Source organism: Hyla sarda, chromosome 10 (genome assembly GCF_029499605.1).
Source record: "Hyla sarda isolate aHylSar1 chromosome 10, aHylSar1.hap1, whole genome shotgun sequence".
NCBI classification, from domain to species: Eukaryota; Metazoa; Chordata; class Amphibia; order Anura; family Hylidae; genus Hyla; species Hyla sarda.
The window spans coordinates 44,819,814-45,973,246 of record NC_079198.1 but is presented as its reverse complement, the minus strand read 5'-3'; the positions used below and the strand labels follow the sequence as shown (position 1 = coordinate 45,973,246).

The 1,153,433-nt window shown below is 44.7% G+C and overlaps 2 protein-coding genes across 9 annotated transcripts in view; one reads left to right on the top strand and one right to left on the bottom strand.

Annotated features, from left to right (window-relative positions):
- Nucleotides 1-290,370: 290,370 nt before the first annotated feature.
- Nucleotides 290,371-814,538, top strand: LOC130294586 (coiled-coil domain-containing protein 153-like). Of its 5 annotated transcripts, none has more exons than XM_056544645.1 (8): nucleotides 290,375-290,815; nucleotides 456,402-456,470; nucleotides 546,268-546,330; nucleotides 649,566-649,685; nucleotides 786,923-787,015; nucleotides 797,609-797,739; nucleotides 799,888-802,131; nucleotides 802,241-814,538. In XM_056544645.1, the coding sequence occupies exons 1-7, from the start codon at nucleotides 290,794-290,796 to the stop codon at nucleotides 800,014-800,016; spliced, it is 627 nt and encodes a 208-aa protein (XP_056400620.1). In that variant the 5' UTR covers nucleotides 290,375-290,793; the 3' UTR covers nucleotides 800,017-802,131; nucleotides 802,241-814,538. The 5 variants fall into 5 exon arrangements, with proteins under 5 accessions (XP_056400622.1, XP_056400623.1, XP_056400620.1 ...); XM_056544646.1 differs by having other exon boundaries at nucleotides 290,377-290,759; XM_056544647.1 differs by lacking the exon at nucleotides 546,268-546,330 and having other exon boundaries at nucleotides 290,371-290,815.
- Nucleotides 814,539-909,393: 94,855 nt separating this feature from the next.
- The window catches only part of NHERF4 (NHERF family PDZ scaffold protein 4), an 818,185-nt gene continuing 574,145 nt past the window's right edge, over nucleotides 909,394-1,153,433 (bottom strand). For 3 of the 4 annotated variants that reach the window (XM_056543464.1, XM_056543465.1, XM_056543467.1), the window contains 4 exons: nucleotides 1,101,229-1,101,430; nucleotides 995,944-996,140; nucleotides 977,683-977,787; nucleotides 909,394-909,814 (listed from right to left, as the gene is read on the bottom strand). In XM_056543464.1, coding sequence (XP_056399439.1) covers nucleotides 977,722-977,787; nucleotides 995,944-996,140; nucleotides 1,101,229-1,101,430 — 465 coding nt within the window. In that variant the 3' untranslated portion in view covers nucleotides 909,394-909,814; nucleotides 977,683-977,721. The remainder of the gene's footprint in view (nucleotides 909,815-977,682; nucleotides 977,788-995,943; nucleotides 996,141-1,101,228; nucleotides 1,101,431-1,153,433) is intronic. The other variant, XM_056543466.1, reaches the window with a different exon arrangement.

The following is a 1,153,433-nucleotide window of genomic DNA, read 5'->3' as shown; positions in this document are numbered from 1 at the left end:
GCGATTCGCATAGCGGGACGCGCCCGCGAATCGCACCCCAGGTCACTTACCTGTCCCGGTCCCCGGCTGTCATGCTCTGGCGCGCACGCCAGCACTCTGAGATTTAAAGGGCCAGTGCACCAATGATGGTGCCTGGCCCAATCACCCTAATTAGTTTCCACCTGCTCCCTGGCTATATGACCTCACTTCCCCTGCACTTCCTTGCCGGATCTTGTTGCCTTGTGTCTTGAGAAAGCTTTACTGTGTTACCCATACTGTGTTCCATACCTCCTGCTATTCCACCATTGACTACGAACCTTGCCGCCTGTCCCGACCTTCTGCTACGTCTGACCTTGCTCTTGTCTACTCCCTTGTACCGCGCTTATCTCAGCAGTCAGAGAGGTTGAGCCGTTGCCAGTGGATACGACCTGGTTGCTACCGCCGCTGCAAAACCATCCCGCTTTGCGGCGGGCTCTGGTGAATACCAGTAGCAACTTAGAACCGGTCCACTGACACGGTCCACGCCAATCCCTCTCTGGCACAGAGGATCCACCTCCAGCCTGCCGAATTGTGACACTCTGGGGGCATGCCGCATTTAGGAAGCCCCTATGGTGCCAGAACAGCAAAAAAAAACTCCACATGGCATACCATTTTGGAAACTAGACCCCTCGGGGAACGTAACAAGGGGTAATGTGAACCTTAATACCCCACAGGTGTTTCACGACTTTTGCATATGTAAAAAAAAAAAAAAAAAATTTTACCTAAAATGTTTGGTTTCCCAAAAATTTTACATTTTTAAAAAGGGTAATTGCAAAAAATACCCATCAAAATTTGAAGCCCAATTACTCCTGATTCAGAAAACACCCCATATGGGGGTGAAAAGTGCTCTGCTGGCGCACTACAGGTCTCAGAAGAGGAGTCACATTTGGCTTTTTGAAAGCAAATTTTGCTCTGGGGGCATGCCGCATTTAGGAAGCCCCTATGGTGCCAGAACAGCAAAAAAAAAAACACATAGCATACCATTTTGGAAACTAGACCCCTCGGAGAATGTAACAAGGGGTAATGTGAACCTTAATACCCCACAGGTGTTTCACGACTTTTGCATATGTAAAAAAAAGAAAAAAAAATTACCTAAAATGCTTGCTTTCCCAAAAATTTTACATTTTTGAAAAGGGAAGCAGAAAATAAAGCATAAAATACCCTGTTAGGGTCAACCCCAATGGTTGAGTCGTCTTCTGCCGGTGGATACCCAATTAGTGCTTCGCAATTAAGACACAACACAGAGGTTGTAACTGAACTGAAAGCAGAAGCTGGACTGGCCTCTCTCAGTGTATTGTTTATATACATGATATTCAATTGGACTTGCGTAGTAGGTTTTAACAATGAAAGGAAGAAGGAAGCAATAAATCTTTACATAATTAGCAGACTTATTAAAAACAAAAATAAGTTTGTCAGTTGAAGGTTCCCCTAAATTGTCTTCTGCTACAGATGTTAAGGAAAAGATAAGAAGTCTCTTGTTCAGCATCCTCTCCAGGATCTTGAATATATAAATCACTAAGTGTCTCTTTAGTCAAAGTTCAAAAGAAGGACACAAGTCAAAATGAATGTCTTATATAAAATGAAGATGAAGTCTATAAAGATCAAAATGGATTCTCCCGTGGCTCGAACCTATGATTTTCCCCCCTTTGACATCATATCAGAAAGAAACGAGTCCTCCAGGTTAGGTATGGTAGCAGGTCTTTCCTCAGGTGCTATCCCAGACCGCGAGTTGTCTGAGGGAACCAAGTCTTCTTAAATTGGCTCCGTCCCCTGAGTAATGGACCGGCATCCTCACCAGGAAGAGTGTTTCAGGTGTGATGTCAATCTAGAAACAAAGGACAAAAAAAGAGGAGACATAAGCACCTAGAAACAAATGCTGAACACTATTTCTTCTACATCCTGGGAAAACAGCATAAAATTTTGATATTAACCCATTCATTTGAAGTAAACAATACTCAGTATTTACCGATTCTATATTTGCAGTGACTCATGCATACCATCAAAAGTTTAATAACCAAATAAGATAAAAGAATAACTACTGCGACTTGTAATATAAAGTGTAAGGGACCTCCTACCCATCCTTCAATACCTTTCAACCAGGTGGCTGGGTTCATTATGGAGAAAGTGTCTCCCCACCATTTATCTTTATTTTTGTCATTGTCTTTAGCGTACTGTTCCCTTAGTTTTAGTACGTTCTCAGGTTGGTGGTGCATCTGGATGGTACCTGAAGTGTCTATGTAGTGACAGCAAGTGGGACCTATGATCTGGCACATTCCCCCTTGAGCAGCTGTGAGGTAATCAAGAACTATTGTGTGCTGGTTAGTCACTATCATCAGCTGATTTTGTACAGACACAGAGTTGTTAGTGATTTCCAGAATGTCATATATTTGGTCGTCAAGGTAGTCAGTGGCCTCAACTAATTTGTCAAATATTTGCAGCATCATGGGGTATACAAAGATAGTGCTGAAGAGTTTATATGCCGTTCCCATTTGAACTACATGTGGTCTTCCGTTTTCTCATTCCTTGTTGTCAGCTGCTCTCTGGTATAGCATGTGTTTTGGGACTGCTCTCATGTCAACATCTTTGTTAGGTATCACAAAAGTCGAGGGAGTCTTGCTAGGGTACATGTGCCATTTCTCCCTACTGGTAACCACTTGTAGGCCCCCATTCCGCATACCCAATATGAGGAATGTTGATTTATCAGTTTGTTAACTATGTCAACCAGTCTTGAGGCATTAGTCATGTAGCACCATCCAGGTTTCTGTCCCAATGTACCAAAGTAACCTATATCTGGGTTATTACATGTCGGGTCATAGGGCTGGTAATATGAGGACATCTTTGATGTCCTGTCATGTTCTGACACTCTTCTCCGGTACCTTGAGGAAAAAGTGTATTATTCAGCCAGTTTTTATCATGTAAGTACCTCTCTATTTGGCTAGGCTTAAATGTATCGGTACTTACAGATGTTCTGCTAAAACTGACCTTTATCCCCTGTGTGGGTATTCGTCCTAGGTCTAGTATTTGTGTGACTTCACGTGCTACCCAGGAGCCCCCCTTAAAGGTCAGTATCTGCTGTGGTCCTTGTCCAAAACTGCTCAGGTTTCCCTGCCACCAGAGTTGCCCAATCCATCCCACTATTGGAATCCCCACTGAAGTGTTCCAATTTTTTGTGTACTGTGGCTTGTTGCTTGCTAATGTGTCGAAGCAATCTCCCTGGAACATCTCATGTGGTGGTACAGGGATAGCAAAATAAGGCATACTCTGGGCAGATGTAGGAGCATGTGTGCATATCCAGCAATCTTTCACTGTGAGATTTTGTGCCAACATTAAGTGGTGTTTCAAGAATTTGTTATCTGGATGCTTTTCTAGCTCATCATGTAAGGTTGTGATGTAACATATTAGACAGTTAAACAGAAACCAAAGTATTGTCATGGTCAGATACCGCCCTCTTGCAGTGTGATGCATGAATCCAGCTGGCTTTTCCTTGCAGCTTGACTGATGTTGCTGTAGTCAAAATAACTTGATATGGTCCTTCAAATCGGGGCTCAAATGACTTCCTGGTATGTTTCTTTACAAACACGTAGTCTCCAGGCTGTAGTGTGTGAGTTCCTTCAACGCTGTCTGAATCTGGGAAGGAAAGACAACACTTGCCCACATGTTAGTTTCAGATATTTTCATAAGAACTGCACATATGAGGACAAATTCTCATACTAATGTTTTAACTGTAATACATCCTCCCCATGGGGTAGGCCTCAGGTCAGCCTAAAGAGATCAACACACACCAAGACAAACACATAGCCTGAACAAGGGGTCAAGCTTATGTAATCTACCTGGACTCTCTAGAGCAGACAGAGTGGCTTTGGGTATACTTTCAGGGGGCTGGTATAGTCCTCCCTGGATTGTATAAAACACAGGTCATACAGGCTTGAAGAAAATCTACTACGGTGGTGGAGATACCAGGGGCTATCCAGGATTTGTCTATGACTTGCAGCATGGCCCCTTTGGACAAATGTTTTTTTCCATGTATTACTTGGACTATCATTGGGAAACAGAGTTCTAGGCAGGCAGACCTTTGCAGAAGTCCCCCATATGCCGTCTTTTATCCTCTGTCCCTTAACATCCTCCAAGATTCTTTTTACCACAACATCTGTGTTAGGATTCGGCAGACTGGAGGTGGATCCTCTGTGTCAGAGAGGGATTGGCATGGACCGTTCCGGTGGACCGGTTCTAAGTTGCTACTGGTATTCACCAGAGCCCGCCGCAAAGCGGGATGGTCTTGCAGCGGCGGTAGCAACCAGGTCGTATCCACCGGTAGCGGCTCAACTTTCCTGACTGCTGAGACAGGAGCGCTACAGAAGGACAAGGCAAGAGCAAGGTCGGACGTAGCAGAAGGTCAGGGCAGGATGCAAGGGTCGTAGTCAGGGGCAACAGCAGAAGGTCTAGAACACAATCTTGGGACATACACAAAACGCTTTCTCTGGCACAAGGCAACAAGATCCGGCAATACTGGGAAGGGGAAGTGAGGTTATATAGACGTGGAGCAGGTGGAAGCTAATTAGACTAATTGGGCCAGGCACCAATCATTGGTGCACTGGCCTTTAAATGTTAGAGAGCTGGCGCGCGCGCGCCCTAGAGAGTGGAGCCGCGCACGCCAGAACGTGACAGCCAGGGACCGGGACAGGCAAGTAGCTTGGGATGCGAATCGCATCCCCGTCGGCAGTGTCAGTGCAGCGCTCCCGGTCAGCGGGTCTGACCGGGGCGCTGCAGAGAGGAGAACGCCGTGAGCGCTCCGGGGAGGAGCAGGGACCCGGAGCGCTTGGCGTAACAATCTGCCTGTTATGAAGGGTTTTCTTTCCACACTTACCTCCATGTCTCTGACAGATATTACTGGCAGTGCGGCGACTGCCTCTGTAGTGGTGTCAGCCAACTCATTATTTTAGGCTTCTAAAGTACCAGTCTTCATATGGGCCCTAATTCTGACAATTCCCACCTCTTCTGACATTAGCAGACCCTTCCATGAATGCTCCAACTCTCTGCATCTTTGATTGGTTTGCCTGAAGAGGTGAGAAAAATCTTCCAGATTTTACCCCAGCCAAGTCATTACCTTTCTGCCCTGGGCAACAAGGTAGAGTTCAGTTAATTTTGACTACTTGGTGTCATGCAGAATGCATACCCCATCATGTGAGAACCCTGCTGTCTCCTGTAACATTAACTCTATACAGGCATTCATCATCATCATACACAGAGTTTGGTATTCAATTATGCCCCTCTCCCATCATCTCTTCCCCCCTCTGAATCCAGTCATTCTCCACCAGAGAGCAATGAAGCTGGATTCAAGGGCACAGTTATGGAATCAACAGGTTGACTCCCTCTCACAAACCAAAATGTTATTCTGAAATGATCTCAATCTTTCACAGGAACAGAATTTTAACCCAATAAGACAACTAGGTTTCAGCACTATGGCAAAATTACCCATGATAAAAAAGGTGACTTAATATTTTTATCATAAGAGATAAACTACATTTAAATAATCACAAGAAAAACAAAGGGAAACAAACTAGGAATGCTGCTCTCACATAGAACTTCAGAGATAAAACAGGAAGGGGGCTGCCCCCCCCCCCCCCCCCCCCCCTGCAGCGTCGAGCTGTTCACACACAGGTTAGAATGCTGTGTCAGCTTTTACATGGACAGACCGTTAAGACTCAAGAAATACAAACATACATAGCAATAAATCACAGATTGCATGACAACTAGTCATCAGGCTATGTCTTGTAAAATACAAGGGTGTCAAAACAGAACAGCATAAGCAAGAAGAGGCAATGGTTAAATGACTAATCCAAGAATGATCAGTGACATACAATTAAATACAGATAGGGAACACTAAAATATTAAACAGATATCGTGACACAGGATCAGGATTAGTAAACACAAACATTGAATTTATCTTTGGAGATCAGAAATCACAACCAAACATAACTAATAGTGACACAAGTATATATATATATATATATATATATATATATATATATATATATATACCCGGACGCAAAGGCTTATCAGTAGCCTTCTAAAACAGCCTCACTGAGAGATTATATTCTGTTCATTCAACTAAAATATTGCATACTCCAGAATTTCCACTAATCCGGCAACTTTCACATTTACTAAAAAGTATTCACAAACTATCCCATTAGGTAAACACTTATTTATTTGTCTACAGTATGTGACGTACAAGCCCCACCTCTTGGAATTTTGGGCGCTGGCTAGTCCCTGAAGGTCATTTTTACCCATAAGGTATCATACCTCACATAAGAGAAAAAAAGAGTTTCATTTCATGTTCTCTACCATCACAAGACTCACTTAAAAATGTAGCATGTCAGACACACCATGTCCTGCATACACAGTGGACAACACAACTTCAAAAAACAAACAATTTGTATGGAAATAACAAACATACACATAGATTTCACAGAAAGCTTCTATTTCCTTCACTTAGCTTTAGTCAACTCAACTTGTCAACATTCCCATAACCTGCTATCTTTCCAAACGCTGATTACTCAGTATTCCATCACTGTCACATTCTGATTTCATTCTTAACTCCGTACATACCTGTATTCCTGCTATAGCATTACTTTCCATCTCTTTCTTTCTGCAATGCTTTCCCACAACTCTGGATTCAATTGGTCATTTTTTGGAACATGGAATTCCTGCAGTATTCTCCCTAGCTGGATTACTGCATCCTTGCCGTGTAATTCTTCAAGGATTGTTTTAAGAGTGTGTATCTGGGGTTCTCCATCTGCCTTCTTTTTGGACATTAGCTGACCCATCCTTAGCCGTCCGGTCCTAAGTAGCTTGTTGGGGAATCCCTCGTAAGGTGTCTATTCCCTCGTTGCCGTCGTCTTAGGCGACTAATAGGTTAAAAAGGCTCTCCTGGCCTTTACCTGATTAAAAGGCTCTCCTGGCCTTTACCTGTGATGCATGACAATTCTGTATTAGACATTAGCTAACTCATACTAACCGTCTGGTCCTAGGTAGCTTATTGGGGAAACACTCGTAAGGTGTCTTTCCCTCATTGCCTTCCTCCTAGGCGAATAATATGCTAAAAGGCTCACCTGGCCTTTTCACCGTCATCCACATCACTCTTATAGGGTCAGTGTCCGTCTAGATGTGTTTTTTTCCACACCTTATTCCCCCCAGACTACACGGGCTTATCACACGAATCCTGTCCTGGACTTTATTCCAGGCTCATGCTAGCAACCAGATAATAGTTAATGTGATAATACGGGATTTAAGCATAATCTGTGACCCCGTTAGGCGCTTTCACAGATCAGTTCGGCAATACCCTCATAAAATCACATACCATCCTCTCTTGGCTCATACATTCATTCCATGTCTCCTTGCGGAGTAACAGTGTACTTATCCAACCGACAGAAGGTATATGGGTTATTCAAAATAGACCCACTATCACAGGCATTTAGCTATACTAAAACCTAGTCTAAGTGCAGGAACCACAGCCACAGATCTCAGGAGGGCACAGATATAAGAAAATAAAGCTTTTCTTACCTGGCCAGGTTTTGTGTAGTCTGTGGTCTCCAGAGGCCCGAGCTGTAGTGGTCCCGCACTATAATTTAGATACTCCTTGTGATTTCGGCAGCAGGTCCCTGTGAGTCGAGCGCCAAATAATGTTAGGGTCCACCCCAATGGTTCAGTCGTCTTCTGCCGGTGGATACCCAATTAGTGCTTCCCAATAAAGACACAACACAGAGGTTGTAACTGAACTGAAAGCAGAAGCTGGACTGGCCTCTCTTTCACAGTGTATTGTTTAAATACATGATATACAATTGGACTTGCGTAGTAGGTTTTAACAATGAAAGGAAGAAGGAAGCCATAAATCTTTACATAATCAGCAGACTTAGTAAAAACAAAAATAAGTTTGTCAGTTGAAGGTTCCCCTAAATTGTCTTCTGCTACAGATGTTAAGGAAAAGATAGGAAGTCTCTTGTTCAGCATCCTCTCCAGGATCTTGAATATATAAATCACTAAGGGTCTCTTTAGTCAAAGTTCAAAAGAAGGACACAAGTCAAAATGAATGTCTTATATAGAATGAAGATAAAGTCTATAAAGATCAAAATGGATTCTCCTCTCGCTCGAACCTATCATACCCCCCAAAATTTGTAACAATTTCTCCCCAGTACGGCGACACCCCATATGTGACCCTAAACTATTGCCTTGAAATACGACAGAGCTCCAAAGCAAAAGAGCGCCATGCACATTTGAGGCCTAAATTAGGGATATGCATAGGGGTGGACATAGGGGTATTCTACGCCAGTGATTCCCAAACAGGGTGCCTTCAGCTGTTGTAAAACTCCCAGCATGCCTGGATAGTCAGTGGCTATCTGGCAATACTGGGAGTAGTTTTTTTGCAACAGCTGGAGGCTCCATTTTGGAAACACTGGCGTACCAGGCGTTTTTCATTTTTATTGGGGAGGGGAGCTGTGTAGGGGTATGTGCATATGTAGTGTTTTTGACTTTCTATTTCATTTTGTGTTAGTGTAGTGTAGTGTAGTGTTTTTAGGGTACAGTCACACGGGCGGGGGTTCACAGTAGTGTCTCGCTGGCAGTTTGAGCTACGGCAGAAAATTTGCCGCAGCTCAAACTTGCAGCCGGATACTTACTGTAAACCTCCGCCCATGTGAGTGTATCCTGTACATTAACATTGGGGGGGGGGAAACATCCAGCTGTTGCAAAACTACAACTCCCAGCATGTACGGTCTATCAGTGCATGCTGGGAGTTGTAGTTTTGCAACAGCTGGAGGCACACTGGTTGTGAAACACCGAGTTTGATAACAAACTCAGTGTTTTGCAACCAGTGTGCCTTCAGCTGTTGCAAAAGCTACAACCCCCAGCATGTACGGACAGCGGCAGGGCATGCTGGGACTTGTAGTTATGCAACAGCTGGAGGCATACTACTTTGGCTGGGGATTGTAGTTATGCAACAGCTGGAGACACACTGGTTTGCTACTTAACTCAGTGTTTCACAATCTGTGTGCCTCCAGCTGTTGCAAAACTACAACTCCCAGCATGTACGGTGCTTGCTGGGAGTTGTATTTTGCAACAGCTGGAGGCCCACCAGTCGTGAAGCACTTAGTTAAGTAAAAAAAAACTCTGTGTTTCACAACCAGTGTGCCTTCAGCTGTTGCAAAACTACAACTCTCAGCAGTCACCGACAGCCAACGGGCATGCTGGGAGTTGTAGTTATGCAACCAGCAGATGCACCACTACAACTCCCAGCATGCACTTTAGCTGGATGTGCAAGCTGGGAGTTGTAGTTATAGTTTTCCATATAAAAAATGTGCCTTCAGCTGTTGCAAAACTATAAGTCCCAGCATGCCAATAAGGGAATGCTGGGAGTTGTCATGGTCTGCCTCATGCTGTTGCATAAATACAACTCCCAGCATGCCCTTTTTGCATGCTGGGAGCTGTTGCTAAGCAACAGCAGGAGGCTGTCACTCACCTCTAACTGATGATCCACGCCACCGCTGCAGGTCAGTCCCTCGCCGCCGCCGCTCCTGGGGCCCCGATCCAACAGGGACGCTGGGGATCGGGGTCCCCAGCTCCCTCGGTCCACTTCCCGCACCCGCTCACGTCCTCCGGAAGAGGGGCGGAGCGAGTTGCGGGAGTGACACCCGCTGCAGGTGACCTGATTGGTCGGCCGATGAATCAGGGTGATCGTGAGTTGGCACCAGTGCCACCTCACCCCTGCTGGCTATGGCTGTTCGGGGCCGTCGATCAGCCAGTAATTCCGGAGACCCGATTGACCCGAATCCGCCGCAGATCGCTGGGCTGAATTGTTCAGCGATCTGCGGCCATCACCAACATGGGGTGTTATCATGATCCCCCTGGGCTATATGCCGCGATGCCTGCTGGTATATCAGCAGGTATCGGGCACGGCTCACCTCCGGCTAGCGGCAGGGGGCCGGGAATGGACAGGACATACTCATACGTCCTCAGTTCTTAAGGACTCGGAAACGGGGGCGTATGAGTACGTCCATTGTCCTTAAGGGGTTAATTATAGGCATCACCATCACTATGCGGGCCTGCATCTGGGCCACATGTTCAATAACACTTTTATATGTGGTAGCCTCGGTCTCCCAGGTTTCTTTGGCTGTGGATATAGTGTTTCTGGATTTTGCTAAAGCATTTGATACTGTCCCTCATAGACGTCTGACAGGTAAGTTAAGGTCTTTGGGTTTGGAAATTTTAGTTTGTAACTGGATTGAACACAGGCTCATGGATCGTACCCAGAGAGTGGTGGTCAATGATTCGTACTCTAATTGGTCCCCGGTAATTAGTGGTGTACCCCAAGGTTCTGTACTGGGACCGCTGTTGTTTAATTTATTTATCAATGATATAGAGAATGGCATTAACGGCTCTGTTTCTATCTTTGCAGATGACACCAAGCTTTGTAGCACAGTACAGTCTATAGAGGATGTGCATAAGTTACAAGATGACTTGGATAGACTAAGTGTCTGGGCATCCACTTGGCAAATGAGGTTCAATGTGGATAAATGTAAAGTTATGCATCTGGGTACTAATAACCTGCATGCGTCGTATGTCTTAGGGGGGATTAAACTGGCAGAGTCACTGGTAGAGAAGGATCTGGGTGTACTTGTGGATCACAGACTACAGAATAGCATGCAATGTCAGGCTGCTGCTTCCAAAGCCAGCAGGATATTGTCATGTATCAAAAGAGGCATGGACTCAAGGGACAGGGACATAATACTCCCCCTTTATAAAGCATTGGTACGGCCTCACCTGGAATATGCTGTTCAGTTTTGGTCGTCTGTACATAAAAGGGACACTGTGGAGCTGGAAAGGGTGCAGAGACGCGCGACTAAACTAATATGGGGCATGGAACATCTTAGCTATGAGGAGCGATTAAAGGAGTTGCAATTGTTTAGTCTTGAGAAGAGACGTTTAAGGGGGGATATGATAAACGTATATAAGTATATTAATGGCCCATACAAAAAATATGGAGAAAAACTGTTCCAGGTTAAACCCCCCCAAAGGACGAGGGGGCACTCCCTCCGTCTGGAGAAGAAAAAGTTTAGTCTCAAGGGGCGACACGCCTTCTTTACCATGAGAACTGTGAACTTATCGAACAGTCTACCTCAGGAACTGGTCACAGCAGGAAAAATTAACAGCTTTAAAACAGGATTAGATACATTCCTGGAACAAAATAACATTAATGCTTATGAAGAAATATAAAATCCAATCCCTTTCCCAATATCGTGCCACACCCCTACCCCTTAATTCCCTGATTGAACTTGATGGACATATGTCTTTTTTCGACCGTACTAACTATGTAATAAACCCCTTGGATGTCTGCCATAAACTAACTCAAAGGGTGAAAACCCTGTAGACGCCTGAGGCACTTCCCTAATAGAGAACATGAGGTAGGGTAATAGACAGTCCCAGTCATCTCTTTCTACTACCTTTTTCAGCATATACATTTTAGGGTTTTGTTAAACCTCTCTACTAACCTGTCCGTTTGAGGGTGGTACACTGAGGTACGGATGTGAGTGATTTTAAACAACTAGCATAGTTCTTTCATGACCTTTGACATAAAGGGTGTACCCTGGTCAGTAAGGTTTTCTTTAGGGATCCCTGTGCGAGAGAATATGTAAAACAATTCCCTAGGGATACTTTTGGAGGCAATATTTCTTAACCCCTTGGGGAACAAGCCCATTTTGACCCTAAGGACCAGAACATTTTTTGCAATTCTTACCACTGTCACTTTAAGCATTAATAACTCTGGGATGCTTGTACTTTGATGCCGAGATTGTTTTTTCGTGACATAGCCTACTTTATGTTAGTGGTAAATTTTCGTCGATACTTAGTAACATAGTAACATAGTTCGTAAGGTTGAAAAAAGACCAGAGTCCATCTAGTTCAACCTATATCCCTAATGAGTCCCTACTGAGTTGATTCAGGGGAAGGCAAAAAACCCTCATACTAGAGGTAAAAAATTCCTCCCCGACTCCGATTATGGCAGTCAGAATAAATCTCTGGATCAAAATGCTGTCCCTAAATATATAGTATACATAACCATCAATGTTATTATTCTCCAAAAAAGCATCCAGACCCCTTTTGAACTCTTTTACAGTTCACCATGACCACCTCCTCCGGGAGAGAATTCCACAGTCTCACTGCTCTTACAGTAAAGAACCCCCGTCTGTGGTGGTGTAGAAATCTTCTTTCCTCTAAACGTAGAGGATGCCCCCTTGTTATAGATTTGCCCCCAAAATTTCATGAAAAATCAGAAAATTTAGCATTTTAGAACTTTGAAGCTCTCTGCTAGTAAGGAAAATAGACATGCAAAATACATTTTATATTGATTCACATATACAATATGTCTACTTTATGTTTGCATCATAAAGTTGACATGTTTTACTTCAGAGGGCTTGAAAGTATAGCAGCAATTTTCAGATTTTTCAAGTAAATTTTAAAATCTGAATTTTTCAGGGACCAGTTCAGTTTTGAAGTGAATTTGAGGATCTTTATTAGAGATGAGCGAATCGAACTTGATGAACCCGAATTCGTTACGAATTTCATGAAAAATTTGTTTCGCAACGAATACGAATATCGCCGCGATTCTATCGCACGAATCGCTTCATTAAACTCAATTTTACAGTGTTCCAGGCTTTGTAGAGCTAAGATGGCGGATCCACATGTGAGTACATGGGGCAGGGGATTATGGGAGGGCGGGAAACAGCGGCGGGAAAGAAGATAGGCGGGCTGACCCTGAACCACATGGGAGAGTCAGCCTATCAGTGTTCACTGACCCCTGTGATGTCACAGCCCCTAGATAATCGGCGGCCATCTTGCCTCACTTCATTTCATCTATGCACTCAGATGGAGAGGACGGGACTGTGTGTGTGTGAATAGCTCATACCACAGCGTTACACTGCAACTGCTAGTCACATCAGCATTAGGGAAAGGCAGGAGTGTAGAGTGCTGTACTGTTACACTGAGAAGGATCATTGATTGCTAAAACTCCTATTCACGTTATTGAGCATTGCAACAGAGAGGGGCAGATAGCTGTCAGCTGACTCATACAGATCTCCAAGCTGCCTGAACTTTCTGAAGCATCTCCTCATTTTTCAGCCCAATTGAGTTTTTTTTGCTCCACAAATCTTCTGCTGCTCAGAATTGTGTGACAGAGTGCAATTTAGGGTTTAATCTCTGGATTTTTTTTGCGTGGTGCTGCACTGTTGGGTCCTGCTGCTCTTCAGAAATAAGTCATATTAGTGCGGACTTTAGTGCCTTTTTACCACTTTTCACCTGTTACTCTGTCTATGTGCTAAATTCAGTGTTATACCACGTTATATACCTGACGGTGTATTAAAGATTTTTTTTTTTTCCTGAGTACAAATACACTTTTTCAGTGGCCTTGTCATTGCAAAGGGCCTAAATACAAGCAAATAGCTTACCATATACCACCTTTTTTTCTGTCTCTGTGCTAAATTAAGTGTTATACCACACGTTATACACCTGCCGGTTTATTAAAGAAAAAAAAGGTTTTCCTGCGTACAAATACGCTTTTTCATTGGCCTTATCATTGCAAAGGGCCTACATACAAGCCAATAGCATACCATATACTACCTTTTTTTCTGTCTCTGTGCTAAATTCAGTGTTATACCACACGTTATACACCTGCCGGTGTATTAAAGAAAAGAAAACGTTTTTCCTGAGTACAAATACGCTTAACAGTGCACTCATCATTGCAAAGGGCATACATACAACCAAGTAGTGTACTATTTAGTACCTGTATTTCTGTCTCAGTGCTAAATTCAGTGCTATTCCACACATAAGTATACACTGGCTGGTGTACACAACAAAAAATTGTTTTTTTCTGCATATAAATACGCTTAACAGTGTGCTCATCATTGCAAAGGGCATACATACAACAAAGGATTGTACTATTTAGTAACTGTTATACTGTCTAGGGCCTATATACTTTGAAAGGACAGCCTGCTGCTCCATACCCTCATAAATGCACTAAGTATTTCAGGCAGGGAAGTGCCAGGAAGTGCACAGAGAAGGGGCAGAGGCCTACATACGTCAGGCAGAGTTGGCAGCAGACTTGGGGCGAGTGACAGCAGGAGTCGCAGCAATAGGCCTGAGCTCCCGTTAACACCCAGCGGTCGTGTCGTCGACCCATCTCTCCTCGTCAATTGGTTTGCACACTCATTCCCATCATCACAAGCGACATCTGACAACCCCAGTCAAGAGTCGGTGGGTTCCTCAGACACAACCCTCAGTTGGCATGGCCCGGGAGCAGTCCCCGTAATCCCATTGCCTTTGTCCTATGCTGTTCCCTCTCCCAAAAAAGTATCTCATGCTTTGGGTTCAGTTCCACCATTTAGCGAGGACGATGTAATAGAGGACAGTCAGCATCTAATGGGCAGCCAAGAATGTGAGGAGATATGCGTCCCTTGCTCCGCAAGGCGGGAAAGTAGTGATGCGGAGAGTGACGTGGGAGGCAGTGTTTCAATTGTTCAGGGTCCTGAGGCAGACACTGTTGTGGAAAACGAGGAGGATATCAGTGACGTGTACACATCTTTTGATGATGATGAAGCCGATCGCAATTGGGATCCGGGTGCAGAAGTCGGGGCTTCATCATCATCGGAGAAGAGATTTGCTCTTTGTCTATGAGGCAGCAAGGCGGTAGCACGGTTGGCAATCAGCGTGGTGGTGGCAGTAGTGGAAATTCAGGAGCCAAACGTGCCAGGAGGAGACCACCTGCTTCGCGGCAAGCTACCATTCTGGAAGGTAGTGGAACAGGGGTTCCTTGATACGGCGCCAATAGCAGTGAAATAGTGCGAACTGCTGGTGGGAAAATCAGCTACTCTGCGGTGTGGTTGTTCTTCATAAAGAATCCGGAGGACCTTAGCGTAGTCACATGCAAAATCTGTGGGCAGAAAGTGGAGCGTGGCCAGGGTTCCAATCTCGGCACCACGGCCCTGCGTCAACACATGATTCGCCACCATAAAGCGGCCTGGGATAACCGTGGCTCCGAGGTAGTGGTCCAGCCTGCCGCATCACCCAGTGGCCATCCGCTCCCTCCGTCATCCAGCCAAGGCTCCACCACCTGGGCCGAACCCTCCTTCTTGCGCTCCTGCTTCCTCCGCTCGTAGTCAGCCATTCCGCCAACAATCGATCGGTGAAGCCATGTTCAAGAGACAACAGTATGCGCCCACTCATCCCACGGCGCAGAAGTTGAATGTGCTCCTGTCCAAGTTGCTGGTGTTGCAGTCCCTCCCTTTCCAACTGGTGGACTCTGCAGCTTTCAGGGAATTGATGGCTTGTGCCGAGCAGAGGTGGAGAGTCCCAATTCGTCATTTCTTTGTGAAGAAGGCAGTACCAGCCCTGCATAAGTTTGTACAAGAGAAGGTGGGCCAGTCCTTGAGCCTGTCGGTGTGTTCAAAAGTGCACGGCAGTGCCGACGTGTGGAGCTGTAACTACGGGCAGGGACAATACATGTCTTTTACGGCCCACTGGGTAAATGTTGTTCCTGCACAGCCACAACAGCAACTTGGACAGGTCACACCGCTTCCTCCTCCACGCTCTCGCTCCCAGGCAGTTGGTCCTTTTACAATGTGCGCCTCCTTCTCCTCCCCCGTGTTCTCGGCCTTCACTGCACATCCGAATCTCGGTGGCCCTTCATCGTACCACGTGTGTAAGGCACAGCGGTGTCAAGCCGTCCTTCACATGGTTTACCTTGGCGAACGGAGTCACACAGGGGAGGAACTGCTGAAGTTCATTAGGGAAGAAATCCGAGTATGGCTTACTCCACGAAATCTGGAAATGGGAACCATGGTGACCGACAATGGGAAGAACATTGTGGCCGCGCTGCGACAAGGAAGTGTGAAACATTCACCCTGCATGGCACACGTGTTGAATCTGGTTGTCAAGAAGTTCATCAAGTCTTCACCCCATTTGCAAGACATCCTGACAATGGCAAGGAATCTGTGCATTCACTTCAGCCACTCGTACACCGCCAAGCACACTTTGCTTGAGCTGCAGCGTCAGAACTGTATCCCACAACATAGTCTCATTAGTGACGTTGCCACATGTTGGAATTCCACCCTCCATATGTTGGACAGACTATACGAACAAAGAAAAGCCATCACAGATTTTTTGATGATACAAGCAGATAGGAGTACTCCCTTGTGTAACTTCAATGTGAACGAGTGGCAGCTCATACGTGACACCTGCCGTTTGCGGAGGCCCTTTGAGGAAGCCACAGTTTTTGTTAGCCGCTCGAATTACGCCATGAACGACGTAATTCCACTCCTACATTTACTCCAAAAAATTATTGAAAACATGGCTGGTCACGGCAATGGAGATGCTGCATGAGTCCTGTGGGGGATGGCTACATGAGTCCTGTTGGGGATGAACTGGAGGAGGATTATGAAGGGCAGGGCTGAGCACAGTTTACGGTGGATGAGATGGCCGGTGTTTCTGGTCATTGGACAGGAGAGAAGGAGCAGGAGCAGCCAGAGGAGCTGGAGGGTTATTACGAGGGAGGCGAGACAGAGGACCCAGACACACCGTGGCAGTATGCAGTGGAGATGGAGGCAGGTAGTTCCAGCGAGTCACTGTCACAAATGGCATGATGCATGCTGAGTTGCTTGCGTAGTGACCCCCGAATTGTCAAAATTCGTCAGCAACATGACTTCTGGATCTCCACCTTTTTAGACCCCAGCTTCCGGGCCAGAATGGGGGCCTTTTTTACACCCACTGAGAGGGAGGACAAACTGACCTACTTCAGGGAGCTTCTACGTAGTCGGTTGGCCGATGCCTATCGGCCACATGGTCCATCCACTCGCAGGTCTGACTCGGGGGGCCCTCTGCGCTCACCTTCCACTGCCACGGCTGCTGGGGAGGGGAGGGGTGACAGGAGCAGTACCGGCTCAATCAGCAGCAGCGTGAGTCTACAGTCGCTGATGAGTAGCTTCCTTCAGCCGCATAGTGAAGCTACTCATCAGCAGCATGTGGACATGGAGCAGGACCTGAACCAGCAGGTGGTGGCTTACCTCGGCCTGACCCTGCCAACAACCGTTGAAGATATGCTGGACTTCTGGTCAGCCAAACTCGATTTATGGCCGCAACTAGCGGAGTTTGCCCTTGAAAAGCTGTCCTGCCCGGCCAGTAGTGTGCCATCAGAGCGGGTGTTTAGTGCGGCCGGGGCCATAGTCACCCCAAGGCGAACTCGTCTGTCCACTAAAAATGTGGAGAGACTGACGTTTGTCAAGATGAATCAGGGATGGATCAGCCAGGATTTCCAGCCACCAATGACAGATGGGTCTGAGTAGATTGACCATGCTCCTACAACAACATTTTCTCTATTGTGGTTGGATATGAAACCCTCTGGGGCAGACCTGGGCATTGTACGGCCCGCTTGCCACATACGGCCCTTTGATTGGCTCTGACCGGCCCGCGCTGATTGGGGGACAACAATGCTGCCTAATCTGGGGGACTAGTATGCTCCTAATCTGGGGGACATCTATGCTGCCTAATCTGGGTGACAGCTATGCTGCCTAATCTGGGGGACAACTATGCTCCTAATCTGGGGGACATCTATGCTGCCTACTCTGGGGGACAAGTATTCTCCTAATCTGGGTGACATCTATGCTGCCTAATCTGGGTGACATCTATGCTGCCTAATCTGGGGGACAACTATGCTACTAATCTGGGGGACATCTATGCTGCCTAATCTTTAGTGTTGAGCGGCATAGGCCATATTCGAATTCGCGAATATTCGCGAATATATGGACGAATATTCGTCATATATTCGCGAATATTCGCATATTCGTTATATTCATGTTTTATTTTCGCATATGCGAATATTCGCGTATGCGAAAATTAACATATGTGAATATTAGCATATACAAAATTAGCATACGCGAAAATACGCATATGCGAAAATTTGCATATGCGAGTTTTCGCATATGCGAATTTTCGCACTCCAGTCTCACACAGTAGTATTACAGCCTTCTTTACACCACACAAGCTGGAAGCAGAGAGGGATGATCACTGTGATGTGTACTGTGAAAAAAAATAAAAATAAAAAAAATAAAAAAAATGAATATTCGTAATTACGAATATATAGCACTATATTCGCGAAATTCGCGAATTCGCGAATATGCGATATTCGCGAATAATATTCGAATTGCGAATATTCGTGAGCAACACTACTAATCTTGGGGCATCTATGCTGCCTAATCTGGGGGACATCTATGCTGGCTAATCTGGGGGTCATCTATGCTGCCTAATCTGGGTGACATCTATGCTGCCTACTCTGGGGGACATCTATGCTGCCTAATCTGGGGGACAACTATGCTACTAATATGGGGAAAACTGATGCTTCTGGCCTTGGGCCTATAATTTTTTGAAGTTTAGCAGTAGCTAAATACATGCTTAATGCAAATGTCAACATTGATCTTTAAATGTAAGGGGTTATGAAACCCTCTTGGGTACTGTGAATGACTTCTCCAGACTCATTCTGTGTCTTTCACAAACCACTTGCCTCCCTGGTGCCTCAGGCCTTGGGCCTGTAATTTTTTGAAGTTTAGCAGTAGCTAAATACATGCTTAATGCAAATGTAAACATTGATCTTTAAATGTAAGGGGTTATGAAAACCTCTTGGGTACTACAAATGCATGCTCCAGACTCATTCTGTGTCTTTCAGGAACTACTTGCCTCCCTGGTGCCTCTGGCCTTGGGCCTTAAATTTTTCGGATGTTTAGCAGTAGCTAAATACATGCTTAATGCAAATTTCAACAATGATCGTTAAATTCTCGGCGCTCTGCCAGGGCCTTCTCCTACCCCGCCTGGGCCGATCCGGATACCTCACTAACTAATCCAATCGCTTATAGCGACGGGCGTTGTGTAGAAAGGGCAGGGACTTAATAAACACCAGCTCATGAGCCTCACTTACTGGTAATTCCTCATTTTAAGATTAAATAATTGCAATCACAGATCCCTATCACGAACTGGTTTCATCGTGCAACACGCACCTGTCCTTGAAAGATAGAGACACGCTAATCCGTTCAGTGGAGCGCTAGTGCGGCCCAGGACATTTGAGGCCATAACACACCTGTTATTGCTCGATCTCGCAATTGATCAGGCAAGGTAAGGGGTTATTAAAGCCTCTTGGGTACTGCTGAGGCCTACTCCTGACTGCTCCTGGTGCAATGTATGGCGTAATTAAACACTCTTGGGTAGTGTTATTGTTAAATTTACTGGTAATTTTATCAGTAATAAAATTGAATTTTGCAGAATGCTAACCGTTACACAACGGAACGCTTGTTGCGTGTGATTTTTTAATGAAAAAAATATATAAATAGATGGAGAGGGATTAACTCTGCTTAATCATTTTTGGTGATTAGAATCCTTTTGCCATCTGATTTTTTGGAGACAGATGCACTTACACACATGTAATAATTTTTTTAACCAAATTTGAAACATTGTATGGTTTATTATTTTTGAGAAGAATGTCTTTGGGTGGTCCACCGTCCTGCATTATAGAGTCTTCTGAGCTGCTGTATATGCGCTTGTTTTAACAAAAAGGTATTTTGTCAGACAATTTCGAAAACATTTTGCGTTTTTTTTGGGGTGGATTGTGAAGCCCGGGTGATGGGTGTGTAGTGTGTACTCGTGCATCAGTCAACTCCAGTCTGTGTCTGTTAGGCAATATATGGGTTACTGATGTAGCAGAGGTGGGGCCTTGGTCTTGGAATTTCAATTATTTAAAAAAATGTAACATATTGTGTGGTTTATTATATTATAGAAGAATGTCTTTGGGTGGTCCACCGTCCTGCATTATAGAGTCTTCTGAACTGCTTTATATGCGCTTGTTTTAACAAAAAGGTATTTTGTTAGACAATTTCAAAAAAAATTGTGTTTTCTTGGGGTGGATTGTGAAGCCCGGGTGTGTACTCGTGCATCAGCCAACTCCAGGCTGTGTCTTGCAGGCAATCTATGGGTTACTGATGCAGCTGAGGTGGGGCCTGGGTCTAGGAATTTCAATTTAAAAAAAAAAAAAACAACAATTGTGTGGTTCATTATTTTTGAGAAGAAAGTCTTTGGGTGGTCCACCGTCCTGCCTTAGAGTCTTCTGAAATGTTGGATATGTGCTTGTGCTTACTCAAAGTTGTAAATAAAAATAAAAAATGTATACAATTTTGTTGATTTTGGAGCAGATTGTGAAGCTCTGTGTGTACTGGTGCATCAGCCAACTCCAGGCTGTGTCCTTCAGGCAATAAATGGGTTCCTGATGCCGCAGAGGTGGGGCCTGGGTCTGGGAATTTAAATTTTTTGGATTTCGGGTGCTACAAAAAAAGATGGACACACCCTAATCCGTTCAGTGGAGCGTGCCTGCGGCCCCGGACATCTGAGGGCATATCACACCTGTTATTGCTCGAACTCAGGAGAAGGGGGGTTCATCATCGGGAGAAGAGAGTTGCAGGTTGCCCTTGAGTCAGCAAGGCGGTAGCACGGTTGGCAGTCAGCGTGGTGTGGCAGTAGTGGAAATTCTGGAGCCAAACGTGCCCAGGGGAGACCACCTGCTTCGCGGCAGCTTACCTTTCCGGGAGATAGCGGGTTATCAGCATCGGTCGATGAAAGATAGAGACACGCTAATCCGTTCAGTGGAGCGCGCCTGCAGCCCCGGAAATCAGAGGGCATAACACACCTGTTATTGCTCGATCTAGCAATTCATCGTGCAAAGTTAGGGGGTTATTAAAGCCTCTTGGGTACTGCTGAGGCCTACTCTTGACTGCTCCTGGTGCAATGTATGGGGTAATTAAACACTCTTGGGTAGTGTTTTTTTATTTTATTTTATTATAATTCTATCAGTAATAAAATAGAATTTTCCAGAATGCTAATCGTTACACAACGGAACGCTTGTTGCGTGTGATTTTTTAATAAAAATAAATAAATACGGACAGGGATTAACTCTGCTTCATCATTTTGGGCGAAAAAAGTCCTTTGGTGATCTGATCTTTTGGAGACAGATGCGCTTACACACATATTGAATTAGTTTTTGTAAAAAAAAATTCAAACATTGTGTGGTTTATTATTTTTGAGAAGAATGTCTTCCGGTGGTCCACCGTCCTGCATTATAGAGTCTTGTGAACTGTTGGATATGCACTTGTTCTTACACAAACGTATTTCTTAAAAAAAATTCTAAAATGTTGTTGTTTTTTTGAGGGGATTGTGAAGCCCGGGTGTGTACTGGTGCATCAGCCAACTCCAGGCTGTGTCCTTCAGGCAATATATGGGTTCCTTATGCCGCAGAGGTGGGGCCTGGGTCTGGAAATGTCTAATTTTTGGATAGCGGGTGCTACCTATGAGAAATCTTTGTCAAAAATGTCATATATTGTGTTGTTTTTTGGGGGGGGATTGTGAAGCTCTGGTGTGTACTCTTGCATCAGCCAACTCCAGGCTGTGCATGCAGGCAATATATTGGTTACTGATGCCGCAGGGGTGGGGTCTGGTTCTGGAAAATTCACATTTTTGGATAGCGGGTGCTACCAATGAGAAATCTTTGACAAAAATGTCATATATTGTGTTGATTTTTGGGGGAGGGATTGTGAAGCCCTGGTGTGTACTCTTGCATCAGCCAACTCCACGCTGTGTCATGCAGGCAATATATGGGTTACTGATGCCACAGGGGTGGAGCCTGGTTCTGGAAATTTCAAATTTTTGGATAGCGGGTGCTACCAATGAGAAATCTTTGACAAAAAATTCTCATTATGTTGATTTTGGAGGGGGGATTGTGAAGCCCTGGTGTGTACTGGTGCATCAGCCAACTCCAGGCTGTGTCCTTCAGGCAATATATGGGTTCCTGATGCCGCAGAGGTGGGGCCTGGGTCTGGAAACTTCTAATTTTAGGATAGCGGGTGCTACCTATGAGAAATCTTTGTCAAAAATGTCATATATAGTGTTGTTTTTTTGGTTGGGATTGTTAAGCTCTGGTGTGTACTCTTGCATAAAAACTAAATCCTACATGGCTGACAAATTATGTTAAAAGAGCAATAAACAACAAAAAAATACCCTTCAAAAAAATTTTTATCTGATGGGTCAGCTATAAAATTTAAACAGTACAAAGAGCTTAATAAAATCTGTAAAAATGTAATAAAAACAGCAAAAATTCAAAACGAGAGACAGGTGGCCAAAGAAAGCAAAACTAATCCTAAATATTTTTTTAGATATATAAATGCAAAAAAACCAAGGACAGAGCATGTAGGACGCCTTAATAATGATAATTGGGAGGTTGTCACAGGCGATAAAGAGAAAGCAGAGCTACTAAATCGGTTCTTTAGTTCTGTATATACTATGGAAGAAGGAGGAGCTGACATTGGACAGGTCAGTGCTGGTAACACATCATGTAATGTACTGAACTGGCATAATGTAGAGATGGTACAAGGTAATTTAAGTAATATAAATGTAAGCAAATCTCCAGGGCCAGATGGATTGCAAGGCGAATGTGGTGAAAATCTTCAAAAAGGGCTCTAGGTCTTCCCCAGGAAACTATAGACCGGTAAGTCTAACGTGCATTGTGGGTAAATTGTTTGGAGGACTTATAAGGGATTACATACAGGAATACATAGAGGATAATTGTATTATAAGTGATAACCAGCATGGGTTTACTAAGGATAGAAGTTGTCAAACCAATCTAATTTGCTTTTCTGAAGAGGTGAGTAGAAGCCTCGACAGAGGAATGGCTGTGGATATAGTGTTTCTGGATTTTGCTAAAGCATTTGATACTGTCCCTCATAGACGTCTGACAAGTAAATTAAGGTCTTTGGGTTTGGAAATTTTAGTTTGTAACTGGATTGAACACTGGCTCACGGATCGTATCCAGAGAGTGGTGGTCAATGATTCGTACTCTGATTGGTCCCCGGTAATTAGTGGTGTACCCCAAGGTTCTGTACTGGGACCGCTGTTGTTTAATTTATTTATCAATGATATAGAGGATGGCATTAACAGCTTTGTTTCTATCTTTGCAGATGACACCAAGCTTTGTAGCACGGTACAGTCTATAGAGGATGTGTATAGGTTTCAAGATGACTTGGATAGACTAAGTGTCTAGGCATCCACTTGGCAAATGAGGTTCAATGGGGATAAATGTAAAGTTATGCATCTGGGTACTAATAGCCTGCATGCGTCGTATGTCTTAGGGGGGATTCAACTGGCAGAGTCACTGGTAGAGATGGATCTGGGTGTACTTGTAGATCACAGACTACAAAATAGCATGCAATGTCAGGCTGCTGCTTCCAAAGCCAGCAGGATATTGTCATGTATCAAAAGAGGCATGGACTCAAGGGACAGGGACATAATACTCCCCCTTTATAAAGCATTGGTATGGCCTCACCTGGAATATGCTGTTCGATTTTGGTCGCCTGTACATAAATGGGACACTGTGGAGCTGGAAAGGGTGCAGAGACGCGCAACTAAACTAATATGGGGCATGGAACATCTTAGCTATGAGGAGCGATTAAAGGAGTTACAATTGTTTTGTCTTGAGAAGAGACGTTTAAGGGGGGATATGATAAACGTATATAAGTATATTAATGGCCCATACAAAAAATATGGAGAAAAATTGTTCCAGGTTAACCCCCCCCCCCCCCCCCCAAAGGACGAGGGGGCACTCCCTCCATCTGGAGAAGAAAAAGTTTAGTCTCAAGGGGCGACACGCCTTCTTTACCATGAGAACTGTGAACTTATGGAACAGCCTACCTCAGGAACTGGTCACAGCAGGAAAAATTAACAGCTTTAAAACAGGATTAGATACATTCCTGGAACAAAATAACATTAATGATTATGAAGAAATATAAAATCCCATCCCTTCCCCAATATCGCACCACACCCCTACCCTTCAATTCCCTGGTTGAACTTGATGGACATATGTCTTTTTTCGACCGTACTATGTAACTATGTAACTCCAGGCTGTGTCATGCAGGCAATATATGGGTTACTAATGCCGCAGAGGTGGGGCCTGGTTCTGGAAATTTCAAATTTTTGGATAGCGGGTGCTACCAATGAGAAATCTTTGTCAAAAATGTCATATATTGTGTTGTTTTTTTGGGGGGTTTGTGAAGCCCTGGTGTGTAGTGTACTAGTGCATCAGCCAACTCCACGCTGTGCCATTCAGCCACTAAATGGTCTCCTCTTGCTGCCAACATGTCCACGCTATGTCATTCAGTCACTATATGGTCTCCTGACATTGATGCTACCACCAGGCTCTGTCATTGTGCTGCTGTGCGGCGCAAATAAATTTGGATCGAAACAAACTTTTCGGGAAAATTCAGCAAATCGGCCGAATCGAATTTTTGAAAAGTTCGCTCATCTCTAGTCTTTATGTTAGAAATACCCCATAATGGACCCCATTCTGAAAACTGCACCCCTCAACATATTCAAAATGACATTAAGAACGTTTGTCAACCATTTAGGTGTTTCACAGGAATAGCAGCAAAGTGGAGGCAAAAATTCTAAATCCTCATTTTTTACACTAACATATTCTTGAAGAACCATATTTTTAATTTTTACAATGGGTAAAAGGAGAAAAAGCCCCCCAAAATATGTAACCCAATTTCTCTCAATTAAGGAAATACCTCATGTGGATGTAAAGTGCTTTGTGGGCGCACTAGAGGGCTCAGAAGAGAAGAAGCGACAATGGAATTTTGGAGTGCGAATTTAGCTGAAATGGTTTTTGGGGGGCATGTCGGATTTAGGAAGCCCCCATGGTGCCAGAACAGTTAAAAACATCCCTTATGGTATACTATTTGGGAAACTATACCCCTCAAGGAACGTAACAAGTGGTACAGTGAGCCTTAACACCCCACAGGTGTTTGACGACATTGAAGTTGGATGTGAACATTTTTTTTTTTTTTTACTAAAATGCTGATGTTACTCCAAATTGTGCGGGAAAACCTTGGTAATAGCGACCACAATATAGTTACTTTTGACTTAAAATGTAGAAAACAAAGACAGACGGGGAAGGCAAAAACATATAACTTTAAAAAGGCAAATTTCCCTGGGCTGAGAGCTGCACTACAGGACATAGACTGGGGGAGGTGTTCTCAAATACTGATACAGAAGGTAAATGGGACATCTTTAAATCAACTCTAAATAACTATACAGCTAAATATATACCAAAGGGGAACAAATATAAACGATTAAAACTAAATCCTACATGGCTGACAAATTATGTTAAAAGAGCAATAAACAACAAAAAAATAGCCTTCAAAAAATTCAAATCTGATGGGTCAGCTATAACATTTACAGGACAAAGAGCTTAATAAAATCTGTAAAAATGTAATAAAAACAGCAAAAATTCAAAATGAGAGACAGGTGGCCAAAGAAAGCAAAACTAATCCTAAATATTTTTTTAGATATATAAATACAAAAAAAAAAAACAAGGACAGAGCATGTAGGACCCCTTAACCCCTTAAGGACCCGGGCTTTTTCCGTTTTTTCATTTTCAATTTTTCCTCCTTAACTTTAAAAAATCATAACTCTTAAAAATTTTCACCTAAAATTATATATAATGGCTTAATTTTTGCGTCACTAATTCTACTTTGTAATGACATTAGTCATTTTACCCAAAAATCTACGGTGAAACGGGAAAAAAAATCAATGTGCGACAAAATTGATGAAAAAACACTATTTTGTAAGTTTTGGGGGCTTCTATTTTTACGCTGTACATTTTTTGTCAAAAATGATACCTTATCTTTATTCTGTAGGTCCATACGGTTAAAATGATACCCTACTTGTATAGGTTTGAATTTGTATCACTTCCGAAAAAAATCATGAATACATGCAGGAAAATTTATACGTTTAAAATGGTCATCTTTTGACCCCTATAACTTTTTTATTTTTCTGTGTTTAGGGCGCTTTGAGGACTCATTTTTTGCGCCGTCATCTGAAGTTTTTAGCGGTACCATTTTTGTTCTGATCAGACTTTTTGATCACTTTTTATTCACTTTTTTGTGGTATAAAAAGTGATCAAAAATGCGCTATTTTGGACTTTGGAATTTTTTTGCGCGTACGCCATTGAACGAGCGGTTTAAAAAGCAGTATATTTTTATAAATCGGACATTTCCGCACGCGACGATACCACATATGTTTATTTTTATTATTATTTACATAATGTTTTTTTTATTTTTGGAAATGCCGGGTGATTTAAACTTTTATTAGGGGAAGGGATAATTGAAAGGGTTAATGATTTTTTTACACTTTTCTTATGCAACATTATAGCTCCTATAGGGGGCTATAACATTGCATGTACTGATCTTTTACACTGATTGATCCATCTCCATAGGAATGGATCAATCAGTGTTTTAGGCGATTGAATGCTCAAGCCTGGATCTCAGGCTTGAAGCATTCATTCGGCGATCGGACTGCAGGAAGGAAGGTAAGAGACCTTCCTCCTGTGCTACAGCTGTTCGGGATGCCGCGATTATACCGCGGCGATCCCGAACAGCTCCCTGAGCTAGCCGGGCACTTTTACTTTCGTTTTTAGCCGCGCGGCTCAGCTTTGAGCGCGCGGCTAAAGGGTTAATAGCGCGCGGCACAGCGATCAGTGCCGCGCGCTATTAGAGGCGGGTCCCGGCTTCACTATGACGCCGGGCCCGCCGCGATATGATGCGGGGTCACCGTGTGACCCCGCGTTATATCGCAGGACCGGGACCCATGACGTATGCATACGTCATGGGTCCTTAAGAGGTTAATAATCATAATGGGGAGGTTGTCACGGGCGATCAAGAGAAGGTGGAGCTACTGAATGGGTTCTTTAGTTCTGTATACACTATGGAAAAAGGAGCTGACATTGGCCAGGTCAGTGCTGGTAACACATCATGTAATGTATTGAACTGGCTTAATGCAGAGATGGTACAAGGTAAGTGAAGTAAAGTAAATGTAAGCAAATCTCCAGGGCCGGATGGACTACACCCAAGAGTTCTTAGAGAGGTAAGTTCAGTAATATCTGTACCCTTGTTCATGATATTTAGAGATTCTCTGGCGTCTGGTATTGTGCCAAGGGACTGGCGCAAGGCTAATGTGGTACCAATCTTCAAGAAGGGCTCTAGGTCTTTGCCAGGCAATTATAGACCGGTAAGTCTAACGTGCATTGTGGGTAAATTGCTTGAAGGACTTATAAGGGATTACATACAGGAATACATAGGGGATAATAGTATTATAAGTGATAGCCAGCATGGGTTTACTAAGGATAGAAGTTGTCAAACCAATCTAATTTGCTTTTATGAAGAGGTGAGTAGAAGCCTTGACAGAGGAATGGCTGTGGATATAGTGTTTCTGGATTTTGCCAAAGCGTTTGATACTGTCCCTCATAGACGTCTGACAGGTAAGTTAAGGTCCTTGGGCTTGGAAACTTTAGTTTGTAACTGGATTGAACACTGGCTCATGGATCGTACCCAGAGAGTGGTGGTCAATGATTCGTACTCTGATTGGTCCCCGGTAATTAGTGGTGTACCCCAAGGTTCGGTACTGGGCCCGCTGCTGTTTAATTTATTTATCAATGATATAGAGGATGGTATTAACAGCTCTGTTTCTATCTTTGCAGATGACACCAAGCTTTGTAGCATGGTACAGTCTATAGAGGATGTGCCTAAGTTACAAGATGACTTGGATAGACTAAGTGCCTGGGCATCCACTTGGCAAATAAGGTTCAATGTGGATAAATGTAAAGTTATGCATCTGGGTACTAATAACCTGCATGCATCGTATGTCTTAGGGGGGATTAAACTGGCAGAGTTACTGGTAGAGAAGGATCTGGGTGTACTTGTAGATCACAGACTACAGAATAGCATGCAATGTCAGGCTGCTGCTTCCAAAGCCGGCAGGATATTGTCATGTATAAAAAGAGGCATGGACTCAAGGGACAGGGACATAATACTCCCCCTTTATAAAGCATTGGTATGGCCTCACCTGGAATATGCTGTTCAGTTTTGGTCGCCTGTTCATAAAAGGGACACTACGGAGTTGGAAAGGGTGCAGAGACGCGCGACTAAACTAATATGGGGCATGGAACATCTTAGCTATGAGGAGCGATTAAAGGAGTTACAATTGTTTAGTCCTGAGAAGAGACGTTTAAGGGGGGATATGATAAACATATATAAGTATATAAATGGCCCATACAAAAAATATGGAGAAAAACTGTTCCAGGTTAAACCCCCCCAAAGGACAAGGGGGCATTCCCTCCGTCTGGAGAAGAAAAGGTTTAGTCTAAAGGGGCGACACGCCTTCTTTACCGTGAGGACTGTGAATTTATGGAACGGTCTACCTCAGGAACTGGTCACAGCAGGAACAATTAACAGCTTTAAAACAGGGTTAGATACATTCCTGGAACAAAATAACATTAATGCTTATGCAGAATTATAAAACTACATCCCTTTCCCTTATCCCCTTACACCCTTCACTTCAATTCCCTGGTTGGACTTGATGGACGTATGTCTTTTTTTCAACCATACTAACTATGTGACATGTCACATTTAGGAAGCCCTCATGGTGCCAGAACATCGAAAATCACCCCACATGGCACACTATTTGGGAAACTACACCCCTCAAGAAACGTTACAAGTGGTGCAGTGAGCATTTACTCCCCACTGGCGTTTGACAGATCTTTGTAACAGCTGGCTGTTACATGTGGGTATTTATTTTTTTGCGATTATGTCAGAACCGCTGTAACCAGCAGCCACCCCTATGCAAATCACCAGCTTAGGCCTCAAATGTACATAGTGCCCTCTCACTCCGGAGCCTTGTTGTGCATCCACAGTGCATTTTACGCCCACATATGGGGTATTTCCGTAGTTGGGAGAAAATTGTGTTACAAATTTTGGGGGTCTTTTTTTCCTTTTAACTCTTATGAAAATGAAAAGTATGGGGCAACACCAGCATGTTACACTAACAGGCTGCTGTAGACCCCATCTTTACCTTTTCATAAGGTGTAAAAGGAGAAAAATCCCTCCAAAATTTGTAGCACAATTTTTCCCGAGTATGTAAATGCCCCATATGTGGCCCTAAACTGTTGCCTTGAAATTCAACAGGGCTCTGAAGTGAGAGAGCGCCATGCGCATTTGAGGCCTAAATTAAGGATTTTCATAGGGTGTACCCGGATGCAAGCGTTACACTTGCCTCCTCCACCAAAAATACTGTCCGTCAGTTTTCCCCAAACAGGGTGTCTCCAGCTGTTGCAAAACTCCCAACATTAATCACACCAAAACAAAGGAGGGAATGTGCACCCAAGGTACACACAAAAAATGTAAAGTCCTGTGGCAATAAACACAAAGCAATAAAACCAATAAAAGGAAAAACCACCAAACGGACTATGTAAGATTAAATATCATACTTTATTAGTTTATAAGTTAAACAACATTTAAATCTGCAACAAGACATGGACAAAAATGGTGGTGGGGACCAGGGAGGAAGGGAGGACAAAAGGAAAAAGTAAGTTGATAATTCAAGACTGTGATAAAAGATTTTTTACACCCAGAAACATATGTCACAAGTAAGACAAACTGCATCAAGTTGTCATAAAAGTCATGACAATAGTAAAGCAGAAAACCGGTACAAGTGTCAGAAATAATAATAGACACACCAGGTGGTTGTAGTACAGAGGGAGCCGGAAAACAGTGCCGACTGTCCAGGACAAAGCCCCGCTGGGCGAAACGCGTCGGAGGTTTGGTGGGTTACCGGGGAGTGCGGGGGGGACTCTTGTATTCTGTCTTTCACCCTGCGGATGTCTTTTTGTATGAGGTAGTCGGCACTGTTTTCCGGCTCCCTCTGTACTACAACCACCTGGTGTGTCTATTATTATTTCTGACACTTTTACCGGTTTTCTGCTTTAGTATTGTCATGACTTTTATGACAGCTTGATGCAGTTTGTCTTACTTGTGACATATGTTTCTTGGTGTAAAAAATCTTTTATCACAGTCTTGGATTATCAACTTACTTTTTTCTTTTGTCCTCCCTACCTCCCTGGTCCCCACCACCATTTTTGTCCATGTCTCGTTGCAGATTTAAATGTTGTTTAACTTATAAACTAATAAAGTATGATATTTAATCTTACATAGTCCGTTTGGTGGTTTTTCCTTTTATTGATTTTAAAACTCCCAACATGCCTAGACAGTCAATGGCTGTCCAGCAATACTGGGAGTTATTTTACAACAGCTGGAGGCTCCGTTGTTTTTAGGCTACATTCACATGGGCGGGGGTTTACAATGAGTTTCCCACTGGAGCGGAAAATTTGCCGCATCTCAAACTTGAAGCGGGAAACTTGCTGTAAACCACCGCCCATGTGAATATACCCTGTACATTCACGTGAAGGGGAGAGGGGGGGGGTCAAAATTACAACTCTCAACATGCACTGACAGACCGTGCATGCTGGGAGTTGTAGTTATATAGACAAAAACAAAGAGACCCACAATACTAATATTATTTCAAAAAGTATGACAATCTTTCTTAGACAATATAAAACAAACAATTAAAAATAATTAAAAGGCAGAGGATAACCTTAGGCAGGAGACAACAAGTGCCAGTGAATCTGGTATGGGTAATGTAGGTGTTCAGTCGAGAGCATATGCAATATAAAACTGACACGGCTGCAAACTCATAATATAGTACAATATAGATATAACATCTAACATACATCAGTATAACATAGGGAGCAGCAATGCAGTATAACATACAGAAATAGGGACCCAAAATTAGTAATACCTAAAGAGACTACCTGTCATATATCCACAAGCCAGGAAAACCAAGCACCAACACCCCAACGCACGATTCGCGTATGGGCTTCGTCAGGGGGTGTGTTGGTGCTTGGTGTTCCTGGCTTGTGGGTATATGACAGGTAGTCTCTTTAGGTATTACTAATTTTGGGTCCCTATTTCTGTATGTTATACTGCATTGCTGCTCCCTATGTTATACTGATGTATGTTAGATGTTATATCTATATTGTACTATATTATGAGTTTGTTTATATTGTATATGCTCTTGATTGAACACCTACATTACCCATACCAGATTCACTGGCACTTGTTGTCTCCTGCCTAAGGTTATCCTCTGCCTTTTAATTATTTTTAATTGTTTGTTTTATATTGTCTAATAAAGATTGTCATACTTTTTGAAATAATATTAGTATTGTGGGTCTCTTTGTTTTTGGCTATATATTGGAACCCCGGGGACCTACATACGGCGCTTAATGTTTGCCGTGTTGTTGTTTGGCTGAGTTGTAGTTATGCAACAGCTAGAGGCACACTGGCTGAGATTGGGAAACACTGAGTTAGGTAACACATTACATCAATGTTTCCGCACCACTGTCTGTTTCCTAACTCAGTGTTTCCTAACCCATGTGCCTCCAGATGTTGCAAAACTACAACTCCCAGCATGCATGGTCTGTCAGTGCATGCTGGGAGTTATAGTTTTGCAACAGCAGGAGACACACGGGTTGGGAAAAACTGAGTTAGGAAACAGACAATGTTTCCCAACCAGTGTGCCTCCAGTTGTTGCACTACAACTCCAAGCATGCCCAGAGAGCCGAAGGGCATGTTGGGAGTTGTAGTTATGCAACAACTGGAGGAGAACAGTTTGGAGATCACTGTGTAGTGGTCTCCAAACTGTAGCCCTCCAGATGTTGCAAGACTTCAACTCCAAGCATGAAGGGCCAGATGTTGCCGAACTACAACTCCCAGTATGCCTGGACAGTCTCGGCATGCTTTGAATTGACATCTGGAGCACTACAGTTTGGACACCACTGTATAGTGGTCTCCAAACAGTGCCCTTCCAAATGTTGCAAAACTACAACTCCCAGCATGCCTGGACAGTCTGGGCATGCTGAGAGTTGTAGTTTTGCAACATTTGGAAGGACAGTGGTCTCCAAACTGTGGCCCTCCAGATGTTGCAAAACTACAACCCCCAGCATGCCCAGACAGCCAAAGGCTGGGCAGTCCTGACCAGCCAATCACAGGGAATAGGAGGAGGTTTGCACCCTGCCACCTCGCTCCTATCCTTCAGGATGATATGGGCTGTCTATGACAGCTCCGATCATCCCTATTTTCGGGGTTATGGGGTCATCAGAGACCCGATCAGCATGGAATCACGGTGAATCGACGATCTGAATTGGGGGGTCTCTGGACCGCCCACAGGCATTTGCATGGGATGCCTGCTGAATAATTTCAGCAGGCATCCCGTTCTGATCCCCGTCCGGCTAGAGATGAGGGAATCGAAATTCCCACGGGTGTACAGGTACGCTCTTGGTCCTTGAGTACCCATACGCCCGTGGTCCCCAAAAGGTTAAGGGTACTGCCTCTGGGTACCGGGTAGCATAATCCAATACCACCAATATATATTGGTGTCCCCTAACAGATTTGACAATGGGCCCCACCAGATCCATGGCAATTCTTTCAAAGGGCACTTGAATTATGGGAAGTGGCACCAAGGGGCTATGGAAGTGTGGTGTGAGATTGGCATGTGGGGCATGACTGACTGTAACTTTTCCCCTCTTCATACACCCCAGGCCAAAGAAAAAATCTTTGGAGGACCCTCTCGTGTTTTATTAGTCTCCAAATGCCCCCCAAACATATGATTATGAGCTATGTCCAGCACCAATGCGGCGGTATGCTTTAGGCACCAGAAGCTGTTCCACAGTTTCATTGTTAACTTTGGTGATCCAATACACGAGATCCCCATTCATGGCAAAATGTGGAAATTTCTGGTCATCTTCTGGTTCCTGTGATACACCATTTATTACCGTGACATTTGCCCGTGCAGTTCCCAGAGTGGGGTCGCTCAACTGCTCGGTACCAAAGTTACCCCAAGTTATTTCTATATCTAAGACCTGTTGGCAAGGTAGGGAAGTTTCTTCTTCCCAGCTAACACCTGCAAAGGAAAAAGGTCATCACTAGACATTTCAGGTGGACACACATTTCCATTTTGCCCCTCATTGTTACTATTGTTTTCAATGGTTGTCTCACATGACCCATAATTAACAGGGAGCGGTATAGATTCTGCCGGAGTTTTTTCCCCGGCTGTAGAAGTACCATCCCTTTTCCACAACCCCCAGAACAATGGGAAATCACGACCTAATATAACTGCATACATAAGTTGTTTTATGACCCCGACTTCGTAAGGGACAGTTCCAGATGGAGTCACCAACCTAACAGGGTCCACAGGGTAGGCTACAATATGTCTGTGGATGCATAGCACTCTTATGTGTTTGTTCGGGACATAGTCCCTAGCCACAAGGCTGGCCCGAACCAAAGTTACCAGCCTACCCGAGTCCAAAAGGGCCTTCACGGAGCAGTCATTTATCTTTACCATACATACATGTGGCTCAATCTCTGACCCTGTAACGGCTGCACACGCAAGTTCTGCAAATAGCGACTGTCACCGGCTAGCATCACACTCCATGGGATCTGAGGCAAGAGGGCAACAATAGGCGGCTATGTGTCCCCTCTCATGAAACCTCCAGCACGGGGGGGCCCTGGTCTCTTTAGCATGGAGACCTTTCTAGGACAGGGAAACTGGGGTTCATGATCAGTCTTTTGCCCTCCCCCAAACTCTAGAGCCCTGCTCATTTTCACACCCTTCCACACACCTCCAGCTGGAACTCTCTTACCCACAGATGTCACAGGCTTGACGGTTCTGGAAGCTGTTGTTGCAGTAGGGACATCACGGAGGTAGTCCTCAGTCGCTATGGACCACCATGTTGACAAGCTGCTCAGCAGTCTGGGGGGCTCCTTGAGCAACCCATCATTGTAGATTCAGGAGGGATCCACTACGATCTTTTCCACAATCTGGGCGAGTGTAGAAAATTCTGGTTCCAACCACTTTTGTACCAGATGAATAAGATCATACATCTGTGACCGGGCGGGTTTGTCCTTGGCGTAGCTCCAAATGTGGACTCTCCTGGTACGAACAGCTTGTGTAACACCAAGGTGAGAAAGGATCTCCACTTATAGATTAGCATAGTCCCGGACATCCTGCTCCCTGAGATCATAGTAGGCCTTTTGTGGTTCACCTGTGAGAAAGGGCGCAATCACTCCTGCCCACTCTGCAACTGGCAGTCTCTCTCTCTCTCTCCGCCACTCTCTCAAATACGGTGAGGTAGGCCTCAACTTCATCAACAGGTGTCATGACCCTGTGTCATGACCCGTTTCAGCTGCAGATCTGGCTGTGGCTGATTCACCTCTGTCTCTCCAGCAATCAGCAGGCACCCAACCTCACCTGAGGACACCTTGAAATAGGGAAACCCATAGTGGACTAGAGGTGTGGACTGGAGCACTTCCACATCCAACCTGTCCTCCAGTCCAGGAAATCCAGTCCATGAAATTTGAACCAAAAAGCCGTAGCAGACAATGCTCTGCTAAAGCAGCATATATCCTTCTGAATTTCCTTTATTGTACCTGGCTGAGAAAACCAGGCAAAAAATACACTCCATCCACCATTTTCATGTACACTTTACCACAACAGGTTTTGATAAATCTCCCCCATAGTGTACTAACAAACAGTTCAAAACACGGAATCCAGATAAACGTCAGATATGAATAAATGAACTAGAAAAGGTATGGAATAAGCACACAGGAGAACCAGGAATGCAGAGGATTAACAGAAGAGCTGAGTGCTAAACACAAAACTAATCAGGAACAAAGTATACTGTTAAAGCTGAATTAGATAACTAACAAACTGGACACCCCACTCCAAAAAAGGAGTAGACTGGCCTAGAAGGAAACAGAAATATAATACACGGTGGTGAGTGTGGATATACACTTTTTTCTTTGTACCCTATTGATATTACTAGCCTATCTTTGTTTATATCCTAGCACCACCACCCTACTTATATGAAGATATTTAGCCTCATTGTGCTTGCTAGTCGGTTCGACATTTAACCCCAGTGTTTCCATATGCAGGTTGTGCCGTCTTATATTCCCTCTGCATACGTATGTATCATTTTCTATTTCTTTAAGGATTTGAACACACCTGTATTACCGGACAGGTTATTAGCACTGCTTGTCTGATAATGGATGTCACTATTAGCAACAGTGAGTCTAATTTAGACCTGAACAGACAGAATTCAGACAGACAGAACACACAGAACTTTGTATCTTGTAATATGCAAGATAAGATTAATTTATTGAGCACTAAATCACTTGAGCACAAAGTACACATTTTAGCAAACAAAGAAACACGTATGTTTTGAACAATTAATTCATTGCAAGCTTACCATGATAGTGTGGTGTCACGGTATCGTATTGCATACCATACTTTGGTTAGGGGTCCCCAAAGTCAGAGTTAATAGTAACTGTGGGGATCCGTTTCTTTAGTCATCCCCTAGTCATGCCTCAAATAGTTAATATATTACTAAAATAAATGTGAATACTGTATAGAAAGTGTATACTTACCTTGCATAGCGTCGCAGGGCCTGCGGGTCATGTGACTGTGGTTTAGTCTCTATGGTAGGTAAAAGGACCATTGAAGGTTCTGGGTCGTGTGATACCCACAATGCCTTTCAAAGCTGATTGACAGATGGTGTGGACCAATCCTAAAACGGCCAGCCCCTGCCCATATAAGGGAACTGCAGCCAATAGACTCGGTCTTCTCTTGTTCCTGCGCTGCCAAGCAAGTAGCATCTCTTTGCTCTTGGGTTGCTGTCACTTCATGAGGAAAGACCTCCGCAACTTACAACGACAAATACTGGGACAAAGCCTGCCGGCCTTGACCTGAAACGAAACCGTGAGTTCTTACAACTTCCCCGCTTATGCTAGCGAGACCTCTGGACCTAAACATAACCCTAAATCCAGCGGATCTGAGCATACTAAATCCAACTAATCTAAAGAACTTACAAAAGTCCCAACCATACGTCAATCTCAGCTAAGCTGTATATAGACTCTGTTATAAAGACTGTTCCTGTATTTGCATGATACAGAAAATCTTCAGTAAAGTTTACGCAAGTTTTCAGCTCTGGTTGTGGACAATACTTTATTCTGCATCTACCTATCGCTCTTGGGAAGGGTGGCAATAGGCCAAGCCATACAGCATTTAACCCTCATCCTGGCGTCACGACTGACAAGAGTTAACCTGTTGGGGACAAAGGGCGTATGCAGACGCCCTTGCGTCCTGGTACTTAAGGACGAAGGGCGTATCAATACGCCTGTGGGAATTTCGGTACCCACTGCGCGCTGGGCGGGGAACGGACCGGGGTGACTGCTGATATCGATCAACGGGCAACCCCTGCAAATACCCAGGGGGGTCATTAGACCCCCCATGTCGGCGATCGGCGCAAATGAATTCACACTTACGATTTGTGCCGATTCTGGGTCGTACGGGTCTTTGGTGACCCTGTGACCCGGATTATAAGGGGGATTGCGGTTGTCTAAGACACCTACGATCCCCCTGAAGGGATAGGAGTGAGGTGGCAGGGGTGCCAACCCTCCTATCCCTGCTATTGGTCTTCAGAAGCGACAACCAATAGCAGATCGGGGGTGGGGGGGTTAACTTTCGTTTTCCCCGTCTTGCCCACCCACAATAGGCGGGGCAGGATGGGGAAACGACAGAGGACCGACGCAGAAGATCCACTTGCCCATCCGGAGGATGTGGGACGAGATCGTCTGCAGTGATCGGCACGGGCGGCATGTCATGCGGCAAAGAGGACGGCTCCCTGGATCCTACGGAAGCCGGTAATTTGCCTAGCAACATCTGGAGGGCTACAGTCTGAGACTGTAGCCCTCCAGATGTTGCAAAACTACAAGTCCCAGTATGCCCAGACAGCTGTTTGTGCATGCTGGAATATGTAGTTTTGCAACAGCTGGAGGGCTGCAGTTTGAGACCACTATACAGTGTCCGCAGTGCCAGCTGCTTGTTAAAGATAAGCAACCCGGCCGCAGCCACTTTAAAACGGCAGGTTTGTGGGCTGTGTGAATAATATGACGAGTGACGTGTCCTGCCGGGTCCTCTATGCGGCATCAGGGACGTCACTAATCATTTCCTGCAGTGCCGGTGTAGTGAAAAAAAACTGTGTTGTGAAGCATTCTGTGTCCGGCTGCAGGAAATGAGGAGTGACGTCCCTGAAGCAGCATAGAGGACCCGGCAGGAAACGTCACTCGTCATATTATCCCCACAGCCCACAAGACCCGCCACATTACCTGAGCCTGCGGAGCGCGGCCAGGTAAGGAATTGTGAAAAATAGAAAAAGTAGGGGAGGGGGGGGGGGGAGAGGGGAACTATACTGCCAACCTAATGTGGGGGAACATACTGCCAACCTAATGGGGAGGGGGGACTGCAACCTAAGGAGGGGGAACATACTGCCAACCTAATGGGGGGGGACTGCAACCTAATGTGGGGGAACATACTGCCAACCTAATTGGGGGGGGGGGCTGCAACCTAATGTGGGGGAACATACTGCCTACCTAATGGAGGGGACTGAAACCTAATGTGGGGGAACTATACTGCCAGCCTAATGTGGGGGAACATACTGCACCTAATGTGGGGAAACTATACTGCCTACCTAATGGGGGGAACATACTGCCAACCTAATGGGGGAGAACTGCAACCTAATGTGGGGGAACATACTGCTTACCTAATGTGGGGGAACACATTGCCAACCTAATGTGGGGGAACATACTGCCAATCTAATGTGGGGGATCTATACTGCACCTAATTTGGGGGAACATACTGCCAACTTAATGTGGGGGAACTACAACCTAATGTGGGGGAACTATACTGCCAACTTAATGTGTGGGAACTATACTGCCAACCTAATTTGGGGGAACTATACTGCCAACCTAATATGGGGGAACTATACTGTCTACCTAATGTGGGGGAACTACAACCTAATGTGGGGGAACTATACTGCCAAGCTAATGTGGGGGAACTACAACCTAATGTGGGGGGGGGGGGAGGGAACTATACTGCCAACCTAATGTGGGGGGAACTATACTGCCAACCTAATGTGGGGGGAACTATACTGCAAACCTAATATGGGGGAACATACTGCCAACCTAATTAGGGGGAACTGCAACCTAATGTGGGGGAACTATACTGCCAACCTAATGTGGGGGATATATACTGCCAACCTAATGTGGGGGAACTATACTGTCTACCTAATGTGGGGGAACTATACTGCCAGCCTAATGTGGGGGGAACTATACTGTCTACCTAATTTGGGGGAACTACAACCTAATGTGGGGGAACTATACTGCCAACCTAATATGGGGGAACTACAACCTAATGTGGGGGGAACTATACTGCCAACCTAATGTGGGGGAACTATACTGCCAACCTAATGTGGGGGAACTATACTGCACCTAATGTGGGGGAACTATACTGCACCTAATGTGGGGGGAACTATACAAAAATATAAAATTGTACTATTCTGATCCCCATAACTCTTTTTCTGTATATGGGGATGTATGAGGGTCATTTTTTCCGCTGTGATTTGTAGTTTTTATCGGTACAATTTTTGTTTTGATGGGACTTTTCAATAGCTTTTTTAGATATTTTGTATGGTATTTAAAGTGACCAAAAATGTGCAAATCTGGTAAGTGCACTGTTACGTCTTTTGGGGCCCCTCTTTTTATTTTGCCTAGGGCCACGCTAAGCCTAAAACCGGCCCTGGCCCCAGCGCAAACTCCTAGCGGGAAACTCACCATAACACGCCAGTGCGAATGTACCCTAAAAACACTACACTACACTAACACAAAATAAAGGGTAAAACACTACACATACACCCCCTTACACTGTCCCCCCAATAAAAATGAAAAACGTATTGTTTCCAAAATGGAGCCTCCAGCTGTTGCAAAACAACAACTCCCAGCATTTCTGGACAGCCACTGACTGTCCAGGCATGCTGGGAGTTTAGCAACAGCTGGAGGCACCCTGTTTGGGAATAACTGGCATAGAATACCCCTATGTCCACCCCTAAGCAATCCCTAATTTAGTCCTCAAATGTGCATGGCGCTCTCTCATTTCAGAGCCCTGTCGTATTTCAAGGAAACAGTTTAGTACCACATATGGGGTATTTCCGTAATCGGGAGAAATTGAACTACAAATTTTGAGGGGGCTTTTTCTCCTTTTACCCCTTATGAGAAGGAAAACATGGGAGCTACATCAGCCTGTTAGTGAAAAAAAAAGAAAAGTTTACACTAACATGCTGGTGTTGCCCCATACTTTTTATTTTCACAAGCAGAGTGAGTACGGAAATACCCCATATGTGGGCGTAAAATCCTCTGCGGGCACACAACAAGGCTCAGGAGTGAGAGCGCACCATGTACATTTGAGGCCTAAATTGGTCATTTGCACAGGGGTGGCTGATTTTGCAGCGGTTCTGACATAAAGGCAAAAACATAAATACCCACATTTTGGAAACTACACCCCCCATGGAACGTAACAAGGGGTATAGTGAGCCTTAACACCCCACAGGTGTTTGACGGATTTTCATAAAATTTGGATGGGAAAATGAAAAAAAAATGTTTTCACGAAAATGCTGGTGTTAGCCTAAATTTTTCATTTTCACAAGGGAAAATAGGAAAAAAGCCCCCCAAAAATTGTAACCCCATTTCTTCTGAGTAAGAACATACCCCATATGTGGATGTAAAGTGCTCTGCTGGCGCACTACAATGCTCGGAAGAGAAAAAGCGCCATTGGGATTTTGAAGAGAAAATTTGTCCGGAATTGAAGGCCATGTGTGTTTACAAAGCCCCCATAGTGCGAGAACAATGGACCCCCCCACATGTGACCCCATTTTGGAAACTACACCCCTCATGTAATGTATTAAGGGGTGCATTGAGCATTTACGCCTCACAGGTGTCTGACAGATTTTTGGAAAAGTGGTCCGTGAAAATGAAAAATTTCATTTTTCATTTGCACAGTCCACTGTTCCAAAGATCTGTCAAACGCCAGTGGGGTGTAAATACTCACTGCACCCCTTATTACATTCTGCGAGGGGTGTAGTTTCCAAAATGGGGTCACATGTAGGGGGTCCACTGTTCTGGCACCACGGGGGGCTTTGTAAACGCACATGGCCCCTGACTACCATTCCAAACGAATTCTCTTTCCAAAAGCTCAATGGTGCTCCTTCTCTTTTGAGCATTGTAGTTTGCCCGCAGAGCATTTTACATCCTAATATGGGGTATTTCCATACTCAGAAGAGATGGGGTTACACATTTTGGGGGGCATTTTCTCCCCTTACCCTTTGTAAAAATGGTAAATTTGGGGAAAAATCTGCACTTTTGGGAAAACATTTTTTTTTCATTTACACATCCGATTTTAATGAAAAGTCGTCAAAAACCTTTGGGGTGTTAAGGCTCACTGGACCCCTTGTGCCTTGAGGGGGTGTAGTTTCCAAAATAGTATGCCATGTGGGGTTTTCTGCTGTTCTGGCACCATATGGGCTTTCTAAATGTGACATGCCCCCCAAAAATCATTTCAGCAAGATTCCCTCTCCAAAATCCCATTGTTGCTCCTTCCCTTCTGAGCCCTCTACTGCGCCCGCCGAACACTTGACATACACATATGAGGTATTTCCTTACTTTAGAGATATTGGGTTATAAATTTTGGAGGGCTTTTTCTCCTATTGCCACTTGTAAAAATTCAAAAACTGGGTCTACAAGAACATGCGAGTGTAAAAAAAATGAAGATTTTGAATTTTCTCCTTCACTTTGCTGCTATTCCTGGGAAACACCTAAAGGGTTAACAGACTTACTGAATGTCATTTTGGATACTTTGAGGGGTGCAGTTTTTATAATGGGGTCATTTTTGGGGGGGTTCTAATATGAAGACCCCTCAAATCCACTTAAAACTGAACTGGTCCCTGAAAAATTCTGATTTTGAAATTTTGGGGGAAAATTGCTGCTGAACTTTGAAGCCCTCTGATGTCTTCCTAAAGTAAAAACATGTCAACTTTATGTTGCAAATATAAAGTAGACATATTGTATATGTGAAGCAATAATATAATTATAATATAATATAATTTATTTGGAATGTCTATTTTCCTTACAAGTAGAGAGCTTCAAAGTTAGAAAAATGCTAAATTTTCAAATTTTTCATCAAATTTTTGAATTTTGCAAATGATGCAAGTATAGACGAAAATTTACCACTAACATAAAGTAGAATCTGTCACGAAAAAACTATCTTGGAATCAAATTTATAAGAAAAAGCATCCCAGAGTTATTAATGCTTAAAGTGACAGTGGTCACAAAAAATGCTCCCATCCTTAGGGTCATAATGGGCTCCGTCCCCAAGGGGTTGATTAAAACCGTGATATACCTCACAGCAACACCCCAACTGCCATACACCCCCCCCCCCCCCCCAAGGCACCACAAAGCCTTTTTGGCATCTCACGAGCAGGATACGGGTGTGTGCCCGCTGCTGTTGCCACCAGTGAAAGTGTACTCCCCCCTATATAAGAGACTGTGTTCATGTGCTGTAAACCACATTTTCATGTACAAGAGCGGTGGTGTACAATACAAGGGGGCCACACAAAAAGTATAAAAGAAAATGTGTAAAGAGAGAAGCAAATTTATGCTCTGATCCTCCAGTCTGGGCAGCATGCCAAGAGTTAACTTGCTGCCAGAGAAGCGTGCAAAAAAGTCCCGCGCTGCGCCACGGCCCACCCCTTGGCGTGGTTGCCAAGTTACTGTATCACAGCCGAAAGGGAACTTAAATGCAAAGACGTTGTTCCAGGGAGGACAGTCAGTCGGGGCTGCACCGATGATGTTCTTCCTGCCGGCAGCTATTTTGGGGAAGCCCAGTACAAAAGAAACCCTTCAAAGCAACCTCTTCAGTCTGCACAGAGAGCCGGAGAGTACAGATATGGAGCAGAGCAGCGTTCCTTAGGGCGAAAGCATCAAGATGGCACCGGAACAGTGGAAAGTTGTGGCGGTCACAGCCCAACTGTTCCAGAACCTCGCAGCGTCTGCAGCAGTTGTCGTTGGATGAAAAGGGGGCCTGCAATCTTCCCTGACGACGATGATGACTGGCCAGACACACCTCCAGGAAAAGGCGTTGGAACACCTGGAGGTGCATCCCCGGTGAGATTGTCCCCTCACCATAGGACCTGGGGCTCATGGGCCGAGATCCTGTCGGAGGAGTCAGTGAGTACCCCGCCAGAGGCGGCCTTCTCTTCCTCCTCCAGCCCTGAACCTGAGGTACCTCTATCCAGCTTGCAGAGTGCACGACTGCTCTCAACGAAATTACCAAAGTGGGTTTTTGGAGATGAGCCGGAGTTAATCGAGTACATGCATGCTGTACTCCAACCTACACCTGGGAAGCCACTCCCTCCGGTTCCCACTGCTCAAAGAGAAAGGGCCCATCAGGAGGCTGAAATAGCTGAGTTGATTGCACAATTAAAGGCCCGACACAGGGAACTGTATGCACCTAAACATGTTCATCTGCCATATGAAGAGCAAGTATCAACAAAATACAAAAGAAATGGAAGCGCATTATATCAGAATGTGGGAAGGGGAGAAACCTTTGGAAAGACGCAGAGCCACTGTAACAAAGTTTGACAAGGTCAGAGGGTACGGGACATTTATGGATTGCCACACAGGGCAAACCCTCCTCGTAAACCGGCAAGCTGTACAGAGGCCATACATTGAAAAGAGGTTTCACTCACTGGCGGTGGGTGTGATTGTGGAATATACCCCTGTCCGGGGTCTTTGTGGAGAATGGGCTGCGGCAGTAACCAGACCAGCAGCTCCTACTCAAGTACCCTTCAAATACTTTCCTTCAACTGATTGGGAGTCCGATCCCTTCAAGCTAAGATCAAAGTGGCCTGCTCCTCCTGCCTATGCTGAAGAGTCCGCAGAGAGAGATCTACGACAGAAGCAGCCACTTCATTCTGAATACAGCGAAGTGCCCAGCCCGTCTAACGACAAGGAGATGAAGCCTAAACTTCGTGCACCAACGACAGTACCTAGGCCTTCTCCTGGCGAGGAGATTTAGCGTTCTTCTCAGGTACCAACTAAAGTGCTGCGGCCCGCTCCTGACATGGATAAGGGGCTGAACCAACCGGTACAACCATGATACCAGCTACCACAGTGGCCAGTAGTCCCCTGGTCACTTTGAATCCCTCAGTGTCTCATTCTACTCTCACCAATGTGGTTTGGGAGAGTTATATCAACTCTCTGCCAACTCCAGATGTTGGAAGAGCTAGGGGGTCAAGAAGAGGAGTAGGAAGAATTTGGAGGAATGTCTTCTAAGGGACTGATATTTGCTAACCCTTGTTTTTCCCTTGCTAACTTCTTTGTTTTTTCAGCAACTACAAAGTTCAAGAAAATGTGCCTAGCAGAACTGGGTTAAGACTGTTCCAAGTTTTGTAACGTAACCATCAAGCTTTGTGCCTGACCCTTAGGTCAAGAGACTCCTAGCCTACAGGAGATTCGTAAGTTTTGTGCCAGGCTGATTGTGGTAAGGCCGTGTTAAACAGACTCCTAGTGTAGGTGGATTGCTGATCCTTACACGCCAGTTTTGTGTATATACCTCAAAAAGACTCCTAGTGTAGGTGGACTGCTGATCCTTACACACCAGTTTCGTGTATATACCTTATACCTCCATAGTAACGTAAGGACTTCTTGCTAAAAGTTGCACTTGTCAGGTGTATGCGCCTGAACCCTGTTGGAGTGTCTTAATAAATATTTCTGCTGGTATAAGAAAATGTAGGTGGTTATTGTACACAGAAAAGTAGCCTTGTGTCTGTGTATATAAAAATGTAAATGAGTGTTGTACACAGAAAAATGTCTGCTTAAATGCACGTGTACACAAAAGGTAAAATGTAAATAATTCTTGTACACATGTACATACACTAGGAACATTTAAAAGGTGTTTTAGTAGTTACTAAAAGGTGACTGTCTCAGCTCCTCTGAGAGAAGCATTGCCGTCACCAATCGCTAGCGCCTGTCACAGAAAAAAACTGCCCTTAAGATACCAAGACTGATCTTCCAAATAGTATCTGTACACATCACATATCACATAAATCACTTAGAATTTACTTATCTCATTCTAACTTAGTATACCAAAATAAAATTGTAATGCCGAGCGCTCCGGGCCCTGTTCCTCCCTGGAGCACTCGCGGCGTTCTTCTGTGTGCTGCGCCCCAGTAAGACCCGCTGTCCGGGAGCGCTGCTCTTGTGTCCCCGGCGGGGATGCGATCCGCGTGGCAGGACGTGCCCACCCGCAGGTTGCATCCCGATCCTCTCACCTGCCCCGTCCTCCTTCAATTCCGTCCCAGCGCGTGAGGCCCCGCTCTCTAGGGCGCGCTCGCCGGCTCTCTGACATTTAGAGGGCCAGTGCACCACTAATTGGTGCCTGGCCCAATCAGTATTACCACTCCCATTTTGTATAAAAACCCTCTTCCCCTTCCTGTCCTTGCCGGATCTTGTTGCCCTTGTGCCAGTGAAAGAGTTTTTGTGAGCCATTCCTGTGTATCCAGACCCTTGCTGTTGCCCCTGACTACGAACCGTTGCCACCTGCCCTGACCTTCTGCTACGTCTGACCGTGCCTTTGCCTTGTCCTTGTGTCCCACGCCAGTCGCAGCCGCCAGAGGGGTTGAGTCGCTACCGGGTGGAACGACCTGGGGGTTACCTGCCGCAGCAAGTCCATCCCGCTTTGCGGCGGGCTCTGGTGAAAACCAGTAACCTCTTAGATTTCGTTCCCCTGGTACGGCCCACGCCATCGCCTCTCTGGCACAGAGGATCCACTACCAGTGTCCTCCCCGCATACCAGTCCGGATCCTGACAGTAGATCCGGCCATGGATCCCGCTGAGGTGCCGCTGCCAAGTCTCGCTGACCTCACCACCGTGGTCTCCCAACAATCCCACCAGATCGCCCAACAAGGACAACAGATGTCTCAGTTGACTGCCATGCTTCAGCAGCTTCTGCCTCCACAGCAGCAACCATCTCCTCTGCCAGCTCCAGCATCTCCTCCACAGCGAGCTGCCGCTTCCACGTCTAGAGTCCGCCTGTCTCTACCTGACAAGTTTGATGGGGATTCTAAACTGTGCCCTGGGTTCCTGACCCAGTGTTCCCTGCACCTGGAGATGATGTCGGACCAGTTTCCCACAGAACGGTCTAAGGTGGCATTCGTGGTCAGTCTGCTATCTGGAAAGGCCTTGTCCTGGGCCACAGCGCTTTGGGACCGCAACAATCCTGCCACTTCTACTATTCAGTCCTTCTTCTCCGAAGTACGCAGTGTCTTTGAGGAACCTGCCCGTGCATCATCCGCTGAAACAGCCTTGCTAAACCTCGTCCAAGGAGACTCTACAGTGGGCAAATATGCCATACAGTTCCGCACACTGGCCTCTGAGTTGACCTAGAATAATGAGGCTCTCTGTGCGACCTTCAAGAAAGGTTTATCCAGCCACATCAAGGATTGTCTGGCTGCACGAGAGATACCCTCCTCCCTGACTGAACTCATCCACTTGGCTACCCGCATTGATTTGCGCTACATTGAAAGATGCCAGGAGCTTCGTGAGGAAAAGGATCTTGTTCGCACCAGGCGTAATCTGCGCCTGGCTCCTCTCTTTCAGTATCCATTGCAATCTGTTTCTGTGCCTTCCGCCGAGAAGGCCATGCAAGTGGACTGGTCTCACCTGACCCAACAAGAGAGGACACGCCGTAGGAACGAGAACTTGTGCCTGTACTGTGCGAGCTCCGAACATTTCTTAAAGGACTGTCCTCTTCGTCCTCCACGTCAGGGAAACGCACGCACCTAGTGAACGTGGGAGAGGCATTACTAGGTGTGAATTCTTCCTCTCCCCGCCTGACTATACCAGTACAGATTTCCTTGCCCACTAAGTCTTCCTTCTCTGCTGAGGCCTTTCTAGACTCTGGTTCAACAGGAAATTTCATTGAAGCTTCATTGAGCAATAAATTCAACATCCCTGTGACCCGTCTCCTCAAACCATTCTACATTTCCTCCATGAACGGTCAAAATCTAGACTTTACCGTGCACTATCGCACTCAACCCTTGCGCATGGGTGTTTATCCCCTCCATCACGAGGACATAGAATTTTTTGTACTTCCCAACTGCACCTCGGAAGTCTTACTTGGCCGGCCGTGGCTGCAGCGCCATACACCTATCCTAGATTGGTCCTCTGGGGACATTAAAAGTTGTGTTTTAAGCGATGCCTGAAGTCTCTACCCATCTGTCAAGTTTCCATCACTACACCTCTGCCAGGCTTACCTAAGGCCTACCAGGACTTCTCTGATATGTTCTGTAAAAAGCAAGCAGAGGTCTTACCGCCACACAGACCCTTTGACTATCCTATTGACTTGCTTCCTGGCACTACTCCACCCCGTGGCAGGATTTTCCCTCTATCCGCTCCAGAAACGCAGGCCATGTCTGAATATATACAAGAAAACCTTAAAAAGGGTTTTATCAGAAAATCTTGTTACGCCTAGCGCTCCGATTCCCTGCTCCTCCCCGGAGCGCTCACGGCGTCTCTCTCCCCGCAGCGCCCCGGTCAGTCCCGCTGACCGGGAGCGCTGCACTGTCATGGCAGTCGGGGATGCGATTCGCACAGCGGGACGCGCCCGCTCGGGAATCGCATCCCAGGTCACTTACCCGTCCCGGTCCCCTGCTGTCATGTGCTGGCGCGCGCGGCTCCGCTCTCTAGGGCGCGCGCGCGCCAGCTCTCTGAGACTTAAAGGGCCAGTGCACCAATGATTGGTGCCTGGCCCAATTAGCTTAATTGGCTCCCACCTGCTCCCAGACTATATCTACTCACTGCCCCTGCACTCCCTTGCCGGATCTTGTTGCCTTGTGCCAGTGAAAGCGTTTAGTGTGTCCAAAGCCTGTGTTACCTGAACTTCTGCTATCCATCTTGACTATGAACCTTGCCGCCTGCCCCGACCTTCTGCTACGTCTGACCTTGCCTCTGCCTAGTCCTTCTGTCCCACGCCTTCTCAGCAGTCAGCGAGGTTGAGCCGTTGCTAGTGGATACGACCTGGTTGCTACTGCCGCAGCAAGACCATCCCGCTTTGCGGCGGGCTCTGGTGAACACCAGTAGCCTCTTGGAACCGGTCCACTAGCACGGTCCACGCCATTCCCTCGCTGACACAGAGGATCCACTACCTGGAAGCCGAATCGTGACACATCTACTGCAGGAGCAGGCTTCTTTTTCGTTGCAAAAAAAGATGGATCCTTACGGCCTTGCATTGATTACCGCAGTCTTAACAAAATTACTGTTAACAAAAGAACCGTTATCCTCTGCCTCTCATCTCAGAACTATTTGATCGACTGCGGGGAGCAAACATTTTTCCCAAACTCGATCTTAGGGGTGCCTATAATCTCATCCGTGTTCGAGAAGGTGACGAATGGAAAACCGCGTTCAATACTAGAGATGGACACTTTGAGTATCTTGTCATGCCCTTTGGGCTTTGCAACACCCCTGCAGTCTTTCAGGACTTTGTCAATGAGATTTTTCGGGATATGTTGTATTCCTGTGTGGTAGTCTATCTTGATGACATCCTCATTTTTTCCTCCAACCTAGAGAAACACCGTCTCCATGTCCGTCAAGCGCTTCAGCGCCTACACAAAAATCATCTTTATGCCAGAATAAAAAAATGTCTCTTTGAACGCAGCAGTCTACCCTTCCTGGGGTACATAGTGTCCGGTCAAGGCCTTCAAATGGCACCTGACAAGCTATCAGCGGTGTTAGATTGGCCTCGCCCCACTGGTCTGCAAGCTATCCAAAGTTTTCTCAGATTTGCAAATTATTACCATCAATTCATTCCCCACTTCTCCACCATCGTTGCTCCTGTTGTAGCATTGACGAAGAAAAATGCTAATCCGAAATCCTGGCCACCGTAGGCGGAGGAAGCCTTTAACCACCTCAAAATTGCCTTTGCCTCTGGTCCTAACTAACACACCAGCGAGACCAGTGTGTGGAGGGTTAATTTAATTCCTTATTAACTCATAGACCAACTGACAAGGTGGTCCAAAAACACCCTTTTGAATTCCCACACCATTAAAATACTATACTTTATTAATAACTCACACACCAAGTGACTTAAAACCACAGGATTGGCCCTACATTATCATAAATGTATGTCATATTGTATTGTACAAGCCCCCAATTTGTGCGGTTATAATTCTGTCTTAAATGTACTGTCCCAGCGTTTGCAGTACGCTGGGATCTGTCTGGCTATCCTGCTGTTAAAACTTGAATAAGCTCAAGTCCCCCTCGACAGTTTCGCCACTACGTGGCTTTATCAAGAGGTCCGGGACTGAACGCTAAAATCGTGAGCAGGGGTTCTTAAAACCTCGCCTGGTGACGTCACTGTAGGGATTGCTGGTTTAAACAACCAATCAAATCACAATATTCCTGGGTCGGCTAAGTATACAAGGCATAAGATCAAATGATCCTTTTCTTTATTCTTATATGCAGTTCTCCCACCATGAATATGTATCATATGTCATATCTTTTCATTGTGACCTATACATAAACCCATCTAACACTATCTAAACCTACACTTGGGACATACTTACTATATATTATTAATTAATAACAGTGGACTATTATCAGATCATTTTATTATATAAGATGTGTGCTCATTATTTTATTATATTTTATTTGATATTTGTTTATTTTATTATATTAATATCATATCATTTTTGTATATACAAGAATTGACCAGTCAATATGTTTATATTATCTACTAATGGATTTTTCCTTACCGATCTAGGGGTCCAATACTCCCTCATTTCCACTTAGGTAAGTATCATTACTTGTAATATTAGTTGGTCATAATTATCCTTTAAGGGTTTGCAACCAGTACATCCCTCTTCCTTTTGCACTCTTTTACCAGTCGATATATCCATACTGTATAACAGCACTATTTTTGCTTTACAGATCTTAAATTCCAGTGGTCTTTCGTCTCCAGTTGGGTAAGTATCAATATTACCAGTTTACCATAATTACTTACTTTATGGGTTGCCCCTCTTAACCCACATTTGTCTAAACCATGTGATACCATATGTCAATAAATTATTTTTGGTCTGGGAGTGAATATTACTACACTTTGTTGGAGGCAAGTGTCACTACTTATATTGTTATTGCTCATCGTATTATACCCTGTATTCCTTAGTTGAGTATGGGGGGGGGAGTTAATATTTTACCTCCAAAATTTCCCTTGTCTAGAGAATTAGCCTCTCTTCTTACATAAATCACTATCCCTTATGTCCGTCTATGTCCCCTTATCTAAACTTCGCGATTGTGTGAGTTCCTTAATGGGTAGCTCCCACCATCCTATTTTTTTTTTTTGCTAGCCCGTTCCCCCTCCCCTCCCGCTACGGCACTAGCCCGTTCCCTCCTCCGCCCCACATACCCCGTTCCCTCATTACACTTGCAGTTACTGCAGAGTCTGACAGCCGGTGTGCAGGGACAGCGGCGGCAACAAAGCAGCGGCGGCAATGTGCGGGAGGAGTGGCCTCCCAGCCAGTGGCCGGGGAGCCAATGCTCTTGCTCCCGCCTGTCTGATTGACAGGCAGGGAGCGAGTGCAGCCTAACTGAAAAAGGACTGATTGCCACTCCAAAATCAGTCCTTTTTCAGTAGCCGGTTTTTAAATGTAAATTAAACCTTTTTAATGAAAAAAAAATAATATAAAAGCATATTAGAGATATGTTGTAGTACATAAGTACTACAACATATCAAAAAATAAAGTTGGTGACAGTGCCCATTTAATTTGATTCATATTATACCTCTGTCCGTTTAGATAAAAGCCAGAAAACTGAATCCTTCATTGAGTCCTTTCGGACTTAGACTTTGCAGTCTGTGAATCCACTTGGATTCTTCACACAGCAGTTTTCTATCCAAATTACCGCCTCTTGGTCCTAATCTGGGCCTTGCAAGACCTGAGAACCTGGGGCATGAGGCATCCCCTCCATGACGATCAAGAATATGTCTCGCCAATGGGGTGTCGCCCCCTGTGTTTATCACACTAATATGCTTTGAGACCCTTCTCCTTAATTGTTGTATAGTTTTGTCCACATAGATTTTGGGGCAACTACATTGGGCGATTACTCCAGTAGTTTGACAATTTATAAATTCCCTAATCTCATACTTTCTACCATCTACAGGATTGTGGAATCTTTCCTTTTGGGTATGATTTTACAAGACTTAAGCCAGGAGGTAGTTTGATCCTCTACATAAAGACTCCTAACTAGATGTTCTTTAATAATCTTCCCTCTTCTGTATGTTATTGAGGGGTAAGGGGTAAGTACTTCCTTAAGATCTTCATCTGTTAGCAATAGGGACCAATATTTCTGTAGAATGTTCATTACCTCATGATTACTCTGGTCAAAAGTACCAATACATCGCACTAGTTTTTTAGCTTCTGAACTTGCTTTTTCATTAAGTAAGATCTCTCTCGAGGTATCCCGAGCCCTCGCAAAGGCTCTGTGTAACACCTTTTTGGGATAACCTCGTGCTCTGATTCTATGATATAGTAATCTGCTCTCTCTCAGGAATGATTCCTCATTGGAGCAATTCCGTTTTGCACGGAGGTATTGCCCCACCGGTATACCTCTCTTCAAAGGGCATGGATGATAGCTCCTCCATTCTAGAAAGCTATTAGTGGAAGTAGGCTTTCTATATATCTCAGTATTAAAGCTACCACAAGTTCCAAGGAAATCTTCAGATCCAAAAAATTGATTGATTGTTCATGTATTTCACATGTGAAGTGCATTCCTATATTATTAGTATTAAGTGCTTTTACAAAATCATGAAATAAGGTGATAGTGCCGTCCCAAAATAATAGCACATCGTCTATAAACCTACCCCAAAATAAAATGTGCTCGGTGTACAAAGTATAAGTGTCGGTAAAAACAAGAGTATCTTCCCACCACCCAAGAAAAAGGTTTGCAAAATTTGGCGCACAGGCCGTGCCCATAGCTGTGCCTTTCTTCTGTAAATAAAAGTGCAGATCAAATAAAAAGTAATTGTGTGTTAAAAGAAATTTCAATAGTGATAGTACAAAGTGATTGCGTTTAGTGAATTGTGTGCCCCTTGTGTTTAAAAAGTGAGCTACCGCCTCTAAACCTAAATCGTGTCTAATGTTTGTGTACAACGCCTCTACATCCAGGCTTGCAATCAGTACATGAGGCAGGAAAAGAGATTTCCTGTAGCCTAGTGACCACTAGTGTTGAGCGGCATAGGCCATATTCGAATTCGCGAATATTCGCGAATATATGGACGAATATTCGTCATATATTCGCGGATATTCGCATATTCGTAATAATCTTGTTTTATTTTCGCATATGCGAACTTTGGCGTATGCGAAAATTAACATATACAAAAATTAGCATATTCAAAATTAGCATACGTGAAAATTCGCATATGCGAAAATTAGCGTATGCTACTTTTCGCATATGCGAATTTTCGTCCGGCAGTCTCACACAGTAGTATTAGAGCCTTCTTTACACCACACAAGCTGGAAGCAGAGAGGGATGATCACTGTGATGTGTGCTGTGAAGAAAAAAAATTAAAATAAACGAATATTCGTAATTACGAATATATAGCGCTATATTCGCGAAATTCGCGAATTCGCGAATATGCGATATTCGCGAATAATATTCGAATTGTGAATATTCGCGAGCAACACTAGTGACCACGTCTTTCGTGTCTTTCAGGAAAGATGGAAGAGTTGAGACAAAGGGAGATAAGATGCGATCCACGTAATTACTAATCCCTTGTGTGAGGTTATCATTTCCTGAGATGATCGGTCTTCCTGGTATTGGGTCTTTCATTTTGTGTTTCTTAGGCAAAGCATACATGGTTGCTAGGGTGGGTTTCATATTAAGAATGTATTTGAATTCGTCCTCTGAAATCAAATTATCTTTTTTAGTCTCAGTCAACAATATTTTCAATTCCTCGAGGAATCTATTTGTGGGGTTGGTATGAAGTTCCTCATATGTATCTCGATCCCTCAGTAACCGCATCACCATATCTTTGTAGTCTTTTCTATCCAATATAACGATATTGCCCCCCTTATCGGAGGGCTTTATTACAATGGACTCATTCTGCTCTAGTTGTTTTAGAGCATGGGCCTCACCTGCTGTTAAATTGAATTTCCTTCTCCTAGGTTTTAATTCGTTTAGTTCTTTGCTCACTATTTTGACAAACATGTCTGTTTTTATACTGATCAAAGGGTGGAGTCAACTTAGATTTGGGTTTCAGGGTGGTAAATGGAGGAGTAACCTCCCTTGACCCAGTTTCATTTTCCATAAATAAATCATAAAGTTCAGTAATCACTTGTTCGTCTCTCTGAGCCATTCCACTTGTACTCCTTGATAAGTTTTTATGCATCTTGTGAAGTGCTAACTTGCGAGCAAAGAGGTTTATATCTTTAGTCCATGTGAATACATCATACATGGGTGCAGGTGTAAAGGAAAGGCCTCTTTTCAAGACAGTTTGTTGATCTATAGTTAGTTCTACTGAGGAGAGATTACTAATTTTCATTTCTGCTTGGGTCCCTTCATCCAATCCTCCCATTGCTACTTCTGTTGTCCTGGGTATGCCCATTTGTCTCTGTCCCTTAGCTGGACACCTCCTCCTAAAAAAGGTATTTGCGCATTTCCAGTCAAGGGAGGGGCGGGGGTACCCATTCTTGGGTTCTGTATTAGTGGGCCCGGTAAGGGAGGTATAGGTGCATTGCCTGCATTGATATTGCCCGATGTCTGGGGCATTGGTGTTCCCGTTATTAAGGGTTGCATACCAGTAGCCGAATGTCCAGCAGATAAGGTAGAGGATACCGCCATAGGTGTTTTTACAGGTCTGCTTCCTTCCATTCTCTCGGGTCCTGCCTGCGAATTTCCCCATGTTGTCTGAGTTGGGACTTGTTGGAATTGACCGTAGTTGGAACTGGCGGTATTTTGTGTGGAATTATAAGGCCTCCTCTGGTTATATCTTTTTTTGGGCTTATATTTGGGTTTTTCAAAGTTGTTTTTATATCTTGGATTATTTAGGGTGCTCGGATCGTCAGATTCAGAGACTTCAGACTCAGAGATGTCAGTATATTGATTATATGGTTTGTTACCACCTTTCTTAGTATATATCTGACCTGATTCAAAATCCCTCTTATTTCTGATATATTTCTTGTGTTTTTTCTCCTAAATTACAGATTGAAAACTCTCTGTATGTTTCTGAAGTCTTTGTTCTAGATTCTGGAATTCGGGGTGATTTTTGAATTCCTGTATCTGTTCTAGCTGGCCTTCTAATTGTGTATTAATACGTCCGAAAGCCTGTTTTTCATAAGCCAATAGATAATCCAACATACGTAATGAGTTGGCTGTAAGCAATTTATGCCACCCTTGTATAAACTCAGGGTCGTCCTGATGGGAATTTGGGAAAATATTAATCCTCAGGCCTCTATATACTATCTGCTGCTGGGAGTAAGTCTCTAAGCTCGCTATTTCCCACCACGAGCGGAGATATTGTTTATAAGTTTTTTGTAAACCTTTAAATGTTGAGGTAATGTCCACCTGATTCAGAGGTAATTCATTGGATGAGAAGACATGCTGTGCCTGAGAGCATAATGATTCTGGATTCAATTTAGTGGACAAAAAAACTGCCATCTCTGCATTAACAAGCGCTGTATGTTTGGCGCAGTCTCTATCTTGGGGTAGTTGACCCCATTCGCAATTAATACACCAGCGAGACCAGTGTGTGTAAAGGGTTAATTTAATTCCGTATTAACTCATAGACCAACTGACAAGGTTGTCCAAAAACACCCTTTTAAATTCCCACACCACTTAAAATACTATACTTTATTAATAACTCACACACCAAGTGACTTAAAACCACAGGATTGGCCCTACATTATCATAAATGTATATCATATTGTATTGTAAAAGCCGCCACTTTGTGTGGTTATAATTCTGTCTTAAATTTACTGTCCCAGCATCTGCAGTACGCTTGGATCTGTCTGGCTATCCTGCTGTTAAAACTAGAATAAGCTCAAGTCCCCCTCGATAGATTCGCCACTACATGGCTTTATCAAGAGGTCCGTGACTGAACGCTAAAATCGCGAGCAGGGGTTCTTAAAACCTCGCCTGGTGATGTCACTGTAGGGATTGCTGGTTTAAACAACCAATCAAATCGGAATATTCCCGGGTCAGCCAATACGCATGTCTCCCTGTATGATGGGCACATTTTTCTGCCCATCCTCTATCAGGGTTATTCGCCAATCAGGATATGCTAGTAGGAGGGCTCTATCTCTATTGGTTAGTTTGCCATCAAGCAGATTGCACATCTAATCGTGCACTTAGTTTATTTACTGACGTGCCAACATTACTGCGCATGTCTGCGCGTGTTGAGTGAGGTGCGCGAAGACTTAGTTCCTAGTGCCGCTATCCACTGCACATAACTCCCGCACTTATATTAACATATCGTGCTACCAAGACTATGCATACCTGCGCACGTCAAGGTGCGCAAGGACTTAGTGCATAGTATCCTTGGGATTTGGCTCAACTATATGTACACAGGTACAAGGTGAGTTAAGCTGCGCACACTAAGGTGCGTGAAAACTTTAATCACTCACAGCCTAGAGGCCTATATAGGCTAAGTATACAAGGCATAAGATCAAATAATCCTTTTCTTTATTCTTATATGCACCTCTCCCACCATGAATATGTATCATATGTCATATCTTTTCATTGTAACCTATACATAAACCCATCTAACACTATCTAAACCTACACTTGGGACATACTTAGTATATATTATTAATTAATAATAATAATTAATAACAGTGGACTATTATCAGATCATTTTATTGTGTAAGATTTGTGCTCATTATGTTATTATATTTTATTTGATCTTTGTTTATTTTATTATATTAATATCATATAATTTTGTATATACAAGAATTGACCAGTCAATATGTTTATATTATTTACTAATGGATTTTTCCTTACAGATCTAGGGGTCCAATACTCCCTCATTTCCACTTAGGTAAGTATCATTACTTGTAATATTAGTTGGTCATAATTATCCTTTAACCCCTTGGGGACGGAGCCCATTATGACCCTAAGGACGGGAGCATTTTTTGCAAATCTGTCCACTGTCAATTTAAGCATTAATAACTCTGGGATGCTTTTACTTATAAATTTGATTCCGAGATAGTTTTTTCGTGACATATTCTACTTTATGGTAGTGGTAAATTTTCGTCGATATTTGCATCATTTCTTGGTGAAAAATTCAAACATTTGATGAAAAATTTGAAAATGTTGGATTTTTCTAACTTTGAAGCTCTCTGCTTGTAAGGAAAATAGACATTCCAAATAAATTATATATTGATTCACAAATACAATATGTCTACTTTATGTTTCCATCATAAAGTTGACATGTTTTTACTTTTGGAAAACATCAGAGGGCTTCAAAGTTCAGCAGCAATTTTCCAATTTTTCGCAACATTTTCTAAATCGGAATTTTTCAGGGACCAGTTCAGGTTTGAAGTGGATTTGAAGGATCTTCTGGTAAGAAATACCTCATTAATGACCCAATTATAAACACTGCACCCCTCAAAGTATTCAAAATGACATTCAGTAAGTGTGTTAACCCTTTAGGTGTTTCACAGGAATAGCAGCAAAGTGAAGGAGAAAATTCAAAATCTTCCTTTTTTACACTCGCATGTTCTTGTAGACCCAGTTTTTTAATTTTTACAAGGGGTAAAAGGAAAAAAATCCTCTCAAAATTTGTAACTAATTTCTCTCGAGTAAGGAAATACCTCATATGTGTATGTCAAGTGTTCAGCGGGCGCAGTAGAAGGCTCCGAAGGGAAGGAGCAACAATGTGATTTTGGCGAGTGAGTTTTTCTGAAATGGTTTTTGGGGGGCATGTCCCATTTAGGAAGCCCCTATGGTGCCAGGACAGCAAACCCCCTTCCCCCACATTGCACACTATTATGGAAACTACACCCCTCAAGGAACGTAACAAGGGGTACAATGAACCTTAACACCCCACAGGTGTTTGACAACTTTTTGTTAAAGTCGGATGTGTAATTGAAAAAAAAAAATTTCACTAAAATGCTGTTTTTTCCCCAAATTTTACTTTTTTTTACAAGGGGTAATATGAGAAAATGCCCCCCAAAATTTGTAACCCCATTTCTTCTGAGTATGGAAATACCCCATGTTTGGACGTCAAGTGCACTGCAAGCGAACTACAATGCTAAGTAGAGAAGGAGCGCCATTGAGCTTTTAGAGAGATAATTTGTTTGGAATGAAAGTCGGGGACCATGTGCATTTACAAAGCCCCCCGTGGTGCCAGAACAGTGGACCCCCCCACATGTTACCCCATTTTGGAAACTACACCTCTCACGGAATGTAATAAGGGGTATAGTGAGCATTTACACCCTACTGGCGTTTGACAGATCTTTGGAACAGTGGGCTGTGCAAACAAAAAAATTACATTTTTCATTTTCACTGACCACTGTTCCAAAAATCTGTCAGACACCTGTGGGGCGTAAATGCTCACTGTACCCTTTATTACATTTCGTAAGGGGTATAGTTTCCAAAATGGGATCACATGTGGGTATTTAATTTTTTTGGGTTTATGTCAGAACCGCTGTAAAATCGGCCACCCCTGTGCAAATCACCAATTTAGGCCTCAAATGTACATAGCGCACTCTCACTCCTGAGCCTTGTTGTGCGCCTGCAGAGCATTTTACGCCCACATATGGGGTATTTCCGTACTCAGGAGAAATTGCGTTACAAATTTTGGGGGTCTTTTTTCCCTTTTACCTCTTGTGAAAATAAAAAGTAAAGGGCAACACCAGCATGCTAGTGTAAATTTTTTTTTTTACACTAACAGGTTGGTGTAGACCCTAACTTTTCCTTTTCATAAGGGGTAAAAGAAGAAAAAGCCCCCCAAAATTTGTAGTGCAATTTCTCCCAAGTACAGAAATACCCCATATGTGGCCCTAAACTGTTTCCTTGAAATACGACAGGGCTCCGAAGTAAGAGAGCACCATGCGCATTTGAGGACTAAATTAGGGACTGCATAGGGGTGGACATAGGGCATTCTACGCCAGTGATTCCCAAACAGGGTGCCTCCAGCTGTTGCTAAACTCCCAGCATGCCTGGACAGTCAGTGGCTGAGTTGTTGTTTTGCAACAGCTGGAGGCTCCGTTTTGGAAACACTGTCGTAAATAAGTTTTTCATTTTTATTGGGGGGGACAGTGTAAGGGGGTGTTTATGTAGTGTTTTACTCTTTATTAGGTGTTAGTGTAGTGTTTTTAGGGTACATTCACACTGGCGGGTTACGGTGAGTTTCCCGCTAGGAATTTGCGCTGCGGCTAAAAATTTGCCCCAACTCATATTTGAAGCAGGAAACTTACTGTAAACCCGCCTATGTGAATGTACCCTGTACGTTCACATGGGGGGCAAACCTCCAACTGTTTCAAAACTACAACTCCCGGCATGTACTGACAGACAGTGCATGCTGGGAGTTGTAGTTTTGCAACAGCTGGAGGCACACTGGTTGGAAAACCTTCAGTTAAGTTCTGTTACCTGACTCAGTATTTTCCAATTAGTGTGCCTCCAGCTGTTGCAAAACTACAACTCCCAGCCTGCACGATCTGTCAGTACATGCTGAGAGTTGTAGTTTTGCAACAGCTGGAGGCACACTGGTTGGAAAACCTTCAATTAGGTTCTGTTACCTAACTCTGTATTTTCCAAACCAGTGCGCCTCCAGCTGTTGCAAAACTACAACTTCCAGCATGTACTGACAGACCGTGCATGCTGGAAGTTGTAGTTTTGCAACAGTTGGAGGCACACTGGTTGGAAAACCTTCAGTTAGGTATTGTTACCTAACTCAATATTTTCCAACCAGTGTGCCTACAGCTGTTGCAAAACTACAATTCCCAGCATGTACTGATCACAGAAGGGCATGCTGGGAGATGTAGTTATGCAACAGCTGGAGGTACGCAACTACAACTCCCAGCATGCAAAGACAGCTGTTTGCTGTTTGGGTATGCTGCAATTTGCAGTTTTGCAACATCTAAAGTGCTACAATTTAGAGACCACTGAACAGTGATCTCCAAACTGTGGACCTCCAGATGTTGCAAAACTACAACTCCCAACAAGCCCAGACAGCAAACAGCTGTGTGGGCATGCTAGGAGCTGTACTTTTGCAAGATCTAGAGGGCAGTATAGAGATCACTGTGCAGTGGTCTCTAAACTGTAGACCTCCAGCTGTTGCAAAACTACAAATCCCAGCATGCCCACACAGCAAACAGCTGTCTGGGCATGCTGGGAGTTGTAGTTTTGCAACATCTGGAGAGCTACAGTATAGAGACCACTATAGTGGTCTCAGACTGTAGCCCTCTAGATGTTACTAAACAACTCACCGACTTCCGTCACATCCAGGGAGCCATCCTCTTCTGCCGCCCGCCGCCCGCAGATCTCCGTCGCCGCTCGCCGATCACCGTGGCTCCGCTGCCTCCAGACGGGTAAGTGATCTTCGTTGCCACTCCTCTTCGTTTTCCCCGTTCTGGCCCGCCTATTGTGGGTGGGCTGGACGGGGAAAACGAAAGTAAAGCCCCCCCGCCCCCGATCAGCTATTGGTGGTCGCGTCTAGACCACCAATAGCAGGGATATAAGGGGTGGCACCCCTGCCACCTCATTCCTATCGCTTCAGGGGGATCGTGGATGTCTTAGACAACTGCGATCCCCGTTATATTCGGGTCACAATAGACCCGTAATGACCCGGAATCGGCGCAAATCGCAAGTGTTAATTCACTTGCGATTTGCGCTGATCACCAACATGGGGGGGTCTAAGGACCCCCCTGGACATTTGCACGGGGTGCCTGCTGATAGATATCAGCAGTCACCCCGGTCCGGTCCCCGCCCGGTGCATGGCGGGGACCGAAATTCCCACGGGCGTGTGGATACGCCCTTAGTCCTTAAGTAACAGGACACAAGGGTGTATGCATACGCCCTTCGTCCCCAACAGGTTAAGGGTTTGCAACCAGTACATACCTCTTCCTTTTGTACTCTTTTACCAGTCGATATATCCATACTGTATAATAGCACTATTCTTGCTTTACAAATCTTAAATTCCAGTGGTCTTTGGTCTCCAGTTGGGTAAGTATCATTATCAATATTACCAGTTTACCATAATAACTTACTTTATGGGTTGCACCTCTTAACCCACATTTGGCTAAACCATGTGATACCATATATCAATAAATTATTTTTGATCTGGGAGGGAATATTACTACACCTTGTTGGAGGCAGGTGTCACTACTTATATTGTTATTGATCATCGTATTATACCTTGTATTCCTTAGTTGAGTATGGGGGGAAGTTATTATTTTACCTCCAAAATGTCCCTTGTCTAGAGAATTAGCCTCTCTTCTTACATAAATCACTATCCCTTATGTCCGTCCTATGTCCCCTTATCTAAACTTCGCGATTGTGTGAGTTCCTTAATTGGATTCATATTATACCTCTGTCCGTTTAGATAAAAGCCACAAAACTGAATCCTTCATTGAGTCCTTTCGGTCTTAGACTTTGTAGTCTGTGAATCCACTTGGATTCTTCACACAGCAGTTTTCTATCCAAATTACCGCCTCTTGGTTCTAATCTGGGCCTTGCAAGACCACAGAACCTAAGAAATGAGGCGTCCCCTCCATGACGATCAAGAATATGTCTCGCCAATGGGGTGTCACCTCCTGTGTTTATCACACTAATATGCTTTGAGACCCTTCTCCGTAATAGTTGTATAGTTTTGCCCACATATATTTTGGGGCAACTACATTGGGCGATATAAATTACCCCAGTAGTTTGACAATTTATAAATTCCTTAATCTCATACTTTCTACCATCTACAGGATGGTTAAAATCTTTGCTTTTGGGCATGATTTTACAAAATGTAAAATATGTGTAGCTCACTTAGGATAAAAGAAATAATGTGCTTGAGGTTAAATGTGTTGCCTTCACCCAAAAGACCTAATGTAATATGTAGAAATTATAAATATAAAAATAGTTATGTGAACCAGTCTTCAAAAGCACAGGGGAGAGAAAAAGGAAAAGACTAGTGGAGATGGGATCCAAGAAATGGTCTTTATTATATAAAAAGGATATATATGACCAATCGCCTAGCAGGGCCCTTGCTAAAGGGCGAATGGCATATACTGGGTAAAAAATAGATATAATAAAAAATACAGAATATAGTAGGATTAAAATGAAATTAATATGATGGGTAAGTAGCACCAAAGAAAATTCATTAATTAAATATCTGCTGCATATATCAGGAGAAAACGTTCTCAGTCCATATAATTCATAGGGATATTTCAATGAAAAATCCACAAGAAATGTCCAGAATGAAAAGTCACAATTAGTTTGGGTGTATCCGGAGTAACGGTATATGGTAGTGAATGTAGCCACAATAGCTACAATAGGAAATTCATGGACAGGTAATGCAGACAATGTAGCAAACACTGTCAGCGATGAAGATGTCAAGTCTCGGTGCACAGCACCACTCACCCTCCTTTGGAGTCCTCAGGTCCGGGCTGGCACGGCTGAGTCCGGCACTCTGGATATCAATGCCCGCCTGGGTGGTATGCTGGGTGAGTGGCTGAATCTCCGGGGGTCCGAGTGTCCTGGGCTGGCACGGGAGGCATCCGGCCTTGGGGAGGATGATGTCCAGGAGTAACTCTGCCGACCGGGGCTGTGAGTGGATGCAGGTAACAGGTGGTGCGGATTGCACGTATGAATAAGGTGCTAACAGCGCGCGTGCAGCAGTGGTCCCGGAATCGCGGGCATCCAGCTGTTGCAATTGGAATATGGCAGATACAGTCTATTTGAAGTGATATACACTTATGGATAAGGTGCAGATAATGGGATTTTACAAAAGCTACAATTCCCACACAGGAAAAAGCCTGTAGTGGTAGACTTAAGCCAGGAGGTAGTTTGATCCTCTACATAAAGGCTCCTATCTAGATGTTCTTTAATATTCTTCCCTTTTCTGTATGTTATTGACGGGTAAGGGGTAAGTACTTTCTTAAGATCTTCATCTGTTAGCAATAGGGACCAATATTTCTGTAGAATGTTCATTACCTCATGATTACTCTGGTCAAAAGTACCAATACATCGCACTAGTTTTTTAGCTTCTGAACTTGTTTTTTCATTAAGTAAGATCTCTCTCGGGGTATCCCGAGCCCTCGCAAAGGCTCTGTGTAACACCTTTTTGGGATAACCTCGTGCTCTGAATCTATGATATAGTAATCTGCTCTCTCTCAGGAATGATTCCTCATTGGAGCAATTCCATTTTGCACGGAGGTATTGCCCCACCGGTATACCTCTCTTCAAAGGGCATGGATGATAGCTTCTCCATTCTAGAAAGCTATTAGTGGAAGTAGGCTTTCTAGATATCTCAGTATTAAGGCTACCATCAAGTTCCAAGGAAATCTTCAGATCCAAAAAATTGATTGAGTGTTCGTGTATTTCACATGTGAAGTGCATTCCTATATTATTAGTATTAAGTGCTTTTACAAAATCGTGAAATGAGGTGATAGTGCCGTCCCAAAATAATAGCACATCGTCTATAAACCTAAAATGTGCTCGGTGTACAAAGTATAAGTGTCGGAAAAAACAAGACTATCTTCCCACCACCCAAGCAAGATACCCAGGCCGTGTCCATAGCTGTGCCTTTCTTCTGTAAATAAAAGTGCAGATCAAATAAAAAGTAATTATATGTTAAAAGAAATTTCAATAGTGATAGTACAAAGTGATTGTGTTTAGTGAATTGTGTGCCTCTTGTGTTTAACCCCTTAAGGACACAGGGCGTATCCATACGCCCCCGTTTCCAAGTCCTTAAGGACACAGGGCGTATGGATACGCCCTGCGCATTTCCAGCCCCCGCCGCTAGCCGGATGGGGAGCCGGTGCCGGATGCCTGCTGAAATCGTTCAGCAGGCATCCCGGCATATCGCGGCGGCGAGGGACTGACCTGCAGGCGGCGTGGAGCAGCAGTTGGAGGTGAGTGATAGCCTCCTGCTGTTGCTTAGCAACAGCTCCCAGCATGCAAAAAGGGCATGCTGGGAGCTGTAGTTATGCAACAGCAGGAGGCAGACCACCACAACTACCAGCATTCCCTTATGGGCATGCTGGGACTTATAATTTTGCAACAGCTGGAGGCACATTTTTTCTATGGAAAAGTGTACCTTCAGCTGTTGTATAACTACAACTCCCAGCTTGCTCAATTAGCTATAGTGCATGCTGGGAGTTGTAGTGGTGCATCTGCTGGTTGCATAACTACAACTCCCAGCATGCCCGTTGGCTGTCGGTGACTGCTGAGAGTTGTAGTTTTGCAACAGCTGGAGGCACACTGGTTGTGAAACACTGAGTTAAGTAGCAAACCAGTGTGTCTCCAGCTGTTGCATAAATACAATCCCCAGCCAAAGTAGTATGTCTCCAGCTGTTGCATAACTACATGTCCCAGCATGCCCTTCCGCTGTCCGTACATGCTGGGGGTTGTAGCTTTTGCAACAGCTGAAGGCACACTGGTTGCAAAACACTGAATTTGTTACCAAACTCTGTGTTTCACAACCAGTGTGCCTCCAGCTGTTGCAAAACTACAACTCCCAGCATGCACTGATAGACCGTACATGCTGGGAGTTGTAGTTTTGCAACAGCTGGAGGTATTCCCCCCCAATGTGAACGTACAGGGTAAACTGGGCGGAGGCTTACAGTAAGTATCCGGCGGCAAGTTTGAGCTGCGGCAAATTTTCTGCCGCAGCTCAAACTGCCAGCGAGAAACTACTGCGAACCCCCGTCCGTGCGACTGTACCCTAAAAACACTACACTAACACAAAATAAAATAAAAAGTAAAAAACACTACATATCCACATACCCCCAGCCCCCCTCCCCTCCCCAATAAAAATGAAAAACGTCTGGTACGCCGCTGTTTCCAAAACGGAGCCTCCAGCTGTGGCAAAACAACTACTCCCAGTATTGCCAGATAGCCACTGACTGTCCAGGCATGCTGGGAGTTATACAACAGCTGGAGGCCCCCTGTTTGGGAATCACTGGCGTAGAATCCCTAATTTAGGCCTCAAATACGTATGGCGCTCTCACTTTGGAGCCCTGTCGTATTTCAAGGAAACAGTTTAGGGTCACATATGGGGTATCGCTGTACTCGGGAGAAATTGTGTTACAAATTTTTGGGGGTATTTTCTGCTATTACATTTAAAAATGTAAAATTAATTTTTTTTTTACATATGCAAAAGTCGTGAATCACTTGTGGGGTATAAAGGTTCACTTAACCCCTTATTACGTTCCCCGAGGGGTCTAGTTTCCAAAGTGGTATGCCATGTGGGTTTTTTTTTTTGCTGTTCTGGCACCATAGGGGCTTCCTAAATGCGGCATGCCCTCAGAGCAAAATTTGCTTTCAAAAAGCCAAATGTGACTCCTTCTCTTCTGAGACCTGTAGTGCGCCAGCAGAGTACTTTTCACCCCCATATGGGGTGTTTTCTGAATCGGGATAAATTGGGCTTCAAATTTTGCGGGGTATTTTCTGCTATTACCCTTTTTAAAAATGTAAAATTTTTGGGAAACCAAGCATTTTAGGTAAATTTTTTTTTTTTTTACATATACAAAAGTCGTGAATCACCTGTGGGGTATTAAGGTTCCCTTTACCCCTTCTTATGTTCCCCAAGGGGTCTAGTTTCCAAAATGGTATGCCATGTGGGTATTTTCTTGCTGTTCTGGCACCATAGGAGCTTCCTAAAGGTGACATGCCCCCCAAAAACCATTTGTCGCTCCTTCCCTTCTGAGCCCTCTACTGCGCCCGCCGAACAATTAACATAGACATATGAGGTATGTCCTTACTCGAGAGAAATTGGTTTTCAAATACAAGTAAAAATTTTCTCCTTTTTACCCCTTGCAAAAATTCAAAAATTGGGTCTACAAGAACATGCGAGTGTAAAAAATGAAGTTTTGAATCTTCTCCTTCACTTTGCTGCTATTCCTAAAGGGTTAAAACACTTAATGAATGTCATTTTGAATACTTTGGGGGATGCAGTTTTTATAATTGGGTCTTTTGTGGGGTATTTCTAATATGAAGACCCTTCAAATCCACTTCAAAACTTAACTGGTCACTGAAAAATAGTGAGTTTGAAAATCTTGTAAAAAATGTCAAAATTGCTGCTGAACTTTGAAACCCTCTGGTGTCTTCCAAAAGCAAAAACTCATAAATTTTATTATGCCAACATAAAGTAGACATATTGTATATATCAACCAAAATTTTTTCCAATATCCAGTTTCCTTACAAGCAGAGAGCTTCAAAGTCAGAGAAATGCAAAATTTTCATTTTTTTGATAAAATTTGGGGATTTTTCACCAAGAAAGGATGCAAGTTACCACAAAATTTTACCACTATGTTAAAGTAGAATATGTCACAAAATAATAATCTCGGAATCAGAATGATAAGTAAAAGCATTCCAGAGTTATTAATGTTTAAATTGACAGTGGTCAGATGTTCAAAAAATGCTCTGGTCCTTAAGGTGAAAAAGGGCTCAGTCCTTAAGGGGTTAAAAAGTGAGCTACCGCCTCTAAACCTATATCGTGTCTAATGTTTGTGTACAATGCCTCTACATCCAGGCTTGCAGTCAGTACATGAGGCGGAAAAGAGATTTCCTGTAGCCTAGTGACCACGTCTTTCGTGTCTTTCAGGAAAGACGGAAGAGTTGAGACAAAGGGAGATAAGATGCGATCCACATAACTACTGATCCCTTGTGTGAGGTTATCATTTCCTGATATGATCGGTCTTCCTGGTATTGGGTCTTTCATTGTGTGTATCTTAGGTAAAGCATACATGGTTGCTAGGGTGGGGTTCATATTAAGAAGGTATTTGAATTCGTCCTCTGAAATCAAATGATCTTTTTTAGCCTATGTCAACAATATTTTCAATTCTTCGAGGAATCTATTTGTGGGGTTGGTATGAAGTTCCTCATACGTATCTCGATCACTCAGTAACCGCATTACCATATCTTTGTAGTCTTTTCTTTCCATTATAACGATATTGCCCCCTTTATCGGAGGGCTTTATTACAATGGACTCATTCTGCTCTAGTTGTTTTAGAGCATGGGCCTCACCTGCTGTTAAATTGAATTTCCCTCTCCTAGGTTTTAATTCGTTTAGTTCTTTGCTCACTATTTCGACGAACATGTCTATGTGTCTATGTCCTTCCTGTCCTTGCCGGATCTTGTTGCCCTTGTGCCAGTGAAAGCATTTTTGTGAGCCATTCCTGTGTATCCAGACCCTTGCTGTTGCCCCTGACTACGAACCGTTGCCACCTGCCCTGACCCTCTGCTACGTCTGACCTTGCCTTTGCCTTGTCCTTGTGTCCTGCGCCAGTCGCAGCCGCCAGAGGGGCTGAGTCGCTACCGGGTGGAACGACCTGGAGGTTACCTGCCGCAGCAAGTCCATCCCGCTTTGCGGCGGGCTCTGGTGAAAACCAGTAAAATCTTAGATTCCGTTCCCCTTGTACGGCCCACACCATCGCCTCTCTGGCACACAGCAGCAACCATCTCCTCCGCCAGCTCCAGCATCTCCTCCAAAGCCACTTCCACGTCTAGAGTCCGCCTGTCTCTACCTGACAAGTTTGATGGGGATTCTAAACTGTGCCGTGGGTTCCCGACCCAGTGTTCCCTGCACCTGGAGATGATGTCGGACCAGTTTCCCACAGAACGGTCTACGGTGGTATTTGTGGTCAGTCTTCTATCTGGAAAGGCCTTGTCCTGGGCCACACCGCTTTGGGACCGCACCGATCCTGCCACTGCTACTATTCAGTCCTTCTTCTCCGAAGTACGCAGTGTCTTTGAGGAACCTGCCCGTGCATCATCCGCTGAAACAGCCTTGCTAAACCTCATCCAAGGAGACTCTACAGTGGGCGAATATGCCATACAGTTCCGCACACTGGCCTCTGAGTTGGCCTGGAATAATGAGGCTCTCTGCGCGACCTTCAAGAAAGGTTTATCCAGCCAGATCAAGGATTGTCTGGCCGCACGAGAGATACCCTCCTCCCTGACTGAACTCATCCACTTGGCTACCCGCATCGATATGCGCTACATTGAAATATGTTCGCACCAGGCGTAATCTGCTCCTGGCTCCTCTCTTTCAACAACCATTGCAATCTGTTTCTGTGCCTTCCGCCGAGGAGGCCATGCAAGTGGACCGGTCTCCCCTGACCCAACAAGAGAGGACTCGCCGTAGGAACGAGAACTTGTGCCTGTACTGTGCGAGCTCCGAACATTTCTTAAAAGACTGCCCTCTTCGTCCTCCGCGTCAGGGAAATGCACGCACCTAGTGAATGTGGGAGAGGCGTTACTAGGTGTGAATTCTTCCTCTCCACGCCTGACTATACCAGTACGGATTTCCTTGCCCACTAAGTCTTCCTTCTCTGCTGAGGCCTTTCTGGACTCTGGTTCAACGGGAAATTTCATTGAAGCTTCATTGATCAATAAATTCAACATCCCTGTGACCGGTCTCCTCAAACCATTCTACATTTCCTCCATGAACGGTCAAAATCTGGACTGTACCGTGCGCTATCGCACTCAACCCTTGCGCATGGGTGTTTGTCCCCCCCATTACGAGGACATAGAATTTTTTTTACTTCCCAACTGCACCTCGGAAGTCTTACTTGGCCTGCCGTGGCTGCAGCGCCATACACCTATCCTAGATTGGTCCTCTGGGGACATTAAAAGTTGGGGTCCTTCCTGTCACAAGCAATGCCTGAAGTCTCTACCCATCTGTCATATTTCCATCACTACACCTCTGCCAGGCTTACGTAAGACCTACCAGGACTTCTCTGATGTGTTCTGTAAAAAGCAAGCAGAGGTCTTACCGCCACACAGACCCTTTGACTGTCCTATTGACTTGCTTCCTGGCACTACTCCACCCCATGGCAGGATTTTCCCTCTATCCACTCCAGAAACGCAGTCCATGTCTGAATATATACAAGAAAACCTTAAAAAGGGTTTTATCAGAAAATCTTCATCTCCTTCAGGAGCAGGCTTCTTTTTCATTGCCAAAAAAGATGGATCCCTACGGCCTTGCATTGATTACCGTGGTCTTAACAAAATTACTGTAAAGAACCGTTATCCTCTGCCTCTCATCTCAGAACTATTTGATTACCTGCGGGGAGCAAACATTTTTTACCAAACTCGATCTTAGGGGTGCCTATAATCTCATCCGTATTCGAGAAGGTGAGAAGGTGCCCTTTGTCATGCCCTGCAGTCTTTCAGGACTTTGTCAATGAGATTTTTCGGGATATGTTGTATTCCTGTGTGGTAGTCTATCTTGATGACATCCTCATTTTTTCCTCCAACCTAGAGGAACACCGCCTCCATGTCCATCAAGTGCTTCAGCGCCTACACAAAAATCATCTTTATGCCAAAATTGAAAAATGTCTCTTTGAACGCAGCAGTCTATCCTTCCTGGGGTACATAGTGTCCGGTCAAGGCCTTCAAATGGACCCTGACAAGCTATCAGCGGTGTTAGATTGGCCTTGCCCCACTGGTCTGCGAGCTATCCAACGTTTTCTCGGATTGGCAAATTATTACCGTCAATTTATTCCCCACTTCTCCACCATCGTTGCTCTTTTTGTAGCATTGACCAAGAAAAATGCTAATCCGAAATCCTGGCCACCGCAGATGGAGGAAACCTTTAACCCCTTAAGGACCAAGGACGTACTGGTACGTCCTTGGTCCTGCTCCCCTGATATAACGCGGGGTTACACGGTAACCCCACATCATATCACGGCAGGCCCGGCGTCATAGCTCAGAGCTGAGCCGCGTGGCTAAAACCGAAAGTGAAAGCTGCCGGTTAACTCAGTGGGCTGTTCGGGATAGCCGCGGCGAAATCGCGGCATCCCGAACAGCTTACAGGACAGCGGGAGGGCCCTTACCTGCCTCCTCGCTGTCCGATCGCCGAATGACTGCTCAGTGCCTGAGATCCAGGCATGAGCAGTCATGCGGCAGAATCGTCGATCACTGGTTTCCTATGATGTTAAAAGAGCAATAAACAACCAAAAAATAGCCTTCAAAAAATACAAATCTGATGGGTCAGCTATAACATTTAAACAGTACAAGGAGCTTAATAAAATCTGTAAAAATGTAATAAAAACAGCAAAAATTCAAAATGAGAGACAGGTGGCCAAAGAAAGCAAAACTAATCCTAAATATTTTTTTAGATATATAAATGCAAAAAAACCAAGGACAGAGCATGTAGGACCCCTTAATAATGATAATGGGGAGGTTGTCACAGGCGATCAAGAGAAGGCGGAGCTACTGAATGGGTTCTTTAGTTCTGTATACACTATGGAAAAAGGAGCTGACATTGGCCAGGTCAGTGCTGGTAACACATCATGTAATGTACTGAACTGGCTTAATGTAGAGATGGTACAAGGTAAGTTAAGTGATATAAATGTAAGCAAATCCCCAGGACCGGATGGACTACACCCAATAGTTCTTAGAGAGGTAAGTTCAGTAATATCTGTACCCCTGTTCATGATATTTAGAGATTCTCTGGTGTCTGGTATTGTGCCAAGGGACTGGCGCAAGGCGAATGTGGTGCCAATCTTCAAAAAGGGCTCTAGGTCTTCCCCAGGAAACTATAGACCGGTAAGTTTAACGTGCATTGTGGGTAAATTGTTTGAAGGACTTATAAGGGATTACATACAGGAATACATAGGGGATAATTGTATTATAAGTGATAGCCAGCATGGGTTTACTAAGGATAGAAGTTGTCAAACCAATCTAATTTGCTTTTATGAAGAGGTGAGTAGAAGCCTTGACAGAGGAATGGCTGTGGATATAGTGTTTCTGGATTTTGCTAAAGCATTTGATACTGTCCCTCATAGACGTCTGACAGGTAAGTTAAGGTCTTTGGGTTTGGAAATTTTAGTTTGTAACTGGATTGAACACTGGCTCATGGATCGTACCCAGAGAGTGGTGGTCAATGATTCGTACTCTGATTGGTCCCCGGTTATTAGTGGTGTACCCCAAGGTTCAGTACTGGGACCGCTGTTGTTTAATTTATTTATCAATGATATAGAGGATGGTATTAACAGCTCTGTTTCTATCTTTGCAGATGACACCAAGCTTTGTAGCACAGTACAGTCTATAGAGGATGTGCATAAGTTACAAGATGACTTGGATAGACTAAGTGTCTGGGCATCCACTTGGCAAATGAGGTTCAATGTGGATAAATGTAAAGTTATGCATCTGGGTACTAATAACCTGCATGCATCGTATGTCTTAGGGGGGATTAAACTGGCAGAGTCATTGGTAGAGAAGGATCTGGGTGTACTTGTAGATCACAGACTACAGAATAGCATGCAATGTCAGGCTGCTGCTTCCAAAGCCGGCAGGATATTGTCATGTATCAAAAGAGGCATGGACTCAAGGGACAGGGACATAATACTCCCCCTTTATAAAGCATTGATACGGCCTCACCTGGAATATGCTGTTCAGTTTTGGTCACCTGTCCATAAAAGGGACACTGCGGAGTTGGAAAGGGTGCAGAGACACGCGACTAAACTAATATGGGGCATGGAACATCTTAGCTATGAGGAGCGATTAAAGGAGTTACAATTGTTTAGTCTTGAGAAGAGACGTTTAAGGGGGGATATGATAAACGTATATAAGTATATAAATGGCCCATACAAAAAATATGGAGAAAAACTGTTCCAGGTTAAACCCCCCCAAAGGACGAGGGGGCACTCCCTCCGTCTGGAGAAGAAAAAGTTTAGTCTCAAGGGGCGACACGCCTTCTTTACCATGAGGACTGTGAATTTATGGAACGGTCTACCTCAGGAACTGGTCACAGCAGGAACAATTAACAGCTTTAAAACAGGATTAGATACATTCCTGGAACAAAATAAGATTAATGCTTATGAAGAAATATAAAATCTCATCCCTTCCCCAATATCGCGCCACACCCCTACCCCTTATTTCCCTGGTTGAACTTGATGGACATATGTCTTTTTTCGACCGTACTAACTATGATGAAGATCAGTGTGTGCAGTGTTATAGGTCATTATGGGACCTATAACACTGCAAAAAAAAAAAAGGGGGAAAAAAAAGTGAATGAATATCATTTAACCCCTCCCCTATTAAAAGTTTGAATCACCCTCCTTTTCCCATAAAAAAAAACACAGTGTAAATAAAAATAAAAATAAACATATGTGGTATCACCGCGTGCGGAAATGTCCGAATTATAAAAATATATCATTAATTAAACCGCTCGGTCAATGGTGTGCGAGCAAAAAAATTCCAAAGTCCAAAATAGTGTATTTTTGGTCACTTTTTATATCATTTAAAAATGAATAAAAAGCGATCAATAGGTCCTATCAATGCAAAAATCATACCGTTGAAAACTTCAGATCACGGCGCAAAAAATGAGCCCTCATATCACCCCATACACGGAACAATAAAAAAGTTATAGGGGTCAGAATATGACAATTTTAAACGTATTAATTTTCCTGCATGTAGTTATGATTTTTTCCAGAAGTACCACAACATCAAACCTATATAAGTAGGGTATCATTTTAATCATATGGACCTACAGAATAAAGATAAGGTGTCATTTTTACCGAAAAATGTACTACGTAGAAACGGAAGCCCCCAAAATTTACAAAATGGCGTGTTTTTTTTTCAATTTTGTCGCACAATTATTATTTTTTTCGTTTCTCCGTAGATTTTTGGGAAACATGACTGACGTCATCACAAATAAGATTTGGTGGCGCAAAAAATAAGCCATCATATGGATTTTTAGGTGCAAAATTGAAAGAGTTATGATTTTTTAAAGGCAAGGAGCAAAAAACGAAAATGCAAAAACGGAAAACCCCCCGGTCCTTAAGGGGTTAACCACCTCAAAACTGCCTTTGCCTCTGCTCCTGTACTGTCCATTCCTGATCCATTGAAGCCCTTTATCCTCGAAGTTGATGCCTCATCTGTCGGACCTGGTGCAATTTTAATTAAAAAAAATATTTTTTTCTCCAAAACCTTTTCTCCTGCAGAGAAAAATTACTCGATTGGCGACCGTGAACTCTTGGCCATCAAGTTGACACTTGAAGAGTGGAGACATCTCTTGGAAGGATCCGTTCACCCCATCATCATCTATACTGACCATAAAAACTTGTATCTTCAATCTGCACAGCGATTAAATCAACGCCAAGCTAGATGGTCGTTGTTTTTTGCCCGCTTCAATTTTGAAATACATTTTCGTCCTGCCGACAAAAATGTCAGGGCTGATGCTCTATCACGTTCCACCGATGTCTCCGAATCTGAAGCTTTTCCTCAGCAAATTATTCCTCCTGAGTGCCTTATCTCCTCTGCTCCTACCACCCTTGTGCAAATTCCTCCAGGAAAGACTTTCGTACCTCCACGCCTTCGGCACAAAATCCTTAAATGTGGTCACTCCTCTCATTTGGCTGGACATGCTGGTGTCAAGAAGTCTGGGCAGTTAAAGGGGTTATCCAGCATAAGGTTATTTTAGTACGTACCTGGCAGACAGTAATAGACATGCTTAGGAAGGATCCGCGCTTGTCTTGGGGATAAATGGCTATGCTGTGAGATTACCAGAACACTGTGGCTAGCTTTCTCTGAACTTGTATTTCTTGGTTTCAGTTTTCTTGTTAGCCTACAAATCCCATGATACCATTTTCCTCCTTCCCACACATCAGCTACCCCACCCATTGAAACTAAAAGAGCTGGAGAGCTGTGGTTTTCAATCAGAGTGCCTCCAGTTGTTGCATTACTTGCAGATTGCTCTCTCTACCCATTGAAGCAGACAGGCTCCCTGTCATCAGCTGACTAGTGAGTCAGGTCTCGACCGCATTGCAAGCTGGGAAAATTCTGAGACAGCAGTCATTTTGTTTGCTGTTAAAAATAAATATTGGGATGAAAATCACATAAAAATTGTGAGAACACCGTCACACACAGGTAAAGACACTATATTACGAACTACACTAACTTTACAGCCCCTGTAGCATAGTGAAATAAAAAAAAATCCCGGAATACCCCTTTATTTTCCAGACACTATTGGTGGTCTTCCCTGGAGAAGGATGTGACTGATTTAGTTCGGGCTTGTACTGTTTGTGCCCGTGACAAAACCCCACGTCAGAAACCTGCAAGCCTTCTTCTTCCTCTGCCTGTGCCTGAACAGCCATGGTCCCATATGGACTTCATTACTGACCTTCCATCGTCTCACGGCAATACAGTCATTTGGGTGGTCGTTGATCGTTTTTCTAAAATGGCTCATTTTGTTCCTCTGCCTGGTCTGCCTACTGCGCCTCAATTGGCAAAACAATTTTTTCTTCATATTTTTCGCCTCCAAGGGCTTCCCACGCACATCGTCTCAATTTGTTTCCAAATTTTGGAGAGAGCTATGTAGTCAATTAAAAATCAAATAAAAAATTTCTTCTGCTTACCACCCTCAATCCAACAGTCAAGTGGAAAGAGTAAATCAAATACTCGGTGACTACTTGCGTCATTTTGTCTCCTCCCGTCAAGATGACTGGGTGGATCTTTTGCCCTGGGCCGAATTTTCATACAATTTTAAAGATTCTGAGTCTTCTTCCAAGTTGTATTTCCAACTCTTTCCATGTTTCTCTTCTTAAATCTCTCATACTTAACCGTTATTCTCCCAAGGTCACTGTTTCTGCTCCTGTCTCTGGCTCCTCTGATGTCTTCTCTGTCAAGGAGATCCTCGCCTCCAAGGTTGTCCGAGGTAAAAGATTTTTTTTAATTGATTGGGAGAATTGTGGTCCAGAAGAGAGGTCCGGGGAACTTGAGGCCAACATTCTTGACAAAGTGCTCATCTGCAGATTCCTGGGCTCCAAAAGGAGGGGGAGACCAAAGGGGGGGGGGTACTGTGACGCCGAGCGCTCCGGATCCCTATCCCTCCCCGGAGCGCTCGCGGCGTTCTTCTGTGTGCAGCACCCCGGTCAGACCCGCTGTCTGGGAGCACTGCTCTAGTGTCCCCGGCGGGGATGCGATCCGCGTGGCGGGATGTGCCCGCCCGCGGGTTGCATCCCGATCCTCTCACCTGCCCCGTCCTCTTTCAGTTCCGCCCCGATGCGCGCGGCACGCTCTCTAGGGCGCAAAGGGCCAGTGCACCACTAATTGGTGCCTGGCCTAATCAGTATTACCACTCCCATTTTGTATAAAAACCCTCTACCCCTTCCTGTCCTTGCCGGATCTTGTTGCCCTTGTGCCAGTAAAAGCGTTTTTGTGAGCCATTCCTGTGTATCCAGACCCTTGCTGTTGCCCCTGACTACGAACCGTCGCCACCTGCCCTGACCTTCTGCTTCGTCTGACCTTGCCTTTGCCTTGTCCTTGTGTCCCGCGCCAGTCTCAGCCGCCAGAGGGGTTGAGTCGCTACCGGGTGGAACGACCTGGGGGTTACCTGCCGCAGCAAGTCCATCCCGCTTTGCGGCGGGCTCTGGTGAAAACCAGTAACCTCTTAGATTCCGTTCCCCTGGTGCGGCCCACGCCATCACCTCTCTGGCACCGAGGATCCACTACCAGTGTCCTCCATGCATACCAGTCCGGATCCTGACAAAAATATATCTCACATTGAGAAAAAAACACTTTAAGAATTGTAGCCTAATTCATTATCCAATTCCTGCCACTGTTATGTACACTAATTTCTCTTTTCTCTCTACGTGTGTGAGATGCCCTGCTAAGCCAGCAGGTGCTCTTGCGAGCTAAAAATTGATGCACGTATTTACTAAAGGTAACCTAGGTAAGGTTATACTGTTGCGTTCTAGGGGTAAGAGCGTGTAGCCAATAGACCCTAGTAGCTAGCTTATTGGTAGAAAGCCTCAGGCAAGCCAATATAACTTTCTGTGTACAAGCAGGTGACTTAAATGGCAAATATAAAAATGTCTAGTGAGATATAAAATGTCTAGAAAGTTTGATAAATGTTTTCAAGAGCTTCATAAACGTTTAGTGAGATATAAAAATGTCTAGGAAGCTTGAGAAATATTTTAAGAGAACTTTAGATATGTCTAGGGAACTTTAAAAATGTATAGAAAGTTCTAAATGTTTAATGTGACGAGCATTATCTCCAGTAAAAGGAATTATCTCTAGTCATAGAATATAACATTTTGTCAGGATGTTTATAATGTATGATAATTTCAACCTTCGTCCTAGTTCCTCTTTCTTAGGGGACAGGCGTCGGGGTCCACTTGTTTTAAGTGAGGGGGCTTGTGGTGTCCCGATACATTGCATATTATTGCATACCGTACCTTGGTTAGGGGTCCCCAAAGTCAGAGTTAATAGTAACTGTGGGGTTCCGCTTCTTTAGTCATCCCCTAGTCACCCCTCAAATAGCTAACATGTTACTAAAATAAATGTAAATACTGTATAGAAAGTGTATACTTACCTTGCATAGCGTCGCAGGGCCTGCGGGTCATGTGACTGTGGTTTAGTTTCTATGGTAGGTAAAAGGACCTTTGGAGGTTCTGGGTCGTGTGACACCCACAATGCCTTGTAAAGCTGATTGACAGATGATGTGGACCAATCCTAAAACGGCCAGCCCCTGCCCCTATAAGGGAGCTGCAGCCAATAGTCTCGGTCTTCTCTTGTTCCTGCGCTGCCAAGCAAGCAGCATCTCTTCGCTCTTGGGTTGCTGTCACTTCATGAGGAAAGACCTCCGCAACTTACAACGACAAATACTGGGACAAAGCCTGCCGGCCTTGACCTGAAACGAAACCGTGAGTTCTTACAACTTCCCCGCTTATGCTAGCGAAACCTCTGGACCTAAACATAAACCTAAATCCAGCAGATTTGCGCATACTAAATCCTACTAATCTAAAGAACTTACAAAAGTCCCAACGATACGTCAATCTCAGATAAGCTGTATATAGACTCTGTTATATTATAAAGACTGTTCCTGTATTCGCATGTTACAGAAAATCTTCAGTAAAGTTTACGCAAGTTTTCAGCAAAGCTCTAGTTGTGGACAATACTTTATTCTGCATCTACCTATCGCTCTTGGGAAGGGTGGCGATAGGTCAAGCCATACAGCATTTAACCCTCACCCTGGTGTCACGACTGACAAGAGTTCATTATAACCGTGATATACCTCACAGCAACACTCCAACTGCCATACACCCCCCCCCCCAAGGCACCACAATAGCAACAGAGCACTGAGAGTTTTCAAAGTACCCTTTCAATTTCTTGATAATACGTATTTTGCGCAACAATGGTCTGAAGCACACAAAATGCATGCTATGGTTTTGGTCAATTTAGTTATACATCAGAATAAGTTTGAATATATTAAAATCACTGAGGAGTTATATCGTGCCAAAACTGAATTACGTACTAAATTGTCAGAAGCTCAACACAGCTTATACAATAAGAACCTAAAAAAAAAGATGGCTATACTACAGGCAGAAATAAAAGAGCTTAAAAGAGACAAATTCCTACGTGATAAACGTGATTATGGTGGTGACAATATATTCTCATATTTGCCTCTGATGAGGCCCCTCGAGAAGTAACTAACAAACCTAATACATCAGAACAACTACCCACTTTGGGAGGCGCATCAGGCGCAGAGGGAGGAAGAGAAATAATAAGAGGAAGATTTGTACAGAAACGCAAAGGGGTCTCATGGAGAGACTAGAGGAAGACCATATTGTAGTGAATGTCACAGATTCCATCAGATCTGATAATGTTACACGTTTACTGTCTAAAGGATTGAACTTTGAATTTAAAGGGCCAGTGTGCCCGTAATTTGTGTTCGTACCTGTACCTTTGTTATAAGTTTTTGCTCCTCCCTAGTACCCCTGCCGGATCTTTGTTTGCCTTGTGCCTTAGAGAAAGCAGTCCTTGTAATTCCTTGCCATGAACCAGACCTTTGTATTCCGTGACCCAACCATGTTTCTAGCCGCCAGCCTATTGACCTTCTGCTACCCTACTGACTACGCTCCTGTGCCGCATGTCCTGACTTCTAGCCTGCCTGACTACGTCCTGCCTATTCCTTTGGTACCATGCTTCTCCTCAGCCGCCTCTGTGGTCGAGTCGTACCAGGGGTAGCGACCTTGGTGTCGCCTGCCGCAGCAAGTCCTACCCGCCAGAGGCGGGCTCTGGTGAAAACTAGCGGCACCTTAGACTCCGCGCCCTGGCACGGCCGTGTCATCTGCCAAACAGTTCCAGTGGATCCACTACATCATCTGTTCTAAACTACCGTGGTATTATGGATCTACTACTCCCTGGGTACCTGCCATCTGCGGTAAGTCTTACAATTAGAAAGATCAATTAAAAAATACATTTTTGCACTCACCCCCAAATTATTCCTGTCACACATGAGAGTAGCACCTCTTGTTCTATTGGCCCACTTTGATTCTATCCCATGAAAGATGCCACTCCTGAGGAAACACAATTTATTATGGATATTCCCACATTAGCACTGCAGAGGCATCTCATGAATCTCAAACGGAACATCCATGCATTGTTGATCCTCCCTCCTTTCGGGCTGGAAAACCATCCACATTTAACCCTCCTATAGTGGCTGCCTATTGATATTTTTCAGTAATCCGTGATGAGATATATGAAAGCTCTAAGTTACTCACAAAGTGACACTAATCTTACCATGAGGGAACAACAAGCCATTCAATGACTAAGTGCTCGTCCCAACCTTAAAATCTCAAGGCCTGATAAAGGAGGAGGTGTTGTGGTTTGGTCCACACAACAGTATTCTAATGAAGCTCATCGCCAATTGGATGACATTAAGGTCTATACTAAACTGAAGAGTGATCCGACCAGCAAAATTCTGGATCAACTGAGATCTTTTTTGAGGAGTAAAGTTAGTTTAGGAGTTCTTGATGCAAGAACGGCAGAATGCCTCTTGCCCTTCCATCCAAGCCCAAGTGGTATCTACTCCCTAAGATTCATAAGAATGTCACCCCCCAGTCGCCCCATTGTAGCCGGGAGGGGGTCAGAGGCAGAATTGTATATGTGGTGTGACGGATTCTAGAGTCACCCTACCTACTTGGATGGACTTTAGGACATCACTATTTGTACCCCTCAGTTTATGTTGTCCAGTGACATAAAGCTCAGAGTTCAAATACTTTTATTTACTGTTTTCATACACTTTCTGTGCACAATACACCTTTGGCACTCAAGGCACTGTATAGGGAGAGCTTATTACCTTTGTTGGATTATCTCCCAGACTATCTGTCACCTGGATTACCTTTATTGGATTATCTCACAGACTACCTGTCACCTGGATTACCTTTGCTGGATTATCTCACAGACTACCTGTCACCTGGATGACCTTTATTGGATTATCTCACAGACTATCAGTCACCTCTATTGTCTTTACTGACTCTTCCCCCTGTGATGTCCTTCCTATAAAAGAAGACACTAGTTCCACAATAAACAGTTCTTCTTGACCCTTCAAATGTAGCCTCGTCTCGTTCTTGAAAGGGGATTATTTGGGAACATTATGCTGCCCTTTTTACAGCTAAACCTCACTCTCCCTCTGGATATCGTGAATAGGATTATACCAGCTTTACTTTGACACAGCAGCTTGCAGGGAAAAGGACGTCATCAGCGGCTGATACCCTCTCTCTACCTGGGTAGCCGTTACATTGGTGGCAAGGGTGGGATAGTCCTTTTATCCAAAGAGCAAGTGCTGAATGGAGTCTAGGTATGCCAGGCTGAAAAGACCCACACTAAAAGATTTATTGGAGAGTCGTGGTAGGAGTGCCAGTAACAGACCACGGAGAGAGCTGATAGCTGACATGCTGGAGCTGGACAAAAGGGATAGGTCCATGGAGGTAACTGAACCTATTGCACCTATCAGCGAGGACAATGTACTTACTGCTATTGTAAAGCGGAGATTAGCCTTGTATCCAGCAACGTCCACGGAACTAATAAACCAGCTGTTCCGGGATGCAAAGGAGGAGATCGAAACTATGAGTAGACAAGAAGTGGAGCTGGTAAGAGCTAGGCAGCCCATTACACATGCAGTTCCTGCCCCTCCACCCACTGCTGCGGTAACGAAAATTCCATTTACTTCTTTTAAAACCTTTGTGGAAAATGAGGAGAAATCGATGGGTATTTGGCTGACTTTGAGAGGTAGTGCTCACTACACCAAGTACCACCAGAGCAATGGGTCACTATCCTGGCTGGGAAACTATCAGGGAAAGCAAATGAGGCTTTCCGAGCACTTACTGCAGAAGAGATATCGCAGTATCTCTAGCAGGGTGAAAGAGGCACTGCTCACCACTGAGACCAGCCCAGCTGGGGGAGATACAGCCGCTGGCTTGACCTCGGTCTCCGCAACTTACCCTGGCGAGGAAGAGCCTGTAAGGATGGAGGATTTCCGAAGAGAGGTGCAATGGTTCCTGGGTCTCTTCAAACATCCTCCACGAGAGAGTGTGAACAGGGTCCTTACACAGCTGACACAACTCAGTATAGCCAAGCTGCAGTATGCCATGGAGGAGATGTCCATGCAAGAGAGAGCCTTAATTCGCTTGCAGATTTGGGAAGTTGTTCTTGAGGAGTCGGTGAGAAGCCGCGCACAAGTCCTGCCCACCCCAGAACAGGTCCACTTGCGGCTTCGCTACCTCAGAGAGCAACCCACGGGCAGCGAAATGGTTGAGTTGCACAGATTGGTGCCGAAAGAAATGGAGCTCGAGGCTCATTACCGTGCCCTGCACTGGTTGGCAAGCTGCAGGCAGTCGTAGCCAAACACAACCTGTTCTCCGGAAGGGACAGACTTCGGCTTGCCTGGTCTATTCGAGGAGCGGTACAACTTTGGCCGTATCGAGGCATACAGACTCTGGGACATCCAGGACAGGTGGAGAGAGATGCTGCCACAGTCAGAGGTGCCAGACCTGGAACCGGATCTATCTTGGCTGACGTATCAGGAATGGTACCTCGAGGAAGACTACCTGTCCTTGTTTGAGGGGGATTTCTACGGTCACAAGCCATGTACAGCAGAGGAAACCAGCACAGATGAGACGGCTGGTCTCTGTCTTCCCCTTCCCCTGGATTGCACACCGGACCGCGACGCTTCAGCAGTATCCGGTCAGGACACCAGGGTGGAAGCGCCGGCATTAGGGCTGAGTTCTGCTACACTCTGTCCAGCATCAGACACCAGTGCCAGCTCTACAGCTACAGAGGGGTCAGTGACCCCTGTACCAGTCCACCCTGGATTGCAGGCAGTTGGCATGGATCCACAGAGACTGTTTAACAGCACAGGAGCAAGCACAGACGGTGCGGCTCCCCAGATGGAGAATTTTACGCCGGGAGATGGAGTGGTCGGCTCATCTCCCCAGCGCAAGAGGTTGCAACCAGATGAGGAGGCAGTTGACCTCCCTCTCCACCTACTGAGCACAGCCCCAGCTGAAGCGCCGGCTTCAGGGCAGAGTCCTACTATACTCTGCTCAACAACGAATACTGCAGCTACAGAGGGAACCGTGATCCCTACACTGGTACAGCCGGGATCGCAGGCAGTCGGCCTGGATCACCAGTGGCTGTTTAACGGTACTTGTGAAAGCACAGTTGGTGCAGCTCCCCCGCTGCAGAATTCCATATTGGGAGATGGAGTGGTCGGTTTACCTCACCAGCGCCAAATTGCAAACAGGTGAGAAGTATCAAAGAAAATGGACCTCATGTCCAGGATGGGCAAGAAAGAAAGATGTATATATTAAAACGTAGCGTTTAATTCTATCTAATAAAATAATCAACATATCAATTCATATGGTCAATAGAAAACAAACTAGGCAGCTCTGGGTTCTGCAGGGCCCAGCCAGCCCAGGGCTGCCACCCACTTGGGGTTATGTATAATAGAAACCACAACAAGTAGGACTATCATGCAATGCCAACGCGTTTCTGCCAGTTTGTGTTCACTGGCGTCCTCAGGGCATCAAATAAATATCCAACACAATTGACCAGTAGTTAAAACTGTACAATATTCACTATGATTCAAAACGTCAACATTTCTGCCAACAGTTGAAGCTTAGTCATGTATACTGTGACATTCAATTCAATTAAACCAGAGACTCTGCAAGAAAAAATGCTCTCCATAGTTTACTCATGCAAAGGGAGAAAGCATGCCAAGTTCCTGCAAAGGAAAGGGGGGGGGGGGGTCTATCCCTATTAATGGTCTCTGTTCCGGTCTTCTCCCTGTAAGAAAGATAGTCCATATTTACTAATTGATCCTGTGAAAAAACTAGAGCTGTACAAAGACAGGTCCAGTCCTATCGGTATCTCTCACCTAGTGCGGTGAGTTGGCGTCTGACGTCACGTCCGCCCGCTCTGCCTTTATACAGCGCGAGGCGCCGCGCCTCCCGTGACGGAATCTTGGAGGCGCAGCCCGGTTCTGCCTCTCCGCTCTGTGACAACAAACAGCATGCGGGCGGGGTAACAAGTGTCAATAAACTATCGCGGTCATCTGGCAGACAAGCTCCGACAAAATACTAACGCTGGCCAATAATTAAGAAGTATTAAGCAAGTATGATATAATAGACATCGGTCATATGTAAAAGAGAAAAAGAACACCAAAGGATAGTAAATCCCATTGGTGAACTTTTTCATGTCCTCTAGAGGGATGTATTAGATTAACATATAGTGATCAATACTGAGGATATATGTTGGTAATACCTCAGACGCACCTAATGATATACCACAGGACACGCGGCACATATAGAGATTATATAAATAGGGAACAGGACTCCAAGGGCTAGTGTGGAATATTATAATCACATTAATAACAAACAGTAGGTTTCTATGAGGTGGTAATTGGTAGCGGGGGGGGGGCCTATAGGGATTCGGGAGGGACAATAGCAGGGCCCTAAGGAGCCTATCATAGCCCTGGTTGGCCCTACACTAACAACCCTATACCTAGGCGGGGTGGCCACCCTAAAAAGGGCGGTCCCGCACGGAAACCTCCTATTAAATTCTAAGTAGCCCTAGCTAGGGGAGTGGATAACTCCTCTTCATCCCATCTACGGCTGTCCCTGGCTACCTATCCACACTCTCCAGGTCATTGCCACCTCAAAGAAAGCTAGCAAAATGTAATTGCTCATTTAACCCATGTGGGGATGTGGAGTTTAACCTATAGATCCAACGACATTCCTTTTGTTGGAGCAATCTGTCCAGATTGCCCCCCCCCCCCCTCTCTGACGGGATAATCTTCTCAATTCCCATAAAATGTATAGCCTTCGGGTCACCACTATGTGCCATGTTCATATGGAGAGCTACCGGGGTCTCTCTTTGGTTCCTTATGTCCCCCATATGCTCTAGAACTCTTTTCTTCAATGGGCGAATAGTCTTGCCCACATATAATAGTGGGCAGGTACATGTGGCAACATACACTACTCCAGGGGTCGAGCAATTTATGAACTGATTATTATTATTTGTCCCTCCCGAATCCCTATAGTGCCCCCCCCCCCCGCTACCAATTGCCACCTCATAGAAACCTCCTGTTTGTTGTTAATATGATTGCAATATTCCACACTAGCCCTTGGAGTCCTGTTCCCTATTTATATAATCTCTATATGTGCTGCGTGTCCTGTGGTATATCATTAGGTGCTTCTGAGGTATTACCAACATATATCCTCAGTATTGATCACTATATGTTAATCTAATATATCCCTCTAGAGGACATGAAAAAGTTCACCAATGGGATTTACTATCCATTGGTGTTCTTTTTCTCTCATACATATGACCGATGTCTATTATATCATACTTGCTTAATACTTCTTAATTATTGGCCAGCGTTAGTATTTTGTCGGAGCTTGTCTGCCAGATGACCGCGATAGTTTATTGACACTCGTTACCCCGCCCGCATGCTGTTTGTTGTCACAGCGCGGAGAGGCAGAGCAGGCCGCGCCTCCCAGATCGCGTCACGGGAGGCGCGGCGCCTCGCGCTGTATAAAGGCAGAGCGGGCGGACTTGACGTCAGACGCCAACTCACCGCACTAGGTGAGAGATGCCGATACAGGCGTCCTGCTGACTAGCAGGACAGCGTCGTATGCTGCTGTGACACTTCAAAACCGTGAGTAGGACTGGACCTGTCTTTGTACAGCTCTAGTTTTTTCACAGGATCAATTAGTAAATATGGACTATATTTCTTACTGGGAAAAGACCGGAACAGAGACCATTAATAGGGATAGGCTTTCCCCTCCCTTTTCCTTTTCCTTTGCAGGAACTTGGCATGCTAGGGAGAGCATTTTTTCTTGCAGAGTCTCTGGTTTAATTAAATTGAATATCACAGTATACATGACTAAGCCACAACTGTTGGCATAAATGTTGACGTTTTGAATCATAGTGAATATTGTACAGTTTTAACTACTGGTCAATTGTGTTGGATATTTATTTGATGCCCTGAGGACGCCAGTGAACACAAACTGGCAGAAACGCGTTGGCATTGCATGATAGTCCTACTTGTTGTGGTTTCTATTATACATAACCCCAAGTAGGTGGCAGCCCTGGGCTGGCTGGGCCCTGCAGAACCCAGAGCTGCCTAGTTTGTTTTCTATTGACCATATGAATTGATATGTTGATTATTTTATTAGATAGAATTAAACGCTACGATTTAATATATACATCTTTCTTTCTTGCCCATCATGGACATGAGGTCCATTTTCTTTGATATAATTTAGAGGCTGCATGATAAATGCATCGGAATCTGTGTGAGCCCCTCTTAAAAAAAAAAAATTTCACGTCTTGATTTTTAAACAGGTGAGAAGGTAGTCGACCTCCCTCTCCACCTAGTGATCACCTATCCGGTTGAAGGGCCGGCATCAGGGCAGAGTTTTGCTACAATCTGCCTAGCACTGAAGACTGCCGGCAGGTCTGCAGTTACAGATGGGACTGTGGTCCCTGCATCAGTCCAGTCAGCATCCCAGACGGTTGACCCGGATCCCCAGCAGCTGTGGAACAGTACAGGGGTTGGCACAGTCGGTGCGGCTCCTCAGTGGCAGATATTGCAACCGAGTGAGGAAGAAGTCGGCCCCCTGCCCCTTCAACTGGTGACAGATGGAGTTTTCCTTTGGGAAATTTTGCTTGGGAGGGGCTCGGAAGCTAGCCCCCTCCCCTGGCCAGGGAGGGAGGGGAAAAGCAGAAACATTTTCTGAGGGGAGCCCCAGTAAGCTTCATACAGGGTTTGCTGGTGTTGGATTACATTGTTGCCGCACACCCCAACCAAGAGGAGGACCAGGACAACTGCGTCTGGTGGTTGAAGCCCGGACAGCCCCAAGTGGATCCGTTGGGATCGCACCGGGTCTGCCGTTTTAGAAGGGGGAGCACTGTGACGGATCCTAGAGTCACCCTACCTACTTGGATTGACTTTAGGACATCACTGTTTGTACCCCTCAGTTTATTTTGTCCAGTGACATAAAGCTCAGAGTTAAAATACTTTTATTTACTGTTTTCATACACTTTCTGTGCACAATACACCTTTGGCACTCAAGGCACTGTATAGGGAGAGCTAATTACCTTTATTGGATTATCTCACAGACTACCTGTCACCTGGATTACCTTTATTGGATTATCTCACAGACTATCTGTCACCTCTATTGTCTTTACTGACCCTTCCCCCTGTGATGTCCTTCCTATAAAAGAAGACACTTGTTCCATAATAAACAGTTCTTCTTGACCCTTCAAACGTAGCCTCGTCTCGTTCTTGAAAGGGGATTATTTGGGAATATTACGCCGCTCTTTTTACAGCTAAACCTGACTCTTCCTCTGGGTATGGTGAATAGGATTATGCCAGCTTTACTTTGACACAGCAGCTTACAGGGAAAAGGACGTCATCAACTGTTGATACACTCTCTCTACCTGGGTAGCCATTACATGTGGATTAGGCATTACGACCAATATTAGCCTATATGCCTTCATATGTGAAAGATACACATGACATTATTCACTTTACAGAGACCTTTCAGTGGCAAAACACCTACACATTAGTTACTGTGGATGTTGAGAGCCTGTACACCCGCATCTCTCATGATGCAGGTGTGCAGGCTGTCAGGTCCATATTTCAAAATACCGACGGCACAATGACAGAGCCTGGAGGTGGCATAAGTATAAGGAGACCATATAGTGGCTGAATGACACAGCGTGGAGGTGTTGGCAGCATGAGGAGACCATATAGTGGCTGAATGAAACAGTGTGGAGGTGCTGGCAGCATGCGCAGAACATATAGTTGCTGAATGACACATCGTGTTGTTGGTGGCCGCATGAGGAGATCATATAGTGGCTGAATGACACAGCGTGGAGGTGAGGGGCCGCATGAGGAGACCATATAGTGGCGGAATGACACAGCTTGGATGTGGCTGAAGCATGAAGACACCATATAGTGGCTGAATGACACATCGTGGAGGTGTTTGCAGCATGAGGAGACCATATAGTGGCTGAATGACACAGCGTGGAGGTGTTGGCAGCATGAGGAGACCATATAGTGGCTGAATGACACAGCGTGGAGGTGTTGGCAGCATGAGGAGACCATATAGTGGCTGAATAACACAGCGTGGAGGTGTTGGCAGCATGAGGAGACCATATAGTGGCTGAATGACACAGCGTGGAGGTGTTGGCAGCATGAGGAGACCATATAGTGGCTGAATTACACAGCGTGGAGGTGTTGGCAGCATGAAAAGACCATATAGTGGCTGAATGACACAGTGTGGAGGGGGTAGCAGCATGAGGAGACAATATAGTGGCTGAATAACAAAGCGTGGAGGTGGTGGTAGCATGAGGAGACAATATAGTGGCTGAATAACAAAGCGTGGAGGTGGTGGTAGCATGAGGAGACCATATAGTGGCTGAATGACACAGCTTGGATGAGGCTGAAGCATGAGGACACCACATAGTGGCTGAATGACACAGCGTGGAGGTGTTTGGCAGCATGAGGAGACCATGTAGTGGCTGAATGACACAGCTTGGATGAGGCTGAAGAATGAGGAGACCATATAGTGGCTGAATGACACAGTGTGGAGGTGTTGGCAGCAGCATGAGTAAACACTAGGCCTTCACAATGCCTAAGATTAAAAGATGAATTCAGAAATTTAAAATGAAGATTTTGGATAGCTGGTGCTACCTACAATAACAACATTTTTATTCCCAGACCCAGGCCCAGCAGCAGCATCAGTAAACCATATATTGCCTGAATGACACAGCCTGGAGTTGGCTGAAGCACGAGTACACACCAGGGCTTCACAATCCCCAAGAAAAAAAACACAAGAATTTTTGAAATTTTAAATGAAGATTTTGGATAGCTGGTGCTACCTAACATAACAAAAGTTTCATTCCCAGACCCAGGCCCACCAGCAGTATCAGTAAACCATATATTGCCTGAATGACACAGCCTGGAGTTGGCTGAAGCATGAGGAGACAATTGAAATGTTTGACTTTTCTTATTGAAAATTCAGATTTTGAAATTTAAATCAATGATTTTGAAATTTAACTTTTAACTCCCAAGTTTTAGTGTCCCGTACCCCGGTGTGTGGGTATAAAGGGCCAAATTCAACATGAGATGTAGGCGCAAAGTCTCCATTGCCCTGACCAGCCATTGTTTCTAATACTTTTCAGCAAGGCAAACCATGGGAAGAACAGAGTGACACAGCCGTTCCCTGCACACATGGTATGATGAGGACACAATGGAGGATGAGGAGGCGGAGTCGCACACTGTCACAGGACCAACGGGCTGACAGAGTGGAGCAGGAAGCAGCATGAGTACACAAGAGGGGTTCACAACAAATTAAAATGTGAATGTTTAAATCTCTATTGAAGATGCATGTTAGGTAGTGCTACCATCCAAAAATGTAAGGCCCAAGCCCAGAAGCATCAGCAAGCCAAGTAGTTCCTGAAAGACACAGTCAGGAAAAGGCATCAGCAGTCCACAAGAGGATTTCATAACCCCTAAGATTGAAAGATCAATGTTTAAATCTCAATTAAGCATGTATGTAAGCTAGTGCAAAACATCCAAACATTTAAGGCCCAGCATGTATGTAAGCTAGTGCAAAACATCCAAACATTTAAGGCCCAGCCCAATAAGCCAAGTAGTTCCTGAAACACACAGTCAGGAGCAGGCATCAGCAGTTCACCCGAGGGTTTCATAACCCCTTACATTGAAAGATCAATGTTGAAATTTCTATTAAGCATGTATTTAGCTCATGCCAAACATCAAAAAATGTAAGGCCCAAGCCCAGAAGCATCAATAAGCCAAGTAATTATTGACACAGGAGCAGTCAGGAGCAGGCATCAGCAGTACACCAGAGGGTTTCATAACCCCTTACATTGAAAGATCAATCTTGAAATCTCAATTAAGCATTTATGTTAGCTAGTGCTACCAGAACATATTTGGAGTTAATATCCCAGTCTCAGTAGCATCAGAAAATGATATATTGGCTGAATTACACAGCCTGGAGGTGGGGAAAGCATAAGGAGACCATGTTGTGTCTGAATGGTACAGCCTGAAGGTGGCTGAAGCATGAGAAGACCATTGAAATACAAGGATTTTAAAATAATGATTTTGAAATTGAGGATTTTGAAATGGAACTTTTAACTCCCAAGTTTTAGTGGCCCGGGCCCCGGCATGTTGGTACAAAGGACCTAATCTAACAAGGAGTCCCATCTCCCATGTCAGCACAATGACAGAGCCTGGAGGTGGCATCAGTAGGAGGAGACCATATAATGTCTGAATTGCACAGCCTAGAGTTGACTGAAGCATGAGGAGACCCCAGTGCTTCACAAAAATTGTCAGAATACCACTTGACATTCAAAATAATAAAATGATAGATACGTTCTCTGAAGAAAAGGATCCTTCATTAGATCACAATATGAGTATTGTGTGTTCCAGTGACATTAGCTCATCGGAGGAACAGGAAAACATGATACAACTTAATTCTGCAACTGAAGAACCACAACAAAGAATGGACGACTTAAAGCGTACTGGAACTGAGGAACTTCAAAATGGTAAATCTACCCCCTGGGATAGTCAGTCAATTCCAACAGCCGGTGGTCAGTATCCACAGTTCCCTGTTTCTGCTAGTCCTTGGAAATATTCCTTTTATTACTGGTCTCGTATCAACATGGCAATAATGCTGGGAGAGTAACTCAAGGATAGCCACATGTTTCCTACAATACACAGTCAAGATATGGAGACCATATAGTGTCTAAATGGCACAGCCTGGAGGTGGCTGAAGCATGAGGATACCATATAGTGGCTGAATGGCACAGCCTGGAGGTGGCATCAGGAGTCCTGAAAGTGACCCTAATGCAAGGAATTTCTGAAACTGGGGACCAGCACCTTAATTATGTTTTGCAGTATCTATGGCAGCACAATCAGAGAGTCTAGAGGTGGTAGCATCAGCATGAGGAGACCATAGAGCAGCACAATTATAGAGCCTGGAGGTGGCAGCATCAGCATGAGGAGACCATAGAGCAGCACAATTAGAGAGCCTGGAGGTGGCAGCATCAGCATGAGGAGACAACATGGCGACACAAAGACAGAGTTTGGAGGTGGTAGCCTCAGCGTGAGGAGACCATATGGTGGCACAATGACAGAGCCTTCAGGTGGTAGCATTAGCATGAGGAGACCATGGAGCAGCACAATGGCATAGCCTGGAGGTGGTAGAAATAGCATGAGGAGACCATAGAGCAGCACAATGGCAGAGCCTGGAGGTGGCAGCAGCAGCATGAGGGTGGGTTGCTGGTCGTGACACGACTGCTAGCTGACACCGGGAACTCAGACCTCTCGCTGCGACTCCGGCTGGCAAACCTCAGACCTCTAGCTGGCAAGCTCAGACCTCTAGCTGCGCCTGATGAATTTAGGCCTCTGCCACTCCTCTGTGCACATCCTGGCAATACTCTTCCTGACATACTTATTGCGTATATGAGGGGAGTACAATACGATTCACTACACTTAAAACAGTATTTGTCTAGAACAGAAGCTGGTGTGTACTATTGGCTGTCCTTTCACAGTATCTAAACCCTTGACAGATTAACAAGTACAAAATAGTACACTACTTAGATGTAGGTATGCAGTATTCAATGATGAGGGCAGAAAAAAATGCACTACAATGTGCATTAAAAACTCTGTATTTTTTAAAACACAAGCTGGCTGTTCTTTCACAGTATCTAAGCCCTTGACAGATTAACAAGTACAAAATAGTACACTACTTAAATGTAAGTATGCAGTATTCACTGATGAGGGCAGAAAAATTTGCCACAATACGCATTAAAAACTCTTTATTTTTTTAAAACACCAGCCGGTGAGTACTATTACTTGGACTTTCACAGTATGAAGGCCCTTGACAGATTAACAGGTACAAAATGGTACACTACTTAGTTGTACCTATGCGGTATGCACTTAGGAGAGCAGAAAAATGCGCTACATTTAGCCTAAAAACTCTGTAAGTTTTGTAAAACACCAGCCGGTGAGTACTATTGCTTGGACTTTCACAGTATGTAGGCCCTTGACAAATTAACATGTACAAAATGGTACACTACTTAGATGTACATATGCGGTATGCACTGATGAGGGCAGAACAATGAGCATTTAAAAACTCTGTATTTTTGTAAAACACCAGCCGAAGAATACTAGTGCTTGGACTTTCACAGTTTGTAGGTCCTTAACAGATTAACAGGTACAATATGGTAGACTATTTAGTTGTAGGTATGTGGTATGCATGTATGAGGGGAAAAATGCACTACAGTACACTTGGAAAGAGTAATTTGATGAAACAACAGCCAGTGATTAGTTTTCCCTGGCCTTTCACTGTATGTAGGCTTGTTACAGATTAGCAGGTACAAAGAAGTGCACTACTTAGATGTAGGTATGTGGTTTGCACATATGAGGGCAGAAAAATGCGTTACATTACACTTGGAAAACTTAAAACACAGGCCGGTGATTACTTTTGCCTGGACTTTCCCAGTATCTAGACTTGTTACAGATTTACAGATACAAAATAGTAGACTGCTTTGATGTCGGTATGTGGTATGCACGTATGAGAACAGACAAATGCACTAGAGTCCACTGAAAAAACTTATTTTTGCACAGCAGCAGGACACAACAGTGCAGCACCACAAAAAAAGGGGGGGGGGAAGGATTAAACCCTTAATTTCACTCTGTCACAGAGTTTTAAGAATGGTGTGATCTGGTTTTTATACTATCTACAGACTAGTATACGCAGCAGATGATTTCTTGTGGAAAAAATACACAGTATTGCTCTGAAAAATCATTCCTGCCTCCTGTGATAAGGTTCATAAAGTTCAGGAAGCTTCTTGATATATATGAGGCAACAAAAAGCTATCTGCCCCTCTGCGTCAAAATCCTTCTCATTGACAACAAGCACTGAACTGCTCTCCACAACGCTGATGTAACTAGCAGTTGGCAGTGGAACTCTGCGGTATAATCAATTCAGTGTGTCTGTGTAACACACAGAGACACGCAGTCCATCCTATCTCTGCAGTGTATATGGCATGAAATGAGCAGCTGCAAGATGTCTGCCGATTATATAGGGCTGTGACATCACAGAGGTCAATGAATGCTGATAGGCTGCATCCTGCATGTGATTCAGGGTCATCACACCTACCTCGCTTCCTGCCTTGCATTTCCGCCTTCCCAGCATCCCCTTCCCCATGTAATGACATGTGGATCTGCCATTTTAGGTGTCCTGGAGCCTTGAGCGCTGTAAAATGGAGTTTACTGAAGCGATTTGGACTATAGAATCGCGGCGATATTCGCATTCATTGCAAAACGATTAAATCCTGAAATTCGTAACTAATTCGGGTTCGTCTGCTTCGATTCGCTCATCTCTATCTCAATAATGTCAACTCCATGAACATGTACTTCACCAGTACATATGGTAGTAGAGTTCCTTGATCTTGTTGTGTATGCAGAAGGAGACCAGTTATTGACTAAAGGCTTTAGAAAGCCATTTGCAAAAAATACAATTCTCCATTATAGAAGCTCCCATCCCTTACTGACAAGGGATTCTATCCCTTATAGTCAGTTTATAAGATTAAAAAGAAATAATAGAGATTCAACTTTTTTTATGCAGCAAGCACAGGAACTATCCTTTCGCCTATTGAAAAGAGGGTATCCAGAAGATGTCATAAACACTGCCTTTGACAGAACAACACGAGTGTTGAGAGAAACCTTGATCCACACCGATGGAATGAAAACCAGAGACAAATCCAGTGAATGCTTCATTATTTCTTTTAAAAATAATGCCATAATTGCAACTATTAAAGCCATTATTTATAAGAACTTGCATATTCTAGAAAATCATAGCAACTTATCTGCGGTAGCCATGAGGAAGCCAAAATCAAATAAATAAATCACTTGGTGAAGTGCTGAACAATAATAAAACTAAAGCATTAGTAAAGAATAAAAGCAACTGGTTAACTGACTCCTTCCCAAAAGGGAATAGAAAATGTGTCAGTTGTCCCCAATGTACCGTATTTTTCGCCGTATAAGAAGCACTTTTTCTTCCCCAAAACTGGGGGGGAAAAGTTGGTGCGTCTTATACGGCGAATACACACCTATCGCGGCGGTCCCTGTGGCCATCAACGGCCAGGACCCACGGCTAATACAGGACATCACCGCGGTGATGCCCTGTATTAACCCTTCAGATGTGACGATCAAAGCTGACCGCCGCGTCTGAAGCGAAAGTGACACTAACCCGGCTGCACCGGGAGGGACCTTACCTGCCTCCTCGGTGTCTGCTCCGAGTCGGGATCCCCTGCATGGCCGATGCTCTCCTTCGTCGTCGTCACATCGTCGCGCACGCCGCCCCATCATCCAATAGGGCGAGGATACGGAGAGCGAGGATACTGGGCAGCAGAGACATTCCGGAGTGACGGGGACACCCTGGGGACGCGGCGACAGCGATGGAGGGCGACATCCAGGGCAGCGGTGACGAGCGGTGACGGGTCCGGAGCGGCGGGGACACGTGAGTATTATCTCCTATACCAGTGGTCTTCAACCTGCGGACCTCCTTGCAAAACTACAACTCCTGGCATGCCCGGACAGCCAACAGCTGTCTGGGCATGCTGGGAGTTGTAGTTTTGCAACATCTGGAGGTCTGCTGGTTGAAGATCACTGTGACCTATACTTTACATTGTATTCTAGATTTTTCTCATTTAAAATTGGGTGCGTCTTATCTGCTGGAGCGTCCTATAGGGCGAAAAATACGGTAAGCACAATTGTAATGCTGATTCTGTTAGACTAGGAGATACAGTTATTGCCATTTATGACCTTATGATGTGCCAAAAAACCCATGTTGTATATTTTCTCATGTGTAGCTGTACACGCTATTATATAGGCAAAACTATCAGGCATCTTAGAATTAGGGTACGTGAACACATCCACTCCATCAAGACTGAAATTGGTGCTCCCCGTTTCATACAACACATGCAAGAGAGTCACAACCATGCTATTGAGGGGTTAAAATTTGGAGGCCTTGAGATTGTGAAACATACAAATTCCTCACTGGATCGCAACACCAGGCCCATGAGAGCTGAAGCTATGTGGATAATGCGCCTGGATGCACAAGGTCCGCTTGGACTTAACCCCTTAAGGACCTGGGGTTTTTCCGTTTTCGTTTTTTCCTCCTTAGCTTTAAAAAATCATAACTCTTTAAATTTTGCACCTAAAAATCCATATGATGGCTTATTTTTTGTGCCACCAATTCTACTTTGTAATGATGTCAGTCATTTTACCCAAAAATCTATGGCAAAATGGGGAAAAAAATCATTGTGAGACAAAATTAAAAAAAAAAAAAACATTTTGTAATTTTGGGGGCTTCCGTTTCTACACAGTACATTTTTCGGTAAAAAAGACACCTTCTCTTTATTCTGTAGGTCCATACGATTAAAATTATACCCTATTTATGTAGGTTTGATTTTGTCATACTTCTGTAAAAAATCATAACTACATGCAGCAGGGGCGGACACAGACAACAGAGGGCCCCTGTGCAAAGAATGTGCCTGGGCCCCCCCCCCAAAAAAAAGTAATATGCCATAAAATTGCACTGCAACTCACATTAATCTGCATTAGATAGGCAGCAGTTCCCCCACATTAGGTAGCATAGATTCCCCACATTAGGTAGCATAGTTTCCCCACATTATGTAGCATATATTCCCCACATTAGGTAGCATTGCATAGTTTCCCCACATTAGGTAATGTAGCATAATTTCCCCACATTAGGTAGCGTAGCATATATTCCCCACATTAGGTAGCGCAGCATATATTCCCCACATTAGGTAGCGTAGCATAGATTCCCTACATTAGGTAGCGTAGCCCCACATTAGGTAGCGTAGCATAGCATATATTCCCCACATTAGGTAGCATGGCATAGATTCCCCACATTAGGTAGCGTAGCATATATTCCCCACATTAGGTAGTGTAGCAAAGATTCCCCACATTAGGTAGCATAGCATATATTCCCCACATTAGGTAGCATAGATTCCCCACATTAGGTAGCATAGCATATATTCCCCACATTAGGTAGCATAGATTCCCCACATTAGGTAGCATAGCATATATTCCCCACATTAGGTAGCATAGATTCCCCACATAAGGTAGCGTAGCATAACCCCAACAAACAAACACACACACACCCTCACTCACCCACACACTCTTACCTGGCCTGCACTACTTACATTTGCCCATGGGGACTTCCTGGCAGAGGTGCGCGCTATAAGTGACATCATCGCACGCTCTGCGCTGGACGTCAGCGTCCAGGTGCTTGCGATGGCGTCACTCACTGCACGCACCTCAGCCAGGAAGTCCCCATGGGCAGATGTAAGTAGCAGTTTAGTGACTGGGCAAGACTGGTTTCCCTGTCATATGTGCACTGGCAGGGCTGCCATCAGAAATTTTGGGGCCCCTTACACAACTCAAGGCCTGAGACGCCCACCGATCACCTCGGTTGAAGTGGTTCTCCAGCTGTTGGAAAGCTAAAACTCCCATCATGTCTGGAGAGCCTCAGGCAATGGGAGTTGTAGTTTTGTAACAGCTGAAGAGACACAGATTGGACACAGTTTTACCCATCATCACTGCAGAACTTACAAGTGACTACAGCTCTGATGGGACAGTCATAAGAACACACAATGATGTCAGTGACCTGAGTGACGTCTTCTTTTCTTCTTCATCTCGTCCAGAGATCAGGTCTTCCCCCAGCTCCATCTTCTCTGCAGAGTCTGACATGCAGACATCATTGGTTCCTCACTGTCAGCAAATTCTCATCCTCTGCATGAAGACAGTAATCATTATAACCTTGCCAGAAAGTGTAACCTAAATAAAATACTGCCCCACACTGTACCCTGAATATAATACTGCTATACACTGTACCCACTAAATATAATCCTGCCACACACTGTACCCTGAATATAATCCTGCCACACACTGTACCCTGAATATAATACTGCCACACACTGTACCATGAATAGCATACTGCCATACACTTTACCCATTAAATATAATACTGCTATTCACTGTACCCACTAAATATAATACTGCCCCACACAGTACCCTAAATAAAATACTGTCACACACTGTACCCTAAATAAAATACTGCCCCACACTGTACCCTAAATATAATATTGCCAGACACTGTAACCTGAATACAATACTGCTGTACACTGTACCCACTAAATATAATACTGCTATACACTGTATCCACTAAATATAATCCTGCTACACACTGTAACCTGAATATAATACTGCCACACACTGTACTCCGAATATAATACTGCCACACATTGTACCCACTAAATATAATACTGCCACACACTGTACCCTGAATATAATACTGCTATACACTGTACCCTGAATATAATAATACTATACACTGTACCCTGAATATAATACTGCTACACACTGTGCCCACTAAATATAATCCTGCCACACACCGTACCCTGAATATAATAATGCTATATACTGTAACCTGAGTATAATACTGCTATACACTGTACCCACTAAATATAATCCTGCCACACACTGTACCCTGAATATAATACTGCTATACACTGTACCCACTAAATATAATCCTGCCACACACTATACCCACTAAATATAATACCTCTTATCCTCTGTGTCCTCATCATTCCTCATCACCCCCATAACCCCTGCCAAACCTCTCCTCAACACTACTATAACCACCCCCGCACCTCTCCTCATCATTACTATAACCCCCCCACACCTCTCCTCATCACTACTATAACCCCTGCACCTCTCCTCATCACTGCTATAACCCCCCCGCACCTCTCCTCATCACTACTATAACCCCCCCAGGCACCTCTCATCACTACTATAACCCCCCCACACCTCTCCTCATCACTACTATAACCCCCGCACCTCTCCTCATCACTACTATAACCCCCCCACACACCTCTCCTCATCACTACTATAACCCCCCCCCACACACCTCTCCTCATCACTACTATAACCCCCGCACCTCTCCTCATCACTACTATAACCCCCGCACCTCTCCTCATCACTACTATAACCCCCGCACCTCTCCTCATCACTATTATAATGCCCCCTGCATATCTCACCACCCCCATAACACCCCCCTGCACCTCTCTTCACCCCCATAACACCCTCCTGCACCTCTTATCACCCCCATAACCCCCCTGCACCTCTCATCACCCCATAACACCCCCCCCTCATCACCCCCATAACACCCCCTGCATCTCTCATCACTCCCATAACCCCCCCTGCATCTCTCATCACCCCCATAACCCCCCCTGCATCTCTCATCACCCCCATAACCCCCCTGCACCTCTCATCACCCCCATAACCTCCCCATGCACCTTTCATCCCCCCATAACACCCCCTGCACCTCTCATCCCCCCATAACACCCCCCTGCACCTCTCATTACCCCCATAACACCCCCTGCACCTCTCATTACCCCCATAACCCCCTGCACCTCTCATCACCCCCATAACACCCCCTGCACCTCTCATTACCCCCATAACACCCTCCTGCACCTCTCATCCCCCCATAACACCCCCTGCACCTCTCATTACCCCCATAACCCCCCCCCCTCTCATCACCCCTATAACACCCCAAGCACCAGTTCCCCTGCACCTCTCATCACCATTGTAGTCTGCAAACAACATAGCCCCCATACAACCCCCCCCCCCACACACACACACACACACACCCGTTCACTCACCCTGCCGGGGTTCGGTGCAGCTGCTGCTCCTGTCAGAGTGTCACTGCACGGGGAGGATCCGTCGGGAGGCTGCTGGACTGGAGATCGCGCCGGGACAGGTCAGGTGACTGGAGTAGACGTGCGTGCCTGCGCGGGGCACGTCGACTCCCATCAGCCCCTGGCCTGTCCGGCCCTGCCGTACTTCTTAAGGGGCCCGCGCCCTAGAAAGAGCGGGCCTCATAGTCCTGCGGGCCCCCCGGACTATGAGGCCCGGTCATAGTTCTGACGGGTACCCAGCCAGGAGTCAGTGAGTGACAGTCGCAGTCACTCACTGACTAGCCGGAAAAAAAAAGTACAGGGACGTCCGGGCCTCCCTGAAGCTCCGGGCCCCATACAAGTGTATGGGTTTACCCCCTGATGGCGGCCCTGTGCACTTGGTCCGATGGTAGGACCGGCCCAGCGTGTGAGGGCGGGCCGGGCCCCCTTCCACGCTGGGCCCCTGTGCAGCTGAACCGGCTGCACAGGCGATATGTCCGCCCCTGACATGCAGGAAAATTTAGACATTTAAAATTGTCATATTCTGACCCCTATAACTTTTTTATTTTTCCGCGTATGGGGCGGTATGAGGGCTAATTTTTTGCACTGTGATCTGAAGTTTTTAGCGGTACCATTTTTGCATTGATAGGACTTATTGAAAAATGCACTATTTTGGACTGTTTTTTTAATGGGAAAAGAGGGTGATTCAAACTTTTATTAGGAGAGGTGTTAAATGATCTTTATTCACTTTTATTCTTTATTCACTGAGCAGTCATTCAGCGATTGGACAGCATGGAGGCAGGTAGGGATCCTCTGTCTGTCATGTAAGCTGTTCGGGATGCCGCGATTTCGCCGCGGCAATCCCGAACAGCTCCCTGAGTTAACCGGCATAGTTTTACTTCAACTTTGAACACCGCGTCTAAAGGGTTAATAGCACGCGGCACCGCGATCAATGCCGCGCGCTATTAGCCATGGGTCCCGGCCGTTGTTAGAGGCCGGGCCCGACCCGCTATGACGCGGGGCCACGCCGCGGCCGTGCGTTATAGATCGGGAGCAGACTCATGACGTACGCGTACGTCATTGGGTCCTTAAGAGGTTAAAGGGGTACTCCACTGGAAAAAAAAAATTCTGAACTTGTTAGGGACGGAGGGCATATGGATACGCCCTCGTGTATTATCACTTAAGGACGGAGGGCATACATGTACGCCCTCCACATTTCCGATCACAGCAGCTCGTCGGGCAGTGATTGGAACGAGATGCCTGCTGAAATCATTCAGCAGGCATCCTGTGACATCGCCCAGGGGGGTCATGAGCCGCAAATCGCCGATCAATTCAGATTGGTGACTTGCGCCTTTTCTGGGCTGATCGGGTCTCTGATGTCCTGATAGCCTGGAAAATAGAGATGATCGGAGCCACCTCCTCCTATCCCCTGCAATTGCCGGATTAGGATTGATTGGTGAATCGCAGGGAAGGGGTAAAAGTTCATTTCCCCCCCGCTCTGCCCGTCCCTGGATGTCAGGGCACAGCGAGGGAAGATGGCGGCAATGTGGGGGGGCCAGCGTGGCGGGGACCGGCTGCAGTTACCTGGGGACCGGAGGCAGTCATGCGGGGACCAGGACCAGCAGCAGGCAAGTGGTGCGGCGGAGGTCAGATGCTGCAGTGAAGATCGCCATAAAGTGATCTTCAGTGCTGCTTCTAGGAGTTTCAAAACTGCAACTCCCAGCATGCCCAGACAGCCTTTGGCGGTCTGGACATGCTGAGAGTTGTAGTTTTGCAACATCTGGAGGGCCACAGTTTGGAGACCACTGTGCAGTGGTCTCCAAACTGTGTCCTTCCAGATGTTGCAAAACTACAACTTTTAGCATGTCCAGACAGTCCAGGCATGCTGGGAGTTGTAGTTCTGTAACCTCTGGCCCTTCAGATGTTGCAGAACTACAACTCCCAGCATGCTTGGACAGTCTCAGCATGCTGGAAGTTGTAGTTTTGCAACATTTGGAAGGGCACTGTTTGGAGACCACTACACAGTGGTGTCCAAGCTGTAGCGCTCCAGATGTCAATTCAAAGCATGCCGAGACTACCCAGGCATGCTTGGAGTTGTAGTTCGGCAACATCTGGCTCTTCAGATGTTGTCGAACTACAACTCCCAGCATGCCTGGGCAGTCTGGGAGGGCTACATCTGGAGGGCTACAGTTTGGGTCTGTTCTCTGTTCTCCTCCAGTTGTTGCATAACTACAACTCCCAACATGTCTTTCGGCTGTCTCGGCATGCTGGGAGTTGTAGTTTTGCACCAACTGGAGGCACACTGGTTGGGAAACATTGTCTGTTTCCTAACTCAGTGTTTCACAACTCATGTGTCTCCTGCTGTTGCAAAACTATAACTCCCAGCATGCATGCTGGAAGTTGTAGTTTTGCAACAGCTGGAGGCACACAGGTTGGGAAACACTGAGTTAGGAAACAGACAGTGGTGCGGAAACACTGCGGTTGTCTGTTACCTAACTCACTGTTTCCCAATCCCAACAAGTGTGCCTCCAGCTGTTGCATAACTGCAACTCCCAGCATGCACGGCCTGTCAGTGCATGATGGGAGTTGTAGTTTTGCTGGGGGTTTGCCGCAAGTTTCCCGCTTCAAGTTTGAGATGCGGAAAATTTTCCGCTGCAGCGGGAAACACACTGTAAACCCCCACTTGTGTGAATGTACCCTAAAAACACTACACTAACCCTAAATAAAGAGTAAAACACTACATATACACTAGCTCCTTACACGGTCGTGCACCCCCCCCCCCCTGCCAATAAAGAAAAAAACTTCTTGTACATCAGTTTTTCCAAAATGGAGCCTCCAGCTGTTGCAAAATAACAACTCCCAGTATTACCGGACAGCCATTGACTGTTCAGGCATGTTGGGAGTTTTGTAACAGCTGGAAGCACCCTGTTTGGGCAGAACTGAGGTACAGTATTTTTGGTGAAGGAGGCAAGTGTAACACTTGCATCGGGGTACACCCTTATAAAAATCCCAAATTTAAGCCTCAAATGCGGATGGTGCTCTTTCACTTGGAGCCCTGTCGTATTTCAAGGCAACAGTTTAGGGCCACATATCGGGTATGTCTGTACTCGGGAGAAATTGCGCTACAAATTTTGGGGGGCTTTTTCTCCTTTTACCTCTTATGAAAAGGTAAAGTTGGGGTCTACACCAGCATGTTAGTGTAAATATTTTTTATTTTTTACACTAACATGCTGGTGTTTCCCCATACTTTTCATTTTCATAAGAGGTAAAAGGAAATAAAGACCCACAAAATTTGTAACACAATTTCTCCCAATACCCCATATGTGAAAGTAAAATGCTCTGCGGGTGCACAAAAAGGCTCAGGAGTGAGAGCGCACTATGTACATTTGAGGCCTAAACTGGTGATTCGCAAAGGGGTGGCTGCTGGTTACAGCGGTTCTGACATAAACGCAAAAAAATAAATACCCACATGTGACCCCATTTCGGAAACTACAATCCTCACGGAACGTAACAAGGGGTATAGTGAGCCTTAACACCCCACATGTGTCTGACAGATTTTTGGAACAGTGGTCTGCGAAAATGAAAAATGTAATTTTTAATTTGGACAACCCACTGTTGCAAAGATCTGTCAAACGCCAGTGGGGTGTAAATGCTCACTGTACCCCTTGTTACGTTCCTTGAGGGGTGTAGTTCCCCAAATAGTATGCCATGTGTTTTTTTTTTTAAACTATTCTGGCACCATGGGGGCTTCCTAAATGAGACATGCCCCCAAAAACCATTTCAGCAAAATTCGCTTTCCAAAAGCCCATTGTTGCTACTTCCCTTTTGAGCCCTCTAGTGCACCTTCAGATCACTTTACATCCACATGTGTTATATTTGCTTACTCGAGAGAAATGGTGTTTCAAATTTTCGGGGACATTCTCACCTATTACCCCTTGTAAAAATGAAATACAGCATTTTAGTGAAAAAAATAAAAATTTCATTTTCACATCCAACTTTATTGAAAATTTGTCAAACACCTGTGGGGTGTTAAGGGGCTTCCTAAATGTGATATGCCCCCCAAAAACCATTTCAGCAAAATTTTCTCTTTAAATGTTGTCACTCCTTCCCTTCTGAGCCCTCTAGTGCACCCACAAAGCACTTTGCATCCACATATGCGGTATTTCCTTTTGCTCCTTTTACCCCTTGTAAAAATAAAAAATGTGGTTCTACAAGAGCATGTTAGTGTAAAAAATGAAGATTTAGAATTTTCGCCTCCACTTTGCTGCTATTCCGGTGAAACACCTAAATGGTTAACAAACTGAATGTCGTTTTGAATACTTTGAGGGGTGCAGTTTTCATAATGGGGTAATTTATGGGGTATTTCTAACATAAAGACCCTGAAATTCACTTCAAAACTGAACTGGTCCCTGAAAAATTCAGATTTTGAAATTTATTTGAAAAATTGGAAAATTGCTGCTAAACTTTGAAGCCCTCTGATGTCTTAAAAAAGTTAAAACATGTCAACTTTATAATGTCAACATAAAGAAGACATATTGTATATGTGAATCAATATATAATTTATTTGGTATGTCTATTTTCCTTACAAGCAGAGAGCTTCAAAGTTATAAAAATGCTGAATTTTCAAATTTTTCATGACATTTTGGAATTTTTCACCAAGAAAGGATGCAAGTATCGACGAAAATTTTAAGCCAACATAAAGTAGAATATCTCATAAAAACACAATCTCAGAATCAAATTTATAAGTAAAAGCATCCCAAAGTTATTAAGGCATAAAGTGATAGAGGTCAGATGTGAAAAAATGCTCCCGTACTTAGGGTCATAGTGGGCTCCGTCCCCAAGGGGTTAAATCAACTGGTGCCAGAAAGTTAAACAGATTTTTAAATGACTTCTATTAAATAATCTTAATTCTTCCAGTACTTATCAGCTGCTATATGCTCCACATGAAGTTCTTTTCTTTTCAAATTTCCTTTCTGTCTGACCACAGTGCTCCCTGCTGACACTTCTGTCCATTTTAGGAATTGTCCAGAGCAGGGTAGGTTTGCTATGGGGATTTTATCCTACTCTGGACAGTTCCTAAAATGGACAGAGGTGTCAGCAGAGAGCATTGTGGTCAGACAGAAAGGAAATGCAAAAAGAAATGAGCTTCCTGTGGAGCAAATAGCAGCTAATAAGTACTGGAAGGATTAAGATTTTTTAAGAGAAGTAATTTACAAATATGTTTAACTTTCTGGCAGCAGCTGATTTAATTTATTTATTTTTTCCAGTGGAGTACCCCTTGAATCATTTTAATCGTATGGACCTACAGAATAAACCTAAGGTGTCATTTTTACTGAAAAATGCACTATGTAGAAACTGTACATGGCTGTATTTTTATAGCGATACCTCGTCCTCTGATTTTATAATATATTTACTCTGGAGAAGTTATACTAATCCTTTTTATTTTTGTTTTTCCTTTTCTGCACTATTTCCGTTGTTGCGCAACTGTGTGGTCACATGATCACTCGCCCCTGCTCACCCGCAAGTACAAAAAGCCTTGCGCATTGATGTTAAGTGAGGCCGGATGAAGCACGTATGCGCAAAATGACCGGTTATAGCCTCTGAGCGCACAAGCCTCTTTGAAGTCGCGGTCCCACAGCTGCGTCAATGTAGGAGCTTCGAGTTTCTTTCCCGGTGGTGAGGGCAGATATACACTTTTTTCTTCATACACTGTTGATATTACTGGCCTATCTTACTGGCCTATGTTTATATCCCAGCACCGCCACCCTACTTTATATGAAGATATTTAGCCTCATTGTGCTTGCTAGTCCGTTCGACATATAACCCCAGTGTTGCCAAATGCAGGTTGTGCCGTCCTATATTCTCCCCATGCATGTATATAGTACACGGAACACTAACATAAAAGGATACTAGTTCGGAGGACAGAGATCAGTAAGCAAGCACAGAGGACACTATAGACCAGTGTTTCCCAACCAGGGTGCCTCCAGATGTTGCAAAACTACAACTCCCAACATGCCTGGACAGCCTTTGGCAGCCTTTGGCTGTACAGGCATGCTTGGAGTTGTAGTTTTGCAACACCTGGAGGCACCCTGGTGGGGAAACACTGCTATAGACCAATGGTAAAGCACAGAAGAAACACTAGATCAGTGATCATGTACTCTTTGATCAGTGCATGTACAATAAACTTTAAAGATCATAGTCATGAACTCTATAAAAACAGATACAAGTGTCAAGGAGTGGCTCTGCTTAGGCCTCAAATGTGAGTGACTGCCGCTGTCCAATTTGTATGCTTAGTGTCGACATAAGAAAAGAATACCAGACAATAGAGTTTGGTACAATCTCCTTTCTCAGCCAAGGCAGGAGAAAAAGAAGAAGTGCCTTTATTAAGCAAGTACATTGTTATATAGGATTATCAAAAGGGGAGGTTGTCAATCACATAAAATCATCCTGTCATGTGTTGATTGGTTAATTAACCCCTTAAGGACCGAGGGTTTTTCCGTTTTTGCATGTTCGTTTTTTTCCTCCTTGCCTTTAAAAAAATCATAACTCTTTCAATTTTGCACCTAAAAATCCATATGATGGCTTATTTTTTGCGCCACCAATTCTACTTTGTAATGACATCAGTCATTTTGCCCAAAAATCTACAGCGAAACGGAAAAAAAATCATTGTGAGACAAAATTGAAAAAAAAAATGCCATATTGTAATGTTTGGGGGCTTCCGTTTCTACGTAGTGCATTTTTCAGTAAAAATGACACCTTAGGTTTATTCTGTAGGTCCATACGATTAAAGGGTACCTCTCATCAAAAAAAACTTTTGATATATCATAGATTAATGTATGCAGAATAACTTCACAATTGCATGTTATTAAAAAATATGCTTCTTTCTATTTAACCCCTTAAGGACCGGAGGTTTTTCCGTTTTTGCATTTTAGTTTTTTGCTCCTTGCCTTTAAAAAATCATAACTCTTTCAAATTTACACCTAAAAATCCATATGATGGCTTATTTTTTGCGCCACCAATTCTACTTTGTAATGACGTCAGTCATTTTGCCCAAAAATCTATGGTGAAGCGGGAAAAAAAATCATTGTGCGACAAAATTGAAGAAAAAACGCTGTTTTGTAACTTTTGGGGGCTTCCGTTTCTACGTAGTACATTTTTCGGTAAAAATGACACCTGATATGTATTCTGTAGGTCCATACGATTAAAATGAAACTCTGCTTATATAGGTTTGATTTTGTCGGACTTCTGGAAAAAATCATAACTACATGCAGGAAAATTAATACGTTTAAAATTGTCATCTTCTGACCCCTATAACTTTTTCATTTTTCCGTGTATGGGGAGGTATGAGGGCTCATTTTTTGCGCTGTGATCTGAAGTTTTTAACGGTACCATTTTTGCATTGATAGGACTTATTGATCACTTTTTATTCATTTTTAAATGATATAAAAAGTGACCAAAAATGCACTATTTTGGACTTTGGAATTTTTTTGCGCGCACGCCATTGACCGAGCGGTTTAATTAATGATATATTTTTATAATTCGGACATTTCCGCACGCGGTGATACCACATATGTTTATTTTTATTTTTATTTACACTGTGTTTTTTTTTTATTGGAAAAGGGGGGTGATTCAAACTTTTAATAGGGGAGGAGTTAAATGATCTTTATTCACTTTTTTTTTTCACTTTTTTTTTGCAGTGTTATAGGTCCCATAGGGACCTATAACACTGCACACACTGATCTTCTATGTTGATCACTGGTTTCTCATAAGAAACCAGTGATCAACGATTCTGCCGGATGACTGCTCATGCCTGGATCTCAGGCACTGAGCAGTCATTCGGCGATCGGACAGCGAGGAGGCAGGAAGGGGCCCTTCCGCTGTCCTGTCAGCTGTTCGGGATGCCGCGATTAGCCGCGGCTATCCCGAACAGCCCGACTGAGCTAGCCGGGAACTTTCACTTTCACTTTTAGCCGCGCGGCTCAGCTTTGAGCGCGCGGCTAAAGGGTTAATAGCGTGCGGCGCCGCGATCGCCGCTGCGCGCTATTAGAGGCGGGTCCCGGCTTCACTATGACGCCGGGCCCGCCATGATATGACGCGGGGTTACTGTGTAACCCCGCGTTATATCAGAAGAGCAGGACCAAGGACGTACCGGTACGTCCTTGGTCCTTAAGGGGTTAATTTTCCACTTTGAAGAAATGACCACTAGGGGTCTCCCTACCAGTCCTGGCAGCAAGCATTTCAGACTCATGCTGGAGTCCTAAACACTACGAGCTGCCCATCTGCTTTGTTCACAAAGGAGAACACTCAGAGCTGCCAGCCTGCTTTGTTCACAGCCTGTTTGGCTGTGAACAAAACAGGCCGGCAGCTCTGAGTGTTTAGGACTCCAGCATGAGTCAGAAATGCTGGCTGACAGGACTGATCGGGAAAAATACAATAGAAAGAAGCATATTTTTCATTAACATGCTATTGGAAAGTTATTCAACATTTATTAATCTAAAATATATCAAAAGTTTATTTGATGAGAGGTACCCTTTAAAATGATACCCTACTTATATAGGTTTGATTTTGCCGTACTTCTGGAAAAAATCATAACTACATGCAGGAAAATTAATACGTTTAAAATTGTCATCTTCTGACCCCTATAACTTTTTTTATTTTTACGCGTATGGGGCGGTATGAGGGCTCATCTCTTGCGCCGTGATCTGAAGTTTTCAGCGGTACCATTTGCATTGATAGGACTTATTGATCGCTTTTTATTCATTTTTTCATGATATAAAAAGTGACCAAAAATGCACTATTTTGGACTTTTGAATTTTTTTGCGTGTACGCCATTGACCATGCGGTTTAATTAATGATATATTTTTATATTTCGGACATTTCTGCACGCGGCGATACCATATATGTTTATTTTTATTTACACTGTGTTTTTTTTATGGGAAAAAATTTATGATTCAAACTTATAATAGGATAGGGGTTAAATGATCTTTATTCACTTTTTTTGCACTTTTTTATGCAGTGTTATAGCTCCCATAGGGACCTATAACACTGCACACACTGATCTTTTACATTGATCACTGGTTTCTCATAGGAAACCAGTGATCGATGATTCTGCCGCTTGACTGCTCATGCCTGGATCTCAGGCACTGAGCAGTCATTCGGCAATCGGACAGCGAGAAGGAAGGTAGGGATCCTCCAGCTGTCCTGTAAGCTGTCCGGGATGCCGCGATTTCACCGCGGCTATCCCGAACAGCTCCCTGAGCTAACCGGCATGCTTTCACTTTCACTTTAGACGCGGCGTTCAACTTTGAACGCCGCTTCTAAAGGGTTAATACCGCGTGGCACCACGATCAATGCCGCGCTATTAGCCAGGGGTCCTGGCCGTTGTTAGAGGCCGGACCCGACCCGCTATGATGTGGGGCAACGCCGTGGCCCCGTGTTATAGATGGGGAGCGGACTCATGACGTACCGGTACATCATGGGTCCTTAAGGGGTTAAGTGTATATGCTTATACAGGTGTAAGCATTTATTATGAGCATTTACACAATCATAGTCACATATGATTATGAGACAGATTTCGTGTTTTATTTAGAAGATTACAGATGTATCCGCTATTTTGCACCGATTGAATTTTCCTCAGAATGATTTCATTCGGCTTCTTACTCGTTCTTTTGTTACTTCTTCCTTTTTGGAACACCATAAATCTTCTTTCTTGCTTCTCAAGTGTCATCCCAGAGAGCAGGTTCAATTCTTGGTTACAAGCAAATAGCTAAGCGGATATATCTGATAAGAATAATAATGTTTTTCTGCAGCATTTGATTAGCATTAATATATATATATATATATATATATATATATATATATATATATGTATATATATATATATATATATATATATATATATATATATATATACATTGATCCGCAATCATCATGATCATCCCCATGTTGTGCTAATTTTATGCCCCAAAAATGAATCACTATGTTTAATATGTTTAGTAGCATGATGTCGGCCATTTTGTGTATAATCTAAGTAGGCCACAATTCTAAAATTCTCCTCTAAAAGTGCCAGTCTGAGAGAAAAATATTTGTTGTCTCCTTAGATATTTATGGCTGTTTAGATAAGGGGACTAGTTACACTCTCTAGACAACACTACTACAATTCACTCAAGATAAAAGGGGTTGAACGGAGAGAAAACGGGTTGAGATAAAAATAACTGTGAAATAATTATGCCTCATCCGAATAAACATTAGTTCTATATATATATATATATATATATATATATATATATATATATATACACACATATAAGGTAATTAGTAGGACATATGATATTGCCATATACTGTTAGTATTGTAAAGGACATCAGTATATATATATATATATATATATATATATATATATATATCGGGACATCAGTATAATATATATATTATCTTATATATGATTCTCATAGGGAGCATTGCTCAGTGATGCATTCCTGAGACCTGGTGGAAAGGTCTCAAGTATAGACTTTGATAATGAGTCTTTGAACAGAGCAGTGCTAGCCTTGTGTCTTTGTTATTGTAACCAACAATTAATTATCCATTTCACTATAGAGAGATTTACACGTCTGTGTGAAAGAGACCTCCATGGTACTCTTACCCTTCCCATAAATTTGGATGTCTAGGTAGGCCCCAAGATGTCTATGAGAATCCAAGTTTTAATTACTTATATGTGTCACACCTATTAAATTATGGCTCCATGTCAAGTGTGGAATGTCGGTTTAAGACCAGTTATTGACAGTTAAGACTTAATGGTAATGATTAGAGATGAGCGAATTGAAGTTGACGAACCCGAATTCGATACGTATTTCATGAAAAATTTGATTTGCAACGAATGCGAATATCGCCTCGATTCGATTGCACGAATCGCTTCATTAAACTTCATTTTACAGCGTTCCAGGCTATTGGAGACCTAAAATGGCAGATCCACGTGTGAGTACATGGGGCAGGGGATTATGGGAGGGCAGGAAACAGCGGCGGGAATGAAGGTAGGCGGGATGACCCTAATCACATGTGAGATGCAGCCTATCAGCATCCATTGACCCCTGTGATGTCAAAGCCCTATATAATCGGCAGCCATCTTTCCTCTCTTCCTTTCGTCTATGCACTCAGAGATAGAGAGAACGGGACTGCGTGTGCCTGACTAGCTTATACTACAGCGTTACGTTACACTGCAACTGCTAGTCACATCAGCATTGGGGAAAGACAGGAGTTCAGAGTGCTTTGCTGTTCACACTTAGAAGGATCATTGATAGCTAAACCTCCTATTCACGTTATTGAGCATTGCAGCAGAGAGGGGCAGATAGCTGTTAGCTGCCTCATACAGATCTCCAAGCTGCCTGAACTTTATCAACCATCTTACCACCTCATTTTTCAGCACAATTTAGTATTTTTTTTGCTCCACAAATCATCTGCTGCTCAGAATTGTGTGACAGAGTGCAATTTAGGGTTTAATCCCTCTATTTTTTTATTGTGGTGCTACACTGTTGGGTCCTGCTGTGTTCACAAATATGTTCTTTTTCAGCGGACTGTAGTGCGTTTGTCTGCCCTCATACGTGCATAACACATGCCTACATCAAAGCAGTCTACTCTTCTGTATCTGTAACAAGTCTAGAAACAGGGAAAGTCCTGACTCCTGGCAAAAGTAATCACCTGCTGATGTTTTAAAAAAATACTTATTTTTTTCTGCATATAGTTGTGCATATTACTGCCCTCATCAGTGCATACCGCATAGGTACATCCAAGTATTGTACCATTTAGTATCTGCTAATCTGACAAGGTGCTCCATACCGTCAAAGTCCAAACAATAGCATTCACCGGCTGGTGTTTTTTAAAAATACAGAGTTTTTCTGCCTATAGTTGCGCATCTTACTGCCCTCATCAGTGCATACCGTATAGGTACATCCAAGTATTGAACCATTTAGTACCTGTTAATCTGTCAAGGTGCTCCATACCGTCAAAGTCCAAACAATAGTATTCACCGGCTGGTGTTTTTAAAAAATACAGATTTTTTTCTGCCTATAGATGCGCATATTACTGCCCTCATCCGTGCATACTGCATAGGTACATCGAAGTATTGTACCATTTGGTAAACAATAGTATTCACAGGCTGGTGTTTTTAAAAAATACAGAGTTTTTTCTGCCTATAGTTGCGCATCTTACTGCCGTTATCAGTGCATTTCACATAGGTGAAACCAAGTATTGTACCATTTATTACAAGTTAATCTGTCAAGGTGCTCCATACCGTCAAAGTTCAAACAATAGTATTCACCGGCTGGTGTTTTTAAAAATACAGAGTTTTTTCTGCCTATAGTTACTCATCTTACTGCCCTCATCAGTGCATACCCCATAGGTGCATCCAAGTATTGTACCATTTAGTACCTGTTAACCCCTTCCCGCTATTGGACGTATGCATACTTCCAGGCGAATTACACATTCGCGCAAATGGACGTATGCATACGTCCAAGCGATCTCCTGCTCTGCCGCGGGCAGCGCAGGAGATCGCGGGTGGAACTCAGCTGTCAATCACAGCCGGAGTCCCACTGCAGCTGCCGGGGCCATGATCGCGCCGGTCCCGGCAGCATTAACCCCATAGATGCCGTGATCAGTTCTGATCACGGCATCTATGGTGTTTGCAGGGGGAGCGCTCTCCCCCTGCCCATCAACGGCGGCTCCGCAATAAAATAAGGGGGATCGAGGGTGTCCAAGACACCCTCGATCCCCCTTGAAGAGATAGGAGTGAGGTGGCAGGGTTGCCACCCCTCCTATCCCTGATATTGATCGGTCGAGCGACCGACCAATAGCAGACTGGGGGCGGGGGGTTAAAGTTTGATTCCCCTCCGCTATGCCCACCCATCGGTGTCCGGGCACAGCGGGGGGGAACCGTGTAGTAGCGGCGGCGGCAGCGGCGGTCACTTACCCGGCGGCGGCTGTGATCACAGCGGCGGTGGAGGTGAGTATGACGCCGCGTGTCCGGGAGTCTGTTGCCTAGCAACATCTGCAGGGCGACAGTTTAGAGAGTGGTCTCTAAACTGTCGCCCTCCAGATGCTGCAAAACTACAACTCCCACCATGCCTTGACAGCTGTTTGCTGTGTTGGCATGCTGGGAGTTGTAGTTTTGCAAGATTTAGAGGGGTTCAGGCTGGAGATCACTGACAGTGGTCTCTAAACTGTAGCCCTCCAGATATTACAAAACTACAACTCCCAGCATGCTGAGATTTGTAGTTTTGCAACATCTGGAGGGCCACAGTTTAGAGACCACTGTCAGTGATCTCCAGCCTGAACCCCTCTAAATCTTGCAAAACTACAACTCCCAGCATTCAGGAACAGCAAATGGCTGTCTCGGCATGCTGGGAGTTGTACTTGTGTGCCTCCAGCTGTTGCATAACTACATCTCCCAGCATTCCCTTTGGCAATCAGTACATGCTGAGAGTTGTAGTTCTGCAACAGCTGGAGGCACACTGGTTGGTAAATACAGAGTTAGGTAATAGGTTCTATTACCTAACTCAGTATTTTCCAACCAGTGTGCCTCCAGCTGTTGCAAAACTACAACTCCCAGCATGCACGTTCTGTCAGTGCATGCTAGGAGTTGTAGTTTTGCCCCCCCCCCTCCCATGTGAATGTACAGGTTACATTCACACTGGCGGCGGATTACAGTGAGTTCCCTGCTTCAAGTTTGAGCTGCAGCAGCCGCAGCTCAAACTCCTAGCGGGAGACTCAGTGTAATCCGCCGTCAGTGTGAATGTAACCTAAAAACACTACACTAACATAAAATAAAGAGTAAAACACTACATATACACACGTACACTGCCCCCCCCCACCACCCCTTCCCCCCCAATAAAAATGAAAAACGTATCCTACAGCAGTGTTTCCAAAACGGAGCCTCCAGCTGTTGCAAAACAAAAACTCCCAGCATTTCCGGACAGCCATTGACTGTCCAAGCATGCTGGGAGTTTAGCAACAGCTGGAGGCACCCTGTTTGAGAATCACTGGTGTAGAATACCCCTATGTCCACCCCTATGAAAATCCCTAATTTAGGCCTCAAATGCGCATGGCGCTCTCACTTTGGAGCCCTGTCGTATTTCAAGGCAACAGTTTAGGGCCACATGTGGGGTATCGCCGTACTCGGGAGAAATTGCCTAACAAATTTTGGGGGGCTTTTTCTCCTTTTACCCCTTATGAAAAGGTAAAGTTGGGGTCTTCACCAGCATGTTAGTGTAAAAAAAAAACATTTTTGTACAAGAACATACTGGTGTTGCCCCATACTTTCACAAATTTCACAAGCGGTAAAAGAAAAAAAGCCTCCAAAATTTGTATACCCCATATGTGGGCGCAAAGTGTTCTGGGGACGCACAACAAGGCTTAGAAGGGAGAGTGCACCATGTAAATTTGAGATCTAAATTGGTGATTTGCACAGGGGTGGCTGATTTTACAGCGGTTCTGACATAAGTGCAAAACAATAAATACCCACATGTGACCCCATTTAGGAAACTACACCCCTCACGGAATGTAACAAGGGGTACAGTGAGCATTTACACCCCACAGGTGTCTGACAGATCTTTGAAACAGGGGTCTGTGAAAATGAAAAATAAAATTTTTAATTTGCACAGCCCACTGTTCCAAAGATCCGTCAAATGCCAGTGGGGTGTAAATTCTCCCTGCACCCCTTATTACCTTCCGTGAGGGGTGTAGTTTTAAAAATGGGGTCACATGTGGGGGGGTCCACTGTTCTGGCACCACAGGGGGGCTTTGGAAATGCACATGGCCAAATTCTCTCTCCAAAAGCTCAACGATGCTCCTTCTCTTCTGAGCATTGTAGTTCACCCCCAGTGCACTTCACGTCCACTTATTGGGTATTTCCATACTCAGAAGAGATGGGGTTACAAATTTTGGGGGGTATTTTCTGCTATTATCCCTTGTAAAAATGTAAAATTTGGGGGAAAACAAGCATTTTAGTGTAAAAAAAATATATATTTTTTTACATATGCAAAAGTTGTGAAACACCTGTGGGGTATTAAGGTTCACTTTACCCCTTGTTACGTTCCCCAAGGGGTCTAGTTTCCAAAATGGTATGCCATGTGGTTTTTTTTTCTGTCCTGGCACCATAGGTGCTTCCTAAATGCGGCATGCCCCCAGAGCAAAATTTGCTTCCAAAAAGCCAAATGTGACTCCTTCTCTTCTGAGACCTGTAGTGCGCCAGCAGAGCACTTTTCATCCCCATATTGGGTGTTTTCTGAATTGGGAGAAATTGGGCTTCAAATTTTGGGGGGTATTTTCTGCTATTACCTTTTTTAAAAAAGTAAAAATTTTGCTAAACCAAGCATTTTTGGTAAAAAAAAAAAAAAATTTTCACATATGCAAAAGTCGTGAAACACCTGTGGGGTATTAAGGTTCACTTTATCCCTTGTTACGTTCTTCAAGGAGTCTAGTTTCCAAAATGGTATGCCATGTCATTTTTTTTTTGCTGTCCTGGCACCATAGGGGCTTCCTAAATGCGACATGCCCCCCGAGCAAAATTTGCTCTCAAAAAGCCAAATATGACTCCTTCTCTTCTGAGCATTGTAGTTCGCCCGTAATGCACTTCAGGTCAACTTATGGGGTACCTCCATACTCAGAAGAGATGGGGTTACAAATTTTGGGGGGTATTTTCTGCTATTAACCCTTGCAAAAATGTGAAATTTGGGGGGAAACACACATTTTAGTGAACATTTTTTTTTTTTTTTACATATGCAAAAGTCATGAAACACCTGTGGGGTATTAAGGCTCACTTAATTCCTTGTTACGTTCCTCAAGGGGTCTAGTTTCCAAAATGGTATGCCATGTTTTTTTTTTGCAGTTTTGGCACCATAGGGGCTTCCTAAATGCAACATGCCCCCAAAAAACCATTTCAGAAAAACGTACTCTCCAAAATCCCCTTGTCGCTCCTTCGCTTCTGAGCCCTCTACTGCGCCCGCTGAACAATTTACATAGACATATGAGGTATGTGCTTACTCGAGAGAAATTGGGCTACAAATTCAAGTATAAATTTTATCCTTTTACCCCTTGTAATAATTCAAAAATTGGGTCTACAAGAACATGCAAGTGTAAAAAATGAAGATTTTGAATTTTCTCCTTCACTTTGCTGCTTTTCCTGTGAAACACCTAAAGGGTTAAAACACTTACTGAATGTCATTTTGAATACTTTGGGGGGTGCAGTTTTTGTAATGGGGTCATTTATGGGGTATTTCTAATATGAAGACCCTTCAAATCCACTTCAAACCTGAACTGGTCCATGAAAAATAGCGAGTTTGAAAATTTTGTGAAAAATTGTAAAATTGCTGCTGAACTTTGAAGCCCTCTGGTGTCTTCCAAAAGTAAACACTTGTCAATTTTATGATGAAAATATAAAGTAGACATATTGTATATGTGAATCCCAAAAAAAATATATATTTGGAATATCCATTTTCCTTACAAACAGAGAGCTTCAAAGTTAGAAAAATGCAAAATTTTCATTTTTTTCATCAAATTTGGGGATTCTTCACCAAGAAAGGATGCAAGTTACCACAAAAATTTACCACTATGTTAAAGTAGAATATGTCACGAAAAAACAATCTCGGAATCAGATTGATAAGAAAAAGCATTCCAAAGTTATTAATGTTTAAAGTGACAGTGGTCAGATGTGCAAAAAAGGGCTGCGTCCTAGAGGTGAAAATGGGCTGTGTCCTTAAGGGGTTAATCTGTCAAGGTGCTTCATACCGTCAAAGTCCAAACAATAGTATTCACCAGCTGGTGTTTTTAAAAAATACAGAGTTTTTTTCTCCCTATAGTTGCGCAGATTACTGCCCTCATCGGTGCATACCGCATAGGTACATCCAAGTATTGTACTATTTAGTACCTGTTAATCTGTCAAGGTGCTCCATACCGCCAAAGTCCAAACAATAGTATTCACCGGATGGTGTTTTGAAAAAATACAGAGCTTTTTCTGCCTATAGTTGCGCATATTACTGCCCTCATCAGTGCATACCACATAGGTACATCCAAGTATTGTACCATTTAGTACCTTTTAATCTGCCAAGGTGCTCCATACCGTCAAAGTCCAAACAATAGTATTCACCGGCTGGTGTTTTTAAAAAATACAGAGTTTTTTCTTTGTATAGTTACGCATATTACTGCCATCATCATTGCATACCGCATAGGTACAACCAAGTATTGTACCATTTAGTACCTGTTAAGCTGTCAAGGTGCTCCATACTGTCAAAGTCCAAACAATATCATTCACCGGCTGGTGTTTTATAAAAAACACAGAATTTTTTCTGTGTATAGTTACGCATATTACTGCCATCATCATTGCATACCGCATAGGTACAACCAAGTATTGTACCATTTTTTACAAGTTAATCTGTCAAGGTGCTCCATACCGTCAAAGTCCAAACAATAGTATTCACCGGCTGGTGTTTTTAAAAATACAGAGTTTTTTCTGCCTATAGTTGCGCATCTTACTGCCCTCCTCAGTGTATACCCCATAGGTGCATCCAAGTATTGTACCATTTAGTACCTGTTAATCTGTCAAGGTTCTCCATACCGTCAAAGTCCAAACAATAGTATTCACCGGCTGGTGTTTTTAAAAATACAGAGTTTTTTCTGCCTATAGTTGCGCATCTTACTGCCCTCCTCAGTGTATACCCCATAGGTGCATCCAAGTATTGTACCATTTAGTACCTGTTAATCTGTCAAGGTGCTCCATACCGTCAAAGTCCAAACAATAGTATTCACCGGCTGGTGTTTTTAAAAATACAGAGTTTTTTCTGCCTATAGTTGCGCATCTTACTGCCCTCCTCAGTGTATACCCCATAGGTGCATCCAAGTATTGTACCATTTAGTACCTGTTAATCTGTCAAGGTGCTCCATACCGTCAAAGTCCAAACAATAGTATTCACCGGCTGGTGTTTTTAAAAAATACAGAGTTTTTTCTGCCTATAGTTGCGCAGATTACTGCCCTCATCGTTGCATACCGCATAGGTACATCCAAGTATTGTACCATTTAGTACCTGTTAATTTGTAAATGTGCTCCATACCGCCAAAGTCCAAACAATAGTATTCACCGGATGGTGTTTTTAAAAAATACAGAGCTTTTTCTGCCTAAAGTTGCGCATCAAACTGCCCTCATCAGTAAATACCACATAGGTACATCAAAGTATTGTACCATTTAGTACCTGTTAATCTGTCAAGGTGCTCCATACCGTCAAAGTCCAAACAATAGTATTCACCCGCTGGTGTTTTTAAAAAATACAGAGTTTTTTCTGCCTATAGTGGCGCGTATTACTGCCCTCATCAGTACATACCGCATAGGTACATCCAAGTATTGTGCCATTTAGTACCTGTTAAGCTGTCAAGGTGCTCCATACTGTCAAAGTCCAAACAATATCATTCACCGGCTGGTGTTTTATAAAAAACACAGAGTTTTTTCTGTGTCTAGTTACGCATATTACTGCCCTCATCAGTGCATACCGCATAGGTACATCCAAGTATTGTACCATTTAGTACCTGTTAATCTGTCAAGGTGCTCCATACTGTCAAAGTCCAAACAATAGTATTCACTGGCTGGTGTTTTAAAAAAATACAGAGTTTTTTTCTGCCTATAGTTGCGCATATTACTGCCCTCATCAGTGCATACCGCATATGTACATCCAAGTAGTGTACCATTTTGTACCTGTTAATCTGTAAAGGGCCTACATACTGTGAAAGGACAGCCATAAGTAATCACCTGCTGCTGTTCTAGACAAATACTGTTTAAAGAGTAGTGTAGCGTATTGTAATACCCTCAGAAATGCACTAAGTTTGTCAGGCAGAGAAGTGCTAGGACATGCACAGAGGAGAGGCAGAGGCCTAAATACTTCAGGCAGAGTTGGCAGCAGACTTGGGGGGAGTGGCAGCAGGAGTCGCAGCGAGAGGCCTGAGCTCCCGTTAACAGCCAGCGGTCGTGTCTTGACGAGCAACCCATCTGCCGTCGTCGATTGGTTAACACGCTCATCCACATCATCACAAGTGACATCTGACACCCCCAGTCAACAGTCAGTGTGTTCCTCAGACACAACCCTCATTTGGCATGGCCCTGGAGCAGTCCCTTTCCTCCCATTGCCTTTGTCCTATGCTGTTCCCTCTCCTAAAGAAGTATCTTATGCTGTGGATTCAGCTCCACTATTTACTGTTTTGCTGAGGACGATCTAATAGAGGACAGTCAGCAGCTACTGGACAGCCAAGAAGGGAAGGAGATATGCGCCGCTTGCTCCGCTAGGTGGCCAAGTAGTGATGCGGAGAGTGACATGGGAGGTGGTGTTGCAAGGGTTCAGGGTCCTAAAGCAGACACTGTTGGGGAACCTGAGGAGGACATTAGTAACGTGCACACAGCTGTGGATGATGATGAAGCCGATCGCAATTGGGAGCCGGGTGCAGAAGGGGCTTCATCATCTTCAGGAGAAGAGAGTTGCAGGTTGCCCTTGAGGCAGCAAGTCGGTAGCACGGTTGGCAGTCAGCATGGTGGCAGGAGTGGAAATTCCGGAGCCAAACGTGCCCGGGGGAGACCACCTGCTTCACGGCAGCCTACCTTTCCGGGAGGTAGTGGAACAGGGGTTCCTGGAGACGGCGCCAGTAGCAGTCAATTAGTGCGGACTGCGGGTGGGAAAATCAGCTACTCAGCGGTGTGGAAGTTTTTCATAAGGCATCCGGAGGAGGTTCACGTAGCCACATGCAAGATCTGTCGGCAGAGGGTGAAGCGTGGCCAGGGTCCCAATATCGACACCACGGCCCTGCCTAAACACATGCTTTGCCACCATAAAGCGGCCTGGGAGAACCGTGGCTCCGATGTAGTGGTCCAGCCTGCTGCATCACTCAGTGGCCATCCGCTCCCTCCTTCATCCAGCCAAGGCTCCACCACCTCAGCCGAAGGGAGCTGTGTGTCAAACCCTCCTTCTGTCACTCCTGCTTCTCCCGCTTTTAGTCATTAGCCATTCTGCCAACAATTCATCGGTGAAGCCATGTCCAAGAGACAACAGTATGCGCCCACTTATCCAACGGTGCAGAAGTTGAATGTGCTCCTGTCCAAGTTGCTGGTGTTGCAGTCCCTCCCTTTTCAAGTGGTGGACTCTGCACCTTTCAGAGAATTGATGGCTTGTGCCGAGCCGAGGTGTAGAGTCCCAAGCCATCACTTCTTTGCGAAGAAGCAGTATTAGCCTGCATGAGTTTGTACAAGAGAAGGTGGGCCAGAACTTGAGCCTGTCGGTGTGTTAAAAAGTGCACGGCAGCGCCGACGTGAGGAGCTGTAACTACGGGCAGGGACAATACTTGTCTTTTACGGCCCACTGGGTAAATGTGGTTCCTGCACAGCCACAACAGGAACTTGGACAGGTCACACCGCTTCCTCCTCCACGCTCTTGCTCTCAGGCAGTTGGTCCTGTTACAGTGTGCGCCGCTGCCTCCTCATCCTCCACCGTGTCCTCGGCCTCCAGTGCACGTCCAAATCTCGGTGGCCCTTCATCGTACCATGTGTGTAGGGCACGGCGGTGTCAAGTAGTTCTTCACATGTGTCAGGACCCGGACTGGTATGCGGAGAGGACACTGGTGGTGGATCTTCTGTGTCAGTGAGGTGATGGCGTGGGCCGTACCAGGGGAACGGAATCTAAGGGGTTACTGGTTTTCACCAGAGCCTGCCGCATAGCGGGATGGACTTGCAGCAGGTAAACCCCAGGTCGTTCCACCCAATAGCGACTCAACCTCACCGACAGCTGAGACAGGCGTGGTACACAGGGACAAGGCAAGAGCAAGGTCGGACATAGCAGAAGGTCAGGGCAGGCAGCAATGGATCGTAGTCAGGGGCAACAGCAAGGGTCTGGATACACAGGCTTGGGATACACAAAACGCTTTCTCAGGGCACTAGGGCAACAAGATCCGGCGAGGACAGGAAGGGGAAGAGGGTTTATATACATTTAAACTTGATTGGACCAGGCACCAATTAGTGGTGCACTGGCCCTTTAAATTTTAATGAGCCGGCGCGCGCGTGTGACCTAGGGAGCGGGGCCGCGCGCGCCGGGAGGAAGACACAGCCAGTGGCGTCTCCAGCATTCATATTTAGGGGGGGCACATGGGGGGCCAGTGACAAAAGTGGGGGGGCAATTTTAAAACGTGTGTGCGTGTATATATATATATATATATATATATATATATATATATATGTATACACACACACACACACACACATATATATATATATATATATATATATATACACACAATGATTTTTTTTCCATTTTTGCCATAGATTTTTGGTAAATGACTGATGTCATTATAAAGTAGAATTGGTGATGCAAAAAATAAGCCATCATATGGACTTTTAGGTGCAAAATTGAAATGGTTATGATTTTTAAAAGGTGAGGAGGAAAAAATAAAATTGCAAAAACGGAAAAACGCTCGGTCCTTAAGGCGTTAAAACATTTGGACACTACCATCAACTTTGATAACGGCATCTAAGGTGTTAATGTCAGACATCAGCCTGATTGGTGATGTCTGGCATTAGCCGAGGGTTGTAGCTAATGATTTATACAACACAGTGGGAGCAGGCACTGTGCGTACACATACGCCTTGTGTCTCATTTACACAGACGGATCCTCAGCATATTTTACGCTGCAAATCCCCCGACAATGGTCCCTACAGTGCTGCCTCCATCTGTGCCTGCTCATAACGGCAATCCGCCACTACGAGCAGAAACGCTTTGATGTGTATACACGCACACATCGCGGCTGCTCTCGGCCTAGATCAGAGAGCAGGAGCGGCCATGATGTGCGCGAGTATACACATCAAAGCGTGTCTGCTCGTAGCGGAAGATTGCTGTTATGAGCAGCACAGATTGAGGCAGCACTGTAGGGTCCATTTTAGGGGGATCCGCAGCGTAAAATACATTGTGTATCCACCCCGAATGAGCCCTTAGGGCAGGGGCGGATCCAGAGTTGAGTCTAGGAAAGGGGCACTATTAGAGTATTTTGTGTTGGCGGACAGAAAATAAGATTACAGAACTTACAATATTATTTAATGTATCATACAGTCCTAACCTTGTTTAAGACTCTTAGGCCGTGCTCATATGTCAGAATAATAATCAAATATACCAATTGCTGCAGAATGGGAAAGTGCTAAAGAAATTTTTACCATTTAAAACTACAGCTCCCAGTATGACCTAAGCAGTGGTAAGGGGATGCTGGGAGTTGTTGTTTCACCCATCATAACTGCAGAACTTACAAGTAACTCCAGCTCTGAAGGGACATAGTGAGGAGAATACAGAATGATATCAGTGATTACAGATGACCTCTTCTCTATAGTGAGGAGAATACACAATGATATCAGTGACTACAGGTGACGTCTTCTCTATAGTGAGGAGAATACACAATGATATCAGTGACTACAGGTGACGTCTTATCATTGTGTATTCTCCTCACTATAGAGAAGACGTCACCTGTAATCACTGATATCATTCTGTATTCTCCTCACTATAGAGAAGACGTCACCTGTTCTCACTGATATCATTGTGTATTCTCCTCACTATAGAGATCAGTGATTACAGGTAACATCTTCTCTATAGTGAGGAGAATACACAATGATATCAGTGATTACAGGTGACGTCTCCTCTATAGTGAGGAGAATACACAGTGATATCAGTGATTACAGATGACGTCTTATCATTGTGTATTCTCCTCACTATAGAGAAGACGTCACCTGTAATCACTGATATCATTCTGTATTCTCCTCACTATAGAGAAGACGTCACCTGTTCTCACTGATATCATTGTGTATTCTCCTCACTATAGAGATCAGTGATTACAGGTGACGTCTTCTTTATAGTGAGGAGAATACACAATGATATCAGTGACTATGAGTGACGTCTTCTCTATAGTGAGGAGAATACACAATGATATCAGTGACTACAGGTGACGTCTTCTCTATAGTCTTCCCTTGTCCAATTCAGCTGGTACATACCACCAGGATTTGTTCCAGCTAAATCTTCTCTCTGCAGAACTTGATGCCCAGACGTCTCCTCACTATGTCAGCGCATTCTGATCCTCTATATGAAAACAATAATTATTAAAATACTGCCAAACACAGTATTCTTTGAATATAATACTGGCACACACCCTCTGAATATAATTCTGACACACTGTACCCCCTGAATAGACAACACACTGTACCCTCTGAATATAATACCGCCATACACTGTACCCTCTGAATATAATACTATCACACACTGCACTCTCTGAATATAATACTACCACACACTGCACCCTCTGAATATAATACTACCAAACACTGCACTCTCTGAATATAATACTATCACACACTGCACCCTCTAAATATAATATTACCACACACTGCACCCTCTGAATATAATACTATCACACACTGTGCCCTCTAAATTTAATACTACCAAACACTGCACCCTCTGAATATAATACTATCACACACTGCACCCTCTAAATATAATACTATCACACACTGTACCCACTGAATATAATACTACCACACACTGTGCCCTCTAAATCTAATACTACCACACAGTGCATTCTCTGAATATAACTTGCTGTGCAGTGCACCCTCTGAGTAAAATACCGTAATGTATTGTGGCACCTAAAAAACGTACCACCCCAGATATTCCTCATAATATACACTATACTTCTGAAAGGCAAAACACTCTGTGCCTTCACATATAGTAATAATGCCCCATCTTGTGCCCCTACATATAATAATTATGACCCATCCTGTTCCCCCCACATAATAATGCCCTCTGTGCTGTGCCCTCACATATAATGCTCCTGTCATGTGCCCCACACATTTAATGCCCCCTGTGCTGTGCCCTTCACATATAATGCCCCCATTCTTTGCCCCTCACATATAATGCCTCCATCATGCGCCCCTCACATATAATGCCCCCATCATGCGCCCCTCACATATAATGCCCCCTGTGCTGTGCCCTTCACATAGGGGGGCATTATATGTGAGGGGCACAGCACAGGGGGCATTATATGTTTGGAGCACATGACAAGAACATTATATGTGAGGGGCACAGCACAGGGGGCATTATATGTGAGGGGCGCATGATGGGGGCATTATATGAGAGGGGCACAGCACAGGGGGCATTATATGTGAGGGGCGCATGATGGGGGCATTATATGTGAAGGGCACAGCACAGGGGAATTATATATGAGGGGCGCATGACGGGGGCATTGAATGTGAGGAGCAAAGAATGGGGGGATTATATGTGAGGGGCACATGACAGGAGCATTATATGTGAGGGGCACAGCACAGAGGGCATTATATGTGAGGGGCGCATGATGGGGGCATTATATATGAGGGGCGCATGATGGGGCATTATATGTGAGGGGCACAGCACGGGGGGCATTATATGTGTGGGACACAGCACAGGGGGCAATATATGGGAGGGGCACAGCACAGGGGGCATTATAAGTGTGGGGCACAGAACAGGGGGCATTATATCATATAATGCCCCCCTGTCCTGTGCCCCTCACATATAATGCCCCTGTGCTGTGTCCCACACATATAATGCCCCCCGTGCTGTGCCCCACACATATAATGCCCCCTGTGATGTGCCCCACACATATAATTTATATGTGTGGCACAGCACAGGGGGCATTATATGTGAGGAGCACAGCACAGGGGGCATTATATGTGAGGGGAACAGCACAGGGGGCATTATATGTGAGGGGCACAGGACAGGGGGGCATTATATGATATAATGCCCCCTGTTCTGTGCCCCACACATATAATGCCCCCTGTGCTGTGCCCCACACATATAATTTATATGTGTGGCACAGCACAGTGGGCATTATGTGAGGGGCACAGCACAGGGGACATTATATGTGAAGGGCACAGGACAGGGAGCCCCCCTGTCATGTGCTCTTCACATATAATGCCCCCTGTGCTTTGCCCTGCAGACCCTCATTAAATATTCCCTTTTCTCTGACCCCCCTCCTCCTAACAGTGGCGCATATCCTGTTTCCCTAATCCCCGGACCCTGAGCATACCCTTACTTACAGTATGCAGGCCGCGGGGACGGGTCCTCCAGGCGTGACGTCATCGCGCCGGCCTTTAGTGGATCTCATCCCTGCAGCTCACACGCTGTGTACTCACAGCGTGTGTGTAAGGTTAGTGAATGGTGGAGCCGGAGCTTACAGCTTCGGCTCCACCATGCTAGGGAGCAGGGGGGGGGGCAGCAATCTCGGGTGGGCAATTGCCCCGTTGCCCCCCCCCCCCCACCTGGATCCGCCACTGCCTTAGGGTACATTCACACGTACAGGATCTGCTGTATATTTTCTGCAGCTGATTTTGCTACCTATTGAAGCTAATGGATTGCAAAATCAGCTGCACAAAATATGCAGCAAAAAATATGCAGCAGATTCTGTACATGTGAATGTACCCTTGAGGGGTTAATGATAAACTAGCAGTGTGTTCACATGTTGTCCTTCCAGAGGGGTCACTTTCCCTCCTCCAGTGTCCACAGGTCTCCAACAGGTCACATTACCAGAACATTTATGGAACAATCGCAGCAAAAAATGCGCTGTTTTACCGCGATTTACGAAAAATCACGGTAAAAGCGCGCAATTTTTGCCGCGATTTTTCCCAAAAATTGTTGTGATAATGTGGCCTGTTGGTGACCTGTGGACACTAGAGGAGGGAAAGTGACCCCTCTGGACTGCTACTATACACATTACTCAGCCCCGGGTTATACTGCTGATCAGGGGGGAGATAGGGAGGACACGGGACATCACTCACCTCACATGAAGCGGCCGCTCTGCTGTGTGACCTGTCAGCTCCCGGCCTGTCCTCTCCTGTGCTGGGGGCGGAGCCATCAATGTATCAGGACATCCCTATTAATTTTAAATTGGGGGGGGGGGGCCCAAGGGGGGGCACGGCCTGATCTAGGGGGGGCCATGGCCCCCTCTGGCCCCCCCCTAGCGACGCCACTGGACACAGCAGGACTCGACTGGTAAGTGACTTGAGATGCGACCCGCGGGCGGGGTCGTCCCGCCACGCGGATCGCATCCCTGCCGCAGGCAGGGGGACAGTGCTCCCGGTCAGGGACAGTGACCGGAGCGCTGCTACAGGCCAAACGCTGCGAGCGCTCCAGAGGAGGAGGGGGACCCGGTGGCTCGGCGTAACAACATGGTTTGCCTTGGCGAACGGAGTCACACAGGGGAGGAACTGCTAAAGTTCATTCATAAAGAAATCCGAGTATGGCTTACTCCAGGAAATCTGGAAATGGGAACAATGGTGACTGACAACGTGAAACATGCGCCCTGCATGGCACACGTGTTGAATCTGGTTGTCAAGCACTTCCTCAAGTCTTCACCCCATTTGCAAAACATCCTGAAAATGGCAAGGAAACTGTGCATGCACTTCAACCACTTGTACACCCCCAAGCATACCTTCCTTGAGCTGCAGGGTCAGAACAGTATTCCACAACATAGTCTTATTTGTGACGTTGCAACACGTTGGAATTCCCCCTGTTGGACAGACTATACGAACAAAGAAAAGCCATCACCGATTTCTTGATGATCCAAGCAGATAGGAGTACTCCCCTGTTTAACTTCAATGTGAACCAGTGGCAGCTCATACGTGACACCTGCCGTTTGCTGAGGCCCTTTGAGGAAGCCACATTATTTGTAAGTCGCTTGGATTACGCCATGAACTACATAATTCCACTCCTACATTTCCTACAACAAATGATTGAAACCATGGCTAGTCACGGCAATGGAGACGTTGCACCTACATCTCAAGGCTACATGAGCCCTGTGGGGGCTGAACTGGAGGAGGAGGATAATGAGGGGCAGAGCGGAGCACAGTTTAGGTTGGATGAGATGGCCGGTGTTTCTAATCATCGGACAGGAGAGGAGGAGCAGGAGAAGCCAGAGGAGCTGGAGGGTTATGAGGAAGGCGAGACAGAGGACCCAGACACACCGTGGCAGTATGCAGTGGAGATGGAGGCAGGTAGTTCCTTTGAGTCACTGGCACAAATGGCACAATGCATGCTCAGTTGCTTGGGTAGTGACCCCCGAATTGTCAAAATTTGTCAGCGGGATGACTTCTGGATCTCCACCTTATTAGACCCTCGCTACCGTCCCAGAATGGGGGCCTTTTTTACACCCACTGAGAGGGAGGACAAACTGACCTACTACAGAGACATTCTACATAGTCAGTTGGCCGATGCCTATCGGCCACATGGTCCATCCACTCGCAGGTCTGACTCGGGGGGCCCTCTGCGCTCTCCTTCCACTGCCATGGCTGCTGGGGAGGGGAGGGGTGGCAAGAGCAGTACCAGCTCAATCAGCAGCAGCCTGAGTCTACAGTCGCTGATGAGTAGCTTTCTTCACCCGCATAGTAAAGCAACTCATCAGCAGAAGGTAGACATGGAGCAGGACCTGAACCAGCAGGTGATGGCATACCTTGACATGACCATGCCATCAACCATTGAAGATCCGCTGGACTTCTGGGCAGCCAAACTTGATTTATGGCCGCAACTAGCAGAGTTTGCCCTGGAAAAGGTGTCCTACCCAGCTAGTAGTGTGCCATCAGAGCGGGTGTTTAATGCGGCTGGGGCCATAGTCACCCCAGGGCGAACTCGTCTGTCCACTAAAAATGTTTAGAGACTGAAGTTTGTCAAGATGAATCAGGGATGGATCAGCCAGGATTTCAAGCCACCAATGCCAGATGCCTCAGAGTAGATTGACATGCTGCTACACCAACATTTCCCAATTATGGTTGGTTATGAAACCCTCTTGGGTTATCAATTAGGGTTATGAAAACCTCTTTGGTACTGCCATTGCCTACTCCTGGCTCATCCTGTGTCTTTCAGGAACTACTTGCCTCACTGATGCTTCTGGCCTTGGGCCTTTAATTTTTTGAAGTTTAGCAGTAGCTAAATACATGCTTAAGGCAAATGTCAACATTGATCTTTAAATGTAAGGGGTTATGAAACCCTCTTGTGTACTGTGAATGCCTGCTCCTGACTCATCCTGTGTCTTTCAGGAACTACTTGCCTCACTGACGCTTCTGACCTTGGGCCTTTAATTTTTGGATGTTTAGCAGTAGCTAAATACATGCTTAATGCTAATTTCCAAATTGATCTTTAAATGTAAGGGGTTATGAAACCCTCTTGGGTACTGCAAATGATTGCTCCTGACTCATTCTGTGTCTTTCAGGAACTACTTACCTCCCTGATGCCTCAGGCCTTGGGCCTTTAATTTTTGGATGTTTAGCAGTAGCTAAATCCATGCTTAATGCAAATGTCAACACTGATCTTTAAATGTAAGGCGTTGTGAAACCCTCTTGGGTACTGCGAATCACTTCTCCTGACTCATTCTGTGTATTTCAGGAACTACTTGCCTCCCTGATGCCTCAGGCCTTGGGCCTTTAATTTTTGGGTGTATAGCAGTAGCTAAATACATGCTTAATGCAAATTTCAATATTGATCTTTAAATGCAAGGAGTTATGAAATTCTCTTGGGTACTGCGAGTGCCTGCTCCTGACTCATCCTGTGTTTTTCAGGAACTACTTGCCTCACTGACACTTCTGGCCTTGGGCCTTTAATTTTTGGAAGTTTAGCAGTGCTTAATGCAAATACATGCTTAATGCAAATTTCAACAAACAATGATCTTTAAATTCTCTGCGCTCTGCCAGGGCCTTCTCCTACACCGCCGGGGCCGATCCGAGGACCTCACTAAACCATTCAATTGGTAGTAGAGACATGAGGTGTGTACAAAGGGCAGGGACCTAATGAACCTGAGCTTATGACCCGCACTTAGTTGGGATTCTTCTTTCCCGGCAAACAATTGAAATCCCTGATGCCTATCGCGAACGGGGTTCAGCAGGTAATCCGCACCTGTCGGTGAAAGAAAGACACACGCTGGTCCGTTCAGTGTAGCGCGTGCAGCTCCCGACATCTGAGGGCATAACACACCTGTTATTGCTCGATTTTGCGATTGAAAGTGCAATGTAAGGGGTTATTAACCCCTTAACAACAAAGGGCGTATATGTACGTCCTCGCGGCATATCGGGTCGTTCCCGGCAGCTATCAACGGCTGGGAGCCGTGGCTAATACAGGACATCACCGATCGCGATGATGCCCTGTATTATCCCTTCAGATGCGATGATCAAAGCTGACCGCCGCGTCTGAAGTGAAAGTGATCCGGCTGCTCAGTCGGGCTGTTCGGGACCGCCGCGGTGAAATCACGGCGTCCTGAACAGTTTACCGGACACGGGAGGGCCCTTACCTGCCTCCTCGGTGTCCGATCGACGAATGACTGTTCCGTGCCTGAGATCCAGGCAGGAGCAGTCAAGCGCCGATAACACTGATCACAGGCATTTTAATACACGCCAGTGATCAGCCTGAGAGATCAGTGTATGCAGTTTTATAGGTCCTTATGAGACCTATAACACTGCAAAAAAAAAGTAAAAAAAAAGTGGTAATAAAGGTCATTTAACCCCTTCCCTAATAAAAGTTTGAATCACCCCCCTTTTCCCATAAAAAATAAAACTGTAAGTAAAAATAAAAATAAACATATGTGGTATCACCGCGTGCGTAAATATCCAAACTATAAAAATATATGGTTAATTAAACCGCACGGTCAATGGCGTACACGTAAAAAAAAGTCCAAAAAAGCGTATTGTTGGTCACTTTTTATACCATTAAAAAATTTATAAAAAGTGATTAAAAAGTCCGATCAAAACAAAAATGGTACCGATAAAAACTTCAGATCACGGCTCAAAAAATTAGTCCTGATACTGCCCTGTATGTCGAAAAATAAAAAAGTTTTGGGGTCAGAAGAGGACTTTTATAAACCTATAAATTTTCCTGCATGTAGTTATGATTTTTTCCAGAAGTACGACAAAATCAAACCTATATAAGTAGGGTATCATTTTAACTGTATGGATCTACAGAATAATGATAAGGTGTCATTTTTTACCAAAATATGCACTGCGTAGAAATGGAAGCTCTCAAAACTTACAAAATGGCGTTTTTTCTTCTATTTTGTCGCACAATGATTTTTTTCCCCCTTTCGCTGTGAATTCTTGGGTACAATGACTAATGTCTCTGCAAAGTAGAATTGGTGACGCAAAAAATAAGCCATAATATGGATTTTTAGGTGGAAAATTTAAAGGGTTATGATTTTTAAAAAGTGAAGGAGGAAGAAACGAAAGTGCAAAAACTGAAAAACCCTGCGTCCTTAAGGGGTTAAATCCTCTTGGTTACTTCTGATGCCTACTCCTGACTGCTCCTGTGTTTTGCAGGAACTACTTGACTTCATGATGCTTCTGGGCTTGGGCTTTTAATTTTAGGATTTTTGAAATACATACATACTGTCACGATGCCGGCTGGCAGGTAGTGGATCCTCTGTGCCAGAGAGGGATTGGCGTGGACCGTGCTAGTGGATCGGTTCTAAGTCACTACTGGTTTTCACCAGAGCCCGCCGCAAAGCGGGATGGTCTTGCTGCGGCGGTAGTGACCAGGTCGTATCCACTAGCAACGGCTCAACCTCTCTGGCTGCTGAAGATAGGCGCGGTACAAGGGAGTAGACAGAAGCAAGGTCGGACGTAGCAGAAGGTCGGGGCAGGCAGCAAGGATCGTAGTCAGGGGCAACGGCAGGAGGTCTGGAACACAGGCTAGGAACACACAAGGAAACGCTTTCACTGGCACGATGGCAACAAGATCCGGCAAGGAAGTGCAGGGGAAGTGAGGTGATATAGGGAAGTGCACAGGTGATCAGACTAATTGGAACCACTGTGCCAATCAGCAGCGCAGTGGCCCTTTAAATCGCAAAGACCCGGCGCGTGCGCGCCCTAGGGAGCGGGGCCGCGCGCGCCGGGACAGGACCGACGGAGAGCGAGTCAGGTACGGGAGCCGGGGTGCGCATCGCGAGCGGGCGCTACCCGCATCGCGAATCGCATCCCGGCTGGAGGCGGTATCGCAGCGCCCCGGGTCAGTGGATCTGCCCGGAGCGCTGCAGTGAGGAGAGTGTAGCGAGCGCTCCGGGGAGGAGCGGGGACCCGGAGCGCTCGGCGTAACAGTACCCCCCCCCTTGGGTCTCCCCCTCTTCTTAGAGCCTGAGAACCTGAGGAGCAGACTTTTGTCTAGGATATTGTCCTCAGGTTCCCAGGATCTCTCTTCTGGACCACAACCCTCCCAATCCACTAAAAAAAAGGTTTTCCCTCTGACCTTTTTGGAAGCCAGAATCTCTTTGACGGAGAAGATGTCCGAGGAGCCGGAAACAGGAGTGGGAGGAACAGATTTGGGAGAGAAACGGTTGATGATAAGTGGTTTAAGAAGAGAAACGTGAAAGGCATTAGGAATACGAAGAGAAGGAGGAAGAAGAAGTTTGTAAGAGACAGGATTAATCTGGCACAAAATTTTGAAAGGACCAAGATAGCGTGGTCCCAACTTGTAGCTAGGGACACGGAAGCGGACATATTTAGCGGAGAGCCATACCTTGTCTCCAGGGGAAAAAATGGGAGGAGCTCTTCTTTTCTTATCCGCGAACTTCTTCATGCGTGATGAAGCCTGTAAGAGAGAATTTTGGGTCTCTCTCCATATGATGGAAAGGTCACGAGAAATTTCATCCACAGCGGGCAGACCAGAGGGCAAGGGGGTAGGGAGGGGGGGAAGAGGGTGACGGCCGTACACCACGAAAAATGGGGATTTGGAGGAAGATTCAGAGACTCTGAAGTTATACGAGAATTCGGCCCATGGTAGAAGATCTGCCCAGTCATCCTGGCGGGAGGAAACAAAATGTCGTAAATAATCACCCAAGACCTGGTTAATTCTCTCTACTTGTCCATTGGATTGAGGATGATATGCAGAAGAAAAATTTAATTTAATCTTGAGTTGTTTACAGAGAGCCCTCCAGAATTTAGACACGAATTGGACGCCTCTATCCGAGACGATCTGCGTAGGCAACCCGTGAAGACGAAAAATGTGTACAAAAAATTGTTTAGCCAACTGAGGCGCTGAAGGAAGACCAGGAAGAGGGATGAAATGTGCCATTTTGGAGAATCGATCAACGACCACCCAAACAACAGTGTTGCCACGGGAAGGGGGTAAGTCAGTAATAAAATCCATACCAATCAGAGACCAAGGCTGTTCGGGAACAGGCAGAGGATGAAGAAAACCAGCGGGCTTCTGGCGAGGAGTCTTATCCCGGGCACAGATAGTGCAGGCTCGCACAAAGTCCACAACATCCGTCTCCAGAGTCGGCCACCAATAGAAGCGAGAGATGAGTTGCACAGATTTCTTGATGCCCGCATGACCTGCGAGATGGGAGGAATGACCCCATTTGAGGATTCCGAGGCGTTGGCGTGGAGAAACAAAGGTCTTTCCTGGAGGAGTTTGCCTGATGGAGGCTGGAGAAGTGGAAATCAGGCAGTCAGGAGGAATGATGTGTTGCGGAGAGAGTTCAACTTCAGAAGCATCCGAGGAACGAGAGAGAGCATCGGCCCTAATGTTCTTATCGGCAGGCCGAAAGTGAATTTCAAAATTAAATCGGGCAAAGAACAGAGACCACCTGGCCTGGCGAGGATTCAGCCGTTGGGCAGACTGGAGGTAGGAGAGGTTCTTGTGATCGGTGTAAATAATAACTGGAAATCTTGATCCCTCCAGCAGATGCCTCCATTCCTCAAGTGCTAATTTAATGGCTAGAAGCTCTCGATCCCCGATGGAGTAGTTCCTCTCCGCCGGAGAGAAGGTCCTAGAAAAAAAACCACAAGTAACAGCATGCCCGGAAGAATTTTTTTGTAGAAGGACAGCTCCAGCTCCCACTGAGGAGGCATCAACCTCCAATAGGAAGGGTTTGGATGGGTCAGGTCTGGAGAGCACGGGAGCCGAAGAAAAGGCAGACTTGAGCCGTTTAAAGGCGTCTTCCGCTTGAGGAGGCCAAGACTTGGGATCGGCATTTTTTTTGGTTAAAGCCACGATAGGAGCCACAACGGTAGAAAAATGTGGAATAAATTGCCTGTAATAATTGGCGAACCCCAAAAAACGTTGGATAGCACGGAGTCCGGAGGGGCGTGGCCAATCTAAGACGGCAGAGAGTTTGTCTGGATCCATTTGTAGTCCCTGGCCAGAGACCAAGTATCCTAGGAAAGGAAGAGATTGGCATTCAAACAGACATTTCTCTATTTTGGCATAGAGTTGATTGTCACGAAGTCTCTGAAGAACCATACGGACATGCTGGCGGTGTTCTTCTAGATTGGCAGAAAAAATCAGGATATCGTCCAGATATACAACAACACAGGAGTATAAGAGATCACGAAAAATTTCATTAACAAAGTCTTGGAAGACGGCAGGGGCGTTGCACAGGCCAAAGGGCATGACCAGATACTCAAAGTGTCCATCTCTGGTGTTAAATGCCGTTTTCCATTCATCCCCCTCTCTGATGCGGATGAGATTATAAGCACCTCTTAAGTCCAGTTTGGTAAAGATGTGGGCACCTTGGAGGCGATCAAAGAGTTCAGAGATGAGGGGTAGGGGGTAGCGGTTCTTAACCGTGATTTTATTAAGACCGCGGTAGTCAATGCAAGGACGTAGGGAGCCATCTTTTTTGGACACAAAGAAAAATCCGGCTCCGGCAGGAGAGGAGGATTTACGGATAAAGCCCTTTTTTAAATTTTCCTGGACGTATTCAGACATGGCAAGAGTCTCTGGGGCGGACAGAGGATAAATTCTGCCCCGGGGTGGAGTAGTGCCCGGGAGGAGGTCGATAGGACAATCATAAGGCCTGTGAGGAGGTAGAGTCTCAGCTTGTTTTTTGCAAAAAACATCCGCAAAGTCCATATAGGCCTTAGGGAGACCGGTTACAGGAGGAACCACAGAGTCACGGCAAGGGTTACTGGGAACCGGTTTTAGGCAGTCCTTGGAACAAGAGGGCCCCCAACTCTTGATCTCCCCAGTGGACCAATCCAGGGTTGGGGAATGAAGTTGAAGCCAGGGAAGTCCAAGGAGAATTTCAGAAGTGCAATTGGGGAGGACCAAAAGTTCAATCCTCTCGTGATGAGATCCGATGCACATTAGAAGGGGCTCCGTGCGGAAACGTATGGTACAGTCCAATCTTTCATTGTTTACACAATTGATGTAGAGGGGTCTGGCGAGACTGGTCACTGGGATGTTGAACCTGTTGACGAGAGAGGCCAAAATAAAATTTCCTGCAGATCCGGAGTCCAAGAAGGCCATAGTAGAGAAGGAGAAGGCAGAGGCAGATATCCGCACAGGCACAGTAAGACGTGGAGAAGCAGAGTAGACATCAAGGACTGTCTCACCTTTGTGCGGAGTCAGCGTACGTCTTTCCAGGCGGGGAGGACGGATAGGACAATCCTTCAGGAAGTGTTCGGTACTAGCACAGTACAGGCAGAGATTCTCCATGCGGCGTCGTGTCCTCTCTTGAGGTGTCAGGCGAGACCGGTCGACCTGCATAGCCTCCACGGCGGGAGGCACAAGAACAGATTGCAGGGGACCAGAGGAGAGAGGAGCCGGGGAGAAGAAACGCCTCGTGCGAACAGAGTCCATATCCTGGCGGAGCTCCTGACGCCTTTCGGAAAAACGCATGTCAATGCGAGTGGCTAGGTGAATGAGTTCATGTAGATTAGCAGGGATTTCTCGTGCGGCCAGAACATCTTTAATGTTGCTGGATAGGCCTTTTTTAAAGGTCGCGCAGAGGGCCTCATTATTCCAGGATAATTCTGAAGCAAGAGTACGGAATTGTACGGCATACTCGCCAACGGAAGAATTACCCTGGACCAGGTTCAATAGGGCAGTCTCAGCAGAAGAGGCTCGGGCAGGTTCCTCAAAGACACTTCGGATTTCCGAGAAGAAGGAGTGTACAGAGGCAGTGACGGGGTCATTGCGGTCCCAGAGCGGTGTGGCCCAAGACAGGGCTTTTCCAGACAGAAGGCTGACTACGAAAGCCACCTTAGACCTTTCAGTGGGAAACTGGTCCGACATCATCTCCAAGTGCAGGGAACATTGGGAAAGAAAGCCACGGCAAAACTTAGAGTCCCCATCAAATTTATCCGGCAAGGATAGGCGTAGACCAGAAGCGGCCACTCGCTGCGGAGGAGGTGCAGGAGCTGGCGGAGGAGATGATTGCTGAAGCTGTGGTAGTAACTGCTGTAGCATAACGGTCAGTTGAGACAGCTGTTGGCCTTGTTGCGCTATCTGTTGTGACTGCTGGGCGACCACCGTGGTGAGGTCAGCGACAACTGGCAGAGGAACTTCAGCGGGATCCATGGCCGGATCTACTGTCACGATGCCGGCTGGCAGGTAGTGGATCCTCTGTGCCAGAGAGGGATTGGCGTGGACCGTGCTAGTGGATCGGTTCTAAGTCACTACTGGTTTTCACCAGAGCCCGCCGCAAAGCGGGATGGTCTTGCTGCGGCGGTAGTGACCAGGTCGTATCCACTAGCAACGACTCAACCTCTCTGGCTGCTGAAGATAGGCGCGGTACAAGGGAGTAGACAGAAGCAAGGTCGGACGTAGCAGAAGGTCGGGGCAGGCAGCAAGGATCGTAGTCAGGGGCAACGGCAGGAGGTCTGGAACACAGGCTAGGAACACACAAGGAAACGCTTTCACTGGCACGATGGCAACAAGATCCGGCAAGGAAGTGCAGGGGAAGTGAGGTGATATAGGGAAGTGCACAGGTGATCAGACTAATTGGAACCACTGCGCCAATCAGCGGCGCAGTGGCCCTTTAAATCGCAAAGACCCGGCGCGCGCGCGCCCTAGGGAGCGGGGCCGCGCGCGCCGGGACAGGACCGACGGAGAGCGAGTCAGGTACGGGAGCCGGGGTGCGCATCGCGAGCGGGCGCTACCCGCATCGCGAATCGCATCCCGGCTGGAGGCGGTATCGCAGCGCCCCGGGTCAGTGGATCTGCCCGGAGCGCTGCAGTGAGGAGAGTGTAGCGAGCGCTCCGGGGAGGAGCGGGGACCCGGAGCGCTCGGCGTAACACATACATGCTTAATTTAAATGTCAACATTTATGGTGCAATGTTTGGGGTTATTAAACACTCTTGGGTAGTGTTTTTTTCAAATTTTCTGATAATTATCACAGTAATAAACTTTTTTCAGAATAATAACCATTACACCATTGAACGCTTATTGTGTGTGATTTTTTTTAAGTAAAATTTTCAAAAAAATACGGAGAGGGATGAACTCTGCTTCTTTATTCCATAAAAAATTATTTTAGAGAAGAATGTCTTTTGGTGGTCCACCGTCCTGCATTATTGAGTCTATTGGACTCTTGGATATGTGCTTGTTCTTAAACAAAGGTACAAAAACCAAAAATGTCCGGTCAGGGCTATGGAGATATTGCGCCTACATCTAACGGCCACATGAGCCCTGTGGGTGCTTGTCCTTTGTACCCACATGGCGGGGTCCGGGACACAAATTTTGATTTAAATTTCAAATAAAAAAAATCACACATTGCAATGGTCTCCTCATTCTGCAGCCAACTCCAGGCTGCGTCATTCTGGTAATATATAGAGAGCACCCGCTGTCCTAAATTTTCGTTAAAATTATAATTTTTTTTTTATTAGTGATTGTGAAGCTTTGGGGCGTACTCATGCATCAGCCAACTCCTGCCTGTGTCATTCAGGCAATATATGGTTTACTGATGGCGCTGCTGGGCCTGGGTCTGGGAATTTCAAATTTTCTCATAGGTAGCACCCGCTATCCAAAAGTCTTCTTCATAAATTTCTACAATTGTTGTGTTTTTTGGGAGTTGGATTGTGAAGCCCTGGTGTGTACTCATGCATCAGCCAACTCCAGGCTGTGTCATTCAGGCAATATATGGTTTACTGATGCCGCTGTGGGGCCTGGGTCTGGGAATTTTAAATTTTTTCATAGGTAACACCCACTATAAAAAATCTTTGGTTTAAATTTCTTAATTAATCTTTTAATCTTAGGGATTGTGAAGGCCTAGTGCCTACTCATGCTGCTGGCAATTCCGGGCTGTGCCATTCATCCACTATATGGTCTCCTCATGCTGCCAACATGTCAAAACTGTGTCATTCAGCCACTATATGGTGTCCTCATGCTGCCAACACCTCCACGCTGTGCCATTCAGCCACTATATGGTCTCCTCATGCTTAGGGTTGCCACCTTTCCCTCAGAAAAATACCGGTCGTGGGTGTGGCTATGTGGGGCTAAAAAAGGGGAGGGGCCCGATTGCACAGAGGACAAGGGATCAGGGGTTTAAGAAATGGCATGGGGGATGGGGGGGTAAAGAAATGGCATGGGGGATGGGGGGGGTAAAGAAATGGCACAGGGGATGGGATGGATACAATATATATGCGGAGGGAACTTTCCTATATCGCACAAAAAAATTACACTTAGAGAATAAAACTTACAATTGTAAATAACATTTATTTAACAACTGGCAATAAATTTAAGGGGATACCCAGCAAATATAAATATAATATAAATACATTTGACAACCTCACCAAATAGTGCACATGCAAACATTTTAACAGCTCCTCTGTATACACACTACCAACAACAAAAAAAAGGATGAAAAAATCATCAAAACCAAATTGATATCAATAAAGCCCTCAAATAGCTCTGTAGGTGGAAAAATGAAAATGTTGTACTGAATAAAACCACTATACACAGACCAGTATACTATAAAGGATCTGTACACAATATAAGTGATTATATACAGGACCATATGGCAGTAGATATCAGCTGTACACAGGATCTGTATACCATATAAGTGATTACAGTTACATTTTGGGACTCACAATTACATCTTTTCTGATCAGCGGCGTCCTCTTTCCTTTTCTTCTCCGTCCGGATAAGACCGCCATGTGGATCTCTTAACATCTGCAGGAAAAACATGTGAGACTCTGCATATATTCAGTGCCCTCCCCTCCTCCACACAATCTTCCCATCTATAGGCCCACAAACTGTAATAAAGCCCTCCTTGGTGTCCTGCACAGTAAAAGGGCAGGTAGGTAGGTAGCCAGGTAAATAGGTAACTATGTAGGTAGATCAGGAAGCCAGATATGTAGGTAGGTGACAAGCCAGGTAGGTAGGGGGCTAGCTAGGTAGTTAGGCAGCCGTGTATGAAGGCCAGGTACATAGTTAGATAGCCTGGTATGTAGGAAAGTAGTTAGGCATCCAGGTATAAAGTTAGGTAGCCCCCCAATAAGTATAGGCAGTTACACCCCCCCCCATTCCCTATAGGCAGAGTCACCCCCTATCTTCCCCATAGGTATAGGCAGTTACCCCCCTCCCTCTCTTCCCCATAGGTATAGGCAGCTACCCCCGCTCTCTTCCCCATAGGTATAGGTAGTTACCCCCCACCCTCTTCCCCATAGGTACAGGCAGTTACCCCCCCTCTCTCTTCCCTATAGGTATAGGCAGTTACCTCCCCCCCTCTCTCTTCCCTATAGGTATAGGCAGTTACCCCCTCCCCTCTTCCCCATAGGTATAGGCAGTTAACCCCCCACTTCTTCCCCATAGGTATAGGCAGTTACCCCCTCTCTTCCCCATAGGTATAGGCAGTAACCCCCCCCCCCTCCCTCTCTCTTACCTATTATGGGAAAAGTAGAAGAAATATGCATAGAGAACAGTACTTACTATAAACATATAAAATTTTACAAAAGATATATAGACGATTTGATTTTAATTTGGGAAGGGAGTAAAAATAGTTTCTATGAGTTTTTTAATGAATTAAATAATAATCAATTTAAATTTACTGAACATATAGATAAAGAAAATATTACTTTTTTGGATTTAGAAATATATATAAAAGAAAATAAAATTAATACTCGCACGCACTTTAAATCTATTGACTCGAATGGCTATCTGCACTTTAAAAGCTGTCATCAAAAAAATTGGAAGGCGAATATTCCATTCGGACAACTGAACAGAATAAAAAGAAACTGTTCTGAAAATAAATGTTATGAAAATCAAGCTAAATTAATAGAGAATAGATTTCTAGAAAAGGGTTATCCCTTATCAATTGTTGAAGGCGCTAGAAAAAAAGCAGATCTTATCGTAAGAACAGATCAAATAAAAAAACAAAGTCTAAACTATAAGAAAAAAGATAAAAATGAGAAAAAAATAAATTATTGTACAGCATTTGTATCTCGTTATTCTAGAGATGCCAAAAAAATAGAAATTATTTTTTTTTTAAATTGGGAAATATTACAACAAGACCCTTTTTTAAAAGAAGCTCTAGGAACTAATGAATTCAGGCCAAAGTTCATTTATAGGCGAGCAAAAACAGTTGCACAAGAAATTGCACCTTCATACCCTAGATTAAATACATATATAATGAATAAAAAAACAAAAAAAGAACAAGAAACATTGAAAGGATCGTTTAGATGTAACAAAAAGAGGTACCTGTTCACATATAGAAAACGGGAAACAGAAAATAAAAAGTGCGTCCACCGGTGAGGAAATCCCTATAAAATCAAGATTAAATTGTGCTAGCAATTTTGTCATTTATGTGCTCGAATGTCCGTGTGGGACCCAATATGTGGGCCGCACATCTCAAACACTTCGAAAAAGAATAAATTCGCATAGATTTAATATCAATCATAAATATTTAAAGCATAGTGTTTCCCGTCATTTTTTAACACATCATAATGCAGACCCAGGGTTGCTACGGGTGATTCCCGTGGAGCAGATAGCGGAAAGTTTACGTAGATTCTCCACTTTATGTAGGAGAGAAAGTTTTTATATTTTTAAACTAAATACATTGATTCCGAATGGTTTTAATGAATGTATTGAGCGAGTATAAAGAAAATAGAAATTTTTGGTATTTTAATGTTTCGTCCAATGAACAATTGTTTCTGGGTGAATATGGGGTCATAGATCCATGTAAAAGTAGTAATTGTGTTAGGAATAGGTATCCCTGAGGAAGGGGAATTTTCTCCCCGCAACGCGTCGGATTGTATGGATTATGAAATAAATTATTATTTTGAATGAAGTTAAGTGCATTGCAGTGATTTTAAAGAAAAATTTCGGTTGGATCCGAAAAAGAAGTGATCGATTGACGGTGTGCCATTTATCTGGACGGTGGGGTGGAAACAAACTTGTTCGAAGGCTAGCCGGATTGAGGGGGTTCTTCCCCATAGGTATAGGCAGTTACCCCCCTCCCTCTCTCTTCCTTATAGGTATAGGCAGTTACCCCCCCTTTTCTCTATAGGTATAGGCAGTTACCCCCCCACTTCTTCCCCATAGGTATAGGCAATTACCCCCCCCCACTTCTTCCCCATAGGTATAGGCAGTTACCCCCCCCTCTCTTCCCCATAGGTATAGGCAGTTACCACCCCCCCTCTCTCTTCCCTATAGATATAGGCAGTTACCCCCCTCTCTTCCCCATAGGTATAGGCAGTTACCCCCCTCTTCACTATAGGTATAGGCAGTTAGCCCCCCCCTCTTCCCCATAGGTATAGTTAGTTACCCCCCCCCCTCTTCCCTATAGGTATAGGCAGTTACCCCCCCTCTTCCCTATAGGTGTAGGCACTTACCCCCCCCCCTCTCTCTTCCCCATAGGTATAGTAAGTTCCCCCTCCCTCTTCCCCATGGAATTGGGGTGGGTGGGGGGGGGGGGGGGAGAATTGCCACAGGGGAATTGGGGTGGGTGGGGTTGAATTCAGAGACACACGCACACTGTCCGACAGAAACACAAACACTGACTGAAAGACACACAAACACTGACACACATAGTAACAGACACACACAGACACACTTACCTACTACCGCAGCACCACTCCAGTCTCCTCTCAGTCTCGGCGAGTGACGTGACGTCCTGCGCGGGTCTGTGGAGTGACGTCACTTCCGCAACGTCCCTCGGCAGATCCAGCCGCCCGGCCGCACAGCATTGCACAGTGCCAGGTAAAGTTTTAGACTGGGACTGGGAGACAGGGACAGCCTAAGAGTCAGACAGGGCGTCGGCCCGCACCCCCGCTCAGCAGCGCCGGCGCCGAACAGAACAGGAGTTTTTTTTTTTTAGGTTAGTGTGATGACAGTGAATGAAAAATACCGGCCATTGCATGGCCGGTATTTTTCATCCAAACTTACCGGCGCAGCCTGGAATCTGAATGAAAATACTGGCTGTGCCGGTAAAATACCGGCAGGGTGGCAACCCTACTCATGCTGCCAGCACCTCCACGCTGTATCATTCAGCCACTATATGGTCTCCTCATGCTGCCAACATGTCCACACTGTGTCATTCAGCCCCTATATGGTGTCCTCATGCTGCCAACACCTCCACGCTGTGCCATTCAGCCACTATATGGTCTCCTTATGCTGCCAACACCTCCACGCTGTGTCATTCAGCCACTATATGGTCTCCTCATGCTGCCAACATGTCCACACTGTGTCATTCAGCCAATATATGGTGTCCTCATGCTGCCAACACCTCCACGCTGTGCCATTCATCCACTATATAGTTACATAGTTACATAGTTAGTAAGGTTGAAAAAAGACATACGTCCATCAAGTTCAACAAGGGAATTGAAGGGTAGGGGTGTGGTGCGATATTGGGGAAGGGATGGGATTTTTTATTTCTTCATAGGCATTAAAGGGGTACTCCGGTGAAAACCTTTTTTCTTTTAAATCAAGTGGTGCCAGAAAGTTAAACATATTTGTAAATTACTTCTATTAAAAAATCTTAATCCTTCCAGTACTTATTAGCTGCTGAATGCTACAGAGGAAATTCCTTTCTTTTTGGAACACTGATGGCATCACGACCACAGCGCTCTCTGCTGACATGTCTGTCCATTTTAGCAACTGTGCAAAGCAAATTTATGCTAAGGGCAGCATGGTGGCTTAGTGGTTAGCACTGCTGCCTTAAATAAAGACTTATTATTATAATAACGTCAGCACAGAGCACTGTGTTCTTGATTTCATCAGACAGCATTCCAAAAAGAAAATAATTTCCTCTGTAGTTTTCAGCAGCTAATAAGTACAGGAAGGATTAAGATTTTCTTATTGAAGCAATGTAAAAATCTGTTTAACTTTCCGGAACCAGTTGATTTAAAAGAAAAAAGGTTTTCACCGGAGTACCCCTTTAATGTTATTTTGGTCCACGAATGTATCTAACCCTGTTTTAAAGCTGTTAAATTTTCCTGCTGTGACCAGTATATGGTGTCCTCATGCTGCCAACACCTCCACGCTTTGTCATTCAGCCACTATATGGTCTCCTCATGCTGCCAACATGTCCACTGTGTCATTCAGCCACTATATGGTGTCCTCATGCTGCCAACACCTCCACGCTTTGTCATTCAGCCACTATATGGTCTCCTCATGCTGCCAACATGGCCACTGTGTCATTCAGCCACTATATGGTCTCCTCATGCTGCCAACACCTCCATGCTGTGTCATTCAGCCACTATATGGTCTCCTCATGCTGCCAACATGTCCACACTGTGTCATTCAGACACTATATGATGTCCTCATGCTGCCAACACCTCCACGCTGTGCAATTCAGCCACTATATGGTCTCCTCATGCTGCCAACACCTCCACGCTGTGTCATTCAGCCACTATATGGTCTCCTCATGCTGCCAACACCTCCATGCTGTGTCATTCAGCCACTATATGGTCTCCTCATGCTGCCAACATGTCCACACTGTGTCATTCAGACACTATATGATGTCCTCATGCTGCCAACACCTCCACGCTGTGCAATTCAGCCACTATATGGTCTCCTCATGCTGCCAACACCTCCGTGCTGTGTCATTCATCCACTATATGGTGTCCTCATGCTTCAGCCTCATCCAAGCTGTGTCATTCAGCCACTATATGGTGTCCTCATGCTGCCAACACCTCCATGCTGTGTCATTCAGCCACTAAATGATTTCCTCAAGCTGCCAACACCTCCACGCTATGTCATTCAGTTACTATATGGTCTCCTGACACTGATGCCACCACCAGGCTCTGTCATTGTGCTGCTGTGCGGCAGTGATTCTAAAAGCGATGCCGGTAATCTGCATGTTATTCTGAATAATAGTATTATTTCACTACCCCAGCACACTCCTTATGCGTTTTAGAACACAGCAAAGTGTTCTATACTCCTATAGAGGCTGTATGTAGGCTAGAAATAGCCTTTTTTTAATATAGATTTGCCACGAAAAAATTTGTATCGAAACAAACTTTTTCAAAAAATTGGGCAAATCGGCCGAATCAAATTTTTGAAAAGTTCGCTCATCTCTACGCGGCATCGCACGGGTTAACTGGCAGAAGTCTCACTGTTTCCAGCAGGGGACAACTTCTGCAACACCCCCCAGGACCATCTCTCGATGGTCCTGGTCAGCAATCACTGTGATTGGTCCCTGTGGACCAATCACAGTGAATTAGCTGACTGGTGGGTAAAGTTAATTTTCCCTGCTCTTCCCGCCCATAGAAGTCCGGGAAGAGCAGGGGAAGATGACACCGACAGCTGCGGCAGGGACTGCGGCACTTATCGGCATTTTTCAAGAAATGACGCGGCAGTGGGGGCAGGCGGCAGGCTCTCAACAGCTGGAGGCACACGGTGGCAGGTAAGTGGAGGAAGCGGCGCTGCGTCAGCATCTGCATCAGAGGCAGCAGTGAAGCTCTTCACTGCTGCTTCTGGTAGTTTCAAAACTAAAACTCCCAGCATGCCCAGACAGACTTTGGCTGTCTGGGCATGCTGGTAGTTGTAGTTTTAAAACATCTGGAGGGCTGCAGTTTGGAGACCACTGTGCAGTGGTCGCCAATCTGTGCTCTTCCAGATGTTGCAAGACTACAACTCCCAACATGCACAGACAGTCCAGGCATGCTGGGAGTTGTAGTTCTGTAACATCTGGCCCTTCAGATGATGCCGAACTACAACTGCCATCATGCCTGGGCAGTCTGTGCATGCTGAGAGATGTAGTTTTGCAACATCTGGAGGACTACAGTTTGAACACCACTACACAGTGGTCTCCAAACTCTTCTCCTCCAGTTGTTGCAAAACTACAACTCTCAGCATGCCCTTCGGCTGCCTGGGCATGCTGGGAGTTGTAGTTTTGCAACAACTGGAGGCACACTGGTTGGGAAACATTGTCTGTTTCCTAACTCAGTGTTTCCCAACCTGTGTGCCTCCAGCTGTTGCAAAACTATATCTCCCAGCATGCACTGAAAAACCGTACCTGCTGGGAGTTGTAATTTTGCAACAGCTGGAGGCCCACCGGTTTGGAAACACTGAGTTAAGCAACAAACTTTCAGTGTTTTGCAAACAGTGTGCCTCCAGCTGTTGCATAACTACAACCCGCAGCATCCACGGACAGCCAAAGGGCATGCTGAGAGTTGTAGTTTTGCCCCCCTCTCAAATGTGAATGTACAGAGTACATTCACATAGGCGGATTTACAGTAAGTTTCTCGCTGCAAGTTTGAAATGCAGCAAATTTTCCGCTGAATGTACCCTAAAAACACTACACTACACTAACACATAATAAAGGGTAAAACACTACATATACACCCCCTTACACTGTCCCCCCAATAAAAATGAAAAACATATTGTACGGAAGTGTTTCCAAAATGGAGCCTCCAGCTGTTGCAAAACAACAACTCCACGCATTTCTGGACAGCCACTGACTGTCCAGGCATGCTGGGAGTTTAGCAACAGCTGGAGGCACCCTGTTTGGGAATCACTGGCGTAGAATACCCTATGTCCACCCCTATGCAATCCCTAACTTACTCCTCAAATGCGCATGGCGCTCTCTTACTTCAGAGCCCTGTCGTATTTCAAGGAAACAGTTTAGGGCCACATATGGGGAATTTCCATACTCGAGAGAAATTGCACTACAAATTTTGGGGGGCTTTTTCTTCTTTTACCCCTTGTGAAAAGGAAAAGTTGGGGTCTACACCAGCCTGTTAGTGTAAAAACATTTTTACACTAACATGGTGGTGTTGCCCCATACTTTTTATTTTCATAAGCGGTAAAAGCAGAAAAAGACCCCAAAATTTGTAACGCAATTTCTCCTGAGTACGGAAATACCCCATATGTGGGCGTAAAATGCTCTGCGGCCGCACAACAAGGCTCAGGAGTAAGAGCGCACTATGTGCATTTGAGGCCTAAATTGGTGATTTGCACAGGTGTGGCTGATTTTACAGCGGTTCTGACATAAATGCAAAAAAATAAATACCCACATGTGACGCCATTTTGGAAACTACACCCCTCACGAAAGATAACAAGGGGTATAGTGAGCCTGAACACCCTACAGGTGTTTGAAGAATTTTCATTAAAGTTGGATGGGAAAATGAAAAAAAAAATTTTGTTCACTAAAATGCTGGTGTTGCCCTAAATTTTTCATGTTCACAAGGGAAAATTGGAAAAAAGCCCCCCATAATTTGTAACCCCATTTCATCTGAGTAATAAAATACCCCATATGTGGATGTAAAGTGCTCTGCGGGTGCACTACAATACTCAGAAGAGAGTGAGCGCCATGGGGATTTTGGAGAGAGAATGTGTCCGAAATTGAAGGCCATGTGTGTTTACAAAGCCCCCATAGTGCCAGAATAATGGACCCCCCACATGTGACCCCATTTTGGAAACTACACCCATCACAGAATTTAATACGGGGTGCAGTGAGCATTTACACCCCACAGGTGTAACAGTGGTCCGTGAAAATGGAAAATTAAATTTTTCATTTGCACAGCCCACTATTCCAAAGATCTGTCAAACGCCAGTGGGGTGTAAATACTCACTGCACCCCTTATTAAATTCTGTGAGGGGTGTAGTTTCCAAAATGGGGTCACATATGGGGGGGTCCACTGTTCTGGCACCACAGGGGGCTTTGTAAACGCACGTGGCCCCTGACTTTTGAGTTTCAAAAACGTATTTATGCACAGCATACAGGCACCGCTATGGGGTCGTGAATAGCACCTAGCTTTGCTAATTTAATTGTGGGCCTATTTGAGGAAACCTTCATTTATTCTAATAATTTATTCAAACATTGTGTTTATTTTAAGCATTTTATTGATGATATATTTTTATCTGGAACGGTCCCACTATTTTACTTGATGAGTTTTTATCCTATCTTAACAACACCTGGGGTCTTCATTTTACGCACAGTGTTTTTAATGACAATGCAGAATTTTTAGATGTTGTTGTTTTCCACAATGACCAAGGATCCCTTAATACCAAAACCTTTTTTTTTAAGTAGACAGTAATAGCTACCTTGATTTTACCAGCTGACACTACAAAAAATGGCTTTTAAATGTCCCCTATGGGCAATTTAAACGTATTAGGCGTAATTGTTCTAATACTAGTGATTTTATTGAACAAAGTAACATTTTAAAAAGGAGGTTTCATGCAAAAAAATATCCCAAGGCCATTGTGGACTCCTCTTTTAAAAGGGTAAATAATTTATCACAACATGAGAGTCTGACCAAAGTACAAGTGCTTGCTGTAAATGTTGCGCTAATCTTAAACACCGGGCCAGAACATTCACATCCAAAACGACGGGAGAAACTTTCTCCATTAAGTGCCTACGAGAAGGATCACAAAACATAGAAACAACACTACCAATGGTTTCCTCCTACATAGCGTTTCCAGACACACAACCGAACTCCATAACAGAAACTTTAATGTCATTTCACTCCTATAGAACAAATATCCAAAGACAATCCACACAGGTTCGACACCCTCTGAAGGAGAGAAAATTATTGGATATGGAAACTACAAAACCTGGTCCCTTCTGACCTCAACGAAATGATCAAATGTTCCCTCTAACCATTTCACTGGCCCACATATTTCTCCTTTGGTAACTCAACAAATTATTTATTAATTATTAATTTATTATTATAATTTTTTTGCAACCATTTTATCGTATTAATTATGTGCATATATTATTTATATACTTTACACATAATTTTACTCCTATGCATTTTATATGTCCCCATCTATGCCCTTTTATGATCGATATATTATAAGTGTCTACCCTCGACCCTGGGTTCCCCTATTAGACGGCTCTTCATTTTTTTAACAGTCTTGGTCTTTTCCCCTGTGTAGGTCTAAGCTTTGCCCTAAGAATATTAATTTTAATTCTTATTACTATTTATTATTCTTTATTATTATTGACTATGATCATTTTGTACCCATTGGTTGATATTATACACATAGCAGTACGGGAGCTGCCATCCATGCTCCCTTCCAAGACTGTAGCCCTTACATTCCCGACAGGTTTCACACAGTGGACTACACATATTTTTTGCTATAATTTTTACTTTGCGTACACACTCAGCATCACTATAATTGCGCTACATATAGCCACCTACTGTTGTGCGGCACTCTGTGGGCTCCCTATACTGTCACCCACATTGCCATATCACATGAAATGTGTCATATGTCTTACAGCTCATACCAAATATATCATATGGCTGATACCCTCACCCACTATGCCATGTGCCTTGTCATGTATATCTTATGCCATCATACACCATGTGCCTGGTTATATATACCTCATGCCATCATAGGCCATTTGTGTATCTTATGCCATGTGCCTTGTTATATATACCTCATGCCAATTATATACCATTTATATGTCTTATGCCATCATATGCCATGTGCCTTGCTATGTATAACTCATGCCAGCATATACCATTTACCTTGTTGTGTATATCCTATGCCTTCATATGCATATGTGCCTTGTCATGTATACAGTATACCATATGTTAAGTGTCCAGTCTGGGACCTTACATATTGCCCCCATGTTACCTAGAGCCGGTTCTATACACATCCATCCCCCTGAGACTCCCCCCGGCCATAAAATTCATGCCCTTTTAGTATCACATACACTCACTCATTGTGCACCCACTGAGCCCTATTTCCACTGCGCTCAAGTTTCGCTAACAGCGCGAACTGTGAGCTGTCACGGCTATGTCCGCTCATATCCCCCTTCTCAATGCGCCCCAGTTTCGCAAACAGCATGATCTGTGAGCTGTCACAGCAGCTCACACTGACATATGAGCGCTGCACTCTACACACGGAGCTGCCATTTACATGAGTTCACACACCGCGGTGGGTCACTTCAAGCTCACTGCGGTTCTCCAGCAGATGCTAACCACACCAGCCTATGAACCCTGCACCATGTATATATCAAATCCCAATAAAAATGTATTTTATATATGCTTACTATATGTATGATGTCATATTACTGTTTTGTACATTGTACCATGTTTTTACCTGTTTACTGTATACTCCTCCCCTTTGTTTTTGGCACCCATTTTGGGGCCATATAAACTTGTTTATACTGTTACCACCTCACCCTGATCTGAGGAAGGGAGGGATCCTCCCGAAATGCGTAATCCTATCCGTTTTTTTTTCTTTCAATAAATTGTTCTGCTGAGAACTTCTCCATTACCTCTGGCTTTGCCTTATCCTTCCTACAAGAGTCAGCAGCGCCGACTTCAAGGGTATTTTCCTGCCTTGCTTCTACTAAGTTGTAGTTCCCACCATTAATGCATCGGGAACTAAAACAAACTAATTAAATGAGTAACCAAATTTTACACAAAACAAAATGTAATAAATTAAATGTTAAAAAAAAAAGTAACTGAGTAGAGGAGGCGCTGTTAGGCTGGGTTCACATAAGTCTGTTATCCTGCATAAGTGTACTAACCCTAAATCTCGACACAACTGATTCAATAAATGATGAAAACTTGTCATAAGATTTATGGCATCTGGTGTGCATTGATTCTGGCCAACGGACAGGGGAAAGCAGCAAGTTGCTTTCCCCTTTCCGAAGCCCTCCAGCATGTCCAGACATCTTGGCATCAAATTTTGAATCTTGATGAATGTAAACTGTCCCAAACAAAAGATTTGGATCAGTTGTTGCATCACTTTACCTGCGATGCACGCCTGAGGTATACTTTGCATGACATCAATTTTGACACAGGATGGTTGGACTCATGAGAGGGCACCTGACAGGGTACCACAACTTTATGCATTGCCCTGTCCACTGTCCTGAAACAATGGACGCCACATTCCATACAACTGATGATAAGTTGGCATCTGTTGTGGCTTCAATTGTGTCAATATTTATGCTGATTTATGGTGTCTATGTATTAAATTTTAAACAAGTTGTGCTACATAGATCGAAAACAATTAATAAAATGATGTATTGGTCTGTATGTCAATGTGACATTATCCTTTTCATTTTTCGGAATACTCATCTACAGCTATTTTCTTTTGGTTTATTGTCGACTACTCAACAGAGCAGCTATACAGGTTGGCATAAACTAATACATAAAATTATGTAATATGTAATACATTTATGTAATATAGAATAAATGTACATAAAAATATATAATAAAAATATTGGTCAGCATGTGTGTTAATTCCCCTGTGGGTAAATATGTTGGGACACGGAGTATTACAGTCTGAGCCGCAGCTGGCACGGTGTGCTGGTAGGTAACATGCAAATAGCTTCCCCGCAGTGAATAACAGGGCTGTTGTATGAGTGGTTTTCAGTGGCATGGGGGTGAGGACTGAGTGTCATTCAGGTGCGCACTGCGGCACTGGAGTCCTCCGCTTTGGTACCCTCTTTTACCTTTGCGGCGCAGGGACAATATTACATAAGTTCCATGCGGAAAGAAGGTTGCCAGTATGTGCCTCTTACCGGAAATACCGATGGTGAGGTTGCTGGACTATGCTTGCTTCAGGAACCAATGCCCCAATTTGGCTGGCCAGCGGTGCTGTCATGCTCAGTGGAGCATGCTCTCGGCTCTCAAGTGAGACGCCAATGGCTCTGGAATTGCGGGTACTACAATGTGTACAATATTTGGGTATTGGTGTGTGCAGTCCTAGGCTACACACATTTCAGTAAGCCACATCCCCTTTTTCAATAGCGATGAGAATGGTTGACTTATGATAAATTGGCATCTGTTGTGTCATCAATTGTGTCAAATTGTGCAATGCATGTACACAGATGATTGAAGGTTCAGGGATCAGTCCTATCACCTATGTAATACATAGTCACCTATCGTGTCTATGTATTACATTTTGAACAAACTGGGCAACATAGATCAAAAACATCAGTAATAAAATGATGTATTGTTCTGTATGTCAATGTGACATTATCCTTTTTCATTTTTCAGAAGACTCATTGACAGCTATTTTCCTTAGGTTTATTGTCGACTACTCAACAGAGCCGCTATTCAGGTTGGCATAAAGTTATACATATAGTTAGGTAATACAAAAATACATAGTGGTATATTTATAAAAACCTGTCCAGAGGAAAAGTTGATGAGTGTCCAATAGCAACCGTTCAGATCGCTTCTTTCATTTTTCGCAGGCCCCTTAAAAAAATGAAAGAAGCAATATGATTGGTTGCTATGGGCAACCCAACAACTTTAATACATGAATTTATTTCCCCTTTATGCCACACAGAGGTAATAAAGGGGCAATGAAATGAATAGGTGGGATCAAGGTGAAATAATATGGCACAGGGTTTAAAGGGGGATAAAATCATATGGGGTGGGGGTGTTAGTTGATTACTAAAAGGCACGCAGATATTCTACTGTATTTTTGGTTTTTATCATGTTTTAGAGGTAATAACAATCTTGATTTTTTACATGACACTATTCTATAATTTTGAAAGATTTTTAGCCTCTATTCCCAATAGGGAACATCTTTCACTAATGGACACTATTTTATTCCACATGATTGTGCATCATTGTGAAATTATAGTGGATACTATCTTATGCCTTAGTCCAATAATGTAAGGCTCAAAATCAACACAAGTGATGCTGCAACTGATGAAAATGATAACCATTTGCCAACATTTGTGTTCTATCATACATCTAAAAAGATTAGAGTTAAAACATGAGACAAGGGATGAATAAAAACTGTCACACACTAAAGCAGTGTTTCACAATGAGTGTGCCACAACCTGTTGCAAAAGTAAAACTCCCAGCATGCTTAGACATACAGAGGGTATACATGTGTGACGGCCAATGAATTTTTTCAACAACCGGAATCACTCTAGTTAGGAAACACAGTTATAAGTACAGGGCAAGTAAACAAAAAAAATAATTATTTTAAAAGCATTGCTAAATTTTTGAGTAAGGAATTACAAGTGACATATCATATTAAGCTGATATTTATTATTTTAATGAGTGGTGCTTTTCCCCAAAATATTTTTTTTATAATTTTCTCAATGAAAAGAGAAACATAATGACATTTTTTTTTATATAAACATATTTTGTATCTGTTTAAAATCTGTTAGACTTTTTTCTTTATTAGAAAATGCCAGGTTTTATTGTCAATGGTTGCATGTCAAGGAGCATGAAGGGGACCCTAATATCATCATCCCAAGAGAGAGATCAGATAATTGGCTCAAGAAATTAAAAAAAAATAGAGGAATTTGTTGACAAAATTCATCTTTCAAAAACTAACAATTATCGGCTCTGCTCAGCCCATTTTACAGCTACTGATTATAGCTATAATCCAAATACAGGAAAACAGAGGCTCATCCCCTTTGCTGTTCATAGTATTTTCCCTACACAGGGTCTACAAGCTCAAGCTGCAGAGGCAGGTAACGTGGAAATCCTTAATCTTCCGTAGATGAAAAGATTGGATGAAAATGGAGCTTCAACCAGCGGTTTAAATCCAGGGGAAATATGCCCTACCTGCAGAAATATTGTACCGAATGTTAAACTGACTGAAATAGAGCCAAAAGTTTCTGGGATAAGGAAAAATGAAGCTGCCACTACATTTGCCCACCTTGTAATTGGGGAACCAAAAGTCAGTGTATATACGTAAGACCAACAACATTCTCCATAAAAATTCATTGCAGAAGACTTGTTGAAAGAAAAAAAATCTTGAAAAAAAAACTTAAGTCAAGACAAAGTTTGGTATTTGGAAAATTGCCTTCAGAGCCATTACAAGGTTCCAATGTAATCTTTTCAACTCTTATAACAAATATCGGAACATCTGGATCAGCAACTGTTCACAGTGTAACTGAGTTTCCGGAAAGTAGTAGAGCTACACACAAACTTCTACCTGTCACCCTTTTATCGGACTTGACAATTTCACCAATTCAACCAATAGAAGACACTGAAGTCATAGTTATTGGGGAAGAATCTACTTTGCATGCAGCAAAATCGGTTTTAGAAGTGGATAGAAGTTTATCAATGATAACAACTCCAGAAGGACCTCATGATTCTACTTTTACAGTATCAACAAATGAAAGTAGTTCCAGTGATGATGAAAGAGACTCATTTCATTCTGATGATGAGGATGAGGAAGAAGAGGACAGTGAGCATCTGCTGAGTGAAAAAGATGTAAATATACCACATCATGAAGAAAGAAAATTCATAGTGTATGAAAGCTGTTTGGATGATGCCCTGTACCTTTAATCTACCGTGCCAAAAAAAAAAAAATTAAAAGAGTTTATTAAAAAAATAAGGGATCATATATTTCAGTCTTTGTTGATTGTGAGGCCAAACATTTAAAAAGAATATGGCAGAGCCAGCCCAGATTGGGTAAGAAACCACTTGGAAATCTTCAATTAGCTACTGCTATTATTGCTAGTGGAAACACATCAAAATACAACAGTTCCTAAAAATATTGAATATTTTGGGAATTGGGCAGGCTACTTACTATCGTCTCCAAAAAAAATATATTTTTCCTGCAATCAAAAATTCTTTGAGAATGAATCAAAATTTTGAAATGGAAAAAATTTCACAACAAGCAGTATGTGTTGCTAGAGATGGACACCTGGTCACAGTGCAAAATATTGCATATACACATTAATGGACATTGCAGGCAACAAAATTCTGAATTTCAACATTCAACAAATAGGGACTGGATTATCGTCTGTTGTACTGGAAAAAATTGCGTGCAAGAATGCCATGCATTTTCTACTGCAAAAGAAGGTGGACATACACATAATTTGCACTGACCGGCACGTATCTATAAGAAAAATGCTGCAAGAGGAATATAGAATTGAAAAGAAACAAAAATGGAGGACAACGCCTTGTGTAATTCCGACAGGTCACGTTGCAATTAAAGCCGTAGGTATTATGCTCACCTTACGTGAACCTTGGGTTCATGCATGTAACCCCTCCGTGTTGGGTTACTGGTCGGTGATCCGGAGCTGCAGCCTGCGGGTAATGGCCGGCATCCTCTCAGGGGTCGGCAAATTCATGGAACATGAAACGGGAAGAAAAACGAAGACCCTTTGTGCCAGCGCTGCTCGGATGGTCAGAGATCAATGAAGATGCCAAATGTATGATCCAACGATATTTTATTGAGACACATACATATGGGGGTGATACAAGGACAAGACGTGTTTCGGGAGTGAGCCCTCCCTTTCTTAATTGTGGACGTATGCAGTCTACTGTACCAACGGCAGGGAAGTGCTTATATACATTTATAAAATGGCGCCAAAGACAATTAGCATAGGTCAAGGGTCATGCAAAAACGCAACATTACAAGGTGATATTTTCCTGGCATAAACAAACAGAAAAACAAAATAATCATGTTGTCTTGAGATAATAAATTCATATCAAAACTAAGTTGTTTCATTCTTAATGTATTTTGATGGAGGGAACATATAATAAATGTAATGCAAACAGAGGTTACTTTTTGATAAAAGTGGCCACAGTCTCATACCGAGGCTAGGGCTAGCTAATGTTGAAAGTGAGGCTTGGATGAGTTTGCCGTGGTTTGTAATTTGCGCTGAATACTGTGTGTAACAGGCGACCAATCAGAGTGTAGAGACGCGATGATGTACTACACTCGTGGCGTGGATAAGTGAAACAGAGTCCAAAGAACCGTTGTTACGTATGAGTGTTAGATTAAATCTTTTTTAAGAAAACCCCTCGACCAGAATGGATTCATTTTACCTTGAGTCTCCTCAAGCCCTGTCTATGTAAAGTAGGCATTTATCACATTGGCTGATAATTCCATGTACCAGAAACAGCCATCAAGTTCTTTCCACCCTCTTTGTACATTGCCGAGCAGGCTTGAATCCGATTGGCCGCTTCTTAGGTGACGTCACAGAGCAAGCCCCGGATTGGCCAAGAGCGCATCACCATTCATTTCTGAATATTTCCTCCTACCGCCACACCGCCGTCCTCGCAGCCCGCTGATTGGCTAAATGTTTTGGATTCCATTGACCTGTTCTGCACACCACGTGACTATATAAACACAAGCCTTTAGCCCAAACACCGGCTGATCACGTGATCTCCTATCCAGAATCCGTTTGGTCGCTGTCCTTTTGACTCTACAATCTGATTGGTCGCCTAACACTCATACGTAACAGCGGTTCATTGGACTCTGTTTCACTTACCCACGCCAGGAGTGTAGTACATTATCGCGTATCTACACTCTGATTGGTCGTCTGTTACACACAGTATTCAGCGCGAATTACAAACCACGGCAAACTCATCCAAGCCTCACTTTCAACATTAGCTAGCCCTAGCCTCGGTATGAGACTGTGGTCACTAGACATGTGCAATTCGGTTCGGCACGAATGTCTAAATTAACGAATTTTACCGTTTTCGTGCATTCGGACAGATCCGAATGCACAAAAAAATATTTTGAACATTCCCGAATAGCCACGATAATACGAATAGCAAAGTAACGAATACATTCGTTATTTCCCGACCATAATGCTGTAAATAACGAATGCATTCATTATCTGTAAACGAACGTGAAGAATTCATTCTGATAACAAATATAATAAAAAAGGATATAGATAGTTTGATTTTTCGGATACATTCGGTATTCGGGTACATTCGGTAAATCTTTTTATTCTTTTTTTGGACTTTAGCGATCCTAAAAAATTATGGAGATACCTTTTTTATAAAAATTTCGTAGGGTATCATAAAAAAATCATAATAAAAAAGATACAGTGGTGATGGAAAAAATTGTATCTAATTAAATGTATCATTTTTATTATGAAATGTTTATTAATTTTTAAACAGGGATCAATTTATGTGAGCGGGTAAAGCACTAAAAATGTAGCCGACAATAGTAAAAATGTAGTGTGTGCGTGTTTTTCACTTTTTTTAAAAACATTTTTTAGGTAGTACTACTACTCCCAGCATGGAACACACTCTTCCATGATGGGAGTAGTAGTTACCTGTACTAATTGACAGATCGCAGGGGTCCCTTGCGATCCTCTTGTATAATGTATAGATGCGGCGGCTGCTCTTCTATGGTCCTCTGCACTCACGTATATATACACATATTCATATTTCCCGCAGAGCTGTGATTGGCCAGATGGTTCCAGCCAATCACAGCTCTCTGTGAGAAATAGGAATATGTGTATATATACGGCCGTGCAGGGGACCATAGAAGAGCGGCCGCCGCTTTCATACATTATACTGGAGGATCGCAGCGGGTGTCAGGAGTGATACCCGCAGTGATCTTTCCTTTACTACAAGTACTACCACTCCCAACATGGAGTACACTCTGCTCCATGCTGGAAACTGTAGTACCTGTATTAATAGACAGATCGCAGCGGTTACACTCGCTGCCATATGTCTATTAATGCAGGTACTACAGCTCCCAGCATGGAGCAGAGTGTGCTCCATGTTGGGAGTATTAGTACCTGCAGTAAGGGACAGATCCCAGCGGATGTCACTCCTCCTGACACCCGCTGCGATCGTCCTGATGTGAATGTCGGGATCAGCTGTTCTCAGGGCTACAGAGCCGGGAGAACAGCTGACGCTGAGCCCTAGGTATACATCGTATATCTACTGCCCAGCAAGAACTTACAGTGAGCCTGCAATGTGTATACAGTATACACATTGCTGGCTCACTTAACCCCTTGCTGAGCTGTGCGCTATGCGCAAGCCCAGCAAGGGAAGAGTTAACTTACACTGCTGGACAGTGTAGGTTAACCCTTTGGGCGGTACACACTATATACAGCTATCTATAGATAGCTGTATACAGTGTATACAGAAGACGAAGTCCAGCTTACTTCCCTCGAGTCCCGGGCGGGGTTCGTGTAGCTCCGCCCCCTAGTGGTGACGTCATTAGGGGGCGGAGCTACAGAAGGGAACAAGGCTAATTAATCTGAAGCTCTGTTCACATTGTACGTTTTGTATAATGTGAACAGACCCTTCTGGCAGTGTCTACCCAGACAGGGAGACTCCAGCTGTTGCTAAACTACAACTCCCAGCATGCCCAGACAGCCAAAGGCTGTCTGGGCATGCTGGGAGTTATAGTTTTGCACCAATTGGTGGCTCCCTGTTCGGGTAGACATTGCATCATGGGTGCTCTCCCCAGCGGACAGCGCCAAAAATGTCATAACCAATTTTTTGTGTTTTTTTCTTCTCGTTTCAGATCCGTGTATGCAGAGGATTACTGCGGATTCGATGGATTACGGCGGATTATTTATTTTTCCTTTAATAAAATGGTTAACGAGGGCTGTGGGGGAGTGTTTTTTTAAATAAAATAATTTTTCCAATGTGTTGTGTTTTTTTTTTTTAATTGAATTTTCAAGGTTAGTAGTGGACGCTGTCTTATTGACGGAATCCATTACTAGGCCAGGGCTTAGTGCTAGCCCCAAAAACAGCTAGCGCTAACCCCCAATTATTACCCCGGTACCAACCGCCACAGGGGTGCCGGGAAGAGCCGGTACCAACAGGCCCGGAGCGTCAAAATGGCGCTCCTGGGCCTAGGCGGTAACAGGCTGGCGTTATTTAGGCTGGGGAGGGCCAGTAACAATGGTCCTCGCCCACCCTGGTAACGTCAGGCTGTTGCTGTTTGGTTGGTATCTGGCTGAGAATGAAAATACGGGGAACCCTATGCGTTTTTTTTTAAAATTTTTTATTTAAATTTAAAAAAAAAACGCATAGGGTTCCCCGTATTTTCATTCTCAGCACAATACCAACCAAACAGCAACAGCCTGACGTTACCAGGGTGGGCGAGGACCATTGTTACTGGCCCTCCCCAGCCTAAATAACGCCAGCCTGTTACCGCCTAGGTCCAGGAGCGCCATTTTTGACGCTCCGGGCCTGTTGGTACCGACTCTTCCCGGCACCCCTGTGGCGGTGGGTACCGGGGTAATAATTGGGGGTTAGCGCTAGCTGTTTTTGGGGCTAGCACTAAGCCCTGGCCTAGTAATGGATTCCGTCAATAAGACAGCTTCCGCTACTAACCCTGAAAATTCAATAAAAATAAAAAAAAAACACAACACATTGGAAAAATTATTTTATTTAAAAAAACACTCCCCCACAGCCCTCGTTAACCATTTTATTAAAGGGAAAAAAATAATCCGCCGTAATCCATTGAATCCGCAGTAATCCTCTGCATACACGGATCTGAAACGAGAAGAAAAAAAAACACAAAAAATTGGTTATGACATTTTTGGCGCAGTCCGCTGGGGAGAGCACCCATGATGCAATGTCTACCCAAACAGGGAGCAACCAATTGGTGCAAAACTACAACTCCCAGCATGCCCAGACAGCCTTTGGCTGTCTGGGCATGCTGGGAGTTGTAGTTTAGCAACAGCTGGAGTCTCCCTGTCTGGGTAGACACTGCCAGAAGGGTCTGTTCACATTATACAAAACGTACAATGTGAACAGAGCTTCAGATAAACTAGCCTTGTTCCCTTCTGTAGCTCCGCCCCCTAATGACGTCACCACTAGGGGGCGGAGCTACACGAACCCCGCCCGGGACTCGAGGGAAGTAAGCTGGACTTCGTCTTCTGTATACACTGTATACAGCTATCTATAGATAGCTGTATAAAGTGTATACCGCACAAAGGGTTAACCTACACTGTCCAGCAGTGTAAGTTAACTCTTCCCTTGCTGGGCTTGCGCATAGCGCACAGCTCAGCAAGGGGTTAAGTGAGCCAGCAATGTGTATACTGTATACACATTGCAAGCTCACTGTAAGTTCTTGCTGGGCAGTAGATATACAATGTATACCTACGGCTCAGAGTCAGCTGTTCTCCCGGCTCTGTAGCCCTGAGAACAGCTGATCCCGACATTCACATAAGGACGATCGCAGCGGGTGTCAGGAGGAGTGACATCCCTGGGATCTGTCCCTTACTGCAGGTACTAATACTCCCAACATGGAGCACACTCTGCTCCATGCTGGGAGCTGTAGTACCTGCATTAATAGACATATCGCAGCGAGTGTAACCGCTGCGATCTGTCTATTAATACAGGTACTACAGTTCCCAGCATGGAGCAGAGTGTGCTCCATGTTGGGAGTATTAGTACTTGTAGTAAAGGAAAGATCACTGCGGGTATCACTCCTGACAGCCGCTGCGATCCTCCAGTATAATGTATGAATGCGGCGGCCGCTCTTCTATGGACCCCTGCACGGCCGTATATATACACATATTCCTATTTCTCAAAGAGAGCTGTGATTGGCTGGAACCATCTGGCCAATCACAGCTCTGCGGGAAATATGAATATGTGTACATATACGTGAGTGCAGGGGACCATAGAAGAGCAGCCGGCGCATCTATACATTATACAAGATGATCGCAAGGGACCCCTGCGATCTGTCAATTAGTACAGGTAACTACTACTCCCATCATGGAAGATTGTGTTCCATGCTGGGAGTAGTAGTACTACCTAAAAAATGTTTTTAAAAAAAGTGAAAAACACGCACACACTACATTTTTATTATTGTCGGCTACATTTTTAGTGCTTTACCCGCTCACATAAATTGATCCCTGTTTAAAAATGAATAAACATTTCATAATAAAAAAGATACATTTCGTTAGATACAATTTTTTTCATCACCACTGTATCTTTTTTATTATGATTTTTTTTATGATACCCTGCGAAATTTTAATAAAAAAGGTATCTCCATTATTTATTAGGATCGCTAAAGTCCAAAAAAAAGACTAAAAAGATTTACCGAATGTACCCGAATACCGAATGTATCCGAAAAAAAACAACACGAATACCCGAATACCGAATGTATCCGAAAAATCTAAACCGAATATATTGCCGAACCGAAATTTTTTTCCAAAACGAAAAAACGAAACGAAATTAAACGAAAATTTTTCTAGTGCACAAGTCTAGTGGTCACTTTTATCAAAAAGTAACCTCCTCTTGCATTACATTTATTATATGTTCCCTCCATCAAAATACATTAAGAATGAAACTACTTAGTTTTGATATGAATTTATTATCTCAAGACAACATGATTATTTAATTTTTCTGTATGTTTATGCCAGGAAAATATCACCTTGTAATGTTACGTTGTTGCATGACCCTTGACCTATGCTAATTTTCTTTGGCACCATTTTATAAATGTATATATGCACTTCCCTGCCGTTGGTACAGTAGACTGCATACGTCCACAATTGAGAAAGGGAGGGCTCACTCCCGAAACGCGTCTTGTCCTTGTATCACCCCCATATGTATGTGTCTCAATAAAATATTGTTGGATCACACCCCTACCCCTTAATTCCCTGGTTGAACTTGATGGACATATGTCTTTTTTCGACCGTACTAACTATGTAACTATTTGGCATCTTCATTGACCTCTGACCATCCGAGCAGCGCTGGCACAAAGCATGAGGAATATGAAACAATTGGCCACCAGTTTGATGTGTGGCACTTAGCTAAATCAATCGGGAAAAAAAACGACTTGCCGTCAGTAAAAAAAAAAAAATTGCCAAGATTTAGCTGAGTGGATTTGACCATTAAAAAATCAGATATGGTGGAGTTCTAATACATGGGAATGCAATCCTTAGGAACTCGGTCTTGTACCATGTCACTAATGTTCATTCATGGAAGGATGATAATGGTCAGGAATCATGTTGTCACCCTGAGGACAGTCAGTCAGGACAGACAGTCTTCTAATATCACACCAATTGAAAAAACAGACAATCAAGTATATAATATATACCAAAGCAATAAACAACTAAAACATTTAAAATCTTGTGTGGTGTTTTTCAATAATGGTTGAAAAACACCACACAAGATTTTCAATGTTTTTTTAGTTGTTTATTGCTTTGGTATATATTATATACTTGATCTTGTAAAGAAAAAATAGGTTTGTGAGATGAACTCTATCTGTTTGTGGTGACCGAGAACTTCAGTCAAGGTATAATCTCCTATATACCCAAATGGCAATTAGTATGAGAAAGGAAAAAAGGTGACTTGTTCTCTAGGTCTATGGGGATTACTATAGTGATGTTCTGGTGAGATTGGGTGGTGGAGTGGTAGGGTGTTGACAGTGTGCCTGTATATATGGGATGATGGTTATGGTAGAGTGTTATATATTGTGAATGTGATATGTATGGTAATGAATGTACTAGAGTGTATGGCGGTGTATGAGATGCGTTGAAAATGTATGACAGTGTGTGTGAGTGTGTGTGTATGATGTGTGTATGGCTGAGGCGTGTATGTTAGTGTTGCTGTGATAGAGGTTAGGTGTGATGGGTGAATGTGAAGAGGACAAAGAAAAAAGGAGAGAGAAAGAAGGAAAAGTGGAATGGTTTGTACTTGGATGCTTAAACAATTTATTTGTTATAAAATGACATACAATATATGGAAAAAAGTGTTGGGCCCTAGCACTTATGTTTTCCAATACACAATAAAAAATAATAATATTCAATAAAAACAAATTAATATATATAGTACTATACTGATAATACCAAGTCAATTAATTATACCATAGAGTCAGTATTCTAAAGTCCATAGTTGAAAGCACTGGACAGAAGCTCTGCTTCTCAAGTAACTGATGTTAATATTCACGTATATTGTCCAGTATGTCCCACTGGACCATGTACCCAATTGGCCAATGCACAGTATCGGTGCTGCGACCGAAAAGAAGTTAGTAAGTTATCCACGTTACTGCGACCGTACTTATGCTGTGTCTCCAATGCAAAGGTGAAAGAAACAATCAATTGTAAAGTGAAACAAAGTTATGGATATAGCGGTACTGCGACTGTGGGGACAATCTCGTCCCGTAGAAACAATGTATCCGATATAGCAATATTGCGGCTGTGATATGAGAAGGATACAAGCCTGTAGTAGTATAGCTGTTGGTGGTGCTGCGACCGCGCTGGATACAGCAGAGCGGGAAAGCCACAGGATGTACTGCGGCCCCGTGGTGGGACAGACAGAGGAGGCTCCAGCAGTTGCAAATATAGGTAAGCAGATTAGGGGGAGAAGAAGTCAGGTACTATGTACCGCTCACCCGGTGCTTCCTGTAGCTTCTGCGGTGTCCGTCCTCTCTACAGGTGAAGAAATGATGGGGGCGTGTGTGGTCCCGGGCGCGCTAGGATGATTTCCTTGGTCTGTGCTTAGCCTCAAGGTTAGATTAGTTGTTGCAGTGCTTGAGAGTAGTAGTGCTTGACTTGGTATGCTAGGACTAGAGGCATTCGATCCTCAGTAGTCTAATGATCTGCTGCCATGATGGGCCTTAAATACAGTCCAAGTACAATTTTGGAGGGAAACAGAAAAAACAGGGAGGCGGATCCAATTTTTGAAAAACCGGCATGGATCCAGGCTCAGGATAGAGAAATGGTGGGAATAGTAAGCAAAGAGAATAGGAAGTAAAGATACACACACACACAAAAAAAAAAAGTGAGATAAGAATAATGTATGTTACATGAGGAGGTATAGTAAAAGTGTATATGTGGATGTTCTGTTGGTTTTTGGGAATATTGATAATATATAATGAATTGTATTCAATCGTGTATTATGATCTGAGCAGAAATAATCAAAATAAATATAAAAAATGTAATAAATTTAGAAGCCTAAATAAATATGTAGATGGGAATTTTTGATAGTCTTGTGTGGGTGTAACTTTTGTTTGATAATTCCAGTATAGTAGGATATTGTTTTCTCTGCGGGGGATGTGTAGATGATAAGTATGAAAATAGATAAGTTATGTGTGTGTGTGTGTGTGGGGGGGGGGGGGGGGTATAGCTGTAGTATAGAGAAGATATATAGAGTAAAAATGGATATATATATATATATATATATATATACACATATATGCATATACATATATACATGTATATTCACATATGTGCATGGAAACATGAATATAAAAAATATATAGAATATAAAAAATATAAATATAAAATAAATAAAAGTAAGTATATAAACATATTTATGATGTAATATATGTACAAGAGAATATAAAAATAATAATATTGATTTAAAATATGTTAAAAATGTGTAATAATAAACATTCTTGGTGAATTGGTGTGGAACACATGGATATTGCAATCCAAAAATTTCTAGGTCTGCATTTAGACCAAAAGGATCATAAATCAGTTTACTTTCTTGTCTGGACATTTTTTTGATGTGGTCACCTCCTCTCCAATCATGTTTCACTTTTTTTATGGCCGCGAAGGTGAGTCCTGACGGATTCCTATTGTGTTTGTCTCGAAAGTGTGCTGATAATGAATGTTTGTCGAAGCCTATTTTAATATTGTGGACATGTTCTTGTATTCTCTTCTTGAGGCTTCTTTTTGTGCGTCCCACGTATTATAATTCACATGGGCATGTAATTGTGTAAATTACAGACATACTGTCACAGGTAAGGAACTCGGTTATTCTGTGTTCTGAACCATTTGATTTGGACACTATTTTCTCTGTTTTTTGGGAAGATCAGTGAGCCTACAATTTGTAAATTTTCCACAGCGGAAAAAACCTTTGAGTTTCAGCCATGTTTCTTTAGTTTTTTGGGTTTCATCCACCTCTGGTTGTTTTGTGGTTGGAGCTATTTGTAATCCCAAGTTTGGTGCTTTTGTGTAGATAATTTTAGGTTTGTCTGTTAAAAATGGATTTAAGGCTTTGTCTTGTTGTAGCAATTCCCAATGTCTTTTTATAATTGTTTCAATCTCTTTATGCTGGTTGTTGAAAGGTAGGATAACTTTTAGGTTCTGTTCCATAGTTGTAGACTTGTTTTTTTGTGTAAAATAGTCCTTTCTTTCTTGTTTCCTGATTTTGTCTAATGCATCCGTCAATAGTTTTTTTGGGTATTCTTTTTTCATAAATTCTTCTGTTAATAATTTTGCTTCCTTTTCAAAGTCTTCTTCTTTGGTGCAGAAGACTTTGTCCCTGAGGTACACCCTGGAGCCATCTAGGTAGGTGACAGCTGTTGAAGAGGATGTATGAATTTCTGGCGGTCGGTTTTGTGTATGTTTGACATTTTAAATGACCATTGTTAATAGTGATAAAAAGATCTAAAAATTCAACCTGTTCTGTACTGATTTGTGGGGTAAAAAGAAGATTAAAATTGTTGAGAGAATCTAAAAATTCGTCCAGCTGGGGTCTTGAGATTAGTAAAATGTCGTCTATATAGCGGCGCCATAGGACCAGATCTGCGCCAAGCTTCAGACTAATGGCATGATGTTCCCAAAAACCCATGAAGAGGTTTGCATAACTTGGTGCAAATCTGGTCCCCATGGCCGTGCCAACTTTTTGACGATAAAATTGTTTATTAAAAAAAGAAATGGATGTGTGTTAAAATATACTTAATACTCTCTGTTAAAAAAAAAACCTATTTGGGTGGGAAACAGTTCTTCAGCCTGGGTTAAAAAATAGTGTGAGGCTTCTATTCCTAGCTCATGATTTATGCAAGTGTAAAGTGAGCAGACATCTAACGTTCCAATAATCCAATGTTCTTGCCATTCCAGTTCTTCCAAAATTTTAATGGTGTCTGTGGTATCCCGTAGGTATGATGGTATTCTTTTTACGTATGGCTGTAAAAAATGGTCCACATATTTTGATAGGTTGGACGTGATGGATTGTATGCCTGAGACAATTGGACTTCCGGGAGGGTCTGTTAGATGCTTATGGACTTTGGGGAGGCAATAAAAAACCGGAGTCCTTTTCTCTGTCCCTAGTATAAAATCAAATTCGGTCTTGTTTAAAAAAATTTCTTGTAGCGCTGCTTCACATAAGGATTGTAATTCTTTCATGAATTGTGTGGTGGGATCTTCCGATACAGGTTCGTATGTGTCTGAATCTTTCAATTGTCTATTGCATTCTTCTACGTACTTTTCCGTGTCTAAAATGACAACGGCCCCTCCCTTGTCCGCTGGTCTGATGGTGATGTTATTGCACTCTTGCAATTCTTTTATTGCCAGAATCTCCTTTTTTGTTAGGTTGTTGTTTCTTTGCTTCAAAGGTTTTAGGTGGCGTATCTCCTTCTCCACACAATGTCTGAAGGCGTTGATCTCACCTCCAACCTCTTGTGTTGGGTAAAATGTTGATCTTTTCCTTAAATTCGTGTGCACATAATGCTCTGCTGGGGGGTCTCTCCTTTCCAATGGTTTTTTCAGGAAGTATTTTTTGAGGCTCCGATTTCTGATGAATTTTTCAATGCCTACATATATGTCGAATTTGCTCATTTCCTTGGTTGGGGCATATTTTAAACATTTTTCTAATAATTTTTGTTGGTTGAATGTCAATGTGATTTTACTTAGGTTGATGATTGCTGAATCCAGTTTGGTTTACCCATCTTCTTCTTTTGGTTCGGGGTTTCTTCTTGTTCCCAAGTTTCTGTTTCTATGTCTAACTCTCTTTTTCTGCTGTTTTTTCAAAATGTTGGTTGAGTTTCTCTTGTATTTTCTTTGGTTGCATGCATGCTATTATGCTTGTTGTTTTTACTGGATGATGGTGTACTTGTGCTACCGTGATTGTTTCCTTCTTTTTTGTGATGTTGTCTGCTTGTTGTTTTGGTTCCTGTATTAATAAGGTTATCTCTTCTTGTATTTCCTGATTTCTGTGTCTCTGGTCCTTTAGTTGTTGTTCCTGTGGGTGGTTGTAAGGTTTCTGGATGAAATGTTTGTTTTCTGTGATTCTTGGTAAGATTTCTGAGGATAGTTCCGATACTGTGGTCTGTAGCCTAAAAAAATCATTTTGAAGGTGATGATCTCTTCTAATTGGTCGATAGTTTGGTGAGAGTTGGTTCTGTATAGGGTAGGTAGGATAGTGTTTTTTATGGTGGTTGTATCCTGTGTACTGTTTCGAGCTGTCATAATGGTCAGGGTGGCCTCCATGGTGTTTGTCATATTGGTTATGATGGCCTCTTTCTATATACTCAGACGGATCCCTCCAAGGAACAGCCCAGGATAAAGGCAGCGCACAAGACTTCAAAGGTAAAATGGTTTATTTACCCGGCATGCAACGCGTTTCGCTGGATAACCAGCTTCATCAGGCATCCAGCGTTGCATGCCGGGTAAATAAACCATTTTACCTTTGAAGTCTTTTGCGCTGCTTTTCTCCTGGGCTGTTCCTTGGAGGGATCCATCTGAGTGCTTCACCTGTGTCACCAGGAGCGGCTGCCGTTCTTCGCCCGTCGAAGGGTTATCCCACGCTTTTACCATAGTTGTACTTGGTCGTAGTACAACTATACTTGGTGAGCAATTTTATTTGTTAGTTCATCTCCTCTTCACATTACGTTATCACACTAGGAGCGCTCTCCTTGTTTGTATATTGATCTTTCTATATACGTATCTTTGGTATGTACTCCTCTGTTCGCTGGGTTGTATCTATAGGTTTTCTGTCTTCCTTGTTCATATGTCCGTAGGTTTCCTTGTTCATGTATCCGTTGGTTTCTCTGGTCTTTCTCCCAGTTTCCTCTTAGTTTCCCAGATTTTTTCTTAATAATCTCCTGTTCCAATATGTTCAGTGATTTTATTATTGCAGTTTGATAACGGTGATATTCTTTGTTTTTTTCGAATGTTTCCATCTTTTTCTTTAGTGCAGTCAGGTTTTCTTCCATTTTTTTGGTAAGGATTTTTCTTCTTTCTATAATCATTTTCACAAGTTCCATTGATTTTTCATTGAAAAAAATATCCCATGTGTCCATAAATGATTCATCTTCTAAGTCTCTAGATATTGTTTTATATAGTGTGAGACCTTCGGTGTCATATTTTGTTGCACATAGAATGTCAGGGATTTAATTTCCCATTGGTGTATTAGTGTTTTCTTCAGTAGATTTTCCAGTTGTCTAAATGTTGTTGATATGTCATAGTTAATTATGGGGGTTTGTTCTGATGTTTTAGGTGGGTCATTTTCTATTTCTTCCCTAAACTGGAATTGATTGATTGATTGATTGTGTTCTTTTTCTGTTCTAAACAGTCCCACAGATTCATGATGTAGAAATGTGTGTTCACAGAGAGTACTATCACTGGAGATTTATAAGATAGGTAAAGAAAAAATAGGTTTGTGAGATGTACTCTGTTTGTGATGACCGAGAACTTCAGTCAAGGTATAATCTCTTATATACCCAAATGGCAATTAGTACGAGAAAGGAAAATTTTTTACTGGTTCTCTAGGTCTATGGGGATTACTATAGTGATGTTCTGGTGAGATTGGGTGGTGGAGTGGTAGGGTGTTGTCAGTGTGTCTGTACATATGAGATGATGGTTATGGTAGAGTGTTATATATTGTGAATGTGATATGTATGGTAATGAATGTACTAGAGTGTATGGCGGTGTATGAGATGCGTTGAAAATGTATGACAGTGTGTGTGAGTGTGTGTGTATGATGTGTGTATGGCTGAGGCGTGTATGTTAGTGTAGCTGTGATAGCGGTTATGTGTGATGGGTGAATGTGAAGAGGACAAAGAAAAAAAAGGAGAGAGAAAGAAAGAAAAGTGGAATGGTTTGTACTTGGATGCTTAAACAATTTATCTATATATATAAAACTCAACGTGTGTGTGTGTGTGTGTGTGTGTGTGTGTATGTATGTGTGTATGTTCCACAAAAACTTTCAAACGGCTAAAGATGGTTAACATGAAACTTGGCACACATGTTACTTATATGTCAACAACAAACATAGGATAGGAAATTTTACCCTTACTCACACCCATTTGCCAGGGGCGGTGCTTATGTTTAAAGTCCCATGCAAGTCAATGGGAAATATATATTACTGCATAACTTCCAAATGGCTGGAGATATTTCGATAATACTTGGTCACATGTTACTTATATGTCCACTTAAAATATAGGATAGTTAATTTAACCCTTAACTACCCCCATTTGTGAGGGTCGGGGTTTTTGTTTAAAGTCCCATGCAAATCAATGGGAAATGTATGTTCCCATATAATTTCTGTACGACTGGAGCTATTTCAATACCTGGTACACATATTACGGGTCGGGATATGGAGGTCGGGATAGGAGGTCGGGTAGGAGGTTGGGATAGGAGGACGGGATAGGAGGTCGATATAGGAGGTCGGGATAGGAGGTCAAGATAGGAGGACGGGATAAGAGGTCAAGATAGGAGTACGGGATAGGAGGTCAAGATAGGAGGTCGGGATATGAGGTCGGGAAAGGAGGTCGAGATAGGAGGATGGGATAGGAGGTCGAGATATGAGGACGGGAAAGGAGGACGGGATAGGAGGACGGGATAGGAGGACGGGATAGGAGGACGGGATAGGAGGACGGGATAGGAGGACGGGATAGGAGGACGGGATAGGAGGTTGAGATAGGAGGTCGAGATAGGAGGCCGGGATAGGTCAGGATAGAAGGTCGTGATAGGAGCTCGAGATAGGAGGACTGGATAGGAGGACGGGATAGGAGGTTGGGACAGGAGGTCGAGATAGGAGGTTGTTATATGGGGTTGGGATATGACAACAATATATGAGGACTGCATATGAAGTCAAAAGCTTCATCCTTTGTTTATTTTCCTCCCCAACAAGGATTAGGAAGGAAAAACCGGGCAACGCCGGATACTCAGCTAGTGTGTTATAAAATGACATACAATATATGGAAAAAAGTGCTGGGCCCTAGCACTTATGTTTTCCAATAAACAATAAAAAATAATAATAATCAATAAAAAACAAATTAATATATATAGTACTACACTTATATACTTGATCTTGCGACAAATTGTTCAACATGCATATTCATGTATGTTTTCCTTGAAAAATTTTATTTTGTTAGTAATGTTCTCTTGTTAATAAATATGTGTTTTTGTTTAATAAAAACTATTATTATTTGTAATACTACTTGTTCTTGTAAAATCTTTTCATTACAGAAAATAGATTAGGTGTTAATCATAGATTAGAACAAAAAACGTAAATCAAAACTATTCACTTTATGAGCACCTACGTTATTTTCTGGCGTATAAGACGACTTTAAAACACAGTAAAATGTTCTCAAAAGCCGGGAGTCATCTTATACGCCGGGTGCTGCAGATGGCCGAGGCACAAGGGGTATGGATTATCTATACCCCGGGTGTCCCGGACGAGATCAATTTCCCCCCTTCACATTTGGGACATTCTGTGTTCCGAAAGATCTTTTAGGTATTCAAGAAAGTCCCGCTTACCTTTCTTACCTTTCCCCTTACCTTTCTAAGTAAAAAACACAGGGGCCGCCGGGAGGTAGCGCCAGGATGCGCCAATAGAAAATGCAGAGCAGAGGGGAGCAGCGAGGATGCATGCGCATGTTAATTTACCAGCGGAACATCATCTTCTGTGATCCGACCAGCGCTCCTTTGGTCCTGGGACCTACTGCTATAGGCCATAGCAGTAGATTGTGACCCCGGAACTGAGGAGCGGTGGTCGGAGCACTAAGGTGAGGCTGTGTATGGCTGAAGGATGTATGTCTGTTTGGGGGCCACTGCCCACCTAATGTGGGTGAACTATATTGTCAACCTTATGTGGGGGAACTATACTGAAAACCTAATGTCAGAGAACTATACTGACAACCTAATGTACTGCCAGCCTAATTTTACCATTACATGTCATATTAAGAGCTTACCAGGTGATTGTTGCTGAAGCACCTCTGGCGGAAAGCCGTATAATAACTAACGATATAAATGAGGCTTGTTGTAACATTAGTGTAGGCAAATAAAATTAGACAAAAAAAAACCATAACCAGCACAACAATTTAAATAACATTTATTTAAAAATAAATAACCAAACATTATTAATAGAATATAAATAACATAAATAAAAATCAAACAATTGTATACCATAAAAGTGCAATGTAAAACTTTAGTAACAACAAAAGTGCAAAACGGAAGTTTAATGGTGAATATCCACTGCTAATCAAACATGAGCAGCCATGTCACTTGCTGGGTATTCATCAGGCCAGTGGAATCCAACATATTGCCCATCAGGATCTGGAAATTCTGACCTAATGAAATTCACAACACACAAGGGTATAGGCTTTCGACTTTAGGCCCCAAGGATTCTGTGAGCAAAACACGAGTAGGATCCGTAGGCTGACTTGCGAATAAAATAACCCTAAAAATAAAATAAGATTATAATATTATCAATAATATAAATATATTAGGGATATGTGGATTGGCATTCTAATTTCACAGACATGGGGGAACATTTATAAAGACCTGTGTAGAAGAAGAGTGGTTCAATGGCCTTTAGTAAATAATGAGGGTGGGTTCACACCACGTTTTTACACTTACGGAAGTGCATACGGCTGAGGGGAGCTATAACCGGGTGATCCCGTATCACTGCTGTATGCGCCCGTATGGTAATTCATTTCAATGAGCCGACCGGAGTGAAACGCTGACTCCGGTCGGCTAATTTTTGCCTCGCATGCGCTTTTCCAACCGGAACTAAAACCGTGGTCGACCACAGTTTTAGGTCCGGGGAAAAAGCGCATACAGGGCAAAAATTAGCACAACTGAGTCTGCATTTCACTCCGGTCGGCTCATTGAAATGAATTACCATACGGGGGCATACAGAAGTGATACGGAAGCGCCCGGTTTTAGCTCCCCCCTAGCCGTATGCACTCCCGTATGTGTAAAAACGTGGTGTGAATCCACAGATTGGTACATTCTTTGCACGCAAATCTAATAAATAATCGAGTTGCAATAGGCAACTGCAATAATCTTCCTGTAAACACTAATAAATGCAGATAAGCAGATTTTACTGATTACAAGATTTATGAAAAGGTCAAATGAGAAACAGAGTACCGTAATAAAATTTAAAATCTGAAAGAAAAGAAAAAATAATTAAAAAAAATGAATATTAAGATATTATTACCTATTGTGATTTTTTTAAAATTCTTTGGCACTTATTCGCCAACTGAATTCTGCCATTATTTCCAGAATTTTCTCTTTGAACCTCAAATTAACTAATTCCTCGTGTTGAAGAATACAGGTTAGTCCTTTGTCAAAGTGCTGATTAAGAACATCCTCCTCTTGGCCGCAGATGCTCTCATGTCGTGTGGGCATAAGTTTGCAGTTATGACACCTGCACCAATGGGTATTTCCAATTCTTGGATGATTGTAGTTGCTGTCAGTTGGGATAGCATTGATGCTTGGCCACTCTGGAAAGATTGCTCATGTAGCTCCCCATGTAGTTCTGCCTTTTTATCTAATCTCTCTATAAGAGCTTTTTGTTTCTAAATATGTAAACAAAAAGTTACATAATTGTATAAAATAATGTTGAATGCTCTTGAACAATATATTAAATGGACATAGGGGTGTCATGAAATATTTTTGGGACCACTTACAGTAGCCCTGTTTGTTTGTCCAATTCATCATGCTCCAGACAAAATAGAAATGTACAGAAACTAGGGTGCAGATACACACCATGGCTCTCATTTACTAACATGATTCGACTCTTTTTGTAGGGTATTGCGCATAAATTCTGTCGCAAACCCAACAGAATCTGAATCCCTCTGGCCCTCATTTACTCTCGCAAACCCGACATGTTTTGTTGGGTTGTGTGCCAGAAATTCTGTCTGCGCCAGAGTTTGCGCCAGAATTTGCGAAAGAATTGAAAAAAACACGACTAACTCTCCATTTTGCTAAGAAAACCCGAAAAAGGGACGTGGTCACCGGTAAAAGGGGGCATGGTCTCCGAAAAGGGGCTTGTTCCCGACATTTTCACAAAAACCCAACATATTTACTAAGGTTTCCACATAAAATGTGGTGGATTTTAGCTGAGGAAAACCAGACAGATCAGAGCATGTGTAAAAAAAAGTAAAGTGTAGGGAAAGTGGAAAATGTAGGGAAGCCTTAGTGAATACCGTGGAAAATAAATTGTAGGGAATTAAAACCCACAAAGAAACCTACACTCCACTCTTAGTAAATAATGGCCTCTGAGTGAAAAAAAAAAAAACATACAAAATGGATGTTTTTGTCAGGAAAAGGGGCATGTTCCCTACAATTCATCCAAAATCACTCCTTTTTTCTGAAAATAACTCATGTGAATTTTCTGGAAAGAAAACCCTACACTTTAAAGCATGTATAAAGTATCAGAAAGCTAAGTAAATTCTCTGACTGTTAGCTCCTTTGCCTGCCTCGTTCCTTTCAAGCAATTCTTCAATTCTTACTTGTAATTTTTTATTTTCTTTGCACATTAAAATTTTTAACCAACTTTTTAGCTTTATTGACAATTTTTATTTTTTTCTGCGATTTTTCTAACATATTTTTCATATCGTTACAGTAATAATGGTGATAAAAAATAAATTAAAAATAAATATGAGAGAGAGAGAGAGAGAGAGAGAGAGAGAGAGAGAGAGAGAGAGAGAGAGAGAGAGAGAGAGAGAGAGAGAGAGAGAGAGAGAGAGAGAGAGAGATTTATGCGAAGGATTTATGGATGCATTAGGAATACATTATCCCATTAACCCCTTAACGACCAAGGATGTATATTTACGTCCTTGGCTGGCTCCCGCGATATAACGTGGGGTCATGCGGTGACCCGCGTCATATCGGGTCGGTCCCGGCATGTATCTGAAGCCGGGACCCGGGGCTAATAGTGCGCGGCAGCGATCGCGGTGCTGTGCGCTATTAACCCTTTAGACGCGACGTTCAAAGTTGAACGCCACGTCTAAAACGAAAGTGAAAGCTGCCCGGCTGCTCAGTGGGGCTGAAAATCCAGCGTGTCCCTTCGGTGATTGATTGCTCCAAGCCTGAGATGCAGGCTATGGCTTTGCAGTGAACAGTGCTGGCAATCAGTGTATGCAATGTTATAGCCCCCTATGGGAGCTATAACACTGCAAAAAAAAAGTGTAAAAAAAAAGTTAATAAATGTGATTTAACCTTTTCCTAAATAAAAGTTCAAATCACCCTCCTTTTCCCATAAAAAAAAAACACCATGTAAATAAAAATAAATATAAACATATGTGGTATCGCCGCGTGCGTAAATGTCCGAACAATAAAAATATATCATTAATAAAACTGCACGGTCAATAGCGTATGCGCAAAAAAATTCCAAATTCAAAAATAACGTCTTTTGGTCGCGTTTTATATGATGAAAAAATGACTAAAAAGCGATCAAAAAATCTGATCAATACAAAAATGGTACTGCTAAAAACGTCAGATCACAGTGCGAAAAATGAGCCCTCATACTGCCCCATAAGCAGAAAAATTAAAAAAGTTATAGGGGTCAGAAGATGACAATTTTAAACGTATGTATGCATGTAGTTATGATTTTTTTCCAGAAGTATGACAAAATCAAACCGATATAAGTAGGGTAGCATTTTAATCGTAGAATTGCAAAGTAGAATTGGTGGGGCAAAAAATAAGCCATAATATGGATTTTTAGGTGCAAAATTGAAAGGGTTATGATTTTTGAAATGTGAGGAGGAAAAAACAAAAGTGCAAAAACCAAAAAACCCTGCATCCTTAAGGGGTTAAACATTTGAAGTTTGGCATGTCTGATTGCCATTGGAGGCTGAGTATGATGTCAGCCTCCAGGGTCTATTGGTGGTGTATAGGAATGAATGGGCCAATTGTTGTCTATGGAGATCTTGTGTCAAACGTTGTAGGAAGCTATATAGCAGGGTCCTGGTAGTAATGTGTATGGGAGACACGATTTTTCATGCTTAAACCACCCCCCTCGGCTTATACTCGAGTGAACTCTCCGCCCTCAGTGGTCTTCAACCTGCGGACCGCCAGTTGTTTCAAAACTACAACTCCCAGCAACCCTGGACAGCCATTGGCTGTCCGGGCATGCTGGGAGTTGTAGTTTTGAAACATCTGGAGGTCTGCAGGTTGAAGACCACTGCGGCCTTCGTCATCATCCAGACCCCCACACCCCCCCTTTAGTTTTGTACTCACCTCTGCTCGGCAGGACCTTAGGGTGAGCTGGTCCGGGCCATCTGTGCTGCAGGGACCGTCCGGTGGGGAGGGATAGTCGTTCCGGGCTGTCCATCTTCACCGGGGGGGCCTCTTCTCCGCGCTTCGGGCCCGGCCCCGGAATAGTGACATTGCCTTGACGACGACACACAGGGACGTTCATGAGCAACGTCTCTGTGCGTCGTCGTCAAGGCAACGTCACTATTCCGGGCCCGAAGCATGGAGAAGAGGCCCCCCTGGTGAAGGTGGACAGCCCGGAACAACTTTCCCTCCCCACCGGACGGTCCCTGCAGCACAAATGGCCCGGATCAGCTCACCCTAACATCCAGCCGAGCGGAGGTGAGTACAAAACTAAAGGAGGTGTGGGGGGGGGGGGTCTGGATGATGACGAAGGCCGCAGTGGTCTTCAACCTGTGGACCTCCAGGTGTTTCAAAACTACATCTCAAAGCATTGCCGGACAGTCGATGGCTGTCCGGGCATGCTGGGAGTCGTAGTTTTGGAATATCTGGAGGTCCGCAGGTTGAAGACCACTGTAATCAGACATTGGCAAGCGGAGATGATGAAGGGGGGGTGGGATGATGACAGGTGGTGATGATGAAGGGGGTGTGGGATGATGACAGGGGGATGATGACAGGTGGTGATGATGAAGGGGGTGTGGGATGATGACAGTCGGTGATGATGAAGGGGGGATGATGACAGGGGGGATGATGACAGGGGGATGATTAAAGCGGTGATGATGAAGGGGGGTGTGTGGGATGATGACAGGGGGATGATGACAGGCGGTGATGATGAAGGGGGGGTGTGGGATGATGACAGGTGGTGATGATGAAGGGGGGTGTGTGGGATGATGACAGGGTAATGATGACAGGCGGTGATGATGAAGGGGGTGTGGGATGATGACAGGGGAATGATGAAAGGTAGTGATGATGAAGGGGGGATGATGAAGGGGGGATGATGACAGGGTAATGATGAAGGGGGGGATGATGACAGGCGGTGATGATGAAGGGGGGATGATGACAGGGTGATGATGATGAGGGTGTTAATGACAGGGGTCTGGATGATGTATTTCCCACCCTAGGCTTATAGTCACGTCAATAACTTTTCCTGGGTTTTTAGTGTGAAATTAGGGGCCTCGGCTTATATTCGGGTCGGCTTATACTCGAGTATATAAGGTAGGTCAATTGGATACCATAAGGCTAGGATTCCACTGAGATTTTTGCCCTGCGATTTTTTCGCCTTAAAAACGCCAGAAAAAAACGCCTGAAAAACTGTCACAGTTTTTCCCTGCGTTTTGGCGTTTTTTCTGGCATTTTTTCTTGCATTTTTACCTTTGTGTGGAATTAGCCTTTTTTTGGCCCCTTTGGCGTTTTTTTTTTACAAAATTGTTGGGTACCAAAAAAAAAAAGGATGCAGTAGGGATGTAAAAATGTATTTAACTAAATGTTTATTCTTTATAACAAAATAAAAAATTTTATTAAAAGTGTGTGTGTGTGTTTTTTTCTCTTTTTTTTCCACATTTTTTATGTAGTACCACTACTCCCAGCATGGAACACACTGTTCCATGATGGGAGTAGTAGTACCTGTACTATAGACATATCGCCCCGGGTGTCAGTCTGACACCCGATGCAATCATCCATAATATAGCAGAGATGCGGCTGTATACAGCGCTCACACCTCTGCTCTGTACTCTGAGTAAATGCAACAGTGAAGTTTTAAAGTATACCTGTTTGTCTTTTATTTGAAATAACAATGTTTGTTATACATTTTTCTACTGAATATGTGCTCCTCCCTCCTGAATCAGGTATTTAGGAGGTAGGGCGCACACAGGTGTTATGGTGATCAAGAACGCGCATGCGTTCGAAACACGTCCATGTGAGTTGCCTGCCGGCATGGTGATGGTGTTTGGAGTGTGCTCTTCGTTTTAAAGGAAAGAATAAAATTCAACATTTTAAGGTACTGCTGGACTACTTCTTTCTTCAATTGCTGATACGTAGGAAGCCAGGCCTGGCTTGAAGTCCGCGAAGACCGTGGAGGAGGTGAGCTGAAAGAAAAATATTTTCTGTTTTCATACTCTGAGTGATGTTCTATTCACATCACTGGCCGTTCATATTTTCCGCCCAGAGCTGTGATTGGCCGGATGGTTGCAGCCAATCACAGCTCTGAGGAAAATATGAATGAATGAGTGGCCAGAGTATAGTACAGAGCAGGGATACGAATGCTGTATAGAGCCGCTCTGCATCTTCGCCATAGACAGGACGATCGCAGCGGGTGTCAGTAGTGATACCTGCTGTGATCTGTTCTTAACTGCACACTCTGCTCCATGCTGGGAGCTGTAGTACCTGCATTAATAGACAGATTGCAGCAAGTGTAATTTCTGACACATGATGCGATCTGTCTATTAATGCAGGTACTACAGCTCCCAGCATGGAGCAGAGTGTGCTCCATGTTGGGAGTAGTAGTACCTGCAGTTAAGGAAACATCAGAGCGGGTATCACTACTGACACCCACTGTGATCCTCATTTATAATGTATGGATGCGGCTGGCGCTCTTCTATATATGTGTATTTGTGATCGGGGCTCCATACGTGTACTAGTGACAGGAAAGATTGCCTACATACCTATACAAGATCTTACCCTAGCATAGCGGTCTGAGCTGTGCCATAACCGCGCAATGAGGGCACGCCTATAGAGGGCATGCACTATAGTGAAGGAATAAGATAAGGGAGGGTTGGGAGGGTTCCACAAACGACACGTGCTCCGCCCCTGTAGGAGAGGGGGAAGTTATATACACACGCCCCCACCTGTTCCCAATGAGCCCCACCTGGAAGTGCAGGGAGCGATAATTACTTCCGCCCCTCGCACAAACACAGCCCATCAGGCTTTATACTTGTGATTGGGGCTCCATACGTGTACTAGTGACAGGAAAGATTGCCTACATACCTATACAAGATCTTACCCTAGCATAGCGGTCTGAGTTGTGCCATAACCGCGCAATGAGGGCACGCCTATAGAGGGCAAAAAGCAACCATGCTAGGATGAATACAATTCCTGAAATAAAACATCCTACATCCAGCATCAATCTTCACATACCCGAAGTAGACTATACCTAATGTGCTGAAAGAGTAGCCCTGACCAACTAGTGACTACTAGAGGTGGTAACCATACCTTTGAAACCGTGGTAGTAACGTCCATCTGTAAAGAATCAACCTGAGAATAACCTTCCCTGCCAAATACTAACTGAACTATACCTATCACCATCCCTACTTGTGACATTACTTCAAATGGACACGGAAAGGCTAACTTCATGGCAGGTCTGACAAGCACCAATCCCCTGCTATTTAAGAGGCAAAAACTAAACTGACAGGTAAATGACAAGAAATACCTATCTACCTGATAGATCGTGTGGGTCATGTCGCATGACAAGTAGTGTTGAGCGGCATAGGCCATATTCGAATTCGCGAATATTCGCGAATGTATGGACGAATATTCGTCATATATTCGCGAATATTCGCATATTCGTTATATTCTCGCTTTATTTTCGCATATGCGACAATTCGCATATGCGAAAATTAACATATGTGAAAATTAGCATATACAAAATCAGCATACGCGAAAATTCGCATATGCGAAAACTAGCATATGCTTAATTTTCGCATATGCGAATTTTCGCACGCCAGTCTCACACAGTAGTATTACAGCCTTCTTTACACCACACAAGCTGGAAGCAGAGAGGGATGATCACTGTGATGTGTACTGTGAAGAAAAAAGAAAAAAAAAAACGAATATTCGTAATTACGAATATATAGCGCTATATTCGCGAAATTCGCGAATTCGCGAATATGCGATATTCGCGAATAATATTCGAATTGCGAATATTCGCGAGCAACACTAATGACAAGGTTCACGAAGGCACCTTACCTGATTGAGACTGTAACAGACATACCTAACTAGCCACTGTACTGACCCAACTGGACTTAGAAGTGATGACCCATTGCAGATGACAGCTCCCTGCGAGAGCAACGTATCTGTAGACGTGACCAGTGTTTAGATGAACCATCATGTCTGTAGACCTGACAGGTCTTTGTGACACCGTCGTGCCTGAACCCGTCACAGGTCCCCGCGGAACCATCGAGCCTGTAGACATGACAGGTCTTTTTTTTTCTCAAATACGTAAGTGTGAAATGCCATATTGAGGTTGTATACTATCTGAAACGTGTCAGATTACCTACATAACCATGTCAAATCAATTGCTCTGAAATGAGACAGCAGCAACCATGATTCAATCCCCGATCCTAAAGAAATGAGTCATGAAACTGTATTAAATGCAGAATATATCTGCAACTAAATGCTGGCCCTCCTTAAAAGAGAACGTGCAATTATGCCAGATAGTTGAATCTGTGTACTATAACGAAATTATAACGTCATCGAGAAATACAACAGACGAGGTTGTATCTGACCTGAAAACGTGTCAGGTCATAACAAATATAACACACGACAAAATTGCTCTGAAAACGAGTCAGTAGCAACTGGCATTACCCCTTTTAACCTGAAGAGCAGTCAGGCAACAGGGTAACATCATGAGTATTCATGACAAGATACCTGTATGAAGCTGGCGTGTTGTTCTGAAGGCGTGACAGTAACAAAAAATGACCAATTGTGTCCAATACCCTAAGCAAAGGATCTACCTCCCCTGTGTGCACCACATGAAACATGTTAACCGTATGTGCGGCATAACCTGCTAACAGTATACCCAACTACAAGTCGCTACTCAATATGTTATTGCTCTGAGACATGTCTAACAATAACCTATGTGGTGCATCCCCCCCTGCAGACGTAGGAGGTTTAAGAATATGTGCTCGATATATCTGCAATGAATGTAAGCCCCATATGAATACTGTAATCGTGTCTTGTAAATATATGTACAGCCAGAGGTGCAACTGCTATTCAACACTAGGAACGAATGCACATAACCTACCCGCATACAACTATGGTAGTATGCAACAAATGCTGTGTACTGGTGCATGTATCATACACAAGCTGGGAGCGTAAGTACCGTGAAAACGTAAGGAACGTTATGAATTTATACTCTAACATCATTATGAGTACCTCATACATGCCTAGAAAATAAAGTGTAAACATATATCTAAAAAGATAGACAACGTGCAACTATGCCGGATAGTTGAATATGTCTACTATAAGTAACTGATAACGTGGTCATGAAATACCACGGAGGAGGCTGTATCTGTCCTGAGAACGTCTCAGGTCGTGACAATGAACCACAGTGTAATTGCTCTGAAAATTTGTCGGTAGCAACCGACATTAACTCCTTAAGCTGAAGGAGTCAGGCAAATAGGGCAACATCCTAACAAAGCTGTATAACCTTTCCGTATAAACATTATGCACGAATATGCAGTATGAAAGCTATGAGCATGAGTACAGTAAAGCTACGGGAGCATATGTGTAGTGTAGACTCTAAGGATGGAAATGCAGATAAACTATTACCCATGTGCAGTACAACAAAATAAAGCTATGAACGTAACCAGACTATGAGCGTAACGTGCAACTATGCCAGAGAGTTGAATCTGTGTACTATAACGAAATAACATAATCGAGAAATACAACAGACGAGGTTGTATCTGACCTGAAAACGTGTCAGGTCATAACAAATACACCAACGACAAAATTGCTCTGAATACGAGTCAGTAGCAACCGACATTACCCCTTAACCTGAAGAGGAGTCAGGCAACAGGTTAACATTGTGACTATTCCTGAAATTGGTTGCTCTGAATGTGAGTCAGTAACAACCGCGATTCAACCCCTGAAGGAACGAGTCAGGTGACCGGGTATTGAACAGCCGATTAGTGCCACTAAAATGATGACCACCCTTGAACGAGTACCTGTGCCGGATAGTTGAATATGTGTTCTATAACTAACTGATAACTTATTCGTGAAATACAACAGAGGAGGTTGTATCTGACCTGAGAACTTGCAGGACATGACAATAAACAACAATGCGATTGCTCTGAACAAGTCAGTAGCAACCGACATTGACCCCTTAACCTGAAGAGGAGTCAGGCAATAGGGCTACATCCTGACAAACCTGAGTGAACTTTCCGTATAAAAGACTATGCACGAATACACAGAATGAATGCTATAAACATACGTACAGTAAAAGCTACGGGAGCATGTGTGTAGTGTAGACGCTATGGATGAACATGCAGAATAAATACCATTACCCATGTACAGTAAACGCTATGGATGTTAGTGCAGATAACATAACAGAATGAATGCTACATGTACGCAGAATAAGTACTACAACGTGTCAGCATAATAATTACTACCTTCGTATGTACAGAATGAATGCTACGAATGTCCGTGTAGTGTATTGCTACAATTCTATGTGCAATATACATGACGTGAACATGTCTGTGGTATGAATACAACGAGCGTGTATGTGGTATAAATGCTATGAGCGTATAGTGATATGATACTATGAGCAGTATAATGCTATGAGTATACTTGCGATATCAATGCTAAGAGCGTATGTGCCTGATGTAGGCCATGTGTATGTGCAGTATAAACGCTACAAGTACATGTGCAGTATAAGCGTCGAGCATATGTGCTACGAATTAATATGTGGTATGACGCTATGAGGTATGAGTACTATGAGCAGTATAATGCTGTGAACATGCTATGAGCGCGTGGCCACAACTGCACGAAACAGCATGTCACTATGTGTGAGAACCATAGGAAACCTGCGTGTATGAATGCGGTGAACATGTGAACAACAAAACCATGACCGTGTAACCAATATAACTGCCATGTGTGTATGAACCCTGCATGTATGAATGCGGTGAACGTGTGAACAACAAAACAATGACCGTGTAACCAATATAGCTGCCATGAGCGTATGAACTAGGCATGTATGAATGCGATGAACGTGTGAACAACTAAACAATGACCGTGTAACCAATATAACTGCCATGAGCGTATGAACCCTGCGTGTATGAATGCGGTGAACGCGTGAACAACAAAACCATGACCGTGTAACCCATATAACTGCCATGAGGGTATGAACCCTGCATGTATGAATGCGATGAACGTGTGAACAACAAAACCATAACTCATGGAGTTATCAAACCGTGAAGATGCTCTACTCGTGTGCACCTTGTACCAGTAACGCGTGTATGCCCATAATAAACCAAGCGTATGAACCGTATGGATACCATGATCGTGCAAATAACACTGTGTATACTATGATTTATTTGGATGTAGCCTATGTTATATCTCTACAGAGCATTGCACCCTACTATATACTATATTGAAACAAGACAGTCTACAGAGCACTGTATCACCACACACAGCATATGCTACCCTGCAACGTGATCCTCTGCAGAGTATTGCACCACACCAAACAGTAAATGCCACCCTGTGTTGCAACGAGACCCTTTGCAGAGCACTGCACCACACTGGACATGCTAACTGTAACGACCCTCTGCAGAGCATTGCACTATGCCCTATATAATATGTTGTATTGAAACCATCCCATCTGCAGAGCATTGCACTAACTGTATAAAGTTTGTTTATAATGAGACCATCTGCAGAGTATAGCACTATACTGTATATAGTATATATTATATTGTAACAAGACCATCTGCAGAGCATAGCACCATAGCTGTATATCATGAATACTATATTGTAATGAGACCATCTGCAGAGCATTGCACCTTAACTATATATCATGTATACTATATTGTAATGAGACCATCTGCAGAGCATTGCACCTTAACTGTATATCATGTATACTATATTGTAACGAGACCATCTGCAGATTGCACCATAACTGTATATCATGTATACTATATTGTAACAAGACCATCTGCAGAGCACTGCACTATACCGTTATACAGTACATGTTATATTGTAACGAGACCCTTTGCAGAGCATTACACTGTACCGTATACTGCAAGGGCACCGTATACCCCGCAGAGCACCGCACCACACAGCAAAAGTTATATTGAAACGACTCTTTGCAGAGCATTGCACCACACTGTATACAGCAAACTTTATATTGAAACAACCCTCCACAGAGCATTACACTATACTTTAGATTAACGATAGCAGACCAGCTGACAGGACCGCCTAACGAGGACTGGGCAGCTGCCGCAACCTGTCCCAAGGGCATAGACAATTGTAGTTGTGTGGGTGGCGGGCGGTCTACATGTCGCCATGAGGCAGCTAGCGGGCTGCGCGAAATGCTGAGGCCGCAGCACCCCCAGCACCGATTTAACTCACCTGCTTGCCGCTCCTGGCCCCCACTACCGCTGTGGGCAGAGCCAGCCAGAACCATACCTGCCCAATATTACCTTATAATCATAATGAGACAGCATCCCCAGATAAGACAGCCAGCGGAGCTGCCAGGATGCCGCGCCTGCACCACCCCAGACCCATGATCAGCGAGGCCTCCACACCGTGAGCAGCAGCTCTGAAGATTTTTGTGGGAGATTCAAACACCAGCCTGCCACAGGAAGCAGAGATTCCACAAACGACACGTGCTCCGCCCCTGTAGGAGAGGGGGAAGTTATATACACACGCCCCCACCTGTTCCCAATGAGCCCCACCTGGAAGTGCAGGGAGCGATAATTACTTCCGCCCCTCGCACAAACACAGCCCATCAGGCTTTATACATATACAGCAGTGCAGGGGAACATAGAAGAGCAGCCAGCCGCATCTATAAATTATACAGGAGGATCGCAATGGGCGATCTGTCAATTAGTACAGGTACTACTACTCCCATCATGGAACAGTGTGTTCCATGCTGGGAGTAGTAGTACTACCTAAAAAATGTTTAAAAAAAAGTGAAAAACACACACACACACACACACTACATTTTTATTACTGTCGGATACATTTTTAGTGCTTTACCCGTCCACATAAATTGATCCCTGTTTAAAAATTAATAAGCATTTCATGATAAAAAAAGATACATTTCGTTAGATACAATTTTTTCCATCACTACTGTATCTTTTTTTATAATTTTTTTTATGGTAGCCTACTAAATTTTAATAAAAAAGGTATCTCCATCACTTTTTGGTCCGCTAAAGTCCAAAAAAGAATAAAAACCGCCTGCAAAAATGCAAATTTTAAAACCAACATGGCCTTTTTCTTGGCGTTTTTGCTCTCCCATAGACTTCTATGGGAGGAAAACGCCACGATTTCAAGGCAAAAAACGCCAAACTAGGTTTTGTCGGGCATTTTGAAAATTCAGCCTCTGAGCCCGAAATTGCTGAAAAGCGCCAAAAGGATTTAAAAAAAACGCCAAACTGAAAAACGCCAAGTCAATCTGGCATTTTGCAGTTTACTATTGACTTACAGCTACGCTGCGTGTTGTCACTGAAAAAACGCAGTGTGGGAAAATTGGCGTTTTTACTGCATTTTTGGAAGAAAATGGGCCCATTGTGGTCTATGGAGATCTTGTAGCAAACTGGGTAGAAAGCTTAACTAGTAAGTTCCTGGAAGTAATGTCCAGGGGTTCAATTCCTGGATTGATATACGTGTTATGATACTTTAATTAGTTTTCACCGTGGAAACTAGGTCAATTGGATACCACACATTACCTCCAGTTTCAATTAACCTAGTTGCCCATTTATGGTATCCAATTGACCTAGTCCCCACGGTTCAAAGTATCAATTGAACCATATCTGTCTATCCTAATTAAAGAATATTCACAACACTGTATATCAACCTGCGAATTGAACGCACAACAGGGTCTACCATACACACTACTAGAGATGAGCGAACTTACAGTAAATTCGATTCGTCACGAACTTCTCGACTCGGCAGTTGATGACTTTTCCTGCATAAATTAGTTCAGCTTTCAGGTGCTCCCGTGGGCTGGAAAAGGTGGATACAGTCCTAGGAGACTCTTTCCTAGGAATGTATCCACCTTTTCTAGCCCGCTGGAGCACCTGAAGGCTGAACTAATTTACGTAGGATAAGTCATCAACTGCCGAGCCGAGAAGTTCGTGACGAATCGAATTTACTGTAAGTTCGCTCATCTCTAATTACTACCAGGACCCTGCAGTTTAGCTTCCTACACGGTTTGCCACAAGATCTCCTTAGACCACAATGGGCAAACAATCACAATGTTATAGATCTAGCCCATTCATTCCTATACACCACCAAAAGACCCTGGAGGCTGACATCATCCTCAGCCTCCAATGGCAATGAGACACGCCAAACTTCAAATGTTTAATGGGCTAATGTATTCATGGTCATAGGTATATATAAAGTACTGTATCCACACACTGTAACTCAGAACTGGGGAAGGAGGGAGACACATATAGATAGATGTATGAATGAGTATGTATATATATATATATATATATATATATATATATATATATATATATATATATACATATGCAAATCCAAAAATGTTGCAGTATCTTGTAATACCTTTTTATTGGACTAACAGAATTTTGTAGAGACAAGCTTTTGGGATTCCTCCCCTTATCAAGTCCAAAGCAAATCTAAGCTCACAAGCAGAAGACACAGGTTACATCTAACAAATATGAAGGGGTTAAGACAATAGATATGTAGAATTCACACTAAGATGGGCCATAAATTGTATTGCTAAATTGTACAGCTGTCTGCAGATGGGTCCTCTTTCCTTCTGGAGAGAGTTCTGGCTTGGCATAAATCCCAATCAGTTCTGAGACTTCTTAACTGGAGCCTGAGCTGTTTTGCAGGACACACTACCTGTGAAGGTGGTGTGGTGAGCTAATTTAAATATTGCTATAGGAACATAGACGAAATAGATAAGGATGAGAAAAAGGGGGAGGGAGGGGGAGCAGGGGAGAGACTGGTATTTAAGCAGGACATAGTGAGATGCAAAAGAGAATATAGTACAGGTTATAAGAAATTTTGATAATGAGATAAAAAGCTCAAATCCACATTGAGTCCCCTGTTTTTAGAGTCAAAAAACAGTATCATTTTGGCTTCAAATGTTTTTCACTCTTGTGTGTTTTTGAAGTTCCCTCTCTGTATCTTGATTGTAAGGTCATGTATGGAGTGGCCTGTTTAAGTAAAATGACGTCTAGAGGAAAGAAGGTTTCTACACCAGCACAGACGGGGGTTCTTTACTGTAAGAGCAGTGAAATTGTGGAATTCTCTCCCGGAGGAGGTGGTCATGATGAACTCTGTAATAGAGTTCAAAAAGGGTCTGGATGCATTTTTGGAGAGTAATAACATTGCTGGTTATATATACTAGAATTATAGGGAACGGAAGGTTGATCCAAGGATTTATTATGACTGCCATATTTGGAGTCAGGAAGGAATTTTTACCTCTAGTATGAGGGTTTTTTGCCTTCCTCTGAATCAACCAAACTCAATAGGGACTTATTAGGGTTATAGGTGGAACTTGATGGACTCTGGTCTTTTTTCAACCTTATGAACTATGTTATGAACTATGATGTCCAACTGGGGTGTGGTAGTCCTTTTCTTTATGGAAGTTGATGGAATGTCTGTGTAGATTCATCCTTTCGTTGAGTTTCCAGCTGGTTTCACCAATGTAGCATGCCATGTCACACTCCTGCACATCCCCAAATGTGGTCTACAAGATACAATGCACCAAGTGTGACATGGGATGCTACATTGGTATCAAGTGGACTGACAGCTTTCATAGGCGGATTAAAAACAGAAGGTTTTCCAGCACTGAAAGGAGTGACAATATTAACATCAGAAACCAATTCAGTGACATCTGCAATTAGCATAACAAGGTCTCTGTAGCAAAATAGAAAAGAGAGCCGGCACTGTAGTGTATTCAAGCGGTCCCGTGGATGCTGGAGCTGAGCTGATGTGGATGGACGGGTGGTGCGGCAATGATGTCAGGGGTGCTCTTATATGGAACAAACAGAGGTACTATGTGCAAAGAGAGAAAAGTACATATTACGCACTCACCCGGTTTCATGCCAAAGAATAGGTATCTTTTTTCCAGGATTACATAGAATACAGGAAACAAGTTGGGAGAAGGAAGTAGATGGAGCTCAGCCGAGCTCGTGGAATGACGGTCCCGTTTCACGGGTTCTCCGCTTGGTCACGCCATCTTGGTGATGCTCACAGTGCTGGTTAAATAACCTGCTACCATGGCCAGAGATCAGCTGACGCATCGTTGCCAAGCAACATGACGTTGCTGTCAGGCGGCTGCTGTTCGGGGTACTCCAGCGCTGCCAGTGCAGGTACTTACATCCTGCAACTTTGCCCGGTGGCCATCACACAACGAAAGGTGAGTAAAATACAGGGGTGTAGGAAAAAGAGGGAGGGTAATTGGGAACAGACAAGTAAAGGCAGCAGGGAGAGAGATATGGGGTGAGCAGGTACAGGGAAAATAGACAATAGTTACAAGAAGGCACTGAATTCATTGCGCTGGTTGAAGCCCAGGGGTCAGGTAGCCCCCAGCCGCAAAATCCACAGCGCTTCTCTTTGGTGCAGGAAGGTCTGTTTAGAAAGACCCCTTGGAGTGCTTGTGACGGTTTCTAAACCGCAAAAAAGACAGTACTGTGGGGTTGCCCCCGTGTGCGATTTTGAGGTGCTCCGCTAATCTTGGTACGCCTTCTTCTCTTCTGGAGAGTCTGACATGTTCCCTAAAGCATACAAACATGGGGCGGATAGTGCATCCGACGTAGAAATGTCCACAGGGGCACTGTATACTACGAATGTCGTCCTACATGTGACCAGACACAGGACATACACACTGTCCCCTCCTAGTTGGTAATTACACCCTTGTTTAAGTTGATCACAGAAGGAGCAACTACCACACCTGGGGTTGCCTTTTGGACGCAGGTCACTAAGCCAAGTAGATGATGTTGTCTGTCCTGATGAAAATGAGCTGCGTACTAGTTCATTTTTAAGCGTTTTTCTTACGCTTATGTGCAATCAAGGGCTTTTCTTTAGCAACATCTCTGAGGAGGGGATCACCTTCAATGATGTGCCAATGTTTGAAGATAGCCTTGCGTATTTCATTGGACATTTCACTGTGCGTGAAGGCAAAATTGAATCTTCTTGGAGGAGGGGGGTAAGAGGACTTAGCTTTATTGAGAATCTCTTCTCTGGATCGTTCGTTTACCTTGTCAAGGGCTGAATTGATGCATGAGGCTGGATAGCCTCTCTTCTTGAGGTGAGACTTCAATTGACCTGCTTGTGTAATGAAGGATGTTTGGTCACTATTTATTTTCTTCAGTTTCAGGAACTGGCTGTAGGGGAGTGCTCATTTAGTGTGCAGGGGATGGTAGGAATCATAATGTAAGTACAGGAGCGGGGCTGAAGGCTTCCTATATCCTGTTGTGTGTAGTTGGCTATCCTTAATTGAGACCACCACGTCCAAAAATGCGAGCTATTGCTCGATTTATACTGAGGTGAATGCAATGTTCATTGTGTTTTCCGTATTCAAGTAAGTAACGAATTGCTGAAACTTCTCTCTACCTCCTGCCCAAACCAAGAAAATATCGTCCACAAACCGCTTATATATTTTTATATATTTGAGAAAAGGGTTAGTGCTGGAATAGATCATTTTTGCTTCGAGCACAGCAAGGAAGATATTGGAGAAGGTACAAGAGACCGGCGTGTCCATAGCTGTGCCAGTTTCCTGTTTGTACCATGTCCCATCAAATTGGCAAAAATTATTTGTCAGCACAAGTTGGAGGCCCTCCGTGATGAACTTCGTATATGCCTCTGATTTGTCGGCTGCGTTACAGAATTCGACAATGGGTTGAATACCGGCCACGAGCTGGATCCTTGTGTACAATGACTCTACGTCAATCGATCCTAATGCATCCCCTTCTTCAACGTGAATTTCTCTCACGCAAGCTAGGAAATCATTCTTGTCCCTTAGGTACGACGGAATGTCCGGGAGTGTCGAACGCAACAACCAATCGATTTACTGGGACAGGTATTCCGTCACCCAGCCGATGCCTGAGATTATAGGCCTGCCCTGTGGTCTCTCGAGGGTCTTGTGCACCTTCGGAAGAAAGTACCACTGTGGCCTCGAGGGATTGTCCGGGAGCAGTTTTTCGGCAGTTTTTTGGGATAACAGATGTAATTCCACTTTTTGCCTGAGAAAGGTTTGTAGTTGGGAGAGCACTTTTACTGTGGGGTCTGAGGATATTTTCCGGTATGTGGCCGAATCTGAGAGTTGATGGAGGGCTTCATCTTGGTACTGGGTAGCTGACATGATTACTGTGCTGTTGCCCTTGTTGGCTTTTTGATGCCCAAATCTTTTCCTGGTTTTTTTTTTCTGCCAGTCTAACGCTCTTTTTTCTTCTTTTGATAGATTTGCCTTGGGGTTTGGGTAGATGAGGGCCTTTACATCATTAAGTACCTCAGTGGAAAAGAGATCGATGCTACTCCCACTCTGTATCAGGGGGCAGAACTTAGATTTCTTACCCCCCCTTGAATTCTGGGATTTCAATTGTGGTGGCCTCCAAAGGGGTCTCTGGCTCCTGTAAGCTCAGTAGGAGCTCTAGATCCCTGGTCTCTGTGGGATCCGAAGCAAAGTGTGCACTGAAGCTGAGGGTCCCGAGCACAGCCGGAATCTCCCCTGCTTTTCTTTCCATATTGCATGTCTTCTGGTGGAAGAACTTATGCAGTGCAATCTTACTTACTCCCTTGTGCAGGTCAATCTCAAAATCTGTCCAATCAAATTATTTCGTGATGCAATAGTTCAGTCCTTTTTCCAAGAGAGAGGTGAAATCTTAGTCCAATGGCACCCCTGACAAATTTATGATTGTATTAGTGTGGTCTATTATGTCCTCTTCCAGGTCACCTTCTTCCTTTTCTTTCCCGACCTTGTTCTTGTTCCTGCGCTTTCCTCTGCCCCTTCTGGTTTTGCGTCTAAAGGGGATGGACCGCATTCGGGGTCCACTTGTGTTTCCTCTGGGGGGGGGGGGGAGATGTTTCTGGCTTCTTCTTTTACTGTTGGCCAGAGTAAGGTTTACTGGGACCCGCTTTTTCCTCTGATGAGCTGGAGTCCGAGTCGGTTGTCCAGTAATCCTTACTTTTTGTGGTTGTACGCCAGTGGAACACATGGTTATTCTCAAAGTCCAATCTGTCCCTGACGAATTTGTTTTTTTTTCTTTCTTTAGTTTCTATCTGCTCCTGCACCAGTCTTTTTTCCAGTTTTCCGAAGAAACCATCCGCTGCTGCAGAGGATAATCGGCTTCTTAGCTTGATCTTGGTTTTGCTAGAGTACATCCGTCCAAAGTGTGGGTGATGTCAGCAATATCTTCAGCCTGATCCATAAGTGGAATGGAGCCCTAACTGCGTGCTCAGGCTGCAAATAGGCAATGTGTAGCAACATAGAAAAGAGAGCCGGCACTGTAGTGTATTCAAGCGGTCCCATGGACGCTGGAGCTGAGCTGATGTGGATGGACAGGTGGTGTGGCAATGATGTCAGGGGTGCGCTTATATGGAACAAACAGAGGTACTATGTGCAAAGAGAGAAAAGTACATATTACGCACTCACCGGGTTTCATGTCAAAGAATAGGTATCTTTATTCCAGGATTTCATGGAATACAGGAAACAGGTCGGGAAGAGGAAGGAGATGGAGCTCGGCCGAGCTCGTGGAACGACAGTCCCGTTCTCCGCTTGGTCACGCCCACTTGGTAATGCTCATGGTGCTGGTTAAATAACCTGCTACCATGGCCGGGGATCAGCTGACGCGTCGTTGCCAAGCAACATGACGCTGCTGTCAGGCGGCGGCTGTTCAGGGTACTCCAGCGCTGCCAGTGCAGGTACTTACATCCTGCAACCTTGCCCGGTGGCCATCACACAATGAAAGGTGAGTAAAATACAGGGGTGCAGGAAAAAGAGGGAGAGTAATTGGGAACAGACAAGGAAAGGCAGCAGGGAGAGAGATGTGGGGTGAGCAGGTACAGGGAAAATAGACAATAGTTTTGCCTTCACGCACAGTGAAATGTCCAATGAAATATGCAAGGCTATCTTCAAACATTGGCACATCATTGAAGGTGATCCCCTCCTCAGAGATGTTGCTAATGAAAAGCCCTTGATTGCACATAAGCATACAAGAACGCTTAAAAATGAACTAGTACGCAGCTCATTTTCATCAGGACAGCAGGGGGCTTTAGGGAACATGTCAGACTCTCCAGGAGAGAAGAAGACGTACCAAGATTAGCGGAGCACCTCAAAACCGCACACGGGGGGGCAACCTCGCAGTACTGTCTTTCTTCGGTTTAGAAACCGTCACCAGCACTCCAAGGGGTCTCTCTAAACAGACCTACCTTCACCAAAGAGAAGCGCGGTGGATTTCGCGGCTGGGGGCTACCGGACCCCTGGGCTTCAACGAGTGCAATGAATTCAGTGCCTTCATTTAATTATTGTCTATTTTCCCTGTACCTGCTCACTCCATATCTCTCTCCCTGCTGCCTTTCCTTGTCTGTTACCAATTACCCTCCCTCTTTTTCCCGCACCCTGTATTTTACTCACCTTTCGTTGTGTGATGGCCACCGGGCAAAGTTGAAGGATATAAGTACCTGCACTGGCAGCGCTGGAGTACCCCGAACGGCAGCCGCCTGACAGCAGCGTCATGTTGCTTGGCAAAGACGCGCCAGCGGATCCCCGGCCACGGTAGCAGGTTATTTAACCAGCACCATGAGCATCACCAAGTGGGCGTGACCAAGCGGAGAACCCGCGAAACAGGACCTTCGTTCCACGAGCTCTGCCGAGCTCCATCTCCTTCCTCTTCCCGACCTGTTTCCTGTATTCCATGTAATCCTGGAATAAAGATACCTATTCTTTGGCATGAAACCGGGTGAGTGCATAATATGTACTTTTCTTTCTTTGCACTTAGCCAGGTCTCTGATAGTTCCTTCTTTGATAGTGGACAGCCCCTTGACAGGACAAAATACTAAGGGACCTATGGTAAGGGAGATGAACTCTCGTGTCTGGGTTCCTGGTTAGCAGGGTGACTAGAAAAAAACTTTTTTAAACTCATCTTTTTTATGCCTTTAACCCCTTGGGGACGGAGCCCATTAGGAACCTAAGGACGGGAGCATTTTTTGCAAATCTGACCACTGTCACTTTAAGCATTAATAACTCGGGAATGCTTTTACTTATAAATTTGATTCCGAGATTGTTTTTTCGTGACATATTCTACTTTATGTTAGTTGTAAATTTTCGTCGATACTTGCATCATTTCTTGGTGAAAAATTCTAAAATTTTATGAAAAATGTGAAAATTTAGCATTTTTCTAACTTTGAAGCTCTCTGCTTGTAAGGAAAATAGACATACCAAATAAATGATATATTGATTCACATGTACAATATGTCTACTTTATGTATGCATCATAAAGTTAACATGTTTTTACTTTTGGAAAGACATCAGAGGGCTTCAAAGTTCAGCAGATTTTCCAATTTTTCGCAACATTTACAAAATTGGTATTTTCAGGGACCAGTTCAGGTTTGAAGTGGATTTGAAACCTGAAAATTCATTTAAAATTCATATTAGAATTACCCCATAAATGACTGCATTATAAAAACTTCACCCCTCAAAGTATTCAAAATGACATTCAGAAAGTGTGTTAACCCTTTAGGTGTTTCACAGGAATAGCAGAAAAGTGAAGGAGAAAATTTAATATCTTCATTTTTTACACTCGCAGGTTCTTGTAGACTCAGTTTTTGAATTTTTACAAGGGGTAAAAGGAGAAAAATCTCCTCAAAATTTGTAACCCAATTTCTCTCGAGTAAGAAAATACCTCATATGTGTATGTAAAGTGTTCGGCGGGCGCAGTAAAGGGCTCAGAAGGGAAGGAGCAAGAATGGGATTTTGGAGAGTGAATTTTTCTGAAATGGTTTTTGGGGGGCATGTCACATTTAGGAAGCCCCTATGGTGCCAGGACAGCAACCCCCCCCCAAATGGCACACTATTATGGAAACTACATCCCTCAAGGAACGTAACAAGGGGTACGGTGAGCCTTAACACCCCACAGGTGTTTGACAACTTTTTGTTAAAGTTGGATGTGTAAATGAAAAAAAAAATGTTTTCACTAAAATGCTGTTTTTTCCCCAAATTTTACTTTTTTTAACAAGGGGTAATAGGAGAAAATGCCCACCAAAATTTGTAACCCCATTTCTTCTGATAATGGAAATACCCCATGTGTGGACGTCAAGTGCACTGCGAGCACACTACAATGCTCAGAAGAGAAATAATTTGATAATTTGTTTGGCATGGAAGTCGGGGGTCATATGCATTTACAAAGCCCCCCGTGGTGCCAGAACAGTGGACCCCCCACATGTGACCCCATTTTGGAAACTACACACCTCACGGAATGTAATCTGTAAAACAGATCTTTGGAACAGTGGGATGTGCAAACAAAAAAATTTAATTTTTCATTTTCACTGACCACTGTTCCAAAAATCTGTCAGTCACCTGTGGGGCATAAATGCTCACTGTACCCCTTGTTACATTCCGTGAGGGGTGTAGTTTCCAAAATGGGGTCAAATGTGGGTATTTATTTTTTTGCGTTTATGTCAGAACCGCTGTAAAATCAGCCACCCCTGTGCAAATCACCAATTTAGGCCTCAACTGTACATAGTGCGCTCTCACTCCTCAACCTTGTTGTGTGCTCGCAGAGCATTTTACTCCCACATATGGGGTATTTCCATACTCAGAAGAAATTGCCTTACAAATTCTTGGGGTCTTTTTTTCCTTTTACCTCTTGTGAAAATAAAAAGTAAAGGGCAACACCAGCATGTTAGTTAATTTGTAGTGCAATTTCTCCCGAGTACGGAAATATCCCATATGTGGCACTAAACTGTTTCCTTGAAACAGTGAGAGAGCGCCATGCGCATTTTAGGACTGCATGTGGATTGCATAGGGGTGGACATAGGGGTATTCTATGTGATTCCCAAACAGGGTGCCTCCAGCTGTTGCTAAACTCACAGCATGCCTGGACAGTCAGTGGCTGTCCAGAAATGCGTGGAGTTGTTGTTTTGCAACAGCTGGAGGCTCCGTTTTGGAAACACTGCTGTACAATACGTTTTTCATTTTTTATCGGGGGGGGGGGGGCAGTGTAAGAGGGTGTATATGTAGTGTTTTATTCTTTATTAGGTGTTATTGTAGTGTAGTGTAGTGTAGTGTTTTTAGGGTACATTCGCACTGGCGGGTTACGGTGAGTTTCCCGCTAGGAATTTGCGCTGCGGTGAAAAATTTGCCGCAGCTCATACTTAAAGCAGGAAACTTACTGTAAACCTGCCTGTGGGTATGGACCCTGTACGTTCACAAGGGGGGCAAACCTCCAGCTGTTTCAAAACTACAACTCCCAGCATGTACTGACAGACTTTGCATGCTGGGAATTGTAGTTTTGCAACAGCTGGAGGCAAACTGGATGGAAAACCTTCAGTTAGGTTCTGTTATCTAACTCAGTATTTTCCAACCAGTGTGCCTCCAGCTCTTTCAAAACTACAACTCCCAGCATGTACTGACAGACCGTGCATGCTGGGAGTTGTAGCTTTGCAACAGCTGGAGGCACAATGGTTGGAAAACCTTCAGTTAGGTTCTGTAACCTAACTCAGTATTTTCCAACCAGTGTGCCTCCAGCTGTTGCAAAACTACAGCTCCCAGCATGCACGGTCTGTCAGTACATGCTGGGAGTTGTAGTTTTGCAACAGCTGGAGGCACACTGGTAGGAAAACCTTCAGTTAGGTTCTGTTACCTAACTCAGTATTTTCCAACCAGTGTGCCTCCAGCTGTTGCAAAACTACAGCTCCCAGCATGCACGGTCTGTCAGTACATGCTGAGAGTTGTAGTTTTGAAACAGCTGGAGGCACACTGGTTGGAAAACCTTCAGTTAGGTTCTGTTACCTAACTCAGTATTTTCCAACCAGTGTGCCTCCAGATGTTGCAAAACTACAATTCCCAGCATGTACTGATCACAAAAGGGCATGCTGGGAGATGTAGTTATGCAACAGCTGGAGGTACGCAACTACAACTCCCAGCATGCCGAGACAGCTGTTTGGGCATGCTGGGTTTTGAAGTTTTGCAACATCTGGAGTGCTACAATTTAGAGACCGTTAAATAGTGATCTCCAAACTGTGGACCTCCAGATGTTGCAAAACTACAAATCCCAGCATGCCCAAACAGCTGTCTGGGCATGCTGGGAGTTGTAGTTTTGCAACATCTGGAAGGCTACAGTCTAGAGACCACTATAATGGTCCCAGACTGTAGCCCTCTAGGTTGCTAGGCAACTTACCGGCTTCCGTCGGATCCAGGGAGCCGTCCTCTTTTGCCGCACGCCGCTCGCCGATCACCGTCGCTCCGCTGCCTCCGGACGGGTATGTGATCTTCGGCGTTCAGTCCACTTCGTTTTCCCCATTCTGGCCCGCCAATTGTGGGTGGGCTGGACGGGGAGAACGAAAGTAAAGTCCCTCGCCCCTGATCTGCTATTGGTGGTCGCGTCTAGACCACCAATAGCAGGGATAGGAGGGGTGGTACCCCTGCCACCTCACTCCTATCACTTCAGGGGGATCGTGGGTGTATGGATACGCCCTTCGTCCTTAACCCCTCAAGGACACGTGACGTACTAGAACGTCATGTGTCCACTCCCGATCTATAACTGGGGGCCACGGCGTCATAGTGGGTCGGGCCCGGCCTCTAACAATGGCCGGGACCCGAGGCTAATAGCGCGCGGCATTGATCGCTGTGCCGCGCGATATTAACCCTTTAGACGCGGCGTTCAAAGTTGAACGCCGCGTCTAAAGTGAAACTGAAACATGCCGGTTAGCTCAGTGGGCTGTTCGGGATAGCCGCGGCGAAATCGCGGCATCCCGAACAGCTTACAGGACAGCGGGAGGGCCCCTACCTGTCTCCTCACTGTCCGATCACCGAATGACTGCTCAGTGCCTGAGATCCAGGCATGAGCAGTCAAGCGGCAGAATCATCGATCATTGGTTTCTTATGAGAAACCAGTGATTAATGTGAAAGATCAGTGTGTGCAGTGTTATAGGTCCCTATGGGAGCTATAACACTGCAAAAAAAAAAGTGAATAAATATCATTTAACCCTTTCCCTATTAAAAGTTTGAATCACCCCCCTTTTCCCATAAAAAAAAAGCTAGGGATGCACCGATATATCCGCGGCCAATACATATCGGCCGAAAATAGCTATTTCGGCAAAATGCCGAAACAACAAAAAATGTGCCGATAATGACCCACCTCCCCTGCCCGCCCACAGCACAAGTTACAAACACTGCCAGTGGCAGAGGCACTCGTGGGGGGTGCACGGGGGGCCGGCCGCACCGGGCGCAACATCGTAAACTAATACTGTATGCTAAAAACCAGGGGGCCTCCAGCTGTTGTGAAACTACAACTCCCAGCATGCCCGGACCGGCAAAGTCTGTCCGGGCATGCTGGGAGTTGTAGTTTCACAACAGCTGGAGGCCCCCTGGTTTTTAGTATACAGTATTAGGTTTTATATGCGCTGGCCGGCCCCCGCCTGCAGCCACACACGGGAGCCGGCCCGGGCACATAAAAAGAAGTATTCCTATCCCGGACATCCCTGTGTCCCGAAAAATCTTTTCGGGACATAAGGATATCCGCCGGTCACTCACCATTCCCCGGCGTCCTCCTGCGATCCTCCTTCGGTCCCTCGCTTCTCCGCCTCTATGGTCGTACGCACGGGACATCACTGACGTCCCGTGCGTACAACCGTAGAGACGCAGGAGGACCGCAGGATCGTCGCAGGAGAATGCGCGCTGGCCGGGGCCTGGTAAGTGATTGCGTCATCTTCTTGAGTGTTCCGGTCACCGCTCCTCCGGTCCCGGCACCTACTGCTCTGGTCCATAGGCCATAGCAGTAGATGTGACCCCGGGCCGGAGGAGCGGTGACCGGATCACTGTGGGGGCAGCAGTACAGACATACAGCCTCCAGCCATACACTGTATATGGCTGGAAGCTGTATGTCTGTGGAGTGGGGGGAAGCTGCCTACTATTGTGGGGGAACTGCTGACCTAATGTGGGGGGAGCTGCCTACAAATGTGGGGGGAGCTGCCTAATATTGTTGGGGTGGAGCTGCCTAATATTGTTGGGGGGAGCTGCCTGATATTGTGGGGGGGAGCTGCCTAATATTGTGGGGGGGGGGAGCTGCCTAATATTGTTGGGGGGAGCTGCCCAATATTGTTGGGGGGGAGCTGCCTAATATTGTTGGGGGAGCTGCCTAATATTGTTGGGGGGAGCTGCCTAATATTGTTGGGGGGAGCTGCCTGATATTGTGGGGGGGGGGGAGCTGCCTAATATTGTGGGGGGGGAGCTGCCTACAAATGTGGGAGGAGCTGCCTAATATTGTGGGGGAACTGCCTACTATTGTGGGGAACCTGCCTACTATTGTGGGGGAACTGCTGACCTAATGTGGGGGGAGCTGCCTACAAATGTGGGGGGAGCTGCCTAATATTGTTGGGGGGAGCTGCCTAATATTGTGTGGGAACTGCCTACTATTGTGGGGAACCTGCCTACTATTGTGGGGGAAATGCTGACCTAATGTGGGGGAGCTGCCTACTATTGCGGGGGAGCTGCCTACTATTGTGGGGGAGCTGCCTACTATTGTGGGGGAGCTGCCTACTAATGTGGGGGAACTCCCGACCTAATGTGGGGGAGCTGGCAATCTAATGTGGGGGAACTCCCGACCTAATGTGGGGGAGCTGGCAATCTAATGTGGGGGAATCTAATCTAATGAGCGGAGCGCTGCATTTTACCAGAAGACGGGGAGAAGTCATTTTCGGTTTCGGTTTCGGCCGGACATTTTTTTTTATTTCGGTTTCGTTTCAGTTCTGAAATTTCCATTTCGGTGCACCTCTAAAAAAAAAACACAGTGTAAATAAAAATAAAAATAAACGTGCATAAATGTCCGAATTATAAAAATATATCGTTAATTAAGCCGCACGGTCAATGGCGTGCGCGCAAAAAAATTCAAAAGTCCAAAATAGTGCATTTTTGGTCACTTTTTATATCATGACAAAATGAATAAAAAGCGATCAATAAGTCCTATCAATGCAAAAATGGTACCGTTAAAAACTTCAAATCACAGCGCAATAAATTAGCCCTCATACCGCCCCATACACGGAAAAATAAAAAAGTTATAGGGGTCAGAAATTACAATTTATGATTTTTTCCAGAAGTAAGACAAAATTAAACCTATATAAGTAGGGTATCATTTTAACAGTATGGACCTACAGAATAAATATCAGGTGTCATTTTTACCGAAAAATGTACTACGTAGAAACGGAAGCCCCCAAAAGTTACAAAACAGCGTTTTTTTTTTTCAATTTTGTCTCACAATGATTTTTTTTCCATTCCACCGTAGATTTTTGGGCACAATGACTGATGTCATTACAAAGTAGAATTGGTGGCGCAAAAAATAAGCCATAATATGGATTTTTAGGTGCAAATTTGAAAGAGTTATGATTTTTTAAAGGCAAGGAGCAAAAAACGAAAATGCAAAAACGCCCTTTTTCCCCAACAGGTTTAGCAAATTAATTTCAATAGAGGGATAATCAAATTGTTCCACAAGCCCAAAATTAAGCCCCTTAGAGAGAAGCTGGATGACCTCATGTGGGAGGGAGACATCAGTGACATTGTAGACTAGCTCGTCTTCGCAATCTAGTCTCTCCACGAGACTCCCTTATGTTTCACCATATACTTGTTTCTTGCAGCGTCTTTTCCTACCTAAGCGCCTGGTGCGCTTCCTAAAGGGGGTAACTGCTCATTCGGATTAGATCGACTAGGTACGGCTTCATCCGAAGAAGCACTAGTGTCGGTCTCCGTGGTCCACTAGTCTTGGCTCCTACGTTTTCTATAAGATCGTCCAAATGTCTGTGATACTACATCGGAAAGACCATTAGACCTTTAAGGATTAGGATTCGAGAGCATTTCCACTCAATAAAAACTGGACTGGGAGCTCCCCGCTTCATACAGCATATGCGGGAAGTCCACAAGAATAGTATTGAAGGGGTTAAGTTTGGAGTCTTAGAATTAATCAAGCACCTACCTTCTACTGTGGACCGCGAGAAGTGGTTTCTTCGTGCTGAAGCTATGTGGATCCTGCACCTGGAGGCGCAGGGTCCACTGGGATTTAATGATAGAATCAATATGGCCCCCTTTCTTTAAATTTTTCAGCTTTCTTATACATGCAAACTTCTTTTTTGGGTACCTATGTTTGCAGTTTTTAATTCATTTATGTTATTTTGTTCATTTATGATCATTTTCACAAGTCACATGACTTTGCACCTGTGCACCAGCATTTAAAATACCTAGTGTGATGACGTAAAAGGAGGCCGGATGAAACGCTAAGTGCGCGAAATTACCGGTGATAGCCTTCTGAACGCTATGCAGCAGTGACCTCCCGGACTGAACGGCATCTCCATGTAGGAGCTCTTGGGTGCGATCTTTGCGGTGAGTGCGGATATTGTTTTTCCTTGCTGATTACTCTAAATATTGATGCTATCAATCTTTATTTATTCTTGCACCTTCACAGCACCAGCTATATTTCATTGGTTTCCTGCTGAGCTACTCCAATAGCTAATAGTCCTCATACAAGTGCACCTGTTTAATAGTAGCCACCTCTGTACCTCTGTTCACACTTAATTTTTGTTGTTCTCTATCTTTAGAGGTTGAGCACATTAGGGTGTGTGCTATATATACTTGCAACGACTGTTGTTGCTATATATTTTTTGGACCTTATATATTAATCTTTGTAATGGATTCTAATAGTAGCAATATGGAAACTAATATGGATCTAATGTGTTTTTTACTTCATGTAATACTCAAGATGAGTTGCACCTGTTAAGCACTTCAAGAAGAAGTATCATGGACCAAGTCACAATTTTTTTTATATCATGTGAAAGTGCATCAGCTCACCATTCCGAAAATCTGCTCCTCATGTATCTCACCCTCTCCATTCTCCTGCAATCCCCTCTGAAAGATCGGTACTTCCTTGTCCATGGAGGTCCCTGACTTCCTGTCTCCCATAATCAGGGCCGGACAGGGTGTGAAAACCAGCCCTGGAAAAAATTACATACCAGCCCCATAGTGTTTCGTCATTATACCAGCACGTCGTCATTTTCTTGTTCATAAAAGGTAAAATCATGCATTTTAAAGCATATCAGTTTCCCACACATTAGGTGCAGTATAGTTCCCCCCACATTAGGTGCAGTATAGTTCCCCCCACATTAGGTGCAGTATAGTTCCCCCACATTAGGTGCAGTATAGTTCCCCCACATTAGGTGCAGTATAGTTCACCCCCACATTAGGTGCAGGATAGTTCCCCCACATTAGGTGCAGTATAGTTCCCCCACATTAGGTGCAGTACAGTTCCCCCCACATTAGGTGCAGTGTACAGGCTCTGTACACTGAGGACAAGCAGGGCTCTGTATACTGAGGACAAGCAGGGCTCTGTACACTGAGGACAAGCGGGGCTCTGTACACTGAGGACAAGCAGGGCTCTGTACCTGAGGATAAGCGGGGCTCTGTACCTGAGGACAAGCAGGACTCTGTACACTGAAGACAAGCAGGGATCTGTACACTGAGGACAAGCAGGGCTCTGTACACTGAGGACAAGCAGGGCCCTGTACACTGAGGACAAGCAGGGCTCTGTACACTGAGGACAAGCAGGGCTCTGTACACTGAGGACAAGCAGGGCTCTGTACACTGAGGACAAGCAGGGCTCTGTACACTGAGGACAAGCAGGGCTCTGTACACTGAGGACAAGCAGGGCTCTGTACACTGAGGACAAGCAGGGCTCTGTACGCTGAGGACAAGCAGGGCTCTTTAAACTGAGATAAAGCAGTGCTCTGTACACTGAGGACAAGAAGGGCTCTGTACACTGAGGACAAGCAGGGCCCTGTACACTGAGGACAAGCAGGGCTCTGTACACTGCGGACAGCCCCCCCCCAATCCTCAAGTAGAAAAACAAAGCCACCCCCCCCCCCCCCGCATCTCCCACCTGCCAGCTAGATGTTGGAAGACTAAACTACCAGCATGCTCTTACAGTGGGGACATGCTAAGAGTTGTAGTTCTACCAGCTAGCCAGTAGGAGGTAGATGCGGGCAGATGGCCGGGGAGCAGAGCTTGACAAAATGTGGTACAAAAAGTAGCAGTTTGCGACTTTTTGTACACCTTTTTTTTAAATGCTACAGCACGTCTTGTAAGCCAGGTCTGACTGAAGGCCACAGATTGGAGTACAGTGTCCCCATCATCACTGCAGAACTTACAAATTACAGCAGTGGTGGGACAGTCAGGAGAATACACAATGATATCACTGACCTGAGTGATGTCTTCTCTGTTGTCGTTCCTTTTCCTCTGGTCCAGACGCCAGGTTTTCTTCCAGCTCCATCTTCTCTGCAGAGTCTGAGGCCCAAACTTCATTGTCTCCTCACTATGTCAGCAGATCCTCATCCTCTGTATGACGACAATAATCATTATAATACTGCCAGATACTGTGCCCTAAATAAAATACTGCCACACATTGCACTCATTGAATGTAATACTGCCATACACTGCACCCACTGAATGTAATACAGCCATACACTGAGCCCTGAATATAATACAGCCATACACTGAGCCCTGAATATAATACTGCCATACACTGAGCCCTGAATATAATACAGCCATACACTGAGCCCTGAATATAATACAGCCATACACTGAGCCCTGAATATAATACTGCCATACACTGCGCCCTGAATATAATACTGCCATACACTGTGCCCTGAATATAATACTGCCATACACTGCGCCCTGAATATAATACTGCCATACACTGCGCCCTGAATATAATACTGCCATACACTGCGCCCTGAATATAATACTGCCATACACTGTGTCCTGAATTTACTAATGTCATGCACTGTGCCCTGAATATAATAATGCCATGCACTGTGCCCTGAATATAATACTGCCATACACTGAGCCCTGAATATAATACTGCCATACACTGCACCCTGAATATAATTCTGCCATACACTGAGCCCTGAATATAATACTGACATACACTGCGCCCTGAATATAATTCTGCCATACACTGAGCCCTGAATATAATACTGACATACACTGCGCCCTGAATATAATACTGCCATACACTGCACCCTGAATATAATACTGCCATACACTGCGCCCTGATTATAATACTGCCATACACTGCGCCCTGAATATAATACTACCATGCACTGTGCCCTAAACATAATACTGCCATTAGTCTTTGGATTAGCCTTTGGATAGGAGATAAGTTATAGATTGAGGGGGGTCCAAGCATTGAGACCCCCCACGATCTTCTGTACCGAGGCCCAGTCATTATGCCAGAAGCCGACGTTTGACCCCACAGGAAGCCGTGGTTGACACGCTCCTTCCATGTATCTCTATGGAGTATACGGAGGGGTATGTCGGCCGGCACTTGCGGGGTGGGGGGTCGGCATACCTCTTTTCCAGCTGACTACCAAGGCCCGTACTGGAGATCGCGGGGGTCCCAGCGCTTGGACCCCCCCACAATCTATAACTTATCCCATATTCTTTGGACCCTGCATCTATCAATCATGTATATACACCTCCCCCTTATCCTTGGTTTCCTCAGCCTCACACCTCCCCAAACCCCCCCCCCATCCTTGTTATCCTGACCAACACCCCCCAGCCTCCGGCCTTCAATCATAAATATACACCCCCCCCCTCATCCTTGGTCCTAACCCCCCAGCCTCCCATCAATCATAAATATACACCCTCCCCTCATCCTTGGTCCTAACCCACCAGCCTCCCCCCCATTAATCCTAAATATACACCCCCCCATCCTTGGTCCTAACCCCCCAGCCTCCCCCCATCAATCATAATTATACACCCCTTCCTCCTTGTTCATCACCCCCAGTCTCCCCCCCCCCCCCCATCCGGGCCTGCCGATAAGGCCTTTCAGTTCATCACAGAAGTAGCCCAGCCTAGACCAGTGCTTCCTAACCAGGGTGCCTCCATCTGTTGTGAAACTACAACTCCCAGCATGCCTGGGAGTTTTAGTTTTGCAACAGCTGAAGGCACCCTGGTTGGGATACACTGACCTAGACACTGATCACTTTCCTAACAGCAGGCTCAGTGTTTCCCCTCCCCCTGCTTCTATTCTCAGGACATCGTTCTTTCAGACTGACCTGCTGTCAGATTGTGATCAGTGCAGGGGAAAGCAGGGATCTCCCCCTCCCCCTCTGCTTCTTCTCGGGACATCGTGCTTGCTCTTATAAACACTGAGCTGGCTGTCAGATCGTGCTTCCCTGCCGAGGAGATGAAGACGCTTGCTCAGCTCACTGGGGCGACTATGATTGGCTGAAGCTGCACATGGGAGGTGCTCTGGCCATGCACAGAGCTGGCTAAGCTGCAGGCAGCACACAGAACTATGGGAAATTGTGACATCACGGTCCCCCAGCATAATGCAGCTCCATGGGGGGGGTCGCAAGTCATCAGAACAGGGAGCTGCTGAACTTCATCTCTGAACAAAGAAGCTAGAAAAACAGGTTTTACATACAAGATGGGTAAAGTAAGTGATTTACAAAGTGATATAACTTTTGCTTCTGCATTTAAAACACAATACTTTGTCTACATGAGACATCTCCTTTAAGGACTTGAACATAAAGTTTTTACATTAGCTGAAAAAGAAGCTTGGTGTCACGATTCGGCTTACAGGTTGTGGATCCACTGTGTCAGCGAGGGATTGGTGTGGACCGTGCTGGTGGACCGGTTCTAAGTGGCTACTGGTGTTCACCAGAGCCCGCCGCAAAGCGGGATGGTCTTGCTGCGGCGGTAGCAACCAGGTCGTATCCACTAGCAACGGCTCAACCTCGCTGACTGCTGAGAAGGTGTGGGACAGAAGGACTAGGCAGAGGCAAGGTCAGACGTAGCAGAAGGTCGGGGCAGGCGGCAAGGTTCGTAGTCAATATGGATAGCAAGAGATCAGGTAACACAGGCTTGGACAACACTAAACGCTTTCACTGGCACAAGGCAACAAGATCCGGCAAGGGAGTGCAGGGGAAGTGAGGTGATATAGCCAGGGAGCAGGTGGAAGCTAATCAGGCTAATTGGGCCAGGCACCAATCATTGGTGCACTGGCCCTTTAAGTCTCAGAGAGCTGGCGCGCGCACGCCCTAGAGAGCGGAACCGCGCGCGCCAGCACATGACAGCCGGGGACCGGGACGGGAAGTGACTTGGGATGCGATTCGCGAGCGGGCGCGTCCCGCTATGCGAATCGCATCCCCACCGGCAATGTCAGTGCAGCGCTCCCGGTCAGCGGGTCTGACCGGGGCGCTGCAGGGAGAGAGACGCCGTGAGCGCTCCGGGGAGGAGCAGGGACCCGGAGCGCTCGGCGTAACAGTACCCCCCCCCCTTAGGTCTCCCCCTTTTTTGTCCGGCAATTGCTTTACCTGGGACGAGGACACCGGGAGTGAATGTAGGGTTTCCTCAAAGGCAGGCAGTACGGCAGGAGTGGGAATGGGGAGGGAGGGCAGAGGGTGAAGCTTGGCACGGGGCAGGGTGTCACCAGGACGGGGGCCATGAGGAGGCAAGGCACAGTCCTGATAAGCCTTGGGGTGACCAGGTGTAGGAGGAGGCACTGAAGCTTGCCTGACGGGACTGGGAGGGGGGAAGAGGCATTTCTTGTGGCAAGCAGAGTCCCAGTTCTTGATCTCCCCGGTGGTCCAGTCAAGGGTGGGAGAATGAAGCTGGAGCCATGGCAGACCGAGGAGGACCTCAGAGGTGCAGTTGGGAAGGATGAAAAATTCAATCATTTCGTGATGGCGTCCAATGCACATTAAGAGGGGTTTTGTGCGGTAACGCACGGTGCAATCCAATTTAACTCCGTTGACCGCGGAAATGTAGAGCGGCTTGACGAAACGGGTCACCGGGATGCAGAATTTATTCACCAAAGAATCCAGAATAAAATTCCCAGAGGCACCAGAGTCCAAGCAGGCCATGGCTGAGAGGGAGGAGTTGGCAGAAGGAGAAATCCGCACGGGCACCGTGAGACGTGGAGAAGCAGACTTCGAACCAAGAGACGCCACACCCACATGAGCTGGGTGCGTGCGTTTCCTAGACGTGGAGGACGAATAGGGCAATCCACCAAGAAATGTTCGGTACTGGCACAGTACAGACAAAGATTTTCTTCCCTACGGCGATTCCTCTCTTCCTGGGTCAGGCGAGACCGATCCACTTGCATGGCCTCCTCGGCGGGAGGCCCAGGCGTAGATTGCAAAGGATACTGTGGGAGAGGTGCCCAGAGATCTAAGTCTTTTTCCTGGCGGAGCTCCTGGTGTCTCTCAGAAAAACGCATGTCAATGCGGGTGGCCAAATGGATAAGTTCTTGCAGGTTGGCAGGAATCTCTCATGCGGCCAGCACATCCTTGATGTTACTGGATAGGCCTTTTTTAAAGGTCGCGCAGAGAGCCTCGTTATTCCAAGATAATTCGGAAGCGAGAGTACGAAATTGGATGGCGTACTCGCCTACTGAAGAATTACCCTGGACCAGGTTCAGCAGAGCAGTCTCGGCAGAAGAAGCTCGGGCTGGTTCCTCGAAGACACTACGGACTTCAGCGAAGAAGGACTGGACTGTGGCTGTGGCAGGATCATTGCGGTCCCAGAGCGGTGTGGCCTAAGACAAGGCCTTTCCTGAAAGAAGGCTCACTACGGACGCCACCTTAGACCGTTCTGTAGGAAACAAGTCCGACAACTTCTCCATATGCAGGGAACATTGAGACAAAAATCCACGGCAGAGTCTAGAGTCCCCATCAAATTTGTCCGGGAGGGACAAGCGGAGGTTAGGAGCGGCCACTCGCTGCGGAGGAGGTGCAGGAGCTGGCGGAGGAGATGGTTGCTGCTGTAGCAGAGGCAGAAGTTGCTGTAACGTGGCGGTCAACTGCGACAGCTGCTGTCCTTGTTGGGCAATTTGCTGCGATTGCTGAGCGACCACCGTGGTAAGGTCAGCGAGACTTGGCAGCGGCACCTCAGCGGGATTCATGGCCGGATCTACTGTCACGATTCGGCTTACAGGTTGTGGATCCACTGTGTCAGCGAGGGATTGGCGTGGACCGTGCTAGTGGACCGGTTCTAAGAGGCTACTGGTTTTCACCAGAGCCCGCCGCAAAGCGGGATGGTCTTGCTGCGGCAGTAGCAACCAGGTCGTATCCACTAGCAACGGCTCAACCTCGCTGACTGCTGAGAAGGCGTGGGACAGAAGGACTAGGCAGAGGCAAGGTCAGACGTAGCAGAAGGTCGGGGCAGGCGGCAAGGTTCGTAGTCAATATGAATAGCAGGAGATCAGGTAACACAGGCTTGGACAACACTAAACGCTTTCACTGGCACAAGGCAACAAGATCCGGCAAGGGAGTGCAGGGGAAGTGAGGTGATATAGCCAGGGAGCAGGTGGAAGCTAATCAGGCTAATTGGGCCAGGCACCAATCATTGGTGCACTGGCCCTTTAAGTCTCAGAGAGCTGGCACGCGCGCGCGCCCTAGAGAGCGGAGCCGCGCGCGCCAGCACATGACAGCCGGGGACCGGGACGGGTAAGTGACTTGGGATGCGATTCGCGAGCGGGCACGTCCCGCTATGCGAATCGCATTACCGCCAGCAATGTCAGTGCAGCGCTCCCGGTCAGCGGGTCTGACTGGGGCGCTGCAGGGAGAGAGACGCCGTGAGCGCTCCGGGGAGGAGCAGGGACCCGGAGCGCTCGGCGTAACACTTGGTTATTTTGGACCAATTATTCTTTTCAAGCCTATTCAGATAGTGGAAGAGCACCAAGAGGGTTGTGGATTTTTAAAACACCAAATTTCTCTAGTCAGGATGGATGTTGAAAGCCTGTACACCCGCATCCCGCATGATGCGGGTGTGCAGGCTGTTCGTTCTATTCTATCCAACACCGATAAAAGCTCTGAGTATATCAATTTTTTTGTGTGACGCCATGAGTTTTATACTGAATCACAACACTTTTACCTATGACTCAAAATGGTATAAGCAACTCTCTGGCTGTGCCATGGGAAGTCCCATGTCATGTTCCTATGCTAACTTATTTCTGTCCCATTTCGAGAGGGAATATATTTACATCCCTTCTAATCCCCATATTCACTGTATTAGGGCCTTTTTGAGATATGTGGATGATGTTCTTATCGTGTGGGAGGGGGATAAGGAGACTTTCCATCAATTTATTAATCATCTTAATACTGTCAATCAGATGAATATGCTATTCACCTATACTTATGGAGGACTTGAGATCGAGTTCTTCGACTTAGTAGTCTATGCAGAAGATGACCACCTCTGTACTAAAGGATTTTATAAAAATATTGCTAAGGACAGCATAATGCACTATGATAGTTCACATCCTACTCAGGTCAAGAACTCTATTCCTTATAGTCAATATCTTAGGTTAAAAAGGAACAATTCTGATCCTGTGACATTCCACGAACAAGCAAAAGACTTATCTTCCCATCTTGTGAAAAGAGGATACCCTAACTCTATAGTGCAAAAAGCTTATAATAAAGTTTGCAAAATTCCGCGTCAAGATTTACTGAACAGTAACAAGAACCATAAAATGAAGAATGAAGAGCAGCGTTGTGTGGTAGTATTTAACCCCTTAAGGACTCAGCGTTTTTCCATTTTTGCATCTTCGTTTTTTCCTCCTTACCTTTAAAAAATCATAACTCTTTCAATTTTCAACCTAAAAATCCATATGATGGCTTATTTTTTTTTGCCACCAATTCTACTTTGTAATTAAATCAGTCATTTTACCCAAAAATCTATGGTGAAACGGAAAAAAAAATCATTGTGAGACAAAATTGAAAAAAAAAAACGCCATTTTGTAAATTTTGGGGGCTTCCGTTTCTACACAGTACATTTTTCGGTAAAAATGACACCTTATCTTTATTCTTTAGGTCCATACAGTTAACCCCTTAAGGACCAGGCCATTTTACACCTTAGGACCGGAGCGTTTTTTGAACATCTGACCACTGTCACTTTAAACATTAATAACTCTGGAATGCTTTTACCTATCATTCTGATTCCGAGATTGTTTTTTCATGACATATTTTACTTTATGTTATTGGTAAAATTTTGTCGATACTTGCATCGTTTCATAGTGAAAAATTTCAAAATTTGCTGAAAAAATTGAAAATTTAGCATTTTTCGAACTTTGAAGCTCTCTGCTTGTAAGGAAAATGGATATTCCAAATAAAAAAAATTTTTATTCACAAATACAATATGTCTACTTTATGTTTGCATCATAAAATTAATGAGTTTTTACTTTTGGAAGACACCAGAGGGCTTCAAAGTTCAGCAGCAATTTTCCAATTTTTCACAAAATTTTCAAACTCACTATTTTTCAGGGACCAGTTCAGGTTTGAAGTGGATTTGAAGGGTCTTCATATTAGAAATACCCCACAAATGACCCCATTATAAAAACTGTACCCCCCAAAGTATTCAAAATGACATTCAGACAGCATTTTAACCCTTTAGGTGTTTCACAGGAATAGCAGCAAAGTGAAGGAGAAAATTCACCATCTTAATTTTTTACACTCGCATGTTCTTGTAGACCCAATTTTTTAATTTTTACAAGGGGTAAAAAGAGAAAATTTATACTTATATTTGTAGCCCAATTTCTCTCGAGTAAGCACATACCTCATATGTCTATGTAAAGTGTTCGGCGGGCGCAGTAGAGGGCTCAGAAGCGAAGGAGCGACAAGGGAATTTTGGAGAGTACGTTTTTCTGAAATGGTTTTTGGGGGGCATGTTGCATTTAGGAAGCCCCTATGGTACCAGAACAGCAAAAAATCCCCACATGGCATACCATTTTGGAAACTAGACCCCTTGGGAAACGTAACAAGGGGTAAAGTGAACATTAATACCGCACAGGTGTTTCACGACTTTTGCATATGTAAAAAAAAATAAAAAAATTTTCACTAATATGTGTGTTTCCCCCCCAAATTTCACATTTTTGCAAGGGTTAATAGCAGAAAATACCCCCCAAAATTTGTAACCCCATCTCTTCTGAGTATGGAGGTACCCCATAAGTGGACCTGAAGTGCACTACGGGCGAACTACAATGCTCAGAAGAGAAGGAGTCATATTTGGCTTTTGGAGAGCAAATTTTGGTCGGGGGGCATGTCGCATTTAGGAAGCCCCTATGGTGCCACAACAGCAAAAAACCCTCATGTGGCATACCATTTTGGAAACTAGACCCCTTGAGGAACGTAACAAGGAATAAAGTGAGCCTTAATACCCCACAGGGGTTTCACGACTTTTGCATATGTAAAAAAATATATATATATTTTCACTAAAATGTGTGTTTCCCCCCAAATTTCACATTTTTGCAAGGGTTAATAGCAGAAAATACCCCCCAAAATTTGTAACCCCATCTCTTCTGAGTATGAAGGTACCCCATAAGTGGACCTGAAGTGCACTACGGGCGAACTACAATGCTCAGAAGAGAAGGAGTGATATTTGGCTTTTGGAGAGCAAATTTTGCTCGGGGGGCATGTCGCATTTAGGAAGCCCCTATGGTGCCAGGACAGCAAAATAACCCCCACATGGCATACCATTTTGGAAACTAGACCCCTTGAGGATTGTAACAAGGTGTAAAGTGAGCATTTACCTCCCCACTGGTGTCTGTCAGAACTTTGGAACAGTGGGCTGTACAAAATGTTTAATTTGCACAGCCCACTCTTCCAAAGATCTGTCAGACACATGTGGGGTGTAAATTCGCACTTCACCCCTCATTATATTCCGTGAGGGGTGTAGTTTCCGAAATGGGGTCACATGTGGGGTTTTTTTTTTTTTGCGTTTGTCAAAACCGCTGTAACAATCAGCCACCCCTGTGCAAATCACCTCAAATGTACATGGTGCACTCTCCCTTCTGGGCCTTGTTGTGCACCTCCAGAGAAGTTTGCGCTCACTTATGGTTTATCTCCGTACTCGGGAGAAATTGCATTACAAATTTTGGGGGGCGTTTTTCCCTTTTACCTCTTGTCAAAATGAAAAGTAAAGGGCAACACCAGCGTGTTAGTGTAAAAAAATAATTTTTTTACAATAACACGCTGTTGTAGACCCCAACTTCACCTTTTCATAAGGGGTTAAAGGAGAAAAATCCCCCCAAAATTTGTTAGGCAATTTCTCCCGAGTACGGCGATACCCCATATGTGACCCTAAACTGTTGCCTTGAAATACGACAGGGCTCCAAAGTGAGAGCGCCATTCGCATTTGAGGCCTGAATTAGGGACTTGCATAGGGGTGGACATAGGGGTATTCTACGCCAGTGTTTCCCAAACAGGGTGCCTCCAGCTGTTGCAAAACTCCCAGCATGCTTGGACAGTCAACGGCTGTCCAGCAATACTGGGAGTTGTTGTTTTGCAACAGCTGGAGGCTCCATTTTGGAAACAGTGGCGTACCGGACGTTTTTCATTTTTATTGGGAGGGGAGGGGGGCTGTGTAGGGGTATGTGTATATGTAGTGTTTTTTACTTTTTATTTTGTGGTAGTGTAGTGTAGTGTTTTTAGGGTACAGTCACACGGGCGGGGGGATTACAGCGAGTTCCCGCTGCGAGTTTGAGCTGCCGCGCAAAATTAGCTGCATCGCAAACTTGCAGCCTGATACTCACTGTAAGCCCCCTGCCCATGTGAATGTACCCTGTACATTCACAGGGGGGGGGGACCTCCAGCTGTTACAAAACTACAACTCCCAGCATGCAGTTTATCAGTGCATGCTGGTAGTTATAGTTTTGCAACAGCTGGAGGCACACGGTTGGGAAACACTGAGTTAGGAAACAGACAATGTTTCCCAACCAGTGTGCCTCCAGTTGTTGCAAAACCACAACTCCCAAACATTCTCAGGAATGCTGGGAGTAGTAGTTCGGCAACATCTTTAGAGCCAGATGTTGCCGAACTACAACTCCCAGCATGCTTGGAGTTGTAGTTTTGCAACATCTGGAGGACTACAGTTTGCAGACCACTAATACAGTGGTTCCCAATCTGTGCCCTTCCAGATGTTGCAAAACTACAACTCCCAGTATGCCAAAACTGTCCAGGCATGCTGGGAGTTGTAGTTCTGCAACATCTGAAGGGCCAGATGTTACAGAACTACAACTCCCAGCATGCCTGGACAGTAAGGGCATGCTGAGGATGTGTAGTTTTGCAACATCTGGAAGGGCACAGTGGTCTCCAAACTGTGGACCTCCAGATGTTGCAAAACTGCAACTCCCAGCATGCCCAGACGCCAAGGGCTGTCTGGGCATGCTGGGAGTTGTAGTATACACGGTCCCATTACAGCAATGCATGTCACTTTACGGCGACGTGCATTGCTGTAAAGGGCCCGACCGCGGCTGAAGATCTACTCACCTGTCGCCGCCGCTGCCATCTTCCTCGCCGGGATCCGGGTCTTCAGGGACGAGGTAAGTACCGGGGCCGGTCCCCAGCACTCCCCTGTCCCCCGCCGCGTCCTCCGGTCTTCCTCCCGTCCTCTCCAGACTTCAAGGGGCCGGGCAGGACGGGAGGAAGTAACCGCCCCCCCTCCTGCGATTGGTCGGTTAACTAACCGACGGATCGCAGGGGATCGGAGGAGGTGGCAGGTTTGCCACCTCGCTCCGATACTTCAGCATGGTCCTGGCTGTCTGTGACAGCCGGGATCATGCGAAATTACCGGGTGGTCGGGTCCAAGAGACCCGATCAGCCCGGTATCGCCGCAGATCGCAAGGGCGATTTCCCTTGCGATTTGCGGCGATCGCCGACATGGGGGGCCTACATGGCCCCCCTCGGCGTTTGCCCTGGATGCCTGCTGAAGGATTTCAGCAGGCATCCAGTTCCGATCTCTGCCCGGCGAGCGGCAGAGACCGGAAATACAACAGGACGTTCTCTAACGTCCTTGGGCATTAAAGCCCAGGTAGTGGGGACGTTAGAGAACGTCCTATGTCCTTAAGAGGTTAAAATGATACCCTACTTATATAGGTTTGATTTTGTCGTACTTCTGGAAAAAATCATAACTACATGCAGGAAAATTTATACGTTTAAAATTGCCCTCTTCTGACCCCTATAACTTTTTTATTTTTCTGCATATGGGGCGGTAATGGGGCTGATTTTTTGCACTGTGATCTGAAGTTTTAATCGGTATGATTTTTGTATTGATTGGACTTTTTGATCGCTTTTATTCATTTTTTCTTGATATAAAAAGTGACCAAAAATGCACTATTTTGGAACTTTTTTTGCGCGCACGCCATTGACCGTGCGGTTTAATTAACAATATATTTTTATAATTCTGACATTTCCGCACGCGGCGATACCACATATGTTTATTTTTATTTACACAGTTTTTTTTTTATGGGAAAAGGGGGGTGATTCATACTTTTAATAGGGAAGGGGTTAAATGATCTTTATTCACTTTTTTTTCCACTTTTTTTTTGCAGTATTATAGCTCCCATAGGGACCTATAACACTGCACACACTGATCTTTCACATTGATCACTGGTTTCTCATAGGAAACGAGTGATCGATGATTCTGCTGCTTGACTGCTCATGCCTGGATCTCAGGCACTGAGCAGTCATTCTGCGATCGGACAGCGAGGAAGCAGGTAGGGACCCTCCTGCTGTCCTGTAAGCTGTCCGGGATGCCGCGATTTCACCACGGCTATCCCGAACAGCTCCCTGAGCTATCCGGCATGCTTTCACTTTAGACGTGGTGTTCAACTTTGAACGCCGCGTCTAAAGGGTTATTAGCGCTCGTCAGCACGATCAATGCCGCGCGCTATTAGCCACAGGTCCCGGTCCCGACCCGCTATGACGCGGGGCCACCAGTGATCGATGATTCTGCCGCTTGACTGCTCATGCCTGGATCTCAGGCACTGAGTAGTCATTCTGCGATCGGACAGCGAGGAGGCAGGTAGGGACCCTCCTGCTGTCCTGTAAGCTGTTTGGGTTGCTGCGATTTCACCGCGGCTATCCCGAACAGCTCCCTGAGCTATCCGGCATGCTTTCACTTTCACTTTAGACACGGCGTTCAACTTTGATCAATGCCGCGCGCTATTAGCCATGGGTCCGGACGCGCCGTGGCCCTGCGTTATAGATCGGGAGCGGACTCATGATGTAGCAGTACCTCATGAGTCCTTAAGGGGTTAAAAACAGTGCAATGAATTCAATGCTAAGATCTGCTATTACAAGAAATTGGCACATACTCGAAGCTGATAACAACTTGGCTGAATTGGTGACTCAAAAACCCATCATCACGTTCCGTAGAAATAAAACCTTAGGTCAAACTATAGAGCAGGATTCTAGGAAAATAAAAGCCCCCAAAGAGAATTGGTTGACTAAATGTAGTCCCAAGGGAAGTTTAAGGTGTGCAAGTTGTCCACAGCGTAAATATAACATCAATTCCGATAGGATCAAGATAGGTCCAGAATTCTGCTCGATCCACGATCTTATTACATGTAGAACTACGCACGTAGTATATTTTCTTGTGTGCAAATGTCTGTGATACTACATCGGAAAGACCATTAGACCTTTAAGGATTAGAGAGCATCTCCACTCAATAAAAACTGGACTGGGAGCTCCCGCTTCATACAGCATATGCGGGAAGTCCACAAGAATAGTATTGAAGGGGTTTAGTTTGGAGGCTTAGAATTAATCAAGCACCTACCTTCTACTGTGGACCGCGAGAAGCGGTTGCTTCATGCTGAAGCTATGTGGATCCTGCGCCTGGAGGCGCAGGGTCCACTGGGATTTAATGATAGAATCGATATGGCCCCCTTTCTTTAAATCTTTTTTCAGCTTTCTTATAAATGCAAACTTCTTTTTTGGGGACCTATGTTTGCAGTTTTTAATTAATTTGTTATTTTTTTCATTTTTGTTGCATGATCATTTTCACAAGTCACATGACTTTGCACCTGTGCACCAGCATTTAAAATACCTAGCGTGATGATGGACTTCAATTCCCTGGTTGGACTTGATGGACGTATGTCTTTTTTCAACCATACTAACTATGTAACTATGTAATAGGAGGCCGGATGAACCGCTAAGTGCGCGAAATTACCGGTGATCGCCTTCTGAACGCTATGCAGCAGTGACCTCCCGGACTGAACGGCATCTCCATGTAGGAGCTCTTGGGTGCGATCTTTGCGGTGAGTGCGGATATTGTTTTTCCTTGCTGATTACCCTAAATATTGATGCCATCATTCTTTATTTATCCTAGCACCTCCGCTGCACCAGCTATATTTCATTGGTTTCCTGCTGAGCTACTCCAATAGCTAATAGTCCTCATACAAGTGCACCTGTCTAATAGTAGCCACCTCTGTACCTCTGTTCACACTTAATATATATATGTATGTATGTGCATATATATATATATATATATATATATATATATATATAGACTGACGAACAGGGAACCTTTTGAAATTGCTTTATTATTAAAATTATGAACACTTGTCGGGTATATATATTTAGTAGATCGCACCTTAGCTGCCTACTTCTAGCCTTAAGCGTAATTACCATAAAGAGACATGTATCTTGCTTCTGTCTTCTTGTTGTGTAATATCAGGCAGTGTTCAGACTGTGCATATATCATGCGTTATGTTGCTGTGCACAATTAATTGCAAAAGTGGACAGTGCAATAATATTTCATTGCTATGAGTAAATGAGGGCTATATATGCAATGTACTCACAAGAACAAGCACTACACTAATGGATATACTAATTGCGAAAGTTAAGAAGAATTTTGCACATAGCCACTTTTGCAATTAACTGTGCACAGCAACACAACGTATGATATATGCACAGTCTGAACACTGCCTGATATACTAATTGCGAAAGTTAAGAAGAATTTTGCACATAGCCACTTTTGCAATTAATTGTGCACAGCAACATAACGCATGATATATGCACAGTCTGAACACTGCCTGATATTACACAACAAGAAGACAGAAGCAAGATACATGTCTCTTTATGGTAATTACGCTTAAGGCTAGAAGTAGGCAGCTAAGGTGCGATCTACTAAATATATATACCCGACAAGTGTTCATAATTTTAATAATAAAGCAATTTCAAAAGGTTCCCTGTTCGTCAGTCTATATTAAAACTTGGGAGACCTCCAAAACTTAAAATAACGGGTAAACCGATCAGTGATATTATATATATATATATATATATATATATATACACACACACACACACATATATATATATATATTTTTTTCTTATTATTATATTAATTAATTAATTTATTTTGGAATAGGAAGAGTATATTATTGAACAGGAGATGGAAAGTGACAGTGATAAGGAAACACATGCAACAATATCTGAATTAACACTGGTAAGCAATTTATTTTAAAATCAATAATTTAAAAATATATATATAATAATTTAGTTGAACGCGTGCTCTTGAAGATCATCTGATCCCCCTCGTAGATGATCCTGAAGACAATCTATCATCATCGTACGCCAGGCCCGGTAGACACATAAGTTAAAAAAACAAAAAACAAAATGGGCATCGTTTTCGGTTAAAGAGGCGCGTCCCCTACATTTCATACAAAATCGCTCATATATATATATAGATAGATAGATGTATAGTAAATTTGAGCAGCTGTATTAGTCCAGTGATGGTTATGCAAATCAAAAAATGTTGCAGTACCTTGTAATACTTTTTTTTATTGGACTAACAGAATTTTGTAGAGACAAGCTTTCGGGGTTCCTCCCTTTATCAAGTCCAAAGCAAATCTAGTACAAACAGGAGGGGGACCTATGAGTGGAGGGTTAATTCAATATATGCTGTATATGAGAAAGTGCGTGCGGCACTGCCGTAATGATGGATGAGTGAAACAGGATTTTGCTGGAATTAGCTGTGGCGAAGTGTAGGTGGTGCTCAGTAATCAGAGTGTTTCCAGGTATAAAAGCACTCACCGGTACTTCGAATCTTCTTGGTTTATTGCATGCTTAATACTCACATATATGGGAAGGGAGACAAACAGTGTGTGGGGGGGGGGGGGGAATCAGGGCGACAACGCTCCGTTTCGTACAAAAAATGTACTTCCTCTGGCCATCATACCCTAGTGCTAACTGCTTCTTTTCTACAGGTGAGTCTACCTATCCGCCTACCCCTATTGTGCACACCCACATAGTGACATGTAACTGTTAAAACAGAGGGAGGAGGAGTGTTGATGAAAGCTGGAGGCAGGCTGACAGTTCTATCCTGTCATTTAGCCCTAGTACAACTTTTGCGTTTGTTCGTACAATCCATTGCGTTTCTCTGTTCAGCATTTTTTTATCGAGACATTCTTGGGGTTACTACTTCTAGTCCTGTGAACTTCAATATATTGGGATTATTATCATGTTTTTCTTTTATGTCAGACATTAGCCTAGCAGAACCTTGCTTACAGTTGAGAATGGAATAAAAATGTTTGCGTATTCGCACCCGTAGCTGTCTGCTGGTTTGGCCCACATAATAATATATGCAGGGAAAGAAGAGAGCATAAACTACTCTCTCTGTTCTGCAGGTAATAAGATCTTGTACAGTTTGTGTAATGGCTCCTAGTCTCAGGGTTTTTGCCTCCATGTTAAATTCACAAAGATTGCAGTGTCTGCATTTCATATTACCCTTTGGCATAAGATCACCTAGCCACGTCTTTTTGTTTTTTTCTTCCTGATCATTTTTCATTTTTCATATCTGGCCGATTGTTCTTGTTCTTTTGTATGTTATTCTTGGTTTCCTCAAAGCTATTTATTTTATGTCGTCATCGGACTCTAATATGTACCAATTGAGGCGTATCACTCTCTCTATTATCTGATTCATAGGTGTGTTATCTAATACAAAATTAAATCTTTTTTCATTTTTCTGTTATCTTATTTGTTAGTAGATCTACTGTATATACTCGAGTATAAGCTGACCCGAATATAAGCCGAGGCCCCTAATTTCACCCCAAAATCCCAGGAAAAGTTATTGACTCGAGTATAAGCCTAGGGTGGGAAATACATCATCCCCCCTGTCATCATCCAGACTCCCGTCATTAACACCCTCATCATCATCACCCTGTCATCATCCCCCCTTCATCATCACCGCCTGTCATCATCCCCCTTCATCATCACCGCCTGTCATCATCCCCTTGTGATCATCCCCCACCCCCCCTTCATCATCCCCTTGTCATCATCGCACCCCCCCTTCATCATCCTCTTGTCATCATCTCACAACCCCCCTTCATCATCCCCTTGTCATCATCCCACACCCCCCTTCATCATCCCCTTGTCATCATCCCACACCCCCCTTCATCATCCCCTAGTCATTATCCCACACACCCCCTTCATCATCTCCTTGTCATCATCACCACATGTCATCAGCCCCCCCCCCCTTCATCATCACCGCTTGTCAATGTCTGATACAGTGGTCTTCAACCTGCGGACCTCCAGATGTTTCAAAACTATAACTCCCAGCAAGCCCGGGCAGCCATCGGCCACCACTGCGGCCTTCGACATCATCCAGCCCCCCCCCCCTCTCACCCTCTTTAGTTCTGTACTCACCTCCGCTCGGTGGGATGTTAGGGTGCGCTGGTCCGGTGCTGCAGGACTGTCCGGTGGGGAGGTCGTCCGGTGGGATAGTGGTTCCGGGCTGTCCATCTTCACCGGGGGGCCTCTTCTCCGTGCTTTGGGCCCGGAATAGAGGCGTTGCCTTGACGATGACGCAGAGGGACGTTGCTAAAGAACGTCCCTGTGCGTCGTCGTCAAGGCAACGTGACTTTTCCGGGGCCGGGCCTGAAGCACGGAGAAGAGGCCCCCCGGGGAAGATGGACAGCCCGGAACTACTATCCCACCGGACGACCTCCACACCGGACAGTCCTGCAGCACCGGACCAGCGCACCCTAACGTCCCGCCGAGTGGAGGTGAGTACAAAACTAAAGGGGGTGGGGGGTCTGGAGGATGTCGAAGGCCGATGGCTGCCCGGGCTTACTGGGAGTTGTAGTTTTGAAACATCTGGAGGTCCGCAGGTTGAAGACCACTGAGGGCGGAGAGTTCACTCAAGTATAAGCCGAGGGGGGTGTTTTCAGCACGAAAAACCGTGCTGAAAAACTTGGCTTATACTCGAGTATATACGGTATTCTCATTTTGCTATCTGCTTTATTTCTTGCTTGTTTGATAATGTTGTCTGGATATGATCTTTCTTTTAACTGTGTTTCTAGTTCGTCTGCCTGTTTTTGATAACTTTCTGTTGTTGTGTTGTTACGTTTGAGTCTAATAAACTGTCCATAAGGTATTGCGTTTTTTACTGATTTTTGGTGTGAACTGTGGTAATGGAGTAAGGTATTTTTAGCTACTGGTTTTCTGTATCCTTCTGATATGATGTGGTTTTGCTCTATTTTTAATGAGACTAGGAGCCATTACACACACTGTACAAGATCTGATTATCTGCAGAACAGAGAGAGTAGTGTTGCTCTCTTGTGTCCCTGGGAATATTATTATGTGGGCCAAACCAGCAGACAACTACGGGTGCGAATACGCGAACATTTTTATTCCATTCGCAATGTTAAGCAAGGTTTTGCTAAGCTAATGTCTCACATAAAAGAAAAACATGATAATAATCCCTATATATTGAAGTTCGCAGGACTAGAAGTAGAAACTCCAAAAAGAGGAGAATGTCTCGATAAAAAAATGATGAACAGAGAAACGCAATGGATTTTACGAACAAACCCAACAGGTGTACTAGGGCTAAATGACAGGATAGAACTGTCAGCCTGCCTCTAGCTTTCATCGACACTCCTCCTCCCTCTGTTTTAACAGTTACACGTCACTATGTGGGTGTGCACAATAGGGGTAGGCGGATAGGTAGACTCACCTGTATAAAAGAAGCAGTTAGCACTAGGGTATGATGGCCGGAGGATGTACATTTTTTTGTACGAAACGGAGCTTTGTCGCCCTGATTCCCCCCACTGTTTGTCTCCCTTGCCATATATGTGAGTATTACGCATGCAATAAAGCAAGAAGATTTCGAAGTACTGGTGAGCGCCGTTTTTCCTTTGCCTTCTATCAACTGTTAATTCAATATATATTTACAATTGATCGCTAAGCGATCACTAGGACCCTATATTTCCCACCCAATATAAAACTTAACGTTTATTGAGCCAAGATTAAAATAACCTCACACATAGAATCCATATTCCATTATTGCCATGCCTCTGCATGCTATCTGATAACAGTAATTCGATTGTGGCTGCAGTCCACAATATGTAGGTGTGAGAAAAATGTAAATCTAACACATTGCCCGCCCGACGTTTCGCCACAGGCTGTGGCTTTATCAAGGGCTTAGAGGCAAGTAACGTGCAAACAAGCCTTGCTGGGGTTTATATAACCTCCTATCTCTGACATCACCAACACATGTCACTTCCTGTATAAACATAGAATCTGATTGGTCACGATCCTATACAGGTTCTTTTTCAACCAATAGTTATCAACCCACTGGCCAATCAACATTTCCCAAGATGCTTCATGTTGTAGCTACTTGATTGACAGCAACATCAGCCTGTCAGATCACCCCATACATACCTCTATCTTCCCTATTGGTGCCAAAGCTGTCTACGTATATGTACCGCTTCTTCTGCACTAACAGATAGATTCCCGAGAGTCCGAATTGGGCGCATGCGCGGTCAGGATGCGCAGAAGAACGTGCGCGGATACTAAATTATTGTAACAGCGGGACTGAACCAAGCTGCGCGAGAAACATATGCGCCGGCACTTAGCCGATTTGCTCTTCTTGTTACATTATTGCAATCCTCGTTGTCTGCATCTGACTGAACTTGCAGGAACTTGGTTACAGCCCGGCTAGATACTATATGTTACTGTGTAGAGCTCATAAACATAGTGAGAGCACCACTATCTCACTATCTAAATTACTAGATTAATGAAAATGACAGATCGGCAGCATTAGGGGGATGGATTGTCTATCATGATTATATATATATTATATATTTATAAATAAAATGCAAAATCATCGGTAGTTGCTGTATCTTGTAATACCTTTTTTATTGGACTAACAAGATTTTGTGGAGACAAGCTTTCGGGATTCCTCCCTTTATCAAGTCATAAGCATTTCTGAGCTCACAAGGAGAAAACACACGTTCTATCTCACAAAATATGCAGGGGTTAAAACAACATAAGTGGAGAATGGACATTAAGTTGGGCCATAAATTGTATAGCTATAGGACGACAGATACAGATAAGGATGAGGGGGGTGGAGAGCAGAGGTGAGAATGGTGGTTACGCTGGACAGAGGAGAAATTTTACTACAGAACCATAGACTGAAGATAAGACTTAGACAGGGGAGGGGGAGCAGGGGTGTAATGGTGTTAGAGCAGGGAGAGGGAAGACAGTTTAGCAAAGGTTATAGGAAATTTTGATAATGGGATAAGAAGCTTAAATTCACTTAAGTCCTCTGTTCTTGGAGTCATAAAAAAACTATCATTTTGGCTTCAAATGTCTTTCTTTCCTGGGTGTTCTTGAAGTTTCCTTTCAGGATATTGATTTTGAGGTCCTGTAGGGAGTGACCTTTTTGGGTGAAATGGTGTTCAACTGGGGTGCAATAGTCCTTTTCTCTATGGTTGTTGATGAACGATCTGTGGAGGTTCATCCTTTTATTGAGTGGCTGACTGGTCTCACCAATGTAACATCCCAGGTCACACTTGGTGCATTGTATCATGTAGACTACATTCTCTGTGGTGCAGAAGTATTGTCCCTTGATGTTGTATGTTTTGTTGTTGTGGGAGGCCTCAGAATTGGAATTATAAACATTTCAGTTTATGAACTTTCCAAGCATGAGAGATCTGTTCTCTCTAAAGGACTCTCATTCTGTCCAAGCACCAAACTAGATGACATTAAACTATACTCAGACATGGAAGAATTCTTTAGAAGACTACGACTTAAAGAATTCTTTCATGACAAAGGGGACACAACCACTCCCACCTTGGATTACAACGTCAAGAAAAAGAATTCCCACTTCACCCCAGCACCAGGACGTAACAGCAAACTGGACAGCTACATTACAAGCTTCAGACTAAGAACAGCATCCTTAGTCACTATACACCACCATGAAACCTACTACAACCTCTCAAAATTGGAAAGAGAGGCCATCAAAAACTTAAGAAATAATCAAGCCATCACAATCAAACCAGCAGACAAGGGAGGAGCAGTAGTGATCATGAACACCCAGGACTACAATCAAAGAGGGAAACCGACAATTGTCAGACACTACATACTACAGGAAACTGACAGAAGACCCCACTAAAGAATACACCATGGAACTAAGAAAATTGATTCAATCCTTCCCAAATGACTCACAAAAATGATTAGAGACACTTATACCCACCGATCTAAAAACAGGGACATTCTACATGCTCCCAAAAATCCACAAATCTGGAAACTCTGGCAGACTAATAATAACAGGTATGGACACACTAACTGAACAGATATCTGGTTTGGTAGAAAACACACTAAAACCCTTTGTTAAACGCACCAGCAGCTTCATAGAGGACACCACTGACTTTCTTAACAAACTGAGTCAGATTACGAACTTGCCTGCCAACTCCATATTGGTAACAATGGATGTAGAATCTCTGTATAGTAACATCCCACACGGAGATGGAATTGAGGCGTGCTCACTGTTCCTCTCCTCCCAGACCCACAACCAGAAATACAGCCCTCAGATCATCACCAAACTTATAGAATTCATCCTAACACACAACTACTTCAGCTTCAACAGTGAAATATACCTACAGATGATGGGAACTGCTATGGGGACCAGGATGGCTCCACAATATGCCAATCTGTTCATGGCTGACCTTGAAGAGCAATTCCTGAATACCCAAATTCACAAACCCTACACATACTACAGATACATTGATGATATTTTCATTGTTTGGACTGAAGGAGAGGATAAACTCAAACAATTTCATGATGCCTTCAACACATGTAATCCATCCATCAAACTCAAAATGGACTTCTCTACAGAAAGTGTAAACTTTCTGGACACCACTGTAACTATAAACAAGGACACAATACAGACATCTGTATACAGAAAGCCCACAGACCGATCCAGCTATCTACACAATTCATGTTCCCATCTGTCTCACACAAGAAAGGCATCATATACAGCCAAGCCATCAGGTACCACCGCATCTGCTCCAACCCTGATGACAGAGACACACATCTACAAACACTAGCTAAGAAATTTAAACAAAAAGGTTACAAACCAAGGACCATCCATAAGAAAATCCACTCTGCTCTTCAAACACCACGTGAACACCTGCTGCAATACAGAGAAAAACAAACCTCATCACGCATACCACTGGTAACAACATACAATCCCACCCTTGAGGAAATACGTAAAATCATGAAGGACCTGCAGCCAATACTAGCAGAAGATGAGGTGTTAAAGCAGATCTTTCCTGAACCACCCATCTTGGCCATCAGACAACCACCCAACTCAAAACAAAAGCTGGTCAATAGGAAACTACCCACAGAAACATCAGATACAGACAATGGGACCAAACCCTGCACCAAACCGCACTGTAAACTCTGTCAACACATCTGCACAAATTCTGAAGCCTCCTACAACAACAAAACATACAACATCAAGGGACAATACTCCTGCACCACAGAGAATGTAGTCTACATGATACAATGCACCAAGTTTGACCTGGGATGTTACATTGGTGAGACCAGTCAGCCACTCAATAAAAGGATGAACCTCCACAGATCGTCCATCAACAAACATAGAGAAAAGGACTATTGCACCCCAGTTGGACACCATTTCACCCAAACAGGTCACTCCCTACAGGACCTCCAAATCAATATCCTGAAAGGAAACTTCAAGAACACCCAGGAAAGAAAGACATTTGAAGCCAAAATGATATTTTTTTATGACTAAAAGAACAGAGGACTTAATGTGGATTTAAGCTTCTTATCCCATTACCAAAATTTCCTATAACCTTTGCTAAACTGTCTTCCCTCTTCCTGCTCTAACACCATTACACCCCTGCTCCCCCTCCCCTGTCTAAGTCTTATCTTCAGTCTATGGTTCTGTAGTAGAATTGTCCTTTCTCCTCTGTCCAGCGTAACCACCATTCTCACCTCTGCTCTCCACCCCCCTCATCCTTATCTGTATCTATCGTCCTATAGCTATACAATTTATGGCCCAACTTAATGTCCATTCTCCACATATGTTGTTTTAACCCCTGCATATTTTGTGAGATAGAACGTGTGTTTTCTCCTTGTGAGCTCAGAAATGCTTATGACTTGATAAAGGGAGGAATCCCGAAAGCTTGTCTCCACAAAATCTTGTTAGTCCAATAAAAAAGGTATTACAAGATACTGCAACTACCGATGATTTTGCTTTTTGCATCACTGGACTAATACGGCTACTCTTAACTACTCTCTCTCTCTATATATTTATATATTTAGATTAATTATATTATAAAAATTATTATGTTATGGCTATTAATTATATCTTATCATGTACCTAATTAATAGACTGAATCTTCTATATTGCAAGAAAATTATGTACATTATTATATAATATATCATTGGAATTAAATAATTCCTATGAGCCATAACAGTTATTATTAGAGGAATGAGGGGGATCATATTGTGCTGTTTATAATAAATTTGTATATAGTAGTAGGTCAACATCTCATATCATCTTGGGAAGTTATGAATTCTATAGATGTAGTGCAATAAATAATAATCACAATCATGTTCTACTTGAGATTTATTGCTAATAAATTTATTATTGCCTATCATTGGCTAGGGTGGTTGTAATTCATTCTACAATTCTACTATTCATTCACAAGGAGGTGACATTAGGTTGGAGATTTATATTAAAATTGCTAGTGAAGGCTTGTGGCTCTTCTGTATATAGTATGGTATGTTATTGGCGATTCCTATCTCGTATAAGAAGGCTGCATAGGTGAAACCTTCATTAAACCCATTTGGACTTTGGGACTTCAGTCTCCAAATCCATCGGGCTTCTTCTTGAAGCAGTCTGGGGTTGAGATTGCCACGTCTCGGACCCAGTTTGCATTGGGTAATCCCACAAAAGCGTAATTCCAAAGGGCATCACTGTGCACTGTCCTCATGTGCCTAGCAATGGGCGTGTCCTGATTAGTATTTTTTAGTACTTATATGTTTGGATATGCGCCTACGCCATTGCTGAACCGTTTTCCCAACGTAAATTTTTGGACAATTACATGAGGCTAGGTGCACTTCTCCCATCGTCTGGCAGGTAATGAATTCTCTAATTTGATCTATACAGGAGATCACATTCTTCTTGGAATTTGAGAGGATCAGAGCAATTCCTTTTAGCTCGTAAATATTGACTAATTGGGATGCCTCTCTTCAATCGTACAGGGTGACAGCTGCTCCAATTGAGAAAACTATTTGTTGATGTAGGTTTGTGAAATATGGAGGTGTGAATATGGCCGAGTGAATCAATGGTGATAGTGAGATCCAAAAAGTGAAGAAAATTATCATGAATTTCAGAAGTAAAGTTCATATTAATGTGATTCGTGTTGAGTGCTTGAACAAAAGATTGAAATAATTGTGCAGTGCTGTCCCAAAAAATCAATATATCATCTATATAACGACCCCAAAATAAAATGTGAGAATTAAATTCTTGAAAAGTGTCAGAGAAAACGTGAGTGTCTTCCCACCACCCTAAGAATAGATTAGAATAATTTGGTGAACAAGAAGTGCCCATTGCAGTGCCCTTCAACTGAAAATAAAAGTGCCTATCAAATAAAAAGAAATTGTGAGTGAGTAAATAACGTAAAAGTGTCAAAACAAATTGATTGTGTGCTGTAAATTGTTTAGTGATTAGAAAATATTGTACTGCAGTAATTCCCTGTTCATGTTGGATGTTGGTATAGAGAGATTCAACATCTAAACTAGCTATGAGAGTATCCAGAGGGAATGTGATCTCCTGTAATTTCCTCACAGCATCCTTCGTATCCTTGATAAAGGACGGAAGGGTAGAAACGAAAGGGGCCAAAAACTGGTCTACGTAATGACTAATGTTTTGCATAATATTGTCACATCCTGACACAATTGTTCTGCTAGGGATAGGGGAACTCCGTTTATTCACTTTTTGCAAAGCATAAAAAGTAGCTATTGTTGGAGATGGGTTGTAAAGATATTTGAACTTTTCCTCTGTGATTAACTGATTTTTTTTTTGCCTCTTGTAAAATCGTACGTAATTCCTGATTAAATTCCTGAAGCAGATTATGATCAAGTTTCTGGTAAGTATCTTTATCATTCAACAACCTCCTCACCATAGCTTTATAATAGCTACGGTCCATCAACACAATATTGCCCCCTTTATCAGGTTTACAAACGATCTCATCGTTATGCTGTATTTTCTCTAGTGCCTGAATTTCCTCTCTAGATAAATTAGATGGTAAGTGGGGAGTTTGTGGCCTAAGAGAGCTGATCTCATGTATGACCATCTTGACAAAAGTGTCAATATTCGAATATTGCGACAAAGAAGGTGTGAAGATTGACTTCGGTCTCAAGTTGGAAAAGGGAGCTTCGAATGATATAATTATTGTATCGCTTTCTTCTGCAAACTGTTCTAACATGGTTACGGGCCGCTGATCCTGTTCTCTAGTCACAACCAAATTATTAGCGATGTTTTTGTGAAATTTATGTAGGGAAAGCTTCTGGCCAAACAGGTTTATATCTTTGGTCCAGGTGAAAATATTATAGGGTGGCGTAGGAGTAAGGCTGGGTTCACACTGCAGAATTTCTGGGCAGAATTTCTGCCGGAGATCGAGCCAGCGGCGCTAGGACCGAGCAGACTGCATTGCTGCCTCCATAGACTGCAATGCATTTCTGGGTGAATATTTTGGGATGTCTGCTCAGAAATGCATTGACATCTATGGGGACTGCAATGTAGTCCGTGCGGTCCTAGTGCCGCCCGCTTGATCTCCAGCAGAAATTCTGCCCAGAAATTCCACAGTGTGAACCTAGCCTAAAGGATAGTCCTTTTTGTAATACAAACAAATGGTGTTCATTCAACACCAGAGATGAGATGACAAATTACAAATTTGCAATTGATCAATGCTTTGATCAATTATTGTCTGGGAGGTGGGTTGTATCCCCATTTGTCGCGTTCCCTCAGTTGGACCCCTGGTTCTAAAAAAAGAGGGGGAGGGGGATTTTGTAGTAATCCTCCCATATTGGTTATTGTTGGTATGCCAGGCATCCGTGGTGCAGCTGTTATTGCTGTAGGGCAAGGCATCATTGGAGTCATTTGTACTTATGTAGAGATTGATGTAGCAGAAGATAATGGTCCATGTGAGGACATAAGGGAATGACCACCCCCCTGAGAGGCATAGGATGGACATGGTTGTGAATGCCCTTGAGATCTAGGATTATTATCAGAATTGGAGCTGCCTGTATTTTTCTTATAAGGTTGTGGTCTCTTATATCTAGATCTAGGGTAAAATCTTTTTGAACCACTCTGTGCGTTGGTACTATCCTCAGTACCTGAATATTCAGAATCAGAAATATCAGTATATCTGTTTGCCTGAAAGTCTGGTTGTTTTGGTTTTAAGTAAATTTGTCCTGTTTTGAAATCCCTTTTATCTCGTACGTACTTCCTATGTTTTCTTTCTTTAATATCACTTTGAAAGCTGTCAAGATGTTTCTTAAGTTTTTGTTCTAATAAAGAATATTCAGGTTGTGTTCAGAATATTTGAATTTCGTTAATTTGAGTTTATAGCTGTGTGCCAATTTTAGTGAAAGCAACCTTCTCATAATCAAGTAAGTATTGTAACATACGTAGAGAGTTTTCAGTTAGGAGTTGTTGCCAGCCTTGTATGAATTCAGTTTAGTTTTGATGTGAATTGGGAGCAATATTAATTCTTAACCCACGGTAAACATTTTTTTGTTGAAGGTATGTCTCGAGACTTGCAATCTCCCACCAAGACCGATAATATTGTTTATAGGTTTTCTGTGAATCCCTAAAAGCTGAATTAATATCAACTTGATTGAGTGGGAGACTCTGAAGTGAGAAAACTTGAGTAGCATCAGGTCTAGAATGCTCCAAATTAGGTTTGTTAGATAGGAATCCGGCCATTAGTACATAGTAAGCTTAACGGTCCACAAAAGGAGTGATTAACTCCAACTAATTTAGCACAAACAGGAGGGGGACCTATGAGTGGATGGTTAATTCAATATATATTTACAATTGATCGCTAACCGATCACTAGGACCCTATATTTCCCACCCAATATAAAATTAATGTTTATTGAGCCAAGATTAAAATAACCTCACACATAGAATCTGTATTCCATTATTGGCATGTCACTGCATGCTATCTGATAACAGTAATTTGATTGTGGCTGCAGTCCACAATCTTTAGGTGTGATAAAAATTAAAATCTAACACATTGCCCGCCCGACGTTTCGCTACAGGCTGTGGCTTTATCAAGGGCTAAGAGGCAAGTGGCGTGCAAACAAGCCTTGCTGGGGTTTATTTAATCTCCTATCACTGACATCACCAACACATGTCACTTCCTGTATAAACATAGAATCTGATTGTTCACGATCCTATACAGGTTCTTTTTCAACCAATAGTTATCAACCCACTGGCCAATCAACATGTCCCAAGATGCATCGTGTTGTAGCTACTTGATTGACAGCAAAATCAGCCTGTCAGATCACTTTTTGAAGCAGTCTGGTGTTGAGATTGCCACATCTCGGACCCAGTTTGCATTGGGTAATCCCACAAAAGCGTAATTCCAAGGGGGCATCACTGTGCACTGTCCTCATGTGCCTAGCAAAGGGCGTGTCCTGATTAGTATTTATAGTACTTATATGTTTGGATATGCACCTATACAATTGCTGAACCTTTTTTCCAACGTAAATTTTTGGACAATTACATGAGGCTAGGTACACTACTCCCATCGTCTGGCAGGTAATGAATCGGATTAGAGAATTCTTTCATAAGTGGAATGTACTTACAAAAATTGCAACGTCCATATGGGTGTGATCCTAGAATTGATGATTTTAACCAGCTGGACGAAGACTCCTCTGTATAAAAACTCCTAACAATTTGATTTTGGATATTAGGTCCTCTACGGTAAGTCACGGAAGGGTGAGTGGAGATCACCTCTCTTAGGTCACTGTCTACTTGAAGTAAAGGCCAATACTTAGAATGTTCATGATCTTATGATTGTGTTGATCAAATGTTCCGATGCATCTAATGATTTTTTTATCAATAATTGTTTTGTACCAGACTTTTTTCACGTAGTAATTCAGTAATTCAGAGTTGCCCTAGCCTTTAATCTTGGCTCAATAAACATTAAGATTTATATTGGGTGGGAAATATAGGGTCCTAGTGATCGTTTAGCGATCAATTGTAAATATATATTGATTTAACCCTCCACTCATAGGTCCCCCTCCTGTTTGTGCTAAATTAGTTGGAGTTAATCACTCCTTTTGTGGACCGTTAAGCTTACTATGTACTCATGGCCGGGTTCCTATCTAACAAACCTAATTTGGAGCATTCTAGAGCTGATGCTGCTCAAGTTTTCTCACTTCAGAATCTCCCACTCAATCAAGTTGATATTAATTCAGCTTTTAGGGATTTACAGAAAACCTATAAACAATATTATCGGTCTTGGTGGGAGATTGCAAGTCTCGAGACGTACTTTCAACAAAAAAATGTTTACAGTGGGTTAAGAATTAATATTACTCCCAATTCACATCAAAACGAAACTGAATTCATACAAGGCTGGCAGCAACTCCTAACTGAAAACTCTCTACGTATGTTACAATACTTACTTGATTATGAGAAGGTTGCTTTCACTAAAATTGGAACACAGCTAGAAACTCAAATTAACGAAATTCAAATATTCCAAACACAACCTGAATATTCTTTATTAGAACAAAAACTTAAGAAACATCTTGACAGCTTTCAAAGTCATATTAAAGAAAGAAAACATAGGAAGTACTTACGAGATAAAAGAGATTTTGAAATGGGACAAATTTACTTAAAACCAAAACAACCAGACTTTCAGGCAAACAGATATACGGATATTTCTGATTCTGAATATTAAGGTACTGAGGATAGTACCAATGCACAGAGTGGTTCAAAAAGATTTTACCCTAGATCTAGGAGCAATAAGAGACAGCAACCTTATAAGAAAAATACAGGCAGCTCCAATTCTGATAATAATCCTAGATCTCAAGGGCATTCACAACCATGTCCATCCTATGCCTCTCAGGGGGGTGGTCATTCCCTTATGTCCTCACATGGACCATTATCTTCTGCTACATCAATCTCTACATAAGTACAAATGACTCCAATGATGCCTGGCCCTATAGCAATAACAGCTGCCCCACAGATGCCTGGCATATCAACAGTAATCAATATGGGAGGATTACTACAAAATCCCCCTACCCCTCTTTTTTTAGAACCAGGCGTCCAACTGAGGGACCGCAACAAATGGTGATACAACCCACCTCCCAGACAATAATTGATCAAAGCATTGATCAATTGCAAATTTGTAATTTGTCATCTCTGGTGTTGAATGAACACCATTTGTCTGTATTACAAATAGGACTATCCTTTACTCCTACGCCACCCTGTAATATTTTCACCTGGACCAAAGATATAAACCTGTTTGGCAGGAAGCTTGCCCTACATAAATTTCACAAAAACCTCGCTAATAATTTGGTTGTGACAAGAGAACAGGATCAGCGGGTCGTAACCATGTTAGAACAGTTAGCAAAAGAAAGCGATACAGGAATTATATCAGTTGAAGCTCCCTTTTCCAACTTGAGACCGAAGTCAATCTTCACACTTCACACTTCACTTCAAATCTTCACACTTTGTCGCAATATTCGAATATTGACACTTTTGTCAAGATGGTCACACATGAGATCAGCTCTCTTATGCCACAAACTCCCCACTTACCATCTAATTTATCTAGAGAGGAAATTCAGGCACTAGAGGAAATACAGCATATTGAGATCGTTTGTAAACCTTCTGATAAAGGAGGCAATATTGTGTTGATGGACCGTAGCTATTATAAAGCTATGGTGATGAGGTTGTTGAATGATAAAGATACTTACTAGAAACTTGATCATAATCTGCTTCAGGAATTTAATCAGGAATTACGTACAATTTTACAAGAGGCAAAAATAAATCAGTTAATCACAGAGGAAGAGTTCAAATATCTTTACAACCCATCTCCAACAATAACTACCTTTTATACTTTGCCGAAAGTGCATAAACGGAGTTCCCCTATCACTGGCAGACCAGTTGTGTCAGGATGTGACAATATTACGCAAAACATTAGTCATTACGTAGACCAGTTTTTGTCCCCTTTCGTTTCTACCCTTGCGTCTTTTTTCAAGGATACGAAGGATGCTATGAGGAAATTACAGGAGATCACATTCCCTCCGGGTACTCTCATAGGTAGTTTAGATGTTGAATCTCTCTATACCAACATCCAACATGAACAGGGAATTACTGCAGTACAATATTTTCTAATCACTAAGGGTACTCAATTTACAGCACACAATCAATTTGTTTTGACACTTTTACGTTATTTACTCACTCACAATTTCTTTTTATTTGATAGGCACTTTTATTTTCAGTTGAAGGGCACTGCAATGGGCACTACTTGTGCACCAAATTATTCTAATCTATTCTTAGGGTGGTGGGAAGACACTCACGTTTTCTCTGACACTTTTCAAGAATTTAATTCTCACATTTTATTTTGGGGTCGTTATATAGATGATATATTGATTTTTTGGGACAGCACTGCACAATTATTTCAATCTTTTGTTCAAGCATTCAACACAAATCACATTAATATGCACTTTACTTCTGAAATTCATGATAATTTTCTTCACTTTTTGGATCTCACTATCACCATTGATTCACTCGGCCATATTCACACCTCCATATTTCGCAAACCTACATCAACAAATAGTTTTCTCAATTGGAGCAGCTATCACCATGTACGATTGAAGAGAGGCATCCCAATTAGTCAATATTTATGAGCTAAAAGGAATTGCTCTGATCCTCTCAAATTCCAAGAAGAATGTGATTTCCTGTATAGACGCTTCACAGCTAGAGGATACCCTAAGAAAATCCTCCACAAAGCATATGCCAGGGCTAGGGCAACTCCGAGATCTGAATTACTACGTGAAAAAAGTCCGGTAGAAAACAATAGTGATAAAAAAAAATCATTAGATGCATCGGAACATTTGATCAACACAATTATAAGATCATGAACATTCTAAGGAAGTATTGGCCTTTACTTCAAGTAGACAGTGACCTAAGAGAGGTGATCTCCACTCACTCTTCCGTAACTTACCGTAAAGGACCTAATATCCAAAATCAAATAGTTGTTTTTATACAGAGGAGTCTTCGTCCAGCTGGTTAAAATCGTCAATTCTAGGATCACACCCATGTGGACGGTGCAATTTTTGTAAGTACATGCCACGTATGAAAGAATTCCCTAATCCGATTGATAATCGGAAATATCAAATTAGAGAATTCATTACCCGCCAGACGATGGGAGTAGTGTACCTAGCCTCATGTAATTGTCCAAAAATTTACGTTGGGAAAACGGTTCAGCAATTGCGTAGGCGCATATCCAAACATATAAGTACTATAAATACTAATCAGGACACGCCCATTGCTAGGCACATGAGGACAGTGCACAGTGATGCCCCCTTTGGAATTACGCTTTTTTGGGGATTACCCAATGCAAACTGGGTCCGAGACGTGGCAATCTCAACACCAGACTGCTTCAAGAAGAAGCCCGATGGATTTGGAGACTGAAGTCCCAAAGTCCAAATGGGCTTAATGAAGGTTTCACCTATGCAGCCTTCTTATAAGAGATAGGAATCGCCAATAACATACCATACTATTTACAAAAGAGCCACAAGCATTAACTAGCAATTTTAATCCCTTTCCGCAGAATGGCATATATAAACGCCGGGTTGTGCAGTGCGTTCGCGCATCCCAACGTGTATAAATGACATTCAGTTAACCCGGCGATGCGCAGCATCGCACGGGTTAACCAGCAGAAGTCCCGCTGTTTCCAGCAGGAGACAACTTCTGCTTCACCCCCCAGGACCATCCATTGATGGTCCTGGTCAGCTATCACTGTGATTGGTCCCTGTGGACCAATCACAGTGACCTGGGGTGAAAGTTCAGATCCCCCGCACTGCCCGCCCCTGGAAGTTGGGCAGAACCGGGGAAGATGGCTGCGGGGGCTCGCGGGGACCTGCGGCATAGGGGGGAACACGCGGGGACCGGTGGCCTTACCTGGAGCAGCGGCGGGACCGAGGAGCAGTGGTGGGACCGGCCACGTGGACGAGCAGCGGCAGGACCGGCAGGTAAGTACATGGTCCTCAGAGGCAGCAGTGAAGATCTTCACTGCTGCTTCTAGGAGTCTGAAAACTACAACTCCCAGCATGCCCAGACAGCCCTTGGCTGTCTGAGCATGCTGGGAGTTGTAGTTTTGCAACTTCTGGAGGGCCCCAGTTTGGAGACCATTGTATAATGGTCTCCAATCTGTGCTCTTCCAGCTGTTGCAAAACTACAACTCCCAGCATGCACTGACTGTCCAGGCATGCTGGGAGTTTTAGTTCAGCAACATCTGGCCCTTCAGATGTTGCCGAACTACAACTCTCAGCATGCCTGGACAGCCAGTGCATGTTGAGAGTTGTAGTTTTGTAACAACTGGAGACACACTGGTTGGGAAACATTGTCTGTTTCTAACTCAGTGTTTACTAACCTGTGTGCCTCCAGCTGTTGCAAAACTATAACTCCCAGCATGCACTAACAGACCATTCATGCTGGGAGTTGTGGTTTTGCAACAGCTGGTGCACCCCCCCTGTGAATGTACAGGGTACATTCACATGGGCGAGGGTCTTACAGTGGGTTTCTCACTGCAAGTTTGAGATGCAGCAAATTTTGCGCTGGGAAACTCGCTGTAATCCCCCGCCCGTGTGACTATACCCTAAAAACACTACACACTACACTACCACAAAATAAAATAAAAAGTTAAAAACACTACATATAAACATACCCCTGCACAGTAACCCCCCCCCCCCAAAAAAAAAAAGAACGTCCGGTACGCCACTGTTTCCAAAGCAGAGCCTCCAGCTGTTGCAAAACAGCAACTCCCAGTATTGCCGGACAGCCATTGACTGTCCAAGCATTCTGGGAGTTTTGCAACAGCTGGAGGCACCCTGTTTGGGAATCACTGGCGTAGAATACCCCTATGTCCACCCCTATGCAATCCCTAAATTAGGCCTCAAGTGCACATGGTGCACATGGCACACTATATACCCTATGTCCACCCCTATGCAATCCCTAATTTAGGCCTCAAGTGCACATGGCGCTCTCTCACTTTGGAGCCCTGTCGTATTTCAAGGAAACAGTTTAGGGACACATATGGGGTATCACCGTACTTGGGAGAAATTGCGTTACAAGGTTTGGGGGGCTATTTCTCCTTTAACCCTTCATGAAAAGGAAATGTTGGGGTCTACACCAGAATGTTAGTATAAAATTTTTTTTATTTTTTACACTAACATGCTGGTGTTGCCCCATACTTTACATTTTCACAAGAGGTAAAAGGGAAAAATGCCCCCCAAAATTTGTAACGCAATTTCTCCTGAGTACGGAGATACCCCATATGTGGGCACAAAGTGCTCTGGGGGCGCACAACAAAGCCCAGAAGGGAGAGTGCACCATGTACATTTGAGGTGATTTGCACAGGGGTGGCTGATTGTTACAGCGGTTTTGACAAACGCAAAAAAAAAAAAAAAACCCTACATGTGACCCCATTTCGGAAACTACACCCCTCATGGAATGTAATGAGGGGTGCAGTGAGAATTTACCCCCCATAGGTGTCTGACAGATCTTTGGAACAGTGGTCCGTGAAAATGAAAACTTTTGTACAGCCCACTGTTCCAAAGATCTGTCAGACACCAGTGGGGGGGGGGGGGAGGGGTAAATGCTCACTGTACCCCTTGTTATGTTCCTCAAGGTATCTAGTTTCCAAATGGTATGCCATGTGGGTTTTTTTTTTTTTAGCTGTCCTGGCACCATAGGGGCTTCCTAAATGCGACATGCCCCCCGAGCAACATTTGCTCTCAAAAAGCCAAATATGACTCCTTCTCTTCTGAGCATTGTAGTTTGCCCATAGTGCACTTCAGGTAAACTTATGGGGTACCGCCATACTCAGAAGAGATGGGGTTACAAATTTTGGGGGGTATTTTCTGCTATTAACCCTTGCAAACATGTGACATTTTTGGGGGAAACACACATTTTAGTGAAAATTATTTTTTTTTTACATATGGAAAAGTCGTGAAACACCTGTGGGATATTAAGGCTCACTTAATTCCTTGTTACGTTCCTCAAGGGGTCTAGTTTCCAAAATGGTATGCCATGTGTTTTTTTTTTGCTGTCCTGGCACCATAGGGGCTTCCCAAATGCGACATGCCCCCCGAGCAAAATTTGCTCTCAAAAAGCCAAACATGACTCCTTCTCTTCTGAGCATTTTAGTTCGCCCGTAGTGCACTTCAGGTCAACTTATGGGGTACCGCCATATTCAGAAGAGATGGAGTTACAAATTTTGGGGGGTATTTTCTGCTATTAACCCTTGCAAACATGTGACATTTTTGGGGGAAACACACATTTTAGTGAAAAAAATTTTTTTTTACATATGGAAAAGTCGTGAAACACCTGTGGGGTATTAAGGCTCACTTAATTCCTTGTTACGTTCCTCAAGGGGTCTAGTTTCCAAAATGGTATGCCATGTGTTTTTTTTTTTGCTGTCCTGGCACCATAGGGGCTTCCCAAATGCGACATGTCCCCCGAGCAAAATTTGCTCTCAAAAAGCCAAACATGACTCCTTCTCTTCTGAGCATTTTAGTTCGCCCGTAGTGCACTTCAGGTAAACTTATGGGGTACCTCCATATTCAGAAGAGATGGGGTTACAAATTTTGGGGGGTATTTTCTGCTATTAACCCTTGCAAACATGTGAAATTTTTTGGGGAAACACACATTTTAGTGAAATTTTTTTTTTTTACATATGCAAAAGACGTGAAACACCTGTGGGGTATTAAGGCTCACTTTATTCCTTGTTATGTTCCTCAAGGGGTCCAGTTTCCAAAATGGTATGCAATGTGTTTTTTTTTTTTGCTGTTCTGGCACCATAGGGGCTTCCTAAATGCAACATGCCCCCCAAAAACCATTTCAGAAAAACGTACTCTCCAAAATCCCCTTGTCGCTCCTTCGCTTCTGTGCCCTCTACTGCGCCCGCCGAACACTTTACATAGACATATGAGGTATGTGCTTACTCGAGAGAAATTGGGCTACAAAAATAAGTATACATTTTTTCCTTTTACCCCTTGTAAAAATTCAAAAATTGGGTCTACAAGAACATGCGAGTGTAAAAAATGAAGATTGTGAATTTTCTCCTTCACTTTGCTGCTATTCCTGTGAAACACCTAAAGGGTTAAAACGCTGACTGAATGTCAGTTTGAATACTTTGGCAGGTGCAGTTTTCATAATGGGGTCATTTGTGGGGTATTTCTAATATGAAGACCCTTCAAATCCACTTCAAACCTGATCTGGTCCCTGAAAAATAGTGAGTTTGAAAATTTCGTGAACAAATTGGAAAATTGCTGCTGAAATTTGAAGCCCTCTGATGTCTTCCAAAAGTAAAAACTCATCAATTTTATGATGCAAACATAAAGTAGACATATTGTATATGTGAATAAATAAAAAAAATATTTGTAATATACATTTTCCTTACAAGCAGAAAGCTTCAAAGTTAGAAAAATGCTAAATTTTCAAATTTTTCATCAAATTTTGGGATTTTTCACCAAGAAAGGATGCAAGTTACCAAAAAATGTTACCACTATGTTAAAGTAGAATATGTCACGAAAAAACAATCTCGGAATCAGAATGATAACTAAAAGCATCCCAGAGTTATTAATGTTTGAAGTGACAGTGGTCAGATGTGCAAAAAACGCTCTGGTCCTTAAGGCCAAAATGGGCTTGGTCCTTAAGGAGTTGATATAAATCTCTAACCTAGTGTCACCTCCTTGAAAATTATGGTAATAAAAGTGATGACCTTGTAGAATGAATGACAACCACCCTAGCCAATGATAGGCAATAATACATTTATTAGCAATAAATGTCAAGTAGAACATGATTGTGATTACTATTTATTGCACTACATCTATAGAATTCATAACTTCCCAAGATGATATGAGATGTTGACCTACTACTATATACAAATTTATTATAAACAGCACAATATGATCCCCCTCATTCCTCTAATAATAACTGTTATGGCTCATAGGAATTATTTAATTCCAAGTATATATTATATAATAATGTACATAATTTTCTTGCAATATAGAAGATTCAGTCTATTAAATAGGTACATGATAAGATATAATTAACTCCTTAAGGACCCGGGCTTTTTCGTTTTTTTCATTTTCAATTTTTCCTTCTTAACTTTAAAAAATCATAACTCTTTTAAACATTTACCTAAAATTCTATATGATGGCTTATTTTTTGCATCACTAATTCTAATTTGTAATGACATTAGTCATTTTACCCAAAAATCGACGGTGAAATGGGAAAAAAAATCAATGTGCGACCAAATTTATGAAAAAACACTATTTTGTAGGTTTTGGGGGCTTCCGTTTTTACACAGTACATTTTTCGGCAAACCTTATCTTTATTCTGTAGGTCCATACGGTTAAAATGATACCCTACTTGTATCGGTTTGATTTTCTATCACTTCAGAAAAAAATCATGAATACATGCAGGAAAATGTATATGTTTAAAATGGTCATCTTCTGACCCCTATAACTTTTTAATTTTTCTGTGTTCAGGGAAATATGAGGACTCATTTTTTGCACCGTGATCTGAAGTTTTTAGCGATACCATTTTTGTTCTGATCAGACGTTTTGATCATTGTTTATTCACTTTTTTGTGATATAAAGTGATCAAAAATGCGCTATTTTGGACTTCGGAATTTTTTTGCGCGTACGCCATTGAACGTGCGATTTAAAAAGAGGTATATTTTTATAATTCGGACATTTCCACATGCGGCGATACCACATATGTTTATTTTTATTTTTATTTACACTGTGTTTTTTTTATTCTTGGAAATGCCGGGTGATTCAAACTTATATTAGGGGAAGGGATAATTGAAAGGGTTAATGATTTTTTTTACACTTTTCTTATGCAATATTATAGCTCCTATAGGGGGCTATAACATTGCATTAACTGATATTTTACACTGATTGTTTCATCTCCATAGGAATGGATCAATCAGTGTTTTCAGCAATTGAATGCTCAAGCCTGAATCTCAGGCTTGAAGCATTCATTCGGCGATCAGACAGCGCAGGAGAAGGTAAGAAGACCTCCTCCTGTGCTACAGCTGTTCGGGATACCGCGACAATCCCGAACAGCTCCCTGAGCTAGCCGGGCACTTTTACTTTCGTTTTTAGCCGCGCGGCTCAGCTTTGAGCGCGCGGCTAAAGGGTCAATAGCGCGCGGCACCGCTATCAGTGTCACGCGCTATTAGTGGCGGGTCCCGGCTTCACTATGACGCCGCGCCCACCACGATATGATGCGGGGTCACAGTGTGACCCCGCGTTATATTGCAGGACCGGGACCCAGGACCTACTCCTATGTCCTGGGTCCTTAAGAGGTTAATAGCCATAACATAATAATTTTTATAATATAATATAATTAATCTATATATATATATATATATATATATATATATATATATATATATATATACACATATATAATCATGATACACAATCCATCCCCCTAATGCTGCCGATCTGTCATTTTCATTAATCTAGTAATTTAGATGAGCTCTACACAGAGCTCTACACAGTAACATATAGTATCTAGCCGGTCTGTAGCCAAGTTCTTGCAAGTTTAGTCAGATGCAGACAACGAGGATTGCAATAATGTAACAAGAAGAGCAAATCGGCTAAGTGCCGGCACATATGTTTCTCGCGCAGCTTGGTTCAGTCCCGCTGTTACAATAATTAAGTATCCGCGCACGTTCTTCTGCGCATCCTGAGCGCGCATGCCCCTGATTCGGACACTCGGGAATCCATCTGTTAGCGCAGAAGAAGCGGCGCATATACGTAGACAGCTTTGGCACCAATAGGGAAGATAGAGGTATGTATGGGGTGATCTGACAGGCTGATGTTGCTGTCAATCAAGTAGCTACAACATGATGCATCTTGGGACATGTTGATTGGCCAGTGGGTTGATAACTATTGGTTGAAAAAGAACCTGTATAGGATTGTGACCAATCAGATTCTATGTTTATACAGGAAGTGACATGTGTTGGTGATGTCAGAGATAGGAGGTTATATAAACCCCAGCAAGGCTTGTTTGCACGCCCCTTGCCTCTTAACTCTTGATAAAGCCACAGCCTGTGGCGAAACGTCGGGCGGGCAATGTGTTAAATTTTAATTTTTCTCACACCTACAGATTGTGGACTGCAGCCACAATCGAATTACTGTTATCAGATAGCATGCAGTGACATGCCAATAATGGAATACGGATTCTATGTGTGAGGTATTTTAATCTAAACGTTAAGTTTTATATTGGGTGGGAAATATAGGGTCCTAGTGATCGCTTAGCGATCAATTGTAAATATACAAAGCAAATTTAAGCTCACAAGCAGAAGACACAGGTTACATCTCACACATATGCAAGGGTTAAGACAATAGATGTGGAGAATTCACACTAAAATGGGCCATAAATTGTCCTGCTATAGGAACATAGGGGGAGATTTATCAAAACCTGTGCAGAGGAAAACTTGCCTGATTGCTTCTTTCATATTTCACAGGCCTTCATAAAAATGAAAGAAGCAAGCTGATTGGTTGCTATGGGCAACTGGGCAACTTTTCCTCTGCACAGGTTTTGATATATCTCCCCATAGACTAAATAGATAAGGATGAGAAAAAGAGGGAGGGAGGGTGGAGCAGGGGAGAGACTGGTAATTAAGCAGGACATTGATGGAATGCCTGTGTAGATTCATCCTTTCGTTGAATTTCTGGCTGGTTTCACCAATGTAGCATCCCATGTCACACTTGGTGCATTGTATCATGTAGACCACATTTGGGAATGTGCAGGAATGTGACATGGGATGCTACATTGGTGAGACCAGCTGGAAACTCAATGAAGGGATGAATCTACACAGACATTCCATCAACCGCCATAAAGAAAAGTACTACTGCACCCCATTTGGGCATCATAGTTAATAAGGTTGACAAAAGACCAGAGTCCATCAAGTTTAACCTTTAACCCTAATGAGTCCCTATTGAGTTGAGTTGATCCAGAGGAAGGCAAAAAAACCTCATACTAGAGGTAAAAAATCCTTCCCGACTCCAAATATGGCAGTCAGAATAAATCCCTGGATCAACCTTCTGTCCCTATAATTCTAGTATACATAACCAGCGATGTTATTACTCTCCAAAAATGCATCCAGCCCCTTTTTGAACTCTATTACAGAGTTCACCATGACCACCTCCTCCGGGAGAGAATTCCACAGTCTCACTGCTCTTACAGTAAAGAACCCCCGTCTGTGCTGGTGTAGAAACCTTCTTTCCTCTAGACGTCATTTTACTCAAACAGGCCACTCCATACATGACCTTACAATCAAGATACTGAGAGGGAACTTCAAAAACACACAAGAGAGAAAAACATTTGAAGCCAAAATGGTACTGTTTTTTGACTCGAAAAACAGGGGACTCAATGTGGATTTGAGCTTTTTATCTCATTATCAAAATTTCTTATAACCTGTACTATATTCTCTTTTGCATCTCACTATGTCCTGATTAATTACCAGTCTCTCCCCTGCTTCCCCTCCCTCCCCCTTTTTCTCATCCTTATCTATTTTGTCTATGTTCCTATAGCAGGACAATTTTTGGCCCATCATAGTGTGAATTCTCCACATCTATTGTCTTAAAGGGGTACTCCGGTGAAAACCTTTTTTCTTTTAAATCAACTGATGGCAGAAAGTTAAACATATTTGTAAATTACTTCTATTAAAAAATCATAATCCTTCCAGTACTTATTAGCTGCTGAATGCTACAGAGGAAATTCCTTTCTTTTTGGAACACTGATGACATCACGAACACAGTGGTCTCTGCTGACATCTCTGTCCATTTTAGCAACCATGCATAGCAGATGCATAGCAGATGCATAGCAGATGTATGTTAAGGGCAGCATGGTGGTTCAGTGGGTAGCACTGCTGCCTTCCAGTGCTGGGGGCTTGGGTTCAAATCCCACTAAGGACAACAATAAATAAAGCATTATTATTATTATAATAATGTGAGCAGAGAGAACTGTGGTCGTGATGTCATCAGAGAGCATTCCAAAAAGAAAAGAATTTTCTCTGTAGTATTCAGCAGCTAATAAGTTCAGGAAGGATTAAGATTTTTTAATAGAAGTATTTTACAAATATGTTTAACTTTCTGCCACCAGTTGATTTAATAGAAAAAAGGTTAGATCTTAGATTTGCTTTGGACTTGATAAAGGGAGGAATCCCAAAAGCTTGTCTCTACAAAATTCTGTTAGTCCTATAAAAAAAGGTATTACAAGATACTGCAACATTTTTTGATTTGCATCTGCATCACTGGACTAATACGGCTACTCAAATTTACTCCAATAAAAAGGTATTACAAGATACAATTTTTTTGATTTGCATATATATATATATATATATATATATATATACATATATATATACATACTCATTCATACATCTATCTATATGTGTCTCCCTCCTTCCCCAGTTCTGAGTTACAGTGTGTGGATACAGTACTTTATATATATATACCTATGACCATGAATACATTAGCCCATTAAACATTTGAAGTTTGGCGTGTCTCATTGCCATTGGAGGCTGAGGATGATGTCAGCCTCCAGGGTCTATTGGTGTATAGGAATGAATGGGCTGGGTCTATAAAATTGTGATTTTTTGCCCATTGAAATCAATGGGCCCATTGTGGTCTAAGGAGAACTTGTGGCAAACTGTGTAGGAAGCTAAACAGCAGGGTCCTGGTAGTAATGTGTATGGTAGACCCTGTTGTGCATTCAATTTGCAGGTTGATATACAGTGTTTTGAATATTCTTTAATTAGGATAGACAGATATGGGTCAATTGATACTTTGAACTGTGGGAACTAGGTCAATTGGATACCATAAATGGGCAACTAGGTTAATTGAAACAGGAGGTAATGTGTGGTATCCACTTGATCTAGTTCCCACCATTCAAACTAATTAAAGTATCACCACACATATATCAACCCAGGAATTTAACCCACAGCAGGGTCTCCCATGCACATTACTACCAGGAACCTGCTATTTAGCTTTCTACCCAGTTTGCTACAAGATCTCCATAGACCACAACAGGCCCATTGATTTCAATGAGCCAAAAATCACAATGTTATAGTAGATCCTATACACCACCAATAGACCCTGGAGACAGATGTCGTACTCAGCCTCCAATGGTCTTCAGAACCACCAAACTTCAAATGTTTAATGGGTTAATGAATTTGTGGACATATGTATATATAAAGTACTGTATCCACAAACTGTAACTCGGACCTGAGGAAGGAGGGAGCCCCTCCGAAACACGTAGTCCTACCATGTATTGACATGGTAATCCAGCGACAAAATTGAAAGTGTGACCGAAAACCCTGCAACAGAACACCATTGGAGGCTGAGTACGACGTCAGCCTCCAGGGTCTATTGGTGGTTTATAGGATCTACTATAACATTGTGATTTGTTGCCCATTGGCATCAATGTGCCCATTGTGGTCTATGGAGATCTTGTGGCAAAATGGGTAGAAAGCTAAATAGCAGGGTCCTGGTAGTAATGTGTATGGGACAACTTGCTGTGGGTTCAATTCCTGGGTTGGTATATAGGGGGAGATTTATCATAACCTGTCCAGAGGTGGAGTTGCCTATAGCAACCAATCAGTTTGCTGCTTGCATTTTTTAAAAGACTTGTGAAAATAGAAAGAAGAAATCTGATTGGTTGCCATGGGCAACTAAGCAACTTTTCCTCTGGACAGGTTTTGATAAATCTCCCCTAGTGTGTTGTGAATATACTTTAATTAGTTTGAACTGTGGGAACTAGGTCAATTGGATACCATACATTACCTCCTGTCAATTAACCTAGTTGCCCATTTAGGCTGGAATTCCACTAAGGGTTTTTTCCAAAAATGCCGTAAAAAACGCCAATTTTCACGCACAGCATTTTTTCTGTGACAAAATGCAGCGTTAAGATGTTAGCTGCAAGTCAATAGTAAACTGCAAAATGCCAGATTCACTTGGCGTTTTCCAGTTTGGCGTTTTTTTAATCCTTTTGGAGTTTTTCAGCAATTTCGGGCTCAGAGGCCAATATTCAAAACACCTGACAAACAAACCTAGTTTAGCGTTTTTTGATTGTAATTGTGGCGTTTTCCTCCCATAGAAGTCTATGGGAGAGCAAAAACGCCAAGAAAAAGGCCATGTTGGTTTTAAATTTTGCGTTTTCGCAGGTGGTTTTTATTCTTTTTTGGACTTTAGCGATCCAAAAAGTGATGGAGATACCTTTTTTATAAAAATTTCGTAGGCTACCATAAAAAAATTAAAAATAAAAAAGATACAGTAGTGATGGAAAAAATTGTATCTAACAAAATGTATCTTTTTTATTATGAAATGTTTATTAATTTTTAAACAGGGATCAATTTCTGTGGGCGGGTAAAGCACTAAAAATGTAGCCGACAGTAATAAAAATGTAGTGTGTGTGTGTGTGTGTTTTTCACTTTTTAATTTTAATTTTACATTTTAAAGGTAGTACTACTACTCCCAGCATGGAACACACTTCCATGATGGGAGTAGTATTACCTGTACTAATTGACAGATCGCCCATTGCGATCCTCCTGTATAATTTATAGATGCGGCTGGCCGCTCTTCTATGGTCCCCTGCACTGCTGTATATATATACACCTATTCATATTTCCCGCAGAGAGCTGTGATTGGCCAGATGGTTCCAGCCAATCACAGCTCTCTGTGGGAAATAGGAACATGTGTATATATACATCAGTGCAGGGGACCAGAGAAGAGCGCTGGCCGCATCCATACATTATACAGGAGGATCGCAGCGGGTATCAGTAGTGATACCCGCTGTGATCTTTCCTTAAATGCAGGTACTACTACTCCCAACATGGAGCACACTCTGCTCCAAGCTGGGAGCTGTAGTACCTGCATTAATAGACAGATCGCATCATGTGTCAGAAATTACACTTGCTGCGATCTGTGGCTCTATACAGCGCTCGCATCCCTGCTCTGTACTATACTCTGGCCACTCATTCATTCATATTTTCCTCAGAGCTGTGATTGGCTGCAACCATCCGGCCAATCACAGCTCTGGGCGGAAAATATGAACGGCTAGTGATGTGAATAGAACATCACTCAGAGTACAGAGCAGAGGTGGGAGCGCTGTATACAGCCGCATCTTTGCTATATTATGGACGATCGCATCGGGTGTCAGTCTGACACCCGGGGCGATATGTCTATAGTACAGGTACTACTACTCCCATCATGGAACAGTGTGTTCCATGCTGGGAGTAGTAGTACTACATAAAAAATGTAGGGGGGAAAGAGCAAAAAAAAAACACACACACTATAAAAAAATTATTAAAATTTTGTTATAAAGAATAAACATTTAGTTAAATACATTTTTACATCCCTACTGCATTATTTTTATTTTTTTGGTACCCAACTATTTTGTAAAAAAAAAAAAAAAAAACGCCCAAGGGGCCAAAAAAGGCAAATTCCCCACAAAGGTAAAAATGCAAGAAAAAATGCCAGAAAAAACGCCAAGAGGCAGGGAAAAACGGTGGCAGTTTTTCAGTCGTTTTTTCTGGCGTTTTTAAGGCAACAAAATCGCAGGGCAAAAATCTCAGTGGAATCCTAGCCTTATGGTATCCAACTGACCTACCGTATATACTCGAGTATAAGCCGACCCGAATATAAGCCGAGGTCCCTAATTTCACCCCAAAAACCCAGGAAAAGTTATTGACTCGACTATAAGTCTAGGCTGGGAAATCCATCATCCCCCCTGTCATCATGCAGACCCCCGTCATTAACCCATCATCATCATCACCCTGTCATCATCCCCCCTTCATCATCACCGCCTGTCATCATCCCCCCTTCATCATTACCCTGTCATGATCCCCCCTTCATCTTCACCACCTGTCATCATCCCCCTATCATCATCCCACACCCCCCTATCATCATCACCCTGTCATCATCCCACACCCCCCCCTTCATCATCACCGCCTGTCATCATCCCCCTGTCATCATCCTAAACCCCCCCTTCATCATCACCCCCTGTCATCATCCCTGTCATCATCCCACACACCCCCCTTCATCATCACCACCTGTCATCATCCCCCCCCTGTCATCATCCCCCCTTCATCATCCCCCTGTCATCATCCCACACCCCCCTTCATCATCACCGCCTGTCATCATCCCACACCCCCCCTTCATCATCACCGCCTGTCATCATCCCACTGTCATCATCCCACACCCCCCCTTCATCATCACCACCTGTCATCATCCCCCCCCTGTCATCATCCCCCCTTCATCATCCCCCTGTCATCATCCCACACCATCCCCTTCATCATCACCGCCTGTCATCATCCCACACCCCCTCTTCATCATCACCGCCTGTCATCATCCCACTGTCATCATCCCACACCCCCCCTTCATCATCACCACCATCAGCTGTCCGGGCATGCTGGGAGTTGTAGTTTTGAAAAATCTGGAGGTCCGCAGGTTGAAGACCACTGCGGCCTTTGTCATCATCCAGACCCCCTCCATACCTCCTTTAGTTTTGTACTCACCTCCGCTCGGCAGGACATTAGAGTGAGCTGGTCCAGGCCATCTGTGCTGCAGGGACCGTCCGGTGGGGAGGGATAGTTGTTCCGGGCTGTCCATCTTCACCGGGGGGGCCTCTTCTCCGCGCTTCGGGCCTGGAATAGTGACGTTGCCTTGACGACGACGCACAGGGACGTTGCTCATGAATGTCCCTGTGTGTCGTCGTCAAGGCAACGTCACTATTCTGGGCACGAAGCGCAGAGAAGAGGCCTGGAACGACTATCCCTCCCCACCGGATGGTCCCTGCAGCACAGATGGCCCGGACCAGCTCACCCTAACGTCCCGCCGAGCGGAGGTGAGTACAAAACTAAAGGGGGGGGTCTGGATGATGACGAAGGCCGCAGTGGTCTTCAACCTGCGGACCTCCAGATGTTTCAAAACTACATCTTCCAGCATGCCCAGACAGCCGATGGCTGTCCGGGCTTGCTGGGAGTTGTAGTTTTGAAACAACTGGAGGTCCGCAGGTTGAAGACCACTAAGGGCAGAGAGTTCACTCGAGTATAAGCCGTGGGGGCTGTTTTCAGCACGAAAAATCGTGCTGAAAAACCCGGCTTATACTCGAGTATATATGGTAGTTCCCACGGTTCAAAGTATCAATTGACCCATATCTGTCTATCCTAATTAAAAAATAATGACAACACTATATATCAATGCAGGAATTGAACCCACACCAGGGTCTCCCATACACATTACTACCAGGACACTGCTGTTTAGATTCCTACAATGTTTGCGACAAGATCTCCATAGACAACAATAGGCCCATTGCTTTCAACGGGCAAAAAATCACAATGTATAGATCTAGCCCATGCATTCCTATACACCACCAATAGACCCTGGAGGCTGACATCATACTCAGCCTCCAATGGCAATCAGACATGCCAAACTTCAAATGTTTAACCCCTTAAGGACGCAGGGTTTTTCGGTTTTTGCACTTTCGTTTTTTCCTCCTCACATTTTAAAAATCATAACCCTTTCAATGTTGCACCTAAAAATCCATATTATGGCTTATTTCTTACACCACCAATTCTATTTTGCAGTGAGATCAGTCATTTTACCCAAAAATCTACAGCGAAACGGAAAAAAAATCACTGTGCGACGAAATTGAAGAAAAAACGCCATTTTGTAACTTTTGGAGGCTTCCATTTCTATGCAGTACATTTTTCAGTAAAAATGACACCTGATCTTTATTTTGTAGGTCCATTAAAATGATACCCTACTTATATCGGTTTGATTTTGTCGTACTTCTGGAAAAAATCATAACTACATGCACGGAAATTTATACCTTTAAAATTGTCATCTTCTACCCCTATAACTTTTTTATTTTTCTGCGTATGGGGCGGTATGAGGGCTAATTTTTTGCGCTGTGGTCTGACGTTTTTAGCGGTACAATTGGTGTATTGATCGGGTTTTTTGATCGCTTTTTAGTCATTTTTTCATTATATAAAAAGCGACCAAAAATACACTATGTTTTTGCGCATACGCCATTGACCATGCAGTTTTATTAATGATATATTTATACCACATATGTTTATATTTATTTTTATTTACATGGTGTTTTTTTATATGGGAAAAGGGGGGTGATTTGAACTTTAATTTAGGAAAGGGTTAAATCACATTTATTAACTTTTTTTTACACTTTTTGTTTTGCAGAGTTATAGCTCCCATAGGAGAAACATACATGAATATGCATGTTAAACAATTTGTCGCAAGATCAAGTATATAATATATACCAAAGCAATAAACAACTAAAAAACATTGAAAATCTTGTGTGGTGTTTTTCAACCATTATTGAAAAACACCACACAAGATTTTAAATGTTTTTTAGTTGTTTATTGCTTTGGTATATATTATATACTTGATTGCCTGGTTTTTCAATTGGTGTGATATTAGAAGGCAGTGTTGACCGGCGGGAAGTCCATTCGATAGAAATGTTTCCATATGCCAATCCTATTACATCCTGCATGAATTTAGAAATGAATTCCTGTGTGGTTGGCTTGTACACTGAGCGTACAAACCACTCTTTCTGGGCTTTTGAATAGGCAAGATTGTATCTTGGTGTGCCTATAGGTCCGCTAGTGTCTGTCTCTCTTGTTACAGCTGCTTGCACCCTATCGACATTATAATTATGGTCAAGAGCAGCAAGCTGCGTTCGAGCATACATTCCGTCTGCACTAAAATGAAGTCTTTTACGCCGGTACTTTGTTAGTGCACTATGAAAGACTTCCAGATCCCCAGTGTGACCGAAGTTGCTAAGCTGCCTAAGGTCTTTTTGTAGTCTTGAATCCATGACAATTTTTACAAGTTCAACATAACTTGCACTTTGCTTTTTGATCCATTTTCGGGTGGACTGACTGTCCCCAGGGTGACAACATGATTCCTGACATTATCATCCTTCCATGAATGAACATTAGTGACATGGTACAAGACCGAGTTCATCAGGATTGCATTCACATGTATTAGAACTCCACCATATATGATTTTTTATTGGTCCAATCCACTCAGCTAAATCTTGGCAATTTTTTTTTTTTACTGACGGCAAGTAGTTTTTTTCTGATTGATTCAGCTAAGTGCCACACATCAAACTGGTGGCCAATTGTTTCATATTCCTCACACAGCATTTTTCTTATAGATACCTGCCAGTCGGTGCAAATTATGTGTATGTCCACCTTCTTTTGCAGTAGAAAATGCATGGCATTCTTGCACACAATTTTTTTCCAGTGCAACAGAGGATAATCCAGTCCCTATTTGTTGAATGTTGAAATTCAGAATTTTGTTGCTTTCAATGTCCATTAATGTGTATATGCAATATTTTGCACTGTGACCAGGTGAATTGCATTGTCCATCTCCAGCAACACATACTGCTTGTTGTGAAATTTTTTCCATTTCAAAATTTTGATTCATTCTCCAAGAATTTTCGATTGCAGGAAAAATATATATTTTTTGGAGACGATAGCAAGTAGCCTGGCCAATTCCTCAAATATTCAATATTTTTAGGAACTGTTGTATTTTGATGTAAGTGTTTCCACTAGCAATAATAGCAGTAGCTAATTGTAGATTTCCAAGAAGTTTCTTACCCAATCTGGGCTGGCTCTGCCATATTCTTTTTAAATGTTTGGCCTCACATTCAACAAAGACTGAAATATATGATCCCCTGTTTTTTTTTTATAAACTCTGTGAATTTTTTTTTGGCACGGTGGATTAAAGGTACAGGGCATCATGTAGAGTAATGTGTCCAAACAGCTTTCATACACTATGAATTTTGTTTCTTCATAATGTGGTACATTTACACTTACATATTTCACTCAGCAGATGCTCACTGTCCTCTTCTTCCTCATCCTCATCATCAGAATGAAACGAGTCTCTCTCATCATCACTGGAACTACTTTCATTTGTTGATACTGTAAAAGTAGAATCATGAGGTCCTTCTGGAGTTGTTATCATTGATAAACTTCTATCCACTTCTAAAACTAAAAAACTTCTATCCACTTCTAAAACTAAAAATGTTGCTGCATGCAAAGTAGATTCTTCCTCAATAACTATGACTTCAGTGTCTTCTATTGGTTGAATTGGTGAAATTGTCAAGTCTGATAAAAGGGTGCCAGGTAGAAGTTCGTGTGTAGCTCTACTACTTTCCGGAAACTCAGTTACACTGTGAACAGTTGCTGATCCAGATGTTCCGATATTTTTTATAGGAGTTGAAAAGATTACATTGGAACCTTGTAATGGCTCTGAAGGCGATTTTCCAAATACCAAACTTTGTCTTGATTTAGGTTTTTTTTTTTCAAGATATTTTTTCTTTCAACAAGTTGAATTGAATATTTTGGGAGAATGTTGTTGGTCTTACTTGTATACACTGACTATTGGTTCCCCAATTCCTGTCAAATATAGTGGCAGCTTCATTTTTCCTGATCCCAGAAACTTTTGGCTCCATTTCAGTCAGTTTAACATTCGGTACAATATTTCTGCAGGTAGGGCATATTTCCCCTGGATTTAAACCGCTGGTTGAAGCTCCATTTTAATCCAATCTTTTCCTCTTCAAAAGATTAAGGATTTCCATGTCACCTGCCTCTGTAGCTTGAGCTTGTAGATCCCGTGTAGGGAAAATACTAGGAAAAGCAAAGGGGGTGAGGCTCTGTTTTCCTAGTATTTGTATTATAGATATAATCAGTAGCTGTAAAATGGGCTGAGCAGAGCCGATAATTGTTAGTTTTTGAAAGATGAATTTTGTCAACAAATTCCTCTATTTTTGGAAATTCTTGACCTGTAGCCAATAGCCATGCCATTATCCGATCCCTCTCTCTTGGGAAGGTATGCATGATGATATTAGGGTCAACTTTTACGCTCCTTGACATGCAACCATTGACAATAAAACCTGGCATTTTCTAATAAAGAAAAAAGAATAACAGATTTTAAACAGATACAAAATATGTTTATACATAAAAAAATAAATAAATTTACCCCTTAAGGACCAAAACAATTAGGTCTGCACGCCCCTAAAAGACTCGGCCTGCTTTTTCAAATCGGGATGTATAACTCTGGTAACGTTTTGCCAAACATGATAATTCTGACATTGTTTTTTTGTCACAAGTTGTCCTTCATGTACATAGTAAAAGTAGGCCGATATCATTTGTAGTTTTTTTTTTTACAATGCAAAAAATCATGACATTTAAAAAAAATAAGATTTTTTGCTATTTTAACACTTATAGGTTGCATATATTTATACTTTCTGACTAGAGATGAGCAAACTTTTCAAAAATTCGATTCGGCCGATTCGCCAAATTTTCCCGAAAAGTTTGTTTCGATCCGAATTTGTTCGCGGCAAATCAATATTAAAAAAGGCTATTTCTAGCCTACATACAGCCTCTATAGGGGTATAGAACACTTTGCTGTGTCCTAAAACGCACATGGAGTGTGCTGGGGTAGTGAAATAATACTGTTATTCAGAATAGCATGCAGATTACCGGCATCACTCTTAGAATCACTGCCGCATAGCAGCACAATGACAGAGCCTGGTGGTGGCATCAGTGTCAGGAGACCATATAGTGACTGAATGACATAGCGTGGAGGTGTTGGCAGCATGAGGACACCATATAGTGGATGAATGGCACAGCGTGGAGGTGTTGGCAGCATGAGGACACCATATAGTGGATGAATGGCACAGCGTGGAGGTGTTGGCAGCATGAGGACACCATATAGTGGATGAATGGCACAGCGTGGAGGTGTTGGCAGCATGAGGACACCATATAGTGGCTGAATGGCACAGCGTGGAGGTGTTGGCAGCATGAGGACACCATATAGTGGCTGAATGGCACAGCGTGGAGGTGTTGGCAGCATGAGGACACCATATAGTGGCTGAATGACACAGCGTGGACATGTTGGCAGCAAGAGGAGACCATTTAGTGGCTGAATGGCACAGCGTGGAGTTGGCTGATGCACTAGTACACTACACACCAGGGCCTCACAATCCCTCCCAAAAAACAACACAATATGAGAAGTTTTGACAAAGATTTCTCATTGGTAGCACCCGCTATCCAAACATTTGAAATTAACAGACCCAGGCCCCACCTCTGCGGCATCAGTAACCCATATATTGCCTGAAGGACACAGCCTGGAGTTGGCTAAAGCACCAGCACACACCAGGGCTTCACAATCCCCCCTCCAAAAACAACACAATGAGACATTTTTGTCAAAGATTTCTCATTGGTAGCACCCGCTATCCAAAAATGTGAAATTTCCAGAACCAGGCCCCACCCCTGCGACATCAGTAACCCATATATTGCCTGCATGACACAGCCTGGAGTTGGCCGATGCAAGAGTACACACAAGGGATTCACAATCCCCACCAAAAAACAACAGAATGAGAAATTTATGACAAAGATTTCTCATAGGTAGCACCTGCTATACAAAAAAATTGAAATTCACAGACCCAGGCCCCACCACAGCGGCATCAGTAACCCGTATATTGGCTCAAGGACACAGCCTGGAGTTTGCTGATGCACTAGTACACACCAAGGCTTCACAATCCCCCCCCCCCCCCCAAGAACAACATAATGATAATTTTTCGACAAATATTTTTACATCTTTTTTTAAAAACAAGCGCAAATTAACGAGTTGATGAGGCCCCAAAATTAAGGATGGTGGACCCCAAAAAATCATCATTTTCACAAAAAATGATGATGAAGCAGAATTAATCCCTCTATGTATTTTTTTTTTAGTAAAATTTTACTTAATAAATCACACGCAACAAGCGTTCCGTTGTGTAATGGTTATCCTTCTGGAAATTTCTAATTCATTACCCTGTTTCCCCAAAAGTAGGACATCCTCGGAAGATAAAACTTACTATACCATACCAGGACAAGCTGGCTCGCAATGGCATCTTGCACGTTACCCTTTATTCTGAAACGTGCATCCCTGCACCCAGTTTCCAGAGAACGTTTGATGCCCGTCAGAAGATTGGCGTGACAGATGCCCGTCTGAAGGATGCCCGCGAGAAAATGGTCGTCAAAGATGCACGTTTCAGAATAAAGGGTAAAGTGCAAGATGCCCGAGAGATGTTGGATTCTAAAAAGCAGCAGGCGGGTTTTGCAGTAAAACCTCCAAAATTGATGGACGCCTGGGAAAATATCAGCCTGAAGAGGAGCACGCCGGCCATCACTATGAACTCCGCCATGGCTCAATGGTCCCCATCCACAAGACCATCCAAATTTCACAGCAGAAAACCATTACCCCAGTTCTTAGTAACAGCGTTAAGGGAACGCAAATAAATGTTGTCAACCATCAACTGAATGGCACAGTGTGGAGGTGTTGGCAGCATGAGGACACCATATAGTGGCTGAATGGCACAGCGTGGAGGTGTTGGCAGCATGAGGACACCATATAGTGGCTGAATGACACAGCATGGACATGTTGGCAGCAAGAGGAGACCATATAGTGGCTGAATGGCACAGTGTGGAATTGGCTGATGCACTAGTACACTACACACCAGGGCTTCACAACCCCCCCCCCCCCCCCCAAAAAAAAAAAACAACACAATATATGACATTTTTGACAAAGATTTCTCATTGGTAGCACCCGCTATCCAAAAATTAGAAATTTCCAGACCCAGGCCCCACCTCTGCGGCATCAGGAACCCATATATTGCCTGAAGGACACAGCCTGGAGTTGGCTTATGCACCAGTACACACCCAAGCTTCACAATACCCTCCAAAAAACAACAACATTTTTGAAATTTTTTAAAGAAATACCTTGGTGTAAGAACAAGCGCATATACAGCAGTTCAGAAGACTCTATAATGCAGGATGGTGGACCACCAAAAGACATTCTTCTCAAAAATAATAAACCACACAATGTTTGAAATTTGGTTACAAAAACTATTACATGTGTGTAAGCGCATCTGTCTCCAAAAGATCAGATCACAAAAGGATTCTAATTGCCAAAAATGATTAAGCAGAGTTAATCCCTCTCCATATATATATATATATATTTTTTTTTTCCATTAAAAAATCACAAGCAACAAGCGTTCCGTTGTGTAACGGTTAGCATTCTGCAAAATTCTATTTTATTACTGATAAAATTATCAATAAATGTAACAATAACACTACCCAAGAATGTTTAATTACCCCATACATTGCACCAGGAGCGGTCAGGAGTATGCCTCAGCAGTACCCAAGAGGCTTTAATAACCCCTTACCTTGCCCGATCAATTGAGAGATCGAGCAATAACAGGTGTGTTATGGCCTCAGATGTCCTGGCCCGCACTAGCGCTCCACTGAACGGATTAGCGTGTCTCTATCTTGTCCCCCAGATTAGGAGCATACTTGTCCCCCAGAGTAGGCAGCATAGATGTCCCTGGATTAGTAGCATACTTGTCCCCCAGATTAGGCAGCATAGATGTCCCCCAGATTAGGCAGCATAGATGTCACCCAGATTAGGCAGCATAGATGTCCCCCAGATTAGGCAGCATAGATGTCCCCCAGATTAGGAGCATAGTTGTCCCCCAGATTAGGCAACATAGATGTCACCCAGATTAGGCAGCATAGATATCCCTCAGATTAGGAGCATATTTGTCCCCCAGAGTAGGCAGTATAGATGTCCCCCAGATTAGGAGCATACTTGTCCCCCAGATTAGGCAGCATAGATGTCCCCCAATCAGCGCGGGCCGGTCAGAGCCAATCAAAGGGCCGTATGTGGCAAGCGGGCCGTACAATCCCCAGGTCTGCCCCAGAGAGTTTCATAACCAACCACAATAGAGAAAATTTTGTTGTAGAAGCATGGTCAATCTACTCAGACCCATCTGTCATTGGTGGCTGGAAATCCTGGCTGATCCCTCCCTGATTCATCTTGACAAACGTCAGTCTCTCCACATTTTTAGTGGACAGACGAGTTTGCCTTGGGGTGACTATGGCCCCAGCCGCACTAAACACCCGCTCTGATGGCACATTACTGGCCGGGCAGGACAGCTTTTCCAGGGCAAACTCCGCTAGTTGCGGCCATAAATCGAGTTTGGCTGCCCAGAAGTCCAGCGGGTTTTCAACGGGGGTTGTTTGCAGGGTCATGTCGAGGTAAGCCACCACCTGCTGGTTCAGGTCCTGCTCCATGTCCACCTGCTGCTGATGAGTAGCTTCACTATGTGGCTGAAGGAAGCTACTCATCAGCGACTGTAGACTCAGGCTGCTGCTGATTGAGCCGATACTGCTCCTGCCACCCCTCCCCTCCCCAGCAGCCGTGGCAGTGGAAGGTGAGCGCAGAGGGCCCCCCGAGTCAGACCTGCGAGTGGATGGAACATGTGGCCGATAGGCATCGGCCAACCGACTACGTAGAAGCTCCCTGAAGTAGGTCAGTTTGTCCTCCCTCTCAGTGGATGTAAAAAAGGCCCCCATTCTGGGCCGGTAGCGAGGGTCTAATAAGGTGGAGATCCAGAAGTCATCGCGCTGACGAATTTTGACAATTCAGGGGTCACTACGCAAGCAACTCAGCATGCATCATGCCATTTGTGACAGTGACTCGCTGGGACTACCTGCCTCCATCTCCACTGCATACTGCCACGGTGTGTCTGGGTCCGCTGTCTCGCCTACCTCGTAATAACCCTCCAGCTCCTCTGGCTGCTCCTGCTCCTCCCCTCCTGTCCAATGACCAGAAACACCGGCCATCTCATCCACCGTAAACTGTGCTCCGCTCTGCCCCTCATCATCCTCTTCCAGTTAATCCCCCACAGGACTCATGTAGCCTTCTGATGTAGGCGCAACGTCTCCATTGCCGTGACCAGCCATGTTTTCAATCATTTTTTGGAGTAAATGTAGGAGTGGAATTACGTTGTGACTTCCTCAAATGGCAGGTGTCACGTATGAGCTGCCACTCGTTCACATTGAAGTTACACAGGGGAGTAGTCCTATCTGCTTGTATCATCAAAAAATCTGTGATGGCTTTTCTTTGTTCGTATAGTCTGTCCAACATATGGAGGGTGGAATTCCAACATGCGGCAACGTCACAAATGAGACTATATTGTGGGATACCGTTCTGACGCTGCAGCTCAAGCAAAGTGTGATTGGTGGTGTACGAGTGGCTGAAGTGCATGCACAGTTTCCTTGCCATTGTCAGGATGTCTTGCAAATGGGGTGAAGACTTGATGAACTTCTTGACAACCAGATTCAACACGTGTGCCATGCAGGGCGAATAGTTCACACTTCCTTGTCGCAGCGCGGCCACAATGTTCTTCCCATTGTCGGTCACCATGGTTCCCATTTCCAGATTTCGTGGAGTAAGCCACACTTGGATTTCTTCCCTAATGCACTTTAGCAGTTCCTCCCTTGTGCGACCCCGTTCGCCAAGGCAAACCATGTGAAGGAGGGCTTGACACTGCTGTGCCCTACACACGTGGTACGATGAAGGGCCACCAAGATTTGGATGTGCAGTGGAAGCCGAGGACCAGGGGGAGGAGGCGCACACTGTAAAAGGACCAACTGCCTGGGAGCGAGAGCATGGAGGAGGAAGCGGTGTGACCTGTCCAAGTTGCTGTTGTGGCTGTGCAGGAACAACATTTACCCAGTGGGCCGTAAAAGACATGTATTGTCCCTGCCCGTAGTTACAGCTCCACACGTCGGCGCTGCCGTGAACTTTTGAACACACCAACAGGCTCAAGGACTGGCCCACCTTCTCTTGTACAAACTTATGCAGGGCTGGTACTGCCTTCTTCGCAAAGAAATGACGGCTTGGGGCTCTCCACCTCGGCTTGGCTTAAGCTATCAATTCCCTGAAAGCTGCAGAGTTCACCAGTTGGAAAGGGGGGGACTGCAACACCAGCAACTTGGACAGGAGCACATTCAACTTCTGCGCCGTGGGATGAGTGGGCGCATACTGTTGTCTCTTGGACATGGCTTCGCCGATCGATTGTTGGCGGAATGGCTGACTACGTGGAAGAAGCAGGATCGCAGGAAGGAGGGTTTGACACAATGCTCCCTTCGGCTGAGGTGGTGGAGCCTTGGCTGGATGACGGAGGGAACGGATGGCCACTGGGTGATGCGGCAGGCTGGACCACTACATCGGAGCCACGGTTATCCCAGGCCGCTTTATGGTGGCGAATCATGTGTTGACGCAGGGCCGTGGTGCCGAGATTGGGACCCTGGCCACGTTTCCTTTCTGCCGACAGATTTTGCATGTGACTACGCTAAGGTCCTTCGGATTCTTTATGAAGAACAACCACACCGCAGGGTAGCTGATTTTCCCACCCGCAGTCCGCACTATTTCACTGCTATTGGCGCCGTCTCCAGGAACCCCTGTTCCACTACCTCCCTGAATGGTAGCGTGCCGCGAAGCAGGTGGTCTCCCTCTGGCACGTTTGGCTCCTGAATTTCCACTACTGCCACCACCACGCTGATTGCCAACCGTGCTACCGCCTTGCTGCCTCATAGACAAAGAGCAAATCTCTTCTCCTGATGATGATGAAGCCCCGGCTTCTGCACCCGGCTCCCAATTGTGATCGGCTTCATCATCATCAAAAGATGTGTGCACGTCACTGATGTCCTCCTTGTGTTCCACAACAGTGTCTGCCTTAGGACCCTGAACAATTGAAACACCGCCTCCCACGTCACTCTCCGCATCACTACTTGCTCACCTTGCGGAGCAAGCGACGCATGTCTCCTCACATTCTTGGCTGCCCATTAGCTGCTGACTGTCCTCTATTACATCGTCCTCACTAAATAGTGGAGCTGAACCCAAAGCATGAGATACTTCTTTGGGAGAGGGAACAGCATAGGACAAAGGCAATGGGATTACAGGGACTGCTCCCGGGCCATGCCAACTGATGGTTGTGTCTGAGGAACCCACCGACTCTTGACTGGGGTTGTCAGATGTCGCTTGTGATGATGGGGATGACTGTGCAAACCAATTGACGAGGAGAGATGGGTCGACGACACGACCGCTGGGTATTAACGGGAGCTCAGGCCTATTGCTGCGACTCCTGCTGCCACTCGCCCCAAGTCTGCTGCCAACTCTGCCTGACGTATGTAGGCCTCTGCCCCTTCTCTGTGCACGTCCTGGCACTTCCCTGCCTGACATACTTTATGTGCGTTTATGAGGGTATAGAACAGCAGCAGGCGATTACTTACGGCTGTCCTTTCAAAGTATATAGGCCCTAGACAGAATAACAGTTACTAAATAGTACACTCCTTTGTTGTATGTATGCCCTTTGCAATGATGAGCGCACTGGTATGCATATTTCTATGCAGAAAAACACTTATTTTTTAAATACACCAGCAGGTGTATACTAATGTGTGGAATACCACTGAATTTAGCACAGAGACAGAATAACAGGTAGTAAATAGTACACTACTTGGTTGTATGTATGCCCTTTGCAATGATGAGCGCACTGTTAAGCGTATTTGTACGCAGGAAAAACTTCTTTTTTTTCTTTAATACACCGGCAGGTGTATAACGTGTGGTATAACACTGAATTTAGCGCAGACACAGAAAAAAAGGTGGTATATGGTACGCTATTTGCTTGTATGTAGGCCCTTTGCAATGATAAGGGCACTGAAAAAGCGTATTTGTACTCTGGAAAAACTTTTTTTTTCTTTCATACACCGGCAGGTGTATTATATGTGGTATAACACTGAATTTAGCAAAGAGACAGAAAAAAAGGTAGTATATGGTATGCTACTCGGTCAGAACTGCAGCAACACTGTGCCCTGTATCTTTCCCTAATGCTGATGTCACCGCTACTTGTAGCGGTCGGATGCTGTATAACTAACGCCGTTGTATGCGATCAGCACACAGACGTGCAGTCACTTCCTTTCCCTATCTCGTGTGACGAAGATATGACCAGAGGGAAGATGGCCGCCGATTATATAGGGCTGTGACATCACAGGGGTCAGTGAACACTGATAGGCTGCATCTGACATGTGATTCAGGGTCAGCCCGCCTACCTTGATTCCCGCACCAGCTTCCCGCCCTCCCATGGTGCCTTGCCCCATGTACTGACATGTAGAGCCGCCATCTTAGGTCTAAAACAGCCTACAACGCAGGAAAATGGAGTTTAATAAAGCGATTCATGCGATCGAATCGCGACGAAGTTCGTATTCGATCAGAATCAAATTTTTCCTGAAATTCGTAACGAATTTGGGTTCATCAGATTCAATTCGCTCATGTCTATTTCTGACCAAATAGTTTATGAAACTTATACTTTCAGATGTCTAGATGGACAAAAAGGGTCAGACAGAGTGCATCCGCAGAGTATTTCACACCGCGGATGCGAGATCACTGCTGCAGCTGGGTAGCTCAGTATGTCCGCTTGTGACTGCTGTCGGGAAATCCACGGCAATGAGTGGACGCAGGAAAAACTTTTTTTTTCTTTAATACACCGGCAGGTGTATAACGTGTGGTATAACACTGAATTTAGCACAGAGACAGAAAAAAAGGGAGTATATGGTACGCTATTTGCTTGTATTTAGGCCCTTAGCAATGATAAGGCCACTGTTAAAGGGTACCTCTCATCAAATAAACTTTTGATATATTTTAGATTAATGAATGTTGAATAACTTTCCAATAGCATGTTAATGAAAAATATGCTTCTTTCTATTGTATTTTTCCCGATCAGTCCTGACAGCAAGCATTTCTGACTCATGCTGGAGTCCTAAACACTCAGAGCTGCCAGCCTGCTTTGTTCACAGCCAAACAGGCTGTGAACAAAGCAGGCTGGCAGCTCTGAGTGTTCTCCTTTGTGAACAAAGCAGACTGGCAGCTCGTAGGGTTTAGGACTCCAGGATGAGTCTCAAATGCTTGCTGCCAGGACTGGTAAGGAGACCCCTAGTGGTCATTTCTTCAAAGTGGAAAATTAAATAGAAAGAAGCATATTTTTTTTAATAACATGCAATTGTAAATTTATTCTGCATACATCAATCTATAATATATCAAAAGTTTTTTTGATGAGAGGTACCCTTTAAGCGTATTTGTACCCAGGAAAAACTTTTTTTTCCTTTCATATACCGGCAGGTGAATAACGTGTGGTATTACACTTAATTTAGCACAGAGACAGAAAAAAAGGTAGTATATGGTACGCTATTTGCTTGTATTTAGGCCCTTTGCAATGATAAGGCCACTGTTAAGCGTATTTGTACGCAGGAAAAACTTTTTTTTTTTTTTTCATACACCGGCAGGTGTATAACGTGTGTTATGACACTTAATTTAGCACAGAGACAGAAAAAAAGGTAGTATATGGTACGCTATTTGCTTGTATGTAGGCCCTTTGCAAAGATAAGGCCACTGAAAAAGCGTATTTGTACGGAAGAAAACATTTTTTTTTCTTTAATACACCGGCAGGTGTATAACGTGTGGTATAACACTAAATTTAGCACAGAGACAGAAAAAAAGGTAGTATATGGCACGCTATTTACTTGCATGTAGGCCCTTTGCAATGATAAGGCCATTGAAAAAGCATATTTGTACGCAGGAAAAAAATGTTTTCTTTTCTTTCATACACTGGCAGGTGTATTACGTGTGGAATAACAGTGAATTTAGCACAGAGACAGAGTAACAGGTGAAAAATGGTATAAAGGCACTAAAGTCCACACTAATATGACTTATTTCTGAACAGCAGCAGGACCCAACTGGCAGCACCACAGAATTTTTTTTTCTACAGGGATTAAACCCTAAATTGCACTCTGTCACACAATTGTGAGAATCAGATTTGTGGAGCAACAGAAAAAACTCAATTGGGCTGAAAATTGGGCTGAAAAAAGATTAGATGCTCCATACAGGTAAAACAGCTGTGAGATCTATGAAGCAGGTGACTGCTATGCAGCACCTCTATGCCTGCTATATTGAGAATATAAGGAGAATACAAGGTTTTGCTAGAATCGTTCTCGGTCAGAACTGCAGCAACACTGTGCCCTGTATCTTTCCCTAATGCTGATGTCACCGCTACTTGTAGCGGTCGGATGCTGTATAACTAACGCCGTTGTATGCGATCAGCACACAGACGTGCAGTCACTTCCTTTCCCTATCTCGTGTGACGAAGATATGACCAGAGGGAAGATGGCCGCCGATTATATAGGGCTGTGACATCACAGGGGTCAGTGAACACTGATAGGCTGCATCTGACATGTGATTCAGGGTCAGCCCGCCTACCTTGATTCCCGCACCAGCTTCCCGCCCTCCCATGATGCCTTGCCCCATGTACTGACATGTAGAGCCGCCATCTTAGGTCTAAAACAGCCTACAACGCAGGAAAATGGAGTTTAATAAAGCGATTCATGCGATCGAATCGCGACGAAGTTCGTATTCGATCAGAATCAAATTTTTCCTGAAATTCGTAACGAATTTGGGTTCATCAGATTCAATTCGCTCATGTCTATTTCTGACCAAATAGTTTATGAAACTTATACTTTCAGATGTCTAGATGGACAAAAAGGGTCAGACAGAGTGCATCCGCAGAGTATTTCACACCGCGGATGCGAGATCACTGCTGCAGCTGGGTAGCTCAGTATGTCCGCTTGTGACTGCTGTCGGGAAATCCACGGCAATGAGTGGACGCACAAAGCTACCTAGCCGCAGCAGGGAGCTCATTGTTGTGATCCTACACAAAAATGCATAATATGTAGGATCATACAGCAGACAACCGCAGCATATTACCTGCTGCTGATGTCCGCTGTGTGATCCCACACATTACGCATTTTTTTATTATATTTACTTAATAAGCATTGTTTTTTATTTTAATTTTATATCAAGACAGGAAGCTCGCATTGCAATTCTTTCTTTACTGTTAAAACCTATAGCAGTAACATTTAAACATATATTTGAAAAGAAAAAACTTGTTCACACAGGTGTAACATCACAGGTAGTGCAACCAAGAATGCTAGGTATGGACTAGCCAATAGTAGCCCAGGCCAGTCTATATAGTGTCTTGTCAGGTAAAATTATCCCTCTTTCTTTACTGCTACCAGATAAGTATAATCACTGTTACCTATAGTACTGTGCTTCCTTATTCTGTATTATTAACGTTATTAATATTGTTCTCATCTCATTACATTATCCTGTTATACTTCTGTTATATCAACCCCTCTCCTTATCAGTCCCGGCGGTCCAGCCGTGGTCTTCATTACCTTCCCAATCTTATCTCTCCTCTTATTCCTCTCCTTATCAATATGTGTTACTACCGCACTACCTTACTTTCTCTTCTTCCCGCTATACCACTATACCGCTCAGCCGGGCGCCGCCAGTCCCTTGCAATCATCGCCATTACTGTTCGCGTGCGCGCGTGCGCGCGTCCCCGTTCACTTCTCGTGATAATTGGCCGGCTGGTTATCAGCTGTTCCTTCCCGCGCCACACTCAAACGCCTCAGACATCTCCAGGACGGTCGCTCCCCTCATAGCTTCCTTCACAACCTTAGTATATCCCTTCCTGTCAGTGTCCTTTTAAGGACATTTTAAGTTATTTTGTGCAGCCATTATCATTACTATATTCCATTATTAGTTAATTACTTTGGACTACCTATAATTTAAATATATATTATTATTATTATTATTATTATTTACCACATAATGTCTTCTGACCAAAGTCAAAATGCCCCATTATCTAAGGACCAGATACAGGAATTAGTAGACCAATCTGTATCTAGGTCTGTGCAATCAGCGGTTCATAATGCAATGTCTACCATGCATGAATCCATGGCTAAATCAATTGCTATGACGGTTTCCCAAATGATGGCACATAAATCTCATCAATCCAAATTACTTCAGAAAGATATTCCCAGAAAAAGTCTATCAAAAAGAGGCATGTTGATACTAACGACCTCCCTCATAGTAGACCTAAGAAGGGACATTTTGCTAATGAAGGTCAGGATTATCATGTAGGCTTACCTCATAGTAGCCATACTTCAGATGCCTGTACGTTGCATCCCAAACCCTCTACCCGAGAGGAGCAAAATGTTAATCGGGTTAATAACGCCTCTAATCAGACACAAATAACTACTCATGATGAAGATTTTGATATTGATGATGAGGTCTCTAACAATTCAGATAATTCAGAATCCTATGACCCCTCTTATAACCCTGAGGTAGAGGGAGATGATGCAAATTATGATGATAATTTTTCTGGGGATTCATCTAATATAGATCCTAATATACTTGATAGCTTTGGTGTCCCATTTTTTAATCCATCCCATATTATTCATCCCAGGTCAGGAGACTGGACACCTAACCCCCAGATAGATAAATTAATTGCTTTCTGGTTAAAAAAGGGTCTTGACAACAAGACTCGTAATAAACTAAAGGCAGAATGCCCCAGACCCTCAATTTCTGGTACTAATACCACTACACCGGAATTAGATCCCATAATTGTCAGATATTTACAAAAGTCTGGGAAAAACCCTAAGAAGGGTATAGATCGCAGCTTTAAGCTGTGTCAGGACAGATTATTGGATCTGTTAGGTCCCATTGCTAAAATGCTGGACCTCACTGAAAACGCAGCTGTTTCTGGCACTCCTCTCGATGTCGAAACTATGAGAGGCTGGACCCAACGCACTATGTGCATATTTGGGAATATAAATCAGGCCCTCTGCACGGAGAGGAGAAGAGCGGTTCTAATGAAATTAGACCCACAATTATCACATTTAGCTCCTTCTGAGTCTGCCAATCCCAACGATAGTTTATTGTTTGGGGATAAATTTATTAAAGAAATCTCCAAATATGTTGGATTATTCTCCTCCCTGGATAAGGCCCAGAACTCTATAAAAAAAGGTTTTGTCCAACAAGGTTTTTGCCAGGGCCGGAAGAAGCAGGGGACGTTTTTCCGGCCGTGCCCAGTATAGAAGTCAACATAGAGGTCCCTTCCACCAAGACAGAAGCTCCTTCCCTATCCCTACACCCCAACCTAACCCCTTCTTCCCGTATCGTGGACACCCATGGAGGACTCGAGGACAAAGGGGTGTCAACCGTTCCAGACCTTCAGGTAAGATACCCATTTCCAATTTTTTCCCATCTTCCAGTAGGAGGACGTCTCCTACATTTTTTCCAAAATTGGCAAGCAATATCCTCAGACCAATGGATATTAAATACAGTGAAAGGTTACCAAATAGAATTTGTCTATCCTCCTTTTCAGGATCTCCTTCCTCACCCGATTCAATTTTCCAAACCAGATCAAAATCTTGTGGAAACGGAGATACTAGAACTCTTTTCCAAAAAAGCCATTTTTCAGGTTCCAATGAATTCGACAGGTTTCATCAGCAATCTTTTCCTTGTAAAGAAAAAAGACGGAGGCTTCAGACCTGTCATCAATTTAAAGACTTTGAACAACTTTGTCCGATATCAACACTTCAAGATGGAAGGCATTCATCTGTTGAGAGATCTACTGTTACCAGACGATTGGCTGGTAAAGATAGATCTCAAAGATGCCTATCTAACAGTTCCCATCCATCCTTCCTCTCAAAAATTTCTTCAATTTATATGGAACAACACCAAATGGCAATTCAGTTGTCTTCCTTTTGGCCTATTGTTACGCCTAGCGCTCCGGGTCCCCGCTCCTCCCCGGAGCGCTCACGGCGTCTTTCTCCCTGCAGCGCCCCGGTCAGTCCCGCTGACCGGGAGCGCCGCACTGTCATGGCCGTTGGGGATGCGATTCGCACAGCGGGACGCGCCCGCTCGCGAATCGCATCCCAGGTCACTTACCCGTCCCGGTCCCCTGCTGTCATGTGCTGGCGCGCGCGGCTCCGCTCTCTAGGGCGCGCGCGCGCCAGCTCTCTGAGACTTAAAGGGCCAGTGCACCAATGATTGGTGCCTGGCCCAATTAGCTTAATTGGCTTCCACCTGCTCCCTGGCTATATCTGGTCTCCTCCCTTGCACTCCCTTGCCGGATCTTGTTGCCTTGTGCCAGTGAAAGCGTTTAGTGTTGTCCAAAGCCTGTGTACCTGAACTTCTGCTACCCATCCTGACTACGAACCTTGCCGCCTGCCCCCGACCTTCTGCTACGTCTGACCTTGCCTCTGCCTAGTCCTTCTGTTCCACGCCTTCTCAGCAGTCAGCGAGGTAGAGCCGTTGCTAGTGGATACGACCTGGTTGCTACTGCCGCAGCAAGACCATCCCGCTTTGCGGCGGGCTCTGGTGAAAACCAGTAGCCTCTTAGAACCGGTCCACTAGCACGGTCCACGCCAATCCCTCGCTGACACAGAGGATCCACTACCTGGAAGCCGAATCGTGACACCTATCTTCCGCCCCATGGTGCTTCACCAAATTAATGAAGCCCGTGATTTCCACTCTACGTTCTCGAGGAGTCCGACTCATCATTTATCTCGACGACATCCTCATTATGGCCAACTCCCTTTCAGTGGCTTATCATCACATGAATTGGACAATTTCCCTCCTAAATTTTCTGGGATTTCTTATCAATTACGACAAATCCATTCTAGTCCCTACAAAGGAACTGGAATTTCTAGGTTTTGTCATCAATACTCATACAACTTTGTTGAGTCTCCCCTCCAAAAAATTAAAAACCATCAGGAGGGAGATTCATTCAATATTGAACAAGAATCTCATATCATTACGTTCCATAGCTCGCATTGTGGGTCTGCTCTCAGCTTCAATTCAGGCAATCTTCCCGGCCCCATTACATTACAGAACGCTTCAACGTCTAAAGATCAAACAACTCAGAGAAGGATTACAATATTCAGACGAAATTACTCTGGGTGCAGAAGCCAAAGAAGAACTTATTTGGTGGCTTCGACACATTCAGGAATGGAATGTAAAAGCAATTTTTCATTCCAAACCGGATCTGATCATGGAATCGGATGCCAGCCTGATAGGCTGGGGAGCCTGATGCGGTCAATCATCAACAGGAGGCAAATGGTCCCCTGCAGAAACTACTTTACATATCAACTGCCTGGAACTTTTAGCAGGCTTTTTTGCACTTCAGAGTTTTGCAAAAAAACTCGTCAGATTGCTGCATCCTCTTGCTGTTGGACAACATTTCTGCTGTCCAATACATCAATCGCCTAGGAGGGACGAATTCAAAGACTCTTGCCAACATTGCCAAGAAACTTTGGCATTTCTGTTTAGACAGAAACATATCTCTGAGAGCAGAATATCTTCCAGGTCTTTCCAACACAGTAGCAGACTGGAACTCCAGATATCTCACAGACTCCAGCGACTGGAAACTAGATCCTACAGTCTTTCAGCAGATCAATCTTCTCTGGGGTCCTCTACACTTAGACCTTTTTGCCTCACGTCTCAATCACCAACTACCTCTCTTTTTCAGTTGGCGTCCAGATCCCCTAGCTCTGGGGGTGGATGCTTTTCTTCAACATTGGCCAAACCAAATTCTCTATGCCTTCCCCCCTTTCAGGTTAATCCCCAGAGTACACCTGCAAGCTTCACTTCAAGAGACAACATTGGTATTAATTACTACATGGTGGACATCCCAATCTTTGTTCCCCCATGTTCTCAGGATGCTAATAGACTTTCCCAGGATCCTTCCTTCTCATCCTCTGATACTCTTGGACCCACTACAGAACCCCCATCCTTTGATCTTATCTCAACAATTCCCTCTGGTTGCATGGTTAATCTCAGGTCAGATTACTTTGACTCAGAGATTTCTCAATCAGCTAGAAACATATTGGCAGAAGCCTGGGCTCCGGGTACCAGAACTGCTTACCGATCAGCCTGGAAACTTTAGGCTGATTGGTGCAGTCAACGGAATCTGGATCCCGTTCATTCCTCTATCCCCCACATCCTGAACTATCTATCAGCTTCTTTCGATTCCGGCAAAGCATACCGTACCTTGAATCTTTATCGTTCTGCTATTTCCTTCTATCATTCTCCTGTCGATTCTATCCCTATTGATAAACATCCCATGGTATGCAAATTGTTGAAAGGTATTCGTTTTAAGCATCCACCTCAACCCAAATATACCTCTACTTGGGATGTCAATCTAATACTTGATCTTTTTTCATCTTGGGAAGACAATGACAATCTATCCCTTAAAATGTTGTCGTTCAAACTTACCTGCCTTCTATGTCTCATTTCTATAAAAAGAGTCTCAGACGTTAAAGCTCTGGACATATCTCGTAAACAATATTCTCCTCAAGGAGTTTTATTTTCCGTATTTAGACGTACTAAAACAAACTTACATCAAGTCTTCTATCCTGCTTTTCCTCTTAATGAGAAATTGTGTGTAGTCTAATGTTTGAAATCTTATGAATCCAAAACCAAGGACATCCGAAATTCATCCTCATCCCAACTACTTATATCTTATTGTAAGCCCCACTTACCAGTCTCTTCTACTACTTTAGCTAGATGGGTCAGACAGTGCATGGCCTTAGCTAATATAGATATCTCTCTATTTGGCGCCCATTCTTCCAGAGGTGCCGTATCCACTAAACTTATCCAATCAGGAGGTTCACTCATAGATCTTCTCAAGGCTGCAAATTGGTCGTCGGAATCTACATTTAAAATGTTTTACTTTAGACCTGATCATCATGTTTCTATGAATCTTGTATAATATTATATATATAACATGTGTGTACTTTATGATTTAGCTTTAAACTTGCAATGCGAGCCTCCTGTCTTGATATAAAATTGGAGATTTTCCTACTCTAGGTGACGGAAAATATGGATTTTATGAAAGACAGGAGGCGAGCATTATCCCTCCCTACCCAACCCTTTAATATATGTTTTTTCTCCTTTTCAGCTTACTAACCATCAAGGAGCATGGACCTACCTATTTTATTTCTACGTCTACTGGATTCTGGCTTCATTCGTCAGTCAAATGCTTCTACAACTTCATCGCTGATCTTCCATTCTCAAGTCTTCATACTGTTCTACGTTCCAGTTGATTCCTGTTCCTTTAAGTTTATTGGACTTGTAATATTTCGGATTTAGTAATGTAAAGAAAGAGGGATAATTTTACCTGACAAGACACTATATAGACTGGCCTGGGCTACTATTGGCTAGTCCATACCTAGCATTCTTGGTTGCACTACCTGTGATGTTACACCTGTGTGAACAAGTTTTTTTTTTTTTCAAATATATGTTTAAATGTTACTGCTATAGGTTTTAACAGTAAAGAAAGAATTGCAATGCTCGCCTCCTGTCTTTCATAAAATCCATATTTTCCGTCACCTAGAGTAGGAAAATCTCCAATTTTTTTTCACTTTTTTCCTTTTTTTACACTTTAAAAAAAATATTTTTACCCTTTTTTACATTTTTTATTTATTTATTTATTTATTTTTACCCATTTTTTTAACACTTTTTATTAATTTATTTATTTTTTATTACACTTTTTTTTTAATGCTTTGGAATACTTAGTATTCCAAAGCATTGAAGTTATATGCTGCCTGCCAGTTTTCACTAGCAGGCAGCATATCAGGACGTGCCTCTTGCACGTCCTGACAGGCAATAGCCAGGGCAGACCTGGGGATCTTTGTAGGACCCCCGGCTGCACAGATATGAAGCAGCACCCCACGATCTTTGCGGGGTGCTGCAGGAGAGACAGAGGGAGCCCCCTCCCTCTGTCAAACTCCTTACAGCTCGCGGTCACTGCCGGGAGTGAAGTGAACTTCACTCCCGACAGAGCAGCAGGCCCTGGCCAGCCACGTATTAGACACAGTACCCCGCAATCGCGATGCGGGTTGCTGCAGGGAAGACGGAGGGAGCCCCCTCCCTCTGCCATAACACTTATAGCCGCAGTCACTTCTGACCTCAGCTGTAAGGGTTAAAATTGCCGGGACTGAAGTTTACTCCCTTGTCTCATGTTTTAACTCTAATCTTTTTAGAAGATGTATGATATAACACAAATGTTGGCAAATGGCTATCATTTTTATCAGTTGCAGCATCACTTGTGTTGATTTTGAGCCTTACATTATTGGACTAAGGCATAAGATAGTATCCACTATAATTTCACAATGATGCACAATCATGTGGAATAAAATAGTGTCCATTAGTGAAAGATGTTCCCTCTTGGGAATAGAGGCTAAAAATCTTTCAAAATTACAGAATAGTGTCATGTACTAAATCAAGATTGTAATTACCTCTAAAACATGATAAAAACCAAAAAATACAGTAGAATATCTGCATGCCTTTTAGTAATCAACTAACACCCCCACCCCATATGATTTCATCCCCCTTTAAACCCTGATCCCACCTATGCATTTCATTGCCCCTTTATTACCTCTGTGTGGCATAAAGGGGAAATAAATTCATGTATTTAAGTTGTTGGGTTGCCCATAGCAACCAATCATATTGCTTCTTTCATTTTTTAAGGGGCCTGCGAAAAATGAAAGAAGCGATCTGAACGGTTGCTATTGGACACTCATCAACTTTTCCTCTGGACAGGTTTTTATAAATCTACCACTATGTATTTTTGTATTACCTAACTATATGTATAACTTTATGCCAACCTGAATAGCGGCTCTGTTGAGTAGTCGACAATAAACCTAAGGAAAATAACTGTCAATGAGTCTTCTGAAAAATGAAAAAGGATAATGTCACATTGACATACAGAACAATACATAATTTTATTACTTATGTTTTTGATCTATGTTTCCCAGGTTGTTCAAAATGTAATACATAGACACCATAGGTGAACTCAGCATAAATATTGACACAATTGATGACACAACAGATGCCAATTTATCATAAGTCAACCATTCTCATCACTATTGAAAAAGGGGATGTGGCTTACTGAAATGTGTGTAGCCTAGGACTGCAAACACCAATATCCAAATATTGTACACATTGTAGTACCCGCAATTCCAGAGCCATTGTCATCTCACTTGAGAGCCGAGAGCACGCTCCACTGAGCATGACAGCACCGCTGGCCAGCCAAATTGGGGCATTGGTCCCTGAAGCAAGCATAGTCCAGCAACCTCACCATCGGTATTGCCGGTAAGAGGCACATACTGGCCAAACTTCATTCTGCATGGAACTTGTGTAATATTGTCCCTGCGCCACAAAGGCAAAAGAGGGTACCAAAGCGGAGGACTCTAGTGCCACAGTGCGCACCTGAATGACACTCAGTCCTCACCCCCATGCCACTGAAAACCACTCATACAACAGCCCTGTGCCGACAGGGTAGAGTGTGCAGCAAATAGGGGGCTTCCAGCGCTGCGGAGTGCTGCTACTGAACTTATTATAGTTACACATTTTATCCACTCCATCGTCACGCAATTTTTTTCCCCCTATTATTCACTGCGTGGAAGCTATTTGCATGTTACCTACCAGCACACCGTGCCAGCTGCGGCTAAGACTGTAATACTCCGTGTCCCAACATATTTACCCACAGGGGAATTAACACAAATGGTGACCAATATTTTTATTATATATATTTTTTTATGTACAAGAAAAGAGAAGAACTCCAGCTCAGCTCAGGAAGATATGGCTTTATTCACATCAACGAGGCAACGAGGCAACAGGTACAGGGAGAAAGTGACGCGTTTCGGCCAGGTGCTGGCCTTAGTCGCACCTGTCTGAAATGCGTCACTTCCTCCCTGTACCTGTTGCCTCGTTGATGTGAATAAAGCCATATCTTCCTGAGCTGAGCTGGAGTTCTTCTCTTTTCTTGTGATTATTCCAGGTGAGGTCAACACCCACTCCGCGCCCAGTATCCAGACCAGGGATTGAGCCGGGATATCTGCTTCTTGTATATTTTTATGTACATTTATTTTATATTACATACATTTATTAGTTTATGCCAACCTGTATAGCTGCTCTGTTGAGTAGTCGACAATAAAGCAAAAGAAAATAGCTGTAGATGAGTCTTCTGAAAAATTAAAAGGATAATGTCACATTGACATATACAGACCAATACATCATTTTATTAATTATGTTTTCGATCTATGTAGCACAACTTGTTCAAACTTTAATACATAGACACCATAAATCAGCATAAATATTGACACAATTGAAGACACAACAGATGCTAACTTATCATCAGTTGTATGGCATGTGGCTTCCATTGTTTCAGGACAGTGGACAGGGCAATGCATAAAGTTGTGGTACCCTGTCAGGTGCCCTCTCATGTGTCCAACCATCCTGTGTCAAAATTGATGTCATGCAAAGTATACCTCAGGCGTGCATCGCAGGTAAAGTGATGCAACAACTGATCCCAATCTTTTGTTTGGGACAGTTCACATTCATCAAGATTCTAAATTTGACGCCAGATGTCTGGACATGCTGGAGGGCTTCGGAAAGGGGAAAGCAACTTGCTGCTTTCCCCTGTCCGTTGGCCAGAAACAATGGACACCGGATTCCATACAACTTATGACAAGTTTTCATAATATATTGAATCAGTTGTGTCGAGATTTAGGGTTAGTACACCTATGCAGGATAACAGACACATGTGAACCCAGCTTAACAGCGCCTCCTCTACTCTGTTACTATTTTTTGTTGTTGAACATTTTATTTATTACATTTTGCTTTGTGTAAAATTTGGTTACTCATTTAATTAGTTTGTTTTAGTTTCCGATACATGAATGGTGGGTACTACAACTTAGTAGAAGCAAGGCAGGAATATACCCTTGAAGTCGGCGCTGCTGACTCTTGTAGGAAGGATAAGGCAAAGCCAGAGGTAATGGAGAAGTTCTCAGCAGAACAAGTTATTGAAAGAAAATAAAAAAGGGATAGGATTACGCGTTTTGGGAGGATCCCTCCCTTCCTCAGATAAGGGTGAGGTGGTAACAGTATAAACAAGTTTATATGGCCCCAAAAAGGTAAAAACATGGTAAAGTGTACAAAACAGTAATATGACATAATACATATAGAGGGCATATATAAAAGTACATATTTATTGGGATTTTAAATAAACATGGTGCAGGGTTGATAGGCAGGTGTGGTTAGCAACTGTTGGAGAACCACAGTGAGCTGGAAGTGACCCACCACGGTGTGTGAACTCATGTAAATGGCAGCTCTGTGTGTAGAGTGCAGCCTCCTTTGTGTATGCTTTGTGACTGGCTGGTTGCCACGGATGCTTTACTATGCTTGTTGGCCATGTGATCGGCAACAGTTAATCAGACGGCAAACAAGCGCAGAGCTCATATGTCAGTGTGAGCTGCTGTGACAGCTCACAGATCATGCTGTTAGCGAAACTGGGGCGCATTGAGAAAGGGGATATGAGCGGACATAGCCATGACAGCTCACAGTTCGCGCTGTTAGCGAAACTTGAGCGCAGTGGAAATAGGGCTCAGTGGGTGCACAATGAGTGAGTGTATGTGATAATAAAAGGGCATGAATGGTATTGCCGGGGGGAGTCTCAGGGGGATGGAATGTGTATAGAACCGGCTCTAGGTAACATGGGGGCAATATGTAAGGTCCCAGACTGGACACTTGACATATGGTATAATGTATACATGACAAGGCACATAGGCATATGAAGGCATAGGATATACACAACAAGGTACATGGCATATGCTGGCATGAGTTATACATAGCAAGACACATGGCATATGATGGCATAAGACATATAAATGGTATATAATTGGCATGGGGTATATATAACAAGGCACATGGCATAAGATACACAAATGGCATATGATGGCATGAGGTATATATAACCTGGCACATGGTGTATAATGGCATAAGATATACATGACAAAGCATATGACATAGGATATATGGCATAGTGGGTAAAAAAATGAAGAGCCGTCTAATAGGGGAACCCAGGGTCGAGGGTGGACAGTTATAATATATCGATCATAAAAGGGCATAGATGGGGACATATAAGATGCGTAGGAGTAAAATTATGTGTAAAGTATATAAATAATATATGCACATAATGAATACGATAAAATGGTTGCAAGAAATATATAATAATAAATAAATAATTAATAAATAATTTGTTGAGTTACCAAAGGAGAAATATGTGGGCCAGTGAAATGGTTAGAGGGAACATTCGATCATTTCGTTGAGGTCAGAAGGGACCAGGTTTTGTAGTTTATATATCCAATAATTTTCTCTCCTTTGGAGGGTGTCGAACCTGTGTGGATTGTCTTTGGATATTTGTTCTATAGGGGTGATGGAAATTACATTAAAGTTTCTGTTATGGAGTTCGGTTGTGTGTCTGGAAACGCTATGTAGGAGGAAACCATTGGTAGTGTTGTTTCTATGTTTTGTGATCCTTTCTTGTAGGCACCTAATTGTCCTCTCCACATATTGTACACCACATTGACATTCAAGCAGATAGATAACGTACTGGGAGGAACAGTTTAACAGTGTTTTGATGGAGAAAGTTTCTCCCATCGTTTTGGATGTGAATGTTCTGGCCCAGTGTTTAAGATTAGCACATTTACAGCAAGCACTTGTACTTTGGTCAGACACTCATGTTGTGATAAATTATTTGCCCTTTTAAAGAGGAGTCCACAATGGCCTTGGGATATTTTTTCGCATGAAACCTCCTTTTTAAAATGTTACTTTGTTCAATAAAATCACTAGTATTAGAACAATTACACCTAATACGTTTAAATTGCCCATTTAAAAGCTATTTTTTGTAGTGTCAGTTGGTAAAATCAAGGTAGCTATTACTGTATACTTAAAAAAAAGGTTTTGGTATTAAGGGATCCTTGGTCATTGTGGAAAACAACAACATCTAAAAATTCAGCATTGTCATTAAAAACACTGTGCGTAAAATGAAGACCCCAGGTGTTGTTGTTAAGATAGGATAAAAACTCATCAAGTAAAATAGTGGGACCGTTCCAGATAAAAAATATATCATCAATAAAACGCTTAAAATAAACACAATGTTTGAATAAATGATGAGAATGAACGAAGTTTCCTCAAATTGGCCAACAAATAAATTAGCAAAGCTAGGTGCTACTCACAACCCTATAGCGGTGCCTGTATACTTTGCATAAATACGTTTTTGAAACTCAAAATAATTGTGTGTTAAAATGAAACGGAGACCTTTAAGGATAAAATCATGTTGGGTTTGGGGGGAGATCAGGGTCACCATCTAGATAGTGGGCCACTGCATCAATCCCCAGGTTGTGGTCAATGACAGTGTAGAGGGAGGTAATATCCATAGTGACCAGAATGTATTCCTTTTTCCATTCTACTTCTAGAACTCAGTGGTATCCTTAAGATAAGATGTCAGATTAAAAACGTATTTATGCAGCAGTAAATCTAAGTAATGTGACAAATTGGAGGATACAGAACCAATACCAGATACTATGGGTCGACCTGGTGGATTTTCCATGTTTTTGTGCTCCTTAGGTAGGTAATAAAAGATAGACATGGCAGGTTCATGTATAAGGATAAAGTCTTTCTCGGATTTATTTAGAACACCTGTTTGGAAACCTTCATTGACCAAACTTTTCAGTTCCTCCGTGTATGTTTTGGTAGGGTCTGAGGGGAGTATTTTATAGAATTTGGGGTCATTCAGTAGTCTGCTTCCTTGATGTAATCTACTGTATTTAAAATGACTACCCCATGACCTACAATCTAATAATTTAACACGTATTGAACATCAAACATTAAAAAAGCTAGCTGAAAACCAACACATTGTGATCCGTCAAGCAGATTAAGGGTAGTCATTTTAAATACAGTAGATTAGGGGTGGAGGTGAGAGGTATCCAGACTAGGTGCATTATTCCTTGTTCTTTGATATTTATGCTATTTTGTACCTGTGCATTCCTATCATGTCAGCCATGTATTTCTATGATTCCCCATGTGCTTAATTGTCTCCTATACCTGGCTACCATTAATATTCTACCATCTATTAGTTATGTTTGATCTGCACATTTTCTTTGGATATCCAACTCCTCTCGTCCTCCCATCTTTATTCCTGTGCCACCATTTTGCCATGATGTTGTTCTAATAAAGTTATATCTATTTGTTTAATTGCTACTTCTGGTCTCTAATATTTTGGTGTATATTATTGTAAGTGGCCAGAGTACGAATATACTCGTAACTTACTGTTGGTAACCATTTATGCCTTCTTATGTTAAGGATTCTGGTGACATCATTCAATTCACTCGATCCTTTCAGTGGAAAGAATGTTTCTCTCTAGTCACGGTGGATGTGGAAAGCCTGTACATCCGCATCCCGCATGATGCGGGTGTGCAGACTGTTCGTTCTATTCTATCCAGCACCGATAAAAGCTCTGAGCATATTCATTTTTTGTGTGACGCCATGAGTTTTATACTGAATCGCAACACTTTTACCTATGGCTCAAAATGGTATAAGCAACTCTCTGGCTGTGCCATGGGAAGTCCCATGTCATGTTCCTATGCTAACTTATTTCTGTCCCATTTCGAGAGGGAATATATTTACAGCCTTCTAATCCCTATATTCACTGTATTAGGGCCTTTTTGAGATATGTGGACGATGTTTTTATCATGTGGGAGGGGGATAAGGAGACTTTCCATCAATTTATTAATCATCTTAATACTGTCAATCAGATGAATATGCTATTCACCCATACTTATGGAGGACTTGAGATCGAGTTCCTCGACTTAGTAGTCTATGCAGAAGATTACCATCTCTGTACTAAAGGGTTTCGTAAAAATATTGCTAAGAACAGCATATTGCACTATGATAGTTCACATCCTACTCAGGTCAAGAACTCTATTCCTTAGTCAATATCTAAGGTTAAAAAGGAACAATTCGGATCCTGCAACATTCCACCAACAAGCAAAAAACTTATCTTCCCATCTTGTGAAAAGAGGATACCCTAACTCTATAGTGCAAAAAGCTTATAATAAAGTTTGCAAAATTCTGCGTCAAGATTTACTGAACAGTAACAAGAACTGTAAAATGAAGAATGAAGAGCAGCGTTGTGTGTTTGTATTTAAAAACAGTGCAATGAATTCAATGATAAGATCTGCTATTACAAGAAATTGGCACATACTCGAAGCTGATAACGACTTGGCTGAATTGGTGACTCAAAATCCCATCATCACGTTCCGTAGAAATAAAACCTTAGGTCAAACTATACAGCAGGATTCTAGGAAAATAAAAATCCCCAAAGAGTTGACTAAATGTAGTCCCAAAGGAAGTTTAAGGTGTGGAAGTTGTCCACAGTGTAAATATAACATCAATTCTGATAGGATCAAAATAGGTCCAGAATTCTGCTCGATCCATGATCTTACAACATGTAGAACTACGCACGTAGTATATTTCGTTATGTGCAAATGTCTGCAATACTACAGCGTAAAGACCATTAGACCTTTAAGGATTAGGATTCGAGAGCATCTCCACTCAATAAAAATTGGACTGGGAGCTCCCCGCTTCATACAGCATATGCGAGAAGTCCACAAGAATAGATTTGAAGGGGTTAAGTTTGGAGGCTTAGAATTAATCAAGCACCTACCTTCTACTGTGGACCGCGAGAAGCGGTTGCTTCGTGCTGAAGCTATGTATATCCTGCGCCTGGAGGCACAGGGTCCACTGGGATTTAATGATAGAATCGATATGACCCACTTTCTTTAAATCTTTTTTCAGCTTTCTTATATATGCAAACTTCTTTTTTGGGTACCTATGTTTGCAGTTTCTAATTAATTTATGTTATTTTGTTCATTTTTGTTGCATGATCATTTTCACAAGTCACATGACTTTGCACCTGTGCACCAGCATTTAAAATACCTAGCGTGATGACGTAATAGGAGGCCGAAGAGCTAAGCGCGCAAAATTACCGGTTATCGCCTTCTGAAAGCTATGCCGCAGTGACCTCCCGGACTGAACGGCATCTCCATGTAGGTGCTCTTGGGTGCGATCTTTGCGGTGAGTGCGCATATTGTTTTTCATTGCTGATTAACCTAAATATATATATATATATATATATATATATATATATAAATGATTAAGAATATTTATTACCTCATCAAAAGATTCTTCTGGATTATATACTTCATCCCTTTCCTCCTCTACAGCATACGAAAATCCAGTTGCCTTTAGTAAATAGATTAATAGAGTATGTAATAGCGTACAGCAAAATTATCCGTTACTTGGTTTTGGTCTTGTTGAGATAACATGTTAGGAGCTATCATCCTTTTTAGGTAAAATAATCAATTAGACAAGGTGTAATAATACTCTGCACATTGTATTTACTGCGACATCAAGCTATGCTCGCTCAATATCATGTTTTGAGCCTGCATGCTATGCCCGCTCATAATCATGTATTGAGCCTACATGCTATGCACTCTCATTATCATGTACTGAGCATGCATACTATGCACTCTCATTATGATGTATTGAGCCTGCATGCTATGCACGCTCAGCTATGCAAACTCATTATCATGTATTGAGTGTGATTGGCATGCACGCTCAATATCATGTCATGAGTGTGCATGCTATGCACACTCAATCTCATGTATTGAATGTGCATGCTATGCACGCTCAGCTGTGCATGCTCATTATCATGTAATGACTGTGCATGCTATGCAAGCTCAAAATCAGGTATTGAGCATGCATGCTATGCACACTCAACTATGCACGCTCATTATCATGTATTGAGTGTGCATGCTATGCATGCTCAATGTCATGTATTGAGCATGCATGCTATGTACTCTCATTATCATGTATTGAGCCTGCATGCTATGCACGCTCATTATTATGTATTGACTGTGCATGCTATGCATGCTCAATATCAGGTACTGAGCATGCATGCTATGCACATTCAAATAAGCACACTCATTATTATGTATTGAGTGTGCATGCTATGCACGCTCAGTTATGCATTCTCAATATCAGGTATTGAGCATGCATGCTATGCATGCTCAATATCATGTATTGAGCATGCATGCTATGCAGTCTCATTATCATGTATTGAGCCTGCATGCTATGCACGCACAGCTATGCACACTCATTATCATGTATTGACTGTGCATGCTATACACGCTCAATATCAGGTATTGAGCATTCATGCTATGTACACTCAACTATGCACGCTCATTATCATGTATTGAGTGTGCATGGTATGCACGCTCAATATCATGTATTGAGCCTGCATGCTATGCATGCTCAAATATGCACACTCATTATCATGTAGTGAGTGTGCATGCTATGCATGCTCAATATCTGGTAATAAGTGTGCATAGCATGCGCGTTCAATTTCTGATTTTGGACTTTAGCTCACCATCTATATTGTAGTGCTGCAGTTTTATTGAGTGTAAAACCGAATCACTCTAGTATAGATGGTGAGCAAAAGAAGCATATTTATTCCATTGGGGGGAGGGAGAGGTGTTATGTTTATCACTTTCTTTATAAAAATATAGATTGTAAACGCTCAGCGATACAGTATAGATGGTGATAAAAAATTAGAATTTATTCCATCAAGAAATATGCATCATTTTTGGATGGAATTAATTCTCTCTTTTCATCACCACCTATACTGGATTGATGCGGTGTTCCTAATTCAATAAAATATGCAATCAATAAGCCCATGTACAAGGTAAAACCGCAGCAATGCAGTATAGATGGTGATGAAAAAAGAGAATTTATTCCATCCAAAAATTATGCATAATTTTTGAAAGGGATAAAATCGCTATTATTGACACCATTTATAATGTACTGCTGGCTGCAGCCATTCATTTGAGACTGCAGCCATTAATTTGATGCTTTGTGTATATTTTTTATTATATTAATAATTATAAATAATTATGCAATTATAAACCCACCATTTTGATGAATAGATTCCCTGCAGGGCACGGCAGCTCAGTCCTCCAACGCTCCTACTCTCTGTATGGCACGTGTATAGCCGAACAGAGAGGAGGAGACTCAGAGGCTGCCGTCCCTGCCCTGTAAAACGCCTGTATGTGCGCTCCCGAGAGGGAGCGCATCATACAGGAAGACGGGCGGAAGCGAGCCCTGGCCAGGCTTCAGATGACGTCACGCGGGCCGGGGCCGCCCACTTCCTGCCCTCCGGAGACTGCTCAACTCTGCACGATATGAATTTTTCCCATACCGCAATACCGGTTGGGCCCCTCCCCCTTGGGAATTAATTATCAGCCCAGCGCAGCGCTGTCCCCACATCGGGGAACTAATCATATGTGACCCGCCTGCGCTGTTCTACTCCCCCCCTCCCCCCACCAAATCATGTGACCCGCCAGCGCTGTTCTACTCCCCCCTCCCCCCACCAAATCATGTGACCTGCCAGCGCTGTTCTACTCCCTCCCCTCCCCCCACCAAATCATGTGACCTGCCAGAGCTGTTCCGCTCCCCCCACCAAATCTTGTGACCCGCCAGCGCTGTTCTGCTCCCCCCCAATTAATCATCAGCCCTGCGGGCTGCAAGCACTGCCCTCCTGCCCTTTGTTGGGGGCCGCCGGCGATGGAACTCTATCCTGTACGCCAGTGGTCTCCAACCTACGAACCTCCAGCTGTTGCAAAACTACAACTCCCAGCATGCCCGCACAGCCAACAGCTGTCCGGACATGCTGGGAGATGTAGTTTTGCAACAGCTGGAGGTCTGCAGGTTTGAGACCACTGCTGTACGCTGTATCCCTATGCCCGGGCTGCAAAAGATAAAGAAAATAAACTTTAACTTACCTACGTCGGCCTTACACTGGGGACGGGAACGTCGGACAGCCGTCAGCCTCTCACCGGCAGGAGCGATGTCCCGCCCTGGCCAGTGATAGGCTGAGCCCACTGTCATGTAAGAAGCCGGCTTCTTACATGACAGTGCGTTTAACCTATCACTGGCCGGGGCGGGACATCGCTCCGGACAGTGATAGGCTGACGGCTGTCCGACGTTCCCGTCCCCAGTGTAAGGCCGACATAGGTAAGTTAAAGTTTATTTTCTTTTTTTTTTTGCAGCCCGGGCATAGGGATACAGCGTACAGCAGTGGTCTCAAACCTGCGGTCTCAATCCATGCTGGGGTTTGTAGTTTTGCAACATCTGGAGGTCTGCAGGTTGGAGACAACTGGCGTACAGTGTAGAGTTCCATCGCCAGAAGCCCCCAACAAAGAGGAGGAGGGCAGTGCTTGCGGGTGACATATGTGAGTAGTACCCCGCTGGGCTGATAATTAATTGGGGGGGAGCAGAACAGCACTGGCGGGTCACATGATTTGGTGGGGGGGGGAGCAGAACAGCGCTGGCGGGTCACATGATTTGGTGGGGGGGGGAAGCAGAACAGCGCTGGCGGGTAACATGATTTGGGGGGATGAAAGAAATACCGTTATATACTGTGGAACCGCCATAAGTTACAAAAATACCGTGATACACATATTTGGTCATACTGCCGTGCTCTAGATAGACATAGGTAGTGTCAGGGACAGATGGGGAGGGAGATTAGGGAAATTTAAGTTAGTGATAGCTACTCTTTCAGGGGATCTACAACATTTTTCTTTTTTGAATTTCTTTTCTGTCTGACCACAGTGCTTTCTGCTAAACACCTCTGCACATGTCAGAAACTGTCAAGAGCAGGAGAGGTTTGCTATGGGGAATTGTTTCTGTTCTGGACAGTTCCTCACATGGACAGAGGTGTCAACAGAGAGCACTGTGGTCAGGCAGAAAAGATGTTCAAAAAGTAAAGAACTTCCTCTGGAGCATTCAGCAGCTGATAAGTAATGGAAGGATTAAGATTTTAAATAGAACAAATTTACAAATCTGTTTAACTTTCTGGCACCAGATTATTTTCAAAATAGTTTTCTACTGGAGTACCCCTTTAAGCTAAGTATCTTCTGATGACTGGGTTTGTCATATGACCGGCCCCAGATCCCATGACCACATTATGACAGCCCTGGGATCCACCCAGAAGTCTGGGATCCACCCAGAATTCTAACTAGGTAATGCCTCTACTGTCATGTGATCACACAAAAACTACTTAGGGAAGACATTAGGTATACATCGCCTAACTGGATATGGCAATCAATCCTTTATTCAGAATATATTGGGTCCCTTAGACATTTATATCCATAGAAGTAATGGGATAGATTTTATTTAAACTCCCAAAAATATGTATTTAATTAGCCCATTGTTTCACCTCCCCAAGAAAAAAACTAAAACCCTATACTTGTGTTGCAAAGATTAGACTAGAAGATGGAAATACTTTTATTATGAAACAAAGTATTCACAGTACAAATAAAAACAGATATTAAAAAGACAAAGTTTCATCACACAGATAAATAAAATAAAAGGAACAAAATTATAGAGTTCTATCCCATGGGGTCTGGTAGGAAATGGTGCCAGGCACTTAAAATTACATCTGGTCCCCATGCTAGCACACCCTCTTTCAGAATATTTTCACACTGGTGCTGGGCTTCGCCACAAACAGCCATTTAGACTCTCTCTCTCTTTTTTCCCCCCTTTAAACTCTTAACCCCTTAAGGACGCAGGACGTAAATGTACGTCCTGGTGAGGTGGTACTTAACGTACATTTACGTCCTAAGCATAACCACGGGCATCGGAGCGATGCCCGTGTCATGCGCGGCTGATCCCGGCTGCTGATTGCAGCCAGGGACCCGCCGGCAATGGCCGACGCCCGCGATCTCGCGGGCGTCCGCCATTAACCCCTCAGGTGCTGGGATCAATACAGATCCCGGCATCTGCGGCAGTTCGCGATTTAAATGAACGATCGGATCGCTCGCAGCGCTGCTGCGGGGATCCGATCATTCATAACGCCGCACGGAGGTCCCATCTCCTTCCTCCGTCCGGCTCCCGGCGTCTCCTGCTCTGGTCTGAGATCGAGCAGACCAGAGCAGGAGATGACCGATAATACTGATCTGTTCTATGTCCTATACATAGAACAGATCAGTATTAGCAATCATGGTATTGCTATGAATAGTCCCCTATGGGGACTATTCAAGTGTAAAAAAAAATGTTAAAAAATGTAAAAGTAAAAGTAAAAAAAAAGTGAAAAATCCCCTCCCCCAATAAAAAAGTAAAACGTCCGTTTTTTCCTATTTTACCCCCAAAAAGCGTAAAAAAAAATTTTTTATAGACATATTTGGTATTGCTGTGTGCGTAAATGTCCGAACTATTAAAATAAAATGTTAATGATCCCGTACGGTGAACGGCGTGAGCGAAAAAAAATAAAAAAAAGTCCAAAATTCCTACTTTTTTAATACATTTTATTAAAAAAAAATATTATAAAAAATATATTAAAAGTTTTTTATATGCAAATGCGGTATCAAAAAAAAGTACAGATCATGGCGCAAAAAATGAGCCCCCATACCGCCACTTATACGGAAAAATAAAAAAGTTAGAGGTCATCAAAATAAAGGGATTATAAACGTACTAATTTAGTTAAAAAGTTTGTGATTTTTTTTAAGCGCAACAATAATATAAAAGTATGTAATAATGGGTATCATTTTAATCGTATTGACCCTCAGAATAAAGAACACATGTCATTTTTACCATAAATTGTACGGCGTGAAAACAAAACCTTCCAAAATTAGCAAAATTGCGTTTTTCGTTTTAATTTCCCCACAAAAATAGTGTTTTTTGGTTGCGCCATACATTTTATGATATAATGAGTGATGTCATTACAAAGGACAACTGGTCGCGCAAAAAACAAGCCCTCATACTAGTCTGTGGATGAAAATATAAAAGAGTTATGATTTTTAGAAGGCGAGGAGGAAAAAACGAAAACGGAAAAATGTTATTGTCTGAGTCCTTAAGGCCAAAATGGGCTGAGTCCTTAAGGGGTTAAAGGGGTACTCCGCTGCTATAACCTTATCAATACATTTGCCCATTGTGTCAAGTTGTTTAACTATAATATGCTTGCTGTGTCAATAATGCTTATTATTTCCGTTATACTTACTGTTTCTATGTGCAGGAAGTAGTGTAGTTTTTTGATGCTCCGTGACTGCTGACAACATTTGCGGCCATGTTGTTGTCAGCCCGCCCTGCAGTGTCGGCATTGACGTCCGCATTTCCCTCCTCCCGTGTCAGTAGTCAAGCCGGCCCACTTGTTGAATATTCATTCTTTGCAATTGTGTGTGAATGACGTATTTCTCTTTCTTTTCTGCCCCTTGTGTGAGCGTCCTAGCCTGGTCCAATCCTCCTTTGCACCTGGCGCATGCGTCCTGTATATTTTCGGAGTCGTCTTCGGCGCGTATTGCGCATGTCTGGCCGTTTAGTGAATCGCGTTCTCAGCACTACGCTTACAGCGTAGTGCTAACGTCGGCTACGTCAGTAGCGTAGCCCAGCACATGCGCAGTAGTCCTTCCAGATAAGGGCTTACGTTAGTAACGTAGCCCTGAGCTGTAAGGACAACTGCGCATGCTCAGGGCTACGCTAGGAACGTAAGCCCGGAACTAAAAGGAGAACTGCGCATGCGTATGGCTACGCTACTAACGTATGCTACATTAGCACTACGCTGGCAGTGTAGGGATGCGCCTGCGCACATTTCGCTCCCTCCCGAACGACAGAACATAATGGGCGTGGAAACAATAAACAAGGGGCGGAAGCTAGGACGCCTATGGGTGGAACAAACAAAAATAGGGGCTTGCACATAGGCGTGAACACAAAAATGTATGGGCGGAATAACAAGGAAAAAAAGGTGGCACCTAAGCGCATAATCAGGCCGCCAAGTATAAGGGGAATGGTAGTTTTCAACGAACGAACAACCTGAAATAAACAACAACGTAAGCCAGACAGAACGCCAACTCACTGAACGACAACGCGAATGGATAAGGCGCATACAGTACAGCGGGGTTATGTAAAGTCATCAAGTAAGAGGGAAAAAGTTGGGGAAATAAGCACTAGGCAGTGGAGTACCCCTTTAAGGACCTAGGGTGTATGGATATTCCCTGGCTTCCTGGTACTTAAGGACCCAGGACGTATCCATACGCCCGTGGGAATTTCGGTCCCCGCCGCGCGCCGGGCAGGGACCGGGGTGACTGCTGATATCGATCAGCAGGCACCCCGCACAAATGCCCAGGTGGATCATCAGACCCCCCATGTCGGCGATCGGTGCAAATCGCAGGTGAATTCACACCTGCGATTTGCGCCGATTCCGGGTCATACGGGTCTTTGGTGACCCAGTATATAAGGGGATAGGTGAGAGGTGGCAGGGGTGCCACCCCTCCTATCCCTGCTATTGGTTGCCAGAAGCGACGACCAATTGCAGATCGGGGGCGAGGGGGTTAACTTTTGTTTTCGCCGTACTGCCCAATCACAATAGGCGGGGCCGAACGGGGAAACCAAAGAGGACCGACGGCAGAAGATCCACTTACCCATCCGGAGGCAGCAGGCGACGGTGATCGGCGGCCAGCGATGTCGTGCGGCTGGCTCCCTGGATCCAATGGAAGCCGGTGAGTTGCCTAGCAACATCTGGAGGGTACAGTTTGAGACCACTATACAGTGGTCTCTAAAATGTAGCCCTCCAGATGTTGCAAAACTACAACTCCCAGCATGCCAAGACAGCTGTTTGGGCACGCTGGAATATGTAGTTTTGCAACAGCTGGAGGGCTACAGTTTGAGACCACTATACAGTGGTTTCAAAACTGTATTCCTCCAGATCTTGCAAAACTACAACTCCTAGTATGCTCAAACAGCTGTTTGCTGTCTGGGCATGCTGGGATTTGTAATTTTGCAACATCTGGAGGGCCACAGTTTGGAGATCACTCTGCAGTGGTCTCTAAACTGTAGTCCTCCAGATGTTGCAAAACTGCACATCCCAGCATGCCCAAACAGCAAACAGCTGTCTCGGCATGCTGGGAGTTGTAGTTGCGTACCTCCAGCTGTTGCCTAACTACATATCCCAGCATGCCTTCCGGTGATCAGCACATGCTGGGAGTTGTAGTTTTTCAACAGCTGGAGGCACACTGGTTGGAAAATACTGAGTTAGGTAACAGAACCCAACTGAAGGTTTTCCAACCAGCGTGCCTCCAGCTGTTGCAAAAGTACAACTCCCAGCATGCACGGTCTGTCAGTAATGCTGGGAGTTGTAGTTTTGAAACAGCTGGAGATTTACCCCCCCCCCCCCCCCCATGTGAATGTACATTCACACAGGCAGGTTTACAGTAAGTTTCCTGCTTCAAGTTTGGGCTGCGGAAAATTTTTCGCCGCATTGCAAACTCCTAGTGGGAAACTCACCATTACACTCCAGTGCGAATGTACCCTAAAAACACTACACTACACTAACTCATAATAAATGGTAAAACACTACATAAACACCCCCTTACACTGTCCCCCCAATAAAAATGAAAAACGTATTGTACGGCAGTGTTTCCAAAACGGCGCCTTCAGCTGTTGCAAAACAACAACTCCCAGCATTTCTGGACAGCCACTGACTGTCCAGGCATGCTGGGAGTTTAGCAACAGCTGGAGGCACCCTGTTTGGTAATCACTGGCGTAGAATACCCCTATGTCCACCCCAATGCAATCCTTAATTTAGTCCTCAAATGCGCATGGCGCTCTCCTGTTGTATTACAAGGAAACAGTTTAGGGCCACATATGGGGTATTTCCGTACTCGGGAGAAATTGCACTACAAATTTTGGGGGGCTTTCTCTCCTTTTACCCCTTATGAAAAGGAAAAGTTGGGGGCTACACCAGCCTGTGGGGGGGCTACACTAACATGCTGGTGTTGCCCCATAATTTTTATTTTCACAAGCAGTAAAAGGATAAAATGACCCCCAAAATTTGTAACACAATGTCTCCTGAGTACGGAAATACCCCATATGTGGACGTAAAATGCTCCGGGGGTGCATTTCTTTTAAAAAGCCAAATGTGACTCCTTCTCTTCTGAGCATTGTAGTTCGCCCACAGAGCATGGGGTATTTCCATACTCAGAAGAGATGGGTTTACAAATTTTTGGGGACATTTTCTCTCATTACCCTTTGTAAAAATTGTAAATTTTGGGGAAAACTGCACTTTAGTGAAAACATTTTTTTTCATTTACACATCCGAATTTAACGAAAAGTCGTCAAACACCTGTGGGGTGTTAAGGCTAACTGGACCCCTTGTTATGTGCCTTGAGGGGTGTAGTTTCCAAAATGGTATGGGGTATATGGGGTTTTCTGCTGTTCTGGTACCATAGGGGCTTCCTAAATGTGACATGCCCCCCAAAAACCATTTCAGCAAAATTCACTCTCCAAAATCCCATTGTTGCTCCTTTCCTTCTGAGCCCTCTACTGCGCCCTCCGAACACTTGACATACACATATGAGGTATTTTCTTACTCGAGAGAAAACATTGGGTTACAAATTTTGCGGGGCTTTTTCTCCTATTACCACTGGGTCTAAAAGAACATGCAAGTGTAAAAAATGAAGATTTTGAATTTTCTCATTCACTTTGCTGCTATTCCTGTGAAACACCTAAAGGGTTAACACACTTTCTGAATGTCATTTTGGATACTTTAAGGGGTGCAGTTTTTATAATGGGGTCATTTGTGGGGTATTTCTAATATTTCAAATCCACTTCAAAACCGATTTTGAAAATTTTGGGAAAAATTGCTGCTGAACTTTGAAGCCCTCTGATGTCTTCCAAAAGTAAAAACATGTCAACTTTATGATGCCAACATAAAGTAGACATATTGTATATGTGAATCAATATATAATTTATTTGGAATATCCATTTTCCTTATAAGCTGTCAGTGTAATGGAGCCCAACGGGAGGCATAACGGGCAAGGAGGATCCCATTCACTTGAATGGGATTCCATTCTGATGTCTGATATTGCAGCCGTTATTCCTCCAGAAGATAGTGGGAGAAAAAGACGTCACATTCACTAATTTTTTCTGGTGGACAGTAGCGGTAGTGTGAAAGGAGCCTAAGTCAGCAGTTTTATACCTTGCTGTGGGCAGGTGACACCTCTTGGTTTAGCCTCTGTGCTGAAAAGAGAGGAGAAAAAAATGCCATCCCTCCCAGCCATACACTTATACCCAAGAAATAGAAAAATTCCTCCATCATGGACCAGGCTCCCACATAATTTTCCTATGTTTAGATTCTCCATCAAATCCTGTTTCTAGGGGTACCTGACATGAGATTACTTTCGTATAAGATTTACCTAGTATGTACAGTTTGAGCAGGGATCCATTCACGAGGGTCATGTGAAGAATCATAATGTATCTCTGTAGCTCTTGATGATAAGACATGATGTAATAGCAGAATAGTGAGTGCAGCTTTGAAGGTTACTGGAGGACAAGTTTTTATATAACAGAAAAACACTGACTGAGGTGACATGAGGATAAGATGTGATGTAATGGTAGAAGAGTGAGTGCAGCTCTGGAGGTAACTGGAAGTTAAGATGTTATGTAATGGCAAAGTAGTGAGTGCAGCTCTGGAGGATGAGACGTGATGTTATGGCAGAATAGTGAGTGCAGCTCTGGAGGTGACTGGGGGATAATGCATGTAACATTATGGTTGTGGGGCAGCTCTGGAGGTGACTGGGGCATAATGCATGTAACAGGAGGGTTGTGGGGCAGCTCTGGAGGTCTGTCCCTACTGAAGGTGACCCCTCTCCCCCCTCACCATGCAATCTACAGCTGTTCAGTACCTTACACAGTGAGTTGGGGTGTCCTGAAGAAAACCGTGCCCCAGAGTTGAATGTGACTTATGCAGAAGCTGAGAATGCGTCCCTTCCAGTTCCTAAGCCTGTGGGTGTACCTATGTTTTGTGCACCCTTAGCACAGTTAGGCTAGGTTTACATGGCCATTTGCATCCGACCTGTTAGGGTCCGATCTGCTTTCTCTTTTTTTTCTTAAATGGGCACTGTCATGAAATAAAAAAATTGATATGTTGTAGTACTTAAGTACTACAACATATCTCTAATATACTTTAATAAAAAAAAAAGTGATTTTAAACCAGTTTAAAATCACTTTTAAATTCGGCCACTAGGGGTCGCCCTCCTAATGGCCGAATGCATTCTGCAGTGACGTCACTACAGAATTTCGACTCATTGAAGACTGGCAACGAGTCGAAATTCAGTCACTGCGGTGCTCGCTCCCGCCTGTCAATCAAACAGGCGGGAGGGAGCGCTTTGCAGGAAGTGGATGCGCACAGGCTCCCGGGTAAGGTAAGGTATTATTCCGGGGGGGGGGGGGGGCTCCAGTTTCCCCACTACAACTCCCAGCATGTCCTGACAGCCAATAGATGTCAGGGCAAGCTGGGAGTTGTAGTGGGGAAACAGCTGGAGGGACACTGAATAGGTGAACTAAGGGGGGTGGGGAGGAGGAGTGGGTTGAGCGGAGGGGCTGGGGGGGTTGCGGGCTGCGCGGCGGGAAGGGGGTACTCTGAATGGGTGAACTAAGGGAAGGGGGAGTGAGTTGAGCGGCGCGATGGGGTGGGGGGGTGGGGGGTTGCGGGCTGCTGTCACTGTTCTTTTGCCGGGGGGGGGGGGGGGGGGTTGTGGGCTGCTGTGACTGTTCTTCTGCCGGGGAGTGGGTTGAGCAGCGCGTCGGGGCCAGGAGGGTTGCGGGCTGCGCGGCGGGGAGCGGTATGTGCGGCCATCACAGATCCGGTGTTCACCTATACAGGGTGCCTCCAGTTGTTTCCCCACTACAACTCCCAGCATGCCCTGACAGCCAATAGATGTCAGGGCAAGCTGGGAGTTGCAGTGGTGAAACAGCTGGAGGCACCCTGTATAGGTGAACTACGGTCGGCCCCAGCAGGCATCAGTGACGTGGTGCCTGCTGGGGAAGTCTGCCTGGTAGTGAGCACACTGTCAGGCAGACAAAAGGCATTTTTAATACGTAAAAAAAAAATTTAAAGGCAGGGAGGGGGTTAGGGATAGATGGGTAATAGACAGGGACAGAAAAAAGAAAAAAAGTGATGGTGGGAGCTACCCTTTAAGCCGATGGGAGCCTGAGACTGGTAGGATTCAAACGGCTACTGTCGGGTCCCGGGCTATGTTTAGCACACGGCCCCAGTGCCTGGCTGCCCATGCCTGAGTGAGTGCCTCCACCACTACTCTGCATTCTGCAGGTATCGTCCGCCGGCCCAGCCGACTATATGAAAATGTGTATACATGCTGCCGACTGCCCAGGTTGGCCCATGATTATATATGTATATATATATATATATATATATATATATATATATATATATACACTCTACAACAGTACTACTTACCCACCCCACATGAACACAGTGCCATCAGCTGTACACTCACACTCTGTTTATACTGTGACATCATGACATCACTGTGCATAAACCTGTAATGTGATGTCACTGTGTTTAACCCTGTACTGTGACATCACTGTGTATGTTATCTCCTTACTGTGACATCACTGTGTACTATCCCTGTACTGTGACATCACTATGTATATTATACCTGTACTGTGACATCACTGTGTATATTATCCCTGTACTGTGACATCACTGTGTATATTATCCCTGTACCATGATGCCACAGTGTATATTAACCCTGTAATGTGACATCACTGTGTATAATATAATAACCCTGTACTGTGACATCACTGTGTATATTATCCCTGTACCATGATGCCACAGTGTATATTAACCCTGTAATGTGACATCACTGTGTATAATATAATAAACCTGTACTGTGACATCACTGTGTATAATAACCCTGTACTGTGACATCACTGTGTGTATTATCCCTGTACTGTGACATTACTTTGTGTATTTTCCTTGTACTGTGACATCACTGTGCATATTAAAGGGTACCTCTAATCAAATAAACTTTTGATATATTTTAGATTAATGAATGTTGAAAAACTTTCCAATAGCATGTTAATGAAAAATATGCTTCTTTCTATTGTATGTTTCCCGATCAGTCCTGTCAGCAAGCATTTCTGACACATGCTGGAGTCCTAAACACTCAGAGCTGCCAGCCTGCTTTGTTCACAGCCAAACAGGCTGTGAACAAAGCAGGCTGGCAGCTGAGTGTTCTCCTTTGTGAACAAAGCAGACTGGCAGCTCGTAGTGTTTAGGACTCCAGCATGAGTCTGAAATGCTTGCTGCCAGGACTGGTAGGGAGACCCATAGTGGTCATTTCTTCAAAGTGGAAAATTAAATAGAAAGAAGCATATTTTTTAATAACATGCAATTGTAAAGTTATTCTGCATATATTAATCTATAATATATCAAAAGTTTTTTTGATGAGAGGTACCCTTTAACGCTGTATTGTGACTCACAGTACAAGGTAAATATACACAGTGACTTCACAATACAGGGATAATATGCACAGTGATGTCACAGTACAGGGATAAAATACAGTGAGTTCACCGTATGGGGATAATACACAGGGATGTCACCGTACCGAGATAATACACAGTGATGTCACAGTACAGGGGTAATACACACAGTGATGTCACAGTACAGGGATAATAAACACAGTGATGTCACAGTACAGGAATAATACACAGTGATGTCGCAGTACCAGCATAATAAACACAGTGATATCACAGTACAGGAATTATACACAGTGATGTCAAAGAACAGGGATAATACACACAGTGATGTCACAGTACAGGGATAATACACACAGTGGTATCACAGTACAGGAATAATACACAGTGATGTCAAAGTACAGGAATAATACACAGCGATGTCATAGAACAGGGATAATACACAGTGATATCACAGTACAGGCATAATACACAGTGATGTCACAGTACAGGGATAATAAACACAGTGATATCACAGTGCAGGGATAATACACAGTGATGTCACAGTATAGGGATAATACACAGTGACATCACAGTACAGGGATAATGCACAGTGATGTCCCAGTACAGGGATAATACACAGTGGCATCACAGTACAGGGATAATGCACAGTGATGTTACAGTACAGAGATAATACTCAGTGATGTCACAGTACAGGGATAATACACAGTGATGTCACAGTACCAGGATAATAAACACAGTGATATCACAGTACAGGAATTATACACAGTGATGTCACAGTACAGGGATAATACACAGAGTGATATCACAGTACAGGGATAATACACACAGTGATGTCACAGTACAGGGATAATAAACTCGGTGATGTCACAGTACAGGAATAATACACAGTGATGTCACAGTACCAGGATAATAAACACAGTGATATCACAGTACAGGAATTATATACAGTTACATAGTTACATAGTTAGTACGGTCGAAAAAAGACATATGTCCATCAAGTTCAACCAGGGAATTGAAGGGTAGGGGTGTGGCGCGATATTGGGGAAGGGATGGGATTTTATATTTCTTCATAAGCATTAATGTTATTTTGTTCCAGGAATGTATCTAATCCTGTTTTAAAGCTGCAAATTTTTCCTGCTGTGACCAGTTCCTGAGGTAGACTGTTCCATAAGCTCACAGTTCTCATGGTAAAGAAGGCGTGTCGCCCCTTGAGGCTTAACTTTTTCTTCTCCAGAAAGAGGGAGTGCCCCCTCGTCCTTTGGGGGGGGGGTTAACCTGGAACAGTTTTTCTCCATATTTTTTGTATGGGCCATTAATATACTTATATACGTTTATCATATCCCCCTTAAACGTCTCTTCTCAAGACTAAACAATTGTAACTCCTTTAATCGCTCCTCATAGCTAAGATGTTCCATGCCCCATATTAGTTTAGTCGCGCATTTCTGCACCCTTTCCAGCTCCACAGTGTCCCTTTTATGGACAGGTGACCAAAACTGAACAGCATATTCCAGGTGAGGCCGTACCAATGCTCTATAAAGGGGGAGTATTATGTCCCGGTCCCTCGAGTCCATGCCTCTTTTTATACATCACGATAAAAACAAGCAATTTCCAGGTAGCAGAGCGGGATCAATGGAAGCGCTGAGACCAGATAAGAAGTTAAAAGGATTTATTTCCCATAATGCAACGCGTTTCATGGTCACCCGCTTCCTCAGGCATGCCTGAGGAAGCGGGTGACCGTGAAACGTGTTGCATTATGGGAAATAAATCCTTTTAACTTCTTATCTGGTCTCAGCGCTTCCATTGATCCCGCTCTGCTACCTGGAGATTGCTTGTTTTTATCGTGATTCTATTTCAGCGGGACGAAGCTGCAGAGACCCTTTGATGATACACCCTGTTCCATTGTTGTACTTGGTTGGAGTACAACTTCATGTGGTAAGCGCAATTCACACTTAGCGTTACCAACTCACCTTTGGTGTTACACTACGGAGCGCATCCGTTTGTGCTTTTTTTATTTCTTTTTATACATGACAATATCCTGCCGGCCTTGGAAGCAGCAGCCTGACATTGCATGCTATTCTGTAGTCTGTGATCTACAAGTACACCCAGATCCTTCTCTACCAGTGACTCTGCCAGTTTAATCCCCCCTAAGACATACGACGCATGCAGGTTATTAGTACCCAGATGCATAACTTTACATTTATCCACATTGAACCTCATTTGCCAAGTGGATGCCCAGACACTTAGTCTATCCAAGTCATCTTGTAACCTATACACCTCCTCTATAGACTGGACCGTGCTACAAAGCTTGGTGTCATCTGCAAAGATAGAAACAGAGCTGTTAATGCCATCCTCTATATCATTGATAAATAAATTAAACAACAGCGGTCCCAGTACACAACCTTGGGGTACACCACTAATTACCGGGGACCAATCAGAGTACGAATCATTGACCACCACTCTCTGGGTACGATCCATGAGCCAGTGTTCAATCCAGTTACAAACTAAAGTTTCCAAGCCCAAAGACCTTAACTTACCTGTCAGACGTCTATGAGGGACAGTATCAAACGCTTTAGCAAAATCCAGAAACACTATATCCACAGCCATTCCTCTGTCAAGGCTTCTGCTCACCTCTTCATAAAAGCAAATTAGATTGGTTTGACAACTTCTATCCTTAGTAGACCCATGCTGGCTATCACTTATAATGCTATTATCCCCTATGTATTCCTGTATGTAATCCCTTATAAGTCCTTCAAACAATTTACCCACAATGCACGTTAAACTTACCGGTCTATAGTTTCCTGGGGAAGACCGAGAGCCCTTTTTGAAGATTGGCACCACATTCGCCTTGCCCCAGTCCCTTGGCACAATACCAGACACCAGTGAATCTCTAAATATCATGAACAGGGGTACAGATATTACTGAACTTACCTCTCTAAGAACTCTTGGGTGCAATCCATCTGGCCCTGGAGATTTGCTTACATTTATATTACTTAACTTACCTTGTACCATCTCTACATTAACCCCTTAACGACGCAGGACGTATATTTACTGCATCATATCGCGTCGGTCCCGGCGCTCATCAACGGCCGGGACCCGCGGCTAATACCACACATCGCCGATTGCGGCGATGTGCGGTATTAACCCTTTAGAAGCAGCGGTCAAAGCTGACCACCGCTTCTAAAGTGAAACTGAAAGTGACCCGACTGCTCAGTCGGGCTGTTCGGGACCGCCGCGGTGAAATCGCGGCGTCCCGAACATCTGACCGGACACCGGGAGGGCCCTTACCTGCCTCCTCGGTGTCCGATCGGTGAATGACTGCTCCGTGCCTGAGATCCAGGCAGGAGCAGTCAAGCGCCGATAATGCTGATCACAGGCGTGTTAATACACGCCAGTGATCAGCATAGGAGATCAGTGTGTGCAGTGTTATAGGTCCCTATGGGACCTATAACACTGCAAAAAAAATGTAAAAAAAAAGTGTTAATAAAGGTCATTTAACCCCTTCCCTAATAAAAGTTTGAACCCCTTTTCCCATAAAAAAATAAAACAGTGTAAAAAAATATATATATATATATGTGGTATCGCCGCGTGCGTAAATGTCCGAACTATAAAAATATATAATTAATTAAACCGCACGGTCAATGGCGTACGCGCAAAAAAATTCCAAAGTCCAAAAAAGCGTATTTTGGTCACTTTTTATACCATTAAAAAAATGAATAAAAAGTGATCAAAAAGTCCGAACAAAACAAAAATCATACCGATAAAAACTTCAGATCACGGCGCAGAAAATGAGTCCTCATACCGCCCTGGTACGTGGAAAAATAAAAAAGTTATACGGGTCAGAAGATGACATTTTTAAACGTATAAATTTTCCTGCATGTAGTTATGATTTTTTCCAGAATTGCGACAAAATCAAACCTATATAAGTAGGGTATCATTTTAACCGTATGGACCTACAGAATAATGATAAGGTGTAATTTTTACTGAAATATGCACTGCGTAGAAACGGAAGCCCCCAAAAGTTACAAAATGGCGTTTTTTTTCGATTTTGTCGCACAATGATTTTTTTTTCCGTTTCGCCGTGCGTGCATTTTTGGGTAAAATGACTAATGTCACTGCAAAGTAGAATTGGCGACGCAAAAAATAACCCATAATATGGATTTTTAGGTGGAAAATTGAAAGGGTTATGATTTTTAAAAGGTAAGGAGTAAAAAACGAAAGTGCAAAAACGGAAAAACCCTGAGTCCTTAAGGGGTTAAGCCAGTTCAGTACATTACATGATGTGTTACCAGCACTGACCTGGCCAATGTCAGCTCCTTTTTCCATAGTGTATACAGAACTAAAGAACCCATTCAGTAGCTCCGCCTTCTCTTTATCACCTGTGACAATCTCCCCATTATCATTATTAAGGGGTCCTACATGCTCTGTCCTTGGTTTTTTTGCATTTATGTATCTAAAAAAATATTTAGGATTAGTTTTGCTTTCTTTGGCCACCTGTCTCTCATTTTGAATTTTTGCTGTTTTTATTACATTTTTACAGATTTTATTAAGCTCTTTGTACTGTTTAAATGTTATAGCTGACCCATCAGATTTGTATTTTTTGAAGGCTATTTTTTTGTTGTTTATTGCTCTTTTAACATCATTTGTCAGCCATGTAGGATTTAGTTTTAATCGTTTATATTTGTTCCCCTTTGGTATATATTTAGCTGTATAGTTATTTAGAGTTGATTTAAAGATGTCCCATTTGCCTTCTGTATCAGTATTTGAGAACACCTCCCCCCCAGTCTATGTCCTGTAGTGCAGCCCTCAGCCCAGGGAAGTTTGCCTTTTTAAAGTTATATGTTTTTGGCTTCCCTGTCAGTCTTTGTTTTCTACATTTTAAGTCAAAAGTAACTATATTGTGGTCGCTATTACCAAGGTTTTCCCTCACAGTTACATTACCAACCAGCTCTGCGTTGTTGGAAATGATCAGATCCAACGAGGCATCACTTCTTGTTGGGTCCTCCACAAACTGGCCCATAAAATTATCCTGCAATAAATATAGGAATTGTCGCCCCTTTGTAGTTTTAGCCAACCCCGGACCCCAATCTATATCTGTATAGTTAAAATCTCCCATTATTACCACTGTACCTGCCCGGGCGGCCCTCTCTATTTGTTCATGCAGCCGACCTTCTATCTCTTCAGTGATATTAGGGGGTCTGTAGATTACACCAAATATTATTTTTTCAGTATTTCCCTCCTTTTTTAATTCTACCCACAGTGATTCCACATCCTCAGAATCTTCAAACACTATGGCATCGTTCACACTGACTTTCATACCACTTCTAACATACAGACAGACTCTGCCACCTTTTCTGTTCATTCTATCTTTGCGAAACAATGTAAACCCCTGCAGATTGACAGCCCAGTCATGCGAGGAGTCCAGCCATGTCTCAGTGACCCCAACTATATCAATATGTTCCTCCAGTATCAAGGCCTCAAGCTCCCCAATTTTATTTGCTAGGCTTCTGGCATTTGTGAACATACACTTTACATTTCCATCTTTTATGTTATTGGGGTTAATGGGATTCAAGGGTGTAAGTTTTATTTTTCTATGAAGCCTATTCCTATTAACTATTCTAACCCCTCCCTCCGCTCCACCCCCAGGTAAATTTATAATTCCCACCTCTCTATCTACACTATCTTCCCCCTCTTTGCTGTAGGTTCCCTCCCCCCAAGTCCCTAGTTTAAACACTCCTCCACCCTTCTAGCCATCTTCTCCCCAAGCACAGCTGCACCCTCCCCATTGAGGTGCAGCCCGACCCTACGGTAGAGCCGGTAACTGACAGCGAAGTCAGCCCAGTTCTCCATGAACCCAAACCCTTCCTTCCTACACCAGCTTCTGAGCCACTTGTTTACCTCCCTGATCTCCTGCTGTCTCTCTGGTGCGGCTCGTGGCACTGGTAGTATTTCAGAAAATACTACCTTGGAGGTCCTTGCCTTAAGCTTGCGGCCTAAGTCCCTGAAATCATTTTTAAGGACACTCCACCTACCTCTTACTTTGTCATTGGTGCCAATATGTACCATGACTGCTGGGTCTTCTCCAGCCCCGCCCAGCAACCTGTCAACCCGATCCGCGATGTGCCGAACTCGTGCGCCAGGAAGACAACACACTGTTCGGCGATCCCGGTCTTTGTGACAGATCGCCCTGTCTGTCCCCCTAATAATTGAGTCCCCCACCACTAGTACCTGTCTGGCCTGCCCTGTACTCTTCCCTCCCTCCTTACTGGAGCAGACACCCCCCTGGCGGTCAGAGGCAGTATCCTGCTGCAGTTCTGCTAGCTCTGTAATGGCATCCCCCTCATCTGCCAAGCGGGCAAACTTGTTGGGGTGTGCAAGTTCAGGACTAGCCTCCCTGACACTTTTTCCCCTACCCCGCTTTCTAACTGTAACCCAGCTAACTGCCTGACTGTCCTGCAACTCCGTCCCACTGTCCTCCCCCACCTCTACTCCCGAGAGTACCAGCTCAGTGAGCAGGAGACTCCTCTCGATGTTGTTAATGCTTCTCATTGTTGCCAGTCGCCCCTCTAGATGCAGGATCTGGACTTCCAAACGAACAACTAGCACACATCTTGCACAACAATATGCACCCTCAAACTGTTGTTCAAGGATTGCATACATTGAACAGGATGTACATTGGACTGCATTTTCCAACATGGAGGCCATCTAGTTATGGGGATTTCACAAATGTATAGGCAAAAACAGACAGTCAAAATTACCCTTCAAATTTTTGGTAGACCTTGTGGGTTCAGAAATTAACACTCACAGCGATCTCAACCTCCTGCTTTCAACCTCCTGTTTTTGAAACTCCTCTTTCACGCCCCCTCTTACACAGCAACACTCAGAAGAGCAAGCTCTCAATAAGAGTCCCAAGCTAAGATTTATACACCTGTGCCCAATCTACTCCTCCTCCCCCTAGAGGTGGAACAGAGAAAAAAAAAAAATGAAAAAAGGTGTTTAAACTTTAACAGTTATCCCACTATGTGCAAGAAAGAAAGACTTACCCACTCCACAGTTGCACCCACTCCACAGTGATGTCAAAGTACAGGGATAATACACACAGTAGTATCACAGTACAGGAATAATACACAATGATGTCAAAGTACAGGAATAATACACAGTGATGTCACAGTACAGGGATAATACACAGTGATGTTACAGTACAGAGATAATAATACACAGTGATGGCACAGTACCAGGATAATAATGGAATACAGTACAGAGATAGTAACCACAGTGATATCACAGTACAGGAATTATACACAGTGATGTCACAGTACAGGGATAATACACACAGTGATGTCACAGTACAGGGATAATACACACAGTGATGTCACAGTACAGGGATAATAAACACGGTGATGTCACAGTACAGGAATAATACACAGTGATGTCACAGTACCAGCATAATAAACACAGTGATATCACAGTACAGGAATTATACACAGTGATGTCAAAGAACAGGGATAATACACACAGTGATGTCACAGTACAGGGATAATACACACAGTGGTATCACAGTACAGGAATAATACACAGTGATGTCAAAGTACAGGAATAATACACAGCGATGTCATAGAACAAGGATAATACACAGTGATATCACAGTACAGGCATAATACACAGTGATGTCACAGTACAGGGATAATAAACACAGTGATATCACAGTGCAGGGATAATACACAGTGATGTCACAGTATAGGGATAATACACAGTGACATCACAGTACAGGGAAAATGCACAGTGATGTCCCAGTACAGGGATAATACACAGTGGCATCACAGTACAGGGATAATGCACAGTGATGTTACAGTACAGAGATAATACTCAGTGATGTCACAGTACAGGGATAATACACAGTGACATCACAGTACAGGTATAATGCACAGAGATGTCACAGTACAGGGATAATATACACAGTGATGTCACAGTACAGGGATAATACACAGTGATGTCACAGTACAGGTATAGTGCACAGTGATGTTACAGTACAGGGATAATGCACAGTGATGTCACAGTATAGGGATAATACACAGTGACATCACAGTACAGGGATAATACATAGTGACATCAGAGTACAGGGATAATACACAGTGACATCACAGTACCAAGGGGTAGATTTATCAAAACCTGTGCAGAGGAAAAGGTGACCAGTTGCCCATAGCAACCAGATTGCTTCTTTCATGACTGAAAAGCCTCTGAAAAATGAAAAAAGTAATCTGATTAGTTGCTATGGGCAACTGGCCATTTTTTCTCTTGCACAGGTTTTCCTAAATATACCCCTAAGTGATTATTTATAGTTTATTTTTATTATCACTTGCATGTATTATGTTCATGGGGGGCCTCATGTCCAAGTTTTGCCTAAGAGCTCAGAAAGTCTAGAGCCGCCTCTGCCCCTTCAAATATTGAGATAGCCCCTAGATCAGACCAAAATGTCCCCCCTCTTCACACACTGCTCCCCATTTCACCTATAGTGCTCCCCCCCCCCCCCCCCCCCACCACAATAGCTGCATGACCTTCCTCATGAGTGGTAAGGGCAGTGAGCAGTAATATCATTGTAAGTATCTCTAAGCTGAATTGTGGCCTCTGTGCTGCCTGAAGAGCGTTGGACCACAGAAATCTCACTGCTTTTCGCCGCAGCGTTTACGGCTAGTCTCGGCAAAACGCACAAACGTGCCTCCTGGCACTTAAGGTCCTGGGCAACTGCCCATTCCGCGCCCAAATGCCCACCCTGTTTGAGCAAGTACAGGACATAAGAATCGCCTTTGCAGATCTTTTGAACAGTCTCAGCGGTGTATCTTACGTGTCCGGCGTCCTTAGTAGTCATGGAGATGTTCTCTACACAGCGCCTGCAGAGTGATCCTGGTCTCAGTGTGCTGGAGCGAGGACGAGCTGTGATCGCAGTGAGCACGACACGACACGGTGTTGGGCCATCGGTGGAGCCTGAGGTAACCGGCTAATTTCTGTGCGGTGTACAGTATTATGACCTGGTTTGTACTTTCGGGTATGTGCAGTATATAGCTTGGCGTATCTAGTGTGTTGTGTGGTATGTGCAATGTATAGCTTGGTGTATATAGTGTAAGGCCTGGTATGGGTATAGTTTGTTTATTTTGGTATATATATCCTAGTGCAGGGGACAGCAACCCCTGGCACGCGTGCCACCTATGGCACGGGATGCTTCTGAGTGGTATGCGAGGGCCCCAGGCAGATAGGGAGCAAACCAGGAGACTTTTCCTGGAAGAAGGTGGAAGAGGACAACGCTGATCAGAAAATCAACTGTATGTAACTACTGCGTGATGCAACTGGGGTCTGATTACAAAGGGGTCTGATTCTGGGGTCTGTATTATAGAGGGGTCTGATACTGGGGTGTATTACTGAGGGGTGTGATTCTGGAGTCTTTATTATGGAGGGGTCTATATTATGGAGGGGTCTAATACGGGGGGGGGGGGGGGGAGTGTATTATGGAGGGGTCTGATTCTGGGATCTATATTATGGAGGGGTCTGATACTGGGGTCTGTATTATGCTGGTCTGAATTAAAATAGTTATCCATGCTGAACAAAAACTTTAATGACTCTTGTGGGCAATCGTATCGCATTAAAGGAGTACTCTGGAGAAAAGTTATTTTATGGCATTGCACAGCTAGCACGAAGTTATATAATAAAGTCAATTACCTCAGTAGTCTCGCTTGCACGCATCCTTGACTTTTACGATATCCGGAAGTACAGCCTGTCTGCCAGAATTATGAATTTCGTTCCCCGACCGTGGCCATCTTTGTAACGAAACGTCACCGCTCTCAGTCTTCTCCTCTCTAAGCCTGCCCCCCTCACCGCGATCCAGTCACTCCCATCCTTTGCATATTCATATAGTCTTCGTTTGCACAGCCGTCATTGGCTGGGCTGTGCAAACGCGTCAGAATATCCTCCGCCAATCAGTTTGATCCGGCCGCGCGTGCGCACATACCATCTCCTTGGGACCGGACATGGGATAGCTGTAGGATACCCACGCCTATCAGCGCGATCCAGCCGCGCGTGCGTACATACAATCTCGCTGGGACCGGACGTGATAATTGTAGGCCAATGATATCCCTGATAGTTACGCTGGCGTAACTAACAGGGATATTCTACAAACGACTTAGTAACTTTTTTTTAGCATATAGCTACATCTACGCTGGGAGCCGATTGCAGCGGTGGAGCTCCCTTTCATTGGTGCAGGGGAGTGGAGGGGGAGGGAGACAAAGATGAAAGGGGTGTGTTTAGGGGTATGGGCGGCAGTGGGGGGCGTTTTTATTAAAATTATTAGGTAAGAGAGAGGGGAGGGGTTGAGGAGGAGGGAGGCACGGAGGGACAGGAAATTGTAGCAAGGCAGCATGGGGGATGACGATTTTTACGTCATCCTCCACACCACCATAACCAGGAAGTGGCAGAAAATACGTTGCCCCGCAGCGGGAGAATGGCTGGACCGATTTCAGAAATAAGTACATGCGCAGAGAGGTACAGCCAAGGGGAACATTGGGGGGGGGGGGGGGGTATACATTTTTAAATCAGAGTACTCCTTTAACTTTGGTGTTTTTGCAGGCGTTTTTATTCTTTTTTTAATAAAATTTCATAGCGTACCATTAAAAAAAATAGCATACCATTAAAAAATAAATATAAAAAAGATACAGTAGTGAAGGAAAAAATTGTATCTAACAAAATATATCTTTTTTTATAACAAAAGTTTTATTATTTTTTAAAACAGGGATCAATTTATGTGGGCGGGGCCCTAAAAATGTAGCCGACAATAATAAAAATGTAGTGTGTGTGTGTGTTTTTAACTTTTTTTCTTTATTTTTTTCATTTATTTTAGGTAGTACTACTACTCCCAGCATGGAACACATTGTTCCATGATGGGAGTAGTAGTACCTGTACTAATTGACAGATCGCCCGTTGCTATCGTCCTTTATAATGTATAGATGCGGCCAGCCGCTCTTCTTTGGTCCCCTGCACTGATGTATATATACACCTATTCATATTTCCTGCAGAGAGCTGCGATTGGCCAGATGGTTCCAGCCAATCACAGCTCTCCATGGGAAATAGGAATATGTGTATATATACGTCAGTGCAGGGGACCATAGAAGAGCAGCCGCCCGCATCTATACATTATACTGGAGGATCACAGTGGGTGTCAGGAGTGACATCCACTGTGATTTTTCCTTAATTGCAGGTACTACTACTCCCAACATGGAGCACACTCTGCTCCATGCTGGGAGCTGTAGTACCTGCATTAATAGACAGATCGCAACAGGTGTCAGAAGTTACACTTGCTGCGATCTGTCTATTAATGCAGGTACTACAGCTCCCATCATGGAGCAGAGTGTGCTCCATGTTGGGAGTAGTAGTACCTGCAGGTAAGAACAGATCACAGCGGGTATCACTACTGACATCCGCTGTGATCGTCCTATCTATAGCAGAGAATCAGAGCGGCTCTGTACAGCTCTCGCATCTCTGCTCTGTACTCTGGCCGGCCACTCCCTCCCTCAGAGCAGTGATTGGCTGCAACCATCCGGCCAATCACCACTCTGGGCGGAAAATATGAATGAGTGATTTTCTATTCACATCATTGGCAAGAGTATAGAGCAGAGATGAGAGCGCTGTATAGAGCCACTCGCATCTCTGCTATATTATGGACGATCGCATCGGGTGTCACGACTGACACTCGGGGCGATATGTCTATTAGTACAGGTACTACTACTTCCATCATGGAACAAAATGTAAAAAATAGAGAAAAAAAAGTGAAACACACACACTTTAATAAAAATTTATTAAAATGTAGTTATAATTTTTTTTTATTTAGTTAAATACATTTCGTTAAAATAAAAATAAAAAAATATCACTACTGCATCCTTTTTTTTTTTTGGACCCAACTAATTTTGGGTACCAAAAAAAAGCCGCCAAAGGTGCCAAAAATGCAATTTGCACACAAATGAGAAAACGCTAGAAAAAACGCCTGAAAAAACGCCAGTTGCAGGAAATTGCACTGGCGTTTTTTCGGGCGTTTTTTTGGACGTTTTTTTTCAAACCAAAAAAGGCAGGACAAAAAAACAAGTAGAAACTTAGCCTAAGTTTCCACTTGGTTTTTTTTCTGTCAGTTTTTGGTAAACTACCACTGCAGTTTTTGATCCAAATTCAGAAGTGGATCCATAAGGGAGGAGAAGTGTAAATCCTTCCTTTATATGTCCTATTTCTTTTGAATCTACTTCTGGCTTTGGCTAAAAAACTGCAGTGGCAGTTTTCCAAAAACTGCCAGAAAGCAAGTGGAAACTTAGCCTAAAGGGAAAATTCTAAAAGAAAAAACCCCACCCTGTGACGAGCCACACCCCAAACCCCACCCATAACAAGCCACACTCACAATAAGCCACGCCCAAATTGTCGGCACACTAAGGCTGTTTCCACTTTCCTCTGGCCCCAAAAAACACCAGAAAAAAAAACACCAGAAAAAACACCATGGCTTTTTACGTACGGGTGCCGGATCCGGCTGGGGGAGGGGAAAACCGGGCACTTCCATACTCCAGCTGGATCAGCCCGTGACTCCATTTACTTTAATGATCAGACCGGAGTCAAACGGTGACTCCGGTCAGCTCAGTTTTGACCCGTATCCGGTTTTGGACTGGACCTAATACCGTAGGATACTACGGTTTTAGGTCCGGTCAGGAAACCGCATACGGGTCAAATCTGAGCCGACCGGAGTCACCGTTTGACTTCGGTCGGCTCATTAAAGTAAATGGAGTCACGGGCTGATCCGGCTGGGGCACGGGAGCGCCCGGTTTTCCCCTCCCCTAGCTGGATCAGGCACCTGTATGTATTAAACAAGGTGTGAATGCAGCCTTAGTTGGGTACCAAAAAAAATTAAATAAAAGGATGCAGTAGGGATGGAAAAAATTGCATTTAACAACATTTTTATTTTCTTATAAAAAATGTTTTATACATTTTTGGACAGGGACCAATTTATGTGGGTGGGCAGGGACCTAAAAATTTAGCCGGCAATATCAAAAATGTAGAAAGGGGCTATTTTAATGTAAACATAATAAAACATTTTTTTTTCAGTTTGGCATTTATTTAATCCTTTTGGCGTTTTTAATCTCCTTGGCAGTTTTTCAAAATCGCAGCACGTTGAGCCTATGAGAGTGAAAAAACACAAAGACAAATGTCATGTGGGTTTTAACTTTGGCATTTTTTTCAGGCGGTTTTAACCTCTTAAGGACACAGCCATTTTACACCTTAGGACCCGGCCATTTTTTGAACATCTGACCACTGTCACTTTAAACATTAATAACTCTGGAATGCTTTTAGTTATCATTCTGATTCCCAGAATGTTTTTTCGTGACATATTCTACTTTAACATAGTGGTAACATTTTTTGGTAACTTGCATCCTTTCTTGGTGAAAAATCCCAAAATTTTATGAACATTTTTAAAATTTAGCATTTTTCTAACTTTGAAGCTCTCTGCTTGTAAGGAAAATGGATATTCAAAATATTTTTTTTTATTCACATATACAATATGTCTACTTTATGTTTGCATCATAAAATTGATGTGTTTTTACTTTTGGAAGACACCAGAGGGCTTCAAAGTTCAGCAGCAATTTTCCAATTTTTCACAAAATTTCCAAACTCACTATTTTTCAGGGACCAGTTCAGGTTTGAAGTGGATTTGAAGGGTCTTCATCTTAGAAATACCCCACAAATGACCCCATTATAAAAACTGCATCCCCCAAAGTATTCAAAATGATATTCGGTCAGCCTTTTAACCCTTTAGGTGTTTCACAGGAATAGCAGGAAAGTGAAGGAGAAAATTCACAAACTTCATTTTTTACACCTGCATGTTCTTGTAGACCCTATTTTTTATTTTTTACAAGGGGTAAAAGGAGAAAATGTATACTTATATTTGTAGCCCAATTTCTCTCGAGTAAGCAGATACCTCATATGTCTATGTAAAGTGTTCGGCGGGCGCAGTAGAGGGCTCAGAACCGAAGGAGCGACAAGGGGATTTTGGAGAGTACGTTTTTCTGAAATGGGTTTTGGGGGGCATGTTGCATTTAGGAAGCCCCTATGGGGCCAGAACAGCAAAAAAAAACCACATGCCATACCATTTTGGAAACAAGACCCCTTGAGGAACGTAACAAGGAATTAAGTGAGCCTTAATACCCCACATGTGTTTCACGACTTTTGCATATGTAAAAAAATAAAATAAAATTTCACTAAAATGTGTTTCCCCCCAAATTTCACATTTTTGCAAGGGTTAATAGCAGAAAATACCCCCAAAAATTTGTAACCCCATCTCTTCTGAGTATGGCGGTACCTCATTAGTTGACCAGAAGTGCACTACGGGTGAACTACAATGCTCAGAAGAGAAGGAGTCATATTTGGCTTTTTGAGAGCAAATTTTGCTCGGGGGCATGTCGCATTTAGGAAGCCCCTATGGTGCCAGGAGAGCAAAAAAACCCACATGGCATACCATTTTGGAAACTAGACCCCTTGAGGAACATAACAAGGAATAAAGTGAGCCTTAATACCCCACAGGGGTTTCACAACTTTTGCATACGTAAAAAAAAAAAAAAAATCACTAAAATGTGTGTTTCCCCCCAAATTTCACATTTTTGCAAGGGTTAATAGCAAAAAATACCCCCAAAAAATTGAAACCCCATCTCTTCTGAGTATGGAGGTACCCCATAAGTTGACCGGAAGTGCACTACGGGCGAACTACAATGCTCAGAAGAGAAGGAGTCATATTTGGCTTTTTGAGAGCAAATTTTGCTCGGAGGGCATGTTGCATTTAGGAAGCCCCTATGGGGCCAGAACAGCAAAAAACCCCCACATGGCATACCATTTTGGAAACTAGACCCCTTGAGGAACATAACAAGGGGTACAGTGAGCATTTACCCCCACTGGTGTCTGTCAGATCTTTGGAACAGTGGGCTGTACGAAATTTTTAATTTGCACAGCCCACTGTTCCAAAGATCTGTCAGACACCAGTGGGGTGTAAATTCTCACTGCACCCCTCATTACATTCCGTGAGGGGTGTAGTTTCCAAAATGGGGTCACATGTGTTTTTTTTTTTTTTTTTGCGTTTGTCAAAACCGCTGTAACAATCAGCCACCCCTGTGCAAATCACCTCAAATGTGCATGGTGCACTCTCCCTTCTGGGCCTTGTTGTGCGCCCCCAGAGCACTTTGCGCCCACATATGGGGTATCTCCGTAGTCGGGAGAAATTGCATTACAAATTTTGGGGGGCTTTTTTCCCTTTTACCTCAAAATGAAAAGTATAGGGAAACACCAGCATGTTAGTGTAAACATTTTATTTTTTTACAATAACATGCTGGTGTAGACCCCAACTTCACATTTTCATAAGGGGTGAGAGGAGAAAAAGCCCCCCAAAATTTGTTAGGCAATTTCTCCTTAGTACGGCGATACCCCATATGTGGCCCTAAACTGTTGCCTTGAAATACGACAGGGCTCCAAAGTGAGAGCGCCATGCGCATTTGAGGCCTGAATTAGGGATTTGCATAGGGGTGGACATAGGGGTATTCTACGCCAGTGATTCCCAATCAGGGTGCCTCCAGCTGTTGCAAAACTCCCAGCATGCTTGGACAGTCAACGGCTGTACAGCAATACTGGGAGTTGTTGTTTTGCAACAGCTGGAGGCTCCATTTTGGAAACAGTGGCGTACCAGATGTTTTTCATTTTTATTGGGGAGGGGGGCTGCGTAGGGGTATGTGTATATGTAGTGTTTTTTACTTTTTATTTTATTTTGTGTTAGTGTAGTGTAGTGTAGTGTTTCTAGGGTACATTCACATGGGCGGGGGGTTACAGCGAGTTTACCGCTGCGAGTTTGAGCTGCCACGCAAAATTTGCTGCATCGCAAACTTGCAGCCTGATACTCACTGTAAGCCCCTGCCCATGTGAATGTACCCTGTACATTCACAGGGGGGGGGGGGGGACCTCCAGTTGTTGCAAAACTACAACTCCCAGCATGCACAGTCTATCAGTGCATGCTGGTAGTTATAGTTTTGCAACAGCTCGAGGCACACGGGTTGGGAAACACTGAGTTAGGAAACAGACAATGTTTCCCAACCAGTGTGCCTCCAGTTGTTGCAAAACCACTACTCCCAAACATTCTCAGGCATGCTGGAAGTAGTAGTTCGGCAACATCTTTAGAGCCAGATATTGCCAAACTACAACTCCCAGCATGCTTGGAGTTGTAGTTTTGCAACACCTGGAGAACTACAGTTTGCAGACCACTAATACAGTGGTTCCCAATCTGTGCCCTTCCAGATGTTGCAAAACTACAACTCCCAGTATGCCCTTACTGTCCAGGCATGCTGGGAGTTGTAGTTCTGCAACATCTGAAGGGCCAGATGTTACAGAACTACAACTCCCAGCATGCCTGGACAGTAAGGGCATGCTGAGGATGTGTAGTTTTGCAACATCTGGAAGGGCACAGTGGTCCCAAAACTGTGGACCTCCAGATGTAGCAAAACTGCAACTCCCAGCATGCCCAGACGCCAAGGGCTGGCTGGGCATGCTGGGAGTTGTAGTATACAGGGTCCCAATACAGCAATGCATGTCGCTTTACGGCGACGTGCATTGCTGTAAAGGGCCCGACCAGGGTTGAAGATCCACTCACCTGTTGCCGCCGCCACCGTCTTCATCGCCGGGATCCGGGTCTTCAGGGACGAGGTAAGTACCAGGCACTCCCCCGTCCAGCACTCCCCCGTCCCCCGCCGCGTCCTCCGGTCTTCCTCCCATCCTCTCCGGACTTCCAGGGGCCGGGCAGGGCGGGAGGAAGTAACTGCCCCCCCCCCCCTGCGATTGTACGGTTAACTAACCGAAGAATCGCAGGGGATCGGAGGAGGTGGCAGGCTTGCCACCTCGCTCCTATACTTTAGCATGGTTCTGGCTGTCTGTGACAGCCGGGATCATGCGAAATTACCGGGCGGTCGGGTCCCAGAGATCCGATCAGCCCGGTATCGCCGCAGATCGCAAGGGCGATTTCCCTTGCGATTAGTGGCGATCGCCGACATGGGGGGCCTGCATGGCCCCCCTCGGCGTTTGCCCTGGATGCCTGCTGAAGCATTTCAGCAGGCATCCGGTTCCGATCTCTGCCCGGCGCGCGGCAGAGACCGAAAAACGCCAGGGCGTATGGATACGCCCTGGGTCCTTAAGGCCCAGGGTGTGAGGGCGTATCCATACGCCCTGGGTCCTTAAGAGGTTAATTCTTTTTCCAACTTCCAAAAAAGGGATGGAGATACCTTTTTAAATAAAATTTCATTGGGTACTATAAAAAAAAATAAAAAAGATACAGTAGGGATGGATAAAATAGCATTTAACAAAATGTATACTTTTTATAACTATATTTTTAAACAGGGACCAATTTATTTGGGCGGGCAGGGACCTAAAATTGTAGCCGGCAATATAAAAAATGTAGAAATTGTAATGTAAAAATAATATATTTTTTATATTTAAGTTTGTTAAACTTTTTGTTAATAATGTATCTTAATTATGTGTTTAACCTCTTAAGGACGCAGGACGTAAATGTACGTCCTGGTGAGGTGGTACTTAACGCACCAGGACGTACATTTACGTCCTGTGCATAACCGCGGGCATCGGAGCGATGCCCGCGTCATGCGCGGCTGATCCCGGCTGCTGATCGCAGCCAGGGACCCGCCGGCAATGGCCGACTCCCGCGATCTCGCGGGCGTCCGCCATTAACCCCTCAGGTGCCGGGATCGATACAGATCCCGGCATCTGCGGCAGTGCGCGATTTGAAGGAATGATCGGATCGTCCGCAGCGCTGCTGCGGGGATCCGATCATTCATAACGCCGCACGGAGGTCCCCTCTCCTTCCTCCGTCTGGCTCCCGGCGTCTCCTGCTCTGGTCTGTGATCGAGCAGACCAGAGCAGAAGATGACCGAAAACACTGATCTGTTCTATGTCCTATACATAGAACAGATCAGTATTAGCAATCATGGTATTGCTATGAATAGTCCCCTATGGGGACTATTCAAGTGTAAAAAAAATGTAAAAAAATGTAAAAGTAAAAGTAAAAAAAAAGTGAAAAATCCCTTCCCCCAATAAAAAAGTAAAACGTCCGTTTTTTCCAATGTGCGTAAATGTCCGAACTATTAAAATAAAATGTTAATGATCCCGTACGGTGAACGGCGTGAACGAAAAAAAGAAAAAAGTCCCAAATTCCTACTTTTTTAATACATTTTATTAAAAAAAAATTATTAAAAATGAATTAAAAGTTTTTTATATGCAAATGTGGTATCAAAAAAAAGTACAGATCATGGCGCAAAGAATGAGCCCCCATACCGCTGCTTATACGGAAAAATAAAAAAGTTAGAGATCATCAAAATAAAGGGATTATAAACGTACTAATTTGGTTAAAAAGTTTGTGATTTTTTTTAAGCGCAACAATAATATAAAAGTATGTAATAATGGGTATCATTTTAATTGTATTGACCCTCAAAATAAAGAACACACATCATTTTTACCATAAATTGTACGGCGTGAAAACGAAACCTTCCAAAATTAGCAAAAGTGCGTTTTTCGTTTTAATTTCCCCACAAAAATAGTGTTTTTTGGTTGCGCCATACATTTTATGATATAGTGACTGATGTCATTACAAAGGACAACTGGTCGTGCAAAAAACAAGCCCTCATACTAGTCTGTGGATGAAAATATAAAAGAGTTATGATTTTTAGAAGGCGTGGAGGAAAAAATGAAAACGTAAAAATTAAATTGTCTTGAGTCCTTAAGGCCAAAATGGGCTGAGTCCTTAACCCCTTAACGACGCAGGATCCCGCATCATATCGCGTGGGTCCCAGCGCTAATCAACGGCCGGGACCCGCGGCTAATACCACACATCGCCGATCGCGGCGATGTGCGGTATTAACCCTTTAGAAGCGGCGGTCAAAGCTGACCGCCGCTTCTAAAGTGAAACTGAAAGTATCCCGGCTGCTCAGTCGGGCTGTTCGGGACCGCCGCGGTGAAATCGCGGCGTCCCGAACAGCTGATCGGACACCGGGAGGGCTCTTACCTGCCTCCTCGGTGTCCGATCGACGAATGACTGCTCCGTGCCTGAGATCCAGGCAGGAGCAGTCAAGCGCCGATAATGCTGATCACAGGCGTGTTAATACACGCCTGTGATCAGGATGAGAGATCAGTGTGTGCAGTGTTATAGGTCCCTATGGGACCTATAACACTGCAAAAAAAAAAGTTAAAAAAAAGTGTTAATAAAGGTCATTTAACCCCTTCCCTAATAAAAGTTTGAATCACCCCCCTTTTCCCATAAAAAAAATAAAACAGTGTAAAAAAAAATAAAAATAAACATATGTGGTATCGCCGCATGCGTAAATGTCCGAACTATAAAAATATATCATTAATTAAGCCGTACGGTCAATGGCGTACGCGCAAAAAAATTCCAAAGTCCAAAAAAGCGTATTTTGGTAACTTTATAACATTAAAAAATGAATAAAAAGTGATCAAAAAGTCAGATCAAAACAAAAATCATACCAATAAAAACTTCAGATCACGGCGCAAAAAATGAGTCCTCATACCGCCCCGTACGTGGAAAAATAAAAAAGTTATAGGGGTCAGAAGATGACATTTTTAAACGTATAAATTTTCCTGCATGTAGTTATGATTTTTTCCAGAAGTGTGACAAAAACAAACCTATATAAGTAGGGTATCATTTTAACCGTATGGACCTACAGAATAATGATAAGGTGTAATTTTTACCAAAATATGCACTGCTTAGAAACGGAAGCCCCCAAAAGTTACAAAATGGCGTTTTTTTTTTTCGATTTTGTCGCACAATGATTTTTTTTTCCGTTTCGCCGTGCATTTTTGGGTAAAATGACTAATGTCACTGCAAACTAGAATTGGCGACGCAAAAAATAAGCCATAATATGGATTTTTAGGTGGAAAATTGAAAGGGTTATGATTTTTAAAAGGTAAGGAGGAAAAAACGAAAGTGCAAAAACGGAAAAACCCTGAGTCCTTAAGGGGTTAAGGGGTTAATAAAGTGTATGTTTTTAAAGAGTACCTGTCACTTTAATATATTGTTCCTTATGTAATTATAAGACACTTGCTATTTACTTGCTGTTAAAATTCTCAACCTTTATATGTTTTTAATGTGATTGAAAAAATGGTCACTAGGTGTCTCTGCTCTGTTTCCTGCCGCATAGTTAGTTTGGTCTCCTCCTGGCCTGGCAGGAGACCAAACTCAGGAAGTGCGTGTGGGGCATGGTGGGGTATGGCGGGGCACAGCTCTCGCAGGCTTCAGTGAGGTCGCGCCTGCTGGGGAATGTCGGGAGCTCACACAATGTGAATAAGGTGAAATTATGATACAGAGTTTTTTAAAGCTCAGAAATTTTTTTAAGGGCCGGAGGGGTGTTAGGAGTAGATAGGGAATACAATCTGAGTTAGTTTAGAAAATATGGTTTGATGGTTACTCTTTAACTTTTTTTCACTTTTTTTTCTTTATTTTTTTACATTTTTTAGGTAGTACTACTACTCCTAGCATTGAAACAGACTGTTCCATGCTGGGAGTAGTATTACCTGTACTAATAGACAGATCGCCCCTGGGTGTCACTTCTGACACCCGTTGTGATCCTCCTATAAAATCTATAGAAGCGGGCAGCACAGCCGCTTCTCTGCTCCCCTGCACTGTATTCTCTGTGATGTGAAGTTATCTTCACATCACAGATTCATATTTCCCACTGAGAGCTGTGATCTGTCTATTAATGTAGGTACTGCGAGTGTCCTCAATAAGCTATAGAAGCGGCCGTCTGCACTTCTCTGGTCCCCTGCACTGTAGTCTGTGATGTGAAGTTATCTTCACTTCACAGATTCATATATGCCGCTGAAAGTAGGGATTGGCTGAAACCATCCGGCCAATCACAGCTCTCAGCGGGAAAGATAACTTCACATCACAGAGAATACAGTGCAGGGGAACGGAAGTGTGTCAGAAGTTACACCCGGGGCGATCTGTCTATTAGTACAGGTACTACTACTTCCAGCATGGAAGAGTCTGTTCCATGCTGGGATTGGTGGTACTACCTAAAAAATTTAAAAAATAAAGACAAAAAAAGTGAAAAAAGTTAAAAACACATACACTTTATTAAACACATAATTAAAATACATTACTAATATAAAGTTTAACAAAATTAATTATAAAAAAATATATTATTTTTACATAAAAATGTATACATTTTTAATATTGCTGGCTACATTTTTAGGTCCCTGCCTGCCCACATAAATTGGTCCCTGTTTAAAAATTTATAAAAAATATTGTTATAAAAAGTATAAATTTTGTTAAATACCATTTTTCCATCCCTACTGTATTTTTTTTTTAGTACCCTGCAAAAACGCTAAAGTTAAAACCCACATGACATTTTTCTTTGTGTTTTTTCACTCCCATAGGCTCAACGTGCTGCGATTCTGAAAAACTGCCAAGGTGATTAAAAACGGCAAAAGGATTACAGGATTCCTATTGCACGACGCCCGGGACATGCAGTTCCGGGTGCGGGGCAGGGGAATTTTTCCGGCCCTTAGCCCGACTTCGGGCAAGCGCTGCGGCGCTCGGCAGTCTGTATGGAGCGGGCTCCCGCTCTATACTCTGCAGCCCCCGGCTGTGGAAACTTGCGTCCTCCGAATGCAGAGCAGGGGGAGGGGAGATAAAAAACAACTTCCCTGCTCTGCCTTCTTTCTCCACATTCAGACCTGCGTCCTCTGCCTTCGGTCCACACAGCTCTAGCTTGGGAGAGCTGAGGGGAGGAGCTGTCTGCATGGGGCGCAAGTTTCCTCCTCACACCGCTGCTAATAGCCAGCATTAGGCGCTCAGCAGTCTGTATGGAGCGGGCTCCGGACTCCTGCCCGTTCAATACTCTGCAGCCCCCGGCTGTTCTCAGCAGTCTGTATGGAGCGGGCTCCAGACTCGTGCCCGCTCCATACTCTGCAGCCCCTGGCTGTTTTCAGTAGCCGGGGCCGACGCTAATAGCCAGCATGCGGCGATCGCTGCGGCTGGCTATTAACCCTTTAGATCGCCGCTGTCAAAGCTGACAGCGGCGTAGGGCTGGGCGGTATACCGGTTCATACCGAATATCGAAATTTTTGTGCTGCACGACATGAATTTTTCCCAATACCGGTTTGGCCCCTCTCCCTCTGAAATGAAAGAATTATCAGCCCAGCGCAGCGCTGTCCCCACATCGAGGAACTAATCATATATGGCACGCGAGCACTGTTCTGCCCCCCAATTAATTATCAGCCCAGCACTACCGCTGTCCCCATCGGGGTACTACTCACATGTCACCCGTAAGCGCTAACCTCCTCGTCCTCCTGTTTGTTGCGGGCTGCCGGCGCTGACACTCTTTACTGTATGCCAGTGGTTTTCAACCTGCGGACCTCCAGATGTTGCAAAACTACAACTCCCAGCATGCCTGGACAGCCGTAGGCTGTCCTGGCATGCTGGGAGTTGTAGTTTTGCAACATCTGGAGGTACGCAGGTTGGAGACCACTGCTGTACGCTGTATCCCTATGCCCGGGCTCCAAAAGTTAAACAAAATAAACTTTTACTCACCTTCGCCGTCAGTCAGGACCAGCTACCTGGAGACGGGAACGTTGGACAGCCGCCAGCCTATCACCGGCCGCAGCGATGTTCCACCTCGGCTGGTGATAGGCTGATCCCACTGTCATGTAAAAAGCCGGCTCCTTAAATGACAGTGGGCTCAGCCTATCACCATGCGAGGCGGAACATCGCTGCGGCCGGTGATAGGCTGACGTCTCTCCGACGTTCCCGTCCCCAGCGTAAGGCCGACGTCGGAACATGCGTTTGTTTATTTTGTTTACCTTTTGCAGCCCGGGCATAGGGATACCGCACAGTATAGAGGTCAGCGCCGGCGGCCGCAACAAACAGGACGAGGAGGGCAGCCCTTGCAGGTGATATGTGAGTATTTACCCCGATGGGGACAGCTTAATGGTGGGCTGATAATTAATTTTGGTAAGGGGGGGGTGTAGATTTGGGGAATACCGTTATATACCGTGGAACCGCCATAAGTTACAAAAATACCGTGATACTCATATTTAATCATACCGCCCAGCCCTACAGCAGCGTCTAAAGGGACATTTGAATGCTCCCTGGTGGGCTAGTGGTGTGGATTGCCCCCCCGCAGAGTGATCGCAGAGGGGCGATCCACTATAGAGGTAGCCGGAGGGCTTACCTCTGTTCCCTGCTCTCCCATGGCTCTGTCATTGATAGAGCCTGGCTGGACCAGGCTCTATCAATGGATCGCAGAGTACACAGATCAATTGAGTTCAATAGAACTCTATTCATCTGTATGAGGAATCTAATGATTCCTCCTAAAAGTCTAATAAAGTGTAAAAAAAAAAAAATAAAAAAAATAAAAGTTTTAATAAAAGTTTAAAAGACACACATTAACCCCTTTTATGTTAAAAGTTCAAATCACCCCCTTTTCCTATATAAAAACATGCAAACATAATAAAAATAAACATATTTGGTATTGCTTTGTTCGTAAATGTACGACCTATTAAAATATAACATTATGTATCCCGTATGGTAAATGTAAAAAAAATACCAAACCACAATTTTTATTAAAACCCCAGAAAAAAGGTAAAAAGCGATTAAAAAGTCAGACCAATACCAAAATGGTACCGGAACAAAAAACTGATTATGGCGCAATCCCAGCCTGGTATGCAGGGAAAAAAAGCTACAGGGGTCAAAAAACAGCAATAAAATAAAATTTAAAAAAGTTCAGATTTTTTTTTAAATTTGTAAAACATGACGTAAACTATAGAAATCTGGTATCACTGTAATCAGGCCGGCCTAAAGTATGAAACTAACATGTTAGCTCAACCACAAGGTACATGGCGTAGAAAAGAAAAACCACCAAATCTGCCAATTTATCTTTTACTATTTCAATTTCACTTCACCTAATATATATATAATATATATTTTTTGGTCCAGAGAATATGTTATTGACAAATTTAAAAGGATCTCATCATAGTAGGTAGTTATGGCTATTAAAGGGCGAGTAGGAAAAAATTAGAGCGTAAAAGCGAAAATTGGCCCGGACAAGTGGATCGTCATGAGGGACATGTAGATTTTGCTCCATTTTAGTCCCGTGGACAAGTAGTTTTTTTTATACAATTTCCACACCCCTGGATTAACCCCTTTAGGATGCAGGGTTTTTCAGTTTTTGCATTTTTGTTTTTTCCTCCTTACCTTTTAAAAATCATAACCCTTTCAATTTTCCACCTAAAATTCCATATTATGGCTTATTTTTTGCGTCACCAATTCTACTTTGCAGTGACATTTGTCATTTTACCCAAAAATCCACGGTTTAATTTTGTCGTACTTCTGGAAAAAATCATAACTACATGCAGAAAAATTTATATGTTTAAAAATGTCCTCTTCTGACCCCTATTACTTTTTATTTTTCCACGTACAGGGCGGTATGAGGTCTCATTTTTTGCGTCGTGATCTGAAGTTTTTATCGGTACCATTTTTGTTTTGATCTGACTTTTTTATCACTTTTTATTCATTTTTTAATGGTATAAAAAGTGACCAAAAAAAAACGCTTTTTTGGAATTTGGATTTTTTTTTACGTGTATGCCATTGACCGTGCAGTTTAATAAACAATATATATTTATAGTTCGGACATTTACACACGCGGCGATACCACATATGTTTATTTTGGTTTTGTATTTACACTGTTTTATTTTTTTAATGGGAAAAGAGGGGTGATTCAAACTTTTATTAGGGAAGGGGTTAAATGATCTTTATTAACACTTTTTTTGAACGTTTTTTAGGGGACTATAACAGTGCACACACTGATTTTTTAGGCTGGGTTCACATCACGTTTTTCCCCATACGGGAGCGCATACGGCAGGGGGAGCTGAAATCTCGCACTCCCATATGTAATTCATTTCAATGAGCCGGCCGGAGTGAAACGTTCAGTCCGGTCGGCTCATTTTTGCGCTGTATGCGCTTTTTCACCGGACTTAAAACTGTGGTCAACCACGGTTTTAGGTCCGGTTGTAAAAGCGCATACAGCGCAACAATGAGCCGGCCGGACTTAACGTTTCACTCCTGCTGGCTTATTGAAATGAATTACATACGGGAGCGCATAGAAAGGCATACGGGAGCGTAAGGTTTCAGCTCCCCCCAACCGTATGCGCTCCCATATGGGAGAAAACGTGATGTGAACCCAGCATTACACAGATCACTGGCATGTATTAACATGCATGTGATCAGTGTTATTGGCGCTTGACTGCTCCTGCCTGGATCTCGGGCACGGATCAGTCATTCGCCGATCAGACACAGAGGAGGCAGGTAGGGTCCCTCCCGGAGTCATGTAAGCTGTTCGGGACACTGCGATTTCACCGTGGAGGTCCCAAACAACCCGACTGAGCAGCGGGAATAATTTCACTTTCGCTTCATGTGTGGTGGTCAGCTTTGATCGCCGCGTCTTAAGGGTTAATACAGGGCATCACCGCGATCGGTGATGTCCTGTATTAGCCGTGGGTCCCGGCCGTGGATGGCCGCCAGGACCGACCCGATATGATGCGGGGTCACTGCGTGACTCCGCGGCATATAGCGGGAACTGGCGGAGGACGTAAATATACGTCCTTTGTCGTTAAGTAGTTAAATAAACGCGTTTTTCTATTGACTTGCAGCTAATATCTGGCCGCAGCGTTTTTTCACACAAAAAAACGCCATGGGGCAGATTTGGTGTTTTTCTTGGCGTTTTTGCAAAAAGAAACCAAGTGTAAACTTAGCCTAAGCTGCTTTGATAATTTTTTGGGCACAGCGATATCAAAAGGTTGCCTTCCCCTGTCCTAGTGGTATAGGACATATAGTGGTATATCCTGGAATAGTGTTTAGTCTGGTGTTCTGGTGTATGTACACAGCAGAATATTTGTCCCTGTCTGGTGTGTATATTGTTTAGTCTGGTGTGTATAGACACCAATATATATAGCACTGTCTGGTGTGTAATATGCTGACCAGGCCATTTTTTTTTTTTTTTTGCACTTTAGTTTTTTCTTCTCCATCTAAAAATTATAACACTTTCAATTTTCCACAGACCCACATGAGGGCTTATTTTTTGTGGCACCAATATTACTTTGTAATACCATCAATCATTTCATCACAAAATCTATGGCAAAAAAAATAAAAATAAATATTTGTGGGCCAAATTTTTTTTTTTAAAACAATAACCCCAGCATTTGCTAACTTTTTCGGTCTTCTGATGCTACAAAGTGCAGTTTTTGGTAAAAATTACACCTTATTTTGTTCTACTTCTTTTAAAGAACTATAACTGTTTGTACGAAAATTATCATGTTTAACCCCTTAAGGACACAGGGTGTATCCATACGCCCCTGTTTCCAAGTCCTTAAGGACACAGGGCGTATGGATACGCCCTGCACATTTCCGGCCCCAGCCACTAGCTGGAGCGGAGCCGGTGCCGGATGCCTGCTGAAATCGTTCAGCAGGCATTCCGGCATATCGCCCAGGGGGGTCATTATGTCCCCCCATGTCGACGATGGCCGCAGATCGCTGGACAATTCAGTCCAGCGATCTGCGGCGGATTCCGGGTCAATCGGGTCTCTAGTGACCTGGTGACCCGGTATTACTGGCTGATCGGGGCCGTCTCTGACGGTCCCAAACAGCCATGGCCAGCAGGGGTGAGGTGGCACTGGTGCCACCTCACGATTGCCCTGATTCGTCGGCCGGTTTCCCGGCCGACCAATCAGGGCGCCTGCTGCGGGTATCAATCCCGCAACCTGCTCCGACCCTCTTCCTCTTCGGGGTCCCCAGCACCCGGGGACTTCTTCCCGCACGCGCTCACGTCCTGTGAGCGGGTGTGGGAAGAAGTCCCCGGGTGCTGGGGACCCCGATCCTCGGCATCCCTGTTGGGATTGGGGCCCCAGGAGCGACGGCGGCGGCGAGGGACTGACCTGCGCAGCGGCGGCGTGGATCTGCAGTTGGAGGTGAGTGACAGCCTCCTGCTGTTGCTTAGCAACAGCTCCCAGCATGCAAAAAGGGCATGCTGGGAGCTGTAGTTATGTAACAGCAGGAGGCAGACCACCACAACTCCCAGCATTCCCTTATGGGCATGCTGGGACTTATAGTTTTGCAACAGCTGGAGGCACATTTTTTTTATGAAAAAGTGTACCTTCAGCTGTTGTATAACTACAACTCCCAGCTTGCACAATCAGCTAAAGTGCATGCTGGGATTTGTAGTGGTGCATCTGCTGGTTGCATAACTACAACTCCCAGCATGCCCGTTGGCTGTCGGTGACTGCTGAGAGTTGTAGTTTTGCAACAGCTGGAGGCACACTGGTTGTGAAACACTGAGTTAAGTAGCAAACCAGTGTATCTCCAGCTGTTGCATAAATACAATCCCCAGCCAAAGTAGTATGGCTCCAGCTTTTGCATAACTACAAGTCCCAGCATGCCTTTCCACTGTCCGTACATGCTGGGGGTTGTAGCTTTTGCAACAGCTGAAGGCACACTGGTTGCAAAACACTGAGTTTGGTACCAAACTCTGTGTTTCACAACCAGTGTACCTCCAGCTGTTGCAAAACTACAACTCCCAGCGTGCACTGATAGACCGGACATGCTGGGAGTTGTAGTTTTGCAACAGCTGGAGGTATTCCCCCCCCCCCCCCCCCAATGTTAACGTACAGGGTACACTCACATGGGTGGAGGTTTACAGTAAGTATCCGGCTGCAAGTTTGAGCTGCGGCAAATTTTCTGCCGCAGCTCTAACTGCCAGCGAGAAACTACTGTGAACCCCCGCCCGTGAGACTGTACCCTAAAAACACTACACTACACTAACACAAAATAAAATAAAAAGTAAAAAACACTACATATACACATACCCTTACACTGCCCCCCTCCCCTCCCCAATAAAAATGAAAAACGTTTGGTACGCCATTGTTTCCAAAACGGAGCCTCCAGCTGTTGCAAAACAACTACTCCCACTATTGCCGGATAGCCACTGACTGTCCAGGCATGCTGGGAGTTTTACAACAGCTGGAGGCACCCTCTTTGGGAATCACAGGCGTAGAATACCCCTATGTCCACCCCTATGCAAGTCCCTAATTTAGGCCTCAAATGCGCATGGCGCTCTCACTTTGGAGCCCTGTCGTATTTCAAGGCAACAGTTTCGGGCCATATATGGGGTATCGCCGTACTCGGGAGAAATTGTGTTACAAATTTTGGGGGGTATTTTCTGCTATTACCCTTTTTAAAAATGTAAAATTTTTGGGAAACCAAGCATTTTAGGTAAAAAAAATTTTTTTTTTTTACATATGCAAAAGTCGTGAATCACCTGTGGGGTATTAAGGTTCACATTACCCCTTGTTATGTTCCCCGAGGGGTATAGTTTCCAAAATGGTATGCCATGTGTTTTTTTTTTATTGCTGTTCTGGCACCATAGGGGCTTCCTAAATGCGGGATGCCCCCAGAGCAAAATTTGCTTTCAAAAAGCCAAATGTGACTACTCCTCTTCTGAGACCTGTAGTGATCCAGCAGAACACTTTTCACCCCCATATGGGATGTTTTCTGAATTGGGAGAAATTGGGCTTCAAATTTTGGGGGGTATTTTCTGCTTTAACCCTTTGTAAAAATGTAAATTTTTTGGGAAACCAAGCATTTTAGATAAAATTATATATTTTTTTTTTACATATGCAAAAGTTGTGAAACCCCTGTGGGGTATTAAGGTTCACTTTACCCCTTATTACGTTTCCCAAGGGGTATAGTTTCCAAAATGGTATGCCATGTGTTTTTTTTTTTTTTGCTGTCCTGGCACCATAGGGGCTTCCTAAATGCGGCATGCCCCCAGAGCAAAATTTCCTTCAAATGTGACTCCTTCTCTTCTTAGACCTGTAGTGCGCCAGCAGAGCAGTTTTCACCCCCATATGGGGTGTTTTCTGAATCGGGAGAAATTGGGCTTCAAATTTTGGCGGGTATTTTCTGCTATTACCCTTTTTAAAAATGTAAATTTTTTGGGAAAACAAGAATTTTAGGTAAAAAATTTTTTTTTTACATTTGCAAAAGTCATGAAACACCTGTGGGGTATTAAGGCTCACTTAATTCCTTGTTATGTTCCTCAAGGGGTCTAGTTTCCAAAATGGTATGCCATGTGTTTTTTTTTTGTTGCTGTTTTGGCACCCTCGGGGCTTCCTAAAGGTGACATGCCCGCCAAAAACCATTTCAGAAAAATGTTCTCTCCAAAATCCCCTTGTCGCTCCTTCCCTTCTGAGCCCTCTACTGCGCCCGCTGAACACTTTACATAGACATATGAGGTATGTGCTTACTCGAGAGAAATTGGGTTACAAATACAAGTAAAAAATTTCTCCTTTTACCCCTTGCAAAAATTCAAAAATTGGGTCTACAAGAACATGCGAGTGTAAAAAATTAAGATTTGGAATTTTCTCCTTCACTTTGCTGCTATTCCTGTGAAACACCTAAAGAGTTAAAACACTGACTGAATGTCATTTTGAATACTTTGGGGGGTGTAGTTTTTATAATGGGGTCACTTATGGGGTATTTCTAATATGAAGACCCTTCAAATCCACTTCAAAACTGAACTGGTCCCTGAAAAATATCGAATTTGAAAATTTTGTAAAAACACATCCATTTTATGATGCAAACATAAAGTAGACATATTGTATATGTGAACCAAAAAGAAATTTAATTTGAATATCCATTTTCCTTACAAGCAGAGAGCTTCAAAATTAGAAAAATGCTAAATTTTCAATTTTTTCATAAAATGTTGGGATTTTTCACCAAGAAAGGATGCAAGTTACCACTAAATTTTACCACTATGTTAAAGTAGAATATGTCACGAAAAAACTATCTCGGAATCAGAATGATAAGTAAAAGCATCCCAGAGTTATTAATGTTTAAAGTGACAGTGGTCAGATGTTCAAAAAATGCTCTGGTCCTTAAGATGAAAAAGGGCTCGGTCCTTAACCCCTTCAGGACGGAGCCCATTTTGGCCTTAAGGACCGGAGCGTTTTTTGCACATCTGACCACTGTCACTTTAAACATTAATAACTCTGGAATGCTTTTAGTTATCATTCTGATTCCGAGATTGTTTTTTCGTGACATATTCTACTTTAACATAGTGGTAAATTTTTGTCGATACTTGTATCCTTTCTTGGTGAAAAATCCGTAAATTTGATGAAAAATTTGAAAGTTTGCATTTTTCTAACTTTGAAGCTCTCTGCTTGTAAGGAAAATGGATATTACGAATACATTTTTTTTGGTTCACATATACAATATGTCTACTTTATGTTTGCATCATAAAATTGTTGTGTTTTTACTTTTGGAAGACACCAGAGGGCTTCAACGGTCAGCAGCAATTTTCCGATTTTTCACAAAATTTTCAAACTCAGTATTTTTCAGGGACCAGTTCAGGTTTGAAGTGGATTTGAAGGGTCTTCATATTAGAAATACCCCATAAATGACCCCATTATAAAAACTACACCCCCCAAAGTATTCAAAATGACATTCAGTCAGCGTTTTAACCCTTTAGGTGTTTCACACGAATAGCAGCAAAGTGAAGGAGAAAATTCACAATCTTCATTTTTTACACTTACATGTTCTTGTAGACCCAATTTTAGAATTTTTACAAGGGGTAAAAGGACAAAATTGTTACTTTTATTTGTAGCCCAATTTCTCTCGAGTAAGCACATACCTCATATGTCTATGTAAATTGTTCGGCGGGCGCAGTAGAGGGCTCAGAAGGAAAGGAGCGACAAGGGGATTTTGGAGAGTACGTTTTTCTGAAATGGTTTTTGGGGGGCATGTCACCTGTAGGAAGCCCTTATGGTGCCAGAACAGCAAAAAAAAACCACATGGCATACCATTTTGGAAACTAGACCCCTCGGGGAATGTAACATGGGATAAAGTGAACCTTAATACCCCACAGGTGTTTCACAACTTTTGCAAATGTAAAAAAAAAAAAAAATTTTTTACCTAAAATGCTTGTTTTCCCAAAATTTTTTAATTTTTAAAAGGGTAATAGCAGAAAATACCCCTAAAAATTTGAAGCCCAATTTCTCCCGATTCAGAAAACACCCCATATGGGGGTGAAAAGTGCTCTGCTGGCGCACTACAGGTCTCGGAAGAGAAGGAGTCAAATTTGGCTTTTTGAAAGCAAATTTTGCTCTGGGGGCATGCCGCATTTAGGAAGCCCCTATGGTGCCAGGACAGCAAAAAAAAACCACATGGCATATCATTTTGGAAACTAGACCCCTCGGGGAACGTAACAAGGGGTTAAGTGAACCTTTATACCCCACAGGTGTTTCACGACTTTTGCATATGTAAAAAAAAAAATTTTTTTTTACCTAAAATGGTTGTTTTCCCCAAAATTTTACATTTTTAAAAAGGGTAAAAGCAGAAAATACCCCCCAAAATTTGTAACACAATTTCTCCCGAGTACGGCGATACCCCATATGTGGCCCTAAACTGTTGCCTTGAAATACGACAGGGCTCCAAAGTGAGAGCGCCATGCGCATTTGAGGCCTGAATTAGGGACTTGCATAGGGGTGGACATAGGGGTATTCTACGCCAGTGATTCCTAAACAGGGTGCCTCCAGCTGTTGCAAAACTCCCAGCATGCCTGGACAGTCAACGGCTGTCCGACAATACTGGGAGTTGTTTTGCAACAGCTGGAGGCTCCGTTTTGGAAACAGTGGCGTACCAGACGTTTGTCATTTTTATTGGGGAGGGGAGGGGGGCTGTGTAGGGGTATGTGTATATGTAGTGTTTTTTACTTTTTATTTTATTTTTTGTTAGTGTAGTGTAGTGTTTTTAGGGTACAGTCGCACGGGCGGGCGGTTCACAGTAGTTTCTCGCTGGCAGTTTGAGCTGCAGCAGAAAGTTTGCGGCAGCTCAAACTTGCAGCCAGATACTTACTGTAATCCTCCGCCCATGTGAGTATACCCTGTACGTTCACATTGGGGGGGACATCCAGCTGTTGCATAACTACAACTCCCAGCATGCCCGTTGGCTGTCGGTGACTGCTGAGAGTTGTAGTTTTGCAACAACTGTAGGCACACTGGTTATGTATCACTGAGTTTGTGACCTAACTCAGTGTTTCACAACCAGTGTGCCTCCAGCTGTTGCAAAACTACATCTCCCAGCATGTACGGTGCATGGTGTAAGGTGACTGCTGAGAGTTGTAGTTTGCAACAGCTGGAGGCACACCGGTCGTGAAACACTGAGTTAGGTAAAAAAAAACTCTGAGTTTCACAACCAGTGTGCCTTCAGCTGTTGCAAAACTACAACTCTCAGCAGTCACCGACAGCCAACGGGCATGCTGGGAGTTGTAGTTATGCAACCAGCAGATGCACCACTACAACTCCCAGCATGCACTTTAGCTGTTTGTGCAAGCTGGGAGTTGTAGTTATACAACAGCTGAAGGTACACTTTTCCATAGAAAAAATGTGCCTCCAGCTGTTGCAAAACTATAAGTCCCAGCATGCCCATAAGGGAATGCTGGGAGTTGTGGTGGTCTGCCTCCTGCTGTTGCATAACTACAGCTCCCAGCATGCCCTTTTTGCATGCTGGGAGCTGTTGCTAAGCAACAGCAGGAGGCTGTCAGTCACCTCCAACGATCCACGCCGCCAGTCAGTGCCGCCGCCGCTGCTCCTGGGGCCCCGATCCCAACATTAACGCCGGGGATCGGGGTCCCCAGCACCAGGGGTGCACGTCCCGCACCCGCTCACGTCCTCCGGAAGAGAGGTGGAGCGGGTGCGGGAGTGACACCCGCAGCAGGCGCCCTGATTGGTCGGCCGGTAATCCGGCCGACGAATCAGGGCGATCGTGAGGTGGCACCAGTGCCACCTCACCCCTGCAGGCTCTGGCTGTTCGGGGCCGTCGGAGACGTCCCCCGAACAGCCTGTAATTCCGGGTCACCGGGTCACTGGAGACCCGATTGACCCGGAATCGCCGCAGATCGCTGGACTGAATTGTCCAGCGATCTGCGGCGATCGCCGACATGGGGGGGCATAATGACCCCCCTGGGCGATATGCCGGGATGCCTGCTGAACGATTTCAGCAGGCATCCGGCTCCGGTCCCCAACCGGCTAGCGGTGGGGTCCGGAATTCCCACGGGCGTATGGATACGCCCTCGGTCCTTAAGGACTCGGGATGCAGGGCGTATCCATACGCCCTATGTCCTGAAGAGGTTAAGGGGTTAAGGACCGAGCCATTTTTTGCACATCTGACCACTGTCACTTTAAGCATTAATTACTCTGGGATGCTTTTACTTTTAATTCTGATTCCGAGATAGTTTTTTCTTGACATATTCTACTTCATGATAGTGGTAAATTTTTGTCGATTTTCTTGGTTAAAAATTCCAAAATTTTATGAAAAAATTTAACATTTTGCATTTTTCTAACTTTGAAGCTCTCTGCTTGTAAGGAAAACAGACATTCCAAATAAATTATATTTTGATGCACATATACAATATGTCTACCTTATATTTTCATCATAAAGTTGACATGTTTTTACTTTTGGACGACATCAGAGGGCTTCAAATTTCAGCAGCAATTTTCCAATTTTTCACATTTTCAAAATCGGAATTTTTCAGGGACCAGTTCATTTTTGAAGTGGATTTGAAGGGCTTTCTTATTAAAAATACCCCATAAGTGACCTCATTATAAAAACTGCACCCCTCAAAGTATTCAAAATGACATTCAGAAAGTTTGTTAACCCTTTATGTGTTTCACAGGAATAGCAGCAAAGTGAAAGAGAAAATTCAAAATCTTCATTTTTTACACTCGCATGTTCTTGTAGACCCAGTTTTTGAATTTTTACAAGGGGTAATAGAAGAAAAAGGCCCCCAAAATTTGTAACCCAATTTCTCTCGAGTAAGGAAATACCTCATATGTGGATGTCAAGTGTTCGGCGGGTGCAGTAGAGGGCTCAGAAGGGAAGGAGCGACAATGAGAATTTGGAGAGTGAATTTTGCTGAAATAGTTTTGGGGGGGCATGTCACATTTAGGAAGCCCCTATGGTGCCAGAACAGCAGAAAACCCCCACATGGCATACCATTTTGGAAACTACACCCCTCAAGGCATGTAACAAGGGGTCCAGAGAGCCTGAATACCCCACAGGTGTTTGACGACTTTTCATTAAAGTCGGATGTGTAAATGAAAACATTTTTTTTACTAAAGTGCAGTTTTTTCCCCAAATTGATCATTTTTACAAAGGGTAATGGGAGAAAATGCCCCCCAAAATTTGTATCCCCATCTCTTCTGAGTATATAAATACCCCATGTTAGGACGTAAAATGCTCTGCGGGTGAACTACAATGCTCAGAAGAGAAGGAGTCACATTTAGCTTTTGGGAAGCAAATTTTGCTGAAATGGTATTTGGGGGGCATGTCGCATTTAGGAAGCCCCTATGGTGCCAGAACAGCAAAAAAAAAAACACATGGCATACTATTTTGGAAACTGCACCCCTCAAGGAACGTAACAAGGGGTACTAGGAGCCTTAACACCCCACAGGTGTTTGATGACTTTTCGTTAAAGTTGGACGTGTAAATTATTATTATTATTTTTCACTAAAATGCTGGTTTTCCCCCAAAATTTTCGTTTTTTCAAGGGGTAATAGGAGAAAATGACCCCCAAAATTTGTAACCATATCTCTTCTGAGTATAGAAATACCTCATATGTGCGCTCTGTTGGCGTACTACGCTCTGTTGGCGTACTACAATGCTCAGAAGAGAAGGAACGTAACAAGGACCCTTGTACCCCTCAAGGAACATAACACGGGGTACAAGGAGCCTTAACACCCCACAGGTGTTTGATGACTTTTCGTTAAAGTTGGACGTGTAAATTATTATTATTATTTTTCACTAAAATGCTGGTTTTCCCCCAAAATTTTCGTTTTTTCAAGGGGTAATAGGAGAAAATGACCCCCAAAATTTGTAACCATATCTCTTCTGAGTATAGAAATACCTCATATGTGCACGTCAAGTGCTCTGTTGGCGTACTACAATGCTCAGAAGAGAAGGAACGTAACAAGGACCCTTGTACCCCTCAAGGAACATAACACGGGGTACAAGGAGCCTTAACACCCCACAGGTGTTTGACTACTTTTTGTGAAAGTCGGATGTGTAAATGAAAAAAAAAATTTTTTCACTAAAATGCATTTTTTTCCCTAAATTTTACATTTTTACAAGGGGTAATAAGAGAAAATGACCCCCAAAATGTATAACCCCATTTCTTCTGAGTATGGAAATACCCCATGTGTAGACGTCAAGTGCTACAATGCTCAGAAGAGGAGGAGCGCCATTGAGCTTTTTGAAAGAGAATTTGCTTGGAATGGAAGTCGGGGGCCATGTGTGTTTACAAAGCCCCCCGTGGTGCCAGAACAGTGGACCCCCCAACATGTGACCCCATTTTGGAAAATACACCCCTCACATAATTTAATAAGGGGTGCAGTGAATATTTACACCCCACTGGCGTTTGACAGATCTTTGGAACAGTGGGCTGTGCAAATGAAAAATAAAATTTTTCATTTTCACGGATCACTGTTCCAAAAATCTGTCAGACACCTGTGGGGCGTAAATGCTCATTGTACCCCTTATAACATTCTGTGAGGGGCGTAGTTTCCAAAATGGGGTCACATGTGGGGGGGGGGGTCCATTGTTCTGGCGCTATAGGGGCTTTGTAAACACACGTGGCCTTCAATTTCGAACAAATTTTTTCTTCAAAATCCCAATGGCGCTCCTTCTCTTCTGAGCATTGTAGTTCGCACGCAGAGCACTTTACATCCACATATGGGGTGTTTTCTTACTCAGAAGAAATGGGGTTACACATTTTGGGGGGCTTTTCTCCAATTTCCCCTTGTGAAAATGGAGAAATTTTGGGTAACACCAGCATTTTAGTGAAAACATTTTTTTTTTCATTTTCCCATCCAACTTTCATGAAAATTTGTCAAAAACCTGTGGGATGTTAAGGCTCACTATACCCCTTGTTACATTCCGTGAGGGGTGTAGTTTCCAAAATGGGGTCACATGTGGGTATTTATTTTTTTGCGTTTATGTCAGAACCGCTGTAAAATCAGCCACCCCTGTGCAAATCACCAATTTAGGCCTCAAATGTACATAGTGCGCTCTCACTCCTGAACCTTGTTGTGCGTCCGCAGAACATTTTACACCCACATATGGGGTATTTCTGTACTCAGGAGAAATTGTGTTAAAAATTTTGTAGTTTTTTTTTTGCTTTTATCGCTTGGGAAAATAAAAAGTATGGGGCAACACCAGCATGTTAGTGTAAAAAAATTATGTTTTAACTATGTTTTAACTGTTTTACTAACAGGCTGGTGTAGCCCCAAACTTGTCCTTTTCATAAGGGGTAAAAGGAAAAATGCCCCCCAAAATTTGAAGTGCAATTTTTCCTGAGTACGGAAATACCCCATATGTGACCCTAAACTGTTTTCTTCAAATACGACAGGGCTCCGAAGTGAGAGAGCGCCATGCGCATTTGAGGACTGAATTAGGGATTGCATAGGGGCATTAGGACATAGGGGCATTCTACGCCAGTGATTCCCAAACAGGGTGCCTCCAGCTGTTGCTAAACTCCAAGCATGCCTGGACAGTCAGTGGCTGTCCAGAAATGCTGGGAGTTGTTGTTTTGCAACAGATAGAGGCTCTGTTTTGGAAACACTGCCGTACGATAAGTTTTTCATTTTTATTGGAGGGGACACTGTAAGGGCATGCATTTGTAGTGTTTTACACTTTATTTTGTGTTAGTGTAGTGTTTTTAGGGTACATTCACTCTGGCAGGTGTTTACGGTGAGTTTCCCTCTAGGAGCTGGCGCTGCGGCGAAAAATTTCCGCAGCCCGAACTTGAAGCAGAAAACTTACTGTAAACTTGCCAGTGTGATTGTACCCTGTATATTCACAAGGGTGGGGGGGAGTGGGGTGCAAACCTCCAGCTGTTTCAAAACTACAACTCCCAGCATTACTGGGAGTTGTTCTTTTGCAACAGCTGGAGGCACACTGTTTGGAAAACCTTCAGTTATCTAACTCAGTATTTTCCAACCAGTGTGCCTTCAGCTGTTGCAAAACTTCAACTCCCAGCAAGTACTGATCGCCAAAGGGCATGCTGGGAAATGTAGTTATGCAACAGCTGGAGGTATGATCCAACTGTGGCCCTCTAGATCTTACGCAACCACAACTCCCAGCATGCCGAGACAGCTGTTTGCTGTTTGGGCATGCTGGAATTTGCAGTTTATCAACATCTGGAGGGCTACAGTTAGAGACCACTCAATAGTGATCTCCAAACTGTGGCCCTCCAGATGTTGCAAAACTACAAATCCCAGCAAGCCCACACAACAAACTGCTGTGTGGGCATGCTAGGAGTTGTAGTTTTGTAAGATCTAGAGGGCCACAGTTGGATCATGGCACAGTGATCTCCAAACTGTGACCCTCCAGCTGTTGCAAAACTGCAAATCCCAGCATGCCCAAACAGCTGTCTGGGCATGCTGGGAGTTGTAGTTTTGTAACATCTGGAGGGCTACAGTTTAGACACCACTGTATTGTGGTCTCAGACTGTAGCCCTCCAGATGTTGCTAGGAAACTCATCGGCTTCCGTAGGATCCAGGGAGCCGCATCGCCGTCCTCTTCTTCCACGGATCCCAGTCCGTATTGCAGCCCGCAGCCGTCGCTGATGTGTAAGTGGACTTTGGCGCCTGGTCCTCCGTTGTTTCCCCGTTCTTCCACGCCTCTTGTGGGTGGGCAGGACGGTGAAAAGAAAAGTTAACCCCCCCGCCCCCCGATTGGCTATTGGTCGTCGCTTTCGACGACCAATAGCAGTGATAGGAGGGGTGGCACCCCTGCCACCTCACTCCTATCCTTTCAGGGGGATCGTAGGTGTCTTGGACAACCGCGATCCCCCTTATATTCCGGGTCACCATAGACCCGTATGACCCGGAATAGGCGCAAATCGCAAGTGTGAATTCACTTGTGATTTGCGCCGATCGCCAACATGGGGGGGTCTGATGACCCCCCCCGGGCCTTTGCGTGGGGTGCCTGCTGATCGATATCAGCAGTCACCCCTGTCCGGTCCCTGCCTGGCGCGGCGGGGACCGAAATTCCCATGGGTGTACTGGTACGCCCTGGGTCCTTAAGTACCAGGGCCCGAAGGCGTACCTGTACGCTCTGGGTCCCTATGTGGTTAAAAATCATAACCCTTTCAATTTTGCATCTAAAATTCCATGTTATGGCTTATGTTTTGCGCCACTAATTCTACTTTGCAGTGACATTTGTAATTTTAAAGGAAGGTTATGTGCAGCTCACAATTAAATATTCCCCGAGGTCAAATGGACAAGCAGCTATACCCAAGCTGCAATATACAAATGTAGAAAAAAGATTTTTTTTTTTGTCCAGACCTCCAGGAGAATAAATGCTATAATTAATGCAGTAATAAAAGATCGTGCTACAATTATAATTAACTAAAATGTATTTTATAAAAAATTCTGATATATATATATATATATATATGTGTGTATAGATAATTGTATTTTCCCCCACAGAGGGCCCTTGTGGAGGAGATAAACAGTATATAATCTTACAATAAAATAAGAAAATTATGAGTATTAAGAATTAAAAAATGAATGAAATTCATCACTGATGCATAAACTGTATTGAATGGGTTAAGTCCTTTGGTGCAATCCTGCTTAAAACAAAAGTTCTTGGCAGTTCATAGTAGTAGATAATATTAGATACAGTTGGCTTCCTATGAAAATGAAAGTATAAAGACACAATGTATCAGCAATTGACAGTCTTAGTGATATACAGTGTTACCCGTCCTTAGCAGAGATCACAGCTCAGGTTTCGCTGGTTTGTGAGAGCGCTTTCAGGCGCTGACAGAGAGGTACGTGCTGGAGGGAGCAGGTCACGATTGTGCTAGTGGCCAGGAGGGAGCCTTTGGCAGGGGAAAGCTGTTCACTGTAGCTGATAGCCTTGTGGTGCTGGTGTGCCCCTCAGGTTGACTGCATCCTCTTCATTTACACATATCAATCTGCAGCTGTCGTTTCTTATTTTATTTCTATTTTTCATTTTTTATTCTCATTTATTTATTTTTATTATTATCATTATTATTATTTTTTTATTTTTTTTAAATTCATATTCCTATTTATATTCTTATTTATATTTATATTTTTTTTCATCTCCATTATCATTTTTATCTTAATTATTTCCCATTTTAATTTTTATTATTATTATTATTTTTTTTATTCTTCTTTATATCCAATTTTATTCACATTGATCTAGCATATATTCTTATTAAATTTTTTAAGTATATATATCTCCTTTAATATCATTAGCAATCTTATCCTTTATTAGTACTTAAAAATCAATAGCATTATAGAGTTGTTTTTATATACCGTATATACTCGAGTATAAGCCGACCCGAGTATAAGCCGAGGCCCCTAATTTCAGCCCAAAATCCCAGGAAAAGTTATTGACTCGAGTATAAGCCTAGGGTGGGAAATACATCATCCCCCCCTGTCATCATCCAGACCCCCATCATTAACATCGTCATCATCATCACCGCCTGTCATCATCCAGACCCTCATCATCATCACCTGTCATCATCCCCTTGTCATCATCCCACCCCCCCCTTCATCATCCCCTTGTCATCATCCCCACCCCCCTTCATCATCCCCTTGTAATCATCCCACACCCCCCCTTCATCATCCCCTTGTCATCATCCCCACCCCCCTTCATCATCCCCTTGTAATCATCCCACACCCCCCCTTCATCATCCCCTTGTAATCATCCCACACCCCCCCTTCATCATCTCCTTGTCATCATCCCCACCCCCCTTCATCATCCCACACCCCCCCTTCATCATCCTCTTGTCATCATCCCACACCCCCCCTTCATCTTCCTCTTGTCATCATCCGCCCTCAGTGGTCTCCAACCTGCGGACCTCCAGAGGTTTCAAAACTACAACTCCCAGCAAGCCCGGGCAGCCATCGGCTGTCCGGGCTTGCTGGGAGTTGTAGTTTTGAAACCTCTGGAGGTCCGCAGGTTGAAGACCACTGCGGCCTTCGACATCATCCAGCCCCCTTTCACCCCCTTTAGTTCTGTACAGTACTCGCCTCCGCTCGGCGCTGGTCCGGTGCTGCAGGACTGTCCAGTGAGGAGGTCGTCCGATGGGATAGTGGTTCCGGGCTGCTATCTTCACCGGGGGCGCCTCTTCTCCGCGCTTCGGGCCCAGAATAGAGGCGTTGCCTTGACGATGACGCAGAAGTACGTTGGTAATGAATGTACCTCTGCATCGTCGTCAAGGCAACGTGACTATTCTGGGGCCGGGCCCGAAGCGCTTAGAAGAGGCCTCCCCGGTGAAGATAGCAGTCCGGAACCACTATCCCACCGGACGACCTCCCCACCGGACAGTCCTGCAGCACCGGACCAGCGCCGAGCGGAGGCGAGTACTGTACAGAACTAAAGGGGGTGAGAGGGGGCTGGATGATGTCGAAGGCCGCAGTGGTCTTCAACCTGCGGACCTCCGGAGGTTTCAAAACTACAACTCCCAGCAAGCCCGGACAGCCGATGGCTGCCCGGGCTTGCTGGGAGTTGTAGTTTTGAAACCTCTGGAGGTCCGCAGGTTGAAGACCACTGCGGGTGGAGAGTTCACTTGAGTATAAGCCGAGGGGGGTGTTTTCAGCACGAAAAATCGTGCTGTATATACGGTAATTACTAACAGATTGTTTTTGTCTCTATTCAAATATATTATTAATGTATGTTTTTTTTTTACCAAAACATTTTAGGACATAATCAAATAGTCAGTATTGACTATAGCAGTATTCACACTATCATTGAAAGCCATTTTTCTCTGAGCTAAAATCTATACAACAGTATTCACATTAGCTCCGATCAGCAGTAGCGCTATTGAGCCACATCAATCAATTAAGGATATACACCAGAATAAATTGTTTAAGTTTATGTTCACACTGTACTCTTTGAAATAGGTACCGTATTACAGATTATGTGACAGCATTCACATTGCATCTCTTGCTCTCTTGGTGACCCATTCCATGGGGCCAGTAAATGTTTTATAAGTTTCTTTCCACATCAACGGGCATGCTGGGAGTTGTAGTTTTGCAACATCTGGAGGTCCGCAGGTTGAAGACCACTATTGGGTTCAAAATCTTAATTTTTTTTGATTTTGCCCCTAAAAATTGGGTGTGTCTTATATGCTGGTGCATCCTATAGGGCGAAAAATACGGTACTAATAAAGGATAAGATTGCTAATGATATTAACCTCTTAAGGACATAGGACGTTCTCTAACTTCCCCACTACCTAGGCTTTAATGCCCAAGGACGTTAGAGAAGGTCCTGTTGTATTTCCGGTCTCTGCCACTCGCCGGGCAGAGATCGGAAGCAGATGCCTGCTGAAATCCTTCAGCAGGCATCCAGGGCAAACGCCGAGGGGGGCCATGTAGACCCCCCATGTCGGCGATCGCCACAAATCGCAAGGGAAATCGCCCTTGCGATCTGTGGCGATACCGGGCTGATCGGGTCTCTGGGACCCGACCGCCCAGTAATTTTGCATGATGCCGGCTGTCACAGACAGCCAGGACCATGCTGAAGACTAGGAGCGAGGTGGCAAGCCTGCCATCTCCTCCGATCCCCTGCGATGCGTTGGTTAACTAACCCGACCAATCGCAAGGGGGGTGGGGGCGGTTACTTCCTCCCGTCCTGCCCGGCCCCTTGAAGTCCGGAGAGGACGGGAGGAAGACCGGAGGACGCGGCGGGGGACGGGGGAGTGCTGGGGACCGGCCCCCCTGTACTTACCTCGTCCCTGAAGACCCGGATCCCGACGACGGAGACGGCGACAGCGGCGACAGGTGAGTTGATCTTCAGCCGCGGTCGGGCCCTTTACAGCAATGCACGTCGCCGTAAAGCGACATGCATTGCTGTAATGGGACCCTGTAAACTACAACTCCCAGCATGCCCAGACAGCCCTTGGCGTCTGGGCATGCTGGGAGTTGCAGTTTTGCAACATCTGGAGGTCCACAGTTTGGAGACCACTGTGCCCTTCCAGATGTTGCAAAACTTCACATCCTCAGCATGCCCTTACTGTCCAGGCATGCTGGGAGTTGTAGTTCTGTAACATCTGGCCCTTCAGTAGTTGCAGAACTACAACTCCCAGCATGCCTGGACAGTAAGGGCATACTGGGAGTTGTAGTTTTGCAACATCTGGAAGGGCACAGATTGGGAACCACTGTATTAGTTGTCTGCAAACTGTAGTCCTCCAGATGTTGCAAAACTACAACTCCAAGCATGCTGGGAGTTGTAGTTCGGCAACATCTGGCTCTAAAGATGTTGCCGAACTACTACTCCCAGCATGCCTGAGAATGCTCGGAGTGGTGGTTTTGCAACAACTGGAGGCACACTGGTTGGGAAACATTGTCTGTTTCCTAACTCAGTGTTTCCCAACCCGTGTGCCACCAGCTGTTGCAAAACTATAACTACCAGCATGCACTGATAAACTGTGCATGCTGGGAGTTGTAGTTTTGAAACAGCTGGAGGTCCCCCCCCCTGTGAATGTACAGGGTACATTCACATGGGCAGGGGGCTTACAGTGAGTATCAGGCTGCAAGTTTGCGATGCAGCAAATTTTGCGTGGCAGCTCAAACTCGCAGCGGGAAACTCGCTGTAATCCCCCGCCCGTGTGACTGTACCCTAAAAACATTACACTACACTAACACAAAATAAAATAAAAAGTAAAAAAACACTACATATACACATACCCCTACACAGCCCCCCTCCCCTCCCAATAAAAATGAAAAACGTCTGGTACGCCACTGTTTCCAAAATGGAGCCTCCAGCTGTTGCAAAACAACTACTCCCAGTATTGCCGGACAGCCGTTGACTGTCCAAGCATGCTGGAAGTTTTGCAACAGCTGGAGGCACCCTGTTTGGGAATCACTGGTGTAGAATACCCCTATGTCCACCCCTATGCAAATCCCTAATTCAGGCCTCAAATGCGCATGGATCTCTCACTTTGGAGCCCTGTGGTATTTCAAGGCAACAGTTTAGGGTGACATATGGGGTATCGCCGTACTTGGGAGAAATTGCCTAACAAATTTTGGGGGGCTTTTTCTCCTTTAACCCCTTATGAAAAGGTGAAGTTGGGGTCTACAACAGCATGTTAGTGTAAAAAAACGTAATTTTTTACACTAACACGCTGGTGTTGCCCTATACTGTTCATTTTGACAAGAGGTAAAAGGGAAAAAAGCCTCCCTAAATTTGTAATGCAACTTCTCCCAACTACAGAGATACCCCATAAGTGGGCGCAAAGTGCTCTGGGGACGCACAACAAGGCCCAGAAGGGAGAGTGCACCATGTACATTTGAGGTGATTTGCACAGGGGTGGCTGATTTTTACAGCGGTTTTGACAAACGCAAAAAAAAAAAACCACATGTGACCCCATTTTGGAAACTACACCCCTCACGGAATGTAATGAGGGGTGCAGTGAGAATTTACACCCCACTGGTGTCTGACAGATCTTTGGAACAGTGGGCTGTGCAAATTAAACATTTTGTACAGCCCACTGTTCCAAAGATCTGACAGACACCAGTGGGGGTAAATGCTCACTGTACCCCTTGTTACGTTCCTCAAGGGGTCTAGTTTCCAAAATGGTATACCATGTTGGGGTTATTTTGCTTTCCTGGCACCATAGGGGCTTCCTAAATGCAACATGCCCCCCGAGCAAAATTTGCTCTCCAAAAGCCAAATATGACTCCTTCTCTTCTGAGCATTGTAGTTCGCCCGTAGTGCACTTCAGGTCCACTTATGGGGTACCTTCATACTCAGAAGAGATGGGGTTACAAATTTTGGGGAGTCTTTTCTGCTATTAACCCTTGCAAAAATGTGAAATTTGGGGGGGAAACACACATTTTAGTGAAAATTTTACATTTTTTTTTTACATATGCAAAAGTCGTGAAACCCCTGTGGGGTATTGAGGCTCACTTTATTCCTTGTTACATTCCTCAAGGGGTCTAGTTTCCAAAATGGTAAGCCATGTGAGGGTTTTTTGCTGTTGTGGCACCATAGGGGCTTCCTAAATGCGACATGCCCCCCGACCAAAATTTGCTCTCCAAAAGCCAAATATGACTCCTTCTCTTCTGAGCATTGTAGTTCGCCCGTAGTGCACTTCAGGTCCACTTATGGGGTACCTTCATACTCAGAAGAGATGGGGTTACAAATTTTGGGGGGTATTTTCTGCTATTAACCCTTGCAAAAATATGAAATTTGGCGGGAAACACATTTTAGTGAAAATAAATATATATTTTTTTACATATGCAAAAGTCGTGAAACACCTGTGGGGTATTAAGGTTCACTTTACCCCTTGTTACTTTCCCCAAGGGGTCTAGTTTCTAAAATGGTATGCCATGTGGGGATTTTTTGCTGTTCTGGTACCATAGGGGTTTCCTAAATGCAACATGCCCCCCAAAAACCATTTCAGAAAAACGTACTCTCCAAAATCACCTTGTCGCTCCTTCCCTTCTGAGCCCTCTACTGCGCCCGCCGAACATTTACATGGACATATGAGGTATGTGCTTACTCGAGAGAAATTGGGCTACAAATATAAGTATAAATTTTCTCCTTCTACCCCTTGTAAAAATAAAAAAATTGGGTCCAGAAGAACATGCGAGTGTAAAAAATGAAGATTGTGAATTTTCTCCTTCACTTTGCTGCTATTCCTGTGAAACACCTAAAGGGTTAAAACGCTGACTGAATGTCATTTTGAATACATTGGAGGGTGCAGTTTTTATAATGGTGTCATTTGTGGGGTATTTCTAATATGAAGACCCTTCAAATCCACTTCAAACCTGAACTGGTCCCTGAAAAATAGTGAGTTTGAAAATTTTGTGAAAAATTGGAAAATTGCTGCTGAACTTTGAAGCCCTCTGGTGTCTTCCAAAAGTAAAATCACGTAAATTTTATGATGCAAACATAAAGTAGACATATTGTATTTGTGAATAAAAAATTTTTTTATTTGGAATATCCATTTTCCTTACAAGCAGAGAGCTAAAAAGTTAGAAAAATGCTAAATTTTCAATTTTTTCATAACATTTTGGAATTTTTCACTAAGAAACGATGCAAGTATCGACAAAATGTTATCAATAACATAAAGTAGAATATGTCACGAACAAACAGTCTCGGAATCAGAATGGTAGGTAAAATCATCCCAGAGTTATTAATGTTTAAAATGACAGTGGTCAAATGTTCAAAAAACGCTCTGGTCCTAAGGTTTAAAATGGCCTGGTCCTTAAGGGGTTAAAGGAGATATATATATATATATATATATATATATATATATATATATATATATTAAAAAAAATGAAATAAGAATATATGCTAGATCAATGTGAATAAAATTGGATATAAAGAAGAATAAAAATAAAAAATAATTATAAAAATAAAAAATTAAAATGGAAAATAATTAAGATAAAAATGATAATGGTGATGAAAAAAAATAAATATAAATATAAATAAGATTATAAATAGGAATATGAATAAAAAAAAATAAAATAAAAAAAAATAATAATGATAATAATAAAAATAAATAAATGAGAATAAGAAATGAAAATAGAAATAAAATAAGAAATGACAGCTGCAGATCGATATGTGTAAATGAAGAGGATGCAGTCAACCTGAGGGGCACGCCAGCACCACAAGGCTATCAGCTACAGTGAACAGCTTCCTCCTGCCAAAGGTTCCCTCCTGGCCACTAGCACAATCGTGACCTGCTCCCTCCAGCACGTACCTCTCTGCAGCCACATCAATCAGAGCTGTCAGCGCCTGAAAGCGCTCTCACAAACCAGCAAACCTGAGCTGTGATCTCTGCTAAGGACGGGTAACACTGTATATCACTAAGACTGTCAATTGCTGATACATTTTGTCTTTATACTTTCATTTTCAAAGGAAGCCAACTGCAACTGTATCTAATATTATCTACTACTATGAACTGCCAAGAACTTTTGTTTTAAGCAGGATTGCACAAAAGGACTTAACCCATTCAATACAGTTTATGCATCAGTGATGAATTTCATTCATTTTTTAATTCTTAATACTCATAATTTTCTTATTTTCTTGTAAGATATATACTGTTTATCTCCTCCACAAGGGCCCTCTGTGGGGGAAAATACAATTATCTATACATATTGTTACGCCGAGCGCTCCGGGTCCCCGCTCCTCCCCGGAGCGCTCGCTACACTCTCCTCACTGCAGCGCTCCGGTCAGATCCACTGACCCGGGGCGCTGCGATACCACCTCCAGCCGGGATGCGATTCGCGATGCGGGTAGCGCCCGCTCGCGATGCGCACCCCGGCTCCCGTACCTGACTCGCTCTCCGTCGGTCCTGTCCCGGCGCGCGCGGCCCCGCTCCCTAGGGCGCGCGCGCGCCGGGTCTTTGCGATTTAAAGGGCCACTGCGCCGCTGATTGGCGCAGTGGTTCCAATTAGTGTTTTCACCTGTGCACTTCCCTATATCACCTCACTTCCCCTGCACTCCCTTGCCGGATCTTGTTGCCATCGTGCCAGTGAAAGCGTTTCCTTGTGTGTTCCTAGCCTGTGTTCCAGACCTCCTGCCGTTGCCCCTGACTACGATCCTTGCTGCCTGCCCCGACCTTCTGCTACGTCCGACCTTGCTTCTGTCTACTCCCTTGTACCGCGCCTATCTTCAGCAGCCAGAGAGGTTGAGCCGTTGCTAGTGGATACGACCTGGTCACTACCGCCGCAGCAAGACCATCCCGCTTTGCGGCGGGCTCTGGTGAAAACCAGTAGTGACTTAGAACCGATCCACTAGCACGGTCCACGCCAATCCCTCTCTGGCACAGAGGATCCACTACCTGCCAGCCGGCATCGTGACAGTAGATCCGGCCATGGATCCCGCTGAAGTTCCTCTGCCAGTTGTCGCTGACCTCACCACGGTGGTCGCCCAGCAGTCACAACAGATAGCGCAACAAGGCCAACAGCTGTCTCAACTGACCGTTATGCTACAGCAGTTACTACCACAGCTTCAGCAATCATCTCCTCCGCCAGCTCCTGCACCTCCTCCGCAGCGAGTGGCCGCTTCTGGTCTACGACTATCCTTGCCGGATAAATTTGATGGGGACTCTAAGTTTTGCCGTGGCTTTCTTTCCCAATGTTCCCTGCACTTGGAGATGATGTCGGACCAGTTTCCCACTGAAAGGTCTAAGGTGGCTTTCGTGGTCAGCCTTCTGTCTGGAAAAGCCCTGTCTTGGGCCACACCGCTCTGGGACCGCAATGACCCCGTCACTGCCTCTGTACACTCCTTCTTCTCGGAAATTCGAAGTGTCTTTGAGGAACCTGCCCAAGCCTCTTCTGCTGAGACTGCCCTGTTGAACCTGGTCCAGGGTAATTCTTCCGTTGGCGAGTATGCCGTACAATTCCGTACTCTTGCTTCAGAATTATCCTGGAATAATGAGGCCCTCTGCGCGACCTTTAAAAAAGGCCTATCCAGCAACATTAAAGATGTTCTGGCCGCACGAGAAATCCCTGCTAACCTACATGAACTCATTCACCTTGCCACTCGCATTGACATGCGTTTTTCCGAAAGGCGTCAGGAGCTCCGCCAGGATATGGACTCTGTTCGCACGAGGCGTTTCTTCTCCCCGGCTCCTCTCTCCTCTGGTCCCCTGCAATCTGTTCCTGTGCCTCCCGCCGAGGAGGCTATGCAGGTCGACCGGTCTCGCCTGACACCTCAAGAGAGGACACGACGCCGCATGGAGAATCTCTGCCTGTACTGTGCCAGTACCGAACACTTCCTGAAGGATTGTCCTATCCGTCCTCCTCGCCTGGAAAGACGTACGCTGACTCCGCACAAAGGTGAGACAGTCCTTGATGTCTACTCTGCTTCTCCACGTCTTACTGTGCCTGTGCGGATATCTGCCTCTGCCTTCTCCTTCTCTACTATGGCCTTCTTGGACTCCGGATCTGCAGGAAATTTTATTTTGGCCTCCCTCGTCAACAGGTTCAACATCCCGGTGACCAGTCTCGCCAGACCCCTCTATATCAATTGTGTAAACAATGAAAGATTGGACTGTACCATACGTTTCCGCACGGAGCCCCTTCTAATGTGCATCGGATCTCATCACGAGAGGATTGAACTTTTGGTCCTCCCCAATTGCACTTCTGAAATTCTCCTTGGACTTCCCTGGCTTCAACTTCATTCCCCAACCCTGGATTGGTCCACTGGGGAGATCAAGAGTTGGGGGCCCTCTTGTTCCAAGGACTGCCTAAAACCGGTTCCCAGTAACCCTTGCCGTGACTCTGTGGTTCCTCCTGTAACCGGTCTCCCTAAGGCCTATATGGACTTTGCGGATGTTTTTTGCAAAAAACAAGCTGAGACTCTACCTCCTCACAGGCCTTATGATTGTCCTATCGACCTCCTCCCGGGCACTACTCCACCCCGGGGCAGAATTTATCCTCTGTCCGCCCCAGAGACTCTTGCCATGTCTGAATACGTCCAGGAAAATTTAAAAAAGGGCTTTATCCGTAAATCCTCCTCTCCTGCCGGAGCCGGATTTTTCTTTGTGTCCAAAAAAGATGGCTCTCTACGTCCTTGCATTGACTACCGCGGTCTTAATAAAATCACGGTTAAGAACCGCTACCCCCTACCCCTCATCTCTAAACTCTTTGATCGCCTCCAAGGTGCCCACATCTTTACCAAACTGGACTTAAGAGGTGCTTATAATCTCATCCGCATCAGAGAGGGGGATGAATGGAAGACGGCATTTAACACTAGAGATGGACACTTTGAGTATCTGGTCATGCCCTTTGGCCTGTGCAACGCCCCTGCCGTCTTCCAAGACTTTGTTAATGAAATTTTTCGTGATCTCTTATACTCCTGTGTTGTTGTATATCTAGACGATATCCTGATTTTTTCTGCCAATCTAGAAGAACACCGCCAGCATGTCCGTATGGTTCTTCAGAGACTTCGTGACAATCAACTCTATGCCAAAATAGAGAAATGTCTGTTTGAATGCCAATCTCTTCCTTTCCTAGGATACTTGGTCTCTGGCCAGGGACTACAAATGGATCCAGACAAACTCTCTGCCGTCTTAGATTGGCCACGCCCCTCCGGACTCCGTGCTATCCAACGTTTTTTGGGGTTCGCCAATTATTACAGGCAATTTATTCCACATTTTTCTACCGTGGTGGCTCCTATCGTGGCTTTAACCAAAAAAAATGCTGATCCCAAGTCTTGGCCTCCTCAAGCGGAAGACGCCTTTAAACGGCTCAAGTCTGCCTTTTCTTCGGCTCCTGTGCTCTCCAGACCTGACCCATCTAAACCCTTCCTATTGGAGGTTGATGCCTCCTCAGTGGGAGCTGGAGCTGTCCTTCTACAAAAAAATTCTTCCGGGCATGCTGTTACTTGTGGTTTTTTTTCTAGGACCTTCTCTCCGGCGGAGAGGAACTACTCCATCGGGGATCGAGAGCTTCTAGCCATTAAATTAGCACTTGAGGAATGGAGGCATCTGCTGGAGGGATCAAGATTTCCAGTTATTATTTACACCGATCACAAGAACCTCTCCTACCTCCAGTCTGCCCAACGGCTGAATCCTCGCCAGGCCAGGTGGTCTCTGTTCTTTGCCCGATTTAATTTTGAAATCCACTTTCGGCCTGCCGATAAGAACATTAGGGCCGATGCTCTCTCTCGTTCCTCGGATGCTTCTGAAGTTGAACTCTCTCCGCAACACATCATTCCTCCTGACTGCCTGATTTCCACTTCTCCAGCCTCCATCAGGCAAACTCCTCCAGGAAAGACCTTCGTTTCTCCACGCCAACGCCTCGGAATCCTCAAATGGGGTCACTCCTCCCATCTCGCAGGTCATGCAGGCATCAAGAAATCTGTGCAACTCATCTCTCGCTTCTATTGGTGGCCGGCTCTGGAGACGGATGTTGTGGACTTTGTGCGAGCCTGCACTATCTGTGCCCGGGATAAGACTCCTCGCCAGAAGCCCGCTGGTTTTCTTCATCCTCTGCCTGTCCCCGAACAGCCTTGGTCTCTGATTGGTATGGATTTTATTACTGACTTACCCCCTTCCCGTGGCAACACTGTTATTTGGGTGGTCGTTGATCGATTCTCCAAAATGGCACATTTCATCCCTCTTCCTGGTCTTCCTTCAGCGCCTCAGTTGGCTAAACAATTTTTTGTACACATTTTTCGTCTTCACGGGTTGCCTACGCAGATCGTCTCGGATAGAGGCGTCCAATTCGTGTCTAAATTCTGGAGGGCTCTCTGTAAACAACTCAAGATTAAATTAAATTTTTCTTCTGCATATCATCCTCAATCCAATGGACAAGTAGAAAGAATTAACCAGGTCTTGGGTGATTATTTACGACATTTTGTTTCCTCCCGCCAGGATGACTGGGCAGATCTTCTACCATGGGCCGAATTCTCGTATAACTTCAGAGTCTCTGAATCTTCCTCCAAATCCCCATTTTTCGTGGTGTACGGCCGTCACCCTCTTCCCCCCCTCCCTACCCCCTTGCCCTCTGGTCTGCCCGCTGTGGATGAAATTTCTCGTGATCTTTCCATCATATGGAGAGAGACCCAAAATTCTCTCTTACAGGCTTCATCACGCATGAAGAAATTTGCGGATAAGAAAAGAAGAGCTCCTCCCATTTTTTCCCCTGGAGACAAGGTATGGCTCTCCGCTAAATATGTCCGCTTCCGTGTCCCTAGCTACAAGTTGGGACCACGCTATCTTGGTCCTTTCAAAATTTTGTGCCAGATTAATCCTGTCTCTTACAAACTTCTTCTTCCTCCTTCTCTTCGTATTCCTAATGCCTTTCACGTTTCTCTTCTTAAACCACTTATCATCAACCGTTTCTCTCCCAAATCTGTTCCCCCCACTCCTGTTTCCGGCTCCTCGGACATCTTCTCCGTCAAAGAGATTCTGGCATCTAAAAAGGTCAGAGGCAAAACCTTTTTTTTAGTCGATTGGGAGGGTTGTGGTCCAGAAGAGAGATCCTGGGAACCTGAGGACAATATCCTAGACAAAAGTCTGCTCCTCAGGTTCTCAGGATCTAAGAAGAGGGGGAGACCCAAGGGGGGGGTACTGTTACGCCGAGCGCTCCGGGTCCCCGCTCCTCCCCGGAGCGCTCGCTACACTCTCCTCACTGCAGCGCTCCGGTCAGATCCACTGACCCGGGGCGCTGCGATACCACCTCCAGCCGGGATGCGATTCGCGATGCGGGTAGCGCCCGCTCGCGATGCGCACCCCGGCTCCCGTACCTGACTCGCTCTCCGTCGGTCCTGTCCCAGCGCGCGCGGCCCCGCTCCCTAGGGCGCGCGCGCGCCGGGTCTTTGCGATTTAAAGGGCCACTGCGCCGCTGATTGGCGCAGTGGTTCCAATTAGTGTTTTCACCTGTGCACTTCCCTATATCACCTCACTTCCCCTGCACTCCCTTGCCGGATCTTGTTGCCATCGTGCCAGTGAAAGCGTTCCTTGTGTGTTCCTAGCCTGTGTTCCAGACCTCCTGCCGTTGCCCCTGACTACGATCCTTGCTGCCTGCCCCGACCTTCTGCTACGTCCGACCTTGCTTCTGTCTACTCCCTTGTACCGCGCCTATCTTCAGCAGCCAGAGAGGTTGAGCCTTTGCTAGTGGATACGACCTGGTCACTACCGCCGCAGCAAGACCATCCCGCTTTGCGGCGGGCTCTGGTGAAAACCAGTAGTGACTTAGAACCGATCCACTAGCACGGTCCACGCCAATCCCTCTCTGGCACAGAGGATCCACTACCTGCCAGCCGGCATCGTGACACATATATATATCAAAATTTTTAATAAAATACATTTTAGTTAATTATAATTGAAGCACGATCTTTTATTACTGCATTAATTATAGCATTTATTCTCCTGGAGGTCCGGACAAAAAAAAAAACCCTCTTTTTTCTACATTTGTAATTTTATCAAAAAATCCATGGCGAAACGGAAAAAAAATCATAATGTGACAAAATTGAAAAAAAAAAAGCCATTTTGTAACTTTTGGGGGCTTCCGTTTCTAAGCAGTGCATTTTTTTCGGTAAAAATTACACCTTTTCTTTACTCTGTAGGTCCATACGATTAAAGTCATACCCTACTTGTAAAGGTTTGATTTTCTCTTCTGGAAAAAATCATAACTACATGCACGAAAATGAATCGTTTAAAATTGTCATCTTTTGCCCCTATAACTTTTTTATTTTTCCGTGTATGGGGTGGTATGAGGGCTCATTTTTTTTGTTGTGATCTGAAGATTTTTTTTAATTTTTTTAAAGAATTTTTATTATAACAATTAAAGATTAAATTTTTTTATCTTCTCTTAGACCCATCGGCCCTCACTTTTCATACTTTCGGATTTTCCCAACTAACTTCTCCCACTCGGTGACACTTGGACCCCTATTACCTAAGAGCCCTCTGAGGATCACAACATAAATATCCGAATTAATAACTCTCATCCTGTCCTGACCTTACTCAAATCGCCTAGAATAACTTCTGTCGCCGACCAATCGTCATCTAAATTCAGTTTTTTATCAATAGTCTGAAATACCAGACTCCAGAATTCTTTAACCTTTGGACATAGCCATAACAAATGGATCAAATCTGCATCCGCTCCACCACACTTCGGCCAGTCTGCCTCCCTCCAGCTCTTCATCTTTTTGAACTGTACCGGTGAATAATACAAATTATAAACTATTCTTAATTGCATAATTTGGTATCTCTTATTAATTGAACACTTTTTAGCATTCATCAAAATACTTTCCCATTCTTCCTCAGAGATCAAACCAAGAACTTCCTCCCACCTCCTTTTCCCACCTCCTTTTCATTTTAAAGGGGTAGTCCAGTGGTGAAAAACTTATCCCCTATCCTAAGGATAGGGGATAAGTTTGAGATCGCAGGGGGTCCGACCGCTGGAGCCCCCTGCGATCTCTCTGTACGGGGCCCCGGCTCTCCGCCGAGATAGCGGGTGTCGACCCCCGCACGAGGCGGCGGCCGACACGCCCCCTCAATACATCTCAATGGCAGAGCCGGAGATTGCCGAAGGCAGTGCTTCGGCTCTGCCATAGAGTTGTATTGAGTTGTACGGAGGTCGACACGCCCCCTTCCCGTGGGCTGTCGGGGCTCCGTACAGGAGATCGCAGGGGGTCCCAGCGGTCGGACCCCCCGCAATCTGCAACTTATCCCCTATCCTTAGGATAGGGGATAAGTTGCTCACCACTGAGTCACCACTGGACTACTCCTTTAACTTCCCTCCTCCTTCCAAATTCATATAATCTATCACTGTATGTGTATATATCTTACATTTCTCCTTATCAGTGCATCTATATGCTTCACACAATTGAATATAACAAAGTTTGTTAATTCTGCAAACCAAACAAATTTTTTAGTGTTTAAAATTTTTTAATCACACCATCCTGAAAAATCTGTGCGACATATTTAACTCCTTTACCTGTCCAAAAATCACTCCCTAATCGTTGAGAATGTACGAACTGTATATTATCCCATAACAACGTATTCCTTAAACTTCCCTCTATCTTACAACTCTTTTTAACCTCTTGCCAAATTTTTCTATATAACCATATCAGTGAAACAAACCCCAAATCCTTCTTCACAGGAAGGCCAGCTTCAATAAATTCAAGAAAACTCTCATATTGCCCTCTATAGTCTTTAAATAGTTCCCCCCAAAGTGCATCACTCCACCCCCGTCAAATATTCTGTAAATTTTTTGCAAAAAAGTATAACCTAAATTCTGGTAAGCCCCCTCCACCTTCTCCTTCCAAGTGAACCCACCTTATATATTTCATATGTACTCTACCCTTCCTCCAAATCAATCTACCCATAAGGGCTTCCAATCCCCAAAACCATTTTGAAGGGATCCAGCAGGGGGCTGCCCCCAAGACGTATAATACCTGAGGGAGAACTACCATTTTGATTAGCCCTGTCTGCAATTCGCAACAAAGGCAGCGACTTTTTTTACAAGGGAAACAATACGGTTTAATGGAACAGGTGTTCTGTGGTGTACGATGTTCGGAAAATCTACTGGGGGCTAATAAATTGCTAAGATTTTTGGAACGTCTATAGGTGACATTAGGAACTGGGGGAATTATTTGGTTTAGAATTTTATCATTTTGAATGATGGGCCAGTTTTTAGTTAGTATTTTTCTGATATTAGATGCCTCAATATTGAAATTCGTAACAAAGTTATATCTAAAGGGGTTGTGAGGCTGAATGGAACTAGATTTTTTGGAAATAGATGTAACTAGATCAGATTGTTTTTTATCCTTCACCTTCATGTATGCCTTAGTTAGTAGCGATTTAGGATAGCCCTTCTGTATTTCATAGTTCCATTCAGCCTCACAACCCCTTTAGATATAACTTTGTTACGAATTTCAATATTGAGGCATCTAATATCAGAAAAATACTAACTAAAAACTGGCCCATCATTCAAAATGATAAAATTCTAAACCAAATAATTCCCCCAGTTCCTAATGTCACCTATAGACGTTCCAAAAATCTTAGCAATTTATTAGCCCCCAGTAGATTTTCCGAACATCGTACACCACAGAACACCTGTTCCATTAAACCGTATTGTTTCCCTTGTAAAAAAAGTCGCTGCCTTTGTTGCGAATGGATCATCCTAACTGATACTTTCTCTTCTTTTTCCACACAACAAACATTTAAAATAAAAGATTCACTAAATTGCGACACCACTTTTGCTATCTATTTATTAACCTGTGGTTGCGACCGCCAATACGTTGGCCGCACCACACAAACGGTGCGCTCCAGGATGAACAAGCACAGATGGAACATAAAACATGTTTTTTTTGTTGCATAGTTTGTCCCGACATTTCACTCTTCATCATCAAAAAAATACCGAAACTTTGAAATTAATTGTTTTAGAAACTATCCCCATTCATTTACCTAACAGAATACAAAGATTAAATAATCGTGAATCCTTCTGGATCCACAAACTACATACTTTGCACCCTCAAGGTTTTAATGAATGTATCGATACAGTTAAATAATCTGATAAATTAGTTTTTAAAAAACTTTCCATTTTTTCCAATGGACTAATTACCAAAATATCATATCTTGATATATTTTTTTCGTTGTTCCTTCTGTGCTGTTCACCCTGTAGCGCCCCACTGTGTATTCATTTTTTATGTTTTATTATTCATGTTCCGCTTTCTGTTTTTCTTTACTTTCTGTATACAGAAACTTTTGCATTTTTTATTTATATAATGTTGGTATATTTGGATCTTTACGAATATTCACACCCTGCGTTTTCACCGGGTGCTGTATTCAATACCGCACTAGTTATCCTAGTTCATTTTTTTCTCTAAATAATGTCCATACTTCACCCTCTGGTCAGTTGCGATTTGTTTTACCGCACCGTTTATTTTTCATTTAATAATGCATTGATATACAAATCTATTTTTTACTCTTTTGAACCAACATACATAGCACCTTATAGGTCTTTATACTATATATATTAAAATAATATCCAACTTGCGTTGTTGAATGCCGCACCGGAGATTAGGCGGTGTGATTGCTTGAGTCGCTTGTGGTGGTATATTCACACCACATGCGATAATTATATTATATATATATATATATATATATATATATATATATATATGGTTCCATTGTGCTATTATTGTTTCATTATTATTGTTGTGATTTTTGTCTGTCTATTTATATTTATTTATATCTATTTATATATTTTTCACACATTGTCACATTCTTATGTGGATTTGTAATTTTATGTAACAACCCTTTCAAAAAGTACTCTAATGGTTAATTCCTGGAGGTATATATACCTGTTACCAGCCTTCTCTTGTCATGCCTGATGAAGCTACGCATGCGCAGCGAAACGCATTGCATCTAATAAATCCATTGATTTTACTTGGCTGCCTGATGGTTCCTCTCTGCGCCAGACAAACTGCTGACTCCCTGGTCTTTCGGTTTTGATTTTACTCTTACCCAGGAGGGCTGCAGTGGACCTTCTTCTTTACTTCTTCTGCACTTTACCTTGTTGTGTGTGGGCGCACAACCAACTTTGGTAAGCGGCTTGGGAATTACCGTCCCCTACCCCCACCAACAAGATCTACTGATCCCGCACATGAGGCGCCTTCCTCCCTCTCTCTAGATTGCAATTGAAAGAGGCAATTTATCATGCATCTATCTTTTTCCTTAACTTACTCAATAACGGATATACAGGGTGGGCAATTTATATGGATACACCTTAATAAAATGGGAATGGTTGGTGATATTAACTTCCTGTTTGTGGCACATTAGTATATGTGAGGGGGGAAACTTTTCAAGATGGGTGGTGACCATTGTGGCCATTTTGAAGTCGGGCATTTTGAATCCAACTTTTGTTTTTTCAATAGGAAGAGGGTCATGTGACACATCAAACATGTGCTTGGTTTTAACATATCTTTATTCTTTCATGAGTTATTTACAAGTTTCTGACCACTTATAAAATGTGTTCAATGTGCTGCCCATTGTGTTGGATTGTCAATGCAACCCTCTTCTCCCACTCTGCACAGACTGATAGCAACACTGCAGGAGAAATGCTAGCACAGGCTTCCAGTATCCATAGTTTCAGGTGCTGCACATCTCGTATCTTCACAGCATAGACAATTGCCTTCAGATGACCCCAAAGATAAAAGTCTAAGGGGGTCAGATCGGGAGACCTTGGGGGCCATTCAACTGGATATGTGAAATTGCTACATGATAATGTGTTCCCCTCTTTATGCACTGAAGCTGGCACATTCCCTGAGTTTTTCCAGCAAGATGGTACACCACCACATTATGGGTGTCAGGTCCGAGCATTCCTAGTTGAAGTTTCCTGGAAAGTGGATTGGTCGTCGTGGGCCAGTTTAATGGCCCCCAAGGTCTCCCGATCTGACCCCCTTAGACTTTTATCTTTGGGGTCATCTGAAGGCAATTGTCTATGCTGTGAAGATACGAGATGTGCAGCACCTGAAACTATGGATACTGGAAGCCTGTGCTAGCATTTCTCCTGCGGTGTTGCTATCAGTGTGTGAAGAGTGGGAGAAGAGGGTTGCATTGACAATCCAACACAATGGGCAGCACATTGAACACATTTTTAAGTGGTCAGAAACTTGTAAATAACTCATGAAATAATAAAGTTACATTAAAACCTAGCATATCATTGTTTTTCTTGAGAAATTCTCAATAAGTTTGATGTGTGTGTCACATGACCCTCTTCCTATTGAAAAAACAAAAGTTGGATTCAAAATGGCCAACTTCAAAATGGCCGCCATGGTCACCACCCATCTTGAAAATTTCCCCCCTCACTTATACTAATGTGCCACAAATAGGAAGTTAATATCACCAACCATTCCCATTTTACTAAGGTGTATCCATATAAATGGCCCACCCTGTAGATTACCGTATATACTTGAGTATTAGCCGACCCGAATATAAGCCGATGCCCCTAATTTCACCCCAAAATCCCAGGAAAAGTTATTGACTCGAGTATAAGGCTAGGGAGGGAAATACATCATTCCCCCTGTCATCATCCAGACCCCCGTCATTAACACCCTCATCATCATCACCCTGTCATCATCCCCCCTTCATCATCACCGCCTGTCATTATCCCCCCTTCATCATCACCGCCTGTCATCATCCCCTTGTCATCATCCCACACCCCCCCTTCATCATCCCCTTGTCATCATCCCACACCCCCCTTCATCATCTCCTTGTCATCATCCCACACCCCCCTTCATTATCCCCTTGTCATCATCCCACACCCCCCTTCATCATCCCCTTGTCATCATCCCACACCCCCCTTCATCATCTCCTTGTCATCATCCCACACCCCCCTTCATCATCCCCTTGTCATCATCCCACACCCCCCCTTCATCATCCCCTTGTCATCATCCCACACACCCCCCTTCATCATCCCCTTGTCATCATCCCCTCCCCCCCTTCATCATCCCCTTGTCATCATCCCCACCCCCCTTCATCATCCCCTTGTCATCATCCCCTTGTCATAATCCCACCCCCCTTCATCATCCCCTTGTCATCATCCCACACCCCCCTTCATCATCCACTTGTCATCATCACCACATGTCATCAGCCCCCACCCCCTCTTTCATCATCATCATCACCACTTGTCAATGTCTGATACAGTGGTCTTCAACCTGCGGACCTCCAGAGGCTTCAAAACTACAACTCCCAGCAAGCCCGGGCAGCCATCGGCTGTCCGGGCTTGCTGGGAGTTGTAGTTTTGAAATCTCTGGAGGTCCGCAGGTTGAAGACCACTGCGGCCTTCGACATCATCCAGCCCCCCCCCCCTCTCACCCCCTTTAGTTTTGTACTCACCTCCGCTCGGCTGGATGTTAGGGTGCGCTGGTCCGGTGCTGCAGGACTTTCCGGTGGGGAGGTCGTCCGGTGGGATAGTGGTTCCGGGCTGCCATCTTCACCGGGGGGCCTCTTCTCCACGCTTCGGGCCCGGAATAGAGGCATTGCCTTGACGACGACGCAGAGGGACGTTGGTAATGAACGTCCCTCTGCGTCGTCGTCAAGGCAACGTGACTATTGCGGGGCCGGGCCCGAAGCGCGAAGAAGAGGCCCCCCGGCCAAGATGGCAGCCCGGAACCACTATCCCACCGGACGACCTCCCCACCGGACACTCCTGCAGCACCAGACCAGCGCACCCTAACGTCCCGCCGAGCGGAGGTGAGTACAAAACTAAAAGGGGTGAGAGGGGGGGGGGGGGGCTGGATGATGTCGAAGGCCGCAGTGGTCTTTAACCTGCGGACCTCCAGGGTTTTCAAAACTACAACTCCCAGCAAGCCCGGACAGCCGATGGCTGCCCGGGCTTGCTGGGAGTTGTAGTTTTGAAACATCTGGAGGTCCGCAGGTTGAAGACCACTGAGGGCGGAGAGTTCATTCGAGTATAAGCCGAGGGGGGTGTTTTCAGCACAAAAAATCGTGCTGAAAAACTCGGCTTATACTCGAGTATATACGGTAAGCTGCATAAATTATTTTTTTGCCAAAGCAAATTTAATACCTAAGTAATCCAGGCTCTCATCTTCTTTCAGAACTTTCACCCCCATAGGTCCATTAATATTACCTGTTACCAAAGGCATTAAAGACGATTTTTCCCAGTTAATTTTGAGACCAGAAACCCTCCAGAAGTCCTCAAAGACCCTAATTGCTACTGGGACCTCTGTATACGCGTTTTATAAAAATAGGAGAATATCATCAGCATACATTAGAAATTTCTCTTCTACTCCCTTAATCCCGAATCCCCTCAAATCTTCTGCTGTTTTGAGCTTCCTCGCCAGTGGCTCCAAAAAAAGAACAAAAAACATAGGTGATAGAGGGCATCCCAGCCTAGTACCCTGCCCTATACTCATTTGGGATGACAGAGACCCATTTACTGCAACCCTAGCCCTAGGATTCTTATATAACATAAAAATCTCCACTCCACCCTGTCAAATGCCTTCATAGCATCAAATGACAGGGTGGAGCGGAAGGGATCCGATCCCAACTTTATATTGACCAATAATCGAACAAGATGCTATGAATTGAGCGACCTGGAATAAAGCCGGTTTGTTCAGCTCCTACAATACTAGATAGGAGGGGGGACAATCTTTTGGCCAAGAGTTTGGCCAAAATCTTGGCATCTGAATCTATCATGGATATTGGTGGGTAAGATTCTATTTTCATGCTGTCTTTCTCTTTTTTTTAAGAATAAGGACTATTTTAGTTTCTAACATTGAGGGAGGCAATTCTACTCCTTCTGAGCCTCCTCCAAAACTATGCAGAAGATTGGTAGTAGGACCTCCTTATATTTCTTATATATTGAATAGGGTAAGCCATCCAACCCCGGGGCTGATGTGTTTGTACAACTCTCTAAGGCTTTCTCCAATTCTTCTACTGTAATTTGTTTATTAAGACTTTCCAGGCTTATCCTATCCACCGTTGGAGTTCAATATCCTCCAGATATGCCTCTATCTCACTATCCCCTCCAACCTCCTCTGAACAATATAGTTGCTGGTAATATTGTCGGGCAATCTTCTGTAACTCCTCCTGCTAAGTTTGAATAGTCCCATTTTCGTCATATAGAGCCAAAATTTCACTCCTCTCCCTTTGGGCTCTAACTAAGTTCGCTAGAAGTTCCCCTTCTACAAAATCCCTCTGTCCTGAAAAGAAAATCTTATGTTGTGCTTTTTCAAAATAGTACTCTGACATTTTCCCTTGTCCTAATTCCAACTCCCTAAAGTTCTTTTCAGATCTCTCTGCCTCATATTTCTCCTCGGCCTCTCTGACCTTCTCTCTCAAATCCTGTTCTACCTTACTAAATGCCTTCTTTTTCCTTTGAATCGCCCTATATAGGATCCCCACAATACTGCTTTTATAGTGTCCCATACTACCGTGTAAGGGGCTGAGTTCTTATTCAACTCCCAACATTCCCATAACTCTTTCACAATTTCCTCCTTACCCCCTATCAAATTCAGCCAATGAGGGTGGAGACTAAAAACCCTCTCCTTCTGATTTTCCCGGTCCCCAATTCTAAGCTCCGTTACCACTGGAGAGTGGTCTGATATGGTCTTACTTTCATACCTAACTCCTTCAATAAACCACAACCCCTTATCATTAGAAAGAACAATAATGATATGTGATGCCACTTTATGGGAGGCCGAGAAACATGAAAACACCCTCCTTTCAGTATTCATTAAACGCAACTGGTCCCTCCAACCCATCTCTACACATAATTTATTGAGGGGGGGTGTGAGATTCTCTTCCAGCCCTAGTTGAGGGCCTATCCTGAATGGGGTTCATTATGCAATTATAATCCCCTAGCAAATAAAGAGGGAGGTGTTCCTTCCCTTTAGAGAAGGCAATTAAATCTAATAGTGGCTGAATGGAGAATGGCGGGGGGACGTAAAGAAAAAGGCCATCAATACTTCCCAATCAAATAATTTTATATGCAAAAAAACATACTGACCTCTATGATCTATCCTCTTGCAAAAAATCTTAACTGGGATAGCTCTATGTATATACACAGATACCCCTGCTGAATAACTAGATGCCGAGGAGTGGAACTCCAATTGGGCCCATCTTCTGGAAATTTTCCCCTCAGATTCCCTAGTAACATGGAATTCAACCGAACAAACAATTATTGGCAAATAATTTTGGACCCTGTCAAAGATTGCCACGCTCTTGCTTTGCGACGCCATTCCCCCTAACATTCTAGAAAAATATCTTTATTCTATCTCTCATAAGTATAGAAATTTAGAAAAGAAAAAAAGGAAAAAACCCTTTCCGCAATTCTGGCAGTCCCTATCCCCAATATTCCCTTCCCCTCCCTCCTCATGATCTGCTAAAATTAGCATGTCTCTATCCTACGTCATCTAACTCCTCATCCCCCCCTCACTTTCTAATGAAAAAAAAATGCATATATTCACTGATGCCATCCGGTGCAGACCAGACCCCCAAAATAGAGAACCTTCTACACCGGACGCCACCTCATAGAATCATATTTCTAGCAATCATTTTATCCCTTCCTGATCTAACCAATTCCCTGCTTCATTACTCTCTGTAAAAAATAGACTTTGTCATTATACATCACACGTAACTTAGCAGGAAACATTTCTGAAAACTGAAGTTTAGCCAATGCCAACCATCTCTTAATGTCCCTAAAGGAGGCTCATTTAATTTGAGTAGCCCTGGCATAGTCTGGATAGATTGACACTTTCGCTTCCCCATAAAGTAATTGGTCCTTCTCTCGTGCTTTCCGGATGATAATGTCCTAGTCATTAGAACTAAAAAGTTTGATTATAATAGTCCTCGGGGGAGAACCAGGTGGAGGTCTCCGCGTCGAAACCCGATGGGCTCGCTCAATACCAAACATAGGAGTCAAACCCTGCTGGCCCACCAACTCTTGCAGCCATGTAAAACAGAAAGATCTCATATCTCCATTTTCCACCTCTTCTGGAAATCCCACCATTCTGATATTTGCTCATCTAGCTCTGTCCTCTAAATCGACAACTTTCAGTTTAAATTCCCCCACCTCCTTCCTAAGAGACTTAGACTCCTTTGTAAGGGCAGAGACTTCCTTCTCTACTACTGGTAGAGACTTCTCCATTACTTTAGTACGGTCTCGGATCTTATTGGTTTCGTCTCTTATTATAGAAAGGTCAGAGACTAGAGAACCGACCTGAGTGTGGAGATCCGACAGGGACTGATTACATCTCTGCACTTCTTCCAGGATTCTCTCAATCTTTGATTTTTTCCCTCCTGCTACCACCTCCTCCCCATCATCAGAGATATCTTGGAGTATTGCAAATCTAGAATCTGTATTTTCTGCATCGGATTTTGGAGCTGATGTTTTATTCCTCCTTGTTTTAGTCCAACCTGGTGAGGCCTTCACAAATTTATCAAGCTTGTCTACCCCAATGGCACCTTTCAGGGAGACAGATCTTCTTATGTTTGGCTTGGAAGGCATAATCTCTCTCCACACATCTCTCCACAGATGCTCTCAAAAGTTTCCCCAACGGCACATGTATAGCATCAAATGATCTGGGAGGGATAGAGGAACAACGGGAAGAGGCTAAGTCACCTTAAATTCACAAAAATGGCTTACCTCCGCCCTCCACCTTCCCCTGGCTTACTTCGTCCGTACTTGTGATGATAGAGAGGACTTGTGGCTTAAGTCATCAGAAGCTCAGTGAATCATTCCTTCTTGGCGGAAAATAGTTCTTAAATCTCTATTAAGAAAGGAGTGGGGGAGTACAATGTCACTCATTCAAAAATAGTTCCAGGAACATCAGGAGATAATGGGGAAATCTACTCCAACATCTTCAAGAGGCTCTGTATGGTATCTGTTTCCTCCCTTTTATACAGCGATCCTACTTCCAGCTCTTTTACTTATCCCCCCCCCCCCCCCTCCATCCGGGCCCCCTCCAGCAGGGGGGGAGGGAGAGAGCCAGTTAGGCACCACAAAGTGGCACCCACCCAGCCCCACCCCCCACCCCGGAATCCAGGGGGACCCGAGGCAATTCACCACCCGATCACCACCCCAATCGACCCCACCCCCACGACTCACCACAACGGCGGGCCGAAAAGGCCGGGATGGGGGCGGGAGGGGAAGGACGGGGGAACAGAGCATATTGACAAATATACAACACCAGAGCCCAGGTTAGTTCCAGAACCAGACCGACAAAACAGGCAGTCCCCTTCTAAGTCCTGAGTATTCCGCTCAAGCCCCGGAAAGTAAATCAAAAGTCCCCCACTAACATCTCTTTGGCCGCGCTCAGGCCTGGCAGCGTGGACGCCACCATCCACTTCCAGTGTGCGTCTCTATGCCAACATCCGCGCACGTGAGTTATGGTCAGCTGGCCGGCCCGTCCTCCAATCACAGGCGGCCAGCCGACCGACTAAACCATTAGTGGGAAAAAGGAGGGGAGATGGAAATTCCATCAAATCCAGCCGACCGGCTCAAATCCTCAGCGGCCACAGCATGCGGTAAAGCGCCAGCACTAGTCTCCACGGTCCCTAGACAGCCCGGGATCGGGAGTTGCAGGGGGGAAGAGGGGTTCAGAGAAGGAGAGCTTCCGTGCAGCCGTCGCTAAGCCATGACGTCCGTGATTTGAAGTTTTTAGCGGTACTCTTTTTGTATTGACTTTTTGACCGCTTTTTATAATTTTTTTCATATGAAAAGTGAGCAAAAATACGCTATTTTGGACTTTGGAAATTTTTCTGCGCATACGCCATTGACCGTGCGGTTTAATTAATAATATATTTTTATAGTTCGGACATTTCCGTACGCGGCGATACCACATATGTTTATTTTTATTTACACAGTTTTTTTTTTATGTATGGGAAAAGGGGGCTGATTCTTACTTTCATTAGGAAGGGGTCAAATGATCTTTATTAACTTTTTTTTCACACTTTTATTTTGCCCTCTAGGGACTATAACACTGCACACACTGATCTTCTACACAGATCACTGCCATGTATTAAGATGGCAATTAAAGATGAGCGAATCGAAGCAGACAAACCCAAATTCCTTATGACTTTCAGGATATATTCGATTCGCAACGAATTTGAATATCGCCGCGATTCTATTGCGCAAATCGCTTCATTAAACTCCATTTTACAGCGTTCCAGGCTCCAGGACACCTAAAATGGCAGATCCCCATGTTAGTACATGGCCAGGGGATGCTGGGAAGGCAAGGCGGGGAGGTAGGTAGGCGGGATGAGCCTTAATCACATGCATCAGCATTCATTGACCCTATCAGCATTCATTGACCCCTGGAATGTCACAGCCTTATATAATCGGCAGCCATTTTGCGGCTGTTCATTTCATGCCATTCACTGCAGAGAGAGAGGACGGCTGCATGTCTCTGTGTGTTACACAGACACGTTACACAGTGTTCCACTTCCAACTGGTAGTCACATCATCGTTGTGGACAGAGAACAGTGCAGTGCATTGCTTGTCACTGAGAAGGATTTTTACGCTAGCTGTAAAAACCTCCCAGTCACTTTATTCAGCATTTTATCAGACAGGGGCAGATAGCTTTTCGTTGCCTCATGCATATCAACAAGCTGCCTTGACTTCATGAACCATATCACAGGAGGCAGGAATAATTTTTCAGCGCAATTCTGTGTATTTTTTTCCACAAGAAAGCATCTGCTGCTTATACTAGTCTGTAGACTGTAAAATATCCAGCAGTTCACACCATTCTTAATACTTTGTGACAGAGTTCAATTTTATTTTTATTTTTTTGTGGTGCTGCACTGTTGTGTCCTGCTGCTGTGCAAAAATAATTTTTTTCAGCGGACTGTAGTGCATTTTCTGCCCTCATACGTGCATACCACATACCTACATCAAAGCAGTCTACTATTTTGTATCTGTAAATCTGTAACAAGTCTAGATACTGGGAAAGTCCAGGCAAAAGTAATCACCTGCTGGTGTTTTACGAAAATTTTCCAATTGTACTGTAGCAAATTTTTTTTGCCCTCATACATGCATACTACATGCCTACATCTAAGTAGTTCACTTTTTTGTACCTGTTAATCTGTAACAAGCCTACATACAGTGAAAGACCAGGGAAAACTAATCACTGGCTGTTGTTTTACAAAAATACGTTTTCCAAGTGTACTGTAGAGAATTTGTTTGTCCTCATACGTTCATGCCACATACCTAAATCTAAGTAGTGTACCATTTTGTACCTGTTAATCTGTCAAGGGCCTACATACTGTGAAAGTCCAAGCACTAGTACTCACCGGCTGGTGTTTTACAAAAATACATAGATTTTAATGCGTATTGTAGCACATTTTTCTGCCCTCATCAGTGCATACCACATACCTACATCTAAGTAGTGTACCATTTTGTACCTGTTAATCTGTCAAGGGCCGACATACTGTGAAAGTCCAAGCACTAGTACTCACTGGCTGGTGTTTTACAAAAATACAGAGTTTTTAATGTGTATTGTAGCAAATTTTTCTGCCCTCATCAGTGCATACCGCCATACGTACATCTAAGTAGTTTTTACATTTTGTACCTGTTAATCTACATACTGTGAAAGTCCAAGCAATAGTACTCACCGGCTGGTGTTTTACGGCTCATTGTAGCCCTCATAAGTGCATACCAGATACCTACATCAAAGCAGTCTACTATTTTGTATCTGTATATCTGTAACAAGGCTAGATAGGGGGAAAGTCCAGGCAAAAGTAATCACCGGCTGGTGTTTTACGAAAATACGTTTTCCAAGTGTACTGCAGCGCATTTGTTTGCCCTCATACGTGCATACCACATACCTAAATCTAAGTAGTGTACCATTTTGTACCTGTTAATCTGTCAAGGGCCTACATACTGTGAAAGAACAAGCACTTGTACTCCCCGGCTGGTGTTTTACAAAAATACAGAGTTTTTAATGTGTATTGTAGCGCGTTTTTCTGCCCTCATCAGTGCATACCGCCATACGTACATCTAAGTAGTGTACCATTTTGTACCTGTTAATTTGTCAAGAGCCAACATTCTGTGAAAGTCCAAGCACTAGTAATCACCGGCTGGTGTTTTGCAAAAATACAGATTTTTTAATGCGTATTGTAACGCATTTTTCTGCCCTCATGAGTGCATACCACATATGTACATCTAAGTAGATTTTGTACCTGTTAATCTGTCAAGGGCCTACATACTGTGAAAGTTCAAGCAATAGCATTCACTGACTGGTGTTTTACAAAACTTACAGAGTTTTCAGGCTCATTGTAGTGCATTTTTCTGCCCTCCTAAGTGCATACCGCATGCGTACATCTAAGTAGTGTACTATTTTGTACCTGTTAATCTGTCAAGGGCCTACATACTGGGAAAGGACAGCCAAAAGTAATCACCTGCTGCTGTTCTAGACAAATATTGTTTGAAGAGTAGTGAAGCGTATTGTACTACCCTCAGAAATTCAGAGAGGATACAGCACCAAATAGCTGAGGACTCAGGCTGGTAGATGGAGCAAGATTTTATTTGCCATCCATGTGCAACGTTTCGGCAATAAACTGCCTTTTTCAAGGCAGTTTATTGCCGAAACGTTGCACATGGATGGCAAATAAAATCTTGCTCCATCTACCAGCCTGAGTCCTCAGCTATTTGGTGCTGTATCCTCTCTGAATTCCTGTATGCCTTTCCGGGTTGGCACTCCCGGATGATCACCTGCACATGCTGATTTGATCGGTGCTGTCTCCCCTTTCATCTAGTACTACCCTCAGATACGCACTATGTCAGGCAGAGAAGTGTCAGGACGTGCACAGAGGAGTGGCAGAGGCCAAAATCCTTCAGGCAGAGGTAACAGCAGACTGGGGGCGAGTGGCAGCAGGAGTCACAGCGAGAGGCCTGAGCTCCCGTTATCAGCCATTGTAGATTGGTTAACACGGTCATCCACTTCATCACAAGTGACATCTGACACCACCAGTCAACAGTCGTTGGGTTCCTCAGACACAACCCTCAATTGGCCTGGCCCGGGAGCAGTCCCTGTCCTCCCATTGCCTCTGTCCTATGCTCTTACCTCTCCTACAGAAGTATTTTATGCTTTGGGTTCCGCTCCACTATTCACAATCTAATAGACAACAGTTAGCAGCTACTGCCCAGCCAAGAAGGGGAGGAAAAAAGCTGCGATGGCGCTCCCAATGAAATAACCCAAAGTCGTGGGTATTGATGAAAAATAAATAGATAATTTATTTTTTACAGCATAAGAAATCAAAGAAAATAATAAATATAATAGTTACATAGTTAGAACGGTCGAAAAAAGACATATGTCCATCAAGTTCAACCAGGGAATTAAGGGGTAGGGGTGTGGCGCGATATTGGGGAAGGGATGGGATTTTATATTTCTTCATAAGCATTAATGTTATTTTGTTCCAGGAATGTATCTAATCCTTTTTTAAAGCTGTTAATTGTTCCTGCTGTGACCAGTTCCTGAGGTAGACCGTTCCATAAATTCACAGTCCTCACGGTAAAGAAGGCGTGTCGCCCCTTTAGACTAAACTTTTTCTTCTCCAGACGAAGGGAATGCCCCCTCGTCCTTTGGGGGGGTTTAACCTGGAACAGTTTTTCTCCATATTTTTTGTATGGGCCATTAATATACTTATATACGTTTATCATATCCCCCCTTAAACGTCTCTTCTCAAGACTAAACAATTATAACTCCTTTAATCGCTCCTCATAGCTAAGATGCCCCATGCCCCATATTAGTTTAGTCGCGCATCTCTGCACCCTTTCCAACTCCGCAGTGTCCCTTTTATGGACAGGTGCCCAAAACTGAACAGCATATTCCAGGTGAGGCCGTACCAATGCTTTATAAAGCATTCATATTTGTTATTTTTTTATATTCATTATTTTCTTTGATTTCTTATGCTGTAAAAAATAAATTATCTATTTATTTTTCATCAATACCCACGACTTTGGGTTATTTCCTTGGGAGCGCCATTGCAGCTTTTTTCCTATACCTCTGCAATTCTCTATGGACTCTCCTCTGGGCTCCGTCCTCACGCTGCTGACCTGCATACCAAGCTACCATCACCGGCTAGGAATACGCTACCCCCACCTGGGTACCCACCTCCACCGGCTAAAGACCTACACCGCACCCGGCACTACCTCCCCCTTTTTTCCTCCATTTATTGCTCAAGAAGATATGCGCCGCTTCCTCCGCTAGGTGGACAAGCAGTGATGAGGAGAGTGACATGGGAGGCGGTGTTGCCAGCGTTCAGGGTCCTGAAGCAGACACTGTTGAGGAACCTGAGGAGGACATCAGTGACGTACAGAAACAACTCGATGATGATGAAGCCGATCGCAATTGGGAGCCGGGTGCAGAAGGGGCTTAATCATCATCAGGAGAAGAGAGTTGCAGGTTTCCCGTGAGGCAGCAGCTGAGCCAGCAAGGTGGTAGCATGGTTGGCAGTCAGCGTGGTGGCAGAAGTGGAAATTCTGGACCCAAACATGCCTGGGGGAGACCACCTGCTTTGCGGCAGCCTACCTTTCCGGGAGGTAGTGGAACAGGGGTTCCTTGAGATAGCGGCATTAGCAGCAGTCAATTAGTGCAGACTGTTGGTGGGAAAATCAGCTACTCGGCGGTGTGGCAGTTTTTCATCAAGCATCCGGAGGAGGTTCACATAGCCACATGCAAGATATGTCTGCAGAAGGTGAAGCGTGGCCAGGGTCCCAATGTTGGCACCACGGCCCTGCGTCAACACGTGCTTCGCTACCATAAAGCGGCCTGGGAGAACAGTGGCTCCGATGTAGTGGTCCAGCCTGCTGCATCATCCAGTGGCCAGCCACTCCCTCCTTCATCCAGCCAAGGTTCCACCACCTCAGCTGAAGGGAGCTGTGGGTCATACCCTCCTTCTGTCACTTTAGATGCTCCTGCTTCTCCCACTTTTAGTCAGCCATTCCGCTGACAATCCATCCGTGAAGCAATGTCCAAGAGACAACAGTATGCTCCCACTCATTCAATGGCGCAGAAGCTGAATGTGCTCTTGTCTAAGTTGCTGGTGCTGCACGTGAGCAGGAATGGGCGGAGACAACAGTGGCCCCGGTCCGACGTTGATGCGCACTGTCCGGGGCCGCTGTTGTCTCCACCCATTCTTGCTCACGTGAATTGGCCGACTCCGGCCGCGTCATGATCTGAAGACCGGATGTTTGTGTTCTTCAAGCCACACGAGGTAAATACATAATTGCCGGGCGTCCTTGTTTTGTTGCGGCGTGCAACAATGACGTCCTCACATATTTCTTCTTCATTCTGCCGTCAGCTGACATTTAGGGCCTTCACTCATTGGCCAAAATGCCATATAAATAAGAGGCAGGTTCCCTCATTGGCCACACCCCGTCGAAGCTCATTGCGAAACGTTGGGTCCGCTGGCTGGCCAGGCCGCACATACCAGGTTGTAACTTGTTGATGTCAGGTATCATGCTGATATATGTATGTTGATTGTACTATATATATATTTTTTTTATAAACACCAACCTCTGGTAACTCAGATGTAGCCTAGTTTGGTATTATATAGGTCACTATAGCACTTTAGCTTTCTTACAGCCCATTAGTCCATTTGTTACCTGTGCACTTTATATTCTGCACCTTATATGCTACTACTTTGTGGCTTTTTGTACTCCCTATGCTTCTATATTGGTATTTTTATGTAATATCCTGGTGTGCACTTCATTTATGATACCTGTTCTGTTTACTCCTTTATATATGTAATTTTCTTTCGCCTGGCCATCCATGTTTTTTTTTTGTCCTCTGGACTTAGTACCTTTGGAAACTTGACCATATTGATGTTTTTAATTGCTCTTATTATGTCTGTCATGAATTGTGTGTTCATATTTCTCAAAAAAGTTTTTTTTTTTAATCCATATTAACAGATTTTTTTTTTTGGTTGATTTGTGACGTTGCCACAAGTTTGAATTCCTCCCTGCATATGTTGGACCGACTGTACGAAAAGAGAAAAGCCATCACCAATTTCTTGATGATCCAAGCGGATAGGGGTAATCTCGTGTGTAACTTCAATGTGAACCAGTGGCAGCTCATACACCTGCCGTTTGCTCAGCCCTTTGAGGAAGCCACATTATACGTAATTCGCCAGGATTACGCGATGAACGACATCATTCCACTGCTTCATTTTCTACAACAAGTGTTGGAAACGATGGCTGGTCAGGGCAATGGAGACATTGCGCCTATATCTCATGGCCACATGAGATATAGGTGGAGGAGGATGAGGGACACAGTGGAGCACAGTTTAGGTTTGATGAGATGGGCAGTGTTTCTAGTCATCTGACAGGAGAGGAGGGGCATGATGAACTAGAGGGTTATGAGGAAGGCGAGACAGAGGACCCAGACACACCGTGGCCGTATGCAGTGGAGATGGAGGCAGAGAGTCCCTCCGAGTAACTTGCACAAATGGCACGATGCATGCTCACTTGCTTGCGTAGTGACAGCCTAATTGTCACCATTCAGCAGCAGGATGAGTTCTGGGTCTCCACCTTATTGGACCCTCGCTACCGGCACAAAATGGGTGCCTTTTTTTAAACCCACTGAGAGAGAGGACAAACTGACCTACTACAGAGAGATCCTACATAGTCAGTTGGCTTATGCCTATCGGCGCCATTGTCCATCCACTTGCAGGTCTTACTCGGGGGGCCCTCTGCGCTCACCTTCCACTGCCATGGCTGCTGGGGAGGGCAGGAGCAGTACCAGCTCCATCAGCAGCAGCCTGAGCCTACAGTCGCTGATGAGTACCTTTCTTCACCCGCATATTGAAGCAACTTATCAGAAGCAGATAGACCCTCGAGCAGGACCTGAACCAGCAGGTGGTGGCATACCTTGACATGCCCATGCCAACACACCTTGAAGATCCGCTGGACTTCTGGACAGCCAAGCTTGATTTGTGGCGGCAACTCACAGAGTTTTCCCTGGAAAAGCTGTCCTGCCCATCCAGTAGTGTGGCATCAGAGCGGGTGTGCGGCAGAGGCCATAGTCACCCCAAGGAGAACTTGTCTGTCCACGAAAAATGTGGAGAGTCTGACCTTTGTGAAGATGAGTCAGGCATGAATCAGCCAGGATTTCCACCCACGAATGCCAGATGCATCAGAGTAGATTATCCATGTTGAGACACCAACACTGCACAAATATGGATAGTGACAAACAGATTTAAGGCACTGCTTCCCAGTTACAAACATTCCAGCCACATTTATCACCGGGTACTGGTATTACCACCCACCGCACCACTCTGTCACCAGGTCACTTTCAGGACTCCTGATGCTGCTGCTGCCACCTCCAGGCTGTTTCATTCAACCACTATTTTGTCACCTTATGCTTCTGCTGGGTATGTCATTCAGGCAATACATACTCTCCCAGCAATATTGCCATGTTGATACCAGACCAGTAATAAAAGGAATATTGCCAAGGACTAGCAGAAACAGGGAACTGTGGATACTGACCACCAGCTGTTGGAATTGAGTGACTATCCCAGGTGGTAGATATACCATTTTGAAGTTCCTTAGTTCCAGTAGGCTTTAAGTCGTTCATTCTTTGGTGTGGTTCTTCAGTTGCCGAATTAAGTTGTATCATGTTTTCCTGTTCCTCCGATGAGCTAATGTCACTGGAACACACAATACTCATATTGTGATCTAATGAAGGATCCTTTTCTTTAGAGAATGTATCTATCATTTTATTATTTTGAATGTCAGGTGGTGTTCTGACAATTTTTGTGAAGCCCTGGGGTCTCCTCATGCTTCAGCCAACTCCAGGCTGTGCCATTCAGACATTATATGGTCTCCTCCTACTGATGCCTCCTCCAGGCTCTGTCATTGTGCTGACATGGGACTCCTTGTTAGATTAGGTCCTTTGTACCCACACGCTGGTGCCCGGGCCACTAAAACTTGGGAGTTAAAAGTTTAATTTCAAAATCCTCAATTTCAATATCTTAGTTTACTATTTAAAATTCTTGTATTTCAATGGTCTCCTCATGCTTCAGCCACCTTCAGGCTGTACCATTCAGACAATACATGGGCTCCTTATGCTTTCCCCACCTCCAGGTTGTGTCATTCAGCCAATATATTGTTTTCTGATGCTACTGGGACTGGGATATTAACTCCAAATATGTTCTGGTAGCACTAGCTAACATAAATGTTTAATTGAGATTTCAAGATTGATCTTTCAATGTAAGGGGTTATGAAACCCTCTGGTGTACTGCTGATGCCTGCTCCTGACTGCTCCTGTGTCTTTCAGGAATTACTTGGCTTACTGATGCTTCTGGATTTGGGCCTTACATTTTTGGATGTTTAGCACAAGCTAATTACATACTTAATAGAAATTTCAACATTGATCTTTCAATGTAAAGGGGTTATAAAACCCTCGGGTGTACTGCTGATGCGTGCTACTGTGTCTTTCAGGAACTACTTGGCTTACTGATGCTTCTGGGCTTAGACCTTACATTTTTGGATGTTTAGCACGAGCTAAATACATGCTTATTAGAAATTTCAACATTGATCTTTCAATGTAAGGGGTTATAAAACCCTCTTTGGTACTGCTGATACCTGCTCCTGACTGTGTGTTTCAGGAACTACTGGGCTTATTGTTGCTTCTGTGCATGGGCCTTACATTTTTGGATGTTTATCACGAGCTAAATACATGCTTATTAGAAATATCAACATTGATCTTTCAATGTAAGGGGTTATGAAACCCTCTTGGGGACTGCAGATACCTGCTCCTGAATGTGTGTTTCAGGAACTACTTAGCTTATTAATGCTTCTGGGCTTAGGCCTTAAATTTTTGGATGTTTAGCACAAGCTAAATACATGCTTATTAGAAATGTCAACATTGATCTTTCAATGTAAGGGGTTATGAAACCCTCTTGGGTACTGCTGATGCCTGCTCCTGACTGTGTGTTTCAGGAACTACTTGGCTTATTGATGCTTCTGGGCATGGGCCTTACATTTTTGGATGTTTAGCACTAGCTAAAGACATGCTTAATAGAAATTTCCACATTGATCTTTCAATGTAAGTGGTTATGAAACCCTCTTGGGTACTGCTGATGCCTGCTCCTGACTGCTCTTGTGTCTTTCAGGAACTACTTGGCTTACTGATGCTTCAGGGCTTTGGCCTCAAATTGGATGTTTTGAACTAGCCTACATACATGCTTAATTGAGATTTCAACATTAATCTTTCAATCTTAGGGATTATGAAATCCTCTTGTGTACTGCTTATGCCTTTTCCTGACTGTGTCTTTTAGGAACTACTTGGCTAACTGATGCTTCTGGGCTTGGGCCTTACATTTCTGGATGGTAGCACTACCTAACATGCATCTTCAATAGAGATTTCAACATTCACCTTTTAATTTTAGGGGTCGGGAACCCCTCTTGGGTACTCATGCTGCTTCTCCATTCTGTCAGCCCCTTGGTCCTGTGACAGTGTGCGTCTCTGCCTCATCATCCTCCACCTTGTCCTCAGCCTCCACTGCCCAGACAAGTCTCAGTGGCCCTTCAGCATACCATGTGTGCAGGGCACGGCGGTGTCACGCTGTTCTTCACATGGTTTGCCTTGGCGAAAAGTGTTGGAAACAATGCCTGGTCAGGGCAATGGAGATGTTGCGCCTACATCTCATGGCCACATGAGCCCTGTGAGGGCTTGTTAGATTTGGCTCGGTTGGTACCCACACGCCGGGGTCCGGGAAACTAAAACTTGGGAGTTAAAAGTTCAATTTCAAAATCATTAATTTAAATTTCAAAATCTTAAATTTAAATGAAAAAAATCATACATTTCAATGGTCTCCTCATGCTTCAGCCAACTTTCTTTCTTGGGGATTGTGAAGCCCTGGGGTCTCCTCATGCTTCAGCCAACTCCAGTCTGTGTCATTCAGGCAATATATGGTTTACTGATGCTGCTGCTTGGCCTGGGTCTGGGAATAAACATTTTGTTATGGTATGTAGCACCAGCTATCCAAAATCTTCATTTTAAATTTCAAAAATTCTTGTGTTTTTTCTTGGGGATTAAGAAGCCCTGGTGTGTACTCATGCCTCAGCCAACTCCAGGCTGTGTCATTCAGGCAATATATGGTTTACTGATACTGCTGCTGGGCCTGGGAATAAAAATGTTGTTATGGTAGGTAACACTAGCTATCCAAAATCTTAATTTTAATTTCAAAAATTCTTATGTTTTTTGGGGGGGATTGTGAAGCCCTGGTGTGTACTCATGCTTCAGCCAACTCCAGGCTGTGTCATTCAGGCAATATATGGTTTATTGATACTACTGCTAGGCCTGGGTCTGGGAATAAAAATTTGGTTATGGTAGGTAGCACTAGCTATCCAAAATCTTCGGTTTACATTTCTGAATTCATCTTTTAATCTTAGGGATTGTGAAGGCCTAGTGTCTACACATGCTGCTGCCAACTCCTGGCTGTACCATTCATCCACTATATGGTCTCCTCATGCTGCCAACACCTCCACACTGTGTCATTCAGCCACTTTATGGTCTCCTCATGCTTCAGCCACCTTCAGGCTGTACCATTCAGACACTATATGGTCTCCGTATGCTTTCTCCACCTCAAGGCTGTGTCAGTCAGCCAATATATATCGTTTTCTGATGCTGCTGGGACTGGAATATTAACTCAATAGGGGACATTTACTAATCTAGTCTATTCTGGGTATGCTTATAGACCAGCGTATGTGGTAGTCTCCTGACTATTGTGCTCCTAATTTATCAAAGGTCTCACAGCCCTTGATAAATTCTGTGCTCAGACTTCAGGTTCTACAGCTTAAACTGCATTTAGACCTGCTCCAACATGTTCTGACATTTCAGCGTATTTTGGGCAGATGCGACTTGTCGCACAAAAGTCGCACTTGATAAATTCAGCACCAATGCATTTTCCAATGCATTTCTGTCTAAAATAGACTTGCATGCATCATGTTCGAAAAATCCTCTACAGCAAAAGTCGCAGAAAAGTCGCACATATTTAGACTGCGACTTTCTGTGCGACAAATTTAGACAGAAAAAAACAGTCTAAATCCTTTGATAAATCTCCCCCAATATATGTTATGGTAGACTAGCTAACATAAATGCTTAATTCAGATTTTAACATGGATCTTTCAATGTAAGTGGTTATAAAACCCTCGGGTGTACTTCTGATGCCTGCGCCTGACTGCTCCTGTGTCTCTCAGGAATTACTTGGCTTACTGATGCTTCTGGGCTTGGGCCTTACATTTTTGGATGTTTAGCACGAGCTAAATACATGCTTAATAGAAATTTCAACATTGATCTTTCAATGTAAGGTAACATAGTAACATAGTTCATATGGTTGAAAAAAGACCAAAGTCCATCAAGTTCAACCTATATCCCTAATGAGTCCCTACTGAGTTGATCCAGAGGAAGGCAAAAAACCCTTATACTAGAGGTAAAAATTCCTTCCCGACTCCAATATGGCAGTCAGAATAAATCCCTGGATCAACGTTCTATCCCTATAAATCTAAAATCCATAACCTGTAATGTTATTACTCTCCAAAAATGCATCCAGACCCCGTTTGAACTCTTTCACAAAGTTCCCCATGACACCTCCTCAGGCAGAGAATTCCACAATCTCACTGCTCTTACAGTAAAGAACCCTCGTTTGTCGTGGTGTAGAAACCTTTCCTCTAAACGTAGAGGAGGCCCCCTTGTTATAGATACTGTTCTGGATATAAATAGATCATGGGAGAGATCTCTGTACTGCCCCGTGATATATTTATACATAGTTATTAGGTCTTCCCTAAGCCTTCTTTTTTCTAAACTAAATAACCCTAATTCTGATAATCTTTCTGGGTTCTGTAGTCCTCCTATTCCCCGTATTACTCTGGTTGTCCGTCTTTGAACCCTCTCCAGCTCCACTATATCTTTCTTGTACACTGGTGCCCAGTACTATACACAGTATTCTGTGTGGTATTTCCTTGTCGTGGGCATCTATGCCCCTATTGATGCACCCCATGATTGTATTAGCCTTGGCAGCAGCTGCCCGACAATGGTCACTACAGCTAAATTTACTATTAACTAAGACTCCTAAATCCTTTTCCATGTCAGTTGTCCCAAGTGTTCTCCCATTTAATACATAATCCCAGCCCGGATTTTTCTTCCTCATGTGCATTACCTTACATTTATCAGTGTTGAACCTCATCTGCCACTTCCCAGCCCAAACCTCCAACCTATCCAGATCCATTTGTAACAGTTCACTGTCCTCTATAGTGTTTACCTCTTTACAGAATTTAGTATCATCTGCAAAGATTGCTACTTTACTATTCAACCCCTCTACAAGGTCATTAATGAATATATTAAATAGAACAGGACCCAAGACGGATGCCTGTGGTACCCCACTAGTAACAGTCACCCAATCAGAATAAGTACCATTAATAACCACCCTCTGTTTCCTATCACTGAGCCAGTTACTTACCCACTTACACACATTCTCCCCCAGCCCCATCCTTCTCATTTTATGTACCAACCTTTTATGTGGAACTGTATCGAATGCTTTGGAAAAATCCAGATATACGACATCCAGTGATTCACCCCGGTTCAGTCTGAAGCTCCCCTCCTCATAAAAGCTGATCAGGTTAGTCTGACAGGACCGATCCCTCATAAAGCCATGCTGATATGGGGTCATGCATTTATTTTTATTAAGATACTCCAGAATTGCATCCTTTAGAAAACCCTCAAACATTTTACATACAACGGAGGTCAAACTAACAGGTCTATAATTCACGGGGTCACCTTTTGATCCCCTTTTAAATATTGGTACCACATTTGCCATGCGCCAGTCCTGGGGAACAGTCCCTGTTACTGTATTAAAAATAGGGGTCTGTCTATAACATTACTTAATTCCTTTAGAACACGGGGGTGAATGCCATCTGGACCTGGTGATTTGTCTATTTTGATTTTTTGTAGGCGGCACTGTACTTCTTCCTGGTTTAGACAGGCAATCTGTACTGGGGAGTTTACCTTATCTTGCTGTATTTCACCGGGCATTTCATTTTCCTCGGTGAACACAATGGAGAAGAATTTGTTTAATATTTGGTTTTTCCTGATCCCCGTTTATAATTTCTTCCTCGTAATTTTTTAAAGGGCCCACACTTTCATTTTTTATCTTTTTGCTATTTGTTTAGTTAAAGAACATTTTGGGGTTAGTTTTACTCTCTTTGGCAATGAGTCTTTCTGTCTCAATTTTTTACGGTTTTTATCTGTTTTTTACATATTTTACTTTTTTCTCTATAGCTTTTTAATGCTTCTTCACTGCCGCCCTGTTTTAGTAGTTTAAAGGGGTACTCCGGTGCTTAGACATCTTATCCCCCCCTCCCGTAGGCTTGCATTGATGGGCGGAGCGTGACATCACACGGGGGCGGGGGCATGACGTCACACACCGCTCGTCCTGTAGTCGCCAGTAATCAGTCCTGGAGCAAACACGCTCCGGGTACTGATTACAAACGGGGTGACGCGTGCAAGATCCCGGGGGTCCCCAGCGGCGGGACTCCCGCGATCAGGCATTTTATCCCCTATCCTTTGGATAGGAGATAAGATGTCTAAGCACCGGAGTACCCCTTTAACCCCTTAAGGACCCTTGACGTACGCGTACGTCATGACACCCTGGTACTTAAGGACCCATGACGTACGCGTACGTCATGGACAATTCCGGTCCCCTGCAAACGCCCAGGGGGGTCATTAGACCCCCCCATGTCGGCGATCGCAAAAAAACGCAAGCAAATTCACACTTGTGAATCGCTGCGATTCCGGTGATGCTGGTCACTGGTGACCCACTGACCCGGAGATACAAGGTGATCGGGGCTGTAGGATACACCCCCGATCACCTCCTGTATCTATGGGGAGGTGGCGATTTCGTCACCCCCTAGGATCGCTGCTTTTGGCTGGACGATCGTCCAGCCAATAGCAGCCGGCAGGGGAGGAGTTAACCACATCCTCCTTCAGCTCCCGCGGCTGGCTGGGTTCAGTCAGTGGTCAGAGCTGCTGGAGGAAGACCGGGACCCCCCTCTGCTGAGATCGGAGCCCCCACAGAAGGAAAGAAGCCCCCCATAGATCAGGGAAAGAATACAGCCCAGGGAAAGGTAGGGCAAAAAGTAAAATAAAAGTTAAAAAAAGTAAAAATAAATTCCCCCCCCCCCTGACCCCCTAATAGGTCCCCAAGGGTCCGCCGCAATTTCTCAGTGTGATCCGGGCCCTATTAGGGGTTCAGGGCGCTGCATTTGGTCCCCCATTTTTTTGGGGACGCAGCGCTTTTTTCCCCCCATACAGTTTATAGTTACACCAATCAAACACAGTACATACTCCCCACCCCCCTCCAACACACACCCCCCCGACACCGCCACCCCACTATCACCCCCCCCGCCACCGTAGAAAAAGGTGATGGCTCGCCAGCATTTTCGGCAGCGGAGGCATACGCTTTTCTTGCCTCCGATTCCGAATCTGAGTACGATGAAGATCCAACATTCCTGTGTTCTTCATCGTCCTCCTCATCATCTAGTACTGATGATGAGTCCCCTGTACGGCGGCGGGGACGCCGCCAGGCGAGGCCATGCACCCCCCATGATAGTGGCCCAGTGGCCGACACGAGTACAAGCGACAATGCCGCTGGTACTAGGAGTCCGACCCCCCCAGACAAGTTTACCGGAGCCCCCTTCCGGTGAACCTGTCTGGAGATCCCCAGAGGGTTATCAGCCACGGGTTCCGGAGTTTGTTGGCGACTCCGGAATCCGGATTGACACGGCCGGGTTCACTGAAATTGACTATTTCAGTTATTTTTTCAGTGACGGCCTGGTCAATCTAATGGTGGAGCAGACGAATCTGTACGATAGGCAGTTCATCGCCCACCACCCAGATTCTTTTTTGGCCAGGCCCAATGAATGGCACGCCATTGATGCAGCAGAGATGAGGACATTTTGGGGCCTCTTGCTGCATATAAACCTGGACAAAAAGCCTAGTGTCAGGCACTACTGGAGCGGGGACATCCTATACAAGGCCCCGCTTTACAGTATGGCCATGACACGGAAGCAGTTCGAGGCCATTCGGAAATGCCTTCGTTATGCAGATAATGAGGCATGTCCGCCCCAAGGTGATCCCACCTATGACCGGCTTTACAAAGTAAGGCCGGTCATCAATCACTTTGGGGCCAAATTTTTGGAGGCCTACATACCGCTCAGGGACCTCTCAGTTGATGAGTCTCTTATCAGTTTTAAGGGGAGACTCATCTTCCGCCAGTATATTCCCTCGAAGCGGGCGCGATATGGCGTGAAGCTCTATAAACTTTGTGAGAGTACCTCCGGGTACACTTACAAGTTTAGAGTGTATGAGGGACGAGATTCCCGTATTGAACCCCCAGATTGTTCCCCCACTCTGGGTGTTAGCGGGAAACTAGTTTGGGAGCTTGTGCACCCATTGCTGGATAAAGGGTTACCACGTGTACGTGGACAACTTTTATACCAGCATCCCTCTCTTCACATCCCTTGCCGCCAGATCGACGTCCGCTTGTGGGACCGTCCGGAAAAACCAGAGAGGCCTCCCTCTAAATTTTGTTAAGACACCTATTCCCAAGGGTGAGTCCCGTGCCCTTGCCCATGAAAACCTGTTGTTGGTCAAGTATAAGGATAAGAGGGATGTCCTTATTCTTACCACTATTCATGGCAACGGCAGCTCACCTGTCCCTGTGCGAGGTACCACAACACCGGTCCTCAAGCCCGATTGTATTCTGGACTACAATCGGTATATGGGGGGAGTTGATCTTTCTGATCAAGTCCTCAAGCCATACATGGCCATGCGCAAAACACGGGTATGGTACAAAAAAATTGCGGTCTACATGGTACAGGTTGCCATGTACAACGCTTTTGTACTGTCCCAGCACGCTGGCAACACAGGGACATTCCTCCAGTTCCAAGAAGAAGTCCTAAAGGTCCTGATCTTTGGCGGCCGGGAAAGAGCAGGCCGGACTTCCCAAGGAACTGGAGTAATAGGTGCCAGGATCGTCCCAGGCCAACACTTTCCAGGTGAAGTCTCCCACACTGGAAAGAAGGGACGAACCCAGAAAAGATGCAGAATGTGTTACAAGAGGGGGATACAGAAGGATACCACCACTCAATGTGACACTTGCCCCGATCATCCGGGCCTCTGCATTAAGGATTGCTTCAGGGAGTATCACACTTTCATGGAGTACTAAATTTTCCCTTCTCATTTTAATTTTCCAAAATTTGACCCCAATGTACAAAGTCCAGAGTACATTCCAAGTTTTAACCCCATAAACCACTAAATTGCCAAAAAAACTGATAATACCTCTGGGGGTATTTTTTTTTTTACAAAAAATGGGTCTTGGGTCACTGAGTCACTATCATCGGGGACTTTTTATGTTGCCTCAAATGCGCAGCGCTCTCTCTCCACCTGAGCGGGGTGCGCATTTGAGGCAACAGATTAGGGACGGCCACACACATCACATTCCCAGAATGATGATTCAGAGCACAGGGTTTGGGGTGGGCATATTTTTTAGTTTTGGCTATGCTCTGGGTCATCATTCTGGGAACATAATTTATAATTTTATGTCCCACTGTACCCCATTTTTGTTATTTAGTGTACCCCAGTTATTTACCCCATGTAATGCCCCTTGAGGGGGGGGGGGGGGGTCCCACTGTTCTGGCTCCATAGGAGAAAGCCAAAGCTCAAGGACCCTGACTGATCTCCGGCACCTATGAGACCGGTGTGCATGCTGTTTACGCCAAGATATGAGGTATGTCCTTACTCCTAAGAAATGTATTTACACATTTCCAATGAAATTTTCTCCTTTTACCACTTGTGAAAATGAAAGATTTGGGGTAACTCCAGCATTTTAGTGTAAAAAATCTAATTTTTCATTTTCACATCCCACTTCATGAATATTTATCAAACACCTGTGGGATGTTAAGGCTCACTGTACCCCTTGTTACGTTCCTTGAGGGGTGTAGTTTCTAAAATAGTATGCCATGTGTTTTTTTTTTTTTTTTTTTGCTGTCCTGGCACCATAAGGGCTTCCGAAATGCGATATGCCCCCCCCCCCCCCATTTCAGCAAAATTTGCAAATGTGACTCCTTCTCTTCTGAGCATTGTAGTGCACTCGCAGTGCACTTGACGTCCACACATGGGGTATTTCCATACTCAGAAAAGATGGGGTTACACATTTTGGGGAGAATTTCTCTTATTACCCCTTGTAAAAATGTAAAATTTTGGGAAAAAAATGCATTTTTGTGGAAAATAAGAATAAAAAAACTTTTACACATCCAAAGTCGTCAAACACCTGTGGGGTGTTAAGGCTCACTGTACCCCTTGTTACGTCCCTTGAGGGGTGTAGTTTCCTAAATAGTATGCCATGTGGTTTTTTTTTTTTGCTGTCCTGGCACCATAGGGACTTCCGAAATGGGACATGCCCCCAAAAAAACATTTCAGCAAAATTTACTTTGCAAAAGCCAAATATGACTCCTTCTCTTCTGAGCATTGTAGTACGCCAGCAGAGCACTTGACGTGCACATATGAGGTATTTCCATACTCAGAAGAGATGGGGTTTCAAATTTTGGGGGTAATTTTCTCCTATTACCCCTTGTAAAAATGTAAATTTTTTGGGAAAACCAGCATTTTAGTGAAAAAACAATAATTATAATTTACACGTCCAACTTTAACGAAAAGTCGTCAAACACCTGTTAAGGCTCACTGTACCCCTTGTTTCCAAAATAGTATGCCATGTGTTTTTTTTTTTTGCTGTCCTGGCACCAAAGGGGCTTCCTAAATGGGACCTCCCCACAAAAAAACATTTCAGCTAAATTTTCTTTGCAAAAGCCAAATGTGACTCCTTCTCTTCTGAGCATTGTAGTGCGCCAACAGAGCACTTGACGTGCACATATGAGGTATTTCCATACTCAGAAGAGATGGGGTAACAATCTTGGGGGGCATTCTTTCCTATTAACCCTTGTAAAAATTTAAAATTTGGGGGAAAACTAGCATTTTTGTGAAAAAAAAAATCATTTACACATCCATCTTTAACAAACAGTTGTGAAACCCCTGTGGGGTGTTAAGACTCACTGGACCCCTTTTTACGTGCCTTGAGGGGTCTACTTTCCAAAATGGTATGCCATGTGTTTTTTTTTTGCTGTTCTGGCACCATAGGGGCTTCCTAAAAACAATTTCAGAAAAACTCACTCTCCAAAATTCCACTGTTGCTCATTCCCTTCTGAGCCCTCTACTGCGCCCGCCGAACACTTAACATACACATATGAGGTATTTCCTTACTCGAGAGAAATTGGGTTACACATTTTAGGAAGATTTCTCTCCTTTTACCCCTTGTAAAAATAAAAAAAAAACTGGGTCTACAAGAACATGCCAGTTTAGAAAATGAAGATTTTGAATTTTCTCCTTCACATTGCTGCTATTCCTGTGAAACACCTAAAGGGTTAACAAACCTTTTGAATATCATTTTGAATACTTTGAGGGGTGACATAACTTTGAGCTGACATTTGAGGGGTGACATACTTTGAGCTGACATAACTGACGCTTTTAAGTTACTTTCCATCAGGCCAGACCTCTGGCAGTGGCACGGTGTCAAATAGCAAGACAAATATTATTTCACCGTCAAACTGACTTTCGGGGCCAAAAGTAGCCCATGGCTCTTTGATCAGTTAGCCACAGCCTTACACTGGGCACTTCAGAACACTGCCAACTGCCAAAACACAATACACTACTTGGATGATTTTCTACTGCTTGAATATCCTAAACACCCACCCTACAACCTTTCCTCACTTTTGTCTCTATTCAAAGAAATTGGGGTCCCCATCTCACCTCACAAGACTGAGGGTCCCAGCAGACAGCTTGTTTTCCTAGGCATCATCTTGGACACCATAAACATGCAGGCTAGTCTGCCTCAGGACAAACTGACTAGAAATCGAGGACTAATACATAGGCTATCCAGATGCCGCATGGTGTCCAGGGTCGAGCTACAGAGCCTCCTGGGCATGATGGCTTTCGCCATGAGGATTATACCTCAGGGGAGAACCTTAATTTCCAGACTCCTGGACCTTCTCCCGTCAGTCTCGGGCCTGAGGCACACGATTCACCTCGGTAACGAGGCCATGGCAGACCTGCTTATGTGGGATCATTGCCTACAAAACTGGAACGGGGTCTCTTTCTTCACACCATCTGTTTCAGAATCGTCCCCCACAGTTGTGTCCGATGCCTCAGCTTTTGGATTTGCAGCCATACATGGCAACCACTGGCTGGCGGGGCCTTGGCCCCCAGAAATTCTCAGCATCCCCGATTTCAGGGAAACCTCAGCCTTATTTGAGACATATCCCATTGTAGCGGCCGCCACTGTCTGGGGGCATTCTTGGTCTAATACGACCATGCGGTTCCTATGTGATAATTCCGCCACGGTCGATATCCTTAACAAAGGACGCTCCAAATCTCCTAAAATTTTGCGTTCTGTTAGAAGGTTCATCTCACTGTCTCTCCAACACAACTTTAACTTTTTTATTGAATACATTGAAGGTAGATTGAATCTAGCAGCCGATGCACTTTCACGGGCTAAACTAAGTGTGTTCTTCCAGGTGCAACCAGAAGCAGATCGAGCCGGAGTCACGGTCCCCCCGCTCCAGCAGCTAATGATGGATTAGCCAGTTACATATCCATAGCCAACACCTTAATTAGAAACTCACTAGCTCCCAGCACAATTCAGGCCTACGATGCTGCTCTGACATCCTTCACCTCTTTCATGCACAACTTAGGCCTCCCTGCCACAATTTCCGTGCACTCCTCCCTAGCTTTTGTCGGTTTTTGCCATTCCTCTCTACATCTGTCTCACAACACCTTCAAGCTGCACCTAACGGGTCTTCAGCACCATAGGTCTTTGTTGAATCCTAATGCACCTTCACTGCTTTCTGCTTTCTTTCATCCCATCAAGGTGGCTCTTAGAGGATTGTCAAGTCTGTCACACCCCAGGTCCCTTTCTCGCGCACCTGTCACTGGGGACCTTTTTCGGGCTATGTCTTCTCTTCTGGACACTCACCCTTTCGGTTTCCAGCTCAGCACGATCATCAAAGCCGCCATCCACCTCCCTTTCTACGGCTTTTTCAGACCAGGGGAATTCACGTGTCTCGGTCACAGATCACCAGGTCTGACCCTGGGCAAGTTGTCACCCGACGGCCCAGGTTTCACTCTCATGCTACTTGCCACGAAGACTTGTAGATGGGGAGCGTCTATCCGTTACTTCCACGCGTCACATCAATGGTGTCCGGTCTCTTCTCTCTCAGCCCTACTCTCCATGCTTGCTGGGCAAGCGGCAGGCAGTCCCCTTCTCCCGGTTGGTGGTCAGGCTTTATCCATGTCACAATTCATAAAGCACGTAAGGTCACTAGTCACAATGTTGAGTCTAGATCCCTGAGGCATTACAGGGCATTCATTCAGGATCGGGGCAGCCTCAGCAGCCTCTAAACACAACGTTCCGGCTCACGTTATCAAGAAGCTAGGCCGTTGGAATTCCAGCTGCTTCGATTGCTACGTGCCTGACCCTTCTACAGAAATGGCGAATGTATTTAAAATATTGGCTAAATAAAATTGAGTTGCACCCTATTTTTGACTATTTTGCCCTCTATATAGGCATGCCCAAGGTCGCGGTATTTGGGCACACCTCAACCGCTATTTTCTGTTATCACGATTTTATCCTAGGTCCCCTGATGATTCAAGGTTCGGGTCGGTAAGTACAATCAAATGTGTTTCCTTTCCTAGGTTATTCACTTACAGCTCTTCGAGCCACGACCACAAGTTGAAAGCCTAATTGGCTGCATTTGTGGGAGTGGCGTGGGGTATAAAACCACCCCTCTCCCACAGGTAGGGGCGTATATATCGTTGGCGTCACCCACCCTGCCCGCCCTTTCTTTCCAAAAGGTCTCACAAATCACAAATATCTAATCTCACATCAGGGCATGCCCTCTATATAGGCGTGCCCACGGTCGCGGTATTTGGGCACACCTCAACCGCTATTTTCTGTTGTCACGATTTTATCCTAGGTCCCCTGATGGTTCAAGGTTCGGGTCGGTAAGTACAATCAAATGTGTTTCCTTCCCTAGGTTATTCACTTACGGCTCTTCGAGCCACGACCACAAATACATCTTTCAGTGAAAATTTTAGATATTTTTAAAAGTCACCAATTTAGTGTCAATATTCTTGTTTTTGAGGACATTATCCCATTTTATATTGTTAAGGGCTTCTCTGAGTTGATCAAACTTTGCCTTCCTAAAGTTTATAGTTTTTTCGGCCCCTCGAGAGATTCCCTTATTGAAGAACAAGTTATAATGTATCATATTATGATCACTATTTCCTAGGTATCCTTCTACTTGCACATTAGTTACTCTATCAGGTCTGCTGGTTAATATTATATCTAGTAGGGCGCCCGCTCTGGTCGGGCCCTGCATCATATGGGACAGATAATTGTCTTTAGCTATAGTCAGAAACCTGTTTCCTTTATGAGATTCACAGGTCTCAGTCTCCCAATTTATATCAGGATAGTTAAAGTCCCCCATTATTATCACGTCATTTTGATTTGCTGCATTGTTTATTTGCCTCAGTAATTGATCTTCTGCCTCTTCCATTATGTTTGGTGGCTTATAGCAAACCCCTATCAGGATTTTTTTTATTTTTATCTCCATATATTTCTACCCATAATTGCTCTACATTATCGTTTCCCTCCCCTATATCCTCCTGTAGTGCAGCCTTCAGACTCAATTTCACATACAGAAAAACTCCTCCTCCTTTCCGTTTTGTCCGATCCTTCCTGAATAGACTATAACCCTGTATGTTGACCGCCCAGTCACAGCTATCGTCCAACCAAGTCTCTGTTATACCCACTATGTCATAATTCTCCTCAGACATCAATCACTCCAGTTCGTCAGTTTTATTGGTCAGACTTATGGCATTAGTCATCATGCAATTCAATGGTATATGTTTTTTCTTCCTATGAAGCCTATCCCTATTAATTATTCTTACCCCTCCCACCGCTCCACCCCCAGGTATATTACTTATTCCCCCCTCTCTATCTACACTATATTCCCCCTCTATGTTTTAGGTTTTCTCCTCCCTAGTCCCTAGTTTAAACACTCCTCCACCCTTCTAGCCATCTTCTCCCCAAGCACAGCTGCACCCTCCCCATTGAGGTGCAGCCCGTCCCTACGGTAGAGCCGGTAACTGACAGCGAAGTCAGACCAGTTCTCCATGAACCCAAACCCCTCCTTCCTACACCAGCTTCTGAGCCACTTGTTTACCTCCCTGATCTCCCGCTGCCTCTCTGTTGTGCCTCGTGGTACAGGTAATATTTCAGAAAATACTACCTTGGAGGTCCTTGCCTTAAGCTTGCGGCCTAAGTCCCTGAAATCATTTTTTAGGACACTCCACCTACCTCTTACTTTGTCATTGGTGCCAATATGTACCATGACTGCTGGATCCTCTCCAGCCCCACCCAGCAACCTGTCAACCTGATCCGCAATGTGCCGAACTTGAGCGCCAGGAAGACAACACACTGTTCGGCGATCCCGGTCTTTGTGACAGATTGTCCTGTCTGTCCCCCTAATAATTGAGTCCCCCACTACCAGTACATGTCTGGCCTGCCCTGCACTCCTTCTTCCCTCCTTACTGGAGCAAACACCCCCCTGGCGGTCAGAGGCAGTATCTTGCTGCAGTACTGCTAGCTCTGAAATGGTATCCCCTCATCTGCCAACCGGGCAAACTTGTTGGGGTGTGCCAGTTCAGGACTAGCCTCCCTGACACTTTTCCCTCTACCCCGTTTCCTAACTGTAACCCAGCAAGCTGCCTTACTGTCCTACACCTCCGTCCCACTATCCTCCCCCACCTTTACCTCCCCATGCTTCTCATTGTTGCTCCTGGCAACAATGAGATGAAACCCTCTGGTGTACTGCTGATGTCTGCTCCGGACTGCTCTTGTGTCTTTCAGGAATTACTTGGCTTACTGATGCTTCTGGGCTTGGGCCTTACATTTTTGGATGGTAGCACTAGCTAACATGCATCTTCAATAGAGATTTTAACATTCAACTTTTAATGTTAGGGGTTGTGAATCCCTCTTGTGTACACATGCTGCTGCCATCTCCTCTATGTGTCATATAGCAACTACATGGTTTAGTGATGCTGCTGAGCCTAGGACAATACATATATATATATATATATATATATATATATATATATATATATAGGATTATGGTAGTACTAAGTACAATACATCTTTAATTACAATTTCAATTTTAATCTTTTATTATTAGAGATTGTGAGTCCCTATTGTCTCCTCATCTGCCACCAACTCCAGGCTATGTCATTCAGACACTATATGGTTTCCTCATGCTTTAGCCTCATCCAAGCCATGTCATCCAGCCACTTTATGGTCTTCCATGCTGCCACCACCTCCACGCTGTGTCATTCAGCCTTTATATGGTCTCCTTGTTCTGCTAACACCTCCACGCTGTGTCATTCAGCCACTGTATGGTCTCCTCATGCTGCCAAAACCTCCACCCTGTGTCATTCAGCCGCTATATGGTCTCCTCATACTGATGCCACCTCCAGGCTCTGTCATTGTGCCGCTCTGAGGCAGTGATTCTAAAAATGATGCCGATAATCTGCATGTTATTCTGAATAACCGTATTATTTCACTACCCCAGCACACTCCATATTCGTGTTAGAACACAGCAAAGTGTTCTATACCCCTATTGAGGCTCTCTGTAGGCCAGAAATAGCCGTTTTTAATATAAATTTGCCGCAAATAAATTTGGATCGAAACAAATTTTTTAGAAAAATTTGTCGAATCGGCCGAATCGAATTTTAATAACGTTTGCTCATTTCTAATGGCAATAATCAGTGTTATCGGCGGTCGATTGCTCAAGCTTGGACTTCAGGTTTGGAGCGATCAATAGCCAATCGGACGCACCGGAGGCAGGTAACAGACCCTCTGCTCGCATCCTAGCTGATCGGGACATCGCCATTTCACTGCGATGGTACTGATCAGCCCGACTGAGCTGCTGTGAGTGTATTTTGTTACTTTAGACGCGGCAATCAACTTTGAACGCCGTGTCTAAAGGGTTAATAGCGCGCGGCACAACAATCCTGTCTTTCATTAGCCGCCGGTACCGACCCGTTATGGTACGGGGTCGCGGCTTGACCCTGCATTATAGACCGGACCAGGCGCAGGGCATATAAGTACGCCCTTCGTCCTTAGGACGTTATTGATTTTACCATCCAAAACTGTCTGACTTCCTTTTCTACAAGATTTGTAATCCGGTACTCAAGATTACTTGGATATAATCCTTTCTGTTGCACTCTTCAAAAAAGTCTTCCACATTCTCCTTCTCTGTGGTAAGGGCTTCAGCTTGGTGACCCGTACTACTTTCCCCTTCTTCATTTATTTCCATATGAGACGTACTGTAATGATCCTTAGGGTATACCGTAGTGTGCAAAAGAATGGTCTCAGAAAAAACAACACAATACTGTAGCCACTAGAGGAGCAGAAGAGACCGCACTACTACTCCCACCATGTAGGTAAGGCACAAGTCTCTGAATGGGGTGGTAGTAATCGGGTAAGACATGGGTGCATTGAAGTGAAAACAACAATGTCCATTTTTTCTCATTAATATGAGAGATTGACTACATAAAAGTTGCAGACTCAACTTACATGGACTAATCCAGAAGAGACCACACCATTGTCCCACATTGGGGACCTGTCCTTAAAGGAAGTTACCACAGCTTGCTCTTCTGAGTGTTGCTGTGTAAGAGGGGGCGTGAAAGAGGAGTTACAAAAACTGTGATTATCTGTTATGCGGAGTGAATCTGTGGAGTGGGTGCGACTGCCTATAGTCCACATTCATATTTTGGGTAAGTCTTTCTCTTTTGCACATAGTGGGATAACTGTTAGAGTTTAAACACCCTTTTTCATTTTTTTTTTCTCAGTTCCACCTCTAGGGGGAGGAGGAGTAGATTGGGCACAGGTGTATAAATCTTAGCTTGGGACTCTTATTGAGAGCTTGCTCTTCTGAGTGTTGCTGTGTAAGAGGGGGCGTGAAAGAGGAGTTACAAAAACAGGAGGTTGAAAGCAGGAGGTTGAGATCGCTGTGAGTGTTAATTTCTGAACCCACAAGGTCTACAAAAAATTTGAAGTGTAATTTTGACTGTCCGTTTTTGCCTATACATTTGTGAAATCCCCATAACTAGATGGCCTCCATGTTGGAAAATGCAGTCCAATGTACATCCTGTTCAATGTATGCAATCCTTGAACAACAGTTTGAGGGTGCATATTGTTGTGCGAGATGTGTGCTAGTTGTCCGTTTGGAAGCCCAGATCCTACATCTAGAGGGGCGACTGGCAACAATGAGAAGCATTAACAACATGGAGAGGAGTCTCCTGCTCACTGAGCAGGCACTCTCGGGAATAGAGGTGGGGGAGGACAGTGGGACGGAGTTGCAGGACAGTCAGGCAGTTAGCTGGGTTACAGTTAGAAAGAGGGGTAGGGGAAAAAGTGTCAGGGAGGCTAGTCCTGAACTTGCACACCCCAACAAGTTTGCCCGCTTGGCAGATGAGGGGGATGCCATTACAGAGCTAGCAGAACTGCAGCAGCATACCGCCTCTGACCGCCAGGGGGGTGTCTGCTCCAGTAAGGAGGGAGGGAGGAGTACAGGGCAGACCAGACAGGTACTAGTGGTGGGGGACTCAATTATTAGGGGGACAGACAGGGCAATCTGTCACAAAGACCGGGATCGCCGAACAGTGTGTTGTCTGCCTGGCGCACGAGTTCGGCACATCACGGATCGGGTTGACAGGTTGCTGGGCGGGGCTGGAGAGGACCCAGCAGTCAGGGTACATATTGCCACCAACGACAAAGTAAGAGGTAGGTGGAGTGTCCTTAAAAATGATTTCAGGGACTTAGGCCGCAAGCTTAAGGCAAGGACCTCCAAGGTAGTATTTTCTGAAATACTACTAGTACCACGAGCCACACCAGAGAGGCAGCGGGAGATCAGAGAGGTAAACAAGTGGCTCAGAAGCTGGTGTAGGAAGGAAGGGTTTGGGTTCATGGAGAACTGGGCTGACTTCGCTGTCGGTTACCGGCTCTACAGTAGGGACGGGCTGCACCTCAATGGGGAGGGTGCAGCTTTGCTAGGGGAGAAGATGGCTAGAAGGGTGGAGAAGTGTTTAAACTAGGAACTTAGGGGGAGGGAACCTACAGTAAAGAGGGGGAAGATAGTGTAGATAGAGAGGTGGGAATTATAAATGTACCTGGGGGTGGAGCGGAGGGAGGGGTTAGAATAGTTAATAGGAATAGGCTTCATAGGAAAATAAAACTTACACCATTGAATCCCATTAACCCCAATAACATAAAGGATGGAAATGTAAAGTGTATGTTCACAAATGGCAGAAACCTAGCAAATAAAATGGGGGAGCTTGAGGCCTTGATACTGGAGAAACATATTGATATAGTTGGGGTCACTGAGACATGGTTGGACTCCTCGCATGACTGGGCTGTCAATCTGCAGGGGTTTACATTGTTTTGCAAGGATAGAATGAACAGAAAAGGTGGTGGAGTCTGTCTGTATGTAAAAAGTGGTATGAAAGTCAGTGTGAACGAGGCCATAGTGTGTGATGATTCTGAGGAGGTGGAATCACTGTGGGTAGAATTACAAAAGGAGGGAAATACTGAAAAAATAATATTTGGTGTAATCTACAGACCCCCTAATATCACTGAAGAGATAGAAGTTCGGCTTCATAAACAAATAGAGAGGGCCGCCCGGGCAGGTACAGTGGTAATAATGGGAGATTTTAACTATCCAGATATAGATTGGGGTCCGGGGTTGGCTAAAACTACAAAGGGGCGACAATTCCTAAATTTATTGCAGGATAATTTTATGGGCTAGTTTGTGGAGGACCCAACAAGAAGTGATGCCTTGTGTGATCTGATCATTTCCAACAACGCAGAGCTGGTTGGTAATGTAACTGTGCAGGAAAACCTTGGTAATAGCGACCACAATATAGTTACTTTTGACTTAAAATGTAGAAAACAAAGACAGGCGGGTGTTACGCCGAGCGCTCCGGGTCCCCGCTCCTCCCCGGAGCGCTCGCTACACTCTCCTCACTGCAGCGCTCCGGTCAGATCCACTGACCCGGGGCGCTGCGATACCGCCTTCAGCCGGGATGCGATTCGCGATGCAGGTAGCGCCCGCTCGCGATGCGCACCCCGGCTCCCGTACCTGACTCGCTCTCCGTCAGTCCTGTCCCGGCGCGCGCGGCCCCGCTCCCTAGGGCGCGCGCGCGCCGGGTCTTTGCGATTTAAAGGGCCACTGCGCCGCTGATTGGCGCAGTGGTTCCAATTAGTGTTATCACCTGTGCACTTCCCTATATCACCTCACTTCCCCTGCACTTCCTTGCCGGATCTTGTTGCCATCGTGCCAGTGAAAGCGTTTCCTTGTGTGTGCCTAGCCTGTGTTCCAGACCTCCTGCCGTTGCCCCTGACTACGATCCTTGCTGCCTGCCCCGACCTTCTGCTACGTCCGACCTTGCTTCTGTCTACTCCCTTGTACCGCGCCTATCTTCAGCAGCCAGAGAGGTTGAGCCGTTGCTAGTGGATACGACCTGGTCACTACCGCCGCAGCAAGACCATCCCGCTTTGCGGCGGGCTCTGGTGAAAACCAGTAGTGACTTAGAACCGATCCACTAGCAAGGTCCACGCCAATCCCTCTCTGGCACAGAGGATCCACTACCTGCCAGCCGGCATCGTGACAGTAGATCCGGCCATGGATCCCGCTGAAGTTCCTCTGCCAGTTGTCGCTGACCTCACCACGGTGGTCGCCCAGCAGTCACAACAGATAGCGCAACAAGGCCAACAGCTGTCTCAACTGACCGTTATGCTACAGCAGTTACTACCACAGCTTCAGCAATCATCTCCTCCGCCAGCTCCTGCACCTCCTCCGCAGCGAGTGGCCGCTTCTGGACTACGACTATCCTTGCCGGATAAATTTGATGGGGACTCTAAGTTTTGCCGTGGCTTCCTTTCCCAATGTTCATTGCACTTGGAGATGATGTCGGACCAGTTTCCCACTGAAAGGTCTAAGGTGGCTTTCGTAGTCAGCCTTCTGTCTGGAAAAGCCCTGTCTTGGGCCACACCGCTCTGGGACCGCAATGACCCCGTCACTGCCTCTGTACACTCCTTCTTCTCGGAAATTCGAAGTGTCTTTGAGGAACCTGCCCGAGCCTCTTCTGCTGAGACTGCCCTGTTGAACCTGGTCCAGGGTAATTCTTCCGTTGGCGAGTATGCCGTACAATTCCGTACTCTGCTTCTCCACGTCTTACTGTGCCTGTGCGGATATCTGCCTCTGCCTTCTCCTTCTCTACTGTGGCCTTCTTGGACTCCGGATCTGCAGGAAATTTTATTTTGGCCTCTCTCGTCAACAGGTTCAACATCCCGGTGACCAGTCTCGCCAGACCCCTCTACATCAATTGTGTAAACAATGAAAGATTGGACTGTACCATACGTTTCCGCACGGAGCCCCTTCTAATGTGCATCGGATCTCATCACGAGAGGATTGAACTTTTGGTCCTCCCCAATTGCACTTCTGAAATTCTCCTTGGACTTCCCTGGCTTCAACTTCATTCCCCAACCCTGGATTGGTCCTCTGGGGAGATCAAGAGTTGGGGGCCCTCTTGTTCCAAGGACTGCCTAAAACCGGTTCCCAATAACCCTTGCCGTGACTCTGTGGTTCCTCCTGTAACCGGTCTCCCTAAGGCCTATATGGACTTTGCGGATGTTTTTTGCAAAAAACAAGCTGAGACTCTACCTCCTCACAGGCCTTATGATTGTCCTATCGACCTCCTCCCGGGCACTACTCCACCCCGGGGCAGAATCTATCCTCTGTCCGTCCCAGAGACTCTTGCCATGTCTGAATACGTCCAGGAAAATTTAAAAAAGGGCTTTATCCGTAAATCCTCCTCTCCTGCCGGAGCCGGATTTTTCTTTGTGTCCAAAAAAGATGGCTCTCTACGTCCTTGCATTGACTACCGCGGTCTTAATAAAATCACGGTTAAGAACCGCTACCCCCTACCCCTCATCTCTGAACTCTTTGATCGCCTCCAAGGTGCCCACATTTTTACCAAACTGGACTTAAGGGGTGCTTATAATCTCATCCGCATCAGAGAGGGGGATGAATGGAAAACGGCATTTAACACCAGAGATGGACACTTTGAGTATCTGGTCATGCCCTTTGGCCTGTGCAACGCCCCTGCCGTCTTCCAAGACTTTGTTAATGAAATTTTTCGTGATCTCCTATACTCCTGTGTTGTTGTATATCTGGACGATATCCTGATTTTTTCTGCCAATCTAGAAGAACACCGCCAGCATGTCCGTATGGTTCTTCAGAGACTTCGTGACAATCAACTCTATGCCAAAATAGAGAAATGTCTGTTTGAATGCCAATCTCTTCCTTTCCTAGGATACTTGGTCTCTGGCCAGGGACTACAAATGGATCCAGACAAACTCTCTGCCGTCTTAGATTGGCCATGCCCCTCCGGACTCCGTGCCATCCAACGTTTTTTGGGGTTCGCCAATTATTACAGGCAATTTATTCCACATTTTTCTACCCTTGTGGCTCCTATCGTGGCTTTAACCAAAAAAAATGCCGATCCCAAGTCTTGGCCTCCTCAAGCGGAAGACGCCTTTAAACGGCTCAAGTCTGCCTTTTCTTCGGCTCCCGTGCTCTCCAGACCTGACCCATCTAAACCCTTCCTATTGGAGGTTGATGCCTCCTCAGTGGGAGCTGGAGCTGTCCTTCTACAAAAAAATTCTTCCGGGCATGCTGTTACTTGTGGTTTTTTTTCTAGGACCTTCTCTCCGGCGGAGAGGAACTACTCCATCGGGGATCGAGAGCTTCTAGCCATTAAATTAGCACTTGAGGAATGGAGGCATCTGCTGGAGGGATCAAGATTTCCAGTTATTATTTACACCGATCACAAAAACCTCTCCTACCTCCAGTCTGCCCAACGGCTGAATCCTCGCCAGGCCAGGTGGTCTCTGTTCTTTGCCCGATTTAATTTTGAAATTCACTTTCGGCCTGCCGATAAGAACATTAGGGCCGATGCTCTCTCTCGTTCCTCAGATGCTTCTGAAGTTGAACTCTCTCCTCAACACATCATTCCTCCTGACTGCCTGATTTCCACTTCTCCAGCCTCCATCAGGCAAACTCCTCCAGGAAAGACCTTTGTTTCTCCACGCCAACGCCTCGGAATCCTCAAATGGGGTCACTCCTCCCATCTCGCAGGTCATGCGGGCATCAAGAAATCTGTGCAACTCATCTCTCGCTTCTATTGGTGGCCGACTCTAGAGACAGATGTGGTGGACTTTGTGCGAGCCTGCACTATCTGTGCCCGGGATAAGACTCCTCGCCAGAAGCCCGCTGGTTTTCTTCATCCTCTGCCTGTCCCTGAACAGCCTTGGTCTCTGATTGGTATGGATTTTATTACTGACTTACCCCCATCCCGTGGCAACACTGTTATTTGGGTGGTCGTTGATCGATTCTCCAAAATGGCACATTTCATCCCTCTTCCTGGTCTTCCTTCAGCGCCTCAGTTGGCTAAACAATTTTTTGTACACATTTTTCGTCTTCACGGGTTGCCTACGCAGATCGTCTCGGATAGAGGCGTCCAATTCGTGTCTAAATTCTGGAGGGCTCTCTGTAAACAACTCAAGATTAAATTAAATTTTTCTTCTGCATATCATCCTCAATCCAATGGACAAGTAGAAAGAATTAACCAAGTCTTGGGTGATTATTTACGACATTTTGTTTCCTCCCGCCAGGATGACTGGGCAGATCTTCTACCATGGGCCGAATTCTCGTATAACTTCAGAGTCTCTGAATCCTCCTCCAAATCCCCATTTTTCGTGGTGTACGGCCGTCACCCTCTTCCCCCCCTCCCTACTCCCTTGCCCTCTGGTCTGCCCGCTGTGGATGAAATTTCTCGTGATCTTTCCATCATATGGAGAGAGACCCAAAATTCTCTCTTACAGGCTTCTTCACGCATGAAGAAATTCGCGGATAAGAAAAGAAGAGCTCCTCCCATTTTTTCCCCTGGAGACAAGGTATGGCTCTCCGCTAAATATGTCCGCTTCCGTGTCCCTAGCTATAAGTTGGGACCACGCTATCTTGGTCCTTTCAAAATTTTGTGCCAGATTAATCCTGTCTCTTACAAACTTCTTCTTCCTCCTTCTCTTCGTATTCCTAATGCCTTTCACGTTTCTCTCCTTAAACCACTTATCATTAACCGTTTCTCTCCCAAATCTGTTCCTCCCACTCCTGTTTCCGGCTCCTCGGACATCTTCTCCGTCAAAGAGATTTTAGCATCCAAAAAGGTCAGAGGGAAAACTTTTTTTTTAGTGGATTGGGAGGGTTGTGGTCCAGAAGAGAGATCCTGGGAACCTGAGGACAATATCCTAGACAAAAGTCTGCTCCTCAGGTTCTCAGGCTCTAAGAAGAGGGGGAGACCCAAGGGGGGGTACTGTTACGCTGAGCGCTCCGGGTCCCCGCTCCTCCCCGGAGCGCTCGCTACACTCTCCTCACTGCAGCGCTCCGGTCAGATCCACTGACCCGGGGCGCTGCGATACCGCCTTCAGCCGGGATGCGATTCGCGATGCAGGTAGCGCCCGCTCGCGATGCGCACCCCGGCTCCCGTACCTGACTCGCTCTCCGTCAGTCCTGTCCCGGCGCGCGCGGCCCCGCTCCCTAGGGCGCGCGCGCGCCGGGTCTTTGCGATTTAAAGGGCCACTGCGCCGCTGATTGGCGCAGTGGTTCCAATTAGTGTTATCACCTGTGCACTTCCCTATATCACCTCACTTCCCCTGCACTTCCTTGCCGGATCTTGTTGCCATCGTGCCAGTGAAAGCGTTTCCTTGTGTGTTCCTAGCCTGTGTTCCAGACCTCCTGCCGTTGCCCCTGACTACGATCCTTGCTGCCTGCCCCGACCTTCTGCTACGTCCGACCTTGCTTCTGTCTACTCCCTTGTACCGCGCCTATCTTCAGCAGCCAGAGAGGTTGAGCCGTTGCTAGTGGATACGACCTGGTCACTACCGCCGCAGCAAGACCATCCCGCTTTGCGGCGGGCTCTGGTGAAAACCAGTAGTGACTTAGAACCGATCCACTAGCACGGTCCACGCCAATCCCTCTCTGGCACAGAGGATCCACTACCTGCCAGCCGGCATCGTGACAACGGGGAAGGCAAAAACATATCATTTTAAAAAGGCAAACTTCCCTGGGCTGAGGGCTGCACTACAGGACATAGACTGGGGGAAGGTGTTCTCAAATACTGATACAGAAGGTAAATGGGACATCTTTAAATCAACTCTAAATAACTATACAGCTAAATATATACCAAAGGGGAACAAATATATACGATTAAAACTAAATCCTACATGGCTGACAAATGATATTAAAAGAGCAATAAACAACAAAAAAATAGCCTTCAAAAAATTCAAATCTGATGGGTCAGCGATAACATTTAAACAGTACAAAGAGCTTAATAAAATCGGTAAAAATGTAATAAAAACAGCAAAAATTCAAAACGAGAGACAGGTGGCCAAAGAAAGCAAAACTAATCCTAAATATTTTTTTAGATATATAAATGCAAAAAAACCAAGGACAGAGCATGTAGGACCCCTTAGTAATGATAATGGGGAGGTTGTCACAGGCGATCAAGAGAAAGCGGAGCTACTGAATGGGTTCTTTAGTTCTGTATACACTATGGAAAAAGGAGCTGACATTGGCCCGGTCAGTGCTGGTAACACATCATGTAATGTACTGAACTGGCTTAATGTAGAGATGGTACAAGGTAAGTTAAGTAATATAAATGTAAGCAAATCTCCAGGGCCAGATGGATTGCACCCAAGAGTTCTTAGAGAGGTAAGTTCAGTAATATCTGTACCCCTGTTCATGATATTTAGAGATTCTCTGGTGTCTGGTATTGTGCCAAGGGACTGGCGCAAGGCGAATGTGGTGCCAATCTTCAAAAAGGGCTCGAGGTCTTCCCCAGGAAACTATAGACTGGTAAGTTTAACGTGCATTGTGGGTAAATTGTTTGAAGGACTTATAAGGGATTACATACAGGAATACATAGGGGATAATTGTATTATAAGTGATAGCCAGCATGGGTTTGCTAAGGATAGAAGTTGTCAAACCAATCTAATTTGCTTTTATGAAGAGGTGAGAAGAAGCCTTGACAGAGGAATGGCTGTGGATATAGTGTTTCTGGATTTTGCTAAAGCATTTGATACTGTCCCTCATAGACGTCTGACAGGTAAGTTAAGGTCTTTGGGTTTGGAAATTTTAGTTTGTAACTGGATTGAACACTGGCTCATGGATCGTACCCAGAGAGTGGTGGTCAATGATTCGTACTCTGATTGGTCCCCGGTAATTAGTGGTGTACCCCAAGGTTCACCCAATGATATAGAGGATGGTATTAACAGCTCTGTTTCTATCTTTGCAGATGACACCAAGCTTTGTAGCACGGTACAGTCTATAGAGAATGTGCATAAGTTACAAGATGACTTGGATAGACTAAGTGTCTGGGCATCCACTTGGCAAATGAGGTTCAATGTGGATAAATGTAAAGTTATGCATCTGGGTACTAATAACCTGCATGCGTCGTATGTCTTAGGGGGGATTAAACTGGCAGAGTCACTGGTAGAGAAGGATCTGGGTGTACTTTTACATCACAGACTACAGAATAGCATGCAATGTCAGGCTGCTGCTTCCAAAGCCGGCAGGCTATTGTCATGTATCAAAAGAGGCATGGACTCAAGGGACAGGGACATAATACTCCCCCTTTATAAAGCATTGGTATGGCCTCACTTGGAATATGCTGTTCAGTTTTGGTCGCCTGTACATAAAAGAGACACTGTGGAGCTGGAAAGGGTGCAGAGACGCGCAACTAAACTAATATGGGGCATGGAACATCTTAGCTATGAGGAGCGATTAAAGAGGTTACAATTGTTAAGTCTTGAGAAGAGACGTTTAAGGGGGGATATGATAAACGTATATAAGTATATTAATGGCCCATACAAAAAACATGGAGAAAAACTGTTCCAGGTTAAATCCCCCCAAAGGACGAGGGGGCACTCCCTCTGTCTGGAGAAGAAAAAGTTTAGTCTCAAGGGGCGACACGCCTTCTTTACCATGAGAACTGTGAACTTATGGAACAGTCTACCTCAGGAACTGGTCACAGCAGGAAAAATTAACAGCTTTAAAACAGGATTAGATACATTCCTGGAACAAAATAACATTAATGCTTATGAAGAAATATCAAATCCCATCCCTTCCCCAATATCGCGCCACACCCCTACCCCTGAATTCCCTGGTTGAACTTGATGGACATATGTCATTTTTCGACCGTACTAACTATGTAACTATGAAAAATGAATGGAATGAATGGAAAAGACCCCCAAAGAGGAACAATTAAGAGAACAGTGAAGCAGTAAATGTGATGTTATAATCACATGTCATTCCTGAAAGGGGTATTAGATCTTCAGAAAAAACCAAAGGAGGCCTGTTACAAAAGTATGTAAGGTACATGTAAAAACAGGTGAAAGATTATAAAAGGGGATCAGTGATAGATATAGAACAGCAGTGTACTTGTGGGCTCATAGTACCGTTTCCACCGTTTCATTAAGCCCCTTTGGTGCAATTGTTAACAACTTATACATCATATAGATCTCTTTCTTCTTTAGCGTGTCAAAGCTATTAGCAGTATCAGCTGAAATATGATCAATAAATGTTCTAAAAATTCTTTTTTTTAAACAGAAATTTTCTGTTTTAAAAAAAACATTTTTGAACATTTTTTTATATATCAATTTTATAAAATAATTTTTCGCATAATGAAAGAAAGAGAAACAATCCATTTCTGTTTCATTTGCCTATGCTGATTTTTAAGCATTTCCTATCATTCCTATTATATATATGTAATTATGCTGTTCGCTTCATGTTATAAAAAGATCGCGCTTAGAGGCGAAATTCTTCTCCACCATAGAATGAACACTGTTGTGTTCTGTACCAGCGCTTACCTTGTAGCTGTATGACAGCTCGGTCTGACATTCCCCTTTGTTTACTAATTCTAGCGCATGCGCTCTATTGATTTAGAGCCATGTGTTTGAAGCCTCTCCATTTGTTTACAAGTTGCTACATAGTAACGCACGCGTATCAGTAACCTGCAGCTCCGTGATGAGCGTCGGGTTTACGAGCCTCCAGCGCTGCCACAACAAATGTATTGCACCTTATTTTATAGCTCATGATTATATGTTTTAATGAGAATGTTTGTGTGTTTCATTATCTTCATTGTTTTTTCTTAATGATCTTTATTTTATGATATTTTAAATTGGGTTATGCATGACCTTTCACCCGGATGCAGATTGGAACCGGGCTTTTTAACCTTGAACATTTGCAGTGTATTTTATATGCCTGAGGAAGAGCCTGGCATAAGGCTCGAAACTAAGTGTTGCAATAAATTCCTTATATACTTAAGAATCTTTCTGCCTGGACTTACCACTTACTAACCGGAGGAGAAGCGCTTTGGAAACAAATCCCCATTTTCTGTGTCCCGGATTATGGGTCACACATTTTGAATCTTACCTTGATACTGAGCGTCTAGGACACTCAGAGGGGATCCTGGAGCAGCTGACCTCACGTCCATTGAGTGATTCTACATGCCTGCATAGGTGTTGTGCCCTCAGCACAACGCCCTCCGGTAAGCCTTACACTTGGTTTCCTAAGGGGCTCACCTATTCTGACATATTACACTAGGAGCACATCTCTTTCCTTTTTTCATATACCATTGCTATCTGTGACTGTGGTAATTTATGTTAAATTGTGACCAATATTTGCTGTTTCTGGTCACTTGTATTTCTTTGCTTCTTTGCTGCTGTTGGTCAGTATAATAAGGTTTATAGTATTTTTATAGATTTTATTTCTGCTCATATATTATTTTTTTTATTGTGGTCTCATTGCAATTAATTAATTTTATAATTTTTTATTATTGAAGTATTTATTGAGTTAATATTTTACTAGTGAGTGCTGTGATCCCACAAGGGCCCTGTGGGTCACTGTCACCACCACATGTACATTGTTTAATAAAATAAATGATTTATATTCATCCAATACATGGTGTCCATCTATCCTTGACCTTGAGCCCCAATTATTCCTTTTTGGTTTTTAGAGAGTGTTTATGTTCTCTGAATCTGGAGAACAAGCATCTCTTTGTGGACCCGATATAGTACTTGTGGCATGGACATAGGATTGCGTATATCACCCATTCAGAGCGGCAGCATATAAAGTCCTATATGTAGATCGCATAACCCCCACAGTCTGATGAAGGCTCCTTTAACCCCTTAAGGACCAAGGGCGTACAGGTACGCCTTTGCTCCCTGGTACTTAAGGACCAAGGGCGTACCTGTACGCCCGTGGGAATTTCGATCCCCGCCGCGCGCCGGGCGGGGATCGCGCCGGGGTGACTGCTGATATCTATCAGCAGGCACCCCGCGCAAATGCCCAGGGGGGTCATTAGACCCCCCCATGTCGGCGATCGGCGCAAATCGCAAGTGAATTCACACTTGGGATTTGCGCCGATTCCGGGTCATACGGGTCTATGGTGACCCGGTGACCCGGAATAGAAGGGGGATCGCGGGTGTCCTAGACACCCACGATCCCCCTGTAGCGATAGGAGTGAGGTGGCAGGGTTGCCACCCCTCCTATCTCTGCTATTGGTGGTCTAGACGCGACCACCAATAGCAGATCGGGGGCGGAGGGGTTTACTTTCGGTTTCCCCGTCCTGCCCTTCCACAATAGGCGGGGCAGAACGGGGAAACCGACAGGGACCGGCGCCGAAGATCCACTTACCCATCGGCGACGGCAGCGGCGACGATCAGCGGCGGCAGCGGGCGACGATCGGCGGAAGAAGAGGACCGCGACGCAGCTTCCTGGATCCAACGGAAGCCGGTGAGTTACTTAGCAACATCTGGAGGGCTACAGTCTGAGACCACTATAGTGGTCTCTAAACTGTAACCCTCCAGATGTTGCAAAACTACAACTCCCAGCATGCCCAGAGAGCTGTTTAGGCTTGCTGGGAGTTGCAGTTTTGCAACAGCTGGAGGTCTACAGTTTGAGACCACTGCAAAGTGATCTCTATACTGTGCACCTCCAGATCTTGCAAAACTACAACTCCCAGCATGCCCAGACAGCAGTTTGCTGTCTGGGCATGCTGGGAGTTGTAGTTTTGCAACATCTGGAGGTCCACAGTTTGGAGACCACTAGGCAGTGGTCTCTAAACTATAGCTCTACAGATGTTGCAAAACTGCAACTCCCAGCAAGCCTAAACAGCAAACAGCTGTCTCTGCATGCTGGGAGTTGTAGTTGCGATCCCTCCAGCTGTTGCATAACTACATCTCCCAGCATGCCTTTCGGCGATCAGTACATGCTGGGAGTTGAAGTTTTGCAACAGCTGTAGGCACACTGGTTGGAAAATACTGAGTTAGGTAACAGAACCTAACTGAAGGTTTTCCAACCAGTGTACCTCCAGCTGTTGCAAAAGTACAACTCCCAGCATGCACGGTCTGTCAGTACATGCTGGGAGTTGTAGTTTTGAAACAGCTGGAGGTTTGCCCCCCCCATGTGAACGTACAGGGTACATTCACACTGGCGGGTTTACAGTAAGTTTTCTGCTTCAAGTTTGGGCTGTGGCAAATTTTTCACCGCAGCGCAAACTCCTAGCCGTAAATTCACTGTAAACGCCCGCCAGTGTGAATGTACCCTAAAAACACTACACTACACATAATAAAGAGTAAAACACAACATATACACCCCCTTACACTGTCCCCCTAATAAAAAATAAAAAACGTATTGTACGGCAGTGTTTCCAAAACAGAGCCTCCAGCTGTTGCAAAACAACAACTCCCAGCATTTCCGGACAGCCACTGACTGTCCAGGCATGCTGGGAGTTTAGCAACAGCTGGAGGCACCCTGTTTGGGAATCACTGGCGTAGAATACCCCTATGTCCACCCCTGTGCAATCCCTAATTTAGTCCTCAAATGCGCATGGCGCTCTCTCACTTCAGAGCCCTGTCGTATTTCAAGGAAACAGTTTAGTGCCACATATGTGGTATCTCCGTACTCGGGAGAAATTGCGTTACTAATTTTGGGGGCTTTTTTTCCTTTTACCCCTTATGAAAAAGAAAAGTTGGGGTCTACACCAGCCTGTTAGTGTAAAAAAAAATTTTTTTTTACACTAACATGCTGGTGTTGTCCTTTACTTTTTATTTTCACGGGAGGTAAAAGGAAAAAAAGACACCCAAAATTTGTAACGCAATTTCTCCTGAGTACAGAAATACCCCATATGTGGGCGTAAAATGCTCTGCGGACGCACAACAAGGCTCAGGAGTGAGAGCGCACCATGTACATTTGAGGCCTAAATTGGTGATTTGTACAGGGGTGGCTGATTTTACAGTGGTTCTGACATAAACACAAAACAATAAATACAGACATGTGACCCCATTTTGGAAACGACACCCCTCACGGAACGTAACAAGGGGTATAGTGAGCCTGAACACCCCACAAATTTCCATTAAAGTTGGATGGGAAAGTGAAAAAAAAATTTTTTTTTTCACTAAAATGCTGGTGTCACCCTAAATTTTTCATTTTCACAAGGGAAAATAAAAAAAAGCCCCCCAAAATTTGTAACCCAATTTCTTCTGAGAAAGAGCATACCCCATATGTGGATGTAAAGTGCTGTATGGGTGCACTACAATGCTCAGAAGAGAAGGAGCGCCATTGGGATTTTGAAGAGAAAATTTGTCCGGAATTGAAGGCCACTTGTGTTTACAAAGCCCCCATGGTACCAAAACAATGGACCCCCCCATATGTGACCCCATTTTGGAAACTACACCCCTCATGTAATGTAATAAGGGGTGCAGTGAGCATTTACGCCCCACAGGTGTCTGACAGATTTTTGGAACAGTGATCCGTAAAAATGAAAAATGTAATTTTCCATTTGCACAGCCCACTGTCCCAAAGATCTGTCAAACGCCAGTGGGGTGTAAATGCTCACTGCACCACTTATTAAATTCTGTGAGGGGTGTAGTTTCCAAAATGGGGTCACATGTGGGGGGGGGTCCACTGTTCTGGCACCATGGGGGGCTTTGTAAATGCACATGGCCCCTGACTACCATTCCAAACGAATTCTCTTTCCAAAAGCTCAATGGTGCTCCTCCTCTTCTGAGCATTGTAGTTCGCACGTAGTGCACTTCAGGTCCACTTATGGGGTACCTCCATACTCAGAAGAGATGGGGTTACAAATTTTGGGGGGTATTTTCTGCTATTAACCCTTGCAAAAATGTGAAATTTGGGGGGAAACACATATTTTAGTGAAAAAAAATATATATTTTTTTACATATGCAAAAGTCGTGAAACCCGTGTGGGGTATTAAGGCTCACTTTATTCCTTGTTTCGTTCCTCAAGGGGTCTAGTTTCCAAAATGGTATGCCATGTGTTTTTTTTTTGCTGTTCTGGCACCATAGGGGCTTCCTAAATGCGACATGCCCCCTGAGCAAAATTTGCTCTCAAAAAGTCAAATATCACTCCTTCTCTTTGGAGCATTGTAGTTCGCCCGTAATGCACTTCATGCCAACTTATGGGGTACCTCCATACTCAGAAGAGATGGGGTTACAAATTTTGGGGGGGTATTTTCTGCTATTAACCCTTGCAAAAATGTGAAATTTGGGGGGAAACACACATTTTAGTGGAAAAAATATATATTTTTTTTACATATGCAAAAGTCGTGAAACACCTGTGGGGTATTAAGGCTCACTTTATTCCTTGTTACGTTCCCCAAGGGGTCTAGTTTCCAAAATGGTATGCCATGTGGGTTATTTTTGCTGTTCTGGCACCATAGGGGCTTCCTAAATGCAACATGCCCCCCAAAAACCATTTCTGAAAAACGTACTCTCCAAAATCCCCTTGTCGCTCCTTCGCTTCTGAGCCCTCTACTGCGCCCGCCGAACAATTTACATAGACATATGAGGTATGTGCTTACTCGAGAGAAATTGGGCTACAAATATAAGTATACATTTTCTCCTTTTACCCCTTGTAAAAATTGGGTTTACAAGAACATGTGAGTGTAAAAAATAAAGATTGTGAATTTTCTCCTTCACTTTGCTGCTATTCCTGTGAAACACCTAAAGGGTTAAAACACTTACTGATTGTCATTTTGAATACTTTGGGGGGTGTAGTTTTTATAATGGGGTCATTTGTGGGGTATTTCTAATGGGAAGACCCTTCAAATCCACTTCAAACCTGAACTGGTCTCTGAAAAAAAGCGAGGTTCAAAATTTTGTGAAAAATTGGAAAATTGCTGCTGAACTTTGAAGCCCTCTGGTGTCTTCCAAAAGTAAAAACACGTCAATTTTATGATGCAAACATAAAGTAGACATATTGGAAATGTGAATAAAATAAAAAAATATTTTGAATATCCATTTTCCTTACAAGCAGAGAGCTTCAAAGTTAGAAAAATGCAACATTTTCAAATTTTTCATCAAATTTGGGGATTTTTCACCAAGAAAGGATGCAAGTTACCACAAAATTTTACCACTATGTTAAAGTATAATATGTCACGAAAAAACAATCTCGGAATCAGATTGATAACTAAAAGCATTCCAGAGTTATTAATGTTTAAAGTGACAGTGGTCAGATGTGCAAAAAACGCTCTGGTCCTAAGGTGTAAAATGGCCTGGTCCTTAAGGGGTTAAACATCTGGGCACAGTGTATACAGGTGCCAGATTTGAAATTTCCTTTCAGTTCTTTGCAGGTGAGCCAATTCTCTGGTGCACTTTTACTGGAAAAGGTAAAGGAAACAAGGATGTTTTTTAGGGTGTCACTTCTAAAGGTGACAATGCGATTTTTGGTTGCTACTTTGTAGGGATCGACCGATTATCGGTATGGCCGATATTATCGGCCGATAATCGCGATTTTGGGCATTATCGGTATCGGCAATTATCTTGCCGATAAGCCGATAATGCCCTGCACCGCCCGCACCGCGACCGCCACCCCCTCGACCCGCCGCACCGCCGACCTACCGTGATGCTAGGCGGTATACCGGTATGGATTTTTTCCCATACCGCTATACCGGTCGGGCCCCTACCCCACCTTCCCAGTCAATAAAAAAATTAAACTTACCCGTAATGGGGGTGGTCCGGGCCATCCATCCATTGTTCCTGTAGTGTCCTGTGGGCGTTCCGGGTGGTCCGGTTCGGGCTTTCCTTCTTCTCCCATGGTCTTCTTCTCCACTCCGGGCAGGCTCCGGCCTAGTATGCTGCATAGACGCCGCTACGCCGTGACGTCAGGTGCGTCGCTGCGCACGGGCGTCACTGCGCAGCGACGTCTATGCAGCGTACTAGGCCGGAGCCTGCCCGGAGTGGAGAAGAGGCCCGCCGAAGAAGAAGGACAGCCCGGACCGGACCACCCTCCACCCGGAACGCCCCCGGACACTACAGGAACGATGGATGGATGGCCCGGACCACCCTGACAGGTAGGGGGAGAGAAGCGGGTGGTGGCGGCGGCGGCCTATGGCCCCGCAAAAGCCACTGCAGATCATTGATTTAAAGCGCCCGCTTTAAATCCATGATCTGCAGCGGTGTCGCAGGGGGTTAAATAGCCGATAACTTATACCGGAATATCGGTATAAGTTATCGGCTATCGGCCCTAACCTGCACCGATTATCGGTATCGGTATCGGCCCTAAAAAAACGATATCGGTCGATCCCTACTACTTTGTGTAGGATGGGATCTCTCTCAATTATGTGCCAGTTTTGGGGAAGGGCCTTCTTGATCACGTCCGCTAATGGGTTAAATTTAAAGGAGAACACAAACCTTTTTTCTTCATTCTGGGCACTTGCTTTTAGTTTTTTGTGTGTTTTATACACCAGATCTTTACGAGAGATAGTCTGTACCTTTTCAAGAGCTTCTGTTACCAGGTTCTTGGGATAGCCTTGGGCCAGAAATCTGTTAATTAAAGGGGTACTCCACTGGTCAGCGTTCGGAAGTAAATGTTATAAACGCTGTTTTCGCACTGAAGGGGTCAGCCACGCCATCGTGACCACCCTCCCTCAATGCAAGTCCATGGGAGGGGGCGTAGGGGCTGTCAAACCCCCTCCCATAGACTTGCATTGAGTGGGCATGGCTGTGATGTCACAAGGGCGTGGCCAATCCCCCAGCACGAAAACAGCGCTCGGAACTATTACTTCTGAATGCTGACCAGTGGAGTACCCCTTTAATTCTGAGCCTTGTTTTTCAAAGCCCTCCTCGGTATTATTGATTTTTAATGCGAAAAAGTTGGCTGTATGGAAGTGAGTTTTTGGCATGTTGTGGATGGTAACTATTGTAAGTGGAATTTGTGGCTGTGCTTTTTCGAAATCCTGTGGTGGTCAGAGAATCATCTTTAACATGGACCTTAACGTCAAGGAACTCATATTCATTTTGTTCTCTTCGTTGAGATATTTGAAGAATGTATCCCAGGCAATGAAAACATTGGCCCTGATTTACTTAGAATGGAGTGTAGGTTTCTTTGTGGGTTTTAATTCCCTACAATTTATTTCCCACGGTATTTACTAAGGTTTCCCTACATTTTCCACTTTCCCTCCACTTTGCTTTTTTTACACATGCTCTGATCTGTAGGGTTTTCCTCAGCTCAAATCCACTACATTTTATGTGCAAACCTTAGTAAGTATGTTGGTTTTTTTTGTGAAAATGCCAGGAACACGCCCCTTTTCGGAGACCACTTGCCCTTTTCCCGGTGACCTCACCCCCTTTTTGGGGTTTTCTTAGCAAAATGGTGAGTTAGTCGGAGTTTTCTCAATTCTGCCGCAAATTCTGGCGCAGACAAAATTTCTGGCGCAATGCGCCAGAATCTGGTGCACAACCCGACAAAACATGTCGGGTTTGCAATAGTAAATAAGGGCCTTTGTCTACAAATCTGGTATACAATTTTAACTGCTACAGGAACGGATTATGAGAACTGTAGATTATTTTTTGTTCCAAGGAGGCTAGGAATGGAAAGAAATATGTGAACAAGTTCCTCTCAAGAAGGCGCTGGTACCCGGAGATGAAAATAAACTTCTTTATTGGCAACGCGTTTCGATCCCGACCCGGGATCTTCATCAGGCATACATTTCAATAGAATACGGTTACATTTATAGTCTACTTTGCTACCTTGAGTATAGTACCTATAGCTACCTTGAGTGGAACACAGTTCAAACCGGTCACCGAATCAGTGCTGTGGAATAACTAATATATCAACGAGAAAAAACAACAGGAGGTGCGCCCCTAGTGAGGACCGTTTATATAAAATGAAGGAGATAACGCAAAGAAGGGTTCTTACCCCTAGGTGTTGCGCTCAGAGCACAACACCTACAGTAGCGTCTATGTGCAGGAAATCGAATGGAACCGCTGCCACGAGGAACTTCCCGGTGTGAAGTCAGTCCGGTGGATAACAATGGAAAGAAATATGTGAACAAGTTCCTCTCAAGAAGGCGCTGGTACCCAGAGATGAAAATAAACTTCTTTATTGGCAAACCGGGATCTTCGTCAGGCATACATTTCAATAGAATACGGTTACATTTATAGTCTAAGAAAATTGATGACCACTTCCGGAGAACCGGAAAACAACGTGTCACTGAAATCAAAATGACACTAATATAAAGTATTTGTGCAATAAATGCAATAGGTTTATAGGCTAAATATACAGGTATTAATAAAATCATCAGAATTTTACAATATTTATAATTAAAAAACGTCTTGTGTAAAAACCTAGAAAATGAATGAAAAACAGTACCTAAAAATGACCATTGGGTAGCAGTGTTGTAGTACATAAATGTGGAAGGAAACGTTATGTGGTGTTGTTGCTCAAAACCCACCACTAGATGGCAATGTAACCCTGATTTACTATACCAGTTTTTTTTACATACGGATGGAAGTAGCGTTCGCAGCAGAAGAAGAAGAGTTAATCAAACGACTCTAGTAGAGTGCATAAGAAGACATCTAATGGGTGAGTGAAAAGAAGGGATTTTATAGAGCTGATGACAATGGTAATAATTAATTTGTTATGTTTGGTTTTTAGAAGTAGATTTGTTTTATATTCATAATTTTCTATCATGTTTTGTCATTTTATTAATGGAACAAACATGACATAATATTGAGTGATTATAGAATAACTTCAGACAGTTCCTTGAGGCCATCAGGAACCAAAGTTGTATATCCAATATACTTCTTTACGTTTTAATTGCTCAAACCTAATGGAGACATTTTGTGGTATGGCCTCCAAAGGGGTAATAGTGATGGGATTTATTGTGTCAGGATGAACTTGGGCACAATGTTTAGAGACTCCATGCAGCAAGAACTTGTTCTTAATATTATGTTGATGTTTGATTAACCTATTGTGGAGCGGTTGGGTAGTTCTTCCGACATATTGGAGTGAACATATGCATTGAATGACATATATCACAAAGTCAAACTGACATGTCAGATGGGTTTTTATAGATGTGAGTAAGGCCATGTGTGATTTCTGTACAACACATGCAGTTTTTTTCTGTAGCATTTATAGCTGCCTGGATGGGAACTTTGGTTCCTGATGGCCTCAATGAACTGTCTGAAGTTATTCTATAACCTCCGTCTGGAGAAGAAAAAGTTTATTCTCAAGGGGCGACACGCCTTCTTTACCGTGAGGACTGTGAATTTATGGAACGGTCTACCTCAGGAACTGGTCACAGCAGGAACAATTAACAGCTTTAAAACAGGATTAGATACATTCCTGGAACAAAATAAGATTAATGCTTATGAAGAAATATAAAATCTCATCCCTTCCCCAATATCGCGCCACACCCCTACGCCTTAATTCCCTGGTTGAACTTGATGGACATATGTCTTTTTTCGACCGTACTAACTATGTAACTATGTAACTGTTTGTTCCATTAATAAAATGACAAAACATGATAGAAAATTATGAATATAAAACAAATCTACTTCTTCTAAAAACCAAACATAAATTAATTATTACCATTGTCATCAGCTCTATAAAATCCCTTCTTCTCACCCATTAGATGTCTTCTTATGCACTCTACTAGAGTCGTTTGATTAACTCTTCTTCTTCTGCGAACGCTACTTCCATCCGTATGTAAAAAAAACTAGTATAGTAAATCAGGGTTACATTGCCATCTAGTGGTGGGTTTTGAGCAACAACACCACATAACGTTTTCTTCCACATTTATGTACTACAACACTGCCACCCAATGGTCATTTTTAGGTACTGTTTTTCATTCATTTTCTAGGTTTTTACACAAGACGTTTTTTAATTATAAATATTGTAAAATTCTGATGATTTTATTAATACCTGTATATTTAGCCTATAAACCTATTGCATTTATTGCACAAATACTTTATATTAGTGTCATTTTGATTTCAGTGACACGTTGTTTTCCGGTTCTCCGGAAGTGGTCATCAATTTTCTTAGACTATAAATGTAACCGTATTCTATTGAAATGTATGCCTGACGAAGATCCCGGTTTGCCAATAAAGAAGTTTATTTTCATCTCTGGGTACCAGCGCCTTCTTGAGAGGAACTTGTTCACATATTTCTTTCCATTGTTATCCACCGGACTGACTTCACACCGGGAAGTTCCTCGTGGCAGCGGTTCCATTCGATTTCCTGCACATAGACGCTACTGTAGGTGTTGTGCTCTGAGCGCAACACCTAGGGGTAAGAACCCTTCTTTGCGTTATCTCCTTCATTTTATATAAACGGTCCTCACTAGGGGCGCACCTCCTGTTGTTTTTTCTCGTTGATATATTAGTTATTCCACAGCACTGATTCGGTGACCGGTTTGAACTGTGTTCCACTCAAGGTAGCTGCACCAGGACCATACATCATGAACTATTATGCGAATTGGCTGAGCCAGCGGGAGCAACTCATCTCCAGGCTCACCTTATCCTTTCATAATGGTACTGTCGCACCAGATCTGAATGAATCTATAGATGTTCGAGATCCTATTGATATTCAGACTATGACATCTCTCTTTCACTCATTAGAAAATAAATTGAAAGAAGAAATGCAGCAGCATATTGATGCCAATTTTCTCGAACTGTATCTAAAAGAGAAAATTACCCCACAGGGTCTAAGATTAACTTTTAATCCCTCTTTTCATGAGGATAGTGAATATGTAACAAATTGGCATAAGTTGCTAGATAAATGTTCCTTTAGTTTACTGAGGAATATCTGTGACAAACGAATTTCACATTGCATCGCACTCAATACTGAAATAATAAGTTTACAAGATGAACTTAAACCATTTTCTTCATTTTATGATTTTGATAAAATTAATCATAACATATCTACTCGGTTAATTAAATTAGAAACTGAGCTGATAGAGAAAAAAGCCAATAAATACAACAGGGACCGCACTGATTACAATTCGGGTGATCCATGGTCTTGGCATAAAAATAAAAATAATAACAATGATAACAACAATAATAACAATAACCATAACCCTCATAATTCCATTAATGCCACCATCACAAATAACCCTTTGAGATCACATTCTAATACAATCAACAATCGCCCACCACTTTCTACAACACAATACCAATTGGTTACCCCTGGCAACTACATGAGAAACCCACGTCATTTCACTAACAGCAAATATAAATATTCTCGCAATAAGAACAATAAATCAGAATCGGGGCATACCATATCATCGCACAATTCCAATACCTCTGTCATATCCACTCCACCTTTGATCCGAACGAGAAATACTTTGGCTATATCCACACCATCATCAACTACATCCAACAATCCCCCTGCCCCAGCACTTTTGGGTGCCACTAATATTACACACCCATCACCCAGCAATGTTCATACAGAACAAGGACCGTCAACAATTCTGCCACCATCTGATGCTCCGCGGACCCCTAGAAGTCTTTTTTTGCAAGCCAGTAAAACCATTATGGATCATTGCACTGCAAGAACGGACCTTCTAAACTCCTTTCTTCAACTCTCCCCCTTCCCACCACCCAAAGGTCCTTCTGTTACCTCTACCAATAGTGATCTCATCAACTTGTTGGATCTTTCTGTCTTTCCTACACCTATCAGACCCTTCACCCCGGTTCCACTTGAAATTTCATCAGCCTCTGATACATTACAGGACGTCAGTTGTGACAGCAACATCACAGTCATTGACAACACAGATAATCATACATTTACAGTACCGTTTGTTAATCCTACCCCTTCTGTAGCACATCCACACACCTTTTCTGCTGATCCCCTTTTTTTAGGTGCCCGCCTCAAGACCAACCGAACCATCATTCAATGACCATGAGACATGTCTTCTACAGAGGGGTCTATCATTTTTCCCCACCACTACTGTAAATCATTTTCAACTGTTTCTAGATTTCAATAAATTCATAATAAAATTAACTCTTCAAAGATTTTTTGCTTTACAAAACATCAAACATCAAGAAAACCCTAGTGATATCACGAACCCGTTACATCTGGTGCATGACTCACCAAGGGACATACAGGAGGAAAAACCTCCAGTTATAACTACAAAACATCAACCTGTTAAACCATTTTCCACCTTTTATCCTTTTTATAAACAAGGTCCCTATATTGAAGTTTTTTCAGACCTCGTTTTATCTGATTTTAAGGATAAAATGATTCAAGAACCGAGAAAGAAACATAATATCACTAGAAATGAACAAAAAGCACTCAAGGACCTTCAGAACAATAGAAACATTGTACTACGACCGGCAGACAAGGGTGGTGGTTTAGTTATTATGGATCTGGATTTTTATGAGAAGGAAGCAACCAATATTTTATCTAACACATTATATTATAGCACTATTATAAATGATCCTTTCAGGAAAGTGGAAACAGATCTTCAGAATCTCATCAATGATGCTTTTAAACAGAGAATCCTCACTAAAGAAGAGCGTAATTACATTACAATAAAAAATGGCAATAAGCCCTATTTCTACTTTTTACCTAAAATTCACAAAGATATAAAAAAAAAAAAAACAGGTCGCCCAATTGTTTCCTGTACATCATCAGCGACGAGTAACCTAGCTCATTATATAGATCTATATCTGCAGGAACATGTCCTGAAATTGCAAAGCCATCTTCGGGATTCATTTCATCTGATTGAATCCCTTCTAGATATAAAGTGGATACCAGGCTGGAAATTCATCACCTGCGATGTACAAGCGCTTTATAGCAATATTAATCATGACAGAGGCATCCATTGCGTCAAAAAATATCTAGAACAGGATTCCACCCTATCCAGCGCACATAAGGAGTTCCTAATTAAAGGTCTGAAATTTATTTTACAGAACAACTATTTTACATACAATGGAAAAATATACCATCAGGAAACACGTATAGCGATGGGCGCGAAAGTGGCACCTTCATTCGCTAATTTATTCATGGGTTGTTTTGAAAATTCGTTTATTTGGGACAATCCAATTTTATCACCTCATATTAGATTTTATCGCCGCTTTATAGATGACCTGTTTTTTTATATGGGAAGGACATGATGGATCAGAGTCTCTTTTATTGGAAACACTAAATAAAAATGACTGGGGCATTTCTTTTACTATGGAATAAAATTTTAACAATATCACATTTTTAGACTTGTGCATTTCACATGATGACCACAATATTTTTACATCTACTCATTTTAAATCTGTTGATGTGAACAGTTATCTGGAATTTCAAAGTGGGCACTATAGAAAATGGATTAATAATATCCCTTTTAGCCAATTTCGTCAGATAAGAAAAAACTGTACAAGAGATAGTGATTTTATAACCCAATCCCGTATTTTAAATAAACGTTTTAAATCTAAAAAATATCCTGAACAAATTATCCAAACTGCGTTTGAGAAAGCTAGAAACCTAGACCAAAAAAGCTGCTTGGCTACAAAACAAAAAAGAAATGCTGAAAAAGAAGCTAATAAATTTTCTATGAATTTTATTACAACCTTCAACAAAAATATACCGTCAATTAAACATATTCTAAAATCACATTGGCACATCTTACAACAAGACAACTACCTCAAACAACATTTACCTAATAAACCGCAGTTAACCTTTCGGAGAGTTCAGAATCTGAAAAGCCTGCTAGCCCCAAGCCAGCTACGCCAACACAGCTCCCAAACTGATGAAAAGTGTGGAAATACTTCCAGGAAACCTGACAGCTATAAATGCTACAGAAAAAACTGCATGTGTTGTAGAGAAATCACACACGGCCTTACTCACATCAGTTCTAAAAAAACGGGTGAAAGATTTAAAATAAAAACCCATCTGACATGTCAGTCTGACTTTATATTAGAGTAATTTTGATTTCAGTGACACGTTGTTTTCCGGTTCTTCGGAAGTGGTCATCAATTTTCTTAGACTATAAATGTAACCGTATTCTATTGAAATGTATGCCTGACGAAGATCCCGGTTCGGGATCGAAACGCGTTGCCAATAAAGAAGTTTATTTTCATCTCCGGGTACCAGCACCTTCTTGAGAGGAACTTGTTCACATATTTCATTCCATTGTTATCCACCAGACGTCACACCGGGAAGTTCCTCGCGGCAGCGGTTCCATTCGATTTCCTGCACATAGACGCTACTGTAGGTGTTGAGCGCAACACCTAGGGGTAAGAACCCATCTTTGCGTTATCTCCTTCATTTTATATAAACGGTCCTCACTAGGGGCGTACCTCCTGTTGTTTTTTCTCGTTGATATATAAGGAGGCTAGGAAGAGATTTGCGAATGTGCAGGCTACTGGTGTTCCCATCACCGTGCCCGCTTCTTGCTTGTACCATTCACCATCAAAAATGAAACAGTTGTTAGTAAGTACAAGATTAAGACCTTCTTTTACAAATTCCACATATTCTGGCCTTTTTTAGCAGCCAGGAGAAATTCTCCTATTACCTCGATGCCCATCTTTTGCGAGATCTGGGTATATAGGCTTTCCACGTCAATTGTAGCCGAGTGAAAAGATTTTTTCCCAGTGAAAATTCTCCAAGATTTGGAGAAAGCTATCTGTATCTTTCAGATATGATGGAATGTTCAGAAGTGGTCTGAGAAATCAGTCGAGAGACGAGAGTTGTTCCAATGGTGCTCCTATGCTGGCAACTATTGGTCTTCCTGGTGTGAGCTCCAAACTTTTGTGAATTTTGGGCAAGAAGTACCACCGTGGTTTACTTGCACTGTTGGGTATCAGCTTTTCGGCTTTTTTTTTTTTTTTTATCAAGCCCTTTTCTACACTTTTATGTCCGACCATTAGGTTTTTTCACTCCCAGTACTTTTTCAGCGAAAGATCAGAAGTGCCTTATGGATCTCGCCACCATGGAGAACATTTATAAAAGTACTGAAGATGACACCCTCCTCCTCACCACTTTTTCAGCCTACACTTGTTCCAAAATCACTTGTATAATTATGTAGAAAACCTGCAAGGGGTCCAATACTCCCAGCTTTTCAAAACTTTAAAGCTGACCAGGTTGTGTCAGAAAGTAATATGAACAATGTTGTTGCCCTTAGCAAACTATATACAGTAAGCACTAGGTGAATATGAGACACTATAAGGGTCTTACATATCACCCAAAAGTTTGCAAAACTTATTGTTATTATGTTGTCTTTAGCAACCAACTCAATTAGACACTGTTTATATCAGAATGCTGTCGCCCATGGCAACCAAGAAAGGATCATGGTAAAGTGTCCGTATTTTACCCAAATGGGATTTATCTAGAGATGAGCGAACTTTTCAAAAATTAGATTCTGCCGATTCGCCGAATTTTTCGAAAAAATTTGTTTTGATCCGAATTTATTTGCAGCGAATCTATATTAAAAATGGCTATTTCTAGCCTACAGAGAGCCTCAATAGGGGTATAGAACACTTTGCTGTGTTCTAACATGCATATTGAGTGGGCTGGGGTAGTGAAATAATACTGTTATTCAGAATAACATGCAGATTGCCGGCATCGCTTTGGTGGTATCAGTATGAGGAGACCATATAGTGGCTGAATGACACAGCGTGGAGGTTTTGGCAGCATGAGGAGACCATATAGTGGCTGAATAACACAGCGTGGAGGTTTTGGCAGCATAAGGAGACCATATAGTGGCTGAATGACACAGCGTGGTGGTATTGGCAACATGAGGAGACCATATAGTGGCTGAATGACACAGCGTGGAGGTGTTGGCAGCATGAGGAGACCATATAGTGGCTGAATGACACAGCTTGGATGAGGCTAAAGCATGAGGACACCATATAGTTACATAGTTAGTACGGTCGAAAAAAGACATATGTCCATCAAGTTCAACCAGGGAATTGAAGGGTAGGGGTGTGGCGTGATATTGGGGAAGGGATGGGATTTTATATTTCTTCATAAGCATTAATGTTATTTTGTTCCAGGAATGTATCTAATCCTGTTTTAAAGCTGTTAATTTTTCCTGCTGTGACCAGTTAATGAGGTAGACTGTTCCATAAGTTCACAGTTCTCATGGTAAAGAAGGCCTGTCGCCACTTGAGACTAAACTTTTTCTTCTCCAGACGGAGGGAGTGCCCCCTCATCCTTTGGGGGGGTTTAACCTGGAACAGTTTTTCTCCATATTTTTTGTATGGGCCATTAATATACTTATATACATTTATCATATCCCCCCTTAGACGTCTCTTCTCAAGACTAAACAATTGTAACTCCTTTAATCGCTCCTCATAGCTAAGATGTTCCATGCCCCATATTAGTTTATTTGCGCGTCTCTGCACCCTTTCCAGCTCCGCAGTGTCCCTTTTATGGACAGGCAACCAAAACTGAACAGCATATTCCAGGTGAGGCCATACCAATGCTTTATAAAGGGGGAGTATTATGTCCCTGTCCCTTGAGTCCATGCCTCTTTTGATACATGACAATATCCTGCTGGCTTTGGAATTAGCAGCCTGACATTGCATGCTATTCTGTAGTCTGTGATCTACAAGTACACCCAGATCCTTCTCTAGCAGTGACTCTGCCAGTTTAATCCCCCCTAAGACATTCGATGCATGCAGGTTATTAGTACCCAGATGCATAACTTTACATTTATCCACATTGAACCTCATTTGCCAAGTGGATGCCCAGACACTTAGTCTATCCAAGTCATCTTGTAACCTATACACATCCTCTATAGACTGTACCGTGCTACAAAGCTTGGTGTCATCTGCAAAGATAGAAACAGAGCTGTTAATGCCATCCTCTATATCATTGATAAATAAATTAAACAACAGCGGTCCCAGTACAGAACCTTGGGGTACACCACTAATTACCGGGGACCAATCAGAGTACGAATCATTGACCACCACTCTCTGGGTACGATCCATGAGCCAGTGTTCAATCCAGTTACAAACTAAAATTTCCAAACCCAAAGACCTTAACTTACCTGTCAGACGACTATGAGGGACAATATCAAATGCTTTAGCAAAATCCAGAAACACTATATCCACAGCCATTCCTCTGTCAAGGCTTCTACTCACCTCTTCATAAAAGCAAATTAGATTGGTTTGACAACTTTTATCCTTAGTAAACCCATGCTAGTTATCACTTATAATACAATTACCCCCTATGTATTCCTGTATGTAATCCCTTATAAGTCCTTCAAACAATTTACCCACAATGCATGTTAAACTTACCGGTCTATAGTTTCCTGGGGAAGACCTAGAGCCCTTTTTGAAGATTGGCACCACATTCGCCTTGCGCCAGTCCCTTGGCACAATACCAGACACCAGAGAATATCTAAATATCATGAACAGGGGTACAGATATTACTGAACTTACCTCTCTAAGAACTCTTGGGTGCAATCCATCTGGCCCTGGAGATTTGCTTACATTTATATTACTTAACTTACCTTGTACCATCTCTTCATTAAGCCAGTTCAGTACATTACATGATGTGTTGCCAGCACTGACCTGTCCAATGTCAGCTCCTCCTTCTTCCATAGTATATACAGAACTAAAGAACCCATTCAGTAGCTCCGCCTTCTCTTTATCGCCTAATTGAAAAGAGAAGAGAAAGACTGGCAACCACAAAAAATGCACACCACCATATGTACAAATGAATATAAATATTACTTTATTAGAAAAACCACAAAGGGAGAGACCATCTTAAAAACACTTAAAAACACAAGATATCAATGTACAGAGAGAAGGGATGTAACCCTACCTCAACCCCCTAGCCGACGCTAAATAGCGTGTCGGTGGAAAACTGTCCACAAAATCAATGCAAATGAACCCTACCAAGTCCACAAAGAATAAATACAACAATATGCATAGAAAATAGATATAATATAAACAATGCCCTCACACAAAAAAATATAAATATACCAAAGATGTGACACAAGGGAAATGTATGTATATATAAATAATAATCCTGGACAATAATTAATACAGTGCCACTATACACTTAACAATATAACACCAGAGTGCAGAAGGCACCAAAAAATATGTGTGTATAACAAACCTATACTCCTAACCAAAAGAAGACATGTGTAGTATTAAATAAAGAAAGTAAATGAGGAAATGTATACTCAAAGACTTGGACCCGTAGAAAAAATATATAAGGGTGCACAGACATAGGACAGTATCCACCGCGAGATAGGGGGACAGCTTGCTCCACGCGTTCCGCCACCCACTACGGTGGCTTCCTCAGGAGTAATCATCTGCTCCCCCTCAGTGCTTTTTATATCCAACCTCAATTAAATATCACCTGAAATATGTTTGAGTTAAATGTACATACCCCGCATGGTGTGTGTTTGTTCCTCTCCACATCGAGTATCGGTCTTCCGCCGGAAATGGGGCGGATCAAAAAGAGTGAGAGCTGCCGGAAGTGTGGCAGACCTCAGTCGTAATCACGTGTGCGCACAAAATAGCCTACTGCGCATGTGCAAGGAATAAAGCAAAGCGCATCAGGCGTGGCCGCATCATACCTGATGTCTGCGCCGGCGCAGTCAGTAGCCTGCACGGACGTAGACTACCAGAGAGAAAAAAAGTTCTCATTCCCAGCACCGAGCGTTGGTGTCAGGTCTCAGCACCACGCTTCAATGCTAGGTGCCCCACGGATCGTGAGTTCAAGTCAGATGAGTGACATATAAGAGGACAGCAATCAGAGTACAGAAAAATAGCCGAACAATAGCCCATGTGTTTTAGGGAGAGAACAAACCCCCCACTCCACAGCACAAACAAAATATATTTACCAAATAATAATAGTAATACGAATAGAGGATGCATCCCCCAGGTGCGTCAATAAGTCGCGCCTATAACATGAACCATATTCAATGATATTACCCAATTACTTATGTTGATATATCAGGGTCCTTTATGAGAATTAGCCCTCACGATCCAGGGGACTAGCATCCAACCCTGAACGGGTAGAATACAAGCCCCAAATATAACGACGATCCATAGACCAGGTAAATAGGTCCCAATGGCGTCCCGTGTTCCAGGTGAGTGTCGATGGCTTGTCCCTCCAATCAAGGTCAAAGTCCCGCATATCCCATTGTCGATCTCTCCAATTCTCCTTATTATGTGGAGCGGCTTCTTAGTAGAGCCCGGTCGTCATACAGATCCAAAATTTATCCAAACACTCCTCCCCAAATATCCAGGCAAACACTATTATCTCGGCATGAGTTAAAGGTGGGGTTCTAATGGAGCAAGAAACAATGTTCTCTTTATCGCCTGTGACAACCTCCCATTATCATTATTAAGGGGTCCTACATGCTCTGTCCTTGTTTTTTTTTGCATTTACCGTATTTATCGGGGTATACCATGCACCGGCCTATAACACGCACCCTCATTTTACCAAGGATATTTGGGTAGAAAAAGTTTTTTTACCCAAATATCCATGGTAAAATGAGGGTGCGTGTGTGCGTGTGTATACCCCGATACACCCCCAGGAAAGGCAGGGGGAGAGAGGCCGTCGCTGCCCGCTTCTCTCCCCCTGACTTTCCTGGGGTCTAGAGCCGTGCTGCCAGCCCTTTTCTCCCCCCGACAGCCAGGGGGAGAGAAGGGGCAGCGGCACCCATTGCCGGCGCCGCTGCCCCGTTGCCTCCCCCCATCACCGGTGGCATAATTACCTGTTGCCGGGGTCGGGTCCGCGCTGCTCCAGGCCTCCGGCGTGCGTCCCCTGCGTCGTTGCTATGCACGGCGCGGTGCACTGACGTCATGCGCTGCGCCGTGCCGCGCATACCAACGACGAAGGGGACGCACACCGGAGGCCTGAGCAGCGAGGACCCGACCCCGGCAACAGGTAATTATGCCACCGGGGATGGGGGGAGGCAACGGGGCAGCGGCGCTGCCCCTTCTCTCCCCCTGGCTGTCGGCGCCGCTTCTCTCCCCCTGGCTATCGGCGCCGATAGCCAGGGGGAGAGAAGGGCCAGCAGCAGGGCTCTAGACCCCAGGAAAGGCAGGGGGAGAGAAGCCAGCAGCGATGGCCTCTCCCCCCCTGCCTTTCCTGGGGTTGTATCGGCGTATAACACGCACATAGACTTTAGGCTAAAAATTTTAGCCTAAAATGTGCGTGTTATACGCCGATAAATACGGTATATATCTAAAAAAATATTTAGGATTAGTTTTGCTTTCTTTGGCCACCTGTCTCTTGTTTAGAATTTTTGCTGTTTTTATTACATTTTTACAGATTTTATTAAGCTCTTTGTACTGTTTAAATGTTATAGCTGACCCATCAGATTTGTATTTTTTGAAGGCTATTTTTTTTGTTGTTTATTGCTCTTTTAACATCATTTGTCAGCCATGTAGGATTTAGTTTATATTTGTTCCCCTTTGGTATATATTTAGCTGTATAGTTATTTAGAGTTGATTTAAAGATGTCCCATTTACCTTCTGTATCAGTATTTGAGAACACCTCCCCCCCCAGTCTATGTCCTGTAGTGCAGCCCTCAGCCCAGGGAAGTTTGCCTTTTTAAAGTTATATGTTTTTGGCTTCCCCGCCTGTCTTTGTTTTCTACATTTTAAGTCAAAAGTAACTATATTGTGGTCGCTATTACCAAGGTTTTCCCTCACAGTTACATTACCAACCAGCTCTGCTTTGTTGGAAATGATCAGATCCAACAAGGCATCACTTCTTGTTGGGTCCTCCACAAACTGGCCCATAAAATTATCCTGCAATAAATTTAGGAATTGTCGCCCCTTTGTAGTTTTAGCCAACCCTGGACCCCTATCTATATCTGGATAGTTAAAATCTCCCATTATTACCACTGTACCTGCCCGGGCGGCCCTCTCTATTTGTTTATGCAGCCGACCTTCTATCTCCTCAGTGATATTAGGGGGTCTGTAGATTACACCAAGTATAATTTTTTCAGTATTTCCCTCCTTTTGTAATTCTACCCACAGTGATTCCACATCCTCAGAATCATCACACGCTATGGCATCGTTCACACTGACTTTCATACCACTTCTAACATACAGACAGACTCCATCTTTGTGAAACAATGTAAACCTCTGCAGATTGACGGAAAAGGATAGTGGAATCCTGGTTCCACGAAGAAGCGGTGCTTGGTAGCGCTCGTTTCCAGCGGGAGACGAAAGATTGTAGTCTGCGAACTCGAGTATGGTATAAAGAAAAAAGTCTTTATTCGCACATGCAGTAACAAAAGGATAACGCGTTTCGAGGGGCGGAGACCCCCTCTTCGTCAGATCCAATCATATGTTGGGATAGGTTCCCGTCCCATTTATACAAAAAAAGCCCGCGAAATAGTACATACTGGCGAATCAAATTGCGTTGCACAATATACATCATATTTAAATGTACATATCAATAATCAATAATATGTATAAACATAAAAAAAAATTAAAAGAGTTCCCGTTGGAAAAAGAGGAAGGGGAAAGATCAGAGGAAACTATAATGATAGTATGCTCACTCATAGATCCTAGATTGAGGGTTCGGGTGGCTCCTTTGTTAGGGCCGCCAATGGTTGTAATGAAGCTCAGTGGTCCAGTGCCGTGGTTCCTGATGAGATGAAAAAACGCACAGCAGAGGAGAAACTGGCCACACAAGAAATGGGAGACCCGTTCTCCCGGCCGAGAGTTGCTCCGGGTAGATGTCGGATCATCGCGTCGGCGGAGCTCCATGGGACACACTGCACCTGACATTCTCTAGGTTAGAAGGCACGGAGGATAGGAGGGATCGCAGACTCGAAAAGCAGTGGCTCAGCTGCACGGAGCGGTAAGTGGGGTTTACTCTGTTTTACTATCATATCCATTGCAAAATGCAGTGTCCATCCTTGAGAGGTGTTTTTGAGTCGTATAGTCATATTGGTGAATTTCTTTTAGATATTGGTCGATATTGATAGCGATCCCTCCTATCCTCCGTGCCTTCTAACCTAGAGAATGTCAGGTGCAGTGTGTCCCATGGAGCTCCGCCGACGCGATGATCCGACATCTACCCGGAGCAACTCTCGGCCGGGAGAACGGGTCTCCCATTTCTTGTGTGGCCAGTTTCTCCTCTGCTGTGCGTTTTTTCATCTCATCAGGAACCACGGCACTGGACCACTGAGCTTCATTACAACCATTGGCGGCCCTAACAAAGGAGCCACCCGAACCCTCAATCTAGGATCTATGAGTGAGCATACTATCATTATAGTTTCCTCTGATCTTTCCCCTTCCTCTTTTTCCAACGGGAACTCTTTTAATTTTTTTTAATGTTTATACATATTATTGATTATTGATATGTACATTTAAATATGATGTATATTGTGCAACGCAATTTGATTCGCCAGTATGTACTATTTCGCGGGCTTTTTTTGTATAAATGGGACGGGAACCTATCCCAACATATGATTGGATCTGACGAAGAGGGGGTCTCCGCCCCTCGAAACGAGTTATCCTTTTGTTACTGCATGTGCGAATAAAGACTTTTTTCTTTATACCATACTCGAGTTCGCAGACTACAATCTTTCGTCTCCCGCTGGAAACGAGCGCTACCAAGCACCGCTTCTTCGTGGAACCAGGATTCCACTATCCTTTTCCTTTTATCAGACGTCCAGGACCAGTTCCCGAGACGAACGGGTGCCCAGCAGCTCTTCCACCACTACCTCCCAGGGATCTGGGGAATAAGCCTTCAACGGTGTTGTGTCTGTAACACAACACCCCCAGGTGAGCGCACCAGTCCTTGTTCACCTGTGTATCTCCTATACATACAGAATCATGGCACATTAGTGCGCTCTCTTCTCTGTTTCTTTTTTTGCATATTACTTGAGCCTGCAGATTGACAGCCCAGTCATGCGAGGAGTCCAGCCATGTCTCAGTGACCCCAACTATATCAATATGTTCCTCCAGTATCAAGGCCTCAAGCTCCCCAATTTTATTTGCTAGGCTTCTGACATTTGTGAACATACACTTTACATTTCCATCCTTTATGTTATTGGGGTTAATGGGATTAAAGGTTGTAAGTTTTATTTTCCTATGAAGCCTATTCCTATTAACTATTCTAACCCGTCCCTCCGCTCCACCCCCAGGTGGCTGAATGACAAAGCGTGGAGGTGTTGGCAGCATGTGGAGACCATATAGTGGTTGAATGACACAGCGTGGAGGTGTTGGCAGCATGAGAAGACCATATTCCTAAATTTATTGCAGGATAATTTTATGGGCCAGTTTGTGGAGGACCCAACAAGAAGTGATGCCTTGTTGGATCTGATCATTTCCAACAACGCAGAGCTGGTTGGTAATGTAACTGTGCGGGAAAACCTTGGTAATAGCGACCACAATATAGTTACTTTTGACTTAAAATGTAGAAAACAAAGACAGGCGGGGAAGGAAAAAACATATAACTTTAAAAAGGCAAACTTCCCTGGGCTGAGGGCTGCACTACAGGACATAGACTGGGGGGAGGTGTTGTCAAATACTGATACAGAAGGTAAATGGGACATCTTTAAATCAACTCTAAATAACTATACATCTAAATATATACCAAAGGGGAACAAATATAAACGATTAAAACTAAATCCTACATGGCTGACAAGTATAAAGCCTGATGGGCTGTATTTGTGCGAGGGGCGGAAGTAATTATCGCTCCCTGCACTTCCAGGTGGAGCTTATTGGGAACAGGTGGGGGCGTGTGTATATAACTTCCCCCTCTCCTACAGGGGCGGAGCACGTGTCGTTTGTGGAATCTCTGCTTCCTGTGGCTGGTGTTTGAATCTCCCACAAAAATCTTCAGAGCTGCTGCTCACGGTGCGGAGGCCTTGCTGATCATGAGTCTGGGGGGTGCAGGCGCAGCATCCTGGCAGCTCCGCTGGCTGTCTTATCTGGGGATGCTGTGTCTCACTCTGATTATAAGGTAATATTGGGCAGGTATGGTGCTGTCTGGCTCTGCCCGCAGCGGTAGTGGGGGCCAGGAGTGGCAAGCAGGTGAGTTAAATCTGTGCTGGGGGTGGTGCGGCCTCAGCATTTCGCGCAGCCCGCTAGCTGCCTCACGGCGAAATGTGGACCGCCCGCCACCCACACAGCTACAATTGTCTATGCTCTTGGGACAGGTTGCGGCAGCTGCCCAGTCCTCGTTAGGCGGTCCTGTCAGCTTGTCTGCTATCGTTAATCTAAAGTATAGTGTAATGCTCTGCGGAGGGTTGTTTCAATATAACGTTTGCTGTATACAGTGTGGTGCAATGCTCTGCAAAGAGTCGTTTCAAAATAACTTTTGCTGTGTGCTGCGGTGCTCTGCGGGGTATACGGTGCCCTTGCAGTATACGGTACAGTGTAATGCTCTGCAAAGGGTCTCGTTACAATATAACATGTACTGTATAGTGCAATGCTCTGCAGATGGTCTCGTTACAATATAGTATACATGATATACAGCTATGGCGATATGCTCTGCAGATTGTCTTGTTACAATATAGTATACATGATATATAGTTAAGGTGCAATGCTCTGCAGATGGTCTCATTACAATATAGTATACATGATATACAGCTATGGTGCTATGCTCTGCAGATGGTCTTGTTACAATATAATATATACTATATACAGTATAGTGCTATACTCTGCAGATGATCTCATTATAAACAAACTTTATACAGTTAGTGCAATGCTCTGCAGATGGGATGGTTTCAATACAACATATTATATAGGGCATAGTGCAATGCTCTGCAGAGGGTCGTTACAGTTAGCATGTCCAGTGTGGTGCAGTGCTCTGCGAAGGGTCTCGTTGCAACACAGGGTGGCATTTACTGTGTGGTGCAATACTCTGCAGAGGATCACGTTGCAGGGTAGCATATGCTGTGTGTGGTGATGCAGTGCTCTGTAGACTGTCTTGTTTCAATATAGTATATAGTAGGGTGCAATGCTATGTAGAGATATAACATAGGCTACATCCAATTAAATCATAGTATACACAGTGTAATGCTCGTTATTTGAACGATCATGGTATCCATACGGTTCATACACTTGGTTTATTATGGGCATACACGCATTACTGGTACAAGGTGCACACGAGTAGAGCATCTTCACGGTTTGATAACTCCATGAGTTTCTTATTGTCCGTACTCTCATGGTTAATTCATACGCTTATGGCACACTGCTCGTACGCGCATAGTATGTATACAGTTTCATGTGCTAATATCATTATATACGGTACATATACTCACTGACGATACATTCACAGCATTTATACTGGGCAAACTCCTTTATGCTGTTCACCTCATGGTTATTCTCTCACTCACTGATGTTCTACACGGTCCACAAACTTGGCATTTATGCTGTTCACATATTCTTGGCATGTTCACGGTCTTACATTCTTTCTACCATGTTACGTTCATGGCAATCAAACACGTCGTAATTATCACTGGTTCATACGCTCAAAGTATCATTCGGTTCATATGTTAATGGTATTTCATACTGGTTACGGCAGTATACTGCCTATAGCAATTATACGGTTCATACACTCATGGCAGTTATAGTGGTCACACTCTCACGGTTCTTAAGTTGTTCACATGTTCACCGCATTCATACACGCAGGTTTCATACGCTCATGGCAGTTATATTGGTCACACGGTTATGGTTTTGTTGTTCGCGCATTCATACACGCAGGGTTCATACGGTTCATACGCTCATGGCGGTTGTATTGGTTGCACGGTCATGGTTTTGTTGTTCACGCATTCACCGCATTCATACACGCAGGTTTCATACGCTCATGGCAGTTATATTGGTCACACGGTCATGGTTTTGTTGGTCACACGTTCATCGCATTCATACACGCAGGGTTCATACGCTCATGGCAGTTATATTGGTTACACGGTCATGGTTTTGTTGTTCACCACATTCATACACGCAGGTTTCATACGCTCATGGCAGTTACATTGGTCACACGGTTATGGTTTTGTTGTTCACACGTTAATCGCATTCATACATGCAGGGTTCATACGCTCATGGCAATTATATTGGTTTTACGGTCATTGTTTTGTTGTTCACACGTTCACCGCATTCATACGCTCATGGCAGTTATATTGGTTACACGGTCATGGTTTTGTTGTTCACATGTTCACCGCATTCATACACGCAGATTTCCTATGGTTCTCACACATAGTGTCATGCTGTTTCGTGCAGTTGTGGCCACGCGCTCATAGCATGTTCACAGCATTACACTGCTTATAGTGCTCATACCTCATAGCGTCATACCACATATTAATTTGTAGCCCATATGCTCGACACTTATACTGCACATGTACTTGTAGCATTTATACTACACATACACATGGCCTACATCAGGCACATACGCTCTTAGCATTGATACCGCAAGTATATTCATAGCATTATACTGCTCATAGTATCATACCACTATACGCTCATAGCATTTATACCACATACACGCTCGTTGTATTCATACCACAGACATGTTCACGTCATGTATATTGCACATAGAATTGTAGCAATACACTACACGGACATTCGTAGCATTCATTCTGTACATACGATGGTAGTAATTATTATGCTAACAGGTTGTAGTACTTATTCTGCGTACATGTAGCATTCATTCTGTTATGTTATCTGCACTAACATCTATAGCGTTTATTGTACATGGGTAATGGTATTTATTCTGCATGTTCATCCATAGCGTCTACACTACACAGATGCTCCCGTAGCTTTTACTCTACGTATGTTTATAGCATTCATTCTGTGTATTCGTGCATAGTCTTTTATACGGAAAGTTCACTCAGGTTTGTCAGGATGTAGCCCTATTGCCGAACTCCTCTTCAGGTTAAGGGGTCAATGTCGGTTGCTACTGACTCGTTCAGAGCAATCGCATTGTTGTTTATTGTCATGACCTGACAAGTTCTCAGGTCAGATACAACCTCCTCTGTTGTATTTCACGACTACGTTGTCAGTTAGTTATAGTACACATATTCAACTATCCGGCACAGGTACTCGTTCAAGGGTGGTCATCATTTTAGTGGCACTAATCGGCTGTTCAATGCCCGGTCACCTGACTCGTTCCTTCAGGGGTTGAATCGCGGTTGTTACTGACTCACATTCAGAGCAACCAATTTCAGGAATACTCACAATGTTAACCTGTTGCCTGACTCCTCTTCAGGTTAAGGGGTAATGTCGGTTGCTACTGACTCGTATTCAGAGCTATTTTGTCGTTGGTGTATTTGTTATGACCTGACACGTTTTCAGGTCAGATACAACCTCGTCTGTTGTATTTCTCGATTACGTCATTTCGTTATAGTACACAGATTCAACTATCTGGCATAGTTGCCCGTTACGCTCATAGTCTGGTTACGTTCATAGCTTTATTTTGTTGTACTGCACATGGGTAATAGTTTTTCTGCATTTCCATCCTTAGAGTCTACACTACACATATGCTCCCGTAGCTTTACTGTACTCATGCTCATAGCTTTCATACTGCATATTCGTGCATAGTGTTTATACGGAAAGCTTATACAGCTTTGTTAGGATGTTGCCCTATTTGCCTGACTCCTTCAGCTTAAGGAGTTAATGTCGGTTGCTACCGACAAATTTTCAGAGCAATTACATTGTGGTTCATTGTCACGACCTGAGACGTTCTCAGGACAGATACAACCTCCTCCGTGGTATTTCATGACCACGTTATCAGTTACTTATAGTAGACATATTCAACTATCCGGCATAGTTGCACGTTGTCTATCTTTTGAGATATATGTTTACACTTTATTTTCTAGGCGTGTATGCTGTACTCATAATGATGTTAGAGCATAAATTCATAACGTTCCTTACGTTTTCACGGTACTTACGCTCCCAGCTTGTGTATGATACATGCACCAGTACACAGCATTTGTTGCATACTACCATAGTTGTATGCGGGTAGGTTATGTGCATTCGTTCCTAGTGTTGAATAGCAGTTGCACCTCTGGCTGTACATATATTTACAATGCACGATTACAGTATTCATATGGTGCTTACATTCATTGCAGATATATCGAGCACATATTCTTAAACCTCCTACGTCTGCAGGGGGGGATGCACCACATAGGTTATTGTTAGACATGTCTCAGAGCAATAACATATTGAGTAGCGACTTGTAGTTGGGTATACTGTTAGCAGGTTATGCCGTACATACGGTTAACATGTTTCATGCGGTGCACACAGGGGAGGTAGATCATTTGCTTAGGGTATTGGACACAATTGGTCATTTTTGTTACTGACACGCCTTCAGAACAACACGCCAGCTTCATACAGGTATCTTGTCATGAATACTCATGATGTTACCCTGTTGCCTGACTCCTCTTCAGGTTAAAAGGGGTAATGCCAGTTGCTACTGACTCGTTTTCAGAGCAATTTTGTCGTGTGTTATATTTGTTATGACCTGACACGTTTTCAGGTCAGATACAACATCGTCTGTTGTATTTCTCGATGACGTTATCATTTCGTTATAGTACACAGATTCAACTATCCAGCATAATTGCACGTTCTCTTTTAAGGAGGGCCAGCATTTAGTTGCAGATATATTGTGCATTTAATACAGTTTCATGACTCATTTCTTTAGGATCGGGGATTGAATCGTGGTTGCTGCTGTCTCATTTCAGAGCAATTGATTTGACATGGTTATGTAGGTAATCTGACACGTTTCAGATAGCATACAATCTCAATATGGCATTTCACATTTACGTATTTGAGAAGAAAAAAAAAAAAAGTGGTTTATAAAGACCTGTGACGTTTACAGGCACAATGATTTCACAAAGACCTGTCATGTCTACAGGCTCGATGGTTCCGCGGGGACCTGTGACGGGTTCAGGCACGACGGTGTCACAAAGACCTGTCAGGTCTACAGACATGATGGTTCACCTAAACACTGGTCACGTCTACAGATACGTTGCTCTCGCAGGGAGCTGTCATCTGCAATGGGTCATCACTCCCAAGTCCAGTTGGGTCAGTACAGTGGCTAGTTAGGTATGTCTGTTACAGTCTCAATCAGGTAAGGTGCCTTCGTGAACCTTGTCATGCGACATGACCCACACTGTCTATCAGGTAGATAGGTATTTCTTGTCATTTACCTGTCAGTTTAGTTTTTGCCTCTTAAATAGCAGGGGATTGGTGCTTGTCAGACCTGCCATGAAGTTAGCCTTTCTGTGTCCATTCGAAGTAATGTCACAAGTACGGATGGTGATAGGTATAGTTCAGTTAGTATATTTGGCAGGGAAGGTTATTTTCAGGTTGATTCTTTACAGATGGACGTTACTACCACGGTTTCAAAGGTATGGTTACCACCACTAGTAGTCACTAGTTGGTCAGGACTACTCTTTCAGCACACTAGGTATAGTCTACTTCGGGTATGTGAAGATTGATGCTGGATGTAGGATGTTTTATTTCAGGAATTGTATTCATCCTAGCATGGTTGCTTTTTGCCCTCTATAGGCGTGCCCTCATTGCGCGGTTATGGCACAACTCAGACCGCTATGCTAGGGTAAGATCTTGTATAGGTATGTAGGCAATCTTTCCTGTCACTAGTACACGTATGGAGCCCCGATCACAAGTATAAAGCCTGATGGGCTGTATTTGTGCGAGGGGCGGAAGTAATTATCGCTCCCTGCACTTCCAGGTGGGGCTTATTGGGAACAGGTGGGGGCGTGTGTATATAACTTCCCCCTCTCCTACAGGGGCGGAGCACGTGTCGTTTGTGGAACCCTCCCAACCCTCCCTTATCTTATTCCTTCACTATAGTGCATGCCCTCTATAGGCTTGCCCTCATTGCGCGGTTATGGCACAACTCAGACCGCTATGCTAGGGTAAGATCTTGTATAGGTATGTAGGCAATCTTTCCTGTCACTAGTACACGTATGGAGCCCCGATCACAAATGATGTTAAAAGAGCAATAAACAACAAAAAAATAGCCTTCAAAAAATACAAATCTGATGGGTCAGCGATAACATTTAAACAGTACAAAGAGCTTAATAAAATCTGTAAAAATGTAATAAAAACAGCAAAAATTCAAAACGAGAGACAGGTGGCCAAAGAAAGCAAAACTAATCCTAAATATTTTTTTAGATATATAAATGCAAAAAAACCAAGGACAGAGCATGTAGGACCCCTTAATAATGATAATGGGGAGGTTGTCACGGGCAATCAAGAGAAGGCGGAGCTACTGAATGGGTTCTTTAGTTCTGTTTACACTATGGAAAAAGGAGCTGACATTGGCCAGGTCAGTGCTGGTAACACATCATGTAATGTACTGAACTGGCTTAATGTAAAGATGGTACAAGGTAAGTTAAGTGATATAAATGTAAGCAAATCCCCAGGGCCGGATAGACTACACCCAAGAGTTCTTAGAGAGGTAAGTTCAGTAATATCTGTACCCCTGTTCATGATATTTAGAGATTCTCTGGTGTCTGGTATTGTGCCAAGGGACTGGCGCAAGGCGAATGTGGTGCCAATCTTCAAAAAGGGCTCTAGGTCTTCCCCAGGAAACTATAGACCGGTAAGTTTAACGTGCATTGTGGGTAAATTGTTTGAAGGACTTATAAGGGATTACATACAGGAATACATAGGGGATAATTGTATTATAAGTGATAGCCAGCATGGGTTTACCAAGGATAGAAGTTGTCAAACCAATCTAATTTGCTTTTATGAAGAAGTGAGTAGAAGCCTTGACAGAGGAATGGCTGTGGATATAGTGTTTCTGGATTTTGCTAAAGCATTTGATACTGTCCCTCATAGACGTCTGACAGGTAAGTTAAGGTCTTTGGGTTTGGAAATTTTAGTTTGTAACTGGATTGAACACTGGCTCATGGATCGTACCCAGAGAGTGGTGGTCAATGATTCGTACTCTGATTGGTCCCCGGTTATTAGTGGTGTACCCCAAGGTTCAGTACTGGGCCCGCTGTTGTTTAATTTATTTATCAATGATATAGAGGATGGTATTAACAGCTCTGTTTCTATCTTTGCAGATGACACCAAGCTTTGTAGCACGGTACAGTCTATAGAGGATGTGCATAAGTTACAAGATGACTTGGATAGACTAAGTGTCTGGGCATCCACTTGGCAAATGAGGTTCAATGTGGATAAATGTAAAGTTATGCATCTGGGTACTAATAACCTGCATGCATCGTATGTCTTAGGGGGGATTAAACTGTCAGAGTCACTGGTAGAGAAGGATCTGGGTGTACTTGTAGATCACAGACTACAGAATAGCATGCAACGTCAGGCTGCTGCTTCCAAAGCCGGCAGGATATTGTCATGTATCAAAAGAGGCATGGACTCAAGGGACAGGGACATAATACTCCCCCTTTATAAAGCATTGGTACGGCCTCACCTGGAATATGCTGTTCAGTTTTGGGCACCTGTCCATAAAAGGGACACTGCGGAGTTGGAAAGGGTGCAGAGACGCGCAACTAAACTAATATGGGGCATGGATCCTCTTAGCTACGAGGAACGATTAAAGAAGTTACAATTGTTTAGTCTTGAGAAGAGACGTTTAAGGGGGGATATGATAAACGTATATAAGTATATTAATGGCCCATACAAAAAATATGGAGAAAAACTGTTCCAGGTTAACCCCCCCAAAGGACGAGGGGGCACTCCCTCCGTCTTGAGAAGAAAAAGTTTAGTCTCAAGGGGCGACACGCCTTCTTTACCGTGAGGACTGTGAATTTATGGAACGGTCTACCTCAGGAACTGGTCACAGCAGGAACAATTAACAGCTTTAAAACAGGATTAGATACATTCATGGAACAAAATAACATTAATGCTTATGAAGAAATATAAAATCCCATCCCTTCCCCAATATCGCGCCACACCCCTACCCCTTAATTCCCTGGTTGAACTTGATGGACATATGTATTTTTTTGACCGTACTAACTATGTAACTATATAGTGGTTGAATGATACAGCTTGGATGAGGCTGAAGCATGAGGAGACCATATAGTGGCTGAATGACACAGCGTGGATTTTAGATTTATAGGGATAGAACGTTGATCCAGGGATTTATTCTGACTGCCATATTGGAGTCGGGAAGGAATTTTTACCTCTAGTATAAGGGTTTTTTGCCTTCCTCTGGATCAACTCAGTAGGGACTCATTAGGGATATAGGTTGAACTTGATGGACTTTGGTCTTTTTTCAACCTTATGAACTATGTTACCTTACATTGAAAGATCAATGTTGACATTTCTATTAAGCATGTATTTAGCTCGTGCTAAACATCCAAAAATGTAAGGCCCAAGCCCAGAAGCATCAGTAAGCCAAGTAATTCCTGAGAGACTCAGGAGCAGTCAGGCGCAGGCATCAGACGTACACCCGAGGGTTTTATAACCACTTACATTGAAAGATCAATGTTAAAATCTGAATTAAGCATTTATGTTAGCTAGTCTACCATAACATATATTGAGTTAATATCCCAGTCCCAGCAGCATCAGAAAACAATATATATTGGCTGAATGACACAGCCTGGAGGTGGAGAAAGCATACGGAGCCCATATAGTGTCTGAATGGTACAGCCTGAAGGTGGCTGAAGCATGAGGATACCATAAAGTGGCTGAATGACACAGTATGGAGGTGTTGGCAGCATGAGGAGACCATATAATGGATGAATGGCACAGCCAGGAGTTGGCAGCAGCATGAGTAGACACTAGGCCTTCACAATCCCTAATATTAAAAGATGAATTCAGAAATTTAAACCGAAGATTTTGGATAGCTAGTGCTACCTACCATAACAAAATTTTTATTCCCAGACCCAGGCCTTGCAGTAGTATCAGTAAACCATATATTGCCTGAATGACACAGCCTGGAGTTGGCTGAAGCATGAGTACACACCAGGGCTTCACAATCCCCCCCCAAAAAACATATGAATTTTTTAAATTAAAATTAAGATTTTGGATAGCTAGTTTTACCTACCATAACAACATTTTTATTCCCAGGCCCAGCAGCAGTATCAGTAAACCATAATATATTGCCTGAATGACACAGCCTGGAGTTGGCTGAAGCATGAGTACACACCAGGGCTTCTTAATCCCCAAGAAAAAACACAAGAATTTTTGAAATTTAAAATGAAGATTTTGGATAGCTGGTGCTACCTACCATAGCAACATTTTTATTCCCAGACTAGGGTTTCACAATCCGCCCCCAAAAACACAAGCATTTTTGAAATTTTAAAATAAAAATTTTGGATAGTTACAGGCATCAGAGTTCCCCCACAGTAGGTACAGGCATCAGAGTTCCCATGCAGTAGGTACAGGCATCAGAGTTCCCATGCAGTAGGTACAGGCATCAGAGTTCCCCCGCAGTAGGTACAGGCATCGGAGTTCCCCCACAGTAGTTACAGGCACCCAAGTTCCCCCGCAGTAGCTTCAGGCATCATAGTTCCCCCCACAGTAGCTACAGGCATCAGAGTTCCCCCACAGTAGGTACAGGCATCGGAGTTCCCCCACAGCAGCTACAGTAATCAGAGTTCCCCTACAGTAGGTACAGGCATCGGAGTTCCCCCACAGCAGCTACAGGCATCAGATTTCCCCACTGTAGGTACAGGCATTGGTGTTCCCCCACAGTAGCTACAGTCAAATGAGTTACCCCACAGTAGCTACTGGCATCAGAGTTTCTCCACAGTAGCTATAGGCATCAGAGTTCCTCCACCGTAGGCACAGCCACCTGAGCACCCCACAGCAGCTCCAGGCATCGGAGTTTCCCAACAGTATGGGCAGGCACCTGAGTTCCCCCACAGCAGCTACAGGCATCAGAGTTCCCCCACAGTAGGTACAGGCGTCAGAGTTCCCCTACAGTAGGTACAGGCATTGGAGTTCCCCCACAGTAGTTACAGGCATCCGAGTTCCCCCACAGTAGCTACAGGCATCATAGTTCCCCCACAGTAGCTACAGGCATCAGAGTTCCCCCACAGTAGGTACAGGCATCGGAGCTCCCCTACAACAGCTACAGGCATCAGAGTTCCCCTACAGTAGGTACAGCCATAGGAGTTCCCTCACAGTAGCTACAGGCATCAGAGTTCCCCCACAGCAGCTACATGCATCAGATTTCTCAACTGTAGGTACAGGCATTGGTGTTCCCCCACAGCAGCTACAGGCATCAGAGTTCTCCCACAGCAGCTACAGGCATCAGAGTTCCCCTACAACAGCTACAGGCATCAGATTTCCCCTACAGTAGGTACAGGCATCGGAGTTCCCCCACAGTAGCTACAGGCATCAGAGTTCCCCCACAGCAGCTACATGCATCAGATTTCCCCACTGTAGGTACAGGCATCGGTGTTCCCCCACAGCAGCTACAGGCATCAGAGTTCTCCCACAGCTACAGGCATCAGAGTTCCCCCACAGTAGGTACAGACATCGGAGTTCCCCTACAACAGCTACAGGCATCAGAATTCCCCTACAGTAGGTACAGGCATCGGAGTTCCCCCACAGTAGCTACAGGCATCAGAGTTCCCCCACAGCAGCTACATGCATCATATTTCCCCACTGTAGGTACAGGCATCAGTGTTCCCCCACAGCAGCTACAGGCATCAGAGTTCTCCCACAGCAGCTACAGGCATCATAGTTCCCCCACAGAAGCTACAGGCATCATAGTTCCCCCACAGTAGACACAGGCATCAGAATTCCCCCACAGTAGGCACAGGGACCTGAGTTCCCCTACAGGAGCTACAGGCATCAGTTCTCCCACAGTAGTGTACAGGCATCAGAGTTCCTCCACAGTAGTTACAGGAATCAGAGCTCCCCCAAATTAGGTACAGGCATCAGAGTTCTCCCACAACAGCTACAGGCATCAGAATTTCCTACAGTATGCGCAGGCACCTGAGTTCCCCCACAGCAGCTACAGGCATCGTAGTTCCCCCACAACAGCTACAGGCATCAGAGTTCCCCTACAGTAGGAACACGCATCGGAGTTCTCCCACAGTAGCTACAGGCATCAGATTTCCCCACTGTAGGTACAGGCATCGGTGTTCCCCCACAGCAGCTACAGGCATCATAGTTCTCCCACAGCAGCTACAGGCTTCATAGTTCCCCCACAGCAGCTACAGGCATCATAGTTCCCCCACAGTAGGCACAGGCATCAGAATTCCCCCACAGTAGGCACAGGGACCTGAGTTCCCCTACAGGAGCTACAGGCATCAGAGTTCTCCCACAGAAGTGTGCAGGCATCAGAGTTACCCCACAGTAGCTACAGGCATCAGAGTTCCCCCAAATTAGGTACAGGCATCAGAGTTCTCCCACAGCAGCTACAGGCATCAGAATTCCCCCACAGCAGCCACAGGCATCTGAGTTCCCACACATTAGCACAGTTTCCCCACATAAGGTAGCAGTTCCCCCACATTAGGTAGCAGTTCCCCCACATTAGGTAGCAGTTCTCCCACATTTGCATAGTTTCCCCACATTAGGTAGCAGTTTCACCACATAAGCAGTTCCACCACCTTAGGTAGCAGTTCCCCCACCTTAGGTAGCAGTCCCCCAACCCACCCTAACACACACAGACAGACAGACACAGAGACACACACAGAAACACACACACATACAGACAGACACACACACACACACACACACACACACAGAAACACTCACCTGGCCTGCACAGCACTTCTTCTCTCCGGCGGTGGCCTGACAAGTGACTGCACTGACGTCGTCCTGCGTGGGCCGGCCACTGGCGCTGCTGAAGACCTGGATTTGGAGGAGGAGGTAATGGGGTGCTATCGGACAGCTCCCTTTGTTTACACTGTGGGATTACTTTGCACTGCCTCTGTGTACTGCCTCTGTGTGCGCTCTCCCTGCGCTCCTTCACAGGCAGTGCGTGCCTGCAAATAAGCTGCATGATATACAGCAGAAATCGGCTATACTGGATACCGACATGCTTTACGGCCGGTATCTGTTATGTTGCAAAATCAAAACCAGTCTGTCTGGCTAAAGAAAGATGACCCCTAGTGGCGGCTATTTTTTGATTTCTGGGGAAAATTAAAAATGTGTAAAATAAATTTATATTGTAAAAAGTAATCGTATGATAAGTTCTATAATATATAAAAAGGTTTCAACAATGACAGTGCCTGTTGGGGACAGAGGGCGTACAGGTATGCCCTCATGTCCTGGTACTTAAGGACGGAGGGCGTACCTGATATCTATCAGCAGGCATCCCATGGCAATGCCCAAGGGGGTCCCGAGACCCCCCAATTTTGGCAATTGCAGCAAATTGCCAATCAATTGAGACCGGCGATTTGCAGCGATTCCGGGCCAATTGGGTCACTGGGGACCTGGTCGCCCGGAAAATAAGAATGACCAATGGCAGTTGGGGGCGGGGGGGGGGGGGGTGTTAAAGTTAATTTTCCCTGCTCTGCCCACCTATCAAAGACCGGGCAGAGCGGGGGGAAATGCCGGCTTATCGGAGCAGCAGCGGCAGCAGTGGTGACATCGATTGGAGGTGGCAGAGACATCGATCGGCGGTGGCAGAGACATCGTGCAGCAGCGGCAGGAGGAGTGCAGCCGGAAAGTGCGGCCGTGTTGGAGGCGGTAGTGAAGATTGCTGGTAATTGATCTTCATTGCGGCCTTCTAAAAGTTGCTAAAAACTACAACTTCCAGCATGCCCAGACAGCCAAAGGCATGCTGGGAGTTGTAGTTTTGCAACATCTGGAGGGCCACCGTTTGCAGACCACTGTGTAGTGGTCTCAAAACTGTGGTCCTCCAGATGTTGCAAAACTGCAACTTTCAGCATGCACTGACGGTCCAGGCATGCTGGGAGTTATAGTTCTGCAACATCTGAAGGGCCAGATATTGCAGAACTACACTGCCCAGCATCCCTGACTGTCTGGGCATGCTGGGAGTTGTAGTTTTGGAACATCTGAAGTGGCACAATTTGGAGACCACTATATGGTGGTCTCCAAACTGTATTCCTCCAGAAGTTGCAAAACTACAATTCCCAGCATGCCCAGACAGTCAGGGATGCTGGGCAGTGTAGTTCTGCAATATCTGGCCCTTCAAATGTTGCAGAACTACAACTCCCAGCATGCCTGGACAGTTTGGGCATGCTTGGAGTTATAGTTTTGCAACATCTGGAGGGCTATAATTTGGAGACCACTACTTAGCGGTCTCCAAACTGTTCTTTCCCAGTTGTTGCATAACTACACATTCTAGCATGCCTTTCGGCTGTCAGTTCATGCTGGGAGTTGTAGTTTTGCAACAGCTGTAGGGACACTGGTTGGGAAACACTGAGCAAGAGTCTATTTCCTAACTCAGTGATTCCAGCCCGTGTGTCTCTAGCTGTTGCATAACTACAACTCCCAGAATGCACTGACAGACCGTACATGCTGGGAGTTGTAGTCTTGCAACAGCTGGAGGCAAACAGGTTGCAATCACTAAGCTAGAGTCTGTTTCCTAACTCAGTGGTTCCCCAATAGTGTGCATACCGCTGTTGAAAAACACATTTCCTAGCATGCTTTTCGGCTGTCAGTGCATTTTGGGAGTTGTAGTTTTGCAACAGCTGAAGGTTTGGGGTGCTCCCGCCCCATGTGAATGGACAGGGTACATTTCCACGGGTGGGGGTTTACAGTGGGTTTCCTTCTACAAGTTGAGCTGCGGCAAATCTTCTGCCGCAGCTCAAACTCACAGCGGAAAACTCACTGTGAACCCCCGACCATGTGAATGTACCCTAAAAACATTACACTACACTAACACATAATAAAAAGTAAAACGCTACCCTTACACATCCGTCCCCTCCGCCCCTATAAAAATGAAAAACGTCTCATGCAGCAGTGTTTCCTAAACTGTGCCTCCAGCTGCTGCAAACCAACAACTCCCAGTATTGCTGGACAGCCATTGACTGTCCTGGCAGGCTGGGCATTTTTTCAACTGCTGGAGGCACCCTGCTTGAGACACACTGCCGTAGGGTTTTGGAAGAGACAAGCGCCATCCTTGTATCAGAGTCTGCCCCTATTGCAAATCCCTAATTTAGGCCTTAAATGCGCATGGCGCTCTCTTCGGATCCCTGTCGTATTTCAAGGAAACAGTTAAGGGCCACATATGGGGTATTTCCGTACATGGGAGAAATTGTGTTACAAATTTTGGGGGGGATTTTTCTCATTTTAGCCCTTATGAAAAGGAAAAGTTAGGAGCTACACCAGTATGTTAATGTAAAAAAAAAAAAAATACACTAACATGCTGGTGTTGCCCAATACTTTTCATTTTCACAAGAGGTAAAAGGAAAAAAAGACCCACAAAATTTGTAATGCAATTTCTCCTGAGTACGGAAATACCCCACATGTGGACGTAAAATGCTTTGCAGGCGCACAACAGGGCTCCGAAGTGAGAGAGCGCCATGTACATTTGATGCCTAAATTGGTGATTTGCACAGGGGTGGCTGATAGTTACAGCAGTTCTGACATGAACGCAAAAAAATAACTAAAAACACGAACATGTGACCCCCATTTTGGAAACTACACCCGTCAAAAAATGTAACAAGGGGTATAGTGAGCATTAACCTCTTCAGGACCCATGACGTATGCATACGCCATCACACCCTGGGTCTTAAGGACCCATGACGTATGCATACGTCATGTCTTTTCCTGGTCTCCGCCGCTCACCCTGCGGAGATCGGAAGCGGATCCCTGCTGAAATCCTTCAGCAGGGATGCAGGGCAAACGCCGAGGGGGGCCATTTATGCCCCCCATGTCGGCGATCGCCGCAAATCGCAAGGGAAATCGCCCTTGCGATCTGCGGCGATACCGGGCTGATCGGGTCTCTGGGACCCGACCACCCGGTAATTTCGCATGATCCCGGCTGTCACAGACAGCCAGGACCATGCTAACGTATAGGAGCGAGGTGGCAAACCGGCCACCTCCTCCTATTCCCTGCGATCTGTCGGTTAGTTAACCGACCAATCGCAGGGGGGAGGGCGGTTACTTCCTCCCGTCCTGCCCGGCCCCTTGAAGTCCGGAGAGGACGGGAGGAAGACCGGATCTTCAGCCGCGGTCGGGCCCTTTACAGCAATGCACGTCGCCGTAAAGCGACATGCATTGCTGTATTGGGACCCTATATACTACAACTCCCAGCATGCCCAGACAGCCCTTGGCGTCTGGGCATGTTGGGAGTTGCAGTTTTGCAACATCTGGAGGTCCACAGTTTGGAGACTACTGTGCCCTTCCAGATGTTGCAAAACTACACATTCTCAGCATGCCCTTACTGTCCAGGCATGCTGGGAGTTGTAGTTCTGTAACATCTGGCCCTTCAGATGTTGCAGAACTACAACTCCCAGCATGCCTGGACAGTTTTGGCATACTGGGAGTTGTAGTTTTGCAACATCTGGAAGGGCACAGATTGGGAACCACTGAATTAGTGGTCTGCAAACTGTAGTCCTCCAGATGTTGCAAACTACAACTCCAAGCATGCTGGGAGTTGTAGTTCGGCAACATCTGGCTCTAAAGATGTTGCCGAACTACTACTCCCAGCATGCCTGAGAATGCTGGGAGTTGTGGTTTTGCAACAACAGGAGGCACACTGGTTGGGAAACATTGTCTGTTTCCTAACTCAGTGTTTCCCAACCCGTGTGCCTCCAGCTGTTGCAAAACTATAACTACCAGCATGCACTGATAGACTGTGCATGCTGGGAGTTGTAGTTTTGCAACAGCTGGAGGTCCCCCCCTTGTGAATGTACAGGGTACATTCACATGGACAGGGGCTTACAGTGAGTATCAGGCTGCAAGTTTGCGATGCAGCAAATTTTGCGCGGCAGCTCAAACTCGCAGCGGGAAAATCGCTGTAACCCCCCCCTGCCCGTGTGACTGTACCCTAAAAACACTACACTACACTACACTACACTAACACAAAATAAAATAAAAAGTAAAAAACACTACATATACACATACCCCTACACAGCCCCCCTCCCCTCCCCAATAAAAATGAAAAACGTCTGGTACGCCACTGTTTTCAAAATGGAGCCTCCAGCTGTTGCAAAACAACAACTCCCAGTATTGCCGGACAGCCGTTGACTATCCAAGCATGCTGGAAGTTTTGCTACAGCTGGAGGCACCCTGTTTGGGAATCACTGGCGTAGAATACCCCTATGTCCATCCCAATGCAAATCCCTAATTCAGGCCTCAAATGCGCATGGCGCTCTCTCACTTTGGAGCCCTGTCGTATTTCAAGGCAACAGTTTAGGGCGACATATGGGGTATCGCCGTACTCGGGAGAAATTGCCTTACAAATTTTGGGGGGCTTTTTCTCCTTTAACCCCTTATGAAAAGGTGAAATTGGGGTCTACACCAGCATGTTAGTGTAAAAAAAAAAAAAAATTTTTACACTAACATGCTGGTGTTGCCCTATACTTTTCATTTTGACAAGAGGTAAAAGGGAAAAAAGCCCCCCACAATTTGTAATGCAACTTCTCCCGACTACGCAGATACCCCATATGTGGGCGCAAAGTGCTCTGGGGGCGCACAACAAGGCTCAGAAGGGAGAGTGCGCCATGTACATTTGAGGTGATTTGCACAGGGGTGGCTGATTGTTACAGCGGTTTTGACAAACGCAAAAAAAAAAAAAAAACACATGTGACCCCATTTCGGAAACTACACCCCTCACGGAATGTAATGAGGGGTGCAGTGAGAATTTACACCCCACTGGTGTCTGACAGATCTTTGGATCAGTGGGCTGCGCAAATTAAAAATTTTGTACAGCCCACTGTTCCAAAGATCTGACAGACACCTGTGGGGGGTAAATGCTCACTGTACCCCTTGTTACGTTCCTCAAGGGGTCTAGTTTCCAATGTGGTATGGCATGTGGGTATTTTTTGTTGTACTGGCACCATAGGGGCTTCCTAAATGCGACATGCCCCCGAGCAAAATTTGCTCTCAAAAAGCCAAATATGACTCCTTCTCTTCTGAGCATTGTAGTTCGCCCATAGTGCACTTCATGTCAACTTATGGGGTACCTCCATACTCAGAAGAGATGGGGTTACAAATTTTGGGGGCTATTTTCTGCTATTAACCCTTGCAAAAATGTGAAATTTGGGGGGAAGCACACATTTTATTGAAATGTTTTAAAACATTTTTTACATATGCAAAAGTCGTGAAACACCTGTGGGGTATTAAGGCTCACTTTATTCCTTGTTACGTTCCTCAAGGGGTCTAGTTTCCAAAATGGTATGCCATGTGGGTATTTTTTGCTGTCCTGGCACCATAGGAGCTTCCTATATGGGACATGCCCCCCAAAAACCATTTCAGAAAAACGTACGCTCCAAAATCCCCTTGTTGCTCCTTCCCTTCTGAGCCCTCTACTGCGCCCGCCGAACACTTTACATAGACATATGAGGTATGTGCTTAGTCGAGAGAAATTGGGCTACAAATAGAAGTATACATTTTCTCCTTTTACCCCTTGTAAAAATTCAAAAATTGGGTCTACAAGAACATGCGAGTGTAAAAAATGGAAATTGTGAATTTTCTCCTTCACTTTGCTGCTATTCCTGTGAAACACCTAAAGGGTTAAAACGCTGACTGAATGTCATTTTGAATATTTTGGGGGGTGCAGTTTTTATAATGGGGTCATTTGTTTGGTATTTCTAAGATGAAGACCCTTCAAATCCACTTCAAACCTGAACTGGTCCCTGAAAAATTGTGATTTTGGAAATTTTGTGAAAAATTGGAAAATTGCCGCTGAACTTTGAAGCCCTCTGGTGTCTTCCAAAAGTAAAAACCTCGTCAATTTTATGATGCAAACATAAAGTAGACATATTGTATATGTGAATAAAATAATATTTGGAATATCCATATTCATTACAAGCAGAGAGCTTCAAAGTTAGAAAAATGCAAAATTTTCAAATTTTTCATAAAATTTTGGGATTTTTCACCAAGAAAGGTTGCAAGTTACCAAAAAATGTTACCACTAAGTTAAAGTAGAATATGTCACAAAAAAACAATCTCGGAATCAGAATGATAACTAAAAGCATTCCAGAGTTATTAATGTTTAAAGTGACAGTGGTCAGATGTGCAAAAAATGGCCGGGTCCTAAGGTGTAAAATGGCTGGGTCCTTAAGGGGTTAAAGGGGTATTCCAGGAAAAAACTTTTTTTATATATATCAACTGGTTCCAGAAAGTTAAACAGATTTGTAAATTACTTCTATTAAAAAATCTTAATCCTTTCAGTACTTATGAGCTTCTGAAGTTAAGGTTGTTCTTTTCTGTCTAAGTAATCTCTGATGACACGTGTCTCGGGAAACGCCCAGTTTAGAAGCAAATTCCCATAGCAAACCTCTTCTAAACTGGGCGTTTCCCGAGACACGTGTCATCAGAGATCACTTAGACAGAAAAGAACAACCTAAACTTGAGAAGCTCAGAAGTACTGAAAGGATTAAGATTTTTTAATAGAAGTAATTTACAAATCTGTTTAACTTTCTGGAGCCAGTTGATAGATAAAAAAAAAAAAAGTTTTTTCCTGGATAACCCCTTAAGGACGCAGGACGTAAATAACGTCCTGGTGCGGTGGTACTTAACGCACCAGGACATACATTTACGTCCTGTGCATAACCGCGGGCATCGGAGCGATGCCAGTGTCATGCACGGCTGATCCCGGCTGCTGATCGCAGCCAGGGACCCGCAGGCAATGGCCGACGCCCGCAATCTCGCGGGCGTCCGCCATTAACCCCTCAGGTGCCGGGATCAATACAGATCCCGGCATCTGCGGCAGTGCGCGATTTGAATGAATGATCGGATCGCCCGCAGCGCTACTGCGGGGATCCGATCATTCAGAAAGCCGCACGGAGCTCCCCTCACCTTCCTCCGTCCGGCTCCCGGCGTCTCCTGCTCTGGTCTGAGATCGAGCAGACCAGAGCAGAAGATCGCCGATAACACTGATCTGTTCTATGTCCTATACATAGAACAGATCAGTATTAGCAATCATGGTATTGCTATGAATAGTCCCTATGGGGACTATTCAAGTGTAAAAAAAAAATGTAAAAGTAAAAAAAAAGTGAAAAATTTCCTCCCCCAATAAAAAATTAAAATGTCCGTTTTTTCCTATTTTACCCCCAAAAAGCGTAAAAAATAAATTTTATAGACATATTTGGTATTGCCGCGTGCGTAAATGTCCGAACTATTAAAATAAAATGTTAATGATCCCGTACGGTGAACGGCGTGAACGAAAAAAAAGTCCAAAATTGCTACTTTTTTTTTACATTTTATTTAAAAAAAAATTATAAAAAATGTATTAAAGGTTTTTTATATGCAAATGTGGTATAAAAAAAAAGTACAGATCATGGCGCAAAAAATGAGCCCCCATACCGCCGCTTATACGGAAAAATAAAAAAGTTAGAGGTCATCAAAATAAAGGGTTTATAAACGTACTAATTTGGTTAAAAAGTTTGTGATTTATTTAAAGCACAACAATAATATAAAAGTATATAATAATGGGTATCATTTTAATCGTATTGACCCTCAGAATAAAGAACACATGTCATTTTTACTATAAATTGTACGGCCTGAAAACGAAACCTTCCAAAATTAGCAAAATTGCGTTTTTCTTTTTAATTTCCCCACAAAAATAGTGTTTTTTGGTTGCGCCATACATTTTATGATATAATGAGTGATGTCATTACAAAGGACAACTGGTCATGCAAAAAACAAGCCCTCATACTAGTCTGTGGATGAAAATATAAAATAGGTATGATTTTTAGAAGGCGAGGAGAAAAAAATGAAAACGTAAAAATTAAATTGTCCTTAAGGCCAAAATGGGCTGAGTCCTTAAGGGGTTAACACCCCACAAGTCTTTGACAATTTTTCATTAAAGTTGGACAAAGATATGAAAATTTGGTGTTACCCCAATTTATTCATTTTCACAAGGGGTAATAGGAAAAAGACCCCCCAAATTGAAATACCCCATATGTGGACGTAAAGTGCTCTGCTGGTGCACTACAATACTCAGAAGAGAAGGAGCACCATTGGCCTTTTGGAGAGAGAATTAGACTGGAATTGAAGGCCATGTGCATTTAGAAAGCCCCCATGGTGCCAGAACAGTGGACCCCCCACATGTGACCCCATTTTGGAAACTACACCCCTCACGTAATGTAATAAGGGGTACAGTGAGCATTTACACCCCACAGGTGTCTGACAGATTTTTTGAACAGTCGTCCTGAAAAATGTTATTTTTCATTTGCACAGCCCACTGTTCCAAATATCTGTCAAACTCCAGGGTGTATGTGTTTTTTTTTTTACTTTTTTGCCATCATGGGGGCTTCCTAAATGCGACATGCCCCCCAAAAACCATTTCAGCAAAATTCGCTCTCCAAAAGCCGTATGTCGCTCCTTCCCTTCTGAGACCTCTAGTACACCCATCCTTACTCGAGACAAATGGGGTTACATCCTTACTCGAGAGAAATGGGGTTACACATTTTGAGGGACATTTTCTTCTATTACTCCTTGTGAAAATGAAAAGTTTGGGGTAATACCAGCATTTTACTGTTAAAAATCAAATTTTTCATTTTCACGTCCCACTTTAGCAAAAGTTTGTCAATTACCTGTGGGGTATAAAGCAGGGCTGTGAAGTCGGAGTCGAGGAGTCGGACGAAATTTTGGGTACCTGGAATCGGAGTTGGCAAACAATGCACCGACTCCGACTCCAACTCCTACTAAATTTAGATTGGAATAAAAAAAAAAAAAAAAGCAAGTTTAAGTGTCCCAATTCACAAAAAGTTATAATTAATGACTTCTCTACTGTAAGAATAAAGACCAATGCATGCAGTGCCTCACATAACCGCAAAACTAACACGTTAAGTGTCCGTGAAGAAGCATGCTTTTAATGTGCTTTACTATATGGCACGCAACTCACAATTAGGAGCGGCAATACTTATACTTTCCATAGTGTTGTGTTCTGCTGTTACAGGGAACCCATGGGTAACCTTGCCTCTCACTGATCATGTTTTTGGCAGGACTAGAGACTCTTGTATAACTGAAGGGAATGGAGGGTCAATAGTTCAAGACTGAAGCTGTAAACCATTGGAAAAGGGCTATAAAAACTTGTAAACTCGATTGTTAGCTTAAAGGGGTACTCAGCTCCTAGAAATCTTATCCCCTATCCAAAGGATAGGGGATAAGATGTCAGATCGCCGGGGTCCCGCTGCTGGGGACCCCCGGGATCGCCGCTGCGGCACTGCGCTATCATTACTGCACAGAGTGAGTTCACTCTGTGCGTAATGACGAGCGATACAGGGGCCGGAGCATCGTTACATCATGGATCCGCCCCCCGCCGACGTCACGGTCCGCCCCCTCAATACAAGTCTATGGGAGGGGGTGTGGTGGTCGTCACGGCCCCTGCCATAGACTTGCATTAAGGGGGCGGGCCATGATGTCACGAGGGGCAGAGCCATGACATCACGCTGCTCCGTCCCCTTTATCGTTTGTCATTACATAATTCATAAGGTTTAAAAGTCCATCAAGTTCAACCTACATCCCTAATGCGTCCCTACTGAGTTGATCCAGAGGAAGGCAAAAAACCCTCATACTAGAGGTAAACATTCCTTCCCGACTCCAATATGGCATCAGAATAAATCCCTGGATCAACATTCTATCCCTATAGATCTAAAATCCATAACCTGTGATGTTATTGCTCTCCAAAAATGCATCCAGACCCCTTTTGAACTCTTTCACAGAGTTCCCCATGACCATCTCCTCAGGCAGAGAATTCCACAGTCTCACTGCTCTTACAGTAAAGAACCCCCGTCTGTGCTGGTGTAGAAACCTTTCCTCTAAACATAGAGGATGCCCCCTTTTATAGATACAGTCCTGGGTATAAATAGATCATGGGAGAGATCACTGTACGGTCTCCTGGTATATTTATACATAGTTATTAGGTCTCCCCTAAGCCTTCTTTTTTCTAAAATAAATAACCCTAATTCTGATAATCTTTCTGGGTATTGTAGTCGTCCTTTTCCCCGTATTACTCTGGTTGCCTGTCTTTGAACCCTCTCCAGCTCCACTATATCTTTGTTGTACACTGGTGCCCAGTACTGTACACAGTATTTCATGTGTGGTCTGACTAGTGATTTGTACAGCGGTAGAATATTTCCATGTCGTGGGCATCTATGCCCCTATTGATGCACCCCATGATTTTATTTGCCTTGGCAGCAGCTGCCCGACACTGGTCACTACAGCTAAATTTACTATTAACTAAGACTCCCAAGTCCTTTTCCACCTCAGTTGTCCCTAGCGTTCTCCCATTTAATACATAATCCCATCCCAAATTTTTCTTCCCCATGTGCATTACCTTACATTTATCAGTGTTGAACCTCATCTGCCACTTCCCAGCCCAAACCTCCAACCTATCCAGATCCATTTGTAACAGTGCACTGTCTTCTATAGTGTTTACCGCTTTACAGAGTTTAGTATCATCTGCAAAGATTGCTACTTTACTATTCAACCCCTCTACAAAGTCATTAATGAATATACTAAATAGAACAGGACCCAAGACGGACCCCTGTGGTACCCCACTAGTAACAGTCACCCAATCAGAATAAGTACCATTAATAACCACCCTCTGTTTCCTATCACTGAGCCAGTTACTTACACACATTCTCCCCCAGCCCCATCCTTCTCATTTTATGCACCAGCCTTTTATGTGGAACTGTATCAAATGCTTTGGAAAAATCCAGATATACGACATCCAGTGATTGCCCCTGGTCCAGTCTGGAGCTCACATCCTCATAAAAGCTGATCAGGTTAGTCTGACAGGACCTATCCCTCATAAAGCCATGCTGATATGGGGTCATGCATTTATTTTTATTAAGATACTCCAGAATTGCATCCCTTAGAAAACCCTCAAACAATTTACATACAATGGAGGTCAAACTAACAGGCCTATAATTCCCAGGGTCACCTTTTGATCCCTTTTTAAATATTGGTACCATATTTGCCATGCGCCAGTCCTTGGGAACACTCCCTGTTACTATAGAGTCCCTAAATATTAAAAATAGGGGTCTGTCTATCGCACTACTTAATTCCTTTAGAACACGGGGGTGAATGCCATCTGGACCTGGTGATTTGTCTATTTTGATTTTTTTTTGTAGGCGACACTGTACTTCTTCCTGGGTTAGACAGGTGACCTGTACAGGGGAGTTTACCTTATCTCGCTGTATTTCACCTGGCATTTCATTTTCCTCAGTGAACACAGTGGATAAGAATTTGTTTAATATATTTGCTTTTTCCTGATCCCCGTTTATAATTTCTTCCTCATCATTTTTTAAAGGGCCCACACTTTCATTTTTGATCTTTTTGCTATTTATTTAATTAAAGATTATTTTGGGGTTAGTTTTACTCTCTTTGGCAATGAGTCTTTCTGTCTCTATTTTTGCGGTTTTTATCTGTTTTTTTACATATTTTACTTTTTTCTCTATAGCTTTTTTTATGCTTCCTCACTGCCGTCCTGTTTTAGTAGTTTAAATGCTTTGTTTTTGTCATTTATTGTCCACCTTAACATTTTTGTTCATCCATATTGGTTTTCTTTTATTTCTGACCCTTTTATTCCCATAAGGTATATACATCTTGCAGTGAAAATGTAAGATATTTTTAAAAGTCTCCCATTTAGTGTCAGTATTCTTGTTTTTGAGGACATTATCCCATTTTATATTGTTAAGGACTTCTCTGAGTTCATTGTTTTTGTGGCCCCTTGAGAGATTCCCTTATTGAAGAACAAGTTATAATGTGTTATATTATGGTCACTATTTCCTAGGTATCCTTCTACTTGCACATTAGTTACTCTATCAGGTCTGCTGGTTAATATTAAGTCTAGTAGGGCGCCCCCTCTGGTCGGGCCCTGCACCATTTGTGACAGATAATTGTCTTTAGCTATAGCCAGAAACCTGTTTCATTATGGGATTCACAGGTCTCAGTCTCCCAATTTATATCAGGATAGTTAAAGTCCCCCATTATTATCACGTCATTTTGATTTGCTGCCTTGTTTATTTGCCTTAGTAATTGATCTTCTGCCTCTTCCATTATGTTTGGTGGCTTATAGCAAACCCCTATCAGGATTTTTTTTTTATCTCTATATATTTCTACCCATAATGATTCTACATTATTGTTTCCCACCCCTATATCCTCCCGTAGTGCGGCCTTCAGACTCGATTTCACATACAAACTCCTCCCCCGTTTTGTCCGATCCTTCCTGAATAGATTATAACCCTGTATGTTGACCGCCCAGACACAGCTATCGTCCAATCAAGTCTCTGTTATACCCACTATGTCATAATTCTCCTCAGACATCTACAGTTTGTCAGTTTTATTGATTAGACTTCTGGCATTAGTCATCATGCAATTCAATGGTATATGTTTTTTCTTCCTATGAAGCCTATCCCTATTAATTATTCTAACCCCTCCCACCGCTCCACCCCCAGGTTTATTACTTCGTCCCCCCTCTCTTTCTACACTATATTCCCCCTCTATGCTGTAGGTTCCCTCCCCATTGAGGTACAGCCCGTCCCTAAGGTAGAGCCGGTAACCGATAGCGAAGTCAGCACAGTTCTCCATGAACCCAAACCCCTCCTTCCTACACCAGCTTCTGAGCCACTTGTTTACCTCCCTGATCTCCCGCTGCCTCTCTGGTGTGGCTCGTGGAACAGGTAATATTTCAGAAAATACTACATTGGAGGTCCTTGCCTTAAGCTTGCGGCCTAAGTCCCTGAAATCATTTTTAAGGACACTCCACCTACCTCTTACTTTGTCATTGGTGCCAATATGTACCATGACTGCTGGATCCTCTCCAGCCCCACCCAGCAACCTGTCAACTTGCGAACTTGCTCTGTGTAGTAATGAAAGTGCGGTGCCGCAGCAGCGATCCCGGGGGTCCCCAGCAGCGAGACCCCGGCGATGTGACATCTTATCCCCTATCCTTTGGATAGGGGATAAGATGTCTAGGGGCGGAGTACCCCTTTAAACATGACTATGGGATTCTACTAGGGAAATTATGTTTTATCATAAATGCCCCTTCCTGGATCCTCCCACTGCCCTATCTTCAGCAGCACATCAGCACACAAACTGTTCAATACAGTTGACTGTTGGCTTCCCAACCAGTAGTCCTGTGGTAATGACATGTATCTTTACTTCAAGGAATGTATAAAATACATTCGCATATTAATACAGAGGAGTAGGAGTCGGGGAGTTGGAGTCGGAAGTACAAGAAACTCCGGAGTCGGAACATTTATCTATCAACTCCAAAGCCCTGATATAAAGACTCAATTTATCCCTTGTTACTTTCCTTGAGGGGTGTAGTTTCCAAAATAGTTTGCCATGTGTTTTTTTTTTTTTTACTGTTCTGGCATCATGGGGGCTTCTAAATGCGACATGACCCCCAAAAATAATTTCAGCAAAATTCACTTTCCAAAATGCCATTGTTGCTCCTTCCCTTCGGAGCCCTCTAGTGCACCCACAGAGCACTTTACATCCACATATGAGGTATTTCCTTATACTCAACAGGAAATTAATTACAAGTTTTGGGGGGCTTTTTACCTTTTGCCCCTTGTAAAAATAAAAAAATGTGGTTACAATGACATGTTAGTGTAAAAAAATAGAGATTTTGATTTTTCTCCTCCATTTTGCTGCTATTCCTGGGAAACATTTAAAGGGTTAACAAACTTTTTGACTGTCATGTTGAATGCTTTGAGGGGTGCAGTTTTCATAATGGGGTCCAATATAAAAGATTTCCAACATAAAGACCCTCATATTCACTTCAAAACTTAACTGGTCCCTGAAAAATTTAGAAATTTCCGTGAAAAATTGGAAAATTGCTGCCCTACTTTGAAGCCTTCTTATGTCTTCAAAAAGTAAAAACATGTCAATTTTATGATGCCAACATAAAGTTATCATATTGTATATATGAATCAATGTGTAATTTATTTGACATGCTTCAAAGTTAGAAAAATGATAAATTTTAAAATTTTTCCTGAAATTTTTGGAATTTTTCACCAAGAAATGATGCAAGTATCGACAAAAATGTACCACTAACATAAAGTAGAATATGTCACGAAAAAACTTTCTCGGAATCAAATTTATAAGTAAAAGCATCTCAGTGTTATTAATGCATAAAGTGACAGTGGTCAGATTTGAAAAAAATGCTCCCGTCCTTAGGGTCATGATGGGCTCGGTCCCTAAGGGGTTAAGGGGTCAATAATATATTGTATTGCGCTGCGGTGCGGCGGTGGGGGGGGCGTTACGCTGTGGGGGTGATAGGACTCAGGAGGACCCCCGGACAGGCAGGGGGGGAGAGAAGCGGGTGACGGCGGCGGCCTATGACACAGCAAAAGCCGCTGCAGTTCATTGATTTAACCCCTTAAGGACTCAGCCCATTTTGGCCTTGAGGACAATTTAATTTTTACGTTTTCATTTTTTCCTCCTCGCCTTCTAAAAATCATAACTCTTTTATATTTTCATCCACAGACTAGTATGAGGGCTTGTTTTTTGCGCGACCAGTTGTCCTTTGTAATGACATAACTCATTATATCATAAAATGTATGGCGCAACCAAAAAACACTTTTTGTGGGGAAATTAAAACGAAAAACGCAATTTTGCTAATTTTGGAAGGTTTCGTTTTCACGCCGTACAATTTATGGTAAAAATGACGTGTGTTCTTTATTCTGAGGGTCAATACGATTAAAATGATACCCATTATTACATACTTTTATAATATTGTTGCGCTTAAAAAAAATCACAAACTTTTTAACCAAATTAGTACGTTTATAATTCCTTTATTTTGATGACCTATAACTTTTTTATTTTTCCGTATAAGCGGTGGTATGGGGGCTCATTTTTTGCGCCATGATCTGTACTTTTTTTTTAATACCACATTTGCATATAAAAAACTTTTAATACATTTTTTATAATTTTTTTTTAAATAAAATGTAAAAAAAAAAGTAGGAATTTGGGACTTTTTTTTTTTTTCGTTCACGCCGTTAACCGTACGGGATCATTAACATTTTATTTTAATAGTTCGGACATTTACGCACGCGGCGATACCAAATATGTCTATAAAAAAATGTTGACGCTTTTTGGGGGTAAAATAGGAAAAAACGGACGTTTTACTTTTTTATTGGGGGAGGGGATTTTTCACTTTTTTTTTACTTTTACTTTTACATTTTTTTTTACACTTGAATAGTCCTCATAAGGGACTATTCATAGCAATACCATGATTGCTAATACTGATCTGTTCTATGTATAGGACATAGAACAGATCAGTATTATCGGTCATCTTCTGCTCTGGTCTGTTCGATCACAGACCAGAGCAGGAGACGCCGGGAGCCGCACGGAGGAAGGAGAGGGGAGCTCCGTGCGGCGTTATGAATGATCGGATCCCCGCAGCAGCGCTGCGGGCGATCCGATCATTCATTCAAATCGCGCACTGCCGCAGATGCCGGGATCTGTATTGATCCCGGCACCTGAGGAGTTAATGGCGGACGCCCGCGAGATCAGCAGCCGGGATCAGCCGCGCATGACACGGGCATCGCTCCGATGCCCGCGGTTATGCTTAGGACGTAAATGTACGTCCTGGTGCGTTAAGTACCACCGCACCAGGACGTACATTTACATCATGCGTCCTTAAGGGGTTAAAGCGCCCGCTTTAAATCAACGATCTGCAGCGATGTCGCGGGGGGGATAAATAGCCAATAACTTATACAGGAATATCGTGCCTAACCTCCACAGATTATCGGTATTGGCCCTAAAAAATCAATATGGGTCAATCCCTAATATATATATATATATATATATATATATATATATATATATATATATATATATATCTCCAATAAGAACAGCACCTCCAAAAATGTCAAGAAAAAAAGAAATTGGGGTGCCCGCATATTCTGAACCTCGGTCCACTGGTTCCTCAATGCATACAAAAATATAGAAGCAGCACACCACAGGTAGAGTTCAAAAGAACGGTGAATTTATTCCATGATGTGAGAGACTACGTTTCTCCAGCCTCACGCTGGCTTTCTCAAGTGCTTAATGAGTGACATATATGAGGCTTAAATAAGCCAACCAATTACAAAGTTTGTGACATCATCACATAGTGATTATCATATATAAACAATGTATAAAACCATAAATCATTAAGACATCGTATACAAAATGTGTTACATAAATACAGATATGTGTGTCCAGTGCAGATCCACACCTATTTGTCACCCGATCGTGACGTGTAATAAAGTGTCCATAAAAAAAGTCCATATTTCTACTAAATGTAGAATACCTTCTGAGCCGCTCTCATGAAACCATCCTTCCGGGACGCCGATATCTCGTGGTTACAGCTGATTAGGCTTCCGGGATCGAGGTGCGTCATCAAGCGTCTATAGCAACCTCCGGATCATCACGCCAGTCTCGCGATCAGCGAGAAATACTGTGCAGCTTAGCGTCCATAGTAACTTAGTCTCGGCCGTGTTCCAGCGCATGCGCACTGGTGATGAGGGAGGAATATTCTGCCAAACACCTCCGAGGGCGTCCATAGCAACAGGAGCGATCCCGGATCATCGAGCGCACCGCTGTTCCGATCAGGGAGTGCATCGCTCAGGTAAAGCAACTTACTTCATTACAAGGGAAACAATTAAGCCACATCATTCATACTAAACAAGCACTTCGGGACAAGCAATCCCCTGTGTAACGGGTGTAAAGGGACATGCTTAAAAGGTGTACATCATGGACATGGATAACACCCGCATTGAAAAGGAGATATACCTTCGGCCTAGGCCAGGTCTCATCATCCATATTCTTTCATCCCTTACCCACACAGTTAGAGGGAAGTGTCAATAGAATGTCCCAACATTCGTAGAGTACAAACATACATATGGCACTATCAATGTTCCCCTTGAATGAAAGAAAGTATCAGGGCGGTTCTCCAAAAGAAGACAGGCAAAAGCAATAGAAAGCAGTATGTGGCGTTTAGTACCGGGTTGCTATAGGTGATGACACAGGAAATATCCATTTGAAAATGATGATTTTTCTTAATGTTACAAAGATCGTCTCGGTGAGGATGGCATCATGGGCAGACTCAGATATCAATAGAATACTGAAATGTAATGGAAACAAGTATTAAAAAGAGAAAAACATACATATTACATGTCACTTTACAACATACAATAAGACAGTCCTAACCAAACAAGAGGGGCTCAATCTGTTAACGTTTCATCATTTTAGGTAGAACTGTGAATTCTACATTGAGTCCTTTCGGTTTTAAGCTGTCAAGTAAGAAAATCCACTTAAGTTCCCTTGTCTGTAATTGAGTTAATCTGTCACCGCCTCTATTAAGTGGAGGGATATGATCCACTATCATGCATTTTAAATCCGTTTCAACATGACCGGCATCCAAAAAGTGTTTGGATACCGGTAAGTCAACCCGTTGTTTTCTGATCGAGTATCTATGTTGGTTGAGTCTAGTTCTTAGATCACATTTCGTTTCCCCAACATATATAAGTTTACACGGGCACCATAATATATACACAATATATTCACTTTCACAAGTGAGGTAAAATTTAATAGGATAGGTACGTTGTGTCATTGGATGTATAAATACACTACCCTTATGTATGTACCTACAGCTGACACACCTTCTGCAGGGGAAACAACCCTTGGACTGAATTGTTAGGTACTTTTGAGTTTTTTTAGAAGAACTCCCCATAATGTCTGATTTCACTAAGCAATCTTTTAGGTTACGTGCCCTACGGTATGACATTAGTGGAGGCGATCTAAACTCGGGAATGTCAGGATAGCTGTCCCGGATTAGATGCCAATGTCTCCTAATTGACTGTGCGATGTTGCCCGAGATTTCATTGTAAGTGGAAATGAATGGAATACGATTGGATTGGTCTTTTTTGCGGCTAGGTGTATGGTTACGTCGTCTTTCCATTTTCACCCTGTTCACATGTTGAGATATTACTCTGGTTGGATAACCCCTCTCTTTAAATTGTGTTACCATATGATTGATCGCTCGGTCAAATTTTATGTCAGAATCAGTGATCCTGCTTGCTCTTAATAGCTGACTGTATGGGAGAGATGAGATCATGGGTCTAGGATGTGCAGAATTGAATTTAAGTAAGGTATTGCAGTCAGTTGGTTTCCGATATAGATCTGTAGAAAGTTTGTTACCTACAATTGTAACTTCTGTGTCCAGAAAGTGAATTTTCTGATCTGAAAAAGTTAGAGTGAATTGTAAGTCAGGGTCAATGCTATTCAGAAAAGTTTTAAATTCTTCTAGCTCACTGATGTTGCCTTTCCAAATGAGGAAGATATCATCTATGTATCTCCACCACCCCAGGAGATTCCTGGAGTGGTGGGACACATAGACGTATTCTTCCTCAAAGTCCGCCATAACAATGTTGGCGTACGTGGGCGCCACGTTGCTGCCCATGGCAGTCCCACGTAATTGGAGATAAAAGGTCTCATTAAATGTAAAATAATTATTCTCCAAGACAAAAGTCAATAACGTGAGAATAAAATCCACTTGTTTGCTGCTAAAGTTAGTTTTCCTAAGGCCTCTATCAACGGCCCTCATGCCTCTACTATGTTGTATCGAGGTATAGAGTGAGACTATATCAAATGTCGCAATAATGCAATTGTCTGGGAGAATAATATTAGAGATAACAGATAAAAAGTGTATTGTATCCTGCAGGTACGATTTTGTATTAGTGGCCAGTGAGCGCAATACCTTATCAAGAAATATTGAAACATGATTAGAAAGAGAACCCCTGCCGGAAACTATAGGCCTCCCAGCCTCAATGAGGCTCTTATGAATTTTCGGCAGGAGATATAATACCGGGGATTGCTGTGTCAAAGTCCCGAAGTGCTTGTTTAGTATGAATGATGTGGCTTAATTGTTTCCCTTGTAATGAAGTAAGTTGCTTTACCTGAGCGATGCACTCCCTGATCGGAACAGCGGTGCGCTCGATGATCCGGGATCGCTCCTGTTGCTATGGACGCCCTCGGAGGTGTTTGGCAGAATATTCCTCCCTCATCACCAGTGCGCATGCGCTGGAACACGGCCGAGACTAAGTTACTATGGACGCTAAGCTGCACAGTATTTCTCGCTGATCGCGAGACTGGCGTGATGATCCGGAGGTTGCTATAGACGCTTGATGACGCACCTCGATCCCGGAAGCCTAATCAGCTGTAACCACGAGATATCGGCGTCCCGGAAGGATGGTTTCATGAGAGCGGCTCAGAAGGTATTCTACATTTAGTAGAAATATGGACTTTTTTTATGGACACTTTATTACACGTCACGATCGGGTGACAAATAGGTGTGGATCTGCACTGGACACACATATCTGTATTTATGTAACACATTTTGTATACGATGTCTTAATGATTTATGGTTTTATACATTGTTTATATATGATAATCACTATGTGATGATGTCACAAACTTTGTAATTGGTTGGCTTATTTAAGCCTCATATATGTCACTCATTAAGCACTTGAGAAAGCCAGCGTGAGGCTGGAGAAACGTAGTCTCTCACATCATGGAATAAATTCACCGTTCTTTTGAACTCTACCTGTGGTGTGCTGCTTCTAGCTTCTATATTTTTGTATATATATATATATATATATATATATATAATGTATTTATTGGGGTAGACCACGCACCGGCCTATAACATGCACCCTAATTTTTCCTAGGAAAAAAAGGTTTTTACCCAAATATCGTTGTTAAAATGAGGGTGCGTATAGGTACGTGTATACCCCAATAAACTCTGGCCCCCGAAAACAGTTACTGCAGCGGCTGCTGCAGGACCAGAGTCCCGCCGCCGCCCTATTCCCTTCTCATCCTCGGCTTTCATATTTACCTGTCCTGGGGCGCGCTCCTGCAGGCCCCGGCAATGTCCTGCGCTGTTGCTGTGCACTGTGCAATGACGAGTGACATCGCGTTGAAGACGTCACTCGTCAGCGCACAGCGACAGCATAGGACGCCGCCAGTACCGGAATCTGCAGGAGCGCGCCCCAGGACAGGTAAATATGAAAGCCGGGGATGGGGAGGGAATCGGGCGGCGGTGGCAGGACTCTGGCCCCGCAGAAGCCGCTGCAGTTACATGATTTAAAGAGGCCGCTTTAACCCCTTAAGAACCAAGCATTTTTCAGTTTTGCACTTTCGTTTTTTTCTCCTTACATTTAAAAAATCATAACCCTTTAAATTTTGCACCTAAAAATCCATATGATGGCTTTTTCTTTTTTGCGCCACCAATTCTACTTTGTCATGATATCAGTCATTTTACCCAAAAATCGACGACAAAATGGAAAAAAAAATCATTGTGTGATAAAATGAAGGAAAAACGACATTTTGTAAATGTCGGGGGCGTCCGTTTCTATGCAATACATTTTTCAGTAAAAATTACACCTTTTCTATATTCTGTAGTTCCATACAATTAAAATTATATACTACTTATATAGGTTTGATTTTGTTGTACTTCATGAAAAAATCATAACTACATGCAGGAAAATTAATACTTTTAAAATTGTCATCTTCTGACGCCTATAACTTTTTTACTTTTCCATGAACGGGGCTGTATGAGAGCTCATTCTTTGCACCGTGATCTGAAGTTTTTATCAGTACCATTTTTGTTTTATTTTGCGGTTTAGTAAACGATTATATTTTTATGGTTCGGACATTTACGCACGCGGCGATACCACATGTTTGTTTTTTATTTACACACTTTTTTTTAAATGGGGAAAAGGGGGCTGATTCTGATTTTATTAGGGAAGGGGTTAAATTACATTTATTAACTTTTTTTAAAAACTTTTTTTATGCAGTGTTAATGCCCCCTCTAGGGGCTGTAACACTGCTTACACTGATTGCAGGCACTGTTCAATGCATTGCCATAGGAATGCATTGATCAGTGTTTTCCCCATTTGCTCAAGCCTGGATTTCAGGTTTGGAGCAAATCGGACAGCCGGGAAAAAGACACCTCCCACTGTCTTCTCAGCTGTTCGGGACGTCGCAATATCACTGCGGCGGTCCCGAACAGCAGTCTATTCTCCCGTTTTAGATACTGCAAACAACTTTGATTGCTGCGTCTAAAGGGTTAATACCGGACATCAGCCAATTCGGCGATGTCCAGTATTAGGCATGGGTCCTGGTTGCTGATAGCAACCGGGACCGCGCACAAACATAGTAACATAGTTCATAAGGTTGAAAAAAGACAAGAGTCCATTAAGTTCAACCTATAACCCTAATAAGTCCCTACTGAGTTGAGTTGATCCAGAGGAAGGCAAAAAAAAAACCTCATACTAGAGGTAAAAATTCCTTCCTGACTCCAAATATGCAAGTCAGAATAAATCCCTGGATCAACGTTCTGTCCCTATAAATCTAGTATACATAACCAGCGATGTTATTATTCTCCAAAAATGCATCCAGCCCTCTTTTACAGAGTTAACCATGACCACCTCCTCAGGCAGAGAATTCCATAGTCTCACTGATCTTACAGTAAAGAACCCCCTGTCTGTGCTGGTGTTGAAACCTTCTTTCCTCTAGACATAGAGGATGCCACCTTGTTATGGATAAAGTCCTGGGTATAAATAGATCATGGGAGAGATCTCTGTACGGTCCCCTGATATATTTATACATAGTTATTAGGTCGCCCCCTAAGCCTTTTTTTTTCTAAACTAAATAACCCTAATTCTTATAATCTTTCTGGGTACTGTAGTCCTCCCATTCCCCGTATTACCCTGGTTGCCCGTTTTTGAACCCTCTCCAGCTCCACTATATCTGTCACGCTTGCGGCGTGCGGCGTGCCTCTGCATGCAGCACTCCGGTCGGCACCGCTGACCGCGAGCGCTGCTCCCGTGTCACCGGAGGGGACGCGATCTGAGGCACGGGACGTGCCCGCCCTCGGATCGCGCCCCATGTCACTCACCTGCCCCATCTTCCTTCTGTCCTGTCCCGGTGCGCGCGGCCCTGCTCTCTAGGGCGCGCGCGCCGGCTCTCTGGAATTTAAAGGGCCACTGCACCACTAATTGGTGCCTGGCTCCCCTTCCTGTCCCTGCCGGATCTTGTTGCCTTGTGCCCTGTGTGTTTCCAAGCCAGTGTTTCCAGACTCCTTGCCGTTGCCCCTGACTACGAACCTTGCCGCCTGCCTTGACCTTCTGCTACGTCTGACCTTGCCTTGCCTACTCCTTGTGTACCGCGCCTGTCTCAGCTGTCAGTGAGGTTGAGTCGCAATCGGGTGGAACGACCTACGGGTTACCTGTCGCAGCAAGTCCATCCCACTTTGCGGCAGGCTCTGGTGAAAACCAGTAACCCCTTAGATTCCGTTCCCCTGGTACAGCCCACGCCATCACCTCACTGACACAGAGGATCCACTACCTGTGTCATCCCTGCATACCAGTCCGGATCCTGACAATATCTTTCTTGTACACTGGTGCCCAGTACTGTACACAGTATTCCATGTGTGCTCTGACTAGTGATTTGTACAGCGGTAGAATTATTTCCTTGTCGTGGCCAAGCTTCACAGGTCGTTAAGGGGTTAAATCATTGAACCACGGCGGCTTCTGCAGGCCAGAAAGAGTTTATCGGCCTATAACACGCAGATAGACTTTAAGCTAACAAATGTGTGTTTTATGCCGATAAATACGGTATATACACACACATACATTTACACCCATATATACAAATAATTGCTTAAAGTAAGGGTCCCCTGCCTCTCTGCACAGGCTAATACATACAGGTACACAGAAACATTATACAAGCACACATACATTTATATATATATATATATATATATATATATATATATATATATATATATATATATATATACATATACAGGTACACACATACATTCACTCACTCACATATATGCACCAGTGTTTCCCAACCTGGGTGCCTCCAGCTGTTGCAAAACTACAAATTCTAACATGCCTGGACAGCCTTTGACTGTCCAGGCATGCTGGGAGCTGTAGTTTTGTAACAGCTGGAGGCACACTGATATACACACACAGGCACATACATACAGGTACACACACATTTACTCACATATATACACATAATTACGTACAGTAAGTACAAGGGCCCCGTGCCTCTGCACAGGCAAAAACAGGTACACATACACACATAGACACATCATACAGGCACACACATACATTCACTCACATGTAAACACAGTTACTTACAGTAAGGGCCCCATCCCTTACTGGAGAAGAAAGAGGAGACGAAAAATAGCAGATAATGGCATAGTAAGTTGAGCAGTTGGGGGAACAGATTAAGGACGGTACCCCTAGAGAACAACTCTTTGCATCCATTCCTTAGGTAACAAAAGATGGTGTAGATAACGTCCAACTCCCAATAGAAGGTATATATATTAACCTGTTGGGGATGAAGGGCGTATGCATACGCCCTTGCGTCCTTGTACTTAAGGATGAAGGGTGTATCCATACGCCCGTGGGAATTTCGGTCGCCGCCGCGTGCCGGGCGGGGACTGGACCAGGGTGACTGCTGATATCTATCAGCAGGCACCCCGTGCAAATGCCCAGGGGGTCATTAGACCCCCCCCCCCCATGTCGGCGATCAGCGCAAATCACAAGTGAATTCACACTTGCGATTTGCGCTAATTCCGGTTCATTACGGGTCTATGGTGACCCGGAATATAAGGGGGATCGCGGGTGTCTAAGACACCCACGATCCCCCTGAACCGATAGGAGTGAGGTGGCAAGGTTGCCACCCCTCCTATCCCTGCTATTGGAGGTCTAGACGTGACCACCAATAGCAGATCGGGGGCGGGGGGGGGGTTTACTTTAGGTTTCCCCGTCCTGCCCACCCACAATAGGCGGGGCAGAACGGGGAAACGATGGGGACCGGCGCCGGAGTCCACTTACCCATCAGGAGGCAGCGGAGCGACGGTGTTCGGTGGGCGGCGACGGAGATCTGCAGGCGGCGTGCGGCAGAAGAGGACGGCTCCCTGGATGCGATGGAAGCCGGTGAGTTGCCTAGCAACATCTAGAGGGCTACAGTCTGAGACCACTATAGTGGTCTCTAGACTCTAGCCCTCCAGATGTTGCAAAACTACAACTCCCAGCATGCCCACACAGCTGTTTGCTGTTTGGGCATGCTGGGAGTTGTAGTTTTGCAACAGCTGGAGGTCTACAGTTTAGAGACCACTGCACAGTGATCTCTATACTGCCCTATAGATCTTGCAAAACTACAACTCCTAGCATGCCCACACAGCTGTTTGCTGTTTGGGCATGCTGGGAGTTGTAGTTTTGCAACATCTGGAGGTCCACAGTTTGGAGATCACTGTTCAGTGGTCTCTAAATTGTAGCACTCCAGATGTTGCAAAACTGCAAATCGCAGCATGCCCAAACAGCTGCCTCGGCATGCTGGGAGTTGTAGTTGCGTACCTCCAGCTGTTGCATAACTACATCTCCCAGCATGCCCTTCTGTGATCAGTACATGCTGGGAGTTGTAGTTTTGCAACAGCTGGAGGCACACTGGTTGGAAAATACTGAGTTAGGTAACAGAACCTAACTGAAGGTTTTCCAACTAGTGTACCTCCAGCTGTTGCAAAACTACAACTCCCAGCATGCACGGTCTGTCAGTACATGCTGGGAGTTGTAGTTTTGAAACAGCTGGAGTACAGGGTACATTCACATGGGCGGGTTTACAGTAAGTTTCCTGATTCAAGTATGAGTGTTACGCCGAGCGCTCCGGGTCCCTGCTCCTCCCTGGAGCGCTCGCAGCGTTTTCCTGTTCGCAGCGCCCCGGTCAGCCCCCCTGACCGGGAGCGCTGCGATAATGTCCCTTGCCAGGATGCGATCCGCGATGCGGGATGCGCCCGCTCGCGATTTGCATCCCGGCCCGCTTACCAGACTCGTTCCCCGTCTGTTCTGTCCCGGCGCGCGCGGCCCCGCTCCCTAGGGCGTGCACGCCGGCGCCTGGTTCTAATTAGTGTGTTCACATGTGCACTTCCCTATATAACCGCACTTCTCCTTCCCTTCCTTACCGGATCTTGTTGCCATTGTGCCCATGAAAGCGTTCCTTGTATGTCCCAAGCCAGTGTTCCAGACCTCTTGCCGTTGCCCCTGACTACGATCCTTGCTGTCTGCCCTGACCTTCTGCTACGTCCGACCTTGCTCTTGCCTAATCCCTTGTACCGCGCCTATCTCAGCAGTCAGAGGGGTTGAGCCGTTGCCGGTGGATACGACCTGGTTGCTACCGCCGCTGCAAGACCATCCCGCTTTGTGGCGGGCTCTGGTGAATACCAGTAGCAACTTAGAACCGGTCAGCCGGCACGGTCCACACCAATCCCTCTCTGACACAGAGGATCCACCTCCAGCCTACCGAATCCTAACAATGAGCTGCGGAATTTCTGACGGAAATTTTACGTCTGAATTTCTGTCGGAAATTCCGTAGTCTGAACCTAGCCTATCATGCTGGTGTTACCCTTTACTTTTTATTTTCACAAGAGGTAAAAGGAAAAAAAGACCCTCAAAATTTGTAACGCAATTTCTCCTGAGTATGGAAATACCCCATATGTGGGCGAATTTTTCGCCGCAGCGCAAATTCCTAGCGGGAAACTCACCGTAACCCGCCAGTGCGAATGTACCCTAAAAACACTACACTAGACTACACTAACACCTAATAAAGAGTAAAACACTACATATACACCCCCCTTAGACTGTCCCCCCAATAAAAATGAAAAACGTATTGTACGGCAGTGTTTCCAAAACAGAGCCTCCAGCTGTTGCAAAACAACAACTCCACACATTTCTGGACAGCCACTGACTGTCCAGGCATGCTGGGAGTTTAGCAACAGCTGGAGGCACCCTGTTAGGGGTATTCTACGCCAGTGATTCCCAATGTCCACCCCTATGCAATTCCTAATTTAGTCCTCAAATGCGCATGGTGCTCTCTCACTTCGAAGCCCTGTCGTATTTCAAGGAAACAGTTTAGGGCCACATATGGGGTATTTCCGTACTCGAGAGAAATTGCACTACAAATTTTGGGGGGCTTTTTCTCCTTTTACCCCTTATGAAAAAGAAAAGTTGGGGTCTACACTAGCCTGTTAGTGTAAAAAAAATTTTTTTTACACTAAGGCTAGGTTCAGACTACGGAATCTCCGGGCAGAAAATTTCCGCCCGGAGAATCCAAGTTCCGCCTGCGCCGACTGAACTAGGACCGCGCAGACACTGCAGTCTCCCATAGACTGCAATGTGTTCCGCGCGAATTTCCGCCTGAAGAAAGAGCACCACCTTTCTTCAGGCAGAAATTTACACACAGATTTTCAAAGCGGATTTTCCGCTTCACAGATTCCGAAGTGTGAATTTGTGAACGGAAAACCATTCACTACGCTAAACATTTTAGCCAGCGGAATTTCTGACGGAAATTTTACGTCTGAATTTCTGTCGGAAATTCCGTAGTCTGAACCTAGCCTATCATGCTGGTGTTGCCCTTTACTTTTTATTTTCACAAGAGGTAAAAGGAAAAAAAGACCCTCAAAATTTGTAACGCAATTTCTCCTGAGTACGGAAATACCCCATATGTGGGAGTAAAATGCTCTGCGACCACATAACAAGGCTCAGGAGTGAGAATGCACTATGTACATTTGAGGCCTAAATTGGTGATTTGCGCAGGGGTGGCTGATTTTACAGCGGTTCTGACATAAACCCAAAAAAATGAATACTCACATGTGACCCCATTTTGGAAATTACACCCCTCACGGAATGTAACAAGGGGTACAGTGAGCATTTACGCCCCACAGGTTTCTGACAGATTTTTGGAACAGTGGTCAGTGAAAATTAAAAATGTAATTTTTTTTTTTTTGCACAGCCCACTGTTCCAAAGATCTGTCAAACGCCAGATGGGTGTAAATGCTCACTGTACCCCTTATTACATTCCGTGAGGGGTGTAGTTTCCAAAATGGGGTCACATGTGGGGGGGGGGGGGGGTCTACTGTTCTGGCACCACGGGGGGCTTTGTAAATGCACATGGCCCCCGACTTCCATTCCAAACAAATTGTCTCTCTAAAAGCTCAATGACGCTCCTTCTCTTCTGAGCATTGTAGTTCGCTCGCAGTGCACTTGACGTCCAAACATGGGGTTTTCCATACTCAGAAGAAATTTTGGGGGGCATTTTCTCCTATTACCACTTGTAAAAAAGTAAAATTTGGGGAAAAAACTGCATTTTTGTGAAAAAAATTTTTTTCATTTACACATCCGACTTTAACAAAAAGTTGTCAAACACCTGTGGGGTGTTAAGGCTCACCGTACCCCTTGTTACATTCCTTGAGGGGTGTAGTTTCCAAAATAGTGTGCAATGTGGGTGGGGGGTTTGCTGTCCTGGCACCATATGGGCTTCCTATATGGGACATGCCCCCCAAAAACCATTTCAGAAAAACTCACTCTTCAAAATCCCCTTGACGCTCCTTCCCTTCTGAGCCCTCTAGTGCACCCGCCGAACACTTGACATACACATAATAGGTATTTTCTTACTCAAGAGAAATTGGGTTACAAATTTTTAGAGGATTTTTTTCCTTTTACCCCTTGTAAAAATTCTATAACTGGGTCTACAAGAACATGCGAGTGTAAAAAAGGAAGATTTTAAATTTTCTACTTCACTTTGCTGCTATTCTTGTGAAACACCTAAATTGTTAACACACTTACTGAATGTCATTTTGAATACTTTGAGGGGTGCAGTTTTTATAATGGGGTCATTTATGGGGTATTTCTAACCAGAAGAAAAATTCTGATTTTGAAAATTTTGCGAAAAATTGGAAAATTGCTGCTGAACTTTGAAGCCCTCTGATGTTTTCCAAAAGTAAAAACATGTCAACTTTATGATGGAAACATAAAGTAGAGATATTGTATATGTGAATCAATATATAATTTATTTGGAATGTCTATTTTCCTTACAAGCAGAGAGCTTCAAATTTAGAAAAATGCAAAACTTTCAAATTCTTCATGAAATTTTAGCATTTTTCACCAAGAAATTATGCAAGTATCGACGAAAATTTACCACTAACATAAAGTAGAATATGTTACGAAAAAACTATCTCGGAATCAAATTTAGAAGTAAAAGCATCCCAGAGTTATTAATGCTTAAAGTGACAGTGGTCAGATTTTCAAAAAATGCTCCCGTCCTTAGGGTCATAATGGGGTCCGTCCCCAAGGGGTTAAAATTCCAAAATGTATTAGATCATCTTAAATGGGCACTGCCATGAACTTTTTTATTTTATTTTATATGTTGTAGTACTACAACATATTTCTAATTTACTTCAATTATTTTTATGGTGGTTAAAACATTCTATTTTGCTTTTGAAATCCAGCCACTAGGGGATCTCCCTCCTAGTGGCCAGCTGCAGCCTGCTGTGACACCACAGCTGAATTCGGACCGATCCCTGCCGGGCATCGGTCCGATTTCAGTCAGCCTGCGTTCACTCCCTGCCTGTCAATCAGACAGGCGATAGCGACCGCTGTGAACACAGGGGATGCACGCATTAGCTCCCTGACCTCACATGCTGGCCCCGCCTCCCAGCACTGACTCTCAGTGCTGTGCTGCTGCTGCCACAGGACACGTGTCCTGTACTTGGGTACGTCTGATCTGAGGTCTTATAGGGAGTTGTTTCTGGTGGGGTGGGGGGGTTCGGGGGAGCGGGTTGCGCGGTGGGGGTCGGAGGAGCGGGTTGCGCGGTGGCCGCGGCCATGGCCGTAACAAAGATGTTGTTTTCAGCACAGGGTGCCTCCAGTTGTTTCACCACTACAACTCCCAGCATGCCCTGACAGCCAATAGATGTCAGGACAAGCTGGGAGTTGTAGTTGTGAAACAGCTGGAGGTACACTGTATATATGAGCTAAGGGTGGAAGTCGGCCCCCTGCAGGCATCAGTGACGTCGTGCCTGCTGGGGAAGTCTGCCTGGTAAGTGACCACACTACCAGGTAGACAAAAAGCCATTTCTAAGATAGTAACAAAATTAAGGCAGGGAGGGTGTTAGGGATAGATGGTGGGAGCTACTCTTTAAAATATGAAAAAAAGCATCCAAGTGAACATAAAAGAACACAGAAACTCTGACGTGTTTTGAACCTTGTGGTTCTTAGTTATGTTCACTTGGGTGCTTTTTTTCCCCATGTTTTAAGATGATCTAATAAATTCTGGACTTTTAATATATACCTTATGTTTGGAGCTGGACATTGTCTACACCATCTTTTGTTACCGGGAAGGCAGTTCGGCCTCATGTCCTGGGTTCTCGTCCTAACTACTACGTGCTTGTATAGGACTACAAAGTGGTGTACATACGTATTTTTTTCCTGCATCCATTCCTACATTTGCAGCGGCAGTTGACTTTATCTCTGACGCTACGTCTGCCTTTACCCTCGTTCCAAGTGCTCCCTGTACCGAGCGCTATAGAGCAGTGGCAAAGGTCCAAAGGGGCGGGGCTAGGTTACTGCTATGTGCTATTGTGATGCTGCACTGTTAGCTGCCGCTCTGAGCGCTTGTAGTACGGAGCGCTATAGAGCAGTAGCGGAGGTTCAAAGGAGCAGAGCTGTGTAACTCCCTGAACTGCTTATTACTGCACTGGGGGCCATTGCTGTGAGCTCTCTGGTAAGAAACGATACATAGCCAGGGCTGGGGACAAAGGGGGAGGAGCTAAAGTACCGCTCCGGACACATGTAGTATAAGAATTATTATACATGAATGCCTTATAGCACTGTGCACCACCGCTATCAGGGGAGGTGCTCTGAAGCTAAGCTGCTTATCCAGGTGATATTGAAGTCTTACTACTAGTAGTAAAGTTGCCGGTGTTGGACCTTCTCACATTGCACATGTCTGGAAAGCCCATGTAACATGTATTTGGTATTTATATTGAATCTATGTTTGTTCACTTGATTCCTCAGTTTTTGCATAGTCCGACCTATATATTGGAGTCCACGCTGGCACTGAATTAAATATATAATATATTCGGACTTGCAGCTAACTAACTAACTGGTTCTTGTAGCCCCATTTTTTTCATTTTTACAAGGTGTAAAAGGGGAAAAATACCCCCAAAATTTGTAGCCCAGTTTCTCTTGAGTAAGGGAATACTTTATATGTGGATGTAAAGTTTTTTGGAGGTGCACTAGAGGGCTCAGAAGGGAAGGAGCGACAATGGGCGAGAGAGAATTTAGCTGAAATGGTTTTTGGGGGACATGTCACATTTAGAAAGCCCCTATGGTGAAAGCCCCTATGGTGCAACACATGGCACACTAGTTGGGAAACTACACTCCTCAAGGAACATAACAAGGGGTACAGCGAGCCTTAACACCCCATAGGTGATTGGCGAACTTTCATTAAAGTGGGATGTCAAAATAAATAAAAAAATCACAAAAATGCAGGTGTTACGTCAATTTTTTTCTTTTTACAAGAGCTAAAAGGGGAAATTGCCACCAAAATTTGTAACCCAATTTCTCTCGAGTAAGGGAATACCTCATATGTGGATGTTATCTGTTCTGGAGGTGCACTAGAGGGCTCAGAAGGGAAGGAGCCACAATGGGCTTTTGGAGAGCGAATTTTGCTGAAATGGTTTTTGGGGGACATGTCACGTTTAGGAAGCCCCATGGTGCCAGAACAGCAAAACAAACAAAAAAACAAACACATGGCACACTATTTGGGTTTCACTAATTTCTGCTAAAGTTTGACTTGAAATAAATTTTTTATTTTTTTTTCACTAAAATGCTGGTGTTACCCGAAATGTTTCATTTTCCCAAGGGGTAATAGGAGAAAAATTCCCCCAAAATTTGTAATTCCATTCAATCTGAGTATGGAAATACCCCACATGTGAACATAAAGTACCCTGTGGGCGCACTACAGGGCTCAGAAGGAAAGGAGCACCATTGAGCTTTTGGAGAGAGAATTTGGTTGGAATGGAAGTCGGGGGCCATGTGCACTTACAAAGCCCCCACAGTGCCAGAACAGAGGAACCCCCCACATGTAACCCCAATTCAGAAACTACACCCCTCACGGAATGTAATAAAGGATGCAGTGAGCATTTACACCCCACTGGTGTTTGATGACAGATCTTTGGAACAGTGGCCTGTGCAAATCAGATACTTGTGGGGTGTAAATGCTCACTTCACCCCTTGTTACATTCCCTGAGGGGTGTAGTTTCCAAAATGGGGTCACGTGTGGGTGTACCCTGTTCTGGCACCATGGGGGCTTTGTAAACGCACATGGCCTTTAATTCCAGTCTAATTCTCTCTCCAAAAGGCCAATGGCGCTTCTTCTCTTCTGAGCATTGTAGTGCACTGCATCTTATGTCCACATTTGGGGCATTTACATACTCATATGAAATTTGGGGGGCTTTTTCTTCTTTTACTCTTTGTGGAAATGAAAAATTTGGGGTAACACTAGCATTTTAGTAAAAAAAAAAAAAAAATGTTTTCATTTTCACGTCCAACTTTGAAGGAAATCTGTCACCAGTAGAGATGAGCGAACTTACAGTAAATTTGATTCGTCACAAACTTCTCGGCTCGGCAGTTGATGACTTTTCCTGCGTAAATTAGTTCAGCCTTCAGGTGCTCCGGTGGGCTGGAAAAGGTGGATACATTCCTAGGAAAGAGTCTCCTAGGACTGTATCCACCTTTTCCAGCCCACAGGAGCACCTGAAAGCTGAACTAATTTATGCAGGAAAAGCCATCAACTGCCGAGCCGAAAAGTTCGTGACGAATCGAATTTACTGTAAGTTCGCTCATCTCTAGTCACCAGTGTTACCTGCACTAACCTGTCGGTACAGACAGGTAGTGCAGGTGAATCTGATGAAAACGGTACTTACTGTGTCCTGTTCCGTGCTGTCGTTCTTCGGTAATCTTCTCCAGGATCTTCAGCTCCGGGCCTGGAGCATGGGAGGTGCTTAGTCACATCACCGCTGCTGTTCTCTAGCAGTTCTCTTCTGGCTTGGAGCATGGGCGGAGTTTAGTGACGTCACCGCTGCTGTTCTCTAGCAGCGGGACCCAGCAGAACACAGCAGCAGTGATGTCACTAAGCTCCGCCCATGCTCCAAACTCGGCCCGGAGCTGAAGATACCGGAGAAGATTAGCGAAGAACGACTGCACGGAACGGGACAAAGTAAGTACCGTTGTCATCAATGCTACCTGCACTACCTGTTTAGTGCAGGTGACACTGGGGACACATTTCCTTTAAGGAAAACTCGTCAAACACCTGTGGGATGTTAAGGCTTACTGCACCCCTTATTTTTGCGTTTATGTCAGAACTGCAAAAATGCCACCCCTGTGCAAATCGCCAATTTAGGCCTCAAATGTACATGGTGCACTTTCATTCCTGAGCCCTGTTATGCGCATATCGGGTATTTCCATACTCAGGAGAAATTGTTGTACAAATTTTGGGGGTCATTTTTTTCCTTATACCTCTTGTGAAAATGAAGTTTTCATTTTCATAAGGGGTAAAAGGAGAAAAAGCCCCCCAAAATTTGTAACACAATTTCTCCCAAGTACGGAAATACCCCATATGTGGCCCTAAACTGTTGCCTTGAAATACGACAGGGATTTGCGTAGGGACAGCGCCCAATGCAAGCATTACACTTGCCTTTGCCACCAAAAATACTGTACGGAAGTGTTTCCCAAACAGGGGTCCTCCAGCTGTTGCAAAACTCCCGGCATGCCTGGACAGCCAGTGGCCGTCTGGCAATGCTTGGAGTCCTTGTTTTGCAACAGCTGAACAGCTTGGAGTCCTTGTTTTGGAAACAGTGATGTAGGAGGCGTTTTTCATTTTTTTTTTTGGCGTGGGGGTAACAGTGTAAGGGTGTGCATATGTAGTGTTTCACCCTTTATTTTGTGTAGTGTTTTTAGGGTACATTCACATGGGTGGGGGTTTACAGTGAGTTTCCCGCTGGGAGTTTGAGCTGTGGCGGAAAATTTGCCACAGCTCAAGCTTGCATTGAAGAACTCACTGTAAACCCCCACCCGTACATTCACATGAGTGTGGGGGGGGGGGGGAACCTCCAGATGTTGCGAAACTACAACTTCCAGCATGCACTAACAGCCAAAGGGCATGCTGGGAGTTGTAGTTATCCAACAACTAGAGGCACACAACTACAACTCGCAGCATTCCCTTTGGCTGTCCATGCATGCTAGGAGTTATAATTTTAATTTTGCCCGATCTGGAGGGCCACAGTTTAGCGACCACTGCACAGTGATCTCCAAACTGTGGCCCTGCAGATCTTGCAAAACTACAAATCCCAGCATGCCAGACACCAAACGGCTGTCTGGGCATTCTAGGAGTTGTAGTTTTGCAAGATTTAGAGGGCCACTGTTTAGGGACCACTGCATAGCGATCTCCAAACTGTGGCCCTCCAGATCTTGCAAAACTACAAATCCCAGCATGCCCAGACAGCAAACGGCAGTCTGGGCATGAGATCACTGTATAGTGATCTCCAAACTGTGACCCTCCACAGACACTCACCTGATCGCCGCCACCCTGCAACTGCGCCGCCGCCAATAGCCGCCGCCGATCACCGCCACCTCTGCCACCACGATAGTCCCCACCGCTGCCACAGCTACCACGGATCGTTCCCCCGCTCCGCCCAGACTTGGAGGGGTGGGCAGAATGGGGGAATTGACACTTGAAACCCCCGCCCCCCTAAGCTATTGGTTGGTCAGGTCTGACCGACCAATTGCAGGAGATAGGAGGAGGTGGCACCCCTGCCACCTTACTCTTATCCTTCAGTGTGATTGGTGCTGTCTCGGACAGCACTGATCACCCTTATTTTCCGAGCAATCTGGTCACCAGACCTGACCGTCCAATCACAGCGATTCCCTTAACGTGGGGGTCTCAGGATCTCCCTGGGAGATGTCACGGGATGCGTGCTGAATTATTTCAGCAGGCATCCCATTCCGATCACCACCCGGTGAGCGGCGGTGATCAGAAATACGGAGGACGTACAGGTATGCCCTCCGTCCTTAAGTACCGGGACGCGAGGGCATACCTGTATGCCCTTCTTCCCCAACAGGTTAAGGACACAAGGACAAATTTTGGCCTCAAGGACACAGCCAATTTTATTTTTGCGCTTTTGTTTTTCCCACCTCGCTTTCTAAAAATCTATATTTTTTTCAACAGACTCATGTGAGGGCATGTTTTTTTAAGCAACCAATTGTACTTTGTAATGACATAACTCATTTTACCATAATTTTTTTTTATTTATTTTTTTGTGAGGGTTTTGACGTTACACTGTACACTTTAGGGTAAAAATTACATGTTTTCTTTATTTTGTGGGTAAATATGATTAAAATGATACTCATGATTACATACTTTTTGTACTGCTTTAAAAAAAAAACGCAAACTTGTTCCTATCCTGGATTCTACACCCATGTTATGTTCTTAGCTGCATTATTATTTTCTGTTCTGTTTGTATTACATACTGTTTTATACTGCCTTTGGGCCACTTTGTTTCTGGTCTCCTAAGGCCATGGAGTCTACTGTAACTTTTTTTTGTCTATCAAACTATTGTATCTGTTTTTATTTTTCCTTGATAAAATCTTTTTGAATAAAAAAAAAAAACTTAAATGGGCACTGTCAGATACAAAACCTTTTGATATGTTGTAAAGCATTCAAAACCAATAGGTTTTGCAATTGCTTTCATTAGAAAATTTTGAGTATTTCTTACTGAAAAATTCAGTCAACCAACTTCGCCCGCTACCTGTTTGGACACATACTAGTCCTGCTATGTCCATGCATCATCACCTATGTCATGGACAAACTTCCTTGATTGACAGCTGTGAGTGCAGGGCTCACAGCTGGAGGAAAAATCCTCCCACTGTCATTCTTGTGTCCCGCTACTGTCAGTGGGAGTTGTAGTTTTGCTAATGCTAGGGGAGATGTGCGCAGACAGCATACTGAGGGAGGGGGCGGAGACCTTCACCCTTTGAGAGGAATTCAGACTAGTGAGCTAAATTAAAAGTGTAATAAAAAAATAAATAAAGGTGTAAGACACAAAAAAATTAGATGTACATGGTCAGGATTAGGTACTGAGTGATATATAAAAAAAATGTTTTTTGGTTGGATCTGATGGGTACGCTTTAAACTTTTTTCACAAAATAAGTATGTTTAACCCCTTAAGGACCAAGGGCGTACAGGTACGCCCTTGGTCCTGCTCTCCTGATATAACGCGGGGTTACTCAGTAACCCCGCGTCATATCACGGCGGGCCCAGCATCATAGTGAAGCCGGGACCCGCCTCTAATAGCGCGCAGCACCGATCGCGGCGCCGCGCGCTATTAACCCTTTAGCCGCGCACTCAGAGCTGAGCCGCGCGGCTAAAAGCGAAACCAAAAGTGGCCGGCTAGCTCAGTCGGGCTGTTCAGGATAGCCGCGGCTAATCGTGGCATCCCGAACAGCTGACAGGACAGCGGGAGGGCCCCTACCTGCCTCCTCACTGTCCGATCGCCGAAAGACTGTTCAGTGCCTGAGATCCAGGCATGAGCAGTCATGCGGCAGAATCGTTGATCACTGGTTTCTTATGAGAAGATCAGTGTGTGCAGTGATGAAGATCAGTGTGTGCAGTGTTATAGGTCCTATAACACTGCAAAAAAAAAGTGAATAAAGATCATTTAACTCCTCCCCTATTAAAAGTTTGAATCACCCCCCTTTTCCAATAAAAAAAAACAGTGTAAATAAAAATAAACATATATGGTATCACCGCGTGCGGAAATGTCCGATTTATAAAAATATATCATTAATTAAACCGCTCGGTCAATGGCGTGCGCGCAAAAAAATTCCAAAGTCCAAAATAGTGCATTTTTGGTCACTTTTTATATCATTTAAAAATGAATAAAAAGCGATAAATAAGTCCTATCAATGCAAAAATGGTACCGTTAAAAACTTCAGATCACGTCGCAAAAAATGAGCCCTCATACCACACGGAAAAATAAAAAAGTTATAGGCGTCAGAAGATGACAATTTTAAACGGATTCATTTTCCTGCATGTAGTTATGATTTTTTCCAGAAGTACGACAAAATCAAACCTATATAAGTAGGGTATTAATCGTATGGACCTACAGAATAAAGATAAGGTGTCATTTTTACCGAAAAATTTACTACGTAGAAACGGAAGCCCCAAAAAGTTACAAAACGGCGTTTTTTTTTTCCAATTTTGTCGCACAATGATTTTTTTTCCGTTTCACCGTAGATTTTTGGGCAAAATGACTGACATCATTACAAAGTAGAATTGGTGGCGCAAAAAATAAGCCATCATATGGATTTTTAGGTGCAAAATTGAAAGAGTTATGATTTTTTAAAGGCAATGAGCAAAAAACGAAAATGCAAAAACGGAAAAAAAACCTGTCCTTAAGGGGTTAAAATTGCCCTTTTTTTGACCACCTATAACTTTCAAATTATTCCGTATACATGGCTGTTTGAAGGCTCATTTTTAGCGCAGTGATCTGTATTTTTTTTTGTACCACTTTTGTGTATGTCTGAGTATTTTATTGCATTTTATAATTTATTTTTTCAAATGTGATCTGACCATAACACAGCAATTGTGGACTTTTTTGTTTACGCCATTCACCGTTCAGAAAAATTGAGATTATATTTTGATAGTTGATTTACGCATGTGGCTATATCAAATATTTAATTTTTATTTTTTTTATGCTTTTTGGGGGTAAAATGAGAAAAGGGGTGATTTATATTTTTATTGGGGGAGGGGCTTTTTCCCTTTATTTATTTATTTTTACTTTTTTTTCCCACACTTTGCATGTCTCCATATGGTACTGTTTAATAGTAGAGCTATGATTAGGCATAACACTAATCAGTATTATCGGCAATTTTCTTCTCCAGTCTGCTCGATGTCAGACCAGAGAAGAAGATGCCGGTGACAGACGGAGGCAGGATAGGGCACCTCTGTCTGCCATCTTTGCTGATCTTATCCCCATGTCCATGCCACAGGCGATCAGATCAGCCATTTAAAGCAACACATTGTAATGACATCACCCATTATACCCAAAATTCTATGGTGAAACAAAAAATATATAGTTTTGGAGAGAAATTGTAAAAAAAAAAAAAAAAAATTGGCAATTTTTTTTGGGTGGGGAGGGTGGGAGTGGGTTATTCTAAGCAGTGCACTTTTTGGTGAAAATGACACATTGGCCCTCATTTTCTAAAGTCCAACCAACTCTTTTTCTCGGTTACTGCGCCTAAATTTTAGTCCCAACGCCTGTGTGACTATTTATGCGACCGAATTTTTGTCACACAACCGACACTTTAGAAAACACTCGGAGTGTTTTTTTTTTAACTCTAAAATGGGTGTGTTTTATGCAAAAATGGATGTTTTACCGACAAAAAAAAATTAAAAAATACTCGGAGTACTTCCAAAATCACTCAAGAAAAAGTGTGAGTTTGCCTCACACAATAACCGACAGCCAAGAGGCCGAGTGAAATTCCAAAAATGGAGCGATTTCTAACAAGGGACTGTTTACCATTGTGTTTTGTGTGAAAGTAACTTGTTTTATAACCTGAAAATATTTTGTACAGTTCAACACTTTTATGAATAAAATATTGAATGCTTTTGTGATAGTTAATGTTTATATATATTTTTTTCTTTTTAACACATTTGCAATATTAGGTTTAAATCAATTTAACACCCAAGCTTATAATCAAGGATAATTGTTGTAATGTTTGAAAAATTATAACACATGAATACTTTTGATTCATGAAAACATTTTTAAACAAACAAGTCTAAACCATTTTGACTCTCACAACTAATTTCTTTAGCTCGGAACTAGTGCGACACAAAAAAATGTGCAACACAAAAACAACCGACATATGTGACAGAATAGTAAATAAGCCTGAAAAAAAGATGAGAGATATTGAAATCACTCCAGAATAAACACTCCACTCTATAGGATTACAGTGATATCCAATTTAAATATATATATATTTTAATTTATTACCTAAAAATTACATCATTTTGTAAAAATAAATTAATTTGTATGCTTAAATTACCCTTTTCTGACCCCTATAACTTTATCATTTTTCCATATACGGGGGTGTATGACACTTTTTATTTGTGCCGTGATCTGTAGTTTTTATTGTGCCCATTTTTGTTTTAAGTGGACTTTTTGATCACTTTTTATTAATTTCTTTCTGGTATATGCCAAAGGCTATATTCATTTCTTTCTGGTATATGGCAAAGGCATGCTAGGAGTTGTAGTTTTGCAACAGCTGGAGACACACTGTTTGGAAAAAACTGCCATGGGGAATATTATTTGCAATTTTGTGATTGCAGACACTGATCAATGTTATACCATAGCACAGCATTGGTCAGTGTTATCGGCACTTGTCTGCATTATTGGTGCACCTATCGGAGGAGCCGTAGGCAGAGAACCTCCGCCCGTCTTTTCAGCTCATCTGAACCCTGCAGGTTTTCCTGCGGGTGTCTTGATCAGCTCCACTGAGCTATCGCCATGTGTTTTCAGCATTTTAGACCCCACAATCAAACTTTGATAATCGCAACATTTTGTGAAGGGAGAAATCATTATATCGAAATCCGCAATTATCGCGCTTCGATTGTGATTGCTATAAATCATGCAGCCCTAATCTACAATATTTAAAACATTATTGCAAATGACAGTGGCCCATAGAGGACTATTATAAGCAATCTCTTGCTTGGTATTACTGTTTAATGCATAGCAACTGTCTTTAGCTTTAGATGGATAATTGGCATTAATTATGGCGTTTACATAGCTGATGTCTGCCATTAGCTGTGAATCCAGGCTACTGATAGAAGCTGGTTCTCACAGTCTATGAAGTGAGCACTGCTCCTGCAGTTCCTGTTGCACAAAGTACTAGGGCTCGAGGAAATACATTTACTTTTATTGTCATGACAGAGTTAATCATGCAAAAAGGTAATCAGTCATCTGTATCTTTTTTTTTTTCATGTTCATCTGTTTATTACTGTATATAATTGTCTCTTGTAGATATGACACCAAAATTAAAGACAAAGTTACAAAAGAAAAAGAAAGTGAAGAAGTCAAAAGATGAAACAGGTACAGAGACTTATGTATGGCATTATATTCTGGATACACCTTTATAATAATAATAATTATTATTTTTTTTTTTTTATAATAAAGTGTGTTTGGACATACCTTTATTTGTTGGCTAATAAACACACCCTTTATACATGTAAAGGATGGTGTCTGAATTGTCATTTAGTGTTAAAAACGGGTTGTTCAAGTTCAATATTCTGTCGTAAATCTATTCATTATTCATGCACATGTCTATGTTACCAGACACAAAAGACCAAGGGGAGACTTATCAAAACCAGTGTAGACAAAAAGTGGTGCAGTTGCCCATAGCAACCAATCAGCTTGCGTCTTTTGTTTTTTACAGACCTCTTTTAAAATGAAAGAAGCTTCACTCTTCCTCTACACAAGTTTTGATAAATCTCGCCCCAGGGAGGTATGGAAATATAAGGCTATGTTCACACGGCAGAATTTCTGCATAGGGGTACTCTTGTGGAAAACTTTTTTTTTTTAAATCAACTGGTGCCAGAAAGTTAAACAGATTTGTAAATTACTTCTGTTAAAAAAACATGACCCTTCCAGTACTTATTAGCTTCTGAATACTACAGAGGAAATGATTTTCTTTTTTGAACACCGAGCTCTCTGCTGACATCATGACCACAGTGCTCTCTGCTGACATCTTTGTCCATTTTAAGAACTGTCCAGAGTAGGATAAAATCCCCAGAGCAAACATATGCTGCTCTGGACAGTTCCTAAAATGGACAGAGATGTCAACAGAGAACACTGTGGTCATAATGTCAGCAGAGAGCACTGTGTTCCAAAAAGAAACCATTTCCCCTTAGATCAAATTACAATATGTAGATGTGTGACCATGTCTGTTTCTTCTACCTGAATTCACATTGTGTTTTCTATCCCCTCCTTTTTTTTGTTTTAACATGTGTCTACACTCTGCCACACCCCCTCAGCCCAACCCTATATAAGTAGTAGTTAGCTACACAAGGGCCTTTACTTTCCTAGCAGCCTCCCAGTCTGACTGGGAGCGCATGGTAAGTGAGCTTTTACATCCTGTTCACACTGGTGTGGTGCTGCACGGTGTCCGTTGCTGCCGTGGCGCTGTGTCTGTGGGGAGGTGCGGCCCATGGACTGGTTTTAGTGGCATTGCGGCCGCTCTGCCAGTGGATCGTTCCTCCTGTGGGCACTGGTGTCGCGGTGGTGGTGGTTGCCGCCCAGTGCTACTCCATTTTATGCTAGGGACGTTAGGGACCCACTCTAATTAGGTGGCCTGGACGTGGCGAGTGGGCTTGTACGTTTTGATCAAAATGTATACTAACAACCTGTTGGTTTTTGAATTTATGCTGAGAAGCAATTAGATCAAATTACAATATATAGATGTGCGACCATGTCTGTTTCTTCTACCTTAATTTACAAATCTGTTTAACTTTCTGGCACCAGTTGATATAAAAAAAAAGTTTTCCACAGGAAATTCACATTGTGTTTTCTATCCCCCTCCTTTTTTTTTTGTTTTTACATGTGTCTGCACTCTGTCCCACCCCCTCATCCCAACCCTATATAAGTAGTAGTTAGCTACACAATTGCCTTTTCTTTCCTAGCAGCCTCCCAGTGTGACTGGGAGCGCATGGTAAGTGAGCTTTTACACCCTGTTCACACTGGTGTGGTGACGTGTCTGTGGGGAGGTGCAGCCCATGGACTGTTTGAGTGGCATTGGGGCCGCTCTGCCAGAGGGTCGCTCCCCCTGTAGGCACTGGTGTTGCGGCGGTGGTGGTTGCCGCCCAGTGCTGCGCCATTTTATGCTAGGGACGTTAGGGACCCACTCTAATTAGGTGGCCTTGACGTGGTGAGTGGGCTTGTACCTTTTAAATCAAAATGTATACTAACAACCTGTTAGTTTTTGAATTTATGCTGAGAACAATTAGATCAAATTACAATATGTAGATGTGCGACCATGTCTGTTTCTTCTACCTTAATTTACAAATCTGTTTAACTTTCTGGCACCAGTTGATATAAAAAAATAAATAAATAAATAAAAAAAAAAAGTTTTTCACGGGAGTACCACTTTAAAGTGGCCAGAATTCAGCATTCAAGCATATGCAAAATCTCCAAACTAATTCCGCATGATTTCATAGTACACTTAATAAAAAGGATTTTTTCAATACAAAAAGTTTGCATGAAATCTGCACACATTTTGTGTGAATTTCAAATTTGAGGAGAAAATCAAGCCCTATTGACTTCGATTGGATTCCGCAGCCAAATTCCACAAACATATAAGACATGTCTTATATTTTTGCAAAATGCAGAATTTTCCCTGCGGAACATCCCCAGCGAAAATTCGGCTTTGTGACTGGGACTGCGGAATCCCATTGAAGTGAATTGGCTTTAAAAACATGCAGAATTTCCATGAAAATTTCACTGCAGAAATCCATACGGAAATTCTGCTGTGTGAACATAGCCTTAGATGTATAGAAAAATTAACCTTTCTTGTTTATTAAATAAGGACAAGTGTGAAAGTGTCCCTATAGTGAGTTTAAAATTACAGTGCTCTATAACTCATTGATATGCACTTCGAATCTAAAATTAGTTTGTATATCTATGATTTTTTACACTACAGCCCCTTTGCATTTACTTCCAGGCATACTCTGCAAGGGAGAAGAGGCTTTTTGGTTGACTTTAAAAGCAGACAAAGGAAGCGAGTCTGTGTGAGCTTGCAAGTTCCTGTCTTCCTACTAAGTGCGTGTCTGAAAACCAAGTGGGAATTAAGATTAACTCCTTTACTCATTTTCCTGTTTTGACCTTAACCCCTTAAGGTCTCCACCCATTTGGGCCTTAACCCCTTAACGACCACGGATGTAAAGGTTTGTCCTGGCTTGGCGGTACTTAGCGCACCAGGACGTACATTTACGCGAGCATCGGAGCGCTGCTTGTGTCATACACAGCAGGTTCCGGCTGCTATCAGCAGCCGGGTACCCGCCGGCAATGGCCGACATCCGCGATCGTGCGGATGTCCGCCATTAACCCCTCAGATGCCGTGATCAGTACTAATCACGGCATCTGCGGCAACGCGCATGTTAAAATAGATGATCGGATGGCCCGCGATCCGATCATCTGTAATGGCGTATGGAGGTCCCCTCATCTCGCTCCGTCCATCTCCCGGCGTCTCCTGCTCTGGTCTGAGATCGAGCAGACCAGAGCAGGAGATAGCCGATAATACTGATCAGTGTTATGTCCTATGCATAGCACTGAATAGTATTAGCAATCAAATGATTGCTATAGATAGTCCCCTATGGGGACATAAAAAGTGTTAAAAAAAAGTTTAAAAATTTAAAAATAAAAAGTAAATAAAAAGTAAAAAATCCCCTCCCTCAATAAAAATGAAAATTGTCAGTTTTTCCCATTTTACCCCCAAAAAGTGTAATATTTTTTTTTAATAAACATATTTGGTATCGCCGCGTGCGTAAATGTCCGATCTATCAAAATATAATGTTAATGATCCCGTATGGTGAACCCCGTAAAGTAAAAAATAAAAAATTAATCAAAAATGCAGCTTTTTTGTCACATTTTATTCCCATTTTAATAAAAAAAAATCTAAAAGTTTTATATATGCAAATGTGGTATCAATAAAAGTACAGATGACGGCAAATGTGCCCTCATACCGCCCTATATACGAAAAAATGAAAAAAGTTATACCGTATATACTCGAGTATAAGCCGAGTTTTTCAGCACGATTTTTCGTGCTGAAAACACCCCCCTCGGCTTATACTCGAGTGAACTCCCCCACCCGCAGTGGTCTTCAACCTGCGGACCTCCAGAGGTTTCAAAACTACAACTCCCAGCAAGCCCGGGCAGCCATCGGCTGTCCGGGCTTGCTGGGAGTTGTAGTTTTGAAACCTCCGGAGGTCCGCAGGTTGAAGACCACTGCGGCCTTCAACATCATCCAGCCCCCTCTCACCCCCTTTAGTTCTGAGTACTCACCTCCGCTCGGCGCTGGTCCGGTGCTGCAGGACTGTCCGGAGAGGAGGTCGTCCGGTGGGATACTGGTTTCGGGCTGCTATCTTCACCGGGGAGGCCTCTTCTCCGCGCTTCGGGCCCGGCCTCAGAATAGTCACGTTGCCGTGACAACGACGCAGAGGTGCGTTCATTGCCAACGTACTTCTGCGTCATTGTCAAGGCAACGCCTCTATTCCGGGCCGGAAGCGCGGAGAAGAGGCGCCCCCGGTGAAGATAGCAGCCCGGACCACCTCCTCACCGGACCACCTCCTCTCCGGACAGCCCTGCAGGACCGGACCAGCGCCGAGCGGAGGTGAGTACTCAGAACTAAAGGGGGTGAGAGGGGGGCTGGATGATGTTGAAGGCCGCAGTGGTCTTCAACCTGCGGACCTCCGGAGGTTTCAAAACTACAACTCCCAGCAAGCCCGGACAGCCGATGGCTGCCCGGGCTTGCTGGGAGTTGTAGTTTTGAAACCTCTGGAGGTCCGCAGGTTGAAGACCACTGGGGGCGAATGATGAGAAGAGGATGATGAAGGGGGGGGTGTGGGGATGATGAAGGGGGGTGGGGATGATGAAGGGGGGGGTGTGGGATGATTACAAGGGGATGATGAAGGGGGGATGTGTGGGATGATAAGGGGATGATGAAAAGGGGATGTGCGGGATGATAAGGGGATGATGAAGGGGGGATGTGTGGGATGATGACAAGGGGATGATGAAGGGGGGATGTGTGGGATGATAAGGGGATGATGAAGGGGGGATGTGTGGGATGATGACAAGGGGATGATGATGAGGATGTTAATGACGGGTCTGGATGATGACAGGGGGGGATGAGGTATTTCCCACCCTAGGCTTATACTCGAGTCAATAACTTTTCCTGGGATTTTGGGTTGAAATTAGGGGTCTCGGCTTATACTCGGGTCGGCTTATACTCGATTATATACGGTAGGTGGTCAAAATAGGGCAATTTTAGATTACTGATTTTGTACAAAAAGTTTTTTTTTTAAGCGGTACAAAAATATAAAAGTATCTAGCCATGAGTATCATTTTAATTGTGTTGACCCACAGAATAAAGAACACATGTCATTTCCACCGTTAAGTGTATAGTGTGAAAACGAAACCCTCCAAAATGTGCAAAATTGTTGTTTTCATTTAAATTTCCTCCCTAAAAAAACTTTTTTTTTATGTTCACTGTCCATTTTATGGTAAAATGAGAAGTTTCATTACAAAGTACAATTGGTCACGCAAAAAACAAGCCCTTATATGGGTCTGTAGATGGAAATATAAAAGAGTTAGGCTAGGTTTCCACTTGTTTTTTTTCTGGCAGTTTTTGGAAAACTGCCACTGCAGTTTTTGAGCCAAAGCCAGAAGTGTATTCAAAAGGAATAGAACATATAAAGGAAGGACTTAGACTTCTCCTCCCTTTCGGATCCACTTCTGACTTTGGCTCAAAAACTGCAGTGGCAGTTTTCCAAAAACTGCCAGAAAAAAAACCAAGTGGAAACCTAGCCTTATGGATTTTAGAAGGCGAGGAGGAAAAAACAAATGCAAAAATAAAATTGGCCTGGTCCTTAAGGTGAAAATGAGATGAACAACAACTTTTAGGGGTGCTCCCCCAAAGGGGTTAACCCTAAAACTAGAAATCCCCTCTATTTAAAACTTCAATATTTATTGTTTCATTTAAAATAAATCAATGGGGAACAAATTATGTGTTTAGAGTGAATTAAAAACACAACCGTTGCTCAGCTGATTAGAACTATGCCAAATTGGGGGGCGGATGGCTAGCAATGCATTTTAAACAGCGACCATTAATCCAGCGTTTACATCAATACATATGCAAATCCACAGCTAAAAGCTACAATGAGAGTGGAAGTCCACACACTAGTGGAAGCATAGTTCTAATCAGCTGAGCAACGGTTGTGTTTTTAATTAACTCTAAACACATAATTTGTTCCCCATTGATTTATTTTAAGTGATACAATAACATGTTGAAGTTTTAAATAGAGGGTATTTCTAGTTTTAGGGTTAACCCCTTTGGGGGAGCACCCCTAAAAGTTGTTGTTCATATTGTTTGCCCTGAAATCCTTGGGGGATTTCTTGTTGATCTTAAGGTGAAAATGGGCTTGGTCCTTAAGGGGTTAAAGGGGTACTTTGGTGGAAAACATTATTTTTTTCTAAAGCAACTGGTGTCAGAAATTTAAACATATTTGTAAATTGTTGTAAATATGCTCCAGAGGAAGTTGTGTAGTTCTTGCCTGTCTGACCACAGTGCTCTCTGCCGACACCTCTGTCCATGTCAGGAACTGTCCAGAGCAGGATAGGTTTGCTATGGGGATTTGCTCCTCTTCTGGACAGTTCCTAAAATGGACAGAAGTGTCGGCAGAGAGCACTGTGGTCAGACAGAAAGGAAATTCAAAAAGAAAATAATTTCCTCTGTCGTATACAGCAGCTGATAAGTACTGGAAGGATTAGGATTTTTTAATAGAAGTCATTTACAAATCTACTTAACTTTCTGGCACTAGTTGATAAAAAAAAAATGTTTTCCAGTGGAGTACCCCTTTAACCCCTTAAGGACCCATGACGAACGCGTCCGTCATGAGTCCCGGTCCTGCGATATAACGCGGGGTCACACGGCGACCCCGCATCATATCGCGGCGGGCCCGGCATCATAGTGAAGCCGGGACCCACCGCTAATAGCGCGCGGCACCGATCGCGGTGCCGCACGCTATTAACCCTTTAGTCGCGCACTCAAGGCTGAGCTGCGCGGCTAAAGAAGAAAGTGAAAGTGCCCGGCTAGCTCAGGGAGCTGTTCGGGGTCGCCATGGCGTAATCGCGGCATCCTGAACAGCTGTAGCACAGGAGGAGTTCTTCTTACCTTCTCCTGCGCTGTCCAATTGCCGAATGAATGCTTCAAGCCTGAGATCCAGGCTTGAGCAATCAATCGCCGAAAGCACTGATTGATCCATTCCTATGGAGAGGCATCAATCAGTGAAGATCAGTTAATGCAATGTTAAAGTCTCCTATAGGAGCTATAATAATGCATAAGAAAAGTGTAAAAAAAATCATTAACCCTTTGAATTATCCCTTCCCTTAATAAAAGTTTGAATCACCCGGCATTTCCAAGAATAAAAAAAAAACTGTGTAAATAAAAATAAACATATGTGGTATCGCCGCGTGCGGAAATGTCCAAATTATAAAAATATACCGCTTTTTAAACCGCGCGTTCAATGGAGTACGCGCAAAAATATTCCAAATTCCAAAATAGCGCATTTTTGATCACTTTTTATACCACAAAAAAGTGAATAAAAAGTGATTAAAAAGCCTGATCAGAACAAAAATGGTACCACTAAAAACTTCAGATCACGACGCAAAAAATGAGCCCTCATAGCGCCATGAACACAGAAAATTAAAAAAGTTATAGGGGGTCAGAAGATGACCATTTTAAACCTATACATTTTCCTGCATGTATTCATGACTTTTTACTGAAGTGATACAAAATCAAAACTATACAAGTTGGGTATCATTTTAACCATATAGACCTACAGAATAAAGATAAGGTGTCATTTATGCCGAAAAATGTACTGCATAAAAACGGAAGCCCCCAAAACTTACAAAATTGTGTTTTTTTCATCAATTTTGTCACATAATGATTTTCTTTTCCCGTTTCACCGTAGATTTTTGGGTAAAATGACTAATGTCATTACAAAGTAGAATACGTGACGCAAAAAATAAGCAATCATATAGAATTTTAGGTAAAAATTTTAAAGAATTATGATTTTTTTAAATTGAGGAGGAAAAATGGAAAATGAAAAAACGGAAAAAGCCCGGGTCCTTAAGGGGTTAAGGACTCGTTTTCGTTTCTTCCTCTTCGCCTTCTAAAAATCATAACTCTTTTATATTTTCATCCACAGACTAGTATGAGGGCTTGTTTTTTGTGCGACCAGTTGTCCTTTGTAATTACATCACTCATTTTACCATAAAATGTATGGCGACAACAACAAAAAAAAAATACTATTTGTGTGGGAAATTGATAAGAAAACCACAATTTAGCAAATTTTGGAATGTTTCATTTTCTGTTTCAATCTTTTTATTGAAAAATTTCAAGAATGAACAACATTACATCGTAGTGCAAACAAGCACAATAAGACACAAAACAAACCAGTTGGAACTGAAGCATAATAGGAGACTCAGCTGAGGTGCAGGAATGCATCTCAAATGATACTGTAGGTGAATAATGTGCTAGAGTCTCAAACTTATAGCCAATGTCCGAGAACTTAGACAATTATCAATTAAAAATCAGCTAAACAATATCTGATAAATTGAACAATTAGATAAGAGGGTTAGGAAAGAAAATAAGAAGGGAGAAAAGGAAGGATAAAGAGGAAGAATAAGGGGAGAGATGTGTTTGCTCTTGTAATGTAGTTTATGTGGAATTAACCAGAGGAGTTTCTAGTATATAAGGATTGCTGCCAGGGTTGCCAGAGGGCTTCTAGCGATACTATTTTGTCAGTATTATAGGCTATTGCCTGTTCACATCGATAGGATTGATTAAGAAGAGCAATCAGTTCAGTGATGGATGGAGGAGTGGTGGTCTTCCAATATCTAGTAATTATTAATTTAGCAAGGATAAGAATCTAGCAAATAATCAATCGAATCTTGGGGTGAAACTGGTCCATTCCAATCAATAGCATTGCCATGGAGGGGGTCAGTGATATAATAGTATTAGAAATATGTTGTACCATTAACTCGACTTCTCTCCAATATGTGCACAAAAGTGGGCATGACCACAGAGTGTGTGTGAGGGTTCCCCTGTTTCCACATTCTTGCCAACACAAAGGAGAGGATGAGGGGAATATGGAGTGTAATCTAGATGGAGTGAGATACAGGCGTAATCTTGTTTTGATTGCCGCTTCCAAGTGCGAGATACAGGTTAATGCCTTCCGAGCCCATTTAAACGATCTAATCCACTCAGTGTGAGAGATCGTACATGTAAGTTCAGACTCCCACGCCTTATATGGGGCATAGGAAACCAGAGGTTCTTAGGATTCTAACAAATCATAAACTGGTCGCAGTCCTCTACTTTGCATGTGCAATAGCTGAAAAGCTACTAAATTATAAGACCACTGTACTTCATCATATGTCTGAAGAAAATGTCTGATCTGCAAGAATTTATGAAAGTCTTTACTAGTAATTGAGAATTTGTTGGATAGTCTGTCAAAAGGGCCTAACACATTGTGGTCATAAAGTTGGTGGATATATTGTAAGCCATTATCAACCCATTGAGTAATTTGGAGGTCTGGAATAACTAATGATAGAAGTTGCAAAGGGGTATTTCGTGGGTAGGTCATCCTGTGGGTTCCCGCTGTGCAATGTATTTTGGACCAGCATTTGAGACCCGCCACTGATAATGGGGTGAGGTCAGTAGGAAAAGGTATGTTCCATGCTTGAAGGAAGGGGAGAACCTGAAGTGGAGTCGAGGTGCAATAATGTTGTTCTATTTGAAGCCATGGTGTTTTCAAATGAGGATTTTTAGATAGTATTAATATAATATTTGTAATATTTGTGAAGGTCAGGAACACCCAGACCGCCTCTATCTCTATGCCTGGTCAGTAATTTAATGGAGATTCTACGTCTTGCATTTCTCCAAATGAAGGAAGAGAGTAATGTTCGAATGCTCGTGAAAAAGGATTGTGGTATTTCTAGTGTGAGTGTCCGATTCAGGTAGAGAAGTTTAGGGAGCACCATCATTTTGAAAGAGGCAATACGACCCAACCACGAAACCTCAACCTTTCCCATTGTCTCCAGTTCTTTCCGGAAGTCACTAATGAATGGTAGGTAATTTATATCATAGGGGCGGAGCCATGACGTAATGATGCTCCAGCCCCTGTATTGCCCGTCATTACGTGCAGAGCGAACTCGCTCTGCGCAGTAATGATAGCGGGGTCCTGGAGTGGAGATCCCCGGGGTCTCCAGCAGCGGGACCCCGGCGATCTGACATCTTATCCCCTATCCTTTGGATAGGGGATAAGATGTCTAGGGGCGGAGTACCCCTTAAAGATCTAAATTTAGAAGAGATATAGGCCTGAAATTGCTAGGTCTATCAGGGTGTTTCCCTGGTTTTGGTAGTGTAACAATGAGAGCTTCTTGGTTTTCACTAGGAAAGGAGCCAAACCGCATTGCCTCATCAAAAAAGTTGCATAGATGTGGGGATAGAATGTGGGAAAATATACGGTAATAGCCAGCGGTTAGGCCATCCGGTCAAGGGGCTTTTCCAACAGGCAATTTTTTGATGGCTAAGGCTAGTTCAGGTATAGTGAAGGGTTTGTTAAGGGGTTCCAGCTGGGTTACATCTAGTTTGGGAAGAGACAAGTGTTCTAAGTATGAGGCTATGTCGCTAATGGATGGTTGAAAAGTAGAAGGCTCGTCTGAAAGATTATATAAGGAGCTATAATAAGTCATAAAACCATCGGCGATGTCTTGAGGGTGGTGTATTTTTTGTGTCATAGAAGGGTGCCACAGGTAAGGTATTTTGGATTTTGTATGTTTCGCGTTAAGGCGAGAGGCTAGGAGTTTTCCAGCCTTGTTATCAAATGTATAGAATTGGGATTTCAATTTATGCAAACGTCTGGTATAGTCATCAAAAAAATTTTCATGGATCTGTTGTCTAATGATTTTTAGTTCCCCTGCTATCGACATAGAGGGGTTAGATTTGTTCCGGTCCTCCAGCAATTTTTGTTTCTCAAGCAAATCCGTAAGCTTTAGATTACGCGCCTTCTTAAACTCATGTCCTAAATAAATGTGATAAATGCACCACGGACGTATGCCTTATGGGCATTCCATAATGTTGTATCACTCACCTCTCCATTGGAATTAGTCTTAAAGTAATGGAGAAGGTCCGCTTCTAGATCAGTTTTATATTTCGGATTTTTCAAAAGAAATTCATTGTAGCGCTATAAAAAGGAACGAGAAATAGTTAATGTTTCCTCAAGTTCTAGAGTTACTGTAGCATGATCGGACCATCTATAAGGTTCAATGCTGGAAGACCGGACATCATCCAATAGGGGTCTATCAATCAAGATTAAATCAAGTGCTTTTTTTTTACTTATATTTTTTACTTTTTTTACTTTTATTTTTACACTTTAATAGTCCCCATAGGGCACTATTTATAGCAATCATTACAGATGATCGGATCGCCATGGCAGCGCTGCAGGCGATCCGATCATGCATTTTTCTGACCACACTCCTGCAGATGCCTTGATCTGTATTGATCACGGCATCTGAAGGGTTAATGGGAAACATCCGCACGATCGTGGATGTCGGCCATTACCGGTGGAGTGAGGTGGGAAGTGTAGGCAATTTTCATTGCTCATTAGGGGGCTGGATTCAGGTGGCTATTAAGTGGAACTGTTGGAATGGGTGGAGGGTTGAAGTTTATAAGAGAGCCACAGTCCCTATATGCGTTCAAATTTGTTATGAGTGTGCGAATGCCAGCTTGTCAATTCCTATCTGACTAATCTTATCCATCCACTGGTTTTTGGATGGTGGGATTGTCTGCTTCCATAGCAACGGCACCAGAGTCTTAGCTGCCTCTAGCATATGAGTGGAACTAGGTGAAGGCCTGAATGAGGTGGTGGGAAGAGCCAGAGCAACCATAGCCATGGAGAAAGAGATGGAACAGTTACAAACTAGATTTATTGTGTCTTCCACATTTTTGCAGAAGGGTTGGATCTAGGAACATGACCACTGTATGTGCTCAAATGTATCCACCACTGCATTACATCTCCAGCACAACTTGTCCTGTGACAATCCAAATCTAAATAGAGCTTCAGGAGTTTTATACCACCTAGTGAGCAATTTAAAATGGCTTTCCTTTAGTTTAACACAGCAGGAGAAGCCATGAGAGCACTTTAGTACAGAACGGCGCTGCTCCTCTGTCAAATCTAATCCTAGTTCCCGTTCCCAAGAATACAAATATAAGGGGTGCATGTTGCTATTCTCCTGGACCAAGTGATTATAGCAGTGATGCCGATCGGCACTGCCCGTGATGCCGCGGGATTTTGCCACGATTTATTTATTTATTTATTTTTTTAAATGTCCCACTCTGGCCTGCGTGCTTATGACTGATGGCGCAGGGGGGAAGGGAAGCCTGCGTGCGCACTAGACACACAGCGTCCCCCTACGTCCTCCTCTCCCTTGTGGCGCAGTGAGCCAAAATGGTGCCCTGGGGCGGAATGAGCTGCATCTGCCCCGGACTCCCGTGCCTGCCGTGGAACTGCAAGCTGCGCGGGCCGGTTTGCTTAAAGTACCGTACCCTTTCCACCCCTCTGTTACCCCTTCTCAACCCTGTCCAACCCCCCCCCACCACCACCGTCATCCAGGTCCACCCTCTACCTCTCCCTCCGTCACTCATGTCCACCCCCCTGTCATCCATGTCCGCCTTGTCCACCTCCCTGTCCCTCCCTGTCACCCATGTCTACCCCCGCCGTCACTCATGTCCACCCCCCCTCACACATGTCCACCCTCCTATCATCCCCTCTCACCCATGTCCACCCTCCTGTCATCCATGTCCGCCTTGTCCACTCCCCTGTCCATCCCTGTCACTCATGTTTACCCCGTCTACCCTCGTAGTCTACCCTGTCACCCATGTCCACCCTCCTTTTCACCCATCTGTCCCTTTGTCACCCCAGTCCACCCCTCTCTGTCACTCCTGTCCCTCTTTTACCCCCTTGTCACTCTTCTCCACCCCTCTGACCCCCTGCTTCCCATGTCCACCCTCCTGTCATCCATGTCCACTCCCCCATCCAACATCTCTGTCACCCCTGTCCATCCCTGCCACCCATGTTCACCCTCCATTGTCCACCCCTCTGACCACATCCTTGTCACCCATGTCCACCCCCTATTCACCCCTCTGTCATCCCTGTCCACCCCTCTGTCACCCCCTATGCCCCCGTCACCCATGTTCCCTCTTCTACACCCATCTGTCACCCTTGTATACCTCCTTACACCCCTCTGTACACTCCTTTACATCCCTCTGTAACCCATGTACACTCCTCTACACCCATCTGTCACCCATGTACACTCCTCTACACCCATCTGTCACCCATGTACACTCCTCTACACACATCTGTCACCCATGTACATTTTTCTACACCCCTCTGTACAATCCTCTACACCCCTTTGTCACCTATGTACACTCCTCTACACCCCTCTTTTTCCATGTACACTCCTATACACCCCTCTGTACACCCCTCTGTCACCCATATGCGCTCTTCTACACACCTCTGTCACCCATGTAAAAAAAAGTGCGGAGCCTAATAGGTTTGTTTTGCAGGTTTAACGGTGAAGAATTGTGTGTGGAAGAAATTGTGATGATGGCCCTGACCAGATGGAGAAGAGAAGCCAACAATGCAAATTAGAGAAGACGAAATTTGTGAGTTGCTGTATAAACTGCATACCCACTGATAAATAGATATAGTGCACTGCGTTTTTTACGTATTTTTTCCTTTATTTTTTTTTTTGTTCGTCAACCTTGGTAGGGGTGCCCTGCAGATTTTTTTTTTTTTTACGAGGTGTGCCCCGACCCGAAAAAGGTTGGGAAACACTGGATTATAAAATAACAACAATTCTAGTTTTCTACGTGTTCCATGGAGCTCTACGCTCATCTAACCATGAAAGGGACTTGGCAATAGAGAACTTCTTCAAGAAAGTAAGACACATCTGTCTTGCGGCATGAGCATGGAGAGGGGTAGAAGGAGGAGATCACATCAGAGACCGGAGTACCTCAGTACTAGGAGAGGTATTATCTGGAGGAAAGTCTGCCAGAGTGGTAGAGGAAATTTGAGGCCACGGAGGGTTCGTATGAAATCCTTGCGTGTTTAGTGCCTGAGGGATTAGCAAAACTGGAGCATTAGGTGTCATATACCATGGCAAAATATGTATCCATGTTACAGGGTGATTGTTGTCATTTGTGATATATGTCCTGTAAAATGTCCATTTGTATGTACATCTTGTAAATTCAATTACCCTTACCTGTGAGTTTAGCATTTCAACAATAATTAATTCTCTTTGATCAGGGCACCATGGAGCCTACATGTCTATCCAGCCTGGGTATAGGTGTGACTAATCCTAGCAGGGGGTTCATTAACACAGCTGCTCTATGTCAGGAAAGGTAACACCATTTTAGCCAGCAAGTCACCAGCCTGGGTGTCAAGAGATGTATGAAATTGACCCAATTGGAAAATCGTACATTTTTCAAGATTAAATATTCGGGTCAGGGAAGTGCGTCCCTGGCCCTATTATATATGGTTGGATTCTCCATCATATTACCTTTAACGACACAGGACGTATATTTACGTCCTGCGCCGGCTCCCGCGATATGAAGCGGGATCGCGCCGCGATCCCGCATCATTTCGCGTCGGTCCCGGCGCTCATCAACGGCCGGGACCCACGGTTAATACCACACATCACCGATCGCGGCGATGTGCAGTATTAACCCTTTAGAAGCGGCGGTCAAAGCTGACCGCCGCTTCTAAAGTGAAAGTGAAAGTGACCCAGCTGCTCAGTCGGGCTGTTCGGGACCGCCGCGGTGAAATCGCGGCGTCCCGAACACCTGACCGGACACCGGGAGGGCCCTTACCTGCCTCCTCGGTGTCCGATCGGCAAATGACTGCTCCATGCCTGAGATCCTATGGGACCTATAACACTGCAAAAAAAATGGAAAAAAAAAAGTGTTAATAAAGGTCATTTAACCCCTTCCCTAATAAAAGTTTGAATAACCCCCCTTTTCCCATAAAAAAAATAAGTGTAGAAAAAAAAATTAAAATAAACATATGTGGTATCGCCGCGTGCGTAAATGTCCGAACTATAAAAATATATAATTAATTAAACTGCACGGTCAATGGCGTACGCGCAAAAAAATTCCAAAGTCCAAAAAAGCGTATTTTTGTCACTTTTTATACCATTCAAAAATGAATAAAAAGTGATCAAAAAGTCCGATCAAAACAAAAATCATACCGATAAAAACTTAATATCACGGCGCAAAAAATGAGTCCTCATACCGCCCTGTACGTGGAAAAATAAAAAAGTTATAGGGGTCAGAAGATGACATTTTTAAACATATACATTTTCCTGCATGTAGTTATGATTTTTTCCAGAAGTGCGACAAAATCAAACCTATATAAGTAGGGTACCATTTTAACCGTATGGACCTACAGAATAATGATAAGGTGTAATTTTTACCGAAATATGCACTGCGTAGAAACAGAAGCCCCCAAAAGTTACAAAATGGCGTTTTTTCTTCGATTTTGTCGCACAATTATTTTTTTTTTCCGTTTCGCCGTGCATTTTTGGGTAAAATGACTAATGTCACTGCAAAGTAGAATTGGTGATGCAAAAAATAAGCCAAAATATGGATTTTTAGGTGGAAAATTGAAAGGGTTATGATTTTTAAAAGGTAAGGAGGAAAAAACGAAACTGCAAAAACGGAAAAACCCTGAGCCATTAAGGGGTTAAAATGAGTCCTCACATGACCCTTGTGTAGTGATCCCTGCCCGAACTGTATGCACTGGGTAAATCATACACAATAAGGGGGTCATGTCAGGTACCCCTAGAAAGAGAATTAGATTTAGAACCCATTAGAAGATTATGTGGGTGCCTGGCCCATGATAGAAGATAGAAGACATTTCCTATTCTTTGGGCATAAAGGTATCATAAGGGAGTGGCAACATCTACCTCTCCTCCTTGTCCTGCCCAGGGGCTGAACATAGAGGTGTCTCTTGTCCATAGCAGGATATAAAACTGCAGATCTGGGGGGACTAGGCACGCTTGCATGGGGGACAAGATCTAATTTTGGATGCCAGACTGCTATTTCCTACCAGACCCCATGGAATAGAACTCTGTAACTTTCTGTAAGTAAGGATTCTATGTTTTTCCCATTTATTTTATTTTCTTTGTGGTGAAACTTTGTCTTGTTAACATCTATTTTTACATCTACTGTGAATATTTTTCTTTCATAATAAATCATTCATTTAATAATGAACCGCCTTATGTCTGGTAAAACGGACGCACATTGTCCTTGAAGAGATTGAAGTTATAGTCTTAAATTTACTTTGGCTACATTATAGATTTGGATAAATCTTTTTTCTTGTTTTTATATACTACTGGGGATAGTAGATTATATTTGGGAATTGTAGCATATCCAGATTGGATTGATAGCTTCCTGTCGGCTTGAAATTGACAGGTGGTGGCAGCGATACCTTTTAAATTGGGTGGTTTAAAAGGGATTTTTTTTTATCATTATTTTCGGTCTAGTGTAGACAAATAGTGATTTCAGAGATAACCCTTCCACCCGCACATCTAGGTTCGTGACAATAGGGGTTACTGCTTGTGGGTTAGAATCGGGTAGATGTACTACCTAACAAAGTACCCTTCAACAACGGATTCCCGATGGAGGAGACCTCACTCTTCTGTGGGAGCCAGAGAAATCGCAGATAGTTGTCACCTAGCTGTCTGTTTTTTATTTTATTTTTTTTAAATCAACTGATGCCAGAAAGAAAATCTTAATCCTTCCTGTACTTATCAGCTGCTGTATACTACAGAGGAAATTCTTTTCTTTTCGGATTTCTTTTGAGAAATCCCTGTAATGTAAAGCATTGGAATGGAGTGGCACATGACAGGGGGAGACTAGTGGCCAGGAAAGGGTTAATTGCATTGTGAGTTCAGGACTAGCGGCCGGGAAGGGGTTAAGGTCATTGGGAGTTCAGTGAGCGGGCCTTGGAAAGGGGAGGAGCAAGGAGGATATATATCAGAGGTGGAGTGGGGCGGTGGGGTCAGTTGGCGCTTGGCCACAGGAGAAGAAGTGCGTGGCTGAAGCATGGTGTCCCTGTCGGCGATGTTGGAGAAGATCTGGGAGGAGGCGCTCAGGTGAAGTCCGGGATGGCTGGAGGAGCAGTTTGTGGCCCTGGTTCCCGGAGATGGCGAGCAGGTCGGTGGTGCCGGCTCCCAGGGCAAGTGGTTACTGTTCCCGGGCTCCTGACAGCTTGTCCCCGGATGGTCCCTCTCGTGCCAGGCATCAGCAGGTGACCCCCCCCTACCGGTGCCGGCGGGGGCCTTGTCATCTGGCGTGCGCTTTGGTGCGGAGGGTCTTGGCTGCAGCAGAGAGCCGGGTTTCGTTGTGGCTCGCCCTGCTGAAGAGGAAGTGAGCGTGGGGCGGGCTAGGAGGACGTCATCGCAGCATGCCGCATCTATGCCTGCTCCTGCGTCCCAGGGGGCAGAGCTCTGTGGGCCTTCTTCCGGTGCAGGCCCCTGTGGAAGTACACGCAGCGGCCTTCAGTACAGTCAGCTTGCACAGATAACATGTCAGTCATCTTTCCCAGCTTCTCTAGAGTAGCGATCTGAGCTAGAAGAGCATTAAGTTGAGAGGAGCGTTGTTTTTTTTAACTTGGATCTCAGGGCAATGAATTCACCTCTTATAAAGGATTTATGAGCCTACCAGACAATTGGGCAGGAGACTTCTGAAGACTCATTGCGAGTGAAGTAATCACTCAGCAGTTGAGAAAAACATTCCTTATGGGCATCAGAGTCCAGTAAAGTTTCATTGAGAGTCCATGACCACCGTCTGGGAGGTATGTTAGCGAAAGAGAAATTGACAAAGACAGGTGCGTGGTCTGCGAGTGTGGAAGAGCCTATAGAAGAAGAGACTGCCTGCGAGAGGTACCTGCTGGAGACAAGGATATAATCCAGTCTATGAGATGTGTTGTGAACTGAGGAGTAATAAGAGTAATCTTTTGTAGTAGGATTGTGAGTTCTCCATACATCTGTCAAGTTTAGGGAGGACAGGGCTTTACAAATCGCTGCTGGCGCTTTACACAAAAGAAAAGAGTGTTTTGAGGAGGTATCTTGTAGAGGATTTAGCGCTTCATTGAGATCTCCCCCTAGTATAAGGATTCCCTCCGCAAATGACATAGTAACATAGTAACATAGTTCATGAGGTTGAAAAAAGACCAGTGTCCATCAAGTTCAACCTATATCCCTAATGAGTCCCTACTGAGTTGATCCAGAGGAAGGCAAAAAACCCTCATACTAGAGGTAAAAATTCCTTCCCAACTCCAAATATGGCAGTCAGAATAAATCCCTGGATCAACGTTCTGTCCCTATAAATCTAGTATACATAACCAGCAATGTTATTACTCTCCAAGAATGCATCCAGACACGTTTTGAACTCTTTTACAGAGTTCACCATGACCACCTCCTCAGGCAGAGAATTCCACAGTCTCACTGCTCTTACAGTAAAGAATCCCCATCTGTGCTGGTGTAGAAACCTTCTTTCCTCTAAATGTAGAGGATGCCACCTTGTTATAGATACAGTCCTGGGTATAAATAGATCATGGGAGAGATCTCTGTACTGTCCGCTGATATATTTATACATAGTTATTAGGTCTCCCCTAAGCCTTCTTTTTTCTAAACTAAATAACCCTAATTCTGATAATCTTTCTGGGTACTGTTGTCCTCCCATTCCCCGTATTACTCTGGTTGGCAGTCTTTGATCCCTCTCCAGCTCCACTACATCTTTCTTGTACACTGGTGCCCAGTACTGTACACAGTATTCCATGTGTGGTCTGACTAGTGATTTGTACAGCTGTAGAATTATTTCCTTGTCGTGGGCATCTATGCCCCTATTGATGCCCGACACTGGTCACTACAGCTACATTTACTGTTAACTAAGACTCCTAAGTCCTTTTCCATGTCAGTCGTCCCAAGTGTTCTCCCATTTAATACATAACCCCAGCCCGGATTTTTCCTCCTCATGTGCATAACCTTACATTTATCAGTGTTGAACCTCATTTGCCATTTCCCAGCCCAAACCTCCAACCTATCCAGATCCATTTGTAACAGTGCACTGTTTTTACCGCTTTGCAGAGTTTAGTATCATCTGCAAAGATTGTTACTTTACTATTCAACCCCTCTACAAGGTCATTAATAAATATATTAAACAGAACAGGACCCAAGACGGACCCCTGTGGTACCCCACTAGTAACAGTCACCCAATCAGAATAAGTACCATTAATAACCACCCTCTGTTTCCTATCACTGAGCCAGTTACTTACCCACTTACATACATTCTCCCCAGCCCCATCCTTCTCATTTTATGCACCAACCTTTTATGAGGCACCGTATCAAATGCTTTGGAAAAATTCAGATATACGACATCCAGTAATTGCCCCATGTCCAGTCTGGAGCTCACCTCCTCATAGAAGCTGATCAGGTTAGTTTGACAGGACCGATCCCTCATAAAGCCATGCTGATATGTGGTCATACGTTTATTTTTATTAAGATACTCCAAAATAGCATCTCTTAGAAAACCCTCAAACAATTTACATACAACTGAGGTTAAACTAACAGGCCTATAATTCCCTGGGTCACCTTTTGTTCCCTTTTTAAATATTGATACCACATTTGCTATGCGCCAGTCCTGGGGAACAGTCCCTGTTACTATAGAGTCTCAGAATATAAAAAATAGGGGTCTGTCTATAACATTGCTTAATTCCTTTAGAACACGGGGGTAAATGCCATCTGGACCTGGTGATTTGTCTGTTTTGATTTTTGTAGGCGGCACTGTACTTCTTCCTGGGTTAGACAGGTGACCTGTACTGGGGAGTTTACCTTATCTTGCTGCATTTCACCTGGCATTTCATTTTCCTCAGTGAACAGAGTGGAGAAGAATTTGTTTAATATATTAGCTTTTTCCTGATCCCCTTTTTCAATATTGAAAATTTTTTCAATATTTCTAAAGTGGTGATGATCCAGTTAGTTTGGTTAGAATTAGGGGCATACAGGTTGGCGATGGTGACCAGAGACCCCGCTATGGATCCTTTAATAAATAAATATCTCCCCTCAGGGTCGGGTAAGGATGCGGTATGTACATACAGGGTGCATTTGTGAATGGCAATACTCACTCCCTTCGAAGCTGAGGTGGCATGTGTGCTGTGGAACCATTGGTAATAAAAGCGTGTCTGTAGGCGGGGGATCCAGTGATCCTTGAAATGAGTTTCTTGGAGCAGGGCGATATCCACTCCGTCCCTCTGCATGAGCGAGATTAGCTGTCCCCTCTTTCTTGGCTTGTTGAAACCCCTAACATTATAGGATGAAATGGTTACATCGTTAGCCATAATACGTCCCACATTTTTGCGGAAAAGAATCCTATCTACACAGCAAATTGTTGCCTTGTAAGTAAAGGCCAATAAACGTAGTTTGCTGAGAGCCACAGCTGAGAAGACTTTGTAGACAACAAAGAGGTCTTCGACTCTGCGGCGTAAGTTTAAGCTCCCCGTACATTCAGACGTCGAGTCTGCACCAGTCAGTCCACCTAAGAGAAGGAATTGGAAAAACAGAAAAACAAGAAACAACAGGTAGACGACACACGGTATTGAAGGAGTCTTGTGGGGGGAAGAATGAGGTGAGAACTATATTCAGAGGGTAGAAGAGTTCTTAGTCAATCTTCATGGTCATCAAATTTAAGCAGGTGTTCAAGAGTCCACCATATCAATTCGTCTAGGTGTCATTTTTCCTGAGCGTTTTCTAGCTTTGTTGGATTTAGATGAGCCAGCAGTTTCCCAAGGCGTAGGTGATGGAATGGTAGGGAGCTCCGTCAGATCCATTACAGCTGCCCAGTCTGGAACTTCCACTTCTCCCCACTCCAAACTGGACAAGGCTTCTGTGAGGTCTGTCCGTGTGCGAATTGTATACCTTTTGCCGCCTGCAGAGAAGGACAAACCAAACGGAAACAGCCACATGTAGGCAATATATTTAGAGGGGAGCAGTTCCGTGAACGTCTCAGAAGATTGCGTTTAGATAAAGTAATGCGGGCTAAGTCCTCATAAATTGAGAGCAGAGATTCCTTAAAGGAAATTTCAGGAAGACTTCCTGACTTGCGGAGGATATCATCTTTCACAGTGGAGTTGAATAGACGGCATATGACGTCTCTAGGGGGTTCTTGTGGTTTGGGTTTAGCTCTGAGTGCCCTGTGCGCCCTTTCAATCCCCATATTATGTTGGTAGGAGTCACCTAGTGTTCGGATGAAAATCTGATTAAGAGTATACATTAACGATTCAGGTAATGCGGATTCTGGAAGTCCCTTGATACCTCGATACTTGATACCTGACCTCTGTTATCTTGATCCTCCATCCAATCAATTATTTTGTTGAGGTGTAACTGACATTTTGGGCAAATGAGGACGTGGAGGATTCAGTGTAGGAGATGAGGTGACTTTGTTTCATCTCCAATTGTTCAACCCTGTGCCCTACCTGTTTCATGTCTTGTTTTAGTTCAGTTAGGTCTCTCTGGATAGAGTCCTGGGCAGTGGAGATGAGATCACTCATGAAAGATCGAGAGACAGGCAGTTCAGCAGCTTGGGACTGGTCCTCCACTTCGCTATCTGAGTCTCTGTCAGCGTGTTGTCTAGAGACAGGTGTGGAATGCTTAGAAGGTTAGACAGTTGGGATTTACGTTTTTCCCCTTTCAAGTGCTTCTTTACAAAATCTTCTATGCTATTTTTTGACGGGTATCAGATGAAGCTTTTTGCATAGGTGGACCTATTTTGACCATCCTCAACTCTCCAGCTGAAGGTAGGGATTAGCTTAAAATTGGGTAGGCATAGGGTCCTGGTTGCATGAAATGTTGAACAATGGTTCTGACAAATAGACTAGGTGTTACTTTAGCATATTCAATCGAACTAGAGTAGGTCAGACAATTCGGCTAAGGTAGATTCACATAGTAGAGGCAGATGGGCGAGTCTGATATTTAGTGAGTTATCACAATACGTCAAATAATACTGACAGATTCGTCAGTTATCGGCTACTGGCACGCCAGGGGGAGGGAGTGCAGGTAAGGAGCAGTTAATGTACTATATTTTGTAGCAGGTATTGTAGTAGGGAGCTTGGAGAAAACAATTAAAACAGGATGCAGTACTGTGAAATGACCACTGGGGAGCAGTAGGGAGCAAATTACAGTGAATGCTGAACTTCCAAGTCTGCTGAATGGTATGAATGGCAACGCAACAATGCAGGGCGAAGCAGGCAAGTAAGTCCAGTGTTCATGGCAACGGAGAAGACCTAGGAGGTTATTCCAGCTCCTGTGCTGTGTGCATTATCTGGTAGATAGAGGTGGCAGCAGTTTTAAAGGAGCAGCTCCGTTTGCACTTATAGAGTTTGCACAGTCTCTTAATCTTAAGAGGAGCTGGCAGGCCCCGGGAGTTTTGGTGCCCACTGTCACACTGATCAAGCTGTGTAGTAGCGCTAGGTGGTGCAGGCAGAAGGGGAGAACTAACGCAGGCAGAGTTGGGCTGAGGCTCTGATGAGCAGCCTGCCTGGAAGTGCGTGTGACCCTTCGCCTCCGTGCAGTGCAATATGGCCGGCAGACAGCAGCACTGAGGAGCTGCTGTAAAAGTCCTATGTGGCAGGCTGAGCGATCCCCCCGAGGGTGCCGAGCAGGTAAGGAAGAAGACTGGCTTGCGTCTACTTTCCCATTGTTCGCGGCTGTACAGCGCTTATAGGAATCAGTGCTCTGGGGCAGAGGATGAAGGTGGCGCACGTGTAGCACGCGGTCTGCAGGCGGGTTTTGTATCTCAGGGACCCGGCGGCTCAGAGGGTCAGAGAGGGTCTCTAAATGTTCCACGCGGCGTGGCAGTGCCGAATAACGACTTTTCCGGGCAAAACAACCCACTTGCAGCTCCTTAGGTCGTGGTAGAAGCCAGTCTGGTGGAGGAGCTCAGAGTCCGTGTATCCGTCCCTACTCGCGGCAAGCTCCGCCCACCCCTCTGCTACGTTATTTGACTATGCACCTTTGCCGCCTGCCTTGACCTTCTGCTAGTCCGACTTTGCCCCTGCCTCATCCATCTGTACCTCCTCTTGCCCAGCTACCTGTGTGGTCGAGTCGTTTCGGGGATAGTGACCTGGGTGTTGCCGCCTGCAGCAAGCCCATCCTGCCTTGCGGCAGGCTCTGGTGAGGACCTGCAGCACCTTAGACTCTGCTTCCCGATACGGCTTATGTCATCTGCCACACAGGTCGGAGGATCCACATCCAGCATTGTTACAATATAATTATGGCTATACCAAATGTATTTACTTTTTTTTTTTTTTTTTTATATTTTAGTACATTTATAGCAGAAAAACTAATTTTGTAAAAAAGAAAAAAAAGTGTTTGTAAGTTGCCATATTCTGTGAGCCATAACGTGTTTATTTTTTCACCAACACAATTGTGTGATTAGTCTTTTTTGTGGGACATGTTGACATTTTTGGGGGGACAATTTTTGGTGTGTTTTGGAGGTGTATAATACAGTCATGGCCATAAATGTTGGCACCCTTAAAATTATTCAAGAAATTAAAGTATTTCTGACAGAAAAGGATTGTAGTTACACATGTTTGGCTTTACCATCCCTTTGTGTGTATTTGAACTAATCCAAAAAAGGGAGGAAAAAAAGCAAATTGGACAAAAATTTCACACCAAACTCCAAAAATGGAAGGGACAAAATTATTGGCACCCATAACGTAATATTTGGTTACACACCCTTTGGAAAAAAATAGCTGAAATCAGTTGCTTCCTATAACCATCAATAAGCTTCTTACACCTCTCGGCTGGAATCTTGGACCACGCTTCCTTTGCAAACTGCTCCAGGTCTCTCTTATTGTAAGGGCGCCTTTTCCCAACAGCAATTTGAAGATCTCTCCACAGGTGTTCAATGGGATTTAGATCTGGACTCATTGCTGGCCAATTCAGAACTTTCCAGTGCTTTGTTGCCATCCATTTCTGGGTGCCTTTTGACATATGTTTGGGGTCATTGTCCTGCTGGAAGACCCAAGATTTCGGAAGCAAACCCAGCTTTCTGACACTGGGCTGTACAGTGCGACCCAAAATCCATTGGTAATCCTCAGATTTCACAATTCCTTGCACCCAGTGCCAGAGGCAGCAATACAACTCCAAAACATCATTCAATCTCCACCATATTTCACTGTAGGTACTGTGTTCTTTTCTTTTAGGCCTCATTCTGTTTTCGGTTAACAGTAGAATGATGTGTTTTACCAAAAAGCTCTAACTTGGTCTCATCTGTCAACAAGATGTTTTCCCAGAAGGATTTTTGCTTACTCATGTTCATTTTGGGAAAATGTATTATTGCTTTTTTATGTCTCTGTGTCAGCAGTGGGGTCCTCCTGGGTCTCCTGCCATAGCGTTTAATTTCATTTAAATGTCGATGGATAGTTTGCACTGATACTGATGCTCCCTGAGCCTGCAGGACAGCTTGAATATCTTTGGAACTTGTTTGGGGCTGCTTATCCACCATCCGGACTATCCTGCGTTGACACCTTTCATCAATTTTTCTCTTCTGTCCACGCCCAGGGAGATTATCTACAGGGTCATGGGCTGCAAACTTCTTGATAATGTTGCGCACTGTGGACAAAGGCAAATCTAGAGCTCTGGAGATGAACTTGTAACCTTGAGATTGTTGATATTTTCCCACAATTTTGGTTCTCAACTCCTCAGACAGTTCTCTTCTCCTTCTGTTGTCCATGCTTAGTTTGGCACACACAGGCACACAATGCAAAGACTAAGTGAACTTCTCTCCTTTTTATTTGCTTTCAGGTATGATTTTCATATTGCCCACACCTGTTACTTGGAGCATCACATGAGTTTAAAGGAGCATCACATGCTTGAAACAATCTTAATTATCCAAATTTTGAAAGGGTGCCAATAATTTTTTCCAGACCATTTTTGGAGTTTGGTGTGACATTATGTTCAATTTGCTTTTTTTTCCTCCTTTTTGGTTTAGTTCCAATACACACAAAGGGTATATATAAACATGTGTATAGCAAAACATGTGTTACTGCAATCCTTTTCTGTGAGAAATACTTCATTTTCTAGAAAAATTTCAGGGGTGCCAACATTTACAGCGATGACTGTATATATATATATATATATATATATATATAAATAATTTTTTTATATATATATATATTTTCAATTATTTTTTTTTTTTCCATATTTTTTAACACTTTTTTTTTTACTATGATACACATAATTTAAAGGGGTTCTCCACCATAAGGTGATTTTAGTGTCAAAATGAGAAATTTATTGGTAGCAATAGATAAGAAGACAATACAATATCAACAGTCGTATAAAGGGCTATGATTGCCAACAACAATAACACATCATGTAATACAATGTAGTCAATGCGATCTTCCCTTAATCCAGCAGCATGAATGGAAGAGAGAAGACCGACATTCGCTAACATGAAAATGTACAAGGGGAACAGGGTAGGATAGGGGTGGGAATACAGAGACGTCAAGGGGTATCCAGGTAAGCCAGTCAGGGTTCACACTTCACGAGTCAAACAATATGGACAGTAGAACAACAGATAAGCATCTGACTATTATATCGTTAAATAATAAGAAATGTCAGGAGCGTGAGAAGAGGAGATCCAAGGGTCCCAGACCTTTAGGAATCTATCCATAGTATCAGCTCTGATAGCGTTCAATTTTTCCGAGAGGAGTATGTTATTGATTCTGGTGATAATCATATTAAGAGATAGGGTCATAGAGCGCCACTGTGCTGCAATATGGATTCGCGCTGCAAGAAGTATGAGTTGTGCCAAGCGAAAGGTGGGATTATTAAAGCCCGCCGGTTTTGAACCTAAAAGGCATATCTTGGGACATAGGGGGCATTCTCTATCCGTGATTGTTGAAATAAGATCAACCACCTGTTGCCATATGAGGGTGACGTGTGGGCAAGACCACCATATATGGTACATGGATCCCCTCTCTCCACATCCCCTGAAACACAATGGGGAGACTTCCGGATAGATGGCATTTAGTCTAGTGGGAACGTAGTAAGTCCTATGCAATAGTTTGAGTGAGGTTTCCACCAGAGAGACTTGCCAACTCCCCCTACTGAGAGTCTCACAGCAGGAGTGCCACTCTTGAGTAGTGAGTGATTCCCCAATGTCCTCCTCCCACTGTGTCATGAAAGGCAGTTTACCGTCAGGTGGTGGTCGGTTTAAGGAAGAGTAGATCAGGGAGAGTGAACCTGTTCTCATAGGTGAATACAACGCTGTCAATTCATATGAGGTGGGGTTGTGTATCATATGAGGGGGAGATATGAGGCGTAAAAAGGAAAAAACTTGCGTCATTCTAAAGTGTTCTGAGGGAGGAGGGTGGAAGCGGGATATAAACATTTCCGAGGACATGAGTTTGTTAGCCACCAAAAAGTGGTTGAGTAGCGTAAGATTATTATCTTTCCACCATGCAAATTCAGGAGTATTAACTCCAGGTGGGAAATATGGGTTCGCTAGGATGGATACTACAGGGGATATTCGTGATTGAAGCAAGAGCTTAAACCTGACCGCCCTCCACAATAGTAAAGAGTATAAAGAAATAGAAGCCTTTACAGGTACATGTGCCATGATCGGACCCGATTGCCACATCAGGGATGAGAGAGTGTATGGATGTAGTAATTCATTCTCCAACTGTACCCACCTAGGGGAGGAGGAGGTAGCATTGCACAGCAACAGCTGGGAGAGCCGTGCTGCCTTGTAGTATAAGGTGAAGTTGGGAACTGAGAGACCCCCCAGGCGTTTGTGGTAAAACATAATGGATCTAGAAATGCGTGGATGGAGGCCTCTCCAGAGGAATTTGAAGACCTCAGCCTGTAGCAATTTCAGATCAGCCACACGTATCGGGATCGGGAGAGTCCGAAACAAATAGAGAAGCTTTGGCAGGACTACCATTTTTATAGAATGTAAGCGGCCCAGCCACGATATGTGTGGTAGATTCCATCTGGCGAGGTCTGCTCTGATCGATCTGTACAAAGGTAAGTAATTAAGCCTATATAGAGCAGATAGAGAAGTAGGGAGGGAGATGCCAAGATATGGTAGATGAGAGGTAAGAATTTTGAGAGGAAAGTTAGAGGAGAGAAGTGTCCGAATACCTGAGGGAGTGTTACATAGAAGAACCTCCGACTTGGTTCTATTAACCACCAGGCCTGAGATAGTCGCAAATTTGTCTAATAGGGGAAAAAGGTTGGGGATGGAAATAATGGGATTCGTGATAGTAAGTAATAAGTCATCTGCGAACAAGTTAACTTTGTATTCCGAGTTCCCAATCCGCGCCCCCTTAATGTCCGGGTGGTGACGTATGAGGTTTGCCAGGCGCTCCATGATCAAAGCAAATAATGCTGGAGACAATGGACATCCCTGACGAGTACCCCTTTGTATGGGGATTGGAGATGGGGATGTAGAGGGAAGTTTAAGGTATGCCAGGGGAGAAGAGTACAACATCCGCAAGGCCTCCACAAAAGGACCCGCAAATCTCATAGCCTTCAAGACTCCAAACATATAGTCCCAAGAGACAGAGTCAAACGCCTTTTCTATATCCTGCCCTAAGAGCGCTAGCGGTGTGTCCGTCTGTGATGCCCATTGAACAATATTGAGAACCTTGCGGATGTTGTCAGGTGCTTGCCTCCCCGGAATGAATCCTACTTGATCGTTATGCACTAGGTCAGGGAGAAGCCTATTGAGTCTCCTGGCCAAGATTGTAGTAAATATTTTAGCGTCTAAATTGATTAAAGAAATGGGACGATAATTAGAGGGGAGTAAGGGGTCTTTGCGGGGCTTGGGGATAACCACAATTGATGCTTGCAAGAATTCTTGGGGTAGAGGGGTACCGGACATTATAGAATTACATAAATTGGTAATATGTGGGGCTAGTAGTGGACTAAATTTTTTATAGTACATAGCAGAGAGACCATCAGGGCCTGGTGCTTTGCCTAGTTTCAAGCCGGAGATAACGTCGGACACTTCCTCAAGTGTGATAGCGGCATTCAGAGAGTCCCTAGCAATAGAAGAAAGATGAGGTAGAGATATAGAGTGTAGAAAGGCATCCACCTCCTCAACAGAGGGAGGAGAAGAGCGTTTAGAATAGAGAGAGGTGTAGAAATAGTGAAAGGTGTCGTAGATCCGTGAGGGATGGGAAGTGGTGACACCGGGTCTCATTTGGATGCTATGCACCTTAGTAGACTCTTGTTTCTGCTTCAACATGGAAGCAAGTAGTTTATCGGGTTTGTTAGCCCATTTGTAATATGTAGCTTTAGTCCACCTCAGGGCTTTTTCCGTGGCATTCAATAAAATAGCATCAAGCTGTAGCCTAGTCGTTTGAATAGCTCTATATAAGTATGTAGTGGGGTTAAGTTGGTGGGCCGTAGTTAAACGGGTCAATCGAGCTTCCAGTGTGGTCTGGGCCTGGAGTCTGCCGCGTTTAAGTTTGGATGCTAAAGCAATAAGCTTCCCTCTAATGACAGCTTTGTGGGCAGTCCAGACCCATCCCACATCGGAATCAGGAGAAAGGTTGTTAGAAAAGTAGGTCGAGATTTCCTCTTCTAACTGGTCTCGAACAGTAGGACGAGTCAGAAGCGACTCATTAAGTTGCCATGAAAAGGGGGTGAGGCATTTGGTGGCAAACTGAAAATGGGAAAAGACTATGTCGTGGTCCGACCATGCACAGTGGATAAGTCTCGAGTAAAGTAAATAGGATAGAGTGGAGGAGGTAGCCAGGATCCAATCTATTCTAGTGTAAAGATTGTGTGCGGGTGAGTAGTATGTATATCCATGCGTTCCCAAGTTATGCTCCCTCCAAGTGTCAGCTAGGTGAAGTGATTGTAAGGTTCCAATGAGGAGCCTCTGCTGAGGGCCTGTGCGTCTGAATAAACTGGTGCTGGAGCGGTCCAAGACACCGTTGTATACCAAATTAAAATCACCGCACCATATCAAGTGGTCAAAGGTGAGGGAGCCCAGTCGACCCACCATCTGAACCAGAAATTGCAGAGGGTCCTCATTGGGAGCATACGAATTCACTATACAGAGTTTAGTTTCCTGTAAGGAGCCCTCCAGTATCAGGAATCTACCTTCCGGGTCCGTGTGCGTTGTGTGGAGAACGAAGGGGAAGGAATTGTGTAGGAGAGTAGCTACACCTCTGGATTTGGAAGTAAAAGAGGACAAGTGAACTCTAGAGTAGTGGGGGTTGATATATTTAGGAAATGAGGTCTGGGTGAAGTGTGTTTCCTGCAGACAAATTATTTCCGGGTGATGCCTCTGGTAGTCTAGAAACACTTTTTTGCGCTTAATTGGAGAGTTGAATCCCCTAATATTATGTGAGAGCACTCTACACATACTAAGTGAAGGGGAATGGAGTGTAATCAGATGAGTGTGAACTAAGACGATGCAATAAACCCTCTACAAGTAAGGGGCAGTCAAATAGTATAACCAGTGACTTAATAGTTATTGATGGGCGGATGGTTACCTTGACGTCACAAAACAGGTAAGGGTATGGAATAAGAAATGGGGAAAAGGCCAAATTCAAAGGTAAGTACATAAAAAAAAGGGTAAACAATAATTCAACATAAATATAACATGCACCAGCAGTCGCCGACAAGGGTACACCACCTCCACTTCTCTCCCCTGTCGGTCGATCACATACCGGTAAGCGAGGCAACATGATAATCCACTCTGCCAAACAGCCTCGCCATAGTGATAGGAGTGAGAGTGATATGAGGGTAAACATCATGGTCACTAAGTAAAACAATGAGACAGGTAAATTAACCCCCTGCCCACCCCCCAAACCAAGCAACAGTCCCAGAGATATCAAAATGAATATCGGCCATAATGGCTAAGACTCTTGGGTTCCGAGAGTAAGAGGCCATAGTCAAACAAACAGTCAAGGATCAAAGGGTCAACAATAAGAACCTGTAATCTGGCAGACCCGAACTCGTCCGGCTTCCGAGTGTAGATGTAGATCCTCGAAGAACAGGAACCACAGGAGAAGAACAGCAAAGTTCCTTTGCGTAACCAGGAGTAATGGGAGTCAGGGGATCAAACAAGGCCTCTTGTCCCAGGTATGAACAGATCAATCAGGAACCAAATACCCGCACAGCATCAAGTCAGCCCGGTTTCTGGGATTGAGTGCGGTGTCTCTTGTGTGACGAATCCACTCGGTTCCACATTCTTTTAAGCTGGGGTTGTCTCCTGGGTAACGGCGGTGGGTCCTCGTAAGGGACACGTTCTTTGCGAAGGAGCTCCATTGCCTCTTGTGGAGTGCGTACAGTGTAAGTGGAAGAGTTAAGCACAAACTGCAGGCTGAAGGGGAACCCCCATTTGTAACGGACCTGAGCTTTTTGAAGTGCCAGGGTCACAGGTCGCATGTTGCGGCGGCGTTCCAAGGTGGAAGGAGCTAAGTCCGCATACAAATGGACAGAGGGCGGCATGCCCGGTAGAGGAGACACGTTCCTAGCAGCTTGAAGTATGCGATCCCTCGCCTCAGGGTAATGGAGTCGAAGCACAACATCTCTGGGTACCTCTGCATTTTTAGGCTTAGTCAGAGCTCTGTGGATCCTGTCCATCCGCAGGAGTGATGTGTCCGCCTGAGGTAGGAGAGCCTGAAACAATGCAGTCACCGGACCGGGTAGATCAGTGAACGACTCAGGTAAGCCTCTGATGCGTATATTGGCCCTTCTGGACCTGTTCTCCAGGTCCTCCATCTTAAGTTCCAGGAGGTCCAGTCTCTCAGAATGTTCGGCAATGGAGGTGCGGTCAGCCTCCACCGCGTCAGCAATCTCGTCCGCTCGGACCTCCAGGTCCGCCACTCTGTGGCCCAACTCTCCCACTTGCCTGGTAAATTCAGCTATCGCTGAGGCCAGCTCGGCTTTAAACATGGCCTGGATTTTGCGGAATAGGTCGCTCTGGTCCGGCGGGTCAGCCTGTGCGACCAGGGTAGGAGCTGTGTCCGTAATGTCCTCCTCCTCCTGGGTGTCCGGGAGAAGCGCGCCAGGAGTTGCCAGCGCCATCTTGGTCCTCGGCCCAGAACGGAACATGTCCGGAATGGTCTGTGAAAGTGACTGGGTCGCGGGCCCAGGTGAAGGCTGCTGCTGCTTGGACATCTTAGGAGGGTATTCTGAGGTAATCACTGCTGGGGAGCTGAATTAACAGCGCTTAATGAGGCTTAATCACGGCAGGTGGCATGGAGCTCACATGGAGCACGTCTTCACCAGTGAGCTGCGCGCATGCGCCTTCATAAGGTGATTTTAGTACGTACCTGGCAGACAGTAATGAACATGCTTAGGAATGATCTGTTGTGAGATTACCATAACATTGTGGCTAGCTTTTTGTGAACTGCTATTTCCTGTTTGACTTTTCTTTTTTGACTACAAATCCCACAATTCCATTTTCCTCCCTCCCACTTATCAGCCACCCCACCCATTGAAACATAAATAAGCTGCATCCATTCAAAAGACCTGTGGTTTTCAATCAGGGTGCCTACAGCTGTTGCAATAGTTACAGATTGATCTCTCTCCCACCAAGCGATCCCTCCACCCATTGAAGCAGACAGGCTCCCTGTCATCAGCTGACTAGTGAGTCTGGTCTCGGCCGCATTGCAAGCTGGGAAAAATCTGAGACAACAGTCATTTTGCATGCTGTTGAAAATAAATATAGGGGTGAAAATCACAGAAGAATTGTGAGAAAACCATCACACACAGGTACAGACACTATATTATGAACTACACTAACTTTACAGCCCCTGTAGCATAGTCAAGTAAAAAAAAAAAAAATTCCTGGAATACCCCTTTAATGGCGTACACATATGTACTCTATTGAATTATGTCCATGTCTGTCAATTTTACACTGACAGGCATAGTATAGCAGATCAGACTCTACCTTAGGTAGAGGCTGATCAACTTCTGTTGCCATGACACCAGAGGCCATTGTCAGACCTCCGGTTGCCATGACAACTATATGCACTCTGCTTTCACTTTACAGAGCGCCGATCAGTAACAGAAGGAGCCCCCTCCCTCCCACTGTGACCGCAGAATCTACAGGGTTAACTCAGGATCGGAGCACAGCTCCGATTGTGAATGCTCTGGGTGGCCTCTTCCGACAGGGTCATACTCTCTTCCAATCGCTTCACTGTGTGGAGCAGTGGAGGAGAGGGGGAAAGAGGAGACCCCCCAATATCACTGCTATTGGTCTGTCAGTACTGACAGGCGCTTTTTAGCCCTTCTGCCTACGAAAATGGATATAATGTCCCTAGCTTGTGATTTGAAAGCGGCCTGGTACCGGGACCTGGCACCAGTCCAATCTGATGTGGTTCAGTTAAAGCACCGTTTGACAGAATTGGAGGCCTTCCATGCTTTGTTCTCTTCATAAGTCCAGTCACTCAAGGACGTAGCTTTGTCAGTTGTCACCCAGCAATCCCTCATAGTAAACAATATGGATGACTTAGACAGTAGAAACCACCGGAACAATATCCTCATAAAAGGTCTTCTGGAGTCTGTTCTCCCTCAAGATCTGTCCTCTATTCTTCAGAGACTTTTTAATGACATCCTGAGGAGGCCAGCCCACTCTCCTCTAGAGCTGGATCGCGCATATTGAGCACTGAGAGCCAGGAATCCTGACCCTTCCAAAACCTGGGATGTTATATGCCACATCCACCATTTCCTTAAAAAAAATATGACATTGTGCGCAATGCCCGCCAATTGAGATCCTTACAATTTCAAGGGACTGAGATACGCCTGTTCCCGGATCTATCCCTGTGCATTTTATGCTTCCCATACATACATATGAATCCCATACTGAATGTCCTCCAAAACGCAAAGATACTGTACCGCTGGGGATACCCTTTCTCCTTGACAGCCAGACATGGCTCTACAGTGGCTGCTGTGAGACAACCTAGAAGTGCAGTGGTTTTGGATCCTCTCTCTTGTCAAGACAGCGATGCAAGACCTGAACCTGCTATGAACTGTAATGATGTGTCTTTTTTTCTATTTTGTGCCTTAGAGCCCATATTATTACCTCTAACCCATGTTATGCTACATCTCTTCCTCGGTGTTATGCTTTCCCCATCCCTTTATGGTCCTGAGTACCTCTTTGTGAGGTCCTCTTCATACTAGAGATATACCTCCGATTACTTTCCTAAGCCCTAGATAGCATATTGCTTGTAGTCAATCCTCTCCCTCTACCCTGTCTTTGCCGTGTAATATTTGCTTCCCCCCGTACATAGACCACTATGGTCTTCAGTTTGTTGATAACTATTATAGCCTCCTTTCTCATACATGCTCCACCCACCCTGTTGTGGGCTGCTAACCATTTTTGTCCAGTTAGCTGTTTGTATTTACACCTGATGCCCATTCCACATGATCTCATGCGCAGACTGGTTCCATTGACATCTTGCTTGGCCCTTATGGCCCTTCTCTTAAGTACCTGTGCGTCCGTTCCCTTATGGATGTATTTTTCTTTCTTGTCCTTTGCTTCCCTGCCATACCCTTTTTCTTCCCCTTTTGGATTGGCTGCTGTTCTTGCCAATAGCCTTGGTGAGTGAATGCACAGGATGGGCCCGGTCTGGCGGTAAGCCTCTTTGTTACCTCACCTTTAGTCATGGCTGCTGACATTAAAGTGGCCACATTGAACGTTAAAGGGTTTAACACAACTGAGAAACGCTCCCAAATATTGTATTCCTTCCACAAACAATGGACGCACATATTAGCCTTACAGGAGACACACTTTAAGGACAGATAACCTTACACTTGCTAACAGATATTATACAACCTGGATCCATAGCACAAACCCTGAGTCCCGAACAAAAGGTGTTTCCCTGGCCTTCCACAAATCCCTCCCTATTAGTGTGTTGGACATAGACATTGACCCTAATGCGAGCTTGCCGGCCATAAACTCACAGTGGCGTCCAACTACGCCAAGAATCGTGACCAGGTAGATTTCCTCGCTAGAACTCTGGATGCCCTGTCCTTGTTTGCGGCGGGCCAGGTCATTCTCAGCGGCAACTTTAATCTCTCTCTCACCCCTCTGATTGATACGTCTTCAGGCCACTCCCTTTTCTCAGATACATGGCACACTTTTCACCCAAATGACCGATATTATACTTTCTTTTCTCACGCCTGGAACTCTTACAGTCAGATGGATTATAAACTGGAGATCAAAATGAGAGAGCAATTTATGAACACTTGATTTTTTCTGAAAAAATGTAATCTACATTGATCATCATTTGACGTTTTTTTTAAAGGGTACACAATGCCATTAAAACATGTTTTAAAAAATAACCAAAGTATATCGACACGAAACCTTTATTTTTCAAAAAGCGTGATGATCATAATTACAGAACAGCAATGACTGTAGCACAGAGAAAGATTCTAAGTAAATTTTCTGAAAGTTACAACAGTCACCAATTAGTGTACAGGCCTTTGCTTTGAATGACTTCAGCACATCTGCAGCCACAGGGTATCACTAGTCTCTCACACAGCTCTGGTGTGATTTTGGTCCACACTTCTTCCAGTCTCTTCCACAGTTCTGTGACTGTGTGGGGTTCTCGACCATAACTTTGTCACCAAGGATTTTCCAGAGGTTTTCTATTAGGTTTAGATCAGGACTCTGGGCTGGCCATTTCATTGTTTCAATGTTTTCCGTTTCAGGGAACTGCTTTACCCATTTTGCTGTGTGACGGGTGGCATTGTCCTGCATGAAAATTGCTGGCGGATTGAGTGATGAACGCAAGGAAAGAACCATGTGTTGTTGAAGAAGGTTCTGATACACTTGCATTAACTCTGCCATGTAGCTGTATGAGAGGTCCAACTCCTGCTGCAGAAAACATTCCCCAAACCAACTTTCACTAATTTCTTTACACACTGAGTTCAGTCTTTCCCCAGTTTTTTTGTCAAACATAATGTTTCCCCTCAGATCCAAATAAATTTAACTTGCTTTCATCACAAACTCTGGACCACTTCTCCTCTGTCCACACAACATGCTCCTCAGCAAAGGTGAGTCTAGCCTTTTGATTATTTCTGCTAAAGAGAGTAGAGATTTTTCTGAAAAAATTTGGTTCGGTATGAATTTGTTCGCGGCAAATAAAAACGGCTATTTCTGCCCTACAGAGAACCTCAATAGGGATGTAGAACACTTTGCCTTGCTGTAACACGCATAGGGTGTGTGCTGGGTTAGTGAAATAATACTGTTATTCAGTATGACTTGCAGATCAGAGGCGTCGCTATTAGAATCACTGTCGCAGAGTGGCACAATGATAGAGCCTAGAGTTGGCATCAGTACCTCTTACTGAGACCATATAGTAGCTGAATGACACAGCCTGGAGGTGACGGAAGCATGAGGAGACCATATAGTGGCTGAATGAAACAGCGTGGAGGTGGCGGCCCTATGTGGTCGTGACGCCAGTGTAGTTTTTAGGTTACGGAACACCACACACATGGATTCTATGTGAATAAAGAGTCCACAACCAGTAATGGTTTACCGGAGGCTTTACTGAGTAGAGGACAGCTTGCTGGACCAATACTTGTAATAAACTTGACTTGTAATTAGACTTGACTTGACTATGTGCAGGACTTGACTAGTTGTAGTGACAGCAGACATAGACTTGTAGCTTTTGGGGTACTTCAGATGCTGAACACTTGTCCTGAGATCTCTGGTAGCTGCTTCAGCAAATACCTGGGTGGTATAGCTGAGAGCACTTAGCTCAAAGAGACAGAATTGCAAATGGCCACCCCTTTATATAGTGGGGGGCTGGACTAAAGCCCAATGGTCAAGCTGTGGGACATAGGTTAAAGCTGGTGCTCTCTGGGAGTCCATGTGACAACAGATCATGTGCCTTAACATAACAACTTACATACAGATCATTTAGACCTCCTGCAAGTCCTTGAGACTATCTAGACCAGTGATTCCCAACCAGGGTGCCGCGGGATTTTGCTGTCAACATTTTTTTTTAAATTTCCCTCCCCGGCGCTGCCGGGGGGAGGGAAGTTCGCTGTGCGTGCGCCTGATGCTGGAATAGGACCTGTGATGATGTCACCGTCGTGTGATCAGTCACATGGAGGAGGAGGAGTCACATGATCAGGGGCTGCTGTTCTAGGCCTCAGCGTACCCCTACGTCCCCCAGTGTCCCTTAGCTTCATCCTCCCCCCTGCGGCCCAGAGAGGGGAAGAATGTGGAAGCTGCGCTGGGCCGGTGTAGTGACGCATGTCCCCCTCCCCCCTGCCGGAGCCCTGAGTCGGTGCCCTGCTGGAGAGGGGAAGAACGGGGAAGAAAAATTGCTTGCTTAAGATACTGTACCATGTCCACCCCTCCTCACCCATGTCTGTGCCCCCTCTCACCCATGTCCATCCCCCCCCTTTCACCCATGTCCATCCCCCCTCTCACCCATGTCCATTCCCCCTCTCACCCATGTCCATCCCCCCTCTCACCCATGTCCATACTCCCCCCTCACCCATGTCCATCCTGCCCCCCTCACCCATGTCGATCCTCCCCCCCTCACCCATATTTATCCTCCTGTCATCCTTGTCCACCTTGTCCATCCCCGTCACCCATATTCACCCCCCAGTCTACCCCCTGTCACCCATGTCCATCCCCCTATTCACCCCTCTGTCCCCCCTCTTTTATCCCCCTTTTCATCCTTCTCCACCCTCCTGTCATCCATGTCCACCCCTCTGTCACCCGTCCATCCCCCTTTCACTCATGTTCACCCCCCCCTGTCCACTCCTCTGTCCACCTCCCAGTCTACACCTGTCACCTATGTCCACCCCCCATTCACCCATCTGTCACCCAAGTCCACCCTTGTTTGCCACTCCTGTCCACCCCTCTTTTAACTGCTTGTCACCCTTCTCCAACCCTCTGTCATCCCTGTCCATCCCTGTGTCACCCATGTTCACCCCCATTATCCACCCCTCTAACCACATCCTTGTCACCCATGTACACCCCTTTGTCACCCGTTACCACCTTGTCACTCCTGTCCACTCCTGTCATCCCCGACACCCCCGTCACCCATGTACAGTCTTCTACACCCCTCTGTCACCCATGTACACCCCTTTACACCCCTGTCACCCATGTACACCACTTTACACCCATCTGTCACCCATGTACACTCCTCTACACCCCTCAGCCACTCATGTACACCCCTCTGCCAACCATATACACTCCTCTACACCTCTGTCACCCATGTACACTCCTCTGTCACCCATGTACACCCCTTTACACTCCCTCTGCCACCCATGTACACTCCTCTAAACCCCTCTGTCACCCATGTACACCCCTCGGCCACCCATGTACACCCCTCTGTTCCTTTGTCACCACCTTGTCACTCCTGTCCACCCCTGTCACCCCCGACACCCTCCTGTCACCCATGTACAGTCTTCTACACCCCTCTGTCACCCATGTACACCCCTCTGTCACCCATGTACACCCCTGTCACCCATGTACACCCATTTACACCCCTCTGTCACCCATGTACACTCTTCTACACCCCTCTGCCACCCATGTACACCCCTCTACACCCCTCTGCCACCCATGCACACTCCTCTAAACCCCTCTGCCACCCATGTACACCCCTCTACACCCCTTTGCCACCCATGTACACCCCTTTACACCCCTCTGTCACCCATGTACACTCCTCTACACCCCTCTGCCACTCATGTACACCCCTCTGCCACCAATGTACACTCCTCTACACCCCTCTGCCACCCATGTACTCTCCTCTACACCCTTCTTTCACCCATGTACATTCCTCTACACCCCTCTGTCACCCATGTACACTCCTCTACACCCCTCTGTCGCCCATGTACACTCCTCTACACTCTTCTGTCACCCATGTACACTCCTCTACACCCCTCTGCCACCACTGTAAACCCCTCTATCACCCCCTACAGCCCTCTGTCACCCCCGTACACTCCTATACACACCTGTCTCCCATGTACACCCCTCTGTTACCCCTTTACACCGATATGCCCCTGTATTCCTCTTCAATTGTAAAAGGGGAATCTGGAGGCTAATACTGGTAAAGTACGGAGCCTAATAGATTTGTTTTGCAGGTTTAACGGTGAAGAGTTGTGGCTGGAAAAAATGGTCAGGACGGTCGGGACCAGACGAACGACGCTGATCAGAGAAGACATCACATATGAGATGTGAGTTACTGTATAAAGCAGCACTTTAAACTACATACCCACTGATCAATAGATATTGGAATTTGTGTGCATTGTGTTTTTTATTTTATTTTTTTATTTATTAATTTATTTTATTTTTATAAAAAAAAATTTTTTTTGCTCTTCAACTTCGGTCAGGGTGCCCCGCAATTTTTTTTTCCGGAGCGGTGCCCGAGCCGAAAAAGGTTGGGAAACACTAATCTAGACATAGAGAGCCTGTCTATGAATTAAAGGAACATACACACATTTATTAAACCAACAGGAGAACAAGGGGAGTCCCTGCAGGGGAGCACCCAGGTCACTGAGGGACTTAACCTGACAGGGCCTACAGGTATTACAGGACCGTGTACCTGTACTGGGACATCACAATATAGTGGCTGACTGGCACAGCCTGGAGTTGGCGGCAGCATACCGTGGCTGAATGACACAGCTTGGAGTTTGCGGCAGCATGAGGAGAACATATAGTCACTGAATGACACAGCGTGGAGGTGGCGGACACATGAGGACACCATATAGCCTCAATAGGGGTGTAGAACACTTTGCCTTGTGTGCTGTGTTAGTGAAATAATAATTTTATTCAGTATGACATGCATATTAAAGGCATCGCTATTAGAATCACTGCCGCAGAGCATCTGGATGTGGCAACAGGGAGACCATATGGCGTCAAAATTGAAGAGAATAAAGAGATTTTTAAATGTATTTTTTTATTTAATTTAATTAGAATTTAGTTACATTTTTTGAGTACCCATTCTGATGAGCATAGAGCTGGCGGTCCTCTGCCAGGCCAGATAACACCTGTTCCAGCCCCTGCCTCTCAGCGCCTCCCTGACTGTGAAAGTGTGAATGTTTCATTTAATCAGTTATGGTTCATTGTTATCGCTCCAAGCGTTTTCATTGGATTATTTTGATAATTCCACAGGTTATATAGGACGTCGACGTTGAAAAGATTACATCGATTTTTTATTTATTTAACCCCTTCCAGCAAATGGACGTTTATGAACGTCCATTTTTCCTGTCACTTAAGGCAAATGGACGTTCATAAACGTCCAATACATTTTCTATCACCATGTCCGTTGGCAATGTGATAGAAAAGTCATCGCTTGTTCTGAACAGCTGAACGATGACCTTAAGCAGCTGGGGACCAATCAGAATGGTCCCCTGCTGCTGATCATTGTCAATAGTCAGTTAATGACTGACTAATGACAAGGACTTGCGGGGTTCCGGGCTGATCGGGTCTCTGGTGACCCGATCGGCCGGAAAATAGGGATGATCGGAGCTGTCAGAGAAAGTTCTGATCATCCTGAGGGATAGGAGCGAGGTGGAAGCTGCCACATCGCTCCTATCCCCTGCCATTGGTCCTTAGGACAAACTGACCAATGGCAGGAGGGGGGCGGGGGGTTAAAGTTGAAATCCCGCTTTGCCCGCCCCTGGATGTCGGGGCAGAGCGGGGGGAAGATTGCGGCTGGTGCCTGCACCGGCGATCACTATGGGACCGGCTGCGGCAGGCAGCGGCGGGACCGGCGGACGCAGCAGTAAAGATCAGCGGCAAGTGATCTTCACTGCTGCGTTCCAGGAGATGCCAAACTACAACTCCCAGCAAGCCCAGACAGTCAAAGGCTGTCTGGGCATGCTGGGAGTAGTAGTTTTGCAACATCTGGAGGGCCACAGGTTGGATACCACTGTGCAGTGGTGTCCAAACTGTAGCCCTTCCAGATGTTGCTAAGCTACAACTCCCAGCATGCCCAGACAGTCCAAGCATGCTGGGAGTTGTAGTTCTGTAACATCTGGCCCTTCAGATGTCGCAGAACTACAACTCCCAGCATGCCTGGAAAGTCTGGGCATGCTTGGAGTTGAAGTTTTGCAACATCTGGAGGGCTACAGTTTGGACACCACTGCACAGAGGTGTCCAAACTGTGGCCCTCCAGATGTTGCAAAGCTACAATTCCCAACATGTCCTTCGGCTGTCTGGGCATGCTGGGAGTTGTAGTTTTACAACAGCGCAAGGCACCCTGGATGGGAAACACTGAGTTAAGTAACAAACTCTCAGTGTTTTGCAACCAGTTTGCCTCCAGCTGTTGCATAACTACAACCCCCAGCTTGCCCTTCAGTTGTCACTGCATACTGAGAGTTGTAGTTTTTGCACCGGCTGAAGGCACACTGGTTGTGAAGTTTGTTACCTAACTCAGTGTTTCGCAACCAGTGTGCCTCCAGCTGTGGCAAACTACAACTCCCAGCATGCACTAATCGACCATACATGCTGGGAGTTGTAGTTTTGCAACAGCTGGAGGCACACTGGTTGCTAAACACTGAGTTAAGTAACAAACTCTGTGTTTTGCAACCAGTGTGCCTCCAGCTGTTTCATAACTACAATCCCCAGCATGCACGGACAGCCAAAGGGCATACTGGTAGTGGTAGTTTTGCAACAGCTGGAGGTTTGCCCCCTCATGTTAATGTACAGGATACATGGACACGGGCGGGTTTACAGCGAGTTTCTTGCTACAAGTTTGAGATGCAGCAAATTTTCCGCTGCAGCTCAAACTCGCTGTGAACCTGCCCGTGTAAGTGTACCCTAAAAACACTACACTTACACAAAATAAGGGTAAAACACTACATATACATACACCCTTACACAGCCCCCCCCCCCTCCAACAGTTGGAGGCACCCTGTTTGGGTACCACTGCTGTAGGGTATTTTTGGTATCTGAGGCAAGTGTAATTCTTGCATCCGGGTCCGTCTCTATGCAAATCCCTTATTTTGGCCTCAAACGCGCATTGCGCTCTCTCACTTCGGAGCCCTGTTGTATTTCAAGGCAATAATTTAGGGTTACATATGGGGTATTTCTGTACTCAGGAGAAATTGCCTAACAAAGTTTTTTTTTTTTTTTCTCCTTTTACCCCTTATGAAAATGTAAAGTTGGGGTCTACTCCAGCATGTTAGTGTAAAAAAAAAGTTTTTTTACACTAACATGCTGGTGTTGCCCCATACTTTTCATTTTCACAAGAGGTAAAAGGAAAAAAGACCCCCAAAATTTGTAATGCAATTTCTCCTGAGTTCGGAAATTCCCCATATGTGGACTTAAAATGCTCTGCGGGCACACAACAAGGATCAGGAATGAGAGCACCATGTACATTTGAGGTGATTTGCATCGTTACAGCTGTCCTAACATAAACACACAAAAAAAAAACACCCACATGTGACTCCATTATGGAAACTACACCCCTCACGGAACGTAAAAAGGGATGTAGTGAGCCTTAACACCCCACAGGTGTTTGACAAATTTTCATTAAAGATGGACATGAAAATGATTTTTTTTTTTATTTTTTCACTAAATGCTGATGTTATCCCAAATTTTTCATTTTCACAAGGGGTAATAGGAAAAAATCCCCCCAAAATTTGTAACCCCATTTCTTCTAAGTAAGGAAATACCTCATATGTTAATGTAAAGTGCTCTGCGGGTGAACTACAGGGCTCAGATGAGAAGGAGCGCCATTGGTCTTTTGGAGAGAGAATATGTCTGGAATTGAAGGCCATGTATATTTACAAAGCCCCCATGGTGCCAGAACAATTGGTACCCCCACATGTGACCCCATTTTGGAAACTACATGTAATGTATTAAGCATTTACACCCCACAGGTATCTGACAGATTTTTCATTTACACAGCCCACTGTTCCAAAGATCTGTCACAGGCCAGTGGGGTATAAATGCTCACTGCAACCCTTATTACATTCTGTGAGGGGTGTAGTTTCCGAAATAGGGTCACATGTGGGGGGGTCCACTGTTCTGGGGGGCTTTGTAAATGCACATAACCACCGTCCTCCATTCCAAACAAATTCTCTCTCCAAATGCCCAATTTCGCTCCTTCTCTTCTGAGCATTGAAGTGCGCCTGCAGAGCACTTTACATCCACATATAGGGTATTTCCATACTCAAAAGAAACAGGGTTACACATTTTGGGGGGAATTTTCTCATATTACCTCTTGTAAAGATGGTAAGTTCGGGGGGAAAAACTGCATTTTAGTGAAAAAATTTTTTTTTTCCATTTACACATGCGACTTTAACAAAAAGTCATCAAACATTTGTGGGGTGTTAAGGCTCACTGTATCCCTTGTTACATTCCTTGAAGGGTGTAGTTTCCAAAATTGTATGCCATGTGATGGTTTTTAGCTATTCTGGCACCATAGGGGCTTCATAAATGCGACAGGCCCTCCAAAATCCATTTCAGCAAAATGTGCTTTCCAAAAGCCAAGTATGGCTCCTTCTCTTCTGAGCATTGTAGTGCGCCCGCAGTGCATTTGACGTCCACACATGGGGTATTTCCATACTCAGAAGAGATGGGGTTGCAAATTTTGAGGGGCATTTTTGCCTATTTTACTCCTTGTAAAAATGTAAAATTTGGGGGAAAACTAGCATTTTACTGGAAAAAAAAATAATTTACACATGCAACTTTAACGAAAAGTCGTCAAAAACCTGTGGGGTGTTAAGGCTCACTGTACCTCTTGTTACGTCCCTTGAGGGGTTTAGTTTCCAAACTAGTATGCCACCTGTTTTTTTTTTTTTTTGCTGTTCTGGCACCATAGGGGCTTCTTAAATGTGACATGCCCCCATTTCAGAAAAACTCACTCTCCAAAATCCCATTGTCGCTCCTTCCCTTCTGAGCCCTCTACTACGCCCGCCGAACACTTTACATCCACATATGAGGTATTTCCTTACTCGAGAGAAATTGGGTTACAAATTTTGGGGGGGATTTCTCTCCTTTTACCGCTTGTAAAAATTCAAAAACTGGGTCTACAAGAACATGCGGGTGTAAAAAATGCAGATTTTGAATTTTCTCCTTCACTTTGCTGCTATTCCTGTGAAACACCTAAAGGGTTAACACGCTTACTGAATGTTATTTTGAATACTTTGAGGGTGCAGTTTTTATAATGAGGTCATTTAAGTGGGATTTTTTTTATATGAAGGCCCTTCACATCCACTTCAAAACTGAACTGGTCCGTGAAAAATTCCGATTTTGAAATTTTGTGAAAAATTGGAAAATTGCTGCTGAACTTTAAAGCCCTCTGATATCTTCCAAAAGTAAAAACATGTCAACTTTATGATGCAAACATAAAGTAGACATATTGTATATGTGAATCAATATATAATTTATTTGGTATATCTATTTTCCTTACAAGCAGAGAGCTTCTAAGTAAAAATAAATGCTACATTTTCAAATTTTTCATGACATTTTAGAATTTTTCACCAAGAAATGATGCAAGTGTCAACGAAAATTTACCACTATGTTAACTCCTTAACGACGAAAGGCCTATATTGTCCATCGCCGGCTCCCGCGATATGCCGCGGTGACCCCAAGTCATATCGGGTCGGTCCCGGCGGCCATCAATCCGCAGCTAATAAAGGACATCACCGATCACAGTGATGCCCTGTATTAACCCTTCAGACGCGGCGATCAAAGCTGACCCGCCGTGTCTGAAGTGAAAGTGAAACTATCCTGTGGCGTACACGTAAAAAATTCCAAAGTCCAAAAAAGCTTATTTTTGGTCACTTTTTATACCATTAAAAAATGATTAAAAAGTGATCAAAAAGTCTGTTCAAAACAAAAATTTTACCGTCAAAAACTACAGACCACGGTGCAAAAAATTAGCCCTCATACTGCCCTGTACGTGGAAAAATAAAAAAGTTATAAGGGTCAGAAGAGGGCATTTTTAAACATATAAATTTTCCTGCATGTAGTTATGATTTTTTCCAGAAGTACGACAAAATCCATATACAGTGGTCCCTCAACATACGATGGTAATTCGTTCCAAACGAGCCATCGTTTGTCGAATCCATCGTATGTTGAGGGATCTGTGCAATGTAAAGTATATGAAGCTGTACTCACCTGTCCCCGCCGCTCGAGATGGTGTCCCCGCCGTTCCCGATGGTGATCCCGGGCCTCCGCTGGGCTCTCCGCTGTCTTCTCCGGTCCTCCGCTGTCTTCTCTGGTCCTCCTCTGTCTTCTCCGGTCCTCCTCTGTCTTCTCCGGTCCTTCTCTGTCTTCTCCGGTCCTCCTCTGTCTTCTGCAAGGCCTTACTGGGCCTGCGTAGCGACGTCATTACGCCGCTGCGTATGCCATTCCTATTGGATGGCGTGCGCAGCAGCATATTGACGTCATCGGAGAGGGCCGAGAAGATGCCGGAAGACCAGCGCTGGACCCGGAGGGCACCCCGGAGCATCGTGGAGGGGTAAGTAATACTTACCGCACCACACGGGGAACATTAAGCTGCTATCCGGCAGCAGCTTAAGCATTTGGCGCTGCCGGATAGCACTTAATGCGATGGCCCCGACATAAAAAAGCATCGTATGTCGATGCTGACATCGACATGCGATGGCCTCTGAGAGGCCATCGTATGTCGATTTCATCATATGTCGGGGCCATCGTAGGTCGGGGGGTCACTGTATATAAAACTCAACGTGAGTGTGTGTGTGTGTGTGTGTGTATGTATGTTCCACAAAAACTTAAAAACGGCTAAAGATATTAACATGAAACTTGGCACACATGTTACTTATATGACAACAACAAACAAAGGATAGGTGATTTAACCCTTACTCACCCCCATTTGCCAGGGGCGGGGTTTATGTTTAAAGTCCTATACAAGTCTATGGAAAATATATGTTACTGCATAACTTACATGTTACTTATATGTCCACTTAAAATATAGGATAGTTAATTTAACCCTTAACTACCCCCATTTGTGAGGGTCGGGGTTTTTGTTTAAAGTCCCATGCAAATCAATGGGAAATGATTGTTCTCACATAACTTCTGTACAGCTGGAGATATTTCAATACCTGGTACACATATTACAGGTCAGGATATGAGGACAGGATGGGAGGTCGAGATAGGAGGTCAAGATAGGAGGACGGGATGGTCGGAATAGGAGGACGAGATATGAGGACTCGGGATAGGAGGACGGGATAGGAGGACGAAATAGGAGGACGGGATAGGTGGTCGGGGTATGAGGACGGGATATGGGGTTTGGATATGACAACAATATATGGGGATGGTATTTGAAGTCAAAAGCTTCCTCCTTTGTTGATTTTCCTCCCCAACACGGATAAGGAAGGAAAAACCGGGCAACGCCGGGTACTCAGCTCGTTAAATCTATATAAGTAGGGTACCATTTTAACCGTATGGACCTACAGAATAATGATAAGGTGTCATTTTTACCGAAATATGCTCTGCGTAGAATGAAAAGCCCACAAAAGTTACAAAATGCAGTTTTTTCTTCGATTTTGTCACTCAATGATTTATTTTTTTCGTTTCGCCGTGGATTTTTGAGTAAAATGACTAATAGAATTGGTGACGCAAAAAATTTGCCATAATATGGATTTTTAGGTGGAAAATTGAAAGGGTTATGATTTTTAAAAGGTAAGGAGGAAAAAAACGAAAATGCAAAAACTGAAAAACCCTGCGTCCTTAAGGGGTTAAAGTAGTATATGTCACGAAAAAAACTATCTCAGAATCAAATTCATAAGTAAAAGCATCCCAGAGTTATTAATGCTTAAAGTGACAGTGGTCAGATGTGCAAAAAACGCTCTGGTCCTTAAGGTGAAAATAGACTTGGTCCTTAAGGGGTTAAGATTTATATTAGATTCCTAAGTTAAAGTCCCAGCATTTACTTTAAACTAATACTGTATGACCACAAAACCCAATCTAACAACGAATCACATGGTGGCACAATGACAGAGCCTAGAGGTGGCAGCAGCATGAGGAGAACATATAGTGGCTGATGACACAGCCTGGAGTGCGACCTATTTATCAAATAGTCACACGACCTTGATAAATAAATCACACATAAGCAAAACCCGGGAAACCCACTTACAAAAGCATTTTTTAAAGCAGAAAAGTTTTCCCTTATGTTAATAACAAAGGTTCTTTATCTACCCTTTATTACCAGTAGCGTTGCTAGAGAGTGTTGGAGAGGGGGGGCTTACCACATCGGGAAACACCCTGCCTGGCCTGCCTGGCACTAAATAGCTACACTCCAACTATCCCGCAACAACCCATCCACCCTCCTCAGAAATTAAAAAATATAAAAAACATATTATGCCACGCCATGAATATCCGTACTCTGGAGGCGTTTTTTGTTTAATTTCTGTTTTAACACAACTTTAATTTTTACATTTTGTGGGTATGCCAGCATATACATGTCCTAAAATTAACAAGGTGTGCAGTGTGTATTTTCAACCTTAAAGGAGTACTCCGGCACGCACTTTTTTACTTTTATCCCGTCCGGGCTGCAAAATAAAAGAAAACACACTTTCTCTTACCTGCTAACGAGCCCCCGGAGCTCCGGTACACTCCGGTACAGGTGTTCGGTCCCCGGGCTGTATTCTTCTTACTTCCTGTTAGCCCGGCACGTCACACGGAGCTTCAGCCTATCACCGGCCGACGCGGGACATCGCTGCTGTCGGTGATAGGCTGAAGCTCCGTGTGACGTGTCGGGCTAAAAGGAAGTAAGAAGAATACAGCCTGGGGACCGAACACCTGTACCGGAGTGTACCTGAGCTCCGGGGGCTCGTTGGCAGGTAAGAGAAAGTGTGTTTTCTTTTATTTTGCAGCCCGGACGGGATAAAAGGAAAAAAGTGCGCGCCGGAGTACTCTTTTAAAATTAATAGAGTTATTAGTTTTTTTCTATAATTGACATTAACGTTATAATGTTTGTTTCATGATGCAGAACAAGAACAATTGTTAAAGTGGGTATTAATGTCCTTTTCAGCAGACAAATGCACTTTCTGTAAGCCGGGTTGGACCTGGAATACATATGCAACTTTTAAATGGAGATGCACCTTTTTTTCTTCATAAATAGCGACTTTCGCATTTCATAAATACATGACCACTGCAAAGTAAAAAAAAAATACTACATGAGCAGTTTTCAGAAATGTGCTTTGGAATAAGCAAAAATCAAAAAGTCGCAGCATGTATAGAAAAAACGCACGTGCAACTTTTTTACGCAAAAAAAATCTACTTCGGAGCTTGATAAATCTCCTTCATAGTGGCTGAATGACAGCATGGAATGTGTGGCAGCATGAGAACATATAGTGGCTGAATGACACAGCCTAGAGTTTGCAGCAGCATAAGGAGAACATATGGTGGCAGAATGACACTGCCTGGAGGTGTTGGCAGCAAGAGGAGAACATATGGTGCAGAATAACAGCCTGGAGGTGGCATCAGCATGAGTAGACCATATGGTGGCAGAATGACACAGCCTAGAGGTGGTATCAGCAGCATCAGGAGTCTTGAAAGTGACCCGGTGACAGAGTGGTGTGGTGGGTGGCCATACCAGTACCCGTGACGAAGGTGGGTGAAAAAAGGAGAACTTGGCATCAGATTTGTGGTGTCAGGATGGTGTCCATTGCAACGGGTGGGGGTAAAAACTTCCCCTGTAAGGCCCCACTCTCACATTATTAATTCCCTTCTTGGCAAGTGTTACTCGCCCTAAAAAGGCCGTTTTTAAGTGGAAATAGGAATTGGTTCCTGTGTGGGGTCACTCATTTTAAGACGAGTAACACTTTCCTCGAAAAGGTGGAAGGGAACAATGTATTGTCCATTGTAGCAGGTGGGGGTAAAAACTTACCCTGTAAGGCCCTACTCTCGCGCTATTAATTCCCTTCTTGGCAAGTGTAACTCTAAAAAAGGTGGCCCCACACAGGAAACTCTCTCTATTTCCTCCTAAAAACTCTGGGAAATGGCAGTGTTTGTAGGGGGAAATAGGGAGAGGTTCTTGTGTGGGGCCGCCCTTTTTAGGGCGAATAACACTTGCAAAGAAGGGAATTAATAATGGGAGAGTTGGGCCTTACAGGGGAAGTTTTTACCCCCCACTGGTTACAATGGACCATATCTTGTTCCCTTCCACCTTTTAGAGGTCATTGCATCACATCAATACTTGGTGATGTAGGTGGCACATGGTGTTTTTTGCACACCTTTCCTTTTGGAGAAAAACAAAACAACGTAGTCTCAAGGTGATAACAGGTGCTCAACCCCAAGTGCAAATGTGCACACATACAATGGGGTAGAGAACCCGCACCTATGGACAAGAGTAGGGTTTCAATCCTGTGGTAAATATATACAATGATATTAGCTAATCCTCAAAACTGATGTAAAAATGAGACATTAGCCAGTATATCCTTATATGAAGGACATACCTGAGCCCGCACACCACGCCAAGGTTTCTCATGTGATGCGGGACCTAACCACTAACCTTTTTTGCCTGGCCAGATGCATAGAACCAGGAACCAGATATACAGCAGCCTAAGGTCCAACTTGCAGACTGCTCCCCAGTCGCTTCCAGTGTGAACTCAGCACACATACAATGGGAGGGGGGGAGACAGGTTACAAGCCCCACCCTTGCTGGTCTAGATATAGCAGGCCTCACAGGTTAAACCCCCAACGCTACCCAATAAGATAAAAGGGCACATTGGTATAAGCCTTAAAAGACACTAGCCGGCTTATATTTGCATGGACATGGCTAAAGCAGGAAACTCAACCCCAAACAACACCTTTCCTTTTGTTTGATTAAAAAAAAAACTTGAGTACATATATTTTATCCTATGAAAAGTTACGTTTTAGCTAATGCATATCCTCAATACTTACTTGTTTTCTGATGGTAAGGAATGTCTGTAACTGGGGAGCACCACCTTAAACATGTTTTGCATTACCCATATTTGTGAAGTGTTGTGTGGCACCATGGTCAATCTGCTCCAATGCATCAGGCATTGGTGGGTGGAAATCCTGACTTAATTCCTGCCTGATTCATCTTCACAAAGGTCAGTCTCTCCACATTTTTTGTGGATAGACGAGTTCTCCTTGTGCACTAAACACCCACTCTGATGGCACACTACTGGCCGGGAAAACCAGGTCCTGCTCCAGGTCTGCCTACTGCTGATGAGTTGCTTCACTATGCGGGTGAAGAAAGGTACTCATCAGCGACTCAGCGACTGTAGACTCAGGCCGCTGCTGATGGAGCTGGTACTGCTCCTGCCCTCCCACCCCTCCCCAGTAGCCATGGCAGTGGAAGGTGAGCGCAGAGGGCCCCCCGACAGACATGCGAGAGGAAGGACTATGGCTCAGATAGGCATTGGCCAACTGACTACATTGGCCAAATGGCTCTGATAGGCATTGGCTAACTGACTATGTCTCTATAGTAGGTCAGTTTGTCCATCCTCTCAGTGGGTATAAAAAAGGCCCCCATTTTGTGCCGTTAGCGAGGGTCCAATAAGGTGGAGAGCCAAAAGTCATCCCGCTGCTGAATGGTGACAATTCGGCAGTCACTACGCAAGCAATTGAGCATGCATCGTGCCATTTGTGCAAGTGACTCAGAGGGACTCCCTGCTGACATCTCCACTGCATACTGCCACGGAGAGTCTGTGTCCTCTGTCTCACCTTCCTCATAACCCTCTAGCTCCTCTAGCTGCTCCTGCTCCTCCTCTCCTATCAGATGAGTAGAAAAAATGCCAGTCTCGCGAAACCTAAACTGTGCTCCACTGTGCCCCTCCCCCTCCTCCTCCAGTTCATCCCCCACAGGTCTTATGTGGCTTTGACATGTATGCACCACATCTCCAGTGCCCTGACCAGCCATCATTTCCAACATGTGTTGTAGTAGATAAAGCAGTGGAATGACGTTGTTCATCCCATAATCCTGGCAACTGACTAATAATGTGGCTTCCTCAAAGGACAAAACGGCAGGTGTCACGTATAAGCTGCCACTGGTTGACATTGAAGTTACACAGGGGAGTCTCCCTATCCGCTTGGATCATCAAAAAAACTGGTAATGGCTTTTCTCTGTTCGTATAGTTGGTCACCCATATGGAGGGTGGAATTCCGTGTGGCAACATCACAAATCAAACTATGTTTGGGGTGTCAGGCCCAGGCCTGAGTATTAAATCATACATGTGTTTTATAATTGCATCTGTGTATAAACTAAGATCTGGGGGGTGAGGGGTCATTCAGACGGTGTATCCTGTGTCTTTTGTGTATTGCAGTTTATTGGGGGGGGGGGGGGGTCTGGCTGTGTGTTTACACAGTTTTTGAAGTCCTGCACTCTGGTCCCATCATATAATCAACCAGATAAGAGGGCCAGAAAGAGAGATGCCCCCCCTGGTGGGATCAGAGGGGAGGGGGGAATGGAGTCCCTCCAAAAAGGAGATATATAATATTTAACAATGCTAGAGTCAGTTGTTTAAGATCTGTGCCCCAAGCTGACAAGACCATCCTAAGAGCAGCTGGAGACTCACTCTCATGGACTTCTATACTATTACGCTGTAAGAACTTCATTTTTGCTTTTCTGAACTGTATGTCATTTGCTAATTTTTATGCATAGCACTGTGATACCTTTTATCAGATTAAATGTTTAATTAATCAGCTCTGGTCTTTGATCTATAAATATATGAGCTCACCTTTCTGAAGGCAGCTCGGGTGAAACACGTTTATCTGAGAGTTAATTTGGTGACTTGCTGGGACTAGTAGTGGATACCCAGAGGTCTGGCGGCTTTAACCCTTGCACCATCACACTCTCTCTAGCATCTTGGCTGGAACGATAAGGTGTGATCGTGACAACTGGTGGCAGCGTCGGGACATATTTAGAGATTTTTAGTGCATGCTGGATTTTTACCTGTAAGGAAATCTTAGCACTAAAAAAGAAATTGCATACATCTTCTTGTGTGTAAATTCCAAAGACAAAGCTCAGTGCTGGTTTAAAAGACATAAAGAGTGCAAGACAGTTCTGTCCTTCCCATCTCCTGTTTTACCTCCTCTGTCTCATCTCGGAAATATGGAGGCATATCGCAAGCAGTCCAAGCCTGCACTGGAGCTAATGTGCCAAGAAAAGGACATCCCTACTGCAGGAAAGAACAAGGAACAACTTATTGCTGATCTTGTGGAGTATGATGCCCGTGCAGAAGAGCTGAGTGACATGAGGCAAAGTCCTGCAGCTGGAATTGCCATCCAAGGACTGATATCTCCTGGGGAACGCAGCAACATTACTCCCCATCAGGACAGTACTCCACATGAGGCCTTGGACTCTTATATACGGACTGCCTTACAACACCTTGGGAATGTGGATGCCAATATGAAACTCTAACTGCTTCTCCAGTACCAAACTGCAGAGAGAGAGGCCCAGGCACGATCCGCAGAGAGAGAGGCAGCAGAGAGAGAGGCCCAGCGGAGGCATGAACTGGAGGTTCTGAGGCTGAGAGGGGATGCTTCATCCGCACGGAGTGATGTGCAGGATCAAGGAGACCACAAACCCTGCTTGGAATATTTCCCCATGTTGGAGAAAGATGGTGATCTGGATGTGTTCCTGAGGGGATTTGAAAAGGTTTGCCGGCAGTTCCATCTACCTAAGGAACAGTGGGGACGATATCTAACCCCATGATTGCGAGGGAAAGCTCTGGATGTGTTTGTTTCTCTTTCCTCTAAGAGTAACCAGGACTATGAGGCAATAAAATCTGCCCTGCTTAAAAGTTTTAATCTGACTCCAGAGGCTTATCGGAAAAAGTTTCGGACTTTGCAACAAAGTACCACAGAAAGCTGCACTCAACATGCAGGTCAGCTAAGGACTGAATTCAGGCAATGGACTGGGGGCCTACAAGTCACTACCTATGAGGCCCTGGAGGACTTGATGGTCCTGGATCAGTTTCTCCAAACACAGAGTTTTGAAGCCAGAGAGTGGATATTGGACCGCAAGCCCAAGACAGCAACGGAAGCAGCAGAACTTGGAGATGACTTCGCCAACAACCGGGCACCAACAGCAAAGCGTGGATCTGCACAAGCCGGAGCAAGTACCTGGAGGGGAGCCACACACCCACAGAGCACCACCAGCAGCACCAAGCCAGCCGGAAAGTTCTTGCCATCAGCACCAAGAACAACAGGAGCCACATTGGGTCAGGGGGACACCCGCCGATGTTACAGATGCAGCTGCTGGAGGACACACAGCTGTTCTTCTGGTGTCCGGAGCAGTGGAGAAAAGAGCGTATAACCTGCAGAGTGTAACTGTGGATGAACGGGTGACAGTGGGTTTGCGAGATTCTGAGGCCTCCTTTACCTTAGTGCGGCCTGAAGTGGTGGATACAGAGGACATCATCCCTGGAAGAACCATGGCTTTAAAAGGAATTGGAGGTGTGCAGCCTGCTGTGCCTATGGCCCGTGTGTACCTGGATTGGGGTACAGGCAAGGATTTGCGGGAGGTGGGGGTCTCTGAGGACATCCCTGTTAATGTTCTGCTGGGGAATGATTTGGGTCGGATGCTCTGTCATTATGCTCCAGAGGACACTACCTGCACACCGGATGGGATAGGAGAGAGCCCTGTTCATTCTGAGGTACTGTGCGAGACTTTGGGAGACACTGTGAAACGTGGTAACTGGGAGGGGGTGCAGGGGATTGATAATTGTTTACCTGTGACTGAACCAGTAATGTTTTCCAAAAGTGGAATGGAGTGTATTGTAAAATGTGGTGACAATGCATTGCCAATGCCAAAACCTAGTGGAGATGGGCTAGGGGGAGGGGTTGGTGTGCTCCTGGTGACATTTAAGGATGAGGGATCAGCAGTGAGCTTTATGTCCCAATCCTGTGAGCCTAAGAAGGATGAGGGATCAGCAGTGAGCTTTATGTCCCAATCCTGTGAGCCTAAGAAAGATGAGGGATCAGCAGTGAGCTTTATGTCCCAATCCTGTGAGCCTAAGAAGGATGAGGGATCAGCAGTGAGCTTTATGTCCCAATCCTGTGAGCCTAAGAAGGATGAGGGATCAACAGTGAGCGATATGTCCCAATCCTGTGAGCCTAAGGAGGAGGAGAAAAATGAGCATTTCCGGGGGAGCTCTGCGAAGTGACCTTTCCCTTGAAGGGCTGAGACAACGTGCTTAACATACAGTTGTTGACACAGATGGGCATCGGGTTTATTGGGAAAATGATATCTTGTACTGGGAGTCCCTTTCCAAAGGCATGCTAGGGGCCCAGGAGAGAGAAAGGCAGTACAGGAAAGAGCCGCTAAGGTTGTAACACAATTTCTACTGGCCGGGTATGGGTACTGCTGTTGCCAATTATTGTAGATCTTGTCGTGTCTGCCAGAGGGTGGGTAAGTCTGGGGATGTTACTCGTGTTACCCTAGTTCCCCTACTAGTCATATCGGTACCCTTGAAACAAATAACAACATTTGTATAATCGGAGGGCAGAGACTGGGAAAAGTATTTACCCCATCTGTTATTTGCTTACCGGGAGGTACCCCAAGAGTCTACAGGTTTCTTGCCCTTTGAGTTATTGTATGGTCACAAAGTGCGGGGACCCCGAGATTTAGTTAGGGGAGAATGGGAAGGGGGGCCACCTGCCCCTGAGACTTCTGTGGTGGAGTATGTTCTGAGATTCAGGGATAGAATGTAGACATTGACTGGGCTGGTACATGACAACCTCACAGCAGCACAGTCCAGGCGGAAGTACTGGTACGATCGCGTCAGGGAGAAATAGAGGAGTAATGAAGACAGATCTATCAGCCTGGAAAAGCAAGATCTCTCTGTCCCCATCTAAACGGGGGAGGTGTCAGGCCCAGGCCTGAGTATTAAATCATACATGTGTTTTATAATTGCATCTGTGTATAAACTAAGACCCGGGGGGTGAGGGGTCGTTCAGACGGTGTATGCTGTGTCTTTTGTGTATTGCAGTTTATTGGGGGGGGGGGGGGGGGTCTGGCTGTGTGTTTACATTGTCTTTGAAGTCCTGCACTCTTGTCCCATCATATAATAAACCAGATGAGAGGGCCAGGAAGAGAGATGCCCCCCTGGTGGGATCAGAGGGGAGGGGGGAAATGGAGTCCCTCCAAAAAGGAGATATATAATATTTAACAATGCTAGAGTCAGTTACATAGTTACATAGTTAGTATGGTTGAAAAAATTCATACGTCCATCAAGTCCAACCAGGGAATTGAAGGGAAGGGTGTAAGGGGATAAGGGGAAGGGATGTATTTTATAATTCTGCATAAACATTAATGTTATTTTGTTCCAGGAATGTATCTAACCCTGTTTTAAAGCTGTTAATTGTTCCTGCTGTGACCAGTTCCTGAGGTAGACCGTTCCATAAATTCACAGTCCTCACGGTAAAGAAGGCGTGTCGCGCCTTTAGACTAAACCTTTTCTTCTCCAGACGGAGGGAGTGCCCCCTCGTCCTTTGGGGGGTTTAACCTGGAACAGTTTTTCTCCATATTTTTTGTATGGGCCATTTATATACTTATATATGTTTATCATATCCCCCCTTAAACGTCTCTTCTCAAGACTAAACAATTGTAACTACTTTAATTGCTCCTCATAGCTAAGATGTTCCATGCCCCATATTAGTTTAGTAGCACACCCTCTCCAGCTCCACAGTGTCCCTTTTATGAACAGGCGACCAAAACTGAACAGCATATTCCAGGTGAGGCCGTACCAATGCTTTATAAAGGGGGAGTATTATGTCCCTGTCCCTTGAGTCCATGCCTCTTTTTATACATGACAATTTCCTGCTGGCTTTGGAAGCAGCAGCCTGACATTGCATGCTATTCTGTAGTCTGTGATCTACAAGTACACCCAGATCCTTCTCTACCAGTGACTCTGCCAGTTTAATCCCCCCCTAAGACATACGATGCATGCATGTTATTAGTACCCAGATGCATAACTTTACATTTATCCACATTGAACCTCATTTGCCAAGTGGATGCCCAGACACTTAGTCTATCCAAGTTATCTTGTAACTTATGCACATCCTCTATAGACTGTACTGTGCTACAAAGCTTGGTGTCATCTGCAAAGATAGAAACAGAGCTGTTAATACCATCCTCTATATCATTGATAAATAAATTAAACAACAGCGGGCCCAGTACTGAACCTTGGGGTACACCACTAATAACCGGGGACCAATCAGAGTACGAATCATTGACCACCACTCTCTGGGTAGGATCCATGAGCCAGTGTTCAATCCAGTTACAAACTAAAGTTTCCAAGCCCAAAGACCTTAACCCCTTAAGGACTCAGCCCATTTTGGCCTTAAGGACTCAGACAATTTAATTTTTACGTTTTCATTTTTTCCTCCTCGCCTTCTAAAAATCATAACTCTTTTATATTTTCATCCACAGACTAGTATGAGGGCTTGTTTTTTGCGCGACCAGTTGTCCTTTGTAATGACATCACTCATTATATCATAAAATGTATGGCGCAACCAAAAAACACTATTTTTGTGGGGAAATTAAAACGAAAAACGCAATTTTGCTAATTTTGGAAGGTTTTTTTTTCACGCCGTACAATTTCTGGTAAAAATGACATGTGTTCTTTATTCTGAGGGTCAATACGATTAAAATGATACCCATTATTATATACTTTTATATTATTGTTGCGCTTAAAAAAAATCACAAACTTTTTAACCAAATTAGTACGTTTATAATCCCTTTATTTTGATGACCTATAACTTTTTTATTTTTCCGTATAAGCGGCGGTATGGGGGTTCATTTTTTGCGCCATGATCTGTACTTTTTTTTGATACCACATTTGTATATAAAAAACTTTTAATACATTTTTTATAATTTTTTTTTTAATAAAATGTATTAAAAAAGTAGGAATTTTGGACTTTTTTAATTTTTTTTCGTTCACGCCGTTCACCGTATGGGATCATTAACATTTTATTTTAATAGTTCAGACATTTACACACGCGGCGATACCAAATATGTCTATAAAAAATGTTTTTTACGCTTTTTGGGGGTAAAATAGGAAAAAACGGACGTTTTACTTTTTTATTGGGGGAGGGGATTTTTCACTTTTTTTTTACTTTTACTTTTACATTTTTTTACATTTTTTTTTTACACTTGAATAGTCCCCATAGGGGACTATTCATAGCAATACCATGATTGCTAATACTGATCTGTTCTATGTATAGGACATAGAACAGATCAGTATTATCGGTCATCTCCTGCTCTGGTCTGCTCGATCACAGACCAGAGCAGGAGACGCCGGGAGCCGCACGGAGGAAGGTGAGGGGACCTCCGTGCGGCGTTATGAATGATCGGATCCCCGCAGCAGCGCTGCGGGCGATCCGATCGTTCATTTTAATCGCGAACTCCCGCAGATGCCGGGATCTGTATTGATCCCGGCACCTGAGGGGTTAATGGCGGACGCCCGCGAGATCGCGAGCGTCGGCCATTGCCGGCGGGTCCCTGGCTGCGATCAGCAGCCGGGATCAGCCGCGCATGACACGGGCATCGCTCCGATGCCCGCGGTTATGCTTAGGATGTAAATGTACGTCCTGGTGCGTTAAGTACCACCTCACCAGGACGTACATTTACGTCCTGCGTCCTTAAGGGGTTAACTTACCTGTCAGACGTCTATGAGGGACAGTATCAAACGCTTTTGCAAAATCCAGAAACACCATATCCACAGCCATTCCTCTGTCAAGGCTTCTACTCACCTCTTCATAAAAGCAAATTAGATTGGTTTGACAACTTCTATCCATAGTAAACCCATGCTGGCTATCACTTATAATACAATTATCCCCTATGTATTCCTGTATGTAATCCTGTATAAATCCTTCAAACAATTTATCCACAATGCACATTAAACTTACCGGTCTATAATTGCCTGGCGAAGACCTAGAGCCCTTCTTGAAGATTGGTACCACATTCGCCTTGCACCAGTCCCTTGGCACAGTACCAGACAACAGAGAATCTCTAAATATCATGAAAAAGGGTACAGATATTACTGAACTTACCTCTCTAAGAACTCTTGGGTGTAGTCCATCCGGTCCTAGAGATTTGCTTACATTTACTTTACTTAACTTACCTTGACCATCTCTACATTAAGACAGTTCAGTACATTACATGATGTGTTACCAGCACTGACCTGGCCAATGTCAGCTCCTTCTTCCATAGTATATACAGAAATAAAGAACCCATTCAGTAGCTCTGCCTTCTCTTAATCGCCCGTGACAACCTCCCCATTATCATTATTAAGGGTCCTACATGCCCTGCCCTTGGTTTTTTTGTATTTATATATCTTAAAAAATATTTTGGATTAGTTTTGCTTTCTTTGGCCACCTGTCTCTAATTTTGAATTTTTGCTGTTTTTATTACATTTTTACAGATTTTATTAAGCTCTTTGTACTGTTTAAATGTTATAGCTGACCCATCAGATTTGAATTTTTTGAAGGCTATTTTTTTGTTGTTTATTGCTCTTTTAACATCATTTGTCAGCCATGTAGGATTTAGTTTTAATCGTTTATTTTTGTTCCCCTTTGGTATATATTTAGCTGTATAGTTATTTAGAGTTGATTTAAAGATGTCCCATTCCCCTTCTGTATCAGTATTTGAGAATACCTCCCCCAGTCTATGTCCTGTAGTGCAGCCCTCAGCCCAGGGAACTTTGCCTTTTTAAAGTTATATGTTTTTGCCTTCCCCACCTGTTTTTGTTTTTTACATTTTAAGTCAAAAGTAACTATATTGTGGTCGCTATTACCAAGGTTTTCCCTCACAGTTACTTTACCAACCATCTCTGCGTTGTTGGAAATGATCAGATCCAACAAGGCATTACTTCTTGTTGGGTCCTCCACAAACTGACCCATAAAATTATCCTGCAATAAATTTAGGAATTGTCGCCCCTTTGTCGTTTTAGCCAACCCCGGACCCCAATCTATATCTGTATAGTTAAAATCTCCCATTATTACCACTGTACCTGCCCGGGCGGCCCTCTCTATTTGCTCATGCAGCCGACCTTCTATCTCTTCAGTGATATTAGGGGGTCTGTAGATTACACTAAGTATTATTTTTTCAGTATTTCCCTCCTTTTGTAATTCTACCCACAATGATTCCACATCCTCAGAATCATCACACACTATGGCATCGTTCACACTGACTTTCATACCACTTCTAACATACAGACAGACTCCACCACCTTTTCTGTTCATTCTATCTTTGCGAAAAAAGTGTAAACCCCTGCAGATTAACAGCCCAGTCATGCGAGGAGTCCAGCCATGTCTCAGTGACCCCAACTATATCAATATGTTCCTCCAGTATCAAGGCCCCAAGCTCCCCCATTTTATTTGCTAGGCTTCTGACATTTGTGAACATACACTTTACATTTCCATTAAGTTTTACACATATAGTCTCACTAATGGGATTTTCTGAGTTATTGGGGTTAATGTTATTTTTTGAGTTATAAGGGCTAATTGTACTATTTAAGTTATTGGGGCTAATGGGATTTTTTGAGTTATTGGTCTAACGTTATTTAAGTTATCGGGGCTAGTGGGATTTTTTGCGTTATTGGGTCTAACGTTATTATTTAAGTTATTGGGGCTAATGGTATTTTTTGAGTTAATGGGGCTTATTGTAGCTATTGAGTTATTGGGGCTAAAGGAATTTTTTGAATTATTGGGATTACAATTACAGTTGTTTAAGATATGTGCCCCAAGCTGACAAGACCATCCTAAGAGCAGCTGGAGGCTCACTCTCATGGACTACTATACTATTACGCTGTAAGAGCTTCATTTTTGCTTTTCTGAACTTGTATTGCTAAACTCTTATATATATTCTTATACCTGTATGTCATTTGCTAATTTTTATGCATAGCACTGTAATACCTTTTATCAGATTAAATGTTTAATTAATCATCTCTGGTCTTTGATCTCTAAATATATGAGCTCACCTTTCTGAAGGCAGCTCGGGTGAAACACGTTTATCTGAGGGTTAATTTGGTGACTTGCTGGGACTAGTAGTGGATACCCAGAGGTCTGGCGGCTTTAAACCTTGCACCATCACACTTTCTCTAGCGTCTTGGCTGGACCGATAGGGTGTGATCGTGACATGGGGATACCGTTCTAATTTTGCAGTTCAAGAATGGTGTGCTTTGCACTGTATGAGTGGCTGAAGTGCATGCAAAGTTTCCTTCCCATTGTTAGGATGTCTTGCAAATGGGGGAAAACACTTCAGGAACCGCTTGATAACAGATTGAACATGTGTGCCATGCAGGGCGTATGGCTCAGCCTTCCCTGTCGCAGCGCAGACTGATATATCTTGTCTGTCGCAGTGCAGACAAGATATTCTTCCCCTTGTAGATCACCATGGTACCCATTTTCAGTTTTCGTGGAGTAAGCTATGCTCCGATTTCTTTATGAATGACTATTAGCAGTTCCTCCCTGTGTGACTCCATTCGCCAAGGAAAATCATGTGGAGAACAGCGTGACACCGCCGTGCCCTGCACACATGGTATGCTGAAGGGGCACTGAGACATGTCTGGGCAGTGGAGGCTGAGGACATGGTAAAGGATGAGGAGGCGGAGTCGGCCTGAGAGCAGGAAGCGGGGTGACCTGTCCAAGTTGGTTTTGTGGCTGTGCAGGAACCACATTCACCCAGTGAGCCATAAAAGACATGTATCTTTTTACCATAGTTACAGCTCCAGACCTCGGCGCTGCCGTGCACTTTGGTACACACATTGGGACCCTGGCCACGCTTCACCTTCTGCCGACACATCTTGCATGTGGCTATGTTAACCTCCTCCGGATCCTTGATGAAAAACTGCAGAGTAGCTGATTTTCCCACTAACAGTCCTCACTAATTGACTGCTACTGCCACCGTCTCCAGGAACCCCTGTTCCACTACCTCCTGGGAAGGTAGGCTGCTGCGAAGCAGGTGGTCTCCCCCGGGCACGTTTGGCTCCAGAATTTCAACTTCTGCCACCATGCTGACTGCCAACCATGCTAACACCTTGCTGGCTCAGCTGCTGCCTCACGGGCAACCTGCAAACCTCTTCTCCTGATGATGATGAAGACCCTTCGGCACCCGGCTCCCAAATGTGATCGGCTTCATCATCATCAACAAGTGTCTGCATGTCACTGATGTCCTCCTCAGGTTCCTCAACAGTGTCTGCTTCAGGACCCTGAAGGCTGGCAACACCGCCTCCCACGTCACTCTCCTCATCACTACTTGCCTGCCTAGAGGAGGAAGTGGCGTATGTCTCCACCACTTCTTTGCTGGGCAGTAGATGCTGACTTTCCTCTATTATATAGTCCTCAGTGAATAGTGGAACTGAACCCACCGTATAATATACTTCTGTTGGGGAGGGAACAACATAGGACAGAACTAATGGGAGGACAGGGACTGCTCCCGGGCCATGCCAACTGAGGATTGTGTCTGAGGAACCCACCAACTGTTGAATGGGGTTATCAGATGTCCCTTGTGATAAATGGAGTTTAATGAAGCGATTCACCCGATAGAATCAAAGCAATATTCACATTCGTTGCAAATCAAAATTTTCATGAAATTCAGAACAAATTCAGAATTTTCAGCTTTGATACGCTCATCTCTAGTGGGGACTACTTAAATCAGGGTTAGCTGTTTTGCGGATGAAACGCTACTATATTTAATTCAGCCAGACACACAATTTTACAGCGTCTTTGAAAGTACAAAGTTAATGTAGACAAATGCCAAATGCTGTATCTGGGTAGTAGATCCTCCTTTCCTCCACAAGTAGCTTCGGTCCAAGTAGCCAAGAAATCCATAACTTATTTAGACATAAATATAGGTTGCTGTATGACCTGAATTACCCTCCCCTGATATCCAAAATAGAGGGAGAATTACTTAGATGGTGCTCACTCCCCCCATCCTTGATGGGCAGGGTTCAGCTGATAAAAATGATGACTTTTTCAAAACTGCTTTATCCGCTACTGACGATACCTCTACTCTTACGACATATTGATGTCAAACGACTCCAGGATATCTTCACAAAGTTTATATGGGCGGATAAATGCCCAAGGGTTTCTTATGATACATTCTGTCTGAGAAAAAGGGAGGGTGGCCTACAGGTACCGAACATTTGACTCTATAATTTAGCAGCCCTCTTTCGCCATGTACTTAACTGGCTACACAACACTGCCTATTTCTCCAACACATCTCAAGAGAATCATCTTTGCCCCTTGGGATCCCTCCAGACACTGTTCCATCTACCTCATAAAGATTTTCCCCCATCTATATGGAAAAATCTGTTGTTTAGTGACACATTAGCGACCTAAAAACGTTACGTAAACTGTGTGGACTGCCCTGGTGCCTCTCCAAATTCTTTCAGTTGTGGTATACGCCTGCTTTAAAACACTGTTTGGGTAATCTGGCCCGCAAGGTGTGGGTTGAAAAGGGCATATTAATAATATTTGGGGATTTTTTAAAAGACCGTAGTGGGTCACTCATGAGTTGGGAGGAGTTTAGTGTACATACTTCTTCCCAGTACTCATCAATGGATTTTTAACCAATTCTGTTCTTTTTTGGTAGCTTGGTGAGAGGTTATGGTACAGTAGAGAAACCTGGGGTTTTTGAAGCATTGGTGGGGTCCTCTAATAACCATCGCTCCCTTTCGCTCATCTATGCAAACATCAGGGATGTAGTGTTAAAGAGAGTGGCGGCAAAGGCGCTTGTAAATGGTCTACCCATATTGATGACCAAGATTTACAAACATATATGCAGAGGGTTTGCTAGCTGTGGATGGCTCCAACCCCAGTTCCCAACTGAAGGAAATACATTGGAAGATACTTCATAAAGGGAACACCACCGCCCCCTCCTTATCTTGATCAGTGTCCTACCTGTCAATTACCAAGGGCTGATCTATGGCATTGTTTTTGGGAGTGACCACAAGTGATGTGCTTGTGTCAGGAAATCCGAGAACTAGTGAACACTGTTTGGAGTTGCAGACTTCCCACCTCACCTGAACCGTACTTATTCCATTATCTTCCCATGCAAGAATCAGACCCTCCAAAACAAAAGCTCACACATCCTATTTTTAGTCAAGAAAGTTTTCCTTCTAAGACACTGGCTAATTCCCACGATTCCAAACATTGCGGAAATCCTTAAATAATTCCACTCTGTACTTTACAGGGAGTTGTTCATTGCAATGAGAAATTCGGAATTACACGCCAAATAATTTTTCTATATGTGGAAGGCCTACTTACAATACTTACCAAATGAGGTGGAGACACATCACATTGTGGCCCATTTTAAATCTTCTTCATGGTATAGTATAGAGCGTTTCAAGGGTACCTTAAGAAAGCTGGAATTACCTACCTGAGCTGGCCAACGACTCACTTTCTGTTCCTTGTGGATGGGGTGCTTGAATAATATATTTCCTCCTCTGTTGGGATGGTGGGCGATTAAATTGTACATTTATTATGTTTGTCCAGAGGGCACTGTGGATATAGCACAACATTGACTAGGTCTGTCATCATCTACTCTTCTTCTTGTATTATATGACCTTGAGAGAAGTTTTGTTGTTTGTTCTATAAGGTATTATTGTGTTTTTCATTATAAACAAAAAATGAGGTTCTTACAGTGTTCATTTTGTATGTTGTAGAGTCAAATGTCCTAAGTATCTACAGATATAACTGTACACATTTCACTTCTTTGTTCATATGTTTGCACTGTATGCTTCTGTGAATAAACTTTATTTAAAAAAAAACATACACTTTCAATTTTGCAGGGCTTGTTTTTTGCGTCACCAATTGTACTTTGTAATGACATCACTTATATAACATAATCTGCATTGAAACAAAAAAAAAATGCAATTTTGTACCTTTTGTGCTCAGCCACAACAGCAACTTGGACAGGTCACGCCGCTTCTGCTTCCACTCTTTCAGGCTGTTGGTCTTGTGAAAGTGAGCGACTCGACCTCCTCATCCTCCACCATGTCCTCAGCCTCCACTGCACGGACAAGTCTCAGTGCCCCCTCCAGCATACCATGTGTGCAGGGCACAGCGGTGTCATGCTGTTCTTCACATGGTTTACCTTAGCGAACTGAGTCACACAGGGGAGGAACTGCTAAGTCATTCATCAAGAAATAGAATCATGGCTTACTCCACAAAAACTGGAAATGGGAACCATGGTGACCTACAACGGGAAGAACATCTTGTATGCGCAGCGACAAGGAAGCCTGAGACATTTGCCCTGCATGGCACACGTGTTCAATTTGTATCACACGGTTCCTGAAGTGTTCCCCCCATCTGCAAGACATCCTAACAATGGGAAGGAAACTTTGCATGCACTTGAGCCACTCGTACACCACAAAGCACACCCTTCTTGAGCTGCAGCGTCAGAACAGCATCCCCCAGCATAGTCTGATTTGCAACTTTTCCGCACTCCATGCTTTGGACCAACTATAAGAACAGAGAAAAGCCATCACTGATTTCTTGATGATCCAAGCGGATAGGGGTAACTGTGTAACTTCAATGTCAACCAGTGGCAGCTCATACGTGACACCTGCTGTTTGCTCAGGCCCTTTGAGGAAGCCACAATATTAGTCAGTCGCCAGGATTACAGGATGAACAACGTCATTCCACTGCTTCATCTACTACAACACGTGCTGGAAACAATAGCTGGTCAAGACACTGGAGACGTGGTGCCTACATCTCACTGCCACATGAGCCCTCTGGGGGCTAAAGTGGAGGAGGAGGGGTAGGGGCACAGTGGAGCACAGTTAGGTTTTGCGAAATTGACGGTTTTTCTAGTCATCTGACAGGAGAGGAGGAGCAGGAGCAGCTAGAGGAGCGAGAAGGTTATGAGGAAGGCGATACACAGGGCCCAGACACACCGTGGCAGCATGCAGTGGTGATGGAGGCAGGGAGTCCTTCCGATTCACTTGCACAAATGGCACGATGCATGCTCGCTTGCGTAGTGACCGCAGAATTGTCACCATTCGGCAGCGGGATGACTTCGGGCTCTCCACCTTATTGGACCGGCACAAAATGGGGGCCTTTTTCACACCCACTGAGTGGGAAGACAAACTGACCTACTACAGAGACATCCTACATAGTCAGTTGGCCGATGCCTATCTGCACCATCGTCCATCCTCTCTCAGGTCTGACTCGGGGGGCCCTCTGCGCTTACCTTTCACTGCCATGGCTGCTGGGGATGGGGTGGGGTGGCAGGAGCAGTACCAGTTCCATCAGCAGCGGTCTGAGTCTACAGTCGCTGATGAGTAGTTTTCATCACCCGCATAGTGAAGCAACTCATCAGCAGCAGGTAGACCTGGAGAACGACCTTAAACAGCAGGTGATGGCATACCTTGACATGACCATGCCAACACACCTTGAAGATCCGCTTGACTTCTGGGCAGCCAAACTTGATTTGTGGCCGGAACTAGTAGAGTTTGCCCTGGAAAAGCTTCCCTGCCCGGTGGGTATTTAGGGCAGTGGGGGCCATAGTAACCCAAGGAGAACTTGTCTGTCCACGAAAAATGTGGAGAGACTGACCGTTGTGAAGATGAGTCAGGCATGGATCAGCCAGAATTTCCACCAACCAATGTCTGATGCAGTAGATTTACCATGGTGCCACACCAACACTTCACAAATATGTATAGTGCAAAACATGTTTAACCCCTTAAGGATGCAGCTCGTTTTCACCTTAAGGACGCAGCCCTTTTTTGCTAATCTGACCACTCTTTTTAAGCATTAATAAATCTGGGATGCTTTTACTTTTCATTCTGATTCTGAGATTTTTTTTGTGACATATTCTACTTCAAGTACAGTAAGTGGTAAATTTTTGTCGATACTTGCATCATTTCTTGGTGAAAATTTCCAAAATTTGATGAAAAATTAGAACATTTTGCATTTTTTTTAACTTTGAAAATCACTGCTTATAAGGAAAATGGACATCCCAAATAAATTATATATTGATTCACATATACAATATGTCTACTTTATATTTTCATCATAAAGTTTACATGTTTTTATTTTAACAATTAAAAATCAAATACATTAACATATTCCACAAAAAATTACATTATATGCCCACCCTCCCCTCCCACCCCCAATCCTACCGCCAGAAGGGAGAGAGAAAAAAAAACATAGAATGATTCTTCCCAACCTGCCCATATCAGTCTAAGTTTTTTTAATCCTTTCCTAGATCCATCGGCTCTCCATTCTTCATACCTTCGATTTTTATGACTAACTTTTCCCACTTGAAATCACTTGGACCTCTATTGTCCAAGAGCCCTCTAAGGATCACAACCTTAGCTAACATAAATAACCAAATTAGCAATTTGCGACCTTTTCTGACCTTACTCAAATCGCCTAGGATAACTTCTATTGCTGACCACTCCTCCTCTAGATTGAGTTTATTCTCAATACTCCCGAAAACTTTACTCCAAAATCCTTTAATCTTTGGGCATAACCATAACAAATGGATCAAATTAGCTTCCGCTCTGCCACACTTAGGGTAATCTGCCTCACTCCGACTATTCATCTTTTTTAACTGTAACGGTGAATAATATAAATGATAAACTATTCTTAGTTGCATAATTTGATATCTCTTATTAATTGAAAATTTTTTGACATTCCTCAGTATATTTTCCCATTCTTCCTCAGAGATAGGACCCACTGCATCCTCCCACTTCATTTTCTTATTTCCCTGAAAGTTGACCGATACGTTCTTAAGTAGGAGCCTATATATGTGTCTTAATTTCCCACCTCCTTCTAAATTCATATAATCTATCACCGTATGATTGGTTATCTTAAACTCCTCCTTAATGGAGCATCTATATGCATCACCCAATTGAATATACCAAAATTTATGTTAACTCCGCAAATCAAATTCATTCTTTAGTGTTTCAGATTTTTTGATCCCTCCATCATGAAAGATCTGTGCAACGTATTTAATCCCTTTCCAAAAATCACTCCCTAATCTTTGAAAGTGTACAAAATCTGTATTATCCCATAACACTGTATTCCTTATACTTCCCTCTATTTTACATTTCTTTTTAACCTCTTGCCAAATTTTCCTAAGCAACCCTATTAGAGAAATGTGCCCCAATTCCTTTTTTTACAGGAAGACCGGCTTCAATAAATAAAAAAAAAACTGTCATATTGACCTCTGTAGTCTTTAAATAATTCTCCCCAAAGTGTTTCACTCCACCCCCGTCTGATATTCTGGAGGTTTTTTGCAAAAAAATATAATCTAAATTCAGGTAAACCCCCTCCACCTTCTCCCTCCAAGTGAGCCCACCTTATATATTTCATACTTACTCTACCCCTCCCCCATATCAATCTCCCCATCAGGGCTTCTAATGCCCAAAACCATTTTAGTGGAATCCAGCAAGGGACTGCCCCCAAAACATATAATACCTGAGGAATAACTACCATTTTGATTAACCCAATCCTATCAGCAATTGAAAGAGGTAGTTTAACTCATGCGTCTATCTTTTTCCTAAACTTACTCAATAACGGATAAAGATTAAGCTGAGTGAAAAAATCCTTTATCGGCGCTAATTTAATACCTAAATAATCCAGATTCTCATCTTCTTTCAGAACTTTTACCCCCATGGGTCTATTAATATTCCTTGTTATCAAAAGCATTAAAGATGATTTATCCCAATTCATTTTGAGACCAGAAACCCTCCCAAAATCCTCAAAGATCCTAATTGCTACTGGGACGCCTGAGTATGCATTTTCTAAAAATAAAAGAATGTCATTGGCGTACATTAAAAATGTATCTTCTACCCCATTGATCCCGAATCCCCTTAGATCCTCCGCTTTTTTTTAACTTCCTTACCAATGGCTCCAAAAAAAGGACAAATAACATAGGAGAGAGGGGGCATCCCGTCCTATATTCAGGTGGGATGAGAGAGACCCATTTACTGCGACCCTAGCCCTAGGATTCTTATAGAGCAACTTAAACCATTCTAACATCTTCCCCTCAATGCCAAATTTATTAAGTACCCTCCATAGAAATCTCCACTCCACTCTGTCAATTGCCTTCATAGCATCTAATGACAGGGTGGAGCAGAAGGGGTCAGAGCCCAACTGTATATTGACCATTGATCTAATCAGGTTGCAATGTATTGACCGTCCTGGAATAAAACCAGTTTGTTCTATTCCTACAATGCTGGAGAGGAGAGGGGACAATCTTCTGGCCAACAATTTGGCCAAAATCTTAGCATCTGAACTTATCAAGGATATTGGCGGGTAAGATTCTATTCTCCTGCTGTCTTTCTCTTTTTAAGTATTAGCACTATTTTGGTTTCTAGCATCGAAGAAGGCAATTCTCCCCCCTTCCGAGCCAATTCTCCCCCCTTCCGAGCCTCCTCCAAAACTGTGCAGAGGATAGGTAGTAAAACCTCCTTATATTCTCTATACACTGAGTAGGGTAAGCCATTCCACCCCAGGGCAGAGGTAGTTGAACATCCTTCTAAGGCTTTCTCCAGTTCTTCTACTGTAATTTGATTATTAAGACTTCCCAGGCTTATCTTATCCACAACTGGAAGATCAATATCTTCCAAGTATGCCTCTATCTCACTATACCCTACAACCTCCTCTGAACTGTATAATTGTTGGTAATACTGTCTAGCGATCCTCTGTAGCTCCTCCTGTGAGGTTTGTATAGCCCCTTTTTCATCAGTTAAGGCCAAAATGTCACTCCTCTCCCTTTGGGATCTAACTAAATTCACTAGATGTTTCCCTGGGCGAGCCCCTTCTAAAAAATCCCTCTGTCCTGAAAAGAACATCTTATGTTGTGCTTTTTCAAAATAATACTCTGAGAGCTTCCCTTGTGCTAGTTCAAGCTCCCTAAAATTATTTTCCGATCTCTCTACCTCATATTTAGCCTCTCTAACCTTCTATCTTAAATCCTGTTCAGCCTTACCAAATGCCTTCTTTTTCCTTTGAATCTCCTATATAGAATCCCCTCAATACTGCTTTTATAGTGTCCCATACTACAGGGTAGGGAGCTGAGTTCTTATTCAGCACCCAACATTCCCATAGCTCTCTCACAATTCCCTCCTTACCACCTATCAAATTCAACCAGTGTGGATTAAGACTAAACACCCTCTCCCTTTGATTCTCCCGGTCCCCAATTCTAAGCCCCATTACCACTGGGGAGTGATCTGATATGGTCCTACTTTCGTACTTCATTCCTTCAATATATTGCAACCCCCTATCGTTCGAGAGAACGGCGTCAATTCGTGATGCCACTTTATGGGAGGCCGAGAAGCATGAAAATATCCTCCTATCAGGATTCATTAAACGCCACTGGTCCCTCCAACCCATCTCTAAACATAATTTATGGAGGGGGGTATCAGACTCTCTTCCCACCCTAATTGAACCCCTATCCTGAATGGGGTCAAGCACACAATTATAGTCTCCTATCAAATAAAGAGGCAGATGTTCTTTCCCTTTGGAGAAAGCAGTTAATTACAGAAGAGGCTGGATAGAAAATGGCGGGGGGACGTAAAAAAAGGCCATCAATACTTCCCATTCAGAGAAAAAAAGCATGCAAAAAACCATACTGACCCCTTTGATCTATCTTTTTAAACAAAATCTTAACAGGGATAGCTCTATGTATATACACAGAGACACCTGCTGAATAGCTAGATGCTGAGGAGTGAAACTCCAACTGGGCCCATCTTCTAGAAATTCTACTCTCCGGTTCCCTAGTGACATGGGATTCAGCCAGACAAACAAACAATTGCTGGGAGATAGTTTTGAACTCTGTCAAAAATTGCCACTCTCTTACGTCTCTCCGCCATTCGCCTAACATTCCAGAAGAATACCTTTAACCTGTCACTCATAAGTGAAAAAGAAAAAGAAAAAAAAACAAAACCCTTCTGGCGGTCGCAATACCCCTCCCCTTCCCCACCTCCCCTTATGCAACCCGCTAACATTAGCCGGCCTCTATCCTATGTCACCAGCTCCTCCCCCCCACTCCTATCAAAATACTCCCCCTGCCGACATCCGGTCCGGATAGAACCAAGTGAAATATCATTGATCCAGCCAGACCGGATGCCAACCAGGGGCATAATATACATAATAATTCATTTTATCCCTTCCTGGTCCATCCAATTCCCTGCCTCAGCACACTCTAAGAAAAAATACAGTTTGCCAATATACATTACTCGTAGTTTGGCAGGGAATAATAATGAAAACTGTACATTTGCTGCCTCCAACCGTCTCTTAAATGGGCACTTAATTTTTTGATATGTTGTAGTACTTATGTACTACAACATATCTCTAATATACTTTTATTATTATTTTTTTTAAATTAAAATGGTTTAATTTACATTTGAAAACCGGCCACTAGGGGTCTCCCTCCTAGTGGCCGGCTGCAGCCTAGCGTTACGTCACGCCTGAAAAAGGACTGATTTTGGCATGGCAATCAGTCCTTTTTCAGTTAGGCTGCACTCGCTCCCTGCCTGTCAATCAGACAGGCAGGGAGCGAGCGCATTGGCTTCCCCGACCACTGGCTGGGAGGCCACTCCTCCCACACATCGCCGCCTCGTCGCCGCCGCTGTCCCTGCACGCCCGCTGCCGGACTCTGCAGTAAGTGTAATGAGGGAACGGGGTATGTGGGAGGGGGGTATCCGGGGGGGGGAACGGAGGGAACGGGCTAGCGCCGTAGCGCCGCATGTAGTTAACTAATAGTTTATCTACACAGGGTGCCTCCAGCTGTTTCAATACTACAACTCCCAGCATGCCCTGACAGCCAGTAGATGTCAGGGCAAGCTGGGAGTTGTAGTGGTGAAACAGCTGGAGGCACCCTGTGTAGATGAACTAAGGGTGGAAGTGTCGGCCCCAGCAGGCATCAGTGACGTGGTGCCTGCTGGGGAAGTCTGCCTGGTAGTGAGCACACTACCAGGCAGAAAAAAAGTTATTTTTAATATAGTAAAAATAAAAATTAAAAGCGGGGAGGGGGTTAGGGATAGATTGGCAATAGGCAGGGACAGAAAAAAAAATAGGATGGTGGGAGCTACCCTTTTATTTCTCTAAAAGAGGCCCGCTTAATCTGAGTGGCCCTAGCGTAATCTGGGAATATTGCAATCTTCACCCCACTATATGAAAGCTGACCCTTTTCTCGGGCCTTACGAATGATAATGTCCCGATCATTGGAACTGAAGAGTTTAGCTATTATAGTCCTGGGGGGGGACCCGGGTGGGGGCCTCCTAGCCGCAACTCGATGGACACGCTCCAGACCAAAAAGTGGGTCAGCTCCTGCCTACCCACCAAATCCTGCAACCAATTAGCGCAAAAGGATCTAACATCCCCCTTCTCCACGTCTTCTGGGAATTCCACCATCCTAATGTTAGATCTTCTCGATCTATCCTCTAGATCCGTTACTTTCATTTTCAACTCCCCCACTTCTTTCCTTAGAAATTTGGTCTCGTCTGATAGAGTAGAAACTTCTTTTTCAACTACCGGTAGTGCCTTCTCCATTGCTTTAGTGCGGTCTCAAATTTTCTTAGTCTCGTCCCTTATTATCAAAAGGTCAGAGACCAAAGATCCAACCTGGGTGTGTAGGTCGGCTAGGTATTGATTACATCTCTGAACTTCTTCCAAAATCCTCTCTGTCTTGGATTTTTTAGCTCCATCCACCTCCTCCTCCCCGACATCAGATATATCTTGTAATACTGCAAAATGGGACCCTTTATTCTCTATTCCAGCTTTAGGGGGACAGGTTTTATTACTTCTTGTTTTTGTCCACCCTGGAGAGGCCTTTACAAATGTATCAATCTTGCCAGTCCCAGTAGCCCAGTTTTTTACACTTGCATGTTCTTGTAGACCCAGTTTTTTAATTTTTACAAGGGTTAAAAGGAGAGAAATCTTCCTAAAATTTGTAACCCAATTTCTCTCGAGTAAGGAAATACCTCATACGTGTATGTCAAGTGCTCTGTGGGTGCACTAGAGGGCCCAGAAGGGAAGGAGCGACAATGGGATTTTGGAGAGTGAGTTTTTCTGAAATGGTTTTTGGGGGGGGGCATGTAACATTTAGGAAGCCCCTATGGTGCCAGAACAGCAAAAAAAAAAAAAAAAAAAAGCACATGGCATACTATTTTGGAAGCTACACCCCTCAGGGAACGTATCAAGGGATCCAGTGAGCCTTAACACCTCACAGGTGTTTGACGACTTTTTGTTAAAGTTGGATGTGTAAATTATTATTTTTTTTTTCACTAAGATGCTGGTTTTCCCCCAAATTTTACGTTTTTACAAGGGGTAATAGGAGAACATTCCCCCCAAAATTTGTAACCCCATCACTTCTGAGTATGGAAATACCCCATGTTAGGACGTAAAATGCTCTGCAGGCGAACTACAATGCTCAGAAGAGAAAGAGTCACATTTGACTTTTGGAAAGCAGATTTTGCTGAAATGGTTTTTTTTTTTGGGGGGGGGGGGCATGTCGCATTTAGGAAGCCCCTATGATGCCAGAACAGCAAAAAAAAAACACATGGCATACTATTTTGGAAACTACACCCCCTCAAGGAATGTAACAAGGGCTCCAGTGAGTCTTAAAGGGGTACTCCGGTGAAAACCTTTTTTCTTTTAAATCAACTGGTGCCAGAAAGAACATATTTGTGAATTACTTCTATTAAAAAATCTTAATCCTTCCAGTATTTATTAGCTGCTGAATGCTACAGAGGAAATTCCTTTCTTTTTGGAACACTGATGACATCATGAGCACAGTGATCTCTGCTGTCATCTCTGTCCATTTTAGCAACCGTGCATAGCAGATGTATGCTAAGGGCAGCATGGTGGCTTAGTGGTTAGCCTTGCAGTGCTGGGGCCTTGGGTTCAAATCCCACTAAGGACAACAATAAATAAATAAAGACTTATTATTATTATTATAACATCAGCAGAGAGCACTGTGCTCACAATGTCATCAGAGAGCATTCCAAAAAGAAAAGAATTTCCTCTGTAGTATTCAGCACCTAATAAGTACAGGAAGGATTAAGATTTTTTAATAGAAGTAATGTAAAAATCTGTTTAACTTTCCGGAGCCAGTTGATTTAAAAGAAAAAAGGTTTTCACCGGAGTACCCCTTTAACACATCACAGGTATTTGACAACTTTTCGTTAAAGTTGGATGTGTAAATTATTATTTTTTTCACTAAAATGCTGGTTTTCCCCCAAATTTTACATTTCGCAAGGGTTAATAGGAGAACATGCCCCCCCCCCGCGCCCCAATTTGTAACCCCATCTCTTCTGATTATGGAAATACCCCATGTTAGGATGTAAAATGCTCTGCGGGATAACTACAATGCTCAGAAGAGAAAGAGTCACATTTGGCTTTTGGAAAAAAAAATTGCTGAAATGGTTTCTGGGGGGCATACCAGTCCCATACCTTTTTTCCACCTGAACCTGAAACTATTAGGTGAAATATATTATAGGGAAAGATGTCGTGTACATTTAACAACTATCTTTTTAGGGGGGGGGGGGGTGTTGTGGAAATTGATTAAAATGATTCTGACTGCCGATCAATATATTAATACTTATATGCCATTGCTAATGCTGCAAAAATATATTTGTTACCCTTAATCTATATACCCAGCTTGCTATCTGCTCGTGACTAAGATGGAGACCTTGGGATGAGGCCAAGAGAAGCGAGATAAGAGGTGGAGTTGGAAGTTTAGAGGCAAAATATGGCCAAGAGAGAAATGAATGCTTAAATATGCCAATATATACACAGAGGCAATACTCAAATAACCAATCAAAATATAACATGATGATTTTGACGTGATCACTAACCTCCCCTTTTTTGTCAAATGTAAAAACTAATGTTCTTCCGTGTAATAAATAGAACTCTCTGGGAACAGTTCCTGAGTTTCTTGCTGAGACAGAGTTTTAAACCAACTTTTTTGTCTGGTGTATATTTCTTGTGTCAGCACTCAGCAGTTTACAGCAGCAGTCACGCACATTTTAAGGCCTAACCAGCAGCCATCCTTGACAATAGTGCCTTAATCTATGTAGAGAAGTTTTTTTATTTTGATTTTATTATACAATGGTGCTGTGTTTTGGTAGCCTGAATGTCAATGGCCTTAACAGCCTACTGCACAGAGCCCATCTGTGGAAAGAGGCAAGAACCATGAAATGCGACGTTCTCTGTATCCAGGAGACGCACCAAGATGCTTTCAGACTTACACATAGGTCCTTTCCCCACATATTTCAGTCACAATTTGATTCTAAGTCCAGAGGTGTCACAATAGTGATTAAGCATACGGTGGCATTTACATTAATAGACACATATTCTGACCCTGTAGGACGGTACTGCACACTGGTTTGCACCTTAAACAATGTGACATACACTATAGTATCCTTATATGCTCCTTATAGCTCCCAACTACCCTTCTTGAGGAAATTACTTAAAAAAGACTAACTCGCTCCGCAAGGGACACTTGGTCATGTGCGGGGATTACATTCTCACAGTGGACCCCTCTATTGACACCACTTCCCCTCCTCTCAGACACACCCTCTCACTGGCAAACACTTTATGGAAATAGTAACTTTATGATGTGTGGCGCATAGGACATGGAAACGAGAGGGATTACACATTTCATTCCTGGGTACACAATGTTTATTCCTAGTTTATACTTCTTCCTAGTGGACAGATCCCTACTCCCCAAGGTTGGTGACACATCCATAGAGATAATAAAATGGACAGACCACACAGCAATCACTCTGTCAGCGTCCAAAACCTCGAACATCACCCCCACTTATCTCTGGCATAGCAATCCCTTCCTTCTGTCACACCCTCACTACAAAACGTAAATTGAAAAGGACCTTCAAGAATTTTTATAATTTAACGCCCCTGCCTCCCCAGACGCTAAGACTTTATGGAATGCCCACAAGGCTTGTGTGCGAGGATCCTTCATTAAGCATGGTGCAATACTTAATTGGCAACAGGAGAGTAAGCTGGCTGATCTTCTAAACAAACTTTGCCAGGTAGAGTTACAAAACAAATCCCACCCTTCACCCTCACTGGCCACCTCTCTTAGAGAATTACGCCTGGAACTTCTCACCTCTTATGAGAGAGCCTATCGTAAAACAAAGGTAAATTGTTATTTGCAGAACTACAAGGCGGCAAGCTTTTGGCTGCACACCTCAATTCCCAACAACTAAAAAGTAGAATTCCTCATCTCCTTCATCCCTTTGACAAACACAAGCTGTATACTCCCACAGATATTGCTATTACTCCCATCTGTACAATCTTAGGGACTCTATCCCCACACCCCCGAATCTAGAAGAACACATGACCTCTTATTTATCTGCCCTTAATCTCCCTTCTCTTACGCCACTCAATTTACAAACTTTAAACTCCCCCATCACCTTAGAAGAAGTCGATCAAACCATTAAATCCCTCCCACGTAATAAGGCCCTGGGCCCAGATGGCTTTGCCAATCATTATTATAAAAAATTCAGACAAATCATATCCCCCTACCTCAGAGATTTTATTCAAGCAGTAATTGACTCGGGATCCTTCCCCAAAGAAAACTCCCAAGTCCTGACATCACTCTTCTTAAGCCGGGCAAGCCCCCTCACACTCCACAAAACTTCAGAACCATATCACTAATAAACCAAGATATAAAGATGCTTGCCAATGGTTCCACTGCTGTGGAGACAAGCCGCCTCTCCCTCCAAGTCCCAGTGGGTCGAAAAATCAAATATGCCGTATGGAGGAAATGACTAGCTGGCACTCACACGCACGATAAATTTAAAACTCTGTGGCAGCCATGGCTCTCACATAAACTACGACTCACCGCCCCATCTGGATAGGCCCTTTACTGCTTACATGTAACCTTTCTTCTCTCCTAACTTTAAGGTTGGTGCTCATGACCTTAGCAGTTTTGTTCCCCCCCCCCCCTCCAGTTTCTGGCTATATGCCACAAGCAGACATTTGCCTGGCTGGGCAGTACATTATCCTACTCCACAACCGCTTCCTCCATACTTTTTAACCAAGTTCCTCTCCCTATGGTTAAACCCTTTTGCATCTCCACACCTGTCATAGTATCCACTTATACACCTAGGCTTTTCGCTGATATAGATAGGTTTGGGTTTCATTGTTCGTTAGTTATGTGTTGGTTATGTTTTGTTTAACCTGTTGACGATGCTGCTTCTACCTATATCTGTATTGGCATGCCTCTATCTGATGATGCATGAGGATGTTGGGGGTTTTCCACCATATAGACAGTAGCGGAGTCCCTGCGCTGGCATTGGCATTGGATCGACTTTGTTGGTCCTTCGCCTTCTCCGTCCTGCGGCACATGAGTTTTGATGGTCTGATGGCTACTGCCATTGGAGCTTTGTACCACAACCCCACTGCAAAGACTTATGTAAATGGAGCTTTGTCGGACGAATTTGCCCTTACGAACGGTACTAGACAAGGTTGCCCCCTGTCGCCATTGATATTCGTGCTGGCCATGGAGCCTTTGGCTCACGCTATTAGATCTGACCCTCAGATATCAGGAGTGTGCATTGGCGGAGTGTCGCATGTGATATCCTTATATGCGGACGATGTGTTCCTCACCCTAACCAAACCAGAATCATCCCTGGCGGCAGTAATGGATCAAATAAGCATATATGGTAAATTATCCTACTACCATTTAAACTCTACTAAAACTCAAGCACTCCCACACAAAATACCACCTCACACCACTTCCCGTCTGCAATCTTGCTATTCCTTTGAGTGGCGGGATAAAGACATGAAATATCTTGGCATTAGCCTAACCTGTTCTCAATCTTTACTCTATAAGATGACTCTCTCCTCTCGGAAGTACAAGGGGATCTCCAGCGTTTCTCTAAACATGAGATATCTTGGAACGTTCGTATAGCCACTTTCAAGATGTTTCTGCTACCCAAATTCCTGTATATGTATCGCACCATGCCCATCTCACTACCAGACAGGTTTTTTGACAGAGCCCAATCTATGTTGTCACATTTTGTTTGGGACTCCAAAAAAACAAGAATAGCTCGCCACATCTTAGTTCGGGACAGAGGGTCTAGAGGCCTGGCGCTTCCAGACCTAAAATTATACTACATCGCCACATTAGTGTCCATGTTGAAAAGCTGGCATCATCAAAACCTTAGTGTACTTTGGGTACAATTGGAACAGTCCTTAGCTTCCCCCTTTTTATTGAAAGACTTACTGCTCCTACCGTTCTGGAACTGGGACCAGTGGTGTCTACCTCTCTTAAGGCTTGGTCCTCACTCCATAAAATCTCTGCTCCCGACTCCAATCCCGACATTTCAGGACTACCATTTTCCTTGGGACAGGCATTACTACAACACACGAGCCTACACAGTTGGACGGAGGATGGGGTGACCTTAGTCAATGACGTTATGCCCTCGGGTAATCTCCTCCCATTTAGAGATATATGTCAGCAATACTCCTAACCTTCTATTGATTTCTACAAATACTTACAAAATACGTCATCTGCTCATGGGATTTACACCATCCGGACTCCAGACGAACATACTAGCCTCCCTTTACATTTCTGGCTCGCAAAAGGGCCTGAAACCCCTATTTAACCTCCTGAACCACTCTGCTCAATTGACTAAATCCCATCCGCTCCGTAGGACCTGAACATGACTTTCTTGTCTGAGGAGTGGCAGGGATCTTTTAAGATGTTGCATCTACACCTGAAATGCACCACACATGTTGAATCAGCTACAAAAACTATTTTGAGGTGGTACTATACCCCAGATAAACCGGCCATGATTTACCCCACCGCCTCTCGCCAATGCTGGAGGGGTTGTACATGTACAGGGTCTCTCTTGCATATTTTGTGGTCCTGCCCCATGATTCAGCCATATCGGGAAGCATGAAAAACACTTCTCACAAATCTCCTACCCTCGTCCTTTTCATGGACCCCCCCCCCAATCAATACTCCTTCTGATAGGACTCAATAGAACCCCTTTGAATGGGAGGGCCCTACTTTGTCTCATTTGCATCATTGCCAAAACTGTCCTCCGCAAATGGAAGACTGTAGAGTTGCCTAGCCCTGAGGAACTACCTGCTGCCATAAATCTCACCTGCACCTATGAACGGATACCGTCTCTGGGCGATGGCACATATCCTACTTTACAATCCAAATGGCATTACTGGCTCACATCTTCATATTATCTCTGGGACTGATCACGGTGTCATACTGGTACTGGAGCTTGTACACTGAAAACTTGCGGTGGCCTTTGACTACTTGTGTAATATACTTTCAGTGCCACTACAGATTCAGATTTTGATTCAGATTTATGTTACTGCAGTGCACTTGTTTTATGTACGGGTTTTACTCTTTAGTAGCAGTCAAGTATTCTTTATTGGATTGAAGACTGCCTACTGCTTATGCACTGACATGTTCTTTGTTACTTGGGTTGTCTCTTTATAATCTGCCGGATGCTTCCGGCTTGTTTGTATTAAACTGAAATTCCCTAATAAAAACTATTCTTTAAAAAAAAAAAAAAAACTTTGGCTAGTGCACATTTGCCCGTCCAATCACCCTTTAGACGTGCTCGGATTTTCATGTCACCACAGATCCAATAGATGTCACCTAAGGAGTAAACCTGATTTTGTATCTGTGGTCCTCCTAGTTTGCTGTATTCAGAAAAATACCCTTTTTGGAAAATTTCCCATAAATTTACCTTTCCCTTTTCTGCTAACATAGCAGGTGTAGTTTCCTTTGTAAATGGTAATCCCCTCACCTGGCCTTGTGCTCTCAGTTATTAAAGGGTATTCTTTCTTCCATTGTTCACATTTTGTATAGTCAGTGGTCATGTTGGTAAAAAGACTAATTAAACACCCCTGATTCTCTTCTGGAATTTTTAAAGCAACTGTACCAAGGTGAGGTCTAGCTGCAGCACATATATAACATTCTGATTTACTATGCTTTTTTTAACAGTATATTTTATCCATAGGTTATTCTAGCCATAGGTTAGTGTCTGAGGACCCGGTTTCAACTATCAAATTATCCTCAATTGTGGGGTCTGCTGTAGTCACCATTTGATCTTTAAAACCTGGCATGTTGCAGTATGGCATTTATTAGTGGTCTTAACTGATCTTTGGACTCATTTGAAATGGCCATGTCCATTAGCCTGAATTGTCCCCAATTTCCCCTTGAGTGTCCCACCATGTACAACCCTAGAATATATTCCCCCCTGATCTTGTGGGCCGGGGTTTTCTATCTTGATGGTAAGAGGCATACCAGAACCAGTATTCCCATTTTCATTACAGGAGCCCGATTTAGTAAGTGTCTCTGGAGAAGAGACTTGCCGGTATTGTCTTTTCTTCTATTGGCACTCTGTGGTCTTTAGTCCCAGTCAGTGCCTGTGTTCCATCCCACTGCTCGCCAATAGTCACATTTGTTCCCCCAGTAGTCATCAGTCACACATATGTATATTGAATTGTCATCCCCATACATAAGACATATTTTTTTTATCACCTCGGGACAATTCACTATGTCACAGTAGTCAAATTCAAAGGTAGCCACTTTGGCACTGGACCCTTGGGTCATTGTCAAGTCAGCCCAGTAATGTTGTGGAATCGAATTGGGTTGCTGGGTTTGCGTGTATCCATGTTGATTTTCCTTCCTGTTTCACCGAGGTCGGAGTTGTCAGTAGAACCTGGTAAGGGCCTTCGAATCTAGGTTCCAGCAGCCCCCTCACGTGTCTTTTGACGAGGACAAATTCTCCGGGATGCAGATTGTGACTTCCTGGTTTAGTGTCTGGATCTGGAATGGAAGAGTAAACTGCAGTATGTGTTACTCTCAGCTCATTACACAGTGTGTTAACAAACTTTACCAAACTACCATTTCCTGCACTAAGCAGCTGAGGGTAGTAACATCCTAGCTTAGGAACCCCCCAAAAAAGTGTCTTATATGGGGTTAGACTTGTTGCAGCACTTCTGGCTATGGAAGGGACAGTTCTCTACTGGCTTTTAGGATTTTGTTCTTTAGGGTGCCACTCAGTCTTTCAACTTTCCCACTGCTCTGTGGATGTTATGGGGTATGGAGTCCAAGGTCTGCTCCCACCATTTTCCAAAGTTCTATTGTAATATCCACTATGAAAGCCGGTCCTCGGTCACTTTCAATTATTTCAGGGACTCCAAATCTGCATACCAGCTCTGTTAGTAGTCTCTTTACAGTAGTCTTTGCTGTAATATTAGTGACCAGGTAGGCTTCTGGCCATCCTGAGAACATGTCCACCGCTACAAAATACGTACTCAAACTTTCCACTTTTGGCCAATCTGGATCCTCTGAAATGGGTAGCAAGGTTTGGCCAAGTGTTTCTTAGGAGTAACTTCTGTTCTTCCGGGGTTACAGTTGTTGCAAATGTTGCAAATCCCTTGACATATTGTTCAACTGGTGTCGTTATTCCTGGTGCAAGGTAGATTTTATTGATAGAAGTGATCTCTGTGGGTGACTCCATGAGCCCATTGAGTCACCCCCGGGTAAAGGGCTTGGAGAAGACAAATCTTGTTTGCTTTTCTCCAAAGGCCGTCTGATTCTCTGAGCTCAGCTCCCGTTTTCTCCCACATACTAGTTTACTTGTCCAAGCCTTGTGTCTGGAACTGTTTCAGTGTCTTGAGTCCAGGGTTTTCATTCTCCTCTTCTGATTCTTTCTTCTGTGTTCTTGTCACCATATATACCCCTGCTTCCTCTCAAGTAAGGGGCAGTATTTCAGCTTTTTTAGCTGCTTGGTCTGCCCAGAAATGACCTTTGGCTTCCTCAGAGTCCAATCTTCCATGCGCTTTGACTTTTATGATCGCCACTTGTTTAGGCAATTTTAAGGCTTCAATCAGGGTTCTGACAGCTTCAAAGTTCTTTATAGGGCTTCCATTTGCAGTCATATACCCCCTCAAGGCCCATTTCAATCTGAAGTCCAGCGCCACTCCATGCCCATAGGCGGAGTCCGTGTAGATGTTGGCGGGTTGTCCTTCCGAAATCTGGCAGGCTTCAGCTAAGGCAATAAGTTCCGCCTCTTGTGCTGAAACACGGGGAGGGAGTGGTCTTACCCGCAGAACTTCGAACGGGCTAACTACTGAGTATCCTGTGTGGAAGTTGACACTTTCATCAGCATATCTTGACCTGTCTGTGTAGAGAGAAAAGGTTGCATTGTCCATTGGTGTTTCTTGGACCGTTGGTAGATGTGATGTCTCCATTTCCATAACCTCTAAACAATTGTGCTTAAGGTCACCAAGGTCTTCGGTTTCTTCAGCATTTTCTTCAGCATTTTCTTCAGCGTTCTTCAGCGTTCCATGGCAGTCTGGATGCAATGGAACGCTGAGGAAAGCATTGGCTAAGTCCAGAACAGTAAAGAACTTGGCAACTGGGGGTATAGAACTAAGCAGAGTATGTGGGTTGGGAACAATGGGAGTATCTAGAATTGTGGCAGCATTAATGGCACGAAGATCATGTACCATGTGGAACTTCTCAGGTTGTCCTTTTGGGGTCTTCTTCTTTACTGGAAACAAAGGGGTGTTTGCTGATGAAACACATTTGATTAGTGCTCCATTCTTGAGAAGAGTTCTAATTTGTTCAGATAGAGAAACTTCTTGATTGGCTTTTAGAGGATATTGGGGTACTTCTGGAATCTTGGCACCAGGTTTCAAAAAGACCTTAACAGGTAGAACAGGCAAGAGCCCAATATCATCTGAGACCTTTGGACCAGACATGGTCAGAAATTTGCTGAAGATAGACATCGGGTATAGTGTTTGTTGGGATGTTCATGACTAGAGATGAGCGAATCGTAGCTGACAAACCAGAATTCATTACGAATTTCATGAAAAATTTGATTTGCAATGAATGCGAATATTGCCGCGATTCTATCGCGCAAATCGCTTCATTAAACTCCATTTTACAGCGTTCCAGGCTAAAGGAGACCTAAAATAGCGGATCCACATGTCAGTACATGGGGCAGGGGATTATGGGAGGGCGGAAAACTGCGGCGGGAATGAAGGTAGGCGGGATAACCCTGAATCACATGTGAGATGCTTTCTATCAGCATTCATTGACCCCTGTGATGTCACAGCCCTATATAATCGGCAGCCATCTTGCCTCTCTTCATTTCATCCATGCACTCAGAGATAGAGAGGACGGGACTGCGTGTGTGTGAATTGCTTATACCACAGCGTACCACTGCAACTGCTAGTCACATCAGCATTGGGGAAAGACAGGAGTGCAGTGCTTTGGTGTTCTCACTGAGAAGGATCTTTGATATATAAACCTCCTATTCATGTTATTGAGCATTGCATCGGAGAGGGGCAGATAGCTGTTAGCTGCTTCATACAGATCAACAAGCTGCCTGAACTTTATGAACCATTTTATCTCCTAATTTTTCAGCGCAATTCAGTGTTTTTTTATTTTATTTTTTGCTCCACAAATCATCTGCTGCTCAGAATTGTGTGACAGACTGTAATTTAGGGTTCAATCCCTGTTTTTTTTAATTTTTTTTTTTTTTTGTGGTGCTGCACTGTTGGGTCCTGCTGCTGTTTACAAATAAGTTATTTTTCAGCAGACTGTAGTGCATTTGTCTGCCCTAATACGTACATACCACATGCCTACATCAAAGCAGTCTACTATGCTGTATCTGTAACAAGTCTAGATACAGGGAAAGTCCTGACTCCTGGCAAAGGTAATTACCTGCTGTTGTTTTTCAAAAATACTGTTTTTTTTCTGCATATTGTTGCGCATATTTCTGCCCTCATCAGTGCATACCGCATACGTACATCCAAGTAGTGTACCATTTTGTACCTGTTAATCTTTCAAGGGCCTACATACTGTGAAAGTCCAAACAATAGTACTCACCGGCTGGTGTTTTACAAAAATACAGATTTTTTTCTGCGTATTGTTGCCCATATTTCTGCCCTCATCAGTGCATACCGCATATGTACATCCAAGTATTGTACCATTTTGTACCTGTTAATCTGTCAAGGGCCTACTTAATGTGAAAGTCCAAACAATAGTATTCACCGGCTTGTGTTTTACAAAAATTACAGATTTTTTTGGCTCATTGTAGCGCATTTTTCTGCCCTCATCAGTGCATACCACATACGTACATCCAAGTAGTGTACCATTTTGTACCTGTTAATCTGTCAAGGTCCTACAAACTGTGAAAGTCTGAACAATAGTATTCACCGGCTGGTGTTTTACAAAAATACAGATTTTTTTTCTGTGTATAGTTCTGCATATTACTGCGCTCATCAGTGCATACCGCATACGTACATCCAAGTAGTGTACCATTTTGTACCTGTTAATCTGTCAAGGGCGTACATACTGTGAAAGTCCAAACAATAGTATTCACCGGCTGGTGTTTTACAAAAATGCAGGGCCTACATACTGTGAAAGGACAGCCATACGTAATCACCTGCTGCTGTTCTAGACAAATACTGTTTAAAGAGTAGTATGCGTATTGTAATACCCTCATATATGCACTATGTCAGGCAGAGAAGTGCTAGGACATGCACAGAGGAGTGGCAGAGGCCTAACTACTTCTTCCAGAGTTGGCAGCAGACTAAGTGCGAGTGGCAGCAGGAGTCACAGCGAGAGGCCTGAGCTTCCGTTATCAGCCAGCGGTCGTGTCTCGACCAGTAACCCATCTGCCATCGTCGATTGGTTAACACGCTCATCCACTTCATCACAGGTGACATCTGACACCCCCAGTCAACAGTCGGTGGGTTCCTCAGACACAACGCTCAGTTGGCATGGCCCGGGAGCAGTCCCTGTTCTCCCATTGCCTTTGTCCTATGCTGTTCCCTCTTCTAGAGAAGTATCTTATGCTGTGGGTTGAGCTCCACTATTCACTGAGGACGATCTAATTGAGGACAGTCAGCAGCTACTGGCCAGCCAAGAAGGTGAGGAGACATGCGCCGCTCGCTCTGCTAGGCGGCCAAGTAGTGATGCCGAGAGAGTGACATGGGAGGCGGTGTTGCCAGGGTTCAGGGTCCTGAAGCAGACACTGTTGGGGAACCTAAGGAGGACATCAGTGACGTGCAGACAACTGTTGATGATGATGAAGCCGATCGCAATTGGGAGCCGGGTGCAGAAGGGGCTTCATCATCATCAGGAGAAGAGAGTTGCAGGTTGCCCTCGAGGCAGCAGATGAGCCAGCAAGGCGGTAGCACGGTTGGCAGTCAGCATGGTGGCAGGAGTGGAAATTCTGGAGCTAAACGTGCCCGGGGGAGACCTCCTCCTTTGTGGCAGCCTACCTTTCCGCGAGGTAGTGGAACAGGGGTTCCAGGAGATGGTGCCAGTAGCAGTCAATTAGTGCGGACTGTAGGTGGGAAAATCAGCTACTCGGCGGTGTGGCAGTTTTTCATCAGGCATCCGGATGAGGTTCACGTAGCCACATGCAAGATATGTCGGCAGAAGGTGAAGCGTGGCCAGGGTCCCAATGTCGGCACCACGGCCCTGCGTCAACACATGATTCGCCACCATAAAGCGGTTTGGGAGAACGGTGGTTCCGATATAGTGGTCCAGCCTGCTGCATCACCCAGTGGCCATCCGCTCCCTCCTTCATCCAGCCAAGGCTCCAGCACCTCAGCCGAAGGGAGCTGTGTGTCAAACCCTCCTTCTGTCGCTCTAGATGCTCCTGCTTCTCACGCTTTTAGTCAGCCATTTTGCCAACAAGCCATCGGCGAAGCCATGTCCAAGAGACAACAGTATGCGCCCACTCATCCAACGACGCAGAAGTTGAATGTGCTCCTGTCCAAGTTGCTGGTGCTGCAGTCCCCCCCTTTTCAAGTGGTGGACTCTGCACCTTTCAGATAATTGATGGCTTGTGCTGAGCCGAGGTGGAGAGTCGCAAGCCGTCATTTCTTTGCGAATAAGGCAGTACCAGCCCTGCATAAGTTTGTACAAGAGAAGGTGGGCCAGTCCTTGAGCCTGTCGGTGTTTTCAAAAGTGCACAGCAGCGCCGACGTGTGGAGCTGTAACTACGGGCAGGGACAATACTTGTCTTTTACGGCCCTTTGCGTAAATGTGGTTCCTGCACAGCCACAACAGCAACTTTGACAGGTCACAAAGCTTCCTCCTCCACGCTCTCACTCTCAGGCAGTTGGTCCTGTGTCAGTGTGCGACTCCGCCTCCTCATCCTCCACCGTGTCCTCGGCCTCCACTGCACGTAGAAATCTCGGTGGCCCTTCATGGTACCATGTGTGTAGGGCACGGCGGTGTAAAGCTTTTCTTCACATGGTTTGCCTTGGCGAACGGAGTCACACAGGGAAGGAACTGCTAAAATTCATTCATAAAGAAATCCGAGTATGGCTTACTCCACTAAATCTGGAAATGGGAACCATGGTGACCGACAAAGGGAAGAACATCGTGTTTGCGCTGAGACAAGGAAGTGTGAAACATGCGCCCTGTATGGCACACGTGTTGAATCTGGTTGTCAAGCACTTCCTCAAGTCTTCACCCCATTTGCAAAACATCCTGAAAATGGCAAGGAAACTGTGCATGCACTTCCGCCACTCGTACACCGCCAAGCACACCTTCCTTGAGCTGCAGCGTCAGAACGGTATCCCACAACATAGTCTTATTTGTGACGTTGCCACACATTGGAATTCCACCCTCCATGTGTTGGACAGACTATACGAACAAAAAAAAGCCACCACCAATTTCTTGATGATCCAAGTAGATAGGAGTACTCCCCCGTGTAACTTCAATGTGAACCAGTGGCAGCTCATACGTGACACCTGCCGTTTGCTGAGGCTCTTTGAGGAAGCCACATTATTTGTAAGTTGCCTGGATTACGGCATGAACAACGTAATTTCACTCCTACATTTCCTACAACAAATTATTGAAACGATGGTCTGTCAGGGCAATGGAGACGTTGCACCTACATCTCACGGCCACATGAGCCCTGTGGGGGTTTGTTGGATTTGGTCCTTCATACCCACACGCTGGGGTCCAGGACACTCAAAATTTTATTTAAATTTCTAATTAAAAAATCAGACATTTCAATGGTCTCCCCATGCATCAGCCAACTCCAGGCTGTGTCAGTCAGGCAACATATGGTTTACTGATGGCGCTGCTGTGCCTGGGTCTGGGAATTTCAAATTTTCTCATAGGTAGCACCCGCTATCCAAAATCTTCTTCATAAATTTCTAAAATTGTTGTGCTTTTTGGGGGGGATTGTAAAGCCTTGCTGTGTACTCGTGCATCAGCCAACTCCAGGCTGTGTCATTCAGGCAATATATGGTTTACTAATGCCGCTGCGGGGCCTGGGTCTGGGAATTTCAAATTTTCTCATAGGTAGCACCCGCTATCCAAAATCTTACACAGTAACATAGTTCATAAGGTTGAAAAAAGACCGTCAAGTTCAACCTATAACCCTTAAAGAACCTATTGAGTTGAGGTGACCCAGAGGAAGGCAAAAAACCCTTATACTAGAGGTAAGAAATAGGGTTACACATTTTGGGGGCTTTTTCTTCTATTGCCCCTTGTGAAAGTTTGGGGTAACACCAGCATTTTAGTGAAAAAAATAAAGTTTTCGTCTTCACGTCCAACTTTAACGAAAATTTGACAATCACCTGTGGGGTGCTAATGCTTACTGCACCCCTTCTTACATTCCTTGAGGGGTGTAGTTTCAAAAATGGGGTCACGTGTTTTTTTTGTTACATGTTTATTTCAGAACCGCTGTAACTGTCAGCCACCCCTGTGCAAATCACCAATTTAGGCTTCAAATGTACATGGTGTGCGCTCACTCCTTAGCCCTGTCCATGTATGGGGTATTTCCATACTCAAAAGAAATTGCGTTACATAATCTGGGGGTCTTTTTTTCCTTTTACCCCTAGTCAAAATGAAAAGTATGGGGCAAAACCAACATGTTTTTTTTTTTAATTTACACTACCACGCTGGTTTAGCCCGCAACTTTTGCTTTTCATAAGGAGTAAAAGGAGAAAACGCCCCCCCCCCCCCCAAATTAGTTTACACAATTTCTCCGGAGTTCGGAAATACCCCATATGTGGCCCTAAATTGTTGCCCTGAAATCTCCACAGTGAGAGAGAGCCATGTGCATTTGAGGCCTAAATTAGGGATTTGGATAGCGGCGGACCCGGATGTGAGTGTTACATTTGCTTCCACCACCAAAAAATACCATACAGCAGTGTTTCTTGAACAGGGTGACTCCAGCTGTTGCAAAACTCATGACAGTAAATGGCTGCCTAGCAATGCTGGAAGTTGTTGTTTTGCAACAGCAAGAGGCTCCTTTTTGGAAATGCTGCCATATGGAAGGTTTTTAATTTTTATTGAGTGGTGGAGTGTGTGGGAGGGGGAAATTGTGTAAAGGTATGTATATGTATCTTTATTTTGTGTAGGTATAGAGTACTGTAGTATTTTTAGGAAACATTTACATGGTCAGGGGTTTACAGTGGGTTTCCCGCTAGGAGTTTGAGCTGCTGCAGAAAATTAGCAGCAGCTCAAACTTGCAGCGAGAAACTCGCTGTAAACCCCCGCCCATGTGAATGTTCCCTGTACATTCACATGGGTGGGGATCCAAACCTCCAGCTGTTGCAAAACTATAACTCTCAGCATGCACTGACAGGGAGTTGTAGTTTTGCTACAGCTGGAGGTACACTAGTGGGGAAACACCGAATTAGGTAACATACTAACTCAGTGTTTTCCCACCCGTGTGCCTACAGCTGTTGCAAAACTACAACTTCCAACATGTACTGACAGCCATTTGCTGTTGGGCATTCTGGGAATTGTAGTTTTGTAAGATCTGGAGAGCCACAGTTAAGACACCACTTCACAGCAATTTCAAAACTGTGGCACTCCAGATCTTGCAAAACTACAAATCCCAGCATGCCCAGATAGCAAACAGCAACAACTGGAAGGACACAACTACAACTCCCAGCATGCCCAGACAGCTGTTTGCTGCTGGGCATGCTGGGAGTTGTAGTTTTGCAAGATCTGGAAGGCCACAGTTTAGAGACCACTGCACAGTGATTTCCAAACTGTGGCCCTCCAGATCTTGCAAAACTACAAATCCCAGCATGCCAAATAGCAAACGACTGTCTGGGCATGCTGGGAGTTTTAGTTGTGAAAGATCTGGAGGGCAACAGTTTAGAGACCACTGCAGAGAGGTCTCCAAACTGTGGCCCTCCAGATAATGCTAGGCAACCACTGATCTGATCGCCGCCGCCACCACCACCTACAGCTACCGCCTACAGCTACCGCCACCACCACCGCAGCTACCGCCGCCGCGAGGATCGCGCCGCCACTGCCAAGAGGATCGTGCTGGGGCAGCCGACGGTGAGTAGCCTAGCTTCCCCCTGCATTCCCCTGCTCTGCCCGTGCTTCTATCGGTGGTCAGAGCGGCCTAACTGACCAATGGCAGGGGATAGGAGGAGGGGGCAGCACCCAACTCCTATCCTTCAGGATGATTGGTGCTGCCTCTGACAGCACCAATCACCTTTATTATCTGGGCGATCGGGTCACCAGAGACCAGATTGCTGGTCAGCCGTTATGGGGGGGGGGGGGACTCAGGACCCCCCTAGGCTATATGCCGGGATGGCTGCTGATAGGTATCAGCAGCCATCCCGTTCTGATCCCCGCTCGGGGTGCGGCGGTGATTGCAAACGCCAAGGGGGTACAGGTACGCCTTTGGTCCTTAAGTACCAGGGAGCAAGGGCATACCTGTACGACCTTGGTCTCCAACTGGTAAAAAAAATAAACATAAACATATGTGGTATCGCTGCATGCGTAAATGTCTGAACTAAAACAAATACCAACATCCAGAATTGTGAATTTCTGGGTATCATTTTAATCATATGGACCTACAGAAAATTGCACTGCATAGAATTGGAAGCCCCCAAAAATGGTGTGTTTTTCGATTTTCCTCCACAAATAATTTTTCATTTTATTTTTTTTTGTTTCGCCATAGATTTTGTTGTAAAATAATTGATGTCATTACAAAATAAAATTGGTGGCACAAAAATCAAGCCCTTATGTGGATTTGTAGGTTAACAATTGAAAGGATTAATGTATAAGAAGATGATCATTAGATAATTAGGCATGTACTTAGTGTACGTGTGTACCTGACTGTACTAAGTGTGCATGTGTCTCTGTAATGAATTTATGTGTGTCCCTGACTGTACTGAGTGTGTGTACCTGACTGTACTGAGTGTGCATGTGTCTACTGAGCATGCATGTGAATGTGTCTCTGTACTGAGTGTACCTGACTGTACTGTCTACTGAGTGTATATGTGTACCTCACTACATTGAGAATGCATGTGTCTCTGTACTGCGCATACATGTGTACCTAACTGTACTGAGCGTGCATGTTTACCTTACTGCACTGAGCATATGTGTGTCACTGAGTGTGCATGTGCTTGTCTCTGTACTGAGTGTACCTAACTGTATTGAATGTGCATGTGTCCCTTTACTGAGCATACGCGTGTGCCTTACTGTATTGAGCATGCATATGCATGTGTCTGTGTGCTGAGCATATGTGTTAATCTGACTGTATTGAGAGTGCATGTGTCTCTTTACTGAGTGTATGTATATACCTGATTGTACTATACGTGCATGTGCATGTGTCTCTCTACTGAGCATACATCTGTACCTGACTGTGCTAATGTGCGTGTGCATGTGTCTCTGTGCTGAGCATACGTGTGTACTTGACTGTACGGAGCGTGCAAGTGTCTTTACTGAGCGTATGTGTGTACCTCATTATATTGAGCATGCATATGCAGTTGTCTGTGTACTGAGCATACCTGTATACCTGACTGTACTGTGTGTGTCCCTTTCTGTACTGAGCGCACATATGTCCCTTACCCTGAGTGTGCATGTGGCTGAACTGTACTGAACTGTACTGAGTCTACATGTGTACCTGACTGTACGCATGTGTCTCTGTACTGAGTGTACCTGACTGTACAGAGCATGCATGTGTATCTACTGAGTGTATACATCTATATTGAGCGTGCATATGCATGTGTCTCTGTACTGAACATATGCATGTACCTGACTGTACTGAGCGTGCATGTGCGCGTCTCTGTATGAGCGTACATGTGTACCTCACTGTACAGAGCATACGTGTGTCCATGAGTGTACATGTGCATGTCTCTGTACTGAGTATGTGTACCTGACTGTAATAAGCGTGCATGTGTTTCTTTACTGAACATACACATTACTGTATTGAGTGCACATATGTATGTGTCTGTGTACTGAGCATATGTTGTTACCTGACTGTACTGAGTATGCATATGTCTCTTTATGAGCATCCATGTGTAACTGACGGTACTGAGCGTACGTATATACCTGATTGTACTATGCGTGCATGTGCGTGTGTCTCTGTACTAAGCATATGTGTGTTCCTGACTGTATTGAGTGTGCATGTGTCTCTGTACTGAGTGTACATGTTTACCAGGGGCTTGGCTTGGAGCAGACGTGCGTGCCTGCACGGGGCTCGTCTACTCCCAGCACCCCACGGCCTCTCCGCCCATTGCTAACTTTTTAAAGGGGCCGAGCCAGCATAAATAAGTATGAAAAAAAAAAAAGTGCAGGAAGTGATGGCCCCCGCTCTGGCCCCCGCTCTGGCCCCCAGCTCTGGCCCCCGCTCTGGCCCCCAGCTCTGGCCCATTCCCTGTGGAAGTGCCCGAGTGCCGACATATAAACTGGCCTGTAGTGCAGCACACGGTGTAGTGACAGGGGGGCCCTTGCGGGCCCCCTTGGCTATGAAGCCCGGTCGCTATTGCGATCTTTGCGACCTCTATAGCTACGCCACTGCAGACAGGACTACCCTCACTAAACATCATCTTATTTTCAGTAGTATGCAGACATAGTATTGTGTTTCTCATAACATTTCCTCCTACAAAGTGTGGTGTATACAGGAATGTGTCGAAGTTGACTGAAAAAGAATCCCAGTTCTGGACTTCTCTTAATTCTTGTGGTGAATAGAAGCAAAATCCTGCAGCATGTTACAAAATCTAGTAGAGAACCTTGTTATGAGAATTACTGCATATGACTCATCTAGTTTTACAATTAAATAAAAACTTAAATTTTGTGTAGACGCTACATGTCTAATGCAAAATGTTAATGTGGTCTTATCTTAGGTTTAGTGGAAGAAAAGTTTCGTAAAGCAACTCATAACGTAGATGTCTTACAAGACCACCTTGGTAAGTATCAGTCGACTCTTCTTTTCTCTTTCTCATATATCACCTGCATCTTTACACCTTTAAATTGCTTGATGCATTGCATAGATAACTAGGACTAATACACTGCTCAAAAAAATAATGGGAACACTTAACCTCTTCAGGACATAGGGCGTATGGATACGCCCTGCATCCCGAGTCCTTAAGGACCGAGGGCGTATCCATACGCCCGTGGGAATTCCGGCCCCCACCGCTAGCCGGTTGGGGACCGGAGCCGGATGCCTGCTGAAATCGTTCAGCAGGCATCCCGGCATATCGCCCAGGGGGGTCATTATGCCCCCCCATGTCGGCGATCGCCGCAGATCGCTGGACAATTCAGTCCAGCGATCTGCGGCGATTCCGGGTCAATCGGGTCTCCAGTGACCCGATGACCCGGAATTACTGGCTGTTCGGGGCCGTCTCTGACGGCCCCGAACAGCCAGAGCCTGCAGGGGTGAGGTGGCACTGGTGCCACCTCACGATCGCCCTGATTCGTCGGCCGGATTACCGGCCGACCAATCAGGGCGCCTGCTGCGGGTGTCACTCCCGCACCCGCTCCGCCTCTCTTCTGGAGGACGTGAGCGGGTGCGGGAGCGGGACGTGCACCCCGGGTGCTGGGGACCCCGATCCCCGGTGCCCCTGTTGGGATCGGGGCCCCAGGAGCAGCTGCGGCGGCGGGACTGACCTGCAGCGTCTGGATCGTTGGAGGTGAGTGACAGCCTCCTGCTGTTGCTTAGCAACAGCTCCCAGCATGCAAAAAGGGCATGCTGGGAGCTGTAGTTATGCAACAGCAGGAGGCAGACCACCACAACTCCCAGCATTCCCTTATGGGCATGCTGGGACTTATGGTTTTGCAACAGCTGGAGGCACATTCTTTCTATGGAAACGTGTACCTTCAGCTGTTGTATAACTACAACTCCCAGCTTGCACAAACAGCTAAAGTGCATGCTGGGAGTTGTAGTGGTGCATCTGCTGGTTGCATAACTACAACTCCCAGCATGCCCGTTGGCTGTCTGTGACTGCTGAGAGTTGTAGTTTTGCAACAGCTGAAGGCACACTGGTTGTGAAACTCAGAGTTTTTTTTTACCTAACTCAGTGTTTCACGACCGGTGTGCCTCCAGCTGTTACAAACTACAACTCTCAGCAGTCACCGTACACCATGCACCGTACATGCTGGGAGTTGTAGTTTTGCAACAGCTGGAGGCACACTGGTTGTGAAACACTGAGTTAGGTCACAAACTCAGTGATACATAACCAGTGTGCCTACAGTTGTTGCAAAACTGCAACTCTCAGCAGTCACCGACAGCCAATGGGCATGCTGGGAGTTGTAGTTATGCAACAGCTGGATGTCCCCCCCAATGTGAACGTACAGGGTACACTCACATGGGCGGAGGATTACAGTAAGTATCTGGCTGCAAATTTGAGCTGCCGCAAACTTTCTGCTGCAGCTCAAATTGCCAGCGAGAAACTACTGTGAACCCCCCGCCCGTGCGACTGTACCCTAAAAACACTACACTACACTACCACAAAAAATAAAATAAAAAGTAAAAAACACTACATATACACATACCCCTACACAGCCCCCCTCCCCTCCCCAATAAAAATGAAAAACGTCTGGTACGCCACTGTTTCCAGAACGGAGCCTCCAGCTGTTGCAAAACAACTCCCAGTATTGTCGGACAGCCGTTGACTGTCCAGGCATGCTGGGAGTTTTGCAACAGCTGGAGGCACCCTGTTTGGGAATCACTGGCGTAGAATACCCCTATGTCCACCCCTATGCAATCCCTAATTCAGGCCTCAAATGCGCATGGCGCTCTCACTTTGGAGCCCTGTCGTATTTCAAGGCAACAGTTTAGGGTCACATATGGGGTATCACCGTACTCGGGAGAAATTGTGTTACAAATTTTGGGGGGTATTTTCTGCTTTTACCCTTTTTAAAAATGTTAAATTTTTGGGAAAACAAGCATTTTAGGTAAAAAAAAAAATTTTTTTTTTACATATGCAAAAGTCGTGAAACACCTGTGGGGTATAAAGGTTCACTTAACCCCTTGTTACGTTCCCCGAGGGGTCTAGTTTCCAAAATGGTATGCCATGTGGGTTTATTTTTTGCTGTCCTGGCACCATAGGGACTTCCTAAATGCGGCATGCCCCCAGAGAAAAATTTGCGTTCAAAAAGCCAAATGTGACTCCTCCTCTTCCGAGACCTGTAGTGCGCCAGCAGAGCACTTTTCACCCCCATATGGGGTGTTTTCTGAATCGGGAGAAATTGGGCTTCAAATTTTTAGGGGTATTTTCTGCTATTACCCTTTTTAAAAAAAAAAAATTTTTGGGAAAACAAGCATTTTAGGTAAAATTTTTCTTTTTTTTTTTACATTTGCAAAAGTCGTGAAACACCTGTGGGGTATTAAGGTTCACTTTATCCCATGTTACATTCCCCAAGGGGTCTAGTTTCCAAAATGGTATGCCATGTGTTTTTTTTTTTGCTGTTCTGGCACCATAAGGGCTTCCTAAAGGTAACATGCCCCCCAAAAACCATTTCAGAAAAACGTACTCTCCAAAATCCCCTTGTCGCTCCTTCCCTTCTGAGCCCTCTACTGCGCCCGCCGAACACTTTACATAGACATATGAGGTATGTTCTTACTCGAGAGAAATTGGGCTACAAAAACAAGTAAAAATGTTGTCCTTTTACCCCTTGTAAAAATTCAAAAATTGGGTCTACAAGAACATGTGAGTGTAAAAAATGAAGATTGTGAATTTTCTCCTTCACTTTGCTGCTATTCGTGTGAAACACCTAAAGGGTTAAAACGCTGACTGAATGTCATTTTGAATACTTTGGGGGGTGTAGTTTTTATAATGGGGTCATTTATGGGGTATTTCTAATATGAAGACCCTTCAAATCCACTTCAAACCTGAACTGGTCCCTGAAAAATACAGAGTTTGAAAATTTTTTGAAAAATCGGAAAATTGCTGCTGACCGTTGAAGCCCTCTGGTGTCTTCCAAAAGTAAAAACTCATCAATTTTATGATGCAAACATAAAGTAGACATATTGTATATGTGAACCAAAAAAAAATGTATTCGTAATATCCATTTTCCTTACAGGCAGAGAGCTTCAAAGTTAGAAAAATGCAAAATTTTCACATTTTTCATCAAATTTACGGATTTTTCACCAAGAAAGGATGCAAGTATCGACAAAAATTTACCACTATGTTAAAGTAGAATATGTCACGAAAAAACATTCTCTGAATCAGAATGATAACTAAAAGCATCCCAGAGTTATTAATGTTTAAAGTGACAGTGGTCAGATGTGCAAAAAATGCTCCGGTCCTTAAGGCCAAAATGGGCTCTGTCCTGAAGGGGTTAAACAACACAATATAACTCCAAGTCAATCACACTTCTGTGAAATCACACTGTCCACTCAGGAAGCAACACTGATTGCCAGTTTGCCAATCAATTTCACATGCTGTTGTGCAAATGGAACAGACAACAGGTAGAAATTATAGGCAATTAGCAAGACTCCCCCAATAAAGGAGTGGTTCTGCAGGTGGTGACCACAGACCACTTCTCAGTTCCTATGCTTCCTGGCTGATGTTTTGGTAACTTTTGAATGCTGGCGGTGCTTTTACTCTAGTGGTAGCATGAGACGGAGTCTACAACCCACACAAGTGGCTCAGGTAGTGCAGCTCATCCAGGATGGCACATCAATGCGAGCTGTGGCAAGAAGGTCAGCATAGTGTCCGGAGCATGGAGGCACTCCCAGGAGACAGGCCAGTACATCAGGAGATGTGGAGGAGGCCGTAGGAGGGCAACAACCCAGCAGCAGGACCGCTACCTCAGTGTTTGTGCAAGGAGGAGCAGGAGGATCACTGCCAGAGCCTTGCAAAATGACCTCCAGCAGGCCACAAATGTGCATGTGTCCATTAAAACAGTCAGAAACAGACTCCATGAGGGTGGTATGAGGGCCCGGCATCCACAGGTGGGGGTTGTGCTTACAGCACAACACCGTGCAGGACATTTGGCATTTGCCAGAGAACACTGGCGCCCTGTGCTCTTCACAGATGAAAGCAGGTTCACACTGAGCAGATGTGACAGAGTCTGGAGACGCCGTGGAGAATGTTCTGCTGCCTCCAGCCTGACCAGTTTGACGGTGGGTCAGTAATGGTGTGGGGTGGCATTTCTTTGGGGGTGCCGTACAGCCTTCCATGTGCTTGCCAAAGGGAGCTTGACTGCCATTAGATACCGAGATGAGATCCTCAGACCCCTTGTGAGACCATATGCTGGTACGGTTTGCCCTGTGTTCCTCCTAATGCTAGACAATGCTAGACCTCATGTGGCTGAAGCGTGTCAGCAGTTCCAGCTACGTACTGGCCTGCCCATTCCCCAGACCTGAATCTGATTAAGCACATCTGGGACATCATGTCTTGCTCTACCCACCAACGCCACGTTGCACCACAGACTGTCTGCCACCTCATGAGCATGCCCAGGCATTGTAGGGAGGTCATACGAGCACGTGGAGGCCACACTCACTACTGAGCCTCATTTTGACTTGTTTTAAGGACATTTCACCAAAGTTGGATCAGCCTGTAGTGTGGTTTTCCACTTTGATTGTGACTCCATATCCAGACCTCCATGAGTGTGTCTCCATATCCAGACCTCCATGGGTTCATAAATTTGATTTCCATTGATCATTTTTGTGTGATTTTGTTGTGAGCTCAGTCAACGTATGTAAAGACGAAAGTATTTCATACAATTAGTTCATTCATTCGGATCTAGTATGTGTTATCTTAGTGTTCCCTTTATTTTTTTTTGAGCAGTGTACTGAATTTTCTGCATATAATAAAAGGTTGTCAATAATTTATTTTTTTCATGAAAGGGAATCCACACTAACCTGCTGGTACAGGGTAATTGTGTGGGTGATGCTGATTCCAGCGCTGTTAAAGGGGTACTCCACTCCACAGCGTGAAAACAGCTTTCAGAACATTTACTTCCAAATACTGGCAAGTGTAGTACCCCTTTAACCTTTTTTTTTTTCCTATGTGGCTTGTCCAGCGTTATGCCCAAAACTCCAAATATTCAGATGAAGTGCTTGGTGCACTAGTTGCAAATGTAGCTCTAGACTGGCTCCGCACACTCCTGTCACATGATCATCATCATCACAGGTCCTTCAGCCACATTCTCTTCTATCCTGCACTAGGGCTGCACAATATGGGAAAAATGTGCGATTGTGATTATGGAGGGGAATATTGTGAATATGGTGAAATCCCCCCTATTTAACCTCTTAAGGACCAAGACAATTAAGCCTGTACGCCCCTTAACAATGCAGGACGTAAATGTACGTCCTGGTGAGGTGGTAGTTAACACACCAGGATGTACATTTATGTCTTATACATAACCGCGAGCATCGGAGCAATGTGCGGGTCATGTGCGGCAAATCCCGGCTGCTGATAGCAGCCACGGACCTGCAGGTAATGGCCGACATCCACGATCGCGTGGATGTCCGCCATTAACCCCTCAGATGCCGTGATCAATACAGATCAGGGCACTTAAATGGATAATCGGATCGCCCGCTGCGCTGCCGCAGGGATCCGATCATCCAGAACGGCAGACAGAGGTCCCCGTCTGCCTTCCTAGGGTCTTCTGCTCTAGTCTGAGATCGAGCAGACCATAGCAGAAGATCACCAATAACACTGATCAGTGCTATGCCCTATGCATAGCACTGAACAGTATTAGCAATAGAATTATTGCCATAAATAGTCCCCTATGGGGACTATTAAAGTGTAAGAATAAAAGTAAAAAAAAGTTTTAAAAAAAGTTTTAAAAAATGTGAAAAATCCCCATTTGTCCCATTTTCCCCATTTCACCCCCAAAAAGTGAAAAAAAAAAAATTATAAACATATTTGGTATCACCGCATATAAGTTTTATATACGCAAATATGGTAATAATGAAAAGTACAGATCACAGCGCAAAAAAACGAGCCCTCATACCGCCACTTATACGGAAAAATTAAAAAGTTATAGGTCAGCAAAATAGAGGGATTTTAAACGTACTAATTTGGTTAAAAAGTTTTTGATTTTTCTAAGCGCAACAGTAATAGAAAAGTATGTAGTCATGGGTATCATTTTAATCATATTGACCCAAAGAATAAAGAATTCATAATTTTTACCGTAAATTGTACGGCGAGAAAAATAGTATTTTTTTGGGTTATGCCATACATTTTATGGTAAAGTGAGTGAATGCATTACAAAGGACAACTGGTCATGCAAAAAACAAGCCCTCATACTAGTCTGTGGATGAAACTATTAAAGAGTTAGGATTTTTTGAAGACGAGGAGGAAAAAACGAAAAGTAAAAATAAAATAGTCCTTAACCTGTTGGGGACGAAGGGCATATGCATGCGCCCTGGCATCCTGGTACTTAAGGACGAAGGGCGTATCTATACGCCTGTGGGAATTTCGAGCCGGGCGGGGATTCGGACCGGGGTGACTGCTGATAACTATCAGCAGGCACCCCGTGCAAATGCCCAGGGGGGTCATTAGACCCCCCATGTCGGCGATCGGCCGATTCCGGGTCATACGGGTCTATGGTGACCCGGAATATAAGGGGGATCGCGGTTGTCTAAGACACCTACGATCCCCCTGAAGGGATAGGAGTGAGGTGGCAGGGGTGCCACCCCTGCTATCCCTGCTATTGGTTGTCAGAAGCGACGACCAATAGCAGATCAGGGGCGGGGGGGTTAACTTTCATTTTCCCCGTCCTGCCCACCCACAATAGGCGGGGCAGGACGGGGAAACCGAAGAGGACCGGGCGCTGAAGATCCACTTACCCGTCCGGAGTCTGCGGGCGACGGTGATCGGCGGGCGGCGATATCGTGCGGAAGAAGAGGACGGCTCACTGGATCCTACGGAAGCCGGTAAGTTGCCTAGCAACATCTGGAGGGTTACAGTCTGAGACTGTGGCCCTCCAGATGTTGCAAAAATACAACCCCCAGCATGCCAAGACAGCTGTTTGTGCATGCTGGAATATGTAGTTTTGCAACAGCTGGAGGGCTGCAGTTTGAGACCACTATACAGTGGTCTCTAAACTGTATCCCTCCAGATCTTGCAAAACTACAACTCCTAGCATGCCCAAACAGCTCTTTGCTGTCTGGGCATGGTGGGATTTGTAATTTTGCAACATCTGGAGGGTCAAAGTTTGGAGATCACTGTGCAGTGGTCTATAATCTGTAGCCCTCCAGATGTTGTAAAACTGCAAATCCCAGCATGCCCAAAAAGCAAAGAGCTGTCTCGGCATGCTGGGAGTTGTAGTTGTGTCCAGCTGTTGCACAACTACATCTCCCAGCATGCCCTTTGGCGATCAGTACATGCTGAGAGTTGTAGTTTTGCAACAGCTGGAGGAACACTGTGAGTTAGGTAACAGAACCTAACTGAAGGTTTTCCAACCAGTGTGCCTCCAGTTGTTGCAAAAGTACAACTCCCAGCATGCACGGTCTGTCAGTACATACTGGGAGTTTTGGTTTTGAAACAGCTGGAGGTTTGCCCCCCCCCCCCCCCCCCATGTGAACGTACCGGGTACATTCACACAGGCAGGTTTACAGTAAGTTTCCTGCTTCAAGTTTGGGCTGCGGCAAATTTTTCGCCGCAGCTCAAACTCCTAGCGGGAAACTCACCATAACACGCCAGTGCGAATGTACCCTAAAAACCCTACACTACACTAACACATAATAAAGGGTAATACACTACATATACACCCCCTTACACTGTCCCCCCAATAAAAATGAAAAACGTATTGTACGCCAGTGTTTCCAAAACGGAGCCTCCAGCTGTTGCAAAACAACAACTCCCAGCATTTCTGGACAGCCACTGACTGTCCAGGCATGCTGGGAGTTTAGCAACAGCTGGAGGCACCCTGTTTGGGAATCACTAGTGTAGAATACCCTTATGTCCACCCCTATGCAATCCCTAATTTAGTCCTCAAATGCGCATGGTGCTCTCTCACTTCGGAGCCCTGTCGTATTTCAAGGAAACATTTTAGGGCCACAGATGGGGTATTTCCGTAATCGGGAGAAATTGCACTACAAATTTCTGGGGGCTTTTTCTCCTTTTACCCCTTATGAAAAGGAAAAGTTGGGGGGCTACACCAGCCTGTTAGTGTAAAAAAATAAAAATGTTTACACTAATATGCTGGTGTTTCCCCATACTTTTTATTTTCACAAGCAGTAAAAGGAAAAAAAGACCCCCAAAATTTGTAACACAATTTCTCCTGAGTACGGAAATACCCCATATGTGGGCGTAAAAGGATCTGCGGGCACACAACAAGGTTCAGGAGTGAGAGCGCACCATGTACATTTGAGGCCTAAATTGGTGATTTGCACAAGGGTGGCTGATTTTACAGCGGTTCTGACATAAACACAAAAAAATGAATACCCACATGTGACCCCCATTTTGGAAACTACACCCCCCATGAAATGTAACAAGTGGTATAGTGAGCCTGAACAGGTGTTTTGACTAATTTTCACTAAATTTGGATGGGAAAAGGAAAAAAAAAATGTTTTCACTAAAATGCTGGTGTTACCCTAAATTTTTCATTTTCACAAGGGAAAATAGGAAAAAAGCCCTCCAAAATTTGTAACCCCATTTCTTCTAAGAAGATACCCCATATGTGGCTGTAAAGTGCTCTGCTGGCGCACTACAATGCTCAGAAGAGAAGAAGCGTCATTGGGCTTTTGAAGAGAAAATGTGTCCAGAATTGAAGGCCACGTGTGTTTACAAAGCCCCCATAGTGCCAGAACAATGGACTCCCCCACATGTGAACCCATTTTGGAAACTACAGCCCTCATGTAATGTATTAAGGGGTACAGTGAGCATTTACGCCCCACACGTGTCTGACAGATTATTGGAACAGTGGTCCGTGAAAATGAAAAATTAAATTTTTCATTTGCACAGTCCACTGTTTCAAAGATCTGTCAAACGCCAGTGGGGTGTAAATACTCACTGCACCCCTTATTAAATTCTGTGAGGGGTGTAGTTTCCAAAATGGGGTCACATATGGGGGGGGGTCCACTGTTCTGGCACCACAGGGGGCTTTGTAAACGCACATGGCCCCTGACTACCATTCCAAACTAATTCTCTTTCCAAAAGCTCAATGGCGCTCCTTCTCTTCTGAGCATTGTAGTTCGCCTGCAGAGCATTTTACGTTCTAACATGGGGTATTTCCATACTCAGAAGAGATGGGGTTACACATTTTGGGGGGCATTTTCTCCCATTACCCTTTGCAAAAATTGTAAATTTGGGGAAAAACTGCACTTTAGTGAAAAATATTTTTTTTCATTTACACATCCAATTTTAACGAAAAGTCGTCAAACACCTGTGGGGTGTTAAGACTCACTGGACCCCTTGTTACGTGCCTTGAGGGACGTAGTTTCCAAAATGGTATGCCATGTGGGGTTTTCTGCTTTTCTGGAACCATAGGGGCTTTCTAGATGTGACATGCCCCCCAAAAACCATTTCAGCAAAATTCACTCTCCAAAATCCCATTGTTTGTTGCGCCTTCCCTTCTGATCCCTCTACTGCGCCCGCCGAACACTTGACATACACATATGAGGTATTTCCTTACTCGAGAGAAATTGGGTTACAAATTTGGGGGGCTTTTTCTCCTTTTACCACTTGTAAAAATTCAAAAACTGGGTCTACAAGAACATGCGAGTGTAAAAAATTAAGATTTTGAATTTTCTCCTTCACTTTCCTTCTATTCCTGTGAAACACCTAAAGGGTTAACAAACTTATTGAATGTCATTTTGGATACTTTGAGGGGTGTAGTTTTTATAATTGGGTCATTTGTGGGGTATTTATCATTTGAAGGCCCTTCAAATCCACTTCGAACTGAACTGGTTCGTGAAAAATTCTGATTTTGAAAATTTTGTGAAAAAATTGGAAAATTGCTGCTGAACTTTGAAGCCCTCGGATGTCTTCCAAAAGTAAAAACATGTCAACTTTATGATGCAAATATAAAGTAAATATATTGTATTTGTGAATCAATATATTATTTATTTGTAATGTCTATATTCCTTACAATAAGAGAGCTTCAAAGTTCAAAAAATGCTAAATTTTCACATTTTTCATCAAATTTTCAAATTTTTCACCAAGAAATGATGCAAGTATCGACAAAAATGTACCACCACCATAAAGTATAAATGCTACCTACTTAAGCATATATCCTACAAAAAATTGGTAGACTCAACAAACATGGTCATGATAATCCCATATTCTTTATTGTAACAATAGGCACATTACATTTAAAAAAAAAAAATACACAGAACAACAACAGGAATATAATGCCCACAGATATTTGGTGGAATATAGTGGCTGGAGAAAGAAAACTTGTGTATTTTTCTCCCAGGACTATTAAAAGTGAAGGTACAAATGCTGAGTATGGATAAAATGTAAAAAGGGGTGGGGCAGGGGGAGAAAGTGCTGTAATCAGGCCCAAAACTTAGTGTTCAATAATAAAGTTTTGCATTAACAACATGGAGAGGAGTCTCGTGCTCACTGAGCAGGCACTCTCGGGAATATAGGTGGGGGAGGACAGTGGGACGGAGTTGCAGGACAATCAGGCAGTTAGCTGGGTTACAGTTAGAAAGAGGGGTAGGGGAAAAAGTGTCAGGGAGGCTAGTCCTGAACTGGCACACCCCAACAAGTTTGCCCGCTTGGCAGATGAGGGGGATGCCATTACAGAGCTAGCAGAACTGCAGCAGGATACCGCCTCTGACCGCCAGGGGGGTGTCTGCTCCAGTAAGGAGGGAGGGAGGAGTACAGGGCAGGCCAGACAGGTACTAGTGGTGGGGGACTCAATTATTAGGGGGACAGACAGGGCAATCTGTCACAAAGACCGGGATCGCCGAACAGTGTGTTGTCTGCCTGGCGCACGAGTTCGGCATATCGCGGATCGGGTTGACAGGTTGTTGGGCGGGGCTGGAGAGGACCCAGCAGTCATGGTACATATTGGCACCAATGACAAAGTAAGAGGTAGGTGGAGTGTCCTTAAAAATTATTTCAGGGACTTAGGCCGCAAGCTTAAGGCAAGGACCTCCAAGGTAGTCTTTTCTGAAATACTACCAGTACCACGAGCCACACCAGAGAGGCAGCGGGAGATCAGGGAGGTAAACAAGTGGCTCAGAAGCTGGTGTAGGAAGGAAGGGTTTGGGTTCATGGAGAACTGGGCTGACTTCGCTGTCGGTTACCGGCTCTACCGTAGGGACGGGCTGCACCTCAATGGGGAGGGTGCAGCTTTGCTTGGGGAGAAGATGGCTAGAAGGGTGAAGGAGTGTTTAAACTAGGGACTTGGGGGGAGGGAACCTACAGCAAAGAGGGGGAAGATAGTGTAGATAGAGAGGTGGGAATTATAAATGTACCTGGGGGTGGAACGGAGGGAGGGGTTAGAATAGTTAATAGGAATAAGCTTCATAGGAAAATAAAACTTACACCCTTGAATCCCATTAACCCCAATAACATAAAGGATGGAAATGTAAAGTGTATGTTCACAAATGCCATAAGCCTAGCAAATAAAATGGGGGAGCTTGAGGCCTTGATACTGGAGGAACATATTGATATAGTTGGGGATACTGAGACATGGCTGGACTCCTCGCATGACTGGGCTGTCAATCTGCAGGGGTTTACATTGTTTTGCAAGGATAGAATGAACAGAAAAGGTGGTGGAGTCTGTCTGTATGCAAGAAGAGGTATGAAAGTACTGACTTTCATACCACTTCTTGCATACAGACAGACTCCATAGTGGCATAGTGTGCCATAGTGTGTGATGATTCTGAGGATGTGGAATCATTGTGGGTAGAATTACAAAAGGAGGGAAATACTGAAAAAATAGTATTTGGTGTAATCTACAGACCCCCTAATATCACTGAAGAGATAGAAGTTCGGCTTCATAAACAAATAGAGAGGGCCGCCCGGGCAGGTAGAGTGGTAATAATGGGAGATTTTAACTATCCAGATATAGATTGGGGTTCGGGGTTGGCTAAAACTACAAAGGGGCGACAATTCCTAAATTTATTGCAGGATAATTTTATGGGCCAGTTTGTGGAGGACCCAACAAGAAGTGATGCCTTGTTGGATCTGATCATTTCCAACAACGCAGAGCTGGTTGGTAATGTAACTGTGCGGGAAAACCTTGGTAATAGCGACCACAATATAGTTACTTTTGACTTAAAATGTAGAAAACAAAGACAGGCGGGGAAGGCAAAAACATATAACTTTAAAAAGGCAAATTTCCCTGGGCTGAGGGCTGCACTACAGGACATAGACTGGGGGGAGGTGTTGTCAAATACTGATACAGAAGGTAAATGGGACATCTTTAAATCAACTCTAAATAACTATACAGCTAAATATATACCAAAGGGGAACAAATATAAACGATTAAAACTAAATCCTACATGGCTGACACATGATGTTAAAAGAGCAATAAACAACAAAAAAATAGCCTTCAAAAAATACAAATCTGATGGGTCAGCTATAACATGTAAACAGTACAAGGAGCTTAATAAAATCTGTAAAAATGTAATAAAAACAGCAAAAATTCAGAATGAGAGTCAGGTGGCCAAAGAAAGCAAAACTAATCCTAAATATTTTTTTAGATATATAAATGCAAAAAAACCAAGGACAGAGCATGTAGGACCCCTTAATAATGATAATGTGGAGGTTGTCACAGGCGATCAAGAAAAGGCGGAGCTACTGAATGGGTTCTTTAGTTCTGTATACACTATGGAAGAAGGAGCTGACATTGGCCAGGTCAGTGCTGGTAACACATCATGTAATGTACTGAACTGGCTTAATGTAGAGATGGTACAAGGTAAGTTAAGTGATATAAATGTAAGCAAATCCCCAGGACCGGATGGACTACACCCAAGAGTTCTTAGAGAGGTAAGTTCAGTAATATCTGTACCCCTGTTCATGATATTTAGAGATTCTCTGGTGTCTGGTATTGTGCCAAGGGACTGGCGCAAGGCGAATGTGGTGCCAATCTTCAAAAAGGGCTCTAGGTCTTCCCCAGGAAACTATAGACCGGTAAGTTTAACGTGCATTGTGGGTAAATTGTTTGAAGGACTTATAAGGGATTACATACAGGAATACATAGGGGATAATTGTATTATAAGTGATAGCCAGCATGGGTTTACTAAGGATAGAAGTTGTCAAACCAATCTAATTTGCTTTTATGAAGAGGTGAGTAGAAGCCTTGACAGAGGAATGGCTGTGGATATAGTGTTTCTGGATTTTGCTAAAGCGTTTGATACTGTCCCTCATAGACGTCTGACAGGTAAGTTAAGGTCTTTGGGTTTGGAAATTTTAGTTTGTAACTGGATTGAACACTGGCTCATGGATCGTACCCAGAGAGTGGTGGTCAATGATTCGTACTCTGATTGGTCCCCGGTTATTAGTGGTGTACCCCAAGGTTCAGTACTGGGACCGCTGTTGTTTAATTTATTTATCAATGATATAGAGGATGGTATTAACAGCTCTGTTTCTATCTTTGCCGATGACACCAAGCTTTGTAGCACAGTACAGTCTATAGAGGATGTGATTAAGTTACAAGATGACTTGGATAGACTAAGTGTCTGGGCATCCACTTGGCAAATGAGGTTCAATGTGGATAAATGTAAAGTTATGCATCTGGGTACTAATAACCTGCATGCATCATATGTCTTAGGGGGGATTAAACTGGCAGAGTCACTGGTAGAGAAGGATCTGGGTGTACTTGTAGATCACAGACTACAGAATAGCATGCAATGTCAGGCTGCTGCTTCCAAAGCCGGCAGGATATTGTCATGTATCAAAAGAGGCATGGACTCAAGGGACAGGGACATAATACTCCCCCTTTATAAATCATTGGTACGGCCTTACCTGGAATATGCTGTTCAGTTTTGGGCACCTGTCCATAAAAGGGACACTGCGGAGTTGGAAAGGGTGCAGAGACGCGCGACTAAACTAATATGGGGCATGGAACATCTTAGCTATGAGGAGCGATTAAAGGAGTTACAATTGTTTAGTCTTGAGAAGAGACGTTTAAGGGGGGATATGATAAACGTATATAAGTATATTAATGGCCCATACAAAAAATATGGAGAAAAACTGTTCCAGGTTAAACCCCCCCAAAGGACGAGGGGGCACTCCCTCCGTCTGGAGAAGAAAAAGTTTAGTCTCAAGGGGCGACACGCCTTCTTTACCGTGAGGACTGTGAATTTGTGGAACGGTCTACCTCAGGAACTGGTCACAGCAGGAACAATTAACAGCTTTAAAACAGGATTAGATACATTCCTGGAACAAAATAAGATTAATGCTTATGAAGAAATATAAAATCTCATCCCTTCCTCAATATCGCGCCACACCCCTACCCCTTAATTCCCTGGTTGAACTTGATGGACATATGTCTTTTTTCGACCGTACTAACTATGTAACTATGTAACTATGTAAAGTGCATAAGTGCCACAGTAGCTGCCAAAAAATGTATGCCACATAGGCCTTACAGTGCAATATTGCACACCCCCTAAAAGCCACCATCCACCCTCCAAAGCTGAACCAGTTAGCAGCAAAGAAAACCCGAACCCACAATAAAGTGCATACAGTGCCAGTCCTACCAGTACCACCCTGTACCTGTGCGCATGCAGAACGTTCCCCTAACGCGCATTTTGTGTTACACTTGATCACAGGGTAACGGTGCATGGATGGAGACGTGTTGACCTTATATACCTTAGCCTAATGCCACTCAAACAGCCCACAGCTGCGGACGCCTCGCCCGTCCGCACACCAGCTTCCGGCTCCCGGTCATTGAACCGCGCCGTCACGTGACACCCGTAGCGCTTCGGGAACACGTGACCGCGCAATCCAAAACAGGATGCGTCGCCTAGGAGACGTCGGCGCATGCGCGGATCGGGTTCGGCGTCCCTGGAAGCTGCAGAGACGCGATACTGAATGAATAATAAGTGGTAGAGACCGTCCATGGCCAGATGTGACTACCGCACAACCTAAAATTTATACAGGTGAGTATTTACGACAGAAATGATGGCCCAAATACAAAACAAAAAGAATGATTTCATATATTAAAAGTGGCCTGTACCAATTACATTTTATCCATACTCAGCATTTGTACCTTCACTTTTAATAGTCCTGGGAGAAAGATACACAAGTTTTCTTTCTCCACCCAGTATATTCCACCAAATACCTGTGGGCATTATATTCCTGTTGTTGTTCTGTTTATTTATATGTTTTTTAAATGTAATGTGTCTGTTGTCACAATATTATCATGACCATGTTTGTTGAGTCTACCAATTTTTTGTAGGATATACACTACCATAAAGTAGAATATTTCACGAAAAAACAATCTTGGAATCAAATTTATAAGTAAAAGCATCCCAGAGTTAATGCTTAAAGTGACAGTGGTCAGATTTGCAAAAAATGCTCCCGTCCTTATGGTCATAATCCCCAAGGGGTTAAAGGGGTACTCCGGTGGAAAACTTTTTTTTATTTTTTTTAATGAACTGGTGCCAGAAAGTTGAACAGATTTGTAAAAAATCTTAATCAGTTTAGTACTTTTTAGCAGCTGTATACTACAGAGGAAATTCTTTACTTTGCAAATTTCTTTTTTGTGTTCTCCACAAGTGCTCTCTGATGACACTCCTATATTATAAGATTAAGAAACCTTACAAAACACAAAAACAAGTTCAATTGACTGTAGCAAAAATAAACAAAACTGAACATAGATACAGACATTCTGTCTCAGAAACAAAAAGTGAAACTTTCCTAACTGGCCAGCCCAGGTTATAATAAATAACAAATAACGACCTACCTATAATATCCTATTACCAAACAGTCCAAAACACACACACACACACATTCCTTAACAACATAAATAGCTTTTCCTCGCCGCTTTTTTCTCTTTTTTCCTTCTCTTTTTTTAAATAACATGCAAAAGAAAAGAAAAATATGGCCAACTGTCGTAACTAAAATAATCCAACTTGGAAAATATTTTCTTTTTTATACACACACACATATATATATATATATATATATATATATATATATATACACACACATACATACATACATACATACATATATACACACATATGCACACACAAGTAACTAACAAAAGAAAAATATGGCTAACTGCCGTAACTAAAAATTATCCAACTTGGAAGAAAGAGAAAAAGGGAAAAAAATAAAAAATACATATATACACACCCTTTCTTCCTTTTCTTTTTCCTTTTAAAAATAACAAAAGAAAAATATGGCTAACTGCCGTAACTAAAAATGACTTCACTTGGTAAACCATAGAACAACAGAAAACTGGTCCGACTGCCTATTCTCACAAAACAAAACAAACAAAAAAAAAATTATTAACTTAAACATGACAACCTATATAACTATATAACAAAAATAACAACCTACACTATACTATCCCATCACCCACCACACGCTCTGGACATGGGTCAAAGTCCATAGACCACAGTTTATCCACATATTGTCCATAACTGACCCATGCCAGATCACCACCACCCCCAAAAAACCCCCACCCAACCTAAAATACACCCCTACCCGCCTAATAAACAGAACAATATATACAAAACAATATACCATCCACCCTCCAAAGCTGAACCAGTTAGCAGCAAAGAAAACCCGAACCCACAATAAAGTGCATACAGTGCCAGTCCTACCAGTACCACCCTGTACCTGTGCGCATGCAGAACGTTCCCCTAACGCGCATTTTGTGTTACACTTGATCACAGGGTCACGGTGCATGGATGGAGACGTGTTGACCTTATATACCTTAGCCCAATGCCACTCAAACAGCCCACAGCTGCGGACGCCTCGCCCGTCCGCACACCAGCTTCCGGCTCCCGGTCATTGAACCGCGCCATCACGTGACACCCGTAGCGCTTCGGGAACACGTGACCGCGCAATCCAAAACAGGATGCGTCGCCTAGGAGACGTCGGCGCATGCGCGGATCGGGTTCGGCGTCCCTGGAAGCTGCAGAGACGCGATACTGAATGAATAATAAGTGGTAGAGACCGTCCATGGCCAGATGTGACTACCGCACAACCTAAAATTTATACAGGTGAGTATTTACGACAGAAATGATGGCCCAAATACAAAACAAAAAGAATGATTTCATATATTAAAAGTGGCCTGTACCAATTACATTTTATCCATACTCAGCATTTGTACCTTCACTTTTAATAGTCCTGGGAGAAAGATACACAAGTTTTCTTTCTCCAGCCAGTATATTCCACCAAATACCTGTGGGCATTATATTCCTGTTGTTGTTCTGTTTATTTATATGTTTTTTAAATGTAATGTGTCTGTTGTCACAATATTATCATGACCATGTTTGTTGAGTCTACCTATTTTTTGTAGGATATACACTACCATAAAGTAGAATATGTCACGAAAAAACAATCTTGGAATCAAATTTATAAGTAAAAGCATCCCAGAGTTAATGCTTAAAGTGACAGTGGTCAGATTTGCAAAAAATGCTCCCGTCCTTATGGTCATAATCCCCAAGGGGTTAAAGGGGTACTCCGGTGGAAAACTTTTTTTTATTTTTTTTAATGAACTGGTGCCAGAAAGTTGAACAGATTTGTAAAAAATCTTAATCAGTTTAGTACTTTTTAGCAGCTGTATACTACAGAGGAAATTCTTTACTTTGCAAATTTCTTTTTTGTGTTCTCCACAAGTGCTCTCTGATGACACTCTTATATTATAAGATTAAGAAACCTTACAAAACACAAAAACAAGTTCAATTGACTGTAGCAAAAATAAACAAAACTGAACATAGATACAGACATTCTGTCTCAGAAACAAAAAGTGAAACTTTCCTAACTGGCCAGCCCAGGTTATAATAAATAACAAATAACGACCTACCTATAATATCCTATTACCAAACAGTCCAAAACACACACACATTCCTTAACAACATAAATAGCTTTTCCTCGCCGCTTTTTTCTCTTTTTTCCTTCTCTTTTTTTAAACAACATGCAAAAGAAAAGAAAAATATGGCCAACTGTCGTAACTAAAATAATCCAACTTGGAAAATATTTTCTTTTTTATACACACACACACATATATATATATATATATATATATATATATATATATATATATATATATATACACACACATACATACATACATATATACACACATATGCACACACAAGTAACTAACAAAAGAAAAATATGGCTAACTGCCGTAACTAAAAATTATCCAACTTGGAAGAAAGAGAAAAAGGGAAAAAAAATAAAAAATACATATATACACACCCTTTCTTCCTTTTCTTTTCCCTTTTAAAAATAACAAAAGAAAAATATGGCTAACTGCCGTAACTAAAAATGACTTCACTTGGTAAACCATAGAACAACAGAAAACTGGTCCGACTGCCTATTCTCACAAAACAAAACAAACAAAAAAAAAATTATTAACTTAAACATGACAACCTATATAACTATATAACAAATAACTATATAACAAAAATAACAACCTACACTATACTATCCCATCACCCACCACACGCTCTGGACATGGGTCAAAGTCCATAGACCACAGTTTATCCACATATTGTCCATAACTGACCCATGCCAGATCACCACCACCCCCCAAAAACCCCCACCCAACCTAAAATACACCCCTACCCGCCTAATAAACAGAACAATATATACAAAACAATGTACACATACTCTACCACAAAATAATATTAACAATACAATACACGAAAAAACAACAAACCACAAGGCCCAAGTTTGGTTGCCTGCAAGTCCTTTACAATCTATCCATAGAAAACAAAACAAAAGGCTAAGGTGACATACATAGCCCCCCACCAGGAAGAAGGATGGCAATCCTGATGAAAATAAATTTAAATTCCTCTCCCTACCAACCTCTAACCCTATGGCTATCCCTTCATGAAACTAACCCTATATCCTAACATATATACACTACCCCTAGCCAAAATTAAGGTACTTCACCTTAAGGGCCTAGTGCCTAGGGCACATCAAAAGAAAAACCTCTCCACAGGAGAGAAGCCCTACTGGTACCAAGACTGCCATACTCCAAAGACCTGATCTTCCCGAGGTCACCGGTAGTGTTGCTCGCGAATATTCGCAATTCGAATATTATTCGCGAATATCGCATATTCGCGAATTCACGAATTTCGCGAATATAGCGCTATATATTCGTAATTACGAATATTCGTTTTTTCTTTTTTTGTTTTTTTTCTTCACAGTACACATCACAGTGATCACCCTTCTCTGCTTCCAGCTTGTGTGGTGTAAAGAAGGCTGTAATACTACTGTGTGAGACTGGCGTGCGAAAATTCGCATATGCGAAAATTAGTATATGCTAATTTTCGCATATGCGGATTTTCATATGTGTTAATTTTCGCATACACGTATTTGCGCATACGCGAAAATAAAACAAGAATATAACGAATATGCGAATATTCGCGAATATATGGCGAATATTCGTCCATATATTCGCGAATATTCGCGAAATCGAATATGGCCTATGCCGCTCAACACTAGTCACCGGTGATATTCCTACAGACCTCCACCTCAGAGAGGATTTTCTGTTGGTTCGACACTAAACACTGTGCATTCCATGTGTAGTACCTAACCACTAAACTAACTAAGAATAAAGTGCCCCGGTCTCGGCCACCCAAGTTCCTAAATGCCCCATAAGCCCACTCCGGGTAGGTAAGGCTGGCAAGTTGACTCCAGCCGATGGAAGCACCCACCCGGTTGTAGACCCCTATATTAAAGGGACAATGAAGCAGGAAGTGGTCCATGCTTTCCAGCGTGTCCCCACACTCTTCACGGTCATCAGAGCTCCTGCACCTCAGGTTGTTCCTTACATATAGCTTCCCTTGAAAGCAGCGCCAGGCCAAGTCCCAAAACTTCTGGGGGATCCTTTTCATGTTTAAAAGATACAACCCCACCCTCAGGTCCCAACCTGGGCAGTCTCTGAGCGCCAGAGGCTTCTGGAAGTGGGTCAACAGAACCCGTTTGTCAAGGAACTGCCTTGACTGGGTCCTGATCTCCCACATTCCCAGACCCCACTGACGTATCGCCTTCAGAGTCGGGGTAGCGTAAGCCGGAAGATATCCATGGGGTGTACGGAGGTCCTTCACTCGCCCTCCTCTCTCCCATTCCTGGAAGAAAGGCTGAAAGCATTCCCTGCAGGAGATTACCCACGGAGGAGCCCTCTCTTTCCAGGGGTTTGCAATGTTACCTTTCAAGAAGGTGTTCGTAAAGAACACTACCGGGTTTACCATAGATAAACCCCCTAGTCTCCTCTTGTGGCATGTAACCTCCCTCTTGTTTAGGTTCATCCTGTTCCCCCATAACAGTTGGAAAAACAGGCTGTAGATCCTAGTATAGTAAGCCTCTGGCAAGATACATACGCTGCTCAGATAGATAAACAAGGGGAGCAGGTACGATTTGATTAGGTGTACCCTTTCCCTGAGGGTCATAGACCAACCCTTCCACTGGTCCACCTTCTGAGCGGCATCCTGGAGCTTACCATCCCAGTTTTTGGTGGGATAATCATCCTGGCCGAATGTGATGCCTAAGACTTTTGCTGATTCTTGGTGCCCTGGAAGGGTGTCCAGGAGATCAAATGTGGGATCCCCCCCTCCCAGCCAGAGACTCTCACACTTATCCCGGTTGATCTTAGACCCGGATGCCTCCGAGTAGCGGTCCACCTCCAACATCACCACATCGACCTCCTCTTTCGAGGAGACAAAAATAGTGACATCGTCAGCGTACGCCACCACTCTCTGGGTAACAGCCGGCTCCGCCAGACTCATCCTGACTCCCGCCAATGGTCCGCGACTCACCCTCCTAAGGAAGGGATCGATCGCAAACAAATATAAGAGCGGGCTCAAAGGACAACCCTGACAGACTCAGGACCCCACCTCAAAAGAGCGTCCAGACCACCCGTTCACCAGCGGAAAACTCTCTGCCCCTGCATACAAGATCTTAAGCCAATTAACAAAAATACTTGGTAAGCCATATCTCAGGAGGACGGACCAGAGGTACTCGAGGTTCACCCGATCAAATGCTTTGGCCTGATCCAGGGACAGCAAGTACCCCTTCCAGAAACCCGCACTACTCCGCTCCACTGCCTCCCTGACACTAAGGACAGCACTTAAGGTGCTTCGGTCTGGAACAGAGCAGTGCTGAGCTCCCGAAAGGAGCCGGGGTGTAAACTTCACCAGCCGATTAAACAGTATCTTGGCCAGAAGCTTCCTGTCCGTATTGAGAATAGCTATGGGCCTCCAATTCTCAATACGGCTGGGATCTTTATCCTTTGACAGCAGAATCAGGGCTGAACTCCTCATTGACTTTGGCAGAGTGCCCGAGGAGAGACACTCATTGAATACTTCAGTCAAGAGGGGAGCTAAAGACTCCTTAAAGGTCCTGTACCACTCGGATGTTAAGCCATCTGGACCTGGCGACTTATTGGGGGCAAGCCCCTCGATCGCCAGTCTCACTTCCTCTTCCCTGATTTCTTCTGCCAAAATGCCAAGAGAGGGGTCTGCCCCTGGCTCAGGAGTGGTTTCAGCCAGGAAAACCGACATCTTGTCTCGATCTAGATCCTTCCTCCCCAAGAGGTGCGAGTAGAAGGATCTGACGACCTCTAAGATCCCTGATCTGGACCGATTCAGAGATCCTGTACTATCAATCAGTCCTGAAATGATTTTACTACTCACTGACAACTTACAGTTTCTGTAAGGGTCGGGCGAGCGGTACTTCCCGAAATCCCTCTCAAAAACCAAAGATGCGTGCCTATCGTACTGACACCTCATCATCAAGGATTTCACTCTGGAGATATCCTCTGGGCTAACTCCAGTTAAAACGAGAAGCTCGGGTTTCCTCCTCAGACCCTGATACAAGCGATACCTGTTCAGGGACCTGAGGCTCGAGAGCTGGCGGAAGAACCCCGCAGCCCGTTTCTTAAATATCTCCCACCACTATGACTTACTACTACATAGGCCCAGTAAAGGTACCTGACTCTGAAGAAAATCCTCAAAGGACTGTCTTACCACCGCTTCCTCCAGCTTCCAATAACCTTTTCCCATCCGGGGGGTTTCTGAAACATTCAGGGAAAACAAAATCATACAGTGATCGGAGAACTTCACCTCAACCACGGACACTGCGGAAGAGACGACTTCCTCCTTTAAAAAAAAAACCTATCTATCCTAGACCTGCGACTACCTTGATGATAGGTGAAACCCGCGTGGCCTGACGGGCTCCGGATGTGGGCATCCTCTAGGCGAGCTTTTCTAGCTATGCTCATTAGCGCCACACTATCGCAAGGACTATTGGAGCCTCTCCTATCTTGGGACCTCGTGACATTATTGAAGTCCCCTCCAAAGATCACTTGCCGACTTGTAAAAAGAAAGGGCTTAACCTCATAAAGAGATCTTTATGGCCCCGCTTAGTTTGTGGGGCGTAGATGTTAATGAGTCGGAGCACTTGTCCCTTCATGAAGACATCTAAGATCAGGCACCTCCCCATTTCTAATTCAATAACCCGTCGGCATTCAACAGGAGCGGTAAAAAGGACCGCCACCCCACTATACGGCTCAGCCGCAAGAGACCAGTCTGAGGGACCACGCCTCCACTCTCTTCTGGCTTTTACCAGAGAGGCTAGATCTGACAACCTGGTCTCCTGTAAAAAGAAAATGTCGGCTTCAACGCGGCCGCGAGAAACAAAGGCTGCGAATCTAGCCGTATCCGACTTTATGCTGGCACAATTAATAGATGCCAGTGTCAATGGGGTGAGTGCCGCCATACAGGGTGATTAAATTAGACGGCCACACCCTTTGCTTTTGTTTTCCCTTCTTTTTTGCCCCCTCATCCCCCGAAGAAGATGAGAGGGCAGGACCACTCTTGGATCTTTTTTTTATTCAGATAGATCCATATTATCCCCGTCTCCGTCCGGCCCCGGTCTAGCCCTGCCCTCTGAGGAAGGTGCCTCAACAGGACAGGGCCCAGTTCCTCCCAGAAGCTCTTTCTCCCTAGGCACCTCGCCCTCACCCTCCCCAGCCAAAGTACCGGTTTGACAGGTCAATCAGAGGGGGGGCAGTCAGGCTTCAGTTTTGGACCTGGCCCGTAGTAGAAGGAACAGAGGGCTCTGACCTCTTCTTTCTCCCTTTCCTTTTGCCCTTGTCTTTCTTTTTAGGCCTCTCCCCACTCTCCTCATCCACACTTTCATAGTGGGAGGAATCGGAAGGGTCGGCCATATTGCCTTCCTCTTTGTGAAGCCTCCTGATTTCCCCATCCAGCACATCCTCCTCCAGGGCTTCAGCGGTTACAGGGCCAGCTTCAGGAGCAGGGGCCGGAGCTACCCCCGTCACCTGGGCACTCTCCAGCTCCCTACTCCTTCTACGATTTTCCTCCCGCCTTAGTTTGGCGGGGCCCTTTTTCCTCCTCACGAGCCCTGTTGCACCCCCATCCCTGCCCATACCCTCCCGGCCGAGGCAACTTCACAGCTCTCCTCAGCCGGAGCGGCCACTGCACGGGCGAAGGCGCTAGGACAACGGCTAAAAGGGTGCTCGAGGACACCACAGAGGTGGCACCGGATCTGCCTACAGGATGTGGCCAGATGACCCACCCCACCACACAAAGCGCAAACCTGTACAGTACAGGCTGCGCTAAAGTGGGTGGGGCTGCCACACCTGTGACAGACCTTAGGCTGCCCCTGGTAGAAGACCTGGATCCTATCACGTCCAAGGAAGGCGGCTGACAGAATGTAGGCAACCGTACTCCCTGAACGCTTGAGTTTGACGGAAAACGTCCAGGCCCCGGACCAGATCCCGTGCTCATCCAAGTTTTTCTTAGGCATGTCCGTCACATTCCCATATCGTCCGAGCCAGGTCATGATGTCATAACAAGAAAGCGACTTGTTATGGGTCAAAACGGTTACCTTCTTGACAGCATTCTGACGGGAAAATGGCCTTTACGGCGAAATCCCGCCAGCCGGGCTTGTTTTTTGCCACTTCGTAATTCGACCAGAAGAGTTCGAGACCCTCTGGCCGAACGAAACTGACATCAAACTCAGACGAACCATAGGGGTGAATCAGGGCAAAGATGTCACTCGCCCTGAATTCCATCTGAAGGAGGAGCTCAACCACTTTAGTGCGAGGTGGACACGCATCCTCGCCCCTCCAAATCAGACGGACCACATTCCTACGGTTATTGTCCTGCCCGGTTGTCGGGAGGGACCAGACCACCTCCCCATTCCGCTCTCGGAAAGCCCCCAAACCGTGCCTCTCTATCCAGAAAGACAGGTCGACCTCACCCCTTCCCTCTACCTGGATCGACCTGTCACCCCTGCGTAGAGCCTCCAGGAGGCGTTGTTGCAAATGGCCCCCAGGGCCGGATGGAGACGGGGACCCCCCTGAACCCCCAGCAGCAACATTAGCATAGCTCCTAGGAGCAGTCACTGCCGGGGGGGGGGGGGGCAGCCAGACCAGACCCAGAGCCAGAACCACTAACAACACCATTCACACCACTACTCTCAACCTCTTTATTTCCAGCCATACTATTACCACTCCCATCAACATTCACTCTACTGACACTCCCACATACACTCCTCTCACCCACAACACTACTACACCAATCAATATCACATCCTACATTCTTGTCCTGACTAACAAATTCTGGGCTGGCTGGGACTTGTAGTATGGCTGACTTTAGTAAAGTCCTTTGTGCTGGCTTAGCCGCTGCTGGGGTCGACGCCGATGGCTACTCCTGCATCACTATAGCCCTCAGCAATCCCCCAGCCTCACTCTCTACATCATCATCCTCACTATCGCTTAGCAGTAGTGCCACCTGAGCCGGCTCTATGTAGCTGTCCTGAGTCTTAGTGGTCTGGGTGTAACAGGGAGTAGGGTCAGGCAATACATCATCCTCCACAACCTGTACACTTTCCTCCAACTTCTTCTCCTCCTCCTCCTTTACACCAACACCACCATCCTCTCTTTCTTCACCGCCACTACTTTCCCCATCATCCACCTCCACCTTACCTGGGGATTTCATGGCGGCAAACCGATCCTGGTTCTCCATCTTCTCCCTGAAGAGACCACTACCCTCCAGGATCTCTGCTCTCCTCTCCTCCAGCTTTGCAATGTCTTTCTTCAGGGCTGTAATCCTCTTTTTCAGTTCCAGTTTATTCCTTTTGGACCCAGAGCATGCCAGATTCTGGGCTCCACGCAGGTCCTCTCTCATCAACCTAAGCTCCCTACTGCAGTGGTCGTATTCCGCAAACCGTGCAGTCATGCGGGAGTCTCGCTGGACTCTTTGGACCCCCTCTCAGCCCACAACTCAATAATTTTCCTCCTCGCCTTCCTTCCACTGAATCTCTGGCTGGCACCCATTGCCGGAGGAGCCAAGCCTGCATTGCTGCAGACTCCGGCCGGAAAAATGGCTGTCGCTGTTTTCTCTCCACTCCACCCCCCTGCCAGTCTGGAAGAATGGGGAGTGGAGGCCAGGGGCTCCATGCAGGGAAGCTCTCCCAAGGAGCCTGCCACACCCCTGGGAAAGGTTGGTGAATCACCTGCTCTGCTTCTGGAACTCTGGAGGAACACAAAAAAGGGACACACCCAAAGCTGCTTCACACACAACTGCTCCTGGCTACTGTGTTCCACAGGAAGCGCTCTCTGCTTTTATTATAAAAGTACAAAACTTATACAAAAACACAAAACAAGCTTAACCAGCTATAACATAAATAAGAAATACACTGGTACCAAAAACACAAAAACAAAACCCTGCCTAACCGGCCAACCCAGCTTTACAAAAACCTAAAATATGCCAACCCACCTAACTGAACCAAACAACACACTCACACACATACCAAAAATGAACATAAAAATAGTACAACTTGGCTTATCAAAATGTGAAAATAAAATTTAGCACTACCTGGCTACAACTCAAAACCATCCATACTCGGGAAACACAACGGGAAAACAAATCAGAAAATATAACAAGCACACTGCTACAAAAAAAATAAATAAAATAAAATAAAAGCACACCTTGGCTTATCAAAATATTTAGCACTACCTGGCTACAAAAAAAATAAAATAAAAAAAAAACACTATAAACTAAATAAACTGAAATAAACCAAATAAACCACATAACAACATAACTGGTCTGACTGCCATAACTACTGTAATGCTATGATATATAAAAAAAAAAAATATATATATATATATATATATATATATATATATATATATATATAAACAATATACATACAAAATCACATGAACATAATAATATAGTATTTAACTAAAAATAAATATATACACTACAGAAAACCTACAAAAACAAAAGAAAACCCTACCAAAATCCCTACACTAAAACTGTACCCTCTCCCACACCACCCCTCCTGCACATGGGTCATAGTCCATATCATTCATACACAAAGTCCTGTCCCTAACTGACCCATGTCAGGTCCCCAAAAGAAAAGCAAAACACCACCACCCACAAATACAGCCTCCCCACCTAGCACTCCTCCCAACCAACTTACACACAAACTTATACATACTAACATATACACACTGAACCAAAACCACCTTAGGCCCAAGTTTGGTTGCCTGTAAGCCCTTCTTACCATATCAGCTTAAAACAAAACAAAAAGCTAGCGTGCACATGCATTAGCCCACCACCAGGATGAAGGATGAAAGACTTGATACATGAAAATAATTTTTAACTCTTTCCCTAACTCCCCCCTACAATTTTCCCTAATTCTATCCCTCCTTATATGCCTCCATTAAAACTGACCCTGCTCTCACCCTATCACTATCCCTATAACACTGCCCCTAACCAAAATAAAGGTACTCTACCTAAAAAAAGGTCTAATACCTAGGGCACATCAAAAGAAAAACCTCTCCACAGGAGAGAAGCCCTACTGGTACCAAGACTGCCATACTCCAAAGACCTGATCTTCCCGAGGTCACCGGTGATATTCCTACAGACCTCCACCTAGGAGAGGATTTTCTGCTGGGTCGACACTAAGCACCATGCGTTCCACGTGTAGTACCTAACCACTAAGCTAACTAAGAATAAAGTGCCCCGGTCTCGGACACCCGGTTCCTAAATGCCCCATAAGCCCACTCCGGGTAGGTAAGGCCGGCAAGTTGACTTCAGCCGATGGAAGTGCCCACCCGGTTGTAGACCCCTATATTAAAGTGACAATTAAGCAGGAAGTGGTCCATGCTTTCCTTCATGTCCCACACTCTTCTCGGGGACATCCCCGATCATCAGAGTTCCTACACTTCAAATTGTCCCTCACATATAGCTTCCCCTGAAAGAAGGGCCAGGCCAAGTCCCAAAACTTCTGAGGGATCCTTTTCATGTTTAAAAGATACAATCCCACCCTCAGATCCCGACCTGAGCACCAGAGGCTTCTGGAAGTGGGTCAACAGAACCCGTTTGTCAAGGAACTGCCTTGACTGGGTCCTGATCTCCCACACTCCCAGACCCCACCGACGTATCGCCTTCAGAGTCGGGGTAGCGTAAGTACGAAGGTCCTTCACTCGCCCTCCTCTCTCCCATTCCTGGAAGAAAGTCCGAAACCATTCCCTGCAGGAGAGTACCCACGGAGAAGCCCTCTCTGACCAGAGGTTCAAGATGTTAGCTTTCAAGAAGTTGTTCGTAAAGAACACCACCGGGTTTACCATAGATAAACCCCCTAGTCTCCTTGTGCGGTACATAACCTCCCTCTTGACTAGGTTCATCCTGTTCCCCCATAACAGTTGGAAAAACAGGCTGTAGATCCTAGTATAGTAAGCCTCTGGCAAGATACATACGCTGCTCAGATAGATAAACAAGGGGATCAGGTACGATTTGATCAGGTGTGCCCTTTCCCTGAGGGTCATAGACCAACCCTTCCACTGGTCCACCTTCTGAGCGGCATCCTGGAGCTTACCATCACAGTTTTTGGTGGGATAATCTTCCTGGCCGAATGTGATGCCTAAGACTTTTGCTGATTCTTGGTGCCCTTGGAGGGTGTCCGGGAGATCAAATGTGGGATCCCCCCCTCCCAGCCAGAGACTCTCACACTTATCCCAGTTGATCTTAGATCCGGATGCCTCCGAGTAGCTGTCCACCTCCAACATCACCATATCGACCTCCTCTCTCTCGGAGACGAAAATAGTGACATCGTCAGCGTACGCCAGGAGGGTGACAGCCGGCTCTGCCAGACTCATCCCGACTCCCGCCAATGGTCCGCGACTCACCCTCCTAAGGAAGGGATCGATCGTGAACACATAACTCAAAGGACAACCCTGACGGACTCCGGACCCCCCTCAAAAGAGCGGCCAGACCACCCGTTCACCAGCGGGAAACTCTCTGCCCCTGCATACAAGATCTTATGCCAATTAACAAAAGTGCTCGGTAAGCCATATCTCAGGAGAACGGACCAGAGGTACTCGAGGTTCACCCGATCAAATGCTTTGGCCTGATCCAAGGACAGCAAGTACCCCTTCCAGAGACCTGCACTACTCTGCTCCACTGCCTCTGTGACACTAAGGACAGCACTTAAGGTGCTTCGGCCCTGAACAGTGCAGTGCTGGGCCTCCGAAAGGAGCCGGGGTGCAAACTTCACCAGCCGATTAAACAGTATACATGGCATACTATTTTGCAAACTAGACCCCTCGGGGAACGTAACAAGTGAACCTTAATACCCCACAAGTGTTTCATGACTTTTGCATATGTAAAAATGTATTATTTTTCTTACCTAAAATGCTTCTTTTCACAAAAATTTAACATTTTTAAAAAGGGTAAAAGCAGAAAATACCCCCCTAAATTTGTAACACAATTTCTCCCGAGTACGGTGATACACCATATGTGACCCTAAACAGGGATCCAAAGTGAGAGGGCCATGCGCATTTGAGGCTTAAATTAGGGATTGCATAGGGGTGGACATAGGGGTATTCTACGCCAGTGATTCTCAAACAGGGTGCCTCCAGCTGTTGTATAACTCCCAGCATGCCTGGACAGTCAGTGGCTTTCTGGCAATACTGGAAGTAGTTGTTTTGCAATAGCTGGAGGCTCCGTTTTGGAAACAGTGGCGTACCAGACGTTTTTCATTTTTATTGGGGAGGGGAGGGGCTGTGTAGGTGCATGTGTATATGTAGTGTTTTTTACTTTTTATTTTATTTTGTGTTAGTGTAGTGTAGTGTAGTGTTTTTAGGGTACAGTCACACAGGCGGGGGATTACAGCGAGTCTCCCGCTGTAAGTTTGAGCTGCGGCAGCTCAAATTTGCAGCCGGATACTTACTGTAAACCTCCGCCCATGTGAGTGTACCCTGTACATTCACATTGGGGGGGAGAAACATCCAGCTGTTGCAAAACTACAACTCCCAGCATGTACGGTCTATCAGTGGATGCTGGGGGTTGTAGTTTTGCAACAGCTGGAAGCACACTGGTTGTGAAACACCGAGTTTGGGGATTGTAATTATGCAACAGCTGGAGACACACTGGTTTGCTACTTAACTCAGTGTTTCACAACCAGTGTGCTTTCAGCTGTTGCAAAACTACAACTTTCAGCAGTCACCGACAGCCATCGGGCATGCTGGGAGTTGTAGTTATGCAACCAGCAGATGCACCACTGCAACTCCCAGCATGCACATTAGCTGTTTGTGCAAGCTGGGAGTTGTAGTTGCTGAAGGTACACTTTTCCATAGAAAAAATGTGCCTCCAGCTCTTGCAAAACTATTAGTCCCAGCATGCCCATAAGGGAATGCTGGGAGTTCTGGTGGTCTGCCTCCTGCTGTTGCATAACTACAGCTCCCAGCATGCCCTTTTTGCATGCTGGGAGCTGTTGCTGAGCAACAGCAGGAGGCTGTCACTCACCTCCTGCTGCTGCTCTGGGACACAGGTCAGTCCCTCGTCGCCGCCTTCGCTCCTGGGGCCCCGATCCCAACATTGACGCCAGGGATCGGGGTCCCCAGCTCCCGGGGTCTTCTTCCCGCTCACGTGCTCCGGAAGAGGGGCGGAGTGTGTTGCGGGAGTGACACCCGCAGCAGGCGCCCTGATTGGTCGGCCGGTAAACCCACCAATCAGGGCGATCGTGAGGTGGCACCAGTGCCACCTCACCCCTGCTGGCTATGGCTGTTCGGGGCTGTCAGAGACAGCCTGTAATTCTGGGTCACTGGAGACCCGATTGACCCGGAATCTGCCGCTGGGCTGAATTGTCCAGCGATCTGCGGCCATTGCCGACATGGGGGGTCATCATGACCCCCCTGGGCGATATGCCGCGATGCCTGCTGAACGATTTCAGCAGGCATCTGGCACCGACTCCCCTCCGGCTAGCGGCGGGGGGCCGGGATTTCACAGGACGTACTCAAACGTCCTGAGTCCTTAAGGACTCGGAAAAGAGGTCGTTTGAGTACGTCCTGCGTCCTTAAGGAGTTAAATAAAACCTATCTATCCTAGACCTGCGACTACCTTGATGATAGGTGAAACCCGCGTGGCCCGAGGGGCTCCAGATGTGGGCATCCTCTAGGCGAGCTTCTCTAGCTATGCTAATCAGTGCCACACTATTGCAAGTCAGCAGACCATTGGAGCCTCTCCTATCTTGGGACGCCGTGACAGTATTGAAATCCCCTCCAAAGATCACTTGCCGACTCGTAAAAAGAAAGGGCTTAACCTCATAAAGAGATCTTTACGGCTCCGCTTAGTTTGTGGGGCGTAGATGTTAATGAGCCGGAGCTCTTGTCCCTTCATGAAGACATCTAAGATCAGGCACCTCCCCATTTCTAATTCAATAACCCGTCGGCATTCAACAGGAGCGGTAAAAAGGACCGTGGCCCCACTATATGGCTCAGCCGCAAGAGACCAGTGGGAGGGACCACGCCTCCACTCTCTTCTGGCTTTTACCAGAGAGGCTAGATCTGACAACCTGGTCTCTTGTAAAAAGAAAATGTCGGCTTCAACACGGCCGAGAAAATCAAAGGCTGCAAATCTAGCCGTGTCAGACTTTATGCTGGCACAATTAATAGATGCCAGCGTCAATGGGGTGAGTGCCGCCATTCAGGGTGATTAAATTAGACGGCCACACCCTTTACTTTTTCTTTCCTTTCTTTTTGGTCCCCGCATCCCCCGAAGAAGATGAGTGGGCAGGACCACTCTTTGATCTCTTTCTGGACTCGGATAGATCCATATTGTTCCCGTCTCCCTCTGGCCCCGGTCTAGCCCTGCCCTCCGAGGAAGGTGCCTCAACAGGACAGGGCCCAGTACCCCCCAGAGGCTCTTTCTTCCTAGGCACCCCGCCCTCACCCCCCCCCCTCCAAGGAGGGGGAGGAGATGGTATTGAGGTCTAGGTACCGGTTTGACAGGTCAATCAGAGGGGGGGCAGTTAGGCTTCCGTTTTGGACCTGTCCCGTAGTACAAGGAACAGAAGACTCGGACCTCTTCTTTCTCCCTTTCCTTTTGCCCTTATCTTTCTTTTTAGGCCTCTCCCCACTATCCTCATCCACACTTTCATAGTGGGAGGAATCAGAAGGGTCGGCCATATTGCCATCCTCTTTGCGCAGCCTCCTCTAGCACGTTCTCCTCCAGGGCTTCAGCAGTTACAGGGCCAACTTCAGGAGCAGGGGCTGAAGCTACCCCCGCCACCTGGGCACTCTCCAGCTCCCTACTCCTTCTACAATTTTCCTCCTGCCTTAGTTTGGCGGGGCCCTTTTTCCTCCTCACAAGCCCTGTTGCGCCCCCATCCCTGTCCGTACCCTCCCCAGCTGAGGCAACTTCACAGCTCTCCTCAGCCGGAGCGGCCGCTGCACGGGCGAAGGCGCTAGGACAACGGCTAAAAGGGTGTCCGAGGACACCACAGAGGTGGCACCGGATCTGCTGACAGGATGCGGCCAGATGACCCACCACACAAAGCGCAGACCTGCACAGTACAGGCTGCGCTAAAGTGGGTGGGGCTGACACCTGTGACAGACCTTAGGCTGCCCCTGTTAGAAGACCTGAATCCTATCACGTCCAAGGAAGGCGGCTGACGGAATGTGGGCAACAGTACTGCTTGAACGCTTGAGTTTGACGGAAAACGTCCAGGCCCCAAACCAGATCCCGTGCTCATCAAAGTTTTTCTTGGACATGTCCGTCACATCTCCATACCGACCGAGCCAGGTCATGATGTCATAACAAGAAAGCGACTTGTTATGGGTAAAAACGGTCACCTTCTTGACAGAGTTCTGACGGGAAATCGCCTTTACGGCGAAATCCCGCCAGCCGGGCTCGTTCTTCGCCACTTCGTAGTTTGACCAGAAGAGTTCAAGACCCTCTGGCCGAACGAAACTGACGTCAAACTCAGACAAACCGTAGGGGTGAATCAGGGCAAAGGACCAGACCACCTCCCCATTCCGCTCTCGGAAATTCCCCAAACCGTGCCTCTCTATCCAGAAAGACAGGTCGACCTCACCCCTTCCCTCTTCCTGGATTGACCTGTCACCCCTGCGTAGAGCCTCCAGGAGGCGCTGTTGCAAATGGCCCCCAGGGCCGGACGGAGAAGGGGACCCTCCTGAACCCCTGGCAGTGACATTGGCATAGCTCCTAGGAGCAGTCACTACCGAGGGGGGGGGGCAGCCAGACCAGACCCAGAACCAGATTCAGAGCCACCTTTAACACCATTCACACCACTACTCTCATCCACACCAGACTTCCCATTCATACCACTACTACTCCCACCAACATTCACTCCACTGACACTCCCACATACACTCCTCTCTTCCACAACACTACTACACTCAGCATTCACACACCCTGCACTCTTGACCTGACTAATAGATTCTGGGCTGGCTGGGAGTTGTAGTATTGCTGGCTTCAGAATAGTCTTTTTCTCTGGCTTAGGTGCTGCTGCTGGGGTCGACACCGATGGCGCCTCCTCCATGGCTGGTGTTATTATCCGAATCTGAGGCTGCCCTACCGGGCGCACCCCAGCTCCTCCCACAATGCCAGCACCTGCTTTGCCACGACCGCACAGGCTCTGCGGATGATTCTGGCACCCGGACACTCCCCCGCCCTCACAGAGGAGTGCCCCGCAGTGCCCGCAGAACACACTATACTCAAAGGACCGCCCCCCGAGCACATGGACCTACCACTCTCTGCCACCGGCAACCGGACACTCCCCCCCCTCACAGAGGAGGACCCTGCAGTGTCGGTAGTGCCCACAGCACTCAGGGAACCGCCCCCCGAGCACACGGCGGCACAGCTCGCCTCTGACACTTGGACACGGCCCCTGCCACCCTGGGGCGGTCCTATAGTGCCAGAGCTGCCCACCATGAGCCCATCCTGCCCCTCCCTACCGGCAGGATGGGTGGGCTTCACTTCTATTGCGTCCACAGCCTTTACTGACGCCATGCTGTACCCCCCCCCCCATGCTGGCTCCATTCCACCACAGAAACGGGGTCTGGCAGTCTGGGGGGCCCAGCAGCCTGAACCAGCTTTGCAGTTGGCCCAGACTGCGGGAAAGGAACAAAGACATACTGCACAGTTTACTGGATCTTATGTTTCTTTGCCTTATGCTTCACTGCCACATCCTCACATGGGTCATCTCCAAAAGTGAAATGCTGGAGGTGGGCTGGGGACTCCTGCATTACGATCGCCCTCAGCAATCCCCCAGCCTAACTCTCCACATCCTTCTCTTCGCTTTCACTAAGCGGAAGCGCCACCTGTGGCGGCTCAATGTAGCTGTCCTGGGTGGTGACACGGAGTAGAAACATGCGCAGCATCCTCCTCTACCATCTGCATTTTCCTTCTCCTCCTCCTCCTTTACTCCATCACCACCATCCTCACCAACACTACTCTCCCCATCATCCACCTCCACCTTACTTGGGGATTTCATGGTGGCAAACCTGTCTTTGTTCTCCAGCTTCTCCCTGAAGAGACCGCTCCCCTCCAGGATCTCTGCTCTCCTCTCCTCCAGCTTTGTTATCTGAGCTTTCAGGGCTGTGATCTTCCTTTTAAACTCTTGCCTGTTTCTCTTGGACCCAGAGTTTGCCAGACTCTGAGTCCCACGCAGGTCCTCTCTTGCCGACCTCAATTCCTTACCGCACCGTTCCTACTCGGCAAATCGTGCAGTCATTCGGGAACAGTATGTGGAGCTGGACTCTTTGGGCCCTCTCTCAGCCCACAACTCCACACTTTCTCCTCGCATTTCTTCCACCAGATCTCTGTCTGGCACCCGTTGCCAGAGGAGCAGAGCCTGCATTGTTGCACACTCTTCTGGATCTTCTGCCTCCAGATGGAACAATGGCTGTAGCAGTTTTCTCCCCACCCCCCGCCAACCTTGAAGAACGGGGAATGGAGGCCTGAGGCTCCATGCAGGAAAGCTCTCCCAGGGAGCCTGCCACACCCCTGGGAAAGGCTTGATGGAAAACACTGCTTCTCTGGAAGTCTGGAGCTCAAAAGAGACACACCCGACAGCTTCTCACACTGAACGGTTCTGGACTGCTGTGTTCACAGGAATTGCTCTCTGCTGACACCTCTGTCCGTGTCAGGAACTGTCCAGAGTAGCATAGGTTTGCTATGGACAATTCCTGATACGGGCATCAGGTGTCAGCAGAGAGCACTGTGGACAACACAGAAAAAAAACACAAAAATTAGAGATGTTCCTCTGTAGCAAACAGCTGATAAAAAGTACTGAAAGGATTAAGATTTTTTAATAGAAAAAATTTACAAATCTTTAACTTTCTGGCACCATTTAAGAAAAAAAAGTTTTCCATTGGAGTACCCCTTTAACCCCTTAAGGACGCAGGACGTAAATGTACGTCCTGGTGAGGTGGTACTTAACGCACCAGGACGTACATTTACGTCCTAAGCATAACCGCGGGCATCGGAGCGATGCCCGTGTCATGCGCGGCTGATCCCGGCTGCTGATCGCAGCCAGGGACCCGCCGGCAATGGCCGACGCCCGCGATCTCGCGGGCGTCCGCCATTAACCCCTCAGGTGCCGGGATCAATACAGATCCCGGCATCTGCGGGAGTTCGCGATTAAAATGAACGATCGGATCGCCCGCAGCGCTGCTGCGGGGATCCGATCATTCATAACGCCGCACGGAGGTCCCCTCTCCTTCCTCCGTGCGGCTCCCGGCGTCTCCTGCTCTGGTCTGTGATCGAGCAGACCAGAGCAGGAGATGACCGATAATACTGATCTGTTCTATGTCCTATACATAGAACAGATCAGTATTAGCAATCATGGTATTGCTATGAATAGTCCCCTATGGGGACTATTCAAGTGTAAAAAAAAATGTAAAAAAATGTAAAAGTAAAAGTAAAAAAAAAGTGAAAAATCCCCTCCCCCAATAAAAAAGTAAAACGTCCGTTTTTTCCTATTTTACCCCCAAAAAGCGTAAAAAACATTTTTTATAGACATATTTGGTATCGCCGCGTGCGTAAATGTCCGAACTATTAAAATAAAATGTTAATGATCCCGTACGGTGAACGGCGTGAACGAAAAATTTTTTAAAAAGTCCAAAATTCCTACTTTTTTTATACATTTTATAAAAAAAAAAATTATAAAAAAATGTATTAAAAGTTTTTTATATACAAATGTGGTATCAAAAAAAAGTACAGATCATGGCGCATAAAATGAGCCCCCATACCGCCACTTATACTGAAAAATAAAAAAGTTATAGGTCATCAAAATAAAGGGATTATAAACGTACTAATTTGGTTAAAAAGTTTGTGATTTTTTTTAAGCGCAACAATAATATAAAAGTATATAATAATGGGTATCATTTTAATCGTATTGACCCTCACAATAAAGAACACATGTCATTTTTACCAGAAATTGTACGGCGTGAAAACAAAACCTTCCAAAATTAGCAAAATTGCGTTTTTCGTTTTAATTTCCCCACAAAAATAGTGTTTTTTGGTTGCGCCATACATTTTATGATATAATGAGTGATGTCATTACAAAGGGCAACTGGTCGCGCAAAAAACAAGCCCTCATTCTAGTCTGTGGATGAAAATATAAAAGAGTTATGATTTTTAGAAGGCGAGGAGGAAAAAATGAAAACGTAAAAATTAAATTGTCTGAGTCCTTAAGGCCAAAATGGGCTGAGTCCTTAAGGGGTTAAAGGTACTTAAGTACCAGGGTTCCAAGACGTATGCATACATCTTGGATCCTGAAGAGGTTAAGGACTCAGCCCATTTTGGCCTTAAAGGGGTACTCCGGTGAAAAACTTTTTTTTTTTTTTTTTAATCAACTGATGCCAGAAAGTTAAACAGATTTGTAAATTACTTCTATTAAAATATCTTAATCCTTCCAGTATTTATTAGCTGCTGAATACTACAGTGGAAATTATTTTCTTTTTGAAACACAGAGCTGTCTGCAGACATCATGAGCACAGTTCTCTCTGCTGACATCTCGGTCATTTTAGGAACTGCCCAGAACAGCATATGTTTGCTATGGGGATTTTCTTTTACTCTGAGCAGTTCTTAAAATGGACAGAGATGTCAGCATAGAGCACTGTGCTCGTGATGTCAGCAGACAGTTCTGTGTTTCAAATGGAAAAGAATTTCCACTGAAGTATTCAGCAGCTAATAAGTACAGGAAGGATTAAGATTTTTTAATAGAAGTAATTTACAAATCTGTTCAACTTTCTGGCACCAGTTGATTTAAAAAAAATAGTTTTTTACCGGAGTACCCCTTTAAGGCCAAAATGGGCTGAGTCCTTAACCTCTTCAGGATCCAAGACGTATGCATACGTCTTGGGATCCTGGTACTTAATGACCCAGGACGTATGCATACGTCCTGAGTCATTCCGGTGTGACCCGATGACCCGGTAATAAATGGTGATCGGCGGTGTACGATACAACGCCAATCACCTGCCGTTGCTGGGGAAAGGTGACAATACTGTCACCTCCCCAGCAACGCTGCTATTGGCTGGCGATCGTCCAGCCAATAGCAGTGCAGCAGAGGAGGGGTTAACGGCTCCTTCTCCCCCCTCTGCGCGCTTACTGAGTTGAGTCAGCGGGCAGTGCGGGAAGATAAGGACCGGGATCCCCCCTCGGAGCATCGGAGACCCTCCGAAGAGGACCCCATTAGATCAAAAGAAAGTAAAAGTGAAAAAACAGTAAAAGTGAAAAAAACAGGAAAAAAAAGTTACCCCCCCGACCCCCTAATAGGTCCCCAAGGGTCCGCTGTCACCTGATCTGTGTGACCCCGGGCCCTATTAGGGGTTCAGGGTGCTGCGAGTACCACCCATTTTTTTTTTTTGGCCGCAGCTTTTTTTTTTCCTATAAGTTTACACCAAGCACCACACACTACACACTTCCCTGCCCCCCCCCCCCGCACACACACACCCACCGCCCCGCCACCGTAGAAAAAAGGCAATGGCACGCCGGGTATTTTTGGCAGCGGAGGATTACGCTTTTTTAGCCTCCGACTCCGAATCTGCCAGTGAGGACAAGGAAGATCCTACTATTTTGTGTTTTTCCTCGTCCTCCTCATCATCTAGCAGTTATTTTTTCAGTGGCAGCCTGGTCAATCACATGGTGAAGCAAACAAACTTGTATGCCCAGCAGTTCATTGCCCACCACCCCGATTCGTTTTTGGCCAGATCCAATGAATGGTACGCCATTGATGCAGCGGAAATGAGGACATTCTGGGGCCTCACGCTGCATATGGTCCTGGTCAAAAAAACAAGTGCTCGTCAGTACTGGAGCGGGGACGTCCTCTATCAGATCCCGCTGTACAGTATGGGGATGACACGGAAGTGGTTCGAGGCGATTTGGAAATGCCTGCATTATGCAGATAATGCGGCATGTCCGCCCCGAGGTGATCCCGCCCATGACCGGCTTTACAAAGTGAGGCCGGTCATCGATCACTTTGGGGCCAAATTTTTGGAGGCCTACTTACCTTCAATTTTTTCAAAAATGGGTCATAGGTCACTGAGTCACTATCATCGGGGACTTTTTTATGTTGCCTCAAATGCGCAGTGCTCTCTCTCCACCTGAGCGGGTGCGCATTTGAGGCAACAGGTTAGGGACGGCCACACACATCACATTCCCAGAATGATGATTCAGAGCATAGGGTTTGGGGCGGGCATATTTTTTTTTTAGTTTTGGCTATGCTCTGGGTCATCATTCTGGGAATATATCCTTTTTTATTATAATTCTCTGGCCCACTGTACCTCATATTACGGGCCTCTGTACCCCACCTGTATACCCCAGTTATGGCCCGTTGTCCCCCATAGTGTTCCCCTATTTTAGGGCTCAGTGTTCCCCCATTAACGCACCTTGAGGGGGGGGGGGTCCCACATCCTGGCTCCATATGAAGCTCAAGGCCCCTGACTGCCCTCCCACTCCAGCAAGACCTGCTGTGCATCCACTGAGCCATTATCATCCAAAAATAACGTATGTCCTCACTCCAAAGAAATGTATTTACAAATTGTGGGGGGTCTTTTCTGCTATTAACCCTTGTAAAAATGTAAAACTTTGGGGAAAACTCACATTTTAGTGAAAAAAAAACATATTTTTTTTTTACATATGCAAAAGTTGTGAAACCCCTGTGGGGTATTAAGGCTTACTTTACCCCTTGTTACGTTCCTCAAGGGGTCTAGTTTCCAAAATGGTATGCCATGTGGTTATTTTTTGCTGTCCTGGCACCATAGGGGCTTCCTAAATGCGACATGCCCCCCCCCCCCCCCCCCCGATTTCAGCAAAGTTTGCAAATGTGACTCCTTCTATTCTGAGCATTGTAGCACCCCTGCAGTACACTTCAGGTCCACTTATGGAGTACTTCCATACTCAGAAGAGATGGGGTTACAAATTTTGGGGGGTCTTTTCTGCTATTAACCCTTGCAAAAATGTGAAATTTGGGGGGAAACCCACATTTTTGTGGATTTTTTTTTTTTTACATTGTAGTTTGCCCGTAGTGCAATTCAGGTCAACTTATGGGGTACCTCCATACTCAGAAGAGATGGGGTTACAAATTTTGGGGGGGTATTTACTGCTATTAACCCTTGCAAAAATGTGAAATCTGGGGGGAAACACATTTTAGTGAAAAAAAAGTCGTGAAATCCTGTGGGGTATTAAGGCTCACTTAATTCCTTCTTACGTTCCCCAAGGGGTCTAGTTTCCAAAATGGTATGCCATGTGTTTTTTTTTTGCTGTTCTGGCACCATAGGGGCTTCCCAAATGCGACATGCCCCCCGAGCAAAATTTGCTCTCAAAAAGCCAAATATGACTCCTTCTCTTCTGAGCATTGTAGTTCGCCTGTAGTACAATTCAGGTCAACTTATGGGGTACCTCCATACTGAAAAGAGATGGGGTTACAAATTTTGTGGGGTATTTTCTGCTATTAACCCTTGCAAAAATGTGACATTAGGGGGAAACACGCATTTTAGTGAATTTTTTTTTAAATTACATATGCAAAAGTCGTGAAACCCCTGTGGGGTATTAAGGCTCACTTTATTCCTTGTTACGTTCCTCAAGGGGTCTAGTTTCCAAAATGGTATGCCATGTGAGGGTTTTTTGCTGTTCTGACACCATAGGGGCTTCCTAAATGTGACATACCCCCCGAGCAAAATTTGCTCTCAAAAAGCCAAATATGACTACTCTTCTGAGCATTGTAGTTCGCCCGTATTGCAATTCAGGTCAACTTATGGGGTACCTCCATACTCAGAAGAGATGGGGTTACAAATTTTGGGGGGTATTTTCTGCTTTTAACCCTTGCAAAAATGTGACATTTGGGGGGAAACACACATTTTAGTGACTTCCTAAATGGAACATGCCCCCCAAAAACCATTTCAGAAAAACGTACTCTCCAAAATCCCCTTGTTGCTCCTTCGCTTCTGAGCCCTCTACTGCGCCCGCCAAACAATTTACATAGACATATGAGGTATGTGCTTACTCAAGAGAAATTGGGCTACAAATATAAGTATACATTCTCCTTTTACCCCTTGTAAAAATTCAAAAATTGGGTCTACAAGAACATGTAAGTGTAAAAAATGAAGATTGTGGATTTTCTCCTTCACTTTGCTGATATTCCTGTGAAACACCTAAAGGGTTAAAATGCTGCCTGAATGTCATTTTGAATACTTTGGGGGGGGGTGCAGTTTTTATGATGGGGTCATTTGTGGGGTATTTCTAATATGAAGACCCTTCAAATCCACTTCAAACCTGAACTGGTCCCTGAAAAATAGTGAGTTTGAAAATTTTGTGAAAAATTGGAAAATTGCTGCTGAACTTTGAAGCCCTCTGGTGTCTTCCAAAAGTAAAAACACGTCAATTTTATGATGCAAACATAAAGTAGACATATTGGAAATGTGAATTTAAAAAAATGTATTTGGAATATCCATTTTCCTTACAAGCAGAGAGGTTCAAAAGTTAGAAAAATGCAACATTTTCAAATTTTTCATCAAATTTTGGGATTTTTCACCAAGAAAGGATGCAAGTTACCATAAAATTTTACCACTTTGTTAAAGTAGAATAAGTCACAAAAAAACAATCTCGGAATCAGAATGATAACTAAAAGCATTCCAGAGTTATTAATGTTTAAAGCGACAGTGGTCAGATGTTCATAAAATGGCCAGGTCCTAAGGTGTAAAATGGCTGGGTCCTTAAGGGGTTAAGGGGTTAAAGACCAAGCCTATTAGAGAATAACTCTGGTAACGTTTGCCATTTACGATAATTCGGATAATTTTTGTCACAAGTTGTACTTCATGTACATAGTAAATGTAAGCCGATATCATTTTGTCGTTTTTTTTTTACAATGCAAAAAATCATGAAATTTGAAAAAACAACTAAAACTATTTTTTGCTATTTTAACACTAATAGGTTGCATATATTTATACTTACTGAGCAAATAGTTTATGAAACTTAGACTTTCAGATGTCTACTCTATTTTGCCAGCATTGTTTTTATTAACATTTTAAATGAATTAGAAGCCTAACAATTATACTTGAAATTTAGAAAATTTAGGAAATTTGAAAAGTACATCTTTTTTTATGTACTATGCAAACTTTGCAGAAACTTTGAGGTGGTAGAACATAAGCCCCCCCCCCCCCCCCCCCACACACACATCCCAAATGACCCCTCCTCTGGGGACCCCCATGATCTCCGGGCCGGCAGCAGCGGCATCTGGAACACGGGAGCGTGGACGTCACGCCACGCCCCCTCCATGACGTCACACCACGCCCCCTCCATTCATGTGTAGGGGAGGGGACATGATGGCTAGTACGTAGCCGTCAAGCCTCCTCCCATAGACCTGAATGGAGGGGGCGCAGCAGCTGTAGTCGGCAGTCATTCGGAACGATGCAGAGCAAATCACTAGTCAGACTACACATAGAATACTGTGTACAGCACTGGGCACCAGTGTACAAGAAAGATATAGTGGAGCTGCAGAGGGTTCAAAGACGGGCAACCAGAGTAATATGGGGAATGGGAGGACTACATTACCCAGAAAGATTATCAGAATTGGGGTTCTTTAGTTTAGAAAAAAGAAGGCTTAGGGGCAACCTAATAACTATGTATAAATATATCAGGGGACCGTACAGAGATCTCTCCCATGATCTATTTATACCCAGGACTGTATCAATAACAAGGGTGCATCCTCTACATCTAGAGGAAAGAAGGTTCCTACACCAGCACAGACGGGGGTTCTTTACTGTAAGAGCAGTGAGACTGTGTAATTCTCTCCCAGAGGAGGTGGTCATGGTGAACTCTGTAAAAGAGTTTAAAAGGGGTCTGGATGGATTTTTGGAGAGTAATAACATTGCTGGTTATGTATACTAGATTTATAGGGAAAGAAGGCTGATCAAGGGATTTATTCTGACTGCCATATTTGGAGTCGGGAAGGAATTTTTTACCTCTAGTATGAGGGTTTTTTGCCTTCCTCTGGATCAACTCAACTCACTAGGGACTTATTAGGGTTATAGGTTGAACTTGATGGACTATGGTCTTTTTTCAACCTTCTGAACTATGTTACTATGTTTGTTGGAGTCATGTCAAAAAAGGATGCCAATGTAAACTGTAGCAGTCTAATTCGTAAATGAATGAGGCTTATACAGTATACATCGGCATCACTTTTTGACGTGATGCTGAAGGATACCTCTAACATGTTGCAGAAACACAGTAAGAATGGGGCCTTTGTAAAAAGAAAATTTAATAAGGCTAGGATTCCACTGAGGAAAAACTGCCAGAAAAACTGCCACAGCTTTTTCCTGCATTTTGGCAGTTTTTCTGGCATTTTTCCTGGTGTGTGGAAACAGCCAAATTTGTACCCTGTGGCAGTTTTTTCACTGCCTTCAGGGTACCACTCTGTGGATTGGATGCTGAGTGCCCGGTCCGCAGAGTGTTAGGAGATGAGGAGTAAAGTATAGCATCACTACTCACCTCCCCCGGCCATATAGTATACAGGGGTGCATAGTGTACCCATGTATACTATACAGGAGCCGGGAATCCTGTCACCAGACTGACAGGACTCCCTGCTCCTATGGCCGTGGGTGGTATACACTATACACAGATATATAGATAGCTGTATATAGTGTATACAGAAGACGATGTCCACTTACCTCCCTCGCTCCCTGTCCCCGCTGGGTCAGGGTAGCTCCGCCCCATAGTGATAACATCATTAGGGGGCAGAGCTACAGACGGAACCTAGGCTGGTAAGGGTTTGAGGCTCTGTTTACATTGTCAGTTTTGTATAATGTAAACAGACCCTTCTGCCAGTGTCCTCCCAGTCAGGGAGACTCCAGCTGTTGCTAAACTATAACTCCCATTATGCCCATACAGCCAAAGGCCGACTGGGCATGCTGCGAGTTGTAGCTTTGCAAAAAATGGAGGCTCTCTGTTTGGAAAGACACTGCATTATGGGCGCTCTCCCCGAGGGAGAGCGCCAATAATGTCCTAACCAATTTTATGTATTTTTTTTTCTTCTTGTTTCAGATCCGTGTATGCAGAGGATAACGGCGGATTCGGAGGACTACTGCGGATGAACTGGATTTTACTCCTTTTAATATAATGGCTAACAAGGGCTGGTGGGGAAGTGTTTTTTAAGATAAAATAATTTTTCCAATGTGTCATGTTTTTTTTTTTATGGAATTTTCAGGCTTAGTAGTGGAAGCCGTCTTATTGACGGAATCCATTACTAAGCCGGGCTTAGTGTTATCCCCAAAAACAGCTAGCGCTAACCCCCCAATTATTACCCCGGTACCCACCACCACAGGGGTGCCGGGAAGAGGCACTCCTTGGCCTAGGCGGTAACAGGCTGGCGTTATTTAGGCTGGGGAGGGCCAGTAACAATGGTCCTAGCCAACCCTCATAACGTCAAGCTGTTGCTGCTTGGTTGGTATTTGTCTGTGAATAAAAATACAGGGAACCCTATGCATTTTTTTTTTATTTATGGGGAAAAAAAACGCATAGGGTTCCCCGTATTTTTATTCACAGCCAGATACCAACCAAGCGGCAACAGACTGACGTTATGAGGGTGGGCTAGGACCATTGTTACTGGCCCTCCCCAGCCTAAATAATGTCAACCTGTTACTGCCTAGGCCTAGGAGCTCCATTTTTGATGCTCCGGGCCTGTTGGTACCGGCTCTTCCCGGCACCCCTGTCTGGGCATGCTGGGCAGCCCTCCTTAGCCATTTTTTAAAAGAAAAAAAATCCAGTTCATCCATAGTAGTCCTCCGAATCCGCCGTAATCCTCTGCATACACAAATTTGAAACGAGAAGAAAAAAGAAAAACCACAAAAAATTGGTTAGGACATTTTTGTCGCTCTCTGCTGGGGAGAGCGCCCATATTGTAATGTCTTCCCAAACAGGGAGCCTCCATTTGTTGCAAAACTACAACTCCCACCATGCCCCGACAATCTTTGGCTGTCTGGGCATGCTGGGAGTTGTAGTTTAGCAACAGCTGGAGTCTCCCTGTCTGGGAGGACACTGGCAGAAGGGTCTGTTCACATTATGCAAAACGTACAATGTGAACAGATCCTCACACCCTTACCAGCCTAGCTCCCGTATGTAACTCCGCCCCCTAATGACATTATCACTACACAGACCCAGACAGGAGGGAGGTAAGGGGACTTCTTCGTCTTCTGTATACACTATATACAGCTATCTATAGATAGCTGTATATAGTGTATACTGCCCAAAGGGTTACCCTACACTGTCCAGCAGTGTAAGTTAACTCTTTCCTTACTGGGTTGGTGCACAGCTCAGCAAGGGGTTAAGTGATCCAGCAATGTGTATACTGTATACACATTGCAGACTCACTGTAAGTTCTTGTAAGTACTACCTAAAAAATCTAAAAAAAAATTAAAAAGTAAAAAAAAAAAACACACATTTTATTAAACACATAATTAAAATGCATTACTAAAACATTAAGTATAAAAAATATATATATTTTTTTTATAATTAACCCCTTGGGTATGGAGCCCATTATGACCCTAAGGACGGGAGCATTTTTTGAAAATCTGACCTCTGTCACTTTATGCATTAATAACTCTGGGATGCTTTTACCTATAAATTTGATTCCGAGATAGTTTTTTCGTGACATATTCTACTTTATGTTAGTGGTAAATTTTTTTCGATACTTTGCATCAATTTTGCATTTTTCTAACTTTGAAGCTCTCTGCTTGTAAGGAAAGGGGACATGTCAAATACATTTCATATTGATTCACATATACAATATGTTAACTTTATGTTGGCATCATAAAGTTAACATGTTTTTACTTTTTGAAGACATCAGACGGCTTCAATGTATAGCAATTTTCCATTATTCAAAAATTTCAAAATCAGAATTTGTCAGGGACCAGTTACGTTTTGAAGTAAATATGAGGGTCTTTATGTTGGAAATCCCTTATAATGTACCCCATTATGAAAACTGCACCCCTCAAGTATTCAAAATGACACTCAAAAAGTTTGTTAACCCTTTAGGTGTTTCACAGGAATAGCAGCAAAATGGAAGAGAAAAATCTAAATCTCAAATTTTTACACTAACATGTTATTGTAGCCCCATTTTTTTCATTTTTACAAGGGGTAAAAAGTAAAAAGGCCCCTCAAAACTTGTAATTCATTTTCTCTCAAGTAAGAAAATACCTCATATGTAAATGTTAAGTGCTCTGTGGGTGCACTAGAGTGCTCAGAAGGGAAGGAGCGACAATGGCATTTTGGAGAGCGAATTTTGCTGAAATGGTTTTTGTGGGGCATGTCACATTTAGGAAGCCGCCATTAAGCCAGAACAGTAAAAAATAAATAAAAATAAAAAAACAAGGCACACTATTTTGGAAACTACACCCCTCCAGAAATGTAACAAGGGGTAAATTGAGTCTTTATACCCCACAGGTGATTGACGAACTTTCGCTAATGTGGGACGTGAAAATGAAAATTTAGATTTTTAATACTAAAATGCTGGTGTTACCCCAAACTTTTCATTTTCACAAGGGATAATAGGAGAAAATCCCCCCCAAAATTTTTAACCCCATTTCTCTCGAGTAAGGAAATACCTCATATGTGGATGAAAAGTGCTCTGTGGGTGCACTATAGGGCTCAGGAGGGAAGGAGCGACATTGGGCTTTTGGAGAGCGAATTTTGCTGAAATTGTTTTTGGGGGGCATGTCACATTTAGGAAGCCCCCATGATGCCAGAACAGTAAAAAAAAAAAAAAACACATGGCAAGGGGTCATTGGGCTTTTGTGAGAGAATTTGGTTGGAATAGAAGTCAGGGGCCATGTGCGTTTACAAAGCCCCCGTGGTGCCAGAACAGTGGAACCCCCCCCCCCCCCCCCACATGTGACCCCATTTTGGTAACTGCACCTCTCATGGAATGTAAAAAGGGGTGCAGTGAGCCTTAACACCCCACAGGTCTTTGACGAATTTTCGTTTAATTTGGACGTGAAAATTAAGGGGTGTAGTTTCCAAAATGGGGTCACATGTGGGTGTTTCTTTTTTTTTTTTTTTTGTGTGTGTGTTTGTCAGAACTGCTGTAACTATCAGCTACCTCTGTGCAAATCACCAATTTTGGCCTCAAATGTACATAGTGCGCTCTCACTCCTGAGCCCTGTTGTGCGTCCAGAGAGCATTTTACGTCCACATATGGGGTATTTCCCTACTCGGAAGAAATTGCGTTACAAATTTTGGGTGTGTTTTTCTCCTTTTACCTCTTGTGAAAATGAAAAGTATGGGGAAACACCAGCATGTTAGTGTAAAAATGTTTATTTTTTTACACTATCATGCTGGTGTAGCCCCTAATTTTTCCTTTTCATAAGGGGTAAAAGGAGAAAAAGACCCCCAAAATTTGTAATGCAATTTCTCCGGAGTATGGAAATACCCCATATGTGGCCCTAAACTGTTGCCTACAACAGGGCTCTGAAGTGAGAGAGCACCATGCACATTTGAGGGCTAAATTAGGAATTTGCAATAGGGGTGGACCCGGATTGGCGCTTGTCTCCACCAAAAGCCTACGGCAGTGCTTCCCAAACAGGGTGCCTCCAGCTGTTGCAAAACTTCCAGCCTGCCAGGACAGTCAATGGCTGTCCGGCAATACTGGAAGTTGTTGTTTAGCAGGAGGTTTTGTTTAGGAAACACTGCCAATGAGAAGTTTTCAGTTTTTATTGGGGGGGGGGGGGAGGGGGGCATGTAAGGGTATATGTATATGTAGTGTTTTACTTTTTATTTTTTATTTTTTTTCATATTCATATTTTATTGAGGTTTTCCAACAATAGTGCAATCGTAACAATAGAACAGACATATGTCAGCAAGTTATAAACATATGAGCATTAAACACGGATAAAAGAACAATTCACATAATAAACAACTAGTATGACTAGCCACCTCGACACATGGGAGTCAGACTACCAACTACTCACAGGATAAGGGTAAGTATCAAGTATTGGGAGTTGCGATTTGTACTTCTAGATCAGCTACCCGATATAATGTAGGCATCTAAGGCTAATATGTGTGAGTCTCAGTTTTCACGTCGTCAACTCAGGGCGTGTAGGAAGCAACCTACCTTGCAAACTGGGTCAGTTACTCTCCCCATCTCAGCGGCTGACCAGGCACGAGTTAGGCAGTCTACAAAGGACATGTTGGTGTAGCGTCAGTGTTAAGGGGGGGGGGGGGGGTCCGCTGCATGCTCTGTGTTCATGGTGAGTGGCTGCATGCTGAGAGGGATGGTAGAGAATTCTTGGGAAGTGAGAAAAGCCATCCAGGGATGCCAAATGGCCATGTATCGGGAAATTTGGCTTGGCGTATCTGCCGTAAGTTCTTTCATCCTGTGTATATGAGATACCTCCTTGAGCCATGCCAAAATTGTAGGGGGGGACCGTGGACTTCCAGGACCTAGGGATCACGGTTCTAGCTGCCATTCTAGCTGCCATTAAGAGGTACCCTATTAATCTCAAAGTCAATTTGGGCAAATCTGGTGGAAGGATAGAGAACAGGGCCATTTCAGGGGTAAGATCCAGTTGAATTGAGGTAACACGCACTATGATACTGACGACATTGCTCCAATAAACGAAGAGGGCATATCAACCAGATATGGGTCATTTTTCCCTTGTCCGTGGCGCAGCGCCAGCACACATCCGAGACCCCCGGATAAAAGGTGGAGAGCAAGGTAGGTACTCTGTACCACCGGGTCAGGATTTTATAGTTCGTCTCTTGTAGTTTACAGGAGATCGAACTCCTGTGACAACTAGTGATAGCCCTGCGCCATCGGTCCTCTGAACTCTGATGACCCAGCTTGCTCTCCCACCCCAGTTTGTAGGGTAAGGGGGATGTGGTAACCTTGTCTAGCAGGATGGAATAGAGAAGGCTGATGGAATGTGAGACTGGGCGGGTGGAGGCGCAAAGCGCTTCAAAGTTAGTCAGTTGTCTAGTAAGATTCAACTTATCCTTCATGCACCTAAAATACTGAGTCAGTTGCGTGTATTGAAACACATGTGCCGGTGTAGGTGGTATATCTTTCAGAATCTCTCTCAAGGGCATCAAAGACGTCTGAGAGAGTAACTCATGAAAGGTTACGCCAGGCATTTGCGATCGCTCTAGGAAGCAACCCGTGTGTAGGGCCGGAGGGAAAGTGGGGTTACCAAACACTGGGGTTAAGGGCCGTTATGTGGGAAAAGGTCGAGTTTGGACAGGTAGGTTTTACGGGACCGATGGATTGAGGATAGTACTGGAGGGAGTATGGGGGAGTGAGCGGCAAGCTGACTCAAGGAAGATTGCCACCAGCACGTCCTCAGGTCAGTGCCTGTCATTGCACACTACAACGCCACCCACTGTTTGTTGGTTCCATGATGGCAGCAGTCCGGTACTCTGGTCAACACAGCAGCCAGATAATAAGATAAATAGTCGGGCAGCGCTAGTCCCCCATCACATTTTCTGCGGATGAGCACATGTCTGACAATTCTAGGATGTCTACTGGACCAAATGAATGTAGATTGTATGGCAGAAATCTCTTTAAAGAACGTTCTGGGCAGGTGTATGGGTAGACATGAGAATAAGTATAGAAGTCTGGGAAGAATATTCATTTTCATAATATTAACTCTGCCTATCCAGGAGAAGTCCTTTTTTCCCCATCTCCCCAGGTCCCTTTTTAGAGAGTCCAGAAGAGGCAGGAAATTGAGTCTATAGGTCTGAGATAGGTCTGTAGGTACCTGAACACCTAGGTATGTAAGAAAAGTGGGGCGCCACTTGAATGGGTTTGCGGACTGCAGGTGACTTGCTACCGATGAGGAGAGCGTGACGTTTAAGGCCTCACATTTAGACGGGTTTAGTTTATAATTGCTAAATTGGGAAAACCGTTTGATCGTGGCCATGAGTGATGGTAGAGTGGTGAGGGGAGACGAGAGGTAGAGCCATAAATCATCCGCAAATGCCGCACACTTGAAATGTGTGCGACGCCAGGGCGAGCCCCCTAATGTCAGGATTCTGTCTAATGTCTATCAAGAGGTGTTCCATACAGAGCACGTATAATAACGGAGACAGGGGGCACCCCTATCTGATGAGCAATGTATTAGCGGCGCTGCAGCATGCTGCAATGGCAACACAATGACGTGCAACTTAAAATATAGGCACAGCCACCCCCGACATGTTTCGCTGTAAAAACAGCGTTATCAAGAGGCTATGTGGCTGCGATAGGGGTTTCCCTACTGGTCATTTTGGATTGTTCATAGCAACACTCTGACACTTATTTTTAACAAATTTTGTGGGATTATTTTATAAGATACTAATAAAAGTTACATTTTAGGGGATTATAAAAAGAGGGGAGTTTGGGACTCCTGGGCTTCGGCCCTGGGGTTTGTAGTTATTATGTAAAGAAGTTGGGCGCGTTTTTCAGGTGTGTTGAATCCCTGAACATTCAGGGATGCAAGTTTAATGTCAGCTGCCATGGGGAATATGAGTAGTGTTGATCCACTTACCCAGTGTGCCGCAGGGAATTTCACTGCCCCTATTTGCAAGGCGAAGATGTAGAGTAGAGGGTGATCCTAGAAAGGGAAGAAGAGAAAGGGAAAGTCAGCACACATGAGACACGGAAAAGGAAGCACAAACAGAGAAGCATCCCTACAGAGGGGGACTCAAGGGGCTTAAGGATGTGGGCCATAAGGGCCAGAAACAGGATGGGCACCAGTCCCATCATCAATCTATGTGGGGTAAACAAGGCTGCCACATCGGAGACAAGCCACAGGGGGAACTCAGACAACAGTACAGTGGTCAAGCAATGTAGGGGGGAGAAGGGCTATCTGAGCTAACTTGATGGTATAATTCCCATGTCAGTGAGACAAGTTTATCAAAGATATGTTGGCAAGGAAATTAAACTAATGGCAGGCACTATGACGCAGTCTACTCGGGAGTCAGTATCCCTCCAGCCATGTGAGGGTGGGAGGAGGCAGATTTGACAATAGGCACTGGAAGGTAACATAACAATAGGAGCAATAGGCAGTGATGTGAGCACGGGGCTCACTAGGTACTTATCACAGGAGGTCAAACATTCTAACAATGTCGGTGAAGACTAAGGCACAACCCAAAATTCAGGGCAAACAGAGACAGATCTCATTAACGGGAAAAGCCGTTGTGATATCAAGTCATTCTCCTGCTGGAGAAAAACGCTGGGCCGTCTTCAGTTAGGCAGCACGGTACTGTTGGTGCTGCAGTTTGTCAGGTAGTCTCTGTCGCTGCCACATCGCAGGTTGGAACATGCTTTCCCATTCAGGCAGCTGGACCGGTGGTAATTTAAAGGTGGCCAAGAAGGCGGGTAAGTCCTCAGGTCTGCGAAGCGTGGCTGTCGTGCGACCATGTCTGGCGATCAGGGCAAAGGGGTATCCCCATTTGTAGATAATCTGGGCATTTCACAAAATGGAGAGGAGCGGTTTTAATGTGGCACTCAGCTTAAGGGTGCGCAGGGACAGGTCTGGGCATGTCTGGGTATATAGAGATAGTTACGCCATTGTAGGACAGGTGCTTCAGGCCCCTGGCTTTTCTCATTATTTCTTCCTTAATATTGTAATGATGAACTCTGCAAACAATGTCTCTTGATCTCGCCGGGTCAGGGTGTTTTGCTTTCGGGGCTCGGTGAGCACTGTCCAACTCCAGGGGAGAGTCACCAGGTTTTTGTAAGATTTCATTGAAAAGTTTTTGCAAAGTTTTGTCAATATCTTGTGGGAGAACCGTTTCAGGGAGACCCTTCACCCTGATGTTGTTTCTTCTGTTTCTATTGTCCATATCGTCTATATGGTCGACCATAGCAGAGTGGCGCATAGTTAGGACTTTGGTTGCTTCATTTAGAGAATGAATCTCAGAGGATACAGTGGTTTTAAAAGTCTCAAGCTCTGTTACTCTCCCTGACAGGTTTGCAATGTCCTATTTGACCGGTTTAAGGTTACGCTTCCAAGCCGATCTGAGATCTGTGGCGAGCATTTTCATGTCATGTTTCGTAGGCAATAGGGCTAACAAGGCTTGAAGTTCAGGGAACCGCTTTAGTGTGTTTGTAGCTGCTTCAGGCGTAGGCAACGAATTGTCAACAGGTGAGCGAGATCGATCACGGGGTGGTTCAGGCGTGTGACGGCGTCGAGGCGGACGTCGTCTATCAGTCGGGGTATCATCTGAGGAAGAATGGTATGATTTAGGAACATTTGGGGGACATAGTTTAACCGGTGTCCTGAAGAGTGTTTTCTTTGCTGGAGGGCTTGCTCCCCAGTACTCAGGAGCATCACTATCTGAGGCAGAACCCTGTGAGCCCCCATTGTCCTCAGAGTCCATGGCCTCTGACCATTCAGTAATGTCCAGTGCTGGGGGGCCAGGAGCTTTTGAGGTGGACGGAGAAGGGTCCCCAAGAGAGTGTGCAATGAAACATACCGCAGTGCCCTCAGATGATGTGTGAGGGTGAGGGGTTTAATACTTCTGCTTGCTGTGAGGTGCTGCAGTAGCATAGGATATAGGAGCGCTTGTGATTGTATGAGATGCAGGAGAGCAAGACTGCAATGGCGCCTCTGTGCCATCAAGGGTTAATGTCTGCACTGGGGTATCAGGTGGGGTTGCCAGGGCAGTCATTGTGGGTGCTTTAGCTTCTCCCTGTGAGTATAAAGCCAATGGCCCCTTTGGATTCAGTGGTGGCGGTGGGATACTGGTGCTGAGCATATATCTACCTTCAGTCTGCAGGGCAGAGGGGCCTCTACTGCCTTTCAGCACCACTGAGTGCTGGGAGGAGGCCGCACTCTGCTTTATGGCATCGGAACCGTGCGCCGAGTCAATCTGCTCCTCTGTGTGGTACCGCGTATGTGCGCCACTCAGGGCGTCCCGTGGAGCTGCCTTCATCTCCTGTCCGGGTCTGCGGGGAGGCATCGGTGAGGTACGGCCCTGTTGCTGCTGGGTGCGCGCGGCCATCTTCTCGCGCTCCGCGATCGTCACAAGCGGGGATGAAAGTGAGGCTGTAGTGACGGCCTGTAATGGCGGCCGATGCGAGCAGGGGAAGGATGGTTTCTTGTCCCGGTGCAGTCTTTGGGTGGCTGCAAACAGTGCGGCAATGGTCCCCTGTTGTCCTCCAGTAGTTTGGGCAGCCTTTCTTTTGCCTTTGCCCATAGCCCTCCAAAGTGCCTGATGAGCGGGTAGCCCTGCAGGAGCGCCTACACCACACGTCTCATCTCCAGCGTCGAAGGCCACGCCCCCTCTACTTTTTATTTTGTGTTAGTGTAGTGTAGTGTTTTTAGGGTACATTCACACGGGCAGGGGTTCACAGCGAGTTTTCCGCTGGGAGTTTGAGCTGCGGCAGAAGATTTTCCGCAGCTCAAACTTGTAGAAGGAAACTCACTGTAAACCACCGCCCGTGTGAATGTACCCTGTGTATTCACATGAGGGGGGGGGGGGCTAACCTTCAACTGTTGCAAAACTACAACTGCCAGAATGCACTGACCATACATGCTGGGAGTTATAGTTTTGCATCAGCTGTAGGCACACTGGTGGGGAACCACTGAGTTAGGAAACAGACTCAAGCTCAGTGATTCCAACCCATGTGCCTCCAGCTGTTGCAAAACTACAACTCCCAGCATGTACGGTCTGTCAGTGCAGTCTGGAAGTTGTAGTTTTGCAACAGCTGGAGGCACACAGGTGGGGAACCGCTGAGTTAGGAAACAGACACTAGCTCAGTGATTCCAACCTGTGTGCCTCCAGCTGTTGCAAAATTACAACTCCCAGCATGTGTGGTCTGTTAGTGCATTCTGGGAGTTGTAGTTTTGCAACAGCTGGAGGCACACAGGTTGGAATCACTGAGCTAGGAAACAGACTCTAGCTCAGTGTTTCCCAGTGTGTCTACAGCTGTTGCAAAACTACAACTCCCAGCATGCACTGACAGCCGAAAGGCATGCTAGGAGTTGTAGTTATGCAACAACGGGGGAAGAACAGTTTGGAGACCGCTAAGTAGTGGTCTCCAAACTGTAGACCTCCAAATGTTGAAAAACTACAACTCCAAGCATGCCCAGACTATCCTGGCATGCTAGGTAGGAGTTGTAGTTGGCAACATCTGAAGGGCCAGATGTTGCAGCACTTCAATGCCCAGCATGCTTGACTGTCTGGGCATGCTGGGAATTGTAGTTTTGCATCATCTGGAGGTCTAATGTTTGGAAACCACTGTATAGTGGTCTCCAAACTGTGATTTCCAGATGTTGCAAAACTACAACTCTGAGCATGCCAAGACTATCCAGGTATGCTGGGAGTTGTAGCACTGCAACATCTGAAGGGCCAGATGTTACATAACTACAACTTCCAGCATGCCTGGACTGTCTGGGCATGCTGAGAGTTGTAGTTTTGCAACATCTAGAAACCACAGTTTTGAGACCACTGCACAGTTGCCTACAATCTTTGGCCCTCCAGATGTTGCAAAACTACAACTCCCAGCATGCCTAGGCAGTCAAAGGCTGTCTGGGCATGCTGGGAGTTGTAGTTTTGTAACTTCTAGCAGGCTACAGAGAAGATCACTCACCAAAGAGGATCTTTACTGTAGCCATCAGTTTCCTCCTCCGCAGCTCTTCATTTCCCTGCCACCGCTGCCTGCCGGGTAAGACCCCCATGCCCCAAGTCAGTCAGTCCTGACTGACCAATGGCAGGGGATAGGAGAAGGTGGCATTCCTGCCACCTCACTCCTATCCTTTAGGATGATTGGGGCTGTCTCTGAAACCCGATCAGCCCAGAATCGAAGCTAATCACCTATCTGAATTGATCGGTGATTTGCGGCGAGCCCCGACATGGGTCTCAGGACCCCCGTAGGCAATGTCATGGGTCCAACCACTGCCCGGCGAGCGGCGGTGATTGGAAATGCGGAGGGCCTACAGGTACACCCTCCGTCCTTAAGTGATTGGACGCCCTCCGTCCCCAGCAAGTTAAATGGCTTTTAGTTCTCTACACGCCCACAGAAATTGATCCCTGTTTAAAAATGTATAAAAATGTTGTTCTAAAAAAATATAAATTTTGTTAAATACTATTTTTTCCATCACTACTGTATCTTTTTAAATTTTTATTTTTTTATGGTACCCTACGAAATCTAACAAAAAAAAAAAAAAGGTATCTCCATCACTTTTTTGGATGCTAAAGACTTTAGCATCCAAAAAAGTGATGGAGAGAAAAAAAAAGAAAAAAAAAAAACGCCTGCAAAAATGCCAAAGTTAAAATCCACATGGCATTTTTCTTGGTGTTTTTTCACTCCCATAGACTTCTATGGGTGGAAAACGCCTAGATTTTCACGAAAAAAATGCCATACTCTGAATTCGAACACGTTTTTGAAAAACAGCCTCTGAGCCCAAAGGATTAAAAAGAAGCCAAAATGAAAATTGCCAAGTGGATCTGGCATTTTTGCAGATCACTATTGCCATCAAGCCCCAGCGTTTTTTTCACAGAAAAATGGGAATTTTTATTGGCTTTTTTGCATGAAAAACCTCTGTGGAATTCTAGCCTCAGGGTAGGGTTACATGGAGTGCATCCATAGCGTATTTCACACTTCGGATGCCCCACCGGCATTCACAACTGCTGCGGCTGGCAGGGCCGGATCATCATTGGCCTCATGGAGTGCCTGCTCCGGGCCCAGTGCCCGCAAGGGGGCCCCCGTCACATTCGGGACATCCCTGTGTCCCGAAAAATATTTTCAGGACACAAGGATGCCCTGGTTACCTCTCTGCGGCCCCGCGTTAACTTTAAAAACGTAGGGGCCGCCGGGAGGTAGAGGACGCAGGGACGTCACTGACGTCCCGTGCGTGAGCCCATAGAGGAGCAGAGCAGTGAGGAGGACGCACGGATATGGTAAGTCACCAGCAGCACATCATCTCGGTGTTCCGACCACCGCTCCTCTCTGGTCCTGGGACCTACTGCTATGGCCCACAGGCCCAGATCAGGCCCCTGGACCGAAAGAGTGGTGGTCGAAACACTGTGGTAGTAAACAGGCATACAGCCTCCAGCCATACACTGTATATGGCTGAAGGCTTTATGTCCGTGGGGGAACTGTACTGCACCTAATGTGGGGAACTATACTGCACCTAATGTGGGGAACTATACTTCACCTAATGTGGGAACTATATTGCACCTAATGTGGGGAAACTATACTGCACCTAATGTGGGGAACTATACTGCACCTAATGTGGGGAACTATACTGCACCTAATGTGGGGAACTATACTTCACCTAATGTGGGAACTATATTGCACCTAATGTGGGGAAACTATACTGCACCTAATGTGGGGAACTATACTGCACCTAATGTGGGGAACTATACTTCACCTAATGTGGGGAACTCTACTGCACTGATGTGGACGAACTATACTTCACCTAATGTGGGGGGAACTATACTGCGCCTAATGTGCGGGAACTATACTGCACCTAATGTGGGGAAAACTATATTGCACCTAATGTGGGGGAAACTATACTGCACCTAATGTGGGGAACTATACTTCACCTAATGTGGGAACTATACTGCACCTAATGTAGGGAACTATACTGCACCTAATGTGGGGAACTATACTTCACCTAATGTGGGGAACTCTACTGCACTAATGTGGATGAACTATACTGCACCTAATGTGGGGGGAACTATACTGCGCCTAATGTGCGGGAACTATACTGCACCTAATGTGGGTAAAACTATACTGCACCTAATGTGGGGGAAACTATACTGCACCTAATGTGGGGGAACTGTACTGCACCTAATGTGGGGGAACTGTACTGCACCTAATGTGGGGAACTATACTTCACCTAATGTGGGGAACTCTACTGCACTAATGTGGACAAACTATACTGCACCTAATGTGGGGGGAACTATACTGCGCCTAATGTGCGGGAACTATACTGCACCTAATGTGGGTAAAACTATACTGCACCTAATGTGGGGGAAACTATACTGCACCTAATGTGGGGGAACTATACTGCACCTAATGTGGGGGAACTGTACTGCACCTAATGTGGGGAACTATACTTCACCTAATGTGGGGAACTATACTGCACCTAATGTGGGGAACTATACTGCACCTAATATGGGGAACTATACTGCACCTAATGTTGGGGGAACTATACTGCACCTAATGTGGGGAACTATACTTCACCTAATGTGGGGAACTATACTGCACCTAATGTGGGGAACTATACTGCACCTAATATGGGGAACTATACTGCACCTAATGTAGGGGGAACTATACTGCACCTAATGTGGGGAACTATACTGCACCTAATGTGGGGGGAACTATACTGCACCTAATGTGCGGGAACTATACTGCACCTAATGTGGGGAACTATACTGCACGTAATGTGGGGAACTATACTGCACCTAATATGGGGAACTATACTGCACCTAATATGGGGAGAACTATACTGCACCTAATGCAGGGAGAACTATATTGCACCTAATGTTGGGAACTATACTTCACGTAATGTGGGGAACTGTACTGCACATAATGTGGGGGAACTATACTGCACCTAATGTGGGGAACTATACTTCACCTAATGTGGGGAACTATACTTCACCTAATGTGGGGAACTATACTGCATCTAATGTGGGGAACTATACTGCACCTAATGTGGGGGGAACTATACTGCACCTAATGTGGGGGGAACTATACTGCACCTAATGTGCGGGAACTATACTGCACCTAATGTGGGGAACTATACTGCACGTAATGTGGGGAACTATACTGCACCTAATATGGGGAATTATACTGCACCTAATATGGGGGGAACTATACTGCACCTAATGCAGGGGGAACTATATTGCACCTAATGTGGGGAACTATACTTCACGTAATGTGGGGAACTGTACTGCACATAATGTGGGGGAACTATACTGCACCTAATCTGGGCAACTGTACTGCCAACCTAATGTGGGGAACTATACTGCCAACCTAATGTGGGGAACTGTACTGCGCCTAATGTGGGGGAACTGTACTGCACCCCCAATGTGGCGGTACTGTACTGCACCCCTAATGTGGGGGAACTGTACTGCACCCCTAATGTGGGGGAACTGTACTGCACCTAATGTGGGGGAACTGTACTGCACACCTAATGTGGGTGAACTGTACTGCACCCCTAATGTTTGGGAACTGTACTGCACCTAATGTGGGGAAACTGTACTGCACCTAATGTGGGGGAACTGTACTGCACACCTAATGTGGGGGAATTGCACTGCACACCTAATGTGGGGGAACTGAACTGCACCTAATGTGCCGGGACTATACTGAACCTAATGTGGGTAACTATACTGCACCTATTGTGGGGGAACTACAACCTAATGTGGGGGAACTATACTGCCAACCTAATGCGGGGGAACTATACTGCACCTAATGTGGGGTAACTGTCGGGGGGCATCATAATGAAGTGGTCCTTACTCCAGGCAGCCTTAATCTGGCCCTGGCGGCTGGGTAGCTCAGTGTGTCCGCTCATGACTGCTGGCGGGAAATCTGGTGCTATGAGTGGATACACACAGCTAACCAGCCACAGCAGGGAGCTCAATATTGTGACTGCCGGCGGGACATCCATAGCATGTCATACGCTGCAAATGCGCTGTGTGATCCTACATATTATGTATTTAAATTGTATTTATTTATTTAGTAAATATATATTTTTAATTTTTACACCCTTTTTTACACTTTTTTTTAAATCATTTTCTTTATTTTTTAACACTTTTTTATTTACCGTATTTAGCAGCGTATAACACACATTTTTTAGGCTAAAATTTTTTGCCTTAAGTCCATCTGCATGTTATACGCCGATAAACGTAAAAAATGCGCAGAAGCCGCTGCAGTTCAATGATTTAAAGCAGGCACTTTAAATCAATGAACTGCAGCAGCTTTTGCGGAGCCAGAGACCTGGAGTTGCTGCCCGCTTCCCTGCCCCTGCCTATCCTGGGGTCCAGAGACCGCCACCACCACTTCCCCATTGCCACCCCCATCCCCGGTTTTATAATTATGGTATCTGTTCCCAGGGTCCGCGCTGCTTCTGGCTCCGATGGTGTCCTGCATTGTTGCTATGTGCTGCGCAATGACGAGTGACATCTTCAACACGACGCCATCATCAGTGGCCTGGCGCACAGTGACAGCTAAGGACACCTCCGGAGCCAGAAGTAGCATGGACCCCGGGACCAGCTAATTATAAAACCGGGGATGGGGGAGGTAATGGGGCAGCGGCTGCGGCAGTCTCTGGATAGGCAGGGGGAGAGAAGTGGCAGCAGCAGGACTCTAGACCCCAGGAAAGGCAGGGGGAGAGAAGCGGGCAGTGATGGCGGTCTCTGACCCAGCAAAAGATGCTGCTATCAGGGTATACACATGCACACACACGCACACTCATTTTACCAAGGATATTTGGGTAAAAAACTTTTTTTTTACCCAAATATCCTTGGAAAAATGAGGGTGCGTGTTGTAGGCCAGTGCGTGGTATACCCCGATAAATACGGTAATTTTTTTTTCACTTTTTTTGATGCTTTGGAATACTTAACATTTTAAAGCATTGCAGTAATATGCTGCGTGTCAGTTTAAAACAGGCACGTCCTCAGACAGGCAATTACCAAGCTGCCCAGGTAATTAGCAGCACCCTACGGCTGTTGCGGGGTGCTGCTGGAGAGAGACAGAGGGAGCCCCCTCTGTCAAACTCCTTACAGATCGCAGTCGTAAGGATTTAACTGCTGTGACCAAAGTTTACTTCTGTCTCAGCAGTGTGGAAGGCACCCGCCTGCCAGGGATCACACACAGCACCCCGCGATCACATTGTGGGGTGCTGCAGGGGAGACAGAGGGAGCTCCTTCCCTTTGTCAAACCACTTACAGCTCACAGTCGCTTCCGATCGCAGCTGTAAGGGTTACTAAGTCTACCTCGGTATCGGCAGTGTGGCAGGGTCCTGGATGTGTGTTAGAGCCAAGACCCTGCCACAATCTCGTGGGTACACTGGGCAGTACCTACAAGATCAATGGACGTGTATACTCATACAGTTGCTGCAATGGTCATCCACCCTGGACCTGTATACACAACAGTGGTAGTTAATGTTTAACCCCTTAAGGACCCAGCCATTTTACACCTTAGGACCCGGCCATTTTTTGCACATCTGACCCCTTTCACTTTAAACATTAATAACTCTGGAATGCTTTTAGTTATCATTTTGATTCCCCAGATAGTTTTTTCAAGACATATTCTACTTTAACATAGTGGTAAAATTTTTGGGAAACTTGCATCCTTTCTTGGTGAAAAATCCCCAAATTTGATGAAAAATTAGAAAATTTTGCATTTTTCTAACTTTGAAGCTCTCTGCTTGTAAGGAAAATGGATATTCCCAAAAAAAAAATTATATTCACATATACAATATGTCTATGTTTGCATCATAAAATTGACGAGTTTTTACTTTTGGAAGACACCAGAGGGCTTCAACGTTCAGCAGCAATTTTCCAATTTTTCACAAAATTTCCAAACTCACTATTTTTCAGGGACCAGTTCGGTTTGAAGTGGATTTGAAGGGTCTACATCTTTGAAATACCCCACAAATGACCCCATTATAAAAATTACACCCCTCAAAGTATTCAAAATGACATTCAGTCAGCGTTTTAACCCTTTAGGTGTTTCACAGGAATAGCAGCAAAGTGAAGGAGAAGATTCACAATCTTCATTTTTTACACTCGCATGTTCTTGTAGACCCAATTTTTTTATTTTTACAAGGGGTAAAAGGAGAAAATTTATACTTATATTTGTAGCCCAATTTCTCTCGAGTAAACACATACCTCATATGTCTACATAAAGGGTTTGGCGGGCGCAGTAGAGGGCTCAGAAGCGAAGGAGTGACAAGATTTTGGAGAGTATGTTTTTCTGAAATGGTTTTTGGGGGGCATGTTGCATTTAGGAAGCCCCTATGGTGCCAGAACAGCAATAAAAACACATGGCATACCATTTTGGAAACTACACCCCTTGAGGAACGTAACAAGGAATAAAGTGAGCCTTAATACCCCACAGGTGTTTCACGACTTTCGCATATGTAAAAAAAAAAAAAAAACACTAAAATGTGTGTTTCCCCCCAAATTTCACATTTATGCAAGGCTTAATAGCAGAAAATACCCCCCGAAATTTGTAACCCCATCTCTTCTGAGTATTTTTGAGTATCTTGGCTTTTTGAGAGCAAATTTTGCTCGGGGGGGCATGTCGCATTTAGGAAGCCCCTATGGTGCCAGGACAGCAAAATAGCCCCCACATGGCATACCATTTTGGAAACTAGACCCCTTGAGGACTGTAACAAGGGGTACAGTGAGCATTTACCCCCCACTGGTGTCTGTCAGATCCTTGGAACAGTGGGCTGTGCAAAATTTTTAATTTGCACAGCCCACTGTTCCAAAGATCTGTCAGACACCAGTGGGGTGTAAATTCTCACTGCACCCATCATTACATTCCGTGAGGGGTGTAGTTTCCAAAATGGGGTCACATGTGGTTTTTTTTTTTGCGTTTGTCAAAACCGCTGTAACAATCAGCCACCCCTGTGCAAATCACCTCAAATGTACATGGTGCACTCTCCCTTCTGGGCCTTGTTATGCGCCCCCAGAGCACTTTGCGCCCACATATGGGGTATCTGTGTAGTCGGGAGAAATTGCATTACAAATTTTGGGGGGCTTTTTTCCCTTTTACCTCTTGTCAAAATGAAAAGTATAGGGCAACACCAGCATGTTTGTGTAAAACATTTATTTTTATTTTTTTACACTAATATGCTGGTGTAGACCTCAACTTCACCTTTTCATAAGGGGTGAAAGGAGAAAAAGCCCCCCAAAATTTGTTAGGCAATTTCTCCCGAGTACTGCGATACCCCATATGTGGCCCTAAACTGTTGCCTTGAAATATGACAGGGCTCCAAAGTGAGAGAACGCCATGCACATTTGAGGCCTGAATTAGGGATTTGCATAGGGGTGGATATAGGGATATTCTACGCCAGTGATTCCCAAACAGGGTGCCTCCAGCTGTTGCAAAACTCCCAGCATGCTTGGACAGTCAACGGCTGTCCGTCAATACTGGGAGTTGTTGTTTTGCAACAGCTGGAGGCTCCATTTTGGAAACAGTGGCGTATCAGACGTTTTTCATTTTTATTGGGGAGGGGGGCTGTGTAGGGGTATGTGTATATGTAGTGTTTTTTACTTTTTATTTTATTTTGTGTTAGTGTAGTGTAGGGTTTTTAGGGTACAGTCACACGGGCGGGGGATTACAGTGAGTTTCCCGCTGCGAGTTTGAGCTGCTGCGCAAAATTTGCTGCATCGCAAACTTGCAGCCTGATACTCACTGTAAGCCCCCTGCCCATGTGAATGTACCCTGTACATTCACAGGGGGGGACCTCCAGCTGTTGCAAAACTACAACTCCCAACATGCACGGTCTATCAGTGCATGCTGGTAGTTATAGTTTTGCAACAGCTGGAGGCACACAGGTTGGGAAACACTGAGTTTGGAAACAGACAGAGATGTTTCCCAACCAGTGTGCCTCCAGTTGTTGCAAAACCACAACTCCCAGCATGCCCAGAAAGCCGAAGGGCATATTGGGAGTAGTAGTTATGCAACAGCTGGAGGAGAACAGTTTGGGGACCACTGTGTAGTGGTGTCCAAGCTGTTGCCCTCCAGATGTTGCAAAACTACAACTCCCAGTATGCCAGAACTGTCCAGGCATGTTGGGAGTTGTAGTTATGCAACATCTGAAGGGCCAGATGTTACAGAACTACAACTCCCAGCATGCCTGGACAGTAAGGGCATGCTAAGGATGTGTAGTTTTGCAACATCTGGAAGGGCACAAACTGTGGACCTCCAGATGTTGCAAAACTGCAACTCCCAGCATGCCCAGACGCCAAGGGCTGTCTGGGCATGCTGGGAGTTGTAGTATAAGGGGACCAGATGGAGCAGTCCAGATCGCTTTACGGCGGTCTGGACTGCTGCAAAGGTCCCGCAACGCCGCCGAAGATCTACTCACCTGTCGCCTCCGCTGCTGGGATCCGGGTCTTCAGGGACGAGGTAAGCACCGGGGCTGGTCCCCAGCACTCCCCCGTCCCCCGCCGCGTCCTCCGGTCTTCCTCCCATTCTCCCCGGACTTCCCGGGGCCGGGCAGGGCGGGAGGAAGTGACCGCCCCCCCCCCCTGCGATTGGTCGGTTAGCTAACCGAAGAATCGCAGGGGATAGGAGGAGGTGGCAGGCTTGCCACCTCGCTCCTATACTTCAGCATGGTTCTGGCTGTCTGTAACAACCGGGATCATGCAAAATTACCAGGACCCGATCAGCCCGGTATCGCCGCAGATCGTAGGGGCGATTTCCTACATGGCCCCCCTCGGCGTTTGCCCTGGATGCCTGCTGAAGCATTTCAGCAGGCATCCGCTTACAATCTCTGCCCAGCGCGCGGCAGGGACCGGAAACCGCCAGGACGTCCGGGGACGTCCTTAAAGCCCAGGGTGCCAGGACGTCCCCTGACGTCCTGGGTCCTTAAGGGGTTAATCCCCCTATTTTATATAGCCAACTCCCCCAATTTCATGAGCAAAGGAATAGAGGTCAGGGGTCCAGCTCACAAAAATAGGTAAAACGTAACTTTTACTTTACATGTTTAAAACATGGAACAAAAAACAAGAAAAAACCTATAGGTGCATTAAAAATAAACACCAACGCGTTTCGAACTTGCTAAGAGTTCTTAGTCATGGCAAGTGATACATATAAAACGGAGGTTTTTATAGATATGTACCTGAGTATGTAGGAATGGCTCCTGCAGCAGTTGGTGTGTGATGTCAGTTCCTGTAGAGCCTAGCCATGAGAAGTTTAACTAGTGTCAGGTGTCAGGCGTGCCCCGACAGTTAACAAATGAATACGTTTGCAGCCCTGTAGTAGTCAATAGTAACCATTGTCACAGTGGACAAAAAACTCATGGCCCAAAACATAAAATATACAGTATACAACAACCCGTGCACACACACAGAAATAAATGACTTAATCTGACACATAAGTGTGCATAGGTGTTGAACCAACTTGCAATGAAAGTATAATATAGAATAGAATATGCAGTTCATTAGGTATCTCATACTATCTATCATAATAGTGAGCAAGGAAATAGTAATAGAAAATAGTAACGAAAAACAAAAAAATAATAATAAGCTAGAGCAGTAAATCAAAGTGTATGCATCACCTGGTACATACACATGAAGATAAGGGTATTCAAATTATCCATATAAAAGAGTGAAGTAGAGATGGATCTGATACCGCACAACTATATTATGTACCAACTTGAAGAAAAACAATGACCATAACCAATGGCAAAAAACATTGGAGCCATATACTTATAACCATAGCTGTACATTCTCATACATTATTGCTTGGTGAAAATCAGTATGAAATGGAAATCAAATATAATTATAAATCATATAGGCATAGGAAAAACCAACCAATACCTATGTAATAATAGTAAAAAATAATAAAGAAAAAGAGGGGGGGGGGGCTGTATGGTAAAAGATAAATAGAAAATATTTATAACTCATATCAAAAGATATACATGAGATCCTTTCGGTAATTGAGTCCGCTTGGTGCACGTGAGTCCAAGGACAAAATCCAAAATGCCTCCCGTGACAGAAATAGCTGGGCCCAATCACCTCGCCTACGAGGCTGTACAACTTTCTCTATCCCTATGATATTGATGGTAGATGGGTCTCCTCCATGTGCCTCACGAATGTGTCTCGTGAGGCCAGAGGAAGATTGGATGTTAGGTGCTGTCTTAGTAGGTGAGATGTATCTCCAATGCTCGGCTATGCGAGTCTTGAGTTTACGGGTAGTGCACCCAACATACTGTAATGAACAGTCAGTACAAGTTGCTAAGTATATGACATGATCTGAATTGCAGTTGATAAGGTTTTTGATCTGATAGTTGCGATTGGTAGCACACAATGTAAATTGTTTAGTGTTCTGCATGTATTTACACATCGGGCATCTAGGTTGGCTACATTTGTAGCATCCTACAGTAGATAGCCAGGTACTTGAAGCCTGGGGAGAACGGTATTCACTGAGTGACAGTTTGTCTATAAGAGACCGTGCCTTTCTGGTGACAGTTCTCACTCCATGTGGTAGAATAGTGGAGATGGTTGCATCTTGATGGAGAATGGGCAAGTGTTTGAGTAGTACATTTTTGGTGTTATTGAAATCAACTGAATATGGGGTTGAAAAAGTAATAATCTGGTGACATTCTTTAGAGAGTGATTTTTGGCCCAGTTTCGACGGTTTGTTAGACAGATAATCTATTCTTGTTTTAGCATCTGTAATTGCTTTAGCTCGATGGAGTGTATTCTGTTTATATCCCTGTGCTAGTAACCATGCGTCAAAGTCTTGAACTGTATTTTATAGATGTCATTAGATGAGGATGCTCTTTTTGCCCGGACATATTCTCCTATGGGTAAATTCTTGACTGTATGGTTTGGATGACAACTGTTGGCATGGAGAATGGTATTGCCTGATGTGGATTCCTGTACATTTTTGTGATAATGGTGTTGATGATGCTGTCTCCTATCAAAGTAACATCCAGAAAATTGATGGTGGGACATTCTAGGTTATAAGTAAAACGTAAGTTGAAATAATTTTCGTTTATATAGTGAAAAAAACAGGCTGCCTCCTTCTGAGACCCATTCCACACTAGGAGGAGGTCATCAATATAACCGCCGTACCACCCCACCAGGGACAAGTGAGAGTGGACGGCTGCATAGAGGTAGACCTCCTCCCAGTGGGACATGTAAAGATTTGCTAGAGATGGAGAAAATTTGGCCCCCATTGTGCATTCAACCAATTGTAGAAAGTAATTGCTTTTGAACGAGAAAAAATTGTTTGTTAACACAAAATGTAAAACATCCAAAACATAACGAATAAGGTCTGGTGAGTAGTTGCCGTATTTATCCATATGATATTTCACTGCATCAATTGCTTTGTTGTGGGGTATAACGCAACTACGTCGCATGACATCCATTTGTTATGTTGATTCCAAGTCATCCTGTCCATAGCTTGTAACAGTGTTTTTGTATCTTGTTTGTACGCTAAGGTCCGAGTAACAAGATGCTGTAATAAGGGATCAAGCCATGCCCCAACTCGTTCTAATATAGAGTAGATCCCCACCACTATGTGGCGTAGGGGCGGGGGAAAGATGTTTTTATGAGTTTTGGGGAACCCATGGAAGACGGCACATTTAGGAGATAGTGTCACTAATTATGCCAAGGCTAACTCCTTCTTGTAATAGTATTTCAAGTTTCTTTGACACATGTTTGCTAGGATTGGCAGACAACGATTTGTATGTGGTCGTATCTTGTAACAATTGCAGAATCAATTTTTGGTATAAGAGACTGTCCAGTACGACCACAGATCCTCCCTTATCCGCTTGTCTCACTATGATGTTATTGTTATTTGAGAGTTGTTGCAAAGCCAGGTCTTGTCATTTGTTAAGGTTGTGTGTCATTGTGATGTCACTATTAAGCAGTATTTTTAGGTCCTGTTCCACTCTGTTTTGGAACAGGTCCATACAATCAGTACGTGAATTAACCAGGTAAAATTGAGTATTGCTGGTGGAAAAAGTGTCCTCTATATTGTGCCTTGTACCTGCAATGTCATCCATAGTGGGAACTTGTAGCTCATTGAGTGTAAAAGTCCCTACAAGATCGTGGAATGACATATGCAGGGGGAGGCAACCTTCACCTCTAGCATTAAGATAAGATATTTTTTCCGATGTTGTGTAGTGAGTAAATGCTGATTGTCTTCCATGAAAAAATGTTTTTTAACTGTGATGAGTCTAATGAATTTGTTATCATCCTTGATGGTTTGATATAAATCTGCTCTGAGTGTGGGTACAAAGTTCATTTCCATTGACAATACTTCCAGTTATTCTTGACTTAAAATAGATGCTGACAAATTGATTACTGAACACTCTGACTGTTGTTGTGAGGTTATTGTTGCTTGGCCTGATATCGTGTGTTTCATAGTTACATAGTTAGTACGGTCGAAAAAAGACATATGTCCATCAAGTTCAACCAGGGAATTGAAGGGTAGGGGTGTGGCGCGATATTGGGGAAGGGATGGGATTTTATATTTCTTCATAAGCATTAATGTTATTTTGTTCCAGGAATGTATCTAATCCTGTTTTAAAGCTGTTAATTTTTCCTGCTGTGACCAGTTCCTGAGGTAGACTGTTCCATAAGTTCACAGTTCTCATGGTAAAAGAAGGTGTGTCGTCCCTTGAGACTAAACCTGTTCTTCTCCAGACGGAGGGAGTCCCCCCTCGTCCTTTGGGGGGGTTTAACCTGGAACAGTTTTTCTCCATATTTTTTGTATGGGCCATTAATATACTTATATACGTTTATCATATCCCCCCTTAAACGTCTCTTCTCAATACTAAACAATTGTAACTCCTTTAATCGCTCCTCATAGCTAAGATGTTCCATGCCCCATATTAGTTTAGTCGCGCGTCTCTGCACCCTTTCCAGCTCCACAGTGTCCCTTTTATGGACAGGTGACCAAAACTGAACAGCATATTCCAGGTGAGGCCGTACCAATGCTTTATAAAGGGGTATTATGTCCTTGTCCCTTGAATCCATGCCTCTTTTGATACATGACAATATCCTGCTGGCTTTGGAAGCAGCAGCCTGACATTGCATGCTATTCTGTAGTCTGTGATCTACAAGTACACCAAGATCCTTCTCTACCAGTGACTCTGCAAGTTTAATCCTGCCTAAGACATACGATGCATGCAGGTTATTAGTACCCAGATGCATAACTTTACATTTATCCACATTGAACCTCATTTGCCAAGTGGATGCCCAGACACTTAGTCTATCCAAGTCATCTTGTAACCTATACACCTCCTCTATAAACTGGACCGTGCTACAAAGCTTGGTGTCATCTGCAAAGATAGAAACAAAGCTGCTAATGCCATCCTGTATATCATTGATAAATAAATTAAACAACAGCGGTCCCAGTACAGAACCTTGGGGTACACCACTAATTACCGGGGACCAATCAGAGTACGAATCATTGACCATCACTCTCTGGGTACGATCCATGAGCCAGTGTTCAATCCAGTTACAAACTAAAATTTTCAAACCCAAAGACCTTAACTTACCTGTCAGACGTCTATGAGGGACAGTATCAAACGCATTAGCAAAATCCAGAAACACTATATCCACAGCCATTCCTCTGTCAAGGCTTCTACTCACCTCTTCATAAAAGCAAATTCGATTGGTTTGACAACTTCTATCTTTAGTAAACCCATGCTGGTTATCACTATTAATACAATTATCCCCTATGTATTCCTGTATGTAATCCCTTATAAGTCCTTCAAACTATTTACCCACAATGCACGTTAAACTTACCGATCTATAATTGCCTGGCGAAGACCTAGAGCCCTTTTTGAAGATTGGCACCACATTCGCCTTGTGCCAGTCCCTTGGCACAATACCAGACACCAGTGAATCTCTAAATATCATGATATTTAGAGATTCACTGGTGTCTGGTATTGTGCCAAGGGACTGGCACAAGGCGAATGTGGTGCCAATCTTCAAAAAGGGCTCTAGGTCTTCGTCAGGCAATTATAGATCGGTAAGTTTAACGTGCATTGTGGGTAAATAGATATTACTGAACTTACCTCTCTAAGAACTCTTGGGTGCAATCCATCTGGCCCTGGAGATTTGCTTACATTTATATTACTTAACTTGCCTTGTCCCATCTCTACATTAAGCCAGTTCAGTACATTACATGATGTGTTACCAGCACTGACCTGTCCAATGTCAGCTCCTTCTTCCCTAGTATATAAAGAAATAAAGAACCCATTCAGTAGCTCCGCTTTCTCTTTATCACCTGTGACAACCTCCCCATTATCATTATTAAGGGGTCCTACATGCTCTGTCCTTGTTTTTTTTGCATTTATGTATCTAAAAAAAATATTTAGGATTAGTTTTGCTTTCTTTGGCCACCTGTCTCTCATTTAGAATTTTTGCTGTTTTTATTACATTTTTACAGATTTTATTAAGCTCTTTGTACTGTTTAAATGTTATAGCTGACCCATCAGATTTGAATTTTTTGAAGGCTATTTTTTTTGTTGTTTATTGATCTTTTAACATCATTTGTCAGCCATGTAGGATTTAGTTTTAATCGTTTATATTTGTTCCCCTTTGGTATATATTTAGCTGTATAGTTATTTAGAGTTGATTTAAAGATGTCCCATTCCCCTTCTGTATCAGTATTTGAGAATACCTCCCCCAGTCTATGTCCTGTAGTGCAGCCCTCAGCCCAGGGAACTTTGCCTTTTTAAAGTTATATGTTTTTGCCTTCCCCACCTGTCTTTGTTTTCTACATTTTAAGTCAAAAGTAACTATATTGTGGTCGCTATTACCAAGGTTTTCCCGCACAGTTACATTACCAACCATCTCTGCGTTGTTGGAAATGATCAGATCCAACAAGGCATTACTTCTTGTTGGGTCCTCCACAAACTGACCCATAAAATTATCCTGCAATAAATTTAGGAATTGTCGCCCCTTTGTCGTTTTAGCCAACCCCGGACCCCAATCTATATCTGGATAGTTAAAATCTCCCATTATTACCACTGTACCTGCCCGGGCGGCCCTCTCTATTTGCTCATGCAGCCGACCTTCTATCTCTTCAGTGATATTAGGGGGTCTGTAGATTACACCAAGTATTATTTTTTCAGTATTTCCCTCCTTTTGTAATTCTACCCACAGTGATTCCACATCCTCAGAATCATCACACACTATGGCATCGTTCACACTGACTTTCATACCACTTCTAACATACAGACAGACTCCACCACCTTTTCTGTTCATTCTATCTTTGCGAAAAAGTGTAAACCCCTGCAGATTGACAGCCCAGTCATGCGAGGAGTCCAGCCATGTCTCAGTGACCCCAACTATATCAATATGTTCCTCCAGTATCAAGGCCTCAAGCTCCCCAATTTTATTTGCTAGGCTTCTGGCATTTGTGAACATACACTTCACATTTCCATCCTTTATGTTATTGTGGTTAATGGGATTCAAGGGTGTAAGTTTTATTTTCCTATGAAGCCTATTCCTATTAACTATTCTAACCCCTCCCTCCGCTCCATCCCCAGGTACATTTATAATTCCCACCTCTCTATCTACACTATCTTCCCCCTCTTTGCTGTAGGTTCCCTCCCCCCAAGTCCCTAGTTTAAACACTCCTCCACCCTTCTAGCCATCTTCTCCCCAAGCACAGCTGCACCCTCCCCATTGAGGTGCAGCCCGTCCCTACGGTAGAGCCGGTAACCGACAGCGAAGTCAGCCTCGTTCTCCATTAACCCAAACCCTTCCTTCCTACACCAGCTTCTGAGCCACTTGTTTACCTCCATGATCTCCTGCTGCCTCTCTGGTGCGGCTCGTGGTGCTGGTAGTATTTCAGAAAATACTACCTTGGAGGTCCTTGCCTTAAGCTTGCGGCCTAAGTCCCTGAAATCATTTTTAAAGACACTCCACCTACCTTTTGCTTTGTCAATATGTACCATGACTGCTCGGTCCTCTCCAGCCCCACCCAGCAACCTGTCAACCCGATCCGCGATGTGCCGAACTTGTGCGCCAGGCAGACAACACACTGTTTGGCGATCCCGGTCTTTGTGACAGATCGCCCTGTCTGTCCCCCTAATAATTGAGTCCCCCACCATTAGTACCTGTCTGGCCTGCCCTGTACTCCTCCCTCCCTCCTTACTGGAGCAGACACCCCCCTGGCGGTTAGAGGCAGTATCCTGCTGCAGTTCTGCTAGCTCTGTAATGGCATCCCCCTCATCTGCCAAGCGGGCAAACTTTTTGGGGTGTGCCAGTTCAAGACTAGCCTCCCTGACACTTTTTCCCCTAACCCGCTTTCTAACTGTAACCCAGCTAACTGCCTGACTCTCCTGCAACTCCGTCCCACTGTCTTCCCCCACCTCTAATCCCAAGAGTGCCTGCTCAGTGAGCAGGAGACTCCTCTCCATGTTGTTAATTCTTCTCATTGTCGCCCCTCTAGATGCAGGATCTGGGCTTCCAAACGGACAACTAGCACACATCTCGCACAACAATATGCACCCTCAAACTGTTGTTCAAGGATTGCATATATTGAACAGGATGTACATTGGACTGCATTTTCCAACATGGATGCCATCTAGTTATGGGGATTTCACAAATGTATAGGCAAAAACAGACAGTCAAAAATACACTTAAAATTTTTTGTAGACCTTGTGGGTTCAGAAATTAACACTCACAGCGATCTCAACCTCCTGCTTTCACGCCCCCTCTTACACAGCAACACTCAGAAGAGCAAGCTCTCAATAAGAGTCCCAAGCTAAGATTTATACACCTGTGCCCAATCTACTCCTCCTCCCCCCAAAATATGAATGTGGACTATAGGCAGTCGCACCCACTCCACAGATTCACTCCGGACAACAGATAATCACAGTTTTGAAACTCCTCTTTCATGCCCCCTCTTACACAGCAACACTCTTATGTTTCCGTCCCGATCACCTGTATTTCTCGAACCTGTTTGAGTTGGATAACCTTTGTTTTTGCCTCTTTTCTTCTTGGTACTTTGGTCTAAAAAATGTTGTTGTTGTTGACTGTATTGTTGTGGTTGGTTGTGTGAATGGTGAGTCGTACTAGGAGCCATGTGCTGACAGGATTGCTGCAAATGATTCTGCCGTGTGGTGAGCTGAAGATGGAACTGGTGGGATGTCTGTGTTCATCTTCCACATCTGAATAATTTGTTCCATAGTCAGTAGACTCATAGTCAGATGAAGTAAAACCCACATTTTTGTTTGGAACATTGGTTCGATAGGAAGTATTTCTCAGGATTGATCTGGGGGCACACTCTTTAATATACCACGTATATACTGCATTATTTGTATAGTCCTTTACATCTCTGGTAAATTTTGTTTGTTTAAGTATTGTAATAGATTCCTCTAGTTTAGCTATGTTAGTATGCATTTTGTCTTGCAATTCTGTTAATTCCGGTAAATTATTGTATTGTTGAAGGGATTGAGTCGCAGAGACTATATTCATTTCCAGCTGTGTGATTTTCTTATGCTCTCTGTCGTCTGGCAGTCTCATCAGTTTGAAGGAGCAGTCACTCAATATGTTGTTCCATTCCTCCTGGAAATCATCATCATAGACTGCTGTGGATCTTTTTTTGATCCTGAGCCCTCTAGGAATCATTTGCTGTTCTATATATTGTGTTAGAGTGGTGGCATCCCACCAGATCCTTAACTGTTGTGTTTTCAGATGTTCCAGTTCCCAAAACAGTTGTTTCAAGTTTTGTGGTTCATTAGTTGCATTTTGTCTAGAGAAAATTTTGGCTACCTTAGATTTACGATCCACATTGGTTGATAAAGAAATATTTGCAATTGCCTCTGCCATATTAACAATCCTAGCAAACATGTGTCAAAGAAACTTGAAATCCTATTACAAGAAAGAGTTAGCCTTGGCATAATTAGTTACAAATAAAAGGAATACATGTTACCTCTTTCTCCTAAATGTGCCGTCTTGCATGGGTTCCCCAAAACTCATAAAAACATCTTTCCCCCGCCCCTACGCCCCATAGTGGTGGGGATCGACTCTATATTAGAACGAGTTGGGGCATGGCTTGAACACTTATTACAGCCTCTTGTTACACGGACCTTAGCGTACATACAAGATACAAAAACGCTGTTACAATATATGGACGGGATGACTTGGAATCAACATAACAAATGGATGTCATGCGACGTAGTTGCGTTATACACATGTATACCCCACAACAAAGCAATTGATGCAGTGAAATATCATATGGATAAATACAGTAACTACTCACCAGACCTTATTCGTTATGTTTTGGACGTTTTACACTTTGTGTTAACCAACAATTTTTTCTCGTTCCATGGCAATTACTTTCTACAATTGGTTGGATGCCCAATGGGGGCCAAATTTTCTCCATCTCTGGCAAATCTTTACATATCCCACTGGGAGGAGGTCTACCTCTATGCGGCCGTCCACCCTCACTTGTCCCTGGTGGGGTGGTACGGCGGTTATATTGACGACCTCCTCCTAGTGTGGAATGGGTCTCAGGAGGAGGCAGCCTGTTTTTTTTCCACTATATAAACAAAAATTATTTCAACTTACGTTTTACTTATAACCTAGAATGTCACACCATCAATTTTCTGGATGTTACTTTGATAGGAGACAGCATCACCAACACCATTATCATGAAAATGTACAGGAAACCCACATCAGGCAATACCATTCTCCATGCCAACAGTTGTCATTCAAACCATACAGTCAAGAATTTACCCATAGGAGAATATGTCCGGGCAAAAAGAGCATCCTCATCTAATGACATCTATAAAAATACAGTTCAAGACTTTGACGCATGGTTACTAGCACAGGGATAAAAACAGAGTACACTCAATCGAGCTAAAGCAATTACAGATGCTAAAACAAGAATAGATTATCTGTGTAACAAACCACCGAAACTGGGCCAAAAATCACTCTTTAAAGATTGTCACCAGATTATTACTTCTTCAACCCCATATTCAGTTGATTTCTATAACATCAAAAATGTACTACTCAAACACCTGCCCATTCTCCATCAAGATGCAACCATCTCCACTATTCTACCACATGGAGTGAGAACTGTCACCAGAAAGGCACGGTCTCTTAGAGACAAACTGTCACTCAGTGAATACCGTTCTCCCCAGGCTTCAAGTACCTGGCTATCTACTGTAGGATGCTACAAATGTAGCCAACCTAGATGCCCGATGTGTAAATACATGCAGAACACTAAACAATTTACATCGTGTGCTACCAATCGCAACTATCAGAGCAAAAACCTTATCAACTGCAATTCAGATCATGTTGTATACTTAGCAACTTGTACTGACTGTTCATTACAGTATGTTGGGTGCACTACCCGTAAACTCAAAACTCGCATAGCCGAGCATTTGAGATACATCTCACCTAGACAGCACCTAACATCCAATCTTCCTCTGGCCTCACGAGACACATTTGTGAGGCACATGGAGGAGACCCATCTGCCATCAATATCATAGGGATAGAGAAAGTTGTACAGCCTCATAGGCGAGGTGATTGGGCCCAGCTATTTCTGTCACGGGAGGCCTTTTGGATTTTGTCCTTGGACTCCCGTGCACCAAGCGGACTCAATTACCGAAATGATCTCATGTATATCTTTTGATATGAGTTATACATATTTTCTATTTATCTTTTACTTTCCAGCCCCCCCCCCCCTTTTTCTTTATAATTTTTTTCTATTATTACATAGGTATTGGTTGGTTTTTCCTATGCCTATGTGATTTATAATGATATTTGATTTCCATTTTATATTGATTTTCACCAAGCAATAATGTATGAGAATGTACAGCTATGGTTATAAGTATATGGCTCCAATATTTTTTGCCATTGGTTATGGTGATTGTTTTTCTTCAAGTTGGTACATAATATAGTTGTGCGGTATCAGATCCATCTCTACTTCACTCTTTCATATGGATAATTTGAATACTGTTGCCCTTGGTTGCGGATGGAATACCACACTATCTGATATATATGTTTCTTGTACATTGCTGACGAGCACTTGCCTATAATACATTGCGCAGCTATATGCTAATATGTTGCTGATGTTGTATACTACATTTCGCATGCTTATGTAATTTGCATGTTCATGTCTTAGGCTACCTTATCTTCATGTGTATGTGCCAGGTGATGCATACACTTTGATTTACTGCTCTAGCTTATTATTATTTTTTAGTTTTTCGTTACTATTTTCTATTACTATTTCCTTGCTCACTATTATGATAGATAGTATTAGATACCTTATGAACTGCATGTTCTATTCAATATTATACTTTCATTGCAAGTTGGTTCAACACCTTTGCACACTTATGTATCAGATTAAGTTATTTATTTCTATGTGTGTGTGCCCGGGTTGTTGTATACTGTATATTTTATGTTTTGGGCCATGAGTTTTTTCTCCACTGTGACAATGGTTACTATTGACTACTACAGGGCTGAAAATGTATTAATTTCTTAACTGTCAGGGCACGCCTGACACTAGTTAAACTTCTCATGGCTAGGCTCCACAGGAACTGACATCACAAGCCAACTGCTGCAGAAGCCACTCCTGCATACTCAGGTACATATCTATAAAAACCTCCATTTTATATGTATCACTTGCCATGACTAAGAACTCTTAGCAAGTTCGAAACGTGCTGGCGTTAATTTTTAATGCACCAATAGGTTTTTTGTTGTTCCATGTTTTAACCCCTTAAGGACAATGGACGTACTCCTACGCCCCCATTTCCGAGTCCTTAAGGACCGAGGACGTAGGAGTAAGTCCTGTCCATTCCCAGCCCCCCGCCGCTAGCCGGAGGGGAGCTGGTGCCCGATGCCTGCTGAAATCGTTCAGCAGGCATCGCGGAATATCGCCCAGGGGGGTCATGATGACCCCCCATGTCGGCGATCGCAGCGCATCGTTCGTCAATTCAGACGAGCGATGCGCTGCAAATCCGTTCCCGCCGCTCGCCGGGCGGGGATCGGAGCCGGATGTCTGCTGATTTCAATCAGCAGACATCCCGGCAGTTTGCAGGAGGAGGTCCGAAGGACCTCCTATACCTGCGATCGCTGCAGGACGCCGGTAACTACTTACCAGCGTTCTGCAGCGCTTCCGGGTCATTAGGGTCACGTGTGACCCTGTGACCCAGATATAGATGGTGACTGGTGGTGTAGTATTCACCACCAATCACCATCCATGCTGTACTGGGGGCTGGCATTGTGGCCACCCCCCTCAGTACAGTTGTGATTGGGTGGCCAAAGTGGCCACACCAATCACAATGTAATGGGAGGGGATGGTGGGGGCTAGGAGCACGATGCTCCGTTCTGCCCGCCATTCCACAGAGATCTGGCGAGCAGGACGGAGCCCCATGCTGCCCACCATCCCCTGAGTTTAAAAAAAGTGCCCCTTGCCCCCTTTCTGTGGCCCCTTGGCACAGAAATCGCCAGGGATAGCTTTAGATTAGGTAGGGACAGGTTAGGGTTAGAAAGAAAAATATATATATTTTTTTTTTTTCAGCGTATCTCAGTGGGTGTCCGTGGGTCCGTAGCACCTTTAGCTGCGTGACCCCGGCCCTGCTGAATCGCTTCGGTCTGCCCACCCGCCAGTACTACGGGACTGATCAGCGTTTTTTTTTGTAGTACCGGCGCTTTTTTTCGGGTTTTCTAGCGTGTTTTTGCACCCATAGGAGGTCCGTGCCACCAGTAGCAGACGTGTACTGTGTGGCCAGACCTTACCTGTGTGTGCGGCGTGCCTCACCACTGTCAGTGATTTATCACTGATCAGCGTTTTTTTTTGTGGTAAAGGCACTTTTTTCGGTTAACGCGTTTTTTTTGTGCACCCATAGGCGGTCCGTGCCACCAGTAGCAGGCGTGTACTGTGTGGCCGGACCTTACCTGTGTGTGCGGCGTGCCTCACCGCTGTCAGTGATTTATCACTGATCAGCGTTTTTTTTTGTGGTAAAGGCACTTTTTTCGGTTAATGCGTTTTTTTTTTTTGCACCCATAGCAGGTCCGTGCCACCAGTAGCAGGCGTGTACTGTGTGGACAGACCGTACCTGTGTGTGCAGCCTGTCCCACCGCTGTCAGTGATTTATCACTGATCAGCGTTTTTATTGGGGTTCAGGTGGGTGCATTTTTTTCGGGTTTTTTTTATTTTATTTTTTATTTTATTTTTTTGTGTGGGGATCTGTGTACAAGCCACCAGTCACTGTTCTGGGCTGAGTGGCCGGACCCCCCACTGATTTCTGCACCCCCTGCTGCCACAAGCACTAATCAGTGCACACACCACTGATTAGATAAACGCTTTTTTTTGGCGCAGGGCTTTTTTGCGCTAGAAGTCACCTTTAAAAAAAAAAAAAAAAAAAAAAGGCTCCTTTTTATTTAATATTTTTTTCTGTTAGGGCGGGTTAGTTTAGTTAGGTTAGGGCGGGTTAGGGAGGTAGTATCGCACCACACCACACACACCAATAAAGTTTCCCCCCCACACACACACACCCGTATCCACATTAGAGTAGGGAAATGGCCCGCAGAGTGTTTTCGGCGGAGGAGGCATATGACATAATTGCCTCCGACACCGAGAGCGGCTCAGAGGACGATGAAGACCCCACCTTCCTTATTTCATCGTCCTCCTCATCATCTAGTTCTGATGATGAGCTACCAAGGCGGCGGAGACGCCGCCGTGCAGTGCCGCAAACCTCCTCTACCCTTGACCCTGTGCCCCATGCTAGTATGAGTCCCCCTGGCGCTCATACTAGTGAAGCTCCCCAGGCAAGATCACTGGTACATCGTACCGGAGAACTTGTCTGGACTCAGCCAGCGGATCACGAGCCCGTGATTCCTGAGTTTGTTGGCGATTCAGGAATCAAAATTAACATCGCCGGGTTCACTGAAAAATACTTTTTTGGTCATTTTTTCAGTGACGACTTTGTTAATTTGATGGTTACACAGACGAATCTGTATGCCCAACAGTTCGTCGCCGCTAACCCGGGCTCACTTTTAGCTAGCCCGGCGGCTGGACTCCAGTCGATGCAGCTGAAATGAGGACCTTTTGGGGCCTCGTGCTGCATATGGGTATATGTGTCAGGCAAACCTTGTGTCAGGCAATATTGGAGTGTGGACGTCTTTTACCAGACACCCCTCTACAGTATGGCCATGGCACGGTTCGAGGCCATTCGGAGATGTTTGCATTATGCTGATAATGCGGCATGTCCCTCCCGAACTGATCCCGCGTATGACCGCCTGTATAAAATCAGGCCGGTCATCAATCACTTCGGGGCCAGATTTTGAGAGGCCTATGTCTCGGGGCGGGAGGTCTCTATTGATGAGTCTCTCATCAGCTTCAAGGGGAGACTCAGCTTCCGGCAATACATCCCGACCAAGCGGGCGCGGTATGGCGTGAAGATGTATAAACTTTGCGAGAGTACCTCCGGGTACACTTGCAAGTTTATAGTGTATGAGGGACGAGATTCCCGTTTTGAACCCCCAGATTGTCCCCCCACTCTGGGTTTTAGTGGGAAAATCGTTTGGGGCCTTTTGCACTCATTGCTAGATAAAGCAATCCACCTTTACGTGGATAACTTTTATACTAGTATCCCTCTCTTCACATCCCTCTCCGCCAGATCCACGGTCGCTTGTGGGACAGTCCGGAAGAATCAAAGAGGCCTTCCGCCCCATCCCCTACATGCTCCTATCCCCCGGGGTGAGTCCCGTGCCTTTTCCCATGAGAACTTGTTGTTAGTCCGGTATAAGGACAAGAGGAATGTCCTTATGCTCACCACAATTCATGGGAATGGCAGCACCCCTGTCCCTGTGCGCGGTACCGTGGGACCAGTCCTCAAGCCCGATTGTATTCTGGACTACAATCGGTATATGGGGGAGATGATCTTTCTGATCAAGTCCTCAAGCCATATAACGCCATGCGGAAAACACGCATATGGTATAAAAAGGTTGCGGTCTACATGGTACAGGTTGCCATGTACAACTCTTTTATACTGTACCAGAACGCTGGCAACACAGGAACATACCTGGAGTTCCAAGAGGTAGTTCTAAAGGCCCTTATCTTTGGTGACTGCCAAAGAGCGGGTCAGAGCACCTCTGGAACTTTAGGTCCCCGAATCGTCCCCGGCCAACACTTTCCAGGTGTGATCCCCAACACTGGAAGGACGGGACGAACCCAGAAGAAATGCAGAGTGTGTCACAAGAAGGGGAGACGGAAGGACACCACCATTCAGTGTGACACTTGCCCCGATGATCCAGGCCTCTGCATAGGCTGCTTCAGGGAGGATCACACTTCCATGCAGTACTAAATTTTCCATCCTTTGCCCTAATTTTCATTCCCCAGAATTCTGTTCCAATGTACCAGTCCAGGGTACATTGACTTCCAAATATTAAACCAAAACACCCCCCCAAAAAACAAACCCTTTTTTTTCTTTCTTCCCCCTAAAAAATGGGTCATGGGACACAGAGTCAACAGCATTGGAGGTTTGCAGTTGCCTCAAATGCCCAACGCTCTCTCTCCCCACCTGAGCGGGTTGCGCATTTGAGGTAACAGAATAGGGACTGCCCCACACATCCCCTTCCCAGAATGATGATTCAGAGTATAGGGTTTGGGGCGGGCATCATTTTTACTTTTGGCTGTACTCTGGGTCATCATTCTGGGAAAATAATTGGCATATCAGTACTAAAATTGCAGTTTTCTTCCCCCCATAGTACACTTCATCCATTCCTGGAAAATAAATGAAGGGAACACCCATCTGTTCCAAATCTCCACTTCACCCTATACACCTTCCCTAGGGGGTGTACTGTTTGTAATAGGTTCACATGTGGGTGTTCCTTTCTTGTATTTTCCTCTGAATGTATGTAACTGTTAGGTCAAACATCCGCCTCAAATGCGAAGATTTCCTCTTTACCCCTATACCCATTCCTTAGGGTGGGTACTTTCTGTAATGGTGCCACATGTGGGGGTTTCATTTTTGTATTTTCCTTGGAATGTATGTAACCGTCAGCTACTGATATTGCATAGGCCACAAATACAAAGTGACCTCTATGACTTCTGAGCCTTGTTGTGCGCCCGCCCAGCACGTTACCCCATATGTGGATGTATTTTTATAGTCAGGGGAAAAAGCCCTCCAAAATTTGTAACCCAATTCCTCATATTACCCCATGTGAAAATGTAAAAATTGGGTAACCCCAGCATTTTAGTGTAAAAAAATCAAATTTTTCAATTTATGGCCTTTTCAAAAAACCTGTGAGGTGTTATTTCCCACTGTACCCCTTGTTACATTCTTTGAGGGGTGTAGTTTCTAATGTGTTTTTTTTATTTTTTTCTGTTGGGGGCTTTATAAATGCACATGACCCCCGACTTCAATTTCAACTAAATTTTCACTCCTTCCATTCTGAGCATTGTAGTGCGTCCACATAGCAATTTACATCCACATATGGGGTATTTTTTTTCTCAGACGAAGTTGTTCTACAAATTTTGGGGGCCTCTTGCCCTATTACCCAATGAAGGAGTAAGGAAAATACCGGGTTGTTCCAGGCGCATATCGCAGTGATGTGATGTAGTCAGGATGAATTAAAAGTTTCTTTATTCGGAGCCAATATCAGACACGTTTCGAGGTTGCTGCCTCTTTTTCAATGAACAAAAGCTTCTAACAAGGAACATACTGCACGTTATTTAAATCATAAAAAACCCGCGAACGGGAGGATGACAGATCGTCCGGTGTGAACTGCCCCCTGGCATGACGTTTTTTCGGCACTCCCATTCAGTGATGTCATTGCCGGTATGTCTAGTGTTACAAGCTGATGCGCCGTGCTGGAAATACACACGGAGCATCTAACCCATATACCAAGCAAATTATAAAAACAGGACACATAGTATAAAAATGTAACGTAAAAAGCAGTGACAATGTGGAAATGCATCAACATTTAAATCATTATAGGTGAGATTAATGTTAAGCTACTTTTTAATCCAAAGTATAAAAAAGCTTCTCACCTATAATGATCCCATTCGCGGGTTTTTTTATGATTTAAATAACGTGCAGTATGTTCCTTGTTAGAAGCTTTTGTTCATTGAAAAAGAGGCAGCAGCCTCGAAACGCGTCTGATATTGGCTCCTAATAAAGAAACTTTTAATTCATCCTGACTACATCACATCACTGCGGTATGCGCCTGGAACAACCCGGTATATTCCTTACTCCTTTCTGAAGTTCCCCATCGACTAGGGGAATCCTAGCTTGATTCCCGGGAGGCTGCTCCGCTGATCTGCTTTAACAAGCGCTGCATTGTGGTTGTGTCTGATACACAACCCGGCCAGGTGAGCTCACATCTACACATGTGTACCTGCCATATGATAAAACACCTATAGTACAAACAAACTACCCTTAGAGGAAGCTCTGCTCTCCCCCTTTTTCTACTTTCTACAGCCTATTACCCAATGTGACAATGAAACAAACTATCAATATAGTGCAAAAAAATCAAATTTTACACTTTTACGGCCCACTGTTCAAAAAACCTGTGAGGTGTAAGTACTCACTGTAACACTGGTACATGCCCCGAGGGGTCTAGTTTCCAAAATGGTATGCCATGTGTTTTTTTTTTTTTTTCTGTCCTGGCACCATAGGGGCTTCCTAAATGTGGCATGCCCCCAGAGCAAAATTTGCTTCAAAAAAGCCAAATGTGACTCCTTCTCTTCTGAGACCTGTAGTGCGCCAGCAGAGCACTTTTCACCCCCATATGGGGTGTTTTCTGAATCAGGAGAAATTGGGATTCAAATTTTGGCCGGTATTTTCTGCTATTACCCTTTTTAAAAATGTGACATTTTTGGGAAAACAAGGATTTTAGATTAAAAAAAATTTTTTTTTAACATTTGCAAAAGTCGGGAAACCCCTGTGGGGTATTAAGGCTCACTTAATTCCTTGTTACATTCCTCAAGGGGTCTAGTTTCCAAAAACTCGCATGTTGGGGGTTTTAGCTGTTCTGGCACCATAGGGGCTTCCTAAATGCAACATGCCCCCCAAAAACCATTTCAGAAAAACGTACTCTCCAAAATCCCCTTGTCGCTCCTTCGCTTCTGAGCCCTCTACTGCGCCTACCGAACACTTTACATAGATATATGAGGTATGTGCTTACTCAAGAGAAATTGGGCTACAAATACAAGTAAAAATTTTCTCCTTTTACCCCTTGCAAAAATTCAAAAGTTGGGTCTACAAGAACATGCGAGTGTAAAAAATGAAGATTTTGAATTTTCTCTTTCACTTTGCTGCTATTCCTGTGAAACACCTAAAGGGTTAACACACTTACTGAATGTCATTTTGAATACTTTGGGGGTGTAGTTTTTCACTTCAAACCTGAACTGGTCCCTGAAAAATATTGAGTTTGAAAATTTTGTGAAAATTTGGAAAATTGCTGCTGAACTTTGAAGCCCTCTGGTGTCTTCCAAAAGTAAAAACACATCAATTTTATGATGCACTCATAAAGTAGACATATTGTATATGTGAATCCAAAAAAAAAAATATTTTGAATATCCATTTTCCTTGCAAGCAGAGAGCTTCAAAGTTAGAAAAATGCAAAATTTTCTATTTTTTCATCAAATTACGGGATTTTTCACCAAGAAAGGATGCAAGTTACCATAAAATGTTACCACTATGTTAAAGTAGAATATGTCACGAAAAGACTATCTCGGAATCAGAATGATCAGTAAAAACATTCCAAAGTTATTAATGTTTAAAGTGACAGTGGTCAGAATTGCAAAAAATGCTCTGGTCCTTAAAGGAGTAGTCCAGTGGTGACTCAGTGGTTTACAACTTATCCCCTATCTTAAGGATAGGGGATAAGTTGCAGATCGCGGGGGTCCGACCCCTGGGGCCCCCTGCGATCTACTGTACGGAGCCCCGACAGCCCGCGGGAAGGGGGCGTGTCGACCTCCGCACGAAGCGGCGGCCGACACGCCCCCTCAATACAACTCTATGGCAGAGCCGAAGCGCTGCCTTCGGCAATCTCCGGCTCTGCCATTGAGATGTATTGAGGGGGCGTGTCGGCCGCCGCCTCGTGCGGGGGTCGACACCCGCTATCTCGGCGGAGAGCCGGGGCCCCGTACAGAGAGATCGCAGGGGATAAGTTTTTCACCACTGGACTACCCCTTTAAGGTGAAAAAGGGCTCAGTCCTTAAGGGGTTAAACATGTAAAGTAAAAGTTACGTTTTACCTATTTTTGTGAGCTGGACCCCCGACCTCCATTCCTTTGCTCTGTACTTTCCGGGATATGGCCCGCATCGTCCGTGCTCCAAGTCTACCTGCAAAACCGCGTGATTGTCGCATGTCCATCCACTGATGTCTGCCGCGAGTGGTGAGCTGAACTGCGTTCGTTTCCTCTATCCACCCCCAATTTCATGTTCATGGTCGATAATGTTCAATCCTCCTATTTTATGTAGCCAACTCGTCTAATTTCATGTTCATTGACTGAACATAAAATGTAGCAGATTGGATATAAAATGGGGAGAAATTAGCTTAATTCTTCCTACTCATTTCATGTGCCTGGCCTGGTATAGTATAGTCTGCACACTCTCCTGGCCTAGTATAGTATATACTCCACCCTCTCCAGTGTTGTTGCGTTGCTCTAGTGTGCAGCACTGGGAGTAAATGACTTCCCTTAAAGGGGTACTCCGGTGGGCCAGAAAGTTAAGCAGATTTGCAAATTACTTCTATAAAAAAATCTTTATCCTTCCAATACTTAATAGCTAATGAATACTACAGAGGAAATTATTTTGTTTTTGGAACACAGAGCTCTCTGCTGAATCACGAGCACAGTGCTCTCTGCTGACATCTCTGTCATTTTTGGAACTGACCAGAGCAGCATATGTTTGCTATGGGGATTTTCTCCTACTCTGGACAGTTCTTAAATGGACAGTGATGTCAGCAGAAAGTACGGTGCTCGTGATGTCAGCAGAGAGCTCTGTGTTCCAAAAAGATAAGAATTTCCTCTGCAGTATTCAGCAGTTAATAAGTACTGGAAGGATTAAGATTTTTTAATAGAAGTAATTTACAAATCTGTTTAACTTTCTGGCACCAGTTGATTAAAAAAAAAAAAGTTTTTCACCGGAGTACCCCTTTAAGGAATGGGAAAGTGGGGAGGGGGTTTCGGCCTTGTAATAGCCATAACACTTTCAATTTCCCATCTACAGACCTATGTAACACTTGTTTTGTGCGACACCAATTATACTTTTAATGATATCACTCATTTTACCACCCAAAAATCTCCAGTGAAACAAACAATATATATATATATATATATATATATATATATATATATATATATATATATTTATTTATTTATTTTTTTGGGGGGGGGGGGGGGGTGGGGGTGGGGGAAAAAAAACAATTTAGCATTTTTTTGGGGGGGTTGGGTGGTAGATTCTGCACAGTGCACTTTTCAAAAAAAAAGTCATTATCTGTATTCTATTTTCATTTACTACCTAAAATTTGATCTTTTTGAAAAAAAATAATATGTATGATTAAAACTGTCCTCTTCTGACCCCTATAACTCTTATTTTACTATGTCCAGGGCTGCAACTTTTAATGGCTGAGCTTGCTCCATATGACGGCCAGTCGTGGAGGGGTTAATTCACCTCCTCCCAGCACTAGGCACTGCTGGGAGGACAGACAGTTGGCCGCACAATGGAGGGCCAGGACCGTTCCGCAGGGGAGCATAGCAGATAAACACCACCGGAGCCTGACTGTGCTCCCGTGTTTCCTCTGATTGTCGGCTTCCATGCACGCGGCCCAGACCCTACAGCATGTGGCCCACTGTCTCTAGATAGTCGCAAAATTTTGCGAAGGGCCAAATCGTTATACTGCAATCTGCAATCGTGATTCGATTGTGATATGTCATGCAGCCTATCCTGCACTCCTGGGCTCCACCCCAACATGTCCTCCATCTAGCAGATACAGAGTTGGACCTAGTCGTGCAGTCACTGAGGGGCAGAGATAATACACAACAGCAGTGACTGCCCTCCCAGGACCTGCTCTGTATCTGTTACATGCTGAAGGTTTAGAACCTGTGATGATGTCACAATCATGTGACCACTTCATGTAGGCAGAGCTCAGCAGTGCAGGATAGAAGAGAATATGACCTCTGATGATTATCATATGATAGGAGTGGGCGGAGTAGGGGGTTTAAAAAAAAAACTACAACTTTAGTGCACTTTATGGTAAAACTGACATGGTATCTTTATCCTGTGGGTCAATATGATTAAAATTATACCACTGTTTATATTCTTGTCTATTAGGCTAGGTTTTCACTTTTTTTTTCTGGCAGTTTTTGGAAAACTGCCACTGCAGTTTTGAACCAAAGTCAGAAGCGGATCCATAAGGGAGGAGAAGTATATATCCAATTCCTTTTGAATACACTTCTGGCTTTGGATCAAAAACTGCCAGAAAAAAAAAACAAGTGGAAACTTAATGTACTACTTTCAACCCTTTGCAACACATGACAGATGCAGTCCGTCATGTTGCTGGCCAGGGTGTATACCGGCCAGGCCAGGGTGTATAACTCCAGCCTGTTCCATACCGGCGACCCCTAGCTGATTTCAGTAGCTAAGGGCGAAGGGGGGTGATGCTAATAGACAGCATGCAGCAATATCCGCATTAACCTTGTCAAAGCTAACAGCAGCGTCTAAAGAGACCTTTAAAGGAGAACTGCGGCATACATTTTTTAAGTCCCGGGATGCAAAAATATAAAAAACAAACTTTAACTCACCTTCCTACTGTTACACCGAGCGCTCCGGGTCCCCGCTCCTTCCTGGAGCGCTCGCAGCCTTCTCCTATTCGCAGCTCCCCGGTCAGACCTGCCGACCGGGTGCGCTGCGATAATGTTCCCAGCCGGGATGCGATTCGCGATGTGGGACGCGCCCGCTCACGATTCGCATCCCGACCCGCTTACCAGACTCGTTCCCCGTCTGTGCTGTCCCGGCGCGCGCCGCCCCGCTCCCTAGGGCGCGCGCGCCAGGTCTTTGCAATTTCAAGGGCCGTGCGCCACTGATTGGCGCATGGCTTTTAATCAGTACCTTCACCTGTGCACTTCCCTATTTATACCTCACTTCCCCTGCACTCCCTTGCCGGATCTTGTTGCCATTGTGCCAGTGAAAGCGTTTCCTTGTGTGTTCCTAGCCTGTGTTCCAGACCTCTTGCCTTTGCCCCTGACTACGATCCTTGCTGCCTGCCCTGACCTTCTACTACATCCGACCTTGCTCTTGTCTACTCCCTTGTACCGCGCTTATCTCAGCAGTCAGAGAGGTTGAGCCGTTGCCGGTGGATACGACCTGGTTGCTACCGCCGCTGCAAGACCATCCTGCTTTGTGGCGGGCTCTGGTGAAAACCAGTAGCAACTTAGAACCGGTCCACCGACACGGTCCACGCCAATCCCTCTCTGGCACAGAGGATCCACCTCCAGCCTGCCGAATCGTGACAGTAGATCCGGCCATGGATCCCGCTGAGGTCCCGCTGCCAGTTGTTGCTGACCTCACCACGGTGGTCGCCCAGCAGTCGCAACAGATAGCGCAACAAGGCCACCAGCTGTCTCAACTGACCGTGATGCTACAGCAGCTTCTACCACTGCTTCAACAATCATCTCATCCGCCAGCTCCTGCACCTCCTCCGCAGCGAGTGGCCGCATCCAGCCTCTGTTTATCTTTGCCGGACAAATTTGATGGGGACTCTAAATTTTGCTGTGGATTTCTTTCACAATGTTCCCTGCATTTGGAGATGATGTCGGACCAGTTTCCAACTGAAAGGTCAAAGGTGGCTTTCGTAGTCAGCCTTCTGTCTGGGAAAGCCCTGTCATGGGCCACACCGCTCTGGGACCGCAATGATCCTGTCACTGCCTCTGTACACTCTTTCTTCACGGAGATTTGAAGTGTCTTCGAGGAACCTGCCCGAGCCTCTTCTGCCGAGACTGCCCTGCTGAACCTGGTCCAGGGTAATTCTTCTGTGGGCGAGTAAGCCATCCAATTCCGTACTCTCGCCTCCGAATTGTCCTGGAATAACGAGGCCCTCTGCGCAACCTTTAAAAAAGGCCTATCCAGTAACATCAAAGATGTGCTGGCCGCACGAGAAATCCCTGCTAACCTGCATGAACTTATTCATCTTGCCACCCGCATTGACATGCGTTTTTCCGAAAGGCGTCAGGAGCTCCGCCAGGATATGGACTTTGTTCGCACGAGGCGGTTCCTCTCCCCGGCTCCTCTCTCCTCTGGTCCACTGCAATCCGTTCCTGTGCCTTCCGCCGTGTAGGCTATGCAAGTTGACCGGTCTCGCTTGACACCTCAAGAGAGGACACGACGCCGCATGGAGAACCTTTGCCTGTACTGTGCCAGTATCGAACATTTCTTGAAGGATTGTCCTATCCGACCTCCACGTCAGGAAAGACGCACTCCGACTCCGCACAAAGGTGAGACAGCTCTTGATGTGAACTCTGCTTCTCCACGTCTTACTGTGCCTGTGCGGATTTCTTCTTCTACCTTCTCCTTCTCAGCTGTGGCCTTCTTGGATTCCGGATCTGCAGGAAATTTTATTTTGGCCTCTTTCATCAACAGGTTCAAAATCCCGGTGACCAGTCTCGCCAGACCCCTCTACATCGCCTCTGTTAATAATGAAATATTGGACTGTACTGTGCGTTACCGCACGGAACCCCTCTTAATGTGCATTGGACCCCATCACGAAAAGATTGAATTTCTGGTCCTCTCTAACTGCACTTCGGAAATTCTTCTTGGACTACCGTGGCTTCAAAGCCATTCCCCAACCCTTGATTGGACCACCGGGGAGATCATGAACTGGGGTACTACTTGCCACAAGAACTGTCTTAAGCCTGCTCCCTGTACTGTCAGTCAAGACCCTGTGGCTCCTCCGATACCTGGTCTCCCCAAGGCCTATCTGGACTATGCTGATGTTTTTTGCAAAAAACAAGCAGAGACTTTGCCTCCTCACAGGCCTTATGACTGTCCGATTGACCTCCTCCCTGGTACTACTCCACCCCGGGGCAGAATCTATCCTCTGTCTGCTCCGGAAACACAAGCCATGTCGGAGTACATCCAAGAGAATTTAAAAAAGGGGTTTATCCGCAAGTCTTCCTCCCCTGCCGGAGCTGGATTTTTCTTCGTTGCCAAAAAAGACGGCACCTTACGTCCTTGCATTCATTACCGCGGACTTAATAAAATCACTGTAAAAAAACTCTATCCCCTACCCCTTATCTCGGAACTCTTTGACCGCCTACAAGGCGCCCACATCTTTACCAAGCTGGACTTAAGAGGTGCATATAATCTCATCCGCATCAGGGAAGGGGACGAGTGGAAGACCGCGTTTAACACCAGAGATGGACACTTTGAATATCTGGTTATGCCCTTTGGGCTTTGCAACGCCCCTGCCGTCTTCCAAGACTTTGTAAATGAAATTTTTCGTGATCTTCTATATACCTGTGTTGTGGTCTACCTAGACGATATTTAGATTTTTTCTGCTACCCTAGAAGAACACCGCCAGCATGTCCGCATGGTTCTTCAGAGACTTCGGGACAATCAATTATATACCAAAATGGAAAAATGTCTCTTTGAATGTCAATCTCTTCCCTTCCTAGGATGCTTAGTCTCTGGCCAGGGACTCCAAATGGACCCAGATAAACTATCAGCCGTATTGGATTGGCCACGCCCCTCCGGACTCCGTGCTATCCAACTTTTTTGGGGTTTGCCAATTATTACAGACAATGTATTCCGCATTTTTCCACTATTGTGGCCTTAACCAAGAAAAATGCCAACCCTAAGTCCTGGACTCCTCAAGCGGAAGATGCATTCAGTCATCTCAAAACTGCCTTTTCTTCTGCTCCCGTACTCTCCAGACCTGATCCATCTAGGCCCTTCTCGCTGGAGGTAGACGCCTCCTCGGTGGGAGCTGGAGCAGTACTCCTACAGAAAAATTCTTCCGGACATGCTGTTACTTGTGGTTTCTTTTCTAGGACCTTCTCTCCGGCGGAGAAAAACTACTCCATTGGTGATCGTGAACTACTGGCCATAAAATTGGCGCTTGAAGAATGGAGGCACCTGCTGGAGGGATCCAAATATCCAGTTATTATATACACTGATCACAGAACCTCTCTTATCTTCAGTCTGCCCAACGGCTGAACCCTCGCCAGGCTAGGTGGTCGTTGTTCTTTGCCCGGTTTAACTTTGAAATTCATTTTCGCCCTGCTGACAAGAACATTAGGGCTGACGCCCTCTCTCGTTCTTCGGATGCCTCTGAAGTGGAAGCTTCCCCGCAACACATTATTTCTCCGGACTGTCTGATCTCCACTTCTCCAGCCTCCATCAGACAAACTCCTCCAGGGAAGACCTTCGTCTCTCCACGCCAGCGCCTCAGGATTCTCAAGTGGGGACACTCTTCACACCTCGCAGGCCATGCTGGCATAAAAAAATCCATCCAGCTCATCTCTCGATTTTATTGGTGGCCTACCCTGGAAGCTGATGTTGTTGATTTCGTGCGGGCTTGTACAGTCTGTTCTCGGGACAAGACCCCTCGCCAGAAGCCTGCTGGTCTCCTCCATCCTCTGCCTGTTCCTGAGCGACCATGGTCTCAGATTGGTATGGACTTTATTACTGACTTACCTTTATCTCATGGCAACACAGTTATTTGGGTGGTCGTTGATCGATTCTCCAAGATGGCACATTTTATCCCTCTTCCAGGTCTTCCTTCTGCGCCTCAGTTGGCGAAACAATTTTTTATACACATTTTTCACCTTCACGGGCTTCCTACGCATATTGTCTCGGATAGAGGCGTTCAATTTGTGTCAAAATTCTGGAGGGCCCTCTGTAATCAACTTAAAATCAAATTAAACTTCTCGTCTTCTTATCATCCCCAATTCAATGGGCACGTGGAAAGAATTAATCAGGTTCTGGGTGACTATTTGCGACATTTTGTTTCCTCTCGCCAGGATGACTGGGCAGATCTTCTACCATGGGCCAAATTCTCGTACAGTCTCTGAGTCTTCCGCTAAATCCCCATTTTTTGTGGTGTACGGCCGTCACCCTCTTCCCCCCCTTCCCACTCCCATGTCTTCTGGTTTGCCCGCTGTTGATGAGGTGACTCGGGACTTCTCCACCATCTGGAAAGAGACTCAAAATTCTCTCTTACAAGCCTCATCCCGGATGAAGAAACATGCCGATAGAGACAAAGTATGGCTCTCCGCCAAGTATGTCCGCTTTCGTGTCCCCAGTTATAAACTGGGACCACGTTATCTTGGTCCTTTCAAAATCAAGTGCCAAATCAACCCTGTCTCTTACAAACTCCTTCTTCCTCCTTCTCTCCGTATTCCTAATGCTTTCCATGTCTCTCTCCTTAAACCACTCATCATTAACCGCTTCTCTCCCAAGGTTGTTGCTCCCACTCCAGTTTCCGAGTCCTCTGACATCTTTTCGGTGAAAGAAATTCTGGCATCCAAGACAGTCAGAGGTAAAAAAAAAAATTCTTGTTGATTGGGAGAATTGCGGCCCAGAGGAGAGGTCATGGGAACCCGAGGACAACATCCTTGACCAGAACCTTATCCTCAAATTCTCAGGTTCCAAAAAGAGGGGGAGACCCAAGGGGGGGGTACTGTTACGCCGAGCGCTCCGGGTCCCCGCTCCTCCCCGAAGCGCTCGCAGCCTTCTCCTATTCGCAGCACCCCGTTCAGACCTGCCGACCGGGTGCGCTGCGATAATGTTCCCAGCCGGGATGCGATTTGCGATGCGGCACGCACCTGCCCGCGATGCGCATCCCGACCCGCTTACCAGACTCGTTCCCCGTCTGTGCTGTCCCGGCGCGCGCGGCCCCGCTCCCTAGGGCATGCGCGCGCCGGGTCTTTGCGATTTAAAGGGCCGGTGCGCCACTGATTGGCTCATGGCTTTTAATCAGTACCTTCACCTGTGCACTTCCCTATTTATACCTCACTTCCCCTGCACTCCCTTGCCGGATCTTGTTGCCATTGTGCCAGTGAAAGTGTTTCCTTGTGTGTTCCTAGCCTGTGTTCCAGACCTCCTGCCTTTGCCCCTGACTACGATCCTTGCTGCCTGCCCTGACCTTCTGCTACGTCCGACCTTGCTCTTGTCTACTCCCTTGTACCGCGCTTATCTCAGCAGTCAGAGAGGTTGAGCCGTTGCCGGTGGATACGACCTGGTTGCTACCGCCGCTGCAAGACCATCCCGCTTTGAGGCGGGCTCTGGCGAAAACCAGTAGCAACTTAGAACCGGTCCATCGACACGGTCCACGCCAATCCCTCTCTGGCACAGAGGATCCACCTCCAGCCTGCCGAATCGTGACACCTATGTTCCCCGTTGCAGAGATATCGGCGTCCTGTCCCTCCGATGCTGCTGGCTTCTAAGGCTCGAAACATCACAGTTTAGGCAGCATATCGCCGGCCACAGTGATGTCCCGCATTGGCCGGTGATAGGCTGAGCACACTGTCATGTAAGGAGTCCAGGCCCCACCTTCTCCCTGCTGTCCGGGCTTCTTATAGGCGGGACATCACTCCGTCCGGCAATACGCTGCCTGCACTTTGACGTGGTAAAATGAGTGATATCATTAAAAGTATAATTGGTGCCTGGGGGTGCCTGGTCCCTCCCCCCGTGATCCATTGGGGTGGAGAGGGGGCTTACCTCTCATCCTGTGCTGTCTGTGACTTTTTATTTGGTTGAGCCTGGCTGCACCATGCTCTACCAAATAAGCAACGAAAACAGATCAATGCAGTTCAATAGAACTGCATTGATCTGTATGAGAAATATAATGAATAGAAAAACAAAACAACGTAGTCTCAAGGTGATAACAGGTGCTCAACCCCAAGTGCAATTGTGTACACATACAATGGGGTAGAGGACCCGCACCTATGGACAAAAGTGGGGTTTCAATCCTGTGGTAAATATATACAATGGTATTAGCTAATCCTCAAAACTGATGTAAAAATGAGACAGTAGCCAGTATATCCTTATATGAAGGACATACCTGAGCCCCCACACCACACCAAGGTTTCTCATGTGATGCGGGACCTAACCACTAACCTTTTTTGCCTGGCCAGATGCATAGAACCAGGAACCAGATATACAGCAGCCTAAGGTCCAACTTGCAGACTGCTCCCCAGTCACCTCCAGTGTGAACTCAGCACACATACAATGGGAGGGGTGAGACAGTTTACAAGCCCCACCCTTGCTGGTCTAGATATAGCAGGCCTCACAGGTGAAACCCCCAACGCTACCCAATAAGATAAAAGGGTGCATTGGTATAAGCCTTAAAAGATGCTTGCCGGCTTATATTTGCATGGACATTGCTATAGCAGGAAACTCAACCCCAGGTGCAATTGTGCACCTTCGCTGGGGTGGAGGTCCTGCACTTGTCAACCGTTGCTAAGGGCGATGTCCCCAGCAAAAATTGCATACAATGGAGAATGCCTGCAGATGGTCACAAGTACCACAATCACATCCTGACACCTGATAAACGTGTATATGGATGCGTACAACATGACTAACTTTAAACAGAAAAACAAAACAACGTAGTCTTAAGGTGTGAACTCAGCACACATACAATGGGAGGGGGGAGACAGTTTACAAGCCCCACCCTTACAAGCAACGAAAACAGATCAATGCAGTTCAATAGAACTGCATTGATCTGTATGAGAAATCTAATGAATATATATGTGCTATAGTTTTCCCGCCCTGGTATGGAGCTTCACCTTGCTCTTAAGTAAACTCAGTCCCGAAACGTACCCTGAAACGTTGCATCAGACCCCGATGGATTCCTTATGGCATGTAAGATCTCTGCTAGCATACTGCATGTAAGATCTGATGTAAGATCTGTTTTTTTCATATCTTTGAAAGAAACAGGAAAATAAAATTAACCCCTTGGGGACGGAGCCCATTATGACCCTAAGGACAGGAGCATTTTTTTCAAATCTGACCACTGTCACTTTAAGCATAAAAAAAATTGTTTTTTCGTGACATATTCTGGGGGGCTTTTTTCCCATTTTCCCTTGTGAAAATGAAAAATGTAGGGTAACACCAGCATTTTAGTGAAAACATTTTTTTTTTCATTTTCCCATCCAAATTTTATGAAAATTCGTCAAACACCTGTGGGGTGTTAAGGCTCACTATACCCCTTGTCATGTTCTGTGACGGTGTAGTTTCAAAATGGGGTCACATGTGGGTATTTATGTTTTTGCATTTATGTCAGAACTGCTGTAAAATCAGCCACCCCTGTGCAAATCACCAATTTAGGCCTCAAATGTACATTTTACGCCCACATATGGGGTATTTCCATACTCAGGAGAAATTGCGTTACAAATTTTGGGGGGCTTTTTTTTTCCTTTTACTGGGGCAACATCAGCATGTTAGTGTAAACATTTTTATTTTTTTACACTAACAGGCTGGTGTAGTCCCCAACTTTTCCTTTTCATAAGGGGTAAAAGGAGGAAAAGCCCCCCAAAATTTGTAGGACAATTTCTCCAGAGTATGGAAATACCCCATATGTGGCCCTAAACTGTTTCCTTGAAATACGACAGAGCTCCGAAATGAGAGCGCTATGCGCATTTGAGGATAAAATTAGGGATTGCATAGGGGTATTCTACGCCAGTGATTCCCAAACAGGGTGCCTCCACCTGTTGCTAAACTCCCAGCATGCCTGAACAGTCAGTGGCTGTCCAGAAATGCTGGGAGTTGTTGTTTTGCAACAGCTGGAGGCTCCGTTTTGGAAACACTGCCGTACAATATGTTTTACATTTTTATTGGGGGGACAGTGTAAGGGGGTGTATATGTAGTGCTTTACCCTTTATTATGTGTTAGTGTAGTGTAGTGTAGTGTTTTTAGGGTACATTCGCACTGGCCGGTTACGGTGAGTTTCCCGCTAGGAGTTTGCGCTGCGGCGAAATATTTGTAAACCTGCCTGTGTGAATGTACCCTGCACATTCACATGGGGGGCAAACCTCCAGCTGTTTCAATACTACAACTCCCAACATGTACTGACAGACCGTGCATGCTGGGAGTTGTACTTTTGCAACAGCTGGAGGCACACTGGTTGGAAAATCTTCATTAAGTTTCTGTTACCTAACTCAGTATTTTCCAACCAGTGTGCCTCCAGCTGTTGCAAAACTACAACTCCCAGCATGTACTGACAGACCATGCATGCTGGGAGTTGTTACTTTTGCAACAGCTAGAGGCACACTGGTTGGAAAACCTTCAATTAGGTTCTGTTACCTAACTCAGTATTTTCCAACCAGTGTGCCTCCAGCTGTTGCAAAACTACAACTCCCGGCATATACTGATCGCCGAAGGGCATGCTGGGAGATGTAGTTATGCAAAAGCTGGAGGTACGCAACTACAACTCCCAGCATGCCGAGACAGCTGTTTGGGCATGCTGGAATTTGCAGTTTTGCAACATCTGGAGGACTACAGTTTATAGACCACTGTATAGTGGTCTCAAACTGTAGCCCTCCAGCAGTTGCAAAACTACATATTTCAGAATGCCCAAACAGCTATTTGGGCATGCTAGGAGTTGTAGTTTTGTAAGATCTGGAGAGATACAGTTTAGAGACCACTGTATAGTGGTCTCAAACTTTAGCCCTCCAGCTGTTGCAAAACTACATATTCCAGCATGCCCAAACAGCTGTCTGGGGATGCTGGGATTTGTAGTTTTGCAACATCTTGAGGGCTACAGGTTAGAGACCACTGTATAGTGGCACCCCTGCCACCTCACTCCTATCCTTTCAGGGGGATCGTAGGTGTCATGGACAACCGCAATCCCCCCTCCGGGTCACCATAAATCCTGTATGATCCAGAATTGGCGCAAATCACAAGTGTGAATTCACTTGCGATTTGCGCCGATCGCCGACATGGGGGGTTTGATGACCCCGCTGGACATTTGCACAGGGTAAACAAAGAAACAGGGTTTCCGGCTCCCGATTTGGAGTAAAAAATATTCGAGCTTTATTTCATATCAAGTTAAAATCCAAATGTAGCATAAGAAAGAAAGAACAGGATAAAAATGAACACTCATGAAACGCACCAACACGTTTCAACTTATTTCTAAGTCTTAGTCATAACTAAGACTTAGAAATAAGTCGAAACGCGTTTGTGCGTTTCGTGAGTGTTCGCATTTATCCTGTTCTTTCTTTCTTATGCTACATTTGGATTTTAACTTGATATGAAATAAAGCCTGAATATTTTTTACTCCAAGTCGAGAGCCGGAAACCCTGTTTCTTTGTTTGCCAATTAGTACACCTGAGGACCCAGCCTCAGTGCTTTGTTCTCGAGCTTCCACGAGGAGAGGTTGTGCTGGACGTCTGGACTTTAAAACAGTGAGTGAGCTGATCCAATCTTTTTCTATAAATTTGTATTTGCATGGGGTGCCTGCTGATCGATATCAGCAGTCACCCTGGTCCGGTCCCTGCCCGGCGCGCTGCGGGGACAGAAATTCCCACGGGCGTATGCATACGCCCTTCGTCCTTAAGTACCAGTACGCAAGGGCGTATGCATATGCCCTTCGTCCCCAACAGGTTAATAAAGGTCCTTTGCCCACTCTTGTTATATGAAGCATGCTCCGGAGCAACCAGGACCCGCTGCTAATGCCAGACATCGATAGTCGGGCTGATGTCCTGTATTAAAGAGGTACTCCGGTGGTTAAGATTTTTGGCTATATTGCATCTTCTTTTAATGTTCATGTTTTTTGTAATTGACATGTATTATATGTTTGTGTAGCATGTGTCTTTTTTTCTTACCTGTTTATGGGTCAGGAAGTTCTGTAGTTCTGTTTTGGATCTCTGACTGTTGTTCACAGGTTAGGATTAGGCTGTGGACAAGATGTCATGGCTTTTTTTTTTCTCTGTTCTTTCAAAACTGCATGACAGAGGTAGGCCACGCCCCCTCATCTCCCCCTCCAGGGGGTCACAGGTGTGCATCACACATCTCCTCATCTCCCCCTCCCCCTGCTTTGTCTTCTGAGGACGCAGTTCTGCACTAAAAGAGGACAGAGAAGATGTATGTGAAGTGATAACAAGGTGCACGGGCTGGGGATGTATAGACTGCAGGGGAATAAATGTCGGACTGTGAATGATTTCTATGTGTGAAGGAGGGGGGGGGGGACTCCTGAATGACACATGCTGGGAGTTGTGGTCCCTGTTATGTGTGTATGCTAGTGTGTACAAACCAGTCTGCCAACAGATGTATCAAAACTACAACTTTAGTTTTGCAACAGCTGGAGGCACACTGGTTGGGAAGCACTGTCCTAGCCTATTCAGCATACACATCATGTTACACCAGTGTTTTCAAACCAGTGTGCCTCCAGCTGTTGTAAAACTACAATTCCCAGCATTCCCTGAAAGCCTTTGAGCATGCTGGGAGTTGTAGTTTTGCAACAGCTGGAGGCACACTGATTGGGAAACACTGGCCTAGCCTATTCAGTATATTACAAGTGCATTGTTTCCCAACCAAGGTGTCTTCAGCTGTATCAAAACTAAAACTCCCTGCATGCCCAGACAGCTTTTTCCTGTCCGGGCATGCTGGTAGTAGTAGTTTTGCAACACCTGGAGGCACCCTGGTTGGGAAACACTGGTGTATGCCCTATAGAGGTGTGGTGAACTACAACCCCCAGGAGACTACAGAGGCAGCATGCTGGTGTTATACCACAGACTGAAGACCTGAATGACACATGCTGGGAGTTGTAGTCCCTTTTGTGTGTGTATGCCAGTGTATCCCAACCAGGACTGATTTATATTAGTGTGCTGTGTATAAGGGGGACAACCCGGGAAAATAGTAGGGTGGGTAAAGGGCGGAACAAACAAACAAAAAAAAAAAAAGGAGCCACCCAAAACCAGCAAGGCATGTGGCATGCTGGGATTTGTAGTTTTCAGCACAGCAAGAAACAGGAAATAGAAGCAAAGATAGGAAAACAAAGTGGGGGATAAAAAGACAACAAAGAGCGGAAAGAGAGTAGGCTAAACAACAAAAATACAAATGAAACAAAACAAATAGGGTAAGTCAAAAACTGAAAAACACGTTGACCACCGGAGTACCCCTTTAACCCTATAGATGCCACAATCAAAGTTGTTTACAGTGTCTAAAACAGGGGAAAAGTCATCCCGGCTAGATAAGCGGGCTGTTTAGGACCGCCACGGTGAAATCGTGGTGTCCCGAACAGCTGAGAGGGAGAGCCCTTACCTGCCTCCTCTGCGTCCGATCTGTGCCTCGATGCTCCAGTCAGCCATGAGAGGCTGGAGCATTTGAGCATGAATAACACTGATCAGTACTATGCTATTGCATAGCATTGTTCAGTGTATGCAATCTAAGCATTGCATGTAATAGTCCCTTATGGGGACTTAACCTGTTGGGGACGAAGGGCGTATGCATAGGCCCTTGCGTCCTGGTACTTAAGGACGAAGGGCGTATCCATACGCCCGTGGGAATTTCGGTCCCCGCCGGGCGGGGACCGGGCCGGGGTGACTGCTGATATCTATCAGCAGGCACCCCGTGCAAATGCCCAGGGGGGTCATTAGACCCCCCCATGTCGGCGATCGGCGCAAATCGCAAGTGAATTCACACTTGCGATTTACGCCGATTCCGGGTCATTACGGGTCTATAGTGACCCGGTGACCCGGAATAGAAGGGGGATCGCGGGTGTCTAAGACTCCCACGATCCCCCTAAAGCGATAGGAGTGAGGTGGCAGAGTTGCCACCCCTCCTATCTCTGCTATTGGTGGTCTAGATGCGACCACCAATAGCAGATCTGGGGCGGGGGGGTTTACTTTCGTTTTCCCCGTCCTGCCCTCCCACAATAGGCGGGGCAGAACGGGGAAAATGAAGAGGAGCGGCACCGGAGTCCACTTACCCCTCTGGAGGCAGCGGAGCGACGGGGATCGGCGGGCGGTGACGGAGATCTGCGGCGGCGTGCGGCAGAAGAGGACGGCTCCCGGATGCGACAGAAGCCGGTGAGTAGTTGCCTAGCAACATCTAGAGGGCTACAGTCTGAGACCACTATAGTGGTCTCTAGACTGTAGCCCTCCAGATGTTGCAAAACTACAACTCCCAGCATGCCCAGACAGCTGTTTGCTGTGTGGGCATGCTGGAATTTGTAGTTTTGCAATAGCTGGAGGTCTGCAGTTTAGAGACCACTGCACAGTGATCTCTATACTGCCCTCTAGATCTTGCAAAACTACAACTCTTAGCATGCCCACACAGCTGTTTGCTGTTTGGGCATGCTGGGAGTTGTAGTTTTGCAACATCTGGAGGTCAACAGTTTGGAGATCAATGTTCAGTGGTCTCTAAATTGTAGCACTCCAGATGTTGCAAAACTACAAATTCCAGCATGCCCACACAGAAAACAGCTGTCTCGGCATGCTGGGAGTTGTAGTTGCGTACCTCCAGCTGTTGCATAACTACATCTCCCAGCATGCCCTTCTGTGATCAGTCATGCTGGGAATTGTAGTTTTGCAACAGCTGGAGGCACACTGGTTGGAAAATACTGAGTTAGGTAACAGAACCTAACTCAGTATTTTCCAACCAGTGTGCCTACAGCTGTTTCAAAACTACAACTCCCAGCATGTACTGACAGACCGTGCATGCTGGGAGTTGTAGTTTTGCAACAGCTGGAGGCTCACTGGTTGGAAAATACTGAGTTAGGTAACAGAACCTAACTGAAGGTTTTCCAACCAGTGTGCCTCCAGCTGTTGCAAAACTACAACTCCCAGCATGTACTGACAGACCGTGCATGCTGGGAGTTGTAGTTTTGAAACAGCTGGAGGTTTGCCGCCCCCCCCCCCCCATGTGAACGTACAGGGTACATTCACACGGGCGGGTTTACAGCAAGTTTCCTGCTTCAAGTATGAGCTGCTGCAAATTTTTTGCCGCAGCGCAAATTCCTAGCGGGAAACTCACCGTAACCCGCCAGTGTGAATGTACCCTAAAAACACTACACTACACTAACACCTAATAAAGGGTAAAACACTACATATACACCCCCTTACATTGTCCCCCCAATAAAAATGAAAAACGTATTGTACAGCAGTGTTTCCAAAACGGAGCCTCCAGCTGTTGCAAAACAACAACTCCCAGCATTTCCGGACAGCCACTGACTGTCCAGGCATGCTGGGAGTTTAGCAACAGCTGGAGGCACCCTGTTTGGGAATCACTGGCATAGAATACCCCTATGTCCACCCCTATGCAATCTCTAATTTAGATCTCAAATGCGCATGGTGCTCTCTCACTTTGGAGCCCTGTCGTATTTCAAGGAAACAGTTTAGGGACACATATGGGGTATCGCCGTACTCGGGAGAAATTGCACTACAAATTTTGGGGGGGCTTTTTCTCCTTTTACCCCTTATGAAAAGGAAAAGTTGGGGTCTACACCAGCCTGTTAGTGTAAAAAAAAAATTTTTTTCACTAACATGCTGGTGTTGCCCTTTACTTTTTATTTTCACAAGAGGTAAAAGGAAAAAAAGCCCCCCAAAATTTGTAATGCAATTTCTCCTGAGTACAGAAATACCCCATATGTGGGCATAAAATGTTCTGCGGGCGCATAACAAGGCTCAAGAGTGAGAGCTCACTATGTACATTTGAGGCCTAAATTGGTGATTTGCACAGGGGTGGCTGATTTTACAGCGGTTGTGACATAAACCCAAAAAAATAAATACCCACATGTGACCCCATTTTGGAAACTACACCCCTCACGGAATGTAATAAGGGGTACAGTGAGCATTTACGCGCCACAGGGGTCTGACAGATTTTTGGAACAGCGGTACGTGAAAATGAAAAATGTAATTTTTTTGTTTGCACAGCCCACTGTTCCAAAGATCTGTCAAATGCCAGTGGGGTGTAAATGCTCACTGTACCCCTTATTACATTCTGTGAGGGGTATAGTTTCCAAAATGGGGTCACATGTGGGGGGGTCCACTGTTCTGGCACCATGGGGGGCTTTGTAAATGCACATGGAACCCCGACTTCCATTCCAAACAAATTATCTCTCTAAAAGCTCAATGGCGCTCCTTCTCATCTGAGCGCTGTAGTTCGCTCGCAGTGCACTTGACGTCCAAACATGGGGTATTTCCATACTCAGAAGAAATGGGATTACAAATTTTGGGGGGCATTTTCTCCTATTACCCTTTGTAAAAAAGTAAAATTTGGGGAAAAACCTGCATTTTTGTGAAAACATTTTTTTTTCATTTACACATCCGACTTTAACAAAAAGTTGTCAAACACCTGTGGGGTGTTAAGGCTCACCGTACCCCTTGTTACGTTCCTTGAGGGGTGTTGTTTCCATAATAGTGTGCGATGTGGTTTTTTTTTTGCTGTCCTGGCACCATAGGGGCTTTCTAAATGTGACATGCCCCCCAAAAACCATTTCAGAAAAATTCACTCTCCTAAATCCCATTGTTGCTCCTTCGCTTCTGAGCCCTCTAGTGCACCCGCCGAACACTTGACATACACATATTAGGTATTTTCTTACTCAAGAGAAATTGGGTTACAAATTTTTAGAGGATTTTTTTCCTTTTACCCCTTGTAAAAATTCAAAAACTGGGTCTACAAGAACATGCCAGTGTAAAAAATGAATATTTTGAATTTTCTCCTTCACTTTGCTGCTATTCCTGTGAAACACCTAAAGGGTTAACACACTTACTGAATGTCATTTTGAATACTTTGAGGGGTGTAGTTTTTATAATGGGGTCATTTATCGGGTATTTCTAACCAGAAGACCCTTCAAATCCACTTCAAACCTGAACTGGTCCCTGAAAAATTCCGATTTTGAAAATCTTGCAAAAAATTGGAAAATTGTTGCTGAACTTTGAAGCCCTCTGATGTTTTCCAAAAGTAAAAACTCATCAATTTTATGATGCAAACATAAAGTAGACATATTTTATATGTGAATCAATATATAATTTATTTGGAATATCCATATTCCTTATAAGCAGAGAGCTTCAAAGTTAGAAAAATGCAAAATTTTAAAATTTTTCATGAAATTTTTAATTTTTTCACCAAGAAAGGATGCAAGTATTGCCGAAAATTTACCACTTACATAAAGTAGAATATGTCAAGAAAAAACAATCTTGGAATAAAATTTATAAGTAAAAGCATCCCAGAGTTATTAATGCTTAAAGTGACAGTGGTCAGATTTGCAAAAAATGCTCCCGTTCTTAGGGTCATAATGGGCTCCGTCCCCAAGGGGTTAAAGGGGTTATCCAGGAAAAAACTTTTTTTTATATATCAATTGGCTCCAGAAAGTTAAACAGATTTGTAAATTAAATAAATTAACTAGCGCTGGATGGGTTTGGATATGATCAGTGGCTGGACTGCTGCTTAGCCAATAGATGTGCTCCCCTGTTGATGCACACCAATATATAGTGGATATAGCAAAAAATAGTATTGAATTGGCAAGCGCTGAATCAGACACATATCGATTAAAGGTATGTAGTAGGAACTAACCTGTAAAAGCTGTAGAAGGAGGGGGAGATCCTGATGATATAGAAGGAACTGTAAGTGGTGTGGGGGAGTGCTCTCCTGATGACTAAAAATGAATACACAGTGACTTAATTATGTAAAATGATATGCGTGTCATTAGATTTGAACTCTGACTATATAGCGTGGTCTACCTTTAAATGATCAGTCGCGCTGGTGCAAGCGATGAAGGTTCGAACGGCTGGTGTGGTAAGCTGAGAGGGTGATATTCCTGTGGTATAAAATGGGTTAAAACAATCTGGTTATAATGAGAGGAGTGGTGAACGATTTCGGCAAAGTCGTTCCTATTGATACCTGTTAAAGAGCTGTATTGCTGAATCCGTATGGGTATTATAGAGGAGAATGCTTGATACTGTATGCCTGCGTAGGCTCTCCCTGAGGGTGCTCCAGAGGTTGAAAGTGCGAGAAGAATCCCTTTCTACTGTTCAACACTGAATAATTAGCAAAAATAATGTTCAGCAAAAATAATGTTGTCACAGCTAAGTATTGCAGGCTAATGGATGTCGGCAAAGTATATACGTATTTTCATAAATAGCTGTTTGCTATTATAGCATTGAGTGGCGTACCTGATGTGGCTCCCGCTGGTGTCTGTTGCACGATTAGCGCTATTACGGGCCCTCAATGGAGGTGCTGCTGGATTGGTAAACGGGTATGGAATTGAAGTCCTGTCCGGGAATAGTTTTTTGTAATCCGGTTAGCTGAAAGGAGCGTTTGGCGGCAGTGGGAATGTGCCCCGGCCGGTGGCGCCTCAACCTACCTGCACGCTCGCTGTTAGATGATTCAGGTGGAGGTGATTTGGATCTGAGTGACGTCACTACGGACCCCTAAAAGCGCAGCGAGGAGAGAGCAGGTACCGCCGGGGGCTAGACGTGTAGTGCGTCTTCAAAGGAGCTGCGGCCGCAGGCATGCCGAAATCGTTCACCACTCCTCTCATTATAACCAGATTGTTTTAACCCATTTTATACCACAGGAATATTACCCTCTCAGCTTACCACACCAGCCGTTCGAACCTTCATCGCTTGCACCAGCGCGACTGATCATTTAAAAGTAGACCACGCTATATAGACAGAGTTCAAATCTAATGACAAGCATATCATTTTACATAATTAAGTCACTGTGTATTCATTTTTAGTCATCAGGAGAGCACTCCCCCACACCACTTACAGTTCCTTCTATATCATCAGGATCTCCCCCTCCTTCTACAGCTTTTACAGGTTAGTTCCTACTACATACCTTTAATCGATATGTGTCTGATTCAGCGCTTGCCAATTCAATAAGATTTGTAAATTACTTCTATTAAAAAATCTTAATCCTTTCAGTACTTATGAGCTTCTGAAGTTTAGGCTGTTCTTTTCTGTCGAAGTAATCTCTGATGACATGTGTCTCGGGAACCGCCCAGTTTAGAAGAGGTTTGCTATGGGAATTTGCTTCTAAACTGGGCATTTCCAAAGACACGTGTTATCAGAGATTACTTACACAGAAAAGAACAACCTTAACTTCAGAAGCTCATAAGTACTGAAATGATTAAGATTTTTTATTAGAAGTAATTTACAAATCTGTTTAACTTTCTGGAACCAGTTGATATATAAAAAAAAGTTTTTTCCTGGAATACCCCTTTAAAAATAGTGTTAAAAAAAAGTTAATGATGGTTAAAATATTATGTTATTTAATCTGCTTGGTCAATGGCGTACATATAAAAAAAAAAATACCAAAGTCCTGATAGGACAGGAGAAAGCTCAAAGGAGTACTATCAGACAGGGGAGAGCACAGAGGAGTGCTAGTCCACCCTTACTTACTGGACTTTGTCCATGCCTGTGCTTTAGCTTGGACAAAGCCATGATTTTATAAGCCATCATTTCTATAAAAAGAAAATTTTATTTTCTTATGAAGTACATTTGAAAGATTAATGTTTTGCCAAGATGTACAATATATAAAAAGTTTTTGTATCTGACAGTGCCCATTTAAGTGGTTAAAAAAATGCAAACATTTTTAACAAAATAACTATCCTTAAACTTTCCCTATTCTGACCACTATAGCTTTCTTACGTTTAATGGCTCAGTTTTGCGCCATGATCTGTAGTTTTTATCAGTACCAGGTTTGCCTATATTTGACTTTTTTTTTTAACACCTTTTAATGACTTTTTTCTGGGATGTGATGTGACCAAAATCAGCAATTTTGACTTTACTATTTTTTTTTACGTTTACACCCATCATGGGATCATTATTAGTAATACAGCAGTGGCTTATTTCTATATTTAAAAACTATTTTTCTACAATTTGTTTCACATTTTTAATTCCCCATTTTTAAGAACTATTTATAGGAATGTTTTGATTGCAGTAGCAGTGTTCAACGACATAGCAATAATCAGTAAAATCAGCGACTATACCATAGGGTACCCTGAGAGTTCTATACCATAGGGAAAGAGACCTCTGGCTGCCATCTTCACTCATCGGACCCCCATGACCGTGCTGCTGTGAGGCGTCACTAAGCCCCACAACTGCTTTAGATGCCGAAATTATGGCGGACATCGTGATTGTGGATATCCGCCATTAACAGTAAGGACCCGCCCTGTATGAAGCGAAAGCAGTTCCTGTGCTTTCATGTGCATGATGTTAGTGTACATGGCACGATTATGTACATTTACATTGTGTGTCTCTAAAGGGGTTACCGAGTAGTAGAAAAACAGCTAATTTCTTTAAAAAACAACACCACACCTGTCCGCATGTTGTGTGTGGTATTATAACTTTGCTTCATTTACTTCATTGGAACTAAGCTTCAGATTCACTCCCAACTTGCAGAAAAATTTGATAGTTTTGACTTCTTTCTGTAAAGTTCATGGGGCAGTATATGTTTTATATTTATATTGTTTTTCAGGAACCATGTTAGTATGAAACCATGTAAGTCATGGCATACTCTATTCCACAGTATATTAAGGAGGTTTTCTCCCCTAGACAACATGCATTTTAGGAGAGAATATAAATGATGTCCAACACCCAGCTGTACTATTTGCATAAGGCCTTATACTAAGTCTTTGATATTACATGCATCAATTTTGTGTAACTTGGCCAGTTAGCATTATGCAGGGCAATCTTTTTGACTGCTTGTCATTATTGGTAGTCTAGCACTGAAACTATCCAATGTGTGTTTATTGTCTAAAACATTAGCACTACAGAGGCAAGTGACACGAGAGGCACAACAGCACAAGTATGAACTGCATGGGAAATTACAAGAGTTGCAAGAAGATATACAAGATGAAAGAGATGAAAAGCAGGCAATATATAATGGTAAGTGCTAATGAAAGAAAAGGGGAGTTTGGGGAGATTTGTCAATATTGGTGTGGCTGAACATTTTTACGCCTTTATTTTTGGTTGTGTGAAGGTGTACTGGCACCTTTTTTTTTTTCATCATAGGGTCAAAATGCGTTGTTAAATGGTGTTTCCCTAGCATGTGTCAGCAGCACAATAATAGCAGCAGCACAATAATTGGTTAACATTTTCCCCTGTGAGCTAGCAGGACTTTGGAATTTTTGATGACTAATTAAGAAGCACCCTTTGGTATATAAGGGCCCTTCTCCCCACAGTCAGTGAGTATTTGTTCATCCTGTGAGCAGGACTAGGTTCACCTCCTCCTCTATACTCTTCAGTGCTGTAACAATCCAAAGAAATGTTTGTCTTTTTGATTTTTCATCATCCTGCCGCAGGGTTAGCGTGGTCTGACTAATATATGTGTCATAATATCTGCACAACTCTGTGATGTGCCACTGCAGAGTACTGTGTCTAAGAGTGCGCGTGCATCGGCATCTCCACTACTTACAGAGCAGACCTTGCGCATCACACTGACATCACTCCAGACCTGCAATGTATCCTTTTTTTTTTTAGATATGTATACAGCTCAGGATGTTGCTAACTGCTGTTGGTAAGCAGCAGGGGCAAGTACAAAACTAAAATTAAGTTGCTGAATTCTGTATTCATATCTGTGGAGAGGGAGGTTCTGTAAGCGGGACTGAAGTCCTGATGGTGCAAAAAGAGGTATTTAAACATCCAAATGCCTGGATTTGGGTCTCTTTGAGCTGTTGCAGTGTAGATTGTTGCGCCATGGTGTTTTTGTGTTTCTCTTAGTACAGACCTGCTTTAAAGGGGTACTAGGGGGAACTAAACCCATAGCCCAGCCTTTCCCTCTCACCAACCTATTTATTTGAAATATCATTCATTAGCTATATAGAGCAGTTTCTCTCTTTTAGCTGTCACTTACATGCAGTGAGTGAGACAAAGACATCATAATCTGATCCTGGTTATCTCTTTGCAAACCCCACTCAATGAGACTAGCCCCCATCCTTCTGCAAGACAAACACCACGTGATTTGGATTCTGGATTTAAAGCCACACCTCCCCTCCCTCTCCCAGCAGAGAAGGCCAGTCTCACACATAAGGCTGCTCTTTTCCTGCTGTAGATCTTATCACTGACTGCTGCCATTCAGAGCATAGCAGGATTTATTTATCTGGGTGAAAGGATAGTTTGAAAGAAAAGACATGTAGTTTGTGCTGCTGACAACAACACAGCATGCACAGAAATAGTAAGAGCAATTGTCTGGCAGTCATTACACAGAGCCACACTGACTGCTGGGACTTGTAGTCTGGGCTGCAAGCAAGGAAAAAGAAAGGGGCCAAAGGAGCTGGCAAAATCCTTTCTTTTCTCATATATTTTACAGTTAGTACAGGATATTTTATTTTGTACTTTATAGATGTCATTCAGGGATTCTGAAGGTAGAGACTCCATTGGAATGTCCACCCAGAAGCGCAAGCATCTAACTTGCAGAGAATGTCTAAATCCTCTCCCTGATGGCTATGAATATGTGTCATGTCAATCATGCGGTCCATACCTTCCTAAATCTGCAGAGGCCACTATTCATGATCTCTAAGTCTGGGTTAAAGAATGTGTAATGGTTAGAGATAAGCAAATCGAAGCTGACGAAGTCGAATTTGTTCCGAATTTCATGAAAAATTTGATTCAGAATGAATCCGAATTTTGTTGTGCTTCATGGTAATGAATCGCTTCATTTACTAAATTTTGTACGGAGGGCAGTAAGTGTAAAAGCACTAGATTGTTAAGCTTATTTCTGGTGCATCCGTACTGGGGTGTACTGCTGTAAAAATGTGAAAAATATTCTGGTGAAAGCTAATAGGAGGCAGTAAGTGTAAATGCACTAGATTGTTACGCTTATTTCTGTTGCAACCGTACTGGGGTGTACTACTCCAAAAAAAAGTGAAATATATACGCACTCCGCTGTTGTACGTGTTTTCTGTTTCAAGCGTATAGTAGTGGCCTGAGGGTATGTTCACACTGAGGAATTGGGGCGGAAATCAAGCAGAAATTCTCTGCCTCAAAATATTGTTACTTTTCCACAAGAAAAGATTTAGCGCGGAATTGGCGCGGAAGTCACGCGGAAGTCGCGCGGAATTCTGCACAGAAATGCAGGTTTCATGCGGAGGAGGAGTATCAAATATTTCTATTCATAATTTTTTTTTTTCATGCAGAAATTCCGTGCGAATTCCGCGTGGAAATGCTTCTGACTGAAAAAAAAAATAACATTGATTTCTATGGGAGAACGACGCTGATTCCACCTGAAAGAACATGTTCTTTCTTCAAGCGGAACACACTTCCTCATCAGAATTCTGCTTGAGGAAATTCCTCAGTGTGAACTGAGGGGCAGAAATTCTGTACAACTCTATGGGGATTTCACTGCTGAATGATTTGGAGTGGAAAAAGCGAGCAGATTACTTGTGGAAATTCCTCTCCAATTCCTCAGTGTGAACATACACTGATAGTGTAAAAGCAGGGATATATACACACACATTGAGTGTTCCACAAGTTTCTGTTGCAGCCGCAGAGGGGCGTATTGCTCTATAAAAAGTCAAATTTATACGCACAACACTGTTCTACAAGTATGTCAGGCAGAGAAGTACCAGGCCGTGAACAGAGGAGTGGCAGGGGCCTAAATGCATCAGGCGCAGGCAGAGGTCACAGCAGAATAGGGGCACATGGCAGCAGGAGTCGCAGCGAGAGGTCTGAGCTCCCAGTATCAGCTAGCAGTCGTGTCTCGACCAGCAACCCTGCAGCCGTGATTGATTGGTTAATTTGGTCATCCACTTCATCCCAAATTACTTCCCCCAGTCAACAGTTGGTGGGTTTCTCAGACTCAACCCTCAATTGGTAGTTAGAGTAGTACCATTTAATAATATAGGATGAACATAATTTAATGGAATGGATCCCAGAACAGCATGAAATCTAATAAAACCTTGATAGAAGTGATGTGCATGGTTAATTAGCAACACCTAGGCCAGTGGATAGTGCTTCATCCAGGTCTTCCATCTCGACTCGCAGGTCCGTCTGTTGTTTAGCTTCCAAGCGTACGTCGTTTCGTAAAAACAATTGGACTTGACTGCTTCTATAATATCAGCTGTAGAAGAGACAGAAGAGGATTTCCACCTAGCTGCAAGTTGGGATCTGTAGGCTATTAGGATATGGCATAAAGGTGTTCTATAAGCGGCATCTGCTGTGTGAAGGCCTATGTTTAAAAGTGCAAGTTTGCTGGATATGGATAATGACCTGTGTGAAACCAGTTGTACTAATTCCTCCACACCTTTTTTCAATGTGTGAAGTAACTACCCATTACTACTTATGATTACTGGGTGTCACACTTTGCACATATTTCCGGTAAGTCTTCCTGTGACGAGAGAGGGGAGGACTACGGGATCTAGTCATGAAAAATCCTATTCTTTGCTGCAGAGTTATAGGTATGACTATAATATACTTTAAAACTGCTTATGTGACGTTTTATTTTTCAAGATGACCTATAATGATCTATCGGATATGTCTATAATATCCGCACATCCAAAGACATGATTCTGCAAATTAATATTTCTACATACAGCTGAGTGATTGCTTTAGTAATATTTATATAACTGTGTTATATTTGTTATGTATTGTTCCTTGGCCACGTTGTTTTCTTTGGCCAATCTTTCCTTTGTTTTAAATTTCTCAAAAAAAAAATCCAATAAAAATTAGTTAAACCAACTCTCAATTGGCATGGCCCTCTGTAGCATACAACTGCTAATAAGTACTGGAAGGATTAAAGGGGTACTTCACTGGAAAATATTTTCTTTTAAATCAGTGGCAGAAAGTTAAAACAGATTTGTAAATCACCTCTATTAAAACGTTGCAATCCTTCCAGTACTTATCAGCTGCTGTATGCTCCACAGGAAGTTATTTTCTTTTTGAATTTCCTTTCTGCCTGACGACAAGTGCTCTCTGCTGACACCTCTGTCTATGTCAGGAACTGTCCAGAGCAAGAGAGGTTTGCTATTAGGTTTTGCTCCTATTCTGGACAGTTCCTAAAATTGACAGAGGTGTCAGCAGAGAGCACTTGTGGTCAGGCAGAAAGGAAATTCAAAAAGAAAAGAACTTCCTGTGTATTGTACACTGGGGTACTGGAGTACTTCCTGTGTATTATAAGTATTCATAGTACTTCCTGTAGAAGGATTGGGATTTTTTATTGGGGTATGTTCAGGAAAAGCTATGTTACTATTCCATGTATAGCATTGTTTGTATACATGTCAGCATAGCATGATTGATATATCAATTGTTGTAACTTCAGGAGAAGCTTTGTTAATATTCCATATGTATTAGGAATTGGAGCGATAATCCATCGGGGAGCGCTCATAGTAATTTTTTCTTTGGTCACTAGCGTGCATAATGGTCTTATTTTGGATAGATTTATAACCTCAAAATACAATTACTAGTATGTGCTGTATTATAGTGGTGGACATTCTGTACAGCCATTTTCGTAGTGGCAAATATAAATATATTGGTGATACCCACTATCATATAAGTAATGGGTTAAAATAGCATAGGTAAAATCACAAAGTATGGTAAACAATATAACTAAATTATACAATATAAAATAATTGGATAATATGTAATCAGGGGTGGCAATAAATTAAAATGATATAATAATGTGCATAGTATATATATATATATATATATATATATATATATATATATATATATATATATTATACAGTGTGAAGGTTGGCTGGAAGAGCTAACCTAATTTGTTGGAGGAGTCTGGGCATGATTTAAGCAGAGACCACGACTCTCGGGTCTCTGCTACAGCACCGTGTAGCTTCCGGTCCGGCACTTCCTCTCATCGGGTGATCCGAGGTTCTCAGGTAAGGGCGCTTTCGGGCGCCTAGGTTTATTCTTCTTTTTTCTCATCCTGGTTCAGGGCATAGGGCTCAGCAGCCCTCAATCTTTTCACCTGACAAAGTGGTCAGGTCCTGGCCATAGCCGGCTGTAGTATCACATGTTCGGGCTGCGCAGAGCGCAAACGAGGTGGCGTGCGCACTTGGGTTTGTTTACTTCCGGGCAGTCACCCGGGCTTCTCGGAGCGGCGAATGTCATGGTCTGGGACGCCGCCCCGGTGCCCAGGAGTTCATACAGTAGGTAGCACGGGGGCTGCGTTCGAGTGGTGACATGGGTCAGGTTAGTACTTGATAGGGCGAGTCAGCCCAGTGTGTTGTGTGTAGGAGGCGCTGCTGGGTTCTGTCGCCTGGTCTGGGGTGTGCATACCCTGGAGCAGACCGAGGGAGGACCAGGGATTGCGCCAGCGTCGGGACATGACGAGCCTGTTATACCTGGTACCTGTCTCCCTAAGCTATGGGGTATACGGTGGCACTTGCAGCGTCCTGTGTGCATGTCATATGAACCAGTCACGTGCACTCCTTGTTGGCTGGCAGGGGGGTCAGGGCCGCAGCTTCATGATCAGCACAGGTTGATGGTAGTAGGGTTCGCTTATTAAGGTGCTTTTCATGCAAATCATTGTGTTAACCTGACGTTATAAATAGGTAACTGTAAGGAGTTGCGGTTAGGTATCATACTATACATTTATTAGCTTCATGTTACTGTTAGTAGGTATGTAGGTGCAAGTATGTACACCTAGGTGTGTACACACATGCGGGTGGGTAGGCGCGTTAGGTATACACACGTATATATTACATTTTAAACCTGGGTTAGTTAGCATGTGCTTAAACCCCACAGATATGATTGGTCGTTTTGGCTAACACATACCAGTTCTCGCAGTCATGTTTATTCTGGGCATGATATTTACGGTTGCATCGGTTTTCAGACTAAGCTACACTGACATAGCAAGTTTACGTTATTTATTTCAGATCCTATTCGGAGAGAGAAACCACTCCTACACGTCAATTTATCTAGTTATATTGTGCTAGGGTTTCTGAGTACGTACTATTTTCTTTATATCAGGGGGGGATTATTTGTGTTCTTAACCGGGTAACCAGCCACCTGGTATCTTAATCTTCTGCACCAGCCTACATTGCAGGTTAATCCTCTGTCTCTTTCTGGGCTTCATAAGCTTTTCCTGTTTCATCTTCAAGGTAGCTTGCCATTCATGTGCAATACCCTTTATCGCACGTTTCGAGTATCACACTGGGCTAGCAGCACTAATTGTCTTATTTTTTTTCTTTAGCAAGGTCCAGGGCATGCTTCGTGAGTATTAGGGCTGGGGAAATTACTTATTTACTCAATTGGGTGTGTATTTAAAGCTAGGTGTGCATTGGTATGCATACATGGATGTATTTTTTATAGGTAGGCACTGTTATGGTTAGCGGTAGATATGCGCACAGGGGGATGTTATCTTGCACGTGGTTATAGGTTTGAGGCAGATTGCCGAGTCAATCCTCGAGTCCTCGCATCTTAATTATACATACAGGGTTGTCAGTAGAGGCTGACTGCCCGCGGCAGTCCTTGCGCCTCGTAATCTGGCGTATTGTCACATATAGTTCACCTGTCTTGTCATAAAGCACTCCTTGAGGTTTATTGTCTCATCAATCCACGTGCCTCACGTCATTTTGTTTAGATAACACCGGTTTCTTTATGTCAGGTCACTCCTGACGGTACGTTATTGTCTTTCAGGAGATGTCTTACGTGGCAGAGAGTGTAGAAGGGGCCGCTGCCCCTCCTTCCACCGCTCCCCCTTCACCAGCAAGTTATTCGTCTGGCGGGAACGCGATGACGCTTAGGTCCTGGACCATCCCTAGTATTACGGCCGAACTTCATCATCAGGGAATTCCCTTCCCTGCCACGGCAAGGAAAGCCGAATTATTTAGGATCCTGAATTCCCACGAAGCTCATAGTTGTCATAGCCAAGAAGATCGTGATCCAGTATCTCTCGTACAGATCCATAAGATCTTAAACTCATTATCCACCTCGATGAACGAGATGCAGGATAGGTTAACTGCTCTGGAGTCCTGTCCTACTGCCACTACCTCGGCGGTACCCCCCGAGTGCAGCGGTCCCTCACCAACAGCAGGAACCTCCGCGGCCGTGGGCTTGGCAGGTTCAGACATTGGCACGCCACCAGTGGCAGCGGCCACTCCAGTCATTGCATCAGACCCACCGGTTGCGTCCAGCACGGGAGTGGTCGTACCTACTCTTAATCCGTCATCCGGGTTAAGTTCCGCAGGTACGTCCTCTCAAGCAGTCAGCCTCATCCCGGCATGTTTTATCCCTGAAGCCATCAGGAGAGGCATCCTCGAAGGGAAAGATGTTAATTTAGCATCTCTCCTGGTGGCTTCTCAGGACATCCTTGATAATAGAACCTTCACCTGCGGTGAGGTTTCGGTTGTGGTTAAGGCTAGGGTCCCCAGACTGAATAAGAAATTGAATATTCCCGAGTTTGTCCTTGCTTTTGGTCTGTTCAGAGATGTGGTGTGTGCTGCCAGTCCTCATAGGCGCATTGAACTAGACCAATACCTACACAAACTTGTGGATCTTGGATACAAGTACGGAGGGTTCGCGTTTTACGACTATCATCGCTCCTTTTCGGCTAAAGCCGCTGCGACATTGATCCAATTCCAGCAAGTTACAAATTGGGCTGTTCTGGACACAGAACTATTTTGCAGGCATTTTGCCGGCCTTAGGGCACCGTTGTGTGCCATTTGTCAATAATTTACAGACGCCACGAATTGGTGCGTTAATTCAACAGCCTGTACCTCGGCAGCAGAAAGTGGAGCGACCTCCAAGTCACAGTCAGGTTCCTCGGTGGACAAATTAGGCAGGCCTGTTCACTATTTAGGGAATGCACAGATATGCAACAATTTCAACCACTCATCGTGAAGATTTAGCTAGTGCTGATTGTTGCACATCTGCAGCATCTGTCATCGAGCTCTTCCCAAGAGCCAATGCCCCCCCAAAAAAACAGGACCGGAAGCATGACTAGGCGGGATAAACACCCTAGTCCTCAGAGAGTACCTCCAGGGTCATCCGGCTCCTGATCTGGTGGATTTCCTGAGTAAAGGCTTTGAGTCAGGGTTTTATACAGGCCTGGTTAGTTTACCCCAGGAAACGTTTGAATGCCGAAATTTGCCATCAGCTTCTACCAATCCTGGGACTGTCACGGAATTGTTAAGGAATGAGGTTGTTAAATGTTTTGTTATCAGTCCTTTCCCCAGGGCTCCGTATAACCAGTGGAGGGTGAGTCCCATCGGAGTTGCATGCGGCAAATTCTCTAATAAATATTGTATGATTTATGATTTGTCTGCCCCCCATTCTTGCAATATTCCTAGACTCAACTCTTTAATAGTGTTGAGCGGCATAGGCCATATTCGAATTCGCGAATATTCGCGAATATGTGGACGAATATTCGTCATATTCGCGAATATTCGCATATTCGTAATATTCTCGTTTTATTTTCGCATATGCGAATATTCGCGTATGCGAAAATTAACATATACGGAAATTTGCACCTACAAAAATGTGCTTTAGTGAAAATTTGCATATGCGAAAATTTGCATATGCAAATTTTCGCATATGCGAAAATTCGCACACCGGTCTCACACAGTAGTATTAGAGCCTTCTTTACACCACACAAGCTGGAAGCAGAGAGGGATGATCACTGTGATGTGTACTGTGAAGAAAAATAATGAAAAAAAAAAAAAAAAAAGAATATTCGTAATTACAAATATATAGCGCTATATTCGCGAATATTCGCGAATTCGCGAATATGCGATATTCGCGAATAAAATTCGAATTGCGAATATTCGCGAGCAACACTACTCTTTAATAGTTACATAGTTACATAGTTAGTACGGTCGAAAAAAGACATATGTCCATCAAGTTCAACCAGGGAATTAAGGAGTAGGGGTGTGGCGCGATATTGGGGAAGGGATGAGATTTTATATTTCTTCATAAGCATTAATGTTATTTTGCTCCAGGAATGTTTCTAATCCTGTTTTAAACTAATATGGGGCATTACCCATAATACCATCAGAAGAATTCACAATGAAATACACTTCTGTAGATGCAGCCATTCAGCGTATTCTGGACCTTGGCCCGGCACCTGGTTATCCAAAGCTGATATAACCGACGCTTTTAAATTACTACCTATTCATCCAGATTTTTGGCAGTGACATGACATCAAGTGGGAAGGGCAGTATTACTTCGCTACTTGCCTCACTTTCGGCTCTAAGAGCAGCCCTTGGCTTTTTTATGCATTTGCCACAGCCCTGGAATGGGTTTTGGTTAATCAGTGGTCCTGCGCTGATGTTCTTCACTATCTAGATGACTTTCTTTTACTAGAAAGTCCAAACGAGGTACCTAAAGATTTACAGACACTTTTGTCCGTGTTCAGCCGCTTGAATGTTCCAGTGGCCGATAAGAAAGTGGAGGGTCCCTGTACTTCCTTAACCTTTCTGGGGGTGGCGTTGGACACTGTAAACATGGTAGCCAGATTACCACAAGAGAAATTAGACCGCATTTGTACAGAAATCCATGGCATGGCTCGCTCCCCGGTCACTAACAGACACCAGTTACTGAGCCTTATAGCTATGCTCAACTTCGCCATGAGGATCATTCCTCAAGGCCGGTCTTTCATTTCCCGTTTACTGGCCCTGTTGCCGTCCGCTCCGGAAATGGACTCCCCGGTGGTCCTTGGTCAAGCAGCTAAAGCTGATCTTGTAATGTGGGACCAGTATCTCACAGGGTGGAACGGCATATCCATGTTCATTCCTACATCTAATACATCCTCACCAGTAGTTATTACCGATGTGGCCGCTTCAGCTGGATATGACGCTATTTTCAATAATCACTGGTTGTCAGAACCCTGGGCACCGGAACTTCTGGCTCTACCAGAGTTTTCCACTACTTCAGCCCTGTTCGAGATAGTCCCGATAGTTGCAGCAGCTCAAACTTGGGGACCCTTATGGCAGGGTCACACAGTAGTGTTTTACATAGTTACATAGTTAGTACGGTCGAAAAAAGACATTTGTCCATCAAGTTCAACCAGAGAATTGAAGGGTAGGGGTGTGGCGCGATATTGGGGAAGGGATGGGATTTTATATTTCTTCATAAGCATTAATGTTATTTTGTTCCAGGAATGTATCTAATCCTGTTTTAAAGCTGTAAATTTTTCCTGCTGTGACCAGTTCCTGAGGTAGACTGTTCCATAAGTTAACAGTTCTCATGGTAAAGAAGGCGTGTCGCCCCTTGAGGCTTAACTTTTTCTTCTCCAGATGGAGGGAGTGCCCCCTCGTCCTTTGGGGGGGTTTAACCTGGAACAGTTTTTCTCCATATTTTTTGTATGGGCCATTAATATACTTATATACGTTTATCATATCCCCCCTTAAACGTCTCTTCTCAAGACTAAACAATTGTAACTCCTTTAATCGATCCTCATAGCTAAGATGTTCCATGCCCCATATTAGTTTAGTCGCGCGTCTCTGCACCCTTTCCAGCTCCACAGTGTCCCTTTTATGGACAGGTGACCAAAACTGAACAGCATATTCCAGGTGAGGCCGTACCAATGTTTTATAAAGGGGGAGTATTATGTCCCTGTCCCTTGAGTCCATGCCTCTTTTGATGCATGACAATATCCTGCTGGCTTTGGAAGCAGCAGCCTGACATTGCATGCATTCTGTAGTCTGTGATCTGCAAGTACACCCAGATCCTTCTCTACCAGTGACTGCCAGTTTAATACCCCCTAAGACATACGATGCATGCAGGTTATTAGTACCCAGATGCATAACTTTACATTTATCCACATTGAACCTCATTTGCCAAGTGGATGCCCTGACACTTAGTCTATCCAAGTCATCTTGTAACCTATACACCTCCTCTATAGACTGTACCGTGCTACAAAGCTTGGTGTCATCTGCAAAGATAGGTTGGTTCAGACAGCCTTAATGGGGAAATTTCACATAAAGTGTATGTACATCGAAGGTAGCAGGAATACAGCGGTTGATCCACTCATGCTTTAATTTGCAGGTTTTCCAACAGGTCATGCCACAGGCAGACAGGGTAGCTACACCAGCACCTCCCCTCAGCTCATTGACTCTGGACTAAAAACTCATTTGTTAGGGGCTTTACAATTAATCATCAACTCCTTAGCCAAAAACACAGCCAGAGCCTACAAGGTTGCCTGGAATACTTTTCTTAAATTTACACATAAACATCTGTCTTCTTCTCCCTTCGACATCCAGTACATCCTAGCTTTTACGTCATTTTGCCACTCTTCTCTCAAATTATCTCACAGCACCATCCGCATTTATTTAGCAGGCATACAATATTTCTGTTCTTTAAATAATCCTAGCCTTCCTTCCATCTTAGGTACACACCCCATCAAAGCAGCTTTAAAAGGAATCCAAAAGTCTGAGAAACCCAGGTTGCCATCCAGAGTCCCCGTATCTGCTGCTGAGTTCCAGACGTTTAGCCGTATCCTCGATAGAAACCCGTTCGGGGCCTCGGCTAGCCTGGTCATTAAGGCAGCTATTTACATGGCGTTCTACAAGTTTCTCAGGCCGGGTGAATTCACCTAAACCACTTATAAGTCCAACACTTTACAGGTTAGACATCTTGCATCTGACGGACCCGGTTTCAAATTACGTTTAGGTAGAACCAAAACACAGCAAACTAAGCAGGTTGACATCAACTTCTTTCCTTCTAATAATCCATGGTGTCCAGTAAAGGTATTACAACAACTGTTGACGCTACAGCACGACAAATCTCCTGACTCCCCGTTACTACCTTTTCCAGTGCTCCCCCTGTCTGCCGAAGATTTTGTTAGACATATACGTATTCTAGCACGTACTCCTGGAATGCATCCTTCCACGGTGTCGGGCCATTCTTTCAGGATGGGGGCCGCATGCTCAGCCTCGAGACATTCCATTCCTGCACACATCATCAAAAAGCTGGGAAGATGGAGTTCTCCGTGTTTTCACAGATACATACCCAATCCCCAGAAGGAGATGGCTAAAGCATTTACCCAATTGGCTTGTATGTAACTTGTTATTTTGGTTTCAATAAACTATTGTTATTTACCTATCAGTTGGTGTTTTGCCCTCTTCTTATAGTCTACCTAAGTCGGCCATCCGGGCACACCTTTGGCTTATTAAGTTATTAATTACCATGTTTTCTCAATATTGTAGAGCAGGTTTATGTTTTCAGTTTGGGCAGTAGCTAGGTTTATAACCGTGTTATATATGTTAACTCGACCACAAGTGAAGATTAGCTGGAAGATCTAACCAAATTTGTGGGAGGAGTCTGGGCGTGATTTAAGCAGAGACCACGACTCTCGGGTCTCTGCTACAGCACCGTGTTGCTTCAGCTACCCTCCCTCCCCTAATTTTAGGTCCTTCTTTTTTATTTCATCCATTGGGGTAGCCCTCTTCTTATAGGCTACCTTAGTTGGCCATCTGGGCACACCTCTGGCTTATTAAGTTATTAATTACCATGTTTCCTCAATATTGTAGAGCAGATTTATGTTTTCAGTTTGGGGAGTAGGTATGTTTGTAACCATGTTACATATGTTAACTCGACCACAAATATATTTATATATACAGGGTGGGCCATTTATATGGATACACCTTAATAAAATGGGAATGGTTGGTGATATTAACTTCCTGTTTGTGGCACATTAGTATATGTGAGGGGGGAAACTTTTCAAGATGGGTGGTGACCATGGCGGTCATTTTGAAGTTGGCCATTTTGAATGCAACTTTTGTTTTTTCAATTGGAAGAGGGTCATGTGACACATCAAACTTATTGGGAATTTCACAAGAAAAACAATGATGTGCTTGGTTTTAACGTAACTTTATTCTTTAATGAGTTATTTACAAGTTTCTGACCACTTATAAAATGTGTTCAATGTGCTGCCCATTGTGTTGGATTGTCAATGTAACCCTCTTCTCCCACTCTTCACACACTGATAGCAACATCACAGGGGAAATGCTAGCACAGGCTTCCAGTATTCGTAGTTTCTGGTGCTGCACATCTCGTATCTTCACAGCATAGACAATTGCCCCTCTTCCTATTGAAAAAACTAAAGTTGGATTCAAAATGGCCGCAATGGTCACCACCCATCTTGAAAAGTTTCCCCCCTCACATATACTAATGTGCCACAAACAGGAAGTTAATATCACCAACCATTCCCATTTTATTAAGGTGTATCCATATAAATGGCCCACCCTGTATATATATATATATATATATATATATATATATATTTATATATATAGGAATATGCAAAGCAGCTCATTACATCACCTTTCCAGGTAATGTTCCCTGGTATCAGCTTAGCTCCTGTTAAGGAATATAAAAAGCTGATCGGGATTTTATCCTAAGCCAGACTACTCCCCAAAAGGGAAGTTTCTACCCATCTGCAGACAGCTGTTTCGTGGTATTTTTTTTTATTGAAAGCCGAGGTACGTGCTCTCAAATCACTCAAGTGCAAGTGTTCACACAAAAAACTGTGCACGATTATGTGGTCTATCACAAGCTCTTCTCCGAAAGGAGAGAGGCCCCCCAACAAACCAAACCCTTCGCCTCCGGGCCAAAAGGCACCTGCAAGGTTCCAGGTACGATGTCCCCTAATGCCGAAGCTACTCAGGGACCGAAAGTGTTCCCGGCAAACAACTAGGCGTTAACCAGGTTGTCACCAAGGAACCAGTAAAACCGGTTTGGCATCCTGCCGAAACAGGATGCCACGGGGTATAGCAGGGAGGTGAGGAACCTAATGGCCACACACACCTCCCCTAGACCGGCAGGAGGGACACCCAGAAGGGCTACCGCACCCTACCAAATCCTAGTGAACAAACGAACACAAAAAGTGGACACAGTGAAAAAAAAAAAAAAATGTGCGCAGTCTGTAATACTGCCCGGACCTATAAAAATTCCCCGATCCTAGCCGGAAGGCCGGGATACTAAGGGTGAGTGCCCAGAAGAGTGAGAGAAAAAGTGCACGCTATGTGCTTTAATTGAAGTGGGGTTGCCAATCGCAAGTGAATTCCGGCACCCTGGGGTCACCACTCCCAAGGCACTTGTGCACCTCGGCCTTCACTCTACCCGGACCTTAAGGCCAGATCCAGCAGGGAACAGGTCTCATCGGGGATGACTGCTGTGCTATACAGCCATCCCTGGTACACCCGTCCTACTGTGTGGTCTTCCACACTGCCAACTAACAGGAAAGGTACTACACTTGATCTTAGCCAAAAAGGAGCTGTTTTGTGGTATTTTTGATTGAAAGAGCTTTATTTTCCGTTCAGTCATTACAAGTCATACAATAAATTACAGTCACACAAAGCATGACAGTACAATACACAGCAAAGGTTCCCTAAGCTATACATCACACACCATGCTACTCTAACACTCAGCTCAATCCTGTAATAGAAAGGCACAAGAGATCGAACAACAAAACAATACAATCTGTGATCGGGGTAGGGGTGTGGGTGACTATGTGGGGGTGGGGAGGGGGCGGATCACAGGGCCAAACTGCTGGGCTGTATCTTCAGGGAGACATGGGAGAAGGAGAGGGGTCTTCACTCCTCTTCTTCCTCATCAACGGCCGGGCTGTCCAAGATGGAATAGTCTCTAAGCAGGTTCTTGATGAACCTGCGGCAGTCCCGGACAGACATGTTTTCCCTGTTGATCACAAGGCGGTTCCTGGCAAGCCACACTGCGTCCTTAAAACAGTTCATAAGGCGCCAGGCCTCCTGGATGGCCTCCACGTCGTGGGTCCCAGGGAACAGACCATAAAGCACCGAATGGTACGATAGGCAGCTCCTGGGTACAGAGTCTCTGAGTTCATGTTCTAGGGCGTCCAACAGACCCTGTGCAAAGGGGCACTGCCAAAACACGTGAAAAGATGTTTCCTCCACGTAGGGGCACCGGGGGCAGTACCGGGTTTTGCACAGGTTGCGGGCATGCATGAATGACCCGAGAGAGAGACCTCCCTTGATGGCCATCCACGAAAAGTCCTTGTGTCCATTGGTAAGCCGCTTTGAGGCCACATTATTCCAAACTGTCTCTGCAGTGGCTGCGGGGAGTCCCGGAACCAGCTCGGTCAAGTCCTTAGCTCGGATGAGCTTGTGGATTGTCTTCGGCTTCCATAGGTCGGGTTTCAGACCTTCCAGCTGGTGCTCCCTCACAAACCGGACAACATCTCCATAGAACCAGGGAGTGTTCCAGTTGTAAGGGATGGAGCTGTCCCACCCGTCCCAGCCCAGCTGTCTCCAGAGGGGCATGAGAAACAAGCGAGACATGGACCTGCCCGCTGAGCCAATCTTTTCAACAAGAGTCCGCACGGTGACACATGCAAAGGAGGCCCTCAGCAGAGTGGGGATGTCGGGTATTCCCTTCCCACCCTTGCGGGGCTCCTTGTACATCACAGTCCTCTTGACTCTGTCCATTTTGCCCCAGATGAAGCCAAACACTGTCCGGGTGATGGCCTTGCAAACGGTGGTATGGGGAGGCCAGGCAAAACTTCACTCCGCAGGACAAGTGCCTTGCCTTCCATCGAGAGCTTTCTGGAGCTCCACAGTCCGATCTTCGAATTTATCCTTCCTAGTCGGTCTTGCCAAGACTTAAGGGCCGCTCCTTCCTTCCCGAACCAGACTCCAAGAATTTTAATGAAGTCCGGCTTAACTGTAAAGGGGAAGGGGGCGGAAGAAGCCAGGTGCCATTCCCCGAAGAGCATGGCCTCCGACTTCCCGCAGTTGACTTTTGCCCCCAAAGCTCTGTCGAAGTCCTCGCAGGTCTGGACGAGCGCAGTCACCGAACGCTGGTCAGCGCAGAAGACGGTCACGTCGTCCATGTAGAGCGAGCTCTTGTCCTCTTAGCGATCTGGTCCTGGTGCGGTGATCCCTCTGATCTCTCCATTCTGCCGGATAGTCTCAGCGAAGAGCTCTATAACACAAACAAAAAGAAGAGGTGAAAGAGGGCAGCCTTGTCTAACCCCTGGAAGGATGGGAAAGGGGTCAGTCTTCCAGCCATTCACCAACACCGTGCTGTAAATGTCAAAATACATAACGTTAACAAAAGAGCGAAACATCTTCCCCAGACCTAGCCTGCGCAAAACCCTGTCCATGAATGCGTGGGAGACACAGTCGAACGCCTTCTCCTGATCTAAGCTGACCAGGGCGGCGCGGCCCCCACGGTCCTGGATGTAATGGACCGTGTCTCTCACAAGGGCAAGGCTGTCTGCAATCCTGCGACCAGGAATGCCGCAGGTCTGGTCCGGATGGACGATCTGCCCCATGACAGGTTTCAGCCTGTTGGCCAGCACCTTGGTGAGGATCTTGTAGTCCGCGTTCAGGAGAGAGATGGGACGCCAGTTTTTCAGGTCACATCTCTCCCCCTTCCGCTTATACAAGATCGTGATCATCCCTTCCCTCATTCTGCCCCCACCACCATCTCCTCGTACACCTCCAACAGGTCCGGACAGATCAGGTCACCCAGCGCTACATAGAGCTCGGCCAGGAGAGCGTCACTGCCCAGGGTCCTGTCTGGCTTAAAGGATTTAGCGGCATAGAGCAGCTCCCCCACCGTCAAGGGATCGTCCATAGCTGCCGCACCTGCGGGATCAACCACGTTAGTGACACCTGACAGGAACCTCTCGGCGGCTTCGGGGTCGGATGACTTGAGGGCGTAGAGGTTGCCGTAGAAGTCGGTGACGACCCCCACTATCTCCTCCTTGCCCCTCCTCATGTGTCCGGTCTCATCTCGTAGCTCAGTCAGGGGCGTGTGGCCAGCATGGAGCTTCCTGAAAAAGAAAGAGTTACACTTCTCACCCTTCTCCAGGTTCGCCACCTTGGAACGAAAGACGATTCGCTTGGATTCCTCCTCAAAGTGCCTTTTCAAGCTCTTTTTGGTCTCCTCCAGCTCCTCCCTGACGTCCCAGCCACACTGGAGCAGGTCCTGCAGGGACCGCAGCTCGCGCTGCAGTTTCCTGAAGTCCCACTTCTTCGCACACGCCTGTTGTCTGCCTTTTGCCTGAAAGAAACAACGGAATTCGACTTTAACATATTTCCACCAATCGCTGATGCACTTCTACAGACATTTGTCATTACGCCATACAAGGTACGCATCCCTAAGTTCCTCCATGACCTCCCTCTGCTCCAACAGGGCACAATTCAACTTCCAGGAGCCTGGGCCAGGTGGGAATCCATGGCCCTGTGGTCAGAGAAGAAGCAGGGGACCATAGAGTACGACACCTTTCTGACTGCTCTCGAAGTGAAGATGAAGTCTATCCGAGAACGGAGCAAGCCATCGGGGCGGCTCCACGAATAGTTTACGGAGCCGTTCCCGATGGACCCAACAACGTCCTGCAAGGATGCCTCTGTCACCATCTCAATCAGCAGTTTAGACGTCACGTCCAGGTTGGCGGATGTGCCAGAACTGCGCCCGTCCACCTCAATGGGGCAGTTGAAGTCACCACCCAACACTACTGCCCTAGTGGTGGCGAGTTCAGCCCGCAGGGCCTGGAGAACCTCCAGTCGGACATCCCTCTCAGAGGAGGCATACACGTTGATGAGCCGCACAGGCTCACCCGCCCAGGAACCGTCTGCGACAAGAAGTCTGCCACAGATGAGCTCCCGGACAGAATGAAGTGCAAAGTTACCTCCCCTGATCAGGATGGCCACCCCCGCAGACCTATTGTCACCCCCACCAGACCAGTAGGAAGGGCCGTGAGGCCACTGCCTGGCCAGATGGTTGTAAGACCTAGAAGCAGACAAAGCACATTCCTGCAGCATGTAAACATCACACCTCTGAGAATCTAAGAACGTAAGGACAGTCTGAAATCTAAACCCAGCTCTAATACTCCTCACATTAATGCAGAAGATGTTGAGATCAGACATGGGAATAAAAAGAGAGGTTAGTTCAGATACTAGTTACCACTCTGGTCGGGCGGGTCCTCTTCTCTGGCGCCTGTCGGCTCCTGTGGCTTCTCATAGCGCCCTTCCAAGAACTCGTCATAGATCGTGTTGGCCGGAGTGTCCAGGATTTTCTTGACCTCTGGGTCCTGCAGCAGCTCCTCCATAGATTGAGCTTGAACTGGCTCTGCTTGGACCTTCTCCACTTGGGCCTGCTCCATCTCCTCCTCTCCTTCTGAAGCTTGAAGGCTCTCGCAGACCTGCTCCATCTCCTCCTCCTCATTTGAAGCTTGAGGGGTCTCGCAGGTCTTGATCATCTTTCTTTTGTGGGACTCTTCTGATGCGTTGTCCCTTCCTTTGCTCTTCCTCTGTATGATACCTGGCGGGGGGGAAGCACAGGAAAGTCCTCCGAAGGGCAGGCACCAGCAGCTGGAGGGGGGTTAGGTGCTGCTGGGCCAGGAGAGAAAGGGGGCGGGGGGCAGGAGAGAGAGCCCGGGCAGGGAAGGTCGGGCAGGGGTGGGCCGGGGTGGGGTACGGGGGGCAGGGGTGGGACGGGATGGGGCAGGAGGGGCAGGGGATGGGGCGGGAGAAGCAGGGGAAGGGCCGGGAGGGGCAGGGGTGGGAGGGGCAGGGGCGGGAGGGTAAGGAGAGGGACGGGACGGGGCAGGGGTGGTGGCTTTCGCCTTCTTACCCTCCTTGATCGGCTTGGCCATCCGTGCTGCTGGCTCCGGAGCTGGGGCTAGCTTCGGTGCTCTCGCTGCCACAGATGTCCATGTTCTTTCCCTCTGGGGGCAGTCCTTTTAGCTGTGAGCCGCCAATCTGCAGAGGTTGCCGGTCCTGCTCTTGGGGCAATCCATGGTCGTGTGACCTGTCACACAGGAAAACCTGCAGGCATCCTCCTTACAGTCCTTGCCCTCGTGGCCCATCTTGCCACATCTCCTGCAGGTCTGCAGCATGTCCGGGTAGAAGATAAGTCCTGTGGAGTTGCCCAGGGAGAATGTCGGTGGCAGGTGCTGTAGTCCATCTGGAGAAGCAAGGTTCTTGTTCAGTCTGATGACCACAGACCACTTGCAGGTCCAGTATCTTAGGGAGTTCAGGATGCGGATGGGCTCCCTCACCACGGTGCAGAAGCGCTTCAGGAAGGTCGAGATGTCCGTGCCTGGGGTGTGTGGGTTCCGCATTGAGACCGTCACCCGCCTCTCCTCTCTTTGAATAGGGCAGTTGCCCACAAAGCGAGAGAAAGGGGATTTGTGACTCGCTGCTTTCACCGCCTCCCATTATCTTCTACAGGTCCCAATGGTGGCAAAGTTGATATAGAAGATTCCGGACATGAACGTTGCTATTCCAAGGGTATCAGAAGCCTTGACCCGCCAGCATCTTCTTGCAGAAAACGTTGTGGGACATGTCCGGCACCCTTCTGTCCACAGGATTCAGCTTCAAGGCAACAGTCTGCCTCATCCAGGGCTCCAGGGTTGGAGCTTCAAGGTTGGGGATTCTGCCACCCTTCTGCCTTGCTGTGGTGGAGGTTGACCTCCAGGCCTTGCCCTGCAGCCTCCTGGGTGGACTTGCTGGTTGAGGCCATGGCTTCTTCCAGCAGGCTCTTTTCCGCTTCCTTGCTTGTGGAGAGGCTTTGCAAAGTCTTCTTTCCCAGGTGGGAGGAGCTATGCAAATCCTTCTCCAGAGGCAGCGAGTTTCTTCAAAAAGATTCTGCGCCGCCTTCATCGAAGTTCCGGAATTCACCGCCGATTCCCTTCTTCCGTAGCTGCAGTCTTCAAGATCTTCTCCTTCTTCAGATGTTCCGAGGCAGGCAGGAACGAAAAGTACTGGAATCGTACTGCGCAAAATCTCTACCACAATGCTGTTCTTCAGATCGCCTGTGGCGGAGGGTGACCTCCATCACCTTTTCAGGTAATGTTCCCTGGTATCAGCTTAGCTCCTGTTAAGAAATATAAAAAGCTGATCGGGATTTTATGCCAAGCCAGACTACTCCCCAAAAGGGAAGTTTCTACCCATCTGCAAACAGCTGTTTCGTGGTATTTGCCACTCATCAGTACAGAGCAGGGTGATCTGGCTTGGCTGGGGTAAGAGGCCTGAGAGCCTGCTCTCGGCCTTTTGGCTAAGATCAAATGTAGTACCTTTCCTGTTAGTTGGTGGTGTGGAAGACCACCAAGGCAGGATGGGGAACCACACAGTAGGACGGGTGTACCAGGGATGGCTGTATAGCACAGCAGTCATCCCGATGAGACCTGTTCCCTGCTGGATCTGGCCTTAAGGTCCATGTAGAGTGAAGGCCGAGGTGCACAGGAGCCCTGGGAGTGGTGACCCCAGGGTGCCGGAATTCACTTGGGATTGGCAACCCCACTTGAATGAAAGCACATAGCACGCACTTTTTCTCTCACTCTTCTGGGCACTCACCCTTAGTATCCCGGCCTTCCGGCTAGGATCGGGGAATTTTTATAGATCCGGTCGGATGTACGGGCAGTATTACACACTGCGCACATCCACTTATTTATTTATTTTTTGTCACTGTGTCCACTTTTTGTGTTCGTTTGTTCACTAGGATTTGGTAGGGTGCGGTAGCCCTTCTGGGTGTCCCTGCTGCCGGTCTAGGGGAGGTGTGTGTGGCCATTAGGTTCCTCACCTCCCTGCTATACCCCGTGGCATCCTGTATCGGCAGGATGCCAAACCGGTTTTACTGGTACCTTGGTGACAACCTGGTTAACGCCTAGTTGTTTGCCAGGAACACTTTCGGTCCCTGAGTAGCTTCGTTGAAAGGGAACATCGTACCTGGAACCTTGCAGGTGCCTTTTGGCCCGGAGGCGAAGGGTTTGGTTTGTTGGGGGGCCTCTCTCCTTTCGGAGAAGGGCTTGTGATAGACCGCATCCTCGTGCACGTTTTTTTGTGTGAACACTTGCACTTTTTTTTTACTTGCACTTGGGTGATTTGAGAGCACGTACCTCGGCTTTCAATAAAAAAAATACCACGAAACAGCTGTCTGCAGATGGGTAGAAACTTCCCTTTTGGGGAGTAGTCTGGCTTGGCATAAAATCCCGATCAGCTTTTTATATTCCTTAACAGGAGCTAAGCTGATACCAGGGAACATTACCTGAAAAGGTGATGTAATGAGCTGCTTTGCATATTACCCTACCCAGAATGCCCGTGGAGTGCTTAATGGCCTTCTGAAGCTCCGTTACACCAGGAGTGGTGGCCTCGCCCTGAGGTAAATATGCATCCCCTTTTTTATATATATATATATATATATATAAAAAAGTTTATTATGATGGTTTTATAGAGAAAAAGAGGGGGAATATTATATTGGGGGTGTATTATTTATTTAATGAGCTCTGTGGCTTCATTAAGACCACCTGGTCTCAGCGTGCCCAATCTAAAGATCCAATACATCTCTCTTTTTATTAACTCTTCGTATCTGTTAGAGACTTTTTCTCCAATGTGATCAGACAGATTGTGATGGGATTGGTTATTCCCGTGTGTGTTGGGATACACTGTGCAGGAGAAAACATTTCCTGATATTGTTTCTGTGTCCATTTAATCTTTGGTGTAACTCCTGGGTTGTGCGGCTGACATACTGTTGGCCGCATATGCATTCCAACATGTAGATTACAAATTTAGAATGACAGATCAAGTAGTGTTTGATGGTAAAGGTCTCGTCGATGTTATTGCTTTTTATGACTTTTGCTCCAGCTTTTATGGTAACATAATAACATAGTAACATAGTTCATGAGTCCATCAAGTTCAACCTATATCCCTACTGAGTCCCTACTGAGTTGATCCAGAGGAAGGCAAAAAACCGTCATACTAGAGGTAAAAATTCCTTCCTGACTCAAAATATGGCAGTCAGAATAAATCCCTGGATCAACGTTCTGTCCCTATAAATCTAGTATACATAACCAGTGATGTTATTACTCTCCAAAAATGCATCCAGACCTGTTTTGAACTCTTTTACAAAGTTCACCATGACCACCTCCTCCAGGAGAGAATTCCACAGTCTCACTGCTCTTACAGTAAAGAACCCCCGTCTGTGCTGGTGTAGAAACCTTCTTTCCTCTAAACGTAGAGGATGCCCCCTTGTTATAGATACAGTCCTGGGTATAAATAGATCATGGGAGAGATCTCTGTATGGCCCCTTGATATATTTATACACAGTTATTAGGTCGCCCCTAAGCCTTCTTTTTTCTAAACTAAATAACCCTAATTCTGATAATCTTTCTGTGTACTGTAGTCCTCCCATTCCCCGTATTACTCTGGTTGCCCGTCTTTGAATCCTCTCCAGCTCCACTATATCTTTCTTGTACCCTGGTGCCCAGTACTGTACACAGTATTCCATGTGTGGTCTGACTAGTGATTTGTACAGCAGTAGAATTATTTCCTTGTCGTGGGCATCTATGCCCCTATTGATACACCCCATGATTTTATTAGCCCTGGCAGCAGCTGCCCGACACTGGTCACTACAGCTAAATTTACTGTTAACTAAGACTCCTAAGTCCTTTTCTATGTCAGTCGTCCCAAGTGTTCTCCCATTTAATACCAGCCCGGATTTTTCCTCCCCATGTGCATTACCTTACATTTATCAGTGTTGAACCTCATTTGCCACTTCCCAGCCCAAACCTCTAACCTATCCAGATCCAGTTGTAACAGTGCACTGTCCTCTATTGTGTTTACCGCTTTACAGAGTTTAGTATCATCTGCAAAGATTGTTACTTTACTATTCAACCCCTCTACAAGGTCATTCATAAATATATTAAACAGAACAGGACCCAAGACTGACCCCTGTGGTACCCCACTAGTAACAGTCACCCAATCAGAATAAGTACCATTAATAACCACCCTCTGTTTCCTATCACTGAGCCAGTTACTTACCCATTTACTCACATTGTCCCCCAGCCCGATCCTTCTAATTTTATGCACCAACCTTTTATGTGGCACAGTATCAAATGCTTTGGAAAAATCCAGATATATGACATCCAGCGATTCCCCCTGTTCCAGTCTGGAGCTCACCTCCTCATAGAAGCTGATCAGGTTAGTTTGACAGGACCGATCCCTCATAAAGCCATGCTGATATGGAGTCATACATTTATTTGTATCAAGATATTTCAAAATAGCATCTCTTAGAAAACCCTCAAACAATTTACATACAATAGAGGTTAAACTAACAGGTCTATAATTCCTGGGGTGACCTTTTGTTCCCTTTTTAAATATTGGTACCACATTTGATATGCGCCAGTCCAGGGGAACAGTCCCTGTTGCTATAGGGTCCCGGAATATTAAAAATAGGGGTCTGTCTATTACATTACTTAATTCCTTTAGAACATGGGGGTGAATGCCATCCAGACCTGGTGATTTGTCTGTTTTGATTTTTTGTAGGCGGCACTGTACTTCTTCCTGGGTTAGACAGATGACCTGTACTGGGGATTTTACCTTATCACACTGTATTTCACCTGGCATTTCATTTTCCTCGGTGAATACAGTGGAGAAGAATTTGTTTAATATATTTGCTTTTTCCTGATCCCCGTTCATAATTTCTTCCTCATCATCATGGTTTTAAAGCATAGACTATGGCTTCCTCCACATTTAAATATTATTGTGTTTTTTGGGGATTCTTAGTTGGGTTTTATGTTGCTTTAGTCTGCTTGGCGCCACCATTGATTTTAGGGTGGGTGCTCTCCTGTATGTGATTCTGGGAGTTTGTGGTAGCGTCTCTTTCAGAATTTGGTCACTTAGTAAAATGTGCCAATGTTTTTGAAAATGGATTTTATTTGGTTACTAGCTGAATACCCGGCGTTGCCCGTTTTTTCCTTCCTAATCCTTGTTGGTATGGAAAATAAAGAAAGGAGGAAGCTTTTGACTTCATATTCCGTCCTCATATATTGGATTGTTGTCATATTCAACCCCACATCCCGTCCTCATATCCTGACCTTCTATCCCGACCTCCTATCCCGTCATCATATCTTGACCTCCAATCCCAACCACCTTTCCCATAGTCATATCCCATCCTCCTATGCTGACCTCCTATGCTGTCCTCATATCCCGACATCCTATCCCGTCCTCCTATCCAGTCCATCTATCCCGACCTCCTATCTCGACCTTCTATCCCATCCTCCTATCCCGTCCTCATATCCCATCCTCCTATCTCAACCTCCTATCCCTACCTCCTATCCCTTCTTCCTATTTTGACCTCTTATCTCGACCTCCTATCCCGACCTCCTATCCCGTCCTCCTATCCCGTCCTCCTATCCCTTCCTTCTATACTGTCCTCCTATCCTGTTCTCCTTTCCCGATCTCCTATCCCGACCTCCTATCCCGACCTCCCATCCCGTCCTCATATCCCGACCTGTAATATGTGTACCAGGTATTATTGAAATGTCTCCAGCCGTACAGAATTTATGTGGGAACATACATTTCCCATTGATTTGCATGGGACTTTAAACAAAAAACCCGACCCTCACAAATGTGGGTAGTTAAGGGTTAAATTAACTATTCTATATTTTAAGTGTAATAAAAACAGCAAAAATTAAAAACGAGAGACAGGTGGCCAAAGAAAGCAAAACTAATCCTAAATATTTTTTTAGATATATAAATGCAAAAAAACCAAGGACAGAGCATGTAGGACCTCTTAATAATGATAATGGGGAGGTTGTCACAGGCGATTAAGAGAAAGCGGAGCCACTGAATGGGTTCTTTAGTTCTGTATACACTATGGAAAAAGGAGCTGACATTGGCCAGGTCAGTGCTGGTAACACATCATGTAATGTACTGAACTGGCTTAATGTAGAGATGGTACAAGGTAAGTTAAGTGATATAAATATAAGCAAATCTCCAGGGCCAGATGGATTGCACTCAAGCGTTCTTAGAGAGGTAAGTTCAGTAATATCTGTACCCCTGTTCATGATATTTAGAGATTCTCTGGTGTCTGGTATTGTGCCAAGGGACTGGCGCAAGGTGAATGTGGTGCCAATCTTCAAAAAGGGCTCTAGGTCTTCCCCAGGAAACTATAGACCGGTAAGTTTAACGTGCATTGTGGGTAAATTGTTTGAAGGACTTATAAGGGATTACATACAGGAATATATAGGGGATAATTGTATTATAAGTGATAGCCAGCATCGGTTTACTAAGGATAGAAGTTGTCAAACCAATCTAATTTGCTTTTATGAAGAGGTGAGTAGAAGCCTTGACAGAGGAATGGCTGTGGATATAGTGTTTCTGGATTTTGCTAAAGCTTTTGATACTGTCCCTCATAGACGTCTGACAGGTAAGTTAAGGTCTTTGGGTTTGGAAATTTTAGTTTGTAACTGGATTGAACACTGGCTTATGGATCATACCCAGAGAGTGGTGGTCAATGATTCGTACTCTGATTGGTCCCAGGTTATTAGTGGTGTACCCCAAGGTTCAGTACTGGGCCCGCTGTTGTTTAATTTATTTATCAATGATATAGAGGATGGTATTAACAGCTCTGTTTCTATCTTTGCAGATGACACCAAGCTTTGTAGCACGGTACAGTCTATAGAGGATGTGCATAAGTTACAAGATAACTTGGATAGACTAAGTGTCTGGGCATCCACTTGGCAAATGAGGTTCAATGTGGATAAATGTAAAGTTATGCATCTGGGTACTAATAACATGCATGCATCGTATGTCTTAGGGGGGATTAAACAGTCAGAGTCACTGGTAGAGAAGGATCTGGGTGTACTTGTAGATCACAGACTACAGAATAGCATGCAATGTCAGGCTGCTGCTTCCAAAGCCGGCAGGATATTGTCATGTATCAAAAGAGGCATGGACTCAAGGGACAGGGACATAATACTCCCCCTTTATAAAGCATTGGTACGGCCTCACCTGGAATATGCTGTTCAGTTTTGGGCACCTGTCCATAAAAGGGACACTGCGGAGATTGAAAGGGTGCAGAGACGCACGACTAAACTAATATGGGGCATGGATCATCTTAGCTATGAGGAGCGATTAAAGGAGTTACAATTGTTTAGTCTTGAGAAGAGACGTTTAAGGGGTGATATGATAAACGTATATAAGTATATTAATGGCCCATACAAAAAATATGGAGAAAAACTGTTCCAAGTTAACCCCCCCCCCCAAAGGACGAGGGGGCACTCCCTCCGTCTGGAGAAGAAAAAGTATAGTCTCAAGGGGCGACACGCCTTCTTTACCGTGAGGACTGTGAATTTATGGAACGGTCTACCTCAGGAACTGGTCACAGCAGGAACAATTAACAGCTTTAAAACAGGATTAGATACATTCCTGGAACAAAATAACATTAATGCTTATGAAGAAATATAAAATCCCATCCCTTCCCCAATATCGCGCCACACCCCTACCCCTTAATTCCCTGGTTGAACTTGATGGACATATGTCTTTTTTCGACCGTACTAACTATGTAACTATGTAACTATATATAAGTAACACGTGACCAAGTATTATCGAAATATCTCCATCCGTTTGGAAGTTATGCAGTAACATATATTTCCCATAGACTTGTATGGGACTTTAAACATAAACCTCGCTCCTTGCAAATGGGGTGAGTAAGGGTTAAATCACCTATCATATGTTTGTTGTTGACATATAAGTAACGTGTGCCAAGTTTCATGTTAATATCTTCAGCCGTTTGGACGTGATGCTGGAACATACACACACACACACACAGTGGGGGACATGTATCATTATGGGGGAGATTTATCAAAACCTTTGCAGAGGAAAACTTGCCCAGTTGCCCATAGCAACCAATCAGATTGCTTCTTTCATTTTTCACAGGCCTTCATAAAAATGAAAGAAACAAGCTGATTGGTTGCTATGGGCAACTGGGCAAGTTTTTCTCTGCACAGGTTTTGATAAATCTCCCCCTATGTGTCTATTGTAGATACAGTTCTACCCCTTTACACTGCTGTCTAATTAACACTCTTGCTCAGAATTTATTAAGGCTGTGCACTCCTTTGATAAATCTTGTGCAAATATAGAAATGCCCCCCCTCGCTCTACCGTACACTCCTTCTCTACCTCACAGGAAAAGTGGATGTAGGGATTTTGTTCTATTGCTTTGAGGTCGGATTCGATTGAGGTTTTTTTTTGTCCATCAGCAAAAAACGCCAGAAAAACTGTCCCAGCTTTTTCCTGTGTTTTGTCAGTTTTTCTTGCGTTTTTTACTTGCGTTTTTGCTGGTGTGTGGAAACCAAAAAATGTACTAAACTTTTTGTTTGGTTTTTTTTTTCTTCGAAAATTTAGAAACGTGAATGCGGAGGACTATGTCAGATTTGGTGTATTGCGACGATGAACAGCGTTTTTTTAAATGTCAATAAAAGGGTTAACGAGGGCTTTTTTTTTCAATGTGTTGTGTTTTTATAATTGAATTTTCAGGCTTAGTAGTGGAAGCCATCTTATAGACGGAATCCAGTACCATGCCAGGGCTTAGCGTTAGCCCCCAAAACAGCTAGCGCTAACCTCCAATTATTACCTCGGTACTTACCGCTATAGGGGTGCCAGGAAGAGCCGGTACCAACAGACCCGGAGCGTCAAAGATGGCGCTCCTGGGCCTAGGTGGTATCAGGCTGGCGTTATTTAGGCTGGGGAGGGCCAGTAACAATGGTCCTCGCCCACTCTGGTAACATCAGGCTGTTGCTGCTTGGTTGGTATCTGGCTGATACTGAAAAAATGAGGGAACCACACACTTTTATTTATTTATTTATTTTAAAAAAAGGCATAGGGTTCCCCCTATGTTCAGTATCAGCCAGATACCAACCACGCAGTAAACAGCCTTACGTTACCAGGGTGGGTAAGGACCATTGTTACTGGCCCTCCCCAGCCTAAATAACGCCAGCCTGTTACCGCCTAGGCCCAGGAGCGCCATTTTTGACGCTCCGGGCCTGTTGGTACCGGTTCTTCCCGGCACACCTGTGGTGGTGGGTACCGGGGTAATAATTGGGGGTTAGCGCTAGCTGATTTTGGGGATAACACTAAGCCCTTGCTTAGTAATGAATTCCATCTATAAGATGGCTTCCACTACTAAGCCTGAAAATTCAATTATAAAAAAAAGACACATTAATTAAAAAATTTATTTTATTTTATTATTAAAAAAAACACTCCCCCACAGCCCTCGTTAACCATTTTATTGAAATAAAAAAAAAACACTGGTCATTGTTGCAGTCCACTGAATCTGACGTAGTCCTCCGCATTCACGTATCTGAAATGAGAAGAAAAGAAAAACAAGAAATATGGGTTAGTAATTTTTTTGCACTCTCCCCTGGGAAGAGCACACATAATGCAGCGTGTTCCTAAACAGGGAGCCTCCAGTTGTTGCTAAACTACAACTCCCATCATGGGGGGCAGTAGTTAAGCAACAGCTGGAGTCTCCCTGTTTGGGAACACACTGTTCTGTTCCCATTATGCAAAAAGCATAATGTGAACAGAGATCTGTCCCTCTGCCCTTGGACTACTACTCCTATCATGGGACAGAGTCTGTCCCATGATAGGAGTAGTTGTTGTACTGCAGCGCTGCTGAGGGATGGCACTTGCACATCCCCCGGCTCCGGGACTTATAGGACTACTACTCCCATCATGGATAGACTCTGTCCATGATGGGAGTTGTAGTCCAGGGGCTGAGGTGCAGATCGCACCGGGTCATTCTGCAGAGACCCGCTGCAATCCGCATTTAAGTTAGGAAGCCAGGCGGTACGTGCAGTTACACTGCGCTGCCCGCGGCTTCTGTATACACTGACATAATTCATAATCCCTGCCGGGAGAGAGGAGCTCTGATTGGAGAATAGCTATTGACCAATCAGAGCTCTCCTCTCCCGGCGGCGATTATGAATTATGTCAGTGTATATAGAAGCCGCGGGCAGCGCGATGTAGACGCATGTACCGCCCGGCTTGTTAACTTAAATGCGGATCGCAGCAGATCATTCTCTGGTGAGCCGCTGCGATCCGCATTTATTAACTATACAAAGCGGTGGTACATGCGTCTACATTGCGGCTACTATATACTGCTGTCATAATTCATAATCGCCACCGCAGGGAGAGGGGAGCTCTGATTGGAGAACAGCTAATGACCAATCAGAGCTCCCCTCTCGGCGGCGATTATGAATTATGACAGTGTATATAGAAGGCGCAATGTAGATGCATGTACCGCCGCTTTGTATAAACGCGGATCTTCAGAGAATGATCTGCTGCGATCCGCATTATTAAGCGGTACATGCGTCTACATTGCGGCTTCTATATATACTGACATAATTCATAATCAGTGTATATAGAAGCCGCAATGTAGACGCACGTACCGCTTAATGAATGCGGATCGCAGCAGATCATTCTCTGAAGATCCGCATTTATTAACTATACAAAGCGGTAGTACAGGTGTCTACATTGCAGCTGTCATATTTCATAATCGCCGCCACCGGGAGAGGGGATATCTGATTGGAGAATACCTATTGACCAATCAGAGCTCCCCTCTCCCGGTGGGGATTAGGATTTATGTCAGTGTATATAGAAGCCGCGGGCAGCGTACCACCCGGCTTCCTAACTGACATGCGGATCGCAGCGGGTCTCTGCAGAATGACCCGGAGCGATCTGCATCTCAGCCCATGGACTACAACTCCCATCATGGACAGAGTATGTCCATGATGGGAGTAGTAGTCCTATAAAGTCCCGCAGCCGGGGGATGTGCAAGTGCCATCCCTCAGCAGCGCTCCGGTACTACAACTACTCCCATCATGGGACAGACTCTGTCCCATGATAGGAGTAGTAGTCCAAGGGCAGATCGCAGCAGATCATTCTCCGGAGATCCGCTGAGATCCACATTTATTAACTATACAAGCCAGCCGTACATGCGGCTACACTGCACTGCTCACGGCTCCTATATACAGTTCTTATAATTCATAATCCCCGCCGGGAGAGGGGAGCTCTGATTGGTGGATAGCTATTGACCAATCAGAGCTCCTGTATCCCGGCGGCGGGGATTATGAATTATGACAGCTGTATACAGGAGCCGCGGGCAGTGCAGTGTAGCCGCATATGCCACCAGCTTTTTAAGTTAATAAATACAGATCGCAGCGGGTCTTTGGAGAATGACCTGCTGTGATCTGCACCTCGGCCCCTGAACTACAACTCCCATCATGGGCAGAGTCTGTCCATGATGGGAGTAGTAGTCCTATAAAGTCCCGCAGCCGGGTGATCACAAGTGTCCATAATCATTACAATGTTATTAAAAGGTACATGCAAAGATTTTAAGTATCACAGAGATAATCTGAATGGCGGCAGAAGCAGAATAATCTCCGCAATCCGCTCTGAAAAATGACATGGATGATTTAGAGCATCTCGCTAAGTGCAGTCCAAGATGGCTTATATTTGCGTTCAAAAAAAGGTACTTGCGGAAATTTTTTTAGTGTAAATGAAAAGTACGCAGTTTATAAATCCGTGCCTACTATAGATGTCACTCCAAGGTACCCCATATTGCGACATAAGGAGGAAATGCTCTATCAGAATGCACGCAAAAAAAGACACAAAAACAGCTTGCGCTAAATTTTGCGCAATAATTTACACACAAAAAAGATGTAAATTCTATGATACATGTCCCCCATTGAGTTTTATATATATTGTGGCAGTGTGGCAAGGAAAGGGTGTATTTCCCTTGCTATCTCTGCAGAATGCTCCACCTGTGGCCTGATTAATGAGGTATCAGGAAGGGAAAGTGTGTTTGAAAGGAAAAGAAACAGAATAGTTGGGGCTCTCCCTGGGTAACAGAATGTCGCTGTAGGGGGAGACACACGGACCCTGTTGAGGAAACACACAGCGAACTGTGAGCGGTCCAAGAAGTGAAGAAGTGGTGTGAACTGTGAGTAACAGGTTGCAGGGGCACATGTTTTATGCTGGCTGAGGGTAGCTCACCAGATAGTAGTCAGTGCATGCTGATATGTGTAGTCAGTGACCAGACGGTCTAGGACTTTGGTTTGTTCTTGAGTTATGTTTTTTGTTTTACCTGCAACCTGTCTAAATAAAGCTGGCAAGGTGCCAGGCTTGCATGAATAACCGTTGTCTGCGGGTTTAATGAGTGGAAATGTGACCCGTGGCAGTGTCCAGGACGATCCCGGAGCTAATCCCCAAGGAGGAATCCTTACAATTGGTGTCAGATGCGGGCAAACACGTTGCTATGAGCAACCAGTGGTAGAGTTGCAGTGAAGTTGTTGCCAAGAGAAAATAATAGTGCATGTTGCAAGTGGGAACTCTTTTTTTTCTCAGAGAGGAGACAGTGGGACGAGCCCAGCTGTGGAGTACAAGAGCAGGACTGAGCCTGTGGTGAAGTTGTTGCTAAGGGCAACAGATCGCATCAAGCAAGTGGGCGCTCTTTCTCAAGGAGACAGGTGGACGGGCCACCTGCAGAGTGCAGATTACGTTTTGAGACTCTGTATAAAGGCGTTGCTAGGAGCAACGGAAAATTTTGTTGGTAAGCGGCTGACATTTCGGCAGAGGACTGTGCTGTGTTTGCAAGGTTTGAAGCGTTGCAAGATGGATGTCCTGATAAGTGCTTTGTTGCAGACTGCTGCAGCGCAGGAGGAAGCAAGCTTTGCAGAGTTTGAAAAGATTGCTACGCATGAGGCATGGCCCAAGACACACTGGGGAAACTTGGTGTATGGATTCATTGGAGGAGAGGCCCAAAAAGATCATTGTGAACTGGATCCAAAGATCTTACGGGACTATGAGAAAGTCAAGACAGAGATCCTGACTCAAGTGGGAGTAAGCCAAGCTGCAAGACTACAGTGTGCACTGCAGCCTATGCTGGGTTTAAAGTTTCAGAGCTACTTAAAGAGCAAGTGGAGCGATGTTCTGCAGCAGAGAAGCTGGTGAGAGATGTCCAGCGCCTGCCCTTAACCGATTGGACGGCAAGAGATTCTGGTAAGACTGTTCCAGGGGTTATGGGGGCCGTGTTTAGAGACTATGAGACTGTACATAAGAATTATGGGACTGTGCATAAAAATGCTGAGGCGGAGGGTGGTGTTTCCCTAGTTGTCTGTGTGAACAGTGTTCAAGGTGGTACCAACCTATGTCCAGTTGCAAAATCATGTGAGGGTGGGGAACCCCTCATGAAGACTGATGAGACTGTTCACACTGTGCAGATCGTATTGAGAAAATCTGGTGAACAGAAAATGTTAAATGCAGGACTGGGAGAAAATGTAACAAAACACACTTTGCCTAAGTTAGGTCCTAGTGCTATGAACTGTCCTGTAAATTTTGAACATGTGCAATCTGATAATGTTTTTGTTGAAAAACTTATGTTGATGTGTTCAGATGTAAAGAGTACTGCTGCCACCTCTGACAGGACAAAAGAAAACCTGTGTGAGCTGGCAATACAAGGTAAAAAGATGACGGTTTTGTTAGACCCTAGATGTGTAATAAGTCTGGTAAAGTCCAGCAGCAGAAAGCCAGACCCCGCTATAATGTCTATGCAGGCTGGTATTTAGGGTTATAAAATGGTTAATGTCTGTATTTCTACTCCCTATGGTACTATAGGTCACAAGGTTGCAATAGAGCCCTCCTTGGAGTATGATGTAGTACTGGGGACGGATTTTCAATTTTTTCAGCAATTATGGGAAGACTGTCAGGGGACTAGAGCAGGTACACCTGATAGGCCCACAACACTTGACTTGCACCACACACTAGTGGAGAGTTACTCAGCAGAGGCTGAGGACGGGGAGTGTCAGCAGTCACTAGATATGTCAGATAGGGGTCTGCCAGACTGCTGAGGGAGCTGAAGACCAGACCGTGAGTCAAGTCCAAGAGGATCCAGCGACTCAAGTGACAAGTGTGCCTCTGACTGAAACAGAATCTTCAGTGAAACCAGAAACGGATCAGGTACAGGAACATGGGTTCCATCCGCCAGCTGAAGATGAACCCAAGGTGGGGCTGGAGTTGAGCTGTCACCTGTAAGAAGTGAATGAGACTGGAAAAGAGGAAGCTATGCTGAACCTTGTGAATAAAGATTAGCCAAAAGGGGAGTTGAAATTGCGCAGTCAAATGGAAGAGGTGACTGGAAAAGAAGCTACAGAGATGTCTGTGGATAATGCAGAAGTACTGAAGAGAGTACATGTGGAGCTGGGTGCTGCGCTTACTGTCACAGACACTCCTGAGTGAAGGAGATGTCACGTCTGGACCAGAGATGGATCGTGACCAGGAAGGTCGAACCACTGGACCAGATGTTGTTGCAGACCCAGGAGCCCTAGACCTTTCTGATGGGCAGCAGAAAGACAGTGTTGAAGTGAAAGAGAAGTCTGCCAGTGAGCAGAGAGACAGTCCAGAGAGACTGTCCAGGAACTACCCTGAAGCCCAAGTGGCCAAGACCCTTGAAAAGGGGGAGACTACTCCTAAAGGTGGAGAAGAGTCTGAACGAGTTGACTTGAAGGAAGAGACAGGCCAAGGACAAGCGACTGTCAGAGGACAAGAGAATGTCTCAAGGTCCAGCAGCGAGAGTAAGGAGACCGCTGTAAGTAAGACATCTTGGAAAAACGCGCTGGTCTTGGTAAAAAAAAAGGGAGCAGATCCAGAACCTTGAAGAAACCTTACAGATGGTTTCTGCTAAATTGTCTCAAAAGGAAGAAGTAGTTCATCACCTGACAGAGGAGAAAGAAAAAACGCTTGCAGACTTGAATAAAGAGCAGGAAGCGAAGCTTCAGCTGCAGAAAGATATGGAGATCCACAAAAGTGAGTTTGCGGCTCTGCAGGAGGAACTGTCCCGCTCCCAGGGTCTTATGACCAGCAAGGAGAAAGAATTGGAGATTCTGGCCAAGCAGATATCATTCAAGGATGAAGAAGTGAATGTCCTGTGTGGGGCATATCTGGCTCTACAAAGTGATCACAAGGCTAGGTTGGTAGCCATGGAAGAGCTAGAGAAGGAGAAAGTGGTAATGGCTCATAAGGTGCAGAGCCTGGAGGCGCAGAACGAAACGCACATTAATTCTCGCGCAGCTGCCTTGGATTCACTGGGTACTCAGCTCTCTGAACAAGAGGCTCAGCTAAAAGTCTATGAGCAGAAAATGTCCAAGATGGCGCAACTGAATAAAGACAATGAGCAGATGAGAGAACAACTGCTGTCCCTGGAGGATACTGTCAAAAACTTGACAGAATTGCAGGAAAGTTAGAAGAAGAACTCTGGTAAGCTCAAGAGTGAGCAGCAGAAATGTTTAAAGCTGGAAGGGAACATGAAGGTCCTAAAAGAAAGTAGTGACCAACCTATAGTAGAACTGGCTAACGAGAGGTTAAAAGTGTCTCAGATGGAAACTGAGGCCAAAGCCACAGCCGTCCGTGTAAAAGAAGAAAAACTGCTTATGGGGCAAAAGCTACTGGAGACAGGGATGCTTTCTCTAAAAAAGGCGGAGTCTGAACAATGGACGCAAGAAACAGTAGAGTCTGAAGACCATGAGAAGAAACCATATGGGAAGTCCTCTGAAGCTGAGACTGAGGTGAAACCATATGGGAAGTCCTCTGAAGCTGCAGAGATATTGACATTGGATGGTGAAAATTCTGAGGCAGAGAAGTTCTCTGAGGTAGAAGTTAAACCAGAGATAACTGCAGAAGCTGCAAGTAAAGTCAGTGACACATCTGAAGGTGCAGGTGAAAAACTGCCTAAAGGAGCCAAGAGTTCTCAGCCTAAAAATGAGCCTGTGAAGGTTGGTGTCCCTAAAGAAAGGGCTAATAAGAAAGCAGAGTCCTTAAAAAGAGGTCACTGTGATAGAAGACTGGGTCGTGGTAGAATCCCTGAAAGGCGCTGGATTAGTTCCAGAAAACATCGGAAGAAAGTCCGCAGAAGTAGAATTTGGAGAAGAGTCCGTCTCAAGGAGAAGATGGACAGGTGCATTAAAGGGAAGCCTCCTGAAATTGTGGAGGATGACTTAGAAGACCTGCAAATGGGTGACACAGGCTCGGTTGGCCACCAGCAAAGTTCAGGCAATGGTCATACCAGTGACAGAAGAAGACAAAGGCCTGGAGCATCTGCCTTGTTTGCACCTAGTGTCCAGAGCACTGCACAGACCAAGATGAAGAACCTGGTGTTGGAAAGGTGTGACATGAATGGAGCTTTCTACAAGGAATTTGTCAAAGGTGACCAAAAGTCTTGTGCTCGGTGGCTGATGAAAGTGCGAATGAAAGAAGGGTGCACCATTGAAGTGGTGCAGATAAAATCTACTGATGAAGGAAGCCAAGTGCCTCAAAACCTGTTGGACGTAGTTGTTCATGGAAAAGGAAAGGCCGGTGGTCTGAGCAGAGGGGGGGGGGGGGGGATATGTGGCAGTGTGGCAAGGAAAGGGTGTATTTCCCTTGCTATCTCTGCAGAATGCTCCACCTGTGGCCTGATTAATGAGGTATCAGGAAGGGAAAGTGTGTTTTAAAAGGAAAAGAAACAGAATAGTTGGGGCTCTCCCTGGGTAACAGCATGTCGCTGTAGGGGGAGACACACGGACCCTGTTGAGGAAACACACAGCGAACTGTGAGCGGTCCAAGAAGTGAAGAAGTGGTGTGAACTGTGAGTAACAGGTTGCAGGGGCACATGTTTTATGCTGGCTGAGGGTAGCTCACCAGATAGTAGTCAGGGCATGCTGATATGTGTAGTCAGTGACCAGACGGTCTAGGACTTTGGTTTGTTCCTGAGTTATGTTTTGTTTTACCTGCAACCTGTCTAAATAAAGCTGGCAAGGTGCCAGGCTTGCATGAATAACCGTTGTCTGCGGGTTTATTGAGTGGAAACGTGTCCCGTGGCAGTGTCCAGGACGATCCCGGAGCTAATCCCCCAAGGAGGAATATATATATATATATATATATATATATATATATATATATATATATATATTATAATGTGTGTGTATATATATTATATAAAAAATATATATATATATATATAATATAATATGCAAAGTTGTGTGTTGCTATAACGTTGAGCCGTGGTTGTTCCATTTCGGATTTACTGTTGGTAGGGATCTTTTTTGCCAGACACTCTTGAGTGAGATTGCTTGACTTTTGTGATAAAAAATGAAATACCATTCCAAGAACTCAAAAAGGTATTCCACATTAAAAGGTCTGCCGTTGCTGACCTTCATAACTGTATTACACCGTTCTGAGCTGGGGCAGAAGACAAGAGTTCTAACAAATGAGATATGAATGTCCTACCTTGGAGGATAATTCACATTGGGAAATTGAGCATCACGAGTACGGACTGCAAATCTACCTTGGTAACCTGAGGGACATTAATGAGTTTATGTATGGCTGTCCTAATTTTTTACTAGTTTTTCATCTGGAAGTCTAGCTTCCATTTCTTCAGTGTCCAGAACGACTCCCAGAAAGGTGAACTGTTTAGCTGGGCCCTTAACCTTCTTTGAGGAAACGGGAATTGCTAGCTGAGAAAAAATGGCGAGCAATATGTCAAGGTCTCTGGGAATTTCCTTGGCAGGTTCGATGAACAAAAAGTAATCTAGGTAGTGAATGACGTGATTGCATGAAAACCAATTTTCCAGCATCCAATGGAGAGCTGAAGCAAATTTGTTGAACAACCAGGGGCTGCTTCTGGCTCCAAATGTTAGTTTTGTGGCAAATTAGTAACTATCCCTCCATTTGACGCTTTGCCATCTCAACAACTCATGATCGGGAGCAATTTGAAGGCATCTGATATATCTGCCTTAGACAACCAAACTTCCCGACCCATGCTCAAAATTATGGCGTTGGCCTCGTCAATGGAAGAATATTTCAAACCAAACATGTCTGCTCCCCATTCTTCCTCCATACCCAGCATTAATTCCTTGATTCCAGCAGACAAGTCATACACCAATTTTTTATTATTATTAAACTTGCCAACTGCTAGACCAATAGGACTAACTTTCCAAGATTCGTAATGGGCCTAGCACAAAACCCTTATCATCATCTGCTTTGATAAGAAGATCCACTGCTACAGGATTGGCTTGGGCTGAAAGGAGGTTATTGCATTTGTCGGTGACATCAGGTAAGGTTACTATGCCTACATGAAAACCGTGCGTGTACCCGGAGACAAGAAATTGGACAAAGCCTGAATCAGGCTGATCAGCCAGAAACATCTCTAAGGAAGCCACATCTATGACAGTTAGTCAGGGCTTTTCAGTTTTTTGTGGAGAAGCAACTTTAGGATGGGCCCTGAAGCAAATGGCACAGACATGCAACAACCTGCATTGATTATAATTATAAGGCATGTAATTAAAGTTGTTGCAAATCTGCGATTTGCCTAAGTGCTTTATGGGTCTTCCCAACTTATCCAAAAGGCCTGAGGTTTTCTGGACTCTAGGCTGAGTTGAAGTGCCAGGCTGACTACTGCCAATCTCAGTTTTGAAGGAACTGCACCACTCTGCAGTATGACTGGTGGACTGACATTTAGCACATACTAGCGCCTTCAAACCAGCGAAGTGAGTACAGAAGATCTCTGTATCAATCGTAGCCCAATTGATGGAATAACCAAAGTGGCATAATGCCACGGCTGCTTTGGCCGAGAAGGACCGGTGATATTCATAAAATGTACTGACCGTGTTTCTCCGAAAATAAGACCGAGTCTTATATTACCGTATTTATCGGCGTATAACACGCACTGGCGTATAACACGCACCCCCATTTTAACAGGGAGATTTAAGTAAAAAAGATAAAATGTTAAATAAATGACTTGGACTAAATGCCACTAAATGCCAACTTCCTTTTCTTCTGCACCTCAGTTTGGTCCCCTCCCCTCCAGTGCCTTATCAGTCCCTGTGCCACATTTACCCCTCTCATCACCACCCCCCATGTTTCATCATTTCCCCCTGTCATAGACCACCACTAGCCATACAGACATTAAGCCTATAGTGCCTCCCCACCATCATTTCCCCCTGTCTCATCAACCCCCCATCCAGTCTAATCATGTCCCCCATCATTCCCTCCACCCTGTCTCATTTCCCCCATCATCCCTCCTCATCATTTCCCCCTGTCTCATTTCCCCATCTCATCCCCCCATCATGTTCCTCCTATGGCATCCAGTGGTCTTCAACCTGCGGACCTCCAGATGTTGCAAAACTACAACTTCCAGCATGCCTGGACAGCCAACTGCTGTCCGGGCATGCTGGGAGTTGTAGTTTTGCAACATCTGAAGGTCCGCAGGTTGAAGACCACTCTTCCCCTTTCCTTACTTGTCTGCGCTTCGGCTGTCTTGCGGGGTCAGTGAAGCAGATGAGTTACGGCCTCTCCCGGCTTCTCTGTGCGGCACGTCAATTTTCGGCGGAGACTACAGGAAATGAAAAGTGACGTGAGTGATGCCGGGAGAGGACGTAACTCATCTGCTTCACTGCCCGCAAGACCCCCGCCTGACCTGACCTGCCAAAGCGCAGACAGGTAAGGAAAATAAACAAATCTAAAAAAAGCAGGAAAGAGGGAACAAGTGACAGTGTGGTGAGGAGACGCCGCTGGTCACTGATTTAAAGTGGCCGTGCTGTTAATACTTAACAAGCAGACGCTGCTGCGGCCGCTTTAAATCAGTGACCAGAAGATTTATCGGCGTATAACACGCAGGCAGACTTTTTGCCTTAAATTTAAGTTTTAAAAGTGCGTGTTATACGCCGATAAATACGTTAATTTTAGTCACAAAAAACACACGAGGGCTAATTTTCAGGGTAGGGCTTATTTATTTACGGTATGTACATTGAACAACATGGCGGTTCCACGGTATTTAACGGTATTTACACCCCCCCCCCCATTATCATCATGTGATGGGCGCAGCTCTGCCCCCCAACGCCCCCCCCCCCCCCTGCCGGTTTATCAGCCCAGCGCTGCACTCCACATCGGGGGACTAATCGTATGTCACCCGCGAGCTTCTCTCCCCCCCCCTGCCAAATAATTATCAGCCGCTGCACTGTACTTTGTATTCCTGTGCCCAGGCTGCAAATATTAAAAACAAACTTTAACTTACCTTCGTCCTCCGTTCACCCATTGCTAAGGAACCAGCCACATGTTCCCTCCGCTGTTCTTGCTGCTTCCTGGTGTTGGGACGTCACAGAGCCTTCAGCCTATCAGCGGCCCCAGCGATGTCCCGCCTCGGCCGATGATAGGCTGAGCGCATTGTCATGTAAGAGGCCGGCCTGCTTCTTACATCACAGTGGGCTCAGCCTATCATCGGCGGAGGCTGGACATCGCTGCGGCTGGTGATAGGCTGAAGGCTCTGTGACGTTCCCATCCCCAGGACCGCAACGAGAACAGCGGAGGACAGTAAGACCGGTTCCTTAGCAACGGGGGAACGGAGGACGAAGGTAATTTAAAGTTTGTTTTTTTAATATTTGCAGCCCGGGCATTGTCTAGGTCACTGGTCTTCAACCTGCGGACCTCCAGATGTTGCAAACATTTGCAACATCTGGAGGTCCGCAGGTTGGAGACCACTGGTCTAGGTCTTATTTTCGGGGTAGGGTGTATTTTCGGGGAAACACATTACCACAATACATAGTGCCTTGTGAAAGTATTCGGCCCCCTTGAACTTTTCGACCTTTTGCCACATTTCAGGCTTCAAACATAAAAGATATAAAACTGTGATTTTTTTTGTGAAGAATCAACAACAAGTGGGACACAATCATGAAGTGAAACGAAATTTATTGGATATTTCAAACTTTTTTAACAAATAAAAAACAGAAAAATTGGGCATGCAAAATTATTCAGCCCCCTAAGTTAATACTTTGTAGTGCCACCTTTTGCTGCGATTACAGCTGTAAGTCGTTGGGGTATGTCTCTATAAGTTTTGCACATTGATAGACTGAAATTTTTGCCCATTCCGCCTTGCAAAACAGCTCAAGCTCAGTGAGGTTGGATGGAGAGCGTGTTTGAACCGCAGTTTTCAGTTCTTTCCACAGATTCTCGATTGGGTTCAGGTCTGGACTTTCACTTGGCCATTCTAACACCTGGATATGTTTATTTGTGAACCATTCCATTGTAGATTTTGCTTTATGTTTTGGATCATTGTCTTGTTGGAAGACAAATCTCAGTCCCAGTCTCAGGTCTTTTGCAGACTTCATCAGGTTTTCTTCCAGAATGGTCCTGTATTTGGCTCCATCCATCTTCCCATCAGTTTTACCCATCTTCCCTGTCCCTGCAGGATTCCCAGCCAGGACTACACAAAATTTTATATGTGGACCTGAGGGAGGCACAAGTGTGCGCCGAAACGCGTTGTCCTGTTTTACTTTTGACTTCTTTAACCAATAAAAGTTTAGTCCTGCGTAAGTGCTGGCTTGTTCTCCGTCTCATTTCACTCCTTTCGATATACAGCAGCGCTCTCATACAAAACCCGTTTTTTTTTGCATACTCCACAGTACCTTGTTATCCGTCTCCCTTGGGAACACGGAAAGAAGGGGTGAGAGCAGCACATTGTGATGATCCTATCTTGCATACCCTGAAACACACATCAGAGGCCCCACTGACCTCTCTACACATCCACTCAAGGTCAGTGGTGCGTCACCTTGGGTGCTGGAGGTTGGTTATTTGCACCATTTACTTATCTTTCTAGAAATACTATATGGGGGAGCGCCCCATTGTTTTTTCTCCTCCTTTTTCCTCTATACCTTGTATGAGCTGAAAGTCTAGAGGGACGGCCAGGTCTTCGTAGATTTGCAGTGGTCTGATACTCCTTCCATTTCAATATTATCGCTTGCACAGTGCTCCTTGGAATGTTTAAAGCTTGGGAAATCTTTTTGTATCCAAATCCGGCTTTAAACTTCTCCACAACAGTATCTCTGACCTGCCTGGTGTGTTCCTTGTTCTTCATGATGCTCTCTGCGCTTTAAACGGACCTCTGAGACCATCACAGTGCAGGTGCATTTATACGGAGACACAAGGGGATTCTATTTATCATCATAAGTCATTTAGGTCAACATTGGATCATTCAGAGATCCTCACTGAACTTCTGGAGAGAGTTTGCTGCACTGAAAGTAAAGGGGCTGAATAATTTTGCATGCCCAATTTTTCCGTTTATTTGTTAACAAAGTTTGAAATATCCAATAAATTTTGTTCCACTTCATGATTGTGTCCCACTTGTTGATTCTTCACAAAAAATTTATTTTATATCTTCATGTATGAAGCCTGAAATGATGCAAAAGGTCAAAAAGTTCAAGGGGGCCGAATACTTTCACAAGGCACTGTATGTGAGAGTTCAGTAACCCTATATAAATAATGGTCCAACTCTTCCCTTCTCTCTGGTTTTGAAGTATAAATGATGTTGTGGTATATGCTGAACGCCATTATAAATTCCGACAAAGAAAATTTCCTACTAAGGCGAACATCCTTTTGACTTCAAAACCACAGAGACGTCTCCACAAGCGATTGTTTTATTTTTCATCAAATCATGCGTTGCTATCAGGAGAGAAGCCAAATTGATGTCTTTCCCATCGAGAATATCTTTTTTAATGATGGCTGGTATAAAATGAGCTGGTGCTATCGTAGGAACTGATGGTTGAGTACCTGACGTAGACGTGTAAGCCGGAAACGGAACTGGTATCACAGGTGTGGGCGGAACCGTTTTCCTGTTCTCCATAGCCTCAACTCTAGACTGCATATCCAAGGGAGAAGAGGATAGATTATTAACTAACGGATGTAATTGCGTGAGAGAGTGGTGTAAGGTGCGATTTGACACCTCATTGTTACTAGGCCCGGCAGTTTCTGACGTCAACAGACGATATAACTCTGCATTTCTAGTGGTGGCCAGGAAAGGGATTCCTCTCCTTACCAATTCTGCAGTCAGTTTGGGTACTGTCCAGCTTCTCAGGGACGGAAAACTGGCATGATCCGATGTCCTGGTGGTTTCCTCCAGGACTGAGGTCGAATCTTCTATATACTCGAACCATGAGACATTTCTGAAAAATATCCGAAACAAGATATTAAAAGCTAAACTGCACCAAAATTGTCTCACCGCGTATATTCACCTAACCACCTAAAATAAAACAGCAAATACAGCAGACCGAGGACATGTAAGCCTGAAGCAGAATGAATGAACCTGAAGCCATGACAGGTTCTGAAGTGACCACGTGAAACAAGTACGATAGATATACCCGACCCAAGAATCACCTGAGTACCTCTTACCCGGTACGTGAATTTATCCGTGACTGATCGAGTGACTAGAACAGAGTTGCAACCCAATGGCGTGATGGGTTCATGAGGCGACCAAGCTCTTAAACCAAGCATGGCTTACCTGTATTTATGAAGACTGCTTGCACATGTCAGGACCTAGACAACAAATAAACTAAATTCTTTCTACTAACAACATACGAATGACTCACAGAGGTTACCTATGCTAATCCTATCACGAACCTGCTTGATGCAAAAAAAAAGGATACTGAAGATATCCGCTTAACCGTGATACGAAAAATCCCTGAAATAGAAGAATATATTACAGCATGAAACTACTTGCAATAACTAAACAACCCTATCTTACCTGTAACAGCTAATCCTTGCTCAAGACTGTATAGCCTAGGTATGCACTGACCTCCAAATCACTCCCCTACAGAGATTATATGTTAATGCTGTCACACTGTAATATTATAACTAACAACCCAGCATGAAACCTTACCTAACTTAGGAATATGCAAAAGAGTGAGAACCTGTAAAAAGTGAAAAAGGAGGTACAGCTGAGCCAGAATTAAAGGGGTTATCAGGGAAAAAACTTTTTATTTATTTATATATATATATATATATATATATATATATATCAACTGTCTCCAGAAAGTTAAGCAGATTTGTAAATTATTACTTTTGAAAAATCTTAATCCTTTCAGTACTTATGAGCTTCTGAAGTTGAGTTGTTCTTTTCTGTCTAAGTGCTCACTGATGACATGTATCTCGGGAACCGCCCAGTTTAGAAGAAAATCCCCATAGCAAACCTCTTCTAAATTGGGCGGTTCCTGAGACACGTGTCATCAGAGAGCACGTAGACAGAAAAAAAAGCAACTCAACTTCAGAAGCTCATAAGTACCGAAAGGATTAAGATTTTTTTAATAGAAGTAATTTACAAATCTGCTTAACTTTCTGGAACCAGTTGAGATATATAAAGTTTTTTTTCCTGGATAACCCTATTTATGTATATATGCCACCATACCCACTAAGTGACTAAATACGGGGAACAAAATATCCACATATCAGAATTGACTGTGTGGAACCTGACAGCACATCACAGCAGCTGCCAGAAATATGACAAATTGTCATGAATTGGATTGCATGATAACCCTAATACAGGGATGTAGAAATCCTATCGCCCGATGCCCAGGACATGTAGTTCCGGGCGCCGGGCAAGTGAATTTGTCATAGATTTAAAGAAACTCCATAAATGACCCAGAGGGACTTTAGAGGCCAATACACTATAAATCACCAAACCCCAGGGCCGTAGCCCGGGGTGCAAAACACCTCTGTTTATTCCCCCTCAAAAAATGTATAAAATATAACTTTTATTGTGTATCTTAAAATAATAAACCCAGTATGTGATATTAAAATTGTAGTGCCAAGTGGGATGGTATAAGTATATACTGAGCAATTTGCTCTTAGTATCTAGGGTTCTGCAGAAACCCAATATCCCTTACGAGGCACTATTTAAAACACTAATTTGCCACCTCTACATGTTTCGCCGTCTCCACGGCGTTTTCAAGAGGCAAAGTGTGGCAACATCACTCCAAAATGGCGGCTGGGACTATTTATAGATAAGCCCCTTGACATCATCAGCCTAGGACCAGTAGTGACTACCAATGGAAAGACCTTTAATGTCCCTCCAATCCTGTGTAGATATCTACAATCACTTCCGGGTTCATACTTATTGCTTAAACCAATGGTCAGATATTCAGGTACCTTACATCATCAAATCACGTCAGATGGTCCGGACTGACTGCTCCTACTTCATCCCCGTGCGCCGCGCAAGCGCACTGAGATGCTCCGTCCCGCTGTTGTTATCTTAAGTAGTGAGTGGATACGCGCATGCGCTCTCACTCCGTTTACAGCCCGCTGTCCAGGGGATGTGTAATACGCATATCCCCATACTTCTGTTAAGTCCGCATTCAGCGATTCATCTGCGCATGCGTGAGGTGAAAGACCTGTATGGCTGTGATGACTGGATAACAACCAATCATCACCTTGATACACTATGGTATCACAATGATTCAATGATGTGAATATATAGATATAATAAATGTACCTGTGTTAACCATAAATATCGTGCTCTTGATAATTATCCCATACATTATGTAATAGGTTAATGACAACTAGATCCATGTGATATACTATTATAACCAGGAATATTAATTCTGACCTAAATCATATCAGATGGATACACTGTATTCCTTTAGTAAATAGCCGGGTAAGTATATTCCATAGTATGTCCCTGGTGAATTAACAGTGAATCAACATATATCCATAACACATGGATCTAGTTGTCATTAACCTATTACATAATGTATGGGATAATTATCAAGAGCACTATATTTATGGTTAACACAGGTACATTTATTATATCTATATATTCACATCATTGAATCATTATGATACCATAGTGTATCAAGGTGATTGGTTGTTATCCAGTCATCACAGCCATACAGGTCTTTCACCTCACGCATGCGCAGATGAACCGCTGAATGCGGACTTAACAGAAGTATGGGGATATGCGTATTACACATCCCCTGGACAGCGGGCTGTAAACGGAGTGAGAGCGCATGCGCGTATCCACTCACTACTTAACATAACAGCGGGACGGAGCATCTCAGTGCGCTTGTGCGGCGCATGGGGATGAAGTAGGAGCCGTCACTGACACGTGCCCGGACCATCTGACGTGATTTGATGATGTAAGGTACCTGAATATCTGACCATTGGTTTAAGCAATAAGTATGAACCCGGAAGTGATTGTAGATATCTACACAGGATTGGAGGGACATTAAAGGTCTTTCCATTGGTAGTCACTACTGGTCCTAGGCTGATGATGTCAAGGGGCTTATCTATAAATAGTCCCAGCAGCCATTTTGGAGTGATGTTGCCACACTTTGCCTCTTGAAAACACCGTGGAGACGGCGAAACATGTAGAAGCGGCAAATTAGTGTTTTAAATAGTGCCTCGTAAGGGATATTGGGTTTCTGCAGAACCCTAGATACTAAGAGCAAATTGCTCAGTATATACTTATACCATCCCACTTGGCACTACAATTTTAATATCACATACTGGGTTTATTATTTTAAGATACACAATAAAAGTTATATTTTATAAATTTTTTGAGGGGGAATAAACAGAGGTGTTTTGCACCCCGGGCTACGGCCCTGGGGTTTGGTGATTTATATTGTCATAGATTTAGCCCTGTATCGGGCAAGCAGGGAAAGACCAATTTCCCCCTTATTTTTCTTTAATGCCGGTGTGAGGCGCAGGAGCCGATGCAAGTCTGCACCTCACACGGCGCTCAGGGTGTATGTAGGGGGCAGCGGGCCCCCCAGCTGACCACAGAGCCCGAGGTCGCACGTTTGCATGACATAATTTAGTCACGCCCCCTTATCTACCCCTCCCGGAGGATGGAGGACGCAGCTCTACATTACACAAGAAGACACAGCAGGGGCAGAGAAAGGATGTACATAGCTTGGTACACAGCTCCTCCCCTCCCCCGCACACAGCTCCATCCCCTCCCCCTGCTCTGTCTCCACAGGACCTAATCTACCACGGGGAGGCTGCAAGTTTGCACTGGGAAAACACAGAGCAGGGGGCTGGGGATAAGGGGGAGAGAGGACGTCCAGTGTGAGGTGAGATTTTCAAACCCATGACTTTATTGTGGGTGAAAAGAGAGTTCATGCAGCCTAGCTTGACTGAATACTATAGATAGGTATGGATCAATGGATGAACTGGAAATAGCAGCAAAAGAAGGATAACATATAGTTATCACTAACAGTACCTAAGCATACACAGGGGGACCACAGGACAGTAAACTGCTAAGCAGAACTGGACAAGTGTAAACAAGAATGCAGTATAAGAAAGTGCCCAGAGTGTATTAAGGATGCCAGACCATACCTACCAACCCCAATGATCATTTCGCTTTCTACAATGCTTCCTCAGGGGGTGTGGCTATCCAGCACCAAGTCCAATCACAATGCCACTACATCTAATTGATATGCTAGCTGTCCTATTAAAATGACTGGAATGGCGTATGCCTAATGCCCTCCAATAATATTGCGGTTACCTACCCCTGCATCCCTGGCACCAGATTATCTCACTCCCGGAACGCTACCTGCTTTTTTCCGGGTAGTGGGAAGTCGCATGATCAAGTATGATCATGTGATACCGCCGGATCGTTTAGCGCGTGTGCAACCGCCGCCAGCGCCTGTCAGCGCATACTGGCAGCAGAGCGCAAGCGCAGCCCGTAGGCGTAGTTCAAGGACCTCAGCAGCATCCGATCATGCGGTGTTGTATCACATGATCGGAGCTCAGGACCTTCGTGCATGCGTAGGAAAAATGAAATTAATGAACTGAATAGTGTACATATGTACACATGTACATATACATACATAAGTGTAAAAGTAGTATAGGTGTAATAATGATGAATTAATAATTATAACATAGATATATGTGAAATTATGAATAATGGAGATAATAGTACCACTATTGACCACTTAATGTTGTGAAATAAATTAGTGTGCTCAATGGATAAAATTGTATAGTGATGTGACAGTGAATGTGTAGAAAAATAGATAAGGTGATGTGAATGGTAAAATTATATAATAATATAGTGATGTGAATATGAAAATTATCACTGTGTAGTACAATTTTTTTTTTTTCTTTTAGGTACCCCCTGTGTACAAAAATGTAAATATGTTAAAAGGTTTTTATATAAATATAGAGGATAATAAATAAAGTAAAAAGGTCTGGCATCACTTAATATGACAATACTTAATAATAGAATACATGGGCATAGGTCCATACTGTTATAGTATCAAATAGAAAGCGGTGCGTGATAATAAAGTGCAAGGGCATGGGTTGATGGTAAGTAGCCTACATATAGATACATAAATGAGCCTAGACTCAAATACATAAATGGAACAAGAACAGGATTACACATGTAGAGGGGCTGATGATGATAACAGATGGCAGGATAGGTGGCGGCTTGAGGACGTGAAGATGAATACTGAAACAAAGATACAAATAAACCGGTTAAAAACAAATAATAAAAACACATAAAATGTGAAAGCCAAGCCATGGACAGTCACAATAACAGGAAAATGGACAGGTGAGGATGTAACGGAATAAGTATTAAGCACAAAGCGCAGATGATTGTGTTATAAAAAGGGGGCAAAACTCAAAGAATCATTAAGACCAAGGGGATGAACTTTCTTAAGTTTTAAAATCCACTGGACCTCTCCCTGTGGCAGCATTTTTTTCCAATTCCCTTCCCTGGGACCCACAAAAATGCGATCAATACCTCGAAATTGTAGGCCAGATGGGTCGCTGGAGTGATGGAGTTTGAAATGGCGTGGTAGCGTTGTCAACGTGGTGATGTCATCTTCTTTCGCAGACAGGATGCTCAGAACATGCTCTATAACCCTCATCTTGAATTCCCTCGTGGTGAGACCTCGGTAAATCAAGCCACACGGGCAGGTAGCATGGTAAATGATGCCAACAGTGTTGCACAAGATGGTGTGCGTAATTTTGTATTGTTTGGTTCGCCTGGAATCCCAAAAATGTGTATCAGAGATAACATTACCGCATGCAACACAAGAGCCACAAGGTTTACAACCCCATTTTGGGCCTTTTGCACCAAATAATCTTTGGGATGTATTCCCAGTGTGGTGACTATGCACTAAGACATCACGTAGGTTCGTGGCTCTTTTGTAAGTAATAGATGGATGAAGATTTAGGTATAATTTGAGAACCGGGTCAACCATCAATATGTCCCAATATTTGGACAAAATCTGTCGTACCTGCCCTGATTGTGAGTTGCAAGTAGTCATAAATCTCACCTGATTGTCATTATTCTTAGGGGGTCTTTGTTGTAAGAGGCTATCACGATTGGAGTATTTAGCTCGTTTGTAGGCTTTTTAGTTGCATGTTTCATCATATCCCCTTTCTCGAAAGCGTTGACTCAGCTCGCTGGCTTGTACTTCAAAGGCCTCCATGGTGGAACAGATTTGACGGACACGTAAAAATTGACCTACTGGAATACTGCGGATCAATTTTGTATGATGTGCAGAGTTGGCGTGGAGAAGTGCATTGGTGTACGTGGGTTTCCTGTATAGGTCAGAGCGTAAAAGACCATTGTCATCCACTGTAAATAGAATATCCAAGAATTCCATATTCACTCTACCACTTTTATTCGTCAATTCTATGTTCAAGCTGTTGTTCAAATCCTTAATAAACTGATCAAGGTCCTCCTGGGATCCTTTCCAAATCATGATGATGTCATCAATATAACGTGCCCACAGGTGGACCTTATCCACCTGTTAGCATGGATGTGTGAGAAAAATTTCTCTTTCCCAGGCTCAAAGAAATAAATTTGCATATGAGGGTGCACAGGCCACCCCCATTGCAGTCCCTTGTCGTTGCAAGTAGATGTATTGACGGAAATACAAATAGTTGTGAGTGAGAGCGAATGACAGTAAGTTGGTAATAAACTCACCAATATCTGTAGGGAAGTCTGACATCAGGAAGGAAGATCTCACAGCTCGAATGCCATCCTCATGACGAATCGATGTATAGAGCGACTCTACGTCACGTGACAATCATCATGTCCGAATCCAGATGTAGCCCCTATAGCTGTCTGAGAGCATCTGTTGGAAGAACGTCGCCTGCTTCTCCCACAGAAGCTGGCTTGCCTGTCCCTTCTCTGTGGGGCTCAATCGGTCACCTAGCTGTACAAGGCTGGTAAGGTCAGTCTGGGAGTCCCTCTCTAACAAATCTTGTAAGGGTAAACTCTCTGTATCGTCTGCAGCAGGGGCACATACTGCAGCGATATCCTTCGGTCTCTCCTGATACTCCTTCAGCATGTTCACATGAAAGGATCGCTGGATCCTCTCATCTGAACATCTGGCTATAAGGTAGGTAGTATCACATACCTGAGCTGACACCTAATACGGGCCCTGCCAAGATGCTTGCATCTTGTTTGCCTTCTCAGGTTTGAGCACTAGCACTTTCTGCCCAACCTGAAAGACTCGCTGTCGGGCACCCTGATCGTACCACCTCTTCTGTCTCCCCTGGGCCACCTGGAGATTTTCTCTTACCATCAGAGACAGTTTCTCCATGCGGTCCCGGAGTTCTAGGACATACGGCACTATGGGGGTCCCTTCTTGCTCTGTCTCCCCCTCCCAGTGGCCTCTAATGAGATCTAGGGGTCCACGGACCCTTCTCCCATATAGCAACTCAAAGGGGAGAACCGAGTAGATTCCTGGGGCACCTCTCTGTAGGAAAACAACAGATGAGGCAGGAATCACTCCCAGTCTCTGCAAGTGTCGGAAAAGGTCCTCAACATCTGTTTGAGGGTGCCATTAAATCTCTCACAGAGACCGTTAGTCTGTGGTTGATAAGGTGAGCTAAGCAGGGGTTTAATGCCGCATACCTTCCACAGTTGTTGGGTGAGCACAGCGGTAAATTGGGTTCCCTGGTAAGAGAGAATCTCCTTGGGGAACCCAACCCTGGTAAAATTCCTAACCAGGGCATCAGCAACTGTCTCTGCCTCTATATTAGATAGTGCTACTGCCTCTGGGTAGCGGGTGGCGTAGTCCACCACGGTGAGAATATATTTCTTACCGGATGGACTAGCTCTGGCCAGTGGACCTACAATGTCAACGGCTATGCGGGCAAAGGACTGTCCAATGATAGGCATAGACATAAGCCTAGCTCTTGGGTGGTCCCCCCGCTTCCATACCCGTTGACAAGTGTCACATGTACTACAGTATATCCGCACAGCCTGATTGAAATTTGGCCAAAAGAAGTTCTGCAGGATCCTATAGGCTGTGTGGCGGGATCCTAGATGTCCAGCTAGCGGAACATCATGCCCTATCCGCAGAATCTCCTGCTGGTATTTTGCGGGTACTACCAGCTGTCGATTCAGCTGAGGGGCAACACTCTTTGGGGAAGGCTTAGGGATCCTATATAACCTGTCCCCACCCACTCATACCTCTCCCCATCTACTCCTTTTCCAGTATCCGCCCTGTGTCTGTACTTCTGGAGCGTCGAATCTGCTTGGGTTTCCCTCCCAAACTCCTCTGGGGAATCCCAGCTAACAAAGGTCGGTTCTAGGTTACCAGTCGGGGAATCGGGTCTTGCCTGGGTCTCAACAGCAGGTGAGCTGGTTCCAGCAGCACAGGTCTGAGCACGGGTAGTCACTGGGTTAACATCCGCAGGTCCCTTTGGAGCATAAGCGGAAACCAAAGGGGCCAAATCATTCCCAAGCAAAACATTGGCAGGTAAGTCTTTCATGACCCCCACATTCACATGTCCAGAGCCCGCTCCCCAATCCAAATGAACCCGGGCAACAGTTAGACGGAACACGTCGCCTCCTGCTACCCTCACTGCTACCGTATTTCTAGTATGTTGGTGTTCTGAAACCAGGTTCTTTTGAAGCAGGGTCATTGTGGCTCCGGTGTCTCTCAGACCAGTGACCATTTTGCCATTCAGTTTAACGGTTTTCCTGTGCTGTTGACAGTTATCCTGCTGGGCTGCTTGTACTGGGTCCGCCTCATGTAGTATACCCCAAACTTCCTTCTGCTCAAGACAGTGAGCGGAGGATTGGGGTGGCTGCTGATTTCTGCCGGCTGGTCTTCTCCATGACTGGGCTTGGTTGTAATTGCTCAACGGGCACTCTGGTCTCTTGTGCCCCAATTGTTTACACCCATAGCACCGGATAGGAATCAGAAGGAGAGATTGTAGCACCTCTTCCCCAGTTACTGCTTGGCACCCTGCCATCCATTGGGCTGTGGTGCGGTGTAGTCTGCATGCCCACTCCACATAGGAATCGCCAGCTTGTTTGTTAATGTCCCGGAATCACCGCCGGTAGGCCTCAGGGGTTATAGCGTATCTGGCCAAAAGGGCATCCTTTACTGCCCGGTAACTTGTAATTACCTCCTCTGGGATGTCCCGAAACGCCTCACTGGCCCGGCTAGATAACTTCCCAGAGAGGATGGTGACCCATTCTTCTCCGGGTACCTGGTGTAAGGCACACTGCCTTTCAAAATCAGCCAGGAACTCGTTAATCTCTCCTTCTGATTCAACAACATTTTTAAATGCAGCAAAGGGTACCTTCCTCCTTCCAATATTGTTATTGGTGATCATAAAAGAGCAAAAAAGACCTCGCAAATGGCGCTGCTGGTTCCGTGGAGATGTAGGAATAAACCAAAATCCAAGGTGGAATATTGTAAAAGCTTGTGGATTTTATTGCAAATGAATAAAACCAATAAAAGAAATAAAAGAGCGATACAAGTTAAGATTACGCGTTTCGGGGGGGCCACCCCCTTCTTCAGATCAGTATGCAGACTATACAAACAGAGATTCTATAAATACTGGAAAAAAGGGCGCCAGATACATTAGGGGGCCGGAGTTATGCAAATTACATACATGTGAAACAATAGGAATAACCACAGAAACCGAATGTAATCAAAGAATGTCCATCTTATATAGGTAACAGTGGGGACCAAATGTTATTAGACAGGGAATTCAGTGTGTGGCTCAAAGATGAGGCTGCTGATGTCTGGCAGTATCAGGCCACACATCCGGACCGCAGATGTAAACATCCGGGGTCCAGATGTGAGTCAGAACAGCTCTGACAGCGGCTGCGACGTGTAATGCAAGGGCGCGCGTCAGGGGGAAGTTGCAATGGACGCGTTGCTAAGGTGCGTGCGTCACGTGGCTAGTGCGGCCAATCAGGAAGCAGTGATCACGGAGAGCTGTCAGTGGTATGCTGACAGCTCCGTGCGCTGCATCTAACAGTGTGTAGCTCTGTGTAAGCTGGCGAGAACTGCAGGGGGATGGAAGAGGATATCTAGAAATGATTAAATTGATTTAAATAAGAGTGAAGTGTGTTATTTGGGGGAGAGTGATGCATGATGCAGGGGGATGGGGGGATACGGAGCATGAGAGGACTAAGAAAGAAAATAGGAGAGTGTGATGACAAATATTGGGAAGATGGGCTAGTGGTCATACCTGGGTACTGTGGACATGGGGTGGAGGTACATGGCATGTACATATTGGGTGACAGCTACTGGAGTGGGGGTACTAATTCAGGTAGCATGAATATATATTATATTGGGGGGGGGGGGGGCACGGGATCCGGCCAAGGAGATGTAAAGTGGGAATTATGTGTGTATATACATGAGCATACGGGTAGTATGATGTGTGAGCATATGTTTGGCAGCCATATAGCAGGACAGCTGTACTAGATAGTTGTATAATTACACATATGAGTAACCATGCACATGCATCGCAAGAGATGCATGTGAGCATATGTATATGTGTAGAGCTGGACTAATGTACTACTGTGCATGTATGTGAGTGAAACCATACACATTTGAGTAACAGTGTACATGTGAGAGTGTGTTCATGTGCATAAGGGTGATAATGCACATGTACCACAACATGCATATGAAGGTGTTGTGGTTCGTGGCTTGGGGCTGAATTGGATTTGGCTCCAACGGTGTCACGACCAGTTAAAATCTGCAGACCATGCATCTGGGACACAAAATGCCCAACCAAAATGGCTGCCACCATGCGATGTTGTGAATACAATATATTCACAGACCAGGTGCATAGACACTTAACTGAGAAGTACTACCGGAGACCAAATGCATTCATAAACACCCCACAGACCAACCTATTTAGGAATTTTGGAAGAGTTATATCCTAATATCCAATGCACAAATTAACACTACACATCCAAACACTGGCAGAAATAAAGATTTTTAATACACAGTTGTAAACTAAACACACTCTAACTAAGAGAGAGAGAGAAGAGAAAAGATATTGCTAATACCTAGAAGTTTAAATCCGCAATGTAAGGAAACACATATACTACATTTATAGTAGAAATCCTATAATTGGCTATATGGGTGGATTTTCCTTAAAAGATACAACTATACTAAATGAAACACACAGAGAATATAATACTGAAAAATACTTAGCTTCGGGGACCCTTTACAGCAAGTATGAGCAACAAAGACAGGCATGGGAGTAGGCTGCAGTCCTTTGTTTCAGGATTCAGGCCCAAACAGGAAGTTGAATGGCCAGGTGTGTTGGTATCCAGCCCCGCAAGAGAAAGAGAGCCCTTTGCCCCCTTTGAATGGCCTTTTATTAGATGTTCTCCGCCCCCCAGCCAGCCCCCAGGTGGTCTGTCTAATGTTACAAAAGCCCTTGTAAGCATGCCTTGGAGACCCCCTACTATAATGATGATCCTCCATCTTTTCTTTTGTCTAAACTCCATGCGGCCTTCTAGGACTAGAATCACAAAATATAGCAAATAAAATGTATGTCATTTTCATGTCCATAACAGAAGGTGTAGAATAGAATGAAATGAATGGTATATTGGGGTTTGTATAGAATTTTTGATGGATGGGGTGGATAGAGTAAAATTAGTGGTAAATACAGGAGGATCAGGGTTGATTAGTCTGATGGATGCGTTCAAGGGTTAAAGGTTACATTCAATCATTTCGTTGAGACCCCCTGGTGAGATGGTGCCCAGGGTATGAATCCAAAAGTTCTCACGTCTTCTGAGGGTGTTGTATCGTTGGTTGACATCCTTATTGATGTGTTCTATGGGGGTAGCCTTAATATTGCTGAAATCACTCAGTGAGGTGACGCGAAACACTGTGGAGTAGGAAGCCGCGTGTGGTGTTGCTGCGGTGCTTATTCAGGCGTTCCCTAAAGCACCTTATGGTCCTACCCACGTATTGCTGTTTGCAGGAGCACTGTAAGAGGTAAATGACATACCGGGAGCCACAGTTGAGGAATGATTTGATGTTAAAGGTTTCTTTGGTAACGGAGGAGGAAAATGATTGGCAGTTGTGTGCAATGTGTGAACAACACTTGCATCGTGGAAGACCACACTTGAAGCTTCCTGTTAACGTGGGAAAAATGGAAGGGTTATTGTGCAGTACCGTGGTTTTGAGTTTACTGGGAGCGATAATATTCCGTAGTGTCCGGGCTCTACGGAAGGTAAGCGGAGGTTTGGATGGAAGATTGCTTCTTAGGTAGGGATCCTGCAGTAGGACTGGCCAGTGTTTGGTGAGGATTTTCCTGATAGCGTAATGTTCTTGGCTGTATGTGGTGATAAAGTAGGAAGTCCGTTCCGTGGTAGTATTTATTGGTTCGGGTTTGGGGAATAAGCAGGAATTTTGACTGAGGGAGAGAGCCCTGTTATAGGAGGACTGCACCAACGATCTGGGATAGCACCTTTGCCTTGAACCGGGCCTTTAGAATGTTACTTTGTGATATAAAGTCACTGTCTTTTGTGCAGTTCCTTCTGATCCTCTTAAACTGTCCATATGGTACGTTAGTGAGCCATTTCTTAAAATGGCCACTATCAAAGCCAAGATAGCTGTTGCTATCTACTGGTTTGAAGAAGGTCTTGGTGTAAAGTGAATGACCATCGTGGGAAACCAGTACATCCAGGAATTCTGCATTATTGCTGTAAACAGATTGGGTGAAGTGGAGTGACCAGTCATTGGAATTTAGATGAGTGATGAAGTTGTTTAGACTAGATCTGTCTCCTTTCCAGATAATAAAAATGTCGTCTATGTAGCGCCTATAAAAGATGCAATTAGAGAAAAGATGATGAGGGTACACAAAGATTTCCTCGAGTCCCACGAACAGATTCGCGAAACTGGGTGCCACTTTGGACATCATAGCGGTCCCGGTGTGCTGTATGTATAGTCGACCCAAAAACTCAAAGTAGTTGTGCGTCAGGATGAAGTGGAGTCCTTGTAGAATGAAGTCCACTTGGGCCGAGGGCATAGATGGGTCTTTGGAGATGAAATGGGAGACTGCCTTAATTCCTGTTTCATGTTTGATAGCGGTGTATAGTGAAGTGATGTCCAGGGTAACAAGCAGATATTCCGGTTTCCATTCAATTTGCAGGATTGATTTAATGAAGTCTGTGGTGTCTTTCAGATGAGATTTGAGGGTGGTAACATGGCTCTGCAGGAGTAAGTCTATATAGTGTGAAAGGTTCGATGAAATGGAATTAATGCCAGAAATTGGTTGACCAGGTGGGTTAGTGATGTTTTTATGAATTTTAGGGAGGTAATAGAACAGCGGAAGAGCAGGTTCTGTGATGAGAATATAATCCCTTTCGGATTTTGTTAATACTCCTCCCGATAGACCTGAATTGACCAGAGTGGTGAGTTCCTCCTGGAAGGCCTTGGTCGGATTGTGTGATATGGGAGAATAGTAGGCAGTATCGGATAGTAGTCTGGTGGCCTCGACAATGTAGTCATCTCTGTCAAGGAGTACTATTCCTCCCCCTTTATCGGCTGGACGAATGGTGATGTGTTGGTTATCTGACAGGGATTTGATGGCGGATCTTTCTGCTGCTGTCAGATTGCATTTGGAGTTACGGTTGTACTGTGTAGACTTCTTAGTGAGGTTGTCAAAGTCCGATTGTACCAGGGAAGAGAATGCATCTATGAAGCTCCCTTTTGCATGGAGAGGATACAAGTTAGATTTAGGACGCAAGCCCGTGGTGATGGAAGGTGGTACAAGAATGGGGAGGTTCAGAGACGCCTTTATTGGTGGTGGGGGAGACCTGACTCGAGTCTTTGAGGCTAAAAAAACTTTTAATTGTGAGTTTTCGTATGAAAGAATTAGGATCAAGAAAGAGGTCAAAGTTATTGGATTTGGACGTGGGGCAAAAAGATAATCCTTTAACCAGAACGCTCTGTTCAACATCATTGGGTGTGTATTTGGAGAGGTTGAAGATTTTTACTGTGTTGAGTTCTTTGGTTTTACCTTGAAGTATTGTTTTATTGTTTTCCTTTCTTTCCTTGGTACTGGACCCTCCTCTGCATCCCCTCTTTCTTGTTTTTTTCTTTTTGTGCCCAGGGGTGGTGCTAGATGAACCTGCTCCAAGGGGGGAAAATCTATCTGGTTCACAAGTAACGGAGGGGTTTTGATTAGGGTACGAAGCCCTAAAAAAAACGTGGTGTTGTTGGTGATGGAGGAGTCCAAGGTTGGTGAGTTCTGTCTATTGGTATCTTCGATTCCATGTGGAGTGCTGACAAACAGCCAAGAACATTACGCTATCAGGAAAATCCTCACCAAACACTGACCAGTCTTACTGCAGGATCCCTACCTAAGAAGCAATCTTCCATCCAAACCTCCGCTTACCTTCCGTAGAGCCCGGACACTACGGAATATCATCGCTCCCAGTAAACTCAAAACCACGGTACTGCGCAATAACCCTTCCATTTTTTCCCACGTTAACAGGAAGCTTCAAGTGTGGTCTTCCACGATGCACATAACTGCCAATCATTTTCCTCCTCCGTTACCAAAGAAACCTTTAACATCAAATCATTCCTCAACTGTGGCTCCCGGTATGTCATTTACCTCTTACAGTGCTCCTGCAAACAGCAATACGTGGGTAGGACCATAAGGTGCTTTAGGGAACGCCTGAATAAGCACCGCAGCAACACCACACGCAGCTTCCTACTCCACAGTGTTTCGCGTCACCTCACTGAGCATCACCAGGGTGATTTCAGCAATATTAAGGCTACCCACATAGAACACATCAATAAGGATGTCAACCAACGATACAACACCCTCAGAAGACGTGAGAACTTTTGGATTCATACCCTGGGCACCATCTCACCAGGGGGTCTCAACGAAATGATTGAATGTAACCTTTAACCCTTGAATGCATCCCTCAGACTAATCAACCCTGATCCTCCTGTATTTACCACTAATTTTACTCTATCCACCCCATCCATCAAAAATTCTATACAAACCCCAATATACCATTCATTTCATTTTATTCTACACCTTCACATGCATGTTGTGGTACATGTGCATTATCACCCTTATGCACATGAACACACTCTCACATGTACACTGTTACTCAAATGTGTATGGTTTCACTCACATACATGCACAGTAGTACATTGGTCCAGCTCTACACATATACATATGCCCACATACATCTCTTGCGATGCATGTGCATTGTTACTCATATGTGTAATTATACAACTATCTAGTACAGCTGTCCTGCTATATGGCTGCCAAACATATGCTCACACATGTCTTTCATGACACATGTGCATTACTACCCGTATGCTCATGTATACACGCATAATTCCCACTTTACATCTCCTTGGTCGGATCCCGTGCCCCCCCAATATAATATATATTCATGCTACCTGAATTAGTACCCCCCACTCCAGTAGCTGTCACCCAATATGTACATACCATGTACCTCCTCCCCATGTCCACAGTACCCAGGTATGACCACTAGCCCATCTTCCCAATATTTGTCATCACACTCTCCTATTTTCTTTCTTAGTCCTCTCATGCTCCGTATCCCCCCATCCCCCTGCATCATGCATCACTCTCCCCCAAATATCACACTTCACTCTTATTTAAATCAATTTAATCATTTCTAGATATCCTCTTCCATCCCCCTGCAGTTCTCGCCAGCTTACACAGAGCTACACACTGTTAGATGCAGCGCACGGAGCTGTCAGCATACCACAGACAGCTCTCCGTGATCACTGCTTCCTGATTGGCCGCACTAGCCACGTGACGCACGCACCTTAGCAACGCGTCCGTGGCAACTCCCCCCTGACGCGCGCCCTCGCATTACACGTCGCAGCTGCTGTCAGAGCTGTTCTGACTCACATCTGGACCCCGGATGTTTACATCTGCGGTCCGGATGTGTGGCCTGATACTGCCAGACATCAGCAGCCTCATCTTTGAGCCACACACTGAATTCCCTGTCTAATAACATTTGGTCCCCACTGTTACCTATATAAGATGGACATTCTTTGATTACATTCGGTTTCTGTGGTTTTTCCTATTGTTTCACATGTATGTAATTTGCATAACTCCGCCCCCTAATGTACCTGGCGCCCTTTTTTCCAGTATTTATAGAATCTCTGTTTGTATAGTCTGCATACTGATCTGAAGAAGGGGTGGCTCCCCCGAAACGCGTAATCTTAACTTGTATCGCTCTTTTATTTCTTTTATTGGTTTTATTCATTTGCAATAAAATCCACAAGCTTTTACAATATTCCACCTTGGATTTTGGTTTATTCCTACATCTCCACGGAACCAGCAGCGCCATTTGCGAGGTCTTTTTTGCTCTTTTATGATCACCTACTCTCTCCAGGAGACGGTTTTTACCTCACCTGTTACCTCAGGCTCAGCAGCGGTGACGGCTATTTTGTAACCGATGCATTGGGTTGATATGCAAGTTTAATACTTGCTCTAAGGTGAGCAGTTACTACCTAAGGGGCCTGCAAGCCCTGCACCTACTTCCTTTCCTTTTCCCTCAACCACCCAACGGTATCACATGAGGCGCCCTTTCTGGTCTCTTATTTTTTCTCCCCATACAAATATTGTTATTGGGTACCTCTGCTGCCTGCACTACAATATCTGCTGCAGGGTTGGGGGCTGAAGTGTATCGGCCTTATCTGGACTGCCCGGTTAAATTGTACCTCCTCAGGTGTTAAATCTAGTATGAAAGGCACATTAGCTCTCTCCATTCCCTGTGCCGCATCCATTTCCAATAATATGGCAATAATCTCTCTTTTCTTGAGATTACTCGCTGATCGTCCTCTGCGTTCCAATATATCTTTTAAGGGTAGCATGCCTTAATTCTCCATACTGCATTTCCATCCTGGGATGTGTAGCTGGCCTTCTGGGCGATGGGATTCTTCCCGCCGTTTGCCACCAATTGTTACGACACTACCCGACAAGTAGAGGAAGCCGCCGCTTGGAATGATCCCCTTCTCCAGGAACGCAGGTGGGTTCCAGCCGACCATCCAACTCCCGACTGGAGGATACGAACGCGGCTGCTCCCGATCAGCAAATTGTAATTCCCCCCCCCCCCACAAACGAGACCAGCTCCGTCTTGAGGGTCAAACGGGAATGAATTTAATGGGGCTACCTGCCCGGTATTTATGCAGGTCTCCACCAAGTGAACACTCCCCTAGGGGACCTGATGGAAGACTGTAAAACATAGTGGACAGTAGCCAATCGCAGTGTCTTCAACATAAGCCCTTCCCACTTTACCCATACCTCCCTACTCTCTATCCTCCAGACAACTGGTAAGAAATTCAATTATCTTCCAGGACGAAGAAATCCAATTATCTCTCAGGACGAAGACAATCGCCATCCCAGAACACAACAAGAAAACACATTGAAACATATAAATGACGAAATAGAAGGTGGGCGGCAGCTTCCAGCTGTGTTTGGTAGAGAAAGGGTCAGTTTTTAGTTCCTCGTGGTCGGCGAACGACGACCACCCATACGAATGGAATGGAGAGGTGTCTGCGGTTAACCACAACGTTCTAATTGGGGCCAAGAGGTTAACCAGCAGATGGATCCGTCACAGTCAGTTTGCTGTAAGAGTTGGAATCCCGTAATTGTTTCAATGCCTCTTTTTCGTAAAAGTGGTCAGCCATAACACAATATTGCCCCCTTTGTCTGAGGGCTTTATCACTACGTCAGGTAAAGATTTAAGTTCTAAAATAGCCTTCCGTTGTGTGGGGGTACAATTATCAAAGTTTTGGCCAGCTGACATATTTTCTATCTCATTAGACACAACTTGAACAAATAGATCCACATTGGAGTAGAGTGTCAATGGTAGAAATGTACCTGATTTAGGAATGAGTGTAGATGGAAACCATCCATTATCATGAGGATTACTCTCGAGATGCAAAACTTCCAAAGCCTGTAGAGTGGTGATGTCCTCCCTGGTAGTACATGTAGATGCAGATGAGCTATGATGAAAAAGTTTCTTGAAGACTAGTTTCCTTGCGAATAGGTGCAGATATTTTATTGTACTGAAGGTGTCAACGTTAGATGTTGGAGAGAACGAAAGACCAAGTTTCAATACTTCAAGTTGTGCCTCAGATAGGGGATGTTTGGAAAGATATATTACCTTTAACCCCTTAAGGACAATGGACGTACTCCTACGCCCCCGTTTCCGAGTCCTTAAGGACCGAGGACATAGGAGTACGTCCTGTCCTTTCCCGGCCCCCTGCCGCTAGCCGGAGGGGAGCCGGTGCCCGATGCCTGCTGAAATCGTTCAGCAGGCATCGCGGCATATCGCCCAGGGGGGTCATTATGCCCCTCCATGTCGGCGATGGCCGCAGATCGCTGGACAATTCAGTCCAGCGATCCGCGGCGATTCAGGGTCAATCGGGTCTCCATTGACCCGGAATTACTGGCTGATCGGGGCCGTCAGAGACGGCCCCGAACAGCCAGAGCCTGCAGGGGTGAGGTGGCACTGGTGCCACCTCTCGATCGCCCTGATTCGTCGGCCGGATTACCGGCCGACCAATCAGGGCGCTTGCTGCGGGTGTCACTCCCGCACCCGCTCCGCCCCTCTTCCGGAGGACGTGAGCGGGTGCGGGACGTGCACCCTGGGTGCTGGGGACCCCGATCCCCGGCGTTAATGTTGGGATCGGCAGCAGCGGCGGCGGCGGCGGGACTGACCTGTGCGGCGATCAAGCAGCAGCAGGAGGTGAGTGACAGCCTCCTGCTGTTGCTTAGCAACAGCTCCCAGCATGCAAAAAGGGCATGCTGGGAGCTGTATTTATGCAACAGGAGGAGGCAGACCACCACAACTCCCAGCATGCACTTATGGGCATGCTGGGACTTATGGTTTTGCAACAGCTGGAGGCACATTCTTTCTATGGAAAAGTGTACCTTCAGCTGTTGTGTAACTACAACTCCCAGCTTGCACAAACAGCTTAAGGGCATGCTGGGAGTTGTAGTGGTGCATCTGCTGGTTGCATAACTACAACTCCCAGCATGCCCGTTGGCTGTCGGTGACTGCTGAGAGTTGTAGTTTTGCAACAGCTGAAGGCACACTGAGTTAAGTAGCAAACCAGTGTGTCTCCAGCTGTTGCATAACTACAATACCCAGCATCCCCAGCCAAAGTAGTATGCCTCCGGCTGTTGCATAACTACAACACCCAGCATGCCCTTCCGCTGTCCGTACATGCTGGGGGTTGTAGCTTTTGCAACAGCTGAAGGCACACTGGTTGCAAAACACTGAGTTTGTTGTCAAACTCGGTGTTTCACAACCTGTGTGTCTCCAGCTGTTGCAAAACTACAAATCCCAGCATGCACTGATAGACCGTACATGCTGGGAGTTGTAGTTTTGCAATAGCTGGATTTCCCCCCCCCCCCAATGTGAATGTACAAGGTACACTCACATGGGCGGAGGTTTACAGTAAGTATCCGGCTGCAAGTTTGAGCTGCAGCAAATTTTCTGCTGCAGCTCAAGCTGCCAGCGAGAAACTACTGTGAACCCCCCGCCCGTGCGACTGTACCCTAAAAACACTTCACTAACACACAATAAAATAAAAAGTAAAAAAACACTACATATACACATACCCCTACAATAAAAATGAAAAACGTATGGTACGCCACCGTTTCCAAAACGGAGCCTCCAGCTGTTGCAAAACTACAACTCCCAGCATGCACTGATAGACCGTACATGCTGGGAGTTGTAGTTTTGCAACAGCTGGATGTTCCCCCCCCCCCAATGTGAACGTACAGGGTACACTCACATGGGCGGAGGATTACAGTAAGTATCCAGCTGCAAGTTTGAGCTGAGGCAAATTTTCTGCCACTGCTCAAACTGCCAGCGAGAAACTACTGTGAACCCCCCGCCCGTGCGACTGTACCCTAAAAACACTACACTTCACTAACACACAATAAAATAAAAAGTAAAAAACACTACATATACACATACCCCTACACAGCCCCCCTCCCCAATAAAAATGAAAAACATCTGGTACGCCACTGTTTCCAAAACGGAGCCTCCAGCTGTTGCAAAACAACTACTCCCAGTATTACCAGATAGCCACTGACTGTCCAGGCATGCTGGGACTTTTACAACAGCTGGAGGCACCCTATTTGGGAATCACTGGCGTAGAATACCCCTATGTCCACCCCTATGCAATCCTTAATTTAGGCCTCAAATGCGCATGGCGCTCTCACTTTGGAGCCCTGTCGTATTTCAAGGCAACAGTTTAGGGTCACATATGGGGTATCGCCGTACTCGGGAGAAATTGTGTTACAAATTATGGGGGGTATTTTCTGCTATTACCCTTTTTAAAAATCAAAAATTTTTGGGAAACCAACATTTTTTTTTTTTACATATGCAAAAGTTGTGAATCACCTGTGGGGTATTAAGGTTCACTTTACCCCTTTTTATGTTCCCCGAGGGGTCTGGTTTCCAAAATGGTATGCCATGTGGGTTTTTTTTTGCGGTTCTGGCACCATAGGGGCTTCCTAAATGCGGCATGCCCCCAGAGCAAAATTTGCTTTCAAAAAGCCAAATGTGACTCCTTCTCTTCTGAGACCTGTAATGCGCCAGCAGAGCCCTTTTCACCCCCATATGAGGTGTTTTCTGATATGGGAGAAATTGGGCTTCAAATTTTGGGGGGTATTTTCTGCTATTATCCTTTTTAAAAATGTAACATTTTTGGGAAACCAAGCATTTTAGGTAAAACATTTTTTTTTTTTTTTTTTTTACATATGCAAAAGTCGTGAATCACCTGTGGGGTATTAAGGTTCACTTTACCCCTTGTTACGTTCCCTGAGGGGTCTTGTTTCCAAAATGGTATGCCATGTGGTTTTTTTTTTTTGCTGTCCTGGCACCATAGGGGCTTCCTAAAGGTGACATGCCCCCCATAAACCATTTGACGCTCCTTCCCTTCTGAGCCCTCTACTGCGCCCGCCGAACAATTAACATAGACATATGAGGTATGTGCTTACTCGAGAGAAATTGGGTTTCAAATACAAGTAAACATTTTCTCCTTTTTACCCCTTGCAAAAATTCAAAAATTGGGTCTACAAGAACATGCGAGTGTAAAAAATGAAGATTGTGAATTTTCTCCTTCACTTTTCTGCTATTCCTGTGAAACACCTAAAGGGTTAATACACTTATTGAATGTCATTTTGAATACTTTGGGGGGTGTAGTTTTTATAATGGGGTCATTTATGGGGTATTTCTAATATGAAGACCCTTCAAATCCACTTCAAACCTGAACTGGTCCATGAAAAATAGCGAGTTTGAAAATTTTGTAAAAAATTTCCAAATTTCTGCTGAACTTTGAAGCCCTCTGGTGTCTTCCAAAAGTAAAAACTCATAAATTTTATGATGCAAACATAAAGTAGACATATTGTATATGTGAACCCAAAAATGTTTTATTTTGAATATCCATTTTCCTTACAAGCAGAGAGCTTCAAAGTTAGAAAAATTCAAAATTTTCATTTTTTTCATCAAATTTCGGGATTTTTCACCAAGAAAGGATGCAAGTTACCATAAAATTTTACCACTAAGTTAAAGTAGAATATGTCACGAAAAAAAAATCTCGGAATCAGAATGATAACTAAAAGCATTCCAGAGTTATTAATGTTTAAAGTGACAGTGGTCAGAATTGCAAAAAACGCTCCGGTCCTTAAGGTATAAAATGGCCTGGTCCTTAAGGGGTTAATGCAGAGTTGTGAGAATCAGCGTGGTTGGACCCACAAAAATGACTACGTCTGTAAGGCCCTCCATAGTTGTCCTTTCTGAGGGGCATGGGTTCCTCACTGAGACCCTGTAGTTGAGGAGTCTGACTCGCCGCCATGGGAGGTGCTATATGAAAAAGAATTACTTCTGGAACGAGAACTGTTAGTAGCAAGGGTGGTATATTTCCATTTATAGACTTTTTGATTCAAAAAGAACGTCTGATCACGATGGAATTTTTTTGTTTTAACAGCTTGGATCTGCTTCTCCCATACATAGTAGAGAAACACAAAGGAATAGATCAGCTCACCAAAGTCCATATGTGTCAAGCATCAGGCAATAGTCCCGGAGCACGGAGGCAGGGAGCCGCCACTCCCCGTGGAACTGAGAAAAGGAAGTGGAGGGGGTCCAGCTCCTGGGTAGAGGTATCCAATAAAACTTAACCTTTAATGGCAACTAATTTAAAACATGGAAATTCGCCACAAGGTGGCAAGTGACATGTCAGTTAAAAACAAAAGGGGGGGTGAAACGCTGACGCGTTTCGAGCAGTTGCTCTTAGTCATGGCGTTGGTACCTTATCACACGGGGGTTTAAATACCCACTGACATATGGTCGGGTCTCACCGTGGAAAAAACTCCCCGCCTCCGTCGAACAGGATGTGACGTGGCATATGGAAGGTAGCCAGAAAGAAAGGAGGGTGCGGCCAGGTAAGATCTAATTGAGTCAAAAAGATGGCCGATTAACCCATGAGTGACCTGTTTGTCATATGAGTATATGTATGATGACGTTTAATACATACAAACAGTGCAGTATTATTGTACAATGGCCTCTCATGGAGCATACCCGGGTGGCTGGACTGTCATAACATAGTCAGCATTGGAAAAACCCAGAGCACACTAAGAAAAAATATAGTAATAAATAAAACGCATGTTGTGAACCCCAACCTATATGTACAAAAACCGCATATGAGTATAATGATATACATGAAAGTTTAACCCATAGCAAAATATGACAGTAAATCATGAGAAAATAGTGAGAAAAATATTTTTAGATTAGGCGGGTTAAATGCTTTAATATCTAATGTGCAACCAATATGGACCGTATAACTGTCCAAACACAAAAATAAAAAAATGAAAAATTTATATAAAGGTATGAATAAACAATAAATACTAAATAAATGTAGGCATAGACGCACAGAACGCACAATGTGCACGAGACCACTGATAGAAGGAATGTATATGAGCATATACTAAGGCTGCCATGAAATCGTGTTCTCGGAGACATGATAAGTTCATAAATATTTTAGTATACAGACACACGGGAACCTGCGGGTAAGCATGTATCCCGCAAACCATTAATACTAGCACAAGCTACATAAGAAACCCCAGTTTTGACTTTAAATGATGTCAGACATATCGCATGCAAATGTATGGGAAAACCCTGTAAATCATCAACGACCTAAGTGGTCAAAAACGAGGAAATGTAAATAAAAATTTTACATATAGCTTAAGTCTCTTAAATGTATAACCATGATAGCACCTAAAAACAGCCGAGACAGGGATCGCAGCACAAACCTCAGACTGCGAATAGGTCCTACCATAACCAAGACTAAAAAATACAGAAAACACCACATAGAACTGGAAGAAAAAATACTAATTTAGTAAAAATACATGAGGTCATTTCTATAGTTAAGACCCACAGGAGCACGTGTTTCCATCCTTAAGATCCAAAAAGCCTCTCTCGTATGAAGAGCATGTAACCAATCACCTCCCCGTTTGGGGGGGGGGGGGTACTTTTTCAATTCCCTGGATGGAGATGGTGTTACTTTTTCCTTCATGATGCTCCACTAAATGCCTGGTCAAACCAGACATGGATCGGGAGGAGAAATTAGGACAAATGGCAAGATGTTCATAAATCCTTCTTTTTAGTTTCCGCCCCGTGCACCGTATGTATTGTATTCTGCATGTAACACATGTTACACAGTATACAACATATTCGCTGTCACAATTCATAAAACTTTTTATGGTGTAGCTGGTGCCTGTTGCCATTGACACAACCTGGTGGGAGGAGGGCATTAGAGTGCACATATTGCATCGGGACCTTCCACATTTGTGGCTCCCATTAGTATGGAGCCATGTATTAGTGGGTTTGTCAACCGGTAGATCACTGGGTGACAAAATGGACCCTAGAGATCTAGCTTTCTTAGCTACACATCTAACCCCTCCAGACAGCAGCTTCGCCATATCGTCGTTTTGCAGCAGTACCGGAATATGTTTAGTGATTATATTTTTAATTTGATCAAAATTTTGGCTGTAAGGGGTGGTAAAAGTAGGAGTGAAACACCATTCCTTATTTTCTTTACATGACGGAAGCAAATACTCATCCCTTGGTTTAGCATCAGCAATGGATTTTGCCCTAGCAAGCATGGCACCATTGTATCCCCTGCGTTTCAGGCGTCCGCACATTGTGCGTACTGTGCGTCTATGCCTACATTTATTTATTTTGTATTTATTGTTTGTTCATACCTTTTTTATATAAATTTTTCATTTTTTTATTTTTGTGTTTGGACAGTTATATGGTCCATATTGGTTGCACATTAGATATTCAAGCATTTAACCCGCCTAATCTAAAAATATTTTTCTCACTATTTTCTCATTATTTACTGTCATATTTTGCTATGGGGTAAACTCTCATGTATATCATTATACTCATATGCGGTTTTTGTACATATAGGTTGGGGTTCACAACATGCGTTTTATTTACTACTATATTTTTTCTTAGTGTGCTCGGGGTTTTTCCAATGCTGACTATGTTATGACAGTCCAGCCACCCGGGTATGCTCCATGAGAGGCCATTGTACAATAATACTGCACTGTTTGTATGTATTAAACGTCATCATACGTATACTCACATGACAAACAGGTCACTCATGGGTTAATCGGCCATCTTTTTGACTCAATTAGATCTTACCTGGCCGCACCCTCCTTTCTTTCTGGCTACCTTCCATATGCCATGTCACATCCTGTTCGACGGAGGCGGGGAGTTTTTTCCACGGTGGGACCCGACCATATGCCAGTGGGTATTTAAACCCCGTGTGATAAGGTACCAACGCCATGACTAAGAGCAACTGCTTGAAACGTGTCGGCGTTTCACCCCCCTTTTGTTTTTAAGTGACATGTCACTTGCCACCTTGTGGCGAATTTCCATGTTTTAATTAGTTGCCATTAAAGATTGTTTTATTGGATACCTCTACCCAGGAGCTGGACCCCCTCCACTTCCTTTTCTCTCTTCTCCCATACATCTTGTGCATCATCCAATTCTTTCTTAAAGGTGTCCATTTTGGACATGGTAAGACTATCCTGGATGAGTTTAGTAAGCCCCTCAATCTGAGTGGTAAGTTCTGTTAAACTTCTAGTATTCAGGTCTACAATAAGTTGCAAAAACATAGTTGAACATTTACTACTGACCTCCTCCCATTTGGAGCAGAAGTCTTCGTCCTGCCGTCCATAAGCCGGAAACGTTTGGAATGCGTAATCCACGTGGAATAAGGTTCTTGGAAATATACTGCTCTAATGTGGATCTATTCTACCAGACCCTCATGCACTTGTGCCGTAAGGAATCCTGACCAGATAATGAATCCATAGTAGAACCAGTGCCAAATAGGTTTGCCATCTAGGATTGCCAGGTGGCTTCACGACTAGAAAAATCCATGTATGGAAAAACCTGTATATACAAAACACAGGAAAAATCAACACCAAAACTAAACACCTTACTACTGCTAGTAAGTGAGTGTGCACTCTTAAAATTATACCACCAAAAATTTGAATAAATTAGTGCACAAGAACCAAGAAGAAATAATAAAACCTAATTATACTTTATTAGATATCAAGTTAAAAAAACATACATAGAACATAATGAATACACAGACATCACTAATAGACACGGGAATACTATAGATAGATAGGTATGGATCAATGGATGAACTGGAAATAGCAGCAAAAGAAGGATAACATATAGTTATCACTAACAGTACCTAAGCATACACAAGGGGGACCACAGGACAGTAAACTGCTAAGCAGAACTGGACAAGTGTAAACAAGAATGCAGTATAAGAAAGTGCCCAGAGTGTATTAAGGATGCCAGACCATACCTACCAACCCCAACGATCGTTTCGCTTTCTAAAATGCTTCCTCAGGGGGTGTGGCTATCCAGCACCAAGTCCTGCCTTAAGTAATACTGTGCTGCGTTGCTGCCAGATGTGCTATCTAATTTTATTAATTTTTAGTGGCTTCTGGCCACTCGCACTAAATTGCACCACCAGAATCCCGCCCCCTTCATACTCACCCGCCGACCAAGAGCCCCACAGATGCACGCAAACACGCCCGAACCAAAACTACGACTTCCAGCATGTTGCACCATAACCAAAACTGTAAATGTAAATTGTAAATGTAAAAAATAGTCCTGGGCTTGCCTCTGGCATAAAAGGAGCTAGCTACAGCTCTCCCGCTGCTAATAGCCTGGCATGCTGCGATCGCCATGGCCGGCTATTAAACCATTAGATAAGCCCTGTAAAAGTTGACAGCAGTGTCTAAAAGGATCTTATAACCATCCCTGGTGGTCTCGTGGGGTAAATTGTACTATTTTGGTTGAAATTATTTCATCTACCAGGACAAGTGGATTTTCTTGAGGGACAAGTAGATTGTGTTCCTCTTTAGACCCTTGGACAAGTATTTTATTTATTTTTTTAAATTTCCACACCCCTGCTAATATATAAGGCAGCAATGGCTTATTGCACTCTTGATAATGCAAATAGCACAATGGTATTAGATCATACATAGAAAAGATAATAAATCGCAGCATAAATTCCCAATAGCTAATTTCATGTTAGAAAAATGCAGTAAAAGGCTGAATGGAAAAGGTCCCAGCTAATTGTCGCAGCCTAGCCATATGTCAGTAGCCTACAACATGAGGCTAGGATGTCATTTCTGGCTCAGTTACAATAATTATGAAAGTCGCCAAACTCATTTAAAATCCACATGGCACCCACTCTGCAGATGATAGATACATTTCAAATGGATAATGTACACACTCGGAGACCTCAATGATAATATTGTCTCAGCTTGCACTCACATAACGGAATAGATAGCGTGCATAATAACAGTAGGCATAGAATAAACCCAGTGGTGCATGATGAGACACCGCTGGGAATGATATTTACCACAGAAAGGATAGTAAATGCTAAATGATAGTAAGAATAAATAAATCCTATGGTGTGTAATGGCACACCACCGGGAAAAGTACTTATCCCCCCTGGTAGACTCTGCGCTGATGCTGGTGGATAGATGGTCTTAGGTGTAGGAGGCCATGCTGCGGTCTGACTCGGATTATTGTCAGTATTTTATATAGTCCGCCGTTAACCCGATAACCCGGTCTCAATAGCATGGTGCAGCAGCAGAAGTGTGGAACCGCATCATGTGCGCATGGCTGGTCACGTGAGCATTCCAAACCCCGGATTTGCTCAATAGATACACATTGTTAGTGCTCCAAACAGCGGAAACTATGATAGACAGCTTGTACAGGTATCAATCCTCATAGAAGTACTGTAGATCAAATGCATGGCCCCCCCTATATATAATTAAACTATAAGTAAAAGATTAGGTAGAATGTTAGAAAAAAAGTTAGAGTTGATAAGCCAGAAATGTAATAGAAAATAATGGACTAATTTCACTGCATGATTTCAATACTGGTAAATAATGCTGCAGAACCGGAATAGTACATAACTCAAAGGGTACAAATAAAAAATGCTGGATCACCATAAGTGACCAGTATTGGTCCCATTTCTAAAGTAACAGTATATTGATAGAGAAATGGACTGTAACAAATGTTTAGAATGCTGTCATAAGGGATAGTAATAGGTCCAAAATAAATAATTATAGAACTATAATTGTAAAAGGATAACAGTTTAGGGATAGCCAATATTTATTTTCAATTAACAAATGGATAGTTAGATAAAAGAGGTAAAGGAAAGACACAAATTCAGACCCCCAGGGGCAACAGTACCCAATCTTGTATATCCATTGGGTACACAACAGTGCTGCAGCACAGTCGCTGTGTACTAAACAAAAATTGCACTCTCTCACATTAGGAATGGACTGCTGGGTATGTATTATGCCATCTACAGACTAGTATAACCAGCAGACCATTTGTTGTGGAACAAAGAGGGCAGAAAAATGTGCTGCAGTACGCTTAAAAAACGTATTGGAGTAAAACACCAGCTGGTGATTACTTTTGCCTGGCCTTTCACAGTATCTAGGCCCTTGACAGATTAACGGGTACAAAATAGTACACTACTTTGATGTAGGTATGTGGTATGCACTTATGAGGGCAGAAAAATACGCTACAGTACGCTTAAAAAATGTATTGGACTAAAACACCAGATGGTGGTTCCTGTTGCCTGGCCTTTCACAGTATCTAGGCCCTTGACAGATTAATAGGTCCAAAATAGTACACTACTTAGATGTAGGTATGTGGTATGCTCTTATGAGGGCAGAAAAATGCACTACTTTTTGCACACTACCAGCAGTACACCGTTGCTGTGTACTTAACCCAAAATTGCACTTTCTCAAAGACTATTAGGAATGGACTGCTGGGTATTATACCGTCTACAGACTAGTATAACCAGCAGACCATTTGTTGTGGAAGAAAGACACAGAATTGTGCTGAAAAATTATTCCTCCAAGCTCTGCTAAGGTTTCTTAAGCTGAGCCAGCTTGTTGAAATGTATGAGACAACACACAGCTCTCTTCCCCTCTCTGTAATACAATGCTATAGAAAGTGACTGGGAGGTTAATGGCTGAAGTAAAAAAAAAATTCTGTGAAAAACGCACTGCTCTCTGTCCAACAGAACGCTGACGTGACTATGAGGTGAAACGTTGATGGAACAATCTTTTCTGAGTAACATACAAAGCACTGACAGTCCTATCTCTCTGCAGTGAAAGCATGAAGTTACTAGCCAGAATATGGCTGCCAATTATATAGGGATGTGACATCACAGGGGTGACTGGCTGCTGATAGGCTGCATCCTGCATGTGATTCAGGGTCATCCCACCTACCCTTGTTCCCGCCTTCCCAGAGTTCCTTGCCCCATGTACTCACATGTGGATCCGCCATTTTAGATGCCCTAAAGCCACGACCGCACTAAATGGAGTTTAATGAAGCGATTTGCGCGATAGAATCGCGGCGATATTCACATTCGTTGCAAATCGAATTTTTCATGAAATACGGAATGAATTTGGATTTGTCATATTCGATTCGCTCATCTCTATATATGGCTATTGGGATATACTGCTTTGCACCCTGATATGTACTCTGATATAGAGATTGAGCTCCCATGTTTTTGGGTTTGGGCAGCATTAACTCTTTAGACACAGATCAAAGTTGATTGTGGCATTTAAAATGAAAGTAAAACAATCTCTGTAGCTCAGCGGAGCTATTCGGTACCATTGCGATGAAATCCCGATCAGCTGAGAGGACAGCGGGAGGGCCCTTACCTTCCTCTTCGCCATCCGATTGGTGATCCTCTCAGCATTGAACAGTTTAATCCAAAAGATTTTATGGTAAAAAAAAAGTTAATAAATGTAAATAAGTTCCTCCCCTAATAAAAGTTTAAATCACCCCCCACATGTTACTCCATTTTGGAAACTACACCCCTCACATAATGTAATAAGGGGTACATTGAGCATTTACGCCCCACAGGTGTCTGACAGATTTTTGGAACAGTGGTCCGTGAAAATGAAAAATGTAATTTTTCATTTGCACAGCCCACAGTTCCAAAGATCTGTCAAACGTCAGTGGGGTGTAAATGCTCACTGCACCACTTATTAAATTCTGTGAGGGGTGTAGTGTCCAAAAGGGGGTCACATGTGGGGGGTCCACTGTTCTGGCACCATGGGGGGCTTTGTAAACGCACAAGGCCCCTGACTTATATTTCTACGAAATTCTCTCTCCAAAAGCTCAATAGCGCTCCTCCTCTTCTGCGCATTGTAGTGCACCAGCAGAGCAAATTTGTAACCCCATTTCTTCTGAGTATAGAAATACCCCATGTGTGGACACACATGGGGTATTTCTATACTCAGAAGAAATGGGGTTACAAATTTTGGGGGGCATTTTCTCCTATTACCCCTTGTAAAATTTGGGAAACAAACTGCATTTTAGTGATTTTTTTATTTTATTTATTTACACATCCGAATTTAACAAAAAGTCGTCAAACACCTGTGGGGTGATAAGGCTCACTGTACCCCTTGTTACGTTCCGTGAGGGGTGTAGTCTCCAAAATAGTATGCCATGTTCTGTTTTTTGCTGCTCTGGCACCATAGGGGCTTCCTAAATGCGACATCAGCAGTTTGCTGTCTGGGCATGCTGGTATTTGTAGTTTTGCAACATCTGGAGGGCCACAGTTTGGAGATCACTGTGCAGTGGTCTCTAAATTGTAGCAAACAGCAGTCTCGGCATGCTGGGAGTTGTAGTTGCGTACCTTCAGCTGTTGCATAACTACATCTCCCAGAATGCCTTTTGGCGATCAGTAAATGCTGGGAGTTATAGTTTTGCAACAGCTGGAGGCACACTGGTTGCTGAAAATGCCGAGTTAGGTAACAGAACCTAACTGAAGGTTTTCCAACCAGTGTGCCTCCAGCAATTGCAAAAGTACAACTCCCAGCATGCACGGTCTGTCAGTACATGCTGGAAGTTGTAGCTTTGAAACAGCTGGAGGTTGCCCCCCCCCCCATGTGAATGTACAGGGTACATTCACACGGGTGGGTTTACAGTAAGTTTCCTGCTTCAAGTATGAGCTGCAGCAAATTTTCCAGCCCAGTGCAAACTCCTAGCGGGAAACTCACTGTAAACCTCAGCCCATGTGAATGTACCCTAAAAGTACTACACTACACGAACACAAAATAAAGGCTAAAACACTACATATACACCCCCTTACACTGTCCCCCCCCCCCCCCCCACCCCCCACCCCCAATAAAAATGAAAAAATTATTGTACGGCAGTGTTTCCAAAATGGAGACTCCAGATGTTGCAAAGCAACAACTCCCAGCATTTCCGGACAGCTCCTGACTGTCCAGGCATGCTGGGAGTTTAGCAACAGCTGGAGGCCCCCTGTTTGGGAATCACTGGTGTAGAATACCCATATGTCCACCCCTATGCAATCCCTAATTTAGTCCTCAAATGCACATGGCGCTTTCTCACTTCAGAGCCCTGTCATATTTCAAGGAAACAGTTTAGGGTCACATATGGGGTATTTCCATACTCAGGAAAAATTACACTACAAATTTTGGGGGATTTTTCTCCTTTCACCCCTTATGAAAAGGAAAAGTTGGGGTCTACACCAGTCTGCTAGTGTAAAAAAAAAAGTTTACACTAACATGCTGGTCTTGCCCCATACTTTTTATTTTCACAAGAGGTAAAAGGAAAAAAGACCCCCAAAATGTGTAACACAATTTCTCCTGAGTACGGAAATACCCCATTTGTGGGACGTAAAATGCTCTGCGGGCACACAACAAGGCTCGGGAGTGAGAGCGCACTATGTACATTTGAGGCCTAAATTGGTGATTTGCACAGGGGTGGCTGATTTTACAGTGGTTCTGACATAAACTCAGAAAAATAAATACCCACATGTGACCCCATTTTGGAAACTACACCCCTCAAGGAACGTAACAAGGGGTATAGTGAGCCTTAACACCCCACAGGTGTTTGACGAATTTTCGTTAAATTTGGATGGGAAAATGAAAAAAAAAATGTTTTTCACTAAAATGCCTGTCTTACCCTATAGGGAAAATAGGAAAAAAGCCCCCCAAAATGTGTAACCCCATTTCTTCTGAGTAAGAAAGTACCCCATATGTGGATGTAAAGTGCTATGCGGGTGAACTACAAGGCTCAAAAGAGAAGGAGCGCCATTGGGATTTTGAAGAGAAAATTTGTCCGGAATTGAAGGCGTTTACAAAGCCCCCATGGTGCCAGAATGGTGGAACTCCCCACATGTGACCCCATTTTGGAAACTAAACCCCTCATGTAATGTAATAAGGGGTACAGTGAGCATTTACGCCCCACAGCTGATTTTTGGAACAGTGGTCCGTGAAAATGAAAAATTAAATTTTTCATTTGCTCAGCCCACTGTTCCAAAGATCTGTCAAACGCCAGTGGGGTGTAAATGCTCAGTGTACCCTTTATTAAATTCTGTGAGGGGTGAAGTTTCCAAAATGGGGTTACATGTGGGGGAGGAGTCCACTGTTCTGGCACCACGGAGGACTTTGAAAACTCACATGGCCCCTGACTTCCATTCCAAACAAATTCTCTTTCCAAAAGCTCAATGGCACTCCTTCTCTTCTGAGCATTGTAGTCCGCCCGCAGAGCACTTGACGTCCACACATGGGGTATTTCCATACTCAGAAGAAATGGAGTTATAAATTTTGGGGGTAATTTTCTCCTATTACCCCTTGTAAAAATATAAAATTTGGGGAAAAAAATGCATTTTAGTGAAAAATAATTGTTTTTTCATTTACACATCCAAATTTAACAAAAAGTTGTGAAATACCTGTGAGGATTTAAGGTTCACTGCACCCCTTTTTATGTTCCTTGAGGGGTGTAATTTCCAAAATAGTATGCCATGTGTTTTTTATCTTTTTTTTTGCTGTTCTGGCACCATAGGGGCTTCCTAAATGCGACATGCCCCCCAAAAACCATTTCAGCAAAATTTGTTTTCCAAAAGCCAAATGTGACTCCTTCTCTTCTGAGCATTATAGTTCGCCCGCAGAGCATTTTTCATCCTAACATGGGGTATTTCCATACTCAGAAAAGATGGGGTTACAAATTTTGGGGGGCATTTTCTCCTAATACCCTTTATAAAAATGGTAAATTTGGGAAAAAACTGCACTTTAGTGAAAAAATTTATTTTTTTCATTTACACATCCAAATTTAACGAAAAGTCCTCATACACCTGTAGGGTGTTAAGGCTCACTGGACCCCTTGTTACGTGCTTTGAGGGGTGTAGTTTCTGAAATGAATTTAATGTGGGGGGTTTTCTGCTGTTCTTGCACCATAGGGGCTTCCTAAATGTAACATGCCCCCCAAAAACCATTTCAGAAAAACTCACTCTCCAAAATCCCATTGTTGCTCCTTCCCTTCTGAGCCCTCTACTGCGCCCGCCGAACACTTGACATACACATATGAGGTATTTCCTTACTCGAGAGAAATTTGGGTTACAAATTGTGAAAGGATTTTTCTCCTTTTACCCCTTGTAAAAATTTAAAAACTGGTTCTACAATAACATGCGAGTGTAAAAAAAAACGCTCTGGTCCTACAGTGAAAATTGGCCTGGTCCCTAAGGGGTTAACCTCTTAAGGACTCAGGGCGTACCTGTACACCCTGAGCCCAGTCCCGGTGTGGAAAACGGGGTCACACCTCATCACACGGGGTCAGTCCCGACTGCTAATCATAGCCGGGACCCTGGGCTAACAGCGCGCGCCATCGATCGTTGTGCTGCGCGCTGTTAACCCTTCAGACGCGGCGATCAAAGTTGACCGCCGCATCTGAAAACGAAAGTAAATGCTTCCCAGCAGCTCAGTCGGGCTGAATGAGACATCGCGTTAAAATAGCGATGTTCCGATCAGCTGGGACGCAGGCGGAGGTCTCCTTACCTCTCTCCGCAGCGTCCGATCGGGGTTTGATTGCTCCAAGCCTGAGCTGCAGGCTTGAGCAATCGAGCCGATATCTGACTGATCCGTGCAAAGCTATGGCTTTGCAGGGATTAGCATAGGAGATCAATGTGTGCAGTGCTATAGCTCCCTATGGGAGCTATAGCACTGCAAAAAAAAAAAAAGTGGAAAAAAAAGTTAACAAAGGTCATTTATCTCCTTCTCTAATAAAAGTTTGAATCACCCCCCTTTTACCATAAAAAAAAAAACTGTGTAAATAAAAATAAACATATGTGGTATCGCCACGTGCGGAAATGTCCGAACTATAAAAACATATCGTTAATGAAATTTACGTCCAAAATAGTGTATTTTTGATCACTTTTTATGTCATGAAAAAATGAATAAAAAGCGATCAAAAAGTCCGATCAATACAAAAATGGTACCGATAAAAACTTCAGAACACGGCACAAAAAATGAGTCCTCATACCGGCCCGTACACAGAAAAATAAAAAAGTTATAGGGGTTAGAAGATGATAATTTTTAACATATCCATTTTCCTGCATGTAGTTATGAATTTTTTTCTGAAGTACGACAATATTCAACCTATATAAGTAGGGTATCATTTTAACCGTATGGACCTACAAAATACACATAAGGTGTTATTTTTACCAAAAATTGCACTCTGCGTAGAAACGGAAGCCCCTTTAAATTTTTTCTTCAATTTTGTCGCACAATTAGTTTTTTTTTTCCGTTTCGCCGTGGATTTTTTGGTAAAAGGACTAATGTCACTGCAAAGTAGAATTGGTGGCGCAAACAATAAGCCATCATATGGATTTTTTGGTGCAAAATTGAAAGCGTTATGATTTTTAGAAGGTGATGAGGAAAAAATGAAAATGCAAAAACGGAAAAACGCTGAGTCCTTAAGGGGTTACAGGGGTACTCTGGGGGGGAGAAGTTTTTTTTTTTATTTATATATATATTTTTTTAAATGAACTGGTGCTAGAAAGTTAAACAGATTTGTAAATTACTTCCATTTAAAATCCTTAATCCTTTAAGTACTTATTAGCAACTATACAGAAACTGATATGGGCATCAGGTGTCAGCAGAGGGCACTGTGGACAAGACAAAAAAGAAATTCAAAAAGTAAAAAATGTCCTCTGTAGCATACAGCTGCTAATAAGTACTGAAAGGGTAAATATTTTTTTAATAGAAGTAATTTGCAAATCTGTTTCACTTTCTGGCACTAGTTGATTTAAAAAAAATGTTTTCCACCGGAGTACCCCTTTAAGGCCAAAATGGGCTTCGTCCTTAAGTGGTTAAAGCACAGTGCATGAGGACATTGTATACCACAGAACACAGCAGTTATTGCATGCATTAGTACACCACTGTTTTATGACCGTATAGACATTAGAGTGCAATGTCTATATCTATAATATGCATTAAAGCTCAACAGTTGTTATATGCATTAGGATACAGCAGTTAGTTTGAACCATAAAGCAGTTATTAAAAGCCTTAGATCACAACAGTTTTTATAGACATTCATTCACAGAGATTGTTATACCGTACTCCAAGACTGCTATAGGCGTTAAAGCGCAAGTTATTATGAGCAAGTTATTACGCATATTTGGGCACAGTAGTTGTTATATATGTAGGAACATCACAGTTCTTATACGATGAAGCACAGCAGATATTGTGGACATTAGAGCAGGACAATTTTTGGAGCTCAGAGATTACAGATGGTATAACTGTTGAATTTTATAAACAGTAGAACACAGCAAAGTCCCCAAAAGTCCATGGGCTATTATAAACAATAGGACACAGCAGCAATTATGGACTTCAAGGTTCTGAAATTTTCACTAAAAACACAATACTTCTTATAGACTTAGGCACAAAAACTATATAAATTTAAGACACAGTTTCTGTAATCACTGGAACACTGCCATCATCCTACATGACAGCGTTTCCATAAACATTGGAGAACAGCTCCTCTCACCATTTCCGGCTCTAGGCTCTCTCCTTGCTCTCAGGATATCTTAGAAGCCGTGGTGTCCCATGTGGGTCCCAACCTCTCTCACTCTCCCCACTCTCCGTCCAGTGCAGGGCAATAGCTCCCAATCTCAGCCTCCTCTGCTTCTCCCGCTGCCACACAGATATCTCGCTCCACTGCCTTTGAACCAAAGCTGCTCCGTTTCCGATCCAAAACCACCATCTCCCCATCTCCCCCTCCCCCTGCAACCCCGCAGACTGGTACTGTCAGGATCAAAGCCCATGGCTGAGCCTGGTGTTCTGAGTGGTGTTCCTGCACACATCTGCTCACATGCTCCACCCCCTGTCCATACTTTTGTCTATATTAATGCTCATTGCTTTTAACCTTTTTCTTTTTTAGGAGTGACCTTTGTGATGTCACGTTCCTGCACCATGAGGCTCCGTTCACATTGTGTTTTTGACTTCAGTTTAACTGATGTGTTTAACATACAGTGACCCCCCGACCTACGATGGCCCCGACATACGAAAATTTCAACATGCGATGGCCTCTCAGAGTCGGGGCCATCGCATAAATGGCTATCCGGCAGCGCTGACTGCTTCAGCTGCCACCGGATAGCCGTTTACGGTGCCCTGTGTGCTCCGGTGATGGTCTCCTACCTGTCCTCGGGGCTCCGGAGCATCCTCTTTGGGATCCCCTCCATCGCCAGTGCTCTCCATCGTCGTCATCACGTCGCTGCGCACGCCGTCCCGTCATCCAATAGGAGCGGCATGCAGAGTGACGTGATGACGGCGATGTGAGAGCGACGTACCCGGGCAGCAGAAATGTGACGGGGACACCACAGGGACACGGCAACAGCGGTGGAGGGCGACATCCAGGGCAGCGGTGACCAGCGGTGACGGGTCGGGAGTGGCGGGGACAGGTGAGTACAACTTCCTATTCTTTGCATTGCACAGATCCCTCAACATACGATGGTTTCAACAAACGATGGTTCATTTGGAATGGATTACCATTGTATGTTGAGGGACCACTGTATATGTTTAACTACACTTTTTGCACATTTAACAGATGCGTTTTTTTGAACATCCGTTTTTGGTGAATTTCCTATCAGTTAAACATATCAGTTTCTCTCAAACTAGATAAAAAGATGAGTGGGGACATTGTGTGGGCGGTTCAATGGGTAGTTCTATGTGCTTCACTGTTCTACAGAAAGGTGCTGAAATGCTTCCTTCTATGTTTTTTTTATAGTAAAGTCCTAAATTGCAGATTTTTGGTCATATAGCAGAATTTTTTTTTTTAAATAATCTAAAACTTCCATTAAAACGGAAAAAAAATTGTAAAACTACAGATCACGGTGCAAAAAAGAGCCCCGAGGGGCGTGGCCAGCTGCTGAGGAGAGAGGATGCAGGGGTGATTAGCTCCTGTGTAGACTCCAACTAACACCGGCTAAAATCGGCTAACTACATCTTTAATTATATATTATAAGTCCTGAGGAGGCAAAGAATACAGCGAGACGATCTATTTCCTCCCTGGAGTGCCCAGACCGGCAAAACCCTTCTCCACTTCATTGGCGGGAACGGAGCGGCAGAGTGGGAGGGCGCCATTTTCCCCAAGAGCACCCTCATCTTACATGTGCTACAGCCGACGGGGGAATTCGTCATCTGCTGCCGCCGGCGGGTCTCCCCGCCAGCTCCGCTACCCAGCGGTGAGAGAAAGAGCTGCTCCCCGGAACCACCAGCTGGAGGGTACGCGGGCCCCGGATGGTCCCTCAACTCAATAGGCGCTGCGGGTGAACCTCCCGTCCCCCGTGCCCCGATACTTGCCGTTGACGGAGGCGGTGTTCGGCTCCTGAGAAGAGTCCCGCCGCCTGACGTATGTGACGGGAAGAAATTGATAGCGCCTCAGTGGAGCGCCGCCATTACCCCTTGATCACCTCTGCAAAGCAGTGGATCACCGGGGCCAGCACAAGCACAGCTTCGCCTCCCTCAATTCCAGGGTCCTGATTAACCCTCCACTTATGGAACATTCACGGTAACAACAGTGAGTACTACCAAAAATATCTAAAAATCACCTGACAATTGACTTTAGTGTTCTGGCGCAGTGAGGCTCCTATCCATAGAGCCTTCTTTGAAACAACTCTGCATTAGACTTAATATTCTGACCCTGAAGCCTACTCATCTGGGGATAAATTGGTGATACTATAAACTGTACATCTTACTTGCCTGTGTAAGTTCTTGGAGACTTTTTGTTCTTCGGTGTCACTTACTTTCATAAATTTTTATAAGTGATATCTATATGTGGATCCAGACTCTGGTGAAATACTATACTGCATATAGATACTGAGTGCAAAAGACTTTTACCTATCTTTATTGGCCTGCTTACTGCTTGGGGTTTACCCCTACATGTCTTACCTGAGTCTCACCTATTTGCATTGAATAGGATCATCTGAGAAAAAGCTACTTAATTTGGAGATAAAAGTGCTGTTTTTCAGACTCGCCACTAGATGGTGCCATTGTATTATAAGTAATTCTTTCAATAGTGCGATTAGGAGCTGGACTCGTTTCTAGTACAATTTCCCTCCGGGCACTTGTAAGATACTCAAACTAATAGTCAGTCCTCTGCCAAGTTATGCCAGCTAGGCGTGGGAAGAAAAAAACTAATACTACTAAACTCACTAAATTCTACTCACCTAAAGCTAATCTTGACACGGCGGCCTCTACACTTGAAAGCTCCTTTCCTACTCCATCGCCATCTAAAGATTTATCATTTTCACCTAAAGTTCTTCCCCACATGGCATATTCTGCACAAATGGCTTCACAGAAACACCTTGATGATTTTGGACTTCCTCCCAACATGGAAAAGGCCATGAGATCCCTTTTTCAAGAGTTTAGAGAGAACCTACAAAACGACTTCATGACCTCACTAAGTTCTTTGGCCAAGGAGGTCGGCGATTTGGGTGACAGAACAAATCACCTGGAAATAAAAATGGGCGAGTTTACGGAAGCACACAATTCCATGGTTGACGACCAAAACGAGCTTAATGAAGATATGTTTGCGGTTAAACTTAAATTAGCAGATCTCGAGGACAGATCGTTCCGAAACAACATTCGCTTTAGGGGAATCCCTGAATCCGTGCAAACCTCAGACCTTCGAGAGTTCTTAATTGACTACTTTACTATTCTGGCTCCGGGCGCGGATGAAAGAGACATGATTATAGACAGGGTCCATAGGATCCCTAAGTCATCTCACTTACCTTCCACAGTTCCAAGAGACGTACTTGCAAGGATACATTTTTACCATTTCAAGGAAGACATACTAAAAAGAGCGAAAAAACCTCCTGCTCTCCCAGAGCGCTTCTCTGAAATAACTCTATTTGCTGACTTATCTGCGGTCACTTTAAAAAGGAGGGATTCCTCTGTATCCACTTCTATCCTCAGAGAGAGGGGAGTCCCTTATTGCTGGGGATTCCCAGTCAAGCTTCTTGTCTCTAGAAACGGTACCATGCACGAGCTGAAAACACCCACTCAAGCTCTCCAGCTGATGGAGAAATGGTTTCCTTATGCCGTTCCTACAAAAAAAGAAAAAACTCCTCCAAAAAGAAAGGCGGACATTTTACCTACTGAATGGAAAACTGTAGGTCCCTCCTCCAACTCGTGAACCCAGTCTTCCCCTCGAGGTTCATCTGTGTCTCCTGGCTCCAACATCAGGGAGAAATCCCCAACTTGAAACTATAAACTGAGCTAAAAAAGGTTGAAAAAGATGATAGACTGGGTTGCCTTCATATAAGGCTATAACAAGTTCCTCATTTTGTCAAAAGCTATCTTCTCTGGAATATTTTTTTGACTAAAACAGTTAATTATGTAGTTTTCTACTTTTGTCTATGGCATCTGTTCGGGAGACCTCTCTTTACTGGACTTCGCTAGTTATATTTTGTTCTATTGATAAATTTGCCTACCCCCAGACCAAGCCTATGATTGTAGATAGGTGTAGGTATGTTCACCTTGAACAAATGCTAATGTTGGTTATTTATTTTCTCGTATTATTTTGTTTGTTTTTTTTCTTTCTACTTTTCAAGTGTGACTCCACGGGTACTTCTTCCCCATATCCAAACTTTCACTATGAGGGGCTGTTTGGGTCTCGGACTTGGGTAAGTGTTCTAACACTCAATTCTATACACACTACTTAGATGGTGATCACATTATCTACTTTAAATGTTAAGGGACTAAATAGTCCTTTTAAAAGATCCTTATTTTGGAATGAATGCTCCCGCCTAAAATGTGATGTAATATGCGCACAAGAAACTCATTTGCTTGAGTCCGACACTCATAGAATGAAAAACAAACGGTTCCCGCACATATTCTGTACTCCCAACAAATCCAAGAAAAAAGGTGTGCTAATTGCTATTAAAAACACGGTGCCATTCCAATTAACAAATGTGGTTTATGATACCTTTAGCAGATATGTACTTCTAAATTGTATCATTAATAATGAAAAATGTACTATAGTCTCCCTTTATGCCCCTAATAAAAAACAAGGGAAATTTATCTCTCATCTTATGGGCATTATCGACAAACATAAGTATGGCTCTATCTTATTAGCTGGCGATTTTAATCAGGTGATGTCCCCCTCGATGGATAAATTCCAATCAAAACCTACAGAGAAAAATACTACAACATACACTACCTTGTTTAAAGAGGATTTATATAATACATGGAGAGCTTTTAATGCTAATGAAAGGGACTACACCTTTTTTTCACATTCTCACAGAGTTTACTCTAGAATAGACCTTATTGTCTCAGACAAATGGCTGCTTCAAATAGTGACTTCTGTGAAAATAGGTATTATCAGCTGGTCTGATCATGCCCCGGTATCTATTACCATTAAGGAACAATTTAACTCTCCAGCATATTCCCCTTAGTGTCTGAATAACTCCCTTCTTAATGACCCAATTAATAACTTGACAATAGAAAAGGAATTACAATATTTTTTTGAGGTTAATGATCATAAAGACACAGATATACTCACAAACTGGTGTGCTCATAAAGCGGTATTGAGAGGATCATTCATTAAATTAGCGGCTGCTAGCAAAAAAATAGACTTCAAAAAACACAAAAACTAATGCAAGACATTAAAAATCTAGAGGATTTACATAAACAAACTAACGACCATAAAACACTCTCGGAACTCAGATCCCTTCGCTTTCAATTATATCAAATCCTTCATTATAAATTTGACTATCTATTTAAAAAGGCTAAAACTCAATATTATTGGCAGGGTAATAGAGCAGGCAAGATGCTAGCGAATAAATTTTAAAATATCACAGCCAAATCCAAAATCCCTTATCTTTTAAATAAGCAAAGGGAGAAAATTATTAATCCACAAAAAATATCTGATACATTTTCAGAATATTATAATGATCTTTATAACTTAAAACTGGACCCTTCCACCCCCCCCCCCCAGCCTACTAATTCTGCTATCCAAGCATTCCTGTCTTCCATATCTCTGCCGTTGGTTGACAGTGACACTTTGATCTCTCTAAACCAACCTATCACTCTTTCTGAGGTCACCTCAGCTATCTCTTCCATTAAGCCCCACAAAGAAAAAAAGGAACACAATAGCGCCCCTGGTGAAGTACGTTAGGCACAGGTAGAAAGATGCTGGTATAAACACTCACCCTGTGGTGTTGCACTCAGAGCACAACATCTAATATCACATATATCATAAAATGGGATCCTGCAGCTTGATTCCCCCGATCCCAGGCAGCGTCTGGTCCGGTATTAGTGTAGGCAGCAGAAGAAACAAAAAAGGAACTTATTTCAAGCGCCAGATCCCTCGAGATAGTCAGTCTAACAAAGTAGACCAATTTCCATAGAAGATAACATTTATTCCAAGCATAGATCAATGCGTTTCAGACCTGAAATGGGCCCTTCATCAGGACAGAATGCTTATACTAAAACAGTGAAACACAGGCAATAAATAGCTGTGGAGGGGTTTAGCACACAGCAGTTGTCAATTTAAAATTAGCATATTCACCAAGCACTGTTAGGTAAATGACGTAACTATCAGAGAGTTTAAAATACATAAAAAACAACATATTCTTTGAAGAAACAGATAATTCTTACTTGCACTGATGTTATTTGAACAGGTAAAATACAATTCTTTGTAAATCTGATGAAAATTTGTTAAAATATTAAGAGTGTTTGTTAAAACAAGCCTATCTCCTCATGCACTTAGTAAAACACCGTAGGTGATGCCCAAGTTCCGGTGGAAGCTAATAAAATATCGGTATGTACCTCTTCATTCATTCATTGAAAAAATGTGGACTGAACATTCCATAGTATTACAAGTAGTATAGGATGGTTATAATCTAAAAAGTTATATGTATTGTATATGAAATCAGACTGTGGTATGGAGCGCTATACAGCGGTGGCGGAGGGCAAAAGGGGCGGGACTAAGGCACTGCTCCGTGCTATGCTCTGTGAACGGGAAAGAAAAAGGGGGAACGTACCTACATTAACTGAAGTCACAGTTGGTGGACCGTGACTAAACTGGGCAAAATATGTATAAGGGGAATCAGTTTTATTGCAGAGCATACGGTGTTAGTAGCAGAGAGCAGGGGGGCGGAGCTACGGCGCCGCTGTGAATTAAACAGCGGGATGAAACAAGGAGATATATATGGCCGTGCGTGCTCGTCTTATGGAGCGCACATGAATATATTGGCCGAGACCATCCCAGCATAAGCGCTCGTTTCCAAGCGCTATAATGCTGTGGCAGAGGTGAAAAATGGGCGGGGTCATTAACTCACTATGTGATGACTTCAGTGTATATAACACTGTATCCCCGTATGCCTAGATGAATCTTATTAATTTGGGAGTGAGAAGAATAATAATTTATGGAGCTATTGAATAGTCTAGTACAGGTGGTCATAGAGTGTGTCACTAAAGGAAAGTGAAATGAAAAGGGATAGCGATGGGAAAATAATCAGGAAGAAAAATAGGGGGGAAAGGGGAAAGAGGAGAAAGGAAGAAAAAATTAGGAAGAAAGAGGGGGGGGAAAGTAGAGGGAAAACAAGAAAGTAAAAACAGGGCGGAGGGGGAAAAAAGGGGGGGGGAGGAGAAAAGGGGAAGGGAACCAAAGTAATAAGAACAGAGAAAAATGGATAATTACATTGCCATACATACTCGATAAAATCAAATATCTTATCAGAAATAAAAATTGAAAACTATGATTACATCAATTCTGGAGGTAACCCAAAAAAATTAAATACTAATAAAATTAATGCAAAGAAGTGCCATAAATACACACATATAAGAATTGTTATGTGAAAACCAAAAAAAACAATGTATCAAATTATAATGGTCTCCGAAATTTCGTTCAGACCGAGAGGTTGTAATGTGTTAACCTTGTAGATCCAATAGACCTCCAACCTTTTAAGATGTTCAAATCTGTTGGACCTACTTGGGGGGACAAAATCAATAGGAGTTATGGAATAGTAGTTAGAAGTAACGTCAGGGTGAGTAATAGTGATATGTCTTGAGAGACCATGGAGCATATATTTTGTTTTAATATTAAAACAATGTTTGTTTACTCGGCTCCTTAATTTTTGAGTAGTTCGACCGACATACTGGAGTCCGCAACAGCACTGAATTAGATATATAACATATTCAGATTCACAGTTGCGGACTCCAGTATGTCGGTCGAACTACTCAAAAATTAAGGAGCCGAGTAAACAAACATTGTTTTAATATTAAAACAAAATATATGCTCCATGGTCTCTCAAGACATATCACTATTACTCACCCTGACGTTACTTCTAACTACTATTCCATAACTCCTATTGATTTTGTCCCCCCAAGTAGGTCCAACAGATTTGAACATCTTGAAAGGTTGGAGGTCTATTGGATCTACAAGGTTAACACATTACAACCTCTCGGTCTGAACGAAATTTCGGAGACCATTATAATTTGATACATTGTTTTTTTTGGTTTTCACATAACAATTCTTATATGTGTGTATTTATGGCACTTTTTTGCATTAATTTTATTAGTATTTAATTTTTTGGGGTTACCTCCAGAATTGATGTAATCATAGTTTTCAATTTTTATTTCTGATAAGATATTTGATTTTATCGAGTATGTATGGCAATGTAATTATCCATTTTTCTCTGTTCTTATTACTTTGGTTCCCTTCCCCTTTTCTCCTCCCCCCCCCCTTTTTCCCCCTCCGCCCTGTTTTTACTTTCTTGTTTTCCCTCTACTTTCCCCCCCCTCTTTCTTCCAAATTTTTTCTTCCTTTCTCCTCTTTCCCCTTTCCCTCCTATTTTTCTTCCTGATTAATTTCCCATCGCTATCCCTTTTCATTTCACTTTCCTTTAGTGACACACTCTATGACCACCTGTACTAGACTATTCAATAGCTCCATAAATTATTATTCGTCTCACTCCCAAATTAGTAAGATTAATCTAGGCATACGGGGATACAGTGTTATATACACTGAAGTCATCACATAGTGAGTTAATGGCCCCGCCCATTTTTCACCTCTGCCACAGCATTATAGCGCTTGGAAACGAGCGCTTATGCCGGGATGGTCTCGGCCAATATATTCATGTGCGCTCCATAAGACGAGCACGCACGGCCATATATATCTCCTTGTTTCATCCCGCTGTTTAATTCACAGCGGCGCCGTAGCTCCGCCCCCCTGCTCTCTGCTACTAACACCGAATGCTTCGCAATAAAACGGATTCCCCTTATACAGATTTTGCCCAGTTTAGTCACGGTCCACCAACTGTGACTTCAGTTAATGTAGGTACGTTCCCCCTTTTTCTTTCCCGTTCACAGAGCATAGCACGGAGCAGTGCCTTAGTCCCGCCCCTTTTGCCCTCCGCCACCGCTGTATAGCGCTCCATACCACAGTCTGATTTCATATATAATACATATAACTTTTAGATTATAACCATCCTATACTACTTGTAATACTATGGAATGTTCAGTCCACATTTTTTCAATGAATGAATGAAGAGGTACATACCGATATTTTATTAGCTTCCACCGGAACTTGGGCATCACCTACGGTGTTTTACTAAGTGTTAACAAATTAACAAACACTCTTAATATTTTAACAAATTTTCATCAGATTTACAAAGAATTGTATTTTACCTGTTCAAATAACATCAGTGCAAGTAAGAATTATCTGTTTCTTCAAAGAATATGTTGTTTTTTATGTATTTTAAACTCTGTGATAGTTACGTCATTTACCTAACAGTGCTTGGTGAATATGCTAATTTTAAATTGACAACTACTGTGTGCTAAACCCCTCCACAGCTATTTATTGCCTGTGTTTCACTGTTTTAGTATAAGCATTCTGTCCTGATGAAGGGCCCGTTTCGGGTCTGAAACGCGTTGATCTATGCTTGGAATAAATGTTATCTTCTATGGAAATTGGTCTACTTTGTTAGACTGACTATCTCGAGGGATCTGGCGCTTGGAATAAGTTCCTTTTTTGTTTCTTCTGCTGCCTACATTAAGCCCCACAAGTCTCCCGTACCTGATGGATTCACAGGAGAATATTACCAAAAATTCTCACACATCCTATCCCCTCAGTTACTTCATGTCTTTAACCATATATTTACTACCGGCAAAATCTCCCCTGAAATGCTTAAAGCTTTAGTAGTCACTTTGCCAAAACCTGGTAAATCACCAGACAGGCCTGAGAACTTTAGACCTATCTCATTACTTAATAATGATTTAAAGCTATATTCCAAGATTTTGGCGAGCAGACTCAATGAGATTCTACCTAACCTGATTAATAATGACCAGGTTGGCTTTATTAAAAACAGAAAAACAGTTGATGGTACCCGTAGATTTATTGATTTAATATACACAGCGGAAACTCGAAGTCAGCCTTCTCTGTTGTTATCACTTGACGCAGAGAGGGCATTTGACAGAGTTCATTGGGGCTTTTTGGGGTCTGTTCTGTCCAAGTTTGGATTAATCGGCCACATTCATTCGGTATTGGGGCTTTATACTCCTCCCCTGAGGCATCAGTGTATACTTCTGGATTTTTATCACAGAAATTTTCCATAACTAATGGGACCAGGCAGGGGTGCCCTCTCTCCCCTTTGATTTTTGCCCTGATAATGGAGCCGTTAGCAGAAAAAATAAGGAGGGACCCGGAGATTACAGGTATAACGATAGGAGATAGGGAACATCGTATTGGCCTATTCGCTGACGATGTAATTATAATATGCTCTGACCCCGAGAGATCACTTTCTTCCATATGTAGAATACTTGCAGAATTCAGAGATGTCTCTTTCTACAAGATAAACGAAACCAAATCCCATATCCTAAACTTAGGAATCCCTCCAAAAACAGTCAATAGCCTTAAATCTAAATTCCCCTTTAGCTGGAAATCCTCTTCTTTGCAATACCAAGGGATACAGCTTTCCTTTCCCACATCACAGCTTTTTAATGATAACTATGTACCCCTATTAAAAGATATTAAAAGAACAATTTCAAATCTAACATCAGCAGGTGTCTCGTGGCTAGGGAGACTGGTGGCTATAAAAATGATGATCGTTTCCAAAATATTATATGTATTCCGAAATGTACCCATTTTAGTCCCCATTTCTTACTTAAAGAATATCCAAACAGTTTTAATGAAATATATTTGGGGAAATAAGGCCCCTAGAGTGAGAGCAACTACCTTGTATCAACCCCTTCGCAAAGGGGGATTAGGATGCCCATCAATGCTTCAATACAACAGAGCAGCAATACTAGATTAACTACGCACTCGCTTGCTAGGTAATGATTCAAGGCATTGGGTGCACATAGAATCTATGGTACTGGGTAGAAACTCAATTAAAGACATTCTCACTGCTGCACATTTTTTCAACCATGGTCCGAAACATAAACATCCTACTATTGGTGCCGTCATGCACGTATGGAACACCTTAGTTCTTCCTAAGCAACTATTCCATGCCAATTTTCTCTTATCATCTAGCTCCGTGCTAGAAGCGGCTATCCCAGATTTAGACATTTCTATTTGGAGAGGAGGGGGTTTATCTGTCCTCTCGGACTTCTGGTCTGGGGGCATGTTTGTATCCTATGATCACATTAGAGGTAAATACAATCTTAGCAATAAAGACTTTTATAAGTTCCTTCAAATTAGACACTTGTTAACATCCATGAGAACCCCAGATAGCACTTCACCTTCATTATTGAGTATTTGGTTGGACTCTCCAGACTTTCCTAAAAAGGGAATTTTTTATTGCTACACCATCTTGTTAGATTCGTATAAATTATCACCTGATATATATAAATTAAAATGGGAAGATGAGCTGGGCTTTAAATTATCCGACCATCAATGGTATCAGGCTCAATCTGTAGTATCTTCATTATCCAAGTGTATAAACCATCTAGAAATCTCTAAAAAGCTATTATATCGTTGGTATTTAACTCCTCAGAGGTTATCTCAGTTCTCGGACGCCTCTGCTAGCTGTTGGAGGTGTGGAGGAGTGGGAACTTTCTCCCATATTTGGTGGTCGTGCCCGTCTATATTGAGGTTTTGGAGGAGAATTGGCAGATTATTATTCCAAATATGTGGTTTCCCGGTTATTTTAACTGATTATTTAGCTATCCTAAACGTAGATGTTGACTTGTACTCCCACCTTCATAGGACAGTAATTCTACATACACTTTTGGTGGTACGATTGAAAATAGCGCAAAACAGGAACTCTTCAGCTATACCTTCTCTCAAAGACATATTAAGAAGCATTAACAATAACTGCTGGTATGAATACAAAGTTGCAGACTCTTTAGACCGGTTAGCACAATTTTTGTATAGATGGGATGTATGGTTGAATGGCAAACACAACACTGTCCAACTTTAAACAAATTATGAATGTTTATTAGGCTTCGATAGGCATATACTTCCTTTCCCCTTTCCCCCGTGGAGTCACACACCACATTACGTATGATCTTTCTGTTTCTCTTATAATCCCTGCGATTCCGCCCGTAAAAGTGGTGGAAACATATTATTACTACTCTGTATTACTATATTGACATTTCAATCTATGTGAATTTTGTACAGTTTAGTCACATTGCCATGTGACGCTTTGGTTTGTTAACATTCTTTTGTTAAAACTTATCAATAAAAATTAAGTTAAAAAAAAGAGCCCCTATACAGCTCTATATAGTGACGTCACCGCTGCTGTTCTCTAGCAACAGGAGCAGCATGGAGCAGCAGCGGTGACGTCACTAAGCCCCAAACATAACCCCAAGCCGGTGCCCGGAGCTGGACTAACAGAGAAGATTACAGGAGATCCCCACCATGGAATGGGACAAGGTAAGTACCGTTGCCATCAGTGTCACCTGCAACAGGTTAGTGCAAGTGACACTGGTGACAAATTTCCTTTAAGGCTGGAATTCCACAGTTTTTTTTTTTTTTTTTGCAAAAACGCCGTAATAAACGCCAATTTTCCCGCACTGAATTTTTTCTGCCAAAAAACGCTGCATCCAGATGTTAGCTACCAGTCAATAGTAAACTGCAAAATGCCAGATCCACTTGGCGTTTTTCAGTTTGGCATTTTTTTTAACCCTTTTAGTATTTTTCAGCGATTTTGGGCTCAGAGGCTGGTTTTTCAAAATGCCCGACAAAACCTAGTTTGGTGTTTTTTCAGACATTTTTATTCTTTTTTGGACTTTAGCGATCCAAAAAAGCAACAGAGATACCTTTTTTATTAAAATTTTGTAGGTTACCATTAAAAAATTATAATAAAAAAGATAGAGTAGTGATGGAAAAAATTGCATTTAACAAAATGTCTTTTTTATTATGAAATTTGTATTAATTTTTAAACGGATCAATTTATGTGGGCGGGTAAAGCACTAAAAATGTAGCCGACAATAATAAAAAAATGTAGTGTGTGTGTGTGTGTTTTTCGCTTTTTTAGGTAGTGCTACTACTCCCAGCATGGAACACACTGTAGTACACTGTAGTAGTACCTGTACTAATAGACAGATCGCCCATTGCGATCCTCCTATATAATGTCAGATAAGTAGAAAGCAGGAATGGCACTCACCGCACGCTTCAATTTTCTTCCTTTATTCCAAAAAAGTGCAGGTTTTAAAAGACGGCATGGTTTACCTAGCAAGGTGCAGACGCCAGCTTGTGTGTTCACACAAGCTGGCGTTTGCACCTTGCTAGGTGAACCATGCCGTCTTTTAAAACCTGCACTTTTTTGGAATAAAGGAAGAAAATTGAAGCGTGCGGTGAGTGCAATTCCTGCTTTCTACTTACCTGAAGTTAATTACATGTCCTATTTTCTATAGGAGTAGAGCACCACTAGCTTCTTTAAGGAGGACTCTGCTTGCAGTTTCTGAATTGGGTGTATGCAGTGCCGACCAGCTGTATTTTCTATAGCATTTGCATCCTCCTATATAATGTATAGATGCTGCCAGACGCTCTTCTTTGGTCCCCTGCACTGACGTATATATACACCTATTCATATTTCCCGCAGAGAGCTGTGGTTGGTCAGATGGTTCCAGCCAATCACAGCTCTCTGTGGGAAATATGAATAGGTGTATATACACGTGAGTGCAGGACACCATAGAAGAGCAGCCAGGAGGATCATAGCGGGTGTCAGTAGTGATACCCGCTGTAATCTGTTCATAACTACAGATACTACAACTCCCAACACTGAGCACACTCTGCTCCATGCTGGTAGCTGTAGTACCTGTAGTACCTGCATTGATAGACCTGGGTGTTAGAAATTACACTCGCTGCGATCTGTCTATTAATGCAGGTACTACATCTCCCAGCATGGAGCAGAGTGTGCTCCATGTTGGGAGTAGTAGTACCTGCAGGTAAGAACAGATCACAGTGGGTATCACTACTGACATTCGCTGCACTCGTCCTGTCTATTGCAGAGATGGAACGGCTTTCTCCTGCTCTCGCATCTCTGCACTATACTCCGGACGGCTACTCACTCATTCATATTTCCCTCAGAGCTGTGAATGGCTGCAGCCATCCGGCAAATCACCACTCTGGGCGGAAAATATGTATCAGTGATGTTCTATTCACATAACTGGCACCCAGGGCAATATGTCTATTATAACAGGTACTACTACTCCCATTATGGAACAGTGTGTTCCATGCTGGGAGTAGTAGTACTACATAAAAAAAAAAAAAAGTTAAACACACACACTTTATAAAAAAAAATTATTAAAAAAATGATTACGTCAAAATGCAGGAAAAAAAAGGGGCAGTTTTTCTGGTGTTTTTTTCTGGCGTTAAAAAAAAAAACGCTGGGCAAAAACCTCGGTGGAATTCTAGCCTAAAAGTAGTAAAATAAACCAAACACCTATATAAGTTGTGTATGATTTTAATTGTAAAAACGTACAGAATTAAGATAACATTTCATTTTTACCGATAAGGGCACAGCGTAGAAACGGAAACCTTCAAAAGTTGAAAAATGTATTTATTTTTCTTAATTTTGCCCCCCCATATATTTTTTTTTTAGGTTTTACTGTAGATTTTGTGGTAAAATGATTGATGTCATTACAAAGTACAATTGATGGTGGGAAAAAAACCATGTGGGTCTGTAGATGGAAAATTGTAAGCGCTTTTGCTTTAATAAAGACAAGGAGGAAAAAAGTGAAAAAGCGTCCATAGCGGGACAAACAGTTAGGGAAGAGGGGGATGCGGGACGATCAGGAGACACATGAATACTAAGAGGGGGCAGTGGCATCTCAATTCAGCTTTTTTAAAATATTTTGTGGGGCACACTGAAGGCTAGGACAAAAGGGGGGGATAATTATAAAACGCTACACACTGTATATTCTGTCAGGATATAGTGCCCCACACGGTGATAAAGATAGGACTTTTATAACTTATTAACCAGCTGTCCCAGACTCCTGTCAAATCCTGCTAATTATATTAGAAAACATCTGTGCAGGAGTCTATGAAGGTTGGGTGACAGCTGCCAAAGGGCATATTGGTAGAGATCAGTGTATAGGGGATTTGTTATCTTTTTAATCATTAAAGGGGTTAAAGGATGACTGACAGGACATGTCCAGGGCAAAGTGAAAGTAAAGTTACCAAGAGGAAGTGTAAGCTGGGCCGTTTGAAGGAATTTGGGGGCCCCAAGCAAAAAGGACATGGAGGCCCCCCCCCCTTGATGTTCACGCACGTCACGCTCTAGGGCCAGCGTCAGGACGTAGTAACGCCGGCCCTTGAATGCTGGGAGCGCGACGTGAGCGAACGTTGATACGAGGCCCCCACATTAGGGGCAGCACAGTTCCCCCCACGTCAGGTGCGGCACAGTTCCCCCACGTTAGGTGCGGCACAGTTCCCCCCACGTTAGGTGTGGCACAGTTCCCCCCACATTAGGTGCAGCACAGTTCCCCCACATTAGGTGCAGCAGAGTTCCCCCTCACATTAGGTGCAGCAGAGTTCCCCCCACATTAGGTGCAGCAGAGTCCCCCCCACATTAGGTGCAGAAGAGTTCTCCCCACATTAGGCTAGCAGTGTTCCCCCACATTAGGTGCAGTATAGTTCCCCCACATTAGGCAGTATAGTTCCCCACATTAGGTGCAGTATAGTTCCCCACATTAGGTGCAGTATAGTTCCCCCACATTAGGCAGTATAGTCCCCCACATTAGGTGCAGTATAGTTCCCCCACATTAGGGGCAGCACAGTTCCCCCACGTTAGGTGTGGCACAGTTCCCCCCCACGTTAGGTGCGGTACAGTTCCCCCCACATTAGGTGCAGCACAGTTCCCCCCACATTAGGTGCAGCACAGTTCCCCCCACATTAGGTGCAGCACAGTTCCCCCCCACATTAGGTGCAGCAGAGTTCCCCCCCACATTAGGTGCAGCAGAGTTCCCCCCATATTAGGTGCAGCAGAGTTCCCCCCACATTAGGTGCAGCAGAGTTCCCCCCACATTAGGTGCAGCAGAGTTCTCCCCACGTTAGGCTAGCAGTGTTCCCCCACATTAGGTGCAGTATAGTTCCCCCACATTAGGCAGTATAGTTCCCCACATTAGGTGCAGTATAGTTCCCCACATTAGGTGCAGTATAGTTCTCCCCACATTAGGTGCAGTATAGTTCTCCCCACATTAGGTGCAGTATAGTCCCCCACATTAGGTGCAGTATAGTCCCCCACATTAGGTGCAGTATAGTTCTCCCCACATTAGATGCAGTACAGTTCCCCCACATTAGCTGCAGTATAGTTCTCCCCACATTAGGTGCAGTATAGTCCCCCACATTAGGTGCAGTATAGTTCTCCCCACATTAGGTGCAGTACAGTTCCCCCACATTAGGTGCAGTACAGTTCTCCCCACATTAGGTGCAGTATAGTTCTCCCCACATGAGGTGCAGTATAGTTCTCCACATTAGGTGCAGTATAGTTCTCCACATTAGGTGCAGTATAGTCCCCCACATTAGGTGCAGTATAGTCCCCCACATTAGGTGCAGTATAGTTCTCCACATTAGGTGCAGTATAGTTCTCCACATTAGGTTGGCAGTATAGTTTACCCCACATTAGTTGCAGTATAGTTCTCCACATTAGGTTGGCAGTATAGTTTACCCCACATTAGTTGCAGTATAGTTCTCCACATTAGGTTGGCAGTATAGTTTACCCCACATTAGGTGCAGTATGTTCTCCCACAGACATACAGCCTCCAGCCATACAATGTGTGGCTGGAGGCTGTATGCCTGTTTACTGCCCTACTTCAGTGTTCTGACCACTGCTCCTTTTGTACGCCCACCATAGCAGTAGGTCCCGGGACTGGAGGAGCGGTGGTCGGAGCACTGAAGCTGATGTGCCGCTGGTCACTTACCATGCTGGCCAGCGCATGTCCTGTTCGCTGCTCCACTCCTCCGCATTGCTTTCCAATGGTCGCACGCATGGGACGGGACAATTGCCCCCCCCCCCCCCCCCCCCGATCTGCCACTGCATGCATTATATACGCACACAACACACTGTACACATTACATGCTGTACATGCATGCTTCATACACACACACCATACTGTATACATTACATACTGTACATGCATGCTTCATACACACAGATACTGTACACATTACGTACTGTACATGCATGCTTCATACACACACAACACACTGCACACATTACATACTGTACATGCATGCTTCATACACACACACCATACTGTATACATTACATACTGTACATGCTTCATACACACACAACACACTGTACACATTACATACTGTACATGCATGCTTCATACACACACACACCATACTGTATACATTACATATTATACATGCTTCATACATACACACACAGATAGAATAGATCAGTGTTTCCCAACCAGGATGCATACAGAGGTTGCAAAACTACAACTCCCAGCATGCCCAGACAGCCAACTGGAGGCACCCTGGTTGGGATACTGGTATAGATACACACATGCACTTTACATATAGTCATCCACAGTAGTAACACACACACACACAGGCACAGTACATAGACATACACACATATATATATATATATATATATATATATATATATATATATCTCCACACAAACATGCTTATACACACATATATGCAGGGAAACCTACTGTAGTCAGGCCCATTGTTGTACAGCCTCTGCGGTCTCCTCACAGCTCTGTGCTCTCTCCTCACCCCTTCCCCCTCCTCCTGCTCAGACGGCTGAAGGCTGAGAGAAGAGTCCGGGCTGAGGGAAGATACCAAGTGCAGCGGGGGTGGGGGGAGCGTGAATGTGGTGAGGTGAGAAGAACTCCAAAGCTGCAAATTAGTTTATTTTAAAAAAAATGTCAGACATTCGGGGGCCCTCTTGTTTGACTGGGTGCCTGGGGCCCGGAGCACAAACTCCAAGAGCAGGATTGTTAATCGCTACAGGACAGGCAAGCATTGGCTGTGCTCGGGGGCCCCCAGCCAGCTCGGGGCCCCAAGCAATTGCTTGGTTTGCCTGTCCTGTAGCAACGGGCCTGAGTGTAAGGGTATGTTCACACTGAGGAATTGGTGAGGAATTCTTGCTTAAAAATTCCTAAAATATAATGCCCCTGCCTCCTATCGTGGGGCGTTCATGACGTTTTGCGGAAGTACCGGAAGTGAAGTCAGCCACGTGACTCAGATCCCGGCCAGGCAGCACTGGTGGAGAGAGGATCAAGTGCCGTCTGGAGTCCTGTCAGCCACCTTCTTTCGGCGGGCGGCACGGTCTCAGCATGCGCAGGGCCGCCCCGCCGTGGTGAGTTTGTGGCGTACCTCTGGTGCGCCAAAGCTGTCTCCTAGCGCAGTTTTCGCAAGGCTGTGTATAAACTTTATCCACAGAGCGTGTCTCGGCCGGCGATGGTCCCAAAACTGGGGCCCTACAGTGGCTGCAAGCAAGACCAGTGGTGATCCTGCAGTTAGGGTCCTACAGAGGCTCCCAGGAAAACCGGCCTCCTCAAGCATTTTAATCACACAGCATGTCTTGTCCATCAAGGTACTATGTACTATGGCAGTGATCTCTCACTGCTCGGCCCACAGCAGTCCCCAGCCAAGCTCTGCTGTAGACCAGGCTCCTCTGCTTGCGCTCCTGCACTTTCTCCCAGCCTCACAGTTACAGCCATACTGGAGGTGGGGAATGGAGGCTGGTCTTGCCACGGTGCTCAGCACCCCCGGCGGATATAGGAATTGTTTGAAGTGTGTTTGTGCTACCAATCAATCACTCCCTGTCACACTGTAACGAACCGATGGCTATTGTAAGGGGGTTGCTTGGGATTGCGGGTCTCGTCTGCTGCATGATAGGTGCGCGGAGAGTGGTTGTTGGGTTGGCTATGGGGCAATATGGGACTGTAAGTTACCTTCTATACAGTTGGTTACAATTACGCTCATAGCGTCATTTTACTTACAGTTATACCGTACATACGTTAATTGCCGCACTACATACACGCTGTATCATTTACACCTGCATGCCTTCTAGTACCATTCATACTGGATATATGCTAGTACCAGTCATACGGTACATATGTCAGTACTTTGTTTTACCGTTTCATACGCTAGTCCATTTATACCATGCATATGCTAGTACTATAAAAAAAAATAAAAAAAACATATGCTAGTAACTTCTACATTGTATTTATGCTAGTACCATACCATACATATGTTAATAGTGGTTTACTGCACATACGTGGTACTGTTCATACACTAGCGGTTGTTCAACGAGCGTTGTTTTGCGATAGATATGCCAGGAGTTGGTCTCGGCTCATACGCTGGCAACATACGCTGGTAGTGTACCGTAGTTATGCTGTACATACGCTAGCAGTTACTCACTGCACATACACCCGTACCATTCACATTGTTTATACACCAGTACCAATTCATCATATCACGCTTTCATACTATGCATTCGGTCGCCATATTCATAACATGTATTCACTCATCATGTTTACACTGTGGTTCTCTCACAGCTTCAGTTATACCAAGCATACTGTGTTTCGTTCTCCGCATTTATTGGGATCCACTCGCAGCATTTAGTGCATGCTTATACAGTACATTTCATTGTGCTTTCATTGTCATACCAGGGTGGCCGTGCTTCCGGAAAAAAAATAAAAATTAAAATAATTGCGCACGGCATAGCACTTATACTGCATGCACATATTCAGCATATGCATGCAGGCTTATTAAGTTAGCACTGCATGCTCGTCCATAGCTTTCATACTGCACGCAGGCCATATCAGTCTCATTACACGCATGCCCACAACCTTTCGCTGCACGCACGCTCATGGTATTACTCCACACGGGTCATCTGTAACGTTCACACTGCAGGTACACTTACAGCATTAATTTGCACATACACGCATAGTATTGAAACTGCATATAAGTTCATAGGCATACGGTTCACAGGTCATGGCACATCATACTTTCATATGCTCATACAGAACATGTCAGAACCATTTATACTTACGCTATGGATTGTTTATGATAGCAGCTGTCAGGTTGTGCAAATGCTAACAGTTGGTTACTACCCACACGCTTGTGCCATTTATTCGGTATATTCGCAAGTATTTATGCTGGACATACAATAGATTACGCTTGTACCAGTTACATTCTTCATACTCTAGTGGTTGTTACTATTGTAGTTGTCATTCTGTACATATGCTAGTACTTGGTTATTGCACATATGCTTGTACTATTATGCTGGACATACATCAATAGTTGTTTCACTGTTGTAGTTATAAGGTACACACGCTGGTAGTTGGTTGCTGCACACACGTTTTGGGCCATTCATACTGTACACACGCTAGTGGTTGTGACTGCAGTAGTTGTTATACAGGCCATGTGCTAGTAGTTGTGGTTTGCTATTGTAGTTGTCATTCTATACATACGCTAGTACTTGGTTACTCCATATATGCTTGTACTATCATACTGGACATACATTATTGGTTGTTTCGCTGTTATACGGTACTCGCGCTGGTAGTTGATTGCTGCACACACGTTTTCGTGCCATTTATGTGGTATACATACTAGAGGTTGTGTCTGTAGTAGTTGTCATACAGTACATTTGCTAGTAGTTGTTATAAGGTACTCACTTGCAGTTGTCATTCGGTACATATGCGGGCATAAATTACACTGTACGTAGGTTAGTGGTTGGTACTATAGTAGTTGGTATATGAACATTCGCCTGTACCATTCACGTTAGTAATTACACTGTACACACGCTCATATCATCAGTACGGCAGATTTGTTTATGGTTATACTGCCCATCATGCTTGTGCAAGTTATACTGTACATACATTTGTGCCATTGACACGGAACATGCGATCATAGCTATAACTCATTTAGCTTTACCGCTTTACTACACATATGCTCACACCCATACGGTTTACAAGCTTATGGCGGGATACTGTTCATACCATACATACGTTTGTAGTTTTCGTAACCACATAGCTTTCCCTTCAGTCATGCTTCACAGGCCCGCAGCATTATTCGATACATGCTTTAGGCCAGCATCGATGTGATACAATGGTCATAGGTTATTTAGGTATTTTGTTTACAGTTACTGGGTTCATGGTAAAACACGGAACACACAATTACATTTATACGGTACATTCGATCACAGCCTCAAGTCTCTGCTCGTACCGTTTTACGATATTTCGCTCATGTCACTCACACGTTCTTCATGCTTTTAGGTGCTCAGGCCATGTCTGCATACGGTACATATGTCATAGTTTTCATACTGTTATCATTCTGTACATAACTGCATTGCATTCCGGCAGTCTCATTCATTACGAAGATTGGACCAGCACACCACTTATACTTAGTTGACCTCACATGTCACAGTTCATATCTGGGGCATACGCTACTTTGCTGTTAAACTCTGCTTTCATTTCCACAGCTGATAGGTCACTCCAGTTACTCCAGTAGTTGAGCCATTTCTTAGTTATAAGTCAGTACTACGCTTACATATTAGCACTTCTATCTTGACATGTCACATTCAGCCTCCACGTTTTAATCTTTTACCCAAAGGGCACGCACTATGGTATGGTATCAGGCACGCTTTTGCAAACTACTTTATGATACATAGCGGTTGTTTACCCAACATTCCTACTATGTTTCAGGGGATTACATTGCGCAATTGTTGTTACTGACATGTCTGCGGAGCTGCATCGTCATGACACATAGGTGGTTGTTTACCCTTCGTACCTGCCGTGTCTGAAAGGGGATGCACTACATAGTCGTTTTGTTACTGTCACGTCTGCAACAACCCCACGACACATAGGTGGTTGCAAAACCAGTATACCTGCCCCATCTGCAGGGGATGCATTTCATAATTATTCTCACTAACACGTCTTTGGAAAAACAACATAATGACATATAGGTGGTTTGCCGGTTATGCCTGCCACATCAGTAGGGGCAGTTTTCACACAAGTAACATTACTGTCACAGCTTCAGAGCAAAAACTTACGACACATATGTGGTTATTCCACCACATCTGATTATTGTTACAGACACGTTCTTCTGAGCAACAACATTTGATTCTTAGGTGGTTGTTACCCGTTATGCCTGCCACGTCTGCAGGGGGGGCACCACACAGGTTGTTAGTGACACGTCTTCAGAGCAATAACATCTCAACGCATAGGTGGTTGTTTACCGGTTATCCTCCCACGTCTGCAGGGGGAGGCACCACACAGGTTGTTGTTACTGACACGTTTTCAGAGCAATAACATTCCCACACATAGGTGGTTGTTTACCCGTTATGCCTGCCACGTCTGCAGGGGGGGCACCACACAGGTTATTGTTACTGACACGTCTTCAGAGCAATAAAATTTCAACACATAGGTGGTTTTACCCCATCAGGGGGCGCACCACACAGGTTATTGTTACTGACACGTTTGCAGAGCAATAACATTCCGACGCATAGGTGGTCGGTTACCCGTTATTCCTGCCACGTCTGCAGGGGGGCACCACCCAGGTTATTGTTACTGACATGTCTTCAGAGCAATAACATTTCAACACATAGGTGGTTATTTTACCCGGTATGCTTGCCACGTTTTGCAGGGGAGGCACCACACAGGTTTTTGCTACTGACGCTTCTTCAGAGCAATAACATTTCGACACAGGTGGTTGTTTTCCCGTTATACCTGCCACGTCTGCGGGGGGGTGGGGGGGCATCACACAGGTTATTGTTACTGACACACCTTCAGAGCAATAACATTTCGACATAGGTGTTTTGTTACCCTTTATGCCTGGCAGGGTAAGGCCCACGCAGGTCTACATTTCTGACACAATCTCAGAGCAATAGACCATGGCATAGGCGGTCGGATATTCCGGATGCCGACCATATTGGCAAAGGAGGCAGCACAGGTTCTGGTCACTGACACTTCTCAGAGCAAGAACAACTCGTCACACACATGGGGTCACCATGACAACACGTCTGCCGGGGGATATACCACGCAAGTCTGTCACCGACCTGTTTCCAGCTAGAGTCCGTCACACGGCCGACGGCCCTATTAGCGCCTGCTTCATCAGCATATTCATATGCACAATGGTCCAGCTTGAGGGCACGATGGCTCAGGCATGGAGCAGTAGTGTCTGCAGGTACATTGGGTAGGCAAATTACAGACATGATGGCAACAAAAGGGTGAGTAACTCGCAGTGGGACACCACTCATGATGCTAGTGAAGTTAGGAATGAGGAATTGGGTTTGGCTTAGTTTTCAGGTAAGGTGTTCGGTTATTGTTTGATTCTACAGGCAATAAGACTGTTACCGTCAAAGTCAGTTGGGTGGTGATGGTTGTGCCTATCTTGCTAACAGTTTATATTTGGCCACTCATTAGCGGGACCATGATGGGATTCATTAAGCCTGACAGGTCATAGTGTTTCACTCTCGCACCAATATTAGGCAGCATGTTACATGCAGATATAGACTTGGGTTTAGCATGACCGTGCTCAAGTGCCAACTCTGGTTTCGGTTAAGAGTGGGCATGAATACCACAACTCTTCAGTTTCCAGGCATCGATTCCAAGGCCAGTCAGTTAGCTTTCACCCAACTTCTGTCTTAATGTCAGAGCATATCTTGGGTTCGCGCTATGGTAGGGGCATCGGTTCATGATTACAACATTTAATTCCCTACCAGATTGACTTTTTGCCCTCTTAAGGCGTGGCCTCCATCGCGGTCATTGGGCAAAATTCAGACCGATATGTTAAGGTAAAATGTGTTATACAACAGGTAAGTATATATCATTGTTATCATGAGCACGAATGTGTAGCGCCGTTCACAAGTGTGAAGCCTAATTAGGCTGTATTTGTGAAAGGGGCGGTAACATTTCCACCCCCCTGCACGTCAAGGCGGCACATAAGGGGTTGTGGGCGGGGGCAGGGGTATATACCGCCCCTGCCTCCTATCGTGATGCGTTTGTGACATTTTGCAGACCCCTCCCAACTCTCCCTTTCTTTTTCTTCTTTTCATTTCTTCATGTCATCCATTACAGGGCATGTCCTCTTAAGGCGTGGCCTCAGTTGCGGTCTTTGGGCAAAATGTTAAGGTAAAATGCGTTATACAACAGGTAAGTATATATCATTGTTATCACAAGCACGAATGTGTAGCCCCGTTCACAAATACAGTTAAACTCTATTGGGTTTTTCACTGCTGACTGAATTGGAGAGGAATAAGCGAGTAGAATTACTCAAGTAAATTCCTCTCCAATTCCTCAGTGTGAACATACCCTAAGCAGGCAGGGCACAAAGGACTACAGGCAATGTTAACTGAGAAGGGAGGAGGGACCCTGGGACCCCTCACCTACAGACTATACTGCCACAAAACATCACTCTTGTTCCCCCTCATGTCCTAATAGATTTACTACCAGCATTACCATGGAACCCCCCTTGCTGTTAATAAATCTACTGTAACATAGACAGACCTAGAGCCACGATTCAGCAGAGCAGAGATGCTATCCAGAAGCTCCTCACCCTCCCTCTCATACCTCTGGCTGTTTATTGTGCTGCTCTTCTTCCTTTTCCCCTTATCAACTGCTGAGCAACTTCCATCACTTGGGTGGGCACCACCATGCACTGTATGAGCTGACTGGAGCTCCATAGTGTAATGTAGTGCTGCAAGCTGCCTCTCAAATTGTGCCCCCTACAGGCGGGAGGTGGTAGCTCACCCCCTCTTTCTTCTAATTTGGTCGACGTCAGTCAGTACTCCCAGTGCAGGCCTGAGAGTGGTACATGTGGGGCAGTCTGGGGGGGGGGGGGGAGACAAATATCAAGAATTCAGCACTGGCCAGCTCACCATATCTCATGGAATGCAGTGTTTTGGTTTTCCAAGCTATCCAGCAGGAGGACCCGCAACCAAAGGGGCGGTTTGCTGACAGAGAAGCAGATTGGTTGCTCTTTCACAAGCTGGATAACGCAACCCAGCCTCCCTGCCGCTACTGGATGCTGAGAAATGATCATTTTGGGTAAGGTACGTTTTGTATTATACTCTATGAGGAGAGGACGCAGCAGTTACCAAATGCGTTAGGGAGGGGAAAAAAATGAGCTGCATCCTCCATCCAGCATCCGATTAAAAAAACAGATGTGGGAACAGAACCTGCAGAAAAGTACATTATATGAGACATCTATCACTGCATGTTACTCTATGAGTGCGGTAACGAATGTGTTTAACAGGACGTTTACAGTTTAAACAACATACCCAGTAAAACTTATGTTGAAAGGCAATCTGAATAAAGCCTTACATGAAGTAGCATAGATGTTTTTGAACAGGTGACTGCTGCTAAACATACATTAAGGGGTTAAACATCTCATAAGGACTCAGCGGATTTCCGTTTTTGCATTTTCATTTTTTCCTCACCACCTTCTAAAAATCATAACGCTTTAAATTTTGCACATAAAATTCCATATGATGGCTTATTTTTTGCGCCACCAATTCTACTTTGCAGTGACATTAGTCATTTTACAAAATAATTCACGGCAAAATGGAAAAAAAATTCATTGTGCGACAAAATTGAAGAAAAAATGCAATTTTGTAACTTTTGGGGGCTTCTGTTTCTACGCAATGCATTTTACGGTTAGAATGACACCTTATCTTTATTCTGTAGGTCCATATGGTTAAAATTATACCCTACTTATATAGGTTTGATTTTGTCGTACTTCTGAAAAAAAATCATAAATACATGCAGGAAAATGTATACATTAAAAATTCTCATCTTCTGACATATTTTATTTTTCCACGTATGGGCCAGTATGAGGGCAAATTTTTTGCTCCGTGATCTGAAGTTTTTATCGGTACCATTTTTATATTGACCAGACTTTTAGATTTTTTTTTTTTTTTTTTAAATTCAATTTTTATTGAAAGTTTTCATACATGAAAGAAAAAATTAAAACAAGACAAATAAAATATTGTCCAGTATAACCAGGTATGTAGAGGAACAGTTGCATAGGCTGGGCATATAACAAGATGGTGGAAGTCGGTTCTTAGAGAGCTCGCCAGTTCAATGAAGTGAAGCAAAGGTGTAGGACTGGACACTGTCGAGGCCGCACATATAATTGAGATGGTCCACCATTAGTGGTTATGCAACTGAGATAACGTAAATACATAACAATACCGAACCAGTAAGACAACGAGGGTAGGAAGGAGAGATAAAAGGGAAACAGGGAAGGATGAGAAAGAAGACAGTGAGGGGTGGGGGGTAAGGAAGGTGAAGGTAAGGAAGGAGAACAGGGGAGGAAGTTAAGGAGGGTGGGGGAGGAAGTTGAGTGGAGGGAGGAAGGGAGAAGGCAGAAAGCAGATCCAAATGAGAGGGAATGGGTTACCTCGCGAGCGTGGGTGATGTCCGACCTCCACAGCGTTTAAACATTCCAGGCAATGGTTGGCAAGGGTAGGTGAGGCGTAGTGAAGTGTGTGTAACAGTAGAGCACAGTGAGAGAAGGGGGAGGTCCACAGTGTAAAGAATGTGGGTATCTATGGTATGAGATAGAGGGAAGTAAAGGATGGGGACGTCTGAAAAGATGTCCACGGATACCATGTCGTGGGGAAGCGTGTATGGGTATCATGTGCGTCTGCAGTGAGTTCCTCCATTCTGTGAATATGAGAGACTTCACGGAGCCAAGATGTCACGGTGGGAGGTTGGGTGGATTTCCACAATCGTGGGATTACTGTCTGTGCCGCTATGAGTAGAAAAGCGATTAGTCTGGTCGTAGGATTAGGTATCGATGAGGGTAGTATTGAAAGAAGGACAATCCGGTGTGAGATCTAGGCATATTGATGTGATATGCGCAATCATGTCTAATACTTTTCTCCAAAAATCAAGAAGGGGGGGGGGGGGGGCAAGTTAGCCAGGTGTGTAGCATGCTACCTTTATCTGAGGCCCAGCACCAACATACGTCTGAGACTCCAGGATAAAAGGTCGCCAGTAGAGTGGGGACCCTATACCATCTCGTCAATATTTTATAGTTAGTTTCTTGTGCTTTGCTAGATAGGGAGAACTTATGACAGTTCCTCACGGCTCTGCGCCAGTCCTCATCAGTGATGTGGGTTTCCAAATCCTTTTCCAAATCCAATCTGAAGGGAAGAGGCTTTGTAGTGAATTCATCAATGAGGAGGTTATAGAGAAAACTGACGAGTGTGGAATAGGGCGTGTAGAGAGGCATAGATGTTTGAATTTGGATAGGGGACAATGAAGGCATAGTCTTTCCTTCATGGTTTGGTAATAGTGTTTTAGTTGAGCATATTGGAAATAGTGATTCGGGGAAGGGGTGGTGCCAGAGAGGAGCTCATCAAGAGATTTTAGTGTTAATGATGTCAAAAGATTAGCGAAGGTGATGCCATGACATTTGTGGAAGGCAAGGAAGTGACAGCTCATGAGAGCCGGTGGGAAGGTGGGGTTGTGAAAAAGTGGTGTGTGGGGTCCATCAGTTGGAAAAAGTGTCGATTTGGATAAATATCCCTTACGTGCACAGTGTATGGAGCAGAGTCCCGGAGGGAGAGTCATGACATGAGCGGGGGCTGTGCGGGGACACCACAGGAATGCCATCAAGTCACTATCAACCGACAGTCCCTCAAGGGATACCCACTGTTTGCGGTCATTATGGTTACAGCAATCCAGTACTCTGGTCAATACAGCCGCCAAGTAGTAGGATAGGTAATCTGGGAGGGCCAGTCCTCCTTCGGCATTTTTCCGAATGAGGGCATGATTAGCCAGTCTGGGCTTTTTTCTGGCCCAGACAAACTCAGACTGGAGCGATGTCAGTTCCCTGAAAAAGGTGCGGGGCAGATGTGTAGGGATGCAAGAGAAGAGATAAAGAAGCCTGGGAAGGCATTCATCTTCATGATGTTCACTCTACACAACCAAGAAAAATCTTTCCCCTTAGTCAGGTCCAATCTCAATGTGGCCAGTAATGGTGGGAAATTGAGTCTGTATGTATTTGATAAATTGTGTGGGACCTGAATCCCTAGGTATTTAAGATAGGTTGTGCACCATCTAAAGGGATCCGTATCTTTGAGATGTTGCAGTAGGGGTGCAGGGAGTGTCAGGTTAAGGACTTCGCATTTGTCACGATTCAGTTTGTAATTACTGAACCATGAGAAGAGGCGAATCGTGGACAAAAGGGATGGTCGGGAGGTGATAGGGGAGGAAAGGTATAGCAAAAGGTCATCCGCGAATGCCGAGCATTTGCACTGGGACGATCCAACGGTGAGCCCCCTAATGGAAGGATTCTGACGGATATCAACTAACAGATGCTCCATGCAGATCACATAGAGGAGGAGGGATAGAGGGCAATCCTGTCTCGTGCCATTGCAAATGGAGAGGGGCTTCGAGAAACAACCATTTACTCTGACCTGGGCTTGTGGGTGGGTGTATAGGGCTAGTATGCGGGACAACATGATGTCTCCGATGCCAATTTGATTGAGGGCGGCGGACATGAAGCCCCAATCCACACGGTCAAATGCTTTTTCGGCATCAAGAGAGAGGAGGAAGAGTGATGTGGCGTGTTTTGTGGCATAGTGCACCACAGAGAAAGTGCGAAGCGTATTATCTCTCGCCTCCCTGCCTCTTATGAAACCAACTTGGTCTGAATGGATCAGGTCTGGCATGTGCGCCGCCAGTCTGTTTGCTATCAACTTAGCAAACAATTTGGTGTCAGAGTTTAAAAGGGAAATCCGGGGATAGCTGGAGCACAATAGTGGGTCCTTGCCATCTTTTGGAAGCACAGTGATCTAGGCCATTAGGAAGGAGGGAGGGGGAGGCGAAGTCACTGATATGGAGTTGAATGGCGTCAGTAAAATGGGAGCGAGGGTCTGATTTAACGATTTGTAGAACTTAGCGGTAAAGCCATCAGGGCCGGGACTCTTCCCATTCGGCAATGAAGAAATGGCGGCATCCAGCTCCATAGGGGTGAACGGGCTCTGTTGGGGGCATAGAGAGATGCTATAGTGAGGGGTTGACCAGAGATTTCTCAGGTAGTGAAAACATATCTAGCATTAGGGTCGAGAAGGGATGAAGTTATTTTGATCGGGAGAGATTTGTGAAACGCCAAGGATACTCCTTTTGATCTGGAATCGGGATTGGTGCTATGGAGCCAGGTCAGATAATATCTAGAGGGTATATTGGGTACATGGCCAGTTTTAAAGTGAGTCTCCTGTAGTGCTATGATGTGTGCCCTCTGCTTATGAAAGGAATAGAGCATTTGTGCATGCTTCTCAGCTGTGTTAAATCCCTGAACATTCAGGGACCATAATTTAATATCAGCTGCCATGAGGAGAAATGTGTGATGATGTCAACTCGCCAAGTTTGCCTTGGAGGTACGACATCCCCCATCTGCGGCGCAGGCAGATCCTGGGTAAAGGAGGGAAAGAGGAGAGGATTAGTAGCGGAAGAAGAGGGCAAAGCAGAGAAAAAGGTAGCCATAAGAGAATGGATACAAGGGGACTAAGGAGAGCGACCAAAAAGGTCAGAGTCAGGATCAGGGCCAGCCTGATCATAACTCTAATGGGGGTCAGCATGGAAGGCACACCAGTAATGAGAGGTGGTACAGTGGGTTGGGACCTATAGTAGTCAGAGGGGTGTAAAGTCACCATCACATGGAGTGTGGGCTATTGTGTGTATCTGAGTGTGGGGTCCCATTGTAGTATCGGGATGTGGAAGTTATGAGATTGGTAGGGAGTCCCAAAAGTGTAGGGCACATTGCAGTTATGAGTGCAGAGCTTGCCTCTGAGTGTTGGCGGTGCGTGGGAGGCAATACTATCAGGTAACTGCTAGTGTCACGGGTGCGGGGCATAAGTTTCATTCGAATAGCGAGTAGTAGTAGCTAAATAAACGTGGTGCGAGTAATCCACGGGAATAGATGAATGTCATATATGTAAAAAACAAAGAAATCAACAGTGAAGCAACCAGTTTGAAGATACAGTAAGGTAGGTCAAGGCACAGTGTGGAACATGGCTTAGAAATGTGCAATAAGACATAACATGTGATCGCAAGAAGACAATAAAGAAGTTACTGAAGTCAGGTTTTGCGGTCTTGGCGCGTGAAGTGGCGTGTTAGTTGCAACAAGTTGGATCTGTCGTGCCGTTGCTATTGAGATTCCATAGCACGTGCTTTGGGCCATGTTGTGGGTATAAACAGGCCATTCCAGTCAGGCAGGGGTACCGATGGGAGTTTGAAGGCTGCTAGGAAAGCAGGCAAGTCTTCAGGTCTGCGGAGTGTCGCAGTTGTGTGACCATGGCGAGCCGTCAGCGAGAAGGGGAAGCCCCATCTGTAGGTTATTTGGGCATTCTGCAGCATCAGTAGAAGAGGTTTGAGAGAAGCTCTCAGTTTGAGAGTGCGCAGGGATAAGTCAGGGTAGATGGAGATCGGAGAGCCATTATAGGCTAAATGCTTCAAGTCCCTTGCCCTGCGCATGATTTCTTCCTTGACATTGTAGTGATGGACTCTACAGATTACGTCTCTAGGCCTTGAAGGGTCAGGACTCTTTGCTTTCAGTGCCCTATGGGCTCTGTCCAGTTCCAGCGGTGTTTCAGGTGGTTTTTGGATAATTTCATTGAAGATTTTCTGTAATGTCCCAGGAAGGTCCTGGGGAAGGACTGATTCGGGCAGGCCTTTTAGTCTGATATTGTTCCATCTATTTCTGTTGTCCAGATCATCCATCTGATCAATCATAGTAGCTTGTTGGACAGAAGTGGATTTCTCATGGTCGTTTAGTGCATGGATTTGAGTGGACACAGACGTACGGAATTCCTCTAGGTCTCGCACCCTATCAGTGAGTTTCGAGACCTCCTCTTTAACTGGCTTGAGGTCTCTTCTTCAGGAAGTTTTAAGGTCTGACGCTAGGTTCTGCATGTCAGCCTTAGTGGGTAGGAGCGCCAGTAAAGCCTGGAGTTCAGGGAAGCGCTTTAGAGTGTTGGAAGCAGCTTCAGGAGTAGGTAAGTCAGCGTCCTGGCGTGAATGAGTGAGCTCTCGGGGACGATAAGGGGTGGGGTGGCGCCGAGTTGGGCGTCAACAGACAATAATTGTATCATCAGATGAAGAATCTCCAGAACGAGAAGGACCAGATGGGAGTTTTAAAGAGAGTTTTTTTGGCTGGTGGTCTTGCGCCACAATAATCCGGGGTGTTGCTGTCAGCAGCAGAGCTATGTGACTCGCCTGCTGAGTCGGATTCCATAGTGGCCGACCAATCCGTCACATCCTGGGCAGGAGGGCCAGGGACCATGGGTAAAGAGGTGTCAGGTTGGTCCCTTGGTCTCTTCTCCGAAATATGCGGAGCAGCAGGAGATGACAGTTTCGGGGACTGTGAAGGAGTGAGGTGAGGAGAGGCCTGAGTTGGTTGTCACAGGGCACAGCATGGAGGTCTGCAGCTGAACATTAGGTGGGGTCAGGGTGAGAGCAGCAGGGGGACTGGGGGTGGCATGTCCCTGGAAGGGCAGGTGAGCAAAGTGCTGTTGGTAGTTTGCCTGCTCAAGGGTGGCATGAGGGGACACTGCACATGGATCTATGGTAGCCGAGGGCCTCTACTCCCTGTTAGTAGCGGTGGTGGTTGGGAAGAGGCCGCGCTCGGCGCCGGAATGGAGTACTTGGCGTCAGCTGTATCTGGGTCATCTGCTGGTTGTGTCTCCAAATCTGTGGAGCCCGGGTTTGCGGGAGGCTCATGGGGCTGTGTGTCGGGAAGACGCGTCGTTTCCGGGATCATTGGTGCCTGCGCAGATGGTAATGGCGGCTGTGCGCGCGGGTGAGGAGCAGGCCGCGTCTCTGCAGTGGGTCCCGGCGGTGGATGAAAGTACGCCTTGATGCTGGTAGGTTGATCACTGGGTGCTGGGGGAGCAGATCCTTTGTTTCTGCCCCTGCGATGGCCTCCCATATCCTTCAAAAGTGCCGTGTTGGCTGTAGCCCTTCGGGAGCTCTCATGCCGTGCTTCTCATTCACAGCGTGCCAAGCCACGCCCCCCTTTGATCGTTTTTTTATTCACTTTTTCATGATATGAAAAGGGACCAAAAATATGATATTTTGGACTTTGGAATTTTTTTGCCTGTACGCCATTAACCTACGGTTTTATATTTCTATAATTCGGACATGCGGCGATACCATATATGTTTATTTTTATTTACACTGTTTTTTTTTTTTGGGGGGGGGGGGGGAAGTGGGGATGATTAAAACTTTTATTAGGGAAGGGGTTAGATTACCTTTATTAACTTTTTTTTTTCCACTTTTTTTTTTGCAGTGTTATAGCTCTCATAGGGAGCTATAACACTGCACACAATGATCTTTTACACTGTTCACTCTAAAGCCATAGCTTTGCATTGATCAGTGGTATAGTCTGTCGATTGCTCAAGCCTGGAGCAATCAATCGCAGATCGGACGCAATGGAGACAGGTGAGGGGACCTCTGCTCGCATGCTAGCTGATTGGGACATTGCGATGGTCCTGATCTGCCCGACTATGCCAGCTATAACACTGCAAAAAAAAGTGAAAAAAGAAAGTTAATAAAAAAAAATGTGTAAATAAAAACTTTGATCGCAGCTTCTAAAGGGTTAATAGCGCACGGCACAACGATCGGTGCCGCACTCTATTAGCCCAGGGTCCCGGCTATCATTAGCCACCGTGACCGACCCGGTATGACGTGGGGTCACGGCAGGACCCCACGTTATATACTGGGATTGGGCGCAGGGTGTACAGGTATGCCCTGCATCCTTAAGAGGTTAGAGGCTATATCTCATGAAAAAAAGGTATCCCCTATCCGCAGGAGAGCAGTTCAGCTATCTTCGGCTCTCCCATAGAGCTCCAGGGGAGAGCTGGGGCCCCGTACAGGAGATTGTGGCGGGGCCCCAGCCCGGGCCAGTCCTGTTCGGACAAGGGATGTCACGCAAGTGAGGACATCAGTGACCTCACTCAACAGGCCGCTGCCAAAGAGAAGAAGCGCTGGCCAGGTGAGTGTGTCTGTGTGTGTCTCTGGGTTGGGGGAGGGTGGGGTGTAACTAAGCTATCTAATGTGGGAAAACTGCTACCTAATGTGGGGAAACTATGCTACCTAATGTGGGGAAACTATGCTACCTAATGTGGAGGAATCTATGCTACCTAATGTGGGAAACCTATGCTACATTATGTGGGGAATCTATGCTACCTAATGTGGGGAATCTATGCTACCTATCTAATGTGGGGAAACTGTGCTGCCTAATGTGGGGAAACTATGTTGCCTATGTAATGTGGGGAACTGTGCTACCTATCTAATGTGGGGAAACTATGCTGCCTATGTAATGTGGGGAACTGTGCTGCCTGTCTAATGTGGGGAAACTATGCTACCTACCTAATGTGGGAAAACTATGCTGCCTATCTAATGTGGGGAAACTATGCTACCTATCTAAAGTGGGGAAACTGCTACCTTATGTGGGGAATCTATGCTACCTAATGTGAGGAAACTATGCTGCCTATCTAATGTGGGGAAACTATGCTACCTATCTAATGTGGGGAAACTATGCTACCTATCTAAAGTGGGGAAACTGCTACCTTATGTGGGGAATCTATGCTACCTAATGTGAGGAAACTATGCTGCCTATCTAATGTGGGGAAACTATGCTGCATATCTAATGTGGGGAAACTATGCTACCTATCTAATGTGGGGAAACTATGCTACCTATCTAAAGTGGGGAAACTGCTACCTTATGTGGGGAATCTATGCTACCTAATGTGAGGAAACTATGCTGCCTATGTAATGTGGGTAAACTGCTGGGATAATTTTTTTTTTTCATGAGACTACTTCTTTAATTATGTATGTATCACAGGTATTTTCTTTTGGAAGCATTTTTTTTTTTAATAAGACTACATATGTGTAGTCAAAATCTGCTTGGATGCATGAATGAGAGATCCTGACAGTGCTCACACACTTATCATGCCACTGCAGGTGCAGCGCTAGGAAGGATTACTGTCTAGCTATGCTGATGCAGCGAAGATCCATCACTAACTTGGACCCAGCTGTAACTTCCTGTTTGGGGCTCCTGCAAGTATACATGCTATTGAACGTTGATTTTTCACTCTCCTTAGTGAGGCATTTACCTTATTTGTACCCGACACACAAAGTTTTAGTGCTGTGTTGCAGTTGACATATAATATAGTACAATAGAACTTATTAAGGTTTACACCAGAAAAATACCGTGAAAAAGGTTGCACATTTTTGCGCAACACTCTTAATTGTGATACAAAACACAGGAGAAAGATCACATATTTTGGGGTCTCTCTTAAAAATTTGCAAGTTAAAACTGGCATTAAATTAATCGGCCCCAATTAGGATTATTGTGATTTTTTTTTCCCCTCCAGCTTATTTGGCTTATTGATTGATTGATTAAAAAGCAGATACTATTGATGAATAGAATTAAATAAATATATAAAACACACTAAATTTGAAAGACTGGACCATATTCTATTTATCTTTGTTTACATATTACGTAATTTAAGTTATGGCATTGGTTTGCTTTGAGCCCATAGGTATTCTTTCACACTTTTTGTACAATACAAAGGTGGATACTATACCTTACCCTAACCGCTGTGAATTTTTGGTGGAGCTTTTATTAGACTTTTTTCTCATTTATTCTCCCCATGAACCATGTTCATACTATAGGAGAAAATTCATAGGTAGTGGAGCTGCACAATATATTGCAATAGCATTGTGATTTTGTGAATTGCAATATGTAGATATGGCCCCCCGGGAATATTTGCAATTACCTTAAGTGGCCTGGCACCATATCACACACATGGTCTGGGGCTTGGCCACTGCTAAAATTCAAATGGTAAGTCACTGTTTTCCAACCAGGGTGCCTCCAGCTCTTGCAAAACTATAACTCCCAGCATGCTGGAGTTGTAGTTATGCAGCATCTTATGCTCACCTAGCCCTGTTCCCCTAGGTCTGCTGCAGATCCTGTTACATAGTTACATAGCTAGTATGGTTGAAAAAAGACATACCTCCATCAAGTCCAACCAGGGAACCGAAGCAAAGGGTGTAAGGGGATAAGGGAAAGGGATGTAGTTTTATAATTCTGCATTAGCATTAATGTTATTTTGTTCCAGGAATGTATCTAACCCTGTTTTAAAGCTGTTAATTGTTCCTGCTGTGACCAGTTCCTGAGGTAGACCGTTAGACCATAAATTCACAGTCCTCACGGTAAAGAAGGCGTGTCGCCCCTTTAGACTAAACCTTTTCTTCTCCAGACGGAGGGAGTGCCCCCTCATCCTTGGGGGGGGGGTTAACCTGGAACAGTTTTTCTCCATATTTTTTGTATGGGCCACTTATATACTTATATACGTATATTACTGTTTTCCTCTGTGTGGTCCTGGTTGTCTTCTCTGTGCTCTCAATAACCAGCTGGTTAAAGGACCTTTCCTGCTCAGCCAATCAGTGGCCGCAGCAGTATCATGTGTCAGACAATCATGTGTCAGACAAGTCCCATACAACACTGAATAAGAACAGCTTCTGCGACAGACCTACGGGGGACCAGGGCTAGGTAAGCATCAGGTTTTTTTTATGTTTTCGCTACGCCCCAGCTCAACATTTATGTGGGAAATGTGACATGGGGTGATGTGACATTGAGGGATTGACATGAAATGAGGGATAGACATAAAATAGGGGTGTGGACATCAAATGGGGGAGCTAGGAACGGGGGGGGTATGAACTTAAAATAGGGGATAGAAAGGAAATGGAGGGGGAATATGAAATGGGGAATGGACTTAAAATGGGGGGATAGATGTGAAATGTGCGGGAATGTGAAATTTGGGGAAAGAAATTAAATGGAGGGGGGGATATAAAATTGGGAATTTCATCATTTGTTTTTTAAATCACATTTGCATATTAAAATCACATTTTTTTTATCTCTATAATTGTCATTGTACAATTTCCTCAAATCGTGCAGTCCTGAAAGGGAGGCAAAGGGGGGAGAGGGTGTAATAGGGACAGGTTCCTCTATATGGCCGCTCTTTACAGGGCAGATGCTTTATTTGCAAAGAAGGACGTAATAGATGAGGCCTTTTGGGATGGAGGATCATTGACCACTTACAGGACCCCTATTGTTTCCTATAGTAACCAAGAGCAACTATTGTGTACAATGGTAACACTGACTGTAACTTGTCAACTGTATTATTTTTAAGTAGCCAATAGCAACTATTTTAAGATGGTTGCATATTAAATCTATATTTGGTTGCCAGCAAGAATTTATTTGGACTTGATTGTTTGTTTGTTTAGAACTGTTCTCTTGATTTAATATTTAACCCCTTAAGGACTGAGCCCTTTTTTACCTTAAGGACTCGGCCATTTTTTGCAATTCTGACCACTGTCACTTTAAACATTAATAACTCTGGAATGCTTTTAGTTATCATTCTGATTTCAAGATTGTTTTTTCGTGACATATTCAACTTTAACATAGTGGTAACATTTTGTGGTAACTTGCATCCTTTCTTGGTGAAAAATCCCCAAATTTGATGAAAAATTTGAAAATTTAGCATTTTTCTAACTTTGAAGCTCTCTGCTTGTAAGGAAAATGGATATTCCAAGTAATTTTTCTTTAATTCACATATACAATATGTCTACTTTATGTTTGCATCATAAAATTGACGTATTTTTACTTTTGAAAGACACCAGAGGGCTTCAAAGTTCAGCAGCAATTTTCCAATTTTTCACAAAATTTTGAAACTCGCTTTTTTTCAGGGACCAGTTCAGGTTTGAAGTGGATTTGAAGGGTCTTCATATTAGAAATACCCCATAAATTACCCCATTATAAAAACTGCACCCCCAAAATATTCAAAATGACATTCAGTCAGCGTTTTAACCCTTTAGGTGTTTCACAGGAATAGCAGCAAAGTGAAGGAGAAAATTCACAATCTTAATTTTTTACACTCGCATGTTCTTGTAGACCCAATATTTTAATTTTTGCAAGTGGTAAAAAGGAGAAAATTTTTACTGGTATTTGAAACCCAATTTCTCTAGAGTAAGCACATACCTCATATGTTTATGTTAATTGTTCGGCAGGCGCAGTAGAGGGCTCAGAAGGGAAGGAGCGACAAATGGTTTTTGGGGAGCATGTCACCTTTAGGAAGCCCCTATGGTGCCAGAACAGCAAAAAACCCCACATGGCATACCATTTTGGAAACTAGACCCCTCGGGGAACATAACAAGGGGTAAAGTGAACCTTAATACCCCACAGGGGTTTCACGACTTTTGCATATGTAAAAAAAAAAAAAAAAATTTACCTAAAATGCTTCTTTTCCCAAAAATTTTAAATTTTTAAAAAATGTAAAAGCATAAAATACCCCCCAAAATTTGTAACACAATTTCTCCCGAGTACGGCGATATCCCATATGTGACCCTAAACTGTTGCCTTGAAATACAACAGGGCTCCAAAGTGAGAGCGCCATGTGCATTTGAGGCCTAAATTAGGGATTGCATAGGGGTGGACATAGGGGTATTGTACGCCAGTGATTCCCAAACAGGGGGCCTCCAGCTGTTTTAAAACTCCTAGCATGTCTGGACAGTCAGTGGCTGTCTGGTAATACTAAGAGTAGTTGTTTTGCAACAGCTGGAGGCTCCGTTTTGGAAACCGTGGCGTACCAGACGTTTTTCATTTTTATTGGGGAGGGGAGGGGGGCTGTGTAGGGGTATGTGTATATGTAGAGTTTTTTACTTTTTATTTTATTTTTTGTTAGTGTAGTGTTTTTAGGGTACAGTCGCACGGGCGGGGGTTCACAGTAGTTTCTCGCTGGCAGTTTGAGCTGCGGCAGAAAATTTACCGCAGCTCAAACTTGCAGCCGGATACTTACTGTAAACCTCCGCCCATGTGAGTGTACCCTGTACATTCACATAGGGGGGGGGGAAGGGACATCCAGCTGTTGCAAAACTACAACTCCCAGCATGTACGGTCTATCAGTGCATGCTGGGAGTTGTAGTTTTGCCACAGCTGGAGGCACACTGGTTGTGAAACACCGAGTTTGGTAACAAACTCAGTGTTTTGCAACCAGTGTGCCTTCAGCTGTTGCAAAAGCTAGAACCCCCAGCATGTACGGACAGCGGAAGGGGATGCTGGGTCTTGTAGTTATGCAACAGCCGGAGGCATACTACTTTGGCTGGGGATGCTGGGGATTGTAGTTATGCAACAGCTGGAGACACACTGGTTTGCTACTTAACTCAGTGTGCCCGTTTACTGTTGCAAAACTACAGCTCTCAGCAATCACCGACAGCCAACGGGCATGCTGGGAGTTGTAGTTATGCAACCAGCAGATGCACCACTACAATTCCCAGCATGCACTTTAGCTGTTTGTGCAAGCTGGGAGTTGTAGTTACACAACAGCTGAAGGTACACTTTTCCATAGAAAAAATGTGCCTCCAGCTGTTGCAAAACTATAATTCCCAGCATGCCCATAAGGGCATGCTGGGAGTTGTGGTGGTCTGCCTCCTGCTGTTGCATAACTACAGCTCCTAGCATGCCCTTTTTGCATGCTCGGAGCTGTTGCTAAGCAACAGCAGGAAGCTGTCACTCGCCACCAACGATCCACGCCGCATCAGGTCAGTCCCTCGTCGCCGCTCCTGGGGCCCCGATCCCAACATTGACGCCGGGGATCGGGGTCCCCAGCTCCCGGGGTGCACGTCCTGCACCCGCTCACGTCCTCCGGAAACCGGCCGACGAATCAGGGCGATCGTGAGGTGGCACCAGTGCCACCTCACCCCTGCTGGCTATGGCTGTTCGGGGCCTTCAGAGACGGACCTGAACAGCCTGTAATTCCAGGTCACTGGAGACCCGATTGACCCGGAATCTGCCGCAGATCGCTGGACTGAATTGTCCAGCGATCTGCGGCCATCGCCGACATGGGGGTCATCATGACCCCCCTGGGTGATATGCCGCGATGCCTGCTGAACGATTTCAGCAGGCATCGGGCACCGGCTCCCCTCCGGCTAGCGGCGGGGGGCCCGGGATTTGACAGGACGTACTTAAACGTCCTGAGTCCTTAAGGACTCGGAAAAGGGGCCGTTTGAGTATGTCCTGCGTCCTTAAGGGGTTAATATTTGCACTGGGGTTGTTTGTTATGCATAATTAACCTCTTAAGGATGCAGGGCATACCTGTACACGGGGTCGGTCCCGACGGCTAATGATAGCCGGGACCCTGGGCTTATAGTGAGCGGCACAGTCGTTGTGCCGCGCACTATTAACCCTTCAGACGAGGCGATCAAAGTTCATTGCCGCGTCCAAAACGAAAGTAAAAGCTTCCCGGCAGCTCAGTCGGGCTTATCGGGACGATTGCGATAAAATCGTGATGTTCCGATCAGCTAGGACGCGACCGGAGGTTCTCTCACCTGTCTCCATCGCGTCTGATCGGTGTTTGCTCCAAGCCTGAGCTATAGGCTTGAGCAATCGAGCCCCTAGAATGCTGATCCATGCAAAGCTATGGCTTTGCAGGGATCAGGGTAAAAGATAATTGTGTGCAGTCTAATAGCCCCCTATGGGAGCTCTAACACTGCAAAAAAAAAGTGAAAAAAAAGTTAATAAAGGTCATTTAACCCCTTGGGGACGGAGCCCATTATGACCCTAAGGACGGGAGCATTTTTTGCAAATCTGACCACTGTCACTTTAAGCATTAATAACTATGGGATGCTCTTACTTATAAATTTGATTCTGAGATTTTTTTTTTTTTAGACATATTCTACTTTATGTCAGTGGTAAATTTTTGTCGATATTTGCATCATTTCTTGGTGTAAAATTCTAAAATGTGATGAAAAATTTGAAAATTTAGCATTTTTCTAAATTTGAAGCTCTCTGTTGGCAAGGAAAATAGACATTCCAAATAAATTATATATTGATTGACATATACAATATGTCTACTTTATATTTGCATCATAAAGTTGACATGTTTTTACTTTTGGAAGACATCAGAGGGCTTCAAAGTTCAGCAGCAATTTTCCAATTTTTCACAAAATTTTCAAAATCTGAATTTTTCAAGGACCAGTTCAGTTTTGAAGTGCATTTGAAGGTTCTTAAAATGAGAAATACCCCACAAATGACCCAATTATAAAAACTGAACCCCTGAAAGTATCCAAAATGTCATTCAGTAAGTTAGTTAACCCTTTAGGTGTTTCACAGGAATAGCAGCAAAGTGAAGGAGAAAATGCAAAATCTTCATTATTTTACACTTGCATGTTCTTGTAGACCCAGTTTTTTTAATTTTTACAAGTGGTAATAGGAGAAAAAGCCCACCAAAATCTGTAACCCAATTTTTCTCGAGTAAGTAAATACCTCATATGTGTATGTCAAGTGTTCGGCGGGCGCAGTAGAGGGCTCAGAAGGGAAGGAGCAACAATAGGATTTTGGAGAGTGAATTTTGCTGATATGATTTTTGGGGGGCATGTCACATTTAGGAAGCCCCTATGATGCCAGAACAGCAGAAAACCCCACATGGCATACCATTTTGGAAACTAAACCCCTCAAGGCACATAACAAGGGGTCCAGTGAGCCTTAGCACCCCGCAGGTGTTTGACGACTTTTCGTTAAAATCGGATGTGTAAATGAAAAAAAGATATTTCACTTAAGTGCAGTTTTTCCCCAAATTTACCATTTTTACAAAGGGTAATGGGAGAAAATGCCCTCCAAAATGTGTAACCCCATCTCTTCTGAGTATGGAAATACCCCATGTTAGGACATAAAATGCTCTGTGGGCGAACTACAATGCTCAAAAGAGAAGGAGCGCCATTGAGCTATTGGAAAGATAATTCATTTGGAATGGTAGTCAAGGGCCATGTGCGTTTACAAAGCCCCCCGTGGTGCCAGGACAGTTGACCCCCCCACACATGTGACCCCATTTTGGAAACTACACCCCTCACAGAATTTAATAAGGGGTGCAGTGAGTATTTACACCCCACTGGCATTTGACAAATCTTTGGAACAATGGGCTGTGCAAATGAAAAATTTAATTTTTCATTTTCACGGACCACTGTTCCAAAAATCTGTCAGACACCTGTGGGGCGTAAATGCTCACTGCACCCCTTAATACATTACATGAGGGGTTTAGTTTCCAAAATGGGGTCACATGTGGGGGGGTCCATTGTTCTGGCACTATGGGGGCTTTGTAAACACACATGGCCTTCATTTCCGGACAACTTTTCTCTTCAAAATCACAATGGCGCTCCTTCTCTTCTGAGCATTGTAGTGCGCCAGCAGAGCACTTAACATCCACATATGGGGTATTTTCTTACTCAGAAGAAATGGTGTTACAAATTTTGGGGGGCTTTTTTCCTATTTTCCCTTGCGAAAATGAAAAATTTAGGGTAACACCAGCATTTTATTGAAAACATTTTTTTTTCATTTTCCCATCCAAATTTAATGAAAATTCGTCAAACACCTGTGGGGTGTTAAGGCTCACTATACCCCTTGTCACGTTCCGTGAGGGGTGTAGTTTCCAAAATGGGGTCACATGGGTATTATTTTTTTGAGTTTATGTCAGAACCGCTGTAAAATCAGCCACCCCTGTGCAAATCACCAATTTAGGCCTCAAATGTACATGGTGCGCTCTCACATGTGGGGTATTTCCGTAATCAGGAGAAATTGTGTTTCAAATTTCGAGGGTCTTTTTTTTCCTTTTAATGCTTGTGAAAATAAAAAGTTTGGGGCAACACCAGCATGTTAGTGTAATTTTTTTTTTACGCTAACAGGCTGGTGTAGCCCCCAATTTTTCCTTTTCTTAAGGGGTATAAGGATAAAAAAATAAAAAAATTTGTAGTGCAATTTCTCCCGAGTACGGAAATACCCCATATGTGGCCCTAAACTGTTTCCTTGAAATACGACAGGACTCCGAAATGAGAGAGCACCATGTGCATTTGAAGACTAAATTAGGGATTGCATAGGGGTATTCTACGCCAGTGATTCCCAAACAGGGTGCCTCCAGCTTTTGCTAAACTCCCAGCATGCCTGGACAGTCAGTGGCTGTCCAGAAATGATGGGATTTGTTGTTTTGCAACAGCTAGAGGCTCTGTTTTGGAAACATTGTCATACAATACGTTTTTCATTTTTATTGGGTGGGACAGTGTAAGGGGGTGTATATGTTGTGTTTTACCCTTTATTATGTGGTAGTGTTGTGTAGTGTTTTTAGGGTACATTCGCACTGGCGTGTTACGGCGAGTTTCCCGCTAGGAGTTTGCGCTGCGGCGAAAAATTTGCCGCAGCCCAAGCTTGAAGCAGGAAACTTACTGTAAACCTGCCTGTGTTAATGTAAACCTCCAGCTGTTTCAAAACTACAACTCCTAGCATGTACTGACAGACCGTGCATGCTGGAAGTTGTACTTTTGCAACAGCTGGAAGCACACTGGTTGGAAGACCTTCAGTTAGTTTCTGTTACCTAACTCAGTATTTTCCAACCAGTGTGCCTTCAGCTGTTGCAAAACTACAACTCCCAGCATGTACTGACAGACCGTGCATGCTGGGAGTTGTAGTTTTGCAACAGCTGGAGGCACTCTGGTTTGAAAACCTTCAGTTAGGTTCTGTTACCCAATTCAGTATTTTCCCACCGATGTGCCTCCAGCTGTTGCAAAACTACAACTCCCAGCATGTACTGATCGCCAACGGGCATGCTGGGAGATGTAGTTATGCAACAGCTGGAGGTACGCAAATAAAACACCCAGCATGCCGAGACAGCTGTTTGGGCATACTGGGATTTGCAGTTTTGCAACATCTGGAGGGCTACAGTTTATAGACCACTGTATAGTGGTCTCAAATTGTAGCCCTCCAGCTGTTGCAAAACTACAAATCCCAGCATGCCCAGACCGAAAAAAGCTGTTTGGGCATGCTAGGAGTTGTAGTTTTGCAAGATCTGGAGATGTTGCTAGGCAGCTTATCGGCTTCCATAGGATCCTTCCGCACGACATCGCCGCCCGGTCCCTGTCGGTTTCCCCGTCCTGCCCCTCCTATTGTGGGTGGGCAGGATGGGGAAAACAAAAGTTAACCCCCCGCCCCCGACCTGCTATTGGTCATCGCTTCTGACCCCTGCACCTCTGCCACCTCACTCCTATCCCTTCAGGGGGATCGTAGGTGTCTTAGACAACCGCGATCCCCCTTATATTCCGGGTCACAATAGACCCGTATGACCCGGAATCGGCGCAAATCGCAAGTGTGAATTCACTTGTGATTTGTGCCGATCGCCAACATGGGGGGGTCTGATGACCCCCCCCTGGGCATTTGCACGGGGTGCCTGCTGATCGATATCAGCAGTCACCCCGGTCCGGTCCCGGCGTGCGGCGGGGACCAATATTCCCACGGACGTATGCATATGCACTTCGTCCCCAACAGGTTAAAGGTGTATTCCAGGAAAAAACTTTTTTTTTTTAATCAACTGGTTCCAGAAAGTTAAACAGATTTTTAATTACTTTTATTAAAAAATCTTAATCCTTTCAATAATTATCAGCTGCTGAAGTCTGTCTGGCAACAGTGCTCTCTGCTGACATCTCTGCTTGTCTCGGGAACTGCATCGAGTAGAAGAGGTTTGCTATGGGGATTTGCTTCTAAACTGGGCGGTTGTTACTGGTTGGACATGTGTCATCAGAGAGCACTTAGACAGAAAAGAACAACTCAACTTCAGCAGCTCCTAAGTACTGAAAGGATCACAATTTTTTAATAGAAGTAATTTACAAATCTGTTTAACTTTCTGGAGCAAGTTGATCTAAAAAAAAAAAGTTTTTTTTCTGGATAACCCCTTTAACCCCTTCCCTAATAAAAGTTTGAATCACCCCCCTTTTCCCATAAAAAAAACTGTGTAAATAAAAATAAACATGTGGTATCACCGCGTGCATAAATGTCCGAAAATATATCATTAATTAATCCACACGGTCAATGGTGTACGCGCAAAAAAATTCCAAAGTCCAAAATAGCGTATTTTGATCACTTTTTATATCTTTAAAAAATGAGTAAAAAGCGATCAAAAAGTCTGATCAATGTAAAAATGGTACCGATAAAAGCTTCAGAATACGGTGCAAAAAATGAGCACGTACGCGGAAAAATAAAAAAGTCAGAAGCTGACAATTTTAAATATATAAATTTTCCTGAATGTAGTTATGATTTTTTTTTTTCAGAAGTACGACAAAATCAAACCTATATAAGTAGGGTATCATTTTAACCGTATGGACCTACAAAATAAAGAAAAGGTGTCATTTTTACCGAAAAATGCACTGCGTAGAAATGGAAGCCCCCAAAATGTACAAAATGAAATTTTTTCTTCAATTTTGTCGCACAATGATTTTTTTTTTCCATTTGGCCATGGATTTTTTTGTAAAATGACTAATGTCACTGCAAAGTAGAATTGGTGGCGCAAAAAATAAGCCATCATATGGAATTTTATGTGCAAAATTGAAAGCTTCATGATTTTTAGAAGGTGATGAGGAAAAAATGAAAATGCAAAAACTGAAAAATGCTGAGTCCTTAATCCGTTAAGGACCCTTTACGTACGCGTACGTCATGACACCCTGGTACTTAAGGACCCATAACTTACGCGTACGTCATGGGGAATTCCGGTAACCGCCGCACGGGGATCGGACCGGGATGCCTGCTGAAATCATTCAAATGCCCAGGGGGGTCATTAGACCCCCCCATGTCGGCGATCGTGGCAAATCATAGGGTTATTCACACCTGCAATTTGTGCAATTCTGGGTCATACGGGTCTATGGTGACCCGGAAAATCAGGGGGCTCGGGGTTGTCTAAGACACTTTCGAACCCCATGAAGGGATAGGAGTTAGGTGGCAGCGGTGCCACCCCTCCTATCCCTGCTATTGGTCGTATAGACGCGACGACCAATAACAGATCAGGGGCAGGGGGGGTTAACTTTTGGTTTCTCCGTTCTTCCCACCCACAATAGGTGGGGCAGAACGGGGAAACTACAGAGGACCGGGGAGGAAGTTCACTTACCCATCCATGGCGGCAGAGGAGACGATCGACTGGGGAGATCGGTGGGTGGCAATGTCGTGCACCTGGCTCCCTGTATCCTACAGAAGCCGGTGAGTTGCTTAGCAACATCTGGAGGGCTACAGTTTGAGACCCTCCAGACAGCTGTTTGGGCATGCTGGGATTTGTAGTTTTGCAACAGCTGGAGGGTCACAGTTTAGAGATCACTGTGCAGTGGTCTCTAAACTGTAGCTCTCCAGATGTTGCAAAACTGCAAATGCCAGCATGCTGTCTCAGCATGCTGGGAGTTGTAGTTGCGTACCTCCAGCTGTTGCATAACTACATCTCCCAGCATGCCCTTCGGCAATCAGTACATGCTGGGTGTTGTAGTTTTGCAACAGCTGGAGGCTCACTGGGTGGAAAATACTGAGTTAGGTAACATAACCTTACTGAGACAGTGTGCCTCCAGCTGTTGCAAAAGTACATCTCCCAGCATGCATGGTCTGTCAATACATGCTGGGAGTTGTAGTTTTGAAACAGCTGGAGGTTTGCCCCCCATGTTAATGTACAGAGTACATTCACACGGGCAGGTTTACAGTAAGTTTCTTGAAGTTTGAGCTGCGGCAAATTTTCGCCGCAGCGCAAACTCCTAGCGGGGAACTCACCATAACCTGCCAGTGCGAATGTACCCTAAAACACCACACTAACTCATAATAAAAAGTAAAACACTACATATACACCCCCTTACACTGTCCCCCCCCCCCCCCAATAAAAATGAATATTGCACGGCAGTATTTCCAAAACGGAGCCTCCAGCTGTTGCAAAACAACAACTCCCAGCATTTCCGGACAGCCGCTGACTGTCCAGTCATGCTGGGAGTTTAGCAACAGCTGGAGGCACCCTGTTTGGGAATCACTGGCGTAGAATACCCCTATGTCCAACCCTATGCAATCCCTAATTTAGTCCTCAAATGCGTATGGCGCTCTCTCACTTCAGAGCCCTGTCATATTTCAAGGAAACAGTTTAGGGCCACATATGGGGTAATTCCGTACTCGGGAGAAATTGCAATACAAATTTTGGGGGGCCTTTTCTCCTTTTATCCCTTATGAAAAGGAAAAATTGGGGGCTACACCAGCCTGTTAGTGTAAAAAATGTCAATTTTTTACATTATTTACACTAACATTCTGGTGTTGCCACATACTTTTTATGTTCACAAGCGGTAAAAGGAAAAAAAGACCCCCAAAATTTGTAACGCAATTTCTCCTGAGTAAGGAAATACCCCATATGTGGGTGTATAATGCTCTGCGGGCCCACAACAAGGCTCAGGACTGAGAGTGCACTATGTACATTTGAGGCCTAAATTAGTGATTTGCACAGGGGCGGCTGATTTTACAGCGGCTCTGACATAAACACAAAAAAATAATACCCACATGTGACCCCATTTTGGAAACTACACCCCTCATGGAACATAACAAGGACTATAGTGAGCCTTAACACCCCACAGGTGTTTGACGAATTTTCATTAAAGTTGGATGGGAAAATGAAAAAAAAAATTTTTTCACTAAAATGCTGGTGTTACCCTACATTTTTCATTTTCACAAGGGAAAATAGGAAAAAAGCCCCTCAAAATTTGTAGCCCTATTTCTTCTGAGTAAGAACATACCCCATATGTGGATGTAAAGTGCTCTGCGGGTGCACTACAATGCTCAGAAGAGAGGGAGGGCCATTGGGCTTTTGAAGAGAACATTTGTCCAGAATTGAAGGCCATGTGTGTTACAAAGCCCCCATAGTGCCAGAACAATGGACCCCCTCCCCCCGCATGTTACCCCATTTTGGAAACTAGACCCCTCAAAGAATGTAAAAAGGGTTGCAGTGAGCATTTACGCCCCACACGTGTCTGGCAGATTTTTGGAACAGTGGTCCGTGAAAATGAAAAATTTTATTTTTAATTTGCACAGCCCACTGTTCCAAAGATCTGTCAAATGCCAGTGGGGTGTAAATACTCACTGCACCCCTTATTAAATTTTGTGAGGGGTGTAGTTTCCAAAATGGGGTCATATGTGGGGGGTCCACTGTTCTGGCACCACAAGGGGCTTTTTAAACACACATGGCCCCTGACTCCCATTCCAAACAAATTCACTCTTTAAAAGCTCAATGGCACTCCTTCTCTTCTGAGCATCGTAGTTCGCCAGCAGAGCACTTAACATCCACACATGGGGTATTTCCATACTCAGAAGAAATGGGGTTACAAATTTTGGGGGTCATTTTCTCCTATTACCCCTTGTAAAAATTAAAAATTTGGGAGAAAACCTGCATTTTAGTGAACATTTTTTTCATTTACACATGCAAATTTAATGCAAAGTCGTGAAACACCTGTGAGGTGTTAAGGCTCACTATACCCCTTGTTAAGTTCCTTGAGGGGTTTCCAAAATGGTATGCCATGTTGGGGGTTTTCCGCTTTTCTGACACCATAGGGGCTTCCTAAATGCGACATGCCCCCCAAAAAAATAAGTCCTATCAATGCAAAAATGGTACCGTTAAAAACTTCAGATGACGGCGCAAAAAATTACCCCTCATACCGCCCCATACATGGAAAAATAAAAAAGTTATAGGGGTCAGAACATGACAATTTTAAACGTATTAATTTTCCTGCATGTAGGTATGATTTTTTTCAGAAGTCCGACAAAATCAAACCTATATAAGTAGGGTATCATTTTAATCATATGGACCTACAGAATAAAGATAAGGTGTAATTTTTACCGAAAAATGTACTACGTAGAAACGGAAGCCCCCAAAAGTTACAAAACTGCATTTTTTTTTTCAATTTTGTCGCACAATGATTTTTTTTCCGTTTCACCGTAGATTTTTGGGCAAAATGATTGACGTCATTACAAAGTAGAATTGGTGGCGCAAAAAATAAGCCATCATATGGATTTTTAGGTGCAAAATTGAAAGAGTTATGATTTTTTAAAGGCAAGGATCAAAAAACGAAAATGCAAAAACGGAAAACCCCCCGTCCTTAAGGGATTAAAACTGAACTGGTCCCTGAAAAAGCTAGATTTTGAAAATTTTTTGAAAAATTGGAAAATTGATGCTATACTTTGAAGCCCTCTGATGTCTTCCAAAAGTAAAAACATGTCAACTTTATGATCTATATATATAAAACTCAACGTGTGTGTGTATGTATGTATGTGTGTATGTTCCAGCATCACGTCCAAACGGCTAAAGATATTAACATAAAACTTGGCACACATGTTACTTATATGTCAACAACAAACATAGGATTGGTGATTTAACCCTTAAAAAAAATGTTTAAAGTCCCATACAAGTCAATGGTAAATATATGTTACTGCATAACTTCCAAACGGCTTGAGATATTTCGATAATACTTGGTCACATGTTACTTATATATCCACTTAAAATATAGGATAGTTAATTTAACCCTTAACTACCCCCATTTGTGAGGGTCGGGGTTTTTGTTTAAAGACCTATGCAAATCAATGGGAAACGTATGTTCCCACATAACTTCCGTACGGCTGGAGATATTTCAAAAACTGGCACACATATTATGGGTCGGGATAGGAGGTCAACATAGGAGGTCGGGATTGGAGGTCGGGATAGGAGGACCGGGATAGGAGGACCGGGATAGGAGGACCGGGATAGGAGGACCGGGATAGGAGGTCGAGATAGGAGGTCGGGATAGGAGGTTGAGATAGGAGGTTGAGATAGGTCGGGATAGGAGGTCAGGATAGGAGGACGGGATAGGAGGTCGGGATAGGAGGACGGGATAGGAGGACTGAAGAGGAGGACGGGATAGGATGACGGGATAGGAGGACGGGATAGGAGGTCATGATAGGAGGACGGGATAGGAGGACGGGATAGGAGGACGGGATAGGCGGACGGGATAGGCGGACGGGATAGGAGGTCGGGATAGGAGGATGGGATAGGAGGACGGGAAAGGAGGTTGAGATATGAGGACGGGAAAGGAGGATGGGAAAGGAGAACGGGAAAGGAGGATAGGATAGGAGGACGGGATAGGAGGATGGGATAGGAGGACGGGAAAGGAGGACGGGAAAGAAGGATGGGATAGGAGGACGGGATAGGAGGATGGGATAGGAGAACGGGATAGATGGACAGGATAGATGGACGGGATAGGAGGAAGGGAAAGGAGGACGGGAAAGGAGGACAGGATAGGAGGTCAGGATAGGAGGTTGGGATATGATGACGGGATAGGAGGTCGGGATATGAAGTCAAAAGCTTCCTCCTTTGTTTATTTTCCTCCCCAACAAGGATTAGGAAGGAAAAACCGGGCAACACCGGGTACTCAGCTAGTGCAAATATAATGTAGACATATTGTATATCTGAATCAATATATAAATATTTGGAATATCCATTTTCCTTATAATCAGAGAGCTTCAAAGTAAAAAAAAATGCTAAATTTTCAATTTATTCATAAAATTTTGGAAGTTTCACCAAGAAATGATGCAAGTATCAACAAAATTCTACCACTAATATAAAGTAGAATATGTCATGAAAAAACTATCTCGGAATCAGAATGAAAGGTAAAAGTATCCCAGAGTTGTTAATGCTTAAAGTGACAGTGTTCAGATGTGCAAAAAATGGCCGGGCCCTACACTGAAAATTGGGTGGATCCTTAAGGTGTTAAGTGGTTAAAGGGGTACTCCACTGGAAAACATTTTGTTATAAATCAACTGATGACAGAAAGTTAAAAAGATTTGTAAATTACTTCAATTAAAAAATCTTAATGCTTCCAGTACTTAGCATCTGTATGCTCCAGAGGAAGTTCTTTTCTTTTTGAATTTCCTTTCTGTCTGACCACAGTGCTCTCTGCTGACAACTCTCTCCATGTCAGGATCTGTCCAGAGCAGGAGAGGTTTGCTATAGGAATTTGCTTCTACTCCGGACAGTTCCTAAAATGGAAAGAGGTGTCGGCAGAGAGCACTGTCGGCAGACAGAAAGGAAATTAAAAAAGAAAATAACTTCCTGTGCAGCATGCAGAAGCTTATAAGTACTAGAAGGATTAAGATTTTTTTATTAGAAGTAATTTACAAATCTAATATAAACACAATGGAGAGGCTCCTGTCTGTCTGACCGTCACTAAAGACCCGAGCAACCCAACAGACACCTATACCCACGGTGTAAAAATAGGGACAATATATTAAAAGTAAATGGGGCTCAAAGGTCAAAGATATCTGGTTTAAAATTATTTGTATTTATTAATATAGAATGAAAATGGATTAAATAGGGAATGTACAGGGCCCTTGTACTCACCTAATTAATTTAATACACAATAAAATATAATAATCCCAATATAAAAATAGCAACTAAAAATAAAAACTATAAAAGTATTCTGCGATTTGAGCCTGTGTAATCAATATGGCGATCTACTAGTCCTGTAGAACAGCACAGTGCAAATGTTCATTCAATTATTCCTGTTCTCAGAGCTCTTCAATAAAGCAGATACAATTTAGCAGCTACAGATAGCAGTTAGTCAATTGATACAGTGGTATTGTATCTGTCCAGCCAGTGGCAACTCGATCCCACCGATATAGTGATACAATGTAGCGCTTTGTGAATAGTGAATAGTCACTTAAAATCAATCTTTAAGTATCTCTGTATATACCACACATCAAAATATCAAATCAGCCAGTTGGCAATAAGCTCCATACAATGCTCACCACTCCCGGGATACCACGGATCTCCCTTCGATGTAGTCCTGTGGACCGGCTGTATAGCGTCTTTCGCCCGGTGACTTGCCTCAGTCAGGGATCGTGCTGCTGGAGTCTCGGCCGACTCCTAAGAGCACAGCACTTGGTGGTGGGCACCGTTTAGGGGGACTGCAGCGCTGTCAAGCGGAGTCCCTTGGTCGGACCAACTGGGAATGATGGCGGTCAGCAAACATCAGATCCTTATTGTAGATGGCCCGATTGGCTTTTCACTTGTGATTAATGTAACGGCTGGATGCGGTATGCAGAGTGAGTGACCCGGCGGCGTTCCTCGTGCACAGGTCGCGCGCTCGGGAGATAGCGCACTGTAATAAATGCCTTGGATCTGTCGGATGATCGCTAGTGCTGTCAGGCAGATATTCTATATTGTCAGGCTCAATATCGCATATTTAAAATTGCTGGACGCGTTTCAAAACCATCCTCGGTTTTTTCTTCAGCAGCGGAACGTGTGAACTATAACATAATAGTGGTTTATATACCTTAAAACACGCCCCTTCATAATGACCTAAACTATGACCTCACATCCTGAGCAAAAAATTCATTGATTTACATTTTAGAAAACCCTACCCAATTATAAAGAAATAAAGAAATGAATAAACTCTATTTATACTTGTCTATGAACATATCAACACTTAAATACAAATTATAAAAAACCTACAAAAGTATATAACATTACAAACCATATGCAATTCTAATAATAACTAGAGGCATATTAGGATAAATTTTAATCTCAGATAACTATTAGGATAAATTTAAATAAAGATAATTATAAATAAATAAAAAATAAAAAATAATAAAAAATATAAAAAATAATAATAAAAATAAAAAATAAAAAAATATATAATGAAAAATAAAATAAAATAAAATAGAATAGAAATAAAAATAAAAATAATAAAAATAAACATATTAAAAAGAAAAAGAAAAGAAGAAAAAAGAAAAAAGAAGAAAAATAATTAAAAAAATGAAAATAAATACAAATAAAAATAAAAATAAAGTAAAATAAAAATAAAATAAAAATAAAAATGAAAAATAAAAAATAATAATACAGAATAATAATACAGAAAAATATATATATAATAAAAATAAAAAATGAAAATAAAATAAAAATAAAGACAAAAATAATAATAATATGAAATAAAATAAAAAATTAATATAAAGACTAACTAGGCATCTCTTAATAATAGTGGACATATAAGACAATATAGTGGGACACATAAAGAACTCAAGTGTGTACCATTTTGAACAAGCAGATTCAGGACTAATAACTTTTATCTATAGTAGAGTTGGGAAGGGAATTATTTATAATTATCTTCTAATATTCCTAGTATGTGATTGAGATTTAAATTTATCCTAATATGCCTCTAGTTATTATTAGAATTGCATATGGTTTGTAATGTTATATACTTTTGTAGGTTTTTTATAATTCGTATTTAAGTGTTGATATGTTCATAGACAAGTATAAATAGAGTTTATTCATTTCTTTATTTCTTTATAATTGGGTAGGGTTTTCTAAAATGTAAATCAATGAATTTTTTGCTCAGGATGTGAGGTCATAGTATAGGTCATTATAAAGGGGCGTGTTTTAAGGTATATAAACCACTATTATGTTATAGTTCACATGTTCCGCTGCTGAAGAAAAAACCGACAGCACTAGCGATCATCCGACAGATCCAAGGCATTTATTACGCGACCTGTGCACGAGGAATGCCGCCGGGTCACTCACTCTGCATACCGCATCCAGCCGTTACATTAATCACAAGTGAAAAGCCAATCGGGTCATCTACAATAAGGATCTGATGTTTGCTGACCGCCATCATTCCCAGTTGGTCCGACCAAGGGACTCCGCTTGACAGCGCTGCAGTCCCCCTAAACGGTGCCCACCACCAAGTGCTGCGCTCTTAGGAGTCGGCCGAGACTCCAGCAGCACGATCCCTGACTGAGGCAAGTCACCAGGCGAAAGACGCTATACAGCCGGTCCACAGGACTACATCGAAGGGAGATCCGTAGTATCCCGGGAGTGGTGAGCATTGGATGGAGCTTATTGCCAACTGGCTGATTTGATATTTTGATGTGCGGTATATACAGAGATGCTTAAAGATTGATTTTAAGTGACTATTCACTATTCACAAAGCGCTACATTGTATCACTATATCGGTGGGATCGAGTTGCCACTGGCTGGACAGATACTATACCACTGTATCAATTGACTAACTGCTATCTGTAGCTGCTACATTGTATCTGCTTTATTGAAGAGCTCTGAGAACAGGAATAATTGAATGAACATTTGCACTGTGCTGTTCTACAGGACTAGTAGATCGCCATATTGATTACACAGGCTCAAATCGCAGAATAATTTTATAGTTGTTATTTTTAGTTTTTAGTTGCTATTTTTATATTGGGATTATTATATTTTATTGTGTATTAAATTAATTAGGGGAGTACAAGGGCCCTGTACATTCCCTATTTAATCCATTTTCATTCTATATTAATAAATACAAATTATTTTAAACCAGATATCTTTGACCTTTGAGCCCCATTTACTTTTAATATAATTTACAAATCTGTTTGCCGTTCTGCCACCAGTTGATTTAAAAATTTTTTTTTTCCCCAGTGGAGTACCCCTTTAAATAATAATTACCCCTTTATAATAATAATTGAGAAAATAATGTGTCCTGCAGCATAATGTTTTGTACAGTACTGATCAGTTGTTACGATCGAGTGTCAATTATGATTCACATAAGCATCATGTACAACAGGGAAGTTTGAGCCCTAAGCCTCTCTCCCTGCCTTCTTGCTCAACTCTAATAGCGGATAACTTTTGGGCGACAGTCCGTACCTATAAAGAAGTGCGGGGGCGTCATGGTCAACATAATAATCAGATGTGAATACGGGTAGAAAAACAGACATGGTGCACATCTACAATCTTGTATAATGATCTGTTTGCTTCTCAGCATAATATCAAAAACTAACAGGTTGTTAGTATACATTTTTGATCAAAAAGTACAAGCCCACTCGCCACGTCAAGGCCACCTATCCAGAGTGGGTCCCTAACGTCCCTAGCATAAAATGGCGCAGCACCGGGCGGCGACCACCACCGCCGCGACGCCAATGCCCACAGGAGGGAACAACCCACTGGCAGAGCAGCCCCAATGCCACTCAAACCAGTCTATGGGCCGCACCCCCCCGCAGACACGGCGCCACGGCAGCAACGGACACCGCACAGCACCACACCAGTGTGAACAGGGATGTAATAGCTCACTTACCATACTCTCCCAGTCAGACTGGGAGGCAGCTAGGAAAGAAATGGCCCATGTGCAGCTAACTACTGCTTATATAGGGTTGGGCTGGGGGGTGGGGAAGAGTGCAGCACAAGTTAAAACAAAGAAAAAGGAGGGGATAGAAATATCAATGTGAATACGGGTAGAAAAACAGACATGGTGCACATCTACAATCTTGTATAATGATCTGTTTGCTTCTCAGCATAATATCAAAAACTAACAGGTTGTTAGTATACATTTTTGATCAAAAAGTACAAGCCCACTCGCCACGTCAAGGCCACCTATCCAGAGTGGGTCCCTAACGTCCCTAGCATAAAATGGCGCAGCACCGGGCGGCGACCACCACCGCCGCGACGCCAATGCCCACAGGAGGGAACAACCCACTGGCAGAGCAGCCCCAATGCCACTCAAACCAGTCTATGGGCCGCACCCCCCCGCAGACACGGCGCCACGGCAGCAACGGACACCGCACAGCACCACACCAGTGTGAACAGGGATGTAATAGCTCACTTACCATACTCTCCCAGTCAGACTGGGAGGCAGCTAGGAAAGAAATGGCCCATGTGCAGCTAACTACTGCTTATATAGGGTTGGGCTGGGGGGTGGGGAAGAGTGCAGCACAAGTTAAAACAAAGAAAAAGGAGGGGATAGAAATATCAATGTGAATACGGGTAGAAAAACAGACATGGTGCACATCTACAATCTTGTATAATGATCTGTTTGCTTCTCAGCATAATATCAAAAACTAACAGGTTGTTAGTATACATTTTTGATCAAAAAGTACAAGCCCACTCGCCACGTCAAGGCCACCTATCCAGAGTGGGTCCCTAACGTCCCTAGCATAAAATGGCGCAGCACCGGGCGGCGACCACCACCGCCGCGACGCCAATGCCCACAGGAGGGAACAACCCACTGGCAGAGCAGCCCCAATGCCACTCAAACCAGTCTATGGGCCGCACCCCCCCGCAGACACGGCGCCACGGCAGCAACGGACACCGCACAGCACCACACCAGTGTGAACAGGGATGTAATAGCTCACTTACCATACTCTCCCAGTCAGACTGGGAGGCAGCTAGGAAAGAAATGGCCCATGTGCAGCTAACTACTGCTTATATAGGGTTGGGCTGGGGGGTGGGGAAGAGTGCAGCACAAGTTAAAACAAAGAAAAAGGAGGGGATAGAAATATCAATGTGAATACGGGTAGAAAAACAGACATGGTGCACATCTACAATCTTGTATAATGATCTGTTTGCTTCTCAGCATAATATCAAAAACTAACAGGTTGTTAGTATACATTTTTGATCAAAAAGTACAAGCCCACTCGCCACGTCAAGGCCACCTATCCAGAGTGGGTCCCTAACGTCCCTAGCATAAAATGGCGCAGCACCGGGCGGCGACCACCACCGCCGCGACGCCAATGCCCACAGGAGGGAACAACCCACTGGCAGAGCAGCCCCAATGCCACTCAAACCAGTCTATGGGCCGCACCCCCCCGCAGACACGGCGCCACGGCAGCAACGGACACCGCACAGCACCACACCAGTGTGAACAGGGATGTAATAGCTCACTTACCATACTCTCCCAGTCAGACTGGGAGGCAGCTAGGAAAGAAATGGCCCATGTGCAGCTAACTACTGCTTATATAGGGTTGGGCTGGGGGGTGGGGAAGAGTGCAGCACAAGTTAAAACAAAGAAAAAGGAGGGGATAGAAATGTGCTATGTTTTAACATGTGCTGCACTCTTCCCCACCCCCTCAGCCCAACCCTATATAAGCAGTAGTTAGCTGCACATGGGCCATTTCTTTCCTAGCTGCCTTCCAGTCTGACTGGGAGAGTATGGTAAGTGAGCTATTACATCCCTGTTCACACTGGTGTGGTGCTGTGCGGTGTCCGTTGCTGCCGTGGCGCCGTGTCTGCGGGGGGGTGCGGCCCATAGACTGGTTTGAGTGGCATTGGGGCTGCTCTGCCGGTGGGTCGCTCCCCCCTGTGGGCATTGGCGTCGCGGCGGTGGTGGTCGCCGCTCGGTGCTGCGCCATTTTATGCTAGGGACGTTAGGGACCCACTCTGGATAGGTGGCCTTGACGTGGCGAGTGGGCTTGTACTTTTTGATCAAAAATGTATACTAACAACCTGTTAGTTTTTGATATTATGCTGAGAAGCAATCAGATCATTATACAAGATTGTAGATGTGCACCATGTCTGCTTTTCTACCCGAATTCACACTGTGATTCTATCCCCTCATTTTTCTTTGTTTTAACATGTGCTGCACTCTTCCCCACCCCCTCAGCCCAACCCTATATAAGCAGTAGTTAGCTGCACATGGGCCATTTCTTTCCTAGCTGCCTTCCAGTCTGACTGGGAGAGTATGGTAAGTGAGCTATTACATCCCTGTTCACACTGGTGTGGTGCTGTGCGGTGTCCGTTGCTGCCGTGGCGCCGTGTCTGCGGGGGGGTGCGGCTCATAGACTGGTTTGAGTGGCATTGGGGCTGCTCTGCCGGTGGGTCGCTCCCCCCTGTGGGCATTGGCGTCGCGGCGGTGGTGGTCGCCGCTCGGTGCTGCGCCATTTTATGCTAGGGACGTTAGGGACCCACTCTGGATAGGTGGCCTTGACGTGGCGAGTGGGCTTGTACTTTTTGATCAAAAATGTATACTAACAACCTGTTAGTTTTTGATATTATGCTGAGAAGCAATCAGATCATTATACAAGATTGTAGATGTGCACCATGTCTGCTTTTCTACCCGAATTCACACTGTGATTCTATCCCCTCATTTTTCTTTGTTTTAACATGTGCTGCACTCTTCCCCACCCCCTCAGCCCAACCCTATATAAGCAGTAGTTAGCTGCACATGGGCCATTTCTTTCCTAGCTGCCTTCCAGTCTGACTGGGAGAGTATGGTAAGTGAGCTATTACATCCCTGTTCACACTGGTGTGGTGCTGTGCGGTGTCCGTTGCTGCCGTGGCGCCGAGTCTGCGGGGGGGTGCGGCTCATAGACTGGTTTGAGTGGCATTGGGGCTGCTCTGCCGGTGGGTCGCTCCCCCCTGTGGGCATTGGCGTCGCGGCGGTGGTGGTCGCCGCTCGGTGCTGCGCCATTTTATGCTAGGGACGTTAGGGACCCACTCTGGATAGGTGGCCTTGACGTGGCGAGTGGGCTTGTACTTTTTGATCAAAAATGTATACTAACAACCTGTTAGTTTTTGATATTATGCTGAGAAGCAATCAGATCATTATACAAGATTGTAGATGTGCACCATGTCTGCTTTTCTACCCGAATTCACACTGTGATTCTATCCCCTCATTTTTCTTTGTTTTAACATGTGCTGCACTCTTCCCCACCCCCTCAGCCCAACCCTATATAAGCAGTAGTTAGCTGCACATGGGCCATTTCTTTCCTAGCTGCCTTCCAGTCTGACTGGGAGAGTATGGTAAGTGAGCTATTACATCCCTGTTCACACTGGTGTGGTGCTGTGCGGTGTCCGTTGCTGCCGTGGCGCCGTGTCTGCGGGGGGGTGCGGCTCATAGACTGGTTTGAGTGGCATTGGGGCTGCTCTGCCGGTGGGTCGCTCCCCCCTGTGGGCATTGGCGTCGCGGCGGTGGTGGTCGCCGCTCGGTGCTGCGCCATTTTATGCTAGGGACGTTAGGGACCCACTCTGGATAGGTGGCCTTGACGTGGCGAGTGGGCTTGTACTTTTTGATCAAAAATGTATACTAACAACCTGTTAGTTTTTGATATTATGCTGAGAAGCAATCAGATCATTATACAAGATTGTAGATGTGCACCATGTCTGCTTTTCTACCCGAATTCACACTGTGATTCTATCCCCTCATTTTTCTTTGTTTTAACATGTGCTGCACTCTTCCCCACCCCCTCAGCCCAACCCTATATAAGCAGTAGTTAGCTGCACATGGGCCATTTCTTTCCTAGCTGCCTTCCAGTCTGACTGGGAGAGTATGGTAAGTGAGCTATTACATCCCTGTTCACACTGGTGTGGTGCTGTGCGGTGTCCGTTGCTGCCGTGGCGCCGTGTCTGCGGGGGGGTGCGGCTCATAGACTGGTTTGAGTGGCATTGGGGCTGCTCTGCCGGTGGGTCGCTCCCCCCTGTGGGCATTGGCGTCGCGGCGGTGGTGGTCGCCGCTCGGTGCTGCGCCATTTTATGCTAGGGACGTTAGGGACCCACTCTGGATAGGTGGCCTTGACGTGGCGAGTGGGCTTGTACTTTTTGATCAAAAATGTATACTAACAACCTGTTAGTTTTTGATATTATGCTGAGAAGCAATCAGATCATTATACAAGATTGTAGATGTGCACCATGTCTGCTTTTCTACCCGAATTCATAATAATCAGATACTCTTTAAGTTGTGGACACAGTCAAGTTACCAGAATACAAAATATAACTGGACTACAAAGTAGCTGTTACGCCGAGCGCTCCGGGTCCCCGCTCCTCCCCGGAGCGCTCGCTACACTCTCCTCTCTGCAGCGCTCCGGTCAGATCCACTGACCCGGGGCGCTGCGATACCGCCTCCAGCCGGGATGCGATTCGCGATGCGGGTAGCGCCCGCTCGCGATGCGCACCCCGGCTCCCGTACCTGACTCGCTCTCCGTCTGTCCTGTCCCGGCGCGCGCGGCCCCGCTCCCTAGGGCGCGCGCGCCGGGTCTTTGCGATTTAAAGGGCCACTGCGCCGCTGATTGGCGCAGTGGTTCCAATTAGTGTTATCACCTGTGCACTTCCCTATATCACCTCACTTCCCCTGCACTTCCTTGCCGGATCTTGTTGCCATCGTGCCAGTGAAAGCGTTTCCTTGTGTGTTCCTAGCCTGTGTTCCAGACCTCCTGCCGTTGCCCCTGACTACGATCCTTGCTGCCTGCCCCGACCTTCTGCTACGTCCGACCTTGCTTCTGTCTACTCCCTTGTACCGCGCCTATCTTCAGCAGCCAGAGAGGTTGAGCCGTTGCTAGTGGATACGACCTGGTCACTACCGCCGCAGCAAGACCATCCCGCTTTGCGGCGGGCTCTGGTGAAAACCAGTAGTGACTTAGAACCGATCCACTAGCACGGTCCACGCCAATCCCTCTCTGGCACAGAGGATCCACTACCTGCCAGCCGGCATCGTGACAGTAGCATAAAAGAGATATCAAGGAAACATAGAATCAGTAATATATCTACAGCCTAGGAACCAAAGCTAGATAAACGGCAGATATGAAAATATGAACAAAAATGACAAAATAGGAATTATAAACAAAAAGATTTATTCAGGGATGCAGGGGAGGAACCAGGTAAGACTAAAGACAGACACAATATAACTCAAGAGTATGCAAATACTTGAATAATAGGAACAGATACAAAAACACTCAAAGACCCACTGGTCTGAACATGAACGAAGAACATGATACATGCTAGATACAAACAAACTGACTCCTAAGTGAGGAAAACAAAGCAAAGCTCAGGAAGCGGAACCATAGGAGAAATCTAGTCACCACTATACACCCATTTCCAATGATGGAGGGACATCAATACCAAATCCAAATAGGCTCCAAGCTAAAGGGTGTGAACAGGAACTAGCCTTGGGGGAAACTCAAAATTTAAAACATATCCAAACACAGCTACAGATACTAAACAGATACATAAAAGCAGGTGTGAACACATACCAACAGAGAATACATAACTAGACACTAACAGAACAGACTAAACCCAACCAGGTACACATAGTAACAGAATATCAGAATATTTAACAAGGCTAAAAGCTTAACAGGACATAATGCCATGGCAAACACAAAATACTACACACATACATGGTCAGACTAAAACTCATATCAAATCAGCAGCCCTGAATGCAGGCTGAGCTCACTGGTTAGAATCTCTTTCCAGACCAAAGTGCATCAGCACAGACTAGCAGTTGCAGATATCATACCAGTATTACAGATCTGCAGCCACTCCATGTGCCAATGTACAAAAGATAAACACATATCATTGTTACGTGCATGTTTTGCAAGTATTTTTTCTTCTATGTTTTAAAATGACACTTTATGTTCTGATAGATTTTACAGTGCTTGTTATTATTTATATAGAAATGACAAGACAGCATTGTGAGTTGAAGCAGCAGAGCTCAGTGTGTATCCAGAATTTGGAGGAAGAGGTTGCAGAATTAAAGCTGCAGTTGAGTGAGTGTACAAAAGCAGTTTTCTTTACACTTTTCAATTGTAAATACTATATATACATTGCTAATAGTAAGTGCATTGTGTAGTATTTTTGTCAGCTGAAATAAAGCTTTTGAATGACATAGTTTGTGTTATTTTGAGTTTGTAAATTTGTACAAGTTTGTAAAGAGCAATTGCTTTAAATGGTTTTTATTGAGTATTTTTCAAGAATATTACATATAACAGTAACAGTGTAATAATTGGAGTGTGAACTCCGGAAACATAACTATTCATTATGTTACAGAACATTGAAAGCTGCCTTTTCCTGTAGTTAATGTGCACAGTTTTTTTTTTTTAAATCCTCATGTGCAAATGCTATTTGGTAAGGCTGGCATAACTCTTTAATTTTAATTGCTTAAAGGGAAGGTGTCACCAAATTTAATGAAAGTCTTTTTTCAGAGGTTAAATACATTTTGTACATTAAAAAAAATTGGAAATATTTATTTAAAAAATATTTGCCACAAAATATATAATATAAAATAATAACTTGTCATATTTCCCACTGTTGACCAGCAGAGGGAGCTAACATGAAGAATCTGGTGAAGGCAAGTGACTGCTGCAAATTTGGCCTCGCCTATCTCCCTTCTTTTTGTGTTTGTGCGCAAAAGGAGAGAGGGGAGGGGCAGTTTGCAGTTTTTTTTCAGTTTCACTTTGCAAAGCCATGTTGTTGTTGTCTGAAGAGTGGTAAAGTACAGACTACCAGATGTCCCTTGCCTACTGTCTTTTGCTGCCAGCCAGAAGAGTCAGTGCAGCTTTAGAGGTGACTGGAAGATAAGGCGTTATGCAACAGAAGAATAGGGAGTGCAGCTTTGGAAGTGACTGGAGGATAATACATTATATATCAGCAGAATAATGGATGCAGCTTTGGAGGTGACTGGAGGATAATACATATATCAGCAGAATAGTAAGTGCAGCTTTAGACGTGACTGGAGGATAAAACCTCTAAACCTTTAGTAGCAGAAAAGTGAGTGCAGCTTTGTAAATGACTGGAAGATAAGACATTATACAGGGTGGGCCATTTATATGCATACACCTTAATAAAATGGGAATGGTTGGTGATATTAACTTTCTGTTTGTGGCACATTAGTATATGTGAGGGGGGGAACTTTTCGAGATGGTTGGTGGCCATTTTGGCCATTTTGAAGTCGTTCATTTTATACCTCCAAATTTAAGATTTAAACAACAACAAAGATGACCCCAAAGATAAAAGTCTAAGGGGGTAAGATCGGTAGACCTTGGGGGCCATTCACATGGCCCACGACGACCAATCCACTTTCCAGGAAACTTCAGCTAGGAATGCTCGGATCTGACACCCATAATGTGGCGGTGCACCATCTTGCTGGAAAAACTCAGGGAACCTGCAAGCTTCAGTGCATAAAGAGGGAAACACATTATCATGTAGGCCACTGGATATGCGAAATTGCTACATGGTGATGTGTTTCCCTCTTTATGCACTGAAGCTTGCACTTTCCCTGAGTTTTTCCCTCAAGATGGTGTCACATTATGGGTTTCAGGTCCGAGCATTCCTAGATGAAGAGTTTCCTGGAAAGTGGATTGGTCGTCGTGGGCCAGTTGGATGGCCCCCTAGGTCTCCCGATCTGACCCCCTTAGAATTTTATCTTTGGGGTCATCTGAAGGCAATTGTCTATGCTGTGAAGATACAAGATGTGCAGCACCTGAAACTACGGATACTGGAAGCCTGTGCTAGCATTTCTCCTGCAGTGTTGCTATCAGTGTGTGAAGAGTGGGAGAAGAGGGTTGCATTGACAATCCAACACAATGAGCAGCACATTGAACACATTTTATAAGTGGTCATAAACTTGAAAATAACTCATGAAAGAATAAAGTTACATTAAAACCAAGCACATCATTGTTTTTCTTGTGAAATTCCCAATAAGTTTGATGTGTCACATGACCCTCTTCCTATTGAAAAAACAAAAGTTGGATTCAAAATGGCCAACTTCAAAATGGCCGCCATGGTACACCACCCATCTTGAAAAGTTTACCCCTCACATATACTAATGTGCCACAAACAGGAAGTTAATATCACCAACCATTCCCATTTCATTAAGGTGTATCCATATAAATGGCCCACCCTGTATTACAGCAGAATAATGAGTGCAGCTTTGGACGTGACTGAAGGATAGGACATGATGTTACAGCAGAATAGTTAGTGCAGCTTATAAGGTGACTGGAGGATAAGGCCTCAATCCCATTGCTGTCAGACTCTGCAGAGAACAAAATAAGCACTATTTTTTCTCCACTAAATTCCTGTAAAATTACTGGCTCACCATCGGGACCTTGTAGAAGCCATTTGCATCCGACCTGTTTCAGTGCCCAATCAGCTCAAAAAAAAAAGAAACAATAAACATTTTTTTTAAAAAGCTGATCGGCCACTTAGCGGCTCAGATGCGAACAGCAATGGGAACCTAGCCTAAGATGAAGTGCAACAGCAAAATAGTGACAACAGCTCCGGGGACAGCAGCAGTGTGTAGATCACAGTAGTGGCGGCGGGGCAAAGGCTGTAAGGAGTGACAGTCAGACCCTGTAATGACTCATGGTCCTGTAATGATTACAGAGCCTGCCTGTCACACCCAGCTTTCCCAAGCTCCTTAATGGCATGTGATCTGCTAAGTACTGACACATTTCTGACCATTCAGGAGCCTGGGGAAGCTGTGTGTAACAGTCATGCTCGTTAATCATTACAGAGCCATGAATTATTATAGGGTCTGACTGCCACACACAGCTTTCCCAGGCTATTTCCCATAATGGCCAGAAACATTTCTGTACTGTGCAGATGAAGAGCCTTGGAAAGCTGTGTGTGGCATACAAGGCGTGACTGTCTCACACAGCTTTCCTAGGTTCTTGGTCTACGTAATACTGACATTTTTGTGGCTATTCAGGATCCTTGGAAAGCTGTGTGTAACAGTCATAACCTGTAATGACTCATTGCCCTATAGGGTCTGACTCAGCACAGCATTTTAAGGCTCCTGACTGGCCAAAAGCAAGTCAGGAGCCTGAGAAAGCTGTGTGTGAGTCATGAACTGTAAGCTCTGGATGTTACTGCTGGATTAGGCTCTTTGCATGCAGTAATTTTTCCGCCACGATGTCCCGTCACTGTATAACGTCCATAATGAATTACGGGCATATACGGGTGCAAACGGGCAGTTACAAAACCCCATAGGCTGCAATGCAATTTAGTCTCGGCCGTCAGGGGTTTTGTAACAGCAGGTTTTTGCCAAAAATCGTGACGGAACATGCAACGGAACTTCAAATCCCCAGTGTGAAAAGAGCCTTACTGTAGACTTGTCACAGGTGGGTTGTGGAGCAGCTCTGGAGGCCTCTCACTCTCTGGCAGTTAATTTCACAGTGAGTGAGAGAGGTTGGGGCTGTGCACGGAATTCAGCGACAGGACTGACTGGTAGGTCACAGAGGTCAGCACGGGGGGGGGGGGGGGAGGGAGGACTGACGGGACTGCGGCTCTAAACTTTGTATAAACCTTATCTCCTCCTGCCCGATGTCTGCAGAGTGAGTTGTGAGGAGACCAGGACAGGAGGAGAGGATCGTGCTGTAATCATACTGTGCAGTGTATGAAATCCGATGATCTCTGCTGTCTGCCTGCTCTTCTGCTTCATTCCCTGGTTACGCCTTAGGCCAACTGCCTCCTATTGCCATACAGGCTTCAGGAAAATGGCTGCTGGCTCCCCCTCTCATTTCACATAGCTGGTGTGATGCACATGCGCTCCAAGCAGTCTATGCTTCCCTATGAGATGTGCTCTGTCTTAACTTTCTTATGCCGTGTGCCTGCCATAAGGCATCTGTGTAGGTGTTGTGAAGTGACAGACTACAAAGAGGCTGCAGTATACACTTTATTAATAAATAAAGTTAAAACTACATAGTCCTAAAGCTAAATACATAAATTAAATGCTTTATCTTAATAGAACAATTTTATTTATAAAAAAATAAAAATTAAATGGTGGCACATTCCTTTTAACTGTAAGGCAACAATTGGTGAGGAGAGCTTAACAAGCTATATATTCTGTTAACAATTTGAATGTTTTCCTCTTTAGTTGTCCTTTCTGCAGCAATTGCATGGCAGAACAATTGTTAGTTTTACTGACTATTTTTATATCTTAAAGGGGTACTCTGGTTTAAAACTTTCCTTTTTTTCTTTTGTGAATTAACTGGTGCCAAAAAGTTAGACAGATTTGTAAATTACTCCTATTAAAAAATCTTAATCCTTCCAGTACTTACTAGCGGCTGTATTCTACAGAGGAAATTCTTATATTTTTGGATTTATTTTCTGTCTGTCCACAGTGCTCTCTTCTGACACCTCTGTCCATGTCAGGAACTATCCAGAGCAGGAGAAAATTCCCTTAGCAAACGTTTCCTTCAACCTCACGTCACCAGTCTTCGTAGCTACTTAAGGGACTCTACCCAATTGATCGAACATCTGCTTCAGCTACCTTGGAAACCTGAATATACCCTCATCACATGTGACGTCACTGCACTATATTCTAATATACAACATGATTTAGGTATAAAATGCGTCTGACGCCCTTCAGAAAGATCTCTCTATCTCTGCTCTTCACCGTGAATTCCTTAACCGTTAACTCTCTATCATTCATCCTACATAACAACTATTTTACATACAACGGGACAGTCTACCACCAGAGACTTGATACAGTGATGGGCTCGAAGGTCGCCCCAATATATGCTAATATATATGGGGGCCTTAGAGTCCCATCACATCTGGAACAATACCACCTATATGGAACATATAGCTGTATATTTTCCCTTTTATTGACGACCTGTTCCTGGTGTGGAAAGGATCGGAAGAGTCAATTCCATTATTCTTACAACATCTAAATAGTAATACATGGGGCATTCAGTTCACGCTCTCATTCAATAAAGAAAGCATTGATTTCCTGGATATTCATATCGCTCACAATACATCTTCCTTCACCACATCTACATTCTTTAAGAAAGTAGACACAAACAGTTATTTGGATTTTCATAGTGCTCATCACAAAAAATGGTTATTAAACATTCCATACAGCCAATATAAAAGAATAAGAAAAAATTGTACAGACCAAGAAGAATTCAAATCACAATCCCGCATCCTCTATGAACAGTTCCGACAGAAACATTATCCCGAACAAGTACTCAGTGATGCCTATAATCAAACAAAAACACTGTCTCAATCTGAATGTGTCCATAAGAAGAAACCATCTAATGACACTATAGAAAAAAACAATAACTTTTCTACTAGAGATGTCGGGAATTGTTCACCCGCGAACAGTTCCCGGCGAACTTAGCATGTTCGCGTTGCCGGGCGAACATATGTGAAGTTCGATCCGCCACCTATACTTTAACATTGCAGTAAACTTTGACCCTGTGAGTCCGAGTCAGCAGACACATTACAGCCAATCAGCAGCAGTCCCTTCCTTCCAGACCCACCTACCTCCTGCACAGATGCCAATTTACCTTCATTCGGCATGCTGCAGGCTTAGAAAGTGAAGGGACAGAGAAGCTGCTCCTGCTGTAATAGGGAAAGCGATAGCTGGGCTGCTGCTAGGTGGTGTATTCAGGGTCCACTCTACTCCTAAAGCACTAGTTTAACATCTGCTTTAAGGACAGCACCCAAAAAAGCCCTTTTTAGGGCTCAAATATCAGTCTGTGTGTCTTGCAACAGCTGGAGGCACCCTGGTTTGGAGGTAACCGCTGGTTAAAAGGGGTACTCCAGTGTAAAACTTAATTTCCTTCAAGCAACTAACTACAGTATTAAAAGGGCTATAAATTCAGTCCGTGTGTCTTGCAACTGCTGGAGGCACCCTGGTTGGGGACCTCTGCTTAAAAGGGGAACTCCGCTGGCAACCTTTTTTGCTCATTGTCACACTAGTGCAAATCACATTTGGTGTGACAGTTGTTAAAAAAAAAAAAAACTTTTGGCTGTGAAATAAAACCAGTCAGTTCACATCACAGTTGTGAGTTTTCTTTTTCCTGCAGGGCTAATTGTGTCACCCTAGTGTAAATCACATTTGGTGTGATAGTTGTTAAAAAAAAAAAAAAAAAAAAACCTCTTTTGGCTGTGAAATAAAACCAGTCAGTTCACGTCACAGTTGTGAGTTTTTTTTGCCTGCAGGGCTAATTGTGTCACCCTAGTGCAAATCACACAAGTCACTTCACTTCACAATTGGGAGATTTGGGGCCTGCTGGGCTCATTGTCACACTAGTGCAAATCCTTTTTGTGGTGACTGTAGTGTAAATTTAAAAAAAAAATACCTTTTTTGGCTGTGAAATAAAATCAGTCTGTTCACTTCACACTTTGGAGTTTTGGGGCCTGCTGGGCTCATTGTCACACTAGTGCAAATCATATGTGGTGTGACAGTTGTGTAAATTTAAAGAGAAAGTACAATTTTGACTGTACTAGATTGAATAGCAGTTAGTTGTCTGCAAGCGTGTGTCAGGCCTACAGCGTCTACTCTACGTCTGCCAAGGACTTGTTTGAGCGTAAGATGCCAATGTCACAAGGTCACGCCCTAGCCCGGCGCCTGACAGCTGGCTTGTCTGAACTCATAGCCCGCCAGCTTTAAAAAAATTAATTAAAATTTTAACAAATTTTTTTTACAAAAAATGTAAAAAAATTGCTAAATTTTTTTTTTAGCTATTGGAACACCGCAGTGGAAGGTACCCGGACAAAATTTCTTTGCAGAAAAGGCAATCCCCAACCAGTACAACAGGAAGTAATGGCATGTCTGGCACACAGTGTTGGGGCAAGGGTCCATCTGACCACTGATACCTGGTCTGCAAAGCATGGTCAGGGCAGGTATATCACCTACACTGCGCATTGGGTAAACCTGGTGATGCTGTGCAGGGTTGTCGCAATGGATTTTGAATGAAGCTGATTGGTCGCTCGCTGCTGGATGGTATGGGGGCGACCAATCAGGAACGTGCCGTACATGGCTGTGTACAGTTATGCTGTCATAGGAAAACGTTGGTGAGGGGATGTCATCCAAACATGGGCATGGGGATGGTAGGCTTAACTCTGATTGGCTGTTCGGAGGTCGAGTGAGCCAATCAGAGAGGGGACGTATGAGTTCAGGTTGCAAGTCTTTGCCGCTGGTGGCGGCAGGATGTCTTTCAAATCTTTCAGCCGATCGCTGCTGGGCAGGTCCGGGCGGCGACCAATTAGGTTAAAGACGTATAATTCCTCTTTGGGGGATTCCTAGAGGCATCGGCGGCAAACCTTTTTTGAAGAATTCGACCAATCGCTGCTGGGCAGGTCCGGGCGGGACCAATCAGGGATTAGACGTGTATTTCCTCTTTGGAGAATTCCAAGAGGCATCGGCGGCAAATCTTTTTTGAAGAATCCGACCAATCACGTTCCGTCTGGGTAAGGTGGCGACCACTGATGACTTGCATGACTTATCCGCCACCAACTATGGTTCAAGCCTCAATGCTTTAGGGCCCTTTCTGGCTGGGAAACAAACAGAAATTTTTCTGGCTGCTGCAACAATACCAAATTTTTTTCTGGTACTCTCTGCTGACATCTCTGTCCATCATGCCAGTGAGGCACTTGATTTGCGACAGCCCAACACGTTGGAATTCAACACTCCTAATGTTCGACCGCCTGCTCCAACAAGAAAAAGCCGTTAACGAATATTTGTATGACCGGGGTGCTAGGACATTATCTGCGGAGCTGGGAATTTTTTTGCCACGTTACTGGACGCACATGCGCAATGCCTGTAGGCTCATGCGTCCTTTTGCGGAGGTGACAAACCTAGTCAGTTGCACCGAAGGCACCATCAGCGACATCATACCATTTGTTTTCCTCCTGGAGCGTGCCCTACGAAGTGTGCGTGATCTGGCAGTAGATGAGCGTGAAGAGGAAGAGTTGTGGTCGCCATCAGAGGAGGAATGTGGCTTTGAAGAGGAGGAGGAAGACCAACCACAACAGGCATCCCAGGGTGCTCATTGTCACCTAGCTGGTTCCTGTGGTGTTGTACGTGGCTGGGGGGAAGAAGATGGTACCTTCCGTGACATCACTGAAGACGAGGAACGGGACATGAGCAGTGGTGGATATAATCCAGGAAAAATAGGAATTACCATCGGGCGCTTCTCCTCCTTGTCCCTGCAAATGCCGTTCCAGAGTGTCCTCTCTTCATCGAGGAACGGGACATGAGTAGCTCAGCATCCAACCTTGAGCAAATGGGGTCTTTCATGCTGTCGTGCCTGTTGAGGGACCCTTTTATTTTGAAAAGGATTTCTTTGTGTTTTTCATCGTCCTGCATCATAGAGTATTCTGGACTTTATGATAATTTAAACTTGAATTTTCCAGAGTACTAACTATTACACCAAGGAACGCTTTTTGCGTGTGATTTTTAAACTTAAATTTTCAAAAATAAAATACAGAGAGGGATGAACTCTGTTTCTTTATTTGATAAAAATTTTTATTTAGAAAAGAATTTCTTTGTCTGTTTCTCCGTCCTTCATTATAGAGTAAGAGTCTTCTGGACTCTTGGATATGCGCTTGTTCTTATTTTTCAGCCATGTGTACATGCCTAATTTTTCTGGCCTCTGGTGCTGCACTTTTTATGCTGCCGCAATTTTTCTGGGCGCTGCTACAGCTGCGGCTGCAACAATACCAAATTTTTGAGCCATGTGTACATGCCTAATTTTTTTGGTACTCTCTGCTGACATCTCTGTCCATTTTAGCAACCGTGCATATTAGATGTATGGTAAGGGTAGCATGGTGGCTCAGAGGTTAGCACTGTCGACTATGTGCTGCCTAAAGGGGGGCTCTAACTATGTGCTGCCTAAAGAGGGCTAAAGCACGTTATTCCAAAGAATTTAGGAATAATAGGTGATTTATGCCCTTTATGGATTAAAACCAGACTCTGCATCAACTATGTAATTTTCCATGGGAATTTTGCCATGGATCCCCCTCCAGCACGCCACAGTCCAGGTATTAGTCCCCTTGAAACAATTTTTAAATCACTATTGTGGCCAGAAAGAGTCCCTGTGGGTTTTAAAATTTGCCTGCCCATTGAAGTCAATGGCGGTTTGCCGTTCGCGATCCGAAAATGTTATGTTCGCGACATCACTATTTTCTGACCAACTTAATTATGACCTACAGTAAGGAGGTACCTAGAATCAAGACGATATTAGCAAAACATTGGCACATCCTACGTGCAGACCCCTTCCTTGCCACTAACATTCCAACATACCCCAGATGTACTTACCGGAAAGCAGCATCGCATAAAACCATTCTAGCCCCTAGCCAGGTTAAATGGCAGACTAAGACTAATGCCACCCCTATATTTGGATTACCACAGAAGAAGGGAAGCTATAAGTGCTTTAAATCCAGATGCCTACGCTGCACCCAAATATGTCAGGGCCATACGACATTTAAATCTACCACCACTGGTGATACATTCCCGCACCACAAAATAAAGAAACCTTTCACCAAGCTTCAGAGGTCTACGCTCCTTTAGACGTTCCAATTTACCACGATCGGATGATCCGTTCTTTTCTTCACTTAGCAAACATATGCTACTCTGTCCTATAATGGACAGAGGTGTCAGCAGAGAGCACTGTGGACAGACAGAAAAGAAATCCAAAAAGAAAAGAATTTCCTCTGTAGCAGCTAATAAGTATTGGAAGGATTAATATTTTTTAATAGAAGTACCGTATTTATCGGCATTTAACACACACTTTTTAGGCTAAAATTTTTAGCCTAAAGTCTATGTGCGTGTTATACGCCGATACACCCCCAGGAAAGGCAGGGGGAGAGAGGCCGTCGCTGCCCGCTTCTCTCCCCCTGCCTTTCCTGGGGTCTAGAAACCTGCTGCCGGCCCTTCTCTCCCCCTGGCTATCGGCGCCGCTGCCCGTTCTGTCCCCCTGACTATCTGTGCCGGCGCCCCATTGCTGGCGCCGATAGCCAGGGGGAGAGAAGCGGCGCCGACCGTCAGGGGGAGAGAAGGGGCAGCGGCACCCATTGCCGGCGCTGCTGCCCCGTTGCCTCCCCCCATCCCCGGTTGCATAATTACCTGTTGCCGGGGTCGGGTCCGTGCTGCTTCAGGCCTCCGGTGTGCGTCCCCTGCGTCGTTGCTATGCGCTGCACGGTGCAAGGCAGGGGGAGAGAAGCCGGCAGCAACGACCTCTCTCCCCCTGCCTTTCCTGGTGGTGTATCGGGGTATACACGCGCACACACGCACCCTCATTTTACCATGGATATTTGGGTAAAAAACTTTTTTTACCCAAATATCCTTGGTAAAATGAGGGTGCGTGTTATAAGCCGGTGCGTGGTATACCCAGATAAATACGGTAATTTACAAATCTGTTTAACTTTTTGGCACCAGTTGATAAAAAAAAAAAAAGTGCAAGCCTATTGCTGCTGTGAAGGTTTTGAATATCTATAATTAATTTGTGTAACACAATTGAAATAAATGTTTGCATTATTTTCCTAAACTATTTTTCCTGTATAACCCTGTTAAATAAAATTATCAATCTTGGACATTGATATCTTAATTTTTCTACTTTCTTGAAATACAGACAATTCCCAGCATGCATTTCTGTTGCTTAGTGAGGAATCACACCAAATTACAAAGGAGAAAAACGAAGAAATTAAAGGCTTAAAAAAACAAATAGAAAGCATGGAGACAGAATATGAGCATATACTTCATGTAAGCTGTTTTGCCATGGTTGAGCTGTTTAATTTAAGGGAAATAGTTTTCATAAATTTCATTATGCTGTAAAATTTTTGGGTTATGCAGCAACATAGCAAAACTGCATAACTGAAAAGCTGACCTTGTTGCCCATAGCAGCCAATGGCAGCACAGTTTTAATTCCTTATACTGTACTTTGGTTAAAAAAAAAATAAAAGCTGCACTCTTTTTGGCCAGGTTCACACTTAAAGCGTACCTGTCAGATCCCACAAAAATAAAAACAAAGAACGAATGTTACTCATTATCTAATCCTGACTATGTACATCTTATTTTTATGCCTGTAAGGCTACACCAAAATCAGAATTTCCATGCCAGAAACATCTGACGCAGCACAACGCAGCAGATCCTGATGAATTCAACGGGACTTCCTGATGAATTCAACGGGAGTTCCTTTGTTCATTTTCTTTGGCATGGAAAAAAGCCTATATAGCATCTAAGTTAATTTGTCTAAACTCAAAGCTACCAAATATTATTGTTTTTTAATCTTTCTCTGGAAAGTAGTTTATCTACTCCTTGGTCTGTATCTGCACTACTCCATACAAAGTTTGGCGATCATTTGCCTTCAGTAAGATCTAGTTTAGTTCTCATGGATAATATTGGGACTTGAAAAGCTTTGAGAAAGCTTAATTGTATCTCCTTCTGTTTATCCAAGTCCTTTGTGGGATCTTTGCTCTTTTCCTCAGTGGCATCAGAATAAATAGTTTTTAGAGCGGCAAAAGTAAAAAAAGGTCAAGACTGTGGGGCATTTATTGGACACCACCAACTTGACATTGAAATTTTTGAAGTAGAAATTTCATAAAATTGCATTTTGCCAATAATCGGTGCAGGATTTGCTGAAGTGGAGAAGAAAGGCAAATTCAGTGACCGGCTGGGTTTGTCTCATAACCATAATTTTATAGGCCTTCTGAAAGCAGTTGCTTCTGCCCAGTTTGGTCACTTTGAATATGTGGTTGTGATTAGTGTCATATTACAGACTGAGTTCCTAAAACCCAATCCCTAATATAGCGAAAAATAGCTGCCAGGTTATATATTTTATTAGCTTCAGTCCCCCTTCCAGTTTAGACAAACATAACTTAATACCCCTTAATGACCAAGGGAAAACAGAATATTTGAAATCTTTCTAATTTATTTAAAAGGAAAAATTAAAATATTTCAGTAACATAAGTATTCAGACCCCTCATTCAGTACTAAGTTGTAGCACTTTGGTAGCAATTAAAGACTCTTCTTTGGTACGATGCCACAAGGTTTGCACACCTGGATCTGGTGGTTTTCTGCCATTCTTGTTTGCCAATCCTTTTAAGCTCTGTCAAGCTAGATGGAGTCCAACGATGCACATCTATTTAGAAATGTGTGATTGGGTTCAAGTCAGGGCTCATCTTTTAAAAATGATGAGCTTTTCCAAGCTCTTATATCTACTCTAAACCCTTCTCTTCTGTAACAGTGATGTTCAGCAACTCTAGAGTTCCTTTTTGCATTTTCTTTGCATTGAAAAAAAGCCAGTATAGCATATAAATTAATTTATCTAAAATAAAAGGGGCTGTGGCTACCAAATATTAAAGAATATAATCTGGAAGCTCTTTCTTCATATTCGGGACTGGGTTTAGGTACTAATAGGTTTTTTTGATTTCTCGCTCAACCCTGTTCCATCTGCTGAAAAACAATCCTACAGCATGATTTACTGTAGGTAAAGAATTGGGCAGATGATAAACAGCGCCTGGTTTCCTCCATACATGAGAATCTTGTTTCTAACAGTCTAATAGGCTTTCAAGTGAGCTTCTATGTGGCTTTTACTGAGTTGGGGCTTCTTACTGGCCACTCTGTCATAGCCAAGACTAAGGGTACGGCTACACCAGAAACATGTTAATTTAAGTGTATAATCACACATTTTTGTACCAGTGCTGTTGATTTTAATAGTTTATAATAAAGCTCATCATTTTAATATTTCTAAAAATCTATTTTTATATTCTCAATGTGGGGAATTAAGTGCAGATTGATGATTTTTATTTTAACACACGGCCTCAACATATGTAGAGTATGAAGACAGAATGCATTATATCACACACCTAATATCTTCCTAATATTTTATCTCCTCTATCTCCCTAATAGTCTTCTCTGGATCAGATACTGTCTAAACTCACTTTGGCTGGACAACAGTGGAAAAAAGAATCTTCAATCATTCATCAGCAATACAAACATATGCTTCAAGATTGCGGACTAAACCCTCTAGACATCTAAACCAAAAGGGTTCTTGAAAGTCAGTGGTCAGTGTATAAAAGATAAGAATGGTTTTCCCAAAATAGTTGTTAAATTAGAAATAATTTTAAATAATGTTAAATTAGAAATAAAGGATATTAGCATTTTTAAAAGGATTTTTGTAAGACTGCTTAGTAAAGTCTCCATAAGGTAACATATTGATCTTTATGATATAAAACTCCCCTTAGTCAAGATGTACTTTGCTACTAGAGGACTAATAAATAAAGTATTGATAAAAACTTGTCACAATGGTGGATCATACAACTTATGCTATCATATTTGTGTATGTCTGGCCTGGATGAACACAATAGATACAGTTAGAAGGAATTAGCACTTGTGTTTAAACTGGTGGTGCTCGTGGAGAGGTAAACGTTTAATAGTAGGTAAAAGAATCCCGGCACTGACGGTACTGCTTAAATCACCTCCTGGTGTTTATTCACATCAAAACATGGATGGAACAAAGTAGCGACACACAGGATGTGTTTCGGCCAGCTGGTGGCCTTCACCAATTGATACCTTAGTAGAGTTACGTGCACTTCATATACAGGAAGCCATCCACACCTGTGCAAGACCAGAAGGCATCTTCACAAAAAGAAAGTAGAAAAAGAAAGAAGTTTCTTAATGGACCCCCCCCCCCCCCCCCATTTGGTGGTTTCTGCACATGATCAAAAAATTTTAATAGTTGGGAAATATTGTGACACATCCTATCAAAATGGTAAGGGATATGGAATAGTAAATTCTTGCAGAGATTTGTGGACTTATGTGGAATAATGTGGTCTCCTATACACTGGGTGGTCTCCCCAACGTATAGGAGACTGCATGGGCATTTGATAGAATAAACAAAATTCCGCTGAGGGGGTGTTTGAGATTGTCTTCCTTGATTATGTGGCTGCATTGTGCGCAGTGCAGACAGTGGTAGGTACCATTTTTTCTGCTTTGCAAAAAGGTCTTATGGGGGATTGTATGCATAGAGCCCCTATCAGCCCTGACTAGCTTATCCCTTGAATTGGGAACTTTTTGTTACAAATGAGAGGGGGATTTTGAAATGTATTTATTTTGATGTAAGATTTGTTAAGAAGATACCAGTATTTTTTTTTTTTTTTTTATCACGTTATCAACCTTGTGAGACAAGGGTTGAAAGTTTCTAACAAATGGGATCCATAGTGTATTAAAAGGAGTCCAAGTAGAGGGACTTCACGCTTTCTCTAGCATTGCCTCTGGATACCCCCGTTCCACAAATTTGTCCTCAAGTTTATTTAATCTTACCTCCCTCTTCGTCGGGTCACTGCCTCTCTTAACCCTCTGTCGTTGTGCTCTGGGTAATGACCTCTTAACAGCCCATGGATGTGAGCTGGTAAAATGTAGGATGCTATTACAATCTATAGATTTCCTATAGAGATCTGTCTCCAATCCCCCATTCCCGTTTTTTAAAACCAAAGTATTAAGGAAACTGATATTAATCTAATTGCATGTCATCGTAAATTGTAGTTCACTTCTTACACTATTCATGAATTCAAGAAATTCCTGCAAAGTCAAATGTAGCCCCTCTCATATGCAAAAAATATTGTCTATGTAACTTTTAACATTTAACATGTTTGCAAAACAAATCATTAAGGTAAATAAACCATTTCTCAAAATGTGCCATATAACCGTTTGCGTATGGGGGCCACATTCACCCACATCGCCGAGCCCTGTTGCTACAAGAAGAAGTCGGCAGCATACATGAAGTAGTTCTCAAAAAGGACCAGTCTCAAGAGCCCCATTAACCCCTTAAGGACCTAGGGCGTATGGATACGCCCTGGCTTTCTGGTACTTAAGGACCCAGGACGTATCCATATGCCCGTGGGAATTTCGGTCCCTTCCGCGCACCGGGCGGGGACCGGACCGGGATGCCTGCTGATATCGTTCAGCAGGCATCCCGTGCAAATGCTGAGGGGGGTCATTAGACCCCCCCGTGTCGGCGATCGTGGCAGATCATTAGTGAATTCACACTAACGATCTGCCGGGATTCGGGTCATAAGGGTCACGTGGGACCCGATGACCCAGAGATACAAGGTGTACAATACACCCCCTATCACCCACTGTATCTATGGGGAGGTGGCGATTTCATCACCCCCCCCCCCCCCCCCCCAGGAGCGCTGCTATTGGCTGGATCTTTCAGCCAATAGCAGCCGGCAGGGGAGGGGTTAACTGCATCTTCTTGCAGCTCTGCCCGTTAACTGAGCCCCCCGTTAACTGAGCCCCCTCAGGGAAGAAGATCTGCAGGGACAGAGCAGGGAAAGAATGCACTCAAGGGCAAGGTAGGAGTGAGTGTAAAAAAGTAAAAAAAAAAAAAATAAATCCCCCCGACCCCCTAATAGGTCCTCCAAGGGTCCACCACAAATGTTTCAGTGTGACCCGGGCCCTATTAGGGTTTCAGGGCGCTGCATTTGCCCCCCCATTTTTTTTTGTCTGCATTTTTTTTTCCTCCCTTATATAACGGTGTGTGATTTCTAATCACACACCGTTATATCTAATAGTTACACCAAGCACTCACTACATACTGTTAGGATTCGGCAGGCTGGAGGTGGATCCTCTCTGTCAGAGAGGGATTGGCGTGGACCGTACCGGTGGACCGGTTCTAAGTTGCTACTGGTATTCCCCCTCTTTTTGGAACCCGAAAATTTGTGAATGAGGTCCTTGTCGAGAATGTTATCCTCGGGTTCCCACGACCTCTCCTCAGGGCCGCAATTCTCCCAATCTCCGAGAATTTTTTTTTTTACCTCTGATCCTTTAGACGCAAGAATTTCTTTAACCGAGAAGACATCTGAGGACCCGGAGACAGGAGTAGGAGCGACAACCTTGGGAGAGAAGCGGTTAAGGATAAGCGGTTTAAGGAGAGAAACATGAAAAGCGTTAGGAATACGGAGAGAAGGGGGAAGAAGGAGTTTGTAGGAGACAGGATTGATTTGGCACTTGATTTTAAAGGGTCCAAGATAACGTGGTCCCAGTTTATAACTGGGGACACCGAAGCGGATATACTTGGCGGAGAGCCACACTTTGTCTCCAGGAGCAAAGACAGGAGGAGTTCTTCTCTTTTTGTCGGCATGCTTCTTCATCCGGGATGAGGCCTGTAGGAGGGATTTTTGAGTCTCTTTCCAGATGGTAGAGAAGTCCCGGGTAACTTCGTCAACAGCGGGCAAACCAGAAGGCGTGGGAGTGGGGAGGCGGGGAAGAGGGTGACGGCCGTACACCACAAAGAACGTGGATTTAGCGGAGGATTCAGAGTCTTTGAAATTGTACGAGAATTCAGCCCAGGGTAGAAGATCGGCCCAATCATCCTGGCGGGAGGAAACAAAATGTCGCAAATAGTCACCAAGAACCTGGTTAACTCTCTCTACTTGCCCATTGGATTTGGGATGATAGGAAGACGAGAAATTTAATTAGATTTTTAGTTGATTACAGAGAGCTCTCCAGAATTTCGACACAAATTGAACGCCTCTTACCGAGACGATATGCGTGGGAAGCCCGTGAAGGCGAACAATGTGCACAAAAAATTGTTTCGCCAACTGTGGCGCAGAAGGAAGGCCTGGAAGTGGAATAAAATGTGCCATCTTGGAGATACGATCAACGACCACCCAAATGGTTGTGTTGCCATGGGATAAAGGCAGGTCCGTTATAAAGTCCATGGCAATCTGAGACCATGGTAGCTCAGGGACAGGCAGAGGATGAAGGAGGCCGGCAGGCTTCTGGCGAGGAGTCTTGTCCCGGGCACAGACTGTACAAGCCCGAACAAAATCAGCAACATCTGCTTCCAGGGTAGGCCACCAATAAAATCGAGAGATGAGTTGGATGGACTTCTTGACGCCAGCATGGCCGGCGAGGTGCGAGGAGTGTCCCTACCTGAGGATCTTGAGGTGCTGGCGTGGAGGGACGAAAGTCTTTCCAGGAGGTGTTTGTCTGATGGAAGCTGGGGAAGAGGAGATCAGACACTCAGGAGGAACAATGTGTTGCAGGGGGGTTTCCGTTTCGGAGGCATCAGAGGAACGAGAGAGGGCGTCAGCCCTGATGTTTTTGTCAGCAGGGCGAAAATGAATCTCAAAGTTAAAACGGGCAAAAAACAACGACCACCTAGCCTGGCGTGGGTTCAGCCATTGGGCAAACTGAAGATAAGAGAGATTCTTGTGATCTGTGTAGATGATAATTGGGTATTTGGAACCCTCCAGCAGGTGCCTCCATTCCTCGAGGGCTAGTTTTATGGCCAGCAGTTCTCGATCACCAATGGAGTAATTTTTCTCCGCCGGAGAGAAGGTCTTAGAAAAGAAACCACAAGTAATGTTATGTCCAGAAGAGTTTTTTTGTAGGAGTACAGCTCCGGCTCCCACCGAGGAGGCGTCTACCTCCAGTAAGAAGGGTTTATATGGATCAGGTCTGGAGAGTACAAGAGCAGAAGAAAAGGCAGTTTTGAGACGGTTGAATGCCTCGTCCGCTTGGGGAGGCCAGGACTTAGGGTTGGCGTTTTTCTTGGTTAGGGCCACAATTGGAGCCACAATGGTGGAAAAATGTGGAATAAATTGTCGGTAGTAATTGGCAAACCCCAAGAAGCGTTGGATAGCTCGGAGTCCGGAGGGGCGTGGCCAATCTAACACGGTTGACAGTTTGTCTGGGTCCATTTGAAGTCCCTGGCCAGAGACTAAATATCCTAGGAAGGGAAGAGATTGGCATTCAAAGAGACATTTCTCCATCTTGGCATATAATTGATTGTCACGGAGTCTCTGGAGCACAAGACGAACATAACGGCGGTGTTCTTCGAGGTTAGAAGAGAAAATCAAAATGTCGTCCAAGTAAACCACAACACAGGTATATAACAGATCACGAAAAATTTCATTCACAAAGTCCTGGAAGACAGCAGGGGCGTTGCAGAGCCCAAAGGGCATAACCAGATATTCAAAGTGTCCGTCTCTGGTATTAAATGCGGTCTTTCACTCATCCCCTTCCCTGATGCGGATGAGATTATATGCACTTCTTAAATCCAATTTGGTGAAGATGTTAGCGCCACGTAGGCGGTCAAAGAGTTCCGAGATAAGAGGCAGAGGATAGCGGTTTTTTATAGTGATCTTATTAAGGCCGCGGTAATCGATGCATGGCCGTAAGGAACCGTCTTTTTTGGAGACAAAGAAGAACCCCGCTCCAGCAGGGGAGGAAGACTTGCGGATGAATCCCCTTTTTAAATTTTCTTGGATGTAATCCGACATGGCTTGTGTCTCAGGAGCTGATAGAGGATAGATCCTGCCCCGGGGTGGAGTAGTACCAGGTAGGAGATCAATAGGGCAGTCATAAGGCCTGTGAGGAGGCAAATTCTCTGCTTGTTTTTTGCAAAAAACATCGGCATAGTCCAAATAGGCCTTGGGGAGACCTGGTATAGGAGGAGCCACAGGGGTTTGACTGGCGGGACTGGGAGCAGACGTGAGGCATTTTTTGTGGCAAGAAGCACCCCAGTTCTTGATTTCCCCGGTGGTCCAGTCAAGGGTAGGGGAATGGCGTTGGAGCCAAGGCAGTCTGAAAAGAATTTCAGAAGTGCAGTTAGAGAGGACCAAAAATTAAATTTTTTCGTGATGAGGTCCAATGCACATCAACAGGGGTTCTCTAACGCACAGTACAGTCCAATCTTTCTCCATTAACTGAAGCGATGTAGAGAGGTCTGGCGAGACTGGTCACTGGGATGTTGAACCTGTTAACGAAAGAGGCCAAATTAAAATTTCCTGCAGATCCAGAATCCAAGAAGGCCACAGCTGAGAAGGAGGAGTTAGAAGAAGAAATCCGCACAGGCACAGTAAGACGTGGAGAAGCAGAGTTCACACCTAGAGCTGTCTCACCTTTGTGCGGAATCGGAGTGCATCTTTCCTGACGTGGAGGACGGATAGGACAATCCTTCAGGAAGTGTTCGGTACTGGCACAGTACAGGCATAGGTTCTCATTGCGGCGGCGTGTCCTCTCTTGTGGTGTCAGGCGAGACCGGTCTACTTGCATAGCCTCCACAGCAGAAGGCACGGGAACAGATTGCAGCGGACCAGAGAAGAGAGGAGCCGGGGAGAGAAACCACCTAGTGCGAACAAAGTCCATATCCTGACGGAGCTCCTGGCGTCTTTCAGAAAAGCGCATGTCAATGCGGGTGGCCAAATGAATAAGTTCATGCAGGTTGGCAGGGATTTCTCGTGCGGCCAGCACATCTTTGATGTTACTGGATAGGCCTTTTTTGAAGGTCGCGCAGAGGGCCTCGTTATTCCAAGATAATTCAGAGGCGAGGGTACGAAATTGGATGGCGTACTCGCCTACAGAAGAATTACCCTGGACCAGGTTCAGCAAAGCAGTCTCGGCAGAAGAAGCTCGGGCTGGTTCCTCGAAGACACTACGAACCTCAGTGAAGAAGTACTGTACAGTGGCAGTGACAGGATCATTGCGGTCCCAGAGCGGTGTGGCCCATGACAGGGCCTTCCCAGACAGGAGACTAACCACGAAAGCCACCTTTGACCGTTCAGTTGGAAATTGGTCCGACATCATCTCCAAATGCAGGAAACATTGCGAGAGAAAACTACGGCAAAGTTTAGAGTCCCCATCGAATTTGTCCGGCAAAGTTATGCAGAGGCTGGAAGCGGCCACTAGCTGCGGAGGAGGTGCAGGAGCTGGCGGAGGAGATGGTTGCTGTAGCTGTGGTAGAAGCTGTTGTAGCATAACAGTCAGTTGAGACAGCTGATGGCCTTGTTGCGCTATCTGTTGCGACTGCTGGGCGACCACCGTGGTAAGGTCAGCGACAACTGGCAGCGGGACCTCAGCAGGATCCATGGCCGGATCTACTGTCAGGATTCGGCAGGCTGGAGGTGGATCCTCTGTGTCAGAGAGGGATTGGCGTGGACCGTACCGGTGGACCGGTTCTAAGTTGCTACTGGTATTCACCAGAGCTCGCCGCAAAGCAGGATGGTCTTGCAGTGGCGGTAGCAACCAGGTCGTATCCACCGGTAACGGCTCAACCTCTCTGACTGCTGAGATAGGCGCGGTACAAGGGATTAGGCAAGAGCAAGGTCGGACGTAGCAGAAGGTCAGGGCAGGCAGCAAGGATCGTAGTTAGGGGCAACGGCAAAAGGTCTGGAACACTGGCTTGGGACATACAAGGAACGCTTTCACTGGCACAATGGCAGCAAGATCCGGCAAGGAAGGGAAGGAGAAGTGAGGTTATATAGGGAAGTGCACAGGTGAATACACTAATTAGAACCAGACGCCAATCAGCGGTGCACTGGCCCTTAAAATCGCAGAGAGCCGGCGCGCGCGCGCCCTAGGGAGCGGGGCCGCGAGTGCCGGGACAGTATAGACGGGGAACGAGTCTGGTAAGCGGGCTGGGATGCGAACCGCGAGTGAGCGCGTCCCGCATCACGGATCGCATCCCGGCTAGGGACATTATCGCAGCGCTTCCGGTCAGCGGGTCCGACCGGGGCGCTGCGAACAGGAAAACGCTGGGAGCGCTCTGGGGAGGAGCGGGGACCCGGAGCCCTCGGCGTAACACATACATCCCCACTCCCCCCCCCCCCCCCCCCCCCCGCAGAAAAAGGCGATGGCTCGCCAGGCATTTTCGGCAGTGGAGGCATACGCTTTTCTTGCCTCTGACTCCGTATCTGTCAGTGAGGACGATGAAGATCCAACATTCCTGTGTTCTTCATCGTCCTCCTCATCATCTAGTACTGATGATGAGCCCCCTGCACAGCGGCAGAGACGCCGCCAGGTGAGGCCACGCACCCCCCATGAAAGTGGCCGGCACTAGTACGAGCGACAATGCCGCTCGTACTAGGAGTCCGACCCCCCCAGGCGATTTTACCGGAGCCCCCTTCCGGTGAACCTGTCTGGAGACCCCCAGAGGGTTATCAGCCACGGGTTCCGGAGTTTGTTGGCGACTCCGGAATCTGGATTGACACGACTGGGTTCACTGAATTTGACTTTTTCAGTTATTTTTTCAGTGACAGCCTGGTCAATCTAATTGTGGAGCAGACGACTCTGTACGCCAGGCAGTTCATCGCCCACCACCCTAATTCTTTTTTGGCCAGGTCCAATGAATGGTACGCCGTCAGTGCAGCCGAAATGAGGACATTTTGGGGCCTCGTGCTGCACATGGGCCTGGTCAAAAAGCCAAGTGTCAGGCAGTACTGGAGCGGGGACATCCTATACCACACCCCACTGTACAGTATGGCCATGGCACGCAAGCGGTCGAGGCCATTCGGAAATGCCTTCATTATGCAGATAATGAGGCATGTCCACCCCAAGGCTATCCCGCCTATGACCGGCTTTACAAAGTGAGGCCGGTCATCGATCACTTTGGGGCCAAATTTTTGGAGGCCTACGTACCGCTCAGGGACCTCTCTGTAGAGGAGTCTCTCATCAGTTTTAAGGGGAGACTCATATTCCGCCAGTATATTCCCTCGAAATGGGCGCGGTATGGCGTGAAGCTTTATAAACTTTGTGAGAGTACCTCCGGGTACACTTACAAGTTTAGGGTGTATCAGGGACGAGATTCCTGTATTGAACCCCCAGATTGTTTCCCCACTGTGGGTGTTAGCGGGAAAATCGTTTGGGACCTTATGTACCCATTGCTGGATAAGGGTTTCCACGTGTACGTGGTCAACTTTTATACCAGCATCCCTCTCTTCACATCCCTTGCCGCCAGATCAACATCCGCTTGTGGGACCGTGCGGAAGAATCAGAGAGGCCTCCCTCTAAATTTTCTTCAGACACCTATGCCCAAGGGTGAGTCCCGTGCCCTTGCCCATGCTGACCACTATTCATGGCAACGGCAGCTCACCTGTCCCTGTGCGAGGTACCACAACAATGGTCCTCAAGCCCGATAGTATTCTGGACTACAATCGGTATATGGGGGGGGGGGGGGGGGGAGTTGATCTTTCTGATCAAATCCTGAAGCCATATAACGCCATGCGGAAAACACGTGTATGGTACAAGAAAGTTGCGGTCTACTTGGTACAGGTTGCCATGTACAACTCTTTTGTACTGTACCAGAACGCTGGCAGCACAGGGACATTCCTCCAGTTCCAAGAAGAAGTCCTAAAGGCCCTGATCTTTGCTGACCGGGAAAGAGCAGGCCAGAGTTCAGAAGGAACTGAAGTAATAGGTGCCAGGATCGTCCCAGGCCAACACTTTCCAGGTGAGATCCCCCACACTGGAGAGAAGGGACGAACCCAGAAAAAAAGCAGAGTGTGTCACAGGAGGGGGATACGGAAGGATACCACCTATCAATGTGACACTTGCCCCAATCATCCGGGCCTCTGCATTAAAAACTGCTTCAGGGAGTATCACACTTACATGCGGTACTAAATTTTCCCTTTTCATTTAAATTTTCAATAATTTGACCCCAATGTACCAAGTCCAGAGTACATTCCAAATTTTAACCCCATAAAACCACTAAATTGCCCTAAAAAAATTTCAGCAAAAAATAAACTGATAAGACCTCTGCGGGTATTTTAAACAAAAAACTGGTCATGGGTCACTGAGTCACTATCATCGGGGACTTTTTATGTTTCCTCAAATACGCAGCGCTCTCTCTCCACCTGAGCGGGGTGCGCATTTGAGGCAACAGGTTAGGGACGGCCACACACATCACATTCCCAGAATGATGATTCAGAGCATAGGGTTTGGGGTGGGCATATTCTTTAGTTTTGGCTATGCTCTGGGTCATCATTCTGGGAGCATAACCTGTTTTATAATTTTATTTCCCACTGTACCCCATTTTAGTAACTTACCCCATGTAATGTTTATAATTACCCCATGTAATGCCCCTTGAGGGGGGGGTCCCACTGCTCTGGCTCCACAGGAGGCGATTTTGAAGCTCAAGGCCCCTGACTGTACTCCTGTTCTTCTGTGACCGGTCCAGATATGAGGTATGTCCTTATTCCAAAGAAATGTATTTGCAAATTTAAAATGTTTTTGCTGTTCTGGCACTAAATGCGACATGTCCCCCCCATTTCAGCAAAATTTGCAAATGGGACTCCTTCTCTTCTGAGCATTGTAGTGCGCCTGCAGTGCACTTGATGTTCACACATGAGATGAGGTTACACATTTTGAGGGGCATTTTCTCCTATTACCCCTTCTAAAAATCTAAAATTTGGGGGGGAAAAAGCATTTTAGTAAAAAATTAAATAAAATTGACACATCCAAAGTAGTCAAACACCTGTGGGGTGCTAAGGCTCACTGGACCCCTTGTTACGTTCCTTGAGGGGTAGGGGTGTAGTTTCCAAAATAGTATGCCATGTGTTTTTTTTTGCTGTTCTGGCACCATAGGGGCTCCCTAAATGCGACATGCCCCCCAAAAACCATTTCTGCAAAAAGTGCTTTGCAAAAGCCAAATGTGACTCCTTCTCTTCTGAGCATTGTAGTGCGCCCGCAGTGCACTTGACGTCCACACATGGGGTATTACTATACTCAGAAGAGATGGGGTTACAAATTTTGGGGAGCATTTCTTTTTTTCATTTACACATTCAACTTTAACGAAAAGTCATCAAACACCTGTGGGGTGTTAAGGCTCACTGTATCCCTTGTTACGTTCCTTGAGGGGTGTAGTTTCCGAAATAGTATGCCATGTGTTTTTTTTTTTTTTTTTTTACTGTTCTGGCACCATAGGGGCTTCCTAAATGGGACATGCCCCCCAAAACCATTTCAGCAAAATGTGAATTTTCTCCTATTACCCCTTCTAAAAATCTAAAATTTGGGGAAAAAACTGCATTTTAGTAAAAAAAAACAAAAAAATATATTTACATATCCAAAGTAGTCAAACACCTGTGGGGTGGTAAGGCTCACTGGACCCCTTGTTACGTTCCTTGAGGGGTGTAGTTTCCAAAATAGTATGCCATGTGTTTTTTTTTTTTACTGTTCTGGCACCATAGGGGCTTCCTAAATGCGACATGCCCCCCAAAAACCATTTCTGCACAATGTGCTTTCTAAAAGCCAAATGTGACTCCTTCTCTTCTGAGTATTGTAGTGCGCCCACAGTGCACTTGACATACACACATGGGGTATCACCATACTCAGAAGAGATGGGGTTACAAATTTTGGGGGGCATTTTCTCCTATTACCCCTTGTAAAAATGTAAAATTTGGGGGAAAACCAGCATTTTAGTGATTACACATCCAACTTTAACGAAAAGTTGTCAAACACCTGTGGGGTGTTAAGGCTCACTGTACCCCTTGTTACGTTCCTTGAGGGGTGTAGTTGAGTTTTTTTTTTAACTGTTCTGGCACCATAGGGGCTTCCTAAATGCGACATGCCCTAGAAAAATGTGACTCCTAAATGTGCTTTCCAAAAGCCATATGTGACTCCTTCTCTTCTGAGCATTGTAGTGCGCCCGCAGTGCACTTGACGTCCACATATGGGGTATTACCATACTCAGAAGAGATCGGGTTACAAATTTTGGGGGGCATTTTCTCCTATTACTCCTTGTAAAAATTTTAAATTTGGGGGAAAACTAGCATTTTAGTGAAAAAAAAATGTATTAACACATCCAACTTTGACATAAAGTCGTGAAACACCTGTGGGGCTCACTGTACCCCTTGTTATGTTCCTTGAGGGGTGTAGTTTCCAAAATAGTATGACATGTGTTTTTTTTTGTTTTTTTTTTTGCTGTTCTGGCACCATAGGGGCTTCTTAAATGTGACATGCCCCCCAAAAACCATTTCAGAAAAACTCACTCTTCAAAATCCCATTGTCGCTCCTTCCCTTCTGAGCCCTCTACTGCGCCCGCCGAACACTTGACATACCCATATGAGGTATTTCCTTACTCGAGAGAAATTGGGTTACACATTTTAGGAAGATTTCTCTCCTTTTACCCCTTGTAAAAATTCAAAAACTGGGTTTCCAAGAACATGCGAATGTAAAAAATTAAGATTTTGAATTTTCTCCTTCACTTTGCTGCTATTCCTGTGAAACACCTAAAGGGTTAAAACACTTACTGAATGTCATTTTGGATGCTTTGAGGGGTGCAGTTTTTATAATTGGGTCATTTGTGGGGTATTTCTAATATGAAGGCCCTTTAAATCCACTTCAAAACTGAACTGGTCCCTGAAAAATTCCGATTTTGAAAATTTTGTGAAAAATTGGAAAATTGCTGCTGAACTTTGAAGCCCTCTGATGTCTTCCAAAAGTAAAAACTTGTCAACTTTATGATGCAAACATAAAGTAGACATATTGTGTATGTGGATCAATGTATTATTTATTTGGGATGTCTATTTTCCTTATACGCAGAGAGCTTCAAAGTAAAAAAAAATGCAAAATTTTCAATTTTTTCATCAAATTTTGGAATTTTTCACCAAGAAATGAAACAAGTATCGACAAAATTTTACCACTAACATAAAGTAGAATATGTCACGAAAAAACAATCTCTGAATCAGAATGAAAGGTAAAAGCATCCCAGAGCTATTAATGCTTGAAGTGACAGTGGTCAGATGTTCAAAAAATGGCCAGGTCCTTAAGGTATATTTGGGCTGGGTCCTTAAGGGGTTAAGAAATCTTTTTTATTTTATTTTTTATTTATTTATTTTGTTATTGTATGTGCTTTTACTTAAAAGCCACTCTGTGGATTCCATACCTCTATTGTGCTTGATAGATGTGTAGAGGCTTACTACATCTATAGATACCAATCAAGTATCATCAAATACATCATGTATTTCATTCAGGACATTGAGAAAATCACAGGTATCTAGAAAAAATACATCTGTGTTTTTAACTAGTGGACTTATGGAATCCACGAAGACCACAATTGGTCTACCCGGGGGGTTCACCGGGTCTTTGTTATCCTTTGGCAATATGTAGAAAACCGGTGTTATGGGGAATTCATTACCAAGAAAAGTATGCATTTTATTATCAATTACCCCCTGTTCTATTAACCTGTTAAGAAAAATAATCTCTCAGATAAGGGATCCCTTGTCAATTTTGCTATAGGTTACAGTCTCAGACAATTGTCTCTCAATTTCCTGTCTGTACATAGAAGTTTCCATCACCAGCAGTGAGCCCCCCTTATCGGCGGGTTTGATAGTAATATCCTTATCTTTCGAAATTTTACTTAATGCCGAGGCTTCACTGGTGGTGAGATTATAAAGTACATTAACCCCTTAAAGACGCCTGACGTAAATGTACGTCCTGGTGAGCTGGTACTTAACGCACCAGGACGTACATTTACGTCCTATGAATAACCGCGAGCATCGGAGCAATGCTCGGTCATGCATGGCAGGTCCCGGCTGCTGATAGCGATCGCGTGGATGTCCGCCATTAACCCCTCAGATGCTGTGATCAATACAGATCACGGCATCTGCAGCATCGCGGCATCTGCATGCCGCGGCGATCCGATCATCCAGAACGGCAGACGGAGGTCCCCTCACCTGCCTCCGCTCACTTCCACGGGTCTTCTGCTCTGGTCTGCAGTCGAGCAGACCAGAGCAGATGATGACCGATAATACTGATCAGTGCTATGTCCTATGCATAGCACTGAACAGTATTAGCAATCAAATGATTGCTATAAATAGACTATTAAAGAGTAAAAATAAAAGTTTAAAAAAAAGGTAAAAAAATTTGAAACTTACTTTTAAGTCTCAGGCCCACAGAATCCAGGGTGATTGTGTCTGAAATGTTTTGATCATTGCAATCATTACTGTCAGACCCAGAGACATAAGGGGGGATGTCTTTTTCAGCAAAGATAATGTTTAATCTTATAGCAGGGGAAAAAAATTTGTAAGCCCATATCTATGGCAAATGAGTCAAATTCATTCACCGGGCTAAAGGATAAACCTGTCTGTAGTATGCTTAATTCAGCTGAAGAAAGACATTTGGAAGATATGTTAACTACAATAGAATGTCCCGTACCTGTGACCGGGTGTTCACCGTTCTGTCCAGATCTCCTATAATAGCTGCCCTCTCTCCTCCTTGGTCTCGGCATCTGCGCCTCTGTCTCGGAAAAGAGGGACAGCCATGATGTTGTGACGTAGATTGTTTGCTGCCGGAGCTTGACAGAGAGTAGGGCCTTACGGCATTTCGCCCATAGCCACGGTGCTGTTGTGATGATGTATCTCTCCATGGGTACACCCGATTGTTAAGGTATCCCTTAGGAATTTCTTTCTTTTCTTTGTCTCAATCTCCTCCCGATATGTCTTGATTTGGTTATCTAGGGTTGACTTCAGAGTTGTGAAATCCTCAGACTTCAATGAGTCACGTAACTGTGTTTCAATACTTTCCTGTATATAAAGTGCATTTAACTCTGTTAAGGTAGATCAGTTTATTAAAGGCCACGAGCTGGCCGAAACGTGTCCTGTGTGCCGTAACTTTGTTCCATCCATGTTTTTATGTGAATAAACACCAGAGGTGATTTAAGCAATATTGCGGATGAACACAATGTCCTTTGGACTGTTAAAGACTATGTGTAATAATTGAGCATATGAAATGTAGCAAAACCTTTCAATAAACCTTTCAATGATTGACAACTCTTATGCTGTGTGTCGATGTCATTTCTTCCGGTACACTATTCAGTCACGTATGGGACTGCGCTGAGCTTTAATAATTGATTTAAGAAGTTGGTCCTTAGAATCAGAAAGATTTTCTGATAAGCAAAAGCATTTATCTACAAAAGGGCCCAATCCACAACCGTGGAATCCAAACCCAGGTCACAGCACTTTTCTCCCGTATCTATACGTTGTACAGAGGGGAGTTTTAGATTAACTGCCTTTGTCTTGTAAAATCTTAAATACCCACGTGAGTAATCTGTTTTTGATGTTTGTTTGTCTATCCTGTACTCTCTACATTACTGTCTGTGCTTTTTGTACATGTAACTGATTTTTGATATTGCCTGCCCGTCATTAGCCTGTCTTTAGGTGTAGGTGTTATAGACCATAAGGAAGAGTTGTATCCTTTGTGTCTGGTTGTTTAACCCCTTAAGGACTCAGGGTTTTTCCGTTTTTGCACTTTCGTTTTTTCCTCCTTACCTTTTAAAAATCATAACCCTTTCAATTTTCCACCTAAAAATCCATATTATGGCTTATTTTTTGCGTCGCCAATTCTACTTTGCAGTGACATTAGTCATTTTACCCAAAAATGCACGGCAAAACGGAAAAAAAAATCATTGTGCGACAAAATCGAAAAAAAAACGCCATTTTGTAACTTTTGGGGGCTTTCGTTTCTACGCAGTGCATATTTCGGTAAAAATTACACCTTATCTTTATTCTGTAGGTCCATACGGTTAAAATGATACCCTACTTATATAGGTTTGATTTTGTCGCACTTCTGGAAAAAATCATAACTACATGCAGGAAAATTTATACGTTTAAAAATGTCATCTTCCGACCCCTATAACTTTTTTATTTTTCCAAGTATGGGGTGGTATGAGGACTCATTTTTTGCGCCGTGATCTGAAGTTTTTATTGGTATGATTTTTGTTTTGATCGGACTTTTTGATCACTTTTTATTCATTTTTTAATGATATAAAAAGTGACCAAAATACGCTTTTTTGGACTTTGGAATTTTTTTGCGCGTACGCCATTGACCGTACGGCTTAATTAATGATATATTTTTATAGTTCGGACATTTACGCACGCGGCGATACCACATATGTTTATTTTTTATTTTTTTTACACTGTTTTATTTTTTTTATGGGAAAAGGGGGGTGATTCAAACTTTTATTAGGGAAGGGGTTTAATGACCTTTATTAACACTTTTTTTTTACATTTTTTTTGCAGTGTTATAGGTCCCATAGGGACCTATAACACTGCACACACTGATCTCTAATGCTGATCACTGGCGTGCATTAACACGCCTGTGATCAGCATTATCGGCGCTTGACTGCTCCTGCCTGGATCTCAGGCACGGAGCAGTCATTCGTCGATCGGACACCGGGGAGGCAGGTAAGAGCCCTCCCGGTGTCCGATCAGCTGTTCGGGACGCCGCGATTTCACCGCGGCGGTCCCGAACAGCCCGACTGAGCAGCCGGGTCACTTTCACTTTCACTTTAGAAGCGGCGGTCAGCTTTGACCGCCGCTTCTAAAGGGTTAATACCGCACATCGCCGCGATTGGCGATGTGTGGTATTAGCCGCGGGTCCCGGCCGTTGATTAGCGCCGGGACCGACGCGATATGATGCGGGATCGCGGCGCGATCCCGCTTCATATCGCGGGAGCCGGCGCAGGACGTAAATATACGTCCTGCGTCGTTAAGGGGTTAAGTTATGGCGGTTTGTGTTTTGGAGGGATTCTAAGTTTAATCTCCAGGTGAGATTCTATTGCTAGAAATGTGATTCACAGGGATTTCAACACAGATTTAAAAACAGACTTTAGTAGCTATCAATTTAAATGACCCAACTGTAAGGATCAACCATGGGATACATCTCATGGTTGATCCACAGTTGGGTCATTTAAAATGATAGCTACTAAAGTCTGTTTTTAAATCTGTGTTGAAATCCCTGAGAGTCACATTTCTAGCAATAGTTAAAAGAGAGCCAACTCATGCAGTTTCAGATAATGCAATCTTCAAGATTTCCAGATGTCCACCATCGGTAGAGCCTCCACGTGTGTGAATAGCTCTGGGAGTATAGGAAATGAAAAAAAAAAAGAACGCTTGTATGCAGGCGTTCCCGAGGGATTGAATATAGATTAGCCGTGAGAACGGACTAAAAATAAAGACAATTTATGAGGATGCACACGGACAACGCATTTCGAGTTTGCACTCTTCGTCAGGTCCGTAGTTCAAAATTACAGATTTATGTACATTTTTAAAACAGCAGGTCCTGACTGCTATCAACAGACAGGGACCCGGTGGTAATGGCCGACATCAGCAATTGAGCTGATGTCTGCCATTAACCCCTCAGATGCCGTGATCAATACAGATCATGGCATCTGTGGCAGTGCGTGTGTTAAAATGGATGATCAAATCGCCCGCGGCGCTGCCACGGTGATCCAATCATCCATAATGGTGGATGGAGGTCCCCTCACCTGCCTCCGTCCGTCTCCTGGGGTCTTCTGCTCTGGTCTGAGATCGAGCAGACCAGAGCAGAAGATTGCCGATAACACTGATCAATGCTATGCCTATGCATAGCACTGAACAGTATTAGCAATCAAATGATTACTATAAATAGTCCCCTATGGGGACATAAAAAAAGTTTTAAAAAAGCTTACAAAATTTGAAAAATCCCCTCCCATTATAAAAATGCAAATAGTCCCTTTTTGCCATTGTACCCTTTTTCAACCCCTTAAGGATGCAGGGTTTTTCCTTTTTGCATTTACATTTTTTCTCACCACCTTCTAAAAATCATTACGCTTTCAATTTTGCACCTAAAATTCCATATTATGGCTTAATTTGTGCGCCTCCAATTCTACTTTGCGGTGACTTTAGTCATTTTACCAAAAAATCCACGGCAAAATGGAAAAAAAAATAATTGTGCAACAAAATTGAAGAAAAAATAAAATGTTGTAACTTTTGAGGGCTACCGTTTATACGCAGTGTTTTTTCGGTAAAAATGAATGACACCTTATCTTTATTCTGTAGGTCCATACGGTTAAAATGATACCCTACTTATATAGGTTTCATTTTGTGTTACTTCTGAAAAAAATCATAACTACATGCAGGAAAATGTATACGTTTTTTATTTTTCAACGTACAGGCCGGCATGAGGGCAAATTTTTTGCGCCATGATATGAAGAATAAACCCACAGAATAAAGAAAACATGTAATTTTTATCGTAAAGTGTACAGCATAAAAGTGAAACCCTCCAAAATATGCAAAATTGCAGTTTTCATTTCAATTTCCTCACACAAATAATATTTTTTTTGTTTTGCCATACATTGTATGGTAAAATATACAGTATCATTACAAAGTACAATTTGTCTCACAAAAAATAAGCCCTCTTATGGGTCTGTGGATGGAAATATAAATGAGTTATGATTTTTTGAACACAAGAATTAAAATGCAAAAAAAAAAAATTTCCTGTGTTCTTAAAGGGGTATTCCAGGAATTTTTTTTTTATATATATATCATAGTTACATAGTTAGTACGGTCGAAAAAAGACATATGTCCATCAAATTCAACCAGGGAATTGAAGGGTAGGGGTGTGGCGCGATATTGGGGAAGGGATGGGATTTTATATTTCTTCATAAGCATTAATGTTATTTTGTTCCAGGAATGTATCTAATCCTGTTTTAAAGCTGTTAATTGTTCTTGCTGTGACCAGTTCCTGAGGTAGACCGTTCCATAAATTCACAGTCCTCACGGTAAAGAAGGGGTGTCGCCCCTTGAGACTAAACTTTTTCTTCTCCAGATGGAGGGAGTGCCCCCTCGTCCTTTGGGGGACGAGGGGGCAACGTACAGGCCGAATCATTGACCACCACTCTCTGGGTACGATCCATGAGCCAGTGTTCAATCCAGTTACAAACTAAAATTTCCAAACCCAAAGACCTTAACTTACCTGTCAGACGTCTATGAGGAACAGTATCAAATGCTTTAGCAAAATCCAGAAACACTATATCCACAGCCATTTCTCTGTCAAGGCTTCTACTCACCTCTTCATAAAAGCAAATTAGATTGGTTTGACAACTTCTATCCTTAGTAAACCCATGCTGGTTATCACTTATAATACAATTATCCCCTATGTATTCCTATATGTAATCCCTTATAAGTCCTTCAAACAATTTACCCACATATTACTTATATGTCCACTTAAAATATAGGATAGTTAATTTAACCCCTAACTACCCCCATTTGTGAGGGTTGGGGTTTTTGTTTAAAGTCCCATGCAAATCAATCGGAAATGTATGTTCCCATATAATTTCTGTTCGGCTGGAGCTATTTCATTACCTGGTACACATATTACGGGTCGGGATAGGAGGACGGGATAGGAGGACGGGATAGGAGGACGGGATAGGAGGACATGTAAATGTATCTAGAACAAAAGAGAGGCAGAGCGATATCGTTATAGGTATTGGGAGCAGAGTCGTTAAATAAAACACTCAAAGGAATACTGCTCACCTGGTGTTGTTGTGAGAAAGCCACAACAACCAACTATATGCGCATGGGTCACTCAAGACCAAAGAAATGGTGGTGCTGCTTCCCCGGCGTCGGTATGGAGGAACTCCGACCGATGGATATCAGGATGGATGAACAAGAAAAAAAAAACGGTGCTAGTAGCGCAATCCACTGCAGAAGCTGTTTCGAGTAGGTATACTTCTTTATTAAGCTGCGCAACAACGCGTTTCGAGTCCACAATGCCTCTTCATCAGGAAGAATGGCTTACATGATTGTGACTGTACATACACACTATTTATAAATGAATTTGGCGCCAACAGGTACATAGGCCACGCCCCCCGGAAGTGGGGGATCGTGCTACAGGTACATATACATAAAAGACAATTAAAAATGGACATTAGAAAGGTAAAATGTACATATCTCATGAAAGACAATATGTCTATATGTGTAGCGATGGAAACGTTTGCCCTAGGGCACAAACATTATAATCCTCCGTGAAATCAGAATGGCATCCTCCGCTGCGCAAGTGCCTGGAGCGGGGACCGCGATGCAATATCGGGCCGCCCGTCTCCTGCGCATGCGCTAACTGAAAAAGATACTAATGATGTTGGTACCATAGGAATGAATGGGAGCGCGTCCGTTCAACTGCCCTAGCGCTCGCTGCCGACAGTGATTCTTTTTATACAGTGAATGGACGCGCTCATAAGAGTGTTAGCAGTCTGCATTGCTACTTATTTCCCAAGACAGCTGATGGTCAGAGCTGTCTGTATGGATGAGAGTTTATATATAGTTGTATCTAGTATTATGTTGTAATCTGGGGATACAGAGGCTATTTAAAATACTGTAAATATAGATAATATTCGTTAATAAGTATAAAAGGGGACATATAAATGCACACATAAATGAGACATATGAAAAAGGGGGGTATATAAATGTACGCATATATAAAATTGAGGCATCTAAAAAACCACATATACAAATTAATAAAATTGCACATGAGAATAATAAAAATTAATAATTAATTATAAATGCAAAATACATTCAAAATACGATACAATAAAATAAGGGTAAATGTAAATAAAGAGTATACACATATGTGCAGGATATGTTATAAATATAGAAAATACATATATGCCAGGGAGAGACGCATACAGAATGTAATAAATACACCTAAGAGATAATAAAATTGTGAATATAACTGGTCCTTCAAGGGAATGTGGAGATAATTTATAAAAAATGGGGATGTTTCTTCAGGAAAGAAGAAAAGATGAACATACGCATACACAGACTGACAGACTGGGAATGTGTATTTCTTGTTCTCCTCCGGTTCTACTTGTAGATCCCAGGTCCATTCGCCTTGCGGATCATGTCGATACTTTCATTAAGACCTGCAGGTGTCATACTATTTTAATTTATAGATCCAGTATGACTCTCCAGTATGCTGTAAGTGTTCAAATCTATTATGGACCGTGTCTGGGATATGCTCAATCAGCTTGAAGACTGAAAAATCATTCCCATGTGCTTTTTTGGCATGACGAGATATGCTATGGAAAATAAACCCTTTTTGAACATTGGAACGGCTTGTTCATTCTAGCTCTAAGTTGTTGTATCGTTCGACCCACATATTGTAACTTGCACCCACATTCCAATACATATATAACATATGTGGTAGAGCAGTCTATTTTATGTTTAATCTTAAAAACCTCTTATGTGATATTGCTTTTAAATGTTGTGACTCCATGTTTGATATTAGAGTAGCATTTACACAGATGACTGTGGCATCTAAAGGTGCCTGGTGTTCTTTCCAGAATTTTTCGGGTTCCTGTAATGTCTTTAAGTCTACTTTGAGCGACTATACTTTTTATGGTTGCTGCTCTTCTAAAAGTTAGTTGTGACTTTTCGGGTATATGTTTGCATAAAACGGGGTCTTTCAAAAGGATGTTCCAGTTTTTTTTTTCCAGTATCTGTCTAATATTATAGTACCTGGTGGTGTATCTAGTGATAAAATTGTGCTTGTATTCTGTGGATCTCTCCTCTTCCCTGTTTTTCTTTCTCCCATTTCTACTCACCTCTTGGATTCCCTCTTCATTTCCAGTTCCTTCATTTCTGTCATCCTCTCCTGTTAGTGCTTTCTGGTAGGCTGCTCTCACGATTTTTTTCGGATATCCTTTCTCCAAAAGACGATCAGTAAGGGTGTTACTTTGAATCTGATAGTCTTTTTTCTTAGTACAATTTCTCCTTATCCGATGAAACTGGCCATATGGCAGACTGGTCTTCCACTTCCTGTAATGGCAGCTAGTATATGATAGTAAACTATTACATTCTACTTTTTTGAAAAAAGTTTTAGTTATCACTTTATTCTCCTCATTGGAGAGCTCGAGGTACAAGTATTCCATATGATCATCACACCGCCCCGTAAATGAAATATTAAAATGATTATTGTTGAGGTATTCGGTAAATTCTCTGAACCCCTCTCTTGTCCCCTTCCAAATAAAGAGCAGATCATCTATATATCTCTTGTATAGTTTGATCTTGTTCGCCCATTGATGTTCGCTATAGATGTATGCTGCTTCAAAGGCGCCCATAAACAGATTTGCGAACGCGGGCGCAAAGCGTGCACCCATTGCGGTACCGCGGGTCTGTTGATATATCTTTTTCTCAAATGTAAAATAGTTATGATGTAAGATGAAGCGAATACAGTTGATGACAAATTCTTTTTGTTCATTTGGCATAGTGAAGTCTTCTTTTAGAATGTCTTCTATAATTCTCAGGCCCTGCTCGTGGGAGATGTTGGAATACAGTGCAGACACGTCTAGTGTCGCCCACAGATATCCAGGTTGCCACTTCACATCTTTAAGGATCTCAATTAAAGAAGTAGTGTCTTTCAAGTATGATTTTAATTTCACAACATATTTCTGTAGCGATATATCCACATATTTAGACATATTGCTAGTAATTGAGTTTATCCCGGAGAGGATCGGGCGTCCAGGAGGGTTGTTCACATCCTTATGGACCTTAGGGAGATGATAGAATAAGGCTGTTCTTGGATTGTTTACTTTAATAAAATCTTTTTCTTTTTTCGTTAGAATTCCTCTTAGATGTGCTTCCTGTATTAATTTGGTGCACTGCTCTTTATATTCTGGGGTTGGGTCAAATGGAAGTCTGGTATAATATTCTGGATCCTCCAGGATTCTATGTGCTTCCATTATATACTCGTTTCTATTTTGCACAACGATACCTCCCCCTTTGTCCGCACTTCTAATTACAATCTCTGTATTTTTGGATAGTGATCTTAAGGCTTCTCATTCTTGTTTTGTTAGATTCTGTTTTATCGGACCTTTTTGTTTTAAATTTATGAATTCAGCTGTTACCAGTTCGAAGAATGTTTCTATATAGTGTCCTTTATGATGAGTAGGGAAAAAGGTGGATGGAGGTTTAAAGTTTGTAGAGATGGGGGGTGGTTCCAAAATTGTGGTGATATCCTCAGATGTTTTGGTGTCTGCTGTATATAGTTTGGGTAAATTGAAGTGCCTGGTGAGCGTCAGGGTAGGAGGACGGGATAGGAGGACATGATAGGAGGTCAGGATAGAAGGACAGGATAGGAGGACTGGATAGGAGGTCGGGATAGGAGGTCGAGATAGGAGGTCGAGATAGGAGGTCGAGATAGGAGGACGGAATAGGAGGTCGGGATAGGAGCTCGAGATTGGAGGACAGGATAGGAGGTGGGGATAGGAGGACTGGATAGGAGTTTGAGATAGGAGGACGGGATAGGAGTATGGGATAGGAGGTCGGGATAGGAGGATGGGATAGGAGGATGGGATAGGAGGACGGGACAGGAGGACGGTATAGGAGGTCGGGACAGGAGGTCGAGATAGGAGGACGGGATAGGAGGCTGAATAGCCATCAGGGCTGGGTGCATTATGTGCTTTCAGGGCCATAATCCCTGCAGAAACCTCATCTACAGTAATGGGGGCATTAAGGATAAGTCTATTGTCATCAGATAATGACAGTAAATTTATACCAGCCAAAAACTTCTCACCAGCCTCCTCATCCACTTGCTGCCTACTATATAGGTCAGTATAAAATTGTATAAAGACTTACACTATGTCTCTGGGCCTTTTGCGAAACACACCAAGCTTATGTTTCATAGGTCGAATAGGCTCAACCACTCTCTGCCCTCTCGCCATGTTCGCTAGGAGCCTGCCAGATTTGTTTCCGAATTTGTAAAATTCAGCTTTAAAGGTATCATTATGGAATTTTTCAACAACTGCCTGAGCAGTTTCAAAATGCCTCTGGGCTTAGACCCAGGACTGCTTAGTGAAATCAGAAGGTGATGCCTGGAAGGCTGTGTATGTCTGTCTAAGTGTACCAGTCATAGTATTATATTTGCAGAGAAGTGGAGAAAAAGGACCAATGATTTCCAGGCACTGCAAGCTCAAAACACCGGAGGCACGAGTTATGGATGAAAGATCCTTGCAGGGATCATATTTATTAAAAAATAACAAAAGTACAGATTACGCGTTTCGAGGGTAACCCCCTCTTCCTCAGATCAACATAACATACACTAGACACGTGGCAAGTTTAAATACAATGTGAACAGGTGCCAAAAACGCACAGTGGGCGTGGTTATTGTGGTCAAAGGTCACTGTGAAATTTGCCCATACAAACAGTACATAGAATCAACAGTCAAAAAGAAAACATGAAAATTAGATAAGAATAGAGTAGACAGTCCTCTAAAATATCTGTATTCGGCAGCAGCGCATACTAGCGCAGATGGAGGTAGCGCGCGTCCCATAATGGTTGCTAGGGACACGTCGCTAACCACAAAGGGGGGAGGAAATGGCCAATCAGCAAGGTCTGGCTGCTTGGCCTATCGGCAGACTGTGCGACTAGGCCAATCTGCTGGCGACGCCGCGCTGTATAGAAAAAAGCAACGTGTCCCTACTAGTAGTTAGGGACGCGTTGCTATGAAGGGGCGGCTGCAAGAGAAGTGCGGCCCTGTCCCATTCCAAAGGGGCGGAGCCAGATCAGATAACAGCGTGATTAAACTCAGAAAAACACTCATAAGAGTGGGCCAAAACACAAGGGCCTACAGCAGTTGGAAATGTAAATACAAAAAGCAATAATGTAATAAATATGCAATAGAGGTGGTAGGGAGGGGGAAGCAAATGTGATATATAGTGAAACATCTGCCTAAAAATGGACTATAGACACATAAATGGTTGGCTACATAAATAGTCACTTTCAACAGGGGAATGCCTACGCTGAATCTAGGGGTGACAATATCACAGGTGCGTATTTATATGTGTGAGAGAAATAGAAAAGGCCAAAGTAGTCTATGACGTCTATGCCCATAAATATAATAGATGTAATAAATATAATAAATATAATAAGATAAGGGACATAGGGGGCAATGTCTCACAAAACACCTCATAGGAAAAAAAATTATTAATATGATAAAAAATGATGATAAAAGAACTATCGGTAAATGAACATTAGGAGTAAAAATTTATATGAATAAATAATTATAAAATATTAAAAATTAAAAATGAATATTAATTATTAAATTTTTAAATGAAACCGCGTGAATGTACTCTATAAAAATAGGATAAAAATGTGGATACATCAAAATAAATAAATGCTAGGCTCTAAATAAATGCTACATAATTCATAAGAAGAACAGTTACGTCTAACTCGCTTGAACTGGCAGTACGAGTTAGCGTTAGACGGAACTGTTCTTCTTGGGATGATTTTAGACTACAGAGTAATACTCTCAAAAATCGCTTTAAAGCAAAAAAATACCCTAAGGCCATCGTAGAGTCGGCATACAAGAAGGCCAGCTTGCAGTCACAAGCTGAATGTTTGTCCAAAACCACACGCAACAACTCTAAAAACCATGACTGGTCCTCTAATTTTATTACTACTTTTACACGTGAACACACCCAGGTCAGGGAAATTCTGAACACTAAACACTGGTCTATTTTATTGAAAGATCCCTATTTATGTGACATTTTATCTAACAAACCCATGGTCACTTTTAGACGCGGGCGTACTTTACGTAACAGTCGCCCCCAGCAGACTAAAAGCCGCTACCTCCGGCATGAGTAATTTTTTGACCAGTATAGGTAGCCATCAATGTGGTATCACAAGATGTAAATGTTGCACCAGTCTTAACAATCGGTGTAAAAAATTCACGTCTACCAAAACAGGTGAGCAGTTTGATATTAAAACTTTTCTAAATTGCTCTTCCCAGTATGTGATATATTTACTTGAATGCCCCTGCAAACTTCAATATGTGGGCCATACCATCCGTTTTCTACGGGAAAGAATCAACAAATATCGCAGCAATACCCTCCATGGTATTTTGTTACACAGTGTCTCTAGACACCTGCTCCAGGAATATAAGCAGGATTTCCGTTGCATTACAGTTACACCCATCGAAGGCATCTCAAAAGAGGACCCCCAAAGATTCAGTACACTGAGGAAAAGAGAGAACTTTTGGATCTATAAACTCAAAACTCTCGCACCTGGAGGTTTAAATGAACTTATCGAATCCTCCCTTTAATTTTCACCAATAATGCTTATCTATATGGTGATTTGTTTCTTCTGGTTATGGCCCTTTATGAATTATGTAGCATTTATTTATTTATTTTGCTGCATCCACATTTTTATCCTATTTTTATAGAGTGCATTCACGCGGTTTCATTTAAAAATGTAATAATTAATATTCATTTTTAATTTTTAATATTTTATAATTATTTATTCATATAAATTTTTACTCCTAATGTTCATTTACCGATAATTCTTTTATCATCATTTTTTACCATATTCATCATTTTTTTTCCTATGAGGTGTTTTGTGAGACGTTGCCCCCTATGTCCCTTATCTTATTATATTTATTATATTTATTACATCTATTATATTTATGGGCATAGCCGTCATAGACTACTTTGGCCTTTTCTATTTCTCTCACACATATAAATACGCACCTGTGATATTGTCAACCCTAGATTCAGCGTAGGCATTCCCCTGTTGAAAGTGACTATTTATGTAGCCAACCATTTATGTGTCTATGGTCCATTTTTAGGCAAATGTTTCACTATATATCACATTTGCTTCCCCCTCCCTACCACCTCTATTGCATATTTATTACGTTATTGCTTTTTGTATTTACATTTGCAACTGCTGTAGGCCCTTGTGTTTTGACCCACTCTTATGAGTGTTTTTCTGAGTTTAATCACGCTGTTACCTGACCTGGCTCCGCCCCTTTGGGATGGGACAGGGCCGCACTCTCGGCTGATGTTCTGATAGTTTTCTCTTGCAGCCGCCCCTTCATAGCAACGCGTCGCTTTTTTCTATACAGTGCGGCGTCGCCAGCTGATTGGCCTAGTCGCACAGTCTGCCGATAGGCCAAGTAGCCAGACCTCGCTGATTGGCCATTTCCTCCTGCCCCCCTTTGTGGTTAGGGACGCATCCCTAGCAACCATTACGGGACGCGCGCTACCTCCATCTGCGCTAGTATGCGCCGCTGCCGAATACAGATATTTTAGAGGATTTGTTTTCCAAATTAATCAGCCTTCACATTACAGGACTGTCTACTCTATTCTTATCTAATTTTCATGGTTTTTTTTGACTGTCGATTCTATGTACTGTTTGTATGGGCAAATTTCACAGTGACCTTTGACCACAATAACCACGCCCACTGTGCGTTTTTGGTGCCTGTTCACATTGTATTTAAGCTTGCCATGTGTCTAGTGTATGTTATGTTGATCTGTTACCCCCAAAACGCGTAATCTGTACTTTTGTTATTTTTTAATAAATATGATCCCTGCAAGGATCTTTCATCCATAACTCGTGCCGCCGGTGTTTTGAGCTTGCAGCGCCTGGAAATCTTTGGTCCTTTTTCTCCACTTCTCTGCATGCTTCAAGAGGACAGGAACTCCTGATCCCTGCGGACCTTCGGGCTGAGCAGCTTGCTCCACCATTATACCTCTTTGTGAGGTGATATGCATTATTCCTTCTTTTCCAAGGTGAGCAGCCACTTATAAGAGGCTTTACTATTTCACACGTACTCTAAGGGTAATACACGAGGCGCTGCTTGCGGTCTTCCTTTTTTTCTGTATTACCATAGTATTATATTTTTCTCTCGCTAGCTTCTTGTGCAATAATGTTCCCCCCGTATAACCGCCTTCCCAGAAAAGATATGGATCACTATTATGTGCAACATTATGAGTTGCATATTCTTCCCGCCAGTGACCCAACAGCTGTGTGAAGTGTGCATCTTTGGTGAGATAGGAGGGAAATCTCCAAACTTTGTCCGTGCCTGGGGTGAAAGAAGGGGCAATTTCCAGTCCCACCGGAGCATGGTCAAATATTACCATATTGTATATTCGAAAAATATAAAAGGGACAAGACAGATTGTGATATAAATAGATAATTCAATCGTGACCATGACTGATGGGAATGAGAAAAATGGGTAAATTCCCTTTCAGTAGTGTTGTGATGTCTCCAGGAGTCATAGAGACCTGATGTCTGTGTAAGGGATTGCAAGTGAAGTTCTGGGTGGGAAGAGACAACCGGGTCACCCCTCCTTCTATCTTCAGATGTATGCAGGACAATATTAAAGTCCCCACCACAATGTTCTGTGTCTGATCCCCTTGAATGTGAGATGTCAGTCTATCAAAAACAAAAAATAGGATATTTTTACATATTTATATTCATGTACCTTTATTAAGATTGTTAACTATACTATTTTAAGACCGCTTATTCACTTGTTCCTTGAGCTCCATACCATTTTTTTTTGCCATAGCAGAGATATATGACCTTTGCTAGACTATATTTTAGGAAGAAGAACTTGAAGCAAGTTTCTTGTGTAGGAAATTTACTTATAACACTTAGCTTGGCGAAATAGAAGTTCTATATCTAAAGCAATTGTTCAATGCTTTCTTATTGATCTAGAGAATAGACCCTTCTGCAGTTAGAATCTATAATACAGAACTTCCTAAGACTATAATCTCAATATGGGGATAATTAATTAATTAATTTATTTGCCAATCTAAATGGTATAATTCCATCCACATTATCCAAATTCGTCTTATTTAAATGGAATACCATTTTTGTCTCTTACCAAGTCTATGTAAAAATCTCGCTTCTGCTCCTAGAAAAGCTGGATGGTCCATCATTGCATCGTCATCAGGGCCGGATTAACGTAGGGGCGGATGGAGCTGCCGCTCCAGGCCCCTACGTTAAAATAGGCCCAGCGAATAGCACGGTCGGCCCACAACAGCTATATTTATAGAAACAGAGTGCCGGCCATGCAGAGGTGGCTCTTCCAGTTAGGCCACTGCCTAAGGCCTCGCTCAGGCCCCGGGCCCCCGACCAAAGATCAAGCCCTAGGTGGTCTAATGGAAGAGCCGCAGCTGCCTCTTAGTCGCTCTGCCACTTTAAGAGAAGTAGCTCCTGGGGCTGCTGAGTGTGCCGCGCGTGTCTACGTCACCTATGTCCCTGCCCCGGAGCACGGGAGAAAGAAGGAGCGTCGGCCCTCAGCAGCATCACGTCCGTGGCTGCCTGTTGCCTTATTCAGGTGCATCCCCCAACCCCCATCCCCCCCCCCCTCCAGTGATGGTCGACAAGTGAGCACAGGGTGCATGGAGAAGTTTGCGCCTCCCTGCTCTGAAAAGTTCTTTGCTTCATTCCCCCGAGACCTGCCTGGTAAGAAGATAAGAAGAACTGTACCGGCGGGGGGGGAGGAGGTCGGAGGTCATCTGTTATGCAGTTAGTCCTGTTGAGGTAATTCCAACAGTTATGGGAGCCTTAATGGGAGAGAGATGTTATTATCTATCTATCTATCTATCTATCTATCTTTATATGCTTCCCAACAGTGTGCCTCCAGCTGCTGCAAAACTACAACCGTCAGTATGCCCGGACAGCTGAGTTGTAGTTTTGCAACAGCTGGAGACACCTTGGGTGGGAAACACTGATCTATTTGTCCATCTAACACCTATCTATCTAATATCTATCTATCTCATATCTATCCATCTTTCTAATATCTATCTCAACCAAAGGATAAATTGGCCAGCACCATTGAACCAAACTATTGTAAAAACCTGGCTTGCAGGTGCAAGCTGCTGGGCTAAATATACAGCAACAGGAAAATACAGCAGCACACTGCTAGCACAAAGATATAGATGAAACATGAGTATATAGATAAAACATGAGTATATAGATAGAACATGAAAAGCTATACAGCTGTAATGCAATAAATGAAGATATGAAACTATGAAAATATGAGGTACTTAGCTTGCAAATTTGGCGCCAAATAGCGTGGACCGTCCCACCACAGTAAGGTGACCTCATTCTGGGACGGACCCTACACTGTGTATATGCCTGTGTGATAACAGTACAACAGGCATTGCAAGGTCTGAAACATCCAAGGCACCTTATATACACCTAATAGAGGTGGGTGGGGTGCAGGAGCCAACATGGAGGTAGCCACTCCCCTGTATGTGTATTACAACCAAAGGATAAATTGGCCAGCACCATTGATCCAAACTATTGTAAAAACCTGGCTTGCAGGTGCAAGCTGCTGGGCTAAATATACAGCAACAGGAAAATACAGCAGCACACTGCTAGCACAAAGATATAGATGAAACCTGAGTATATAGATAAAACATGAGTATATAGATAGAACATGAAAAGCTATACAGCTGTAATGCAATAAATGAAGATATGAAACTATGAAAATATGAGGTACTTAGCTTGTTTGGATCAATGGTGCTGGCCATTTTATCCTTTGGTTGTATTATACATACGGGGGAGTGGCTACATCCATGTTGGCTCCTGCACCCCACCCACCTCTATTAGGTGTATATAAGGTGCCTTGGATGTTTCAGACCTTGCAATGCCTGTTGTACTGTTCACACAGAGGCATATACACAGTGTAGGGTCCGTCCCAGAATGAGGTCACCTTACTGTGGTGGGACGGTCCACGCTATTTGGCGCCAAATTTGCAAGCTAAGTACTTCATATTTTCATAGTTTCATATCTTCATTTATTGCACTACAGCTGTATAGCTTTTCATGTTCTATCTATATACTCATGTTTTATCTATATACTCATGTTTCATCTATATCTTTGTGCTAGCAGTGTGCTGCTGTATTTTCCTGTTGCTGTAATATCTATCTCATATCTATCTATCTCATATCTATTTATCTATCTATCTCATATCTATCTCATATCTATCTATCTATATCTATATCTCATATCTATCTATCTATCTATCTCATATCTATCTCATATCTATCTATCTATCTATCTATCTCATATCTATCTCATATCTATCTCTGTGTTTCCCAACCATGGTGCCTCCAGCTGCTGCAAAACTACAACTCCCAGCATGCCTAAAGAGCCTTTGCAACAGCTGGAAAACACTGATCTATCTATCTATCTTGGCTCAAGGCCAAAAGGGATTGTGTCCCAAAGGAATTAAAATATAAATTTTTTGTATTGCACATGGATGGATGCATGGTGGCCCCATGAGTTGTCAGTCCACCCATGCACCGCAGTATGTAAACACAGACAGTGTTTGGTAGTGCAGCCGCAGCGAAGGCATGCAGCAGCCTTCACCATGCTCCACTACTCTAGCAGCCGGCTACAAAAACATTACACAGTCATGATAACACTGACCATGCCCTGGCCAGCCCATGCCACCCATGATACCCATCATGCTATATGCCCTCCCTACTACTATGCGCAGTGCCACACTGACACTGTACTGTGACATCACTGCTTAACCCTGTACTTTGTGATATTACTGTGTATATTAACCCTGTATTGTGATGGTGCTGTGCATATTAACCCTGAACTGTGACTTACAGTACAGGGTTAATATGCACAGGGACATCACAATACAGGATTAATATATACCGTGACATGCCAGTACAGGGTTAATATGCACAGTGATGTCACAATACACTGTTAAAGGGGCTATCCAGCTGAAGGGCTTTATAGCTATTATAGACAGATTTGACTAAAAGTTATAGGTAAATCTATCTATAAGTTGAGCTATGGTAAACAGATATGCCTTTCAGGAGCCCAGAAAAGCTAGGTGACAATTTCTCACCTAGCTTTTCCATACTCCTGAATGGCATATCTGCTTATAATAGCTCAACTATTATAGACACATTTGCCTAGAAGTTATAGACAAATGTCCTTAACCACTTCCAGCAAAAAAGTGTGTTAAAAATAAAATAAAAAGTAATACAATTTAATTAACCCCTTTCCTAATAAAGGTTTGAATCACCTCCCTTCTCATTTTGCATATAAAAAATGTAAACAAAAATAAACATATGTGTAAATGTACAAAATATTAAAATATAATGTTGAGTAATCCACATGGTCATTGATCCAATTTGAGTATTGTTGTGATCGTATGGACCTACAGAATAAAGCTATTGGGGGAGATTTAGCAAAACCTGTGTCAAGGAAGAGTGGTGCAGTTGCCCATAGCAACCAATCAGATTGCTTCTTTCATTATTATAAATGCCTCTGAAAAATGAAAGAAGCAATCTGATTGGTTGTTATGGGCAACTGCACCTCTCTTCAGCTATACAGGTTTTGATAAATTTCTCCCAATATGTCACTGTTTGCAAAAAGTGCACTGTTTCGAAAGCCACAAAAAACTGCAAAATTGCAGTTTTTTTTTCTTTTCGCCCACTAATATTTTTTTGTGTGTTTCACTGTAGATTTAATGGTAAAATAAGTGAAGTAATTGCGAAGTATAATTGGTGACGCAGCAAACAAGCCCTTATATGAGTTTGTAGGTGGAAAAACAGGCAATGGCATTCAGGAGCATGAAAACACTTAGTGACAATTTTTAACCTGGCTTTTCCATGCTCCTGAATGGCATATCTGTTCATAATAGATCTGCTATAAAACATATGTTCCTATAAGCAGATACACAATTCAGGAACATAGAAAAGCTAGGTGACCATTTCCCATTTAGATTTTTCATGCTCCTCAATCAGCTCAGCTATTATAAACAGATATGTCATTCAGGAGCATGAAAAAGCTAGGTGTGAAAACCTTTTCCTTGTTTCTGAATGACATATCTTCTTATAGCTGTACTACTTTATGTGGTGCTGGTCACAGCGGTCCGAGCTAGATGGGAAAAAAAATAAGAGGACGACGCTGATGAGAGAAGATATTGCCTGTGAGTCCCACAAAGATATGGCATTATAACCATTTGGGCACTATAGATAGGCGGGGTTCACACTTGCGAACAATGGAAAACAAGTTTGGACATTCTGCACATTTGACTAACCGGAGGGCACTAGGACTGCTTGCACCGTCTCATAGACGGCAATGCATTTCTATGTGGTATCCACAAAAAGAATACACAAGTCTATTCTTTCTGCAGATGCCAGAATCTGAATTTATGCACAAGAAACATGCCGTGTGAACAGTGCAGCAGCTTCTCATTTAAATCAATGGGACTCTGCTGCTGTGGGATATTAATGTGGAATTCCCAACGGACATTCTGTCATGTGAACATACCCATAGAGTGTTTGTATAGATGGGCCAAGGGTGCCGGATAATTGCAGAAATCTTTTCTATAAAGTTTCTGTGATGGCACTTTATTGGTAATTAAAATTGTTTCAAGTGCATCTGTCATACGTTTTATGCATATGAAATTGCTAACATAGCCAAAAAAGATGTTCGATACTTTGCATATCTTCATAGATGTTGTTTGATCCTTTATTTTGCTAACCAAAACATTTTTGTAGGGGTGCATTAAGTGTATAAGAGGTGTGGCTAGAGTGTGCTGTGCTACAAGGCCACAACACTTCTCCTCACCTTCTTTGACACATGCATCCCCTATGCGCTGTGAAAGGGGATTGTGATGGATGAGCAGTCTGACAGGTTTGAATTCAGACTTGCAGCTTGTGAACCCCAATCTCCATTCACGGCGCATGCACAGGATGTCAACAAGTCGCTTGCAAGCAAGCCCTGGTGTTAACCAAAGAAGCAGTGGGTGGGACTTTACATCAGATAGATGTTACAGTCTGGGAGTATAGTCTGGGAGCATAGCAGACCCTCTACCACACCTCTTTGACACTCTAGGCCCCCATAAAAGTGTGTTCTTTTTTTTTTTTTTTTTTTTAACAGCTGAAGAACAGATTCTATAAAGATATGCAAAGTTTCCACACACCAACATATATTCATCTGTCCTGGTAATTTAATGTGCTTAAAACATGCAACGGATGCACTCTATTTGTGTTAAACAAAATTGCTTTGTGTTGCGTGTTCATTTTATATATTTCTATATAAAAGGCTCAACAAAATCTTCAGCACCAGGCCCATGATGCTCTTAATCCGGCCCTGATCGTCATGGGCAGCCATTGGTCTGTACCGTTTGATCAGTCCGGCTTGCTGGGATCTACATGGCTCTCATGGCTTCCATCTTGATGGACCTCTTTCAGGGGCAGACTTCTTTGTCTTTCTATATGTCTTAGTATTTTCTTATCTCTTGAACATGTGGTTTATTACCATGTTCTAATCAATTTGACACACCCTCATAATTTGGAATTCCCCAATGAATGTAGGTTGGGCATGTACATATGGTGTTGTGGTTCGTGGCTCTGGGGTTGAATTATATCTGGCTCCAAGGGTCACACAACCAGTTAAAATCTGCAGACCATTCATCTGGGACACAAAATGTCCGAGACACAAAATGGCTGAGACCATGCGGACTAGTGAATACAATATATATATTCACACAGACCGCAGATATTTAACTAGCTGTATCACCGGACACCAAATGCATTCATAAACACCCCACAGACCAACCTATTTAGGAATTTTGGAAGAGTTATAACCTAATATCCAATGCACAAATCAACACTACACATCCAAACACTGGCAGAAATAAAGATGTTTAATACACAGTTAACACACTCTAAGAGAGAGAGAGAAGAGAAAAGATATTGCTAATACCTAGAAGTTTAAATCCACAATTTAAGGAAACACATATACTACATTTATAGTAGAAATCCTATAATTGGCTATATAGGTGGATTTTCCTTAACCCCTTAAGGACTAAGGGTTTTTCCGTTTTTGCACTTTCGTTTTTTCCTCCTTACCTTTTAAAAATCATAACCCTTTCAATTTTCCACCTAAAAATCCATATTATGGCTTATTTTTTGCGTCGCCAATTCTACTTTGCAGTGACATTAGTCATTTTACCCAAAAATGCACGGCGAAACGGAAAAAAAAATCATTGTGCGACAAAATCGAAAAAAAAAACGCCATTTGTAACTTTTGGGGGCTTCCGTTTCTACGCAGTGCATATTTCGGTAAAAATTACACCTTATCAAAATTCTGTAGGTCCATACGGTTAAAATGATACCCTACTTATATAGGTTTGATTTTGTCGCACTTCTGGAAAAAATCATAACTACATGCAGGAAAATTTATACGTTTAAAAATGTCATCTTCTGACCCCTATAACTTTTTTATTTTTCCACGTACGGGGCGGTATGAGGACTCATTTTTTGCGCCGTGATCTGAAGTTTTTATTGGTATGATTTTTGTTTTGATCTGACTTTTTGATCACTTTTCATTCATTTTTTAATGTTTTAAAAAGTTACCAAAATACGCTTTTTTGGAAATTGGAATTTTTTTGCGCGTACGCCATTGACCGTACGGCTTAATTAATGATATATTTTTATAGTTCGGACATTTACGCATGCGGCGATACCACATATGTTTATTTATTTATTTTTTTACACTCGTTTTATTTTTCTTATGGGATTTCACCGCGGCGGTCCCGAACAGCCCGACTGAGCAGCCGGGATACTTTCAGTTTCACTTTAGAAGCGGCGGTCAGCTTTGACCGCCGCTTCTAAAGGGTTAATACCGCACATTGCCGCGATCGGCGATGTGTGGTATTAACCGCGGGTCCCGGCCGTTGATTAGCGCCGGGACCCACGCGATATGATGCGGGATCGTGGCGCGATCCCGCTCCATATCGCGGGAGCCGGCGCAGGACGTAAATATACGTCCTGCGTCGTTAAGGGGTTAAACAGTACAAAGAGCTTAATAAAATCTGTAAAAATGTAATAAAAACAGCAAAAATTCAAAACGAGAGACAGGTGGCCAAAGAAAGCAAAACTAATCCTAAATATTTTTTTAGATATATAAATGCAAAAAAACAAGGACAGAGCATGTAGGACCCCTTAATAATGATAATGGGGAGGTTGTCACAGGCGATCAAGAGAAAGCGGAGCTACTGAATGGGTTCTTTAGTTCTGTATACACTATGGAAAAAGGAGCTGACATTGGCCAGGTCAGTGCTGGTAACACATCATGTAATGTACTGAACTGGCTTAATGTAGAGATGGTACAAGGTAAGTTAAGTGATATAAATGTAAGCAAATCCCCAGGGCCAGATGGACTACACCCAAGAGTTCTTAGAGAGGTAAGTTCAGTAATATCTGTACCCCTGTTCATGATATTTAGAGATTCTCTGGTGTCTGATATTGTGCCAAGGGACTGGCGCAAGGCAAATGTGGTGCCAATCTTCAAAAAGGGCTCTAGGTCTTCCCCAGGAAACTATAGACCGGTAAGTTTAACGTGCATTGTGGGTAAATTGTTTGAAGGACTTATAAGGGATTACATACAGGAATACATAGGGGATAATTGTATTATAAGTGATAGCCAGCATGGGTTTACTAAGGATAGAAGTTGTCAAACCAATCTAATTTGCTTTTATGAAGAGGTGAGTAGAAGCCTTGACAGAGGAATGGCTTTGGATGTAGTGTTTCTGGATTTTGCTAAAGCTTTTGATACTGTCCCTCATAGACGTCTGACAGGTAAGTTAAGGTCTTTGGGTTTGGAAATTTTAGTTTGTAACTGGATTGAACACTGGCTCATGGATCATACCCAGAGAGTGGTGGTCAATGATTCGTACTCTGATTGGTCCCCGGTTATTAGTGTTGTACCCCAAGGTTCAGTACTGGGCCCTTTGTTGTTTAATTTATTTATCAATGATATAGAGGATGGTATTAACAGCTCTGTTTCTATCTTTGCAGATGACACCAAGCTTTGTAGCACAGTACAGTCTATAGAGGATGTGCATAAGTTACAAGATGACTTGGATAGACTAAGTGTCTGGGCATCCACTTGGCAAATGAGGTTCAATGTGGATAAATGTAAAGTTATGCATCTGGGTACTAATAACCTGCATGCATCGTATGTCTTAGGGGGGATTAAACTGTCAGAGTCACTGGTAGAGAAGGATCTGGGTGTACTTGTAGATCACAGACTACAGAATAGCATGCAATGTCAGGCTGCTGCTTCCAAATCCGGCAGGATATTGTCATGTATCAAAAGAGGCATGGACTCAAGGGACAGGGACATAATACTCCCCCTTTATAAAGCATTGGTACGGCCTCACCTGGAATATGCTGTTCAGTTTTGGGCACCTGTCCATAAAAGGGACACTGCGGAGTTGGAAAGGGTGCAGAGACGCGCGACTAAACTAATATGGGGCATGGAACATCTTAGCTATGAGGAGCGATTAAAGGAGTTACAATTGTTTAGTCTTGAGAAGAGACGTTTAAGGGGGGATATGATAAACGTATATAAGTATATTAATGGCCCATACAAAAAACATGGAGAAAAACTGTTCCAGGTTAAACCCCCCCAAAGGACGAGGGGGCACTCCCTCCGTCTGGAGAAGAAAAAGTTTAGTCTCAAGGGGCGACACGCCTTCTTTACCGTGAGGACTGTGAATTTATGGAGCGGTCTACCTCAGGAACTGGTCACAGCAGGAACAATTAACAGCTTTAAAACAGGATTAGATACATTAATGGAACAAAATAACATTAATGCTTATGAATAAATATAAAATCCCATCCCTTCCCCAATATCGCGCCACACCCCTACCCCTTAATTCCCTGGTTGAACTTGATGAACATATGTCTTTTTTCGACCGTACTAACTATGTAACTATGTAACTATGTCCATAACATTCCACCTCTTGATTCTAGAACCAGAAAAACCACATTAGAGTTGCTTGCTGGATGGGTAATCCTCTAAACTCAGTATTCACAAATTATTAAATTTACAATAGGTAGCCCTAGATTCTTGCTGTCAGCTTACATAGATTATGGTAGACATCGCCCGCATTGTTCACTATGTAGCTATAGCACCGACTCTACTGTTGCCAGTAAAGGGATAGTCTAGGTCTTAGGCGAGTGATGGAGCTACTGTCCTCATTTTGTAGCTTCTCTTGAGAGAGTTTATTTAAAGCATCCTCTGTGGTGTCCAAGAGCCTTTTCCAAAAATGTTGGAGGGAATCCTTTGGTTCTGGGTTCTCCTGTCTCGCTATGTCATCCAAACCCAGTCTTGACGACTTGATCCTTGTCATCTTCCAACCACGGGATGCTGGGGAATAGGTAGCCTTCTTCACTCCATTAGAAGCGCTGGTCTGTTTGTGGTGAGCTTGGATTCTTCTGATTGGAGGTCCATGGGTTGAGCGGGGTTACACTGCCACTAATCTGCTGAATGGAAAATAAACATGTTTACAGTCACTTTCCAACAATACAATTTTAGTATTTCCAGGCCCATCAGAGATTATCTTCTGCCTGTGCTGATCAGTGAACCTTGGAACAACCCAACACTAGACACAGTTGAACTCCACTCTGCATATCCACACTCACTTTCCCAGCATTATTCCGACCATTGCTAACTAATATTTGATTGTGAGTGTTACCTCAGTCCCTCTAGGCATATTGCCTTCTAGTGGAAGGACTAGCTATTGCTAAACCTCCCCCACCTCTTGAAAAAAAATAAATCAAAGTGGTTACTTAGTTTCTTCCTAATTAGTTTTCCCCACAAATTTGGGGAGGCTCCTGTAAATGTCAACCCTAAACTAACAAATTAATTGTCATTTTTACAAGTAAGCCTATGGTATGGCCCTAGTGGGCAGAAAGAAAGTTTAGTCAGTATCTTATGTACCTCCATTTTTCCCCAAAAGACAATACAAGTGAAAACTATTTACATGCAAAAGGGAGGTGGCCCTTGTTTACTCTTTAGTCTCCCTTCCCCCGTTTGACCAACAGGGGGCATGGGATCCTCCACCTGTATTTACGGTTTCTGTAAGAATATTGCTACCTGTGCACACAACTCCTTGAACACGTATTTTGTAATGTCATCTTTCATAGGATTAAACAGATGAGGTTTATATGGGAAGCTGAGAGATTCCTCTGGAAACTGTTGTTTGGAGGAAGAATGTATATTTCCCTTCCCAGTCAGTCGGGATTTACCTGGTTCCCTCTGCATCATGTTTCCAGTAGAATAACAACTTGTGGAGATATGGCCACTATGACCACATGTAGTACATTTAGCTGAACAGTGTTTTGTTTTGTTACCATGTGCCTTACAATATCTAGCTATATGGCCTGAACCACCACATGCAAAACAAGACTTTACCCTTTTAGCCGTATTTACTATCTGGGTCTCATTTTTCATAGCTGATCTATACCGCTTCACTACCAGAGACACACTTCTAACAACTCTTAAACTTCTCCAATTTGCTTTGTATTTCCCCTTATTGTTATTCAATTTCTGTTTATTACACAATTGAGAACCAACACTGGGAACTTCTACAATTTCACTCTCTAGCGCCCCATTATTTGCACTTGAAACACAGACCTTTTCAGAGGGCAAATCTGCTGTGAAATGTGGCTGTGAATTATGGGAAGAGGCCACACCAGACACCATTTTGGGGAACTTGCTTTTAGCAATCTCATTCCTCAATTCCTGGATTTCAGCATAAGACTGAGACAATTTTTCATCAGTATCTATACATTGGTTCTCCCATTCCAGTAATTCTGATTCCAACATGCAAATCTGCCTATCTTTATAACGAATCATCTGTGTTTTTGCCTGCAACTCTTTCTCAAGTTCCTCATTTCTCTGCACCTCACATTTTAGGGCATGTAAAACAATCCAACCAACTTCAGCCGCAGCTCGGCTCTCATTTTTAGGATAAACCCCTAAATCAAGCTTCAGAGCCATACCTCCTATCTCATCCCCCATCTCTGGGTAAACCAGCGCACCATAGCGTTCAAGCTCTTCTGCTATAACACTCCATTTTCCCATAGTAGTAGCCCAATGTGGTACAGCCCCAAATTTGGGCCTTCTATCCTCAATCAATGCGCAAAACTTCCTTCTAATGAAGCTCATTCTCTCAGTCAGATATACTTGGAATGTGATTAGACAAAGGAATCTCAAGTACAATATCAGATGGCAGGACAATCACCAAACACATACACAAACAGGCTACACTGGGGTATCTCGTACAAACACTTGTGTATACACCCTCCCACACTAGTGAAACACAGAAAAAATAGTGTAGAGTTACAGCTCTCACAACTAAAGGTACAATCACAATCTAGCAACACATGTACAACCGGAGACTTTCAATATGCTTTACAATCTGTGTCTAATAACTATCATGTATGCAATACAAGCAACCATTACCTACAAAAGCAATGCTATTGATTACCAGTGACAAATCACTAATGCAATACAAGTTAACTTTAAATAAGGAACACAAAGCAACAGTCTATGAGAATCCTGTATAACTAGTACAGTGCTACATATGATAACCATATCTAAACAGATTAACCTCCCTGACCATGTGCTTTCTTTGTCCCCAAGAACAAAACGGAAACAGGAAGTACAGACCAACATACAAATCACCCTTTTAGTTAAGAAGCCCCTTGAAGACTACAAAGTTAATCATCAGAAAAATATTCCTTAATATAGAAGTTTCATAAATTAATTATAATTGTTAGAAAAATTAGTTAATTTGGTCAATTGGTTACTAATATTCATAACTCCTGCAAAATCCCATCCTCGTCGCCATTTGTTGTGGTTCGTGGCTCTGGGGTTGAATTATATCTGGCTCCAAGGGTCACACGACCAGTTAAAATCTGCAGACCATTCATCTGGGACACAAAATGTCTGAGACCATGCGGACTAGTGAATACAATATATATATTCACATAGACCGCAGATATTTAACTAGCTGTATCACCGGAGACCAAATGCATTCATAAACACCCCACAGACCAACCTATTTAGGAATTTTGGAAGAGTTATATCCTAATATCCAATGCACAAATCAACACTACACATCCAAACACTGGCAGAAATAAAGATGTTTAATACACAGTTAACTAAACACACTCTAACTAAGAGAGAGAGAAGAGAAAAGATATTGCTAATACCTAGAAGTTTAAATCCGCAATGTAAGAAAACACATATACTACATTTATAGTAGAAATCCTATAATTGGCTATATGGGTGAATTTTCCTTAAAAGATACAACTATACTAAATTAAACACACAGAGAATATAATACTGAAAATACTTAGCTTCGGGGACCCTTTACCGCAAGTATGAGCAACAAAGACAGGCATGGGAGGCTGCAGTCCTTTGTTTCAGGATTCAGGCCCAAACAGGAAGTTGAATGGCCAGGTGTGTTGGTATCCAGCCCCGCAATAGAAAAAGAGCGCGTGGTCCCCTTTGAATGGGCTTTTATTTAGATGTTCTCCGCCCCCAGCCAGCCCCCAGGTGGTCTGTCTAATGTTACAAAAGCCCCTGTAAGCATGCCTTGGAGACCCCTACTATAAAGATGATCCTCCATCTTTTCTTTTGTCTAAACTCCATGCGGCCTTCTTGGACTAGAATCACAAAATATAGCAAATAAAATGTATGTCATTTTCATGTCCATAACATATGGTAATGCACTTTTGTTTTTTCCTCCTCGTCCTATAATAGCCATAACTCTTATTTTTCCATCTACAGACCCATATGAGGCTTGTTTTTTGCGGGACCAATTATACTTTGTAAAGACACCTTTCATTTTTCCATAACTTATGCTCTGAAACAAACAAAAAAAATATTTGTACGGTGAAATTGAAAAAAATGCAAATTTGGGGGATTTCGTTTTTTTCGCCATTCACCTTGCGGTCAAACGTACATATTTTTGATACTTTAGGTCGGCCTAATTACACCAATACCAAATTTGTTTAGTTTCTTTCATGTTTTAATAATGAATATTTTTAAAAACTTTTAAATAAAATAAAAAAATTCCTGCCCTCTTTAAAATTTTTATTTTTTTGTATACTGGTCTGTATGATGGCTCATTTTTTTGGGCCGTAATCTGCTGTTTGTATTGGACTTTTTATCAAACACTTTTTACTTCATTTTTTCTGGGATATGATGATATAAACATAAAAAACACAATTCTGTGGTTTGGTATATTTATTTTACGTTAACGCCATTTACCGTACGGGATATAAAATGCTTGTAGTTGGGGCTCACCGTACCTTGAGAATTAGACCTAATAACCACTACCTTAACCTAACCAAAAACAGCTTGAATTATGCCTTAGCTGCCGTGTAGGGTAAAGCCTTAAGGGGGCATACCTGTAAAAGAGAAAAAAATTAAATGGGTTCGGAGGGTAGGTGCCACGGGACAGGACGCCTGCTGTGGGAGGGTGGACAGGAGTATTTAAGCCCTTAACGCCCCTCCCACAAATAATTAGCCTTAACATTTGTAATTGGGGCTCCCCGTACCTTGAGAATTAGACCTTATAACCATTACCTTAACCTAACCAAAAACGGCTTGAATTGTGCCTTAGCTGCAGCGGAGGGTAAAGTCTTAAGGGGGGCAGTGTCCAAGCTTCTTGATAACATTGCAATGGAACTTTATGCCTATCCTATACGAAAAGAATGTCCTGTAATAAAAGCTGGATTCACACCCAAATTAGGCACCAACATGCGAATACAACAAGTAAATTGATTAGTTGATAACGCTAAAGAAGGGAAAGGCAACAGAGGATTGTCCGGATTTTTGCAGCTATAGCTAAAGAAAGATCATGTCACTTCCGGCGCGGCCGATGTAGGAGCTTCTGCAGTGAGCTCCCGCACCTCCCCAGCTTGTACCTGCCCGTGCCCGGCTCCATACGTCCTCTCGTCCCGGTGACAGGCCCCCGGAGACGCGGCTCACCTCCAGGTATGGAGCGCTTTATTCAGCGCAGTGGAGGTCTGCCCGCAACGCCGCCACCGGCCTCCGCCATGAAATCAGCCGACGGCTCACACAAAATGGCCGCGGCCGCGTCTGATAATACTGCAGTGACGCGGGCGGGCTGCGCTGCACCCCCACAGCATCTTCTGCCCTCTCCACACACTGAGGACTCTCAGGGGGAAATGGAGGTCACTTTGTCAGCCCCCTCACCTGCCAGTGCCTTACCTCCAGGACAGGTGGATAATGCTGATAACAGGGGCATACATAACACCTCTGAGGATGCAGCACCCACAAGCCAGCCTCCTGTCTCACAAGGACTGCCAGTCCACATTGACTATCAAATGCTGGCCACTGAAATGGCACTCCACATTACCCCTAATGTGCAACAGATAGTGGAGGAGGTACTCAAAGCTACCTTACAGAACCTGACTCTGGAAGTGTCTGCTCATACAGGACGAATCACTGACATGGAGCAGAGGGTGTCGCACTTGGAGGATGGTGATTCTCTTATGGAACGACGATTGAAAGCGGCAGAGGTTGAACTGTCCAGAGTATATGAGAAAATGGAGGACCTTGAAAACAGGTCCAGAAGAAATAAACTGCGCATAGTTGGTGTGCAGGAATCTATCCACCCCGCTGATCTGCAACGGTTCTGTGAGAGGGACTTACCCAAAACACTGGGCCTGTCGCACCCCTGCCGGGTGGAACATCGCACATCGCCCTGGGCAAGTCATTTTGAAACTCCTGGACTTCAATGATAAGGTGGAGATATTACTTGCTTACAGACGACTGTCCCAACCCCTTGTAGTCCAGGGTATGCGCCTTCTCATATTTGAAGATTTCTTGAGGTGGCTAAACGGAGAGGAGCTTTCAGCACCATCTGTACTACACTCTTTAAAGCCAAGTACAGATTCCAGTTACAGTATCCTGCTATATTGAGAGAGTGTTCCACCCTGACAGATCTATTTCCACCTATAAAACTCCAGAAGCCGCTTCCTCATCTTTGGAACAAATCCTGAATTCCTCATCCAGAAGATCTGCACGCACTACCCCGAGTAGGGCGGACTCTGGTGTGTCCTTAATATAAGGATACACTGGCGTATGTCTCAATTTTAACATCAGTGTTGAGGGATTAGCCAATGTCATTGTATACATCTACCACAGTAATGCACCTAAATTTCTGTATTGTATTATTCTAATTGTTACACATCCACACCGTTTATCTGGTGTAGGATTCTATTGTGGCACTTGTAATCCGCTGCAGGCATTCTCCATTGTATGCATTTTTATGCTGGGGATCGCCCCTAGCAACGGACTACAAGGGCAGGATCTGCTCCCCCAGTATATATGCACAACTGCATTTGGGGTTGAGCACCTCCAGCCTTTTGAGACCACGTTTTTTGTTGTTGTATATTTTAAGTACCTTCATACACAATGTGATATACCTATACATTCTACATTGCATTTTTTTGAACATCATCAATTTTAAGTGGATAACTTTATAATGATAATTTAGTGTAATCTAAACATGATGAAAAATATTTTTTTGCACGTATGCTATTGACCATGCAGTTTAATTAACAATATATTTTTATAGTGCAGACATTTACACAGTTTTTTTGGGGGGAAAAGGGGGGTTATTCAAATTTGTATTAGGGAACGGGTTAAATGATCTTATTCACTTTTTTTTTCACTTTTTTTTTCAATGTTATAGCCCCCTTAGGGGACTATAACATGCAGTAAATTGATTCAATACACTGATCACTGCCATTGCATTGCAATGGCAGGGATCAGTGTTATCAGCGGTTGAATGATGCCATAGTGTGTGATGATTCTGAGGATGTGGAATCACTGTGGGTAGAATTACAAAAGGAGGGAAATACTAAAAAAATAATACTTGGTGTAATCTACAGACCCCCTAATATCACTGAAGAGATAGAAGGTCAGCTGCATAAACAAATAGAGAGGGCCGCCCGGGCAGGTACAGTGGTAATAATGGGAGATTTTAACTATCCAGATATAGATTGGGGTCCGGGGTTGGCTAAAACTACAAAGGGGCGACAGTTCCTAAATTTATTGCAGGATAATTTTATGGGCCAGTTTGTGGAGGACCCAACAAGAAGTGATGCCTTGTTGGATCTGATCATTTCCAACAACGCAGAGCTGGTTGGTAATGTAACTGTGCGGGAAAGCCTTGGTAATAGCGACCACAATATAGTTACTTTTGACTTAAAATGTAGAAAACAAAGACTGGCGGGGAAGGCAAAAACATATAACTTTAAAAAGGCAAACTTCCCTGGGCTGAGGGCTGCACTACAGGACATGGGGGGAGGTGTTGTCAAATACTGATACAGAAGGTAAATGGGACAGCTTTAAATCAACTCTAAATAACTATACAGCTAAATATATAATGAAGGGGAACAAATATAAACCACTAAAACTAAATCCTACATGGCTGACAAATGATGATAAAAGAGCAATAAACAACAAAAAAATAGCCTTCAAAAAATTCAAATCTGATGGGTCAGCTATAACATTTAAACAGTACAAAGAGCTTAATAAAATCTGTAAAAATGTAATTAAAACAGCAAAAATTCAAAACGAAAGACAGGTGGCCAAAGAAAGCAAAACTAATCCTAAATATTTTTTAGATCTATAAATGCAAAAAAACCAAGAACAGAGCATGTAGGACCCCTTAATAATGATAATGGGGAGGTTGTCACGGGCGATCAAGAGAAGGCGGAGCTACTGAATGGGTACTTTAGGTCTGTATATACTAGGGAAGAAGGAGGAGCTGACATTGGACAGGTCAGTGCTGGTAACACAACATGTAATGTACTGAACTGTCTTAATGTAGAGATAGTACAAGGTAAGTTAAGTAATATAAATATAAGCAAATCTCCAGGGCCAGATGGATTGGACCCAAGAGTTCTTAGAGAGGTAAGTTCAGTAATATCTGTACCCCTGTTCATGATATTTAGAGATTCACTGGTGTCTGGTATTGTGCCAAGGGACTGGTGCAAGGCGAATGTGGTGCCAATCTTCAAGAAGGGCACTAGGTCTTCCCCAGGAAACTATAGACCGGTAAGTTTAACGTGCATTGTGGGTAAATAGTTTGAAGGACTTATAAGGGATTACATACAGGAATACATAGGGGATAATAGTATTATAAATGATAACCAGCATGGGTTTACTAAGGATAGAAGTTGTCAAACCAATCTAATTTGCTTTTATGAAGAGGTGAGTAGAAGCCTTGACAGAGGAATGGCTGTGGATATAGTGTTTCTGGATTTTGCTAAAGCTTTTGATACTGTCCCTCATAGACGTCTGACAGGTAAGTTAAGGTCTTTGGGTTTGGAAATTTTAGTTTGTAACTGGATTGAACACTGGCTCATGGATCGTACCCAGAGAGTGGTGGTCAATGATTCGTACTCTGATTGGTTCCCGGTAATTAGTGGTGTACCCCAAGGTTCTGCACTGGGACCGCTGTTGTTTAATTTATTTATCAATGATATAGAGGATGGCATTAACAGCTCTGTTTCTGTCTTTGCAGATGACACCAAGCTTTGTAGCACAGTACAGTCTATAGAGGATGTGTATAGGTTACAAGATGACTTGGATAGACTAAGTGTCTGGGCATCCACTTGGCAAATGAGGTTCAATGTGGATAAATGTAAAGTTATGCATCTGGGTACTAATAACCTGCATGCGTCGTATGTCTTAGGGGGGATTAAACTGGCAGAGTCACTGGTAGAGAAGGATCTGAGTGTACTTGTGGATCACAGACTACAAAATAGCATGCAATGTCAGGCTGCTGCTTCCAAAGCCGGCAGGATATTGTCATGTATCAAAAGAATCAAAGGCGAAGGACCAGGGAGTCAGGAGTTTGTCTGGCGCAGAGAGGAACCATCAGACAGCCAAGTAAAATCAATGGATTTATTAGATGCAACGCGTTTCGCTGCGCATGCGCAGCTTCATCAGGCATGGCAAGGGGAGGCTGGTAACAGGTATATATACCTCCAGGAATTAACCGTTAGAGTGCTTTTTGAAAAGAATTGTTACATAGAATTACATATCCATATGACAATGTATGAAAAATATATATAAATAAATATAAACAGAAATCACAAAAATAGTAATAAGACAGCAATATGAAAGCACAATGCAATCCTATAAACATATGTATATAAATATATATAATATAATATAATTATAATTATCGCATGTGATGTGAATGTAACACCACAAGCGACTCAAGAAGTCGCACCGCTAAATCGCCGGTGCGGCATTCAACAACACAAGTTGGATATTATTTCAAAAAATATATATGATATAAAGAGTTATGTCAATTGATTCAAGAGATAGAAAAATTATTATTTAATTGTATATCGCTACCTTATTAAAAAATAAAATAGTAAAAAATAAATGACAGTGCGATAAACCAAACCGCAACTGATCAAAAAGGAAATGTATGAACACTACTTAGAAAATAAGATGAACTCAATTAACTAATGCGGTATTGAATACAGCAACCGGCGAAAACGCAGGGTGTGAATATTCGTACAAGAATCCAGATTAACAAACAATAAATAAATTGAAAATACAAAAATGTTTATATGTAGAAAAGAAAGGAAAATAAACAAAACTTAAATAATAAAACATAAGGAATAAATAAATACACCGTGGGGCGCTCCAGGGTGAACAGTACAGAAGGAACAAAGAAAAAATCAAGGTATAATATTTTTGAAATTAATCCATATGGAAAGATGGGAAATTTTTAAATCCCAAATTATCAAATTATTTAACTGTATCGATACATTCATTAAAACCTTGAGGGTGCAAAGTATGTAGTTTGTGAATCCAAAAGGATTCGCGATTGTTCAGTCTTTGTATTCTATTGGGTAAATGAATGGGGATAGTTTCTAAAATAATTAATTTTAAAGTTTCAGTGTTTTTTTGATGATAAAGAGTGAAGTGACGGGAAAAACTATGCAACAAAAAACCATGTTTTATGTTCCATCTGTGTTTGTTCATCCTGGAGCGCACCGTTTGTGTGGTACGGCCAACGTATTGGCGATCGCAACCACAGGTTAATAAATAAATAGCAAAAGTGGTGTCGCAATTTAGTGAATCCTTAATTTTAAATGTTTGTTGTGTAAAAGAGGAAGAAAAAGTATCAGTTTGGATAATCCATTCACAACAGAGGCAGCGACTTTTTTTTACAAGGAAAACAATATGGTTTAATAGAACAGGAATTCTGTGGTGTACGATATTCGGAAAATCTGCTGGGGGCTAATAAATTGCTGAGATTTTTGGAACGTCTGTAGGTGACATTAGGGACTGGGGGAATTAATTGGTTTAGAATTTTATCATTTTGAATAATGGGCCAATTTTTAGTTAATATTTTTCTAATATTAGATGCCCATTATTCAAAATGATAAAATTCTAAACCAATTAATTCCCCCAGTCCCTAATGTCACCTACAGACATTCCAAAAATCTCAGCAATTTATTAGCCCCCAGCAGATTTTCCGAATATCGTACACCACAGAATTCCTGTTCTATTAAACCATATTGTTTTCCTTGTAAAAAAAGTCGCTGCCTCTGTTGTGAATGGATTATCCAAACTGATACTTTTTCTTCCTCTTTTACACAACAAACATTTAAAATTAAGGCTTCACTAAATTGCGACACCACTTTTGCTATTTATTTATTAACCTGTGGTTGCGATCGCCAATACGTTGGCCGTACCACACAAACGGTGCGCTCCAGGATGAACAAACACAGATGGAACATAAAACATGGTTTTTTGTTGCATAGTTTTTCCCGTCACTTCACTCTTTATCATCAAAAAAACACTGAAACTTTAAAATTAGTCTAATGTGACTTTGTGTTTCAGTACACCAAGGCTGTCAATCTCCCTATAAGCCCAACCTTTCTCCTCCCACTCCTCTCTCACTGTTCACCGCCCCTTTGAGTCTGGCTTTTTGTTTTCCCTCAGTTTGTTCAGTCTTCAACAACCCTAGAACATCCAGTATCTGACTGGATTCCTGTGTTACTTTACAAGGAGATATATATGATACATGTAACATGTAACAATACCAACATGTACAAATACTCAACGTACAACACACAGGGCCCAACACACATTCTCACCAAAAATGTAAAAGAATAAAAAAATATACAGAGATCTTTCCAAAATTGGAAAAAAAATCATCTTCAATGCGCATTGTTTTTAATCCAATAAACCATTAGCTGATTTTAAATACTTAGGTAATATTTATCAATTCAATTATATAGTGAACCTTTTTTTTTCTTTTTTTTTATATCTTATTTTATTTTTCTTGGCCAAACTTCTTCTCTTGTTACTCCTAGAATATAATCAGTCTATTAATCCCATTTCCTGATACACTTAATTTTTTGGCATCCATCCTGTGGAACTGTGAAAACAAAACTTATTAGGAAATTAATGAAATATCATCAAATAGGTTCAATTAATACCACGTGGATTTTCTTTTGTTCTTCAACAATCTAAAAAGGATCCATGACAACACAAACAGCTTCACAGAGAAAGCATTCACTGATCATATTCCATGTATTCCTGATACATTAACCCCTTAACGACCAAGGACGTATATTTACGTACAGTGACCCCCCGACCTACGATGGCCTCGACATACGATAAGTTCAACATGCGATGGCTTCTCAGAGGCCATCGTATGTTGAAGGCAGCATCAACATACAATGTTTTTGTATGTCATGGCCATCACATAAACAGCTATACGGCAGTGCTGACTGCTTCAGCTGCCACCGGATAGCCATTTACGGGGCCCCGTGTGCTCCAGTGATGGTCTCCTACCTGTCCTCGGGGTTCCGGAGCATCATGTTTACGATCGCCTCCATCACCGGCGCTCTCCTTCGTCGTCTTCACATTCGCGCACGCCGTCCCGTCGTCCAATAGGAGCGGCATGCGTGCGTAGTGACGTGATAATGGCGACCGAGAGGGGAGAGCGAGGATCCTGGGGAAGCAGAGACTTCCGGAGCGTCAGGGACACCACGGGGACGCGGCGACAGCGATGGAGGGCGACATCCAGGGCAGTGGTGACGGGTCCAGAGCGGCGAGGACAGGTGAGTACATTTTCCTATACTTTACATTGCACGGATCCCTCAACAAACGATGGTTCATTTGGAACGGATTACAATCGTATGTTGAGGGACCACTGTACTTGGCCAGCTGCCGCGATATAATGCGGGGTCACGCGGTGACCCCGTGTCATATCGGGTCGGTCCTGGCATGTAACTAAAGTTGGGACCTGGTGCTAATAGTGCACAGCAGAGATCGCGGTGCCGTGCGCTATTAACCCTTTAGACGTAGCATTCAAAGTTGAACGCCGCATCTAAAAACGAAAGTGAAAGCTTCCAGGCTGCTCAGAGGTGCTGATTGGGACCACCGCAGTGAAAATGCGGTGACACGAGCGGAGGTCCTCTTACCTTCCTCCGGCGTGTCCCTTTGGCGATTGATTGCTCCAAGCCTGAGATGCAGGCTTGAGCAATCGACCGCCGATAACACTGATCAATGCAAAGTTATGGCTTTGCATTGAACAGTGTATAAGATCAGTTTGTGCAGTGTTAAAGCCCCCTATGGGAGCTATAACACTGCAAAAAAAAAGTTTTAAAAAAAGTTAATAAATGTCATATAACCCTTTCCCTAATAAAAGTCCAAATCGTCCCCCTTTTCCCATAAAAAAAAAACATGTAAATAAAATTAAATATAAACATATGTGGTATCGCCACGTGCATAAATGTCCAAGCTATAAAAATATATCATTAATTAAACCGCACGGTCAATGGCGTAGGCGCAAAAAAAAAATTCCAAAATCAAAAATAACTTATTTTTGGTAACTTTTTATATCATGAAAAAATAAATATAGAGCGAACAAAACGTCCGATCAATGCAGAAATTGTACCGCTATAAACTCCAGATCAAAGCGCAAAAAATTTGCCTCATACCGCCCCATATGTGATAAAATAAAAAAGTTATAGGGGTCAGAAAATAACAATTTTAAACGTATACATTTTTCTGCATGTAGTTATGATTATTTTACAGAAGTACGACAAAATCAAACCTATATAAGTTGGGTATCATTTTAATCGTATGGACCTACAGAAGAAAGAGAACATGTCTTTTTTACCAAACAATGTACTGTGTAGAAACGGAAGCCCATAAAAGTTACAAAATGGCGTTTAAAAAAAAAAAAATTTGTCTCACAATGATTTTTTTTTCCGTTTCGGCATAGATTTTTGGGTAAAATGACTGATGTAATTACAAAGTAGAATTGGTGGCGCAAAAAATAAGCCAGCATATGGATTTTTAGGCGCAAAATTGAAAGAGTAATGATTTTTTAAAGGTAAGGAGGAAAAAATGAAAATGCAAAAACGGAGTCCTTAAGGGGTTAAAAAGTCATAACTCTTTCAATTTTGCACCTAAAAATCCATATCATGGCTTAATTTTTGTGCCACCAATTCTATTTTGGAATGATGTCAAAAATCTACGGCGAAACTGAAACAAAAATCATTGTGAGACGAAAAAATTTTTTTTAAACGCCATTTTGTAATTTTTGGGGGCTTCTGTTTCTACACAGTACATTTTTCGGTAAAAATGACACCTTATCTTTATTCTGTAGGTCCATACGATTAAAATGATACCCTACTTATATAGGTTTGATTTTGTTGAACTTCTGTAAAAAATCATAACTACATGCAGGAAAATTTATATGTTTGAAATTGTCATATTCTGACCCCTATAACTTTTTGTATTTTTCTGTGTATGGGGCGCTATGAGGGCTAATTTTTTGCGCCGAGATCTGAAGTTTTTAGCGGTACCTTTTTTGCATTGATAGGACTTATGATTTTTATTAATTTTTTTCTTTCATGATATAAAAAGTTACCAAAAATGCACTATTTTGGAGTTTGGAATTTTTTTGCGCGTACACCATTGACCGTGCGGTTTAATTAAGAATATATTTTTATAATTAGGACATTTATAATAATAAATAATAATAATTAGGACACTCGTATGTTTATTTTTACCGCATACCACATATGTTTATTTTTACTTACACAGTTTTTTTTGTTATGGGAAAAGGGGGGGCGATTCAAACTTTTAATAGGGGAGGTGTTAAATGATTTTTGTTCAATTTTTTTTCCACTTTTTTCTTTGCAGTCTTATAGCTCCCATAGGGACCTATAACACTGCACACACTGATCTTTTACATTGATCAGTGGTTTCTCCTAAGAAACCACTGATCAATGATTCTGCCTCTTGACTGTTCATGCCTGGATCTCAGGCACTGAGCAGTCATTCGGCGATCGGACAGCGAGGAGGCAGGTAAGGATCCTCCAGCTGCCGCGACCCCTTGTTATAGATCGGGAGCGGACTCATGACGTACGCGTATGTCATGGGTCCTTAAGGGGTTAATACACATCACACATATTCAACATATTCTATATCATAAGAACCATTATATGAACGACATCATACACACAGCTTTTTAGAGTCCTTCCACACCCTCTGCATTCCATAGCACTATTCCTCATCATCATCTTCACTTTTACCCTCACCATTGGGAAAAACCACGTGATTCATTCATCTCCATTCATTGGACACACATCTGGAAGTTATAATCCACACCCTTCATTCAATATATAATATAGCTCTTATTCAATATCATATCAACAGTCTACCTAAATGTATGTCTGCACATCAACGCTAATTTCATTACCTAATTATTTTGATTATACTGTAATTATAACAGTCCAGATGACAATATAACTAGAGATGAGCGAATTTTTAAAAAATTTGATTCGGCTGATTTGCCGAATTTTCCGAAAAAGTTTGCTTCGATACGAATTTTTTCTTGCCGAATCTATATTAAAAAAGGCTATTTCTAGCCTACATACAGCCTCTATAGGGGTATAGAACACTTTGCTGTGTTCTAAAATGCATATGGAGTGTGCTGGGGTAGTGAAATAATACTGTTATTAAGAATAACATGCAGATTACCGGCATCGCTTTTAGAATCACTGCCGCACAGCAGCACAATGACAGAGCCTGGTGGTGGCATCAGTGTCAGGAGACCATATAGTGACTGAATGACGTAGCGTGGAGGTGTTGGTAGCATGAGGAGACCATATAGCGGTTGAATGGCACAGCGTGGGGGTGTTTCCAGCATGAAGACACCATATAGTGGCTGAATGACAGCGCTTGGATGAGGCTGAAGCATGAGGACACCATATAGTGGCTGAATGACACAGCATAGAGGTGTTGGCAGCATGAGGAGACCATATAGTGTCTGAATGGCACAGCGTAGAGGTGTTGGCAGCATGAGGAGACCATATAGTGGATGAATGGCACAGCCCGGAGTTGCCAGCAGCATGAGTAGGCACTAGGCCTTCACAATCCCTAAGATTAAAAGATGAATTAAGAAATTTAAACCAAAGATTTTGGATAGCGGGTGCTACCTATGAGAAAATGTTAAATTCCCAGACCCAGGCCTCACAGCGGCATCAGTAAACCATATATTGCCTGAATGACACAGCCTGGAGTTGGCTGATGCACGAGTACACACCATGACTTTACAATTCCCTCCAAAAAACAAAACAATTTTAGACATTTTTGAAAAAGATTTTGGATAGTGGGTGCTACCTATGAGAAAATTTGAAATTCCCAGACCCAGGCCCCACAGCGGCATCAGTAAACCATATATTGCCTGAATGACACAGCCTGGAGTTGGCTGATGCACGAGTACACACCAGGGCTTCACAATCCCCCCCAAAAAACACAACAATTTTATAAATTTTTGAAAAAGATTTTGGATAGCAGGTGCTACCTATGAAAAAATTACAAATTCACAGACCCAGGCACCACAACGGCATCGGTGACCCATATATTGCCTGAATGACACAGCCTGGAGTTGGCTGATGCACGAGGGCCCAGGGCTTCACAATCCCCCCCCCCACCCCCCAAAAAGACACAATTTTTGAAATTTTTGAAAAAGATTTTGGATAGCGGGTGCTACCTATGAGAAAATTTGAAATTACCAGACCAAATAATTCTTTCAAATTTTTAATTTGAAAATTAAAACAAACTTTGAGTGTCCCGGACTGGGGGTTCGAAGGACCAAATCCAACAAGCCCCCACAGCAACATCAGTAAAGCATATATTGCCTGAATGACACAGACTGGAGTTAGCTGATTCACAAGTACACAGCTGAGCTTCACAATACCTCCCAAAAACACCACAATTTTCTAAATTTTTGAAAAAGATTGTGGATAGCGGGTGCTACCTATGAGAAAATTAAAAATTCCCACACCCAGGCCCAGCAGCGCCATCATTTTTTTATTTGAAATGTAAAACAACCTTTGCATGTCCCGGACCCCAGCATGTGGGTACGAAGGACCAAATCCAACAAGCCCCCACAGGGCTCATGTGGCCGTGAGATGTAGGCGCAACGTATCCATTGCCCTAACCGGCTTTTGTTTCCAAGACTTCTCGCCAAGGCAAACCATGAGAAGAACAGCGTGACACCGCCGTGACCTGCACACATGGTATGCTGAAGGGCCACTGAGACTTTTCCGGGCAGTGGAGGCTTAAGACACAGTGGAGGATGTGGAAGCGGAGTAGCACACCGTCACAGGACCAAAGGGCTGACAGAGTGTAGCAGGAAGCAGCATTGAGTACACACCAGGGCTTCAGAATCCCAAAGAAAAAACAACCATTTTTAAAAAAAAATGAAGAATATTTAGGACAGCAGGTGCTACCTATATGTTGCCTGAAAGAAACAGCCTGGAGTTGGCTGATGCATGAGTACACACTAGGGCTTCACAATTCCCCCCAAAAAACACAACAATTGTAGAAATTTCTGAAGAAGACTTTTGGATAGCAAGTGCTACCTATGAGAAAATTTGAAATTCTCAGACCCAGGCCCAACAGCAACATCAGTAAACCATATATTGCCTGAATGACACAGGCTGGAGTTGGCTGATGCATGAGTATGCACCAAAGCTTCACAATCCCTAATAAAAAAGACAAACATTTTTGATGGAGAATGTTAACGAAAATTTAGGACAGCGAGTGCTCTCTATATATTACCAGAATGACGCAGCCTGGAGTTGGCTGCAGCATGAGGAGACCATTGAAATGTGTGATTTTTTTATTTGAAATTTAAATCAAAATTTGTTTCCCGGACCCCGCCGTGTGGGTACAAAGGACCTAATCTCACATGCACCCACAGGGCTCATGTGGCCGTAAGATGTAGGCGCAACGTCTCCATAGCCCTGACCGGCCATTTTTGTTTTTTGTACCTTTGTTTAAGAACAAGCGCATATCCAAGAGTCCAGAAGACTCTATAATGCAGGACGGTGGACCACCAAAAGACATTCTTCTATAAAATAATTTTTTATGAAATAAAGAAGCAGAGTTCATCCCTCTCCGTATTTTTTTGGAAAAATTATACTTAAAAAATCACACGCAACAAACGTTCAATAGTGTACTGGTTATTATTCTGGAAAATTCTAGTTTATTACAGTGATAATTATCAGAAAATTAGAAAAAAAACACTACCCAAGAGTGTTTAACTCCTTGGGGACATATATTGGGGATATATAATTTATTTGGAATGTCTGTTTTCCTTACAAGCAGAGAGCTTCAAATTTAGAAAAATGCAAAATTTTCAATTTTTTCATCAAATTTTGGAATTTTTCACGAAGAAATGATGCAAGTATCGACAAAAATTTACCACTAACATAAAGTAGAATATGTCACGAAAAAAATCTCGGAATCAGAATGAAAAGTAAAAGCATCCCAGAGTTATTAATGCTTAAAGTGACAGTGGTCAGAGTTGCAAAAAATGTTCCCGTCCTTAGGGTTATAATGGGCTCTGTCCCCAAAAAGTTCATAACCCCATACATTGCACCATAAATGTTGAAATTTAAATTAAGCATGTATGTATGTATTTCAAAAATCCTAAAATTAAAGGCCCAAGCCCAGAAGCATCATTAAGTCAAGTAGTTCCTGAAAGACACAGGAGCAGTCAGGAGTAGGCATCAGCAGTACCCAAGAGGCATTAATAACCCCTTACATTGCACGATCAATCGCGAAATCGAGCAATAACAGGTGTGTTATGCCCTCAGATGTCCGGTGCTGCACGCGCACTACACCGAACGGACCAGCGTGTGTCTATCATTCACCGACAGGTGAGGGTAAACCCCTTAACCCTGTTCGCGATAGGGATCAGGGATTGCAATTATTTGCCAGGAAAGAAGAATCACAACTAAGTGTGGGTCATAAGCTCGGGTTCATTAAGTCACTGCCCTTTGTACACACTGCATGTCTCTATTACCGATTGGATGGTTTAGTGAGGTCCTCGGATCGTCCCCGGCGGGGTAGGAGAAGGCCCTGGCAGAGCGCCGAGAATTTAAAGATCATTGTTGAAATTTGCATTAAGCATGTATTAGCTACTGCTAAACTTCCAAAAATTAAAAGGCCCAAGGCCAGAAGTGTCAGTGAGGCAAGTAGTTCCTGAAAGACAAAGGATGAGTCAGGAGCAGTCGTCATTCTCAGTACCCAAGAGGGTTTCATAACCCCTTACTGTGGTGGCCCTTGGGGGGTTTTGGTAGTGGGGGTATTGTTTCGGTAGATGAGGGGTTAACCCTATAGTTCGTGATGCTAGGCTGAGGGCTAGTATGCTGAGGTAATCCTCCCGCCTATCGCCGCCCTTCCCAGAAACGACAGGTGCATGTAATGAAATTACTGAAGGTCCACAATGTACTTGAACTTTAACTTGGGTAACTTTACTTAACCCCTTAAGGACCAGGCCATTTTGCACCTTAACCCCTTAAGGACAATGGACGTACTCCTACGCCCCCATTTCCGAGTCCTTAAGGACCGAGGACGTAGGAGTACGTCCTGTCCTTTCCCGGCCCCCTGCCGCTAGCCGGAGGGGAGCCGGTGCCCGATGCCTGCTGAAATCGTTCAGCAGGCATCCCGGCATATCGCCCAGGGGGGTCATTATGCCCCCCCATGTCGGCGATGGCCGAAGATCGCTGGAAAATTCAGTCCAGCGATCTGCGGCGATTCCGGGTCAATCGGGTCTCCAGTGACCCAGTGACCCGGAATTACTGGCTGACCGGGGCCGTCAGAGACGGCCCCGAACAGCCAGAGCCTGCAGGGGTGAGGTGGCACTGGTGCCACCTCACGATCGCCCTGATTCGTCGGCCGGATTACCGGCCGACGAATCAGGGCGCCTGCTGCGGGTGTCACTCCCGCACCCGCTCCGCCCCTCTTCCGGAGGACGTGAGCGGGTGCGGGACGTGCACCCCTGGTGCTGGGGACCCCGATCCCCGGCGTTAATGTTGGGATCGGGGCCCCAGGAGCGACGACGGCGGCGGCGGCGGGACTGACCTGTGCGGCGATCAAGCAGCAGCAGGAGGTGAGTGACAGCCTCCTGCTGTTGCTTAGCAACAGCTCCCAGCATGCAAAAAGGGCATGCTGGGAGCTGTAGTTATGCAACAGGAGGAGGCAGACCACCACAACTCCCAGCATGCACTTATGGGCATGCTGGGACTTATGGTTTTGCAACAGCTGGAGGCACATTCTTTCTATGGAAAAGTGTACCTTCAGCTGTTGTGTAACTACAACTCCCAGCTTGCACAAACAGCTTAAGGGCATGCTGGGAGTTGTAGTGGTGCATCTGCTGGTTGCATAACTACAACTCCCAGCATGCCCGTTGGCTGTCGGTGACTGCTGAGAGTTGTAGTTTTGCAACAGCTGAAGGCACACTGAGTTAAGTAGCAAACCAGTGTGCCTCCAGCTGTTGCATAACTACAATCCCCAGCATCCCCAGCCAAAGTAGTATGCCTCCGGCTGTTGCATAACTACAACACCCAGCATGCCCTTCCGCTCTCCGTACATGCTGGGGGTTGTAGCTTTTGCAACAGCTGAAGGCACACTGGTTGCAAAACACTGAGTTTGTTGTCAAACTCGGTGTTTCACAACATGTGTGTCTCCAGCTGTTGCAAAACTACAACTCCCAGCATGCACTGATAGGTCTATCATGCTGGGAGTTGTAGTTTTGCAACAGCTGGATGTCCCCCCCCCCACCAATGTGAATGTACAGGGTACACTCACATGGGCGGAGGATTACAGTAAGTATCCGGTTGCAAGTTTGAGCTGCAGCAAATTTTCTGTCGCAGCTCAAACTGCCAGCGAGAAACTACTGTGAACCCCCGCCCATGCGACTGTACCCTAAAAACACTACACTAACACACAATAAAATAAAAAGTAAAAAAACACTACATATACACATACCCCTATAATAAAAATGAAAAACGTCTGGTACGCCACCGTTTCCAAAACGGAGCCTCCAGCTGTTGCAAAACTACAACTCCCAGCATGCACTGATAGAACGTACATGCTGGGAGTTGTAGTTTTGCAACAGCTGGATGTCCCCAACCAATGTGAATGTACAGGGTACACTCACATGGGCGGAGGATTACAGTAAGTATTCTGCCGCTGCTCAAACTGCCAGCGAGAAACTACTGTGAACCCCCCGCCTGTGCGACTATACCCTAAAAACACTACACTACACTAACACACAATAAAATAAAAAGTAAAAAACACTACGTATACACATACCCCTACACAGCCCCCCTCCCCTCCCCAATAAAAATGAAAAACGTCTGGTACGCCACTGTTTCCAAAACGGAGCCTCCAGCTGTTGCAAAACAACTACTCCCAGTATTACCAGATAGCCATTGACTGTCCAGGCATGCTGGGACTTTTACAACAGCTGGAGGCACACTATTTGGGAATCACTGGCGTAGAATACCCCTATGTCCACCCCTATGCAATCCCTAATTTAGGCCTCAAATGCGCATGGCGCTCTCACTTTGGAGCCCTGTCGTATTTCAAGGCAACAGTTTAGGGACACATATGGGGTATCGCCGTACTCGGGAGAAATTGTGTTACAAATTATGGGGGGTATTTTCTGCTATTACCCTTTTTAAAAATCAAAAAATTTTGGGAAACCAACATTTTAGGTAAAATTTTTTTATTTTTTTTTACATATGCAAAAGTTGTGAATCACCTGTGGGGTATTAAGGTTCACATTACCCCTTGTTACGTTCCCCGAGGGGTCTAGTTTCCAAAATGGTATGCCATGTGTTTTTTTTTTGCTGTCCTGGCACCATAGGGGCTTCCTAAATGCGGCATGCCCCCAGAGCAAAATTTGCTTTCAAAAAGCCAAATGTGACTCCTTCTCTTCTGAGACCTGTAGTGCGCCAGCAGAGCACCTTTCACCCCCATATGGGGTGTTTTCTGAATCGGGAGAAATTGGGCTTGTCACGATTCGGCTTACGGGTTGTGGATCCGCTGTGTCAGCGAGGGATTGGCGTGGACCGTGCTAGTGGACCGGTTCTAAGAGGCTACTGGTTTTCACCAGAGCCCGCCGCAAAGCGGGATGGTCTTGCTGCGGCAGTAGCAACCAGGTCGTATCCACTAGCAACGGCTCAACCTCGCTGACTGCTGAGAAGGCGTGGGACAGAAGGACTAGGCAGAGGCAAGGTCAGACGTAGCAGAAGGTCGGGGGCAGGCGGCAAGGTTCGTAGTCAGGATGGATAGCAGAAGTTCAGGTACACAGGCTTTGGACACACTAAACGCTTTCACTGGCACAAGGCAACAAGATCCGGCAAGGGAGTGCAAGGGAGGAGATCAGATATAGCCAGGGAGCAGATGGAAGCCAATTAAGCTAATTGGGCCAGGCACCAATCATTGGTGCACTGGCCCTTTAAGTCTCAGAGAGCTGGCGCGCGCGCCCCAGAGATTTTCTTCCCTACGGCGATTCCTCTCTTCCTGGGTCAGGCGAGACCGATCCACTTGCATGGCCTCCTCGGCGGGAGGCCCAGGTGTAGACTGCAAAGGATGCGGTGGGAGAGGTGCCCAGAGATCTAAGTCTTTTTCCTGGCGAAGCTCTTGGTGTCGCTCAGAAAAACGCATGTCAATGCGGGTAGCCAAATGGATGAGTTCTTGGAGGTTGGCAGGAATCTCTTGTGCGGCCAGCACATCCTTGATGCGACTGGATAGGCCTTTTTTAAAGGTCGCGCAGAGAGCCTCGTTATTCCATGATAACTCGGAAGCAAGAGTACGAAATTGGATGGCGTACTCGCCCACTGAAGAATTACCCTGGACCAGGTTCAACAGGGCAGTCTCGGCAGAAGAAGCTCGGGCAGGCTCCTCGAAGACACTCCGGACTTCAGCGAAGAAGGCCTGGACTGTGGCTGTGGCAGGATCATTGCGGTCCCAGAGCGGTGTGGCCCAAGACAAGGCCTTTCCTGAAAGAAGGCTTACTACAAACGCCACCTTAGACCGTTCTGTAGGAAACAAGTCCGACAACATCTCCATATGCAAGGAACACTGAGACAAAAATCCACGGCAGAGTTTAGAGTCCCCATCAAATTTGTCCGGCAGGGACAAGCGGAGGCTAGGAGCGGCCACTCGCTGCGGAGGAGGTGCAGGAGCTGGCGGAGGAGATGGTTGCTGCTGTAGCAGAGGCAGAAGTTGCTGTAACGTGGCGGTCAACTGCGACAGCTGCTGTCCTTGTTGGGCAATTTGCTGCGATTGCTGAGCGACCACCGTGGTAAGGTCAGCGAGACTTGGCAGCGGCACCTCAGCGGGATCCATGGCCGGATCTACTGTCACGATTCGGCTTACGGGTTGTGGATCCGCTGTGTCAGCGAGGGATTGGCGTGGACCGTGCTAGTGGACCGGTTCTAAGAGGCTACTGGTTTTCACCAGAGCCCGCCGCAAAGCGGGATGGTCTTGCTGCGGCAGTAGCAACCAGGTCGTATCCACTAGCAACGGCTCAACCTCGCTGACTGCTGAGAAGGCGTGGGACAGAAGGACTAGGCAGAGGCAAGGTCAGACGTAGCAGAAGGTCGGGGGCAGGCGGCAAGGTTCGTAGTCAGGATGGATAGCAGAAGTTCAGGTACACAGGCTTTGGACACACTAAACGCTTTCACTGGCACAAGGCAACAAGATCCGGCAAGGGAGTGCAAGGGAGGAGATCAGATATAGCCAGGGAGCAGATGGAAGCCAATTAAGCTAATTGGGCCAGGCACCAATCATTGGTGCACTGGCCCTTTAAGTCTCAGAGAGCTGGCGCGCGCGCGCCCTAGAGAGCGGAGCCGCGCGCGCCAGCACAAGACAGCAGGGGACCGGGACGGGTAAGTGACCTGGGATGCGATTCGCGAGCGGGCGCGTCCCGCTGTGCGAATCGCATCCCCGACGGCCATGACAGTGCAGCGCTCCCGGTAAGCGGGACTGACCGGGGCGCTGCAGGGAGAAAGACGCCGTGAGCGCTCCGGGGAGGAGCGGGGACCCGGAGCGCTAGGCGTAACAGGGCTTCAAATTTTGGGGGGTATTTTCTGCTATTACCCTTTTTAAAAATGTAAAAATTTTGGGAAACCAAGCATTTTAGGTAAAACATTATTTTTTTTTTTAACATATGCAAAAGTCGTGAAACACCTGTAGGGTATTAAGGTTCACTTTACCCCTTTTTACGTTCCCCGAGGGGTCTGGTTTCCAAAATGGTATGCCATGTGGGTTTTTTTTGCGGTTCTGGCACCATAGGGGCTTCCTAAATGCTGCATGCCCCCAGAGCAAAATTTGCTTTCAAAAAGCCAAATGTGACTCCTTCTCTTCTGAGACCTGTAGTGCGCCAGCAGAGCACTTTTCACCCCCATGCGAGGTGTTTTCTGAATCGGGAGAAATTGGGCTTCAAATTTTGGGGGGTATTTTCTGCTATTATCCTTTTTAAAAATGTAACATTTTTGGGAAACCAAGCATTTTAGGTAAAACATTTTTTATTTTTTTTTACATATGCAAAAGTCGTGAATCACCTGTGGGGTATTAAGGTTCACTTTACCCCTTGTTACGTTCCCTGAGGGGTCTAGTTTCCAAAATGGTATGCCATGTGTTTTTTTTTTGCTGTCCTGGCACCATAGGGGCTTCCTAAAGGTGACATGCCCCCCAAAAACCATTTGACGCTCCTTCCCTTCTGAGCCCTCTACTGCGCCCGCCGAACAATTAACATAGACATATGAGGTATGTGCTTACTCGAGAGAAATTGGGTTTCAAATACAAGTAAAAATTTTCTCCTTTTTACCCCTTGCAAAAATTCAAAAATTGGGTCTACAAGAACATGCGAGTGTAAAAAATGAAGATTGTGAATTTTCTCCTTCACTTTTCTGCTATTCCTGTGAAACACCTAAAGGGTTAATACACTTATTGAATGTCATTTTGAATACTTTGGGGGGTGTAGTTTTTATAATGGGGTCATTTATGGGGTATTTCTAATATGAAGACCCTTCAAATCCACTTGAAACCTGAACTGGTCCATGAAAAATAGCGAGTTTGAAAATTTTGTGAAAAATTTCCAAATTGCTGCTGAACTTTGAAGCCCTCTGGTGTCTTCCAAAAGTAAAAACTCATAAATTTTATGATCAAACATAAAGTAGACATATTGTATATGTGAACCCAAAAATGTTTTATTTTGAATATCCATTTTCCTTACAAGCAGAGAGCTTCAAAGTTAGAAAAATTCAAAATTTTCATTTTTTTCATCAAATTTTGGGATTTTTCACCAAGAAAGGATGCAAGTTACCATAAAATTTTACCACTGAGTTAAAGTAGAATATGTCACGAAAAAACAATCTCGGAATCAGAATGATAACTAAAAGCAATCCAGAGTTATTAATGTTTAAAGTGACAGTGGTCAGAATTGCAAAAAACGCTCCGGTCCTTAAGGTATAAAATGGCCTGGTCCTTAAGGGGTTAAGGACCGGAGCGTTTTTTGCAATTCTGACCACTGTCACTTTAAACATTAATAACTCTGGAATGCTTTTAGTTATCATTCTGATTCCGAGATTGTTTTTTCGTGACATATTCTACTTTAACTTAGTGGTAAAATTTTATGGTAACTTGCATCATTTCTTGGTGAAAAGTTTTCAAACTCACTATTTTTCAGGGACCACTTCAGTTTTGAAGTGGATTTGAAGGGTCTTCATATTAGAAATACCCCATAAAAGACCCCATTACAAAAACTACAAGTATTCAAAATGACATTCAGTAAGTGTATTAACCCTTTAGGTGTTTCACAGGAATAGCAGCAAAGTGAAGGAGAAAATTCAAAATCTTCATTTTTTACACTCGCATGTTCTTGTAGACCCAATTTTTTAATTTTTGCAAGGGGTAAAAAGGAGAAAAATTTTACTTGTATTTGAAACCCAATTTCTCTCGAGTAAGCACATACCTCATATGTCTATGTTAATTGTTCAGCGGGCGCAGTAGAGGGCTCAGAAGGGAAGGAGCGACAAATGGTTTTTGGGGGGCATGCCGCATTTAGGAAGCCCCTATGGTGCCAGGACAGCAAAAAAAAAACACATGGCTTACCATTTTGGAAACTAGACCCCTCAGGGAACGTAACAAGGGGTAAAGTGAACCTTAATACCCCACAGGTGATTCACGACTTTTGCATATGTAAAAAAAATATATATATTTTTTTTACCTGAAATGCTTGGTTTCCCAAAAAAATTACATTTTTAAAAAGGGTAATAGCAGAAAATACCCCCCAAAATTTGAAGCCCAATCTCTCCCGATTCAGAAAACACCCCATATGGGGGTGAAAATTGCTCTGCTGGCGCACTACAGGTCTCAGAAGAGAAGGAATCACATTTGGCTTTTTGAAAGCAAATTTTGCTCTGGGGGCATGCCGCATTTAGGAAGCCCCTATGGTGCCAGGACAGCAAAAAAAAAAACACATGGCATACCATTTTGGAAACTAGACCCTCGGGAACGTAACAAGGGGTAATTTGAACCTTAATACCCTACAGGTGTTTCAGAACTTTTGCATGTGTAAAAAAAATATATATTTTTTTAACCTAAAATGCTTGTTTTCCCAAAAATTTTACATTTTTAAAAAGGGTAATAGCAGAAAATACCCCCCAAAATTTGTTAGGCAATTTCTCCCGAGTACGGCGATACCCCATATGTGGCCCTAAACTGTTGCCTTGAAATACGACAGGGCTCCAAAGTGAGAGCGCCATGCGCATTTGAGGCCTAAATTAGGGACTTGCATAGGGGTGGACATAGTGAGAGCTCCATGCGCATTTGAGGCCTAAATTAGGGACTTGCTTAGGGGTGGACATAGGGGTATATATGCCAGTGATTCCCAAACAGGGTGCCTCCAGCTGTTGTAAAACTCCCAGCATGCCTAGACAGTCAATGGCTATCTGGCAATACTGGGAGTAGTTGTTTTGCAACAGCTGGAGGCTCCATTTTGGAAACAGTGGCGTACCAGACGTTTTTCATTTTTATTGGGGAGGGGAGGGGGGTTGTATAAGTAATGTTTTTTACTTTTTATTTTATTTTGTGTTAGTGTAGTGTAGTGTTTTTAGGGTACAGTCACACGGGCGGGGATTCACAGTAGTTTCTCGCTGGCAGTTTGAGCTGCGGCAGAAAATTTGACGCAGCTCAAACTTGCAGCCGGATACTTACTGTAATCCTCCGCCCATGTGAGTGTACCCTGTACGTTCACATTGGGGGGGGGGGGGCATCCAGCTGTTGCAAAACTACAACTCCCAGCATGTACGGTCTATCAGTGCATGCTGGGAGTTGTAGTTTTGCAACCGCTGGAGGCTTCGTTTTGGAAACAGTGGCATACCAGACGTTTTTCATTTTTATTGGGGAGGGAAGGGGGGCTGTGTAGGGGTATGTGTATACGTAGTGTTTTTTACTTTTTATTTTATTGTGTGTTAGTGTAGTGTAGTGTTTTTAGGGTACAGTCACACGGGCGGGGGTTCACAGTAGTTTCTCGCTGGCAGTTTGAGCTGCGGCAGAAATTTTGCACATTCACATTGGGGGGGGGGGGAAACATCCAGCTGTTGCAAAACTACAACTCCCAGCATGTACGGTCTATCAGTGCATGCTGGGAGTTGTAGTTTTGCAACAGCTGGAGACACACAGGTTGTGAAACACCGAGTTTGGTAACAAACTCAGTGTTTTGCAACCAGTGTGCCTTCAGCTGTTGCAAAAGCTACAACCCCCAGCATGTACGGACAGCGGAAGGGCATGCTGGGTCTTGTAGTTATGCAACAGCTGGAGGCATGCTACTTTGGCTGGGGATGCTGGGGATTGTAGTTATGCAACAGCTGGAGACATACTGGTTTGCTACTTAACTCAGTGTGCTTTCAGCTGTTGCAAAACTACAACTCTCAGCAGTCACCGACAGCCAACGGGCATGCTGTTAGTTGTAGTTATGCAACCACCAGATGCACCACTACAACTCCCAGCATGCACTTTAGCTGATTGTGCAAGCTGGGAGTTGTAGTTATACAACAGCTGAAGGTACACTTTTCCATGGAAAAAATTCCATAAGGGAATGCTGGGAGTTGTGGTGGTCTGCCTCCTGCTGTTGCATAACTACAGCTCCCAGCATGCCCTTTTTGCATGCTGGGAGCTGTTGCTAAGCAACAGCAGGAGGCTGTCACTCACCTCCAACGATCCAGCCGCACAGGTCAGTCCCACGTCGCCGCCGCCGCTGCTCCTGGGGCCCCGATCCCAACAGGGACGCCGGGGATCGGGGACCCAGCACCCGGGGTGCACGTCCCGCACCCGCTCACGTCCTCCGGAAGAGGGGCGGAGCGGGTTGCGGGAGTGACACCCGCAGCAGGCGCCCTGATTGGTCGGCCGGTAATCCGGCCGACGAATCAGGGCGATCGTGAGGTGGCACCAGTGCCACCTCACCCCTGCTGGCTATGCTGGCTATGGCTGTTCGGGGCTGTCTCTGACGGCCCCGATCAGCCAATAATTCCGGAGACCCGATTGACCCGGAATCCGCCGCAGATCGCTGGACTGAATTGTCCAGCGATCTGCGGCCATCGCCGACATGGGGGGTCATCATGACCCCCCTGGGCGATATGCCCCGATGCCTGCTGAACGATTTCAGCAGGCATCGGGCACCGTCTCCGCTCCAGATGGTTGCGGGGGGCCGGTAAAACACATGACGTTCTCATACGTCATGTGTCCTTAAGGACTCGGAAATGGAGACGTATGAGAACGTCATGTGTCCTTAAGGGGTTTGTTTTACCAATGAACAATGACAGTCTCAGTAATATAGTCTTTATATAGCTCAATGACTGACAATTGTTGCGGACCTTGAAATAAATTAAAGTCTCTGAATTTAGGGTAATTATTGCAGATCCGTCCGGATTTAGGGGATAGATAGGGTCCGGTGATCTTGCAGAGTGCGTGGGGATTGATACACTCAGAATTTAGAAGTTATTGGCCGTCGCCGCAAGGTTCAGGCCTAGACTCACAGATCTCATCAGCGCAGATGCTTCTTGCTTGCACAGGAACAAGAGAGATCCTAACTGCTTGGCTGCGCAGGAACGAGAGAGATCCTTACTGCTTGGCTGCGCAGGAACAAGAGAGCGAGAACATGGCCGCTGCTCCCTTATATCGGCAGGGGGTGGGGCTAATCTGGTCCGAACATCTGTCACTCACTGTTACACAGTGTGAGGGGATTGACTACGTCACAAAGACCTCCCAAGGTCCTAAAGCAGAAATACCATAGAGTTCACTTAACCACGTGACCAGCAGGTCCTGCTACGCTATAGAGAGGTAATTAACTATTTATAGGGCATTTATATAATAATTACATGCTTCCTAAATAAACCATTAGCTCAATAACTATCTAGATGAGAGGTGACCAGGGGTGAACTAGACAATGGGGACCCCGACGTCCTAGGGACTCTGGCTAAGGGGACCCACACACGCAGGTACCGGATAGGATATGGTACCGGGACACCACAAACCCCCTTACTTAAGATAAGTCGACCTCAACGTCTGTCCCCTAAGACAGAGGGACTAGGACTAGAACAGGATGATCTATAATTTTGCTATACAATCTAAGTAAACATTGAACACATTTACATTCTCTGATACTCTTACTAGTATCTGGACTAGAAATAGAAATCTATTGGTGCTATCTAGACAAGAATGCTATCTAGACATTAACAAAGCTATCTATACTTTAGTTTCTAGCTTCTTAGACATTTTTATTAAGCTTACTATACATTCTAAGCTTACTAGACAATTAGGCAGCTATCTGACATATAGTTGCTAGCTCCTAAGACATTTTTATTAGCTCTCTACACATTCCTGGAGGCTAAGCTGAACATTAATATAACTCTCTATACATGAGACTATCTAGACATTAGCGCCAAGCTGACTTAGACAATTTCATTATTATCTCACACATTTTATTTCTTTGCCAACAATAAGTTACCTGTAAGTACACATAAGGTTATCAAACAAATGTAGAAAGCAGGGTCGTCACTCACCGGGGTACTGTGCCGATAATTCTTTATTTCTTTAAGGTGCAAAATCAGACATGGTGCACGGACGTTTCCAAGGACTCAGCTAATCAGAGTAAGACTGGGTGACAGCTGTTGCGCGTGCGCATTCACGCTTCTTCAGACCCTGTCTGTTCCGTGCTGCATCACCTTTTTGAAGCTACTCTCTGGTGACGTGCACAGAACAGGTGCAAACTACTTAATCAAGAACATATATGTTAAAACATTAAAAACATAAATCAACTGACTTTCTTTATCAAAAGGACACTCTGCAATAAATAGTACCAGAAGGTATATCATAAAAAGACACTGTAATCGACTCTTTCATTCAGCCCCAGGTTTCCAGCAGCATTCAATTTAATTAACCATTTAGCTTCCGCTTGAAGTAAAATTTTTCTTTTATCTGTGTTTTCTTTGCTGCGGATCACTTCTAGCCCCTGAAAGAGTAAATCCTTACAGTTCCCTCCATGTACAGAATTCATGTGTTCAATAAAACGGGGAGCACCTTTTTTAGATCTAACTGAATACACATGTTCCCTAAAACGTGTGTTCAATGCACGTTTAGTGCTGCCGATGTAGAAGCGGCCACACGGGCAAACCATGGCATAAATAACCCATTGTGTTCTGCAGGTAATGAGATTTTTAATATAGATTTCTTCACCGCCTATCACCGTAGACTTTCCTGTCTTAATATGGGGACACCAAATGCAAGTCCCGCATTTGTGGTTGCCCGTGGGGCCGATTCTTGACAGCCAGTCTGAGGTGTTCGATTTGGAATGAAAGTTGCTACTGGTTACAACATCTTTTAAGTTTTTACTCCGTTTGAAAGCTATCAAAGGTTTTTCATGAACCAGTTTTCCTAAATCTGTATCATTTTTAATCCGAGACCAATTGTTATGGATAGCTGTTCTTATGATTTTTTCCAAGGGGCTGAATTTAAATGCAAAAGAGAAACGGGGTAGAGTGGTGCTTTGCGACTTTAAGTGTGTTTTTTTCCATTTCTTACTCTTCGTGCTGTTATCTAATAGAGTTTTTCTATCTTGTGCAAATGCTCGATTTAATGCCTTCTCAAGGATCTTTTCTGGGTACCCTCGTGCCCCCAATCTCTCCTTCAGCTCACCAGCCTGTACCAAAAATTTCTCATCAGAACTATTTATTCGTCTTAGCCGTAAAAATTGGCCATAGGGCAAAGCAGTCTTTACATGTTCGGGATGGTAGCTGGTGTACTGAAGGAGAGAATTGGAGGCAGTGGGCTTTCTATACCCTGACGTCTGTATATCACCTCCATTAATCTCTACCAACACATCGAGAAACTCGATCTGCTTGGCATCGACTTTGTAAGTGAAGCGTAAATTCATTTTGTTTGTTTCGTTCAGAAATTTTACAAATTTAACACATAAGGTTATACTGGCTAGCCAGAAGCTAGGTCACAGTAAGGGTGGTTGCTAGGGTCTATCGGCTACACGCTACTTACCCCTAGAGCACTTTCAAAACAACCTAACAAGGTTATTCTTAGAATTACGTGTTTAATTCTGTATTAGCCCCTACTGGCCAGGCAGAGCATCTCACACAAACAATGAAGGAGAAGAAGTGTACCTAACAGTGGCTGGAATCTGGTATCAATATGCTACAATTCCTAAGTGTTTTCTTAAGTGAGATATTTATTTTGATGTATGAACTAGAGAAACTTGAGGTAGTACATTTAAGTTAGTAATCTAGGGTACTATGTGTACAAGTACTATTTTAAGGGGCAATGTTCCCTATTGTTTTTATTGAGACAGGTGCTAGCGATGGACGACAGCAATAATACTAGCCTCGGAGGAGCCGAGGTGTCCCCTGTTGAGTTACCTACTAAAAATCTTTAGAATTTTATACATTTATATGTACAAGAATTAGTTATGTTTTTAGTGTTGAGTGTACACGTGCAGTACATCGATATTTTCTGTATACAACTCTACCTTACTTTTTATGTACAGAGACATTAGACTATTTTCCTATGTACAACCTTTACTTACTACTTACGTACACAGACATGAGGATACCTTCCTGTGTACAGAACCATATACATATTTACTATACATTTATCAACACTCCAACATGTTTCAGGTGCATTCACCGGATAAGTGCAACATTTAGCAGAAAAGTTCTTATGAAGCTGCTGGTATATACATAAAGCAGACATGTAAGGATCAGCAGTCCACCTACACTAAGAGTCCATAGGAAGGGAAAGGTAAACACGGCCTTACCACAAATCAGCCGGGAACAGTCCTTAATGAATCTCCTACAAGCTAGGAGCCTCTTGACTTATTAGTCAGACACAAGCTTAGTGGTTACGTTGCTGAACTTTGAACTGGAACAAAACTTAGCACAGTCCTGCTAGGCACAATTCCTGAACTTGGTTACTGTAAGATAAAAATGGTTAGACAGAAAAACAATATGACATTACTTTAGAGTCTCTTTAGAACATATTCTTCTTTACTCTTGTAGTGCCTCTCTTGGTTCCTCTGTATCTGCCAACATCAGGGGCAGGATTGGATTTAACATAGCTTTGCCACACCACATTAGTGAGGATGGAGTTGAGAAAGGCAGCTTGAGAAGGGGTTATAGGCTTACTAGCCGGGATCAAAGTGGGGCTATAGGGCTTGAGTACCATCTCCAAACCAGGATGGACCCATGACTCTTTCGTTGGTACCCTGGAAGCAGGCAAACTCTCCTTGCTCCGAGAGGGCCTAGGTACGGTCTTTGGTGCCCGCAATTTGGGCTTGCTTTCTTCAACTTGAGCAGGACTTGACTCTCGATGATCTGTAAAAACTGAAGAACTTGGCTCTTTGCTGTACATGGAAGATGATGAACTTGACTCTTTGCTGTACATGGAAGATGATGAACTTGACTCTTTGCTGTACATGGAAGATGAGGAACTTGACTCTTTAGGCTCCTGGGTGGAGGCTATAGGAGCAGACCTTTTCGGCCTCAAGTTGAAGGGATCGGACTCCCAATCCGTTGACAGGAAATATTTGAAGGGAAGCTGTGTTGGGGCTGTTGGTCTGGTGACCACTGCAGCCCATTCTCCACGAAGGCTCTGGACGGGGGTGTACTCCACAATTTCACCCACCTCTAAGGTGTAGAACTTCTTATGGAGATATGGCCTTTGCACTGCTAACCGGTTTACGAGGATGGTCTGCCTAGTGTGGCAGTAAAGGAGTGTCCCATAACCTCTGACCTTGTCGAACTTGGCCACAGTTGCTCTTCTTCTTTCCAATGGCTCCTCACCTTCTCGGGGGTGATCCCATTTACGTATGTACAATGCCTCCATTTCTTTGGTATTTTCTTGATACCGCACTTTTTCTTCATAAGGCAAATGCACGTGCTTGGGAGCATAGAGCTCTTTGTATCGGGCCTTTTAGCTTTTCCATCAATTCAGCCAGCTCGGCTTCTTGACGGGCCCTTTCTTTTTCTGCAGTTGGGATTGGTGGGAGTGGCTTCCCAGGTAAAGGTTGAAGTACTCTGTGCATGTACTCGATCAGCTCCGGCTCATCTCCGAACATCCATTGCGGCAATTTTGGTGAGCATGGTCGTGCACTTGGCAAGTTTGATTGAGGTATGACCTCAGGGCTGGAGGAGGAAGAATAGGCCACCTCTTGCGGGGTACTCACAGCAGACTCCTCCGACGGGATCTCGGCCCACGAGCCCCAGGTTTTGTGGTGAGGGGACAATCTCACCGGTGATGCACCTCCAGGTGTCCCTGTGCTGTCCGCTGGAGGTGTCTCTGGCCAATCAACGTCATCATCAGGCAGTGGGGGAAGATTGCAGGCCCCCTCTTCGTCTAATGACAACCGCTGCAGACGGTCAGCAAGTTCTTGTAAAAGTCGGGCTGCGACTGCCACAACTTTCCGCTTTTCCGGCGCCATTTTGCCAACTTCACCACGTGGAACGCTGATCTCCGCCATTTCTGTACTCTCCGGCTCTCCGTGCAGACTGAAGAGGTCGCTGTGCGTGGCGTCTTTTATAGTGGGTTTCTTCAAAATGGCGCTGGGCAGGAAGGACACTGTTGGTGCAGCCCCAACTTCCGATCCCTCCAGAAATTACTCCTGTATCCCTGAGTTCCCCTTTGGCTGTGACACAGCAACTTGGTGGCCACGCCCAGGGGCGGGGCGTGGTTCAGCGCAGGCTTTCTTTGCGTGCTTTTCCGGCAGCAGTTCGGCTCCGCATGTGCCGACCAGACCAGAGGATGGCAGCATGATCTCATTGCGCAGTTTACACATTTTAGTTGTAACAGAATTTTCGCCTCCCCCCTTACTTTTCTCTTGGCCCCCTTGTATGGTGCACCACAAGCACCGTTCCTGTACACAGCAACACGGTTTACAGCACATGAATAAAGTTATTTTCTGGGGGGGAGTACACTTTCACTAATGGCGACTGTATTAGGCGCACACCCGTATCCTGTTCGTGCAACGCCAAAAAGGCTTTTTGGTAGCCCTTGGGGGGTGTTGGTAGTGGGGGTATTGTTTTGGTAGATGAGGGGTTAATGGTAACCCTATAGTTCGTGACACCAGGCTAAAGGCTAGTATGCTGAGGTAATCTTCCGGCCTATCGCTGCCCTTCCCAGAAACATCCTCCTCTTCCTCTCCCAGTCTCCTCCGGTGTGTCTGCTGTTGATGAGCTGGTCCATGACTTCACCATCTGGCAACAGACCCGACAGTCATTGTCCCAGGCTTCTTCACACATGAAGGCGCAAGCGGATAAAGGTAGAAGACCTCCTCCGTCCTTCTCTCCTGGTGACATGGTGTGGCTTTCATCCAAATACATCCGCTTCAAGATCCCCTGTTACAAGCTTGGTCCCCGCTACCTTGGTCCTTTCCAGATTCTACAAAAGATCAATCCTGTTTCCTACAAACGGTCCCTTCCAGATTCTACAAAAGATCAATCCTGTTTTCTACAAACTCCGTCTACCTGCTACGTTACGTATTCCCAATTCCTCCCACGTCTCTCTCCTCAAGCCTCTTGTTGTAAATCGGTTTTCTCACAAGAATCCTCTCCCAACACCTGTCTCCGGCTCATCAGATGTCTACAAAGTTAAGCAGATCCTTTCTGCAAAAACTGTGAAAGGTGAACAATTTTTTTGGGTCGACTGGGAGGGTTACGGTCCTGATGAGAGATCTTGGGAACCAAGACCAAGAATATCCTGGACCGTGACCTTCTCAGAAGTTTCCTCTCTCGTAAAAGGAGAGGGAGACCAAAGGGGGGGGTACTGTTACGCTATGCGCTCCGGCCTCACACGCTGGCCGTGAGGGCATGGTCCCCTTACCTTCTGCTGCCGACGGGGCTGTGATTAGCACTGCAGGATGCACCCGCATGCGAGCCCCAGTCTGTCACTCTCCGGGTGTTTCCCCTGCCTCTGCTTTCACCTCTCTGCTCCGGCGCACGTGTCCCTGTCCCTTAGGGCGTGCGCGCACCGGAGCTTTAAGATTTGAAGGGCCAGTACGCTCATTAGTGTAACCACCTGTGTCTTGTTGATAAATTCCTCCACCCTCCTCAGTTCTCTGTCGGATCTTTGTTGCCTTGTGCCCTAGAGAAAGCGTTCCTTTGTATTGCCTTGCCGTGAACCAGATCTCCTGCTCTTGTGATCTTGACCTTTCTTCTCTGCCACAACCTACTGAACTTCTGCTACGTCCCGACCTACAGCTATCCTGACTACGAGTTGTCTCATCCTTTCTGTGCTTCGCATCTCCTCAGCCACCTGTGTTGCTGGGGGTTACGATCTGGATGTCGCCTGCAGCAGCAAGCCCATCCTGCTTTGCGGCGGGCTCTGGTGAAGACCAGCGGCACCTTAGACTCCGTTCCTTGGCACGATACGAGTCATCAGCCACACAGGTCCAGCGGATCCACATACACCGGAGTTCCTGTCTTCAGAAACGTGAGTGCTACAACTTGGATGTACCATGTGGTATGCACTGATGAGGGCAGTAATATGCATAACAATACTCAGAAAAAACTCTGTATTTTTGTAAAACACCAGCCAGTGAATTGTTTGGACTTTGACTAGAGATATCGCGAATTGTTCGCCGGCGAACAGTTCCCGGCGAATTTAGTATGTTCGCATCGCTGGCGAACATATGTGAAGTTCGATTCGCCCCCTATACTTTAACATTGCAGTAAACGTTTTTTCTTTTTAATTTGTTTTATTGAAAAGTGAATAACGTTAGACCACAGGCCCATTAAAGTGGACACAAAGCATATCTACAGTACATAGAGAAAGGCTCATGAGACCATACATCAAAATACAGAATGCAAGCGACAGGATACACCAGGTTACATCACATGGTATACATCGAAGTCATAAAACACTACCCAACTGAGGTAGGGTAAGCTGAAAACAAAATAGAACAAGAAGGCGAACATTCGCCAAAATTATCAATCGTATACCATCCCGCGAGGTGCGCCAATACTATCACTAGTTAGTGGTACCATCAAATAACCCATGATAAATAACCCTGAAAGGTAACCCACGCATCCAAGCAAGAGAAAAAGTATCAACAAATGTACACAGAAAGAGAAACAAAGGTTAGAAAAGACAACAGACAGCAAGCATAACATCAGAGGATCTTACATTGTCCCAGAGGAGGTCACAGAGTACGAGCATTGAGTCAAGGGAGAGGAGCACCAACCACCCCACACAGAATAAAATTTACCCGGGCACTTCCTATTTTTGTACACTATGTGTGAGAAAGGCAATGTAGCATTGACCATAGCCTTCCATTGAGTCAAGGTAGGGGAGCCGGGGTCCATCCATTTAAGGGCAATAGCCTTCCTGGCCAAGAACAAAGTTTCCCGCAAAAACGTACGCACGTGATGTGTCCATATCTCTTCATCTAAGATACCAAATAGGCAGATCAAAGGATCAAGAGATAGGGAAGGTTGAGCCAGAGTAGCCAAAAAAGTGAGCACTGCGCGCCAGAAAGCTGCTATATAGGGGCAGGCCCATATCAAATGCCAAAAGTCTGCCCTGGCAGTGCTACAGCGATGACAAGCATCGGAGTCTGAACGACCCATTCTATGGAGCCTTAAAGGAGTGATATAACTATAGTGGATAATGTTCAATTGGATCAATTTATTATTCGCTGCCGGGGACACTAACATGTGGGAGGAAAAATGTCCTCCCAATCATCCTTAGTCAAATTAGGGATATGGGATTCCCAATGCCGGACCGCCTGTACTGGAGTGCGGGAGTTCTTGGCCTGAATAAGGTGCGTGTACAGGATGGACACCAGCCCCCTGGGACCCTGCGACTTCAGAACCCCAATAAGGGGAAACGCTGATATCAATGGGCTCCCCATTGGGAACTGGGCATTCAGGGCGTGTCGGAGCTGGAGGTACTTAAAAAAACTGTTTCTGGGAAGAGCATGACTGGATTGCAACCGATCAAATGAACAGAGCACATTCTCACGGTAAACATGCCCCAAAGTAAACACCCCCGCGTTCTGCCAGAAGACTGGGTCCAGAGCATCGCCCACATGAGGAAGTTGAGGGTTATGCCATAGTGGGGTATCCTCAGAGATGTCAGTATATCCATATATTCCCTTAACAGCCCTCCAGGCCAGCTTATGAAGTTGGAGGTAAGCTCTACCTCCAAGGACAGGACTATCTAGCAGCATCCTAAGGGTCATTGTCGGGACAGACCTAGCCAAGGACTGTTCGGAGTCCGGCACCACATCCCCAGAGATCCAGTGCCTGAGATACCGGAGTTGACCGGCCAAATAATACAAATAAAAATCAGGGAGTGACATTCCCGCCTCCGACTTGGGGCGTTGTAACCTGGTTAGCCGAATTTTAGGTCTATTGGGGCTCCAAATAAATGGTGAAAGAAGGGAGTGAAGAGAATCAAAAAAGTGTCTAGGTACATGCACTGAGGCATGCTCCAGCGCATAAAGGCACTTAGGTAAGACAATGAGTTTAATAAGATTGATACGGCCAGCGACCGACAACGGGAGCGTGGCCCACACCCGGAATTTTGCTTTAATATAAGGAAGTAGAGTGAGTATATTGGCGGACAGGTCAAGCAAAGGATCTCTGTGAATGTGGACCCCCAAATACTTAAATGAGGAAACCACCGGGAGACCACTCATTACTGGGGGCCAATCTTTAGACAGAAGCGGCATCACTGCAGACTTAGTACAGTTGATGAATAAACCAGAGAAGTACCCAAAACGGTCCATGAGCGCCATAACATACTGAAGCATCAATGCAAGGTCAGAGAGGAATAACACCATATCATCGGCATAGAGGCCAATACACTCCTCCTGGCCCCCCCGTAGACATACCTCGGAAGCCAGGATCCTGTCGAATGCGGAGGGCGAGGGGCTCCACTGCCACCGCAAACAGGAGCGGGGACAAGGGACACCCCTGACGCGTACCCCGGCCGAGAGCAAACGGGGAAGAACACACGCCATTCACCAGGATCTGGGCTTGCGGGCATCTGTACAGGAGGGACACCCACTTTCTAAAGTTAGGACCAAAACCAAATTTAACAAGGGTAGCCTGTAAATAACCCCATTCCACGGAATCAAAGGCCTTGGTGGCGTCCAGCTATGCCAAAGCCCAATCTCCCCCCAGAGCGTTCCCCACCTGGACAGCCGCCTGTACCCTACGCATGTTATCGGATGTGGATTTGCCCGTCATGAAACCGGATTGATCCGGGTGAATTATGGATAGGATTACCTTATTCAATCGATTAGCTTTCATAAGCACTTTATAATCCAGATTCAGCAGAGTCTGTAGACTCTGGTCTGTAAGAACCGCACTCCACAGGATTTTTATCAGGTTTTAGGAGGACAACTATGGTTGCCTGTTAGGATTCGGCTAGCTGGATGTGTCAGCGAGGGATTGGCGTGGACCGTGTCGGTGGACCGGTTCTAGGGTTGCTACTGGTTTTCACCAGAGCCCGCCGCAAAGCGGGATGGTCTTGCTGCGGCGGTAGCAACCAGGTCGTATCCACCGGCAACGGCTCAACCTCGCTGACTGCTGAGAAGGCGTGGGACAGAAGGACTAGGCAGAGGCAAGGTCAGACGTAGCAGAAGGTCGGGGTAGGCGGCAAGGTTCGTAGTCAATAAGGATAGCAGGAGATCTGAAACACAGGCTTTGGACAACACTAAACGCTTTCTCTGGCACAAGGCAACAAGATCCGGCAAGGAAGTGCAGGGGAAGTGAGGTAATATACACAGGGAGCAGGTGGAAGCTAATTAGACTGATTGGGCCAGGCACATATCACTGGTGCACTGGCCCTTTAAATATAAAGAAATGTAGAGCAGCTTGACGAGACGGGTCACCGGGATGCAGAACCTATTCACCAAGGAGGCCAGAATAAAATTTCCAGAAGAACCAGAGTCCAAGAAGGCCGCGGCTGAGAAGGAGGAGTTGGCAGAAGGAGAAATCCGTACGGGCACAGTGAGACGTGGAGAAGCAGATTTCGTACCAGACGCCACACCCACGCAAGAGACGCCACACCCACGTGAGCTGGGTGCGTGCGTGCGTTTCCCAGACGTGGAGGGCGAATAGGGCAATCCACCAAGAAATGTTCGGTACTAGCGCAGTACAGACATAAATTTTTATCCCTACGCCGAGTCCTCTCTTCATGGGTCAGGCGAGACCAATCCACTTGCATAGCCTCCTCGGCGGGAGGCACAGGGGTAGATTGCAAAGGATACTGTGAGAGAGGTGCCCAGAGATCAAGGTCTTTTTCCTGGTGGAGCTTCTGGTGTCTTTCGGAAAAACGCATGTCAATGCAGGTGGCCAAATGGATAAGTTCTTGCAGGTTGGCAGGAATCTCTCGTGCGGCCAGCACATCCTTGATGTTACTGGATAGGCCTTTTTTAAAGGTCGCGCAGACTGCCTCGTTATTCTAAGATAATTCGGAGCGAGAGTACGAATTTGGATGGCGTACTCGCCTACTGAAGAATTACCCTGGACCAGGTTCAGCAGGGCAGTCTCGGCAGAAGAAGTTCGGGCTGGTTCCTCGAAGACACTACGGACTTCAGCGAAGAAGGACTGGACTGTGGCTGTGGCAGGATCATTGCGGTCCCAGAGCGGTGTGGCCCAAGACAAGGCCTTTCCAGACAGAAGACTCACTACGAACGCCACCTTAGACCGTTCTGTAGGAAATTGGTCCGACAACATCTCCATATGTAGGGAACATTGAGACAGGAAGCCACGGAAGAGTCTAGAGTCCCCATCAAATTTGTCCGGCAGGGACAAGCGGAGGCTAGGAGCGGCCACTCGCTGTGGAGGAGGTGCAGGAGCTGGCGGAGGATATGGTTGCTGCTGTAGCAGTGGCAGAAGTTGCTGTAACGTGGCGGTGAACTGCGACAGCTGCTGTCCTTGTTGGGCAATTTGCTGCGATTGCTGGGCGACCACCGTGGATAGGTCAGCGAGACTTGGCAGCGGCACCTCAGCGGGATCCATGGCCGGATCTACTGTTAGGATTCGGCTAGCTGGATGTGGATCCTCTGTGTCAGCGAGGGATTGGCGTGGACCATGTCGGTGGACCGGTTCTAGGGTTGCTACTGGTTTTCACCAGAGCCCGCCGCAAAGCGGGATGGTCTTGCTGCGGCGGTAGCAACCAGGTCGTATCCACCGGCAACGGCTCAACCTCGCTGACTGCTGAGAAGGCGTGGGACAGAAGGACTAGGCATAGGCAAGGTCAGATGTAGCAGAAGGTCGGGGCAGGCAGCAAGGTTCGTAGTCAATGAGGATAGCAGGAGATCTGGAACACAGGCTTTGGACAACACTAAACGCTTTCTCTGGCACAAGGCAACAAGATCCGGCAAGGAAGTGCAGGGGAAGTGAGGTAATATACGCAGGGAGCAGGTGGAAGCTAATTAGACTGATTGGGCCAGGCACCAATCACTGGTGCACTGGCCCTTTAAATCCTAGAGAGCTGGTGCGCGCGCGCCCTAGAGAGCGGAGCCGCACGCGCCAGAACATGACAGCCGGGGACCGGGACGGGTAAGTGGCTTGGGATGCGATTCGCGAGCGGGCGCGTCCCGCTATGCGAATCGCATCCCCATCGCGAATGTCAGTGCAGCGCTCCCGGTCAGCGGGTCTGACCGGGGCACTGCAGAGAGGAGAACGCCGCGAGCGCTCCGGGGAGGAGCAGGGACCCGGAGCGCTCGGCGTAACATTGCCTCATACATAGAGGCAGGTAGAATACCATCCTTAAATGCCCGTTCAAACATTGCAAGTAGGAATGGAAGGAGCATGTCGGAATACCGCAAGTAAACCTCCAGTGGAAGGCCATCAGGGCCCGGAGATTTAGTCATGTCCTCCATGGCATCCTGAATCTCCAATAAGGAGAGGGGGGCCTCCAACATCATCCGATCACTATCCGACAGTACCGGAAAGTCAATATAGTCCAGGTAGGTGTCCAGCTCCTCAGCACCGGCACATCAGGAAGGGGGGAAGGAGACCAGGCAGAGACCGTTTAACATTAATCCAGCGGCTGAAGTCTTACACTCCAAGAAATGAACCGACCCAGGGGAAAGGGACAGGGTGATGTGATGTGGCAGGGAGACTGGAGAGGGTCGGAATAAATCCCTACAAGGGGTCAGGGGAAGGCCCTCGTGTAGTCCCGGAGGAACAGTCCCGAATTAGGGCACACAGCAGTCCAAGGTAAGCAGCAGGAAGGGGGCGAGGGAAGGGAGAGGGAAGGGCCGGGAGCAACAGGGAGACACCAGGTGCATGGGGAGAATGGAGGGCCTAGGGAGACCAGGCTCCAAGGGGGAGGGGAGGAGAGGGGAAGGGGGGGGGGGAACTGGGGAATCACAGTACCTTGAGCTCCGTAAAGGGGTCCAGGAGGCCGGGGCCATACAGGGGGATAGAGGCAAGGGGAGGGAGGGTAGAGGTCACGGCAGGAGGCCTTGCACCAGCATTGCCACCTCTCCACGAAATTCGGGGTCACCTACAGGATCCGGATCAACGTTGGCGTCGTAGCCAGTCATCAGCATCCTGCGGGGAAGTGAAGAAAACCGCCCAGTCACCATCCACGATCCGCAACCGGGCAGGGTAGGCCATGGAGTATGGTACCCCTCTCTCTCTCAGCCGCGCATTGATAGAAGTAAACAACGCCGTCTTGCGTTGAAGATCAGAGGAGAAGTCCGGGAAAATGGATACCTTTGCGTTCTGCACTGTGATCTCCGGCAGCCGCCGGGCAGAGCGAAGGATCAAGTCCCGATCATTGCAGTTGAGAAACCTCGCCAGTAGGGGACGAGGAGGCGCACCAGGGATCGGTGGCTTAGATGGTACTCGGTGTGCTCTCTCCACGGCGTAAGCAGCGGAGAAGGGGGCATCTGGAAAGAGCTCTTTGATCCAGGACTCCACATAGGCCCCCGGGTTCTGACCCTCCGCCCGCTCAGGGAGACCGATCACTCTAATGTTATTCCGGCGCAGCCGGTTCTCGAGGTCATCATTCTTCTGACGGGCCAAATCTAGCTGCTCTCGGACCTCGCGGAGTGAAGAGGGTAGAGGTTGTACCGTGTCTTCCAGGGTGGAGATGCGTGTCTCAGTCTCCGTCACCCGCTCCCTCAAGGTCTGGAAGTCCTGCCGGAGGAGGTCCACGTCCACCCTGACCTCCTCTAGCTTGCCGGTGAGAGAAGTGCGGCATGTCTGGATCGCCATCAGGAGGGTATCGCTCACCTCCCGAAGGGTAAGGTCAGTAGAATCAGCGCCCTCTTCACGATGTGAAGCATCTCCTCCCTCCACAGCCGCTGGTGGAACACGCACCCCGGCCTGAGCGGCGCCATCTTGCCTGTCTGCACGGGCATAGTCCCGGAGCTTTTCCACGGCCGGTCGATCCTTGTTTCTCGTCGGGTCCTGTTTAGAGGCCATAATGCGGGTGCTCAGACGAGTCTGTGGGGTCAGGGACTCCAGGATTCACCTCAGGATAAGTTAAATGCAGGTTCTAAGCATGCAACCGCTCATTTCAACCGCCAAGCCACGCCCCCCCCATTGCAGTAAACTTTGACCCTGTGAGTCAGAGTCAGCAGACACATTACAGCCAATCAGCAGCAGCAGTCCCTCCTTTCCAGACCCTCCTACCTCTGGCACGGATGCCATTTTACCCTCATTCAGCATGCTGCAGGCTTAGGAAGTGGAGGGTCAGAGAAGCTGCTCCTGCTGTATAGGGAAAGCAATAGCTAAGTTGCTGCTAGGTGGTGTATTCAGGGTCCAGTTTACTTCTAAAGCACTAGTGTAACATTTGCTTTAAGGACAGCACCCAAAAAAGCCCTTTTTAGGGCAGAAAGATATCAGTCCGTGTGTCTTGCAAAAGCTGGAGGCACCCTGGTTGGGAGGGAACCGCTGGTTAAAAGGGGTAGTCCAGAATCAAACTTAAGTTCCTTCAAGCAACTAACTACTACAGTATTCCAAGGGCTGAAATATATCAGTCCATGTGTTTTGCAACAGCTTGAGGCACCCTGGTTGGGGACCACTGCATAAAAGGGGAACTCCGCTGGCAAGCTTTTTTTCTTTAAAGCAAACTAACTACTACAGTATTTAAAGGGCTGAAATATATCAGTCCGTGAGTTCTGCAACAGCTGGAGGCACCCTGGTTGGGGACCACTGCTTAAAAGGGGAACTACGCTGGCAAGCTTTTTTGCTCATTGTCACACTAGTGCAAATCACATTTTGGCTGTTAAATAAAACCAGTCGTCATTGTCAGTTCACGTCACAGTTGCCAGTTTTTTTGCCTGCAGGGCAAATTGTGTCACCCTAGTACAAATCACATTAGGTGTGACAGTTGTGCAAATTAAAAAAAAAATACATTTTTTGGCTGTTAAATAAAACCAGTCGTCACGGGGGCGTGGCTTGACGCGCTGGCGGGAGGACGTGTTCACTGAGCGCTCCTGACCGGGCCACCTGAATCTGGGCTACATCCATGTGTTATGGGAGGCAATCGTAGACACAGAAGACCCAGAAAGCCTGCTGAACCCTCCAAGACCGCGACCCACCTGATTCCGGACTTTTTTCAGCCTCAGCAACCATACACAGTACGGGAGAAGCCAGCGCCTGTGCCTGCCGTCCTCGCTGGGCCCCAGACCGGAAGTGCACCTACGCCTCACAGCAGCGCTGCACACCCGCCGGAGATCGCAATTATGGAGGAGACCACGCGACCTTCTGCACCCCGGCCACCACAGCTGACCGCTGAGGGCAGAGAGACGCCGAGGGCAGCCACAGACCACCAGGAAACGCAAGTACATAGGGGCACAAAGCCTCCTCCTGACCCGCGCTCCCTGCACCCTCAGACCCCTAAACAGCAGACACCTGTCCTCTGTCCCCTCACAGAAGAGATGGCTGAGCCTTGCTCCAGGCCTGCTCCTGCCGGGCTAAGTGCCCCAAAAGTGATAGCTGCACCTCCCACAGAGCCTCCTGGGGTGTATGATGGAAGGGGCCCAAACGGCTCCCCCAGCCTGCCCTCCCATGCACGGTCTCCTAGGCTGCCCACCGCATCGCCTCCCCGCCCGGAGGCCCCAGCACATACGCAGGCAGACCACGCGGCAACCCCTGCTCCTGCTCTTCTACCTGCCGCATCTCAGACAGCTGGTGTCCCGAATGTATCTTCACTACCTGTAACTACATCCCATTTAATTTCCCTCACTGGTCCTGCGAGCAGGTCCCCCTCCGAATCTCCTAATGCCCGACCTGTCCCAGGCCCTACACCACGAAACGTCCTAGACTGGGCCTCTGAAATGGAGACTAATCCCCCATGCTCTGATATAGATTCATGTGTGTCTTCAGACGACTCGGACACTCCTGACTACTGGGGGGCAAGCCCCCCTGCTAAGAAAAAACTGTTCAAGACACCATCAAAACTCTCGGCTGCTAGATCCCGTGGAACTGACTGCTCGTCTTCTGATGACTCTCGAGGTGATATGTCAAACAGGCCCAAACAAGCTAGAACCCCAATACAAAGTCAGGGGAGTGTTCCTGCGCTGCACTCTGCTCCAGTTCCTTTGGTCCCCTCACTGCCTACTCCTGAAATGGCAGCCAACACCCTGAAGGGCCACCCTGAACTTCAGGCACTCCTGGCTTTACTACCAACTAAGGCTGACATGTTCTCATTGGCGGCGGACCTGAAGTCGGCGTGGCAACAGGACCTACAACCTGTCAAGGAGGACATCTCTACTCTACAGACTAGAGTACAATCTCTTGAGGACTTTCATTCATCCGTAGCTGCACAAATGAGATCATTGCAGGAGTCTACAAAAAATCTCTCCTTACATCAAATGGCGACAGTCGAACACCTCGACGATATTGACAATAGGAACAGGCGCAACAACATACGTCTGAAGGGGCTACCGGAATCGGTACCACCCCAAGAGCTGGCGAACACGTTACAGAGACTTTTTAATGAGATACTTCACAAGCCTCCTGATCATCCAATTGAACTGGATAGAGCACATCGTGCACTCAAGGCCAAGAATCTAGACCCCAGTAAACCGAGAGATGTCATCTGCCGTGTTCATCACTTTACTATAAAGGACGAAATAATGCGCAGAGCTAGGACCCTTAAGAATCTCTCCTATAACGGTGCAGCAATTCAGTTATTTCCGGACCTCTCGCTCCGCACTCTACGTCTGAGGACTGCCCTGAAACCCTTGCTGACGCTTCTGCAGAATGCAAAGATTCTATACAGATGGGGGTTCCCTTTCTCCCTGGTAGCCAGACATGGCTCCACTACTGCCACTCTCTGATGCCCAGACGACTTGCTTCAATTTCTGCACACCTTCAAGTTGCCACCTGTTCTACTGCCAGATTGGGATGCGCTGTTCCAGTTTAGCTCAGCAGTCCCCTTGACCCCACGCATAATGCAATCTACCAGGCGTGGTCCCTCTTCTCCTGCTGACCCATTACCTCAATGCCAGAAGAGAAAGACTTGACTCCACTCCTTCCTCGCTGGAAGGTTCCCTTGTCTCCTCGTTTTATTTCTTTAGGAGCTCCCTTGAGTCCGACCTATGAGCCCAAGGCTACTGGACTTCGCTAAGGACTTTGTCAGAATTTTTTCTTTTTCCTTAGTGAAAGATTCCTTAGACCTTATGTTTTCTGATTTTGTTTGTTGGTTAGATTATGATACCTGATGCTTGTAATATGTTCTGCTGTGGCAGCTCTAAATGATGTCGACTGCCCATCCTCCCACCCCTACATACCCCCATAGTTTGTCATAATTTTCCACCTTGCCTCCCCGCCGTCAGCCTTCATAGGGTTATGCACCCACACGATATACAGCCCTTATATAGGATTACCCTCCCTCACATGTTGAGTCGAGGCCCACTTTATGTTGTCATTAGGCCCTGGTCCCCGAACCTCCTAATGTCTCTCTATCTAATGACAATGTGTACTTGGCTACTTGCGATCCCCGGCCTTCGCCTCTTCTGCGTTACCCCCATTAGGTCTGAGGCCAGGCTGGTTCTGGCCTATATTTTGGCCCTTATGGCCACCTTCTTTAGCCCCCTCGCTTATGTGTCTATGCATATGCCTGTTTTTTTCTTCTGTATTCTCATCTTGTCTTCTCTTCGCTTTTCCTTTTCTAGGTCAACAAAACTTTCCTATTCCTCCACTCCTTGCGGATCAGTCGTCTGGAAGAACCCGGGACACCTGAGTGAGTTTGACAGTATATGCCTTATTCCCTATGGCCAATGATATCAAGGTAGCTTCACTAAATGTGAGGGGCTTTCACACACCTGAAAAGAGAGCCCAGATCTTATATGCCTTTCATAAACAGAAGGTGCATATTCTTGCGCTCCAAGAGACTCATTTCAAGGAGGGTTGCCTCCCTGCTATCGGCACCAGATATTATCCCAAGTGGTACCATAGCACAAACCCGGAAGCCAGGACGAAAGGCGTATCGATCGCTTTTCACAGATCTCTGCCAGTTGAGGTCACCTCCACACTTGTAGACCCTGATGCTAGGTTTGTCTTTGTGAATTTTACTGTGACGGGACATAACTTCACTGTGGCGTCAGTCTACGCGCCAAACCACTCACAGATCCCTTTCCTAATCCGAACCATGGATAAACTAGCCAACTTTGCCACAGGTAATATTATCTTAAATGGAGATTTTAATGTCCCCCTCTTCCCCTCTTGCGACACCTCTTCAGGCCACTCTACACTATCCCACATCAAGCTAAGAGCACTACGCCTCAAACTTCACTCCCTCCAACTCAATGATACTTGGCGGACTCAACACCCACAAGAGAAAGATTACACGTTCTATTCCCATCCTAGAAACTCTTACAGTAGAATTGACTACATCTTTCTGCCACACCATCTCTTACCATCAATCTCATCCACCTCTATTGGTACAGTTACACATTCGGATCATGCCCCTGTGTTCTGTTCTTTTGCCCTGCCCTCCTTTGCCAAGCCCCATGCCTCATGGAAATTAAATGAATCATTGTTGCTTGATGCACTTTGCCTTCAGGAACTGAAAGACACTATAGCCCAGTTTGAAACTCATCACGCCGAGGACTCTACCTCACTGGCGATGAAGTGGGACGCCTTAAAGTACGTGCTTAGAGGGGTCCTGATGAGGCATGGGGCGAGATTGAAACGAGAGGTGGCGCACAAGTTCAAGACCCTGATGCACTCACTCCACACCCTAGAGGCCCAACATAAACGCTCCCAGCAGGACAATGTTTATAGGGAGTTAATTAGAGTTAGGCATGAGTTGCTGGAGGTGATGAACGCCAAACACCGTTATTTTAAACAGCTCACAGGGAGGGTCTTCTACGAGTGGAGCAATAAGTCTGGTCGCCTCCTTGCTTCAGCTCTTAGGAAAAAGCGCACATCCACGTATATTCCGGCGATTCGGACCTCCCCTAACTCCACCTCCCACCTTACCCCGGACATATTATCTGCGTTCCACAAATACTACTCTGAACTATATAGTCTTCCTAAACCTTCGGCCCTGACCACACCTTCTTCCGCTATACCCTCACTACGACACTACCTAGACTCAACAGCTTTGCCTAAACTCCCCCATGATGTGATCCAATCCCTAGAGTCTCCATTTTCTGCGGAAGAACTAGATGACGCCATATCGGCCATGCCCTCGGGTAAAAGCCCTGGCCCTGATGGGTACACTGGTAAATTCTATAAAGCACTCAAGGTAGACTTAATTACTCCCCTCCTTAAGACGTTTAACTCGGTCTCTCAAAATTCCCCTCTGCCTCCTTCCTTCCTCCGGGCATACATCACCGTTATCCTGAAGGAAGGTAAGGATCCCCTTCTCTGCCCTAGCTACAGGCCAATATCACTCATTAACGTGGATGCCAAGCTGTTTGCCAAACTACTGGCGAATAGGCTGGCAGACCACCTGGGCTCCCTCATCCACCCTGATCAAGTGGGCTTTGTCCGCGGACGCGAGGCAAGGGACAACACTCTGAGAGCTTTCTCTACAATACATTATGCACGTCGACATAATATCCCAACCATGCTCTTGTCTCTAGACGCGGAGAAGGCCTTTGACCGAGTGGACTGGGATTTCCTGCGGATGACACTCTCACAAATTGGTGTTGGCGACTCAATGATGGCCCGAGTTATGGCGCTGTACTCTAATCCCCTAGCTCAGATACGTGTGAACGGGCAACTTTCTTCCCCTCTTTCCATTTGTAATGGCACGCGGCAGGGTTGCCCTCTATCGCCGCTCCTGTATGTCCTCTGCATGGAGCATCTCCTTGAGGACATCAGACAGAACACTGACATTAGGGGGATATCGGTGCCGCCTTGCCATTACAAGTGCTCGGTATTTGCCGACGATTTGCTTCTTTTCCTCACCTCCCCACACTTGTCACTGCCCTCATTATTGGCCACTATCCGCCGTTTTGCCAGCTATAGCAACTATAAATTGAACACGTGCAAGTGTGAGGCCCTAAATGTCAACATTCCAACCTTCAGACACTGAGGGCTTCCTACCCATTTAAGTGGCAAACATGATCCCTGCAATATCTAGGTGTTCAAGTCCCGTCTGTCCTGGCTGACACTTACCAGCTTAATTTTCCACCCCTTCTACAAGCGCTGCGCTCGGACTTAGCCAGGTGGAATCGTGGCGACCTCTCCTGGCTTGGCAGGATTAACGCATTCAAGATGAATGTCCTCCCCCGCCTCCTATACCTGTTTTCGGGTATTCCTGTGCACCTGCCTCGCTCCTTCTTTGGGGAGGTCACTGCGATCCAGACTGGATTTGTGTGGGCGCACCGTCACCCCCGCCTAGCCAGAAACATCCTCATTAGGAGGAAGACTAAGGGAGGCCTGGCTCTTCCAGACTTCTCTGCTTATTATATGGCATCAACCCTCACGAGGGTATTAGATGGGTTTCACCATAGAGAGGGGAAGCAGTGGGTAGCACTTGAGCATCGGACTTCGGATATAGACATACGATCTGCGCTATGGCTGCCTAAGATTCCTTGGACCAGTAATGCTCCTTTGAGTCTCCCTCCCATAACGGCTTCAGTTATCTGGGCCCATAAGACATACTCCTCCCGCCTGTCTATGTTCCCGACATCTAGCCCATTGTCACCACTCTTTGGAAATCCACTGTTCCCTCCGGCCCTGACCTCCTCATCGTACCTTTCCCTGACGAAATCTTCAGCACCAGCAATACGGGATCTCTTACACTCGTCGGGCGTGAAGCCTCTTGAGGACATTATGGGTGATATACCGCCCACTGCTTCTCATAGGTTTCAATATCTACAATTCAAACATTTCTACGAGAAAAACAAAAGTAAGCTGGACCTACACCGAACCCTCACACCATTTGAGCGTTTCTGCACCTCTTCGCCCCTAACCGGCAAAACTGTGAGTGCCTTATATTCTCAACTCCTAGATAGTCTCACAAAGGGACAGATGACATTCTGCTCTGCATGGGAACGAGAGACCGATTGTCCCATATCGGAGGAGGAGTGGGGGAGAGCCTTCTCTTGGTGCCACCGGTCTGCCACCTCGTCTAAAGCACACGAAACTAACTATAAGGTAATGACGCGATGGTACCGAGTCCCATCGCTCCTCGCCCACATGTATCCGAATGTCTCGGACATTTGTTGGCGGTGTGGAGGACCGGGAGGCACCATGTCTCATATCTGGTTGAGGTGTCCGGCACTTGCTTCGTTTTGGTCGCGGGTGACGGACATTATAAGCAGAGTGTTGAACTTGTCGCTTCCCATGGAGCCCAAGATTCTCCTCTTGTCAATCCTCCCAAACGACATACCCAAGACTTCGCCCCGATTACTCCATTTTTTACTTTTAGCCGCTAGAACGGTCATTCCACGCCTATGGAAGTCATCCACTCCCCCTTCTGTTTCGTCCTGGCTTCAGGAGGCTTCCTGCTTACTTACAATGGAGGAATTAGTGGCGGACTCACGTGGTCAACTTGACAAATTCACCTCCATATGGAGGCCGTGGATTGCCTTTATGGCCTCTAGCGAATTCACGTCCATCCATGGCCCAGTCACATAAAGCTCTCAATGTCACTATATGATTGATGCTCATGCTCAGGTGCCTGGGATCTCCGAAGGATGTGCTGTGACGCAAGGTAAGATACTTCTCGCATATTGACCTCCTCTCCACCTTCCTCTCTCTCTTCTATCCCTGTCTGCTTCTCACCTCTTTTTGCTCCTCCTTTTCTCCCTCTCTCTTCTTTTCACCTCTCTGTTTAATACTGACAGGGGCTCTGCTGCCGACTTGTTCTACCCCAGATTGGCGCAACATGCCAAGGTGGCCACCACTCAAATGCCATACTCTGCCCATCTGTACAGCCACTATAGACAACACCTACTTGTCTACTCGCTGCGATACTACCTAGCATTCTTGAAAATGCACCTGCTAACCATTTGTATATGTTTTCTCTGTTCTCGTATTATGAGTGGATCATTTTGTGTTCTATATGTCTCATGCTTTTAAGTGACTTAGTTGTGCCCCATAACGATACACTTATGTGGCCCCTGTTATCTGTTTTATTTTATAAAAACTTGAATAAAAACATACTTTGAAAAAAAAAAAACAGTCGTCACTGTCAGTTCACGTGACAGTTGCAGTTTTTTTGCCTGCAGGGCAAATTGTGTCACCCTAGTGCAAATTATATTAGGTGTGACAGTTGTACAAATAAAAAAAAAACATTTGGCTGTTAAATGAAACCAGTCATCACTGCCAGTTCATGCACAGTTGCCAGTTTTTTTGCCTGCAGGACAAATTGTGTCCCTCTATTGCAAATCACATTAGGTGTGACAGTTGTGCAAATTAAAAAAAAAAAAAAACCTTTTTTGGCTGTTAAATAAAACCAGTCGTCACTGTCAGTTCTCGCGTCAAAGTTCCAATTTTTTTGCCTGCAGGGCAAATTGTGTAACCCTAGTGCAAATCACATTTGGTGTGACACTTGTGCATATTTAACCAAAAAAATTACAGGCAGAGGAAGGCTACCCCACAGGGGCCGTCGTGGTGCTGGGATTCCCTTTGGCCCTAGAATGGCCAGTGCTCAGAGGCCACGTACCCTGAACCCCCAAAGTTCTGAGGACTTAGTTGACTGGCTATCACAAGACACCCAATCTACTACAGCTTCCGCTCGGAACCTTGACGCACCATCCTTCTCCTCCTCTAGCTTAGCTTCAGGCACCTCTCATGCTACCACTTGCCCGACTGCCGCCACCACCAACACTAGCACCACAGCAGCTTTACTTGATCCGTCAGAGGAGTTATTTACACATCAGTTTGAAGACATGAGTGATGCGAAACCATTATTGCCAGAGGATGTAGTTAACAGGGATATGTCTCAGTCAGGCAGCATTACACACATGGACGTACAGAGTGATGATGATGTTGTACCTGCTGCTGCTTCCTTTCTTGAGGTGTCAGATAGCGGTGAAGGTGTTGATGATGACGATGTGTCCGTTGATGCCACGTGGGTGCCCGCTAGAAGAGAAGAAGAGGGGGAAAGTTCAGATGGGGAGACATAGAGGAGGAGGAGACGAGTTGGAAGCAGGGGGAGGTCGTCACAAGGAGCTAGTGGCACAGTCAGACAACGTGCTTCGGCACCCTGGTTGGCCAGATGGGACGCCAATCAACACATGCTGTTGCCACCACCAGAATGCAGTCATCGCAGAACTCAGCAGTGTGGCATTTTTTTATGTGTCTGCCTCTGACAACAGCGAGGCTATTTGCAACCTGTGCCAGAAGAAACTGAGTCGTGGGAAGCCCAACACCCACCTAGGCACAACTGCTTTGCGAAGGCACATGATGTCATATCACAAACGCCTATGGGATCAACACGTCAGTACAAGCAGCACACAAAGTCAAAGCCGCCATCCTCCTCCTGGTCCAGCATCTTCAGCCAGGTCAACCACTGCTGCCCACCTTGCTCCCTCTCAGCCATCTGCCTCTCCGTCTCTCACCTTGAGCAGTTGCTGCTCATCTGCCCACAGTCAGGTGTCTGTCAAGGAGATGTTTGAGCGCAAGAAGACAATGTCTCAAAGTCACCCCCTAGCCCGGCATCTGACAGCTGGCTTATCGGAACTGCTAGCCTGCCAACTTTTTCCATACAAGCTGGTGGAGTCTGAGGCCTTTAAAAAATTTGTAGCCATTGGGACACCGCAGTGGAAGGTACCCGGCTGAAAAATTTTTGCACAAAAGGCAATCCCCAACCTTTACTCCATTGTGCAAAAGGAAATTATAGCGTGTCTGGCAAACAGTGTAGGGGCAAGGGTCCATCTGACCACTGATACCTGGTCTGCAAAGCGTGGTCAGGGCAGGCATATCACCTACACTGCGCATTGGGTAAAACTGGTGATGGCTGCCAAGCATAGAATGTTTGGCTCTGCAAAGGAGTTGGTGACACCACCATGACTTGCAGGCAGGCCTGCTGCCACCTCCTCTACTCCTCCTACTCCATCCTCTTCCATAACATCCTCGGCCGAGTCCTCTTCAACTGCTGCTTCTTGCTCCACATCACCGGCACCCCCCCAGCTCCCCAGGGGCTATTCCACATCCCGGATATGGCAGTGTCCCGCCATCATGGGGTTGACTTGCCTCAAAGCGGAGAGTCACACTGCACCAGCGCTCCTGTCGGCCCTGAACGCACAGGTGGTCCCGTGGATGACTCCGCACCAACTGGAGATCCGCAAGGTGATTTGTGACAGCGGAACAAATTTGTTGGCGGCATTGAGGTTGGGCAAGTTGACACATTTGCTGTGCATGGCACATGTATGTAATCTGATTTTACAACGCTTTGTGCTCAAGTACCCAGGCTTACAGGATGTCCTGAAGCAGTCCAGGAAGGTGTGTGGCCATTTCAGGCGTTCCTACACGGCCATGGCGCACTTGTCAGATATCCAGCGGCGAAACAACATGCCAGTGAGGCGCTTGATTTGCGACAGCCCGACACGTTGGAATTCAACACTCCTAATGTTTGACCGCCTGCTCCGACAAGAAAAAGCTGTCAACGAATATTTGTATGACCGGGGTGTTAGGACATCATCTGCGGAGCTGGGAATTTTTTTGCCACGTTACTGGAGGATCATGTGCAATGCCTGTAGGCTCATGCATCTTTTTGAGGAGTTGACAAACCGGGTCAGTCGCACCGAAGGCACCATCAGCGCCATCATACCGTTTGTTTTCTTCCTGGAGCGTGCCCTGTGAAGAGTGCTGGATCAGGCAGTAGATGAGCGTGAAGAGGAAGAGTTGTGGACACCATCACCACCAGAAACAGCCTTATCAGCATCACTTGCTGGACCTGCGGCAACGCTGGAAGAGGATTGTGAGGAAGAGGAGTCAGAGGAGGAATGTGGCTTTAAAAAGGGGGAGGAAGACCAACCACAGCAGGCATCCCAGGGTGCTCCTTGTCACCTATCTGGTTCCCGTGGTGTTGTACGTGGCTGGGAGGAAGAAGATGATACCTTCTCTGACATCACTGAGGACGAGGAACGGGACATGAGTAGCTCGGCATCCATCCTTGTGCAAATGGGGTCTTTCATGCTGTTGTGCCTGTTGAGGGACCCTAGTATAAAAAGGATGAAGGAGAACGACCTGTACTGGGTGTCCACGCTACTAGACCCCCCGGTATAAATATAAAGTGCCTGACATGTTACCGCATTACAGCAAGGCGAAAAGAATTCAGCAGGTCCAAAATAAATTAGGAAGTATGCTGTACACAGCGTATAAGGGTCATGTCACAGCACAACAGGGATCTAACAGGGGAACAGTTGAAAGCAATCCTCCTCCTCCTCCCATGAACACGCTGGCAAGGACACGATGCTGTACAGACATGCTGTTGATGGAGGACATGCAGAGCTTTTTAAGTCCTACGCATCGCCACAGCCCTTTGGGGTCCACCATCAAAGAACGACTTGACCGACAGGTAGCAGACTACCTGGCCTTAACCGCAGATATCGACACTCTGAGGAGCGATGAACCCCTTGACTACTGGGTGCGCCGGCTTGACCTGTGGCCGAGCTATCCCAATTTGTGCTCGAACTTCTGGCCTGTCCCGCTTCAAGTTTCCTGTCAGAAAGGACCTTCAGTGCAGCAGGAGGTATTGTCACTAAGAAGAGGAGTCACCTTGGTCAAAAAACGTCTGGATTACCTCACCTTTCTTAAGATGAATGAGGGATGGATCCCGAAGGGACTGACAGTGGGCGATACATTTGACTGAACAAGGCCTTATCAGATGAGCTGCCTTGGGCTACAAATGGTCCACACGCTGCTGGATTTGAACTCTGAATGCCGGATGACTTGCGTGACTCATCCGCCACCAACTAGGGTTCAAGCCGCAATGTTTTAGGGCACTTTCTGCCTGGCGAAACAAACTGAAATTTTTCTGGCTGCTGCTACAGATGCGGCTGCGACAATACCAAATTTTTCATCCATGTGTACATGCCTAATTTTTCTGGCCTCTGCTGCTGCACTTGTTATGGTGCTGCAATTTTTCTGGCCGCTGCTACAGAAGTGGCTGCAACAATACCACATTTTTCAGGCATGTGTACATGCCTAATTTTTCTGGTACTCTCTGCTGACATCTCTGTCCATTTTAGCAACCGTGGATATTAGGTGTATGCTAAGGGTAGCATGGTGGCTCAGCGGTTAGCACTGCTGCCTTGCAACGCCGGGGCCTTGGGTTCGAAACCCACTATGTGCTGCCTCAAGGGGAGTTCTAACTATGTCCTGCCTATATGGGGGAATCTTATGTGCTGCCTAACATGGGGGAATCTATGTGCTGCCTAAAGGGGGGAATCTAACTATGTGATGCCTGAAGGGGGCTTAAGCATGTTATTCCAAACCATTTAGGAATGTTAGGTGATTTATGCCCTTTATGGATTAAAACCAGACTCTGGTACGAAATTTTCCATGGGAGTTTTGCCACAGTCCAGGTGTTAGTCCCCTTGAAACAACTTTTAAATCACTATTGTGGCAAGAAAGAGTCCCTGTGGGTTTTAAAATTCACCTGCAGAACCTTTGCAGAAGTTCGCGTTCGCGGTTTGCGAACCGAAAATTTTATGTTCGTGACATCACTTACTTTGATGGTATGGAGCACCTTGACAGCTTAACAGGTACTAAATGGTACAATACTTGGATGTTACTATGCGGTATGCACTGATAAGGGCAGTAATATGCGTAACTATACGCAGAAAAAACTCAGTATTTTTTAGAAACACCAGCCGGTGGATACCATTGTTTGGACTTTGACGTTATGGAGCACCTTGACAGATTAACAGGTACTAAATGGTACAATACTTGGATGTACCTATGCGGTATGCACTGATGAGGGCAGCAATATGCGTAACTATATGCAGGAAAAACTCTGTATTTAACCTCTTAAGGACGCAGGACGTAAATGTACGTCCTGGTGCGGTGGTACTTAACGCACCAGGACGTACATTTACGTCCTGTGCATAACCGCGGGCATCGGAGCGATGCCCGTGTCATGCGCGGCTGATCCCGGCTGCTGATCGCAGCCAGGGACCCGCCGGCAATGGCCGACGCCCGGGATCTCGCGGGCGTCCGCCATTAACCCCTCAGGTGCCGGGATCAATACAGATCCCGGCATCTGAGGCAGTGCGCGATTTAAATGAATGATCGGATCGCCCGCAGCGCTGCTGCGGGGATCCGATCATTCAGAAGCCGCACGGAGGTCCCGTCACCTTCCTCCTTCCGGCTTCCGGCGTCTCCTGCTCTGGTCTGAGATCGAGCAGACCAGAGCAGAAGATCGCCGATAACACTGATCTGTTCTATGTCCTATACATAGAACAGATCAGTATTAGCTATCATGGTATTGCTATCCCTATGGGGACTATTCAAGTGTAAAAAAAAATGTAAAAAAAATGTAAAAGTAAAAGTAAAAAAAAAGAGAAAAATACCCTCCCCCAATAAAAAAGTAAAACGTCCGTTTTTTCCTATTTTACCCCCAAAAAGCGTAAAAAATAAATTTTATAGACATATTTGGTATCGCCGTGTGCGTAAATGTCCGAACTATTAAAATAAAATGTTAATGATCCCGTACGGTGAACGGCGTGAACGAAAAATAAAAAAAAAGTCCAAAATTGCTACTTTTTTAATACATTTTATAAAAAAAAAATATAGAAAAAATGTATTAAAAGTTTTTTATATGCAAATGTGGTATCAAAAAAAAGTACAGATTATGGCGCAAAAAATGAGCCCCCATACCGCCGCTTATACGGAAAAATTAAAGTTAGAGGTCATCAAAATAAAGGGATTATAAACGTACTAATTTGATTAAAAAGTTTGTGATTTTTTTGAAGCACAACAAAAATAGAAAAGTATGTAATAAGGGGTATCATTTTAATCGTATTGACCCTCAGAATGAAGAACACGCGTCATTTTTACCATAAATTGTACGGCGTGAAAACGAAACCATCCAAAATTAGCAAAATTGCGTTTTTCTTCTTCATTTCCCCACAAAAATGTGTTTTTTGGTTGCGCCATACATTTTATGATATAATGAGTTATGTCATTACAAAGGACAACTGGTCGCGCAAAAAACAAGCCCACATACTAGTCTGTGGATGAAAATATAAAAGAGTTATGATTTTTAGAAGGCGAGGAGGAAAAAATGAAAACGTAAAAATTTAATTGTCTGAGTCCTTAAGGCCAAAATGGGCTGAGACCTTAAAAAAAAAAAAAAAAAAAGCCAGTGAATACAATTGTTTCGACTTGCACAGTATGTTGCCCCTTGACAGATTAACAGGTACAAAATGGTACAAACGCACTATAGTCCACTGAACAATCACGTATTTCTGAACAGCAGCAGGACCACAAAAAAACAAAAAATACAGTGATTAAACCCTAAATTGTACACAATTCTGAGCAGCAGAAGATTTGTGGAGCAAAAAAAAAACTCAATTGGGCTGAAAAAGGAGGAGATAAGATGCTTCAGAAAGTTCAGGCAGCTTGGAGATCTGTATGAGGCAGCTGACAGCTATCGGCCCCTCTCTGCTGCAATGTTCAATAACGTGAATAGGAGCTATCAATGATCCTTCTCAGTGTGAACAGCAAAGCACTATGCACTCCTGTCTTTCCCTAATGCTGATGTGACTAGCAGTTGTGACTAGCAGTGTAATGCTGTGGTATGAGCTATTCACACACACGCAGTGAACACTGATAGGCTGCATCTTACATGTGATCAGGGTCAGCCCGCCTACCTTCATTCCCGCCACTGTTTCCCGCCCTCCCATAATCCCCTGCCCCATGTACTCACGTGTGGATCTGCCATCTTAGGTCTCCAATAGCCGGGAACGCTGTAAAATGGAGTTTAATGAAGCGATATTCACATTCGTTGCAAATCGAATTTTTCATGAAATTCGTAACGAATTCAGGTTCGTCAACTTCGATTCGCTCAACTCTAAATATAACCAAATCAGATCTCAAGAATCCCACTGTATATACTGCTGCTATATATGAATACTTCTGTCCATCAACCATCAGTATATTTCAAATTTTCAACTGCCTTAATATCCATAGTCCATCCTTCACTCACCACATTCTTTTCCATCAAAACGTTGAGTCTCTATTTTGTTTCTCTCTCTAATCCTATCAAGATACTAAAAGCAATCTACTCCTATTTCATTTGTCTTACTACTTGTATATATTATTAACTTTTGGACTAAACTTATCAATAGTGTTGCTCGCGAATATTCGCAATTCGAATTTTAATCGTGAATATAGCATATTCGCGAATATTGAGAACATAGCACTATATATTCGCAATTACGAATATTTGCATTTTTTTGTTCACAGTACACATCATAGTGATCACTGATCATCCCTCTCTGCTCTTCGCATATGCGCATATTGACAAATATTGAGCCCTTCTTTAATGGTGTAGGGAACTAATGGGCTAGTGCAGTGGTCTCCAACCTGAGGACCTCCAGATTTAGCAAAACTACAACTCCCAGCATGCCCGGACAGCTGTTGGCTGTCCGTGCATGCTGGGAGTTGTAGTTTTGCAACATCTGGAGGTCCGCAGGTTGGAGACCACTGCACTAGTGCATTAACTCTGAATTTTTTTTGCCAGTTGCAACCAAATAGGCCCATTGTGGTCTATGGGGATCTCACAGTATGTAAAACTGTAAGATAAGCAGGAGGGTCTCAGCAGTAGAGTGGATGGGAGACCGTGTGGTGGTTTGAGTCCCGGGGTGGGACGGAGTGTTTCAGTGTTGTGGTTTAACTTTTTTACTTGTGATTGACAAATGTAGGTCAATTGGTAATTCAGAAAGCCTTTTTTATAATTACATTTTCAGGGTAAGTAGTGGAAGGCGTCTTGTAGACATAATCTATTACTAGGCAAGGGCTTAGTGCTAGCCACAAACCAGCTAGTGCTAACCCCCAATTATTACCCTGGTACCCACCGCCCCAGGGGTGCCAGGAAGAGCCAGAGCCAACAGGCCTGGAGCGTCAAAAATGGCGCTCCTGGGCCTAGGCGGTAACAGGCTGGCGTTATTTAGGCTGTGGAGGGCCTGTAACAATGGTCCTAGCTCACTCTGGTAACGTCAGACTGTTGCTGCTTGGTTGGTATCTGGCTGATACTGAAAATATGGGGAACCCTATGTGTTTTTTATTTATTTATTTAAAAAAAAAAAACGCATAGGGTTCCCTGTATTTTCATTCTCAGCCAGATACCAGCCAAGCAGCAACAGCCTGATGTTACCAGGGTGGGCGAGGACCATTGTTACTGGCCCTCCCCAGCCTAAATAACACCAGCCTGTTACCGCCTAGGCCCAGGAGTGCCATTTTTGACGCTCCAGGCCTGTTGGTACCGGCTCTTCCTGGCACCCCTGGGGCGGTGGGTACCAGGGTAATACTTGGGGGTTAGCACTAGCTGGTTTTGGTGCTAACACTAAGCACCAGCTTAGTAATGGACTCCGTCTACAAGACGGCTTCCACTACTAAGCCTGAAAATTCAATTATAAAAAACACGACACATTGAAATTTTATTTGAAGAAACACTCCCCTACAGCCCTCGTTAACCATTTTAATGACATTAAAAAAACACTGATCATTGTCGCAGTCCACCGAATCTGACATAGTCCTCCGCATTCACGCATCTGAAATGAGAAAAAAAAGAAAAACAAGAAATATGGGTTAGTATTTTTTTTTCCACTCTCCCCTGGGGAAAGCGCACATAATGCAGTGTGTTCCTAAACAGGGAGCCCCAAATTGTTGCTAAACTACAACTCCCATCATGATGGGCTGTAGTTAAACAATAGCTGGTGTAGCCCTGTTTGGGAACTCACTGGCAGAAAGGCTCTGGGGGAGATTTACCAAAACTTGTGTATAGGAAGAGTGGTGCAGTTACCCATAGTGACCAATTAGATCACTTCTTTCATTTTTCAGAGGCCATTTTAAAAATGAAAGAAGCAATCTGATTGGTTGCTATGGGCAACTGCACAACTCTTCTTCTACACAGGTTTTGATAAATCTCCCCCTCTGTTCCATTTATGTAAAACGCATAATGAGAACAGAGCCATCCTTACCACCCTGGCTTCAGGCCTGGACTGTGTAGCTCCGCCCCCTAATTATGTCATCACTAGGGGGCGGAGTAGTAAAGGTCACAGGGGGTCTCAGGAATGAGACCCAGTTTGATCTGTCCCTCTGTCGATCTGTCCCTTGGACTACTACTCCCATCATGGGACATTCTGTGTCACATGATGGGAGTAGTTGTAGTACCGCAGTGCTGAGGGACGGCTCTTGCACATCCCCCGGCTGCGGGACTCTATTGGGACTGTTCGGACTACTACTCCCTACTGCAGAATGTACACATCATACATACACATCATACATAGATACACATCATACATACACATAACACAGATACATACACATCATACATAGATACATACACATCATACATAGATACATACACATCATACATACACATCATAAATAAATACATGCAAGTTTGTATGTTGGATTCGAATCCTAATAAAGCTGCAACTTTTACCCAGTGCTGGATCATCGTTTGCCTTTTCCACGATCCTACTAGCACCGAGCCAAGTGCGGACCCGTGCACGGGAACTTTGGAGGTGAGCTGTACAACACATTTGTTTTATCTATGTTGAATTGTTGGCTACCTAGCAGCTGGAATGCAATCCTAGGGGAAAGTCTGAACACTCACCCTCTATACACGATAATTAAAAATCCGCCCCTCCCAGAGACTCATTCACATCCTATATACCACAATATGGATAGATCGCAGAAGGCAGCCAACCTCTTTCGGGGTCAAGTGCAAATGAACCAAATAATGTAGATCTAAGAATATCAATAAAAAATTTGGAAAAACTCCAAATTCAAGAAACAAAAATGTGGTGGAATTGCACAACCCTGAATAATTATTTGGAGAAAGAAATAATACCACGAGGCCTAAGAATAAAAAAAAAAGTACCTACAATGGTGTACTGTGATGAAATGATGGCAGAGTGGAACAAAGCAATAACAATTTGCTCCAAGAGGTTCATGGAGATTATAGTGAAATATGAAAAATCTAAACTTGAAATCTTAAATGAGGACATTGAAAAGATTAAAAAGGATCTGGAAGTATTCTCTAGCATGACAGATTATGATGAACTCCTATGAAAAACCAATGAAAAAATTACTAAACTTGAGGAATACATAATGGAAACCAAAAAAAACAAACTACAAAGAGATGTTAAGGACTTTGAATTAAAACAACAATATAATTGGAATAAATGGGAGTCTACTGGTGCTACCCCCAAATCTATTCTAAAGAAAAAATATAAAAAGAAATGGGGATCACAACAAAAAGTTACATTCAGTTCATCTGAGGTTGATACGGAAGATAGCACGGAATCAGACAACCCATCAACATCTCAACAAGAGAGTGGACACACACAACAGAAGTCAAAAAACGCCAAGCGCAAAGGAAAAAGGAAAACCCGGAGGGGGGGGGGGAGGAAACATCCCCGAAGAAACAACACCCAGGCTAAGGAGCCAAGTCCGGAAATAAATGGAGTACTAAATTTTTCGAAGAGAGAACTGAGTCCTGACCAAACGACCTTATTAGCCAAGGGGTTACATTTTTCACCTGCAAATAACCTTGATATATTTGGGACATTATGTGACATTAACAGGTTTGTGAGAAACCTGACGGTAAAAAGATATTTTTTCCTAACAGAACAGGACGATATTAGTGGTAATTCACAGGAACAATTATATGTACCTAATGAGTTTGAAAATTTAACATTTAGTGAACAAATTACTTTGTGTGATTTACATGAATTGGTAAATGAAACAAACAATAGCAAAGAAAAATTGAATAAAAATATATGGCATTAAAGTAAAAATCCCTCCTTTTATCCAGTTGGATCCAGAACAGAGGGCATGGACAAATTTCAGGAGGCAACAGAAAAAGATCTTTTTGCCTTAGGCAACGTCATCTCCCACTCACCGGCAGGTAGGGAGAACCTGTCTAGAGGGGAAAGAAAAGCCATGAAGGAGCTGTCATCTTATGATGACATTATCATAAATATGTCGGACAAAGGAGGGGTGGTTACAGTAATGGATAAAGACGTATACATAAAACAAATAAAAAATATGCTCTCAGATGAAACTGTCTATGCTCCTCTGGAAAAGGATCCAACTGGTAAATATCAAATGGATCTTATAAAATTGTTGGAGGAGGGAATAGCTCTCAATGCAATCACACAAAAAGAAAAAGATTATCTTTTTGTACAAGAACCTGTCATTCCAATCATGTATGCCCTCCGCAAAATACAGAAGGGGATAGATCCCCCACCAATGAGACCTATTGTTTCTAGTGGGGGCTCATTGCTGGAGCGTCTATCAATTTGGGTAGACCAGTTATTACAACCACTGGTTAAACGAGTCCCTGGCTATTTAAAGGATTCAGGAGACATTTTGAAGGTCTTTACCAACAGAAGATGGGGTCCGGAGCATGCATGGCTATCTTGTGACGTAGTGTCACTCTATACCAACATCCCGTGGACGGTAGCCATGCAGGCTCTGGACCACCATCTCAGTAATCACGGAGATTACACCTATGACTTGTGTGAATTCATTAAAATGTCGGTATGGTTTTTGATGTCCCGCAACTATTTTGTATTCGATCGAGAATTTTTCTTACAGAAAAGTGGAGTTACAATGGGGGCAAGACACTCCCCATCTCTTGCAAATTTAACCATGTCGTACTGGGAGTCCCAGGTCATTTTTTCAAATTCGAATCCATATAGACATCATGTGCAGTGGTACGGGAGATTCATCGACGATCTCCTCCTTATATGGGAGGGCGATGAATCTCTCGTGCCACTGTTCATACAGTACATCAATCATAATTCATATAACTTAAAGTTTACTTACCATCTAAACAAAAATGTAATAACATTTCTAGATCTGGAACTAAGTAGTACGGTTGGGGACATTATTACAGTAGCTACACATCGAAAGCCAATTTCAGGTAATACAGTTTTGAGAGCTAATAGTAATCACTCAACACATACAATTAAAGCAATTCCAGTAGGGGAACTCACACGCCTTAAAAGAAACTGTTCCAACAATGAAACATATAAAATGCAATCAGAAAACTTGATGGTAGATTGAAGGAACGGGGGTACACAAACAAAACATTAAATAGAGCTAAGAGGATAGTGTCATATAAAAACAGAGCAGACCTAATTGATGGAAGAACAACTAAAAAGGAATTTGAAAATAAACCCACTTTGTCTTTAACATATTCTCCGCATTTTAACAAAATTAAAAACATGGCACTCCGCCATTTACACATTCTAAGACAGGATGAAATCACGGCGAAAATATTACATAAGGGGTGTCATATTGTTTCTAAGAAAGCTCCTACATTAAAATATCACTTATCTCCTAGCTTAGTGGAAAGGTCCCAGTCGAGCGACAAAGGTTGGCTCACACAGAAAGGATTTTACAGGTGTGGACAAAACATTTGTCGCACCTGTAATTTTGTGAAAATAACAAAGGAATTTGAGAATGCAGAGGGCAGCAGAAAATATCCCATTAACAATTATATGAATTGTAATAGTAAAAATATAATCTATATGATAGAATGTATACATTGTAATCTAAAATACGTAGGCTACACTACTCGAAAATTAAAAACACGAGCACTAGAACATTTGAATGATGTAGGAGCACTGAACAGAAACAAATCTGCTGCGTCCCTGCATTTTCAAACAATCCACAATGGAAATATTTCTGGATTCAAAATATATGGAATCGAGCTTGTGAAAATTGGTATAAGACAGGGCTGTATAAAGAACAAGCTGGAACATAGAGAAGCCTTCTGGCAGTTCACTCTTGGCACTCGTGCCCCGTGTGGCATGAATATCAGGCGTGAACTTCTGTTTCATTATTAATGGCATTAATATGACAACATAGTGATAAGCATAATAATGTATATGTATTAACTTTATGAAAAAACATATATAACAACTGTACAATATTACATTAATGTGTTGCCATATATATAGGAGTGAATACAGTGTTGTACTATTTTATAAAGTAATGTTTCTTTTTAAAATTTTGTATTTGGACACAATGTCTCCATCAGTCGTGTGGTCTTTTGGGCAAATAGGAAAATCTAGGAGGGTGTAATTAAGATTAATTAATTCTCACCTGAGCCAGTACGATACAAGTCCTTGCCCAACAGACCCATGACATCACTGAGGAAGAGCGCGCATGCGCTTGAAACGCGTATGACGAGGGAGGGTGTCGGTTTTATCGTGTCAAGTTTGTATGTTGGATTCGAATCCTAATAAAGCTGCATCTTTTACCCAGTGCTGGATCATAGTTTGCATTTTCCACGATAAATACATACACATCATACATAGATACATACACACACATCATACATACACATCACATATAGATAAATACACATTATACATAGATACATGCACACCATACATAGATACACATCATACATAAATACATACACATCATACATAGATACACATCATACATACACATCATACATAGATACATACACATCATACATACATACACATCATACATAGATACATATACATCATACATACATACACATCATACATAGATACATATACATCATACATACATACACATCATACATAGATACATACACATCATACATACATACACATCATACATACATACACATCATACATAGATACATACACATCATACATAGATACACATCATACATAAATACATACACATCATACATAGATACACATCACACATAGATAAATACACATCATACATAGATACATGCACATCATACATACACATCATACATAGATACATACACATCATACATAGATACATACACATCTGTTTCTCAACCAAGGTGCCTCCAGCTGTTGCAAAACTACAACCCCCAGCATGCCAGGACAGAGCATGGCTGTCATGCTGAAAGCTGTAGTTTTGCAACAACTTGAGGCACCTTAGTTGATAAATTCTGGGTTAGGTAAACACCACACCCCTCCCCCACTCGCCATCACCGAACCCCCATCCCCCCCCCCCCGAACTAACACCAACCCCCCCACATCCACTTCCCCTTGGCGTCTACTCACCCTCCAGAAGATCAGGATGGAGCGTGAGGGGGCGGAGGAAACTTCTTCAGTGCACTCCAGGTGCCACTGAACTGAATGTAGCCTGGACGCAGGCAGGGACAGGGGCTTGAAGCAGACATGCATGCCTGTGTGGCGCTCGTCTGTTTCCAACAGCCCCTGGTCTATCTGTCCCTGCTTGCCCAGTTTTTTTAAGGATCTCTACTGTCCCTCCACGTGCTGAGGATGAAGGGTCCTTCACTGCGCTGCCGCTGGCTTCTGTATACAGATGTCATAATTCATAATCCCCGCCGGAACACAGGAGCTCTCATTGGTGAATAGCTATTGACCAATCAGAGCTCCCGTGTCCCGGTGGCGGGGATTATGAATTATGACAGTGTATACAGGAGTCGGCAGCAGCGCAGTAAAGCTGCATGTGCCGCCAGCTTATTAAGTTAATAAATGCAGATCGCAGCGAGTCTCTGCAGAATGACCTGCTGCGATCTGCACCTCAGCCCCAGGACTACAACTCCCATCATTCTCCCCCAGATTCTGTCCCATGATGGGAGTAGTTGTAGTACTGCAGTGCTGAGTATTCCTGCATCGTCCAGTGTCAGACACTTTTCTAGGTGTCCTTCCTACCACTCGTAGATTTGTAGTCTATTTTTGCAAAAAAAAAAAGCGCAATTGTGAAAAAAAACCATGTAAGTTGTTTTGCGCAAATGATACATTCCAGTCCACTGGATTAAGTCGTCTATGGTGCACTAACTTTAGAAAATCATCCACCAAAAAAACGCAGCTCAAATGCAAAAAAAGCGCAATTGCGCAAAATCTGTAGACATGAAAAGTAGTCTAAAGGCAATGATACATGTCCCCCTAGGTTCTAAATATCCGACTCTAGCAGAGAACCATACTGTGCACATGTGAAAACAGCTTCACTAGATCTTTTCTGATAATTAAATAGGACTGTTGATCCTACAAATAGTACCATATTAACCATATTATAAAACAGGGTAAAATTGATAATAAATGTTCACATTAAAAATAATGAACAGTGGCATTTATTGTATTGCCTTATTTTTATTATAATATTGTATTTAATAACAATTGTCATGAACCATTAAAATTAATATTTAGTTATTTAAAAAAAATGTCATTACCTAAAAGAACTGAATTTAACTTTCTCATAATTAGTACTGTGATCCCACATAAAATTAGAAAAATAGTATATGGAGCTTATATGACAGTCGTACTGAGATTGGTGAGCATACCCTTCTACTGTTTGCAAAGTAAGATAATGGATAAAGTGAATAAATCATATATATATATATATATATATATATATATGTGGTGGTTAGCCTGTATAGGCTAATCTAATTTATGGGAGGAGTCTGGAGGCGTATTTATACTTACTCCCAGGGTCAGGGGAAGATCCGACTGCTCCGGTTCCCTCTGGTTCCTGGACGACTCTGCGTTTCCGGTCAGCTGATTCGCTTCTTCCGGCGGCGGTCAGGTAGGAGCGCAGTCTATCTGCGCCATGGTTTCCTTTTCCCCCTCTCCTCTCCCCGTACGTCGCGTGGCTGGCTGGGGACGGGACTCTCAGCACCACCACGGACTTCGTTACTATACAGGGGAGGAGAGGATGTCGGAGCCGGCAGCTCGGTTAGCAGACGGGAGCGTCCTGCACAAGGTCTGTTGCTTGGCAACCACAAGCTCGGCCGCACGACACACAGGGCCCCACGTGGCACAATTGGGTAGTGAAACTCATTGAGGAGCATCTGGCAGGGTCACCCAGGGATCCAAATTTGTGTGTGTGTGTGTGGGGGGGGGGGGGGGGGGGGGGTCCAGTGAGGTTAGATGGTTGCAGAGGCAGCATTATTGTCAGGGGGCATGCTGCCACTGCTTATCTTGGGGCACCCTCTTGTCATCCGGGGGATTCTCAGAAACTGGAGGGGTCATGGCAGCCAGTTATTAAAGAAGTATCCATATATTTACTATCATTTTGCTCTGGATCAGGTTATAAGTTATATATATGGTTGCTGGTATGTACATTCTTCCCTCTCTTCCTCCTGCAGGTCCTTATCTCCTCCCTTTACGTCTGGGGGTCATTATTCTTACCCACAATTCCATCCATTATGTATGTATTTGTTCAAGTATATGCTTCAGGTTATGTTTGCTTGAGGTTATGTTTGCTTTATTTTCTGTGTTATATCAATTTGGTGTCCACTACCTTCATGTCATTTCAGCGGGAATTACGTAGTATTTATTACCCATTATCCTTTGCGATACTACTTCCTCTTGTCAGTTGAGTACGTATTTATTTTATTCAGGGGATTTTGGTTCTGGTTCATTACACTTTGTGATTCATGGTTTTCCTCAGACAGATTATCTTCTGGTTCCATCTCGCCACCTTCCGTTCTGAATCAGGTATTTTTTCTGGGAGCTTATAGGATGGTTGTGGTTCACCTCGTGTTGGGTTTAGTTCTTCAGGGTGATTCCTCATTTCCATATATCACCCCGGTGGTGTCAAATTCTCCTACCGTTCTCTGAGAGGTTGGTTTGCCGGGTCAAACCTCGATGCCTCATGTTATTTGGGTAGTATATACTAGGGCTAGTGGGTGGGACTAGGGGGAGGAGCCAGTAGAGGTGGGTTGCCCTCGTCAATCCTCGTGCCTCGTACTCTGGCTTAGCTAGTTCACTTGTCTTGTCTGGGCACCCTCTAGAGGCAGATTGCTTGTCAATCCTCGCGCCTCACGTTTGTCTCTTACGTCCTCTTTTGTAGACAGGTAGGCTTATGGGTGTTATTGTTTTTCAGGAGATGTCTGTGTGCTCAGAAACCATGGAAGGAACTGCTGTGCCTCCTTCACCAGCTAGATCTTCTTCGCAAGGGAGTGCCATGTCCCTCAGGACTTGGACAGTCCCAAAAATTATTGCGGAGCTTCGCCGCAAAGGGATCCCATTCCCAGCCACAGCTAGGAAGGCAGAACTTTACAGGATCCTGTGCTCACATAGCACCCCGGAGGCCGGTGAACAGTCAGATAGGGATACTGTGACTTTGGCTCAAATTCATACTATCCTTGGCACCTTAACCACTTCCATGCGTGATATGCAAAACAGAATGGCCAACCTCGAGGCAAGATCCAGCCCAGGCACTACCACGGTGATCGCAGGATCATCAGGTTCTACCGGGCCTGGTGAGACCTCTCAGGTGGCAAGCACGTCAAGCGTGGCAGTCTCAGTAGGGGCAGTCCCAGCCCCGGCCCCTGAGTCGCAAGCTGTATCCTCAGTCCCCGTGGTCCCAGCCTTAGTGGCCCCCTCAAGCTACATGCCAGGTATGTTCTCTCCTTTAGTCAGCCTGAGCCCAGCACACTTTATTCCAGAAGCTATCAGGAGAGATATCTTGGATGGGAGAGATGTAAATTTGGCATCTCTCCTGATTGCTTCGCAGGATATTCTCGACAACAAAACATTTGCTTGCGGGGAGGTTTCAGTCACAGTGAAAGCCAGGGACCCCAGGCTGAGCAGGAAGCTGAACATTCCGGAATTTGTTCTAGCCTTCGGGCTGTTCAGGGATGTTCTGTGCTCTGCTCATCCTGGCAGGAGAGACGAGCTAGATCAATATCTCCACAAGCTGGTCGACCTTGGTTATAAGTATGGTGGTTTTTCTTTTTATGATTATGACCGTTCTTTTTCTGCCAAGGCAGCGGCTACTCTTTCACAGTTCAAGCAGGGCACCAATTGGGCAATCTTAGACACTGAATTGTTTTGTAGACATTTTGCGGGGCTCAGGGCGCCGCTGTGCGGGGTATGCCAATCTTCTACCCACACCACCAATTGGTGTTCTGCTTCCACTGAGGGCGCATCCGCTTCTGAAGGAGCGGCAGTCAGGGGCCAAGCAGGTCCTAAGGTCGATAAATTGGGTAGGCCAGTTCACTATCTTGGGAACGCCCAGATATGCAATAATTTCAATCTATCAGCCTGCCGCTTCAGTCAGTGTAGACTTTTGCACATCTGCTCCATCTGCCATAGGGCCCATCCAAAAAGTCAGTGTCCTAAAAGATCCGGGGCGGACGCATGACTAAGCGGGGTTAATCACCAAGTGCTACGATCCTACTTAGGTGATCATCCGTCTCCGGGCTTTGTTGACTTCCTTTGCGAAGGTTTTCGGCATGGCTTTGACACGGGCATGATTTGTGTACCTCATGACACGTATGAGTGCAGGAACCTGCAGTCTGCAGAAAATCATCCAGTGATAGTGACAGAGCTTCTCAACCAAGAGGTTCTTAAAAAATTTGTGATCGGCCCTTTTGATAGAACGCCATTCAGTCAATGGAGGATTAATCCGATAGGAGTTGCGTGCGGAAAATTTTCAAATAAATACTGATTAATATATTACTTGTCGGCACCTCATTCTTGCAGCACACCTAGCGTCAATTCCCTCATACCATCGGAGGAAGTCACATTAAAGTACACATCAGTTGACGCGGCTATACAGAGAATTTTACAGTTAGGGACTGGCACATGGCTGTCTAAAGCCGACATTTCTGATGCTTTTAAGCTACTGCCAATACGACCTGACCTCTGGCCTTGGCACGGCATTAAATGGAACGGTCTATATTACTTTGCGACTCGTTTAACCTTCGGGGCCAAAAGCAGCCCGTGGTTGTTCGACTCATTCGCCTCAGCCCTCGAATGGATCCTCATTAACCACTGGTCATGTGAGTACGTGTTGCATTATCTAGACGATTTTCTGCTGTTGGAAGCCCCTGCCAGTGAGCCTAAGGATTTAAGAACTCTTCTTTCAGTGTTCCGGAACCTCAATGTTCCTGTGGCGGATAGGAAGGTTGAAGGGCCGTCAACCTCAATCACCTTTCTGGGCATCATCCTTGACACCATGAGGTTAGAGGCCAGACTGCCTCAAGAAAAATTGGATAGAATTCGTTCAGTCCTTCATAGGTTCTCTCAGACCATGGTGACCAATCGTCAACAGCTCCAGAGTCTGTTGGGAATGCTAAATTTCGCCGTAAGAATCATTCCCCAAGGGCGAGCATTCGTCTCCAGACTGCTGGCCCTGTTGCCATCTGCCCCTGATCCTGACTCCCCAGTTATGCTTGATCAAGCGGCCCGGGCAGACCTAATCATGTGGGACAATTATTTGGCAAATTGGAACGGGGTTGCCATGTTCGTCCCAAAGGCTGACGAATTCTCTCCAATTGTTACATCTGATGCCGCAGCTTCAGGTGGATATGCAGCCATTTTCAAGTCCCACTGGTTGTGGGAAGCTTGGCCTCCAGAAACCCGCCAATGGCCAGAGTTCTCTACCACCTCAGCCCTGCTGGAAATAATACCCATAGTTGCGGCAGCACTTACCTGGGGTCATCTCTGGCGAGGTCAAACAGTCGTTTTCTTCACGGACAATACAGCTACTAGGGATATCATCTGTAAGGGTAGATCCAAGCTACTCAGTATCATGTCTTTCCTGAGGAAACTGACTCACACCGCTTTAATGGATAATTTTCACATTGAATGTGTGCATATCGAGGGAAAAAAGAATCTAGCAGCTGATGCCTTATCACGCTTTGACTTCCAGGCGTTCCGGCAACTCATGCCAGAAGCGGACCAGACGGCTACCACGCCACCTCCTTTCAACACTCTGACGCTGGATTGAATATTCTGCATGCAGGAGCAATTAATCTGATCAATCAGTCCCTCGCCAAGACCACGGCTAGATCTTACAGAACAGCCTGGAGGGCTTTCCTCAGTTTCCAGCAGTTACACCCTTCACCCTCACCTTTCAGCATACAGTATATCCTATCCTTCGTATACTTTTGCCACATTTCCAAAAAAAAAAAATTATCACATAATTCCATCCGTTTGTATTTGGCTGGGGTTCAGCATTTCCATTCACTTAGTCATCCCAGTTCCCCGTCTATTATCAGTTCTCATGCCATCAAAGCAGCCTTGAAGGGCATTCTGAAGTCTGAGAAGCCCAAACCTGCAGCTAGAGCACCACTGTCAGTAACTACCTTCCAGCAGATTAGCATTACTCTTGACAATAACCCATTTGGTCTGGGGGGAAGCCTTGTAATCAAGGCTGCAATGTATTTAAGCTTTTATGGGTTCCTCCGGCCAGGAGAATTTACACGAACCAATTATGGGTCAGATTTCCTCCTGATCAGACATCTGGTCCCCACCGACTCAGGATACCAGCTTTTGTTAGACCACACCAAAACCCAACAGATCACACAAGCCCGGGTAGAATATTTCCCCACTAATAACCCTTGGTGCCCGGTGAGAGTGCTACGTCTATTACTAGAATCCCTCCGGGGACAATCACCCGAGTCGCCTTTACTCCCGTTTCCGATTCTGGCACTTACTACCAAAGACTTCGTCAAACACATTAGAATCTTGGTGTGCAGTACGGGAATCAACCCAGAAACCATTACTGGTCATTCATTTAGGATAGGGGCGGCTTCATCGGCTTCCAGGCATGGTGTTCCTGCTCACATTATTAAAAGACTGGGGCGGTGGAATTCGCCTTGTTTCCAACTGTATGTCCCTAACCCACGAACTGAAATTGCCGGAGCTTTCAATGTATTGGCTAACGTGTAAAAATGCATTGTTACTTTCATTAAATTACTTTCCCTACAAGTTGGTGTTTTGCCCACTTCTTACTTCAGGCTTACCTATACGGCCGGACGGGCACACATCAGGCTTATGTTTGTTAGGGTAAGCCGCACACACTTCTTGGTAAGAATCCGACCATAAGTGGTGGTTAGCCTGTATAGGCTAATCTAATTTATTGGAGGAGTCTGGAGGCGTATTTATACTTACTCCCAGGGTCAGGGGAAGATCAGACTGCTCCGGTTCCCCCACCCTCCACTCCCTCTTTTTATTCAGTATACATAGATATTTTCTTAGGGGTAGCCCACTTCTTACTTCAGGCTTACCTATACGGCCGGACGGGCACACATCAGGCTTATGTTTGTTAGGGTAAGCCGCACACACTTCTTGGTAAGAATCCGACCATGAATATATATATATATATATATGAACAAAGACGAGGTCTGCACATGTACTTAATCGTAGACTAGAGTCTACGATTAAGCACATTCATGTGCGAAACGCGTCAGCTGTCCTACCTTGTACAGCGATTTCTTCAATAAAGTAACCAAAGCTTTTATCTGCAACATCCTGGTGCCGGACCTCGTCTTTGTTCTTATCCATTAGAAAGCTGGAGGCGGTACCAGCCGGTCTACGGCACAGGTGGTGAGAAGGGCGTGCTAGTGGTGAGCGGCTCATACTTTGCTACAGATATATATATATATATATCTATAAACCAAGCTAAATATTTTCAAAAACCCCTCCCGTGTCTCCAGATTCAGTTTGGTTCTGCAGCTCAGTTCCATTGTTGTGAAAAGAGCCAAGTAGTAATACCATACACAACCTGGGGAAAGACCGGGAGATGTTTTTGAAAGAAATCAGCTTTGTTTTTCTATTCCTGGATAACCCCTTTAAGGGGATTTTACTGATGAAATACAAGCTATGGTTTTTAGGAGTTGCTGGGCTGTATTTTTTTTTTTATATCTCTGAGAAAAAAAAGTCAATAAAGAAAACCACCTTTTCACATGCAACAATTAAGACACATCAATACCATAGAGTAACTTGAGACCCCCTCTTTTAGCCACAGCAGAGAATTTTTAATAAAAAGCACTGAAAATCTAAGACACTGTACTGTATCACAAGAAAATCAGTATCAGATGGCTGTGTGGCAGTTTCAGAGACAATTATATGTTTACATTTTGTACTAAGAGTATTTTTTTTTTATATTTAAAAATGTGACTTTGTAAGAGAAAATATCTTATAGTAGGGGAAGAGTGTGTACTGTTTAACAGATTTGGCTCATGTGGTATAAAGTGCAGGTTCCAGATGTAAAAACACTCTGCTTATTTGACAATTAATTATAGCTTCTGCTAGAGCATAAGAAATGGAGGACAGGCAACAAAAACATCACTCATAGTTGGAGACAGCGATCTGAGTATAAATTCTTGTATTATTCCTCACTGCTCTATGTTGCTTTTTCTTCCTTTGTCTGTGTTTGCAATGTTTCCTCCCCCTGTATAAAAAAAGATAACTTTTCTAAGAAACATTGTTATTGTCATTCAATACTACAACAATCATTATAACCAGCAAACACATAAAGATGCAGCTAGGAAGTTATGCATAATTACAATTTCAGTCAGAAATATTTTAAATATTTTTACATTACAAGTAGAGATGGGAAATTTAAATCAAATCAAATTTGTTCCAAATTTTATTAAAAAAATATCTGATTCGTCCGAATCAGATTTATTTATGATAAGTTTTGGACAAATCAGTACAAGGAAGTAAGAGAAGACCAGGTAGCAAAATGATCAGCAGATATTCAAGGTGAGCCAAGATAGATTATTTTGAGTGAAAATGAGTGAAAGAATCTGAGGGTGTGGACCTCAAAAAAGGCGAAGGAGAATTAGGGTAATAGAGAAATAACTTGGAAAGAGCACTTTTAGGAGAGAAGCACACCAACTCCCTCCTCCACCATGCCTGTTGTCAGATTTGGGGGTTTGGGAGAAGTAAAAACCACCATTGGTTAACCCCTTAAGGACAGAGCCCATTTTCACCTCTAGGACGAAGCACTTTTTTGCAAATCTGACCACTGTCACTTTAAACATTAATAACTCTGGGATGCTTTTAGTTATCATTCTGATTCTGAGATTGTTTTTATTTTACTTTAACATAGTGGTAAATTTTTGTGGAAACTTGCATCCTTTCTTGGTGAAAAATCCCAAAATTTGATGAAAAAATTAAAAATGTTGTATTTTTCTAACTTTGAAGCTCTCTGCTTGTAAGGAAAATGGATATTCCAAATAATTTTTTTTTGGATTCACATATACAATATGTCTACTTTATGATTGCATGATGATTTTTACTTTTGGAAGACACCAGAGGGCTTCAAATTTCAGCAGCAATTTTCCAATTTTTCACAAAATTTTCAAACTCGCAATTTTTCAGGGACCAGTTCAGGTTTGAAGTGGCTTTGAAGGGTCTTCATATTAGAAATACCCCATAAATGACCCCATTATAAAAACTGCAGGAGAAATTGCATTACAAATTTTGGGGGGCATTTTTCCCTTTTACCTCTTGTGAAAATGAAAAGTATAGGGCAACACCAGCATGTTAGTGTAAAAATTATTTTTTTACACTAACATGCTGGTGTAGACCCCAACTGTTCCTTTTCATAAGGGGTAAAAGGAGAAAAAGCCACCCAAAATTTATTAGGCAATTTCTCCCGAGTACGGCGATACCCCATATGTGACCCTATTATGTTGCATTGAAATACGACAGGGCTCCAAAGTGAGAGCGCCATGCGCATTTGAGGCCTAAATTAGGGACTTGCATAGGGGTATTCTATTCCAGTGATTCCCAAACAGGGTGCCTCCAGCTGTTGCTAAACTCCCAGCATGCTTGGACAGTCAATTGCTGTCCAGAAATGCTGGGAGTTTTTGTTTTGCAACAGCTGGAGGCTCCATCTTAGAAACACTGCCGTACAATACGTTTTTCATTTTTATTGGGGAAGGGGGGTGGTGGGGGGACAGTGTACGTGTGTATATGTAGTGTTTTACTCTTTATTTTATGTTAGTGTAGTGTAGTGTTTTTAGGTTACATTCAGCTAGGAGTTTGAGCTGCGGTGAAAAATTTCCCGCAGCTCAAATTTGTAGCTGGGAACTCACTGTAATCGGCCACCAGTGTGAATGTAGCCTGTACATTCACACGGGAGGGGGGTCAAAACTACAACTCCCAGCATGCACTGACAGACCATGCATGCTGGGAGTTGTAGTTTTGCAACAGCTGGAGGCACACTGGCTGGAAAACCTTGAGTTAGGTTCTATGACCTAACTCAGTATTTTCCAACCAGTGTGCCTCCAGCTGTTGCAAAACTACAACTCCCAGCATGTACTGATTGCGGAAGGGGATGCTGGGAGATGTAGTTATGCAATGGCTGGAGGCACGCAAGTACAACTCCCAGCATGCCAAGACAGCCTTATGCTGTTCCTGAATGCTGGGAGTTGTAGTTTTGCAAGATTTAGAGGGGTTCAAGTTGTAAATCACTGTCCAGTGGTCTCAAAACTGTGGCCCTCCAGATGTTGCAAAACTACAACTCGCAGCATGCCCAGACAGCAAACTGCTGTCTGGGCATGCTGAGAGTTGTAGTTTTGCAACATCTGGAGGGCTACAGTTTGAGACCACTTAGTGATCTACAACCTGACCCCTCTAAATATTGCAAAACTACAAGTCCCAGCATGCCCACACAGCAAACAGCTGTCTGGGAATGCTGGGAGTTGTAGTTTTGCAACATCTGGAGGGCCACGGTTTAGAGACCACTGTAAACTGTGGCCCTCCGGATGTTGCTAGGCAACAACTCACCTAGCAGGACTCGGAAATATTGCTGCCGCCGCCGCCGCACGTGGGGGAGGATCGCGAACGGGGATCCGGGATCCAGGTAGGGACCTTCGGCGCCGACCTTCCCTGGACGGTTCCCCCGTTTTGCCCGGACACCGACAGGTGGGCAAAGCGGGGGAATCGAACTTTAACCCCCCCCCTCCCCCGGTCTGCTATCGGTCGGTCGCTCGGCCGACCAATAGCAGGGATAGGAGGGGTGGCACCCCTGCCACCAAACTCCTATCCCTTTAGGGGGATCGAGGGTGTCTCGGACACCCCCGATCCCTCTTATTTTCCGGGTCACCGGGTCACCAGTGACCCGTATGACCCGGAATCGCGCAGATCGCAGGTCTGAATTGACCTGCGATTTGCGCGCATCGCGGTCATGGGGGGTCTCAGGACCCCCCTCGGCGATGTGCCGGGATGCCTGCTGTTAGATAACAGCAGTCATCCCGGTCCGATCACCGCTACTGGTGACGCGGCGCTCCCGGAATCCTGCGACGTGTACGTCGCCGCGCGCCAAGTGACACTTTGCGGCGCCGTACATGTACGTCGCTCGTCGTGAAGGGGTTAAATCTAGAGATGAGCGAACTTACAGTAAATTCGATTTGTCCCGAACTTCTAGGCTCGGCAGTTGATGTCTTTTCCTGCATAAATTAGTTCAGCTTTCCGGTGCTCCGGTGGGCTGGAAAATGTGGATACAGTCCTAGGAGACTCTTTCCTAGGAATGCATCCACCTTTTCCAGCCCACCGGAGCACCTGAAGGCTGAACTAATTTATGCAGGAAAAGTCATCAACTGCCGAGCCGAGAAGTTCATGACAAATCAAATTTACTGTAAGTTCACTCATCTCTAGTTAAATCAGCAGAGGAGACCTCCGCCCCCACGCAGCATGTGGTACAGGCGACGGTGACGTCACTCATCCAGTGCCTGTACTGTGAAGGGGAGAAGACGCGGACCCCTGCTGAGGAGATCGCTGCGTGGGATATCATGTGAGCATCCTTTTTTTTTTTTTTAACCCTGCCTATACCTATAGGGAAGGGGGGTGCTCTGCATATACCTATGGGAAAGGGATGGAGGGGGGGTGTGTGCTCTGCATATACCTGTGGGAAAGGGAGGGAAAGGGTGGGGGTGCTCTGCATATACCTATGGGAAAGGGAGGGAGAGGGGGGTGCTTTGCATATACCTATGGGAAAGGGAAGGAGAGGGGGGTGCTCTGCATATACCTATGGGAAAGGGAGGGAGAGGGGGGTGCTCTGCATATACCTATGGGAAAGGGAGGGAGAGGGAGGGTGCTCTGCATATACCTATGGGAAAGGGAGGGAGAGGGGGGATGTAGTCCTCCATATACCTATGGGGAAGAGGGGGGGTGTAGCTCTGCATATACCTATGGGGAAGGGGGGGTGTATATATGCATATACCTATGGAGAAGGGGGGGTGGGGGGTGTATCTCTGCATATACCTAAGGAAAGGGGGGGGGGTAACCCTGCATATACCTATGGGAAAGATGGGGGTCGTAGCTCTGCATATACCTATGGGAAAGAGGGGGGGAGTGTAACTCTGCATATACCTATGGGAAAGGGGGGGTAGCTCTGCATATACCACTTATATGGTATACACATCCTGTGTGCAGCTGATGTCTACCGCCATATGGTCCTGTATAAAATCACTTATATTGTATTATCCTGTATAGTATACTGGTCTGTGTATAGTAGTTTAATTCAGTACAGTATGGCGGTATTATCCAGTTATTGTGTGGTGGTATATATTTGCTCCTTGTATACCAGTATTTTTGGTCATGGAAATTTACCTATGTTAAAGTGTTTCTTACATATATAAATTTTAATTTATTGGTTGTGTGGGATTTGAGTGGAATAGGAGCGTGGCAGAAGATTGACGAGCTGCAGAGCCTAGCAGGGGCCCTTGCCTTTTTTTTTGGTCCGGGGGCCCGAGTGTTGTCAGTCCGCCCCTGGAGGAGGGGGTGTAATTAAGGGGGGGGGGGTGCGTGTGTGTGAGAGGGGGGGGTGCCAAACAAAGGGCCCGCCCCGGATGCCAAAAGCTCAAGGTACACCCCTGGTCCCTACCGAGTTGATCCAGGGGAAGGCAAAAAACCCTCATACGAGAGGTAAATATTCCTTCCCGACTCCAAATATGGCATTCAGAATAAATCTCTGGATCAACATGCTGTCCCTAAATATCTAGTATACATAACCATTAATGTTATTATTCTCCAAAAATGCATCCAGACCCCTTTTGAACACTTTTACAGAGTTCACCATGACCACCTCTTCAGTCCACAGTCTCACTGCTCTTACAGTAAAGAACCCCCATCTGTGGTGGTGTAGAAACCTTTTTTCCTCTAAATGTAGAGGATGCGTCCTTGTTATAGATACAGTCCTGGGTATAAATAAATCATGGGAGAGATCTCTGTAGTGCCCCCTGATATATTTATACATAGTTATTAGGTCTCCCCTAAGCCTTCTTTTTTCTAAACTAAATAACCCCAATTCTGCTAATCTTTTTGGGTACTGTAGTCCTCCCATTCCCCGTATTACTCTGGTTACCTGTCTTTGAACCCTCTCCAGCTCCACTTTATCTTTCTTGTACACTGGTGCCCAGTACTGTACACAATATTTTATGTGTGGTCTGACTAGTGATTTGTACAGCGGTAGAATTATTTCCTTGTCGTGGGCATCTATGCCCCTATTGATGCACCCCATGATTTTTTGCCTGGGCAGCAGCTCCCCGACACTGGTCACTACAGCTAAGTTTACTATTAACTAAGACCCCTAAGTTCATTTCCACGTGAGTCGTCTGCAAAGATTGCTACTTTACTATTCAAGGTCATTAATAAATATATTAAATAGAACAGGACCTAAGACTGACCTCTGTGGTACCCCACTAGTAAAAGTCACCCAATCAGAATAAGTACCATTAATAACCACCCTCTGTTTCCTATCACTGAGCCAGTTACTTACCCACTTACACACATTTTCCCCAAGCCCGATCCTTCTCATTTTATGCACCAATCTTTTATGTGGCAAATGCTTTTATGTATCAAATGCTTTGGAAAAGTCCAGATATACGACATCCAGCGATTGCCCCTAGTCCAGTCTGGAGCTCACCTCCTTCATAAAAGCTTATCAGGTTAGTTTGACAGGACCGATCCCTCATAAAGCCATACTGATATGGTGTAATACATTAATTTTTATCAATATACTCCAAAATAGCATCTCTTAGAAAACCCTCAAACAATTTACATACAACAGAGGTTAAACTAACAGGTCTGTAATTCCCAGGGTCACCTTTTGTCCGCTTTTTAAATATTGGCACCACATTTGCAATGCACCAGTCCTGGGGAACAGTCCTTGTTACTATAGAGTCCCTGAATATTAAAAATAGAGGTCTGTCTATTACAATACTTAATTCCTGTAGAACTCCGGGGTTAATGCCATCTGGACCTGGTGATTTGTCCATTTAGATTTTTTTGTTGGCGGCACTGTACTTCTTCCTGGGTTAGACAGGTGACCTGTACTGGGGAGTTTACTTTATCACCTCACCTGGCAATTGATTTTCCTCGGTGAATACAGTGGAGAAGAATTTGTTTAGTATATTAGCTTTTTCCTGATCCCGGTCTATAATTTCTTCCTTATCATTTTTTAAAGAGCCTACACTTTCATTTTTGACCTTTTTACTATTTATATAGCTAAAGGACATTTTGGGGTTAGTTTTACTCTCTTTGGCAATGAGTCTTTCTGTCTCTGTTTTTGCGGCTTTTATTTGTATTTTACATATTTTAACTTTTTCTCTATAGCTTTGTAATGCTTCTTCACTGCCAGCCTGTTTTAGTAGTGTAAATGCTTTATTTTTGTTATTTATTGCCCCCTTAACATTTTTATTCATCCATATTGGTTTTCTTTTATTTCTGACCCTTTTATTCCCATAGGGTATATACATCTTACATTGAGTGTAAGATTAAGTGTAAGTATTCATATTTTTGAGGACATTATCCCATTTTATATTGTTAAGGGATTCTCTGAGTTGATCAAGTGTTGCTTTCCTAAAGTTCATTGTTTTTGTGGCCCCCCTTATTGAAGAACAAGTTATAATGTATTACATTATGATCACTATTTCCTAGGTGTCCTTCTACTTGCACATCAGTTATTCTATCAGGTCTGTTGGATAATATTAAGTCTAGTAGGGTGCCCCCTATGGTCGGGCCCTGTACCATTTGGGACAGATAATTGTCTTTAGCTATAGTCAGAAATCTGTTTCCTTTATGAGATTCACAGGTCTCAGTTTCCCAGTTTATATCAGGATAGTTAAATATTAACTATTCTAACCCCTGTCTCTGCTCCACCCCCAGGTATATTATTAAGTCCCCCCTCTCTATCTACCCTATCTTCCCCCTCTACATTGTAGGTTCCCTTCCCCACAGTCCCTAGTTTAAACACTCCTCCTCCCTTCTAGCCATCTTCTCTCCAAGCACAGCTGCACCCTCCCAATTGAGGTGTAGCCCATCCCTACGGTAGAGACGGTATCCGACAGAGAAATCGGCCCAGTTATCCATGAACCCAAACCCCTCCGTCCTACACCAGCTTCTGAGCCACTTTTTTTACCTCCCTGATCTCCCGCTGCCTCTCTCGTGTGGCTCGTGGTACAGGTAATATATCAGAAAATATTACCTTGTAGGTCCTTGCCTTAAGCTTGCAGCCTAAGTCCCTGAAATCATTTTTAAGGACACTCCACCTACCTCTTACTTTGTCATTGGTGCCAATATGTACCATGACTGCTGGGTCCTCTCCAGCCCCATCCAGAAACCTGTCAACCCGATCCGCGATGTGCCGAACTCAAGTGCCAGGAAGACAACACACTGTTCGGCGATCCCGGTCTTTGCGACAGATCGCCCTGTCTGTCCCCCTTATATACCAGTACCTGTCTGGCCTGCCCTGCACTTCTCCCTCCCTCCTTACTGGAGCAGACACCCCCCTGGCAGTCAGATGCAGAGTCCTGCTGCAGTACTGCTAGCTCTGAAATGGCATTCCATTCATCTGCCAACTGGGCAAACTTGTTGGGGTGTGCCAGCTCAGGACTAGCCTCCCTGACACTTTTCCCTCTACCCCATTTTCGAACTGTAACCCAGCTAGCTGCCTGATTGTCCTGCCCCTCCGTCATACTATCCTCCCCCACCTCTACCCCAAAGAGTACTTGCTCAATGAGCAGGAGACTCCTCTCCAAGTTGTCAATGCTTCTCAGTGTTGCCAGTCACTCTTCTAGATCCAGGATCTGGGCTTCCAAATGAGCAACTCGCACACATCTCGCACAACAATATGCACCCTCAAACTGCTGTTCAAGGACTGTATACATTGCGCAAGATGTGCACTGGACTACATTTTCAAACATGGAGGCCATAATAGATTTGTGGATTGCAAGTATTAACAGTAAAAATAAAAAAAACAATCAAATATTTCAATTAAACTCCCAAATTTTAAGTCCCTTAAATGTTAAGTCCTTCTTAATTTTATACTTACACTCACTTGTATACTTCACACTCTTATATACAACAGACAATCACTAGCTCAATCTCTAGATATACTTGGTTTTATAGTTACCAAACAGCACCTCTCTCTTCACAGCCTGGAAGTGAATGCAAGGGCTAGCAGGCTGAAAACAGCTGCAATTTATCAGCTGCTAATTAGTTAACTTCTCCACCCACTCTCCACCTGCAGTCCCCTCCAGACAGAAAAAAGAGAAGAAAAAAACATCGAAGCTCTCAATGCTCAGTCACAGTACTTCTTACGGTATTCCCTTAAATTTTAAGTCCCTCTCACTTTTATACTCACACTCACTTGTATACTTCACACTCTTGTATACAAACACACAATCACTAGCTCAGACAATTGCTAGATATACTTGGTTTTATAGTTACCAAACAGCACTTCTCTCTTCACAGCCTGGAAGTGAATGCAAGGGCTAGCAGGCTGAAAACAGCTGCAATTTATCAGCTGCTAATTAGTTAACTTCTCCACCTGCAGTCCCCTCCAGACAGAAAAAAGAGAAGAAAAAACAACGAAGCTCTCAATGCTCAGTCACAGTACTTCTTACAATATTCCCTTAAATTTTTAGTCCCTCTCACTTTTATACTTACTCTCACTTGTATACTTCACGCTCTTGTATACAAACACACAATCACTAGCTCAGACAATTGCTAGATATACTTGGTTTTATAGTTACCAAACAGCACTTCTCTCTTCACAGCCTGGAAGTGAATGCAAGGGCTAGCAGGCTGAAAACAGCTGCAATTTATCAGCTGCTAATTAGTTAACTTCTCCACCTGCAGTCCCCTCCAGACAGAAAAAAGAGAAGAAAAAACAACAAAGCTCTCAATGCTCAGTCACAATACTTCTTACAGTATTCCCTTACATTTTAAGTCCCTCTCACTTTTATACTTACACTCACTTGTATATTTCACACTCTTGTATACAAACGCACAATCTCAGACAATCGCTAGATATACTTGGTTTTATAGTTACCAAATAGCACCTCTCTCTTCACAGCCTGGAAGTGAATGCAATGAATGTAAGTTTGTTACACATGGACTAAGGTGGAGATTTATAAAAACCTGTGCACCATAGCAACAAATCAGATTGCTTCTTTCATTTATAACAAGGCTTCTGCAAAATAAAAGAAGCAATCTGATTGGTTGCCATGGGCAACTAGGCAACTTTTCCTCTGGACAGGTTTTCATAACTCTCCCCCTTAGTGTTTAGAAGTAGTACAGTACAGAAATATACCGGTTGTTTCAGCGCGATCCACCAGGCAGGACAAGTTCTTTAGACAGCAATTTTATTGACCAAAAGCATAACACATTGCAAGGTCTAGGAAACTCTTAATCAGATGCACAGGCAGTGATAGCATGTAACATATATATACAAATTTTACGGTGAGTGCTCCGGTCCTGCGCTCTGACCGTGAGCGCTCACCTCCCGTGACCGTGATTCGCATCGCGGGAGGTGCCCGCATGCAAATCACGACCCGCTTCTCACCTGCCTCCCCTCGGTCCTCTAGTTCCCGGTGCGTGCACCCCCGCCTCCCAGGGTGCGCGTGCGCCGGCTTCTTGAAATTTAAATGCCCCTGCAACATTTATTTTTGCCTAGTCCTTCTGCCAGATTATTTAAGTCAGCTCTGCTTCTTCCTCCCTGCCGGATCTTCAGTGCCCATTGCCTGATATTAAGCGTACTATTGTCTGTTGCCTTGCCCGTGTTCTGCTACGTTTTGTGACTACGCACCTTTGCCGCCTGCCTTGACCTTCTGCTAAGTCTGACCATGCCTTCTGTACCTCGCCTGCCCAGCTACCAGTGTGGTCAAGTCGTCTCGGGGGTAGCGACCTGGGTGTTGCCTGCCGCAGTAGGCCCATCCTGGTGAAGACCAGGGGCACCTTAGACTCTCCTCCCCGATACAGCCCGTGTCATCAGCCACACAGGTCAGTCGATCCACATCCAGCATAGCTACAGAAAGATCCGGCCATGGATCCCGCTGGGGTACCTCTGCCTGAGAATTCGGATCTCGCCACTATAGTGGCTCTTCATTTGCAGCAGTTGGCTCAGAAGGCGCATAACAAAAAGTCAATGAAAGAGGAAAACCAGCTCACCACCATATAAGTTCTTGGGAAGAGGAGGACTTCAAGTGTAGGTAGGAAGCACGGACAACATCCAACCGCATGCTTGGAGTGAAGACTTGGGATGAAGAAAAGGAGCAAGGTCCAGCTCCCAGGAAAAGCAAATAAAATCCAAAATTTTAATTCAAGCCATTAAAAAATGAGTGAACAAAAAAAGGGGGGAAATAAAATCATAGCAGAAACGCCTCAGAAGACGCAACAATTAAACCAGTTGTCCACCATGATGCAGCAGTTGCTTACTGCCCAGCAACAACCGCAGCAGCCACAGCCTCCTCCTGCTCCAGGACACAGTGCTCCATGCACATAGAGCTTATGGCTAAACAGTTCCCTACGGAACGAGCGAAGGAGGCCCTTTTCGTCTGTTTGTTAACTGGAAGGGCTCTGGCCTGTGCAACTCCGTTTTGGAATCACAGTGACTCACAGCCAGTCTTCAGGCTTTCCTGATGGAAATTCAAAGTGTTTTTGAAGAACCTGCACAAGCTTCTTCCGTTGAAACGGCTTTGCTGAGCCCTTCTCAGGGCAACTCCTCTGTGGTCGAGTACGCTATCCGTTTTTGTACCCTGGCTTCAGAGTTATCCTGGAATAATGAAGCTCTCCGCACCACTTTCAAAAGAGGACTTTCTAGTCAAATTAAGGATGTCCTTGCTGCCCGGGAATTACCATCTACCTTAAATGATCTCATACAGCTGGCCTCTTGGATTGATATCTGTTTCTCTGAAAGACGTGAGGAACAACGTCAAGAAAGGTAGTTTGCACAACCTCGGCGCTGTCCTCACTTGGCACCACCCTTCCAGCAACCACCGCAACCTTCTACGTTGCCTCCCGCAGTAGAGGCTATGCAGGTAGATCGGTCTCGCCTGACTCTGCAGGAAAGAACTCACTGATGAGCTGAGAATCTTTGTCTCTACTGCGCCAGTGCAGATCATTTCCTCAAAGATTTTCCTGTACGTCCACAGTCACAGGAAAACGCTTGCACCTAGGGTTTGTGGGAGAGGCCTCCCTAGGTGTGAATACCTCCTCTCCACACTTGAATTTGACAGTCCAGCTTTCTCTATCCTCCAAAGAGATAATTTCCGTTCTTGCCTTCCTGGACTCAGGTTCCGCAGGAAATTTTATTTATGCCTCCATAGTACATAGATATCATCTGCCGGTGTCTCGCCTGTCGAAGCCTTTGTACATCTCTTTGGTCAACAAAGATTGGTTGTAACTCTATGCCCCGCATCTACATTGGAAAACTGGAGACGTTCTCCGTTGGGGACCTTTTGGCTTCAACAACTTCCATCTAAGTTTGTGGCTCCTTCTTCTCCTCTGCCCTGTTTGCCATCATATCTTCAGGACTTTGCTGACATCTTCATAGAAAAACAAGCTGAAGTTTTACCACCTCATCATCCATACGATTGTGCATTTGCCCGGGACTACTACTCCTAAGGGCAGAATTTACCCTTTGTCTATTCCCAAGATACAGGCCATGTCAAAATACATTCAAGAAAACCTTCAAAAAGGCTTTAACAGGAAATCTTCTTCCCGAGCCGGAGCCAGATTCTTCTTTTAAGAAAAGAAAGACGGCTCTTTGCGACCTTGCATTGATTATCGTGGCCTGAATAAAATTACCGTCAAGAACCGCTATCCATTTCCATTTATCTCGGGAATATTTGATCATCTGCATGGAGCATGGATCTTCTCAAAACTTGACCTTCGTGGGGCTTATAACTTGATTCGCATACGAGAAGGTGATGAACGGAAGACTGCGTTTAAAACTAGTGATGGACATTTTGATTACCTTGTCATGCTGTTCGGACTCTGTAATGCTCCTGCAGTCTTCCAGGACTTCATCAATGATATCTTTCGTGACCTCCTTTACTCCTGTGTCGTAGTCTACTCTCCCAATGTACAGATTCATCGTTCCCACATCTGCCAGGTCCTACAAGGTCTCCGAGACAATCATCTCTATGCTAAACTGGAAAAGTGTATTTTTGGGAAAACCAGTCTTCCATTTCTGGGTCATATCATTACCAGTCAAGGTCTTCAAATGGAACCTAGCAAATTGTCTGCTGTACTGGATTGGCCACGTCCATCGACAATTTATTCCTCATTACTTCACCTTAGTAGCACCCATTGTCTCTCTCACCAAGAAGACTTCTAATCCCAAGGTTTGGACTCCAGAAGCTGAAGAGGCTTTAAAACAGTTAAAATCCGCCTTCGCTTCAGCTTCGGTTTTGTCTATACCCGATCCAGGCAAACCATTTGTTTTGGAAGTGGATGCTTCTTCAGTCAGAGTTGGTGCTGTTTTGACGCAAAAGTCTTCCAAAGGAAGAATTGTATCCTGCGGAGAAAAACTATACTATTGGAGACAGAAATCTCCTGGCAATAAAGCTGGCTTTGAAAGAATGGCATCATCTCTTGGAGTTAAAATAAAAGAAAGAAAAAAGACCGGGAAACGGTGCCTCGTGTGTTACCCTTAAATACAGACAGCTGGTGTAATTGTGGGGAAACCCACAGCACTTATAGGTGGCTTCTCACCAGATGTTAATAAAGGTAGCGCATATCACCCCGTATAGGGGTACTCACTGATGTCCAGGGGGGGCTGCAAGCCGGAGGTCACAGGCACATAGGTCCTGACGTAGTCATCAAAAGGAAAATGGAAAAGAACCTCATTCGTCCAGGCGCTGCCGGTTGGGTCATGAGGCGGTGCACAAATAATGCAATATATACCTTTCAATATTGTATACACGAAAATGTATTATTAAAATAATAAACAGACAGATTACGCGTTTCGAGGGTGACTCCCCTCTTCTTCAGATCAGGTGTGATGTCATACAACAAACAGGTAAGTATTTATGTGAAAAAAGGGCGCCAAAACACCTGAGGGGGAGTGGCCCGGAAGTGGGAGGTGACCAAAAACAAGAATACAAACAGATAAAATAAAGATGAATATACAGGATTAGAATAGTGTTTGATAGCGTGGATCATGTATCTTGCTAATGTAGAGTGAAAAATTACTGGAATTTTAACTTATGAAAGAGATGCAGTATTTGAAATAAGTCTTGGTGTTGAGAGAGCCATAGTTTTCAGTGAAAACAATTACGTCTAAAAATTCAGCGTTATTAGTTTGTGTGAAATTAAGACCAAAAGAGTTGCTATTAATTTGAGCTAAAAAGTCATCTAAAATATCCCGAGAACCTTGCCAGATAAAAAATGTAATCAATGAAGCGTTTATAAAAACAACAATATTGAAATAAAACATGTGGATAGATGAATTGTTCTTCAAACAGGCCAACAAAAAGATTTTCAAAAGTTGGTGCTACTTTAGAGCCCATTGCGGCCCCTGTATGCTGAGAGTAAATTTTTCCTTGGAATTCAAAATAGTTATGTGTGAGTATATATCTTAAACCTTTTAGAATAAAATCACGCTGTTCTTGAGGCATGTTGGGATCATTATGTAAAAAAGATGCAACAGCTTGTATCATCTATCTACTAGAATGCCCCTGTGGGCTTCAATATGTGGGTCGCACCACGAGAAGCCTCCGAGAAAGGATTAATAAACATAGGAGCAGCACAAAAAATGGTTTCATTTTGCACAGTGTTTCTAGGCATCTCACGGAACTTCATAAACAGGACTTTGGATATATTCGTCTAACCCCAATAGAAATGATACCCAAAGATGACCCCCAAAGATTTGCCACGTTGCGTAAGAGGGAAAATTTTGGGATATATAAACTAAAAACTCTCACACCTACAGGATTGAACGAGATGATCGAATGTAACTTTTGGCTCCCTCCCCTATGTATTCATATCATCCGTTCATTCCCTTTTCTTCCCCTTTTTTATTTTTTATCTTTGAAATATTTATATTTCTATTGCTATTACATGTGTTTACTGCCATTTATTTATTTGTTTGTTGTAGCCTTGCCATTAACATGTGTTATCTTACAGTCCATTTATATGCCATATATTTTATTATATATTATTATTATATATAGTCATATTTATACGCTAAGTCTATGCATTATACATTATTTTATGTTATATATATGTAATTTATCAGTTTATTGTATATGCTATGCATTTTGCATTCCTTGTCTATGCACTTTATTAATGCCAACACCCATTCATCTGGTTGGCCATCATACTCTCTATTAACTTGCGAATCACGCTTCAATGCGCTTCTTCTGCTCTGTACATTCATATTTTCACTCTGTACTAGTGTGCTAGTTTTATAGACCTTACAAATATACCGACACACACACAGTGGTTACATTATGGCTCTGACACGGCATTTGTTTCCTTGTCCCAGCCCTCCACGTTGCAGCAATATTGCATATAACCTGATGCTCGGCTCAGCAAAGCCGAGCGCTCATCTTAGCAACGCGTCCTTAGAAACACAGGCGCGTTTGCGTTGATCAGCTTCTCATGTCAGAGGCAGGGACAACGCATGCGCACCAATATCTCTTTCCACTCGGCTTGGTATAAGCCGAACGCTTACCTTAACAACGCGTCCTTAGAAACACTGGCGCGTGCGCATTTACCCATTTCCTCTTAAACATACACGGAGATACTGCATCTCTTTCATAAGTTAAAATTGCAGTAATTTTTTACTCTACATTAGCAAGATACATGATCCACGCTATCAAACACTATTCTAATCCTGATATATTCATCTTTATTTTATCTGTTTGTATTCTTGTTTTTGGTCACCTCCCACTTCCTGGCCACACCCCCTCAGGTGTTTTGGCGCCCTTTTTTCACATAAATACTTACCTGTTTGTTGTATGACAGCACACCTGATCTGAAGAAGAGGGGAGTCACCCTCGAAACGCGTAATCTGTCTGTTTATTATTTTAATAATACATTTTTGTGTATACAATATTGAAAGGTATACATTGCATTATTTGTGCACCACCTCATGACCCAACCGGCAGCGCCTGGACGAATGAGGTTCTTTTCCATTTTCCTTTTGATGATCATCTCTTGGAGGGCTCTGTACATCCGGTTACTATATATTCTGACCACAAGAACTTGCTCTATCTCCAGACTGCCCATCGACTCAATCTTTCGGCAGGCCCGCTGGTCACTGTTCTTCTCCAGATTTAATTTCTTCATTCACTTCCATCCGGCAGAAAAGAATTTACGAGCAGACGCTCTTTCCAGGTGTTCCGATGTTCTTGATCAGTAATCTCCTCCTCAGCATATTATTCCTCCTGAGCATCTCATCTCTGCAGCACCAGTAAGTCTACAGCACCTACCCCCTGGAAAGATTTGAAGTGGGATCATTCCGGAGTCCGCAAGTCTTTGCAGCTCATCTCCAGACAGTATTGGTGGCCTAATTCAAAACAGGATGTCGTTGATTTTGTCTGTTTCTGTTCAGTTTGTGCCTGGGACAAGACTCCTCGTTCTAAACCTGCAGGTTTCCTACACCCCTTGCCAGTCCTGGAGCTCCCCTGGACTGATATTGCTATGGACTTCATAACTCACCTTCCATCTACCGGTGGCAATACAGTTATCTCGGTGGTAGGGGACTGATTTTTCAAAATGGCTCATTTTTTGCCTCTGCCCAAACTTCCAACTGCACTGCAGCTAGCTAAGCTTTTTCTTTGCCACATCTTCCGCTTACATGGATTGCCTTCTCATATTGTATCTGACCCTGGAGTCTAGTTTGTCTCTTAGTTCTGGCAAGCCCTCTGTTCTCGTCTCCTCAGTATACCATCCTCAATAAAATGGACAGGTCGAGAGAGTGAATCAGGTTTTCAGGAGATTATATCATATAATTTCTGCTCGTCAAGACGACCGGGTCAATTTCCTTCCTTGGGCAGAGTTCTCATACAATCATAGGGACTCTGAATCCTCTGGGACTTCACCTTTCTTTGTGGTTTATCGACTTCATCCTCATCCTCCTCTTCCCCTCTCCTCTTCCTCTTGAGTTCCTGTGGTTAATGAGCAAGTGCATAATTTCTCCACCATCTGGCTGGAGGCTTGTCAATTTCTATTCTATGCCACTTCTCGAATGAAGTCTCAAGCGGACAAGAAAAGGCGTCCTCCTACCGAGTTCTCTCCTGGGGACAGAGTCTGGTTGTCATCCAAGTATATCCGCTTTAAGGTACCCAGTTATAAACTTGGTTCTCGCTATCTAGGTCCTTATAAGATCAAGAAACATTTAAACCACATGGCCTATTCTCTCCATCTGCCTTCCTCTCTCTGGATCCCAAATTCCTTCCATGCCTCCCTGTCATCCACAACCGTTTTTCTAAAAAGGACATCTCACCTACTCCCATCTCAGGTAACTCTGAAGTTTATGTCATTAAAGAAATTTTGGACTCCAAGTCTATCAGAGGAAAACGTTTTTTTCCTTGTGTATTGGGAAAGATTCGGGCTGGAGGAGAGGTCTTGGGAGCCGCAGGACAACATCATGGACAGTGACCTCATCTGGAAATTCTTGTCCTCAAAAAAGAGGGGGCGACCTAAACCTTTCACCTCCCTGCTCTCACGGCCGGGCCGCGATTCGCATCGCGGGACATGCCCGCATGCGAATCGCAACCCGCTTCTCAACTGCCTCCCCTCGGTCCTCTGGTTTCCAGCGCGCATGCCCACGCCTCCTCGGGTGCGTGCAAGCCGGCTTCTTGAAATTTAAAGGGCCAGTGCACCATTGATTGGTTCCTGGTCCTTCTGCCAGATTATTTAATTCATCTCCGCCCCTTCCTCCCTGAAAGGGCTTCAGAGTCTGGGCACATACGCATGCTGATAACAGACTGATTCTGTACCTGGCGTGACTAGAGAAACCCTCTGGATATTATAAGAATCCAAACAGTTCACACCCTGCGTTGAGGCCTTTGGGCTCGATGCTCTCGAAATCATAGATTTTCCTTGTTTCAGCTCTTGACATTTGTGTTGTATAGTCTCCTCCTCTCCAGCTCTCCGCCTCCTCTCTTGACTGTTTGTATCACTTTAAATTTCAGACCTGATGGGTCTTTGTTGTGACATCTTGAGAAATGTGCTACTAATGGATATTTCATCAACCCCTTCTTGATATAAATGTGCTCCGCTATTCTTGTTTTCAAGTGTTTTTTTGTCCTGCCAATGTACTGTTTTTTGCATGGGAATTCTAAAATGTATATTATTCCTTTACTGTTACACATTAAAAACTTGGAGACTTCCCATTTGAAATTGTTCGCTGTGGAGGAAATTATTTGTATCTACCTGGGGAAGTGTGTGGTCTTACAGTTGTTACATACTCCGCAGCGGAAGAAAGTTTTCAGGCTCATTTACTGGGTTTTTTATGGAGGCATTCACTTTTATTACCAGATTGGAGGCTCTGGAGTACACAATTGTTTTTCTTTTGGGTAAAGTTGGACCAATCGCTTTGTTCTGAAGCAAGTGCCAGTGTTTGCTAATAATCCTTTCAATTTTCTTGTAGTCACTATTAAAGGGGATTATTAATTTTGCTTCTTGTTCCTCCTTAGTTTCTATTTTGTCTTTCTCTTGGAAAAAGGATGCTCTGTCCAGAGTTCTGGCTTTAGCTGCTGATTGTTCCAAAATCTTCTCTGGATATTAATTATTTTGGAATTTCTTTGTCAACAGTTCGGCCTCTTTCTCATATTGAGTGATGTCGTACAATTTCGCCTCAATTTCCTATATTGTCGAAGTGGTAAATTTAACAACCATCTTTGAAGATGGCAGCTATTGTATAGGATATAGCTGTTACGCGATGTTGGTTTGTAACATAGTAACATAGTTCATAAGGATGAAAAAAGACCAGAGTCCATCAAGTTCAACCTATATCCCTAATGAGTCTTTACTGAGTTGATCCAGAGAAAGGCAAAAAACCCTCATACTAGAGGTAAAAATTCCTTCCCGACTCCAAATACAGAAGTCAGAATAAAATCCTGGAACAACATTCTGTCCCTATAAATCTAGTATATTTAACCAGCGATGTTATTACTCTCCAAAAAATGCATCCAGACTAGAGATGAGTGAACTTGTCAAAAATTCGGTTCGGCCGATTCGCCAAATTTTTCCGAAAAGTTTGTTTCGGCTCGAATAAATTTGCGGCAAAACTGTATTAAAAATGGCTATTTTCGGCCTACAGAGAGCACCAATATAGGGGTGTAGAACACTTTGCCTTTATGTAACACGAATAGGGAGTGTGCTAGGTTAGTGAAATCATACTGTTATTCACTTTGGAGTGCAGATTACAGGCATTGCCATAAGAATCACTGCTGTAGATCGTCTGTGGCAGTAAGGAGACCATAAGGTTTCAAAATTGAAGAGGATAAAGAGATATTTTATGTCATATTTAATGTAATTTTATGTGAAAATAAAATTTTTACATTACCGATTCTGACAGGCATCGAGCTGGCGGTCCTCCGCCAGGCAAGATACCACCTGTTCCAACCCCTGCCTCTCAGTGCCCCCCTGATTATGAAGGTACAAATGTTTCATTTAATCAGTTTGGGTTCAATTGTTCCACCATGTTTCATTGGATTCTTGTAATAATTCCACAGGTAATAAGACGTCGACGGCCAAAGGGCATCAGTCTTGAAAAAATTACAACCCCTAAGATTAAAACATAAATATTGAAATCTCTATTGAAAATGTATGTTAGCTAGTGCTACCATCAAAACATTTTTTGGCCCAGCAGCAACAGTAAGCCAGATAGTTCCTGAAACACACAGATTGGAGCAGAAAGCAGCATGAGTACACAAGAGGGGTTCACAACCCCTAACATTAAAAGGTGAATGTTTAAATATCTATTGAAGATGCACATTAGCTAGTGCTACCATCCAAAATGTAAGGCCCAAGCCTAGAAGCATCAGTAAGCCAAGTAGTTCCTGAAAGACACAGGAGCAGTCAGGCGAAGGCATCAGCAGGACAACCGAGGGTTTCATAACCCGTTACATTGAAAGATCAATGTTGAAATATAAATTAAGCATTTATGTTAGCTAGTGCTACCATAACATATATTGAGTTAATATCGCAGTCCCAGCAGCATCAGAAAATGATATATTGGCTGAATGACTCAGCCTGGAGGTGGGGAAAGCATAAGGAGCCCATGTAGTGTCTTAATGGTACAGCCTGAAGGTGACTGAAGCATGAGGAGATCATATAGTGACTGAATGACACAGTGTGGAGGTGTTGGCAGCATGAGGAGACAATGTAGTGGCTTAATGGCACAGCCAGGAGTTGCCAGCAGCATGAGTAGGCACTAGGCCTTCACAATCCCTAAGATTAAAATATGAAATTAGAAATTTAAACCGAAGATTTTGGATAGCGGGTGCTACCTATGATAAAATTAGAATTTCCCAGACCTAGGCCCAGCAGCGGCATCAGTAAACCATATATTGCCTGAATGACACAGTCTGGAGTTGGCTGATGCTCAAGTACACACCAGGGTTTCACAATCCCTAAGAAAAAACACAACAATTTTAAAAAAAATTTAAGAAGATTTTGGATAGCGGGTGCTACCTATGAGAAAATTAGAAATTCCCAGACCCAGGCACAGCAGCGGCATCAGTAAACCATATATTGCCTGAATGACACAGCCTGGAGCTTGCTGATGCACGAGTACACAGCAGGGCTTCACAATCCCCCCCAAAAAACACAACAATTTTAGAAATTTTTGAAAAAGATTTTGGATAGCAGATGCTACCTATGAGAAAATGTGAAATTCCCAGACCCAGGCCCCACAGCGGCATCATAAACCATATATTTTCTGAATGACACAGCCTGGAGTCGGCTGCTGCATGAGGAGACCATTGAAATGTCTGATTTTTTAATTTTAAATTTAAATCAAACTTTGAGGGGCCTGGACCCCATTGTGTGGGTACAAAGGACCAAATCCAACAAGCCCCCACAGCAACATCAGTAAACCATATATTGCCTGAATGACACAGCCTAGAGTTGGCTGATGCATGAGTACACACCAGGGCTTCACAATCCCCCCCCAAAAAACACCACAATTTTAGAAATTTTTTAAAAAGACTTTGGATAGCGGGTGCTACCTATGAGAAAATTTGAAATTCCCAGACCCAGGCCCCACAGGGGCAGCAGTGAACCATATATTGCCTGAATGACACAGCTTAGAGTTGGCTGATGCATGAGGAGACCATTGAAATGTCTGACTTTTTTAATTTGAAATTTAAATCAAACTTTGAGGGGCCCAGACCCCAGCGTTTGGGTAGGAAGGACCAAATCCAACAAGCCCCCACAGGGCTCATGTGGCCGTGAGATGTAGGCGCAACGTCTCCATTGCCCTTTTTTTTACTGTACCTTCTTTGTTTAAGAACAAGCCCATATCCAAGAGTCCAGAAGACTCTATAATGCAGGACGGTGGACCACAAAAAGACATTCTTCTCTAAAAATTCAAGCGAAATGAAGACAGCTCACCCCGCCCCGGACAGCAGAGCATGGATCCAGGTGCTGGACGGCACCAGCCAATTAGAAGAACAAATGAAGATGGATCCAGCTCAATGCAGGTAAAATAATCTTTAATCCATAGGACAAGGAGGATACAAATAACGCATTTCAAGCGCTGTGCGCGCTCTTAGTCATACAATTCTTGCATGGTACATGTGGGTTTATATAGAGGGGGAGCAATTACGGTCGATCACAGGTCATGTGACCGGCGGGGATTAACTCCTTAGAGGTAGAAGCAATATGGTTGAAATAATTAATAAAATAACAGAGAAAGATGGATACATAAATGGCTATGACAAAATATACGTATAACATATGATCCATATAGGGGGAGAAAAAAAGAGGAAAAAACTTTGTTACAAAGCATAAGTAACAGTAAGTAGATAAACAATGTTACTGTCATGTTAATTAACCGAGGATGTCACATGAATAAACCAAAGATGTATCAAATGTAGAATAATATCCATATGAATGTCACTGGTCATAATCCAATACATAAATGGTAACGCATAAAGCAAACATATAGAGATATATAAAACTAAATAGAGTAAATATACTTAATAATGAAGAATTACATCTTGGCGTTTATTCATGCCTAGAGGGACTCGGGTGCATAACTTAAGAATCCAAAAGACTTCTCGATTGAGAAGTTTTTGTTTTAGATCGCCTCCTCTTTTGGGTAGATTAACACGTTCAATCGCGACACATTGCAAGGAGGAGAAGCTGCCATGATGCAATTCAGCACAATGTTTAGACACTGCTGAGGTATTTCTAGAGTTAAAATGGGGGATGTCTGATAGATGTTTCCTCAATCAAACTTTGAGAGGGTTTGTGGTACAGCCGACGTACTGTATGCGACAGGCCATGCACGACACCAGATACACCACATGAGTGGTGTTACAATTTATATATTGTTTAATTGTATAGGTAACATTAGTAACAAATGATGTAAAAAATCTGGTAACGTGCATGACCGAGCAGCAAGTACACCGGCTGTGTCAACACCTGTAAGAGCCAGGGTAGGACAGCCAGGCAGGTGGAGTGGGTCTATAGCTAGAAAAGAGACTGGGAGAAACCATTTGGCCTACAGTGGGGGCTTTTTTGGGAATACATCGGTAACCAGCATCTTTAATGCACGCATACAGCAGGTCAGTTAAGATCATGGGCATGTATGTGTGTATAATTTAGCAAATAGCAGAAAAATCAGTACTGTAAGAGGTGGTAAAGGCAACCGGAGATGGACCATCATTTTTCATTTTGGGTTTACGGGAACTGTTAAGAAGTTCCTGTCTATTGCGGTCAAAAGCTATTTTGATGGCTCTGTTAAGTGACCAATCAGGATATCCACATGCCTTTAAACATGTTCAGATAGACTCAGCCTCCGCCAAAAAATCATCATCAGTGGTGCAATTCCTGCGTGCCCAGACCATCTTACCCATCGGCAGGTTTTTAATAATGTGCGGTGGGTGACATGAGCGGGCACACAGGATGGAGTTGACTGCTGTGCTTTTGCGATAAGAAGTGGAATGAATATTGCCTGAATCGTTGTCCCCCCTCAGATTAACATCAAGAAATGAAATGGTGTAAGTGTGTTGGGTGACAGTGAAGTGCAAATTAGCAGTGTTAGAATTAAGATACTGTGAAAACTCTGGCACGGTCGCCACACCGGGACCCCATATAAATATGAGGTCGTTGATGTAGCGACTGTACCAGATAAGATGGTTAGAAAAAGGATTAGTAGGAGAAAATTCCCACCAACACATGAAGATATTAGCGATAGAAGTGGAGATTTTGGCCCCCATAGAAGCACCAGTGATTTGGAGAAAGAAACACCCATCGAACATGAAAAAATTGTGTTCAAGATGAAAGGACACAGCCAGACCCAGAAATTCCCGAAGATCAGCAGAATAAGTAGAATAGGTGGATAGGAACCAGTGAAGTGCAGCGAGAGCTAAGTAATGAGGTATGACTGAGTATAGGGATGTAACCTCCGCTGATACCCATGAATAGTGTTGAACCCAGTGTATATGATTTAAGTTGAGAAGCAAGTGTTTGGTGTCTTGTATGTAAGCTGGAATCTGGGGGATGAGTGGCTGGAGAAGTGAGTCTATCCAAGCACAGAGATTCTCGTTAAGAGAACCTATGCTCGCAACAATAGGTCTACAGGGTGGAGGATAATAGAGCTTGTGAATCTTGGGAAGGGAATGGAAAATAGGGATCACAGGGTGGTCAATAATAAAGAAATCCGTGTAACGCCAAATGCTCCGGGTCCCGCTCCGGGCGTATCTCCTCCTGCAGCGCCCCGGTCTGTCCCTCTGACCGGGAGCGCTGCTACAGTGCCGCCGGCGGGGATGCGATCCGCGTGGTGGCACAAGTCCGCCCGCGGGTCGCATTCCGTTCCACTTACCTCCCTCTGCCTTCTGTGTCCTCCCGGCACGTGCGGCCCCACTCTCTAGGGCGCGCGCGTGCTGGCTCTCTTAAATTTAAAGGGCCAGTGCACCATTAATTGGTGCCTTGCCCAATTACTGTTTTTCCTATAAAACATCACTTCCCCTTCCTGTCCTTGCCGGATCTTGTTGCCTAGTGCCTAGTGAAAGTGTTTCCAGTGTGTCCTTTGCCTGTGATTCCAGAACCTTTGCTGTTGCCCCTGACTACGAATCTTGCCGCCTGCCCTGACCTTCTGCTACATCTGACCTTGCTTTGCCTTGTCCTATTGTACCGCGCCATCTCAGCCGCCAGAGTCGCTATTGGGTGGAACGACCTGGGGGTTACCTGCCGCAGCAAGTCCATCCCGGCACCGGCGCCGACAGAAGAAGCGTCCACTTCGAGGATAAAAGGTCTCGAGGGATCAGGCCTGGACAGAACAGGTGCAGAAGCGAAGGCAGCCTTGAGAAGGTTAAAGGCTTCCTCAGCCATTGGCAGCCAGAACCTCGGGTTCGCGTCTTTCTTGGTCAATGCTACAATAGGTGCAACAATGGTGGAGAAGTGGGGAATAAATTGACGATAGTAGTTAGCAAACCCAAGGAAGCGTTGGATAGCTCGCAGTCCAGAGGGGCGTGGCCAATCCAGGACCTCAGAAAGCTTGTCAGGGTCCATTTGAAGGCCTTGGATGGACACTATGTAACCCAGGAAAGGTAGACTGCTATGTTCAAAGAGACATTTTTCAATCTTAGCATAGAGATGATTTTTGCGTAGGCGCTGTAACACCTGATGGACATGGAGGCGATGTTCCTCAGAGTTGGAAGAAAAAATAAGAATATCATCCAGATAGACTACTACACAGGTATAGAGCATGTCACGAAAAATCTCATTGACAAAATCCTGGAAGACTGCAGGGGCATTGCAAAGGCCAAAAGGCATGACAAGATATTCAAAATGTCCGTCACGGGTGTTGAATGCAGTCTTCCACTAGTCTCCTTCACGTATACGGATGAGATTATAAGCCCCTCTTAGATCAAGTTTGGTGAAAATTTTTGCTCCCCGCAGACGGTCAAAAAATTCAGATATAAGGGGGAGTGGATAACGGTTCTTAACTGTAGTTTTATTTAAACAGCGGTAATCGATGCATGGACATAGGGAACCATCTTTCTTAGCAACGAAGAAGAAGCCTGCTCCAGCAGGATAAGAAGATTTTCTGATAAATCCTTTTTTTAGATTTTCTTGAACATACTCGGACGTGGCTTGGGTCTCTGGGGCAGAGAGAGGATAAATCCTGCCACGAGGCGGAGAAGTACCAGGAAGCAAGTCAATAGGGCAGTCAAAGGGTTTGTGTGGTGGTAAGACCTCGGCTTGCTTTTTACAAAAAACATCGGAAATGTCCTGGTATGCCTTAGGCAGGCCTGGCAGAGGTGAAGCGATGGTTACTTGACTGATGGGTAAGGTTTTAAGACATCCCATGTGACAGTTAAGACCTCAACTTCTAATGTCCCCAGAAGACCAGTTGAGCGTGAAAAAATTGTGTTCAAGATGAAAGGACACAGCCAGACCCAGAAATTCCCGAAGATCAGCAGAGTAAGTAGAATAGGTGGATAGGAACCAGTGAAGTGCAGCGAGAGCTAAGTAATAAGGTATGACTGAGTATAGGAATGTAACCTCCGCTGATACCCATGAATATTGTGGAAGCCAGTGTATATGATTTAAGTTTAGAAGCAAGTGTTTGGTGTCTTGTATGTAAGCTGGAATCTGGGGGATGAGTGGCTGGAGAAGAGAGTCTATCCAAGCACAGAGATTCTCGTTAAGAGAACCTATGCCCGCAACAATAGGTCTACAGGGTGGAGGAAAACAGAGCTTGTGAATCTTGGGAAGGGAATGGAAAATAGGGATCACAGGGTGGTCAATAAGAAAGAAATCTGTGTAACGCCAAATGCTCCGGGTCCCGCATCCATCCCAGATCGCTCACGGCGTATCTCCTCCTGCAACGCCCCGGTCTGTCCCTCTGACCGGGAGCGCTGCTACAGTGCCGCCGGCAGGGATGCGATCCGCGTGCCGGGCCCATCACTTCCCCTTCCTGTCCTTAACGGATCTTGTTGCCTAGTGCCTAGTGAAAGCGTTTCCAGTGTGTCCTTTGCCTGTGTTTCCAGAACCTTTGCTGTTGCCCCTGATTACGAATCTTGCCGCCTGCCCTGACCTTCTGCTAAGTCTGACCTTACTTTGCCTTGTCCTATTGTACCGCGCCATCTCAGCCGCCAGAGGGGTTGAGTCGCTATCGGGTGGAACGACCTGGGGGTTACCTGCCGCAGCAAGTCCATCCCGCTTTGCGGCGGGCTCTGGTGAATACCAGTAACCCCTTTCCCCTGGTATGGCCCACTCCATCACCTCTCTGGCACAGAGGATCCACCTCCAGTGTCCTCACCATCCGCCAGCCCGGATCCTGACAATCCGCTTCACGAGAATTAAAGAAGCCCTTCTCCGTCCCAAGACTCACACGCTCTGTTAACTGTTGTTTAAAGATATTAGTAGGGTCGGACCTGAGGACACGGTATGTTTTGGGGTCCGATAACATGTCTAAATCAATCTGACGGTAAAGTCCCTTATCTAAAATAATAACAGCGCCCGCCTTGTCAGCCTGTTGTACAACCAAATCATCTGCTTTGGACAGGCTGTCAAGAGCTTCTCTTTCCTGGCGGGTGAGATTAGAGACACATTGTCTGTTAGTCTGTGCTAGAATTGTTAGATCACGCTCGACTGGATCCTGGAACAGGTCCAGAACAGATGCTCTGGACATGACAGGATAAAAGTTGGGGTTCCGTATCGTGATCCTCGGGACAGTGTCCAAGGCAGTAGATCACACAATTGGTCTAAAGTAGAAATGGAAATTTTGTGGCTAACCTACGTGCTGGATTAACAGGATTTAGTGAGGGAGATCGCAAAATCGTAATTTTTTATATCATAACAGTCAGATACAATTAAATCATCTGTTGCAGTTGTTGTCGAAAAATGCCTACGGATAGTGATACCCCTCACAAACCTATTAATATCAATCAAAGTTCGAAATGAATCAAATCCAGTAGTTGGAGAAAAAGACAAACCCCGTGATAAAACAGAGACCTGAGAGGTGGTCAAAATTTTGGCTGAGATGTTATAAATAGGAACAGTCATTTCTTCTTGTCCTTGCGGTTGCGAGGACTGCGTCTTTACCACCTCTTACAGTACTGATTTTTCTGCTATTTGCAAAATTATACACACATACATGCCCATGATCTTAACTGACCCGCTGTATGCGTGCATTAAAGATGCTGGTTACCGATGTATTCCCAAAAAAGCCCCCATTATAGGCCAAATGGTTTCTCCCAGTCTCTTTTCTAGCTATAGACCCACTCCACCTACCTGGCTGTCCTACCCTGGCTCTTACAGGTGTGGACACAGCCGATGTACTTGCTGCTTGGTCATGCACGTTACCAGATTTTTTACATCATTTGTTACTAATGTTACCTATACAATTAAACAATATATAAATTGTAACACCACTCATGTGGTGTATGTGATGTCGTGCATGGCCTGTCGCATACAGTACATCGGCTGTACCACAAACCCTCTCAAAGTTTGATTGAGGAAACATCTATCAGACATCCCCCATTTTAACTCTAGAAATACCTCAGCAGTGTCTAAACATTGTGCTGAATTGCATCATGGCAGCTTCTCCTCCTTACAATGTGTTGCGATTGAACGTGTTAATCTACCCAACAGAGGAGGCGATCTAAAACAAAAACTTCTCAATTGAGAAGTCTTTTGGATTCTTAAGTTATGCACCCGAGTCCCTCTAGGCATGAATAAACGCCAAGATGTCATTCTTCATTATTAAGTATATTTACTGTATTTAGTTTTATATATCTCTATATGTTTGCTTTATGCATTACCATTTATGTATTGGATTATGACCAGTGACATTCATATGGATATTATTCTACATTTGATACATCTTTGGTTTATTCATGTGACATCCTCGGTCATTAACATGACAGTAACATTGTTCATCTACTTACTGTTACTTATGCTTTGTAACAAAGTTTTTCCTCTTTTTTCTTCCCCTATGTGGATCATATGTTATACGAATATTTTGTCATAGCCATTTATGTATCCATCTTTCTCTGTTATTTTATTATTTGTTTCTACCATATTGCTTCTACCTGTAAGGAGTTAATCCCCGCCGGTCACATGACCTGTTATCGACCGGAATTGCTCCCCTTCTATATAAACCCACATGTACCATGCAAGAATTGCATGACTAAGAGCGCGCACAGCGCTTGAAACGCCTTATTTGTATCCTCCTTGTCCTATGGATTAAAGATTATTTTACCTGCATTGAGCTGGATCCATCTTCCTTTGTTATTCTTCTCTAAAGTAATGTTTTCTGAAATAAAGAAGCAGAGTTCATAATTTCCGTAATATTTTGGACAATTTTAGTTAAAAAAATCACACACAACAAGCGTTCAATGGTGTAATGGTTATTATTCTGGAAAATTCAAGTTTATTATGAGAAAATTATCATAACATTTGAAAAAAAAAACTGTACCCAAGAGGGTTTAACAACCCCATACATTGCACCATAAATGTTGAAATTTTAATTAAGCATGTATGTATCTATTTCACAAATCATAAAATTAAAGACCCAAGCCCAGAAGCATCATGAAGGCAATTAGTTCCTTAAAGACACAGGAGCAGTCAGGATTAGGCATCAGCAGTACCCAAGAGGCTTTCAGAATCCCTTACATTGCACGATCAAACGCGAGATCGAGCAATAACAGGTGTGTTATGCCCTCAGATGTCCGGGGTTGCACGCGCGCTACACTGAACAGACCAGCGTGTGTCTGCTCAACCCCGTTTGTGACAGGGATCGGGGATTGCAATTATTTGACATGAAAGAAGAATTCCAACTAAGTGCGGGTCATAAGCTCGGGTTCATTAAGTCCCTAGCCTTTGTACACACAGCCTGTCTCTACTACCGATTGGATGGTTTACCAAGGTACTCGGATCGGCCCCGGCAGGGTAGGTGACGGCCCTGGCAGAGCGCCGAGAATTTAAAGATCATTGTTGAAATTAGCATTAAGCATGTATTAGCTACTGCTAAACTTCCAAAAATTAAAGGCCCAAGGTCAGAAGCATCAGTGAGGCAAGAAGTTCCTGAAAGACACAGGATGAGTCAGGAGCAGGCAATCGCAGTACCCAAGTGGGTTTCATAACCCCTTGACTAAAGATCAATGTTGAAATTTGCATTAAGCATGTATTTAGCTACTGCTAAACATCCAAAAATTAAAGGCCCAAGACCAGAAGCGTCAGTGAAGCAAGTAGTTCCTGCAAGAAACAGGATGAGCCAGGAGCAGGCATTTACAGTACCCAAGAGGGTTTCATAACCGCTTACATTTAAAGATCAATGTTGAAATTTGAATTAAGCATGTAATTAGCTACTGCTAAACATCCAAAAATTAAAGGACCAATGCCCGAAGCATCTGTGAGGCAAGTAGTTCCTGAAAGACACAGGATGAGCCAGGAGCAGGAATTCCCAGTACCCAAGAGGGTTTCATAACCCCTGAAATGTAAAGATCAATGTTGAAATTTGCATTAAGCATGTATTTAGCTACTGCTAAACATCCAAAAATTAAAGGGCCAAGGCCCGAAGCATCTGTCAGGCAAGTAGTTCCAGAAAAACACAGGATGAGCCAGAAGCTGGCATTCGCAGTACCCAAAAGGGTTTCATAACCCCTTACATTTAAAGATCAATGTTGAAATTTGCATTAAGCATGTATTTAGCTACTGCTAAACATCCAAAAATTAAAGAGCCAAGGCCGAAGCATCTGTGAGGCAAGTAGTTCCTGAAAGACACAGGATGAGCCAGGAGCAGGCAATCGCAGTACCAAAGAGGGTTTCATAACCCTAATTGATAACCCAAGAGGGTTTGATAACCATAATTGGGAAGTGTTGGTGTAGCAGCATGGTCAATCTACTCTGAGGCATCTGGCATTGGTGGCTGGAAATCCTCGCTGATCCATCACTGATTCATCTTGACAAACGTCAGTCTATCCACATTTTTATTGGACAGACGAGTTCGCCTTGGGGTGACTATGGCCCCGGCTGCACTAAACACCCGCTCTGATGGCACACTACTGGCCGGGCAGGACAGCTTTTCCAGGGCAAACTCTGCTAGTTGCGGCCATAAATAAAGTTTGGCTGCCAAGAAGTCCAGTGGATCTTCAATGGTTGTTGGCATGGCCATGTCAAGGTATGCCACCACCTGCTGGTTCAGGTCCTTAATATTAACCAACAGACCTGACAGAGTAACTAATGCACAAGAAGAGAAGGACACCTAAGAAATAGTGATCATAATATAATATATTATAACTTGTTCTTCAATAAGGGAATCTCTCGAGGGGCCACCAAAACAATGAACTTTAGGAAAGCATAGTTCGAGAAGCCCTTAACAATATAAAATGGGATAATGTCCTCAAAAACAAGAATACTGACACTAAATGGGAGACTTTTGAAAAATATCTTACATTTTCACTGTAAGATGTGTATAACATATGGGAAATTAAAGGGTCAGAAATAAAAGAAAACCAATATAGATGAATAAAAATGTTAAGGGGGCAATAAATGCAAAAATAAAGCATTTAAGTTACTAAAATAGGACAGCAGTGAAGAAGCATTAAAAAGCTATAGAGAAAAATTTAAAATATGTAAAAAAAAACAGATAAAAGCCGCAAAAATTTAGACAGAAAGACTCATTGCCAAAGAGAGTAAAACTAACCCCAAAATGTTCTTTAACTATATAAATAGCAAAAAGGTCAAAAATGAAAGTGTTGACCCTTTAAAAAATGATGAGGAAGAAATTATAAATCAGAAAAAAGCAAATATATTTATAATATTTAGAATATATATATATATATATATATATATATATATATATATATATATATATATATATAAAACAAATTCTTCTCCACTGTATTCATTGAGGAAAGTGAAATGCCAGGGGAAAACAGTGTGAGAAGGTAAACTCCCCAGTACAGGTCACCTGTCTAACCCAGGAAGTAGTACAGTGCTGCCTACAAAAATTCAAAATAGACAAATCACCAGGTCCAGATGGCATTCACCCCCGTGTTCTAAAGGAATTAAGTAATGTAACAGACAGACCCCTATTTTTTATATTCAGGGACTCCCCAGTGACTGTTCCCCAGGACTGGCGCATGGCAAATGTTGTGCCAATATTTAAGAAGGGGTTAAAAGGTGACCCTGGGAATTATAGACCTGTTAGTTTAACCTCAGTTGTATGTAAATTGTTTGAGAGTTTCCTAAGAGATGCTATTTTGGAATATCTTGATAAAAATAAATGTATGACCCGGTATAAGCATGGATTTATGAGGGATCGATCCTGTCAAACTAACCTGATCAGCTTTAAGAGGAGGTGAGCTCCAGACTGGACCAGGGACAATCACTGGATGTCGTATATCTGGATTTTTCCAAAGCATTTGATACGGTTCCACATAAAAGGTTGGTGCATAAAATGAGAAGGTTTGGGCTGGGGGAGAATGTGTGCAAGTGGGTAAGTAACTGGCTCAATGATAGGAAACAAAGGGTGGTTATTAATGGTACTTATTCTGATTGGGTGACTCTTACTAGTGGGGTACTACAGGGGACCGTCTTGGGTCCTGTCCTATTTAATATATACATTAATGACCTTGCAGAGGGGTTGATTAGTAAAGTAGCAATCTTTGCAGATGACACAAAACTCAAAGCGGTAAACACTATAGAGGACAGTGCATTGTTACAAATGGATCTGGATAGGTTGGAGGTTTGGGCTGGGAAGTGGCAGATGAGGTTCAACAGTGATAAATGTAAGGTAATGCACATGGGGAAGAAAAATCCGGGATGGGATTATGTATTAAATGGGAGAATACTTGGGACTACTGACATGGAAATTGACTTAGGAGTCTTAGTTAACAGTAAATTTTGCTGTAGTGACCAGTGTCGGGCAGCTGCTGCCAAGGCTAATAAAATCATGGGGTGCATCAATAGGGGCATAGATGCCCAAGACAAGAAAATAATTCTACCGCTGTACAAATCACTAGTCAGACCACACATGGAATACTGTGTACAGTACTGGGCACCAGTGTACAAGAAAGATATAGTGGAGCTGGAGAGGGTTCAAAGACGGGCAACCGGGGAATGGGAGGATTACAGTACCCAGAAAGATTATCAGAATTTGGGTTATTTAGTTTAGAAAAAAAGAAGGCTTAGGGGAGACCTAATAACTATGTATAAACATATCAGGGGACACAGAGGCGGCTCTCTAATTAGGCGATTTAGGCGGCCGCCTAAGGCCTCGTGCTAAAAGGGGCCTCGCGGCCACCTAAATCGTGTAGTTAGAGGAGTGATTTTGGCGACATTTTTAATTTTTTTTCAAATGTTCCGCCCCGGCCTGCACGCAGGGGGGAAAGGAAGCCTGATTGCGCACTGCGTACACAGTGTCCTCCTGCGTACCCCTGCGTCCGCCCCCGCCTCCCCCTCCTCCTTGTGGCGCAGTGAGCCGAAAATGGTGCCCGACGGCGGAGCGAGCTGCATTTGCGCCAGACTGCCGTGGAACTGCAAGCTGCACGGGCCGGCTTACTTAAGGTACCGTACCCTTTCCACCCCCCTGTTACCCCTTCTCAACCCTGTCCAAACCCCCCCACCGTTATCCAGGTCCACCCTCTGCCCTCCCCGTCACACATGTCCACCCCCCCCCGTCATCCATGTCCGCCTTGTCTACCTCCCTGTCCATCCCTGTCACCCATGTCAACCCCCCCTGTCACCCATGTCCACCCCCTGTCACCCATGTCAACTCCCCCTGTCACCCATGTCTACCCCCCCCTATCACCCATGTCCACCCCCCTGTCACCCATCTCTACCCTCCCCCCTGTCACCCATGCCCTACGCCCCCCTGTCACGCATGTCCTACCCCCCCCTGTCACCCATGTCCTACCCCCCCTTGTCACCCATGTCTACCCCTCCCTGTCACCTATGTACGACCCCCAGTCACCCATGTCTACCCCCCCTGTCAACCATGTCCACCTCCCTGTCACCCATATCACCCATGTCTACCCCCCTGTCACCCATGTCTAGCCCCCCTCAAATCCCCGCCAGTCCAGTGTTTCCCAACCAGGGTGCCTCCAGCTGTGGCAAAACTACAACTCCCAGCATGCCCAGACAGCCTAAGTCTGTCCAGGCATGCTGGGAGTTGTAGTTTTGCCACAGCTGGAGGCACCCTGGTTGGGAAACACCGATCCAGTCCATACTCATCCCACACCATGGCCAGTTGGGATGTCAGGTGTGTACACTGTCCGTAATAATGTTATAATAACATGTCCACCCCCCTGTCACCCATGTCCACCCCCCTGTCACCCCATCACCCCTGTTCACCCCCCTGTCACTCCTGTTCAGCCTCCTGTCACCCCTGTTCACCCCCCATCACCCATATCCACCCCCCCTGTCACCCATGTCCACCCACCCTGTCACCCATGTCCACCCCCCTGTCACCCATGTCTACCCCCTGTCACCCATGCCCACCCCCCTGTCACCCCTGTCTACCCCCCTGTCACCCCTGTTCACCCCCTGTCACCCCTGTTTATCCTCCTGTCACCCCTGTCCACCCCCTGTCACCCATGTCCACCCCCTGCAACCCCTGTTCACCCCCCTGTCACCCAAGATCAATGTTGAAATTTCTGTTAAGCATATATTTTGATAGTGCTAAACATCAAAAAATGTAAGGCCCAAGCCCAGAAGCATGAATAAGCCAAGTAGTTCCTGAAACACACAGTCAGGAGCAGGTATCAGCAGTACCCAAGAGGGTTTCATAACCCCTTACATTGAAAGATCAACGTTGAAATCTCAATTAAGCATGTATGTAAGCTAGTGCTAAACATCCAAAAATATAAGGCCCAAGCCCTGAAGCATCAGTAAGCCAAGTAGTTCCTGAAACACACAGTAAGGAGCAGATATCAGCAGTACTCAGGAGGGTTTCAAAACCCCTTACTTTGAAAGATCAATGTTGAAATTTCTATTAAGCATGTATTTTGCTAGTGCTAAACATCCAAAAATGTAAGGCCCAAGCCCAGAAGCATCAATAAGCCAAGTAATGAATGACTTTAAGCCTACTGGAACTGAGGAACATCAAAATTGTAAATCTACCACCTGGGATAGTCAGTCAATTCCAACAGCCGGTGGTCAGTATCCACAGTTCCCTGTTTCTGCTAGTCCTTGGCAATATTCCTTTTATTCCTGGTCTAGTATAAACTTGGCAATAATGCTGGGAGAGTAACTCAAGGATATCCACATGTTTCCTACATTACACAGTCAATATATGGAGACCATATAGTGGCTGACCTCCACAGCCTGGAGGTGGCAGAAGCATGAGGAGACCTTATAGTGTCTGAATGGCACAGCCTGGAGTTAGCAGAAGCATAAGGAGACATAATAGTGGCTGAATGAAACTGCCTGGTGGTAGCAGCAGCAGCACCAGGAGTCCTGAAAGTGACCCGGTGACAGAGTGGTGCGGTGGGGGGCAATACCAGGTGATGAAGGTGGCTGAAATGTTTGTAACTTTTTCACCTTAAAGGGGTTCTCCGGTGCTTAGACATCTTATCACCTATCCAAAGTAAAGGGGATAAGATGCCTGATCGCAGGAGTCCAGCTGCTGGGGACCACCGTGACGCGGCTCTCCGTTTGTAATCAGTCCCCGGAGCATGTCTGGGCATGCTGAGAGTTGCAGTTTGGCACCCACTAGGAAGGGCAGCAGTAAATATCGCTTACTGCCCCCTTCCTTCCCCCCCCCCCACCGTTGTTTCCCTACCTGCGCCTGTCTCCAGCGACGATCGGCGGTCCCCACGGCATCTTCTCCTCCAGGTACCGGCCTCCATCTTCTCCCTACCTTCCCCATGTCATCTAGGGGTGGGCAGGTTGACATGGCAACCCACGGTCCTGCGCTGCCATTGGTCAGAATCAGTTCTGACCAATGGCAGGGGATAGGAGGAGATTGCAGCATTGCGACATTGCTCCTATGCCTCAGGATGATCGGGGGTGTCACTGACAGCTCCGATCATCCCTATTTTCCGGGTGATCGGGTCACCAGAGACCTGATCAGCCTGGAATAGCAGAAAATCGCATGTCTGAATTGACATGCGATTTTCTGCGATCGCCAACATGGGGGGGTCTCAGGACCCCCCTCGGCGATGTGCTGGGATGCCTGCTGAATGATTCCAGCAGGCATCCCGGTCCGGTCCCCAACCGGCTAGCGGCGGGGACCAGAATTCCCACGGGCGTATGCATACGCCCCACGTCCTTAGGACTCGGGATGCAGGACGTATGCATACGCCCGGCATCCTGAAGAGGTTAAATCTGTTTGGCACTATCCATATTTGTGTAGTGTTGGTGTAGCACCTTGGTCAAACTACACTGATGTATCTCACATTGGTGGGTGGAAATCCTGGCTAGAGATGTCGCGAATTGTTCGCTGGCGAACAGTTCCCGGAGAATTTAGCATGTTCGCGTTCGCATCGCTGGGCGAACATATGTTAAGTTCGATCCACACCCTATACTTTAACATTGCAGTAAACTTTGACCCTGTGAGTCGGAGTCAGCAGACACATTACAGCCAATCAGCAGCAGTCCCTCCCTTCAAGACCCTCCTACCTCTTGCACTGATGCCATTTTACCCTCATTCAGCATGCTGCAGGCTTAGGAAGTGAAGGGTCAGAGAAGCTGCTCCTGCTGTATAGGGAATAGCTACGTTGCTGCTAGGCGGTGTATTCAGGGTCCAGTTTACTTCTAAAGCACTAGTGTAACATCTGCTTTAAGGACAGCACCCAAAAAAGCCCTTTTTAGGGCTAAAAGTCCATGTGTCTTGCAAATCCCATTCCTTCCCCAATATCGCACCACACCCCTACCCCTTAATTCCCTGGTTGAACTTGATGGACATATGTCTTTTTTCGACCATACTAACTATGTAACTATGTAACTATGTAACAGCTGGAGGCACCCTGGTTGGGAGGGAACTGCTGGTTAAAAGGGGTAGTCCAGAATCAAACTTAAGTTCCTTCAAGCAGCTAACTACTACAGTATTCAAAGGGCTGAAAGATATCAGTCCGTGTATCTTGCAACAGCTGGAGGCACCCTGGTTGGGGACCCCTGCATAAAAGGGGAACTCTGCTGGCAAGCTTTTTTTCTTTAAAGCAACCCATTACTATAGTATTCAAAGGGCTGAAATATATCAGTCCGTGTGTTTTGCAACAGCTGGAGGCACCCTGGTTGGGGACCACTGCTTAAAAGGGGAACTCCGCTGGCAAGCTTTTTTGCTCATTGTCATGCTAGTGCAAATCACATTAGGTGTGACAGTTGTGCAAATTAAAAAAAAAAATGTTTTTGGCTGTTAAATAAAATCAGTCGGCACTGTCAGTTCACGTCACAGTTGCCATTTTTTTTGCCTGCAGGGCAAATTGTGTCACCCTAGTGCAAATCACATTAGGTGTGACAGTTGTGCAAATCAAAAAAAATTCATATCTTTTTTGGCTGTTAAATAAAATCAGTCGTCACTGTAAGTTCACGTCACAGTTGCCAGTTTTTTTTTGCCAGCAGGGCAAATTGTGTCACCCTAGTGGAAATCACATTAGGTGTGACAGTTGTGCAGATAAAAATGAAAAATAAACTTTTTTGGCTGTTAAACAAAATCAGTCGTCACTGTCAGTTCACTTCACAGTTGCCATTTTTTTTTGCTTGCAGGGCAAATTGTGTCACCCTAGTGCAAATCACATTTGGTGTGACACTTGTGCAAATTTAACCAAAAAAATGACAGGCAGAGGAAGGCCACCGCGCAGGGGCCGTCGTGGTGCTGGGATTCCCTTTGGCCCTAGAATGGCCAGTGTTCAGAGACCACGTACCCTGAACCCCCAAAGTTCTGAGGACTTAGTTGACTGGCTATCACAAGACACCCAATCTACTACAGCTTCCGCTCGGAACCTTGACGCACCGTCCTTCTCCTCCTCTAGCTTAGCTTCGGGCACCTCTCATGCTACCACTTGCCCGCCTGCCGCCACCACCAACACTAGCACCACAACAGCTTTACTCGATCTGTCAGAGGAGTTATTTACACATCAGTTTGAAGACATGAGTGATGCGCAACCATTATTGCCAGAGGATTTAGTTAAGGCAGCTGTCTCAGTCAGACAGCATTACACACATGGACATACGGTGTGATGATGATGTCGTACTCGCTGCTGCTTCCTTTCTTGAGGTGTCAGATAGCGGTGAAGGTGTTGATGATGACGATGTGTCCGTGGATGCCACATGGGTGCCCACTAGAAGAGAAGAAGAGGAGGAAAGTTCAGATGGGGAGACAGAGAGGAGGAGGAGACGAGTTGGAAGCAGGGGGAGGTCGTCGCAAGGAGCTAGTGGCACAGTCAGACAGCATGCATTGGCACCCGGGGTCAGCCAGACGGGTCGCCAATCAACGCATGCTGTTGCCACCACCAGAATGCCGTCATCGCAGAACTCAGCAGTGTGACATTTTTTTGTGTGTCTGCCTCTGACAACAGCGAGGCCATTTGCAACCTGTGCCAGAAGAAACTGAGTCGTGGGAAGTCCAACACCCACCTAGGCACAACTGCTTTGCGAAGGCACATGATGTCACATCACAAACGCCTATGGGATCAACACGTCAGTACAAGCAGCACACAAAGTCAAAGCCGCCATCCTCCTCCTGGTCCAGCATCTTCAGCCAGGTCAACCACTGCTGCCCTCCTTGCCCCCTCTCAACCATCCGCCTCTCCGTCTCTCACCTTGAGCAGTTTCTGCTCATGTGCCCACAGTCAGGTGTCTGTCAAGGAGATGTTTGAGCGCAAGAAGACAATGGCCCTCATTTACTATTGTAAACCCGACTTGTTTTGTTGGGTTGTGCGCTAGATTCTGTCGCATTGATCCAGAAATTCTGTCTGCACCAGAATCTGCGCCACAAATTCTGTCTGCGCCAGAATTTAAGAAATCCCGACTAACTCTCCATTTTGCTAAGAAAACCCGAAAAAGGGTCGTGGCTGCCGGGAAAGGGGGCGTGGTCTCCGAAAAGGGGCGTGTTCCCGACATTTTTACAAAAACCCAACATATTTACTAAGGTTTCCGCATAAAATGTGGTGGATTTGAGCTGAGGAAAACCCGACAGATCAGAGCGGGTGTAAAAAAAGCAAAATGTAGGGAAAGTGGAAAATGTAGGGAAACCTTAGTACATACCGTGGAAAATAAATTGTAGGGAATTAAAACCCACAAAGAAACCTACACAACACTCTTAGTACATGAGGGCCAATGTCTCAAAGTCACCCCCTAGCCCTGCGTCTGACAGCTGGCTTGTCGGAACTGCTAGCCCGCCAGCTTTTACCATACAAGCTGGTGGAGTCTGAGGCCGTTAAAAAATTTGGAGCCATTGGGACACCATAGGGGAAGGTACGAGGCCGAAATTTTTTTGCACAAAAGGCAATCCCCAACCTTTACTCCATTGTGCAAAAGGAAATGATGACATGTCTGGCACACAGTGTAGGGGCAAGGGTCCATCTGACCACTGATACCTGGTCTGCAAAGCATGGTCAGGGCAGGTATATCACCTACACTGCGCATTGGGTAAACCTGGTGACGGCTGCCAAGCATGGAATGCGTGGCTCTGCAGAGGAGTTGGTGACACCGCCACGACTTGCAGGCGGACCTTCTGCCACCTCCTCTACTCCTCCTACTCCATCCTCTTCCATAACATCCTCGGCCGAGTCCTCTTCCACTGCTGCGTCTTGCTCCACATCACCGGCACCCCCCCAGCTCCCCAGGTGCTATTCCACATCCCGGATACAGCAGTGTCACGCCATCTTGGGGTTGACTTGCCTCAAAGCGGAAAGTCACACTGCACCAGCGCTCCTGTCGGCCCTGAACGCACAGGTGGACCAGTGGCTGACTCCGTACCAACTGGAAATCGGCAAGGTGGTTGGTGACTCAAAGCGGTAAACACTATAGAGGACAGTGCATTGTTACAAATGGATCTGGATAGGTTGGAGGTTTGGGCTGGGAAGTGGCAGATGAGGTTCAACAGTGATAAATGTAAGGTAATGCACATGGGGAAGAAAAATCCGGGATGGGATTATGTATTAAATGGGAGAATACTTGGGACTACTGACATGGAAATTGACTTAGGAGTCTTAGTTAACAGTAAATTTTGCTGTAGTGACCAGTGTCGGGCAGCTGCTGCCAAGGCTAATAAAATCATGGGGTGCATCAATAGGGGCATAGATGCCCAAGACAAGAAAATAATTCTACCGCTGTACAAATCACTAGTCAGACCACACATGGAATACTGTGTACAGTACTGGGCACCAGTGTACAAGAAAGATATAGTGGAGCTGGAGAGGGTTCAAAGACGGGCAACCGGGGAATGGGAGGATTACAGTACCCAGAAAGATTATCAGAATTTGGGTTATTTAGTTTAGAAAAAAAGAAGGCTTAGGGGAGACCTAATAACTATGTATAAACATATCAGGGGACACAGAGGCGGCTCTCTAATTAGGCGATTTAGGCGGCCGCCTAAGGCCTCGTGCTAAAAGGGGCCTCGCGGCCACCTAAATCGTGTAGTTAGAGGAGTGATTTTGGCGACATTTTTAATTTTTTTTCAAATGTTCCGCCCCGGCCTGCACGCAGGGGGGAAAGGAAGCCTGATTGCGCACTGCGTACACAGTGTCCTCCTGCGTACCCCTGCGTCCGCCCCCGCCTCCCCCTCCTCCTTGTGGCGCAGTGAGCCGAAAATGGTGCCCGACGGCGGAGCGAGCTGCATTTGCGCCAGACTGCCGTGGAACTGCAAGCTGCACGGGCCGGCTTACTTAAGGTACCGTACCCTTTCCACCCCCCTGTTACCCCTTCTCAACCCTGTCCAAACCCCCCCACCGTTATCCAGGTCCACCCTCTGCCCTCCCCGTCACACATGTCCACCCCCCCCCGTCATCCATGTCCGCCTTGTCTACCTCCCTGTCCATCCCTGTCACCCATGTCAACCCCCCCTGTCACCCATGTCCACCCCCTGTCACCCATGTCAACTCCCCCTGTCACCCATGTCTACCCCCCCCTATCACCCATGTCCACCCCCCTGTCACCCATCTCTACCCTCCCCCCTGTCACCCATGCCCTACGCCCCCCTGTCACGCATGTCCTACCCCCCCCTGTCACCCATGTCCTACCCCCCCTTGTCACCCATGTCTACCCCTCCCTGTCACCTATGTACGACCCCCAGTCACCCATGTCTACCCCCCCTGTCAACCATGTCCACCTCCCTGTCACCCATATCACCCATGTCTACCCCCCTGTCACCCATGTCTAGCCCCCCTCAAATCCCCGCCAGTCCAGTGTTTCCCAACCAGGGTGCCTCCAGCTGTGGCAAAACTACAACTCCCAGCATGCCCAGACAGCCTAAGTCTGTCCAGGCATGCTGGGAGTTGTAGTTTTGCCACAGCTGGAGGCACCCTGGTTGGGAAACACCGATCCAGTCCATACTCATCCCACACCATGGCCAGTTGGGATGTCAGGTGTGTACACTGTCCGTAATAATGTTATAATAACATGTCCACCCCCCTGTCACCCATGTCCACCCCCCTGTCACCCCATCACCCCTGTTCACCCCCCTGTCACTCCTGTTCAGCCTCCTGTCACCCCTGTTCACCCCCCATCACCCATATCCACCCCCCCTGTCACCCATGTCCACCCACCCTGTCACCCATGTCCACCCCCCTGTCACCCATGTCTACCCCCTGTCACCCATGCCCACCCCCCTGTCACCCCTGTCTACCCCCCTGTCACCCCTGTTCACCCCCTGTCACCCCTGTTTATCCTCCTGTCACCCCTGTCCACCCCCTGTCACCCATGTCCACCCCCTGCAACCCCTGTTCACCCCCCTGTCACCCAAGATCAATGTTGAAATTTCTGTTAAGCATATATTTTGATAGTGCTAAACATCAAAAAATGTAAGGCCCAAGCCCAGAAGCATGAATAAGCCAAGTAGTTCCTGAAACACACAGTCAGGAGCAGGTATCAGCAGTACCCAAGAGGGTTTCATAACCCCTTACATTGAAAGATCAACGTTGAAATCTCAATTAAGCATGTATGTAAGCTAGTGCTAAACATCCAAAAATATAAGGCCCAAGCCCTGAAGCATCAGTAAGCCAAGTAGTTCCTGAAACACACAGTAAGGAGCAGATATCAGCAGTACTCAGGAGGGTTTCAAAACCCCTTACTTTGAAAGATCAATGTTGAAATTTCTATTAAGCATGTATTTTGCTAGTGCTAAACATCCAAAAATGTAAGGCCCAAGCCCAGAAGCATCAATAAGCCAAGTAATGAATGACTTTAAGCCTACTGGAACTGAGGAACATCAAAATTGTAAATCTACCACCTGGGATAGTCAGTCAATTCCAACAGCCGGTGGTCAGTATCCACAGTTCCCTGTTTCTGCTAGTCCTTGGCAATATTCCTTTTATTCCTGGTCTAGTATAAACTTGGCAATAATGCTGGGAGAGTAACTCAAGGATATCCACATGTTTCCTACATTACACAGTCAATATATGGAGACCATATAGTGGCTGACCTCCACAGCCTGGAGGTGGCAGAAGCATGAGGAGACCTTATAGTGTCTGAATGGCACAGCCTGGAGTTAGCAGAAGCATAAGGAGACATAATAGTGGCTGAATGAAACTGCCTGGTGGTAGCAGCAGCAGCACCAGGAGTCCTGAAAGTGACCCGGTGACAGAGTGGTGCGGTGGGGGGCAATACCAGGTGATGAAGGTGGCTGAAATGTTTGTAACTTTTTCACCTTAAAGGGGTTCTCCGGTGCTTAGACATCTTATCACCTATCCAAAGTAAAGGGGATAAGATGCCTGATCGCAGGAGTCCAGCTGCTGGGGACCACCGTGACGCGGCTCTCCGTTTGTAATCAGTCCCCGGAGCATGTCTGGGCATGCTGAGAGTTGCAGTTTGGCACCCACTAGGAAGGGCAGCAGTAAATATCGCTTACTGCCCCCTTCCTTCCCCCCCCCCCCCCACCGTTGTTTCCCTACCTGCGCCTGTCTCCAGCGACGATCGGCGGTCCCCACGGCATCTTCTCCTCCAGGTACCGGCCTCCATCTTCTCCCTACCTTCCCCATGTCATCTAGGGGTGGGCAGGTTGACATGGCAACCCACGGTCCTGCGCTGCCATTGGTCAGAATCAGTTCTGACCAATGGCAGGGGATAGGAGGAGATTGCAGCATTGCGACATTGCTCCTATGCCTCAGGATGATCGGGGGTGTCACTGACAGCTCCGATCATCCCTATTTTCCGGGTGATCGGGTCACCAGAGACCTGATCAGCCTGGAATAGCAGAAAATCGCATGTCTGAATTGACATGCGATTTTCTGCGATCGCCAACATGGGGGGGTCTCAGGACCCCCCTCGGCGATGTGCTGGGATGCCTGCTGAATGATTCCAGCAGGCATCCCGGTCCGGTCCCCAACCGGCTAGCGGCGGGGACCAGAATTCCCACGGGCGTATGCATACGCCCCACGTCCTTAGGACTCGGGATGCAGGACGTATGCATACGCCCGGCATCCTGAAGAGGTTAAATCTGTTTGGCACTATCCATATTTGTGTAGTGTTGGTGTAGCACCTTGGTCAAACTACACTGATGTATCTCACATTGGTGGGTGGAAATCCTGGCTAGAGATGTCGCGAATTGTTCGCTGGCGAACAGTTCCCGGAGAATTTAGCATGTTCGCGTTCGCATCGCTGGGCGAACATATGTTAAGTTCGATCCACACCCTATACTTTAACATTGCAGTAAACTTTGACCCTGTGAGTCGGAGTCAGCAGACACATTACAGCCAATCAGCAGCAGTCCCTCCCTTCAAGACCCTCCTACCTCTTGCACTGATGCCATTTTACCCTCATTCAGCATGCTGCAGGCTTAGGAAGTGAAGGGTCAGAGAAGCTGCTCCTGCTGTATAGGGAATAGCTACGTTGCTGCTAGGCGGTGTATTCAGGGTCCAGTTTACTTCTAAAGCACTAGTGTAACATCTGCTTTAAGGACAGCACCCAAAAAAGCCCTTTTTAGGGCTAAAAGTCCATGTGTCTTGCAAATCCCATCCCTTCCCCAATATCGCACCACACCCCTACCCCTTAATTCCCTGGTTGAACTTGATGGACATATGTCTTTTTTCGACCATACTAACTATGTAACTATGTAACTATGTAACAGCTGGAGGCACCCTGGTTGGGAGGGAACTGCTGGTTAAAAGGGGTAGTCCAGAATCAAACTTAAGTTCCTTCAAGCAGCTAACTACTACAGTATTCAAAGGGCTGAAAGATATCAGTCCGTGTATCTTGCAACAGCTGGAGGCACCCTGGTTGGGGACCCCTGCATAAAAGGGGAACTCTGCTGGCAAGCTTTTTTTCTTTAAAGCAACCCATTACTATAGTATTCAAAGGGCTGAAATATATCAGTCCGTGTGTTTTGCAACAGCTGGAGGCACCCTGGTTGGGGACCACTGCTTAAAAGGGGAACTCCGCTGGCAAGCTTTTTTGCTCATTGTCATGCTAGTGCAAATCACATTAGGTGTGACAGTTGTGCAAATTAAAAAAAAAAATGTTTTTGGCTGTTAAATAAAATCAGTCGGCACTGTCAGTTCACGTCACAGTTGCCATTTTTTTTGCCTGCAGGGCAAATTGTGTCACCCTAGTGCAAATCACATTAGGTGTGACAGTTGTGCAAATCAAAAAAAATTCATATCTTTTTTGGCTGTTAAATAAAATCAGTCGTCACTGTAAGTTCACGTCACAGTTGCCAGTTTTTTTTTGCCAGCAGGGCAAATTGTGTCACCCTAGTGGAAATCACATTAGGTGTGACAGTTGTGCAGATAAAAATGAAAAATAAACTTTTTTGGCTGTTAAACAAAATCAGTCGTCACTGTCAGTTCACTTCACAGTTGCCATTTTTTTTTGCTTGCAGGGCAAATTGTGTCACCCTAGTGCAAATCACATTTGGTGTGACACTTGTGCAAATTTAACCCAAAAAATGACAGGCAGAGGAAGGCCACCGCGCAGGGGCCGTCGTGGTGCTGGGATTCCCTTTGGCCCTAGAATGGCCAGTGTTCAGAGACCACGTACCCTGAACCCCCAAAGTTCTGAGGACTTAGTTGACTGGCTATCACAAGACACCCAATCTACTACAGCTTCCGCTCGGAACCTTGACGCACCGTCCTTCTCCTCCTCTAGCTTAGCTTCGGGCACCTCTCATGCTACCACTTGCCCGCCTGCCGCCACCACCAACACTAGCACCACAACAGCTTTACTCGATCTGTCAGAGGAGTTATTTACACATCAGTTTGAAGACATGAGTGATGCGCAACCATTATTGCCAGAGGATTTAGTTAAGGCAGCTGTCTCAGTCAGACAGCATTACACACATGGACATACGGTGTGATGATGATGTCGTACTCGCTGCTGCTTCCTTTCTTGAGGTGTCAGATAGCGGTGAAGGTGTTGATGATGACGATGTGTCCGTGGATGCCACATGGGTGCCCACTAGAAGAGAAGAAGAGGAGGAAAGTTCAGATGGGGAGACAGAGAGGAGGAGGAGACGAGTTGGAAGCAGGGGGAGGTCGTCGCAAGGAGCTAGTGGCACAGTCAGACAGCATGCATTGGCACCCGGGGTCAGCCAGACGGGTCGCCAATCAACGCATGCTGTTGCCACCACCAGAATGCCGTCATCGCAGAACTCAGCAGTGTGACATTTTTTTGTGTGTCTGCCTCTGACAACAGCGAGGCCATTTGCAACCTGTGCCAGAAGAAACTGAGTCGTGGGAAGTCCAACACCCACCTAGGCACAACTGCTTTGCGAAGGCACATGATGTCACATCACAAACGCCTATGGGATCAACACGTCAGTACAAGCAGCACACAAAGTCAAAGCCGCCATCCTCCTCCTGGTCCAGCATCTTCAGCCAGGTCAACCACTGCTGCCCTCCTTGCCCCCTCTCAACCATCCGCCTCTCCGTCTCTCACCTTGAGCAGTTTCTGCTCATGTGCCCACAGTCAGGTGTCTGTCAAGGAGATGTTTGAGCGCAAGAAGACAATGGCCCTCATTTACTATTGTAAACCCGACTTGTTTTGTTGGGTTGTGCGCTAGATTCTGTCGCATTGATCCAGAAATTCTGTCTGCACCAGAATCTGCGCCACAAATTCTGTCTGCGCCAGAATTTAAGAAATCCCGACTAACTCTCCATTTTGCTAAGAAAACCCGAAAAAGGGTCGTGGCTGCCGGGAAAGGGGGCGTGGTCTCCGAAAAGGGGCGTGTTCCCGACATTTTTACAAAAACCCAACATATTTACTAAGGTTTCCGCATAAAATGTGGTGGATTTGAGCTGAGGAAAACCCGACAGATCAGAGCGGGTGTAAAAAAAGCAAAATGTAGGGAAAGTGGAAAATGTAGGGAAACCTTAGTACATACCGTGGAAAATAAATTGTAGGGAATTAAAACCCACAAAGAAACCTACACAACACTCTTAGTACATGAGGGCCAATGTCTCAAAGTCACCCCCTAGCCCTGCGTCTGACAGCTGGCTTGTCGGAACTGCTAGCCCGCCAGCTTTTACCATACAAGCTGGTGGAGTCTGAGGCCGTTAAAAAATTTGGAGCCATTGGGACACCATAGGGGAAGGTACGAGGCCGAAATTTTTTTGCACAAAAGGCAATCCCCAACCTTTACTCCATTGTGCAAAAGGAAATGATGACATGTCTGGCACACAGTGTAGGGGCAAGGGTCCATCTGACCACTGATACCTGGTCTGCAAAGCATGGTCAGGGCAGGTATATCACCTACACTGCGCATTGGGTAAACCTGGTGACGGCTGCCAAGCATGGAATGCGTGGCTCTGCAGAGGAGTTGGTGACACCGCCACGACTTGCAGGCGGACCTTCTGCCACCTCCTCTACTCCTCCTACTCCATCCTCTTCCATAACATCCTCGGCCGAGTCCTCTTCCACTGCTGCGTCTTGCTCCACATCACCGGCACCCCCCCAGCTCCCCAGGTGCTATTCCACATCCCGGATACAGCAGTGTCACGCCATCTTGGGGTTGACTTGCCTCAAAGCGGAAAGTCACACTGCACCAGCGCTCCTGTCGGCCCTGAACGCACAGGTGGACCAGTGGCTGACTCCGTACCAACTGGAAATCGGCAAGGTGGTTGGTGACAACGGAAAAAAATTGTTGGCGGCATTGAGTTTGGGCAAGTTGACACATGTGCCTTGCATGGCACATGTCTGTAATCTGATTGTACAACGCTTTGTGCTCAAGTACCCAGGCTTACAGGATGCCCTGAAGCAGTCCAGGAACGTGTGTGGCCATTTCGGGCGTTCCTACACGGCCATGGCGCACTTGTCAGAATCCAGCGGCGAAACAACATGCCAGTGAGGTGCTTGATTTGCGACAGCCCGACACGTTGGAATTCAACACTCCTAATGTCCAAACACCTGCTCCAACAAGAAAAAGCCGTCAACGAATATTTGTATGACCTTGGTGCTAGGACATCATCTGTGGAGCTGGAAATTTTTTTGCCACGTTACTGGAGGCTCATGCGCAATGCCTGTAGGCTCATGCGTCCTTTTGAGGAGGTGACAAACCTCGTCAGTCGCACTGAAGGTACCATCAGCAACATCATACCGTTTGTTCTCTTTTTGGAGCGTGCCCTGCGAAGAGTGCTGGATCAGGCAGTAGATGAGGGTGAAGAGGAAGAGTTGTGGACACCATCACCACCAGAAACAGCCTTTTCAGCATCGCTTGCTGGATCTGCGGCAACGCTGGAAGAGGATTGTGAGGAAGAGGAGTCAGAGGAGGAATGTGGCTTTGAAGAGGAGGAGGAAGACCAACCACAGCAGGCATCCCAGGGTGCTCCTTGTCACCTATCTGGTTCCCGTGGTGTTGTACGTGGCTGGGGGGAAGAAGATTATACCTTCCCTGACATCACTGAGGACGAGGAACGGGACATGAGTAGCTCGGCATCCGTCCTTGTGCAAATGGGGTCTTTCATGCTGTCGTGCCTGTTGAGGGACCCTCATATAAAAAGGATGAAGGAGAACGACCTGTACTGAGTGTCCACGCTACTAGACCCCCGGTATAAACATAAAGTGCCTGACATGTTACCGCATTACAGCAAGGCGGAAAGGATTCAGCAGGTCCAAAATAAATTAAGAAGTATGCTGTACACAGCGTATAAGGGTCATGTCACAGAACAACAGGGATCTAACAGGGGAAGAGGTGAAAGTAATCTTCCTCCTCCTCCCACAAACACGCCGGCAAGGACAGGATGCTGTACAGACATACTGTTGATGGAGGACATGCGGAGCTTTTTAAGTCCTACGCATCGCCACAGCCCTTCGGGGTCCACCATCAGAGAACGACTTTACCGACAAGTAGCAGACTACCTGGCCTTAACTGCAGATATCGACACTCTGAGGAGCGTTGAACCCCTTGACTACTTGGTGTGCAGGCTTGACCTGTGGCCTGAGCTTCCCAATTTGCGCTCGAACTTCTGGCCTGTCCCGCTTCAAGTGTCCAGTCAGAAAGGACCTTCAGTGCAGCAGGAGGTATTGTCACTGAGAAGAGGAGTCACCTTGGTCAAAAAAGTCTGGATTACCTCACCTTTCTTAAGATGAATGAGGGATGGATCCCGAAGGGACTGACAGTGGACGATACATTTGACTGAACAAGGCCTGATCAGATGAGCTGCCTTGGGCAAAAAATGGTCCACACGCTGCTGTATTTGAACTCTGAATGCCGGATGACTTGCGTGACTTATCCGCCACCAACTAGGGTTCAAGCCGCAATGTTTTAGGGCACTTTCTGCCTGGTGAAACAAACAGAAACTTTTCTGGCCGCTGCTGCAGCAGCGGCTGCGACAATACCAAATTTTCCAGCCAGGTGTACATGCCTAATTTTTCTGGCCTCTGCTGCTGCACTTGTTATGGTGCTGCAATTTTTCTGGCCGCTGCTACAGCTGCGGCTGCAACAATATCCAAGTTTTTCATCCATGTGTACATGCCTAATTTTTCTGGCCTCTGCTGCTGCACTTGTTATGGTGCTGCAATTTTTATTGCCGCTGCTACAGCTGCGACAATACCAAATTTTCCAGCCAGGTGTACATGCCTAATTTTTATGGCCTCTGCTGCTGCACTTTTTCTGGTGCTGCAATTTTTCTGGCTGCTGCTACAGCTGCGGCTGCAACAATACCCAATTTTTCATCCATGTGTACATGCCTAATTTTTCTGGCCTCTGCTGCTGCACTTGTTATGGTGCTGCAATTTTTATTGCCGCTGCTACAGCTGCGACAATACCAAATTTTCCAGCCAGGTGTACATGTCTAATTTTTCTGGCCTCTGTTGCTGCACTTTTTCTGTTGCTGTAATTTTTCTGGCTGCTGCTACAGTTGCGGCTGCAACAATACCCAATTTTTCATCCATGTGTTCATGCCTAATTTTTCTGGCCTCTGCTGCTGCACTTGTTATGGTGCTGCAATTTTTCTGGCCGCTGCTACAGAAACAATGCACCAATACCAAATTTTTCAGGCATGTGTACATGCCTAATTTTTCGGGTACTCTCTGCTGACATCTCTGTCCATTTTAGCCACCGTGGATATTAGATGTATGCTAAGGGTAGCATGGTGGCTCAGAGGTTAGCACTGCTGTCTTGCAGCGCTGGGGCCTTGGGTTCAAATCCCACTATGTGCTGCCTCAAGAGGGGCTCTAACTACGTGCGGCCTAACATGGGGGAATCTATGTGATGCCTAAAGGGAGTCTCTAACCATGTGCTGCCTAATATGGGGGAATCTATGTGCTGTCTAAAGGGGGGGAATCTAACTATGTGATGCCTAAAGGGGGGCTCTATGTGCTGCCTAAAGGGGGCTAAAGCATGTTATTCCAAACCATTTAGGCATAATAGGTGATTTATACCACCGCCGCGACACCAGTGCCCACAGGGGGAACGGCCCACTGGCAGAGCAGCCCCAATGCCAGTCCACAGCAGCAACAGATGCCGCACAGCATCACACCAGTGTGGGGAGGTGCGACCCATAGACTGGTTTGAGTGGCATTGGGGCCACTCTGCCAGTGGGTCATTCCCCCTGTGGGCACTGGTGTCGCGGTGCTACGCCATTTTATGCCAGGGACGTTAGGGACCCACTCTAAATAGGTGGCCTTGATGTGGCGAGTGGGCTTTGTACTTTTTGATCAAAACGTATATACTAACAACCTGTTAGTTTTTGAAATTATGCTGAGAAGCAATTAGATCGTTATACAAGATTGTAGATGTGCGACCATGTCTGTTTTCTACCTGAATTCACATGGACTTTCACAGTATGTAGGCCTTTGACAGATTAACAGGTACTAAATGGTACACTACTTAGATGTTGTGATGTAGTATGTGGTATGCACGTATGAGGGAAAAACATGCGCTACAGTACTCTTGGAAAACGTATTTTTGTAAAACACCAGCCGGTGAGTACTATTGTTTGGACTTTCACAGTATGTAGGCCCTTGACAGATTAACAGTTACAAAATGGTACACTACTTAGATGTATGTATGCGGTATGCACTGATGAGGGCAGAAAAACGCGTTACAATATGCCTGGAAACTCAGTATTTTTTTTTAAACACCAGCCGATGAGTAATTTTGCTTGGACTTTCACAGTATGTAGGCCCTTGACAGATTAACAGGTACTAAATGGTACACAACTTAGATGTACGTATGCGGTGTGCACTGAAGAGGGCAGAAAAATGTGCTACAATACGCTGAAAAAAACTCTGTATTTTTGTTAAACACCAGCCAGTGAGTATTGTTGTTTGGACTTTCACAGTATGTAGGCTCTTGACAGATTAACAGGTACAAAATAGTAGACTGCTTTGATGTAGGTATATGGTATGCACATATGAGGGCAGAAAAATGCACTACAGTCTGCTGAAAAAAAAATTTTTTGCACAGCAGCGGGACACAACAGTGCAGCACCACAAAAAAAAAGAAAAATGTGTATTAAAACCAAAATTGCACTCTGAATGGTGTGAACTACTGCTGGTTATTATACTGTCTACAGACTAGTATAAGCAGCTGATGATTTCTTGTGGGAAAAATACACAGAATTGCATTGAAAAATCACTCCTGCATCCTGTGATATGGTTCATGAAATTAAGGCAGCATGTTGATACGTATGAGGCAACGAAAAGCCACCTGCCCCTCTCTGATAACATGCTGAATAACGTGACTGGGAGGTTAATGGCTGGCATAAAAATCCTTCTCAGTGAGAACAAGCACTGCACTTCTCTCTGTCCACAACGCTGATGTGACTTGAAGTTGGCAGTGGCAGTTATAATCAATTCAGTGTGTCTGTGTAACACACAGAGACAGCCAGTCCCTCCTATACCTCTACAGTGTATGGCATGAAATGAGCAGCCGCAAAATGGCTGCCGATTATATAGGGCTGTGACATCACAGGGGTAAATGAATGCTGATAGGCTGCATCCCGCATGCGATTCAGGGTCATCACGCCTACCTCCCTTCCCGCCTTGCGTTCCCAGCATCCCCTGCCCCATGTACTGACATGTGGATCTGCCTTTTTAGGTGTCCCGGAGCCTGAAACGCTGTTAAATGAAGCTTAATGAAGGGATTCACACGATAGAATAGCGGCGATATTCGCATTCGTTGCAAATCGAATAAATCATGAAATTCATAACAAATTCGGGTTTTTCTGCTTCTATTCGCTCATCTCTAATCCAGACCCCGTTTGAACTCTTTTACAGAGTTCACCATGACCACTTCCTCTGGCAGAGTTCCATAGTCTCACTGCTCTTACAATAAAGAACCCCCGTCCGTGCTGGTGTAGAAACCTTCTTTCCTCAAGAAGTAGAGGATGCCCCCTTATTATGAATACAGTCCTGGGTATAAATTGATCATGGGACATATCTCTCTACGGCCCCCTGATATATTTATACAGTTATTAGGTCGTCCCTAAGCATTCTTTTTTCTAAACTAAATAACCCCAATTCTGGGTACTGATAATCTTTCTGGGTACTGTTGTCCTCCCATTCCCTTTATTACTGTGGTTGCCCATCTTTGAACCCTCCACTATATCTTTCTTGTACACTGGTACCCAGTACTGTACACAATATTCTATGTGTGGTCTGGTGATTTGTACAGCGGTAGAATTATTTCCTTGTCATGGGCATCTATGCCCCTATTGATGCACCCCATGATTTTATTTGCCTTGGCAGCAGCTGGTCACTACAGCTAAATTTACTGTTAACTTAACTCCTAAGTCCTTTTCCACGTCAGTCATCCCAAGTGTTCTCCCATTTAATACATAATCCCAGCCTGGATTTTTCTTCCCCATCTGCCACTTCCCAGCCCAAACCTCCAACCTATTCAGATTCATTTGTAACAGTTCACTGTCCTCTATTGTGTTGACCACTTTACAGAGTTTAGACTTCATTGTTTACTCTCAAAGAATGAAAATCTGCCTTTTTCATCTAATGATCGCACAGACTCAAGACTGACTGTTCCGGCTCCTATACTGCCTATAGCGACAAATACAACGCTTAACCAGCTGATTTTCACACCCGCGGGTGTTGGAAGGTTTCCACTATGCCTACCACTAGGAAGAAATCGGCTCATCAGGCGAAGTTGGTGAAATTTCAGTTTACTAGGCACCAGCAGAATCTCCAAGATGGCTGCCGGAAGAGAAGTGACGGGTCTCCCAGGCGTTTATCCTCCCCTCACTCACCACATGGCCCCCCGGCCGTAAATCTCTACAGATCCACGTCTGCCCCCTCTCTGCTGGTGGAGACCGGGACGGGCGCTTCTCCACTACGCAATCCGGAGCTCCGGGGCTCTCTGACCTCCTCTGATGCGGGCCCGGCGGTAAGTGCAGTCCTCTTCCCTCCTGCATCTCCCATGCACTCGTCGGCACCCTTGCCCTCCCAAAGCCCGCTGAAACAATGGCAGCGCTTAATGACAGACTGCGACTCACCTTCTCCTTCATCGAAAGTGGCGCAAATTTTCACTGAGAGTGAGATGCTCTGCTACATCTACCAATTTCTGATATTCCCCTAACCGACACTGCCATTATGGACATGCTCCTTCTTCAAAACCGCTCCATGATACTAGCTATGCAAGAGTTACTTAACACCTTGCGCACAGAAATAGCTGACCTGGGGGGCAGAGTGGACCACATGGAGGGGAAATTTGGGGACTTTGTGGAGTCTCACAACTCCTTGATTTATGCGCACAATGTGTTAGAGGATAAGGTCACGTATTTGAAAGCTAAAATGGCCGACCTCAAGGATAGAAGCAGGCGCAACAACACAAAGCTCAGGGGAGTGCCTGAAACCGTTCTGCCACAAAACATCCCAACATATGTACAAGATCTAATTAAGGCTGCTCTCCCTGAGTGCACATCCACGACTTGGAGGTGGAAAGAGCGCACAGTGTTCCGTGGCCTAAACATCTGGCGGACTCTGTTCCAGGGGACATTTTAGCCAGAGTACATTTCTTTAAAGTAAATGAGGGGCTCATGACTTTCTCAAGAAAAAATGGTGGCCTGCCAGCACCTTACCACGGCATACAAATTTACGCAGACCTCTCAGCGGTAAACCTACAATTGCGCAGAGACCTCTCGTCTGTCACTGCTGCTCTCCACCAGGCGGAAATCCCATACAAATGGGGGTTCCCAGTGCGCCTACTGGTACACTTAAAAAATTAGCTTCACATTATGTGCCATGAGTGGGGACACATAGCTGCCTATTGCCCTCTTTCCCCAGAGCCCATGGTGTATGACGCTAGCCGGCGACAGTCGCTATTTGCAGAACCAGCTTGTGCAGCCATTCCAGGGTCAGAGACTGAGCCACATGTATGTATGGTAAAGATAAATGACTGCTCTGTGAAGGCCCTTTTGGACTCGGGTAGCCTGGTATCTTTGGTTCGGGCCACCCTTGTGGCTAGGGACTAGGTGCCGAACAAACACATAAGAGTGCTATGCATCCACGGAGACATTGTAGCTTACCATATGGCCCCTGTTAAGTTGGTGACTCCATCTGAAACTGTGATCTATGAAGTCGGGTTGTAAAACGACTTATGTATGCAGTTATATAAGGCCGTGATTTCCCATTGTTCTGGGAGTTGTGGAAAAGGTTTGGTACTTCTGCAGCTGGGTATGAAACTCCGGCAGAATCTGTACCTCTCCCTGTTAATAATAGGTCATGTGAGACAACCATTGAAAACAATGGTAACAATGAGGGGCAAAATGGAAATGTGGGTCCACTTGAAATGTGTAGTGATGACCTTTTTCCTTTGCAGGTGTTAGCATGGGAAGAAGAAACTTCCCTACCTGGCCAACTGGTCTTAGATCTAGAAGTGTCACGAGGTAACTTTCGGACCGAGCAATTGGTAACTGCACAGGCAAATGTCACGGTAGTAAATGGTGTACCATTGGGACCAGAAGCTGACCAGAAATTTCCACATTTTGCTATGAATGGGCATCTCGTGTATCGGATCACCAAAGTTAATTAAATTGTGGAACAGCTTCTGGTGCCTAAAGCTTACCGCCGCATGGTGCTGGACATAGCTTACAACCATGTGTTTGGGGGGGGGGGCATTTAGGGACTAACAAAACACAAGAGGGGGTCCTCCAAAGTTCTTTTTAGCCTGGGGTGTATGAAGAAGTAAAAAGGTACTGTGACACCACATGCCAATTAAGTGCCCCAACACCACACTTCCGTAGCCCCTTGTTGCCACTTCCCATTATTGAAGTACCCTTTGAGAGAATTGCTATGGATCTGGTGGGGCCCATTGTCAAATCTGCTAGGGGACACCATTATAAATTGGTGGTATTGGATTATGCTACCCGGTACCCGGAGGTGGTACCCTTAAGAAACATGGCCTCCAAAAGTATTGTTAGGGAATTGTTTTACATGTCCTCTTGCGCAGGGATCCCTAAAGAAATCCTTACTGACCAAGGTACGCCCTTTATGTCAAAGGTCATGAAAGAACTATGCAAGTTGTTTAAAATCACTCACATCCGTACCTCAGTGTACCACCCTCAAACTGACGGGTTAGTAGAGAGGTTTAACAAAACCCTAAAACATATGCTAAAAAAGGTAGTAGAAAGGGATGTCCGGGACTGGGACTGTCTATTACCCTACCTCATGTTCTCTATCAGGGAGGTGCCCCAGGCGTCTACAGGGTTTTCACCCTTTGAGTTAGTCTATGGCCGGCATCCAAAGGGGTTTATTAGATGTTGTCAAATAAACCTTGGAAACCGATGCCACCCCATATAAACATATTATTAAACATGTAGCCCAGAGGCAGGATCGGATAGCGATGTGATGCCTATAATCAAAGAGCATCTGCAGAGAGCTCAAGAGGCCCAGAGTAAAATTTATAACAGATCTGCCAGGGTGAGGGCCTTCAATCCTGGGGACAGGGTTCTGGTTTTAGTGCACACTGTCAAAAGTAAGTTTCTAGCAAAGTGGCAGGGACCCTATGAGATTATAGAAAAGATGGATGAGGTGAATTACAAGGTCCATCAACCAGACAGAAGAAAACCCTTCCTGGTTTACCACATAAGCCTGATCAAGCCATGGAAAGATTGTGAGGCTTTGATTTCCCAGATTGAGGTTAAAGAAGTAGTGCAACCAATTCCCCCAGTAACAATAGGTGAGACATTGTCAGTGCACCAGAAGCAGGAGGTGTGGGAATTCCTGCAGGAAAACAGACGCAAGTTTTCTGACCTACCGGGCCATACTCGCCTAATAAAACACCATATTAAAATTGAGCCTCACAGTAAAATAAACCTAAAGCCATACATGATTCCAGAAGCGCAAAGGGAGGCAGTGCCCTCTGAGGTCAAGCGCATGCTTGAATTAGGTGTCATTGAGGAGTCTACTAGTGAATGGTAAAGTCCCATTGTGCTAATCCCAAAGCCCAATGGTACATGGAGATTCTGTAATTACTTCAGAAAAGTAAATGAAGTCTCAAAATTCCATGCATACCCCATGCCCCGGGTGAATTAACTTATTGAGAGGCTTGGTAGGGCAAGGTACATCACAACACTTGACTTTACAAAGGGTTATTGGCAGATACCGTTATCTGAGGAGGCTAAAGAAAAGATTGTATTTTCCACAGAAGGCCTGTTCAGTATGTTGTGATGCCATTTGGGTTACATGGGCCCCTGCTACATTTCAGAGGCTGATGGATCTAATCTTGAGACCATATCATGATTATGCCGCTGCTTACCTGGATGATGTGGTCATTTTTTATCTGACTGGAAAAGTCACGTCTGTAAGGCTGTGTTAAATGCCATCAGTGATGCAGGCTTAACCATAAACCCTTAGAAATGTGCAGTAGGTCTAGAGGAAGCAAAATACCTTGGTTATATAATTGGTAGAGGGCTGGTTAAACCCCAAATGAATAAGATTGAGGCAATACAGAACTGGCCCATGCCATTAACAAAGAAACAGGGGAAGGCCTTCCTTGGCATAATCAGGTACTACCGTTGGTTCATGCCCAATATTGCCTTAATTGCTACACCATTGACAGACTTAACAAAGGGCGGTAAATCAGTAATGGTGAAGTGAACCCTAGAAGCAGAAAGGCTTTTCAGAGCTTAAAGTCTGCCCTGTGTGAACAGCCAGTGCTTGCTTCCCCAGATTTCAGCAAACAGTTTCTGGTCCAGACAGATGCGTCTGATACAGGTTTGGGAGCAGTCCTGTCACAAGTGGTAGATGGGGAAGAACACCCAGTAATGTACTTGAGTAGGAAACTGACCCCAGCAGAGAAAAATTATGCCACAGTGGAAAGAGAGTGTCTTGCCATCAAGTGGGCATTGGAGTCCCTGAAATATTATTTGCTGGGTAGAGAATTTGTTTTGATGACAGACCATGCTCCTGTGGTAGCGTACTTTGTGGTAAAGCTTGTGGGGGTGTAGGGTAGTTGGGGTGTTGCGGTTCTGTATAATAAAGGGCGCTGTTAACCCTTGTCACTCGTGACACCAGGGTGAGGGTTGAAACTCTGTAGTGATGCTGGGCCTATCGCCACCCTTCCCAAGAGCGATAGGTGAGTGTAAAATAAATAGATTGTCCAAAGCAGTGCTGAACTTAAAACTTGCAGGAATCTTTACTGAAGATTTTCTGTATATGCAGTAACGGTAACAGTCCAGATAACAGAGTCTTTACAAACAGCAGAGCAGTGATTGAAAGATGCTTAGGACCGGAAAGTTCCCTTTAGATTTTGAGGATTGTATTTGCATAGATCAACCGGATTTAGGGGTTGGACCAGGTCCGGAGATCTTGCGGAGATAGCGGGGAATTGTAAGAACTATCAGTCACTAGCACAGACCTAAGCCACAAGGCTTTGGGCCTAATAATTTGTCTTGTAAGCTGCGGAAGTCCTACCTCATCCAAATTCAGCTACTCAAGAGAGCGACAATATGGCACAGCTCCCTTATATGGGCAGGGGCCGGCCGTTTTGGATTGGTCCAATCAGTTGTCACTCACCGTTACAATGGATTGTGGGTGATCACATGTCCAAAACCACCAAAGGTGCTTTAGCAAAAACCATAGAGTTCTACAACCCGGTCACTAAAACGCTACGCAACCCGGATGCTAAAACAGTGAGTAATACCATATACATTTATTTAGATAGATAATATTTATAAATATTAAGTAACAAAGGGGTGACTAGGGGTTAAATGAGGAAAGCGAACCCCGACAGTCCTAGGGACTCTAACTTTGGGGACTAATTACCAAGGCACAGTATGAAATACAGTGCCGGGACACCACACTCCTCTGGCCAGGATGAAACAAAATAAAGATAGAAATGCAAGAATGACCAGCTAGTTTCTCTCCTTACAAATTTTCAGTTTTAAAGTGGAACATAGTCCGGGAAAATTACAAGGGAATGTGGATGCATTGTCCAGGATGTACTGTATTGTCACAAAAATCCCCAGACCTCTGTTCTGAATAAGGGGGGGGGGGATATGTGGTTAAGTGTACGGGAAAGTGGTGGATGGGGTGTATATTTCATCTGGTTTCCTCAGCCAGGCGCAATAAATGAAATCCAGAAGGTTATAAGTTGCTTTAGCAGAGCATAAGGACTGGAGGACAGGTTGGAAGGGGAAGAGCTCCAGTCCCTACTCCAAGGTGTTCTCAGGTGAGGCATCCTGTGCTGATTGCTAGGGAGGAAGCCCTATAGCAAAGGGGGCTGTTCGGGTTTGAGTGCTGGAGAGACTGAGATGAGAAGCGGCCCTACCAGAACTGCAGCTCAAACCTACCAGGTCTGAAACTTCCTCTATGGACATTTTCTGAGTTTGCTTGGGGCCAGGCATTAGGCCCACAGTAGGATAGAAAGGTATCCTGATGTTTAGTTAGAGCCGGACAAACTTAGGTTTTGTTTGCACTGTGCTTTGTGCCTAAAATCATTTAAACAAACTACCTGTTGAAACCTGCTACCTCATTGCAGACCCCACCGTGTGTTGTTCCCTACAATACCTTATGGGACTGAAATGGTCAGAAATAAAAGAAAACCAATATGGATGAATAAAAATGTTAAGGGGGCAATAAATGACAAAAATAAAGCATTTCGACTACTAAAACAGGACTGCAGTGAAGAAGCATTAAAAAGCTAAAGAGAAAATTTTTTTAATTATGTAAAAAAACGATAAAAGCCACAAATATAGAGACAGAAAGACTAATTGCCAAAGTGAGTAAAACTAACCCCAAAATGTTATTTATCAATATAAATAGCAAAAAGGTTAAAAATGAAAATGTTGGCCCTTTAAAAAACGATAAAGAAGAAATTATAAATGGGGATCAGGAAAAAGCAAATATAGTAAAAAATTCTCCTCAACTGTATTCACCGAGGAAAATGAAATGCCAGGTGAAATACAGTGGGATAAGGTAAACTCCCCAATACAGGTTCACCTGTCTAACCCAGGAAGAAGTACAGTGCCGCCTACAAAAAATCAAAATAGACAAATCACCAGGTCCAGATGGGATTCACCCCTGTATTCTAAAGGAATTAAGTAATGTAATAGACAGACACCAATTTTGAATATTCAGGGACACTATAGTAACAGGCAGGGCCGCCATCAGGAATTTCGGGGCCCCATAAAGTCATAGGGTCTGGACCCTCCTCCCCCTCACCAAAAGCAATAGTCTGAAAAAAATACCATATAACACGGTTTAGGTCTGGTCAGAAAACTGGATACAGGGCAAAAATTAGCCGACCGGATTCACTAAATGACTCCAGTTGGCTCATTCAAATGAATTAGATAGGGGCCGTGTCCGGTGACCAGATCATCAAAAAGTTATGTGAACCCAGCCTTAGTGTGAAGGGTGGTGGCAGGGAGAGGGCACAGCTTCCATACTCCATGAGAAGTAAAGGTAGGACAAGCAGTCCATCACTTCAGGGACTTCAGGGGACTTGAAAGCTGGGTGACATTACACAGTGCAGGGCTCACATTACTTTCCTAGCTTCATGAACTGCTTGTCACCCAGCTTTCCTATCCTCCAGAAGAGAATATATGTCTGGTGAAGCAGCTATATTGAAGACATTAAAGGGTAGCTCCCACCATCACTTTTTTTCTTTTTTCTGTCCCTGCCTATTACCCATCTATCCCTAACCCCCTCCCTGCCTTTAATTTTTTTTTTTTACATATTAAAAATGCCTTTTGTCTGCCTGGCAGTGTGCTCACTACCAGACAGACTTCCCCAGCAGGCACTACGTCACTGATGCCTGCTGGGGCCGACATTTCCGCCTGTAGTTCACCTATACAGGGCGCCTTCAGTTGTTTCCCCACTGCAACTCCCAGCTTGCCCTGACATCTATTGGCTGTCAGGGCATGCTGGGAGTTGTAGTGGAGAAACAACTGGAGGCACCCTGTATAGGTGAACACCGGATCTGTGATGGCCGCACATACCACTCCCCGCCGCGCAGCCCGCAACCCCCTGGCCCCGTCGCGCCGCTAAACCCACTCCCCCTCCCCCTTAGCTCACCCAGAGTACCCCCTCCCCGCCGCGCAGCCCACAACCTAGTGCTGGGCGGTATTACCTAATATGTATATCACAGTATTTTTTCAAGTTATGGCGGTATTACTGTATTACCGTGATACCATGGGGGAAACAGGGTATAAGTGCAGCGGCTGACAGTTAACCCCTTCCCCGCCATGGGGACCGTGCGCACGACCCGCATGGCGGGGAAGGGGTTAACTGTCAGCCACAGCACTATCATGATTTCCCCATGGGCGCACTGACGGCTATTCACTTACATTTTCACCGCTGCACAGCTTATAAACCCAGGTTCCCAGCTGCAGCCGCTGCGGACGCTGCAGAGCTTTCTCCCCCTGCAAGCGCTGAATGTGCAGACGCAGCGCTTCGGATCTTTGTCCCCGCTCCGTTCTCTGATCCCCGAGCAGGGAGGGGAATGTAAGAATCAGCAGAGCCTTCTCCCCCTGCAAGCGCTGAATGTACGGGCGCTGCAGAGCTTCTGCGCTTTCCCCTGGCTCTGATCACTGAGAGCCAGCGGCAGCTGCAGGGGGAGCGGGGATGTGAGCAGGGGGAGCTCAGTGGCTCCCGCTCCAGCACATCCCGCGATCGGTATGCCGCCCAGCCCTACTGCAACCCCCCTGCCGCTCCGCTCAACCCACTCCCCCTCCCCACCCCCCTTAGTTCACCTATTCAGTGTCCCTCCAGCTGTTTCCCCCCCTACAACTCTCAGCTTGCCCTGACATCTATTGGCTGTCAGGGCACGCTGGGAGTTGTAGTGGGGAAACTGGAGGCATACTGTATAGGTGAACACGCAACCCCCCCTCCCCCAATAATACTTTACCTGGTCCACGGGAGCCTGCGCGCATCCACTTCCTTCAAAGCGCTCGCTCCCGCCTGTCTGATTGACAGACGGGAGCGGGCACCGCAGTGACTGAATTTTGACTCATTGCCAGGCTTAAATGAGTTGAAATTCTGTAGTGACGTCACTGCCGAATGCATTCGGCCACTAGGAGGTCGACCCCTATTGGCCGAATTTAAAAGTGATTTTAAACTGGTTTAAAATCACTTTTTTTTTTCAATTAAAGTATATTAGAGATATGTTGTAGTACTTAAAGGACAAGTCTCACAGTAAAAAAATTGTTCAGCTTTTAGTGCAGAAGGTAAAGTTATATAGGTTTGTAAATCACTTCCATTACCAATGCTGCTTAGAAACAAGCTTTTTCTGCATTCTTCTGTCTGACAGGAAATTCAGCGGTTCCAGGTTTTCATGACTTGTGACCCCCTATTCAGGCTGTTATCAGCAGCATCCCAGGGCCGTGACGTGACAATTACCCAGAAAACCCCTGTGCTGCAGAGAGCTCACTGTGCTCGGCCTTAGCCCCTCCCATCTGATGAATATTCACACTGTCCTCCCTCTGTTCTACAGTGATTGGCTGAGCAGCACTGCCTATATGCCGGCTGATTCAGATCATAGCAGCCCCAGCAGACAGGCTGATTCTCTCCCCTCTCCTTGCTAATGTTTTTACACTGAGAATGGAGGAGAAGGGGGAGGGGAGGGAGCTGACCAGCGTAGAGCTGTCACACTGAGCACTGGGGAGAGAGGAGTGCAGGGCAGAGAAGGGGGAGGTGATTGTGCCACTGTAAAGCTGTTTCACTGAGAGGAGGAGGGTGAGGGAGTGATTTAACAGTGTAAAACTGCAGCTTCAACTCCAGGGTCCCTCTCTCTGAGCACTGAGATTACATTTTGTTTCCTCGTGGCCACCCTGCTGTATAGGGCTATGATTGGAGCTCAGTGTTATGTGGGAATGAGCTAGCAGAGCTGTGGGAGTGACTAAGATAAGTTAGGGGTGGTAACAAGCTCTCTGCTCAGGCAGCTGAGAGCAGGAAATGTGAGCAGTGCATGCAGGGAAATGTAGTCTCTGACATCACAGGGATAGCCACCATAACCAGGAAGTAACTGGAATTTATGAGCTGAATAGCCGGTGAATGGGGGCCGGAAAAAAAATCACAAACATGTCAGAGAGGTGGTAGGTGAATATACTATGGAATGGCTAGGTTTTTTTTTTTTTCTTTGCTGCATGGGATATCTTCTTTAAGTACTACAACATATCAATTTTTTTATTTCATGACAGTGCCCATTTAAGTACCAGATGTCACACTAGTGTTCTGCTATTCAGGAGTCTTATAAAGCTGGGGGAGGACTGTAAGTCTGCCTTTAATGGCAGAGTACTATTGTGACATCTGTTGTTATTTCCCTCCATGTCTTCTCTCTAATATGGCTGTTTTACCAGACACATATTCCCTTCAGGAGAGTGGGAAAGCTGGGTGATAGGCAGTACACACGGCTTTCCCAGTCACCTGAAGAGAGCCCCATATACCAAAGTAGTGCCCCACACTGTGAACACACACATAAATTCATACATAGAAAAACAATGCACAGATACAAACACATGCACATCACAAACATAATGCTTAGGTATACACACATGCTTAGGCTCAAGATACACACACACAAACACACACAATTGAGCAGCTCCAGGGGGGTCAACATCTTGAGCGAATTTTACTTTCAGGGAGGAGCCCAGGAGAGAGGAGAGGGGCCTGGGTACAGGCAGGGCATGGGGGAGGGGAGAGGATGGGCTCCCGTGATTTCAGTACAGTAAAAAGAACAAGCCCTGTTGCTTTGCAAGGAGCTTGTTCTTTTTACTGACATTAGGTGTGGAGTGTGAGAGGAGGGTGAAAGCGTGGGCAGCTGCGGGCCCCTCTACATAGTGCTTCTGGTCTGGGCCCCTGATGGCTGAACTGCCTGTACTGCCCTGATGGCGGCCCTGGTAAAAGGGACTGTCCCACAGGACTGGCGCATGGCAAATGCGGTACCATTACTTAAAAAGAGGTCAAAAGGTGACCCCGGGAATTATAGGCCTGTTAGTTTCACCTCCATTGTATGTAAATTGTTTGAGAGTTTTCTAAGGGATGCTATTTTGGAGTATCTTGATAAAAATAAATGTATGACTCCATATCAGCTTGACTTTATGAGGGATCGGTCCTGTCAAACTAACCTGATCAGCTTTTATGAGGAGGTGAGCTCCAGACTGGACCAGGGGGAATCGCTGGGTGTCGTATATCTGGATTTTTCCAAAGCATTTGATACGGTGCCACATACAAGGTTGGTGCATAAAATGAGAATGCTTGGACTGGGGAAAAATGTGTGCAAGTGGGTAAGTAACTGGCTCAGTGAAAAGAAACAGAGGGTGGTTATTAATGGTACTTATTCTGACTGGGTGACTGTTCTAGTGGGGTACAACAGGGGTCAGTCTTGGGTCCTGTCCTATTTAATATATTTATGAATGACCTTGTAGAGGGGTTGAATAGTAAAGTAGCAATCTTTGCAGATGATACTAAACTTTGTAAAACGGTAAACACTATAGAGGACAGTGCACTATTACAAATGGATCTGGATAGGTTGGAGGTTTGGGCTGAGAAGTGGCAGATGAGGTTCAACACTGATAAATGTAAGGTTATGCACACGGGAAAGAAAAATCAGTCTGGAATTATGTATTAAATGGGAGCACACTTGGGATGACTTATGTGGAAAAGGACTTTGGAGTCTTAGTTAATAATAAATTTAGCTGTAGTGACCAGTGTCGGGCAGCTGCTGCCAAGGCAAATAAAATCATGGGGTGCATCAATAGGGGCATAGATGCCCATGACAAGGAAATCATTCTACCGCTGTACAAATCACTAGTCAGACCACACAGAATTCTGTGTACAGTACTGGGCACCAATGTACCAGAAAGATACAGTGGAGCTGGAGAGGGTTCAAAGACGGGCAACCAGAGTAATACAGGGAATGGGAGGACTACAGTACCCAGAAAGATTATCTAAGAATTAGGGTTATTTAGTTTAGAAAAAAGAAGGCTTAGAGGAGACCTAATAACTATGTATAAATATATCAGGGGACCATACAGAGATCCCTCCTATGATCTATTTATACCCAGGACTGTATCTATAACAAGGGGGCATCCTCTACGTTTAGAGGAAAGAAAGTTTCTACATCAGCACAGACAGGAATTCTTTACTGTAAGAGCAGTGAGACTGTGGAATTCTCTGCCTGAAGAGGTGGTCATGGTTAACTCAGTAAAATAATTTAAAAGGGGTCTGGATGCATTTTTGGAGAATTGCAGGTTATGGATTCTAGATCTATAGGAACAGAACGTTGATCCAGGGATCTATTCTAATTGCCATATATGGAGTCGGGAAGGAATTTTTACCTAGAGTATGAGGATCAACTCAGTAGGGACTTATTAGGATTATAGGTTGAACTTGATGGACTCTGGTCTTTTTTCAACCTTATAAACTATGTTACAGCACTTATGGGGCATAGACAGAATACACTATGACAGTGACTTACTGGCGATGTCTTCACTGTAATTGTCTATTTTACTTTTTCCTCTATAACATTTTATGTCTAGACATCTTTTGTACTTTACCTCTGCAGTAGATCCTCATCCTTCATACCAAGACAAGCTTCTTATAGTAGCTCACACTGTTGTCCCTAAGCTCCACACACTGCATCACTGAATACAGTACTGCCACATACTGTTCTGCTGAATACTGCCACACTGTGCCAATAAATACACTGCAAAGAATAATACAAATGAAGGTGTTTAAAAACACAATATTTAGGAATTGGATTGGTCCATTACTGGTTCCACTAATTCTATTTCACTAGGGCTTCTATGTTAGGGACTCTTTTATTCCATTAATCTGGATCCTAAGATTCCAATCTTTGTAGTCCACATAACATGCACCTCCTCTATCTAATTTACCAATTCCTATTATTGCTGTTTAAAATGTGTTCCCCAGCACCCCCCCCCCCCCCCCCGACGTTTCGCTGGAGAGAACCAGCTTTATCAAGGTATAGGATACTAATGCTGGGAGTGGGTAATCACTTTCATCGACCGGTGCTGGTAACCCGCTAACTCCCGGAAAGGTAAGCTGCCGCGGAGCAGGTGGTCTCCCCCGGGCACGTTTGGTTCCAGAATTTCCACTACTGCCACACCACGCTGACTGCCAACCGTGCTACCGCCTTGCTGACTCAAGGGCAATCTGCAACTCTCTTCTCCCCATGATGAACCCCCCTTCTCCTGAGATCGAGCAATAACAGGTGTGTTATGCCCTTAGATGTCCGGGGTCCGCGCTCCACTGAACGGATTAGGGTGTGTCCATCTTTTTTTGTAGCACCCGCAATCCAAAAATTTTAAATTCCCAGACCCAGGCCCCACCTCTGCGGCATCAGGAACCCATTTATTGCCTGAAGGACACAGCCTGGAGTTGGCTGATGCACCAGTACACACAGGGCTTCACAATCCGCCCCAAAACCAAAATTTTTTTTTTTAATTTACAACTTTGTGTAAACACAACCGCATATCCAACATTTCAGAAGACTCTATAAGGCAGGACGGTGGACCACCCAAAGACTTTCTTCTCAAAAATAATGAACAACACAATTGTTGATTTTTTTAATTGAAATTCCTAGACCCAGGCCCCACCTCAGCTGCATCAGTAACCCATAGATTGCCTAAAAGACACAGCCTGGAGTTGGCTGATGCACGAGTTCACACCCGGGCTTCACAATCCACCCCCAAAAAACGCAATTTTTTAAAAAATTGTCTGACAAAATACCTTTTTGTTAAAACAAGCGAATATACAGCAGTTCAGAAGACTCTATAATGCAGGACGGTGGACCACCCAAAGACATTCTTCTATACTATAATAAATCACACAATATGTTCAAATTTTTTTAAATAATCGAAATTCTAAGACCAAGGCCCCACCTCTGCTGCATCAGTAACCCATATATTGCCTAACGGACACAGACTGGAGTTGACTGATGCACGAGTACACACTACACACCCGTCACCCGGGCTTCACAATCCACCCAAAAAAAACGCAAAATTTTATCGAAATTGTCGGCCAAAATACCTTTTTGTTAAAACAAGCGCATATACAGCATTTCAGAAGACTCTATAATGCAGGACGGTGGACCACCCAAAGACATTCTTCTATAATATAATAAACCACACAATATGTTAAATTTTTTTTTAAATAATCAAAATTCCAATACCAAGGCCCCACCTCTGCGGCATCAGTAACCCATATATTGCCTAACGGACACAGACTGGAGTTGACTGATGCACGAGTACACACTACACACCCGTCACCCGGGCTTCACAATCCACCCCAAAAAAACGCAACATTTTATCGAAACTGTTGGACAAAATACCTTTTTTTTTTTTTTAAAAAAAACAAGCGCATATACAGCAGTTCAGAAGACTCTATAATGCAGGATGGTGGACCACCCAAAGACATTCTTCTCAAAAGTAATAAACCACACAATGTTTGAAATTTGGTTAAAAAAATGTGTGTAATTACATGTGTGTAAGTGCATCTGTCTCCAAAAAATCAGATGGCAAAAGGATTCTAATCGCCAAAAATGATTAAGCAGAGTTAATCCCTCTCCATGTATTTATTTATTTTTTCATTAAAAAATCACACGCAACAAGTGTTCCGTTGTGTAACGGTTAGCATTCTGCCAAATTCAATTTTATTACTTATAAAATTACCAGTAAGTTTAACAATAACACTACCCAAGAGTGTTCTGTCTCTGTGCTAAATTCAGTGTTATACCACACGTTATACAAAGCCTCTTGGGTACTGCTGAGGCCTACTCCTGACTGATCCTGGTGCAATGTATGGGGATACATTGCACCAGGAGCAGTCAGGAGTAGGCCTCAGCAGTACCCAAGAGGCTTTGTATAACGTGTGGTATAACACTGAATTTAGCACAGAGACAGAAAAAAAGGTGGTGTATGGTACGCTATTTGCTTGTATGTAGGCCCTTTGCAATGATAAAGCCACTGTTAAGCGTATTTGTACTCAGGAAAAAAATAATTTCCCTTTAATACACCGGCAGGTGTATAGCGTGTGGTATAACACTGAATTTAGCACAGAGACAGAAAAAAAGGTGTTATATGGTACTCTATTTGCTTGAATTTAGGCCCTTTGCAATAAGGCCACTGTTTAGCGTATTTTTACGCAGGAAACCCTTTTTTTTCTTTAATGCAGTGTAACGCAGGTGTATAACGTGTGATATAACACTGAATTTAGCACAGAGACAGAAAACAAGGTGGTATATGGTATGCTATTTGCTAGTATGTAGGCCCTTTGCAATGATAAGGCCACTGAAAAAGCGTATTTGTACTCAGGGAAAAAAAAAATTTCTTTAATACACCGGCAGGTGTATAACGTGTGGTATAACACTAAATTTAGCACAGAGACAGAGTAACAAGTGAAAAATGGTAAAAAGGCACTAAAGTCCACACTAATATGACTTATTTCTGAACAGCAGCAGGACCCAACAGTGCAGCACCACAAAAAAAAAAAATCCAAGGATTAAACCCTAAATTGCACTCTGTCACACAATTCTGAGCAGCAGAAGATTTGTGGAGAAAAAAACTCAATAGAGCTGAAAAATGAGGAGATAAGATGCTTCAGAACGTTCAGGCAGCTTGGAGATCTGTATGAGGCAGCTGACAGCTATCTGCCCCTCTCTGCTGCAATGCTCAATAACGTGAATAGGAGTTTTAGCAATCAATGATCCTTCTCAGTGTAACAGCACAGCACTCTGCACTCCTGCCTTTCCCTAATGCTGATGTGACTAGCAGTTGCAGTGTAATGCTGTGGTATGAGCTATTCACACACACAGTCCCGTCCTCTCCATCTGAGTGCATAGATGAAATGAAGTGAGGCAAGATGGACACCGATTATATAGGGGCTGTGACATCACAGGGGTCAGTGAACACTGATAGGCTGAATCTCACATGTGGTTCAGGGTCAGCCCGCCTACCTTCATTCCCGCCGCTGTTTCCCGCCCTCCCATAATCCCTTGCCCCATGTACTCACATGTGGATCCGCCATCTTAGCCCTACAATAGCCTGGAACGCTGTAAAATTGAGTTTAATGAAGCGATTTGTGCGATAGAATCGCGGCAATATTCATATTCGTTGCAAATGGAATTTTTCATGAAATTCGTAACGAATTTGGGTTCATCAAGTTCGATTCGCTCATCTCTAACTACCACAATCAGTGCCGCTGAATATAATACTACAACACACTTTATTACTGAATATAACTATGCCACAGACTGTGTCCCTGATTATAAAACAACCACACACTGTACCCCTGATTATAATACTGCCACACACTGTACCGCTGAATATGATTGTGCCACACATTGTATCACTGAATATAACCCCTTTCAGACTCCCCTGTCCTGCTCCAAACTCCTCTGTTTTGGCCTTCCAGACCCCATTGTCGCCCCCCCTTAGACCTATCTGTCATGCTCCAGACTTCACTTTTCCCCTTTACAGACCTCTGTCTCCCTTTAGATTTAATACTACAAAGTTTTGCCCACACTAAATCCTGCTTGGCCACAGCGTGAAAGTGGTGTTGCAAAGTAAGAATGCTACTGGTGCTGTTAGTTGTAGCACAGCTAGTGGCTGGGCAGCAGTTGGGCCCTTTCCACAGCAGGATCCTCGGATCCCTGGACAAGTGTTCATCAAGCTCAGCCAAGGAGGGAAGGAGATGGGTGAAGTCAAGGGGTATGTGTAGGTAAAGGGAAGAGGATGTGATACTACATTTCTACATATGCATAAGGCTGGGAATACACTTGGTGTTTTAAAAAAAAAAAAAAAAATCCCCAAAAACCCACAATACCTGCTGTATGTTTTTTTTTTTTTTTTTTTTTTTTTTGAGGGGGTGTCAACCTTTCAAAGAATGACATAAATTGTAATGAAAAAAGAAATCTTATTTCTTTCTAAGAACGTATCTATGACTGTTTCATAGTTCTTCTTTTATATTCTGACAAACCAAACCTACAGGTCTTTCATAGATAAAAGAAGAAAACAAAAGCAAAGGGGTGCTCCCTTGTGTAGCATATAAAAGTGGGTGCGAGCCCACCACCACACCATAAGTTCTGTACTAACCTTATAGAGTTGTGCTATGAAACTTGATGAAAGGCAAAGTGGTACCTAGTATTCCAATGAGATGACCCAATCAGTGGGCCAAGAAGTACAGATATGAAGACATGAATAAAGAAGCAAAGAGGAGGTCTTGTTGAGCACTGCTGTAGATTTTTCAGGAACAATAAGCTGCCACAATTGCACAGGACTGGATTTATTGTAGAAGAAAGGAGAATGGACAATTTACACAGAAATATTGATATATGAGACTACACCACACTATTTGTTACCCATTATGTCCTTTTGTATGTTTAATTTGTTCCTAGCTTATTATTTAACTCTTATTTTGGCACATGTGTATTTCAATTGAGTTGTGCGTTTCCATTCAGTATACATACTGTTTATTTATTTATGGCTATTGTTTTGCTATTTTAGCATTATATGTGTGTTCTTTTAATTACTGGTGTACTTATAATATTTACCATAGTGCATTTTTAATATTTGACCTGAGGAAGACATGTGAATGCAGAAACGTGTTGTCTATTCTTTCTTCTTCTATAATAAATCCAGTTCTGTGAATGTGTGGCTGCTAATATTTTCTGAGAAGTCTACAGCAGTGCTCAACAAGACCTCCCTTTTCGGTCCTTGTTCATGGATCCATCATAGGACCAGGCAAGATTTAACTAACCCTAGGAGTAAACCAATTCTTTCTTTTACTTTCCTGCATGTCTGACTATTGTTCCGTGAACATTGGCAGGGCGCCCCACCTTCTTTATGTTATTTTACCTCATGACTAGATATTTCTCACCTGTAAAGTACTGGGTGTGGGTAATTCTCTCGAAAGTGATTAATACACTTCAGAAACTTTGTTATGACTCTTATCTTCATAAAAAAGCAGGGGTGAAGTTCCAATCTTATTGAGAGAAAAGATGGATTAATACACAACCAAACAGTTTATGGGAAACATACCTTACTTTTTAGTGTCCCCTTATGTTTTTTTTTTTTTTGTCAGTTTTATTCTGAATCAATGCCATATAATAATCTACAGATTTTCATTTGTAAAACATTTTGTTACCTGGCACCTTTTTACAAGTTGGAATTACACATGCATCAGCTATAATGATATGAGCATGGCAGTAACAAAGAGTGTCATTGCTCACTAGTCTCAGAAACACAGGTGCACAGACACAACATCACATGTACATAGCAAGACTTATTTGTGTGTAATGTCCCAGTACAGGACATGGTCCTGCACTACAGTTAGGCCCTGTCAGGTTGAGTCCATTAATGACCAAGGGGGCTCTCTTGCGGTGTCTACCCTGCTTTGATGTACTGTTAACTATTTTATATTATGGATAGTCAGTGTCCTAATGTATAGCTGGTCTAAAGGATCTGTGAGATGTCATATGTTATGTTACGTAGAGAGCACCAGTTTAACACATGAACCGCAGCGTGACCAATGGGCTTTGGCTCAGCCCCCCTCTATATAAGGGGGCAGCCATTACAATTATCTCTCTTCTACCATCACTCTTTACTGAGACCAGCAAACACCAGAGATCTCAGTGCTAGTGTCCAGCAAATGGAAGGCCTAAAATCTATAGTCATTCCAGTAAGTCAAGTCTATGTCTGCTGTCACTTCTATCTACAGTCTAGTCAAGCCTCAAGTCAATTATCCAAAGTCTATTACAAGTCTAAGTGGTTCCAGCAAGCTGCGAGGTCCTTCTGTGTTCATGGCCACCTCTATGTGATTCTGGCCTAGCTGTGACGATAATACCATCTATCTAAACTTAGTAAAGCCTCCATTAAACCATAACTGGTTGTGGACTCTCCTTTCACTATCTAGCCATTGGAATAGCGGAGATACCGTTCGAGTGGTTCAGTTACCCAAAAACCACTCTGGCGTCACCAACATTAGGGGTTAACAACACCTTGCCCCGGGGGTTAATACCATCTTGCCCCTCCACCTACACCGCTACACCCCATGGTCCCACCATATACTGTGGGTCCCCACATGTGCACAATATTTATATTGCATATATCCGGCAATAGCAATAAAACCATAAAGCAGTAGTTTTCAGACAACTGCCTAAAAGAAAAACTATCTTTGTTGTCCATAGCAACCAATCATAGCACACCTTTAATTTTTCAAGCGCACAATAAGAAATACAATTTCTACTGTTTTTCTTTTAGACAGTTTCATAAATATCCACCAGTCTTAAATTTAGATCAAAAGACGTAATTGGGGAGGAACATTCATTTACCCCTACATAAACATATAGGGGGAAAATTATCAAACCCTGTGTAGAGGAAGTTAGGTATGAAGAAAAAAAAAGACCTCAAAAGGCGCTGCAGATTCCCAAAAAGTAAACCAAACCAGGGATGTGGTGGTAGTACAAAGCACTGGGAGGTTTATTGTAATAAATAAAACAATAAAATACAGATTACGCGTTTCGGGGGAGCCACCCCCTTCTTCAGATCAGAGTATGTGCAGCAGATTACAGACAGGGTTTAAATACAAAAGGAGTGGGTGCCAACCACTTAAGTGGGAGGAGCTAGTCAGACATACATCACATGGTACATTGTATAAAAGTATACAGATAACAAAACAGCAATTAACAATAAAATGCAATGAAAATAATGGAGGTTCAGTTAGATCCGTCCTGTTAATAACAAAAAGAAAAAGCATATCAAGACATCGGATGTACTAGTAAACAGATGACAGCATCCGGATTGTCAGATATAAACATCTGGGCTGTACTGTATACACCGCTCCCGACAGCATCCGGAATAAGAACTATAAACATCCGGGCTGCTGATGCATTTGTCCATAGGCATACACTTTTGCCACGGACGCATCGCTAGATAGTGGCCGTCTCGTGACCACAGTAGACCAATGAACGTGTAGTCACAGACGCGTCGCCAAGGAGCAGCCGTCACGTGACCGCACAAAACAAATAAGCATACAAGAATATCGGCATAATAATCCTAGGCTGTCTGAGAATGTTTTAGAAGCGATATAAGGCTCTAACGTATATGGGCAAGTCGGACTGTGGCATAAATCAGTAAAACCAAATGTGAGTATGTTACGGGAGATCAGGAACAAATAAGATGAGCAATGCACATATATTCCAGAAAACATAGATACCGGACCGTGTACATGTCCTCTGGAAAGAGAACCAACACAGAGAAAGTAAGACAAAAGAATATGCGGGTACAAAAAATGGACTTATGTATGCTCAATATGTGAATATACAAAAATAGAAAGATAGTAATGAGTATAAATAATATAATAATAATGCCATGGGGTACAATAAAACCTAGACTGCACAATAAAACCATGGCTATAAGATAATAATAGTAATAAAGCCATGAGGTACAGTAAAACCATGGCTGCACAAATAGGATATCATATTAGTATAATTAAAAACTACAGTACAAACTGTAAAAAGATGTTAAAAATTAAGGGACAAAAGGTTCACACTACAGAATTGAGGGACAACATGAGATGACAACCTCATAAATTACATTCGATCATCTCATTCAGTCCCCTTGGTGATAAAGTGCCTAAAGTGTGAATCCCAAAATTTTGCCTTTTTCTCAGCATATTATATCTCTGATTCACACTCTTAGTGATATATTTGATGGGGGTGGCACAAATAGAATTAAAATCACTATTGTGTTTCTCAGTCAAGTGTCGAGAAACACTGTGTAAAAGAAAACTATGAACTGTATTGTTCCGATGTTTGTTGAGACGCTCTCTGAAGCATCTGATCGTCCTCCCTACGTACTGCAAGCCGCATGGACATTGCAGGAGATAAATGACATATTTCGATCCACAATTAAGCAGTGACTTAATAGGGAAAGTCTCTCCTGTAACAGTGGAAGTGAAGGTTTTACACCTTTGCGAAATAACTGCACAACATTTGCAGCGTGCTACACCACAGTGAAAACTCCCTGTGGTATCAAGGAAACTTGGCAAACATGTGGTATGAGGTTTCAATTTACTAGGAGCTATCAGATTACGTAAAGTGCGGGCTCTCCGAAATGTAATCAGAGGTTTGGGTGGAAGAAGACTATTGAGATGGGGATCTGCAAGTAAAATGGACCAATGTTTGGTTAGAATCTTCCAAATCTCTTGATGTTCTCTACTATAGGTGGTTATAACATTAGCGGAACGATCAGTGTTGTTAAAAGCTGATGAGTCTATTTTGGGGAGCAAACATTCCGCTTGGTCAAGAGAAAGGGCCCTATTGTAAGAGGATTGCACAAGGGAGCGAGGATAGCCTTTAGCTTTAAATCTAGCTTTTAGGATATTACTCTGAGAGATTAAATCTCTTTCACTTGTGCAATTTCTTCTTATTCTTTTAAATTGCCCATAGGGTGCAATAACCAACCAACCAGCTGTCAAAGTTCAAGTAACTATTGCTATCAACTGGCTTGAAATATGTTTTTGTACGTCCAAAAACTCAGCATGATTATCATAGACTGATTGTGTGAATTGTAATGACCAGTTGTTAGAATTTAGATGCAACAGAAACTCATCTAGCTTAGATCTATCTCCTTTCCAAACGATAAATATATCATCGATGTATCGTCGATAATACATACAGTTTGGAAAGAGAGGATGAGTGTACACAAATTGTTCCTCAAACAAGCCCAAGAACAGATTAGCAATACTAGGGGCTACTTTTGACCCCATAGTGGTGCCAGTATGTTGCATATATAGTTGACCTAGAAATTCAAAATAATTGTGTGTTAGAATAAAATTCAGCCCCTGTAGAATGAAATCTACTTGGGCCGCAGGTATGCTTGAATCGTTGGAGATGAAATGTGCAATGGCTTTGATTCCTGCCTGATGTTCAATCACAGTGTATAAGGAAGAAATATCCATTGTTACTAGAAGATAGTCTGTAGCCCATGGGACCTCTAGAATAGATTTAATAAATTCTGTTGTGTCTTTTAAGTATGATTTGAGGATAGTCACATATGGCTGTAAGAGTAAATCGATATAATGTGCAAGATTGGAAGAAAGGGAGTTGATCCCTGAAATAATGGATCTACCAGGGGGATTTGTGATATTTTTATGTATTTTGGGAAGATAATAAAATAACGGTAGGGCTGGTTCATCGATGAGTATAAATACCCTTAGATACCCCAGAGTCAACTAGCTGGATCAATTCTTCGCAGAATTGTTTAGTGGGGTTATGAGATATAGAGCAATAATAGGTGTTATCTGACAGAAGTCTATGAGCTTCTAGGATATAATCATCCCTATTCAATATGACTATCCCGCCCCCCCTTATCCGTTGGGCGGATGGTGATAGATTTATTATCAGAAAGGGATTTAATGGCTCTATTTTCAACATGTGATAGGCTAGAAGGATATTTTTTCTGAGTGTTTTTAGTCAGTTTTTCAAAGTCCGTTTGGACTAAGGTGGAAAATGTGTCGACAAAATGACCTTTTGCATGCAGAGGGTAAAAGGAAGATTTGGGCCGAAGTCCCGTATGGATAGGTGGAGGTACCATATCAGAATGCTGACAGGCATCGGAATTGGCAGGGGGAAGACCATCCAATTCCTTGAGGGAAAAAAACCTCTTAATAATAATTTTACATATAAATTTATTTAAGTCCATGAACAGGTCAAAAGTGTTAGCTTTTGACGTCGGACAAAATGAGAGCCCTTTTTCAAGGACCCTTTGTTGTACCTCATCCAAAACATAGGTGGAGAGGTTGAATATTTTGACTGTGTTCATGTCTTTCGTCTTATTAATTCTTTTAGCTTCTTTTCTCTCCCTGACTGCACGTCCTCCTCTGCATCCCCTCTTTCGCGATTTTTCCTTTATGTCCCTAAAGGGGGTGCAATGTGGATGTGCTCCAGAGGAGGAAACTTTATCACCAAGGGGACTGAATGAGATGATCAAATGTAATTCATGAGGTTGTCATCTCATGTTGTCCCTCAAATCTGTCGTGTGAACCTTTTGTCCCTTAATTTTTAACATCTTTTTACAGTTTGTACTGTAGTTTTTAATTATACTAATATGATATCCTATTTGTGCAGCCATGGTTTTACTGTACCTCATGGCTTTATTACTATTATTATCTTATAGCCATGGTTTTATTGTGCAGCCTTGGTTTTATTGTACCCTATGGCATTATTATTATATTATTTATACTCATTTCTATCTTTCTATTTTTGTATATTCACATATTGAGCATACATAAGTCCATTTTTTGTACCCGCATATTCTTTTGTCTTACTTTTTCTGTGTTGGTTCTCTTTCCAGAGGACATGTACACGGTCTGGTATCTATGTTTTCTGGAATACATGTGCATTGCTCATCTTATTTGTTCCTGATCTCCCCTAGCATACTCACCTTTGGTTTTACTGATTTATGCCACAGTCTGACTTGCTCATATACGTTAGAGCCTTATATCGCTTCTAAAACATTCTCCAACAGCCTAGGATTATTATGCCGATATTCTTGTATGCTTATTGGTTTTGTGCGGTCACGTGACGGCCACTCTCTAGCGACGCGTCCGTGGCAACAGTGTATGCCTACGGACAACTGCATCAGCAGCCCGTTCCTAGCATGGCCCGGATGTTTATAGTTCTTAATCCGGATGCTGTCGGGAGTGGTGTATACAGTACAGCCCGGATGTTTATATCTGACAATCCTGATGCTGTCATCTGTTTACTAGTACATCCGATGTCTTGATATGCTTTTTCTTTTTGTTATTAACAGGACGGATCTAACTGAACCTCCATTATTTTCATTGTATTTTATTGTTAATTGCTGTTTTGTTATCTGTATACTTTTATACAATGTACCATGTGATGTATGTCTGACTAGCTCCTCCCACTTAAGTGGTTGGCGCCCACTCCTTGTGTATTTAAACCCTGTCTGTAATCTGCTGCACATACTCTGATCTGAAGAAGGGGGTGGCTCCCCCGAAACGCGTAATCTGTATTTTATTGTTTTATTTATTACAGCGCCTTTTGAGGTCTTTTTTTTTCTTCATACCTAAGTTCCTTCAGGATTGGTTGTTCCTCTTCTCCTGCGACCTCCGACTTAGCAGCAGTCCTACCATCTCTACAACTCCTGGTAACCCCGGTGTGGGTTGATACGCAAGTTCTTACTTGCTCTCAGGTGAGCAGTCACTACCTAGGGGTTTGTCTACTCTGACCCCCTATTGCTGTGTTGTTTACCTTTACGGTATCACACGAGGCGCCCCCCTGTGGTCTCCTTTTTTCTCTTCCACAGGCTGTGTAGAGGAAGAGTAGTGCAGTTGCCCATTGCAACCAATCAGATTGCTTCTTTCATTTTTCACAGGCCTCTTTAAAAATGAAAGAAGCAATCTGATTGTTTGCTATGGGCAACTGATCAACTTTTCCTCTGCACATGTTTTGATAAATCTCCCCCAAACAGTACACTTATAGGCAAACGGTTACGTTTTAGGGATAAATTTGTTGAGGATTCCATCAAACAGACACCTCAAAACATTACACAGATTACATATAAGTGATCCATTTTAAAAAGTTGGAGAGGCTACACTTTTATTTCCGGGCGCCATGAAAGCACCACCTAAGAGAGGGACTCTGCCCCTGGGGACAGGAAACCTGAGGATAAAAATAAGAACCCTCCTCCTTGGCCTCAGTGTGTTTCCTGTTCCTTAAGGTCCCCGTCCCAGGTGTGGATAAAAATGCTGAGGGCATGCCGGAACTGTTCTAAATTCCCGTAGTCTTATGGTTTAGGCAGTCCTAACTAGTTTCCCTTGTTTGGGAGTATTGAGCCTGGCTCCACTCTGCCTGCCCGTACCTGATGTTATTGCTGGTGCCGGGGTCTTGCACGGGTCCGTGCGGGCAGCGGAGTAACAGAGGAGGTCATTCCTGTTCCTCTGGGTGCATTAACATAGTTCATAAGGTTGAAAAAGACCAGAGTCCATCTAGTTCAACCTATATCCCTAATGAGTCCCTACTGAGTTGATCCAGGGGAAGGCAAAAACCCCTCATACCAGAGGTAAACATTTCTTCCTCACTCCAATATGGCAGTCAGAATAAATCTCTGGATCAACATGCTGTCCCTAAATATCTAGTATACGTAACCATCAATGTTATTATTCTCCAAAAATGCATTGAATGATTCGGAGGAGCGACCCGGAAGTGACATCAGATGCCGGAGTTTTGAAATGCGGTCTGATAGTATTTAGACCGCAGCAGCACAAGATTGCATCCTCTGTAGTGGATGCCAGCCAGCTACTGCCAGCATGAGCTCCAAGGAGGACCCCAGAAATGATCCTGCTGAATCCCCCGCAAAGACTGCATTCTCGGTAGCCAGCGTTCCTGAGTGAGTGTATCAATTTCATTTCTGGGATCTTTTTTGTAATATATGGTTTGGTTTATTAAATTTTTTAGGGAGGTGTACCTAGAAAACCAAACATCTTGAAAATTGTAACACATGTAGATCTAAGTTACCGAAGGGTTATGAAAAGATGGCCCCTCATGTGTAGCAAAAGTTTTTTCAGCTGAAGTACCTTTATTATTATCTTCCATGCAAGATTTAATTAGGTTTGATATACAGAATTCTGTGAAACATTTTTTTAATTCTGCTCATGCTCCTGCTCCTACTTCGGCTCCTACTCCTGACACCCCTGTAACCACAGTTGTGCAGCTGAAGGGGTCAGAGGAGGAAGGAATTGCTGTAGAAACAGCTGAATCTGATGAGGATTTATCTTCAGTCGAGTATACCACTTCAGGAAGAGCTTTTTTCCAATTCTAAGATATTGATAATCTGATTAAAAATGTTCGGTTAGCCATGAATATTGAGGACCCTAGAGACCATAGAGAAGAAAAATCAATTCAAGACATCATGTTTGAAGGATTAGAGCTGAGAAAACGTAGAGCCTTTCCCATCCATAGATTTTTATCTGGCTTAATTAAAAAGGAATGTGAAAATCCTGATAAAAAGGTTTTACTTCCCAGGGCCTTAAAAAGGAAATATCCATTTGTTAACACGGAGTTAACCGAATGGGAGAAAGTACCAAAAAATAGACGTATGCCATTTCTAAGGTCTTCAGGAATGGTGCCTTGCCTTTGGAAGACTTGGGAGTTCTACGTGACCCTATGGACAAGAAATCAGAGACTTTTTTGCGTAGAACCTGGGAGACCGCAACAGCCTCTTTCAAGCCTAGTGTGGCGGCTTCTTGGGTCACCAGGTCTTTGATTCTTTGGCTGGATCAGTTATCTTCAGACATTCAGAATCAGGTCCCTCATGAAGAGTTGCTGAATTCTATTCCTCTAATTTAAAAATCGGCAGCATTTCTGGCAGATGCATCTTAGGATGCTCTTAGGTTATCTGCCAGAACTGCCGCACTGTCTAACTCGGCCCGCAGGGCCTTATGGCCTGGTGATATTACTTCAAATGACAAACTTTGTGCCCTTCCTTGTGAGGGAAAGTTGTTGTTCGGGCCTATGTTAGCTGACATCTTAGAAAAGGCCGGGAAGAGGAAGAAATGTTTTCCCTTTTCCTCTTACGAATCCAGATGTTACTCCCCCAATAGGAGATCTAGGGGGCAAGGGCATAGGCCAGAGGATTCTCAGAGGTGGCGTTTTCCCCCCAAAAAAACTAAAGGGTATATCTTCAATCAAGCCTCCACCAATTCCAAAAATCTAGTCTGCAATGACAGTCTGGGGCGAGTCGGGAGCAGGCTGAGAAGCTTTGTGACAGAATGGGAAAAAATATCAAACAACTCCTGGGTGTTAAATACCTTAAAGGAAGATCCCCGCCTAGAGTTTCTCGGTCTCCCTCCGACTTGCCTAAGAGTGACTTCAAGTCACTCGGGACCTTCAGGGTTAGTGGCACTTCAAAAAGAAGTCCTTTCCCTTCTAGAAAAGCAGGTTCTTGTTCCCATACCTCAGGAAAAAGTAGGGTTGGGTTTTTATTCTACCCTTTTTTTGGTAAAAAAAAAAAAAAAAAAAAAGCCCAACAATACTTAACGTACAATTATAACTTAAAACCTCTAAATCAATACCTTGTATACAAAAAGTTCAAAATGGAGACAATAAAATCAACAATAAATCTGTTAACAAAAGACTGCTTCATGTTCTCAATAGACCTAAAAGATGCATACATACACGTCCCTATACATTCAGACCATCAAAAATATTTATGCATAGCCATAAATTTAGACGTAGGATTGACTCACCTCCAGTTCAGGGCCTTGCCTTTTGGTATAGCTGTAGCTCCCAGGGTTTTTACCAAAATAATATACAAAATGGAAGCACACATCCGAGAAGGGGTAGGCTTATTCGTCCCATACTTAGACAATTTCCTTGTAGGGCAGTCGGAAAAACAGGCCAAAGAATTTTTAGACCACACTATAGCCATCTTAAAAAAGTTAGGTTGGATTGTGAATTGGGGGAAATCATCCCTTATTCCGGAGAGAAAGAAAGTCTTTCTAGGTGTAATCCTAGACTCCCAGCAACAAAAGTCTTTTCTTCCACACCAGAAAATCCCAAAAATCCAAAACACAGTGAGGGAAGTTATGTCTTGTCAGTCAATTTCCATAAGGAAGGGGATGTCATTGTTGGGTCTATTCATGGCACTAATTTCCGTTCAATAGTTTTTATTAAAAATTTTTTAACAGAGAAAAACATATAACATAATATGCATGGGTAGACGCAGCAACCGCAGTGAATAGCTTGAAATGTTGTTACGCCGAGTGCTTCGGGTCCCTGCTCCTCCCGGAAGCACTCGTGGCGTTCACCTCCGTGCAGCGCCCCGGTCAGATCCACTGACCGGGAGCGCTGCACTACTGTCACCGGCGGGGATGCGACCCGCGTAGTGGGACACGCCCGCCCACGGCTCGCATCCCAATCTCCTCACCTGCCCCGTCCTCCGTCTGCTCAGTCCCGGCGCGCGCGGCCCCACTCCCTAGGGCGTGCGCGCGCCGGCTCTCTGAGATTTAAAGGGCCAGTGCGCCATTGATTGGCGCCTGGCCCAATCAGTACCTGCACCTGCTCCCTCCCTATAAAAACCCACTTCCCCTTCCTGTCCTCGCCGGATCTTGTTGCCTAGTGCCCAGTGAAAGCGTTTTCTGTGTTCCCAAGCCTGTGTTCCAGACCTTCTGCTGTTGCCCCTGACTACGACCCTTGGTGCCTGCCCTGACCTTCTGCTACGTCCGACCTTGCTCTTGCCTTGTCCTTCTGTACCGCGCCTGTCTCAGCTGTCAGCTGGGGTTGAGTCGTTATCAGGTGGAACGACCTGGGGGTTACCTGCCGCTGCAAGTCCATCCCGCTTTGCGGCAGGCTCTGGTGAAAACCAGTAACCCCTTAGACTCTGTTCCCCTGGTACGACCCACGTCATCACCCCACTGACACAGAGGATCCACCACCAGTGTCCTCGCTGCATACCTATCCGGATCCTGACAGTAGATCCGGCCATGGATCCCGCTGAGGTCACGCTGCCTAGTGTCGCTGACCTTACCACGGTGGTCGCCCAGCAATCTCAACAGATCGCGCAACAAGGACAACAGCTGACCCAACTGACCGTCATGCTGCAACAACTTCTGCCACAGCTTCAGCAATCATCTCCTCCGCCAGCTCCTGCACCTCCTCCGCAGCGAGTGGCCGCTCCCAGCCTCCGCCTGTCTCTACCGGACAAGTTTGATGGGGACTCTAAACAGTGCCGTGGTTTCCTGTCTCAATGTTCCCTACACTTGGAGATGATGTCGGACCAATTCCCCACTGAACGGTCTAAGGTGGCTTTCGTGGCCAGTCTCCTGTCTGGAAAGGCCTTGTCATGGGCCACACCGCTCTGGGACCGCAATGATCCTGCCACTGCCTCTATCCAGACCTTCTTTGCTGAAGTTCGTAGTGTCTTCGAGGAGCCAGCCCGGGCCTCCTCTGCCGAGACTGCTTTGCTGAACCTAGTCCAAGGGAGTTCTTCCGTAGGCGAATACGCCATCCAGTTTCGTACCCTCACCTCAGAGCTATCCTGGAACAATGAGGCCCTCTGCGCGACCTTCAAGAAAGGCTTATCCAGCAACATCAAAGATGTACTGGCCGCACGAGAAATTCCTGCTAACCTGTCTAAACGTATCCATTTGGCCACCCGCATCGACATGCGTTTCTCAGAAAGACGCCAGGAGCTTCGACAGGAAAAGGATATTGTTCGCACCAGGCGATTTCTCTCCCCGGCTCCTCTCTTCCAAAGTCCACTGCAATCTGTTCCTGTGCCTTCTGCCGAGGAGGCTATGCAAGTGGATCGGTCCCGCCTGACCCTACAAGAGAGGACTCGCCGCCGTAACGAGAATCTATGCCTGTACTGTGCTAGTACCGAACACTTCCTGAAAGACTGTCCTATCCACCCTCCGCGTCAGGAGAGACGCACTCCGTTACCTCACAAAGGTGAGACGACTCTAGGGGTGAATTCTGCTTCTCCACGTCTCTCTGTGCCTGTACGGATTTCTCCTTCCGCCAACTCCTCTTTCTCTGCTGTGGCCTTCTTAGACTCTGGTTCTGCAGGAAATTTTATTTTGGCCTCTTTTGTTAATAGGTTCAGCATCCCAGTGACCAGTCTCGTCAAGCCGCTCTACATTTCTTCTGTCAACGGAGAAAAATTGGACTGCACTATGCGTTACCGCACAGAACCCCTGCTTATGAGCATTGGACTGCATCACGAAAAAATTGAATTTCTTGTCCTACCCAACTGCACCTCTGAAATCCTCCTCGGTCTGCCATGGCTCCAACGTCATTCTCCTACCCTTGACTGGATCACCGGGGAGATCAAAAGTTGGGGTCCATCTTGTCTCAAACAATGCCTCACGTCTGCTTCCACTTGTCAAACCCCTGTGGCTCCACCTATACCAGGTCTTCCCAAGGCCTTCCAGGACTTTGCCTATGTTTTCTGCAAAAAATAAGCAGAGATCTTACCACCTCATAGGCCTTATGACTGCTCCATTGACCTCCTTCCTGGTACCACTCCACCCCGGGGCAGGATCTACCCTCTGTCTGCCCCAGAGACTCAAGCCATGTCCGACTATATCCAGGAGAACCTAAAGAGAGGTTTCATTCGGAAGTCCTCATCCCCTGCTGGAGCGGGGTTCTTCTTTGTCTCTAAAAAAGACGGATCCTTATGGCCATGCATTGACTACCGTGGTTTAAATAAAATCACCATGAAAAACTGCTATCCCCTTCCTTTGATCTCTGAACTCTTTGACCGTCTTCGTGGTGCCAATATTTTCACTAAATTGGACTTAAGAGGCGCATATAATCTTATTCGCATCAGGAAAGGTGATGAGTGGAAGACCGCATTCAATACCAGAGACGGACATTTCGAATATCTAGTTATGCCCTTTGGGCTCTGCAACGCCCCTGCAGTCTTCCAGGACTTCATTAATGAGATATTTCGGGACTTATTATATACCTGTGTTGTGGTTTACCTGGACGACATCTTGATTTTCTCCTCTACCCTGGAGGAACACCGCCGTCATGTCCGTATAGTGCTCCAGAGACTTCGTGAAAATCACCTATATGCCAAAATGGAAAAATGTCTCTTTGAATGCAATTCTCTTCCTTTCCTAGGTTACCTAGTCTCTGGCCAAGGGCTTCAAATGGACCTAGACAAACTGTCAGCGGTTTTAGATTGGCAACGCCCTTCTGGACTCCGTGCTATCCAACGCTTTCTGGGATTTGCCAACTACTACCGACAGTTTATTCCCCATTTCTCCACCATTGTGGCCCCTATTGTGGCCCTGACCAGGAAGAATGCCAACCCTAAGTCATGGCCTCCACAAGCAGATGAGGCCTTCAATCGTCTCAAAACTGCCTTTGCTTCTGCTCCAGTGCTGTCCAGACCTGACCCATCGAAACCTTTCTTTCTGGAAGTGGACGCCTCCTCAGTCGGAGCCGGAGCCGTTCTTCTCCCAAAAAACTCTTCCGGACGTAACATTACTTGTGGTTTCTTCTCTAAAACTTTCTCTCCGGCAGAAAAAAATTACTCCATTGGAGATCGTGAACTTCTAGCCATCAAGCTAGCACTCGAAGAATGGAGGCATCTATTGGAGGGTTCCAAACACCCCATTGTCATTTACACTGATCACAAGAATCTCTCATACCTCCAGTCTTCTCATCGTCTGAATCCTCGCCAGGCTAGATGGTCGTTGTTTTTTACCCGCTTTAACTTCAAGATTCACTTTCGTCCTGCAGACAAAAACGTCAGCGCTGACACCCTTTCACGTTCCTCTGATGCCACTGAATCTGAAGTCACTCTGCAGCATATCATACCTCCTGGTCTCCTCTGCTCCATCTTCTCTGGGACAAACTCCTGGAAAGACTTTTGTTCCTCCATTCCAACGCCTCAAGATCCTCAAATGGGGACATTCCTCTGACCTTGCTGGCCATGCTGGCATGAAAAAGTCCATCCAGCTTATTTATCGTTTATATTGGTGGCCTACGCTAGAGGGTGACGTCACTGATTTCATTCGGGCCTGTACTGTTTGCGCCCGAAGCATGCTGGACTCCTCCTTCCTTTACCCGTCCCCGAGCAGCCATGGTCCCAAATTGCCATGGATTTTATTACGGATCTGCCTGTATCCCATGGCAACACCGTCATCTGGGTGGTCGTTGATCGTTTCTCCAAAATGGCACACTTCATTCCACTTCCAGGTCTTCTTTCTGCGCCACATTTGGCGAAGCAATTTTTTCTGCATATTTTTCACCTTCACGGGCTTCCCACGCATATCGTCTTGGATAGATGCGTTCAATTTGTGTCGAAATTTTGGAGAGCTCTCTGTAACCAATTAAAAATTTAATTACATTTCTGGTCCTCCTATCACCCCCAATACAATGGAAAAGTAGAGAGAGTCAACCAGATTCTTGGTGACTATTTGCAACATTTTGTCTCCTCCCTGAATTCTCGAACAACTTCAAAAATTCGGAATCCTCCGCCAAATCCCCGTTCTTTGTGGTGTACAGCCGTCACCCTCTGCCCCCCTCCCCATTCCCACTTCTTCTGAACTGCCTGCTGTAGATGAAGTTACCCGGGACTTCTCTCTTATCTGGAAGGAGACTCAAAAGTCGCTCCTACTAGCCTCGTCTCGTATGAAGAGACATGCGGATAAGAAGAGAAGAACTCCTCCTGTCTTTGCTCCTGTGGACAAAGTGTGGCTCTCTGCCAAGTATATCCACTTTCGCGTTCCCAGCTACAAGCTGGGTCCACATTACCTTGGACCATTTAAAATCAAGAGTCAAATCAATCCTGTCTCCTACAAACTTCATCTTCCTCCTTCTCTTCGTATTCCTAACTCCTTTCATGTTTCCTTTCTCAAACCTCTCGTTCTTAACCGCTTTTCCCCCAAAGTCACCGCTCCTGCTCCTGTCTCTGGCTCCTCTGATGTCTTCACTGTTAAGGAGATCCTCGCCTCCAAGGTAGTCAGAGGTAAAAAAAAAATTCTCGTAGACTGGGGGAATTGTGGCCCCGAAGAGAGGTCTTGGGAACCCGAGGATAATATCCTCGACAAGGAGCTCATCCACAGGTTCCTAGGCTCCAAAAAGAGGGGGAGACCAAAGGGGGGGGGGTACTGTTACGCCGAGCGCTCCGGGTCCCTGCTCCTCCCCGGAGCGCTCGCGGCATTCACCTCCGTGCAGCGCCCCGGTCAGATCCGCTGACCGGGAGCGCTGCACTACTGTCACCGGCGGGGATGCGACCCGCGTAGCGGGACGCGCCCGCCCGCGGCTCGCATCCCAATCTCCTCACCTGCCCCATCCTCCGTCTGCTCAGTCCCGTCTGCTCAGTCCCTAGGGCGTGCGTGCGCCGGCTCTCTGAGATTTAAAGGGCCAGTGCGCCATTGATTGGCGCCTGGCCCAATCAGTGTCTGCACCTGCTTCCTCCTTAAAAAAAAACACTTCCCCTTCCTGTCATCGCCGGATCTTGTTGCCTAGTGCCCAGTGAAAGCGTTTTCTGTGTTCCCAAGCCTGTGTTCCAGACCTTCTGCTGTTGCCCCTGACTACGACCCTTGGTGCCTGCCCTGACCTTCTGCTACGTCCGACCTTGTTCTTGCCTTGTCCTTCTGTACCGCGCCTGTCTCAGCTGTCAGCTGGGGTTGAGTCGCTATCAGGTGGAGCGACCTGGGGGTTACCTGCCGCTGCAAGTCCATCCCGCTTTGCAGCGGGCTCTGGTGAAAACCAGTATCCATTTGGACTCCGTTCCCCTGGTATGGCCCACATCATCACCCCACTGACACAGAGGATCCACCACCAGTGTCCTCGCTGCATACCTATCCGGATCCTGACAAATATAATCATTTCTGTAGTTGGGTGATACGTCTAGCAATAGCTGCATATCAAAAGACTTTGCGTATTCTGTTCCTAGTTATTAAGCATGGCAGCAATTTAAGTGGTGCCCAGGGCACAATTCCACTCAAGGTCCCTACAGAAAAATTCACTCAGTTGTTGGAATGGGACAATAGAAAGCCTGGACATAACGTTTCCTCTGTCTCACAAAATAAGGGATTTGCTTCTCTGGTGGCTAGTAGAAAGCGATCTAAGCATAGGTCTGGATTGGGACCTGGAAAGTCCAAAAGTTCGCACCACAGAGGCAAGTCCTTGGGGATGGGGGGGCTCATACCAGAGACCTAAGGGTCACTGATATCCTCAAGAATCCTCCCTTTCCTCAAATGCAAAATAACTTCTGGTAGTCCACTAATCTCTATAAAGAGCAAAACATTACGTAAATCAAGAAAACATAAAAGTTTTCTCAGACAATAGCACTACAGTATTGGTCATAAACCGACAAGGGACTACAAGAAGCTAATCACTTATGCAAATTAGAGAGAGAATATGTTGTTTTGCAGAGCAATATCTACATTCTTTAACTGCCGTGCATTTAAAGGGAACTCTAAATTCAAAAGCAGACTACCTAAGTCGCCAGCAGCTACATCAAGGCGAATGGAAGTTAAACCCGAAAATTAAAAAAAATATATGCTATCTTTTGGAGTGGCCCGAGATAGATCTATTTGCCACAAGAATCAACAGACAAGTACGGAAATTTGGTCCTTGAACCCAAAGGACAGGCCTCGGACATTGGACGCTCTGACTCAACAATGGAAATGGGAATTAGTTTACATATTCCCTCCACTTCAATTGCTCCCCAGGGTAATCAAGAAAATAAGAATTAAGAAATCCTGTGTGATCCTGTTAGCCCCCTTTTGGCCATGCTGAGAGCCTGGTTTTCGTATCTCAGAGAGTTATCTCTATGGGATCCCTGGGTTCTTCCAGAACTGCCGGACCATCTAACCCAGGGTCCAGTGTTTCATCCACATGTGAGAAGTCTCCACCTGATGGCATGGCATTTGAGAGGATGATCCTCAGGGGCAAAAGGTATCTCAGATGCTGAGATAAACACCTTACAAGCCATCAGAAAGTAAATAACTAATAAGCTATATTTCAGAGTTTGGAAGCCTTTTTTGAATTTTCTTAACGAACCTTTTTCAGCAAATTCTGTCCCAGATATTACTAACGTTTTAGATTTTAACAATCAGGTCTAGATAAGGGTTTAAAGGTTGCCACTTTTAAGGTTCAAGTGTCGGCCCTAGGAGCCTTGTATAACACAAAAGTTGCGGACCACCCTTGGGTAATAAGATTTTTCAAGGCACTCAAAAGGCTGTCTATTGCTAGGGTCTCGAAAGTCCCATTGTGGGATCTTTTTTTGGTGTTAAATGTTTTTCTGTCAGATCCCTTTGAACCTCTAGATGGCATTGCTCTAAAAAACTTAGTCCTAAAAACTGTACTTTTAGTAGCAGTTACCACCGCTAGGAGAGAACCCTATACAAAGATCCTAGAAGATAACATAGTGTTTCTCCCTGATCCTGCTTATCATCCTAAAGTAGTGTCCGCTTTCCATGTAGCTCAGGAAATTGTTCTTCAGACATTTTGTTCTAAACCCTCTGACAGGGAAAGGTATTTTAGTGCTTTAGACGTTAGAAGGTATGTTCTTAAATATCTAGATAGGACTAAGGATTTCAGGAAGTGTAATTCTCTTTTTATTCAGTTTGCAGGAAAAAACAAGGGCACACAAGCTAGTAGTAACTCCCTGTCTAGATGGATTAGACAAGCTATTAGTTTAGCCTGTTCAGTATCAGGTTTACCTGCCCCAGTTGGTCTCAGAGCTCACTGAACCCGAGCCGTAGCTGCCTCTTGGGCAGAAAAAAGGGGTGCTTCTATAGATCAGATCTGCAGGGCAGCTACCTGGTCTTCCCCTCATACTTTTTTTCGTCACTATCGGGTGAACATTGGGAGTTCTTCTTCCCTTTCTTTTGGTCGCAAGGTCTGGCAGTAAGTAATCCCACCCTAATTAGTTTTTCTCTGATATTCTCTCAGGAGGTGCTGTCATGGGAAAGCCGGTAATTACTCACCGGTAATTCTGTTTCCCCGAGTCATGACAGCACCAGGGCATTCCCACCCTTTATTTTCAGGTGTTATTTCCTCATGTGGTGGGGGTCCACTTTCTTTGCCTCTTCTTCAATAATGTTGTGTTATGCTTGCTAATTAAGAAGGCTCTTCTGGTCTCTGAAACTCACTGAGGCTGAGGAGGGTTCTTCTTTTTATCCTGAGGTTTCCTATCCCTAGGGGCGGAGTCCCTCTCTCAGGAGGTGCTGTCATGGCTTTAAGACTTAAAGGGGTAATCCAGGAAAAAACTTTTTTATATATATCAACTGGCTCCAGAAAGTTAAACAGATTTGTAAATTACTTCTATTAAAAAAATCTTAATCCTTTCAGTACTTATGAGCTTCTGAAGTTAAGGTTGTTCTTTTCTGTCCAAGTGCTCTCTGGTGACACCTGTCTTGGGAAACACCCAGTTTAGAAGAGGTTTGCTATGGGGATTTGCTTCTAAACTGGGCGTTTCCCGAGACAGGTGTAATCAGACAGGACTTAGACATAAAAGAACAACCTTATATATATATATATATATATTAAGATTTTCCCTGGATAACCCCTTTAAAATTACCACAGTATATACAATTTTTTTGTATGTACATCCCTTTTCTTAAAACAAAATACCAATTGATTACCTCTCTGTAAAATCTGTCTCCCTCATTGCTAATGACAAGTAGAGTTACTTGATTTCCACTTTCCAGAATGAGACTGACAATGTCCTCATGTTCCAATCCCTCCACACTCTGTCCGTTCACTCCTAATAAACAATCTCCTTCACGCATACCGGCAACTTCTGCTGGAAGTCCTGGGTCCAGCTCACGCAGAAATTGGCCTGTTTTAGAACAAGAAATAACAAGAATAAAACTTGGTTCTCATAAACGCTAGAGAGATTACTTATTGTAGGACTTCTACCTTGATCATTAATGTTAAAATAGGATCTGTCAGCTTTCCTTAACCCCTTAAGGACCAAGCCCATTTTCATCTTAACCCCTCAACGTCGCAGGACATATATTTACGTCCTGGGCCAGCTCCCGCGATATGAAGCGACCCCGCATCACACCGCGTCTGTCCCGGCGCTCATCAACGGCCGGGACCCGCGGCTAATACCACACATCGCCGATCGCGGCAATGTGCGGTATTAACCCTTTAGAAGCGGCGGTCAACGCTGACCGCTGCTTCAAAAGCGAAAGTGAAAGTATCCCGGCTAGTCAGTCGGGCTGTTCGGGACCGCCGTGGTGAAATCGCGGCATCCCGAACTGCTTACAGGAAACCGGGAGGGCCCTTACCTGCCTCCTCGGTGTCCGATCGACGAATGACTGCTCTGTGCCTGAGATCCAGGCAGGAGCAGTCAAGCTCCGATAACACTGATCACAGGCGTGTTAATACACGCCAGTGATCAGCATAGGAGATCAGTGTATGCAGTGTTATAGGTCCCTATGGGACCTATAACACTGCAAAAAAAGTAAAAAAAAAGTGTTAATAAAGGTCATTTAAGCCCTTCCCTAAAAAAGTTTGAATCACCCCCCCCCCTTTTCCCATAAAAAAAATAAAACAGTGTAAATAAAAAATAAATAAACATATGTGGTATCGCCGCGTGCGTAAATGTCCGAACTATAAAAATATATCATTAATTAAACCGCACGGTCAATGGCGCACGTGCAAAAAAATTCAAAAGTCCAAAGAAGCGTATTTTGGTCACTTTTTATACCATTAAAAAATGAATAAAAAGTGATCAAAAAGTCCGATCAAAACAAAAATTATAACGTTAAAAACTTCAGATCATGGCGCAAAACATTAGCCCTCATACCGCCCTGTACGTGGAAAAATAAAAAAAATTATAGGGGTCAGAAAATGACATTTTTAAACGTATACATTTTCCTGCATGTAGTTATGATTTTTTCCAGAAGTACTACAAAATCAAACCTATATAAGTAGGGTATCATTTTAACCATATGGACCTACAGAATAATGATAAGGTGTCATTTTTACTGAAATATGCACTGCGTAGAAACGGAAGCCCCAAAAATTTACAAAATGGGGGGGGTTCGATTTTGTTGCACAATGATTTTTTTCTCCGTTTCGCCGTGAATTTTGGGGTAAAATGACTAATGTCACTGGAAAGTAGAATTGGTGAAGCAAAAAATAAGCCATAATATGCATTTTTAGGTGGAAAATTGAAAGGGTTATGATTTTTAAAAGGTAAGGAGGAAAAACTGAAAAACCCTGAGTCCTTAAGGGGTTAAGGACCAGGCCAATTTTATTTTTGCATTTTCGTTTTTTCCTCCTTGCCTTCTAAAATCCATAACTCTTTTATATTTCCATCTACAGACCCATATAAGGGCTTGTTTTTTTGCGTGACCAATTGTACTTTGCAATAAAACCTCTCATTTTACCATAAAATGTACGGCGAACCCAAAAAAAAAAATTTTTTAGGGAGGAAATTTAAATGAAAACCGCAATTTTGCACATTTTGGAGGGTTTTGTTTTCACACTGTACAATTTACGGTAAAAATGACGTGTTATTTATTCTGTGGGTCAATACTAGAGATGAGCGAATCGAAGTTGACGAACCCGAATTCGTTACAAATTTCATGAAAAATTTGATTCACAACGAATACGAATATCGCCGTGATTCTATCGCGCGAATCGCTTCATTAAACTCCATTTTACAGAGTTCCAGGCTAATGGAGACCTAAAATGGCGGATCCACAGGTGAGTACATGGGGCAGGGGATTATGGGAGGGCGGGAAACAGCGACGGGAATGAAGGTAGGCAGGCTGACCCTGAATCACATGTGAGATGCAGCCTATCAGTGTTCACTGACCCCTATATAATTGGCGGCCATCTTGCCTCTCTTCATTTCACCTATGCACTCAGATGGAGAGGACCGGACTGCGTGTGTGTGAATAGCTCATACCACAGCGTTACACTGCAACTGCTAGTCACATCAGCAATAGGGAAAGGCAGAGTGCTTTGCTGTTACACTGAGAAGGATCATTGATAGCTAAACCTCCTATTGACATTATTGATAGTGTCGCTCGCGAATATTCGCAATGCGAATTTTATTCGCGAATATCGCATATTCGCGAATTCGCAAATATTCACGAATATAGCACTATATATTCGCAATTACAAATTTTTTTTTTTTTTTTTCACAGTACACATCACAGTGATCATCCCTCTCTGCTTCCAGCTTGTGTGGTGTACAGAAGGCTCTAATACTACTGTGTGAGATTGGAGTACGAATTTTCGCATATGTGAAAATTAGAATATGCGAATTTTCACATATGCGAATTTTTGCTTATGCTAATTTTTGCATATGCTAATTTACGTATATGCTAATTTTCACATATGCTAATTTTTGCATATAATTTACGCGAATATGCGAATTTAGCGAATATATGACAAATATTCGTCCAAATATTGGCAAAATATCGCAAATTCAAATATGGCCTATGCCACTCAACACTAGTTATTGAGCATTGCAGCAGAGAGGGGCAGATAGCTGCCAGCTGCCTCATACAGATCTCCAAGCTGCCTTAACTTTCTGAAGCATTTTTCAGCCCAATTGAGTTTATTATTTTTTGCTTCACAAATCTTCTGCTGCTCAGAATTGCAATTTAGGGTTTAATCCCTGGATTTTTTTGTTTTTGTGGTGCTGCACTGTTGGGTCCTGCTGCTGTTCAGAAATACGTGATTGTTCAGTGGACTGGAATGCATCTGTACCATTTTGTACCTGATAATCTGTCAAGGGGCTGGCTACATACTGTGCAAGTCCAAACAATACTATTTACCGGCTGTTTTTTTTTTTTAATAGTTTTTTCTGCATAGTCACGCATATATAACTGCCCTCATCAGTGCATACCGCATAGGTACATCCAAATATTGTACCATTTAGTACCTGTTAAGCTGTCAAGGTGCTCCATACCGTCAAAGTCCAAACAATAGTATCCACCGACTGGTGTTTTACAAAAATACAGAGCTTTTTCTGCTAATAGTTAGGCATATTACTGCCCTCATCAGTGCAAACCGCATAGGTACATCCAAGTATTGTACCATCTAGTACCTGTTAATCTGTCAAGGGCCTACATACTGTGAAAGGAAAGTCGTAAGTGATCACCTGCTGCTGTTCTAGACAAATACTGTAATACCCTCATAAATGCACTAAGTATGTCAGGCAGAGAAGTGCCAGGGCAAGCACAGAGGAGTGGCAGAGGCCTAAATACTTCAGGCAGAGTTGGCAGCAGACTTGGGGCGAGTGGCAGCAGGAGTCGCAGCTAGAGGCCTGAGCTCCCGTTATCAGCCAGCGGTCGTGTCTCCACCAGCAACCCATCTGCCGTTGTCGATTGGTTAACACGCTGATCCACATAATCACAAGTGACATCTGACACCCCCAGTCAACAGTCGGTGGGTTCCTCAGACACAACCCTCAGTTGGCATGGCCCCGGAGCAGTCCCTGTCCTCCCATTACCTTTGTCCTATGCTGTTCCCTCCCTATCTTATGCTGTGGGTTCATCTCCACTATTTACTGAGGACCATCTAATAGAGGACAGTCAGCAGCTACTGGATAGCCAAGAAGGGGAGGAGACATGCGCCGCTTGCTCCGCTAGGTGGCCAAGTAGTGATGCGGAGAGTGACGTGGGAGGCGGTGTTGCAAGTGTTCAGGGTCCTGAAGCAGACACTGTTGGGGAACCTGAGGAGGACATCAGTGATGTGCACACAACTGTTGATGATGATGAAGCCGATCGCAATTGGGAGTCGGGTGCAGAAGGGGCTTCCTCATCATCAGGAGAAGAGAGTTGCAGGTTGCCCTTGAGGCAGCAAGGCAGTAGCACGGTTGGCAGTCAGCGTGGTGGCAGGAGTGGAAATTCAGGAGCCAAATGTGCCCGGGGAGACCACCTGCTTCGCGGCAGCCTACCTTTCCTGGTAGCTAGTGGAACAGTTGCAGTCAATTAGTGCGGACTGCGGGTGAGAAAATCAGCTACTCGGCTGTGTGGAAGTTTTTCATAAGGCATCCGGAGGAGGTTCACGTAGCCACATGCAAGATCTGTCGGCAGAAGGTGAAGCGTGGCCACGGTCCCAATGTCGGCACCACGGCCCTGCGTCAACACATGCTTTGCCACCATAAAGCGGCCTGGGAGAACCGTGGCACCAATGTAGTGGTCCAGTCTGCTGCATCACCTAGTGGCCATCCACTCCCTCCTTCATCCAGCCAAGGTTCCACCCCCTCAGCCGAAGGGAGCTGTGTGTCAAACCCTCCTTCTGTCGCTCCTGCTTCTCCTGCTTTTAGTCAGCCATTCCGCCAACAATCCATCGGGGAAGCCATGTCCAAGAGACAACAGTATGCGCCCACTCATCCAACGGCGCAGAAGTTGAATGTGCTCCTGTCCAAGTTGCTGGTGTTGCAGTCCCTCCCTTTTCAAGTGGTGGACTCTGCACCTTTCAGAGAATTGATGGCTTGTGCCGAGCCGAGGTGGAGAGTCCCAAGCCGTCATTTCTTTGCGAAGAAGGGAGTACCAGCCCTGCATAAGTTTGTACAAGAGAAGGTGGGCCAGTTGTTGAGCCTTTCGGTGTGTTCAAAAGTGCACGGCAGCGCCGACGTGTGGAGCTGTAACTACGGGCAGGGACAATAATTGTCTTTTACGGCTCACTGGGTAAATGTGGTTCCTGCACAGCCACAACAGCAACTTGGACAGGTCACACTGCTTACTCCTCCACGCTCTCGATCCCAGGCAGTTGGTCCTGTTACAGTGTGCGACGCCGCCTCCTCATCCTCCACCGTGTCCTCGGCCTCCACTGCACGTTCAAATCTCGTGGCCCTTCATCGTACCATGTGTGTAGGGCACGGCGGTGTCAAGCTGTTCTTCACATGGTTTGCCTTGGCGAACGGAGTCACACAGGGGAGGAACTGCTAAAGTTCATTCGTAAAGAAATCCGAGTATGGCTTACTCCACGAAATCTGGAAATGGGAACCATGGTGACCGACAACTGGAAGAACATAGTGTCTGCGCTGCGACAAGGAAGTGTGAAACATGCGCCCTGCATGGCACACGTGTTGAATCTGGTTGTCAAGCACTTCCTCAAGTCTTCACCCCATTTGCAAAACATCCCGAAAATGGCAAGGAAACTGTGCATGCGCTTCAGCCACTCGTACACCACCAAGCACACCTTCCTTGAGCTGCAGCGTCAAAACGGTATCCCACCACATAGTCTTATGTGTGACATTGCCACACGTTGGAATTCCACCCTCCATATGTTGGACAGACTATACGAGCAAAGAAAAGCCATCACCGATTTCTTGATGATCCAAGCAGATAGGAGTACTCCCCTGTGTAACTTCAATGTGAACCAGTGGCAGCTTATACGTGACACCTGCCATTTGCTGAGGCCCTTTGAGGAAGCCACATTATTTTTGAGTCGCCTGGATTATGCCATGAATGACGTAATTCCACTCCTACATTTCCTACAACAAATGATTGAAACCATGGCTGGTCACGGCAATGGAGACATTGCGCCTACATCTCAAGGCTACATGAGCCCTGTGGGGGTGAACTGGAGGAGGAGGATGATGAGGGCAGAGCGTAGCACAGTTTAGGTTGGATGAGATGGCCGGTGTTTCTAGTCTTCGGACAGGAAAGGAGGGACATGAGCAGCCAAAGGAGCTGGAGGGTTATGAGGAAGTAGAGACAGAGGACCCAGACACACCGTGGCAGTATGCAGTGGAGATGGAGGCAGGTAGTCCCTCTGAGTCAATGGCGCAAATGGCACGATGCATGCTCAGTTGCTTGCGTAGTGACCCCCGGCTCTCCACCTTATTAGACCCTCGCTACCGTCCCAAAATGGGGGCCTTTTTTACTTCTGGGCAGTCAAACTAGATTTATGGCCACAACTAGCAGAGTTTGCCCTGGAAAAGCTGTCCTGCCCGGCCTTTAGTGTGCCATCAGAGTGGGTGTTTAGTGTGGCCGGGGCCATAGTCACCCCAAGGCGAACTCGTCTATCCACCAAAAATGTGGAGAGACTGACGTTTTTCAAGATGAATCAGGGATGGATCAGACAGGATTTCCAGCCACCAATACCAGATGCCTCAGAGTAGATTGACCATGCTGCTACACCAACATTTCCCAATTATGGTTGGTTATGAAAACCTCTTGGGTTATCAATTAGGGTTATGAAACCCTCTTTGGTACTGCGATTGCCTGCTCCTGGCTCATCCTGTTTCTTTCAGGAACTACTTGCCTCACTGATGCTTCTGGCCTTTGGCCTTTAATTTTTGGATGTTTAGCAGTAGCTAAATATATGCTTAATGCAAATGTCAACATTGATCTTTAAATGTAAGGGGTTGGTTATGAAACCCTCTTGGGTACTGCGAATGCCTGCTCCATACTCATTCTGTGTCTTTCAGGAACTACTTGCCTCCCTGCCCTCAGGCCTTGGGCCTTCAATTTTTGGATGTTTATCAGTAGCTAAATACATGCTTAATGTAAATTTAAACATTGATCTTTAAATGTAAGGGGTTGGTTATGAAACCCTCTTGGGTACCGCGAATGACTGCTCCTTACTCATTCTGTGTCTTCCAGGAAATAATTGCCTACCTGATGCCTCAGGCCTTGGGCCTTACATTTTTGGAAGTTTAGCAGTAGCCAATACGTGCTTAATGCAAATTTCAACAATGATCTTTAAATTCTCGGCGCTCTGCTAGGGCCTTCTCCTACCCCGCCGGGGCCGATCCGAGGACCTCACTAAACCATCCAATCGGTAGTAGAGACATGCAGTGTGTACAAAGGCCAGGGACATAATGAACCAGAGCTTATGACCGGCGCTTAGTTGTGATTCTTCTTTCCTGGCAAATAATTGCAATCCCTGATCCCTATCGCGAACGGGGTTCAGCGGGTTACCCGCATCTGTCGGTGAAAGATAGACACACGCTGGTCCGTTCAGTGTAGCGCGCGTGCAGCCCCGGACATCTGAGGGCATAACACACCTGTTATTGCTCGATCTCGCGAGTGATCGTGAAATGTAAGGGGTTATTAAAGCCTCTTGGGTACTGCTGATGCCTACTCCTGACTGCTCCTGTGTCTTTCAGGAACTACTTGACTTCATGATGCTTCTGGGCTTGGGCCTTTAATTTTAGGATTTTTGAAAAACATACATACATGCTTAATTTAAATTTCAACATTTATGGTGCAATGTATGGGGTTATTAAACACTCTTGGGTAGTGTTTTTTTCAAATTTTCTGATAATTATCACAGTAATAAACTTGAATTTTCCACAATAATAACCATTACACCATTGAACGATTGTTGCGTGTGATTTTTTTAGTAACATTTTCAAAAAATACGCAGAGGGATGTACTCTGCTTCTTTATTTCATAAAAAATTATTTTATAGAAGAATGTCTTTTGGTGGTCCACCGTCCTGCATTATAGAGTCTTCTGGACTCTTGGATATGCGCTTGTTCAAAAACCAAAAATGGCCGGTCAGGGCTATGGAGACGTTGCGCCTACATCTTATGGCCACATGAGCCCTGTGGGTGCTTGTGAGACTAGGTCCTTTGTACCCACACGGCGGGGTCCGGGACACAAATTTTTATTTAAATTTCAAATAAAAAAATCACACATTTCAATGGTCTCCTCATGCTGCAGCCAACTCCAGGCTGCGTCATTCTGGTAATATATAGAGAGCACTCGCTGTCCTAAATTTTCGTTAACATTCTCCGTCAAAAATGTTTGTCTTTTTTATTAGGGATTGTGAAGCTTTGGTTCATACTCATACATCAGCCAACTCCAGCCTGTGTCATTCAGGCAATATATGGTTTACTGATGGCGCTGCTGGGCCTGGGTCTGGGAATTTCAAATTTTCTCATAGGTAGCACCCGCTATCCATAAGTCTTCTTCATAAATTTCTACAATTGTTGTGTTTTTTTGGAGGGATTGTGAAGCCCTAGTGTGTACTCATGCATCAGCCAACTCCAGGCTGTGTCATTCAGGCAACATATAGGTAGCACCCACTGTCGTAAATATTCTTAAAATTATTTTAAAAATGGTTGTTTTTTCTTTGGGATTCTGAAGCCCTGGTGTGCACTCAATGCTGCTTCCTGCTACACTCTGTCAGCCCGTTGGCCCTGCGACAGTGTGCTACTCCACCTCCACATCCTCCACTGTGTCTTAAGCCTCCACTGCCCGGACAAGTCTCAGTGGCCCTTCAGCATACCATGTGTGCAGGTCACGGCGGTGTCACACTGTTCTTCATATGGTTTGCCTTGGCGAGAAGTCTTGGAAACAATGGCCGGTCGGGGCAATGGAGACGTTTCGCCTATATCTCACGGCCACATGAGCCCTGTGGGGGCTTGTTGGATTTGATCCTTCATACCCACATGCTGGGGTCCGGGACACGCAAAGGTTGTTTTAAATTTCAAATAAAAAAATTATGGCGCTGCTGGGCATGGGTCTGGGAATTTCAAATTTTCTCATGGGTTGCACCCGCTATCCAAAATCTTTTTCAAAAATTTCTAAAATTGTGGGTTTTTTGGGGGGAATTGTGAAGCCCTGCTCTGTACTCGTGAATCAGCCAACTCCAGGCTGTGTCATTCAGGCAATATATGGGTTACTGATGCTGCTGTGGGGCCTAGGTCTGGTAATTAAAAATTTTGTCATAGGTAGCACCCACTATCCAAAATTTGTAAAATTGTGGTGTTTTTGGGGGGGGATTGTGAAGCCCTGGTGTGTACTCGTGCATCAGCCAGCTCCAGGCTTTGTCATTCAGGCAATATATGGGTTACTGATGCCGCTGTTGGGCCTGGGTCTGGGAATTTCAAATTTTCTCATAGGTAGCACCCGCCATCCAAAATCTTCGGTTTAAATTTCTTAATTCATCTTTTAATCTTAGGGATTGTGAAGGCCTAGTGCCTACTCATGCTGCTGGCAACTCCGGGCTGTGCCATTCATCCACTATATTTTCTCCTCATGCTGCCAACACCTCCATGCTGTGTCATTCAGCCACTACATGGTCTCCTCATGCTGCCAACACCTCCACGCTGTGCCATTCAGCCACTAAATGGTCTCCTCATGCTGCCAACACCACCATGCTGTCATTCAGTCGCTATATGGTCTCCTGACACTGATGCCACCACCAGGCTCTGTAATTGTGCTGCTGTGCGGCAGTGATTCTAAAAGCGATGCCGGTAATCTGCATGTTATTCTGAATAACAGTATTATTTCACTAACCCAGCACACTCCATATGCGTTTTAGAACACAGCAAAGTGTTCTATACCCCTATAGAGGCTGTATGTATGCTAGAAATAACCTTTTTTAATATAGATTTGCTGCGAAAAAATTCGGATCGTAACAAACTTTTCGTGAAAATTCGGCCAAATTTAATTTTTGAAAAGTTTGCTCATCTCTAGTCAATACATTAAAATGACCATGGCTAGATACTTTTATTTTTTTGTACCCTTAAAAAAGATCTAAAACTTTTTGTACAAAATCAGTAATCTAAAATCACCCTATTTTGACCACCTATAACTTTTTAATTTTTCCGTTTATAGGGCGGTATGAGGGCTAATTTTTTTCGCCGTCATCTGTACTTTTTATTGATGCTACAATTGCATATATAAAACTTTGATAGCATTTTTTATAATTTTTTTAATAAAATGTGACAAAAAAGCTGCATTTTTGGTCATTTTTTTATTTTTTACGTTTACGCTGTCCACTGTACTCGATCATTAACATTATATTTTGATAGTTCGGACATTTATGCATGCGGAATATGTTTATAAAAATATAAATGTTTTACGCTTTTTGGGGGTAAAATGGGAAAAACTGACAATTTTCATTTTTTTTGTGGGAGGGGATTTTTCACTTTTTTTTAAACACTTTTCATGTCCCCATAGGGGATCATCTATAGCAATCATTTGATTGCTAATACTGTTCATTGCTATGCATAGGACATAGCACTGATCAGTATTATCGGCTATCTCCTGCTCTGGTGTGCACGATCTCAGACCAGAGCAGGAGATGCCGGGAAACGGAGGTGAGGTGAGGGGACCTCCGTCCACCATTATGGATGAATGGATCATCTATTTTATCATGCGCATTGCCGCAGATGCCATGATCTGTACAGATCACGGCATGTGAGGGATGGATGTCGGCCATTATCGGCGGGTACCCGGCTGTTGATAGCAGCCTGCACCTGCCTTATATGACGCAAGCACCGCTCTGTTGCTAGCGATCATGCACAGGACCTAACTGTACATCCTGGTGTGCGGAGTACCGCCAAACCAGGACGTACATTTATGTCCATGGTCGTTAAGGGGTTAAAGGGGTACTCCAGTGGGAAACAAAATGTTTTCAAATAAACTGATGCCAGACAGTTATACTGATTTGTAAATTTCTTCTATTAAAAAATCTTAATCCTCCCAGTACTTATCAGCAGCTGTATATTCTAGAGGAAGTTGTGAAGTTCTTTCCAGTCAGACCACAGTGCTCCCTGCTAACACCTCTGTTCGTGTCAGGAACTGTACAGAGCAGGAGAGATTTTCTATGGGTATTTTCTTCTACTCTGGACAGTTCTTGGCAAAGTCAGAGGTGTCAGCAAAAAGCGCTGGGGTCAGATTGAAAGGAACTTCACAACTTTCTCTGTAGTATACAGCAGCTGATAAGTACTGAAAGGGTTAATATTTTTAAATAGAAGTCATTTACAAATCTGTATAACTTTCTGGCACCAGTTGATTTTAAAACATTTGTTTTCCACTGGAGTCCCCCTTTAAGTCATTATTAGTAAATACAATTCCTTGTTATTCATACTTGACATTTTTAAGCTGACAACTTTTAGAGTTGGGCTACCAAAGGAGTTGGGCGAACTGCCAGCAATGATTAGAACATGTCAGACTTTGCAGAAACATACTTCTAATTAGTAACATATAACTTTAAAATGTCTTATACATTAAAAGATAGAATATCAAAACCAGACATTACACAATTCCAACATGATTAACCCTTTAAGGACACCGCCTGTTTTTACCTTAATGACACGGCCCAATTTTTCAAATCTGGCCTGTCTCTTTAAGTGGTAAAAAGAGATGAGCGAATTTCTAAAAATTTTGATTTGGTCGAATTTATTAAAAATGGTTATTTCTGGCCTATAGAGAGCCTTAATAGGGGTGTAAAACACTTTGCCTTGCTATAACATGCATAGGATTTGTGCTGGGTTAGCAAAATAATACTGTTATTCAGTATGACATGCAGATCAGAGGCAATGTCATTAGAATCAATGTAACAGGGCAGCACAATGACAGAGCCTAGAGGTGGCATCAGTATGAGGAGACCATATAGTGGCTGAATGACACAGCCTGGAGGTGGCTGCAGCATGATGAGACCATATAGTGCCTAAATGAAACAGTGTGGAGGTTGCGGTAGCATGAGGAGAACATATAGTGGCTGAATGACAGCCTGGAGTTGGTGGCAGCATGAAGAGACCATATAGTGGCTGAGATACACAGAGTGAAGTTGGCGGCAGCATGAGGAGACCATATAGTGGCTGACTGACACAGCGTGGACGTGGCTGCAACATGAGGAGACCGTATAGTCCCTGAATGACACAGCGTAGAGGTGGCGGCAGCATGAGAAAACCAAATACTGCCTGAATGACACATCGTGGAGGTGGCAGCAGCATGAGGAGACCATATAGTGCCTGATTGACACAGTTTGAAGACAGCGGCAGCATGAGGAGACCATATAGTGGCTGAATGACACAGCCTGGAGCTGGAGGCAACATTAGGAGAACATATAGTGACTGAATGACCCAGCCTGAAGTTGGTGGCAGCATGAGAAAATATAGTAGCTGAATGACACAGCGTGGAGGTGACGGCAGCATTGAGAGAACATATAGTGGCTGAAATACACAGCCTGGAAATGACAGCAGCATGAGGAGACCATATAGTGGCTGAATGACACAGCGTGGAGGTGGCTGCAGCATTAAGAGAACATATAGTGGCTGAATGACACAGCCTGGAGTTGGTGGCAGCATGAGGAGACCATGTGGTGGCTGAATAAAACAGCCTAAAGGTGGCGGCAGCATGAGGAGACCATATAGTGGCTGACTGACACAGCGGGGACATGGCAGCAGCATGAGGAGACCACATAATCCCTGAATGACAAGCGTGGAAGTGGCGGCAGCATGAAGAGAACATATAGTGGCTGAATGATACAGCCTGAAGGTGGAGGAAGCGTGAGGAAACCATTTTGTTGCTGAATTACACAGCTTATAGGTGGTGGCAACATGAGGAGACCAAATACTGCCTGAATGACACATCGTGGAGGTAACGGCAGAATGAGGAGACCATATAGTGACTGATTGACACAGTGTGGAGGTAGCGGCAGCATGAGGAGAACATATAGTGGCTGAATGACACAACGTGGATGTGGCGGCAGCAGGAGGAGACCATAAAGTGCCTGAATGACACAGCCTGAAGGTGGCGGAAGCATGAGGAGATCATATAGTTGCTAAATGACACAGCCTGACGTTGGCAGTAGCATGAGGAGACCATAGTGCCAGAATTACACACCGTGGAGGTGGCGGCAGCATTAGGAGACCATATAGTGCCTGCATGACACAGACTGGACTTGGTGGCAGAAGGAGGAAACCATATAGTGGCTGAATGACACAGCCTGGAGGTGGCGACAGCATGAGGAGACAATATAGTGGCTCAATGACTCAACACGGATGTGGCGACAGCATGAAGAGACCATATTGTGCCCGAAGGACACAGCGTGAAGGAGGCGGCAGCATGAGGAGAACATATAGTGGCTGAATGACACAACCTGGAGTATGCTGCAGAATAAGGAGAATTTATAATGGCTGAATGACTCAGCGTAGAGGTGGCAGCAGCATGAGGAGACCATATACTGCCTGAATGACAAGCGTGGAAGTGGCGGCAGCATGAAGAGAACATATAGTGGCTGAAATACACAGCCTGGAGTTGGTGGCAGCATGAGGAGACCATGTGGTGGCTGAATAAAACAGCCTAAAGGTGGCGGCAGCATGAGGAGACCATATAGTGGCTGACTGACACAACGGGGACATGGCAGCAGCATGAGGAGACCACATAATCCCTGAATGACAAGCGTGGAAGTGGTGGCAGCATGAGGAGAACATATAGTGCCTGAATGACACAGCCTGGAGGTGGCAGAAGCATGAGGAGATCATATAGTTGCTAAATGACACAGCCTGGCTTGGCAGTAGCATGAGGAGACCATAGTGCCAGAATTACACACCGTGGAGGTGGCGGCAGCATTAGGAGACCATATAGTGCCTGAATGACGCAGCGTGTAGGAGGCGGCAGCGTGTAGGAGCGTGTAGTGGCTAAATGACACAGCCTGAAGTTGGCGGCAGCATGAAGAGACCATACAGTATCTGAATGACACAGCGCGGAGGTGGCGGCAGCATGAGTAGACCATAAAGTGGCTGAATTACACAGCCTAGAGTTAGCAGCAGCATGAGGAGACCATATAGTGGCTTAATGAAACAGCCTGGAGTTGGCTGCAGCGTGAGGAGAACATACAGTGGCTGACTGACACAGCCTGGAGGTGGCGGAAGCATGATTAGACCATATAGTTTCTAAATGACATAGCATGGATGTGGCAACAGCAAGAGAAGACCATATATTGCCTGAATGACACAGCATGGAGCTGTCGGCAGCATGAGGAAAACATATAGTGGCTGAATAACACAGCGTGGAGAAGGTGGCAGCATGAGGAGAACGAGAACATATAGTAGCTAAATGACACAGTCTTGAGTTGGCGGCAGCATGAGGAGACCTTATAGTGGCTAAATGACACAGCGTTAAGGTGGCGGCAATATGAGGAGACCATACAGTGCCTGAATGACACAGCATGGAGGTGGCAGCATTATGAGGAGAACATATAGTGGCTAAATGACAGTGTGGAGGTGGTGGCTGCAGCATGAGGAGACCATATAGTGGCTGACTGACACAGTGTGGACGTGGCTGCAGCATGAGCAGACCATATAATCCCTGAATGACACAGCATGGAGGTGGCGGCAGCATAAAGAGAACATATAATGGCTGAATGATACAGCCTGGAGGTGGCGGAAGCATGAGGAGACCAAATACTGCCTGAATGACACAGCGTGGATGTGACGGCAGCATGAGGAGACCATATAGTGACTGATTGACACAGTGTGGAGGTAGCGGCAGCATGAGGAGAACATATAATGGCTGAATGACACAACATGGATGTGGCGGCAGTAGTAGGAGACCATATAGTGCCTGAATGACACAGCCTGGAGGTGGCGGAAGCATGAGGAGATCATATAGTTGCTGAATGACACAGCCTGGAGGTGGCAGTAGGATGAGGAGACCATATAGTGTCTGAATCACACACCGTGGAGGTGGCGGCAGCATTAGGAGACCATATAGTGCCTGAATGACACAGACTGGACTTGGTGGCAGAATGAGAAGACATTATAGTGGCTGAATTACACAGCCTGGAGGTTGCTGCAGCATGAGGAGACCACATAGTGGCTCAATGACTCAACATGGATGTGGCGGCAGCATGAAGAGACCATATAGTGCCTGAAGGACACAGCGTGAAAGAGGCGGCAGCATGAGGAGAACGTATAGTGGCTAAATGACACAGCCTGGAGTTGGCGGCAGCATGAAGAGACCATACAGTATCTGAATGACACAGCGTGGAGGTGGCGGCAGCATGAGGGTACAATAAAGTGGCTGAATTACACAACCTAGGGTTAGCGGCAGCATGAAGAGACCATATAGTGGCTTAATGACACAGCCTGGAGTTTGCTGCAGCGTGAGGAGAACATACTGTGGCTGACTGACACAGCCTGGAGGTGGCGGAAGCATGATTAGACCATGTAGTTTCTGAATGACATAGCACGGATATGGCGGCAGCAAGAGGAGACCATATACTGCCTGAATGACACAGCGTGGAGGTGTCAGCAGCATGAGGAAAACATATAGTGTCTGAATAACACAGTGTGAAGGAGGCGGCAGCATGAGGAGAACATATAGTGGCTAAATGACACAGTCTGGAGTTGGCGGCAGCATGAGGAGACCATATAGTGGCAAAATGACACAGCATGGAGGTGGGGGCAGCATGGGGAGAACATATAGTGGCTGAATGGCGCAGCCTGGAGTTAGCAGCAGCAATATGAGGCCATATAGCAGCTGAATGACACAGGCTGGAGGTGGCGCAAACATGAGCATACCATATAGTGGCTGTATGACACAGCATGGAGGTGGCAGCATTATGAGAAAATATATTGGCTGAATGACACAGCATGGAGGTGGGGGCAGAATGAGAAGAACATATAGTGGCTAAATGACACCACCTGGAGTTAGTGACAGCATGGCGAGACCATACAGTGGCTGAATTACAGCGTAGAGGTGTTGGCAGCATGAGGCAAACATATAGTGGCTGAATGACACAACCTGGATTTGGCGGCAGCATGAGGAGACCATATAGTGGCTAAATGACACAGCGTGGAGGTGGCGGTAGCATGAGGAGACCATATAGTGGCTTAATGACACAGCTTGGAGTTTGCTGCAGCGTGAGAACATTTAGTGGTTGAATGACACAGCCTGTAGATGGCGGCAGCATGATTAGACCATGTAGTGGCTGAATGACACAGTGTGGAGGTAGCGGCCGCATGAAGAGATTATATTATAGCCTGAATGAAACAGTGTTGAGGTGGTGGCAGCATCAGGAGAACATATAGCGACTGAATGACACAGCCTGGAGTAGGCGACAGCATGAGGAGACCCCATAGTGGCTGAATGACACAACATGGAGTTGGCAACAGCATGAGGAGACCATGTAGTGACTAAATGACACAGCGTGGAGGTGGCGGCAGCAAGAGGAAAACAATTAATCGCTGAATGACACAGCCTGGAGTTGGGGGCAGCATGAGAAGAACATATAGTGGCTGAATGACACAGCTCTGACTTGGCAGTAGCATGAGGACACCATATAGTGGATGAATGACACAGCATGGAGGTGGCAGAAGCATGAGGAGACCATATAGTGGCTGAATGACACTGCGTGGAGGTGGTGGCAGCATTAGGAGACTATATAGTGCATGAATGACACAGCGGGGAGGTGATGGCTGCATGAGGAGAACATATAGTGGCTGAATAACACAGCCTGGAATTGGCGGCAGCATGAGGACACCATATTGTGGCTTAATGACACAGCCTGTACTTGGCGGCAGTATAAGGAGAACATTCAGTGGCTTAATGGCACAGCCAAGAGGTGGCGGCAGCATGAGTAGACCATATAGTGCCTGAATGAAACAGCGTGGAGGTGGCGGCAGCATGAAGCGAAAATATAGTGGCCGATTTACACAGCCTGGAGGTGGAGGCAGCCTGAGGAGACCATATAGTGGCTAACTGACACAGCGCAGAGGTTTTGGCAGCATGAATAGACCATTTAGTGGCTGAATAAAAATGCCTGGAGTTTGCGGCAGCAGGAGGATACCATATAGTGGCTTAATGACACAGCCTGGAGTTGCCGGCAGCAGGAGGAGAACATAAAGTGCCTGAATGACACAACGTGGAGGTGGCGGAAGCATGAGGAGACCGTATAGTGGCTGAAAGACACAGTGTAGAGGTGATGGCAGCATGAGAAGTCCGTATAGTGTCTAAATGACACAGCTTGAAGGTGACAGAAACATGAGGAGAACAGATAGTGGCTGAATTACACAGCCTGGAGTTGACGGAAGCATGAGGAGACCATATAGTGGCTTAATGACACAGCCTGGAGTTATCGGCAGCATGATGAGAACGTACAGTGGCTGAACGGCACAGCCTGGAGGTGGCGGAAGCATGAGGAGACCATATACTGCCTGAATGAAATAGCACGGATGTGGCGGCAGCATGAGGAAACTATATAGTGGCTGAATGGCACAGCGTGGAGGTGGCGATAGCATAAGGAGAACATATGGTGGCTGAATGACACAGCTTAGAGTTGGCGGCAGCATGAGGAGACCATTTAGTGACTGATTGACACAGTGTGGAGGTGGCGGCAGCAAGAGGAGAACATGTAGTGGCTGAATGACACAGCTTTGAATTGGCAGCAGCATGAAGAGACCATTTAGTGGCTTAATGACACAGCCTGGAGTTGGCTGCAGCATGAAAACATATAGTGACTGAGTGACACAGTCTGGAGTTGGCGGCAGCATGAGGAGACCATATGGTGGCTAAATGACATAGCGTGGAGGTGGTGGCAGAATGAGGAGACCATATAGTGCCTGAGTTACACAGGTAGAGGTGAGGGCAGCATGAGGAGAACTTATAGTGGCTGAATGACACAGCATGGAGTTAGCGGCAGCATGATGAGACCATAAAAAGGCTGAATTACACAGCCTGGATGAGACGAAAGCATGAGGAGACCATATAGTGGCTGAATGACAAAGCCTGGAGTTGGCTTCAGCGTGAGGAGAACATATAGTGACTGAATGAAACAGCCTGCAGTTGGCTTCAGCATGAGGAGAACATATAGTGGCTAAATTACACAGCCTGGAGGTGGCGGCAGCATGAGGAGACCATGTAGTGGCTAAATGGCACATCGTGGAGGTGGCAGCAGAATGAGGAGAACATATAGTGCCTGAATGACACAGCGTGGAGGTAGCGGCCGCATGAGGAGACCATATAAAGCCTGAATGATACATTGTGGATGTGGTGGCAGCATCAGGAGAACACATAGCGACTGAATGACACAGCCTGAAGTAGACGGCATCATGAGGAGACCATGTAGTTTCTGAATGACACAGCGTGGAGTTGGCGGCAGCATGAGGAGATCATATAGTGGATGAATGACACAGAATGTAGTTGGCGGCCGCATGAGGAGACCATATAGTTGCTTCATGACAAAGCCTATAGGTGGCGGCAGCATCAGGAGAACATTTTGCGACTGAATGACACAGCCTGGAGTAGGCAGCAGCATGATGGGACCTTATAGTTTCTGAATGACACAGCGTGAATTTGGCGGCAGCATGAGGAGACCATATAGTGGCTGAATGACACAGACTAAAGGTGACGGAAGCATTAGGAGACCATATAGTTCCTGAATGACACAGCGTAGAGGTGATGGCAGCATGAGGAGTCCATATTGTGTCTGAATGACACAGCGTGAAGGTGGCGGCAACATGGAGAGAACATTTATTGGCTGAATGAAACAGCCTGGAGTTGGCAGCAGCATGAGGAGACCAATTATTGGCTGAATTACACAGCCTGGAGTTTGTGACAGCATGTGGAGACCATATAGTGGCTTAATGACATAGTCTGGAGTTATCGACAGCATGAGGAGAACATACAGTCGCTGAATGACATTGACTGGAGGTGGCAGAAGCATGAGGAGACCGTATAGTTGCTGAATTACACAGCTCGGAGGTAACGGCAGCATGAAGAGACCATATGCTGCCTGAATGACACAGCGTGGAGGTGGCGGCAGAATGAGGAAAACATATAGTAGCTAAAGGATACAGCTTGGAATTGGCGGCAGCATGAGGAGACCACAAAATGGCATAATGACACAGCCTGGAGTTGGCGGCAGCATGAGGAGAACATATAGTGGCTAAATGATACAGCCTGGAGTTGGCGGCAGCATGAGGAGACCATATAGTTGCTGAATGACATAGCCTGAAGTTGACGGCAGCATGAGGAGACCATATAGTTGCTGAATGACAAAGCCTGGAGGTGGCGGCAGCGTGAGGAGACCATATAGTGGCTTAATGACACAGCGTGGAGGTGCGGGAAGCATAAGGAGAACATAAAGTGGCTGAATGACACAGCCTGGATTTAGTGGCAGCGTGATGAGACCATGAAGTGGCTGAATTGCACGGCCTGGAGGTGGCGGCAGCATGAGGAGACCATATAGTGGCTTAATGACACAGCCTGGAGTTGGTTGCAGCATGAGAACATATAGTGGCTGAATGACACAGCCTGTAGGTGGCAGTAGCATGAGGAGACCAAGTAGTGGCTGAATGACACAGCGTGGGGGTAGTGGCCGCATGAAGATATGATTTAGAGCCTGAATGATACAGTGTGGATTGGCGGCAGCATCAGGAGAACATATATCGACTAAATGACACAGCATGGAGTAGGCGGTAGCATGAGGAGACCATATAGTGGCTTTATGACACAGCCGGAGTTGGCAGCAACAAGAGGAGAACATATAGTGGCTGAATGACAAAGCCTGGAGTTGGCGGCAGCATGAGAGGAACACATAGTGGCTAAATGACACAGCCTGGAGTTGACGGCAGCATAAGGAGACCACATAGTTTCTGAATGACACAGTGTGGAGTTGTGGCAGCATCAGGAGAACATATAGCAAATGAATGACACAGCCTGGAGAATGAGGCAGCATGAAGAGACCTTATAGTTTCTGAATGACACAGCGTGGAGTTGGCGGCAGCATGAAGAGACCATATAGTGGCTTAATGACACAGCGTAAAGGTGATGGCAGCATGAGGAGTCCATATAGTGTCTGAATGACACAGCGCAAAGGTGGCGGCAGCATGGCGAGAACATATAGGCGCTGAATAAAACATCATGGAGTGGGCAGCAGCATGAGGAGACCATTTAGTGGCTGAATGACACAGCTTGGAGTTGGTGGCAGTATGTGGAGACTATAGTGGCTTAATGACACAGCCTGGAGTAATCGGCAGCATGAGGAGAACATACAGTGGCTGATTTACATTGCCTGGAGGTGGCAGAAGCATGAGGAGACCATATAGTTGCTAATGACACAGCTTGGAGTTGGCGGCAGCATGAAGAGAACATATAGTGGCTAAATAATACAACCTGGAGTTGGCGGCAGCATGAGGAGACCATATAGTTGCTGAATGACACAGCCTGGAGTTGGTGGCAGCATGAGCAGAAGATAAAGTGGCTGAATGACATAGCCTGGAGGTGGCGGCAGTGTGAGTAGTCCATATAGTGGCTGAATCATACAGCATGGAGGTGGAGGCAGCATGAGGAAACCATATAGAGCCTGAATGACACAGCGTGGAGGTGGTAGCAGCATGAGGAGACCACATAGTTGCTGAATAACACAGTGTGGAGGTGGGGGAAGCATTGGGAAAACATATAGTGGCTGAATGAGACCATGAAGTGGCTAAATTGCACGGCCTGAAGGTGGCGGCAGCATGAGGAGACCATATAGTGGCTGAATAACACAGCTTGTAGTTGGCGGCAGCATGAGGAGACCATATAGTGGCTTAATGACACAGCCTGGAGTTGATTGCAGCATGAGAACATATAGTGGCTGAATGACACAGCCTGTAGGTGGTAGTAGCATGAGAAGACCAAGTAGTGGCTGAATGACACAGCGTGGGGGTAGCGGCCGCATGAAGAGATGATTTAGAGCCTGAATGATACAGTGTGGATTGGCGGCAGCATCAGGAGAACACATATCGACTAAATGACACAGCATGGAGTAGGAGGTAGCATGAGGAGACCATATAGTGGCTTTATGACACAGCCGGAGTTGGCAGCAACAAGAGGAGAACATATAGTGGCTGAATGACACAGCCTGGAGTTGACGGCAGCATAAGGAGACCACATAGTTTCCGAATGACACAGTGTGGAGTTGTGGCAGCATCAGGAGAACATATAGCAACTGAATGACACAGCCTGGAGTATGCGGCAGCATGAAGAGACCTTATAGTTTCTGAATGACACAGCGTGGAGTTGGCGGCAGCATGAGGAGACCATATAGTGGCTTAATGACACAGCATAAAGGTGATGGCAGCATGAGGAGTCCATATAGTGTCTGAATGACACAGCGCAAAGGTGGCAGCAGCATGGCGAGAACATATAGGCGCTGAATAAGACATCATGGAGTGGGCAGCAGCATGAGGAGACCATTTAGTGGCTGAATGACACAGCTTGGAGTTGGCGGCAGTATGTGGAGACTCTAGTGGCTTAATGACACAGCCTGGAGTAATCGGCAGCATGAGGAGAACATACAGTGGCTGAATTACATTGCCTGGAGGTGGCGGAAGCAAGAGGAGACCATATAGTTGCTTAATGACACAGTGCGGAGGTTGGCAGCAGCATGAGTTGACCATAAAGTTGCTTACTTACACAGCATGGAGTTGGCGGCAGCATGAAGAGAACATATAGTGGCTAAATAATACAACCTGGAGTTGGCGGCAGTATGAGGAGACCATATAGTTGCTGAATGACACAGCCTGGAGTTGGTGGCAGCATGAGCAGAAGATAAAGTGGCTGAATGACACAGCCTGGAGGTGGTGGCAGTGTGAGTAGTCCATATAGTGGCTGAATCATACAGCATGGAGGTGGAGGCAGCATGGGGAAACCATATAGAGCCTGAATGACACAGCGTGGAGATGGCAGCAGCATGAGGAGACCACATAGTTGCTGAAAAACACAGTGTGGAGGTGGGGGAAGCATTGGGAAAACATATAGTGGCTGAATGACACAGCCTGGAGTTAGCGGCAGCATGATGATACCATAAAGTGGCTGAATGACACAGCCTGGAGATGGCAGAAGCATAAGGAGCCCATATAATGTCTGAATGACACAGAGTGGAGGTGGTGGCAGCATGAGCGAACATATAGTGGCTGAATGACAAAGCCTGGAGTTGGCGGCAGCATGAGGAGACCATATAGGGACTAAATGACACAGCGTGGAGTTGCGGCAGTATGAGGAGACCATATAGTGGCTGAATAACACAGTCTGTAGTTGGCGGCAGCATGAGGAGTCCAGATAGTGGCTTATTGAGACAGCCTGGAGTTGGCTGCAGCATGAGGAGAACATGTAGTGGCTGAATGACACAGCATGAGGAGGCCATGTAGTGATTGAATGACACAGCATAGAGGCAGTGGCCGCATGAAGAGACCATATAGAACCTGAATAATACAGTGTGGAGGTGGTGGCAGCATGAGGAGAACATATAGTGGCTGAATGATACAGCCTGTAGTTGGTGGCAGCATGAGGATACCATATAGTGCCTGAATGACATAGCCTGGACTTGGCGGCAGCATGATGAGGAAATATGGTGGCTAAATGACACAGCCTGGAGGCAGCGGCCACATGAAGAGACCATATAGAGCCTGACTGATACAGTGTGGAGGTGTTGGCAGCATGAGGAGAACATTTAGCGACTGAATGACAGAGCCTGGAGTAGGCGGCAGCATAAGGAAACCATATAGTGGCCGAATGACACAGCATGGAGTTGGCGGCAGCATGAGGATACCATATAGTGCCTGAATGACACAGCATGGAGGTGGCGGCAGCATGAGGAGACCATATAGTGCCTGAATGACACAGCCTGGACTTGGCGGCAGCATGAGGAGAAAAGATAGTGGCTTAATGACAGCCTGGAGTTGGCGGCAGCATGAGAAGAACATATAGTGGCTAAATGACACAGCCTGGAGTTGATAGCAGCATAAGGAGACCATATAGTGGCTGAATGAAACAGCTTGGAGGTTGCAGCAGTGTGAGTAGTCCATATAGTGGCTGAATCATACAGCATGGAGGTGGCGGCAGCCTGAGGAAACAGTATAGAGCAAGAATGACAAAGCGTGGAGGTGGCAGCAGCATAAGGAGACCATATAGTGGCTGAATGACACAGCCTGGAGTTGGCAGAAGCATGAGGAGACTATATAGTGGCTGAATGACACAGTGTGGTGGAGGGGGAAGCATTAGGAGAACATATAGTGGCTGAATGACACAGCGTGGAGTTAGCGGCAGCATGATGAGACCATAAAGTGGCTGAATGAAACAGCCTGGAGGTGGCAGAAGCATAAGGAGACCATATAGTGGCTGAATGACACAGAGTGGAGGTGGTGGCAGCATGAGGCGAACATATAGTGGCTGAATGACACAGCCTGGAGTTGGTGGCAGCATAAGAAGACCATATAGGGGCTAAATGACACATCGTGGAGGTGGCGGCAGCATGAGAAGACCATATAGTGGCTGAATAACACAGCCTGTAGTTGGCGGCAGCATGAGGAAACCATATAGTGGCACAATGATACAGCCTGGAGTTGGCTGCAGCATGAGGAGAACATATAGTGGTTGAATGACACAGCATGAGGAGACCATGTAGTGACTGAATGATACAGCATGGGGGCAGCGGCCGCATGAAGAGACCATATAGAGCCAGAATAATACAGTGTGGAGGTGGTGGCAGCATGAGGAGAACATATAGCGTCTGAATGATATAGCCTGGAGTAGGTGGCAGCATGAGGAGACCATATGGTGGCCTATTGACACAGCCTGGAGTTGGCGGCAGCATGAGGAGAACATATAGTGGCTGAATGATACAGCCAGTAGTTCGCGGCAGCATGAGAAGACCATATAGTGCCTGAATGACACAGCGTGGGGGTGGTGGCAGCATGAGGAGATCATATAGTGCATGAATGACAAAGCGTGGAGGTGGTGGCAGCATGAGGTGACCATATAGTGCCAGAATGACACAGCCTGGACTTGGTGGCAGCATGAGGAGAAAATATAGTGGCTTAATGACACAGCCTGGAGTTGGCGGCAGCTTGAGAAGAACATATAGTGGCTAAATGACACAGCCTGGAGTTGACGGCAGCAAAAGAAACCATATAGTGGCTGAATGAAACGGCGTGGAGGTGGCGACAGCATGAGGAGACCATATACTGCCTGAATGATACAGCATGGAGGTGGCAGCAGCATGAGGAGACCACATAGTGGCTGAATGACACAGCTTGGACTTGTCGGCAGCATGAAGACACCATATAGTGGCTGAATGACACAGCGTGGAGGTGGCGGCAGCAGGGAGATAACATATACTGCACGAATGACACAGCGTGGAGATGGCAGCAACATGAAGAGAACATATAGTGCCTGTATGATAGAGCGTTGAGGTGGAGAACATATAGAGGCTGAATGAAACAGCCTGGAGTTGGCGGCAGCATGCGGAGACCATACAGAGGCCAAATGATACAGCCTGGAGTTGGCGGGAGCATGAGGAGACCATATAGTGGCTGAATGAAACAGCTTGGAGGTTGCAGCAGCGTGAGTAGTCCATATAGTGGCTGAATCATACAGCATGGAGGTGGTGGCAGCAGGAGGAGAACATATAGTGGCTGAATGACACAGCGTGGAGGTGGCGGCATCATAAGGAGACCATATAGTGGCTGAATGACACAGTGTAGAGGTGGCGGCAGCATGACAAGAACATACAGTGGCTGAATGACACAGTGTGGAGGTGGCGGCAGAAGGAGGAGACCATATAATGATTGAACGGCACAGCATGGAGGAATATATAGTGGCTGAATGAAAGAACCTGGAGTTGGCGGCAGCATGTGGAGACCATACAGAGGCTAAATGATACAGCCTGGAGTTGGCGGCAGCATGAGGAGACCACAAAGTGGCTTAATGACACAGCCTGGAGTTGGCGGCAGCATGACAAGAACATATAGTGGCTGAATGACACAGCCTGGAGTTGGAAGAAGCATTAGGAGACCATATAGTGGCTGAATGAAACAGCGAAGAGGTGGCGACAGCATGAGGAGACCATATAATGGCTGAATGATACAGCGTGGAGGTGGCCGAAGCATGAGCAGACCATATAGTGGCTGAATGACACAGCGTGGAGGTGGCGGCAGCATGAGGAGAACATATAGTGGCTTAGTGACACAGCTTGGAGTTGGCGGCATAATGTGGAGACCATATAGTAGCTTATTGACAAAGCCTGGAGTTATCGGCAGCTTAAGGAGAACATACAGTAGCAGAATTACATTGCCTGGAGGTGGCGGAAGCATGAGGAGACCATATAGTTGCTGAATGACACACTACGGAGGTGGCGGCAGCATGAGTAAACCATATACTGCCTGAATGACACAGCATGGAGGTGGCGGCAAAATGAGGAAAACATAGTAGCTAAATGATACAGTCTGGATTTGGCGGCAGCATGAGGAGACCATAAAGTGGCTTACTTACACAGCCTGGAGTTGGCGGCAGCTTTAGGAGAACATATAGTGGGTAAATGATAAACCTGGAGTTGGCAGTAGCATGAGGAGACCATATAGTTGCTGAATGACACAGCCTGGATTTGGCGGCAGCATGAGGAGACCATGTAGTGGCTGAATGACACAGCGTGGAGGCAGCGGCCTTATGAAGAGACCATATAGAGCCTGAAAAAAACAGTGTGGAGGTGGTGGCAGCATGAGGAGAACATATAGCGACTGAATGACATAGCCTGGAGTAGACGGCAGCATGAGGAGACCATATAGTGGCCTAATAAAACAGACTTGAGTTGGCGGTAGCATGAGGAGAACATTTAGTGGCTGAATGATACAGCCTGTAATTGGCGGCAGAATGAGGAGACCATAGATTGCCTGACTGACACAGCGTGGTGGAGGTGGTGGCAGCATGAGGAGAACATATATTGCCTGAATCACACAGCCTGGACTTGGCGGCAGCATGAGGAGAACATATAGTGGCTGAATGACACAGCCTGGACTTGGTGGCAGCATGAGGACACCATAAAGTGGCTGAATGACGCAGCCTGGAGGTGGCGGAAGCATGAGGAGACAATATAGTGGCTGAATGACAAAGTCTGGAATTGGCGGCAGCATGAGAAGACAATATAGTGGCTGAATGACACAGCCTGGAGTTGGCGGCAGTATGAGGAGTACATATAGTGGCAGAATGACAAAGACTGGAGGTGGCGGAAGCATGAGGAGACCATATAGTGGCTGAATGACACAGCGTGAAGGTGAAGGCAGCATGAGAAGACCATCTAGTTGCTGAATGACACCGCGTGAAGGTGGCGGCAGCAGGAGGAGAACATATACTGCATGAATGACTCAGCGTGGAGATGGCGGCAACATGAAGAGAACATATAGTGCCTGACTGATAGAGATGGCAGCTGCATGAGGAGAACATTTAGAGGCTGAATGACACAGCCTGGAGGTTGCGGAAGCATAATGAAACCATATAGTGGCTGAATGACACTGCGTGGAGGTGGCGGCAGCATGAGGAGACCATATAGTGCATGAATGACACAGTATGGAGGTGGCGGCAGCATGAGGAGAACATATAGTGGCTGAATGAAACAGCCTGGAAGTGGTGGCAACATTAGGAGACCATACAGAGGCTAAATGACACAGCCTGGACTTGGCGGCAGCATGAGGAGAAAATATAGTGGCTAAATGACACAGACTGGAGTTGACGGCAACAAATGGAGACCATATAGTGGCTGAATGAAACAGCCTGGAAGTGGTGTCAGAATGAGGAGACCATATAGTGCCTGAATGACACAGCGTGGAGGTGGCGGCAGCATGAGGAGAACAAATAGTGGCTGAATGACATAGCCTGGAGGTGGCGGAAGCATAATGAAACCATATAGTGGCTGAATGACACTGCGTGGAGGTGGCGGCAGCATGAGGAGACAATATAGTGGCTGAATGACATAGCCTGGAGTTAACGGCAGTATGAGGAGTACATATAGTGGCTGAATGACAAAGACTGGAGGTGGCGGAAGCATGAGGAGACCATATAGTGGCTGAATGACACAGCATGAAGGTGAAGGCAGCATGAGAAGACCATATAGTTGCTGAATGACACCGCATGGAGGGAGGTGGCGGTAGCAGGAGGAGAACATATACTGCATGAATGATACAGCATGGAGATGGCGGCAACATGAAGAGAACATATAGTGCCTGACAGAGCGTTGAGGTGGCAGCAGCATGAGGAGAACATTTAGAGGCTGAATGACACAGCCTGGAGGTGGCGGAAGCATAATGAAACCATATAGTGGCTAAATGACACTGCGTGGAGGTGGTGGCAGCATGAGGATACCATATAGTGCCTGAATGACACAGTATGGAGGTGGCGGCAGCATGAGGAGAACATATAGTGGCTGAATGAAACAGCATGGAGTTTGCGGCAGCATAAGGAGACCATATAGTGGCTTAATGACACAGTCTGGAGTTTGTGGCAGCAGCATGAGGAGACCATATAGTGACCCAGCGTGGTGGTGGCGGAAGCATGAGGAGACCATATAGTGGGTTAACTACACAGCGTGGAGGTGGCGGCAGCATGAGGAGACCATATAGTGGCTGAATGACACAGCGTGGAGGTGGAGGCAGCATGAGCAGACCATATGGTGCCTGACTGGCACAGCATGGAGGGGGTGGCAGCATGAGGAGAACATATAGTGGCTGAATGAAACAGCCTGGAGTTGGCGGCAGCAGGAGGAGACCATTCAGAGGCTAAATGATACAGCCTGGAGTTGGCAACAGCATGAGGAGACCATAGTTTGGCTTAATAACACAGCCTGGAGTTGGCGGCAGCATGACAAGAACATATAGTGGCTGAATGACACAGCCTGGAGTTGGCGGAAGCATTAGGAACCATATAGCGGCTGAATTAAACAGCATAGAGGTGGCGACAGCACGAGGAGACCATATAGTTGCTGAATGATACAGCGTGGAGATGGCGGAAGCATGAGGAGACCATACAGTGGCTGAATGACACAGCGTGGAGGTGGCGGCAGCATGAGGAGACCATATAAAGTGGCTGAATGACACAGCTTGGAGGTGGCGGCAGCATGATGAGAACATATAGTGGCTTATTGACAGCCTTGAGTTGGCGGCCGCATGTGGAGACCATATAGTGGCTTAAAGACACAGCCTGGAGTTATCGACAGCATGAGGAGAACATACAATGGCTGAATTACATTGCCTGGAGGTAGCGGAAGCATGAGGAGACCATATAGTTGCTGAATGACACAGCACGGAGGTGGCGGCAGCATGAGGAAACCATATACTGCCTGAATTACACAGCGTGGAGATCGCGACAGAATGAGGAATACATAGTAGCTAAATGATACAGCTTGGAGTTGGCGGCAGCATAAGGAGACCATAAAGTGGCTTACTTACACAGCCTGGAGTTGGCGGCAGCATGAGGAGACCATATAGGGGCTAAATGACACAGCGTGGAGGTGACGGTAGCATGAAGAGACAATATAGTGGCTGAATAACACAGCCTGTAGTTGGCGGCAACATGAGGAGACCATATAGTGGCATAATGATACAGCCTGAAGTTGGCTGCAGCATGAGGAGAACATATAGTGGCTGCATGACACAGTCTGTAGGTGGCGGCAGCATGAGGAGACCATGTAGTGGCTAAATGACACAGCGTGGAGGCAGCGGCCGCATGAAGAGACCATACAGTGCCTGAATGATACAGTGTGGCGGTGGTGGCAGCATGAGAAGAACATTTAGCGACTGAATGACACAGCCTGGAGTAGGCGGCAGCATGAGGAGACCATATAGTGGCCTATTGACACAGCCTGGAGTTGGCGGCAGCATGAGGAGAACATATAGTGGCTGAATGATACAGCCTATAGTTGGCAGCAACATGAGGATACCATATAGTGCCTGAATGACACAGCATGGAGGTGGTGGCAGCATGAGGAGATCGTTTAGTGCATGAATGACAAGCGTTTAGGTGGTGGCAGCATGAGGAGACCATATAGTGCCTGAATTACACAGCCTGGACTTGGCGGCAGCATGAGTACAAAATAAAGTGGCTTAATTACACAGCCTGGAGTGGGCGGCAGCATAAGAAGAACATATAGTGGCTAAATGACACAGCCTGGAGTTGACGGCAGCATAAGGAGACCATATAGTGGCTGAATGACGCAGCCTGGAGGTGGCGGCAGCGTGAGTAGTCCGTATAGTGGCTGAATCATACAGCATGGAGGTGGCGGCAGCATGAGGAAACCATATAGAGCCAGAATGACAAAGCGTGGAGGTGGCAGCAGCATGAGGAGAACATATAGTGGCTGAATGACACAGCCTGATGTTAGCGGCAGAATGATTAGACCATAAAGTGGCTGAATGACACAGCCTGGGGGTGGCAGTAGCACAAGGAGACCATATAGTGGCTGAATGACACAGCGTGGAGGTGGTGGCAGCATGAGGCAAACATATAGTGGCTGAATGACACAGCTTGGAGTTGAAGGCAGCTTGAGGAGACGCTGAATGACACAGCATGGACTTGACGGCAGCATGAGGACACCATATAGTGGCCGAATGACACAGCCTGGAGGTGGCGGCAGCATGAGGAGACAATATAGTGGCTGAATGACACAGCCTGGAGTTGGTGGCAGTATGAGGAGTACACATAGTGGCTGAATGACAAAGACTGGAGGTGGCGGAAGCATGAGGAGACCATATAGTGGCTGAATGACACGGTCTGGAGCCGGCGGCAACATGAAGAGAACATATAGTGACTGAATGATAGAGCGTTGAGGTGGCAGCAGCATGAGGTGAACATTTAGTGGCTGAATGACAGCCTGGAGGTGGCAGAAGTATAAGGAAACTATATAGTGGCTGAATGACACTGCGTGGAGGTGGCGGCAGCATGAGGAGACCATATAGTGCCTAAATGACACAGCGTGAAGGTGAAGGCAGCATGAGAAGACCATATAGTGGCTGAATGACACCGCGTGGAGGTGGCGGCAGCAGAACGAGAACAATATTGCATGAATGACACAGCGTGGAGATGGCAGCAACATGAAGAGAACATATAGTGCCTGACTGATAGAGCATTGAGGTGGCAGCAGCATGGGGAGAACATTTAGAGGCTAAATGACACAGCCTGGAGGTGGCGGAAGCATAATGAAACCATATAGTGGCTGAATGACACTGCGTAGAGGTGGCGGCAGCATGAGGAGACCATATAGTGCCTGAATGACACAGTATGGAGGTGGCAACAGCATAAGGAGAACATATAGTGGCTGAATGAAACAGCCTGGTGGTGGTGGCAGCATTAGGAGACCATACAGAGGCTAAATGACACAGCATGGACTTGGCGGCAGCATGAGTAGAAAATATAGTGGCTTAATGACACAGCCTGGAGTGGGCAGCAGCATGAGAAGAACATATAGTGGCTAAATGACACAGCCTGGAGGTGGCGGCAGCGTGAGTAGTCCATATAGTGGCTGAATCATACAGGATGGAGGTGTCGATAGCATGAGGAAACCATATAGAGCCTGAATGACAAAGCATGGAGGTGGCAGCAGCATCAGCAGAACATAAAGTGGCTGAATGACACAGCCTGGAGTTGGCGGCAGCGTGTGGAGACCATATAGTGGCTTATTGACAAAGCCTGGAGGTATTGGCAGCTTGAGGAGAACATACAGTAGCAGAATTACATTGCCTGGAGGTGGCGGAAGCATGAGGAGACCATATATTTGCTGAATGACACAGTACGGAGGTGGCGGCAGCACGAGTAAACCATATACTGCCTGAATGACACAGCATGGAGGTGGCAGCAGAATAAGGAAAACATAGTAGCTAAATGATACAGTCTGGATTTGGTGGCAGCATGAGGAGACCATAAAGTGGCTTTCTTACACAGCCTGGAGTTGGCGGCAGCATTAGGAGAACATATAGTGGGTAAATGATAAACCTGGAGTTGGCGGTAGCATGAGGAGACCATATAGTTGCTGAATGACACAGCCTGGATTTGGCGGCAGCATGAGCAGTAGATAAAGTGGCTGAATGACACAGCCTGGAGGTGGCGGCAGCGTGAGTAGTCCATATAGTGGCTGAATGACACAGCCTGGAGTTGGCAACAGAATGGGTAGACCATGTAGTGGCATAATGATACAGCCTGAAGTTGGCTGCAGCATGAGGAGAACATATAGTGGTTGAATGACACAGCGTGGAGGCAGCGGCCGCTTGAAGAGACCATATAGGTGCTAAATAACAGCATAATGATACAGCCTGAAGTTGGCTGCAGCATGAGGAGAACATATAGTGGCTGAATGACACAGAGTGGAGGCAGCGGCAGCATGAAGAGACCATATAGTGGCTGATTAACACAGCCTGTAGTTGCCGGCAGCATGAGGAGACCATGTAGTGGCTGAATGACACAGCGTGGAGGCAGCGGCCGCATGAAGAGACCATATAGGTGCTAAATAACAGCATAATGATACAGCCTGAAGTTGGCTGCAGCTTGAGGAGAACATATAGTGGCTGAATGACACAGCGTGGAGGCAGCGGCAGCATGAAGAGACCATATAGTGGCTGATTAACACAGCCTGTAGTTGGCGGCAGCATGAGGAGACCATGTAGTGGCTGAATGACACAGCGTGGAGGCAGCGGCCGCATGAAGAGACCGTATAGAGCCTGAATAAAACAGTGCGGAGGTGGTGGCAGCATGAGGAGAACATATAGCGACTGAATGATACAGCCTGTAATTGGCGGCAGAATGAGGAGATCATAGATTGCCTGAATGACATAGCGTGGAGGTGGTGGCAGCATGAGGAGACCATATATTGCCTGAATCACACAGCCTGGACTTGGCGGCAGCATGAGGAGACCATATAGTGGCTGAATGACACAGCTTGGACTTGGTGGCAGCATGAGGACACCATAAAGTGGATGAATGACACAGCCTGGAGGTGGCGGAAGCATGAGGAGACAATATAGTGGCTGAATGACACAGTGTGGAATTGGCGGCAGCATGAGAAGACAATATAGTGGCTGAATGAAAAAGCGTGGAGGTGGCGACAGAAGGAGGAGACCATATAGTGCCTGAATGTCACAGCATGGAGGTGGCAGCAGCATGAGTAGAACAAATTTTGGCTGAAGGACACAGCCTGGAGTTGAAGGCAGCATGAATAGACCATATAGTGGCTGAATGACACAGCATGGATTTGACGGCAGCATGGGGACACCATATAGTGGATGAATGACACCGCCTGGAGGGGGCAGAAGCATGAGGAGACCATATAGTGGCTGAATGACACAGCCCTGAATTGGCGGCAGCATGAGGAGACAATATAGTGGCTGAATGACACAGCCTGGAGTTGGTGGCAGTATGAGGAGTATACAAAGTGGCTGATTGACAAAGACTGGAGGTGGCGGAAGCATGACAAGAACATATAGTGGCTGAATGACACAGCCTGGAGTTGGCAGAAGCTTGAGGAGACCATATAGTGCCTGAATGACACAGCATGGAGCTGGCGGCAGCATGAGGAGAACATATAGTGACTGAATGAAAAAGCCTGGAGTTGGCGGCAGCATAAGAAGACCAAACAGAGGCTAATTGATTCATCCTGGAGTTGGCTGCAGCATGAGGAGACCATAAAGTGGCTTAATGACACAGCCTGGAGTTGGTGGCAGCATGACAAGAACATATAGTAGCTGAATGACACAGCCTGGAGTTGGCGGAGGCATGAGCAGACCATATAGTGGCTGAATGATACAGCAGGGAGGTGGCGGAAGCATGAGGAAACCATATAGTGGCTGAATGACACTGCGTGGATGTGGCAGCATCATGTGGAGAACATATAGTGGCTGACTGACATAGAGTGGAGGTGGCGGTAGCATGACAAGAACATATAGTGCCTGAATGACACAGCATGGAGGTGGCGGCACCATGAGAGAACATACAGATGCTAAATTATACATCTTGGAGTTGGCTGCAGCATGAGGAGATCATAAAGTGGCTTAATGACACAGCCTGGAGTTGGCAGAAGGATTAGGAGACCATATAGTAGATGAATGAAATAGCGTAGACGTGTCGACAGCATGAGGAGACCATATAGTGGCTGAATGATAAAGCATGGAGGTGGCGGAAGCATGAGGGGACCATATAGTGGCTGAATGACACAGCGTGGAGGTGGAGGAAGCATGAGGAGACCATATAGTGGCTAAATGACACAGCGTGGAGGTGTCGGCCGCATGAGAAGACCATACAGAGGCTAAATGATACAGCCTGGAGTTGGCGGCATCATGACAAGAACATATAGTGGCTTAATGATACAGCCTGGAGTTGACGGAAGCATTAGGAGACCATATAGTGGCTGAATGAAACAGCGTAGAGGTGGCAACAGCATGAGGAGACCATATAGTGGCTGAATGATATAGTATGGAGGTGGCGGAAACATGAGGAGACCATTTAGTGGCTGAAAGAAACAGCGTGGAGGTGGCGGAAGCATGAGGAGACCATAAAGTGGCTGAATGACACAGCGTGGAGGTGGTGGAAGCATGAGGAGACCATATAGTGGCTGAATGACACAGCAGGAAGGTGGCGGCAGCATGAGGAGAACATATAGTAGCTGAATGACCTAGCATGGAGGTGGTGGCAGCATGAGTAGACCATATAGTGGCTGAATGAAACAGCGTAGAGGTGGCAACAGCATGAGGAGACCATATAGTGGCTGAATGATATAGTATGGAGGTGGCGGAAGCATGAGGAGACCATTGATTGGCTGAAAGACACAGGGTGGAGGTGGCCGAAGCATGAGGAGACTATAAAGTGGCTGAATGACACAGCATGGAGCTGGCGGCAGCATGAGGAGAACATATAGTGACTGAATGAAACAGCCTGGAGTTGGCGGCAGCATAAGGAGACAAACAGAGGCTAATTTATACATCCTGGAGTTGGCTGCAGCATGAGGAGACCATAAAGTGGCTTAATTACACAGCCTGGAGTTGGTGGCAGCATGACAAGAACATATAGTAGCGGAATGACACAGCCTGGAGTTGGCGGAAGCATTAGCAGACCATATAGTGGCTGAATGAAACAGCGTAGAGGTGGCGACAGCATGAGGAGACCATACAGTGGCTGAATGATACAGCAGGGAGGTGGCGGAAGCATGAGGAAACCATATAGTGGCTGAATGACACAGCGTGGATGTTGCGGCAGCATGAGGAGAACATATAGTGGCTGACTGTCACAGAGTGGAGGTGGCGGCAGCATGACAAGAACATATAGTGCCTGAATGACACAGCATGGAGGGGGCGGCATCATGAGGGAACATACAGATGCTAAATTATACATCTTGGAGTTGGCTGCATCATGAGGAGATCATAAAGTGGCTTAATGACACAGCCTGGAGTTGGCGGCAGCATGAAAAGAACATATAGTGACTTAATGACACAGCCTGGAGTTGGCAGAAGCATTAGGAGACCATATAGTGGCTGAATGAAATAGCGTAGAGGTGGCGACAGCATGAGGAGACCATATATTGGCTGAATGATAAAGCATGGAGGTGGCAGAAGCATGAGGAGACCATATAGTGGCTGAATGACACGGCGTGGAGGTGGAGGAAGCATGAGGAGACCATATAGGGGCTGAATGACACAGCGCGGAGGTGTCAGCCGCATGAGGAGACCATACATAGGCTAAATGATACAGCCTGGAGTTGGCGGCAGCATGACAAGAACAAATAGTGGCTAAATGACACAGCCTGGAGTTGACGGAAGCATTAAGAGACCATATAGTGGCTGAATGAAACAGCGTAGAGGTGGCAACAGCATGAGGAGACCATATAGTGGCTGAATGATACAGCATGGAGATGGCGGAAGCATGAGGAGACCATATAGTGGCTTAATGACACAGCCTGAAGTTGGCGGCAGCATGACAAGAACATATAGTGGCTGAATGACACAGCCTGGAGTTAGTGGCAGCATGATGAGACCATAAAGTGGCTGAATGACACAGCCTGAAGGTGGCAGAAGCATAAGGAGACCATATAGGGGCTGAATGACACAGCGTGGAGGTGGTGGCAGCATGAGTCGAACATATAGTGGCTGAATGACACAGCCTGGAGTTGGCGGCAGCATGATGAGACCATATAGGTGCTAAATAACACAGCGTGGAGGTGGCGGCAGCATGAAGAGACCATATAGCGGCATAATAATACAGCCTGAAGTTGGCTGCAGCATGAGGAGAACATATAGCGGCTGAATGACACAGCGTGGAGGCAGCGGCAGCATGAAGAGACCATATAGGTGCTAAATAACAGCATAATGATACAGCCTGAAGTTGGCTGCAGCATGAGGAGAACATATAGTGGCTGAATGACACAGCGTGGAGGCAGCGGCAGCATGAAGAGACCATATAGTGGCTGATTAACACAGCCTGTAGTTGGCGGCAGCATGAGGAGACCATGTAGTGGCTGATTGACACAGCGTGGAGGCAGCAGCCGCATGAAGAGACCATATAGAGCCTGAATAAAACAGTGTGGAGGTGGTGGCAGCATGAGGAGAACATATAGCGACTGAATGACATAGCCGGGAGTAGGCGGCAGCATGAGGAGACCATATAGGGGCCTAATGAAACAGACTTGAGTTGGCGGTAGCATGAGGAGAACATTTAGTGGCTGAATGATACAGCCTATAATTGGCGGCAGAATGAGGAGACCATAGATTGCCTGAATGACACAGCGTGGAGGTGGTGGCAGCATGAGGAGACCATATAGTGGCTGAATGACACAGCTTGGACTTGGTGGCAGCATGAGGACACCATAAAGTGGCTGAATGACACAGCCTGGAGGTGGCGGAAGCATGAGGAGACAATATAGTGGCTGAATGACACAGTGTGGAATTGGCGGCAGCATGAGAAGACAATATAGTGGCTGAATGACACAGCCTGGAGTTGGCGGCAGTATGAGGAGTACATATAGTGGCAGAATGAAACAGCCTGGAGTTGACAGCAGCATAAGGAGACCATATACTGGCTGAATGAAAAAGCGTGGAGGTGGCGACAGAAGGAGGAGACCATATAGTGCCTGAATGTCACAGCATGGAGGTGGCAGCAGCATGAGTAGAACAAATTTTGGCTGAAGGACACAGCCTGGAGTTGAAGGCAGCATGAATAGACCATATAGTGGCTGAATGACACAGCATGGATTTGACGGCAGCATGGGGACACCATATAGTGGCTGAATGACACAGCCTGGAGGGGGCAGAAGCATGATGAGACCATAGAGTAGCTGAATGACACAGCCCTGAATTGGCGGCAGCATGAGGAGACAATATAGTGGCTGAATGACACAGCCTGGAGTTGGTGGCAGAATGAGGAGTATACAAAGTGGCTGATTGACAAAGACTGGAGGTGGCGGAAGCATGACAAGAACATATAGTGGCTGAATGACATAGCCTGGAGTTGGCAGAAGCATGAGGAGACCATATAGTGCCTGAATGACACAGCATGTAGCTGGCAGCAGCATGAGGAGAACATATAGTGACTGAATGAAAAAGCCTGGAGTTGGCGGCAGCATAAGGAGACTAAACAGAGGCTAATTGATACATCCTGGAGTGGGCTGCAGCATGAGGAGACCATAAAGTGGCTTAATGACACAGCCTGGAGTTGGTGGCAGCATGACAAGAACATATAGTAGCTGAATGACACAGCCTGGAGTTGGCGGAGGCATGAGCAGACCATATAGTGGCTGAATGAAACAGCGCAGAGGTGGCGACAGCATGAGGAGACCATACAGTGGCTGAATGATACAGCAGGGAGGTGGCGGAAGCATGAGGAAACCATATAGTGGCTGAATGACACTGCGTGGATGTGGCAGCATCATGTGGAGAACATATAGTGGCTGACTGACACAGAGTGGAGGTGGTGGCAGCATGACAAGAACATATAGTGCCTGAATGACACAGCATGGAGGTGGCGGCACCATGAGAGAACATACAGATGCTAAATTATACATCTTGGAGTTGGCTGCAGCATGAGGAGATCATAAAGTGGCTTAATGACACAGCCTGGAGTTGGCAGAAGCATTAGGAGACCATATAGTAGATGAATGAAATAGCTTAGAGGTGGCGACAGCATGAGGAGACCATATAGTGGCTGAATGATAAAGCATGGAGGTGGCGGAAAGATGAGGGGACCATATAGTGGCTGAATGACACAGCGTGGAGGTGGAGGAGGCATGAGGAGACCATATAGGGGCTGAATGACACAGCGCGGAGGTGTCAGCCGCATGAGGAGACCATACATAGGCTAAATGATACAGCCTGGAGTTGGCGGCAGCATGACAAGAACATATAGTGGCTAAATGACACAGCCTGGAGTTGAAGGAAGCATTAGGAGACCATATAGTGGCTGAATGAAACAGCGTAGAGGTGGCAACAGCATGAGGAGACCATATAGTGGCTGAATGATACAGCATGGAGGTGGCGGAAGCATAAGGAGACCATATAGTGGCTTAATGACACAGCCTGAAGTTGGCGGCAGCATGACAAGAACATATAGTGGCTGAATGACACAGCCTGGAGTTGACGGAAGCATTAGGAGACCATATAGTGGCTGAATGAAACAGCGTAGAGGTGGCAACAGCATGAGGAGACCATATAGTGGCTGAATGATATAATATGGAGGTGGCGGAAGCATGAGGAGACCATAAAGTGGCTGAATGACACAGCATGGAGCTGGCGGCAGCATGAGAAGAACATATAGTGACTGAATGAAACAGCCTGGAGTTGGCGGCAGCATAAGGAGACAAACAGAGGCTAATTGATACATCCTGAAGTTGGCTGCAGCATGAGGAGACCATAAAGTGGCTTAATGACACAGCATAGAGTTGGCGGCAGCATGACAAGAACATATAGTAGCGGAATGACACAGCTTGGAGTTGGCGGAAGCATTAGCAGACCATATAGTGGCTGAATGAAACAGCGTAGAGGTGGCGACAGCATGAGGAGACCATACAGTGGCTGAATGATACAGCAGGGAGGTGGCGGAAGCATGAGGAAACCATATAGTGGCTGAATGACACAGCGTGGATGTTGCGGCAGCATGAGGAGAACATATAGTGGCTGACTGTCACAGAGTGGAGGTGGCGGCAGCATGACAAGAACATATAGTGCCTGAATGACACAGCATGGAGGGGGCGGCATCATGAGGGAACATACAGATGCTAAATTATACATCTTGGAGTTGGCTGCATCATGAGGAGATCATAAAGTGGCTTAATGACACAGCCTGGAGTTGGCGGCAGCATGAAAAGAACATATAGTGACTTAATGACACAGCCTGGAGTTGGCAGAAGCATTAGGAGACCATATAGTGGCTGAATGAAATAGCGTAGAGGTGGCGACAGCATGAGGAGACCATATATTGGCTGAATGATAAAGCATGGAGGTGGCAGAAGCATGAGGAGACCATATAGTGGCTGAATGACACGGCGTGGAGGTGGAGGAAGCATGAGGAGACCATATAGGGGCTGAATGACACAGCGCGGAGGTGTCAGCCGCATGAGGAGACCATACATAGGCTAAATGATACAGCCTGGAGTTGGCGGCAGCATGACAAGAACAAATAGTGGCTAAATGACACAGCCTGGAGTTGACGGAAGCATTAAGAGACCATATAGTGGCTGAATGAAACAGCGTAGAGGTGGCAACAGCATGAGGAGACCATATAGTGGCTGAATGATACAGCATGGAGATGGCGGAAGCATGAGGAGACCATATAGTGGCTTAATGACACAGCCTGAAGTTGGCGGCAGCATGACAAGAACATATAGTGGCTGAATGACACAGCCTGGAGTTAGTGGCAGCATGATGAGACCATAAAGTGGCTGAATGACACAGCCTGAAGGTGGCAGAAGCATAAGGAGACCATATAGGGGCTGAATGACACAGCGTGGAGGTGGTGGCAGCATGAGTCGAACATATAGTGGCTGAATGACACAGCCTGGAGTTGGCGGCAGCATGATGAGACCATATAGGTGCTAAATAACACAGCGTGGAGGTGGCGGCAGCATGAAGAGACCATATAGCGGCATAATAATACAGCCTGAAGTTGGCTGCAGCATGAGGAGAACATATAGCGGCTGAATGACACAGCGTGGAGGCAGCGGCAGCATGAAGAGACCATATAGGTGCTAAATAACAGCATAATGATACAGCCTGAAGTTGGCTGCAGCATGAGGAGAACATATAGTGGCTGAATGACACAGCGTGGAGGCAGCGGCAGCATGAAGAGACCATATAGTGGCTGATTAACACAGCCTGTAGTTGGCGGCAGCATGAGGAGACCATGTAGTGGCTGATTGACACAGCGTGGAGGCAGCAGCCGCATGAAGAGACCATATAGAGCCTGAATAAAACAGTGTGGAGGTGGTGGCAGCATGAGGAGAACATATAGCGACTGAATGACATAGCCGGGAGTAGGCGGCAGCATGAGGAGACCATATAGGGGCCTAATGAAACAGACTTGAGTTGGCGGTAGCATGAGGAGAACATTTAGTGGCTGAATGATACAGCCTATAATTGGCGGCAGAATGAGGAGACCATAGATTGCCTGAATGACACAGCGTGGAGGTGGTGGCAGCATGAGGAGACCATATAGTGGCTGAATGACACAGCTTGGACTTGGTGGCAGCATGAGGACACCATAAAGTGGCTGAATGACACAGCCTGGAGGTGGCGGAAGCATGAGGAGACAATATAGTGGCTGAATGACACAGTGTGGAATTGGCGGCAGCATGAGAAGACAATATAGTGGCTGAATGACACAGCCTGGAGTTGGCGGCAGTATGAGGAGTACATATAGTGGCAGAATGAAACAGCCTGGAGTTGACAGCAGCATAAGGAGACCATATACTGGCTGAATGAAAAAGCGTGGAGGTGGCGACAGAAGGAGGAGACCATATAGTGCCTGAATGTCACAGCATGGAGGTGGCAGCAGCATGAGTAGAACAAATTTTGGCTGAAGGACACAGCCTGGAGTTGAAGGCAGCATGAATAGACCATATAGTGGCTGAATGACACAGCATGGATTTGACGGCAGCATGGGGACACCATATAGTGGCTGAATGACACAGCCTGGAGGGGGCAGAAGCATGATGAGACCATAGAGTAGCTGAATGACACAGCCCTGAATTGGCGGCAGCATGAGGAGACAATATAGTGGCTGAATGACACAGCCTGGAGTTGGTAGCAGAATGAGGAGTATACAAAGTGGCTGATTGACAAAGACTGGAGGTGGCGGAAGCATGACAAGAACATATAGTGGCTGAATGACATAGCCTGGAGTTGGCAGAAGCATGAGGAGACCATATAGTGCCTGAATGACACAGCATGTAGCTGGCAGCAGCATGAGGAGAACATATAGTGACTGAATGAAAAAGCCTGGAGTTGGCGGCAGCATAAGGAGACTAAACAGAGGCTAATTGATACATCCTGGAGTGGGCTGCAGCATGAGGAGACCATAAAGTGGCTTAATGACACAGCCTGGAGTTGGTGGCAGCATGACAAGAACATATAGTAGCTGAATGACACAGCCTGGAGTTGGCGGAGGCATGAGCAGACCATATAGTGGCTGAATGAAACAGCGCAGAGGTGGCGACAGCATGAGGAGACCATACAGTGGCTGAATGATACAGCAGGGAGGTGGCGGAAGCATGAGGAAACCATATAGTGGCTGAATGACACTGCGTGGATGTGGCAGCATCATGTGGAGAACATATAGTGGCTGACTGACACAGAGTGGAGGTGGTGGCAGCATGACAAGAACATATAGTGCCTGAATGACACAGCATGGAGGTGGCGGCACCATGAGAGAACATACAGATGCTAAATTATACATCTTGGAGTTGGCTGCAGCATGAGGAGATCATAAAGTGGCTTAATGACACAGCCTGGAGTTGGCAGAAGCATTAGGAGACCATATAGTAGATGAATGAAATAGCTTAGAGGTGGCGACAGCATGAGGAGACCATATAGTGGCTGAATGATAAAGCATGGAGGTGGCGGAAAGATGAGGGGACCATATAGTGGCTGAATGACACAGCGTGGAGGTGGAGGAGGCATGAGGAGACCATATAGGGGCTGAATGACACAGCGCGGAGGTGTCAGCCGCATGAGGAGACCATACATAGGCTAAATGATACAGCCTGGAGTTGGCGGCAGCATGACAAGAACATATAGTGGCTAAATGACACAGCCTGGAGTTGAAGGAAGCATTAGGAGACCATATAGTGGCTGAATGAAACAGCGTAGAGGTGGCAACAGCATGAGGAGACCATATAGTGGCTGAATGATACAGCATGGAGGTGGCGGAAGCATAAGGAGACCATATAGTGGCTTAATGACACAGCCTGAAGTTGGCGGCAGCATGACAAGAACATATAGTGGCTGAATGACACAGCCTGGAGTTGACGGAAGCATTAGGAGACCATATAGTGGCTGAATGAAACAGCGTAGAGGTGGCAACAGCATGAGGAGACCATATAGTGGCTGAATGATATAATATGGAGGTGGCGGAAGCATGAGGAGACCATAAAGTGGCTGAATGACACAGCATGGAGCTGGCGGCAGCATGAGAAGAACATATAGTGACTGAATTAAACAGCCTGGAGTTGGCGGCAGCATAAGGAGACAAACAGAGGCTAATTGATACATCCTGAAGTTGGCTGCAGCATGAGGAGACCATAAAGTGGCTTAATGACACAGCATAGAGTTGGCGGCAGCATGACAAGAACATATTGTGGCTGAATGACACAGCCTGGAGTTGGTGAAAGCATTAGCAGACCATATAGTGGCTGAATGAAACAGCGTAGAGGTGGCGACAGCATGAGGAGACCATACAGTGGCTGAATGATACAGCAGGGAGGTGGCGAAAGCATGAGGAAACCATATAGTGGCTGAATGACACAGTGTGGATGTTGCGGCTGCATGAGGAGAACATATAGTGGCTGACTGACACAGAGTGGAGGTGGCGGCAGCATGACAAGAACATATAGTGCCTGAATGACACAGCATGGAGGGGGCGGCACCATGAGGGAACATACAGATGCTAAATTATACATCTTGGAGTTGGCTGCATCATGAGGAGATCATAAAGTGGCTTAATGACACAGCCTGGAGTTGGCGGCAGCATGACAAGAACATATAGTGACTTAATGACACAGCCTGGAGTTGGCAGAAGCATTAGGAGACCATATAGTGGCTGAATGAAATAGCGTAGAGGTGGCGACAGCATGAGGAGACCATATATTGGCTGAATGATAAAGCATGGAGGTGGCGGAAGCATGAGGAGACCATATAGTGGCTGAATGACACGGCGTGGAGGTGGAGGAGGCATGAGGAGACCATATAGGGGCTGAATGACACAGCGCGGAGGTGTCAGCCGCATGAGGAGACCATACATAGGCTAAATGATACAGCCTGGAGTTGGCGGCAGCATGACAAGAACATATAGTGGCTAAATGACACAGCCTGGAGTTGACGGAAGCATTAGGAGACCATATAGTGGCTGAATGAAACAGCGTAGAGGTGGCAACAGCATGAGGAGACCATATAGTGGCTGAATGATACAGCATGGAGGTGGCGGAAGCATGAGGAGACCATATAGTGGCTTAATGACACAGCCTGAAGTTGGCGGCAGCATGACAAGAACATATAGTGGCTGAATGAAACAGCCTGGAGTTGACGGAAGCATTAGGAGACCATATAGTGGCTGAATGAAACAGCGTAGAGGTGGCAACAGCATGAGGAGACCATATAGTGGCTGAATGATATAATATGGAGGTGGCGGAAGCATGAGGAGACCATTGATTGGCTGAAAGACACAGCGTGGAGGTGGCGGAAGCATGAGGAGACCATAAAGTGGCTGAATGACACAGCATGGAGCTGGCGGCAGCATGAGAAGAACATATAGTGACTGAATGAAACAGCCTGGAGTTGGCGGCAGCATAAGGAGACAAACAGAGGCTAATTGATACATCCTGAAGTTGGCTGCAGCATGAGGAGACCATAAAGTGGCTTAATGACACAGCATAGAGTTGGTGGCAGCATGACAAGAACATATAGTAGCGGAATGACACAGCTTGGAGTTGGCGGAAGCATTAGCAGACCATATAGTGGCTGAATGAAACAGCGCAGAGGTGGCGACAGAATGAGGAGACCATACAGTGGCTGAAGGATACAGCAGGGTGGTGGCGAAAGCATGAGGAGACCATTTAGTGGCTGAAAGACAGAGCGTGGAGGTGGCGGAAGCATGAGGAGACCATATAGTGGCTAAATGACACAGCATGGAGCTGGTGGCAGCATGAGGAGAACATATAGTGACTGAATGAAACAGCCTGGAGTTGGCGGCAGCATAGGGAGACCAAACAGAGGCTAATTGATACATCCTGCAGTTGGCTGCAGCATGAGGAGACCATAAAGTGGCTTAATGAAACAGCCTGGAGTTGGTGGCAGCATGACAAGAACATATAGTAGCTGAATGACACAGCCTGGAGTTGGTGAAAGCATTAGCAGACCATATAGTGGCTGAATGAAATAGTGCAGAGGTGGCGACAGCATGAGGAGACCATACAGTGGCTGAATGATACAGCAGGAAGGTGGCGGAAGCATGAGGATGCCATATAATGCCTGAATGACACAGCATGGAGCTGGCGGCAGCATGAGGAGAACATATAGTGACTGAATGAAACAGCCTAGAGTTGGCGGCAGCATAAGGAGACCAAACAGAGGCTAATTGATACATCCTGCAGTTGGCTGCAGCATGAGGAGACCATAAAGTGGCTTAATGAAACAGCCTGGAGTTGGTGGCAGCATGACAAGAACATATAGTAGCGGAATAACACAGCTTGGAGTTGGCGGAAGCATTAGCAGACCATATAGTGGCTGAATGAAACAGTGCAGAGTTGGCGACAGAATGAGGAGACCATACAGTGGCTGAAGGATACAGCAGGGAGGTGGCGGAAGCATGAGGAGACCATTTAGTGGCTGAAAGACAGAGCGTGGAGGTGGCGGGAGCATGAGGAGACCATAAAGTGGCTGAATGACACAGCATGGAGCTGGTGGCAGCATGAGGAGAACATATAGTGACTGAATGACACAGCTTGGAGTTGGCGGAAGCATTAGCAGACTATATAGTGGCTGAATGAAACAGCGCAGAGGTGGCGACAGAATGAGGAGACCATACAGTGGCTGAAGGATACAGCAGGGTGGTGGCGGAAGCATGAGGAGACCATTTAGTGGCTGAAAGACAGAGCGTGGAGGTGGCGGAAGCATGAGGAGACCATATAGTGGCTAAATGACACAGCATAGAGTTGGTGGCAGCATGACAAGAACATATAGTAGCGGAATGACACAGCTTGGAGTTGGCGGAAGCATTAGCAGACCATATAGTGGCTGAATGAAACAGCGCAGAGGTGGCGACAGAATGAGGAGACCATACAGTGGCTGAAGGATACAGCAGGGAGGTGGCGGAAGCATGAGGAGACCATTTAGTGGCTGAAAGACAGAGCGTGGAGGTGGCGGAAGCATGAGGAGACCATATAGTGGCTGAATGACACAGCATGGAGCTGGTGGCAGCATGAGGAGAACATATAGTGACTGAATGAAACAGCCTGAAGTTGGCGGCAGCATAGGGAGACCAAACAGAGGCTAATTGATACATCCTGCAGTTGGCTGCAGCATGAGGAGACCATAAAATGGCTTAATGACACAGCCTGGAGTTGGTGGCAGCATGACAAGAACATATAGTAGCTGAATGACACAGCCTGGAGTTGGTGAAAGCATTAGCAGACCATATAGTGGCTGAATGAAACAGCGTAGAGGTGGCGACAGCATGAGGAGACCATACAGTGGCTGAATGACACAGTGTGGATGTTGCGGCAGCATGAGGAGAACATATGGTGGCTGACTGACACAGAGTGGAGGAGGCGGCAGCATGACAAGAACATATAGTGCCTGAATGACACAACATGGAAGGGGCGGCACCATGAGGGAACATACAGATGCTAAATTATACATCTTGGAGTTGGCTGCATCATGAGGAGATCATAAAGTGGCTTAATGACACAGCCTGCAGTTGGCGGCAGCATGACAAGAACATATAGTGACTTAATGACACAGCCTGGAGTTGGCAGAAGCATTAGGAGACCATATAGTGGCTGAATGAAATAGCGTAGAGGTGGCGACAGCATGAGGAGACCATATATTGGCTGAATGATAAAGCATGGAGGTGGCGGAAGCATGAGGAGACCATATAGTGGCTGAATGACACGGCGTGGAGGTGTCAGCCGCATGAGGAGACCATACATAGGCTAAATGATACAGCCTGGAGTTGGCGGCAGCATGACAAGAACATATAGTGGCTAAATGACACAGCCTGGAGTTGACGGAAGCATTAGGAGACCATATAGTGGCTGAATGAAACAGCGTAGAGGTGGCAACAGCATGAGGAGACCATATAGTGGCTGAATGATACAGCATGGAGGTGGCGGAAGCATGAGGAGACCATATAGTGGCTTAATGACACAGCCTGAAGTTGGCGGCAGCATGACAAGAACATATAGTGGCTGAATGACACAGCCTGGAGTTGACGGAAGCATTAGGAGACCATATAGTGGCTGAATGAAACAGCGTAGAGGTGGCAACAGCATGAGGAGACCATATAGTGGCTGAATGATATAATATGGAGGTGGCGGAAGCATGAGGAGACCATTGATTGGCTGACAGACACAGCGTGGAGGTGGCGGAAGCATGAGGAGACCATAAAGTGGCTGAATGACACAGCATGGAGCTGGCGGCAGCATGAGAAGAACATATAGTGACTGAATGAAACAGCCTGGAGTTGGCTGCAGCATGAGGAGACCATAAAGTGGCTTAATGACACAGCATAGAGTTGGTGGCAGCATGACAAGAACATATAGTAGCGGAATGACACAGCTTGGAGTTGGCGGAAGCATTAGCAGACCATATAGTGGCTGATTGAAACAGCGCAGAGGTGGCGACAGAATGAGGAGACCATACAGTGGCTGAAGGATACAGCAGGGTGGTGGCGGAAGCATGAGGAGACCATTTAGTGGCTGAAAGACAGAGCGTGGAGGTGGCGGAAGCATGAGGAGACCATATAGTGGCTAAATGACACAGCTTGGAGCTGGTGGCAGCATGAGGAGAACATATAGTGACTGAATGAAACAGCCTGGAGTTGGCGGCAGCATAGGGAAACCAAACAGAGGCTAATTGATACATCCTGCAGTTGGCTGCAGCATGAGGAGACCATAAAGTGGCTTAATGACACAGCTTGGAGTTGGTGGCAGCATGACAAGAACATATAGTAGCTGAATGACACAGCCTGGAGTTGGTGAAAGCATTAGCAGACCATATAGTGGCTGAATGAAATAGTGAAGAGGTGGCGACAGCATGAGGAGACCATATAGTGGCTGAATGACACAGCATGGAGGTGGTGGCAGCATGAGGAGACCATATAGTGGCTGAATGACACAATGTGGAGGTGGCGGCAGCATGCAGAGAACATATAGTGGCTGAATGACACAGCGTGGAGATGGTGGCAGCATGAGGAGAACATATATTGGCTGAATGACACAGCATGGAGGTGACAGCAGCATGAGGAGAACATATAGTGGCTGAATGAAACAGCCTGGAGTTGGCGGCAGCATAAGGAGACCATAAAGAGGCTAAATGATGCAGCCTGGAGTTGGCGGCAGCATGAGGAGACCAAAAAATGGCTTAATGACACAGCCTGTAGTTGGCGGCAGCATGACAAGAACATATAGTGGCTTAATGACACAGCATGGAGTTGGGGGAAGCATTAGGAGACCATATAGTGGCTGAATGAAACAGCGTAGAGGTGGCGACAGCATGAGGAGACCTAATAGTGGCTGAATGATACAGCGTGGAGGTGACGGAAGCGTGAGGAGACCAAATAATGGCTGAATGACACAGCGTGGAGGTGGCGGCAGCATGAGGAGAACATGCAGTGGCTGAATAACACAGCATGGAGGTGGCGGCAGCATCAGGAGACCAAATAGTGCCTGAATGACACATCATGGAAGTGGCGGCAGCATGAGGAGATCCTATAGTGGCTGAATGATACAACGTGGAGTCACGGACGCATGAGTAGGCCATATAGTGGCTGAATGACACGGCACGGAGATGGCGGCAGTATGAGGAGACCATATAGTGGCTGAATGACACAGACTGGAGGTGCCGGCAGCATGAGGAGAACATATAGTGGCTGAATGACACAGCGGGGAGATGGCGGCAGCATGAGGAGAACATATAGTGGCTGAATGACACAGCATGGAGGTGGAGGCAGTATGAGGAGACCACATAGTGCCTGAATGACACAGTGTGGAGGTTGCGCTAGCATGGAGATGGCGGCACCATGAGGAGACCATATAGTGCCTGAATGACACAGCATGGAGGTGACGGACGCATGAGGAGAACATATAGTGGATGAATGAAACAGCCTGGAGTTGGCGGCAGCATAAGGAGACCAAACAGAGGCTAATTGATACATCCTGGAGTTGGCTGCAGCATGAGGAGACCATAAAGTGGCTTAATGACACAGCCTGGAGTTGGTGGCAGCATGACAAGAACATATAGTAGCGGAATGACACAGCCTGGAGTTGGCGGAAGCATTAGCAGACCATATAGTGGCTGAATGAAACAGCGTAGAGGTGGCGACAGCATGAGGAGACCATACAGTGGCTGAATGATACAGCAGGGAGGTGGCGGAAGCATGAGGAAACCATATAGTGGCTGAATGACACAGCGTGGATGTTGCGGCTGCATGAGGAGAACATATAGTGGCTGACTGACACAGAGTGGAGGTGGCGGCAGCATGACAAGAACATATAGTGCCTGAATGACACAGCATGGAGGGGGCGGCACCATGAGGGGACATACAAATGCTAAATTATACATCTTGGAGTTGGCTGCAATATGAGGAGATCATAAAGTGGCTTAATGACACAGCCTGGAGTTGGCGGCAGCATGACAAGAACATATAGTGACTTAATGACACAGCCTGGAGTTGGCAGAAGCATTAGGAGAACTGAATGAAATATAGTGGCTGAATGAAATAGCGTAGAGGTGGCGACAGCATGAGGAGACTATATATTGGCTGAATGATAAAGCATGGAGGTGGCGGAAGTATGAGGAGACCATATAGTAGCTGAATGACACGGCGTGGAGGTGGAGGAAGCATGAGGAGATCATATAGGGGCTGAATGACACAGCGCGCAGGTGTCGGCCACCTGAGGAGACCATACAGAGGCTAAATGATACAGCCTGGAGTTGGCGGTAGCATTAAGAGACCATATAGTGGCTGAATGAAACAGCGTAGAGGTGGCGGCAGCATAAGGAGACCATATAGTGGCTGAATGATACAGTATGAAGGTGGCGGAAGCATGAGGAGACCACATAGTGGCTAAATGACACAGCGCGGAGTTGGCTGCAGCATGAGAAGACCATAAAGTGGCTTAATGACACACAATGGAGGTGGCGGCAGCATGAGGAGACCATATAGTGCCTTAATGACACAGTATGGAGGTGGCGAAAGCATTAGGAGACCATATAGTGGCTTAATGACACAGCCTGGAGTTGGCGGCAGCATGACAAGAACATATAGTGACTGAATGACACAGCCTGGAGTTGACAGAAGCATTAGGAGAACTGAATGAAATATAGTGGCTGAATGAAATAGCGTAGAGGTGGCGACAGCATGAGGAGACCATATATTGGCTGAATGATAAAGCATGGAGGTGGCGGAAGCATGAGGAGGCCATATAGTAGCTGAATGACACGGCGTGGAGGTGGAGGAAGCATGAGGAGATCATATAGGGGCTGAATGACACAGCGCGCAGGTGTCGGCCCCATGAGGAGACCATACAGAGGCTAAATGATACAGCCTGGAGTTGACGGAAGCATTAGGAGACCATATAGTGGCTGAATGAAACAGCGTAGAGGTGGCAACAGCATGAGGAGACCATATAGTGGCTGAATGATACAGCATGGAGGTGGCGGAAGCATGAGGAGACCATATAGTGACTTAATGACACAGCCTGGAGTTGGCGGCAGCATGACAAGAACATATAGTAACTGAATGACATAGCCTGGAGTTGGCGGAAGCATTAAGAGACCATATAGTGGCTGAATGAAACAGCGTAAAGGTGGCGGCAGCATGAGGAGACCATATAGTGGCTGAATGATACAGTATGGAGGTGGCGGAAGCATGAGGAGACCACATAGTGGCTAAATGACACAGCGCGGAATTGGCTGCAGCATGAGAAGACCATAAAGTGGCTTAGTGACACACAATGGAGGTGGCGGCAGCATGAGGAGACCATATAGTGCCTTAATGACACAGTATGGAGGTGGCGAAAGCATTAGGAGACCATATAGTGGCTTAATGACACAGCCTGGAGTTGGCGGCAGCATGACAAGAACATATAGTGACTGAATGACACAGCCTGAAGTTGGCTGAAGCATTAGGAGACCATATAGTGGCTGAATGAAATAGCGCAGAGGTGGCGACAGCAAGATGAGACCATAACGTGGCTGAATGATACAGCATGAAGTTGGCGGAAGCATGAGGAGACCATATAGTGGCTGAATGACACAGCGTGGAGGTGGCGGAAGCATGAGAAAACCATATAGTGGCTGAATGACACAGCGTGAATGTGGCGGCAGCATGTGGAGAACATATAGTGGCTGAATGACACAGAGTTGAGGTGGCAGCAGCATGAGGAGGCCATATAGTGCCTGAATGACACAGCATGGAGGTGGCGGCAGCATGAGGAGAACATACAGATGCTAAATGATACATCCTGGATTTGACTGCAGCATGAGGAGACCATAAAGTGGCTTAATGACACAGCCTGGAGATGGCGGCAGCATGACAAGAACATATACTGGCTGAATGACACAGCCTGGAGTTGGCAGAAGCATTAGGAAACCATATAGTGGCTGAATGAAATAGCTTAGAGGTGGCAACAGCATGAGGAGACCATATAGTGGCTGAATGATAAAGCATTGAGGTGGTGGAAGCATGAGGAGACCATATAGTGGTTGAATGACACAGCGTAGAGGTGGTGGAAGCATGAGGAGACCATATAGTGGCTGAATGACACAGCATGGAGGTGGCGGCAGCACGAGGAGACCATATAGTGGCTGAATGACACAGTGTGTAGGTGGCGGCAGCATGAGGAGAACATATAGCGGCCGAATGACACAGCGTGGAGATGGCGGCAGCATGAGGAGAACATATAGTGGCTGAATGACACAGCATGGAGGTGGCGGCAGCATGAGGAGACCATATAGTGCCTGAATGACACAGCATGGAGGTGACGGCAGCATGACAAGAAAATATAGTGGTTGAATGACAGCGTGGAGCTGGCAGAAGCATTAGGAGACCATACGGTGGCTGAATGAAACAGCGTAGAGGTGGCGACAGCATGAGGAGACCATATATTGGCTGAATGATATAGTATGGATGTGGAGGAAGCATAAGGAGACCATTAAGTGGCTGAAAGACACAGCGTGGAGGTGGCGGAAGCATGAGGAGACCATATAGTGGCTGAATTACACAGCGTGGAGGTGGCGGCAACATGTGGAGAACATATAGTGGCTGAATGACATAGCGGGGAGGTGGCGGCAGCATGAGTAGACCATATAGTGCCTGAATGACACAGCATGGAGGTGGCGGCAGCATGAGGAGAACATATAGTGACTGAATGAAACAGCCTGGAGTTGGCGGCAGCATAAGGAGACCATACAGAGGCTAATTTATATATCCTGTAGTTGGCTGCAGCATGAGGAGAACTTAAAGTGGCTGAATGACACAGTCTGGAGTTGGCGAAAGCATTAGCAGACCATATAGTGGCTGAATGAAACAGCGCAGAGATGGCGACAGCATGAGGAGACCATACAGAGGCTGAATGATACAGCAGGGAGGTGGCGGAAGCATGAGGAAACCATATAGTGGCTGAATGACAAAGTGTGCATGTGGCGGCAGCATGTGGAGAACATATAGTGGCTGACTGACTGACACAGAGTGGAGGTGGCAGCAGCATGACAAGAACATATAGTGCCTGAATCACACAGCATGGAGGTGGCGGCAGCATGAGGAGAACATACAGATGCTAAATTAAATATCCTGGAGTTGGCTGCAGCATGAGGAGACCATAAAGTGGCTTAATGACACAGCCTGGAGTTGGCGGCAGCATGACAAGAACATATAGTGGCTGAATGACACAGCCTGGAGTTGGCAGAAGCATTAGGAGACCATATAGTGGCTGAATGAAATAGCGTAGAGGTGGAGACAACCTGAGGAGACCATATAGTGGCTGAATGATAAATCATGGAGGTGGCGGAAGCATGAGGAGGCCATATAGTGGCTGAATGACACAGCGTGGAGGTGACGGAAGCATTAGGAGACCATATAGTGGCTGAATGACACAGCGTGGAGTTGTCGGCCGCATGAGGAGACCATACAGAGGCTAAATGATACAGCCTGGAGTTGGCGGCAGCATGACGAGAACATATAGTGGCTAAATGACACAGCCTGGAGTTGGCGGAAGCATTAGGAGACCATATATTGGCTGAATGAAACAGCGTAGAGGATGCGACAGCATGAGGAGACCATATAGTGGCAGAATGATAAAGCATGGAGGTGGCGGAAGCATGAGGAGACCATATAGTGGCTGAATGATACAGTATGGAGGTGGCAGCAGCATGTGAAGAACATATAGTGCCTGAATGACACAGTATGGAGGTGGCGGAAGCATGAGGAGACCATATAGTGGCTTAATGAAACAGCCTGGAGTTGGCGGCAGCATGACAAGAACATATAGTGGCTGAATGACACACCCTGAAATTGGCGGAAACATTAGGAGACCATATAGTGGCTGAATAAAACAGCGCAGAGGTGGCGACAGCATGAGGGGACCTTATAGTGGCTGAATGACACAGCATGGAGGTGACCGCAGCATGAGGAGAACACACAGATGCTAAATGATACATTCTGGATTTGGCCGCAGCATGAGGAGACCATAAAGTGGCTAAATGACACAGCCTGGAGTTGGTGGAAGCATTAGGAGACCATATAGTGGCTGAATGAAATAGCGTAGAGGTGGCGACAGCATGAGGAGACCACATAGTGGCGGCATGATACAGCATGGAGGTGGCGGAAGCATGAGGAGACCACATAGTGGCTGAATGATATAGTATGGAGGTGGCGGCAGCATGTGGAGAACATATAGTGGCTGATTGACACAGCAGGGAGTTGGCGGCAGCATGAGGAGACACTACAGAGGCTAAATTATACATCCTGGAGTTGGCTGCAGCATGAGGAGACCATAAAGTGGCTTAATGACACAGAGTGGAGGTGGCGGCAGCATGAGGAGACCATATAGTGCCTGAATGACACAGTATGGAGGTGGCGGAAGCATGAGCAGACCATATAGTGGCTTAATGACACAGCCTGGAGTTGGCGCCATGATGACAAGAACAGATAGTGGCTGAATGACACAGCCTGAAGTTGGCGGAAGCATTGGGAGACCATATAGTGGCTAGTGTTGAGCGGCATAGGCCATATTCGAATTCGCGAATATTCGCGAATATATGGACGAATATTCGTCATACATTCGCGAATATTCGCATATTCGTTATATTCTCGTTTTATTTTCGCATATGCGAACATTCGCGTATGCGAAAATTAACATATGTGAATATTAGCATATAAAAAATTAACATACGCGAACATTCGCATATGCGAAAATGTGCATATGCTAATTTTCGCATATGCGAATTTACGCGCGCCAGTCTCACACAGTAGTATTACAGCCTTCTTTACACCACACAAGCTGGAATCAGAGAGGGGTGATCACTGTGATGTGTACTGTGTAGAAAAAAAAAACAAAAAAAAAACGAATATTCGTAATTACGAATATATAGCGCTATATTCGCGAAATTCGCGAATTCTCGAATATGCGATATTCGCGAATAATATTCGAATTGCGAATATTCGCGAGCAACACTAATAGTGGCTAAATGAAATAGCGGAGAGGTGGCGACAGCATGAGGAGACCATATAGTGGCTGAAATATAAGGCATGGAGGTGGCGGAAGCATGATGAGACCATACAGTGGCTGAATGACACAGCGTGGAGGTGGTGGCAGCATGAGGAGAACATATAGTGGCTGAATGACACAGCGTGGAGATGGTGGCAGCATGAGGAGAACATATAGTGGCTGAATGACACAGCATGGAGGTGACAGCAGCATGAGAAGAACATATAGTGGCTGAATGAAACAGCCTGGAATTGGCGGAAGCATTAGGAGACCATATAGTGGCTGTATGAAACAGCGTAGAGGTGGCGACAGCATGAAGAGACCATATAGTGACTGAATGATAAAGCATGGAGGTGGCGGAAGCATGAGGAGACCATATAGTGACTGAATGAAACAGCCTGGAGTTGGCGGAAGCATTAGGAGACCATATAGTGGCTGTATGAAACAGCGGAGAGGTGGCGACAGCATGAAGAGACCATATAGTGACTGAATGATACAGCCTGGAGTTGGCGGCAGCATGACAAGAACATATAGTGGCTAAATGACACAGCCTGGAGATGGCGGAAGCATTAGGAGACCATATAGTGGCTGAATGAAACAGCGTAGAGGTTGCGGCAGCATGAGGATACCATATAGTGGCGGAATGATACAGCATGGAGGTGGCGGAAGCATGAGGAGACCATACAGTGGCTGAATGATACAGTATGGAGGTGGCAGCAGCATGTGGAGAACATATAGTGGCTGAATGTCACAGCGGGGAGTTGGCGGCAGCATGAGGAGACACAACAGAGGCTAAATGATACATCCTGGAGTTGGCTGCAGCATGAGGAGACCGTAAAGTGGCTCAATGACACAGAGTGGAGGTGGCGGCAGCATAAGGAAACCATATAGTGCCTGAATGACACAGTATGGAGGTGGCGGAAGCATGAGGAGACCATATAGTGGCTTAATGAAACAGCCTGGAGTTGGCGGCAGCATGACAAGAACATATAGTGGCTGAATGACATAGCCTGAAGTTGGCGGAAACATTAGGAGACCATATAGTGACTGAATAAAACAGCGCAGAGGTGGCGACAGCTTGAGGAGACCTTATAGTGGCTGAATGATAAAGCATGGAGGTGGCGGAAGCATGAGGAGACCATATAGTGGCTGAATGACACAGCGTGGAAGTGGCAGCAGCATGAGGAGACCATATAGTGGCTGAATGACACAGCATGGAGGTGACGGCAGCATGAGGAGAACATACAGATGCTAAATGATACATCCTGGATTTGGCCGCAGCATGAGGAGACCATAAAGTGGCTTAATGACACAGCCTGGAGTTGGCGGAAGCATTAGGAGACCATATAGTGGCTGAATGAAACAGCGTAGAGGTTGCGGCAGCATGAGGATACCATATAGTGGCTGAATGAAACAGCGCAGAGGTGGCGACAGCATGAGGAGACCTTATAGTGGCTGAATGATACAGCATGGAGGTGGCGGAAGCATGAGGAGACCATATAGTGCCTGAATGACGCAGCATGGAGGTGACAGCAGCATGAGGAGAACATACAGATGCTAAATGATACATCCTGGATTTGGCCGCAGCATCGGGAGACCATAAAGTGGCTTAATGACACAGCCTGGAGTTGGCGGAAGCATTAGGAGACCATATAGTGGCTGAATGAAACAGCGTAGAGGTTGCAGCAGCATGAGGATACCATATAGTGGCGGAATAATACAGCATGGAGGTGGCGGAAGCATGAGGAGACCATATAGTGGCTGAATGATACAGTATGGAGGTGGCAGCAGCATGTGGAGAACATATAGTGGCTGAATGACACAGCGGGGAGTTGGCGGCAGCATGAGGAGACACTACAGAGGCTAAATGATGCATCCTGGAGTTGGCTGCAGCATGAGGAGACCGTAAAGTGGCTTAATGACACAGAGTGGAGGTGGCGGCAGCATAAGGAAACCATATAGTGCCTGAATGACACAGTATGGAGGTGGCAGAAGCATGAGGAGACCATGTGTGATGATTCTGAGGATGTGGAATCATTGTGGGTAGAATTACAAAAGGAGGGAAATACTGAAAAAATAGTATTTGGTGTAATCTACAGACCCCCTAATATCACTGAAGAGATAGAAGTTCGGCTTCATAAACAAATAGAGAGGGCTGCCCGGGCAGGTACAGTGGTAATAATGGGAGATTTTAACTATCCAGATATAGATTGGGGTCCGGGGTTGGCTAAAACTACAAAGGGGCGACAATTCCTAAATTTATTGCAGGATAATTTTATGGGCCAGTTTGTGGAGGACCCAACAAGAAGTGATGCCTTGTTGGATCTGATCATTTCCAACAACGCAGAGCTGGTTGGTAATGTAACTGTGCGGAAAAACCTTGGTAATAGCAACCACAATATAGTTACTTTTGACTTAAAATGTAGAAAACAAAGACAGGCGGGGAAGGCAAAAACATATAACTTTAAAAAGGCAAATTTCCCTGGGCTGAGATCTGCACTACAGGACATAGACTGGGGGGAGGTGTTGTCAAATTCTGATACAGAAGGTAAATGGGACATCTTTAAATCAACTCTAAATAACTATACAGCTAAATATATACCAAAGGGGAACAAATATAAACGATTAAAACTAAATCCTACATGGCTGACACATGATGTTAAAAGAGCAATAAACAACAAAAAAATAGCCTTCAAAAAATTCTAATCTGATGGGTCAGCTATAACATTTAAACAGTACAAAGAGCTTAATAAAATCTGTAAAAATGTAATAAAAACAGCAAAAATTCAAAATGAGAGACAGGTGGCTAAAGAAAGCAAAACTAATCCTAAATATTTTTTTAGATATATAAATGCAAAAAAACCAAGGACAGAGCATGTAGGACCCCTTAATAATGATAATGGGGAGGTTGTCACAGGCGATCAAGAGAAAGCGGAGCTACTGAATGGGTTCTTTAGTTCTGTATACACTATGGAAAAAGGAGCTGACATTGGCCAGGTCAGTGCTGGTAACACATCATGTAATGTACTGAACTGGCTTAATGTATAGATGGTACAAGGTAAGTTAAGTAATATAAATGTAAGCAAATCTCCAGGGCCGGATGGACTACACCCAAGAGTTCTTAGAGAGGTAAGTTCAGTAATATCTGTACCCCTGTTCATGATATTTAGAGATTCTCTGGTGTCTGGTATTGTGCCAAGGGACTGGCGCAAGGCGAATGTGGTGCCAATCTTCAAAAAGGGCTCTAGGTCTTTCCCAGGAAACTATAGACCGGTAAGTTTAACGTGCATTGTGGGTAAATTGTTTGAAGGACTTATAAGGGATTACATACAGGAATACATAGGGGATAATTGTATTATAAGTGATAGCCAGCATGGGTTTACTAAGGATAGAAGTTGTCAAACCAATCTAATTTGCTTTTATGAAGAGGTGAGTAGAAGCCTTGACAGAGGAATGGCTGTGGATATAGTGTTTCTGGATTTTGCTAAAGCGTTTGATACTGTCCCTCATAGACGTCTGACAGGTAAGTTAAGGTCTTTGGGTTTGAAAATTTTAGTTTGTAACTGGATTGAACACTGGCTCATGGATCGTACCCAGAGAGTGGTGGTCAATGATTCGTACTCTGATTGGTCCCCGGTTATTAGTGGTGTACCCCAAGGTTCAGTACTGGGCCCGCTGTTGTTTAATTTATTTATCAATGATATAGAGGATGGCATTAACAGCTCTGTTTCTATCTTTGCAGATGACACCAAGTTTTGTAGCACGGTACAGTCTATAGAGGATGTGCATAAGTTACAAGATGACTTGGATAGACTAAGTGTCTGGGCATCCACTTGGCAAATGAGGTTCAATGTGGATAAATGTAAAGTTATGCATCTGGGTACTAATAACCTGCATGCATCATATGTCTTAGGGGGGATTAAACTGGCAGAGTCACTGGTAGAGAAGGATCTGGGTGTACTTGTAGATCACAGACTACAGAATAGTATGCAATGTCAGGCTGCTGCTTCCAAAGCCGGCAGGATATTGTCATGTATCAAAAGAGGCATGGACTCAAGGGACAGGGACATAATACTCCCCCTTTATAAAGCATTGGTACGGCCTCACCTGGAACATGCTGTTCAGTTTTGGGCACCTGTCCATAAAAGGGACACTGCGGAGTTGGAAAGGGTGCAGAGACGCGCGACTAAACTAATATGGGGCATGGAACATCTTAGCTATGAAGAGCGATTAAAGGAGTTACAATTGTTTAGTTTTGAGAAGAGACGTTTAAGGGGGGATATGATAAACGTATATAAGTATATTAATGGCCCATACAAAAAATATGGAGAAAAACTGTTCCAGGTTAAACCCCCCCAAAGGACGAGGGGGCACTCCCTCCGTCTGGAGAAGAAAAAGTTTAGTCTCAAGGGGCGACACGCCTTCTTTACCGTGAGGACTGTGAATTTATGGAACGGTCTACCTCAGGAACTGGTCACAGCAGGAACAATTAACAGCTTTAAAACAGGATTAGATACATCCCTGGAACAAAATAAGATTAATGCTTATGAAGAAATATAAAATCTCATCCCTTCCCCAATATCGCGCCACACCCCTACCCCTTAATTCCCTGGTTGAACTTGATGGACATATGTCTTTTTTCGACCGTACTAACTATGTAACTATGTAACTATATAGTGGCTTAATGAAACAGCCTGGAGTTGGCGGCAGCATGACAAGAACATATAGTGGCTGAATGACATAGCCTGAAGTTGTCGGAAACATTAGGAGACCATATAGTGGCTGAATAAAACAGCACAGAGGTGGCGACAGCATGAGGAGACCTTATAGTGGCTGAATGATAAAGCATGGATGTGGCGGAAGCATGAGGAGACCATATAGTGGCTGAATGACACAGCGTGGAGGTGGCAGCAGCATGAGGAGACCATATAGTGGCTGAATGACACAGCATGGAGGTGACGGCAGCATGAGGAGAACATACAGATGCTAAATGATACATCCTGGATTTGGCCGCAGCATGAGGAGACCATAAAGTGGCTTAATGACACAGCCTGGAGTTGGCGGAAGCATTAGGAGACCATATAGTGGCTGAATGAAACAGCGCAGAGGTGGCGACAGCATGAGGAGACCTTAAAGTGGCTGAATAATACAGCATGGAGGTGGCGGAAGCATGAGGAGACCATATAGTGGCTGAATGACACAGCATGGAGGTGACGGCAGCATGAGGAGAACATACAGATGCTAAATGATACATCCTGGATTTGGCCGCAGCATCAGGAGACCATAAAGTGGCTTAATGACACAGCCTGGAGATAGCAGCAGCATGACAAGAAGATATAGTGGCTGAATGACATAGCCTGGAGTTTGCAGAAGCATTGGGAGACCATATAGTGGCTGAATGAAATTGCGGAGAGGTGACGACAGCATGAGGATACCATATAGTGGCTGAATGATAAGGCATGGAGGTGGCGGAAGCATGAGGAGACCATATAGTGGCTGAATGACACAGCGTGGAGGTGGTGGCAGCATGAGGAGAACATATAGTGGCTGAATGACACAGCGTGGAGATGGTGGCAGCATGAGGAGAACATATAGTGGCTGAATGAAACAGCCTGGAGTTGGCGGCAGCATAAGGAGACCATAAAGAGGCTAAATGATACAGCCTGGAGTTGGCTGCAGCATGAGGAGACCTTAAAGTGGCTTAATGACACAGCCTGGAGTTGGTGGCAGCATGACAAGAACATATAGTAGCTGAATGACACAGCCTGAAGTTGGCGGAAGCATTAGCAGACCTTATAGTGGCTGAATGAAACAGCGCAGAGGTGGCGACAGCATGAGGAGACCATACAGTGGCTGAATGATACAGCAGGGAGGTGGCGGAAGAATGAGGAGACCATATAGTGCCTGAACGACACAGCATGGAGCTGGCGGCAGCAGGAGGAGAACATATAGTGATTGAATGGAACAGCCTGGAGGTGGCGGCAGCATGAGGAGACCATATAGTGGCTGAATGACACAGCGTGGAGGTGGAGGCAGCATCAGGAGCCCATACAGTGGCTGAATGACACAGCGTGGAGGTGGTGACAGCATGAGGAGACCATATAGTGGCTGAATGACACAGATTGGAGGTGGCAGCAGCATGAGGAAAACATATAGTGGCTGAATGACACAGCATGGAGGTGGCGGCAGCATGAGGAGACCAAATAGTGCCTGAATGACACATCATGGAAGTGGCGGTAGCATGAGGAGACCTAATAGTGGCTGAATGAAACAGCCTGGAGGTGACGGAAGCATGAGGAGACCAAATAGTGGCTGAATGACACAGCGTGGAGGTGGCGGCAGCATCAGGAGCCCATATAGTGGCTGAATGACACAGCGTGGAGGTGGCAGCAGCATGAGGAGAACATATAGTGGCTGAATGACACAGCGGAGGTGGCAGCAGCATGAGGAGACCATATAGTGGCTGAATGACACCGTGTGGAGGTGGCGGCAGCATGAGGAGAACATATAGTGGCTGAATGACACAACATGGAGGTGGCGGCAGCATGAGGAGACAATATAGTGGCTGAATGACACAGCGTGGAGGTGGCGGCAGCATGAGGAGACAAAATAGTGCCTGAATGACACATCATGGAAGTGGCGACAGCATGAGTAGAACCTATAGTGGCTGAATGAAACAGCCTGGAGTTTGCTGCAGCATAAGGAGACCAAAAAATGGCTTCATGACACAGCCTGTAGTTGGCGGCAGCATGACAAGAATATATAGTGGCTTAATGACACAGCCTGGAGTTGGGGGAAGCATTAGGAGACCATATAGTAGCTGATTGAAACCTCGTAGAGGTGGCGACAGCATGAGGATACCTAATAGTGGCTGAATGATACAGCGTGGAGGTGACGGAAGCATGAGGAGACCAAATAGTGGCTGAATGACACAGCGTGGAGGTGGCGGCAGCATGAGGAGAACATATAGTGGCTTAATGACACAGCCTGGAGTTTGTGGCATAATGACAAGAACATATAGTGGTTGAATGACACAGCCTGGAGGTGGCGGCAGCATGAGGAGACCATATAGTGGCTGAATGACACAGCGTGGAGGTGGCGGCAGCATCAGGAGCCCATACAGTGGCTGAATGACACAGCGTGGAGGTGGCGGCAGCATGAGGAGAACATACAGTGGCTGAATGACACAGCATGGAGGTGGCGGCAGCATGAGGAGACCATATAGTGGCTGAATGACACAGTGTTGAGGTGGCGGCAGCATGAGGAGACCAATTAGTGCCTGAATGACACATCATGGAAGTGGCGTCAGCATGAGGAGAACCTATAGTGGCTGAGTGAAACAGCCTGGAGTTTGCGGCAGCATAAGGAGACCATAAAGAGGCTAAATGATGCAGCCTGGAGTTGGCGGCAGCATGAGGAGACCAAATAATGGCTTAATGACATAGCCTGTAGTTGGCGGCAGCATGACAAGAACATATAGTGGCTTAATGACACAGCCTGGAGTTGGGGGAAGCGTTAGGAGACCATATAGGGGCGGAATGAAACAGCGAGGAGGTGGCGACAGCATGAGGAGACAATATAGTGGCTGAATTACACAGCGTGGAGATGGCGGCAGCATGAGGAGAACATATAGTGGCTGAATGACACAGCATGGAGGTGGCGGCAGTTTGAGGAGACCATATAGTGCCTGAATGACACAGCATGGAGGTGATGGCAGCATGAGGAGAACCTATAGTGGCTGAATGAAACAGCCTGGAGTTGGCGGCAGCATAAGGAGACCATAAAGAGGCTAAATGATACAGCCTGGAGTTGGCGGCAGCATGAGGAGACCAAAAAATGGCTTAATGACACAGCCTGTAGTTGGCGGCAGCATGACAAGAACATATAGTGGCTTAATGACACAGCATGGAGTTGGGGGAAGCATTAGGAGACCATATAGTGGCTGAATGAAACAGCGTAGAGGTGGCGACAGCATGAGGAGACCTAATAGTGGCTGAATGATACAGAGTGGAGGTGACGGAAGCAGGAGGAGACCAATTAATGGCTGAATGACACAGCGTGGAGGTGGCGGCAGCATGAGGAGAACATATAGTGGCTGAATGACACATCATGGAAGTGGCGGCAGCATGAGGAGATCCTATAGTGGCTGAATGATACAACGTGAAGTCACGGACGCATGAGTAGGTCATATAGTGGCTGAATGACACAGCACGGAGGTGGCGGCAGTATGAGGAGACCATATAGTGGCTGAATGACACAGTGTGGAGGTGGCGGCATCATGAGGATAACATATGGTGGCTGAATGACACAGCGTGGAGATGGCGGCAGCATGAGGAGAACATATAGTGGCTGAATGACACAGCATGGAGGTGGCGGCAGTATGAGGAGACCATATAGTGCCTGAATGACACAGTGTGGAGGTTGCGGCAGCATGATGAGGACATATAGTGGCTGAATGACACAGCGTGGAGATGGCGGCAGCATGAGGAGAACATATAGTGGCTAAATGACAAAGCATGGAGAGGTGGCGGCACCATGAGGAGACCATATAGTGCCTGAATGACACAGCATGGAGGTGACGGCCGCATGAGGAGAACATATAGTGGATGAATGAAACAGCCTGGAGTTGGCGGCAGCATGACAAGAACATATAGTGGCTTAATGACACAGCCTGGAGTTGGGCAAAGCATTAGGAGACCATATAGTGGCTTAAAGTAAACAGCGTAGAGTTGGCGACAGCATGAGGAGACCTAATAGTGGCTGAATGACACAGCATGGAGTTGGCGGCAGAATGAGGAGACAGTATAGTGGCTGAATGATACAGCATGGAGGTGGCGGAAGCATGAGGAGAACATATAGTGGCTTAATGACACAGCCTGGAGTTTGCGGCAGCATGACAAGAACATATAGTGGCTGAATGACACAGCCTGGAGGTGGCGGCAGCATGAGGAGACCATTTAGTGGCTGAATGACACAGCGTGGAGGTGGCGGCCGCATCAGGAGCCCATATATTTGCTGAATGACACAGCGTGGAGGTGGCGACAGCATGAGGAGACCATATAGTGGCTGAATGACACAGCGTGGATGTGGCGGCAGCAGCATGAGGAGAACATATAGTGGCTGAATGACACAGCATGGAGGTGGCGGCAGCATGAGGAGACCATATAGTGGCTGAATGACAGCGTGGAGGTGGCGGCAGCATGAGGAGACCAAATAGTGCCTGAATGACACATCATGGAAGTGGCGGCAGCATGAGGAGAACCTATAGTGGCTGAATGAAACAGCCTGGAGTTGGCGGCAGCATAAGAATACCATACAGAAGCTAAATGATACAGCCTGGAGTTGGCGGCAGCATGAGAAGACCATAAAGTGGCTTAATGACACAGCCTGAAGTTGGCGGAAGAATTAGGAGACCATATAGTGGCTGAATGAAAAAGCGTAGAGGTGGCGTCAGCATGAGGAGACCATATAGTGGCTGAATGACACAGCGTGTAGGTGGCGGCAACATGAGGAGAACATATAGTGGCTGAATGACATAGAATGGAGGTTTCGGCAGCAGGAGGAGAACATATAGGGGCTGAATTACACAGCCTTGAGTCTTCGGCAGCATGAGGAGAACATATAGTGGCTGAATGACAGTGTTGAAGTGGCGGCAGCATGAGGAGAGCATAAAGTGGCTCTATGACACAGCTTGGAGTTGGCGGCACCCTGAGGAGAACATATAGTGGCTGAATGACACAGCGTAGAGGTGGCAGCAGCATGAGGAGAACATATAGTGGCTGAACGACACAGCCTGGAGGTGGCAGCAACATGAGGAGAACATATGGTGTCTGAATGAGACAGTCTGGAGGTGGCAGCAGCAGCATCAGGATTCCTGAAAGTTACCCGGTGACAGAGTGGTGCGTTGGGTGGAAATATCAGTAGACGAAGGTGAGTGAAAAAATCAGAACTTGGCATCAAGCGGGTGGCAGGATCAGAATAGTAGCTGAGGCAGGTAGGCAGAAGAAAAAAGGTCTCTTTTGTAAAAATGTTAGCGTGCACGTATTGAGGATATGCATTACATAAAACTTAACTTTTAATAATAGGCTTAGGATAAAATACATGGCCCCAATTATTATTTCTTTTTATCAAACCAAGAGAAAGGTTTGCAAAAACCATGATTTGCCACCTACACCACCAAGTATTGATGTAATCCTCTAAAAGGTGCAAGGAAAAAAGCTATGATCCATTTTAACCGGTGGGGCTCTACTCATTATTAATTCCCTTCTTGGCAAGTGTTAATCGCCCTAAAAAGTGCAGACCCACACAGGAACCTCTCCCTCTTTCCACCTACAAACACTGCCATCTCCCAGGGTTATTAGGTGGAAATAGGGGTTGGTTCCTGTGTGGGGCCGTCCTTTTTAAGACGAGTAACAATTTCCTTGAAAAGGTGGAAGGGAACAATGTATTTTCCATTGTAGCAGGTTGGGGTAAAAATTTCCCCTGTAAGGCCCTACTCTGGCCCTATTAATTTCCTTCTTAGTAAGTGTTACTCACCCTAAAAATGGTGACCCCACACAGGAAACTATCTCTATTTACAAGGGCAAGTAACACTTGCCAAGAAGGAAATTAATAATTCGAGAGTAGGGCCTTACAGAGGAAGTTTTTACCCCCACCGGTTACAATGGACCATACATTGTTCACTTCCACCGTTTAGAGGTCTTTGCATCACATCAATACTTGGTGGTGTAGGTGGCAAATGTTTTTTTTTGCACATCTTTCCTTTTTATTGATTTAAAAAAAGATTTGGGTACATATATTTTATCCTAAGAATATTATTAAAAGTTGAGTTTTACGTAATGCATATCCACAAAACTTACTAGTGGTCTGATGGCATGTCTGTAACTGGGGAGTAGCACCTTAAATATGTTTAGCACTTTCCACATTTGTGAAGTGTTGGTGGGGCACCATGGTCAATCTACTCTGATGCATCAGTCATTGGTGGGTAGAAATCCTGGTTGATTCATGCCTGATTCATCTTCACAAAGGTCAGTCTCTACACATTATTTGTGGACAGACGAGTTCTCCTTGGGGTTACTATGGACACTACTGGTCGGGCAGGACAGCTTTTCCAGGGCAAACTCTGCTATTTGCGGCCACAAATCAAGTTTGGCTGCCCAGAAGTCCAGCAAATCTTCAAGGTGTGTTGGCATGGTCATGTCAAGGTATGCCCCCACCTGCTGGTTCAGGTCCTGCTCCAGGTCTACCTGCTGCTGATGAGTTGCCTCACTATGCGGGTGAAGAAAGCAACTCATCAGCGACTGTAAAGTCAGGCTGCTGTTGATGGAGCTGGTACTGCTCCTCCCACCCCACCCCTCCCCAGCAGCCATGGCAGTGGAGGGTGAGCGCAGAGGGCCCCCTGAGTCAGACCTGCGAGAGGGTAGACAATGGCGCAGATAGGTATCGGCCAACTGACTACGTAGGATGTCTCTGTAGTAGGTCAGTTTGTCCTCCCTCTCAGTGGGTGTAAAAAAGGCCCCCATTTTGTGCCGGTAGCGAACGCCTAATAAGGTGGAGAGACAGAAGTCATTCCCTTACCGAATGGTTACAGTTCAGTTGTCACTACGCAAACAAGTGAGCATGCATAGTGCCATTTGTGCAAGTGACTCAGAGGGACTCCCTGCCTCCATCTCTACTGCATACTGCCACTGTGTGTCTGGGTCCTCTGTCTCGCCTTCTCTAAAACCCTCTAGCTGCTCCTGCTGTTCCTCTCCTGTCAGATGACTAGAAAAACTGCCCATCTGACAAAAACTAAACTGTGCTCCTCTGTGCCCTTCCCCCTCCTCCTCCTCCAGTTCAGCCCCTACAGGGCTCATGTGGCCATGAGATGTAGGCGCCACGTCTCCACATGGCTGTACAGTGACACAGCCTGGAGGTGGCGGAAGCATATATCTATACATTATGTGGCACATGCCCTTGAAGATATTAGTATCTCATGTACTATATCCAGCAGACGTCCTAATTTTTAGTTGCCATTACTCTTTCTTCATCATGTATTTCAATATGTGCTTTTAAACAATAAAGTTTGTTACTATTTTTTGCTATTTATGTCTGTCACAGCTTTTTTTTATATTGGTGTTTGTAGTTTACTGCTGTTTTAGCAGACGCTATATGGTCCATTCACGTACACTCTGGGAGCACATAGGGGTGTTATTATCCCCCCTCCCATAAATAGGGGGTTTGTTATCCGTGTTATTGATATTTATTTGACTGTCCTCTACTAGAGCTGAAAATATAAAAGAGAGCACTCCATAGCGTAAAACCGACTGGGTAGCTATTGGTAGAAGGATTCTTTTTAACCCCATAAGGACCGGGGTTTTTTCCGTTTTTGCATTTTCGTTTTTTGCTCCTTGCCTTTAAAAAATCATAACTCTTTCAATTTTGCACCTAAAAATCCATATGATGGCTTACTTTTTGCGCCACCAATTCTACTTTGTAATGACATCAGTCATTTTGCCCAAAAATCTACGGTGAAACGGAAAAAAAAATCATTGTGCGACAAAAGTGAAAAAAAAAAACGCAGTTTTGTAACTTTTGGGGGCTTCCGTTTCTACGTAGTACATTTTTCGGTAACAATTACACCTTATCTTCATTCTGTAGGTCCATACGATTAAAATGATACCCTACTTATATTGATTTGATTTTGTCGGACTTCTGGAAAAAATCATAACTACATGCAGGAAAATTAATACGTTTAAAATCGTCATCTTCTGACCCCTATAACTTTTTTATTTTTCCGTGTTTGGAGCGGTATGAGGGTTCATATTTTGCGCCGTGATCTGAAGTTTTTAACGGTACCCTTTTTGCATTGATAGGACTTATTGATCGCTTTTTATTCATTTTTAAATGATATAAAAAGTGACCAAAAATGCACTATTTTGGACTTTGGAATTTTTTTGCGCGCACGCCATTGACCGTGCGGTTTAATTAATGATATATTTTTATAATTCGGACATTTCCGCACGCGGCGATACCATATATGTTTATTTTTATTTTTATTTACACTGTGTTTTTTTTTTTTTATTGGAAAAGGGGGGTCAAACTTTTAATAGGGGAGGAGTTAAATGATCTTTCTTCACTTTTTTTTTCACTTTTTTTTTGCAGTGTTATAGCTCCCATAGGGACCTATAACACTGCACACACTGATCTTGTGATGACCATTGATGACTGGTTTCTCATAAACAACGATTCTGCCACATGGCTGCTCATGCCTGGATCTCAGGCACTGAGCAGTCATTTGGCGATCGGACAGCGAGGAGGCAGGTAGGGGCCCTCCCGCTGTCCTGTCAGCTGTTCGGGATGCCGCGATTAGCCGCGGCTATCCCGAACAGCCCGATTGAGCTAGCCGGACACTTTCGGTTTCACTTTTAGCCGCGCGGCTCAGCTCTGAGCGCGTGGCTAAAAGGTTAATAGCGCGCGGAGCCGCGATCGGCGCTGCGCGCTATTAGAGGCGGGTCCCGGCTTCACTATGACGCCGAGCCTGCCGTGATATGACGCGGGGTTACTGTGTAACCCCGCGTTATATCGGGAGAGCAGGACCAAGGACGTACCGGTACATCCTTGGTCCTTAAGGGGTTAAGCCTCTAACCCCAGGTGGTTGTGTGAGCTCACACACAACAATGGGCAGAGTGTAAGGATTGTTAGAGCCCGGACTGCAGCCTCCCAACCAAGTAGATAGCGACAAATGGACTTTTGCAGCGTTGACTCGGAACAGGCACATCAGGTGAGTATAAAAGTTTTATTAAAATGCAACGCGTTTCACCGCACATGGGCGGCTTGATCAGGCATCATGCCTGATGAAGCCGCCCATGTGCGGTGAAATGCGTTGCATTTTAATAAACCTTTTATACTCACCTGATGTGCCTGTTCTGAGTCAGAGCCGCAAAAGACCCACCTCTATTAGAGCTGAACCCACATCATAACATACTTTTGTAGGTGGAATAGGACATAGGACAGAGGCAATGGGAGGACAGAGACTGTTCCAGGGCCATGCAAACTGAGGGTTATGTCTGAGGAACCCACCGACTGTTGACTGGGGGTATCAGATGTCACTTGTGCTGAAGTGGATGATCATGTTAACCAATCGATGATGGCAGATGGGTTGCTGGTCGAGACACGACCATTAGCTGATTCCGGGAGATCAGGCCTCTTGCTGCGACTCCTGCTGCCACTCGCACCTAGTTTGTTGTGAGCTCTGCCTGCGCCTGATGAATTTAGACCTCTGCCACTCCTCTGTGCATGTCCTGGCACTTATCTGCCTGACATACTTAGTGCGTATATGAGGGGAGTACAATACGCTTCACTACACTTAACTCCTTAAGGACTTAGGACGTATGAGTACGTCCTAAGTCCGGTCCCTGTCTATAACGCGGGGTCCTGGCGGGACCCCGCGTCATAACGGGATAGTCCCGGCGGCTATTCACAGCCTAGACCCGCGGCTAATAGCGCGCGGCCGCGATCGTTCGGCCATGCGCTATTAACCCTTCCGATGCGGCGCTCAAAGCTGAGCACCGCATCGAAAGTGAAACTAAATGCTTCCCGGATGCTCAGTCTGGCTGATCGGGGTCATCGTGATAAAATCGTGAGGCCCCGATCAGCTACCCAGAGAGAAGAAGGTCTCTTATCTTACCTCCGATTGATTACTCCATGCCTGAGTTACAGGCTGGAGCAATCAACCACCAATTCCACAGCTTGTTGCCATGCAATGGCAAGGCAGCGGTCTGTGAATGTAATCAGCCATTGCAAGCTGATAGGTCCCTATGTAGGCTATGAGCTCGCAGAAAAAAATGGAAGAAAAAAAGTTAACCCTTTCAGGTATTCCCTTCTGAATTAAAAGTTTAAATCACCCGGCATTTCCTAGTAACAAAATAAAACAGTGTAAATAAGAATAAAATACACATATGTGGTATCACCACGTGCGTAAATGTCCTAATTATAAAAATATACCACTTTTTAAACTGCACGTTCAATGGCGTACGCGCAAAAACATTCCAAAGTCCAAAATAGCGCATTTTGATCACTTTTTATGCCACAAAAAAGTGAATAAAAAGTGATCAAAAAGTCTAATCAGAAAAACAATGGTACCACTAAAAACTTCAGATCACGGCGCAAAAAATGAGCCCTCATAGTGCCCTGAACACAGAAAAATTAAAAAGTTATAGGGCTCCGAAAATGACAATTTTAAACGTATACATTTTCCTGCATGTATTTTTGATTTTTTTCTGAAGTAATGCACAATCAAATCTATACAAGTAGGGTATCATTTTAACCGTATGGACCTACAGAAAAATTATAAGGTGTCAATTTAACCGAAAAATGTACTACGTAGAAACGGAAGCCCCCAAAATTTACAAAATGGCATTTTTTTCTTCAAGTTTGTCGCACAATTATTTTTTTTTCCGTTTCGCCGTGGATTTTTCAGTAAAATGACTAATGTCACTGTAAAGTAGAATCAGTGGCGCAAACAATAAGCCATAATACAGATTTTTAGGTGTATAATTGAAAGGGTTATGATTTTTTTAAGGCAAGGAGGAAAAAACGGAAAAAAAAGTGCAAAAACATGAAATTGCTCAGTCCTTAAGGGGTTAAAACAGTATTTGTCTAGAACAGCAGCAGGTGTGTATTTTTGGCTGTCCTTTTACAGTAACTAGGCCCTTAAGACTTTATCAGAAACCAAATGGTACAAATTAGATGAACGTATGTGGTATGCACTTATGAAGGCAGTAGAATACGCTCCACTATGCTTAACAGTATTTGTCTAGAACAGCAGCAGGTGTGTACTTTTGGCTATCCTTTCACCGTATCTAGGCCCTTGAGAGTTTATCAGGTACAAAATAGTACACCACTTAAATGTAGGTATGGGACATGAACTTATGAGGGGAGAAAAATGTGCTACATTACACTTTAAAAAGTATTTGTGCACAACACAAGCAGTACATATCAGTGCTGCAGCACACAGTCGCTTTGTACTACACCCAAAATTGCACTCTCTCTTTCAATCTTACTCCCTTCCCTATCAGTGCTTCTAGGCAGAATTTGTGCTTGAGCTGAATCGCTGCTGTCCTTTTGTGCAACTCTGTCCAGTGTGCTCTCTGTAATAGAACGCTGTAGACAGTGACTGGGAGGTGAATCGCTGCAGTAAGAATGCTTTTCTGTGAAACACACACCACTCTCTGTCTCTCTCACTGTACAACAGAACGCTGACTTGACTAGGAGGTGAATTGCTGCTGGAAAAAGCTTTTCTGTGCAACACACAGCGCTGTCTGTCCCTATCTATCTCTCTGCAGTGAAAGGCTGAAGTTACTGGCTGCAATATGGCTGCCGATTATATGGGGCTGTGACATCACAGGGGTGACTGGCTGTTGATAGGCTGCATCCTGCATGTGATTCAGGGTCATCTCGCCTACCCTTGTTCCCGCTTTCCCAGGATTCCTTGCCCCATGTCCTCACATGTGGATCCACCATTTTAGATGCCCTGGAGCCTGAACCGCACTAAATTTACAGTAGTTTAATTAAGTGATTTGCGCAATAGAATCGCGGCCATATTTGCATTCGTTGCGGATCGAATTTTTCCTGAAATTCGTAATGATTTCGGATTTGTCAGATTCGATTCGCTCATCCCTAGTTATAAGTCTCGTTATGTATTCTTTATAAGTGCAGAGTGTTCACATATGACCATATTGTTGGAGTGTTAGAATTGTGCAGGGGCGTTTGGTTGTGTGGAGTCACATTGTGCGGGGGGGGGGGGGGAAGTGACTTGAGCAAAGTATTTGCACAACCCATTGAAGTGGTGCACTCCCTTTGTTCAAGGTACTTTCCCGCTCTTTTTGTATTCTCTTAGTTCAGGGTATTTTGTCTCCGTAAAATAGCTCTGTTTGGTTTGTGTCCATATGGATGGTGGCCATCTTTGTTTAATATTTGCACAACAAATTCAGTGCACATTTAAAGGGGTACTCCGGTGGTAAATTTTTTTAACTATATGGCATCTTCTTTTTAAGTTTTGTTTTTTTGCAATATACATGTGTTATATGTTTTAGCAGCATGTATGTGTTTTTCTTACCTGTTTGCTGGGCAGGAAGTTCTTTAGTTCAGAGGGTTTTCTTTTACTGTTGTCCACAGTTCTGAGTCTGTTGTGGACAAGATGTCACAGCTTTTTTTTTTCTCTGTCTGCATGAGAAAAATAAGCCACGCCCCCTCATCTCATCCAGCTGAGTATACAGCTCCTCACCTCCCCTCCCCCCTGCTCTGTATTCTAAGGACACAGGTCTGCACAGAAGAAGGACCTCACAGAGAAGATAAGTGTTATCTGAAGGGGAGGATGAGAAGGGGCACGGGCTGGAGATGTATGGCCTGCAGGGTAATAAATCTCATACTGGGCATGATCTCTATATGTGAAGGGGGAGGGGAGACTCCTGAATGACACATGCTGGGAATTGCAGTCCCTGTTGTGTGTGTGTGTGTGTGTGTATGCTAGTGTTTACAAACCAGTGTGCCTCCAGCTGTTGCAAAACTACAACTCCCAGCATGCCCTGGCATGCTGGGAGTTGTACATTTGCAACAGCTGGAGGCACACTGGTTGGGAAACACTGTTCTAGCCTATTCAGCATACACAACATGTTACACCAGTGTTTCCCAACCAGTGTGCCTCCAGCTGTTGCAAAACTATAACTCCTAGCATGCCCAAAGGCTGTCAGGGCATGCTGGGAGTTGTAGATTTGCAACACCTGGAGGCACCCTGGTTGGGAAACACTGGTGTATGCACTACAGAGGTGTGGTGAACTACAACCCCCAGGAGACTACAGAATCAGCATGCTGGTGTTATACTACAGACTGAAGACTCCTGAATGACACATGCTGGGAGTTGTAGTCCCTTTTGTGTGTGTATGACAGTGTATCCCAACCAAGGCTGATTATATTAGTGTGCTGTGTATAAGGGGGCTGACCTGGGAAAATAGTAGGGTGGGTAAAGGGCGGAACAAATAAACAAAAAAAAAAAAAGGAACCGCCCCAAACCAGCAAGGCATGTGGCATGCTGGGATTTGGAGTTTACAGCACAGCAAAAAAACAGGAAATAGAAGCAAAGATAGGAAATCAAAGTGGGGGATAAAAAGACAACAAAGAACGGAAATAGATTAGGGTAAGTCAAAAACGGAAAAACACGTTGACCACCGGAGTACCCCTTTAAGGCAGCTCACAGTTTTAAGCCCTCTTCCTATGTTAATTGTCCATAAGTTTTAACTGAATAGTACTCCACTACCATACCCATTTGCTTCCGTGTTCATGGAAGTAAGCGTAATTTGCATTAGGCGGTTACTGGTTTTTGCTTCTGCGTTTGTACAGTTGTGAAAGTGGCTGAAAGCTAAAGTCACTGGTACTAGTTTTCGCTTCTGTGGCTGGACCCAGGGGTAAGGCCGAACCCAAGGGTGGTTACTGGCAATAGTTTACCCATCTGATTTAGATAGAGGGTTTTCACTTCTGCCTTGTGCAGTTGTAAAAGTGACCAAGAGCTACGGTCACTTGTGATAGAAGAGGTATCCCTGAGGTATTCCGAATTATGGGGAATTTAATGGAGTTTATAGTTGAAGTAAACGAAAAACTTTGGGATGATGTAGGTCTGCTCCCAGTGTAGTGCAAATTCATAGTATAAAGGTGCAGATAGACCCTTATATTAACCCCTTCAGGACTGGGACATTTTTCCTTTTTGCACTTTCATTTTTTTCTTCCTCCCCTTTTCCTTACAGACCCATATGAGGGCTTTTTTGTTTGTGCCACCAAATTTACTTTGTAATAACATTAATAATTTCACCAAAAAATCTACGGTAAAATCCGAAAAAAAAATATTTGTGGGGCAAAATTGAAAACAAAAAAAAAACGCCATTTTGTAACTTTTGGTGCCTTCCGATTCTAAGCAGTTCCCATTTTTGTAAAAATGACACCTAAATACAGTTGCAAGAATGCCTAATTTATATAGGTTTTATTTTATTTTACTACTTTAAAAAAATTATAACTACATTAGTTACAAAATTAGTATGTTTAAAATTATCATATTCTAACCCCTATAACTTTTTTATTTTTCCGCATATGAGGATGTATTATAGCTAATTTTTTGTGCCGTGATCTGAAGTTTTTATTGGTACCATTTTTGTTTTGTTGGGACTTTTCGATCACTTTTTATTAGTTTTTTTACTACAAAATGACCAAAAATACACAATTGTGGACTTTTTTGTTCGGACATTTACCATAAATACTTGAGTATAAGCCGACCCGAATATAAGCCGAGGCCCCTAATTTCACCCCAAAATCCCAAGAAAAGTTATTGACTCAAGTATAAGCCTAGGCTGGGAAATACATCTTCCCCCCTGTCATCATCCAGACCCCCGTCATTAACACCCTCATCATCATCACCCTGACATCATCCCCCCTTCATCATCACCGCCTGTCATCATCCCCCATTCTTCATCACCGCCTGTCATCATCCCCTTGTCATCATCCCACACCCCCCTTCATCATCCCCTTGTCATCATCCCACACCCCCCTTCATCATCCCCCTGTCATCATCCCCCTGTCATCATCCCACACCCCCCCTTCATCATCCCCTTGTCATAATCCCACACCTCCCCCTTCATCATCCCCTTGTCATCATCCCACACCCCCCTTTCATCATCCCCCTGTCATCATCCCCCTGTCATCATCCCACACACCCCCTTCATCATCCCCTTGTCATCATCCCACACCCTCCCTTCATCATCCCCTTGTCATCATCCCACACCCCCCCTTCATCACCCCCCTGTCATCATCCCACACCCCCCCCTTCATCATCCCCTTGTCATCATCCCACACACCCCTCTTCATCATCCCCTTAACATCATCACACCCCCCCTTCATCATCCCCCTGTCATCATCCCACACCCCCCTTCATCATCCCCTTGTCATCATCCCACACCCTCCCTTCATCATCCCCTTGTCATCATCCCCTTATCATCCCACCCCCCCTTCATCATCCCCCTGTCATCATCACCACATGTCATCAGCCCCCCCACCTTCATCATCACCGCTTGTCAATGTCTGATACAGTGGTCTTCAACCTGCGGACCTCCAGATGTTTCAAAACTACAACTCCCAGCAAGCCCGGGCAGCCATCGGCTGTCCGGGCTTGCTGGGAGTTGTAGTTTTGAAACCTCTGGAGGTCAGCAGGTTGAAGACCACTGCGGCCTTCGACATCATCCAGCCCCCCCCCTCTCACCCCCTTTAGTTTTGTACTCACCTCCGCTCGGCGGGACGTTAGGGTGCGCTGGTCTGGTGCTGCAGGACTGTCTGGTGGGGAGGTCGTCCGGTGGGATAGTGGTTCCATGCTGCCATCTTCACCGGGGGGCCTCTTCTCCGCGCTTCGGGCCCGGAATAGAGGCATTGCCTTGACGACGACGCAGAGGGACGTTGGTAATGAACGTCCCTCTGCGTCGTCGTCAAGGCATGGTGACTATTCCAGGGCCGGGCCCAAAGCGCGGTGAAGATGGCAGCCCGGAACCACTATCCCACCAGATGACCTCCCCACCGGACAGTCCTGCAGCACCAGCGCACCCTAACGTCCCGCCGAGCGGAGGTGAGTACAAAACTAAAGGGGGTGAGAGGGGGGGGGCTGGATGATGTTGAAGGCCACAGTGGTCTTCAACCTGCGGACCTCCAGAGGTTTCAAAACTACAACTCACAGCAAGCCCGGACAGACGATGGCTGCCCGGGCTTGCTGGGAGTTGTAGTTTTAAAACATCTGGAGGTCCGCAGGTTGAAGACCACTGAGGGCGGAGAGTTCACTCAAGTATAAGCCGAGGGGGGTGTTTTCAGCACAAAAAATTGTGCTGAAAAACTCGGCTTATACTCGAGTATATACGTTACGCATGCAGCAATACCACATATGTTTATATTTATTTTTGTTTATATATATATATATATATATATATATATATATTTTTTTTTTTTTTTTTTATGGTAAATAAAACTACATTCTCCAAAATCCACTGTAAGGCACAAACCTGGTCGAATAGCCAAAGGTGCTTTTAGAGCCAAATGTTAATTTGACAGCAAAGCAACTCAGTGCCATTGCCAGATCTCCTGTTTCACCGGAAGAAGCTTAAAAGCATCGATGATGTCTGCTTTGGACAACCAGACACCGGTACCCAGACTTAATATGATTTGAATTGCCTGATCGATGGATGCGAATTTCATGCTATATTCTTGGGATGGGGTTAAAGAATTAATGCTAGGCAGATGCACGAGGAGCAGAAAGGTCATAAATTAAGCACTTATTATTAAATTTATTATTATTATTCTTATTTATAAATTTGCCTCCTATTGGACTGACCCACCAGAAAAAGGTGCCGTTAAACATTAATTTAAAATTTTTTTTTTACATAGCATGACCCAACAGCAGAATAGCATATTACCGGGGGGGGGGCGTGGCTTCCCGCTGGGGAGTATGGCCGTCTGATTTCGGAGCTCCGTCCCTCCATTTGCTGCCCTGAGTTCTCTGCCCCATGCCGAGAAGTACCCGCAAGGGCCGGAAGGTGCCGACACCTGAACCGACCACCCAGATTGCGCCTGGAGGGATCACCAGGTACCTCTTGAGGACTCCCTCTTCTGCCCCAGCCTTCCCGCTGGCGTATCCAACTCCAGCGCGAGACCTGCGCTCCCGTTCAGTCTGAGCAGCGGCAATTACGGAGCCCGCCTCTGCTACAGCCCGGCTGTGGATGGCCTCCGATGCCCTGCCGGGCTTACCCGCCAGTCCCCTGCTGCTGTCACAAGGACCCGACCTCGGGACGCTGTCTGCTGCCACAATGAGTGACCCATCTCCCCTCTGCCTGGATTGCCCTGTACAGCCACAAGGGACGCAACTGCTGAGGCATCCTGTTTGGATCCCACTGCTACCAGGGCTCCAAATTCTGCCGTCCTCCTCTCTACTCCTCCTGAGGCTCTGGTAACCCTTCCTGGCACTGGGGCTCCTATATACCACCCCTCTCCTGTAAGGGGGTCTGCTGCTGAGGGTTCTCCCCTCCCTTGAGTGCTCCTGCCTGCCCTGTGGGCCTGCTGTGGGGTCTCCGCTTGCCATGTACCCTGCTGTGCATTTACCCCCTGCGGAGGTGTGTGACTGGGCCTCTATACCCCTTGATAGTCCCACTGGTGCTCCCCCTAATTTGCACAGGGACATGTCCACCCACAAGTCTTCTTCGGGACCCCCTGGGGTGGTACCCCTGAGGGGCCCTCCCTCGCTGGTGGGCTCTCCAGGTGCTCCTCGGCCGGGTGTCAGTGGCTCTGACTGGGATGATGGTCCCAACATGGACATTGAGTGTTCAGGGTTGCCTGCCTCAGCCCTGCCTTCCATGGACTTAAGTCAGCTACTCTCTCATTTCCCTTCTAAGGAGGACTTTAAGGTGCTTATTGAGGAAGTTAAGGATGCCTGCCGTGCTGAAATTGCCAAGATGCGCCAAGACCTCCAGCATGTCTCACAAAGGGTTGATGATCTCGAGGGGGAGCATGATTCTACCAGGTCCTACGTAGCAAAGGTTTGAGACACCATGTCTGCTGACTTCCTTAATGATCTTCACTCACATGTTGAGGACCTGGATAACAGGGGACGGCACAACAACATTCGTGTGCGGGGGCTCCCTGAAGCAACCCAGTCTGAGGCTTGGGGGTTCCTGATATCACTAAATATTATTGGGTGACTCAATTCATCACCTTGCAGCATGGTCCACTCATCTTGCCTACAGCAAATGGATGGAGATTGAGAAGCTCCTATCCACTCTAACTCTTTCTTGTGGTCTTTTCCGCTTTCCTCCCCTGCGCCCTCCCTTTTAGGCCCTATGTCATTTACTAGATATGTGTGGACATATTGCTCTAGGCGGTTTAGGCTTCTTTCCCCCTACCCCCCTATGCAATCTTTTCTTTACCGCCCGGACTTTCCTCCGGGTAGCACCTCCCTCAGTGGGGTTCGAGGGGGCTATTCTGTTGCGCTGATATAGTGAACCCTGTCACGCGAGTACTCTTATCCTTTGACGACTTGCAGTCTCGATGGGAACTCCCTGCCTCTGAATTGATGTACCTTATGCAACTTCAGCATTATCTGTCATCGCAGCAGGGCTCGCTGACTGTGTCACTCCCCACAAGCTTTGAGAGGTTGTGTAGGAGTGGGCCACAGATGAAGGGGTTGCAATCGAGCATTTACTCATTTCCCCCCTGGACGGTACCCCCCTTTCTCATCGCTACATGGGGCACTAGGAAGAGGCCCTTAATACCACCCTTACAATCCCTCAGTGGCGGGTGATCTGGGGCAGGGCCTCTCGAGCCTCTATATGTAGAGCCTACAAAGAAACACAGTATAAAATGCTTATGGGCTGGTATCAAACCCTGTCCTGCTCAATAGATTGATCCCCCCTCAATGTTGGTGTTGTGGGTTGGGCTTGGGAGACATATATCACATTTTCTGGACCTGCCATCAGATCACTCCCTACTGGATTATGGTCCAAAGTTTGATCCATGATATCTTGGGGGTTAGGGTGCCTCTAGATCCTTAAGTTTACCTATTGCAGCTATCTACTAGGACTTTAACCAAGAGACCCTTTAAATTATTTCTACATATTGTCCTAGCGGCCAAGACTTTCATTGCAAAGCACTGGAAGCGGGCCTTCCTCTTTTGTTTCTTTCTGTCTCCTGTTGGTTTATCCTTCCCTGCTGTTTTATGTTATTGTTTCCCTCCCTCCTCCTTGGTATGCCCCTGGGAGACTTGCGATAATGTTGGTTTGATTATGCCTTCCAGCACACTTATGTTTTAACTGATTGCAATTTGTTCCTATTGGTTCTGCCAACCTTTCTTTATGGGGATTGTTCCCCCACCGCTATCTACCCGTTTGTATTCCTTTGATTGTTCTGAAAATAATAAAAATTACAGTTTAAAAAAAAGAATAGCGTATGACCCCACCATATCGCAATCATGAAGACTCTATGCCTGTCTGACTATTCACATTTACCTGATTAATTGCTTTCGGTGACATACCGTACTGACTGTTGTACCATTCATGCAAAAATAACTAATACTAAGTAATAACATGAGCTACCTAACATGGAGCAATTAACCCCTAAGCCACTGCATGCCCGCCTAACTCATGCAAACCGCACTGCAGCAACGCCCAGAAGCATAATAAAGTTTAATCCATCACCGGACATAAATAACAAACACATCTTTACTATGTACATTTACGTCCTAAGCATAACCGCGAGCATCGGAGCGATGCCCGGATCATGCACGGCAGGTCCCGGCTGCTGATCGCAGCCAGGGACCCGCCGGTAATGGCGGACATCCGCGATCACGCGGATGTCCGCCATTAACCCCTCAGAAGCCGTGATCAATACAGTGATCACGGTCACTAAAATGGATGATCGGATCGCCCGCAGCGCTGCGATCCGATCATCCAGCACGGCAGACGGAGGTCCCCTCACCTGCCTCCGCTGCCTTCCCGGCGTCTTCTGCTCTGATCTGCCTTCCCGCAGACCAGAGCAGAAGATGTCCTATATATAGCACTGAACAGTATTAGCAATCAAATGATTGCTATAAATAGTTCCCTATGGGGACTATTAAAGTGTAAAAATACAAGTAAAAATAGGAAGAAAAAAAAATGGATTAAAAGTTTTATATAATAAATATGGTATCAATAAAAAGTAAAGATTGCGGCGCAAAAAGTGAGCCCTCATACCACCGCTTATACGGAAAAATGAAAAAGTTATAGGTCTTCAAAATAGGGGGATTTTAAAAGTACTGATCTGGTTTAAAAGTTTGTGATTTTTTTTAAGCGCAACAGTAATAGAAAAGTATGTTATCATGGATATCATTTTAATTTTATTGACCCAAAGAATAAAAAACAGATGTCAATTTTACCGTAAATTGTATGCCGTGAAAACGAAACCTTCCAAAATTAGCAAAATTGCAGTTTTCCCACACAAATAGTATTTTTTGTTGCGCCATACATTTATGGTAAAGTGAGTGATGGCATTACAACGGACAACTGGTCACGCAAAAAACAAGCCCTCATACCAGTCTGTGGATTTGATAAACTTATTTAAAGGGGTGCTCCACTAGAAAACATCTTATCCCCTATCCAAAGGATAGGGGATAAGATGTCTGATCAAGGGGTCCCACCGCTGGGGGCCCCCGTCATCTCCGGGATGGCAGCGTCGGTGTCTTTTTCTGCTTTTTTTTTCACTTTTTCTCTGTTCCACCTCTAGGGGGAGGAGTAGAGTGGGCACAGGTGTATAAATCTTAGCTTGGGACTCTTTATTGAGCTTGCTCTTTCTGAGTGTTGCTGTGTAAGAGGAGGCTTGAAAGAGGAGTTTCAAAAAAACTGTGAATATCTGTTGTGAGGAGTGAATCTGTGGAGTGGGTGTGACTGCCTATAGTCCACATTCATTTTTGGGTAAGTATTTTTCTCTTGCACATAGTGGGATAACTGATAGAGTTTAAATACCCTTTTTCAGCTTTTTTTTCTCTCTTTTTCTCTGTTCCACCACTAGGGGGAGGAATTGATTGGGCACAGGTGTATAAATCTTAGCTTGGGACTCTTTATTGAGATTGCTCTTTCTTAGTGTTGCTGTGTAAGAGGGGGCTTGAAAGAGTAGTTTCAAAAACAAGAGTTTGAAAGCAGGAGGTTGAGATCGTTGTGAGTGTTAATTTCTGAACCCACCAGGTCTACAAAAAATTTGAAGTGTAACTTTGTCTGTTTTTGCCTATACATTTGTGAAGTCCCCATAACTTGATGGCCTCTATGTTGGAAAATGCAGTCCGGTGTACATCCTGTGCGATGTATGCAATCCTTGAGCAGCAGTTCGAGGGTGCATATTGCTGTGTGAGATGTGAGCAAGTTGTTCATTTGGAAGCCCAGATCCTGGATCTAGAGGAACAGCTTGCTACATTGAGACGCATTGACAACCTGGGGAGGAGTCTACTGCTCACTGAGCAGGCACTCTCGGGAGTAGAGGTGGGGGAGGACAGTGGGACGGAGGTGCAGGACAGTCAGGCAGCTAGCTGGGTTACAGTTAGAAAGCGGGGTAGGGGAAAAAGTGTCAGGGAGGCTAGTCCCAACAAGTTTGCCCGCTTGGCAGATGAGGGGAATGCCATTAAAGAGCTAGCAGTACTACAGCAGGATACTGCCTCTGACCACCAGGGGGGTGTCTGCTCCATTAAGGAGGGAGGGAGGAGTGCAGGGCAGGCCAGACAGGTACTAGTGGTGGGGGACTCAAATATTAGGGAACAGACAGGGCGATCTGTCACAAAGACTGGGATCGCCGACAGTGTGTTGTCTGCCTGGCGCTCGAGTTCGGCACATCGCGGATCGGGTTGACAGGTTGCTGGGTGGGGCTGGAGAGGACCCAGCAGTCATGGTACATATTGGCACCAATGACAAAGCAAGAGATAAAAATGATTTCAGGGACTTAGGCTGCAAGCTTAAGGCAAGGACCTCCAAGGTAGTATTTTCTGAAATACTGCCAGTACCACGAGCCACACCAGAGAGGCAGCGGGAGATTAGGAAGGTAAACAAGTGGCTCAGAAGCTGGTGTAGGAAGGATGGGTTTGGGTTCATGGAAAACTGGGCTGACTTGGCTGTTGGTTACCAGCTCTACCGTAGGGACGGGCTGCACCTCAATGGGGAGGGTGCAGCTGTGCTTGGGAAGAAGATGGCTAGAAGGGTGGAGGAGTGTTTAAACTAGGGACTTGGGGGGAGGGAACCTACAACGTAGAGGGGTAAGATAGTGTAGATAGAGGGGGGGACTTAGTAATATACCTGGGGGTGGAGCGGAGGGAGGGGTTAGAATAGTTAATAGGAATAGGCTTCATAGGAAAATAAAACCTACACCGTTGGATCCCATTAACCCCAATAACATAAAGGATGGAAATGAAAAGTGTATGTTCACAAATGCCAGAGCCTAGCAAATAAAATTCGGGAGCTTGAGGCCTTGATACTGGAGGAACATATTGATATAGTTGGGGTCACTGAGACATGGCTGGACTCCTCGCATGACTGGGGTGTCAATCTGCATTGGTTTACATTGTTTCGCAAAGATAGAATGAACAGAAAAGGTTCTGTATGTAAGAAGTGGTATGAAAGTCAGTGTGAACGATGCCATGGTGTGTGATGATTCTGAGGATATGGAATCACTGTGGGTAGAATTACAAAAGGAGGGAAATACTGAAAAAATAATATTTGGTGTAATCTACAGACCCCCTAATATCACTGAAGAGATAGAAGGTTGGCTGGATAAACAAATAGAGAGGGCCGCCCGGGCAGGTACAGTGGTAATAATTAGAGAGGAGCGAATCAAAGTTGACGAACCCGAATTTGTTACGAATTTCATGAAAAATTCGATTTGCAATGAATACGAATATCGCCGCAATTCTATCGCACGAATCGCTTCATTAAACTCCATTTTACAGCGTTCCAGGCTATTGTAGAGCTAAGATGGCGGATCCACATGTGAGTGCATTGGGCAGGGGATTATGGGAGGGCGGGAAACGGCAGCGGGAATGAAGGTAGGCGGGCTGACCCTGAACCACATGTGAGATGCAGCCTATCAGTGTTCACTGACCCCTGTGATGTCACAGCCCCTATATAATCGGCGGCCATCTTGCCTAACTTCATTTCATCTATGCACTCAGATGGAGAGGATGGGACTGTGTGTGTGTGAATAGCTCATACCACAGCGTTACACTGCAACTGCTAGTCACATCAGCATTAGGGAAAGGCAGGAGTGCAGAGTGCTGTGCTGTTACACTTAGAAGGATCATTGATTGCTAAATCTCCTATTCACGTTATTGAGCATTGCAGCAGAGAGGGGCAGATAGCTGTCAGCTGCCTCATACAGATCTCCAAGCTGCCTGAACTTTCTGAAGCATCTTATCTCCTCATTTTTCAGCTCTATTGATTTTTTTTTTCTCCACAAATCTTCTGCTGCTCATGCTGCAATTTAGGGTTTAATCCCTGGATTTTTTTTGGGTGGTGCTGCACTGTTGGGTCCTGCTGCTGTTCAGAAATAAGTCATATTAGTGTGGACTTTAGTGCCTTTTTACCATTTTTCACCTGTTACTCTGTCTCTGTGCTAAATTCAGTGTTATACCACACGTTATACACCTGCCGGTGTTTTAAAGAATTTTTTTTCCTGAGTACAAATACGCTTTTTCAGTGGCCTTATCATTGCAAAGGGCCTACATACAAGCAAATAGCATACCATATACCACCTTTTTTTCTGTCTCTGTGCTAAATTCAGTGTTATACCACACGTTATACACCTGCCGGTGTATTAAAGAGAAAAAAAAGTTTTCCTGCGTAAAAATACGCTTAACAGTGGCCTTATCATTGCAAAGGGCCTAAATTCAAGCAAATAGCGTACCATATACCCCCTTTTTTTCCGTCTCTGTGCTAAATTCAGTGCTATACCACACGTTATACACCTGCCGGTGTATTAGAGAATTTTTTTTTTCCTGAGTACAAATACGCTTTTTCAGAGGCTTTATCATTGCAAAGGGCCTACATACAAGCAAATACTGTACCATATACCACCTTTTTTCTGTCTCTGTGCTAAATTCAGTGTTATACCACAAGTTATACACCTGCCGGTGTATTAACTCCTTAAGAACAGGGTTTTTTTCAATTTTGCACCTAAAAATCCATATGATGGCTTATTTTTTGCCCCACCAATTCTACTTTGTAATGAAGTCAGTCATTTTGCCCAAAAAATCTACGGTGAATTGGAAAAAAAATCATTGTGCGACAAAATTGAAAAAAAAAACGCTGTTTTGTAATTTTTGGGGGCTTCCGTTTCTACGTAGTACATATTTCGGTAAAAATGACACCTTATCTTTATTCTGTAGGTCCATACATTTAAAATTATACCCTACTTATATAGGTTTGATTTTGTCGCACTTCTGGAAAAAATCATAACTACATGCAGGAAAATGTTTACGTTTAAAAATGTCATCTTCTGACCCCTATAACTTTTTTATTTTTCCACGTACAGGGCGGTATGAGGACTCATTTTTTGTGCCGTGATCTGAAGTTTTTATCGGTATGATTTTTGTTTTGATCGGACTTTTTGATCACTTTTTATTCATTTTTTAATGGTATAAAAAGTGACCAAAATAAGCTTTTTGGGACTTTGGAATTTTTTTGCGCGTACGCCATTGACCGTACGGTTTAATTAATGATATATTTTTATAGTTCGGACATTTACGCACGCGGCGATACCACATATGTTTATTTTTATTTTTTTTTACACTGTTTTATTTTTTTTATGGGAAAAGGGGGGTGATTCAAACTTTTATTAGGGAAGGGGTTAAATGACCTTTATTAACACTTTTTTTTTACATTTTTTTTTGCAGTGTTATAGATCCCATAGGGACCTATAACACTGCACACACTGATCTTCTACACAAATCACAGGCGTGTATTAACACGCCTGTGATCAGTGTTATCGGCGCTTGACTGCTCCTGCCTGGATCTCAGGCACGGAGCAGTCATTCGCCGATCGGACACCGAAGAGGCAGGTAAGGGCCCTCCCGGTGTCCGGTCAGCTGTTCGGGACTCCACGATTTCACCGCGGCGGTCCCGAACAGCCCGACTGAGCAGCCGGGTCACTTTCACTTTCACTTTAGAAGCGGCGGTCAGCTTTGACCGCCGCTTCTAAAGGGTTAATACCGCACATCGCCGCGATCGGCGATGTGTGGTATTAGCCGCGGGTCCCGGCCGTTGATGAGCGCTGGGACCGACGCGATATGATGTGGCGTGATGCGGCGCGATCCCGCTTCATATCGCGGGAGTCGACGCAGGACGCAAATATACGTCCTGCGTCGTTAAGGGGTCAAGGGGTTAAAGAAAAAAAAAGGTTTTTCAGTGTAAAAATTTGCTTAACAGTGGCCTTATCATTGCAAAGGGCCTAAATTCAAGCAAATAGCGTACCATATACCACCTTTTTTTCTGTCTCTGTGCTAAATTCAGTGTTATACCACACGTTATACACCTGCCAGTGTATTAAAGAGATTTTTTTTTTCCTGAGTACAAATATGCTTAACAGTGGCCTTATCATTGCAAGGGGCCTAAATACAAGCAAATAGCGTACCATATACCACCTTTTTTTCTGTCTCTGTGCTAAATTAAGTGTTATACCACACGTTATACACCTGCCGGTGTATTAAAGAAAAAAAAGGTTTTCCTGCGTAAAAATTCACTTAACAGTGGCCTTATCATTGCAAAGGGCCTAAATTCAAGCAAATAGCATACCATATACCACCTTTTTTTCTGTCTCTGTGCTAAATTCAGTGTTATACCACATGTTATACACCTGCTGGTCTATGAAAGAAAATAAAGTTTTTCCTGAGCACAAATACACTTTTTCAGTGGCATTATCATTGCAAAGGGCCTACATACAAGCAAATAGCGTACCATATACCACCTTTTTTTCTGTCTGTGTGCTAAATTAAGTGTTATACCACACATTATACACCTGCCGGTGTATTAAAGAAAATAAAAACTTTTTCCTGCGTACAAATACGCTTGACAGTGCGCTCATCATTGCAAAAGGCATACATTCAACCAAGTAGTGTACTATTTAGTACCTGTATTTCTGTCTCGGTGCTAAATTCAGTGCTATTCCACACATTAGTATACACTGGCTGGTGTATACAACAAAAAAATATTTTTTTTCTGCGTATAAATACGCTTAACAGTGCGCTCATCATTGCAAAGGGCATATATACAACAAAGGAGTGTACTATTTAGTAACTGTTATTCTGTCTAGGGCCTATATACTTTGAAAGGACAGCCGTAAGTAATCGCCTGCTGCTGTTCTATACCCTCATAAACGCACTAAGTATGTCAAGCAGGGAAGTGCCAGGGCGTGCACAGAGAAGGGGCAGAGGCCTACATACATCAGGCAGAGTTGGCAGCAGACTTGGGGCGAGTGGCAGCAGGAGTCGCAGCAATAGGCCTGAGCTCCCGTTAACACCCAGCGGTTGTGTCGTTGACCTATCTCTCCTCGTCAATTGGTTTGCACACTCATCCCCATCATCACAAGCGACATCTGACAACCCCAGTCAAGAGTCGGTGGGTTCCTCAGACACACCCCTCAGTTGGCTGGCTCGGGATCATTCCCTGTAATCCCATTGCCTTTGTCCTATTCTGTTCCCTCTCCCAAAGAAGTATCTCATGCTTTGGGTTCAGCTCCACTATTTAGCAAGGACGATGTAATAGAGGACAGTCAGCATCTAATGGGCTGCCAAGAATGTGAGGAAACATGCGTAGTGATGCGGAGTGACGTGGGAGGCAGTGTTTCAATTGTTCAGGGTCCTGAGGCAGACACTGTTGTGGAACACGAGGAGGACATCAGTGACGTGCACACATCTTTTGATGATGATGAAGCCGATCGCAATTAGGAGCCGGGTGCAGAAGCCGGGGCTTCATCATCATCAGGAGAAGAGATTTGCTCTTTGTCTATAAGGCAGCAAGGCGGTAGAACGGTTGGCAATCAGCGTGGTGGTGGCAGTAGTGGAAATTCAGGAGCCAAACGTGCCAGGGGGAGACCACCTGCTTCGCGGCAAGCTACCATTCAGGGAGGTAGTGGAACAGGGGATCCTGGAGACGGCGCCAATAGCAGTGAAATAGTGCGAACTGCGGGTGGGAAAATCAAGTGTGGTTGTTCTTCATAAAGAATCCGGAGGACCTTAGCGTAGTCACATGCATAATCTATGGGCAGAAATTGAAGTGTGGCCAGGGTCCCAATCTCGGCACCACGGCCCTGCGTCAACACATGATTCGCCACCATAAAGCGGCCTGGGATAACCGTGACTCTGAGGTAGTAGTCCAGCCTGCCGCATCACCCAGTGGCCATCCGCTCCCTCCGTCATCCAGCCAAGGCTCCACCACCTCAGCCGAAGGGAGCATTGTGTCAAACCCTCCTTCTTGCACTCCTGCTTCCTCCGCTCGTAGTCAGCCATTCCGCCAACAATCGATCGGCGAAGCCATGTCCAAGAGACAACAGTATGGGCCCACTCATCCAACGGCGCAGAAGTTGAATGTGCTCCTGTCCAAGTTGCTGGTTCTGCAGTCCCTCCCTTTCCAACTGGTGGACTCTGCAGCTTTCAGGGAATTGATGGCTTGTGCCGAGCAGAGGTGGAGATTCCCAAGCCGTCATTTCTTTGCGAAGAAGGCAGTACCAGCCCTGCATAAGTTTGTACAAGAGAAGGTGGGCCAGTCCTTGAGCCTGTCGGTGTGTCCAAAAGTGCACGGCAGCGCCGAAGTGTGGACTGTAACTACGGGCAGGGACAATACATGTCTTTTACGGCCCACTGGGTAAATGTTGTTCCTGCACAGCTACAAAAGCAACTCGCTCCCAGGCAGTTGGTCCTTTTACAGTGTGCGCCTCCTCCTGCTACTCCTCCCCCATGTCCTCGGCCTCCACTGCACATCCAAATCTCGGTGGCCCTTCATCGTACCACGTGTGTAGGGCACGGCGGTGTCAAGCCGTCCTTCACATGGTTTGCCTTGGCGAACGGAGTCACACAGGGGAGGAACTGCTGAAGTTCATTAGGGAAGAAATCCGAGTATGGCTTACTCCACGAAATCTGGAAATGGGAACCATGGTGACCGACAATGGGAAGAACATTGTGGCCGCGCTGCGACAAGGAAGTGTGAACCATTTGCCCTGCATGGCACACGTGCTGAATCTGGTTGTCAAGAAGTTCATCAAGTCTTCACCCCATTTGCAAGACGTCCTGACAATGGCAAGGAAAATGTGCATGCACTTCAGCCACTCGTATACCGCCAAGCACACTTTGCTTGAGCTGCAGCTTCAGAACGGTATCCCACAACATAGTCTCATTTGTGACGTTGCCACACGTTGGAATTCCACCCTCCATATGTTGGACAGACTATACGAACAAAGAAAAGCCATCACAGATTTTTTGATGATACAAGCAGATAGGAGTACTCCCCTGTGTAACTTCAATGTGAACGAGTGGCAGCTCATACGTGACACCTGCCGTTTGCGGAGGCCCTTTGAGGAAGCCACTTTTTTTTGTTAGTCGCTATGAACGACGTATATCCACTCCTACATTTACTCCAAAAAATTATTGAAAACATGGCTGGTCACGGCAAAGGAGATGTTGCGCCTACATCAGAAGGCTACATGAGTCCTGTGGGGGATCAACTGGAGGAGGATGATGAGGGGCAGAGCGGAGCACAGTTTACGGTGGATGAGATGGCCGGTGTTTCTGGTCATTGGACAGGAGAGGAGGAGCAGGAGCAGCCAGAGGAGCTGGAGGGTTATTATGAGGGAGGCGAGACAGAGGACCCAGACACACCGTGGCAGTATGCAGTGGAGATGGAGGCAGGTAGTCCCAGCGAGTCACTGTCACAAATGGCACGATGCATGCTGAGTTGCTTGCGTAGTGACCCCCGAATTGTCAAAATTCGTCAGCGCAATGACTCCTGGATCTCCACCTTATTAGACCCTCGCTACCGGCACAGAATGGGGGCCTTTTTTACACCCACTGAGAGGGTGACATCTATGCTGCCTAATCTGGGGGACAACTATGCTGCCTAATCTGGGGAACAACTATGCTCCTAATTTGGGGGATATCTATGCTGCCTAATCTGGGTGACATCTATGCTGCCTACTCCGGGGGACAAGTATGCTGCTAATCTGGGGGACATCTATGCTGCCTAATCTGGGTGACATATATGTTGCTTACTCTGGGGGAAAAGTATGCTCCTAATCTGGGTGACATCTATGCTGCCTAATCTGGGGGACAACTATGCTCCTAACCTGGGTGACATCTATGCTGCCTAATCTGGAGGACAACTATGCTCCTAATCTGGGGGACATCTATGCTGCCTAATCTGGGTGACATCTATGCTGCCTACTCTGGGGGACAAGTATGCTCCTAATCTGGGTGACATCTATGCTGCCTAATCTGGGGGACAACTATGCTGCCTAATCATGTGGACAACTATGATCCTAATCTGGGGGACATTTATGGTGCCTAATCTGGGTGACATCTATGCTGCCTATTCTGGGGGACAACTATGCTCCTAATCTGGGTGACATCTATGCAGCCTCATCTGGGGGACATCTATGCTGCCTAATCTGGTGGACATCTATGCTTCCTACTCTGGGGGACAAGTATGCTCCTAATCTGGGGGACATCTATGCTGCCTAATCTGGGGGACATCTATGTTGCCTACTCTGGGGGACAAGTATGCTCCTAATCTGGGTGACATCTATGCTGCCTAATCTGGGGGACAATTATGCTCCTAATCTGGGGGACATCTATGCTGCCTAATCTGGGGGACATCTATGCTGCCTACTCTGGGTGACATCTATGCTGCCTACTCTGGGGGACAAGTATGCTCCTAATCTGGGTGACATCTATGCTGCCTAATCTGGGGGACAACTATGCTGCCTAATCTTGTGGACAACTATGATCCTAATCTGGGGACATCTATGCTGCCTAATCTGGGTGACATCTATGCTGCCTATTCTGGGGGACAACTATGCTCCTAATCTGGGTGACATCTATGCAGCCTCATCTGGGGGACATCTATGTTGCCTAATCTGGTGGACATCTATGCTTCCTACTCTGGGGGACAAGTATGCTCCTAATCTGGGGGACATCTCTGCTGCCTAATCTGGGGGACATCTATGTTGCCTACTCTGGGGGACAAGTATGCTCCTAATCTGGGTGACATCTATGCTGCCTAATCTGGGGGACAATTATGCTCCTAATCTGGGGGACATCTATGCTGCCTAATCTGGGGGACATCTATGCTGCCTACTCTGGGGGACAAGTATGCTCCTAATCTGGGGGACATCTATGCTGCCTAATCTGGGGGACAACTATGCTCCTAATCTGGGTGACATCTATGCTGCCTAATCTGGGGGACAACTATGCTCCTAATCTGGGTGACATCTATGCTGCCTAATCTGGGGGACAACTATGGTCCTAATCTGGGGGACATCTATGCTGCCTAATCTGGGGGGGAAAACTGAAGCTTCTGGCCTTGGGCCTATAATTTTTTGAAGTTTAGCAGTAGCTAAATACATGCTTAATGCAAATGTCAACATTGATCTTTAAATGTAAGGGGTTATGAAACCCTCTTGGGTACTGCTCATTCTGTGTCTTTCAGGAACTACTTGCCTCCCTGTGCCTCTGGCCTTGGGCCTTAAATTTTTGGATGTTTAGCAGTAGCTAAATACATGCTTAATGCAAATTTCAACAATGATAGTTAAATTCTCTGCGCTCTGCCAGGACCTCACTAACCAACTCACTAACTAATCTAATCGCTTATAGCGACGGGCGGTGTGTACAAAGGGCAGGGACTTAATAAACGCCAGCTTAAGACCCTCACTTACTGGTAATTCCTCGTCTTAAGATTCAATAATTGCAATCACAGATCCCTATCACGAACACACCTGTTATTGCTTGATCTTGCAATTGATCGGGCAAGGTAAGGGGTTATTAAAGCCTCTTGGGCACTGCTGAGGCCTACTCCTGACTGCTCCTGGTGCAATGTATGGGGTAATTAAAATCTCTTGGGTAGTGTTATTGTTAAATTTACTGGTAATTTTATCAGTAATAAAATTGAATTTTGCAGAATGCTAACCATTACACAACGGAACGCTTGTTGCGTGTGATTTTTTAATGAAAAAAAAATAAAAAATACATGGATTAATGTATGAGGGATTAACTCTGCTTAATCATTTTTGGCTATTAGAATCCTTTTGCCATCTGATTTTTTGGAGACAGATGCACTTACACACATGTAATAATTTTTTTTAACCAAATTTCAAACATTGTGTGGTATTTTATTTTTGAGAAGAATGTCTTTGGGTGGTCCACCATCCTGCAGTATAGAGTCTTCTGAACTGCTGTATATGCGCTTGTTTTTTTAAAAAAAAAGGTATTTTGTCCGACAATTTCGATAAAATTTTGCGTTTTTTTGGGGTGGATTGTGAAGCCCGGATGACGGGTGTGTAGTGTGTACTCGTGCATCAGTCAACTCCAGTCTGTGTCCGTTAGGTAATATGTGGGTTACTGATGCAGCAGAGGTGGGGCCTTGGTCCTGGAATTTCGATTATTTAAAAAAATGTGAACATATTGTCTGTTTTATTATATTATAGAAGAATGTCTTTGGGTGGTCCACCGTCCTGCATTATAGAGTCTTCTGAACTGCTGTATATGCGCTTGTTTTAACAAAAAGGTATTTTGTCAGACAATTTCAAAAACATTTGCGTTTTTTTGGGGTGGATTGTGAAGCCCGGGTGTGTACTCGTGCATCAGCCAACTCCAGGCTGTGTCTTTCAGGCAATCTATGGGTTACTGATGCAGCTAAGGTGGGGCCTGGGTCTAGGAATTTCAATTTTTAAAAAAAAAATCAACAATTGTGTGGTTCATTATTTTTGAGAATAAAGTCTTTGGGTGGTCCACCGTCCTGCCTTATAGAGTCTTCTGAAATGTTGGATATGCGCTTGTGTTTACACAAAGTTGCAAATTAAAAAAAATAATTATACAATTTTGTTGATTTTGGGGCGGATTGTGAAGCCCTGTGTGTACTGGTGAATCAGCCAACTCCAGGCTGTGTCCTCCAGGCAATAAATTGGTTCCTGATGCCGCAGAGGTGGGGCCTGGGTCTGGGAATTTAAAATTTTTAGATTGCGGGTGCTACAAAAAAACGATGGACACACCCTAATCCGTTCAGTGGAGCGTGCCTGTGGCCCCGGACATCTGAGGGCATAACACACCTGTTATTGCTCGATCTCAGGAGAAGGGGGGTTCATCATCGGGAGAAGAGAGTTGCAGGTTGCCCTTGAGTCAACAAGGCGGTAGCACGGTTGGCAGTCAGCGTGGTGTGGCAGTAGTGGAAATTCTGGAGCCAAAAATGCCCGGAGTAGACCACCTGCTTCGCGGCAGCTTACCTTTCAGGGAGTTAGGGGGTTACCAGCACCGGTCGAGGAAAGATAGAGACACGCTAATCCGTTCAGTGGCGCGCGCCTGCGGCCCCAGAAATCAGAGGGCATAACACACCTGGTATTGCTCGATCTCGCAATTCATCGTGCAAAGGTACGACTGCTCCTGGTGCAATGTAGGGGGTAATTAAACACTCTTGGGAAGTGTTTTTTTTTATTTTTATCTACTGATAATTTTATCAGTAATAAAATAGAATTTTCCAAAATGCTAATCGTTACAAAACGGAACGCTTGTTGCGTGTGATTTTTTTTAATGAAAAAAAAAAATACGGACAGGAATTAACTCTGCTTCATCATTTTGGCTGAAAAAAGTCCTTTGGTGATCTGATCCTTTGGAGACAGATCCGCTTACACACATATTGAATTAGTTTTTGTAAAAAATAATTCAAACATTGTGTGGTTTATTATTTTTGAGAATAATGTCTTTGGGTGGTCCACATTATAGAGTCTTGTGAACTGTTGGATATGTGCTTGTTCTTACACAAAGGTATGTCTTAAAAAAATGTCTAAAATGTTGTTGTTTTTTGGAGGGCATTGTGAAGCCCGGGCGTGTACTGGTGCATCAGCCAACTCCAGGCTGTGTACTTCAGGCAATATATGGGTTCCTGATGCCGAAGAGGTGGGGCCTGGGTTTGGAAATTTCAAATTTTTGGATAGCGGGTGCTACCAATGAGAAATCTTTGACAAAAATGTCATATATTGTGTTGTTGTTTTTTTTTTTTTTTGGGGGGGGGGGATTGTGAAGCCCTGGTGTGTAGTGTACTAGTGCATCAGCCAACTCCATGCTGTGCCATTCAGCCACTAAATGGTCTCCTCTTGCTGCCAACATGTCCACGCTATGTCATTCAGTCACTATATGGTCTCCTGACACTGATGCCACCTCCAGGCTCTGTCATTGTGCTGCTGTGCGGCAGTGATTCTAAGAGTGATGCCGGTAATCTGCATGCTATTCTGAATAACAGTATTATTTCACTACCCCAGCACACTCCATATGCGTTTTAGGACACAGCAAAGTGTTCTATACCCCTATAGAGGCTGTATGTAGGCTAGAAATTTTTTAACTTTGATTCGCCGCAAATAAATTCAGATCGAAACAAACTTTTCGGGAAAATTCGGCGAATCAGCCGAATCGAATTTTTGAAAAGTTCGCTCATCTCCTCTAGTAATAATGGGAGATTTTAACTATTCAGATATAGATTGGGGTCCGGGGTTGGCTAAAACTACAAAGAGACGACAATTCCTAAATTTATTGCAGGATAATTTTATGGGCCAGTTTGTGGAGGACCCAACAAGAAGTGATCCTTGTTGGATCTGATCATTTGCAACAACGCAGAGCTGGTTGGTAATGTAACTGTACGGGAATAGCGACCACAATATAGTTACTTTTGACTTAAAATGTAGAAAACAAAGACAGGCGGGGAAGGCAAACTTCCCTGGGCTGAGAGCTGCACTACAGCACATAGACTGGGGGGAGGTGTTGTCAAATACTGATAAAGAAGGTAAATGGGACATCTTTAATTCAACTCTAAATAACTATACAGCTAAATATATACCAAAGGGGAACAAATATAAATGATTAAAACTAAATCCTACATGGCTGACAAATGATGTTAAAAGAGCAATAACCAACAAAAGAATAGCTTTAAAAAAATATAAATCTGATGGGTCAGCTATAACATTTAAACAGTACAAGGAGCTTAATAAAATATGTAAAAATGTAATAAAAACAGCAAACATTCTAAATGAGAGACAGGTGGCCAAAGAAAGCAAAACTAATCCTAAATATTTTTTTAGATATATAAATGCAAAAAAAACGAGGACAGAGCATGTAGGACCCCTTAATATTGATAATGGGGAGGTTGTCACAGGTGATAAAGAGAAAGCAGAGCTACTGAATGGGTTCTTTAGTTTTGTATATACTAAGGAAGAAGGAGCTGACATTGGACAGGTCAGTGCTGGTAACACATCATGTAATGTACTGAACTGGCTTAATGTAGAAATGGTACAAGGTAAGCTACGTAATATAAATGTAAGCAAATCTCCAGGGCCAGATGGATTGCACCCAAGAGTTCTTAGAGAACTAAGTTCAGTAATATCTGTACCCCTGTTCATGATATTTAGAGATTCACTGGTGTCTGGTATTGTGCCAAGGGACTGGCACAAGGCAAATGTGGTGCCAATCTTCAAAAAGGGCTCTAGGTCTTCCCCAGGAAGCTATAGATCGGTAAGTTTAACGTGCATTGTGGGTAAATTGTTTGAAGGACTTACAAGGGATTACATACAGGAATACATAGGGGATAATTGTATTATAATTGATAGCCAGCATGGGTTTACTAAGGATAGAAGTTGTCAAACCAATCTAATTTGTTTTTATGAAGATGTGAGTTGAAGCCTTGTGTGGTGTCCCGGTCATTGCTCTTCCTCTTTGCTCCGGCGCTCCTGACGAGGAAGGACCTGTACAGCTATCTCCCGCAGTGAGTTAGGCCCGAGCCTTGCGGCAATGGCTGATCGAGTCTAAATTGAGAGTGTATAAATCCCTAAGCACTCTGCATGATCACCGGACCTTATCTATCCCCTAAATCCAGACGGATCTGCAAATATTACCTCAAATTCAGAGACTGTATCTAAAAGTCAAGGTCCGCAACAACTGTCAGTCATTGCACTATATAGAGACTGTATTCCTGAGACTGTTATTGTGCATTGGATGTACCGCAAGCCTTTCAGTAAAGTTTGTTCAAGTTCAAGTACCTTGTGGACCTTCAGTCATTTTGTATATGCACCTATCGTTACTGGGAAGGGCGGCGATAGGCCAGAGAATGACCTCAGCATACTAGCCCTCAGCCTGGCATCACGAACTATAGGGTTAACATTAACCCCTCATTTACCGAAACAACACCCCTACACCCCCCAAGGGCTACCACAAAGCCTTTTTGGTGTTGCACGAACAGGATACGGGTTTGTGCCTACTACAGTTGCCACTAGTGAAAGTGTACTCCCCCCCAGAAAACGAACTTTGTTCATGTACTGTGACTTATACTCCGGAGTAAGGGGTTGCGCACACGGTGCTGTGTGGAGGAGGTGTGCATGTAAAGTAAGCGGGAGGCGAATAGTACAGCGGAGCTGCAAGTTAGCGCAGGACATCCCTGCGCACGTGATCCATAGACTCCGCCCACCGAAGCTCTCGGTGCCGCAGCGGCCATTTTGTTGGAGTCTAGTGCCAGAAACCAACAAAGAGAGACAGTTCAGTGCGAGAAAAGGCGCAGAGTGCGACAATGGGCTAGAAGCCGGAACAGTACGGGACTCTGAGACATCAGATTGCCGAATTGAAGTGCTATATAGAGTTGCTTCAGCTGCTTATCAACGCAATCAAATTTCAATTAAAGGCTGTTGAGTTTCAGGTCACCGCTCTCAAATTTGAAATCTACACTCTCAAGTTCCAGATTAGAGAACAACTGCGTATCTCTTTGGGACCTAGGAATTCAAGATCTATTTAAAGGGCCAGCATACCAAATACAGAGATGTCAGAACCTGCAGCCCCACAGTCCCCATCTGAACAGCAAGGGGGCGATGCTCCAGTGGCCCCACCAATGGGGTCTCCACCTCAAGTCAGAAGGGTGTTGCCGCGTTCACCAACACTTTCTACCTCACAAAGACGTGCTCTACCTGTGATTCCAGCAAGACCTCCATCACAGGCGGAGCAGGACCCAGCAAGTCCACATTCAGTCTCTCTCTATGTGTTGGGAGCCCCTGTTGCTGCACCTGTCTTCTTGGGGAATCCTGTGCTTCCCACCTACAATGGTGACCCTTTTACATTAAGAGACTTTAAAGAAAAATTCTACAGCCTCTTTGGATTTTATGCACTCACCCCTCATCAACAGATACAGCTGCTTCTGGGACAGCTCCAGGGACCCGCCTTGGAAGAACTTCGCACCTGGCCAGCGGCTGATAAAGCTACAGTGGGACAGATTTTTGAAGGACTTTTTCAAGTGTTTGAATCTCATTCTCCCTCGGAGGTACGCCTCCGACTCTATGAACGGTGCCAGAAGCCAGGTGAGACTCTCCGAGCATGTGCAGTAGCTTTTCAGAGCGCATTAGAGGCGGTACAGAAGTTGGACAGCATCACACCCAATCAGGACAATCGAGTACTGATGGACCGGTTTATAGAAGGGGCACTGAACAAATGGGACAAGGCCCAACTTAGGATGCTGGCCGTGCAAAATCCCAACATGGCTTTCCCAGCTTTTAAGAGACTCGTGGTTAAAGTAATAGAGTCGGGACCTCAGACAGAAGAGACTAGTGTCCCCGCTACCGAATCTCTGGGGCCCGCGCCCCAGCCGCCTGTCCCTTCTCAATCTGCCCCGCCAACACCTTCTTCTAGCCCTTGGATAGCGGACTTACAAGACATTAAACAGGACACTGAACAGTTAGTCAAGGCCTTTAAAGAAATGGCTGTATGGCCAAATGCTTCTAGATCTGCAACACCACCACCTAAGAAGGCTGACCCTCGTCCTGTTGGTGCCCTTGGTACCCCTCCTGTAAGACCACCTGGGAGTCAGAGACCCGTCTGTAGCTATTGTAAAAAGAATGGACACTGGAAGAGCCAATGCTGGGCTTTAAACGGGCATCCCCTGGGGTCGAGGACCGCACCCCAGGAGTAGAGGCTGAAGGTCCAGAATCAACCAGCGACAAGAAGGTACTGTCTATGTATGTAGCTTCTTGTCCTTATGTACAGGTTATGATTGAAGGTATCCGGTTACAAGCTCTGATAGATACGGGGTCTCAGGTATCCACTATTCCGCAGGAGTTTTTCTAAAGGACTGGGGCCCAAAAAGGTTGTGTGGCCCTCAGGAAGCGGAGTTTAGAGTAATTGCAGGGAACGGGAAACCAGTACCCAGGCATGGTTACTGGGAGCCCACGGTGCAGGTGGGAAAACATGTGTTAGGAAGGCAGGGTGTGATTGTCAGCAATGTTAGGGATGAGGGGGCAGCTGATTTCATTTATGAATATTATGAGGCACTGTTATGATGACATTGTCTGTGCACTGCATGCATCTCTCCCTCACCTGTCATCCCCAGGCCGGCGAGCTGCCCAACACCACCTCAAAATCCTCCAAGCAGAACAGAAGTTCGTGAATCATCAAGGAGAAATCTGTCGAGTAAGGATTCAAGATATCCAAGCCGTTAGTCTACAACCACAGACGCAGACAGTTATTTGGTGCCGTGCCCGACCCGGGGTGAAAAATCAAGATTACCAAGCGCTCTTGGAACCCCTTCTACTGGAAGATTGTCCCTTGGTGCGAGCCGCTAGAAGCCTGGTAACCGTACGTAATGGGAACGTTCCAATGAGACTTATTAATCTCTCTCAAGTTGCGGTCCAACTACCCAAGTATACCCCAGTGGCTACTCTACACCATTTAGACTTCAGAGATGTGGTCTTGAAGTCACAAGTGGTTCAACGAGGACCTGACCAGAATTCTGCGGAACCTTGGTGGAGCCAACTACAGATAGGAGGCGAAGATACCCCCAAGGAACAGGTGGAAGGAGTCATCCAGGTCGCTAAGAAATATCAAGAAGCTTTCAGCAAGTTCTCCACAGACTTTGGCAGCACCACCATGATCAAACATAGGATTCTCACTGGAGACAATCCACCCATTAAAGAGAGACATCGCCCTGTGGCTCCTGGGATGTATCAGACCATAAAGAAAATGCACGTGGAGATGAAAGAGGCTGATGTCATTCAGGAAAGCCAGAGTCCTTGGGCTGCACCTTTTGCCCTGGTGAAGAAAAAAGATGGAACTATCCGCTTTTGCGTGGATTACCGGAAGTTGAACAACATAACTCATAAGGATGCCTATCCTCTCCCTCGCATCGAAGAATCCTTGACTGCGTTTTGGTCGGCCGCCTATTTTTCCACACTGGATCTGACGAGCGGCTACTGGCAGGTGCCAATGGCAGAAGAGGATAGAGAGAAGACCACATTTGTGACCCCTATGGGTCTCTTCGAGTTCAAAAGTATGCCCTTTGGACTGTGCAATGCACCAGCTACTTTCCAACGTCTAATGGAGCAATGCTTGGGGCATCTTAACTTCCAAAGTGTTCTGTTGTATTTAGATAACGTCATCGTCTATTCTAGGACATATCAGGAACACCTGGATCACCTGAAAGTTTTCCAAGTCCTTATCCAACATGGACTCAAGGTAAAACCTTTCAAATGTCACTTGTTAAAGCCACAAATGCACTATCTGGGACATGTCGTCAGTGCTCAAGGAGTCCAGCCTTATCCAGACAAAGTGAGTGCTGTGAAAGAGTGGCCTACACTCAGGAGGGTGCGAGACGTCCGAAGTTTCCTGGGGTTTGCTGGATATTACCGGCGCTTCATCCCCCATTTCGCTCAAATTGCTGGACCCTTGACCGAATTACTGAGAGGGACTGCCCGGGATAATTATAATGGGAGGCTTCCCATACAGTTGGCCGAAGAACAAGAAGATGCCTTTCGAGCCCTGAAGTACCTCCTCACGGAACCCCCTATATTGGCGTATCCTGACTACAGCCTGCCATTCCATTTTTACACAGACGCTAGCTTTGAAGGTCTGGGGGCGGTCTTATCTCAAGTGCAAGATGGCAAAGAGAGGGTGATTGCCTATGCCAGCCGGCATCTTCGAGGTGCTGAGAAGAATGATGCCAACTATAGCTCCTTCAAGCTGGAGCTCCTGGCCCTGGTCTGGGCCATTACTGAGAAGTTTAAGGACTATCTGGCTGCTACTCCCTTCACGGTCTACACTGATAACAACCCCTTGGCCCATTTGAACACTTCTAAGTTGGGAGCTCTTGAACAGTGTTGGGCCTCTTGGTTGTCCAACTATGATTTCAACGTTAAGTATCGCAGCGGAAAAAGCAATGTTAATGCGGATGTACTTTCTCGCATGGCCCCGGGAGAAGCACCTCCTGCTGAAGATGTGTGGGAAGATGTGGAAATGCCTCCCTTCTACCGAAGGTTCGTGAGCCGGAGTGCTCTAACTGCCCAGGCGGGTGACGGACCTGAATCTCCTTAAGTCCCTGAAGATCTGTCCACCTGGAAGACACTACAGGATGAAAGCAGGGTTATCGGGGACCTCCTAGACTATTGCCTCCACAAGAAAGTGCCTACTCGGGTGCGCAAGGCCCACAGGGACTTCGAATTAAAGTGGTTGTGGTGGCAGAGAAATCGCCTGTTCCTGCACAATGAGCTGGTTTACCGAAATTCCCTGGACCCAGTTTACGGAGACCGCATACACCAGATTGTGGTTCCCAGATGAGATGCAGCCATGGTCCTGAATGCCTATCATGATCAATCCAGACACTTTGGGGTCCATAAGACAGAGATCACCGTCAGAAGGAGATTTTACTGGATTGGGATGCGGGGAGACATCGAGAAATGGTGTGCCGAGTGCTCCGTGTGCAATGTGATAAAGAACCCACCAGAGGGACGCAAGAGCCCCTTTGCATCCCATCTGTACAGAAAGGCCAAATCAAATTTTTGCCTTGGATCATTTGAAGCTGGCCCCCACTCGATCTGGCTATTGTCATGCTCTAACTATGGTGGATCATTATTTCAAGTGGGTGGTCGTGGTCCCTGTCAAGGATCTTACCACCAAGACTGCTGCTCAGCTCTTCTATCGACATTGGATCCAACCTCTGGGGTGTCCCGAATCGGTCCTCACGGATCGGGGAACCGCCTTTGAAGCCCAGTTGTTCCAGGAACTTTGCCTGTTGCATGATTGCAAGAAGCTCTGGACAATGGCCTACCATCCCCAAGGGAATGGGTTCTGCGAGAGGATCATTCAATTGTTCATCCAGATGCTCAGAGCTGCCTCTGTCTCAAAGCACAAAGAGTGGCCTCAGCTGTTGCCTGAACTTCTGGAAATTTACAACAATACTGTCCACTGCTCTAAGGGGTATACACCCTTTTTCCTGATGATGGGCCGACACGGCCAATTGCCAAAGGATCGAACCTTAGGAATACAGGCACCTTTCAATAATTCTCCTCAGGCTTCCCAAGGTTGGGTGTCAGAGCATCAACGAAGAATTGAGGAGAAGAAAATGGGTGAAGTTCATGAACGCCAGCAGAAAGATTATAATCGACATGCTTCGGCTCAGCCCTTGCAGCTTAAAGAGAAAGTGTGGCTCAGAAAATTTCCTAGAGCCCATAAATTGGACTCCTTGTGGGAAATGGAACCATACACCATTACTGTGGTTCCTTATCCTGAAACGGATGTGTACGTGATACAAAAAGAAGGGTTCGAGCCACAGGTGGTCCACCGGAATAGGATAAAAGTGTGCCTGAAAGAAGATATGCTTGGCCCATCTCCTCCTACTCCTCCTGATCCTCCAGCTACTTCTTCTCCACCTCCACCAAGGCCAATGAGAGAATATGTGCCGGGAGAAGGAATTCATCCCACTATGGACGTTCCTTTGTTCCCATCTCAGCAGCCTACCATGTATTGTGGTATACCGTTCCCAGCTCCATCCAGCCAACCGCTACTGGTTGCACCACCCAGTCAGTTGCCAGTAGCTGTTGCTCCCTGTCAACCTCCATTGGTTGCTACACCCAACATCAGTCCTGCTCCATTTACTGCTCCAGATATTGATGCCACTACTCCACCTGTCTTAAGAGAACCCCTCAGTTCAACCGAAGATGTTGCTTCTGTTTCCAGCCCTCCAGCTGGTCCCTCGGGGACAAAAGTTCTTGAAGGATCCTCAAGTGAAGTAACTCCTGATGACTCAGAGGTGGTCTCAAAGGGCTACACAGGGCAAACTACCCATAAGGTACCAGGACTCACATTTAGTACCTACACACATAGTACCTTTGATAACCCACTTCAATGCTCTGCCAATCACTTTTCAATACCCTAGATTACAAACTTAAATGTACTACCTCAAGTTTCTCTAGTACATACATCAAAATAAATAACTCACTTAAGAAAACACTTAGGAATTGTAGCATTTTGATACCCAATTTCTGCCACTGTTAGGTACACTTCTTCTCTTTCATTGCGTATGTGAGATGCTTTGCCTGGCCAGTAGGTGCTCTTGCTAAAATAGGATTAAACACGTAATTCTAAGAATAACCTAGTTAGGTTGTTTTGAAAGTGCTCTAGGGGTAAGTAGCGTGTAGGCGATAGACCCTAGCAGCCACCCTTACTGTGACCTAGCTTCCGGCTAGCCAGTATAACCTTATGTGTACTTACAGGTAACTCATTGTTGGCAAAGAAATAAAATGTGTGAGATAATAAAGTTGTCTAGTCAGCTTGACGCTAAAGATATATAGAGCTGAACTAATGTCTAGATAGTCTCATGTATAGAGAGTTATACTAATGTTCAGTTTAGCCTCCAAGAATGTGTAGAGAGCTACTAAAATGTCTTAGGAGCTAGAAACTACATGTCAGATAGCTTCCTAATTGTCTAGTAAGCTTAGAATGTATAGTAGGCTTAATGAAAATGTCTAAGAAGCTAGAAACTAAAGGATAGATAGCTTTGTTAATGTATAGATAGCATTCATGTCTAGATAGCACCAATGTCTAGATAGATTTCTATTGTCTAGTCCAGATACTAGTAAGAGTATCAGAGAATGTAAATGTGTTCAATGTTTACTTAGGATGTATAGCAAATTTATAGATCATCCTGTTCTAGTCCTAGTCCCTCTGTCTTAGGGGACAGGCGTCAAGGTCGACTTATCTTAAGTAAGGGGGTTTGTGGTGTCCCGGTACCGCATCCTATCCGGTACCTGCGTATGTGGGTCCCCTTAGCCAGAGTCCCTAGGACATTGGGGTCCCCATTGTCTAGTTCACCCCTGGTCACCTCTCATCTAGATAGTTATTGAGCCAATGGTTTATTTAGGATGCATGTAAATATGATTGTATAAATGTCTATAAATAGTTAATTACCTGGAGAACAAAGAAAAACAGGTAAGGCACAGTGGAGGACTTATAGTCCGAAGTGGGTGCACAGGCTCCAAGGGTCCGACTCAAGATCCCATATGACTGAAGAATGCAAGGAAGAAGCGGCACTCCAGGGATTATAATCCAAGAAATAATTTAATCACCCATCAGTGAGATGCAACATTTTGATCCACAATCCGGATCTTTATCAAGCATGGTGATAAAGTGTAACAAGCCAGTATTTATATGGTATCACATGATGACATCATATCCTTCAGAGGGTGTGGCCACCCATGTAAACACAAACTAATTAATAATATAATGCATAATCAACATAAAATAATACATAGTCCACCAGACCTAGTGTTAATGTAATCATGCACCTAATATATACACTGAAAATCCACCTATATAAGTGTATGTGATAAGATTTCTGACTTCCGATATCCAACTGTCCGGTCCCCTTCACTTACCACCATATCCGGAACGTCATTACCGGAAACATGCGGCCTGTGTTTGTACACAAACACTCTGCGCAGAAGCGGATGGCCGCTCGCGATCGCGACGGGCCGCTGCTATGCGCCCGCATAGTCAGCAGACAAGTCACATGATCACAATCACATGACTGTGTACTACCTCAAGTTTCTCTAGTACATACATCAAAATAAATATCTCACTTAAGAAAACACTTAGGAATTGTAGCATTTTGATACCCAATTTCTGCCACTGTTAGGTACACTTCTTCTTCTCTTTCATTGCGTGTGTGAGATGCTCTGCCTGGCCAGTAGGTGCTCTTGCTAATATAGGATTAAACACGTAATTCTAAGAATAACCTAGTTAGGTTGTTTTGAAAGTGCTCTAGAGGGTTAGTAGCGTGTAGCCGATAGACCCTAGCAGCCACCCTTACTGTGACCTAGCTTCGTCTAGCCAGTATAACCTTATGTGTACTTACAGGTAACTTATCGTTGGCAAAGAAATAAAATGTGTGAGATAATAAAGTTGTCTAGTCAGCTTGACGCTAAAGATATATAGAGCTGAACTAATGTCTAGATAGTCTCATGTATAGAGAGTTATACTAATGTTCAGTTTAGCCTCCAAGAATGTGTAGACGGGCCGCCACTATTCGCCCGCATAGTCAGCAGACAAGTCACATGATCACAATCACATGACTATGCGGTCATGTGATTGTGATCATGTGACTTGTCTGCTGACTATGCGGGCGAATAGCGGCGGCCCGTTGCGATCGCGAGCGGCCATCCGCATCTGCGCAGAGTGTTTGTGTACAAACACAGGCCGCATGTTTCCGGTAATGACGTTCCGGATATGGTGGTAAGTGAAGGGGACCGGAAAGTTGGATATCGGAGGTCAGAAATCTTATCACATACACTTATATAGGTGGATTTTCACTGTATATATTAGGTGCATGATTACATTAACACTAGGTCTGGTGGACTATGTATTATTTTATGTTGATTAAGCATTATATTCTTAATTAGTTTGTGTTTACATGGGTGGCCACACCCTCTGAAGGATATGATGTCATCATGTGATACCATATAAATACTGGCTTGTTACACTTTATCACCATGCTTGATAAAGATCCGGATTGTGGATCGAAACATTGCATCTCACTGATGGGTGAATAAATTATTTCTTGGATTATAATCCCTGGAGTGCCGTTTCTTCCTTGCATTCTTTAGTTCATTACCTGTGTGCAGCGTGGCAGTACCTGCGGGTCACGTGATCAGGAAAACTCTATGGTTTTTGCTTTAGAACCTTTGGAGGTTCCTGTGACGTATTCTACCCATCACTCCTTGTAACGGTGAGTGACAGTTACTGGGACCAATCCAAAACTGCCTTGCCCCTGCCAATATAAGGGAGCGGCGGCCATTGCTCTTCCCCTTTGCTCCTGCGCTCCTGACGAGGAAGGACCTGTACAGCTATCTCCCGCAGTGAGTTAGGTCCGAGCCTTGTGGCAATGGCTGATCGAGTCTAAAATGAGAGTGTATCAATCCCTAAGCACTCTGCATAATCACCGGACCTTATCTATCCCCTAAATCCGGACGGATCTGCAAATATTACCCTAAATTCAGAGACTGTATCTAAAAGTCAAGGTCCGCAACAACTGTCAGTCATTGCACTATATAGAGACTGTATTCCTGAGACTGTTATTGTGCATTGGATGTCCCGCAAGCCTTTCAGTAAAGTTTGTTCAAGTTCAACTACCTTGTGGACCTTCAGTCATTTTGTATATGCACCTATCGTTACTGGGAAGGGCGGCGATAGGTCGGAGAATTACCTCAGCATACTAGCCCTCAGCCTGGTGTCACGAACTATAGGGTTAACATTAACCCCTCATTTACCGAAACAACACCCCAACTACCATACACCCCCCAAGGGCCACCACACTTGACAGAGGAATGGCTGTGCATATAGTGTTTCTGAATTTTGCTAAAGCATTTGATACTGTCCCTCACAGACGTCCGACAGGTAAGTTAAGGTCTTTGGGTTTGTAAACTTTAGTTTGTAACTAGATTAAACACTGGCTCATGGATCATACCCAGAGAGTGGTGGTCAATGATTCGTACTCTGATTGGTCCCCGGTTATTAGTGGTGTACCCCAAGGTTCAGTACCGGGCCCACTGTTGTTTAATTTATTTATCAATGATATAGAGGATGGCATTAACTGCTCTGTTTCTATCTTTGCAGATGACACCAAGCTTTGTAGCACGGTACAGTCTATAGAGGATGTGTATAGGTTACAAGATGACTTGGATAGACTAAGTGTCTGGGCATCCACTTGGCAAATTAGGTTCAATATGGATAAATGTAAAGTTATGCATCTGGGTACTAATAACATGCATGCGTCGTATGTCTTAGGGGGGATTAAACTGGCAGAGTCACTGGTAGAGAAGGATCTGGGTGTACTTGTAGATCACAGACTACAGAATAGCATGCAATGTCAGGCTGCTGCTTCAAGGCCGCAGGATATTGTCATGTATAAAAAGAGGCATGGACTCGAGGGACAGGGACATAATACTCCCCCTTTATAACGCATTGGTACGGCCTCACCTGGAATATGCTGTTCAGTTTTGGGCACCAGTCCATAAAAGGGACACTGTGGAGCTGGAAAGGGTGCAGAGACGTGTGACTAAACTAATATGGGGCATGGAACATCTTAGCTATGAGGAGCGATTAAAGGAGTTACAATTGTTTAGTCTTGAGAAGAGACGTTTAAGGGGGGATATGATAAATGAATATAAGTATATTAATGGCCCATACAAAAAATATGGAGAAAAACTGTTCCAGGTTAAACCCCCCCAAAGAACGAGGGGGCACTCCCTCCGTCTGGAGAAGAAAAGGTTTAGTCTCAAGGGGCGACACGCCTTCTTTACCATAAGAACTGTGAATTTATGAAACAGTCTACCTCAGGAACTGGTCACAGCAGGAAAATTTAACAGCTTTAAAACAGGGTTAAATACATTCCTGGAACAAAATAACATTAATGCTTATGAAGAAATATAAAATCCCTACCCCAATATCGCGCCACACCCCTACCCTTCAATTCTCTGGTTGAACTTGATGGACGTATGTCTTTTTTCAACCGTACTAACTAACTATGTAACACGGATGCTTGGAGCTTCTGTGTTCGTGACATCCTGCCACGCCCCCTCCATTATTGTCTATGGGAGGAGACGTGACAGCTAGTATGTAGCCTTCACGCCTTCTTCCATAGACATGAACGAAGGCGGGTGTCCTGTCATCCGGCATAGATCGGAATTCGCTCCGTGCACCAGATTTAATGTGCCAGTAGCATGAGGAGACTACATGGCGGCACAGTGACACAGCCTGGAGGTGGCAGCAGCATTAGGAGATCATAATCTGGCAGAATGACACAGCCTGGAGTTGGCGGCAGCAAGAGAAGACCATATAGTAGCTGAATGACACAGCCTGAAGGTGGCGGCAGCATGAGGAGACCATATAGTGGCTGATTGACTCAGCGTGGAGGTGGCGAAAGCATGAGGAGACCATATAGTGGCTGTATGACACAGCCTGGAGTTGGCCACAGTAAGAGGAGACCATATAGTGGCTGAATGATACAGCCTGGAGTTGGCGGTAGCATGAGGAGAACATATGGTGGCAGAATGAGACAGCCTAGAGGTGGCATCAGCATGAGGAGAACATGTGGTGGCAGAAAGAGACAGCCTGGAGCAGGCATCAACATAGGAGAACATATGGTGATAGAATGAGACAGCCTGGAGCTGGCATCAGCATGGGAAGAACATATGTACCTACTGGAGGTCAGTACACTCAGCTTAAAACTGTATAAGGTTACAGAAACAAGGGTGTAGCTTTGGCTGGCCTTTCACAGTAACTAGGCCCAAATTAGTTTTTCAGGAAAAAAAAAAAAACACACCACATAGGTGTACCTACAGTTTACACTTATGATAGCTGGACACCATGCTCACCATAACTGGCCCTTGTTAGCTTTACAGCTGTTGTACAAACAACTGCAGCAGTACAGAATCGCTGTGTAGTAGAGCCCAGTACAGTACTATTAGGCACTAATAGCAGGTGACAATGGCTTTTACTGCTCTGCCTAAGCTTTAGAGTTGCTGTACACCCCACTGCAGCAGTGGAGTTGCTGTGTATTACACCAAAAGTGTACTTCCCCTCTCTGTCTCTCTCTGTCAGTGCTTTTATGCAGTGATTTGGGCTTGTGGTGAATCGCTGCTGTAAAGCTGTTTTTCTGTGCAACACAGACAATGCTCTCTCTCCCCCTGCAGTGAAACGCTCTTTCTGAATTAAAACGCTGATTTGAATGGTCGCAATATGGCTGCCGATTATATAAGGCTGTGAAATCATGGGGGTGGCTGGCTGCTGAAAGGCTGCATGTGATTCAGGGTCATCCCGCCTTGCCGCCTTCCCAGAGTTCCTTGCCCCATGTCCTCATATGAGGATCCGCCATTTAGATGCCCTGAAGTCTGGACTGCACTAAATGGAGTTTAATGAAGCGATTTGTGTGATCAAATCATGGCGATATTCGGATTCGTTGTGAAGCAAATTTTTCCTGACATCCGTAACGAATTTGGATTAGATTCGTCCCTTTCATCCCTAGTGACTTGTTTTAAGCACAGAATCCCCATCCCAGCCCCCCCCCCACACACACACACACACACAAAAACACGCACATTGACTGTTGCTTAGTGACAGCTGTGGGACTTATGCATTTTCCATACCTGAAATCAGTTTTTCTTTACCTCGATTTGCTTACCTTGCCCTCCTACACATCTCTCTTGCCTCAAAAGGAAACCATATCCCTGGTGGCATCGCACCAAATAAAGCTTCTGTGGTTGGTAGGGTAAGGAAGATGTATCAGCAAATGCTATGCTTGGTTTTATGCCACAAGATTCATACATGGCCCAGGCAGATGATTCTAGAACTAAGAGGACTGCACGAGAACCACTTTGCTGTAACTGTAAAGGACAAGAGTAAAATATATTTTATATACATATTTAGAATATGTTTACACCTGTATAATAGTTCCCTTTTGAAATGGAAACCACAGAACAATGCAAAAGCAGTCTTACAAAAGATAACAGTGTTTTGTGACAATAGTTTTGTAAAGTGTACCTATCAGTTAAACACTGTTTTTCTTAGAAGGAGAAGTCCCATGCCTAGAAGTACAGAAAAACTTATCCACAGAATGAGGGATACGTTTTAGATTGCGGGGGGTCCGACCGATGTGGCACCCCGCAATTTACTGTACAGAGCCTCAGCTCTCCCCCAGAATGGTGTGTCACGACCCTCGCCCTGTGGATAGGGGATATGTTTTTTTGTACTTCCAGGCATGGGACTTCTTTAAATCAGTAGTGTATGCAAAGGTAATACATTCCGTAAATTGTGAGTTTTTCCAGCAAATCAGCATGATTTTAAAACAAATTTTTCATGGCCATTGGCTGTAAAAATATACTGCATTTCACAATCATTTTAAAAACTGTGACCATTTGTGTTAATGCCATATGACAGAGAGATTTCAATCCAAAGGTATGCAAGGAGCTATGAAATGGTTCCAAATCTATACTTCACTTCAACAAGAAAGATGGGTGGACTGAGAACTCATGAGACCCAAAGGCATGTGCGAACCACACTTGTATAGATGCCTTACCCACATACAATAAAATTGATTTAAATAAATTTGATAAAAATGTATTTGATTTAAATAAATCTTTTAATACAGTACTATATACTGACCCACATATGAATTTATACTATATACAGGCCCCTTATATTGTATGAATTTATACCAAATACTGGCCCCAATTATGAATGTATACTATATACTCACCAAACATATGAATTTATACTACTTACTGAACCCACAATCAAATAGTTCCACGGCCAGAGCACCAAAAACGGAGGCCCTGGTTTGGGAGAACAAATAAATCTACAGCTTTGAATTAAACCAGAGCCTTCAAATTGGTGCTATGACCGTGAAACTTTTTGCCTTGTGAATTTCTGGAGTGGCCCTCCACATGGTTGCCTGCACAGCGGATGAGTCCAGTTCTGTCTTCCACCCTCTTTGCCTACTGACCCCACTTATACAGTACAAGTATCATACACACATACAGAATTAATTACACATACATTTGCATATTACACACACAGATAATTGTACTTACATTTTAGAGAAGCTAGCTCGGAGCAGTGTATAAAGGCTCCTTAGTGGGGTAATGTATGTAGCAGAGGGTCAGGCTGTGAGCCCCTCAGGGCTGCAAACACACCTCCCTCCCCCCCCCACCCTCTCTCATCACAAGAACTAAACATTAAAGGGCTAGGTAGCTACTTTTTAGGGAAGCCAGAGCCTCACCTGCCCTAAGGGGAAGGGAGAGGGGGTGTTTAGGGCCTCTTTAACTGGCACTAGCAAGGTGACTTACGTCTAGACCAACAGGCACCATAGCAGCTAATGGGGGTCCCCAATGGGGAAAAAGCACGTTCCAGCTCTTGAAGTGCAGTTAAAATGAAGAACACTTTATTGGAGCATGTTCAGGAACATATGGGCAGGATACAAACCACTGACGTGTTTCAGATCAAACTTGATCCTTACAAATGGCTAACTATATACAAAAAGAACAAGCATATATAGCTATGCAAGGTCACGTGCAAGTGACATCACACATAATTAAAATACCTAAAAAGAAGGATACTTACAAAACATGGAAAACTGGATCTACTTCTACATGATATAGCACACTGTCAAAGGCAGTACACAGGGAAATACACTGCTCAAAAAGTAAAGGGAACACTAAAACAACACAATATAACTTCAAGTCAATCACAGTTCTGTGAAATCACACACTGATTGACAATCAATTTCATATGCTGTTGTGCAAACGGAACAGACAACAGGGGGAAATTATAGGCAATTAGCAAGACATCACCAATTAATGAGTGGTTCTGCAGTTGGTGACCACGGAACACTTATCAGTTCCTATGCTTCCTTGCTGATGTTTTGGTCACTTTTGAATGCTAGCTGTGCTTTCACTCTAGTGGTAGAATGAGACGGAGTCTACAACCCACACAAGTTGCTCAGGTAGTGCAGCTCATCCCGGATGGCACATCAATGCGATCTGTGGCAATAAGGTTTGCTGTGTCTGTCAGCGTAGTGTCCAGAGCATGGAGACGCTACCAGGAGACAGGCCAGTACATCAGGAGACATGAAGGAGGCCGTAGGAGGGCAACAACCCAGCAGCAGGACCGCTACCTCCGCCTTTGTGCAAGGAGGAGCAGGAGGAGCACTGCCAGAGCCCTGCAAAATGACCTCCAGCAGGCCACAAATGTGCATGTGTCCACTCAAACGGTCAGAAACAGACTCCATGAGAGTGATATGAGGACCCAAAGTCCACAGGTGGGGGTTGTGCTTACAGCCCAACACCGTGCAGTATGTTTGGCAATTGCCATTGAACACCAAGATTGGCAAATTCGCCTCTGGCGCCCTGTGCTCTTCAAAGATGAATGAAAACATAAATGCGTCCCTGAGGGTCTTAGGGTAATGTAATACTAAACAACCTTTAAGGGGTTGCCCCTCGCGGGGATAAACCCTTACTAGATACCCTCCCCTAAAAGACCTTTATTGTTATTTATAATATAAAAAATTAACCCCTTCTAAGGCCCCAAAATGTCATGTCATGCCATGTCATGGCACGGAAGCGGTTCGAGGCCATTTGGCAATGCCTGCTTTACGCAGATAATGCGGTATGTCCACCCCGAAGTGATCCCACCTATGACCGGCTTTACACAGCGAGGCCGGTCATCGATCACTTTGGGGCCAAATTTTTGGAGGCCTATGTACCGCTTAGGGAGCTCTCTGTAGATGAGTCTCTCATCAGTTTTAAGGGGAGACTCATCTTCCGCCAGTATATTCCCTCGAAGCGGGCACGATATGGCGTGAAGCTATATAAACTTTGTGAGAGTACCTCCGGGTACACTCTCAAGTTTAGGGTGTATGAGGGACGAGATTCCCGTAATGAACCCCCAGATTGTTCCCCCACTCGTTTGGGACCTTATGTACCCATTGCTGGATTAGGGTTACCACGTGTACGTGGACAACTTTAATACCAGCATCCCTCTCTTCACATCCCTTGCCGCCAGATCGACGTCCGCTTGTGGGACCGTGCGGAAGAATCAGAGAGGCCTCCCTCTAAATTTTGTTCAGACACCTATGCCCAAGGGTGAGTCCCGTGCCCTTACCCATGAAAACCTGTTGCTGGTCAAGTATAAGGATAAGAGGGATGTCCTTATGCTGACCACCATTCCTGGTAACGGCAGGTCACCTGTCCCTGTGCGAGGTACCACAACAACGGTCCTCAAGCCCGATTGTATTCTGGACTACAATCGGTATATGGGGGAGTTGATCTTTCTGATCAAATCCTGAAGCCATATAACGCCATGCGGAAAACACGTGTATGGAACAAGAAAGTTGCGGTCTACTTGGTACAGGTTTCCATGTACAACTCTTTTGTACTGTACCAGAACGCTGGCAACACAGGGACATACCTTCAGTTCCAAGAAGAAGTCCTAAAGGTCCTGATCTTTGGCGACCGGGAAAGAGCAGGCCGGACTTCCCAAGGAACTGAAGTTGTAGGTGCCAGGATCGTCCCAGGCCAACACTTTCCAGGTGAGGTCCCCCACACTGGAAAGAAGGGACGATCCCAGAAAAAATGCAGAGTGTGTAACAGGAGGGGGATTCGGAAGGACACCACCTATCAATGTGACACTTGCCCTGATCATCCAGGCCTCGGCATTAAAAACTGCTTCAGGGAGTATCACACTTCCATGCAGTACTAAATTTTCCCTTTTCATAAAAATTTTCCATAATTTGACCCCAATGTACAAAGTCCAGAGTACATTCCAAGTTTTAACCCCCATAAAACCACTAAATTGCCCAAAAAACTCTCATAAAAAAAACAAAAACTGATAAGGACATTTTATGTTGCCTCAAATGCGCAGCGCTCTCTCTCCACCTGAGCGGGGTGCGCATTTGAGGCAACAGGTTAGGGACGACCACACACATCACATTCCCAGAATGATGATTCAGAGCATAGGGTTTGGGGTGGGCATATTTTTTAGTTTTGGCTATGCTCTGGGTCATCATTCTGGGAACATAACCTGTTTTATCCTTTAATGTCCCACTGTACCCCTTGTTAGTTATTAGTGTACCCCATATAATGCCCCTTGAGGGGGGGGGGTCCCACTGTTCTGGCTCCATAGGCAGAAGCTCAAGGCCCCTGACTGCCCTCCTGTTCCGCCGTGACCAGTGTGCACCCGGAGATCCGTTTTATGCCCAGATATGAGGTATGTCCTTTTTCCAAAGAAATGTATTTACAAATAAATTTTTTTTTGCTTTTCTTGCAGTAAATGTGACATGCCCCCCCCCCCCATTTCAGCAAAATTATCAAATGTGACTCCTTCTCTTCTGAGCATTGTAGCGCTCCTGCAGTGCATTTGACGTCCACTTATGTGGTAACTCCATACTCAGAAGAGATGGGGTTACAAATTTTGGGGGGTATTTTCTACTATTAACCCCTGCAAAAATGTGAAATTTGGGGGAAACACACATTTTAGTGACATTTTATTAAATTTTTTTACATATGCAAAAGTAGTAAACCCCTGTGGGGTATTAAGGCTCACTTTATTCCATGTTACATTCCTCAAGGGGTCTAGTTTCCAAAATGGTATGCCATGTGATTTTTTTTGCTGTTCTGGCATCATAGGGGCTTCCTAAATGAGACATGCTCCCCGAGCAAAATTTGCTCTCAAAAAATCAAAAATGACTCCTTCTCTTCTGAGCATTGTAGTTTGCCCGTAGTGCACTTCAGGTCAACTTATGGGGTACCTCCATACTCAGAAGAGATGAGGTTACAAATTTTGGGGGGTATTTTCTCCTATTAACCCTTGAAAAAAATGTGAAATTTGGGGGGAAACACATTTTGGTGAAAAAAATAATATTTTTTTTACATATGCAAAAGTCGTGAAACCCCTGTGGGGTATTAAGGCTCACTTTATTCCTTGTTACGTTCCTCAAGGGGTCTTGTTTCCAAAATGGTATGCCATGTGTTTTTTTTTTGCTGTTCTGGCACCATAGGGGCTTCCTAAATGAGACATGCTCCCCGAGCAAAATTTGCTCTCAAAAAGCCAAATATGACTCCTTCTCTTCTGAGCATTGTAGTTTGCCCGTAGTGCACTTCAGGTCAACTTATGGGGTACCTCCATACTCAGAAGAGATGGGGTTACAAATTTTGGGGGGCATTTTCTCCTATTACTCCTTGTAAAAATTAAAAATTTGGGGGAAAACTAGCGTTTGAGTGAAAAAAAAAATGTACACATCCAACTTTAACGTAAAGTCGTCAAACACCTGTGGAGTGTTAAGGCTCACTGGACGCCTTGTTACGTTCCTTGAGGGGCGTAGTTTCCAAAATAGTATGCCATGTGTTTTTTTTTTGCTGTTCTGGCACCATAGGGGCTTCCTAAATGGGACATGCCCCCCAAAAAACATTTCAGAAAAACTCTCCAAAATCCCACTGTCGCTCCTTCCCTTATGAGCCCTCTACTGCGCCCGCCGAACACTTGACATACACATATGAGGTATTTCCTCACTCGAGAGAAATTGGGTTACACATTTTAAGAAAAATTTTCTCTTTTTACCCCTTGAAAAATGCAAAAACTGGGTTTACAAGAACATGCGAGTGTAAAAAATGAAGATTTAGAATTTTCTCCTTCAACTTGCTGCTATTCCTGTGAAATGAATACTTTGATGGGTGCAGTTTTTATAATGGGGTCATTCATGGGGTATTTCTAATAAGAAGGCCCCTCAAATCCACTTCAAATCCTAACTGGTCCCTGAAAAAATCCGATTTTGAAAATTTTGTGAAAAATCGGAAAATTGCTGCTGAACTTTGAAGCCCTCTGATGTCTTTAATGATGATCTTTATGATGCAAACATAAAGTAGAGATATTGTATATGTGAATCAATATATAATTTATTTGGAATATTAATTTTCCTTATAAGCAGAGAGCTTCAAAGTTAAAAAAATTCAAAATGTTCAATTTTTTCATACATTTTTTGCATTTTTCACCAAGAAATGATACAAGTATCGACAAAATTTTACCGCTAACATAAAGTAGAATATGTCATGAAAAAACAATCTCGGAATCAGAATGAAAGGTAAAAGCATCCCAGAGTTATTAATGCTTGAAGTGACAGTGGTCAGATGTTAAGGTATATTTGGGCTGGGTCCTTAAGGGGTTAAAGGTTTTAAACCTAGTATGATTAAAGTTCGAGTGATATACAGTACATAATAAAGATCCTCCACTGTATCAGTTAGGACTTTGTGAACAGTTACTTGTAGCAAGATAGTGCAGCAGATGTATCCAAACTGAAATTGAAAGTTATTGGTGCACAGTAGTGTTGAGCGGCATAGGCCATATTCGAATTCACGAATATTCGCGAATATATGGACGAATATTCGTCATATATTCGCGAATATTCGCATATTCGTTATATTCTCGTTTTATTTTCGCATATGCGAATATTCGCGTATGCGAAAATTAACATAAGTGAACATTGGCATATACAAAATTAACACACGCGTAAATTCGCATACGCGAAAATTAGCATATGCTAATTTTCGCATATGCGAATCTTCGTATGTGCGAATTTTCGCACGCCAGTCTCACACAGTAGTATTACAGCCTTCTTTACACCACACAAGCTGGAAGCAGAGAGGGATGATCACTGTGATGTGTACTGGGAAGAAAAAAAACAACAAAAAAAACAAAACGAATATTCGTAATTACGAATATATAGCGCTATATTCGCGAAATTCGCGAATTCGCGAATATGCGATATTCGCAAAAAATATTCGAATTGCGAATATTCGCGAGCAACACTAGTGCACAGCACCGCTCACCGCTTCTGCTGATGCACTCCGATATTCGGTGCGGTCCTTCTCCTTCCCGGGCTGGTACAGCTCGGCAGCTGGCCTGATGGATGAGCCTGGGATCTCCCTGCGCTGGCTTTGGAACTGGATACCGGGAGCTGGCAAATGCCGTAAAGCCGGTGTGATGCGCTGGGGGGGCCCCGGGGGGAGGCTGCACTTTGGTGGTCTGGAGGCTGGCACAGATCTGCGTCTGGCCCGTAGGTGGTAACGGCAAGTGCAGGTGAGCGGTGGATGCGCTGGAAGGCAGGTGGAGCAGTTGCAATTGAATTTTAGCTGGTTGGAGGTGGGCTGAGTATCTTCAATGTAGGTATAGTGCCAAATGCGTTTCGGGGTGTCCCCTTCTTCAGTGGCTGTATATTTATAATACATTATAAGGAGAAGGAAAGTGGAATCCCGGTTCCACAAAGAAGCGGTGCTTAGTAGCGCTTTTATACAAAATAATGCCCTCCAAAATACACTGGCGAATCAAATTGCGCTAATCAATATACATCCTATTTACATGCACATATCAATAATCAATCATATATATAAATGTTAAAAAGATTAAAAGAATTCCCGCTGGGAAAAAAAGCTTCTGCTTTGGGAGTTGTTGTTTTGCAACAGCTGGAGGCTCCATTTTGGAAACAGTGGTGTACCAGCCGTTTTTCATTTTTATTGGGAAGGGGAGGAGTTCCGAGCTGCCGCGCAAAATTTACTGCATCGCAAACTTGCAGCCTGATACTCACTGTAAGCCCCCTGCCCATGTGAATGCACCCTGTACATTCACAGGGGGGGGACCTCCAGCTGTTGCAAAACTACAACTTCCAGCATGCACAGTCTACCAGTGCATGCTGGTAGTTTTAGTTTTGCAACAGCCGGAGGCACACAGGTTGGGAAACACTGAGTTAGGAAACAGACAATGTTTCCCAACCAGTGTGCCTCCAGTTGTTGCAAAACCACTACTCCCAAACATTCTCAGACATGCTGGAAGTAATAGTTTGGCAACATTTTTAGAGCCAGATGTTGCCGAACTACAACTCCCAGTATGTTTGGAGTTGTAGTTTTGCAACATCTGGAGGACTACAGTTTGCAGACCACTAATACAGTGGTTCCCAATCTGTGCCCTTCCAGATGTTGCAAAACTACAACTCCCAGTATGCCAAAACTGTCCAGGCATGCTGGGAGTTGTAGTTCTGCAACATCTGAAGGGCCAGATGTTACAGAACTACAACTCCCAGCATGCCTGGACAGTAAGGGCATGCAGAGGATGTGTAGTTTTGCAACATCTGGAAGGGCACAGTGGCCTCCAAACTGTGGACCTCCAGACGCTAAGTGCTGTCTGGGCATGCTGGGAGTTGTAGTATACAGGGTCCCATGTCGCTTTACGGTGACGTGCATTGCTGTAAAGGGCCCGACCGCGGCTGAAGAGGAACTCACCTGTCACCGCCGCCGCCGTCTTCATTGCCGGGATCCGGGTCTTCAGGGACGAGGTAAGTATCGGGGCCGGGCCCCAGCACTCCGCCATCCCCCACCGTGTCTTTCGGTCTTCCTCCCGTCCTCTCCGGACTTCCAGGGGCCGGGCAGGGCGGGAGGAAGTAACCGCCCCCCCTGTGATTGGTCGGTTAGCTAACCGACGGATCGCAGGGGATAGGAGGAGGTGGCAGGCTTGCTACCTCGCTTCTATACTTCAGCATGGTCCTGGCTGTCTGTGACAACCGGGATCATGTAAAATTACCTGGTGGTCGGGTCCCAGAGACCCGATCAGCCCGGTATCGCCGCAGATCGCAGGGGCGATTTCCCTTGTGATTTGCGACGATCACCGACATTGGGGGTGTGCATGGCCCCCCTCGGCATTTGCCCTGGATGCCTGCTGAAGCATTTAGCAGGCATCCGCTTCCGATCCCCACCTAGCGTGCGTCAGGGGCCGGAATTCTCCATAACGTATGCGTACGTCATGGGTCCTTAAGTACCAGTTTGTCATGACGTATGTGTACGTCAAGGGATTAATATAATTAAAAATTATTTGCATTGATGGTGCGGTCTGTGCAAGGGTCCTGCACAGCCCACATTTTATATTTACTAATTAAAGTTATATAATCAAATACTATCACTTAGCCTGTAATATTATTATATATTATTATATTTCTATTTATTTCATTTTATAGTCATACACATTAATTATCACACAATATCTATATTTTAACATATATCATGGATTTTCATACAGAACACTACCATATGTGTATCTAGAGGTCTGTATTTCCATATATTCTTTCTATTTTATTCATTCTTGATACGTAGGGTTAACGTGTAACATACAGTACCTCGATACACAGTCCTTTCTTCATAGTGTGAGCCCCCCACTTCCATTTAATTTTTAGTTGTATTGGTGGATGGACTAAGGGTGAGTATATCATTTCTATATTAGTATTAGGGTGTCCGAAGTAGTCTGTACTGGGTTTTACAATATTGTAATATTTTTAATTATTTGCTTATTCCAGGAACGCTACATATGTAAAGTCCTCATTTAGCCCATATGGACTTTTACTTTTAAGGCGGTAGATCCATCTTGCCTCTTCTTGTAATAGTAGCTTATCAATGTTCCCTTTTCTCGGGACTAGTTTCATTTGACATAGGCCCCAGAACTTAACAATGTCGGCTTTGTTCTCATGTGTGGTCTGTACGTGTCTTGCTAGGGGAGTATCTACCACTGTCCTTATTGTGCTAATATGTTTTCCAATCCGTTTTCTTAGTTCTTGTGTAGTTTTACCCACATATATCATTGGGCATGTACAGGTTGATATATAGATAATGTTTTGGCTACTGCAGTTATATTCCTTTCCATCTGTTGGATTTCTGAATTTCTTTATCCTTGGCATATGTTTACACATGGAGCAATACCCGCATGGGTAGGAGCCCATTGGTGGTTTCGGGATCCATGTCTCTCCACCTTCTTCCTCCTTCTTCTTATGGTGGCTATGTACCAGAATATCTTTGATGTTGGCTCCTCTTCGATAGGTAATGCTGGGTCTTTGACCAGTCACTTCTCCCAGATCCAGGTCCAATTTTATAACATGCCAATGGCGATTCAAGATGTGTGTAATCTGTGATGCATAACCATCAAAATTACCTATACACCTGATCGTTTTTGGTTTAGGATCTTTTTCTCTTTTCGGTCCCAATAGATAATTTCTTTCAAGGGACCTGACCCGATTATATGTTCTTCTCATTTGTTTCTTGGGATAGCCTCTCTCTATGAAGCGTTGCATCAGGTTCTGACTCTCTAGTTTGAAATTCTCTTCCTCCAAGCAGTTCCTCTTTGCCCGGAGGTATTGTCCGTACATTATGCTCTTCTTTAGTGGGCCAGGGTGCCAACTGTCCCACCAGAGTAAACTGTTGGCCGCCGTCGGTTTCCTATAAATATTCGTTTGTATCTTCTGGTTGTCATCTATATATATTGTTATGTCCAGGAAATTAATGCTTCTACCTCCTTCTTCCAGTGTAAATCGCATACCTATATCGTTATTGTTGAGGTAGGAAAAAAAATCTCTAAATAGTGTTAAATCTCCATCCCAAAAAATCAAAATGTCATCAATATACCTCCCCCAAAATAAAATGTGCTCCGTGTAGTGTTGAGTGTTCTCACCAAAAACAAAAGTGCGCTCCCACCACCTCAAAAATAAATTAACAAAAGAAGGTGCACACGTGGTTCCCATAGCGGTACCCTTTACCTGCCTGTAGAGGGTACCACCAAAAAGAAAGAAATTGTGAGTAAGAATGAAATCCAAAAGTTTAGTGACAAAATTATTATGCCTCTGAAAGTGCGTGCTCCGTGTGGCTAAAAAAGTGCTCACTGCCGTGAGCACTCCCAATGTGTGTGTGTGTTCAATATTGCGGTAAAGGCTTTCTACGTCGAGGTTCATTAATCTGAAGATACTGCCTAGTAGGGTCACTCGGTAATATGTTATATGTTTCCCAGTCATTTAGCAGCCTGTATACCATGTCCTCATATGCTGATTTGTCTAGTAAAACAATATTGCCACCTTTATCCGAACGTTTTATTATCAATTCTTCGTTCTTTTGCAGGTGTTTCAATGCGGTTTGCTCCTCCATGGTAAGGTTTGAATAGATAAGATGGCTTTGTGGTCTTATTTTTTGGATGTCTATTGTCATTAGGTCGACAAATGTTGCAATATTGGGAAACTGTGATAGTGAGGGTGTCATTATTGACCTCGGCTTCAAATCTGTGAAGGGTGCATTAACAGTAATTTCACTGCCCTCAGTCTCAGTTAGTAAATCGAATAGGGTCTCCACTGTTATGGAGTCTCTATAATCCGATTCACTCCTAGCATTCTAACTGTGCAGGTGCCACTTGTGTAATGCCAGCTTCCTGGCGAACAGGTTAATGTCCTTCACCCACCCAAAGTCATCAAATCTGGATGTAGGGGTGAAGGACAAACCTCTAAGTAAAAGCTTCCTTTCTGCATTCGATAGTACATGCGATGATAGATTAACCCCTTGGGGACGGAGCCCATTATGACCCTAAGGACGGGAGCATTTTTTGCACATCTGACCACTGTCACTTTAAGCATTAATAACTCTGGGATGCTTTTACTTATAAATTTGATTCCGAGACAGTTTTTTCGTGACATATTCTACTTTATGTTAGTGGTAAATTTTCGTCGATACTTGCATCATTTCTTGGTGAGAATTTCAAAAATTTGATGAAAAATTTTAAAATTTTGCATTTTTCTAACTTTGAAGCTCTCTGCTTGTAAGGAAAATAGACATTCCAAATAAATAATATTTTGATTCACATATACAAGATGTCTACTTTATGTTTCCATCATAAAGTTGACATGTTTTTACTTTTGGAAAACATCAGAGGGCTTTAAAGTTCAGCAGCAATTTTCCACTTTTTCGCAAAATTTTCAACGTTTTTCAGGGACCAGTTCAGGTTTGAAGTTGATTTGAAGGGTCTTCCTATTAGAAATACCCCATAAATTACCCCATTATAAAAACTGCACCCCTCAAAGTATTCAAAATGACATTCAGTAAGTGTGTTAACCATTTAGGTGTTTCACAGGAATAGCAGCAAAGTGAAGGAGAAAATTCAAAATCTTAATTTTTTACACTCGCATGTTCTTGTAGACCCAGTTTTTGAATTTTTGCAAGGGGTAAAAGGAAAAAAATCCTCTTCAAATTTGTAACCCAATTTCTCTCGAGTAAGAAAATACCTCATATGTGTATCTCAAGTGTTTGTCGGGCGCAGTAGAGGGCTCAGAAGGGAAGGAGCAACAATGGGATTTTGGAGAGTGAGATTTTCTGAAATGGTTTTTGGGGGGCATGTCCCATTTAGGAAGCCCCTATGGTGCCAGGACAGCAAACCCCCCCCCCCTACCTTCGCACACTATTATGGAAAATACACCCCTCAAGGAATGTAACCAGGGGTACGGTGAGCCTTAACACCCCACAGGTGTTTGACAGTCGGATGTGTATATGAAAAAAAAATGTTCACTAAAATGCTGGTTTTTCCCCAAATTTTACTTTTTTACAAGGGGTAATAGGAGAAAATGCCCCCCAAAATTTATAACCCCATTTCTTCTGAGTATGGAAATACCCCATGTTTGGACGTCAAGTGCACTACGAGCGAACTACACTGCTCAGAAGAGAAGAAGCGCCATTGAGCTTTTAGAGAGATAATTTGTTTGGAATCGAAGTCGGGGGCCATGTGCATTTACAAAGCCCCCCGTGGTGCCAGAACAGTGGACCCCCCCCCCCACATGTGACCCCATTTTGGAAACTACACCCCTTACAGAATTTAATAAGGGGTGCAGTGAGCATTTACACCTTACTGGCATTTGACAGATCTTTGGAACAGTGGGCTGTGCAAACAAAAAAATTAAATTTTTCATTTTCACTGACCACTGTTCCAAAAATCTGTCAGACACCTGTGGGGCGTAAATGCTCACTATACCCCTTATTAAATTACGTGAGGGGTGTAGTTTCCAAAATGGGGTCACATGTGGGCATTTATTTTTTTGGGTTTATGTCAGAACCGCTGTAAAATCGGCCACCCCTGTGCAAATCACCAATTTAGGCCTCAAAAGTACATAGTTCACTCTCACTCCTGAGCCTTGTTGTACGCTCACAGAGCATTTTACACCCATATATGGGGTATCTCCGTACTCAGGAGAAAATGCGTTAGAAATTTTGGGGGTCTTTTCCTTTTACCTCTTGTGAAAATAGAAAGTAAAGGGCAACACCAGCATGTTAGTGTAAAAAAATTAGTTTTTTACACTAACAGGCTGGTGTAGACCCCAACTTTTCCTTTTCATAAGGGGTAAATGGAAAAAAGCCCCCCAAAATTTGTAGTGCAATTTCTCCAGAGTACCGAAATACCCCATATGTGGCCCTAAACTGTTTCCTTGAAATACGAAAGGGCTCCGAAGTGAGAGAGCGCCATGCGCATTTGAGGACTGAATTAGGGATTGCATAGGGGTGGACATAGGGGTATTCTTCGCCAGTGATTCCCAAACAGGGTGCCTCCAGCTGTTGCTAAACTCCCAGCATGCCTGAACAGTTAGTGGCTGTCCAGAAAAGCGTGGAGTTGTTGTTTTGCAACAGCTGGAGGCTCCGTTTTGGAAACACTGCCATACAATACGTTTTTCATTTTTATTGGGGGGACAGTGTAAGGGGTGTATATGTAGTGTTTTACTCTTTATTATGTGTTAGTGTAGTGTTTTTAGGGTACATTCACACTGGCGGGTTACGGTGAGTTTCCCGCTAGGAATTTGCGCTGCGGCGAAAAATTTTCCGCAGCTCATACTTGAAGCAGAAAACTTACTGTAAACCCGCCTATGTGAATGTACCCCATGGGGCAAACCTCCAGCTGTTTCAAAACTACAACTCCCAGCATTTACTGACAGACCGTGCATGCTGGGAGTTGTAGTTTTGCAACAACTGGAGGCACACTGGTTGGAAAACCTTCAGTTAGGTTCTGTTACCTAACTCAGTATTTTCCAACCAGTGTGCCTCCAGCTGTTGCAAAACTACAACTCCCAGCATGCACGGTCTGCCAGTGCATGCTTGGAGTTGTAGTTTTGCAACAGCTGGAGGCACACTGGTTGGAAAACCTTCAGTTAGGTTCTGTTACCTAACTCAGTATTTTCCAACCAGTGTGCCTCCAGCTGTTGCAAAACTACAACTCCCAGCATGCACAGTCTGTCAGTACATCCTTGGAGTTGTAGTTTTGCAACAGCTGGAGGCACACTGGTTGGAAAACCTTCAGTTAGGTTCTGTTACCTAACTCAGTATTTTCCAACCAGTATGCCTCCAGCTGTTGCAAAACTGCAACTCCCAGCATGCACGGTCTGTCAGTACATCCTTGGAGTTGTAGTTTTGCAACAGCTGGAGGCACACTGGTTGGAAAACCTTCAGTTAGGTTCTGTTACCTAACTCAGTATTTTCCAACCAGTGTGCCTCCAGCTGTTGCAAAACTACAATTCCCAGCATGTACTTATCACAGAAGGGCATGCTGGGAGATGTAGTTAGGCAACAGCTGGAGGTACCCAACTACAACTCCCAGCATGCCGAGACAGCTGTTTGATGTTTGGGCATGCTGCGATTTGCAGTTTTGCAACATCTGGAGTGGTACAATTTAGAGACCACTGAACAGTGATCTCCAAAATGTGGACCTTCAGATGTTGCAAAACTACAACTCCCAGCATGCACAGACAGCAAACAGCTGTGTGGGCATGCTAGGAGTTGTAGTTTTGCAAGATCTAGAGAGCAGTATAGAGATCACTGTGCAGTGGTCTCTAAACTGTAGACCTCCAGCTGTTGCAAAACTACAAATCTCAGCATGCCCACACAGCAAACAGCTGTCTGGGCATGCCGGGAGTTGTAGTTTTGCAACATCTGGAGGGCTACAGTCTAGAGACCACTATAGTGGTCTCAGACTGTGGCCCTCTAGATGATGCTAGGCAACTACTTACCAGCTTCCGTCGCATCCAGGGAGCCGTCTTCTTCTGCCGCACGCCGCCCGCAGATCCCCGTCGCCCGCAGCCTCCGGAGGGGTAAGTGGACGTCGGCGCCCGGTCCTCTTCGTTTTCCCCATTCTGGCCTGCCTATTGTGGGTGGGCAGGACAGGGAAAATGAAAGTAAACCCCTCCGCCCCCGATCTGCTATTGGTGGTCGTGTCTAGACCCCTAATAGCAGGGATAGGAGGGGTGGCACCCCTGCTACCTTACTCCTATCGCTTAAGGGGGATCGTGGGTGTCTTAGACAACCGCGATCCCCCTTATATTCCGGGTCACCGGGTCACCATAGACCCGTAATGACCCAGAATTGGCGCAAATCGCAAGTGTAAATTCATTTTGCGCCAATCGCCGACATGGGGGGGGGGGTCTAATGACCCACCTGGGCATTTGCCCTTCGTCCTTAAGTACCAGGATGCAAGGGCGTATGCATACGCCCTTCGTCCCCAACAGCTTTAATATCTGCATGTTATCATTCTGTTGTGGGCAACTATCCGGTGTCTGGTGACTCTCGGAACAATTCTCCATTACCACTACATAATTTGTGGTTGTGTTGGAGGCAGGGTCATCATTTGTGGTTATGTTGGAGGCAGGGTCATTGTGTGGGTTAAGTATTGCCCTGTACCTGTACTTGAGTTACTAACGGAGGAATCCCTCATACACCTCCCATTGCCTGGCCTAAAAAATGATGGTGCTGAGGGAGGGGGAGTTGAGGGGTAGAAATGGTGTCTGTAATAATGGACGTGTCATGACCAAATTTTCTCCATATGTTCCTCTCCTCAAAGAGGGGATTTGAGGTCTCATATTGGTCCCTACCTGTATGGGTGCTCTTGGTCCCTGTACATTCATTTGAAAACGTTGGTTTGGGGTCATATTAGTACCCGCACCCTGTGTAGCAGAGGCAGTAGAACCAGATCCACGTCCATGATCTGATTCCCATGTTTGATCATTGGTATTGGGTCGTGTATAAGGTCCCCGTTGATATGTTTTTTTTTTCTTTCCTTGGTAGTTATTATTGCCTTTCTTAAACTTCCTCTTTGTCCCCCCTCCTATATTACTAGAGTCTGAAAGATATTCTTCCGTCCCGGATGTTTCTGTCTCGGAATAATCTCTAGTCTCTCCAAAGCCCATATTTGGGGAGATGTTTTTAGCTCTGTATTTTCTCTCTTTATATGTATAGATCCTGCCCATTGAAAAATCTGTAAAGTCACGGATATACTTTTCATGTTTTCTCTCTTTTATTTCGTTTTCATAAGTTTCTCGATTTTTTTGTAATTTAACTTCTAGGGTCTTATCTATTTGGTTGTTAACAAACCACTGCATCTGTTGGATCTCTGCCTGTAATTGTATATTCGTTTTTTGAAGGTAGTCTCTTTCGTAATCTAGAAGGTATTTAATCAGGCATAGGGAGTTTTCCGTCTGGATTGTCTCCCAGCCTTTCATGAAGGCTTTGTCCTCTCTATGTGAATTTGGTATGAGTGGGGATAGCAGACCTCTGTATACTAGATTTTGTTGTACATAGGTCTCTAGACTTGAGACCTCCCACCATGCACGAATGTACTGCTTATACGTTTTATTAATAGTTCGGAATGCCTGATATATATCCACCTGGTGTAGTGGTAAATGCACTGTGGAGAACACGTGAGATGCTTCGGATTGGAATTGTTCAGCGTTAATTGGCTGAGACAAAAAGCCTAACATTGTTACAATTTGGGACTAAACTTGCTGTTACCAGCTGCCATGAATGGCCATATGGATGCAAACATAAATGTGTCCCTGAGGGTCTCAGGGTAATGCAATACGAAACAACCTTTAAGGGGTTGTCCCCTCGTGGGTATAAACCCTTACTAGATACCCTCCCCTAAAAGACCTTTACTGTTATTTATAATATAAAAAATTAACCCCTTCACATGTTTTAAAATTATCAGCGGCACAATGACTTAGTTCACAGTGAGAGTATTGTGATAACCCCCTACTTGTGCAGGTATCACTGGAGCTATGGTATCTATTATTATGACTGGTGTGCAGGATATACCTGTATCACCTATCCATAGACTTCCAGTCCTGTTATTTATATTTTTTCTGTCTGCCGCTGGTTAAAACCTAAACAACAGCCTCCCCGACGTTTCGCAGACAAATCCGCTTTGTCAAGGGTTGCAAGGCTACTGAGCTCCGGGACGCCCACCACTTCCTTATATAACGATGCATTCCCTCACTTCCGTTTGGTCCCCCACCAATAGGGATGCTCTGCGTCATGATCTCATCTATCGCATGGTTTGTAAGCCAATCACCTCCTTCACATGGCCTTTGTTGTGATCATGTGACCCAATTGTGTGTAAGATCCCGCATCTCTCGCGATCTCGCTCCTTGTCACCTCTTACTTGTCACCTTACTTGTGCCCCTTTTGCTAATTTATTTTTGAGGTGGTGGGAGAGCACTTTTGTTTTTGGTGAGAACACTCAACACTACACGGAGCACATTTTATTTTGGGGGAGGTATATTCATGACATTTAGATTTTTTGGGATGGGGATTTAACACTATTTAGAGATTTTGTTTCCTACCTCAACAATAACGAGATAGGTATGCGATTTACACTGGAAGAAGGAGGTAGAAGCATTAATTTCCTGGACATAACAATATATATAGATGACGACCAGAAGATACAAACAAATATTTATAGGAAACCGACGGCGACCAACAGTTTTCTCCGGTTGGACAGTTAGCACCCTGGCCCACTGAAGGAGAGCATACTGTACGGACAATGACTCCGGGCAAAGAGGAACTGCTGGGAGGAGGAGAATTTCCAACTAGAGAGTCAGAACCTGATGCGACGCTTCATAAAGAGAGGCTATCCCAAGAAACATGTGAGAAGAGCATATAATCGGGTCAGGTCCCTTGAAAGAAATGCTCTATTGGGACCGAAAAGAGAAAAAGATCCTAAACCAAAAACGATCAGGTGTATAGGTAATTTTGATGGTTATGCATCACAGATTACACACATCTTGAATCGCCATTGGCATGTTTTAAAATTGGACCCGAATCTGGGAGAAGTGACTGGTCAAAGACCCAGCATTACCTATCGAAGAGGAGCCAACATCAAAGATATTCTGGTATATAGCCACCATAAGAAGAAGGAGGAAGAAGGTGGAGAGACATGGATCCCGAAACCACCAATGGGCTCCTACCCATGCGGGCATTGCTCCATGTGTAAACATATGCCAAGGATAAAGAAATTCAGAAATCCAACAGATGGAAAGAAATATGAGATAAGACAGTTTATCAATTGCAGTAGCCAAAACTTAATCTATATTGCAACCTGTACATGCCCAATGATATATAAGAGACAGTGAAGAAGCGTATAAGTAATGCCCCCTTATGGAATAACAGTACTGTGAGTTAATGTTGAACTTGTATCATATATACACCCAAGGACTAAGAAGGACCTAACCCATACGAACCGACAGATAAATAACTAAAATTACTAAGTACTTAGACATGCGCACAACATCTATATACGTCCGAGCGGGGTTGAAAAGCTTCTAAGTCCAGTGACACGCGCGCAAGCATACATACCTAGGATCGGAGCGAGATCACGTGAGAGTCGGGTTTGCTGGAAAGAGAATGAAGTCCTGTGACATGCGCGAGATTACGCCACCGGGTAAGAGGTGACAAGGAGCGAGATTGCGCGAGACGCGGGATCTTACACACAATTGGGTCACATGATCAAAACAAAGGCCATGTGAAGGAGGTGATTGGCTTACAAACCACGCGATAGATGAGATCATGAAGCGGAGCTTCCCTATTGGTGGGGGACCACACGGAAGTGAGGGAATGCAAAGTTATATAAGGAAGTGGTGGGCGTCCCAGAGCTCAGTAGCCTCGCAACCCTTGACAAAGCGGATTCGTCCGCGAAACATCGGGGAGGCTGTTGTCTAGGTTTTAACCAGCAGCAGACAGAAAAAATATAAATAACAGGACTGGAAGTCTATGGATAGGTGATACAGGTATTTCCTGCCAACCAGTCATAATAATAGATACCATAGCTCCAGTGATACCTGCACAAGTAGGGGGTTATCACAATACCCTCACTGTGAACTAAGTCATTGTGCCGTTGATAATTTTAAAACGTGTGAAGGGGTTAATTTTTAATATTATAAATAACAATAAAGGTCTTTTAGGGGAGGGTATCTAGTAAGGGTTTATCCCCGCGAGGGGGCAACCCCTTAAAGGTTGTTTAGTACTTCAAAGATGAAAGCAGGTTCACACTGAGCACGTGACAGATGTGACAGAGTCTGGAGACGCCGTGGAGAACGTTCTGCTGCCTGCAACATTCTTCAGCATGACCGGTTTGGCGGTGGGTCAGTAATGGTGTGGGTTAGCACTTCATTGGGGGGCCGCACAGCCCTCCATGTGCTTGCCAGAGGTAGCCTGACTGCCATTAGGTACAGAGATGAGATCCTCAGACCTCTTGTGAGACCATATGCTGGTGCGGTTGGCCCTGGGTTCCTCCTAATGCAAGACAATGCTAGACTTCATGTGGCTGGAGTGTTTCAGCAGTTCCTGCAAGAGGAAGGCATTGATGCTATGGACTGGCCTGCCTGTTCCCCAGACCTGAATCCGATTGAGCACATCTGGGACATCATGTCTTGTTACATCCACCAATACCACATTGCACCACAGACTGTCCAGTAGTTGGCAGATGTTTTAGTCAAGGTCTGGGAGGACATCCTCCACCTCATCAGGAGCATTCCCAGGCATTGTAGGGAGGTCATACGGGCATGTGGAGGCCCAACACACTACTGATCCTCATTTTGACTTGTTTTAAGGACATTACATCAAAGTTGGATCAGCCTGTAGTGTGGTTTTCCACATTGATTTTGAGTGGAACTTCATATACAGACCTCCATGGGTTCATAGATTGGATTTCCATTAATAATTTTTGTGTGATTTTGTTGTCAGCACATTCAACTATGTAAAGAAGAAATTATTTCATTCGATTAGTTCATTCATTCAGATAGGATGTAGCGTTCCCTTTACTTTTTTGAGCAGTGTATTTAACTATCACAGCCCGATAAAAGTCACAAATTCGTCAAAATAAGACCTTGCCTATAGTTCATTCCATTAGGTTGTTCCAGAATAAAAATCCAATAGGATTCTCTATTTAACAATTTATGTCTTAAATCTCCACCCCTAATATTTTATTTTACCCTCTTCACCACACTGACACTTAAAGAAGACAAATTTCCATCATGAAAATTATGGAAATGTGTGGTTAATGCAGAAACATTCACCTGGGCACTGTTTACATCAGAAATGTGCCTTCTTATACGCGTCTTTAGGGAGTTTGATGTTCAACCAACATATTGACCGTTGCATATAGTACAGGTAACATAGTAACATAGTTCATTAGGTTGAAAAAAATACCCCATCAAGTTCAACCTATAACCGTAATGAGTCCCTGTTGAGTTGATCCAGAGGAAGGATAAAAACCCTCATACTCGAGGTAAAAATTCCTTCCCGACTCCAAATATGGCAATCAGAATAGATCCCTAATCTGTAATATTATTATTCTCGAGTTAACCATAACCACCTCCTCTCACTGCTCTTACAGTAAAGAATCCCCGTCTGTGCTGGTGTAGAAACCTTCTTTCCATTAAACGTAGAGGATGCCCCCTTGTTATAGATACAGTCCTGGGTATAATTAGATCATGGGAGAAATCTATTCAAGGTCCCCTGATATATAGTTATTAGGTCTCCCCCAAGCCTTCTTTTTTCTAAACTAAATAGCCCTAATTCTGATAATCTTTCTGGGTACTGTAGTCCTCCCATTCCCCGTATTACTCTGGTTGCCTGTCTTTGAACCCTCTCCAGCTCCACTATATCTTGTACACTGGTGCCCAGTACTGTACACAATATTGTATGTGTAGTCTGACTAGTGATGTGTACAGCGGTTGATGCACCCCATGATTTTATTTGCCTTGGCAGCAGCTGGTCACTACATCTAAATTTACTATTAGCTAAGACTCTCAAGTCCTTTTCCATGTCAGTCGTCCCAAGTGTGCTCCCATTTAATACACAATCCCAGCCCCAAATTTTTCTTCCCTATGTGCATAACCTTACATTTCTCAGTGTTGAACCTCATGTGCCACTTATCAGCCACAAACCTCCAACCTATCCAGATCCATTTGTAATAGTGCACTGTCCTCTATAGTGTTGACAGAGTTTAGTATCATTTGCAAAGATTGCTACTTTACTATTCAATCCCTCTACAAGGTCATTAATACATATATTAAATGGAACAGGACCTAAGACTGACCTCTGTGGTACCCCACTAGTAACAGTCACCCAATCAGAATAAGTGCCATTTAAAACCACCCTCTGGTTCCTATCACTGAACCAGTTACTTACTCACTTGCACACATTTTCCCCCAGTCCAAGCATTCTCATTTTATGCGCCAACCTTGTGGCACCGTATCAAATGCTTTGGAAAAATCCAGATATACGACATCCAGCAATTCCCCTGGTCCAGTCTGGAGCTCACCTCCTCATAAAAGCTGATCAGGTTAGTTTGACAGGACTGATCCCTCATAAAGCAATGCTGATATGAAGTCATACATTTATTTTTATCAAGATACTCCAAAATAGCATCCCTTAGAAAACCCTCAAACAATTTACATACAATGGAGGTTAAACTAACAGGCCTATAATTCCCGGGGTCACCTTTTGACCCCTTTTTAAATATTGGCACCACATTTGCCATGCACCAGTCCTGGGGAACAGTCCCTGTCACTATAGAGTCCCTGAATATTAAAAAATAGGGGTCTGTCTATTACATTACTTAATTCCTTTAGAACACGGGAGTGAATGCCATCTGTACCTGGCAATTTGTCTATTTAGATTTTTTGTAGGTGGCACTGTGCTTCTTCCTGGGTTAGACAGGTGACCTGTACAGGGGAGTTTACCTTATCTCACTGTATTTCACCTGGCATTTCATTTTCCTCAGTGAATCATACGAGAAGAATTTGTTTAATATATTTGCTTTTTCCTGATCCCCGTTAATAATTTCTTCTTTATCGTTTTTTAAAGGGCTAACACTTTCATTTTTAAAGTTTTTGCTATTTATATAGTTGAACATTTTGGGGTTAGTTTTACTCCGTTTGGCAATGAGTCTTTCTGTCTATTTTTGCTGCTTTTATCTGTTTTTTACATATTTTACATTTTTCTCTATAGCTTTTTAATGCTTCTTCACTGCCGTCCTGTTTTAGTTTAAATGCTTTATTTTTGTTGTTTATTGCCCCCAAACATTTTTATTCATCCATATTGGTTTTCTTTTATTTCTGAACATTTTATTCCCATAAGGTATATACCTCTTACAGTGAGAATTTAAGATATTTTTAAAAGTCTCCCATTTAATGTAAGTATTCTTGTTTTTGAGGACATTGTCAAACTTTTTTGAGAACATTATTGATCAAACTTTGCCCCATATCTGTTTTGTCCGATCCTTCCTGAATAGACTGTATGTTGATCCCCCAGTCACAGCTATCGTCCAACCAAGTCTCTGTTATACCCACTATATTTTCCTCAGCCATCATCCATTCCAGTTCCTCTGTTTTATTGTACAGATTCCTGGCATTAGTCAACATGCAATTCAAAGGTGTATGTTTTTTCTTCCTATGAAGCCTGTCCCTATTAACTATTCTAACCCTTCCCTCCGCTCCACCCCCATGTAAATTTTATAAGTTCCTCCTCTCTATCTACACTATCTTCCCCCTCTAAGTTGTAGCCTCCCCCCTCAGTCCCTTGTTTAAACACTCCTCCGCCCTTCTAGCCATCATCTCCCCAAGCACAGCTGCACCCTCCCCATTGAGATGCAGCCTGTCCCTACGGTAGAGCCGGTATCCCACAGCGAAGTCGTCCCAGTTCTCCATGAACCCAAACCCCTCCTTCCTACACCAGCTTCTGAGCCACTTTTTTATCTCCCTAATCTCCCGCTGCCTCTCTGGTGTGGCTAGTGGTACAGGTAATATTTCAGTAAATATTACCTTGGAGGTCCTTGCCTTAAGCTTGTGGCCTAAGTCCCTGAAAAATTTTTTAAGGACACTCCACCTACCTCTTACTTTGTCATTGGTGCCAATATGTACAAGGACTGCCCCACCCAGCAACCTGTCAACCCGATCTGCGATGTGCCGAACTTGAGCGCCAGGAAGACAACAGACTGATCGGCTATCCCGGTCTGTCCCACTAATAATTGAGTCCCCCACAACCAGTACCTGTCTGGCCTGCCCTGCACTCCCCCTCCACCCTGGTGGTCAGAGGCAGAGTCTTGCTGTAGTACTGCTAGCTCTGAAATGGCATCCTTCTCATCTGCCAACCGAGCAAATGTGTTGGGGTTGCCAGTTCAGGACTAGCCTCCCTGACACCTTTCCCTCTACCCCATTTTCTAACTGTAACCCAGCTAGCTGCCTGACTGTCTTGCACCTCCGTCCCAATATCCTCCCCCACCTTTACCCCAGAGAGTACTTGGTCAGAGAGCAGGAGACTCCTCTCCAAGTTGTCAATGTGTCTCAGTGTTGCCAGTTGCTCCTCTAGATCTAGGATTTTGGCTTCCAACTGAACAACTCGCACAACAATATGCCCCCTCAAACTGCAGATCAAGGTTTGCATACATTGTGCAAGATGCACACTGGACTGCCTTTTCCAACCTGGAGGCTATACTAGATTTGGGGATTTCAAAAATTAACAGTAAAAAAAAACCAATCAAATATTTCAATTAAACTCCCTGAATTTAAAGTCCCTTAATTTTAAGCACTCAATGCTCACAATACTTCTTACAGTGTTCCCTTAATTTTAAGTCCCTCTCACTTTTATACTTACACTCACTTGTATACTTCACACTCTTGTATACAGACACACAATCACTAGCTCAATTGCTTAGTATACTTTCTTTTATAGTTACCAGACACCACCTCTCTATTCCACTGCCTGGAAGTGAATGCAAAGGGTTAGCTGTCTGCAAACAGCTGCAATGTATCAGCTGCTAATTAATTAACTACTCCACCCCCTCTCCACCTGTATTCCTCCCAGACAGAAAAAGAGAGGGAAAAAACTCACAGAAATGCACTCAATGCTCACAATTAGAGATGAGCGAATCGAAGCTGATGAACCCAAATTCATTACGAATTTCTTGAAATATTCGATTAGCAACGAATGCGAATATCACTGCGATTATATCACGCGAACCGCTTCATTAAACTCCTTTTACTGCGGTCCAGGCTCCAGTGCATCTCAAATGGCAGATCCACGTCAGTACATGGGGCAAGGAATGCTAGGAAGGCGGGAAGGCAAGACGGGAAGAGAAGTAGGCAGGATGATCCTGAATCACATGCAGGATGCAGCTTATCAGCAGCCAGTCACCCCTGTGATGTCACAGCCCTATATATTCAGCAGCCAATTTGCGGCTCGTCATATCATTAATTACACTGCATACAGATAGGACGGACATCGCTGTGTGTGTGTCTTACACAGAAAAGCTCATTCCAGCAGCTTTTCACAGCCTAGTCACATCAGCATTTTGGTGGACAGAGAGCTGTGTTTTTTCACTGAAAAGGATTTTTACTGTAGCAATTAACCTCCCAGTTACTTTCTTCAGCATTGTATTACAGAGACGGCCAGGTAGCTGTGTGTTGCCTCATACATTTCAACAAGCTTCATCAACTTCACAAACCTTAGCAGAGGAGGCAGAAATAATTTTTCTGCGCAATTCTGTGTCTTTGTTGCACAACAAATCATCTGCTGGTTATAATAGTCTTCTTTCAGAGTGAAATGTTGTGATAATATGTGTAGGAAAGAAAGAATGTATATCCGCACTCACCACCGGGTTCGGTAGTAGAGGCGCTCAGAGGCACAAAGCGATCCTGCCGTCCTGGTCCTATGGCTGGTTCCACTTAGGAGCTTTTATTGCCGAACCCGGTGGTGAGTGCGGATATACATTCTTTCTTTCACTTATGATATTACAGTCTGTCCATTTATCCTAGCACCACCACCCGGCCCCTCTATCTTTTTGCTGGCTCAACTGTGCATACTTTCCCTGCTGAACGTTATTAAACCTTGAATTGGACCTAGCATTTGGTGCCGTCCTTGCTACCTCTACCCACACGTAAATATTGTGTTTACTACACAGATTTTTTGGGCTGCAGCACTGTTGTGTTCTGCTGGTATTGTGCAAAAAGATGTTTTTTTAAGCGTACTGTACCACATTTTTCTGCCCTCAAAAGTACATACCACATACCTACATCTAAGTAGTGTACTATATTGTACCTGTTAATCTGTCAAGGAACCAATTAATATTGTAACTTGAGGGACCACTGTACTGTGAAAGTCCAGGCAAAAGTAATAACCAGCTGGTGTTTTACTAAAATACGTTTTTTAAGTGTACTGTACCGAATTTTTCTGCCCTCGTAAGTGCATACCACATACCTACATCTAAGTGGTATTCTCTTTTGTGCCTGTTTATCTTCCAAGGGCCTACATACTTTGAAAGGACAGCCAAAAGCAATCACCGGCTGCTGTTTTACGCAAATAATTTTTGAAGTGTACAGTAGTGCATTTTTCTGCCCTCATTAGTGCAGACCACATACCTACATCTAAGTAGTGTACTATTTTGTACCTGTTAACCTGTCAAGGGCCTACATATTGTGAAAGTCTAGGCAAAAGTAATCACCAGCTGGTGTTTTACTAAAATAAGTTTTTTAAGTAAAGTACGTTTTTACTGTACAGTGTTGAGCGGCAGAGGCCATATTGGAATTTGCGATATTTCACAAATATATGGACGAATATTCGTCATATATTCACAAAATTTGCATATTTGCAATATTTGCTGTCTTTTTCACTATGCACCATAAAATTTGCATGCGCATGCACATTTGCCATAAAATTTGCATGCGCATGGGCAATATTGCGTGATCTTCAGCAGCGAAGTTTACTGCTAACTTTCCAGCAACAGCAAAGTGGAAGCAATTTTACAAGGAAGGAGGAAAGAACACACATCTGTGTAAGTATTTTTGCATTATTCATTACACTTCACATGCATGTTAGGTCAATCTCTTTATAGTGTTAAAATATATTGGCGCATGTGAAAATCGCCATGTGAAAATGATTTCTCAATATATACAACTTCACAAACTTCAGTGTAGTAGATAATACTTAGTGCACCAATCAGTAATAAGTCTTTGAAGGGGAAATATTAGATTTACAGTGGCATAATTAATTCTGGGAACATAGTGGCATCATTAATTCTGGGGGTACAGCGGCAATATTACCGTATTTATTGGCATATAACACGCACTTTTTAGGCAAAAATTTTTAGCCTAAAGTCTACCTGCGTGTTATACGCCGATAAGCCGCTGCAGTTAAATGATTTAAATCAATGAACTGCAGCAGCTTTGCAGGTGCAGAGACTGCCAGTGCTGCTGGCTTCTCTGCTCCTGCCTGTCCTGGGGACTAGAGCCCTGCTGCCGGCCCTTCTCTCCCCCTGGCTATCGGTGCCGCTGCCCGTTCTCTCCCCCTGGCTATCGGTGCAGCTGCCCTATTGCCGGCGCCGATAGCCAGGGGGAGAGAAGCGGGACCGACAGAGAGGGGGAGAGAAGGGGCAGCGGCACCCATTGCCGGCGCCGTTGCCCCGTTGCCTCCCCCATCCCCGGTTGTATAATTACCTGTTGCTGGGGCCGGGTCCACGCTGCTTCAGGCCTCCGGTGTGCGTCCCCTGCGTTGTTGCTATGCACTGCACTGCGCGGCGCACTGACTTCACTCGTCATTGCGCCGTGCCGTGCAGTGCAGTGCATAGCAATGAGGCATGGGACGCACACCGAAGGCCTGAAGCAGCGTGGACCCGACCCCGGCAACAGGTAATTATACAACCGGGGATGGGGGAGGCAACGGGTGCTGCTGCCCCTTCTCTCCCCCTGGCTATCGGCGCCGGCACCGATAGTCAGGGGGAGAAAACGGGCAGCGGCACCGATAGCCAGGGGGAGAGAAGCGGCGGCAGCAGGGCTCTAGACCCCAGGAAAGGCAGGGGGAGAGAAGCAGGCAGCGACGGCCTCTCTCCCTCTGCCTTTCCTGGGGGTGTATCGGGGTATACGCATGCACACACACGCACCCTCATTTTACCAAGGATATTTGGGTAAAAAACTTTTTTTACCCAAATATCCTTGGTAAAATGAGGGTGCGTGTTATAGGCCGTTGCGTGGTATACCCCAATAAATACGTTAATTCTGGGGGCACTGCAGCAATATTAATTCTGGGGGCACAGCGGCATAGTTAATTCTGGGGGCACAGCGGCATAGCTTATTCTGGGGGCACAGCAGCAATATTAATTCTGGGGGTACAGCTGCATAGTTAATTCTGGGGTCACAGCGGCATCATTAATTCAGGAGGCACAGCGGCATGATTAATTCAGGGGGCACAGCGGCATGATTAATTCTGGGGGAACAGCGGCATGATTAATTCTGGGGGCACAGCAGCAATATCAATTCTGGGGGCACAGTGTCAAAGTTAATTCTGGGGGCACAGCGGCATAGTTAATTCTGGGGGCACAGTAGCAATATTAATTCTGGGGGCACAGCGTCATAGTTCTGGGGGCACAGTGGCATCATTGATTCTGGGGACACAGTGGCATCATTAATTCTCGGGGCAAAGTGGCATCATTAATTCTGGGGCAAAGTGGCATCATTAATTCTGGGGGCATAGGGGCATCAATAATTCTGGGTGCACAGTGGCATCAATAATTCTTTGGGGCACAGAGGTACAATTAGTCAGCACAGGGCACAGTGTTTGTCGAAAATGTATTTGGGTGCATAGAGTGTGGCAGTAATAGTGCAAGGGAATAGTGTGTGGCAGTAATATACCAAGGGCCCAGTGTGCGGTAGTATTATATTCAGGGATACAGTGTGTGGCAGTATTATATTCAGGGGAACAGTGTGTGGGAGTATTATTTTCAGGGGTACAGTGTGTGGCTGTTGTTACGCCGAGGGCTCCGGGTCCCCGCTCCTCCCCGGAGCGCTCGCAACATCCTCGCTACGGCAGCGCCCCGGTCAGATCCACTGACCGGGTGCGCTGCGATACCGCCTCCAGCCGGGATGCGATTCGCGATGCGGGTGGCGCCCGCTCGCGATGCGCACCCCGGCTTCCGTACCTGACTCGCTCTCCCTCGGTCCTGTCCCGGCGCGCGCGGCCCCGCTCCCTAGGGCGCGCGCGCGCCGGGTCTCTGCGATTTAAAGGGCCACTGCGCCACTGATTGGCGCAGTGGTTCCAATTAGTGTCTTCACCTGTGCACTCCCTATGTATACCTCACTTCCCCTGCACTCCCTCGCCGGATCTTGTTGCCCTTGTGCCTAGTGAAAGCGTTCCCTTGTGTGTTCCTAGCCTGTGTTCCAGACCTCCTGCCGTTGCCCCTGACTACGATCCTTGCTGCCTGCCCCGACCTTCTGCTACGTCCGACCTTGCTTTTGTCTACTCCCTTTTACCGCGCCTATCTTCAGCAGTCAGAGAGGTTGAGCCGTTGCTAGTGGATACGACCTGGTTACTACCGCCGCAGCAAGACCATCCCGCTTTGCGGCGGGCTCTGGTGAACACCAGTAGTAGCTTAGAACCGGTCCACTAGCACGGTCCACGCCAATCCCTCTTTGGCACAGAGGATCCACCTCCTGCCAGCCGGCATCGTGACAGTAGATCCGGCCATGGATCCCGCTGAAGTACCTCTGCCAGTTGTCGCCGACCTCACCACGGTGGTCGCCCAGCAGTCACAACAGATAGCGCAACAAGGCCACCAGCTGTCTCAACTGACCGTGATGCTACAGCAGCTACTACCACAGCTTCAGCAATCATCTCCTCCGCCAGCTCCTGCACCTCCTCCGCAGCGAGTGGCCGCTTCATGCCTACGACTATCCTTGCTGGATAAATTTGATGGGGACTCTAAGTTTTGCCGTGGCTTTCTTTCACAATGTTCCCTGCACTTGGAGATGATGTCGGACCAGTTTCCTACTGAAAGGTCTAAGGTGGCTTTCGTAGTCAGCCTTCTGTCTGGAAAAGCTCTGTCATGGGCCACACCGCTCTGGGACCGCAATGACCCCATCACTGCCTCTGTACACTCCTTCTTCTCGGAAATTCGTAGTGTCTTTGAGGAACCTGCCCGAGCCTCTTCTGCTGAGACTGCCCTGCTGAACCTGGTCCAGGGTAATTCTTCCGTTGGCGAGTACGCCATACAATTCCGTACTCTTGCTTCTGAACTATCCTGGAATAATGAGGCCCTCTGCGCGACCTTTAAAAAAGGCCTATCCAGCAACATTAAAGATGTTCTGGCCGCACGAGAAATTCCTGCTAATCTACATGAACTCATTCATCTTGCCACTCGCATTGACATGCGTTTTTCCGAAAGGCGTCAGGAGCTCCGCCAGGATATGGACTTTGTTCGCACGAGGCGTTTTTTCTCCCCGGCTCCTCTCTCCTCTGGTCCTCTGCAATCCGTTCCTGTGCCTCCCGCCGTGGAGGCTATGCAAGTTGACCGGTCTCGCCTGACACCTCAAGAGAGGACACGACGCCGCATGGAGAATCTCTGCCTGTACTGTGCCGGTACCGAACACTTCCTGAAGGATTGTCCTATCCGTCCTCCCCGCCTGGAAAGACGCACGCTGACTCCGCACAAAGGTGAGACAATCCTTGATGTCAACTCTGCTTCTCCACGTCTTACTGTGCCTGTGCGGATATCTGCATCTACCTTCTCCTTCTCTACTATGGCCTTCTTGGATTCCGGATCTGCAGGAAACTTTATTTTGGCCTCTCTCATCAACAGGTTCAACATCCCGGTAACCAGTCTCGCCAGACCCCTCTACATCAATTGTGTTAACAATGAAAGATTGGACTGTACCATACGTTACCGCACGGAGCCCCTTCTAATGTGCATCGGACCTCATCATGAAAAAATTGAGTTCTTGGTCCTCCCCAATTGCACTTCCGAAATTCTCCTTGGACTACCGTGGCTTCAACGCCATTCCCCAACCCTGGATTGGTCCACAGGGGAGATCAAGAGCTGGGGTACCTCTTGTTTCAAGGACTGCCTTAAACCGGTTCCCAGTACTCCCTGCCGTGACCCTGTGGTTCCCCCTGTAACCGGTCTTCCTAAGGCCTATATGGACTATGCTGACGTATTTTGCAAGAAACAAGCTGAGACTCTACCTCCTCACAGGCCTTATGACTGTCCTATTGACCTCCTCCCGGGCACTACTCCACCCCGGGGCAGAATTTATCCTCTGTCCGCCCCAGAGACTCTTGCTATGTCCGAGTACATCCAGGAAAATTTAAAAAAGGGGTTTATCCGCAAATCCTCCTCTCCTGCCGGAGCTGGATTTTTCTTTGTATCCAAAAAAGATGGCTCCCTACGTCCTTGCATTGACTACCGCGGACTTAATAAAATCACGGTAAAGAACCGCTACCCTCTACCTCTTATCTCGGAACTCTTTGATCGCCTCCAAGGTGCCCACATCTTTACCAAACTGGACTTAAGAGGTGCTTATAATCTCATCCGCATCAGGGAGGGGGACGAATGGAAAACGGCATTTAACACTAGAGATGGACACTTTGAGTATCTGGTCATGCCCTTTGGCCTGTGCAACGCCCCTGCCGTCTTCCAAGACTTTGTTAATGAAATTTTTCGTGATCTCTTATATTCCTGTGTTGTTGTGTATCTGGACGATATTCAGATTTTTTCTGCCAACCTAGAAGAACACCGCCAGCATGTCCGCATGGTTCTTCAGAGACTTCGAGACAATCAACTTTATGCCAAAATGGAGAAATGTCTGTTTGAATGTCAATCTCTTCCTTTCCTAGGATACTTGGTCTCTGGCCAGGGACTACAAATGGACCCAGACAAACTCTCTGCCGTCTTAGATTGGCCACGCCCCTCCGGACTCCGTGCCATCCAACGTTTTTTGGGGTTCGCCAATTATTACAGACAATTTATTCCACATTTTTCCACCATTGTGGCTCCTATCGTGGCTTTAACCAAGAAGAATGCCAATCCTAAGTCATGGCCTCCTCAAGCGGAAGACGCCTTTAAACGGCTCAAGTCTGCCTTCTCTTCTGCTCCCGTGCTCTCCAGACCTGACCCATCTAAACCCTTCCTATTGGAGGTTGATGCCTCCTCAGTAGGAGCGGGAGCGGTTCTTCTACAAAAAAATTCTTCTGGGCATGCTGTTACTTGTGGGTTTTTTTCTAGGACCTTCTCTCCGGCGGAGAGGAACTACTCCATCGGGGATCGAGAGCTACTGGCCATTAAATTAGCACTTGAGGAATGGAGGCATCTGCTGGAGGGATCAAAATTTCCAGTTATTATTTACACCGATCACAAGAATCTCTCCTATCTCCAGTCTGCCCAACGGCTGAACCCTCGCCAGGCCAGGTGGTCTCTGTTCTTTGCCCGGTTTAATTTTGAAATTCACTTTCGCCCTGCCGATAAGAACATTAGAGCCGATGCTCTCTCTCGTTCCTCGGATGCCTCGGAAGTAGAGCTCTCTCCGCAACACATCATTCCTCCTGACTGCCTGATCTCCACTTCTCCAGCCTCCATCAGGCAAACTCCTCCAGGGAAGACCTTCGTCTCTCCATGCCAATGCCTCGGAATCCTCAAATGGGGTCACTCCTCCCATCTCGCAGGCCATGCGGGCATCAAGAAATCCTTGCAACTCATCTCTCGTTTCTATTGGTGGCCGACTCTGGAAACGGATGTTGTTGATTTTGTGCGGGCCTGCACTGTCTGTGCCCGGGATAAAACTCCTCGCCAGAAGCCTGCTGGTCTTCTTCATCCTCTGCCTGTCCCCGAACAGCCTTGGTCTCTGATTGGTATGGACTTTATTACTGACTTACCCCCATCCCGTGGCAACACTGTTGTTTGGGTGGTCGTTGATCGATTTTCCAAGATGGCACATTTTATTCCTCTTCCTGGTCTTCCTTCAGCGCCTCAGTTGGCAAAACAATTTTTTGTACACATTTTTCGTCTTCACGGGTTGCCCACGCAGATCGTCTCGGATAGAGGCGTCCAATTCGTGTCAAAATTCTGGAGGGCTCTCTGTAAACAACTCAAGATTAAATTAAACTTTTCTTCTGCTTATCATCCTCAATCCAATGGGCAAGTAGAAAGAATTAACCAGGTCCTGGGTGATTATTTACGGCATTTTGTTTCCTCCCGCCAGGATGACTGGGCAGATCTTCTTCCATGGGCCGAATTCTCGTACAACTTCAGAGTCTCTGAATCATCTTCCAAATCCCCATTTTTCGTGGTGTATCCCCCCCTCCCTACTCCCTTGCCCTCTGGTTTGCCCGCTGTGGATGAAATAACTCGTGATCTTTCCACCATATGGAAAGAGACCCAAAATTCTCTCTTACAGGCTTCATCACGCATGAAGAAGTTTGCTGATAAGAAAAGAAGAGCTCCCCCCATTTTTTCTCCCGGAGACAAGGTATGGCTCTCCACTAAATATGTCCGCTTCCGTGTTCCCAGCTACAAATTGGGACCACGCTATCTTGGTCCTTTCAAAATCTTGTGCCAAATTAATCCTGTCTCTTACAAACTTCTTCTTCCTCCTTCTCTTCGTATTCCTAATGCCTTTCATGTCTCTCTTCTTAAACCACTCATCATCAACCGTTTCTCTCCCAAACTTATTTCTCCTACTCCTGTCTCCGGTTCTTCAGACATCTTCACCGTAAAGGAGATACTGGCCTCCAAAAAGGTCAGAGGAAAAACTTTTTTTTTAGTGGACTGGGAGGGCTGTGGTCCTGAAGAGAGATCCTGGGAACCTGAGGACAATATCCTAGATAAAAGTCTGGTCCTCAGGTTCTCAGGCTCTAAGAAGAGGGGGAGACCCAAGGGGGGGGGTACTGTTACGCCGAGCGCTCCGGGTCCCCGCTCCTCCCCGTAGCGCTCGCAACATCCTCGCTACGGCAGCGCCCCGGTCAGATCCACTGACCGGGTGCGCTGCGATACCGCCTCCAGCCGGGATGCGATTCGCGATGTGGGTGGCGCCCGCTCGCGATGCGCACCCCGGCTTCCGTACCTGACTCGCTGTCCCTCGGTCCTGTCCCGGCGCGCGCGGCCCCGCTCCCTAGGGTGCGCGCGCGCCGGGTCTCTGCGATTTAAAGGGCCACTGCGCCACTGATTGGCGCAGTGGTTCCAATTAGTGTCTTCACCTGTGCACTCCCTATGTATACCTCACTTCCCCTGCACTCCCTCGCCGGATCTTGTTGCCCTTGTGCCTAGTGAAAGCGTTCCCTTGTGTGTTCCTAGCCTGTGTTCCAGACCTCCTGCCGTTGCCCCTGACTACGATCCTTGCTGCCTGCCCCGACCTTCTGCTACGTCCGACCTTGCTTTTGTCTACTCCCTTGTACCGCGCCTATCTTCAGCAGTCAGAGAGGTTGAGCCGTTGCTAGTGGATACGACCTGGTTACTACCGCCGCAGCAAGACCATCCCGCTTTGCGGCGGGCTCTGGTGAACACCAGTAGTAGCTTAGAACCGGTCCACTAGCACGGTCCACGCCAATCCCTCTCTGGCACAGAGGATCCACCTCCTGCCAGCCGGCATCGTGACAGCTGTATTCAAGTCCACACTTCAGTCGCTTGTTTGCTCTTTCCATCATGGCACTGAGGTCGCTAGGTGTGAACCAGGCCTTATCGCTCACCTTGGACATTTACCGGATGGCAGATCTGAATATGCGGACCCTAACAAAAAACAGTTGAGTACCCTTGATCTATAGACTGTCTGTGTGTGCGTGTGGGTGGGGGGTATATAGTGTGAGGCAGGAAAATTGATGTGGAATGTGAAATATATTACTATGCTGTCTGTCCATACGTACATGCCACAGACATATTGCTGTGATGTCACAACAAATACTTTTAGAGTGCTATAATTAATATACTTGCATCTTCATCCTGCAGCTATTCCTACAAAGAAGGTATGAAGGTATCACCAGGTCCCAAGTGGATGAGCTGGTGACCACTCATCGGAAGAGGCATACAGAACTGGCCATCGTTAAGAAGTGGTCAGATCTCAAAAGGAGGAACATGGATCTGATCACTAAGATCAGGGACCTGAAGTGCCCAGGTACAATGCTTACATTACAGAGTGATGGCGAGAGAAACAACTATAATGTATATCAACAGTTATGAAAATAAGTATTTCATTCCTTTACAAAACATTACTTAGTACACATTTTGTGATGAAAGGTGAAAAAAAAGGCTTTTTTAACAAAGAAATTTTGTGCCTGAGTTTTCCCACTGTCCTGAAATGCAATATTTGACAAGCAAACAATCTCTCAATGGCTATGATAAGTAAAATAGTTTTAAATTTACTACCGTATAAAGTGACCCATGTCCAATTCGCTAAAAAGGTGGAAAATAACCAGGTCATTAAGGAGCTAATTTGCCTTGGTTATGAGTTGTAAGTTGTTTGTCTACATTCTCAACATTGAGTGATTACAGGAGCTCCACTACCCTCTGTAAGGAGCAGGAGAGAAGCAGAGGAGGTAGTGGAGTTGGAGGAGGAAGAGGAGGACGAGGATGATAAAGAAAATGATGGTGAGGTGGCGGGACCATCACATCAGTCACCACCAGCTTCCCCACCTGAAGTGGGGAATGACATGGAGGTAGAGGCGGAACAGGAGCCCCCCCCAGCTCCTGAAGAGGAAGTTCCCTACTGCTCCCACCAGGAGGCACTTGCCTCTCTTCATTTCATCTATGCACTCAGATAGAGAGGATGGGACTGCATGTGTGTGAATAGCTCATACCACAGCGTTACACTGCAACTGCTAGTCACATCAGCATTAGGGAGTGCAGAGTGCTTTGCTGTTAACACTGAGAAGGATCATTGATAGCTAAACCTCCTATTCACGTTATTGAGCATTGCAGCAGAGAGGGGCAGATAGCTGTCAGTAGCCTTATACAGATCTCTAAGCTGCCTGAACTTTCTGAAGCATCTTATCTCCTCTTTTTTCAGCCCAATTGAGTTTATTTTTTTTGCTCCACAAATCTTTTGCTGCTCAGAATTGTGTGAGAGTGCAATTTAGGGTTTAATCCCTGATTTTTATTTTTTTTGTGGTGCTGCACTGTTGGGTCCTGCTGCTGTTCAGAAATACGTGATTGTTCAGTGGACTGTAGTGCATTTGTACCATTTTGTAACTGTTAATCTGTCAAGGGGCTACATACTGTGCAAGTCCAAACAATAGTATTCACCTGCTGTTTTTTTTTTTAAATAGTTTTTTCTGTGTATAGTTACGCATATTACTGCCCTCATCAGTGCATACCGCATACGTACATCCAAGTATTGTACCATTTAGTACCTGTTAAGCTGTCAAGGTGCTCCATACCGTCAAAGTCCAAACAAAAGTATCCACCGGCTGGTGTTTTACAAAAATACAGATTTTTTTCTACGTATAGTTAGGCATATTCCTGCCCTCATCAGTGCATACCGCATAGGTACATCCAAGTATTGTACCATTTAGTACCTGTTAATCTGCTGTCAAGGTGCTCCATACCATCAAAGTCCAAACAATAGTATCCACCGGCTGGTGTTTTATAGAAATACAGATTTTTTTCTGCGTATAGTTAGGCATATTACTGCCCTCATCAGTGCATACCGCATAGGTACATCCAATGATTGTAAAATTTAGTACCTGTTAAGCTGTCAAGGCGCTCCATACCGTCAAAGTCCAAACAATAGTATCCACCGGCTGGTGTTTTACAAAAATACAGATTTTTTTCTACGTATAGTTAGGCATATTACTGCCCTCATCAGTGCATACCGCATATGTACATCCAAGCATAGTACCTTTTAGTACCTTTTAATCTGTCAAGGTGCTCCATACCATCAAAGTCCAAACAATAGTATCCACCGGCTGGTGTTTTACAAAAATACAGATTTTTTTCTACGTATAGTTAGGCATATTACTGCCCTCATCAGTGCATACCGCATATGTACATCCAAGCATAGTACCTTTTAGTACCTGTTAATCTGTCAAGGTGCTCCATACCGTCAAAGTCCAAACAATAGTATCCACCGGCTGGTGTTTTACAAAAATACAGATTTTTTTCTGCGTATAGGTAGGCATATTACTGCCCTCATCAGTGCATACCACATAGGTGCATCCAAGTATTGTACCTTTTAGTACCTGTTAAGCTGTCAAGGTGCTCCATATTGTCAAAGTCCAAACAATAGTATCCACCGGCTGGTGTTTTACAAAAATGCCGATTTTTTTCTGCGTATAGTTAGGCATATTACTGCCCTCATCATTGCATACCACATAGGTACATCCAAGTGTTGTACCTTTTAGTACCTGTTAAGCTGTCAAGGTGCTCCATAACGTCAAAGTCCAAACAATAGTATCCACTGGCTGGTGTTTTACAAAAATACAGATTTTTTTTCTGCGTATAGTCATGCATATTACTGCCCTCATCAGTGCATACCGCATAGGTACATCCAAGTATTGTACCCTCTAGTACCTGTTAATCTGTCAAGGGCCTACATACTGTGAAAGGACAGCCGTAAGTAATCACCTGCTGCTGTTCTAGACAAATATTGTTTAAAGAGTAGTGTAGCGTATTGTAATACCCTCATAAACGCACAAAGCATGTCAGGCAGAGAAGTGCCAGGACGTGCACAGAGGAGTGGCAGAGGCCTAAATACTTCAGGCAGAGTTTTCAGCAGACTTGGGTTGAGTGGCAGCAGGAGTCGCAGCGAGAGGCCTGAGCTCCCATTATCAGCCAGCGGTCGTGTCTCCACCAGCAACCCATCTGCCGTCGTTGATTGGTTAACACGCTCATCCACATCACACAAGTGACATCTGACACCCCCAGTCAACAGTCTGTGGGTTCCTCAGACACAACCCTCAGTTGGCATGGCCCGGAAGCAGTCCCTGTCCTCCCATTGCCTTTGTCCTATGCTGTTCCCTCTCCTAAAGAAGTATCTTATGCTGTGGGTTCAGCTCCACTATTTACTGAGGACGCTCTAATAGAGGACAGTCAGCAGCTACTGGACAGCCAAGAAGGGGAGGAGACATGCGCCGCTTGCTCCGCTAGGCGGCCAAGTAGTGATGCGGAGAGTGACGTGGGGGACCGTGTTGGAAGGGTTCAGGGTCCTGAAACAGACACTGTTGGGGAACCTGAGGAGGACATCAGTGATGTGCACACACCTGTGGATGATGATGAAGCCGATCGCAATTGGGAGCCGTGTGCAGAAGGGTCTTCATCATCATCAGGAGAAGAGAGTTGCAGGTTGCCCTTGAGGCAGCAAGGCGGTAGCACGGTTGGCAGTCAGCGTGGTGGCAGTAGTGGAAGTTCAGGATCCAAACGTGCCAGGGGGAGACCACCTGCTTTGCGGCAGCCTACCTTTCCGGGAGGTAGTGGAACAGAGGTTCCTGGAGACGGCGCCCTTAGCAGTCAATTAGTGCGGACTGCAGGTGGGAAAATCAGCTACTCTGCGGTGTGGAAGTTTTTCATAAGGCATCCGGAGGAGGTTCACGTAGCCACATGCAAGATCTGTTGGCAGAAGGTGAAGCGTGGCCAGGGTCCCAATGTCGGCACCACGACCCTGCGTCAACACATGCTTCACCACCATAAAGCGGCCTGGAAGAACCGTGGCTCCGATGTAGTGGTCCAGCCTGCTGCATCACGCAGTGGACATCCGCTCCCTCCTTCATCCAGCCAAGGCTCCACCACCTCAGCCGAAGGGAGCTGTGTGTCAAACCCTCCTTCTGTCACTCCTGCTTCTCCCACTTTTAGTCGGCCATTCCGCCAACAATCCATCGGCGAAGCAATGTCCAAGAGAAAACAGTTTGCTCATCCAACGGCGCAGAAGTTGAATGTGCTCCTGTTCAAGTTGCTGGTGTTGCAGTCCATCCCTTTTCAAGTGGTGGACTCTGCACCTTTCAGAGAATTGATGGTTTGTGCCGAGCCGAGGTGGAGAGTTCCAGCCCTGCATATGTTTGTACAAGAGAAGGTGGGCCAGTACTTGAGCCTGTCGGTGTGTTCAAAAGTGCACGGCAGCGCCGACGTGTGGAACTGTAGCTACGGGCAGGGACAATACTTGTCTTTTACGGCCCACTGGGTAAATGTGGTTCCTGCACAGCCACAACAGCAACTTAGACGGGTCACACCGCTTCCTCCTCTACGCTCTCGCTCCCAGGCAGTTGGTCCTGTTACGCCGCCTCCTCATCCTCCACTGTGTCCTCGGCCTACACTGCACGTCCAAATCTTGGTGACCCTTCATCGTACCATGTGTGTAGGGCACGGCGGTGTCAAGCTGTTCTTCACATGGTTTGCCTTGGTTAATGGAGTCACACAGGTGAGGAACTGCTAAAGTTCATTCGTAAAGAAATCCAAGTATGGCTTACTACGGCCCAAATGGCACGATGCATGCTCAGTTGCTTGCGTAGTGACCCCCGAATTGTCAAGATTCGTCAGCGGGATGACTTCTGGATCTCCACCTTATTAGACCCTCGCTACAGTCCCAAAATGGGGGCCTTTTTTACACCCACTGAGAGGGAGAACAAACTGACCTACTACAGAGAGATTCGACGTAGTCAGTTGGCTGATGCCTATCTGCCACATGGTCCATCCACTCGCAGGTCTGACCCTCTGCGCTCACCTTCCACTGCCATGGCTGCTGGGGAGGGGAGGGGAGGCAGGAGCAGTACCAGCTCAATCAGCAGCAGCCTGAGTCTACAGTCGCTGATTAGTAGCTTTCTTCACCCGCATAGTGGAAGCAACTCATCAGCAGCAGGTAGACATGGAGCAGGACCTGAACCAGCAGGTGGTGGCATACCTTGACATGGCCATGCCAACAACCATTGAAGATCCGCTGGACTTCTGGGCAGCTAAACTTGATTTATGGCCACAACTAGCAGAGTTTGCCCTGGAAAAGCTGTCCTGCTCTGCCAGTAGTGTGCCATCAGAGCGGGTGTTTAGTGTGGCCGGGGCCATAGTCACCCCAAGGCGAACTCCTCTGTCCACTAAAAATGTGGAGAGACTGACTTTTGTGAAGATGAATCAGGGATGGATAAGCCAGGATTTCCAGCCACCAATGCCAGATGCCTCAGAATAGATTGACCATGCTGCTACATCAACATTTCCCAATTATGGTTGGGTACAGTGGGGATCAAAAGTTTGGGCACCCCAGGTAAAAATTTGTATTAATGTACATAAAGAAGCCAAGGAAAGATGGAAAAATCTCCAAAAGGCATCAAATTACAGATTACACATTCTTATAATATGTCAACAAAAGTTAGATTTTATTTCCATCATTTACACTTTCAAAATAACAGAAAACAAAAAAATGGCGTCTACAAAAGTTTGGGCACCCTGCAGAATTTATAGCATGTACTGCCCCCGTTGCAAAGCTGAGACCTACAAGTGTCATGGATTGTTCTCAATCATCATCTGGGAGGACCAGGTGATGTCAATCTCAAAGGTTTTAAATGCCCAGACTGCTCTAACCTTGCCCCAACAATCAGCACCATGGGTTCTTGTCTAGAAATCTGAAACTGAAAATAGTTGACGCTCACAAAGCTGAAGAAGGCTATAAGAAGATAGCAAAATGTTTTCAGATGTCAATATCCTCTGTTCGGAATGTAATTAAGAAATGGCAGTGATCAGGAACAGTGGAAGTTAAAGCAAGATCTGGAAGACCAAGAAAAATATCAGACAGGACAGCTCACAGGATTGTTAGAAAAATAATTCAAAACCCACGTTTGACTGTACAATCCCTCGAGAAAGATCTGGCAGGCACTGGAGTTGTGTTACACTATTCCACTATAAAGAGATACTTGTACAAATATGGTCTTCATGGAAGAGTCATCAGAAGAAAACCTCTTCTACGTCCTCACTAGTGTTGAGCGGCATAGGCCATATTCGAATTCGCGATATTTCGCGAATATATGGACGAATATTCGTCATATATTTCCTAAATTCCCATATTCGTAATATTGGCGTTTTATTTTCGCATATGCTAAAATTAACATTAGCGAAAATTCGCATATGCGAAAATTAGCATACACGAAAATTTACAAAAGCTGAAATTGGCATATGCGAAAATTAGCATATGAAAATTTTCGCTTATGCGAAAATTCGTACGCCAGTCTCACACAGTAGTATTAGAGCCTTCTTTACACCACAAGCTGGAAGCAGAGAGGGATGATCACTGTGAAGTGTACTGAGAAAAAAATAAAATAAAAAACAACAATATTCATCATTTCGAATATATAGTGCTATATTCGCGAATTGCGAATCGCGCATTGCGAATATTTGCGGGCAACACTAGTCCTCACCACAAAAATCAGCATTTGAACTTTGCAAATTAACATATAGACAAGCCTGATGCATTTTGGAAACAAGTTCTGTGGACCGATGAGGTTAAAATGGAACTTTTTGGCCGGAATGAGCAAAGGTACGTTTGGAGAAGAAGGGGAACAGAATTTAATGAAAAGAACCTCTGTCCAAATGTTAAGCATGGAGGTGGAGCAACCATGCTTTGGGGTTGTATTGCAGCCAGTGGCACAGGGAACATCTCACGAGTAGAAGAAAAAATGGATTCAATACAATTTCAGCTTATTTTGGATGCTAACTTGATGCCATCTGTGAAAAAGCTGAAGTTAAAGAGAGGATGGCTTCTACAAATGGATAATGATCCTAAACACACCTCGAAACCCACGGGGGATTACATCAAGAGGCGTAAACTGAAGGTTTTGCCATGGCCTTCACAATCTCCTGACCTCAACATAATTGAAAATCTATGGATAAACCTTAAAAGAGCAGTGCGTGACAGACAGGATGACTTTTGTAAGGAAGAATGGGCAAAGATACCTCAAACAAGAATTGAAAGACTCTTGGCTGGCTACAAAAAGCGTTTACAAGCTGTAATACTTGGCAAAGGGGGCAGTACAAGATATTAACTCTGCAGGGTGCCCAAACTTTTGCAGACACCATTTTTTTGCTTTCTGTTATTTTGAAAGTGTAAATGATGGAAATAAAATCTAAACTTTTGTTGACATATTATAAGAATGTCTAATCTGTAATTTGATGCCTTTTGGGGATTTTTCCATCTTTCCTTTGCTTCTTTATGCACATTAATACAAATTTTTACATGGGGTGCCCAAACTTTTAATCCCCACTGTATGAAACCCTCTCGGGTTATCAATTAGGATTATGAAACCTTCTTTGGTATTGCGATTGCCTGCTCCTGGCTCATCCTGTGTCTTTCAGGAACTACTTGCCTCACAGATGCTTCTGGCTTTGGGCCTTTAATTTTTGGATGTTTAGCAGTAGCTAAATATATGCTTAATGCTAATTTCAACATTGATCTCTAAATGTAAGCAGTTGGTTATGAAACCCACTTGGGTACTGCGAATGACTGCTCCTGACTCACTCTGTGTCGATCAGGAAATAATTGCCTCCCTGATGCCTCAGGCCTTGGGCCTTCAATTTTTGGATGTTTAGCAGTAGCTAATACATGCTTAACCCCTTAAGGACTGAGCCCTTTTTCACCTTAAGGACTCCGCCATTTTTTGCAAATCTGACCACTGTCACTTTAAGCATTAATAACTCTGGAATGCTTTTAGTTATCATTCTGATTCCGAGATTGTTTTTTCGTGACATATTCTACTTTAACATAGTGGTAAAATTTTGTGGTAACTTGCACCCTTTCTTGGTGAAAAATCCCAAAATTTGATGAAAAATTTGAAAATTTTGCATTTTTCTAACTTTGAAGCTCTCGGCTTGTAAGGAAAATGGATGTTCCAAATATTTTTTTTTCACATATACAATATGTCTACTTTATGTTTGCATCATAAAATTGATGAGTTTTTACTTTTGGAAGACACCAGAGGTCTTCAAAGTTTCGCAGCAATTTTCCAATTTTTCACAAAATTTTGAAACTCGCTTTTTTTCAGGGACCAGTTCAGGTTTGAAGTGGATTAGAAGGGTCTTCATATTAGAAATACCCCATAAATTACCCCATTATAAAAACTGCACCCCCCAAAGTATTCAAAATGACATTCAGTAAGCATTTTAACCCTTTAGGGGTTTCACAGGAATAGCAGCAAAGTGAAGGAGAAAATTCGAAATCTTCATTTTTTACACTCGCATGTTCTTATAGACCCAATTTTTTAATTTTTGCAAGGGGTAAAAAGGAGAAAATTTTTACTTGTATTTGAAACCCAATTTTTCTCGAGTAAGCACATACCTCATATGTCTATGTAAATTGTTCGGCGGGCGCAGTAGAGGGCTCAGAAGGGAAGGAGCATTAAATGGTTTTTGGGGAGCATGTCACCTTTAGGAAGCCCCTATGGTGCCAGAACAGCAAAAAAAAACACATGGCATACCATTTTGGAAACTAGACCCCTCTGGGAACGTAACAAGGGGTTAAGTGAACCTTAATACCTCACAGGCGTTTCACGACTATTGCATATGTAAAAAAATATATATTTTTTTTACCTAAAATGCTTCTTTTCCCAAAAATTTTACATTTTTTAAAGGGTAAAAGCAGAAAATACCCCCCAAAATTTGTAACACAATTTCTCCCGAGTACGGCGATACCCCATATGTGACCCTAAACTGTTGCCTTCAAATACGACAGGGCTCCAAAGTGAGAGCGCCATGCGCATTTGAGGCCTAAATTAGGGATTGCATAGGGGTGGACATTGGGGAATTCTACCCCAGTGATTCCCAAACAGGGTGCCTTCAGCTGTTGTAAAACTCCCAGCATGCCTAGACACTCAGTGGCTATCTGGCAATACTGGGAGTAGTTGTTTTGCAACAGCTGGAGACTCAGTTTTGGAAACCGTGGCGTACCAGACGTTTTTCATTTTTTTTGGGGAGGGGGGCTGTGTAGGGGTATGTGTATATGTAGTGTTTTGTACTTTTTACATTATTTTTTGTTAGTGTAGTGTAGTGTTTTTAGGGTACAGTCGCACGGGCGGGGGTTCACAGTAGTTTCTCGCTGACAGTTTGAGCTGTTGCAGAAAATTTGCCGCAGCTCAAACTTGCAGCCCGATACTTACTGTAAACCTCCGCCCATGTGAGTGTACCCTGTACATTCACATGGGGGGGGGGGGGGCATGCAGCTGTTGCAAAACTACAACTCCCAGCATGCGCTGACAGACTGCACATGCTGAGAGTTTTAGTTTTGCAACAGCTGTAGGCACACTGGTTATGTATCACTGAGTTTGTGACCTTAATCAGTGTTTCAAAACCAGTGTGCTTCCAGCTGTTGCAAAACTACAACTCCCAGCATGTACGGTGCATGGTGTAAGGTGACTGCTGGGAGTTGTAGTTTGCAACAGCTGAAGGCACACCGGTCGTGAAACACTGAGTTAGGTAAAAAAAAAAACTGAGTTTCACAACCAGTGTGCCTTCAGCTGTTGCAAAACTACAACTCTCAGCAGTCACCAACAGCCAATGGGCATGCTGGGAGTTGTAGTCATGCAACCAGCAGATGCACCACTACAACTCCCAGCATGCACTTTAGCTGTTTGTGCAAGCTGGGAGTTGTAGTTATACAACAGCTGAAGGTACACTTTTCCATAGAAAAAATGTGCCTCCAGCTGTTGCAAAACCATAAGTCCCAGCATGCCCATAAGAGAATGCTGGGGGTTGTGGTGGTCTGCCTCCTGCTGTTGCATAACTACAGCTCCCAGCATGCCCTTTTTGCATGCTGGGAGCTGTTGCTAGGCAACAGCAGGAGGCTGTCACTCAACTCCTGCTGCTGCTCCATCGCAGGAAAGTCCCTCGCCGTGGCCGTCGCTCCTGGGAAGAGGGGCGGAGCGGGTGCGGGAGTGACACCCGCAGCAGGCGCCCTGATTGGTCGGCCGGTAATCCGGCCGACGAATCAGGGCGATCGTGAGGTGGCACCAGTGCCACCTCACCCCTGCAGGCTCTGGCTGTTCGGGGCCGTCAGAGACGGCCCCGAACAGCCAGTAATTCCGGGTCACCAGGTCACTGGAGACCCGATTGACCCGTAATCACCGCAGATCGCTGGACTGAATTGTACAGCGATCTGCGGCCATCGCCGACATGGGGGGGGCATAATGACCCCCCTGGGCGATATGTCGGGATGCCTGCTGAATGATTTCAGCAGGCATCCGGCTCCGGTCCCCAATCGGCTAGCGGTGGGGACCGGAATTCCCACGGGCGTATGGATACGCCCTGCGTCCTTAAGGACTTGGAATGCTGGGAGTATCCATACGCCCTGCGTCCTTAAGAGGTTAATGCAAATTTCAACAATGATCTTTAAATTCTCGGCGCTCTGCCGGAGCCAATCCGAGGACCTCACTAAACCGTCCAATCGATAGTAGAGACATGCGGTGTGTACAAAGGGCAGGGACTTAATGAACCCGAGCTTATGACACGCGCTTAGTTGTGATTCTTCTTTCCTGGCAAATACCGTATTTATCGGCGTATAACACGCATTTTTTAGGCTAAAATATTTAGCCTAAAGTCTATCTGCGTGTTATACGCCGATAAGCCGCTGCAGTTCAATGATTTAAAGGGGGCGCTTTAAATCAATGAACTGTAGCGGCTTTTGCAGGGGCAGAGACCTGCCGACTTCTCTGCCCCTGCCTGTCCTGGGGTCTAGAGCCCTGCTGCCGCCGCTTCTCTCCCCTTTGCTATCGGCGCCACTCCCCCTTCTCTCCCCCTGGCTATCGGTGCCGGCAATGGGGCAGCGGTGCCGATAGCCAGGGGCAGAGAAGGGGCAGCAGCACCCATTGCCGGCGCCGCTGCCCCGTTGCCTCCCCCATCCCCGGTTGTATAATTACCTGTTGCCAGGGTCGGGTCCACGCTGCTTCTGACCTCCGGTGTGGCGTCCACTGTGTCGTTGCTATGCGCTGCACGGCGCGGCGCAATAATGAGTGACATCACTCGTCATTGCGTCTCGCAGTGCATAGCAAAGACGCAGGGGACGCCACACCGTCATTTTACCAAGGATATTTGGGTAAAAAACTTTTTTTGCCCAAATATCCTTGGTAAAATGAGGGTGCGTGTTATAGGCCGGTGCGTGGTATACTCCGATAAATACGGTAATTGCAATCCCTATCGCGAACGGGGTTCAGCGGGTCACCCGCACCTGTCAGTGAAAGATAGACAAACGCTGGTCCTTTCAGTGTAGCGCGCGTGCAGCCTCGGACATCTGAGGGCATAACACACCTGTTATTGCTCGATCTCGCGAGTGATCGTGCAATGTAAGGGGTTATTAACCCTTTAAGGACTAAGGGTTTTTCCATTTTTGCACTTTTTTCCTCCTTACCTTTTAAAAATCATAACCCTTTCAATTTTCCACCTAAAAATCCATATTATGGCTTATTTTTTGCGTCGCCAATTCTACTTTGCAGTGACATTAGTCATTTTACCCAAAAATGCACGGCGAAAAAATCATTGTGCGACAAAATCGAAGAAAAAATGCCATTTTGTAACTTTTGGGGGCTTCCGTTTCTACGCAGTGCATATTTCGGTAAAAATTACACCTTATCATTATTCTGTAGGTCCATACGGTTAAAATGATACCCTACTTATATAGGTTTTATTTTGTCGCACTTCTGGAAAAAATCATAACTACATGCAGGAAAATTTATACGTTTAAAAATGTCATCTTCTGACCCCTATAATTTTTTAATTTTTCCACGTACAGGGCGGTATGAGGACTCATTTATTGCGCCGTGATCTGAAGTTTTTATCGGTAGGATTTTTGTTTTGATCGGACTTTTTGATCACTTTTTATTTATTTTTATTGGCATAAAAAGTGACCAAAAATGCGCTTTTTTTGACTTTGGAATTTTTTTGCGCGTACGCCATTGACCGTACGGTTTAATTAATTATATATTTTTATAGTTCGGACATTTACGCACGCGGGGATACCACATATGTTTATTTATTTATTTTTTTTTACACTGTTTTATTTTTTTATGGGAAAAGGGGGGTGATTCAAACTTTTATTAGGGAAGGGGTTAAATGACCTTTATTAACACTTTTTTTTTTACTTTTATTTTTGCAGTGTTATAGGTCCCATAGGGACCTATAACACTGCACACACTGATCTTTTACACAGATCACAGGCGTGTATTAACACGCCTGTGATCAGTGTTATTGGGGCTTGACTGCTCCTGCCTGGATCTCAGGCACGGAGCAGTCATTCGCCGATCGGACACCGAGGAGGCAGGTAAGGGCCCTCCCGGTGTCCTGTCAGCTGTTCGGGACGCCGCGATTTCACCGCGGCGTTCCCGAACAGCCCGATTGAGCAGCTGGGTCATTTTCACTTTCGCTTTAGAAGCGGCGGTCAGCTTTGACCGCCGCTTCAAAAGGGTTAATACCGCACATCGCCGCGATCGGCGATGTGTGGTATTAGCCGCGGGTCCCGGCCGTTGATGAGCGCTGAGACCGCCGCGATATGATGCGGAATCGCGGCGCGATCCCGCTTCATATCGCGGGAGCCGGCGCAGGACGTAAATATACGTCCTGCGTCGTTAAGGGGTTAAAGCCTCTTGGGTACTGCTGATGCCTACTCCTGACTGCTACTGTGTCTTTCAGGAACTACTTGACTTCATGATGCTCATGGGCCTTTAATTTTAGGATTTTTGAAATACATGCATACATGCTTAATTTAAATTTCAACATTTATGGTGCAATGTATGGGGGTTATTAAACATGCTTGGGTAGTGTTTTTTTCAAATTTTCTGATAATTATCACAGTAATAGACTTGAATTTTCCACAATAATAACCATTACACCATTGAACGATTGTTGCGTGTGATCTTTTAAGTAAAATTTTCAAAAAAAATACGCAGATGGATGAACTCTGCTTCTTTATTTCATAAATTTTTTTTTAGAGAAGAATGTCTTTTGGTGGTCCACCGTCCTGCATTATAGAGTCTTCTGGACTCTTGGATATGCGCTTGTTCTTAAACAAAGGTACAAAAAACAAAAATGGCTGGTCAGGGCTATGGAGACGTTGCGCCTACATCTTACGGCCACATGAGCCCTGTGGGTGCTTGTGAGATTAGGTCCTTTGAACCCACACAGCGGGGTCCGGGACACAAATTTTGATTTAAATTTCAAATAAAATAATCACACATTTCAATGGTCTCCTTATGCTGCAGCCAACTCCAGCCTGCGTCATTCTGGTGATATATAGAGAGCACTCGCTGTCCTAAATTTTCGTAAACATTTTTCGTCAAAAATGTTTGTCTTTTCTATTAGGGATTGTGAAGCTTTGGTGCGTACTCATGTATCAGCCAACTCCAGCCTGTGTCATTCAGGCAATATATGGTTTACTGATGGCGCTGCTGGGCCTGGGTCTGGGAATTTAAAATTTTCTCATAGGTAGCACCCTGTGATACGATTCTGACAAGTCTGTGTGAGTGTCTGATTTAGCATAGCTAGAATCATGATGAATTGTATAAAGAATAGTAATGGGTCTTGTTCTCTATGAAATTGTATACAAATAAGGGTTACTTAAGTTTGGGCATGCATGATATGTCACAATTATATAACATGTTGTGTAAGAAAGCGCATAACCGTAAGCACGCACAAACAAAACTTAACCCTAACTAGTAGCACACGTGATCACCACGTGAATGCACAGTGGGTACGTGAACCAATTATTGAGCATATACAGGACTGCGCAAGGCGTGGTAAATCAGGGACAAAAACTCTGGTAACTCCCCGAATCATTGGGATTTCCAGCCACAGCGGACGCATTGTGTGATGCAGACATAGACGGGTACCTCCTACGATCGATGATGAGTCCCCCGATCACGGAGTGATGATACAATATCCGGTAAATGTATTGATTCTTACTTACATGATTCATTGTTTATATTTCATTATGTTTAGATTTTAGCAAATAGGTAAATAAAATATGTCTTATGCTTAGAAGTGTGCCTGTTTTGTATAACAGTGAGCGTTTTGAGGAGTTTCAAACTAGTTAGCAAGACACACCCGTTATCCAAAAGTCTTCTCCATAAATTTCTACAATTGTTGTGTTTTTTTGGAGGGATTGTGAAGCCCTAGTGTGTACTCATGCATCAGCCAACTCCAGGCTGTCATTCAGACAATATATAGGTAGCATTTTTCGTTAAAAATGTTTGTCTTTTTTATTCGGGATTATGAAGCTTTGGGGCGTACTCATGCATTAACCAACTCCATCCTGTGTCATTCAGGCAATATATGGTTTACTGATGGCGCTGCTGGGCCTGGGTCTGGGAATTTCAAATTTTCTCATAGGTAGCACCCGCTATCCATAAGTCTTCTTTATAAATTTCTAAAATTGTTGTGTTTTTTTGGAGGGATTGTGAAGCCCTAGTGTGTACTTATGCATCAGCCAACTCCAGGCTGTGTCATTCAGGCAACATATAGGTAGCACCCACTGTCCTAAATATTCTTAAAATTATTTTATAAATGGTTGTTTTTTCTTTGGGATTCTGAAGCCCTGGTGTGTACTCAATGCTGCTTCCTGCTACACTCTGTCAGCCCGTTGGTCCTGTGACAGTGTGCTACTCCGCCTCCACATCCTCCACTGTGTCTTAAGCTTCCTCCTCTGCCCGTACAAGTCTCAGTGGCCCTTCAGCATACCATGTGTGCAGGTCACGGCGGTGTCAACCTGTTCTTCACATGGTTTGCCTTGGCGAGAAGTCTTGGAAACAATGGCCGGTCAGGGCAATGGAGACGTTTCGCCTAAATCTCACGGCCACATGAGCCCTGTGGAGGCTTGTTGGATTTGGTCCTTCGTACCCACACGCTGGGGTCCGGGACACGCAAAGGTTGTTTTAAATTTCAAATAAAAAAATGATGGCGCTGCTGGGCCTGGGAATTTCAAATTTTCTCATGGGTAGCACCCGCTATCCAAAATCTTTTTCAAAAATTTCTAAAATTGTGGTGTTTTTGGGGGGGGGATTGTGAAGCCCTGGTGTGAACTCGTGCATCAGCCAACTCCAGGCTGTGTCATTCAGGCAATATATAGGTTACTGATGCCGCTGTGGGGCCTGGGTCTAGGAATTTCAAATTTTCTGATAGGTAGCACCCGCTATCCAAAATCTTCTTCAAAAATTTCTAAAATTTTGGTGTTTTTTGGGGGGATTGTGAAGCCCTGCTGTGTACTCGTGCATCAGCCAACTCCAGGCTGTATCATTCAGGCAATATATGGGTTACTGATGCCACTGTGACGCCTGGGTCTGGGAATTTCAAATTTTCTCATAGGTAGCACCCGCTATCCAAAATCTTCGGTTTAAATTCCTTAATTCATCTTTTAATCTTAGGGATTGTGAAGGCCTAGTGCCTACTCATGCTGCTGGCAACTCTAAGCTGTGCCGTTCATCCACTATATGGTGTCCTCATGCTGACAACATGTCCATGCTGTGTCATTCAGCCACTATATGGTCTCCTCATGCTGCCAACACCTCCACGCTGTGTCATTCAGCCACTATATGGTGTCCTCATGCTGCCAACACCTCCACGCTGTGCCATTCAGCCACTACATGTTCTCCTCATGCTGCCAACACCTCCACGCTGTGTCATTCAGCCACTATATGGTGTCCTCATGCTTCAACCTCATCCAAGCTGTGTCATTCAGCAACTATATGGTCTCCTTATGGTGCCAACACCTCCACACAGTGCCATTCGGCCACTATATGATGTCCTCATGCTGCCAACACCTCCACACTGTGCCATTCAGCCACTATATGGTCTCCTCATGCTGCCAACACCTCCACGCTGTGTCATTCAGCCACTATATGGTCTCCTCATGCTTCAACCTCATCCAAGCTGTGTCATTCAGCCACTATTGTGTCCTTATGCTGCCAACACCTCCACACTGTGCCAGTTACTAAATGGTCTCCTCATGCTGCCAACACCTCCACGCTATGTCATTCAGTCACTATATGGTCTCCTGACACGGATGCCACCACCAGGCTCTCTAATTGTGCTGGTGTGCGGCAGTGATTCTAAAAGCGATGCCGGTAATCTGCATGTTATTCTGAATAACAGTATTATTTCACTAACCCAGCACACTCCATATGCGTTTTAGAACACAGCAAAGTGTTCTATACCCCTATAGAGGCTGTATGTAGGCTAGAAATAGCCTTTTTTAATATAGATTCGCCGCGAAAAAATTTGTATCGAAACAATCTTTTTCGGAAAATTCGGTGAATCGGCCGAATCGAATTTTGGAAAAGTTTGCTCATCTCTAATGACAAGCATCGGCGTGACCCCGTTTTAAACACCGGGACAGGGAATACAGGTACGCTCTAAGTCCTTAAGAGGTTAAAAAAGCAAAGCTCTAACTCTATACCATACACTAGTACCTATCTGCTAAGCTAACCTACTCTAACACTATCTAATTCGTTGGATATTTTGCTTTGAAAAAAGCACTTGAATGCACATGGACAGTATTCTTGCTCCTCTCACAATATCCACCACAAGAAACTGCAGGAAGCTGCTGCTGGGAGGAATCTTATATAGTGAAGGGGTGGGATACTTTCCTATTGGTTGCTAGAGATGTTGCTAACCTCTGACAACTGTATCTACATCGATCTCTTTGGCTCAAAAGCTAAAAGAAGGGAGGGATCAATATTCACGAATATTCGCATATTGAATATGTGAATATTCTCGCGTGCCCCAGTATGATCACAGTAACTAGTATTGGAGCCTTCTTAGACCACAAGCTGGAAGCAGGGAGGGATGATGTGTACTGTGGGGAAAAATATTCGTAATTGTGAATATATAGTGCTATATTCAGAATATTCGTGAATTCACGAATATGCGATATTCGCAATACATATTCGCATTGCGAATATTCGTGCCCAACACTAGTACTACTACTGTACCGCATTTATCTACCCTCATGTGCATATCACATACCTACATCTAAGTAGTGTACTATTTTGTGCCCTTTAATCTGTCAAGGGCCTACATACTGTGAAAGGACAGCCAAAAGTAATCACTGGCTGGTATTTTACTCAATCTTTGAAGCGTACAGTAGTGCATTTTTCTAACCTCATAAGTGCATACCACATACCTACATCTAAGTAGTACATTATTTTTTACCTGTTAATCTGACAAGGGCCTACATATTGTGAAAGTCCAGGCAAAAGTAATCACTAGCTGGTGTTTTACTAAAATCCTTTTTTTTTAAGCGTACTGTACCACATTTTTCTGCCCTCACAAGTGCATACCACATAACTATGTCTAAATGGTGTACTATTTTGTGCCTATTAGTCTGCCAAGGGCCTACATGCTGTGAAAGGACAGCAAAAAGTAATTACCTGCTGGTGTTTTACAAAAAAAAATTTTGAAGCGTACAGTAGCGCATTTTTCGGCCCTCATAAGTGCATACCGCATACCTACATCTAAGTAGTGTACTATTTTGTGCATGTTAATCTTTCAAGGGGCCAAATACTGTGAAAGAACAGCAAAAAGTAATTACCGGCTGGTGTTTTACAAATATTTTTTTTTGAAGCGTACAGTAGCACATTTTTCTGCCCTCATAAGTGCATACCGCATACCTACATCTAAGTAGTGTACTATTTTGTGCATGTTAATCTGTCAAGGGGCCAAATACTGTGAAAGGACAGCAAAAAGTAATTACCGGCTGGTGTTTTACCAAAGTTTTTTTAAAGCGTACAGTAGCGCATTTTTCTGCCCTCATAAGTGCATAACACCTACCTACATCTAAGAAGTGTACTATTTTGTATCTGTTAATCTGTCAAGGGCCTACATACTGTGAAAATCCAGGCAAAAGCAATCACCAGCTCGTGTTTTACTAAAATACGTTTCTTTAAGCGTACTGTATCGCATTTTCTTGCCCTCATAAGTGCATACCAAATACCTACATCTAAGTGGTGTACTATTTTGTGCATGTTAATCTGTCAAGGGGCCAAATACTGT

Excerpts from the sequence above, each read along its gene's own strand:
- LOC130294586 (XM_056544643.1), top strand. The coding sequence starts at position 683,820 with ATGAAGGTCCTAAAAGAAAGTAGTGACCAACCTATAGTAGAACTGGCT.